This window comes from Apiotrichum porosum (genome assembly GCF_003942205.1).
Source record: "Apiotrichum porosum strain DSM 27194 chromosome Unknown scaffold_4, whole genome shotgun sequence".
Lineage (NCBI taxonomy): Eukaryota > Fungi > Basidiomycota > Tremellomycetes > Trichosporonales > Trichosporonaceae > Apiotrichum > Apiotrichum porosum.
Window position 1 is genome coordinate 1 of NW_021167111.1, and position 829,248 is coordinate 829,248.

Below are 829,248 nucleotides of genomic sequence, written 5' to 3' on the forward strand. Positions count from 1 at the left end.
ACGACTTTTGTGAGCTGACAAAGGCATCTCCTCCAAGCTAACCTGTTCAAGGGCCCCTGGACAAGCTAAAGAAGAATGGCAACCGCATGCGCATCTTGTCAGTCTACGACCTCCCTGCCAAGGAGGCGCTCGACGCCATGCGCCAGCTTCGCAAGCACTACCAAGGGATGCGCAACAAGCCTGTCGAGGACGACACGGTCTTCCGGCGCGTGTACGAGATGATTGGCGGACGTACCAGTTACCTCTCGCGCGTTGCGAGAGCCAACGATATGATTAGTGGGTCTTTGAGGAAGACTCGATCTGCGTGGTGGCTGACACCTTGTTCACAGAGGAGGCCAAGTTGATGGTGGAGATTGAGAAGGCGTGGATGCTTTCCAAGTGCGTTTTTCGTCAAGGGTATTCGGTTTGTTTAATTAAACACGCTAACCGTGCGAACAGGATCGGTCTCATCCCCGAGATGGACGACGACGTAATGTGAGTGTTTTGATCGTGTGGCCCGCGGCACGGGCTGTACGCGACTAAATAGAGAACAACGGACGGAACTGACGCACCAGGGACGAGCAAAAGTGAGAATCAGAGGGCCGCGGATACGGCTCGGATGCGTGCGAGAGGGCAGCGCGTGGGACCGCGGATGTGACGGTGAAACGTGACCTGCTAACGCGCAATTGTATAGGTGGGCGAGCTGTTCGTGGTTACTGTTGCGCCATCTGGCGCAGGAGGCGCCACCTCTCACTCCACCAATTGAGGCGGAGGATGTCGTCGAGGAAAAGACCAACGAGGATGGTACAACGCGCATCCACCTTCTGGGTGGCCCGCTTCAAGACCTTGTCACCAAGCAGCCAGAAGAGGCCAAGGCCAAGGACCATGACGAGGAAGACGAGAAGCCAGCCTCGGGTCCCGATGTGCCTGTGGCGGACGATTCTGGGTCACCGAAGACGCACTTCCTGGATCTGACGGCCGACTGCGAGCTTCCCAAGGTTTCTTACGACGACGCCCGCCGGCTCATGACGCGCACGGATTTCTTTGACGGCTTGGACCATGCGAATGTGAGTGGGTTTGAGAGTGATTCTTTTCTCGCAGAAGCCAGATTGGCTCTGCCGTGACACACCCGGGAGAGGACACAAGGACGCGCGATCCGTGTCCTCCATAATATGTTCCTGGTCAGGATGGGAAAGTGACGGTGACGTTTTTGTTAATGAACGTGGAAGCTTTTTTGGACCCATGTTCTTCATTCAGGCTGACACTGACGGATTCAGATCATCACCATTGACGTAAGTCCCTGTTCCAACACTCCAAAGGCCAAAATACGACGCGTCGAGCAGGCATATGCCGCCGCACCCCCCTGCCCGCGACCGCCTTGATGTTTGGTGTGACACCAAACGCATGCCACGCAACGCGCGTGTGTATGTCTCGGCTAGGCGTTTATGGCCTTAGCGTGCACGCTCTCTGGATCTCTGGGGGCGGCTGTGGTTTGACGCCAGAGCCGGCGGACATGAGGCGGCAACACAAATGAGATGCGTGAACTGACTGTTCGTGCGCCCCCTTATTCTATACACACGCACACACACACACACACAGGTCAAGCACGATGTGCGCCCGGACAGCGTGGTGATTCTGCGCGCGGCGCAGCAGGTTGTGGCCGAAGAGGGCTTTGACGACATGCTGGACCAGACACGCGACCGTGTGGACGAGATCGAAGGTGAGTGAGACCAAAAGACTACTTGTATACTTGTGTGCGCGTGCATGCGGGGGGGGGGGGGGGACGGGGAGGAGGCCGCTCTGGACGCGTTTGTCGCGCCAACAACGGCTGCTGGGGTGAGAATTGTGTGTGTGGTGTGTGTTGGGTCGCTCTGCTGCTGGCACTGCGCCTGGCGGGGCACTTTGTGGCGTCTGTTGGCGCAGGCACAGGCCAACATTGGATAATGTTCCAGATGAGGACCCTTCCGTGAATGCGCCCCCCATGAGCCTGCGCTCGGCCGCCTCTGCCCATCACCCTTTATTCCCAACCCTGGGTGCCGCCCATTCTGTTTCTTGTTGTTCGCGCGCGCGCTCGTTTTGCTAATTTTGCAGGTCTTCACCGCCAGGTCGAGTGGTGCGTCAAGGAGCCTGTACGCATGTTTGCCCAGCGTGGTGGGGACGGCCGGTTTGTTGTGGACATGGTTGGCCTGGGCAGTGCGTTTGTGCCGGCCGAGGCGGAGGACGACGACGAGGGGGGTGCCAGCGGCAGCAGCAGCAGCAGTGGGAATGGGTCTGCAGGAACGACAGGGGCCGTCGGGCCCCAGGGGACAAATGGGGGCCGCCTGGTATAGCAAGCGCCGGTACATAGGCTGGGCCACATTGGTACATTGGCCACATAGGACAATGCATACAACTTGCAACTGGGAAAACCCATATGATGGCATATGGCAGAGCAAACGGGGCAGGCTGCCCAGGGCGCGAGCCAGGAGAGAGGCCGGGGGGAGGTTTGCTGCTGGCTGTATCGGGCAATTGAATGATCTGTGGCCTGTGGGCACTCGACGCCAATACGCGAACTTCAGGGTGCAGTCACGCGCGCGTCGCTCTGGCCAGCGCGGCCAGCGCGCCAGCAAAAAAGGGAGACCAGAGCCTCATTGCCTGCATGTCCTGTAAAAAGGGGGAGGCCCGAGCACAACACGGGGACAGGGGCTGTACATTGCGCGCGCGCTCGCCCGCTGCCCAGCTGCCCGGGGGGCTGCCGTGGAAGAGAAGAGAGAGAGAGACCGTGGGGGGAGGCAGTTCTTTTGCAATTCCCTCCCGCCCAGAGCCATAGCCAGCCAGCCAGCCAGCCAGGTGCACACACGCCGTCCCTCCTTCCACCATCTCTCCTCCGTCTTGTCATTCCTCCTCGTCACTCTCTCTCACTCTCTCTCACTCTCTATCTCTATCTAGTCCTTCTCTCTCTCTCCCCCCTTTCCTGCTCCCTCTCCCCTACCTTCATTAGCCACAGCACATCCACACACGCACACATCCACACACACATCCACATCGCATCCAACTACTGTCTCTCTCTCTCTCTCTTTCTCTTCTCTCTCTATCCTCTGTCTTTCCTCTCTCTCCTTTCCCCCCTTCTATTCCCCCATCACGTCCTAAATGTCCACCGCTCCCTCCCCGAGGCGACACAACGACGAAAACTCCATCCCCCAGACACACCGCGACGCGCTCGTCCCTCTTGCAGCGCCCTCGCCCTCGCCGCGTCCTCGCCAGCCACTCGCACCCTTTGAACACCCGCCCAACCTGTTCAGCGCGCGCTACCCGGCCACGCCTGCTCACGGCGGCGGCCAGCAGCGTCCATCGTCGGCTGCGTGCGCGTCCGCACCCGCTGTGGGAGGAGCGGACGCGACACCCGTCCGCCCAGTCGCCGTAAAGGTCGACCCCGACGCTCGTGAGCTGCCGCTGCCAAAGGGGCTCACTTTCGCGGCCCCGCCTCCCCCAGCGTCGGCCCTCCTCCCGCTCCCGACCCCGCCGCACTCGCGCTCCTCTGTCCAGCACATCCACCCATCGCCGCTCCACGCGCACAGTCACCACGGAATGCACCATGGTCACCATGGCATGCCGCACCACCTCGGTGGCACTCCCCGTGGTATGATGATGGCTCACTCGCCCATGCACCACCACTCGACACCGGCTTCGGTTCGCACCATGGCCATGTCGTACTCGTCCCCTTCGACCATGTCCCACATGCCATCCACACCTGCCCCCGATCTCCACGCGTCACCATACCCTCCAGGCCCAATTGACCTTCACGAGCTGCTGGCACCCGCTCGCTTCCCCGGTCCCCTTCCCCACGCATACCTGCATCAGGGTGAGATGCCAGCCAGCACCACTGGCGACGACGCTGCCAACGACGACGCTGCGTCAACCCCCAGCGCTCGCCGCACTCTTGTGTCTTGCAACCCCTGGGACTACCGCCCAGAAGACCACGGCAAGAACAAGCCCCGCCGTCGCTTTTCGCCTGGCGAGCTGGACATGCTTGAGATTCTCTGGGGCATTTCGCACAACCCTCACAAGTGGCAACGCCAAAAGCTCGCTCGTTGGTTTGGATGGTGAGTCTGAACCCCGCCACCGCTCCTACCCCTGGCACATTGTCACTTACACACATCACAGCACCACCCGTCACCTTACTGTCTGGTTCCAGAACCGTCGTCAGGACCTTAAAAAGGCCGAGACGCTCGTCCAGATGGCAGAGAACAACCCCGACACGGCGTCGCGTGCGCTCGCTGCTGTCCAGCGCGCCAACCGCGGCGACCAGACCAAGTACTCCCCCGAGCAGGCACAGGTCATCATGGACATTGTGAGCGACCGTCTCCTCCCCGACATGTGGTTCTCGCAGCAGCCGTCAGGCTCGTCGCCCACCCCAGGCCACAAGGGCACTCCTTCTCCTCCCACCAACGGCCTCCCGCTTCCCGACCGTCGCAGCATCCCCTTCACCCCAGCGCCGCTCGCGATCGCTCCCAAGCCCCAGTACTCCCAGCATCACTCGGCCTCTGCTGGTGGCGGCCACCTGTTTGCTCTCAAGCCTATCCGTCGCGGCTTCTCGCTCGATGACGTGTGCGCCGACCGCGAGCAGAGCATGACCCACCGTCCCATGTCTCGTCCCCGCCCGCGCGTGGAAAACCTCGAGCAGATGCACAGGAACGACCCCCGCTACCGCGAGGCTCTCCTCCAGATGCTCCCCAGCGAGTTGTCGTCGGACGCGATTGAGCCCCCAGAGGATGTTGACGACGACGATTCGGTTGTTGGCGAGGACTCGCCTACTCGCAAGCGCGCCCGTTACGAGCGTCAGTCCCGCCCCACCCTCCCGCCCATTGGTCTTGGTCGCCCCACCCACGCTGGACACCGCCCGCGCTCCAGCTTTGGCCGCGCCTCGAGCTCTGACGTTCTTGCGTGCTCGTCTCGCGCACGCTACCTTGCCCACAATGGCCTCGGACCCCAGTCGAACACCACCACCACCACAAACAACAACGGCGCGTTCCCCTCGCGTGCTGTGACCGACCCCGTTCCCTCGCGCAGCGTCTCGGCCGGTCCGGGACCAATGCTTCCCCGTGCTCCGGAGCACGGTGCTCGCAGCGTATCGGGTGTCCCCGTTGAGCGTAAGCGCAAGCTGTCGCGCCAGGGTTCGTGGTCGCACCTGCCGACTCTGACCCACCGCGACTCGTTTGACCGCTCGCGTTCAATGGAGCCTCCAATTGAGGAGCGTTCCTCGCCGGTGCCTGACCAGACGCGTTCACCAACCCCGACCGACGCCGACTCGATCTCGCCCAAGACTGCTCCTGGCTCTGAGGATGCCTCGTCGACCAAGAGCAAGCAGGACGACGTCGACATCAAGCCCCGTCTCCCCCTCCCCGAGGGCCGCAGCATCTACTCGTTCTCCACCGAGCTCGAGCCCGAGATCAAGCGCGGTACCCAAGAGATGGATGAGAACGTGCTCACCGGCGCGCACGCGCTCATGGAGCTGTTCCGCGGCCGTTGAACACAAAAAACCAACAGTCCTGACCGCTTCCAAACTCTTTCACGACCCACGACCACTACCAAACCCAAACCCAAACACCACCACCTAGAATGTGAAACACCCAATACCACCTGTACGAGCAAGCAAAGAAGAAAAGGGCAAAGGGCGTCTTTTAGTTTTCCAATGTTTCCGGCTTTCCCATACATTCCCCACCGCACCACCACCTCGAACAACTCGAGAGTAGATTCCCCAGCAACGGCAAAGAAAGGTAGCAAGCAAGCAAGCAAGCAGCAGCAGTATTTGTACAGACCGGCGCTACGCGTCGTCCGATTTTGGTCCGCGCGTCCATAGAGATACCTTGAACAGAGATGCAACCAGTTGAGCAACAACATGAATACTGGAGTGTCGTGCAGGGAGATTTCAGATCAGTACGGGCTCGGCAAGGAGATCTGCTCTAGAGAAACACACTATGAAAGACGAGATCGAAAAGCTGGAGACGATACTTGGTTGTGTGAAACACACTATGAAAAACGAGATCGGCAACCCGGGGACGATACTTGGTTATGCGCCGAGCCGCGAAACACACTATGAAAAACGAGATCAGCAATCCGGAGACGCTACTTGGTTATGCGCCGAGCCGCGAAACACATAGAGATGGAACGATGCTCGTTGTCGTTCCCGACACTTGGTTTCCGCCAAGCGGCCCTTTCTCGAGAAACACACTACGTGACCCAGGCATCCGACAACGAGCGTGGCTGCCGCGATACTTGGTTTCCGCCGTGCGGCCAAACGCACTATTCACAACGAGCTCGAATTCAGAGAAGTTAATACTTGGTTTCGCTTCTTCCAGGAGGCGTGTGACGACTCCAATCGTCGCCATCACGCAAGTGCGCAAGTGCGCAAGTGCATGCCTCTGCCACCAGATGTACTTACACTCTCATGCCACCAGCACACCCAATCCTAGGTGCTCGTTTGCCCTGCACTAAACAATGCCGTCATGAAGCGTGAAGCAATGGCTGAATGCACAGGAACGAGACATGCTATCGGACGCGTTGAGCGCGTGTCATGTCGAGTCGGGTTCCGTGACCTGCGCCCATGTCATGTCTGGCTGGGTACATACATTGACCAAAAGGCCCGCCCCGTGGCCCGTGGCCCCGTGCGCCGCTCCCTTTCCGCACAATGAATGGCACGCACATGAAAGCGAACACGAACAAGAGAGTCTACAGTAATTACAGTAACCTCGTCAGGCCGGATCAGGCCAGAGGCCTCTGGCCTCTGGCCAGGGGTGAAAGCTGTTTGGGGTAAGTTTGGTTGACTGCGAGGCCTCATGGCTTCAAGGCCTCTCCCTCCCGGGATCCGGGGTCGAGGCTGACGCGTGGACGTGGCGCGGCATTCGTTGACGACGCCGACGCGCCGCGCGCCGCGTGCTGGCCGCTGCAGCCGGGTTCCGCGAGGGCAGTGACGGCGAGGAACCCGTGGTGCCCTGTTTTTCATCTGCGTGTTCCCTTTGGCCTTTGGCCTTGTTTCCTGCAATCCCCGGATGAACGGAGGGCCTCAGGCCAGACATGGGCCCTAAAGGGCGACAGGCAGACGATAGGTTGGGGGGATGCGCAGTTCTTGTGATGTCTGTCCTTCAATAAAAGGGTGCCGTACTCGCTCGCAGCACCGTAGTGACGTGGTTAATGAGTTTGGGCAGTGCTCTATATGACCCGTGAAGGGGTTTTTGTTAAGGAGGTTTTGAGGACACAAGACACCAAAAGGCCCACGGGCCACGGGATCCGCCGGAAACGAGTTTTGCCTCATTGTTTTCGGAGCCCCAGCGTCGTCATGCCAATGCACCCCCCTCCCACGTCTCATCTCAGTGTTGCACATTCCCATGTCGCCGTCCCGGGCAGCAGCACGCATCGCGACAGTCACAGCAGCATCTTCAACGACAGGTACGAGAGCAGCGGTCATATCAGCTCGCCATTACGCTACCATTGGCGCACGTCCAAGCAGTCCCAGTTCCCGATCCACTGCGATCCGATCTCACCTCCACTTGGCATTCCCACCTGGTGTTCCCTCCAACCACTTGCGCGCAATGTCGACGTCTACCACGGATCATGAGCACATGCTCGCCCTTGTACGCCGTATGATCCCGCCTCTCTCGCCCAAGCTCCACAAGGGACAGGCCGGTAAGTCGGACCGAGCAGTCTGGTACTGTACGTGTCAAACTCCTTGGAGCGACAATGGTGACATGTCCCCCCGGCCGTCGTACACTTCGTCTCCTACGGCACTAGTTCATGTGCTTGTGGGACGCGTCGTTTCGCATTCGCCCGTTTCACCTCTTTGCGTCGCTCCCGGGAGACGAACGGCGGCTCGAGGTTGCATCCACCACATGCCTCCACCGCCTTAGTGCCATGTTCTCCTCCCTCGCGACAGCACAGTGCGATCGCACGCACGCGGAAAGTGGCAGTCTTCCAAAGCTATGACTTTGCTTCACCGCTCCAACGGCTCCAGTCGCTGAAAGACACCAAGCTGACGCATAACCTCCATTCTGTAACCTCCCTCAACTCAACCTTGCTTCTTGGCCCCTGCTTTCCCCATCCCATGGGTTCCAACTCATTATGTCTTCCTACGACGCCTGTACCTGTCTGGACTCGGTGGACCTGACATGGACTGGATCATGGCACAAACCATATTCCAACGGACAACGAACGCGTCGCATGATACCAATTCTGGCCTTGACCACCTACTTGTATCTCGGCTGTGTGAACGCGTGCGGTGCTGTGCTGAACGGCGGTCGCGACCTCGATACCACGTTTGATCGCGGCATAAACGGACTGCAACGTTTGTGCACCACGTTTGACTACACCGCACATCGCAACTCGCGCCCATCCGCAAACATGAACGCTCAACTGCAGGACGCGTCGGCGTGCTGGGCGGATCAGGCGACTACTCTGGCGCGCCCTTCTTCTCCGCCATGGGTGCCATGCGGTTCGGCGCCGACCTCGCTCACGTCATGTGTGAGCCTGGAGCTGGTGCCGTGATCAAGACCTAGTAGGTGTTCTTGCAGTGGGAGTCGCTCTTTCAGCTATGTGATCATACAAAGAGTCAATGGAAGCTGACGGCCAGTGCCCCCGACCTCATCGTTCACGGCGTCCTCGACTCGTCCCTCGGCCTGGCGCAGGCCAAGGAGCAGCTCAAATCCATCATGTCCCGTCTGCACGTGCTGGTAATTGGACCAGGTCTTGGACGCGACGAGTTCATGCAGTCATGTGCGCGCGAGGCCCTGATCATGGCGAAAGAGATGGACATTGGCGTCGTCGTCGATGCCGATGGTCTGTGGCTGCTCAACTCTGAGCCCGAGCTCGTCAAGGGATGGCAAGGTGTCCCGAGAGTCATCCTCACACCCAACGTCATGGAGTTTAAGAGGTTGTGCGATGCCAACGTGAGTGACTGACCTGCCCAAAGGGACAGGAAAGCTGACCGATACACAGGGCGTGGAGGCCTCCGAGACTCTGCGATGTGCCGCACTCGCTCGCGCGCTGGGCAACGTCACAATCCTGGAAAAGGGTGCCGAGGACATTGTCTCGGACGGCAAGCCGCTGCCTTCTGCGTTTTCCACATCCACAGGATCCACAGACACATTGGTGGATAGCGTCCAGGGCGGCCTCAAGCGTGTCGGTGGCCAGGGCGACATTCTCTCGGGCACCGTCGGCACCCTCCTGGCCTGGGGACGCGAGTGGGCTCGCGGCAGCTATGCCCATGTCGGCAGTCCCGCCGACCCAGAGCTCGCTCCACATGTAGCGCTTCTCGCGGCGTATGGGGCCAGTGCGTTTGCGCGCACCGTCTCAAAGCGCGGTTTCGAGCTCAAGGGCAGGAGTATGGTCACACACGACCTGGTGGATCTCGTTGGGCCTGTGTACGCCGACATGTTCGGCGGGGAGGTCAAGGGCAAGTTGTAAGAATGCGAAAAGGATATCAAGGGAGAGGGAAATACATGCATCGGAGCCATCATTCATCCACTAGTACATCTCCAGACTCTGGGATAATGGTCAGCTTAGTTTACAGAACATGGAAGCTACTCACCATTCCATCGTTGATCTCGTAGTCTTGCAGCGCGATGTGGTCCTTGAACGCAGTGTACCTGGATGTCAGCGTGATGTTGCACAGTATGGTACTCACCATTTCTTGAGAACAATCTTGCGGTAGTCGGTACCCGTCTGCGCGCCGATCAACTTCTTCAGGTCGCCAACAGTGTCCGTTGGGAGGCACTTGACGGTGACTGATTCGTCAGCCAAGGGTTGCACCACAGTGCTGATTTTGTAGCTGAACTCACCTTTCCTTCCCATACGGTCGTTGGCAGTGACCTCGATGAAACGCCCCGGACGCACCGTTGGCGGTGGGACTTGCTGGACGCTTGAAGCGCCGCCAGAGCTTCCGCTGCCAGCAGCGGCTGCTCGGCGGTCGGGGTGGATGGCGTCACGGTCGCGCCTGTCGCGGTCATCGCGATCCCGGCGGTCCCGGTCATCGCGGCGGTACGAGTCGCGCGAGTCCCGCGCGCCGCGGTCTCGGTCGTCGCGACGATAATCCCTATCGCGGTCGCCGCCACGGCCGGAATCGTCCCTGTCTGCACGCTCCCTCCGCTCCTTGCGCTGGTCGAGACGGTCGAGGGGATCGTGGCTGCGCTTGAACGAGCCGACGGCGCTGTTCGCAGCTGGGGCAACAACGTTGCCCATCGTGTTACGCACGCCCTGCTCGCGACTGCCACCAAAGCGCTTGGGCACCTCTCCGCGCTCGCGACGCTGAGCGCGTTCCTTGGCCGACTCTTCCTCGCCCACATCACCGATAGTCGTGCCCCGCGATGGGCCGCTGCTGTACCCGCCTCCGCCGCTGCCCTTTTTGTAGAAGCTCAGCTCCTTGGCGCGCTTCTGCGACCATGGCTTCGCTGCAGGCGGGGAACGGGAGCGGTCGCGTTCAGACCTGTCGCGGCGGGGAGAGACGGAGCGCCTCCTTTCGCGGTCTGGGGAGGGCGAGCGCGGCATGGTTATGAGACAGAGAGAGATGTTTTGTAGTGTTGTGGGTGGCAAGAAGAAGTCGAAGTGGGAGTGTAAATGGCTGTGACGGGAGCAAATACACGTGGTTGAATAGGGCCCCGCAAATACGGCGCGTCGCGAACGCATGCAGCAGGAGAGCGAGAGTCCGCTCATCTTGCACTCAACAGCCGTCTGGTCTCTTTCACAACACACATACACACTCTCTACAATGGAGGGCATGAACGTACATGCTGGTCAGTCCAAGACGGCCTCCAGAGCGGCAGCCTCTCGTCCCTCGTCGCAGGCTTCATCGAGCCATACCCCTGCCACCACCCAAGGAACTCCGTCCAAACGTGCTCGTTCCGAGTCCGAGGCCGCGGACGAGGACAGCGATGACGCCCCGCCCCAGGAGCTCGAGGAAGTAAGCTGAACAATTACGAGGTACAGTCTAAGCTTATACCTCAGCACTATGTCACCATGCGTACCGACGTTGTTGGAATCCAGCACTATGCGGGTCTCGTTGGCGCAGGCGAGTTTGTTGTTCTCCGCCGGCAGCCGAACAACCCGTACGACGCCAATGCCGTGCAGGTGGGTACAAGGTTCCTGTACTGCTGTCTAACCTACAGGTCATCAACGCGGCTGGTACACAAGTTGGCCACATCCCTCGCGCCGTCGCTGGCCGTCTCGCTCCCCTCATGGACGCCAACCTGCTGACCGTCGAGGGCCGCATGATCGGCCAGAATGTCGACCGCAAAATGCGCTACAAGCTTCCCATGTGAGTTGTATATTTCCAATGGCATCAGCCATCTAACATTACATCAGTGACATTTCCATCTTTGCCCGCGCTTCCTATCGCCCTCACCTCGCGCCTGAGCTCGCGTGGGCTATGCCTGCCGCAGGTTTCGCTCAGGCTGTGCGCCAGCGGGACCACCAGCAGCAGGGTGGCACTGGTGTCCAGTCTGGCACCTCTGGCCGCGCTCCAGCTCCTGTTGTTGACGAGAGGATGCAGCAGATCCTTGACGGGTTTAAGAAGGTCAACGAGGACGAGAAGGCTGCCGATGGCGTCATGGTGGGTACTGCGTGCTTGAAGGCAACTGACGTATTCAGGCCGCTCTGACTTCTGATCTGGACGTTACCAAACTGCCCCTCCACCCATCGCCGCCGTCAATCGCGTCTGGCGACCTTCACACCGATCTGCTCCCACACCAGTCCCAGGCTCTGCAGTGGATGGTCTCGCACGAGAATCCCAAACTGCCTTCGAAGATTGGCGACGACGCTGTCCAGTTCTGGACGCGCCAGAAGGGATCACGCGGTCAGAGCGATTACTGGCTGAATGTGGCTACCAAGACGCCGCAAGACGACACGCCTGTTCTTGGCCGTGGCGGTATCATGGCGGATGGAATGGGCCTGGGTGAGCTTGTCCTTGTAGTTTTGGGCTGACGTTGCAGGTAAGACCCTTACGACACTGTCTCTGGTCCTCGCCACGCAGAAGGAAAAAGTAGGACAGGACGTTTGTGGCGCGACTCTGATCGGTGGGTTGCGAGTCCTCGGCATCATGAGCTCACTTCTCCAGTTTGCCCCCTGTCTGTCATCTCCAACTGGGAGAAGCAAATTCAGGACCACATCGTACCGGGCAAAGTCAGCTCGTACACGTACCACGGCGCGGGCAAGGGTGTCACGTCCACCACGCTGTCCCAGTATGACGTGAGCCCATGGACATGTCCTGTAGCTGACAGCAGATCATCGTGACCACGTACCAGACTTTAGCCTCTGACTGGGCCGGGTCTTTTGGCAATTCAAAGGGCAAGAAGACCAAGAAGACTACCGGGCCTCTCATGGAGGTCAAATGGAAGCGCGTTGTTGCCGACGAGGGACATGTTATGAAGAATCCAAAGGCCAAAAGTGGGTGGCCATGATTGGCAACGAATTCTAACCCACCAGTGAGCCAAGCCTTTGTCTCACTCCAGGCCGAGCGCCGCTGGGTCCTCACCGGCACCCCCATCGTCAACGCCCCCAACGACCTCGGCTCGCTCCTCACCTGTATCCAAGTCTGCGCTCCGCTCGACCAGCCCGAGCTCTTCCGCAGGCTCGTCATTCGCGGGCTTAAGAATGGCTCTGCTGAAGCTGGACGCCTCCTTCAGGCTATCGTCGGTCAAGCGCTTCTGCGTCGTACAAAGGACACCAAAGATAAAGATGGTAACAAACTCATCGGCCTGCCGCCTATCGAGTACTACCAGTGTCCCATCAAGCTCGATGCCGACACGCGTGTCTTTTACAACGAGGTTATGGCCGAGTCGGCGCGCAGGTTCCAGGACAGCTTGCGTTCCGGCGAGGTGGGTGCCAAGGCGCTATACGGTCGCTGACCCGCACTGCAGAGTAGTGTCAACATCCTGTCCATGTTGACCAGAAGTGAGTCTTATGGTTATTACTCCAGACCTAACTCTCAGTGCGCCAACTGTGTCTGTCTGCCGACATGGTTCCCGCGTCCTACCTCGACGAGATCAGGGGCAACGCTGTTACTACCAAGGGACCTGCTGTACCCATCAACTCGCTTTCAGACGAAGAGCGCGACAAGCTTATTGAGAAACTGCGACAAGCTATGGCTGACCAGGAAGAATGCTCCGTGAGGGTCGTCAACTGAGTTATGGCTGACCCGCCCAGGTGTGCTATGATATTCTGGACGATCCCCGCATTACCGACTGTGGTCATCCATGTGGGTGGTTTTCTGGTAACCTGGAGCTGACCCACACAGTCTGTTTCGCCTGCATCACCGAGGTTATCCGCCGCCAGGCCCAGTGTCCCATGGACCGCCACCCCATCTCACCTGGCTCACTCCTCGAGCTGCCTCCTGACGTGGCCGAGGACGACGCCGACAAGTACCTCGCCCCGCCTGTCCGATCAGCAAAGATTTCCGAGCTGGTGCACTACCTCCAGGCCTTTGACAAGGACGACAAGACCCTCGTCTTTTCCCAATTCACCACGTTCCTCGACCGCGTCGCTGCCGTCCTCCAGGAGGAAGGCATCCAGTTTTGCCGTTTTGACGGCAGCATGAGTGCCAAAAAAGTGAGTCTGCATCCTTCAGGTTTGTCTGACCCACGCTACAGCGCCAAGCGGTCATCGCCCAGTTCCAGACGCCCGTCACGGAAGCGAACCGCGCGGGCAACCCTGTCGTCATGCTCATCTCGCTCAAGTCTGGCGCAGTGGGTCTGAACCTGACGGCCGCAAGCAATGTGTTCTTGGTGAGCTGGAAAACCCCATCTCCCAGCTAACGTTACCAGTGTGACCCATGGTGGCAGAGCGCCATTGAGGCGCAGGCCGTCGACCGCGTGCACCGCGTAAGGTGACACAAAAGGTTCCTCTGCTAACGAGGTAACAGATGGGCCAGCGCAAGAAGGTCCGCGTCTTCCAGCTGATCGCAGAGGACACGATCGAGGCCAAGGTGCTCGAAATTCGTGCGTCTGGTTCCAAATTGCCTCTATTGCCCTGCTAACCAGCCCCTACAGAGAAACGCAAAGACGCCCTCGTCGCCAAGGTAAGCTAGCGTTTGTGTTCAGTGTCAATCTAACATCCCAGGCGTTTGAGCACTCTGGCACGCGTGAGACCAAGGCGGCCAAGAAGCAGGCGCGGTTCGAGGAGCTCAAGGAGATTTTCGGCCTCGAGTGAGCGTCAACTGTGTAGTTTATAGTAATCATGCCCGGCCCCCACTTATGTATCATATCACGGCCGCATCTGGGGCTGGTGCTCGTCACACATCTCATCTCATCTCATCTACACACACACATGCACATGCTACAATTGTATAAACACATGGATCCGGACACATGGGTATGTCGTGGGGGGACACCTAAATGGCGTGAGTCTCAATGCCGACGACCTTGACTCCACGCTTGCGCGGCACGCGGTCCGTGAGCTGGTTGCAGCCTGCCCGTTAGTACGACAACACAGTGACGGGGGGACGATTCCAGCACCCACCCCAAACGCGGACGGTCTTGATAGCGTCACACCCGTCGAGGACGTCCTTGACGGTGAAGTCGGTCACGTTGCGACACCAACCCAGGTCAAGGAACTGCAGGCGCTTGCACCCAGCCAGGAGGGAGACGGCGTCGGCCGACACGGTGCGCCAGCCCAGAATGGACAGGTACTCGAGCGTCTGGCCGCTGTGGGACACGATGGCGTCGAGCGCGGCGCTGGACAGGTCGTGGCCCTTTTCAAAGTCGAGGTGCTTGAATCCGGGCCGCTTGACGGCTTCCAGACCCTTGAAGAAGGCGGCCACGCCGTCGTCTGAGAGATCGTTGTGGCGGAGGCACAAGGACGAGAGGCGCTTGCAGTGTTTGCCAATGGACGCGAGCGACGCGTCGGTCAGTTCCCTGTTGTCGCTCAAGTCGAGCGAGGTCAGGTGGCCGCCGATTTTGGCCAGGAGCTCCTCAACAGCCTCGTCCGAGACGGGCGTGCCGTCGCCGTCCTCCACGACAAGCTTGTCTCCGGGACACGTGATGGCGAGGGACTCGAGCTTGGAGAGCTTGCTCAGTGGCGCGAGGAAATCCGAGTTGAGCTGGCCCACTTCCGACAGCTGCAGGCACTTGAGGTTCTTGCACTTCTTCACCAGCAGCTCGATCGTCTCGAGGTCGATGCGGGGCGACTGGGTGATGCGCAGTGACTCGAGGTGGGTACCGCGTGCGTTGATAAAGTCGACCCAGCCCTCTTTGCGGATGAGGAAGGGGCCGTTGAGCTCGAGGTTCTTGAGGTGCTTGAGCGACTTGCCCCACGCCTTGAGTGTGTCGGTGGAGATCTGGCCACACATCTGGAGGTTGAGAGAGACGAGGTTGGGGCACAGGTTGGCTAGAGCAAGGTAGGATTCGTGGACGAGGTCTGTGAATGGGTCAGATAGTCAACAACAACCACCACCCACTGGTGCAGTCATAAATGGCCAGGTCCTGGCGGTCGGTCGAGTAGAACAGCTTTGCATTCTCGGGCGTGAGGACGCGGTTCTTGCAGATGATCTGGCACACTTGGTCGAGGTTGAAGGCGCCAATGTCGCCCAGCGACTCGACGTCGTCAATGTGTTCGCCGATGAGCTTGATGCAAATGTCTCCGAGCGGGATGGCGCCCTTGGTCTCTTCATAGTGGACAATCTTGCCGCGTTCAGCCTTCTTGGGAACGGGCTTTTTGGTCGCAGAGGCCTTTTTGGGCTTGGCGAACGCGTCCACGCCCAGCTTGGGACAGCACTGCACACACAGCCACGTGCGCGAGCGCAAAGGGTGTTCCTTGGTGTACGCGGTCTGGGCAAGGAGTTAGCTGGCTGGCTTACCCATGTTGTCAGCTACCCACCACCGTGAACGTCTTGCCGCATTCGCCACAGGCCATAAACTCGCCAACAGCCTTGAGTGCAGAGGCACGCACACGCGCACCGGGCGCGAGACCGTTACTCGCAGGCGTGGCGCTGCCGCTGGCGGTAGCTGCGCTCGGCGAGTCGGCATCCAGGTCGTCTGAATCGACACTGGCGACGCGCGCACGTTTGGCTGGACGGCGCGGCGCCTCGTCCAGGTCGTCCGAGTCGATGTCCTCATCCTGCTGCTCTGGTTCTTCAGGGATGGGCGTCGTGCCGGGACCCGAGGACGAGCCGGCCTGCGGGGTGCTGTCGTCTTGACGGGGGGCATACGGGTTGCTGTTCAGTGCCGAGGGCTCGACACCGAGGCTCTGAAGTATGAGCTACGAGGTGAGAGGGTTATCCAACTCACAGCCAGAAAGTTTGTAAGCGCCGACGCGGGTCCTCTGACGGAGCCGTCGCCGTTACGTCTGCGGGACATGGTGAATGAAGAGGTGTGTGTTGAAGGGAGGAAGGATAGTTGGGTGATGCCAACATTAGGGCACCAGGGTTGAGTCAACCGGGCCACCCGTGGGAATGTACGATCACGTGGTCTTTGTTGTTGTTTTGACTGGTAGCGTTGCACAGCACCACTTCTTCCTGGCAAAGTTACACCCACCGCCAGCGAACCCAGCCGCACCGCGCCGAAGCTATGAATATGCATGATCAGAACAATTCAAGTGCACACAACTATGGTCATGATCGTCCTTGACAGGACGGTTCGTGTAGGCGTGGGAACGTATATTAGGGGAGAGCAGGGGGAGAAGATGCAGGGAGAGAGCGTGGGGGGTTTGAGTGTTCATAAATGTCCAGAGGGGTGCACGACTGAGTCGTTGTGCGTATGTGTTGTGGAACCGGTCCGCTTGTATGTGGACATGTGTGTGTGTGTGTGTGTGTGTGTGTGTGTGTGTGTGTGTGTGTGTGTGTGTGTGTGGTGCGAGAGAGTGCGTTTTGTGGTTGGTTGTTGGTGCGGAATCGTTATTTGGCCTAATCCAAGAAGCAGGAAAGACTTGGTCCGCCGCGGTGGTCTAGTGGTTTGTTGGTCTAGTCTACCCAGAACTTTGCAAGAGCTCCAGTGATATGCTTGACGTTCTTGTCGCTCTTCTTCTTGGACAGGGTGCCGTCACCGTCAGTCGAGACCTTGGAGCTCGCCTCAGAGGCGAGACCCGAAGACGCCGAGCCCGATCCCGAGCCGCCCGAGCCTTGCGAGGCGTGTGCAAGCGAGGACAGGCCGCTGGGGCCGAGCGCGGTGCCGCTGTTGGAACGCGAGCCAACGAGGCTGGCAGAGTCCTTGCTCTGGCCACTGCTCGAGCCCTGGCTTCGGATGGTCGGGGGACGACGATCTTCGTGGAAGGAGACTGAGCGCGAGTTGGCCAAGCCGCCGTTACCGTTGCCATTTGTGAGGCCGCCGTTGGAGAACACCTGCGAGTGACGAAGGCTGCTGGGCGGCACAGACCCACTGCCACGTCCCTGGACCCGAGGCTGCTCCATCAAGGTCGGCGAGTTGCCTTCCTTTTGACGGGCGCGACTGCCGCGAGAATCACTTCCCGACGACGAGTACTCGGCGTCGTCCCAGTACACTGTCTGTGAGCGCGGCATGCCTCCTGCTGCTGCTGCTCCTCCACGCCCAGGTTGACGAGGTGCTGCGTTGGCGTTTGTAAACTCGGTGCTCACGGCCATCGTGGCTGGGCGGGCGCGCCCGGACGCTAACTCGCCGGTGGCCTGGCGAGAGAGGGGGGCAGGAAAGGACGGCGGTTCGAAATCGTTGGTGCTAATGGGTGGCAACGACGTGCGGTTAAGCGACGGGCTAGAGTTCATGCGGCCCGTGGCACCGAGGGGCGGGGGCATGGGCAGGTTTCCGTAGGGCGAGTAAGGGGCGGCAGGAGCATACTGAGGAATAGGAGGCGGTGCAAAGTACTCGGGCTGAACAAACTGAGGCTGCATGAACAGCTGGTCCGGGAGTCGAGTGTCGCGCATGAGGAGCTTCTGGAAGGCCAGAACAGTGTAAAACGCCTCGTTACCCGCGTTGCCCAGTGGGGCATGGGGGGCGACGGGAATCTGGAGGTGGTGCAGGAGCTGTCGCAACGACTGGAGGGGCTGGCGACGGTCGCCAACGCCTGGAACGCCCTGGCGTTGCGCCTGCTGAAGCAGTGCGAACTCGAGCTGGAGGACATCAAGCTGAAGAACGTTCATCGCCAGCTGCGTCGAGGACGGCAGCGGGATGGGCTGCGGCTCGCCAATGGTGAGGAGAACGAGCGTGTTGGAACCCCCGTCGACATCGTGGGAAGCCAGCGCGCCGAGCGATGCACTGGATTTGTTAGCTTCATTGGAACGCAAGTGTCCTTTGCGGGCGGCGACTCACTCGACGATGCGTTCCACACTCTTTTCAGACACAAACTGGCTGCGGCCAAAGCCGAATGCTCGAGGAAAGTTGGGGCGCTCCACATTCGTGCGCTACACAGAGTTAGCCTTATGTTTCCTTTTCCTTTTTCCTGTTTCCTTTTCTGCTGCGCACCTTGTCAACCCATTCTTCAATGACGTAGTGCGCCTTGCGGTAGTTCTTGTCTGGCACAGGTGGCCAAACGTCCTGGGCATGTTGTCAGTCACACTGCGCACGCTATCGTGGGGGGAGGGGGCGTTTTGGGAGTGCGTATGCGAACGGAACTCACCACTGCGCGCAGGTTGGCACATCGCAAGGCAGCGAGTCCGACCTCGAGCATGAGGCCCTTGCCACCTTGACCTGGCTTGGCCATGACCGTGCGACCATGGCCGGGCACGAAGCCTTGAGGAGGTCCACCCTTCTCCCACCAAGTGGTCTTGATGGCCGTCCAGGTGTAGCCCTGACCGTTAGTACGGACGCCGGCCGATGCCGCGTATCCGTCTGCCTCGGGAGAACCAGCGTGGAAGAGTGCGCCGATCACCCCAGGCTCGCCGGCACGGACTCGCGCACGCAGGTGGTTGAGTTCGGCGGGCGCAAGAGACCCGGACAGCTTCTTGTACTGGTTGAGGTCGGTGAGAGTGACAAGACGGTTGAGTGTGCGACTACGTGACGGCGCGGGCTCGATAGGAAGCAGGGAAGGAGGCTCCTTGTCGAGTGTCTCACCAAAGCTACAACATGTCAGCAAAAGGGTTTACGCGGGTGCGCAAGACGATGCGGTGTGTGTCCCAACTCCCCAACGTACCGAGTCTTGATCATGCGTGCAAAGAGGGCAATTTGTTCGCGTCGGGCTGCGATGTGGCCACGTCCTGTGATGACGTCGACAACCACTAGGTGACGGTCAGCACACCTGGCTCGTTGAAATTGATTCTCCCGCTTCACTGCGACGTACCCATGGCTTCCCAGCCAAAGCCGAGAAAGTCGTTGAATGAGCGAAAGTAGCCACCCCACGACGCATCCCACCAGTCGATGTTCTGGCTGTCAAAGTCGCCTCTGTGTGGGTGTCAGTAACAGGCGCGCATTGGGGGAGAGGCTACGCACAGGTAGGCGGCATAGATGGAGTGCAGGTCGACGTCAAAGTCGGCCGGGACACCGTAGCGTTGTGCGTCGGCCATGGCGGAGGGAGGTTTGGATGGGGGTTGAGAAGGAGAGGGAGGGGATGCGGCGGCGTTGAAAGAGCGAGGGTGTTGGGCCCTGGGGCGAACGAGACGGACTAGAACGAGTGGGGGAGAGAAGATGAAAGGAAGGCGAACGTCTCGACGGGGGGCGACGGCGCTTGCACGGTCCACGCGGTCGGGAGTGAGCGGTGGGTATGCCCGTGCGGAGGATGAGAGGTGGGGGGGGGGGAGGGGGAAGGGGAGGGGGAAGGGGGGGAGGGGGAGTTGGGGTTGGTGGTCGATGATATGTAATGTGTTGTGGGTGTGGGTGGTGTGTGGGTGGTGGTTGCAGCTTTGCGCGCGTGGGCTGGCGGACGACGGCGCGACGGCGTTGTTGTGTGTGTGTGTGTGAGCGACACCAGAGAGACTGACTCTGCCTAGCCACGGCTGTTGGGCGGAGAGGGCGGAGCTGGCGCGGAGGATTCAAAGGAACGTGCCGCAACGGGGGGCGGCGGGCGGCTGGGGGGCTGTGCGTTTGGCTGGAGGCTAAGACGGTTGGGGATGCGAGATGCGAGATGGGCAGACTGGTGGCCGTGACGAGCGAACGAGAGACAGATGCGACAGATGCGACGGCGGTGACGATGTGTGAGTGTGAGAGACAGAGACAGAGACAGAATGCGCATGCCAGAGAGCCCCGGGGGGTGCGACGACGGCGTGTTACATGTCTCTCTCTGCTGTGGCCGTCGGTCGGTACATGGACGAGAGGGGTTGGCAGAGGGTTCCAGGGACAAAGCACCGAGACTAGTCTGACATTTCCCGGCGGCCGCCGCCGGGCAGCTCTGGGCTGTAGGCTGTGAGCTGTGGGCAAACATCCACGCGTGGACGCGTTTTTAAGCTTTCACCCATGCACCCACACACACACCGTACACACGTACACACAGTACACAGTCCCATAGTCGACGCACGTCTCGCTCGTTGTACCGTTGTGAGAGACCATGTGAGAGACGCTCGCAGCAAGCGGCGGCTAGTGGCTGGACTTGGGGAACTACTGTAATTCTGTAACATGCCACTCTCTCGACACATACCACTCCCACCCATTTCATCCCCCGTGTCCAAGCTCCTCTCACCCACCGTCTCTCACCTCTCAGATCGCCCGTCGCAACGGCGGGACCATGCTGGACTGCATCCGTCCGTGGCAGGCAGGTCCACCTTTTTGGTTCACCGGTGAGTCACATTTTGGGCCCGTCCACAAGAGATGGGACCCGAGAGATTGATTTAGGTTGCTGCAAGCTGCATGCCCACGCACCTACGTACTGTACGGTCTGGGATGCCTACCCGATCAGGACGACACAGATCCCGTGGTCCCAGAAGGGGCAGCGGGCCAACATTGCGCATGACAGAGCAAAACACAGGTACCGAACAGCTCGAGCAGCCTCAAGCCTCCTTGCACTCCGACGTCGCCCCCCACGGTCAAACCACTCTCTGTGCATGCACACCTGCTGCGCGCAGCAGCACGGGACAGAGCAGCAGAGACTAGAAATGGGCAATGGGCACGCGATGGAAACCAGGGCCCCCCCGTTTCAGGCAGGTGGGTACGCTGCAACGCGCTACCTCATGCCACTGTCATTTGCCATCATGCCATCGACAAACTGAAACGTGGCGGGCCGCAGAGTGACAACGGTGTTTCTGACAAGAGAGGCACATTGGGACATGGGTACATGGGTCAAACCTGGGAAACCTGGGTTCACTCCTAGCCTCCTTCTGGCCTCATCCTGACTCAATGTGTGTATAAGACCATCGCAGTTCCCGGGAGGTGGGGAAGGGCACATGAAGAGGGATGGGTGCTCCAGACTTGCCCCCAGAAGAGGGGGTGGAAGGGAGGCGGCGGTGACGTCCAGCGGGCCCATCTCAGGAACACTGCTGGATCCTTGGTCGTCCACTCCTCGTGTCCCTCTTCGCAACTTGACTCTCCCGCTCTCTCCCATGTCGTGCACACTTTCCCTCTGTGGCAAGAGACAATGCTTGCCAAGGGGGGGCCTGGCGGTGTCAAGCGGTCCCGGCCTTCAGGTCGTCTCTCTCCTCCAGTCACGGATAGACATCAGAGCCGACCCAGGGAAGGCCGTATGTCCTGGCCGTCTCATTCTGGCGTACCCTTTGCCCATTTTTTTGAATACAGGCATTTGCATGGAGGCAAAAAGGTATTAAAGTGGCCAAGAGTGCCAGAGTGCCAGAGTGTGGTTCAAGTGGCAAAAGCACACGCGACCCGCTCTTGGCACCGGGGCACCCGTAATTGATGGTTTCGGCGACGACGCAGACCCATGAACTGGATCACTGGAAGCCTCAAGCCACGCAAGAAGAATGGCGCCGCGGACGTCATCGCTTGGAATGAGGTGTGGCCGGTGGCCGGGGTGGCGGGGTCGGGTCGTCGCCCGTCGCTGTCCTTTGTCTCCTCTGTGCGCTGCGTGTGTATACAGCGGCACACGCCGGTACGCGCCGGCCAACAGCGAAATCTGGCAATTGGGTAGTACCTGGGTAAGCAGGCTCACATCATCATCATCATCGACCCGTCAGGCCCACACCACCGCCGACTTGCCGTTTGACGCTACTGTTGGCGTGTGCGTCCCGTCCATTGAACCCAGCCATCAACTACTGAATTCTAAACAAGGCTGCTGCGCTGCTGGTACAATTGCAGATCCCCAACACGTTTCCCTGCCGCAATGGTACAATGGTACAATGGCCAAAGAGAGACGCTCCATGCTCAATTGACGATGCCATGCCTGCCTCTGCTTTCGATGACGGGACACCTCACCAATGTAATGTCGACCAGAGCCAACGGCGAGCAACAGCGAGCAAGACGACTTGTGGTGTGACGATTCCCTTCGCCTCTCACTGGATCACAGGTGTGCCTATCCCCTTCGCCTGCCATTCGCCTGATCACCACATTGCCGAACTGGACGCGCAAGGTGGAGGGATCATGTTGGAAAGCAGCTGTACGGTACAAAACTCGACTGCCCGCCACGCTCGCTCCCCTCGTTCTCTCGCTTGGAGGCCGCAAAAGCTGGAAATAGAGCTCAAAACTCGGTATCCAAGCTCTTTCTTTAGCCAACCGACGCATCGACGGCGGACACCACACGCTTTTGCACCCAGGCGTACAGGCGTTATCGTCCCTCCACCTGTTGCTGGCGTTGTTAGCCGAAAGGAAAATGACCAACATGACTGCAGCTGTGGAGTCCCCGGCGTCGCTTTGCTCCGCGAGCGCGGGGGCCATTGCTCTCGAGCTCGCGAGTCGAGTAAGAACGCGCGGTTGTGTCATGCGCATCGTATCGCATCGCGTAGATTGCGACGGGCAGCACCAGCACGGCTAACACCTGGGCTCTGGGGACAACGTATAAAGAGGAGACGCGGTGGGTGCGGGACTGTTATGGCTGTTTCCCTCGTCGCTTACGCGCCAGTAACCACTACCACGCACCAGCAGAACGTCATCACCAGCAATGTCCAAGGTCTATGACGTGACGCACGGTATGTCCTTGGTTCTGGTGTTGTGGTGTTGGGTTGCGACCGTGCTGGGTGCTGATGTGAGACAGAGAACAAGATCATCCGCGAGCCCCAGAAGGCGCGGTATGGCGCCGACTCGATCCGGGCCAGTGAGTGCGGCGTGTGTGGGTCGACGAGGCAGCGGGTGGTGTTGGTGCTAGTGGTGGGCAGCAGACCACATCGTCCTTCCCATCCACATATACGACACCTACCCGGCTCCATGTCTACCGGGGATCACCATCTCAGACGGACACTGACAAACACCCCCGCAGTTCTGGACGAAGCACACTTTGTCAATGTCTCCTTTGTCGACGAGGACGGGCTACCAGTAAGCACACCTCCCCTACCTCTCCCCAAGCTCACCCCTCTCCCCAGCAATGCCTGCCCATGGTGCACGCCATCGAGCAAGACGCCGAGGGCGAACTGACAGTCTACCTGCACGGGTACCACAAGGGCCGGCTCATGCGCCTGCTGCCGCCCGAGTCGCGCGTGTGCATCACCGCCACGCTGCTGGACGGCCTCGCGCTCGCGCTGTCGGCGTTCCACTCGTCGATCAACCACCGCTCGGCCGTCCTCCACGGCGAAGTAGCCGACTGGGACGAGACGACGCCCGACGCCGCCGCGGCCAAGTGGGACGCCGCGAAACAGATTGTAAACCACGTCATGCCGGGCCGATGGGACAACTGCCGCCAGCCCAACAAGGGCGAAATGGCCACGACGGGGTTTCTCAAGGTGAAAATCCTGTCGGCGAGCGCCAAAGTGCGCACGGGCGAGCCGGGCGAGGAGAAGCGCGACGTCGAGGATGACGAGCTGACCGGCCGCGTGTGGGCCGGCATCGTGCCCACCAAGATCAGCTACGGGACGCCAGAGCCCAGCGCGTTCAACAGGGCGCCCGTGGGGGCTTACATGGACGAGTACATGGCCAAGGGTGGCGTGCCGGGTGGGTGAGCCCTGTAGTGTTGGTGTTGGTGTTGGTGTGATGGCTCCGGGTTTAGCGACGGTACATGGTATTGCTACATAATGGATTGTGTAAAGATGCGGGCGCGAGGAGGGTTTGTCTTGGTGCTACGGCACTGCGGTCTGCGGGCTTGGGGTGCAGCACAACTCTCTCTCTCTCTCTCTCTTCTAGCGTGTATGACAGTCTACGGTTACGTGTGTACTTTGAGTAAAGACTCGAGACACGAGTCTATGAGTGCGACGGGGCCGTGGTCGGCGGAACGCGACGGACGGTGGATACGAAGGGACGGCGAGCAACGTGTGGGCTGGGATGAGGGTGGTGGATGGAATCGTGTATCGTGCGCGTGTCTAGTTGACCTGTGGGGTCATGTCGACCGTGACAAAGTTGAGGTTGTCTTTGCATGTCAGTTACTTGCTGAGACGACGCGCACACCCGCCACGCCAATCGCTGCGCGCGATGATGATCATCGCGCGACCCTTCCCGCCACTCTGCCACACTACGCTTTACCAACCCGACACGGGTTTGTCAACGTTCTCTCACTGCGCCCTTCTAGACCTCTGAACCTTCTCGGTCTTCTCCAGGCCACGCCCCGGAAGCTGGGCCGGCCCGGCAGCTTCCATGTTCGTGGGACGCTCTACTCACACGCAATGTAGTCCTCTAGCCACTCGAGCTCGGGTTTGTCGGTACCGACATAACGCCTGTGGTGTGAGACAACGCGGGGAGGAGGTGTCGCGACCGTTACGTACCAGCACACTGTTGTGTTAGCTCACGGGTCAGAGTTGAAACACTCACTGTCTTCGATACGCTGGCCGTTGGGCTGTGGTTGTCAGCTCGGATAAAAAGCGCACAGCTGCCATACGAGATAGAAGTCGTAGTACTGCCGCCGTCAGCAACACCCTCTGAGGTCCACACGCGCCGCCAACCGGCCGTACTTGCCTTCATGTCTCTGTTCCATGTTAGCCAAGTGGTCCTGACACGGCTGCCGCTGTGCAACTGCAACTTTACAACACTACTCACTCGATAACGCCGCCCTGGCCATTTCGAGACGCGAGGAACAGGTGCATCGTGTCGTTGCGCCGGCCGACGTCGGGGAACCACCATGCTGCAGAGTTGGTTTAGCGCCAGCTCGCCAGCTCCACTGTTACACTCACTGCCGTTCATCCAGATGCACTCTCTGTGCATTGACGAGTGGAGGAGGTACTGGCTACACAGGGACCGCAGTCAGCCTCGTCTCGCTCTCTTGTCCGAATTTCTGACCCGCCGTCAACCCCAAGATCGCGCAAGTGCCTCTCGGAGCCTCGTGCCAGAAGGCTTCAAAACGAGATCTGTGGCCTTTTGGCCTGCCTGTGGCAAGTGGCCTGTGGCGTTTGGCACAGTGTGCACACCGTATGGCGCGTGGATCTCTACAACCGCCATCCCACAGCACGCCGTACGACATGCGTTGGGTGCCCACCCGCAGCATGCAGTTGCCTGGCTCGCAACGTGGTGGATAGGATACAAAACAGGGCAGACGTACTGGTAGTAAATGTCCCAGCGCTCATCGGCGTGTGCGAGGTGAGCCATGTCTGCCGCTCGAGAGACGTAGGGAGGGGTTGGTGAAGGTGAGGGAGAGGGGGAGGGGGATGGGGTGTTGTAGTATGAAAAGTAACTGGTCTAAGTGAGCGGGGGTTGGGTTGTGGTACGAGATTGTGGCGATGGACTAGAGATGGGATGAGATGGGAAAAGGGTGGAGAGTCCAACGAGGCTCGAGTTAGATGAGACGGAGTAAGAGTGCGATGGGGAGATAGCCGGTGAGGTTGGCCGGAGAGGTGGGGCTGGTCGTGAGAGTTGTGATACACATGTCGTGTGCGTCGCGCGGGGTCGGAAGCGGGCCTGCGCTGTACGTAGGGGGCGCGGTTCGAGCGATGAAGAAGCATGTCCGGCGAGGGACGGGGCGGCGACGGCGAAGGGATCTCATATGGGCGCGACAGAAGAAGGCTGGCGGACGCGTCGGGAGGGCGTTGAGGCAAAAGAACATATCGGACCTGCGGAACACTTACTCTGATCCCGACATCATTTCTAGTGCTGTTCTGGCGCTTGCGCCTTATAGCAGCGTGGACGCCGCAGGTATGTGGCCAGGCTCGGCCAGAGAGAACACAAGTGTATACCGGCGGCGGCGTGCAAGGCCGCCACCAGCGGGCACGTCCTCTGGTGCCGGGTCGCTTGGGAGTGGCGAAGACGAAGGAACTGGCTGGACTGGACTTCGACCAGATGTGGCGCAGGTAGCTGTTGCGTGGTGGGCGTTGGAGGGCGAGTAGTCGCGACAGGATGGCGCACACGAAGAACACTTGACCTGCGACAGGCAAGATGTAATCAGGAGAAGGAACGACACGAGATAGAAGTGGTATGTCACCTCGGCAAGAGAAAACGATGCAACGACCCCACCGCTTATGAACCAGGAGTGGAAGGTCTGTGAACAGTCTCGTACCGTACAGCCTCGCGGCCGTGCGTTCGGCGGCGGCAGCAGCGGCCTGGAGTGGGCCGAGAGGAGGGGCCAGATCTGCCCGTCACTACCAAGGCCCCGGGTACAGCAAAGACAATAGCGTCGACAGGTGGTGGTGCACCGGCGTTGGTACTGTGAGCGTGGGTGTGCGAGTAGAGAAACGACAGGGGTGCGCGCGGGGGGTCGTCGTCGGGCGCACGTCGAGGGTTGCTTCTGTACATCAATGGGCGCTGGAATGGGTGACCACCGAGGTGGAAAAGAAGCATTCATCCATAGGGGGGCGTCATGGGATCATGGGCGCCGAGAGCGACAGCGCACAAGAGGAAAAGGGCGGTGATCGCATAGCAAGAGGAGGTATCACCGCGAAGCAACGTAGAGAGGATCGAGCTCAAGGTTGGAGCGCCGACCGTCAACTCGTAGCCTGTAGGAGGGAGAACAAGGCAGCAGATGGCACATGTTGGTCAGACACATGGGGCAATTTTGAGGATGAGCGCGTCGCGACAGCCATGTTGTGGTGGTTCCGCCCCCTCGTCTGTTGAGCGCTGCTGAGGCTTTCACGTCCGTCGCATCGTTGCTTCTGAAGATCAGTCGGGCTGGTGGGTCGCAACATCGGGTTGCCGCGACACAAGTATCAGGATCAGAGGTGAGAGTGCGAGCGAGAAATCCACGTGTGCCACCTGTCGTAGGGAACGCTCACGGATTTGAAAGGTGATCATGTTGGGCAAGAGGCGTGAAGGGTGAGAAGTGCGACACAAAGCCCCACTGACGTCAAAACCGAGGCTGCGAGACGGGCTTTCGGGGCATCAGCGTGGCAGCGATTAAGTATCGTGGCGACGTCAACTTGAGCATTGTGCCGAAGCGGCCGCAACGTGATTGGTATGTTGATGCCGTGGAGGTGGCTCTCGTCTCGAGTCTCGGTTCGCGTAAATCACTTGGATCAACCCCAGTGGCACAAAAAGCTACATGACCGTCCAAAAAAAAAGCTGTTCGTAAGCGAGAGGGTGCAGCGGCCGGACAGCTCGAGACAAGCCCATCGGCCGGCCTCTGCTTTCCTCTCTCTCACGCCTTGCGCACAACCATCACACCCGACCTGTCGCCCATTGCCGACGAGCGCCGTTTTGGGGCGTGGCAAGAAATCAACGTCGGGGTAGCGTCCAAGTAGTCTGGGTGAGAGACACTTGAAAAACTGTGTGATGGGTGCTGTTGGTCAATGTATGCTACGCTATACGCCCCACGGTGCTGCAATCTTGAGCACGGGGGGCACCTTGAGCGAGCGGGCGATGAGGAGAACGAGGAAATGAGAGCGAAAGCAAAGGGGTGTGTCAACAACGCCAACGCAGTAAAGCGGGATCAAATAGCCACGTGGATGCCATGCCAGCCAGCCAGCCAGCTGCGACGCCCTGAATTCGCCACTAGATGACGGTGGTACAGTGTCAGAATCATCTCCGTGTTCCTTCTCTCAACCGTCCACTTCTGCCACCTCTGTCGCCTCTGCAGAGCGATGTCCTACACCCGCGCGGCCCCGACGCGCACACAGACACAGACACGCACAGGTGATCAAGACGTAGACGTAAAATGCACTGTGAGCTCTTCTCTCGCCCCCGACTGTGACCCCATGGTCGTCCACTCGCGTCTCTCGTTTGCTAACATTGTCTAGGGCCATAGCCGCAAGGCAACACGCCTCCAAGCCGGCCCACACACCAAGAATCCCGGTCGCTGGTTCTACACGTGCCCCCTTGGCCGGGACGACCCCCAGCGCTGCAAGTTCTTCAAGTGGGAGGATGAGGTGCCCGGCGCTGTAGCTTCTCCAGTCAAGGGACGCACCCTAGGCGGTGGACAGGTCCTCGGCAGCAGTGCAGGGGGCAGTGGCCAGACACTTGCCCAATCGCCCTCCAAACCCACTCCTACCGCTGCTGAAGGCGCTCAGCACCGCACACCCAAGAAACCCCGCATCTCCCCATGGTTCACCCCTACCAAACCCGATCCCGCGGCTCCTGCTGCGGCCTCTACGAAACCATCCGACTCGGGTTCGTCCGCCGACCCCGTCGACGTCTTCTCTGACGGCTCAGAGGATATTGACTGGGGAAGCCTGGACACGCCTGCGCTCGAGCGCGATGCAACGGAACACACTGCACACCGCGACCGCACGCGCGAGAGGGAGAACCACCCCGCGCCCGTGGCTGTTCCGGCCAAGTCGACGCCGGCAGGACGGCTGGCGGACCGCCTCGCTGCGGCCGCCGCTGGCAAGCGCAAGCGGGAGGAGGAGGACCAGGCGGCAGCTGGAAGTGGCCAGGAGGGAGGACCAAGTGGTGTTGTTGACACTGTGGGCGATCAGACTCCTACTCGGCCACGCTCGGTGAGTCGATGTCTACGTGTTGCTCAACTGACGCACAGGCAAACCCGTTCTTAGAAGACACGCCCACGGCCACGACCGCCGTTCCCAGGACTCCCGGCACTGCTTCCACCACCATGTCTGCTGTCGTGCCCCCAACGCCTGCCGACGGAACATCGAGGCCAACAGCACACCCGGCGCTCGGGCCTGTCAACTTGGCGCTCGAGGGACTGGGCGAGCACCTCGCCCGCCAGGACCGCCTCGTGCGCGCTGCCGAGGCGATGAAGAAGAGCATGCGCGTCACGATTCGGAACCTCCAGGACCGCATCAGGGAGCTCGAGAACGAGGTGGAGCAGCTGAAGAAGGGCAAAGACCCATAAGAGAGAAGAGAGGAGGAGCGCACTCGTGTGTAGTAGTCTGTTTGTAGCCAACCCGCACCCACATGTAAACTGTCCATATACATCCTCAGCAAAGTACAAATGAACTCACATATCTACCTAATGCCCCTCCACTCGAGCACCTCGAGCATGCCAGCCACCTGCTGCACGCCCATGACGAGCGAATACTGATCCTTGACGGCCTCGATCGAGGGCGTGTATCCCGGCGGGTCGAGGAGGGCAAGCAGGTCGTCGCGGGTACTAGGTGCCGAGGACAGCTCGCTCTCAGTGTCCGAGTTGTCGTCGTCGTCTTGCTCGTCCTTGGCCTTGACCTTGCCTTCAAAAGTCGAGGTGCGGCGGGAGACTGGCCGCGAATCCAAAGCGGTACCGTTGACCGCTGGCGTACCGTTGGCCTTGACGCCGTTTGCTTTGCCCTTTGGTGTCTTTGGCACTCCGTTAACGTCGCCATTGCCCGCCGCCGCCGCCTTTTCCATGTCCTTCACCTGCTTGCGGTTCATATACGCGAGCCAGAGACCGAGCTGGCGTGTGTCGTCGGCAGTGTTGAAATACATCCACCGCTCGACCTGCCATGGCAGACCGTCGGGGCTGTCCTGGCCCTCAATGGAGGGACCCCAGACCATGACACCCTTTGTCCAGCCGGAAGGGCGGTAGCGTTCTTCATGGATGAGGCGCGGCGTGAGGGCATAGTATACACGGCCGTCCGAATCGGTTCCCAGCGGCGCAAAGCGCATCACCTTGCGTTGCTGGACAGTGTTGACGATGATGTAGGCCTCGCGCATGCGCATGTTGTGCTGGTGTTGTGCGTCGTCAAACTTGACCTTGTTGGCCTTTGTCTGTTCGGCAGTCTTGCAGCGGACGCGCGCGGCCATGAGACTCTTCTTCTCTGCCTCCCAGCGCGCGTTTTCTTCCTTGTTGAACTGAACGTTCTTGCGCAGCTCGTCGCCGTACGCGTTGAACACTGCTGGGTCCATGTGCTGTCGCACAGCCTCGAGGTGGATCACAAAGTCGATCAGCGCCATGAGCATGCGGATAACCTCGCTAGGCTGGGGGATACGGCTGGCGCCGCGGCGCGAAGGACCAGAGTCGATCGCCCACGAAGGTGTAGGCTCGTCGACGCCAAGTTCCAAGAGGGCACGCACAGCGCGGGAGTTGCGCTCGCGTGTCGTGTCGACAGCCGGGGGCATCTCCAAGTCGAGCCAGTCGGCAACCTCACGGAAGATTTGCGCAAAACGGCCCAAGTCGGCGTATGCGGACCGCAGCTCCTCGCGCTTTTCCTCGACAGACTCGATGACAGTGAAGTCAATACCGTGACTGGCTCCGCCGTCCGCAATGATGAGATCAAGCAGTGCACCAGCCAGTGTGCGGACACTGGCTTCGGTCAGAGCCTGGTCAAAGTTGTCCAGAGGTCCGAGGGCGCGGTCGGGCAGGTTGAGAAGGACGCGGAAACGATTCATGAACTCGCGGACCTGGGGAGGAGAGTCAGTCCGTGTCGACACACAAACACTGCCACACTCACATAGAGTCGTTGCTCGACCTCGTCGCAGTTCATACGCGTGTCCACGGGGTTGAAGAAGGGAGGCGCCACGGGAGGCTCCACCCATTCGGCGATAGCCTTAGCCTTTGCCTTTGCCTTGTCTTCCTTCTCTTTCTCCTTGGCCTTTGCGTCCTTGGCCTTTGTCTTTGTGTCCTTTGCGGTGGCCGCCTTGGTCTTTGCGTCCTTGCCGGTCGCCGCGGCCTTGCCCTTTCCCTTTGCATCCTTTGCAGAAGGCTTGGCCTTGCCCTTGCCCGTCTTTGCGTCCTTGCTCGCTGCTGCAGCCTTGGGTGTGGCCTTCTTCGTCGCAGCAGCGCCCTTCTTTGGTGTCACCTTGGGCTTTGGTGGGCGTCAAGGTCGCTCAACTCGCTCTCGTCGTCGTCGGCGCCTCGGCTCTTGCCGTTGGGCAGGGTCCCCGCGTCGGTCTGCTGCACAATCTCAAGAGGCGTACAGCCCGCCTGTATCGCAAGCTTGACGATATCTCCAAGAGGCCCGAGTCCTTTCTTCTTGCGACCTAACACACACACGCACGTCAGTCACCACCCCTTCCATACGCACACATCCAGGTCCATCACAGCGCCACACTCACAAGTCGAGTTTTGGCACTCGTCCTCACAGCACGGGCAGGAAAACACGTATTCCTTGTCGGCATCGTGCTTTTCCAGCTCTGCGGCAGAGACGTTCTGCCCGCGTGCCCGGATCGCATCGGGGTCAATCTCGTAGCGCTTCTCGAGGTCGCGCTCGCACCACGCCAAGTTGCACGCGCGCGCCGGCGTCGCCTTGGTGTACTTGCGCAAGCGGGTGCACCGGATCACACCTGGGGGACGGACAGTCAGCAAGGCGTCCAACGGTCTCGTGGATGGGCACATACCTTCAGGCTCGCATTTGGTTCGACACCTGTACCACTTGGTCAGTCACCTTCCCTGTTCCCTTGGGCTATGCTATCCATCCGCAACCCACTGATGACAGTATGTGCCCTTCTCGGGCTTCTCCTCCGTAGCAGGCGCCTCGGCCTGGTCCTTCTTGCTCTTCTTGGCCTTGGGTGTTGAGATGTTGTTTGCCGCTGCTTCAGATTTGCGCTTGGTTGCAGCTTTGGTGGTGGTCGGAGTGGGGCCCTTTGAGGCGGGTGGGGGAGGTGTGAGGGATGGCGACCGTGACAGCGGAGATGGGGAGGACTGGGCAGTCGTGCCATTCGTCAGAGCCGGGAGCTCGCTCGCGGCGCTGTGCGACGTGGCGGTCATGGGGGAGGACGAGGTCATGGAATGGGGGAATGGAGAAACGACAATGTGGAGCAAACGCGACGCGTCTCGAAGTGCATATCTGGCCTAGGTTACGGGAGTAGATTTGTTGACGCCTGATCGACTGTGGCGCCGGACCTCCAGCCCGTGCCCAGGTGACGCAACGTCTAGTCATCCATCGAGCTGCGAGTGGTATACACACAATGCATGGTAGTATAGGTACATGGTCATTACTGTTGGCTGCGCTTGAGCCAGTCCAACACACTCCCACTCGACTGCGTCTTGCCCCCACGACGCTTCTTCTTGCCACCACGGTCGCCGACGTCCGTGCCGACACTGCCCGCGGGCCTTTTCTTGGGTGGTGACAAGCTAACCCCGAACTCGTCGCCGAACGCATCGTGGTTGAGGCACAGGTCAATGTGCTCGTTGAGCTCAACGTTGGACGTCCCAGCGTCAAGAGTGCGACTGCAGATGGGACAGACAGGACCTGCGACCATGCTTGGGCTTGGGTCCAGCTCGACACTGGGGCTGCGCTCGTCGCTGCCACCTGGCTTGCGCTTGAGGAGCTCGACGTCATCGTCGTCATCGTCCAACTGGGTGACATCGATAGCCTCAGTGGTGGAGCTAGAGGCAGCAGGGGTAGCAGAGGTGGAGCCAAAGAACTGCGGGTGAGTTGTAGACCAACGACGGGCTGCCAGCTCACCTGTTTGATTCCCTTTTCTGGAACGGTGAGGTCTTTGAGGGTGGACATGCGAATGCCTAGCAGGCGAATGCGCACAGGAAACTCTTTACGCATAAGTTCGAGGGCAATCTGAAGCGTCAGTCCAGTGCTACTACGACACTGAGCTCACGGGAAGAATGTCATCCTTGGAGTTGATAAACTTGGTGACCGAGTGCGCGCGGGACTTGCCTACTGGGTTAGCCCAGGCTACCAACCGCTCAGACCCACTTTCAAACGTGTGCAGCTTGAACTTGACTGTCACGGTACGTCCAGAGTACTTTAAGCGCTCGAGGTCACCCTCAAGCTCTTCGGCGATGCTCTCCAGCTCTCCAAGAATCTCGTCGTTGTTGCTCTTCTCGCGAAAGGTTCTGGCGAATTAGATACACGGCTCTATGCAAGCAACCCACCTCTCCACCCCAACGCTCTTGCGGTTCTCGCGCTTTCCAGGCTCGACAGTGTTGTCGGCAATGCCAAGGTACGCTTTGCTTGCCGGGTCAGCCCGTTGCAGCAGGACGGCAAACCTACCAGAGCCCGCGGAACGTGAACCAGTGGTCCATGAGAAGGAGCTCGGCACGGCGAGTGTAAATGTCTCCACACACCTGCACGGTGGGTGAGCTTCAGTAAACGCCAGACTACCGTCTGAACCTACCTCGACGCCCAACCCCTCGAGGCATCGCTCAGTGACGCGGCCGAATCCTGGAATCTTCCTGACTGGCAACTCGCGCATAAAGGCTGTGATAGCGTCGCGACTGAAATCGAGCTCGAACACGCCATTGGGCTTGTTCTTGTCTGAACAGATCTGACGGGTTAGGTTGCGTCCGTGCACACCTGACGCACCTTCGCAAGCATGCGGTTGGGAGCAATGCCCGCAGAGATGGTGAGACCCGTGTTGGCCTCGACTTCCGCACGGAGATGCTCGACGACCTCCATGGCTGTCAGGTTGTGCGATGACATATACGGTGTGATACTGGATAGTCAGCTACGTCACGGACAAATCATAGCAAGCTCACTTGAGGTATCCTTCGTCCAAGCCTGCCATTGCGAGGTTTTCATCGTACTGCCCGTTAGCTTACGTGGAGGCGATCTCCAGCTAACCTGTTGAAGGACGTCTCGGACCTTCTTAGATGCAGCGCCGTATAGGTCAAAGTGGAGATCAGTGCTGGCAATGTCAGCTTGCACCGTGCAGGAACCCACTCAGCTCACATGATGATATGTGGGCAGAGTTTGCGCGCAACAAAGCCAGCCATGCCCGACCGACAACCATATTTGCGCGCTTCGTACTGTTGAATTAATAAGTGCCACGTCCCCAACAGCCTTCCCAGCAATGACTCACAGAAGCCGTACACAGCACGCCGCCACCCACACCAAACGCCTTGCCCTTGAGCGTTGGATCACGCTGGATTTCTACGGCGGCGTACTGAATGTTCAGCACAGGGGCATGCACACAGGAATATACTCACAAACATGTCCATGTCGACGTGAACGATGGTCTGTGACAAGTCACGCTTGGCTTCGACTTCAACGAGCTAGACGCTTAGCGAGTGGCTGAAGTCCGACTGATTGCCAAGGTACACTCACGATCTTGTCGGCGTCGGCCTCAAGCTTAAGGATGTCGGATGCGGCAAGAAGAGAGTCGCGCTGACGCTGTTAGCTAACTATGTAATGTATGGAAGAGAGCTTACCTTGGCCTGGAACCACTCGATCTTCTCGTTGAGCTCGGCATCCTTGCGCTGCTGGTGCTTGAAGAACCTGTTGGGTCAGCGCGGACGGGTTACTGTACATGCTTTACCCACTTAGAGTCCTTGGAAGCTTCTGCAATTCGACGGTTGATCTCTGCCATCGTCAGATCCAAACCCGTGCATTGAACACACCAGACTGGTCAAGGGCGAGGCCTACAAGAGTCAGCTTTACACTTGTTCGGTGTCAAGTTGTACGCACCAGCTTTGCCAACGCTTGCACCGGCGAGAGAGCGCTCAAAGTCGCGCTGTCGCTTCTCCACCGCACAACGCTCCTCCTCCGTCATCGCATCGGCCTTGGGATTGGCGGCCATCTGGCCGTTCGGTACATGGAAATGTTGGTGGTAGTAGGTTGCAATGTTCAGCCTTGTGACGACATTGCTTTTGAAACAACACAAGAGGTCCAGTCACTTCTCATATCACGTGACCCAGCATTCTCACGGTCGACCGACTGACCCCGTCCATCCAATCCCAACTGCTCTTTTTGCAACTATTCCTGCAACTCGTCTCTCATGACGTTCTCGCACACTTCATATAATCCGTTCCAGACTGTGCATTGACCGGAGGGTTGGGGTGGTGGTTAGACCTATTTGCCTCTATTTACCGCGCAGCTTTTTCTCCCTTTTTAAAGGCCAAGTTCGTCGCTGAGGCGGTCAGTAAATGCTGCTAAACAGTCAACATTAATGTCAAAACTCACGCGTAGGGAAGGACGTGGGTGTTGCCAACGGCAACGACTGTTGGCTTAGCCGAGAAGAGGGTCGACGCGGCCTTGGTGACGGCGGCGGCCGAGAGGGCGTCGAACGAAGCGACGTCGAGGGTGGCGTTGCCAAAGACGGCAGGGGTGACGGCGGCGACGAGCGAGTCGGCAGTCTCAAGCTTGGTAGCCTCGGCGAACTTGGCCTTGGCGACGGCGCGCTTGAGCTCGTCGTCCTTGACACCAGCGGCAGCGCCCTTGATGGCGGCAGCGACCTCAGTAGCCAGCGAGCGGACGGCCTCGGCGGTGGGGGCCGAGACGACGACGCCGAAGAGCGAAGCGTCGGTGTAGCCAGTAAGGAACGAGCGGACCGAAGCGCCGGGGATCTTGGCAGCGGCCTGGGCAAGGGGCGAGGTGCCGGGAGCCCACTTGAGCGACGACTCGCCGCCGAGGAGGTGGGGAAGGACCGAGAGCTCGGGGGTAGCGGCACCAGCGGCACCGTAGGCGATCACCAGAGTGGGCTGAGCGGTAGGGTTGGCGTGCGAGTCAAAGGCAATGCGAGCCTCACCACCGAAGTACTGCGAGGCGGGGGTAGCAAGCGACGAAGCACCGGCACCCTCACCACCGAAGGTCGACTCGACGGCGGCGGCAAGAGCCTCGGTCGAGATACCCTGGCCAATGACAGCAATGTTCGACTTTGCGAACGCGGCCTTGGCGTACTGCTTAACGGCGTCAAGAGTCACGGGCGAGGTAGGCTCAGCGTAGATAGAGTTGCCGAGACCACGGCGGAAAGCGACCTGGTGGGCAGTGTCGATGGCGGCAGCGACGGGGTCGGCGGCAGCGGCAAGAGCCTCACCCTGGACGGTGGGGAGGACCAGCTCCGAGTACTCGTGGGCAAGGAACTGGGTCGACGAGAGGACCGAGGCAAGGAGGGGGAGGAAGTGAGCCCTGGGCGAGGAGTCAATGTGGCGCTCTTCAAGATTCACTGCTTCGAACGGCCAATACTCACTCGTCACCACGGAGGAACTCGGCGGTCAGGAAGATGTGCTCGCGCGAGACGGCAGTCGAGAGGACACCACCGTAGAGCTCAGTCTCACGGACGGTGCGGAGGGGCGAGCCAGCGGCAGTCGACTGTGAGGGTCAGCTCAATGGTCCCGTAAAGAGCAAATGCGATCTCGGCACGACGGAGTGAAGTTGCGATGGAGGGAGCTGTTGGGCAACACAAATGACGTTGTAGCTGGCACAAACAACGGTGTTTTGGGCCTGCCAATGCAATGGCCAGCGTGCACTCGACCCATGGCAAGGCCGCTGCTGCCAGAGCCAATTGCGCACATTCGCAACGCTCTCCCGCGTGCGCGCAAGTTGCCAACTCCAACGTTTCCACGAGCTCCGCAAATGTCCGGAGAGCTTGTTTCGAGCTCTTTGCAAGCTCGGTGTTCTGCTGCCGACGGCCGCGATGGACGCACCTTGAACGCAAAGTTCTTGAGGACGTTGGCGACACCGGGGGTGGTCTCGTAACGCGAGCCGGCGCGGATAGCGACGGTGACCGAAGTGGTCGAGGGACGCGAGCCGTTTTCAATGCCCACGACCTTGACGCCAGCGGCCTCGGCGACGTTGGCGGCAGTAGCGTACGACCTGCGGAGGGCCGGGACGGCGCGGGGGAGGCGGAGGAGAGACATGGGGGGTGGGGAGAGGGGAGTGGAGTGAGAGAGGTGTGAGCTGAGCGTTTGGAATGAGCAGCTTGGCCGCACGACGGAACGACGAGGGACACCCAACCACCAGTGCAGCGCCGTCCCCCCGCGCGCCCGCCCAGCCTGCAACCGCTGCACAGTGGTTGGCTCGACACAGAGCCGGGCAGACACGGACAGCCGGCGTTATCGTCCAACGCAGTGATAACCCCGTCGCGTGGCACTGGCGGTGGCTCATGGGGTGTTTGCTGGAGGCTTGTTTACGCTTTGCTCTTCTGCATACACACCCTCCATGCATACTCTCGGCATGCACGCGTACAAGGCCCAAGGCGTGTCCTGTCTCCATTCACTGCAAGGACAAACTCTGTCGGTACCGTTCTGGACCGCCCCCGCCCTGCACACCCACATGGACGGATCACACACTCACTCAACTGAAACATCATGTCGCCTGTGCTTCTTTCACGGTCCTCCCCTTGCACCTTGCTTGCTTCAAGCACATCAGCCCGTTAGCAGCAACCTCCAGACCACTTGCCTCCCCCTGCATGCCACATCTCCCACGTTCAGCGCTCAAACCCTTTGCTCTTGCGAGCTCTCCAAGACAATACACATGCGCACATTCATATAGGTCCCCGGCGATCAAATGACCCGGCAAACAATCACTATCAGAAGGCCAGACACGGACGAGGCGCCTGTTCTGCGGCTTCGCACCGGCGAGGTCACAGGTCCCCACTGATGGCGCGACCCAGTCCTCTCGACGACAACTCGGGATGACCTCTACTTTGCCCCTATCCATCCACATTCACCCTCACATATCACAATGACCCGCTCAATGACGTGCACCATTGATGGCTGCTCCGCAGAGGCTCTCGACAACGGGTTACGGGTGGCGTGTGGTCGACGCCTGTGTGAGGCCCACTCGACAACAGAATGGCACCCATGTCTTCACCGTTCTGTGAGCTTATGCCGTCGCTCGTGCAGCTCTTCACACTGACACGGCAAAAGCCAGACAAGCTCGTAGGCAAGACTTGTAGCGACCACCATCAGGTGCGCCTCTCCGCCAACTCTATAGCAGCAGCGCTGACCCTCTGAAGCTCTTTGGGCTGATAGCTCGTATCGGCGAGTCACCTATCGCCACCGCCGCTCTTCGACTTCGCCCCTCGGCCCAGTCATGCTCCATCCGTCTGCCCATGCTTTCGGGGTTCAAGACCGACTATCTCGACGAACTGAGGGACACTATGGGGGGATGCAACCTGCACATCCCCGTTGAGTTTGATGACGGCGTTACCTGGTACGCTCGTGTCCGCCTCCAGCACGGCCTCTGCTCGCGCGACGAGATGCGCCTCGTCATGCACAGCGAATACACGACGATGAAGATGATGAAGGAGATTGCGCCAAAGTACGTCCCCGACGTGTGGATGCCGGAACAACCAGGTGAGTGCAAGGTAGTGATGGCAACTATAAAATGCTGACTGATGGCAAAGACGCCATCGAGTACTTTTTCGTGGAGCGCGTCGACAACGCGTCGTGCCCAAAGATTGTTCTCTCTGGGACAGGGCGTCAGACAACCAAGGCGATCCACGACATTGCCGACTACCTCCTCCAAGTGGCCAAGCGACCATTCCCAGCCATTGGCAGCCTGTACCCGCGTCAAGGCGAGGGTGCGCAAGAAGGTGTCCCCGTGTCGGACACTTCTGTACTCGCGTTCTCAGTCGACATCTGGAGCACCGGCCTTATCCGATTCGGGCCCTTTGCCACCAGTGGCGACGCCTACTCGACCCGGATCAGCTGCTATATCCAGCTTTTGGAGACGAGCACCGAACCAATGCCAGACCGCGTCTTCACCTACCTCATCTCCCTGGAGATGTTGGCGTTGATCGCCCAATGCCCCGAAATGGCCCAAAGCGGTCCTTCGTACCTCAAACATTGCGACGACCACCTAGGCAACCTCTTGCTACGGAACGACGGGTCCCTGGCGGCGCTGATTGACTGGGAGTACGCCTCAACTGCCCCGCTAGACGAGGCGTTTGTTGCTCCGTGGTGTCTCCTCGACTGGCCACGCTTCAAGGCAGGAAACAACCACCTCAGCCTCGGCGAGAAACAGCTGCACGACATCTTCCTCGAGCACGGTCGCGCCGAGCTCGCGAACGCCGTCACGGCTGGACGCAAGTACCACCGTCTGCGGCAAATCATCGAGTTTGAGCCCGATGGCATCACTCTCGAGACTCTGTGGGCGCTGCGCACTGCCTTTCTCGGCGAAGAAGGTGCTGGGCCACGGCCCGAGGACGTGAACGAGTGGCTCCAGCTCGCCATGGAGCGGTACGGCAACGACCCGGGCCTGGACCGCGTCTTTGATATTATCGTCACGAGCGCATGGTCAGTGGCAAAGGACACTGAGGCGGCCGCCCAGTCTGCCCAGCTCGTGGCAGGCGAACTTCAATGTGCCATGGTCGCCAACTCGCAGTGTCCCAGCGGACCATGGCCGCCGTGGGCCATCGACCATCCCGTCGGGTTCGGCGTCCGTGTGCGCCTCTTCAACGCCGTCAAAGTGCCGCGCCTACGCACAGTCGTCACCGCCGCCCGTGCCGCGGCTGACAATGCCCGCGTCCACGCCGCCAAAGCAGCGGGATACAGCGCCGAGGCCCGCGGCGCGTACGACGCACTCCAGGCGGCCATGCTGAGCGTGCACGAGTTGGGGTTCAGTGGTGAAATCCTCAAGGGCAAGTATGTCGACAGGTCGCTCAGCTACGACCCTGTGATTGCCAGCGTGCGCTGGACAGCCCTCGTCAATGTCCTGGGCGACGCTGCGAATGCGACCGAGGCGGCGGCCCAAAAGGCAGAAGAAGCGTTGGGGAGGTGTGAGGCGGCGGTGTTTGAGGCAGAGACAGCGCTGCTGGAGCGAGAGGGTGCATGATAGTGGGACTTTTTCTATGTAACAGGCAATGTACATACCAATTGTGAAGAGCGCAGGTGCGGAGGACGGCTACCAATGTTGAAATGAGGTGGATGTGAGCCAAGTTGCGCGCAAATCAACTGGGATTGCACATGTCCCTCGGCAACTCATGCACACGTTTCACTGTGCAGAGAGTACACCCGTGAATGGAAAGCAGTCGCTATGTAGCCCATTATTGGTGACTTTGTGATACACCGACGAGCGATGTGGCCGTGGCGAGAGCGTCGCAGCCTAGTCCGAGGGCACTGAAAGCGAGGAGGACGCTGAGAGCCACGTGTGGAGCGCCTCAGGAAGGAGGCTCGCCCCACCCTTCTCCAACAAGTCTCGTGCCCGTCACCCCTCCCGAGTCCAACGCCGAGAGCGGAGAGGGTGGCAACAGCGACGAACACCTTCCTTGGAGCACCGAGGTTGTGAGCGCAACCCTTTGCAGACCTTGCACTGAAGCTGACAACAAGGGACTAGAGAAGGTCAAGGCTGGCATCTCCGAGTTCAGGGAGCTCAAGACCCGTACCATAAAGTGCTCGATGATCTTCGCGAGAAGGAGAAGAAGGACGAGCAGATGGAGAAGGATGTTGCCGACCTCGTCAAGCGCTTCCAGTCGGAGGACTAGAGTCATGGCAAGGATATCAGGATATGAAAATCCTCGTGAACCATGAATGGCCCCCATTTTGTACACTTCATGTCACAGAGATCCTTCCACAGTCTGCTGTCCGCTCGCAAGCAAAGTGCATTCACTGTTCACAACTGATCTTCATCCACGACCTCGTACTCCCGCCACATACGAAAATGTTTTACGTAATCGGTCTTTGTACAACCACACATCCCATGTGGCGCCGATCCCATCATCCTCCCTCGCTCCAACAACAACCTACTGGACGGCCCTCGACTGAGCCGCGGCGTGCATGGTCTCCTCGGCCTCGGTGACGGTCTTGGACCACCTCCACGCGGGGATCTTCCTCTCGTAAAGCTCGTCGATCTCGGCAGCAGAGCGGCTAAAAGGTGTCAGCGGCAGGACTTTCGTGCGGATGTGTTGCGAGGAAGGGAGCGGTGTGGTTCCTCTCCTAGGTTCCTCCCCATGTCCACTTCCTCCCTCGCTGGCTGTCACGCAATAAGACTTACCCCTTGGTCTCCGGGAGGTAGAGCCACATGAGAATACAGATGGGGAACGAGAAGGCGCCGAAGACGAAGCCGGTCTTGAGCGACATGGCCAAGAGCATGGGAGGGGTGGCGTAGCTGAAGGCATAAGCATCCTTCTTCAGGTTGTCACGAGTGTTCTATACGCTTATGGAACACTTACCAGGTGGCAATACCGAAAATACTGTTAACCAGGAAGCAGACGGGCTGTAATTAGGAGTCAGAAGGGTTCATATGGCAGGTTCGGATCGGACGTACACCAGTCTTGACTGAGGAGGGTCAGCGGGCCGTTCAGAAGCGATAGAAGCCGTAGACATCACTCACTCCTCAGCTGCGCGTTGGGGATCTCCGCCGAATACAGATAATAACTCATTCCAACGACCTGGAAGGCCATCGTCCACTAGACAGTGAGCAGAAGAAGGTGTCGGTGACTTACGAGACAGCAAATAACCAACTGATCGGCGTCAGTGAAAATGCCCGATAAATCGCCGATCTCTCCATTAAGACTCACAAGAGCTGTACCAGCCGCGGCGTTGCCGCTGGTGGCGCCGGTCCACCAGAGGCCGCCAACGGTGAACAGGATCAAGACACAGAATGTCTGGCAAACGTTGATGATCCAGCGGCGACCGATTGCGTCTGAGGCAATGGACCAAGCAATGACGGCGATCAGGTTGCAGCAACTGGGATGGCGATCAGGAACACTCCAACGATCCGATGACCACTGTGTTGGCACTCACGAGAGAATAACACTGCCGAGGAAGGGGTCCTGGAGACCGGCGAGGGAGAAGAAGTCTGTAATCAGCAGCTGGAAGGGTTTTGCCACTTACAGGTAGAGTAGGTGCTGATGATGGCCAGTCCCGCAAGTTGCTGAGCCGCAGAGAGAAGCATGACGATGAGGGTGCGTTTCTGCGCCTGTCAGATAATGCCTACCAACCCGGGGATACTCACCAAGTTAAGGCCCTTGAAGATGTCGACGAACTTGGGTGCGTTGTTAAGCCTCTCCTTCTCGTGCTCAAGGGTCCTCGCAATGATTCCGTACTCCTCCTCAAAGTCGAAGCCCTCAACGTTACCGTAGAGGCGGTGGAGAGACTTCATGGCCGCCTCCTTGTTGCCGCGCTTGGCGTGGTACCAGGGAGACTCGGGGATAAACGCCCAACAGGCAAGCATCAGAACGATGGGGCCCCAAAGGATACGCATAGCCAGGAGGTAGTTGTCAGGGTGGTTTGTGTTGAGACGCTGCATCATGACTGAGACAATGATGCCACCAATGTTAGACCTGTAGAACGTCAGCTCCGCTTCTCGAGAACACTCGGGACGTACCAGACAGCCTGGAAGGTCACTATCACGGTCAGCATTGTTCTTCTTCTCGGAGTTTATTAACGAACCCATGCCACCACGGATGCGGTTCGGGACAATCTCCATGATGTAGACCTGGCAAGTGATTCTGAGCCGTCAGCGGTGTGCTTGAGGACGTGACGCGGGGATGATCGGCAAAGTGCCACATTCGGATCGCCCCGTCATCAAACGTGCGGATAACTCACTGAAGCACACCGATACCAGCTCCGTTGCAAAGCTTAGCAATTGCCTGAACGTCAGTCCATATCCAGAACAATGAAGCGGTCGCCACAATGGCGGCAAACCGGCAGAGCGATGATACTCACCCAAACGGGTGGCGACTTGGCGGTGTTAAGCAGCGTGCAACCCTACTACGTCAGTTGCGTCTACCACAATTGTGTCCGGAAGGCCACATACCACGATGAGCCAGAGCCAAGCGATGTAGAATGAGAATTTGCGGCCAAACCTGTCGGCGACCCAGCCAATGTGGGTGAATGTGACCATCTGACCAATGTTCTGCAGTTGTGAGTTATTCCGTCCGTCTCTTGTCTATTCCGTTGGATAAGATGACATACGAGGAAGGCACTCCAGGTGGAAACTGAGCAACAAGGTCAGCCCCGTGTCTCGAAACGGTTGCACAAATAACGCACCCCAGGTGGGGTTGAGAGCCCTAACACCACCGCCACCGCCGTCTCCGAACTGCTTAATGAAGCCTGCATTCGCGATGACACTGCCACCCGCACCAAGCTGTATGGGGTTAGTAGTTGAAAAATGCTGTGGGAGGCCAAGTGGACCTTACCTCAAATCCCTCCATCATGTATCCAGTGTACACGCAAAGCGAGTAGAAAACCGCCCTGCGGAAGACCCACACCGTGCGAGGGATGGACAGCTCGTCGAAACGAGACTTGACAAGACCATCGGACGCAGAGTGGTCGACCTTGGCAAGCTCGACATGGGTAGCCTCGTGCTTCTCCGCCTCGTGCTCGAGGGTCGTCATTGTGTGTTGTAGTGTTGTTGTGGGCGTGGTGGCAGGTTGGTTATCAGCGGTTTGGATCAAGGCTGGAGCCGAAAACAAGTGTGATGGGATTGACAGGGTCTTTTGACAGTTCTTCGGACCTCTTTATGACCAACTGGTCCTGCGGGAGCTGTCGTACGGGAACAGGGAGCTCGGTACATGTCGAACACAAAACACCGAGGCGTGCCCACCATCTCGCCACTGATAACCCTCGGCACAACTGTGGACGGAGTGCGCAGTGCCGGCACTCCACGGGGCCGCGCATGGGGCCCGCGCAACCCCCTGACCCCCAGGGTGGCGTTCGCTCGGCAGGCTTGTCACCAGACTTTGTTGGAGCGGTTTAATGATATCCCTCTAGCCTCCCACGTAATCCCCGGGACATGTGGGTCGGCCCAAGTAGCCGGCCCACACCAGATTGCAGCGAACGGCAGTTAAACCTGGCTGGCCTTGAAAAGCAATGGCAGGTAATGTGCCGGAGGAACGGCCGGAAATGGTGGCTGGGCGCTGCTACTACAACCCACTGCTATGATTGCCAGAAACGTTCCTCTGTTTCCGTGCCCGCCTCGGATCCTCGGATGTCTAGAGTTGCTCTATCCCACTCCCAACACCCAACACGTTCCAGATCTTGTGCTATGAAGAGGTCACGAGATCACCAGATGGCACTGCGTTTGTTCCTGTTCTCGGCGAATCATTATCCCAACTCGCTCGGCAAAAGGACCGAAGTCTTGACCTTGCTCTTGCTGCCAAGGCTGCCAAGTTAGGGTGCAAGGCCCACATCCAACTGGGCCCATGGGCCCATATGCTCTGCGTTCGTGTTTATTAGATGCCAATTGAATACCGTTTGGGAACTGAACTCGGGAGAGGTGCTTGTCCGAATGCAGGCGGACAAGTCCGGTGGCCGGTGATCCTTATTCCGGGTGTGTCTCTTTTCCGAACTTACTCCACAAGAACATGACGTACAGGATGGAACCTCGGACATGACGGACTTCCACAACAGTGCCCAACAATCGGCCATCTAGTGCGGACATTGTTACCAGTTGAGTCGGTACAACGCTGCACCGATGGTACTGGCGAGGCGCGTTCTTGGGGAAATCCTGGTTATTTCGGTCCTGCGCTCGGTTTGAGGTCCGGCAACGATCGGCGACCACAGCGATCAATTGCATCCTCAGTCATGAGACAGCCTTAGGCGTAGCATCATCCCGTGCTTGCAGTGCGCCAGTCCTAGCTCATGGAAGCGTTATTGCCGCTCAAGTCGCTTATCGTGAGCTGCCGCTTCAATATCACGGCCACATTGTACCGCTGTGCCGGTCTACATAGCCACTACTGCGTGTTGATGGTCGTTGTGTACCTCACAGAAGAGGACCACCCAAAGAATGTCCGGCGCAGTTTGTGCCACCTCGGTGTCAAGATATCCCTTGACGGGTTGATGTGGTAGCGAAGAAGTCTCAGACAGGCCCCGTTTGAGGCAATACACCCCCATTCAGGCCGTGAGCTTGCAGGCAACCCATGATCGACCAGCAAATGCCCACTAATTTCCATCGCCAGCCGTCTAGCCAGGATACAGGACAACTCCTTTGATTGTTTCTCAATAGAAGGATCACGCTATCGTGCTCGGTGGTACCAAACCAGTTACTTCATAATAGGCAGGCGTGTCTTGCTCGCCTGATGGCACGCGGGGCAGGAATAGCAACATCAAGTTCTCGGGTAGAAAAACACCTCCAGAGGACGAACCTGGTCAATTCTGCTCTCCGATGGAGGTCATGCCCCACAGAACCCAGCTAGGTATAGGACAGCTCTAGAACTCCGGGACATGGACTGGAACAAGTTATCGTCTCTCAAGAGCGACCCCGCCACGCCTGAGTCGATATTCGTTAGACAGTTAACACCACATATATAGCTGATTCCATGTGTAACCCTCGTCCACATGGTAATGTGCACCTTGTAAGATCACCTGAGTGAACTGGCGCGACTGGAAGCCTTTGCTTCGCGGATGCCTCCAACAATGGCGATACAGTCTGCTTCTATTCATGTGCTAAACGGGTACGCAGGTGTTGCAGATTCGCTGTCCTGCCTTCAGATGACATCTACCTACGAACGCCGGTCGTGGAACGCCACAACCTACATTCGCCTGCTAGAGTCGCCTACCCATGGCGAGCTTGTGGATGCAACATACGCAGGCGGCAAGTACACATGTGGACAGGTACATACATACATGTAGAGCTCTGCTGTTGTGAGGTAGTGCGCAACGGACGCAGTCACGTTTGTGTTCGTTGTATTATCAGCTTCGCTTGCATGTGATCGAATTCTTCTGACCGCCCAACGACCTGCAGTGGCTTGTCGCATGCAGTGTGTAGTGGTAAGCAGCGCCACCAGGCCAATTAAACCCCCCAATGGTCGGTGTATCGCTGTCCCGCGGGTGGGCATCCTGTGCACCGTGCGGCGCGTTCTGTGTCGTATAGTTCCGGGGAAAACGCGGATTGGTATTCCGGCTCGCATCAGCGAAGCTTCCCTCCTTCCTCGACCAAGGGTGGCTCGGCGACGAGTTACGCCTTGGCACCATTGCTTGCTGGGTGTAGCCTGGATGGACGTTCCGTGGGAAGCAAGTACGTACCATCGCAAGCCCAAGGCTCAAGATTGTGCCGGTGGCCGTGCCACTCGGAAGTGGACACGACACACTCCCCAAGGGTGCACACACACTGGCCAGAGCACAACCCCCACCTCACCCATCCACGAAGGCTATCCATTACATTACCTTTGTAAAATACTATCGTTTATATCTATGTATTATACAGCTCCCATGTATCCGAAACCAGCGGCCACACGGACGAAACCCTTAGTAACAACCATTCCTACTTGCCCTCGTCTCTTTGAGAGCCTGCTCGGCAACTCCGGCACCGGCCTCGGCCCGTGAGGTGGCGACCTCAGCCTTGGCAGCTGCCACCTCGATGTCCCTCCACACCTTGGTCCACCGCGCGAGCTCCTTTGCCACAGCCATCTTGACAGTGGCACAGCCCTCGCCGTTGGCCGCTACCCCCTTCTCCTCCACGACCTCTGCCACAACGGCGAGCTCACACGCCGCCCCAGCCAGTGTGGAGAGCGCACGCTTTCCCGCGGTGAGAATGTCGAGCGCCCAGCGTGCCTCCGTCCCATACACCATGGCTGCCTTGGCGGCAGACTTGCCAGACAGCATGGCGGTTGCAGCGACGTTTGTGGCCGCCTCGAGCCGTGCCGCGTGGGCGGCCCGCTCGCCTCGCGCCTCAAAGTCGTTGGGGTCCACCAGCGGCATTGTCGTGACCTTGTCCAGCGCGGCCTTGAGCTCCTTTGCTGCTGTCTGTGCCGCGTCGGCCGCATCTTGAGCCTCGATTGCGGCTGCTGTAGCATTGTCCTCAATCTGGGACAGCAAGCGCTGCAGCCCTGGGTTGTGGGCATGTGCCGGCAGCACGCGCTCGGCCCACACGCCGAGACTTGCTGCTCGAGGCGGCGCGGCGTCGCCGAGGAACGCCGCGCGCATCCCGTTGAGCGAATCAAGCGAAACACGCTGGGCGTCGAAAAAGTATCGTAAGCGCTGGTACTTGCGTCCTCCGCGTATTGCTGCGGCCAAGTCGGCCCGGCCTTGGGATTCCAAGCGTTCAGCCAGCTGGACCTCGCCGCTGGTGAGTTTGTTGGAGCCGCCGATGAAGGCAGTCCAGTCTACCAGGGCGAAAGGACCGGCGAAGGCCTCCTCGAGCGGAGCGACGTGGGCGCTGATGTCAGTTCAGAGGTTCGCGTCTCCTTTCCCAACTCACCACTCCCAGTCGGTGAACGGTGCCACTCGATGTGCCCGTTGCAGGAACGGGCCAACGTAGTCGTCTTGCCCCTTGATAAACGTGGGACCCTCTCGCCGCATCTCCTCGCACCCTGCCACCAACGAGCGCGCCTCGAGACCCGCAAGGTAGGCCAGGAGACGGTCCTGCCGTTGGCCCTTTGCGGCCTCGATGCATGCGAGCCAGCTGTCGATTCGGGCCATGTACGCGTCTCGGCTTGTGGTAAAGGGTCCCAAGGTCGCGGTGCCCCACGGCCAGACCTCGACCTTGGGCCCCACGATGGCACATGGCGAGGGTCCTTGCTGCTCCTCCTCTTCCTGTGATGATAATGGGCTTATCGGTGGGGGCGAGTGGAGGCCTCCGATTCCCGTGAATTCAAGTGTCGCCACTTTGACGAGGTAGTCTGCGTACTCGCGGATAGTCTTCTTATCTCTGCTGTGGACCTTGACCTCCAATAGGCGGACGTCGTCGGTGCTCTCCACAAAGAAGAAGCTCAGCCCGTCTGGCAATCGTCAACCTCTCTCCGGATGTACCCTGCGGCCTGCGGGCCCCTTGCGGTTCTGCGGGCCAAACTCACCCGTCTGCTCTTCTGGCATGTACGCCTTGGGCACGGACTCTGGGGCTACGCGTCGCAGTGCGGAGATGGCCTCGTAGTCGCTCCTCATCATGGCCCGGCTCTCAGCCTGGTCGCAGTCGTAGAGGTTGAGGCGGACACGTGCGAGCCAGCGTACCCCGTCGTCGAAGAGCAAGGGTACATGGATGTTGCAGCCTCCAAGGGCGAGGTCATGGCGGTACTCCTCCTTGACGGTGGCGACTGATGGGACGGCGACGTTGCACCCGCGTGCGGTGGGACGACATTTGAGCGCTGCAACAGAGATGGGGGCCTCGCCGATACGTGCAATGAGGTCGTACAGCTGGTGGTTAGCTAAGTGTGCCAAGTGCAGAGCTCACCCTCTGATGATGTTTGCATGTCTTGCCGATCAGTTGGTCCCACTGGAAAACAACAATCAGTCTCTCTCTCTCGCGTGTCGTGCGCAAACCCTGTTCACCACCCCTGTGTGCTCACCGGGAGAAACAGGCATGGATGCCACTTGGGGGTAGCGTGTTGCAAGCACAGTGCCCTGCCGCACACCACGGACGGTCCTGCGATGAGTGCGATGCCCCTGCACTGGTCAATAGCGCACTGCCGTGGAGTAATCGCCATTGAATGGGGGGTGGAGGGAAAAGGGGATGACGGTGTGTTCAGAGAGTTCAGAGTGGAGGGAACAGAGAGTGATGGAATGGTGCTCGCTGGGTGTGTCTCATGAGAGATGCGGCTGCGCAACGGCCCGACGAGAGAGAGCCCATTTGCCTCGGCGCGACAGAGCGGCCATCGCCCGCCCGCCCCCCATTAGGCCATTCTGCTCGCATATCAGACGCCAAAACCCCCCCCAGCCCAGGCGCTGCCGAGCACGCACGTCTGTGACTGCTGCATGCATCGCACCTCGGGGGATGTCTGGGGACGTTTTCCTGGCTTCGACGCGTGTGCCTCGCGAATGGCGACAGACGCCACCGCCGCCGTGCCGCCGTGTGCCGCCGCCATCAGGCAGCACGGGCGGGGTGCGGGGGGCCTGGCAGGCAGGTGATAGGGGCTTGCTCGGTGGTGGCGCGCGAAGGCTTGAGGTCGTTTCGTGCATCTTCTCCACCCCTGGAAGAGAGCCACACCCCGGTCTGATTCGTGCGTGCGTGCGTGTCGGAAGTACAGTCTCGCCGCCGGACCCGATACCCCCGCTCTCGTCTGCACTGGTTGTAGGACAAAACGTGTCCCCCAAGGTGCACAGAGTACACAGGTGCAGCACCCAAAATGCGGCACGCTGAAACGCAGCAGCAGCATGCACTGCAGTGATCCATGCACCGCTGTTTGCTCCCACATTCTCGCTTAGCAGCACTGACCGGTGCTTACGTGGGAATCCCAAGGGTGCGAGGTGAGTGCCAAGAGGGACATTGGGTGTGTGGCATTGCAGAAAAAATGTGGAAAAATAGCCCAAAATTCCGTTTCGTCGGATCCCGCCATAACCCCAGTCTGCATCGACACGCACAGCCCACGGCCGGCTCACAGTAGGCAGAGCAAGGTATTTGAACACAGGAAGGCCGTCCAGTCTGGAGGTATTGCACACGCGTCGAGATCGGCTGATCCACTGCCTTGGTCTAGACGTCTGCATGCCTGCTCACTGCCTTAGTCTAGACGTCTACTCGTGCACACGTCTCCTGCGGCACGCCAGAAAGAGGAAGATCCAGTTCCGAGATCGCATTGCCACGCCTCGAGTCGGCAGTGCACCACCCTCAAACTGGATCTGGGTGGGCAGCAAGCACCTATAGTCCCACTCTCGCTCCAAGTTTTTGTCTCGATGAGGGCGCCGTCAACTCTCTTGCACAGTTGGGGAGGCGCAGAGAACGCATTCTCTTGCGGTGTTGTGGCTGCAGTGCTAGCTGTGCGACGGTCGCCAATACACAAGACACCATGCCGACTAGCTGTGCGACGGCAGCAAGCCGGAAAGTTCATGTTCCATGTTCACTGCCAGCACCAATGATCATCTCCAAGATCTTGTCTATATAACAGGCTGCCCACGCCCCGCCCCCTCCATCAATCCACTTCTCTCCACCAACTGCTCTCTCCCGCGCCACTTCCACCTCAAAGCTTTTATCCCTCACCCACCCCAACCTCTCCAAACAATGCGCTTCGCCTCCCTCATGTCCATCCTCGCCCTCCTCGCCTCGGCCTCGCCCGCTGTCGCTGATACCAAGGTCGTCACCGTCACGGTCTACGTACCCACCGGCGGCGGCGAGCCCGTCACCTACCTGCCTGCCGAGACGGCTGCTGCTGTGAGTTGACCTTTCCGTTTCCCCGCTTAAGCCCCTTCCCTGCCCCGTACTCAAAGCTGACCTCCTCCAGACCAACAACGACAAGGCCACCCAGGCTGCAGACACGCTCAAGGCCACTCAGGCAGTGGACAAGCCCACTGCTGCCGCCACGCACGCTGAGACCCCCAAGCAGACGGACGCGACCAAGGCTGCCGCCACTGACAAGGCTTCTGCCACTGCCGAACACTCTGCCGAGTCTGAGACGGCCGCAAAGCCCACCAAGGAGGCCACGGACTCTCACGCGCCGACGACCAAGGCCGACCAGACCTCCAAGGCCGGCAGCACCAAGGCCGACACGAACACGGGCACGGGCACGGGCACCATCACCAAGCCGACGGGCAGCGCGACCAAGTCTGTCCAGGTCAAGGTCACGCACGCGTGGGTGACGGCGACGGTCTCGGGCGTGCTCACGTCGGCGTACAAGGCGTCGACGTACACCATTGCCCGGACGTCGGGCACCGCCGCCACCGTCCTCGCCGCCGCGGCAAACAGCACGCTCGCGCCCTCGGCACCCGTCACGAGCGGCCTCGCCAATGCGACGTCGGCGTCGGCGGCGCTCTCGAGCGCCCTCGCCACCGAGGCAAGCATCAGCTCGGACCTCGCCAGCGCCACGTCGGCAGTCGCGTCCGCCTCGGCAGAGGCTACCCAGGCTGCTGCTTCGGCCGCCGAAGAGCTCGCGCCCATTGCCAACTCGGCCTGGATCGGCGTCGGCGTCGCGGGCCTCGTGGCGCTCGGCGCCGCGTTCTAGACGAACAGCAGCGAGTAACTCAGCGGCGGCGCGGACTCTGAATAGCCAGTGCATGTATAATCGGCACGTACACGTGCTGGATCTCTCTCGTGTCTATATCTAATAGTATCTACATGCGAACTAGTATAGTTGTTGACAGTGGCAGGAGTGTTTTGTCTGCCGGTGACTGTTGTTTGCAAAGAATGCTGATTCTCGGCACGGTGCAAAAAGTGCCACACTCGGATCTGTGCACCCACCCATCCGCCGCCGCTGTACCGGTTCCAAAAATGGCTACATAGCGGCTCTCCAGCGCTCATACGGATTCTAACTCGTTCCCTCTGTGCAGATATCGTGTGCGTCTGCACCTGCGTCCTGCCGTGTTTGCGTGTGCATGCCTTGTCGCGTCTTGTGTGTATCGGCTCGTGTATGGTGGTGGCGTCGTGTCGTGTGTTGTCTATCTCTTGCGAGCGTGTGTGCTTGTCCTCGTCCTCCGCGCGAGTGTATGCTCCCTCCCGTGTCCCCGCTCCCCTACTCCTTGCGGACCCACCAGAATCCCCATGGCGAGTACAGGCCTCTGGCGCGTGCGCCGCCCGCGCCGTGTCCGTCCAGCTCGGCATGGACCTCACCCTCCAGCACGCTGAACGTGTCATGGGTGTACTCGCCGCCCTCGACAATGGTGATTCTCGAGGCGGCGACAAGAGCGCGCGTACACTCGGTCTCGTTCTGAGCCTCGCCTGGGTGGGTTAGCAAGTGGGGTCCCAAACAACGCGTAACCCACTGTTGTCGTTGCCCGGGGCCAGAGGGTGGTAGTGGAAGTGCGGGGGGTGGGTCATGGTGAATCCGGCGGCGGCGGCGAGCTGCTCCATGCGGTTAAACACGTTCATGCTGGTTAGGTGTGAGCGAGCCATCGGAAGGGCAGTTGACACCTAGTTGACACTTACTCGACGCCTCGTTGACTGAGGCCGTGGCGGAACGCAAGCGACCACTGGACGAGCGCGGGGCCGAGCTGTTCGGGCGTGTATTCTTGCCATGCCGAGTAGCACAGGAGGTTGGGTTCGTGGATGAGCAGGATACCGCCAGGACGGAGAACGCGGTACGCCTGCGCCAGCATGCCAGCATAGTCGGGTATCTGACGGGGTTAGCTATATGGCACGCTGTTTATAGCCCACCGCATAAATCATCTGGCGGATGTGGACGACGTCAAACGACCCGGCAGCCAGCACGCCCATTCCGCGGGGCACATTGACTTGCATGAATGTGACGTTACGCGGCGCATTGCTGAGAGGACGTTGGTCAGCGACTAAGACGACCGCCAAGAGGGAGGAGATAATGCAGACGACGTACACGTGCTGCTGCTCGAGAAAGTCAATCCCCACGCAGTCGACGCGTGGAAACTGTACCGCCACCTCGGTAAGCCTGGCATAATAAGCACACGTGCGGAGGGTATGGAGATTGGCCACAAGATGAGTTCTCACCACATTCCCTATCATCAGCTCTGGTTCCACAAGGCAAGAGCAACTCACCGAGCCACATCCAACATCCAGGAGGCGAGGCCAGCGCTGGGGGTTATCCAAGAGTACGTCCACCGGACCAAACGTCAGACCCGCAGAGCGAATGGCCTGTGGTTGGTTAGCAACAATACCGATGAGGATACCAACCTGGTGGACCCTGTCGAGCCGCTATGCATGTCAGACTTGGAATCGCCCCGGAGACATGGCGCAGAGTGCTCACAGTAACCTCGTCCTGGTCGACGGGGAAGCGATACGTCCAGAGCTGGTTGCTGCTGATCGGCCGTCAGGTTTCCGAACTGCAAACACAAACGTTTTTAAAACCCACTATGGTCGTCCCCAGAGGACTGAAAAGACGCCAGTGCCAGGTTGGTTGACTGGTGAGGGTGGACGGACGAGGTCGAGCGAGTCTGCGTCCGAGGCGGCGTCGCCGTCCGCCACTTGGCCGTCCTTGCCCTCTGCACTCATGCTGCGTGGCGCGAGAGGTCGAGGAAACAGGTGGTGGTGATGCTGGCGTGGTGGTGGTGGGTTGTGCTGAGGCAAACGTTTACATTGTTGGGGCTTGGCTGTGACGTCTTGTTTTTACCTTGGGGAGCTTCTGGGCTGCACGCCGCCCGTCAGTCCTTGCTCGACGAGCTATGTTTGCAGTGCGGCGCCTCGTGCTCAAAAAAAAAAATCGATCAAGGGGATCCGGGTGTGTACGATTGTCTGATGAGGCCTCGAGGATCAGCAACGAGCAACGAGCGACAGAGGCGTAGGCGTAGGCGTTGACCAAGCGGGAGCGCCATGCGAGTAGCGCGTTGGAAGAGAGCAGGAGGCCTATGAGGCTAGTCCAGCGTAACTCCTACTGCTGTTTCCAGCAAAAAGCGATCACCAGCTGGGCATCCAAGATCTGCAACGAGCAGACGCCGGTGACACCGAGCGTGCAGAGGCGCGTGCAGCGCAGAGATTGTCGTGCGTGCGTGCGCGCGGCGCGTGCGTGTATATCCGCCAACACGGCCAACAAACTCACCCGTAGGCACCGACTGTGGCTTCTGGACCTTGGGTTGAGGATGCGAGAGAATGCGATAGAGACGACAAAGGTTGCGATGGTGGGTGTTGTGTGTGCGTAGGTGTTATGTGTGTGTTGTCCTACTGAACACACTGGATGCGGTGCGCCAGGAGGCTTGAACGGGAGGTATGTAGAGTAGGCCGTTCCGGGGAGGGAGGAGGGAGAAGCGAGGGGCCAAAAGGGAACACACCCCAACGGGCCAACGGGGTATCCAAGCGATCAAGCGAGCTACGGCTTTGCGGATCAGCAACCCGAGAGACTCCCGCGCGTCATGCAGCATGCTTGCTAGCAAGCATGCATGCACCGCCGCGTCCTCACCTCTTCCTCGAGGACCACAGGGGGGGTGGGGGTGGGGGGACACGCGACAATGCCGGGGACACGCGACAATGCCGACAGAGAGAGAGAATGAGAGAGACGGATGGGACAGAATAAAGTCAAATGGGATAGCAGAGGTGACAGATAGAGACTGCGCTAGTGGAGAGAGACAGCCAGCGCACCGGCAACAACGGTATGGGTGGCGTGCAAAAGAAAGAAACTGCGGCGACACACCAGGTACATCCCATCCACCCCCCCGCACGATCGTCCACCCAAGAGCCCAGTCCAGAGCCCACGAGTGCAGTCCAACATGCCGGTGGCTGTGGAGGCTGCGGGCGAATGTCAAGCCGAGACACCACCACACCACCACCCATTGACCGAGAGAGACGCACCAACACGGTGGTGGTAGATCTCCTGATGTCGCCGTCGCTGGCGCTGGGTCCGAGCAACGCGAGCGACATTGTTTCGGGCCCCGCCGGCGGACGTGTGCTGTTCACCCACCACCACGTGTATGCAGCAGCTGGCGCACAGGACGAAGGACGGTGGTGACGTTTGTGGGGCTGTCAATCGCGCTCATGCCCTTCCTGCAACGATGTGCGATCGCTCGATTGCGTCGAAGAGTGAGCGCCAGAAGCTGTTGATCGTTGCTCAGGCGCACGCAAGGACGACGACAAGAAGCACACCCCCGTTGCCAAGTGCGGGGGACTAAGGCTAGCTCATGCTAGTGCGCTAGTTTGGATCCAACGCCTGTGTTATGGTGTCTTGGAGAGAGAGAGGGAGGGGGGGAGAGAGAGAGATTGTGGAGACAGTCGACGACCACCGTGAGAGCAGCAGAAAGAGCAGATAACAGAGGCCCTTTGTTCCCATGGACCATGGCAAGGGACACGGAACCCAACAACAAGGGCGTCCCTGCAACTCGCACGACCATTCACCCGTCTACCACGTCCACCACAGGCCACAACCCGTGTGTGTGATATGTAAGAGCCGAGACAGCTGTGAGAGGTTTGCTGTGAGAGAGGAATGGCGCTTGGTATATGGGGGGGGATGGGTGTGGCCGGTGGAGGGGGAAATGCGCAGTACCGCAGTCCACAAGCGCGGTGTGACGTCTCATCCCCCCGCGCGCGCGACCGCCCTTGCTCTCGGACCCCCATACAAAACCCCCTCCCCTTGCCAGGGCCCCCCACCTGCCCACCCAACCCTCGCCGCCGCCACCCGAGCGACCCAGACCCCGCCGCTTGGAAATCCAGACCCCGTGTGGCCACTGGCCATTGTCGTCGAGGCTGTCGCTCGTGCTGCGACAATACTTCACAACAACACCACATCGTCCAAAAACATCGCCTGCCCAGATGCCCCACGCATACCTGGACCCACGGCGACACCTCCTCGTCGTAGGCGTGCTCGCGTTCGTCGTCATCGTCCTCTTGTCGGCCGCGTTGAGCCCTACTTCTGGCTCAGGCTCCGGCTCATTCCAGTTCCCTGGGTTACTGCCCTCCAGCTGGTCCAGCAACCATGCAGCAGACAAGGCCGCACCCCAAGGCCGTCCCGACCTTCTTCGACATGTCCACAACGAATGCGCAAAGCCAGACGAGTTTGAGGAGCGGTTCGGACGTGCCAACATTCGCATGTCGCGCGCGTACGAAGGTGAGCTTTGGTGTTGTGGGCTAGATCGTTTGACGTCCGAGCTGACGACCGACCAGGCTCGTTTGGCCGCATGGAGCGGTTTGTGAACAAGGTCCTCGCTGGGGAGCCCGTCAAGATTGGTATCGTTGGAGGAAGCGGTAAGGTCATGCATGGAACCTCTTGCAGCTGAGCTGACCTTTTACAGTGACCAAGGGCCACGGTATCTGGGAGTCGGAGCAGTACTGGGTGCTGTTGGGCAGCTGGCTCGAGTCCTTCTTTGGTCGGTCCGACATTGTGCGCGTCAACGGCGCCATCCCGGCCTCTGGATCCGACTACTTTTCCTACTGCTTCTCGCTCCATGTCCCCGCCGACGCCGACCTCGTCTTCATCGAGCTGGGTATCAACGACGAAGGTCTGCCCGAACACACCGACAACATGGAGAACCTCATCCGTGGCCTGTCCGCAATGGAAAACGCACCCGCCGTCGTCCTCCTCGACATTATTGGCATGGGAAGCGGCCAGATGGCCGGCTCGGGAGGCAGGATGCACCTGCCCGTCGCACAATACTTTGACGTTCCCGTCGTCAGCCAACGCTTGCCACTTGCAAAGCACTTTGCTCGCTTCCCCGAGGTCGTGCCTCTGTACTTTGTCCCCAAGTGAGTTGCAAAGTCTCAGCAAAGTCTCAGGGATACTCAGCTGACAATCAACAGCTACTGGCAAGACCCGGACCTCCGTCACATCAACGCGCGCGGCCACAAGGACATGGCCGGCCTCATCTCCAGCCTGTTCCGCGACGTGACGTGCGACATGGTCAACAACCCCAAGCCCAACCGGCTGTACACGTCGGACCCGGCCCCCGTCCTCGAGTCTCTGCCTGGAAGGAACTACGACGCCGAGACGCGCGACGTGCTGGGCTCGGACGCCGTCGACGAGATCCACAGGCTCCAGGCCGGCTGGCCCACGGAGATGCAGTCGTTCCTCCACGTCCCCAGGCGCAAGAACGACGAGGACAAGGACCCCGACCCGATGCTGTACCCCGGTGTGTGGATGAACCCCGCCGAGTTTGGCATGCTCCCACGCCTGCGGTCCCTCGAAGGCTGGGACTACAACCTCGAGCACCGCTCGCCCGAGTTCCGCCCACACTGCCTCAGCACACGCGCCACAGAGCCCAAGTTCAACCTCACGCCCATCGCGTCCGAGGGCTGGGAGTGGTGGGTCCACCCGGACTACAAGGACAAGCCGTACCTCCTCGCCCGCGACCCGGGAGCAAAGGTCACGTTTGAGATTGACACCGCCATGGGTCTCATCCGCATCTACTCGTTGCGGTCGGCCACGTTTGGCTTTGGCAAAGTGCTCTGCTGGGTCGGCGACGACAGGGAGCACGGCGTCACAGTCGATGGATACTGGGACAACAAGGACCTGTGAGTGACCGCTGAGAATGAGAGAGAGAAAGGGGACTTGGGATTACGCTGACGGACCACAAGCAACATTGGCCGCTTCTCAACCATTGGAGAGTGGCTCGAGCCAGGAAAGCACACAGTCACGTGCGAGCTCCTGAAGGAGACCAGTGACCCCGAGGGACGCACCGAGTTCCGTCTGATCTCGCTCATGAGGTAAGTCGTTTGGCTTTTGGCTGTGAATGTGGGCTGACGGGTGTGTATAGCCGGTAAAGAACGTTGTTGGGCCACGTCCACGCTGCACTGTTGTTATCTTTGCCACCCCGCACATGTTGGGCAGGCACCACCTACTATAGACAATCAAACATTAGCATAGAGAGAGAGAGCATGAACGAGTCTGTCGAGCCCTAGACCAAGTGGTGGGCAGTGTGCACTGGTCGCCTGCGCCGTGTCGGTGAATGTTGGCCGAACACACCGATCCGCCGAACAAGAGGCCACCAGGAAAGGGGGCGACATGTGACGGCGTTCGGCCCGGCCGATGGCGCCGCCGCCATTGTCGGGCATCTAGTAGACGGTCCCTCTTGGAACTCTTTCCCTCCATCACCCCAACCCCCATCGCCATGCGAGCCCACCTCGTCGGCCTCGTCCACGCCGTGCTCCTCTCGGGCGCGGCATCGGAGCTCGCAGGCCACGGAGCGGGCTCCACATCCCTGGACGGCAGCTACACCACAAGCCTAGCACCAAGCCCATCTGCAGTAGCGTCATCGCACACCTCCGCCAGCGCCGAGTCGCACATCTCGCTCTCGCGACAAGCCCACACGGCGGGTCCCCCCTCCCAGCCACGAGCGGACATTACGGTCCTTGATCCGTGGTCTCTATTCCGCGCAAAGTGCAGGCTATGGCCGGAAGGCGACAGCTCGACGTCGCTCTCGTCGTCAACATCAACCTTGGACGGGACAATCCCCAACGCAACGGCCCACACCAACGCAACAACCCTCCCAGCACCAGACCGCCTCAACGCGACCGACGGTTTACCAGACGGTATCCTCCCCGACGACCTGCCCGACGGCCTGGAGAGTTTTGAAGAGTGGAAGCGGCGACACGAGGCCGAGGAGGTCAGCAACGCGCCGGCACCGCTCGAGGCTGAGCCCTACCCTTTGCCAGTGGGCGAGAACCGGAGCGACGGCGCCGAGCCGCGCGCCGCGTCTGGCGCGTCAAGCTCCCCCCAAGCCAGCACGGACACTGTGAACACGACGGCGGGGAACAGCGACTCGCCGCCCGCTGGCGGCGCGCCAGAGCCGCCCAAAAAGCCCAAGGGACACCGGTACAACTATGCGTCGCCAGACTGCTCTGCGCGTGTGCTCGCGTCGTCGCCGCAGACGCAGCACGCGTCCAGCCTGTTGCACAAGTCCCGCGACCGATACATGCTCACGCCTTGCCGCGCCGACGAGCACTATGTGGTGGTGGAGCTGTGCGACGAGATCCGCGTGGAAGCCGTCGAGCTGGCCGTGTGGGAGTTCTTCTCGGGCGTCGTGCGCGGCGTGCAGGTCAAGGTCGCCGACGACGCCACGGGTCCGTGGACCCAAGTGGGCGATTTCGTCGGCAAGAACGTCCGCAGCGTGCAGGTGAGCTGGGAAGACTGGGAAAGTGTCCCACACTGAGCTGACCAAACGAACCCAGATCTTCGACCTGCCCGAGCCCACGTCGTTCCACCGCTTCCTCCGCCTCGACTTTTCGTCCCACTACGGAACGGAATACTACTGCCCCGTCTCCCAGCTTAAAGTATACGGCATGAACCAGATGGAGGCGTTCAAGATGGAGCAGCGGCGGTTCGCCGAGGCGTCTGGTGCCAAGGACCGCGAGCGCGAGCGGGAGCGGGAGCGGGAGAAGGACCGCGAAGAGGAACGCCAGCAAGAACTGCAGCGCGAGGCGGCTGTGGCTGCGCACGAGAAGGATCGCAGGGAGCGCGAAGACGACGAGCAGCGGGAGCGGGAGCTGTGCGAGCTGGAAAAGCTCGTGCAGGAGCAGGCGATGCGGTCGAGGGATGAGATCGCCCTCGAACCCATTATTGAATGTCCTGCGCCGCCGCCTCCTGCACAGTCGGCATCGACGCGCCAGGCCAGTAACAATGCCAGCGACGAGGCGACGACCGACACGGCCGAGCTCCCGACCGACCTGCCCAACACCGGCGAGAACGACATTGGGCCCGCGATCCCCACCGGCAACGCGAACGGCTCGGCGTCGTCGCCGTACGCCTACGGCTCGGGATCTCCCCCGCCTGCCAGCGCATCATACACGCGCTCCACAGCTCCGCGTGCCGAGTCGTCCGAGTCCATCTACGCGTTCATCATCCGCCGCCTGACCGCACTGGAGGGCAACTCGACGCTCGTCGCGCGGTACATTGACGAACAGGCCAAGGCGATCCGGACGGCCCTGTCTCGCGCCGAGTCGCGCTGGGAGGCCTCGCGCGCCGCCGCGGCTCAAGACGACGTGCGTCGATGGGAGTCGGAGCGTATGCACCAGGAAGACCGGCTCGGACGCGTGCTCACCCAGATGGAGGCGATGCGGCACTCGATGGAGTCGGAACGCCGCCTGGTGGAAGCCCAGCTGCGCCTGCTGGCCGACGAGCTGTGGTTTGAGCGGAGGCGGAACCTCGCCCAGCTCGTCGTGCTGGTCGTTATCATCGCGCTCGGTGTACTGTCCCGCGGCCAGACGATCGACGCACTCCTCCGCCCACTGGCCGTATCGGATACGCGGCGCCGCGCCACTGCGCGCGAGCGGGCCTACAACAGCAAGCACCAAAAGCGTCTCTCTACCGGCCCGCTCGCCGGTCTCGTCATTGACGTCCCACCTCCCTTGTCGCCCGACTCGAGCCGCATATCGACCCCCACCGTCGCGCTCCCGCGCGACCTCGACTCGCCCCGGTCCCCGACCCACGGCCACCGCGTCACCATTGTCGGCGCCAAACCGCCCCGCAGGCCACTGACGCCGCTCTCGCACGCCCACGCCCACGCCCACGCACGACGACGTACACCCGCCTCGCGGTCGTTCAGCGCCGCCGACCCGAGCGTCCTCTCCCTCCCCGGCGAGCTAGACGACGAGCTCACGCCGTCCCGCCGGCCGCCCAGCTCCCTCCCGCGCCGCCGCCTCGCGCGTTCGAGCCACCTACACCCCATCCGCCGGCGCGGCGGCGACGAGAGCTCCGAGGCCGAGAGCCGCGACCGGCCCATGGCCGGACCGTCCCTCCTCCCGGGCCTTGGATTCACGCCGCCAGCCGCCATGGCCCGCGCGCTGCCCGCGTCGCCGTCGCCGCGCGTAGTCGCGGCCCTGCGCGACGGCCGGCTAGCGGTGCCCGACGACGACAGCCAGTGGACCGAGGACGGCAGCGCCGACGGCATGAGCGTCGACTCTGTCGACTCGGCGGGCGACACCGAGGGCGACGGCAGCGCGAGCGAGGTCGACGACAGCGTGCAGCAGCGCCGCGCCGGCGGCATGTCCATGCCCATGCCCGTGCCCGTGCCCGTGCCCATGCGCGCCAGGGGCGTGGACTTGAATGCGAGCACGAGCACAATCACGGAGAGTACCTTCTCGACGACGCCGACGGCCGCCATGGTCGGCAGTGCGCATGTGCGGTTCGTGCGTGAACGCGAACGTGAGCACGGGCGCGACGACAGCCTCGACGTCAAGCCGGTAGTGGCGGTCAAGGTGGATACCGGGGACCGCTTGCGCAACGACGGCGACGACGGCGACGGCGACCTTCCCGCGCCGCCGTACGCGGCTACCGGCGGCAACCACGGCGCCAGCTCGAGTCCCGCAAAGAAGAGCCCTGGAGGCAACAACGGATACCCCAACTAGGCATTTTAGATACCCAGCACACACACAAACAAACCCACACATACCCCTCCCTACCTGCATATTTTTCTTTTCCTTGATCATCTCTCTCTCTCTCTCTCCAGTTGTCCACGCCACTTGTTCTTCCTTCCATGCGCACAAATGCATACATAATCTAAAACATTGGGGGTCGTATCTAGAACCCCCGGGTCTCTCGAGGAGGATTGAGGAGGGGTAGCGGATTATTTTACGTTGGCTGTAATCGTTTTCTTCGTCTCGTGGGGGTGGGTCGTTTCCTTGTACGTTCTCGTCTATTGCTCCTCGTGTACTGTTGTACTCACTCACTCACTCCCTTCGCTTCGCGGCCACCGGCTACATTACATCCCCAACGCGGCGTACATCTCACTGTCGTCGTTGGCGACCTTCATGGCAATGTAGCGGTACACGGCCGTCGACAGGGCGGCGAGCAGGAAGACTGCGTCGAACAGGCGTCCAAACACGTGGAAATCGGGCAGGGAGCGCAGGAGCGAGTCGTCGGTCGCGAGCGCCTCGGCTGTCTGCTGCGCGACTTCTTTGGCCACCTCGGCGGCAGTCTCGACGGCGCTCTCGGTCGCCCCGAGGCCCGCCGCGGTGGCCGTGGCGGTTGCCAGCGCAGCGGCTGCAGTGGCGTTGAGCGCGTCGACGACCGTGTCGACGGCGTCGGCCGGGGCCGGGGGCAGCGACGTGCGCAGCTGGACGAGCAGCGAGATGACATACGTCGCAAACAGCTGGCCGAGGGTGAGGAGGAGGAAGCCCGCGCCGACCGTCTTGGACGTGAGCCGGAGCACGCGCGTGAGCCACCGCATGACCATGGCCAGCGAGCTGAGAATGAGCGCGCCCGTGAGCAGGAGCGAGATGCCGCGCGCAGTCGTGGGGATGTCGTCCTTGAACCCAAAGGGTAAAGGGAGGTGCGCGAGGCCCAGCGCGAGGATGAACGAGATCCAGTCGCCGTTGACGTTGCCCTTGCCGTGCGCCTTTTGGTCGTTGGCGTCCGCGTGCGGGATGCTCGAGGTGGACAGCGGCGCGACAAACAGGGACACGAGGCACTGAGACGTTAGCTTAGCTGACCCTGCGAAGAAAAAGCTTACCATGAGAAGACGTGCGGCACAGTAAATGGCGAAAATGTACCCGAGGACAACGTACATTGTGCCACGGGCCGTGTTGCGGAATCCTTGACGTTTCTGGCGGGTCAGTGGAGTTCATGGACCTAGCACCCACCCTGCGAAGCTTGACCGTGGCCAAGGTACGCGCGATATCTGCCTCCATTTGCTGGAGACCTTGGAGTTCGGCACCGAGAGCTGCTGCTTCTGCTGGGTTAGTGGGGAATAGGCACCACCCACCTACCTTGATCGGCCTTGCTGCCAAACACGCGCGTCATCCACCCGCCGCCAGGCGTGGACCCGTCAGCGTTACCAGCGGCGACGCGGTTCAGTTCGTCGCGCTTGGCCACCAGGTCGTGGCGGACGCGATACAGCGACCGCTCGGCCTGCAAGACATCGGCGTCCGTGACGGGCCGCTGGCCCGTGCCGGCCGCTTCCTCGAGATAGTCCCACGCAGTGCGTACGGCACCGATGCCCGACAACGAGGCCATGATCAGCACGCCTGTGACGACGACACGGCCAAGACTCGGCGCGAGCCAGCCGCCGCGCTCCCATCCCTCGGGGCCCGATTCCCAGTGCTCGATCGTGCCGCCGATGCCCTCGTTGTCGTCGACGACTTGGGCAGCGGCCGAGCTGGCCACGGCGGTGATGTACGGTGGGATCCGGGTGAAGAGGAAGATGTAGAGCGAAAAGGGGATGAGGGAGATGAGGACACGGGAGACGAGTGGCAGCGAGGAGCCGCGAGACACGACCGTGGACGGTGTGGCGTTATCTGCTGGGTTAGCCTCAGGCATCACTTCTTTCACCCACCTCTCGAGGACCGGTATGTGAACAAGAGGCACTGCACGAGCGGGACCACGATAAGGATAAGACCCAGAAGCACGTGCAGCGACACGGAGAAGTTGACCGCACGGCCACGCGAGTGGAGCACGCCGAGAGCGTGGAACACCACAAGGGTGAGGAGGTTCATGCTCTCTGCAAAGCAGACGGCAAACAGGATACGGCTGACGCGACTGAGACCGCGTGCAGCACGTTTCGCCCTGCGCACACTGCCTCCAGCAGAAGACGCACCACCTCGAGGGTGTGCGAGTTCGAGAACCTGCCTCGGACGGCTACTCGCTTCGCGAAGTTTGGCTCCCAGCAGGGACATTTCAATGGGCGGCGCGGCACCGGGCGTCGGTGACCGCGACCTCGGCGGCGAGAGCGCCACGACGTGGACGTGCGGCGACGAGGGCCCAGAGTCGGGCAGCATGCGGCTGCCAGGTGAGGGAGGGTACGACGAGTCGTCGCCCGTGTCGTCAATGTCGTGGTCCGTGTCGTTGACGGGCGAGAGGAGGAGCTCTTCCTGGTCGTCGCCGTCGATGGGAGGGAGCGACGACGAGCTGGGCCCAGGGCCCGCGACGCCGACGCCTAGACCCGACATGGCCGAGACGTTGGACGCACTCCGCTGGCCGCGCGTGCTGAACCCGCCTGCACTGCGACCCGAGGCAATGGACGCAATGGACACGCGCGAGTTGGCGCGGTCACGCCCGCCGCCGCTCGAGCTCGCACTCTGCTGTGCCGCCGGCTGCGGGAGGCCCAGTTCGGGCTTGGACAGGTCGCGTAATGCCGGCGACAAGTGTGCGAGGAGGTAGCGGCGTGCGAGGAGAAAGTAGACACCTCGCAGGGCCAGGAGGAAGAGCGTGTCGAGGACGATAGGGGGCGGTTTTGCCGCCCCCAAGCTGGGTATGGTCGTGCTGGAGGGCATTGTTGGTGGGTGGTTGGAACATTGAGATACGTTGGTCAATTCGCGCCTTGAAATGCGCGCGACGCAGTCGGCAAAAGGCACGGATTGGGGGGATTCTACGCGTGGAAAGTGCGGGGCCCACAATGGACATCGATGAGGGGTGTCGGTGGATTGCCCCAATGGACTCTGCTGGCCAAGCTGGCATGTGGATTGTGATGCTCTTGGGGGCTTTACTTGCTCTTGAGGAGGTCCATGTGGTGTCTTTAAGCCTGACTGGGCAGGCGCTGTGAACGGTGACCTGTAGGCGGTCAACGCCAAGTTGACGTGATGGACTTTGGCAGTGGACAGCTGTTCCCATGCCAGACCCCCTCGTGTCAATTGCCCCACCAGAAGAGGCTCTCGTTGTGTAGCCCTGCCACAAGAACTTGACCTCAGTGGTTCTGTACCACTGTGTTGAACGGAGACGTGAACAGTATCATGTTCCAAGCCGCCCACACTGTTATTTCGATTACTTATTGTACGAGTGCCACTTTTCTGCCCCCTTGTATTCATCTTCTGCAGCTGGTCCGTTGTTCTCAACAAGAAACAGTGCATCTCAGGTGGCCGGTGGATGGGCAAGACAGAGCTCCTGGAGCTAGCTGGGAGTTTGATGCTGGCGACATTGCCTGTTTTCCCTAGCACCCTCAAGTCCATACAAAGCTGACGGGGAGCCACCTAAGCACTGTACTCTGCAACACCAGAGGGGCACATCATGTCCTCCTGGCTGTCCATTGCCTCGAGCTGACATTCTTCTCTGCTGCGTCACGGTGCTGATGGCTTCTTAGGACAACCATGGTGCATATGGAATCGACTATTGCCGAGCTTCCCTTAACCGCCGGCCGCCGGAGACACCGCGACGTGGATGCGCGCACGCCCATCTGTGATACACGTCCCGTACATTCGCATCTTCGGGGATGCTTCTTATGATGAGACAGACCGCGTTCCGCGACAGCAGCACGACACGGTAACCAGAGATCCAGAGTGGGTCAACACGCCGCATGAATGTCAAGGACGTGGGGTTGGGTGTGGCTTTCGTTTCGTGAGTGTTTCAGGCACCAGACAAAATGCCAACAAAAGGCTACGCGGGTGGATGGTTACGGCGCCTCTCGCTCGGGCCGGGCCTGTCCGGCGTCGTCGTCATGCTCCACCAGAATGTCCTCTCACATCATCGCGATGCGTGTAGACAAACGTGCAGGTCAGTCGTGTGTGATCAAGGGCCAAGTGGCCGCACCACCGTCGTAGAGCCCCGCTTTCGGAGGGCGGCTGTGTAGCTGGTAGCCCGGCGGAGGAAGGTTTGTTTTTATCGACACCGCGTGAAATTCTGGTTCAGCCAGCGCTCGTTGGTCAGTCCGCTCTTGGCAGGTCAGACGACAGCATGCAACAGTGGAGGAGCATGGCTTGCTCAAGAGACAGGCGCCTGGGAGCAAGGAAGCAACAGCGGCGCACGGGTGGTGGAGGAGGGGTAACACCTTTCCCCTCGCGACAGCGCGCATCCGTTCCCCCGCGAACCTGTGGTTCCTTGTCAAGCCGCCAGCGGTTCACGGCCTCCGGCCGTGCAAGATGACGCGAGGCCCAGCAGTGAGCTGCCGAGAATCTCCAGCAACAAGACCGTGACGTGTCCGTGCCCCGGGGCAGTGCGTGCCGGGGATGTGGTATCCGAATGAATGAGAGTGTGCATGTAACAAGTGGTTTCCAAGTGCGGGGTATGGCTTTTGTCGATGACGTTCTGCTTTGTTGTCAGCGGCGAGGTCCAGCGTCCAGAGAGCCTTATACAGTACGCACAATGCAAAATGCGAAGAGGGCTAGCGAGTACAACTGTGGTCGACGAGTGTTGTCGTTTTGAGATCCGAGGCTTCCGAGAGAGAGAGAGAGTGAGGGAAAGAGTTGGAGAGGGCGGCATCTCCGTCTACTCCTCCATGAACCGCCTACGTCCGCGCTCGTTCATCATGGCAATGACATCTGGCGAGGCGGCGGGGTTTGGTACTGTGGAGACGGCGGCCGACGTGGAGAAGCGGGGGAAGGCCGAGTCTGGACGCTCCTTTGCTGGACAGGGGAAGGCGACAATGGCGACGGCGCCGAGGAAGGTGACGGAGAAGAGGGTGGTGAGGACTGAGCGGTGGCGTGCGCGGAAATGCGTGAGAAGGAGAGGTGCCATGTTTGTAGAGAGGTATGTGTGTGGACGATGCTCGAATGTGGCCTGTTCGAGGACGTCGTCGTTGGGTGTGTGGTGGTTGGAGGCAGATGTGGGATGCGAGGACCCGTTTAGGTGTGCCGGGGTTGGAAAGATGCTCTGGCCATTGGCTCAATGGCTCCTGGCTGTGTGGCTCTGGACGGAAGCATTCGGAGGAACGGAGAGAGCGGCATGTCCGTCTACACCCGCTCTGCCTGCCGCCACGTGAGCGGGATTATAAAAAGTATACAAGATCATGGCCCCTCACCCGGCGGTTTTCGGACGACGATTTCCGTGTGTAGATGCGAGCGTTTTCTATGCGCTTCGGCGGCGGCGGCGAGATTGCTCCTCGTTGCCCCCCCTCAAGGCCCGGCCGGGCAACCCGTCCAGGCCGTCCAGCCGTCTCAGGCGCTCAGCACACCGTCGTCGCCAGCGGAACCAAAAAATGAACCACTGGCCCATTTTCGCCTACTTACTCCCCACGCTCGGCTCTCTCTGTGCTCTCTCTTCTCCTCATCCTTTTCTCCCCCTCCTAATCTCTCTCTCCCCCCAAACAAAAGCGGTACACCATGTACGGTATCACTCGCTCCCTCCGTGCCACCCCCGCCTCGGCCCTCCGCGCCGCTACCGTGAGCATCAACCCCCACCCCCTTTCTTCGACATCGACGATGGCGACGGCGAAAAGAAAAGGGAAAAACATGGGCAAACGGCGTCCTTGGACTTTTTCTTTTTCTCCGCCCACGTCGTCGCCGTCGCCGCCCAACGTTTTACTGGCACTCCTTGTGTTCCCAGTGCTAACATTCTTCGTAGCGCACCACCTCCCCCTTCGTTGGCTCGAAGCGCTACAACTCGAAGGTCTCGGGCCCCGTGATCGGTATCGACCTGGGTACCACCAACTCGTGTGTCTCCATCTTCGAGGCCGGCCAGGCCAAGGTCATTGAGAACTCGGAGGGTGCCCGTACCACCCCTTCGTTTGTTGCCTTCACCAAGGGTTAGTCTTTTTTTTGTGTTTACTGTTGTTTAATAGCAACAGTGGTTTTTTTGTTCTTTGTAACTGACATTTTTTACCAGATGGCGAGCGTCTTGTTGGCCAGCCCGCTAGGCGACAGGCCGTTGTCAACGCCGAGAACACCATCTTTGCGTCGAAGCGTCTCATCGGTCGCAAGTTCTCGGACGCCGAGGTCCAGAAGGACATTGGCCAGGTCCCTTACAAGATCATTGCCCACACCAACGGTGACGCTTGGGTTGAGGCCCGTGGTGAGAAGTACTCGCCCTCGCAGATCGGTTCGTTCGTCGTCTCCAAGATGAAGGACACCGCCTCGCACTACCTCGGCAAGACCGTCAAGCAGGCCGTCATCACCGTCCCCGCCTACTTCAACGACTCGCAGCGTCAGGCTACCAAGGACGCCGGTACCATTGCTGGCCTTGACGTCCTCCGTGTCATCAACGAGCCCACCGCTGCCGCCCTTGCCTACGGTCTTGACAAGAACGACTCGGCCGTCATTGCCGTCTACGACCTTGGTGGTGGTACCTTCGATGTCTCGATCCTCGAGATGCAGAAGGGTGTCTTCGAGGTCAAGTCGACCAACGGTGACACTCACCTTGGTGGTGAGGACTTCGACATTGCCCTTGTCAACTACATTCTTGCCGAGTTCAAGAAGACCGAGGGTATGGACGTTTCGGGTGACCGCATGGCCATCCAGCGTATCCGTGAGGCCGCCGAGCGCGCCAAGATTGAGCTCTCGTCGACTGCCGCCACCGACATCTCGCTCCCTTACATCACCGCCACCGCCGAGGGCCCCAAGCACATCAACCTCAACCTTACCCGTGCCAAGTTTGAGTCGATTGTCGCTCCCCTCATCAACCGCACCATCGAGCCCTGCCAGAAGGCTCTCCGTGACGCCGGCATCAAGCCCTCGGAGCTCAACGACGTCATCCTTGTTGGTGGTATGTCGCGTATGCCCAAGGTCATTGAGACCGTCAAGTCGCTCTTCGGCCGTGAGCCCTCGAAGGGTGTCAACCCCGACGAGGCCGTCGCCATGGGTGCCGCTATCCAGGCCGGTGTCCTTGCCGGTAACGTTACCGACATTCTCCTCCTCGACGTCACCCCCCTCTCGCTCGGTATTGAGACCCTCGGCGGTGTCTTCACCCGTCTGATCAACCGTAACACCACCATCCCCACCAAGAAGTCGCAGACCTTCTCGACCGCCGCCGACGGCCAGACCGCCATCGAGGTCAAGATCTACCAGGGTGAGCGTGAGCTCGTTCGCGACAACAAGCTCCTCGGCAACTTCCAGCTCTCGGGCTTCCCCCCCGCGCCCAAGGGTGTCCCCCAGATCCAGATCACCTTCGACATTGACGCCGACGGAATCGTCAACGTCTCGGCTGTCGACAAGGCCACCAACCGCGAGCAGTCGATGACCATTGCCTCGTCGTCGGGTCTTTCGGACAACGAGATCGAGAACATGGTTGCCGACGCTGAGCGTTACGCCGAGGAGGACAAGGCCCGCCGTGCCGTCATTGAGGAGGCCAACAAGGGCGAGTCGTTCGTCACCGACACTGAGAAGTCGATGGGCGAGTTTGAGGCTCAGCTCGACGCTGCCGAGCGTGAGAAGGTCAAGAAGCTCCTCGGCGAGCTCCGCGAGATCTCCGCCAAGGGTGCCGCCGGTGACGCCACCGTCAAGGCCGAGGACATCAAGGCCGCCATCGACGCCGCTCAGCAGGCTTCGCTCGGCCTCTTCCAGAAGGTCTACGAGCAGCGCTCCAAGGACCAGAACGCCGAGCAGACCTCCGAGCCCAAGTCGGAGGAGAAGAAGGACTAAGCAACTAGCCCGAGTAAACATCTCGTTTTAGCTGTGCCCCTTTTTGTTCGACCACCCTCGATCTACGCATATTAGTAGCATATACCCCCACCCTCACCAACTCTTCCCCCCCTCTCCCATCACCACTGCATGACTGGCATCTCCCCCAGGCATTAGACCTGTTCCACACCCCGTACTTCCTCCTCCCCCTCCCCCTCCCCGTCCTCTGGCGCTCTCCCAGGGGGAGCGCGAGGCACTTGTATCCCGGTGATGAACGCACACTGCTCAGAAGGCTAGCGCCAGCACAACAGTGCAAGTTGCCCAGAACAAAGACACACACATGTTGCACCTTTTTGCGTCTATTGCCTGAACTCTGACTGCTATCCTTCCTGCACACGTTTCCTCGCTGATAATATCACCATAACATTGGCATAGCGCATGATACAAACTACGATGTGACCACAATATTTCCACCCACCGCCCTCCGGGGGTACAAGACAACAATCCTCCTTCCCCTACATGCCCACCGCAGCCGGCTCACTGCGCGATCATCCCCCTCAGCTCCTCCATCGCGGCGCGCAGGAGGACTGGGGTCCCCTCGTCCGCCGGCGCCGCATGCGCCGCATGCGCCCCATGTGCACGCCCATGCGCCGCGTCCGAGTCGTCCACGAGGGCACGCATCTTGCCGTGCGCGATCGCCGTTACGCTCGACAGCTCCTTGATGGCGCCCAGCAGACCCTGCTGTTTACTCGTCCAGGTCGTGCCGGGGAGATGGGCCTCGACGAGCGCGCGCACGCTTGTGCCTGTGCTTGTGCTTGTGCTCACATTTGCGTCGACGACGAGGAGCTTGGTGATGAGGAACGCGACGTAGCCGTGCAAGTACGCTGCAAAGCTGTCGTCGAGGCGGGTGGCTAGGTCGTGGGTGTACACTTGTGCCAAGACGGTAGCGAGCGCCTGCGGGTCCGGTGTGGTGCATTTACAAGCGAGCGCGCAAGAGCGCTTGCCACAGAGCGGGACAGCTGTAGAGCTTCGTCAGCGTTCCGCCATAGTTTCGCCACAGTTTCGCCATTTGTGTTCGTGACACAAAACGATTGCCACTCACGAGTCGTCGCAATCGTCACGGCCGCTTCGGAACTTGCCAAAGTCATCGTGCCGAGCATGGCCAGCACAAGGGCAAGTACTTCGTCTGTGCTCGTCAGAGCGGCAGGACCAGTGGTGCCCGCATGAACAGCAATGTCGCCTCCAGCGACGGTCGCGCCGTCACCGTCCGTGCCGTCGTCAGCGACCGAGCCAGCGTCGTCGTAGTCAGTCGGGCGGCGGAGGGAGGCAGAGAGCTCTTGGCGCGTCACGAGGCTGCGTGCCAGCGCGGTCATTGCGCCCGGCTGCTCAGCCAAGGTTGGAAGCAGAGTCTTGAGTTTTGGAGACGGGGCCAGTGGAGTGAGCAGTTGGAGGGCCAGAACGACGTTTTGGGCCGCTGGTGGGTCAGCATTGGTCCGTGGAGGCAATACCCACCTTGTAATTTCAGGTCATCGTCATCGTCCAGAGTCGCTGCAGACATGGCGACCAAGACATCCACAACATCCTGGACGTGTTCTTGGTCTGTGTCCATCATTCGCTCTCGTTCTTCCGGGGAATACATCACGATCGAGCCGAGAACCTCGAGACATTGCTGCAGGTGCACCATGTCCACTGCGGCCTCCTTTGGCGCGAGGTCCAACCCCTTTGCGTACAGCTCGAGGCGCTCGCGGAGTGGGTGGATCTCAGTGGTGAGAGATTCGAGCGCCGCGTGGCTCACGTGTTCGGTCATAACGGTGCGCTCGACGAGGGGCCATGTCGACTCGTGGCACGCGCGGGCGAGGATTAATGACGCGAAGCGCCGGGTGCTCACTGCGCCAGACTCTGCGGGAGGGTACAGCTTGCTGGCAATGTCGCGCAACTTGCGTATCTGAGAGTTGGTATTGTCCGTGTCTCCGTAACTCACCGATGGTGTCAACTTGCTCTTGTACCCCGTATCCAGCGGCCCAGCGCGTTGAGCAAGACTGCGTGTGGCGAAAGCAACGACCTGGTCTTCTGCAGACAGCACGATTGCGAGCTTGTCCTTCGCGACAAGTAAGGCGAGGAAGATGAGCGCCGTGGCGTCGAGGATATCGTCACCACCACACAACGCCGCAAAGATTTCCCCGGTCTTATCCACTATCTGCATCTTGTCGATCCATTCCACCCTTTGCATGTTGTCGAGAATGTCCAGCGCCGTGGAGCGTTTCGTCGTCTGAGACGGCTGGCTGAGGCTGTCAAGGAGGTAGGCAATCTCGTCCATGACCCGGCGGTTCTCGCCCTTGGATCGCATGTCGGAGATACGCTCGGGCGCGTTGGCGAGTTGTAGCTCGGCGTACAGGTTGCGCGTGGCGCCGTCGTCGCCGTCATTGTCCGTCTCGTACCGCTTGCGCCTTTCGGCGTACGACTCGCGAGGTTCGTCGTCCATGGACAGTTCGGCCGTGGAGAGGAACGATCGTGCGGCACCATATGTCCTGCGCGCACGCCCGCCAGAGCCGGGCGAGCCAGGGATGGGTGCGACCAGTGTAGCCCCAGTCACAGGAGAGCCTGCGGCGACCGCAACATCGCCAGTCTTGTCCGACTGCGCGCTGCCAGGCGTTATCGGCATCGACTGGGAAAGACGCAAGGCGCGCGGCGTGCTGGGAGGCGACGGTTGCGTAGGAGGCGCGGCGGAAGCGGCCACCTGCATGCTCTGAGCCTTGGACAGCATACGACGAGGTCCCGCTCGACGAGAGCGCGCACTTGTGTTACTGCTGGTACTGCCCTGGCTTTCCTCTCCACCTCCACCACCCAGACTTGATCCCGAGGCCGTTGGGCCCAGCTTTGACGGCCCGGGTGAGACGACGGCAAACAGGGCTGATAAGTCCTTGGGACTCGCTGGGGCGGGCGAGTGTCGAGGAGACCGGCGGAGCGGGGATCCGGCGCGCGGAATGGCCGAGGCTACTGGGGATGGTGCCACGGGAGATGACGATGGAGGATGCAATGCAAGCTGCGGGTTCGCTCGGTTACGAGGCGTGGCTGCTGATGTTGTCTTCGTTGGGGGGGACTCGACAGACGAGAGTGAAGGGGATGACGCGAGTACCGGCGCCAACATCGTGTGAGCGTCGTTTGATGCTGTCCTGCGTACCGGCCTTGAAGCCGCCGTAGCCTGAGAAGACGAAGTAGAGACTAGAGACGCCCCTGACATCAAACCCGTCCGCGAGGATCCGGATGAGGCTGTTGGCGAGCCCAGGAGGGTTGTTGCCGTCGTGGTACGCGCGGACAGTGCTGCTGTTGGCACATCGGCCGTGGTTACGCGAGCGCGCTTGGCATCACGGTTCCCCGGCGTACCGTTCGACCCGGTATCCACTGCTTTTCCCTTGCCCTTTGCGTTCCCCATCATCTTGTGGTCGTCGGTATCGTCATCACTGCCGTCCGTGTCGGTATCGCTGCCTGGTGGAGAGGGGCGTTTGTTACGCCCGGCGGTGCGGTTAACGGAGCGTCGGCCATACGTGTGTCGCGGGGGAGCTCGGGAGCCCGGGGTGCTTGGATCATGGGGGGACGAGAACATCTTGTCAATGACGTCTCGCGTCCAGCATGCGCGCGTTGTTGGCTTCTCGGTAGGATGTAGGATGGATGGAACAAAGAGAGATAGATGAGGGCATGGCGGCGGAGAGTGGTTTCGAAAGGGCAATGTGTGTTTTGTGGAGGCCCCGCAGTCAACATCATCACGTGTGGCAAACACGCACGATCGCACAGATACGCGCGACAAGGTTCAAAACATGCTTCAAGACAGGTGCAAGGGTCTGCATTTACAGGATAGACACAGAACAGGTCGTTAACGTCATACAGGAGAAGGTCTACATGGACTCGTCGCCATCGGACAGGTCGACATAAGCGGGCTTCTTGGCGGCAGCCGCGCGGCCGCGGCCAGTGGTAGCCCTCGGGGCAGGAGCGGGTGCAGGGACATCGCTGCAAGGTTAGTCTACATCGTTGGAACTCTATATAACTCACCTGTCATCACCCTCAAAGTCAGACTCGTTCTTCTTGGCCTTCTTGGCCGGAGCCTTCTTTGGTGCGGCGGCCTTCTTGGGCTTGGCGAGCATGTCGAGGTCGTCGTCAGACTCCTCCGTCTTGACCGCGCGCTTCCTGGGGGCAGCGGCCTTCTTGGCTGGCGCCTTCTTGGGCTTGACAAGAACCTCATCGTCAGAGTCGACAGCGGGGGTCTTGGACGCAGCGCGGCTGGCAGCCTTGGGCTTTGCAGTCGAAGTCGAGGCGGGCTTGGAAGCCGCATTCGATGCCGCGATGGTGTACACTGATGGGTTAGCTGATCCCCCACAAGTAAAAAACCCACTGTCATCATCCGAGTCCTCAATGTCGACAGTGACGGGCTTGGCCTTGGGCTTGGCGGGGGCCCTCTTCTTCACGACAGGCTTGACCTCAACCTCGGAGTCCTCCGAGAGAGTTGTGAATTCGCGCTTGGGCGAGGAAGCAGCCGACGGCGCCGCCGAGGCGGAAGCCGAAAGGACAGAGTTGGCAGTGGTCGACAGGGCTGAGGCGCCGGTGGCCGCAGCTGGCTTCGCCCTTGGCTTTGCAGGAGCACGAGGCTTTGCGGGAGCCTTGACGGGCTTGAAGTCGTCTTCCGAGTCATCCGTGTCCTCTCCCTTGGCACGCTTGCGAGCGGCATTGGTCTTCTTGAGCTGCGCGGCGGTCTTGGGCTTCACAAGCTTGGCAAGCTGGACATCACCATCAAGCTGGTTCTGCCACTCGACAAGGAACTCGTCCAGGTCAGTGTTCCAAATGTCCTGTGGGGAGAGCTTCAGGAGCTCGATGAGCTCGGCCTCCTTGCCGTCACGCTCGGCCAGCAGCCTTTCGACCTTCTCCTGGGTGAGACTCCAGATGCGCATGCTGAGGAGGTAGTCGAAGTCGTTGTCCGAACCGGCATCCTCGTCCTCGGCAATGTCCTGGTCGGGCTCGTCGCTGGGGGCCTTGGCATCCTTGGGGAAGGCGCGGAACTGGAGTTCACGCAGCTCGGCGACGACAATCGACTTCTTCTTGTTCGACACCACGAGCTCCTTTTTGATGATCATGGTGACGAAGCGGGCCTGGTTCGAAAGCTTCTCAAACTGCCTGTTGAGCTCGTCGGCAAGGTGCTGCTTGCGCAGACCGTAGTACTCGAGACGCTTGGGGTAGAAATCGGCAATCATGTCCTCGGGAGTGGCGTACTTTTTGATCTTGCCGTTGAGGTCAAAGCAAACCATGTTCGAGGTGCTGATGGTGGTCGTGAGCTTGAAGCGCTTGTCAAAGCCCTCCTCCTCCGCCGCCTTCATGGCCGCCTCCTTCATGTGAAGCTTGAAGTGGACAGTCGTGTCGGTGTGGTGCTCCTCGTAGTCTTTGATCGTGGACGCAGTCTTGTCCGAGCCACTGGTCATCTCCTCGATCATCTCCTTGAAATCCTGGGTCCACTTGCGGACGGGAAGCTCGGTAATCTCAATGGTCTTGTCATCGGTCTTGGTGGCAATGCCGCTGACCTTGAACTTGTCGGCCTCGACACGCTCAATCGAGCCCTTGAAACCACGGAACCACGGAGTCATGGGGACCATCTCCTCGCCACGCATCAGGCGGCGGAGGTTGTCCACGATGTCGACGGGGTTGTAGTTGGGGATTGAAGTACTCCAACCGGTACCGATACCGTCGGCACCATTGACGAGCACCATGGGGACGGTGGGCAGGTAGAATTCAGGCTCGATGCTCTGGCCATCATCAACAAGGTAGTTGAGAAGCGCATTGTCGGCAGAGTGAAAGATCGTGTGGGTCATGCGGGGAATGTTGGTGTAGATGTAACGAGCGCTCGCAGCATCCTTACCACCCTGAATACGCGTACCGAACTGTCCGTTGGGGTCGAGCAGGTTAACGTTGTTGCTACCGACAAACTTCTGCGCAAGACCGACAATGGTCATGAACAGAGACTGTTCACCGTGGTGGTATGCAGTGTTTTCGGAAACATAACCTCCAAGCTGAGCGACCTTGATCTCCTTCTTGAGGTTACGCTTAAAGCACGCAAAAAGAACCTTGCGCTGACCAGGCTTGAGACCGTCGGCGACCGAGGGAATGGAACGAATGTTGTCCGCCATGGAGAAGAGAATGAGCTCCTTGTTGACAAAGTCCTGGATGGGGATCTTGTCGGTGTCGTGGTCGAGGAAGGTGCCGGGCTTGAACTGACGAAGCCACTCCTTGCGGTCGTCGGCCTTCTTCTTGTTAAATGCCATGTCGATGAGCTGCTTGTCCTCGTCGGTCATGACGTCAAAGGGAAGACGATGCTTGGCAATAGCTGTAAAGTACTTGACGGCGTCCTCTGGACCACTGGTACCAAGACCCTTGTAGTACTTGGACTGCCAGCCGCGGCCTTCGTTGTTTTCCTCCTTCCACTCCTCATACTGGGGCATGGTGTAGAAGACGTGCTCCTGCTTGCCCTTCCAGACCTTGACAATGGGAGTGATGAACTCGACCAGGAAGTTGGGGAGGCGAAGAAGCGAAGGGTAGAAGTGGTCGAGGAAGTTGATAATGAGACCCTTGATATGCGAACCGTCGTGATCCTGATCGGTCATGATCATGAGGTGGCCGTAACGAAGGCTGTCGGTCGACTTGTAGTCGGTGTTGTGCTTGAGACCAAGAATCTGACGAATGTTTTGGATTTCGACGTTCTTCATGATTTGGTCGTGGCTTGCCTCACGAACGTTGAGGAGCTTACCACGAAGGGGGAAGACACCGAAGGTGTCACGACCTTGAATGGCACCGAGACCGGAGACGGCAAGAGCCTTGGCGGAGTCTCCTTCCGTAAGAATGAGAGTGCACTGGTTGGAGTTGCGGCCACCGGCCCAGTTGGCGTCTTCGAGCTTGACGATACCACCAATACGGGTACGCTTAGCACCGTCCGTCTTCTTGAGCATCTGGTCCTGCTTGAAGCGAGCCCAGCTGAGAACATTATCGACAATACCCGACTTTGTGACTGCAATGTTAGCTGCGAACCAACGGTTTCTGGCGAGCTCACCCTTCTTGATGAAGTCTTCTGAAATCTCGCACCTAGAACCAAAGGCGGAGCTCTTGAGAGTAAGAGTCTCCTTGGTCTGCGAGTCGAAGGAAGGGTTCTCAATGAGAGCGTTGACAAAGATCCACATGTGGTTCTTGATCTGGAACGCCTTGACGGGGGCAGCCTTGTTCTTCTTGGTGATGGAAGTCAACAGTTTATTGGCCAGCGACGTGGCAATCATGTCGACGTGGGTACCACCCTTGGTCGTGGCAATCGAGTTGGCAAACGAGACTTGGCGGAACTCGCCCTCGGACAGGGCAAAGGCAATCTCCCAGCGCTTGCCGCAGGCCTCGTAGACGACGGTAGGCTTGGGCATAGCGGCACCGCCAGAGTTGGCCGTCTGGGTGGCGTTCTGGGCGGCCAGGTACATCTCGACGTACTGCTTGAAGCCCTTCACCTTGAGGCGTTCGCCGTTAAGGAACACCTTGAGGTCCTTGACAGTACCGGCGACGTCATAAACACGCTTCATGAGAAGCGCGTTTGTGTCGTCATCAATGCCAGTCATGCCAAAGCGGGCAAGGTCAGGCGTGAAAGTGATCTTGGTCCACTCCTCGCCCTTCTTGTTCTCAGTGATCTTTGGGGTACCCTTCTTGCTCATGTTCTGAGAGAAGATCTGCTTGTACTTTTTGCCGTTGACCTTGTCGGCAGTCTCGACCACAAACTCGAGCGAGTAAATGTTGGCAAGCTTGGCACCGAAACCGTTACGACCACCAGTGAGCTTCTTCTGGTCGTCGTCGTAGTTGGACGAGGTGAGGCTGCACGAGTCAGCTTAGACAACACATGCGAACTTACAGGTTGCCGAAGATGAGCTCGGGAATCATGATACCCTCCTTGGCGTGCATCTCGACGGGAATACCCTTTCCGTTGTTCCAGACCGAGATGGTGTTCTTCTCACGGTCAATCTCCACCTTGATCGAGTCCATGGTGGGGTCATTGATCTTGTTATCCGCAGCGTTGACGAGAATCTCGTCAAAGATCTTGAAAAAACCGGGCACGTAGCTGATCTTGCTGACGAAGATGTCAGTACCAGAGGAAACGACAACGTGCTTGACTACTCACCGGTTTTCCATGCCCTTGGTCTCGTTGTTGAAGACCCACATGTCGGTGTTCACATGCTCGACGGAACCGATATAGGTATCGGGACGCTTGAGAACGTGCTCCAGTTGCGAGAGCTGAGGTGTCGCGGCATCAGTTGATTGTTTTGAACGAACGGGGGCAAGGGAAATAGAAACCTACCTTCTGGTACATCTCGGACGCGTTCTTCTTCGCGGCGGGCTTGGCGGTAGGCTCGTCATCATCAGAGACAGCCTTGCGTTTCACGGGCGTAGAGGATGCACTTGAGACGTCCTCAGACTCGTTCGGGAGGTTCTTCTTCGCTCCCAGGGGCGCCTTCTTGGTGGCCGCCGCTTTCTTTGGTGCGGCGGGCTGCGAATGGTGAGTTCATCAAACCTTGAGGCATACGCATAGCAACACGCGTTTTATACAGCGCGTGTTTGCCTACTCACCTTGGCAGCGGCCTTCTTGGCGGGGGCCTTCTTAGTGGCCTTGGGCAGGGGGACGAAGCCGTCCGAGTCACTGTCGTCCATGCGGAAGTCCGAGGCCTCGCTGTCCGACATGGTGTTGAGACGTCGATGGGCGGCGGGTGTGGTGTGTATGAGGGAGATGTGAGGGCGAGGTGAAAGAGTGACTGGGATAAATCTACTGGGGTATAAAAGCTGTCGGCTGAGAGGGAGTGTGAAGACCTGCCTTGTTAGCAGAGATGTCCACATGCAAACGGCACGGATCCTTGAGAGTGTTGTTTATGTTCGAAAGCTGGGCACGGTTGCCCCTCAGGCAGCCGTGGGTGACAAAAACAATTACGTAATGAATTGTATTATACACGTCATAATAGATAGGTGATAACAATGCTCCCATCATCCCTGCCACGAGGTCGCCATACGGCTTCCTGTGCTCTGCTGCGGAGACCGTGACGCGCGTACAGTGGGTGGGTGCGGGGTGATGGTACCAGGCAGGCGAGACACGGCCACATGAAGGACGTCGGTCGTGTTCATTGCTGTCAATTGGCCGTCAACGTATACATCATACTTACCTCAACTACTCGACACACGCAACCCACAGCGTATCTAAAACAGAGTCGACACCTGCCTCTGCATCGCCCCAAGAGGGCTGTATCCCCCTTCCTCCCCCTCCTCCTCCTCCATCTCCCTCCTCGTCCAACATGTCGAATCCATTTGACGACATCCTCGCGCCAAAGCCCCGGCAAGCTGTGCGCACTAGCTTGACCGCCGACGACCCATTCGGCGACGACAGCCCAGACTTTTTGGGCGAGGCCAACACGCAAACACATTCAAACGGTGGCCAAGCTGTCGCTGGTCCAGGCGCGTCACCTAACGATGCCAAGCATGGTTACGCGTTAGATCCATTCTTTGACGAGTGAGTGAAGCGCAGCAAGCTCTTTAAGCGCGAGCAGTGGCGGTGCGAAGGATAGAGCTCACGCCTCCCAGTGACGATGACTTTGGCGGCGGTTCACTGCAACCAACGGGCTACATGCCATCCGCATCGGCTTCGGGCAACCGTGGTTTCGCCGACTCCAGACCGTCCCTCTTCGATGCCGACGAGCCCTTCGCTGAAGAGGGCGCTCTTCCCGCAGGATTCAGTGGCGGTGCGACCAACCAAGCTCCCCGTGGTTATGGTGGTGGTAGCGCTGCTATCAATCCATTTGACGATGACGAGGGTGTGGGAGCATACTCGTTCTCGGGCCCCTCTGATGTCGCGTACGCTGGACGCTACAAGCGTACCAGGTGGCAGCGCTTCAAAGAGGACCATCTTACCGACGTCGATTGGACGTTTGGGGTGAACAAACTCCTTGGCAGGAAAAGCAAGTTTGACGGTGTTCCTCGCGAGGTCATGCTCAACGACCCCGAGGGGAACAAGGTCAAGGGCTACGAAGGCAACTCGGTGTCGACTGGCAAGTACGGCCCCATCACTTTCTTGCCCAAGTTCCTTTACTGTAAGTTATTGTCCGTCTTGAGTACAGCCGCTGACTTGATCAGCCGAATTCTCTCGATCTGCCAACTTGTTCTTCCTGTTCACGGCGTGTATTCAGCAGGTGCCAAATGTGTCGCCTACTGGACGGTTCACAACTATCGAGCCTTTGGCTGTTGTGTTGGTTGCTTCGGCGTTCAAGGAAATCAAGGAAGATCTTGTGCGTATCTTTTTGTTGGCGGCAAGCTGACCTCTCAGAAACGTCACGCTCAGGACCGCGCTTTGAATGCTAGCCAAACCCAGGTGCTGGTGAACCAGCAGTTCCTCAACCGCCCTTGGCGTCAGATCCGCGTCGGTGACACCCTTCGTCTCGAGGCAGACAGCTTCATTCCCGCGGACATGGTCCTCATCAGCAGTTCCGAGCCCGAGGGCCTGGCTTATGTCGAGACCGCCAACCTTGATGGCGAGACCAACCTCAAGATCAAGCAGGCCCACCCCTCGACAGCGAACCTCACCACCCCTCAGGCAGCGTCGCTCCTCCGCGGCCACCTCTTGTCCGAGGCCCCCAACTCGTCTCTCTACACCTACGACGGCACATTCCACATTTCCTCCACCCAGCCCGGTGCGGCGCCGACCAAGATCCCTGTTGGTCCCAACCAGGTTCTCCTCCGCGGTGCGCAGCTGCGTAACACCGACTGGGTCTACGGCATTGTTGTCAACGCTGGCCACCAGACCAAGCTGATGCGCAACGCGACGTGAGTCTTTGCCCTGGACATGACAATGGCGGCCGCTCTTGGCCATCCATACTGACCGTCTTCAGGGAGCCACCGATCAAGCGCACGGCCCTCGAGGGTCAGGTCAACAAACAGATCCTCTACCTGTTTATTCTCCTCATCATCATGTCGCTGGTCTCGACCATCGGCAATGTCATTCGCACTTGGTTCTTCTCAAAGCAGGATTGGTACTTGGAGCTTGGTGTTGATGCGCCAAACAAAGGTAAGGTACTGTCACGGCTGCATTGGGCTTACCTGGCCAGCCCGTCAATTCATCGAGGATATTCTTACATTTATCATTCTCTACAACAACTTGATTCCCATCTCGCTCATCATGACAATGGAGGTTGTCAGGTTCTACCAAGCAGGATTCATCAACTCGGACCTTGACATGTACTACGCGCCAACGGATACGCCCGCCCTTTGCCGTACCTCGTCCCTTGTGGAAGAGCTCGGACAGATTGCCTACATCTTCTCAGACAAGACAGGCACCCTGACTTGTAACGAGATGGAGTTCCGCGAGTGCTCGATCTTTGGCACCATGTATGCCCAGGTCGTCGACGACAACAAGAGGGAACAGGGTCAAAAGAGCTTTGAAGTCCTCCGTCAACGGTCCAACGAGGACACAGAGGAAGGCGAGGCTATCCGTAAATTGTGAGCTTAACTTGGTGGACAAGCTGACACCCACAGCCTCCAGCTGCTCTCTGTCTGCCACACGGTCATTCCCGAGGTCAAGGAGGGCAAGATGGTCTACCAGGCCTCCAGCCCTGACGAGGCTGCCCTCGTTTCGGGTGCCGAGCTGCTTGGCTACCGCTTCCATGTGAGTTAGCTTCCTTCGACAGACCAGCTGACTCGCTTCAGATCCGCAAGCCCAAGTCTGTCTTTGTTACGGTCAATGGCGAGGATCAGGAGTGGGAGATTCTCAACGTCTGCGAATTCAACTCTACCCGCAAGCGCATGTCGGTTGTCGTTCGCGCCCCGGACGGCCGTATCAAGCTGTTCTGCAAGGGTGCGGACACTGTCATCTTTGAGCGTCTCGGCCCCAAGCAGGAGTTCTCGGAGCCTACTCTTACCCACCTCGAGGACTACGCCACGGAGGGTCTGCGCACGTTGTGTCTCGCATACCGTGACATTCCCGAGGGCGAGTACCGCGAGTGGGCCGAACTCTACGACAATGCCGCTGCTCAGATGAGTGGCCGTGGCGAGGCTCTTGACAAGGTTGCCGAGATTATCGAGCAAAACATGGTTCTCCTGGGCGCTACTGCTATCGAGGACCGTCTGCAGGACGGCGTTCCCGACACCATCCACACGCTCCAGCAGGCTGGTATCAAGATCTGGATTCTTACCGGTGACCGTCAGGAAACTGCCATCAACATTGGTCTCTCGTGCCGCCTCATCTCCGAGTCGATGAACCTCGTCATTATCAACACTGAGACCCAGGCCGAGACTGCCGAGTTGCTCAACAAGCGTCTGTTCGCGATTAAGAACCAGCGCATGGGTGGCGACACTGAGGAGCTTGCTCTCATCATCGGTAAGTTGAGGCGTAACACACGGTGTGTTGGCAACTGACATTTTCAGATGGCAAGAGTCTTACGTATGCACTTGAGAAGGAGTGCTCGGAGGTATTCCTCGAGCTCGCGATCATGTGCAAGGCTGTGGTCTGCTGCCGTGTCTCGCCCCTCCAGAAGGCTCTCGTCGTCAAGCTTGTCAAGAAGAGCACTACGTCGCCACTCCTTGCTATTGGTGACGGTGCGAACGACGTGTCCATGATCCAGGCTGCCCATATTGGTGTCGGCATTTCGGGTGTTGAGGTGAGCTTAGCTCGGCGGCGCTCGCGTTTCGTAGCTGACACTCCACAGGGTCTCCAAGCTGCTCGTTCTGCCGATGTGGCAATCTCGCAGTTCCGTTTCCTCCGCAAGCTGCTCCTCGTCCACGGCTCGTGGAGTTACCAGCGTCTGTCCAAGTTGATTCTCTACTCGTTCTACAAGAACATCACCTTTGCGCTGTGTCTCTTCTGGTACTCGTGGTTCAACGACTTCTCGGGACAGATCGCGTTCGAGGGCTGGACCATGACATTCTACAACGTCGTCTTTACCATTCTTCCTCCCCTTGTTATTGGTATTTTCGACCAGTTCGTCTCCGCTCGCATGCTCGACAGGTATCCCCAGCTCTACCAGCTTGGCCAGAAGAACTACTTCTTTGCCCCCATCACCTTCTGGTACTGGGTCGGAAATGCGTTCTACCACAGTGTCGTGAGTTTAGCTTTTCCCGCAATCAAAACTCACCAACAGATCCTCTTTGCGTTCTCGTGCTTCGTCTTCTGGGCCGATCTCATTGCGTCGGACGGCAAGAACAGCGGTCTCTGGGTGTGGGGTACCACGCTTTTCATCTCTGTGCTCCTCACGGTTCTCGGCAAGGCTGCCCTCATCTCCGACGTGTGGACAAAGTACACTCTCGCGGCCATTCCTGGTTCCTTCCTGTTCACCATGATCGCCCTGCCACTGTACGCCTTCATTGCGCCGCTCACTGGTGTCTCGATGGAGTACAAGGGCATCGTGCAGCGTCTGTGGGGCGACGCAGTCTTCTACTTTGTCCTGATCCTCTTCCCCGTCGTCTGCCTCCTGCGTGACTATTGCTGGAAATAGTGAGTTGTTAACAGCCTTACGCAGCTGACAATCCTCAGCTACCGCCGCACATACCACCCGGCCCCTTACCACATTGTCCAAGAGATCCAAAAGTTCAACCTGTCAGACTATCGTCCCAGGCAAGAACAGTTCCAGAAGGCGATCAAGAAGGTGCGCGCGACACAGCGTATGCGTCGCCAGCGTGGCTTTGCGTTCTCCCAGACCGAGAACCAGTCCCAGGACCAGACGCGTCTCATCCGCGCGTACGACACGAGTGTCGCCCGTCCCTCTGGATTGTAGTTGCGCGCCGCGCGCCTAGAATTCCCTCCAACCCCCGTTAGTGTAGCCAAGCTAGCTATGTCTGCAGTGCCCCGTACTGTGAAACAAAAAATAGAGTGTCGGAACGAGTTCATGCATCATGTGTCACGAAGAAAAAAGGAATTGATGAAACTATGCGGCACCGGCTGCGACTTGCGCAGCGAGCTGCTCGTCATCTGGGGGCGGGGGCACGTCGCACGGAAGGCCAAAGCTCTACGTGGGTCAGCAATCAGTCTTTGAAGGCGAGACCCACGTCAATGTCAAAAGAAGCCCACGGGACGTCGCCCAGGGCTGGGTTGCTCGACGTCGTCGAGTTGGTCGACGCGTGCGCGTACCGCAGCTCGTCGTTGCCTGCGCCGCGAAACAGCGCGATACGGATAGTACGTTCTGTGGTCCACGCGTCTCCCAGCTGGCGCATAAGCACGGCACGGTCGCCGCCGGTGTCAAAGTTGGCAGGCTTGTTCTCGGCCGTGAACATCTTGGTGGCGAGCTGGGTGGTTATGATGACCTGTGGCAAGGTGTCAGAGATTGCCGTGAACCAGTGCGAAACGGCAACTTACAGCGCATCCTCGGACAGTTGCGGCCTTGCCGACTGCCTGCTTGACTCTGAAGGGTTAGTCAGTGTGATTCTGCAGGCGACCGTACAGTTCTAGTAAACGCTTTCGCAGGGCATTGTCGAGGTCGGGTTGGCGGAAGTGGTAGCTAAGCGTGTCCAGAATGAAGAGCTTGACCTTGTCAGGTGTAAGCACAAGCAGCAAATGTGAAGACCTGTCGATTTGGTTACCTTTGGGTGCGCCTCGAGCCATTCATCCACCGTGTTCAGAAAGGCGACCATCTGGACCTGGGTGGCCACACGGATGAGGTGAATACCTTCCAGGACACTGTCGACCGAGCCTCACGGTAAGCTATGTAAACGTCTAGGATACGCACGAGAGGTTCCTTCCACGAGTGCCTCGACGGCCGCGCGAACCCGGCCAACCGTGATGGACCCTTCCGTGTCTTCTGTCAGCGAAGATGATTTCAATGGCATCACTCACCAATAAGAAGCACTTCGGGCGCCGCATCACCTCCATCTTCAGCCCCATCCCCAAGTCTGGCACTGAGCGCCACACCAATAGAGACACACGTCTTGCCCGACCCCGGTGGCCCAGACAGGTCAAACACCAGGCCGGGAGTAATGGCTCCAACATTGACGTCCAGGGTGCGCTCTTTGCCCTTGAGGTTGTATCTTGTGGCGTGCTCTGATCGCGGAACAGTGGCAAAGTGTGCAATGAGGTCATCGATGGAGGTGGACAAGGTCGAAAAACGTGTCCGGGCAGAGGCGTGAAGGAGGGCAGAAGCAGTGGAGGTGTGGGGCAATTGATTTTGCATCCCGAGGTGCGATGGACCAGCTGAGAGGTTAGCAGGGAGGTCAGACAGATGACCTCGAATCACCTTGGAAGGTATGTGCTTGGCGCACAATATCTTCTGCTTGAGGTTGACCGATGCTTAGCTCTGCGAGTTTCAGTATGACCCTCCAACTTCACCTCACCTATGGCGAGGTCCCCTGGGGACACGGTCGCGAGGTCCTCTACGCTCTTGTACCCATTCTCGGCTAGCGCGACTTTGAGAAAGTGTCTGTAGAGTTAGGGTGTTACAATTTTGCAACTCACGGGAGGGAGAGGTCTGCGATGGGCCGAGCCATGGCTCCAAGTAAGCGTTGCTGGAATGTAACTGAGAGTGGAGGAAGTCAAGAATAACAACAACAAACGGCTCAACAAACTCAGGCGCGTCAGCTAGTGCGGGGCCCACATAGGTAATTTACCTCCGCACGCCTTCTCCACTCCGCCTACCACTGACCGCCTAGATCCTGGCGCGCCTGTTAAATAGCGGGAGCAAATGAGGCCGCGCGAGCGTGCCTTCGTGCACACCAGCGTCAGCGCCAGCCAGAGACGCGAGCAGCGAGCAACGACATCATCGACAGCACCGAGAGACCTCCCACAATCCCACTTCCAACCGTCCGGCACTCATTTCACACCTAGACCGAAGGCAAGCGGCGAGCACAAAGCACGACCCGCGACTCTCTACAGCCTTCCCTTCTTTCACAACTCTTTCACTCCTCGCCGGTACAGCTCGCTAGTAGCTGCCATCAGACGCAATGGTGTGTATCAGGCCAGACAACATGGACGCGCACGCACGCGCGTACCAGCTCGCAGGTTGGTCCAGAATGCCGAGCTGACAACCCACAGTCCATCCAGGAGTACAACGGCGGTTCGGTCGTCGCCATGGTCGGCAAGGACTGTGTCGCGATTGCCTGCGACCTCCGTCTCGGTAACCAGGCCACTGGTATCGCCATGAACTTTGAGAAGGTGTTCCCCGTCAACGACACCTTGTACTATGGCCTCCCCGGTCTTGCGACCGACGTGTACACATTGTGAGTGTCCGCTGGCTGTCCTGGTCAGCGTGGCTGCTGCCTGAGCTACGGCAGAAAGCATCGAGGTCGTCACCAGGGCGCATGCTTCTACACCTCGGAGACGTGTAATTCCCAAGCTAACACTCCTCAGGCGAGAGCAGCTGCGCTTCCGCGTCAACATGTACCGCATGAAGGAGGAGCGCGAGATCACCCCCGAGACCTTCACTCACCTCCTCTCGTCGACCCTCTACGAGAAGCGCTTTGGCCCTTACTTCCTCGAGCCCGTCATTGCCGGCATTGCTCCCCCCACCGCTGCCAACCCCAACCCCCAACCCTACGTCTCGACTCTTGACTCGATCGGCTGTATCACCACCCCCAAGGACTTTGCCGTCGCCGGTACTGCCACCGACAAGCTGTACGGTGCCGCCGAGGGCCTCTGGGAGCCTGATCTTGAGCCCGAGGACCTCTTTGAGACCATCTCGCAGACCCTCCTGAACGCCGTCGACCGTGATGCGCTTTCCGGCTGGGGTGCCATTGTTCACGTCATGTGAGTAGAATGACTATCTAGGACTTCTGAGAAACCAGAGCCGTTGCTAACCCACGTACAGCACGAAGGACAAGGTGATCACCCGCACACTGCGGTCGCGTATGGACTAAGGATAGAGCAGGAAGATTCGAGTTGGAGGAAGGCCGGCAGCACAGACATGCATGTAGATCATCCAAGCTGCTAACTGCTCCGTGACTACTGACGTACGGGCTATCTACGAGGGTTGGTGCGCGACACTATTTACAGCTCGCACATTCACCTGCTTGTGGCGACTTCGGTGTCATCGCTCGCGGCCGATTCCTGTCTGAACTCGAGAACCGTCTGCATCGAGTTGAAGAGGTCCTCCTGGAGCTTGCGGAGGTAGTCGACGACCGACGGGTCAGACTGCGAAGATTCAAGGACCTGCTGCAGCTTGCCACGGAGCTGGAGGCTAGTCAGAAGCAACTCCCAGTTCTCATGCTCACCTCGATGATGACCTTGCGCCGCATGGCCTCCGCATTGGCGAGACTGGCGTTACGGCCTGTGGCAGTTAGTTCGCACCACTGCCACCAACTCACCCTTCTCCTCCAGGTCAGTGAGCTTTGTGGCGACCTCCCAGGCCTTGTCGGTCACTTCCGTGGGCAGAGACGCGAGCTTGGCGAGCTCCAGACCTGATTCACGTTCAGCATATGGAGGATAACGGATCTCACCGTAGTGCTCCTCCTTGCAAGATCCCTGGACGACCTTGTAGTGGAAGACAGAGCTGAACGAGCCGGAGGATCCCATGTGGCTGTTGCTCTGCGGGTCAGCTACCATCAAGGTAGACGTAGCTCACCTGCACCTGGAGATGAAGTCTTCATGTCAGCTCGCCTCGGTTGCGTTCGATCTTACGTTTGAACACCCGGAAAGATGCAAAGAGTCTGGGCGAGCTCCTGGAAGTGCGTGGCAAAGAAGACGAACGACTGAAATGTCAGCTTCAGGCGCGGCGTAACCTAGCTCACCTTGGCCCTAATAAGTGCCTCGGCGATGGCCTGCGAGAGGCCTACGCCTTCAATGGGGGCAGTACCACGTCCAAGCTTGAGGTCAGAAAAAGGACGCGAAACAGCTCACATACCTCGTCGATCAGAACCAGCGAGCGGTCAGTTGCCAGGCCTGCTGGGTAAGCGAGCGCGCTTCGTTATAACTCACCTAGAATCATTGCCGAGGTCGCCATCTCCGCCGCGAAGGTTGAGAGCGACTTTTCGATCGAGTCTAAAGAGGTCAGCACCGTGTCTCATGCTACATATTACCATCATTGGAGAGTCGAGTCAGGAGCGCGTCGTGGAGCTTGAATTGGGCATACTCGGCGGGGACACTAGAGCGTCAGTTGTAGGGCTCGTGCGTTCCCTCGCAACTCACAAGCAGCCGACCATTGCCTGGACAGTCAAGAGGCCGATCTGGCGGAGATATGTGCTCTTGCCCGACATGCTGGCATGCGTCAGTCTCCAGCTCTCGGAAAAGGATTCTCACTTGGGACCTTGGATGAGCTGGAAGTTGGCAGGGCCATCTGCCGCATATACGTCATTGGGAACACAGGTGCCAGAAGGGAGGGTCTGATCCAGAATTGGGTGACGACCGTTCTTGATCTGTTTGTTAACATAAACAGTATCTGTCCACTCACAACAAGAGCCTTGCCAAATTGAGGGCGGACTGAAAAGCTCAGTACATGTCCGACCGCTGTGGAGCTTCTTCTTACCACATGAATGCGCTGCCGTTAACAGTGGCCTGGTATGATGCGACTCACAGCTGGAAATGTCTGCGAATCCGCTGAGAACGTCGAGCAGAGCAATCTTTGAAAGAGTTCAGAGCGATGGGCGTTAGACGAACTCACTGCTTCCGAGCACGCGTAGAGGCAACCTTCACGTTAGCACCTGGCACAGTTGGCAACTTACCAATCTTGTCAACCACTTCCTCGATGAGCTCCGCCACAATGTCCTCGCTCATCAGAAAGACTTCTTGCTGGGTCTGAAGCATGCGCTGGTTACGCTTCAACTGGACATGTCAACGCAGGACTTGGATGGAGACTCACGAGCTCGTGGCTGGTAAAACGGATAGCCTTCTTGCTCTTCTCAAAGTGGATGAAGACTTTGGGCATCTCAATGTCCACCAGATCATCTGGAAGGCAGTGGAAGCGATATCCTTGCTCGCTCCACTCAAGCTGTGTGGTGATACCGTACTCATCTAAAGGTCAGAACTAACTATGCAGAGTTGCATACCTTGGTAGACTTTGGTCACTGAACGGGTCAGCCCTGGAAACGACTGCGGACCCACTTTCCATAATATCAGCCACATTCTCAGCATGTGTCGCACGGGCAACATCGAGAAGTTGATTGAAGTTGCTTTTGACTGCGTACAGCTTGGAGTTCTTGGACATCTGCCGCTTGGTACCCTTGCCAGTGCCGAGCGAGGCTTCGTCATTGATGCGTTCTGGCAGGTTAGCACGGAATAAGAGTAGGAACCCACGGTCAATCAACGTGGCAATGTCCTGGACTTGGGGGTCTGAAAGCATCTATGACACAACTGTCAGCCTGGGAGCGACAACACGGCTCACCCTGCATCCGATTTTGAGAAGTGTAGATTTACTCTGCCTGAGAACTCTGGCGAGCTCCGGCACACTGGTGACAACTTTGCGGAGTTGGAGGAGGAGTGCAATCCTTGTTTCCGTCTGAACTGGGTCACTGTGGTTGACCCTCTGGTTTTGGGAGATCTGGGGACGTCAGCTTCTTCCGCATGGAGGACTTTGAAACCAGTCAACTGACGCTGGTAATAAGTTTATCAAAGTCTACCTTGAACGTCAGCTAGCCCACTCGGGTCACGCACTCCCTCGACAGGCTTGAGGCTCTTGCGAATTCCACCGAGCTTCTCCGACGAGTTGACAAGTTCTAGTCATGGTCAGCTGGACGCACTCCTTATGCACCGGTACCTTCAACAGCATCAAGGCGGTTCTCGATGATTGGCTTCTCTGTACCGTGTCAGCTCACGCCTGAAGGATTGAAAGCTCACGGTTACTAGGCTGAAGTATTGAGGAACGAAGGAGGCGAATACCCATTGGCGTGGTGCACGCGTTCAGAGTCGCTGGGAGTCAACCCGAGTACAATTGTCGGCTCACACCGCTCACAGAACAGTGTGTTTGTGTTCTTCATCGTGATGTTGTTTTGAACGAGCTCGAGGTTACGGGCGCTCTCCGGGTCGATAAACATGTGGCCTGGCATCAGCTTCGGACGTGGAGAACCTTGAACCTCACCCCTCATGGTCTCGTACTTGATAATGACCGAATTGTCACTGAGGTTTGCACCGTGCTGGACGCAAGCGTATGTCAGAAGGGCGGATGCAGCACAGAGCGCGTAATAGCGGTCCGCAGCGACCATCAAGACAGAAGCCTTGGTGTCATCCTCGATGCCGAACTGCTTGATGAGGTCAAGGCCTGCTCGTTAGCTCGCAAGCGGATTGACCGATATGTAGCTCACCGTTGTCAGCGCTCCAATGCGAGCGCGCCACAGCCTCGCACTTGAGCTGAAACTCTTTCTCGATCTTTTCAACCATCTTGGAGTCTGTCTTGCGAGCTCCCATGGACACTCTGGTAACCTGAGTGTCTGTGACAAGAACCGTCTTTGGGCGGTAAAGAGACAGGTAGTACAGGGTCTTGTTGAACGCTTGCAAATGTCAGCTTCTGGTGGTCTGCAAAAGCCACAAAGGTGACATACAGGAGCTATCGGCAACCTGGATGCTGGTGAGCATACCTCACCAGGGAATAAGCTGCTACATACCTGAGTGATGGTCATCTAAGCCGTTGTCAGTAGCATATCTCCCAGTAACCCACCCGTCCAGTGTCGATGTTGATTGCCGCAAGACCAACTTCGACGCCGGTGCCTGCACGATCAGAGTGGTGCCTAACCAGAACAACTCACCCTTGTTCTGAAGAGCGGCAACGATGTACTCTCCACCATCGCCAACAATTGATCCAGTGGTACTGGGACGAGCGGAAGTCGCCGACTGGCGGCTGGAGTAGGCAGTCTGGGGGCGAGCCGAGTGAGACCTGGAGACGACAGAGCCGTGGCGCTTGGGAGGGGCAAGGAACTGGTTGCTGGATGGATGCGTCGGAGGGCGGGCGGTGAGAGCAGTAGGGGGACGGCTTGGGGGCTTGGAGGACATCCTGGAAGAGGTGGTAGATCCCAAGCGGTAGAGGGAGGACAACGGCCGCCCCACCTCAGATGCAGAGGGAGACTGGGGAGTGGGTGGCGGTCTCATCATGGCAGTAGTGGTGGTGGTTATGATGGTGAGAGGAGGGTTGAGACGAGAACGGGGTGAACTCTGGATGGGGGTAGGAGATGGAGAGAAGTGGAAATGAAGATAGAGGGAAGGAGAGGAAGCCGAGGACGAATATGGAGGGAAGGCGGGGAAGACAAGGCCAGCGACACATAGGTGACTCACCTCCCCCAGATCCACCAAGCGATTCTGCCAGTTGAATGCACCATGTCAGCACACGCACAGCGTCCACACTGCATGCATTTCTCATACTGTATGTTCCTCGCTACATCTACTTGTCGATCCCAGTGTGACAAACTGCCTCGATGTTGTGCCCATCGGGGTCGAGGACGTAGGCGGCATAATAGTTGGGTTGAAAGTGTGCGCGGATGCCCGGCTGGCCGTTGTCTTTCGCGCCCGCAGCAAGTGCCTTGTTATAGAACTCGTCGACCTCGTGTGACGTCTCACAGCGGAATGCACAGTGAATGGGTGTCACCTCTGGCCCCTTTGCAGCGTCGGCGATGAAGAACTTGACTTGCTTGAAGGCTGAGCCGTGTTGACCGTAGCCGCAGAGGCCCGGGAATTCCATGATGGCCTTGGCGCCAATTGCCTCGAGAACGCTGGAGTAGAACGCCTTGCTGGCGGCGTAGTTGGACACACGAAGATAGAGGTGGTCAATCATGCTTGCTGATGAGGGTAGCTTGCGCCGCTGGCCCCTGGGAGGAAAGACAGCGAGACGGAAGTCATTTCGACTGCAAGTCATCTTTTGTGTGGGCGGGCGACCCAGTTGACTGGACATGACGTCACCTGACCCAGACGGCCTCCACCGCCCCCTAGTGAGCATGTTGAACGCCCTGCCTTGCCCGCCACACAGACAACTGTACATGCATCCACAGGCCACAGGTGTGCACGCGTGCACACATGATGTTTGTGTTGGTTGCGGCGGGTAATACATCCAGAGCGAGTAGGAGGTGGTTTTTTGGTGACGGTGGCCAACAAAATAGGTTTTTTGTGATTTTTGCACCACTATATGGCTGCAAAAATCCGTCTAGGGAGAGAGTAAAGGCTTCTACTGAGGGTCAGGTAGCGTTTAGTAGCTGAGTTGTACCATAAAGACCTTTTGGATACTGCTACAAAGTGTCTCCTTGGTGGCTGTGGACAAACTTCCACAGCCAGAAAATCGTTTTCGCTGTCTTTTCCCGTCTTTTCAGTTTCCTCTGTGGCAACTTCAGTCACTCAGAGTACGTTTCTCCCACCAAAGTCCTCTCACTGAATCAGCCTACCAGTCAGCGGCTTATCATTTCACTACCTGACGGATACCTAGCCAAGCCCCCCGCGGGAGGGGTGGTGTGGTTGTGCAAAACCAAATTGACATAATCAATCACTCCGAGACGCCAAGGCGGCTGCTGGGACAACCGCCCATGCGAGAGTGGCTTCTCCGGACCCGACGTCCGAAGAGTAGCACTTGGCCAGAAGACCAGAAGAAGAACAGCATGGTGCTGGTATCCTGCCCAGAAAACGCCTAGAACACGGATGGATATTCTTTTTCCCACGCAGACGGTCGTCTTTGGCATGTCAGTGGCAAGCTTCATGGTGTGCGGTCTTCTTCTTTCGTAGGGCCACCAATGATGGGTGGATTACGCCTGCTGAATCTCTCTCATCTGCGATGGGATACGACATTGCGCACTTTTTGCATCTCTAGGAAGTATTTTCACTACCATGCCTTTGTCATTATTCGTTTCCAGAGTGCCCTACCACGTCACCATAACTGAGCCGACACTTAAACAGCACGCTGCTTGATGGGAAGCGACGACGACGAGCTCGACGAGTCAAGCGAGACGGGAGCGTTGCGCCTGCCAAAGTGGACGCGACCAGTGGCATAAAGAGCGGCGAGGATCAGAGCAATGACACCAAAGGTGACACCGGCGCCGATACCACCACCCTCAGCGGCCGAGAGGCCAGAGTCGGTGTTGACGCTCGACGACGACGATGACGAACCAGTGACCGAGGCGGCGGCGGCAGCGGCGCCAGTGGTGGGGTGGACCATGTCGGCGGGCATGGTGGCGCTCGTCAGCGAGCTACCGCCGTTGAGCTGGAGGCTGTCCGCCTCCGAGGCGACTTCGAGCTCCGAGGTGTAGTTGCCACAGACGTAGTCGGCGGTCTTAACGTAGCTCGAGGTCTCGACGAGCTTGACGTCCGCACACTGGTAGTACCACTCCTTCTGGCCGTCGAGGTAGTAGATGAGGAGGAGGGTGGCAACGTCGCCGTCGACAAAGCCGAGCGAGGAAAAGTCCGGGGCGTGACCGCAGTAGTGGCCGGCACCAATGTCCGCGATGGTGTTGGTGTACGTGCTGAACTCGTGGAACTTGGTGGGGTTCGAGCCCTTGTACCACAGGAAGTTGAGGTCGTCGACCGCAGTCTCCTGGAGGAGCGAGATCTGGCCGTTGGCTGCCATGTCAGCTAGGCTACAATGTGAATAGCTTACTGAGAGGGAAAGTGGTAGGAGTGGTTGCGGCGAAGCCACCGCAAGGGGCCTCAGTGGCAGTCTGAGCCGAGAAGCCACGGCCGGGAGGGAACGACCACGACACCGGCGACGTAGTGAAGTCCTGGCGGATCGTTAGCGTCGGTCCGACTGGTGCCACTCGTCAAGATGGACTTTACAACTCACGGTGATGCTAGCGTTGGCACGCGGGGAGAGGGGGAGGGCGGCGGCAGTCGCAAGCGACGCCGAAGTGGCAGCGAGGAGGGCGTTGAAGAGCATTTTAGAGTGGTTTCAATGTCTAGAGTGGGACAAGTGACAAACGCTGGATGTGGGAACTGGTCACGGGGGAGTGGGTTGACTTATATCATGTGCCTCTGAATGCAAGCCAAGACATGCCATGCCGGCCAGGGAGTACAAAGGCGACGCTCCCCGGAAGGACACCTCATCCGAGGCATGTGCTGAGCAAGTACTCGGTCAAGCGCCTTGTCGCTAGGGCTTGCGGGCCGCACGGCCGTAGCCTGTGACCAACCGCCTCAGTTTTCCATTGGTATGTAGATATTCACCAAAGTCAATGGACTAGTTCCTCCATAAAGGCCGCATGAAGAAGCTGTTGAGTCGGCCGAGGTGACTTGGCACGCCACCATTGTGTACTTGGAGTGCTGCACCCCCCGCCCCCCGGTCTGACGACGCAAGGTTGCTTACTTGCCGCGCCGCAGCCCCTGATTTTGAGATGTGCTCGGTCTTGCGGAGCCATGTGCGTCTTGGGGCGTCTTGGCGGCGTAGTCGGCCGATGTCGTAGGTAACTTGATAGAACGTTGTGTACGGCGCAGAGGCAATCCCCATGGCAGCCGCCGAGAGCGCTATACGTATGGAAGTGAAGTACATGGTTGTTAATGGGCAAACCAATGCATGTAAGTGGACCTTGCCTCGTCTTGATGTCTGTTTAGGCTGCGATGAGTGTGGACAGCGCAGAAGACAAGACGCTGTACGCTGTTTTAGTGGAAAAGGAGTTCGGCCGTGACGGGAGCAAACCGCTATCAGATAAGCCGCCGATCTTGGGTGGGTGCTGTGACCTTGCTCCCCAGCCTGTGCGTGCAGACTCCCGATGCCAAGACTGTGTGCGTCATCACCAACATCCGGCCGACAATGTCATGTTGCCTCCAAACTCTGGCAGCGGCGACTTGCGCCAAACGATGCCACTCGGTACGGCCTTTGACCCAGCTTTCTGGACTTCCGCACATCCACAGGTCCACAGAACCGCAGATCCGACGCGAGTACAAGTAAGAGGCCGAAAAGGGGGAACTGAAGGGCATGGCGACCTGCAAGCCTCCCTGGACAACGCATGCGTGCTCTGCCAAGATACGACTCGGTGGCGACAGATCGGCTATACTATCATGTACCATGGGGTTCGGCGTATCCACGACAAAACCCAAGCCGAGCCAAGGCCATTGTACAGGGTGCTCACTGAAAGCCGGCGTCTGTTCGCAGCTCAGTACGTCAGTACCAGTGATGAGCGTGAGCGACTGTCCTGAGACGGTCAGAGATCAGAGACTTGATTCCAAATGGGTATTGCTACACAACTGTGCCAGACCGGCAGACTGCAACAGGCAGTGCGTTCAACCAACCAAACCCTCCCCTCCCCCTTCTTTTGTGGGACGTGCCTGTCAGATGTCCATCGCCTGCACTGGACTACATTTGCGTTCGAGAACGGACCAAAAGTTGCAACCCACCTGTGAACGACCTTGAATATTGACCATTGAGACTGGTGGATTTTTATCACAGAGGGCCGGAAGACCAGAACGATTCTCCAGGACAGTCTGCAAGCAGAGTCAATCTAGAGCAGGTCACTGCCCAGATGGACTCGCAATGCGCTGGATCCCTCGCTGTGGGGTCGTTCCGTTCCGCCCGCGGTGCGCTGCTTCCGTACAGTATTAGCGGCCTCGGATGGTGTGTTAAAAGTCCTCTGCAAGGCTGCAGGCAAGCCTGTAGGCCGCCCCAATCGACCCGCCGGGCCGCCAAATGGCTTACCAGGCCGGCCAGGCCATTTACAGCACTGATGATACACCACCGCTTCCGCTCTCACCTCACCGTGATGACTACCCAGAGCGCCAGAGCAGCCACGACATGCATATGCCCCCCACGCCATCCCACAATCCCCACAATGCCCCACACTGCGCCACTGCCCACCGTCCCACACCTCGAAGGTCGGTCGGAGGTGGCCGTGTGGAATCGACGCGGAACGAACGGCAAGGGCCGGCAATGACGAAACCGGACCGATCACCCGCCCACCTTCACCTTCGCGCAGCAATGAGGCGAGGATAAGGCTCTTGACATAGGACACTTCCACCCTCGTGCACACTTACATCCCCGCCTTGCCCTTCACTACTGTAATACTACTGGATCACCGACATGCCTTCGATCAAGGGTAAACGCGTGCTCGTCACTGGTGGATCGCGCGGTGTCGGTGAGTACTGGTGCAACGACTTAGCAGGCCTCGTCACCCGATCCACATCTCCCCATCCTCATCGCACTGCTTCACGGCTGGCATGCTGACAGGACCCAGGCGCCGAGATTTGCAGGCAGGCCGCTGCCGAGGGCGCCATCGTTGCGGTCAACTACGCGTCGTCAAAGGAGGCGGCCGAGAAGCTCGTCGCCTCGCTCGCTGGGTCTGGCCATGTCATTGTCCAAGGCGACGCATTCACGCACGCGGGATGCGACGGGATCGTCGCCGACGCGCGCAAGGCGCTCGGCGGTATCGACGCAATCGTCAGCAACCAGGGCTGGACCAAGTTTGCCGACTGGAGGGATCTCGGTGGGTAGTGAGCTGTGCACCAACTTACAGCCATCGTCAAGCCAGCGCAAAACTGACCACCATGGCAGAGTCGGTGGCGGACGACGAGTGGATGAAGATCTACAATGCCAACGTCATGAGCCACCTGTGGCTCATCCAGGCCGCCAAGAAGGATCTGGTGGCGAACAAGGGCTCGTTCATCATCACTGGCTCCATTGCCGGTTCGCAGACCTCGGGAAGCAGTCTGGCATACTGTGAGTATGGAGAGGAGCATCGCTGTGGAGTACGTTTCCAGGCTACTCGATAGTCGAGATAGACTGCGGCTTGGCTGGCTTGCGATTTGGATCCAGCCAGGTTGAGAACAACTCACAAGCTCTGCTCCTCTGCTCTCTCTGAGCTTGTGTCCTCGCAGAAACTCACACATACCCACAGCCGTCGCCAAGGCGGGATGCCTGCACCTCACCCGCGGTCTCGCCAAGAGCTGTGCCCCCGACATCCGCGTCAACTGCGTTGCTCCAGGCCTCATGCTCACTGAGTGGGCTGCTGGATTCTCCGAGGCCCAGATTCAGGCCAGCAAGGACATCACGCTGCTCGGCGGCACCAGTGAGGTGGAAGATGTGGCCGGCGCCTTCAGTGAGTACAGCTTCAGTATGGAAGCACGAGGGAAGAGAAACGTACACTGACAATCCCCTAGTCATGCTCCTCCGCAACGGCTCGATCACCGGTGAGATTATCGAGGTGTCCGCTGGCTATGGTAAAAAGTAGACTGCAACGAGCACGTGTGGGGTTTCAGAAGATGCGATGAATGTGATTGAACTCGCGCCCGTTCGACCGGCGCGATTGGCACTCTTCCACCTCGGCTGAGGGGCGTGTACGATACGAGAGCTGTCGAGCAGCGTGCCTACGACCGAATAAGCAGTACAGTCGCGTGACTTCTATTCTCGAGTAAGGTGCTGAGCCCCGTTTCAAGAATCCCCGCTGGGGAGGCTAGGAGGTTTAAAGGGCTTGCTGGTCCCTGCTCCGTCCATCGCGTGCACTGACGTAGGCATATACCAGAATTGAAGACCAGACTCTGGTACAAGCCCCATACCAGTATTACTGGCCAACTGGGCCTGGGCGGTGAGCCAAAACACTGCAGGGTCGAAAGCCTGGGAGCTCTTGACGTGTCGTGTTTGGATCAGCGCTGTTGTAAACACCAGACTGTCACACATGTGACCATACGTAGGGTTACTGGACATGTGAGACGTGAAACGCATCGCTTGGCCTTGTGTGAGTTGAGTCACTTGATTCTCCCACAATAGCATGCACGTCGCATGGGAATGCCTTCGCGCCGGTGGCTGTCGTAAAAAAACGGTCACTTCCGAGGTCAGAAGCCATGCTGCTGTTTGCTGTTGGGCGTTCCAATTGACCGAACCTTGTGCCCCTTCGCCATTATTTAATTATTTGCAGACGTACCTCGTGGCAACCATGCCCACCATAGGCCACCATGTGCCCGGTCTGGAACACCATGGTGTGGACCTGGTGCACGCCTGATCCTCCTGACATTTGTGAAATGCAAGGACAACTCGAGCTGTACCTGTTTGTGGTTGGCACAGCTGTGCCTTGCACCTCCTGTGAGGGAACCGCGCCAAGAGCTATGTAGGCTCGCAGCTTACTCGGTTATGGGTCGAGGGTGCGCTGTGCAGAGTCTTGCTAATCTTGTGTCCGTGTAAGTACAGCTCTCAGTGCTGCACAGGCTGAGGAAGGTCAGTCCTGGGGCCTGGGACATGAAGCATGAAGACGACAGAAATGTCGGCTTCCTTCGGTACTCACACCACAATAATCGAGAGTGGTCACTCAGAGGCTCACAGGCGTCGTCTCCTCTCCTGTTCCCTCTGGTGCCAGGCCCGGCCCCAGTTTTGCATCCATGGACCAGACCAATGGTACGCCAGGGAAGTCCCAAGTATGTGCACATCTGGAACTCATGGCAATGGCTGTAAACAAAGTTATTGATGCCGAGAGGATGTCGTTTCCGTACCCAAAGGACAGATTGGGGACACTGCAGAGCAGGGTACAGAAGTGAGGCCACCAGGCCAATGTCCATCGCCACATTTGTACACTTTTGCTGTGTGGACGGGCCGTGTCTGTGTGCAAGCAGGATCTATTATGAGCACACGTGCAGCACGGCCCTTCTGCAAAGCTCCTTTTGTACGGGTGCGTATTGCTCCGGTGCGAGCATTCGAGTGCTGTCGAGGCTATAAACGATCGCTGGCGGCCACTCTCTGGTCGTTGGAACGGACAGTTCCAGCGTAGTTGGCGGTCCAAGCACCTGTCGTCGACATTATCTGTGCGCCATCACGACCCTCTCCGTCTGCTCGTCCCATGTTCTTCGCTAGCCTCGCTCCCTTTCTCGGTCGCAGTCGTTGGTGGCCGTGTGGGGGCCAGCATATTGACGCCTCCCAGGCCCACAGGCCGCGATCACGATGCATGGTGCAGGAAAATGGGTCGACGGGTGGTCAGTGCGGGGGTGCAGGAGTCAGGAAAATGCCCAGGATGGCGAGATTGACCCGACGGACAGGGTGCTGCGCGTCCGCGGGATAGGCGGTTCCAACGTGAAACAGCAACCACATGAGTTAGAACGACAACTGCGAGCCGAGAGAGAGAGAGAGCGCGAGAGCAAACAGCAATGTGCAGGGAGCAATAACAACAAAAAAAAGCCATCAGGCCATCAGAGCATCCGAAGAGTGTGTCGACGCGACCCAACAGGGAACCAGGGACAGAACAGTCAAACGTGTCCTTTTGAGGCATGCCAATGGCCGTGCCGCGCGGCAAACGCGTCCAACCTGGCCCAGTTGGGAGAGAGACTGTTCAATGCGCTGACGGTCGCGCTCAAAAAGGATTCGAACAAGGGACGCGCTCCTCCGCGGGACTGCCAAGGGAGAGGGATATAAGGGGGGAGCCACGGTGGCGGGTGGCGTCCACGGCCTTGTCGGTGGCAGGATGCATGCATGGCAGAAAGAGGCATTTCGCGTCCCTGGCGCGTGTGCGGTCGTTGGCACTCTGACAGGAAACGAGAGCGAGAGAGCGAGAGAGCGAGAGAGAAGCACGAACCCCAGTATTATAAACACCCCTCTCCTCCTCCATCACTACTGCCTCCTGTTTTCTCTCCTCCTAGTCTCTCACCGTCTATTTCACTTTATTGTCTCCCCCAGTCCTAGAGCGCTAGACGCCGGACGCATACGATCCTCGACGACTTCGTCAACGACCTCAAACGTCATACGATGTGAGTTCATATGCTATCCGAGACAGACACCAAGGATGGGCCGTTGTGAAACCCTTGTTCTTCGTCTGCACTCTGGCATGTTCTTATCGTTGGGTCCTGTCCTAACGTTTTTCAGTCGTCAACGCAGGTTTGTAACCACGCGCCGACACTTCGCCCTCGTTCAGCCGCCAGTCGACTACCCACACGCCCCACACGGCACCCACACTCGTTCATTCCCCTCCAATCCCGTTCCGCAACTATGAAGTTTGCTCTCTTTTCCGCAGCCCTCGCGGGCTTTGCCGCGTCGTCCGTTCGTGCCACTGGCACAAACGGTGAGGCGTTCATCCTCAGCGGTAACAACTGGCTCGCCATCACTCGTATGGACCCCATTGTCAACCCCGGTGCCGTCGGTGGTCACGTCCATGCTATCATGGGTGCCTCCAACTTCCGCAGTACGTACCGGCGGGGAGTGGTGCCTTGCGGTGAAAGGGGAAGGGTCGCTTACACGCCACAGACATCCTCAATGACCCCTCCGAGCAGGCCAACGCCGAGTGTTCGACCGTGGCCGTCTCCGAGGACATGTCCAACTACTGGGTGCCCCTCCCGTACTTTATCAACGCAAACGGCACCTATTCGGCCATGATTGGTGGCACCCGTATCTACTACCTCAACCACTCGGGTGCGGGCTCCCAGAAAGTCCAGGCGTTCCCTCGTGGCATGCGCATGATCTCGGGTCTTGCCGGTCGTCGTGACCCCGGTGCTATTCAGACGCAGGGTGTCAAGATCTACTACGTGCACGGCGAGAGCACCAACACGCAGTTCATTGCCAACGGCACCATCCAGAAGACTGCTCCCGAGTCCATCACGTTCAACATCAACTTCCCTTACTGTGGCTGGGCCAACCAGTCGCTCGACTCTGACGACCACTTTTCGCACATGACTTGGGGTATCCACGGTGTCGAGAGCGAGTGGGCCGTCAACGCTGAGACCTGCCCCGACACCCACCCCATCATGTACCCCCAGATCACCATCAACGCCGAATACGTCCTTGAGCCCTGGCAGAAGGAGGCCTGGAACACTGAAGGCCCCAACATCATCCTCTCGAACGGCGACGTTACTGGTGTCACCTACCACGGCGACTTGTGAGTGCACGACGGGAGTGGTTGGTTGCTTGCAAATGCTATTGGATCAATTTTGCCCATCCGCCACATTCAAGCGACGACCTTCCCTTTCAAATGCAGAGGAGACAAGGCTAACGTCCCAGCGTGTCCGGATGGGACCCTACTCTTCTCCAGAGCGTCATTGACGACTGTGGCGCCGTCGGCTCGAACCTCTATGAATGCTCGCACCTGTCCGCCTCTGGCATGCTCCAGGGCTGGGGTCCCGACACCGCGAACGGCAAGGTCCTCAACAACTGTCGCTACCAGGGTCAGCTTGTCGACGAGGATGTTGGCCTTTACCGTCCCATTGACAAGCTTCCCGGCTGCAACCCCCGCTGGGACTGGGACGGCCCCAACGAGAAGCCCACCGACTGCGAGGAGGTTGCGACCCCCGGTTTCGTCTCGCCCAACCTGCAGTACTTTGGCCCTTGGTGGACTCGCTTCCCCCTCGTCCTCCCCAACGTTGACACCTCGGACCCGGCCTCCATGGTCCCCATGAGCGGTAACAAGGGCACCAACTATGCCTACCTTGGCGACTGGGCTACTTCGGAGGACGGCAAGACTAACGTCACCAACGTTCTCCACGGCACCCAGGACGAGGTCAACGCCAACACTGTCCAGAACGACAACAACAAGAAGTCGCTCCTCTACGGCGTCTCGGACTACGACGCGTTTGACAGCACCGTTGCGTCCATCGGCCTGGCCGACCTTGCCGTCGCCACTGTCGGTGCCGCCACCACCTCCGCCACCCAGACTTACCAGTGTCTCGTCAGCCCCCCTTGGGGAGGTCTTCCCTGCGGTCCCCAGTGGAACTACGCTGCGACCAGTGCCGCAGCGGCCGCGACCACTTCTGTTGACTCTGCGGCAACGACCACCGTCGCCGCTGCTCAGGCCACTGCCACTGATGGCAGCAGCGCGTCGCTCGTCGCGGCCAACAACGCCGTTGTCGCTTCGCTCTCGTCGTCGGACACTGCCACTGCTTCGTATGCTGAGGCTACTGGCGTCGACTCTGTCCAGGCCGACTCCACCACTGCCGCCGAGCCCGTCTCTGTGACCGGCGTGGCGACTGACGCGTCCTCGGTCGACCCCACTGCCACTGTCGAGGCTGTCGAGAGCACTGCCACTGCCGAGTCCGTCGAGAGCACTGCCGATGACGTGTCTGTCGAGAGCACCGCCACTGCCGTTGCTGTCGAGAGCACCATCACTGCCTCGAGCTCGTCGGGCAAGAAGAAGTGCACCCGCCGCAGGAAGCGCTCTTCGCACCAGAAGCGCGCGCACGGTGGCAACGCCATGCGCAGCCGCATCCGCACCCTCTAAGTGAATGTCCCTTCTCCGCATCCATCCCATCTTTAACTCATTTGGATCTCGTTCATATATGCCTCCACCTTCATACTCAACTGGATTGATGTATGCGCTCGTAAACTATCCGTGCTGCCGTCCGTGATTGACAGGCTGTTTGATCCGTAAATCGGGCCGAGTCTATTTTGTTTGGTTCAACGGGCCCAGCCACCCACTCTCCCATGTGCCCATCCCGGCCCGTTGCATACCGCGGGAGGACAGGCCATGCCTCTGGTCCCTCAGACATACATGCGAGGTATTCCAGACAGGGTGTGGCGAACCGTTCGCATCGTCCTGTTGGCACATCCCGTTGGTCTTTAGTGACGACACCCTAACCCAACACCCCATCTGCCACCACTCCCCGCCCGCGCAGGTCCCGCTGGGCAGGTCGCCTGCGCAGCTATTTGCCCCATACACAGCCATATGTACCACCAAGTAAGGCGCAGTACCGCCCGTTACATGTCAGCCGTCGACTACGCCGTAGACCTCGTGTCAGAGCCCTGAAACAGCATTGGACTTGGGGCTGAGGTCGGCCGGTGGCAGTGTAGGCATGACGGAATGCCTGCCACCAGGCTCGGCGTTTGGTGGGGTATGTATATGCCAATCTCCTTTTCCAATCTCCACATGTATTTACTGTTCCGGTCAGTCGCGGGGGCGTGTTTACCGTGTTCTGGTGGCATAGGCCGGTACAGCCAGCCGTTGGAAGTGGCGTGGAAGTTGCTTGGAGCTGGTAGTTGTTCTGTGAGCATTGCATCCGCCAGGTGCCACCCCGATGTGCAAACGCATGGAACACCGTCCTTGTATTCCAATAGTGTATCCACTTGGAAGACACCAGAACAACAATCTGTTAACGGTATCCGACGCGAGCTTGAGCGCTCGGGAGAGGGTGTTGTAGATCGTCGGCCTTACTCACTGGACCCACTCATCGGATCATCATCGTTCGGTGGCAATTGTAATCGCCACGATCCGTCGGTCCAGCAGTCTTCCGTACTTCCGTCCACTTGTCCAGTACATTCCCCACCCAAGTTGGACTTGACGTTAGTGGATGGTATACATGATCCATAACCCCCATGCGTGCATGCTGGAACTCGGGTTGGTGGAATTGGGGGCAGCATTGGGCAGCAATGGCACAATGGCGAGGCGTGGGTCGGTGCCACGGGCCGAGCGACTGAGAAAGATGGTGGGCAAATATATAAATGTGCCAATACATCCTGGTGGCTGTGGCGGATTGGCACATTTCGGGCGGCAATGGAAGCGACCCACCACCAGTCCTCATCCGCAATAGCACTTGGCTAGACAGAAGCGGTAACGACGGCAGGTCACATGCGAACGAACGAGCGCCCATGTCCCACGTCTCCTCGCACCCATGTTGCAATCAGTACTCAGTCAGTGCTCCGCAGCCAACGATAACGTCCGTCCTTTTATTCGGCCCTCACAGACGACGTGGTGGGTGCAGACACTGACGACAAACGTCATTGCGCACGTACACACCGGTACGACTCAAGTTTTACAGACACATACCCCATGTCATTGTCCTCCAGTTCTGGCGCATATGCCAGCCGCGGCTCGATGGCGCCACCTTACCACAGCCCGAAGGGCACTTGGCTGGCCCGCTGGAGTGCCCAGGCGGCGATGGCCGGGGGCCAAACAGGTTCCAGGCGAGAGCAAGCATGACGGTATTATGACGGATGTACCACTTCCTCCCTTGGCAGATCTGGTGTTGCGCTCGTATCCTCACGCAATGGGTACCACTCGAGGTCAAACCGCCAACAAAGCCTGGCACATTTACGCGACAGATTTCCACTTTGGCGGGCGCCTATTGCTAAACGACAAAAGGCATGCAAAAAATTGCAGGACCTACGTTCACGCCTAACATCTATCTCCACTGCTACAGCAGCTAGGATGCATCTGAAAGTTCTTGTGCAACCATGTCATGAAATACAGTAGAGTGGTACTATGCATGCAGATGCAGCTCAACGAGAAGCATGATGTATAGATTGCCGAAATTTGTATTGCGTACAGCGGCGGCAAAGTGGTTTAGACACGGCATATTCCAATCTCACTTTAGGCGGCCTTCAGGCGTGAATGCCGGGATCACGCAATATGTCGATGAAGCACCTCATTAGCGACGTGCTCACCGGCGTGCTGCATCAGCACGACGACTCGAGCATGCTTGCAGAGGACTGTGTGGGCGTCACAGTGACACTGGGGGGATACATAAGAGGAGAACACGAATGCATGTATGCCCCCCATTCCGAATCTCCACTCCCAATACACCGACCTAGCCATCCACCGCCGCCATGGCTCCTGTTGCTGTCGCTGTCGCCCCCGCGGCCCACATCTTTGACAAGCCTGTCCAGGCAACCGTCTTCACTGCTCCCACCCCCACCCCCACTCCCACCCCCGTTGCCTCGTCGTCGTCGTCGTCGAGGCCCCACGGTGCCCTCACCTCTGGCCAGCTTGAGCCCGACCACACCCAGCTCATCCCTTACGAGTCGTTCCCCAAGGAGATTACCGGACCCACTGTCTGGACCAAGGAGGAGTACTATGGCGACGAGTCCAAGTGGAAGTGGCAGTGGAACGCCGAGCAGATCCAGCTCCTCGAGCAGGCGTACACTGCGTTTGAGCAGAAGAACCTGAGCCTCACCGAGGTCAACCAGGTGAGTACATCCCCTGTGCCACAGTGCCACACTCGTTGCTGACCCTTTATTAGGACAACTTCCCTCTCCCTCCCGCCATCACCACCTTCCTCCTCGAGATCCGCGAATTCATTGTCAACGGTCCTGGCTTTGTTCTCATCCAGGGTCTTCCCGTGGACCAGTGGAGCGTCGTCAAGTCGTCGGCCATTTACCTCGCCATTGGCTCCATCGTCGGTGTTCCCATCTCGCAGAACGCCAAGGGCCACATTCTCGGCCACGTCAAGGACCTGGGCAACGACCCCACGCAGATCCACAAGGTCCGCATCTACACCACCACCGCCCGCCAGTTCTTCCACACCGACTGTGCCGACGTCGTCGGTCTTCTGTGCCTGCACAAGGCCAAGGAAGGTGGCGAGTCGGACGTCGTGTCTGCCCACGCTGTGTGGAACACTCTCCAGCGCGAGCGCCCCGACATTGCCAAGCTCCTGGCCGAGCCCAACTGGTACTTTGACCGCAAGGGCGAGGTGTCAGACGGCCAGAAGCCATGGATCCAGAAGGCCATCTTCTACTACACCGACGGCAAGGTCAACTCGCACTACGACCCGTACTACATCCGTTCCATCGGCCGTTTCGTCGAGTCAGGCCAGATCCCAGGCCACACACCCGAGCAACTCGAGGCCATCCAGGTGCTCGAGGAGACTGCCCAGCGTCTTGCCCTCCACATGGTGCTCGCCGTCGGTGACATTCAGTTCGCCGGCGAGACCCACGTCTTCCACGCCCGCACCGCCTACGTCGACCACCTGCCCCCTCTCCCGCGCCGCCACCTCCTCCGCCTCTGGCTCGCCACACCCGAGAGCGAGGGCGGCTGGAAGCGTCCTTACCCCGACAGCGCGGCGCCCAAGCGCGGCGGCATCCAGGTCAACGGGCAGCGCGAGACTTGCCCCCTGGACGCCGAGTAAAGACGCCGATGGTGCAGAAGTTAATAGAGAGGGAGCGGTTCAGTTGTACTATATTTTTCATTCATACAAAAGCTGCACACACAGCACGCATTGTACATAGGGACACTTTATGATGTCAAAAGCAATTAGAAGCAATACTTGAGCAAAGCAAGCTGCAAGTGCTTGGAGAAGCTTCGGAACTTGGGAGCGCGGCTAAACTCCGGAACCTTGGGATTACCGCGGGAGAATGATGCGCCGAGACCCCGTTATTGCTGCGCCGAGACGGTGGAATCTTGTCCATGTGCTGTCGTTTCGCTGCAGTCACTTTTATATCGACTACGTCTCTCCCTTTCCCCTCACACTCACCCAGGAGCTGACCCACGATGGACCCGTTCGCCAACTTCCCCCCTATCAACCAACACCTCGCCTCCAAGGCGGCGGCCGCAACGCCTTCACTCGTGGAGACCAATGAATCGCCCCTCGCGCTCGTGAGCGTTGAACCAGACTCGAGCGCGCTCGGCTGGCGCACCGAGCCCATCCCCGCGACAGTGGGCACAGTCTCCGCTCCCCCTCTCCTTACCGAGGGCGGCTCGGTCATTCTCGACTTTGGTGGCCACCGCACGGGATACCTCTCGTTCGACCTCGTCCCTTACAAGCACGGGCTGGAACCTCACGACGCGCCCTGTCGCCTCCATATTGTCTTTGGCGAGATTGTGACCGACGTGGCCGAGTCGTTCGAGCCGTACAATGCGTGGTTGAGCAAGGCTTGGTTGCCGGATGAGATCATGACGTGAGCGTCTGGAGAGATAGGCCGTAAGCTAGGAGCTCGTGACTGACACTGCCCAGGGTAGACTTCCTCCCGCACCGCGTCCAAGTACCTCGCCGCCATGCGTTCCGGTTTGTCAAGATTACCGTCCTCGCTGCATCGACGCGTTATGGCGTGCGCGTTGAGAACGCCGTTGCACGCGGCATCTCGTCCGCACCGGCCAGCCCACCCCCTTCCCTCTCGTTCCAGGCCGCTGGCAGCGAGCTTTCGGAGGACGTCAAGGCTCGCCTCCGCAAGATCGACGAGGTCGCCGCACGTACACTGAAGAACTGCATGTTGACCGTGTACGAGGATGGCCCGAGGCGTGACCGCCGATTGTGGTGGGTGTCCAAGGTCCGACCGCACCACTGTCACCTGGCTTACTGACTTGCAGGATTGGCGATGTCCGCCTTCAAGCCCTCACGGCGTACACTCTCAAGTGGGACACGGAGCTGGCCAAGAGATGTCTGTACCTCTTTGCAGCATGTCCACTCACTGAGGAAGGCCTCCTCAGCGCCTGTGTATACGAGACACCTTGCTCGGGCGGCCAGAGCATTGTCGACTATGCGCACCTCTACGCCGCTGCGCTGAGGGACTATGTGGTCGCCTCGGGAGACATTGAGACTGGCAAGGAGCTTTTCCCTGTCGCTCTGAAGCAGTTCCAGATTGGCCTCCAGCGTGTAGACCCGGCCACTGGTCTGTACGCCGCTGCTGAGAAAGAAGGCGACGCCGCAGCCGAGGGTGACTCGGGTGGCGAGCTGTGGCACTTCATCGATTGGGCAGAAGGCTTGCACAAGACGTGTGCTGAGCAAGGTGTGCTCATCTTTGGTCTGCGAGCTCTCATCGACCTCGCACAGACTCTGCAAATGCAGCAGCCCACTGTCGCTACGCCGTGGGCGGCGGCGGAGCCTCTTGCTCTCGCCGATGTGGTAGACCGCCTCGTCGCTGGCGCCCGCACTCACCTGTACGACGCCGACCGCGGTGTATTCATCTCAGGACCGGACCGTCAGGTGTCCTGGGCAAGCAACGCGTGGGCCGTACTCGCCGGTGTCCCGACCTCAAAGGAGCAAGGCGCCCGCGCCCTCCGTACTGCTTATGACGACAAGCAGGCCGTCAAGGGCACCACGCCGTACTTGCACCACTACCTTGTCGAAGCGCTCATCACTGCTGGCGAGGACGTCCGCGCACGAGACCATGTTCTTCGTTACTGGGGTTCAATGGTGGACGCGGGTGCCGAGACATTCTTTGAGGCATGGGATCCTGAGCGTCCTCGATTCTCGCCATACGGCGACTTGCATTCCAACTCGTGAGCTTGCCCTTTTTCCATTTTGCTCAACTGACAACCAGGTTCTGCCATGCATGGTCGTGCACACCCTCTTTGCTCCTCCGCCAGCTGGGATATGCTTGAAGAGGGGCGTTGCAGGCAACATAGAGAAAGTGTAGACAGATATTATGCATACGGCTTGGGTATTTTGCTGTGCATGTCGCGGACTGTGCCTGTGCTGTCCGTGTTTTTGCTGCGTCCCGCCACCGCTCCGATGTCGGCACCACCGCACCACCACCACAGCCTCTCTGTGCCGTCGTGTCGTTTCATCTTTACAACTTTACACATATCGTGCAACTCCCTCGACCATCCTCACATGCCCCCTAGACAGCGCTAGACGCAACATAGATATACCCCTCTCCCCTCCTCCCTCGCCCACTTCTCCCGCTCGGCTACACAACAAAAGCTTGCGCGGGCTGTGGCCTCCACCCATCAACCACCCGCCTCTGCCCGTGACACGACCTTGGTCACACGATGGGCATCCCCGTCCCGGTCGCCATCTTTGTGGGCCTGGCATGCTCGTTTATCCAGTCGCTAGGTGAGTTGGGTACGGCGACCACACGTACACGCGTGCAGCGCCACGTCCTCGCAGCACTTGTCGGCTGGTCGTGTCTGCTTTTGAGCCCTGCCGCCATTGACTGCGAGCGACACTGAAGGCATGGCGCGCACAGTTCACGCACTGACCATACCACCCTTTTCTTTTCTACAGGCCTTACGATCCAGCGCAAGTCGCATGTCGAGGACGAACTGCTGCCCCCTGAGGAACGGCAGCGGGCTGTTCGCCGCCCACTCTGGATCATTGGGTTCGCCGTGTACATCTCCAGCAACATCTTTGGGTCGGGTGAGCTTGTCATCTAGAGTGACACGACGTAAAGAGCATGGGCTGACAGACGCGTAGTGTTCCAAATTGGCGCCCTCCCCATCGTGGTACTGGCTCCCCTGGGCGGTATCTCGCTGCTATGGAACAGCCTGCTGGCTCACGCCATTCTCGGCGAGGGATTCACCAGTATGATGATGCTGGGTACCATCCTGATCGCGACAGGCGCCGTACTTATTGCGATCTACGGTGTCGTCCCAGACGGCAACCACTCTCTCGACGAGTTGCTAGCCCTCTGGCACCGTGGTCCGTTCGAAGCCTTCTTCTTGATTGTGTGCCTCTCGATCGTCATCGTCCTCGTCACCGCACACGTCGCGGCTTGGCGCGCCGGCCGCGCCGACCGCATCTGTCTGCCAGACCACGACGACAGCCCCTCCAACTACGCTTCCCCACGCTCTGAGATGGCCATTCCCTTCCGCCCCACCAACACTATCGGCTCGTTTACCGACGATTCGTTCCCTTCCCCGACCGAGCGCACGGTCCACGCCAAGATGGTCCGTTTCGCGTCCATTCTCGAGGACGGCGATACGATGCCCTTTGAGGCCGAACCACACCGTATCCTCACTCTCTGTGGTCTCGCATTTGCCGCTGCCTCTGGAACGCTGTCTGGTATCTGCCTGGTGCTCGCCAAATCTGCTGTCGAGCTGGTCATCGCCACCATTGACCACTGGCACACTGGCCGCGGACAAAACGAGTTTACGCGCGTCGAGACCTGGTTCTTAGTCGCCGGACTTGCTGTGGCCGCCATCCTCCAGCTGGTTTATCTCAACTACTCTCTCACGTTCGCGTCACCGGCGCTCATCTGCCCGCTCGCATTCTGCTTCTTCAACCTCGCGTCAATCTTCGACGGCCTGGTGTTCTATGACCAGCTCGGGCGTCTGGGCACTCACCAGATCATCCTCGTCTCGGTCGGTGTAGCCATTCTGCTTGTCGGTGTATGGGTTGTGTCCGCCATCCAGCCCACTGGCGGTGGTGGTATCGAGGTGGGAACCTGGGTCGAGGAGGAGATGGACGAGGAGTCTCTGCTTGGCGAACACCATGACGAGCTCGAGGCCGGCGAAGGCGCTACGTTCTTGGACAGCGACGAGGTCACCGAGCCACTCGAGATTGATGGCCAGTCGCCCCCTCCGTCCCCCTTGCCCGACGGGTCGATACCGTCGCCCATGTCGCCCACACACGGCCGCCGCCGTCGGCCGCGGTACGGTACTCTCCTCCCCGAGCTCCAGTCGGCGTCGCGTCCAGCCATGCCGACAGGTTTCGCGTTTGGTATCGGCGTCGCTTCGCCCGGATTTGCCCTGCGTTCAAACTCGATCAACCACGGGCACGGTCATGGCCATGGCGCCGGAAGGCGGAACAGCGTCTCATCCCACTCGCGCTCCAACTCGCACTCGACCATCCTCTCCTCGGCCAGCGGCGGCGGCCCACGCCGACGCCGCAGCGAGGAGCATCTCAGTGGATTGGGCGATGAGCCCCCAGCAAGCGGCGGCAGGCCACGGCTCCGTCCACTTTCTCTCCCGGCCATACCCTCTGGCACAGCGGGCATGATCGCCTCGGCGCCTCCCATCGGCGGTAGCCAGATGGAGGACACGCTCGCGGCATGGGATAACAACAACAACCAGGGTGAGAGGTGGAGGTTCCGCTGGCCGTTGCTTTGGCGTGGTGGCCGTGGTGGTGGTGTCAAGCTGCCATGACAAAGGCGGTCAGGGATCAAAGGGAGTTTTGTTGTACCACTGTAGAACTGAGACATGTGATGGGCTCGGCAACTACCTCACTGCAACGTGTGTATGCGTGTGTGTGTTAGTGAGTAAACACAACGCGCGCCTCGGCAATGTAACATGTCCCCTTCACACGGCCTATCCCTGTTGTGTATAGTTTTTGCCCTACCTGCAACGTTTCGATCGGCTGTCTCCACGAGAGAGGTATCTGTGCATCCTTATAACTACTGCTGGGGGTACCACTACTCCTGGGTCTTGACCCACGCATCGTACGCCTCCTTGGCCACGGCGTTCTTCTCCTTGTAGGCCTGCGACAGATGTTAGCGATCGCAGAGATGTTTGAAATCTGTAGATGCGGTGCCCCCAACAGCGCCCAGGACATGTTGTGCCCAGGCAGAGGTATCCGCGCGCTGACCGTGTGTGTTCCCGATGCAAACAAATGGGAGGCCACTGAGCCAGAATGGACCAAGCACCACCACCAGCTTCATCGCACGAGACAGACTCACGTCCTTGTCTGCCTGTGGCAGGTTACGCCACATGTCGCCAGCGGCGCGAGAGAGCTTGAGCATACGCTCGTTGCCCGTCCAGTTGGGGTTGGCAGCCTCGATCTCGGCACGCTTATCTTTGAGGAACATAAAGTACGCGCCAGAGGGCTTGCCGGGGTTTCCGGGGCGGTTGCGCAACTCGAGCTTGGCGGCGCGCCTACCACCAGGGGGTGCCGGCTCCTTGCCCTGCACCTTGGCGATGAGCTTGAGGTTCTCGGGGGTGAGCGACTCGTAAAACCGGCGGTAATCGCGCGCGTACTTGGCGGCGGCGTCGGAAGCGGCCTCGCGGTACTTGGCTTGCTCGGCCTCGGACATGACAAGCCATTTGGCGGATGCGTCCTTAACTGCCTCTGTAAGGGTGGTGCCACCGGCGGTGTTCTTGTAGTTGCCTTCCGCAGTCTTGTAGGTCCCCTTGTTGGTGCTCCAGAACTCGGTGAAGTAGACCAAGTATGGTGTGGCGGGGCGCTTGGGAGCTGCGGCGAGGAGAGCCTTGACGGTCGAACGGTCCTCCTTCTCCTTCACAGAGGTGGCCTTCTCCTTGGCCCTGGCGTCGGCCAACTTCTTCTTCTCGGCGTCAACAATCCCCTTCTCCTTCTCCTTCTGCTTGGCGGCCTTGGCCTTCTCCTTCTCCTTCTGCTTTGCAGCGGCGGCCTTGACCTTCTCCTTCTCCTTTGCAGCGGCGGCCTTGGCCTTCTCCTTCTCCTTCTCCTTTGCGGCATGGGCCTTGGCCTTCTCCTTCAGCTGGGCGGCATCGGCCTTCTTCTTCTCGGCAGCGGCGGTCGACGTCTTGCCGACAGCAGCGGCTGTGGACAGGCGGGAGCGGTATGGTGACAGATCAAGGACGAGGACGAGAGATGGTGTTCATGTGGGTTGGATTGTTAAACAAGATGCACAAGTGTCAGCATGACATAAATATCGATGCACACGACAACACCACATGGTGCAGCGGGTAGGTGGTTGGGATGCCATTGCTTTCGCCGCCGTACTCACCGCGAGCGGCCATGGAGACAGCGGGCGACGAGGAGAAGGCGCGGACGGCGTTGGCCCTCGCGATGGCGGGGATGCCCGTGGAACGGACGATGTTGAGGGCCATTGTGGATGGATGGGTGCGACGACGAGTTGAGTGGTGACTCGAGTGTTGGATGAGAACGACGAGAGTGATTTGTTGATGCCTGGCGGTTGCGATGACGACGGATGCATTTTGTCACTTTGGGCAACTTCGCCCGCCACCCATCATCGAAATTGCACCAACCCTATTCATTTCAAACGTCATTCAAATTAAACAAATGCGACATCGCTAATGCATAACCGGGACCTACTTAAATGTGTGTTAATGCTACAAAAATGTGTGGGTGAGTGAAAGGAATGCTTCTATGCCTTCTCGGTGCGGGCCTGCTTTTTCTCCATCTCCACAGCCGTGTCCTCCGGCACACGCTCAACGACCGTAGACGCATGTGATACGTGAGACGGTGACACATGCTCGGCTGCAGCCGAGTCTGGGCCGTGCGAACGCCGTGTCCACTTGGACCACGGCCACACATGGTCGGGCGACCGCCACTGTTCGCCCTTGACTGCAGGCGCACGTCAGCTACACATCCATTACCAAAGAGAGCAAAGGACTTACAGGCAACAGCAGTGAGGCCAGCGCATGACAGGCACAGGATACCTGCAAAGAGAGTATACAGGCCGCCATCGCCGATGGCGTTCTGGATCGGGATGGCGACTTGGGACATGACGCAGGCGCCAACACCACGACAGAACGAGTTACAAGACACTGCGCTCGCCGAGCGGCCTGGGTTGGAGTCCACTAGGAAAGCCAATGTCGAGCTATAGACGAACATGAGACTGAAGCCTGCAAAGAACAGACCAACGACGGGGCCGGCAATGTTGGTCTTGTAGTCGGTCGTCCAGGCGTAGACTAGGTATGAGACGATGATGAGGGGCATCCCTGGGAGAGTGCTCTTGAGACGCATCTCGGGCACAGTCACGCCGCCATTCTTCTTGGCCAGACGCTTGAGAATGGCGTCCGAAGCACGACCGCCGAGCACACTTCCGAAGATGTTGCCCATGCCAAACGCGAGGAGGACCACACCAATAATGAGGGGGTTGTAGTTGTACGGTGCCCGAGCGAAAGTGACCGACGCAGTGTAGGTGGTGGTGTACTGAGCTGCAAAGAGCAGGCCAGAGCAAACAAGGACGATGGCGTTGGTCGGGCTGTGGAAGATGGAAATCATAGTGGGGATGGGGTTGACGTCGCGGAAAGAGGGCTTGATGTCGTCCGACTCGTTGTTGGAAACGAACGGCATCCACTGGGGCCACCTGATACGGCGCTTGCGGGGCGCTTCGGCAGCAAGCTCAACGTCAACGTCGGCGTCAGAGCCCTCGTGAATGCTTCCCGGCGCCGTCACGGGGGTCATGGCACCACTAATCGGTGTGGTTGGGTGCGTGGGAGCGGGAGTAGTGGCATTACTCGAGAGCCCCTTTGCGAGCTTGCGCTGGCGCTTTTCCTCAGCATGCCTCTCAGCTTTGAGACTGCGCTTGAGCGCGTCAGAGATTGCCTTTTGGTACACCCTCGACCGCTCGCGGCGCCACGTGTCCGGGAAGAAGAAGAACAACAAGGTCATGAGCGCGGCGAACACGGCCAAGAAGTACAGTGTCGATCGCCAGCCGTATGCGTTTCCGAGGGCTCCTCCGATCAGTGGACCGAGAGTGGGACCCAACATTGGCATCCCGTAGTAGATGCCGAGCTTGCGGCCACGTTCCTTGACCTCGTACATGTCGGCGAGGGAGCCTGCACCGACCGAAAGCACAGCCGAGGAACCCATGGCCTGCAGGCATCGCATGCCAATGAGGACCTGGATGTCGGTAGCACGGGATCCGACAGCGGTGCCAATGGTGTAGAGCTAAAAAAGTTAGACTTATGTACCTTGGGTGGAATACAGGAGCAACCTACGACAAAGGAGGCAATGTAGATGGGCTAGATGAAATGTCAGTCTCTCGCTCGGTGACTTAGCTCCACTTCCAGGGGGCTCACCTTACGGCCAATGATTTCCGCAGTGGAAGCCCATACCACGGGGACACAGCCTTGCAAGAGAATGTAGATTGACAAACTCAGACCAATCTGTGTCTCCGTACCATTCAAGTCGGCCTTGACTTCGTCTACAACGGGGTTGTAGATGGACGGGGAGATCATCGGTCCAAGCTGGTACACGAGGTCAGCCACTGAACACTGAAACGCCACTGTCACGCGATCAACAAAAACTCACCACTGCAGTCGTCATGAGCGCCATAACGAAAGTCTTCTTTTTATGGCTCCATTCACGCGGGTCGTCGTCAACAGGCTCATGTTCAATGTCCACCACTGGTCGTGGTGGTGGAGGGCTGTCTGCTCGTTCTGCGATATCGTGAAAATGCGCGTGTTGGCTGTGGTGTGACCTGATACTCCGAAGTGGCTCGAGGTCGAGTGTTGGCTGGTGGGAGGGCGCCCGTACGAGCGATCCCTCGACCTGCGCATCGACGCGGTCGGTGGCGTTACTCATGACTGTCGATAAAGGAAGGGGGTGGCAAGCGATGCGAGGCAGGCAGGTGGGGGGAAGGTGAAGAGCTTCAAAGTCGCGTGGAGGAGTCCATAAGCCTCGTCCTCGAAGTCGAGTATATATCGGTCTGTTTAGGACTCCAGAAGAGTAACTGGTCGCAGGGAAGGCCGCGCTGTTGGTCACGGATTGGCACGGGAAGGGACGTTATCCAGTCAGATGACTGGCAATGTGTAATGAGTTATTGCAACAGTGAGTCGCGTTTCTCGTGGGTCACCGAGTCGTCCAGGTCGCCGGTCAAAACCGACACAGAATGCACCAAGATAGTTACCAGATGGTGTGACTTTCGGCCGATTTTCGGGCCCGAAGACCCGAAAGGCATTCATGGGTCTTATGCTGTATCAGGTCGGCCAATACACGATAGCTGAAGGCGCTGTAGCGTCCCACTCGAGGGACTTCGGCTTCTTTGCAACACTTGACTGCATGCGCTCATCCCCAAACATACTCTACGTGCAGGTCATAATTGGACGCGAGGTCCTCGTAGTGCTTGATACGCTCCTGGCGGGCGTTCAGGGCATCCTGGGGTCAACGGAAACCGGAATGTGGACGAGGTCAACTCACTTTGCTCAGCGCAGGCTCAACAGACATGTATTCGCGACGACCACCCTCAACTTCTCCTTCGCTACTGTCATTTTCAGACTTTTCAATTCGCTTGGTCTTGCTCTTGCGTGCTTTCTTGCTCAGCAAACCACGTCCCTGCGCCCTCTTGGTCCGCAGAGAAGGAAGGGGTATCAGTTCCGGCGTCTCCTCGGCGACTTGAACGTCAACACTCGGCGTCGGCGAGAACAGAAGAGGGCTGGAAGAACGAGCTCGAGTCAGGAAGCGTGGGGTGCTGGGTTCAGACGAAGGCCGGAATGGCTCGGGTTGACAACCTGTGGGTGCGGGTAAGTACGGCCTGCGGTGGCGTATTCACTCACCACTGACGAGAGACCAAGTCGCAAAAAAGCCAAATGGATCGATATCGCCATCCATCGAGTCGTTGAAATCAAGCCACTGCGCGTAGTCGGGATCCAGGTCGTCAACGCCGAGCTCTTCACTAAACTGCTCTGGCATCTTGATGGTGACCGGGTGCTCTCTCTTGCTCGGGGAGGGAGATGCCGGAGGGCTGAAGATTGGCGGCCTCATCGCGGAACGAGCAACGCCCATCGAGGAATGATAACTTGGCGGCGTGGGTGCGCGCATACGAGGCGGCGGGGTGATTGGGGCAACAGTTCTGGCTGGGATACGGATGGTGACACGGCTGGGACTGCTACGCAGTGGGTCGTCCGGCTTGGTGGGTGATTTGGAGCTGCTGCGGAGACGGAGGCGGTAGGGCGTCACCTGGCGGCTTGCAATCTTGCTGGATGCCTTGGAGCGCGGCCGCGCCGTACCACTGCTAGGGGTACCGTCTTTGAGAGGGATCGAGAAGTCGTCTACGTGAGTGGATGAGTTAAGACTCGGACTCTTGTCAGAGCTCTTGCTTGGTGTTACATTGCGCGCAGTGGTTCCGCCCGGCAGGGTTGCCAGCGCGGGAGGAGACTGCAGCGACGAGTCACGAAGTGGGATGGTAGCGTCATAGTACACGGTGACTGTGCAGTCACTTCTCGAGCTCTCTGAGTGCTTCGGCGAGACATCGTTGAGCGGAACGATAAGGTTGATTGTGCGCGACTCAGACGACGTTTCATTGCTGGAACTACCCAGTGTATCGATGCGCTGCCGCCGGTTGGACCACGAGAGTGAGTGGGAGGCGGAGTGGATGGTGTCGAGGCTACCAAAGTCGACATTGGGAAGTGCGGTAGGGGAGACGGTGTCATCGGGATCGAGAATGTCGTCGACAGAGGACGAGGAAGGAAGGTCCTGTGACTTGGTCTTGGGTGTACTCTGCGGACCGATGCTCTGATGGTCAGTGGTGACAACGTGACAAACCGGAACTCACCGTCGTGTTACTGGCGCGGGAGGAGCGTGCACGTCTTCCCGGGGTACCCTGCATGCCCATACCTAGAGAACCGCTACCACCACTCTCGCCGGCTTTAGGTTGCCGACGCCAGGCGGCTACACCCTTGGTAACATGGTCCATGCGGCTCGAGGCCGAGTTGAGCTGACGCCGGGCGTTGGGGGAGGAGGGTAGGAGCTGTCTAGTTGGGCCCATTACGGGCGTGGGTGAGGAGGGGTGGAGCATGGTGATGGGTGCGATGATGATGAGTCGGAGATGGAAAGGAAGGGCGGGGGAAGGTAAATGAGGAAGACGAGGAAGACCAAGGATCCAAGGAAGGATCTGCAAAAGGGCTGTCACATGAGTCAACCGATGGCGATGGAACAGACTGATCGACAATGTGCAGAATGACTATAGATACAACATGCTCTACCACAACAAAGCCACCTCTCACGCAGCGTACTGTGGAATGTCAGCTTCATCGTGCGAGGTACCTCTCCAGATGACTCACCCTGTTGAACGTGCGTCCAAAGAACGAATCCACAGCGTCCTCCTTGGCATCACCATTCTTGGAACGGAACATGGCCTTGACCGCATCACTCATACCAGCCTGCGCGGCGATGCGCTTCTTCTCCTGCTCAGCCAGCTTGTCCTGGACGGAACGACCGACTGTACTGGGGGCGACCGAGGCCGAGGGCTTGGCCACACCCTTTGAGTTGGGCTTTGAACCTGGTGCAGGCGAGTCGGAGCCAGTACGGGCAGCCTTAGAAGAGACCTCTTTACCGTCCTTGCCCTCCTTCTTGACTTCACTGCTAGCGGCCTTGCGTTTCTTGTTCGCCTTGGCCGCAGCGCGTCCAGCGAGGAGAGCCTCGAGGAGCGCGTCTTGGACATCTGGGTTGGGGTTGATGGGAAGGACAGCGGTGCGAGAGGTGGGGTTGAACGGCTTGGTGCAGTTCGGGCAAGGGGCGGCACTGTCTGCGCCTTCGTCCTTGCTGCCGCCGGCACCGAGGTTGGGGACGACAGCGCGGATGGCCGCCTCGGAGAACACGCAGCCGCACGAACGGATAGCAATGAATGGAACAGCACCGGTCATCTCCTTGAGACTGAGCCAGCAAACGAATGGGGCACGTGAGGCGGACGTCGCATCGGCATCCTCGTCGCGGTTTGGGTTGGGCATCACATTAAGTGTGAGGAGGTCCTGAGGGTTAGCACGGTCGCGCCCACATAGTTTACCCACCTTCACTCCCTTGATGTAACGACAGATCTCTTCGCCATCTCCATAAGCCGACTTGTCTAACAGGTACTCGAGGACCGCGTCCTTGTTGTACAGCTTGCCAAGTGGGTCGGCGACGACCGGTTTTGTGAGTGGCTTCTTGCTGAGGGCGCATAGGAAGAAGCGCTCGCGCCTGAGGGCCTTGTCTGTTTGCTCCGCCTTTCCCTTGGTCTTGACGAGGTCGCGCCTGTCTGGGATTGAGCCACCGTCGGCGCCCATGGTAATTGTTTTGGTGTGGATAGGTTGTTGTGAAGTCGGCAAGATTCCAGGCGGCTGGGTGGCAAATGGGGCTTGCCTGACGTGCCCATTTGCCACGCCCGGAGATATCATGCGGAGTTATTTGGTGGGTGCGAGGAGGGCGAGACGCTTTGCTGGCGCTCGCCCCCAGTGTCGTTTTGCGTTGTATTTAAACACTTCGTGTTCTTCCCCTCTCTCTCTTTTACTCGGCCCAGTGCCAATAGCCCCTTCTCACCAGGCAGTTCTCAACACAGCCTGGTGTCGGGGCCAGCAAACGCATCTCGTGAGTCTCAACTTTCCATCTCCCACAGTCCCCCCTTCATCTTTTGTGATGAGAAACACTATTTCAGTTCTGCTTCCGAGAGGTCATGAGCGATACCGATTTTTACCAAAACACTTTTCTGAACCATTTTCCACACCCCTCTTCTTTCATTGTCGAGGGCACGCGCTAACCAGCGCAGCCACTACTACCCACTATTCCCCAGTGCGGTCTCTTTCAATAGATATATCTACTCGTCGATGTAAGTGTTGTTTTGTTTTTAAGTTCAATTTCCTATTCTCGTTTCTCGAGGCTGTCGAAAGCCTCGTCACAGGATTCAACCTTAGCTAAATCCATTCTCTGATTCCTCTATGTGTTCTTCTGGCTGGTCGTGCCCACCTGTTGCCCATGTCTGATTACTTCGGTATGAAAGGCCGGGTAGCGCGAAGGGTGGCTGTAATTCGGGCCTTGTTGACGGTCATTGGCACGCGTTCTGCTCGCTGGTGATTTGATCTTGGTGTGCGGCAAGCTGGTTGTGACGCTGGAGCGAGTATGCTTAACCTGCTACTATGACCCCACACAATATCCCTCACCGTTTCAACACAAACCGCATGCACAGTTTTGTTGACCTGGTACAGATGTCGCAGCTTCCCATTCCGCACTCGACTCCGACAGTGCCGGTGGTACCAGTGGCCCCACCCGTCGCTCAAGCGGCGGTGCCCATTGTGCCAGGTGTTCCTCCACCATCCGCTGCGCATGGCATCACGCCTCTGCCGGGTCTGGCGTATGTACCGCAGGTGGCTTCACCAGCGCCAGTGCCATCGCCTGCGCCCATGCCTTCATCCATGGTGCAATCGCCGATGATTCCATCCCCCGCGTCGCTGGTTCCATCACCTTCTCCGATGGCTCCATCTCCTGCACCCTTGGTTCCATCCCCGGCGCCTGTGGTTCCATCACCAGCGTCGTTGGTTCCTTCGCCAGCATCTTTGGTTCCGTCACCAGCACCTCTGGTTCAATCGCCTGCCCCGGTGATAGCTCAAGTGCAGCCCAGGCCCCCAGTTGCCGGTATGCCTGCACCGATCCCTGTCATGGCAACATCACCTGCTCCAGGTCACGTCCCTGTAGGCATGGTGGCTCCAAGGCCGGTGCCAGTACCTGCCCCTGTCCCCGTCGCCGCGCCTATGGCACCCCAGGTCAGGCCTGTCTTGACTGCACCTTTGGCCGCGCCTGCTGGGGCGCCCATCATGGCGCCTGCCCCAGCACCCATTGCTCCTCCACCGCAAATGCAGGTCCGCCCGCCAGTGCAAGTAGGTGGCCAGCAGCCCGTTGTCGTCCGTCCGCCACCAATGGCTGGTCAGGCCACACCTTCCCCCGCTACGCCTACCGGCCCCGCGCCTCTGCCGCAAACGACGATTGCCCAGCTTGCGGCCTTCTTCGCTGCGACCAACCACCAGGCTCTGGTAGCTCAGGCAGTCAAAGCCGGAACTACTCCTCCCCAGCCCATCACGCAATTGCAAGCTCAGCACCAGTTCCTCGCATTGCAGCCTCAGCAGCAGCGCCAGGTTCAGGCCAACTTCATTGCTCGGTCACGTCTAGCGCAGCAACAACCACAAGCGCCTCAGCGCCCTGTGCAACTGCAGGTCCACCCGTCACTCATGCCGGGGTCGGGTCCGCCACAGCAGCCTCCTGCTCGTCGCGGCTCTCCGGCGCAGCCGAACGTGACAGGCGGTACCCAGCAGCAGCCACCGCAGAGCCAGCCACCAGCCCCTCCGGCTGCACCGCCTCGTTCCAAGGCCAGCAAGGAGTCCGCTAAGCGCCTTCGTGTTGAAGTGCCAGAGGTCAAACCCCCTCCTCCGCCTCCACCTCCTGTTTCGCACCTTACGGCCATCGTTCGCTCTGCCATTGCTCCCCGCTTAGGCGAGCAAGATGAGGACGCTGCCGCCGAGGCTCGTCGCCGCGCTGGCAAGGACGACGGGTTCCGCGGCTCCATGCGAGGCGAGATCGCTCGCCTGATGTACGCCTCTGGCGATGTCGTGGAGCCAGACGTTGACTCGGTCGACTATGTCGAGGACTTGGTCATGGAATTTGTGGCTGATCTGTGTCGGCCCATTCAGCCGATGCGTGTCACTACCGCTTCCGCACACTCGGCTGTTCCTCTCACCGCCGATGTTGTTCGCCATCGTCTTGCCACGCACTCGTACCTTCGCAAGTACTTGTCGCGTTGGGATGATATGACGTACATGTCCGCCGAGCTCTTGGCCTCGAGGCGTGTCGCTGCTCCCTCTCACGCGGACCTCATCGAGTCCGTCGGCAAGCAGTTCCTCGGTCTCGACGAACAAGAGGCGGGAAACGCCAAGCGTCGTGCCAACAACGCCGATGCCGGCGCTGAGATTGACTCGGTCAAGCGTCGTGGGCGCCCGCCCAAGAACCCCGAAGAGCGCAAGAAGCCTGGTCCCAAGAAGGGTTGGAAGAAGAACATCGACCCCAACGCACCGCCCAAGAAGCGTGCTACACGGCCCTACAAGAAGCGTGACAGGCCCATGAGTGTTTCTGTGGCTCCGTCGCCGACCAAGCAACCCCCAATGTGACCTAGTCACTTCGCCAACCCGTGAGTCTCTCCTTCCACCTATATTTCTCTCTCCCCAGTCTTGTCCCTAAGACGACATTTTTTTTCGAATTTTTCGACAGAGTCGGGGGACAACCAAGTCCCAGGCGGTCGCAACCTTCCCGTGGGGCCGTCTTGGCTTCCGCGGACACGAGGGGGGCTTCCGTCGCTCCGAACAATGTTGGCCCATCTTCATAGTTACCCTGAGGGACATCGACGTTCTCACATGTTTTTATCGAAAAAAAGCATTGTGCTGACCAAACTTCCAGACACACAAGTGGAGACACAATGATGAGACGAAGAGAGACAGAAGAATACAGTAGATGAAGCCAAGAGGAAACAGAAGAAGAGCGCCACTTGCGCGTTGTACAATTGTGATATAGCGTACTGTATGTCATACTTCTCCCACCAGAGCCTTTCCGTTGCAGCCGCATTGACAGCCCTGCTGTCCGTCTTCTGACTCAATTGTACTCAAGCTGTAAGGAGGATTGCGAGAGGGGAGTCTCATCTCGTCTGTCTATATATGCCATGTCTTCCTACTCGTTAATAAGCTGGCACGAGCTTGAGCTTCCGGTAATGTCCCCACGCAAACACGACCGCCAGCGCAGCCAAAGCGCGCAAGAGAGGCAGCTGAACAATAGTGAGGATCCAAATTGTGCCCACTGCTGGGCCCTGGGTATGTTAGCGCCTAGAGCGAGAAACGAGACCGAGGCGAGGCATGCGCGGTGCGTCACGGGTGTTGCTTAAAGCTCAGCCAGCCGAGCAAGCGCACGCGCTGCAATGAGCTCCACTCACCTGTGCGATGACGGTCGTGTAGCTCGCCTTGTTGACGAGCCACATCAAGCGGGTGCCGGACAGTGCGGAGGCGACGATCATAATCAAGCGGCAGAGCTCGTTGTTGGCGTGACGTGAGCCTGTCGGTCGTCAGCTCGCATAGCACAGTGACAGCTGGCGTAAAGCATGAAGGGATAAGGAGGTGAATGAGACATGACAGCCAACCCAGTTCAACCGTACGCGGCAAACGGCATGGTCTTTAGGTGCAGTTGATACTCACTGTAGAAGACAAGAACGCCGATGGCTGTTTGTCAGCACTCGCTCGAGTTCGTTTAACAGGACACTCACTGGGTGCCGAGACGGCAAAGTTCTTGGCAAAGTAGCCGTAGGTTGGGTTGCGCTGGTATGAAAGATTGGTGAGGCTACGGGAGTCAGCAGAGCGCAGGGATCTCGATCTGCTTCATAGCGAGGTCGAGTGGGTTGTTTTAGTGCGGGCCTGTGGCCAAACCACCCGATACCGCTACGAGTCCGGGCCATCAGGGATACTCACATGTCAAGCATGAGATAGAGGAACGAGAAGGGGACCGTAAGGAGTAGTGAGTCGAAGAACTCGTCCCACCAAGCCTCCATCTCGAGGTCGCGGTCCTCCATGTCCGGATCCACTTCCACCTCCTCGGGCCCTTCCACCTCGTCGTCGTCGATCTCTGTAAACTTGACGCCGGCAGCACGCAAGTCTTCGAGACCGAGCTGGACGAGGGGCTCAACAGCGTCGGGGACCGAGTTTGTATACTTCTTCTTGCTTGAGGTCGCCTTGGCTTGAGCGTTGGCCTGGGCGATGATCTCTGAAGGACGCATGAGGGGGATCTCGAACCCGTCGTCGTCGACCTCAACAGCAGTCGGTGTGCTGTTCCCGTTACGCTTGCGGGCGTTCTTGGGGGTGGAGCGGCCCATGTTGTGGGGTTGTTGGTGGTGATGAGGGAGTGGGTTGTTGTGAAAGGGAACGTTGTTAGGGGCACGCGACGGAGGATGTGTGGACATTCTTCGGTGGAGGTCCCAGATTGTCCCTTTACGACACGCGTTTGTGGCGACGTGGCGGGCAATATCGAGTCTCATGCATGTCGACCGTCGTGCAGCGACTGCCCAGAGGCCAGAATGATTGACTACAATGCATGGGTGTCTAGTGTTCCAAGATGTCCCAACCAGATGAGGAGTCGCTGAAATGGAGCCTACGCCTTCCCTCCCCACGGTCAGCGGTCACCACCTTTTGCCTTCCCTCCTCACCTTCTTTACTTCTCGTCTTCTCTCATCTTCACTCCGCCGACCCACTTCAAGGACCACCCTCACCAGTCATGGTCGCTTCCAAACCAAATGACCAGAGACCCTCCTATGCCTCCTTGGTGAACGCGGGACACTCAGGCAACCTCGTCTTCCGGGTACACAACCCAACCTCCGTCAGCCCGTTGATCTGGACGGGTGACGGTCGCACGAGCGGGTTCGCAAGCGCAAACAAGCATCTGGGTATGCTCACTCCCAAGGCATATACCTCTGCTCTCGGCACAAGTGCTGCGGCACGCAGTAGAGAACAAAGGTCTAGGATGGGGACGACGGGCTTTGTCGGTGACGACGTGACGATGGCGAGCAGCAGCCACAAGAACGGCAACACGAACCGTAGCGGCCGTACACCCCGCAGCTCGATGGTGGCTTCTAGTCTGGCCTCCCCCTCTATCGTCGATACAGTCTTTGATAATGACTCGCCAGACTTTATCAACTACCCCGGCCTCAAGTCCAAGGACGCACCCCCCGAGTCTCCCATCCTTGCCCCTCCACCAGGCCGTGTGCCCCTTCCGTGGGATGACTGGACGCACGGCCCCTTCTTCCGCCAGTCACTCGTAGACCACATGACTCGGCGACCTCGCCTCACGCATGCCGAGGTGCCGACCGGTACCCCAGAGACACCTCCAGATGCTCTCAGCCCGTGGATATCGACTAGTGCCGACTTTAGCTGGGCGGTTTGGGAAGCGGCGCGCCGCCTGGGCCAGTTGGGCGAGTCGTCGATTGAGATTGCTCTCGTTGCCCTTGCTCCAGGTGAAACGGCTTCCAAGAACCCTGCCACTGGTGCGAACGGTATCGAGGCGCCGACGTCTGATTCTGAGCCTCCTCTCCTTCTCTCCTACGCTGCCACCACCCCATCCGGAGGATCTGGCGAGGTCACTTTGGAGCCGCTCAACGTTCTGCGCGACTACCAGCGCTATGGGACGGGCACGGGTGATCACGGTCGCATGACCAACTCTGAGAAGGAGTATGTCGCCACGGCCATCTTCGCATCAGCAAGCTCGCGCGAGGTCCTCTTCCTCGGTCGCATCTTCGCCCGCAGTGTCGTTGCCAACCTCGAGTTTACACCTTCAGTGAGTGGTGAGACCGCCAGGTGCCCTATCGGGTTATTCTTTTATTGACACTCAGACCCTCCCCATCGCACTCCCAGCTCACTTTTTCAATCGCTCTCCGGGCCCGAATGGTGAAGACTGGCTCAACCAGCTCGTGTGGGATCCTGACCGTGACGATTTCGCCACGGCATGCCGCAAGATCAAGTCGTCCGAGACTCACCAATGGAGGAGGGGGAAACATCAAGAGCCTGGCTGGGGAACTAACAACAGCGAGAGCCAGACTCCAAGCCAGACGCTGAGCCGGGGCGCCACCTCAGACCAGAGCAGAAGTGTCACTCCCACCCCCAACAATGTCCGGCACCCTGCCCAGAATGGTTACGCGAAGGTGCAGACCACGACCCAGTCTGCAGCGGAAGACACGCTACCTTCCAAGCCCGAACGCCCCCAAGGCTACAGCGGATGGGGCGGTACAAGTCGCCCAGCACACAGGACTGACTACGCCAGAGACAAGCCGTGGTTGAACGACAAGTCCGTCGACAATGGGTGGGCATCACGACGCGGCGCCAATGGGTCAAAAAGTTAGACATTCTCCTCCATCGCCCGTCCTTCCTCTTTTTTTTCGCCTGTTTTTCGTCGTCATTTATTTCCCCTCGACATTGCTCGACATTGCGCTTTTCCGAAATCATGTCGTTGTATATATCGACACGCGCTCAGAACCAGACGGTCAGAGTGCTCCTTTGTGTTTCCCCCTCCAGCAAGCAGACTGTCTGTTACAACATGTGTGTTTCACAGTCCAGTTCTTCGTAGTGATAGTCTCGTTTCATGTGATGTACAGTGTTCAGTGGTCATCCACATGTGCCTCCCCTGATTCATTGACTTGCGGGCCCGCTTTCGGCTGAAGCGACGTTGTCACATAGCGGGCCAGTAAACTTGAGTCCATACGCCTGCCGAAGAGGTAGGCGGCGGTTCCAGGAACTTTGGACGTGGAGAAAGGCGGCAAGGAACGGATCAACTGAATTGTGCCACAAACACATGAACACCACGATCACAATGTGGCAGCATCCCCAGCCGAGTACGCGGCGTCCACGCAGATTCCATTACTGCTCAGTGCAAACTAGTCCGTGCATTCGCCAAGCAAAGTGTAGACAAGAAAACCAGCTCCGAAAGGTTGTCTTGCTTCTTCATGATGTCATCCAAAACCTAAGGTTTGCGGATGATCTCTTAGCCGCAAAAGAATCGTTGCTTTCCACATCGGCACTGCCCCCTCAGCCACTATTACCCACTCCACTTGGCCGTGACCGGTCTCATATATCTTCTCCGCCCCACGCTTATTCACATACTCTCTCCCCCCCACACACTCATACTCATACTCATCCTCTCGCTCACACAATGAAGACTCCGCTCGTCGCACTCACCGCCGTCCTCGTTACCCTCGCAGCGGCGAGTCCCGTGGAGATTCGGGACGGCAGAGTTCCCTCTCAAATCCGTCCGGGATCCAATGCAAACTTGTGCCTTTCGGCTGTGGGGTGTATCGGCCCTGGTACTGAAGTCGAGCTGTGAGTTGGGGCCTTGGAGAAGGGTGCGGAGTAGCTCTGGACCTAACGCGTTTCTCAAAAGCCAGCCGTGCTCGCAGACTGCCGGAACCAAGAACATCTGGCTCATCGTCAACTGGACCACGACCGTACAACTGAACGGGACAGACTTGTGTCTCGATCTCTCTGGAACATGTTCGTATATCCCCTCTACCTTCTACCACCTCCCCTGTGATAGTGCTCTGCTCTCGGGTACCGATACTGACCACGGACACAAGCCGCCTCGGGCTGGAAAGCTGCCAACGGACAAGTGGCCACCTTGGCCACATGCAAGACCTACCCGGCGACCTCTCCGGGCCAGAACTGGCTCTGGGACCAAGGACGCTTCCGCCTCGGTGCTGCCGACACCTATTGCCTCGACAACAGGGACGGCAAGGGCCAAGTCATTCAGATCTGGGAGTGTAACCCCAGCATGACGGGAAACCCGAACCAGGTGTGGACGTCCATGTCCATGTATTGAAAGACGGCTCGGTTTGGACAATGGACAATGAACAATGAACAATGGATGGGCAATGGGTCTCGGGTTGGAGGTGTGATGATAGCTTCCAGCGGTAATGCATTTTGATTGATTGTACGGGTGAATGTACTGGGATGGGGGAGGAGTTGAACCTCGATGATTTGCGCCCTACGTCCTCTGCTAGGGCAGAGACAGACGCGGTGAAGGCATGGGGGGTATTCTAAATATGTATTGTTTAAATTGCGTGGGGGTATGCTGTGAGAGGTATGGGGGTTGAGCCGGGTAATGCGAGCCGAGTTGAACGGCAGTCCGTCCGTTGAGGACGGGGTGGAGTCTAATAAGGGGTTTCCTATTTCACGTTTCCGTTTCAAGAACGAACACTCTAGTTGCCGTTGGCGGGCTGGTCAAGGAGGAAGGGCTCAAAGATGGTCTGGCCGTCCTTGAAGTCGTTGGCGACAATGTTGACGAGGTAGCTCTCATCCATGACCTGGGAGATGAGGGCGCGCGACGCCGAGCCCTCCGGGTAAAGGTTGGCCCACTGGCAGCCGAGCTCAAAGGCCTCGTCCTTCCAAGCAATGAACGAGACGGCCTCGACGATGGTGGGCTGGACAATCTCCTTGCCGGGGAAGACACCCCAGGTGACGGCGTTAGGGCCCTCCGAGTGGGTGTTGGTGCGCAGGTCACCCTGCTTGTTGACGGCATAGTAGGTGATGCGGGGGTCGCGCTCGATGCGGCGGATGAGCTGCGAGAGAAGCTCGGGAGCGACAAAGAACTCGAGGTACGCCTTCTGGTAGACGTAACCGCCGGCAGGACCCCAGCCGTGGACCTTGTCGTCCGAGGGGGCACCGTCAACAGCGGGCTGCGAGTTGATGGTCAGGAAGCCGCGCTCGTTCATGCGAGCAAGCTGCTCAGTGATGACCGAAGTCTCCGACGCGGGAGGGGCCGAGGACCAGGGCAGCTTGGCAAGCTCGCCGCGGCAGAACTTGGCGAACAGCTCGGCAATGTCCTCGCGAGTCTCGGGGTGTCCCCAGAGCGTCTGCGCCTCGGCCGCGTTCACGTTGATGGCGACGGGGTAGCCGTCCAGGTCGCCGTAAGCGGGAGAGCGAGAGTCACCCCAACGTCCGTTGGGGAACTCGTCCCAGTCCGACGTGCGGGAGAGGTACGACTGGACGCGGTTGGCCCAGAAGATGGGGCGGATAGACTCCTGGCGACGCGAAGGAGTGAGCGACGGGCGCCATGGGAGGGGCATGACCTGCTCGCGGCGGGGGTCCATGTCAAGGGTCTCGAGGAGCATGCGGGCACCCTTCTCGAGGTTGAGAGTGTAAACGTGGAGACCTTTGATACCGGCTTCCTTGTTCTCGAGGATCTGGCGACACATGTCGGCGACAAGCTGGGTGCCGACAGCGCGCACCTGCTCGTCGTCGCCCTGGACGGGGTTGAGGGCCTCGTAGAAGTGAGGGGGAACAACAATCGACTCGCGCTTGACCCAGGTCTGGAACTTGCCCCAGTTCTGAATGGGCATGATGCCGGGGACAATGGGGACGGTGATGCCGTACTCGCGCACACGCTTGACCCATGCAAAGAAAATGTCCACGTCGTAGAACATCTGGGTGAAGATAAAGTCGGCACCGGCGTCGACCTTCTCCTTGAGCCAGAGCATCTCCTGGTGACGAGCCTCGTCCGTGTCCTCGGTCTCGGGGTGGCCCTGGGGGAAGCCGGCAACAGCAACACAGAAGTCGCCCGGGTAGTTCTTGTGGATGTACTTGACCAGGTCGACGGCGTGCGAGAAGCCGCCGGGAGTAGGCTTCCACTCGGAAGAGCCCGCAGGCGGGTCACCACGGAGAGCAAGGATGTTCTGGCATCCAAACTTCTTGGCCTGGGACAGGGCCCACTCGACCTTCTCGGCGGGCACTGGACTTAGTCAGCGGTCATGTTTCCCACCGCTGCCGCCCGCAACAATCGCTCAAACTCACTCTCAGTGCAGGTAAGGTGCATGCAGCACTCGATACCGATGGTCTCCTGGCACACCTGGACGAGCGAGCTGGTCAGGTCGGCATTCTTGCCGCCGGCACCCCAGGTAATGTCAATGAACTCGGGACCAAGGTTGCGCATGCGCTCGATACGGTCGAAGAGGTTCTGCAGGCCCTAGTAACTGTCAGTATGCCGTTCTGCCCCGGTAATTCTGCTTTGGCCACACTCGCTGGTGAAGGACGTGGCGTCATGTCGTAGGGAGGCAAGAGCCAACTCGACATTTATGGTTACTCACCTGAGCAGTACGAGGGGGGAAGTACTCGAACGACCAGAAGGGACGGCCCTCACGCTCAGCCTTGGCAAGCTTGTCGGTGATCTTCATAGTGGGTAATGGTCTAGTGTGTGGTTTATGGGTAGGCAGTAGGAGTAGTTATAGGAGGAACGTGTGTCTTGTTTCCACTTGGGGGCGTACGTGGTACGATGCGATGTGGATTTCAGGTGGGTCGGTGGAGGGGTCGAGGGATTGATATCGACCACAGACGACCGTTTTGGAGCGCTGCTGGGGATACGCGCTACTGGGGTAGGGGGTGGAATGTGTTGGTGACGGGGAGGGGGATGTGCTCGCCGTCGAGGTGGATGGTGTGGGAGGAGATTGTGGTGTGGAAAGAGATCTTTTTGGATGAGTGTCGCGGGTGAGCCACACAGGTCTTAGCAGCTCCGACCAGACCGGGCTGGCGCGCGCGCGGGGGGGGGGGGGAGGGGTGGCATAATGCAATAACGAGTCGGACCATCCCCCGCGTGGAGATCACGTGCTGGGGTCTCCGAATTAATCTGCTCCCGCGGCGGCCCCGGACAAATTGATTTTCTTTTGTCATTGTTCCATTTTTATCCGGAAATTTCAGTTGTGGAGCCGGTGGAGGTTGTTCAGGTGCACCAGGCGGAGAGCCCTTCCTTCTCTGCAAAGCCCTGTGGCCGACCGACGGCGTATGAGCGGCCCATATGGCGACAGCGAAATGTCCGAGAGCTACAGCTTGGACTGAACGGCGCTTCTGAAAAGACTAGTGGCTAGAGCCGCCTTGTTGAGCAAGCGTTTTATGGCAGCCCAACGAGTTCTGCCTCGCAGCTGTCTCATCTCCTCTGTCCTTCGTGGCGACCGTCCACTTCAACGGCTTATAACTTTTCTTCCAGAGCAAGGACTGCCTTCATATTTATATTCGGGATAGAAAAGTATCTGCTCTTTCATGTCAAGGTGGTCGCGCACGCATTGCATGCCTACCGCACCCATAAATCGTCGAAAATGGACAATCGCCAGGATCTCGGCCCAACGTCCTTCCTCCCAAATATAAGTTCTTGATCGTATAACGGTTAGTATGCTCGCTTGTCATTACAACTCGCGGGAGATCGGAGTTCGATTCTCCGTCAGGAAGCTTGAAGCACCTTGCAACAGCGAGGTGGCAAGTCTCTCACATCGAGAGACTTGTCCTTTTTCTTGCTGATGCTGATGTGAACAGGAAGGCCTGAAACCACGCTCACGACTGGCCTTGGACCAAATGCCTCAATCTTGTTGCCAAGCACACTACTGGAACGGCGGTGGGTGGAGATCACGGCAAGCCATACGCCATTAGGGCGGAGTGGCGCATCGTCAGATGCGACTCCGAAAGCTCGGACTGGGCACTCGGCTGTTGTACTGTTGTGTGATGCGAGCTTACCGCACGGTGTCCCAAACACCCCACTCTGGAAAGGCGGCGCAGGAAGCGTTCTGGAGGTGCCTCCATAGCCGGCGCCACACCCTCTGGTCCAAGATCACGCGATTCCAACGTCCAAGGAAAAATCAGCTCCAAACACCGTCCGCACCCCCCTGGCCACGAGTCCACCCATGTCGTGTCAGCGACCCTGTGTTGGCAGATGTCCATGGGGTGTACTAGACGTGTGTATATTAGGAATAGGAAGGGACTAGAAGGGGGATGTGTTCCAGGCTTGTGGGCATGCAGGGTTCCGGAATAGGCTGGCAGCGGTAGGTTGTGTAGTAGGGCTCGCTCGGAAAGAAAAACCTGAGTGCCAGACACACGATGGTGGCGACGTGGCAGCCACGTTTACTTGTTTGCTGCCACACGTCCGATTCCTGCCGCGGCCTCAGCTGGAACATGGATCACGGGAACGACGATGCACCCTGCTCGGCATGTTCTCCGTCAACACAACGTGTGGCACAGTGGTGCTTGTCCTGGCACACGTCTTTGGTTGAGTTCACGCCAAGACAGTCCAAAGTTGCACACGTGAGGTGCAACCCTCCATGCCAAGCCAGGTAGTGTCGTCTGGGTCAGTCACCGCAGCATCTTGCACCGCAGTGCGATCAGATGCAGGTACTGAGAAACTAATAACTACAAGCACCGTACCTGGGTTGTGGGTGCAGACGGTCCACGGCCGTGGGGAGTACGTTCGTTGGTGGCACTGCCTATGACGGTAACATGGTTACTGCGCAGTAGGCAGGCGGTGAGGTATGCCCACCCGTCATCATTGGAACATCTCGTCGCCCTTGTGCTCGCCCTTGGTCCTGTGTCGCGATCACATGAAACTGCAGAGGAGCAAGGTGTGCTAGTGTGGCACAGTTGTCACAGTGGCCTCCGAGTTTTACCGCTTCGTGTTGTGGCACAATAAGAGTACCAGAGTGCGGCAACAAGCTTCGCGTCCCGATAGATTGTGCCAGGAAGCACGTGGGTACCAGCGTGTCGGTGCTTGGCAACGCAACGTCGCAAGTGCAGTGAGGCATCGTGTTTACCATATGTACATATATTACAGTCCACTGTTACAGGCACAAACACAACATGCGCGCGTAGGTGGCAACACGCGGTGGAAAGGAGGCATGGCCATTTTCCGTTTGTTTTCGGGATGGTTGGTCTTGTGACCCAGTGGAACAGCCAGCCCCCCGCCCAAAGCATGCGGTCGAGGTGCGGCGAGGTAAGACATGTACTCTTACTGCATGGGGTTGCATGAGGTCACTCGCTGCGCTCCACTCTGGACCACATGCGATCTTGCGAGTTTGCCATCCGACCCATAAAAGGCTGCTGCGCAATGCACCGCAAAAGCATGGTTCCAAAACCTCCTCCCGCGAGGCAGCCGAGCCCAGCAAGCAAATGGCCGGCACTGTTTCTGCCTTCTGCCGTGTGCCCAGCGGTGATGGTGGCCAGTGCCTCGTGCCGAGTCCGCGTATTGGCCCACTGTGCGCCTCTGAGCGCCGTTTGCGCTGTTTTTGGGTGTGCGCAGTGAGGTATGCTGCGCACCAACGGTCCGTTGATCCGCTCCCGGCGCATCACTGGGACCACTGGAAGGGTGGCTGGCGCCGCCAGCCAACCACTCGTTGCTGTTTGTGGATTTGCATTGCGCGCATTATCAGTGGCTCCAGGCACACATTTTTTCTATTCCTCAATGGAAAGATTGTGTCGCCTGGCTTGGCTGACGTCGGTTTAAAGGATACACTGTGCTGTCTGCTGCGCACGGAAGAGACACTGCATACTACTGCGTGCGCAGCAGGCGCCAAGCTGCCCCCACTGCCACAACCATGGCCCCCTCGCTTCACACGACTTGCGAATTGGCGTGGAGCTTTGCGCGTTTACAAACCGCTGTGGCCGCTGGCAGGACCTCTGGAGTACGGCGCCTTGTTCCCCTGGCGCCACCGGCCTGGGCCCTTATGCATGCTCTCGGTAGACCCCCGTTTCCAACGACCTCGAGCAAGCTGTCCCCGAAGCTCAGGCCCAAACCCGACAGGAAGCGAGCTTCAGAGTAGAGTCATTGGCAGACAGTAACCAGACACTGAGGGAGCTTCAGAGGTCAGAGACCAGAGATCAGAGAGCAAAAAGCAGCGAGACAAGACCAGCATTGATTGGTGAGTGGTGGGCATCCAGGACCTCTTCTTAACAAGAAATCGGCAAAAGGCAAAGCGGGAGATGAGATGCCGTACAAGAAGTCGTAATAACCGAGAGACTGTCTTGGCCGAATTTCAAGGATCATGGCGACTCCCCAAGTAGCAGTGTCAAGCAAGTGGTGCATGTAGCCGCGGTGGGCTTGTTCTCTCGGGTTTGGCGAGGGCTGCCATCCTGCCTGACAGACCAAAGCCCACGTTGGAACCGCCGGCAGCTTTGAACGAGTGCCGCGTGTCACTTTCCTTTCTTCAATCCTTCTGGGCGGGGCCGCGGCCAAACAGGTCAGGCATTCTGAACGCGATCTGGCGCCTGAGACCTGGTCGGAAAGGGGGGGGGGGGGCGGGGGGTGGCCATGATGGTGTCGCGGCTGCAGTGATCCAGTGACGACGTGCGTGGGGGTGCGAGCAAAGAGGGGGCGAGGAGAGAGGGACCAGAACGGAGGAACTGAGACGGGGTGAGACGCCCGGAGCGGCGCCGACGCCTGTGGCCTGTGGCCCACACGCCACGGCCCTGGCTGAGCAGTGGGAGCATGCACGCGCGCTGGAGTGAGAGGGAGAGAAGGTGAGCTGTCAGTGGCCCAGCACAAGAAGATGGGAAAGCATTTTGGGATATGCTGTGTATGAGAAAGAGAGAGAGGGAATGCATGCTGCCGCGGTTGAGTTGGGCCAGAGAGGCTGCAGGAAACAACGGCACAAAAGGGAAAAACGCATAACGGGCTGTCGGTGTCGGTGCAGGACTGCGGTGTGTGTGTTTCGAGACAACCCCCACCCATACACGGCGCCAATGGGTGGTGTGTGTGTGGTGTGGGCCCTCTCTCTCCCGCCGCCGCCGCCGCCGCCGCAGTGCCAATTCCATTTTACCACCGTCCGTTCTTTCATCCCCCATATCCCTTCCCGCCATCCCAATCTTCCACTCCCTCCTCACAACAAACTACTCATAGCACTCTCTCACGACCACTGCATACATATACCACACCCACCTCGAACGCTGCCCACCACCTGGAACCCAACTTCCATCACCTCGTGCGACCCCAGGCCCCTCCAACCCGGTGCGGCCTATCTCCCCGCTTGTCCTGTCACGCGTCACAACAATCGCGCGTCCACAAGACAGCCCATATATCCCGCAAACCCGTCCATCGGAGTCTGTTTCTCCTCTTTTACACCTTTGTGTCTCGAGCAACTCGCTGCTCCTGCTCCAGCTCTAGCTTACCGGCATGAGCCCAGCACCCGCTTCGCCCATCGGGCGTGGCCCCGTCCGAAGGGGCACGGCAAACACCCAAGGCTCGGGCCCATTAAACCCTGCCGCTGGTACATCGACCGCCGGCGCACGCAGGCCGTCTCTGATGAACGGCAAGCGTGATACAGACACCGACGAGGGCATTGTCATGCGTGAAAAGGACCGCGACGACGTCGTCGTCCAGGGCAAGGCTGGTGGACGTGAGGTCGGCGTCACTCGCCCCAAGCGCAGGTTGTCCAGGTGAGTGTTCAACGGTTGGCTGTATGGAAACAAACGACACGGGATGGTGGTAGCGGTCACGAGACGGGGTATGGCGGTGGCAACGGCAGGTGTTATGGAGAGGAGCTGGAAGCGCAGCGAAAGCCGTGGGTCTGTTGACCTCGGCGCCGCTCCGTGCTTGCAATTCCGGCGGTCCAAGTGCCCACCCCACCACCGCCGCCGTCGTGCTGTTGGGTGGAAACATCAAGGCGGTCTGTGCGTTCGTCGCCGCACTTGGCTCTTGCCGCCGCCGCCGCCCCGCGCTATCGCATCGCGCCGTCCCGTCACTCCGCATGCTGCGCCCGCACATCTCGTCTGGCGCTCACTGACAGCCTTCCCTCTCTGCCTCATCCTTCGATCATCGCTGGCGAATGTCCTCCCTCCAGAGCTCTCTCGGCCACCTCATCGCCACCCGTGTCGCCTTCGTCAGCAGGTCAGCCCAACTTTGCCTATGAACATCTGGCCACACAGGCGCGCAGCATCAACTCGTCGACAGCGACCCCTTCGTTTCCTGCCATTGCACAGGCAACCCATTCGCCCGTCTCGTATCTGAGGGAAGCTCGACTGGAGGAGAAGCCCCTCCCGCCATATGTGCCAGTAACGCAGTCCAAGGCCTCCGACTCGCCTCGGTTGTTCGGCATCGAGTTGAAATGGATCTCGTAAGCGTTGATATTTGGCGCAGGGCGCTGACAACACACAGACTTGTGACGCTCGCATTGCAGAATGCTTTCCTCACTATCATTATGCACTACTCACGGATAACGACGGCACCGAACAAGACATATTCGGCGGCGGCCGCGGTCCTCCTCAATGAGCTGCTCAAGGGCAGTATCTCGACTGTTGTGGCCCTCAAGCGTATCGACGACAACATGACATCCCAGGGCTCGGCATGGCACGAGAAGGAGTTGAAGCGCGACAACCGCAACGCACCAGCAAAGTCACCCTTCACTGTGTTCCACCCCACTCGTCTGCAGGCCCTTGCACGCGGCGTCTTCTCCGGCGACTGTTACAAGCTCGCGGTGCCCGCCATCCTGTATGTTGTCCAGAACAACCTGCAATACGTCGCTGCTTCCAACCTCGACGTCGCCACGTTCCAGGTCACCTACCAGATGAAGATTCTCACTACGGCCTTTTTCTCGGTCCTCATGCTCGGCAAGCGTCTCAGCCGCGCAAAGTGGGCTGCCCTCTTCATGCTCGCCCTCGGTGTCGGTATCGTCCAGCTCCAGACTACTGGTGCCGGCCACGCCGCCGCCCCTGTTCCTGTGCCGTCGCCCACGATCGCCAACAACGTTGACGGCGGGCATGAGCATGCCTTGCGTGCTGAAATCCCTGCGGCCGCCGAGGACGCGATCCTTGCCCCCATGCGCGTCATGAACCCCTTCAAGGGTTTCCTCGCGGTCACCCTCGCGTGCCTCACCTCTGGGCTTGCTGGTGTCTACTTTGAGCTCATCCTCAAGTCTGGTGGTGGCGGCGGTGGTGCAGCTCCAGACCTTTGGGTTCGCAACACCCAGCTCTCGCTGTTTTCACTCATCCCTGCCGTCATCCCCATTCTCTTTGCCGAGGTTCCTGCGGGCATGAGTTGGGCTTCCAGCGTGGCCTCAAAGTTTGCCCACTTCAACGGCTGGGCGATCGGTACCGTCCTCACCCAGACGTTTGGCGGTCTGATCACGGCCATTGTCATCCGGTACAGCGACAACATTATGAAGGGCTTTGCGACTTCGCTCTCCATTATCATCTCATTCCTGGCCTCGGTCGCCCTGTTCAACTACCACGTCACGCTCGCGTTCGTCGTTGGCGCAGGCATCGTTCTCAGCGCGACGTATCTGTACAACAGCCCCAACGTGCCCGATGCCCCTCCTACCCGTACCGCCATCGCCGTGGCTCCCGGAAGCCCCATCCCGACATCCGCCCCGATCCTCGGCGAGCCCCAGGCCCCGTCGCGCACCTCGAGCGTTATCAACCTCCTGGGCCTCGGCTCGCGTCCAAACTCGCGCCGTCCCTCGGCCACCGACCTGCACCTCGCCGCTCAGTTCCCCCTCTCGGCCCCCGCAGCACTCTCCCGCTCGGGCAGCTACAATGGAGGGCCAGGTGGCTTCACGCACTCGTCGCACAACAGCAACACCGAGCTCAACCAGTTTGGCCGCGTCTCCCCGAACCGTACCCCGCCCCCGAGCGCTACCAAGCCGAAGCCCTCTCTCACGGTCATGACTGGCAGCGAGCACTAGGTGCCGCTTGGCAGTACAGAGAGCCGTGCCACCCTGCAACGCGGTGCCGTGGGGCGGCTGCAGGGCTGGGAGACTGTCCAGCGCGGCGCATGGGACTCGGCGTTTCGTGTCCCAGCGCATACGCAGTGGGTGTCCGTGGAGCGACACGACTGGGGGCCCGGCAGAGCCCGTTGCTGGTCGCCGCGCACCCACTCCTCGTGGCTGCGGCCGCCTCGACCCCGCAGACCAGCGTAGAGGTCTCCCTGCCCCGGGCACCGAGCGTGCCACCCCTACCTCTCTTTCCTTTCGGACACAAAGGGGCATTTTATATCAACAAATGTCTCCTTTCCACCGCCCATTTTCTTCTTTTTCTTCTTCTTCTTCTATCAATGGCATTAATAGTGGCAGTCGTGACAATGCATCTGCTAAGACGTGTTCCAGCGGCCGGCCGCTGTGTGTAATGGATGGTTCGGTGCGCCCACGCAGCCACGAGATGAGAGGTGCGGCCTGTCAGGCTGTGTGTGGCATTTATCTCTTGTCTCTCGATCTCTTGTCCGGCCTGATACGTGCCTTGCTTGACGTGTCTCGGACCCGCTCCACCCTCCGTCATTGGCATTTCAGTTCAAAAATAGTGCATTAAAGCCTAGGTCTAATCCGTGCTCTAGCATTGATCGACGTGGGGACTGTGGGTGACGAGATATGTGTTTGTCGTTGGTCTTGACTGGTGATTTGGGGTTTGGATTGTGGTGAGGCGGGGTTGTTGGGATTGGGTGGTGAGTCCCCCCACCGAGTGAAAAAAAAAGCATTGTACCTTTGCGCTTAGGCAATGGCCAAGACGCCACTTTCAAACTCCTCCTTTGCCACCTTCCTCTCCCACCACCTCCTGGCCTCGTGGAGGGTAAAGCTTGTCGCGCCGAGGCCGAGAAGCACAAAGAGATCCCTAAAGCTCAGTGCCTCGGTCTGGAAGATGTGTTGGAGGAGGGGCACGTAGATGAGTGCCAGTTGGGCGACAAACGAGACGGTGACGGTGAGGAAGAGCATCTTGTTGCGGCCCAGTGCTGTGGTGACGCCGCGGTTCTGGATGGCCGAGACGAGGTCGAGGAAGACAAAGCCCGTAAACGTCATGGTCTGGTCGCGGCGCGACATTGAGCCGTCCGACGTGGCCTGGGCGTAGATGAGCAGTGTGCCAAAGACGATCATGGCCGCCGAGAAGAGGACGCGGATAATGACGGCGCGGGACAGGACAGACGACTCCTTTTTGCGCGGGCGGAGGGACATGACTTCCCGCCTGGCCGGGTCGACACCGAGAGCCTGGGCTGGAGGGCCGTCCATGAGAATGTTGATGAACAGGATCTGCATGGCGTTGAGCGGGTTGGCGAGACGGAGGAGGGTCGAGAGCGTGATGAGCGACAGGGCAGCGACGGCGGTGGACAGCTGGAAGCTGAGGAAGTTTTGGATGTTGTAGAAGATGGAGCGGCCCTCCTCGATAGCCGGGAGGATGGATCCAAAGTCGTCATCGACAAGGATCACGTCCGCGGCTTCCTTGGCGACATCGGTTCCCGAGCGGCCCATGGACACGCCAATGTCGGCCATCTTGAGTGCAGGAGCATCGTTGACACCGTCACCAGTCATGGCGACAACCGCGCCACGCTGCTGCCAAGCCTTGACAATGGCCATCTTGTGCCTCGGGGTAGTGCGCGCATAGACCGTGATAGAGGGGACGAGCTCGATGAGCTCGGCTTCCGACAGAGCGTCCAGCTGGGAACCAAGCATGACGCTGGAAGCGCCTTGCGGAGCACCCTCGACCCCTGACGACGGGGAGACCTTCATACCAAGTTCGCGCGCGATCGCAATGGCGGTGGCCTCGGCGTCGCCAGTGATCATGACGACCTGGACACCGGCCGTGTGCAAGCTAGTAATAGCGTGCGCGACGCCACGGCGGGGAGGGTCCTTCATAGCCTCGAAACCTGTAAAGATGAGCGAGTCCTCTTCACCGAAGGTGCCCTTGGAGAAGCCGTAGGCCATGGCGATGACACGCAGGCCGCGTGTGGCAACTTCGGTGGAGCGGTCGAGAATCTTCCTGCGCATAGCATCATCGAGGGTGGGGGTTGACGAGTCGGCGACGTAGTAGTACTTGCAGCGAGCGAGGACGGTCTCAACAGCACCCTTCATGTACACCATGTCGGCGCCGCCGTTGTACGAGCCCATGACGAACATGGTCTTGTTCTCTGACGAAAAGGCAATCTCGTTCTTGCGCTCAAAGTTTTTGCGTTCATCCTCGCAGCGGAGAGCAGACAGGACGTTGAGGAGGGCAACCTCGGTCGAGTTGCCGACGTAGACGCCTTGCTCGTTGCGGAAGCCATTGTTGCACAGGTTGCCGATGAGAGCCGTTTTCAAGAGCGCAGCCGAGGGCTTGAACGATGCAGTGTCCGGGTGGCGAGGGCCCAAGCTCGAGGCGGCGTCGAGGTAAGGGTTCAGGTCAAGCATGTCGTCGACAGTGTACGCGTGGGTGACGGTCATTTCGTTCTTGGTGAGCGTGCCCGTCTTGTCCGAGCAAATGACACTGACAGAGCCGAGGGCTTCGACCGAGGGGAGTTTCTTGACAATGGCCTTGCGCTTGGACATGCGTAGCACGCCGAGAGCGAGAGTGACGGTAGTGACGATGGGGAGACCTTCGGGGATGGCAGCGACGGCAAGCGAGACACCGATAGTGAACATTTCCAGCCACGAGCGGTGCTGCACCACGCCAATGAGGACAATGACGCCAATGATCCCAAACGAAAAGATTGACAGCTGCTTGGCGAGCTCGTCCATGGAGATTTGCAGAGGCGTGCGCTTCTCCTCAACCTAGAGCGTCAGCGTGGGACATGCTTGTGCTGCAAACTCACATCCTGCATCATCGAAAAGACGACACCAAACTCGGAGTCGCGACCAGTGCCGACGACGATACCGGCGCCGTGGCCACTGCGAACGAGCGTACCCATGAATGCCATGCAGTGACGCTCGCCGAGGGCCTTGCCGCCACCCTCACCGTGGGTGTCCTCGCCCTCGCCGCGCTCACACTCGGTCGTGTTCTTGCGTGCCGGGCGGGTTTCGCCAGTCAAGGCGCTCTCGTCAATCTCGAGATCCACAGCACGGATCAGGCGAATGTCGGCAGGGATACGGTCGCCGACCTGGAATGTGACGAGGTCACCAGGGACGAGGCCATTGGCAAGAGGCGAGTGGATGTGGCCATTACGGATCAAGTGGCAGAAGTGAGGGACGAGCTTGTTGAGAGCCTCGAGGGACTTTTCGGACCTCTGCTCTTGGACAAACCCGACAGTCAGGACAATGGCGACGGCAATGACGACACATCCGGCATCCTCATAGTTGCCCATGAGAGCCGAGACAGCACTGCTGCCGAGAAGAAGGAGAATGAGGGGGTTCTCGTACACCTGCTTGGCAAACTTGAGCATGAGCGGCTCGTCGGGCGGGAGCTCAAACTCGTTGGGACCGTACTGCGCATTGAGTGCCGGCAGCTGCGACGACGAAAGACCCTTGTCCGCGTCGGTCGAGAAATCGCGCAGCGTCTCCTCCACGGTCTTGTGCGCATACACAGCACTTGGCGTGGCCACCTGGCGCCTGTCGTCGCGTTCCCGCGACTCGCGCTGAACCTCTTCGTAACCCCTCTGGCCAGTGACACGGCGGACAAAGTCCATTGCCTTTTCGACAAACGACGCTCCTTCACCAGACCCCTCGGGATAGGCATATCCGTCAAACCCACCCTCGGCTGGCGCAAAGGGGTTGGACGCGTCCCGCTCGTCGGCCGCGTTGCTGTCGCGGCCACGCGCACCGCCGCGACCGCGGCCCCCAGTGCTGCCCACAGACCCGCCGCGAGCGCGCGTAGGCGACTGGGCAGAATTGTACCGCCTCAGCGTGGTCGAGTATGCATATCCAGCCGAGGGAGTAACGTTCCCGGCATTTGCGCCGTCGCTGTCGTCGGCGTCATAGTCGTCTCCAACGGGAGCGTTGGTGTTACCGCCGCGACCGCGAGGAGGGGTGTTGACAGCGGGGCGCGCAGACAGCGACGACGCCGAAGCCGCGGGCCCTTGTGCCATGCTGTTGGGGTTGGCTGGGGTGGTGGTGCGCGAGACGGGTGGAGTAAGGCGCCGCTTGTACGGCGCTGTTGCTGGGCGAAGAGTGGAGCCGTCCATAAGTTGGCCAACGAGGCGAGGTCGTGGGGGTGGACGAGCTGGGTAGGTTTATAGCTTGGCTTTGAACAGTGGCCAGTAATGGGCTCTTTGGGGACTAGAGTGTGGTGGTTGTGATGTGCGTTGGGATGGAGTGAAGGTGGTGGTCGACTGAATGTCGAGGTTGTCTGGAACTTGAATGTCCGCGAACGAGCCGGCGATGTGCGACAACAGCAAATGGGAGAGGTGTCGGTGTGGTTCAAGGAGTGTTTGTAAAAAGGGTATTCCGCTGCCTTGCTCCTGTGCTCTGGCCACGGGTGTGACAGATATGTACAAGACGCGAGGAGAGGTCAAGGAGTGAAAGTGTCGATCGATGGACGATGGACCGGTCGCAACAAGTCACTCACCCAGTGTCTGGCACGCGGGACGACCTCCAGCAGGGCAGGCCGGGCAGGCCGGGACTCGTTGGGTGGACAGGTCAATCTGCTCCCGCTCCCGCTCCCTCCCTCTGCGTGTACCCCCCAGGCCCTCTGTCGGTGCCTCTCTCTCGTCCTTCCGAATTCCGGTTTTCACTCATTGCACCTACTGCAACGGCGGCCTGTGTGTGGTGCTGACCCCGTTCAGGCCACATGCACACTCGCGATCTTGGCACCTATAGCAGATCTTGTCCGTGTGTGAAGAGATCAGAGGATCAGAGGTCAGAGGCCGGAGGTCTGTGCCCACGTTCCATGCTTGACGTCTTGCACCTCGCCTCCAGTGGCGCTCGCAGTCGGATCACAACGCTGCATACTGCTGCCCCACTCTACATTTCAGACTTGCTCTCATTCTCTGGTACTGAAAAGACCGTCGCGGCGTGCAAGACACCATATACACTGCGCACTTGCAAATGGCCAGACTTCCGCTGTCTACCTGACCGTAATGACCGTGTACGTTAGCGGAAAAGCCCTCAGGGCCAGCCTGATTCCAAAACACGAAACGGAACTTCCGCCACGAAGTCGACCGAGGCTCTCAGAACGACATGATAACAACGCGTGAACCCTGATGTGGAAACCAGTCAGCTCGAAGCGCATGAACACCTGGGATCAAACTTACAAGACACATGTACACATGCTCTGCGTCGACGTGGACACAGTGCAGTTCACCCAGCTTCTTGGCGAACGCAAACTCAAGGGCGGTCCCAGGGCGAGCGGCCTGATGGACCTCGAGGTTGTCGACGAGTAGTGGGTGTGGGACGCTGGCTTCATCCCTGCCTTCGTCCCAGGAGGAGGAGACGAGTAGCGCTGGGAGAGCCACCGAACCAGTGGCATCTGTTGACACCTCGGGGACCGTTCGTGGGTATGTGACGGCCAACGGCTCAGAACCAAGGCGACTAGACGTAGGAGCCCCAGCCTTGCGGCTCCCCAGAGGCCAAGCGTGGACCATGTCGGCGTCGCGCGTCTTGAACCTGTGGTCTGCCATATGGAGGGTATACCTGGACCACTCCTTGTGGTTCGTTGGTCTTTTCGAGCCGGAAATCTCGGCGGTTATGGCCCGGTACCCATGGAGACCGATGTGCACCTCGCTCGATGCGTAGATGTCCATGTCGCACCACGGCTTGTTTTCGACGGGAACCGGGATCGGTGCCCTGGCGATACCAGCACTCACTCCCATCTCAATGTTCTCTCCCGGGTGGAGGTTTGGGTTGAGAAGGTCCCGGAGGTTCAGCACAGCAGTGTATCCGAACGCTTCGTCCATGTTCGGCTTCGTGTTTGTCGCAATAGCCACCATGCCTGTATTAGAGTCAAGGTGTGGCTCGTATTCGGGGGTGATGTCCCAGCGGGTGTCGTAGACGCCCATATCCTCATCCAGTTCTCCGACCTCGCCAAACCGGAAGACATGTAACGGGAAGTCGGCGCGAACCACATTGGACGTTCGGTCAGGTAGAATCCAGACGTCCTGTCTTGGGTCGTCCTCTTCCTCGGCGTCCGGGTCTGAGAGTAAAGCAAGGTCGTGGCGCTTGCTGCGTTCGGTCCATTCGTCAAAGTCCACTTTCCTGCGGGCTCGATTGGCTTTATCCCATTGCTCTTTGGTCGGAGTTGGCGCTTGACTGTCGGCACGCACAATCGCCAAGCTCATAGTCTCCTTCTCGGCGGAGTCGACGCTCGTGCCAGTGATGCTGCATTGTGTGACACGCGGACCCATGGACACGAGAGTATGTTTGTCAAGGGGCCACACAGATTGTTCCTCATAGAACGCGGTTGGAATGTCATACCCCTGTAGGCTGATCAGTACAGGTAACCGTTTATAAGGCTGTTGGCTGAGCTGTACGCACCAACAGTTGATCTCCAGTCCGCCAGTCGAACAGCACGGCGCCCAAATAACGACAATTCACGTGTACCGTTCCACAGGCGCCGAGTACAACGCTTACTGGTCTTCCAGAAAAGTCAAACTCAAACTCTCCCCCCGCATCCCGCTCATCCACGACCGGCATGGGAATCTCGAGTAGACCCGTACCACCCATGGCCTCTGGGTGACAAACGGGCACAGCAAAACCATCGTCGTCAAGAACCACGGGATGGCCGGCAGCCTCGGGGTCCAGAAGATAAAAATGGATGTGGATCATCGCAGTGCCCATAGAGTCTGTGGCAGCATTGGCGGTGGCGATCATGTTGTCCGGTCGCGAGACGTCAAAGCTATCAAAGCATTTCTTAACATTGACTTTGTCGACTTGCGGCTTGAATGTGCGCGCGGGAACAGCTGCGAGCTCCGAGTCCCGATGCGTGTAGAGGTTGCGGACGGTCCAGCCTTGGGGGTAACAAACACCGATGAGCTCGGAGAAGGCCGAGTTCCTGTCATAGTCCGTACCGTCCAAGGAGTCCCCATCGCCATCGCCATCGTCATCGCCATCGTCAATGTCGTCCCGGACACGGTGTATCTGCTGCCCGTCCTTCCGTCCGATCTCTCCGTTATCCCCAATCCAAGAAGTGGCGAGCACACCTTCGCTCCACGCCAAGGTGTATAGATTTGGAACGTTGAGAATGTCAACCCGCTTGGGACTCATCGACGACCAGTTTCTCTGAATGTCAATGGCGCGCTGCAGACGAGGCCCGGACGGAAGTTGCGGGCTGCCACTACCCTGAGAGTACAGCTCGGCATGGGGGTTGGCTGTGAACGCGGCGCGGAGAACGAGTTGGAGCTTGGGCAAAGACGAGACGACGTCGTTGGTGTGAGTGCATGTCTGGACGCATCAGCGTGGTCGCACGCTGTCTGAGGTGACGATGAAGGCAAGCAACGTACAGCGCTGGCAGCCAAAAGGCTCTTCCAGTCTAGATCCAGCAGGATGTGTTCCAAGAGCGCTTCGTGGCCTGGCTCAGAGAATATGGCCGCGCTTGCCGACGACGACGGCCAAGTCATGGTCGGTGTGTGTAGTGTGCACAGCGTGTGGGATCAATGAGTGAGTGGGCAAATGCACAAACGACGCGTCGGTGATCCCGTTGCTCTTGGTAGTGATGGTAGTGAGCGGGTAGTGTCAAGATGACGACGACGCGTTCAGGCACCGTATACTGCGGGGCCCGATTCACCCCGATCTCTCATTCCAACGCAACATCCCTTTGTACACCTTCAACTCTTGCACACACTCGCTTCACATTCCCTCCTCTCTCCCCTTCGTCACAATGCCACCCAGGAAGGCACGCCCCTCCACGGGCGACACGCCCAAAAAGGTGTCCACGCCCAAGAAGACTACACCCAAAGCCAAGGCCACACCCACCAGCCCAACACGTTCACACAAGAAGTTGGGACCACACCACGCCAACGTCGTCCCCGGTGGTGCCGCCTCCTCTAGCAGCAGCCATGCGGTTGATCTTGAGACTGTCGAGCTCAACCTCCAGACCATCCTCAGCCATCCCGTGGACACCGTCAAGGCCCTCCTCTTTGCGCGCCGTTACTTCTTGCTCGTTGCTGGACTGCTCGCGCTGGGAAACTTGGTGGTGGGCGCGATTATTATTTTGAAGGTCCCTTGTAAGTGAACGGGATTGTAAGAGAAACGAACCAAGGAGACGTTTGCTGACCCTCTCCTGCCAGACACCAAGATTGACTGGCCCGCATACATGCAACAAGTCGACATGTTCCTCGCGGGCGAGCGCGATTATTCCAAGATTGAAGGCGAGACAGGCCCGCTCGTCTACCCTGCACTCCACCTGTACATCTACACTGTGTTCCACAAGCTCCTGCCCGCAGGAGCACGCGAGCGTCCTGCGCAGTGGATATTCCTCTGTGTCGAATTCATCACTTTTATTCTCGTCTCGGCCATCTACTTCCTCGCTGGCCGTACCAAGCACGTCCCACAATGGCTGCTCATTCCCCTCGTGCTCAGCAAGCGCTCCCACTCGATTTATCTGTTGAGGCTGTTCAACGACCCCTTCGCCATGGTATTGTTCTACGCCAGCGTGGTGCTGTTTATGCTCGAGAACTGGAAGGCCGCCTCTTTCGTCTGGAGGTGAGCTACCATGTCCATACGGGACGCAGCTGACAACCCCCCCAGCCTCGCCCTCGGCGTCAAGATGAACATTCTCCTCTTCCTCCCTGGCCTTCTGGTCATTCTCTTCCAGTACCGCGGCTTCTTCGGTGTCGTCGACAGCACGGTGATCTTTGCCTGCGTGCAGGTTGGTCTGCCCGGCATCTACTTCTTCGACGACAAGCAACAGCTCAAGATTTACTTCTTGTCCGCGTTCGATTTTGGCAGGCAGTTCCTGTACGAGTGGACTGTCAACTGGAAGTTCCTTTCCGAGGACAAGTTCTTGTCCCCGACATTTGCCAAGATTCTCCTGGGCGCCCACGCTGCCACGCTCGTTGCGTTTGGCCTTTGGCGCTGGTGCCCCGTCCCCGGCGGTACCGTGGCCACCTTGGGCCGCGGACTGCACAACCTCCGCGCGCTGTTCCAGCCTGCTATCCCCATCACGCAGCTTTCGTCTGAGCGTAAGTCAGCTAGGCAGCCGTCGCAATTCGATAGCACAGCTGACAACATTCCCAGACATCCCCCTCGTCCTCTTCACCTCCAACCTGATCGGCATGACGTTCGCGCGCAGCCTTCACTACCAGTTCCACGCATGGTACTTCCACCAGCTGCCCATGCTGCTGTACTTTGGTCTTGGAAACGGCGCCCCCAGCGTGCTGCTCGGCTGCATGATCCTTCTCGAGCGCGCATGGGACACCTTCCCCGCCACGCCCGGCAGCTCGCGTACTTTGCTCCTCGTCCACCTCGCCATGATCGCTGGACTGTGGCTCATGGGTCCCAAGCCCAAGCCCGCAGCGGCCAAGAACGCCTAAGCCTAAAACTGACTCCCAAAAAAAAACAACAAGTCGCTTGCTTGTTGCTAGACATGGGGATGAGAATGCAGCTCGTGTTCGTCCTCACAAGACAAGACAAGGCTGCAAGACACTAACAGATACAAAGTTTCCATCCATCACTAGCCATCGGCGTTCCTCAGTTCTGGCGGGACGTACGTCAACCCCAGAAAGCCAAAGATGTCCCTCTCAGTAGGCAAGTTGATCTCCACGTTGGTGTTACGGTCAATCACGCCCGCGCGGAACTTGTAGCCTCTGAAGCGCATGGTGTCAGTTGTGCCGGACTGGAGTGGGGAGGTTGGTTGGGTGACACTTACTTGTCCTCGGCATACCGTCTCAGATCCCGCTCAAACATCATGCTTCCCGACCAGCTCAGTGTGGCGGCAGCATACCTCTCTCGGGGGGCGCAAATCAGGTCAACACGGCGGTGTAGCCTCGCCCGAGATGTGGGTGTGTGCTTGGGTAGGCGGAGAATGACAAAGGCCTTGTCGAGGTTGTCAAAGTTTGACGGGTTGGAGTGTAACGGGTTTGTGGGGTCGCGCGTTGTCATGTCTAACGGTGGGTCAGTTCAAGCTTTCAGAGCAGTTGATGAACTGATTCGTATGGTGTCTGGGGGGGCACTCACGCAGGACGTGGGTGACGATACCGAGCCTGAAGAGACGGCTGCACAGCGCCTTGATCATTCCCTTGTCTTGTCTTTCGTCGCCGGCACCAGGAGTGAAGATGACGTCGACGTCCGAGGTGGTGAGTTTGCCGCGGCGGTACCTGCAAACAGAGTCAGAACATGGTTTGGACACTGTGACACCAGAGGCAAGACAGGTTGGAGGTGAACGGTTGATGACTGGACTCACCCGCCACATACCGTGTCCTCACACCCGGGAAGCAGTGCATGGACGTGTTCCATCACACACGCCTCAATCTCCAACACCTCATCTCGTGGTATCCTATTCACTCATGTCAGCTTAGAAGAATGGCCAGCCAATTAGCGGGACTCACGGCGCATCAAGGTCATCCTTCATCCCCAACCAATCCTCCACAATCTCACTCTGCCGCATCGTCCCCTCTGCTCTTCGTTTCCTCTTGGCCTTCTCTTCCTTTCGCCCAACGTCCGCGTCGGGGTCGACTCCGTCTTTCCCCACATAACACCTCCTCACGTCCTCCAAGGTCCTGCACCCCCTCCGGTCCCACAGCTCCGCTGCAGTCGCTTGGCCAATGGTGTATATCGAGGCGAATTCCGTCATGGCCTTGTAGCGCGCGGAGGAGACGATGGAGGCGGATTCAGCGACGATCCCGGTGGACAAGTACTCGTCGATCTGTACTTTGTCAGCTTGGAAATGTGAAATGAACTGAGCTCACTCGCTGGGCGACCTTGGCGCCCACGTCTACGAGTTTTCGCGCTTCAGTACCAGACTTGATCCGCCGCGGAACAGCTGGGAGTGGTCAGTTCAGCGAAAGCAGTGGTCACATCACGGAACTGTACATTTGAGAATCTGGCAGTCAGCACAGTCAGTCCGTCCTCACTTCAGCTCAGAGTTGCAGTTCTCTGCCGAGCTTAAAGCAACTCACGCTCATGCTCCGACGATAGCTCAGTATGTTACTGTTCTTCTGGGCGTGCTCGTCAAACTCGCGTTCGAGGTAGATGGGCTTGATGGCGTCAATCTGCTCTGGTCAACGTTCATGCCCCTTGAACCTGGGGGAGTGTGTGGGGCGATAAATAGGTCAACCGTGCGTGCCGCTTTGCTGACCGAGCTGCAGTTGGAGTGTGTGCCAGGTTTCCGTTTGGGTCAACAAGGCCGTGTTCACTCACGATATCTTGGTTGACACAGTCCAAGGGACTGGGCCGCTCCACACATAGACGGGGAATATCCTTGAACCGGATATCGGTCGGGTACGGCGTCATGTCAGGTTTGGGCGGCGGGTACGAGGTGGACGAGGCGGAGGAGGTGGACGAGGCAGAAGCGACAGTGCCAGTGACAGCGTCGTCGGCAAGCCGTGCCCGTTTCACGGGCCTGCCTTCCTGGCCTGGGGGCTCGATGATCTCCACGCTGGGATCGCGGCTCGTTCGTGCACCGCTCGGCCGGAGGACGCGATATCCTTCACGGTTGGGTAGGTGGGGTATCGTGCCTCGAGGTGCAGAGTTGGCCAGGTCGTATGCGTCTGTTATAAAGGTCGACGAGAGGAGGTTGGCCATGGTTGCCTGAGGGGTCAGGTGTCAGTGTGCGATCGCACAAATCTCGTCCAGGTGCCGGGTACCGTGCCGACGAGACGTGGTGTAGCGTGCTGCTGCGACGTCAAGGACTCTCGGCAGCACGTCTAACTCCAACACCCAGGACGTGATGCTGCCACTGCCAAGACTTACCACTCCAGAGCCCAGAACGCGCTCCAGCCTAGGTCTTCCCTTCAGAGCCGTGACCACGATCCTCGCCTCGGCCTTGTTCCCTACGACCCGCCCTCCGAGCTCCTCGATGCGGGCGCGCGTGCTGGCCAAATCCAGCTTGGCCGGGACGACATAAAATGTCAGCTCAGCGAGCACGGGTACGAGCGCGCCGTCATCGATATCGGCGTCGACGTCGGGATAGGGAGACGGATGGGTGTCCTCCCTGTCGCCGTCGTCGTTCGAGGTGAGGGACGCCGCGGAGGCGTGGGAAGAGGCGTGTCGTGCTAGTGCCGGTCGTGACGTGGACATGGCTGTGGATGAAGATACTGAGGATACATGTGTATGGTGAGAGTGAGAGAGAGAAAGAGAAGAGACAGGAGCGACAACGGAAGCGATACAGCTAACATAATTCTGAACTCTACATCTCGGATCTCGGACAGTTGACGGTGTTGTGCCTGTGACGTCGGCGAACGCCGATGGCGCCGACACATTTAGAGGGTTGTTACTCGAGGTGGATCTGTTCAGCTGTCAGTGCGTTGGAGCCAGCTAAAGATCTATAATCACTTACAAGAGCAGCAGAAACACGCGTTGGTACGAGCGGGGGAGGGAGCACAAGCCCAATCTCGTCCAGCTCTGTCACACGGCGAGGCTGCTCCGGCGAGTCGTCGACTTCGACGAGGACGGCCTCGAGCGGGAATGTGGTCTGTGAGGTGCGGGTGGGGGAGCTCGCAAGCAGGTGCGGTGCGAGGGATATCTCTTCAATCTCTTCGATGGGAGGCGGCCAGTCGTGTGAGATGCTGAGCCGGTTAGTGCAAGCAGAGACATCGCACTCACCTGTGAACAGGCTGGCTTGTCCACGGTGTCCCCGGGTTCTTGGATGCCAGCTTGAGTGAGGCGAGGACCCAGTCCTCTGCCTTGTTCCAGCACAGGTAGCTCATCCAACCTCCGACGAGCGGACGGGAAGTAGCTGGCCGCCAGAAACGAGCAGGGAGTTCAAACGGGATGGTCTGGCAGGTTAGCTCCAACGAGGGAAATGTTACCTACCTCTGGAGTCCACACCAAGTCTGCCTGGATGGAATCGGCAAAGATCCTCCCGTAGAAGAGCACCTCACCGCGCTCCGCGGCCCTGCGGATCGTTGCCGCCTCCTGCGACCGCACGTCTCCGCGTGTGTGGTGCAGCACTTCAGTGGGGAGGAAACGGATCTCGTCCGTTGGCGAAATGACAGAGAGGTGGACCGCGGTCGACCCCTCTGCCAGGGCCTTGACGATGGCCCACAGAGCCCAGTTGAGGCTGAACGTGCCGCTGATCCATGGAGTGTCCTCGTCGCTTCGCTCGGTGATGTGGCGGTGGACCGTCTCAGTGACCCACGGCCCGTCCCACGGCCCCTTTCGCTGGCTCATGGCCGCGCTGTATGCGTTCGGGGACATGCCCTTGAACACGCCCGCGCCAAAGCCCGAGGACGAGCGAGAACCGGTCCACTGGAGCGGGCTTGCAGAGTTGGCCTGGTGGACGCGTACGAGGCCGCCGTGTGATACGTGTTTTGAGAGCGCCTCGTACGTGAGCTCGGCAGGGAGGCGCGGCGGTGGGCCCTTGGGGATGGCGATGACGGGGGGAAAGTTGTTGATTTGGGGCTTTGCGATTGCGTCAACTGGAACCAGAGGCCGGATGAATGCTCCAGACTGCATGTTGGGGGAAGGGCGTGTAGGCCTCGGTGGAAGCGGGGTTGGGGAAAGAGGAGTCGCGCGAGGGGGAGGGTTGGTGAGAGGCCTACCCCCGATTCCTTGGAAGTTTGCAGCCAAGTACTGGGGTACGGGGGGAGACCTGGGGACAAAGGGGGGAGCAGCCGCCCTTATAATCGCATTCGACCTGTTCATCGCGTCCACAGCGCTCGCGACTGTACGTTGCGTAATGGGGACAGCAGGAGCGCGCGAGGCTGGCACCGCGACGGGGACAGCCCCACCAATATGCGGCACTCCCAACGTGGAGATGCGCTCCTTCCACGACTCGCGCTCGCGATAGCGGTGGACCACTGGAGTCGGGCCCTTGCGCGCTTGGCTGGGCATCCCCTGCGCCTTGAGGGTAACACTTGCGCGCTGGTGATAGAGGTGTCTCTTCTTTGTCTGCTTAAACTCGGCGAGGTATGCGCGAGCCCGTATCGCTGTGCCAATGCTCTTGTTGGACTTGCGTGAAGGGTGGGACTTGAGGGACGAGCGAGATGGCACCTCTTCGACCAGCAGGTCGTCCATAAGGTTCTCGATGCGGAGAGGAGAAGGGGACTGGACGTGTGACCTGCGGTGGGTCCCGTCGCCACGGTGCCACTTGTGGTTGGGGAGGAGTTGGACCTTGGTTTGAGGTGTCGTGGCACCACTCGGGCGCACAGTCGCAAGACGGTGCGGTCTGGTCGCGACCTCTAGACCTGTCCCGCCAGCGCGCTGGACCACCTGCGCCATCTTGCCAGCGTCCAGGGTCCTCCTACTACTACGACTACCGGCTTCAGTCATGCTGTCCACTGGGAGCTCCCATGGGGAGGGGACGAGCGCGTCGGCAGGGGGTTCGTAGGCAAAGCTCGGTATGAGTGTCTGGATGCCGGTGGGGTCGGGGCTAGAAACTGGAATGTGCGTGGCGTAGTCGGACATCGTGGACGGCAAGGATATGCCAGTGGTCGTCGTCAGATGTCAATTACGGAGGATGTCAGTAGAATGAGGAGGGGTCGACAACAAGAATGACGAGCGATGAGGTGTGAGGAAGGAAGACAACCAGTGGACTGTCTTCCCTCCGGACCTTCCCTCCACCTCTGCGGCTCTGCGCTCGCCGACCTGTCGCGTGCCGGCTTGTTTGGTCCGAATGGTTATGTGTCAATGCATCTACTGGGCCATCTCCGCCTTCACCGCCTCCTCGGCCGCCGCCTTGGCCTCGCGACGCAGGCTCATCTCCTCGGCATAACGCTGCTCCTTCACTTCCCGGCCATTCCTGCGACGAGTGTTGAGGTGGGTGCGGGTGAGGTCGCGCTGCCTCTCCTCGCCAGAGAGCTTGCCCTTCTTGTCCCGACGAGCGTCCTTGTCGGCAATCTTCTCCTGCTTTGAACGCAGACCTTGCTTTTCACGGAGCTGGGCAAGGACCCATGCGGGTTGGGGCTTGGCGGCAAAACCCATCCTCGCGAGGTCGTTCTCGGTGAGGTCCGGCGATGTGAGCTTGTCCCAGTATTTTGCGGTGTTCGCCGCGTTGTTGCCTTCGGGGGACAACCGCCACATGCATTGCTTGTGCTTGAGGTGGCTGAGAACGCTCGACTCGGAGGGCTGCTGCCATTCCTTCTTGATGAGCTGCATCGACTCGAGGACGGGAAGGATGCGAGTCTTCAGGTAGCTGCAAGGCGTTAGCACAGATGCCGGGGATGGAGGTAGTGTGGCCGTGACATAGCGAGGTAGTGCAACAGCTTGCGAGTGCACGAGTGACTGCGGCCCAACGTGCACGACGCTGCTGCTGCTGCTGCACACCTCCACCAGAGCCTGCCGCTTGTCAACTCACTTGCCAGAGTCAAACGGGTGACCCTCGGGCACCTGGATGCCAAGCTGGTCGTCGTCGCCCTTCTGCTTCTTCTTGCCCTTGGCGTTTTGACTCTGAGTGCCACTGACAGCGGCGCGGGGGTTGCCAACGGCGTCGGCGAGGATCTCACGGAAATGGCGAGGACGTTCCGTGAGCAGCGTCTGGACCATCGCAAAGGCGGCGCCGGTGGGTGCCCCCTTGGCGCGGACGTACTGCTGCTCCAGTGGCTTGAAGCCCTTGGCCGCCTTCAAAAGCTGAAGGGTGGGACGCATGTCGGTGGTGGTGTCGAGGACGTCGGTGTAGCTGTGGGCTCGATGTTGTCGACAATGAGCAACAAGTGGTCGGCGGCGAGCAACGGATCAGCGACAGACGGCGAATTGGGACTTTTTCGACGTGTGGCATAAGGGTGGAATTTGATCCCGCCAAGGCCTGTTCCACTGCTGCTTGGGACTTTTGTTGAACAGCGACGAGGACGAGCAACTCGACAACCACCACCACAACCACACACCCCTCACACGCACACCATGCATCTCCTCGGTCGCCACCTCCCCGACCACCAGCTCATCGGCTACGCCCTCAAGGCGTTTTACGGCCTCTCGCACCACACCTCCCGCCGTCTCCTCGCGCGCATCTCCATTCCCGAGCGTGCCCTCGTCTCCGAGCTCACCGAAACCCAAATCACCGCGCTGAGCGGTTTCCTCTCGTCCCCCTCGACCGCTCCTCGCGCGGCGTCCACTCCCCTTGCGCCTCCCCTCTTTGGCGCTGCGGCTGCGTCGTCGTCGCGCGTCCCGCACCCGAGCGACGCCGAGCTCCAGGCTGCCATCCTCGCCGACCCGCTCAACACCCTCCTCATCGAGTCGGACCTCCGTCGCTCGCGCAACGCCGACATTGCCCACCACCGCCAGATCGGCACCTACCGCGGCCGTAGGCACGCCATGGCTCTTCCTGTCCGCGGACAGAACACGCGTACCAACGCACACACCGCCAAGCGTCTGAACAGGCTTGTCCGCAGGGCTTACAGGTGAGTTGGAAGGAAGCGCAACGCGCAGCGTTGCGCGAGCGACTGTATTGTGAGGGGGTGAAGGACGGTGTTTGGAGAGGCAGGAGATGTTGTCCCGCAGTGGGATCGCCCGTGTACTCCGGCCCATCAACTGCTTGCGGGACAGCTCGTCCAGCCTCTCCGTCACCCTTCCTCTCTCCTCCCTTTCCCCAGTCGCCCCACGGCACCCAGCGGCCAGCTGAGGCTCCCGGCAACCCAGCTGACACGTTACCCCCCCAGCACATCTCCCATCCTCAACATGCTCGCGGACGCAGAGGTGCCCCAGCCCCCGTCCGAGATCCTCAGGTTGCTCGGCAAGCAGTAGAAGAGTCTCCTGTTGTATACTGAGAAGCAACAACAAGAGAGATTCCCGTAGACGACCCCTTTATCCCCCCCGGCATGCACCCACTTCATATCAGACCGTGGCCCGCGTGAGGCGGGTTGCTGTGCCGCGTACGCGCGTTCTGGTGTCAAGCACTGTGGCATACTGAACGGCGCGAGGGGCACTTCGACGTTGGCAAAGAGACGCAGCTGTCGGTGGACTGGGGAAACGCTTAACGTCGGGTGCTCGGTGCCATGGACCGCGCGGCACTCGGCTGGAACACGAGCGCATGCGCTGAGCGTCTATCAGTCAGTCAGGCGCTGAATATCTGTAGCTAGATCCAAAGCAGAACAAGCCTACCCTTGGCGCTTCGCCCATCCGTATTTGTGGCACTCACCGGATCTCGCTGGGGAGCTGGGGAGCTGCTTTACACCGTCTTGTCCCGAATGTGTCCGGTATTGGGACAAATTCAAATAAGCCACGGGCTAATGGCCTAAATTGCCAGCCCGGCGAATTAGACTGGCATTCATCGAGGCTCTCTGCGCCCTGCGCTCTGTCTGCTCTGTTGATCACCTCTCCGCAAACGAGCATCCACCAACGAGCGAGCCCTTCCGAGCGTCGAGGTCTCTCTTACACAAACTATGAGTCTTCTCGCCTCCTCTGCTCTGCTCCGCCTCTGCGTCTGCGTCTGCGTCTTCGACGCGAGATGTAATTACAGCATGGTGGAATTATCATGTTGGAATTTTACGTAAATACTAGCCCGGGCTCATACTTGGCGAGGCGCCACGGGGCGGCCGACAGCACCAAAAGGAAACGGTGTGGTTGTTTTGCTTTTTGGTTTTGGTTTTGGTTTTTTGTTAATTCCTGAAAACGAGAAAGAAAGGAAACGAACGATCCAGTGTTGACATGTTCTTGCGGTTGCAGTCTCTCGGCGCGGTACAGGGTTTACAGAATGCGGATTGGGTGGGAGTGGGTGGGGTCGTGGTGTGGTCGTGTCCATGCAAGTTTACGTGGCCCTTTATGTTGCCCTCTAAAAAACATTGAAGAAGATGATGCGAAGGGGGGTGGGGGGGAAAGGGTTTCGTCTACTTGCTAGCGCGGGACGCGACGAACACACCGGCAATCACCACGCCGAGGAAGCCGATGGCAGCAGGGAGGGCGAGGTCCTTGGGAAGCACGCCAAAGATGAGGTCCTCGGGCTGAGGGGGCAGCTTGGCGTGCACGGCGTGCGCGCCCGACGCGCCGTACGTGGGCACCTTTGCGGGGTCGGCGTTGGGGTCCGAAAGCTTGGCCTCGACGTCCTCCTCGACCACGATGGGGACGGCAGCGACGACCGGTGCAGGGGCAATGGGGGCCGCGGGGGGCTCGGGGACGGGCTCGGGCTCGGCGGCCTTGACGACCTCGACGACGGGCTCGGCGAGGCGTGCGGCCTCCTCCCAGCTCTTGCCGCCGTTGACGTACAGGACGATCCTGTCCGTCTTCTGGCCACGGGCAATGGCGACGGCGTCCGAGACGTCGCCGTCGGCAGTGATCTCGACGAGGTCACCGTCGTCGTCTGTGTACGACAGGGTGAAGATGGACGGGTCGGGAGCCGGGGCGGTGGGGTCCTCGGGAGTGTCAAAGAAGGGGTCGACAGAGAGCTTGCCGTGGACAATGTCACGGAGAAGCTCATAGTTGTCGTGACGGGCCTGGAAGCGGTGGGTGCGGCCCGAGGGGGTCTTAAACTTGAAGACGTAGGTGCCGTCATCGACCGGCAAGGGAGCCGGAGCGACCGACGAGGCACCAGTCTTCATGCCAATCTCGGACATTTCGCCGACGACCGAGGCAGAGTCGCCAGGCATGACCTCGGAGATGGGCGAGGTGACGCTCGAGAGACCGCGCTGGTGGCCCAGCATCTTGGACGAGGGCGAGTCGGGCACCTCAGACACGGACAGGGCAGAGTGGGTGTCGTCGTCGGCACCGGCAGTGTTGAGAGTGTCAAAGAACTTGCCCCACATGGGACCGGCCTCGGTGGTGCGCTCCTCGTTCATCGACTCGATCTGCTCCAGAGTCGCGTACGTGAGCTTGAGCACGTCGACGATACCGATCAGACGGCCGTCGTCCTCGACAACGGGAAGGTTGAGGTAGTGGCCGTTGTGCATCTTCTTGAGGGCGTCCTGGACAATCATGGCAGGAGGAGCAGTGTCCGGGTGAGGGGTCATGACACGGACCACCGAGCAGCGCGCGGCGTCGAGGCCTGCAGCAATGACACGGAGGACAATGTCCTTGGACGTGAAGATACCGGCAATCTTGGGAGGGTTCTCGCGGTTCGAGACGCCGGAAAGGACCGAACCGGGGTTGGCCTCGAGGACACAGACCGCGGTGGTGCGGCGCTCCTTCATGAGGCGGGCGGCCTCACGGACCGAAGTACGGGGCGACACGGTAGGAGGGGGGAGGCTAGTGTCGAGAACCGACTGAAGGTCGGGCTGGGCCATACGGTCACGCAGGGCATCGACGTAGGCCATCATGGCAGCAGTGTGGGGGTTACCGACGAGACCGGGGCCGAGCTCGGTCTGGACACCGGCGAGGGCCGCCGAGAGCTGCGAAGTGGCGTCGGCCGAGCGCTCGACCTTGGCCAGGGCGTCGTGGAACACCTTGGTAATGTCCAGCAGACCGACAACGTCGCCGTCCTCGTTACAGACGGGAAGGTGGCGGAAGTGGCGCGAGACCATGAGCTGGAGAGCGTCCGTGGCGGACGTGGTGTCACGGGTGACCATGGGGTTGCGAGTCATGATCTGGGCCACGGTGGTGGTACGCGGGTCGAGGCCATCGGCAGTGACGCGGAAGGCGAGGTCCTTGGCGGTGAAGATACCGCTGAGCCCCTCCTCGTCGTCGACAACGAGGACACAGTCGGTACGCTTGGCAGCGCACAGCTGCGACGCGTCGGCAACGCTCATGCCCTCGGGGACAGTGAGGGCGGGGCTGGGACGGAGGCCAGCCACAGTACCCTTCATGGCGCGCTTGGAGGGACGCTTATAGCTCGAGGTAGCCTCCTGGGCCGGAGCGCCGCGGCCGCCGGGACGCTTGCGCGAGAGTTCATTCTCAATCTTCTTGCGCAGCGACTGGAGTTTGGAACCAAGGCCCTTGCCCGAGACATTGCGAGAGAGTTTGCCAGTGGGGGCGATTTCGGTTTTGGACAAGGACGAGTGGTAGCGTTTGCGCACCGCGAGTTCGTCCGAGGCACCAGTATCGGCAGAAGACGAGGACGGTTCGGCGGTCGTCGAGGTCATGTTTGGTGAGGAAGCACCGGGGAAGGCAACGGGAGCACGTTTGCGTTGTTCAGGCGACGCCGTGAGGTTGGGAGTCGACGAGGTAGCAGCGTTACCAGGGAGACCAGGGAATTGGACCGATCGTCGTCGTTCGGCATTGGGAGAAGTGGGGTTGACGTTGGGGAGGCCCGACGGTTGAAGAATGGGAGAGTGAGGGTTTGAAATGGGAGGAGTGTCGAGTGGTTTTGTGTGTGGTGGGGTAGGAAGGGCGGGGACGAGGAAGCCCGAGTTGTTTGTGTGGCCGTCGACGGAGAGGGGCGGGGAAGGGTTTGAGGGAGAGAGCGTGAGGGGGAGGGTCTGAGCGTTGGACATTGCGACGGGTGGGATAGGGGTTGCACAAGAAGAGAAAAGAAGCAGGAGGGGGAGAGGGGGAGGGGAATAAGAGAGATAGGCGACGAGCACAGGGGCTACGGCCGTAGTCTCACGTCGAGGCCAATGTGCAGAAGGGGCAAACAAGCCAAGAAGGGTTGCACGGAACAGCGAGCACACGGAGGTGACGGTGGGGACAGAGTGGGCAGTGAGGAAGGACGAATGGGTGATGGGTGAGAGGGGTTGGTGCCCGGTGTTTGGCTGGGTTATATCTCTCTGCAACGCCACTGGATCTTTGGGACCCAACGCAGGAACCCACTCTCAGCCACCACAGGCCCTTCTCTCTCCCTTCGCACCCAAGCATGGGCCCTCTCTTCCACGCCAGCACCCATGCGTCGCTATCATCGGCCCCTCTTCCCCGGGTTTCGCTGTGCACAAGTGCGTTCTGGGCAGCACTTGCTCACCCCCAAGCACACAAGACAATAGACTGCAGTGCTCCGTGCCAGACAAGAGTCGGAAGAGGGGGTGGGAAAACGGAACGGAGCAGGACGGACATCGGAGCCAAGAGGCAAACGAGCAACAAAAGCGTGTGTGCACACCGGACACGCAGAGCACGGATGTGGACTCACCTCGTCGCGACGGTTCTGCTTCTTGCGTGTGTCGACTGCTGCGACTGGCGAGTTCATGTTGGCTGCTGTGAGGGACGATGGGGATGAAGGGGATGGTGAATGGTGCAGTCCGCCGTTGGGTACAGGGATGCGGGACATGGAGAAGGAAAGGTGTAAAGCGGGGGCGCGGGGATGTTTGTTGTAAATATCTCTCGCCAGTGTGTCGTCGAGTGTGTGTTGGCTTTGTTTGGGCGAATGCCCCGCCTAGTAGTGCATCAACCAACGCGCCTTTAGGGTCATTCCGCTAAACGGCTCTGTTAGGGTTTCGGACAAGACGGCACCAGACCGCTCGCGACGCGCAGACGCGGCGGCAAGTTCAGGAAGGAAGCTGCCCAAGACAGAAATGATATGGCATTACCCACGTGCATGATACAGCGCTGTTTCCGGTGCTATTAGGTCCCCATTAGTCGTACTCCATCCGATTAGGCCCAACGACCCATTTTGATTGCACCGCTCGTTCCCGTGACCTCTGGCGACTGTGCGCGTCCGACGGGTCCCAGTCTGCAGCGTCTCTCGTTATCGCCCCGCTGATTGGAGAAGCTCGGCCACAACATTGGCGACGACATGGCGAATGGAATGCAGAAAGGTGTAGCGAAAAAGTGTGGAGCCGAACAAGGCTCACGGGTTGGGGTCGATGATGGTGTGGCGCCGTCATGTCTTGGTTTTGAGGAAAACCCAAACAAACATGGACAGCCATCTCTTCGCAACCTTGGCATTGTGGCACTCTGCATGTATTTGTGGCATCCGTCCCCACCGTGTATCACAATAAGGTAGTAGCCTGGCTGCCTCTGTCTGTCCGTCTGTCTGTCGAGGTAGCCAAGTCCATACACAACCTAGAATGAAATGAGAGTCACCGTGTCGGCCTGCGAACAGTGTCAGTCCTGAAGAACCAGCGCACAGCTCCCATCACATACCTGAGCGAGCACAACCGTCTGTCCGTCAAACCACACCGCGTCGACGCCGCCGCCGCCACCCCCGCTGGCCACGTCACAGAACACGGGCAGCCGGGCTTCGGTGTACGGTGCCGACACCGGTTCCCCTGCGTCGCCCGCGTCGTTGGGCTGCTTCTTCACCAGCAGGCCAAACTCGCGCGCAAACTCTTCATACCAGTGCGCACTGCCCACGGGGTGCGTGCCGATCCACGGCCCGTGCACGCGCTTACGGCTGTCGGTCGCTGCAGTCGAGGACGAGGACGAGGGAGAGGACATGGTCATGGCCATGGCCATGGCGGCCAGCTGGTCGGAACAAGTGACGTGGCGAGGACCAGCCACCGCGCCAGTGTCATGGGCCACAGGTGGGGCCGGGATGGCTTCTGGCGCGTGGTTGTGCCACCTGTCCCACTGGCCCGTACCGCCCAAAAACCACTTTGCGGCGTCCATGTTGAAGCTCGGTGGGAACCCGACGATGCCCAGCGAGTAGTTGCGCAACGTGAGCGTCGAGCACCCGTCGCGCGATTTCGGGACGGGCGTGCCCACCGTGTCCCAGCGCAGGTGCTTGGCGGACTCTTTTGTCGGAGACGGGTCGAGGTAGAGCACACGGGAGGCGTACGTCGCCGAGCCGGGTGGTGGTGGTGGTGGTGGGGATGATGAGCCCGTCGTTGTCGCTGTCGTTTCAATGTGGGCATACTCTTTCCAGCTTGCAAACTCGGTGACCACCAGCTCGGCGCGCTTGCACACCAAGGGGTCGAGACACTTTGAGAAGACGGCAGCGTGTCGCTCGACGCCCTCCTCGCCGCCCAGGGCCTGCAGGAAGGATGTCGGGCGGGAGAGGGAAGGGGAGGAGGGCGACGCGTCGCCGAGGTCGAACAGGTCGGCCTCGTCGGCCTCGTGGACAATAGTCGTGAACAGCTCGGGTCCATTAGCCAGGCGGAAGTCGTCGAGGAGGACCTCGTCCCATGTGCGGTCACCGTCGTTGCCGTCGAGCCGTTCCTCGGCTAGGATTCCCACAAGGCCGCAGAGGCTGTAACGCATCTTGTCGGAGAGCACGGCAGTACTGTCGAGCTTGCCGTCGGTGACATGCTGATGCCACTTGCTTAGAGCGGCGGTAATGGCCGTCTTTTTGAGGGACGGCGAGACCATGGTCGGGATCACGGCTGCGCTGAGGGCGCCACGCATGAAGTGGTCTGAAGCGGTGGCGGTGCCGCTGCCGGCGTGGCCACGGCTGCTGATGGTGAACGAGACCGTGCCGAGGTAGTAGCTGTCGCTGAGGGGCGGGTATAGTGAGACGCTGCCGGTGAGGGCCGGGGCTTTGCCGTCGCCTTCCGTCTGGTCCACGAGCGCCGGGAGCTCGAGGGCGACGAGGTATCCGACCGCATCGGCCACGCCGTCGTCGACGGTCCAGCAGTTGTGCGCGGGGCATGGCACGAGCGTGGCGGACTTGTCCTCTCGACGGTACGTAATGTTCGCGTTGCGGGAGACGGTGTTGCCGACATGGAGGACGGTCAGGTAGCACGTGGGCGGCACACCGGGCGACGGCACGTTCGTCGACGAAATGGACGAAACGGCCTCGAGGACGATCACATGTTTGGACGTGAAGAAGTCAAAGTCGAGCATCTGGTTGGTAGCGGAACGAGTCGCGGACAATCCGACACAGACACCTTGCTGCCAGTTCCACACGGCCAGCAGGCCGGCCGACACACCTCCCTCCTGGGGCGCAACCAAGAGGCCGACAAGGCCGTTGGGCCCGACTTTGAGCTTGTACGCGACCTGGTCGGTGCTGTCGGGCTCGAGAAGGTCCACATAAGGCCGCGCCGCGTTGGGGTGCTTGATTGGGACCCCCCACTCGTCAGTCGAGTGGCCGAGACCCGTGGGGCGCAGCTGGTAAAAGTAGATACGGTGGCGACGGCCGACGAGGTACGAGTCTGGCTGGTTGGAGGTCGACTTGCCCTTGTCGCTGTCCTTGGAGTATCGAACGGTGATGCTGGTGGGTCAGCAGCTGTGGGTGACAAACGATTAGATGCGCTCGCAACACCCACGGTTGAACAGCCACAGCCACGAGGTTCTCGTCCGGCTGGATCGCCACAGCGGCGACGTCTTGGCGGATGCTGTAATCCCACATCCAGACGTTCTGGTCGTTGGACGCCCCCGCGGGGCGGGGAGGCATACACACGTCTTTCACAGGAATAGAAGCTTTGGCCTTTGAGCTTCCAGAAGACGACGAGAGCACAGTCTGCTGCACCTCGAACCAGGGCGGGAGGGCCCACACGGTCCAGCCCGTTGGCTGTGTGCCACCCAGCCGGGTCTTGAGCGTCACCATGTACCCGTCGCGTACAGCCGCGACGGGTCCGCGCGTGTGCACACAGCGGATGAGCGAGGGAGAGAAGCGCTGGAGGGACTGTTCGCGGAGGTATCGCTCGGTGTCTTGTGGTGTGCGCTTGGGTTCAGTGTACGGTGTGTCGCTGGGTCGAGGGAGGTGTTGGATGTGTCTGACCAGGTTGCCCTTGGGGTTGCGCTTGAGAACAATGGTAGGTGCGCGGAGAGGGAGCTTGCCTCTAGGAGGGGGGAGAGGTCCGTCAAGGGAAGGAGGTGGTGCGGGGAGGCTGTAGACGAGGTTGAAGCACCGGTCACGAACGTCCGGGTCGGTGGTGACCAAGTGGCGGAGGTTGCGGCATGTCTGTGGAGAGCTGTCAGCGGGTCTTACGGGAGGAAGAGCTCACCTGAGAGAGGCTGCAGTAGTCGTCCACGCAGTGGTAGATGATGGGGCGGAGGACTGCCCAGTATGCAGGCTCTGTGAAGATGAGCCGCGCAGCAGAAGCGGCCGCGGCCACCATCGTTAGAAGAGGTGGAGAGGGTCAGACGCGGTGGGTGAGAGAGTAGGTTGAGTGAGAGGACAAGAGAGAGACATGCAGAGATGGGAGGGGGGGCTGATGGTGACGGAGACACGGTGGACGACGTGGGGGGGAAGGCGCAGAGGGAAGACACCGGCGGGGGGTGTGGAGTGATGCGCGTTTGATGTGTCCACTAACGGTGTGCGTGAACCGTGCAGCAACCACGCTCTCAAAGGGAGGCTCTGTAGCTCTGTCCATGCTGTCCACGCGACACCCACATCAGCGACGTAGCGACGGAGGGGCACGATGAGTGGCGACGCGCATGGGTGGCGTGGGTGATATCGTGTGCATGGATGGATGTAAGAGATGTGCATCGCCGACAACATTGCAGCATGCGTCCGCCGCACCGCTCCTCTCACAGATCACAGATCACATCCCACCAGCTTCACCCACTCGGTGATCGACGGCACTGTGCGGCTACCGCCGGGCGCGCAGGGCAAGGCCCAGGTTAAAGGTTGACCCCGAAGCGGCCGGTGGGTCGTCCCTCCTCTCGGCAAGCCCCGAAAAGTCCATCGACTCGACGTCTCCCACTTTATCTCGTTCCACACACACACCTGCCATGACATCTGAACGTACGTTGTGGCCCCCCAGCAGCTTCCTTTTCCTTGTTCCTCTCCATCACCCACATACTTGCACATGCTAAAATGACCATCCCAGCTCCGCCTACATCCAACCCCTTTTCGTCTCTGATCGAGCAAGAAGTTGCGGTGGTGCCGCGCTTTACGTTTGAATCCGGCGTCGAGCTCACCGATATCCCCGTCGCCTACAAGACGTGGGGCAAGCTCAATGCCGCGGGCGACAACTGTCTTGTCATCTGCCATGCGCTCACGGGCAGCGCCGACATGGAGGACTGGTGCGTGCTTGTTGCTCGATGCCCACTGCAGCTGTGGTGGTGGCGAACGGCCACAGCTGCTGGGTGTGGAGGTTGGCCGATGGCGTGCTCACTTTGTGTCAGGTGGGGACCCCTCCTTGGTCCCAACCGCGCGTTCGACCCAACGCGGTTCTTCATCTTCTGTGGCAACGTTATTGGCTCGCCCTATGGAACGATCTCGAGCGTCACCGCCAACCCGGCGACGGGCAAGCCATACGGCCCCGAGATGCCTGGAAGCAGTGTCAAGGACGATGTTCGGTGAGATTTTGGAGCGTGGTGGCGGTGTGGTTGGGTGAGGCGAAGCACACAGCACTGACTCGGAAATTCCAAGTCTCCATTACTTGATTCTGCGCCAGCTGGGTGTCAACAGCATCGCCGCGGTCATTGGCGGCTCGATGGGCGGCATGACCACGCTCGAGTACCCACTCAACACGCCTCCAGGGTTCGTCAAGGCGATTGTGCCCCTTGCGACTTCGGCTCGCCACTCGGCGTGGTGTATCTCGTGGGGCGAGGCCCAGCGCCAGTCCATCTACTCGGACCCAGACTACCGCGACGGCTACTACTTTGAGCAGGAGCAAGGCGAGGTCGACCTGCACGCCCAGCCGACGCGCGGTCTCGCGGCGGCGCGCATGGCGGCGCTGCTCACCTACCGCTCGCGCGACTCGTTCGAGTCGAGGTTTGGCCGCAAGACGGGTATCTCGCGCGCGAGCAAGGTGCCTCCCCTCGGTGTCCGTGTCATGGGCGGATCCGAGACGACCAACCCCGCCGAGCCGTCTGATGGCGAGTTGACCAGGTCGCCCGCATGGCTCCAGCACAACGACGGCCACAGGTCGTTTGCCACCCTCCAAGGCAGCCGGGCCGGCACCCCGCCGATCCCGTCTTCGCCCAGCTCCAACGGAAACAACGAGGCCAACGGCGCTGACGCCAACGGCACGGGAGAGACCAGCGCCAGCTCGGCCGCGGCCAACGGCTCGCCCAGCGGCTCGTCCAACGGCGGCACCAACATCTCCCTCGGCGTCCCGCGCGGCAAGCTCGGCACGGGCGGCGACCGCAGCAACCAAAAAGTCTTCAACGCCCAGTCGTACCTCCGCTACCAGGGCGACAAGTTTACGGGCCGCTTTGACGCCAACTGCTACATCCACATTACGCGCAAGCTCGACACGCACGACCTGTCGCTCCCGTCCAATTTCCCGGGCACGCCCTCGGCCGACCTGCCCGTGGTTCGGTCCGAGGACGACGAGGTGATCGAGGAGGCGCTGCACCACGCGCTGTCGCTCCTCCCGCCTGCGCTGGTGATCGGTATCGAGAGCGACGGCCTGTTCCAGCCGTCCGAGCAGCGCGAGCTGGCCGCGTACATTCCCGACGCCGAGCTCGTCATCATCCCCTCGCCCGACGGGCACGACGGCTTCCTCCTCGAGTTTGAGGCCATCAACGGCTGGGTCGACGGCTGGCTGCGGCGCAAGATGCCCAACTTTTACCAGGAGCGCGTCATCTCCCTCGACGAGTGGAACAAGGACGAACAGGACGGGTTCGGCGTCAAGAAGGAGTCGGTGTTTGGCGAGGCAGAGGCCGACGTCACCCGCTGGTAAAAGCGAAGCGGTATTCCAGGTAACACAAAAAAAAAACCATACAAACAGGCATATATCGTCATATTGTCGCATCATCATCATCTACAACATCGGTATACAGGAGACGATAGGAAGGTGGTACTAGAGAGAGAGAGAGAGAGAGAGAGAGAGAGAGAGAGAGAAGAGGGACGTCGTAGTCGCGTTTTCAAAGGTCGAATGTACTAGTCATATGTGTCAAGTTGAACGGAAACGGAAGCAGGAAGCACTGCGCACTGGGCAAAACCAAAACCACCCCGTCGTCTAGCGCCTCTAGCCCTCGCTCTCCCAGTCGCTGTCGTCGCTCTCGCGCTTGACCACCGTCGTGTCTGCGGGGCGCACACGCTGGCCCTGCGACTGGCCCTGTGGGGTGAACAGGTCGGACTTCGACTCGACCTTGATGCGGGGCATGGTCACGGGCGACGCGCCGTGCGCGGTGTGCGCCGGCGCGTGCGGGTGGCTCGGCGTCGGCTGCGGGTGGTGTGCCGTATAGTCGATGAAGCCGAGCTGGGGCTTGCCGCCGCCGGGCCCGCCCGTCACGGCGACGTACTCGCTCCCGCGGTGTGTGTGCGTGTGCGCGCCGTGCTGGTGCTGGTGCTGGTGCTGGTGCTGGAGGTGGTGCTCGTCGAACGCCTTGTAGTCTTCAAACGCCATGGGGCGGTACGTGTGCGGTCCGAGGCCGACGCGGGAGCGCGTCTCGTCAAACCAGGTGCGCACGCCCGTGGAGAGCGTCTCGACCATGCCCCTGTCGGCGGCGCTGGCGTCCGTGAGGTGCAGGTAGAGACGGTGGGCGAGGAACAGGCCCAGCAGGCAACACAGGGAGAGCAGGGCCATGGTGCCCGTGAAGATCAGGACGGGGAGGAGGACGGCGCCTGTGGAGGAACAAGAGTTAGTAACATGTGGGTGTGGGGGAGTTGCAAGGAGGGTGTATGTATGCCAACAGATACGTACCTGCAAAGAAGACGGCGGCGGCGACGCTCAAGCACAGTCCAAACACGGCCGTGCCCGAGAACAAGACTGTGGCGGCGACGACAAAGCCGCTAAAATGGAGTTAGCGCCGTTTACTCTCTCTTCCCACTGAGTCTACAGGATCGGACACGTACACGAAACACGCGACGGGGATGAAGCTCAGCGCGGCAAAGATGGCGAGGAAGGTCTGCGTGACCGTTGTCAGTAACGAACTGGGTACACGGAGCATGTTCTATGCTTTGGACGTTGCGGCACAGCACACGTAAGACCAGACGCACAAAGATGACGGGGTTGGTGTCGGCAAACACCTTGATACCGTCCGCGATCGGGGTGAGTGCGCGCTGGAGGCTGGCGGGGTCAGCGCCGCTACGTTTACAGTCCACAGTCCACAGTCCACAGTCCACAGTCCACAGTCCACAGTCCACATGGCCGGCGCGGTGTTGGGTCGGCGGCCAGATGATTTCACGACCGTCGACAACATCTGGCGGCAGGCGCGCAACACGCACACGAAGCAACACCGCGGCATGCCACGTTCGCGGGCAGACGCTACGCGATTCCCACTCACCGGTCACTCTGTTCCCTCACGCGGCGCGAGATATCGTCCAGCTTGGCCGTCGCCGCCGGCGAGCGGGGCAGGCCAAGCGCCGTGGCCGTGTGTGTCGATACACCGGGGGTACCGCCGGGCCCCGGAGTTCCCGCAGGCTCAGACATGATGGCAGTGGGCGACATGGCGACGAGCGAGGTACGTTTCTGGTATGTGGACCGATACTTGACGCTCTGGGCCAAGATGGTGGATGGCTGCGGGGACTGGGACGGGGGCTGGGACGTGTATGGCACTGGAGCCATCACTGCGCTGCGTGCGTGCTGTGCCAGTGTTGCTGTTGTTTTGGAGTGTTCTTTTGGGCGGTGGTATATAAGGGAGTGTGTGTGTGGGAGACGCTGGGTGTACTAAGCGGAGACGTGTGGGAAACAGTGCGAGGCGCGGATGGATGGAAGAAACGAGCAAGGATGAAAGCATAGCGAAGCGCGGTGAGATCTAAAACGGGTAGGGAACGACACGCCGCCGCCGCTAGCGGAATGAATGACGCGCGCGCGTCCAACAGGTGGCGGCGGCGCGACCTCGGAACCTATGCGTCTTGCACGGCCAATGCTTGTAGATCTGTACATAGAGTGCAATAGACTACGCACCGCCGCTGACAGCAGGCAGCAGGTCGGCGTGAACTGAATTATGGTAGCGATACAGGAGCCCCCAAACCCCCTGCCAATGAGTGGGCCAGTGGACGAGCCATGTTCTTCAAGATTTCGCGCGTACGACAAAACGCGTGGCAAGACGGTTTCACTTAATTGACTTTGTCATGGGCCGGACAGCTTGGCTCCTGCACGGTGCTATACTGGTACGAGGGACTGGAAGGAGGCAGTAATATGGCCACACTCGACAGAGATCAGAGACCAGTCGCGCCCGCTCATACGCGCTCACCTCGGCATGTTGCTTGGACGACCTCCGCTCGTGGCGTTGTGTGTGGGGCCACATCACCATACTTCTCCCCGCCACACTACCCCGGTGGCCCGGTGCCAATACCTCGTCCTGCACCTCATCTTCACAATGATAAAATGTTGTTCACATGCATGCTACTACTACTGTATGGATGTCTACAAACAAACTACGGGGTGTTGTTGTTGGGCGTACATTTTACAAACTTGTCAGACCGTCGCCGTCTGACATTTCCGACATTTCCCCCAGCTTGTCCCACCACGCACGGGTCGACTCGCTGATCCGGGGTCCGTCGTCCGAGGGCAGGCTGCTGGATGTGTCGGTGGAGAATAGGGGGTCGCTTTGGGGCAGTTCACCGTGGCTCGCTGTGTCGTCCTTGGCGGACCATACTGGGCTCTGCGGATGGCGAGAAGACTGGCCAAGATGCCGGTCCATGGCGGCAGTCTGGCGCTTGGCCATCTCGCGGATACCTGCAGGACGGAGGGCGGGGTGAGGGGGCGCATCGGGTACGGGGACGAGGCCAGTCCGAGAGAGTGGGCTGGCAAACGCAACGGGCTCGTCGCCAAAGTCCAGGTCCTCTTCATCCGAGAACGCCTCGTCAAAGTCGGCGACCGCGCGAGTCTTGCTGGGGAAGTATCCAAAGGATTCAAGCTTGGACTGCGACTTGTCCTGTGTCTTGGTGCGGCGTGGTGCGGCCTTTGGTGTCGATCCCTTGGTCAACGTTAACAGTCGAGAGTTGGACTCTGAAGCGGCAGGTGACTGCATGTCCGTAATCGACGAGAAGAAGCCGCGTTTGGGTGGCATAATATCGCCCACGCGACGGATGAGCCTCTTCTGGGGCGAGGGGGAAGATGGGGAAGGAGAGCGGCTGGCGACGTACACAAACGACTCGGGAACGGTGGCACTCGACTTGCGATGCAGGGAACGAGCAGCAGGAAAGTCGGGCAGTCGTGGGGGTGTTGACCCCGCGCGAGTCGGCGACCTAGAGTGACGCTCGTCGGGCGACGGGGACGAGTCGAGGAGATGAGGGAACGACTGGGAGGGAATGGAAGGGGCAATCTGAGGGGTCAGCTACGCAATGAGGCATGTTCAACTCACGCTATCTGCATCATCGTCCTCCACAATGGCTGACAATGGCGCGGCAAAGCGCAATTCCACGGGAGGTTGAGCGACAGCTTGATGGGGCACTGTCCCAGGCGGGGATGCAACCTCAAGAGTCTCTCCACCCAGGCTCCAAGTAATTAGGGTCTCGGGTTCCATGTCGACAGGCTCCCAACCAGAGACCGGCTTTGGTAACGCGGGCTGCTTGAAGACGGGTTGCCGCGGAGGCGCCGGGAACACAAAGAGCGTCTCCTGCTGCTCGTCGTACTTTCGGGGTGTATGCGACTTTAGCGACTTGGGCGGGGTAACTTTGTGGTGTTGCGTCGACCGTTGCTTGCGTGGGGTGGTAACTGGTGAGCGAGGAGGTCGTGAACTCGCGGTCTGAAGAGGGGGGAAATGGCGGGGAGTAGTGTTGGACTGTTTTGATGGCCACGCGCTGTCACGATGACCAACAGGGTTCTCCAGCGCAGACGTATAACGACGCAGAGTCGTGTTGGGACCAGCCTTCTGTGCTAATGCCTGGCGTTCACTGGGAGACGACTCGCGGTCGCGCAAAGGTGAAGAGGACCCGTCGGCCGAGCTGGATAGCTGAACCAGGGACTTGAACTCGCCGAGTGCGCGACGTTCCTTGGCCGTGTTGACGCGATGCAGCGCCTCCCCGGCAACCGCCTCACGCACGTCGAGACGGCGACGCTTGCGCTCGCGCTCCGCTTCCATGCGCTCATCGGCCTCCTTACGCGCAACTGCACGTGCAGCCTTTGCAGCTTCTTTGTCCTCTTCGGTCTCTTGCCCACGGCGCCAAGGGGACACGGCCGTGGTGCGACGCGCGCTGTCCTGCCCGCACAAGCGACGGTGGCGTGCCAAGATGTCGTCGGGAACAGGGGTAAGGTCGCGGAGGGATAACGGTGGCACATCGGGTGTACGAGGTGCACCACTGGACTTTACTGGCTCCTCGACAGGACGTGTACGCGGCAGAGTCGCCATCCACGCCGTCACGCTGGCATCCGTGTTGGGGTCCAGTGATGGGGTGCGCACCGCAGGAGGTTTGGGAAGCTTAGCGCGAGCTGCTGTTGCACTGGGCCTCTTTACATCGGCGCTCGTGGGGGTGAGGTAAGAGGCGATGCCACGGATCGGTGCCGTTGGTGTCGCGTTTGGGGCACGGCGCTTTGTAGATGCCGAGGAGGAAGGCGCGGCCGGCGCTGCCTTGTTGGACGCACTGCCCCGTTTGCGTCCCGTGGACGGAGGTGTTGCGACTCCATGGTGGGCTTTGAACTGGGAGCTAACAAGTGGACGCTGCTTGAGGGGTTTGTCGACCTTCCTCGCGGTGAGCCACTTGTCCGGATCGGGGGCGAGAGGAAGACGCGAGGAGGAAGACATGGTGGCAGGGGGAGGGGAGGGGGTGAAATCGGGAGATGGGAGGGAGGGTGTCGAGGGAGGGGGTGGTGGAGGAGGAGGAGGGATTATTGGGTATGGGCGCCAGCAGCGGCTGCTAGCTGCATGGCAATGGATGATGAAAGCAAGAGATCAAGAGAGACGCGACGTCCATCCTGTGCAGGCTGCAAGATGACCTGCCTGACGGTGGGTGGCGTGCGCGCGCCAGGGAAAATCACGCGCGTCGGGTTCCTGCGTAGATCAACTCTCAACTGCCACATCCCGCGGCGTTATAAATGCCTCCGCTCCCAGCCCAGAGCGGCGGGTGTCGGGTCTGCTCGCTCTCACCGTACGGCGGGCTCCCACCCAGGCGCTGCTGGCGGGCTGGCAGGCCTGTGCCCACGCCTGGGCACCGGCGCCAGACACCCACACACGCTCGCTGGGTGGCCGTCGAATGGCGTCCTGCCTCTTTCTTGTCGAACCCACCTACAACACCACTCTCTCACCACCACACCTCCCCCTCACCATGGTCGCCCTCCTCCGCTCCCTCCGCGCTGCCCGCCCCCTCATTGCCGCCCGCCCCGCCCAGGCTGTCGTCCCCCGCGCCTTCTCGGCCTCGGCCCTCCGCGCCGGCGCCGGCGGCCCTCCCCAGCTTCTCGGTTCGTCTATATACCTGCTGGCTAATGACTTGACATGCGCTGACGTCTTGACAGGTGAAGGCGTCCAGGCTGGCCAGATCCCCACAGAGTGCGTACACGCATACGAGAGACTATCATCTCCCGTGCTGCAGAAGATGGAGATGCTGCTGGTCGCTCCAACCTATCGCTCGGAGGAACAATAGGCGGCCATTTTGAGATTCGGAGGGGCCCGGACAGCCACCGCCAAACCAACAGTGAACCCAATGCTGACACCCGTGCAGCGAGCAGCAGGCTACCGGTATCGAGCGCTTCGAGCTCCTCGGTAAGGTCGAGGGCGTCGACGTCTTCGACATGACCCCCCTCGAGGCCGACCGTATTGGCACCCTCGACAAGCCCATTGAGGTCTTCTCCTACGTGCGTCATCATGCCCGCCCACCCCCTATCCCCTCCTGCCAACTGCTTGGAGTTGCAATAGCTGACCAGGTAACAGTTCCCCGAGCGCCACGTTGGCTGCACCGGCTTCCCCGCCGACTCGCACGACACCATCTGGCTCCACCTCAACACCAGCCTCAAGAACCACCGCTGCCCCGAGTGCGGTTCGGGTACGTTCACTGTCACTCTTGGTCGCCGTCGTCCTTGCTCTAACACTCGCACAGTCTACAACCTCAAGTACGAGGCTCACGACTCGCTTGCCCACCACCACTAGAAAACTGGTCCTAGGGGGCTGTTGAGGAAACAACTAGGGACAAAATGAATATATCATCACGCACAGTCCACGATCGTCGTCCCCACATCTCGGGGAGAGGAGCTATCTGTGGTGTCCAGACTCTGGGGGCAGACTCTGGATACAGCGGGGACGGTGGCAGAGTCAGATGGCCCTCGGCGCTGTGTTGGATGGCAGGAGGGGTGGTGGTGGTGGGAAGCGCCGAGGCACTTCGAGCGCTCAGCCAATCCCCCGAGTCGAAATACTGACGCTGTCCGGAATGTGTGGTTTACGGCCTCTACTTGCTCGTGAGGCCGCCAACACACCCCCGGTCGACAACGACGAAAAAGCGCAGACCAAAGCGCAGACCGTAACATGGATCATGGAATGACGACAGCAGATGGGCCAACACTGACATAGACAATGGTGCCAAGGCACGCCCAACGCGGCTCAGCCCATTGGTCAATGTCAGAACTCAACCGAGTTGCCACAATCCCTCCCGTCTCTCGTCTCCTAGATATATCTTTGTTGTGCGAGGGAGGAGGCGCAGTGTACCAGTGACCCATGTTTGTGTGGGGTCCTCTCTGTGACCTGGGTGTCAGGAATGCTGGAGAGTTGGGAGCGCGTTGACTCAAGATTCTCGATTGGCTGTCAGGGTAATGCCACGAGGTTGCCACGCGACAGAAATGCCGAAGTGTATGTTCTGAATGACCCAGGTTGTACTGATGGCCGTCTTCTCATGAAGGCGTGTCCTACCTGGCACGGCAGCTCACACTTCCACGACGTAATGACAGAGTTTCAATCTGTCAATGATAAGAGGGACTTTTGTGACAATAGCGTTCTAGTGATATACATATTGCTGTGATAAAGATGGGACCGCGTCAAGGCATGCCCACTGGTTGCTTGTTTATCAACTGGGTCTCATTGACGGTGTCCAATGGTCCCTCATGAGCCCAGGAGGAACTGCCTGTCGACTACCTTGTCCGTTGTCCCGAATTTACTTTGTCAGCTTGACACAGCCGCCTCCAAAGTGCCACATTTGTTTTACTTGGAGGTGGCTGCTTCATTGTCGACTGCCCTTCTGCCTCACGGTACGCAAGCGTCAGCACCACTCCTCCTCAACTCCTGCAGACCAACACGGCCGCACCGTGGCCATGCATCGCTCACATGCGTACACACAGACACGCGTACCCCCATGGCAGTTCCATGACGCGGCCAGGACGGCCACAGCAGTGCCAGAATGCGGGGCCCACTGTCTCTTTTCGAGGCCCCCCACTTAAGCTTCGGCCTCTGTTGACGATGGCGCGCTCCAGGACGTGGCCGAACCATCCATTCACGAGATCTCTCCCTTCCACCTCCTCTCATCACATACACACTTTGTCTTGCCATGAGTCTGGAGACGGACTCTCATACCGTGGCCGCCGATCCTGTCGGCGCCCCGGCAGTGCCGGTGGCTATCCCATCGCCTACCATCGACTTCTCGGCCCCGCCTACCCAGCCTGCGCCGTCGGCTACTGTCGCTCCGCTCCCCGTGGCCGTGGCCCCGTCCGCCCCCGTCGCTGCACCTCTCGCCACCCCTCCCCAGCCCCAGCCCACAAACCGGGTCGGAGAGGGCAGGCTGCAGATTGTCAATGAGCAGCAGGAGTTTACGTGGGTGTCTCCTGTCGTTGCGTGGTACTGACCACTGCCCTTTAGTACCAAGCTCTCGGCTTCGCTGGACAAGTGGGGGATGCTCGACAAGGGCTTTGCGTACGACGTCGTGTCCGTGTTCGGATCGCAGTCTACGGGCAAGTCGACCCTCCTGAACCGTCTGTTTGGCACGTCGTTTGATGTCATGGACGAGTCCAAGCGCCAACAGACCACAAAGGGTATTTGGATGTGTCCCTCCGCCTACTCTTCGACGCTGGTCATGGATGTGGAGGGTACCGACGGCCGCGAGCGCGGCGAGGACCAGGACTTTGAGCGTAAGAGCGCCTTGTTCTCGCTTGCCAGTACCGAGGTCCTCATTGTCAACCTCTGGTGAGTGACGTGACGTGCAAGGGGTTGGGTTGGACGTGGCATGGTCCCCATCCCCACAACCCCTTATAATCCCCCGGCCGCCACCAACTGACCGTGCCCAGGGAGCATCAGATTGGTCTCTACCAAGGTGCCAACATGGGCTTGCTCAAGACCGTGTTCGAGGTCAACCTCGGCTTATTCGGTGGCGACGGCAACTCGACGCAGGGCAGGACCAAGGAGAAGACGCTCATCCTGTTTGTGATTCGTGACCACGTCGGAGCCACGCCCATCGAGAACCTCACCGCAACTCTGACTGCCGACATGGAGAAGATCTGGCACACGCTCTCCAAGCCTGCCCACCTGTCTGACACACGCCTGACCGACTACTTTGACCTGTCGTTTGCTGCTCTCCCGCACAAGATCCTCATGCCCGAAAAGTTCGAGCAGGCCGTCGTCGACCTTCGCAGGCGCTTCACCGACCGGACGCGCTCCGACTATGTCTTCCAGCCCGCATACCACAAGCGTATCCCCGCGGACGGTGTCAGCTTCTACATGGACGGGATCTGGCAACAGGTCCTGACCAACAAGGACCTCGACCTCCCGACCCAGCAGGAGCTCCTCGCCCAGTTCCGCTGCGACGAGATTGCCACCGCTGTCACCGAGACGTTCACGCTGAATGCCAAGGGTGTGCGGAAGCCCATCGAGGCGGGCACCATCGTGGACGGCCTCGGCAGCCTCATGGAACAGTGGCTCGCAGCTGCTACCAGTGGGTTTCTAGGTCACCTTCTGTGCTAACCCATTGCAGCCACCTTTGACACTGCCGCCTCGCGCTATCACCAGGGTGTGTACCAGCGCAAGCGCCTCGACCTCCTCACCAACCTCCACACCTCCATCTCCCCACTCCACCTCGGCCAGTTGAAGAATGCTCACAAGGCCACCATTGCCAAGTTTGTCGCCGACATTGCCGCTGCTCTCAAGGGACCCTCGTACGACTTTGCCCAGGTCGTGACCCGCTGCACTGCGGAGGCCCGTGACGGTTTCCTGGCCATTGCCAAGGGTGGGTCACTTGGCGCAAGGAACACCATACTGACCCCGCAGAGGTGACTATTCCCGGCACAGAATGGGAGTACCAGCACGAGCTGGAGCTCCTTGACGATGACCTGAAGCTCGTTGCCGACCGGTCGCGTGCGGACGAGACCAAGAAGATGGTCAACGGCATTGAGCGTACTGTCAAGAAGGGTATCAACGAGCCCGTCGAGCTCGCACTCAGCAAGCCGTCGACGGACATGTGGGACTCTGTTCTCAAGACATACCGCGATGTGACCAAATCGTCACAGACGACGTACCTCGCCAAGGCCACGAGCTACAACTGCACGACCGACGAGAACGAGTCTGCGCTCAAGACGCTTGCGCTGCGCTCATGGCTTGCCCTCCGCAAAAAGCTCGAGGAGCAGACTGCCGACACTGTCGTGCTGTCGACTCTGCGAGGCAGCTTTGAGGAGCGGTTCCGTTACGACGACCAAGGGGTGCCGCGCGTGTGGAAGCCCGAGGATGACCTGGACGGCGCGTTCAAAAAGGCCCGCGACGATACCCTCACCCTCCTCCCCATCTTTGCGACTGTCAAGCCCGTCGACAGCGACCTCCTCCCGCCCCTCCCTTCCCCTGACCCCGACTATGACGTCGAGGAGGACTCGCTCGACCCCTCGACGGCCTTCACGCTCGTGACGCCCACGCGCCTCAACTCGCTCGAGACACGGTTCAAGCGCGAGGCCGACGCAGCCTACGTCGAGGCCAAGCGCTCCATGGTGTCCTCGGTCGCCCAGATCCCGATGTGGATCTACGGTCTCCTCGTCGCGCTGGGATGGAACGAGGCCATGGCCGTCCTCTTCAACCCCCTGTACTTTGCCCTGCTCGTCGTGGCCGCCGCGTCCGCATACATCATCTTGCAACTCGGTCTCGCCGGCCCCCTGCTCCAAGTGACGCGCACGGTCCTGAGCGAGATCCGCAGGATAGCCACCGAAAAGCTCCGCGAGGCGTTCGCCGAGCCCGCCGCCGTCGGTGCCGCGCCATCCAGGCGTCTCGTGGACCCCATGCCGGCGACCCAGGCCCGCGGCGAGCGCCGCCGCGCTGGCAGCGACCACGAGCTCAACGACATGAGCCTCACGGACGAGGCCAGGCGGCGCGGCGACCTCGTCGCCGGCGAGATGTTTGAGAAGTAGAGAACAAGAGAGAAGAGACAAGGGCGAGCGGGCGGGCGAGCGGGCGATATTGGATTTGTCGGGCAGTAGAGGCGCGGTACCAGGCAAGGCTAATACAGACATGGCAGACGGCCAGATGACAGATCCAGATCCAGATACAAAGATGCATTGATTTAGGAAGAAGGCGACTGTGTACACTGTGTTGTGTGACGTGATGGGCTTGGTCGTCGGCTTACTGTAGCGTCTTGCCCTTTGCGGAGACGCCAGACGAGATAGAGGGAGGTGCGTGCCCTCCTAACACGATGTTGAGGCACAACTCGACGCCGCTGAAGGGCCGGTAGCCTGTGAAGATGAGCCTCGGTGCGAAAGGTGCCAGAGACGAGCTTGACGAGCTTGACGACCTCGAACCCGGTGCCACGGGGGTGGGGTTTTTTGGAAGAACTGGTGAACCCTACGGAGCGTGCCGAGGAGGCGAGATGGTAGAATGCCGAGGCGCAGTGCATCCACACCGCGCATGACGGGTGTCCATGCCCGCGACGGTGAGTTAGATAGGATGAATGAGATCCGGCTGTGGACGGCTCGGTGCGCCTGAGTGAATATAGGCAGCACCCGTACGTACTCTTTCCGCGTACCGACGAGTGTCTCTAGGTCGACGAGTGGGGAGAGGTTGAGGCTATACAGTTGGATATGGCGGGCATCACAGTCGGAGTGATGATGCACTGTACCCCGCCGTTTTGGTGCGACGTGAAGTCTGAAGGAGACCTCCGCCCTCTGCCACGTTGAACGTTTTGCTCTTCATCTCGCTCAACTGCCCGTCAGGAGGATCATCTTTCAGACATGGGAGAACTCAGAAGAGCCTGGCAGTAGATCTACACTCATACCCTACTGTGAGACCAGGATGGAGCGTGCTTGAGGCTGGATAGACGACTAGACGAGATAGACGAGATCCGCCATACTACCACGAAGGTGAAGGTGGCGGATCGTCGTTGGCTCTCCTGAGCCTGGGCAACACATGTCGACGGCCATGTTATCTTCCAGGCCAGACCGAATGCTGGTTTTCAGGTGCTTTGATGGCTCAAATGGGGCAGGCAGAGTCTAGCTTTTAAACTATCGTGCAAAGTGTGGCTGTAGGATGTGCTGCGCGGCTCCCCTGTAGGGAACACTCTGGCTATGTGACTACCACTCTGCACTCGAGGCCTATATTTGTTTGCCCACATACCACGACGCCGGCTGTCTGGGATGAGTAGGAGGGCCATGCAAAACAATGACGTTCCATGTGGCGAATGCGCAGGTATCCTGAAAGATACTGAACCAAACACTCATCTCCGGTCCTCTCGGCATCTTCCGCCCAACTAGTGGCTTGGCAGGAGGTGTGCGCAGACTGCAGCCATCAACTAGCTCATGTGCTGACGCCCACCTACCCGAGCGCACTGGGGGACTGAGCAGTCAATAGTGGCTCAGTGATCAGTGGTCGGGATTCCAGCACCCGACGCTCAGGTCATCGGATCGTCGGGTCCAGGTGCCAAGTGTGTCATGCTTCGCAGGAGCCTGAGGCTGCAGCCTACCGCAATCAAGTCAATGTTCGTCTGCGGCAAATCTGCTGCTCGCCACTGGCCACTGGTCCCTGGGGGACCCATTGCCGTCGGCCAGGCTCTTTCCGACGTCACATTATGCACAGCAGGAGGCGCTTCGCTTGATGCTTGCCAAGCAAAAGAGCAGCTTCTTTCTGCCAAGCGTGTAATGCATGTGCTGGGGTTGGACGCACTGGTCGCCCTGGTGAGAAGGTTTTGCTGCACGGTGGACGGTCGTGGACGCTGCTGGCAGGCGCCGGCGTGCGGTCCGGAATTTGCCGTGCGAACGTGCTCATGTGCCCTGGACGATGGCGCAAAGCTTCCTAGTTCTGGCGCCTTTATTTGCACTTGTCGGCCGATTTTGGGCCCTTTATTGTTCGCAAACGAGGTCAAAAGGAAGTCGAGAAAGGGGACAATGGGCCAATGCATGACATTTGCCAGGCATATGATTGGTCCAGCGACATGCGATCACCTCAGCATGTGCACGGCTCACGTCAGACTACTCACACTCGACTCGGGTTCCTCCGACAGACGCAGAATATAAAGACCGGCGTGTTGGGCATGCAAGTCTTTCAACCACACACTGCCAAGCCCACCTGCCTCACCGCAACACTGCACACTCTACGCAACACCAACACCCAAACCAACAACACCATCACAATGACTCTTACCGCTGCTTCGCGCCCCATCGTCCAGGCCCAGACCCCCGTCTCGCCACCCACCTCCCCCCGCCGCAACTCGACCCCTCTGAGCGCGCACCCTTGCCCCGGCTTCGCCGACCTGGTCCACTCGGTCATGAACGTGTACTCGGCCCGCAACGAGACTTCGCGCAGGCGTTGAGCAAGAGCTTACTCCTCTCTCTGTTCTGCTCCGCCTCCATCTCTCTTGGGCCTCCTCATCGATCATCGACACGACCTCGTTGTACACCATTAACCAGCCGACCCTGTATTTGTGAGTCGTCATTTTCGCCACCCAATTTCAATTTCAGCTTGTTGACCCATTTCGTCAGATGCCTAGAGTCTACACCAATACAACAACTACACTACACCAAACACCCTCTTACGACCTGCATGTTTGCATGCGCACGCGCCGGACCCGCCATTTAGCCTCATTATACAAATGCATTTGAATGACATGTTCACGAGCAAAGAGACGTAGGCCGTTCCCCCCCCCGAGTGTCACTGCAACCGCCACTGAGAGTGCAGTTCAGACACAGGACTGTGGTGATCAACCTTCAACTTACCACTCACTGGATCACTGGATCACTGGCCGCCACTGGTCCCACTAGCCACTGGCCACTGGCGACTTGTTACTGACTCCCTACTCGTCTGCGTGCATATTATGCTTCAACCCCACGCCGTGCCTGCAATCTGCCGCTGACGACTCTACGTTGGGTCCACCAGCACCTTCGCTTCCCCCGCACATGACGTCGGCGGAGAATGCCATGTGAGACTCTCCACTCGGCCTGCCCACCACTTGACTACAGGTCCTCGAGTGTCTTCCTCGTCGTCTCACCCTCTTTCCTTCACCTGCTCTCAGCCTCACCAAGCACCATGTCCGCCCAGCAACCCAAGGAGAAATCCAGTCTAGACCCCGCCCCAGCCCCTCCGTCCATCCACGCCTCCAGCACTGGGACGGGCAACCCCCCTCCGCCAGACATGAGGAAGATCCTGCTCGCCGCTGTCATTGGCATCGTCGCGCTCTGGGCCGGACTCAAGTGGTCCAGCGGGCAGAGTGCCAGTGGTTCAAGCCATGAATGCAAGCATGGCCATGCGCTTACCGACTCGGCCATCGTGCGGTGTCCCGTGCAGCCCGATGTGCGCAACGTTGGCGGTGACTGGGTTAGTTGAAAAGAAACCAGGAGTGTTACAGCTGACAGAAGAACCCGGCAGCGAGCGAGACCGACCGAGATATGGCATACGCCCGTCTGGCCGAGGCTGTCCAGATTGTACGTCGGCTAAGCGCAAGATCGAAGAGCTGACAGTAGCCCACGGAGAGCTTTGACGATATGCCAATGGACCCAACGGACTCTCGATGGGACATCTTTACGACGTTTGAGACGTATCTCCGCCAGACATTCCCACTCTTGTGAGCTAAGTGTTCCTCGCTTTGATTCCAGCTCACGTCCAGTCATAAACACCTCGAACTGGAGCATGTGAACACACACGGCCTTTTGTTCACCTGGAAGGGCAAGAACTCGTCCCTCAAACCGGTTGTACGTGGCAGCTGGCCGTGGCCCAACCTCAGCTGACAAGTATTAGATCTTCATGGCCCACCAGGACGGTAAGCCAGCAGCTTCACGATTGATCCCTCAAGCTGACAGCACAGTGGTTCCCATCAACCCTACCACGCTCGACCAGTGGACCTACCCACCATTCTCGGCCCACTTGGACAGTGAGGGGTGGGTGTGGGGCCGCGGAACAACGGACATGAAGTCGACTGTGAGTGCTATGCTCCCCTCGCTAGCTGACAGAACACAGCTTATTGCGCAACTCTCCGCAACAGAGAAGCTCTTGTCGGAGAGCTTCAAGCCTGAGAGGTGAGGCATGGCGGCCCATGTTCAGCTGACTAGAACGCTTAGAACCATCCTCTACTCCTTCGTGCGTCAGCTACTGATTATCGGGCGTAGCTGACAACGCAGGGCTTTGACGAAGAGATCACTGGACCTCGGGGTGCCGGCCACCTCTCGCAACACATTCTCAAGCGGTATGGCCGTGACGGTGCGTCCCTCATCCTCGACGAGGGCTTCACGGGCGTCGACAAGGACTTTGGCCAGACCTTTGCCCGCGTCGGACTCGCCGAAAAGGGGTTGATGACGGTCCGCATCTCCATCTCCATGCCAGGTGGCCATGCCAGTCGCCCGCCTCCTCACACTGCCATCGGTATCGCCGGCATGATGTTTACCGCCATGGAACAGAACCCCGGTCCACTGTATCTGGAGGCCACCAACCCGCTCATCAGGTATCTCGAATGTGCGGCTGCCTATGGCGAGATGGACAAGGACACCGTTGGGCTCGTCCGGTGCCCCCAGTGCTGGCCCCAGTTGGCCGGGGAGCTCGCCGCCGAGGACGTCGCGCTCGAGGCGTTCCTGCGTACGACCCATGCCATAACGGTTGTCAATGGCGGCATCAAGTTGAACGCTCTCCCAGAGGTATGTGCAGCTTCGGGTTCTTCGCATCGACTTAGCTGACGGACAGCACGTTACCTCATTAACCAACTACCGCATTGGCTTTTTCGAGACGTCCCAGGACGTCCTCGACCGCCTCATCGGTGCCATCTCGCCAATCGCCAAGGCTATGAACATGACGCTGGACCTCTTTGGCTCGCACGCCAACGTGGCGCAAAACGTCATCCGTGTCGAGACCGAGTATCCACCCACCGAGCCGGCACCTCTCACCCCCGACAGCGGTCCCGTATGGGACCTGATGGGCGGCACGATCAAGCATGTCTTCCCTGGCGCGGTCGTGGTCCCCTCTGCAATGACCGCGTTCACAGATACGCAATGTGAGCTACATCTTGTTCTTCATCTGAGAGTACTGTAGCTGACGAAACCCAAACCAGACTACTGGGACCTCTCACGCCACATTTACCGCTTTGCGCCGGCGCCCATGACCCAGCTGCTCAACTTCCACACTGTCAACGAGCGTATCCACATCAACGCCCACTTTTCGACAATTCGTTTCTTTTACAAGCTCATTAACAACCTGCAAGGATGGCAGGATTAGGACCGATGACGCCCAAAGTGATGGTTCGATCCAGTACGACAGCTGTATTGTAGCGAGAAGGAGGCCGAAGGGAGCGGAAAAGTGCAGTGAACAGCCAGAGGGCACATGTAAAGCCATGAACCTATGAAAAGTGCCAGGGGTCACATCCAGCTACCATGACTTAATGGGTACGCTAGAACGCAGCCTCTCCGCGACCTGGCAGCCCGTCATATCCCATAAGATCGGACGAGTGGAGGAGCCACGAAAAGTCGGAATCGAGCCAGTCGGCGCCCGACAAGTCAATGCCCAGAGTCTCGAGCAGGTGGTCTGCGGCCGTATTGCTCTCGTCGTCCACTGCGGGGGTTTGGGTGTCAGCTAACCACTTCCGAGTCTTGTGATTTAGCTCACTGGGAAGACCGAGCGCCTTGGCGAGTGCGCGGTAGCTGGCCTGGAAATCTGGCACTTCCCTACTGGCAACGGACAGCGGGGTGGCGATACGGCGCAGGGCGGCCTGCGCCACGTCCCAGTTATTCGTCATTGTCACGAGCCAGTCGAGGACGCGGACCGTCCAGTCGATGGCGCTGGTGTAGACGGTGTTGTTGTCCCGTCCAGCCGTGAGGGTGATTCGGAGGAGCAGGCTGACCGTGTTGGAGATGTGCAGAGACGAGTCTGGCGCGGCCTGTCAGCATAATGCAGGGTCAAACATTCGCGGTTAGAGACGCGTACATGGTATCCAGAAGAGGTCACAGTCCCTCTGGGTCAGGGCAAGGATGAGGCGTGCCACGCGCTCGCACGCCTGGAGAGCGTTGTGGACGGCCAACGTGCCGTGCGAGGTAGGCTGGTCGGATAAGGTGTCGAGGATAAGGCGGTTGGTGACCACGCCTAGACCCAGGAGTGAGAGCTGGAACGAGTCTATGTTACTGTCAGGACCCGTTGGGATTGCGGCATTGCGACATGTGTCAAGACTCACAGACGCCAGTCGGCATTGACTCGGACATTGAAGGGAGCGGCTTCACGCGCAGGGGCTCGGTAAGGCCATCTTCGAACCGCTTCAGCTTGGCTCGGACATCCTCCAACACCGCCAGACGCGTGACTTGCGAGGCCGGGTCGGCGAGGCTTCGCACAGTGCAAAAATTGGTCAATAACGTACTGCTTAGGTCAGCGTTGATGAGAATAGGCTACCTACTCGACAATCTTAGATGTGAGATGACAAGTAGCGATGAAGCACTCAAACGACAACTGTTCGTTGATAGGCATCTCACTGCCAGAGTCGCTGTCACTTAGGTCGGGGATGGAGACGTCGTAGTTGCTGCTGTGGATACTGGTTCGTCAGATCAACTAGCGTCACTCGACCTACTTGCTCGGTCTACCAAAGAACAGGGCCCGCCACTTGTCGTGGATCACGAGTGTCCACCAGATGCGTTTCCTGGTCCGTCGTTCCCATAATGGCAGGTTCCAATGTGTCGGGTCCATGTGGAGGCCCAGGAGATGAGCTGCTCCAACCGCCTGATCGTCAGCTTAGCTGCGGCATAAAAAAGCTCACCCTCGCCAAACCGATCTCGCTCTGTCCAGTATTCTCGCTCGGACGGGACGTACGAATCAGCAGCTCGAGCTGAATCGTGCGCAGTCGCGGTTGTCGATACTCGTCCTCAAGCGCCAGCAGGGTGTCGCGCCACAGATCTCGGTGAATGGAGCGCAAAATCGGCATGTATGGCGTACCATGGGCTATGATACCCGTAACAAGGGCGTGTGGAAATGACGCATCCGCCTCTCCCACTTCACATGAAGCCACTAGCCGCTTGGAGTTGATGAAGGGCATGGAAGGGAGTGTGATGGAGGTGAAACTGAGAATTCAGCGGTGTTCTCCTGGTGTCTCTGTACTCACGCCTCGAGGGCGATTTGAGGCAACCGGTCTCCCAGCCTGTTACACCTCGCCACAATGGACTTCAGTGCCGACCTTGAAGTATCTGGTCCTCGGCCGTATTGCAACGACGGGTGCTTGATGAAATAGACTGGCCGTCTAGGTTCGGCTGATACTTGTCGGAAGGCGAGGTTTGCCACGCGCTCAAAACTGGACTTTGCCGGGTCGACGGAAGCACGATCCTTCAGTGCAAGGCTACTGAACGCGCCCGTACTGACGAAATGTGATTCTTCATCGTCGCCATCCACGTCCAGTGGCGGGAGGTTCTCCTCGAGGATGGAGCCGTGGCCGGGAGGGCGTTCTTGAGCCCAGTGGTTGAGGTCTGAACGGATGGCGCTGCCTGGGACGGGAAGGTCCTGAACGCCGGGTAGCGAGAACCGACTGGATGAAGCACTCTACTCCAGTGTCAGTTGTAGAAGTGCTTCGCATCAGAAACAGACTCACGTGCATTGAAGATGGCGACATTCCACGCGCCTCATGTCCGGTAGCAGAGCTAGATACAGGTAGCTGTACAATCTCCGGATAAGCTCCCATCCACTGCTTGCTCGCTGCGAAAGACTGTGAAAGGTCATCAGCATCTACTTGTCGGTGCTCCACCCACTGTGGAAGGGCCAGCGTCTTCATTGTTATTGGTTGCTGTCGTCGAAACCCTCGGTTTCCGTTTGCGCGTGGTCGGCGGGTCGTCGAAAGTGCACTCTTTACGTCTCGTCTTGCAGCTGACACAGGGTTCACCGCGGACGGGGATGATGCAGAGATGCTTGTGCCGTCGACAAACATCACATGGTCGATCGAGTCGGGACCGCGGCTCACGGCCCGACGGTTGAGCTGCTGACGTTTGTTAGATTTTCCCCGTAAGTCTGCAAATGCTATCTCAGGTCAACTCACACGTTGCGTCGGCCGGCATGTCGTGCTAACCAACGATTGTTTTGGGTCAGACAGAGGTGAGGTGCCCGTGGAGAGAATGGAGTTGTTGTTGAGAGCCAGGAACAAGAAGTGATGTGGGGAGTCATGACGTCTGGAGCGGAAGCAAACCGACGGTGATCTCCGCACCGGCACGTGACACTCTAACACTCCTGCTTACAGGCGCGACACGCATTATGGGAGAAGGTGGGTTTGGAGCAGCGGTTGAAGTGGAGAGCTGCTCTCACCTCACACTGTATGTGTTGAATATCAGTGATGAATGGCACATCGACAGACGACTGCGTGTCTGGTTAAGTCATTTTTCGGGCTATTTTCTAGGATTTTTAGATCACTGCGGCTATGACACGGTGGTACTCTGACGATGAGGTGCAGACATTCACATAACTGTTTTGTTTTACTGCCATCAAATGTACAGGATATCACCGTGGAGATTGCTACATCCTTTGGCTCCCGAAATTGCCGGCTCTGTCTCCTGAGTAACCCTGCCTACTGGCCACTGAGATCACCGAAGGATACAGGAACACATGACGTCCACGCCCAGGTCGAGCGAGGGGACACGGGCCACGTATCTCTACAACTCTACAGGCTCTTCTCAAGAGCCATCAGCTTATCCAGGTCGGCGGCCTGTGCATCGACCTTGGTCATGTCGCCATCCAGAAGGGGAGAGCGAGTGCGGGGGGATCCGTAGCCGAAGTACTTGACGACGGCGGCCTTGAGACCAGGTATGGCAAGCTTCGTCTGGGCAAGGTCCGCGTCGGCCAGAAGGCGTTGGAGCTCTTGGGCACGGGCAAGGTCGCCCGACATGTAGGCATTGTACTGGGCGACGAGCACCTTGGGGGACCTGTAGCGTCAGTTGCGGCCCTTTTGGCCAGATTAGGCAACTCACAAGTTGGCCAGAGCAGCAATGAGGCCTGGGGAGCCGCCGACGTAGCTCTGGAGTGCAAACTCAGCCTTGCCTCCCAGGCAGGCAAAGTCAGTGGGCGGCACGTTGGCACAGACGCGGTTGAGGGTGCCCATGGACTGTTGGCGTAAGAAGTTATGAACATGACCTACATACTTACGCCGCATGTTAGTTTGGCGCCAACAATGTTGGGGTGCTGGGCCAAAGCGATCATGAGGTCCGAGTCCATGTTGACACCGTTCGCTACGGCCGGGAACTGAAACAGAATCAGTGTTGCACATGGGCTGTGTACTCACGTTGTAGATGACGATCGGCAAGGGGCTCTCGTCAGCGACGTCCTTGAAGTACGCCTCGAGGACCGGTCGCTGCATAGCAGCAGCCCAGTACGAGGGTGGGAGCAAGAGTCCAAACCGGGCACCAGCAGCGTGCGCCTCCCTGGCAAGGGTGACAGACTGTTTCTTGGATTGCGTGCCAATGCCTGCAACAATGACGGTACTGTTGTATCCGCCCTTGTCGAGGGCAGCACGAACGGTCCGGATAATGGTGACACGCTCTTCGTTGTCCAGGTGAACGGCTTCGCCGTTCGACCCTTGTATCACGACCCCGACACATCCGGCCTCAGCCATGCGAAGGGAATGCAAGGCGGTGGACTCGAGGTCGATCGACTCGTCGTGGTTAAAGAATGTGAGCATGGGCGTGTAGACGCCGGGGGGAGGAACTGTGGAGCGTGCGATGGCCATTATGCTGAGATGGTGAGCATTTTCAAGGTCACTCGTCATGGCAGGGGGCGGTATATCGCTCCCATACGCCCGAGATGCGGCTTAGGTGACAAGCTGAACTGGCGGTGGGTCCTGTACTCACTCCTCTGGGTGGGTGGGGTACCTCGTCGTGGATGGCGTCCTTTTTGCACCAGGTCGGCTATTTAACAAACAAGCGCGTCTCAAGAGCTAGGTTCTTCGACTCCAGAATCTGACCAAACACCATTTCTGCGCCTGCACTAAGAGGCACGTCCTAGTTCTCGTGACCATCGGTGATCTGTGAGATGGACTTCGGCATTGCTCGCTTGTCTAAACCCTTTGGCCGCGGGCGCTCCTCCACCTCCACCATGCATCCGAGTCGCGAGATGAAAAAGCATGTGCCACCCATTGGCCACTAGAAAACGCAACCGACGGATAGAAGACACTGAGAGCAACGTTACGCGATGTAAACACACAGCTCCACCAAGCCACAAGACTGCCATATATCTGACTAATGTACAGTGCAACAATATCCTTGCATGCGGGATGGCGGGCGACAACATCCCGATTTCATGGCCCTCCACACCTCTGTTTGCTTGGAAAGTCGCTGCATATTGACCCTGTACAGACACTCCTCGTTCACGATACTGAAACTACCTCAGTGTGCTTACAGACCGCCAAGCAAATATGGTTATATGTATGTACTGTCCGCCTTCGCCGAGCTGTTTAAAATGTCTTCCTCTTTCTTTCATGTATAACGTATTTTCTTGCCAGCCGGTTATTCTGTAGCATAATGGACTACTGGGGTCCTCGGGGACTCTTGACGTCTGCGGGGTAGTCGGCGCCTGGAGGAAGGTGAGCGCCCGAGACCGACGACCGTCCAGCTTCAGAGAACTGATCGACATTGTGTGGCACGGAGGAGCCAGAAGGTGGGGGGGACCAGGTGGGGTCGTACGAAGGAGGAACCTGAATCTCCTGTGGGTCGGGAAGGGGGCGACTCAGAGCACCGGCATCCTGATGCTGGTTGTACATCATACCACTGTGAATGGAGGCAGGGGAGAGCATCGGGACGGCTGAACCACCGCTGATTGAAGCGTCACCGCTGAAGTCTTCGCCGTCATAATAACCGCTGTTACTAGAGACACCGCCGGTCGACATCCTGTGCCCCTCGGCGGCGTGTTCCCTGGCCTTGGCAAAGCCTGCCATGCCCGCAGCACCCGCGGCGAAACCGCCCGCAGCCATGGCGGGGCCCTCGTAGCCACTGCCCGGGGACCCAGGGCCTGGCGCATAACCGTGCTGTCCGTAACTGGCGCCGGACGATGGGTAGCCAGAGCCAGTAGTCTGAGCCATCACTGAGCAGTTAGTATGGACACAAGGAGCGCTCGGCTTACCAGGCTGGTTGTTGAAAGGCGTAACAGTAGGAGATGGGATGAATGCTGTTCCTTGGTCCTCAATCTCGAAATCGGGCTGAGTGTTGTTCTTCTCCTTGTTCTTCTTGCTGCGGCGCCAAAAGAAGAATCCGCCAGCCGCCAGAAGGAGAGCTCCCACGACACCTCCCACCTGAGAGTTTAGCTGGAATGTCTGAATTGCCCACTCACCACTCCGCCAATGAGGGCAGCGTTGGACGAACTGCCACCACCACCACCACCAGTCGAGTTTGACGCATCGGAGCCACTCCAGAAAGTTGTGCTCCTGAGGCTGATACCATCGACAAGGTATTGAGGGTTTGTCTCGCCCATGATATCCAGCGTGTACTGCACCGTGGGGTCGAGCGTGGCGACATGAACGATGCTGTCCATGACCCAGTAGGGGTTCCACATGAGAGCCTCGACCCAAGTCTTGTGGGACCAGTAAGGAAGGGGAGGGTTCCAGAGCATCCTGGTGATTCCACAGGTCGGACAGCTGGTACCGTTGATCATGACGAAGGACGTATTGGCCGGCACTGTCATCTGGATACGAGCCCCACTTTGACCCATAAGTTGACTGTACTTTGTGTTGCTCTCGCCATTAACGCCAGCAATGTCGCTGTATGCCGTCCAATTGGAGTTCTCAACATTCGTATAGAATTCGTTGAGAGTTCCGTCGGGCATGACGAACATCTGCGTGGTGGACGGCACCTGGTCAAACGAAGACCTGGTATCAGCGTGGCTCTCATACGGGGCAGCCTCACTTGTCACTTGACATGCCTAATTCTACGGTGACACTCTCAATGGTGACAGTTGAGGCGTTGTCCATCGGATACCAAAGAGACTCGTAGTATCCATACGGCATACTGCCTTTGCCGATGAACACTGGGCCGGTGGCGGTGGGAATGGTGTCGGCGAGGTCGGTGCCGTTCATCTTGAACCCTGTAGGCAAGTTCTGGTTGGTTGGGTTGTAGATAAACCCCTTCCACCAAAGACCAGTGCCCACGAAAAGGGACATCGCCGCCGCCGCCGCGCCGTCGAAGCTAACATGTTTACTGGTGCCGAAACCGACCATACCTTTGACGTACGGGGTCGGCACGTCTGTAAAGACGGTTTGCCAGCTCACACTGTTGTTGAGAAAGACGTCGTTGAAGTAGAAGATCATGCCAGACGTGTCGGGAACGGTCAGGTTGAACTTGAGGTTGGGCTCAAAGGCTGTGGCAGATGCTCCCAGCACCGCCAATGTGGCGACGAGTCGCATGGTGGACACCATGTTCAGTGATGGTGGTAAGGTGCTGAAGGTGTGTGCGTTGTCGATAGGCACCCGGTACCCAGTCCGAACGTGAATGTGCAGATGGTAACAAGAAGTAGATCGTGGAGAGACGGTGGGTGGTGCAGCCTGGTTCCCATGGTCATGGGATACTCAACACAGTCTCACAGACCCATCACCATAGCCAGCACTGCAGCTCTGAAGCTTGCAGCTCCTCTGTAGCTCCTCTGCAGATCCTGCGGTACCACCTGCCAGTACTCCCCGTTAGGCTTCCTGGCCCCGATCTCCCGTTCCTTTGGCGCACCCGCCTTCGTAGCTGTGTTTGAGCAGCCGTCTCCGGCTTTGTGCCGCCAAGGGTTCCAGTTGGGCTCCGAGAACCGCGGATTGCTTTGGGTCCAAAAGGTTATTGGACATAAAGCCTCTTCCCGTACCTCATGCGGAACTGCCAGCTGTACGGTACATGTAGTGCGTACTGGTTCTGACACCGCTTCCCTACCCGGGGTCCAGTGCCAAGCCAGAACAGCCAACTTTTCACAGACCCGTGTGCAATAGCCAAATGTGGATCTGGGCCCAGACCTTTAGAGTCTTGGCATCGGTGGGCAAATCATGTTCACAGACAGAAATAACGTACAGACACAGCAGACCCATGTTAGATTGTCAGACACATCCATGCGCGATTGCTGATAAATGAACGTGAAGTGGCAGTGCAAGGCAATGTACTTTGTTATAGATGGCGGCTCAAAACGGAGACACTGTGCTGCACAGCCCAACCCAGTTCTTCATCGCACGCAGGTGCTGGTTATCTTTCCAGGTAGAGTCCCATACCGGGCATCCCTGTAGTCGTCTCAAGCCCGCAGCTGCTCACGAAGTAGATAACCATGAGAGCTGAGACACCCGCCCGATTGATGATTTACCGCCGCTCATGGTCTAGATCCTGTGGAGCCGAACGAGACTGGGCCACTGATGAGGGTATGGAATCGCCGTGTTCCCAGCCTCAGACAGCCTTCAACTTGGCCGCTCATCAGCCGAGACACCTGCGCCGCCCCCGAACATTACGCAGATCTCAACGGGCAAGGCGCCATCCGCGCTGCATATCACCTGACATCGTAACGTAGTCAGCGACAGGCGGATAGAGAGTCGATTACCTCACACCTTGCTAACTGACCATCCACTCTTCTACTGTCCAGCAATGCAACATACATAGCTAGTGCTCTAAGGTGCGTGAGATCCTACCCTATGGCCATAGACTGAGTGTTCCCTTTTGAGCCTACCTCCGATTGATCGACCGATGCTACAAGCCACGACCCGAACGTGAGAGAGTAAACGAAGGTGAATGATGAATGCAAGCATTGGCAACACGGCCTAGAACAGCTGACGGCCCTTGGCTATTTGGGCCATTGGAAAGGCGGGGAGCGGTGTCCAGGCTTTACCATTTTGTCGAACAGCCGAGACACACTAAATGAAGAATGACCCGACCACATTCCGGTTTTGTGGTCCTCCAATATGCGCTGGGCTCAGTTGCGGGGGATGGCTGGGGCTGTTGTGGCTGTGGTTCGACAATGGGTAGTCAACGATAGCTACCCTTGATCCCCTTGACTACTGTACATACACCATATAGCCTTTGCCTTTGGCCTCTTACGGTCTTGCACAGGGCGGTATGTCAATCTTCACCAATCGGGTTAGCCGACTCAGACTCCCAGACGGGATCCATCTAAACCCACGAACATACCGTCCCGCCTTTCACAGTTCTCATTCACTCTAATACTGGATATAAGTTCGTGAGCTCCAGGCCCAAAGGCAAAGGTTGACCTGACCAACTCCAAAAAGAATAATCTTGCCTTCTACCCGAATTGAACGGGTGACCCTTTCATCTTAGCCAGGCTGCGTTGAGACAGACACTACTAGTGAAAAATTCTAACCACTGAACTAAGAAGGCAGACATGTTGAGGCTGTAGCTGCGTCGAACTCCAGGGTTCATCATTCTACCGGCCAGATGGCGAAACCGTGACTGTTTGCCCACACGGACCGAACAGGGTGTAGAAAAGCCTCTAGGGAGAATGCACACTCTATACTACTCATACACTTGCCCCGCCGCCTGTATCCAATACTAGAACGCGACGTATGGTCGAAATGTGAGTAAACGCGGGATCAAAGCCCATTGAGGCAGTGGGTGACCTCACATTAGAAGTGGCCAGGAGAGACTGGGGCAGACTGCTAGGTTACCTCCTACATTTCTGATTACTTCTTTCACATCGGAGATCGCTGCACCTCTTCCCGCCTCCTGCTGATTCTGGACCAAGTTCAGATGCCTCAGCTCTTCTCGTCGTGGGTCACAGCAGCGAGCGGCTTCTCGGGTGTCGAAAGAGTCCCACCCTCGAATGCGTGCACGGGAGGACGGCCTTCGATGTCCCAACCGTGTTTCGCCACGCGTAGGGAGCGCTTGACCGCACCGGGTTCGAGGAAGAACCAGTCTACCTCTTCGAGCGTGAGACAGTTGGTCTCTGGGTAACAGAAGTAGACAAGCGGCATGAACGCAAAATTGGTCGCCATGAAGAGCAGGTAGGCCTTCCACTTGAGGCTCTCAATGAGCGTAGGGGTGATCATAACGACGAAGAAGTTCCTGGAAGGGCAAAATGAGTGTCGCAAAAGCCAGTGACAGAGATGTGAAGTTGAGTGTCAGCGAAAAATCCCGAAAAATCACGCGAAATTCGACAATGGCCGATCAGCAACAATTTCGACTTACCAGAGCCAGTTGGCGGAGATTCCGACAGCTGTGCCCTTTGCGCGGACATGGAGGGGCAGAATCTCCGGAACGTATACCCATGGCACCACGTTTTGCGTCCCGCCAAACACCAGCATGTAGGTGAAGAAGAAGGCAACGGCGGCAGTGCTGGTTGACTTTGCAATGGCGCCACCGAGATGTTGGAAGCTGAGGAGGATGGAAATCATCATCATCGAGATGGCAAGGCCAAGAGCACCCCAAATCATTGGATTGCGGCGGCCAACGCGGTCGAGGAGGAAGGTGGGGAACAGTGAACCGACGACGAACATGAAGTTGATGCAGCCACCCAGAATGAGCGAGAGGTTGCGGTCGAGACCGACGTTGTCCTCGAGAACAGTCGTCACGTAGTAGCTGTCACGTCAGTGGCTGATGTGGATAAATACACTAGATGAGCCTCTGGGGGGAAGTGCACGACAGTTCCCTAAGTTTGCCCAGGCTTGGCAGACATCATTTTTAACTCACACGACCAGATTGATACCTCCCATCTGTCTGTTAGCGCCATTCCACATATGACAACCCACCTGGTTCATGAACTGCATGCCGTACGCAAGGAGCACACGACGACCTGTCTGGACTTCGTCGCGCTTGAAAAGCTCGCTCCACTTGTATTCGCCGTGCTCACGCTCCAGGGCGAGAGCCTCGAGGACATCGTTTTGCTCTTTCTGAATCTTGGGGTCGTCCGGTTGTGTGTCGTACACATCACACAGGACTTGGAGGGCTTCCTCGTTGCGGCCATGGGCGTAGAGGTAACGCGGAGATTCAGGAAGACCGAACACGAGTATAATCACAATGACAGCGAAGATCATTTGGCAGGCAATGGGCAGGCGCCAGGCAATGGAGCCACTGGTGAAGCTCATGCCATAGTCAAACCAGTAGGCGATTTCAATACCAACGCCGACGAACAGGGGCTCGGAGGCGACGAGGCGGCCACGCATGTTGGCCTCGCATAGCTCGGACTGGTATGCCGGAACAGTAGACGTTTCGATTCCGGTGCCAATACCAGTAATGTATCGACCGACCATCAGATGTGGCACGGTTGTGGCTGACGTCTGTAGGACGGCACCGACCAGAATGAAGACCATGGCGACCCACATGCTTTTGCGGCGACCAAGACGTTCGCAGATGATGAATGTAAGGATGCAGCCAGAGAAGCATCCAAGGTTGTAGATGGAGACAATGATGCCCTCGAGTCCTGCGTTGGGGTGGTTGAACTGGTCAAGGAAATCCTGGTTGCCAACGATGCCGGAGAAGACACCTTGGTCGTAACTGAAGTGTCAGTGGCACTCGCTAGAGCAGTTTCCACCGTGCCAAGCCTGACGACAGTCTTGGGCAGGCGGTCCCTTCAGGTCTCTTCACTCACCCGAAGAGGACAAAAGCAAGTTGGCAGGCAAAAGAAATGGCGATGCGCAGGGGCTTACCCCGCCCATACATGTTGTAGACTGACTTGAGACCCATGGCTGAACGTAGTACCAATGGGAATGGAGGGACGGTGAGTTATCCAGGGACATGTTGAGTTCGTTGAGTTCATAGTATATGTACGAGTCAACAACAGCGTCTCTACGTCTCTAGGGGCAAGCGGCATCTCTGCGCCGCCCGGCTCTCACAGCAAGGACACCACCCTCCCACCCTCCCACTTCTTGCGGCGACTGGATGAGGCCCCGTGGGTGTCGGTCGGGTACCCCACGGAGAGGGTGGGGGGAAAGGTCCGGCACATAGTGTGTATTGTCGGCACACTCCCTTCACTGCTGCTACACCGCCCATAGCCAAAGTAAGACAACGGAGAGGCGAGAAGGAGTGAAAGGCAACGAGGCACGTCCGGAACGGAGATTTGGAGTTGACTAAAGTGGAGTCCGGAGATAACTGAACTGCGGCCGAGTTGCCGAGCGATCACAGCCCCCTCTTGTGGCTCCTGCCACTTTGGAGAGCCAACAGATAACAACTGGCTGGCGAGTGAGGCTAATACAATGGTCGTCTGTGACGTGACTACCGGTTACTGCCGGTTGTAGAACCTGCACCTCCAAGCAGCCTCTATCTGCGTACCTTGGGGTCGAAATCTGACGCCACGAGTACCAGAACGGTATGGCTTTGCACGACAAGGGCAGTGTTTGTCGGCGACGGCTCCTCAACAGCTGCACTCTTGTAACTGCCGATACTTCTTCCAGTTCCCAGGCTCAGCGGAGACATGAACCCCGCTCCAGGTGGCTCTTCACGGCTACCATTCGGCACGAGGCACTCGACTTTTAAGTCGTCATTGGTCATTGGTAAACTCCTCGGTCCAACTCCTCGGCGTGTTTCTGTTCTGAAACACATTGTGCAAACATCCGACCATCCAGTCAACAACTGATCACCTGACGCAAGGACTCTGAGTTGACCCCCACTTCATGCAGCAACAACTGGCTGTCTCTCACGAACAACTCGGCCGAGTCGTCAGTGAATTGTTGATGGCTTGCCAGGACCATCCCGAGGAAGTTGGCACCGGTATCTTGGCGGTTGAGAGCTCGGTCCAGGTCTTGAAGAGGGGCGGTTGCCGTAACAACCGGTAGAACGGGAAGAGTTCGGGATGTTACCGGTACCATGGACCCCATATCATGAAGACCCCTGTTGCGTACGAGCCGGACATCTGCCCGGAAAAGGCTCAACGATGTCGACGGACGCGTCATCATCGCCTTCGTTTCATGCCGACGGCCGCATGTTTGAAAGTGTGTGCGGGGTGCAACGTCCACTCGGCCGTAACGGTGATCAATTGACCTCAGCTTCGAGCAGCCACCGCTATCAATAGCATACGTTGGACCAGCCTGAAGTCATCAGTGTGCCGAAATCTCGGCGACTCTTTATACTCTCACACACAGCTCGTTGATCGCACATCGTCACCGGCGTGCTGCAACACGCGGTCACAAGTGGGCAATGTCCGGCCGGTCATCCACAACCACTAAAATGGGGTAAACTGGGGTGGTTGCATGCCACATGACCGCATATTGGCCGCCATGCGAACCCCTGGACTCAACTCCAACGCTACACAGTGCGCTTCATCCAGCGGAGCCGAGCGATTTCCGATGTCCCTCTGGTCGTGTGCGACGCGGACCCTCGTCCCACGAGAGTCGGACCGGTTGGGCCAGATACAGGAAACTCAGCCCACTACGCACCTCCCACGGAAGGGGAATCTGAAGCAAGTAGCAACGCAGATGCCAGAAATCTCGGCGATGCGGAACTGACTCGCGGACTGTGACGATCATCCATCACACATCGGCAAGTTGGGTGGCGCCGATCGGCCACTGGCGATGTCCACGTGATAACCACGTGGATCCCCGTTGGATGGGCCTGACGGGATCAATTACGATTACCGGGCACGCATGATCGCCGATCGGCCGGGCGTGAGCGCTGGAGTGACGTCAGTGGTTCGGAACGCCGCAAGCGAGCGCTTTGCCAGCAACCGGGCGGTAAAATCACAATCACAGTCGAGTCAACATTCACAACGGCAGGACGGACAAGATATCCATATCGTCTTCCACATCCTCCTCTACCACGTATTTCCTGCACACCATGGCAACAAAAACGGCACCAACAGCCCCCGTCGATGCCGGCACAGAGGCCCCGCAAGCTGAGGTTGACATTGTGGAGATGGCGGCGTTTCGCTCCACACCATCCGACACGCGTCTGACAGAACCAATATCTGGGGAACCACAATCTGAGGCCACAGCCGAAGCCAACCTCACAGATGCCATTCCGGACGGTGGCCCCGAGGCATGGACGATGATCGCATGCTGTACCCTGCTGTGCTTCTGGTTCGTCGGGACGTCGTATTCATGGGGTGTGCTGCAAGCTGCCCTCGTCGACCGCGGTCTAGCGCCCGCTTCGACCCTCGCGTTCGTCGGCTCCATTGCTATTGCCATGTTGGCTGTGTTGGCAATGCTTAACTCGCGTGGATTGAGCATCATCGGCGCACGCGCCATGGGCATGGTCGGCGTATGCTTCATGGCGTTTGGACAGATCCTCGCCAGTTTTGCGACACACAACATTGCAGGTCTGTTCATGACCGCTGGCGTCATGATGGGAATCGGCGTCAGCCAGTGCTTCATGGTAGCGAGCATTACGCCTGTGCAGTACTTTACCACTAAGCGGGGTACCGCCGTCGGCATCGTCTACGCTGGCGGTGGGCTGGGTGGTGCGATTATCAGCCTGTCACTTGAGGCCGGCGTGCGTAACCTCGGCGTCGAATGGACCTTCCGCCTAGTTGGATTCCTCATGCTGGCTACGGGACTTCCTGCTGCGTACTTTGTCAAGGAGCGATTCACAGTCATGCGCAAGCAATTCGTTGACTGGTCCCTGTTCAAGCAGTTCGACTTCAACATTCTGTTCCTCGCCGGCGCGCTCGGCACATTCCCTCTCATCGTCCCACCATTCTTCCTGCCACTGTACGCTCAGTCTCTCCATCTGAGCGCATCCCTTGGCGCCGTCCTGGTATGCGTGTGGAACTTTTCCTCCGCCATCGGCCGCATCTTCACTGGTGTGTGCTCGGATCGCCTGTTCGGACCCCTCAACACCCTCTTCCTTATTCTATCCCTCATCGCTCTGTCCCTGCTCGTCATTTGGCCAGCATCCACCTCTTTCGGCCCCGTCCTGGTATTCACCTTTGTCAACGGTGCAGCCAGTGGAGGATTCTTCGCCATTATGCCGACTGTTGTTGGCAGCGTCATGGGAACGCAGCACATGGCGGTCGCCTTTGGCATGATTGTTAGCGGATGGGTGGGCGGTTACTTGGCTGGCGCACCCATTGCTGGTTACCTTCTGGCCGCGTTTGGTGGTACCGGACACGGCATCTCCGCGTACCGCCCCGCAATGTTCTGGGCAGGCGGCATCGCCGCCGTTGCTGCGGCCCTCATTGGTATCCTGAGGGTCCGTAAGAGCCCCCACCTGACGATCAGGATGTAGACCCAAGAGGTAGAGCCGGAGTGAGTTTTTGTGGTATCGTTCATGCTCCCAAATGGCGCTGGGATTGTTTACCGCTGGAATTGGGTGTACCTTTGCATTTATGGATGGCATGTTGAAGGTGTGGGGGACACGATGCGGGGCAAAACGCGGGGTAGAATCTCCGCGCTGATGCGATGGGAGGGAATGACGAACATCAAAATGGTTGGCTTGTTATTCAAAATGGTGTCGTGATCTTGGATCTTGTTATTTCTCTCTGTTTCCTCCTCGACTGTCCGTCCATGCTTCTTCGTATCCTCACTCCAACCACACCAAGACTCGCAACCCATCTTACTCGAAACGGTAGCAACTCCAGTCGCACCACCATGTCCTGGCACGCCAACTTCCCCGCCCCCAAGGCGACTCCTCCCCAGATGACCGTTCAGGAGCTGGCCGATCTCCAGGGCACTCCTGGCGTCGACTATATCGTTGTGGACGCGCGCCGGACGGATATCGTTGGGGTGCGTGGTGGCCTGCAATGTTGTGACGAGCGCGCGCACTGACTTGTATCCAACAGGACGAGGGGGCTTCCCACGCTGTGATTCCCGGGGCCGTCAACCTCCCAGCTCAGACCTTTTACCCGACCTTGCCCGTGTCGGCGCAACTTCTCAAGCGGTGAGTCCTTCCTACCGTTTTATAAAAGCAACGCTGAACCGGATAAAGTGTCCCTACCGTCGTGTTCCATTGCAACTCGTGCAGCCCCGGCGGTCGCGGGCCGCGCTCGGCTGGCTGGTACCAAGACTGGGTGGAGGCCAATGGCGCCGAGTCCAAGGCCTATGTTCTGGCCGGAGGATGGAAGGCCTGGGTGGCTGCATACCCTGACAAGGTGGTCAAAGTGTAGTGGTGTAGTCCGAGCGCAAAGCCGATGGTAGAAGAGCGGATTCGCCGACATGGATCAGTTTGGAGAATCGAAAGAAGCAAGAGGGACTGGTAACCGACCGCCCAGGTCGCGGCCTCGACGCGCAACGACCCTAACATCGGGTGTATACAACCTCTTCCCATTCGATCCGCAAGCGATGCACACAAACGTGCGCCTCGCGAATGGCTGCATATGGCTGTCCAAGTTCGGCCGCGGTGACCTGACCCCATCTTGGCCGCGATGAACTGTGCCCGCAGCACCTGGGAGCAAAGGGAATGTCCTGCCAAGAACACTTGGCGTCAGCAAGGTGAACCCCGAGCCAAGGTATCTGATAAAACTTGAATCGGCCGATGCGCAGGAAGCCGTAAAGTCTGCTCGATCGCAACAGAGCAGATGGTCACTAAAAAGCCGGGTATCGTGTGACTTGCGTCTCACCACTGCCCACGAAAACTCGTCCCCCTTCTGACCATGGCTCCCCACATGTCGGCGGTAGCGGACCGCCCCCCCAACAGCGAGACAACGTCCCAGGACGAGGACTATGACGACGACAAGGCGGTCGTCGCTCGCTGCGAGGACCCCAAAGAAATGGGCGACAAAAACAAACTCGCCAACGAGATCAATTGGCAGATTGACGATATTCCTCTCAAGTACCGCATCATGGCCTTTTGCTTTGTGGTGCTGTTCAGTACTGGAGCGGCGTTTGCAGAGGCGACTCTGGGGCCGTTGAAAAGTACTATTATGAAGGAGTTGAACCTTAACAGTACGTCTGCTTAGGTAGATCGCTGGCCCGAGCTGACCCATTTAGACGCTCAATTCGCCAGTATCTCCACCGCAAGCAACCTCGTCAACACTGTCCTCCCCATCATCGGCGGTGCGGTCATGGACTACTATGGCGGGCTGTACGGTGCCGCCATTGCGAGCGGTTTCTGCGTCGTGGGCTCCATCATCGCCGCTTCCGTGCGTATACAACTGTTCCACTGACTTGGTTACGCTGACACCGCTCCCCAGTCCACCAATTCAGGCAAGTACGGTCTCCTGATCGGTGGCCGTATCTTCATGGGCTTTGGAAGCATCATCATCGAGACGTCGCAGAACAAGCTGTACGCCCACTGGTTCAACGGCTCGCTCCTTGCGTTTGCCATTGCCCTCGATCTGGCTTGGAACTCGGTCACCACGGTCATTGCGCGCGCGTGCGCGGTGCCCATGTCCCGTCTTGGCGGGTGGTATGGATGGGGTCTGTGGATCCCGGCCATTTCCACTGTGTTCTGTGCCCTCATCGTCGTCGGCTACGGCGTGTTCGAGCGCCGCGTGGTGCCTCAGCAGTATCGGCCTGTGGCGGGACGGGACATCGTCAAGGGTGGCGGGCTGAAGCGGACGCAAGCTGCGTTCCTCAACATTCTCCGAATGTAAGTGACAACAGGCCAAGACGGTGCTCATTCCCCCAGCCCTTCGTTCTACTGGATGCTCTGCGGCACACATCTGTTCCAGAACAGTGCGCGCACAGTGTACTCTGCCAACTTGACCGATATCCAAGAACGTACACGCGGCACCACCGCCTTGACTGGCGGGTACTATTCGTCGCTACTTAACGTCGTTGTGATTGTCGTCGTCCCCGTCCTGGGTCTGTTTTACGATAAGATAGGCTGGCGCATGCCGTTTGGTGAGTCAATTGGCCCGGTTCCGGGGGTGCTCCTGAACTGATCCTTGTCAGTGTCACTCGGTGCCATCGCCTACGTGATTGCGTTTGCGCTCATCGGCCTCACGACCGTCAACGCCATTGCGCCCATCCTCATCGCGTCGTTTGCGCTCGCCCTCAACGTCCTGCCCTTCATCGGAAGCATCCCGCTCATCATCAACGACCCCACACTCATGGGCACGGCGTACGGCATGTGGTCCAGTTTCGTCGCTTGCAACAACATCATCCTCGAAGTGGCCTGTGGCGCCATCCAGGACGCGACCCCGGGCCAGAGCTATGAGCGTGTCATCTACTTCCTCATCGCCATCAAGGCGTGGCAGGTCTTTGAGGGACCCATCCTGGATTTCCTGGATGGCAAACTCCTCGGCCACGTACTGAGGAAGAATGAAAAGCAGCGGATCAAGCTGCGAGACGAGATGGCCCTGGAGGGTAAGGAGTTTAAGGGGTGGAAGGTGTACAAGTCGGTGACCATGTTCTTTGGGGGTCAATACGTCATCATGGTGATCGTGTCTTGGGTGGTGAGTTTCAGTTCTCGCGTGCATAGGACAAAGCTCACACACCAGCTCTTCTTCATCTATACCATTGGGTGAGCATATGTACCAGGCGCGCAGGAGAGTCAGGTGATTCGCACTGTAGCGCAGATTGCATGCCATTTCGTTCTTATCCTACATACTCGGTCTGTGTCTCTAGTACGAGCCGTCCTCGTAAAGGGGGGTGTCGCGGATCATGGCGTCCTCGAGGACCTTGCCGTTGATGACAGTGGGCTTGGCGGCAACGAGGACAAAGATCATGCGAGCGTACTCGTTGGTGCGGTTGTGCCAAGCGTGCATGCTGTTTGTGTCAGCTCAAAAGGCCTCCAAGCGACTCTGGTAGCGAGACTTACGTTCCACGCTGAACGGCAACGTCACCCTGGACAAACTTCCTGGTGTGGCCGTCGTCGAGCTCAAGGTGCATCTCACCCGAGACGAGGATGCCGTAGTCGAGCGAGCAGGTGCGGTGGAAGGGCGACGAGGTGTTGGGAGGGAACTCGACGACACGGCAGAGAGTGCCCTCGTCGTTGTGGAGGGGACCGCCGATGACAGCAGCGTCCTCCTTGCCGTTGCACTCGGAGGGGAACGAGTCGGTCTTCCAGGGGACCTGTGGATAGAGTGAGCCAGTGCCGCGGGCGCTTTCGAAAAGTGTTCAACTCACGCCGAAGAGAGCGTTCTTGCCCGACTTCTCGAGGACCTTGGTGTAGGGAACCGAGCCCTCGAACGAGAAGATGGCGTGGCCGTTCTCGTCGTGGCCGGTAACGTAGCGGTTGATGTTGGTGGGCTCAGCCATTGTGAAAAGTGTTGAGAAGGTTGGGGGTGGTGGTGAAGCGGTGAGGCTGTGAGGCTATGGAGCGGAGAGGAGAGTGTGAGTGAGTGGTTGAGATGTCCAGCAGATGCTCAACATAATATACCCCACGACAGCTTGCTGCGGGGCTCACTGTAATCAGTGACGGACTCCGCACACCCGACCTGCCGATCCTGGTTCCGACTGTGCCGCCGAGGGGACCCCGCCTGCCCATCTGCGGCGTTTACCCTTTGACGACCAGTAAGGTTACCGAGCCATTCATGGCACTCGCGCACTCGGTTGATGGTACGGGCACATAGCATGCACATGGAGCATACAGCGTGTAGCGGCCCCCGCAGCACGGGACAATAACGTGCCGGGTACATACCCGGGTTGACCGATGGAACCACCCATGGAACCGTTCCGTCTCGGCCATTATCAATATGGTACATTGTGTCCGGTGCGGCCATCGGTCAGCGCCTACCTCACCGAGCCATCATCTACAGCCGGCGGCCCATACGCGTCTATGCGAGCTGAGGATAAACAGTGATCTCCAGCATATTGGCATCCGGATGTCTATAGGGCTGCCTAAGTTGCAGCCGGCAGTGGGGTCGTTCTGGATTAACCGTGCCCACCGTGCCTTCTGATACCCAGATGACTCCTAGGGCTGACGATATACGATACGCAGGTGGTTCCGATCTTCAGTGCAGACGTCAGCATGTTGCTGGCGCCACTGAAATGGTAATGCAGATGTGATCAGGAAGATAGTGTCCATTAATTGTCTAATGCATGTATGGCAGAACTAGAGACCTGCGGCATTCGGGTGGCGCGGAAGCCTTCGATTCCAATCACATAATTTCCAGGATCGCAGTGTCGCCCGTCTTGACTCTTTGCCTAATGTCTGTCCCAGCTAAACCAGTTCTGATCGGTTGTGTCTAACTGCATCAAAGTGTTTCTTAACTCATTGCCTGATGCATGTTCCAGTTCTACAACACACATCCATCCTCTACACTAAGCCCAAAGCCTAAACTGCATCTACTTCTCAATACGCTTGTTGGAGCCGCAGTCACCGGCACCGTCGTCAATCTGGTAGAGGAACTCGCGGGGCTTGCCAAGCTTGAGGCTGGCGAGACCGTCGACAATGTTCCACAGGGTGGGGAGCTTCTCCCAAGGGTGCGAGGTGATGGAGAACTGGATGTCCTCGAGGGGGCTGGTGGTGGTGGCAAACTTCTTGATCTTGGGGAGGTTGGTGCCACGGCCAGGCATAAAGGTCGCGTACGAGGCGTCGTGCTTGCCGGGCTCGCCAACAGCGGGGACGTAGCGGTGGTGGATGATACCGTTGACGCCGGCTTGGTTTGGTCAGCTAGTGCCTGTGACGTGCGTTCTCTTTTTACTCACGGACGGTGTAAGGACGGGGCTTGAACGAGGGGCTCTCCTCGACAGGGCGGAAGGTGAGGTTGGGGACCTCGAGGCGCATGAACTCGGTGCCAAACCACGAGGCGGTGTGGACAAAGTTGCCATTCTCGATCTTGGGGTCGGGGAGGTCGGCGTACATCTTGCAGAAGCCGAGCTCCTCGCGGCCGGTGACGATTGGGTCGGTGAAGCTCTCAAAGAGAACGAGCTGGTACGAGGCGATGACGGGAGGCGAGACGCGGGTGCACTTGACGTTGCCGGCGTAGACACCCCAGGTGTTGTAGCCACGGCCAGCGAGCCACGGGAGGTTGCGGAGGTTCATGACCTCGAAGAGGACAGTGGGCTGCTCGCACTCGGGGTCGACCTCGTAGCCCTCAGGAAGAAGAGCGTTGAGCTCCTCACGGCCGACATCGTAGACAACACCGGTAAGGTGGGCCTCGGCGTTGCTCCAGTCAAACTTCTTGCCCTCCTTGTTCTGGCTGAACAATGTTAGGGCAAGTCTGAGGAATGGGACAGCAGAGGGGGACTTACCGAGGAGAAGGGGCGGGGCCAAAGCCGACGGGGATACGGTGGAACTGACCGGTGCTCTCGAACATTGTGAAAGAGTTGTTGTGTGTGGGGGTGAGGTATGGAAATGTCAAGAGACTGGCGTGCTGACGTTGCCTATATCTGCTGAAGGACCTTCGGGCTTCCGTTCGGTGGGGGGCATTGTTGTATCCCATGCGGAGATCACGACTCCGAGTCACCGAACCCGGGTTCTGACCCGGGCCTGGTTGCCGACGGTCGCCGACTTGGTGGCCGTTATCAGGGTCCATGTCACGTGATGCACCTCCACAGACGCCAGAGCACGGGCCGGCAAGGACAATGAAATGCTATATGCTATAGGCATTTCGGTCAAACGCATGGCGTTACCTTTATACGTGACCTCTGGCATAGAAGCAAAGAGACCACGTCATTATAATTGCAACGTCAGGCCTCTACAGAACATAATGGGAGACTACCACAATTAACCTATTGTGGTAGTACCATTAGTGAATTTTAGTATCTCATTTAAGCGTTGACAAGTGATTAACATAGATTCGGAGACATCGGGAACGAGGTGCTGCCGTCTGCTTGCTCGCCATTACTCTCTGGATTCCGGTGCACCTTACAATGGTGTATTCTGCACCCAGACCGGGAGGTGGATGCCTCGGTTTTTTCTGCCAAACCGAGAGGCGGGCAACGGCTGTGCCAATCCCGGGTTAATGGATCGCGGTGATGGATACCTAGTACCCGCTCTAGTTACCCGGACATTGATGGTCCGTCGCCCACCGGCTATGCTGAAAGGCTGACATGAAAGGGCTGTCGAGTACTTAATAACAGCGAGAGCGAGAACGACGTGCAACAACTTGTCCAACGTCCTCTCCTCCTCGCAACCAAACTCTCAATAGTCTTAATCACAATGGTCGCCCGTCACCTCAAGAAGCCCGCCCCTCCCACCGCCAACGGCGCCGCCCCCGCCTTCGATGTCACTGCCATCGTCGAGGGTGTCATCAACGATGTCCGCGCCGAGGGCGATGCCGCCGTCCGCAGGTACAGCGAGAAGTTTGACAAATGGTCGCCCGAGTCGTTCAAGCTCTCGGACAAGGAGATCCAGGATATTATCGCCACTGTCCCCGCCCAGGTCCTCGAGGACATCCGCACTGTCCAGAACAACGTCCGCACTTTCGCCGAGGCACAGAAGGCCTCGCTTGGCGAGTTTGAGCTGGAGATCCAGCCCGGCGTCTTCCTTGGCCAGAAGAACGTCCCCATCCAGAACGTTGGCTGGTGAGTTGTGATGGACACCCTGCCAGAACAAGAAACTTGATGGGCTGACTTGCAACAGCTACATTCCTGGTGGTCGTTACCCCTTGCTCGCTTCGGCCCACATGACCATTCTCACCGCCAAGGTCGCCGGTGTCCCCAACGTCATCGGCTGCACTCCCCCCATCGCTGGCGAGATCCCTAGCTCCACCGTCGCTGCCATGCACTTTGCTGGTGCCGACGCCATCTACCTCCTCGGCGGTACCCAGGCCATTGCTGCCATGGCTCTCGGCACTGAGACCATTCCCAAGGTCGACTTCATTGCTGGCCCCGGTAACGCCTTTGTCGCCAACGCCAAGGCCAAGCTGTACGGCCAGATCGGTATCGACCTCTTCGCTGGCCCCACCGAGGTCCTTGTCGTTGCCGATGAGCACGCTTCGCCCTTCACCTGCGCTGTGGACCTTCTTTCGCAGGCCGAGCATGGCCCCGACACCCCCGCCGTCCTCATCACCACGTCGGAGAAGGTCGCCACCGAGACCATTGCCCACTGCGAGCGCATTCTCACCTCGACCGACATGAGCACCGCCGCGCTTGCCGCCACCTCGTGGCGCGACTACGGTGAGGTCATTGTCGTCGACTCGCTGGACGAGGCCTTCGCCCTCGCCGACGAGTTTGCTTCGGAGCACGTCCAGATCCTCACCCAGAACCCCCGTGAGGCCCTCGACAAGATGCGCAACTACGGTGCCCTCTTCCTCGGCGAGAAGACCTGTGTGTCGTACGGCGACAAGTGTATCGGCACCAACCACGTCCTCCCCACCAAGAAGTCGGCGCGCTACACCGGCGGTCTCTGTGTGCAGAAGTACCTCAAGACCGTCACCTACCAGGAGGTCAAGGACCCCAAGGCGTCGGGCGAGCTTGGCCGTCTCTGTGGTCGCGCTGCCCGCGCCGAGCGCTTTGAGGGCCACGCCCGCTCCGGTGACCTCCGTGCCCAGCAGTTCCTGGGCGACAAGTACAAGTGGATCTACGAGCAGGTCTAAAGCTTGGCGGTAGTGCTTGTGTGTTATCAGTAGATCATTTGGGACTCTCGGCAAAAGAGGCGTCATTCATGCATAGAATACGGACAATGTGATGGAGCGGAACAGCGAAGACAAGAACATACAGTCCGAGCTGCAGCGGTAGACGCGGCTAAGGCCATCATCGGCAGTCTCGTGTCGAACTGGCGTCAGTACGTCAGTGTAATTGTTTTCTAGACACCGACATGAGATCTTGATCGCAGACTCTGCCAGGATCTGTGCGTCATCCCAGCGGCCATCCACTCGAACGTTTCACTTTGAGTATAGTCCACCCACGTTGCGTGTCTGTGTCTGCCGAAGCCTCGCACCCACCCCTCTGCCACACACTCGCCTGCCCACCATGACTGCATGGTCCTCGCCGTCGCGTAGGTCCGCCCCACGTCGTTTGCCAAACGCCTCCGCAGTCGATGCGGGCGGCAATGTAGCCCGGCGCAGCCATCGTCGGAAAACAGCGTCCCCGCTGCTCCGCAACACCCTGAACAGCTTCACCGGATCACCGGCAACTTGATTGCCAACTCCGTGGTACCCGCGAGTGGGCTGAGAGCCGGATCCCGACTTTTGCGATGGGACGTGCACGTTGGAGACACTGCGCGGTAAACCAAACTCACCAGACGACCCATCCACCGCTTCACACTACGTTCACACCACTACCATGCCCAGCCTGGAAGGAAAGCGCGCGCTCATCACGGGTGGATCCCGTGGAATCGGTATGTCCCACCAACATGAAAACGGCCCAAAGATACAAAGGGCTGACAGTACCCAGGTGCCGAGGTGGCCAAGCAGCTTGCCGAGCGCGGTGTGCGCATCGCGATCAACTACGTGGCCGCGCAGGACCGTGCCGAGCAGACTCGCGCGAGCTTGAAGGGCGACGGACACGTCCTCGTCCAAGGCGACGCGTTCACGCATGAGGGCCTCGCGCAGATTGTCAAGGGCGCACGGGAGGGCCTGGGTGGTCTCGACATTGTGATTTCCAACGCTGGGTGGACGCAGTTTGGCGCTTTCAACGATCTTGGTGGGTGACGAGCAGGATGGCGTTAGGGCTGACCGGATACAGAGTCGGTGTCGGATGACGACTGGATCAGGTGTTACCAGACCAACGTCATGTCGCACCTGTGGCTCATGCAGGAGGTCAAGGATGAGCTCATCGCGAACAAGGGATCGTTTGTGATCTCGGCGTCTGTTGCGGGCCTCAAGCCCAGCGGAAGCAGCATGGTTTGTGGTGCCGCACACGAGGATGTCACGTACACAAGCTGACATGGCACAGGCATACTCGGTCTCCAAGGCCGGTACCGTCCACCTGGCCAAGTCGCTCGCCAAGGCGTGTGCGCCCGCGCGCGTCAACGCAGTGGCTGCTGGCGTCATGCTCACCGAGTGGAGCAAGGGCTTTACGGAAGAGCACGTGCAGAAGGTCAAGCAGACCAACGCCCTCAACATGATCTGCGAGGTGGAGGACGTCGCGAGCCAGTACGTCTCGTTGTGCGAGAACAAGTCGATCACTGTGAGTCAACCGAGAGAGAGAGAAAGACGGGGGCTTGGCTGACGCTCGCAGGGCCAGATCATCGAGGTTAGCGCTGGGTTCCAGCTGTAGAGCGATAGAATGACATGTACGAGTTACCAGGGTTTCCGACGTCTTCTGAATGAGCCAACCATCTGTAACCATAATGACATGGATGCAAGAGTCAAGAGTCATGGGTACCACTCACGACCATACGGGGCGGGGGCGGTTGTCTGCTAACTGACAGACAGGAAGAATGATCCCCATTGACCGCCTTCGCCTTGTAGTTTGGTTTTGGTTGGCCAAGGGGGTCAGTACAGCAGGCCAACACATGAAAGAGCCTGCGCAAGCTGTGGACGAGGACCGGTGAACCTGTATGTGTAACATGACGACCCTCCTAGAAAGACTATATACTCAGAAACCATGGTGCACCTTAACGCGCAGCACAACCGCCGTCAATCTCAAACGCGTTGCCGGTGAGGAAGCTGGCCATGTCGGAACACAGGAAGATGAGGCCGTCAGTGATCTCTTCCACGACACCAAAGCGACCCATGGGGACCGTTGTGAGGAGAAAGTCGTCGACCTCCTTGGCGGCCTCGACGTGTCCGGGGCTCTTGACGAGACCGGGACACATGGCCACCACGCGGATCTGGTTGGGTGCGCATTCGACGGCGGCGACGCGGGACATGCCGAGGACAGCGTGCTTGGCCTGAGTACGGTGTCAGCAAGGTTGCTTGGACGTCGGATTGACGGCCACAAGCAGCCGCACGGGGCCTGGTATATGAACCGCACACTCACGGAGCAGTACGAGCCAAACTTGGACACACCCTCGAGACTGGCACGGCTGGCCAGGTTGACAATGACGCCGCGGCTCGCACGCGGGCGGCCGGCGGGGACGTCCTGGGTCTCCATCTGGCGGATCTGGTGCTTCATGCAGAGGAAGACGCCGCGGGCGTCAATGTTTTGCGTACGGTCAAAGACGCTGGCGTCCGTGTCCTTGATGAGGGTGACCTTGTCGCCGGCCACGACGATACCAGCCGCGTTGATCGCATAGTCGATACGACCAAACGCAGCGACCGTCTGCGCGATGGCGGCCTCGATGTCGGCCTCCTGGGACACGTCGCAGCGCACGAAGATGGCCACGCCGGGGTATGTGCCGTTGATCTTGGCCACCGTCTGGTCTCGTCAGCCACATGTTGCCCGGGCTGCTGTGTGCTCACCTCCTCGCCCAGCTTGGTGTTGATATCGGCAACGGCGATCTTGGCACCGAGGTCAGCGAACGCGAGGGCAGCGCCAGCGCCGAGACCGCTCGAGCCGCCGGTGATGAAGGCGACGCCGGGGAGCGAGAGCGAGAGGGTCGCGGTGGAGAGCTTGGGGAGGGCTGAGGCGGTCATGCTGGAAAACAATGGCGGTGTGTCTTGGTGAGTAGGCGAGTGAGTTGAGGTGCACGAAAGTCAGTTACATACCATCAAGTCAAGTTACCGTCTGGTGCAAGTCGGCAAGCAGCCGTCTAGCGGCGGTCAGCATATGCTGCTGCGGCAACGGACATTGAGAATGCGGGACCCCTGCACTCCTCCACCAACCCCACACGGTTCCAGGCGTCCGGGACTCCGAGCAGTGGCCAGTGGCCAGTGGACTGCACCTTCCCTTAGGCGGCTCCAGAGCCCTGTGCGCCTGTGCACTGCAAGGAGGGCAGCGCGCAGCAAACGGCAGGTTGTCGTACCCCCCCGCGGCCTCAGACCTGCACGGCATATGGATGTGTACGCCGCCAAGCAACGAGGCTTGAGCTGGGGGATTCTGTCCATTCTCCCGATATTCCTGCGCCATGGCTGACCAAGAGGCGCGGGGTGGTGATATGCGTCCACCCGGGGCTCAACGTGACTCAGCCCACGCGTGGTGTTGCTGCACCATGGTACCATGGCACCAAAGCTATCCAACGTAAGCCGGCCGGATGCCTGGGGTTACGCCCCAGATAGACGATCGTTGTCGGTGATTTTCGCCGCCCCGGTGGCTATGTACATGTACGCACACAGCACCACACCCGGCAACCAGACAGGACGTCGGACGTCTGTGGCTCTATGGCGGGGTTGGGCTCTCCAGATGGAGCACACAGGACCGCTTCCGCCAACTTTCCGGGCGTACACAGTCAAACTGAGGGGGAACAATGGCGGAACGCCAATCTACATGGCATGGAAGAGGCCGATACCTGTGACACACACCAGACAACAGTAGATTGCATACCGTCGGACCTCGGACCGGACACCGCGACACCGTTTGGCATCGATGTTCATGTCAAGTTGGAAAGGGGGGAGAAGAGTGATGCATGGCCTGTTTCTATTCTGTGCTCTGTAGGACACGCCGCCATGCCACCAATGTGTCACAATCCTTTAACATTAACCCTATGTACAGATTACCATCTTGGCCAAGTTAGGCCGGCGCCTTGTATGGCTTGTAGTTTGGCTGGTTCCATGCCTCGACATTCAAGAGGCTGTCGCCGTGGAGGTATCCGGCAAACATGTGGTTGGGGTCGTAAGCGTCACGGATCTTGCAAAACTTGGCCCATGCCTCGTCGGACATGATCTTGCCAGCACGGTGCGCGAGGTCCGAGTCGCCGAGGTACATGCCAATGGTGCCGCCCGAGCCGTCCTTTTTGCTGTCAATGTACGCCAGGCGGTCGGTGAGCCACTGCTCGCAGCGCTCCTGCTCGGGCACGTCGTCGCCCGTGGAGATGATGTAGCCGGCAGCATAGTGCTCGCTCTGGAGGGTAAAGGACATGTCCGGCAGGGGGCGGAGGGGCGCCATGTTGTAGTACAGGAAAAAGGACTCGCGCGAGGGCAGCGTGGTGAAGCCCAGCTCGAGCGAGTCGGCAATGTCGGCGGGCTCACCGACGAGCCACGAGTTGCCCAGGAAGTACTGGCCAGGAGGGTTGTCGGCGAGCTGGCGGGCGTACTCCTCTGGCATCGACGTCGGCACAATCTCGGCGCGGACCTCGGCGTTGGCGGCACCGGGGCACTTGAGCATGGGGGCCAAAGCCTCACGGGCCTCCTCCTCCGAGTCTGTGTTTGAAGTGCCACGAATGACCAACATGCTCTCCAGCTCGTTAGGGCCGGTCTCGCCAAAGAGGCGTCCCCGGGTAAACGCCAGGCAGACGACCTCGACCTTGGGGCCCAGCTCGCCGCGGCAAGCCTCCTGAAGCCACGTAATGACGGCGCGGAAGTTCTCCTTGGCGGGCATAATGTACGTGACGTGGTGCATGTCAAGTGGGCGAGGGCGGGTGTGGAGACGGAACCGCACGACGACGCCGAAGAAGCCCGGTCCAGAGCCACGGGCAGCCCAGAACAGGTCGGCGTTGTCCTTCTCCGAGGCGGTGACGAGCTCGCCAGACGGAAGGACGACATCGATCGACTCAATGTTCTCTGCCGACCAACCAAGACCGCGGGCCCACCATCCCTGACCGCTGTTCTTTGTCAGCCACCACCACCACCGCAGTAGGTCTGGACCACAACTCACCCCTGCAGGAGGAAGCCACCGATGCCGACTGTGGGGCAATGTCCTCCGGCAAAGAACCGGCCGTAGCGCGAAAGAAGGGGGTTGAGCTCGCCCCCGGTGATGGCAGGCGAAGCGGTCGCGATCTTGGTGACAGGATCGTATGACAGCTCGCGCATCTTGCCCAGATCAATGAGGAGCGACTGGGGGCGAACACTGATGGTCAGCTTAGTTGTGCGAAGATGAGCTCACCTCCATGCGGCCCATGAGTGACCACCACTGCGGAGAGCGACCTGGATTCCACGCTCACGGGCGAGGTTGACACCGCGGATCACTAACGTCAGCACCCATGTTGGTAAAGGCGGGACGTACCATCGCTGACGTTGCGGGCCTCGAGGACACCGACCGGGTACCGCTTGGGACGGCGGAGGTTGAAGACGCGGCCAACCCGGGCCTCCTCGTACTCCTCCTCGCCCTTCCAGATGATGGGGAGGGGGTCCGTACCGAGCTCTGGTTGGGTAGCAGGCATAGTGAGATGTGTGAGTTGCGAGATGTTCGAAAAACGCAGGATGGGGGAAAAGGTGAAAAGGTGGGCGCTGTTCGGACTTGTGGGATCCTTGTTATCAGGCGGATGAAGGCCGAACGGAGAAACCATGACGGATGGTCGCATCTGTCTTTTCCATCGGCACGATTCACCCCCGGTGCGAACCTGTTGACAAAGATTGTCGGGGTACATGGACTTGGGTCACCAGAGTTGCAAGCAGCTACTTTGTTATTCACCACCACCATGACTTCTGCCACCAATGGAACGACCAACGGCCAGCCCGACGCGCACCACCACGCCAACGGCAATGTCGACCCCCACGACCTATGGCCCGCTCCTGGAGGCCCTATCCCAGGCGCAGACGGCCCGTCTCCACTTGGCACTGCGGGGTTCCGCATGAACCACACGATGGTGAGTGACGGTGACTAGCATCGTATGCATCCAAGGCGACTGACCACTGGTGACAGCTCCGCATCACGGACCCCGAGGTGTCGATCCCCTTTTATCGCGATGTGCTGGGCTTCCGTCGCGTCATGACACTCAACAATGGTCCCTGCACCGTCTACTACATGGCCTACTACTACCCCGACGAGAAGACCGGCGCCGACATTTTCAAGCATATGCAGCAGCGCGACGGTCTGCTCGAGCTCGTTCACGTCCACGGCAGCAAGGGGCGCAAGGTCGAGAATGGCAACCCGCCCGAGAGCTTTGGGTTCGGCCACTTGGGCATATCGTGTCCCGACACTGTCGCCGCAGAGGAACGGTTCAAGGCCCATGGCGTCGAGATTTTCAAGCCGCTCGGCATCGAGTTCTCGACCAAGCGCGGCATGGGCGTCGCGGACGACGATAATGACGACGAACTCACGGAGGGCTTTAGGAAAGTCTTCAGTCGAATGATCATGATCCGGGACCCCGATGGTGAGCAGGAGACCGCACACGGGAACAAGAGACTGAGAGCTGACATGTGATTGCCCGATTACAGGCTACTTCATCGAGGTGAGTTTGAATTGAGTGGTTCAAGCTGTTCCCGCACATGCGAGGAGATTGATCTGGATGGGGGTCTCACCCTATGGACCGACTTCCCACAGCCTGCTGCGCGTGGACCTGTGCACAGACAGGACCCGCATGCGCGGGCCTCCGAACCTTTAATGAGGGCCTCCATGCTGACCCCACTTTTTTCTTGCAGGTTGTTCCCTACGGTGCCGGATAGAGCAACAGGATATTACGAAGAGTGCGGGGCGACGAGCACATGCGGCGTCGCGGTGCTCCATATCCATCGGATTTCTGGCTCCCGGGGCCACGAATCATCCCCAGGCTTGGACCCCTTTTCCCGTAGTCGTACAGTCGTTTCCCCGTATGGCCCCCGCACGAGATCCCAACATGCATTCTGTGCAGCGTACCCAGAGAGCAGAGTCCTGAGCAAAAGAAGGCGTCGGAGGCTGAGGACCGTGGCGCGCCGGGGCATGTCAAGGAGATATTGGATCCACGAATGGGCCGCAGCTCATCGCGGCTCTGCATTCTCGATGAAGGGCACCACAACAGACAGAGTCGACCAGTTGCCCAGTTCAGTTGCCGTCCTAGAAGCCGGTTTGACCCACCCAGAATGCGATCCGGAAAGGCGGGTATACCCCCCCACATATGCACATCCAACTGACTCCCAAAACGGGGCGCCCAGAACTCACATGCTCAACTGCGCGGTATCTGGGCGTCCGACCCTCCGTTCGTCAACTACAGAGCAGAAGCGCGCACCTCCTTTCATTCCTGGACCGTGTTTCCTTTATAACACTGACCATACTCTTGACGACAACCACTTATCACTCCCAATCAGGCCCGCAACTCGCTCGCTCGCTCATTGCCACTGACAGGGCTCTCAGGCCAAGGCAGTGTTCCTCAACCCCACTTTTCTTTTATACTGCTGTTACTTCGTTTACTACTCGATAATACATACACCCCACACAACCCCTTCACTTCCTCAACCACAGCCATGTCGCTCTCAAGCAGCGATAAGATGCCCACAAGCCTTCACATCGAGGGTGGTCACACCGACGCTTCGACTCCAGGCCACCACGACATTGTCCTTGCAGGCAAGAGCCTTGGTACCACTCGTCTGGGTAGGTATTGGCCGGTGTTTCCTTGAGCTTCGATGATGGCTTCCAGCACCTGGAACGGTGTGCACGGGCCGGTGGCCGGTGAAGGGATAGTCCGCGGCGGCGCCGTCGAGTAAGGGCCAATTCACAAAACCCGCTGGAGGCCGGAATGTTACGAGACACATGTGCTCGAGCCGCCCCGTGTGGCTGTCTTCCCGCATACTGTGGCGCAACGGGGACCCGCGGTGGTACACGGGCCAGACATCTTGGCCTACACATATGCACCTTGCATTGGAGTCGGAGAGAACGCGCTCAGCTGCTGACAGCCGTCACAGAACTTGCCAACGGTGACCGTATCCTCATCCCTACTCCCTCCAACGACCCCAATGACCCCCTTAACTGGACTCGTGAGTTGACACCACAATTGCAAGACTGCTCAGGCCGCTGACATGTGTTCCAGAGAGGCACAAGTACTTTATGGCTGCTATCGCTTGTGCGGCCGCGTTGCTGTCCAACGCTCTCGCGGCAGGTCCCACAGTCGCCATGGTGAAGATTGCCAAGGACTTTACCGACCCCATGGACATCCAGAAGACCTCGTACTTCTTTTCGGTCACCTCTCTCTTCCAGGGTATCTCCATGTTTGTTTGGGTTCCTCTCATCAACAAGTTTGGTCGACGTCCTCTCTACATCATTGCCACCACCTTGTACCTCATCACTGCCATCTGGTGTGCCGTCGCCAAGGAGTACAACGTCGAGCTCGTTGGCCGTTTCTTCATCGGCTTCATGGCCGGCGGCGCCGAATGTCTCGCGCCCCTCACCATTGCCGACGTCTTCTTCCTCCACGAGCGTGGAAGGATGATGGCCGCGTACACTGTCTTCCTCTCCATGGGTGTCGCCATTGGTATCATTGTCGACGGTATCATCGACATTGGCCTCCACTGGCGGTGGATGTACTGGATCTGGATCATCCTTATCGGCGTCCTCCTCGCCGCCTGCGTCTTCGGCTACGAAGAGACGGCCTACAACCGCACGTCGATCGACGAGGCCCACGTCATCGACGACCACTCGCACCACGCCTTCCACCATCACGAGGACAAGCACGAGAAGCACGCCCTCCCCTTCGTTCCCACCCAAGCTCCCCCCGCTCCCGCCCGCAAGACCTACGCCCAGCGCATGACGTTCTACACGGGCATCAAGACTGATGAGTCGCTCTGGAAGATGTTTTACCGTCCCTTTGGCATGATTTTCCTTCCTGGTGAGTGACGGCAACCATTCAAAGAAAAACCCAAACTGACCACCTGTTTTAGCTGTCTTCTTCGCCGCCTGGGTGTTCTCCGTCACCATCGGTTTCCTCGTGGCGATCACTTCCAACTTTGACGCGGCCCTCTCCGCTCCTCCTTACAACTTTGTGTCGTGGAAGGCCGGTCTCTGCTTCTTCGGTGGTGTCCTCGGCTCGCTTATCGGTATCCCCATGGGTGGTCAATTCAGTGACTGGGTCTGTGCCCGTGCTGCCCGCAAGAACGTGAGTATATTTCACTATTTTTATTATTTAGTCTTTTGTTTTTTTTTCTGACTCGTGCAGGGTGGTGTGTTCCAGCCCGAGATGCGTCTCCCGGCCATGGCCCCCTGTGTCATCACCGGCCCCCTCGCTCTGGTCCTGTACGGCGTCGGTATCCAGCACGGCCTGCACTGGATGGTCCCCACGCTCGGATTCTTTTTCCTCTCGCTCACCATCTGTTGGGCCACCAACGTCGCCATGACCTACGCCATCGACGTGTACAAGCCCGTCACGGGTGAAGTCCTCGTCGCCATCCTCGCGTTCAAGGCCATCTTTGGCTACGCACTGGCGTGGGGTACCAACGACTGGATCGCCAGCCAGGGCTACCAGAACGCATTCGGCCAGATGGCCGCCATTTGCGCGGCGTTCCTCCTCCTCTGGATCCCCCTGTATTACTACGGCGAGCGCCTTCGCCACCAGTCATACGAGTGGCGTCTCATGAAGGCTCTTCTCTGGAGTGAGTGTCTTTCGGAAATTGTTTTCCTTCATCAAACTGACATCCACAGGCGCCGACCGTGATGACCAAATGCTCGTCATGGACTGAGCAGCTGCTTTCGCACCGTTTTTTCACTGGCCATTTTGGGGGCCAGATCCGTGGTCAAGATACGACTCCCATGGTACTTGTTGTGCGGTTTATAGGGATGGCGGAGTGTACCGGATCTGGTAGACATCGCATGGGTTCATCGTGGAGTTTGGGCGGAGAACTGAATCTGGGTCTAGTTTAGCTGTTGGGCATGCCAGATACCATAATGGCGAGGGGCAGTTGAGCATCAAGAGTTTTCGGAAGTGTAGAAAGAAATGAACGTCATAACTTACCACGCCTAGGCGTTGCCACGCCCAGCTGTCTGGGTCCTTTAACGCCCTCCTTATCCATACATACATACAAGTGGTCTTCAAACAGCAGGGACACCACCATGTAGGGTGCCATTCTCTCTTTCCCAGTGCCACTTGCGGATGCAAGCCCATCCAACTCTCGCGCGATCGCGCGACCGTGTGACTAGTCGTCGTGACTGTTGACAAGCCATAGCCTCAGCCAGTGCCACGACGCCTCACCCCACTGCGCACTGATCACCCACGGCCCCTTAACTTGGGCATGTGACTCTCTTCGTTTTGTTTATTCGTACTCCACACTGCGCAGCGCAGCATCGGATCCTCGGACATGTTTCCTCCTTGGAACAACGGGAGAAGCGTTCCTTCGATCGTGGGCCGAGATTTGCCGGAGAGGGTTTAAATAAGTGGCCGAACCGGTCGTATGTGCCACCACACATACGTCTACGCGACTGCATCTGCTGCTCGCGGTTAGTGCTGAAAGGAACGGATGAAACAAATATCGACGTTTGTGGCTGTTTCCCGCCTGTGCGGCGTAGAGATCGTCGAGATCGTAGAGACGGACCATTTCCTGCGCACACCACCTGCCACCGGGCCCAAGCTCGTGGGCCGGAGAGCTCACTTAATGCATGCGGAGGCTCGGGCTTTGCTTTATACCTGATTGTATCTGCTGGCCCACAAGGCCTGGCGGTGATCGGGTCGGGCTTGTTGGCTCATGGTCCGCTTACAAGCTCCAATGCAGGTGTGGTACCACCTGTCCGTCCACAGCCACCGCGTGGGGTCCTTTGCAGAGTATGTTTCGCAGGTGATGAGCCAGAGATCATGACATGTGCAGGGCACGGCGGCCATGTGCTCGCGGAGAGGTGGGGTACCCCATCTTAGAGTCTGAAATAAAACTCACGTCATGAGCTTAACCTCCCCACACCCCCACTCTGGCAGCAGCCTGGGTGTGATCGAGGACCTACATTTCCACATGGGATCAAACGCAATGGTGCTCGAGTTCCGACGGAAGTAGTCCGCTCACTTTGTGTTTCGGGGACGAACGCGAGTTTCCCGCGGAAGGGAGGCTTGTCGTTAGAGTCTCGTTAGTCACTCCGTCGATCGCGGACGAGGGCGGTAGATCGCAATGTATAGTACTGTACGAGGTGGCGAATACCCTTCGGCAGGGTGTCAGGATTCATGTAGAGTACGACGATCGTATCGGAACATGATGAGTTTGCGCTCGGTCCCGTCAAACCGGCCATCCTGAACGCAGGGCAGGGTTTTTGGTCGACGGCGAGTTGTACCGGACTGCAGAGCGGGGGACCACCGACGCCGCACTCTGTTCAACTCTCAAGGCGTCAAGGACGACCGCAGAGTTCCTGATCTAGTCTGCAGAAATGACATGTGCCCGTGACTCAGAGCCGACTTGTTCATGGAATGATAGCGGGAAGATGCAACAACACAGAACACACACACACACATGGATCGATTCCCTGGCCATGACAATGAATGTGACCAGCTCCCCGAGCCCAGAGTCCCGAGTCACACACTCAAAGACCCACTAGCGCGCCTGCCACCGGGAAGCCGGTGCTTGTCGATCAAGATCCGCAGTTGATTTACAATTTCAGGCGCCGACTTTACGGGTCCAATACCGCACGGTGTGCGGATCAGCGGCATGTGTCAATTATGCTCCGAAGGTGTAAGGCTACATCGGTTCAGTATGGGGATGGGGTTCCATTCGACTGTGGATAAGGTCAGGCGAGGGTGAGACATGTGACACCGGCAGATGGCAGGATCGCTCTTCTGTGCGCGGAAACGTCCGGAGGCTCGAAGAATCGCAATGTTCCCGGCAGGTGCTGTGAATGGAATGTCTTGTTGGCCTTGGTGCTCGCAGTTGCTCGTCTACCAGAACGTGCTGTCGCCTTGCTATGGAGCGCACAGTATCCACTGCGCCACAGATATGCTAGACGGTTGAATCAATGGACATGTGTGCCGGAATCCGGATTTGACCATCCTACTCTTATCTCTGACGATCTGGTGGCCTGGTGGCGCCTGCTGTCCTCTTGTGGCGTCCGTCCACTCGACGGTCGTCCACATTGTTTCAGAGGGTCTGCTATCTTGAAGAGTATAGCGGACGCGTTCCCATGGACAGCCCAACACAGTCCCCTTGGTACCCTGTGGGTGTTGTATCGCGTTTTGATGTCCACTTGTCTAGCCCTTGATGTTTCAAGCCCGTTTGAAGCGCTTCGCTTGCGGTGGAGCTGACTATGCAATCGCACTGGAATGACCCTACGGCTCTACCCCGGTGGAGTACCCCGGCGGCAAGCAGTCTAATCGTGCGGGGATACGTGCAGTGTAGCCATCCAGCGACATGCGGTCTGGAACATTGCGTCCCAGGCTCTCTTGGAATCATGTTCATAATCCCATCCAGTGCCGTCCAGTGCCGCGACCTGACCCAGCGATCGCAGTAACCACAGATGGAACCTTTAGGCGTAACGAATTAGCTCCCACAGATGCGTTACTGCATGTCCAGAGCAGAGTTTAATAATAGTGAGATCAGTTACGAGGGTGTTCCTCCCGACGACGGTAACTGCTTCAACATGTCCAGCCAAACGGTGTGTGAAGTGGTGAATCGATGCTCGCCGCCAACTCGCTCCCAGTATCGTATCCAAGGCAAAACGCGCTGACGTGGCGTTACTTTCTGCTGTTTCTCATTCCACGTCTAGAGCTTACTAAGGAAGCATGGGGGGGGGGGGGGGCTTCACAGTGGATCGAGGCACCGGAACACGTAGCAGAGTGCAGGTGAGAAAGCAACAAGCCCGGGTAACTTGGATGATATCTGTGGCCCCCCAAAAAGCCACAGCAACAGCCTTTGTGCGCCATCGATAGAAGACTCCCCACCCGTCCATCCTGAGTCGTCGTTACCACCCCAGTTCTGCACTGCGCAGATGGTTGCTGGTCACGCTCTGAACTGTGTGGATTTGTGCTCAGCCATTGTTCGTCTCTGGGTTTCAGTCGGCGGTGGCGAGTTCCTTGCTACCACATGCTTTCCTGTGCCAAACGATAGGATGCGCAGTGGGTCGCAGAAGCACGAGACGTTGCGCCATGGACAGCAGCCCACTGCTATCGTCAGCCCCAAGATTGTATCGGTTGCACCATGTTGGCATGCCCGACGGGCCGGCGTGTTGCCGCCACACACGCCAAGCCATCCGCACCATACCACCGTGCAGTGCATCCTCACTGTCCTGGACAACCGAGGTTGCGTCCTGTGCGCCTGCCCAGCGCCCAACGGGGTTGCCATCAAGGAGTCAAGGACGTCCGAGCGACTCACCTGTGCGCAACCTCTACCTACACGGCACACTACGGCCGTACGCCACACACGCACCCCACCACCCCTGATCAACAGCCTCCTTACCGAGCTGTGCCTGCCCATTCCCGCGATCCAGAACAGCGGCCGTCCCAGAAAAACCCACGTCGGGGCCACCAGATGCGCCATAGATGGGCCGGCCGCCCACACGACAGGAGTGCAGGAGGTGCAATGTGCCTTGGTTTCGTACCTGCTCGCGCGGTACGTTAGCGGGCCGGGTGAGAATGGCGGCGGACGGTGTGTGGCGAGGGAAAAGAAGGTGGGGAAAAAAAAAAGTTGGCCCAACCCATGCGGTCGTCCCCACACCCGGGTTTGGCCCATTGGGGTCTTTCCGCTGACACACAGAGCCGGGTGTCGGTGCCCGTGCGGATCACAGCCCTTCGGATCGCTCCACGCTAGATCGACCGACTAATGTATGGGATGCGATTTGTATCGATAATGTCATGTTGACAAAAGGATCGCCAGATGAGGACATGCCCCAATGTCGTGAGCAGGGAGACATTAGCCGTCTGGCTCGCAAAAATCTCGTCATTAATATATCACATGACATGACACGCAAGACCAACGCTGTGTGGTCCTACAAGCCTACAAAGTCCTACAGATAAGGCCTAGAACAGCACAGAGGGTGGACGGAGGGGGGCAGCGAAACGTAGGGGAGGCGTTAGGGGTTCAAGAACCGGGGGCGAGGCAGATCCGGCGCCGGGTACTTCGGGTTCGGAGAAGTCTTTAGTGAGCGACAGGGCAGCCGGAGGGGGTGGGCGGGGTGTCGGTGCCCTCCTCAATGAGTACCTCGGCGCCGTCCTTGGTGACCTCGTGGAAGAGGGACATGGGGTCGTACCAGACGTCGATGGACTGGATCTGCAGCTTGTCGTTGACCTTGGCGACGAGCGTGCCCTCAATGTCAATGAGGCCGCGGTGGGCCTTGACGCGGCACTTCTTGCCCTCGCTGCGACGTGGTCAGTTGTCGGTGGCGTTTGAAAGCCTGCAGGGAGGGAAAAAGCCAGCGTTGCACCCCCCCCCCCCCCCTGGGTATCAGGTAATCAGGACAAGCTCACTCGTTGAATCCCACGTAGTCCATCTTCATCTCGCCCCAGTGACGCCAGCGGAACGACACCACGGGGGGGCCAGAGTAGACCTCGAGAACCTCCCAGGCGAACACGGGCATCATGCGCTTGAAGGTCTTGTGCGAGCCCTCAAAGCTGTTGTGCTCGGGCGAGTAGTACTTGGACGACGACAGGAGGGCGTTGTACGTGCCGACGTTGACCATGTCGGGGCCGCTGACGTTGGGGCCGCCGTTGCACGAAAAGGTGTAAGCACCCTGGTCGACGGTGCGCCAGTCGTTGTAGTCGGTCTTGTACGAGGCCTCAATCTCCCAGTTCTTGACCAGGTTCGAAACAATGTCCTCGAGCGAGCCACCGGTCCAGGTCTTCTTCTTGGCTGAGCACGTTCAGCACATGGGACACTCGTTGGTTGCACTGCCTGGGCCACTCACTCTGCTCGTAGTACTCGCGGGTGCGGCGGTAGCTAGGGGGTTGGCCGTTGCGCCACGTCGCGCCGGTGTCGCCAAGGACGGCGTCGGGGTTCGAAGCAATGTCGGGGAGCGCAGAAGCCTCAGACATGGTGGATATTCTATGGGATAGGGAGTAGAAGAGTAGCGGGGAATGCAGATGTGGTGAGATGAGGCTCTGAAAGTTGGGGGGCGACGGGTGCCCCCTCGTCCTCCTTTTGTATGATAACAACATGGGGGATTGTCGCAGAGAGGGGTTTGCGCTCAGGCGCCAAGCCCCCAGAACAGGAGTCTCTGCGGGGCGTGAGGTCGTCCGCCGACGCTGCGCATGTGTGTGCTTCTGTCGCCCCCTGGTCCCCCGTCGTGGACAAAGCAGGGCGGGCCGAGGGGGTGGTAATGCTTGGCTTGTGACAGGTCAGTGCTGCTGCCTACAGCCGCCACAGCTCCAGCCAGAGCCCTCCCCCGAACGCCTCGGTGTGTACAACCCACGTTGCGCATGGTCTGCGCGTCTGTGTTGCTGATCCTCTGGCTTGATGCCCCGGCTCAGAGCAGTTAATCCGTAGACGATGTGAGGCCCATGCAAAGCTGTTCCCTTGCACACGAGGGGAGTATGCAACAAGGTGTATGAGGAACGACACAAGGAGCGCGTATTCGCCGTGCCTACAGCGGGCAATTGTCATGTAATGTACTGGCTGTCAGTTCAGACGGGCTCGGGGCTGTTCAGGTCCATCGCGGTGGTCCGCTCTGTACGGCAAAGCGATGAACGTATGTATGGTCGGACCTGGGGTGGCACAGTCATTTTCCATGTGGGACCTGGGCGTCTCGGTACAGTCCATCTGAATGCAAGAGAGCACAATGGCACATCGCGGTGGGCCTTCCATGCGCTTTTGTTGCGCAACATGTTGCACCACTAGTGCACAAAAAGTGAACATGCCACGCCTCACTTTATTTATTTTCAAGGTTTGGTTGTCTTACGGCGCATAATTGAAGGTGTGGCGCCTGCTGGGTATCCCACGGCCATTAGCCGCTAGAGTGTGCACAGCGGCATGTGTTGCTGTGCAGCGCGCGCAAGCAAGGACAGTCTCCTGTCGCATTGACCATTAAGAAAAAAAAAAAACGGAGCGCATCCTGGCACACACTGCCCAACGACAACCCTGTCTTCGTCGCTTGCCATGTCCTTCAGGAACTCTATGGACGGTCACCCGCCTGCTGCCGCTAGGTACGCGTGGTGCAAGGCACTGCCGCCTCCATGCCCACACACATGAGCCGAGGTTTGCGTTCTAGGATGACGGAAACGGTCGCCGGTTCACGATGCCGTTAGAGAAACAGACTGCGGTGGAGTGACCCAAGAAACCGGCCAAGAGACAGTCCTGAAACGCGCCGACCAGCCTCCCCTCCGTCCCATTCCTGCGTAGTCCGTTGGAACGTCGGTGTACGCGAATGTATGCAGACGAAGGGGAGAGGTGGATGGATGTCGCCATCGGAGACGACGAGGACCCTCGTTATGTTGCCGTTGTGCGGGACAGCGTGGCTGACGTGCAGCGCAGTGCAAGCTCTGTGGCTGTGGAAGCTCCAGAAGCATCCACATTTTGTCTAGGCTGGTCCAGACACCGCCGTACAACCCACTTGGCCACTTGCCGGCTCCGTTGGAACGGGTCGTGCATTCAGACTCAGGTAGCTTAGCTTTTTAGTTGAACCACCAACACGTTGCCTTTTCTGTTGCTGAAATAATGGGCTGAGAGACTGCCGAGTGCACGCAGGCGTGCACTGTTGCGGTGCCTGTGCTGCGCATACCCCATCACATCACATCTCCACGAGCCCTCAATGGAGGTTTGGTGGGGGGAGCTGAAGAGTTGGGTTTTGCACGCGATTTTCTTCCGGCTGCTTAGGCTCACTACTCCCTGCTTGTCCACAGCGCTGAAGGGGCGAGATCTAGGGAAAGGTTCGCCGTGTCCATCACCCCCCCCCCCCCCCCCCCCCCTTGCTGTTGGCTGTTGCGCTGCTGGCTGTTGGCCCAACAGACGCGTCTCCATTTCGGAGTGGAGGTTCAAGGCACCGCCGACGCCGCCACGGCCAAAGGATCTTGCGCCAAAAGTCAGAGACAGACGCCGACGGCAGGTCGCTCATCGGGGGCCGGCTGCAGCCCCCGTTTCGTCGTCGAAGGCAGGACGGTAAGGTATGGTATGGTATGGTACTGTATGGTGGACAGAGTAGGCTCGCTGGCCAACATAACGAGAGTCGACACGGCTATACGGAAAGACAGCCTCGGATATCGTGTGGCGCAGCAAACTGTGACAGATAACGCTCTTGTCTTGACAACACTGCGCAGGCTGCAAACACGCTAGGGTGCCTAACTTGATGGTCCGACCTGAGTCATTCGGAGAACATGGGGGTGTGGAGACACGTTTAGCGTGCAGACGAGCATGCGAGCAGCCCTGGGTGGTCTTCGGGGCCGACAAGAACATGAACATGGCCCCGTGTCGGCGTGCGCACGCCCGATAGCTCTGCCCTGCTCGGCACTGCCGAGCAAACGTGCAGAGAGTCCTGTATGGATGGATACTCCGGCGCAAGCTCCGTGGCGTTCTGACAGCCACGACGACGCGGTGCCCTATACCAAGGGCGAACCACATCGCCCCCTTCACAGGCTCGTCAAGAACAATGCAAACCGCGGGCACACGTCGGTTTCCTTGACCTGCGCACTGTGCACACGAGGCGACCGTCCTCCGCTGCACAGGCCCACTGATCCACTGACCGGCCAATCAGTTACCCGCGAATATCACCTCGGCCAGTCACCATGCTTGTCCGGGGCCACCAGGTGTCGCAAGCCCTCTTGTTGGTGGGTACACGCTCTGCTCGTCGAAAATTGGACGTCGAGAAGAGAGTTTACGGCAGTTCCCGCGTCTTGAGCAGGCGAGCGCCACGGCGTGTGCTCCTGGTCCGCGCTAGCTAGCAGCCCCAAGAAGCACACAACAGAACCGGTTGCTCGGGAGCTACCAAAGTACCAGAGTACTATAGTGAGACAGCGAGCCAGAGCAGTGGTTCCAATGTGTGCGATTCCTGACGATCTGCCGCCGCGGGAACGACAGCGGCGCAAGACAGCGGCGCACCACAGCGGCGCAGCCTGGGCCCACGTCAGTATGTACATACCGTCAGTGACTGCCGCGGTTCACACTGCGACGTGGGGTCGGCTTGCTCGTGGCGCCGCCAAGGTACTACCCTTCCCTCGGCACATGTTGCTCAGGCCCCCGCATGCTGCGCGCAGGCATCGCAAATCGTCGGTGTCCGAGTGGACGGACGTGTCTTTTTTTTTCTTTCTTTTTGGTAACCCCCCTGCCATGTCCTGGTTGCTGCAGAGTGCCGGTTAGCGAGCCCTATACCTAGGGCTTTGGAGAGGCACACGCCGGGGTCGGAGGCTGAACGGGTCCTGCAGGCGAGCAGAGAGGATACAGGGGGTGTTGCAGAGCTGGGGTCAGGTACACCGTGTGGTGTTGTGGACTCTTTTTCATGTGCTGAACTGGTTGGAACGGGACCTAGAGTGGACGTGTGGCGTGTGGACTGGTGGATCGGTGGATCGGTGGACAATCCATAATCCAATCGGCGATCCCGCGTGCCACAAGCGATCAGCGTGCCACAAATTGGCTCGTTCCAGGCGGGAACTGATCACTGACTCCATATCTGATCCCGGGTCTCGACTTGGGTGGTACCGTCCACTTGCACTTTGCATAGCTGCGCGGCCGCGGACGTCGGACAGCATCGCACACACCTTCGGACGGGCACGGCGGTCTTCGCCATACGGTTTCCGGAAAGTCTACACTTTTGATATGGACGAGAAATGCGATCTGACTCGGCATTTTGCGATGGGGAGTTGATGAATCCGGGATTCGGGTTCTCTCGTTTGTCGCCGGGCCTGTATATACACACACCATGTTGGACGCGTCCAGTATGCATGCATTACGGGCACTCTACACACAATGCTCAGTAACAAGACTTTTCATACTCTTCACGGCACCGGCCGCTCAGCCACTGGCCGGCTTGGAGCTCGTCGCCAGCTCCATCTCGACAGGATGGGTGGCGCCGATCTGCTCACCAAGGTGCGTGTGTCCCAAATATAGTCGGCGGAGTCCGATCAGGCCCCGCCTATTTATCAATCTCACCTTCTCTCCACACCCCGTCGCCGCACAGCGTTCGTTTCACCCACTTACACTATCCCAGCATCTTCCAGAGGGAACTCGTATCTCAGTCGCTGGCCCCGGCCAAGGCATCTGGGGTGTGCCCATCAAACTCGTCGCGTGCCGCAAGCGCAACGTCCCCGTGCTGGAGGGCACGACGCGCGATGGCCGCTCACACGTTCTCGACCTCGACATTCTTCAACGGGGGCTTCCATCCGGCACAGACGCTTGGCTCGCACAGGTCGGTGTGAGCAAGGCCGACCGTCCAGAGGCTGCCAAGCATATACAGGGCCTGTGGACTGCGTGGCGCGACAATGGCCTTCTCCGCGTGACGGGCAACCTGCACTCGTGGCTCAAGCCGGAGATGTGAGCGGCTTCTGCAGCCCCAGCAGCTGTCAGCTGTTCGCCGCGATCGCTCGCCTAAGCTGACATACAGGACCGGCGTCCATGTTGTGGCGGACGACTTTGCGCTCAAGACCCATCCTGGGATCGAGCAGCTGGGCGATACCGACCTCGTCCACCCCCTCGAGCGTGTCGCGGCCGAGGGCTCGCTCTTCTACCACAAGAACCGCAACGGCGGCAACATTGCGTGCTACGGCTACGGTGCCGGCATTGCCATGAGCACCAACGACGCACTGGTAGCTGCTGGTGGCATGGTGAGTGGCCGAAACCCATGTGGAAAGGGTACTTACTCGCTCAGCCGGCCAACTTCCTCGACGGCGGCGGCGGCGCGACCGAGGCCAACGTGCGCGCGGCCATGGGCGTCATCCTCTCTGACCTGGACGCCAAGGTGCTCTTCATCAACTCGTTTGGCGGTATCACCAAGATGGATCTGCTCGCGCGCGGTATGGTGGAGTGCATCACCCGCTGGAAGCAGGAGGGCCACAAGGTGCCGCCTGTGATTGCACGCTTGAGAGGAACGGGAGAGGACGAGGCGCGCCAGATTGTAGGTTCCATCGTCGCCCAAGTGTCTAACCTAGCAGCTCGAGGAGGCCGCCATCCCCGAGATCAAGTGCTTTGCCGACCTCAAGCCCGCCGCCGAGGAAGCGGTCCGCCTCGCTGGCGGCAAGGGCCCTGGGCCCACCAAGGCTGCCCCCGTGCACACGGTGTCGGCGAGCCCAGTGACCTTTTCGCTGCAAGGACAGTACGAGAAGACGCTGCGCAACCTCGTCGTGAAGGAGAACGACCCCGTCATGGTCGTGGGCATGGGCAAGGCCGTGAGTAGAGTAGCTTTCTTCGTCTCGTGGAATATCGAGCTAACAGTACCAGTCACAGTCGCACAGCGCCGTCGCCCAGGACTGGGGCACCAACATTATCGGCGCCGTCGCTCCCAACAAGGGTGGCCAGACATTCCTCAGCAAGCCAACGTACGGCAGCGTCAAGGAGGTGAGCTGGCCGCATGTCCCCCAAGCTGACAGTACAGGGCGTGGACATGCTCAACCCGCGCATTGCGTCCGTCTTCGTACCGCCCGCCGCGGCCGCCGACTCGATCATCGAGTGCATCGAGGCTCAAGTCCCGCTCATTGTGTCGTACGCTGAAGGTGTACCGACGCACGACCAGTTGAGGGTGAGCTAAATCATTCTCGTTGAAGCTGACAACACAGGTCCAAGCAGCGCTCCGGTCACAGGGCACGTCGCGCCTCGTCGGCGCCAACTGCCCCGGCGTCATCTTCCCGCACCAGCGGGTCAAGCTCGGCATCCAGCCTCTGCGCGTGCACTCGCCCGGATCAGTCGGTGAGTCCAAAGCCCATGGGTCATGGGCCATGGACGCCGGCAGATCAGATATGTGGTGTCCAGCGTATCTGACAGTATACCGCAGGTATCGCCTGCCGCTCGGGCACGATCTCGTACGAGCTCGCGGCGCAGACGACGGCCCTGGGTCTCGGCCAGAGCGCAGTGTACGGCCTCGGCGGCGACCCATTCCCGGGCACGCGGACGTGGGAGGCGCTGCAGCTCATGCTCGAGGACCCGGCGTGTAAGCTCGTCGTGCTCGTCGGCGAGGTCGGCGGCCAGAGTGAGTCCAGTACTTGTGGCCCTGGCTGGATGGAGTTTGAACGAATCCGAACGTGCCATCCAGCTACTGCACTCCTGTATACTGTAGCTGATCGCTGACACCCACAGTGGAGGAGGAGGCAGCCGACGTGTACCGCTCGTACCTCGCGTCTGTGCGTCCCGGCCAGACGGCCAAGCCCGTCATTGGGTTTGTCGCGGGCGCGTCCACCCAGCGTGGGCTCGTGTACGGCCACGCCGGTGCCGTGTGGTGGAACCCCGAGGAGACGGCCGAGGCCAAGCGCCAAGTGTGGAAGGACGCCGGGTTCGTCGTCGCCGACACGCTCGGTGACTTGGGTCCGCTCATTAGCGAGGAGGCTGCCAAGCTGCGTCTTTGAGAGCTAGAGAAATCATAAAGTATAGCATATCAATCAGGGGTTCATGGACGTATGTACTGTACAAAGCGCTAGACTATAGCTACGGCGGCGTAAGGTGACACTGGTTCTTTTGTTGCTTGGGGCAGGGCACGGTGAATGCCGTGTTTCTTAGGGTTGAGGGGTTGGACGAGTCGCACGGCCGCGCGTGGACGTATCGGACGCGGAGCGGGTGGCGGAACGAGTGGCCATCGCCGCGGTCGCGTTCAGAGCCGAGCTGGAGCGCTGCTTCTTGAGGGCGGTGTTGACCGGGATGCGAGACGCAGCCGCCGTGGGCTTGTAGTCGGATCCAGAGTCGTCGCTACGGCTGGCGATACGCCTGGATGAGCGGCGTGGCCCGGCAGGCTGCTCGTGGTCGTGGTCAAGACCATTCTCTCGCTTGACCCCGAGGGCGTCGCGCTGGGACTGGGCCTTGGTCTTGCGTCCCGGCGTGACGTTGGCACAGTTGGAGCCGTTGTGGTCCTTGTCTAGAACGAGCACCTCGCGGGCCGTCTCTTCGAGGCGGGCCTTGACAGCGGGGTTGATGACGACGGACCGGTCCTGGTTGAGTGGCTCAATTGCGTTCCACGGGAGAACCCAGAACCAGCCACGACCGTCAGCGACCAAGTTGTCCCAGTTGGACGCGGGGCCGAGGTCGTACGGGCGTTCGCCGTCGAGGATGGGCAGGACGACACCCAGGACGCCTTCGCCAAAGCTGCCCGCCGACCGGGTGGAGTGGGTCGGCGTGGGCGTGGGAACGAAGAACCACAGCTTGGGACTGAACCGCGCCAGGGCGGCGGCCGTCTTGTCCGACATGTCCTCGCCAAGCGCGTAGCTCATTGCGGCAGCGTCGAGGGCCTTGTCGTACGTCGCAGCGCGCCACATGTCGATGGTGAAGTCGCCGACGCGGATGTTCGAGACGAGGCTATACAGCAAGAACTGCGCTGGTCAGTTCACTTCAGACATGGAAAGCTCACGATTGCAATGCCAGCAAGGATGTGGGCTAGGAGGAACATTCCGGCCACTTCAAAGCTGGGAACGCCGTCCCAGGCCTGGATGAACGAGATTGACTGGGCGGTCCAGAGATGCAGCGGCGAGTCAGGCCACGACAGCGAGTCGGGCCACCACGGTTGGGAGTCGGGCCACCAGCGCGGCAAGTCTGGCCACAACAGCGGCTGCGAACGCATTCCGTCTGAGCGAGACATGTCCCATGCCTTGACACCGTGGTACCATAGATGCGTATAGAGCGGGGCCGCAAGGAGGAATGTCGCCAGAGTGCCCAGGATGAGGATCGCGAGGAAGGCCGGGAGGTAAGGCGCGGTGAGGCAGGTGGCAAGCTGAAGGAGCATCAGTCGAGTTCAACAGAATTCTAGCGCGTCTGAACTCTACACTCACAGTAGGAGAGTGGTGGTCATACGCGGTGCGGCATTTACCACAGGTGCGACAATGTCTCACGCGTCCAGGCTTGGGAGCGCCATCACAGGTCTCGCAGCGCTGCACGAGCTGGGTGATGGCGTCATGGTCGTGCGAGCGGACGATGATGTGTTCGTCCAAGTCCTTCTGCTTGCTGTGGATGGCATGGACATTGGAGGGAGGCGGGATACACTCAAAGACGGTGTCCAAGTCTGGCGGCGAGGCAGACGGGAGAGAGTGGTCGGCGGAGAGGAACCAGAGGTACGTGAACAGGAGGGTAACGTGGCCGAGGAGGAAGATGGCCGCGGCGCCGTACAGAGCTGACGAGGGGGTGTCAGCACACGGCCATGTGGATGGTGGATGGATGACATACCTGCAATGACTGGCTGGTCGTTGAGGAGAAAGTGTTTGTCTAAAAGTCATGTCAACAATCAACAACAACAACAACAACGATCCAGGACCTCCACTTTGATGCACTCACACGCCACATCCACCGCGGTGCACTTGATAGCCCACAGCAAGTATGCGGTAAGGAACGTGGGGATGATCTGCCGCACTATGCGGGTGAGATACCCAAGCATAGTGACAATGGCGGGACTTTGATGGATTGATGGTTGACTGTGTAATGTTGACAAGGTGGTTGTCGCGTCTGGCTGTTTTAGATCTTAGTGGCATTTCGCCGCCAGGCCCCAAAGCCGGAAGATCCGAGCAGTTGCAACCCAGGCGTGGGCTTCACGGTCAACGTAAAGTCGCATGCTTGCGGTTCGTGAGCAACCCTGCGTCGTCGGTACTGATTAAGACCTTGCGTGCAAGTAAGGCTGGCAGAGGGCCTAATATGTACAGGAGCCTTGTTGTTGGCCATTGTTGGAGCCTTGTTCGAATGATTCGTCGGCTGAACCAAGCGTGGCACAACCGTCTGATCGCGGCTGCAGATCAGGCGGTGACACTGGTACACTGGAGATGATGACACGAGTCAGTCGACCAGTCACAAGCTATGGATCATGCCGGTAAAACTCGCGAAGCGTGGCGATTCATTTGTCTTCAAGCGAAGGGCGATGCTGAGATGCAAGGTTGCGGACTCTCACCCACTGCAACCCATCCCCTTGTCGATCACCCATCTCGTATGGGCACATGTCATTTCCCCTCGTCATCTCCGTCCTCTTCATGTCCCAACCCCTTCTCAACCCCTCCTCCTTCACGTCTTCCCGCATGTGAGACCAGGTCCGGTGCTGTCATTTGCCGACGGGCGGAGGATAGCGACACTCCCTTGAGTCCCCGGCCCTTGGCCACTGGGCACATGAAAACAAGGGAGGAGTCGGAAAGGTACATACTGAACTATGCTGGAACTTGAATCACATTCCACGACGACGTGTGTGTGGAAACAACTTGTGGCACGAGCAGACAGCGACATCCGCCGTGACCTCGGCAACAGAGGACGAACTGCATGTGAGCGAGCTTGGCCGGCTTACAGGGCCATCGGCTTGTATTAACCCTGGGGTTTAACCCAGAACGAGAAGAGCGATCTGGCGGTGCTCGCGCGCGTGTGTGAGCTGAGCAACTGACACAGACAGCATTCCAATGCCGCCCAGCAAGGCCAGCAAGGCCAGCCGACCAGACGACCATACAGCCGTAACAGCGGGTATACCTCGGAACACAGCAGCAGCAGCCACACGCGCCAAGCGCCACGGGGTCCATGCCCATACGCCTCTCATCAAGGGGGGGGGGGGACAATGCCATCGACCCATCTATCCATAGACGAGACGGCGGGTCTCTGGCGTCTCTGGCGTCTGGCGCCCATCCTCGTCCTGCGCTGTCGATCCTACAGGCCCCCGACGCCGGTACCGGCCCCGGCCGGTACCGGCGTCGGGGGGGCCAGGTAAGAGTGGTGAGTGACCACCTGCACCTGCGCACGCCGCAGAGCCCCTCGCCGCCACAGTGAACGCCAAGGCACTGAGATGATGGCCGACGCGGCTCTCCTTTTTTGCTTTTCGAGTACTTGTAGGTATTGTATGACTCCCCATGCCCCATCAAGATTGAGCATGGCGGACATGTCGTTGTTGGCCTTTGGCCTTTGGATGTGAGGCGCGGGCTGGCGTGGCAGTGGCATGGAGAATCGACGGGCACTTGCGAGAGGAATGGGCCATTGTACGCCGATGGAATCCGAGCAGGCGCCGCCCGACGCCAATGATAGGGCCTCGTCGCCCGACATTGGGCTATAGGCTATAGGGGGTGTGCTAGTGGCGCCGAGAAATGGACCCGGACGCCAGAGTACCAGAGTCATCATCTGTCAGGCGTCGTAGATTCGGGTTACATCAATTGTGTGCTGTACGTCAGCTGGCTAGCTGGTGGTCGGGTGCGAAAGGAAGGGTGGCGGGTGGCGTCAAAAGCACATTCGGTGACGTGCAACTTTGGACTGGCCTCGTGGATGACGGAGGACGCAAGACAAAGGACGATGGAGCTCTGCCACTCTGGACGCCAGCAGGCAGACAATGACGCGCCCAATGACGCGCCCGACACGCCACGATCGAGATCGAGATCCCATTTCTGGCCAAGCCCTTCACTGGCCGTGGCACCATCGTCATCGCCATCGTCAGTGGCACTGCCGCCGTCGCCGTCGTCGTCGTCACTGGGCTTCTTTCCTCCAGGTTGATCGAGTTCCGCCTTGGCAACGCATGGGCTGGGGCGCATGGCCTGGCGCAATGGCCTGGTATGGCACTTACATGAACAGACACGTGAGCGCGGAATGGTCGTCATGGACCTGGGCGTGCGCGGATACCAGGAGTAGAATTGTGCGGAACGAGGGACCTGGACGTGTGCTCTGGTATCCGCTGGCCGCGGCTGGACGTTTGCCGCGAACGTACTGTACGTGCGTGTCGTGGTAGAGTGGTACGTCGTCTGCGTGTGGTATGTGGCATGTTCCATGTGGCATGTGGCACCAGCGGCTGCTGATGCCAGCAGGCAAATAACAAGGTCACAGTATAGATCAGTCATTCGTCATCTTCATAGACCGACCAGAGACCAGAGACAAGACACCAGAGACCAGAGAGCGCAATCACCACTCGTGTACCGAGCAGCACACATGGTCGCACACAGTCCCCAACGCGGCCTGTGTATTGTCGGCAGCACATGTCCGCGTCCTGGCCGTGTTCCCGCATTCCGCATTCCGTGTGCGCGTCGTCCAGCTGTGAGTCGCAGACGCGTGTATCAGAGTGTGCCCAGCGATCCAGCGTGGGGACCTTTTTCGGAGCAGCAATGTAAAAACCCTGCTTGCCGGTCGTACCGATCTCCTCTCTCTTCGCGGGATTCACGGACCACCAGCCAAGCTAGCCAAGTACTGTTGGAGGCAACTGACTGCATGGCTGTGCTGGTCGTCGTCGTTTCCCGGCCGGCGAAGGCTGTCAACACGGTATATCGTTGCCTGTTCACGTGTAGCCGTATCTATAGCAGTGGCAGCTACCAACCGATAGCATTGTGCCACGGTGCCACACTGTCCCTCCATCCCGCCCGTCCTGGCCCGGATCTTGGCAGCTCCGTGATCCGTGATCCGCGATCCGTGATCGGTGCACTTCACTGCACTGCTTACAACCCGAAATCAGCCTGCAGCCAGTCAGACGAACCACACGCTGCCATTGCGAAGTCCAGGTGCGTGTCGGCACAGCTTGGGGTCCTGCCGGTGCCAACCTCGTCCGGGAAAGGAACCGGGCAGGCATGTGTCCAGTTCAGCGCGACAAGCGGGGTGGGTGTGGGTGGGTACGCAGCATGGACAAAAGCCCCATGTGCTCTGTCCCGTGCATTGTCCATCGGACGGACAGGTCATGTCTTGACGTTTACCGTGAACCAGGACCAGGACTGCCTCTTCCTCGCTCTGCCTCAGAGGCTGCCATGTGCTCTACGCACGCACGCACGCACGACATATTTAAGCTCCAAGCAAAGCGTACCCGGGACCTGGTCTCCGCCCGGAAGCGTGCAGCCTGGGTTTTCGCAATGGCTAATGGACATGACGCGCCGCCCGCGCGGGAAGCAACGCGTGGTCGGAAGTAGGTGCGGTACGCGGTAGGGGCCCATGCCTCTCCGACATTGAGACACATGGGGCGACGGTCATGGGCTACAAGGGGCCAAGGGGCCAAAAGGGGTTCATTGATCATTGACGGGTGCGGGAGTGAGAGTGAGTCGCAAACGAGTGGGCAAAGGTTGCGCACTGGCGGTGCGCGGCAACCAAACCTTGTGCGGTTGTCCAGGACGCCACTGTGTCCTGTGGCGGCCACTTTTGCTGTCTGGGACAAGGAGGTATCGACAGAGATGATCGTGTACTGCACTGGACCCCACAGAACCATAGCAACGGCCGGCGACTCTGGGCGCAGCGCAGCGCTGTGCATCGTCAGAGTCTGCCGTCGTCTCCGGCGTTGGGTTGCCGTCGAAATCTAGCTGACAGCAGATCGGACATGGCGGCCAGGTGCGTGGTAACGTGCTGCCTGCTGTCTGCTGCTCGCATGCAGCGTGGCAGCGTGGCAGCGTGGTGTCGCCGTGTGCCTCGTGCACCGTGCATCGGTCGCGATCTACCGTTTCCCGCACGTCCCCAAGGCTACATTTCGCTGGCGCAGCAGACCATCAGATGATAGTCAGATAGATCTCAGATCTTGCCGTCCCCGTTTGCCCGTTGCCCGCGGTCCACTTCGGCCGCGCGCCGCGCCGGTTTCGCGGCGTGGCGCACCCACTGCTTTCGTTTCTTGGGTCGCTATGGATCTCGCCCTGGTGGCCAGCACGGACAGATCGATAAGCCTCATGCCCATGCCTTTGGTATGTGCTCAAAAGAGAGAAGAGAAGCTCGCATGGCGTGCGTCGCTGGGGGGGGGGGGGGACGGATCACGCCGTGTCCCCGGGTCCACCCTGCCTACAGCTACAGCTACAGCTACAGCTACAGCTACGTCGCTCTCGCAGATCCGCAGAAATGGGGCCAACCTTGAATGTGTCTTGAGCTTGTTCGTCCTTGCCTCCCAATTCCCAAGCCTAGCCAACCTTGTGCGTTTGATCCGCTGCGCTACGGGTGGGAGAGATCCTCTACGATCCTAGGATCCTGCGATCCGATTCCTCGTGGGTTCCGGGGATCAAACCCCCCAGCCCCCATTCCCAGTAGCACGCCGGGTGCGTGGCTGCGTTGGCACGCTTCTGCGCTCGCGAGGTACAGCCCACGCCTCGTGTCTGTGATCTGTGAACGTGGTCCTGTGTGTGGCCATGTGGGCAGGTAGTACGCATCCACGGGGGTGGTCGTTTACGGTGCGCGCCGTCCAACTGAGTACCTGAGTACCACTGGCCACTGGCAAAGTGGCCACGAAACACGGCTCTGCCATGGATGTGGCGGCCGGACAGGACCTGGTCTGGTCCTGGCCACTTGGTGGCGACCGTGGTTGGGCGGTCACTACGTCATTGACGGCGTACAGCCAGTTGGCACAGTCATGTCAGTCAGTGGATCTGGGGCGTTTCGATGCGATAGTTTGTCCAGGTCGCGTGCGTGCGCACAGATGCAGACGAGGCGCTCGATACGTGAGCTGCGGTTACCCAAAGTTGGTTCGGCATCATCGCGATCGACACGGAATGGTGTACAGTATACAGTATTGTGGCCGTGACGAACGAAAACACTTACCCAATTGGTACACCTGCAGAGTCCCATTACTGCTCTGTTTTGGGAAAATGAATGCCCAAAAATAAGATGAGACGCGCGACAGCGTGTGCTGATACTTTGTCTCCTTTACCCCCCTCCCCCCCGGGTCGAGGCACGACACGGGGTTTGGACAAACCACGACGACATGGACCGTGGGACCTTTGTACATACAGTACTGCTGGACTGTCCCAGATACTGTATATGCAACGAGCGGGGACTGCGGGAACCAGGAGACTTTGCTCGCTCGCTCGGATCACAGGTGTGTTCGTGGTATGCAAAACTCGCAACTGTCCCCACTGCGCCACTAGCCGCTGGCCTGCCACTGGCCACTGGGCATTCCGCGACACATGAAGGCGTTGAAACGGCTCCTCGTCCCGCGCACCGCCGCCGTGTCGGGGCAAGCTGGAAGCAGCCATGTAAATGCTGGAACCGACGACCGCGGGAGGGGTAAACCCGAAGTACCAGAGCAAGGGGTGTGTGTGCCAGAATTCTAGAAAACAGAAACGGACGGAGTGAGAGCGCGGCCAGCGCCTGTTACGATCACAAAAAAGGAGTTTCTCCGCTCGCCAAGCGCAAGAAGAGACATTGCGCAGAGACAAGGACGGGGGTAACAAGCTAACAAGGAAGATACGAGCCGCGTCAGAAGAGCAAGTCGGTGCGACGATGATCTGGCACAAGGGGGGGCGGAGCAAAAGGGGAACAAGGGGACGAGGCGACAGCGGCAATGTCTACTGGCTGCCACTGCCACTGGCCACTCACTCTAGTGATCTAGTGACTGTCTGGTGTCCAAAACTGGCTGCCACTGGCTGCCGTGATCGTTGGGGAATGACATTTTTTGCGCTCGCCACTATCTGTGTCTCCCTCTGGACCAGTCGCAACGCTCCCCTCCCCTTTCCCCTCGCGCTCGCTCGCTCCGGCCCAGTGTCAACTCCGAGACCCGCCGGCGTTCCCGCGAGCCGAAGGCCGCGCCGCGAGCGCCGCGAGCGCCGAGCGGAACAATGTGGGTGGTGGCGGAGGCTGGCGGAGCGTTGGGCCAGGTTTTTCGGCGAGGGGGGGAAATTGGCATTAGGGAAAAGAGAGGACGAAATGAGCTATGCGGAGATCGGAGAGGGAGAGAAGAACAAGGGAAAAAGGACAGAAAAGGGATAAATGGGAGACAGAGCAGCAGCAGCAGGCAGCAGCAGCCGTCCCCGCGCGCGCGCCAAGTATAGGCCGCGTTTCATATACGGGGCAAACGCCAAATGGCAGAGATCCCATCGTCTCAGGTCACATCCGGGGGCATTCTCAGGGCGGAGTGAGCGGTGAGAGGAGAGACCTTGTCAGTTCCGCAGCGGCCGCGCACATGCACTTGCCTGTGCACCACATGATATGATGGGTTGCATGGGTTGTGCAGGTGGATATGGAAGAGGGTGAGTGGGGGGGGGTGAGTGGCGAGAAAAGGCATATGCTGCAGAGGGGATATGACGAGGGAAGATGCGGGTTCCGAGCGAGGAGAGAGAGCAAAGAGCGATGATGCAGAGATCGGCATCTCTGTTTCTCGCTCTGTGGTAAATGACAGGGCTCTCATCTGCTTAGCGCATGTGCATGGCGGCGGCGGCGGCGATAGCGAAAGCGAGAGGGAGAGCGAGGGGTGGAGCGAGACACATGCAGGATACAATGTGTGAGCATTCAATATGGATTGCATTTGGGAGAGAGGGAGAGAGAGAGTGCACTGGTGGGGGGGGGGGGGGGGGGGGGGGCGGAATGGGAGCATGGGGGAGAGAGACACGCGTACGCGCGCGGGATGAAAGGAAAGTGGACACCCAGAAAAAGGAAACAGGACGAGGAGGAGGCCAGGAGGCCAGGAGGTAGGAGCCAGGAGCCAGGAGGGAGAGACGGCGGCCTGTGGGGGGGGGGGGGGGGGGGGGGGGGGGGATTGCCCGCTGGCGGCTGGGAGCTGCAGCTGCGGTGCTGGTTTTTTGCATTCCACCCGTGCAGACAGAGAGAGCCGTCTGTCGGTCCCTCTCTCATCCCCCTCACTCCCATCCCTCTCCTCCTCTGGCGCAGGCTGTCGCGCGGGCTGTCGCTCGCTCGCTCGCTCTCACTCTTTGCCCTTCCCTCACTCTCTCACTCTCTCTCTCTCTCGATCTTGCACACCACCTCCGCCTCCTCCTCCTCCTCCTCTTCTCCATCTCATTCTCCCCCCCCTCCTCCCCATCCTCGCCACCACCTCCTCTCCTCCGCCTCCTCTCCCGCCCCTCCCCCTCCACCCCCCCGGCATCCTCTACGCGACATTCCCCCCCGCCTCCCTTTTGCTCTCCGGTCTCCTCCCCCTTTGCCTCCCGGATATCTCTCTTGTTCACGTTGGCACACACCCACACACACACACTCTAAACGCGTGTTTGCCTGACACCTCTACGCGCCTCTTAACGACCCCCCCCCCCCCCCCCCCCTTGCAACTTCTACGAACACACACACACACACACACACCACCTCCCTCCTGCGTGGTGTAGCACGACTTTGACGGTGAGTGTCTGCCGCTCCTTGTGCACACGCCTCCCTCGCGGCAGCAGCAGCAGCAGCAACAATCCTCCGGGACCGCGGGCGCCTCTTTTGCCCTCCCAGCCCAGCGGCCAGCGGCCAGTGGTTTGCACCGCTACGACACGGGGTTTCCTTTTGGCCTGTGTGGGCTGCCGAGCAAGCCTCCGCGCGCGCCGTTTCGCTCCTACCTGCCCGATCCTGCCATATGCTGACATTGATCCTCCGGCCGTCGATCGTCCTGGTATCCGTGCCCTCTCTTCGCCCATCGCCCACACACCCACCCATCCATCCATCCCCACCTCTCCCCCTCGCCGCGCTTCTTTTTCACTCTTTTCCTCTCTCTGTCGCTGCCACCTGCCCATCGATATACCCAAACCACACACAGCGAACACACCCTTCCCCCCCTCCCCCCCCTCCCCCCTCCCCCCTTCACCCCTCCCCTCCTCCCTCCATCGCACCACATCGCACACCCACCCGTGTGACCTGATTGTGTGCACACACGCAAAGGAGGCAATGAACGACGCGTTCACTCACGAACACGTCCCTCACCACCATCTTGTGCCCGACCCAGACGACGCTCTCATGACCACGACCATGTACCAACCCTTCCAATACTATCACGACCAGGCAGCCGTGGGCGCACCGTCGTACCTGGGTCCGCCCCACGGCATGCACAGCGACATGGCCGATCACACCCCGGTCTCACACTCGCCACCACCAGGCAGCCTCCCGGCTGTCCAAGTGACGCATGCCACCCCTACCAAGCTCCGTTCCCGCCGCATGGCAGGCGACCACCCCCAGACGCTCGACGTCACCGTCGACACCACCTCGGCGTACGAGCATCCCGGTATCGCACCCGTCGCCAAGCCATCGACCATGGCGCCCCGGTCCAAACTGGCAGACGACGAAGAGGCGCGCCGAGCCAGGAAGCGAGAGATGGGCCGCGAGAGGCAGCGCCGCAAGCGTTTGAGGGACAAGGAGAAGCGCGAGGTGAGTTGGGGTGTCGATGTGCAAGAGTGGTGGTGCAACGGTTGCTGACAATGTCTCAAAAGGCTGCAAAGTCGTCGCAGCAGCCGCTTGGCGGACCGCTCCACGACCAGGGCGGCCACATGGGCTACGGCGTGCCCATCTCAAACCTGGGTGCGCGCGACGGCAGTAGCTCGAGGCCCAGCTTTTCTGGCTCGACGTCGTCGTACGAAGGCATCCCGTCGTCGGCCTCGACCACGTACTCGAACCTGCCGCCCATGTCCATGACCATTTCGCCGTCGCAGTCGTTCACCATGTCTGGCAACAGCTCTGCTGCGTCGTACTCTGACGCTTCGTCGCCTGCCAACTCGTTTTCACCGACCCTGTCTGCAGGCTTTGCCTCGGACTCTTCGTCGTGGCAGGAACACACTGCGGTCTTTGGCAACCTGTCGTTGTCGGGCGACGCGACGGTGCGCGCGTCCAAGCCCCGTGCCACCAGCGCGGGTCTTAGTAACGTTACATCGCGTCGTCAGTCGGGACAGTCTGGCGCAGACTTCCCCTTTGGACACCAGGACACACGCCCGTCCCCGGCCAAGCGTCGAAAGTCGGAGATGGAAGACGGCCCCGGCGTCGGGCTCGGCGTGGTCATGAGCTCGGACACGGAGGACAACAACTGGGACCGCCGTCGCCCGGCATCCGTGCCGGACGGCTCTGTGCTTGACCCGTCTATCCGCTCACGTTCGGCCACCCCTCCCCCGTTCCCAGACGACGTCAATGTTGCTGGCCAGGTTCGCCTCTCGCCCGAGGGCATCTACTTTGCCAACACGGTCGTCCAGGCGCTCACCACCTCGCACTGGGGCGCCGCTCTGAACAGCAAGCTGGGCATGACGCGCGACCACGTCGAGAGCATGGGCCAGGACATTGCGTCGACGTATGAGCGGTGGCGTCTCGCACACGGCATGAGCCAGGTCACCCTTGACCCGGACACTCGCGCACAGGTCATGGCACAGACGGCCACACAGTCTCCGCCCCCACCTTCATCGCCCCGCTCGTCGTCGTATGCCACCCCGGCAGGCCAGCGCGTCGGCGATGTGCCCATGGAATCGCCCTCCAATTCATCCACCACATCGTCCGTTCCCAACATGGCCCTGGGCCCGCGCTCGTCGTCTACCACCTCGCTGTCGACGGCCGCCGGTATGCGTTTCACGCAACCGGGCCAGGCGCCCGAGACTCCCCAGTCCAAGGCCACCACGTCGTCGTCCAACACGTCGCCCATCAACCCGACTCTGCAGACCCCGTCGTCGCAGAGGCATGGCGTGTTCCCTCCAGGCGACTACCAGCAGTGGCCCGTGGCTACGGCCCCGCAGCCCCCACGTCTCTACGACACCACCGACTGGCGCGGGCAGTATCCCAACCACTCGCTGTCGAGCCCGATCACAGGCCCTGCCAAGGACCAACCCATCCCCTCAGCGCCTTCACATATGCTCCAGTCGCCCATCACTGTGCAGCCCGGGTTCATGGCCCAGGAATACAACTCTGCGGCTGGTGGGCCACCCCGCGGCCACATTCCGTTCACACCCGCCACCCCGGTCCCGCAACGCGGCAGCAACTATTCCTCTGGTCCCGGCGCCGTGCCCATGTTCTACAACCCGCAGATGCAGCACCAGCAGCAGCACCCGCACCAGCAGCACCCGCACCCACTGGCTACGTCGACGGTGCAGAACAGCCCCCCTCAGCCGACCGGCCCTCCCCACGGCGTCGCCGGTGACGGCGACATGTTCCTCTCGCGCGGCTTTGCGCAGTAACTCGCCTCTGACGCGATGGACACTTTCTCTCTTTCAGCTTTTTTTCTTTTCTTTTCGCCAAGATCATCCACGGCATCGAAGACCGACGTATTCACGCTTTTTTCCCCCGTTTCTTGCCTACATACACGAACCACACGGACCGCACACGCACATGCGCGGCATACTATTCTCGTCGTACACCCCACACGGTGTCAATACCCCCGCGCTCCGCCCGCACCCAACGCATGAACCGACGCAAAGCCAACCCACCCCCCCTCTCACCTCCTCCTGCCCGCTCCTAATATATAATGCGCAATTGTAAGCGCTGCACCAGCACCCCCGGAGCGCCGGCCACGACCATACTTTTTTTTTTTAACGAGACCTACGACCTGACGACGACCACCACCACCCAAATTACCGTATCCTACCGTATCCTACCGTACCCTACCTTAAAATCCTTAATGAAATATATACACAAGACACGCCCCCGCACCTCTCTCCCTCCCTCCCTCCTCTTCTTTCCTCGTTAAAGACAAGCCAGCGAGCGAGATACCTCCGAGAGCGAGATACCTCCCCCCGGTTCCCTCCCTCCCCTCCCTCCCTCCCTCCCTCCCTCCCTCCCTCCTGCTGAGTGTAAAGACCCTCATGAGAATACATGTCAGCGGCCACCCGCGCCCCTTCGTGCAACCCCATGAGGAAGAAACACCTCCCCCCCCCCCCCCCCTACAGCCTATTGCAGCCCCTCCCTACGCCCATATACAGTGTATACATGCCCCGTCCACCTCCCCCCGGCTCTCTACCTGACGAGGTGCTCGGGCCCAAAGCTCATGGGCAGCAGCTCGTCCAGGGTCATGGTACACACCATGTCCTTATCCTGTGCCACCGCAAACGCTTCCCCGTCGTTCGCGACCAAGAACGCGGGCGCCGTGTCTTGCTGCCCATACTTTTCGTGATACCCCGCCGCGACCATGTACACTGGGGCGGAGAGGGGCGCGAATTCGCGAATCACCTGGCGACAGATGCCGCACGGCGAGATGGTGGGCGTGGGGAGGTCCGAGGTCACGATGACGGCTTGGACGCGGGAGTGGCCCTCGCTCTGGGATCGGGGGGTGAGCTGGCTGTTGCAGGGGGGGAGGGGGGGGGGGGGGGGGGGGGTTCTGCCGATGTGGCTGGGCGCTGGACGCCCGCTGGCTAGGATCTTATCCCAATGACAGCGGTAGCGGTAGCGGTACGGTATCGGCGCGCGGCGGAGGGGAGGGGAGGGGGGTGACTCACGATAGCCTTTGTGATGGCGGTGCGCTCGGCGCAGATGCCCGCGCCTGGGGTAGGTTAGCCACGGCCATGGTATCACGAGGCATATACCTACCGTAGCTGGCGTTCTCGACGTTGCACCCGCCCACGAGGGTGCCGTCCTCCATGAGGATGGAGGCGCCGACGCTGTTGGGAGTGGTTAGTGTGCGCTATGGTGCATGAGGCGGTGTTCGTGGAGGGAAGGAGGAAGGAGGGAAGGGGGGAAGGGGGAAGGAGGGAGGAGGGAGGAGGGAAGGTCGCCTGGTCGTGGTATTTGCCACACGCTGGATCACCGGCCCACTGGCCGGCCACTGGCCACTAGGCTGCGGATGTGGAACCACCGTTGCCGACGGAACAACTCTTGTAGCCAGCCTCGCGCTGGCGGTGGCCAGTGGAGCGTGACGGCTCCATGGCCAAACACAGGTCCATGGCCAAACCAGAGCCGCAAGGAAGGGGAGCATCGTGCGGCCTCGTCCAGCTTCAGACTTACCGGAACTTGGAGTACGGAGCGTACGCCCTGTCGCGCGCTGTACGATGTCAGCTTGTTCCGCAGAGCAGACTAGCTCACAGGTAAAGGCGAGCGTGATGGCCTTGTGGAGGGTGTTGGGGTCCATGGTGGTGGTGGTGGTGATGGAGCAAAGTTGAGGAGACTATCGGTGACTTGCAGTGACCCGCATGGTGTCTTGTGCCGGCGGGATCGGACTTGTCCGCCATGACACCCGCTCCCCCTGGGCGCAACTTGGGGGACCTGACGCTGAAATTGAATTCGCGTGGTGGGATAAATACAAAAATAACAAATAAATATTACCCACCTGCCATTTGGCTGGTGGCCCTTCTCCTCGCCCCTTCTCCGGCCGCCCCTGCGCACGCTCTCGCCCCCGTCGCGCTGCCACAAAAAGTCTTGTTCTTCCACTCTCCCCCATCTCTCCTCCTCTCTTCACTCCACAGCGGGTGTATGAGCTTCTCCCTCGTCCGCAACTCGGCCTTTACACTTGCGCTTCGTCCAGTAGTCCTTACTGCAGCCGTCGCCGCCGCCCCTCTCCCACCCTTGTACCACGCCCGACTCGCACCCGTTGCCCGTCGCCCCTTCCACGTCTCGTCTGTAGCCCCCGCCAAAAAGAAAGCCATGCCGCCCAAGAAGAAGAACGTCGAGGAGAAGAAGGTCATCCTTGGCCGTCCCGGTAACAACCTCAAGGTGAGTAGAAGACACTGGCAGGCGACCGTGCTCGTGCAACGACACGGCACAAGTCACCGTCGCTCGAAACTTTTTTTTAGTCATCGTCGTCCTTTTTTTTGCTGACGTGTTACCTCAGATCGGTATTGTCGGTCTTCCCAACGTCGGCAAGTCGTCGTTCTTCAACACCCTCTCGAAGACCGACCTCGGCAAGGCCGCCAACTTCCCCTATGCCACCATCGACCCCGAGGAGGCGCGTATCCCCGTCCCCGACGAGCGCTTTGACTGGCTCGCGTCCGTGTACAAGCCCAAGACCGAGATCCCCGCCTTCCTGACCTGCATCGACATTGCCGGTCTCACCGCCGGCGCCTCGACCGGTGCTGGTCTCGGCAACGCGTTCCTGTCGCACGTCCGTGCCGTCGACGGTATCTTCCAGGTCGTCCGTGCGTTCGACGACGCCGAGGTCATCCACGTCGAGGGCGACGTCGACCCCCTCCGTGACATGGAGATCATCTCGACCGAGCTCCGTCTCAAGGACATTGAGTGGGTCGAGAAGGAGATTGAGCGCCTCAAGAAGCAGGTCCGCTCGTGCGGCAGCGTCTCGCTCGCCGACAAGGCCAAGAAGGAGGAGCTCGCCACCGTCGAGCGTATCCTCGTCACCCTGACCGAGGAGAACAAGGACGTCCGCAAGGGTACTTGGACCAACAAGGAGGTGAGCATCAGATTCTGTTTCCACTTTTTTCTCCCCTTTCCTGTTTTCCTTTATCGGATGAGACGGGCTATACGCCCTCAAACCCAGCTCGTCGAAGTCGGGGTCACGCCTGAACAAACCTAATGAGAAGTTACCTATTCTGAATCCTACCCTCTCCCCCCACATTTTTCTCGTGACAGTCATAATATAGGGGCTTGGAGCTGACATTTGTGTTCCTTTTACAGGTCGAGATCATCAACGGTCTTACTCTCCTTACCGCCAAGCCCATCACCTACCTCGTCAACCTCTCAGAGCGCGACTTTGTGAGGAAAAAGAACAAGTGGCTGCCGAAGATCAAGGCCTGGATCGACGAGAACAACCCGGGAGACATGCTCATCCCCTTCTCGGTCGCGCTCGAGGAGCGTCTCGTCAACATGTCCGACGAGGAGCAGGCCGCCGAGGGCGAGACCCTCGGCCTCGGCAAGAAGTCGCCTTCGAACCTCGGCAAGATCACCACTTCGGGCTACGGGTCGCTCGAGCTCATCCGCTACTTTACCTGTGGTCCCCAGGAGGTCCGCGCCTGGACCATCCGCAAGGGCGTCAAGGCGCCCGCCGCCGCCGGTGTCATCCACTCGGACTTTGAGCAGAAGTTTGTCTGTGGTGAGATCATGTCCTTTGCCGACCTCAAGGAGTACGGCACCGAGGCCGGTGTCAAGGCTGCCGGCAAGCTCCGCCAGCAGGGCAAGCCCTACGAGGTGGTGGATGGCGACATCTGCTACTGGAAGTGCGGTGCTTAAACGCGCGCACTTTCTTGTTTGCCACATTATAATGGCGCGGGCCTCGGGGGGCAGGGTTCCTCTCCCCGCCTGCGCCTGTAGTAGATCCTCATCCAGCAGTAGACTGTTGTCCGTAGTAGCATGCAGCCACGCATCTTGTAGCCAGCATGAAAATGAGAGAAGACGTCTGAAGTTTCCACCAAACCAACGTTGCAGAGAGCGCAGAGAGCGGAACCAAAATTTCGCCACAGGACACACACCGTTGTTTTCATTTCGCGCCACTGTGTGTAACTAGTGTAACCGGCGCCGCTTCTCTGACATTCCCTCTGCACACCCCACCTCACAACACGTTTCGACAATGTTGACACCCATCACGGCCCCGCCCGTCTCCATCACGCTCGAGCGCCACGCCGAGCTCACGTCCTCGACGCCCGCGAGCTTTAGCGACATTCCGCCCGTGCTGCGCTGGGAAAACGACGCGACAGTCGAGCTCGCGACCCCCGGCGCGCCGCAGGGCTGGGCGAGCGGCGTCGCCGTGCCCGGACGGCTGTACGTGACTGAAGAGTGAGTACGGCAAGAAAGTTTCAGCAGGTCCAGAAGGTCCAGCGCAGACGTCTGGTGTGCCGAATCTCAGCTGACACAACCTCCCCCCCCCCCCTCCCCCCACCCAGAGCCGTCACGTTCGTCCCCGCCACCGCGCTCGCGGGCTTCACCCTCCCCTTCCCGGCGCTCACGCTGCACGCGCTCACGCCCGCCGGCGACCGCCCGGCACACATCTACTGCCAGCTGGACGAGACGGCCGCCACGGCGCCCGTGCCCGGCACCAACGGCGCTGTCGCGAACGGCGGCGCCGCGGGGTTCAACGGCGTCGACGAGGAGGAGTACGCCGAGCTCGGCGAGATGCGCCTCTTTGTGGCTGCTGACCAGCGTGAGTGGTGATGACGGGGGGCACAGGCACCAGGCAGCAGGTGTTCTCCATGGATATGCGCCAGCTGACACACTGACACACACACGCAGTTGAGCCGCTGTTCTCGGCGCTCTCGGCCTGTTCGGCACTGCACGACTCGCTGATGCCCAATGGCGAGCCGGCGTCGTTCTTCGGCGGCGGCGGCGGCGGGTTTGGCGATGACGACGACGACGACGAGTGGGACGACGACGACGACGAGCAGCAAGACGGCGCGTTTGACGACGCGGCAGACGGCGACGACGGCGGCGCGGCAGGAAGGGTGAGGTCCGATTTCCACAGTGGTGGTGGGCCCGAGGCGCGGTATCGCCCCTACTAGGGCGGGTGGTGGTGGTGCCGTGAGCTGGAGTGGAAGTGGAAGGGCAGAGAGAAAGAGGGAGCGAGCGCAGGTGTTCTCTTCTGTTCTCTGTATAGAAGCTGATGCATTTTTCTGTAGGACATGGGCGGCGGCCAGCAAGACTCGGACGCAGACGCACAGGTGGACGCCGTCGCCGACTTTCTCGCAAAGGTCGACTGGGGCAACGTGCCCGCCCCAGGCGGGTGGGTCGACGTGCCAGACGACGAGCGCGTCGTGTTCCCCACCGCCGTGTCGGCCACGGCAGACGCGACAGCAGACGCGACAGCAGACGCGCCTACCCCCAACCACGTCCCGATCCCCACTTCGACGTTTGACGCATTCAGCGCCGGCGCCAGCGCTGCGCAGGAGCAAGTCGCGGCGTTGCAGGGCCAGGTGGCACAGCTCGAGAGCCAGCTCGAGGCGACGCGGGCACGCATGGCGCAGCTTGAGGCACAGGTCGCGTCGGAGCGGACGAGGAGCGCGGCGTTGGAGAGGGAGGTCGCTGTGCTGAGGGGAGCGGTGGCGGGGCCATGAGAGAGGGAGACGCAGAGAGAGGGTCAGTAGGCATCGTCATCGTCTTGTGTACAGTTTGTGGTCTCAATGCAAGGTCTGCGTGCATGCTATCGTGCCTCTGCTCCCACTCGTACGCTCCTAGGTCGCAGCCTGTGGGCTCGCGACACCGCTCTGCTTCACCTCGGCCTTGCTCGCCGCCTCGGCCTCCGCCTCTGCGGCCTTCCTGGCCTGCTCCATGCGCGCCTTGCGCTTCTCAATCTCCCGCCTGTGCGCGCGCGTCTGCCGCGCCTGGCTCAGCTGCGTGCGCTTGGCCCCGGCCCACACGCGGAACCGGCTCCAGGACCACTTGGCCGCCTGCGCAGTGACCCGCGCGGCCAGGCGCGTCAAGTACGCCGTCGCCTCGGCGGTACCCTGCAGCACGGCGGCGGCGACGGGTTTGGGCCGCCACGACCGTGGGTCCCACGTGATGGGCGGGCCGCCGTCGTCGAGCGCCTTGATGGGGTCCAGGCGCGTGAGCTGCTTCTCCATCCATGTCGGGACGGGCGGGGCCGGCTCGGTCGGCAGCACAAACTGCGACCACGCAATGCCGGCCGTGTGCCCGTCGTTGGCGAGTTTGTGGCCCGACAGCCAGTTTTCCAGGCGGCGCAGCGCGCGCACGTCGTTGGGCTGGGGAAGGTCCGTGGTCTGGATGGAGAGCGTGGGCGGCGAAGGGGACGAGCCGAGGTACATGTCCAGGCGGCGGGCGAGGAGGGTGTCGGTGAACAGGCGGTCGCCGACGACGAGGATGCGCAGGGCGTCTGACGACGCCGCGGCGGGAGCCGGGGCTGGTGTAGACTCGGCGGGCGAGGTGGTCGACTCGGGAGGGGGAGCAAGAGCAGCCGCATCGGCTGCAGCTGCCATCCGGCTCTCCACACCGCCATCGCCCGACTTGTGGGTCTGTTGCAGAGGTCCACAGAGGGGACCGTCGACAACCTCGTCGCGCCACTTGGTCACCATCTCCTTTTCGGCCGCGTCCCCGACCTCCTCGACTTTTTCAAACCGCTCCAAGATCTTGTCCCGCTTCGTATGCGGCACAGTCAGGCCCTCGAAAAAGGCGAGAATGTCGGTCGAGCACGCAGGCTTGGGTTGTCTGTGTGCGAGGACGGGCGCGCGCAGCGAGAACGAGAGCGATTCGGCGCCAATGCCGCCACGGTCCTTGGCGCTGCCGGCCGAGTTGGAGACGACGAGCACTCGGTTGGGAAAGGTCTGCAGCAGCGTCTTCCATGCCATGGAGTAGGCTGGGTAGATGGCGTCCGAGTGGGGGAGGGTCTGGTTGTTAGCTGCCGCCGTACGCGTCCAGCAGACGGCTGATGGTGACGCCAGCCGTCGGACACGCTGCTCACCACGCAGTTATCCTTGTCGATAACGACGGCGTTGAATCCCTCGCGCTTGAGTCCGGCCCAATCCACCTGGGCAATACCTGAAGCGTTAGCTTACACGACAACAGAGCAGAGCTAGACCCACTCGGCACGCGCACATCTGGCCGCAAGAGACGCGGCCGCAGCACGCCAAGGAGATGGATGAGCGGCGCGGGGAGTCGCGCAGGCATGGTGTGCGACGGCGGCGACGGCTGGCGCGTTGGTTGTGCTGCGGCACAAGGTCTTGTTGGTTGAGGTTGTCGGCCGTGAGGTTAAGAGAAATGCAAAGGAAACGGTGGACCACCTCCATCCCGGTCGTCGCCCTGGCGGCGGGAAATTGCAAAACAACACAGCGTCATCGGCACAAGGTTGTAGACGCGTTTTCCGTCAGGTTTCGCGCCTCAAGAAGACGTATGCATGGGTTACGGGCTCCACTGCATACTCTATGCACTTTACACCCTCGTCGTCGTCATCCACACGCTCGTCGTCGTCATACATGACCTGCACGCTGCCACAGTCCCGACGCGGGGAAAGACGGAATTGCGACTGTGGCATCCCGTTTTCGCGGGTCCCCACAGACGCGTTGTCAACATTAGGATGGACGGCGGTGAGCCAGCATTTGTGGTCGTGTCGTCCGTGTTCTCGCCGTCTCCTCCACCCCGCGCTCGTCAACAGACACAGACACCAGCGCTCAAGCTACTACTCCCCAACTCCAACCCCAACCTTGACCGCACCCACCATGAGCGCCACCGCCGCCCTCGCGCCTGCCGGCACCCGGTCCCCAGACAAGAGCAAGGGCAAGGCCCTCCCGTCGGCGTCGGCCACGTCGTCCGACGACGCTGCGGCTCCCGCTGCTGCCGGTGCGGGCACGACGAACGCCAAGAACGTGGCTAGTCCCGGAGAGATGTGTGGTTTTGTGAGTATGGGCGCGCGTGCTTGATGGGAGGAGTAGGTGGGATTGGGTGCGCGTTGGTTGGGTGGCGGTGATGGTGGAGGAAGGCGAGGTGACCGATCTGCAGTTGGGGTGACCAACAGGTCCTCAACCGTGACTAGTCTTGGTCGTCTCAATGTCTCGCCAACTATTGAGCTGACAATCCAGGTGGACACGCTCCTCAACCAGCTCGAGTCGCGCTTTGACGACATGAGCGAACAGGTTCTGTGAGTCGTGTGCGCATGGATCCGGACTGTGCTGACGCCGTGTAGCAACAGGAGTGAGTGTGTTCACGGCGGTGTGAGCTGGGACGCTGTACAGAGGGCACTGGTACTGCTGAGACAAGCGCTCATCACCAGCGGGTGGCAGCCTTATCCTCGCCATCGTAACCAGCCTTATCCTCACACTTGACCCCTTGACCTTTTCCCTATTACTCACACGCTACAGTGACCGAGATGTCTGGCAGGATAGACAACCTCGAGACCGCGATTGCGGACCTGATGCACGACAACCACAGCTCGCCCACGACCCCGAGCAAGAAGTAGGCGCGAGGCGATGGCAGTCCGGTAGACCTGTAGACCGGCAGCAGCTGGCCGCTGCCATTGTCTGCGTCAGACCCAGGCGCAAGGCCGAGCGCATGTGCATGAGAGAGGGATGGAGGGAGAAGGGGCATAGTCTTGTGTTATCCACGTAGCTGGAGTGTATGTATTATGGGACCTAGGTGTCTCCCACATGACACCACGAGACAAGCGACCACACGACAGCGTGTCGCGCTGGACGTGCCACAAGGCCACGACACGGCTGTGTCCCAGGTCGACCTCACCAGCGTCACCACTGCCGTTATGACAGCAGCCTCGTAGCGACCTGGGAAGCGGCACGGCCCGTAGGAAAGTGTACGAAGCGTGTGCCTCTCCACTCCACGTTGGACTGGTGGCAGCGATGACGCACGGACGTGTGTGTTTGGTTGGGTCATGGAAGCGGCAGTCGTTGCGGGACGTGGCAAAAGACAACGCTGTCGCGTCCCGAAGTTTAGCTTGGTGTATGCAGTGATCACAGTCATAGTAGCACCCCAGTCGCATGATAAATCGATGCATGCATTGCAACGGGTGGCTGGTGGAGTCTACAAGGCTGGTGGATGGCTGCCACCGTACCGTTGCTGAGAATAGCGATCGCCGTGAAAACGCCGCGTCATGCCCTCTCGACGTCACAACCCCCGCTGCCCGCTGAATGCACCCCGCCCGCGCCCACACGGTGTGCCGCCCAGCGACTGCCATTTCCCTGTGCTGTGCGTATCCATCCATCCACTCCTTCCACCTTGTTCTCATCCATCCACCATCCACCACACATCCCACATCCGGCACCCATAAACACCTAGAACAAGTGGCAAGGACCCCATCCACCGCACACACCCTTCACAAAAAGCTCGGCATACGTCCACGCGTCGTCGGGGCCAACAACGAAACACCTCTCCCACCCACAGCCCCACAACCCAGCCTACTCCGGCCCACCATGCCATCCGTCATCGACCCCCACTATCTCTGGGCGGCCGGACACCTCACCGTCCTCTTCAACTCTGGTGCGTTGGCCATACACAGGCAGCAGTGGGGAGCCGGGGGACAGGTAGCGTCTGTCGCCAGCAAGTGGCCTGTTGCTGGATGGATGTCGAATGCGCAGGCCCATGGTCGAAAGGCGCAGTCCACCCATCTCTTGCCCGCAGCAGCTCACTCTACCCTCACCCCACTCCCCCAATGCCCCCATCAGACTCGCCCGCTGACTCCCTCGCGCAGCATATGTGATCCTCCAGACGCTGCTGTTCCGCGGTACCCCCGTCAAGTGCTATCGCCTGGTGTACATTGGTGCCCTCCTGTCGTACTCGATTGTCGTGTTCAAGAGCCTCGGCAAGCCGAGCGGCGCTGCCTGGCTCCGTCGCGCGTTTGTCGATGAGAACGCGCAGTACGGTCTCCTGGCATTCTACTGGTGAGTGGGACGAGCGAGCGTCGACGTCCGAGGGGGGGCGTGGGCGCTGGAGCCGGCGGCGGTGGCTTGGCTTGCAGCGGCGCGCGTAGGGTTGGTTGCACAGGACTGGAAGGCCGGCGGCGGCGCCGAGTCGTGCGCTGACAGGCTGTGTGCCCATGCGCCGCCCAGCTCCCCGCTCCCCGCCTCGGCTTGACCGCTGCGCGCGTGTGGATGCGTCTTGTGCGGCCCTGCTCGGCATGAAATGACAACAATGACATCGATGCTGACGTCGCAGGCTCATCTCCAAGCCCATCAATGGTACGCCCTAACCGCTGATGATAGACAGCGCCTGAGTTTTGAGAGCTGCAAGCTGACCCCGACCAGTCTCGATCCTGCCCTTTGCGACCTTTTCGCTCTTCCACTGCGCGACGTTCCTGCGCACCAACATCCTGCCCAAGTTCTACCCGTGAGTCTAACGCGTGTGGGCACCAGCACGAGCGCGTCCTCTTGAACGCGCTGGGCAATTGCCGGCACTCCAGCTGAGCTGGTCCTTGGTGCACACAGCTGACGCTCCTCCAGCAAGGTCGCTGCCGGCGCCGCGCGCCCTGCTCCCAACTGGGCCGAGAACCTCGGACGCCAGATCCAGCTGTGGGTCAAGGGCAACTACGACAAGGCCATGAACTTTGTCGCGTACGCCGAGCTCCTCATCCTCGCCCGCTCGCTCCTCGGTGCCATCACCTTCCGCTCGTCGTTTGTCACCCCCATCTTCCTCGCCCACTTCATCCGTCTCCGCTACCACGCGTCGCCCTTCACCCGCAGCGCCATGGACAGCATCACCGTCCGCCTCGACAAGCTCGCCGCCGGCCACCCCGGTGCCGTCCAGAACGGCTGGACCACCGCCAAGCGCCTCCTCGGCACTTGGGTCGGTGGCACCGCCGCCCCCCACCCGGCTGGCGCTGCCCCCGCTGCTCCGGCTGCTGCCCCCGCCGCGGCTGCGACGGGCGCCAACCCCGCCGCCGGCGCAGGTGGTGCCGGCACTGGCGCCCAGCAGCGCCGCTAAGGCGCTGTCGCCGCGCCGACGGTGGGTCTCCTGTCTCCGCCGTCGGCAGCGTGGCCAACCGGGGGAGGGGGCACCGTTCTCGAGTCTTGCTGCTGCAACTTGACCAGTTGCAGCACCAGGTCTTGGGCGACGATTGTCCCTGTTCCTATCCCCGGCTGCTAGACCGAGCTCTTGCCAATTCTCTGTTTCTTCTTGAGTGCTATCTCCCCTAGCCCCCGAGTCGACCTGGCAGGCATCTCGACACACACACACACACAAAACCCACAACAACAACAACAGCAACAACAGCAACAACAACCCCACCTCTATCACCCCCTTAACGCGCCCTTAACGTGGCCCACAGACACGAGAATCCCCGTAATGCAGTGATATTGCAGGCACACCCCAGCGTCCATACCCCAGCGCCTCTTCCCTCCCTCCCTTCCCTTCCCCCCTCTCTCTGCCGTCCCGTCCCCCCCGCGTCCCACCCAGCTAGCTATCGTTTCTGTCCTTGTTCGCTTCTGCTTACTCCATACACTTGCATTAAAGGTATGGCAGGGTTTACCTGATATGCCACGCTGCGAAACACCGAGGGTTGTGTGTCCTTGGGTTGCCAAGGGTTGTACGCTCTCGTGTCGTGCCATACACCGCAGCGTTTTGACTAACGACTATCACTAATCACCCGCACGCCATGCCGCATCCAAAAAAAACGTCCATGATCAATCAATCTCGTCGAGCACCTCCTCACCGCGCGCGGAGGTCGGGCCCGCGCGGTAACAAAAAAACAAACACACACACACCCGCCGACTCGCTCTCAGTACACCACCTGTCCCACTTCTGCCAGCGCTGCTGCGCGGCGTCTAGTGGTCGATGATGGAGAGGTTGCCGGTGATGAGCTTGTTCTCGAGGTTGGTGCCGTCGGGGATCATGATCTTGTTGCCCTCGGTGGCGACGAAGATGCAGGTGCCCGCAAGGCGGATGCCCTTGCCAAACCACACGTTGCCCGAGACGGTGAGGTGGTCGAGCTCCTTGATGTCCGGGATCGACTTGAAGCGCTTCTCAAAGTTCTGGGAAAAAGCGTCAGCCACAAAAACACGGTACTGATATGATAGCCTGTGATAGCCCGCAAAACGGGCACGGGCCATTCCTGGCCCGTGCACGCAGAGAAACCAGCACACTAGATACTCACGGCAACCTTCTTAAAGTCGTCGCCGAGCTTGACGACGGGGGTGCCGCCAAACTCGCGGGTCTTGTCCATGGTGAGGACACCGTGCTGGAGGTTATACAGGGACGACTTGATGAGGAGGAGGTCCGAGCACGACTTGACGGGCAGGAAACGGGAGCGGGGGACGTTGATGCCAATGGCCGAGTCAAAGTGCTTGATGGCAGCACCGATGGCGGTCTCGAGCTGGATGACGGCCTGGCCCTTGTCGGTGACCTTGTTGTTGACAATGATCTCGAGGTTGAGCTCGTCATTGTCCATGACGCGCTTGATGGCCTTGAGGTTGACCCAGATGTTGTTGGTGTTGAAGATCTTAAACTTGCGAGTCGAGCAGAACTCGTCAAGGTGGTCCTTGGGCACCTGGGCGACCTCGAGGAGACGGGGCTTGCCCTCGTAGTCGATAATGGTACCACCCTTAATGTCGGCCTTGGTCTTGTCGGTGACCTCCATGACGTACTCGGCCTGAGCGTCGATCATGGTCTGGAAAATGTTCAGGTCAACAACGGCGCCGAGGTTGTCGACGTTGGAGATGAAGATGTACTCCTTGCCGGCAGCAATGAGCTGGTCCAAGAGACCAGAGTTGGTGAGGGCATCGTAAATGTCACCGTGTCCGGGAGGGTACCAGTTGGCCTTGTCGGCGGCGGCGCTGTCGGGGCAAGGGAGGAGCGACTCCTTGTCAACACGGGGGTACTTGGACTGGTTGAAGGTGAGAATGTTGATGTTGTGGTTCTGGTACTTCTGGATGATGCGGGCAGTGTCGTCGTCGGTGTTGAACGAGTTCATGAGGATGAAGGGGACGTTGACGTTGTACTTTTCGTTCAGGTGCTCAATCTGACGGACCGAGAGGTCGAGGAAGGTCATGCCCTCGCGAACCTCAATGATCGACTTGGGACCAACACAGCCCATGGTGGTGCCGAGACCACCGTTGAGCTTGAGGACGGCAAGCTTGCTCAGGATCGAGGGGTTGACATCCGGCAGCACCTTGTAAGGGCGGACCTGCTCGGGCTTGGGGGGCTGGATCTTCTCCCAGTCGCTAGAGAGGCACTGTCAGCAAAACGATGCGTCGGAGCTTCGGGCGGAGTGTGCATGCTGTAAAACGATGACGCAAGGCAAAGCAGGAACGGTCTGAACATGTGACGACACAGGCAGCCCACCAAACACGTAGCACCCGGGCACCCGCGAGCCGTATCGTGGAGTCACGAGGTGTCATCGCGGGTTGCGCGGTTGCAAGAAGCACGCCGGTGAGACGAACGCCGTTCTTGATCGTGTTGCACGACCGCGCACGGACGACGGAGCGCCGAAGTGCGGGGGTAGCGCATGCGGGATGCGGGGTAAATGAAGTGACACCTGGCACCGCCTGTCCATCCGACGCGCCACGTCGGGTCGTGGATGGAACGTGCGGTGCGAGAGTCCTTGGCAGCGACGTGGGTAGTCTACCCGCCGTCAAGGAAGGTCGCTCTGGTCGTGCCAGCGCACCTTGGCTCGGCGGTGGTCACCATCGCCGCGATCGTTCCCCGGGCGTATACACAGCTCCACGCAGGACGGGAGACAAATTGGAGGCAAACAAACACTCACATCTTCTCGCCCTTGGCCTTCTCGGTGAGGTAGCGGTTGAACAGGAGGAAGAAGCTGTCCATCTCGGCGCTCACGATCTGTGACGAGCGTCAGCAAACGGCGAACGGCATGGACAACCTGTGACACGGCGGGGGGCAGTGCGTCGGTGACATGAGACCCTGTCGCAACCCGAACCCGCGAGCCGGGCCCGAGCTCGAGGGATCGCGTCCTGCCTCTAGCTCGAGGGAGATGGGGTAGGCTCAAGAGGGGTCGCGAGAGGGTACAGGACGAGGCAGTGCAACGTGTCGGCGCGCGGGGCGTCGAGTGACCTTTGTCGCGACCTGCCGGACGGCGGTTACACGTGTGTAACGTGTACGCGTTCTCGCGAGTGCGAGAGAGCGCAGCCGCTCGCGAGGGCGAGGAGGGAACTGGAGGGAACTGCTAACACTGCAGAGGCGAGAGGAAGGGAGGGGAGGGGAGCTAAAAACAAGACATACCTTGCGCTTGGCGGGGTCGGTGACGCCGCCGACCATGCGGTTGAGCTCGTTGCGCATGGTCTTGGCTGCGACGCCGGTGGTAGCCGACTTGAAGTCCTGTTGGTTGCAAGTAGAGGTGCAGCACGGAGAGGTTATGTAGGAGGAGACACAGTATACAGTGAGCACAGGAAAGGTGGGGAGCAACGGAGTGAGCCGAGGGAAAGGGGTGTCGCGTCAGCATCCTATTCAAACACGGTCTCGCGCTGGTCGCGACAGCTGCCGCAGCAGCGACCAGGGAGGCGGAGGGGGGCCACGCACGATGGAGGAGACGCCGCGCTGGCGGGCCTGCTGGGCGGCGGTGGGCTGGGCGGCGAGGGTAGCCATTGTGTGCGGGTGGAGAATGGGTAGGATGGGGAGGAGAGAGGAGGAGGGAGGATGAAAGGAGAGAAAGAGAACGAGGGGGGGGGGCACTTTGTATTATGGCCATTACACACATGCACACCTTCCCTCTCTCCCCCCCGCGCAGCACCCACCTCCCCAGACCTTTGCCCTGCACACCCGGCGCGTGGTACACGGCCCAGCCCAGCCCCTCCTCCCGATCCTGCCCCCCACCCGGCACGTTCAACCCCGCGCGTCAGCGGCGGCACACCCTCCGCTCGGGCCAGTAGCATTCTCTCCCCCCCCAAGACGCGCACGCCTACGGCATGTTGCCAGCTATAGGCCCCCCCAAATGCGTTCTCCACCTCTCGTCGGCTGACACGCCGCACAAACAGAAACAGACACAAACAGGTCGCGTCTGCACCAAAACAAGCATATGAGCATCCCGGACTGTTCGCCGTAACGCGCTACAAGCAAGCAAGCAGTGACTGCATGGCTGACTGGCATGAGGATTTTTTCACCAGTGGAGACAAACAAGCTTGGCAGCCGCGCGCCGTGTGAATGTGGCTGCGGTGGCCCACCCAGCCGAGAGCACGCCCAGCACACACCCAGCAGCGTCCCCCCAGCGTGCGCAGGGCCGGGTGATCGTCGGAGGCGCCATTGTGATCTTGGGGCAAAAAAACAGTCTACCAGAGAGCGCAAGAGCGGGGGGGAGTGGGAGGCGATCCGGCCCGACGTGTCCAATTTTGGTGCACGCTCCAGCCAGAATGACGGTAGAATGCGCGGGTAGAGCACGAGCACGACGCCTATCTATCAGCTCCAGCTCCAACGCACAGGAACGCTCCCCTGTCCCCTCCATGCCCACCTCCCTCTACTGCACACATGCAGCTGCCTGCTCCATTGCCGCTGGGGCAAGGGTGGAGCCATCGAGCAGCCGGAGCAGCACAAGAGGGCAGAGGAGCAACTGCCGCACCACCCACCTTGCTATGCCGCTTACTACCGCCCACCCGCGCGCCGCAGCCGCTTCCGCCCACCCCCAAGGCCCCGAGGCACGCGCGTACCGCAAAACAAAGCACGGCTGTGTGGTTTCCCGCTGGCCCGCTGGCTGGGTTGCTGGATCTCTGGGTGTGGTCCAGATGCGGCTGTGGCTGCTCATCCCCACTCTCGGCAGATAAAAAGCCACTGAAAAAAAAAATAACAACATGCAAAAAAATCAACCCAGCCCCATCACATCTGACGAGGCGTTGTAGGCTGTGCAATGTGTAGGGAATGATAACCCCCATGGCCCCCCCACATGCCGCTCGTGCCGTGCCGCGAGTCTGCGGCGTGTCCGCTCTCTCCGCTCGGCGCTGCCTCCTGCTGCCTCCTGCTGACCTCTGCTGACCTCTGCTGACCTATGCCGGCCGTTGCCGCCGGCAACGCCAACGCCAACGCGCTCCACCCACGACGTCATGGCTTCATTGTTCATGTTCATGGCATGGCATGGCGTGTTGATACAGTATGGAGGCGAACGGTCGGTGCGGTCGGTGGGTATACCGACCGCACCGACGAACAGGAAGGGAGCGTAAACAGGAGAGGAAGGCGGGGAGGAAGCTATAACGACGAGTGTAAAAAAAAGACCAAAGGTTCCCTGTAAAAGAAGAAGAAGAAGAAGAATATAAACAACGCGGCCATTCGATCAACATCTATAACAGAGTGAATCGCGGGCGGGGCAGGATGGCCACGCTCGGGTGTGTGGGCTTGTTGACGGCGTCAAACTCGGTGTGCAGGCGCGAGTGGAAGAAGACGCGTTTCCGCTTGCTCGACGACGACGTCGTGCTGCTGCTCGCGTCCGACAGGCGCTTGCGTTTCTTCTCCGTCGTGGGCGTGTGCACGGCGGCGGCGGCCTGCACGACCGAGAGCGGGCGGGGAAGCTCGGCAGGGTCGCTGCCGCTGTCCATGCCTGCGTCGAGCTCGGCAGACGTAAACGACTCGTGGCTGTCGTCCAGGTCACCCACGGACGGAGGCGAGGCCTCCTCGACGGACGGCACGGCAGATGACGACACGGCCGACGCAGACGAGGTGCGGAACGTCTCGTGCACGCGACGCGGCACAGCAGCACCAGCACCAGCACCACCAGCACCAGCCGAGCCCCTGTATGCGCGAAGTGGCGGCGCGACCGAGGTGGGCGACGCGCTGAGGTCGTGGTCGCGAGGTTCAAAGGAGAAGAACTCCCGTCGCGAAGCACCGTGCCACTTGCCCGTGGGCGGCCGGGGCGGGCTGTGGAGTGGCACAGCCTGGTGGTGCCCGTTGTTGAGCCTCGAGTCCGGGTCACGAGCCATACGGTCCGAGACGTGGGCCTCCTTCTCTGCGCGTTTGCGCTTGCTCGCTTCTTCCCGTTCAACCTGCTTGGCCATGCGCTTCTGGACGTGCCCCGTGCCGGGCGGACGGCCGCGCGGACGGCGGGGAGTGGCGGTGCTGTCGCTACCAGAGGGCGTGGATGCCGGTGCCCTAGTGACGGGAAGACGGGTGCCAATGGCCGCGCGCGACTTGATGGGTACAGGACGCTTGCGGGGCTGCTCATCTTCAGACGTGGCGTCGGCAGTGGCCTCGGTGACGGCCCGCCTGCCATGGCGAGCAGGTGTAGCTGGAAGCCGCTTGGATGGGGGAGGCCGATCGTCCGAGTCGGACACGACCATCACAGAGTCTTCCTCGTCGGTCGTGTCCATTGTCAAGTCGATCGGACATTCGTTGGCAACAGTCATGACGGGTAGCCAGCTGTGGTTCCTGCGCGGGGACACGGACGACTTGGCAGGCGGTGGTGCGGCCGCAGTAAGGCCTGCAGCGCCTCGGCCTCGTGACGGTCCGGCCTTGGGCGATGTAGTGGGAAGCAGCACAGCAGGCTTGGCCTTGCCCTTTGCCTTGTACGTCTGAAGCCGGTCCTTGTTCATGACGCGCCACGCCTTGCTCTTGATGTCGGCCAGCTTCTCGCGCTCGCGCTCGGCGTCAACACGCGCCTGAGCCTCGCGCAGAACCTCATCCTCGTCCACGTCTTGCGGCTTGGTCACAGTAAACTTGCGCCCACTGCGAGTACCGCTGACGACGGTGTCGCGTTCCTTCTTCTTGCGCTCAAACTCGTCGAGGTCGACCACCTCGTATCGCTGCCACAGTCCCGAACCGCGGATCTTGCCCTCGTTCTTCTTGCGCTTCTCCTCCTCGCGAGCCTGCTTGGCTGCGGCACGCGCCTCTTCTTGAGCAGCTTTGGCTTGGTCGCGAGCCTCTTGCCATTCAAACTCCATGGCCCGCAAATGGTCGATCCAGCCTTGCTCGCGCTCGATTTCCGCAAGCAACCGCCAGTGAGCGCGGTCTTCTCTCGTCGCTGTGGGGAGTGTGAGGTCAAGCTCCTGGAGTTCTTGCCGGACGGCCTCTGGATCAGGCTCGATCTTCTTCTTGGGTTTGGGACCCAAGGACGGAAGTGGAACGCAAGCGACAGGTCGGGGCTGATAGTTGAGAGGAGTGAGATGCGTGGGCGGGTACACCTTGACCTTGTCGGGGCTATGGGCCGGCCATGGGAGCTGGAACACCAGGGCATGGCGCGTGCATCTGATGGTTGGGTCAGCGCTGATAAAACGAATCTGTCCGATCACTCACCTGGGACAATGCGAGTCGTAGCTACTGGTCAAGTTGTCCCATAATCGCTCAGTAAGAGCATCAACACACGTGACACAGCGGTCAATGCCTTCGGGGTCGTCAAGGAGCTCGCGCGTGACCGAGGCCGAGTGTTCCTTCCTAGGCAGACGTTTGGTCCACTGAAACGGTTTTGACTGCTTGCGGACCGCGCGAAAGGGCCTTTCTTTTCGTGGGCTGTCGTCTGCGTTGGAATCAACCTCTGACACGACACTTTCTGGTGCAGGCGAGTTCAAGTGTCGAAGGTGGTTGTTCTTCTTGGGCGTAAGAACAGCAGCTGGCGTTTCTGGCCCACTGGCAATGGTCGTGTCCTCGACTTCGCTCTCGTCACCGGCAGACTCGTCGCCGGGAACCATGGAAGGGCGAACAGAACTCATCGCCCTGGCTCGTGATGAAGGCGCCGCCGAGGCGCTGCGCGAGCCGCCAGCACGCTCAGACTCGAGGCCGTTGACAACAGGCTTGCCTGCGTAGAAACCCCTGCCGTTCTTCTCGCACGTGAGGCACATGCTGCCTTGTCAGCCAACAAGGTAAAGGACAAGGTGAAGAGCACTACTCACCACTTCATGTTGCCCTTGTCAAAGTAGTTGTCGCCGCTGAGAGTTAGCATTCAACCATCTGTCTTAACTCACTAGCACGTAGTCAACTCTTCTCCAATGGCAATGTCGCGCAGACACTGGAACGTCACCCGTCCATTCTCCGCACGGTAGAGGGACACGTTTGGCTCGCAGTCGTGCTGTTTTGGTCAGCTGACGGACGACACTACCTCAACTCACGTTCAGGAAGCGAGCAGGGCCGAGGAAGAGTTGATAGTGCCGACGTCGCTCTGACCAGATGATACTAAAGTCGCGACGGCCTGTCCTTCCACTTCGGCGACGGCGAATCTCCTTTTCCTTTTCTCGGGCCTTGCGCTTTTCTGTCGCCTCGGGGCTCTCCCCGGCGTCCTCGTCGCCGTCTTCGTCATCTCCATCGTCTTCGCCCTCGCCACCAGACACCTCTCCCCAGTTTGCATGCTCCATGTCTTCACGCCATTCGTCGGGCAAGTTGGCGCAGCTTCCCTGGAGCTCGGTGAGGACGGCGTGCTTGGCGAGCGACGATGTGGCGTAGATGGCGAGCTCGGTATGTCCAGACACCTCGGTGTACCTGTTTGTGCGCCAAATCTCGACGCGCGACGTGGGGTGGTAGACTTGGAGGTAGAGCTGGACGTGGCTGCGAGGAAGAGGGTGGTCAGACGACAGCACGCGCTGCGGGAAACGTACAGAAGGGCATTCTTCCGGCGCTTTGCGTTGTGTTTGAGCGCGAGGTGGTCCTGGAAGACTGGCATTCTGGGCCAAACAGTCAGCTCCACGGGTAGTGATTCGACCATCGCATCACATACTCTTCAAGCTTCTTGACTGCATCGGCCATGTTGCCTCCCTGTATGACCTGTGTAGAAGCAGTGGTCAGCGCTCGAGCATGGCAAGGTGGTCGCCGCTGATGCCGGCACGCGCGCCTGGCTACGGCCCCCCGCGGCGCGGTACCTACCTCTTGAACAATGTTCAAAACATCCGCCGTCTTGATGGGCGGCCCAACAAACTTGACCTGCTGTGGATGAACACCAAGACGCTTGTCGGGCAGGCGCTCGCATCCCAGCTGGTCGACGAGCATGTAGGAGCATAGGTCGTCGTCGCGGGACAGGTCCTCGGCGTGGTGTGGAAAGCCGTCCGGCCCGAGGACAACATCCTCTGTTTGTTGTGCGCGCGGCATTGACGCCGCGGGTGGCCTGGCGGGGCGGGTGGGCGGCGCGCGGCAGGTCCGGTCCACGGGTCTGGGAGTGCTCGGCACGGGGACGACGATGGCGGGGTTGGTGGGAGGGTGAACGAGGGTGGTTGGATCGGTAGGAAAGAGTAAAGAGAGACGGAACGAGCGGGTGAGGTAAAGGCAAAACACATTGAAGTGAACCACCCATACGCCAACACCCACCGCCCGCCGCCCGCCGCACAGGCTGTGGGCACACCCCGACGCGTCGATTGCCTAGTTCGGCTGTAATCCTCCACTCACATATCCCAGCTTTCGTCCACACCACCCACCCACTCACCCACCCACTCGGCCCACACCATGCGTCTCCTCGTCGCTAACAAGATCCTCCTCGGCGCAGCGGCCGTCGTCGTCCCAGGCAAGTGTCTAATACATGCATCTTACCCGGCAGCTCCCCCCTGACAGTGTCCCTCAGCCTCCATCTACTACGGCCTCACGCTCAAGGAAAAGAGCCTCGTCAACCAGATCGAGCGTATCCCAGACGGCAGCCAGCTCAAGACGGACCGCGCTATGCGTGCGCGTATTGTCCAGTACGTCGAGCTGACGTGTGGTCTTTTTCGCTCTCGCTGACACAAGTAACAGGCTGTCACAAGAGAGGGCAGAGCTGCTTGCAGAAAGCGCTGAGGTCGACAGGAAGCTCGGCGACGTGCGGAAGCGTGCCGCCAATGCCCAGCCCGCACCCAGCGCTTAGATGCCTGTCTGCAGCGTCGGCGGCCGTGTTTGGGCTGCCTGACGACATGTCAAGCGGCTCCCTCCCGCGCGGCGTGTTGGTCGCGCGACAAAAACAATGCTCCCCCTGCCGCACGCTCCTCCAGCCCTCATTTGAGCGTCCATTCCCCGCTCGCCTTCCCCCCCATTCCATCATCACGACGCAAAACAATAGACACACCCAGCATCATTCACCAGCACGACATCGCCATTCCAGGACTAGCGTATGCATGTATCATTATCAGCACATGTGGGAGCCATACCTGGTGTTTCCATTCGGGGGTCAGCGTTCGCTGGATCACTGGGAGAGCGTGTCGGACGAGTTCGAGCATGCGAGTACGAACAGCTCGCACGTTTTGACGTCGCCTTTTGTCGTCCCCCCGTGTCGTGTCGGGCCTGGTTGGCCCTTGGCCGCCCTTTTGGCTGACCATACTCGCTCGCTAGATCGCTAGGCTCGTACCAACAGGCACACGTCAAAGCACGACAATCCCGCACGAGCACACCACACACAACCCTGCACACCATTGACTGATGCTGACGGTGGGGGTGGCGGGAGCTACGGTGGCGCTTCCTCGTCCTCCTCTTCGTCCTTTACGCCAAGTTACCGCCTTTCTCGCTTCCCAACCAAAAGGTACAACAAGACACCGAGCGCCAGCCTCTGCCTAGCCTCTAGCGTACACGTCCACAAGCGGATCGCGGAATATTTTGGCCAACAAGGCCGGTGTACGGTGTACCGGTGTACCGGTGTGCAATGGCCCAAAGGACGCTCGTGAGACTCATGACATGACTGGTATGACAAAAAGATACTATGGTACAGGCGCAGGTTGCTTCTAGCTTTTATTGGGGACACTGCGATCGATGAGGTCTGTTCCCATCTCGATTTCGAGCGTGTCGTGTTCGTGTTCGGCAGGCAAGGCGAAGCGGTACAGGTCCTCGAGGTCTTGGTCCGGGTCATTGTCTACCGGGAGTCGGGTGGTGGTGTCGTGCACGTCGTGGAGCTTGAGGCCAAGCCCGATCCCGTGTCCAGACTTTTCGTTTGTGTGGTGGGGGTGGTAGCCCTCATCGTCGGTCTCCTCCGTGTCCGTCTCGGTACCGACCGAGTCGTAGTCGTACTCGAACTCGTCTTCTTCGTCGTCTTCGTCGTCCACCACGTCCCCGTCCTCGTTCTGGGCGAGGAGGAAGCGCAGGATGTCGCGCTCGGTGGCCATGCTGCCTCCGCAGCGCGCGAGGGCGGCCGCGATGCTCTCCAGGCGACGCAGCTTGTCGCGGGCGCCAAAGCCAGCAGCGTCGTCGAGCGAGGGGCGCTTGCGTGGCGACCCGACGGGCGTTCCCAACGTGCCGAGCTCGACTAGGGCGTCAAGGTCGGGCTCGGGGTCGGTGGGGAGCGGCTCGAGCGGCGACTCGAGGTGGCGAGAGAGCTCGTGGTCGTGCGGACTGAGAAGGTGGGGAGAGAGTGGGTCCACCATGGTGGAAGCAGGGCTATAGGTGGCGGACATGGGGGGGCCTGTATGCGGGGGGTGCGCAGTTGCGCGGGCGGGCAGAGGAATGAGAATGCCGAAAGACGGAATCCGGGGTTGGTTGTGGAAAACGGGTTGGGGTGTGTCGACGTCGCCTATGGCAGCCGCACGACGATGTTATGGCATTGGATAGACGGGGAGGAGAACAAGAGGTGGGAGGGTGGCGATAACGGTCGGGAGAGAGAGAGAATGAGAGGAGAGGCGAACAGACGAGCAAGCGCGCTCTAATATATATGGCTGGAATCTGGGAATCTGGAGGGAGGGTGACGAAGAGTGATGGGGACTGATGTGCGTGTGCGATGCACAGACGTGTCCGTTGTGCGCCAGCTGCGCCGTATATAGGGACCGAGCGCTGGCGGCGCGCATTGGTGTACGAGCTACGCGTCTCACTTTGTTCGTCCGACCTGTCCTCCCAAATTGCTCTACAGCATCTGCACACACTTCACACATAACCCGAAATCACACGCCAGTGTCCGAAACGCCACACGACCGCCTGCGCAGGCGGAAAAAAACAAAGGGCGCTCTGCCCGCAGTAGTGCAAGAGGTACGCGCCAGAGTGGACGTCCGTCCGCTGGCCGCTGTTCCTCTGCGACGCCGAGGCGTGGGTGTAAAGGTTCAACAAGGTTCAAGGTTCACAAGGCGCACGGGGACTGTCTCTCGTCCCTCCTAGCGGACAAGCTAAGGAGGGAGGGGCCTTTGGGGGCACTCGTGAACGCGCGGCCAGTGGCCAGTGGGCGCTGGCTGTGTGGGGGCCACCATGCTGGGACACTGGACCTGTGGCGCCTGCCGGGTCCGAGACCACGCTTCGCCGCAAAACACGGACAGCAGACGACCAGAACGGCCAGATGGGCACAGCAGAGGTACTGTGTGCTGTGTGCTTTGCTGGCGTAGGTGCAGTACGACGTGGATGCTCGGTGAAACCAAACATCTCGTACTGCCTCACTCAGCAATTTGAGGCAATTAATCGTCAGTAGCTAGGCGATGCTCTGGGACACAACACGTCACTGCCAGATACACAAAACACTGCACGGTTACGTACAGGTTTCAAACCGGCTTGCCAGAGCGCTAGAGCACAGCTGCACAGTGATACAGTGAGCCGAATTGGGGACCGAAGTCGGCGTGTGTGATCGCAGCTGCCTCGAGGCATCGGATCCAAATGATCGTAAACGACTCGTATAAATAGCAATCCATGGTGATATGGTGAGACACGTCGATCCGCTCGATCTTGAACTACCAGTGGTGCGAGTCCTCAACTACAACACAACCTCCTTTTAGGGATCTGTGCCGCCAGTGTTGTGATCGACGTGCATGGTTGAGGCCGGGTAGATGCTGTCAGATCCGGTTTAGGTTCCCCACAAACGCGATGGATATGTATCGGGGCCCGTGGCAGCGGTGTCCGTTGGGGTCAAGACTCCGTATGCCTGTTCTCTCATCAACAGTTGATGGCCGCTCGCAGTCCATCAGCCCCTCGCAGCCTGACATGCGGATTTATCGATATTTTTCCGATATCGGCCTCCCGCTGATTGCTCGTGTGCACAGTGTCGTCAATGCCGTGAACGCTGCCCTCATGCGTAGACGTACCAGTCCACACGTTAGAACCCTCCCGCGGATGTGCCACATCGAAACTGCGGTACTCCATCGCTACAAGGAGACACCCTACAGGACACCTAGTTGGTAAGATACCTGAGGCTTTTGATTTGCCTTGAGAGGGACACAGAACACGTCATGCTCGGACGGCTTTCCTCGTCTTAGTCATGTAAGGACCTATGCATGTGTGGCGATACCTCAGCGCCCAAACTACAATCTCGTCTTTCTGTTATATGGTGTCATTAACACGGACAATGACCTGGCCGTGTGTGTGCGAGGCCGGCCGGCGCGGGGTAGCCTAGGCCTGTGGGCCGTTTGGAGGCGTGGGCTGCGGGGTGTGTGCGTCATGGTCTGCGTGTGCGTTGTCAGCTTTGGGTCTGGGTTCAAGAGCTGACGTAGACGTACTGTAGTACCCGGCCCAACCAGGCTGGTAGAAGCCACCAGCAGCGGCATTGTCCCAGGGAGCTCCCGAGCCGTTGGCCTCTGGGGGTGCGGGCTGGCCGCCAGGCTGGCCCGGAATGGCGCCGAAGCCTGGGTAGTACGAGTAGTTGGACGTGTACATCTGAGACTGTCAGCTGCGCAGCAACGGGAGTTAGCTCACCATGTAACCAGGGGCGTCAGCCTGGCGGTCCTTGCCCCACGAGCACTTGATCGGGCGGCCGTGGATGAGGTGGTTCTGAAGGGTGGCAATGGCGAGCGCGGCGTTGGCGTGCGAGTCGAGCTTGACAAACGCGAACCCACGGTCGGCCTGCATGCGAATCTCGGTGATGAAGCCGTAGTTTTGGAACAGGGGGATGAGGTCGGCCTGGGTGGTGTATGGGATGAGGTTGCCGACGTAGACGGTCGTGTTGTAGTCGGGAGTCTGGGCAGCGACCTGCTCAAACGTGAGCGGTGCGGAAGCACCAAACGCTCCTCCAGGGCCGGGAGGACCGCCGGGCAGACCACCACCCACGACACCGACGCCGCCGACGCCGCCGCCACCACCACCACCGCCGAGAGACCGCGAGCCGCCAGTCTGCGTCTTCTGGTTTGCCCAGTTGACGCGGATCGCGCGCGAGCCGAGCCACTCGCCGTTCATGGCCGCAATGGCCTGCTCAGCGTCGGTCTTATCCCTGGTACAGCGTCAGTGACCATCTCCATCGTAACACTCGGCTCTCTTGCGACCCTGCACACTCACCTGAACGACAAGAAGCCATAGCCCCTGCTCTTGCCCGAGTTCATGTCCCACATGACGCGCGCCTCGCTCAATGAGGGGAACTGGCAGAACGCCTTGCCGAGGAGCTCGTCGTTGACCTCGGGGCTGAGGTCGCCGACAAAGATGTGGAAGTGGTGCTGCGTGTCCTCACGGCTACCCTGGCCCTGGTAAGCCCAGTTGACACGGATCTCCGAGTCGAAGATCTTGCGCCCGTTGAGGGTCGCGAGCGCCTGCTCGGCTGAGCGCATGTCGTTGTACTCGACAAAGCCATAGTTGAAGCCGCCGTGCTGGAAATTGCGATCTTGGATGATCTTGGCCGACACCACCGCGCCAGCGACGGCAAAGATCTCGCCAAGCATCTGGTCGGTCACCCGAGCGGAGAGGTTGCCGATGTACAGATGGGGCTTCTTGGGAGCCTCAGCAGTCTGGCCGGGGGCCATGCCAAAGGTAGGGAAGGGGCTGGCCATGGTTCGTGATGCGTGCGTTTTTGTGTGTGTGCGTAGTTTTAAAGTAGTGTCGTTGATGTGGGATTGTTGTTGGCGATCGATCGTGGAGAGGGGGCGGAAAGTTGTTGGGGTGGGGAGGGGAGTTGACTATGGGGGGTGGGGGAGAGGGGGATGAGAGAGACCAGAAAAGCCCGAAACCGAGAGATGAGAGGAAGGAAAAAGAGAAAGAAAAGGAAACCAGACGAGACGCCGATGCTGAGAGTTGATGAGATGTGTCTAAAGTTGTAAACGACAAGAAGTGGACTCGCGACCACCCATTTCCTGGAAAGTCGCGGCCAGCCAGCACACACGCGACAGAGACCCCTGCGGCCAAGCTCAACGGATGCAATTATATCACCGAATGTCGTGGAGTTGGCTGCCCCTGGCTTGGAAGTGGCACCTTGGTCAAGGCATAGTCCGTGGTGGTCCATGCATATGGACTCCTGTATGCATGCAAGGGGGATGAGAGAGAACAGGGGGATTAGGAATTCAACTGGTCACTGGCAATGTGAGTGTACCAGTGCTCTTGACCGAAGGAAAGGGACCGCTACGAAGCGGGGAAAAAATAAAACCTGCCTTGGAGCATGAGACTGTCCTTCCATTCTTATGTTCTCTCCACAGGTTAGCAGGTTAGCAGGAGGCAACAGAACGTAGAGCAGTGCTCGGCTGTTGGTGAAAATGATGCCCATAAAATATACCATGCCGGGCGTCTTGCAGTGGAGCTTGTAGTGTAATAGTCGCGAACAGTCCTTCGATTGTTCACCTTTAGACTAGTAGCCGTCTCGCCGTTTATAAATCGAAGAACGCCAGTATGCAAGTACAGTGCAGGCTGGTGCAGCGAGATGCACCCAAGCATGCTCAGAGATTAACCGGTGCGAATTAAAGAAAGACTTAGATTAACCTGGCATGCAGATGAGATGATGCATACGTGCAGTGCACAGGGATGGCACGAGTCAACAGTGGTACAGTGATCCAGTGAGGAGCTGAGAACTCCCTGGCCATGGTATTCCACCCACCCAAAAAATATGAACGAGACCACCCATATAACCTAGGCCATATTTTCACCTTATAACCGCCGATTCTACCTATCGTCCAAGAGGTATCTAGTTAGCTTCGGGCGACGGTACGGCTCGCGGAAACGTTGGAGCGCTCTTGCCAACAAAAAGTGTTGGCCACTGCACCGAGCAGGTTCGGCTCGCCATAGTGCCAAGCAGTGGCCTGAATCTTTTTGTCGTCCTTTTGAGGCAGGCGGCTGTGGGCGGGGGACCCCTACCTCGGCTATCGACGGCGGCAACGACCATGGTGGTAGAACCAAGTATCGTTTCGAGAATTGCTCACCCTCACCCAGTAGTAGGTTTTGCAAGTGGCCGGAAAAGCCACTATGTCGCCATCATTCAAAATATAGGTGATAATGTGTTTCTCTTACCCAGATCAAACCTATTACGGACCAAACACCCGGCAGCGGGAACGACGATACTGCGTTCTCTCAAGCACCCACCACCGCCAGTCGCGCACATTGCACCCTTGTTCTCATCCATGGATCCATGGCCCCATGGTCTTCCCTCGCGATCAGCACGTCCACTGATCGACGCGCGACCAAGGAAATACACGCCACACAACTGCATACACACACACCCCTCTATTAATGGTCCACAAAACACTCTAGAAAGCACACTCCAGCAGCCATCCACCGTCAATGACAATGTGCGAACCGGTCTGGTACTGGTTGGTGACCACGCCAAAGATACACTGCGCATAGTCGACGGCGTTTCCTGGCCTGGCGAGGGGGATGCCCCATTGGCCGGGACCCGAGCCGCGGAAGGTGGCCGCGTTCTCGGCAGCGCTGACCTGGTCGTCGGGGAGGATGGTGGTCATGCCTGTGGGGAAGTAGCCGGGGCAGAGGGTGTTGACGCGGATACCGAGGTTGCGGCGCGCAAACTCGGTGGCGAGCTGGTCAGAGACGGAAAGGGTAGCGGCCCTGGGAGGAGTCCGGTCAGCACTGCGACGACCAATGGATAGCCAAAAGGGGGGGTTACACGCTCCAAACTCACTTGCTGGCGTTGTAGTTGATCTGTCCACGCTGCGAGGTGCGCGTGATGCCGCTCATGGAGCTAATGTTGAGGATGTTTCCGGGCTCGGGCGAGACCTTCTTGGCAGCGGCGAGGAGGGGGAGGAAGGCAAACGAGGTAAAGTAGTACGAGGTGGTGTTGATGCGGTAGGTCTCCGCCCAGCGCTCAAAGGTCTCGTCCTCGAACATGGTCTTGGAGATGCCCTCGGGGGTCTGCTCGCAGTCGTCAATCTTGGGCGCACCCTGCGAGACACCGTGGTTGTTGACGAGGAGGTTGATGTGGGTCTCCTCCTTGGCAATGGCGTCACGGAGCTCTGAGACGTTAGTGAGACGGTTCCTGTGTAGTCTGGGAACTACCTGTACGCACTCAGGATACCCTCCTTGGTCGCAACGTCGGCCTGGATGGCAATGACCTTGCCGTTGCCCGACTTTGGTGTAGCGTCAAGGGCCGCCTGTTCAAGAACGTCACCGCGGCGACCGGTGATGTACACCTTGGCACCGTTCTCAGCAAGGGCGGCAGCAGTGATGAGACCAAGGCCGGTACCACCGCCAGTGACTAACCCGTCAGCTAAAAAAAACAGCAATGGCCAACTGATCTACTCACCGACCGCGACCCAGCCGTCGACGTTGAAGAGACGGCTGACGTTCAGAGTGCCAGTGCCAATGGCCGAGTTGCCGAGGGTGTGCGAAGCAGCAGAGAGAGAAACCATCGTGAGCGAATGAGTGAGGAGTGAGGAGTGAGTGGTGAAGCAAATCGAGGACGATGGAAAGTTGCAGAGTGAAGAGCAGGTTGCACCATAACCTGTGGGGTCGTCAGCGCATCATATCCGGTGAACAGCCGCGGTGGAGGCTGAGAGGCGCCAGCGACTTCCGGCGGTAGATAGGGTCGGCGTATCAACCGTTCTGCCGAACACTGTGTACTGCTTCCACAGCCTGCGAGCGGCGGCCAGACAGACGCGTCACGCGTCGCATGCACAGTCCCGGTCTAACCTGTAATGCATGCAAGGCAGCCCAGTTGGCCAGTGGCCAGTGGGAAAGACCGTTGTCCGCGATTTGCCCAGAGCATTATCGGATTGCCGTCAACAACCGGCGATAATCGGTAGGACCGAGATAATTTCAGAAACTTCAATCGCAGAACGCCTAGGCGTGTTTCATTTATATTCTACATCAAATGCTCCCAGAGTGGTTCTTGTAATATTGTTGTCAACATGCAATGCTAATTCGCCTTTTACACCTCGCCGGCGTGGAACGCCTCGAAGACAATGCGCTTGTCATCGACACCCAGGTCCTCGAGACCCTTCCTGACGTCCTTCATGAACGAGTCAGGGCCGCAGACGTAGTAGTGGGTCTTGGGGTCCTGGAGGGCAAGGAGGCTGGGGTCGAGCTCCGCAACCTTGATGTGGCCGGCGTGGAGGCCCTCGGCACCCTCGGCGGGGGTCTCGCGCGAGTAGAAGGTGTTGGAGGTGATCTTGCCGTTGGAGCGGGCGACAAAGTCGGCGACGTGGTTCTTGAAAACGTGCTCTGCTGCGGTGCGAGTGCCCTGGATCCACGAAACGTTCGGGCCGGTGGCGGGGTCCTTGGCGGCGACAGTGTTGAGGATGGCGAGGTTGGGCGTGATACCGACACCAGCCGAGAGGAGAACCAGGTTCTCCGGGACGGGCTCGGGGAGGACGAACGAGCCAGTAGGGAACGAGGCCTGCACTGTGCTGCCGACAGGGAGGCCGTGGAGGCGGGTCGAAAGGAGACCCTCGGGGTTGACACCCGCAGCGTCCTCGCGCTTGACAGTGATGCGGTAGTGGTCGGGGCTGGGCGAGTCGGAGAGCGAGTAGTGACGGTTCTGGAAGCAGCCGAGCTCGTCGACCCAGACGCGGAGAGTGACGAACTGGCCGGGCTTGTAGGGCTTGAGAGGGAGCATCGACTTGTCCTTGGGAATGAGGCTGAACGAGGCAATGGTGCCAGACTCGTCGACGTGCTTGGTCACCTCAAAGTCCTTCCAGCCAACCCAGGCACCCTTGGCGTACATCTCGGCCTCGACGTCGATGAAGATCTTGGCGAGCTGCCAGTAGGCCTGAGGTTGTCAGTTGGTGGTCATCACGCATGTTGTGCAACCTACATGGTACCAAGCCTCCTGGAGCTCGGGCGTGAACGCGTCACCGAGGACTGTGGTGATGGCGGCCATGAGGTTCTCGGCAACCACACCGTAGTGCTCTGCCTTGACGCCCAAAACGGCGTGCTTCTCGGCAATACGAATGACCGTAGGGAGAAGCGGGGTCAGGTCGTTGATGTTGGCAGCGTAGGCGTAGACCGATCCGGCAAGAGCCTTGGGCTGGGCACCACTGGTCTGGGCCGTGTGCGAGAAGATGTTCTTGAGCTGGGGGTTGTTGGCGAGCATGGTCTGAAAGTTGGGTCAGCTGGTGGACGTCTGGATGTAGCCAACACGGTAGCTCACCTTGTACATCTCCGAGGTGATCTGGAGACCGTACTCGGCGAGCACAGGGGCCGTGGCCGCCACGGCGGCCTTGTGTGCGTCGGTGAGAGGCACAACGTCGGCGGGAATGAAAGAGGAAGAGACAGTAGCCATGTTGCTGTGAGGGTGGGTGAGTACAGAACCTTTCAACAACAACAAACTCACTTCTTAAATGCCAAAGCTCGGGAGGAGACGGCGATCCTGGAGACGGAGGGACGGGTGAGCGCACGGAGGGCGAAACGCATTATGATTCGAGGATGTTGACTTGCTGACAGTATGTACGTCGTCTCATGGGTTGACAGCACATGCTTTATAGAATTGGGGTCCCTGTCACCAAGGGCCTACCGGTTGTGGACCAGAATCGTCGGGATCTGCCGGAGAGACAGTCATTGTTGACGAAGTGGTCGCGACCACTCTAGCTAGCCCCTTTCCCTGTCACCTTGCGGCGTCTGCTCCGCGGGATCCTCTTGTCTTGCAACCGAAATGCACTGTGCGAGTGTGGCCTGTTGGTCTGTTGGGGTCCAAGCAACGTGCCAAGCCCTGTAAAAGCGACAAACTGCGTGTACAAAAGACGACTTTGTACCAGGGGCACCTGGGGCTCCAGCGGGAGATCACCATTGTGCGCCAATGGCCTGACAGACAATGCCAACCTGCGAGTTTTGGCGAACGCCATGGCGCACGCCGTGTTCTGCGGTGAGGGCCGCGTCGTAAGTGGCGCGACCATTCCCGATGAGAGCTTTCCGGACCGGAATTCAAACGCAGATTACAGACACCAGTACGGCCCGGAGACGATGGTGTGGACATGCGGGTGTGTTCGGAACGCGCTGGGCACTGTAATCAGGGGGAAACGTGGGATGATCCGGATCGTTTCGCGGCCCGGCTGGCCGTTGGAACACTGCTATGAGGTCTTCGTGTCGATGTGTTCAGTTTATGGAATTGGGGGCTGCCGACATGGGATGTGGCACTTGGGGGCGCACGAAGGTGCGGTATGTTCTGTCGGAGAACGGAAACACGGCAAGAAGATGACTTCTCGTTGGCCGGTTTTTTAATTTTTTGTCTATGCGGCACGCGTCGGAGGACTTGCCGCCGGCAACTTCGCTGCTGGCATTCCTTAGTACACATCGTGCTGAGGTGACCCGTGCGTGACCGTTGTGTGCATGGTGATGGAGGAGGATGCGGCGGACGCAGATTACAGTTACACTCAGAGCGTCTTAGAGTGATTGGCATGCGCCCCCTTCTTACACCTCACCAGTCATGACGGATCATGCCACATCTCTCGGAGAGCACCTAGCGCTCAAAAACACCCAGCTGTGCACTTGCAGAAGTGCAAAAGGGCAAAAATTGCGGGTGCGCTGAGTCGAACAGCGGTTGGCTCAGTTATGATCTAATCAGCCACAACGAACAGTGATAACCACCTACACTACACCCGCTTCATGTTTATAAAAAAACAGGAGCCGTTCCGAGACCACTGTCTCTTGCAGCCGTACTCGTGTGCGTTTCTTGTAGACTTTGGCCGGATAAAAGAGGACCTGGAGCGAGGATGCCAAGGATATCGCGGACCCGCGGGCTGAGGCGGGGAAGCGTATGGCAAGTATTTCATTGTAGCTGGGGATACATCACCGGTCAAAATGCCGGCAGGTAACTTGTGAGACAGCGCATTGAGTGTAGTGCTGGCCCTAGCCTACCAGCTGTGGCATGGTCACAAATTGGTGAACTCGCAGACAAGTGTCCTTGCTGATGGCCATGATGATGCTCGCATCTCTTTCTCGTTCGCGTCTCCTGTCAACAGGCTGTAATGCAGTTACAAGCTTGTTGTTCCTGACACATGCTGCGTCAGCAATGGTGACCGATGGACAATTCACTGATCACCGACGGCGCATCGAGGATGATGCGTGGAAGTCCATAGTGGGCACCATGTCGGCCGCATATGGCGCCATGAGTGGACTTCGGAGCGCTCGGCGCTCGGAGTGACACGACGGAGTGGTGCGATCCCGGGCATCAGATCTGCGTCCTCCGATGCGGACTGTCGACAGCCCCCTCTCCGCCCCCACGACCCTATTACCCTGCCTACCGTAGATGTATTCCATCTCGACTCGAAATACAGTTTCACCTGCCAAGGCCCGCTGGGATCGCTGGAAAGATCTCCCGGCGTGGTCAATGGGGCACAGCGGCCGTAATATGACTCGAAAATGCTATGTCCAAGTCGATCAGAAACGCACCGCAGTCAAGGATACCAAGGGGGGGAAGATCTGGGCTCGGGCTGACCAACCCAAGGTGGTTCATTCCGTCGTTCGGAATCGCCCCAGACCAGTGCGAGCACCGACGACACGTTGTGGTGTGGCAAATTCGGACAGCACGCGTGGGCAGTGGGCAGTGAGGCCGAGGCCGGGGACGTGGGTCTCGGTTGGGCTGACATTCAGACGGTCCACGAGGCCAGTAGCGACCCAAACACTGCCGCGTTGGGGCTGTGGACGAGCACGAGACGAGCAAGGTCAGAGCATTATGGCCGATTTTCTGGATGGCAAATTCAAGTATGGCCAACCTTGCTGCAGCTATGGCCAAACGGTGGCGGCCCTAGCATGCGGGATGGCCAAAACCGTGAGCGGATGGCCAACCTCAGTCTGGGCTTGCCGCCGTATCGAGGGGCTGGCTTAGCAAACGCAGGGCATCAGGCCAGAGAGGGCTCTCGCTCCCCACCTGGGCCAAGCTCCGGTCCCTGTTTATCTTTGACATGACGCGCTTCGGAGCAAGGCGACGGCACTCCCCAAAAGCCGAGCGTCGAGCGACTCAAGACGGCCACACCCCCCCGCCACCACCACGATGCTTGCCCGTTCAGCAACACCCATTACCTGTGCCACCCACTCCATCAAGCTCGCAAGGTCAACCGTCCGCTTGACCCATTCGACATCTTCCAACGCCTCAAGGCCGGCGGAGACAACACTTCAAAACCTCCTTCTCCCCTCCTTCGCGCCTCGTAACGGTGCACTCCCCCAGCGACGGCAGTTTGCAACCCCCACCACCATGCCCCCCACTGCCATGAAGACGGTCCCCCGCCGTGCGCCTGAGATTACCGAGGAGGTCGCTGGCAAGGCCAACGCCGATAAGCTGCACCGCACCGCAAGGGATTTCCGGAGTGAGTCATTGTGACACAATGCCAGCGCCACAAGAATCGCTTGGCGCAGCGCGTGTATGCTCACACGAGACACGCCACTAACAATTCGCAGGTGACACCTTCACCATGCCCACCGATGCGCAGATGATGGCTGCGCTGCAGGCATCGCGCGGTGACGATGTCTACCACGAGGACCCGAGCACTGCCGCTCTCGAGGCTCGTATCGCCAAGATGGCCGGCAAGGAGGCTGCCCTCTTCGGCACCTCTGGAACGATGACCAACCAACTGGCAATTCGCACCCACATGAAGCAGCCGCCTCATTCGGTCATCACCGATCACCGCGCCCACGTCCACATGATGGAGGCCGGCGGTATCGCCATGTTCTGCCAGGCAACTACGCACGGCCTGGTCCCCAGCAACGGTGTCCACCTCACCCTTGAAGACATCCAGCCCGCTCTGCAGCTCGGTACCAACATCCACATTGCCCCCACCAAGCTTATCTGTCTCGAGAACACTCTTTCGGGCATCATCTTCCCCCAGGAGGAGATTGTCCGTATCGCGGAGCTGGCCAAGAAGAACAACATTGGCATGCACCTGGACGGTGCCCGCGCATGGAACGTTGCTGCTGCCGAGCTCGAGAAGCGCGGCCTCGACCCCACCTCGGAGGCGGACCGTACCACTGTCCTCTCTGACATTCTCGCCCCCTTTGACTCGGCCTCGCTCTGTCTTTCCAAGGGCATCGGCGCTCCCGTCGGCAGCGCCATTGTCGGCTCCAAGGAGTTCATCGAGCGTGCTCGCTGGTTCCGCAAGGCCTTTGGTGGCGGTTGGCGCCAGTCGGGCATGCTCGCCAGCATGGCCGACTATGCGCTCACCAACTTCTTCCCCCGCCTGCAGGACACGCACACGCTTGCGCGCCGTCTTGCCGCCGGCCTCGAGGATGCGGGCTGCACCATCCTCGCCCCCGTCGACACCAGCATGGTCTTCTTTGACCCGTCGCCTATCGGCCTCTCGGTCAACGATGTCACCCAGGGCCTGGCCGCGCTTGACGACCCCATTGGCCTGAACGCCAACCGCTGTGTCATCCACCACCAGACCGACCCCCAGGCTGTGGAGGACTTTATCGCCACCGTCCAGCGTCTTGCTGCTGCCGTCCCCGAGAACTTGCGGCCTCCCCCCGCCACTGAGAAGCTCGGTGCCAAGGACGGCAAGTTCCGCGTCAACGCGCTCGGCTACTAGTCATGTGGCCCTGTAGAATCTGTTTGTTGTGTTGTGTTTTTGCCGTTTAACGCGCGGGAGGGGAGTGGCGGAGCGGTGGGAAGAACAGGAGATCACGAGTTCACGGGACCTGCCTTGAATGGACGATTGTAATAATACTAGTAGCTGCGTGAAGGTGATCAGACAATGCAAACAGAATAGAGATCTTAGCAAATGTGGTGGCTCGAGTCTTGTTGCCTCGAGGATGTAGCACATGAAAGGCACACCGACGGGAGGCTCGTTTGAGGCACACGCATGGCTCGGCCAGTCAGCACAAGTATCTCGGATGGGTGTTGACAGTCACTGCACTTCAGTTCGCTGAGTCCGTATTGAGACGGACCAGGCCGGCATAACGTGGCTGGAGTCCCCGGTGCCGCGATTAGGGATCGATGACGGACCTGAATTTTCGAAAGCACTTTGGCAACTTGGGTCGACTGCTTCTCGTGACTCGACATTACCACCCACACCATTGACCATGACGACCTCGCCGGCCGGCCCGACCTCGGCGAGCCCCTTGGGCGGAGCGGACCTCACATCCATTGTTCCACAGGTTGCTGGCGCGAGCTCTGGGAGCACCGCCGGAGCTGCACCTCTGCCCACCGCTGAGCTGCAACCGTCCACCGACTCTGACGGTCTCGAACCCGGCACTGAGACGTCGACAATCAACCCGTACCTTCTGCAGGTTCTGTCGCGTCCTGGCCGTGGAAGGGGCGTGTTCGCTTCTAGAGATCTCGCTGCAGGCACGTTGATTGAGGACGCGCCCGTGCTTGTGATCACCCAGAAGGAGTGGGATGAGGGGCGTATGAACGACTCGATCCTGGGCGAGTATGGGTTTTGCTGGTCGAACGGCGGCATGGCGATTGGACTTGGCATGGGTGAGTGTGTGTGATTGTGTGGAGCAAGAAGGAAGAAGGGGGATATTGTTTGCAGCGCTGACACTGTTTCCTCCACTCAACCCGCCCATCCATCTGCCGTTTGTTTCATCTCGATCCTTCATTCCTGCGTTGTTGCTACCCACTCTTGTCATTCATCCTCCAGCCTCCCTGTTCAACCACTCGGCCTCGCCCAACGTCAACTTCATCCGCAACTCTACAGCCGGCACCATCGCGTTCCGCACCTTCCGCTCCGTCAAGGCCGGCGACGAGTTGTGCATTTGCTACTCTGCCGACGAGTCCAAGCTGTGGTTTATGCCCACACAGGGCAAGAACGAGACTACCGCCAGCGACTCTGAAGAGGACATGACCGCTGGTCTTGGAGCCCTCGAGCTCAGCGATGACGAGGGAGCAGCGGCGGCCAAGGCTGTGAAGAAGGCCGAACGCGAGACCCGGAGACAGCAAGGTGGAAAGACCCACTCGGCACGCGACCAGAGGCGAGCGCGCTACCTGGAGAAGATGGCCGCCAAGGGCGACCAGGGAGTCAAGGAGGCCGAGGCCAAGAGCGCACAAGAGGTGGCTCCTGGTTCACAAGATGCCAAGGCTATTGTCGCCCCGACTCCCGTCCACGCGTCGTCGTCGTCCTCAACAGTGATCGCCTCCGAGGCCAAGCCCCGACACAACCGCCCAATTGTCAATGCTGATCTCCCCCCTCCCTTGCACTCGCAAGGTTCGTCACGCCATCGTCATGTCGGTCCCGTGGTCCTCACACCCGACCTCGAGTGGGAGCCCACCGCAGGAGCCACCCTTACTGAGGACCAGTACGCGCTGCTGCAGCGCGCGCGTGGACCTGTCGAGGTAGAGGAGGACGCCGACAATGACAACACGGCAATGAGTGAGTTGTTCTTTGCAGATTTACGGTGCTAACGCTGTCTCCAGTGTCTGTGTGGGCTGTTGAGGTGCACGAACCAAAGCTCACACGCTACATTTTGGACTTTTCCAAGCAAATCGTCGAGCCCCGCATGCGTCACCTGAAGCGTGTGCGTAAGCGTGTGGACGAGGCGGGCGAGCACAACTACATCGCCCTGGCTATGGTGGACACGATGAGCGGCGACGAGCTGCATAAGGCTCTCGCAGACTTCAATCCGGTGTTGGCCAACCTGGTCCCCATTGCGTTTGAGGTGCCGCGCTCCGCGGCGCGTACGCAGGAACAGCTGCGCGAGCGCAACCTCACCTGGCCCGTCTTGTTCTCTCCTGCCGCGCCGCGTCCCTCTGATGCGCGCGGCATGCCGCCCGCCAAGCTCGAGTGGGTGCGCGCAGGCATCAACCGTATCCTCCGCGACGCCCGCAAGGCCCAGGCCGCCGGCGACCTCCCCGTCGCCGTCTTTTGCACATCTCCGCCCGAATCCATCTGGCCAAACATCGACATTACAGGCTTCATCCCCCCGACCCCCGGTCTCCGCGCGGCCGCTCACGACACCCGCGTGTCCGAGAACCACCCGCTTCGCCACGCCGTACTCAACTGTATCGCCGAGATTGCGCGTCTGCGCACCGTGCCGCCCTTCTCCGAGCTCGTCCCGCTGAGGAACGGCGCTGACTACCTCCTCACCTCGCTGTCCTTGTTCGTCACCCACGAGCCCTGTGTCATGTGCACAATGGCCCTGCTGCACTCGCGCGTGCGTGAGGTCTTCTTCGTCTACCCGCGAAAGCGCGCCGGTGGGTTTGAGAGCAGCTACGGCGTCCACTCGCGCCGTGACCTCAACCACCGGTTTGACGCGTGGAGATGGTGTGGCGATCTCGTCGAGGAGGAGCTTCCCGTCGCGGACGAGATTGAGATCTAGACAGAAGAAGAGGGGAGAGGGGGTACATTGTTTTCTTGGAGAGGGAACCAGCATTGTCATAATTAGTGTCACAATCTGCATGCGCTGATGCAAGTCTTGGTGCCAATCAAAGCCAGCCGCATGTGTGTATGTGTGATAATATCCCTTCTGACATGCTTGTCTAACTGTGGTACTTCATGAGACTCTTGTTCTTGAAGCCTGTGTTGAACTGGAGTAGCGAACTGGTGGGGTGGGTTAGCAGACGTCCGGACACCATAACCTACTTGATATCTCTAACCCAGCTTCCACCGCCTGGCCGCTCGATACACGGGATGGGGTATGGCGACTTGCGAATCACAACCGACTCGTGCGCGCCCAGCTCGCAGACCTCGCGACCGTCAATGGACAGCTCCGCAGGGGACCGGGAACGAGGCGAGATCTGAGACGTCAGCTAGTGGTGCAAGGCTTGCAACAGTTAGCTTACCTCGAGACGAACGGTGCCCTTGCCAGGCAAGACGACGGTGCGGAAGGAGAGTGAACGTGGCGCGATGGGGGTGAGGAGCAGTGCGTCCGTCTCGGGGTGTGAGATCGGGCCGCCAGCGGAGAGCGAATACGCTGTCGATCCCGTTGGGGTGGAAAGGAGAAGGCCGTCGGCCTGGAGTGTTAGCGACGATATGAGCGGCCATAACATAACACTCACTGTCGCCTCTGTCAAGTGTTGCCCGTCAAAGTATGCGTCCACCACAGTCAAGTGTGGGTGCCGACCTCGATGCAGCGTCACCTCGTTCATGACTTGCCATCCTTCGTCTGCGACTCGGCCACATCGGTCCAGAACACCTCCCTCAGGATTGAGTGGGTGTACTGCCAGACGCAAGCGGTTGAGCAACGTCACGGGGCCAGTGAGGGCTCCTTCCAATGCGCGTGGCAAGGCGTCAATGTGGAAGGGCAGCAAGAAACCCAGGCTGCCCATTGAGAAGCATAGCACTGGGGGACATTCGCCGGACGAGAAGAGGTTGGAGACGTGCAGCACGGTACCGTCACCGCCGAGGGTGAGGACGAGGTGGGTATGAGCTGGAAGGAGGTGCGTGTCCTCTGGTTTGCTTATCAGCAACGTCACTCTTGACCCAGTCGCTCAACTAACGCGGCTCGACCACAATCAGGTCGTCAAACTCGGGATTCTCACGCGCCGTGTGGGGTTCGACGATGAGGTTGAGTTGGGGATATTTCTCAGATATGTGCCTAGTCGCGCGCGCATGTCAGCCACTGGGGACACTTCACCCACCCACACCCACAACGCGCCCCGACGCCACCCCCAACGTACTCACTTGAGCACCTCACTCATGGCCATGCGCGTGCGCTCGTCATTGACTTTCTGGATCAGCAGCACGTTTGTGGGCGGCGCACTCCAGAGCATCAGACGGTGACGGTGGATCATGTCATTGGGGCCTCCAAAGGAGGGCGGCGATGAAGGACCAGGCTCGGATAGGCTGGGGTGGGAGGATTGGAGCCGCGGCTTGCTGGACAATTGTGAGCGGCGAGACCTTAACGGGGGCAGCGGCTACGACATACTCGACGATTTCCTGGACGGTTGGTGGCTGCATGTCCCGCAGGAGATGGATCCCACGCAGTGAGCGGAGGCCATGCCCATGCACAGGACATATAACGCGTCTTGAGAGCCAGGTCGGTGGGCGCATTGCAGTGAAGGTGTGTGAGAGATGTAGCGATGGACGAAAGTTGGCCGTTCAAGTGGGCCGGAGCCCAACCAGGGGCGACCAACACGATGATATCAATATCCAGGCACGGCCGACTTTTGTGTCCCTCCTCGTCGCCTCCGCTTGACACTCGACTCGTCAACACAACCAAACCAACCCTCCTCACCCGTCAACGTCCTCCGCCACCATGTCCGACTCGCAGACAAAGAGGGGTCCCGGACCATCGGCCGCTTCATTCAAGCGCCACCCGGAGCGTGCATACACTGGACCCAAGCCAGAGTCGCTTCCTCCAAATGGGTTCAAGTACCGCCCCGATCCCCACCTGGAGGCATTGCCGCCGATGCCCCGTACCGCGCGCTGGATCGGATTGACTAGCTGGGTTGTTGGTACTGGTGAGTATCCTGTGGGCGGCGGCCGCGGCGTGCTGCGAGGAGGTCGCGGACAATGTCTTGGAGGGCCGCAGGCCGCTGAGCACAAGGGGCGTGCGGTGTGATTGTAGTCGGATGACTGACTTGGACAGGTACTGTTGCGTACATGCTCCTGTACGCCGACTTTGGAGAAAAGGAGCACGTGTTCTCGCCAGTGAGTCATCGTCTACAGTTGCAACTGCAGCTGGGAGCGCAGAGCTTGCCTTGCACATTCTCGTCCAGACGGCTAGCCTCGTGGCATTGGGCTGACATGCAGCTCCGCCGCGCATGGCACAAGCTCTCGGGCGAGCTCTTCACGCTGTCACAGACTGAGCGTGAAGCTATGGGCCTGCACAAGGCGCAGAGCAAGACGCAACAACAAATTCAGGAGATACAGGCGAGCGTCGACAAGGCCGCCACGGCTGCGGCTGCTGCCTCGCCCAATTCGAAGTCTTAGGTGGCAAATTCGGCACAAATTATTGGCATGGAACACGCGTACATGGGCCGGAACTGCACGCTGAACGTTGACGAGGGGTAAGACGTCTAGACCGCGTCACGAGAGCATAGAATATACTGGGAGTAGTTGTACGATGCTAGAAGGTGCTCTTAGCTCTTAGACGACGAGCGCGCACGAAGCGCCGTTGCAGGCGCACAGTGGTACAGTGGTACGGGGCGTGCGCTGGGGGCGTGCGCCGGGCGTCCCCGCTGGCCGACGGCGGAATAAAGTGCCACACCGGAGAATTCGGCGTTATGAGGCATCCGCCCGTCCAAAATGTCCACCCAGCCAAAATTGCCTCCGCCCTCTGCCAGCAGCAGCCCCCGCGCGTCCTGGGTGTGGGTCTGCGCGCCGGCCGGAGGTTCAGTTTTGGCGTTGAGAGACTCGAAGCTCGCTCTAGCCTTCAAGTCCCAAACCCCAAGCCGGTACGCATCACCTCCAGCTCCCTCTCGACATCTCCCCCACCAGCTCTACCCACTCGACAAGACAGACCGCTCACGCACGTCCACAGCAAAACCGCGAATTTCCGCGACACAAACCTCATAAAGCAATATGTGCGTCGTCCGATCGTGGTTTGCTCAAGGAGAGAACTTTTGGCTGACAGAATCTCGCAGGGCTCACTCCAACGTTTGGTTCTCCCGGTGAGTCGGCGTACGCGGCCGACGAGATCGCGCAGGAAGGACGAGAGACGGGCAGCTGGGAGGGAGAGGTGGAACGGGAGACGGCACATCGGTGCACGAGAAGGGACAGGCAGGGAGAGACCTGGGTTAGCGAGAGAGGGCCCGTCGGTGTGGGCGCGCAGGCCAAAGGACAGTGGCGAGGACGAGAACGGCAGCGGAGAGGGGCACGGCGTGGTTCTCTGCGTTGCGCTAGAGCCATGCGTGTGTTCGTGATCGCGCTGTCGTGGTTCCAACCACAGCCGTCCTTCGACCTCCAAGTCCTGGGCCAACGCTTCCCCGTCTCGAGTCCGCCTGCCTGTCTTCCAAGCCTGCCTGTGTGCTCCCCATGGCCCACTCTGGCAGGTTCTCCTCGTGGAGAACCTTCGTGCTGGCGGGTCCCCCGTCGCCTGCTCCCCCGTTGGCACCTCTCGGAGAAACTCAAATCCTCCTGCCCATTTTCCATCGCGCGACCTCGGACGACCAACCTTTGTTCCATGACCTATCGCTGACCTTACGCAGCCCCCGCAACTTCGGCAAGGGCTCGCGCCAGTGCCGCGTCTGCGCTCACCAGGCTGGTCTTATCCGGTAAGTAACGCGGAGAACCCCCCGGGGTGTGGCGACCGGAAGATTAGTTGCTGACAACCTTCCAGCAAGTGGGGCCTCGACATGGTAAGCTTAACATCCTCTTACTCCTACGCATCGTCAGCTAACGAAGGCAGTGCCGTCAGTGCTTCCGCGAAAAGGCTAAGGCCATGGGCTTCGTGAAGGTAAGCACAAGAAGCGGACGCAGTGTGCTAACGCCCAGAACAACTAAGTCGGTCACCTAGGCAGTCCCGGTCACCTTCACGTCTTCTGGCGTGATTCCTCGCCTGAGCCTCTGTAGATGCAGATGCGATGGCATTCGTCGTGTCCCCCCACCGTGCAGACTGACGCCACGCATTGAATGTGTCCTACTCTTGCTATTGCCTTGCTGATGCTGACCACCTTCTGTCTGCGCGCGGATGTGGTTCACGTTTGTGAGGTACATTACCTTGCTACATGACATGGGTATTACAAGTTACTAGCAGCTGTACATGCGTGTGAGCCTCCATTTAGTGAGGGGTGCCATTCGCCTCGTCGGCGTACGACTCGATCATCGCGCTTGGCCCGCGCGCGAGGGCGGGGGTGAGGCATGGCGAGAGCCTCGTCAGCATCGTCTACCATCATCGAGCTGCGTCGGCTGCACTCGGCATCCATGTCGTGAAGCTTGTTCTCGGCGCTTTTGCCAGCGGACGCAGAGACCTTGACGAGCGGGATATCTTCGTTGTCACTTGAGCCTGGGCTTGGGTGCCGACGCTTCTTCGCCTTGGACGATGTGGGCTTCTGTTCCTCGATGCGGGTTTCCGACTTGTCATCCTGGGAGGCGTCCTTGCTACGAGCCGTGAACTTCCCCTTGGCCTGGGCGTTCTTGGGGTCCTTGGGCTTGCGGCGCGGTTGATATCGCGGCCAACATCCTCGACTCGGGTTGTCTTCTCGAAACAGAAGTCCGGAAGTATGCCCTTCTGTGTTTCAGTCAACACAACACAAACGGTGATGGGATTTGGACACAAACATCGGCCAGATAGATCGCTTTCCGTAGGAGCGGCCTCGACATCCTTGGAGAACCCGTGCGTCTTGCATACCGCGGTGAGCGGCACAAGCTTCAGAGCGGCCATTTCGTCCGCGTCTTCTCCTTGCTCGTATACCAGACGGTCCTCCAACTCGAACAGGAGTAGTTCCGACGGATGCGCAGCTTGGTTGCGAGGAGCATCTGCAGAAGTTAGTCTGCAGACACACCAGTACCAAGATGTTTTAGCCTCACCGCCGTACCCGTCTTCCTGGTCTTCTCCACCTCTGCTTCCACCAAGAACTTGCGCATGTTCTGGTAGAGCGCGGGACGCTTCGACTGTGGACCTCGGTCTCGCTTTAACGTGGGCGAGTTGTACTGCTCAGGCAGCAGCTCGTCACGCTTAAATGGTCAGCTGACGTCCTTTTCCCTGCATTGAACGAGACGTGGTAACATACCACGTGCTTGTCGATGAGATCCATGAGGACGTCCTGGTCCTTCCACGAGTATGCGCTGGCGAAGACACCCTTGGCCTTGAGCATGTCAAGCAACTCCAGCCAGGTTGTCCAAGGCTCCACACTCAGTCCCTTGGCGATGGCCGCAGCCTTTATCTCGGCCTTGGAGTATGACAGGCGGATGTTGAAGGCGCGGGCCACCTCGACCACATGCTTGAGCTTAGGTCGGAATGGCACGGCGGCGGCAGGGAACATCTTGCGCAGTTCGATGGGGGAGAGACCGTTGAGCATGTACTCTTCCGCGCATTCTGGTGTCATCTCGAAAGCTGTGGGGAGCTTGAACTCTGGGATCAAGCCGGCCCTCGCGAGGCAATCGAGTAACTCTTGAGCTGCCTCGGTTGACCGTGACTGGTAGGCAACAATCGTTGGGTAGCGATACGACTGAACGCCTCGGTTCTGAGGCCATGCCTCGACCCGACACTTACGCTGTTCGGGCCGATACTGGGAGATTTTGGTAGGGAACTGGTTTTCCCAGCCATAGTCGAAGGGCGCGTTGTGCACCTGTTGAGCCGCGAACGAAGGGTTGAGGGTATGGTAAGGCGAATAACCGAAGAAGAGTGCCAGCCCCGACAACGGGTCACGGCCACCGTGATGGGCGAGGTTTAAGGCCCAAATGCAGATCAAGGACAGGAGACCGCAGTTGACAGAGTAGTTGCCCTTGCCACAGACAAACCTGAAAAATAAATCGGCACGAATGGCAATACGCCAAATGTCGTCTGTCGATGTGGTCGGAGACCAGAAGATAGTGTAAAGCCCCAGTGTGTTGCGGGGAATTGTGAAGTTGCACTTGAGCTCGATCTGTCGAATGAGGTGCTGTATATCTTACAGATGAGGTTGAAGACTGACGATAATCTCACCTCGTTCGGGACCCTCTTCTTCTCGATAGCAGGAAGCCAATGTCGCTGCCGAGTTATGTGTACTGTAGGGGCTGTTTCTAATAGTTTCGACGAGTGGCCTTGGCCATGTTGTGGTACATGGATACCGCCTGGACGTTGGTGTCAAGGTGGACAGGGAAGTCAGTCGACTTGCCATCAGGAAGCGGGGCAACTTGGTCTCGAAGATCAGGAGACTTGGCGAGCTTCACCACTCGGTCTTTGACGTTTAAGAAGTATTGATAGCAAGCGTGGACAAGGTTCGTGTTGCACACCCTGATAAAGTCGCTGGCCTGGGTGAGAGGGGCAAATCTGTGGTGCCCTGGAGAATGCTGGCCCAGGTTTCCTGTTTGCCTGGGAAGGGAGCGACGACAAATGTAGTAGGAATCAGGTTGTCATACTGCGGTCAGCTGTGGACGCTACCAGAAACTAAACGCACCTCTTGTTGGCTGAGGGGTTTCAAGTGACAGAGCGACGGGTCGGCGGACACCGGACTTTTGAACGTAGGGTCCAGTCCTTGAACGCGTTCTATTGCATCATGGCCGTTCATGGTTTGGTCGGGACCAGCAAACTCGTCCTCGTCGAACTGCTCTTTGTGCTGCCCCTTGGTTTGGTCGAGGTATCGCCAGGCGGGACGCCTGTCCGTCGCCTGGATGCCAAGTTGTCTCTTGATAACCTTTTGAGTGATGGCCATGTCGTCGCGGAACTCACCGATTGCGCAAACCAGAACCCTATTGTGCAGCATAATAATCGCCCAAGCAACCGCGGCGTCTACGTAAAAGAACTGTGGGACGTTGGTGTTTGCAATCAACGTCTGGTGGTCTTTTCCGTAACATGGATGGTGGCGTCCGCAATCGTCGTGGGGAGGTGACCCACCCAATTGGAGCAGGCCGCTGGGGGCTCAGTGGCAAAGGGCTCGGCAGTGGTGCAGTGGCTTCAGTGGTTGATGCTGGAGTACCAGGTATGGGGGGTTGCACGTGGTTGCCGTCAATACATGGTAACTGAGTGATGGCAGGTGAGGGAGCGCCAGATGGCAGCTGCGAGGCGTTACCAGGGAGAGGGAGGTCATGTTGCCCAGACGGAAGAGAGCTCAGGAGGGAATGTGGTGAGGACATCGACATGGCTTGACGCTCCAACACGTCTGCGCACGAGATGGTGGCCCGGAGGTATTGACACTGATCACTCATGGCGGCGTGAGGTGAGCGAGGGAGAGTGGTTTGTTAATGGTGGCGGGTGGATGCAGTGGAGGGGTGGTGGGAAAGATGGAGACATAAGACGGCGATGCATCCTGTTAGTATGGATGCCCGTCCGTTCCAAGGTTCATGGCGTGTTTTGCGAGGCATCAGAGAAACACATATGGCGGAGACTTTGCATATCCGCCACTTTTGCACTTGGTTATCGACTGCCACCAAGTCACCATTACACCCTGGGTGCCAGTTCTGGGCCCGATACTGTCTTTCCGCTCTTTCGCGATAACCCACACATGGTTACTGCACCTCGACCTGCTCCATTTCTATTTCTTGCTTTGCTAGTGTTTATGCATCAAGTATTGCTGCATGTACTAAGCTCGACCAGATCGCCGTCCGCAGCATTGGGACCACTGGGCACTGGCCACTGCAGAGCGGCCAGAGCGGGCGGACCTTTGCACTAAAAATCGCGGCGTTTTGTCGGATTTCTCCCAATGCCACGATCGAAAATATAGTCCCGAGGCCCCCGCAGCCCTGCCTGGGTGCACTGTGTGTGGTGGCCCCCTCCCCACCCAGCGCGTGCGCAGACGATGCCGCCGCGCGGGACGGCCAGAGTGTCCCACCAAGGCGCACCAGTCAGAGTTCTTTTCTTCGGACTTCAAATTTCACCTGCTGCTCACCGCATCAACCCCAAACCCCCCCACCACCTATCCATCGGCCGTCGCCAACTGCGAGCGTCTCTCACCAGCGCTCTCATCGCCGTCCGGATCGATAACGTACCCCGCTCTGTTGTAGCTTTATCAAAAGGCGCCCGCCCGCGGACACGTTTTTCTCCAGCATCCAACTCGCACCCAACCCCCACTTTCCGAGTCTTGGTTTCGTGAGTTCCGCCGTGGTCCAATTGCACCCACAGGGACACCTCTGTCCCTCTCCTATGCCTTGTGGCTCGACCTCTTTGCACAAGAGAACACTCGGGTCCTGCCACAGACCAATTCCAACAGGCGACGCCCGCTGACGCATCGCTCCTCCTCGCCGACACACTCCCCTTGCCGTTGTGCTCGCTTTCGCCCGTTCGTTCGACCATTTCCTTCATTCACCCTCGCCGTTGGGTCTCTTTTCCTTTGCTTGTTTCCTTTCCTACAACAACAGTATACCCCGCTCGTCCTTATCTGCCAGCATCAAAAGCGACAACACCTGGATCCCCAGAGTCATACTAGTGGGTGTCCACTCCTTTCTTCAATCCGACTTGGTGGCGACCTGCTGCTGACACTTTTGAAAGCTCCAGGATCCCTGTCAACGTCTTTCAGACACATAGAGCATGACCGCTTCGCCTACCAAGCCCTTTGGCACCGACTCTGATGTCCTCAAGACGGCTACCGCGCCGGAACTGAACGGCCACGACGAGGTGCGTTACACTTTACTTTCTCAATACCACCTACACCTGTCGGACCTGCTGCCTCCTATCCGCGCACCACATTGTCCCTTTGTCTTTTCAGTGCTGATAATGGCAGAGCGGCAACCGTTCCGAGGTCACGACTCCCGAGGCTGCTGCCGACAAGCAGCGTCTTGAGCAGAAGCGCCTTCTCCGTGCCGAGCAGCGTGCAAAGCTTGAGGCTCAGATGGCCCAGCTCGAGGCTGACCAGCGCGCCGACGACCTCCTCAACACGCACGCTGAGCCCGCTTCGGCCCCCACTTCGCCTCTCGGTGCTCGTCTCGCTCAGAGCGGTGCCGCTGACCGTGCTCCCGGTGCTGGTGCCCCCGCACCGATCGGCCAGGGTCGCGATGCCAATGGCGCCAAGTCGATGCCCGCCTCCAGGCGGACTAGCGGCTACGGCGGTGGCAGCTTTGGCATGGAGAAGCTGAGCCTCAGCGTTCTTGACGGCAAGAAGGAGTGGACCGACGAGGACGATGTTGCCGCCGACAACGCGCAGAGTGGGTGGCGGAAAAACAAAAGTTAAATGTCATGCCTACTAACTTGCGCCACAGAGTCCGTCTCGTACCTCGCGATCAACGACGACGACTTCCCTGGCCCCGCAAAGGACAAGCACCTCTCGGCGGCTTCGGCGGCGCTCGACCTCGCCCCTCTTCCTCAGGCAGCGTCGCGCGCGTTTGGCTCGCGTCCGTTTGACACTGCCATGAAGACTTCGGAGTGGACTCAGTACCCTTCGGCCCGTGGTGGTCTCACCTCGCCCTCGCCTGGTATGGGCCTCATGCCCTCGCCTGGTGACGAGGCCCCTCGTGACCCCATGCTCAACAGCCGCAAGACTTCGCCTACCGGTCTCGCCGACAGCATTGCCAGCCTGCCTGCCATGCCGTCCAAGTCGGTGCCTGGCACTCCTTTCGGTCTTGGTCCTGCCACTGCCGGCATCCCTCCCAAGCGTACTGGCACCAGCCCCGGCCTGAACGACGGCTTCACCCAGGCTCAGCGTGGTTTCTCCAACCCCGACCTCGCCCGTGCTTTCAGCTCCAAGGCTGGTGGCGCCGAGGGTGCCAACCCCGGCGGCCGTCAGGGTGGCCCCAACGGCAACGGCGGTGGCTTTGGCCTCAACGATGCTCCCCGTCCTTACGGCGCCGACCCTCTGTACTCGAACATGGGTCTCCAGGGTGGCAACGGTGGCCCCGGTGGTTCGCAGTTCATGCCCCAGGGCGGCTACGACTCGTACGGCTTTGACGACGACAGCTTTGGCTCGGGCTCCCTTTACCCTGCTGGTATGATGGGCCTCAAGAACAAGCGTGCCGAGGCCGACCGCGAGTTCAACCGCTTCTCAGGCATGCGCCTCGAGGACCTTCAGGGCGAGATTCTCAGCCTCTGCAAGGACCAGCACGGCTGCCGCTACCTGCAGAAGAAGCTCGAGGAGGGTGACCCTTCGCACCGCGACATGATCTTCCGCGAGACCTACGGCCACTTCCCCGAGCTCATGATCGACCCCTTCGGCAACTACCTCTGCCAGAAGCTGCTCGAGCATGCTACTGAGGAGCAGCGCTCTGCCATCATCGACTCGGTCTCGAACGACCTTGTCGGCATCTCGCTCAACATGCACGGTACCCGTGCTGTTCAGAAGATGGTCGACTTCCTCGCTCAGCCTCGTCAGCCCAAGCAGATCCGCACTCTCATCTATGCGCTGTCGGTCAACGTTGTCGCCCTCATCAAGGACCTCAATGGGAACCACGTCATCCAGAAGTGCTTGAACAAGCTCATTCCCGAGGACAACCAGTTCATTTACAACGCCATTGCTACCAACCTGATCGAGGTCGCTACCCACCGCCACGGGTGCTGCGTCCTGCAGCGCTCGATCGACCACGCGTCGCCCGCGCAGCGCCTCCAGCTCGTGACCGAGATCATCTTCAACTCGCTGTACCTCGTTCAGGATCCGTTTGGCAACTACGTTATTCAGTACATACTCGACCTCAACGACGCTCGCTTCTCCGAGCCCCTCATCCGCACCTTTGTTGGCAACGTCTGCAGCTTGTCTGTGCAAAAGTGAGTTATACATTATCTGTGCTCGTGCTAACTCGGCAGGTTCTCTTCCAATGTTGTAGAAAAGTGTATCCGCGTCGCCGACCCCGAGATCCGCAAGGTCCTCGTCGGCGAGGTGCTCAACCGCTCGCGCCTCGAGAAGCTGCTCCGTGACAGCTACGGCAACTATGTCATTCAGACGATACTCGACTACTGCGAGATCAACCAGCGCATGATCCTCGTCGAGTGCATCCGCCCCATCCTCCCGTCGATACGTAACACGCCTTACGGCAAGCGTATCCAGTCCAAGCTCCAGCGTGAGGACGCCTCGATCGGCTACGGCGGCGGTGGCGGCAGCGGTGGCGGTTACCCTCGTGGAGGTGGTGGTGGCGGCTACAACCGCTCGGCAGGTGGCTACCACCCCCGCCACCTTGGTCGCCCCCAGCTCCAGCACATCAACGCCCTCACCGACGTCTACAGTGCTGCTGGCGCGCCCTTCATGGGTCCTGGCGGCTACAGCCGCGGCGGTGGCCAGGGCGGTCACGCCCACCACGGCTCGACTGGCGGTGGTGGCGGCGGCTTCCACGGTCGTGAGATCCACAACCACGGCGGCATGAGCTACCACGCTCCCGGTCCCGACGGCCAGCCCTGGCTCCACCTCCGTGGCCCTGCCGGCCAGCCTGCTCCCAACTGGAACTCTGGTGCCGGTGCCGGCGGCCTCGACGCCCTGCCCGCCACTGCGCCTACCGATGCCGACTCTGGCCTGAGCGAGCGCAACGGCGGCCAGGCGGCTCTCCCTCTGTGGCAGGACCCCTCGGCTGCGTTCATGTACCCCAACGGCGGCCACCTGCCGCTGATGTAAAGCAAGTCAACACCCCTCCCCACTCCCGAACGCGACTAAGCGGAAACGCGACACCGACGCGGCTGTACAATGCGACCCGTTAATCTCTTCGCCCGTGTGTGTACACACATTGTTCCCCGGAAATCCCAAATACAAAGACTGCAAGCAAATCAAAACCCCACAAAAATCCCACGTTATCAAAGAACCCCCTTCCACCCTTCACACCCATACCCCGCGCGCCAGCCCGACCTCTCCCCTTCCTTTGGATGGGGGGGCATGTATCGGCGGGCGGAACCATGCGCGTGTACTGTAAACTCAGCATACGGCCGGGAAAAGGCAAAATGTGCGTGTGTGCGTGTAAAAACTACTTTTCTCGTAACAAAAAAGCAAGCACCGCATTCTCTTCCTTTCTTCCCCTTTACCTATCCCCCTCTCCCCCCCTTTTCCCGGTCACATCTCCCGTGTAGAGACAGAGACGACTTTTCGGTGTGTCCCGCTGGTACAGCAGCATATTCTGTGTAGCGGGCGCGTCTTGTTGAGCAGAGATTTGAAAAGTGTATGCATCTGTTGCCGCGATCGTGAACTGGGGGCAGGCCCGAAAATTGGAACATGTGACGCCAAGAGACGAAATCGAAGAGAGGCCACAACACACGGACGGCGCGCCCCATTCCCCAACATGTGCATTCTTCCAAGGCACAACCACTGCCAATCGCTGAACTCATTTGTTACATTGTTTTCGTGTATCGTAAGAGGAGGGAGTGAATGTGGGTATGACGAAACAACAGATACTCGACGGGTTTGTCTAATAAGAGCTCAGGGAACAGTACAAGCACCGCCAGCACTTGAGGTTGACAATGTATACGACGGCGCACTTGTCTGAGCACCATCAGCATCCGGAATCGGGTACGAATCTCGCGCCCTAGTCTTAACTCACCACCGCGGTTCAGCCCGTCGTGTGCGCCTTCGCATACCCGCACACTGATGGGTGATTTGGAGGGGACATAGGAGACGTAGGCAAAGTCGGGCGTGGGGGTTGCGGATAGAGGGTTGATGGTTGATGTGGGCGACGAGGTCGTTGTGGTGGCGGCGGTGCGAGGGTTGGTGAACCCACCAAAGGTCATGATGCCTGCCGAGGGGAGACTGGCCATGTTGATGGGTGCGTCAAGAGTCGGGATGGGGAGAGGCGCTGGTGGATCTTGGCCCCACTTCTTAGCTGCATATATACGCCACACACATCAGTAGCACAATTCAAGGCTGCGAAAAAAAAAAAAAAACGCAGAGATGATAATGGCACAAAATACACAACGTTTGGAAAGGGTCGGGTCGAGTCGACGTCCGCGAACAAGCACAATTTGGGATGCGGTGAGAAGTCACGAAGCAAAGTGACAGGGTGCGAGAGGGGTGTGCCTCTTTGAATGCTCGCCCCGCGGGTGTTCTCTGTGGCGTTCCTCTCTCATACCCCGACCCAAGAGGAAGAAACGAGTGGAGAGAGGGTTCCTGGTGCGCTGCGCTGTTTAATGCAGTCGCGTCCTAGCTTCGTATCAAGGTACCTCACACCGGCTTGCTGTCCGTGCGCGGTACGCCAGACGGGACGTGACCTCTCTCAAAAGGCCACTCTTGAAAAGCGAGAAGAAGTGCGGCATGTTTCACCAGTCGGAATCCACAAAATGTGGACGCCGCCGACAAGAGGTGCTTCGGACGGAAACGCCACGCTCCACCCACCACCGTCACCCCGCACCATTTAGGAGATACGCGGACGATCAACCCGGCGTCTTACACTCTTACCCCGCAATACGCCACCCTCGGCACGCCGTGGATGGCACGGACATGGGGCTCCCTATCACCTTCATGCTTCTGGGTTAGTCTTGGGTCTCCTCGTGATTGTTGGCTCTTGGTGTAGTGAGGAGGTAGGTAACTAGGACAACGCAAGCGTGCTCTCAATACATGGAGCGCTACAAAGGAGCTCAAACCGAACTAGTTGACCTATTCCGTACCTCCGGAAGACGAGGTACCCCGCCTCAGTTACCGTTTTGGGGTCAGGATTAAGTTCATTTTTGGCGAATTAATTGTGGCAGGGCGCATCGGTGATCGCTGCTTGCGGGTCACTACTCCCGATTTGCGGCCTCTTCTTCGCCACTCCCACCTCGCATCGAGATGTACATGTATACAAGCTACCCCTCAACCTCACGCGTGCACGCTCGCACTCACTGCATGTGATGATGCACTGCAGGGGTCTCAGCATCGGTGACTCCACTGAGGCCTCAGGTTACGTAACATTGTGTGCCGAATCCCACGGCCGCCGCCATCATTGTGTGTTTCTCAAGGGCGAGGTTGTCCACTCGCATCATTCACTCTCCTCTCAACCCGACATGTTAACACTCTCCTCTCCTTCTCACAGTCGGTCACCTCACCTCTCCTCACTCCCAATACCGCCAACATGCTCGATCATCTGAGCTACCCCCACATCTTCGACCTCATCCTCTCGTTCGCGGACGACACGACGCTGATGCGGCTTCGAACGACCAGCTCGGACGTGCGCGTCAAGGCCGACTCGCTTCTCTTCGAACACGTTGTCATCAGTGGGGCCATCCTTAATGAGGATACCCCCATGTGGCTTCTCAGCCCCTCCGGGTCGAGACTCCCAATGGACCCTTCAGCATCCGACGGGCTTGGGGCCAACGCAGTTGCCGCACTGTCACACACCGCAGTGATGGACTGTTACAGACTAGACAGCGCGCGCACAATTGCCGATGGAATTGTCAAGTCAATTTGTCCTGCTGCCTGGCGCTTCTACAGCATTGGCTGCGATCGCCTTAATGCGGTCCGAGCCCCCACTGCCGTTTACTTTCGAGCATTCAAACCCAAACACCCCACGGGATATTGCCTCCCACAGCCCAGTTGGCTCCGGCACCAGGGCATTGGCTATCAACTTCACGACGCCAGAACGCATGTGATTCATCTTTCATACGATCCTCATGACCCTAGACTTAGACAAGCGCAAGTCGAGGCGTTCCACGTCAAGCCCGACAGCGAGAACGTGATCCTCATCCTCGACCGGAGTGGCTCAACAACTGGTGTCGACTTCAACCCACCCCTGCTGGAGTAACCCAAAGCTGAAGGTAGCTACCCAGGAGTGGGAATTTTGAGAGCATTAGCTCAAGCCGTCGCATTGCAACCTTCCATCAAATTCGCCGTGGTGGGGCTTGACGAAATGCCGCGAACCGTTCTCGAACTCGACCCGACCTCCAACTGGGACGAGTGCAAAGAAGTCCTCGTTGAGCGAATGTTCACTATCGGCGAGGAGGCACAAGGAATGATGACCTTCTTCAGGCCTAATCTGCCTCCCCCGTCCCCGCTGACTTTCTTCACTCGTTCTGAGTATCGGTGTTTGGTTGGTGAACGACGCTGGCAAATTCAAACTGTCAAACCCGATGTTGCAACTCCTCTCACCAAAAGAATGGGGTGATCATAACATCATCCTATCTACGTACATAGATATTGAAGCTTTCACATTTGTTTATATTACTGAGATTGATGGGTGAATCTTCACGTGCGGAGAGATTCCCGGATTTCGCAGAGGATGTCGTTCATTGTACCAACATCCACCATGACAATAGACCAGTCCAGTTCCTTCATAAGCTGGAGGTATTCGGAAGGAGAAACCGCTGAGTGGAATGCGCCTTCGGGCATCTGATGATGCCTAGTAGCACTCTGTGTGAGACCCATCGACTCCAGGATCTGCGCGACAGTCCCCACTTGGGAAGGCTCATCCTTTGTAACTTCAGCATCAACAGTGGATGCCCCGCTGGCAGCCGAAAATGACGGGGCGGTACCTGGTTCAGCTTGCAGTGACGAACTATCGTCATCTTCCCACTCGTCCTCGTTGTCCTCTTCCATTTCGAGGTGCTCGGTAAGAGGTTCCAAACCAATAAGCTCCTCAGTAGGGCTGGGCTCGCTCTCGATGGTTGATGGCACATCTGACTGATGGGACGGCTCACTCTCTGTAAGGGAGTATCGGTGGGTCCTGGTATCGGTGGCGGTCGGGTGAGAGTGGCTGAGGTAGCTCGGGCCCTGCCAATCCTGGGTGAATGGTGGAGGGACCTTGCCGAGAAGAGACTGCGAAAGACGCTCGGACTGTTGAGTGTGTTGTCGAGGTTTCTTACTGCTACCCGAGCCACTCCCGCCACTGCGATCGCCGTGGGCACCTTTCCTTCCCTGTGTCCCAGTGACAGGATAAGTCTTGGGTCCGCTGTTGCCTGAACCTCCGCCGCCACCTTGCCCGCGTCCAGGTCCGCTTGAACCATCAGCACCAGGATCACCTCCTGGACCACCACTGGGCTGTTTGCTGGTTGAAGGGTCCGAGGTTGAACCACCATGGCTGGTAGGAATTGCCCGAGCTTCGCAAATCGCTTTGTCCATGACACTCTTCGTCATCGGTCCGTGTCGGGACCTGTCTGAGACGAAGTCCTCTACTTCGACAATAGTGGGACAGCGTTGACGATCCGGACGTGAAATGGGCCCAAAGGGATGGGCGGTCTCGGTGCTGCTCAAAACTTCGAATGCCAGTGCGGTGATCTCAAGTAATGAGCTGAGCGCGATGGGATCAAACTGCCCCTCAGTCGCACCGCGCAGGTCGAAAGGCATTGTCTTCACATTGCTCTTGTCGTCGAAGAACTGTGAAATGTCTGTGATTGGAACAATACCGGTCTCATTCCATTCCAATACAAGCGTAGGAACGCTATCCGTGCCGGGGAGCACCACTGCCCGCTGGAGGTTCGTGTGGATGATGGAGAAGCCAAGGAAGGAGCCACAGTACTCGTACGCGGTCTTCATGTAGACGATGAGCTTTGACAGGCCAGCTTGCCACTTGTGGAACATGTCGGTTCTGACGAGCTCATCCTGGTCGGTGCTCGCAAGGGGAGAGTACTTCCGGTTGTTGTCGACAATTGCTGAGTGGGTGTCGACATCCACGTCACCGTCGACGTCATCGTCGATACTGGATCGGACCTTCCACTGCTTGTTGGTATAGCCAACGGACGTAATCTTCAACTCGCCAACGAGGGAGATACGGTGGAACCACCGTGGCTTCTTTTCCGCTCCTACAACCTCTGGCTCGGCTGCTACCGCTGAGACGACCCAGTCTGGAATGTAGCAACCGAGAGCGGAACGAGGCAACGTCGTGTCGGTGCCACGGTGCAGGCGGACAAGCTTCTCGACTTGAAGCTGCGTGGGAGTGTTGCCAAAGGAGACGTTGTAGGGAGGAGAGGTGTCGGAGTCGGGGTTCACCACAAGCGGCGTGAGGATGTCCCTGAAGAGGGAAATGTCACTGTCGAGACGAATATGAAAGCCGTGGGGGCGCTCCTTTCCCTCGTGCCAAATGTGGCGGTCGAATCCAACATAGTAGCGCTGAATGGCGAGCAGGTCGTTGTTGAACTGGCGTTCTGTGACGCCCTCGTGACGACGACCAAGAGCTACCAGGCTGCGAGAAGGATATTCGAAAACTGGATCCTTTTGATTGACCGCAGCAAGGTCGTATTCGAAGAGAGTCTTGAGGTCTGCTGGCAGAGGTTCGATGTTGTTGCTCGTCATGGTGATGCGTTGCACTGTCGTCCGCAGAGGGAGGATGTGGTGAACTTTTGAAGAGGGGAGCTGTACTTTATCCACTGCCATCCTCTACTCTGCTCAAGTCAGACCCCCGTCCACCCATCACCTGTTTGACCCATCCCAAAACATTGATGGCTGGTGATGACAGTGATGGCGAAGGGGCAGCCTGGATGGCGAAGGGGCAGCCTGGCGACCCGCGTTGGGTCTCATTCACACTGTCGACACGCACGAACCATTTGGTAAGCTCAACGCGATATATGATGCTAGGCCCTTTTTAGGAGCACCCTCCGTGCAAGGGAAGCGTCGCGGCGTGGAAGATAAATGCCCAAAATCCCCGAAAAACAACTTGATGCACTTATTGCTAGTGTCACTCAGGCTGTTTGCAAGAAATCAAACACGTCAGAACCCCTTAAGTCAGACATGCAGACACCTGATCTTAACTCGTTCAAGACAGCTCAGTCCAGGGAGCGTGTTTCTCCACAAGACCTCCAGAACATGGCCTTAGCCCGTGATTGTGTAGGTTCGCTTGAGAATCAGAGAAGTGGGCGGTTTTGGTGCCGCCAACACAACACATCGAAACACATCGAGAAATGAAACCGGGCACACATCATTTGTGTTCAAGACGGTGCTGGCGGTATTGAGTTAGAACGGAGGAAGCTGGTGATTGTGCGGGAAGGTTCAATCAGACTTGGTGGGGTGTGTAAAACTATACCGAAAGTGTGGGACTTGATGTCGACTTTCCATATTGCTGATGGTGGGCATCACCGATGAGCGCTCGATTCACAAGACCGCCGGATGGGATGAACAGACCGGGTTACACGGACAGCGGGATGCCGGTCCGAATAACTAACCTGGCTTGGCAGGTGGGCACAGCAGGCGTCCATAGACCACCTGTAGCCTCCCTTATGGGTTCGCCGGTCCGAAGGACAACATAGCTTCACATGTGAGTGCTGCGCAGCAGGCAACAGGTCAGCAGGCAGCCATCGACCACCTGCAGCCTCCCTTATCCGTCTGCAACCGCCATGGTTCTCTGCCGGGATCAGCGATCTGCGCGATTGTACCCCTATCCCGCACTTCCAATCTAAAGGGCCATTTATGTGTCCCACGCCCACATGACCAAAGTGCCATGGCGACATGGATGGCCCACACCAAGACACCAAGACCATCGGACATTTATTCGGCTAGTTCTTGAGATGGGCATCGAAATGGCCGACCGGAGCGGCCCGGCAAACAGCGGTCTTCCCATACTACTCCCCCACTCCCCCCACCCGCACAATAACGGCAAACGCTCACAAGCTCACGAGCTATGATCGCTATGAGGCCACATTGCTCAGCATTCAAGCCCGGAGCCCAAACACCGTCGACAGCACGTCGAAGAGTGACGACGTCGGTGCATTGTTCAAGCGCCACCTCCTCCGTCGGCCATTTCTCCACAGCCTCCTTCCTCAAATACACCCTCCTCGTCTCCACACCATACGACACTTACTCTCTCCCACTGTTCATCATCAACCACCCCGCTTCACACCATGACCAAGCCCCAGTTCCTTGTTGACCTCGAGCGTGACGGTTTTGTCGTCGTCCCCAATGTCATTCCTGAGGACGCCTGCAAGGAGTTTCAAGAGGAGGCCCTCACCTGGCTCGAGAAGTTCCCCAATGGGTTCAAGCGCGACGACCGCTCCACATGGACTTCTGAACATCTGCCCTATGGTGTGACGTGAGTGTTGCTTTCATCGGACGGGAGGCATTGAAGGTCTCCTCGCATCCGGCTCGTCTCGCGTACATGAACCGGCGCGCAGTGCGGGGCAACATACTTTCCCCGCTCTCCCCGCCGGATCGGCGGCCCAATTGGCACCACCTGAATAACAACTGACACTTCCAGTGGTGGTCTCTACAACCGCTACTCCGTCAACCACGAGGACTTTGTTTGGAAGATCCGCGCACAGCCAAAGATCCTCGAAGTCTTTGAGCAGATCTGGAACACGGACGACCTCATCGCCTCGTTCGATGGCATGAACACTTCGCTGCCGATCAACAAGGAGACTGGAAGGACAGACATTGAGCCGACCCAGGCATGGCCTCGTGAGTGCAACATTATTGGAGGATCTGTATGGAAGCTGGTCGTCGAGCTAGTTACTGCTCGAGTGCAGAGCGTAGCGCTGGACCGCTGGGACGAAGAATGCAGGACGGACAGCAATAGCCAAGGAGTGACTTCCTTCTGAGTGGGGCTAACAGACACAGACATGGACCAGAACCCCCGCCAGGTCGACCACTTCCAGCTGTACCAGGGCATTGCCAACATGGCCCCCAACGGACCGCAAGACGGCGGCCTCTGCGTCCTCAAGGGGTCGCACTTGTTGCACCAGGAGCAATTCGACTCTATTGGCGGCTTCAGGCCTGAGCAGGACGCCGGTGTCAATGAGAACAGCTACAAGTACAAGCCGGAGGACTTTGACTGGTTTGTCAAGAAGGGCTGCGAGTCGGTCAAGGTTTGCGCCAACGAGGGTGATCTTATCTGTGAGTTGTCATGAGTCTCAGCATGAGGTCAACGACTGACACCGTCAGTGTGGGACTCGCGCACGATCCATTGGAACGCCTCGCCTGTCGGTACCCAGACTCGCTTTGCTGTGAGTATCTGTACACCACTGGGCAATGGGCTGCAGCTGACCACCAGTCCTACGTCTGCTACTGCCCTCGCTCTCTCATGAGCGAGAAGGACCTGCAAACCAAGGTCGACGTCTTCAACAAGCGCAAGGGAACGACCCACTGGCCGCAGCAGAACCGCATCCCCGTCGAAAGGCAGAACTACCCTGAAGCCAAGGCCAGGCGTCCCGACGGTTCTCTTGACCCCAATGACCGCGACCGTCCGTTCGTGGAGCCCAAGGAGACTCCAGAGGTTCTCCGCCTTGTTGGTATTAGGGCGTAACTGTGTGTAATGAAAGAAGTCTGGAAGCTTGGGATCTACAGACAACGGGAAGAATATGTGTGTACCCGAGCAGATGTGTACAGGTTGTGCCTATGTATGCTGTTGGCAGATGAAAAACGTGCGGCAATTGTCGGCAGACGAGGGTGTGTGCATGTGTGTGCTTGCTGTTGCACCCATTTATGCGCCGCTTACTTGCAGAATTAGATTAGGCAGAAAGGTCAATTCAAACAGACCGAATGATGTGTCAATTTGCCATGCGATATACCTAAAAGCCCACCCCTGCGATTTCGGTGAGCCCCGTCCAGTCAAACGAGTCGACGGTGCAGAGACATCGGGTTCGCGCGAAGTCCGAGGAGCGGCCGCAATACAATTTCCAAGTTTAAAGACAGGCAGCAATCCTCCTTCTTTCTTCTCCATCATCCCCAAAATGTCGGCCGCTCCCAAGTCTCACCCCTCCATCGTTGGTGCGTACGGCAACATCAACATAGCAAAGTTCGGCGACTAACCCATGCATAGACGGCTGGTTCCGCGAGATCTCGCCCCAGTGGCCTGGTGAGTTTTCCAACTAAACATGACGCTTTCACAAGAGCTCCACTGACTATCTTACAGGTCAGGCTATGACCCTCAAGTGAGCATAAACAGCAGGCCCCTTGGTCTTGCAAGCGCCGTAGACAAGCAGTAGTAGCTAACCAAAACCTAGGGTCAAGCAGATCCTCCACCACGAGAAGTCGCTCTTCCAGGTAGGTGTTGTCCTCTAGCTAGCCCCGATAAGAACCCACGTTCGCAGCCTCGATAGCGAGCATTCGCATTCGAGTGAACGGCTGCAGTGGTGCAGAGAATACTGCTGACAACATTATAGGATGTCCTCGTCTTCGAGTCGGAGACTTACGGCAACGTCCTCGTCCTCGACGGTGCCATCCAGGTCACCGAGCGTGACGAGTTCTCGTACCAGGAGATGATCACTCACCTCCCCATGTGCTCGCACCCCAACCCCGAGAACGTTCTTGTTATCGGCGGTGGTGACGGTGGTGTCATTCGTGAGGCCCTCAAGCACGACACTGTCAAGAAGGTCACCCTTTGCGACATTGACGAGGCTGTCATCCGTGTCTCCAAGCTCTACCTCCCCACCCTCTCGGCCTGTTACGAGGACCCCCGTGTTGAGGTCTTCATCGGTGACGGCTTCAAGTTCCTTCCCCAGCACGAGAACGAGTACGACGTCATTGTCACCGACTCGTCGGACCCCGTTGGCCCTGCCGCCGCTCTCTTCGAGGCTCCTTACTTCACCCTCCTCCACCGTGCGCTCAAGGAGGGCGGCCACATGTCGACCCAGGGCGAGTCGATCTGGCTCCACCTTCCCCTCATCCAGGAGCTCCGTGCGACCACCAAGAAGATCTTCTCCGTTGCCGAGTACGCCACCTCGACCATCCCCACCTACCCCTCGGGCTCGATGGGCTTCCTCGTCTGCTCCAAGGAGCCTACTCGCCAGATGAACGTCCCCCTCCGTGAGATCCCCGGCTGCAAGTACTACAACGCCGAGGTCCACAAGGCCGCCTTCGTCCTCCCCGAGTTCGGCCGTGCCATGATCCAGGACGGCAAGAACATCCTCCCCGTCTTCGGTGGTGTCCGCCCCGGCCAGGCTTCGGGCCAGGGCTCGGACAAGAAGGTCCTCCTCCTCGGCTCGGGTCTTGTTGCTGCTCCCGCCGCCAAGTACATCACCGACCGCGGCCACGGTCTCACCGTTGCTTGCCGTACCCTCGAGACCGCTGAGTCGCTCGCCACAGGTCTCCCCAACGCCACTGCCATCTCGGTCGACGTCTCGTCGCCTGACGCTCTTCGTGCCGCCATCAAGGGCCACGACGTTGTTGTCTCGCTCGTCCCCTACACCCACCACCGTGCCGTCATGGAGGCTGCCCTCGCTGAGAAGGCCCACGTCGTCACCACCTCGTACATCAACCCCCAGATGCGCGAGCTTGACCAGGCCTTCAAGGACGCCGGCCTCGTCTGCTTCAACGAGATCGGTCTTGACCCCGGAGTTGACCACCTCTACGCCGTCAAGATCATCAACGACATTCACCAGGCCGGTGGCAAGGTCAAGTCGTTCTACTCGTACTGCGGTGGCCTTACCGAGCCCTCGGCTTCGGACAACGCCCTTGGCTACAAGTTCTCGTGGTCGCCCGTTGGTGTCCTTATGGCCCTCAACAACACTGGTGTCTACCTCGAGAACGGCAAGCAGGCTACCGTCGGCGGCGGCAACGAGCTCATGAAGTTCGCCAAGCCCTACTACTTCACCCCTGCCTACAACCTCGTTGCTTACCCCAACCGCGACTCGTCGGTCTTCCGCGAGTTCTACGGCATCCCCGAGGTTGAGAACCTTGTCCGCGGCACCATGCGCTACGGTGGCTTCTGTGAGGTCGTCATGGGCTGGACCGACATGGGTCTCCTTGACGACTCGCAGAAGGACTTCCTCCAGAAGGGCGCTGCTCCCCTCTCGTGGCTCCAGCTCTCGGCCCAGGTCTTCGGTGTCGAGGCCAACGCCGCCGCCGTCTCGGACAAGATCCTTGCGCTCCCCTCGGTCCCCGCTGGCCAGCACAAGATCATCCTCCAGAAGTTTGCCTCGCTCGGCATGCTCTCGGCCGAGGAGCCCGTTGCCCAGGCCGGCTCGCTCATGCGCTCGCTCTCGGCTCTCCTCGAGACCAAGTGCCAGTTCCAGGACGGCGAGGTCGACCTTGTCCTCCTCCAGCACACCTTCGAGGTCATCCGCGCCGACGGCCGCGAGGAGACCATCGTCGCCATGCTCGAGGAGTACGGTGACCGCCACGGCGGCCCCTCGGCCATGGCCAAGCTTGTCGGTGTCCCCTGTGGTCTTGCCGTCCAGCTCGTCCTCGAGGGCAAGCTCAACAAGGCCGGTGTCCACGCTCCTTACGACGAGCCCACCGCCAAGCTCTTCCGCGACCGTCTCGAGGCCGAGGAGGGCGTCACCATGGTTGAGAAGGTCTTCTAAGTGCACTGCGCAAGATCCTTTCCGCAACAAAATGGGATGTCGAGTGGTAGCAGTATTTCCTAGAAATAAATATGCATAGGCGTATCTGTTGGGAACAGAGTTACAGGAGATGGACTGGATGTCATTGAGGCATGGCTAATCCGTACGAGAGATCGTGGAAGAGATTGTACTTGACCACGGATCGCACATTCTCACTCCATCCTAAACCATTTGTGTCACTCAGAAAGACATGGAGCATCACTAGCGGGTTATTTCACGGACTATACCCCCTACATTCTAGAACGTCGTGTCCCCGGCCGTCCTCTTGAATTATCGTGCTCGCTGTCCTAGTAGACGGAACACCGGGCCCGACCATCGGGCACTGCATACTACGTACGCCACGGCACCCGGTTCACAGACGTCCACAAGGGTACGCGGTCCGGCGGTTCGCCCCAACTGCCACACAGAGAGCCGTGCCATGGCCCCTCCAATCCAGTGACAGTGCGTGGAGTCATGTTCTCAACTACGGGACTGCGATACACATGCCCGGTGCTGATCTTGCCGGGCCGTAGGGCCGCGGACCGAGCAACAGTCTCGATCGAGCCTTTGGAACGACCGCTAAGCACCTGTCATATGGGCATTGTGACGACAACGCACCGTATGGGCTCGCCAAACCAATTCTGGAACCTGCCCCCTTAGTGCTACCCCTCAACAAGTTGACCACAGCCCGCTCTGACCATCTCGTGATCCCATGAATAATGTTGGAGCCGGGGGGGGGGGATCGAAGGCTGAAGGATACACTGGACGTTGACCATGGACTGAGCCTACCCAAAATCTACATCTAAATCACCATATTGTGTCTTCCCTCAACTTCTGCCCGTTGCCTGTCCCTACCGCCGTCTCCTGCCGACAGCTGTAAAGCATATGAACTGTATGTTGGGTTTATTTTCTCGGGACCGAATACATGTCTCGTGATGGAGCATGTGGAGCAGCGAGTCAGGCTGCAGCGGTTCTCCTTCAACCAAAAGTCAAAGTTTGTTCCCACAGAAGACAGGCCGACATGAGCCAGTGTCGGAGCCTGTTGGGTCATCCTGCCTTACCGACGATGGCAGCCGGGGGACCTACATCTCAGGGACACCAACCCTTGCAAGCTTGCCCCATGAAGGCTCGTCTACTTCGCTACCGAAGTGGTCGGAAGCCAGTGAGTGAGTGCCGAACTGTAGGCTCCCTGCCGTTGCTTTCAGCCCCCTTTGCGTGCGAGCCTCAACAGCCCCAACCATTCGCCCATTGATCTCCGAGGTCTTCCTATTTGTCAATCGGTGTCGGCTTCGCAGCCAAACTGGAGACCATGCAAAGGTTCCAAAGTGTACGTCGCGCTGTGCTCGAGCCGTCTCCTCATCACCGTCGGAACACCGGGCAGTTGGGGACGGTGTTGCGAATGACAGGCATCACATTCGCCTGGGGCTGGCGAGGGGGCGAGTTTGTCGATCCAGGGCATGTGCTCATAACTTGGTGTGAAGCGGGCGGAGCCTCCATCAGACACAGACAATGGTATCGAATCACAGCCTTCGGGTGAGACGGTAATCGGCCGACTTGCGGGTCCCGGAGAGAGGGATGCCGAATTTCCATTATCAGATTACCAGGGCGCCACGGGGTACCATGGAACGAGGAGCTGGAGAATGCCGACAATGACTAAAAAAGTCTGTGTGAGTAGAACAGAAAGAAAGGTCAGCCGCCTTTCTGCTGCGGTCCATTTCATTCTGCTGTACTGCCATTGTGGCTAGAACGTCTCATCCGTTCCTTCGGCCGCCCAGGGAGAGTGTGGACAGTCATTTGCACCTCAAACAGCTTGCTGAAACTTGCTTTTGCGCGGCTATGGATTCGCCGACGGTGCTCAGGTGGCTTCGGGAGGATCTGGACTCTGGCGCGGAGATGGCGCTATCGTTATGAGGAAACCCTCGGCCGACTGCGCATGAGTGGACGCAAAGGACACTGTTGCGCTGTTGCAAGACTTGGCATTGGCAGCATTCCGGTCGGGATCCTGACACATTCCTGACCGTTGACCTTTTTAGCATACGTGGATCCCTTGGCAATAATAGTGCAATGTGGTACTGGCGTCCAGATGGTAAAGTGACAGCACTTATAATTGCCTGACAACAGGTGGTGACAAGAAACGAATACAAGTTTCGGAGACGTTTCGGGCACGCATTAGTCATTTGTCGGCCGACCTGAAAGTGGGCACAACTCACAGGATCACAGTGTGATCTAAGGGAGTTCCGGCCAGTCTAGTGGGTCTGGATCATCGAGGCGTCGATGTTGGACCTTTGGTGTTGCTTTCTTAGGCGCCGCGAGGGTCGCACATCAAGAAATTTCGTAGGAGATGTAGGGCTTCATCTTCCAAGCTGATTCGGCCGATGGTGCCTGGGTGCGTTGCGAACCGCATTGCACATCAAAGGTGGCACCGTGGGTATTAGCCACTCCGCCGATGTCCACTCTTCTTTAAAGCAGGGCCCCAGCGAGAGTGGGAATACCTGACCCGTCCCCACTGGACCCCACCAGATCACCCCGCCCGCAGCACTCCAACATAAAAATGCCTTCAACTATGCTCAGAGTGGTTGCGGTATCCCTGGCGTTCGCCAGCACCGTCGCTGCTGGGAATGTCGCCACACTCAAAGACTCGGACGGCCTCTGCTGGTCGGCGTGCAGCGATGCTATCGGTTCGGTCACCTTTGGCGACAGCGACCCCACTCTGGACTACTACCCCGGTCTCGTCGCGTCAAAGGACTACATGACCTCGACTGTGCTCTGCATGGACACCTACTGCCCAGCCACCAAGTTCTCAGTCGATGGAGGATGGGAGCTCTTTGCTTCGTATGCCAAACAATATGGTGACGTCCCTAGCATACCAACGGTGGAATCTGTGCGCGCCGAGATCAACAAATCTGCTGTCGTCAACGTCGACGTTCGTGACACCGCCAACCTCCTACCCATGTACAATTCTACTGTCCTTATCGCCCAAAACAACTTCGATGCTGGTCTCAGGACCGAGGTTTGTGTCCTTTGTCAAGTCTCGTGTTTGCTGTCAAAAACGCTGACAGATTTCTAGCTCGTCTGGGCCCTTGAGATGAGACAAGTGAGTGGCATTTTTGCACCTTTTAAACAGGCACAATATCATTGTTTATGAATTCACCACCTTGACGTCTCCCATCTGACACCTCACAGCACCACGCCTACGGCTGGACCATGTACCTGCTCCTCGGAATTATGCTCGTCATCGGCACCGGCAACCGTCTCTTCGCAGCCTTGTCAAAGCATGTCAACCGAGGCGACCCCGAGGACATGCATCTTGGCGCTCCCGTTCGCGACACCCTCATCTCCAAAGTCTACACCTGGTACCTTCGCCGCATCGCGGTACCTGCCACATTCGGTTACAGGCACATGCAGCCTTGGGGCTGGCTTTCCATTCCGACGCGTATCCAGGCCATTCTGGTGAGCAGGACTGAGTCCCCCCACCTTCACCCTCCCCCTCTCACCACAACCAACAACAATGTTCAGACGCTGACGAAATAGGTCTTCATTTATGTTGCCCTCAACCTCATTTTCACCTGCACAGGCTACGAGCTCTTTGTCGAAAACATGTAGTGGGTACTGAGATGTGGAACTGAGAGAAGCTGGCACTGACCAAACAGCTGGTCGTCAAAGAGCATCCAGCTCTGGCGGTACGTGGCCGACCGCACGGGAATCATGGCGTTCTACAACATGCCGCTTCTCTGGATCCTTGCCGGCCGTAACGACGTTCTCATTTGGCTGACTGGATGGTCTTACCGTGAGTTTGCCACTGCTGTGGCCAACCACTCAATCCAGTCATTGGGACTGACGGGTTTCAGAGTCGACCAATGTCTTCCACCGTTGGGCAGCTCGCGTCGCTACTGTTCAGGCTATTGTGCACTCTGCGTGTGTATATCTGAACTTCGTTTATCCCTCAAACTGACCATAACCAGTGCTTACACCTGGCTCGAGCTGGACTATCTTCCCTCAATGTTCGCATACGAGTACTGGGCGATGGGCGTGTTCGCCACTGTGGTCATGTGCATGATGCTCCCCTTGGCCATCCGCCCTTTCCGCGAGAGGATGTACGAGACCTTCCTCATGCTTCACATTATGATGGCACTTGCCACCCTAATCCTCCTCTTCTACCACGTCAAGATCTTTGACGGCGAGTACGATGGCTGGCTCTGGGCCTGTGTCGCTATCTGGGTACGTAAACACTGCCTACGGCCCATGTTTTGCACGTTGAAATTGACACACGCCAGCTCTTCGACCGCGTGCTCCGCATCGTCCGCGTCCTCGTTCTGTCTTACAAGACCTTCCGCTCGGGTGGTAGAAACACTGTTGCGCGCATGACCAACACGTCCGACTCGGGACTCATCCGTCTCTCGGTCGAGTCGTCGATCCCGATCAGCCCCAAGCCTGGCAGCTACTATTTCTTGTACACGCCTCGTTCTTTTGCGCCGTGGGAGAACCACCCGTTCACACTCGCATCTTGGACCAAGAGCGCGGACGGCAAGAGCACAACTCTCCATTTCCTCATGGCGGCACAGAACGGCGCCACGGGTCGTCTCGCTCGCCGTATCAAGCGGGTCCAAGGGGGAGACCTCAACATGCGCGTCCTCCTCGAGGGCCCATACGGTTGCAAGCACCCAGTTGGCAACTACGACCATGTCCTCCTCATTGCCGGTGGAAGTGGAGTCACCGCTGTGCTTCCTTACCTGTACGCTCTTTGCAAGGAGGGCCACCGCAATGTCTCGGTCGTGTGGGTCGTCAAGAACTCGCAGTACGCCGCAGACGTTGTTGCCAACGAGCTCTCGCCTCGCCACACCGGTACCGCCAATGTCCGTCTCTACATTTCGCAGGAGGAGGGCGCCACGCCCGATGCCGTGGTGGAGGCCATCCCGCAGATGGAAGCCCAGCCCTCGCATGACGCCGTGACCGGAGCAGAGGGGGCGGAGAAGAACTCGGACGGCGCCAGCAACTCTGACAATGGCAAGGACCTCAGTATCCTCCGTGGTAGGCCCGCGATGAAGGACCTGGTGGCGGAGAGCATCCGCCACCTCGTTGGTGGTGAACGCCTCGCCGTCCTGGGCTGCGGTCCATGGTCCATGATGGACGACCTCCGCCTTGCCATCGCCCAGTCGTACGGTACTGGCGACAACCAGGTTCCCGGCAGCCAGCTCGAGTACTTTGAGGATGCGTTTGAGTGGTAAAGGAGTACAGTGCAGTGAGGAGATAGTGGGAGACTGTGTAAGGAAGGCGAGGTGGCACTGCCAATGGCGGCAGAAAATAAAATTAAAAAAATATCATCAACACAGAACAAAATAAACACGCCTGTAGTCCTTTCGTAATAGCTAAGCTGTGGTCAGTTGGGTCGGGCGTGGCAAGCGTAGACATCGGTAGTATGTAGACGAGCATGTATGTCTTGTCAACCCACCTCAATCATAATACCACGCTAGGTTTCGCTCTTTGTCAGCAAGCATGGCGTGCATGAGAGAGATTTCACGCAGATGGTGTAGTTTTTGCAAGCGGCGGGAAATACCACACCGGGCTGGTGAGTCGCACCCGTGCGCCGTCTTTGGCGGATCATCATTTGTCTTCAGCTTCTTCCCGCTAGCGTTTGTTACCTATTTATCGTCACATGTGCAATGCACTTTAACTAATTATCGTGAGCAGCACCTCGCAGACCAACGCAGGTGGCGGGGTGCTGCGCCCCCGCCACCCCCGGGTAAACTGGGACAACGTGGTCAAGCCAACAACAGACGCGTCGAGGGGCCTGTCCTGTCCTTGCACTGTTGTAGTAGTCGCTGCAAACAACGAGTTCGATGGGGGTTGCGGTGGCCCGATTTTTGCAAGTCTCCATCTGTGTATGGCTCATGCGCGCATCGATCTTGAGAACGGCCGGTCCATGTAGATTATGGATGTGCGGTGATGTCCTTGAGCGTCTTTTTGGCGTCCACCGGAACGTTGAGGGACACCTTGCCAATAATCAGGCATGTACCATTAATACCTCCTTGGCCGGAATTAAAACTGGTTTGGAGTCATTAAATAGCGTGACAGATACGGGTTCCTATTCACATATCAAGTCATACCTCCTCAGATTTCTATTTAACTTCCTTAACTCTTAGAACAGCTTCATGCATGCATACTTTTTTGATCGGAAAGCACTGATAGATGCAGGATACTTCCTTGTACCATTCATAGAGGCAGAACACCACTGAACGCAATATGCACAGAGTAACAGGCTGGAAGTGAACTGGTAATAGTTTGTAATACTTCATAATTGATTAGAAACAAAAAGCTAACAACGTTTTCGTCATTAGCAACGGAATCAAATAGAGTGGGAGGCGGAATTAAATGTTCTTGCGCCAATCAGTCGCTAAACCCGCCGTTCGCTGATAGCCGCACGTTTCACCCTATAAACGAACACAGTCCGTAGGGCAATAGGGCCATAAATTATTGAGCACTGCCTGAAGGAGTCTGGGGGGTTGAGGTTCGATTCCTCGGGATATACCGACTAAATATTCCGGAATGAAGAACCAACACTGGTAGGAAGGGGGTCGAAGGCCGCAATGGGCAAAGCCTCAACCTTTTGCCTCCACATAGCACATATCGAGACCAGTAGTGCTAAATCAAAGCACCACTGTCACCGTTGCTAATAAAAGTAGGGACATTGGTTTGAGATTCGGCCACAAGTACTATCTCCACTGCCCACTGCCCCAACCTCCTACTAGGTCCCGCCCTGCAGTATGGCACATCCAGTGGACGTGGAGGAAGGTGGTGACAAACCTGAAGGTGAGCTGGTTTGCACCCTCTAGGTACATAGACATGCCACTAGCCGGACCGGACGACATGGCGGTGGTGGCCAGGCGCAAGCCTTGGCGGCGCCAGCAGCTTCCCGGTCTTGACAGTTCGGTGTTCCGGGTGTTCCAGCCTCGCAACAACCGAAGTGTAGGAACCGAGACCCGTGCCAACTGTACAGTACAGTACAGTAGTAGAAATTGCTGTTGCTGTTGAATATTGCTTTACCGTATAGGTGGCTTGGCCGGCGCTCGGTGGGGCGGCGGCGGCGGCGGCGGCGTAGAGAAACAGAACACGCCGACCAAGACGCCGTGTGCCGGACGCCGCCATGCGTACACGCTGACATGCTGGCATGCCAACGCCGCGGCGGGATGCGCAGGCCCGCAGGCCCACCACGAAACCCGAGACGCGAGACGCGAACAGTGAACAGCGAACAGCGAGCACGCGCTACGGCTGTGGCGCAGACGGGCTTGAGATCGGGAGGCGGTCCGTGCGTTTCCGTGCCACAGGGCTTTCCGCACGCCCATTTTCTTGATCATTTTTTGGTGATTATTTTATTTTTATTTTTCCGCGTAGTCCGCAGTGGGTCCGGGATGGCTGGAGGAGGATGGATAGATGGATGGATGGATAGATGGCGGTGTATAGGATGTATATAGTCAACTCACCGTTCGCCCCTTTCGGGTCGGGTCGTCGTTCGGTTCGTGTGGCGACGCGTTTGGCGGGGATCTGAGCGTCCACCCTTGCAGCCGTAGATGTCTTGTACACGTCGGCTGCCCCGTTTGCGGGCGTACATGGCGGCGGCGGGGCGAGCTGGCGTGCACCATGGCTTGAGGGTATGGGTGGTATGGTGGTTCAGACGGGCAAGTTGGTGGGAGGACCAGGAAGACCAGGACGACCAGGCGGCCGCCTCATCACTGCTTGGTCGCCTGGGATGGATCACCAGGAAACGACCCGTCGGTTTCCCTGGTCCCAATCGCCCTATCATCAACCTTCCTGTGTACTCGCACAGCCGACCGATGTCGTCCCCATTTGGGATATAGACCATATCTGATTCAACTGGTCGCTGGAAACTCGGGATCAACTTGGACTTTAAATCTCCTTGTAATCCCTGCCGATTTCCCTTTCAGCCGTCCTTATCCCTTCTGCATTGATCGCCAGTTTTGGTTGGGTCATTAAGGTTCAGGAGCATACCCGTACCCAGCACGCGACTGTCACGCTATACGCGCTATGCGCCACCGTTCATCTAGTGAAACGACTGGAACAAGGCCGTGCTCTTGGCAGGCCATGTCGCAAAGCAGAGGGTGGCACTAAGGTTGCGAGGAATGTGCCCTTTGTGATCGTACCCAGTTCCACTGCTCAGCAGACTATTGCAGCTCATCAGTGATCAGTGGCACACGTGGCACCTGCAACACACTCTGCTTTTGAGATAGATAGATACACGGTCGCTTGATTTAACATTATAGCTCAGAATATGCAAGTTGTTGGTTGATTGTTGGGTTGTTGTGGTCGCGATTGAGGTGGTTGATATTTAAACTAATTGTATGGTGCTTCTCCGAGGACGTATTCGATCCACCCCTCCTCTTCGTCCGCGAGGGGCGGTCCTGCCCTCCTTCTTCTTCTCCTCTTCCGGTTTCCTTCATCATTATCATCGTCGTCGTCATCATCGTCGTCGGTCATCATCGCGTCACGCGTCCGGACCATGGGACCCAGTACGCCGAGCTCAGCCAGTGTCATGCGGTAGCTGGGCTCGGCAGCCATCATGTGCTTGACGGTGCCCACCAGGATTGCCGAGACGGCGGGTGGGAGTGGGTCACCGGGAGCAGTGGCCACAATGGCGGCCAGGTCGGGGTCGTGTCCGCGTTCAACGTAGTGTTCGTCAATATCGGAAAAATCATCGTTACGGAGCTTGATCCAAGATTCGCCATCTGGGAACGGTAAGTTGAGGGCCATATCTGAGGGCAGACCGACTTACTCGATGGAAGGGCAATGTTGAGAGCGGCCTCGAGGACCAGAATGCCTAGGCTGTAGACATCTGCCTCGGGGCCAGGTGCGGCGTCGTGGAGGACCTCGGGACAGAGATACTCCCTGTCACCCTCGAGCTCGCGGTCGAGAAGAGGGCTGGGGAACAGCGGCACCTCCTGCGGGTCGTCATAGGTTGGGGTGGGGCAGCGGCTTGCCGAAGTGCCGTGCGGGTGGAGGAAGATGCTCATGCCAAAGTCGGCGACCTTGAGGGAACCTTCACGCGTGAGGAGTACGTTGGACGGCTTAAAGTCCAGGTGGAGGATGCCATTGTTGTGGATAAACTCAAGAGCCGAGCTGAGCTCCACGAGCATCTTCCACACGCGGCCTTCATCCAGGCCACTGGTGTCGCCAAGAGAACCGAGGTAGCGCGCGAGGTCGCCACATTCAGCGAGTTCGGTGCGGATGTACAGTCGGCCACCTTGCTCCCACGAGTCGGAATACTTGACAATGCCCGGGTGGGGGTTGTGCGAGAGCTGCTTGAGAATGGAGACCTCTTCAAGCTGTCGGAGGCGATTCTTATGGCCAGTGTACGTGCGGCCAGTTTTGATTGCCCAAAGGTCACCGTCATTCTTGTGTCGCACCTTCCAGACGCTGCTGAACTCGCCACTGCCCAGAGCTTGAACCAGGGTGAAATCGCGCTCAAAGCGACCGGCGCCAGCGGCGCGTGCGGCGTCGGTCATGAACGTCTCGGCAAAGGCGGAGTCCACCGCTGGCGTGCTGGGCACAGGACCGGCCGGCCCGGGGCCACCACTGCTGTGCGCGCGGAATGTGGAAGCAAGCATAGGGTTAGACGCACGGACGATCGGCCCGCGTGACAAGACTCGCATACGACCACCAGTGCTCGCCATGGGGGTACCAGTCGGCGATGAGGTAGAGTCGATGGACATGCGGCGGTCAAAGGGGTAGCAGGTACGCGACACCGTCGGGGACGGAGTCGAGATGCCAAACTTGGGTTGCACAGGGATAAAGGGCAGGGCCTTGGTGGGCGTTGCTGGGGATCCGTTGTCGCTGACCATGTCGGCAGCGCTGCCAATGCTGCCCGAAGAGTTGAACATCGAACTACCCTTACGGCGCAGTCCACGCGTGCCACCGATACTACTTGCGGTGGAGGACATGCGTGCATGACCAGCCCCAACGGGTCGACGGAAGGGGGAAGTCGCGGTGATGTCACTGGCCGTAGAGTTTACGCGCGTGTGGCCCGTGCGTCGGAATGGCGCCGACCGGAAGGGTCGGATAGGAGACAGCTGGTCCGGCTCGTCCGAGTCATCCAGCTGGATTTCTTCAGTGTCGGTGCTGAACCCATGGAGCGTGCCAGCGGCGGCTTCGGGCTCAGTCTTGGCAGGGGTCCAGCTTCGAGTCTTGACCATCTGCTGGAACCGGGGCAGACTCATCATCCGGCCGCCCTTCTTCTTCATAAGTCCGGTGGAGGCAAATGCCGCAGGAGAAGGCTTGTCGTCGCCAAAGAGCTGCGAGACTGGAGTGCCAAAAGTCGGGACGGAAGAATCGGTCACACCGCGGTGAATCTTGGGACGAGGTGGGATTCGAGCAGATTGCGAGCGTGTAGGAGTGGCTTTAACCGCCTTTGGCGTCACGCCGTTGCGCTTGTCGAGACGAGACCTCAGTCCGAGTGTAGGAGCAGAGGGCGACGACGGAAGGCCGGCTGGCAATGGCCTGTTGGGTAAGGACGGCACGGTCGAGCGGGCAAGCGAACGCAGGGGCGACAGGTCCAGGTCAAGGTCGTTGGGTTCGCTCGAGAGGTCGGGTGGTTGTGGGCTTCCCCGCCGGTGGTTGGTGGAGCACAGCTCGCTCTGGGTCGCGCGCTCTCCGCCACACCTAGCAAGGAAGGCAGCAAATGCGTCGCCGGTGCTGTGCGAGTTGGGCTCCGAGGTCCTCCTTTGGCCCAGGAGAGGAGCGTCCGAGACGCTAAGGAAGCCATCATAGGTGACGCCGCGAGTGGTTCCGCGTTGGCGACTATCGACGGCGCGTCGGGCAGAGTTGACGCGACGTGGCAGGAAACTGCCAGCCGAAGGGGAGCGCATGGGGATGGGGTCGGCGGAGGTGCTTGCTCCCAAGTTTGGTGACGGCATGCGGGCAAGCCTAAATGGCTGCACGGGCGAGTCTTCCTCGCTACTGGAGCCAGGGAGAATCCGGGTTGGGAAAGGAGGAGTGAGGACGGGGCTAAGAACGCGGGCGGAAAAAGCCGACCCTTTGCCCTTGGGAGCAAACAATTGCCTGTTTGGTGTTGCCGGGTTGTGGTGGTCGGCGTCGCCAAAGAGATTGGGCTCATCGTCCCAGATGCCTACCGTCTGTCGCATAGACTGCTTGGCAGCGTAACGCTCAGAGGAAAGGAAGGAAGACGCACTGGCGCAACCTTCACTTCCTTCGTCCGAGCTCGAGCTTGGGCGGGCGCGAAGTTGGCCAGGCGACAGTGTTGTGTTTTCATTGTCCTCCATCCACTCTGCCGTGTCTTGCCACTGCACAACGAGCCCCTGGGGCTCCTTTGGTCCACGTGCGGCCCAAGAAGGAGAGCGCGAGTCGTAAGGGTAACGCGACTTGGTGTTGAACGGGCTTCCCAACAACGAGTGAATGACGGGCATGGGTGCCGTGTTGGGATATGTCAGCTCACGAGCGAGAGGAGCGGGAGTGTTCATCCTGCGCATGTGAGGAAGGCGGCGGGGAGTGTCGGTGACAGTCGAAGGCGTCGGCAGGGGCGGTGTGCTCGAGCTCGCGAGAGTCATGGCCTCGGGCCACAAGTCATTTCCCAGTGGCGGGGTGGAGTGAGAAAGAGAAAAGTGGCTCAGTGATTGCGACAGCTGTACACCATGTCAGCCTTAGTCAACAACCAGATATCAAGCTTACCAAAGGCACCGACAATTCACGACGACGCTGAGACTTGTCTCGAGCTGGACTGCGGCAGGGGCTGGTGGCGGGATGCGCACAAGGCGCTTCGTCTCCCCACTCGCCAGGCGCCGGTGCAGCAAGAGCAGACGCCAGAGCCATGCTTGCTCCTCCTGCAGACCTTGTCGACGCTCGCGACGGTAGCGGGAGGGGCGTAGCAATTGGGGTGCGCACAGAGTCAACTACGCGGTCGCCCACCTTGTCAAAGTCGAGTGAGCGGGGGGACGGCGACGAACGAGCTCGTTTGGGCGAACGACATGCACAACTGCCATCGTCCTCGGAGAACGTTGGGCGGCGCGCAGATGCGCCGGGAGTAACTGCCGGGGAGGCAGGCATGGCGAGTGCGGTGGAGACGGAGGCAGACGCGTCGAGCGATGAGAGTGGTGGCCCGTAGTGGGTTTGTTTGTGGTTCCAGCGAGAGAGAGAGTTGTGGAATGTGCCGGGGTGTGGGAGACTAGGCCAAGGCCTCCAGGGCCGATTGATGATAGTGTGCGTGTATGTTTTGTAGATGTGCGTAGATGGAGGATTATATGGGGGGAGAAGAACGAGTCCGTTGTTGTCGTTGGTGTTTTTTGTTTTTGAGATTGAGAAGAAGGGAATGAAAGCGGGTGTGTGTGAGAGAGAAGCAGAGAAGACTCTCAGCAGCGGTTGACCGGAGTTGACGGTGTGTGTGTGTGTTTCTGTGTGGGCAGCAGCCGCGCAGCCGCGGCGGGGGGCGACGCGTGGGCTGTGTGGTGGGGGGAGAGGGGGGGCCAGGGAAGACCGCGCGCGCAAAGGGACGACGCCACCAGCTGGCCAGGCACACAATCCTGGGCAGCCGGACGGGGGGCGGCCGGGACCAAATATTGCCTCGCGTCGCATTTCCAGGCACGGGCGCACTCCCTCACCGCGTTGACGCGTTTCCCCTTTTCACAGTCTTTTATTGCACACGTCACGGAAAAGGTGGCAACAATTTACGTAATGATGTTTTCCACGTGTGCACGCCGTGCCCACTAGCGCCCACTGTACGTGCACCGTGAGAGACTTGGAGAGCTAGCCCGTATTTGTTCTTCCTGCTGCATTGTGCATGGGCCAACAGTTCCAAATGGTTCGTCAAAGGCTGCAGCGAGACCATGCTCTTCATACAAGATGCAATGCAAACATGCAAGGCAGCACATGCAATGCTGACTCGCAAAACATAACAATTGGGTCGCGGATCTGATCCAAACGCCATACAAACAAAGAAAACCGCTCTGGGGGCACTGATCGCTCAACGACGTCATTTGCATTGTGATTATTGTTGTCTGGTCCACCCCCTTTGGGTTTTGTTCAACTCACTCGCCGACCCATTCCAAGTAAACACAGCGCTCCCCCCCCCCCCCCCCCCCCCCCCCCCCACCTCCCCATCCCAAATCATCTCTGTGTCGTGGCAAACCCTTTGGTATATCGTCGTCTAGTCCCTTGCAGAGCTCTCCCACTGTAAGCATCTATTCTGTGCTCGATACACAGCTTGAAGTCTGACACGCCCATCACAGCCACTCTCCTTCAAAACTCTGCCCCACGATGGCTCCCAAGAGTGCGTCCCCCCCGCCACAAAATATTATTTACTCTTGCTAACCCATCTCCCAGCCACATCCAAGCCCGCGACCAAGGCCAACCAGAAGGCCGCCTCCAAGCCGGGAGCCAAGTCGGCCAAGGCATCTGCATCTGCGGCCAAGGCCAAGCCCGCCGGCAAGGCTGCTCCCAAGGCTGCTGCGGCAAAGGCTGCCGCAAAGCCGAAGCCCAAGGCCAAGGCTGCCGACAAGAAGGACAAGGCCGCCGCTGACAAGCCCAAGGCCAAGGCCACCAAGGCTGCTGCCGCAAAGCCCAAGGCCACCAAGGCCGCCGCTGCTAAGCCCAAGGCCGCGAAGAAGGAGAAGAAGGAGAAGACGCCCGTTTCCGAGCCCGAGAGCGAGGCCGAGAGCGAGGCCGCCCCCGCCGCCGAGGACAAGCCCAAGGCCAACGGCTCGTCGCCCGAGCCCAAGCGCAAGGCCGAGCGTGCTCCTGCTCCCCCCAAGGCTCCTGCCCCCATCAAGCGCCGCAAGATCACCAACCGTCTCAACGAGCTGCCCTTGCCTGGTGAGTCTTGAGCGCGCCAAATTCTGCAATCCACCTGGTGGCTCCGGCTGATCGATTTCTTAGCGTCCGAAGGCAAGCAGGTCTTTGTTTGGGGTACCGGTGACATGGGCCAGTTTGGTCTGGGCCCCGACGAGCTCGACGAGAAGCCCCGCCCCCAGTTGCACAAGTGGTGAGTTGGACGCAAAGCGTATAACTCCCAGAATAGACGCTGATGTTTGTGCTAGGTTCCAGGAGCAGGCCGAGGAGGGCGAGCTCGGCTCGCCTGGCGGCATCGAGACCATCGCCGCCGGTGGTATGCACACCCTCGCCATTGACCAGAAGGGCCAGGTGCGCTCGTGGGGTATCAACGACAACGCCGCTCTCGGTCGCAACACGGCCAAGATCCCCGACCCGGAGAACGCCGGTGGCTTCCTCCCTGCCGACGAGTACGAGACTTGGCCCTTTGTCATCGAGGCTCTGGTCAAGGAGAACTTCCGCGCCGTCAAGGTCGCTGCTGGTGACAGTGTCTCGGTCGCCGTCTCGGACAAGGGTGACGTTCGCGCATGGGGCTCGTTCCGCTCCAACGAGGGTCTTCTTGGGTTTGACGGTGTCCCCGGCAACTCCCCCTTCCAGTTCACTCCCATCGAGCTCCCAGCACTTGCCCGCGTCGAGGTTGTCGACGTTGCCTGCGGTGCCGACCACGTCCTTGCCCTTACCTCCGAGGGCCACGTCTACGTCTGGGGTAACGGCCAGCAGAACCAGCTCGGCCGCCGTGTCATGGCTCGTCGTCAGTTGAACGGTCTCGAGCCCGAGCGCCTGGGTCTGCGTAACATTGTCCACGTCGCTGCCGGTATGTTCCACTCGTTTGCCGTCGACAAGGACGGTATCGTCTACGCCTGGGGTCTGAACACTTTCCGCCAGACCGGTATCGCCGACGAGGACGACGACATGGTCATCCGCCCCACCATCGTCGACGCTCTGTCGCCTGCTCTCCACAACGGCTCCAAGGTCACCCAGGTCGCTGCCGGTGAGCACTACTCGCTCTTCCTCTTCGACAACGGCGAGGTCTACGGCTGTGGCCGCTGCGACGCCAACGAGCTTGGCCTTGCCTCGGACAACCCCGCCCAGGAGGGCATCAAGGAGCGCCGCGCCGAGGAGAAGGCCCGCAAGGAGAAGAAGGTTGTCGACGCCCAGGCCGCTCTTGACAAGATCAAGGCCGCCGACAACGCCGACGAGGAGGACATCGAGGAGGCCCAGGCCAGCCTCGCCGAGGCTCAGGCTGGCGTCAACATTCCCGGCGACGACATGGTCCCCGAGCCCGTCCGCATTGCCTTCCCTCCCATCCCCGAGTCGTACGAGGTCGTCCCCGAGCTCGGCGCCTGGTCCGACGAACCCACCGTCAACCCCATCGCCCAGCTCGCCGCGGGAACCCGTCACAACCTCGCCGTCTCCCGCTCCGGCCACCTGTACTCTTGGGGTCTGGGTAACGGTGCCCAGCTCGGCCTCGGCTCCGAGGAGGAGGCCGAGACCCCCACCCTCGTGCGGTCCAAGCAGCTCAGGCCGTACGACTCGGTCGCTCCCAGTGCTGGTGGCCAGCACTGTGTCCTCCTTGCCAGGATCCGTGCCGACTAAGAGACAAGAGAGAAGAGCAGATTCGATCAAACGTTTCCAAAATCCAACCGACAACGACGAGAAACATCCCCTACCCAACCCAACCAACCACCTTTATTTCCTATTTTTCCAGCTTCGTAGTTTTAGCTTCTGTCAAAGTAGAATGGATACCCAACCTTACAGCAATGCATGGACCAATGGAACCGTGTTGGGCGAGCAAGTGCGCGCAAGCTGGGTACACTGACGCTGACTGCGTGCGGTGTCTGTCATTTTGGGATGACCGTCAAGAAGCCAGTCAGTCTCATGTGAGTTTTGCTCAGATCCACGAGGTCTACCGAGACCTGTTTACATGACGGATGCCCCGGTACCCTCGGGGTCTCAACTCCCCGCTATCCTCCTCAATCCAACGGGCCATGGTGTCGAAGCCGCGAGCAAATGGTTCAGTGGCGAGACCGTCCCAAACCAGACCAACGAGACAGCGCGACAAGCTCGCCCAGGTGTTCGAGGGGACCATCGACAACCAGAAAAAGAGCCTAGCCAATAGCCAGGGCATAGGTGAAGGCCTTCTCCTGGATGAAGGTGATGGCAGGTGCCGCCATCAACCCGAACACGGTAAGCAGGAGACCGCCATAGACCAGGCTGGTGTGTCAGGGAACCGCAGACGCTTTGCCACGGCAAAACTCACTCGAGCTGGAGCTTGAGGATGACACCGATAAAGATAACCGAGGTGACCGCCGACGCCGTGGCTCGCACTTCCATCAGCCTTCAGAACCGAAAGACTGGACATACCTTGCTCTCGACGACGAAAGTCGGCAAGAAGAGTGGCCTCTACACGCGCCAAAAGGTCGTCAATGTCAACAGGGGGCGCGGCCACACCGCCCTCCTCGGAGGGGCCACGGGGGTGATGGCGACGGAACTGGGTGCGTCAGCTTTTAAACTCGACTTTGGCCTAACTCACCTGGTGCTGGGTGGCCATCGTGAGAGCGCTCGAGTGAAGAAGTGTAGAGTGAAGAAGGAACAGACGGGGGCAGGATTCAAGGCAACGTGTGCGTAGCAGAGCATTCCCTTTTGAACGCCCCGTTTGCGGGCGGTCAGACTCCTTGCCGCTACCACACATTTCACATAACGCACACGGTATGATCAGCAGGAGAGAAGGGACAGCAGCCTGTCCGTGGATCCGTGGTGAGGGCGGGTGTCGGGGAGAGTGACAAAACACCAGCACTCCATGCCTGTTATTTCGGCCGACGTTTGGGTACAAGTAACATCTATATATAGAGTCTACCAGAGATATCGTTGCGGTCAGTGGGCCAACTTGCTCAAGGAGCAGGTGGTGCAGGTGCCGCACCGAATGTGGCACTTATAGACAACCCGTCGCTCGCGTTTCACTGGCCCACTGGGGTCGCACCATGGACACCGTGTACCCGGGGCGTGCAACGATTTCCAACATCGGGACGCGGGAAACGTGCGGTGTAACGTGGGCTGTAAATGCATCCCACTGCAGTAACCGTGCATCAACCGTGCAAGGCCGGCTCGCAGACCAGACGCAGCACGTTGACGGAAGCGGAAGCACTTCCTGCTCCGGCAGGGCTCACCGACATCATTGCCTGGTAGCATCCATACTCCATACTCCATCTCTGTCAAGATGCCCGTACTGCAAGGCTTCAAAACCATATGGAATCGACACCCGGAGTGGCACGAGCGTTACGACTTTGCTGTCACCGAGCCCCCAGTCTATTCAACGACCTACGATACCAAGACCCTGACGTATCTTGACCCCACATTGTGGGGTCTGCTTGGGACCCACGCGCCATTCTTCTTCTCTTGCTTTCACTGGATAGACGACGACGGGGAGCAGCACACGGTACGTGCGGTGGTTTGAGACCCGATCAACATGTCTTAACTCTGCTGCAGTTTTGAACGTGCGGATCTAGTCACGGCCTTCGAGACGCTTCTTGGGCACTGGGAGCAAGGGTACTATCTGTATCAAGACATCTGGTTCTGCCTTGAGGAGACGCGCACGTTGGTACCGGACGGAGACGCTCTGTGGGCACATGTCCTTGAGTTGGAAAACCAGGTATTCGAACATGGCCGGCTCTACCACAAGCTTGCAAGTGAGAGAATCCCCACCCACCATCATGGTATGTTTTGAGGTTAACGCGGCAGCTGGTTTCGCCACGTTTCTCGACTTTTTGGCTGACGACGAAAGGGCACGCGTTATCCCACCCCCGTTCTATCGCTACACTGAGCCACTTGACGCCGACACTATTCGCGCCAGCCCCGTCGAGTTTGCTGAAAGGCGTAACGGTGCCGTGTCCGACTATCTCTTCCGGGTGACACTCTTGCTTCAGCGTGGTGACTGGCCCGTCGATTCCCAGAAGGATATCGAGTGGCAGCACCTCATGCCTGAGGCGGTCCGCAACTGTGACTTGCTTGCAGAAAAGACCGGAAAGAGGAGTATGCACGACATTTGTCTTGGGCGAGGCGGTGCCCGCGTTCGGTACGCCCAATGCTGCGTACTGTAGCTGACAGTCACAGCCGATTCGCCTTCCGAAGTCAGCAACCTACCACTCAAACCTGAGCTCCCATACCCCTCTTGAGCGAGCGATGCCATGGGAATCAAACGTTTCTCTTGCCGTCTTGTGGTGGCTCTCCCATATCAGCCTCCCACCACCTTTGCCAAACCCGATACACCACGCCGGTATTTCGTTCTTCAGGGCCTTCAAAAGGCCACCTCCCTTGTTCCTTCACGGTTGCCTGGCTCCCCCAGTCCGAGCCCGGCACTCACCAAACGTGCATTGGCTTGTATCTATGTACCTTGTACTTTCATCTGTATCCACCACTGCCCGTATCCTGCTCCTGCCGGTCACCATCATCGTGACGTCTTAGGTGGTCGCGGGACACCATCTTGACGCTGTCTCGCGCAGTGTCTCCCGGCGCAGTACGACTGATGTGCGAAACGCTGTCACCGCCTTTTCCATGCTATCAGCGCGGTCAAGCGGCTCGTACGTTGCGACGCATCGGCCAAGCTGAAGACTGACAGGCTGAACAAGACTGCATGCATGCATAAAGCGCCTCCTTTGTCTCTTGTCAATTTCTGTTCGGGGCTCATACGATCCTCCTCCTCGTCTCACGTCGGTCTGACAACGAGCACACGGCGCCCCCAGGCGTCACTGGCTGTGCCCCGGTTAACACGCCGTCTCAGTCTGGTGGAATGGTGGACGCTCACCTTGGGCCTTGGCCTGCTAATCGCGGCAATGGAAGCGGCACCAGTAGCGGTCATGATCGACATATGATAGGGTTGGTATGGCCAAATGTGCAGCAGGAGCAGGAATGGTTCCAAGCGGTCGGTGGAGATTGAGTTTCAGTTGGGTACGGAGGGTGTTGGGGCGAGGTCCAAGTGCGAGGCCGACGTGGGAAGGTACACAGCTGATGTGAGTCGACTCGAGTGGCGATAAGGCTGTTGGGGAGATAGCGACCAGATCTGGCCATCAGCCGTTGGTAGTGAGGCATGAGGAAAGCCTTGTAGGGAATAGGCGGGCCATCGTCTTCGACGTGTGCGCCTGCAGGTCACAGTCCCGTCACAGTCAATTGTCCATCTCGCTTGAGCGTGCCACAGAGACCAAAAGCCACGACCAAATGCATGGGGAAAATGAGGCCCACCGGGGGGACACAATGATACAAATTGAGAGGAGAACACCATGCAGAGGTACGCTGAACGCGGGGAGGGTTGGGAGAAGGGGTTTGGCTGGCGGGGGATCATCCACTATTGTATCTCGTCACTTCCGTGTGTCCGTTTCGTGTCGCGTGCTTGTCGTAAAATAACAACCGTTCAAACAGAGAACTGGACCTTGCTTCTACTCGTCCGCTTCATCACTGACGCGACGCACAATCTCGCTCATGGGGCGGGACACGATCCTGTCGCGGTCCATCTCGCTCACTGGGCGTCCAGCGCCGACGGGAGAGTTGCGGCTGGACCCCTGGCTGCTCGCGTGGGATGCGCCAGACGTGCGCGTCCTGTTCCGGAACATGGCGTTGAGAGCCGCCAGCTTGTCATCGACGGGCACCGAGTCGGTGACCATGCTTGCTGGGCGCTGCTGGAGAGTTGGACGGGGTGGGGCCGGAGCGCTGGTGTACCCGCCAAACGACTGGCGGTTCGTGCTCGAGCTCAGTGGGGGCGAGTGCATCTCGCGCATAGGGGATCGGGCAGGCGAGGAAGGCGCGGGGGAGCCGGGGGTAGCTCCGTCATCGGAACGACGGTCGAGGGCACGCCAGACAAATGTCTGCGCTGCAGGGTTGAGAATGGACGAAATGGCTGCGCGGACCTCCACCTCGTTCTCGGGGCTGATCTTCATGAAAGCGTGCAGCTCGTTGAGACGTTGTTCCGAATCGCGCGTGTCCGTCAAACGGCGCACGAGACGCTCAGAATCGCTCACGTCCCTAGGCGGCGACTTGATGGCCGCGGCGTCGGGGAGGACGACGCTGCTGCGGGTGCCGGCAGACGAGGTCATGCTGATGGGACGCTCAAACGTGCGCTCAAGACGTTCGCTGATGGGCCTCTCGCGCTCACCGTTGGCTCTCCGTGGGATCGGCTCGACAATGGGCGAGGGCTGTGCGGGAGCAGCCGGTGCAGCAGCCACGGGTGTGGGAGCGGCCTCGTCGGTCGCAGATGAGATGCGGAAGATGTACGAGTACACAGTCGTCATGTCGGCCTCGGCGCCAAACTGCTCTTGCAAGAGGTCGTAGATGCCCACGTTGATCTCCTTGGTGAACACGATGATGCGTTGGAGGAGCGTCTTGACCACACGGAGTGGCAAGTCGCCGTGCGGGAGGCCGTACTTGGGTCGACGACGCCACTGGACAGGCGGGATGACCTGGAGGAGGTTCTCGATAATGGCAAGGAGTGCGCCTGCCTCAATGCGGTGGTTCCTCAAGTCGGCATCGATGGACCGCACGCGCTTGTATGTGCACTGGAGAACCACGCCAATCTCGCTGGCGACGCTAGCGTCTTGGTTGGGGGTCATGTCCTTGCACAGCTCGGCCAACGCATCGAACAGCATGGTGTACACGACCTCGCGCGAAGGCGAAGCAATAATGGCACTCAGCACTAAGCTCATGTAATCGCGCAAATCGTTGGTGGGCTGGTTGTCCTCGCCCTCAGCCGTGCACCAGACCTCGAGCGTAGCGTAGTGTATCCGGATACCTGCGAACAGTCGCTCGAGACCCTCAAGGCCGAAGCGTTTGACCAGGTGTGGGCGGCTGAACGCAACGTGGATTGTGCGCATGAGGTGCTTGACGCGTCGCATGGTTGCTGGTTCAAGCAGGGCCTCTGGTTGAGGCGAGAGGAGATCCAGTTGGAAGCAGAGAGCGTCCAGCAGCGCGGCTGCCTCGGGCTTGAACGCCTCCTCATCCTCCTCGAGGAACATGGCGGTTGTCTTGAGGGCCTCTGCGGCGTCGTCGACGTCCCGCGTTCGGATAGCCTCAATCGCAATGGCTGCGTCGCTGAGCGGCGCAGGAGGAGGTGGGGGCAAGGATGGGGCGCGGCCAAGCGGCTGCATGGACGGCCGGGGAGCAGGGATAGCAGCCGGAGGAAGCATGGGAAGTGGGGCAGTGGGCGGACCGCTCAGTGCGTCAGGCTGCTGCAGGCGGGATGTGGTGCGCTTGGGAGGCAGAAGAGCGCTTGTTGAAGCACCAGACGTAACGGACAGAGGGCGGGCCATGCCAGAAGGACCAGGAATGGACCGGGCAGGCGTCATGGCACCCTGCAAGCGCGAGGTGCTGGGCGCCTGTAAACCGCGCGATACCGGACGCGAGTGCCCAGGCGTAGACAAACCAGAAGGCATCTCGCGAGAGAGACGATTTGCACTGGGGGTCGCGATCTGGGATGCGGGGACCTTGGCCCGGGGAGACTGCGCGCGCGGCGACATGTTATCTTCCGAGGCAGCCGTTCGGGCGATGCCTGCACCGGCAGCCCCACCAGCCTTGGAAGCCGCAAGCGTTGCCTTGCGATTGGCGAGCATGTCCTTTGACGACTGGGGCATGGCGCCAATGACGGCCTGGAGGGCGCGTGACTCGCCCTGGAGCTGCAGGAGGGCCATCAACGTGAGCGCTGACTGGCGCGTGCCCTGGTCGGCGATACACTTGGCCACGGCTTCGAAGAAGGCGCGGTCATCCTTGCGGAGCACCGAGCCGCGCTTGCGGTACGCCTTCTCAATAAGCTGCAGGCTTTCGTTTTTGCACGTCTTGCCAGCACCCTTGTCCTCGAGACCATGTTGAACGAGCAGTTGCACAACCTGCGATGCCGGGATGAGCTTGTCGAGACCCTCAAAGATGGGGGCCAGCTTGGGACCAAACTTGGCGTCGCCAAGCTTGATGACCAGGGCAGGCACGAAGAGCTTGACCTCAACCTCGTTCAGGCGTTCGCCACTACGCGCCAGCGTGTCGAGCACATTCGTAATGACCTCGAGGCAACGGTTGGCGAGCTGGGTGTTGTTCATGAGCAACCGCACAGCAGCGTACTTGAGCGCGAGGTCGACATTGGCTAGCTGGATGGCCTGTGTCTCGTCCTCTGCGAGACCAAACGAGCCCGAGGCATCCACGTCGTAAAAGTCGGCCACGACGGTGAGAGCGGCCATGAAGTCCTCCTCAGACCTGTGGTCCTTGCTGAACAGCTGGCTCAGCACTTCGGGGCTCGCGTGTCCTTCCATCTGCTGATGCAGGTATTCGAGGGCGTCTGCGCGTGCAGCGGTGTCGAGCGACCAGCGGGCAGCGTCGCGTTTCAGGCGTTGGGTACGTGCCTCGGGAGAAGCGTGCACGAATGGGAGGGTGCGGCCTGATGACGAAGCGACAGGGAGGGAAGCAGTGGTCGAGGAAGACGTCGTGCGCGACGACGCCCCAGGTCCCGCAATTCGCGACTTTGCGATACCAGTAGGACGGTCCTCGCTGAGACTCGAAGTTGGGCGGGTGCTCGGTGCCGAGCCGAGAGCCTTCATCGCGATCGAGCGACCGACTCCGCCTGGTTTGGGAAGGGCGCCGGTGGCCGTGGCGCGAGAAGCCGGGGTGCCCGGAACTCGAGCTGGTGCTTTGACAGACGGCGCGCGAGAGGGCGGCGCGGAAGCCCTGGGAGTGGGAGCAGCAGCGGCGACGGGCTCGGCAGCGGTGGCGGCACCACGAGCGTTCTGAATCAGCGGAAGAATGGTGGCCTTTGACGCCGGCTTGAGGCTCGAAGTCTGGTCCATGACGTGGTCGAAACCGGCGTTCTGGACGACAAAGGGCAGTACAGCCTGGGCTGACTTGCGGACGTCGCCGTTACGGTCTTCGAGGCACGAGATGACTGGTGCAGCAAGTGGCCCGAGATCGGCAGAGGCTGTAGGCGGGTCGATGGCCAGACGCTCGGCAACCCAGCCAAGAACACTGGAACGGAGTGCGGGGTTGGTGCTCTCGAGGCTGGCTGCGAGACCGGTGTACATATGGTCAAGCGAGCCACATGCCTCGGCAATGGCCGTGAGCGTGCTGAGGGCAGTGTTGCGAGTCGTCGCCTTTTGGTCGGCACACACGCTCGCCACGGCAGCGACGAGGATGCGAGTAAACTTTTCGAAAGGCGAGCCCATGCCCGCAGCAATCTTTGAGATGATACCAAGAGCGAGCATCTTGACGGACAGGTTGGTGTCGGCCATGGCCTTTTTGAGGACGGTGGCAATCTCGCCCATGTTGGGCTTCAAGCGCGAGTTTGACTTGACCTCCAACAAAGCTGCGAGGGCCTCGAACGCCTCCTTGCGAACCTTCCAAGCGTCGCTCTTCGAGTCGTTGAGCACACTAGTCTGCGAAACGAGCTTGTCGAGGTCGACGCGGGGGATGATGTCATCCAGAGGGTCACCGCCACCCCCACCCTTGCCGCCCTTGCCAGCAGGTGCAGCATCACGGAGATCGGCCTGCTCGCGTGTTGGTTCAGGAGCGGGTTGACCGTCGACCTTGTCAAACTCCTTGTTGATTGTCGTCAGGAGCTGCGGGTTGAGGTCCTCGATGAAGCCGGAAATGTCGGCACCAACACCAATCTTGATCTGTACCAACAGCGCCGTCGCGCTGGAACGCACCATGGCGTTGGGTGAGCCGAGGGCGGCTTTGACGAAGGTGATGAGTTCGCGGAGGGGAATGCCAGAAATGCCAAAGTCAATGACCTGTTGTTTGATCCAAGTAAGGGCATCGGCCTGGGCCTTGGGCGCCTTTTGTTTGGTCATGGGCTCGTACGCTGGTAGGTCAGCCAGGAGACAACTCCAGCTACCTACATTGTGCCAACACAAAGGCCAAAGACGTCTTCTCGGCAACAGTAGTAAGAGCGTCACCTGATGGCTTCTTGAGCTTCATGTCGCCAAGTTTGTCTGTCAACGGGCCAACAATGAGGGAGGCCGCAGGCTTGCCGAACGACGGACTCCTCTCCGCCATCAACTGCATCACTTGGTAGAGCTTGCCAGAGACCTGAACGGATAAGCGTGACAACAACTTCTAAACGCACCTGGAAGTTCTTCTCGCCCCAGCCCGGCGTCTTGCACAGGAACCGCATCATGACCTCGGAATCGACCTGCTCAGCGCCACCATTTTCTCCAACCCAAGTGACCATTTCGTCAGCCGCTTCCAGGCGCACCTTCCACGCGGCGTCGGCGAGAGCAGTGTGGTAGTTGGCCGGGATGGACTCCTCGGCGCGCGCGGTGGCTTCTTCTGGTGAGAACCGGTACTTGATCGGGTCTGTTGGAGAGGAGGCGAGAGTCTTGGCACCGCCAGACTTGCCAGCCGGCTTGGATGGTCCGGCGGCTGCTGGTTTGGCTGCAGGCGCTCTTGATGGGGCAGCCTTGGCCGGCGAGGATGGAGGAGGAGTGGCATCGGGGGATGAGCTGGGAGGCTTACGCGCCATCAGCCGAGCTGGTGGACCACGTTTAGGAGGTGCGACTTCGTCGAGGAGCTCGTCGGCAGGGGGTGCAGCCTTGGCAGCAAACCTCGCTGGCGGTGCACGTTTGGGAGGGGCCACTTCGTCCAAGAGGTCATCGCCAGGAGATGCAGGTGCAGCCTTGGCAGCAAATCGGGCTGGTGGCGCACGTTTGGGGGGAGCAACCTCGTCGAGCAGTTCGTCGGCAGCTGCAGGCGCTTGTTTCATCGCGAACCTGCCTGGGGGAGCACGTTTAGGAGGGGCGTCGAAAGTGTCCAGCAGGTCGTCACCACCAGATGCCTTCACCGGGGACGCCGGTTTCTTGACAGGAGCGCGACTGGCGGGGGCAGCCTTTGTTGGAGGTGCCTTTGCTGGTGCCTTCTTGGGTCCGCCGACCTTGTAGCGAATCTCAGCGCGACCGAAAGCATCCTTGACCTTGGCAAGCTGGATCTCGGGCACGCTCTCGACGTAAGGATTGAAGGCGCGTTCGCCAAGAATCTTCATCATGGTACCGAGACACTCGGCGGCGGCTGTACGCACTGGCTCGGCACTGTCAGTCAAGAGGGAAACGAGGGCCTCGGCCATAGGCTTGACCTGGTCCTTGCCAGGCGCGTCGACAGTCGCCTTCAAACTACGGTGGAGGTAGTTGAGGGTGCCCTCCTTGACCTGCGGGTTTTTGGACTTGAGGGCGGTGAGGACCTCCTCGACAATGTCCTGCAATGTGGTGGTCAGGAACACTGCGTCCAGAGCCTTGCCGAGGGCCTCGACCACGGTAGCCTTGCGCTCCTTCAATCGTTCCAGCATGCCCATCTGCGTGACGCCGCGGTACCGTCCAAACGCTTTGCCGAGACCACGCGCCAAACCCTCAATGAGCTTGGCAGCCTCCATGACGACGTTGACGTTGGCGTCCTTGTGGCACTTGGTGCCCAAAGTCTGGACGAGCGGGCCGTATGCATCGGCGTTGGTGTCGAGAACTCGCGCGTTCTTGGGGTCGGCGAGCACCTTGTTGCACTCTTCGCATGCCTCCAGTCGCTCCTTCCATTTGGACGAGGCGAGGAGCTCCAGGACGTTGTCGGGGAAGAGCTTGTACACATCCACAGGGTCGAGTAGGGACATTGGGTCGATTTCTTCTGCCGCCTCCTCTCCTGCACCGTCCCCATCCTCTCCAGCGTCTGCAGCCTCCTCACGCTCGCGCTGAGCCTTGCGTGTCCATCGTGTCGGCTTGCCGCTTCCCTTGCCCTTGCCGTCGGCATCCAGAGCGTCAAACGACTTTTGCAGGTCGGTCATTTGCACGGGCTTGAGGTCGGCCAGTGCGGGCATAAGGGCAGGGCCGAGGAACGAGTAAAGCACCAGCGTAAGGGCAGTTCCCTCGGCGCGCACATTCTTGTCGGAATGTCCAAAGATCTTGGGCAGAGCTTTGAGAAGCGGCTTGACGTTGCCTAGACCCGGGACGCCGTACAATCTTGACGTCAGCGACTTCTTGTAGCTTTCAAGCAAGTGTTAATATGCTCACTGAGTGGCCTCTTTCAAGCAGGCTACTGCTCCGGCGATGGTCTTGGGTGCCTTGGCGTCAAGGCCTACCAGCACGTCGGTCTGACGCGTCAGCGATGCCTCGGTACGCCACAGCTGAACTCACAACTACGCCCTCGCCAGTGTTCTCGACCTCGATAAACATGAGACACAGGTCAACGGCCTTCTTCTTTGTCCCTGCACGCGAGTTGCCGAGCGCCTTCTCAACAAGAGATGGAACGACTTCGGTCCGTAGCCTATGACGGAGTCAGTATCAATGTCGGTTATGCACCTGTGTGCGACCAGCAGTGCGGCGGCGCAACACAATCCCACGCACCGTGCGCTAGTCTCGCCGCTGTTTGTGACGATAGCAAGCACTGCTTCGATACCCTTCTCCTGAGCAACGGCGTTGGCATCGAGACACCATTTCTTCCTAGATGAGGCGTCAGCGATAGCAGTTCCTACGGTGGTTTGGACGAGACGAAAACACACAATAACGAGCCATCCGACACGAAGGGTCGGAAGAAGGGATCCGTGTCGCTTGCAGTCTTGGCCGACCCGGCGATGACATCGTTGTACGCACTCAAGCGGGCTTTCCAATTCTGCATGGAGGTCAGTAGAGCTCTGCGCTTCATCTTCACCTTGTGGGTACTGCGTTCAACGAGGGGGATCTGGGAAAAGTCCTCCTCCTGCGGTGGCTCGCCGTCCATGATGGCGGCGCGGCCAGATGGGCCGGGGGCGGCGAAGGGTGTGTCAAGGGAGGATGCGGCGCGGATGGGTTATCCGAGTCGCAATGTCAAACGGGGAGGGGGGGTAGTGGTGACGGCCCGGTGGGTTGGTAATGTGTGATTGCTGCAAGTGAACGTTCGTACAGAAAGGGGTTTGAATGGATTCCTACAAACAGTTCGCGCGTGCACTCGTCTTGTTGACACGCTGCCGTCGCGGGGAGAGAGAAGGACGCGCACTGAATGGAATGCGCTGATAATACACACGTCATTTAATGCCACGTGACTTACTCGTGTGCCCCTTATCCTTCTTAAGATGGCGCTCGCCCCCAGGCACCGATGAGCGCACTCTTCATATTGCATTGCATCTCCGGTTCACTCGGCCATCTCCATCATTCAATCGAGCGAGCACTGCGTTTCTCATCCGCCCACCTCCTCTCCCTCTCCCTCATCACACACACACACCATGCCGTCGACGGTGCCCACCCCAGTGCAGTCTGCGGCTCCTCAGCTCCCCGAGGTCCCGGCCCAACGTGCCACCAACGTCGTCATGGCGTCCCATGGCCGTGGCCCATGGTATACCCCGGACGGCAAGAACATTCCCGCCTACGTGATCGGTATCGCTGGTGGAAGCTCCAGTGGCAAGGTTAGCTCTGGACTTTTACTCCGACATAGCTGACTGTCAAGACCTCTGTTGCTCGCGCGATCCTCAAGGCCCTCGACTACATCCCCTCAGTCCTTATCCTCAGCCAGGACGCGTTCTACAACTGGCACACCCAGGAGGAGATTGACACTGCGTTCAGGAATGACCTTGACTTTGGTGAGCTCGAGTCTTTGTGACTGCCGCTGACGCTAGACCACCCGGACGCGATTGACATGAAGCTCTTTGCAAAGGTGCGAGCAGCCACGATCAAGCTGACGTCCAGTGCCTCGATGACCTGAAGCACGGCCGCTCGACGGAGGTGAGCTCCAGAAGCCAAGTTGCGAGCTGATCCCAGATCCCTGTTTACTCTTTCGTCCACCACCGTGTGTATTCACATATATATCCCTCATGCTGACCGGCAGAGCGCATGCCCGAGAAGAAGTACCTCTATGGCGCGAGCGTCATCATTGTGTAAGGCTTCCCGTTGCCATGTCCCGTGACTGACCTTGCAGGGAAGGTATCATGGCCCTTCAGGCTCCTGAGATGCGTGAACTGTACGACCTCAAGGTGTTCGTTGTACGTCCTGCAACCGCGCCGACAGTTTAGCTGACAAGCAGAACTGTGACTCGGACCTCATGCTTGCCCGTCGTATTCGCCGCGACACGGTTGAGCGTGGGCGCGACGTGAATGGCATTTTGGATCAGGTGGGTTCTTCAATCGTGGGGGCTTTCTAACCCTCCCAGTACCTTCGCTTTGTCAAGAGCAGCTACGACAACTTTGTGCAGCCCTCGTCCAAGTATGCCGACATTGTGAGTTGGGCGTCCACCATGGCGCAGTTCACTGACGACTCCAGATTGTGCCGGGTTACAACAACGACACAGCCGTTGACCTCATCGTCACACACGCCAAGCGCCAGCTTGAAGCTCGCACTCTGAGTTTCCGTGGCAGGCTTGCCAGCCTCGAGGATCTCGCCCCCGCGTGCAACGGCGATGAGGAGAAGCACATCACTCTGCTTCCTCAGACCAACCAGTTGACCGTGAGTCCTCTCTGACGTTTCTCGCGTGACCTAACCCATCCCACAGGGTATCATGACAATTCTGCGCGATGCCACTACCACTCGTCCCGACTTCATCTTCTACGCAGACCGCCTGTCCACTTTGATTGTGGAGCACGCCCTCACCTTCCTACCTCACTCTCAGCGGGACATTGTCACTGGCAATGGTGTCCCATTCACTGGCATCGCCAATTGCGACGACGTAAGTTGGTCCCAAGAGGAGCAGCGTGGTCCATGTTGTGGGACGCATGGGTACATGTCTGCGGCCCACCCTTGTGCTGGTCTTGGGAGATACCATGCTCGGTCATAGGCAGCGGTACCATCCCATGCCGTTGGACCTCCTTCCACCGCCTGAGCTGGCCATCTCCTCCTTCCCTTCTCCAGCACCCGCACCTTCACTGACTCTCTGCAGTCCATCGTTGGCGTCTCCATCCTCCGCTCCGGCGGCCCCTTCTCGCACGGTCTTCGCCGCGTGATCCGAGACGTGCCCCTCGGAGCCATGCTGATTCAGTCGGACCCGCACACAGGCGAGCCACTGCTCCTCAACACCACTCTGCCGATTGCCTTGCGCAGTGCCGAGACCGCGGCGGGCACTCACGTCTTCTTGCTCGACTCACAGATGGGTACCGGCGCTGCTGCGTGTGAGTACACTGCTGCCTTGGAAGGGTGTCCGTGAAGATCGGAGAGGTGTGTGGGGAAGAGATCGTGACGGACCCTAGGAATCCGGGTTGGAAGAAGAGGATCCAGTGACCCTGCATTACAGCAGCCGCACTTCTTCTCATTCCTCCTCATTGCCGTCATTACACTCACACACACACACACCTATTCTCTGTGCCTTGCTTCTCTTGTCTTCACACACACACACACACACGCCCTTCCCGCCACATACACACACGCATGCTGACAGTTACCCTCAGTGATGGCCGTCCGCGTCCTGCTCGACCATGGCGTCCCAGGTGAGTCTAGTGTTACCCGGTCGAGGAAGGGCATGTTGGCATGTTGTGGTGGAAAGCCAAGCTTGGCAAGCTTGGCGAGCGATCTGCGACCCGGTTCGTCTATTGTTCTCGTCTTGTCGCTCCTGCATGCCCAGGAGGATCCGAAGGCTTTGAGAGCTGCGAGACGGCCTTCGGTGGCGTCCGGAGGCGGATTATGGGGAATGTTGCACGTGGGCAATAACCCAATCTGGCTGTGTGCCCAGAATGTCGTGGGCATGCACGGCGTGCGCGGCACCGTGCCGTGGTGGCCCAAACTGCAAAACTGGTTCATGGCTGGCGGGCTCCGCGGTGTGTGCGGAGTGTGAGTGCCAGAGACAGAAATGAGATCTGGACGCCGAAACGGCCCGCTGTTGCGCGTCATTTCGTTGCGTTTCGTTTCGTTTCGCTCTGCTGCCGCCGCCTCCGCCGCCGCCTCCGTTTCCAAGATCTGTGTGCTGTTTGATTGCGAAGATGGGTGGCACAGGGGCAAGCCATGGAACGTGCACCTCGTCGTGCCTCTGATAAGGAATGTCTTGCAATGTCAGACTGCGGGGTGTCACGAACCCCCAAAGTGAAGTGGGGTCTTGTCGTGTGTTGTCATGAACGGGTAACGCAGCAACCGGGGAGGGCGGGGTTGTCCGCTGTGTTGCCCAGCCTTCACTGCATGCCAGTTACGGGGTTGAAATGGGGAGGACGATGGTTGGGAGGATGGACGCGAACGAGAACGAGAACGAGAACGAGACCGATGCCACAGCGCGCGACGTCCAGAACCACGAGACACAGACCTCTGACCCCCCTCGCAGAGAACCAAATCACCTTCCTGGCCTTCCTCGTCTCCCGGCCGGCCGTGCACACCCTGCGCCGCGCCTTCCCACAAGTGCGCATCGTCACGGCCGCGCTCGACAGCGAGCTCAAAGAGGTCCACCTGCCGCTCCTGGCCGGCGTGAGCGGCGAGGCGGTCGGCGACGCAGACTACGGCTCGCGGCTGGTGGCGCGCGCAGACAGCGCCGAGGACGTGGACCCCGCGGGCGCGAGCGCGCGCATGCGCCGGTCGGGCAGCGGCGATGGCGGTGTGCCCAAGGAGAAGATTGCGTGGGTCGTCAGGCCCGGTATGGGCCACATTGGGTGAGTACCGTGCACAAGATCGGGATATGGGCCGGTGTGCTGACGGTGTAGTGACCGGTACTACCTCAACTAAGTTGGGAACATGATATCTTGCGCCACGAATCTCTCTTCTCTCTCATGTCTGCAGCCCCGCACAAGCCGGGCGTAGTGACCAGACCATTCTCCCAATACTGCACTCCATAGCCATTTCACATAGTCTTCCTTCTGCACCACATGCTTCTCCAGAGTCACTCCCCATTGACCCCCTCCCCTTGGCGACAACGTGAACCTGCCTGCTGCGGCTTGCAGCTCTCGTGGTTTGGCAAAACTTTGTAGATTCATCCATTTTATATGTCTCTGTTATGGGGATGGTATCTTATATATATCTGTCTCTGCACACTTTGGTGGAGCTCGTCGTCGCTATGGTTTTAGGTCGTTAAGGGGTAGGGAAGAAAAACTATGGGAACAACCTCTCAGCCGAGATATCAACAAGTTGGGGGTGCAGGGTGGGATGTGGTGGGTTGGGGGAATGGGCGAGAAGCGGGTATAGCTGGCCAGGCCGGGTAACATTCTTGGGGCTTGGATGGTGGTGGGTGGGTGGGTGGTGGTGTAATTGGCATTGGCGTGGTGGACCGGATGATCGCGATGGGGTGACCGGTCAACGACGCCGGGGCACAAGATGATTGTGGTCGATGAGCATATGGACAGATGGCGAAGACGACAGGACAGAGATGGGGGTGGGGGGAAAGTATATATATTAATCGTTTCAAGGGGCGTTACGTTGGAGGGGTGTATGAGAGAGGTGTTGGTTGGCCCGGGGCGGTCTTAGGCAAGAACACGGCGCTTGGGCATGCCACGTGTTGGTGCACGACCGCTCATGGTGCCGCGAGAGCGCTTGCCGGTGCTCGACTTGCGCTTGGGCTTGGCGCCGAGGACAAAGTCGTCGTCCGAGTCGTCATCGTTGGCCTCGTCGTCAGACTCGAGCTCGTCCTCGCCGAGCGAGCCCGACTCGGAGGGGGTCCAGCCCTTGCTCTCATCCTCGATGGAGCCCTCGCGGTCGACAAAGGTGACGTTGGCAATGCCGAGACCGACGACGGAAACGCCACTGGCCTGGCGGTCGCGAGGCATGGGGACCTTGGGGGGACTTGACAAGGTAATCTGGTGCTCATTGTCGTCGTCGGCCTGGTGGTGCTGGATGAAGACGGGGCGGCCAAGCATGTGTGGTGTGACAAGGGTCTGCTCCTTCATACCGGGCTGGTTCCAGCCGGGAGGAGGAGGAGTCTGGTAGGGGTAGCCAGGGTGGTGCTGCATGCCGTTGGCCTGAGGGAAGACGGCGATGGGTGGCAGAGACTGAGGGGTGGCGGTGACGTTCATGAGCGACGAAGCGGTAGAGGTGGTCGACGCCGAGGAAGGGAACCGAAGCGGGCCGGGGCGCACGGGCATGGTGTAGCCACCGGTAGGGGTAGCCCACCCCTCGACCTTGACTTGGGGGTTGGTGTTGTTGACCTCCTTTGCAGACGCCGAGTCGCCCTCGCCGTCAGAGGCATCACGGCTGAGCATGTTATCCTCGAGAGTCCACTCCTCCCCCTGGACGCCGGCACTAGCGCGACGAAGAGGGTTGCGGTTCTCGAAACCCGGCTGGGGCATGGACTTGAGGGTCTCGGTCTGGTTCCAGCCACCGTTGAGGGTGGGGACACCAGGAGCAGAGTGGAAGCGCTGCATGTGTGGAGGCGCGCTGTGGAGCTGGGCCTGTCCCGAAGACAAGGTCGACATGGCCATTGGCGACTGCAGGTGACCGTGGGGGTCGACAGCCGAGAATGGCATGGGGAAGGTGTGGCCGTGGGGCTGCTGGTACTTGATCGCAGGGACGGTGTTGATGTCAACAAGGTCGGGGCTGGCGGCACGCTCAGAAAGAGGCGAGGCGCACAGAGGACGCTGGCCAAGCTTTTGCTGGCCGCCACTGTGCATCTGGAGGTTGTAGTTGTGGTACGAGGGCTGGAGAGGCATGGCTGGGAGCGCAAGCTGGCCGGGAGCAAAGCCGCCACCAACGCCACCCCACGACGCGGCAGCCTGAGCAGCGAGGACGTGGTTGGGGTCGGGCTGGAACTGGCGAACACCGGGCTCGTTCTTAAAGTAGAAGCCGCCGGGTCCGTTCATCACTGCACCGTTCGGGAGGCGCGGGATCGAGTTGTCCTGGTAGGCAAAGACCGACTGCTCGCCATAGTCCGGGACGGGCCCGCCGTTGGAACCGTCGCCGGGGTAGGGAACGCCGTTGACCTGCTGCTGCTGCTGGAACTCGGCGCGGTCACCTTGGGGCGCTTGGCCTTGGTGAGCCGACTCGGGCCCGGCTCCGGGGTGCGAGAGGGAGGGGGGGCCACCATGGGGTTGCGCTTCGGGGTGGCCGGGGTGGTAGTAGCGGATGCCTGCGGGGGCGGGGGCGAGCTGGGCGTTGTGGAACTGCTGGTTGTTGACAAACCCGCCGGCGAAGGCAAACGCCGCTCCCTCTGGCGGGTGAGAGGCGGCGAAAGAGTGGGGGGGACCGGTGACAGAAGGAGAAACGCTGTACTCGGGAGCCTCGGAACCAGAGACGCTGCCTGGGCCACCTCCGGAGACGAGAAATGGGTGTTGCGAGCTGGCACGAGGGGGGACGTGGAGGGCGCGCACCGAGCTCGAGGTAGGGGGAGGGAGGTCTGGGTGCTGGCGCTTAAAGTGCTTGAGGTACGTGTTGCGACGAGCAAACTGGCGGCCACAACCAGGGACCTTGCAGCCATAGGGGCGCTTGCCAGTGCTAAGTGAAATGTATCAGTAATGTGGCACAGTAATGAATTAAAAAAGCGACTCACTGGATACGACGGTGGCGCGCCAGGGAAGATGAGTCTGCAAACGCCTTGTTGCAAATCTCGCAGTGGTGTGGGCGCTCACCAGTGCTGTGATGCATGTCAGCGGTGGAGACCATGGCATGATGTGGCGTAGCAAGAAACTCACTGGACACGGGTGTGAACTGTCAAGGCGGAACGCTGGATGAAGGCCTTGCCGCAGCCGCGGTGGACACAGAGGAAGGGGCGCTCGTTGGTGTGGATGCGCATGTGGCGGGCGAGGTCACTCTTGCGAGCAAACGCGCGGTCGCAGACATCGTACTGGCAGATGAAAGGACGAGCGTTGGGGTCGTGGCCAGGGCCAACTTGGTTGTTGTCGTTGACAAGCTGTACGTTGCGATTGTGCAGGATGGAGGGAGGTTGGTTGACATTGTAACGGAATGGATGGTAGGACGGAGGTGACAGTGGCGGCCGGTGAGCGGAGCCAGGAGGTGGAGGGTGCACAGGGGGTGGACGGTGGAAGGAGATTGGGTCCGTACGCGGGTGAGGAGATGGAGGAGGGAGACGCATAGGCGATCCAGGGACGGACCGAGGAGGAGAGCCAGGACGACGAGGAGACATGGTGTTGAGAAAGACAAAGGAAAGGTGGGTGTCAGTGTGACTGTGCTAAGGAGGGCAGTGGGGTGGGTGTGCTCTAGAGCTGTGCGTGCGGTAGATGTAGTGGGAGCAGGATGCTGAGGGAGGGGGGGGGGGAAGGGAAGTGAGAGAAAGGAAAAGTGGATGAAAGCGTGTTTTGGATGGAAAAGCGGAAGGAAGGAGGGAAGACGCGGTTGGGGGGGGAGGGGAAGGCGCAGTTGACTCACGTCGAGTACGTCCATAATGACTGTGGGGGCTTGCTGTTGCCGTTTTGAGATGGGGGGGCCAGCTAGGCGGGGCGCAGGGGCTGGACGCGACGGACGCGACGACAGACGAGCTGTGGGTGATGAAGGAGGGGAGGGGACAGAAGGATGGGCCACCAAAGGGAGGTCCGAGTGTGGCTTCTGGCTGGGTAACGACGCGCAGGCTAGAGGGCGCGGGCGTCGAGAAGGTTGAGGACGAGAGAGTGTTGATCACTGTGCAAAGTGGATGGGGTGGCGAGAACACACAGTCACGCGTCGACGGGGGTGATGGCGATCATTGTTTGGGTGGTGATGGCGGGGTGTGGGGGGATGGATGGTGGTGTGGGTGGGTGACGCGGCGGGCCGAGCGGATCGGTGGAAGGATCGGAAAGAGGGGACAGGCCACACAAATGACCAAGATGACACAGATCGGAGCACACACGGACGGGCAGACGCGGACAGGCGAGAGAGATAGAAGGGGAGAGAGCGCGGTCAGCTACATCGCCCCCATCCAAACACGCACACGAGTGCGGCAGAACAAAACACTCACCTAGTGGTCTCGTAGCTCGTAGATTCCTTGGCGAGTGGAGTCGCAAAGGATGGATCGATGGCAGCACTGAAGCAGGACGTTCGTTGAAGAGTTGTCTAGCCTGTACGGTGCGTGTGAGTAAAGCTGGCACTGTGCAAGACACAACAAAAGGAGAACGGATGGACTAGGCTAGGGGAGCGGCGGGGGTGGGAGGCCAGTGCGGCGGGGGCGTGGGGGGGCATCCATGGAAGGGGTGGAACATTGAGCATCCTATGTCGCCGAAATCGACAGAAGGCCCGGCCGTGATGAACCAGTGCACTGGTATGCCCCCCGTGCTATTGAGTCTCTGTCCTGCAGTGCAGCAGGTCCGAGACAGCAGGCGACAGACGAAGCACTGGCGAACAAGCAGAGAGGAGATAGACGCGCGCTGGAGGAACCACGCCATGGACTCGCCACACCGTCGCCATGTGCCTGGCAGCGACTGCTGTGTGTGTACACTTGCCAAGCGCTGAACGCGAAAGGCTGCGCACGGCCAAGGAAGGTGCATGGACCTCGGAAATCGAGGGGCTCACTCCACCGCGTCCACATCGCATCTTCACCACTGTCGTGGTCATGACGCGACGTAGGTGTGGAGGCGAGTACATGCAGACGCGGACGACCTCCTTGGGGGAAGATGTGTAACGGGATGGAGTAGACTAGGAATAGGACGAGTGAAACATTACTCACCTGTGTGGTTGCCACAACGTATTAAGGTTACGCCGAGATTCGTCCGCGGACAAGGCTGGCAAGGGTTCTCTGAAACGAGAATGGGAGCTTGACCAAGAGGCGTGCTGGCGGAGGCGGCGGGCGGCACGGACTTGACTAACAGTGCGTTCTGTAAAGTCAAAGTCAGCTACAGTACAGAGAAACACCCAGACAGAGACCACAGAGGGTGGTTGGCACTTACAACTCAAGATGCGTGTTAGATGCAGCTCTGGTGACGAGCGTGCTGCGTGGGTGGCGAGATGGCGGGGGGTGGACACGAAAGTTCAGGGCGGCGTAGGGTGGGTTGGGAGATTTCGAGACGTGTAGGCTTTCTTTACGACCCGACGTTGGATTTAAGCAACTGTGTGGTAGAGAGAAGGGGGCAGGGGACGTGTGTGTGTGTGTGTGTATGATGAGGGCGCCGTTCGTGTATGTCGTGCGTGCGTATCGTACGTGTGTCGTGACGCGGTAGGATGGGCGCGAGTGGAAAGGAGCGACGGCCGTCAGTGGCGAGGAGGGGGGAAAGGGAGTGACCGTGTCGACCAGTGGATGGTGACCGGTGGTGGTGATTAGGAGTAGATGGGGTGTGGGGTGTGGGTGTGTTGTGTTGTGGGTGGTGATGTTGGAGGATCAAGTTGGGAAGGAGAAGCTGTCCAGCAGTGGGAGAGCCGGCTACTCTTAAAGTTGGGCACAAGCGATGAGGAGAGCCAGAGCCAGCCAGAGCCAGCCAGAGCCAGCGAGATCCAGAGCCGAGGCAGAGCGATATCTCAGAGAGACAGAGACCGCCGCCGCCGCCGCCGCCGCCGTCTGCTGGCCGCTGCCCGCTCTGGCGGCCGCCTGCAACCTGCAACGATGGCGCACCATGGCCCTATGCTGCTCTCGCGTGGGTGCTCGTGCAGTGGGTGCACTGGCAGTGGCCCTGCTGGTACCTAGCTCCTCCCCCACCCCAGTTCCCCTCCTCTCCCCTCCCCTCCCCCCCCCCCCCTCTCTCCCCCCGTTACACGCCAGATCGAACATGCAAACGCCTCTCGACTGCCTGCTTTGGGAAGATGGCAGCCGGCGTGCACTGCCAGACGCCCCCGAGACGCCAATCAACCCCCCCGCGCGCCCCCGTCTCTCCCTTCTGCTCTCCGAGCGTTGTGCCCGCACGGCCAGACGCCAGACGCCGAGAACGGTAGCAGCGGCGGCGACACACCCAGAACGCCACTTTGCCATGGACCCCGCCCTGGCCCACGACCCACACCACTGGAGCGCCCAGTTTTCGGGCCCTGGCCGAGCCACCCTCGTTCTGCCCCTCTGACCCTTCCCCCAACTGTGGGCACAGGCATGTGATCTGGGTCCCTGCACCCCCTGCCGTCGTAGCCAGTGGCTTGCGGCGCAGCACACACACACACACACATCCATCCACACACACACACGGCCACCACCACCGGCGCCGGCCCACCCACCGAGACCCATACCCAGAGAGCCCAGGTGGTATGCGCCAGAGAGAAACAGGGCCGCCGTACCGCCGTGTGTGGGGGGGGAGAGCACTACTGGTGCACTGGTGCAGTTGGCAGGCAGGCATGTTTGCCCTAGACAATGGCGCTTCCCTGCGGGCGTGCCACCACAGGCCACAGGCGTACAGCGCCCAGCATAGGGAAGACACCGCCAGCCCAGTCAGCCAGCGCGCCGTGGGGCTCTCTCTCTTTCGCTGTCGGGAGCGCTGGCCTGGATGGCGTACTGGCGTGTACTGGCCGTGCCGGTGGGCTTGTGGGCATGTCGTGTGGGTGTGTGGGAGTGTACTGCATGGGCTGCAGCGCAGACGACGTGGCTGGAGAACAGTGGCTGGGGAACGGCCCGACGCGGGCGGCGGACGGCGAGACAGCTGCCGATGGTCGGTGAGTTCTGGCTGCTCTCTCGCTCGCCGGATACATGTGGGTCACTCCGCCCGTCTGCCGGGCCTGCTGCTGCTCTTCTTCCGCTTCGGACAGAGTTGGAAACGAACGGACGTCGGACGAGTGCCGTGGCGCATATAGGGGAGGGGAGGACGAGGGGGGGGCACAATGAACTAGGCTGACGTGGACGACGTGCGCGGCCGGTCTCATAGAACCAAATGGCCAGGCACGATCCACACAAGAATGAGTTGTAACCTTCCTCTCGACCACCCACATACAATTAACATTACATTGTCCCCCAACCTTCGCACCCAGATCTCACATCTGACATGCGTTGTCCGGGGGGCGAGAGGCTGGGGGGAGGCGTACCCCAGAGCCCTGCACACTGTGTGGGTATGTAGCATGTTCTATTGGAAGTTGGGCGGCGGCGACATGGAATGGAAACGCTTGTTCATTAACAATGACACAATGTACAATGTGCCGCCTGCCGGCATGTGTCGCGTGTGTGTGGGTGTGTGGGTGTGTGTGGGTGTGCCACCCACGCAGCAGCAAGAAACCGACAAAGCCGGAACATGGAGATCCGACATCCATGGGCCAGCAGAATGTCACATCTGGCAGGGTTATTTGGCGCTGTATGGCTGGCACCGCCATGAGCGATTATCACACAGCGGTACGTCCGTCCACCTCTCGATCTCGATCTTAATCTCGATCTCGCCGTCCTGCCCACGCACTACGCACTCTGTTGCCGAGTGCTAAGAAATCAAAAGCAGGCTAGGCAAACGGCGGATGCTAATTAGGCTAACCGGGTGGTATAAGGGGGAGGAGAGCCCACTTTTTTTACCCTCATTCACAACACAAGACCTGCAGGGGTGAGCGGAGTGTGGGCGGGCCTAAACAAGAACGGTCGGATATTGTGAGAACAGAGAGCGGCTACAAGCATATTCAGACATTGCGACAGCAGGGGGGGCGGGGGAGGGACCCCATGTCCACGGCACACGCCGACAACGAGATGAGGGAACATGTTTGAAATCTAACAGGCACGCACTCTGACCCAGGGCAACACACACCACTCCAAGTTGTTTTGTAGGCACTGTTCCGTGGCGGCGGTCTTTTCTTTTTTTCTACCGTTTTTGTGTAGGTTGTGTGGTCTTGACAACGTGGTCGATGGCAGCCGAGCTTTAGCTTGCCACCGGTCTGGAGCAGCGTTCGTTGGCTTCGGATTCGCCAGCCCCGGCTGACCCGACAACCTTTGCATTCTGTCCTCGCTTGGCCACTTCTCCCTAACTCGTTGTCGCCTGGGGCCTGGAGAAGGGGGGCGAGCAAAAAGTCAGCCGCCAAAGAATGGACCAAACGCCCGAACGAACGTGACCAGGAACCCAGGACCACAGGCCACAGGGCCGCGCTCCATCGGTGGATCGGTCGCCCGCCAAGCGTCAGTTTTGTTCCATGATTCATAACGGTAGCAGTTCCTTGTTTTCCTTTTGCAAGGTCAAAGGTGCCAGGTGCGAAACCCACCCTCTCTCCGGACCGCATCGCATAGCCATAGCCACACAGCTCTCTGGGTCGGCGACAGTGCCAGCGCCAGCTGTGCTCAGCCAAACTTGTTCGGAGCGTATATGCCCGCGGCCCGACATTCCGAGACGCGTTACAGCGTGTCGTGGCAGTAATGGGCCAGGAAGGGCTCTGCCCTCGTGAGGTTCTGACAGCCTAGGCTGATATCATCTCCCATACCACGGGCACGAGCACACGCGACCCAGCGACCCCTCCGGGCCGCCGTGCGGTGCGTTCGCGCCTCTCACGCCTCAACCTTGGCAGAGACTGCGCCGACGAGATAGAACCTTCGCCCCACAGACCGCTCTGCACGTACCCGAGTGGCTGCGGTGTTCCCGGAGCACTCGTGCACTCGTCCTCTTAGCGTCTCTTGCGAAAAACGCCCACAGGTCAAACTCAAAAGGCTCTCGGGCTTCTGCACTTCTGGCGGCCGAGACAGCGCAATTCACTCAAGCTTGAAATCTGCGACTGGGGTCTTTCGTTGAACATTACAAGGAAGCAAATGTGTATGTTGCGGCAGATATGTAGAATCCAGATCTATATTGAGCCGCCCTCCCCGTACGTATCAAGCTTCTGTACGCGAGGAATGCGGCACATATGGCCATATGGTTTTATTCTCCCAACCCAGATCTGGGTCCCGTTCAGTCCAGATCTGCCTGCCAAACACCGTGGCAGTAGCCGCGGCAGTCGTTCCTTCGTCCTCCGTGTGGCACATGAAATGGGTGCTCCGCAGCACACCTCCGTTCGGCGCCGAGCGCCGATTGCCCCAGTACTCTCCACTTGCTCTGCACTGGGTTCTGATTTCTGTGTTCCTTCCGTGCACGATCGCGCTATTTTCTTTGGGCTGACCAGAGCGCCAGAGGCCAAAGGCCAGCCGTGGCATGTGTGGACAGCCGATAACTGTGGACAGCGTTACGCCTTCCGGGACGGTGTGCGGTGTAGGTGATGTAACGCCATGGGAGACAGCGCAGGGTTCAAGCACAAGCAAAGGATAGCGGATATTCCTCCTCTCCCAGGTGTGGTCCATCAGGTTTTTGCGAGCTCCAACTCTCTGACATCGGCTGCGGCGGCATGGGTATGTGCTTTGCGGACGATCCGGAGGGCCGGACGCTGGCGAACAATGGACGATACAAAAGACTGGACAGAGGCGTCGGGTGGCGTCTGGCACTGGCGTTGGCGGTGCACCGCCGCGGGCGAGTCGTGCGATGCAGCCGACCATCTTGCTTCACTGCGGACCGTGAATGGTGGGTCAGCGTCTGCGTCTGCCTCATTCTCGGTACGCATCTTCCAGTAAGCACGCAAAAGGGTGGTAACCGAGCCCGCAGGGAAGGGAGGGTGAGGGCACGGGTGATGGCGCTGGCCGTTCGGGGTGGCTTCGCAAGTGGCGCTGCCGGTCTCCTCACCTCACCTCCGGGGCGTGGACCAATGTTTCGGTGTCCTGCTGCCGGCCATCCGAGGCAGAGGGCGTGCATATAACACCACTCTGAGCGTACCCGCGTACAGGAAAACAAGGAAAAGAGAAAAAAAAGTAGGATATCCCTGCTCGTGTCTTCTCGCTTGCAAGCGATGCCTAACCGTTATCCAGGGGGTAGGTTCTGTCGCTCAGGTTTCTCCGCTTTCCGTACCGGGAATTCCGAGAGCCGACAACCCAAAAAACCTAGGAGAGGCAATCATCTGTCCACCCAGCCCGGAAAGCCCATTTCCTATTGCCCCACATGCCCCGGACAAGCACCGACAGGCTTCCTCGCCCCCCCGACGGCGCATCGAAGGGATCGCAACCCTTCAGTCTGATGTGATCGCTTTCAGTAGCGCTGTATCACCTCGGTGGATCGGTGAGCTGCTAGTGCACAACGGCCATACCACTCTCGCCCAGCCACATACCTCTGTCCCCAGTGGCACACCTACTGCCACACATTTCGATCGTCTCAGCATGGCACACACGGGGTCGCTTAGCTGGCTCAACGGCCCGCAAAAGGCGTATCAGTTGGACATGTATGGAGGAACGTCATGCACCAGACCCTATCTGTGGGATCTCTTCGTAAACGAGCAAAGGGTATGTGGCATATGTGGGGGGGTGAGGTTTTGCTTGACCAATGTTGGCGGCGCAGCAGCCTTGTTGGCGCGTCTCTGACGATTGCATTCCTCGCACAAGCTGTGTCCGTTCTCTTTCGGGTTGTATCTGGCCCTATTCAGGAGCCTTAGCAGCCTTAACGGAGCGGCGTCGATTGTCGAGGTATGCAGCGAAATGCAACGTCCGAGCACTCATCCACCGACCGTGTCAATCACCGTGTTAGCCTTCTCTGTGACACCATTCCCCCCTACTGAGGCCTTAGCCCCCTCCCCTTTCCTTGCAGAGGTATGTGGACATGGACTGAGTGAGACTAGTCGCTAGCATGTCTGCGTCAAGTTCCTCGGCGACTTCGGCGTCTTGTACTGGCCGTTTCATGGAATCACCGCCAGTGCACACAGCAAGCACGGTCTTGGGACATGGTCACAGTGGGGTCCCTTGCACCTTAGACAACATGGTCCGAGAATCCTGGCCGTGCGTGCATCCGAGACATGTAGAGCCCAACGTTCCACAACGATCAATGCCAAGCCAATTCGGACCTCTTGTATGGTGACTTTGCGGAGGGCGATCCGCTAACGCAGACGGCGACTGATGCTTGGGCTGCTAACTGCCACTACTGCACGCCGGCGATGGGACCAGGATTGAACCACCACAGAGCCCACCGGCAGCTTCCGAACACCAACCCTGCATGTCGCCGCCACAGCCAGCTCGGGTAGCTGCGCGTCCACCATTCCCCGCCCCATTCATTTATGTCATGTCACTGTCTCTTGTTGAACACACTACTAAACGATCTGGTTCATGGAGATCTCCACTGCAAGGACTAGCAATTCAACGGCGAGCAGAAACGACGTTCAGTACGCCTGACACATAGCTAGTGGCATAGCGGGCATAGAGACATGGCGCATACTCGAGCCGGTACGCCACTGCGGCGCTCGGGGCGGCGCGTATCATCTGCCTCTGCCAAAACAGAACAATCTTCATGAATGGCCGGCCACCACTGCTCGTTGCCATTCCTGCCCCGTCACGCTTGGAGCAATGTCACCGACAGCCGTGCAGATCCGGTTCCCCCATGTTCATGTCCGGGAGCCGTCCGGGAGCCGGAGCACACGCAGACCCCGTTGGCGTCTGCAGGATCCACAGTCGCCGCGTCCACCTTGTATCGCCACTTTCAGCCACACTACTGCGCGGGTTTACCGAGAATGCATACGCTTGCCCAAGTTCCAAAGGGCTGGAGCGCTGTAGCGAGCTCGCTGCGGAACCCTAGTTTGGGTGTGGGAATATGGGGCACGGCACAACAAAGAACAAAGAACTTGTACTGTAGCTCTCAATGTCGGTTACACTTTCGTCGTGGGCGTTGAGGCGCGGATGGACGGGACCTGGTGCCGGTCACACCTTTACGATCGTGACGATCGCCCCCCGTGTTTTTTTTTTTTTCTTCTCTTGTTCTCGCGACTGCCCTATTTTCTCCAGTCCACCACGCGCACACCCACAGTCACCCGAGTAACCGAGTTTGTGGTCGTGTCAATGCACACACACCACCACTTGCCGCAAGTATCCCTATCCTAGAGGGGGCGCCGGTGGAAGGGGCCGGCGGGCCGGCAAGTTGCAAGTGGACAGCCGCATGTGCGCGATGGCGTCCACGATCCACGCGTGCACATGCGTCCACTTTGACGACCTAGATCCTTGTCGCGGGTGGAATACACTGAAATTTTAAACAACTTTTTTTTCGGTCGGCTGTCGCCACAGCCTAGCCCACTCTTAGTGTGCTTGCGACATGTCAGACAAGGAGAACACTGGGCGGACGCCGGCGGCACACGGTCATCCACGCCCACACCTGAACGCCGCCACCGTCCTTGCCTCTTTGCCTCCTTTCCTTACCCTCCCCTCCGTGCTCTGATCCGCCTGCGATCGATGGACAAGGGCAGAGGCGGCGGGGAGGATGTGCGCGGAATGGAAGCACGCAACTGCAACTTTTTTTTTTTTTCGTTGGCACTTTCACAGAGAGACACACAGTCCCACTGACGGACTCCGTCCGAGTGTAACGCTTGTCACACCTCTCTAGAACCTGCTGTCCACAAGGTTCCAAGGTCAGATGCAGGGTTGCTGTGTTGCTGCGATATATGTTTTTCGAATATGACGCCAAGCGTGCGCACACGGCCACACGGACATGCGACACCACTGCGATAAGTTACTCCATCTGGTCGCAGGTCGGGTGGACGGACTTGATGTCCAGGATATTTGGGGTCAGGGTGTGGGCCGTTGTGGGTCAGACAAGGAGGCTTGGACCCGAGACCCAACGCCGCCGACCGAGAGGATAAGGAAAATCGCACAAACCCTGCTCGCTCACGGTGGACTGGGCAGCTGGGTGGTTGGTTCCATGATGCCAGGACTGGCCGCGCGTTCCGTGGGTCAGGACTTTGCACGCTGAGGCCAGGACTCGTCAAAATCGGTGGCCTACACAAAGGGTGTTGGCTTCGGCTCATTGTTCAGGCAGTGTCTCACCTGTGCGCTTTGATTTTAGGACACCAGTGGACGTGGTTGTCTGGACCGGTAGACAGTTCGGCCACAAATGGACCGCGACGCGCTCCGAGCGCGCCAAACGACCTATCAAGGTGGGCAAGACTGACACTGGTCAGGGAAAGGGGAAAGGGAAAGGCAGACGCGCCGATGAGAGAGAGAGAGAGGTGTTGTCCATGGGTCCATGGCGAACCTGTGTTTCGGCCAACGCGGTGAAATTTCGAGATGCCAACGTCAAATGGTACAAAAAAAGGACTCTTGCACCCTTAGGGCGCCGGAGTGATCGATTCCAACCCACTGGGCCCCCTCCGCGATCGGACACGTTCCAGCACACGTTGACGCTAGCCGCGCAGCACTGGAAAGCGCCGAGGTGGGGGAGTGGCAGACTTCGCGCTTCTATGGCTGTCGTTGCCCCCTTTCGACATTGTACCGGACGTGCGAACGCGCTTCTCAATGGGGAAAGGAAAACGCTGAAAGGAAACAAGGCCCCCGGCGCGCATGGTCAGTACAGGGCAGCTTTGCAAGTGGACATGCCGGCAAGGGGCGACCTTTGCGGTCACTGACCGATATGGCTTGAGGATCGGATCAGTCCCAACAAAAAGTGGACGCAAGCAACCGTTCAGATCGTTACCAAAAAAAAGGAACCAGGACACCTCGGCCATTGCCTGATCCCGCAGTTCTAACCGATCTTCCTGCAGGCAGTCTCACCTTATTCACCACCGTATCCCCCTGGGGATGTGCCAAGCTCTGCGCCAAGCATCGTGCAGACCGAGGTGTGCACAGGTGGGCAGTCTCGGTGGTGAAACGTGCGATAGGGAGGACCAATGTGGCACCGGTGCCGACCAGCCCGGATTTGGTGCGAGGAGCAGAGCATGCACGATAGCGAGCGATTCTCATTGGGGCGATTAGGCTTACCATGCCATATCAGATTGTGCAGTCGCGCGGGTACCCTCAAAACTGTGGGTGCTAGTGGCTTTTTTGGTGCGCACAGGTGTGATTCTCGTGCAGGATAGATCGATTGGGGGCTACAGAGGCATTCACCGCCTGGCGGCAATTCGGCCGACATGTTGAGAAGGTCTCGCCGACATGGACTTGCTTACACCATCACAACACGTCTGGTGGGATTCACAGACAGGCCTACAATGGATCCGGCGGCCGAAACATGTCAACGTTGTGGCCTCGTTGGACCCATTCTCTCTTCTTTTCGCAAAAATTTTGACGACATCTTTCGTTCAATCTTTAGACGCCATTCTCAGTAGACCGCATAGGTCGATCGCCACGCATAAAATCTTGTTGTGCGCTGTAAGGTATCTGCGAGACAAGTTCATGACGATCAAAACCTTGATTGCTATTGAGTAATGTATTCCAGCTGTCTCCTGTTTGTCACCCAACATCGTGTGCCTCCCGCTAGTGCACCCCCTTCCGAGACATTGGGGGACCGGGACAAACACTTTTCCTAATGGCTGTATGGTCTACTCCAGAGTCGGCGCTCCTCGTATGAAAGGTACAGAGCTACAGAGCCAACTGAATTGAGTTTGGAGGCGCTAGCGGGCTAGTGCTCTGCGCACAAGTACTTACAGTATACATTGCGGTCCCTGGAGTCTGGCCAGCGGCAACCACGCTGCAGCGTGGCTCTAGTGTCGCTGGCCCTGTGTTTGAGGTCGCGAGGTCGGCGTCAATTCCTGCAACGACCTGCGGTTGGTGCTGATGCCAGACATGCATATAGGAAACACACAGTGCTAGTAGAGCGCTAACGTACATACAAACTCCCCCCCGTCCTCCACACTACTATAGACACGATGTTGCCATGCGCCTAGATGTGGGACTGCGGAGGCGCAAGCGGTGCAAGCGACGACGGTGCGCAGTTTTCGACGGGATGGGGGGGATTGGGTAGTTCCAACTCCATCCACGTCTGCCATGCGTGCAGCGGTCTTTCTTGCCGACGGGTCGCTTGTGCGTCTCAACCCCGGCAAGGCTGCTCACTCGGCTTGACATGGATTGTGGGCAGCAACCGCTTAGCGGGGCCGAGAGGTGTGCGTGGAACGACGGACTTTGGGGAGACTGGCGCCTCCAGCGCCCCCAACTCAACGGCACGGCGCTTGCCCTCGAGACTCAGCCTCCCAAAGTCGAGCAGGCGCACTGTGTCGGGTGACGGAGGACGGAGAGTCGCTTTCGACAAGTTGGGCGTGCGTTGACCGTTGCGCTCGGCCTCTGCAGTGTCGAGCATGCGCTGGAGGCTCTGCAACAGTGCGTACCCTGCGGCCTTGGACGCGCGCGAGCCTGGGATAGGGGATGGAGGAATAACTGGGTCAGGTCAGCGATGCATGAGGAATGGTGCGAAGGCCATACAGGACAGCGGCGTCGCTGTCGGGGTCCAAGGCCTGGGTCGAGACTGCGCCGTAATGACAACGACGGGTACGCCAGCACTCCGCCGGCCGTGCACAGAGCGCCGCCCAGGTGCTCTTCTTTCCTTGTTCGGCCGCACTCACCTTTGACCTCGGGACTCTCGGAGCTGCCACGCACCGGCGAGACCGGCGGGGCGCCGTTGGGCAGTCTGCACGAGTAGGCTGGTGGGCCGGGGACACGGAGCATGGGGAACGGGGGGATGGTGTTGACGGATAGAGAAGAAAAGAAGTCGCGTGTGAAACGTGAAAGGTAATGGGGGACGGGCTCGACTGCCGACGGGTCTGTGCGTCATGGGCGTCGTCAAGGAATGTCCACAACGGATGCAGAACACAACAGTGACACGGCAGGCAGAGACGTCTGCCTGTTGTCCGATACATGCATCGCATATGCATGCATGCATTTGTATGCTGCCAAAGAGATTGGGCTGCAGATGTAGAGTGAGACTGACGCGTCGTGTCTAAATGACAGCGCGGAAAGGTCAAACATGGCAATTCCAGGACCTGTAACGCAGAAACATTACCGCAAGGAGCTAGAGAGAGCCCAACAGCACCAGGCTTTCAGAGCCGAGTCTTCCAACTCTGCGACTGTGTCTTCTCTTTGCTCGTCAACATCCCCAGACGATAAATATACTATTCAAAACATCCAGAGAGCGTTTGGGTAGCATGTACACCGTTCCCAGGCAACATGTGAACAAATCTCATGACTGAAAGTGCCTGTCTGAGGTTCCGCTGTTTACTTCACCGTTGCCATCCTTGGGTGATCACCTCCGCACATTCCGCTCCGAGCTATGGCCATCACTGATCTCTGGCGATCAGAACAAACATCCAGACATGGAGACAGGCGTATAACAGCGTACACGACGCTCTGAACCCTCGTTCTCCTCCAGACACTGATCCATCACAGTGGGTGCAGCTCAAAACATGACTCGTTCATTCTACGACCCCGAGGCCATACCGGGTCTTCCTCCAACACCCGAAAAGTTCAAACGCAGTCCTTCCAGTGGTCTTGTGAGCGCCTATGGGACTGCATGTGTACTGACGACAGGCCTCTTCGAGTTCCTCTCCTTTCCAAGAGCGTAGCACACCGTCTCCCTTTCAAGATGCTCCTTCTGTGAAAGGCACCCCAGTATGTCCATCCATGCAGCCCCGCCCATCAAGACTCTCACACCCACCAGGCTCAGCTGCACAGACAGACAACCTTGACCCCCTCGTCTCTCCTCTGCGACGACAGTCAGCTCCCCGTGACTCCAACCCCACTCCCATCCCTGAACATGACCGTCCCCGCACTTGTTGTGACGCCCGTGCGCGACGAAGAAGCCTCGTCGACGGCGCCTGGACTTGCGACGGGTAGCATTAGTGCCAATGGGAATACTGGAATGAAGACCCCGCGCCGCTCGAAGCGTGCATCATCGCCATCACTGTTTATTATTACCCCGTCGAGGACTGCGGGGGAGGCGGCGCCTGAGCCGGAATCCGGCGGGCAAGTCAAAGAAGACTCCAGGCAGCATGTGAGCGCTGGTCGAGGCAAGCTTCAAGCCAAGCCCAAGTCCATGCCGGCCATCAAGCCGCACGATTCACCCCTCAGAAACAAGACCATCAAGGCATCTGCCGCCATGGTCAAGGCCAAGGGTACTCCCGTGCAGGAAAGGGACCCCAACATCCGTGAGATACCACAACTGTGTATTATTTGCTAACCATGGAGAAATCCCGGTTCGCGATTCTCCTTCCACGCCAAAGAGACACAAGGGCACACCATGGAAGAGTGTTGTGGATGCCACTGCAATCAAGGATATTCCCATCAAGAGCACACCCCTGGAGAATGTACTGCTCAAACGTACACGGGCCAGCAGTCCATTTATCGGCAGTCCGCTCTCCAGTAACACCGCCGCCACCAGCCCACTCGCCACCAGTCCAATCAGCGCCTCGTCCTCCACAGACTCGTCTCCTGTCTATGCCACTCCTGCTCCCAAGACGCCCTCAAACAACCTGGTCCACCACACTCCTATCAAGAAGACGCCTGTCCTTAGGCACTACTCCAAAGTAACACCACGCTCGACCCCCGCTCGCAAGATCTTGATCAAGGTCAACGAACTCAAGATTCGCAACGCCGAGCTAGAAAGCAAAAGCAAAGCCGTCGAGCATCAGTTCCAAGCTCGTGTGGCCGCTCTGCTGTCTGCCAACAATGTCCTTCGTGCCAAAACCTCTGCGCTGGAGACTGAAACTGCCTCACTTCGGCGTGTCGCCGGCCACCAGGCGCAGCGCAACCCCCTTGAGGAAGCGAATAGCCTCATCCAGCGCCTCGAGGCCGAAGTAGCCGACCTCAAGTACCGAGCTCGTCGAAACGCCCTTGCCGCCCTCGGCGGTGGCACCGGTAGCAACAGTAGCAACGGTAGCAACGGTGACGCGCAAGCGTATTTCAAGTTGGTTGTCCTCGTCGAGCTTGGATACGTCGTTGGCACACCGTGGCAAAAGCACAAATGGGGACACCTTGCTTCAGCCTGAGACCACTTTCCGACACATACCCCAGTTTTCTGGGATGTGGGGGAAGGGGAGGGGAGGAGGGGGCTGGGTCCTGAACTGCCGACTGCCCTCTCCATTGGGCACACTTGGTTCTAGACGGTCTTGTTTATCTGTGCCAAACGCCCTTGTACCTCTGTCCTCGCCGTCTTCCCGCAACAAGGAAGTGGAATGCATATGCACCTCCTTGAGACGTTTGCATCGTTGTGTGCCACTGTCCACGCCCTCAGAAGCGCCTTGCCTTGCATGGCTGCCGCCCGCAGTCCAAACATTGACTGTGAGTCGGATGAACTCTGTGTTGTCAGATCTTCAGCCACACCGGTTGTCACCTCAATTGCGAGCCGGCCGCCCAGCGTATTCTGACCCTAGTGGTGTTTCTGTTTCTGTACGCCAGGTCCCAGTCTGGCCATCCAGCATACCTCGACCCATGTGGAGCACATCTCGACCAATTGAACTAGTGTAGGAAGCAACAGTGGGGGAACCAAGGCACCTTTGCACAAAGCCACCACCTCCTCTCCAGTTTGGTTCGCTGTCGTTCTTCTACAGCCCATTCTATTTCCCTCAGCCTTTCGGACATGTTTGCGGTCTATGCACCAATTCAGCCTCGGGCTTGTCGGGGTCACCGTTGTCTGCGCCGACGAACGCGCACCACAAAAAGCGCAGGGACTGCCGACCGTCCGTGCCATGCCGTATGCCGTGCCGTGCGCCTGCCATCGCCACAGAGCCACCACAGAGGCAGTAACCGCCAACCTCATTTGCGCCTTTCGGTCCTGTGTTTGGGCGACAAGAAACCGGCGCCGGTGGCTCGTCCTGCCTCAGCTCAGCCCCACACAGGCCACACACAAGAGGCGCAGCGCCGCTCCAGCAGCCAGTGTCGGAATGGCTGTCGGAATGGGACAGCCACAGCATCGGCCAACTGGTACCGGCGGGCCGCTGAGGTATTCCATAGGTTGTCGAGGTGCACATGTGCGCGTGGGGGGAGCGGACGCGGCTACGACTCTGCCTAGGTAATTGGGTGGTGGGTGTGGTGGGAGGCGTGGTTATGTGTCATGTTAGCCCGTCACGGTGGCGGCTGAAACCCGCCCTCAAACCGCCAAAAGTGTCGACTGGACGGGACGTGTCCTCTTGTAGCTTGTGGGGGGCCTTGCAGAGCAGAACATGCGCAGACAGTCCCCTGTACACTCCCTGTACACGTCGTACGTCGACACCAGGCAGGTTTCCTGTATGGCCTCGTCTCCGTGGCGGTGGCGCTCACTCGCTCGGACCGTGGCGTGAGTTACTCCGTGATTTGGGCGTGCCCTGCCACGGCCACGGCGCCGTTCTCCAGGAAGAGTGAGGAAGCATCGCCATGGCGTGATGTGGGGGTTTAAATGCGCACTGGCAGACGGCCCGAAGGGCCACAGCATGTGCGTCAAGGTGCAGGATCAGCTGTGTCCGAGGCTAGAAGGGCGGGTAGAACGGTGGCTCAAAAGGTGGCTCAGGAGGAACAGGGTTCCGTGGCCGACTGTGCTGGGGGTGGGGGAGCTGCATGTGTGTGACATGGATGACAAGACGCAGACAGAAAAAAAGAGTAAAAGCCATCGACAACAAGGATGCCAACAGCCAACAGGGAACCACACAGGGTCTGACTGCAAACTGCGGGGTGTGCGGGGCGCAATCGAAAGTGGCTCGTTGTGGTAGGAATACGTTGCACCAAGCGGGCTATGATGCGGTGCGACCTCGTCGTCTGCCCCAGATATTCTGCGGACGGCGTGGACGGGACAACTACAGCCAGAACGATGCACCACCACTGTGAACGGCCCGCGCGAGAGATAAGCTGCCAAGACCTGTGCCGCTTGGTTCACCGTCAACGGGCCGCCGGCATGAGGCTGGGGTTACCAGTGCCACAGGCCCGACAGGCCACCGCAGTGCGAACAGGCGCGCAGTCGTTACAATGACCAGGTCCCATGGAGCTGTTCGTAACTGAAAGAGCAGTGTTACATCGCTTTCTTACCCTACCGCCCAGCGGGCGATCCGTGAGGTTGTCGGCCGCAATTGTGTTTTCTTCGACTTTTGTGTGTTTTTGTGGCAACGAGTTCAAAACTTCCGCAGGAACACATGTTCAATCCAACTCAATCGATCGATGCCCGCTCACTGGAACATTACGAGTTCACACACGATTACACTAGCGGTGGGACGCGAGCTGGGTATCCTGTTGGGCATTAATTGTGCCTTCCTAGTGCCACCGCCTCGAATGAGTCGTACATATACATTTTGCTGGACGGGCTTCTAACCAGGGCTGACCCCAGAACTTGGTACTCAATTGAGTTGCGACATGATTGTGGAGGGGCTGACTTGGCTTTGGCAGCCACACTGATAGAACACCGACAACACCAACTGTCAACATGGTGACCGGATAGCATGCTCGTCCCACTCCTCTCGGAAAACTTTCAACGTACCATCGACGATCACATGATCGTCAGAAACCGCACGAACGTGTACGCACGGCCGACGGGGTAAAACCCTCACCCAAGTGTCCTCAGCACATGGCATGGGGGGTGTCCGCTCGCGACGCTCGAGCCGCGCTCGGCGGCCGCTCGAACCTCGTCCCCGCATCCACGCCGGTCTCCAGAGCGGCGCTGTCCGTGCGCCACCCCATCGAGAGATAATAATATAAGCATCCACGCTCCCACGCCATCATGCACATGCTCACCGGTGATCAGCTGGTGACTGACTCCCCCCCCCCTCCCCCCCCCCCCCTCCCGCACCCGTGCCATGCTGAATTCATCCTCCCAGAGGCGGACGGTGCTATCAAACATATACCGCAGTGTGAGGGCCGGGCAGCTGGGTATAGCGAGTGACGCGCTGTGTTGTGTTTGTGGGGCTGCACCTCGCTTCCAGGACCCAGGATGGTCCTGGCAAGAGAGGCTAGATGGGGCGGACGCTCTTGGCGCGTCCTATGTGAAGCTGCACACGGGGGGCTGTGCTCTAGGAGTGTGTCCGCTAGCGATGACACCAAGACAAGCACGTCCGGCGGACTTCGATTTGTGACTTTTTGTGTGTACGACGGCACAGCAGTGTGTGCTGTCGCTCAATCAGGCTACGGTCGCATGGTGAAAAAGCCTACACTACCTAGCACAATACCGGCAACACCACACTAATCACACACATTTGTGAGCAACCGCGCCGTTTTCGCTCGCATCAATGCAAAGCCCGCCGACGTTGTTCATGGCCGGTGCTGTCGGAGACGCATCTTGCTTGGCCCAGTTCCGTCGTTCCTTTGCCAAAAAAGGACTTTAGACCACACAAGCCGCCGGAAGCCGTTGATGTGTGCAGTGAGTGTGCACCATCATGGGGAACACATCGTCCTCCCGCGTGTCCTGTTCCTCAGTCGCGTCTCGCCTTGTCCCGCCCACAGGTTCCCGGTTCCCTGTGCTGTGCATTGCTCTCGGCTTGGCATGGTAATTCCATGGATCCACCGAGTCACTGCGTTTTCCCTCACACGCGTGTTGCATGCCCTTATCGAACGAATGCGAGAGAGAGCGCATCGGGTCGGAGACATTAGACGCACATTAGAGTATGTAGTTACGTGATCCACGACTGAGCCGCACGCTTCGCACGTCTCAAGTGCTGAACAATAACCAAAATGAGGAGGCCCCCATTCCCCCCAGAAAACTGTATTACCCAGAGTGGCACCAAGCTCACCACGTAGTCTGGGAAACGTACTGGCGAGCACAACTCCGATGCAAAAAAAAAACACACTGCATATGGTCTACTGTTCGGGCTATGGAAGCACTGTACGGAGGTGGCAAGTCACTGTCCGGCGGACTCACTACGGGAAAACAATAATATTGTCCAGTGTTCGGCGCTATCACGCGACTCTACTAAAGACGGGGAGATACTACACCTGACTGTACGGGAACGAAACTCAGAGACATTGGCCATCGATGAGAGTGGAGCCACGGAGGCAAGAGGAGATCTGGCACTGACCATCGACGCACTGCACGTTGCGCACGTTGGGCATCGCAGAGCAGTCGACGGAGCTGTCGGAACCGGGGCATCCACCGCATGCCTCAAGGTCGGACTGGGTGTCGAGGCACTCGTATCCGCCGTTCGGGGTGGGGCACTGCACAGTGCCACGCGTGCAAGCAAGCACAAACTCGCGAGCCTTCCAGTGACCCTTGCTGGGGCAGTTGTGGCCCCTTTGGCACTTGTTGCCACACTTGACGTAGCCGTTGTCGCACTTCCATGCACAGTTGCAGCCGTCGCGAATCTGGCCCTCGCTAAAGTTGCAGTTGTCACAGTCGCTAGCCGACTTTGAGTTGGTAAACTGCTCGGTGTAGTGGTCGCGGCAGCTACCCTTGATGCCCTTGGCTTTGCAGAGCGCATGGGCAGCCGCACCGTTGACAAAGCCGTTGTCGATACCCTGGTCAAAGTCGTGTGTCCAGTCCTTGCCGCCACACTCCGACTTGAGCTTGTTGTTTGACCAGCACCAGCCAGAACTAGAGTCGTAGAAGACAGTCTGGTCCATTAGCCAAGCTGCCCCACGTTTGCACTCACAGTCTTCTTGCCACCGTTGTGGTTGGGGTGGCTGTCCTGGTAGCCAGAGCAGACACAGCCGTTCTTCTGTCCGCCGTTCCCACCCCAGTGACCGTTGCCACCACCACCACCATGGCCACCACCACCACCACCACCACCATGGCCACCACCATGACCGCCACCATGATCACCACCATGACCGCCTCCATGACCACCTCCATGACCACCTCCATGATCACCGTCACCACCACCACCACCACGCGCTTGTAGTAGCGAACGATCATTGCTCAGGTCACCGAGGGAGTGCCCGCTGGCGCCATTGAGAGTGGCGGCCATAACCGCCACAACGAGGAAGAGACCTTTGATCATGGTTGAAAGCTCGGGGGTTCAAAGTCAAGCAAGGGGAGAGTGAAGAGTGGGTTTTGGGGGGGGGGGAGGACGTGTTCCCAGCGGTCATATTGCTCTTTAATAGGATCGACTTACCGACGGACAGCAAGAACTCGTGGGTGGGGTGGAGTACATACTCGAGACGACGCTGTAAATTCCAAAAGGACCACATGGCGTCGCCGCCAAGGCATGCAACGCAGCGACATCCGAACCGATAAGCATACTCTGGGGCCGACCCTCGTGGCCGTCGAAGGACCCGGGCCTCGTGCCGAGGGCCTAAGGGCCCCAAGGTGGTCTTTCTCTGTGGATACGTTGGCGGCCGTGCTTAAGCTTTGATGCCAAGATTACGACAGTGGGAAAAATGACGGGTGCCTTCTTGGAGTATGATCTACAGTGAGGCCGGACTCCGCGGGCCGGTCGTTAACGAGCGAAGGCGATCTGGGGTACCGAGTAGTTACGTCTGGAGAGGTGTGTCGTCCAGGATCTTGGTGCATCCAGATGCGGGGCGCAGCGCACTGCATTTGCTGTGATGGACCAGCGGATACGAGAGGCCAACCGACATGTTGACAACGGCCTAACGTAATGGTTACACTGTTACCAAACGTGGTGAAGCTGGCATCAGCAAAGTAACCAGGTTCCACATATGTGGAGCAGATCACCTTCTTGTTGGCATCCGCCTTACATCCTAGTCTCCTCTATTGTGAATAGTTTCGTTAGATGCAGCGCATAAGATGCCACGGAGGCAGTGTGCCACCAACTCTGCTATTTTGAGAGAGTGGATTCTCGTTGTCCACTTCCGCCCAGACAGCTGGATGGGTTTCTCCGCGGAAGCCGGTGGGCCGACGCGTACGCCGACATGGTGTGAGTCTCGAGCACACTGTATGCCGTTACCCACCCCACCTGCACACGAAATACAGCTCACCCCGTTTCCTTTTGCAGCTTGCAAGATGACAGGCAAAGTGACTGCAGCTCCACATCTCGGTCCGTTTTTGGAAGAGGCTGTGCGCGATTCACACATGGCCGGTGCTGTCCCCGTATGGAGACTACGGTAGCGAGGCAATGCAAGGTCTGTCAGTGTCCACGGCTGCGGCCACTCTACGTGTTTACATTGGATAGATGCGAGTACAGGCTTCGCGCCTGGGCTGCTCTCATCGGGGCTCTTCGTCCCGAGCCGACTAGTGTACCGGAGTCGATGATTGGAAACCCACGGTCGGTTGTACAAGTCGGCGGTTACGTAGAAGACCCGCCGGCTTGACCCATCCCCGTCGGTCTCTCATTGCCCGACAGGATCTCACATACCCTCACTGCCGCATCCACACAGAGGACGAAGGACACCTTGGCAAGTGTGTGGCGTACCACAATGCCACTGCTTCTTTGCGGACATGGACAAGAGATGAACCTGGGGAAGCGGCAGAGGGTCCAGACGTGTCACGTAAGGCGATGCGATGGCGAGACTGCAAACGTTGATCGTTGGAACTACTTACAGCTCAAAAGTGACGCTCTGACACTGGTCTGTTGCAGCTCACATGTGTTGCGAGCAGCCAACAACCCTGCGAGTGCTGCCGGGGCCGGCGGCAAGCCAGCACCTGACGAAGCCCCGACGCCCTTGCGATCTGGTGGGGTTTGGGCACGATGGACATTGCCTACGATGTCACAATGTCAACGGGTCCGACACCATGTCCTTGCATGGACGAGTGCATGTGTCAATATGGAGCTCGACATGACGCGCACAGACTTGTGCATATGCACATCCCAACAGTCGGTGATCGCCCAACCGTTTCCCACGCCGCGGCTGACGCCCGATGACGCCAAGGCTGCCCCGCTGTCACTCAGCCCATATAATGGGCGGTGGCGGCCGCTCTCAATGAGCCGACAATGTGCAAACTGATACATATTCTCGAGCCAGGCTTCTCGCTCGTACCACCCTCTCAAAAGCACACAACACTCCTGTTACTTCTTCTTCTTTGTGACCATTCATAACGAACCCGGCGACCGGCTGTGCCGCCGCCATTCGCGCACACACGACACTACTCTGTCACCACACACTCTCTCCACAGGCCACTCGCCACTCAGAGTCTACCTTCCGTTCCATCTCCCTCCTCACTACGATGTGGCCCAGCACCCGCAACAACCACGCTGCGGACCTAGCCTGGATGGCCGAGATTGAGACCATTCTCAACCTCATCGACGAGACCGACATGCGTGACGACCGTGACGAGACAAGCTCAGTCATCTCCATGGACGAGTACAGCGACAAACCCAAATCCAAGACCAGCACCCCCGTCTCCGTCCCCAGCCCCAAGCAGTACCATCTCGCTAGGGCCCCTCTTACCACGGCTACCACTGCTGCATGATTCTAGGTTTTTTGTCATACGTGTGAGTTTGACTGGGGCAACTCGTGTGAATAAGAAAAGTGTGCTGAGACAAGTTCTACACAGTTGAAAGAATCCGTCTCCGTGCTTGTCTCTCATCTGCATCATCCCTGGCCGGCAATATCCCGAACCCCGCAATGGCGCGTGGGGTTGTAAGCGTCCTTCAAGTGTATCTAGCAACGTCTGTAGTCTATGAGTCTTCATGCATCAGCACAACACCATGTCACACGAGTACGACGAGTCGAAGAAGACGCGTGATCGCGTGAGTAGGTATAAAAGACTACATGCAAGTGGTTGAAACATGCCGAAAATGCTGCCGAAATGTGTGTGTGAGCGCCCAGAGACAGATTGTGTGCGCCACGCAGAACCCAGGCCCCAGCCACACACGTCAATGCGGGGTTGTGCGGTGAATCAGTGATGGGACTTCTGTTCTATGCATCCTACACCATCCATCACTCTCCTTTGTCTTTCAGCTACGCATCAGAGCCGCCGCTTGCAAACCCGCGAGTGTTGTTTGCCGGCGCAACATATTACAGATTGCCGATCTCCCTGCCGAGTGCAGACTGCTTGTGTCTTCCGCCGGTTCACGCCACCCCATTTCACCTGAGACCTGTTTTGCCACCATGCCAGCCAAGAGCAATTTGGCTGGCCCCCGCACTACGGGCGGTGCAGGTAACGACGAGGCCGAGATCGACGGCGTTCCCAAGACGGCGACGGCGGACAAGGTCTCGAATGGGTTGAAAGATGTGGTATGTCCGTCTCGTATCTTGGTTCGGCCATTGACGTAAGGTGACGAATTGCTTGGTGTCATCCTCAAGCGCAGGGGCAACGCACTCTCATGCAATCAAGAGTAGGTACTGCACATACGGCATGCTCATGTACTGCAAGCTTACGGTCAGCTGACAGCTTCTTGCAGACTCGCCTGGAGCGCCATGTAACGCTTCCATATGCCATTGCGCTGGCTGCAAAACACCAGTCTCGGAAAAAGCCGACGGCATGGCAACACCCCAGACTCCACCGGCCCAGCAGCTTCCGCACCTCACGCCGCTCAAGACGTCACCTTTTGCTTGGACACCCTGCCGGTCATCAGACACAGCGATTCTTCTCCGTCGGCACATTACTCTGCGCGACCAAGAGATTGGGGAACTCCTGGCGGAAATCGCAGCACGTGACGACGAAATCGCCCAGCTCAAGACCACGCGCGACCAGCAACGGAACCATGATTCGAATGCTTCGCAGAACCAGAAGCAAACCAACGGCGTGTGTGACTGTGGAGCGTCTTCAGAACTACACGCACTCCACGAGAAGCACGCGGAGCTCAATGCCCGCGACGATGAAAACCGCGCCACTCTCGCGTACGTCAAGTCGCACAATAAAGACCTTGCCAAGTCGCTCAGAGAGGTGCGCCGCGTGAATCGCCGTCTCGAGAAGGAACTGGAGCTCGCGGAGGAGAAGGAGAGAGTCAGAGGTCGCGAAGGAAGGGTTGGTGGCGATGGGGCTCAATAGGTGGAGCAAAGTTGTGTATCCTGTCGCTTGTCGCATAGTTGTCTCTGTCCATTATACATATGTACATATGTAGTAACCTCTCACCACCTGTCTAAACATGCCGTCTGCAATTGTTAGACGTGAAGCAACCGTCGATGAGTGAGAATGTGCGGTCCCAAGCGGCGGCTACGTTGTCGCACTGAATGAATCGCAGTTGGAAAGCTGGTTGTGGGTCCACAATCGTACAATCGTTCAGGAACATGGAAGGATTGCCTTTCAGCTTTGGGGCGAGGCAAGAGCGTGCCGGTAAGGCAGTGCAGTGTACAGCAAGTGTAATGGTGTACACGAGGCGGAGAGGTAGGCACAATGTAGTGGGCGGATATTGGATGCGTCGTGGGTGCGTGGTATCGGTCCAATTGTGCCTCTACAGACATCAAATCTCCGGTGATTCCCCTCACCATCGAAGGGCCACTTGTAGTCAGTTCCAAAAAAATGAACACCTCGGGGAATTTCTCCTGGTGCTCAAGCGCTGGGTACATAGTGGTCGAGACCAGATGATGAGATTGCAACGAACGACTGCCATCAATGATAGCCGCCCACACTCTCTGAACTGGCCGGACGAACAAACGGACATCATTACTTCACATTGTATGCTCACACAACCCACGCCATGGCGCGAGTCCCTCCAGAACATAGCGCAAATTCACAGACAAATCAAGGACCCCGAACTGCGGACCGGACCACCTGGTATGTTGCCAAATGGGCGAGGGAGGTCCAAAAAGAGATAAAAGCAGTCCACTCTGGCGGTGGGTGTGGATGCCAGACCCAGCCTTCGCAACTCGACTTTCACCCCCAAATCGAAAAGGACACCGACTGCACAACAAGAACCGAAAACATGTCCCGTCACCAGATCGGTCTCCCGCCCGTGGCTTCACCTACCTTCCCTCCTCCTCCGTCCCACCCGGTACGCCCTCGGCCGTGGTGATGTGGCGCAAAATCGCCTTACACCTCGCCTGACTCCCTTCGTCAATAACAAAAGTGGGCCTATACCGCCAAAGGTAGCATGAGAGGGACGAAAATGTAGAATCAAGGGCCGTGCAGTCCCAAAGTATAGTCGTTCCGTAGCCTACATGCGCGGGCGTTCAATGGAAAATCGAGTCTCCATTCAGTGCTGCAGTCCGGCGTAAAAATGTTGCCCAGACGAACAATGAAATTGAACCACACCACACAGCTCATGTGCTTGGCCGGCAGATGGCGCGTAAAACCTATGCACAGTAGGGATTCTGAAGGGAGGACACACCAACACAGCTACTTCGTCCACCCCCCAGTCCCTCACCGTGCGGCAAGCTGACAGCGATGGGAAGCGTCCGAAAACAAATCCCCGAAAATACATCAAAATCACAAAACACCCGCCGCAGCACTCGTTCTACTAGACGACCTCGTTCTTTGTCTTCTGCAAACAGATGCCATGCATGCCAAAATAGATGTTGTGCTTGTAAGCACGTTGTATTGGAGCCAGGGTGGATCGAACACCCGACCTAGCGATGAGCTCACAGATGTGAGTCCTGATGACTGAACTTCAGTCGCTCGCTCTCCCAGCTGAGCTATGTCTCCGAACACGAAAGCCTGTTTTGCGATAGAGGACAATAGAACTACTCAAAGCTTGCTTGGCGAACTGTACGCCTGAGCTAGAGAACGAGAGAAGGTTGGTATCGTTTGTAGGCGAGTCGTTATGGTCGTCATGTGCTCGCAACCAGCGCAATCGGCGCATCCCTATTGGCCACACACGGTCACAGTGTATGCTCGATCCCGGGCACCACCAACGCCGGTAGGAGGGCCTCCCACGTCACCCTCCGCCTCCTTGCTTCCAGTTCACGATACAAAACGATGCATACGCCATGTCCGGACGTGTTCTAGTTAACTCCCTGCTCCACCTTGAGGCGCTTAAGGAGAGCCCAATCAGACATGTCGACCTGGTCGCGGAAGGTGGACTCTGTAGGGGTGTGAGCAATCGAAACATGGGGGATTGCAAAGTGCGTGTCCACTTACTCAATGTGTCAAGCGACTTGCGCGAGATGAGGGACACAATCTCGTCCTTCTCGTCGAAGTGGCGACCAAACGACCTGGAGGCCTGGTGGGCGGCACGCTCAATCTTGACGGCAACACCGGCACCGGTCTGATACCTCTTGACCAGGGGCATGGTCTTGTGGTTGATCTCGAGACCGGTGATTTTACCCAGGGTGATAATCTCACGGGTACCCTTCTCCTTGTCGTAGCGCACGACACCGACGGGAGTGCCGACACGGCAAGTGGCACCGTCGATAATGTCACAACCGACAATGATGGGGTCCTTGGAAGCAAAGGCCTTGATGATCTTGAGCCTGCAGGGCCAGACAGCGGCGGGGGCAGCCTCCTTCTGGCGAGCCTCCTTGACCTCCTCCATGTGCTTCTTGAACGCGTCGAAGAGGTGGTAGATGATCATGGCCGAGAAGATCTTGACACCGTCACGCTTGGCCGCCTCCTCAGCCTCGAATGTGACTGGCACATCGAAACAGAGCATGACCGCGTACTCTGGTGCGCGGTCCAGCATCAGACTTGAGCGGATAACGGCGCTCTTGTACACAGGACCAAGACCAAACTCGAAGACGGGAATGTTCATGTCCTTGAGGAACACGAGCAGGGCCTCGAGCGAACCAAGAGTTGATGCCTGGACGAAGACACCACGGCCCGACTTTTGGATAAACTTGTCGAGCGAGGTGAGGTCGTCCATGGCGAGGTCCTTGTAGTACTCCTCCTCGTCAGAGTTCTTGGCGACGAACATGCGGGCACCGGCAATGGCCTTCTCGAGACCGGGGGCGGAGATCTTGACACCGAGAGCGGCCTTGACCTCCTTGTTGTGGACGTATGCCGACTTGATACGCAACTCGCGCATCGGTTGAGGTGTGAGGAGTGCACGGATAGTCGTTACGATTGGTCCGTTCATTCCACATAGCACAATCTTGTCGCCCTCGCGGAGGACACCGTTGACGAGAACAATGTCGATGGTGGTGCCGAGACCCTCGATGACCTTGACCTCGAGGATGGTGGCCTCGGCCTCGGAGAGGTACATGAGCGAACCAGTCATACGGTCCTGGGTGAGCTTGACGAGAAGCTTGAGCAGGTCGGGAACACCCTCGCCGGTAACAGCCGAAGTGGGGACAATCGAGACGATACGGCCGGGCTGGGTGTTGCGGTCGTAGACCTCCGAGTTGAGACCCTGCTCCATGAGGAGACCCTTGACGTACTGGAGACGGTCCTCGAACATGCGCTGCATACGCTTGGACTGGGCGTCGAGGGTCTCGCGGAAACCGAGGTCGGGGTGGACCTTCCACTCAGTGGCGTCAAGCTTGTCAATCTTGTTGAGGGCAACAATGAAGGGGGTCTTGCGCATCTTGAGCATGTTGAGGGACTCGATAGTCTGGGGCTCGAGACCGTGGGTAATGTCGATAACCAGGATAGCAATGTTACACAGCGACGAACCACGCGAACGGAGGTTGGTGAACGACTCGTGTCCGGGAGTGTCGATGATGAGGAGACCGGGGATACGGACGTCCACCGAGCCGTCGCGGTTGACAACCTGGGTCTTCTCGACAAGCGCCTCGCGGGGGAAGAAAGTGGCACCAATCTGCTGAGTAATACCACCGGCTTCACCCTCCTGGACCGAGGTCTGACGAATCTTGTCCAGCAGCTTGGTCTTACCCGTGTCGACGTGTCCAAGAATACAGCAGATGGGCGAACGGAGATCGGTCTTGTCCTGGTTGGCCTCGGCGGCCTTGCGACGGATCTCAATGGCCTTGCGAGCACGCTCCTTGGCCTGCTCAACCTCGTCATCGGACGAGTCGTCGTCGCTGTCCTCCTCCGAGTCGTCATCCGAGTCATCCTCGTCGCTGTCCTCCTCCGAGTCATCGTCGGAACCGTCCTCGGACTCCGACTCTTCCACCTTGGCAGCGGCCTTGCCGTTCGACTTGGCCGGTGCGGGTGCGGCCTTAGCAGCAGGGGCAGCCTTAGCAGCAGGAGCAGCCTTGGTGGCAGGAGCAGCGGCAGGAGCAGGCTTGGGCGGCTCGGGAGTCTCCTCCTCATCCGACTTGTCCCAGTCGTCCTCGGACTCCTCGACCTTGACGGCCTTAACACCCTCGGTGACAGCAGCAACCTCGTCGTCGGACTTGTCCCAGTCATCCTCGTCGTCGGCGGGCTTCGACTCCTCAGGCTTGGCCTCCTCCTTGACGGGCTCTGGGGAAGCGGCGCGGGCCGGGGTAGCAGCCTCTGACGGGGTCTTGGCACCCTGCTGCTTTCCAGGCTTCTTCTTGCCGTAGAAGGGGCGCTTGGCAGCGGGGGCACCACCAGCGGCAAGAGCGGCGACGGTGACACCCGAAGCAAGCAGAGCCTGCTTACGGGCCTCGGCAGCGGCACGCTCACGCTTCTGGGCGGGAGTGAGAAGACGGCCCTCGGCCTTGGCCTGCTCGCGCTTGAGACGCTCCTTTTCGCGCTTTGCGGCCTTGGCCTCCTCAACAAGGCGCTCCTCCTCGGCGATACGAGCGTCCTCCTCGTCGATAAGACGCTGCCTCTCGGCGGCGACGGCGGCAGCCTCCTCCTCGAGACGCTTCTTCTCGGCGACGGCGGCCTGCATGGCACTGTGAAGGTTAGAGTCTGGTACGGCGCCCGTGGTCGCAGGAGTATGACAGCCAGCCCATTGTTACTCACAGAATGTGCGCAGACACCTTCTTAGGCTTGGCCGCAACGGGCTCCGCCTTGGCTGCGGGCTTCTTCTTCTTCTTGTTCTTCTTGGAACCGCCAGCGTCCTCATTGTCGTCACCCTCGTCATCACCTGCGGGCTCGGGAGCAGCGACCTCGGGCTGGGGCTCGGCCTCAGCTGGCTCATCCGCTGCAGCAGCCTTCTTCTTGGCGGCTTGTGCCTTCTTCTTGGCCTGGAGGGGTCAGCTAATGTCACAACCAGGGTTCAACGTCGTCCACAGGGGAAAGACATGAGACACTTTGATATGACGGTCCAGCCGTACAAACCAGGCATGCCTCGCCACCCTGCAACAGACAACACACGCACCTTCTCCTTCTCCTTCTTCAGACGCTCCTTCTCCTTCTTCGAAAGCAGCTGGCCGCCAGCGGGCTCCTCCGCCTCGCTCGCCACATCGGCCTCGGGTGCTGGTTCGGCGGCAACGGGTGCCGCGGCCTCCTTGGCAGCGGCGGCTTCACGGGCAGCCTGCTCAAGGAAGTCGTCCTCGTCGAGGTCGGCAGCCTGCTGCTTGCCACCCTTCTTGCCCTTGCCCTTCTTGCCCTTGGGCTTAACGTCCTCCTCGGGCCACTCGTCGTCCATGGAGGCCTTCACAGGTGCCTTATCCTCGAAGTTGTCGGCGGGGGCAGCGGCCTCGGCGGCAAGGTCCTCGTCGTCCGAGAGCACTGGCTGCTTGTTCTTCTTGCCCTTGCCCTTCTTCTTAGGCTTGACGTCCTCCTCGGGCCACTCGTCGGACTGTTACCCGTCAGCACGCGAACAACTAATGTCCGATGGAGGAGCAATGAACTCACCATGTTGCCGCGCTCCGCCTCCTTTGACGGCTGGTCCTCGTCGTCGCTGAGAGCCGCAAAAGTGTGCTTGGCCTTCTTCTTGTCCTTCTTCTTGTTCTTGGCGGCGGCAATGGCAGCCTGAGCGGTGTGTCAGCGGTTGTCCGGACATGTAGCGATGTGTCTCCCAACACATCACGCGAGCACGGGATGAAGACGACGTACCATCAGGCCACCAGCACCCTCGTCATCGTCAAGCGCGTCAAAAGCACCGCCCGCGCCGTTGGCCTCGTCCTCGGCAGGTGTAGCCATCTTAGCGTCGAGAGCCTTCTCCTTCTCGGCCCTGTGGAACATGGTCAGATTTTTCAACTCAATGGGCCGAGGTGATGGGGTGACGGTGAGGTGGAGCACACGTACCAGAAAGCGTCATCGTCGTCGCCACCCTTCTTGCCCTTTCCTTTCTTTCCCTTGGGCGGCATGTTTTGTGTTTTGTTCTCACTAGTTCAGTGGCAAAAGGAGAGAGTGCGAGAGACCATCATCCATGGGTTCTTTGAAGCGGGTCAATGACTTTGGCAGCCGGCGGGAGCAAAATCTCGCCGAACGGCGTCCAACGGCCGTCATCGCCAGGCACCTCCACTCTCGCAGCCGGGACACAATGACCGCACAAGAGACGGGACGACGCGATAGAGAGGACAACGATGCATACAACACATAATGCAGATAGAGAACGAGGGAGACGGTGTAGCCAATGTGCGAGCTCGGGTCGGGCATGCAAATCAGCGCTTCAGGCCAACCATCACACCCTGCGATGGGCCGCCAGCCTGCATTTTGCTGCCAGACGATGAGTGCTGCTGCTGGGGAGGGGCAGGGCGGCGCTGCTGGGCGGCAGGGGGTGGTCCGGCGCGACGGTCCATCTCACGCTGCTTCCAAGCATTGCGAATGCTGGTCTCGCGGGAGAGCACAGCGTCAATCTCCACGCCGTCCTCGATGCTCTGCAGGATCTTGACCACGATCGACTTGTGGTTGCCGTGAGGCTTGTCGTCGCGGAAACGCAGCATTCGCCAAGCCTGACGGTCCATGTCCCAGCACACTTCGGCCACGCGGTTGTCGTATTCTTCTCCAGATTCCTTCATCCTGTATAGGTTAGCCAGCGGACAATGAACAAGTACCTACTGCTCCCATTCATCGTCATCAATCTCCATCTCGTCAAAGTACTCGTAGCGATCGCCACCAGCCCACTGGTTGAGCAAGAAGGCGGGCTTGGCGAACCAGTCACACTCCTCGGGATCGTTTGGAAGAGGGGGGAAGCGAAGTTCGATGCGGAAATCGATAGAGTTCTCACTTGGCGGCTTCCACTTGAGACTGTAACGGGCGCGTCAACAACTTGGCCCAGGTATCCAACATCCTCCTCAACTCACATCTTGTCGTCGGTCCCGGGGAGGTATTCCGACTCGGCGCACGTAAAGATGAGACCGTCGTGGCCGTGCTGGAGCTTGGGGACGTGGACGTTGAGAACCTGCGAAATGTGGTACGAGAGCTCTTGGTCCTTGGCCACGACCTCGAAGGGCATCTGCTCCTTCCACTCTGGGAAACGCTGCAGTGCCTTCTTCAGAGGCTTAATAACCCAGTCTCGCAGACGCTGTGCGGTTAGCAAATGGTACTCGACGAGGCAACCCACGGCAAAGCGCTTGACGATGGGCTTCTTCATGACGTTCTCGCCGTTGAGGACGAGACAGTCAAAGGCATAGTATCGCAGTGTCTCAACGCCGGTACGCGGGTCAATGTCAATGACGAGCTCGCCATCCAGAACAGTGTCGGTCAGGGGGTCATCCACCCGCTCCCAGTGCGTAAAGTGGAGGCCGTCTTGGAAGAAGTAGCGCTGCTTGCGGTCGATCTGTTTGTGAGCCAAGTGGAGGCCATGGTGAAGGCTATGGTGACACTCACAAGCCAGCACTCCTGGTTACCGGACATGCCATTCATGACGACAAACAGGAGGACGCGCACGCCGTCCGACTTCTCGCACACCCAGAAACTGGGGGGGGGGTCAGCCACCTCGGTCAAGTAGGGTGCAGGGGACGTACTCCTTCTTCTCCAAAAGGTCGAGCGACCCGCTCGAGAACGACACGGGCTGCGATCCGGGGAACCTGTGGGTCAGATATATGCGAATTTCACGCGCCCCAATGATCTCACTTCTCTCCCTGCAGACCACACAGGCCAGCGACATGCTGGTTGAGGTGGTGCCGGGTCTCTGGGTCCTCGAGCAGCACGCCCGGAATGTCGGGGATGGGGGTGTTGGGCATGGCGCTACCAGGGACGCGAATGAACGGGACAAGTTGTGGGGGCTCTCTGGTCGGCTGGTGATGCGTAGGTAGTGTGTAGGACGTGTATAGAGCAGTGTCTGTCGATGGGGCAAGGAGATGTCGACGAGGAGTGGTGGACGGAGTTACAGGGTGGTCAGGATCCACTTGCCATGCCCCGAGCAACGCGCGGAACCAAATTGTCAACAATCCACCTCCACTTGTGGCGGCGAGTGGCAAAAAGTGACAACCTGCTTCACATCAGCTGCCTTCGGCGCACTCTGCATCACAGCTTCCCAGTCTGCAGACAAGATGCTTTAACAGTGAGAGAGTTGGATTTTTGATGTCACATATGACCCCCTTGCATACCTTTTAGGCAGCATAAAACGGTCCTGGCGCCGGTCAATCCTAATAGAGTGCGAGAGGTCAGGGCAACTGGTGACTGGTGCGAGACTGACCTCTCATCGACATCTACACGACTCTCAGAGCGCAAAAAGGAGTAGTTTTATCGCCACCCTCGTTTCGATCGAGGGATCTCCAGGTGATCACAACAGACGTATGAGCCTGGCGCTTTCCCACTAAGCCATAGCGATGGTAATTACGAAAGGTCATGAGTAAATGAGATTTTATTCTGATTGAACAAGCCAAACGTCACTTCAGAGATTCATAACTCGGTCCCAACGACACTCCTTCTGCCATTCACATGTTAAGTGAATTGTGACTGTCATCCCAAATGGACATCCACGACATACAGCTGCGGCTCCTCTTGTGGTACTTGGAATACTGCTCGCTCTCCTCTCCCGGAGGAATCAGAATCTCGACCAACGAGTCGGGTTCTACAAACTTGGGAACACTCATCCGGGCCCTGGTGTACTGGTGGCCCGGTGAGTCGTTGAGCGGGGTAGAGCTCGGCTTGAACCATGAAGGCGAAGCGCCACCGGGAAACGGGCTGATGGGGTTGGAAAAGCCGGTGGTAACCGTCGGTCGCGTCCGGGTCGGGGTGATGGGCGGCGTCCGCGCCGGGGTGATGGGCGGGGTGGGCGGGGCCAGCTCCGAAAGCTTGTTGTGGACATCTGCCCTAATGACCACCCTCCCCGGCTTGAGAAAGGTACCAGTGCTGCTCTGCGTGTACGACAACAACCCAGACGAGAATTCGGTACTGGTCGGACTTCCGGGTACCTCCACAAAGCCCCGGTTTGGGACGGGCTTGCGGCGGATGACCTTGATGCTCGGCGGAGAGCGCGGGACAGTCTGCACAATGACGGGCGAGCCGTCGGGGTTGACGTCCTTGCGGTCAATGTTAATACGGACGGCATTGCCGTTCTCCGTAAGGCGTACGCGGATGCCGGGGAGGTTGCAGATGGAGCTAGTCTTGATACACCTGTCGCACGACATGACACGGTAAATGTCTGGAGTGAGGGGGACGGGAAGGAGCATCGCGTTGCATTCGGGGTCGTCGGGCCAGTTTCGGCAGGGAGTGAAGCTGGCAATGGTTAACACTGGTACACTGAAGCAACGCTGCTTGGTACATACCTGTGACCATAGACCTGCCCGTACTTCTCGTAGCAGTTGAACATTGGAGTGGCCGACAGGGTGGCCAGGGAGTGAAGAACGGAAGGGCGTCGACACCTGCAATTATAACTTGGCCGATGCATGCATCTAGCAGTGAGGGGCTGGTGACAGCAAGTCGCTTTGGACTTGCGCAGACCCATCAGTCTCTGAATGTGTGGCGCCCAGAGTGGAGTGATCACGCTGATCACTGACCGGCGCCCGACAGCATGTCGGCATATCGACATGGTGTGCCCATCATCGGTACATACATCACTCAGTGAACCTTTTAGAAAACGGATATACTACCCCTATGCCCACTCGAGGATCTTCCTGCACCCCTCCATGGTCTTCTCCTGAACCAGCGACATGGCCGTGATCTTGGCATTGAGTCGGTGCACTTCGTCCGACAGCGACGAATTGAGGTTCTTGAGCGCCACAACCTCGAGCGAGTGTGCGTGGCCCGTCCCGGTACTGGGTCCAGCAGTCATGATCGCGTCGAGGCTTTGCTGGAGCGTTTCATTTTGGTTCTTGAGAGCTTCGTTGTGGGATTGGAGAGTGGCCACTTCCAGTTGGAGGGATACATTTTCAGTACGAAGCTCCATGACCTTGTCGTGGACGTGGATCATGTTGTCCAACAGCGTCTGCTTGGACGGCGAGCCGGGCGGGGTGGTGGTGGTAGACAAGCTGCTCCGGCGGACAGAGGCCGGGGGCGTGGGTACTGGACTGTCCTCTTCCGGAACCTCTTCGGTATGAATGAAGACCGGGCTGGCCGGCGTCTCTTCTTCCTCCATCGTGACATCTGTGTCCCCTTCGAGCAGCATGTTGTCGTCCGGGATCATGTGGAAAACGCTCTTGTTTGACCCCGAGGAATCCGAGTCTGGTGATTCTGGCGATTCAAGGATCGTTTCCGTCGGCGGTGAATCGAGACTGTATGTCAGCAGGGATCTGTCTGTCCACACAACACACCCACCCCGTAACAGAAGACGCATGGCTCTCGGGTGGCGAAATTCGAATCTGGGGGATAACAAAGCGTGGCTGCGGTGCGTAAATCCTGTCAAGGGCCCCAGCACCACCACTGACGCTCCGCACAGCCTGCGGGAGACTCAAGCTGTCCCACACCCGCGGCTTGTGCATGGGCAAGGGGGACATGGGCCGACGGTGAGTCGAGGAGGATGGGGACGCAGACCGCGCCCGGGGTCGAATCCGAATAGCTTCGGCCGGCGCAAAGTATCCTCTGGCTTTATCGGCGCGAAACGCCCTGTAACGATAGTCGCCGGGGAGCTGGTATAGGTGGATGGGGATGCCGGCGTACGCGCAGAGAGGGATGGGGGGACCGATCGTGCACCAGTTGCATGGCTGGGTACGGTAGATGCGCCCCTCGGCTCTGATGGTAGGCAGACATGACGCGGCCATGGGCTTGCCGTTGCAGTTGTTGCAGCACGCAAGGGTTCTGGGATGTAAGCAAGAGGTGTGCGTGTGGCGCGGTGGGCGAGCTCACTCTGTTCCAACGTATGAACCATCCGGATTGCGAGTGCACCAAAAGCTCGCAGCGAGCTTGGCACCACCCATGGTGGAAGGCGAGTTGGGGATGGTATGCAAGATGCATGGGACGTCCCTGGCTCTTTTATGTATCATCAGTCTTCATAGTACGTCACCTGGATCTCAAACGTCTGACGCAATGGGGCGTGTACTGAATGGGCGGTGGTGTGAGCAAGATCGGTGACCAACAGCGGCGGCTTGGCTGAATTCACCATCCGAGACAATCGTATATCTGCGCTGCTGATCTGCTGGCTATGCCGCCCATACACTCTGCATAAAAGGCAAAGGTCATGTCTCTCTGGGATTCCTATCCCCTTTGGGTCTTGAGGACCACGTCCAACTCCTTCTCCATACCATCCACTTTGAGCTCCAGCGCTGCCACCTTTGCTCTCAGATCAGCCTTGTGTTGGTCCAGCTCATCCTTGTCCTTCACCGCCTTGGACTCGGCATGCTCCGCTCGCAACTTGTCAACCAGGACCTTGAGCTCCTTTAATGCAGTTTCGAGGGTGGCAATCCGCCGCGAGACAGCAGATGCTTTCTTGGTATTGGAATTCGGGAGATGGTACTTGCTAGCGGGGACGTTTGATCGCATAGTGAGTGGAAAGGTGGGTGTGACGTGGTCGGCGGCGTCCCGGAGGATGATGGCGAGCTCGTTCTTTGACGCCATGGTGAAGTAGAGTGCGATATCAGAAGCGTCTTTCCTGAGGCTGCTGTGATCAGAACAGACACTGCAGCACACACCTACCGAGCGGTCACTGCAAAGGCACACGAGAGGGCAACGTGCTCCACATCCGTCGGCGTCCTCTCCCACTTGTCGATAACACTCTTCGCAGCGTTTCGAAACGCATTGGCGAGGTGAGTGGCCGAGGTGGTGTCAATCGAGAATGAGATGCGGAAGACATTGGGACGGAGTGCAGCACTGGTGGTGTGAGCTGAGCTTCTACCAGGACAGTCGAGCTCACCTCGGCCTGAGAGACAGCGTGCACCAAAGATGGTTCTCCTCGAACAAATGATCTTGATGGCGCCGAACCTCGGCGGCGATCTTGTCGAGCATGAACCGCCCAGAGAGCTCCCTCGGCCCAGGTGGCGTACTCATCCCAGAGGTACTCATCTCAGAGACACTCATTCGAGGGGCCTTTGAAAGACGAGTTGGCCGTTTGCCGCGGACGGAGTGAGCAGCCCTGCCGATGTCTAGCTCGCTAATGGAACCCGTAGACGCCAGGGACGGTCGTCGAGACGGTGCTTGGATGGTGATGGAGGGTATGGGCGAGCCACCGGGTGCCACCGGGCGCGAGCCGTGGTGCAGCGTGGTGATGGAGGAGGTGGAACGATGCGAGTGAGCGACTGTCATGAGTGCGTGAGTAAGTGACGGAGACGGGTGCATGGTGACAACGCATGATTGCGCTCGCACGAGCGCTGCGAACGGTCCCCGGGCGCCCCATCAGCTTCTCGCACATCAGCTTCGCGCACACCATCAGTTGCTCCTTTGTCCTCGCAGCTCGCGTGTTCTGAGAAACGTGCAAGCTGCATTGCTTGCAAAGCATGGATCAGAGGTGCGAGGAGAGGCTGAGTCGACTTGCTGCTCCTGGGCATCTGTGGCTCGACGCACTTTAAAACCGAAGGACCCACCAACCCAACAACTGTACTGTCCAACCCCTTCTTTGTATCCATCCCCACAACCGCTTTTTACCGTTGTCAGATCATCAACATGGACCCCGTCGACAGCTACGACACGCCACCCCCCACCCCGCCCCGCAGCCCATCACCCCTTGACCTCCGCAGGTAACTGTGAAACCATCACCGCCGATAGGGCAAGAAGGGAGAAGCAATTGTTCTCGAGCGAGCATGTGATCAGCCGTAGTTTTGGTGATGCAAGTGGTGTCTCATGTCTGTGTCTGTCTTTTGTTCACTGACCACTGGATGGGTACATAGCCGCCTCGGCATGACCCATCCACAAGTTGACCTTTTCTTCCTTCTCTCCTGTACCCATCACCACTCTTCCTCCAGTGCGTCTCGACGGCTCTGCGATGTTCAGCCTCAAGGACTACCTCACCAAGCTCCCGTTCACCTCTTGGGACAGCATCATGTTTGAGACCTCGCCTTCACAGTCCCCCAGCACCCATGTCGCTCTTGCTCCGCCCCAGGCTGGGCGCTGATCACCCTACTGCTGGGCTGTGGACCTCGACGGCAAAACGGTGCCCCACTCGGCACCCTCCCCTCGGCGCGTTCCTCTGCAAGCCATCACAATGGTGCCCTACTCGCCTCTGGCCACTGTAGCAATGATGCATGGACCTCTGCCCGCATATTGCTGCGTTGATATTCCACTTTGCTGCACTGCTGCACACGCTCACATACTCTCGAGGATGTGCCGAAACTCCTCTGCGGCCATCTCCTGCTCTGCGGCGAGCGTGTCCAGTTCCCGCTGCAGCGCCTCGACCTGTGTCGACAGACTGGCGTTGTCGTCCTCGAGCCGTGTGTTGGCATTGTGCAATGTAACATTCTGGATCTTGAGGCGGTGGTTCTCGGCTCGGAGCTTGAGTAGGTCGTGCTCGGCGAGGGGTGGCGTGGGTGGATCCTGGGTGGTACGCGCAGTTGACGTCGCCGTGTCGTGGCTGGCGCGGGAACTGGACGGTGGCGCTGCTGCCCGGACGTCTCGCTCTGCTACAGCCATGACGAACGGGTCTTCCGGGTCAGTCGTGAATGTCACCCCACCCACACTGGTGAGGGGCCCATGGCGCGTTGCGACCACCCAGAAAGTATGTTCCTTGCCCTCGTCGGCATGCTCAACGTGGCGTTCCAGTTGGTCAGAGCTGTCGTCCCATTCCCAGTCGCATGCGGACGACAAGTGCGCGAGAACCGGCACGCTCGCAGGGACAAGCCGGACAAACCGCCCTTCCCACTCACAGCGCGGGAGGGGCCAGTGGTCGTGCAGATGGCCGTGGCCGTGGAGGGACGGTGTGGCGATGTTGGCGGGGGTGCGGAAATTGGCGAGGCGAGAGGCGATCTCGGACGAGCACCCGTCACACTTGTAAGAAAAGTACAGGCCTGAGGGGAGACGCGCGAGCCGGAAAGTGCAACTAGTCTCAGAGTCGGGAGCGCAGTGGGAACAGCGGAGGCTTACGGCGTTAGCTTTCGTACAATCCTGGCTTGGGCGTGGGGGACTCACTCGGGCCCATGGAATCGCCCTGTCGCAGCGTTGTATTCTGCCAGCCCAAGGCTGTCTGGTGGTGCGTCCATGAGTGCAATGGCCATTGCAGCTGAAGACGGTACAACAGTTCCATGGGAAGTTATAGCTATCAGGCGGCAGGCTCAGCTCCACGTCTCCACACAGTCCGTGTACATAGACATTATTGATGCATTCCCTCCTCGCGTATCGATTTTCGATATACAACGAATCTAACCTCCACGCGAGCACACACACACACATTTTTCAGTTCCGCCGATGTCGCTGTCCAGTCCTAAACACAACAGACCTACTGATCCAGGAGACGGTGGAGAACACCAACCGCCTCGGAGCGCTTCTTAGCCGCCTCGTCAGCCTCGCGTTGCAGACGACCGACGGTAGCAGCCAGACCGGCGCTCTTGTCCGTCAGTCTCATGTTGCGCTGATGGAGCTGGGCCACGAGTGCCTTGAGCTGGTGCACCTCGCCCTCGTCGCCACGACCGTGGCTGTGGTCGTGGCGCAAAGCGTGCTTGAGCTTGACCGCCGCGACTTCAGCCTGGAGCGCGCTCTTCTCAGCTACAAGAATAACGTTCTCGGCCTTGAGCGACTCGGTGAGCATCTTCAGCGAGCCAATCGTGCCCTCGAGCCTCGCGAGCGCCAGCAAGAGGTCGTCCTTGGCGCGGTCACGCGACGCGTGCTTGTCTGCGCGGTGGGGATGCTTGGTTTTGGCCTTCTTTGACAGGTCGGGCTTCTCGAGGTGCTCGATGTGCTGGACATCAGGTTTGAGCTGGGTGGCAGGGGGTCAGTTGGAGTGAGGGATGTGGCCAACCGACGTACAGAGCGTACAGAGTGGCCAGAGTGGATCGAGTGGTTGGACGAGGGGCGGGTGGGTGGGGCCACGGCCAGCATGGTGAGAGCGGCGGCGACCATTGTATGGAAATGGTGGATACAGGGATGAAGTGGGACTAGGGATGCGAACCTGGGTTGAGGTATAAGTGTATAAGTGTTTCGCTTCCGGAGCAAGGCGAAGAAAGGGAAGGTGTGTGGTTTTTCTTCGGCGTCGCTCCCAGACCACACGGGATGTGTGTCAACATCAACAGTGTTCACCGCAGCTTGCATCATGGGACCTCCGTAGTGTTAAGCCGCAGTGTCTTGTCCACACACAAGGCATGTACTTGATGCATGTGAACGAACTTTACATTTTTCAGTATTTGACTCTATTTTTTCACCCCGACAATCCTCCGCCGATCTCCGATCGTCCTCCTCTTCACACCACACCTTCTCATACCTTCTCACACCGTTCTCACATGGTGAAAAAGACATTGCAGAGCATCAGATGCTGCTGCAGACTACCCCACCAGGGCTCGAACCTGGGACCTCGGAGTATGTTGAAGATAACAGCTCCACGCGCTAACCAACTGAGCCATAGGGTAGACGATGCTGGAGTCGACGGGTGGTGGAAGAAAAATGCAGACGATTGGCGGCCAAGTGTTGGGATTTGATGCCGTTTAGCGCCCGAGACCGATGGTCTTAAGCTGGCAGTTTGTCTTTCAGAAGAGGATGGAGATGCATAGGCGTCTACAGAGCTGCTTATATGCACACAGAAGGGAGGCCCGAGCACTACAGAGAAGCACGAGGACAATGAAGAAGCAGAAAGAGCAGCATTGGTGCAGTACCCTCGTTCTCCGGTCAGCTCGGTGCCACACTGCAGTGGCGCAAGTGGTTACGTAATCTCAACAGCCAAGAAAGACCTTTGCAACAAGAAGAAGTCTCCACAGCTCGCTGCTTGTGACTTGCAATCACTTTGGGAGCCCCCTCGCGGTCTCCTGAGACCCAAAAATGACTGTTGGCGGGGTCGAACCGCCGACCTTACGCGATTGCAACGAGATCCATGCCACACTTCGGATGAGGAGAGGGTGGCGTTGAGGAGCGTCAGGGTGTTGTAAAGCGTACGCTCTAACCGACTGAGCTAAACGGCCGATCATGTGAAGAGGGCTGTCGTTGGGATATCATCGAGGGAGAGTGAAGGGCGGCACGGCAAATAGGGAGGGAAGATTGAGGTTGACCGAGGTGGCATCATCACGTCAGCAGCTCAGATCCCTTCTAGGCAAGTCTACTTTGTTGCCAGACACCTTCATGGCCTCTGTGCGAGTCACCGAGGGCCAAAAATGACCATTGGCGGGGTCGAACCGCCGACCTTACGCGCTTCCCAGGACCTCCGTCCCACTCGTGAAGAAGTGGATCGAAGTTGGTGTTTTGTGACTGTGAAGCGTACGCTCTAACCAACTGAGCTAAACGGCCATTACGTCACCGTTCACGAGTGTGTGCGGATGAGGAGACGCAGTGGAGGGTGCTGCCAAAGGATTGCGACCGCCGCGAGGAGATGTGGATGCCTCGGAGATGTGTGTTAAGGGAACACGGAAAGGGTCGTGGTCACAACGAGTCCTGTGGCGCTTGCCTCGTCCTCTCTTCCTTCCGTCATTCGCCACTCGCAAGCCCATGCCCAGGTATGTATGCAACGAGGAGCTACAGGGCATTCACCGTGGGTGCGATCCCAACGTTGGTGCAAGTGTACAAACCGGGCCAGGTCGAGGACGGAATGCTGCAGGGCAGGAATGTAATCGCGTGAGTTGCGGATTGTGCCTCATCGGGCCGGTCGTGTGTGGATGGGTTGTCCCGACCAGCCAGGTCCCACTTTCGACTTTTTCGAAGACATCGTGACATTCTCATCTCGTATGTGTCTACTTCGATCGCTGGTACGTTTCTACAGTAGCGTACGGTACTACATTATGGTCTGCCCCATCACCCGGGCAGCCAAAATTTGGAGGAGGGGGATATAAACAATTGAAAAGGAACAAGAAGCTAGTCTTTGAAATGAGCGTAAAACAATAACCACGACACTTTCAGCACACCACACTCTCCGCCTCTCGCCTCCATTACTTGGTGTGCGTCTCTGTATTCTCTCTCTCTCTCTCACTCTCGTCTCGACATGTGGGATCTTTAGACAGGCGCACTTCCCGCGTCGTCCACAAGCTTGACGCGGTCGCGCTCCAGCTGGCCAATCATCGCCACGGCGTTGGTGAGGGCCTCGGAGGTAACGCGGTTACTACCACGAACGACCGCGAGCGTGTGCTTGAGGTGCTTGTTCTTCTTCTTGAGCACGGCGTTTTCGAGCTGCAGTTCGCCGTTCAGGCCCTCCACGTCGGCGACGCGGATCTCGAGGTGGGAGAGCTTGGCCATGATGCGCCCCAGCTTGGCCTCTTCCTCGGCCGATGAGTCGGAGAGGGGTGGCGGTGCGAGTGACGAGACGCGCTCGGGCGTGTCTTCGATTGCAGCTGCGGGAGTGGAATATTCGGGGTTGGGGTTATTAGTGTCGGGGGTGCGTGCAGACGCCGGCGCCACGGCACTGTTGGTCTGGGCCAAATCGGTGGCGACACCACCATTGTTGGAGGCGGTCTTAGCGCCGTTCAGAGTGGCCGACGACGACGACGGAGAGGACGGAACGTCAAAACGGACTGCACTCTTGCGCTTTGGAAGTGAAGCAGACTTGACGCTGGGAGACTTGGTCTGGTTGTGGGCCTTTGGCTGGGTGATTGCAACGCCCTTGCCCTTGCTTGGCGACTTGTGCTCCTCAGCCTCCGGTGCCAGCTTTGCAGGTGGGGCCATGGGTGAGATGGGCGGCGTAGGAAGGTCGGGACTGGTGGTCGCTGAACGGTCCGTGTCCATGAGTGGTGCGAGCGGAGGCTTGCTGGTTTTGGTGGTGGTGGTGGTGGTGATTGTTGGCTTGGTGTGGTGAAGGCGTGGGCCGGGGGACTCTGGTGCGTCGAGGGCACTGGCAACGTCGTCGGAGGTGAGACTGCCACTGGCGTCGCCATCGCCACTGTGAGCCGAGCCAAACAGGTCTGGCTCCGAACCGCCCTCGTCATGGGCGCCGGCACGAGTTCCAGAGCCAGAGCCGCTGCCGCTCGCGGTCGCCCTTGGTGCGCGGCCCATCTCACTCAGCACGCCGTCACTCGCCATCTCGGCCTCGAGCTCGGCCTCCTCGTCGCTCTCCGGGTTGATGAGGTATCCGCGTGACATTTCCTCGTCGAAACGGTACAGCGCACCGGTGTAGCTGCACTTGTTGCGCCCGCGCGGGCAGTGCGAGCACGATCCTGCACGGAAGATGCGCTCACCGAGTGGCGTCAGGCTGTAGCAGCACAGAGTGTGATTCCGAGTGCATCGCGAGCATGGGCGTTCAGACCTGCAGAGGGAGTCAGCTCATTGCCACTGGCCACTGGCCGCCTAGTTGATGGAGGCCAGTCGGAGTCTGAAGACTTGTTTGACAGCTGCAGTGTCCCAATGTGGTCAACACCCCAGAACGGGCTGCGCCCGTGCGCAAACATTCGCCATCCATGACAGCCTCTTCGAGGTGCTCCGAACCACACCTGTCACTGTGTGATACGTACGTGACGACCATGTACATGCCCGCGCGTGCGGGATGGTTGACGACCACGGTGAACGGCTGCGTCGCGGACGGCATCGCTGGGGGGTTGGGATATGGGTCGCTGATAGGGGGGGTAGTTGATTTGTACACTTGAGGGATATAGAGCAAGAGCAAAGACGAGAGCGAGAGGGCGGCCGGGTGTTAGATGGGCGAGCTCGCAGTCCCCGATTGCGGCAAGTGCCAGCCCTGGGAGTGACCAAGGGGTTCCGTTGCCTGTTCGCTTCGTGGGTTGGGACAAGAGGATGTTTGCTGGAATCGACAAGAGCCACTTTACTCCTTTGGGTCCCCGGGGCGGGACCAGCACAGACCGCTTGGCAGGAATGGCTGAAAGGGTGCGCACGACGAGGGCGATGAGCATGAGCACAGCGTGAGCGGTTCGACGACGACGAGGAGATGCATGGCGAGATGGAATGTGCGTTCTGAAAGACGACGTTTGATGTGCGTCTCCGTGTGTGTCGCGCTCCGCCATGTGCTCGAGCCAGGTGTTGCAGATGTCTACCCGGCAGAAACAACAACAAACGCGGGGGGATTATTCGGAATTGCCGGGCCGGCGACGGCGAGCCCTCGCCCATGGCTCTGCATGGCAAGCTACGTCACCAACCCAATCTTTCCCATCTGCACACCATCCTTCAACACCAACCATGCCCCTCACCTCCCTCTCCCAAGGCGACACTACAGACCTCAAGGACGCAGCAGATGCTCTCGACAAGCGCGCCGTCGCAACATCCGACAGTGAGTGCATGCCGCGCCCCTGTTGGCCATTGCACCTCTTTGGCCAAGTCACAGCGTGAGGTGACTTTGCTTGCATTGCATTGCGCCTTACCCCACCCCGCCACCGTTCATCTGTCCGTGAGCAGCAACGCTGTGCTGTCACGACCTGTGGAGCTGTCGGGCGCTGCATGATGGCTTCAGTTCACCGTTACAAAGGCCCATGCCAGTTTGACACGACACAGCTCGACAGAGCTGACTCTTCAGCACTCAAAGACGCGGCCGGTCCGTCGGACCCCGGTCCCAAACCGCTCCCTCTCAAGGACAAGGATGACCTGAAGAAACTCAACGGCGCCGCGACGCAGGAGGGCATGTATGGAGGCATGGTGTTTGGCGGCTTGTTGAGTGAGTGGAGTGGAGCTGGCGGAGCTGGCCCGGCGGGCAACGCGCGCTCAGAGCGGGGCGTATTGTGGGCACGAACGGTCACGAAGTGAAGGGGGATTGTCGCGACCAAGAATGTCGCGCTCACGAGGGGAAGAGATGGGCCATGTTTGCATCTGTGATCTGTGATGTGCCCAGTGCCCACTGCGCCGTACGCCAGTGCGCGATCAGAAAAGGCCTGGCCTCTCGAGATTGTACATCGCTAACAGCCAGCCGGCCTCGCAAGCACCGTCAAGCACCCGCGCATCACCCCCAACACGCTCACGCTCACGTTCCTCCGTGAGTCCCACCACCACTGCTGCGCGGCACCACACCACCAACAGCAGAGATACAGCTGACCACTGACCCGTTCCCAGTCTCGTCAACCATGTTCTCCTTTGCCTGGACGCGCCACCGCATCCGCGCCGCGCTCGGCGAACAGGCCAGCGTCATGGCGGAACACCGCCTCACCCGCGCGCCCATGGGCGGCACCTTCCTGCCAGACTTTGCGACCGGCGATCAGACAGAGGTGATGGAGGTGGACCACCGCGGTGCCGTGCACGCCGTCGTCCCCGACTCTGACCCCGTGCCGCATTTCGTCGGTACCGGCGGCCTTGCTGTGAACGACGCTGCAGCGGCGGCGGCGGGCGATGGCCGGCCACCACCAGAGGACGTGGCCAAGGCGCGCGAACAGCGGCGTATCGCTGCCGAGCTCCGGAACTTGGGCACAGGGAGCGCAGAGCGCAGTCGATGGACAAAGGGACGCGGACTGGCGGGCGAGGTTGAGGAGGAACCCGAGATGCGCGATACATTCATGCGTCCCGGTGTGCCCCGGCGTGAGGTCTAGGATCTAGGAAATACGGGTTTTAGTTGGGTCCAGGACGAGCCGGTCGGGCGTCTCCAGACATGTAGCGACAGAAGCTCTGAAGAAGATGCATTGTATTAACCCCTCATGCGTTCTTGCCCACGACATAGCCCTCCGTCTGGGTGCCCTCCGAATCCGAGTCGTCGCATTCCCGGTCGTCGGGGGTTCCAGAGCTCGAGGCCGTGTGCGACTTGTGCAGCCGCGACCGCTGCGGGCTTGCCCATAGCGGCTGTGGCGACTCGGAACGTGACGGGGTCGACGGCCCACCTTGTCCAACGACCGCACTAGCGTTGGCGCTGACACTCCCGCTCTCGTCGCTCGTCGGGCCCGCACTGGCCAGCGACGTCCCGATCGACCCCGTAGCCGGGGCCGGCACGAGGAAGTTAAACGACGTAGCGCTCACGCTCCGCAGATGGCGACTGGGCAGACTCCACGCCGAAGACGGCTGGCGCGAGCTCGCGCGCGACGCCGCGCCACTGGCCCATCCGGGGCCCGAGACGGGGCCAGATGGGGGCGGTTCAGGCGACGACAGTGTCAAGAGCAGGTTCTTGAGGTTGGGAAGCGTGTGCCGCAGGTCCAGCATGCGGATATCCGACTCGTGCATGAGCAGCTCAATGTCCTTGTTGAGCAGGAACACGGCGTATTCGTACCGATAACGCTCGACGCCTTTACCGTACAGCGGAAACGAGCGAGGTCCGTTCATGACCGAGACGACGTCGCGGACATGGCTGCGCGAGCCGGCGTAGGTTACCGGGTAAGCGAGGCCGGCGGCAGCGCCGCCGAGAAGTGATATCAGGTGGACAACAAGCGCCGCGTAACCCAGTGCTGCTGAAGTTGTGCGTTCGTCGACCCGGGGACAGCCGTCGGGGATGAGTGCCGGGGCGAGAGTGAGGGGCGGGGCGGGGTCCTTGGGTCCCAAAGGAATCGGGAGGGGGACACCCACGATGGAGTATAGAAGTGTAAGGGGATGGAGGGGTTCGATGGGGAACAGACTGTCAAGTGTTTGCGCGTGGTGGGCGCGAAGACTGTATATTTGCGGCAGCAGAGCGCTCCGTTGGTCCTCAGTGTCGGCAATCTGGCGTGCGAGGTCGCATGCCTCCGACTTGGTGGTCTCCTCGTGCTCGACGGCAGCCGCTAGCAGTGCGCGTCGGGCCGACACCCGGCCACGGTGGAGTGTGATACGCGCCCGGGCTTCCTCGATGGTACGTTCTACCTCGGAGACACGGTCGCGGACCCAGCGGACCTTGAGGCCGCGTTCAGATACGTCGCGCTTGAGCGTCGACCGGTCGACATCCCCTGTGATAAGAGAGTCTATACGCCGTTGAAGGTCATCGATGCTGCGCTGCGTGTCGGCAATCACGGATTGAATGTTGACGAGTCTGAGGGTTAGCGACCACATGCGACGTCAGAACCCACTGGTGGAGAGCTCCGACACTTGGGCCATGCTTCATCCTTGTCTCTCGGAGACTGCGTTCCACCACGCCACGCTCAACATCGCGTTCCAGGGGCGGGGCATCCGCGGCCGGCAGGTAGAACACCGACTTGGGATAAGCGCTAAACGTCCACTGGACGGTGTTTGGTTCCAGCACCTGTCCAGGCCGACAAGGTACCAGACGTGTGAGATCCATCACGCCGCCAACACCAGGCAGCTGGCGCCACTTGGCACTCTCCCCTTTACCTTCTTCGAGCCAGACCTGGACCTCGACCTGCGTGCCAGCAGCCTCATTGAGGCCGAGCCAGGGGGCAAAGTCGCCAGTCTCGAGATGGGCCCACCGCGGGTGAGTGCTCGGAGGGTGAATCGCAGAAAGGAAGAAGGGGACAGGCGGGGGTGGTGGCGGTGGTGCACGTCTGTCGCCTGGGCGAGCGGGAAAGCCCAGCGTGGTGGAGCGACGAACGACAGGTGCGGGCCGCTTGGGAGACGCTGTCGTTGCGGACACTTTGGCCGGGGCGACCTTGGCTGGCGAGAGCTTGACGGGCGATGGTCGAGCCACTTTGGCGGCCGCCGTGGCCGGGGATACCTTGAGCGGCGTGGTCTTGGGTGATGCTGTGGACGCAATGGGACTGGTTCCATTCTGCTTCGGGCGTCGCGGGGCCGGCGAGCTCGCTCCCGGGGACGGCGAGGACGGTACAGGGGACGGAGCGGGGGCGGACGCGACGCTCGATACGCTGGCCTTACGCACAGGGCGAGGTGCCGGTTGTGCCGGTTTGGGAGGGAGGGATGTCGTACGTGTACGGCCGGGTTTGGGAGCGTCCGGCTGCATCCGTGTTCGTCGCCGGGACGCCGACGCCGAACTCGGTGTTGGCGACGCTGGCGGCGACTCTGTCCCCTCTGTCACCGGGGAGGCTGCGCGACGAGCATCGGCCTCGTCCTTCTTGTGCTTTTCACCAGGAAGCACCAGCGCGATAAAACACCTTGCCAGCGCCCGTTCCTCCATCACAGGCGGGACGGTCGTTGGAGGCGGCGCAGCAGGCGGATGGTGGATATGTCCGTCCCTGCCCTCGCCGGCAAGAGTGGGAGCCCGTGCTCGGCCATGCAACGGTGGCACGTCGTGGCCAGCATGGCTCGATCTCCGTGCTCGTGGTGAGCCGCCGGGGGGAGGACCAAAGGGAAAGCTCCCACCACCGCGAGCTGGAGGCGGGGCCGGGGGCACGAGCTCGTGAATGCCGACGCCAGTTATATGCCTGATACGCGGCTGGGCAGGTCAGCGTGCACCGGTGGTCGATGACATACCTCCCACATGGGTGGCGAGTCGCTTGTCATGGCGGCGGCGGCGTCGAGCGAGCGAGTGTTGGATGAGTAAATAAGAGACTTGGAACGAGAGGTTGTTAACAACCAGTCCGTCCCAAGTGGCCAGCAACGTCACTGCTCACCGCGTCCAGCAGCCAGGCACCAGCAGGCATGGGACACGCGACAACCACGCGATAGTCGTTACGTAATATTTGGTTCCGTTTGTTTTTGCTAACTGTGCACAGTAACTAACACTTTCCATACTGTGTAAAAATCACTAATAGAATAAATATAATAAAAGATAGTCGCGTAAGATGGCCCACTTTCCCTCATTTCACACCGGCCAGTGTTTTTTGGACTGTGAACCCCGGCACTTATCGGTAATATACGTGATTCACATTTTGTCCCTTCCTGGATTCGAACCCCGGCCGTTGTGGTAATATACGTGGTTGGAACCTTCCAGGGAATTATAACCTCTGTACTAACGGGCCATCTTAATATTTCGGTAGAACGGCTAAACTTAAACTCAATTCGCTTTGGAGTTTGGCCAGTCCCAACGTGACTGAACCACCAGGCAGCGGTCTGGGTGACGCCTGGGGCATTCCATGGACGGACACGCCGGCCGCTGGCCGCTGGTGGCGTCATCGTACTTGGCCGACATGACCGACGGGCGCGACAACTTCCAGAAGATACTTGATCTTGTTTCTTTCCACTCAACCGTCTAGCTCTGATCCAACACAATCGGCCGTCGACGCGCCCACCTCTGTCACACACCAGCGTCGAGGCCACACCCAAGCCTACTGCATCTCGCTCCTCTCCCCTCGCAGATCCCACGTCGGCTGTCCATTCCCATCGGTCAGCAACAGGCGCTTACGTCCACCTCCACCGTCTCCGCCATGAGCTCTGGCGCAACCCAACCGCCGCGCGGTATCCCTATCCGTAAGCTAGTAGCCCGTAGTTTCTTGGCCATACCCAACTAACCGACAAGTCTCTGGCCCACCTCCCGTCGTCGAGTCATCAGGTAAGTCACACCCAGCTCGTCACTGCAGCCTCCATCGTTGGGGGGCACCGCCACCGACCACGGGCCTTGGCAGGTTTCGGCGCCCCCTCTTTAACCTGATCCAGCCGCCTTGGTCATCACCGACGGACGGTAACCCCTGATCTGTAGCTGACACACCCCGCAGCATGTCGTCAATGTGGACGCGACTTTAACCCTCTCTGGCGGCGAGGCAAGAACTGTGGCCATTGCGGTTACGAGTACTGCTCGACGTGCATCGACGACGGACAGGCGCTCATGCCGCGCCGAAACGGGGCTTCACAACGTCCCCGAGGTGGAGCGGACGGGGTGTTTTCTGAAATCCGAGACGCGTTCATGGGCCCCAGTGAGACTGCTGCTGCGCCGGGTTACGATGTCGAGCCCGTGTGCTTCCACTGTCTGGCAATGCTGCAAGGTGGGTGTGGTGTCTGCATTTCATGGGTCCGTTGCTTACGCACCTTACAGTGACTGCTGCGCCGCTGGACATGCTCCGCTCACTCCCGATCAAGCGCCTAAAGGAGTACTTGACCGCATACGACATCAAGACTGTCGCCCTGAAAGAAAAGGAGGACGTGGTGCAGGCTGCGTTCCGCGCGCGCAATCCCAACACTGGTTGTCTCGCGCCCGAGCACGAAAGCTTCTATCGCCGTCGTTCAGTGCCGAAGCTTGGCCAGCCAGTGCCCCCACCAGGCCACAGCCAGCAGCAGCAGCAGCGACAGCGCCCCCCTCCACAGCAGCAGCAGCAGAATGCCAACGGTCGTCGACCTCCACCACCGACCTATGCCCAGCGTGGCCAACAGCCGCAGTCGCAGCAACAGAACCGTCCCCCTCCACCAGCCCAGGCTCGTCCACAGGCTCAACAGACCCGTCCGCAGGCCCAACAGACCCGTCCACCACCCGCCACTGGTAGCCGAGCGACTCCAGCTCCAGCCCCGAAACCTGCGCCCCGCGCCCCTCCCCCGCCCGTCCCCACGATCCACTCCCTCGTCGCCCTTCCCAACTCGTACCTCGCGTCTCTGTCCATTGGCACACTCAAAGCAATCCTGTTCCAGAACCACGTTCAGGTCGATTTCAAACAAGTGCTCGAAAAGGAAGAGCTGATTTCGCGCGTCAACGAGCTTGTGGTCGATGAACGAAAGCGGCTGGAGAGGCAGAGGGTGACTGAGGAGCGAGAGGCCGAGGAAGCCAGGCTGGCTGCCGAGGCCAAGAAGGCAAAAGAGCTGGCAGCAGCGAGGGCTGCAGAGGCCGAGGCGAGTGGGAACGGGAATGGGAGCGGAGACGGAGCTGCTGGAGCTTCTGGAACGCCTGGGACGCCATCTGATGGCCTCGGTGGAGATGGAACACCGACGAACCCCTCGCCGCAGCCTCCCTCCCCGCTGCCAGCGGCCGAGCGTCCGCCGCCCACTGGCCCACAGCCAGACATGGACCGCGGGCTCTGCGTCGTGTGCCAGGACGAAGAGGCCACGCTGGCCGTAGTCGACTGTGGCCACCTGGCAATGTGTCAGCGTGAGTAATTGGCGGCCTCGGGACAGTAGTACAGTAGAGTGGGTGCTAACACGTGTTTCTCGCAGACTGCTCCGACCTCATCATGGCCACGAGCCGGGAATGCCCGCTGTGCAGGACGCGCATCGTCACGCCGCAGCGTCTTATTCGCATCTACCGCGTCTGAGGTACGCGCGGCCAGAGGCTGTCAACCGACGGACGCAGGCCCGCAGGTGGGGGCCAGGTAATCACTGAGTTGTAGAGTACCCATTTTTCATAGTTGCACCTCACAGTACACAGCGTTGTACAGTCGCATCGTTCATTAGCAAGTGGGCCCTTTTTATGGATAGCATCATGAGCATTCTAATTGTCTTTACGTTGACGGCGGCCGCCGCACCCTGCGCGCGCAAAGTGCGGTTGTGTTTCAGTGAGTGTATGAGATGAGTGCAGGGGATTAAGAGTGAGAGAAACCCATCGCAACGCAGCGTGCTGCAGTGTGCACTCCACTGTCTGCCACCCGCAAGTCGCAGTTCATTAGGGCTATGCATACAACAATGGAATCATGAAAACAACGTGTATCCTCCTCCCCCTCTCCATCTCCTCTACCATGGGCGATGGTGTCCCAATTCACTTGGACTCATCGTCATCGGCTCGCCCGCAATGTTGCCGATGTGTGGATGAATTGGGACGCCGGCACCGGCGCTCCCACTGCGCTGCAGCCACAGCTGTGGTCGCCGGGCCGCTCCCAGGTGGGCTGCTTTGTCCTGCGTGTGGCTTGCTCCGGGGTTGCCCATGCCAGTGCCGGTGCCATTGCCAGCGCCACCTCCGTGGCCGTGGATACCAACACCGGCACCTGCGCGCGTCCTCGAGCCGGGCGTCATGGCCAGCGGACTCGATACCATGGGCGAGTGCGTCACGGGCTCGCCTCCCTCGAGGCGGCGATGGTTGGGGGCCAGCCCCGCCGCGGACGGGTGGGCGATGGTGACGACCGGGTGGCGCGACGAGAGGGAGCGCGCCGGTGCGTGGTGTGCGAGGCTGGGCGGGCTGCGCGTGGATGCGATCGGGGTGGGGGCCTGCGAAGCGTTTGCGTTCGGCGCAAACGACAACGACGGCGTGCCGAGGGCGTGGTACGACTTGAGAGAGGCGGCGAGGGTGGATAGCTGCGGACGGTGTCAGTTCAAGTGCGTGCGACGCGGAGTGAACTCACTTTTGCCATAATGTCCTCGACGCCAGCGGCGCGCCGGTTCAGCTCCGCGGCGGCCTTCTTCTCCCTTGCCTTCTGGCGCGCCTCGGCGCGCTCCACCTCCTTGGGATCCTTTGCCGCCTCCTTGGTCTTGGGGGGCGGCACGGCCGTGTCCTTGTCGCTCGGCGCCTCTGTCGCCGCCGCCGCCGCTGCCGCCGGCTTGGCAATGTCCTCGGTATGCGTGACCTCGGCCTTGTCCTCCACTGCCGCCGGCGTCTTCTCGTTGTCTGGAGGGCTGTCCAGCTCTTCCACCGGCGGCGCTCCCACACCCTCCAGACTCAAATGCGCGCGACCGATAGCGTCCTGCGCAGCGAGGACGGCCTCGATCTGGTCCCTCAGTGCGCGGGTCACGCGCTCGCCATCGGCCTCGAGAGCGCCAGCGAGCAGCTTCTCTACCGCGACGCCTTTCTCGTTGTCACCGCCGTGGGTCGCCGAGCGCTGCGGGGCCGCACCGGTAGCACCGGTACCGCCACCGGTCATGGCGCTCGGCCCGGGAGACGATGCGCTGCGAGACAAGGGCGGCGGAGTGGGTGGATGGCTGGGGGGTAGGGGCCGTGTGAGTGTAGATACGAGTGCGTCGTGCATGCTCGGTGGGGCCGGAGACGCAGACCCAACAGCCTGGCCGCGAGCCAGGACGGGACGAGAAGCAGACGACATGGCTGAGGGCGAGACGGGCGAGACGGGCGAGGGCGAGACGGGCCGCGATGCGTCTGCGTCTCCTGCAGTCGTCGCGCCTGGTGAAGGTGTGGTGGCTGGTGCTGGGGGTAGTGGGTCGGGTGGATGCGGTGGTGTTGTTATTGTTGCTGGCGGTTTGTGCAAGAGTGACCCAGACCAGTCGGAGAGAACTATTTGCGCTTGTCGGAGCCATCCCGCACCTCCACCAAGGGTGAATGCCGGTGGCACGATTCCAGGTGCAGGTGGCGGCGCCGGCGATTCGAGCAGGCTACCCGAGACCTGGCTAGCGACGACCGCCGTCGTCGTCGTCGCCGGCGTCTGCTGCCCCGCGGGAAGAAGAGTGTCTGATAACGGGACATGCGAGCTGGCGCTGGGCGGGTACACATGCAGCGGCTGCGGTTCAGTGTGGACGTCCAGCGAAGGATGGGGAGTCGGGTTTGCCGAGGGAGGCGCCGGGTCGGTGAAATTGGGCAGAGGCGGTCGCATGCGCGCGACAGGCGAAGGCTTCTGCGGTTGTTGGTGCTGGTTCTGTTGATCAAACACTGCAAGCCCAGGAGGAGGAGTGGGGATGTTGGTCGGGGATGCTGTCCGCGGTGCATCTGGCACGATCTGCGTGGTCGTCGTGGGGCTGGTTTTCGGGCTGTCGGCACCAGTACTCGCAGGTCCAGGCCCACCAGTGCCCGCCGCACCAACACCAATGCTCAGACTCTTGCGCTTGTTGGGCGGCAGCCAGGTGGTCAACGAGTGCCAGGACGCGCGCTTCTCCTTGTCTCGGTCCTTGTTCCTCTCCCTCCGCTCCCCACCCAGCATGTCCTTGTCGCGCTCACGCTCCACGAGCGGTGCGTCCTCCCTGTCATCCTTGATGCTGTAGGTCGTGTACGTGCTCCGTCTGTCAAAGTCGAGTCGCGAGCTGCGCCTACTCTTGCGCTTCCTCTTTTCTATCTTGTCCTGCTCGTCGCGGCCGGGCTTTTCCTCGTCGTCGGGAAGCTGGTCATAGAGAGACCGTGCGCGCGGCGTTCGGTCCTGGGCAGGGCTCGGAGGCCGTGTACGTGCTCGGCCACCACCAGCACCGAGCCCCGCAATGACCCCTGTAGGACTCGTGGGCGACGTAGTACTCGTATCTGTAGATGACTGCTTGCTGGGCGGGGGAGACAGGCCAGAACCATGGTGAGGCTGGTGTGCGACAGTGACGTTGACGCCTAGACGCGCGACGACGTCGGCGACTGGGACATTGAGCAGCGTGTCCCCATGGACCACGTTGCCGTTGACGTCGCGATCGCGGTGGTCCATCCCCGCAGTTGCGGTCCCCGAACTGTTAACTGGCGGACGCGGGGGAAGGAACAGGTGCGGCGGGCTGTCAACGTGGTCGACCGAGACGCCCCAACCGTCGGCGGCGTGGTGATTGTTGTGGTGGAACCAGTGGTCGGGAGTGTGGAAGAGTGGGAGAGAGAGCCGGTGGTGATGATGAAGGTTGTTGCCTTTAGATGAGCGCTGCATTGTACTGTACGTGGGGGGTCTGGGGTGGGACGACAGCGAGGTGATGTCCGTGCGCGGCGGCGTCAGCGGCGGCGTGCGGGGTTGTGGGCCTTTTGAGGTGCTAGTGTCAGCCGGGGCGGTGAGTGAGTGCAGAAGAAGGTGAGCAATGCATGCAGCAGAGGGGCACATGCATCCTCCATATGGTATATACATGGGCAACGAGTGAGAACCACGCAGTGACGGCGAGGATGACGATCAGTGATGATGAGAACTGCGTGTGTGGTGGCACACGCAACAACGTCCACTCCCGGCGGGGTCGCACCGGCCACAGACCACGCAGGCCGTCAAGCGACACAGGCCACGCGGGCGCGAGCACCTCACCATACACACACACACCCCATGCATCATCTATGATCTCGACAGTGCACAGTGTTCAGACACGCGGCATCTCTTGCATCGCCACCGTCTGTGTGCAGAATTATATGTATGCTCTGGGGAAGGTCCTTGTTTGCGTTGAGACTAAAGGTCCGAACAGGGGCTCATGGCGGATGGTTGTTGCAATACAGCTGGCCGTTGTTGTTGCCAAAGCACTTTGCTAGAACCCGGTTAGCGTCATCTCCCTCCCTCACTTGCGTCGGGTCCCTCTACTCACAGACATCTGTCGTGGTCCTTATATACCTACCATCGCCATTGTTACAAAGGCATGTCATGATCCAGCTGGACGACACTGAACAGCTGTTGCAAGTCGTGGCCCAGAAGAGATTGAGCGGGAGGTAGCATTCCATTTTGCCATAGTTGTTGCCGCTGTTCGCGTCAGTACTGCCAACGAGGCTGGTGTCACTTACATGCAGTTGTCGATCAGTACACTGGAGCGTATCAACTGGCCCTGCTGGTTGTAACACGTCGCAGACAGTTTAGACGTCGTAGGGTTGCCAGTGAATGACCAGGATGGAGGTGCGCATGTGACTTGGAAATCCCGTGAAAGAGCCCTTTGGGTAGGATCAGTAACCAGCACAAAGGTGAGAGATCCACCTAGAGAACGTACGGCAGTGTGGTAGGAAGTGGCGACGGCAACGTCTGCCTCTTGTTGTTCCTCTCGGCCCAGAACGTCTCGTTGCACCCGCCAGGGGGACACCTGACCACGCTGCGAGGCATGGGGAGGGCAAGACCTGACTGAAGCGCCTGGGCGTTGAATCCGCCATAGCCGTCGTACGGGCCGTGAGTCTTCAGGAGGTCGACTTCTGCAGCGATTGGAGTGGCACTGGTGGCTGCTGTGTCCCAAAAGTCAACGTTGTCGAGGACATCCCTATCCATTTCCATCTGGACGCGAGTAGGGGTACCGTCGTCGTCGCCAAGGTCGAAGAGTTTGATGGCTCGCGAAGCCACTGGAGTGACGAGCAAAGCTAGGCCCAGGGGCACAAGGATGCCGAGGCAGAGCTTCATTGCTGACAGTGTGGGGGTGCTATGGACAAACCCAGTCGTCAGCGAATGGTTATATCGTCTGCTATGCGAGGGATATTGACAGCATGGTGCCACAGCTCTCGGCCATCTGCCACAGCTCTCAACCTTCGTCCATACGACCTCAAAAAATCTAGACGGCAACTAATCTGCCGTTGTGGCTCCCGCATGGTTTTTCCGAGTGCTTGAACCCGATTGTCCACCGTCCATTCCCATGGTCGAGCCCTGAGCAGTGGCCGTCCACGGCGTCCATGGCACTGTATCCCAATGACATTGCTCTCGGTGACGGCGAGCAGCGCGAGGAGTGGGCACCTCGGTACGCCGGCACACCCAACCGGCGACCAGCCGGCGAACAGACCACTACCAAGTGCCACCTTTGTCCGCTATACACGCCACAGCTGGCAAATACCCGTCTTCATGCCTTCTCCGAAGCGCGTCAGCTTGCGTACAATGGTTGTAAACAACCTCGTGTTAACTGCTATTGCCGGGGAGGCCGACGACGCGTTCGTCGCGACGACCGGATAGGACTCGGATACGCACTGTCTACCAGTTCCAGGTTGTTTGCCGCAACTACCTAGCGGACATTGATGATTGATCGTCTGATCGTCTGGCTCCATCCAGGATACACATGCCATGGCTCGGCCCGCGGGAGGTCTATGGGTGAGTCTTTACCGGGTAACTTTGGGGTTGAGACAGCTCAATTGTGACAATTGCGCTACCGTTGGTTAGTTTTTATTATTTTCCCCAAAAACGATGCTCTCTCGCCGCCGCTCCTTTGGCCCGGAGCTCTCTGCTCATCCAGTTTCCTGGATCTGTCCGTCAAACCTTGGGGACGGCTGCGTACGTTTGCTCCAAGCCACACGTGTTGGTGTCCTGGGTGGAAAGGGCACAATTGCCCAGAGAGCGTGTTCGGTTCCAAGGACGACGTGTTTGCTTTTGCGATTCCAGAATCCAGAAGAATTTAGCGTTGCGCTGAAAATGACGGTCATGAAGTCTAGTGCACCGCTCGTTGATCCTTGACTTTTGTTCGACTGGGGGTTTCCCCCCCGGTTGTGTCTGTCTGACTGTACCGGAGGCTGCTTTCCCTGCTGCAAGCGCTCGTGTGTACGTAAAGGGTCCGAAACCTTCTCGACTGTGTACTACAGCGGTACAGCGGGTCCGTGGACTGTGGAGACGCAACCACATGGTGTCCGATGGGGTTCAACAGGTGTGCGAAAGTCACCGAAAATAAGATCAAAACCATCGCCCACTCCCGCTCCACACGTCGCTCCCGCTGTGATCCACTGATCCACTGACGGGCCACTGGAGTTCTGGAGTGGTCCTTGCAGGGGTTTTGATGGTAGCGCAGGTGAGATCCCTTGCCAAGTGCACTGCATAGAGGGATATTTTTTTTTGCGAAGCGAGGAGGGCAAAAGGGATGAGTTGGTGAGAGTGTGTTGTGCCACATCACTGCACGGCGATCCCAGCAACACCGGCAACATTTCCCGGTTGGCACTTTGCATGCCTGTCCTATGCACACCTTTTTTGGGTGTAGGCGTGGGGGCGCGACCGACAGCGCGCGTTGAGTGATGGCTGACAGCAAGGACCACTGATGGGCCCATGGGCCGCGAGAAGGCTGTGGGGGTGATGGGGCACAGACGGCACACGGATATACATGTTTGCCGGGGCCATCAGGCCAAAGGACGCCGAACACCCACGTTGGCCTGCTCTCTTTACCTTCCCAATCTTTGGGTGGCAAAGCGGTAGCATGAGAACATGAACAGAGAGCGATGAGTGTTTACAACCGGTGTATATCATACATACTTGATGGGACAAACAGCGACGCGACGCGACTTGACGCGACCGGAGTGAGTGGGCGTTGAAGGCAGAAAATCCGTTAACCCATCCTTCACCCCTCGTTCTTCGCGCCCTTCGCACGCGCTGATCAAACTGTGATGTGCTCTGTTCTTGCGCGCTCTTGCACACGCTCCACACTCTCAACTGACGAGCCACTGACAGCACACACCCACCCCCCCCCCCCCCCCCCCCCCCCCCCCCCCCCCGCACACGCACACGCACGCACCAAACATTCTGACAAGCGGCTGAAGGCATGTCGTGCAAGTTAAAAGCCAAGACGCTCGTGGACGTTGTTGTTGTTTCCCCCGCCCCTCTTCACTACACCAAGGTATCCACCACACTGCCATCACCAACCCGGGCAACAACAACGACGATCGTCTACCCAAACAACATCCATCAGTGAGTAACCATGTCCCCCAGCCACCTCGCCACAGCTCTTCCCGGCCGTGTGACTAACCTCGCAGTGCCCGCCGTACCCCCTACCACCCTCCGCCTCAACTCCAACAAGGAGAACGCTCCAGCAGGCCCCACTGCCGTCTCCTCACCCTCGCGCCCCGCTCTCGGCGGCCTGGGCATCGGCAAGCCCCACACCCGCAAGCCCTACGCCCGTACCGTGAGCCGCAAGTCCTCGTCCAAGGCCAAGGCCAAGGTCGCAGCCGCCAGCTCCAAGCTCAAGACTAAGAAGAACCAGGCCAGGAGCAAGAGTGTCACTCCCGTCCCCACCACTCCACCTGCGCTGGCCCCGGAGGACATGGTCGAGGATGTCGAGGACGAGCCCCCCGCTTCACCGCCCCCCTCTGCCATCCTGGACATCACCAACCTCAACATCACCGACGGCCGTGTCACCGTCAAGGTCCCGCTCAAGATGTCGCGTCCTGACGCACCGCCTATTGGCCACTTGGAGCTTGCGTCTGAGCTTGTTGTGAGTGCCCTGTGATGCCTCCCCCCACCACTCCCACCACCCCCACGCAACATTTGATGGTTAATTCCTTGTTTACCCTTCTTGTTGTTGATGTGGGAATGAGGCACCATCACCTCCCGCCACCGCACACGAGCTAACATTCTCAGCCTGCCGCATACATTCGCCACACGCTCAGGCCCACCATGCACAAGCTCTACATTGCTGCGTCTTTGTACCGTCCCTACCCCTCCGTCGACTCTCCCGATGTGTACAACCTCCCCAGCATCACTGTCGGCGCTGCCGGTGGCGGGCCCCGCAAGTCGTTTGCCTGGGGCGTCCCCGCCGTGGTTGAGGGTCGCGACACCAATGAGGCCGTCGCCGACGCTGTCTACGGTTTTGAGCCCGACATGTGCCTCGCCATTCGCAAGCGTGGTGACGACACCGCACCCTTCCAGCTCTACGCCATCAACCACCTCGTCTACTCTGCTTTCTGCGCCCACTTCCCCCGCCTCCCCATCACCCAGGCTGTCGACGCGAACGAGTACGACAGCGCAAGCGACAGCGACTTCAGCGAGTGCAGTGACCTGAGCGAGATCAGCGAGGAGGACATCGACGGCCTGTGCTCTGAGTCTGAGAGCGAGGACGAGGTCGTCATCCAGGATCCACAGGAGGAGGCATCGTGCGCCTCGCGCATCTCCCTCATCTCGGCCACGTCGTCGACTAGCTCAGTCACCTCCGCCACTTCCTCCCTCTCCTCGCTCTCGACCGCGTCGCGCTTTGCCGCCCTCGACACTGGAAAGTACCGCCACCTGCCCGTGGTCGGCCTCGAGATCCCTTGCCCCGAGACCTTCAAGCTCATCCACTCCCGCCTGCACTTCCCCGGCATCAAGTGGCAGGCCGAGCTCTTGGGACTCCAGATCGACCCCGCGACGGCGATCGCTGGCGGCGCCTTCTTCCAGCCCAGCGCGGCTGACATTGAGGCCGCTCTCGAGACCCGTTCCGTCGCAGACCTCTCGCGCCGCGTCCACTTCCTCCACGCTGTGTGGTCCAACATGGTCGCTCTCGGTGTGGAGGATGACCAGATGTGGGACGAGTTGGCCAGTGCATGGTCGTCGGTGGTTGAGATCCTTGCGCGCCGTGCTGTCCAGCAGGCCGCAGACGCCGCTGCTTCGGCCCAGGCTGACACCGAGGCCGAGGTCACGGTCAAGGAGGAGGTTGTGGCCTAGATGGACGAGACTGTGTAATGCCCGTGTAATGCCTGTGTAATGCCTGTGTAATGCCTGTGTAATGCTCTGACGATCGCCTCATGCACATTTGATGAACCTCTTCCATCCCCCAAACGTGTTTTGCTGCCACCGAGATACTGCTGCGACCTCGCTTGACTCGTGTGACTCGCTCCGGGGGACCTCTATGGCTGTTGCTGCCACCTTTCCAGCCCATCATGTCATTGCATGCCGCGGCATCATGTCATTGCCTTTGAGCCCATCATGTCATACCTTTGAGCCCATCATGTCATTGGCACGGCGTGTCTGCCACACCGCCTATCGCAGGTTGCGACCTGGCTTAGTCACCGCAGCGCCCATTAGTCATTGCCCGCCCGTTCGGAATTGTCCCCGTTCCTCCGCCCACCGGCTGTCGCCGGCACCCATAAGACGACAAAGTGCGTCATGGGGTGGGGAGGCCATCCCATCTCCAAGTCAGTCTTGTGTTTTACTTCTTCTCATGCTTCCTGCCCTTCGTCGCTCAGTCTCGCCCACATTTGTCCGCAAAATGTCTTCCGTCGCTATCCCTACTACCCAGAAGGCCATCCTCGTGAGTGTTCGCTGCTGCTGTGATCAGAGATGCGAGCTGGCACGGGCAAGGTGCTGGAGATCGGATGGGCAGGTGCGGTCGACGGGTTCTCCCTCCTCCTCAACATGCTGTCTCGTTGAGATCGCAGCATGTCTCTCGTAGCCCGCTCTCTTCCTAACACCCTACCCCTCTTACCCCCCGGTTTAAGAAACCCCTTCTAACAGACAGGTCGAGAAGTATGGTGGCCCCGAGGAGAATGTCCTCCGCGACATCCCCGTCCCCACGCCCAAGGACGACGAGGTGCTCATCAAGATTGAGTGGACTGGCGCCAACTACATCGACAACTGTGAGGTCGGCAGCCCGTCGTCTAGAATGAACTGACACCCCCCAGACCGCCGCAGCGGCCTGTACAAGGTCGCCCTGCCCTTCGTCATGGGACAGGACGTTGTCGGAACCATCGTCCAGCTGCCCAAGGTCGCCATGACCGAGACCGGCCTGGGCAAGCTCTCCCTCGGCCAGCGCGTCTGGTCCCCCGCCGCCGCCTCGTTTGCCGAGTACACCACCGCGCAGTGGTGGAAGGTCGCCCCGCTCCCGGCCAACGTTGAGCCCCGCGACGGCGTGAGCATGTGCACTGTCGCGCTCACGGCCCTGGCCCTCACCCGCGAGGCATACGCCGTCAAGAAGGGCGACTACATTCTCGTCCGCGCTGCCGCTGGCGGTGTCGGCCTTGTCCTCGTCCAGGTGAGTACCGCTTCTCCATTGTTCAAATGCTCTGTCTCTGCGTCGCGCTGTTGTTCCGGTGCTCTTGTCCTCGGTGGGAATCCGCCGTTGCCTGAAGACCGAGGTTGGAAATCGCCGCCATCTCCCCGCACCCACTATCTGGCCCCGCTGTTGTCGTTGGCGGTACAGTTTGCGGCCACCAGCATCTGGCATGCAGCAGCTGCTGCGTGTCCTCTTGTGTGGTATGCGACTGCGGCGGAACGCATTTCCGGGACATTGGGGACTCCACACTCATCCATCTCCACGGCTCCACGGATTAGCTAACCCGTACTCCTCAGCTCGGCAAGTACCTCGGTGCCACTGTCATTGCCACGACTTCGACTGCCGAGAAGGCCGAACTCGCCAAGGCCAACGGCGCCGACCACGTCCTTCTCACCTCGAACTCGTCCGAGGACAACGTCAAGGAGGTGAGTAAAACAGGGAGACGGGGCGTGCTGTTGCTAGCCTGACGCACCCGCTCGTCGCTTCCCCTTTGGCTGACTCCGCCAGATCCTCAGCCTCTCGCAGGGCAAGGGTGTGCACGCCGTCTTTGACGGTGTGGGCGCTGACACTTGGGAGGAGGACTTCCTCGTCGTGCGTACCGGCGCCACCATCGTCTCGTTCGGTAACGCTTCCGGCGCCGTGCCCCCCTTCTCGCCCCTCAAGCTGTCGCCCAAGTGTCTCAAGGTCGTCCGCCCCACGCTGTTCCCTTACATCGCTACGCCCGAGGACTTTGGCGCCCTCGCCAAGGACGTTTCGGACATTGTCGCTGCTGGTGGTATCAAGGTGAGCAGCGCAAAGGACCGGGGGAGCTGCCGGTTCGTCTTGAATCCACAGCTCCACCACGTACCAGCCGAGCTGAGGGAACCCCGAGAGGTTATGCTCAGCTCAGCTCACCGTTTGATCATCGTGCCAGAGCTGACACATCCCAGTTCGCCGTCCACAAGGTCTACCCCTTCACCCAGGACGGTGTCCGCCAGACCCAGATTGACATCTCGGGCCGCGGCACCACCGGCAAGCTCCTCATCCACGTCGACGCTGAGAGCAAGTAAGCGAGCAAGCGAAAGCGAGCGAATGACTTGGCTGCTGAGCGCGTAGTGGAAACGTGTCAGAGTTGTGAGGAAGCAGTGTTAAGAAAGAGGAAACAAAAAGCTAGCTAGCAGTGGCGAGCGATGGAAGGAATGCCATTGCACATTGTCGCCAAGTCCGCACTGGCCACTGGCCACTGGTCAAAGACGCAGTCAAGTCGCTCAGGATGGGTGTTGGAGCATGAAAATGAAAGCATGACATGCACTATACTGCGCCAGTCTCCCCGTCTGTGAGCTACCGATCCCGCGGCCCTACTCGGCCTGAGGACCATCGACATGACTCTCGCCCTCGCCAAAGTATCCGCCGTGGGCGTCTCAATTCTCCATGGCCACGACGTCGACTGGCCCGTGGTCCATGCCCATGTCGTGGCGGTCCTGGTCCTGGTCCAGGTCCATGGCATCGAGGTCCTCGTGCTTGATCCCAGCAGCGGACCCTGCGCCCCGGCCACGGCCGCCGCGCCCTCCCCTGCCTCGTCCCCGCCCGCGTCCCCGGCCCCGCCCACGGCCCACAGGCGCGGCCTTGGCCGTCCCGCGCGTAGACGGCGCAGCGGCAGCACTGGCGCCGCGGCCGCGTCCTCGGCCACGGGTAGGAGTGGTAGTGACAGTCGAGGCGGAGACGGACGCGGGCGCGGGCGCGGAGGCGGAGGCGGTGGTAGCAGCTCCACGACCTCGCCCACGACCACGACCGCGACCGCGTCCCCTGCCGCGTCCCCGGCCTCGACCCGATGTCGGCGGCGCGCTGACCTCTGCCTCGGCGTCGTCGTCATCGAGCTCCATCTTGACGTCGTCGAGGCTGGGCTCGGGCTCGTCAGAGTACGTGACCTTGATGCCTCTGTACCCTCCTGGGTGGAGGATACGCGCCGTGTCGGACGGGTCGGGCAGTTCGAGCTCGAGTACGAGGTCGAGAACAGGCTCAGTAGCAGGCTTGCTGGGCTCGGACACGGGGGCCTTCTCGTCGTTGCCTGCGCCGTCCGCCTCTAGCTCGTTGCCGCGATGACGAAAATGGCTAAAATAGGCGTGGAGCGGCTGGGTCGGGTCGAGTGGCTTTGGGCCAATGTAGAATTTCGCCAGGGGACAGCTGGTATCCAAGTGCCGGCTCGAAGGTATGGGAGGAGGAGGCATGTGGTGAGTGGATGTCGTGGGCGACGTCGAGCCAGATGCACGCCGCTGGGACTCGGCCTCGGGCTCCGGCGCGTCCTCGAGATCGTTCTTGGCCTCGCAGCTGCCGTTCACAGGAACAGTTATACCGTTAGAAGAGCGAAAACTCCCGCCGGCAACGGAACGAGCGATGCAGATGAACCCGAAGCCGTCCATGCGGAAATCCACGTCGACGGCCTCCGAGCTTTTGACAACGACCACGTCGCCGTGTTGCGCGGTGAGTTCGCCCACACGCTTCGACGAGGCGGGCTTGAACTTGACCACGCAGTCCGAGCCGAGGACGAGGAAGGCCGTGGGGGTGCCCCCGGGAACGGGAACGGTCTGGCGTCAGTTAGCATTCTACAGTTCTACCTAACTTGACTTACTGCCATGTCCACCTTCCACAAAGCACCCGGCATCGCCGCCGTGAGGAGGCTGTTGAAGGGCTCGTGATCGGGGTATACCCTGCCGACACGTTCCGAGATGAGGTCCATTGCGTCACCGCATGGTCTCGGCGCATCGCTCCACGCTACAGCCTCGCCAGTGGGGAAATGGGCTGTGAAGGGAGCATTGTCGGGCCCGCACAGCAACGTGTAGAACGGGCTGAGCGCCAGGTTGGCAGCACGACTGCTGCTTGCACTGAGATATTCGCGGCGCAAGGGCACCTCGTCGCGGCCTTGCCTCTGGAATCCCATAAACACGGTGTGAGCGTGAGCGGCCATGGGCTCAGAGCTGAGGGCATGCGACACCTCGATGGTGGCCCGAGACGGCAGTGTAACGGTGTGGGCGAGGACCTTGACGCAGTCTGGGAACTGGGTCACGTCACGACTGGCGTCCACGGTCCAGGAAGCGAATCCGTCATCTGGCCTGGCTCCAGTACAGGGCAACCTTGCGGCTGGAGCCAGCGCTTCAGAGGTGTACACTTTGCGTTTTGGCTTGTCGATGAGCGCACACGCCTCGCAGAGGTATCCAAACCAGTCCCGGCGCTCGTTTGCGCTACGACACCGCTTGCACACCCACGCGCGCCAAAAGTCGCGCTGGGCATCGTGGCGCTGGACGTCGGAGAACTTTGTTGATGGGCCCGGAGGTGCAAGACTCAGGCGAAGGGATTCAGGCAATATGCGCGTGTCTGGCCGACACGGTGCTGGTGCTCCAATGGTTTCTTGCACAAGCTCGCGGTTCGAGGCGTCACCAAAGTATGCGGTACACTTTTCGTTGAGGCAGACATGACGCGAGGCGTAGACTTGGTCTGAAAAGGTGTTGCAGGCGGGACACAGGGTCGCTTGACGATAGTCCTGGCCGTCCCCGAGGCCTGCCGGAGGTGGCTGTTGTGTCTGGGCACCTCGCAGAGTCGTCGTGTGGGCAATGCCTGGTCCACGGACAGGCCAGGCAGGGACGTCACCCTCAACCTGCCCCGCGGGTGTCGGCTCACGCTCGGTGGTGCTGCTCTTGGGCGTCCACCACGGCTGCTTCTGGATGCCCGTGCACCACTCAAAGGTAAACTTCCACACCACCATCCCGCCCAGCCCAACCGGCTCGGTCCACGCCTCGGTGATCCAGAACCAGCCCAGCACAACAAGTGCGCGTGGCACCTTGAATGGGACGCCCGGGTAGTCGTGACCGACAGCGAGGGCGACTGGTGTCCGTGCGCGGTTGGCCATGAGCAGTGCTTCCACCGGCGCGGTCTCGGCCGGCACGCTGGCAGTGGTGCCGTTGGAGGTCGATGCCGTCGCTGCCGTCGCGATACGAGCGATGCCCTCTGGCTCGTCGGTACTCTTCATCGCCATGTTGAGCTCGTCGGCAATAGTCGCTGGAGGTCGTGTTGGTGATGGTGGTGGACCACTCGCAGCGGCGTCGGGCGCCTTCCGCCTTGCCTCTCCAATAGGGGCTACGATCGTGCCAGCCATACGTCCCTCTCCCCAGTATGCTGGTGAGATGGTGTGTCCCTCGAGGATCACACCCCGCGCCAGGCCGCTCGCGCCAATGTCTACACTGGCACCAGTCGTCGAGATGGGGTTTCGCAAGTATTCCGCGGCGGCAAAGAGGGCTCTCCTGCGGTCGGTCCAGGCTGGGCAGAATCCGCGCATGTCACCGAGCGCCTCGCGGGCGTCATTAGCCACGACTGCATCCCGGTAGCTCGTGTCCTTGTCGACCACGTCCTCGGGCCGTAATGGTCCGCTGTGCGCTGGTGGGAGGTGGTGAGCGACACGAGACACTCGTGAACGGGGTTTACGAAGGCCGGTGCCGTCGAAATTGAGCAAGTTGGGGTCCAATTCGTCCGAGGCTGAGAGGCGTCGCTTCTTCCTCACACGCTTGCCGCGGCCGCCCTCGGTCGTGTCGGCGTCATGCTCATGGTCGTGGTCGTGCTCGTGTTCATGACCGTGCTCGCGCTCGTCGGCACTCTCGTTGTCGTCCGAGTCCGCTCCAGGAACAGCACGGCCCTTGCCCTTGTCCGGGCTGCGCAGGGGTGCTGGCTGGGGGGCTCGTGGTGGTGGAGCTGGCGGTTCGTTCATTTTGATCACTAGCAGGTCGCCTGGGACACATGTCCGTTCTAGCCTTGCGCATCGGCTACATGATGGTGTATCGCGGTCGCACAATGCCTTGCCAACGAGGCATTCTTGGCAAGAGTTTGGGACAAAGAACCTTACTTCGTCTGGTGTACCGTCAGTAGCTAGCTGGAGTGATCCGAAAAGGGATTTCTGCGTACCGGTTGATGGGACAGTCTTCATCCACACGCTGGAGCGGACGATACGCTCGTCCAAGTCTCCAGGGATGAACTCTGGCCGTTGCAAGGGTCCCAGGACGGCATCGACACGGTCGGCGGGCAGAGACGCGGCCGGGTTGGGCACCACGTTGGGTGGGTAGATTGCTCGTGAGCCGTTTAAGGGGGCTGTAGCTGGCACTGGAGCCGACGTTGATGCTGATGCTGCCGCCGACGAAGATGATGCAACCGGCATCGCAGGCTCAACCTCGATGGGCGATGTACTTGGTCTGGGACTGGTTAGCTGAGGGGGGCAAGTCCATGCTGTCCGCACCCTTCGTCCTGGTTGGCGGCCCCATTCATCGGCTTTGGGCCGGGTAGTTTGCCCTCGACTCCTTCATCTTGTGGCCCTTGTGGTTGGGGTTGTGGGCGAGACGTAGATGCCGAGCCATTGAGCATGGTGCCCTCGGCGTACATCGACTCCATCCTAGTTACTGAGTCCGAAAGGTTACACCAGTCGGACAAGCAGCGGTTGGAAGCCAGAGGTCGCCAGTGCGTCGGCTGACGTTGGGCGCCGCTTGGCTTTCGCTTTTCGATGTGGTGGGTTCAAAGGGAGGATGGTATAGCTCGATGGCGAGCTCGAAGTGGAGACACAGGGATGTGTAGGATAGAATGGACAAAGAGACCCAATTCTCGTCTCTACGCCTGTGCCGTGTAGGACACTGTTGATGCTGTCAGAGGGTTGTTGTTGGGAACAGAACACGAAAGGGGGGAAAGACGCTCAACATGCTTTGGCGGAGAGGTGCCATTTGGTCGAACGGGGCCATTTTCCAGGTTGGCTCATGGCGGAGCTGCTGGCTGGGCGCAGGCGGGGGGTTGTGTGATGCAATAGTCTGTCCATCCTCCACCATCCTCCACCAACATCCTCATACGCGTCCTTTTGGCGTCCAACTCTTGGTCGCCGCTCTCCCAACAGGTCGGCCAGCAGCAATGCTTGCCTCGTTTCGCAGCCTCCTCTCCGGCTCCACCAGCCGCGTAGAGTACGCAAACTACGCTCCTATCGCTTCAGAGGAGGGCGCGCCACCGCAGCCGGCACCCAGGCGCGAGGCTGACCTCCGGACGCGCGAAGGTCGCGATGTCTACATTTGCTTCTGGGCGCTTGGAGCTGGTATCCTTCTCCCTTGGAATGGTAAGCTCGTGGAGGTCCAACGCAGCTGACAAGTCAGCGCTTATCTGCACGTTCCCCCTCCTCTCGTCGTTCTTCACTGGCCCGTTGGCCACCAACCTTCCTTCCTATGTTGGCACTGTCTTCTGCTTTGCCAACCTCTTCTTCCTCGGTCTTGCCCAGCGCACTGTTGGCAAGGTAAGCTTTTGTGTACCTTCTGAAGCTCATGCGCAGTCCATGCCCACCGCCCGCCTGCGCTGGTCGTTACTCCTCCTCCTCGCCACCGCCATTGCTATGACATTCCCGCTCCTCCCCCTCGTCTTCCCTTCCCTCAGCGACTCGGGGTCCTCCCTGCTCCTCCCGGTGCTCATGGGCGCTACTCTCCTCCTCTCGCTGTCGAGCTCGTACCTCCAGTCGGCAGTGTTTGCTCTCGCTGCGCTATGGGGCAGCACGGAGATGCTGGCCGTCATGTCCGGTCAGGGCGGCATTGCCGTGGTTGTCTCAGGGGTGCAATTGGCCCTTGCAATCGTCGACGCTGGTCGCAGTAGCGGTGGGTCGGCGGAGAAGCACTCCACCTTGGCTGCTGAGGGGCTCTGGGCAATGGGTGCTGCTGGTGCAGTGGTGTGTCTCGCCGCCCTCAAGCATTTGACAGAGCACCCAGACTACGTGGCTGTGCTCGCGCCACTCGTCCAGCGCGAGGAGATTAGTGGCAAACGTCACGTCTCGAGGAGGGTGTTTATGAAGAACATTCGTCTTGAAGCCGCCGTCGCTTTCGTGTTCATCGTGACACTGGTGAGCTGACATAGCCACGCCAAGCTCACACCACCAGGCCATCTTCCCACCCATCACGACGACTATCACGTCCGTGCGCGACCCGGCACCATGGCTTCTCCAACCGGCCGTGTTTATTGGCGCCCACTTCCTCGTCTTCAACAGTGGGTGGCACCAAGGATGTAAAGTGTACCGCTAACCCATTCAGTTGGTGACTATGTCGGTAGGACATGGGCTCCATCGATCCCTGGCGCGATGAAGCTCCGTGTCTCGACCATCATGCTCCTCTCCCTCGCGCGCGTGGTCTTCTTCCCTCTCTTCCTCGCATGCAACACCCCGACACACGCCGAGCTGCACAAGGCGCTTATTGGCGACTGGCTCTATTTCATTATTCTCCTGCTCTTTGGTCTTACCAATGGGTGAGCTTCCTCATATGCGCATCGAGCTGACCACCTTCCAGTGCCGTGTCGTGTATCATCATGATCACCGCTTCCTCGCCGCAGCTCAACCCGGCCATCTCTGAAGACGAGAAGGACATTGCTGGCACGCTTGCGGCCTTCTCCCTCGTCTCGGGTCTGGCTCTCGGCAGCCTGGCGTCGTTCGCCGTCAACTACTTTATCAACGGCAGCATATTTGGCTAAAGCGCCAGCATGAACGTTTCATACGATGTGCAGAAGATAGTTTCGTAGTCGTAGTGTATAAGTTTCCCCCTACTCCATTCGCCCCTGCCACCTTCATTACTACCCCGTAACCCAACCCAACCCCCATTGAGCCGCCGTCATGATTCAATATGATGTGATAATGCCTACAAGTGTAAAAAATGGTCCTCCTCCTTCGCCGCACATTGAGAGGGTGTGGTGACTCTCATGTCTAGTCCATGGTGTTGTCCTCCTCGTCGTCGATCGCGCCCTCGCGACCGGCTCCCCACTCTGCTTCGTACACGTATTCTTCCTCCTCGTAGCCCTCCTCGTCCTGGCCGTACTCTGCCGTGTCGTCCAGAATCGTCTGAGCTAGAAGATGTGTTAGTCCGGGTCCAGGTCCAGTGCAAGCCATGCCTCGGCTCGGCTCGCTTCACCGCAGTACTCACCAATATCGGTTGGCCTGACAGTGTTGACAAATGGGAGGAGGTGTGTTGGGACACTGGGCAGGAGAGTCGGGGCGATAACGTTGGCGACCATATCGCTGATTGTCTCTTCGTACGGGTGGGCGAGGCGTGTCTCGGGCTCCTCGATGACCATGTGCAGTGCGACATCGCTGCCGGGCGCCAAGTTGCACACCTGTAGCAGCTCGGCCTTTGTGAGCTTGTAATCTTGCAGGTCGTCTGCAAGCTTCTGGATGCCGTCCTCGGTCTGGCGGGCGGTGACGTTGTAGTCGGCACAGAGGTACTTGAGGACCTCTTCTTGGACCCAGACCAGCTCGTCGGATACACCGCGGCGCGACGCTACGTCCTCGGCCTCGAGAACGTCAATCTCGGCGTCCTCGACCTCGACCACTTCCTGGTCACGGTCGAATTTGCCCAATGGATACTGGGCACGCGCGTTCAGAATTGCACGCTTGGTGTGGTTGCCGACCAGGCTCTGCAGACGGTCATTGTCCGTCTTGAGCTCGAGAAAGTGCTGGAGGACCTCGTAGTTGGACAAGTGCTGAGGTGCGTTGTTGGAGATCTGACGAGCGTGAGCCGGGGCGGTTACATGTATTGTAGCGTTGTCTGAGTCTGTGCGTACCTTCATTGTTTTAGGAGTGGCTGCCCAGCAGCAGCAGCAGCAGCAGCAGCAAGAGGACGATCGATGGGTGGTTGGTGTGGGGTGGCAACAACAAGGTGAACACCCACAGCCAGCCCGCTCAACATTTAGCGCATACCTCCACCACTCCGCCGGATTCGAGTGTGCCACGCTCCATATCTCCCGATATCTCCGGCCGATCCCAGAGTGGGACACCCGCCAGAGCCCAAATATGCTCCCGCCCCCGTGTGTGTCTGCCCCCGCCCCCTCCACCTGTTGCGCGGGCTCGACGCGTCTACGCGTGACCAGCCGTGGGCCCCTTTCAGCCAGCCCGTACATTGAACCAACCCCTTTGGTGCGCGCGCCGTCTGTCCATCCTCTCGCCGTCATCGTTCTCCCCGCCATCCACATCCCATTCATCCACCTCATCATCCCCCCCACAACACACACAACAGACACCCCACAGGCAAACACACCCACCTGCATCGGGCACCTCTTCTTGCAATCCCCCCTCTTCCGTCGCAGCCCCTCTCTCTGAGGCGACACACGCGCGCCGAATTACCCCCAAACCCTCACTTCCGAAATGGGCAAGACGAAAGCGGCCGCCTCGGGCGACGGCGGCCCAAACACCATTTACAAGGTATGTAACCAGCTCTACGCTGCAGCGTACAGCTCTATCGCATGGATGCATCACTTGCTGACACGTACCGCAGGCAACGTACAGGTATGTTTGGCAGGATCGACGGCGCGCAGGAAACACTGGCGTCCCAATGTTTGTTGTGCCTACTGACACTCCGGCTTCCCCCTCACACCCCCGTCTTTCCCCTCCCGCGACGCCCATTCTCCATCCTCCATCCAACCTCCTGACTACACTCCTTCCGCGATACACTGATCTAGTGGCGTGTAAGTTTGCTCCGTATCCTTGGGTCCCCGTGCCCCACGGCCAGATTGCGCACGCGCATGACTTTCATTGACACTTCTTCCCACAGGCCCGTGTACGAGTTTATCTGTCGCAATGTGGCGGTGATGCGCCGGCGGTCAGACGCCTACCTGAACGCCACGCAGATATTGAAGGTGGCGGGCTTTGACAAGCCCCAGCGTACTAGAGTCCTCGAGCGCGAGGTGCAGAAGGGAGAGCACGAGAAAGTGCAAGGTGGTTACGGAAAGTACCAGGGTACGTGTTGGCGGATCGAAAACAAAAAACATTGGTGGTTGTTGACTGACCCATAGGCACATGGGTCCCCATTGAGCGTGGACTGGCACTTGCCAAGCAGTACAACGTCGAAGACCTCTTGCGCCCTATTATCGACTTTGTCCCCAGCTCCGTCTCGCCCCCTCCAGCTCCCAAACATGCCGTTGCACCCCCAACCAAGCGCAACAAGGAGCCCAAGGTCAAGGACACGCTCGGTATGCCGTTCAAGGCCGTTGGCGCGAGGTTAGGAGCGGGCGACCGTGCGATGCGCCCCAGTACGCCAGACTCGGTGCTGGGATCGATAGACGACACCGAGTCGATTGGCGGCGCTATGAGCGAGTCGGCCACCCCTTCTCCTCTTATCGCCTCTTCGCGCCTCCCGACCGCCGAGATTCCGTCGTCGGACGGTATGGACATTGACGGCCCCTTCTCCAGCAATGGTATGGGCGAGTCGTCGAGGAAGCGTCCGGCTTCGTCGATGATGGATGACGAAGACGACTATGACCAGTTGAGGCGAGCACGCGGCAGCAGCGCAGTCCATACCCCGCAGGGCAGTCCACGGTATGGTGGCATCGAGGGTCCCTTGACTCAGGACGAGTACAATGACATTATCCTCAACTACTTTGTCTCCGAGTCGACCCAGATCCCGTCTGTCCTCACCAACCCGCCATACAACTGGGACCCCAACGGTATCATTGACGACGACCACCACACGGCCCTGCACTGGGCTGCCGCAATGGGACGTACCCGTGTCATCAAGTTGCTGCTGTCGGCTGGCGCTCGCATCTTTGACAAGAACAACCTCGAGCAGACGCCGCTCATGCGTAGTGTCATGTTTACCAACAACTATGACCTGCGCAAGTTTCCCGAGGTGTTTGAGCTGCTCCACCGCTCGACCCTCAACATTGACAAGCAAAATCGGACAGTCTTCCACCACATTGCCAACCTTGCCCTCATCAAGGGCAAGACGCACGCCGCCCGCTACTACATGGAGGTTATTCTTTCTCGTCTCTCCGACTACCCGCAAGAGCTTGCCGACGTTGTCAATTTCCAGGACGAGGACGGCGAGACAGCCCTGACGCTGTCTGCTCGTGCTCGCTCAAAGCGTATCGTCAAGGCTCTCTTAGACCACGGTGCCGACCCCAAGATTCGCAACCGCGACTTCAAGTCGGCCGAAGACTATATCCTCGAGGACGAGCGCTTCCGTTCGTCGCCCGATATCATGATGTCACGTACCCTCCCCAACACTGCCACCGTGGCTCGCAACCCCAACTCGCTTGGTGCCGGCGTCTTTGCCAACTACCACCCCGTCCTCTTCTCGTCCGAAGCGGCCCGTCTCGCTGGCGGGCAGCACCTGCAGGACATTACCCAACACATGCAGTCGCTCGCGCAAAGCTTTGACGCCGAACTTTCGGCCAAGGAGCGCGACATCCTCCAGGCCAAAGCGATGCTCACCAACATTCACGCCGAAGTCAACGAGACCGGCCGGACCCTACACACCCTCAGCGAGCAGACCAAGCCGCTCGAGTCCAAGCAAGCCGAGCTTGACGCCCTCATTGCCCAACTCCGAACCAAGCTTGGCGAGGCGCTCTCGCTCGGTGCCGAACGCTGGATCCAGTCTGACCAGGCACGTGAACGTCGTTGGCGTGATGGCGAGGACCCGACGCAAGCTGGCGAGGACTATAGCGACCTCGAGGGCCTCACCGCCGTCCCTGCTGATGCAGCCGCCGAGGAGGACCGTCTGCGGTGGGAGATTGAGGAGAAGAGGCGCAAGAGGATAGAGTTGGTCAACAGGATGGTCAAGGCGCAGACCGAGGTGAGCGGGAATCAGCTAAGGAGAGGCAAAGAAGCTGACAGTTTTCAGGCTGGAATCACTGCCAAGATGGCGCAGTACCGACGACTCGTCGCCTCCAGCACTGGCGGCGACAGCGACCCGGCCGAGATGGACACGCTCGTGGGCCAGCTCCTCGAGACGCTCGAGAACGAAGGCACCGGGCGCGCACCCCCGCCCCCGGCCGCAGCGCAGGCGCAGTGAGCAAAGTAGAGCCAGGCAAGAGGCAAAAGCGAAGCTGCGGGCTTGTACAATCTCGAGCGAGGAAAGGAGCAAGGGCAGTGTGGTCAGTTGGTAGTTGTGGTCTTGAACCCGTGGATTGTGTAGCCGGATACCTGTAGTGTTGGCATGGCATGTGTATTTAAGAATGCGGACAGGCGGTACATGGCGGTATGAGGGAGAGTCCGTACACCCTGCTGGGTTCCAGGACGCACGGCCTAGCGCGCAGTGCAACGTGTGGTGGAGGTGGACAAGATTACCTAATGGACACACACATACCGCTCCGCATGGATTGGGTCACGTGACGTCTCCCTCATTGCGTCCCTGTTTTCCACCAAAGTATGAAGCTGCGTTGCCGGACTGGTTAATTGGGTGGGTCCGCCTTAATACCTAGATTCCGCGCGCGTAAGTGGATGGATGGCTCGGGCCAGATGGAGAGCTCCTGGCCCGAGCCATTCTGACCAGGGCTGCACCCGACCGCAAGAGAGCTCCCTGAAGAATCCACCAGGATTACGACCGACCGACTGGCGAGAGGAGGAAGTGGTGGGGGGCGAGCGAGGAGGAGTGAGTGGGGGGAGGGCGCCTAATTCCGAGGGTTCGAATCTTGAGATCGAGGCCGGACCCATCTCTACTTATTGTGTTTTTAGACGGGGGCGGGGGCTGTGTGCGGAGGGAAGCCATTTGCCACCCAAAAGATTAAGTTGCGCTCGTCGACTCGTTGGTATCCTCCCACCTCGTCGCCATTTTATCCACCCACTCACGGTCGCTTCCGTTGGCCGTTGGAGAGACACGTCAAAGAATGGGAAGCGGAGGCGGTATCGACCCGCATCATCCCATGGCCGCGCTTGCGTCCCTCGAGGGCCTGCCTGACGATGCGCTCGCGCACGTCTTTGAGCTGCTTGTGGATGTGGATCTCGTGCGCTTACGCCAAGTGTCCAGGCGGATGAACGCGCGGGTGAGCTATCTGTTTTGCCAGGTGTAGCTGACAGTTGTCCAGGTCATGTCTCTCGGTATCCCGCTGCACCTCACGCACCACTCGGTCGCACACACGACGCTGAGCCCCGTGTCAAGCGCGTGGCCGTCCGACAAGCTGTTCGCGCACAACAGCAAGCTTGAACGCGCACTCACCCGGCACGACTTGTACGCCATCCAGATTGGCCCAACGTGGCGTGACCGCGCCATCCCAGCCATGCAGCTCACGCCCGACCGCCTGATCTTGGGTGTGGGCACGAGTCTGGTCGTCCACCCCCTCCTCCACCCTGGACGGCGGTTCGCGGGCAAGACGGTTGGCGGAGCCAAGGAATACCGGATCTCGACGGGCGGGTCCGAGGCAGACGTGGTGGGCGTGCATGAGCTGCCTGGAGGAAGCGTTGCCGTCGCGCAGTTTGACGGCACGCTGCAGCGTCTCGAGCTGTCCCCGGCCAAAGGCGACCACACGATGAAAAGCACGGCACACTACGTCCACCCGAAGGGCTCCAACATTCATGTCCTCGCTGGATGTGGCGACATGCTCCTCACCGCGTCGTCGGGCGGGTCGCGCGCGAGCTCCCCTTCCTCCATGACGCTGCCGGGCAACGCGCGTCCAGCGGGCACCGTCCGTCTCTGGCGCGCGTCGAGTCCATGGCTGCCGCCCACGCAACTCCAACTGCCAACACCGCGCGCCTGGTCCGCGCTTCTGACCGACTCGCGGGCGTTCTTGGGCCTCAACGGCGGCATCCACGTACACGCACTCGCGCCATCCGGGATGCAGCGCACGGCCGTCCTGCACGGCGTGCAGCCCCAGCATTCGGCAGCGTACGGCCTCGTCCAGCCGCCCTTCAAGAGCTCGGTCGGCAGCAGCGACCACACCCTCCTGAGCGCGTGGCACGACGGCGTCGCGCGCCTGCACGACCTGCGCACGGGCTCGGCACCCGTCCTGGAACTGTCCGACCCGTGGTCCGATGCTGGGCTGTACAGCTGCGCCTTTGTCGGCGCACACGGCGTCGCGGCCGGCGGCGCACAGCACGGCCAAGTGAGCGTGTGGGACGTGCGCAGCCCCCGGTCCTCGGGCTGGTCGCTCTTCTCCCCCGGCGGCCGGGGCAGTCCCGTGTACGCGCTTGCCGGCGAGGGCGGGCGCGTGTGGGGTGTCACTGAGAAACGGGCGTTTGTGCTCGCCTTTGACGGCAGTGGCGATGTCCCCGGCGGACTGGCGACACCGGCGGCGCGCGCTCCGCCGCCTGTCAAAGGCGCCAAGGACGTGCCGTCTGGCTGGAAGCGGCGCGGCGGCAGGATGAACTGGACGGTGCACTTTGGGGAACATGCGGCCAAGGAGGTGACGATGGGTTACAGGCATGGGGACCGGGGTATGGCGCTCTTTGAGAGCAGGGTGCCGGCCTAGGGTTTTCAATATAGACCAGTAGACATAAAAGCTCGTTTTTTGTAGCATAAGGATGCGTATACATCATGTCTCTCTCTCACATCTACTCCTCTACTCCTCCGTGGCCGCTGTGGCAACATCGCCGATCCAAGCGGGCACCTCAAAGTTGACAGTCTTAATCTCGAGTGTCTCGAGACACACAAGAGCGACGGTCCCGGTCGTCGCAAAGTTGGGCAAGAGCACGATCCGTGTCGGGTCATCTCCGCCCACGATGGCAGTCTCAAACTGGGGCTGGTTGCCAACAATGTACACGTCGGGACGGTGGGAGATGATAAACGGGTCGGTGTCGGGGAAGGGATAGATCCAGAGCGTATCGGGCGCTGTAGGCGCGACATGGCGCCATTCCAGCGTGCGGTTGGCCATGGCCAGTCGCGACTTGCCGGGCAGGTACTTGAACACGTCGTCGACCGTTTGTCCGCCCGTGGTGAGGAAACTGCGCTCGCCAATCTCCATCCACGTAGGGTTGGTCATGCATTCCAGCCCCTCCATCTTCTTGCCGCCAAACATGACCTTGGGCATCGCTTGTTGTGGGAGCAGGGCGCCTGCTGGGTCCGAGGGGCCGGGGACGAGGTTGATGGGCAAGGAGGAGGCGAGGAGGTCCGAGATCAGTGTGGACAATGTCTTGGTTGGGTGGTTGGGATACAGGGGTTGGTTGGAGGTTGCAAAGCGTTTCTGGGGGTCAGTTAGAGGCGGCGATACCGCAAAGCTCACTGGCTTCTTCTCGTCGGCTCCCTTCTGAGGTGCCACGAGCGAGTTGCCGGCGAGAATAAGGCGCGCTATCCTTGCACCTTCGAGATGGTCCTAAGATTTTAGCAAGGGTACAACAACACCAAACTCACCACCACGCCACCGTCCTCGCCCATCAGCCATTCCACGAGGAGCTGCGCCTTGAGGTCCAGGGGAGCCGACTCGCTTCCGACAGACAGGCCAGAGACCATGGCCACCCAAGTCTTGCTCTCAACGTCTGGCTTCGCTGGAATGTTAGTTGTGGCCGCAGAAGCACTGCAACTCACCCTCGTCGTCAACATCCATAGAATCATCCTCGGCCTTTGCCTTTGCCTTGCCGTTGCCCTCGGTCGACGGACCAGCCTTGGGGTGGTACACATCTGGCAAGCCGGCAAAGCAAAGATCCACGACCTCAAAGTCGCCATTACCCGTCTCCACACCCAAGACACCCATGATAACGCCAGTGACGAGGCCACCGCCTTCCCTGTCCCTCTCGCGGCGGATCACATCTCCGACAAGGCGCACACGGCCGCTCTCGTCCTCGAGGTGGACCGTGTCCTGCGTGGAGTAGAACTTGGCACGAGGGGTCGGGGCGGCGATCCAGTTCTGGTGGGTCAGCTAGGATCCCGACAAGCTTCTACCCACACTACGAGCCATGTCCTCGAGAACGTTTGGCTTGAGCGGCATGTCCATGTAGACCGTACCGACAAGGTAGCAGAGCTGCGTGCGCTGGATGTCAAGGATACGCGGGAGGAGCTTGGGCCGGCCTGATGGGTCAGCGGTTACATGAAGGCAATCACCCACCTCGAACATTCCTCCATCTTTCAGCAGCTTGGTTCTCCACGGTCTCTCTCAGCTGAACGAGTCGGACGAAATAAATGTTCGAGTACTGGTGTTTGTAGCTGCGCTGGGCCGGGTCGATCAAGAAGGGCGCCGAGAGCTCGGGAATCGACGAGTAGGCGACTTTTGGGCGGCGCAGGGGCTCGCCAACCTCAAATGTGATCTCGCTGGCCATCTTGATGCTTTGATTCAGCTGGCCACAAGCTGTTGCGAGAAAGAGTCAAACAATGTCAAGACGACAGGACCAGGTGTCATGAAGGGCGCGTCCGTCGCGAAACGCGTCCCAAGTGACGGTGGTGGAGCGGAAGCAAATTATCCCACCCGCCGCGCCTGTCTTTGCCCCCAGGTGATGTCAGCTCGATTCAACCAAAACAAACCACCACGCACCCAGTCGATACATCACATCTCCCATTCTTGACCATCCCCAACTCCATTTTCCAGCACTATCGATACCCAGTCACGAGTCAATCGCAACGTTCACTCACCCCCGGCTCCCTCACCCCCGGCCCCACGAACGCATGACACTCTCTGGCCACCTCCTCGCCCAATCCCTGCAACAGATGGACACCTCGTTTGGGTCCACCGGCCTCCAGCCGCTCCAGACACCAACCCACACCAACGGATACCGCAACAACAATAACAACGGCAACAGCAGCTATCGCGCGTCTCCAGCTCCATACAACTCGGGTATGGGCATGGGCACGATGGCAGGCAACGACGGCAGCCAGTGGGGAGCGCACCACGGCTCGCCGATGCCGTGGAACAGCCAGTTTGGCGGTGGCGGACCGGGTCGCTTCACGCAGTGGTCCGAGGAGAGGGTGGCCACTATGCAGGCCCGCCTGCAGCGTAAACTCGGACCAGAGTATGTCAGTACTCGACCAGGTCCCGGTGGTGGCCCCAAGCTCAGGTGAGTGGCGAGAGGGAAGGCGGCGAGGGAAGGAGAACGAAGGCAACACGCGTGTACTGACGGGCAGCTACATTGAAGGATGGAAAGGTGAGCTAGTGGTACGGGTTTTGCTCGTCACAAGCTAACGTCTTCCAGCTGTAAACCTCGCCAACGACGTGTTTGGCTTTAACGGATGGTCCTCGTCAATCGTCTCACTGAAGACAGACTTTGTAGGTACTTCTGCAGTTTCCCGCTTACCTACCTCCAGATGGACGTCAACGGCGAGGGACGCTGCAACGTCGGCATCACCTGCGTTGTGCGCATCACTCTGCAAGACGGCTGCTATCACGAGGACATTGGATACGGACACTGCGAGAACATGAAGGGCAAGGCGAATGCGCTGGAAAAGGTGGGTGGGAAACCCTTCAGGCATGCACTAACCCAGCAGGCTCAGAAGGAAGCAGTGACAGACGCCGTCAAGCGTGCCATGAAGCACTTTGGCAATGTCCTGGGTAACTGCCTGTACGACCGTGACTACACCAAGGAAGTGGGCAAGATGCGTGTCCCAATGGTACGTTGTCTTCTCTCCCTCGCCTTCCTTCCGTTCTCTAACCAAGCCCAGGTCAAGCTCAATGCCAACGACCTCGAGCGCAGGGCCGAGTTTGCTCCCCAGCCGGCCGCTGGCCCCTCTCGTGCAGCGGCGTCGGCTGTTCCTCAGCACGTCTCTGGAAACTCCAAACCCCCTCCTCCCGCTGTCCGCACTCCTACCCGCCCACCATCCCCAGAACCGCCGCTGCGTTCCATCAATGACGAGTTTTCATTCATGGAAGGCGACAGCGAGTTTGCGTTCATGGAAGAGGAGTCGTTCTTTGACGACATGCAGGCGGTGGCGATGGACGAGAATATCGATCCTGCACCGTGAGTTGTTTCCAGTTCGTCCCACTCTGACAGCTCTGCAGACCTGCACCACGCTCAATGGCGACCGCTGCTGCCCCAGCAAGCGGTGCGCCAGCGTACCAGCACCGTCACCGCCCAGACAAGCCACTCCAACCTGCCCAGCAAGCGGCCCCAGCAAAGGTCCCGACCCCACCCAAGTCATTAAACGAGTCGGCCAAGGGCGGCGATGCCGAGGGCGGTGCGAGGAAGCAGGTGGGAGGATTCGCGAAGCCAAATGGGGTGAGCTAACGAGGGTTCGTCGGAAAGCTGACGTTGCAGGGATCAACCTCGGCCACTTCGTCTGCCTCGTCTGCTTCGTCGCGCCGACTGGCCGCAATCATGGCTGCCTCTGGTAACGGGGCGCCCGCGCCCGCACCCCGCGGTGCCGAGTCGCCTCCTAACCCAGCCATCCCCGGAGGTGGTGTCAACGCTGTGGCCGCTCGCGCCGTCACCAACCTCAAGGTCCACGGCGCCAACCTCGAGATCAACAGCAGCGACCAGCTCGACACCACGCCCGGCAAGTACTCTGCATTCACCAGCGCGCGTGGTGTCAAGAGGGAAGGGTGAGTCGCAGCAGACAGATCCCCGTTTTGTGTCCCCAGCGACTAACCCACGGCCCAGAAGTCAGTCCCCCAGCAAAGGCGGTCCCCTCCACGCCAATGGCGCGCCGCGCGTTGCATTGAGCGAGGAGACCAACACGACGGACTGGCAAGCCAAGCGTTCCCGCATCATGTAACCAACCACGCCTCGCAGACTCCTTTTTAGTTCCATTTTCATAGTCAGTGTCCTGTCAGCGAAACCCCGGGTTTCCCCTCCATTCTTCCTCCTCCCATGTCCTCATGTACACCATTTCGAAAGAGCGTCTCCCTGCCCACTGCCACAAAGACCGTTGCGATATGTTTTTTTTAGCTGCATGTCCTACTGGTACACCTTTTAAACTCGGGGAGGGAGTGTTTTAAGCCTTCCAGACCTTCTCACAGAGCTCGGTGAGGCCAATGTCGTTGGTGTTGAACTCGTAGATGCCGACGAGGGCGCCGGCGGTGCCGACGCGGAGGAGCCAGCGGCACGCGGTGCCGAGCGCGCCAAACTTGCGCTCGTCAACGTAGTCGTCGATGCACGCCGAGAAGCCAATGTGCGAGTGGATGAGGATGGTCACGCCGAGGACGCCGTCCATGATGGGCTGGGGTAGGTGTCAGCAAGCCTAGGCTTTGATATGCAGTGCGCGCGCTGCACAGTGCGTCACTGCGTCACTGTACTCACGTGGGCAGTGGGCGAGGCAACGGCGGCGGCGACGGTGGCGGGGATGATGGCGGCCGAGACGAGGCGCTCAAAGGCCCAGTGGTACGAGCCGTGGGCCTTGTTGGGGGTCGGCACAGCGACGGCGTCGTTGACAGTGCCCTTGAGGATGGCTGTGGGTGGGTGTCAGCAGGCAGGTAGGTTGCGCGGGGCGGTTTGACGTTTGTGCACGCTCGCATCCAGCCGGCTCCGGGACTTCCGGCCAGTTGTGACCTGGCGAACAACCATGTCCGCTCAAAACGAGCCACCGACAGCGGCGTGTGAGCTACGAGAGGCGCGCTCGTAGCGAGCACGACGCCAGCGCCAGCCGTCATGTATCCCAGTGCGCGCGGCTAGGAAGTGCCCACACGGCCGGATTTTCGAGTCTCCCGACTGGACTGCGCGAGCGTGTGTGCGGTTCACTTACCGTTCTCCGCGGTGTACTTGAAGCCCGCAGTCTCGTCGGCGGCGATGGCGCGGACCTGCTTGGAGGCCTGGACGGCAGCCACACGCGCTGTGCAAGGCGTCAGCAAACAGTCCTCCTAGGCATGTTGCCCAGCGGGGCAGAGGGTGGTGGTGGTGGTGTGGTCCGCGGTGTGCGGTGTGTTGGCGGGGCGGAGAGGCAAGGTCGAAATGTCGGCGCTCCTATTGGATTCCGGGTAGAGCAGCCAACACTTGCTTTGCCTCGCGCAGCGGGGGGGACGGGGGACGGGGAGGGGCGCGGGGGGAGCACGAACAGGTGTGGATGGTGCGCATGCCGAGGCCGGCGCGGAAGGCAGGTGCGGTGCGGAGGAAGGACATGGTGGGTGAGGAGTGGTGAGGAGTGGTGAGGGAGGATGCGCAACAGCGACGAAGGGATCCCAGGTGACATCGGTTGGCTCTGAATCGTGAGCGAGCGAGAGCCGGGGGCGTGTGGTGCCTGCGTGCTGGCTGGGGAGAGACTGCTGGGCTGGCTGGGCGGGCTGGCTGGCTGGCTGCGTGCATACCGGGGGATCACGGGGTTGGGAGCGTCGGAGTAATACGGCTATACAAACGGTCCTCCCGCCCCCCGATGGCCACCCCCACACACAGCCAATCGACTGGGCCGCATTGCGCACACACAAGTGGGTGAATAAAGGGGGGGATATTTAAAGAGTGTGGCACCACCGTCCCATTGTCAGTGTCTCCACCCGGTCCCTCGACATCTTCCTTCCTGCCTCCCGGCACGCAGCGAATGCACAGGCAGACCACATTCCAGTACATGTGCAGGTGCAGGTGGTCGGGGGCACACAGACTAAGACTTTGTAATTGCGCTGGGCGCGTCACGGCCGGACGACAAACAACCTAATATGCCTTCTTGATCGTATAACGGTTAGTATGCTCGCTTGTCACTGCAATTCTGCACTGATCGCGGGAGATCGGAGTTCGATTCTCCGTCAGGAAGCTTCTCTTTTGGCATCTGAGCACGGTGGACGGCTGGAGAGGAAGACGAGGGAAGGCGGTGGGTACACCTTGGGGGAGACATGTTCTATTTTTTTTGGTTCCGAGTGTAATTTGCCCTTAGGAAAAAATACTTCCGTCTGTGGCGCCGATGCCAGTTCTGAAAACTTCCAGCTGCTCGACATCTGCAGACCGTCTTCCGACCGTCCGCGGCGCTCTGCAAGAAGCTCTGGGAGTGTACAGGTCCAAAAAGCAGATGCTGTAGCCTAGTATGGGGCTCGAACCCATGACATTTTGATGTCTTAAGTAATAAGAGTCAAACTATCTACCGACTGATATAACCAGGCTTTGATGTTGATCAACGACTGTTGAGGTCTTGTGTCGACGACTCGGATTTCCTGAAACGCCTCTGTGGTCTCTTACATCGCCGCCCGAGATCTGTCAGTGCATAGGGGAGCCTATCGCATTGCCGTGGGCACAGTTCATGACTTGCTTCCAATGTCAACGCCGGCCATGTCGCCTGCCATCAACGAGATCGCCAAGCCGCCACCCCCATCGTCGTCGTCCACACGCCGCACAAATCGGCAGAACGTTCCGTTCAGATCAGGAACGCGCCGGAAATTAAGCGCAGGACCCGAGCAGATCTCGGGTTTCACGGCACCATTCGCATGCCACATCAACCACTCCACCCGCCACCATGCCATCCAACATCATTTCCATGTCATCCATCCATCCGTCTGCATCATAAGCAAAAGGATAAGTCCTGGAGGACTCTACGAGCTTCCTGACGGAGAATCGAACTCCGATCTCCCGCGATCTCAATGACAAGCGAGCATACTAACCGTTATACGATCAAGAACTGGATGTTGATGTCCTCGCCGGTGCCGCCGCGAACTCCCGGCGTCGTTGACGAGATTCTAGGAGCCTATGGGCTCGTCTGATGCGTAGAGGGGTATCTCTGGCATGTTTAGACAATGTATATGTAAAAAAGAGAGCCATTGCTGAGGAAATACGGACAGGAGGATGCCCCATTCTTCATCGGCCATTTCCTTCCCTCCGATCTCCTCCTGGCCTGTTCTACATCTCCCATGAGTGATGTTGCGGTGTTTCTGCGGGTACATGACACTTGGAGGACAGTAAATGTCGTGGAGAAGCAGATATCTGCTGCTGAATTGGTTGAATAAGTGGCCTAGTTGCCCAAATGGATACGCGGAGGGCCGGGCCACAGCCCACGTTGACCGGACAAGATGCAGCTGCAAAGGTTGTTGTCCGCACGTCTCCAATTTTGGTCGTTGTCGCTACTCCGTCACCTGTACCTCTGCTCTGGAGAGCAATTCCTCTGACCTATGTATCACAGATTTCTTTTCACAACCTATATGCGTCACGGTCCTGCTGCCATGCGCATGGGACGTACGATGGCAACCCGCCGGGCGTGGCGACGTAGTGCGAAGTACGGGTATCCCGTCGAATTTGACATACCTGTGGAGACGTGATAGCGCTTCTGTGGCGCCCTGATGACGTTGTTGAAATGGGAACAGAGGTAGTTCATAGTCGACGATGTCACACTCACACTTGCCTGTGATGTGGTAAACTTGGTTGACCGAAGGCACTATTCACCACCACGTTTATGGACAGCAAATTATTCCAAGCAATATTCACTCCCCTTACAAAGCATAACAGGCCATACCGCGGAGGACCTCCATTAAAAGCGGCGCATGAGCCCATTGTGATTGCTTGTGATCCTATAACCAGTATCCGGGGACATGTGCATTCAACTGTGGCGAAACGGGCGGGAAATTCAGTACAATTGTGCCACAAGAAAAAAAAAAAAACAATTTCGTGGCCTAACATTTAGTGTGTTTCACACAAGTGTTCTTGCTGCAGTCTTTGCGCAGTTCACCTCGGAGAGAGAGTTCGTCTGGAGGTGGACGGCTCACGGTGCTCACGGATCCGCGAGGTACTCGAGCGTCTGGTACTATGCCAGTGGTAACAGCTGTCTAAGTACTGGGGACCACAACTGTGATGTTGACATTTCAACCGTCGCTCGTGTATCAGATGGCACCTGTTTGCAGTGATTTATTGGCGACGACACAGCCACAACCATTTGGGGGCAAGGTTCTAGCACGCCAGTGACGACGCCGTGCACGTTTTGCACGAACAAGGGGAAAAAACACGAGCCGACTGCATTGCAGCTTTTATATGATCTCTACCTGGAGCCTACACCCAAGCCTCCCTTAGAGCCCTCCGCCATACCCCCTTCTCCCTTCCCTCCCACACTCCACACTCCACCGCGCACAACCCTCTCTACTCGCGGCCCAGCGCGTCGGCCCAGACACGGCGCACCATGGTCTCGGCCCTGGCCTCGGGACCCTCGCCCTCGGTGACGGGCTTTGAGAAGACCGAGTGCTCGATGCTGTCTGCGAGGGGCTCGAGGTGTGCGGCGTAGCGGCGCACAAACTCGCGCCACCAGCCCCAGCGCGCGCGCATCGGCCAGCCAGCCACCTCGTCGCTGTCCAGGAGCTGGAGGACGGCCTTGAGGCCGCCCACGGCCTCCTCGCCCTCCTCGTGGCTGCCGTACGCCCAGGGCAGGAGCTCGGCGGCGAACCGGCGGACGAGGGCGATGAACACCTTTTCGAGACGGTTGGTCTGCAGGTCCAGCGACGCCTGGGCGTCGCGCGACTCGCGGGACCGATCGTTACCGCTGTCCTCGTCGTCGACCTCGGCGTCGTCCATGCCCACGCCCTCGCCGCGCTCGAGGCGCTCGGCGGCGCGACGGGCGCGCGCAACTTCGTCGGCCTTGTCGACGGCACGCAGGCGGCGGCGGACGGCGACGACACGGCCAACGACCTTGTCGATGGTCATGCGCAGCATCTCCCACTTATCGCCGTCGGTCCAGCCATCGGGCGCGTCGTCGCCGGCCGACGCAGAGTCTTCCGAAAAGATAAAGTCGACAACGTCAAGGGGCTCGAGAATACCGTACTGGAGGTACTTGTCGACGGTGGTGACGCGCATCTGGGACGAACGGCGCCAGAACGACTGCACGGCGTCGAGGATGACACGGCGCGAGGCAAAGTCGGGCGAGAGGTGGCGGAGCACGTCGAGGTAACGCTCGGTGGCGTTGAGGAAGTGGGAGAACGAACGCGAACCGAGGTGCTGGATGGTCTCGGTGGCCATCATGAGGACGGGAACGGACATGGGCTCGCCGGGAGCCGAGCGGGCACCGGGGAGGTTGTCAAGGTAGTCCTTGACCTGGTCCGACGAGACCTTTTGCTTGAGCATGCGGTGGAGCTCGTTGGCCTCGGCGTGCAGGCTGTGGGTGGCGTCCTCGTAAACCCAGACCGGGTCGGGAGCGTCGTCCGAGACGACGTTGGCACCCTTCTCGAGCATGGGGTCCGGGAGGGTCTGGAGGATACGGTCGTGGTACGCGAGACGGATCTCGAGGTCGACGACACGGCGCATGAACGCGCGACGCGGGTGCGCGGCGGGCAGCTCAAGGTCGGGAATCCACTCCTTCCACATCCACTGGAAGCCAAAGTTGCTCAGGTGGGCCGAGAACCAGTCGGCGCAGCGGCGGGCAATCTCGACGTCCAGGCCATCTTGGCCGAGGTGCGTAAAGACCTTGCGGACGGCGCGGCCGACGGGAGGCGCGACAGTGTTGGGGCTCAGCTTGCACAGTTCGGTGACGACGGAACCGTAGTAGATGGGCTTCTGGGGAGTGTTGGGGAGAGTGAACAAGGTGCTGAGAATGGTGCCAACAATGAGCGACTCGACAGAGTACGTCGACTCGGAACCCTCCGACTTGAAGGTGCCGGGCGCGACGTAGCGCGAGAGCGAGAGGAGGATGCGGGCTGCGTCCTTGCGGTTGACCTCGTAGATGCACACCATGTCGAGGACGAGGCTACGCAGAGTCCAGCCGTCAACCGTGTCGGGCACGGGGACAATGTCCTCGGCAAAGAGCCTGAGACCACCGATACGGCCCTCGCACTCCTGGGGGTTCTCCTCGTCGGGGTCGTACATCTCAGGGGGCATGTACACCGAAGAGAGCGAGTACGGGTCCGGGAGGACGGCACCCTCGGGGAACTTGGAGGGGGCCTCCTCGGCGGGACGCGGGAGGACCTCGGGGGGAACATAGTCCGAGGTGCGGAGCGCGTACAGAGCAGTGAGGAGCTCGGAGAGGGTGTCAGCGTAGGGCACAGGCTCCTCGCCCGCCTTGAGGATGGGCGCCAAGGGGTTGGACAGCGCGCGGTCGCCTTTGCGGCCAAGCACAAACATCTCAATGCTGCCGATGAGGGCCTCGACGTCCTCGGGGAAGGCGGGGGCGAGCGAGCCTGCGGAACGGATGAGACCCTCGCCGACGGCGCGCACAGCGCGCTCCGAACGGTCGCCGCCGCCACCGACCTCGTTGAGGACGGAGAGCAGGCCCTTGTACACCTCCAGAATGGACTGGGGGTGGATGAGCCCAGCAGGCACGAGGAGGGAGAGGAACTGGAGGAGCAGGCGGGCCGAGAGCCACTCGCGCGCCTCGACGGCGTTGCGGAACGACCGGCCCAGGTCCTCGAGGATCTCGCGGCCGCACTCGGTGTCGTCAATCTCGGCCTTGCGCTTCTCGCCGGTCTGAGCGTCCGTCTCGTCCTCGGCCTCAGCGGCGCCCTCGGGCTGGCTGTAGGCGAGGTGCAGGAGGAGGGAGACGTAGTGGTGGTGCTTGTGAGGCTCCTCGGTAACACTTTTGGCTGTCAGTTGACGATGCTTGCCAGTGTTCCTACTCACCCAAAACGGAACCCATCAAGCACGCCAGCAGATCCCTCACGCCAGCTACGGCGGAGGACCTTGGCAAGACGGGGCGGGTCCTCGACAGCATCAAAGTCCTGGGCTGGTTAGTACTGGGTCAACGTACATCAACGCCTGACCCACCTCGTCGTCGGCAAACTTGGTCACCATCTTGCGGAGGCGCACAGCAGTGGTCTCGGGGGCAGTCCGACCACCGCCGCCAGCCCCTCCTCCGCGTCCACCGCGTCCGCGGTCATCTGCAAACACCGTCAGCTCCATCGCGAATCTTCATCGCAGTCGAGAGAGCAACTCACTGCGACGCCCGCCCCGGCCGCCATACCCGCCGCCGCCGCCGCCGCCGCCGTACCCGCCACCTCCTCCGGCGTACCCGCCACCACCGCTACCGCCTCCGAACCCGCCGTATCCGCCGCCGTAGCCGTTCTGGAAGCTCATAATTGTTGTTGACCGGTTGTGGTTGAGCGTTGGTCGACAAGTGATGGCCGGTTGGCTGGGCGAGTTGACATTCCCCCTCCCTCGCGCCAGCCAGTAGGTCACGGCGGGGGTATTTTTTGGCTGGCGCGCCCGGTGGAGGGTTTGGGAGGATTTGTTGTGATGTCACGGAAGAACAGATGGTGGTGTCGCCGTTCTGCCATCTACACTCTCCACGACCGATGGGACCCAAGGCCACACCCAGCTGTGGACTGTGCTCCCAGCCATCCAAGTACCGCTGCTCGGCGTGCCCTGTGCGATAGTACGTCCCCGGCCGGCGCTGCGTCCAGTTCTCGTCGTCTGCTGACATGCCTTCCCTCCCTCAGCTGCTCTGTCGCGTGCTACAAGAAACACAAGGGTGGGTCGTCCATGCCTCGCAGCTACGCACTCATGAAGTCATGGAGCTCAGCTGACACTATACAGAGACGTGTGTGGCAACTACAGCAGCAGCCACGGCCTCCGCGCCCTCCCTCGAGCCCGCGTCGGCCCCAGCAACAAGCGAGCAGGCAGCAGCACCACCGTTCGACGCCCCCAAGGCGGACCCACTGGCTCCCGCCGTCGACGCACCACCACCGCCGCTCCGCGCCCTCGCCGGCCTGCGCTGGCCGCCCGAGCCCGACGCCTCGGTGTTCCAGGACCCGCTGAAGCGCGACGACCCAAAACCGCTCCGCCACGCCGAGCTGGAACGCATCGGTATGTCCATCATCCCCCCCTCGCTCCACTTCACTGACGCTGTCGTTTCTAGCCACATCGGCCCCGCTGCGCGAACTCCTCACACACCCGGCACTCACCAAAGTCCTCGCGGCACTAGACGCGCTCCCGACCCCGAACGCGCGGCACGCGTCCCTCGCGCGCCTGCTCGGCGTGGATGGGACGAGTCTCGCCAAGCCCGCCGCGGCCGCGCTGCTGCATCGGTCCGGGTCGCCGCCGCCGCTGCAAGATCTGCTCGGCGGCGGCGGGGCGCAGAGCACCGCTGCGGACGACTGGGGCAGCGACGGGTGGTGGCTTGGCCGGGACGACGCGCGCGTCTGGATCGGGCCCGAGGAACGCCGGCTCATGCGGCTGTGGGCGGGCGTCGTGGTCCAGGCCGTCGACGATGATGGCGACGGCGCGTGGGGTGCCGCCGACGGTGACCTGGAGTGGGAAGTGTAGCATTAGTTGTATAGACAGGGAGCGTGTGTTGTTCATCATGCAGGTTTCCATCGATATCTATCCGTGTACAGTCGTCAAGGGGGTCGTGCTAGCTAACCACATCGATCTAATCTTATCCGCGAGGCGACGCCGAGGGGGAGAAGAACCACGACTCTGGTAACGAGTTAGCTGATGGACCAAACTTGGGAGCCTTCCTTAACTCACGACGCTTGGCGCTCGCGACGCTCTCGTCCTGGACGCGGGCGAGCGGGTTGGCGCTCGAGAACACGGGCTGGGGCTGGGCAGTACCCGCACCACCGGCACCGGCGCCGCCTCCGCCGCGCAGGGGCTTGGCGATACGTGCGTGGTTGTACGACGTCTGCTGCTGGGCCTGCACCTCGGCGAGACGCTCGCGGATGGCCTGGATCTGCTGCTCGTACCGCTGGTTCTTCTGGGCCAGGCGCGAGTCGGCCTCGTTGAGTAGCGACTCGAGGTTCTGAATACGCTCGTTGCGCGCAATGAGCTTGCGCTCGGCGATGCCGACCTCCTTCTTGAGGGCCGTGTTCTGCTCCACGAGCTGCTTCTGGACCACATTGAGGGCGTCGAGGTTGTGCTCGAGGAACTCGAGCTTGCGCTGCTGCGCACGCGAGTTGGCGGAACGCGCAATGACCTTGTACTGCTCGCGCACCTCGTCGAGCTGCATCTCGAGCTCGACAACCTTTTCGCAGCGGTTCTGCAGGTCCTTCATGAGGCTCTTCTTGATGACCTCAAAGTCGGCGTACTGGCTCTCGTACTGCTTGCGGTTACGCTCCAGCTCGCGCGTAGCGTTGGCGAACGACTCGCCGTCGGCAATGCCGGCCGAGGCCGTCGACAGGGCGCGGTTGAGCTCCTCGTTGGAAAGCTTGTACGTCTCAATCGTGCTCTGCAGCCTGCGGATCTCGGCCGCGCGGCTCTCGGCACGCTCGGTGAGGACCGAAATCTCGCCGCGGAGACGCTCCTCCTGAGCGGCAAACTTGGAGGCAAACTGGGACCGGATGTCGGTGACAGCGACCGACTGGCTCGAGGCCGTCTTTTCCAAGAGGTCCTCGTAGGCGGCGTCGCGGTTGGTGAGGAGCTTCTCCACCTCCTGGGTGCGCTTCTCCTGGAGCTCGGCCTCGTCTTGGCTGATACGGAGGCGCTCCTGGAGGTCGCGCACGGCCTCTTGGTTCTCGGCAATGTGGGAGCGGATGAGCTCGCGCGTCTGCGAGCTGAGGGCCGCCGACTGGTCGGCGTCCTTGACATTGTCGAGCTCCTTGAGGACCTGGCGGAGCTTTTCGCCGGCGGCGTCGAGGGTAGTGCCGCCCATGTCGATCTTGGCCATCATCTCGTTGAGCATCTCCTGCTTGCGCTTTTCCTTTTCCTCCTCCTTTTCGCGCGTCTGGACCTTTTTGAGCTCGCCGATCTGGGCCTTTTGCTCGTCAATGTCACGCTGGAGCTCGACCACCTTCTCCTTGTACGTGTCAATGGTGATCGAGGCGTCCTTGGACTCGGACTCGAGGCGGGCAGACGCGATGCGGAGGTCGGACAGCTCGTGCGACATGGTCTTGTTCTCCTTCATCCACGAGCCCTCTTGCTCCTTGAGGTAGGCAATCTCGTCCTTGAGGTCGGCCATGAGCTTTTCCTGCGTGGCGAGCGCGCTCTCCTTTTCGGCAAGCTGGTCCGCAAGCTCGTTCTCGCGACGCAGGAATTCTTCCTTTTCGTCCTTTTCGAGCGCGACGCCAAACGTCGTGGGAGTGTCGGGCCTGCTGTCGCTGACGGCCGAGAGCGATGTCGGCGTGGGGCTTGCGGCGGCCAGACGGCTGCCGCTGCGGGCTGGGGGACCCGTGGCCAGGGCAGCAGCAAGAGCAGGAGTCCAGTTGGCCTGCTCGACCTTGCCGCCCGCACGCCAGATCTTGACCTCTTCCTCGAGGCTTGCGGCGTGCTCGCGGACCATGGCCAGCTCGGCGACCGTCTTCTTGAGCATGGCCTTGAGCTCTGCGGGGGACATTTCGACGTTGACGCGGGCTTTGTTCTTGATCGACTTGGCACGCATACCGAAACGCAGCGTGGAAATGGTCTCGGGCTCGTTGAACGAGGCAGGCGAACAGTTGATGATCAGCGTCGTGCGCGAGTTACCACCCAGCGACTCTTGCAGAATACGCGTGAGCTTGGAGTCACGGTAGGGAATGTGGGTCGACTGCGTGGGTCAGAAGTGGCTGATGGATTGTACCCACCTTTCCATCCGTGAGCGAGTTGATCACCATGCCGAGCGCCGACAGACTCTTGTTGATCTTTTTGGCCTCCTCCAGAGTCTGGCCCGAGGCGCCCGTCTTGCCGACCTTTTCGGAACCAGCCAGATCGACGAGGTAGAGGTGACCCGACTTTTGGGATCCCGTGTCCGTGTTGCGCTGGTGGATACCAATGACAAAGATCGAGTGCGAACGCGACGACTCGGCGTTCATGTTGGTCGACGAGACGGCACGCGACGCACCACCGGCCTTCATGACCTGGAACACCTCGGCCTCGGAACCGACATAGACGTCCGTCAGGCCCTTGACGTACACGCCGCGGGCCTTGTCCTCGTGGATCGACAGGTTGTCGTTGTGCGCTGTGGAGAGGGTCAGCTAAGACGACGAGAGGGCAGCTGGGACTCACGAGCAAGCAAGTCCTTGATCTTCTCCATGTAAATCTCCATGTAGCTGACCTTGACGGTGTACTCGATGTTGTTGTCGGCCGAGAGGATCGAGGCAAAGATCTGTTCAGTGATACGCGGGATGAGACCCTTGAGCTCCGTGTTCTCAATGTCCGCGCCCTGCGCGTTAGATTAAAACATCTTGCGTTGTTAATCTCACCATCATGGCTATGGCGTCAGCAACAGGAAGAGGAGTAGCAGCAGCAGACCAGGTTGCCCTTACTAAACGTTTTACCGGAACCAGTCTGACCGTAACAGAACAGCGTGCCGTTGAAGCCCGTCATGACATCTGCGCGGGCGGCGTGAGCAAACGCGCGTGTCTTGTGCATTGTCAGCAAACGCACCTTCCACAATGCCCTTGACGCCAAAGTTGAAGATCTCGTCCTGGCGCGTGTCGGTGTCAAACACGCGGTCAAACGAGAAGCCTAGCAATGGGTGGTTAGCACCGAGGCGGTCATCTACCTAGCAGCGGCGAGCCAGCGTGGCCGCTCGCGCCTTTGGCTCGCGCACGTACCGTCCTTCTCCGGTCCAGCTTGTAGGCGTCAGCACACTGCTCTCCTCGGCACAATAACAAAGGCACGACGCACCGAGTGAGCCGGCGCTCTTCATCTGCACCGTGAGGTTATCGTCTGTGATATCGACGCATTTCTCGCTCTTGGCCTCGTTCTCCATCCGGTTCATCGGACGGAATCTGCGGGGGGGATGGCGCGTCAGCGGGAATGGCCTTTGGAGGTCGGGGGCACGGAGCATGGAGCATGGAGCGTGGAGCGTGCCGCCGTTCCGTCCCGTCTCGCTCGCCTTCCCTTCCCTGTTGGCTCACCGACACACGACCTGGGATATGGTCAGCTGTTGACTCAGAAGGACCAGCTCACCTTGATGTTGTTCCCCGACATGGTGGCTACTGTCTACGGGGGGAAGGGGTATAGAAAAGGAAGGGGGGGCAGCCGAAGCTGGTGAAATGGAGTTGTGCTGGAGGAAGGAGGAAGGAGCGTGGAAGTTGGCGTTGGGGTATTGAGTACGGTGGGTGGCGGGGTGTGGCCAGCGCTACGGTATCGCGAGCACACGTGCTTTGCCCGGTGAAGTGTGTCCCAGAGGGCAGCAGGCAGACGTCGGTGACACGGGTCAGCGGTGTGTGCGTGACGACGATGAGAGATGTAAAGGGTGTTGGGTGTAAGAGAAAGTGACGATGAGATGTGGACACCAAACCCCTCGCCGACCTGCGATGACCCGACACCGACGCAGAGCGGGTCCAAGCATTCAGGACGCGTCGGTGCGCGCGCGGGGCAGGGCCAGGGCGTGTTCGGAGTCGTGCACGTGACCTGCGTGGTTGGTTAGGAAGTGGGTTTCCAATTGGAATTGGAAACCGGTGACATTGGATTACCTCAGTTGTCCTGATGTTCTCTCCCGTGGTCAAATACCTCTTTGTTAATGACCCCTGATGACCACCTAATGGCCCCACGGCTCACCCATTCCGAGTTTTCGCGATCCACCCGTCATCTCCCCTTTCGTCTTTGTAAACGACCCTCCGGACGACCATCGAGACTTGCTTCTCCAACCTCACTCCCAAAGCTCCCACAGCTCCCACAGCTCCTCCTCGATATCCTCGACCCTCACGGCCTCCAGACTCCCCTCTCCAGCCACAGCCATGTCCCGCGCCGCCAAGATGTTCCTCGGCACGTCCGTCACATTCATGGGCGTGACCATCTGGGGCGTGCACTGGATGCAGCAGCGCGAGTCGGACGTACGTGACCTCACCCCCTCCCTCCCCGCTCCTCCTTACTCCCACTCACTCTACTTTTAGAACATGTACCTCGGCGTCATCCGCGACGAGGAGCGCGTGCGTAACCGCGAGCTCGAAAAGGCGCGCGTGGCGGCCGCTGGCGCTGCCGGCGCTCCCGTCAACGCCGTCCAGCCCGCGGCCGTCGTCGACGAAGACTGCGTGACGTGCGTCGTGTCCCCCCCGCCGCAGCTGCTCGAGGCGCAGAGCAAGGAGCAGCGCGCGGCGGAACGCGCAGCCCGCCTGGCCGAGTATGAGCAGCAAAAGGGGCTGGCGGCGAGTCTGGGCAAGAGCCAGAACAAGCCCGTGGCGGAGCGCGTGGTGTAGCCAGACTCCTCTCGTCCTCGTCGTTCGTCCTAGCCTGTACCTCCCCTCCCAGCATATATTGCCCCCCTCACGACAACCCACAACTGCCACCTACAACCCACCCACACGCACCTCTCATAAACCAAACCCATAGACAACGGCGCCGACACTGCGCCACGGCGCCACACGCGCGCGCTCGCTCTTGTAGTCAATGCATTTCATCCAATTCGTACAGGTGAACCCGCTCTCTCGCCAATCCTCCCTCCTCCGCCTTTCGCTCTCTCAATAATCTCAATGGGGACACAAATATACACCTGCTGGATGATGGATCGCCACCACACCCAGTTCTCTCTTTCGGCGGCCCCCGCGTCTCTTCCCTTGCTTCCCTTCTCCGTTCCTTCCGTTCCTTTCCTTTCCTTCCGCCCACAAACGACACAACACCTTGTCCCCGCGGCGGCGCCCGCTGCTGCTGGCACCGCTGGTTGGGAGTCCAAGATGTGTGTCGTCGCGCGGGAGAGAGAGAGAAAGAGAGAGGTAGGGGTGGGGGGTGGGGAGTGGAATCCGATGAAAAGACGGGGGTGGGGGGTGAAGGGGGGTTTCGGGGGAGGATATTAGGGAGGAGAAACAGGTGATGTCGTCGTGAAACGAGAGAAGAAGAAGAAGAAGAACGCGCGAGAGGAGGGAGGGGGTCGAGAGGGGAACATGACAGGTGGCCGGGCGATGCTGATCGGGGAGCAAAGAGGGAGCAGTAAAAAAACGTCGAGGAGAGTAGGGTAGGGTGCGGGGGGTTAGAGAGTGGGTTATTCGCCATCCAAACTCTTCGACTAGTCCAGGCTGATACGCAGCTGCTCCAAGGGGATGGGGACAAAGTCGTCGACGTCGATCCCGCGCGCGTGGAGCTCGGCCTCGGCGTGCTTGGGCACGAGCCGGCGGATGAGGTCGGGGCGGGTCGAGAGCTCCTCGCGGGTGAAGTTGAACAGCGCTGGCATGTCCTTGCCGTTGGGCAGGCGGGCCCCTTCCTGTCGCAGCTCGTCGAAGAACTGGTGAACCAGCGCCTCGGGTGCGGTGAGACGGGCAGTAGGGGTGTACTCTAGGAGGTGGGAGATGAGGTCGATGGCATCGGCCGAGGTGCGGGGACGGAACACTTTGGTGAAAGGGTGGGGCTTGATCTGGGGGAACTTGTGCTCCATGTAGTTGGGGTTCATCGTCTTGATCTGCTCCCTGGTTGGGGTACCGAGGACCTTGATGATCTCGACGAGCTGGTCGATACCCGACTCTCCGGGGAAGAGGGGCTGGCCCAGCATGAGCTCTGCCATGACACAGCCAGTGGACCAAATGTCAATGTTGGTGGTGTAGTTGGTGGCGCCAAAGATGAGCTCGGGTGCGCGGTAGTAGCGCGAGCAAATGTACGAGACGTTTGGTTCACCAGCAACGAGGATCTTGGCAGAGCCAAAGTCACAGAGCTTGAGGATGCCAGTGTTGGGGTTGAGCAGCAGGTTCTGGGGCTTGATGTCACGGTGGCAGATGCCGACCGAGTGGATGTACGCCAGCGAGCGCAGCAGCTGGTACATGTACAGCTTGACCTGGAGCATGGGCACAATCTGCTTGAGCTTGGTGTAGTAGCGCAGCGACCGGTAGACAGTCTCCGGGACGTATTCAAGCACCAGGTTCAGGTAAACCTCGTCCTTCTGGGTAAACGAGTTAGAGACACTGGCCCTCATAACAACACCAGGGAAACCCACCTTGTCGCCGTTCGAGTAGAAAAAGGCCTTGAGGTCGACGACATTGGGGTGCGCAACCAGACGCATGATCTGGAGCTCACGGTTCTTGAACCGCTTGTCCTGGAGCACCTTCTTGATCGCAATCTCCTGTTCTGCCACCTCTGTTCCGTCGGCCATCTTGGTAGCTGCGGGAGGGGTCAGCGCTGCTACTAGTCCCCAAGGTGCAGCACTTACGAAGCATCTTGGCGGCAAAGACCACACCAAAGGAGCCGTTGCCGACAACCTTGTAGTTGGTGTACGTGATGGCCATCTCCTGGCCCGACTTGCCGTCGTGCGCAGTGACGGTCACAACGCGGTTCGGGTCATCGGCTGCCGCGTCAGCGTCATCATTCATCCTCTTTCCCGGGGACGGAATGTCCCCATCCTCAGAGTCGCTGCACTCACCCGACACCTTGACCCCGTTAACGAGGTTGCTCATGATGAAAACAGGCGGCTACTGTTTGGTTGAAGGGCAGCGCGGGCGGCAAAAGATGAGGAGGGGCACGATGGCGTGGAGCGGTCGCGGTTGCGGTTGCGGTCGGGTGCGGCGGGTGTGATGGGGGGTGTGATGTAGGGACGGTGCAAAAGCAAAAGGCGGTGGCGTCGAGAGAGCGGTGAGTGGATGGGAAAGTGTGATGGTGGCCAAAGGGTCAAAACGAGGTGGGTTGAGGTGGACAGGCAGGCGTTGATGCGGGCGGTCAAAGGGGAGGCACGAGGTCAGCACAATGGCAACATGGATTGAGACTGGAAAAGGGGTGGATGGGTGGGGTGTGGGGTGGGGGTTGGGTGGAACACCCCCGAGCGTCAAGAAGAACTGGGATGCTTTTGCAGCAGCGCCCAGCACGCCCGACATCGGGGAGCAGGGACGGACGGGGCGGTCGCTGGAGGATGGTACTGGCCAGCACAGCACAGCACGGCGATGGCGGCGGCGCGGCGCTGGCCTGGGCATGCTCGGAACGACGCGGCTGGCTGCAGCCATTACGTTCCCGGGGCCCGCCATGTCCGGGGGGGACAACAAGCGCGCGATGGCACTGGAGCATCGCCGAGTGGCCAACACGGGATCCACGAGCAGTGGTCCATTGCGATGTTACCGCCGCCGCCGCCGCTGCGCATGCGTGCGCCCGTCCCGCCCACTTGTAGAGCTGAGCTTGCTCGGTTCCCCGTTTGCCTGGCCCCCCCCGCCGAACGCGGTGCTGCCGCTCCGACCGGGGGGTGGGGTGGGGGGGTCTGGCTGAATAACGTGTGAGAGGAAGGGGGAGGTCATGCGCACCTTGTGTGCGGCGTCAGAAGCTGCGCCGGGATATAAGACAAGGGCTTGCGAGTACGCGTCGAGCGTATGGAGGCAAGGAAGGAGGGGGTGGTTTGCGGCGAAGGGGAAGGTGGGTTGTTGGGTCGCGTTCCTCGGGGGCGGGAGAGGATGTGCAGCAGGGACTGGGATTAGAGATGTGGAGTGTCCGAGGGGGGTTGGGTGCGTGGGTAGTTCCTGTGCAGTGAGAGACGAGGGGGGTGAGGTGTAGTGTGTGTGTGTGTGGTGTGTGTTGTTTGATGGGTGGTGGGTCGTGGGGTGTGTGTGGATGGATGGATGGCAAGCGACGAGTTGTAGATGGGAGACGGGGTGGTGGTGCCCGGGGGGGGGGTGGGTGTGTGGGATGGGAGAGCAGGGGGGAGGCGGGGCGGGGGGGAACGAGGGGGGGGGGGGGGGGGGGGATCCAAGGGAGGGGTTGAGAGGTCAGGTGGGTGTGCACGCGCTGGCTGGCTGGCTGCTGGCTGGGATGCTCTGGCGTTGGCTGGCTGCTGGCTGGCTGGCGCTGGGGGTGGAGGCACCCCACCACCCAGGACAGAGAGCGTTGGCTGGCTGGCTGGCAATGAGCTTGCCCTGGGTGGCTCGGGGTTTTTGCACTTGTGGCACTCTTCGGCTCTCACTTCGTCTGCAAGCTGGGGGCCAAAAGGTCTCGCCCATTACAAAACACACACACACACGCAACCAGACGCCTCCTTTTCTTTCGCACCTCAATGACATGCACGAGCACCCGAAGCCTCCTAGAGGATGAGGGCAGACTATCCTGCTATACAGCCTTTGGTACGATGCAGTCTTGACCCATAGCCACAAGCTGGGATAATGCACGTATACCGTACACATGGCCAAGCCGCCCGCAGCGTTTGGGCCCAGCTCTTGGCCTTTTTTGGCATTCCTGATGGGAGGACCCGAATGACGCGTTTTGGTGTGTGTTGGCGCGCGCCGCGCCGGGGAGACAGTTGGGACTTGAACCCTCGTGCGTCATTTTTCCTTTTGGGCCTTGTTCGCCCCGTCTGGTGCTCCTGAGGCCTGAGCAATAACCCACACCCACACAATGGCCATTCGTTCTTCGCACCCGGCGTACAAAGACAATTAATCGACGACGAGGCTATGCAATGGCAATGGACAGACACACCCTTTGCTGGATTGCCGACTCGCTAAACGTTGTTGGTTTGCTACTGGACAAACGACCCTTCTGTTGCGGCCAATACCTTCTCTCTCGCTTTCGCTGTCGGCATTTCGGCACACGGCAACGACTGAAAAGGAGATGAATCGAACATGTGACCCAGAGCACTCCAAATGGTGCATGCAACGAGCATGTGATCAACCACGGCGGGTGCAGGTGCGACGGATACGGCTCTGCTGGCTCTGCTCATTCCAGCCGAGGATTATCCCCGCCTCGTCACCTGACAATGAACCTCCCCCTCTTGCCATGCTCACCACCACTACCACCACCGCTGCTCCGCGCCGAGATTGCCCCCCCTCCCCGCACTCCCACTAACGTACACCGTGCACACTCCGCCCCCTCCGCTCCGCCTCCGCCAGGGCGGGCGAGGATGTGAACCAGAGCCCCCAGAGCCGTGTGCGTGCGTGCCCACCGCCCACGCACTGCTCCCCCCACCACCATGGGCTCCCGTGGATACCCCGCCTTCTGCCCCATCATTCCGATACGCATTCGGATTCGCAGCTCGGCGCGCACGGCAGCGGCAGCGGCGGCGGCGGCGGTCGGTCGGTCTCACGCACGCGCCGCCGCCAACGAGTCTAAGGGAAGGAAAGGGGTGCCACGCACACCCTTCAGCTCGAGAGCAACAGAGACACGCACAGAGGGATGACGCACGGCCAGCGTGTCCTGAAACGGGGCACTCTCTTAAGCTCTTTAGCTTGCCCCCTCAAATGGCTCAACTGGCTGGCGCGCTGGTTGCTGGCGCAAACGTGGCAGGCAGAGCACAATGCAGCGCAGTGGTCGCAATCGCGACTGCAGCGATTGTTTCTCAAGGACAATTACAACTCTAACTGTAATCCATTTGGGGAATAATGGAATCCGAAAAGTAACATGTATGAGTCAACCCCGAGAGAAACACATACACAATTTCGCGACGGCTGTCGCGAAATTGTGTATACGTTTCTCAAGGGCAATTACAACTCAAACTGTAATCCATTAGAGAAAAATGCAACGCGAAAGGTAATACGTATTAGGAAACCGGGGAGAAACACATACACAATTTCGCGACGGCCGTCGCGATCCTGTCGCGAAATTGTGTATGTGTTTCTCATGCGGAATTACAACTCAAACTGTAATCCATTAGGGAACAAGCGAATCCGAAAGGTAATATGTATTAGGAAACCGGAGAGAAACACATACACAATTTCGCGACGGCTGTCGCGAAATTGTGTATGTGTTTCTCAAGCGCAATTGCGCATATGATGGATATGGACGGACGATGGGATGGATATCGCATCTGGGCATCTGCGATTTCTTTTTTGCACATTGTGTGTTTGTGCGCTCTGCGGCGGCGCAGCGCACCTCCGCTAATCAGCGGTACTGGTGCTACTGTGGCGGTTCATACAACATTATGCCATGAAAAAGAAACAACGAATATCGCAGTTCGCTTTCGCTCGCTGCCCTGCTCTACTTGTACTTGTCCCCTTGCTCGCGCCTGCCCTCCGGATCGAGCGTGTTGCGCAGACCCCACAACGTCTTGCTCACGGCCTCGGACGCGCCGATCATGGGCTTGAGAACCGCAATCGGCACGGCGCGGACAACGGCCTTGAGCGCGCCCTGGCGACGAGTGTCAGTGTCTGTGTCCAGCATCATTTGTATTGTTCGCCCACTCACATCATCATTGGACCGCTCGTACACCTCCATGGGTACCGCGAGGATGGTCTGCGCGGCGGAATTGATGTTGGTCGAGAGACTGGCGTACGCGCCGCGCAGTCCTTCGCGCACGTCGTTGGGCTGGTTGGCGTACCGGCTCTTCTCTTCGGCGCCGCCCTCGTCGTCCGACGACCCGTCGTGCAGGCCCGACGGCACTGCCAGCGCCGTGACGCTCATGCTGCCGGCAGCACCGGCGCCCGAGCCCGAGCCGGCACCCACACCCCCGCCGTCACCGCCGTCGCCCAGCACACCCTCGGCGCGCTCGAGCACGACCTGCGTGCCCGTCGCCAGCCGCGCGCCGAGCTTCATCATCTCCATGGCCGTAGACCGCACAAACGAGTGCGTGCCGCGCTGTACGCCGCGCGCCACCCGCCCGTCTTTGCGGTACTGCTCTATCGGGAGGAGGATCAGGTCGGCCACGCCCGAGCCCACGTTCACCATGGACCGGATGGGCGACACGCCCGAAATCACGTCCGCGAGCTGGTTGGCCTTGACGTCGGGCGTCCAGATGTCCTGCAGCATGTCGCCCAGACGCGTCCCGCCCGTCACGCCAGAGAGGGTGACGTGCCGCAGCGTCATTTCCGCGCCGTCAAAGTGGAAAAAGTTCATGAGCTCGATCGTCTTGCCCTGGCGTAAAGCGGTGTAGTCGACGCGCTTGGGCTTGTAGTCGAGCTTGAGCTCAACGGGGAAGATCTCGACGTGCTCTGCAGAGTACAGTGTGAGCGAAGCGAACGGTGTGGGCAGCTTGCACAGCTTACGGAAGAAAGGTTCGGCCTTTGGCACGTCGTCGGCCACCTCGACCACCTCCTCGTTGAGCGGCTTGAAGCTGAAAAAGTGCTTGAGGAAATCGAGCGCGTCCTGGTCCACGTGCAGGCGCAGCGGCAGAATCTTGGCCTGCAGAGAGGTGTCAGCGTACCGTACGATTCCGGCACCTCCACAACCGACCCACCCTCAGACGGATCTCCTCGTCCGTAGACGGCAAGTTGGGCCGCACATTGACCACTTCGAGGCGGACCATGTCGGCGTCCGTCTCGCGCACGTTGCCCCGCGAATCGCTCTTCATCTCGGTCAAAAACTTCTTCCACGTAGACGTCTTGATGTGGTCGAGAATCTCAAATGCCCGCGCCGTCACGTGCATGCGCGAGGCTGTCGCGTCGTCGGCGGGATACACGTCAATGTCGGCGCGCACGCCGTCGAGCGCAAATTCCAGCTGGGCCCGTTTGGACCGCGTGAGGCGTTTGCCATGCAGCCGGACATGCGACGAGCGCTTGCTCGCGGCTGCGGCTGCAGCTGCCGCAGCGGCAGCGGGAGGACCAGCATCTGGGAAACTCTGCCAGCTGCTTAGCGACGCCGTGTCAGCCGCGCCCAAGTCTTCGAGCTCCTCGTCAATCGCGGCAATGAGTGCCGCATTGTCCATGTCGTCACGCTGGTTCTGGTCAAAGCCAATATACACCGAGTTGAACAGCACCGAGCTCGTGTCGTCGATGCTCGCGTCGGCCTTTTGTCCCGAGGCCAGCAGCTGCTTGAATTTCTCCAGCTTGCGGCGCACAGCCTTGATCTCGTCCTCGATCGCTTTACGCGTCACGGCCCAGTCGTAGCCGTCGTGGAAGAAGACGTTGACCGACGCGTTCTGTACGCGGATCCGCGTCTTGCCCACGCGCGTAGAGTCGCCGTCGGTCACGACGGGAAGCGAGTCCCAGTAGTTTGCGTCCTCGGCGAACGGCTCGGTCACAAACACTTTAATGGTGCCGCCGTGGACCTCGGAGATGTGCGGCGCGTCGTCGGTCGTCTGCCAGGACCGCAGCGACTCGCCCGTCGTGCGGTCCGTCGACGGGCCCGACGTCGACTGGCGCGCAGCGTGGTCCAGGTAGTCCAGGTTGGTGGGCAGGTCGTCGCCGATCATGTCTGCGTCAGACACAATGTCCGGAGCGTGGTTGAACGCCTGCAAGTCCACAGACGCAAACACGTCGATCGACTGGTCCAGGGCCATCTGCCGACGGGGCTGTTCTTGCGGCACAGGCTTGGGTGGGCCCAACTTGGCGAGGTCGCCAGCCAGGCCGCCCAACGACGCCAACGAGTCGGCGCACGCCGTCACGCGTACTTTGGCCTGGAGGACGTCAAGCAGGACAGTCTCCTCGGGCACGATCCCCTGCAGCACCTGCGCATCCATGGACACGAGCTCCACGAGTGGCGCATAACCGGCGCGCTTCCACGCGTCAATGGACATTTGGTGGCCCATTTGCAGTGGCGTCGCGGCGGCCAGGTCGTCAATGGCCAGCAAATGCACACCCGTGAGCCCAATGTCCACGGCACTGTCGTCGGCCTCGCTCTCAATAGCCGTGCGCAGTTCAAGGAAATTGGCCACCACAAGGATCGCGCCCGGCAGCGTTGGCGTCGCGACATGTGCCGAGCAGTCGTTGAGCCACAGGTGGATCCGCGTCACTTCACTGGGGACAACATCCTCAAACACGCCCTCGGGCGTCTTGACGTACAGACGCAGGTCGTTGACCCAGTCCAGGTCCTTGGTGATGAACACTGTGCACGCCGAGGCGGTGAGGCGGATACCCGTCTCCTTTGTGCGGTCCGGGTGCGTCAGGGACGAGAACCGCAGGTTGACGAGCGGTTGGGTATGTGTGGTGAGCGTGAGCGGCGTCGTACGGCCAAACAGCCGCGCAGGCTCAGTGTCAGGGTCCGGGTGGTGGAAGAGATCGGCGTCCATGGCCGTGAGTGTGACAGACGTCTCTTGTTTGTTGGCCATGTTGGACTCGAGTTTGACGTCGAGGTCAGACGCCCGCAGCGACAGAATACGCTCAGGCGCCGCCTCGGCAGCGGCTTCCTTGACTTCCTTAACAGTCGCTGCGGTCGATTTGGGCACAAGCAAAGTCACCTCGGCCTCGCTAATGACCACACGAAGAAGTGTCGCCACCGGATCATCCTCCTCGTCCTCGACCGCCGAGCTGGATGCAGACGACGAAGCCTTTGATCCAAAGAACCGGCTGCCAATCATCTTCAAATCGTCACGTGGCCTGGGTGCCGAGCCATCGCCAAACGCACCGTCAAGCCAGTGCGTCATGTCGTCTGCGAAGAACTGCAGGCCCTCAACCACCGGCTGGCGGATCTTGGCTTGGACACAGGGGATGCGGCACGTCACAGACTTGGTCTTGATGCCGGTAAACGGCGCCACCTCGGAGTGGACATGGACCGTCGGCAAGAGGACGCTCTCGTCGTCCCCGGGCTCGGGAGCAAGGGGCCCAATGACGAGGAAGGCCGAGGAACGACGTTCTGCTTGGCTTAGTCTTGCAGTCTTGATCGAGCGCTTACCTGGCACACGGCTGAACAGGAACACCATCTTCTGCCACTCGACATTGATCCCTCCTTCGGGGGGCGGCTCAAACGGTCCCTGGCTGCCACGACGTGTGAGGGAAGGCGGGACCGCAGGGTCCGCGGCCATGCTGACGTTGAGACCGTGAATGTCCAGCGTCACAATGCCCGAGCGCAGATGGGCGCCATCGCCCCACGACCCACGCCGGTTGAGTGGCGCGGGGCATCGAATGTCCAGCCGAATCATCGGACACGTAAGCTTCACGAGCGGGTGCGGGGCCGTGGGGTGCTGCTGAGTGGGCCGCAGCGATGGGCGATGGATTTTGCCGCCTAGGTCGCCGATAGAGTCGACAGGTCGCAGAGCAGCCATGGGGCGAACGCCCGGGTGCATTGCGGTAGGGGTAGAGCTGAAATCGCTCTTGGACTGCACCAGTGGCGCCAGTGACCGGAGGAGAGGGAGCAGCCGCTCGACAAGTGATAGGTCCAGAAAAATGTGGACGGGGAGGAGATCGATCAATGCCGCTGGGTGTCAGTTCCTTGTTCCAGGCAGTAACTTACGTTCTTTATCACTCATCTCCTTGCGGATGGACACGGCCGGCTGGCGAGGTGGGTCTGGGCTAGCACCCGCCGTCGCACGCAAGATACCCTTGCCCTTTGGCCGCACGCGCCACGCCTTTTCGCCACTCCGCTTCTGGTTTCCAGAATTACGCCAGTCGACAGAGTCAAACTCTGGGAACGAAGGGAGGTGCGAAGGCGTGCGCATCTGGTTCAAAAGGAGACTTGACGGTGCACCAGGCGGCACCTCGTACTGACGTGGGAGGTTGGCGTCAAAGATGAGAACGGGGAACGCTCCTCCGGGAGGCTCGTCATCGCCAGACTCGGCCGAGGCGAGGTATTCGAACACGGACGCGTCCGCGACAGTCAAAGTGATGACGGGCGGCTTTGGACCAAGAGTTGGCTTGCGTCTGGGGTCGGCACGCTTGCGTGGCGACACTCCCGTGAAGCTTGGCACATGGTAAGCTGCCGCAATGTCTTCGAGCCGCAAGCGCAGGTGGCCGATCGGGAGGTAGACCGAGGCGGGACGCAAGAAGAACTGCTGGACAGTAGTCTCGTACTCTTCCGTAGGGCTGGCCAGGTCGTAGACGCTCGCAATGTAGATGCCCTTGACCCGAACACGGGCGTCAAACCGTGGTTGCGACTGGACAACCTGAGAGTCTGTGTGGGTCCCGGGTTCTGGCTGCTTTGGGGCAGAGGTCGGTCCCACAGCAGCCTGCCCAACAGCCAAGATGAAGGCCGCATGGGAGGGAAGGAGGACGGCTGAGATTGTGCCAAAAGTGAGCTCGATATCAAGCGATGGGAACTCTGGGGTAGCCGCTCGGCGAGGAGACGTCGGGGTACCGCGAGGAGAAGTCGGAACACGGCCTGGCGACATGGGTTCTGGAGGAGGCGGTCGGGTAGTTGTCATGCGCAGAGCAATGTCCTCGGATCCAAAGGAAAGCAGGAGCGTCTCGGCGGGTTCACTCGGGCCGGTTGGTGTAGCGGATCGGCTCGTGTCACGCGAACTTGGCTTCTCAGGCTTCGGATGCTGGACTGGCAGAGGCGGTTCTGGGACTCGTGGCGGCGGCGGAGGTGGTGTTGCAAGCGTTTCCTCCTCCTCTTCCTGAACCATGCTGTGGTATATGCTCATGCCAGACGCCGAGGTCATCGTACTCTGGCGCATATCCGCTGTGCTCTGTCGCAGGTCGTAGACTGCCTGAGACATGACCATGTCGTGGAATTCGTCGTGACTCGAGTCGGTAGACATGGACATTTCAGAGTCGGACGACGACGAAGACCGCGAGAATGCAGGTCGCAGTCCCAGACCACTGCTCGAGAGCTGCGAGGAAGGTGCAGGTGTCGGCAAAGGGAGGAGGTACACTGACACCGATGAGACAGATATCAGGCGAATGGTCTTGCCTCCGGCGGCGTTCTCGGGTGTTTCGTCCGCATACCGCACCTCGCCAAGACGCAGCTCCAGGATGCCGCTGCGGTCGTCGTCCTCGTACCGCACACGCAGACGGACGTTGCGGACCTTGCATTCAAGGCGCGCAAGGATACGCTCTACGAGCGAAGCGAGCACCGTCGTGCTCTCCACTTCAGCAGGTAGAGGGTTGAAGTCGCCACCTCCAGCAGAAGACCCAAACGGAGGGAACGCGCCGGGGACATCGTCATTGTTAAATGGGTCGGTGTGTGACAGAATGAGGGACTCGCGAATGGAGCGGTCGAGCTCAGCACCGTCAAACGCGTCGAGCTCGTCGTGCACAAAGTCGTCTGCCGCCAACGTGACAGATTGAGACAGGTCAATATGGTGTGCCGTAGGCGAGGCGCCTGGGAAGGTGGCAGGCGACTTTGCCTTGCTCGAGGGCGGCGTAATGGCGACTTCGAGCGTCAGGGAGTCGACCGTAAGCGACAGTGGGTCGCTCCAGAGGTTTGGGAACGGCACACGGGCCGACACCTTTGCCACCTCACCGCTTGTTACAGTGAAAGGCAGGCCCTCGGGTATGAGAGAGTTGATCTCCTGTATTGTTAGCTGCAACACAGCATTTCAACTCACGTTGGCATCGACCTCTAGACGCTCGAGCTCGACCCAGCCCTGGGAGATCTGGGCCTGGATGCGCTCGACGTCGAGACCGCTGGCAACGACAAAGCGTCCTAGAGCTCGCTTGAGAACATAGCTGAGAAACCGGCGCTGGATATTGGCTGGGAGCGAAATGGACGGGAGAGCTGGGAGGTTTATGGGGAAGGTGAGGAATGACGGGAACCACATGACAGGCGACGGCGGCGGCGACAGCGATCAAGGCAGCGGCGGCGGCGGTCGTGTGGTGAGATGCAAATGTATGTGTCTAGCTGAATGTGAGGCGAGTCATGAGGCGGGATAATCGTGAGGGGCAGTCGTGTCTCTGGGACTTCTGTAGGCTGTGCTGATAAGAGGTAGAGTAAGAGACGGGACAGCGATGGTGGAGAGAAGCAAGTCAAGAGGGCTGTTGGGTGTGCGCGCGTGCAGTGGTGGCGAACCGGCACGCGCGTCATTCCCCGGCTAAATACGGACAGCCAGCCAATGTCCGTTTAGCCGGCCCGCCATGACACAACGCCTCATCTGGAGAGGCAAGTGCGCTCTGACGTCGATCCAACACCCATAAACACATCAACCATGACGCTCCCAATCTCGCCCACAGCGACGTGAGCTTCAAATGTGTTACTGCAGCTGACAGAAACAGATGGGACACAATAGAGAATGTCTTCTACCGCAAGGAGGACGTCTACCAGATGGCGTGGAAGGTGCCGGACCTGAGCGACTATCTGGTCGCCGTGGGCAAGAACGGAGGACCTGTTGGTGGGTATCAGTTACAGCTGGAGTGGACGGTTCTGAGCTGACATGCTGCAGCCTTGATGCGTGACGAGCGCAAGTTTCTGCTCCTGGGCAAGCACTCGGCCGGCAAGCCCAAGATCCAGGTGTACACTTCATCTGGTCGTCTCATCGCAACTCTGAGCGTAAGTTGACTGTTACAGCGCGGTCCCAGCTGACAGCCAGTGGGAGCTGGCCCCTCCTGTTCTGCTTCACTTCACACAGTCGACTCTCGTTGTGCTCTCTGATGAGGGCACGTATCGACTGTACGACTTGTCCTCCCCGGGCGACTACTCTCAGTTCACGCTCGGTCCCGACGTTGCCGACCTCGGCGTCGTGTCTGCTCGTGCATGGGAGGATGGCCTGGTCGTCCTTACTGGAGGACTGCAGTTTGTGGAAGCACGAGGATGGAAGGGTGGCAAGGTGGCTCCACTCGCCTTGAGTGGGCTCACTGAGGCTCCCTTGTCGTGGGCCATTACCCCGCCCGAGCAGAGCATGAGCGGCCACGTCGAGGTCGTCGTCTCCACTGGCTCGACGGTGCTCACCATCGACTCGTTGGAGCGCATCGATCAGCGTCTGTCAAAGGGCCCCTTCTCCCAAATCGCCATCTCGCCCAACGGCCGCTTCTCGGCCCTGATCACGCTCTCGGGTTCACTGTGGGTCGTGTCCTCGGACTTTGCACGCAACCTCTCCGAGGTCGACCTGTCAAAGTTTGTCGAGGCGGCCGAGGGTACAGGCCAACCCGACCGTGTCGAGTGGTGCGGTGACAATGCTGTTGTCGTCGCATGGGGAGGCAAGGTGGTCATGTTTGGCCCAGGCGGTGACACGCTCGAGTACGACTACCCTCCAGCCGTTGTGCTCGCTGGAGAGGTCGACGGGCTGCGCATCATCTCGTCATCGACATGCGAGGTACTCCAGAAAGTTCCAGGTGGGTGTAGCGAACCGACATCGTTTGTTGGTACTGACCCATCAGATGCCTCTCTTGCCGTCTTCCAGCCTGGTTCAGAACACCCCGCGGCGGTGCTGTACGACGCGCTCGACCACTTTGAGCGCAAGTCACCCAAGGCTGACGAGGCTATCCGGAGCATCCGACCAGACCTCGCGCGTGCTGTTGACACTTGTATCGAGGCCGCTGGTCGCGAGTGGGACGTCACTTGGCAGCGGCGTCTTTTGAAGGTGAGGTGTCTTGAAGGCTGCGGTATGCTAACCTCCCAGGCAGCACAGTTTGGCCGTGCCTTCCTCGACCTGTACAACCCTGGGGACTTTGTTGCCATGGCCCAGACTCTCAAGGTCTTGAATGCCGTTCGGTACTATGAGATCGGTATTCCAATCACCTACGACCAGTGAGTGGAGCTCGCTCGCATCCGCCTGAAGCATTCTAGCTCTAACGATACAGGTACAATGCCGGCTCTCCGGCGTCACTCATCACCCGCCTCCTCACCCGCAATCTCCACCTCCTCGCCCTGCGCGTCTCGCAGCACCTGGGACTTCGATCGGACGCTGTGCTGAAGCACTGGGCCGCCGCGCGCATTGCCCGCGCAAAGAGTGACCCGCGCGACGGCGACAGCAACACACAGCTGTGTGAAGCGATTGTGGACAAGTTTGAGCAGGAGGGCGAAAAGGGAGTTAGCTACGCCGAGATTGCCAAGAAGGCATGGGAGGCTGGACGTGTGCGGCTAGCAACAATGGTGGGTGGCTCTTGACAGACGGGGCTGACCCAGCAGCTCCTTGACCACGAGCCCCGCGCGGCTGAGCAAGTGCCGCTTCTGCTCCAGATGAAGCAGGACAAGATTGCGCTCGAGAAGGCTGTTGACTCGGGCGACACTGACCTGGTGTACCACGTTCTCCTCCGCCTGCATGCTTCGCTCTCCCCCGGTGACTTTTTCCACCTTCTCGACGACTCGATCTCGCCCCAGCTTGCTCCGGCTGTGCGCCTTTTGCAAATCTACGCGCGCGAGAACGACCGCCAGCTCCTGCGTGATTTCTACTACCAGGACGACCGACGAACAGAGAATGCCTGTCTCGAGATGGAGGAGGGGGGTAACAGCTCGGTAAGTCTGATGCATGTGCCGTGGTTGCTCATCTGACACCGCAGAACCCCGAGGAACGCGTCGAACACCTCAAGGCTGCCTCCAAGTTCTTCTCCGAGCACAAGGACCGCGGGTTCGAGGCCAAGATGGCCGACGACGCCGCACGTCTCCTCCAGCTCGAGCTGCAGTACGAGCGCGAGCTCGAGCACAAGTTTATCTTTGCGGGCCTCACCGTCGACGACCTGATCACTCGCCTCCTCGTGGAGGGGCTGGGCAAACGCGCCGAGCACGTCCGGTCCGCGTGGAAGGTGCCCGACAAGCGCTGGTGGTGGCTCAAACTCAAGGCGCTGGCCACGACGCATAACTGGGATGGACTGGAGATCTTTGCCAAGAGCAAGAAGAGCCCGATTGGCTACGAACCCTTTGTCGTGGGTAAAAATACCTTGGTGTTGCTGACCCATCGCCACAGACCCATCTGCTTGCCCTCACCCCGCCTCAGCCCACGTACGCCGCCTCGTTCGTGGCGCGCTGCGACGCAAAGTCCCGGCCAGACCTGTACGCCCTCTGCGGCCAGTGGGGCAAGGCGGCCGAGAGCGCAAAGGAGCGCAACGACAAGCCCAAGCTTGAGTGGGTATCTTACGTGTGCCATTGAACCCGCTGACAATGTTTTCTCAGCGAGCTCAAGCGCCGTGCCCCTCCCGGTCTGCCACAGCGCGAGGTCGAGGAGGTCATCAGGCGACAGAAGTAAAACCGTAATCATACCCACAAAGCCACCAAAACTTACTTACTCGTGGATATACAGAACCAGCAGAGGAGGATACCGTGGACCGTTTTTGTACCGAGATGCAAGCCACAATGCATAGTTTCTAAGTCTTCTTCTTCCCTACTTTTTTTTTTTTTTACTTTTTGGCAACCTCCTGCAAGATGACCTCTTCCATCGCACGCACCGTCTCGCCCGGCGTAAACAGCGACGTCATGAAGTATGCGACGTTGCCCAGTGGCCGCGAGTGGATACGGAAGGGCGGGGCCGAGCCATGCGGGTCCGTGACGGGGTGGGCGCGCAGACGGTCGAGGAGCGCCTGGGCCGAATGCGATGCGTAATCTGGGCAGATGTCAGCGCTTTTCGGAGGACTTAGTATCTGCACTTCACAACTCACCGGCATTGGCGTCCTCGAGCTCAATGGCCAGTACGGTGCCCATGGCCATGGCGCCACTGACGCCGTCGACCTTGCTCACGGCCTCGAGGAAGTCGCGGCGCCAGAAACTCCACCGCGCGCTCTCGTCGCCGGCACGCACGCCCCAGTCGGCGCGGGGCGTGGCCCACGCGTCGCTCGTCTCCGCGTCCTCGATCATGCCCAGGGCACGGAGGGCGACGGCGCATCCGATAGGGTTGGCAGTGTACGAGTGGCCGTGCAGGAGCGCATCGACCTTTTTGTCCGAGAGGAAGGCTGCAAAGATCGACTTGGACGCGAGTGTCGCCGACAGAGGGAGGAGGCCGCCAGTGAGGATCTTGGCGTACACTGAGATGTCTGGTGTGGCACCCAGCACGGCAGCGGCCGAATGGTAGCCGAAGCGGTGGAGACCCGAGAACACTGGTTTGTCAGCTATGGGACGAACTCTATCCAGCTCACCTTCGTCGTAGATGACAGGCAGACCCTGCCACTCGGCATTGTCCCGCTGAGGGATGGCGGCAAGGGACGACTCATACTTGGCCCCGTCAGGCTTGCCAGAGAAGAGGTCCTCGCTAGCGCGCGTCACCTCGGTGAGGCAGTACTGGAACAAGGGGTCGACAAAGACCATTCCGCCCGCTCCGAGACACGTGGGCTCAATGATCAGAGCGCCAAACTGGCGTCCTTCAGCTGCAAGGCGCTCGTACGTCGCACGAATGTGGGCGCGGTAGTAGTCTGCCAGTGAGGAGGTGCGGCGGGACTCGAGATCGTACACATTCTCCATCGTGGGGAAGGAGAGGGACCAGCCGTCGCCGTTGGGCTTGGACTCGGAAGACAGGGAGGAAGGGAGCGACGCCCACGAGTCGGGTTCCGTAGTGGACACGGTCGGCACGCCGTCCTTTACGAGCACGACTGGAGGGGCGAACCAGTGACCGCGGCCCTTGTACCTGCGAGGTGAGCGTTGGAAGACTTCCGTGCACCTACCAGTCAACAGCGGTGTTGAACGTCGATGCAGGTGTCGCGTCCATGGCGCCGATCTGATGTCAGCTGTTTGCGCCTATCTTCAAAGCTCACAGTATCACCGTGGTATCCGCCCCGAAGACCAATGACGCCAACATCCCCGCCGAGTTCTCCTGGCCAGCCGTACCGACGACCACTGGCACGCAGGGCCATCTTGAGGCCGACCTCGATACCAGTACTGCCGTTGTCCGAGTAGAACACGCGGTCGGCCCAGTCCTTGCCTACAGTCTCCCTCAGCTTCTCAGCCAGCTCCAAGGCAGGCTTGTGAGTCCCCGAGGGGAACAGGACGTGGCCGTAGCGCCCAGCAGCCTGCGCCGCAGCCATTGTCAGTGGCTCGGAGGCGTGGCCGTGAGACTGGGTGAACCAGCTCGCAGCGCCGTCAAAGAAGGGCTCGAGAAGGCTCTCGTCCTTGGGTGTGGGGGTGCCGGAGGGTTTGGCGTAGTAGGCGTCAAAGTGGTCGCCGTGGGCCGAGTCGATGACCATGACTTGTTCCTTCTTGTTCACCTGCATGTCAGCTGCCAGCGATACTAAAAGCTCACAAGACCATGTTGGGTGAAGGGCCACCACACCGTGTCCAGAGTACGCTGGGGCATGCTCTCAATCTCCGCCACACGCTCGCGGTGCTTATCCTCGAGCCACTGGACGGCACCACCGACACCACCCTCGCCGAGCGCCTCCCCGCCAACGCCTTCGACCTGAGCATACCACTCGGCAAGACGAGCAGCGTCCTCGGCCACAGTGCCCTGCTTCTCAGGCGGGCGGCGCACGTCGTAGAACCCAATACCGCGGTCACCAAAGTATCCTCGGAGAAAGTCGTCATTGCGGTAGTACGAGTCGTGCAGGCAGAGAACCGCCTTGACGTCGTATCCACGCATGAGGAGGGACTCGTAAGACGCGAGGGTGGTGGAGATGCCGCCGAGGTGCGGGGAGGCGATGAGGACGGAAGGGAGGAGGAGGGGGCGAAGGAAGGTCGATTGGGTGTGAGGTGGGTGGAGAGCTGGTGAGTGGACACCTGTGGATGTGAGCCTGAGAGACGAGGGATATGCTCACCTCCGGCCGTCTCGACGTAGAGGTCGCCTTCCTTTCCGTTCAAGGAGCGCACCACCTCTGCAGTGTACTTTTCCACGCCACGGACAAGCTCGTCGTTGCTTTTGGGAAAAGGCTAATGTCAGCTAGGCTCCTGATAAGAACGGCTCACCAGGTCGGGTGCCAGTTGAGCCGCAAGATGAGGCGACATTGGCTCGCGGTACGAATACAAGTTCCTTGTCGAGATCACATCGGCATACGGCTTGGTATGACGGTTCACAAAGCTTGTGGGTTAGCGGCTGAAGAAGAGAAAACTCTAACCCACCCAACATCAGAGTCTTCCTCGGGGCCAGTGCTAACCGGCTTGAGGTAGAAGATGCGCTTCCCGGCCTCACCCTTGCGAGCGAGCCGAGAAGCGCTGGACCGAATGAGGGCGGTGGTGAGGAGCGTCTTGCCAACCTGCATTGTTAGATGCACGTACGGTTCTTAGAGTCATCTTACATCAGTGTTTGCTGAGAGAAGGTCAGTCTCCATTTCCGTTTCGGTTACTAACCTCCAAATATCTGGTGCACGCGGAGGTTGGGGAAGAGCAGAGGCATGGCGATGGCGTGGGGGAGCGGTGAACAGACACGCGCCTGCTTTGTGATGTCAAGTCTTCCTTTTTTGAAGTACCGAGTGAAAGTCGACGAGTGCGATCTTTACTGGACTGTTGTTTGGGGCGGTTACGGCGGACGAGTCGACAAGTGGGCCGGAAAGGAGTGGCCGAAAGCGATGGGGGAGATGGATAATCAGGACACATGAGCGGCTCTGTGCCGGAAGCCGGAAGCCGTCCACAGCATCGCTGTGCGGGGTCTCCAAAAAACAGAGGTCACGTGATGCTGTGGACGCGACTTCTATTGCGTCCACTAAAAAAGCCACAAATCCTAATGAAGCAAAGTCGCCGACTTGTTTACATCACATCCAGGTGTGGCTCGAGGCACAGTCTCTGCGTTCCAGACTTTGGAGCAGAGGCACACCCATATGGGTGGCGCTGCAGCTGCTGGCTCCCGGCGGTGCATGACGCACACAGAAAAGAGCAGCGACCGCCCTGTCATGCCCTTTCACAGCAAGCGATCAAGCAAGCAACCATGACGCAATGAATGACGTGTCAAATAGGCGCACCATCAACGGCGAGAGAGACGCATCATCGCGCGTTGCACGATGCGTTGGCTGTGCTGGCTGCCGTCCCCCCCAGGCACCACACACAGGCCCCCCTGCCGCCGCCCACAACACACAGGGAGAGAGGGAGGGCGGAGAAGGAGGCCTTGTGCTCGTTGGTGTCACAGCCTGCTGTCCCTCTCTCTCTCTCCATCTCTCCATCCATCTCTCGCCGTCACATCCCCCCTTTTAAATTAACACACACATACACAACCCACTTGACATCCACGAGCAGGTGAACGTCAACAAGCTCCCCCTAGTCACCCACCTACCTCCTTGTCACTTCGACTCAAAACACTGGATATCGCCACCACATCACACGAGGTCCACAATGGCCGAAGTCGACGCCCACGCTCCCGCGCGGTCGCAGTCGACCACATCGCTGGCGCGTCTGTACCATGGCGCGTCAGAGAATGGAAGCGCACCTCCCACAGACGAGACCTCGGACCCCACGCTTGACTTCTGTAATGCCTTCTGGGGCCAGGGCACACGGGGCTACGAAGTGATCATGGCTCGTCTCCGCGGTGCGGCACGTACCAACGACGAGATGCGCCTGTTCTTCAAGGAGCGGTGAGCTAAATGCTACGTATGCCAAAGCTGACCGTTCCAGTGCAGCTATTGAAGAGGACTATGCAAAACGCTTGGCCAAGCTGGCCAAAATGCCCATCGGTCGTGATGAGGTCGGCGACCTGGCAGCTGCTCTGAACCAGGTGGTGGAGGAGACGGCACTTCAGGCGTCGTACCACATGCACGTCAGTGGAGAGCTTCACTCCACTGTCGAGCAACCAAACGCCGAGTTTAACAACCGTCTCACCAGCCTCAAAAAGGGCCTGCAGGCGAGCGTCGAAAAGTCGTATCGCAACAAGGGCCTGCAGGAGGGCCATGTTGCCAAGGTCAGTGGAACTGGTGCAAGGATGTTGTTGGTGTCCAGCTGCTGACCATCCTTCAGGCGAGGGAGCGTTACAAGTCGGACTGTATCAAGCTCAACGAGTACACTGCCAACCAGCAGCTTACCCAGGGCCGCGAGCTGGAGAAGCTCCAGACTAAAATCGACCGCTTGCGTCAGACCATCCCCAGCGACGAGCAGGACCTGCGCAACTTTGTCAGCGTCCTCGAGCAGACAAACCAAAAGTGGGAGAACGAATGGAGGACGTTCTGTGACGTGAGTCGTCGTGGTTGTGACGCTCAACTCAACTGACCACCTCAGCACGTCCAAGATATCGAGGAGGAACGCTTGGTCCACACCAAGGACATTGTGTGGGCGTACGCCAACGCCGTGTCCCAAGTCTGCGTGGAGGATGACACTGTGAGTGGTGCCCGTGTGACGTGCTCGTTGGCTGACCGTGCCCCAGTCGTGCGAACGTATTCGTGAGAAGCTGGAGCAGTTTGAGCCCGTCAACGACATGGTCAACTTTGTTCGTGGGTGGGGCACTGGGTCGTGCATTCCCGACCCCCCTCGCTTCATCAACTACAGTGCTGGTGAGGACGACAGCATTCCTGGCAGCTTCCGCAATGCCCAGTTCCGCCGTCTGTCGTCCAGGCCACCCATGTCGGCCCCGACCCGCACGGCTCCTCCAGAGGAGGAGACCATCCCGGAGCCTCCAGCTCCTGCTCCCAAGGAGCCCACCCCGCCAAAGGAGGAGGAACTCTTCATCCCACCCGTCCCGGCTATGCAGGGCCTTTCCCTCCACGACCCCCCTGTCCCATCATCTGAGACCAAGACACCGTTCGGCGGCGTTGCGATGCCTGGCCTGACCTCGGCTCCTGCCGAAGCCAACCGCGAGGTTGCGCCTGTCCCTCCGTCGCCAAAGCCTGGTTCCGTGTTCGACATGGGCCCCCCTCCTGCTCTTCCTTCTGTGGCCGCTCCCTCTGTCGTCGCCGCTCCCGCTCCTCCCAGCCCAAGCGCGCGCGATGTCGCCGATGAGGAGGACCCTATGGCCCGTGCCCTCGCCCAGCTTCGCAGCGACCCACCGGGCCCTCGCAGTGTCCGCCGACAGCAGTCACAGCGTCGTACCGACTCGATCTACTCTGCCTCTGGCCGCCCGGGCAGCACCACCGGCAGCGCTGTTGGCAGCAATGTCGGCCGTGCTCCCTCTCCATCGCCGAGCAGCGCTGCCCGCCAGACAGTCCAGCAGCCCCCCGCGGCTGGCCGTGCGTCCGTCGACACCTCCCTCCTCCCTCCGGCCACTGGACACACTGCCGCCGCCCTGGCCAGGTCGATGGCCGACTTTGAGCGCAAGTCGAACACTAGCCGCAACAGCGTCAACTACTCGAGCTTTGCGGACAATGTCGTCGGCTCGCACCCATCGCACTCGCGTCCCACAACCCCGACTGGTCGTGCTCCTTCTCCCTCGGCTGCCATGATGCAGCCTCCTACCCAGCCGGTGACTCACATTGCCGACTCGGTGCTCCCCCTGTACGGCCAAGCCTTCCCCGGTGAGCGTTCGCGTTCACGCCCGACGTCCGTCTACTCTAGCCGATCGCGCCCTGGTTCGATCATGGAGTCTATCGCTCCCCAGCAGCAGGTTCCAAGCCAGCAGCAGCAGCCTCCCGCAAGCCCGCGTGCCGGCTTTGTAGGCATCGGTGCTGGTGCCGCTGCTCGCACACCTTCGCCAGGACCCCAGCACCGTGCCCCTTCGCCGGCTCCTGGTGTACTTGGTGCCCCCAACCTCGGCATCGAGCTCGACCAGCACGGCGGCGTTGCACACGACTCGATGGCTGAGGCATACCGTCGCCAGTACGAGGCCCAGCGCCAGCAGGCTCAAGGCCAGGAGCCTCCCCAACAGCCACAGGCGCCTCCTCCTCAGGCCGCTGCTCAACAGCAGCAATACCAGGATCCGCGGGCGTCGCAGTACGGTGGCCAGTCGCCCTACCAGCAGCAGCAGCAGCAGCAGCAGCAGCAACAGGCTCCCCCGTCCAACTTCCCCCCGCAGCCTCAGCAAGGCTCGGTCAACAGTCAGTACGCCGCCTCTATGCGCCTGTCCTATGACCAGCAGGCCGGTCAGCAGCCTCAGTACGACCCACCGGGTCAGCAGCCCTATGACGCCCAGGCGTACCCCCGTCACCAGTCCTACGACTCTCAGTCTGGGCGCCAGGCCTCGCCCTATGACCCTCAGCAACAGCAGCAGCAGTATGCCGCTCAGCAGCCGCCGGCGTCGCCCAACTACCAGGGCTACCCGCAGGCTCAACCGCAGCAGCCCCAGCAGCAGCCTCCTCAGCAGCAACCGCCCCAGCAGTTTGGTCAACACGCCCAGCAGCCGCAGCAGTACTCCCAACACTCGCACACACCGTCGTTTGCTGGCAGCTATGCTTCCCAGCAGCAGCCACCTCAGCAGCCTCCTGCTCAACCTGCTCAGCAGCCACAGCAGTACTATCAGCAACAACCTGCCCAACAAAACGGCTACGCTCAGGCTCAGCCTGCCGGCCAGTACGGCGGTCCTCCAGCCCAGCCACAGCAGCCGCAGCAGCCCCCGCAACAGCAGTACCAGCAACCGCAGCGCTCGCCTAGCCCACAGCCCAACGTTCCGCCTCCGGACACGCACACGCCGACGGGCCAGTGGGCTGCCAACGGCCAGCCGGTGCTCTTCTATGTCAAGGCGCTGTACGACTATGCGGCCCAGTCGCCGGCCGAATTCGATTTCCAGGCCGGCGACATTATCGCCGTCACGAACACGCCCGAGGACGGATGGTGGTCGGGCGAGCTGCTGGACGAGGCCAGGCGCCGGCCGGGGCAGACCGACTTCCCGTCCAACTTTGTTACCTATTTCTAGATGAGAATGAGATATTATTTTTGACGCCCCCTTCTTGCCATACCTAACCTTATCTCTGGCTGAAACATGTATATCTTGCGTGCTGTGGCAAAAGCTGCCCACTGGCCACTGGCCTACGGATCCATCGCGAGCGGGGAACCGGCGGTACTGTACTTACTCGAGACGCCTCGCAGTCATGTCGACTGCGGACTATTTGGCGATCTACAATTAACACACAAACAGTGGCGTCGCGCCCTCGTCCGGCTCGTCCTGAGAATGGCATGTGGTTGGAACTCGACCGCCACTGACGTCGTATCGCTGCATCACTGCACAACTGGCGCCATGCTCCATCGCTGCGCAGCGGCCGTCCTGTCTTCACAAGCACATATTTTTTTTTTTGCATTGCATAGCCAAAGGTCCAGAAAGACACCATTATAAAAGACCACGACAAGTACGGAACACGACGAGTACGGAAATGTTGGCTCAAATGACTTGAAAATCTCGGATCGAGGACCAGCCCCGTACCACGCCGGCCCGCAGGCCTACACTTTCCACGAGCGGAGCGGGCGTACGGTCCTCCATCCCTCACCCGTGCTGGCGGGCTCTGGCTTGGCTGCCTCGGGTCCCAGCGTCAGTCCCAGGGCACCCCCGGGGCCGCTCTCTTCATTCTCGGCCGCACCCTCCGTTCCCTCAGTGCTGACAAGTGGCGAAGGGTCACTGACACCGTCACTGTCACTGTCACTGTCACTGCCACTGTCGGTCGGCTGTCCCTGCCACATTGCGTCCATCTCACGGATACCCTTGATGAGGTCGCGGCTCGGCGTGGGGTTCCACGAGTGCCGGACGGGGACGAGTGCGAGTGCGAAGCCCTCGGGGTCGGACGAGTACGCGTCAATCATGCGGCCTGGGGTGGCACTCCACATGGGGGAGCGGGAGAGCCGGGGGCGAGGTGGGAGCTGGGGGCCGGTACGGAAGACGTGCTGGACGTGCGTCTCGCCTGGGAGGTAGCCGTCGAGCTCGTGGCTGGTGGCACGCTTTCTCTGGAGTTTGGGGACGGGGGTCCTGCACATGGAAGGGGCAGAGGGGGTAGGGGTGGGGGGAGGGGCACGCGGGTGGGAGGTGGTGTAAGGCGGGGAGGGAGGATACGTGAGTGGCGGGTGGGTGTGGGTGCTGAGGGCTGTGTGGTGGCGGTCGGCGTCGGCGTGCGGATGGAGCGGGTGGTGGTGTGGGCGGCCAGAGTTGTACTCGGGAGGATACCATTCAGGCGAGTAGCGAGCCGAGGGGACAGGGGTGTATGTGGTGTATGCGCGTGGGGTGAGGCGGGAGATGTCCTTGTCGTCCTCCCAGCTAACCTTCTTCTTGAGGGTCTTGCGGGTCGGAGGCGTGTTGGTATTGGCACTGTCCTTGTTACCCAGAGCCGAGCGTAGGGCGTACGGCTCCTTGGTGTTGACCAATACAGGCTCCTCGGTATTCCACTTGGGCATGATGTTGGGGGCGATAGAGAGAAGGGAGGGGAACACAACTGGGAAGGGGAATACGATTCACAGAGAGGACAAGGAAGTGTGCGTGTGGATGCGTTGAGAACGAGATGGCTCTCAGGTGTTATATAACAAGGGAAAGAAGAATGGATCGCATCCCACGGGATCCTGAACCCATGCTGACTCTCACGTCCGTATGCTGTGTGAGAAAGCGAGAGGTCTGTGAAAGCAAAATGTTTGATTGCTGATTACTGATGTAGTACTGGTGCTTGGGCCCCCGTCTGCTGCAAAAGTGACGAGTCTCCGAAGGCAAGTGCCACCCATCCGATATTCATTGTCCAAGGAACGCTATGGCCCTTGCCCTAGTCTGCACACACATTGCCAAGCTTTGCTCTTTCCTAAACTGGGAGCTGTGCGCTCAGCGGCGCCATGGCATCCAGCTCTTACTCTGGGCCGGTTGGTGCTGGTACCAAGCGGCGGCGTGAGCTGGGGCCGGTCAGTGGAGTTTTTTACGCGGCTACCGCAGGGCAGAGAAATGACTTACCAGCCTGCTCGTTCGAGTCGTGGACGGGCTGCCGACACTGCTCGTGCACAAGCATGAACGGGTGGCTGGGGTTGTACCGCGGGAGAACCACGTACTGCGTGTTGCTCATCATCGGCGCCGCAGGGGTGTTGTAGCCGTACTGCGGAGGAGGGAATGTCAGCCGGCTCGCCCCCTCTCATAGCGCGAACAATAAACCCACAGGATACCAGCCCGAACCGTTCATTTTTGAGAGGGTTGAAGGGGGATGGGGGACATGTCTGCGTCTCAAAATTAAGGCTCTTATGGTCTCGCAGCGGGAGCGAGAGGGTCAGGATGTGACTGTCCACTGACGGCAGATAAGCAGTGATGGCACACCGGCAGTGGGTGGGAGACAGCCACGGTGTGGCTACATTCTCATAAGACTGTCTATAGAGGTTTCTTCTCTGCTCAGGTCATCAAGTGGGCAAAATACATGGCCAGTTGGTCGTACTGGCCGAGTCTGGAATGGGGTGGGCGTCCTGTCCGTGAACCGTCCGTGGAAGCTGTGCGAGACAGTGGCTGACCGCACCCAGCAACCACAACAGAACGATCCTCGCCCTGACGGACGTTATTCACATGAGGTGAACAAAGATCGACCCCGTGGTGGCGCCCGAGCGTCCTGCACTGGGGCCTATTGCTTGCTGGTGGATTGCTGCTCCCTCTCCTTTCTCTCCAGCTTGTCACTCTCGACAAGAACCCCTGGTGCAGTCAGCCACCCCGTCCCTAGACCGTGTATCGTGTATACCATCATGTGAGACTGCTGTCGTTTGTCACTCACTTTCCAGATCCTCGAGGGACGTCAAGGGCGTGATGGAGCACTCCCCGCTGATACCGCCAGTGTGGACCACAAAGAAGCATACTGGGGTGGGACGAGTCTGTGGTGGTGTGTCCTTGTGGTTGTCCTTGGGGCTGTCCTTGGGGCTGTCCTTGGTGCAATGGCGCCGAGAACGTCGGAGCTTGATGGACATGCTGTGCAGAAGGGGGGAGGAAAGAGGAGGGAGGGCATATGTGCCGGCGTAACCAGTCTTTTAAAACTCATGCATCGGCCTCGATGCACTACGACGTGCATGTCGATGCATACAGTTAGTCACTTGCAACACGCTAGAGGAGGTTCATTCGCGTATGCGGACGGGAAAACTAAAATCAGTGGTGGACGCAACGAGCCGCTCGAAGGGACATGCTGGTGAGACCAGTGCGGAACCGCTTCGCCCGTCGGTCACTCTGCCATGGATCAATCAACTGCAATTGGTATTCATGCACAACAAGGGGTCTTCTACCTAGCTAGGACATGGGGATATTCTGGAGTATGTATACGCTTTCTCACTTCTTGGTATCACCGAACTCGGCTGCCAAGGGGTACAGTGAGTGCAGCCACTCCCAATCGGGGTCCCACCACATGCGGGCACCTGGGCTGCTCAGTCACGGCTCAACAATCGACTGCTCAGTCACGGCTCAACAATCGACTGTGTGCCCAACACTCACTGTTGACGCTCTTCACAATACCGGGTTGGATCTTGGCAGCTGGCTTGCAAGGGAGCACGGGAAGAGGCGACGTCTTCAGAGGGCACCTAGCGGCCACAATGACGGCGAGGGTATGTGCTGCCGCCATGATGTCTGGAGTGCTGGTGGCAGGGTCGATTTGGGGCGCCGTACGCTGTACGGGATCCAACTCTGGGAGCTGCGGCTGAGCCGCTAGTGCGGTCTTGGCGTCTCTGATGGAGAGTCTCTTCTGAGGCTGCCGTTTGGGAGGGTTGGTGCGGGGGTAGGTAGGGCTGGGGAGAGGGAGCGAGGACGAGAGTGGGGAGGATGGCACCGTCTGCGTGTGCATCCGACGCATGTTGGGAAGACTGATCGACTGGGTAAGGCCCCTGCTCTTGCCCTTTGCGAGAGAGGATGTGCGAACCATGATGGGATGGGGAGGTGTGGACGGTGATTGACAGTGGGACAGTGTGTAGAGGAGGAATGTGTGGTGGGGGAATGCAGACTGTGGATAGATGAATGTGGACTGATGGGAGTGAGAAGACGACGCGGCGAGGGGATGGGAAGAGGAAATGTTGAGTCTTTATACACAAGACGTGTAGAACACAGATATCCTTTCGCCGGGATGCGAGAAGGGGGCGAACTGGAGTTTCTGATGCATAGATGCTACGGCGTGGGTGTGGTGCTGTCACCGAGAGCAGAATGGTGGGGACGAGGCAGTGATGGGTGTTGGACAGCAAAAGTGGCGGACTGGCCGCACGGACCCGCCGCAACTTTGTCGCCCCACATCCAGCGCTCCTCTCTGCCAAAGTGAGGAGGCAGTGACATGGAATCTCCTTTTAGGTATGGTCTATGGATCTATGGGACTCGAGGATGCAGCTGACCCCAGATTCGGTTGTGGCTGTCTTTGGAGCTGCAGTGGGGGTAAGTTGTGGGCGTAAGTTGTGGCTGTGACATACCATGGCCTAACCCCCCGAGAGACGTACACGACTCCGGTTGTGGGTGTCGTATGGCAACGAGTACGACACTGCTACTCATGTGGAACACTCTGTGATTGTGCGACTATCCGTGATCGGGATATCCAAGCATAGGACTTGCGATTGCTGCATGCGGCCAACATTGATATCTCCTACCATGGAACGGATACTGCTACTCATTCTAACTGCTTTCGGCTGTGTTTCTTTGGGTTAGCGTCCACGCTCGAGAGATCGACAAGACAAAAACGGGGTCAAGCCACACCATGATGCAAGGAGTTTCCGGACTGCCAGCGCGACGACTGCCGAGACATGCACTAACAGCTGGCTGGCTACCACACGGCAAGACATGGGGAGGCGTGTTCAGGACGGAGGAGGCATGCCATGATGATCACGTCTGTTCAAGCAATCCTTTCATAACCACATCACACGCGACTGTGACATAACGCTGTACCGCTGTTGAGTACCCGTGCATGAGCGTTGCGTGCAGCGTGTCCATGCCGCCATAAGCATCCAACGGCAAGCAAGACAGCGCAAGTCAGATAAACACGTGCAGCTCACGTGATCTGCCTTGGCCATTGCCGAACCTTGCCGAGCATGCCCACTCGCGATTCGGCCAACTCCGAGCTATACGCGAGGACTCGAGAGCAACACGAACACGGCGCTTACTGTAGATCTCACGAGTCGACTGTTCACTTCTCTCTTCCTCATCGTCTCCATCATGAGCTCCCTCGTTCGCCGCCTGGGCAGGAGAGGTCCCCTCACCCACGTCCGCGCGCTCCACGCCTCGACCTCAACAGCGACTCCTGCGTCGTCAAAGCAAGCGACCGCCCAGCTGTATTCGTCCGGCCGCCAGCCCATTGCACTTTCATCCGCAGGCATCACATTCACTCTGGAGGATGGCCGCAAGGTTCTTGACGGAATGAGCGGCGGCGCAGCCGTCCAATGCCTGGGATCGACCAACCCCGACGTGGTCGCGGTCATGGCCAAGCAGGCCGCTCAGCTTCCCTACGCCTGGCACCAGTCGCTGGGCAACGCGCCTGGCGAGGACCTCGCGGCGTGGCTCACTGCTCGGTCGGATGGCGCGCTCGTCGCTGCGGCATTCCTCAACTCTGGATCCGAGGCTATTGACACTGCCATCAAGATTGTGAGGCAGTACTGGCTTGAAGAGGGCCAGCCGCAGCGCGAGTACATCATCGCTCGCAACCCCAGCTACCACGGCAACACCCTTGCCGGCCTTGGCGTGAGTATATCGGTCCCTTGTGCTCAGCGACTCATCGTATCAGATTGGCAATGTCGCTTCTCGCCGTGGGCTCTACGCACCATACATCCCCGATACGTTCCAGCACGTCACGACACCACAGCTCAAGCGCTCAGGCGAGAGCGAGGAGGCATACGTTGCCCAGCTCGCCAAGGAGCTCGACGACAAGATCACCGCGTTGGGTCCCCAGAACGTCGCCGCATTCCTTGCCGAGCCCGTTGTCGGCTCGTCTGTTGGCGTCATGCCCCCTCCAAAGGGCTACTTCCCAGCCATGGCCGCCGTATGCAAGAAGCACAACATCCTCTTTGTCATGGACGAGGTCATGTGCGGAACTGGCCGCTCGGGCACCTTGTTCGCGTACCAGAGCGTGTGCGAGGGTGTCCAACCCGACATTCTCACCATGGCAAAGGGCCTTGGCGGCGGCTACGTGACCATCTCGGGCGTCCTCGTCGGCCCCCGCGTAGCCGACAAGATTATCGCCGCGGGCCAGTGGAAGTCGTCGCAGACGTACCAGAACCACCCTATCAACTGTGCGGTCGCCCTCTCGGTCGTGAACAAGATCGAGCGTCTTCTCCCCAACGTGCAGGCGCGCGGCAAGCAGTGTGTCGCCGAGCTGCAGGAGGCGTTCAAGGACGAGCCTGCAGTCTACGACGTCCGCGGACAAGGTCTGTTCATTGGCGTCGAGTTTGATGTCCCAAGTGATCTCAGCCCTCGGTTCGCGACCCGTGTCAAGAACAGGTGTTTCGACAACGGCCTCCTCTCCCTAGCGGTGAGCGGCGGTGTTGACGGGACCCAAGGCGAGGCTATCGTTCTGGCACCCGCCTACAATGCTAAAGAGGCCGAGATTTCGACGATGGTGGAGATTCTGGTCAAGTCGGTCAAGGAGTGTCTGGCAGAGTTGAAGAAGGAAACTGCATAAAGGAGAATACATGTACATAACCATCGAACGACCTTTGTCTGGGGCATCATACGAACTCAACACGAACAAGCGCTCCCGAGCCGGGTTTGAGGGTACCGGATTGAGCCGAGGTCTTGCGGAACGCGCGGAAGGGTGTTGTCAAATCCGTCATCGTAAACGCACTTGTGGCGGCCGTCGCAGTCCTTGTGTGCCCAAGTGTCCCCCTTGCGGTTGGCATGGCCAATGAAGAGCGCGGCAAGGACGAACTGGGCAGACTTCTGAGACCATGAGTTGCGCTTGCGGAAGTCCCAGACGGTGGGGGCCAGCTGCTGTGGGGTCCCGAGTGCATTGTCAGCCTGTTCAATATATCATACTATTGACGGCAGCGGTACCCTCAACTCCGGCGGGGGGGATGTACAACGTGCATTCATGCTCCTCCACTCATTCACTTGAACTCGATCTGCAGAACGGGGCCGGAGTTCAGAGGACCACGAAAGGGAGTCACTGCACCGGATGTCGTGGTTAATACCGACATGGAAGGACGAGCCCCAGATGACTGTACAGGTACTACATTTTGGTGTTCGTGGCAGCGCTCAGTGTATTAAGGAAGATTGGACTTGGGGGCGCCACGAAACCGCCTCATGTCCTCGATGGCAAAACGTCACACTACCTTCCAACATCGAGTGCTGCCAGACAACAGTGGAACCGTGTGCAATGTACCATGTTCGCCTCAATTTACTTGCATCATCTTAAAAACTACTATAGGCCCAGCCTGAGCTGTCCCCGCCCTCGCGGCGCTATTTCACACAAACTAGACCCAACAGTGTTCACAGCCAAGGTGATCACGCGGGCCCCAAAGGTGGCGTTGTGGCACCTAAGGAAACGATCACTCGTTCTGGGGAATGCGGTCAGTGCGTGCTCGTGTGACTGATGCAGGAGATTGAGAAGCGGAGCGAGGACCACACACCATGGTGATGGGGTAGTGGGATGGGGACAGGACTCACTCGCTTAAGCCCCCTCAGCAGCCTCCTCGGCAGCGGGGGCCTCCTCGGCGACCTCCTCAGCGGCCTCGGCAGCGACCTCCTCGACGGCGGGAACCTCCTCGGCAGTGGCGGGGGCGACCTCCTCGACGACCTCAACGGGCTGGAGAGTCAGTGATTGTCTATGAAAGAAGAAAGGTAGCGGTGAAGAGAGGCATGGTGACGGGCACGTCCCAAAGGGCAGACACTCACAGCGACAACCTGCTCGGCGGACATGTTTGTTTGTTTGTTTGGTGGTGGTGGGGTTGGGGTGCAGAAGCGCGGTGAAAGTGTTGAGAGTGAAGTGAGAGAGTTGGCGTTGTTGAGAGAGAAAGTCGGATTGGCGGGTGCCATTTTATACATCGTTTTTCTGACCGCGAGCTGGCTTCGCATCCCCCCAGGCTTCGCAACGACACGCATGCGCTGGCGCCATCACCCCTCTTCTTGGAGCGAGAGCACGGTGCAGGACCTCCTTGTTCCACGCACGTCACCTCCAAAAGTGCAGACACCTGATGCGAGGACGCAGCATTCCTCGTCCGCGTCGCGTTACAGTGTGTGTGTGTGTGGTGTGCCTCATTGGCCCCGCACTTTCCCCAACCCCTTTTCAAATCGACCCCGCACCAGCATGCTGCTCGTCTCTCAGCCTGCGGTCCGTGCAGGCGGTTGTATGACCGGTGCATACTGTTCCAATTTGGCCTCTGGGTTTGGCGCACGGAGATCTGGCGCGCAGGTTATGCTTCTGTCGACTGACGCCACCGCGGTGCGGGCCATCCCGAGTTGCGCCGAAGCCGTGGAAGCCACGCCACAGTTCCAGACAAGGACGCATGCTGTGTGACCTGTATGTCAGTTCCTATCAGCTGTGTCATTGTGAGTCGAGGTTCTGCTACGAGGTGCGTCGTTCGCGCGATCATTGCGCCATCCCTCAGGTTCTGAAAGTGCGCGGCCGGGAGGCAATTCCCAAGGCATGGACGGAGGAGGGGCATTACCCTTGTCGACCGAAATTGTCGGCCTCGCGCCTCGCACTACACTGTCACTTCAGGAGTGCCCAGACCTTTGCATACGTGATATCTGATACCGGATTACCCTGCCTTCGAGTGGAATGGAGGAAAGCAGGTCCGCGGTGGCAGACGCCGCACCCGCACGCCAGTCATTGTGTGTTCTCCGACCAGCCGGCGCCGATTTGTTGTTGATTTTCGGCTATTTTGAGCCGGCCCGTCAACCATATCCCCCACCCATGCTTCGTTCCATTACTCGCACCAACCTGCCCCTGATGGTGCCAGTGCATAGGTAAAACCGGTTGGGAAGCATGTATGCATTCCTGAATGCGTGGGCAGCATGCACGACGAGACACGACCTCATCCCATGTACATACAGTACCTCTGTGTTACCCTCAAACCCCCTGAACTGCATGTCTCATGTCTGACCAAACTAGGAACCCACAACGGTCGCATCATCGTCGTCTGAAGGAGCATCAGTGAAGCTGCGACGTTGGTGAGAGGGGGGGTACATACCCTCCGAGTCACTCTCGCTGTCCTCTGGATCTGAGCAGGTGCATCCCCGCACGCATCCGCAGTAGAACTTGACAGGCTGGGGGGTGTCAGCATGAGAGCCAGCTTGTGCAAGGGGGTGAGGTACGGTACCATTGGGGTGGCGAGGCAAGGCGATCAATCAGTAGACGTTGTCGGGACCCGTCAGGTCTCTTCCTGTCTCCGACTTTATCTATGTGCAGCACTGCTCGCCGACCCCGGCACGAGAATGTGAGAGCCGCCCGAAGCGACCGCTGCCTTCATCCCGTTCGCACCACCTCGCATCCTGCTCTCAGACAACAAAGCAGTTTGCATGAGAATGTATGTGGTGGTCCCTGTACGTGTATGAAGGGTTCAATGGGCAGCTTGAGAATGTTGACAACGACGTGGAACAGGTGTACCGTTTTACGGTGGTGAGCAGGTCCTTCGCCGTCAGTCAACGCTCTGTGCATGTGGCCAGCTCACAGCTCCAGTCTGGACGGTGGGGGTGACTGATGCGGATGTTGGGTGCGTCGGTGGTCGTGTCCTCGCAGCAGCACCACCAGAATTCGTTGCGCGGCTCGCCGGTGGTGGTGGTGATGGGCACCTGTCGTGTCTGTCAGCAAAGTGCATGCGACACCGTCGTTAGTTGTGGGGAAGTCGACCTTGCGGAGCGTGCACGCACCTCCCGAGACTGGATCTGGCTGTCACGCTCAAGTGTCCCAGGCATTGTTTATGGGGCGCGGGGGGGTGGCAAGGTGATCAGTGAAGGATGGGTGGATGCGGAATTTGGGAAATTGGGGTCCGCGGGGTAAGTGATTCGCAGTGTGTGCCATCCTGGGATCCTGGGTGCGGTTGGTTCCACACACACACACATCACGGATCACGGAGAGCCCGACGTTGGAGGGTGAGCGGTCAGTCCACCAGTTGATCAAGCTTCGCCCCTCAGCCTCGCCTCTGTTCCTTGGAATCGACTCCCAAGCGACTGCCACGTGCATATGGACTGCTTCGCGCTGCGCGCACTGGAGGTGTGTTATGACGACTGCATGCTCTCTCATGGTTCACAGTCAATGACGGGCTCGTTCGGATCATCTCGGTTCTGGCCTTGTGTCTCTCTCTCGTTCTCGCTCGTGTCTCTCTAGGGTTTGCCGCTCGCTGTGCCTTTGGTCAGTGCGTGGTTCACTTCCCCTCGTCCCCTCCCCCTTTTCCCTTCCCGCCACCCACTGGATTTCGTCTTTGCAGACACAGAGGTTCCCGACATGGACGTGGCGACGCGCGTGAGGCCCGACGAGATGGTGGAAAAGGTCTTTAGGCTCTTCGAGTCATCGGTCTTGGTGTACTTGGGGTCGGTGATCTGGTCTGCGCTGATGCAGCACGAGAGGAACGAGAACTCGTCGGCGGGGGCCTGGGACGCGTCAGTGGCGGTCGTGCTGGGGTGGGTGGGTGGGGGCTAGTGGAGGCTCACCTGGAAGTTTGTGACAGTCATTCGGGGTTGACAGAGGTAAAGTGGTGGGATGGGTGTTGGTGGGGTTGTGTCGAGTGTTGATGTTAAAGAAGGTCGAGCTTCCTTGATCCTCTCCTTTGTACCAGGTGGCCTTCCTCGCCGCCGGCACTCAAGAAGCAGCCGGGTGGCTCACTGAGCATTCACAAGACTGCAGATCTGGACATGCACACGTGTGCGGTCCGTGCTCCCATGCTCACACTCCCGTACTGAAGTGTTACAGGATCGGAGGCTGTGGTGTAGTCGTGGCAGTGCACTGGAGTGGTGGTGGTGTGAGCTTCTCGCCGATCCTGTCGGAGGATCGCTGGTGGCGCGGACAGTTGGTGATGGCGGATTGTGGAGCGGTGGCAACAAGTCCCACCGCGCCCACTGGCCCGCTGGCCACCACACACGTGCACCTTAGCTGAGTGCATGAGTGTCAAGTGTCTATGTATGCACACTTATGCACTCGGGGACAGTGGGGGTATATGGGTATGAGATCTGGTCACAAGTCACATGGTACTCGCCTGGCCAGTTCCACGACTTCGGCGATTCAAGCTGCCACACACGTCGCCCAGGTAGAAGGGATCCCGCACCAAGGGTGTTCAGCACCTGTGTGACATGGAGCACAGCTTCGTGTTTCCATGCACACAGTGATCAGTGATCAGCTGATAGACAAAGGTGGATCCTTCACCGAGCTCCACCCAGGCCGGAGAAAGCCATGAAACCCCTTATCCTCCGATTGCACCCATAGCGAATGGTCCGTAGTGTGTTTCTCGCTGGCCCGAAATACACACTACTGTTTTTGCGCCGAAAACCAGCTGATGTGATTCGAACCTGGTACCCGTGATTTTGTGCTTGCCACCCAGAGGCCAGCGGCCAGCGATCCAGCGACCTGAGATGCGTGCGCTTCTTCCATTCGCTTGTGCATCTTCTCTTCTATTGTGGTCAAGCTTCTAATCTACAGGTCTCTATGTACAATGTCATTAGGGTCTTGCGTGGGGGCAGGGGGCAAGTACCGGTCGGGGAGGGGGGTCTTGGTATTAACGACCGCTGCTGGAAGGCATGGCGGCAGCTCGGCAGGTGTGCAGTGTGTAATTGGGGCAGGGCGGCAGCGCGGCAGTGTTATTGTGCGTCTATATGTTCCGAGTCGTCGCGCATTAGATGTCCGACGCGACGGAGAGGTACGAGTAGTACCAGTCCCCAGGGGTCTCCTTGACAGGGGTGGTGGCCGCGGCGGTCTTAGTGGTAGTGGTTGGCTTTGCGATGGAGACGCGGTGGAGGGTGTGGTTGACGGGCTTGGTCTGAGATTGCGAGTCAGCATCATGCCTGGTAAATACAGCTGGCCGGCATGGCCGGGCGGCACTCACCATCTCGAGCATGCCGCAGGTCAGAGCGAGCGACGAGGGGTTGACAGTGGTGGACTCCATGGCTAGTGTGTGTGCTTAGAGAGAAGAGTAGAAGGCAAGGGGGCAGGTGGATGAGAATCCGATACACCTTGCTATCGCGCTGATATATGCGTCGACTGGGATGGACCGACGCGTGCTTGTTGTGGGGACACGAGGCATCGCACCATTATTTCGAGTCCAGTGCACCCCCGCGGAATTCAATCTCAGCCACTATCCTAGCTATCAGCCCACCCGCCCACAAGCGCAGAGGCTGATAAGGTTCCCCAAGCCGGCGGCAACGGCGCGGGGGAGGAGGACCTTGCCCAGCTTTGCCCCTTGTGGTGAGGACGTCGCTACCGGCGCTTGCTGCAGCATCTGCCCCCGTGTCTGTGGGGAAATCGCGCCCACACGCTCCAGAGCGCAGCGCGTGCGAGTAGTGAAAAATGTTCTGCGCGTGGGACGATGGGGTGCATCCATGCATGGGCATGCGCTGGAACCCTGCAACCCTGGCAGCATACGTGTGGGGTGTGTTGCATATGCACAGCTCGGGGGAGCGTGGACGCGTCTCGTCTCGACCATCTCGACTCGGTTGCACCTGAATGCTGCCCCCCCAAAACGATTTCGATTTCAGTTTTCCACTCCCGACTTTTTTTTTTCAAAAGTTAATTGAAATCGCTTAGCACGCGCGGTCCCATCTCGGAGTGTGCGGAGAACACCGGCTGCGGCGGCAATTGTGGTGCTGCTGTGGGAGTTGTAGACAGCATGTGTTTGTGCGATGCACCCCGAGGCAGACACGTCGCACATGTACATGTCCACACTACTGGGGACACACTGTACACTGGTACACTGGGGAGCTGGACGGGGCGTCAGCACGTCAGTACGTTCAGTACAGAAGGCGGGGTATACACGCCACTGGCCATTGGGGATGCGCCTCAGCCACAATGGTGTCACCTAGTCTCGTGATCGTGGGCTGCATACGCTATCCTTCTGCCCCAGGGTGTACCGTTTGGCACGGGTCCCCGCATGCTACTGGCAATGAAGCTGTGGGAGCTCCATCCACCTCGACCCAGCATGTTGAAGGAGGTCAAGGCTGCGAGTACACTGTCTCTCTTTGAAGGGCTAGCGCCCGTTCTGTCACACCTCCGACCAACACATACCGGTGACTATCTGAGCCCTCCTGATCACCGAGCTACCAACACGAGCTTCTGCTGCGTCAAGCTGGCCTCTATCTGTTGTAGTGCACCGCAAAACACAAACCGTACACCCGCAGGACAACGGCCTCGCGACATTTAGCTCGTGTTGGAACTGACCGACGCCATGGATCCAGGCCCACACTGGACGGTGCAGTTCAACCCTGCCGGGGCTGCCGAGGGGTCCGAGGGGCCGACCGATCTGCGGACGACTGCTCTGGCTATATGGATATGGGGGCTAGACCACACGCCATGTCAAGGGGTCTCTGCAGCCTGCAAACGGCCTGTTGTGTGGGTTGACTGGGGGCCTGGACGCTGTTCCTAGATGGCACGAGCTGTCCTCTGCCACGGCACGGCTCTCATCTGCGTGTGCTTTGAGTGTCGGCAGCGCAAAGTCGGATTGCTTCTACGGCCAGTGCTGGTTTCTGGGGTTCAGCTTGTCTCCCCCGACGCCAGAGGTGCTTTTGTGCACGCAGAACAAGCCCAGAACGATCCCACGGTTAGTGGCAAAGTGGCTCGCCGTGCGCCAGGTGCGGTGGACGGCCACTGGCCACTGGCTTCTGGCCTCTGGCGTGTCTGGGCCACGACAAGGCTGAACCGTGGTACCGTGGGCTTGACCGTCTGAAACATGTCTGCGGCCGGCACAGGCGGCACGCGGGGGATGAAGTGGCCAGACTGGACGCGCGAGTGCCTCATATGCGCCTCTACATCGTCTACGTGTGTTCCTTCTCACCAGCAGCACCAAAGACCACCATATGCAGAGGCACGCTCCTGTACCACCTCTCCTGCATCCTGCAGGCACGTCCCCGCCGCGACGTACCGCGGTGCGCGCCTGAATGGATATACGGACTAGGTCTACGTCCGTCGTTTTCTACAGAGTGAGAGTGGGGTGGGTGGCCTTTGAGATCCTGATTCACAATTGTGTGTGGGATATCCGTTCCCGTCGCCCTCTCCCCGGAGGTGTGGTGTGGTGTGGTGTCATGCCGGCCTTGAATGTGCGATTTTGGTCCCTCGGGTCTGCTTGACACAGGGCAGAGTGTGGGGTGGGACTGGGCGGAGAGGGGGCTCAAATGTAGTGGGCTCGACTGTTGTTGCCCCAGGGTCGAGGCCCATCGGATGCTAGGGTGCTGTGATGGTGAATGATGACCGCATGCGAAAAGTGTGTGAGTTGGATCCCGGCGCCCCGTCTTCCATTCTTCTAGTGGGAGAGTTGCGTGTGTGTGGATTGGGCGAGTGCTCTCGAAGAGGCTGGGTGGACTCTCGTGCTCGCTGGGGAGTCAGCTACAAGCCTAGGCGGCGGGGGCGAACACAGCTGAGCTCACTGTATGTTGTCCAGCTGCCGTCGTCGCAAAATGGCGCTACCGTGGTCCCGTGTACTCTATCGGGATGCTGACGACGGCCTCGCCGGGCTCGATTGGCCTGAAGGGCCCAGAGGTGACGGTGACGGTTGTGCCGCCGGGGCAGGCGACAGTGACGGACGAGCCAGACGTGCTGCGCGGCGATGGCCGTGGTGGCGAGGGAGCAGGCCTGGGCCACGCTGCGCTCGCTGGAGACAAGGTGTTGCCGGGGTACATTGCGGTTGTGGGATTGAGTGTACTGTCGTGGTGGTTGTTGCTGTTTGAGGGGAACGAAACGCCAGCCTTCTTCTGCTTAAGTCGCTCGAGTCCTTCCAGTGGCGATGAGGGGCCAAGAGAAATGCCGATCTGGGGAGCTGGGGGTGTAGAACCCGGAGGATATCTGATCTCTGAGGACGGGCCGAGGCCAAAGGGGCGTGGTTGATGCGTGTGTGTGCAAGTGGACGTGTGGACGTGAGCGATACCGAACTGGCCAACGAGTGGAAACCGCAAAGTGAGTGTGTGTGGCGTAAAGGACTCGTCCAGACCTCCCCCTTCCCTCGCTGTCGTTATATACAACTCTGGCCCTTTCAGCCCATGGTGCCCCCCGACGGCATGAAACTCCCGAACGAGGACCACACGCACCGCTCCAGATCTCCTTGGACATTGGCAGAGTAGCGCAGCCGACAGTGCCGAGCTCGCCGTCTCAGGCGGGGACGAGGACAGAGGCCCAGAGGCCAAGTGCAGATCTCGGCGTTGCGGCCGCGTGTCAGAGGCTGGGCAGGTGGCTTGAGAGACGGTCGGAGGATGGCAGAAGCTGCACCGTTTGGGTGGGAGACACAGCTGCTCTTGCTGCTACTGCGCTGGTACGAGTGTGCAGTGGTGCTCTACAGTCTCCTGTAGTAGCAAGTCGTCCCTTGAGCAGGGCTTATGCATGAGCCTCAGTTACGAGAGATGAAACAACCGCAGCCGTATTCGACCACGCATCTGGCCGTCGTTGGCAGTCCCACGCGGCCAAATTGTTGTGATTCCCATTTCATGCCGGCCACTTCAAAGTGAACAATGGGTCCAAGCTCAGCGCCAAGGTCGTCCCGGCCGCCGCCGACGGCGGCAGTCTCCTCCATCTTGTCCATGGCCAGACCCCGGCCAGGCTCTGAACGGGGGGTGGTGGTTGGTTGTGGTGGTCAGTGCGGTGGAACACAGAGTCAGAACGTCGAACGCCACCGTTCAGTGGCTCCGCACTTCCGGACTGTCAGGCGGTACTCTCATTGTGATAGCGATAGGACGCGGCCGTAATCGGACTGTTCGCTGCTGGCGCTGGCCATCACTTTGGTGGCATTCACTTCACTCTCTTATTGCGCCTACTGCTACTACCACTACTGTTATTCGTTTCTCACCAGGGAGCTCAGCACTGCAGGCTGTCGAGTTACTTCTTGCTCGAGCCGTAAGACTGCGAGGCGTTGCCCGAAGGCGAGGTGTACTGGCTGTAACCGCTGCCTGGGAACGTCAGCCAACCTCTAGAACGTCCACGCCGTGCGAGCAGACTCACCGCTGTTGTAGTAGCTGCTACCGTTGGTGTTCTGGTAGTAGTACGAGCCGTTACTGCTGTGGCTCGTCAGCACACTGCGCCGTCATCTTATCCGGAGAAGACTCACTTCGAGTAGTGGTATCCACTGTTGCCAGTGTCCGTGTTGACACGGGTGTCGTACGAGTTGCCCTTTGTCATGTTAGATGGACAGTCCATACCAGTATGTGCGGCGGTGGGGGACTCACCGGCTGTTCTGGCCGTGGCTGGTGATCTGGTCAGGCATTGTGGTTGTGAATCTTTGTGTGGTGTGAGAGAAAAGGACAAGGTGGGAGAACGACTGGTCAGGCGTGTCGACTGACGTGCAGATTAGCTTATATAGGGGCGGACGCTCCCTGCTGCGATAGGGGAGTATCACACTCGTGTGCGGGTGTGTATCACATTACCACAGTTCCGCATGCGCAACGAAATAGTCCAGTCAGCTTTTTGATCAGTTGACCATCGAGACCTGGGTGGAGGGGATGATGGGGTGTTCCTGCTTGCGGCGTTGCGGAATGCAGTTTGGCAGGTGGGTCGTTCCGGATGATGCTGCAGCTCTGACGGGGCTCTCCGAGGCAGAGAACAGCAGCCATGTAGTGTGTTTTGGTCTGGAACACTGTCTCTTCCTCCCGTTGCCCGTGGCCCGTGGTCTGTGGTCTGTACATGATGGTGAGACACACTCTCCCTCTCTCGTGTAGTGTCATGGTCGGTCGGCTGTCGGTGAGCTGTGAGTGTGTGTGGGGTGTCCGCTTTTGTCTCTGATCTCTGATGTCATCCTACATTGTCGGACATGAGCACAGTGCGCCTTGAAACGATGGTGCACTTGGACTTGTCATTTGAGACGCCTCAGTCATTCAGTCAATACAGCAAGTACTTACTAACACTATGGTAAGGACTTGCCGGGTGTGCCGCCAGAAATATAACCTTTCTTCTGTCTTGCGAGCTATATGAAAGAGCCCACGCGACTGAGCGGCAGGCACACGGCGAGGGAGAGCGGTGACTGACTGAGATGGGTTCTGTGGTGGCTGCGCCGGTGACTACACACGCTGATCCCATTTGTATATGGCTGAGTTGAAATGACGAATTTGGGTGGGACCATCCCTATATATGCCCCACGTTATTACCCAAAGAGGCAACAAATTATATACACATGTGCCTTCCCTCCCCACTGTACGCCACTGCCCGCCCAGGCCGCCCACAACCGAGACCAAGCGAACAACCCCCTCACCCCTCTCTGTGCGTGCCGCCGCTTTTCGTCTCGTCTTGCGCACACACACCCATATCCTCGTCCTCCTTCCTTGCTCTCACACCCTCACTCCTCCACTCTGGCCACTCCCTCTGCAAATCTCAACACTGCTCTCTCCCCCTCTCTCTCAGGCCACCCCGTCTCCTGTCCACACCAATCCCCGTTCGGCCACTCCGTCCATCCCCCTTCCTCCCCACACCGCCGCAATCCCCACACACGGGCTGGCCTGTTCGACCTCCACTTGTCGCCCTGCTCGGCCGCCGTCGACCTGGTTGTCTTGGACGCTGCAAACCCCACCTTGGCCCCACTCCGTTTCGTCCCCGCCGTCCGTCCGTCCGACGCCCGTTTATCACTGAGCAGAGGGCGCGCTCCGCGTTCAACAACCAACACCTTACTACCAAGGAGCAGCACAAGTCTTCCGACGTCGGCACTCTCCCCGGGGCTCGGCTTCCACCCCGTTACGACACTCCCGTCGACGCCAGCACTTTGCCAGTACGTGCCTTCATCTCAGCCCCGCGCGCAGGGTTTGTGTGACCTTGGCTTGGGAGCCTCGTTACTCGCTCGCTACAGTTCGCAAAACTGATACGAAAGCCCAGTTCCCAGTCGTCGTGTTGAGCACGGCACGCCCACGCGTTAAACAACATCACATCACTTGCATTCTCTGCCCACATCTACAGCCCACTCCACGTCGCCATGGCCGCCAATTCACCCATTATCGCGTCGTCGCCGGTCTCAATCCTCGTTCTCTTGCCCGAATCCGTCCAAAACGGCCGACAGCGACCCATCCCTCCAGCTCTCGCCTCGCGCGGGTCTGGCCCAATACCCACTCTGAGCAGAACCAACAATGCATCGGCAGCAGCAGAAGCGGAGCTTGACCCCGTCCTCGTCCAGAGTCGGCGGTTGAGTCTCGGCGTGGGCCTCGGTGCCGGGTTGCAATTGTCGGGGAGTGCGTCCTCCTCCAACGCTAGTCTCGGCTTCAGCCCACCTTCCCCCTCCAACACACCCAGCGCACACCGTCATATCGGCACGACAAAAACTGGGCCAACAGGCCAGCGCGAGACTCGCGCAGCCGACTTTGGCACCAAGCACTTCCCACAGGCCAGCCGGTCCAACAACCGGCCCTCTGCCGGCCCCGAGTCGGCTGCTGCCCACGCCGCCCTGCGCGCGCCCCGAGGAAGCATTGCAGTCCCCAGCGGTGTGGGCATCATGTCGTCGGCGACAGGACGTCGCGTTGGCGTCGAGGGTGACGAACTCGTCGGCAGCTTGCGGCAGAGTGGACTGGAAGGTGAGTTGTCTCTGTCGTCCGCGGGAGCCCCTCGCATCCATTCTCCTGTCTTCTCCTGTGTTTCCCGCTGTAGCGCACACCGCAGCAAGAGAGGGCTAAATGCGTGCGACCTCGAGTTGAGCGATGGCGCTGGGCGAGTACCCAGCTCAGCCATCAGGCACAGACGGAGAGCACACGCTTCCCCAACCTCGACGGTTGCTTCTTGTTACCGGTCGTACGAGCTGCGTACCTTGCTTGTGCCCGCCGTACATGTTTGCGTGCGCACAGGTGCTTTCTCGTCGTGGACAGACGGTTTCGAGTTGTTGGGCCCGACATCTGTCGCGAAAGAATGGCCTGTGCGCACTGACGCCGTGGGCACGTGTCTGATCGACCGTCGATCCCTCGGCGTGCGCCGATGTGGGCCACAATGATCTCATGTTCTCATACACCTCCCTCGATCTCACACTCCGATCTGTGGCTCCCTCTCATCCTTGTACTTGAGTAGAACACCTGCTGATCCCACCCCCTCTTTAGTCACTGCGGTTCGACAGACCTCGCATCTCCCAGGCATCATCTCCACCATGACACCAACGTCAACCCTCTCCCAGCTGTCTCCTCGCGACCCAACACAGTCCGTGCAGCAAGTTGTGCTGGTGCCATTGGGCGACACGCCTTCCCTGCCATCTCTGTCCCTCCTCCTCTCGCGCGGCACCACGCCCAGCGCTGTGTGCTTCCAGCAAGATCTGGTGGACCGTGCCTCGCGGCTCGAGGAAGACTGGATCAACTCGGCGGTCAGGACGATCGAGCAGGTCGCTCAACTGTGCAACACGAGCCCAGAGGAGATTGCGACCCCACGCGCGATCATTGTTGGCTACGTCTCTAGCGGCACCTTGTCGCCTGCCGCCCTCGAGGCGTGCATGAACGCTGGTGCCTCTGGCGTCCTTCACCCTCCCTATGACGCGCATACTGCCCTCGTGTTGAACCAGATCGTCGAAGCAGCCAGGGACGGCAAGGCCTCCACTGCCGCGTCCTTGTCAACCTCGCCGTCCCACCCCAACCTCGCTGGGGCCAGCGCGTTTGAGGATGAGACCAAGGTCGTCCTCACTCCCACCGCCCTCGCCATGGGTGCTGAACACGAGAGCGAGAAGGTCCTATCCGCGTTCACCCATCACCGTCGTCGCCTCAGCACGCAGCTCAACCTGAGTCGCGTAATCTCGCCTGCGTCTACAGCCAGTGTAGACGGCGAGTCTCGCCACGACCGCGAGGGCCTGAAGACTGGTTCCACCAGCTCGTCCGTTGGCCCGACAGTCGCCACACCTGGATCAACGACACTTGCCCACTTCCCATCCCTCGCGCACATGTACGACCAGTCGAACCTTGCGGCCATCAGCGCTGCAGAGGCACGACGTCGCAGTGTGGACACTGGCGGCATCGCCCTGGCCTTTGAGCGTGCGAACAGGGACGCCGAGGGCGCGGACGGCGACGCTCCTCACCACGGACACGGCCGCCACAGCAGCATCACCATGGTCGCTGGCGACAAGGAGCAAGAGGCGGCAGGTGGCAGTACGACGACGCAGTTTGCCGAGGTCCTGGGCGACATGTACGAGCAGACCATGGCCTCGATCGACATTCAGATGGGTGACTACGAGACGCTGGCAGCTCCCATCCCGTACGAGGAACGTGTCCGTCTCGTGAACGCTTTGAGGGAATGGGATTTCCGGCCACACCTCCTCAGCCAAGTGGACCTTTTCCGTGTGCCGTGCCTGATCTTCGAGGTCATTTTGCATACGGAGGGATTGGCCGAGCTGTGTCTTGACAGAGGTAGGTCGAGCTGCAAATGAAGCGGAACCTGTAGCTGACACCCCCTGCAGACCAAGTGAACCGCCTGCTGTTCGCCATCAGAGCCATCTACCACGCACCCAACCCCTACCACAACTACGTCCACGCTATCGATGTCTTGCAGGCAACCTACCTCTTCCTCGTTGGGATTGGGGTGGCGCCTCCATTCGACTTCTTCCTCGAGCTGGAACCCGGAAAGTCGGTGTGGCGCAGACCCTCGGAGGAGGTCAAGCCGCCCGCCGGCCTCGGCACGCGACGCGCACGCAGCATCTTGCGTCCGCAAGACGTCCTTGCGGTGCTCATCGCGGCCATTGGGCACGACGTTGGCCACCCTGGTCTCAGTAACGCGTTTATGGTGGGTAATTAGTCCTGGACTACACTGACCCGAGCAGAAGAACGCCAAGGTACCGCTGTCGGTCGTGTACGATGACAAGTCGGTGCTCGAGAACATGCACTGCATGCTCATTGTCCACCTGCTTCGCAAGCATGGCTTTGGCTTCCTCATCGGCAACCCATCGCCAGCCGAGGCCGAGCGCTACCCTGCGCGCGCGGCCATTGACTCGCGCTCGTTCCGCCAAGTGCTCTACTCTGCCGTCTTGGCCACGGACATGGCACTCCACTTTGCGTGGATCCAGCGTCTCAAGGAGTATGGCGAGGCCATGCAGGGCGAACACCCTGTGGACCGCGACGACCTGTCCGAGGCGGACCGCGTCGTGCTCTGCCAGGCGCTCATTAAGTGTGCAGACATTAGCAACCCCGTGAGCTAGCCCCTGCAACGCCCTGAATGCCCCAGCTGACACCTACAGACCCGTCCCATTGACGTTTCGGAGCACTGGTCCACCGTCCTCCTGGACGAGTGGACCAAACAGGCGTCGCTCGAGGAGGAGCTCGAGCTCCCCGTGTCTGTCGTTTCGGGCATCGACGCGCGCGGCCAGGCCAAGGGCCAAGTGGGCTTTATCGACCTGTTCACCGAGCCCTTGTTCAAGGCGACCGCCGTCGCCATCCCCGAGATGCAGGCGTACACCGACTCGTGTATGAAGAACCGCTCCATCTGGCAGTCCCGCCTCGAACGGCTGGACGCCGACGAAGAGGTCAACGCGGCGCGCACGGCCGCGCTGCGCAACAACGTCCGCCCACCGACCCCCGTCCGCCAGGACGACCGGTTCAACACACTGTTCCCGCTCATCCTGCCCTGGACGCTCGTGGCGGCCACGACGGCGTACGTGCCCGACTCGCCCAGTTCGTCCCCGCCCAGTCGCCGACCAACAGCCCGCTCCGCGGCCACGCGCACACCAGCTCGGCCGCGCAGGCCGTCCGCGTCGTGTACCGCGACGAGGTGCACGACCGCTCCATGCTCCCGCGCCACGTCCTCGCGCTCACGGGCTTTGACCCCGTACACGGCACGCGCCGCATGAGTACCCCCGAGGCGCTCCTTGTCCAACCCCGCTTATCATGAGGTGTGCGAGCGCCCACAAAACCTCGTTCGTTTCACCCATGGAATGTCTCTTTCTCTCTCTCTCTCTCGACGCCCCGCACACAATCAATTCACGCATACTTCTTCGCATCGGTACGCTCCCCATCTCGTCCTCTCTCGTATACGTGTACTGTCATTCTGCAAATGTAACATTGTGCACCGGCTGTGCATCGCTCCAGAGGCCAGATGCCTAATTTTTAACTGATCAGGGGGTTGGTTACATACAGCAAAAACAATAACGAGTTATATATGTTTAGGCGGGATACACGGGCACACCATACACCACCGGCGCCGCGCCCGTGAGGTACTTGAGCTTTGCCTTTGGCCGGGCGGCGCTCACGGCCTGCACGACCGAGACGCCCGTGCGCTCGTGGCCGTCGACGTGCTCGGCGTCGAGGCCCAGGTCATCCATCACCAGCGCCGTGACCAGGTCAATGTCCTTGTCCGTCACGTCCCAGAGGTTGCCGACGAAACACGGGCATCCGGCAAGCACATAGTCCCACGGCGTGCCGGTGCGGTCGAGGTCGCCATAGTCGCGCAGCAGGCCCGACGAGCAGCCCCACAGCATCGTGACGGCGCACCGCGGGAGCGCGCGCACGTCCAGCCCGCGAATGTACTCTTCACCACCGCCGTGGCCGTAGTAGCTGAGAGGAGAATGTCAGTTGGGAACCTCTTTTCGCTGGACAGCCCTGCACAACTCACATGACAAACTCGGACTCGCGCAGTGCGTCGGCCATCTCGGCCTGGCTCGGGACGCGGCCGACAATGCCCTTCCATCCCTTCTTCTCGAGTCCGGTCAGCCGCTCCTCGAAACGCTTCTGGGTGCCGACAAGGTCGCCGCTTGGGTTGAGGAAGTAGCTCGTCTTGGAACGGTCAAACGTGCGGTGGGCCGAGTCGACGCCGCAGTGCTGACCGAGGGCGATCTGGTCGAGGACGAACGGGAGGGACGGGATACGGCTGACGGCCCTGCCGCGGAGGCTGGGGATGGACTCCCATGGGATGCCCTGGACGTTCTTGTCCAGCGCGAGAAGGAGGTGCTCGTCGCTCTCGACCGGGTGCGTGATGCCCATGGCGATTTCGAGGTCGATGATGGCGCTCTTGACGTCGACGCCAATCTGGTCAAAGTCGAGTTCGGCGAGCGCGACGGCAATGCCGTGGAACTGGTACAGGTCGAGCACAAAGTAGACCAGGTCCTCGACTTCCTCGTCCTTGCACTGCGACGACAGCGTGGCAAAGCACGCGAGCAGCTCGTCGTTGAGGCGCACGCGGGCACCCTTGCGGATCTCCGAGCCAGCACTGGACAGTGCGGCTTGGAAGATACGGTCCAGGCGGTCGCGGAACGCGTCAAATGCCTTGGGCTCAATCTTCATGCGCGGGTTGAGGACGGTCTTGAACGCGCCCAGCCAGCAAAACTCGATTGACGCGAGGAGCTCGCCGAGACGCGCGTCCAAGCCCTTGCGGTGCTCCCACCATGCCGGACGGTCCTCGTGCTTGAGGTTCTTGATGCCCTTGATCTGCTCGTCGTTGGCCGCCATGATCTCGCCAAGCTCGGTGATGCCCGCGTCGAACGTAAACAGCTCGCTCTCGTCCTCGCCCTCGCGTCGGCCTTGGCGGTCGAGAGGGATGCAAAAGACAATGGGCTCGTGGCCGTTCTGATGGCGCGATACGAGCATCGTGTTGCGGTCGTCCGTGACGGTAATGCTCACCACGGCCCAGTTGGCAGGCAGGCCGCTGAGGTCATGCTCGGTATGGAGCACCGTGCTGGTGGCGTACTTTGCACGAATGTTGTCCCAGTATGGCCGCATGGGGTCGTCGCTCTCCCAGGTCTGGGGTTCCAGAGATGGCCAGTCCATGTCGTCCGCCTCGGCATTGGGGAACTTGCTGTCGATGGCCGGAAGGAGCTCCCTCTCGAGAGTGAGAGACGGGATAGAGGCAAGCATGCCCGCTGCCGACGCGGTGGTGGTAGCTGAGCCTTGCCCGAGCGAGGTCTGGAATGCGCCGAGGAGCGCCAACGAGACACAAGCCTGACGGACGTCCTCGACACGGCCGGTGGCAGCGACGTTGGCGAGGGTGTCGCGGAACGCATGGGCCGCGCGCTCCAGCAGAACCTGTGCGCCGTGGCGAGTCGACTGGCGTTCCTTGGCGCGCTTGTCGGGCGAGCCCATGGTCATGGCAATGGTCGACTCGGTCAACGAGCTCATGAACAGGTCGGTCTTGAAGTTGCCAAAGGCGTCTTGCATCGCCACCCTGGCCTCGAGGAGCTGCTGCTGCGCCTTGGTGCCGGCCGAGGCCGGGATGAGGTCGAGCTGCTCACGGATAGACTCGTACTCGTCAACAATACCAGCCTCGTGGAGGAGCCAAGCACGTTGACGCAGGACCTGGCTGAGCACATGGGGGAGTAGTGGCTCCCTGGAGGATGCCGCCGCGCCGACACTGTCCTTGCGAGACTGTTCCTCGACAGTGACAAACTCGGTGTCAAGGCCGACAATGTTCTCAACAGCCAAGATGAACTGCTCGTCGGCCTCGGGTGCCTCTTGTTGGCGTGAAAACAGCTCGCCGCGCATACGCCGAATCTCGATCGCGTCGGGCCCGTCAGTCTGCCATGTCAGCTGACGTACTGTGTAGAGTCTACAACAACTCACCACTGTTAGAATGCCCGCAGCACGCTCCAGCTCTTCTGCAGACTTTTCGAAATGCAGCTGACGTGTCTCCAGTTCAGCAGAGTGGGAGGCGACCCTGGCGTCGAGAGCCGAGGAACGCATCGAGGGCACCATCCCGCGCGCCATGCGGATAAAGTACTCGCTCTCCTTGACGGAACCGCGCTGGGCAGTGGCGTTGACGAGCTCGATGGCAGAGTCGAAAAGCGCCTCGGCGTAATGCCACTGCAAGCCCGTGAGGTGCTTGCCCTCGAGGGCGAACGCTTGAGGCTTCTTGGCCTTGGGGTCCGCTGGCGCGGCGGCCTCCTTGACCTCCGTCTCCTCCTGCACCTGTTCGGACTGGGCGGCAGCAGCAATATGTGAGATGCCGTGTGCCGCTCGGCACCAGAGTCGGTAGGCAATAGTAAGGCTGTTGATAGCTGCTGTTACGTCCCCCTGGGGATGTCAGCTTGACCCATTTGAGTTCAACTTACTTCTGCCAATCGGATAGCCGCCAGTGCCGAGTGCGAGAGCGCAATACGCTGCTTGACAGCACACAGCTGGATCCAGCGCGCCGCGTACGATCCAGCCGGCACCGGGTCGGCAATCATGGTCGCCAAATTCTCCGCCTCGAGGTACTCGTCCCGACTGTAACGGTCAGTTAACGCCAGATAAACCTCAACTTACGCATTCTCGACGTGGCCCGAGACAGCGAGGAAGCGTGCATAGGAGAGGTGGAGGTCGGCGCGAGTCTCGATGGATGCGGGGCTCTTCTCGTCGCTGGCCTGCTTGATCGCGTGCGCGAACACCACAGAGGCGCGAGAGTACTTGCCCAGGCGACCGTACTCGGTGGCCAAGTGGGAAGACGTGTAGATGAACGCTGCATGTCAGCTCACCGGCGAGCGGTCTAGCTCACCATCGACTGTGCCATCGTTGTGGCGCTGCAAGGCGCGGAGCACCTTCAGAGTCTCGAGTTTGGGGAGCACATGTCCGAGGAGACCGAACAGGGAAGACAAGGCATCTGGATGAGAGCTGTCAGCAACATGAATCACGATAACACTCACTGAGGAGCTGGCTCAAACGTTCTAAACTGTCAGTACGCAGGGCTTGAGGAGGCTGCGCGGCAGTGGTCGACTTGGCTGGACTGCCCTTGGCAGCTGCTGTTGCTGTCTTGGTAGCGGTGGCCTTGGTTACGCGGGTCCTTGCTGGAGCGGACGTGGCAGTCTTGGTCGAGCGAGACGTAGTACGAGCGGCCGCACTGCTGCTCGACACGGTACGCGAGGCAGTACGCCTGCCAGTGGCGGCGGGGAACTGGGATGTCCGCACCGGAGGAAGCACCGTGGCGGAAATTGCGCGCAGAGCAGCGTGGCCCAGATCAGCGACAGCAGTGGACGGCTCGGTTTCCGAGTGATACGCATTCAAGGCGCGGAGGACGAGGGCGGAAGCGTGATACTCGGCTTTGAAGCATGCGAGTTCGCCGTCCTTGTTGAACCCCTTCTGAGCGAGCGAGTCCACTTCGTTGCCGACAGAGTTGAACCGTTCTGGAACGGCACCGCTGGCTGCGATGAGGGACAGCAAACGCACGCACACACTGAACGTCAGCTCATTACCACAGTATACGAGAGCTTACCGCATGCGACGAAGTGGATAAGTCGCCGCGTCATAGAGCGCAAGCGCCCCATCGACGAGCGCGACAATGGTAGTCTGGACATGGGGGCGGAACTGCGCCTGCTCGAGCGACTCGATGACACGTTCCGCAATGGCACCACGAACCGCCGTCGACAGGTTGCGGGAAGCGAGCTCGGCGAAGAGCACAGCGGCAAAGTCGGTGTCGAGAGGGTCGTCCTGGGTGAGGAGCGCCGTGCAGCGCTTGAGCGAGACGTTGTAGTCGTCGAGACTGGCAAAAACCGCACACACGGGGGTCGACGCAATGGCAGACTCAATCTTCTGCACTGTGGCAATGTCGATGTACGCCAAGCTCTGGGCGTAGGCGACGAGGGCAGCCTGGTTGAGTCAGTGCCAGACGTAGGCGACATATACTCACATTCTTGTCACTGTCGTGGAGACAGATTCCCAGCAAGTCAAACCGCTTCTGCAGAGCGCTCTCGATGGACCGCCACGCCGGCGTCTGAGCCGCGACCTCGCGGTCGTCGCCGCAGCTGTCGAGAATGGCCACGGACCAAGTACACGCACGACGGGCCAGCGGTGCCGCCCTCGCTTTGGCGTTTATGCGGAGAAGACGGATGGCCGCAATCTGGTCCGTCTGCGTGAGGCAGGCCAAGTACTGCAGGCGGGCCGCAGCCGCATGCATCGAGCAAGTCTCGCAGAGCGCGTAGACGCGGTCGAGGAGAGAAACGACGAACAGCTCGTCTGCTGCCGGGTCCCAGGCGCGTGCGAGGTTCTGGGTCGAGTCCACGACGCCAAGGAGGCAGTCACGCACGACGTTCTGGCCACGTGCCTTGTCGTCACTCTGAACGAGGAGGCCCTCGAAGAATGTGATCTGGTCAAGGAGCCATTGTCGTGCAATAGGTGACAAGGCAGGGCGGTCGATGAGTTTGACGACAACACGACGGACACGTTCCACAGCGCGCAATGCGTCCGCAATAGTTGCGTACTCGTCACTTGGCTCCACGCTGCACAGGGCTGCTAGGAGGTTATCGAGCTCGATACCTTCCAGAACAGCCTGGAGTGTGTCGGCAGGCGGTGAGTCGAGTTCTGATGTCAGCTTAAACGCCAGAGGGGCTTCAGCTTACTAGCCAACGCCGCAGCCTCCACGAGGGCCTTTGCCAGCGACGCGCAGATGCGCAAAGTCTCAGCACCAGCATTGTCAATCTTGCGGACAGTCTTGACGGCACGGCTAAGGGATCGCGCCGAGGTGACCGAGACCGGGGTGGAGGGAGCAGTCGAGGCGGGTGAGCTCGAAGCAGACGAGCTTGGCGCAGAAACAGCACTTCCACTGGAGATGGACGCTGCAGCCGTCGCGGCAGCCAGCGCACTGTCGATGATGGCCGAGTCATTGAGCTGGGGAGGTCAGTTAAGCGAACACTACCTGTAACCTCACGTTACGACCAATACCGATCCACAGGTCGGCGACCTTGGGCCACACGCCACCAAACCAGGTCGACCGGTCGGCTTGACGGGACGCCACGAGTCGTTCCATGATGTCGACCATGCGCTCGATGGACGCGGCCACCTCCTTTCGCCAAGCGTCGTCGGCCTGCGCCTCGAGGGCGAGCTGGACGGTACGCCCGACCGACGACCAGACCTTGGACGGCGCGTTGGTGGGTGACTGCTCCGACGCGGCAATGGCAGTCGCAAAAGCGGTGACCTCCCGCAACAACAGCCAAGGCCGCGTGGCTGGGGTGCTGGGTATGGCCGACGCACGACGGTAGAGGATGACAGCTAGTGAGCCAACAGCTGTGGCTGGGAGGGACGGTGCGAGGACAAAGGGGCTCAGTGGATCGGGGGTTGTGGAAGGAATGGCGAGGAAGCTCGAGACAGTGTCGGCGTCCATACCCTCGAGGGACAGGAGACAGCTCCAAGTTGCCAACGAGAAGTTGCACACGAGGGTCCGCACGGCTTCGTCCACATCGTCGGTGGGGCGAGGGAAGATGGCGAGGTCACGCCACTCGGGCCGCACGACGGGTGGAGTCTTGGGCTTTGCCGAGCCAGAAGTCGCGGTGGACGGCGCAGGGGCCTGGTCCATACCGTTATTGCTGTACAGCCCAACAACATGGGGCTTTGCAGCACCAAGCGCCAACAAGGCCTGTTTGTGCTGATCCAGTCAGCTTTCAGTGCCCAAAGTCGCCTACCAGCTGACGTACCATTTCCATGCACACGCATTTGAACACAATGTTGAACGCACCGCGCTCGACGGCCAGGCGCTGCGGGCCGGTCTTGACGCCGCCATAGAGCTCGCGGAGGACGTTGACCGCCGCCATACCGTGCCGCAGGGCCTCGTCAACCTGTTTATGTGTGATGGCAGGAGCCGAGGTCGCGGCCGCCGCCTTGGCAGGCGGCGTCGAGTACTTGAACCCAGCCTTCAGCGCCTCGATGAGCGTGCGGAGCGCCTCGTTGCTAGCCTGCTGGGCCGCCTGGGCGCGCTCGCGCGCACTCATCGCGCCGGCCTTGACCCACGGCAGCTCGGGCTGGGCCTCAACTGGTGCTGGGGGCTCGCGCTCAGTGGGCTTGGTGGCCTTGGCCTTGGCCCTTGTGCCCGTCGCTGTGGGTGCTGCGGTGGTGGCCGCCGCTGTCGTCCTGACGCGGGTGCGAGTCGGCGCCGAGGAAGGTGCCAGGGCGGCGGATCCACTGGCGCTGGCGGCCCCGACCTTGGCTCCAGCCTTCGTCGCCGCCGCTCGGGCCGCTGTGGTCGATGCAGCGCGCGGAGCAGGAGCGGGTTTGGCAGTGGCGGTCTTGGTAGCTGCTGTGGTGGTGACCTTGGAGGCTGAAACGGTGCGTTTGGTCGGTGCGACAGAGGTCGGCCTCGTGGGTGCCTTGGGCTGGGGTGCGGGCTGGGACACCTTGAGCACACGATCGAGGTCGCTGGCGAGCGAGTCGGCGTCGGCGGTCGCGGTCGCGGCGGCTCGTCGTGTACGTGTCAAACGGGTGGTTGTCGAGGCGGCCGCTGTAGCGCCCGCCGTGGCCGTCTTGACGGCCGGCATGGTGATTATGGGGGATGTTTATGGTTAGGAAGGTTGACAAGGATCCACAAAGCAGTCGCGTTCTTGTTGTTGTTCGGGTTTGCCCTGAGACTAATTGTTTCCGTCGGCGGAAGTAAACGGATTGATTGCTATTTGAAAGTTGGAGCTGGGTGGCTGGAGCAGGGGGTGTCTGCTGGCGGTGGCAGCTTGCACCACGGCGTTGAGGAGGCAAGTGGAAGCAGACGGACGTTCATTGAGGACTGACATGCAAAGAGACAGAGGTATTGCGTACATCAGGTCCACCGGTCTAATCTTGGAATATCTGCTGGGAGGGCAACTGGAGACATCCTACTGGCTGGTACCATCGGTTCGTCCGTCCCCTTTCGTGTGGTGGCGGCAGGCAAAGCAATATCTCCTCAGAGCTCTTCATTAGCCGCTGGCTGTACTCTCCACTGGCTACTGAGTGTAAAGGGCCACCATATACCTGGGTCAGTAAGCATGAAATCTCAGTCCGCCACATGACGCCGTTTCTTAGCGGCTATGGCAAACCGATCCACTCAGGCACTCTCACAACAACCAGAAGACACGCAGGCGACGGCAATGGCTAGGAGTACATATGGCATGAGTGGTAAAACACGGCGCTCTACGCAGTCTAGTAGATCTGATAACGAGTCAGCTGCGAGATCGGCCCCACTTGCCAGCTTTACTCACCTCGTCAAACGGCCTGGTGTCCTTGAAGCAGCTGTCCCAGACCTCGTTGACGGCCCGCTCGGCGTCCTCAACCGACTTGCAGTTCGGGTGGTCCTTGACGGAGAGGACCGCGCGGCGCTTGACGCAGGCCTGGTGCTGCTTCGAAAAGGCGTAGTGGCCACGCTGGACCTCGCGGGACCAGCGGCAGTCGCCGGACAGGTTGGCGGCGCGGATCTGGGCCCGTGTCAGCTGTGGGCTACTCCGCCAGAGGCCAGAGGGATAGACGGCGGGAGTGTGGAATATCCAAAAGAGTAGGGGCAGACGCGTTGTGCACAGCAACAGAATCTGGCACTCACCTCGGTACATGCGTGGTGGCGGAGGTTCATCCAGTCGACCTTGAACTTGCAGTGGTCGTAGGCGTGGATGAGCTCGTGGGCGAGCGTGTCCTCCATGTGCTTCTTGCTGGACACGCGGTTCTGGCACAACAAGATACCGTGGGCGGGGGAGAAACCTCCTGCGCGGCTGGGGTCGCATGGGTGACACTGCATGGCCGAGGACGGGAACTCGCACCCGGCCATCTTGAGGTGTTTAAGGAGGAAGACAATCATCGGGCCTGGCGTTTGTCAGCTACCTTGTCGTCCTGTGGCATCGGATAGCTGTTAAGTATGAGGCAGAAAATACCCACTAGTCGTCATGAGCTCCTTCTTCCACCCCTCACACCTGTCCCAGTCCTTCTCGAGCGTCTGCAGCTCTAACCGGCGCTGGCGCTCCGCCTGCTCCGAGTCGGACAGGCCCAGGCCCGTAAACTGGGCCATGGACTTGCGCCACTGCTCGAATGCCGGCGACGACGTCGACGCCTCTGCGCTGAACGCAGCGGTGCCGCTCCCAGCCTGCGGGAGCTCGTTGGTGGCGGACATGGGGTTATGGAGAGAGTGAATGGTTGACGTTTCGAGTTGGCGTCGGAAACGAAAGGGAAGTGGATCCGAGATTGAAATCACGGGTCCTCCACCGGAGGCCTTAATCCGCCGCGCAGTGGACACGATCGTGTTTGCCACCGCCCACAGCAGGCATGCAGCCTACATTGTATCACTTGGGGAACCCCTGCTGACTACAGTATACAGCTCAGCAGTACAACTGCTTCTCTAGCCCTCCTTGGCGAGGCTGGAAAACATGACCCTCTTAACTGGGAGGACAATTTAATCAAATCTGGAGCCAAATACAGACCCTCTGAGTGGCAGACAGGTCTTGCTGTGACTGCACACATGGCATGCGGGAAATGATACAACAGACTTTAATACCTCCTGACTCCTCCCTCTCCGCCAGCACACCACACACCATCCGATGCAACTGCCCAAGTCTCGACGCTGACGGCCTCCCATCCCGCATACTCCTCCTTGACCGTGGGCGTAATGGTGGCGCCGTCAACAGCGAGACCCAGGCGGCACGGGAGGCCCGCACTGGTGCCCACGAGCAGGTCGGTGTCGTCGCCGCTCGCGTGGTCCACAAACACAAGGCTGAATACGGGCCCCACATTACGCCGAACGATAAGTGGAGGGACGTCCTCGATGGCGCCGGGCGCCGCGAGGAGAGTGTCCATGTTGCGGACCACGATGGTGCCGTTCGTGTGGCCCGTGGCGATCAGGCCCGTGGCGGGCGAGTAGGCGATGCATTCGAGCCTCGAGTCGACGAGCGCACGCGAGGTGAACAGTGCCGGGGAGCCCGAGTCGGACGACAACGCAAACGCCGACACGGTTCCGTCGGGCGTGGCAGCCAGGATGACGTGCTCGTCCTCGCTGTCCACGCCGAGGGCGCGGAGACCACGCGCGTCTTCGACGACGACCATGGCGTCAATGAACTTGCCGGGGTACACATTCCACTGCTTGACCTCTTCGCCCTTGCCAACGTCCCAGAGGCGCACGGTGCCGTCCTTGCTTGCCGAGAGCACCTGGCGGCCCACACCGACAATGTGCGTGGCGGTGATGGCGCGTGTGTGGCCGCGAAGCGTACGTGGGTTGATGCCCGTCTGCGAGGAAAAGATGCGCACAGACAGGTCAGACGATGCAGTAAGGACGACCTGGTGGGTTAGACTTTATCGACCCGACGACCCACCTCGCCGCTGGGGAACCACTCCACATGGAGAACGTCGCCGACGTGCCCCTTGAGCTCGACCAGGGCCTTGGGATCTGTTGGAGACACGACAACTGCGTACCCGTCTGTTCCGCCAACGACAAGCTGCCCTGACTTGTCAGAATAGTCGATGCTGTTGACATGGAGTTCGGGCTGTGTGGAGTGAGCTGATGTCCCACGCGACGAATCTCAGCTTACCGAAACATTGGTCGCCTTGGTGTACGGCAGGTTGACCACCTGGCGCGGGAAACGGACGGGAAGATTGGAGATGGAAAGAGAGGGGACAGTGACGAGGAAGTTGGTCTGCAAGACGTCAGCTGTTTGCAACACACATGGCAGCTCACCTTGGATACACGCTCGACCTCGACGCCTTCCCTCGATGTCATGTCCACACCGCCGCCCTCGCGCACCGAGACGCCAATCTTGCCGTTCACTAAAGACTGTCCGACGTGGTACTGCGAGAGTTAGCACAATGTGGTGAAGAGTTAACTCACAGCTGAGACCCAGACGTCTTCCTTCAAGACAATGCCTTGCTCGACATCGTCAAACACCGCGAGGGCGTCATGCTGGACGTCAGCTTGTCACCACCTTCTGCAGGAAGCCACCAGCTCACCTGGAAGTCGACGAAGGGAAGGATTGTGACCTGGTCCATGTTGGCTGAGCCTGGCGAGCTGCCTGACTGTGTTTGAGTAGCACGATGATGCGTCGTTGAAGGGGACGAACGTCATTGAACTCATTGAGTGGAGGTGTGGATCGGCAGGACACATGACGTGTTATTTGGGTGGACATCGGAAGGTTATCAATAATCAAAACCGATTGTTTTAGCCGACAGTGTGCTGTTGCGGGCGATCTGACGAGCGTGGCGCCATCCCCGTCGCAGACTCATATTGTACGCTCCGTCTGTTGTCTTGAACCCAGCTGTACGTGTGAACCATGCCACCTGCACTAGAACGGTGTGTAGTCTGCTTGAGCGACTGAGAATGTGGGACGATGACGCACACCCGATTCGTGAATAAACAGATATTCATGAGGCACCATCCTCTTGGCTCCTGGTCACTTTCTAGCCTGCGATGAGAACCTAACAGTGACGTCCCTTGTGAATCCTATATCCTAGGCCCTCCGCTTCCAGACTGCAGCGGACGGACGGATCAACCAGGACAACAACCCCCGCGACTTCCCCGACCTCGTCTCGACGCGTCGCGCATACCCGTGGGCCGGCAGCGACGGCCCGGAGTGGCCGGTAATGTGCAGCAACATGACCGTTAGAGCCGGCACAGCAAGGTCCGGGTGCCGTTGACGGAGCTCCACTTGACAGCAGTGCGGGGTTGGCATGTGTCAATGCGTTTACCACCCCTCGCACCCGTGGCGGTGTGTGCTGTGTGCTGTGTGTGTTTGGAATATGGTCTGCTGATCACCATGGTGTGTTCTGAGAAGAAGTCTTGAGGAGAACTCTTGAGAAGAACCCTTGCCCACAAGCACGAATACCCACGTCCCAAGGCAACAATACAAGGTTCCAAATGGCTTGTCCTTGTTGCTCGTAGACGACCGGTGGACTGGCCACATTGACAGTCCGGGTCTACCCGTGGTGAGAGGTGGCAGTAGACTTGACGGGGTTAATGTGGACGGGGTCCCGCTGTTGACGGGCGACCGACCGTAGAGTGACGAGGGCTGGCGTGCGTGCCCTTGGCGTGCCCCTGCCCACGCACTATGTTTACGTTTCTCTCTCCCTCGTCTCCCTCTCGGCGCTGCCCACCGCGTTGTGCCCGGTGACTTGAATGGCGATGGTGTGCAGTATGGCGGGCCGGGACGATCCGGCGGTGACACGGGCGCCACAGGCTGTGGATGGTTCGGCGCTATTCGGTGAAATGCGATTACCCCGCACCTGGGCTGCCGGGCTGCAGCGAACCAGAATGGGTACAGTGAGAGCAAAGCCGGCGGGAAGAGCTCGTGGAGATGGGGTCCACTCAGGGAAGGCACGTCACGAGTGTACCGCTGCCAGCCAGTTGGAAGCCTCACAGCGAGAAACAGGGGGGGGACAGGACGCTCGCTCTCTGCCCCAGCGCTTTCCTTCTTAAGTATCCCACATCTTTCAACCCCTCTTCTCTTCCTCCATATCCCAAACCAAAAACACACATCTCACAATGTCTGCTGGTGCTCTCTCCGTCGTCCCCGTAAGTCACTCCCCTCTCCCCTTCTCCCATCCCTCCATTCTACAGTAGCATCATCTCCGTCCCGCCGTCGTCGTCGCCCATTTTCCCGATAGCCGAGCTGCTACCTGCTCTCCCTCTCTCCCTCTAGCCGTGGAAGCCTTTACTGACAACTCATACAGGCCGGTGTCCTTTCGGGCCCCGACACCAAGAAGGTTTGTCTCTCCTAGCGAGACAAAAGTACTGACCTTTAGCTCTTCGACCACGCCAAGGAGAACAAGGTGAGTTTCCGAGCATGGCTCTGGTCGTGAGGCATGGGAAAGTGGTTGTGGAGGCTTGTCATTTGGGTGTGTGTGTGTGAATGTCTTTTCCCGACACACATACACCCCAAGATCTCGCTCCATATCCCTGTCCAGCCTCCTCCAGTGTGTGTGTACAGAACTGTATGCTGACGTGTCACAGTACGCCATCCCGGTACGTCTAGGCCTTGTGCCCTCCCACCAAGCGTGATATGAGAGCCATAAACTGACGCGTTATCTCGTTTCGTCCGATAGGCCATTGTGAGTGTTGCAGCCGCCGCTGGGCAGCCCCTATCGCACACCTGTTCTAACAGCGCCCCCAGAACGTTACCTCGTCGTCGGTTGTCAACGCCGTTCTCGAGGCCGCCCGCGACAACAAGTCGCCCATCATCCTCCAGGTCTCGCAGGGTGGCGCCCACTTCTTCGGTGGCAAGGGCCTCTCCAACTCGGCCAAGCAGGAGGGCTCGATCGCCGGTGCCATCGCCGCCGCTCACTTCATCCGCGCCATCGCCCCCGCTTACGGTGTCCCCGTCGTGCTCCACACCGACCACTGCGCCCACAAGCTCCTCCCCTGGTTCGACGGCATGCTCGACGCCGACGAGGCCTACTTCAAGGAGCACGGTGTCCCCCTCTTCTCGTCGCACATGCTCGACCTCTCGGAGGAGTCCAAGGAGGACAACATTGCCACCTGCGTCAAGTACTTCAAGCGCATGGCTCCCATGGGCCGTGAGTGTGCTTCCGGCCTTGTTATTCCCGAAAACACGAGGTACCCTGTGCTGACGTCATTTCTCCCCAGAGTGGCTCGAGATGGAGATCGGTATCACCGGCGGTGAGGAGGACGGTGTCGACAACACTGGTGTCGACAACGCCTCGCTCTACACCCAGCCCGACGACGTTTACGACGTCTACAAGGCCCTCCAGCCCATCTCGCCCAACTTCTCGATCGCCGCCGCCTTCGGCAACGTCCACGGTGTCTACAAGCCCGGAAACGTCAAGCTCTCGCCCGAGCTCCTCGAGAAGCACCAGGCTTACGCCGCCGAGCAGCTCAAGCAGGCCGCCGGCTCCAAGCCCATGTGCGTATTTGCATTCCTACTCTTTCCTCCCCCCTCCCCTCCCCCCTCCCCTCCCCCCTCCGCTACCCAAATAGACAGTGCCACCTTCTCCTTCAATGGGAAGATAGGCGATCCGGTCAGCGTATACCAACCACCCACCACATTTAGAACTTGCTTGCCCTTCCCTTCAATGCCACCAGCTACGGCTGCGTGGGCGCTATTTGCTCGCCGCTGCCTCCTTTTGAGGGGCGGTGGGCGGCGTGGGTAGTGGGCGAGGAGGTGTCATATTGGTGTCACATTTTTTTCCCTCCGTCGCCCTCTGTGGTCACTCCTCAGTTATACTGACGCAACAGCTACCTCGTCTTCCACGGCGGCTCCGGCTCGACCAAGGAGGAGATTGCCACCGCCGTCAACAACGGTGTCGTGAAGATGAACGTCGACACCGACACCCAGTGGGCCTACCTTTCGGGTGTCCGCGACTTTGTCCTCAACAAGAAGGACTACCTCCTCAGCCAGGTCGGCAACCCCGACGGCGCCGACAAGCCCAACAAGAAGTACTACGACCCCCGTGTCTGGGTCCGCGAGGGTGAGAAGACCCTTGTCGCCCGTGTCAAGGAGGCCTGCACCGACCTCGGCAACGTCGACCGCCTCTAGATTCCCTTTGTTTCGCAAGGTGTCTAGTCGTTTTCACATCCCCCCGTTAGTAGCGTCTGTGGGCCATAAGGTCGCAGCAGTAAGAGTAGGACGTATGTCAGGAACTGCATATTAGTGAGAGAGAGAGACAGACGGGTTGAGCAGGGCGTTGTGGGAGCAATTGAGGAGGGGCTTGTGACAAAGTCCACTGACAATGGCTCACGCTAGCCCGCCGTCACATCACAGAGACGAGGGGCCTGATGGAACAACGGCGCATTCAGCACCAGCTGGGCTGGGACTCCGCATGCGATCTCGCACGCCGAGTTGGGTTGTCGAGACGTGTAGAGCGGACAGGAATTGGAGAGGTAGCGGACGAGACCAAGAGCCGACCGGAAGCGAACAGTGCACCAGTAGTACAGTGACAACCACGCGGTCGCGGCTCGGTCGAGGCTAGTACAGCGGCAGGGTCGTGGTACACGACACGAGACATGAACACAAGGTGCGCGGCGCAAAGCAACGAGGTGCGGCATGCACGCATGTACTGAAGCGGTGGAAGCAAAAGCGCAGACCGAGGGAACCATCACTCTGTCACCCTCCCCGCACCCTGCATTCCCATACACGCGATGGCGCATCGAGTCGACCAGTGATGGGGACGACAAGGTGACAAGGTGACGGTGTTGACATATGTTGGGAAGGGAGCTTGCGGCGTGGTGGCCACACGACCAAACCCACTCTTCCTTCTCTTCCCTTGTCGTCCTTCTTCCCCTTCTTCCCCCTCACCGTGAATGTTGTGCTTCTCAACTTCTTTCCCCTCCCCCACCACTACTTCGACTCACCGCCACCACCACCACCAACACGACCATGCTCGTCGTCTCGCGATTGTTCCAGGAATACTGGCTCCCGCTGCACCAGTGCGACGACGACATCGACACGGTGAGTGTGGCGTCGGGGACCTCGGTTCTTCCGTGTCTGACAAGTGGTGCATCTGGGGTATTGGCAGTTTCGAAAGGCTGACCAGCGTGCTTCCTTCCTTTCCTTCCTCGCACATGCTTCCAGCGCATCATCTTCTACCTCCCCGACCCTATTGGCTTTGACCTCGTGGCGTGCGTCATGGAGGAGGTGGGGGACTACTTGGACGACAAGGGCGGTGAGTTGGGCCGCGGCAAGTGCAAGGCCCCTTGCCCCTTGCCAACGCAACCTGGCTGACTTCCCCAGTGGAGGACTACGACTTTGAGCCTGTGCAGGACACGGACGGCGAGATGGCCTTCCACCTCCTCGTCAACCGCGTGTGGCTCGGCGGCATCGAGGACGAGGTGTGGGATATCCTGCACGGCCTCATCCCGGACTTTGACGGGTAGGTTTCTGCTCTTTTGAGACCGCTAACCTGCCAGCACTGGTGTGGAGATTGTCTCGCTGTAGGAGTGTCATGAGGGTACACGGGGTGGTGCCCCAAAGTGCAAGGTGCCTCTCAAGCCACGACCACGATCACGACCACGACCACGACCACGACACAGAACAGTTCACGTTGCTTCTGTATGTAGCTGTAGTGTATCATACATGTGTGAATCGCCTTAATGAAATCACGACGTTCCTCACTGCATCCTGTCTGTCCGTTTGGCGATGTGGTCTCGTGCTGTGCGAGGATGGTGCTCGCCATCAGTAACCCGACTCCACGTTGACCGTTGGACGACATGGAGTGGGAGACTGTTACCTCACTGGTCACTGATGCCCTCTTCCGACTTCTTCTGCGCCGTCCTAGACGATACCAACCACCCCGACGAGGCAGTCGTTGTTCACCCTCGCACCACCTGGGCACGGCCATGTCGAGCGGACACGTCTCATCCGTGGGGCACCTGCACATGCGTGTGGCGCTGACGGCCAGCTCCAGCCGGGTCCCCTCCTTTCGACCGTGTACCAGTTCACTGAACGCCTACGCGCACACTCGATCCGCCCAGTCCACGTCGACCTCAAGGCACTCCTCGACTCCGCCTGTGGCCCAGGTGAGTGTGTGCGCGTGTGCGTGTGCGTGCGTGCGTGACGCTTGCGTGGTGTTCCAACGTACTGTACCCCCGTTGACCTCTCACTCACGCCACTACACACGCCACCTCACACTCGCGGAGCCGAGCGCGCACAGCTGACACCATACCTCCCTCCGCTACAGCCAACTACTACCTTCGCTGGGAATTCGGGACGGAGCACTTGGTCCGCTGTCTCGTGTTCACCAAGGAGTACGACCACGCACGGGACTTTCAGATCGTGGAGATTCTCGAGGACGCTTTCAGGACTGAGTGAGTTGGTGGGGGACAAGAGCGTGTGCAATGACTGACGGGTGCAAGAGTCACAGCGTTGCGTCGTAGGCGGGCGGGGAACGCACCAACGCGGACGGCAGTCAGCGACGTGGACTGTGATTCTGACCAGTCTGCAACGTGAGGGTATAGGTGTTTTGGGCAGCAATTGCTGGTGTTCTTGGACTTGCGACAGCAAAGACACATGCACAGTTCTCTGGCAGATTCGCTTTGGGTATGCGCCACGCGCAGATAAGTGATGTAGGGCTGGATCTGCAAACCACAGATAGAGTGTGCACGCCACTGTAGCCACTTTCCGCCACACCGAAGCACAAACCGCCTGCCCCACTCCGCATACTTTTCTGCGGGCTGCACGTCGTGTTCAGCGATCAGCTAGCACCGAGTCCAGAGCGCCAGAGCCAGACATCTGCGTGTATGAGGTGCGAGGTATGCGAGGTGCATGGGTGGTACACAAGGCTTTTCCCATGGCTGCCAGTGATGCATACCGCCACCTGGACACGGGCACGGGGGGGGTTGGCGACAAATGAACCGTGCACGGCGTCTACTGGGCACACTGATGTGCCAGTCATGTTCTGACGTTCTGACGGCAGTGCAAGCCACGTAGCCTTGTGTGACCCAGAGTCCAAACCCCCCTCCCTCTCGTTTCCAAGCTGGATCAGACAACATGAACACTCCTGTTGCGGTGTGCAGACATCACCCGTGCTTCACTGCCAAACCAGCAGCCCAGCAGCACAGACATATGCATGCGGCCCGTCAATAGCCCGCAATGTCCCGGCGCGTATGCTTGGGAAAAGTGGTGTGTGATGTATACCCCTGTGGGGCTGGGGGGGGGGGGGGGGGATGTGTGCGTGTGTGCCCGCCTGTGTACAGTGGCGTGTGTGGGGGCGTGTGGAGAGGCACATTCACCTCACTCACCTCACTCACTCACTCACCTCGCCCACTCACTCGGTGTGCACTCTGTCGTCTTGCCTCGCTCCAGTCCGAGTGTGCATGACAGCTTTGCGCTCTGCCTCCTTTGGAAGCAGGCTGGAAGCAGATTAAAGAGAGCAGCATCGACAAGACCTTGCAACATCCTCATCCACCCACTCCCCGCCTCTGCTTTGTACGTCGTGGCGACTGGCCGCCGCTGACGATACAGACAATGGCAATCGTCACCATCTTCCACCTGGGTTCAGAGGTCGCCCATGATGTCCTCAGTGCCGCGCACGATGCCGTCTTTCAGTGCTTGACAAGTGCACTGCACAGTGAGTCTGCGTCCTTGGGGCACAAAAACGCTAAACTAACCACCCTCTCCCGCAGACAAGTTCTGCCTGCGTACCCAAGAGGGACGGTACACGAGCCGCTTCTCGATTGCGACGTTTGACTTTCTGGAGCAAGACGTCGAGGCCGAGATCAAGACTGTCCTCTCCCGACACTGTCACTGCCGGTGCGTATTGGGGCGGGTCCGCTACCATGCTCACGATGCTGACATGCTCAGCCCCTCCATGTCCTATGACTAGGCCCCACCTGTTCAAACCACCACCACTCTGTCAGCGTCACTGGATCACTGGCCACTGGGCATACATGTCCCGGGCACCATCAAAACCCACTCTCTGGACACACCGGAACGACCCCGGTGACCAGCAGGGAGGAACACCCCCTTCCCGCCAGTCCGAGGAGGGGGGTGCGCACAAGCCGTTCCCTTAGGTCTCCGACATCACCGGTCTCTAGCTGGCCTAGGAGTCCGTGTGCAGTGTTGCCATTTACAATGCATTATAATCAACCTGGGTGATCCAAGTGTGAAACAACGCACACACGTGCACAAGCCCGTCCATGGCCTGTATTTGCTGCTCGCGGTCCGCACCCCGCTGGCCACCACCATACCCCACCGCCGCTACCGCGCACGGGCACCGACTTGCGTCGGGCCTTCTAAACGGTGGTTTCCTCGTAATTCCATCCTTCTCTGTCAGTTTATCACTAGATCTATGCGTAAGTGCTGTGTACTGCCGGCTGTGGTGGTGCATTCACTACTGTGTTGTTGTCTCGTTGCAGCCATACCACCACCACCACCACCACCACATACACCCAGTACTATTTCGCCGCAATTGGAAACCGAAGTACGTACGTACTGTACTTACGTCCACTTGTGGTCACCCAAATCCCGCATTCCACAACCACAACCTCAACCTCAAACAACATCAACATCAACACTTGTCACTCCCATGGCGCCCGCAGAGTCGCAGCGCCAGTAAGTGTTGTGTTATCGATCAACTATGCGCACGCGCGCCCTCAATCTCGCGCTGACACGCGCCAGAGTGGTCGCTGCCCTCGAACACCTCGCCGCCAACCCGTCTCTGGCAGCGCCGGCCCCGCGCCAGCCCCTGTGGTTTACCATCTACTCCAACGCCCAGGACGTCCGCTTCGCCAGGCTCCTGCACGAGTCTCGTAAGACTCAACTGCTCATTGTCGTCCGGTGAGTCATTTCGCGCCCGTCTCAGCATGTCCTCCTTCACTGCCTGACGCCTGACGCCTGACGGGGCAGTGACGCCTGGCAGCTCGCGCGCCTCCAAAACTTGCGCGCCGTCGAATCCCACCACACTCTTGTCGGCCTCCCGGTCGCACCACCCCTCGAGCCCATTCCGCACCAGGGCGCCGAAGTTCCCGAGCCGCCGCTGCCCGAGCTCCTCCCCCCGCCACCAGCCTTCCCGAGGGACGTTCACGCGCTGCGCACTTGCACCGGTACGTATCTTATTGCACTTGACCCCTCGCTCACTGTAGCCCCGACCCTGACGGAGTTGTTGGACTCCTACGGCCAGCCGACTTTGGACAACGTTGAACAAAAGCGGGCGCGCTTTGCCGTGTTCATCGGCGCGCCGTCGTGAGCGGTACGTCACTGAATGAGCTGGCGTGGACTGTACTGATATACCCAACCACAGTGGGGTGAGGATGCTCTGTGTGGAGCGTGCCGAACGATGGCGGCGGGCAGAGCAGGGGGTGAAATAGGGAGACGGAGAGAGAGTGTGTGTGTAGCAGGGAGAAGTGTGGAGAGCACGACGGCAGTGTGCTGTAGCTGATAGAGATGTAGGATGGTACGTACACGTGAACTGATGTGTATTGGTATGTGAAGACAATTCCTTGGCCGCCACAACATGTAGCACTGTGCACAGACATGGTTGCAGACAACTTCGCCGCACGGACTCCGTTGCACCGCCAGTGAAGCCTCACGAGCTACGTGGAAGGGAGCTCGACACCAGTACAGTACGGTGCGCAGTGAGCACAGCCATACAGCGGCAAGGTATGTATACATCAGATATGGGTAGGAATAAGATAATCGTCGGGTTGGGCATGGTGTGGTTCTGCAGCGGTGGACACGGCAGATGAAAATCCGTTGAAAATGCTCCAAAACTCCTTGGCTGAAACAAAAGGTGTTGACTCAGAACAAAACATGCTTCCTGATGGGATCTGAGATCTGAGAAGGCTAAAACTGAAGCAGCGCGGTGATGCACTGATGGACTGGGGGCCGTGTAAAGTATTTGCAGTAGCGGACGCTTTGCTTCAACTTTGTCCATCACCTCATTCCGCACAACCAAGTACACACTCACGAATGCGGGCTGGCAGGCGGGCTAGTCACAGCGGCCGTTCCTACCCACGGTCAGGGAGAGAGGAGTCTGGCCACACTCTGGACTCTCCTACTGTCAGGTATCAGACTGTGGATGATGGCTCGCCGGCAACGTCTCTCGGCAGTTCGCTGTACTCGTCCTGTTCCTCGGCCGCCACAGAGTACGAGGCCAATCCGCAGTTCAACGACCCGGAGTTCGACTCGGATGCTGAGGATGCCAAGGACAAGTTCCTGTATGTAAGTGTAATACTACCCCATCCACATTGGGCATCTCTGACTGTCCAGCGATACTGCTACCAGTGCCCGTTTGCCGTTGACCGCAAGGACGCGTGGATCCCATACGACCGCCAGCTGTGGCGATGTTTGGTCTTTCACAATTGTTAGTGCTGTGTATTCTGGTGGACTGGGCCCGTTACGCTAACGTATGTAAGGCCAGCGCTGCGTTATTAGCCTCATGCATGGTGAGCGCGGTAAAGGGGATGTGGTGGTCATCCACACCAACATGAGGTGGAACTGGATGATGGACCGGGATATTAGACACGTTTTGGGTCTCCCGCCTCGCATGCACGACTGAGGTGCTGGCAGGCAGCGACGGCCCACACCCAGGTGTACCACTGTCCTCTGAACTCTTCCATAGCTGTCTGTTCATTAATGCATCCGGGTTGGTCGCGCATCGGGGGTGTGTTCCGAGTTTCGTTAGTTGACGGGGCATGACTGTGTTTTGCCACTGATGGGCACTCGAAGGTATCTCGATCTAAACACCCCGCTGCTGCGTCCGGGTGACGAGGATGTGACAGCAGGTGATGTGGGTAATAACACGCTCAAATCTGCCTGCACCTGTCCTGTCCCCATCACGACAACACATTCTTCCCAACATGGGTTTCTTCAGCCGCTTCAAGAGTAGACGGGAGCACCGCCCACCGGGCCCTGCACCTTCCGTCGCTGGAAGTTCGTTTGGTGGTGAATCGTTCTTCTATTCAGCTGCCTCCTCGTATACCCCCTCAATATCCCGGTCCGCATACACCTACCCCAGTCAGAGGACCGTGTTGCCTTCGTACACGACCCCTATGGGCAGTCCTATGATGCACGGTTTCCACCCCATGATGACCCCCGTGCACCCGGCCCCTCCCGCTCAGTACGCCGCTCCATCTCAAGTATACCACCACCCCGCATACGCTACTACCCCCACGTACCAGGTGCAGCCCTCTCCCGTTATAGACCACTATGCGCTTTCCTTCCCCTCCAACGCCGCCGCCATGCAGGATGTGGCAAACTTCTTCGCTTCCATGTCTGGTTTCCGAGCCGAGGTGAATACGTCGTGGGTGCCGTACATGGTAATTCCTTGCCAGGCAGCGGCCAGCATGCCCTACACGTACTACCTCCGCCCCCATGGAGGACATTCTGGCACGACCTTTCCCCCGGGAATGTCTTTCATGGTTGGCTCAGACTGCCAGGTGACGGTCACTCGCGACAGCGGTCCATTTGGTTATCAGCACCCCAGTGGATTTGGTCACCCGCCGCCCCCGACCGGCTTTTACTGCTACGCCGGTGCAGGAGGGCACTATCCGCCCCAGTCGGCACCGTACCCGTCTGCCCCCAACTTCAACGACTATGGTCGCTACGAAGAACCGGGCAGTTTTGGGAGGCGCCGCCGTGCATACAGCTCTGCAGGGCACTATGACGAACCTTCCTCCGACGAAGAGGACAGCGAGGACGAAATGGGGGAAGAGCAGGGTCGTAGCAGCCGGCCCACAAGGTCCAGGACGTATTGTCCCTCACGGCGCCAGTCTGACCCCACCGACGATTGTCGCCACTTCAACCAGACCTACAGCGGCCGCGAGCGTTCTTCGCGGCCGCGCGTTGAGCGTAACACCGAGGAACCTAGGCCGCTGCCTGAAATGGGTTTCACGGATCTTCTCAAGGATGGCCGCTACAAGGGCCGCTACTTTGTTGTGAGTACTGTTGGAGCATGATGTCATTGCTGACAGTAAGGGAATTAAACTCACTTTCAACGGTTCTCTCACCCACGAGGATATGCTGGCCATTGGCGACGAGATCAGGCGCAGCCGCACTATCACTCGTAAGTGGCACCTGGGGCACCGAGGCCACCTGTTCAATACGGACCTGACCTGACCTGACCTTGCACAGACAACCTCGAGATTATCGCCATCATGGGCTCTGTCGCGCCTCAACAGTCCCGTCTTTTCCTTGCCGCTCCTGTAATTGACAGCTCTCAAGTGGCCTTCTGGAAGAAGACGGCGCACAGGGAGCTCATGCAGATCCTGCGCTCTCGCCGCGACGAGTGAGTTCTCCATATACATGGTCTCTACTGACCAACGTCCAGCCCCGTGATCGAAGTCTACAGCGAGCAGCATTGAATCGTTTGAAAGTGCGTTCAAGGAGAATCCAGTAGCATAGCATAGCATCGTGGTCGTTTATGACCTGCCGGAAATGCAAAGAATCGAACCGTCTTCCGTGCCACACTTTTGTCCCTGTCGTCGTTCTGAGCGGTCATTGGTCTGGGCGACCAGTGATCCAGTGACAGTGGACGCAGCATGCTTCTCTGTTTCCTCGCATTTCCTCTAGACTTGACAGAGACAACAGTTGTTACTCAGAGAACAGGAAGAGTAAACAGTATCGGAGACATAGCTCAGCTGGGAGAGCGAGCGACTGAAGTTCGGTCATCAGGCTTCCTTTCGAGGAAGACATCGCTAGGTCGGGTGTTCAATCCACTCTGGCTCCAATACAACACCTACAGTTAGTAGGATCATCCTTTTTTGGCTCCCAAGAGCTTGGGAAGAAGCTCCTGTGGTCGCTGGCGATGGAGAAGTGAAGTGGTTTAGGCACCGCCACAGTGCAAGTCCGCCAGGCACATATCCTCCGTGATGGCCAGCGCCATTCCCGTTGTGCATCAAGCTGTGTCGCTCAAAGCACTTCCTATGCACTCTAGGGGAATGCAGACACGACGGACGGACAGTGAGTTCTATCTCTCTTCGCCCCTGCGACGTCATATGGCACTCACTGTTTTTGGGCCGCATGATGGACCCCTGATGCTGCTTGACATCACTCCCACTACCCCATCAAAGGCCGTCCGTAGCACCACTCCATCAGTGAGCATGATGGGTTTGTGAAGTGACTCCAATAGCATAAAAGCTGGCCACCCCAGCGGCGTCTTCCAGCTGTTTTCTACCTTCACACGAAACTATTCTCTCACCACCAATCTCATCTTAAAACTCAAACACAATGGAGTACGACTACAGCAAGCTCGCCGCAGAGGATATCTATGGGTCGGCGGACGGCAAGCGTGGTCCTTTGGTTCCCCCTCGTGAGGGATGGCCCTGGGAGCGCGACGGTGCTGCCTCGCGCGATGATGATGATGACGATGACCTTCCCGGCCCGCCCGGCGGCGGTATGCCGTTCCAGGGCCATCCGGCCATGGGCGGCATGCCTGGTATGTCGCCGTTCGGCGGTCCCCTTGGCATGTCGCCCTTCGGTGGTGGTGGCGGCGGCATGTCCCCCATGGAGATGCCCTCGCCCTTCGACGGTGGTGGTGGCGGAGGTGGCATGGGCGGGCCTCCGTTCGGTGCGATGGGTGGGTCTCCCTTCGGCGGCATGGGTGGTGGGCCTCCTGGAATGTCTCCGTTCGGTGGTGCTCCCTCCTTTGGGGGTGGTGGCCCGCCTGGTGGGATGCCTGGGATTGCCTCGCCCTTCGGTGGTGGTGGGGGGCCTCCCATGGGCTCTCCGTTTGGTGGTGGGATGCCGGGCGGGTTTGGCGGTGCTCCTGGCGGTCCTCCTGACCATATGATGGGAGGCGGAGGTCCGATGGCGGGGCTCGGTGGTATGGGTGGCCCTGGTATGCCTGGAGGTATGCTGGGGATGCCCGGGATGGGTGGTGGTATGCCGGGAATGGGAGGTGGTATGCCTGGCATGAATGGTGGCATGCCCGGTGGAATGCCTGGGATGCCTGGGATGCCTGATGGAATGCCGGGAGGTATGCCTGGTGGACTCGGCGCAATGGCTGGCCTCATGGGAGGAATGGGCATGCCTCCTCCTCCTCCCCAGCAGCCCATGTTCATGCAGATCCCCGTTCCCTTCCCCGTGGCTATGCCCACCATCGAGAGCCTCCCCGAAGACCAGAGGATTGCTGCCTATCACCAGGGCGGACACGACACTTGGGTGAGTCTCCAACCGCTTCCGAGCCTCTGCTAACGATCTACATATAGGGCCCTCGCATCTCATTCCAGAAGAAGCTCACCGAGGATCAAATGGCCGCCATTGTCAAGAAGGTTAAGCCTGCCCTCAAGAGTGGTGAGTGGTGTTCAGCTTCCCTCTCCTGGCGTGCCTGACACTTTGCAGAACATGTTCTTGCCGTGGCCCACAACAGCAGGGAGTTCGAAGGCAAGTCCGTCCTCGACATTTACTGTACGGCTGCCAAGGGTAAGGACTTTGAGTCTTGGAAGGCCAAGACCAAGCCCAAGCTCACCAGGATGTTGGCTGTAATGATTCCCTTTGCGTGAGTCTTTCGCTTACATCTTATGGACGTGTGTATTGACGAGCAGACACACGGTGGCTTATAACAACGGTGGCCTGTACATTCTGAGCCCTTGAGCGGGGGGAATTGTGGCGGAAAGAGAAGAACCTTGAGGGAGAAAATTAAGAAAAAATTATATGCAAAGTCTTGACTGGTAATAACGGTCCATGTTGTCGGCAGGCTTTATCGAAACGTCGGAGGAAGAGCTTATTTAAAACTTACCACCAGAACCATGTTTTCCCAGCAATTTCGAGGACTATGGGTACGAAGAAAGTCAGTTGAATGGTTGTACCGTGTCCAAAAGAAGGCATTCATGGCCCAATCAGCAGGCTGTTGTGAATAGTATCAGAGGGTGATTCACCGGCTGGGTCCTGACTGTTTTTATGAGATTAAGCCGTCCCTGGTAACAAATGGAGTGGTATCAGAGCCGAAGCATGAAAATCACAAAAATCACAGAAAATACTCACGAAAATTGTCTGCCCAGGGTTGCAAATTTGTCCGTCATGCACGCTTCTACGGAACTCCACCTCTTGCGTACTGCGTAGGAATGGCTATTATCCGCCACTGATGGACACCTGGAACATGCGCGCACACTCATAGACCAGCTCGGCTGATCGCATCACCGAAGCGAAGCACTGATGGCGCCAGGCAGAAGCACACGCGCACGCCGCGCCAAAAGTGAGTGGTGCGCGACAGTATCCTCAAGGCAGGCCTGATGGTTCCACCAGACTTAAAAGCGGGGTCCTGCTGACCCTCCTGGACAACTCACCATCTTTCCACCCCTTCCTCTAGACTCCCCTCCAAACCTGCACAACATGTTCGACTTTGGCAAGAACGCCAACAACGGCGCAGTGGTACCCATCGGTATGGGCCTCCCTTCTCCAGGGCAGGCTATGGGCCACATGGGCATGATGCAGATGCCTGGCTTTCCCCAGAACGCCATGATGGGCTTTCCCGGTATGGGAAGCATGGCGCTCATGCCCTCCCAGAACATGATGACGATGATGATGCTGTCCAACCCCTGGGCCAACCCGCTCATGATGCAGATGGCCGCCATGCAGATGGCCATGATGAGCATGATGGGTGGCTTTGGGATGGGTGGCATGGGCGGGATGGGATCCTGGTTCCCTCTCTTTGCGCACCAGGTGGGCAACATGCTCTCTTCCGCAGCGCTCAACCCGTGGCTGTCAATGATGGGCGGAGGTGGCATGGGCGGAAGTGGCATGGGTGGTATGGGGATGGGTAACATGGGAATGGGCATGGGCGGTATGGGTGGTATGGGCGGAGGCGGTTTCCCCTCGTTCATGCCTCCTCCTGGCTCAATGGGTCCTCAGGTCCCTTCTCGTGAGGGTGCTGGTGACACCGGTGAGTCACTCAAAAAGCAGTTATGGCACCAAGCTAATGGTATCAGGCTTCTCTTCCGGCGACAAGGGTCCTCTTCTGGTGGTAAGTGCTTGGAACTCAACCAAGGCATGTCTCTGACCCCGCAGCGCGCCGAAATTACCTTCCCCAACTATGTCGGTTCCGATGACCTCAAGGAAATCTGCGACCGTCTTGAAAACTCTACCATCCTGGACGGTAAGTGCACTGTGACGACGGGGAAGTGATACGACACGTCGCTGACTTGCACAGAGGGCCTGAGCGGCCTCCTGGCCTTTGGCAAGGTCGGCGACGCAGAGTACGACATCAGCGTCGGCGGGTTCATGAGCCGCCCTTCGGGCGCCAGTGTCTGGAAGGATAGGGCAGAGCGCGAAGTCCGCAGTATTCTCTCCAGTGTTGTGCCTGGGTGCAAGTGAGTTGTACAGTACCCGCATGCAACTGACAAAACAGCCCCAAGATCAAGACCCACGTCAGTCGCGCTCCGGAGGGCACCACCTAAGTAGCCGAGTTGAAGAATCTGCTTGCCTTATGTAGTGCAGGATCCAAAGTACTTTGAAGGGAAGGCCATGCATTAGAATACACTGTTCACCTTTAAAGCGACTGGCTGCAGGCCGTGACGAGGTCAGAAGGAATGGTGTCGTCGAGGTAGGTCATAAAGTCCTCCAATGGAGTCATGTCCAGGGTACCGAGCGGAGTCGAGGTGAGGAGAGGCTGGCCGGACCAAAGCACGCGGACGTGGTGGGTTTTGCTCGTCTTGTTGCGCCACAGTTCGAACACGACTTCGGAGCCCATACCCGGCCAGACAGGGTAGGCGATCTGAAGCACGCCCAGGACTGGGGACACTGAGCCATCGTGGGCAAAGCTGAGGTCAGAATGGCTCTCTCTAAAAGCCAACTCACTTGTGCAAGTACTTCATCGAGGTGGTCTCTTGGGCTGCAGCGTTCAGATGGGCCTGAAGTTCACGGAACCAAGGGCCCATCTTGAGAGCGGAGAGCTGCGTCGAGTTTGCAGACCCGCGCCAGCGGTAGCCATACTCGTAGTTGCCCAGGCGATAGATGGTATCGGCGTCATCCTGGGACACGCACGTAGAGGTGCTGTTGACGGAACAAGGGAGGGGCTTCTGGTGACATTGCTTTGCAGAGAGGTTGTCATATGGGCTGCGCGGGTTAGCTTCCTGGCTCGACCTCCTACCCACTGGTCCCAAGATGTGTGCCAGCCGGCGTCATCGTCCTCGGCAATACCCGAGACCGCATCGAAACGGGTCCGTGCCTCGGCCGAGGCGTTGAGGTGTCGCATCCAGTCGGCGTTCGAGCCCTCAGCGGCACTCTGAAGGGCACTGGCGTAGCTGTTGTCAGAGGGACGCAAGGCGAAAGACTAGCTTACAGAAGGCCGGTTCAAGTGAATCGTAGTCATCACTCTGTATCCAGCTGATTGGGTCAGCTCCCCTGCCACTTCATCTTGTGACCCACGCGGGATACTCTTTCTCGTCTGGGTAGAGACCCTTCGCGAAACCGCTCAGAGTCTGTGAGGTGATGACGTTGTTAGTCACGCGGAACGCGTACTTGCTGCGCTCGCTGCCCTTAGGAAGGAACTTGAGAGTGTCACGGTAGATGCTGCCAAAGTCCTTGCCGTGCTGGCGTGAATCGTCCAGACCAGCACTGGTAATGCTGGGGAAGCGGCAGGTCGAATTGACAAAGCCGGGTCCGACCGTGTACTCGAACGGGTTCTGGCTGCCGGTTTGCGACTGCCAGTAGACGGGGGTGGTCTTAAAGTCGTCACTCTTGGCGTGATTGTACGGTCCCTCATCGGAACAATCCCACTTAAGGGAATCAGCCAAAGGTTACAACGTGGTTCTCACGCTAATGTCTTCTTTGAAGAACGTGTTGGAGGCGTATGGCGTGCGCTTGTGGTGGCGTTGGATTACCTCAACGTAGCGCAGCTCATAGTCCTTGGAGGGAACCTTGTACTCGCGCTTGCGGACATGGGGCATCTGGAGTCAGAGAATTCAGGCGGAGATGGACACACGGAACACCCTGCAGTCAGCACTGAGCTCGACCTCCGCTCACTCACAGTTGTACTGGCCGTACGACTTGTCGGGCGTGACAGAGGACGAGTAGATGCCTGGTGCGCCTGTCCCATTTACAGCCCAGGTGATGTTAAACCACGAGTCGGAAGCTGCGGTCAGTTTGGTTCGCTGTTGTCCCCGCTTACCTGGAGGATAGTGTGTTGCGCTCGCCTGGGAAGCTCCCAACGCGCCGACGACTACTGCGAGGGCTCCGAGCTGTGCGGAGACCATGCTGCTTTGGAGGGTAAAGTTTGAGGGCGAGGTGACCGCCTCCATGCTTTATGACAGCCCTGCTAGCCTGGAGCATGTGGCACCATGTGGGGGTGGAAGGCCGTTTGGATGCCAAGTCCTGATTAGATGTGGTGTGGGCAATGACGACACGGTGGTCCCAAGAATTCCAAGAACGTGCGCCCCCACATTCGCTACTTTATCGGCGAGTTAGCTTCAACAGGATCACTGTCCATGCGTTCATACCCCTATATCTCTGAAACGTGGTTCAGCTGCATGTTGGCCATCGAGGCTGACGCGCACCACGTGGAGACGCGAGTTGGGCCTCTTTAGCAAGACTTGAGCAAGAGAAGCTTGGAAGCGCTCGACTCGTCGGGCTTTAAGACGGCAATCAAGACGGCATTCAGAACCAAGGGATGTGCAGGGCCAACCGTGGTCTGCGGCGTCTTCCCCTGGACTGGGCAAAGGAAATGTCGGGCCAACCGACTCTACGTATGCCTTCCTGATGCTTCCCGCGGCATTGCCGGTGCATACGAGTGCTAGAATGCATCTGCAGGTGCATGTAGAATGAATAAGTTGTTGAGTTGAGTGTGCGAGGTCCACTACTTTTTGGTACGACGTCATTGTTGGTAGACGTAGACGCCGCGGCATGGTGGGGAATTGTGGGGAATTGTGGGGCCCTTGTCGGGCAATCCGACCAGATCAATGTGTCGTCTGCGGCATTCACGGCCCGGATCGTCGGGCCAATCGTGGATACATAAGTGCCCAGGAGATCGACAACAGAACGCACACCTTCTTGCCCACTTCTACCTATCACAACAACCATGACCGTCCCTTCCAAGACCAAGGACTTTGAGATTGCCATCGTGGGCGGCGGCATCGCTGGCCTCGTGCTCGCTCTCGCTCTCCACAACCGCGGCATCCCTATCACGGTGTACGAGCGTTCTGCCAAGTTCGGAGAGATCGGCGCCGGAGTCTCGTTCACCCCCAACGCGGTCAAGGCCATGAAGATCTGTTACGAGGGTGTGTACGAGGGCTTCGAGCGCGTCTGCACCAGGAACATGTGGTCGTCAAAGCTCCAGACATACTTTGACTATGTCTCCAGCTATGAGGAAGGCAAGGTCGTCGACGAGACCATCGCCTTTTCCACGACCACTTCCCTGGGTCAGAACGCCGTGCACCGTGCCCACTTCCTGGACGAGATGGTCAAGCTTGTCCCTCCTGAGAAGTGCATCTTCAACAAGCACCTCATCAACATCACCCAGGCGCCGAACGGCAGGCAGGTGATGCACTTTGGAGACGGAACCACCGCCGAGGCCGACGCAATTGTCGGCTGCGACGGTATCAAGTCGCGTGTTCGTGCTACGATGTATGGAGCCGACCACCCCTGCGTTACCCCTTCTTTCACGAACAAGATTGCCTACCGCGGTCTGGTCCCCATGGAAAAGGCCACCGAGGCTATTGGTGCCGAGTTTGCCCAGAATGCGGTCATGCACGTGAGTGGTGTCCAGCATAACCTAACCCACGTACTGACGGCGCCAGCTTGGCAAGAACGGACACATCCTCACCTTCCCTGTGGCTCACGGCAAGACTATGAACATTGTTGCGTTCCACGAGAGCGATGGAAACTGGGAGGACACAGAACGCCTCACTAAGCCTGGCAGGCGTGAGGACGCCCTTCGTGACTTTGCTGGGTGGAGCGACAACGTCACCAAGTTGCTGTCCATGTGCGAGGAGGAACTCCCGATTGTGAGTGGAGTGATGGTCATAACGCTCCCAGCTGACGACCTCAGTGGGCCATCTTCGACACCGGTGCGAACCCTGTGCCGAGCTTCGTCAAGGGCAACGTTGCCCTCATGGGTGATGCCGCTCACGCGACCTCCCCTCACCACGGTGCTGGTGCCGGATTCTGTGTCGAGGACGCGGCATACCTGGCATGTCTCTTGCAGAGCCCTGCAGTCCAGACCTCTGAGGACCTTGCTGCGGCGTTCCAGGCGTACAACGATGCCCGCCTCGACCGCGGTCACTGGGTCGTCCAGAGCAGTCGCTACCTCGGCAAGATGTACGACTGGATGTCTGTCGAAGGCAACGACATGGACAAGATTGCCACCGAGCTGCGCAAGCGTAACGCCATCATTTACGACTTTGACGTTGAGGGAGGCATTGCCCAGTCGGTGGCTGAGCTTGAGGCCAAGCTCGGTAAGAGCGGTAAGAAGTAGCAGTTGAGCATTGTAGACTAGAGTCGCGTGGGTGACTGCATGTTGTTCATGAATTGTTTCCAAAAAGACCGACAAGAGTTCGCCCGTCGGCGTGATCGGCGTGATCGGTGGATCGGTCAGGTTCCATTCGCCCGTATTGACTGATACGAGAACGGAAAGTCTCAAATAAGAGGCTGCGATGGGCCACAAACACACATTTTCAGCTTTGATATCTCAAACCGACCGACATTTGAGAGTCCAGAACAATGGCGGCCGTTGCTATCAGTGACATGCACAGGGACAGTCGGCCGTAAGCATGCTTTTTGCCAGACGAGATCTCAAATGGCCGAACGTAAGGGTGGGTTAATGCGGATATGGCGTTTGGTGACGTAGATGAATTTGGTTCCGGGTGGCTCCTGCGGTTTCCTCTTTAGCCTCTAGGCTGCGCTTGTTGCACCCACCCATCTCACCCCTCTTACAAACACACTCCTATCACCCCACACGACTCTCCGTTCGAGGAATGTCCGAACACTCATCTATGCACGCAAGTGCAGACCCGTCTTCATCAAAGCCGTCAGGCTCAGGCAAGGCCAAGGTCAACTGGAAAAACGGCCCGCCAAGCTGCAAAGAGTGTGTGCGGCTCAAGCTAAAGGTGAGGGACGACGCAACCACGACGCGTCCACGGAGCAAGCATGTGCGAGCTTCTACTAACTGCCAGTGCTCCCGATCATGGCCTTGCACAAGTTGCGTTCGACGTGGTTGCGAGAAGATATGTCCTACAGGCACCTTGGCTGGACGGTGCGTGCAACTCCTACCAACTCACCCCTCCGCAAGACATGACTGTGCTGCTTGGGCACCGTTCCCACGCCCCGCATCCACGTCTTCCTCCTTCGGGCGGCGCTGACGATCCTCCAGACCATCCAAAGATGCAGCCAAGCTCTCCAAGCTTCAGAACGAGAATGAGGACCTGAGAGCCCGTCTGTCCGTGTTGGAGAGCAAGATGGGCACTCCCAACAGCAGCCTCGGCCGTTCGTCGGACCACAGCACCCCAGCTCGTGTTGCCGCCCTGGCGGTACGTTTGCAGATTTGAGATCAATGGGCCGCTTATCTAGTGCTGACTGTCAGCAGCTCGACTCGCAATCTGGTTCAACTCGGTTTGGAGCGACTTTAACCGCACCTGATTACACCCCCTTCTCGGCAGTGTCGCCGGAACCCGACGCCGCCGTTGCGCACGTTGATCCTGATCTTCGCGACGATAATCACCTGGACACAGCCGACGGACCTGGGACTGGTCACATGGAGGTATCACGTGAAGGAGCAAAATATCTAGGCCGCGGCGCTGGATCTCTGTTGATTTGTGAAGACGATGAGGTACGTCTTGACAAAAGACAGAAACATTCCGCTAACGGAAAGTCTACCCACCCAACACTTCTTTTCCCGTTCATGGGCTCCGATAAGAATCTTCTTAGCAGCGTACATGAGCTCTTCCCTCCCGCCCATGAGGCGTACGAATTGCTGAAGGTGTATGGTGAGTGATCGCTGCCTGCTGCATAGAGTGGAAGGCTTACCCAATAGATGACTTGGTCGAGTGGATGTACCACCCCGTTGATCGCTTCGCGGTCGGCCACATTCTCGAAGGCATTTACAGCAACTCCTCCATTAATGAGGCGATCCATCACATCCCACCACACCGCCTGGCCACCGTTCTGATGGTGCTGGCCCTCGGTATGGTCTTCTCTGACCGCCCAATGGCTCAATCTGCTGCCCTCTTCAACGCCGCTTCTGCCCTCCTGTGTGTCCCAGAACGTCATTTCATGGTCCGTCACTCCATGGCGGCTGTCGAGACCCTACACATGATGGTTTCGTACCTCTTCAACGTTGGACATTCGGATGGGACCAAGGCAGCATGGCAGATTTTGGGCATGTGTACCCGGATTGCCTGCTCCATTGGCCTACACCGCGACGCGTCCGAATGGGGTCTGTCCGTTGAGCAGCAGGAGCACCGAAGGGTGCTGTGGTGGGAGTGCACGACATACGATGTCCTGCAGAGCCTCAACTTTGGCCGGCCGTATTCGACACCTCGACAGCTCTACGACTGCCCGATGCCCGACATGCCCGCCGACGGCGGACTGGCACCCGACGACTCTGTGTTCCACATTTTCCTCTACCGCCTTGGCCAGTCGTTCGTGTATGTCGTCGACTACCTCGCCGCGACAATCCTTCCAGACTACTCCGAGGTGGTCAAGATTGACTCGGAGATCCGCCGCGTCGAGGCTGCCGCGCCTGTGTGGCTCAAGTGGTCCGATTTTGGCGAAGGCAACGTTGATCGCTTCAACCTCAGCCAAAAGCACATGATCCAGCAGCATTCGGCCACCATGTTCTTCCACAAGGGCCTACTGAGTGAGTTGCTTTGTGCGTATGACGCTGACGTCAGTGCTTCACCGCCCCTACTTCTTCAAGGCAGTGGCGACGGGTAGTGAGCCGTTGCTGGGGCCGTATGCTGCGTCGTTCACCACCTGCGTCACTTCAGCTAGGAAGCACACACGCTTGGTGGCGTCGCTTCTCAACCGTTGCCCTCAGGCGGCGTATGGCTGGTGGTATTTCATCTGTAAGCTCTTCTAAGCCGCGCTGGAGCTGACAGTAGTCCACGCCTACACCGCTGCCGTGATCCAATACACTGTACTTCGCCGAGTGCCGCAGAGCATGATGGCCGACGACGTGCGGGCCGACTTTTTGGCATCACACGATATCATTGAGCAAATGTCCCGCCATTCCGGTGTTGCCCGCAGAGCCCTGCCGATGCTCAACCGCCTGCGCGAGAGGATTCGTGCAACGACAACTGGCAAGGGGACTGGACTCACCCCTGTGGAGGGCTCTCTTGGGAACAACACGGAGGAGAATGCGCTCCTGGACATGTTGTTTGGGACATTGTGGGTACTCACGTTTTCCCATCCATGACTGGCTAACCTGGCAGACAATCGGACGGTGTCCCATCGACAGGCGAGCCCCACAACCAGGTCCCGTACCAAACGTCTTCAGTTCCTGGGCTGGCAGGTGCCAACGCCTACGGTATGGATCCTGTGGCGTCAGCTTCAGCCTTCGACACTGGACTCATGCTTGGTTTTGAGCACCCTGCCCCACTTGCGGCGCCCCAAGAGCAAATGTCGATCACCGACCCGCTCATCCAAACATTGTGAGTGAAGCGTTGTTGGGGGAGGGGGGTGTTTGGCATCGTCCGATATCTGCCGCGTCCGTTAGATGAGCGAAACGCGACGACATCGGCAGCGGCGTTGCCCGTAACACGCTAATCTGTGACATGTGAGAGCTGACACAATGGTACAGGTTGTACTGGAACGCAATTGCCAATCCCGAGGGACCACAAGGCTGCCCTGTGCCGCAAATGTAACCTCACCCGTCTTGTAGGAGATGGGACATGTACCACCGAGGGGGTCCTCTTTGCTCCGCAGGTCCTCGGTCAAGTCACCTAGGGCCATGCCCTCATGCACGGCCATTTTATCATTGCCTGATGTGGGAATCTCGGAGAGATGCCAAGAGGACAATGTGGTCAGAAGTGCGTCAGAAGTCGGCTACTGGGTGCCGGGTACATGTTTTAAACTTTGGTCACGAGTGAGACGCATGAGAAAACGCAATGGCACACGGGACTAAACGGTCACCGATCGATTGGGGACAGCAAGTCGTACAGGTACAAACGTTCATCGAGGTCGATGTGCACAAAGATCAAAAACGACGCCGCAACGTTGTACCGGTCGGGTTGGCGATACCCGGGTCCATAGTACATGCTATTGGGCTGATAATCTCGTCAGCGGCCCAGAGGTGGGCATGAGCGGACAGTTTGCACCCACAGTGCTCAGAGTGAAAACGTTGTGCGGGAGCGAAACCCTTGGGGGCTCGGCATGTCGGCCAGATCCCTACAGAAAAGCCAGAGATCTGCTGGGCATCTACTCTGCTCCGCAAGCGACCATGAAAACCTGTGACGACCATGGCCATGGGAACGATGTTGCAACACGAGTGCTGTTTTACTCAGCAAGACACATCCAAGATACGCTAGTACATCGGGGTCAGCTCCCCCGGCCCCATAGCACTGTCACATCTGTACTGAATACCTCCAACGGGCCTCCGAAAGGCATGAAGGGTTGTTTTTGGACCAGCTCCATAGATCCAAAGTAGCTCAGACAACCCATCTTTGATCGGTATTGCTCTGGGGAAACTGTCGGGTCGGGGCGGGAGTACATGACCTGTGGCATGCAAAGCAACACCACCGCAGCGGTCGTATGAACAAGGAGGCCCTTTGGGTCGCTGCCCAGTGCGCCAGTGCCGCAATGCGAGCGGGTCGGGTGCCTGGTCAGGTTGTGCCCACGGGGCCACTCGGGGCACCTCCGCTCACTGCTCCCTTTGATTGAGTGGCTCACTGTTGGTCGTGGCGGCCGGTATCCACCGGAAAGGCCAAGCCTCCAGCCAACAAAGCGAAGCGGGCAGTGTCCGGATGGGTACATAAAGGCTGACATCCAAGACAAGAATGAAAGCCCCAGCTCTCTTCCAACTTCTCACGTCTTCACCACTTGTCAAGAAACGTTCAACGAGCCTCAGCTCAGCTCCTTAAACACCCCCATCTGTTCACCATATCTTCCAGTAGCACAGCCAGCATGTCCGCCGCTTCTGAGGACCACCAAACCCCCGTCTACCTCGGCGCTGGAGACCTCGAGAAGGGCCGCCCGGCTCACATCGAGCGCACTGTTACTCCGGGTGGTCACCCAGTCGACTACTCGCAGCCCGCCATCCCTGCCCAGCACCGCAAGTTCGGTAACCCCTTGCCCGCCGGCCTCCTTTCGTTCGCTACTGGCTTCTGGGTTGTTGGCCTGTATACCCTCAACGTCCGCGGTGTTGTCCACCCCCACGCCGTCTTCCCGCTTCTGAGTGAGTGCTTCGCACCTTGGTCTTGCGGAATAGTCTCTAACCTCCCCCTCAGACATGTTCCTCGGTATTACCCAGACCCTTGTTGGCTGGTTCGAGATGTTCATCGGAAACACCTTCTCTGCTACCATCTTCATCTGCTACGGTGGCTTCATCTGGTCATACTCGATGCTCTTCCTCCCCGGCTTCGCTGTCACAGAGGCCTACATGGTCGACGGTGTCCTCACCGACGAGTTCAACCAGGCCATCGGCCTCTTCATGGTCGTCTGGACCATCGTCACCTTCTTCTTCTGCCTTGCCGCCCTCCGCTCGTCGGTCGCTGTCCTCGGCACGCTTTCGTTCACCGGCATTGCCTTCATGTGCATGGCCATCCAGAACCTCACTGGCTCCGACCACGCCCGCGTCGCGGCCGGTGCCTTCCAGCTCATCGCCGGCAGCTTTGGCTACTGGGCCGCGCTGTCTGGTTACTGGACCCCCGACGTCACCTACGCATTCATCCGCGCTCCCCCCATCATGCTCTCCAAGGCCGAGTAAGGTGCACCATCATAATCATACGAACCGTAGCCGCTGCCGTCTTCCCGCCGGGAACCTTGTTGGAGTTGGAGCTTTGGAGTCACGATCAGGATCAGAAGTATTGCATACCATACAGTGTAGCTCCGTGCATGCATTCACTGTGCACATCACGAACAGGTTGAACAGCCTTGGTGCTTTTTTTTCACTCTCACCGAACTCCGAGAGCCATTTCGTCACAGGAGGCTGGCCGGCGCCCTTGTCAGTCTCCCCGCCAGGCAAAGCGCAGCTAGCTCCATCAAGTGACTACCTGTCTTGCCGGTCACCTGCCGAGAAGACGACGTCGCCCAGCATTGTCCCCACAAGGCGATCCCTTGGGTGCCTGTTGCTCTCGTTTGTCTCTTGCTTTCATGGCCGAATTGTGGTGTCAGGTGATGGTAAATCCGCTCTTTTGTTGTCGTGAGACCTGAGCGTCCTCGTGGCGTCGATCATTTCCGACATCTATCGGTGTCTCTATACGTCTGTGTGTTTGGACTGCATCGTGTCGCAGCCAGCTTGGGCATGCACAAGGCATACACGTCCAGCCCCAGCTGGCACTCGGTGAGCTCGTCAGAGATCAGAGGACACACGGCGCCCGGTAACCCACCTGATGGCTGTTGCCAGGTCTATTGACCGCTGAGGTCCTTGGCACCCTCCGATCCGCGATCATCCGCCCGCTCCGCCACAAAAGGCCAGCCCTTGCGTTTCTGCTCCACAATCCTCTTTAATTTCCGGTATTTCACGGAAAGTAAACAAATCCTCCTCAACGACCAATCTTTTCACCCTCCTCTCCGTCCTTGGGCGCGAGTGGGATGGGACGAACGTGACGCGCGGATGTTATACACAAGCACGCCTCCTCACCATCCCATTGTCGCGCAGGCCCATCCTACGCCCTCCGTGGCCCGCATCACTTCAGGCAGATGTAAAGTGCTCACCCGTATATCCTGACGAAAACGAAACACGGCAGCGGGTGCGAGGCACCGGTCTTGGGTGGGGCCCAACGCCGCTGCGCACCTGTGGGACCTCTTGAGGACTTGATGGTCGACGAGCGTGTGGCTGATACGCCCCATCGCGCCCATCGTCCAACACGCAAGGCGCAGGCCCAGCGCACAAAGCACGCGTCGCAAGCGAACAACGCTATATCGCTGTGTGTGACGGCGGGATAAAGGTCGATAGGGCCCGACATGATCCGCAATGTCGGTTCATCCGGGGGCGGCGCTGGCGCCACGGTTGCCTCATGGCGTGTGCGAGAGAATATGCCGACGTGTGTTGCCCGCTCAGGCCTGGCCGCCGGGGCATGCGCTCCACATAGCCAGCTGGGTCAATTCACACCATAAGGGGCCAATCTCGATGCCGGGATGATGCCAGAGTGGTGCCAAGGTGGAGCACACACTGGGGACGCCATGGTGGGCAGATGGCAGACCCAATTGTTGAGGACCGAAGGTCACTCTGGTGTTCACACATCCTTCTTGCTCAGTGTCCCCCATGACATCCGGCAATGGCTTCATGCCACTCTCTTCGTCTGCACCACACGAGCTTGCATGACCGCCTGGCTGCACGCGTCCTGTGGTCAGCTCTGTCATCGCTTCGGAGAGGTGCTCACGGCCAGTGGGAGGGATGTGGGTTTCTTCCACGCCTCGGCGCTTCTTAAGTGAGATCTTACTGCCCTGTACACTAAGCAATCTTGCTGTCTGACTAATCGTCGACGGGGAACCGACGTAGACCCCCTGCGGTCGGTAACTTGGGACCATGTGGCCACGCCAAGTGCCAGCTTCAGACTTCCCATACGACGATCACGAGCTGGTTGTCCCCGCCTTCGATGCCTGGTTGACGTTCGATGCCACATGGCAATTGAGGGAGACCTGGGTACTCACTGTGAAAACAGCGCATGGTTGCCACACCGTTGCCAACCCAGGAGCACTGTGCCGGGCCCACTGCAACCGGCGTTCGGTGTGGGCGACAAGTCGTACGTGGACGAGCCGACCTCCGTGCGTGAACCGACCCCTCGTGGGGTCTTTCAATACGCCAAGCCTTCAAGACAGCTGCGCCGGGTCGGCAAGGGCAAAAGATGGATTTCGGAGGGCTGCGCATCGTCGATGGCCACCACTTCGCACCCTTTGGCTCCCCGACTCCTGGAGAGCGAGCGCGTGCAGGACGCCATGGCAGGCTCGTCGCCCTGACGATCCGATTCCCTTGGGGCTCTGGGCCGTGGAAGTTAGACGGGTGAGGGATGACTGGATACAGTGCACAGTGGCAGCGATGCAGCGACCCACACCTTCTTTGGGGTTATCAGTGCCTCACCAGAACGTAATGCTTTACTGGACCTCACTGTGTCAAGAGACTGAACCGTTGATGGACCCAACATGGTAATGGTGCGTTGACTTGTCTGCAACTCTTCTTCAATAAACAGTGCTGGTCAGTCGAATACAAGTCAGACGCGTCATCCTTAGTACAGATCCTAACGTACGCCATCATTGCTATGAGAGGACGTGGCCTGGATCAAGCTATCGCATTCCGCCATGTTGGGCCAATTATTTGGTCCGAGGTGGAGCAGGAACAAGACAACTCACCGGCCTCACTCTGCAGGCGGAAACAAGAGCACACGTCGACCGGCCTGTCGGTTGCACGCCGTAGTTCACACGCTCGCCGACAGAACTGCAAGCATGCGTCACTAGTGGAACGGCCGACGCGTCCCCATCGCCTGCGATTCGTGGTAGGGCATTCCTGTGGCTGGTAACGTGACTCGGCATCCACGATGAGCGAAGCTGACATCGTTGACATCGGGCTCGGAGTCGGAAGGCTTGTCCCCAGTAGCGAGGTATTGCAACTTTCGGGTGACGTGCAGCTAGTGGCGCCGAACAGCCTGACTTGTGTGGCATGGCTTGTCGTGATCGTCGCTGCCCTGCGCTGCATGTGGATCGCCCAAAATTGCGGCTTACAAACCTCCCCATACTTGCAGGGAACCACCATGATCTATGTACCCCCGGTGCCCTTCAGAGGTACGGCGCCTGAAATGCGGTCAGTCAAGCCCATGCATTTGGGGTTAGGGCCTGGTGGTATGCTGCGAAGTTGACTGGCGGAGCAACTTCACTCCGCTCGGGAGCGCCGTCCAGGCCATAAATAGTGACGGAGCGTCCGACAGGTAGTCATCTGTGCTTATTGATTGTTCTCGTCGTTGTGAGAGTCGCAAGGCTGAACATCGAGTAGGGGGAGACTTTGGATATTTGACTAATAAGATGGATGTGGAGAAGTTGTCGATGGGCGCACACGATATATGGTCCATGGCTGGAACGTACAGGTCCTCACCATATAACATTTTCCGACTCGGAGGTTGTCCGTTGATCACTTGACCGCCACACCCGCGACTTGCTGCTTTTCGTATCCACGACCGTCCCGCCTGGCAAGCACATTGGTTTCTGCATATATGTGGGTCCGTCTCGGGATAGTATGGGGCCGTTTCGGGATGAACAAGCATCACAGCGTTCGCTACGAGGAAGACTGAAACGCAGTACCTGCCAGTCGAAACGTCGTTGGGTGTCTGGAACCCCGACACGGAGCTCAGCGAGACCCAGCGGGTATGTGCCTAGCTTGGCAAATTATATCACCTGATTGTTGGGGACAGTTGGCTGGATTATCGCGGTCAACATTGCCAGCGCAATGCAAAATCCACAAGTGCACCCAGGACCTAATCCCTCCCGTCGGTCTCTAACAACGTCACAACAAGGCTCTCTTATTTGCCACACACGACCGCCCTCGCCGGGAGTATTTTCCTTTCTGTTTTCTTTCACTTTGGCCCGGGGCCCGGGGGCTTTTTGGGCCCACGCGGGAGCATTAACGCATTGTTGACGACCTAAAAGGCCCACCGATCGACATTATTGGTTTCTCATCATTAGGCGCGCGGGTGCCGCCCCCGCAGCAGCACTCTGAAAGCAAGTCCACTCTGAAAGCAATGTTGACACCCACAAAGGTGACTGGACTGGACGCGACTGTCCATATATATTACCGTGCCCAAGGCTCCCCCCTCCACTCTGTTCTTGTTACTCCATCTCTCACCAACGCCAGGTCATGTCGCCACACGTCTCACCTTCCCAGCTTGCTTCGGTTGTGTCTCGCAGCCCGCAATCCATCATCTACCCCGTCGGCAAAGAGAGGGCCAGCTTCAATACCGTCGCCGTGACGCCGTTCCAGTGGTCTGTCTACGACATTGTCAAGCAGGTACGATTGAAATGTGGCCATATGCCTGGTACCCTCATTAACCCCACGTCCACGCAGATTCCACCAGGCTCCCTGTCAACCTACGGCGACATTGCCAAGCATCTCGACACGTCTCCGCGCGCTGTCGGCAACGCGCTCCGCAGGAACCCCTTCTGCCCTCTAGTCCCTTGCCACCGCGTCGTTGCCTCTAGTGGCGCACTGGGAGGATTCTTTGGCGAGTAAGTGACAGAGGTCTCGGTCAAACTAGGGCGCCACTGACACAACCTCCAGGACCAAGGAAGGGGAGGTCGTCGACACCAAAGTCCGCATGCTGCGCGACGAGGGCGTTCGCCTCAGTGCTGGGCCCAAGGGATACACCATCGACTCTGTTGAACTCAAGGCGAGGCGTTGGACAGCCGACGGGGAGTGACTCCGTTGAGTTACGTCTACAGCAGGCAATTGTAGCTGCCCACATCGAACAAACCAACATTGGACACAGATCGTGCACGGCTGGCAGCCACCACCATGCGGCTACAGCTCAGTGGATGAGCTCAGTGGATCAGTGGCGGTCCCATTCCTCACCTTCCCATTCCTCGCTGCGTGTCATCAATGCCACCGTATGGTGTCAGTGGCGATCCCATTCCTCGCCTCGTGTCATTAATGCCACAGTGTGGCGAGACACGAGTGTCAACATCAAAGCGAAATAGGTGCCGTTAATAGTTCAAGCGACTCAGGTGGTGGAATGGTGATCAGACAGGCAATCTAGCCCGGTTGTTAGATGCATTGCCCTTAGTAACTGATGTGCGGAAAGTCCGGCCGCTTTTGCGGCCTGACGGCCTGGGCCACGGATGTCTCAGCCGACGGCCGCGGAAGAGCGTCATGGCTTTGCAAGCATTTGGCATCCACCTCGCTTTCCGCCTGGGCCTATATGCCTATGCTGTGTCAGCACGCTGCTTGTGGAGGCTGAGTGGGCATGTTGTTGAGCATGTTGGAGCATGTTGTTGCATGACAGCAACTGCAGAATACTAGTCCAGAAGTAGGCTGAGGGTGCTCTGCGAGGTCGAAAATTGACGCGTACGCTGTCGACGGAGAAATACACAGGCATCCTCCCTTCAGGTAAATGTCAACAAGTCAACATGCACGATCGCATATGCATAGGCCAACGGGGTACCGTTGGTACCTTGTCTAGGTTCAGATCCCGTGAACGATCTGGAACGTGTTGGGTGGCAAACTGGGCGGAAGGGGGAACGAGGAGAGGCAGCACGGTGGAAATATGACCTCAGTGGTGCCGAGTCGGAGAGTTGGGCGGATGACTCACCGAACCAGCCAGGTGTCTCAAGCCGTTGCTGTGGAGCATCGGCCGGTGATTCCGTGTGCACCCACCAGATGTCTATACATATATATCATCCCTTGGTGTTTGGTCTTCATGCAGCCCACTTTGACACGTTCACGTTTATCCTCCACTACTGTAGCCACCCAACTCCAGCCTGTACCGCCCGTCTCTACCGCAATCGAGTCCGACACGGAGCGCCGCCACCCGATATCCCTCGCCTTGTCCCTGATCGCCTCACTTATCGCGACCACTCCCGACAGATCCGAGCCTCTTCTGATCGCAGCTTTTACTGAGAGCACGACCAACATCCTCTGTCCTCTGCACAACACACTACTGCACACCATGGGCGGCTCAAGCATCCTCACCCAGAGCACAATCGACCCCGCCGACTACGGACGCGACGATTTCATTCGCGCTCCGACTCAACCGTCCTCCTTCTTCTTTGATCCAGAGCAGCATGCCTCGAACGATGCGCGCCACGCCACCACTGGGGCCGCCGATGACAACACTCATGAGGTGACGCCTGGCGACATTTACGCCGACGCTGGCATGGGTGCTCCCCTGCAAGACTTTCACATCCACCGATCCAACAGCGGTGGCAAGCGTTCCGCTCGCTCGTGGTGGTCCGGAGAGCGCAAAGGCATGGGCCGCGGCTGGGGCATCATGAAGAGCAAGAAGTCGGGTGCACCGAAGCGTGCGTCCAGCGCAAGCCAGCACGCCCGCCGCGCGTCGGCATCAGAGGCGGCCGAGTTTGCCGCCCAGTGGCGCGCCGAGCACACTCCCTCCGTTTCTCCTGCCGCTTCCGTTGTGGCCAACTCTCCCACTCACACGCTGTCACCGACCACTACGGGATCCGCTCCCCCCTCTGTGCAATTCCACAAGCGCCGCACAGAGTCGCCAGCTCAGTCTTCATCGCTCTGCCGTGGGTGGCGTCGAGTCCTGCACATCCTCGGTGCTGGACATGCCTAAGTGGCAAAGCCACAACCCTCTCGACTGCGCTCGACGATCTAGGATCACGATAGCCACGAGTCATGTGCGCCTCATGGTCGACGTGGTTCTATCGCAACGAAGTCCCTTCCACCATCCGACGTCTCAGGGACCACACACTTGCACGTGCACCTTTTGACGATCAAACGCGCTGCGCGCACGCCGCTCGTCGCAGCATCTCATGACATCCTGGCATCCACGGCCATGGCCATGACCCCAACGCAAACGACCAATGCACGACACACGATGTCCCCAGACGAACAGTTCGCCTAAACCACAATCGAAACTGGACAGTGGAAGCCAAGCTTCAGGCCTCAGGAATCCAGTTTTTTTTTATCGGCCGCGGTGCCTCGCGGCCGCTTGGCCCGTCCGGCGTCTACATTTCAGCATTTCACCGTCATTTCCAGCTCGCCAAACGGTCGCTCAACTGAGCCGAGCTCAGTGTTCGGTGGACCCCAATCAATCACATCATTTCGCATTGCACACCACTCCAGGCCCTAGCATATTTAGTTGTACGCCAAAGCATTCGGCTTGTACGCCTCTGTATATTCTGGCATTGCCAAGACTATGAAACTCTATTAAGACCGTGAAACTAAAAATGCTGTGAACCTCCTAGTGCCTCATTTCTCTGACGCTGCGAGGCATACCACTCTCTTATTACCCGACCCAGTGTACGCAGTGCCGAGAACGTTGCTCGATTTGGGCATTCCTCATGGACGACAATGGTGCCCTCAGACAGCAGCATGAGAATACACACTCTTCTAAGAAGCCTATCAATGTGTGCATTTACAAACTATTCCACGAACTATATACACTGCGTCCTGTTCACGCCTTGGGCAGGATAGCAGTCAACATCTCCTCCTGCTGTTCTGGAGCCTCTTCCTTGATGATGCGGTTATACGTGCGGATGATCGAAACAAACCCCATGAACGCAGCGGGGACCAACAGCCAGGCGGACAGGAAGACGCCGAGCACGATGGCGAGGAAGGTGGTACAAACAATTGCCAGATGCCGGAGAGGGGGCCGGTCCGAGTGCTGGAACATCCACGCTTTGAAGTGCCCAGCGAGCGTGAGGCAGAGGAAGAGGGAAGCGGCAAGGAGGGTTGGAATCGAGAGCAGAGTGTGGAACGGATGTCCCCTCGGCGCCGCGGCAAGGAATAGGAGCGAGGTAGTGAAGAAATGAGGGATTGCGGGTAACCACCACCCATGCGAACGCTTGGGTTCCCACTCCATGGGCTCGGCGTGTAGCCTTTGCTCATGGGCCACCCGAATATACCACAAGTGTACCGCGACGATGGCTGCTACAGGTACCGCGAGGACAAGGAGGCCTTCGACGGAACCAAAAGTAGGCGTGAGATGGTAGACGTTCAACAGGTGGATGGCGGGTGGCAGGAGGGCGGTACATGGTGCGACAAAGGTTAACACACCAACTGCAGTGTTCGAGACGAACAGGCGGCTCCAGTTGCAGAGTGCAGCAAGGTATGTGGCCCAGGAAAGCACATAGATTGCCATTGTGGCGTCGAGCGGCGTGAGGGTGTCCTCGTCCGGTCGAGCTGCGAGGATAAGGAGAGCCGTCGCAATGGCTGTGACGAGGAGTGTAGCGACAGTTTGGCGTTTGGCCTGGGTGATGATGGTCTTAGCGCTGATGGGAAGGGTGGTTGCGGGCGCGGACTGTTGTGTGGTCGGGGTGGTTGCGGGTTGCTCTGCAGCGGCAGTGCCAAGCTCCAGATCCGCAGTCGCCTCTTGAGCGTCGAGTTCCCGGCAGAACTTCTTGTAATGAATACGAAAACGGATGAGGAGCTCGAAATACACCACACCGTACATAAGAATAAAGGTCACGGAGGCCCACTTCTTCGACATGCCAGCGGCATAGACCAGTACCATCGCAATCGCAAACCCAGCTTCAGCGATGAAGCCGGTGTAGAGGCCACAGCTCTGTGGTCGACCGTAGACCCATCGTTGGAGGTGGATCACGACCAGTAGAGCGCAGTAGAAAGGCAGGACCAATAAGCGTATGTCCGTTCGAGGAGGGTCCGACGCGATTGGTGTATCTGGGTCCTCTGGTGTCTTTGGTTCGCTCATTGGGGCATGATAATACATGTTGCAGGCCGAGTAGAACACGGTGGTAAACGTGCAGCCACCGCTGATAGTAGTCAATGTGTGCTTGAGTGGGAAGGTCTCTCTCGCCGCTTGCTGGCGTTCAGCGCTGGTGGTGGTGGTGGTCATGGTGGGAGTGGAGATGGAGACGTAGACGGTTGCGCCCAAAGCTGTTTAAGCATGGCTAGCGAGTGAACCTGTGGCGCCGTGGCGTCACAGCTCGCTTCGGTCGGCTCCCACAGGTCTTGGCAAACACGCATCCCGATCGGAATTCGTGGCATAACGTGAACCCAACTGTGTCGTGGGCTGGATGCAATGCCCACTAGCACACTAGCACGCCCCCAAAGTCGGTTGAAGGCTGCAGATGTGAGCAGTGCAATAAAGCACACACAACTTACATCGAGGACTCGGAGGACCAGATTTCGAAGTGGTCCAGTGGCACTCACTCCCAGTCGCCTCATCACCCCCCGCACTCTACTTCGTCCCTCAGGGGAGACAGACATCAAAACCAAAAGAGATGGTAAGACCAGCGCCTCACGCTGACCACTGACAGGATCGAACTGCCGACCTCCGCATGAACTAGTAACCAAGGCTGGGTATTAGTACGATGCTCTAACCAGCTGAGCTAAGCGGCCAATTACGTAAGTTATTCCTTTATGCAGTCACTAGCTATAGGAGCCAAGAACCACAACGGAAGCTGGTGCATAGCCCAGAACACAATACGACGAAAGCCGGGGAAGGTGGAGTGAAGGTGTCGCATGAATCCTCGAAGCGGTGGGATTTTTGGCTCATTTTTGGGCTATTTTCCATGGCGATCTGCATCTCCCCTACCGATCATTGAGACTCTGACCTCCTTCCTTTGAACCCACATCTAAAACGTCCCACAAGGTTCTGCCGTCGCTTGCCAGCTATCGAAAACGCGTCTGCAGGCTCAGAAGCAGGACAGAAAAGTTGCTTACGTAAACGGGCGTGTAGCTCAGTTGGTAGAGCGTGTCATTAGCATCTTCTACCCTACTTGACAAGGTCTTTGGTTCGATTCCTAACTCGTCCACACAACGTTTGACAGTCTTCGGACTGTCATTACTTATTCAGGACGATTGGCAGGGCTGGCACTCAACTGTGGCTGGCAGCCTCATGAGGGAGCAGGGATGTAGCAGCGAGGTTGGAGATCTTCCCCAGTGCCGATCCCAACAAGACTGATATCCTCACTCGGATCTGCACACGCAATCTTATCTGTCCCGCGTCACTCAAATGTTATCTACCCAGTGACGCGCCCAAGGCGCTGATCCATCCCAATCACCTGCTGTCTCACTATCAATTGCTATCAAACTACTCTTCCTCCGTCATTGCGATCAAACTAGTCCCTGGGGGCAGTTACATCGACAATGGCGTTGCCTGTCTCATCCTTGTCCTCGTAGTCGCGGATAGGGAAGGGGCGGATAATGTCATTCTCGATTGGGAGTCCAGTCTCATGAACCGCCTTGGGGATGATACTCTCCGCAGCGGGGAAGACCTTATTCAGGATGTAGTAGACTGCCAGAGCGATAAAATCGGCGGTAATGTTGGACACCATGTAGACGTACTTGATGTTACCGATCTCAATCTTCTCGTTGATCGCCGATGCCATACCAGGGATGTTTGGCGCGATACCGAAGATAAGAGCGACGTACGCACGCCAGTTCCAGCCCTTGGCATAGCGGTAGATGCCCCATGGCTGGTAAAGAGCGTACACATCGTACTTTTGGCGCTTAATGATGAAGAAGTCGAATGCCATCAGAGCACCGATGGGGGCGAGAACGACCGAATAGGACGACATGAAGGTAAGGAAGTTGTTGGCGCTGGCCAGAACCTTCCAAGGGGCAAAGCCCCAGACACCGATTGTGACTGCAATGAGTTGACCGCGCCTAATGTTGATGTACTTTGGAGCGAGTGCGCACATGTCGTTGGCGGCCGAAATCGAGTTGGCCGTAACGTTGGTAGTAACGTTGGCAAGAGCCCAGAGAATACTGGCAAGGAACATTGCAGTGCGGGCGCCAGGAGAAGTGTTCCACTTGGCGACGATCAGGTAGGGCTGGTAAAGCACATCGCCGTAAATAGCCTGGCAGCATGCCGCGGTAATGGCAGCGACGATGGAGACGAGGGTGTTGATGATGGGGAAAGCCCAGAGCTGAGCCCAGGATGCGGAGGGTTTGCGAGTGTAGCGAGAGAAGTCTCCAACATTGACACCCATCGTAGCCCAAGTGCCCTGCACCGAGGTGACAGCGGTCATAAAGGCAATGAAGCGCAGTTTGCCAGGAGCGACACGGTTGGTAGGTGTGCTGAGTGCCTCACTCGCAAGAGGACCAGCCTTAACGATTGCCCAAATCATAGTTCCAAGAGCCACAACGGGCACAAGCATAGCCTTGATGTGAAAGACCCAGCGCAGCTTGGAAGGGTGAATCAGGATGAACGGGAATTGAATGATCCAAATGATCAGGAAGCTGATGAAGTCGATGGTCGTGGCACCTTGGGCGACAGGGACGCTGTTCTTGATGCGTCCGTACGAGGGCCAGATGGCTTCAATCGCGTACGAAGCGTATTGACCGGCAGAGAAGGTGTTGATCGACAGCCAGAACGTAGCAATGGCACAACGGGACTGGAGTTAAGGTGGTCAGCTCAGAAACATCAGGAAACGCAGGTTAGGCAAAGTCCAGGCTCAGCCATGTGCTGGCCATATGGATGACTACCCCGCCTTGACAGCCACCACGGGCCAAGCACAGCTGCCAGAGGTTTGGGTTTGGTACTCACAAAGACGACAAACTTGCTGCCCCAGTATCCGTATGTAGCACGACTTGTGACGGCGAACGGGGTGTGCACAGTTCCACCGGTCACACCGTTAACTGTTATTGTTAGTCACAAGCATCTCCTTGACGATTCCTGGTCCACTTACGGGCAATAACAAGGGCGGAGAGGAAGCTTCCAGTCAACACGGCAAGACATGATTCCCACCATGTCAAGCCCATGCCGACGAAGGCCGCAGTGGTAGCCCAACCACCCTGCGAAGTCAGCCGCTGTCACCATTGCCACTGTAACCATTCCACACATCCACCATCGCTACTCACTGGCTGAAAGAGATCGCACACCCAGTCTTGGATCAGCTCCGATCAAACCGGAGGCGACTTACAGCTGAAGAACGTCCAGCTAGTCCAGGTGCGGTGCTCTGGAGGGGAGGGGTCCATGTCCTTGTTGGTCCAAACTCCATCGGGGGCGATGCAGCTGTCCTCCTTGGGTAGGACCAGCGAGGCCTTGGTGAAACGATTGCGGACCATCTTGAGTGCTGCAGTGTGCAGAGTGAAAAAGTGCTCGCGCGACCTCCCTCCTTTGCGTTAGTAGAGGGGTGCGCTAGACTCGGGGCCACATTGGAGCCCAGTGCATGTGCATCGCTTAAGAGTGGTCCTGTCAGGTACAGGGAGAACCGGCCCTCAAGCCGTTCACCTGCAAACACCCCGGCAATAAGGGCCGGTAAAATCTGAACCCATGTGGTCCTGCGGGGCCCGGCCTTTCAGTAGGGAAAGTTGGTTTTCGCAGTCCATGCTGGTGCGAAGAAAAATTGAAACGACGCCGCGCAGCAGTTGTTCTCGCACCCTCGTAAGCGTAAGGATATTTCTGGAGTGAGCGCAGGTTTTTATAAAGAATAAAGAGAAGGAGGTGGGTGTTAAGCGGGCATCTTGAATGCCGAGGAATAAATACTAGTCAGCTGTTTTCAGAATTATCGGGTCTCTGGTCTCCGCGTGAAATTGCATAGCTGCGTAATGGTGTCGGTAGGTGAGTGGGTGTACAAGAGGTGGTAGACAGAGTAGAGGGGGAAGAACAGTCTTGACCAGAGAAACCATATAAAAGAATGTGCCAGGAGTGGCCAGGACACCGTTATCTGTATATCTGAGTGTGTCCTGAGAACTGCGCCTCTACCCTGCCCCGAACCGAGCCCGATCCTCCTACTACTGCCGACGCATCGCCCTCCCCCAAGCTGTCTGGGATGCAGCCGAGCAAACTCAGGCGGCTCAGAAGCAGCTTGCCTGGACAACTCACATGGATAAATTAGCTCGGAATTGTGTATCCGCGATTCCGACCGGAGGCTGCTTCGAACATGTGCTGCACATGAATTTGTGGGCTGTGGCGGCGGTCACGGAACCAGTCAACAAGCATGACGGTGTCTAATATTAACTTGGAGATTGTTGCTGCATAGAACCAGGCACAGATCCACAGACTAGCTCTCTGACACCCATGTGGGGACGGGGACAGCGTGGCGCTGACAGACTTGAGGACGGCCACCCGCTGTTTCGAAGAAGATGATGCAGGGTATATGGAGGCCGTGGCTCCGGCCCGAAGGCATGCAGCATACCACGACGTACAACGTCACACCTCAGTTGGTGAGAACGAACTAAACCGAACACTGGGTGCACCTGACTGTGGACGCGGGTGAGCGTCAACCATGCCGGCTAATGGATATGGATGACGCAAAACCACAATGTAAAGCAACTCGTGCCTGTTGTCGCCGAGGACCTGACAGAAGCGACATGCTCTTTCGTTACGTACTTACAGTACGGCTTGCTGCTCTGTATGGTTGTTTTATTTATACTTTGGGGCTCGCAAGCATGGGCAGCACTCAGCCATAGATCCCAGCGACGGCACTAGCGTGACACTTTGTCTCGTGATGACTCTCTTGGCACCTTTGAGATTTGGTCCCTGGCATATCCATGTCGGGCATCTGCGGCTCTAGGACCGCGCCAGTGACGTAGCGCAGCGATATCGATGTCGGACCGCATGGTCCTTTCTTCCTTCTGGGGCCTATAACCATGCTGGGAACAGCGGCTTTGGGTCTTGCTGGGAACAGCTATATAAGCTCAACCACAGGCCACACAGGAAGTATGCTCAGTGTCTTCATCGCCTCGGCTCACCATGGTCCCTGTCCAGCTCCTCCTAGCCTTACTCCTTCCATTGACTGCAGTGGCCCAGTTCGCCGGCCTCCGCGCTCACACCCAGGAAGGACGTGAGGCCCGTTCCAACCACAAGATCTACCAGGAAACTCGTCGCCAGTTGGAGGAGCAGTATGACTTCATGAAAAGGTGGCAGAACGACACCTACCGGTACAAGAGCGACAAGACTGAACGTGAGTACTGAAGAGAGCTGACGTGGGGCTGGACCACGTCGAAGTGATCATGTGGGAGAGGCAAGATAATGCTGACCCAACAGCCTTCCTCGTCACGTCGCTCCCCTTTGTCGACTGGGACTTTGGAGAGCTGTACGCCGGCTTGATCCCCATCACAAACAACAACTCGGAAGCACTGTTCTTCATCTTCGCTCCCAAGGTCGGCGATCCCGTCGACGAGGTTACCATCTGGCTCAATGGTGGTCCCGGTTGCTCGAGCCAGGAAGGTTTCTGGCAGGAGAACGGTCCTATCATTTGGAGGGCTGCAACATACCAGCCTGTGCCCAACCCGTACAGTTGGTGAGCGCCACGATGAGGATACCGAAGACGAAGTGGCACCAGCTGACGACACCAGGAACAATCTCACTAACATGCTCTATGTGGATCAGCCCATTGGGACTGGTAAGCCTTCTGGTCTTACCCCTCTAAGACGAAAACTCACACTGTCAGGCTTCTCCATTGGCACAGTTACTGCGAAGAGCCAGGAAGACATTGCCGACAACTTTGTTACCTGGTTCAAGAACTTCCAGGACACTTTCGGGATCAAGAACAACAAGATCCACATCACGGGCGAGTCTTATGCGGGACGCTATGTGCCCTACATCTCGGCCGCAATGTTGAACCAAAACAACACCGAGAACTATGACCTCCAGGGTGAGAAGAGGCTTCGTTGTCACAGGTGCTTTGTCTCGGAAACTGATTCGGCAGGTGCGCTCGTGTACGACCCGTGTATCGGCGAGTTCGCCTCCGGCCAGGCCATGAACACGGTGCCACACATACAGAAGTATGCTGAGCTGTGGGGTTTCAACGACACCTACATGAATGAGCTTGCGCAGCAGCAGGAAGCTTGTGGCTGGAACGACTACATCAACACCTACCTCACCTTCCCCCCGCCAGGCAACCAGCCGGAGATGTACGTCAACTACAGCAACCCAGCCAACTGGTCGTGTGCTTTCGACCAGCTGGTCTTTTACGAGGTGTTCGACATCAACGCCTGCTTCAATCCATATTCTATCGTGAGTTGTGATTGCTCTACGTGTTAACTGACACGCCCAGAACGATCGCTGCCCCATCCCCTTCGACCCTCTTGGCATGCCTGGTGACTTTGAGTACACCCCAGCGGGTGCGTTTGTGTACCCCAACCGTGACGACGTCAAGCAGGCGATCCATGCTCCGATGAACGTCAACTGGAGCCTGTGTGGCGTTTCCCCGGCCGTGTTCGTCGGCGACGGCGGACCTCAGCAGGGCGAGAACGACGAGAGTGCCGACCCGATCCAACACGTCCTCCCTCAGGTTATTGAGGCCACCAACCGCGTCCTCGTCTCGAACGGTGACTTTGGTGAGTTGTCAAAGCAAGCTGGCGGGTGAGCGACCGGTCCGACTAACCCTCCAGACTCGGTGATTCTGACCAACACCACCCTCCTCGCCATCCAGAACATGACGTGGAACGGCCAGCTCGGTTTCCAGTCGGCCCCCAACGAGTCCTTTGTCGTCACCGAGGCAGACGTTCAGTGGACCACCGTGTTTGACGAGAGCGGCCTGAACGGCCTGAACGGTCCCCAGGGTGTGATTGGCGTGCAGCACTATGAGCGCGGTCTCATGTGGGTCCAGACATTCATGGCTGGCCACATGCAGCCCGAGTTCCAGCCGCGCGCTGCGTACAAGCATCTCGAGTGGGTGCTCGGACGGATCGACCAGTTTTAGGGCACAGTGCAAATGGTAATGGCTGCAGAAGCGGGACAGTTGAAGTAAAGAGACACGTATCCCCATGAATGAAAGTTTGACCTGTAAAGTCGGCACCACATGTCCGAGGATATCTCCTCCACTCACTCGTCAATGGGTGTCAGGATTGGTTGGGCACACACCAAAGGCTCGATTCTCAATTGTCACGTATTGTTCTGTTGTTTTTTGGAAGAGTCGGCACGGTACCTGTTGTGCCTCGTTGTCTGCGGCCTCAGTAAGTAGTAAGCACGCATCTGCAGTACCCAAAGCCATCGCAGGTGATCTATGCATTCCTCAATGCTGTTTGCTAGTCTGAATCGGCATCGCTCGCCCCGTTATCTTCCTGCTCGCTTCCCGCCCGCGAGCTGGCCGCAGGCGAAGGCGCACCACCAGCGTCATCGTCGTCGTCGTCATCCGAGTCCTCGATAATAGCCTTGGACTTGAACTGCTTGCCGCGTGTCGGACGGCCGCCGCCGCCGCCGCCACCTCCGTCGTCCTCGTCGGGGTCCTCGTGGGCCGCGCGCTGGGCCTTTTTCTTTTTCTGGTGATGATGTCAGTTTCGAACGCACCGAACGGGAATCCAGGTAACTCACCCTCGACTTGAGCATTGCGATCGCGTTGCGGCGTGAGGCCGCCACGTCCTCCTCGCCGCTGACGGCAGCCGACTCGTCGACCTCCATACCATCGTCACTGGCGTCGCTGTTCCTCCTAGGCTTGCGCTTCTTGCGCTCGCCCTTCTTCTTCGTACGTCGCCTTTCGCCTTCGGGCACGTCCTCGTCGTCGTCGACAATGTCGCGGTCCTCCTTTTTGCGCTTGCGCTGCTCGATACGCTCGTTCTTGCGAACCTCGTCCTCGGCCTGCTGGGCCGCCAGCTGCTCTTGCCACTCGCGCGCCTCCTCGCGGGCCTTGCGACGCTCCTCGGCGAGCTCGGCGGCACGGGCATCAATCTCGGCCTGGCGGGTAGCCGCGGCAGCCTCAATACGGGCCTGTTCCTCGGCGCGCACGCGGCGGGCCTCCTCGACGCGAGCGGCAGCCTCGCCCTCATACGTCTCCTGCTTGGCAATCTGCTCAGGCGCCTTGCGAAGCAGTCCCTCTCCGTAGCGTGCACGCTGGTCGGCAAGGTCGACGTCGTAAGGCAGAGGACCAGACTTGTCGTCGGCGAGTGCACGGAAGATGGTGACAGCCTCCTGAGCACGCTTGAGGGCAAGCTGCAGCTCCTCAAGGAGACGCTTGGAGGGGTCGAGGCCAAGCATGATCTCGGCAGCCTTCTGCTGGATCATCGCAACATTGTACAGAATCGCGCGGTCGCTGGGCTGGACGTGGAACGCCCTGGTGGCGTAACTGAGAGCCTGGCCCATGGCAGAGAAGTTGGACTCCTTGATGGCGTAGGCGTACCACGCGCGGCAAAGGTAGAGAAGAACCGAGACCTTGCGTCCGCCATACGCGCTCAAGGCCGCACCGTACGCCTCAATTGCGCGCTCCTCCTCGCCACGGATGAAGTAGCAGTGACCAATGTTGACGTTGACGGCACCCTCGGGGAGGGAGTCCTTGATACGACCAAGGATGGACAGAGCCTGACCCGCCAAACGAGTGCGGGTCTTCATCTCCTCGACGCTGCCAGGAGCGACCTGGAGGGCCTTGGGGACAAGAGTGTCCTCAGCAAGCGCAATAGCCAGACCCTGCGCTGCGATAGCGTTGGTGGGGTCGATTGAGAGCGCACGTTCGTACGCCTCGGCACTGCGCAGGTACTGTTTTGAGCGCTCGGCCAGGTCAGCAGGCGACTTGGCCTCACGGCCGAGGGTGAAGTGCAGCCAGGCGAGAGCGGTGAAGGTGAACGCGTCCTTGCGGTCGTACTTGAGGGTCTGCGAGGTGAAGGCCAGCGCCTCCTTGTACGAGCCGATCGAAATGAGGAAGTTGGTGTAGGCGGAACGGAGAGTGAGGTTGGACTCGTCAGCGCGGAGACACTCCTTGAGGTAGTTGTGCGCGTCTGCGTTGCGGCCAGCAGCAGCAGCCAGAGTAGACAGTCGGACCTTGGCCTCCATGTGCTCCGGATGTTGCCTGAGAACGTCGCGGAACCATTGTGTCGCCCTTCCAGCGTCTCCGCTCTGCTCGTTTGCGCGACCAAGGTCGTAGGCAATTACAGTCTTGAGCATGTCGGCCTCCTTGCCCGTCTCAGATGAGAGTTGCTGGAGCGCCTCCTGGAACATGCCCTCAGCAGCCTCAGTCTGGCCCTGGATGGCGTACAGCGATGCGAGGTTGGTCGAGAGACGAACAGCAGCGTAGTCCACGGGCTTGCGCTCTTGAGACTCGGTCTGGGTGTCCGCCAGGTCCTCCGAGCCAGCGTCGGCCTTGATCGAGATGGCGGTCTGGTACGAGGTGATGGCCTTCTCCATGCTCTCCTCCTGCCAGAGCTTGGCGAGTTCCACAAAGACATCGGGGTCCATCGAAATCCCGCGCAGCTTGGCCATCTCCTCTTCGGTCGTCGCTGCGCTCATGAGCGTCTGGACATCCGACAGCATCGTGCGGGCCGTTTGCTGGTTACGCGCCAACTCGTCGGCAGGCATACCCAAGTGAGGGTACGCGAGAAGGGAGGCGTGGAGGACAGTGAACTCCAGCGGGCCCTTGCCAGAGAGGCGCTTCGCAGTCTGCTCAACAAAGTTGAGAGCCTCACGCAGGTTGCCTGAATGTCAGTCTCTGCAATGTAGCTTGTAGATTGTCAACTTGCCATTTTTGATAGCAATCTGAGCAAGAGTCAACTCGGCCATGATGTTGACGTTGGACGGGTCCTCGCCCTTCGCGGCGGCAATGTATCGACCGGCGTCGGCAACGTCACCTGAAATGAATCCCAGTCGTCCACGCTCCGAGTTGGCGAGAACCGAGTGACGCCTGTTGTCGGCAAATTGGATCGCACGTTCGGCGAGCTTGGACGCCAAGGGGATATTGTCTCCCAGGGAGGCGACAACAGTAAGCGCAAGGGCGGCGGCCGTGCTCTTGTTATTGAGCCTGAACGCCTTCTGAACATGCGACACACCGGCCGTCTCGTATTTCAAGCGCTTGTCGGCAGGGTGCTGCAGCTCACGGGCCATGTTGAGTAATGACAGGCCGAGAAGTAGCAACGGTGCCCACGAGTCGGCGTCCTGGTGGATGGCGCGTTCCCAAGCCGCCCTGGCCCTCTTCCGGTCGCCGAGAACCCAAGCACAGAGGCCAAGACCTATCCTGGGGTCAGGCTTCATGTTGGGGCTGAGCTGGAGCATCTTCTGGTACGTGACCAAAGCCTGGTCATGCTGTCGCCTGGCAAACTGCAAACGGGCCTGGGCGGTCAGTGCCGCGAGGTTGTTTGGTTGCCGTTGCAGCAAGCGGTCGACCAGAGGATGGGCAACGTTGGGCTGTCCACGAGCTAGGTAGAGGATGACTGAAAAGCGGTTAGCCAAGTCCACGCGGTGTCTGTTCAGCTTACTCTTTCCCATTGCCACACTGATGGGCTCCTCGTCGGCACCGGTTCCCGAGGCTCTGAGAGCCTCCTCGGCGCGATTCAACTGGGTAGTCGCCTCGTTGTAGTGGTACTCCTTCGTGTGCGTTTCCGACTGGAGGATATCATACTCTGCAAGCGTCAGGTCTGCCTTTCGTACTGCGATGACGACGGGACTCACTGGCAGTAGCCAAGATGGACTTTGGCGCGTTGCGCGACAGCGCGAGATGAAGGTGCGCGAGCATCGCATGGAGGTTGACAAGAGCCATATGGTCGGCAAGACGCCCACTCGCAAAAACTGTCTCGGTCAGCACGTTCTGATCATGCGAGACCACTCACACTTGATGCCCTTGACGAGGAGCTCCTCGGCACGCGCCCAACGCCCGGCACGCCAATGCTCGCGAGCGATCAGCGTCCAGTCCTTGCATTCTGCCGAGTAGTCGGCGAGGAGATCGGGGATAACCTCAGCAACCTCAGCATCGGCGAGCGAGTCGAGGTCAAGATCGGTCTGGATGCCGCCCTGGCCGACGATTACGATGGTGCGGCTTTCGGCGGACTCGGCCATGTTGGGCGGGACGTGAACGATCGCAAGAAGAACGGGCGGGCGAGGGGAAAAGAGACTGGAGAAGGACGGGTGACAGTAGCCTGAAGGAGACGCCTGGGGAGCCTCCAAGCAGGGGATGTCGAGGGTAGGTAGGACGAAGGAAGGGGAGGTGGAGTCTGTGTTGACGATGATCCAAAGTTCAGGAGAGTGCGCGAGTGAGGTTGGCCGTTCAATGGAATGGGTGAGGGGGTGTTCAAATTGCTTCCGCTCACGTGGCATTATTACGTAATTAGTAATAATGTTCAAACGCACTGTGCGTGTGTGGTGTGTACGGTGTGTGTGTGCGCCCCCTCTCGTGTCTGCGGCGCCGCGTTTTGTTCGACTCCGAAAGTTGGAAAGTGACTCCCATCAACCCTCGGTCCTCTCTCATCAGAGCTCCCAGACTCGCCACTCAAACTACTCCCAAGAGCCTGTTTATGCTCCCCCGTCGACTCGTCTCGGCTGCCACTACTTCATTCGCCTTTGCATCCTCTTTCCCCCGGGCAACCCCCCTCGCACGCTCCATCCTCGCGACTACCACCACGCGCGCCTGCTCCTCCCATCCTCATCACCCCCACCCCACCAACATGTCCGCTCCCGCCGCCGCCGCCGCCGCTGCGCCTGCTGCCCCCGCCAAGGCCCCTGCCGGCGACAAGCCCCAGAAGCAGAAGAAGGAGAAGAAGGCCGGCTCTGGTGGTCCCAACGGTGCCGTTGGCGCCGAGCTGAGCCCTCCTCCCGAGTTCTTCGCTGAGCGTATCAAGATCTTTGACGAGCACATGGCCAAGTACAAGGCCTTTGTTGCCGAGCAGCCTCGCGTCCCCATCACCATCACTCTTCCCAACGGCAAGGAGGTTGAGGGCACTGCCTGGGAGACCACCCCCATGCAGGTCGCCAAGGGCATTGCCGCCTCGCTCGCCGACCGTGTCATTATCGCCAAGGTCAACAACCAGGAGCTCTGGGACCTGAACCGTCCCCTCGAGGCTTCGGTGTCGCTCGCCCTCCTTGACTTTGACTCTCCCGACAACGACTACGAGGCCCGCCAGGTCTTCTGGCACTCGTCGGCGCACGTCCTCGGTGAGGCCTGTGAGCGTTCGTACGAGGGCTGCTGCCTCGGCTACGGTCCCCCCCTCCCTGAGGGCGGTTTCTTCTACGACATGGGTCTTGCCAACAACAAGACCATCACTGAGGAGGACCACAAGCACATTGAGACTGTCTGCCAGAAGACTGTCAAGGAGAAGCAGCCCTTTGAGCGTCTCTCGCTCCCCAAGGAGGTTCTCCTCGAGATGTTCAAGTACAACAAGTACAAGCAGCACTACATCAACGAGAAGGTCCCCGACGGAACTGAGTCGACTGTCTACCGCTGTGGTCCTCTCATCGACTTGTGTCTTGGTCCCCACGTGCCCCACACTGGCCGCGTCAAGTCGATGGCCGTTACCAAGGTGAGTCTTGAGTCTTGAGAGCATGTATAAATATGTCCGGAGCTAACCACTTTCTCCAGAACTCGTCGTCCTACTTCCTTGGTGACAAGGACAACGACTCGTTCCAGCGTGTCTACGGCATGTCGTTCCCGGACTCGAAGCAGATGACCGAGTGGAAGAAGCTCCAGGAGGAGGCCGCCAAGCGTGACCACCGCAAGATTGCCAAGGAGCAGGAGCTCTTCTTCTTCTCGGACCTCTCGCCCGGCTCGCCCTTCATGCTCCCCCACGGCATGCGTATCTACAACACCCTCATGGCCTTTGTCCGCGAGGAGTACAACAAGCGTGGCTTTGTCGAGGTTGGCTCGCCCAACATGTTCAACTCGAAGCTCTGGGAGACTTCGGGCCACTGGCAGCACTACGCCAAGGACATGTTCGTCCTCAAGGTCGAGGACGAGCAGTTTGCCCTCAAGCCCATGAACTGCCCCGGTCACTGTGTCCTCTTTGACGCTCGTGAGCGTTCGTACAAGGAGCTCCCCCTCCGCTTTGCCGAGTTTGGTGTTCTCCACCGTAACGAGGCCTCGGGTGCCCTCTCGGGTATGACCCGTGTCCGCCGTTTCGTGCAGGACGACGCCCACATTTTCTGCACTGTTGACCAGATTGAGGGTGAGCTGCAGGGTGCCATCGAGTTCCTCGACGCCATCTACAAGCCCTTCGGCTTCACCTACAAGGTCGGTCTCTCGACCCGTAACCCTGAGAAGTGGATGGGCGACCTCGACGTCTGGAACAAGGCCGAGGCCTCGCTCAAGGACGTCCTCGAGAAGAAGCTCCCCGGCAACTGGCACATCAACGAGGCCGACGCTGCGTTCTACGGCCCCAAGCTCGACTTTGACCTCACCGATGCCCTCGGCCGCAAGTGGCAGTGCGGTACCATCCAGCTCGACTTCCAGCTCCCCGACCGCTTCGGTCTCCGCTACCGCGGCCCCGAGCTTCCCGGAGAGGTTGCTGGCTCGCAGTTCCACCGCCCCGTCATGATCCACCGTGCCATTCTCGGCTCGATCGAGCGTTTCATGGCCATCATCACCGAGAACTGCGCTGGCAAGTGGCCCTTCTGGCTCTCGCCCCGCCAGGTTGTCGTCATCCCCGTCTCGGTCAAGGCATACGGCGCGTACGCCACCGAGGTCTGCGAGGCCTTGAAGGCTGCCGGCCTCTACGCCGAGGTCGACCTCTCGGACGCCACCCTCCCCAAGAAGACCAGGACAGCGGCCATGAACAAGACCAACATCATCTGCATTGTCGGCGAGGACGAGATGCAGGAGCGCTCGGTCAATATCCGTAACCGTGACGACGAGGTGCAGGGCCGTGCCGAGACCATCAAGCTCGAGGACGCCATCACCAGGCTGGTCGCCCTCAAGAACAACCGCGACCGTATCGCCGTCATCAACTAGAGACAAGTACATTATTAAAAAAGGTTCCCTTTTCTTCTGTCGCTGGTCGCTTAGTCGCGGGTGTTTGGTGTGCATCCATCGCTTATTTGATATTGTGCATGCAGTTATTGCTTCAAAAATATGGGTGCAGTTGCAGTTGTCAGCAGTATTGTGAGATCGTGAGGGGCACGAAACCCGTGCAAGAGGTGGTCCCAGATTCGGGTGGCCGCCCCCGTCAACACAAACATGCCTGGTCTGTACCGCATTTCGAGTCATTGATGTTCCGGTCCGTAGGTTATGTATTCTAACCTCTGAACACTCGAATTCCACCTCATCCTCCAAGTTAGCCCAGTTGTCTTTGGGCTATTCTTGATCTTTAGAACGTGTTGCCGCGGCCCTGGGTGCAGGTGCAGCTCCAATGCAATCACAAGTCTGGTGAGGAGCCCTTCGACGGCGCCCCGGTATCACACAACGCATGAACGGTTGTACAACAGCTGTGACAGCTGCGACTGCGCAAACAGCACCGGCTCGGCGCCACAACCGAGTCAGCATAGCATCTACCAAATGCCATTCGAAGGAGATGGATGGAATGAAACAAAGAGGCTCAGTTGCGATTAGCCCCTGCGCTGACTGGACATGTTGGAGTGTACCCAATTAACACATGTACATCGGTATCTATGCTTATCTGCAAGCACCCGTCCGTCCGCAACTGAACATCGTCCCAGCAGCGCTTCTCGTGGCATGTCGAACCCTATGCCTCGTCGGCTGGTGGCTCCTCGGCAGACATCTGGCCCAACAGCTTCCAGTTCTTGGCGTATGTGGCTGTAACATGTCAGCTCAGTCACAGGAGACCAGAGATTCAGCTCACGCTTGTAGATGGAAACAACACCCTCGTCGGTGGACGCAGACAAGGTCGTGCCGGTCGCGTTCCACTCGACCATGCCGACGCGCACGCCCTTGGCGAACGAGCAAAGCTCCTCGGATGTCCAGGTTTTGGTGCCCTCGTCCTCGGAAGGCGGCTCGACGCGCCAAATACGCACAGCACCTTCCCTCGAGCCCGTCGCGATCAGGTGGTATGACCTGCCGCAGCTAGGAGCCCAGGCAATGCAGGTCAGCGGGGAAGCCGAGGCGGTACGCAGGGTGACGAGGCAAGTTGGCGTGGGGTCGAGGGAGACAACCTTGGCCGTGGACGAGTTGCCGGCAAACACGGAAACAACGCTGCCCCACCACTTCTCCTTGCACCAGCTCAGGCCCCAGCCGCCAGTCGCAGCCTCGGCCGGGGTCGCAGGGCCCTCCATGAGTGTGAGCGTCGCCGCGGACGAGAGGTCCTCGTGGCCGCCAGGCGCAGCGAGGGAAGGGATGTGGACGTCGTGGGCGAGCGACCAGTCACTCAGGTCTGGGTCCAGCGACGTGTGGACGCGGAGATGGCTATCAGTCGCGATGGATGCGACGCGGAGGCCGTACGCGGGGTTGGGGGGCGAGAACTCGACGGCGCGGACGGAGCCCTTTGCGCCAGTCAGAGTGCCGCGCTCGGCCCAGCGGGCAGCGCCGGGGGCGGGGTTGGCAGAGGTGGGAAGCTCCTCCCATATCCTCACGGTGCGGTCGTGCGAACACGAGGCGAGGAGAGAGCCGTGGACGGGGTGCGCAAAGGAGAGGTGCAGGACAGGAGCATCGTGAGCCTGATCGTCAGCTAATGTCCGCCCAGGGGAAGACCCCAACTGACCTTCCACTCGGTCTCCGGCTCCCAGATTCCGTCAGTCTGCTTCTTGAACAGCTTGATCTTGTGGTCGGCCGAACAAGTGGCCACTGGATTGTCAGTGCGGTCAGAAAGCCGTACCTACGTCGCACGCCGTAGAAGTCGTAGACGACATCTGGTTCGTGTTAGCTCGTGGCGGGGGGGTAGCCATTGCTATATGCAAGGTGTGTATGCTTACGGGTGACGAGGTCTGCGTGACCTGTTGACAACAGACTTGTCTGGAGCATGGTGCTTGAGAGACGGCGAGAGAGATGGAGATGATGGTATTTCAGAGGCGTGTATATGCTGCAGCAACCGTCACAACAATGCCTCGACTGGCAGCACATAGCGCACTGCTGGGTGAGTGCGGGGCACCCACACGAGCTGAATTCGCCGAGTATTTCCGCGCCATAACAGCAGTGTGGCAATTACCCCTCGAGCCAGCGTAAGGGCCCGCCCGATTGCTGGCCTGCTGGCACGTCACGGCGCCTGGCTCTCTGCCTGGCCGCCGCCGCTGTGGACACACCCGCCGCCCTCCACGCTCGAGCTCTGGCCGCCTGGCCGGCGCGCGCTGCCACCTGGACGCTCGACGCACACGTACAATCACACAGTCACACAACCACCACCACACCTCCCCACTTCCCGTCTCTTCCACGTCGTCCTCAGCTACTCTTCAGACAGCGACAAGCAGCAGAGTAGCCGCCACTAAAACGTTCACGACCCCGCCGTCAATACCCACACTCGAGGCGAGCTCGGAACGCCATGAACGTTCAACCAGTCATGCTTCCTCAGGGATGGGAGGCCCGATGGTGAGTTGTACAACAATACCTAGCGGCTGTGCTACTGCAGCTTGCCATGGCACCAACCTGGCCGCCTTCTAGAGAAACTATAGTCTTCAGACCTGTTCACTGACTGTTAGGGACGCTGCCGCGGGCGCTACCATTTACGTTGGTGAGCTCATCGTCACAACCAAGCCGACATGACGTGTTGCTAACATTTCCAGACCAGGCCACTGGCCACAGTCAGTGGGAGGTGCCCACGAGGCCTTCCTTCCCTTCCAACAACCCCTCGGTCTCCCCTCCTGCTCCCACTGGCCCCGCAGCCGCCGCCGTCGCCCACCACGGCAAGAGGAGACAATACCCGACCGCTCAGATGGCCGAGGTGTACGGCGGCCCGGCCCAGCAGCAGGCTCAGCAGCCGGCGTACGGAGCTCCTGGGTTCCAGCAGCCCCAGCAGGCTGGTTACCCAGGCCAGGAGCAGCCTGCCCAGCCCCAGCTCTTCACTCCAGGCATGGAGCAGCAGCAGCCCGCATTCCAGCAGCCAGCGTACCCCCAGCAGGGTGGTGTTGACCAGGTGACTGGGCAGTTCCAGAACCTCAACGTCGGCGCGCAGGGTTACGGCGGTGGTGCCCAGCAGCAGCCCGGCTACGGACAGCAGGCGTACGCGGAGCCCAAGCAGCTCCACCCCGTCAACACTGTCAACCTGATCGGCATGCAGCCCGATGTTCGTGGTCTTGACGCGGCACCACCCCAGGCGCTCCTTCCTTCGAACGCCTCTGTCACCAACTCGGCCTTCATCTACCCCGACCCTTCGTACCAGCGCTGCACCTTGGCGTCGATGCCCACCACCCAGTCGCTGCTTAACAAGTCCAAGCTCCCGCTTGCGCTTGTGATGGCCCCCTACCGCTCGTACCGCGAGTCTGACGGCGACGAGCCCGTCCCTGTCGTCTCCGATTCGGTCATTGCTCGTTGCCGTCGCTGCCGCGTCTACATCAACCCCTTTGTGACGTTCACTGAGGGAGGCAACAGGTGGAAGTGCTGCATGTGTGGTCTCAGTAACGAGGTGCCCCAGCTCTTCGACTGGGACTCGCGGGAGAACAAGCCTGCCGACCGCTGGGCCCGCAAGGAGCTCAACCACTCGGTCGTCGAGTTCATCGCCCCCACCGAGTACATGGTTCGCCCTCCCCAGCCTCCCGTGTACTGCTTTGTGATCGACGTCAGCCAGGCGGCCATCCAGAACGGCATGGTGGCCACTGCCGCCCGTGCCATCCTCGAGTCACTCGACAACATTCCCAACGAGGACAAGCGCACCAAGGTCGCCTTCATTGCCGTCTCGACCAGCCTCCACTTCTTCTCGCTCCCCGCCGGTGCCAATGCCGAGTCGTCGATGCTGGTCGTTTCGGACCTTGCGGATGTCTTCCTCCCCAAGCCTGTCGACCTCCTTGTCAACCTCACCGAGTCGCGCCCTGCTATCGAAAACCTCCTTGGCAAGCTTTCCGACATGTTCCAGAACACCCACACTGTGGGCAACGCTCTCGGCTCGGCTCTCCAGGCCGCTCACGAGCTCATTGGCAAGATTGGTGGCAAGATTATTGCCCTCTCTGCCTCGCTCCCGACCATTGGCACTGGTGCCCTCAAGGCCCGCGACGACCCCAAGCTTCTTGGCACGTCCAAGGAGAGCTCGCTGCTCCAGGCTGCGTCGAGCTTCTACAAGACGTTCGCCATCGAGTGCTCAAAGTCACAGGTCTCGGTCGACATGTTCCTCTTCTCGTCGCAGTACACCGACGTTGCGACTCTCTCGTGTCTGCCGCGCTACACCTCGGGTCAGACCTACCTGTACCCTGGCTTCAACGCGTCGCGCAGCGAGGAGGCGATCAAGTTTGCCACCGAGTTTGGCAAGGTTCTCGCTACGCCCGTCGGTTTGGAGGCTGTCATCCGTGTCCGTGCGTCGCGCGGAATCCGTATGTCTGCGTTCCACGGCAACTTCTTCATCCGCTCTACCGACCTGCTCGCCTTGCCCGTTCTCCCCCTGGATCAGAACTACGTCATCGAGCTCCAGCTCGAAGAGGACCTCAAGCAGCCCTTCGTTGTCCTCCAGACTGCCGTCCTCCACACCACTTGCTACGGTGAGCGTCGTATCCGTGTCATCACCCAGGCTCTGCCTACCACGGACTCGATCGCGCAGTTGTACGCTTCGGCCGACCAGGTCGCTATCACGTCGTTCCTCACCAACAAGGCCGTCGAAAAGTGCATGTCTGGCTCGTCCCTCGACGATGCGCGCAACCTCGTCACCAACCGTCTCAGCGACATGCTCCAGGTCTACAAGAACCAGGTCGCTGGCTCGGCCGGTGCCTCTGCGCAGCTGGCCATCCCCGCCAACCTCTCGCTTCTTCCCCTCCTTGCCTGCGGTCTTGTCAAGCACGTCGGTCTCCGCGAGGGCGCTACTATCCCTCCCGACCTTCGCGCATACGCCCAGGACCTCCTCACGACTCTCCCCTGCCAGTCTCTCGTCCCTTACATCCATGCCCGTTTCTACTCGCTCCACAACATGCCGGCCGAGGCGGGCACGATTGGCGAGCACGGCGTCATCCTCCCCCCCGCCCTCAACCTCACCTCGGAGCGTCTGGAGCGCCATGGTCTGTTCCTCATCGAGGACGGCCAGAACATCTTCCTCTGGGTCGGCCAGGAGGCCGTCCCGCGCCTGGTCCAGGACGTCTTCGACCTACCCTCGTACGCCGAGCTTACCGGTGGCAAGTTCACCATGCCCGTCCTGGACAACCCCTTCAACCAGCGCGTCAACGCCATCATTGCCAAGACTCGCGAGCTGAGGCGCGGCGTGTACAGGCCGTACCTGTACGTCGTCAAGAGCGATGCCGAGCCCGCACTCCGTTCATGGGCCCTTAGCCTGCTCATCGAGGACCGTATGGACCACATGAGCAGCTACGCGCAGTACCTGACGCGCGTGAAGAACAAGGTGAGCAAGCAACACGCGTGTAGAATGGAACACAATGCTGACATTATTACTCTAGATCAACGGCGGTTCGTAGAATACAAAAGAGAGGTGTACTGTTTTTGCTGCGCGCGCATGGATATGGATACCATTGGCTACTGGCTGGACCTGGACTGGTGCACGACGATGCTAAACGGTCGCATGTTAGCTGCTTGCACGTGAAGAAAGAAAGCATCGCAGCTTACTCAAGGTCGCGATCTGCAACTGCCTCGCGGATGAGGATCATTATTTGTTCTTCAAACTCGCCATCCCACGCTGTCGCGCCGACCATCATGACGGTGGTACTTGGGCCCGCGCTCGATCCACTGGGACTGGTGGGGGCATCGTGGCTCTTCTTGCGGTCGATGTGCAGGCCAAAGGGATACACTGGGTGGGAACGTCAGCCACTCCCCACTGCACTGTAGCGTCTCACGAGGCTTCGTTCGATCGGTCGGGTCGGGGGGGTCGTGGGACGACACTCACTGCGTTCCTTGAACATGAACTGGTTTATCGCTACACAAAGCTTGTTCCAATGGTCGTCGGTGAGAAGGAGGGAGAATGAGAACTCTGTGACCTGTAACAGAGCATGTACGTCAGCATCACCGCGCTCGGCTACACCACTGCAGATGCGCGCGGATAGGCGAGGAATGCACAGAGGCTATGAACGACATGGAAGTTGGAGGGCGTGCCACGCCCATGTACCCCAGCTTCTGTCGCACGGGCGAGAAAACGAAACACGGCGAGGCAGAGGCGTGCCAGTTCGCAACTCTAATATAGCTCATAGACACCTGGGCCATTCTCGCACTTTCCAAAGAACTGGAGTTACGATAAGGATGGCTCCAGTGGAGGGGATAGGAAGTTTGCGGGACAGGCACATGCCAGTGTGTGGCATGTGCGAAAACCACAAGGCAACCAGTTGCACGCTAAGCAACCACACGCATTCCGCACCGACAGGCTCGTCGCCAGCCAGCTTGGGTTCGTGAAGAAGGGAAAGAAGGTACCGTCAACTGGGAGGTACTCGAGGTACGACCTATAGGGGGTCGCAGGGAGTAGACATCCCGATGAGGGATGTCAAGAAGGGGGTCTGGTAGGCTGCGCTGGCTCGGGAATCGAGCGGCTGGGAAAGGAACCAGGTCTCGCTCGGCGTACTAACACTTTCGGGGTACCCAGACGGATAGCATCCACTGCCATGGGACGGTTGTGCTGTTGCAGTTGCAGCGGTGGTCGTGGTGGTCATGAGAGGCAGCAGTGTGGGGGACACTTGTGTCTGTGCGGTGTAGTGGCGCCCATAACTCGAGTTTGGCCTAGAGTGCGGGCCGCTGACGACGTCAAAGTTGAGTGGCGACAGCAGACCCGGTTGCGGGCTGGCACCAATAATAGAATTTGCAGTCGATATCGGAGCGGCAAGAGCTGGAGGCGAAAAGGAGGATGGGTCACTGTAGACGCTCACTGGCGAGGGTAGCCCCAGCGGACTGTGGAGCCCGGGAGGACTGTGGAACCCCGGAGGACTGTGGACGGGAGGTGGTCCTACCTGCCGTGGGAGTGGTACCCCTACGGGAATAGCTCGTATGCTGCCGCTGGGATGGGCGACCGGCTCGCCGGTCTGTTGGGGACTGGCCTGTTGGTAGTGCTGATACCTGCTGTAGTAGTGGGTGTCAGGAGGGTAGGACATTGAACCAGTGTCCGCAAGCGATTGGCGGCGTGTGATGTGGTGATAGTGAAGAGCTGTCCAAGGGAGGAGCAGGGGTGGAACGATGAAAAGGTACAAAGAGCAAGAGAAATGACAGTGAACACAAAGGGCGAGGGAGCCGAAGATAGAAGGGGAATGCTGGGGTTGGAATGTACAATGTCGGGGAAGCTTCGAGAGAAGGAAGGTTGATGGCAGCGTCATCCCCTACATCCATGTCGAGGCTGCCTCACCGCTCACCACCTAGCCCCCAAGGCCGCCCACCCTACCCACCCGCCCACTCCCCCACCTACGTTCAGCTTCCAACATACCGGCGGTACACCACCAAAGGTGCTTTCGGTTGCACGGATGCGGGCAACATCGCCGACTTGCACATGCAAGGCACAGTGTGCAGCTTCTCACTTTGCGCCTCTTCCCCACCACTCCTGCCTTGGCCGCAGTTCTGGTCTGCTGCTCAGTTACTCCACGCCACGGCACCACGACCAATTCCAAAGAGTGGGTTCGTCAATTCGTCAACATTCTGGTCAATCCGCAATTGTGGGCAGAACGCCTCTGGCAATCCGCCACACCGGGCCACGTCACGACCTCCCAACCCATGAACCAAAGCACTCCAGAGTACCAGAGTATAGACTTAAAGATTCAAGCTGTTTGCCTCGCACTTTTTGGTTTTTACTCCCCCCGAGTCTTCACGAACGGGCCCCGCAAGGCTCCTGAATACACAGCCGAAGGCTTCCTTCACGCTTTCACACATGCAGTGCAGCCGGCCGCCGCATTGTTTTACCAGTCATCACCTTTGCCGCGGGTTGCATGACCTTTGCCGAGTGCCATGCCGACAGGGGCAGCGAGTCTCGCGCTGCCTCGCTGGTTACTCGCTCGAGAGATACACACCACACACCACACACCACACCTTGGCAACATCTTCACCTGACACGCCAAACGCCCGTTCCTCGCGGCGGTTGTTCCTCAAAATCAGAACGTCATCCTTCTTCTAGCGCCGCACACGGCAAAACTATACAGAACACAGGGCTTCTGTGGTTCACAGTTACAAGAGGCCTGGGTAAATATAGACGAACAGCGAGTCAGCTGTATGCACAAGCTGAAATATGCTGGTCTTGAGAACATCACAGGGGGTTCTTGGGTGTCGCGAGTACCACAATCCGGGAACTGGGAGACCGATGTGGCGGGACCATCACTCCTTGATTGACCTGAAACGATGTGTCAGCTGACCAGTTCCAAGCGAGCTCCATCCATAAGCTGAGACATAACCCACGCCCCATGTTGAGCGGTACTGTCTGTCCTGCGGCCTGCGGGCAACATTAGCCACACCGGAGCGAACCGAACTGGAACGCGTACGGCAATCTCACACGACGGGCGGCTGTCTCCACGAGAAGCGGGCGCAGGATTTGACGTGCTGTGCTCATCGTGGTCGTGTCCCGCACGATGGCTTGGCCTGCGCAGTCATGGGTGACCAAACAGTGCCTTTCACAAGAGCGATAAGCGAACAACGAGTCGAGCAGAGTGTGCAACGTGGAAACGAAACACCTGTTTGCAAGTCGGGTCCTCATTCCTTTCCCTGCAGTGGCTGACGAGAGTTTGCGCCACTGGCTATGTATGACTAATTAAATGGCGTGTACAGTGCCGTGTTGGCACCAGGCAGATGGGCAGAGTACATCACAACTGCAGCACCAGACGTTTCTGACTACGTGCCAGGAATGACCACGGCATTCAGAGACCGACCAACCGACCAACTGAAACGAGGATCTAATGCCTCCTGCAATAAGGAGCCTTAAAAGATTGTCAGTTTCCAACCCCAGTAGTTCCATCCTCTTGGGGTGAGATAAATGAACGACGTCTCTTCAAGTTGTCGGCACAGACTGTTCGTCAACTAGTAGGCTCAACAAACTACTGTAGACGCAACAAACTACTGTTTGTTCAACCAAAACTCGGGGTGGACCTCGCAGAAAACGACAGTGGCCCAAAAGAGATCAGGCGCGGTATGACGTCACGTTGCTTCCCGCTTCCCGCCTCCAGTTGTGCGGACCATCACGAACTCTTGAAACGCTCCACAACTTCATCCTTCACATCGTACAATGTCTGAACAACAAGAACAGCAGCCATCGCAGGTCTCAGGACAACTGAAGGTGAGTTCACTACCTGTTACTATAGGGTGAGACGGGCTGACGTCAGAATGCCCAAGGGGCCACATACCAAGCGGTGGGATCGGTCCTCCCTTCCTCCCTCGGCGGCGATGCCTGGGTTAGCGACGGGAAAGCGCTGTCGAGCCAGGGCCAGCAAGAAGTGGACGCGGCAAAGAGTGCGGCTGCCAAAGATGCGACTGTGGAAGCCGCCTCGGCCAAGGTCAAGTCGTGAGTCCTGTAAACATTTGACGTGCTGTAATGAGGGCAGCTTGTCCTCTGTGAATGTGACCCTGACCTTCTCCAGGACTTGGGGATACGTCACGGGAAACCAGGACCTCCAAACCAAGGGCAACGTCGAGAACGAGGAGGCACAGTGGAAGTACAAGCAGGCGACCAGTGACGGTGTGGCTACTGCGCCCGTCCCTTCGCTTGAGGGCGTAAAGGGCAAGATTGAGAGTGTTGCGGGCATGGTCACAGGTGACCAGTCAAAGCAGATGGAGGGCAACATGCGTGCAGAGAAGGCTGCCTGGAAGGATGGGGTGTAGCTACATAGTGAGAGACGCATGCCAGCCCGAGGTTGAGTCGGAGGCATGTAATGAAGGGCAAACATGGCACACATGCTTCATGGAGTACCTCGTGTCCAGTACCAGCTCCATTCTTGTCGTGCTGGGGATTTCAGTTTCCAGCTTTGGTCCTCGTCGTCGGCAGTATCCATCTCTGAAGCTTATCCTCGCTGGGCAATACGTCGTCCAAATGGCGGAAACTTCGCAACCTGTTTCCGCCTCAGACTTATCTGAGGCCGTGTCACGTAGGCACTCATGTGGGAGCGCCGCGAATGACTATCAACTCTTCCCCCCTGCGTTTATTGCCAGTGTCTAATGTCAAATCACCAAACAAAGAAAAAATCACAAAATTCAACGAAAACGACGTGATCTACCTCCCCTACCTACCTCCTCTTCCCACCTTCCCTTACAGCCCCCCTTCATGACCATGGTTTCTACTTGTTACAGCCAACCGGCTGCCATAGGGTTTGGCGAGAGGCGACTCGGGACATGTCTCCGCACAACGGAAGACCACGTGGACCATCGCTATGGCTTAGTGGGAAAGCGCCAGGCTCATACTACTGTTGTGATCACCTTCAAAGTGGACCGAAAAACCAAAATCACCCTCGCACTTTCGCATAACCAATCCAACAAGGAGGGACCTCACTGGTAACAGGAGGTAGCAAGACCTTTAGTTACGCCCCAAAGGAAACCGAGGCCCCAAGTCTGGCCATCTAGGTTGAGGTGTCGCGCCTTTTCTCCTCGTCATCCAGTTGAACAACATCGAACATCGCTATGGCTTAGTGGGAAAGCGCCAGGCTCATACTATCGTCCTGATAACCTGGAGATCCCTCGATCGAAACGAGGTGGCGATAGATATTCTTCTTTTGCCATTTCTGGGAGGTGGTGAGGATCACTGGGTGTCGAGCGGGAAGGCAAATGGTAGGTTGGTTGGCCGTGACCGGAAATATGCCGATATTCGTTTGAAATTCTGTCTTGTTGGTTGACGAAGGTCGGCCTCATTTGGACCAACAGGACTATAATGTACTGTATGTTGCCTTGTTATTCTTCTGCCCAGATATAACAGTCCATATAGTAGGCCCTTTGGCCGCAGATAGAAGGGAGGTATATCTGGATGAGTCGAAAGTCATTCAGTGCTGACATGGCTTGTTCGACCAGCCTCTGCGATTTCTATAGTTACATATTTGCATGCTACAGTACGCACTGCAAATACACTGTGCTATACTGACTATCAAAACAGTATGTATGATGGTCACGAAATGGGACCTCCAGTGTAAGTGAGCCGTCAGAGGTGTATTGAGGATTGTGTGGAGGGAGCCTGGGCGAGGAACTAGGGGAGATCCGACAGGTTCTTCGGTTCGGAGCCGTCCCCAGGCCCGCAACGTCCGTCCACCTCCTCACCTCGGCCGGGGGTGCGCATCTCACTGGCCGTCAGATTATGTTCTGCTGAAATGGAGAACTTACGTGACGAATCTGCCACAGTAGTCGCAGATCGCTGTTCGGGCGCAGGGGTGCCAGACAGCCTGGCAAAGGGCTGGGGTGAGTGTCAGCAGTTGAGCTGGACGATAAGGCTGGAAACTCACTCCCGCGGTTGACCCCAAAGGCATCTCCATCACACTCGATTCTGGAGGAGTCCATGTCTTGGAGTCCTTGATGTTGACTGGTTTTGAACGAGTTCGAGGGAGTAGTTAGGTGGTGTGGGATACGGGGATGTTGAGAGAGAGAGACGCGTGACGCGATGTTTTATGGTATTTTCTTATCTGGTCCCGATAGACTCTCCCGACTGGCCCACGCTGCACGAGTGTCACCAACTCCACAGTACACAGCCGATGGTCCTTTGCACTCAGCTTCTCGCACCGACCTTGAGAATTGGGATCTTTGGCTGAGCTTGGCTCCGCTCGATATGGGTCTGGCCCATTTTTACGTTTCCTCCGCCGTCGTTGGGATACAAGATACATACCTACTCCGCGGCAAGAACAATAGTCGATCGTGGGGCTGTGGCAGTGCGTTTTCCCATGGAACCTGCCACACAGGCCCTCCTGGCCACAGCCCCAGTTGTGTTCCTTGCTTGGCACGTTAGCTTCACGACAATTACTCAATTTGGCTCCAAGCACCTCATGTGGACTTCATCCACCGGAGCAGTCCGGTCACCATGAATGCTCTCAACACCGCCATCAAAGGCCCCGTTGATGTTCCCGCAGAACCTGATATCGCACGCTTCCATAAAGGTATACAAGTGTTGGAATGGGGGCACGACCGCAGATCATCCGGTTGCACTCGCAGCCGTCCTGCCTGTTCACCGGCACCACTTGGGCAACACCCATCTAAAGGACGAAAGCCTATCGCGTTCTAGCGATCGAGAGAGCCTCTATCAAGATACCGCGATAGGGTCCCGAAGCAATGGGAGGAGAATAGACGTCATTGTGTGTGTGAATACATTTGTGCACTCGTCGATCTCAAATGCACGGTACAGCCCCACTGATCCACGGACGCGGTAAGACTTGTCTGGAAGCACCTTTCCTGATGTCCAGACACCATGACCATGATGTCAGAGTTCGGATGCAGGCTACATCATTAACCCCGAATGGTTGTTTGAACCCGAAATCCGACGCCACACATGCACACATGCTTCTTGGGCCGTACACGGAAGTATGTACCCCTCCAGTGCGTCTTCCTACTACCTGGTAAGTGTTTGGGAACAATCCCGGAGCGATCCGGAGATCCAGAAACGCCTTACCTCATTTATAAGCGTGTGAAGTTCTTCAATTCGGTGAGGCGTGGGGGCGGATGCCGGTGGTCCGGCCAGTCGGAGAATGCCGCGAACAAGAGGACCCTCCCTCGTTGCTCTTAGTGAGAGGAATGATCCCACTATGCCAATATAGGGGTTGATGTGTCTGAGGAGAGAGCGATGGTGAGCTTCCATAAAGCAGCTTGAATGGTCAGTGTCTATACAGTTCGGAAACCTCGAATTTGGTGATCGGCGGATCTGTGGCAAGTATGGCACTCTTGTTCCACAACAATGACTGGCTGCCGCTGCCTGGGGGCCACAAACATGAGACACATTCCTCCTGCCTCTGATAAATTAGTGCCGTAAATATCATGGTACGTTAAGGTTACGCCGACGGGATCCGCCACCTTTGCGAAGTTTACAGGAAGGACCTTCCACTTCACTTAGTTTACACCCTTAGATCCTCGCTTTTAAACAGGAATACAGAGGGATGCCATCTATGGGCTGCACCTCCGCAGTCCTACTGTGAATGGCGCTCCCCTGTTCCCACCAAGTTCTCACCAGCGTCTTTCCTTCTTGGGCGAATTCAGTATTGACTCCGTGGGCCAAGCTTCTTGTGGCACACGGGTGAGACAATAGTCACGCTGGAATCATTTCGGCGAGCGACGATCATACATCAAACCCGAAAACTGGATCAAGCATAGGCTCGCTTCAACGCACCTGAAATGCATAGTGTGCATCGCATGGGGATCTCTCAGTGAAGTTGCTTTCCGTCATGACAGTTCAATCTTACAATATGTATGCTTCGAGCAGGACGGTCTGCGCTAGAGTTTGTTTGACGCAGTGCATGTACGCCATTATTTCCAATCAAGTCGGTCATAATAGTGACTGTTAGTGCTTCAATATGCCTGCCTGTGCTTCAATGTCATATATGCCGTCATAGACTTTAGTTAAGCATTGCCAACATCAGCATACAACATATTTTAAGATGCACGCGACAACGGCCAACAAAAAAAGGCTGACTCGCAGTCGACGGGCTAGGGGCGTGGGACGTGCGACCCGCCACCGCCACCCAGAGGCGCGAAGAAGCATTGGGCCGCATGCACTGTCTCGCGCCTGCTCTTTCGTGGGAAGCGGGGATCGGGGGAGAAAGGTGAAGCACTGAATGTGAAGGGGAACGGAAAAGAGGGTCAACGACGCGCCTACGGCCGTGGCAAGTTCGGGGTCATGGGCGTGCCATGGGGTCCCGCACTATCGTAGGCACGCTCGACTTCAGCATACAGTTGCTGCGAGTTTGGTTATTCGTCGTATACAGTGGACTTTTGCGTTGCCGGGGTCTGGTACTGTATGCCAATATTGACGGGTGGCGACAGTCTTGTCAATTCCTTGCTCAAATCACTAGGTTGCAAGACACAGCTGTTCAAGACAAATCTCCATCGTGTCAAGGTCGTTATCAAGCAGTACAGTGTATACACAACTACGATAGAGAAAGCTGAGGCAGAGCGACTTGGCGCCATCGCTTGAGCAGTGATGCGCATATTCTGTCGGATGACCATCAGCTAGCATCGGAAGCTAGTGATGGTGGCTGTCACTGGCTCACTGGGGAGTCATTCCGACACATCCCGAGAAGGAGAGCGTCTGATCGTCTCAAACAACGGAGGAGTCACCCTCGTTGTTTGTCAATCATTCGTAGGCGTAGGTTTGGATTTTGATCTCCCTGCCACTAACCATTGCATCAGCAATGGCCCCAGTACAAAAGATTCCTGGTGGTACTTACCTCCATCTCATTCCCCAGCTGGTGAACAGCTCGTAGAGCAGCTCGTTGATGTCGCTTTCGAACTTGCCGCAGTACTCCGTGGGGGTCATGAGATGTATCAGAGTCTTGCCGCCGTGCTTGACCTCGTTGCGAATCTCGAACACGGGATCTGAGTGTGTGTTAGTGGATGGGTAGAGGCAATGATGAACACCCACAGCCATTGCTGATCATCGCCATGCGGAGGCGGCGCTCAAGCTGAGCCCACTGTTGGGTGTTAGGCACCCACTTGATGGTGAACGTCGTGCGCTGAGAAGAGTTAGCTCTGGCTATTGGGGACGGTTGGTCACTCACCATCTGTTGGGTAGCTGGACATTCAGGTGGGCGGTACTTCGCCGGATAGTGCTCGTAGTGACGAGTGTGAGGGTGGTTCATCACTCCACGTGGAATGACACCGGGTGCGTGTTGGTGAAGACCAAGGACGGGGAGGTGACCCGGGTACATAGGTGGCGAGGGGTGGGTCGGCATGGGGACACCCCACACTGGCTGCTGGTGATGATACTGGTGAAGGAACATGACAAGAAAGTTGTGCGATGGGGATGGGGGTGATGGGTCGCCGTCGGTGCTTTATACTCTCTCTTCCACCCGCCAGCGGGTCTGCCGACAATGTCACCCCGGTGCTGTACAGCCTCCACCAGCTGACTTCTGGCATGTCCCAGGGACACACTCCGCCTGGGGATCGTCCAGGGCTTTTAGAAAGCGACGCCAGCACTCCTCTCCGCTTCGGGCGGTCCTCCGTCCACCCCGCGACTCCGTATGTGGACTGGAAACGAGTACCGCTGGGACTCGGAGGCCGCCACCAGGGCAGTGTTTGTGCCTCCTACCGGGGTTCGTGCGGGGAAAGTGAGCGATTTTGTTTATCGGCCTTGTCCGTTGTGTTCGGTACACGGCTCCTCCCCTGTGCATGACAGATGGCCAGTGTATCCTACGCACTCTTTCTGGTACGTGGAGTGTGATGCCCATCGTATGAGCCTCGGAGTCCCACGATATGGCCGCCGGAGATGGGAATGTCTATCTGCAAACAAGTGACAGCACTGGCAATTGGTGAACTGGGCCGAGCAGACCTGCCGGCGGCACGGTCCGATTTTGGCGAGGCAGACAGCCTGCAGCCTGTCGCTTTCAAGAACCTCAGTCAAAACGCCACCGCCACCAATCTTCATACCGGACGGACCCCACCGCTTCCCAGACCGTACCGGTCAGGTTACTTATATGGGAGGCCACGTTGAATATACAGATACGCAGCCCTTGCCCTATTATGACGGTACACTCATTCTTGACACGTTGCAAATCCGGCGGCCGGTGAACATGTGTCAAGAGGTTTGCTTCTCCCAGTGCGCCAGTACGCCTTGCCACACTACGCTGGGCCTGTGGATGCGGCCGTACCGCCCTGCCCCACCTTCTTGGAACGGCCGGGAAGCTCCGTGTCTGCATACATGCTCCCTTATTCTTATCAACTCATCGGGAGAGCAGGCTCCGGGCCGTTGAAGGTGACAAGAAGACTTGTAAGCATCATCCGCTGGTCCATCATTCCACTGGAGCATTAGCTGCAACGTTGGTATCTCCCAACTGGCCACGTTCTCTACCAGCTGGTCCCGACGCTATCGGGGTTGGCTTGAAGGCGATGACTCAATTCACTGCCTTGGCCAGCTACCATCAGCAGGTGAGACACGGGTGGCGGCAAACGTTGTTGGCCGATCTCTCGAGCATGTCGCAAACCATTCGAGTCGATACATACAGTATTGCAGCTCCGCCAGTTACACTAGCATGAGAAGGATACGATGCATGGAGACAGTCGCTCTCTCATCGTGTGGCTGCGTCGGCCTCAACGCCGGGCAGCATTGCGTCACCGGGGACCACCGGGGTGAGATGCATGAAGGGGATTTACTGCTGCGGCATTTGGGTGAATGAGGTGCGTTCCTACTCATCGTGTCTCACCTTGACTTCCAGAAGTCGTTGTTGTGGCGTCAGATGTACACACACGGGTGGCAAAAGCGGTCGAAACGGCCGCTCATCCGTAGCCACCACTGTCTCCCAGCATCGTTGTTTACATCAAATACCGTTATGTTGGCTGGAGCAGGGACATGACGCTTGTGTTGTTGACATTCTCGTCCCCACTCCTTCGCAACGCACACCACCCCAAGTGTTCAGTTCAGCAGCACAAATACCTGAACGAACATACAGTGCGGATCGGTAAACTAGCAGCTCCACATATGCAGCTCTCAATACAACATGAAACGAACCCACAATGAAACGTATCCGCCACATCTCGTGCGCACATGGCAATCGGCGCTTATATGCGCGTCGGGATCTGAATTTCGTCAGATTTTCGCTGAATTTTCGGTTTATTCCGTCGCATCTTTCATTTCACCACCTGTGGCGCATTTGGAACACCATGTGCCCGCCCATTCCACACCCCCGATATGTATGACCGTACACAGTCACAAAGTGCATCGTCTGCTTGTCACAGCCGCCAAAAAAGAACGCTCGAGACGTCGTACTGCCTTCTACCCGAATTGAACGGGTGACCCTTTCATCGTAGTAGTGATATGGTGATCACGAGTACTAGTGAAAAATTCTAACCACTGAACTAAGAAGGCCAGCACGTTCACTCACTCCATTGTAGACTGAGATACAGAAGCTCTGAGCCTCGGCCCGTTATCGATATTCTTCTGAATATTCACATTTTTCGTCCCAGACACCTCCATTGCACCTTCACTCAACGCTGGCGTGTCGTAATTTTGGGGCTGCAGTGTCAACCTCTAATGTGCAGACCGTTCAAGACAAGACCGTACCAGCTTCCAGGAAAGAGGGCACCCAAAAGGCTGCGGAGTTCGCTGTCTATCGTGGCTGGCCAGACTTGACCGGCTGACCTGTTGATATAGCCGACAAACATGATCGCCAGAGTGGCCTTGTCGATATAGGTCTTCCACTGGGGGTAGAGAAGGTCTATCAGATACAATCAGCGTCAGCGGCAGTGCACCCCAAGTCGACTGGTGTGCTGTTTCACGTACCTTGTACCGCGCGCATAGACTTTATCTGATTCTCAATGTGCCCCAGGTCCATTGCCGTGAGGTCACAGTTATGGCGTTCAAAGTATACCATGGCGCCCTAACTGTGAGCTAGAGCAGCTCAACGGTGACGGTGCTGATAGAAACATACGACAAATGACGCCTTGACACTATTGGCTGAGCCCTGCGTGCTCGAGCTCTTCGAGTGAGCGGCGTCTTCGGCGCTCTTCAAGTCGCTATCGGAAGTGTTTGGACTTGAGACTTGGAACTCGAACGGTTGGTCGATTTGCTGGCCGGGGACATCTTCGTAGTTGGGCTTCCCATCCGGGGGATCGTTGAAGGCACCACTGTGGAAGTCGTTGCTGTACTGGTATACTATGTTGTCGTTGGAGAGGAGCGAGAGGGAATTGTTCAGTTAGAAACAGGAAAGCAAGAACAAAGCTCAAAGAGAATGTTCTGGTTATAATGACGGCTAGATGATGATGGGTGATGGCAGATGGCAGATAATACCAAGAAAAGGCCCATGTTCGCCCCCACGTACACATGCTACCTGTCGCTGCGGATTCTACCATGTTCAATGAGGGACCTCCAGTAACTCCCATGGGAAGACGCTTTTATAGCCCGACGTGACGTACATGGTATCCCGAAGTCCCACGCCCCTCGGACATCCTTGGTTGAGGCGTGGTAGTTCTTCTCCTTCGATGGCACACAGGTAGCACCAAAACGCACCCATTGTAGCATTTGCCACCCATGACCGACTGGCAAACGAAAAGTGTGCCACTTTCATTATTCAGATCGGAAGTTTTGGCCGAACCGCCAAAGTGGCAGTAGTCGGCACCCACCATGCTTCAATCCTCCGCACTGTCCCAACTCGTCCAACACCTTCTTCCAACCTTCCCAAACCTCAAAAAGGACGGTTTGGGAGGCAATGAAGCCCCTGATGACGAGAGTGGGATTCGAACCCACGTCCGAAGACTGCGGATGAGCAACTTCCATCTCAAGATGATGAGGAGGAGTGAAACACCTTAACACAGCGCCTTAGACCGCTCGGCCATCTCGCCGAGTACGTTGCTTGGGCTGCAGCTAGACATATGACCATGTGTTCATTCTGGAGACCTGTTGAGATTACGTAACCACTTGCGCCACTGCAGTGTGGCACCGAGCTGACCGGAGAACGAGGGTACTGCACCAATGCTGCTCTTTCTGCTTCTTCATTGTCCTCGTGCTTCTCTGTAGTGCTCGGGCCTCCCTTCTGTGTGCATATAAGCAGCTCTGTAGACGCCTATGCATCCCCATCCTCTTCTGAAAGACAAACTGCCAGCTTAAGACCATCGGTCTCGGGCGCTAAACGGCATCAAATCCCAACAGAGACCTCCTTCTTCCCTTGCAGGCTCGTTGCACAACTGACGCATGTAGGGAAGGGGAAGGTCAAGGCAGGACGTCGGAGGTATCCATCATCCCACTATGGAAAGCGGGGTATTCCGCCACAACAAGTCGTTTTCATCAATCATCCACATGCGACCCTTTCATGGATGCTATTCAGCCCCTCCGACTCTCTGCTGATCACTTGTCGTGTACGTGTTTTTGAATGGGCACTTAAAAACGAATGCGCACCTGGGGGCTGTTCGTCACTCAACGACTATTCCACTGCGCATAGGCATCCACACTCACCGACATCCAGGCACAATCATGGGGAGGTTATTGTGCAGCTCAGAGTCAACCCTGACCTTCCAGCTTGCAACCTTAGACGCCTCCAGGTGCCCGCCGAAGATGATACCAGGCGCATAGCTCTCGTTGCACGTCTCCCACTTGGGATTGTTGAGCTCTGATGACCGTGTCAGTTTGAGAAACGATGTATGCTCAAGATGATCTGCACCCACCACTGACGCCAGGAAGCTGCTTGATCGCCTCCCAGATGGCTGCCAGCTGACCGTCACTCAGCTGCAGGGGGCCCATCTGCCCAAAAGGACGGCAGAAGTGGATGATGCCACCCTAGTTTGTTAGAACCTCCTGCAAATGTATAATGGAAGACTCACAACAAAGGCCAAACTGTAGTTACCACCTGCCTGAGGCTGGGCCGCGCCACCGCCGTAGCTGGTACCGCCAGCGTGAGGGTTACCGCCACCCCCATAAACGGGACCCATAGTGGGGTAATCAGAGGGGCCCATACCCATACGCAGGCCACGCATGCCAGGAATCTCTGGCATATACGGCATCTGTGCACCTCCCATGCCACCCATCGGCATCGGGGACATGGCGGTGGCATACTGGTGCGTTCCAGCAGGGCTGGCGGTACCCGGGTAGCCGCCACCCATGCCACCATAAGCAGCTATATGGGGCCCGGGGTAACCATAAGCGGCATACGGCATGCCTGGGTATCCACCGGCGCCAGGCATACCCCACGGATAAGCCATCTTGTCGGTGTAAGGTGGTGTTTGATGTACAAGGAAGAAAGGGGGGTTTTTTTTTTTGGTGAGGTGAGGTTTGGCGGCTGGGGGGTAGACCACCTATAAACGATGTGCCGATGGGCGATGTGTTGAGAGTCTGGGTAACGTGTTCAAGTGTAGGCTAAAGAAAACACCTAATGTGATAGACAACAATGATGGAGAGAGACGAAGACGGGATGCGCTGGGGAGAAATAGAGGAAGAGGACTGAGGCGGCAAACACAGTTTGGCTTCCTCACCCCATGACGTTCCTTTGATGGGTGCGTATACGCGCGTACACTTGCTGTCGTACACCGCTCAAGGCTGTAGGTTCATTTTTCATCACTTCATCAGTTGACCGCCCCCATGTCACATGCTTTGATGGCACTCCGCTGAGCCAGAATGATTTGGAGTGTCGTTTGGGCACTGACCTTCAATGAGGGTGGATGCTGATGCGGACGGGATCCGGTGCCACTTTGGTTTTCACCTTGACCCAGCACCATCAGAGGCCAACATACCGAGTCTCACATAGATAAAGAGGACCATGTTCTGTATTAGAGCTTAAGACTCCTCGAAACCCCACACCAAGTGCAATGGAGTTGTATGTTAACAATGTAAGTCCTGACCTGAACCTACACTACATATTTCACCTGACATCCAGCGCACCACTTTCAGGTTCGCAGGCGCGATCACGCCCGCCGTCTGGGAGGTTCTAAAGTCCTACATCCATCACATCCTGCTCGAGGTCGGCGGTACGTTTCTTGAACTCCTACCCTCCAAAATGACTTGCTGAATACCTGTCAGTCACCACGGACGAGATCGAATACACCCAGGACGACTGCGTCCCTCGCCTCACTGGTGATGAGCAGCTGTATGTCGTTGAAATTAGCATCACCTGTCCTGCCTACTATCATGGTAGATTTGCAAAGCCCGTAGGGCGACTGATCAATGTGGTTGCCCAAGGTAGACTGTGAGTGCTTTGATGCAGTAGACAGCCGGATAGACAGCTAATGGGATCAGTGTCGAAATGACGGTGCATGGATATTGACTGGTGCTGTGGCTGAGGACGCCGGACACACCAAAGAACGAGCAGTCTCCTGGGCATGTACAGGTTCCCATTGGCAGCAGTAGAGACAGATGCTCCACGAAATGGAAATGCTCGACTACAGCATCATTGTCGCGTAGACCTGCATGCATGGCGTCTTTTTGACTGCCCCGGTCCAAGCGGATCTGGGTGGCAAACGAGAGCGTGTGCGGCGATCATTTTGCCACAGACCTCGTAAACAAACAAAACCTCCCCCCACACACGCCAACTCTCACACTGCCTTGACACGTTCAATCACTGATGCGAGAAGCTCAACCTCTTGCATCAATCACACTCGCACCTACCGACTCTACATACATACATACACTTCTTCGCCCTCGCTCGCCCCGTCCCCGTTTCCAAACGTTTCCAGACCTCAACACGCCGAACATAGCACAGCCCAATGGTCGCGGCTCTCAAGCTCAAGCTCCTCCACGTCCCCCTAGTGCCAATCTTGAGCGTCACCTCCCCATCGACACCGAGTCGGCCTCGCTCTCACAAGGGTCCAGTGGATCTGGAGAAGCTCATCCCACCTGTTCCGGCCACGAAGAGGGCGAAGGGCAAGAAGTCGACAATGTCTAGCCCATTGAAGCCTCGTGCAGCAGTTAACGGCAAGGCCAACGTCAAGGCCAAAACCAAAACCAAGACTCCCACCAGTAAGGGCAAGTCCCTAACCAAAACCCCAGGCAAGAGGAAGCCTCCCAAGAACCCAGTGATCACGCATTGGCCGGCACCGACACTTCCTCATCTCGACTTCAAGAACCCCATGAAGGGTCAAACGGTGAGTTAGCCCGGTGAGAACGCGAGCTGACACGGGCGCAGCACTACATCTTCTACTTTTCCCGCCGGCTTGATATCGACACCGCCGCGAGCGTGTCCCACGAGATCAGTTCTGCACTGCTGCTCAAGCGAGGTGCGTACAACCCATCACCAACCTAGCGGCGTCCGAAATGTCCATGACTGACGGAGATTTTCCCCAGTGACGCCACACAACATCGAGTGTCGAACTGGTCACAAGGACCTCGATGGTCGTACCGTCCCCGGCATGTGGACAGAGGTATGGATCACTGCCGACGCTGGGTGGGAGAACTTTTTCGAGGGGGAAGTACGGGAGGTCATTTTCCAGTTCTGTGATGTTGTCAAGTAAGCTCGGGAAAGGGGAAACCTCGAAAACAAGCTGACGAAGTAGCGTTGGATGTCAGAGGCGAGAGCACCACAACACTGACGAGGTTTTGAACGAGCTTGAGAGGCAAAGGGGCTTGGGTAGGAACATCTAGAGTGTCACATGTTACCGTTGTACACGTCCTATGGAGCAGATCAAGCAAAAGGAAGGCAGAAGGATGTCCGGCGCGCCGATCATGACATTCACCTCAACATCTTAACACCGTTGGTGAAACGGTATCATGCGTCGTTGCCATGCGCAGACTCGACGCGGCAGGGGTTCGACTCCCTTACGGTGTATGCAGCGCTTCCAGAAGCCTTCTCTTTTGGCTTGGGGGTTCCCCAGCTCTCGGAACATGGTGCAGATGTTGAGGAGGATGGAGAATGGCGTGGAACAGTGTGCCACACAACCTCAGAAGTGGAGTAGCGGTCGGGGGTCGGTTGTATTCCCCACGCTAGATCTCTTTGCTCGTACGAACCACTACACAGTGCGGTCTTGGTAAATTCCAGAAGGAAACATGGCCATCAGCTGCAGGAAGTGAGAATACACCATCAAGGCGCACGCTGAGCGGCCCACGGCGAAAACACGCGCCGCCACACCACATCCCCCGTTTTGTCTTGCCAACACCACACTGTCATCTCCCCCGCTCTCTCGTCCACATATCCAGCTCATCATTCACCACTCCGTCCACTCAAAACTATGCTGTCCCGGCCCTTACATGTGTCCCCCTTCTGGTACCAAACGAACTCGAAACATTCATTACCCAGCATTGGAGTGCCACCCCCACTCCTGCACCATACCTTGTGAAACACCCGTTTGCCGGTTCCACGCCAGTGCCGCCCACCACGGCACTTAGTGCGTTTAGTGGGATTAGCAATGTTCTCAACCCGTCTCCATGAGATCCAGGTGGCCCCTGGTGCGAGCACCGAGTGAGGAGCATCGGTGTAAGGCGCTCCCACATTGGTCACGGAGAGGTTATGAGTCTTGAAAGGGAGTCAGACGCCAGTCGCGGTTCAGATTGGGTAAGATCCTGTTACACATGCATAATCGCTCAAATCCCTCTAACACTCAGTCCTCGCTGGCCGTATTACTCCTCGGGGTCGGGAAGACGACGGAAGCACGCGACCCACTTGTCGCCGCCGTTACGCTCGACCTTGCGGCCTTCCTCGGTGGCAGTCTTGGCGGCGAGAAGGATGGGGTCGTCGGCGAGCTCCTCAGTGGGGATGTACTCAAACGACGGGTGCTTGCGGAGGTGGTGGTCCATCCACTCGTGGAGGTCTGCATGGATTAGCTCTAGTCTGGGCTGGATTGGCAAGCTTGGTCCCCATTATGATTCGGGACAAGCTCGAACAATGCTTCCAACTCACCCTTCACGTCCGTGACAGTGTAGAGAATGCCTCCAGGGCGGAGGACAAAGGCGTACTCGGCCAACAGGGCAGTGGTGACAATGCGCGCCTTCTGCTTGCGGACCTTGAAGTGGGGGTCGGGGAAGAGGAAGAAGATCTTTGACAGCTGGCCCTTGGCAAAGAAGTTGGGCATGTGCTTCATCGAGTTTGCGCGGATGACCGAGACGTTCTGGAAGCCACCGGGCTTCTTCTCCTCAGCACCCTCGGGGGCAACAATGGCGGCCTGGCGGGCGTGGGCGATACGGTCGGCGACGTACTGTGTCACCGACACGCGGATCTCCATTCCCAACATGACGGTGTCGGGGAACTGGGGGGCAAGGGCCATGAGGAGACCGCCGAAACCGCAGCCAACGTCCGCCCACTCGACCTGCTTCAAGTCCTGGCCGTCCTTGGCGGGGAAGTAGTTGGGGTAGTGGAGCGACCAGTCCATCTGGTCAGGCGACGCGGGGCTGGCGCGTCAGCAGGAGGTCCAGTACAGCCGCAGAATGGAATTGATGGGAAGGACTTGCGCAGACGATAGCATGAGTCCCAACCTCGACAGACATCCAGGTCGAGGAGACTGACGCCAATATCCCACTAGGCATGCCAAACGCCTCGTATCTTTGCTAAACAAACACCCAGGGGCACTCACTAGTCGAGCTCATGGTCAACAAAGACGTTGGCGTGAGCGCGCTGGCGGTAGAACCGTTTCTGGAGGTCAGCTCTTGGGTGTATCGGTAAGCTTACTTGGGGCTCGCGGAGGAGCGGCTCTGAGGGGCCTGGGGCATCCATGACTTGGTGGGACCGCTTGGACATTGTTGTTAGGTGGACACAAGATTATTGAGTCCTGGACCGTTCGAGCTCGCCGAAATATCAATCCGCCGTCACTTTTGGCTGTGGGTCACGTGACCGCCCTCTTTTCCGAAACGATCCTACTCGCCCGGCCGCGCGTGCAAAGAGAGCGTTGGTTGTTTCTCTCCATCGACCACTCTCCACACTCCCCACCACCCACATGCTCCTGCGGCGACTCTACTCGTCGCTCTCGCAGCGTGCGGCGACGGCGCCAGCCGCCGCTTCCGCTGCCCCCAAGGCCCCCACCCGCGGCCACGGTCGCCGCGTCCGCGTCAAGACAACCATGCGGGTCAAGCCGGCGGCGGCTCCTTCTCCGTCTACCTCTGGCTCGACCTCGGCTCAGCCTACCCACGGCCGTCGTCTCCAGCGCTCGTTCTTCTCGCGCCGCGACGCCGCTGCTTCCGCCGAGGGCTCCCTCCGTGCGGACATGAACCTCGTGTCGTCTGAGCTCCCCCGCCCCGCCGCGCCCGGCTGGACTCCCGTCAACCTCTACCCTGCCCAGGCTGCTCTCCACCTCGGCTTCACTCCTCGCCACATGCCCCTCCCCGTCCACATTGGCACCCAGGGCTACATGTCGGCCGACGCAGCTGTCCCGGGACTCTGGGAGCGCCCCGCTGCCCCCTCGCCTCTCGAGGCCATGCCTGCCGTTGACGAGCTTGCCTCCTCGCTCGGCGAGCACCTCCGTGTGACCAAGGCGTTTGCTCACCCCGCTTTGGCTCACCACCTCGGCCCCCGCCCCACCACCTCGCTCCGTGCCCTCGACGTTGACGCCGACACCCGCCTCTCGACTCTCCTCGACGAGGCCCGTGCCGTGCACGTCGACGCCGCTTCGGCCATCTGGGACCAGTCTCTCAAGCGCATGGGCGCGGCCAACGTTGAGCCTACCCGCTCGGCTGCCGAGCAGGCCTCGATTGACGACGCCGTCGCCAGCCTCGAGGGTCTCCTTGCCCGCCTCGAGCCCTCAGTGGCGGACGAGGTTGTCGAGATGGACTCGGTCAGGCGTAAGAGGAAAAAGAGGATGAACAAGCACAAGTACAAGAAGAGGAGAAAGGTGAGTGCCAGTGACGGGTGGATGACGCTGGTCGTCCTCATCCGAGAGCTTCAGTGGGCCTCTGTGCCTTCAAGGCCTCAGCCTTCGTTGTGGCAAAAGCTGACTCCCCAGGCGACCCGCGCCGAGCGCAAGCGTCTTGGCAAGTAGAACCATCACAGCTCCCCATATATGCATATATGCCCGCATGCACCAGTCCTATCACAAGCCGAGGAAACGGCACCAGCCCGTGTGGGGTCTCGCTGAGGCTCAAAGCAAGTGAGAATGGCCTGACCGCCGCCTGGACTAGCCCCGTTGAATGTCTGAAATCTACAACGGCGTCTAGACTGTCTACAGGTCGGTGCTCATGGCCCACCACTCTGTCGGTGTGCCGTTCAGGTCATACGTCATGTAGTGCTTTGTGGTGAAGCCGTAACGCTTGTAGTACTCTTCCTGGTCGGTGTCAGCACTCCATTCGGCACTCTGTTCGTCACCTCTCTCTCCCCTTTCTTGGCCTCAACTCCCTTCCCTCCTCATCACAAGTTTACTCACGTGTCTCGGCGTCATCGTCACGAGCGTCACGGGAACACCCTCCTTCGTAGCCCGCTCAATGATGGCCTTGAGCAGCTGGCCGCCGACACCGTGACCCGCCGCCCAAGGTGCCGTGGCCAGGTGGGAGACGTAATAAGTATCGCGGACGGCTGTAGGGCCGAATGCCTTGGTCTCGAGCTCGTTGAAGAGGTTCTTGAGCTTAGAGAGTGTCAGCAGGGCTGTATAAATGGTTGCGCAGGCAAGGTGTGCCCAGTGCGGAAGGAAGGTGTTGCGTTGAGGGCATTCCACTTGGCGTTTAACGGGCACTCTGCAGTCAACTCACCCCTTCAATCGCCTTGTTGGCCTCGGGCGTACTCAGATCCTTTGCCAGCTGAGTATGGGGTCCTTTCGAGTTGGGTCTGGTGGTTATGGTCAGCCTCCCTATCCCCCTCCCCCTTTCGTAAGTCCCACCGCCCTCAGCTCCTCCACTCACGACACCCCATGCTCGAACCCGGGGGGCTGCACCAGCATGACACCATCCACCTTGCTCCCATCCAAGGACGCAGTGTAGCACTGGAAATCCAGGACAGCAGTCGTGACCGCCGCCCCCATCCTTGCCAGAAGGAGATCGGGGTTGTTGTGCGGGTTGAGGGCGATGCTGATGTGGTCGTCCTTGAAGCCCTGCTCCAGAGCGACGGCTGCGTCGACGGTGGCGGACGGGGAGGGGTCAGTGAGGATGGTGATGATCATAGCGAAAGGGTGGGTATAGCAGTAAGGATTTGGTTGGAAGAAGTAGGGGATGTTGACAGATGTTTAGCTTTTGGCGGACCACATGTAGCTCCAGGTTGCACAGGTGCGCTGCCGACTCAAAAGCAACCTCTCTCGCTGATCGCTGACGTCGATGCAGTGTCGGCCGGTCGTCAATCTCGCCTAAACCTGTCTGCCTAAAAGCGCCCATGTGGTGCACACTGACCGACTCGGATCCGCGTCCTTGCTCGACTCCGTTTCTTGACACATGCATATTGTTTGGATACACTCGTACACTTCTAGCTTTTACATCATGGACAAGGCGGCTGAGAGAATGCTGGTGCAGCGTGGGGAGGAAATCTAACACGAGACAGACTTAAAGTGCCACAGAGTCAAAGGTGGCAAGCTACTGTAGGCTCTTCAGGCCTCAGTTACCGCCACGAGACAGCTCTGCACACACTTGTCCACCTCGTCATCAGACGCAGTGGCAAAGAACGCAATGCCTGCACGACACCGACGTGAAAGTGTCATGTCTCGGTCTTCACTGCGCTCCTTGACATCTCCCAAGTGTTCAGGGATGGGGAGGACGTGAGCCTGAGGAAATGTCAGCTCAGAACGACGCGGAACTTCTCGAGCTAAACATACCCCTCCATGGACCATCTCAAAACCCCACCCTCCCTCTGCATGTGGTGGCTCGCGGTGTCCGGCCCGCCATACATGTTCGTAGAAGTCGATAATGGCCTGGACAAGTCAGCTTGATTGTTAGGATAAGTGAACCTTACAGCTAAGACATTGACGGTCTCCTCCGCCAGCGACGGGGGAGTGTCAAGGGCACTCGGGTCCCAGAGCAACGCGACCCGCTGCTTGAGCAACAGGACGGCCACACGCCAGTGACCTGCCTCACTCGTGGGTGGAAGAGCACGGATAACCCGGTCGGCATCGAGGAGCTGAGGTTTGTCAGCTAGGCACTTTGCACATCGAAGCTCACACTCTGGTGTGCACCGCCAAGGAGGATCCCCGGCATCTCGGAGGGGAACGCGCCGACTTTCCTCCCCGTGTTCTTGACTACGGTGTTGATAAATGTGTCCATGCTCGTTTCCGAGTGGTCCCATACTGGCGTGGGCGCAGGCGGTGATGCACGAGGCGTCGGGAAGACGGTGTGAGAGGGGCGGATCAGCGAGCTGGGTCTCGATGCCATGAGACGCATGTCTGTGTCGGCCGACGAGCCAGAATCATGGCGCTCTAGGACGGGGCGACCAGCGTCATGCACCGGCATGGGTGTGCCCTTGAGAGGTCGCACACGCTCCATGTTGCTCAAACTCGGCGCGAGCCTCATGATGCGGGACCTCACCCTGCGATCGTGCCACTTGGACCAGAACTGGTCCATGTACCGCGCCTCGCCTGTGAAGGCGCCTTGCAACAGTCGAGACTCGCGAGTGGAGAGGTAGATTGCCGGGTCGGAGGTGACATCCTCGATGTGTGTAAAGGGCTCGGGAATGAGGTCCAGTAAGGCAGCACGGTAGGCTACTTGGGTGGTGTCGTCGTCCACATGGGCCTCGTTGGAGAGGGAGGAGGTCAAGCCACCATCACCGTCTGGCGTAGGTATTCCAAAGTTGAGTGCACCAGTGACGTACGCCATACCCAAGAGCGCAGCGAGTTCGGCACGAGAGAGGGTGTAGCACCCTTCACCATCGTCCTCCTTCGTGTCGGTGTTGGCCAAACGGACGGGTGCTGGAGTCGGGCGAGAACGCTTGGCCACAGGCTCACGCGGAATGTGCGCCTCGCTGGACCGCGTCTTCCGCTTCCCAATCTGGACAGGCGTGGTGCCCGTCGGGGTCGGCAGAGATGCCTGTGTGTCTGGAGATGGTGAGCGGTGGAGATCAGGCAGACGAGAAAGCAGGCCGATGGGGAGACGCGGGCAGTCGGCATCATACGTGCCCGCGCCCGCGCGGTTGGCGGGAGGAGCGATGGGGGTGTACTTGTCCCTTGGTGGCGAGCGGTCGGGTTCGATGGTGGAGCGGAGGGAAGACTCTTCCTCTTTCTCGCCCCTGCCTGCGCGAGAGACGGCGAGGTGGATGGATCCCATGTTCTGGCGCAGCAGCTCAGTCACGTAGACGGAAGGAGGCCGGCCGATGGGTTCGTCCAAGTGTGCTGGGGGGTCCCTACGACTGAGTCAGCCAAACGTCCACCCACTATGCCTTTGCAACTCACCAGATATATCCACACTCCTCGCCCGAGTCCGCGCAGTTGGAACAGACAGAATACTTGAGCGTAGGTCTGGCACACTTGAGCCCGAGCCTCACACACGGGATGCAACGCCTATCCGCTGGCTGGTCGTGCCTCAGGGCATTAACATGATTGTACTCCTTGTTGTGGGTGGGAGTGTTCTGCGGACTGTTTGTTGTCCTGGGATCCCAGGCGCTGTCGACACGGTCAAGGTAGGGGGTGCGGAGCTTTGTCTGTCTGTCCAGCTCCTTCTTGACATCCGAGTCTCGCTCGACTGCAAGACTGTGCTGCCACCACTCAGGTCGCTCTTTGGGGTTGTAACGGAGGTTGGGCTTGGCTCGGGGGTGGGCTTTGGGTTTGGTGGTGGCCTTTGGCTCGGGTGTAGGAGGAGTGACCTTGATAGGGGGTGCCGGTGCGGGCTTGGCTGGGGCCTTGGCCTTGGCCTTTCCCTTCTTCTTAGATGCCATGGTGGAGATGTGATGCGTGTGATGTGAGGTAAGAAGATGGCAATGGACGTGGAAATAGATCCACAAACGCAAGCTGAAGGATGGCGCGAGGCTACGACCGTGATGAGGTGTCAAATTCAACAAAGAAGCAAGAAGCCAGCCCCGTCCCGTTCATTCTTGTGAGATCTCGTACCCATCGAAGTACAATGAGTGCAATCTCGTCCTTCTCCGACATGGGGTGCGTGTGTGAGGGTACGCGGTCCGAGCGCCATCACCCAACGCCGGGGGTTCTTTTGTCGACAACTTAAGAGCTCGTTGATGGAGATGTGACGGCTGGAGACAACAGTAGGAGTCAGCTTCAGTGACCGAGGGAGGGGTCTTGAAACTGGACCAGTTTCCGGATCACGGATAGGGGAAGACAAAGGTGGGTTGCACAGCACATAGGTACATAGGGTCAGTTGGCTCAATAGCCCGTGTCACGGAGTGGACCGCCTCCACTTTGGTTCCTTGGCACCCCCAGGATGAACCCAACCCGTTGTGCCATGGACTTCCATCTTGTATACCACACGCGTACACGCCAGAACTGCACTCCTCCAGCTGGAAAAATGTACCTTTGTGGGCTAATCTTCTCCTCCTCCTCTCATCTCACTTCATACGCTTTTGCTTTTTACCCGGCGGAGGCTGCTCCACCGGAATACTCGTCTTGGGCTCCTCCAAGGATGTCCTCCTCCGCGTCTCATTCATGAGGTTGGTGGCATCCTCAGCAGCCTTGATCAGGCCAGGAGTAGCCGGGATGGGCAGGTATCCCCTCGACGCAGCCTTGGGCCTGGCCCTCCCCTTGCCCTTTCCTGCGGCTTTGGCATTGACCTCGCCAACACGCCTCGTGGCAGGCAAGGGGCAGGGGCCAGGTGTGTTGTCGGCCTGGCTCTCCCCCTCCGTTTCTTCCGAGAGACGCTCAGACAGGCTACGGTGGTTCTGCAAGGCTTCTACGCGGGCAGCCTCGCGGTCGTCGGGGCTGACCTTGATGTGCTGCAGCTGAACTATTTCGGCAATGAACAGGGCTTCGTATTTGCGGAAGAAGGCGAGGTGCTCGGCGATCTGGAGGAGGAGAGTTAGCCTCGCTGCTGTGGCGGCGCACAGTACACAAACTCACGGGCTCAATCTGGAGTACCTGGGACCATACCATCTCGTTCAAGTTGAGCTGATTGTCGTGCAGGAATGTGTTGATCTGCTTGACGAGTTCCTGAAACGAATCCTTCTCGTCGTTGAGCATGTCGGCACGATCGCGGCCATGTGCTTCGCCAGCGAGTGCGTGGCTAGCAACTGTGGGAGACGACCCGTTCCCGTGAGCCTTGACGTTGGATGGTCCGGCCTCGTCCTCAATGGCTGTCATGTGCCCATACTGCACCCTGTGGTGGAAGGGCTCTTGGAGAAGAGACTGAGTGGCCGTCTGGTGTTCGAGCTCAGCCAAGTGGTAACCAGTTGGCGGACTGTTGAACCAGCGTGCGTTGGGAATCAGAGTGTGTTGGTTCTCCTGTAGGCTATGAATCCTCATCTCGTAATTGTACTGCTGCCCGGCACGTTGAAGGCTATGCTGCCGCTGTGTGCTCGCGATCTGGAGGCGATGCTGCATTTCGAGGCGAATCTTGTGCACTTCGCTTCGGAAGGTTTCCTGTGCTACTTCGCGTGCTGAGGTGCGTCGAGCCTCAATGGCTTGGATGCCTCCGCCGGGTTGGGCGAAGTATGAAGAGAAGGGTGTGGTAAACTTGAAGGGGGATAATCCGAAGTCCAAGTGTGCAGCCTGGAGAGGTTGGACTTGGCTAGGACACGGCAGTGGACGAGGTGGGTTGGCGGCCAGTTGAAAATGGGCTTGGGCCGGGGCCACATGGGCGGAAGCGTCGTGCAGATAATGAAAACGCCGGTTGGCCATACTCGGCCTCGCGTATGACACAGGCTCCCCGTAGTAGTGCGGCTGCGAGTGGGAAGGCGGCATTGGTTGGACGTTCTCGGCCCAGTGTGCCAAGGTCTTGAGGTTGGTAGTGGGGTCGCCGTCGCTGTCGTCACTTTCTTCCTGCTTGGGGTCTATGGAATTCTTCAACTCGGACACTCTGGGATTCTTGACCTCTTCCACAGAGTCAGGAAGCGAGGTGAGTTTGGAGCTAGGCGATGATGATAGACTCGGCGTTGCGACGGGGGCAGGAGCGCCCTTGGGCCCCTTGACCTTGGTGTTCTTGGGCGCAGGCCGGTTCGCCGTGGCACGAACTCCAGCGGGCGCACGGCCACGCCCACATCCGCGTCCGCCGCGGGGCGTCTTGGGCGTCGTCACGGGTATATCCTCGATCCCATCTGCGGCCTGCTCGGGGTCGGCATCGGGTTCGGTGACGGCGGCTGGGGCTGGGACATTCTTGCGTTTCTTTGTGACCTTTTTTCCGTGCTGCTGCGAGTCAGCTGAATCGTCCAGAAATGGGGCAGCTACTCGCAGATACACCCTCAGCGTGGACGTCTATCTCGACGACCGCATCCTCATTGACGCTGGGGACTGTCTTGCGCTTCTGCACGCCCTTCTTCCCAGGCTTCTACAGAGTTAGCAGAGATCGAGACAAAACTAGCTTGTGGGCCACTCACCGGTTTAGTGCTGGACACCTTGGCCGCGACGTCGACAGTATCCGGCACGACCTTCTTCTTACTGCCCTTGTTCCCAGCCTGCTAGGCTTGTCAGCAGGCTGAGTGGACACAATTTGCAGCTACTCACAGCCAACGCCGCACGGCCCGCAGCCGCTTTCTTGCCGTTGCCACCCTTCCCCTTGCCCTTCACAGCGGGAAAGTACTCGACCGTCGACGCCGACGACGCGGAAGGTGTACCGGAGCTCACCGCGTCCGAGTCGTTGTCGTCATCATCCTCACGTGCCGCCTCCGTCTCGAGTGTTTCGGCGGCACGTTTGCCCGACCGACGGGCGCGTTTGGGTGGGATGGGGGACGAGGGGGTGGGGGTGCTGGGGGGTGGTGGAGACGGGGCCGTCTTGCGCTTTGCCATTGTTCGGCTTGGTATGCTGGGGGTTTGGATGTGGTGCGAGATACGAGTTGGAGTGATGGAAAGTGTAAGAGACGAGGACGAGTGGGAAGAAGAGGATGGGTGCGGGGAGGGAAGACTGACGAGGAAGGACACACAGTCCCACGTCCTCCTCACTCACACGCTCCCACCGCCGGGCCCTCCAGACGGAACATTGCCCAACACTCTCCTCGAGTCGCATATGCATCTGGCATGGTCCTCGAGTATCGAGGGCACATTCATACGACTAGCCGCGCAGTTCGTCAAGGCCCCTTGTCTGGACACGACGTGCTGCGCCCCTGCGTCGCTCACAAGGAAACGGCTATCAAATGGACAGTGTCCAGTGGCCACTGAATTCAGAGATCAGTGGATCAGTGGATCAGTGGAGCAGTGGAGCGCATGTATACGTATCAGCCCAAACGTCAAACGTCAAGGCCAGCTCTCAGCCTCCCCGCTTCTCGGCCTTCATGACTCTCTCGGCGTCTTGGCTTCCTCATCCGACCCACGAAACAGCTGTCCATAACGAACTTGACGAGTCGCGATATTCCTTCCATCCGTCCGCAAAAACGCCACACTAACGGTTGTCACCCGACAGCCGACAGCCTAGATCCCGTTTCTCAATTTCTCAATAGCAAGCGTGTACATAGGACCGCCCCGCCGGGAACGCCTACTCCAGCCAGCCCGCCACGGCAACCTGGGCACATGACCTGTTGTCCTTGCCGGCGGCTACGAGGCCGTCCCGTCTCATCCGCTAAAGCCTGGCACCTCTGCACGGTTTGGTAGTGCAGCGCAGGCGAGATTAGATTGCGGCGGCACGAGGCACCATTTGGCGGCCACCACCGGCTGCGTGACGGTGGCATGTGAATGGGGTCGACACGACAACGTCAGAATGCGGCTGCGGATGGCGGGAGCTCGCATGGATGGGCATGTGACCGCCCCCCCCCCCGCGACAAGGCCCACACAATGACGTCCCGCTGCCATATGCGGGTGGAGCCTGTAGCTAAAATGTACACCGCAATATCCATATTGTCTAGCTACTACAGTTCTATTCCTCGGCGGAACTCTAAACCTCTTTGGGCCTCACGCCTTGTATTCGCCCCTCCTCCGTCGACACGAGCCTCCCCACCCTTCCTCCGTTCCCCTCATCTAGAGTGATATATTTTTATAATGATTGAAGAGGTGGTTGGTTATTCACTCTCCCCGGCGTTTGCCAGCCGCGCTCCGGGGTGCAGGGCGTTTTGTTGGTCCCAAAGCTGGGCTCTTGCCGACCTTGCTACTTGCAGATCCCTTACGGCTCGAAGTGGCCACTGAGGCAGCAGCCACTTCCCGGCCCTCGTCCACGTCCATGTCGTCCTCATCCTCGTCCTCTTCGTCGGATCCCAGGTCGTCTTCTTCGCCTTCGAGCATGTCCATGTCCAGCAGGTCCTCGCCCTCGTCGCCGCGGATCTCGTCGTCGGCAAATTCCGGCTCGCCAAGACCGCGCAGACGACGGATCTCGTCGCGCAGCTTGTCAACGTATGCGTCGCGCTTCTCGACTTTGGAGTGGAGACGGACAATGTACTCGTTGGAGAACTTGAGGAGGGCGACCTTGGACACGCCGCGGTTGGGGTTGTCGTCGGGAACAAGGGAGGATTTGGGTAACAAGCGGGGAGCAGACGAGCCAGGGATGGGCTCGCCGGATTCTGGATCCAACGCCTCAGTGTTGATAGCTGGCAACAACAAGCGCAGCTCGTCAAAGCCTGCCTTCAAGCTGTCGCGGCGCTTCTGCTCTGCAGCCTTGTGCGAGGTGCGGCGAGTCTCGGGCTCGGTGGTGGCTGCAGCAGCGGCCGCAGCGGCTGCTGCGCCCTTGGTGGCAGCGCGGACACCCACACCGCCTGGAGGACGGATAGCCAGGGCGCGCTTTGTCGCAGCCGCACCGCCAGAGGGGACTAGCCTGCTGCCACGCTTGGGAGCGGGCTGGGACGCGGGTGCAATGGCCGTGGTGGCCTTTTTGGCTGCAGCACGCGGTGGGGGCGCATCGGCCTGCCGACGGGACTCCTGTTGGTGCTCGGGTATGACTGCAGGTCCCTCGTGCTTGCCGAGGTTCATGAGAGTCGCGGGAGTCATAGGCATGAGGCTCTTGGGCCTCGCGTTCGAACTGGGCACTGGTGGTGGTGGCATAATATGGGTGAGATCGACAGGAGAGGGCGTTGACGAGGTGCTGTGCGATCCCTGCTGGGCCTGTTGTTGCTGCTGCTGAACACCACGCTGGTCGATGGCAGCTGGAGGCAGATATCCCATGCCGTTACCAGCCTGCTGGGGCACCTTGAAGGCCATGGGAGACGTTGGCACAGAGGTCGAGGGCTGTCTGACGTGAGAGCGGTGGTGGGTCGGCTTCATCATGGGCGAAGGGCGCGACTTGGCCGGCAGGGACCGGTGGGGACCTGTACCGCTGGCGGTAAGGTGAGGCGAGGAGAGGGGCGCACCGCTGGGTCCAATAACTGGTGAACCTTGGAACCCATTGTTGGCGTCCGACGAGCCGTCCAGAATTCCTTGGAGAGCATTGAGATAGTCTGGGTCTCCAAAGTCGTTGCTGTTCTGAGGCGCGAGGGCCGGCGACAGAGTCTGTTGAGCTCCTCCCGAGGAGCCGACGGGGTTGAGAGCCGGTGACGACAAGGCCGAAAGTGGATGAGGCTGGCGCTGGATCTGCTGACTGTGGAGGGCGGGCGACAGGTGGGCGTGGGCGTGGGCGTGGGCAGCGGCCGCACGGAGGGCCGCAGACCTGCTAACCGCAGGCTCGAGGGCGGGCGACGTCAGGGGGCTGAAGTACGAGCCGGGTGAAGGTGTGCTTATTGAGCCACCCGAGTGAGCGCCAGAGACACCAGGCGTCACGGCCTGTCGGGACTGTTGCTGTGACGACTGCTGGGCGCCCAAGAATGGAGAACCACTTGCCGCGGCGACGGCAGCCGCGGTGGCCTGCAGCTGACGCTGCTGCTCTTGCAAAAGAGCAAGCTGCTCCTGGAACTGGAGTTGCTGCACTTGCAGCTGTTCAAGGGCGTGCTGGTTGGCGCTTGCTGCATCCCTGGCGCTGTTGAAAGCGACATGCGCGACGGGAGACGTGTACGACGATGCACTTTGCGAAAGGGCAGGGGACAGCAACGGGACGGGGTTGAACTGCGGATGAGGGTCAGCCCTGTGCAGCGGCCTTCTGTTGTTTGTTACGCACGTTTTCCATCCCCTCAATCATCTCACCGCGAGCGAGCATCTCGAGCTGCATGGGGCTCATGAGGTCCATGCGGTTGTCAGGCATCATCTCGCCACTTGGGCCTACAAGCGTCAGTAAATATTCTGCCGGCCAGTGTGCGCGGGGGAGAGGGGAGGGGGTGTGAGCTCACCCGGAGTGAGAACGCCAGGGAGACCGTTTGATGAGCTGTACTTGCGCTGGAAAGCAGGGCGGTCAAACTGACTGTGCGAGTCGGGCAAAGAGGTCGAGGCCGAGTTCTCAGGCGGTGAGGTGAGGAACATTTGTGCCATGGTGCCGTAGGGCGAAGTTGGGTTGGTGGCTCCCATAAATGGCGACTGCATGTGGATAGACTCGAGCTGGGTGGCGCGTCAGCAAACTACAAGGTCCGAGCGCAGCGGAACATGCAACGTCCGCTCAAGAGGGGACAGGAGGGACGTGTGTGCGGTTGTGGAATCGTGAGCTGTGAACAACCTACCTGGCTTTGAAGCAGGCCTGCCTGGAGAGCATCGTATGCCGCACCCGCCAGGTCCATGTTCACCATGTGGGACGCGCCGAGAGCGGGTGTGTTGTGGCCAGATCCCGACACCTGGCCACTGTTGTTCTGCTGGTCGACATCCATCGAGCTAGCCGCGCCAAAGTGGTGGTGAGGGTTGTACTGTTGTTGGTGGTTATGGCCAGAGGATGCCAGAGACGAACGAGACGTCTTGTGCTGTGGCACTGCAGGTCTACTGTGCCCTGCAGCACTGGAGCTACGGGAAATGTCGAGCGCGATGGGCGATGGATCGTCGAGTGGGGCGTCGGGCGAAGCGTTGTCGCTCGACGCACGTTGCGGATGGGATGGGCCGGGGTCGAGCGCCTCGCCACCTAGACCTACGGGCGAGTCGAGGTCCTGGTTGGGTGTATGCCCGTCAAGACCGGCGAGGGAGAAGAAGTCGAGGGATGAGTAATACGAGTTCGGGGACAGGACAGCCGGAGCAGTCGCTTCCATGTCGTGTGGGGCAAAGGACACAGGCCGTGCGGGTCTCGGTGGGGGGGGGGACGCTATTTACCCTGCACAAAGGGGCGCGCAGCTGACGAGCGCGCTGCTGAAAGCCGGTGAGAGACGGAGTGGATCCGAGACGTGGTGGCGACCGAGGATGGCGGAGTGGTTGGATGGAAACGCGGTGTGGGAAGCTGAGCGAGTCAACAGCGACAGCTAATCGAGAGCGCGTTGTCGTCGGGTTGGTGCTGACGGAGAGGCGGCGGCGGCGGATGGGCTCGGTGTGGCTCTCAGGTTCTGGGATGGGAGTAAGGCGGAACCAAGTTTGAGGGTGGTGGTACCAAGGCAGTGTATACCAGAGTTGCGTATCACCAGTCTGCGTGGAGATGGACTGTTCGGGTTGAGTGGACCGGATACGGTCGATGTGGGAATGGGAATGGGAATGGAAGAGAGAGGAATGTGAGAGCCGAGTAAGAGAGAGAGATGGGTTGTGAAGCGACAGACTGTGGGCAGAGATGGCAGAGAACAAGATCCTCGCGGCAGGCCCATCAGCCATCGAGGAGAACGACCAGAGCGGGCGCGCCGTCCGTTCCTCCGCCGCAGGAAAAGAGGAGAGAGATCAGAACCGGCCCATTAGCGGAATCAAATTTGAATAACCGGCACAACGTCACGCCATGCCCTCCATGATTAGGAATTCGTCTCATGTTTACCGCAACCCGCGCGCATGTCAGCCAATGCGGCGCATGCGGCGCACAGGTGACAACGTCCTTTTTGCATTCCAGGCTAGTCATCCAGCCAGCGACGGGCTCCGATGGGGGTGAGAGAGGGTTCGGGCGGCCCGTCAAAGCACGGCAGCCTGGCCTGCCTGGAGGTCTCTCTCGGCCCTCCCCCCGCCTTCTCCCCTTTCGCCCGAACACGAACGCGTCTGAACGAGCAAAACCCTTCTGCTCTTGAGCAACAAGGAACAAGGTCTTCCATGCCCCCCCCCCCCGCTTACCTTGACCAACAGTGGCTTACACTACACTGTGCCAGCGCCACAGGCCCTGGCAGTGGAACTCCCCCCGTCCGGGTCCCTTTCGGACATGACACCACCAGGCTTCTGCCTCCAAACCCGGGTACCCGGGGCAACATTCGGCCCCTCCGCGTACACGAGCGGTGGAAGCCTGGCCAGAGTTATTCCTAGCCGCACCAGCCTCGCCGTGGGCCGTGGGCATGGGATGGAACCTGCCTGAGCATTAATGGAACCTGTCTGAGCATAACCTGCTATCAATGCTGTCTGGGCGACGCGCAGCGAGGGACGATCACTGCACACGACCAGCAGTAGCGGTGCACACGAGCAGCGCTGCCGTGTCCTTGCTATGGATCACACATGGCAGCCACCACAGCAAAACCTGAATATGACTGCTAGCGGAAGAGCCATCAAAAACAGAAAAATTGTGTCAAACTTTTTTTTTTCCACCATTTTTCCACCGAAAGCTCCGGCTCTCCAGCCAGTCGACGCCTCTCATGTCGGCTCGTGAACACACATGTCTGAAGCTATCAGTATGGTTGGTCGCCGAGTCCAGCAGACTATCCTGGGCCAGGTCCCAGGATCTGTTGCAGAGTAAGGGCTTGGCGGATAAATGAGGGCAGCGGAATGCCATCATGCCGTCCATGTCCGGCAGCGTATTGGCTGAGCGGGATAGGGCCGAGACGGGTCGGCATTGTCCGCCATGCGTCCATGCGAGTCGGCGCAACAGAGTGGCTTCACAATGTCCGCCAGTCCATCAGTTCCGAGCCGAAGAAGCACCAACATGGCGGCAAGCTACGCTCTCGTAGCGATGGAACGGCTGGAACTGAGTGCCGCAGCCGCTGAGCCATCCCTGGCGTGCGAGTGTTGAGCGCAATCTTCTCGCACCAAACTCACCCGCTCACATGAGGCACGCAGCAACAGGCCCATGTGCCATACAGCAATGCCCCATGTGCTCGTGCTGCAGACTACTGCTCAACATCGGCTAACGGCGTGATGGCGGCTCTGCCGTCCTTCCCTGTTTCGTAAGACGTCCTTGCCAGACCGGGCCTGGGAAACAGCCACAAAAATAGGCTGCGGCACACGCAGTTGACAGGCCATGTTGGGGTGCCACCTTCTTTACTATCAACCCGGTATACAGTTCCGGGAGGGCTGTACTGGCCGTCGGATGGGGGGTCTCGGAGAGAGGTCTTGGGAGAGCCCAAGGAGCCATACTTTGAGCGTTGGGGGGGCAAACCCGGCTGCGCTGTGTTTCGCACCATGAGAGACCTGGCAGGCCATCGGCCGAGGTTGATGCCACTGCTCAACAACGCTGGAGGGTGCGCACAACCAATGGCGGCATCTGGCACTTCAGTTGGTACGTATTGGCGAAGCTGGTCCTTGTGTGAACGAGTCACGTAAACGAGGGTGAAAGAAGAAGGAAAAAAAAACCCCCCATCTCGATCGAAGGTGAGTGAGTGAGGTGTAGCAAGTGACAGACGGATGGATGGGTGTGGACAGACGAGAAGAGAGCCTCACGCAACTCGTGCGCGTTATTTATGTCTAACGGTCCGAAACCCGCGCCATACTCTGCCCGTGCCACCCACAGCCACCACCGAGTTTTCACCTCTTAGACTAAGCCCCCATTCCAAGCCTTTCAGGTCAACCATTCTCCGTACGACCAGTAACAGCTCACGGAGGTGGTCGTGTGAGCAGTGTGGCGACTGACATGTGGACCATCCCCCCACTTCCCGCACCTTTTCGTCCGCCCCGCGGGCCGGCAGCGGCGTGTACCTCACTTCCATAATGCACTGCGTCCACTTGCCCCTCCCTCCCCTCCCCCTCCCCCGTCAATTGCCGTGCCAGGAAGGAGAGGTGCGCCGCCTCGGAGGATCGGAGGTGGGAGAGGTGCGCAATCACACGCTTGTCCGTGCGCGACACCGGCACGTCGCACACGCCCCCCCCCCCCCCCCGGACAGCCGAGAAGCGAGGAGGATTGACGACGGTTGATAAGCAGGCTTGGGCTGAAGCGGATATCGGTCGGGCTCGCTTGGGAGGCAGTGCGCACTGGGAGGGTTATCGATAGGAGGGAGGGGGTGGGTGTTCGTGTTGGTGAAGGTACCGCACGTGGGTTAATATGGCCGTTTCTTGAATTTTCCGCATGGACATTAGTCGATCAGTTGGTTACGCACGCCCATCACTTTCCAGAAACGAGATGCATCCACCCCTCACAGCCAGGAAGCCATAGTCTCACGGCCCACACCCTAATTGTCCACCTCCATCGCCTCGGTCTCTTGGAAGTCCTCCTCGCCCGACTCATCACTCTCATCAGCGGCAGAGAACACTTCAGTGCTGAGCCTGGAAGAGCGCGGTGTGAGCTTTTCGCCGAGTTGGCGACGGGGACGAGGGGATGCGCGAAGGTGGTGGGAGTGAGCTGCTGGCCTCTGGACCGGGGTGGTGGGTGCCGCAGCGGGCAGCTTGGCGGGTTTGGAAGGGGTTTCCGGGAGGGTGGGGAATTCCTCACGAGCCGAGGAGGAAGACTCGTTGGCGACCTCTTGCATGCGTGAGAGGGGTGGGGGATTGAGGTGGTTACACCTTGGGCAGATCCATTCTGCGAGGTCAGCAAGGGCCAAGACTCACGCGGGACTCACGCAGACGCTCCCACTCGTACTGGCTGCCGATGAGGCCGTTGTGTCGGAAACACTCGGCACAGACGAGGGCGTACTTGCTACGCGCAGGCTCAGCTGGATTACATGTCAGTACGTGGCCAGATATATTCCAAACTGTGAGGACAAGCGAACTCACAAGGGTCGTCTCCCAGAATCGAGTCGGCGAGACGGTCATACCACTTCTTGTCTGGTGTCGGGAGAACAGGTTGGATAGCCTGGAGCTGCATCTGGAAAAGGGCAGCTTGCTCTGGAGTCATACCAGGGGGGACGGGGACTGGTGTCCTCTCTTTTGGGTCAGTTGCCGTCTGATCAAGGAAACTCACGGCCTTGAGCAGGGGTGCCGCCCGCACCAATGAGGTGACCGGGGGCGCGAGGTGTGCCAAGAGGTCCTTGTTGGACCTGGATGGAGGGTGCGTTGGGAGCGTCGGGCGTAGTAGGCGAGTTGGGCGCGCTACGCTGCTTGCCATCGGGAGAAGGAGAGTTGGGAGTCGCCTGGTGGCCAGGAGACGGAGTTGAAGGTTGGATGGGGCCGCGTTGCGGGGTCTGCTGCGTTAGCTGGACCTGAACTTCATAGCTCACGCTGGGGGGAAACTCGGCATCATACTGCTCGAGCAGCTTGCGGGTCGTGTCAAAGTTGGTAATCTTCTTGATCTCTTCGACCTGCTTGCGCTGCTTCACAAGTAGCATGCGAAGGTGGGTTTCTGGCCAGTCAGGACTCGCGTAATGTCAACACAACAAACGTACCCTCGTTTGTGCGGATACGACGGAAGATCAGCCAGAGAGTGCGGTTAAGAATCCAGATTCTGTGGTCATTAGTTGCTGTGCTCCCACCATCACTCCAATCCTTCTACCTACACGATGGGTCCGGCAATCACTCCGGCCACACCAACAAGTCGAGCCTGCGTGGTCGCCTCGGTCCAGCCGATAAGCGACCAAGGGATGCTGTGGAACCACCACAATCCGACCCAGATGGCCCAAAGGCCAACACCGTATGCGTTGAGAAAGAGGGAGAAGCGGCGCTCGCGCAGGCGCACCTCGGACAGATGCCGCTTGGCCTCATTGATTTCAGTGGCGAGGCGCACGAGGACACCTTCATAGTCGGCCGGCCCGGGCTGTTTTCTGTCAGCCATGGATTGATCCTGTAGCTAGCGGCAGAACAAACCTTTGAAAACCACGAGAAGATACCCATGGCGGTAGAAATGCGCGATGCGAGCGCGTTGGAGATGGATGAAGAGCGATGTTGCGCCGAGAAGCAGCGTGTGTTGACCTTTGCCGGCACCGCCCGTCGTCATTGTGTTGGACTTCGCACCTCCACCGATTGCTGTTGACTAATTTTGCTTCCGTCACTCTGGCAGCAAGTGACCCCCCAGGTGACTGGACCGGCTGGTCCAATATTATGTTCTGAGTCCACCATCCATTCATCTGCTCCATTCATCCAGCTCTCGTCCTTGCCACCCATATTTCAACAGGCGGCACGTACAATGCCATCGAGCCTGTTCCAGGTCGCTCGCCTCACCCGGCCAGCGAGGATACGGTGCCGGCCAACATTGGCGCTCTTGCCTCCATCACAGCTCCCTCACCATCGCACCTTCACGCCATCCGCAATTACGGCACGAACAGTGACACCAAAGCGCGACCTCGGCGTCCCCGAGAACTTGCATCGCAAGTCTGAGAAGTCAGACTATGAGCAGGCCATGATGCTTGCAGATTCTGGCAGCGGCAATGACAAGGAAGCCATCGGTGAGTAGCCTTGAATTTGTTGATTGTCGCGAGTGGCGCGACACTGACGCCGTGGCCAGCTCGTGAGATGCGCACGTCCAAGCTGCCTTCCTTGTTCAAGTACATGGCGCTGAAGAAGATGAACGCCGCCATCGAAACTACGAAATCCAAGAAGGTCCAGGATGAGACTATCTTGGCAGCTGCGTCGTCGTTTGCTCCAGAGAAGGGACCTTCCTCGCCACTGGACAAGCCCCGCCAGCCAGTCCCGGGATCTTCCAAGGCTGTCCGACGACTACCGACTCTCAAGGGGAAGGAAAGGGCTCTCGACAGCGTTGTTTGACGACTTTGTTGAGCAATCTTCTTCCCAGGAAATCGTCACCGAGCAAGGTGAGCTTCGCGATATAGATCTCCGACGTCAAGCTAACATCAGCGACAGGACTTCGTCGCAACCCGGTCGGTGTGCAACTGCTCTCCAAGCGCATGCACGAACAGATCTTCCCTGGCAAGCGACTCCCTGCAGCACCATCAGCCCTATTGAGCGTTTCCAAGAGTCACCTCGCCGACAATGGCCTGTCTCCGGTCGGAGCCGCCGTGCTGCCTGAAATTTCGTTTGATTTGCCACCACTGGAAGGAAACAACATTCGCGAGCACTTTCATGCCGTGGGAGCACACACGGCCGAGCCATACCGCTCCATGGCCAAGGAGTTTGCCGACGCAGACCTTCCGCCTGTACCTGAGAAGTGGTCGGTTGACAGACCAGGTTGGGTGCGCTATGGACTAGACGGCAGCGTGACGCCCGTGGACAACCTGAGTGGCGAGACTCTGGTGTGCTTCGACGTGGAGACGCTGTATAAGCTCTCCCCTTACCCCGTTATGGCCACCGCGGCCAGTCCCAACGCCTGGTACTCTTGGTTGAGCCCAAACATCTTTGAGGAGGCACCGACGGAGGAGGCAGAGCCGCGCCCTCAATGGGATAAGACTTTGAACGAGCACCATGCCCGCACTCTTGTTCCGCTGTTTGGCGACAGCAAGCTCCCGTCCATTGCTATCGGTCACAACGTTGGCTATGATCGTCAGCGCGTCGCGGAAGAGTATTCTCTGGACCGCACACCGACCAGATGGCTTGATACGCTCTCCCTTCACGTAGCCACTCGTGGCATCACGTCTGTTCAGCGCCCGACCTGGATCAAGCATCGGAACAACAAACGTGACAAGATCAAGAACGACTTGGACACCATGGACATGCTGCAACAGGAGGCGGCCAGCAGTGGTGATGCGCTTTTATCAGAAAGCTTGCGAGAGTGGAAAGCAAACATCAACGAAAGTGATCCTCAAGTCGAAGTACAGACCTGGGAGGAGACGACCAGCGTAAACTCTCTTGCCGACGTGGCCAAACTCCACTGTGGAATTGAGGTGGACAAGAGTATCCGAGACACATTTGGTGACGAGAAGGTCAAGCATGCGTCTCAACTGCGGCCCGACCTCCAGGACTTGCTAAAGTACTGCGCCAACGACGTCAAGGTCACACACGACGTGTACAAGGTCGTCTTCCCGCTCTATCTTACCAGCTGCCCACACCCTGCGTCGTTTGCAGGTGTCCTCTCCATGGGTAACAGCTTCCTGCCCGTCGACCACAGCTGGGGCAAGTACCTGGAGGCTGCCGAATCCATGTACCAGGACCTGCGTGAGGACGTCCGCGTGGCCCTCCGCACCCTTGCCGATAGGTTGAAGAGGGAAGGCCAAAACGACCAAGACCCCTGGACCAGGCAGCTTGACTGGTCGCCCAAGAATGCTCGATGGCCAGACGGCTTTGGAGAGGACCCCGCCGGTGCTTCCACTGAAGCCGCCGAGTCTACTCTTGAACCAGTTCCGTCTGCCAGCACTGTGCCGACGTTACCACAATGGTACGAGCCTATTGCGGCCAAGCGTGACACAGTCTTGGAGGCCAAGTTCCAGCGAGACATTGTCCCATTACTCCTCAAGATTTCGTGTCACGGTTATCCCGTGTATCAGATCAAGGGACATGGCTGGTGTTTCTCTGTCCCTTGGGACACGATGCCCGACTTCATCGACCTCCACGGCGCCCCTATCGAGCTTGGACCTGGGGAAATCGCCCTGGAGCCATTGGCTGAGCAATTTGCATTCTTCCGCTGCTCCCTGATGGGAGCCAGCAAGCGCACCAAGCTCACTGGCGCCACCATTGCCAAGGACGTTAAGAAGGGTGTCCTCACGAGCCCTTATCCCGAGCTTCTCCAGAAGCTCACCAAGGGTATCAAGGATGTCGAGGACGAGCTCGTTGCCCTTGCCGAGGAGACCAGGAAGGCTGGATCCCAGGACAGCTGGAGTGCTCAGTTGGACTGGACCACTTCAACTGGCGACGCGAAGAAGTCTACCGCGGCCTCCCGCAAAAAGGAAGCTGTTCATGGCACTTGGCCAAAGTGGTTCTGGGACCTCACTGCATCCCCGACGAGCAAGAAGCAAAAGTTTGGTGAGCTGGACTTGACAATGCGCAAGACCCTTGCTCCCCTCCTTTTGCGCATGAAGTGGCAGGGATACCCTCTGGCATATAGCAAGGAGCACAAGTGGATCTACCGTGTGCCCAAGGAGGAAGTCTCCAAGGATACCAACTCGTCCCTTGCCGAGGTCAAGGCTGTCCACTTCAAGCCCGTGGCTGGCGACGAACGGATTGCCGAGGACACAGAGTACGCATACTTCCGCCTTCCGCACAAGGATGGCGAGGGAAACAATGTCGGCAACCCGCTATCGAAAGCGTTCCTCAAACCCATGGAGTCGGGAGAGCTCTCAAGCGCCCTTGCCGATGACCCGGATCAGCAGCTTGCCGGCGCGGCCAAGACGGCGACCAACATGAACGCCCTGTGCTCGTACTGGATTTCTGCGCGTGAGCGCATCATGGGCCAGTTTGTCGTGTTCAAGGATGGCGCCGAGCAGGGTATGATCCTTCCCCAGGTCATTACGATGGGCACCGTCACCCGGCGTGCTGTGGAGGCCACCTGGCTTACCGCATCAAACGCCAAGAAGAACCGTGTTGGTTCCGAGCTCAAGTCGATGGTTCGCGCGCCCAAGGGTTACTCCATCGTCGGTGCCGACGTCGATTCGGAGGAGCTGTGGATCTCGAGTGTCATGGGCGACTCTCAGTTTGGCCTCCACGGCGCCACGGCTATTGGGTGGATGACTCTTGAAGGCACCAAGTCGGCGGGTACGGACCTGCACTCCAAGACTGCCAGCATTCTGTCCATTTCGCGTGACGCGGCCAAGGTGTTCAACTATTCGCGTATTTATGGTGCAGGCAAGCCCCACGCCATCCAGCTTTTGCTCCAGGGTGACGGCAACCTCACCACTGAGGCTGCCGACCAGCTGTCCACCAACCTGTACAAACGTACCAAGGGCCACAAGACGTTTCCGCTCCAAGAACAAGGGTGTCGCCGCTGCCGGATACATTTGGCATGGTGGCTCCGAGTCTTACCTCTTCAACACGCTTGAATCCATTGCCCTCATGGACCGCCCCACGACCCCGGCTCTTGGTTGCGGCGTGACTCGTGCTTTGCGCAAGTCGTTCCTGGACGCAGGTCACAGCTACCTGCCCTCGCGCATCAACTGGGTCGTCCAGTCGTCGGGTGTCGACTACCTCCACCTTCTCATCTCTGCGATGGAGTACCTTACAGCCAAGTACGACATCAAGGCGCGCTACCTCATCTCAGTACACGATGAAGTGCGCTACCCTCGCTGTCGAGGAAGACAAGTACCGATGTGCGCTCGCCCTCCAGGTCGCCAACGCGTGGACTCGTGCCCTCTTCTGCTACAACCTTGGTCTGGACGACATGCCACAGGGCATTGCCTTCTTCTCGGCTGTGGACGTAGACCACGTCCTCCGCAAGGAGACGGACATGACGTGCGTGACACCGTCGCACCCGACCGCTCTCTCTCCAGGAGAGAGTCTCGACATTGACCAAGTTCTCAAGATCACTGGCGGATCGCTGGGCACCGACGTGCTCCCCAACCCACTCCCCCGTGTGGCAGACCCCGGCCCGCCCGTGCGCATATTTGACGACCTCGCTTCCCCTGCCCACAAGCGCTACCTCGTTGCTCAGGCAGGCACATCGGCGCGTAACGCCAAGATGTGGCTCGACAGCCAGCCTCCCCTCCCCGACCAGCCGCCACCAAAGGCCAAAAAGGCTACCAAGCCTCGCACGCCCAAGGCGACAGTCCAAACTGCCGACATTTCTGACATTTCTGAGTCTACCAAAGTCTCTTTTACCCCGCCTGATATCCCCCTCGACCTCTTGGCCGCACTCAAGGAGGACGTAGAGTATGCGCACTTGACCGACGACGAGGGACTGGGTCACAGCCGAAGCTGGGACAAGGACTGGACGCCGCCCAAGGACATGTACTTCCACCCACAGATGATGTCGCACAAGTAGACGAGAGGAGGGCACTGGTAGATACAATCAATCATATAGCACATACTGTACAACTCTGCATCATCTTGCACCCTTCGCTTGTTTGACAGCCGTGGCGGGCGTGGCTTTGGGGCGGCCAGAGGAACAGACCGGCGAAGGATGGCTCCTGCACCAAAAGGAGACTCGTTAACCTCGGGGTGGCCAGTCGAATAGCTGCACAAGGGGTGCAGAAATGCGCCAAAGCCAACGGGCAGTCTGCAAACACGAGTGAGAAGCGCAATCAAGATAAGGACGAGCAATCAACAGAAGGACGGGCAATCAACAGAAGAAGGATCACGTGATCCTCGACTGGCTCGTCTACTAACCAAACGAGGCAGCCACAAAACATCAAGCCTGGTTATATCAGTCGGTAGATAGTTTGACTCTTATTATTTAAGACATCAAAATGTCATGGGTTCGAGCCCCATACTAGGCTTGTACGAGCATAGCTCGTATCATTTTTGGGTTCTATGCATCCCAGGAATTGTTTTTGGACGTTTTGGGAGCGTAGCAGGCATTGCTGGTGAAGATGGACCAGAAAACAGTGAGTTTGTGTAAGTGCCACGAGCGAAAACCAGCATACCGAAAATGCAACCGCAACCGCCTTTCGTTTCAAATGAAAACACACGAATGCCATGAAATAATGCGCTACTGTACATCCCATCGCAAGACCACGCCCCCTCTTGTCTGTCTCTATGCTTAGAAGAGCTTGCGGATAGGCTCGATGATGGCTCCGGGCTTCTTTGTGACGCGCGGCAGAGTCTCGCGCTGGAATCCGGCACGCGAGTTGAACTCGGATCCAATGGGGTTGGCAAAGCTGGCCTCGTACTGCGCCACCGAAGTGTACGGGTACGGCAAGTCCTTGGGCAAGAACGCTGCTGCCTTGCGGTCCTTCTTTTCTGTGATGATGACGTTGGCGCGGCCGGCGTCCTTGCGCTCCTCGGGAGCGATACCGGGCGCAGTCTTGAGGTACTTGGGGTTGGGCTTGCGCTTGTTCTTCTTGACACCCTTGCCACCCCACGATCCCCAGCCAATAAGGGTCGTGTCCTCGACGGTCGGGGCGTCGGCCTCGATGGCACGGCGCTTCTCGGCGTCAAAGTCCTCAACCACATTGTCTCCAGCGAACGCCTCGGCAACAAGCTCGCGCTGCGTGAATGCCTTGACGCCCGAGACGGGGAGCAGGTCCTCGTCGACATTGCCGTCGCTGTCGCTGTCGTGCGCGGCGGCCTTGGCGGCGGGAGTGGCAGTCTTCTTCTTGAGAATCGACTTGACAGGCGCACCGTTGGCCTTGGTGGGTGCCTTCTTGGCAGACACGTCGAGGCTGATCTCGACAACCTCGTCGTCGGCAGCGGCGGCCTTGTCCTTGCCGGCCTTCTTGATCGCGCGGACGGCCTTGGACTCGGCCGAGGTCGAGACGAGGTTGCGTTTCCGCGAAGGGCCCGAAGAGGCTGACTCGTCAAGCCACGGGTTGGCGCCAAAGAGCTGAGGGGCAGGAGCGGGGGAAGGGGAGCGGGTAGGAGACTGGGCCTTGGCCTGGGCGCCAAAGGTGGTGGAAGCGGGGCCGGGAGCGGCACCAGGTCCGGGAGTAGGACCGGAGAAGACCATACGACCCTCGCCAACCTTCATCACGTGGACCTCGTCGCCCGACTCGTCTCCACTGCCATCAAACTCGTTGAGCTCGTCGCGAAGAGCTGCCTCGGCCTCCTTGACCTTCTTAAGGTCACGCTCGGCCGCCTTGCGCATGAAGGCCATGTTGGCGAGACCCTTGCCGCCAGCAGGAAGCTCGGCGGTCTTGGCGTCAAGAGCCGCGAGCTGGTTGAACGCGCGCGTCTTGATTGCGTCCTCGTCGTCATCCGATCCGCTCTCCTCGCTAGCCTCGCTGTCGTTGTCGCTGCCGGCGGCATGAATCTTGCGCTGCAGACGCTCCTTCATCTCAAGCATCTCGAGCTTGGCCATGCGTGCGTCGTCGTCGGCGTCGGCACCAATGTTAGCCGCCCAGCGGCCGGTACGAGCACCGTGACGGAGGGTGGCGCGCTCGCGCACACGGTCACGCTCCAGACGCTCGCGCTCCTCAGCAGCGGCCTCGGGGTCGAGGCGTTCCAGGTCCTCGAGGCTGATCTCCGGCTCGCCGTTCTTGTCGAGAGCACGGGCCTCGCGCTTACGCGCCAGCTTGCGGAACGTCTTGCTCTTGATCTTGGAGACACGCTTGGCACGCGACTCGGCACGGAACATGAGCTCACGCTGGTGACGGAGCTCGGCACGGCGTGCGGCAATCTCCTCGATGGAAAGGTCCTGGCCCTGCAGAGCCTTGTCCTCGGCGGCAGTGACGCCGGCGTCGGTCAGGTTGGCCTTGGAGAGGAGGGCCTGGACGGCCGACTCGTGCTCGTTTCCTGGCTTGAAGGTGGCGAGAACCTCGCCGGCACCCTTGACACCACCGCGCTCCGAGGCCTGCAGAGGGAAGCTCAGGTGCTCAGCCTCCTTGACGCGCTTCATGACACCAGACCACTTTTGACCCTCCTCCTTGGTCTTCTCGTACGCGGCCTCACGCTCCAGACGCTCCTGGACAACGGTCGGGAGAGGGGCAGCGAGGACACCGCCCTTGAGCACGGAAGTCGACTTCTTCTCCGTCTTGGTAGGGAGAAGAGACGAGGCACCGGCGAGGGTAGGTGCCGAGGCAATAAGAGAGGCAAGGTCGACCTTGGTCTTGCTCTTCAATGCCAGGTCGCCACCGTCACCGAGACCGGGGGCAGACATGACGGGCAGCACTCGTCGCTTCTTGCCCTTGTCCTCGTCGTCGTTCGAGTCGGCCTTGCGCTTCTTCTGATCGGCGGTCGCAAGCGAGTCGGCAAAGGCGTCCAAACCGTCCATCTCGTCATCAGAGTCGTCCTCGTCGGAGAGGTCAGACGGGAGCTCGGGGTCCTCGTCAAACGCCTCAGAGTCCTCATCGTCGTCGTCCATCTCGTCGTCCTCGTCGTCTTCCTCGTCCTCGTCCTCATCATCGTCTTCTTCCTCCTCCTCGGGGAAGGCCGACTTGAACGCAGTCTTGGGGCTGCGCTCAACCTCGGGGTCGCTCTCCTCGTCGTCGGTCTCGTCAAGATTGACGGTAATGGGCTTGGACGGCTAAATGGGTCAGACTCGTAACGTTTCCGGGCACCCACCTTCTTGACAACCTCCCTGCCCTTGGTACCCTTGCCCTTCTTGAGATCACGAAAGACCTCTCCCCAGCGCTCCTCGTCACTGCCATCCGACTCCCATGCAATATCCGAGTCGACGTCCTCGTCGTCGTCGTCCTCCACTTCGCCGCCGTCGTCGCCAGCAATCATCATGGCGACTTTGCGGATGCGCGCCTCCATGGCCTCGTCATCCGAGTCGGCCTGCTTGGGACGTCTGGGTCCCTCGTCCCTCTCCTCGCGGGAGAGCGACAGCTGGTGCTCGCTGGTCCGGTGACGCTTTGGCAGAGCTGGGATGAAGGTGTAGGCCTCGGACGGGTCGGGGTTGTCGCCGCCCTTCTTGGCGCCGCCGCCACCGGAACGGCGCTTCTTGCCGGAGCCGGCCTGCGAGGACGCGGTGAAGACCTTGGCTTTTGAAGCTGAGCCGCGGGCCATGGTTGTGGGTGTGGGTGTTGCTGAGATCGATGAGCCCAGCACTCAGCGGCAAATGCACAATCCAAAATCTCAGAGTTCGCCACGCGAGAATCCGTGCCTGAACGAGCGACAGTTGCCTCTTTTACACGTCATTGCAGATCCCCCTCGTCAGTGATACCGATTCCCTCCGGGATGCCACGCGTTTTCGCCGCGGGATTTCGGAAGACGCAGGCTGTCGGGCCCTTGGCTGTATGCACCCCTGCGGTCTCGCTCGCTGGCTGGCTGGCTGCTCGCTGGCTGGCAGGCGGGCGCTGGCGGGTGCTGCAGCGTCTTCGAGGTTAGCAGCTTGTCAGAGACCACCCTCCTCCACCCCTCACTACTCATCTCCGTGCGTCCACAGCAACCCCACGCACCCCTCCATCCCCTACTCCAGCTCACGCTCTTGCAGGAAAATGTCCGCCCTCCGCCTCACCTCGTCCTTCCGCGCCGCTACCCGCTCGGTCGCCGCCGCCCGTGTCGCGCGCAGGACCTACGCCGACGTCGCGGACGGCGCGCTCAAGCTCTCGCTTGTCCTCCCCCACCAGGTGGGTTATCGACACATAGGACACACACAAGTGTGCCGCAGGGATACGCATTAGGGTGGCATAGAAGAAGAGGAATGCGCGTGGCCAGAAGAGGAGGAGCCCAACGATTCCGGGGGATGGTCTCGACGCCGCACGCCCCAACGTTGAATCGCGATCTCGGACGATGGGGCAGCGACGTCCCGAGACTCTCTGCCATTGTCACCGCCGAGATTTTGGCCTCCGCGCGCACCTTCTATGCCTCTGTGCTGTCCCTGCGTGTCCTGTGTGTGTTCAGTGGACATTTTGACTAACGAATGCAGGCCATCTACTCGGCCTCGGGTGTCACCCAGGTCAACATCCCCGCCTCGACCGGTGACATGGGTATCCTCGCCAACCACGTTGCCTCGATCGAGGCTCTCCGCCCCGGTGTTGTGGAGGTCATCGAGGAGGGTGGCAAGGTCAACAAGTGGTTCGGTGAGTGTAGAAGAAGTGGACATGGAGGACTGCCAAGAGTCTCTTCAACGGACGAGACTCCGGCTGTGGTGCAGAGACAAACGTCCGGGAAATCATTGCACAGACAATGGTTCGTTGTTATTACCCTCAACCTTGACCAGCTGTGCTGAGCACTGCGACTCTCGCCGTTGACATTTGGCCGAAGCGCCTGGGATATCTTGTTGTGACACTTCTGTTGCCCGACAGCCGTGCGGAATGTGGCAGCCGCACACTCTTTCCTCCATCGCACTGCATTTCAACCTTGTTCTGACACCCCTTCGCAGTCTCGACCGGCTTCGCCACTGTCCACGGCAACAACTCGCTCACCATCAACGCCGTCGAGGCCTACCCCCTTGAGCAGTTCTCGCTTGAGGCTGTCCGTGCTGGCCTCGCCGAGGCCAACAAGGTCATTGCCTCGTCCGCCCCCGAGGCCGAGAAGGCCGAGGCCAAGATTGAGCTTGACGTCTTCGAGGCCCTCCAGGCTGCCCTTGCCAAGTAGAGTGCGTTTCCTTCCCTCTAGGAGCGTAAAGTGGTAGGGTAGTAGACAAATAGTCCGGCGCAACGGACATCATTACGGCCATGTGAACATGCATGTCGTAACAAATGGAAGACGAGAACGGACCACATCCCCACAGGGGTGCGGTCCGTCTTAGGTGTTGGGGCACGGGCTATCTACGCGATTGTCCGCCAACCACGGGCGATACAGGTGGTTTGGGGAGAACGCGACAGACGGTGAACTGCCGCAGCACTACACTCACTGGCCACTGACTTGACCCGAGCCCATCGAGATACATTGAAGGCACCAGACACTCCGCGTAACCGGCAACATACATACATCCAAGATGCTTTCCAGCTCCATCAACCCCGTGACAGTGTTTGACGAACGGCAGGGACTGGGAAACTTCATAGGGCAGCCAGAAGCGAGATCGCCGTACTGGCGATGAGGCCGAGAAAAGCTACTTTGCCAATGCGGCGCACCGCGTCATTTTTGGGACTATGGCAATCATAGCCCATGGCAGGATTGTCCAAATGAGCAACCATGCACGCGGCCCACTGGCCAGGAGTGAGTGGGGAGAGACACATGACGAAACCGTCGTGCGTCTGCATCGTGCCATTGTTCAAGTCGCAGCATATGACGGTGACGTTGTTGGAGGATGTGTCGCAGACGGTGTGGTTGCTAGGGATAGTGCCGTTCCAGCTCGCAGATGGGAACTGTCCACTTGACGAATTGGTGGGCGGGTCGTAGGACCATGTTGCAGTAGGTGAGACGGAGGTGGCGGGTTGGGTTGGGGCCACAGTGGTGGGCCCCGAAATGAAACTGGATATGGCCGACATTGTGGTGAGTTGTGGGTACTGTATCTACTGCGGCTGGTCCGATGTGTGGAGCCAAAGATGGTCTATTAAATACTAGCTGACCTCCCGCCTCAACATGCGACCTGGGCAGCTGGCACAAGGGGGAAGGCAACACAAGGTGTCATCTCAAGGCACCAGACTACAGGTGTGACTACTGAGCAACCCAAGTGGCAGTGCGAGTGCCATGTGACCGTCACAGACACCAACTGGTGACATCAAGACGAGTGTCAGCATGTCAGCAAGACTGTTCATTACACTCCCTGATGCTGCGGTCATATCAAGCGAATCGATGTACCTTTTTCGGACACACCAGATATGTTACGGGCTGTCAATGATGTGCATAGGCACAAGCACTGACTGGACAGTGGCCGCAAGAGCGTTACAGCACTTTCACTAGCTGACTCGTGGCCGCACAGCAGCGAAGTATCACTTGAGGTCATGGGGTCATTGCTTTTCCGCTATCAGTAAGTGGTTGGCAAGCTTGGTGGTGAGTGGATATCGTCGATGTCCGGTGTTCTGGTCCCTTACTGACCGTTGGGACCATGTCGCTCCACCGTCGTGTGACAGACTGAGTATGTCCCAACGGAACCTAGGTAGGTTTGAACCAAACGTATGTAGGTTCCATTCGTATCCATGAGCTAGAGAACGCTATACATAGTAGTCCTCATTGTATCCTTTGTAGTTATCTAGCCATTGTATCATCTCCTGTCTACAACAATACGTTCTCTCGACTAGTATTACAGCGGTGTAACCTCAACTGCTGCTGCTAGCCGTTTCGCTCTACCACCAGGTCGACCAGTATCGTGTCCTCTGACAGCGGAGTCAGTAGCCTCAAGGTTGGGCGAGAGTACAGCCTCGCAGAGATCAATGTCCACCGTCGTCGTATGGGAATTGAGCCTCTTCCAGTCTCACTTCATATGAAGCGAGACTGTCCGCCGTTGTTCCATTACACTCAGACTGTTACTGCAACTGGGCAAGCCGCACCTCAGCCGTGGCAGCGCGTGATTGACCCTATCTGGTGTGATGCCGGAATTGGGAGCACCTGCAACATCGCCAAGGGCAACCAAATCACCACCTCGGAGAGCCTCAATATCGGTATCGATGGGGGTCCTTCCGCAGATGATGTGGCTGGGGAGGCACTCAAGGGTATCAACGCCAATGCTGGTTTCAGCCTGGGTACACATGGAGCCAGAGCCACACCTCAACAGATGCCGCGGGCTGTAATTTCGCACCGATTGCCAGCACGGTTGACATTGACGGCGGAGCCCTTCTCTTCTCGGCAAACATGGCTTGGGCAACTATCGACATCTACCAACAAGGTAACTTTTGTGCAATGAATCATAAGGAGTTCGTCAAGACCGTCAACATGAGTGCACCAGTCACCGGGGTCGACTCCGCCGGGCAGAATGCGGGAGCATTCCGGTGCAGGGTGGTAGCCACCAGCGAGTGCCATACTGGGGCAGCAGACCCGTGAGTTATCGCGGTCTCTTTGTCAAACAAAGCTGACAATCTAGCACTGGTAACTAAAAGTGTGACTGCTTGATTTTGAGAGCCGCCCCAGTACCGTGTGCCGGTGAGTTGACAAACTCCTGGGCAACTCAGTCGCTAACGTTTCAAGACACTTGGTCGTGGGGGCGGAGTAGAGAAACTTGATTGGAATATACCCTTGATAACGTGTGTATGCAATACCAGCTGCTTGAATATGTCGCAGAACAGACCCCAATAAGTTACACAATCGCGACGACCCTTCGAAATGGGCGCCACTTTGTCCGACACTCCCAAACCTCCGCTGACGATCCAACTTGACTTTCCGAATCGTCCTCGTCCCTCAGATGCCTAAAAAGGTTGGTTGGGGAGGCAATGAAGCCCCTGATGACGAGAGTGGGATTCGAACCCACGTCCGAAGACTGCGGATGAGCAACTTCCATCTCAAGATGATGAGGAGGAGTGGAACACCTTAACACAGCGCCTTAGACCGCTCGGCCATCTCGCCGAGGATGTCGGCTTCCTTTCCGCTGCCTTACAACTCTTCCGAAACGTCCTCGAGGCGGGATGTTGCGCATGCATTGAACGCGCAGGATTAAGAAGCCAAAGTGGGGACGTGGAGAGTGAGGAAAAGGGTGTTGGAACGGAAAGTGGAAGCTCGAAATTGGTAGAAGTGGCGTTTCGAATCAGAGGTGGCGATGTTCAATAATGTGCTAGCCAGCCGTTGTTCCACTTTGCGTAGGACACCGCTTCCTCCGCTACAGAGGGGATCGCAGACAGTTTTGGAACATCTGCTACGTTGTTCACTGACGTCGACTGTCACGGTGGTGAATTGAGCGAACTGCAGTTTGTCTTCCTGTAGTTCACTCCCATTTTATGTCATTTTTAAATATTTTCACTTATCAACCACGGAAGCCGTCTGGCGGCGCATGCCTCACACGTTTAGGGCGGCATCGTTGGCACTTGGACGACAGCATACACGAATGTGTAGATGAGTTCGGTGCAAGGCGAGGATTCTCATTTGCGATGCGAGTTTCGAACTTGGCCGAAAAACTCGAACTAAATCCCCCATGCAGACCACCATTTCATCCGTTGCTTCCGAATGGCTTGCATGCATTAATGTGAAGCTAGAAGATTCACAAACTTCCAAGTCCACTAGCCGTTACATTTGCCTCAAGGTATATATATGCCTTTAAAGTTTGGCCCGCTCGTTCACTTGACCAAGCTTGGCCTCTTCGCTGCTCTTCACGACAGAGTCGGTGTCCATGGCCCGGAGCTTCTCAAGGCGCTCTGTGGTGATGATGAACGCAGTTGGGACAGTAGGATCCCACTTGTCCATGCCTCCGACCATGACGTCGGCGAGGCAAGGTGCAGTGTGGAAAATACGAGCCATGCCTTCTCCGTTAGCGACCGTTGCAAAAGCGAACGCGAAAACTCACCGTGACCATTGAACCCAGCGATCACATACTGCCCAGGCTTGTCTGGGAGGGGACCGACAAACGGAACGGCATCGGGTGTCTGAGTGAGGAGTTAGTTAGCAGTACCTCTTACAAGCCACGCCACGGTCATAACTTACAAAACCAATGATGCCACTCCAGTTCGACTCGACTCCGCCAGCTCGACTGGGGCCATATTGAGCGCTGGGAAGGGCCTTGGCCACCTGTGTCACAGTGTCCATGGCCTGTACGAGAGGCGCGTACGAGTCATCCATGTTGTCGAAGAGATCCTGGTATTCGTCGGGAGACTGTCCCGTCCTAGCAACGGTCAGAACCCCGCCACAAGATGAAGCTCACCATGTTCGAGAGCACGAGAGCACGATACCGCCGTCTGGTTGAGGTGCACTTGGAGTCAGTCCAAACCCATATGCACGCGACCTACACGCTGTAAAAGTGGTGCAGCTCCCGGCGGAGAGACATGGTCGGCTGAAGAGGCTTGAATGCCCTGTTGGGGGCGGGGGCGAGCTTTACTGCGCCAGCTGGCGAGGTCAGAGACTGCAAATTGCATTGCCATATAGGACATACCCCTGAACGGCTGGACGAGGCCGTCAAGCTCCGGGAGGAGAAGCTTGCTGTATGCGTTCGTGGCATGGACCACCTTGGCGGCGTTGACGCTGCCACGGGGAGTGACGACGGTCCACGGGTGTGAGGAGGTGGCGTTGGGCACAACCTCGGTGACTGGCGCATATGCGTACAGACCAAACCCGCCCAGGGCGTAGCATGCGCGGTATACGCCGTACGCGAGTTTCAAGGGGTTGACAGACGACGCTGACCACTGCCAGCCTGCGACGGCGTCCGGCGCCTGGCATTCCTGAAAGATAAGCTTCAAACTGCTGGAATTCCGGGCGTACTTTTGCGGTGACATCCTTGCTGAGGTGCTTGACGCCGCTGAGGTCGATACCGCCCGCTTTGGCTTGACCGAATGCCTTGGTCTCGTATTCTTCAAAGCTGTCGGTGAGGCATACGTCCATTGTTGGGCGGAGGACAAGCTCACACTCGATGTTGTGCTTGTCAACAAACGCAGCAACCCTGACGTCAGCCACCGCTTCTCCACCACTCCCAAAACCGACTTGTTCAATGTGATTGCCTCCGACTCGAGGATCTTCTTGGCTTGCTCGGGGCCGTGCAGCTGGGCGAAAGAGGTGAAGCCGCGGAAGGCGTCCGGGCGACAGTGCCCGCCGTTCCTTCCCGAGGCGCCAGAGCACACCTCGCGGGCTTCGAGGATGACCACCGAGGCCGGGCGGTTGGGAGAGGACAGCAGGCTGTGGGCGGTCACCGCGCCTGTTGTCAGTTGACTGAAACGTTCTCCGAGACTCACCAGACAGACCACTGCCAATGATCACGACATCGGCATCAGCGGGCAACGCGTCGTTCATGCCGCACGTCGCAAAGGCATTGCCTGCGGTACTCCGCTGCCAGTGCGATGTCGTCGACTGGGCCGGCAAGATGTTGGGGCCAAATGGCGAAGCAGGCTTGGGCTTGGTGGTGGGCATGTCAGTAACAGATAGCTGGAAGATGAAGAGGTCACACACGTCATGGCAGTGCCGAGGGTTATGTAGGGGGTGTACTGACGATTCGTTTGAGGGTTTGGAAACCCGCCCACCACGGGCCGATGATAGCAAGAGCAACTTCGGTCTTGGCCGATGCGAGTCGGAGGATGACTGGCCAACAATTGGCCGGCCCTCCGTTGCCCACCTGCTACGGATGACACCGATGGATTGCATCATGCAGCAAGCTTCATGAGGGAGTGGGGAGGGGGGACACCAAAGTGCCGGGCAGGCTCTATGGTTGTTGTGCATATGACATTTATCTACGTCTACGACTGCTGGAAACGTGGGATTGCCGCCGCACTTCGCCCCCTCTCAAGACGCTGCTCGGTAATCTCGAACACGCGCGGAAGACGGCTGTCCCATTCCCCTGTCTTGATGTTGGCTGCTAATGATTGTGTGACAGTGAGGATACGCGCCATCCCATGACCTGGTGTGTCAGTTGGGATGCATGTTGGACACACGGCAACGTACCGTGGAAGGCTACAGCGGCCCATAGTCCAGCCTTGCCTGGGACGGCTCCGATAAGCGGGATCTGGTCGGCTGAAGCAGCCATGATACCTGTGACTGTCAGTTTACCCGCACCCAGCTCTGTGGCTACTCACCAGTCCACATCTGATTCACGCCCTCTCCTGGCAGCTCGTCTCCCCATTCCACAAACCCCTTCGGGCAGTAGTCAACGAGCCCTGTCTGTCAGCCCACACCCGGTTGCCGTACACTCACAATCTTTGAACGAGTCCAGTACGACCGAGTCGTCTTCCACGCCAAAGATCTCGTCCCACCCTGCCAAACCCACAGCCAGCGCGGTCGAATTGTACACGCCAAACACGAGTCCCGAGTGTGGTGTCGCCATGAGGTACGGACCGTTCTCGACAGCAAAGGTGTTCTGGATGCTGTCTTCGCCGGAGTATGATGCGGGAGGGACAACGAGGGCTGCATGGCCACGGAATGGAGTTACACTGTGTGTGTTGTCAGCACTGGTGTGGCTCAAAGGTTACCGGACGGTCGTGTCTCGACTCACTGTGCGGCAATTCCGGTTTTCCTCTCCATGTCTTCCGGGAACAGATGCCTCGTCCACGCGTTGGTGCACAGAACAACGTTCTCGGCACGAATGGAACCGCGAGTAGTCTCGACCGCCCATCCACCCTGCGTCTCCGAGAGTTTCAGTACTGGAGTGTGAGAGTACAACTCGGTCTTGCTTGACCTGGCTTCCATGGCCAGCTTCATGAGGGCGGTGGCAAGGCGGTGAGGGTGGTTCGACCCAGCAGTGCCAATGTTGACAGCGAGTGCTCCCTCGGTACGAGAGATTCTCTGGGCTTCGACCGGATCTGTGACCAGTGTCCACTCGAGTTCGCGGTTGGCATACTTGCTCGCCCGACGCGCCTTCTCAAAGGCCTCGCGGGCTGCCACGTTCTTGGCGGCTCCGGTCTCGGTGGTAAAGACTAGCATGTCAGCGGAGGGACAGCACGGAGGTACTGTAACCCACCTTCCATCTTGTGCCCCTTCCAGAAGTCTACGTCGAGGTTCTCGGATCTCACAATCTCCGCCGCGAGTGCTAGTGTGTCGGCCTCGTTGAAGATGACGTCGAGGGCTGCCTCGGCATCGATCCCAGCGCCACCGTCCTGGAGCGAGGCGGTGAGCGACGGGAAGGAGAGCCAGGAGCAAGGACCGATGTGTCCACCGTTGCGGCCAGCTGAGCCACGTCAGCCTGAACCAAAAGAAACACTCGTTGCACTCACTCGCGCCAGAGGCAAGGTCCTTGGCTTCCACCACGGCAATGTGCTTGCCGACTCCCGCTCCGCCGGGTCTTGTGAGCTGGTATGCGAGTGATGCGCCTGCAATTCAGCGCTGGCCCGCCCGTTCAGTACGACATACCAGTGATGCCCCCTCCAACGATCAGAAAGTCGACGTTGGAAGGCAGAGGAGCGTCACGACCGTGGTCCCATAGGGCGGACGGGCCGCGATTCTAGAGGTCAGGGATATGTTGGAGTTTGATCGGTAACTCACTGTCGCCTGCCAGTGCGAAACCGTCGACGTAAACTGCTGAGGAAATGGAGAAGCCATGGTGCCAGCTGAAGAGTATTGCAGATGCTCAATCTTGGGCATCCGATATATATGTGCAGCGACACCATGCACTCCATATAGGTGGGCAGACGCGGCGCTCAGACGTCCATTATCTCGGCGTCCTCCGAGGCTTAGGTCGTAATTGGACTCCGAGCGTCGAATGCCGAAAATTGGACACCGAGAGCACCGACCCACCGAACTCCGACCACCAACCGCTACCTGGTCCGACGTTGCACGCATTACACAGACAGTGAGCTCAAGGTTGATAACAAGAATGCATGTGGGTCGGCATGCTCACGTCAATACTGCCGTTTTCAGACGCCTTGGTCGAGATCTCGCCCGGCATCTCGACCCTACAAGCTGAGTGCCTAACGGAAGGCCGCTGGCGTCCCAGTTTGTCCTGACGGAAGTGTTCTCTGAGGCATTTCTACGTGACCCCCACCTAGACTCACAGCTGGGATGACTTCCATTACATTGAAAGCACGCTTGCTTTGCCATCCAGACAGCAACATTGAGAGGTGCCAAATCAGTGTCTGCACTGATTGTGTCAGGACGCTGACCGAAAACGACGGGAACCGAGCTGAGAGGCGAGAGAACATTCGGTTGCCGCCGGCTGGACTGTTGAATCAGTATGGTGGTGGCACCGACGATCAGCGGTAGCGAGCTTGCGAGCGCGCTGAAACCAGACCATGCTGTCCTCGCTGATATCCCGTCTACGAAAGGCATTGCTGGGGGGCTACTTATAGCCAGTGTCTGCCTCCCAAGCAAGTTCCTTCGCATCGAGACTTGGGACCACCGTCACCACCCACACTACCCCCGTTTGATCTTGCGGTCATCTGCACAAACCTCGAGCTAGCTCCTGCCCAGCTGCCACAGCACACACCTCCAGCCTCGTCCCCAAACGTATCTCCTCGTACCACCCCAACAAGCATCCCGTACCCCTCACCATGGGCCTCATCAAAACAGGAATTGTCGCAGGCACCGCCCTCGCCGCCACGTCCAAGGTCGCAAAGGCCATCGAGAAGAACCAGGCCAACAACAACAACAACAGCAGCATGCAAACCCCACCGCACCCACCCTGCAACTGCCGGTTCTGCCCGTACTCGGCGCAGGCGACCGGCCAGGTGGACCACCCAAACTACATCCCGGGCGGTCAGTACGCGCAGCAGCAGCAGCGCGCCTATGAGACCCGCGAGCTGGGCGGCGGCGGGGGTGCACGTGCCGGCCGGATTGATAATTATGCGGCACCTCCGCCGCCCAGCGCGCCCGGTGGTGGCCCCGGCTATCCGACATATCGAGAGGGCTACCCTGTGTATGATGACGAGAGGAGGTACTAGGCCGGGGGGAGGGGGGGAGGTTATCGTGGCTGAGACGAGCGGGGTGGCAATATGTGCACAGGCCCACAGCGACCCGTATACACGTTTCATAAATCAGAGATCAAGAGACCATAGACCGCGGCCGCGTATCCACAGCTCCATTAGATCACATATATGTACCCGTGAGTGTTTCCACAGCGTTCTAGGTTTGCACAGTTCTAGCTTTACGAGTCGTGCCAGGTGGAGTGTTGAGAGGCACTCGGCACGTCCATTCGGGGGGGCGCGCTCGGCTGGGCGTCTCGTTTGTGGCCCGATCCGCAGATCCGCAGAATAGGGCCGACCAGAGAGAACGTATGCCACATCCATACCTGCATGGGTGCGTTCGTGCGTGTCGTCGCACGGCGCCGCGTGGTTGGGACGGGCCGGACGGCCCATATGCTCATATGCTCATAGGCTCATATGTCACTGTGGCGGAGAAACAGTCGCGAAATCTCATATGTATCGCGTTGGCAGATCGTTCTCGTCGTTCTCCTTGCGTACAATCGCGTGTGGCACACGGACACGGAACTGGACGCGGATTGTTGGGGGTTGTTCCAGATGCGCAAGCGAGGTTGTAGGCCCACATCGCGCACGTATGCACCGAGAGGTTTCGCACTGCCATGTGCATGTACACGTGTCACGAGGAGTGGCACAAGTCTCTCGCTGACCGGCCCATGGAGAGTGGTGGGTGCAGAGAAGCATCAGCCGCCTCCTATCCTCGGGCCGATCAACCCAAAAAAAAGTGTATCAAATAGACGCAAACAACAACGGACGAGGCATTGTGGCCCGTGGAGCCCTTTGGTGAATCGGAAGGGTGTTGGGTGTGTTTTCACCACACTAGGCACCATGCTGGAACAGAGCCGCGGCGGAAAGCGCTCGTGCCGAGTCACTGGACCACTGGCTTGTCACCAACGGTGTAGTTCGATAGCGACAGGTGACGGCAGGAGACAGAGTGTGCAAAGTGGCATGCCTCGTTTCCCCACAACCTCAGAACCCGTTGCTCCTGTCCGTGTTTCGCATGTTTTGTTTCGCCTCGGTGCATACCTGGCAGCAGTCTGTAGGCAGCTGGGCTCCAGCATGGCGGTGTGTTGTTCTGATCGGCCAAGAGCTAGGTATTTGTGCGGGAGTTGCTGACAGGTACAGCAGCCTTTGGGGGACGCGTACATCACATGGTGCATCCGCGTCACATGGTGCAGCCGCGTCCCGAGAGTCGTCGCGGATAGGTGGGAGTTCTCTTGATCTGCCTGTCTGTCGTGAGACTGATCTCTGGACCTGAACGGGACATGACGGACCCAGATCACGGTTGACACTCCTGCCACTTGTGTTGGCTGTTGTCAAGATCAAGTGTACTGGACCTACCCTTGCCGATCTTAATCGTGGAATGGGCCGGGCAGTGCCGCAGAGCTTGCCGCTCGGCACGACCTGCCTTCCTGCTGTGCCCAAGTTGCGTTATGCTTGTCAGTAGTTCAGTAGCAATCGGCCGTCCGTTGGATCCGTTCGCAATGTTCGCTTCTGCATTGTACACAAAGCCGCACTAGCAATCCCGCAGGTCCCCCCATATCGTCCACAGCATATCCTGCACATATCCTCTGCGGAGCTTGGCACGGGGGGGGGGGACGGACGCAACGCGCGTGCCAAGCCACGGCGGCGAGACCGCCCGTGGGCGAGCACAATTCGGCGAGGACGGGTGGCGCGCGTTTCCCGCCGCCCAGATCAACCGAACCGCCGGCGCCGGCGGAGCTCTGCCCCACCTTACCTCCCCCTGTCCGACATCGGTGCAGCGGTGCACCGTGGCCATGTCCCCCGGTCCATAGATGCCCCAGCGAAATGCACCCCCAGCGCCCGCAGCCCCCCATATCCATCCGTGCTCTGCTCTGTTCCCTTTGGACCAGTGCCGACGGTTCGGTTCGGCACGCCGCCGGCACAGTCAGCGGCCAGCAGAGCGTGCAGCAGCCTGCAGCCTGCCAGCCTGCCAGCCGCCAGTTCGCCTCCGCTGGCTAGTCACTGGATCTCAGTGTACCGTCCCTGCTCAGACCCTGGAACCGACGGCAGAGACAAAAATATGGATTGGGTGGGTGGCTGCCCGCGCGTCCGCATTCGATATGGGCAGGGACTGGTTGACGGGTCGACGTGGGTATGGAAAATAAAATGGCTCACTGCCGTTTAGTGTGGTGGCGGCGGACGATCTGCGAGACTCCCTTTTTTTTGTGGGTGAGACACAGTTGCACAGTTGCAAGTTGCCTCCGAGCCCACAAAAAAAAAAAGCGACAGCAAGGAAAAAAAAAAGTGCTAGCGTTTTTGTTAATACGGGCAAGCGAGGGGCCTATAATCCCGGTCTTGGGGAGGGGGGGCTTTCAATCGTATCTGATTAATGTTATGACTCTTGCAGGACCCTTGGATGCTCTGGAGTTTCTGGCTGCATATGGCTGGGGGGGGCGACCGTCACGCTTGGACGGAGGCGCAGTGGCGTCACTACTTGTGCGCTCAACGTATTCACTCGCGTCGCGCCTAGGTTTGCGTATGTGCATGTACTGTACGCGCAGCGTGAAGCGCAAAGGAAAAGCGTGGAGCAGCGCTATGCGGCCGGGCGGTCACCTTCTGCTGCACAGGTGCACTTTCCGCTGGCGCGGGCGTCGCGAAAGCCCACGGCCCACGGCCCACGGCCCACGGCCCACGCAGGTGGAAAAAAAAAAACCGCAGTGCGGTGTGTATAAGGTTGACGGCTCGCAAGTGTGCCAGGAACGACCCGGCCGAACGCGCCAGGCTCTTGACGGGATGTGGGAGAGCCGATGAGCCCAACGGTGAACCCCATGGCATGCAGGCAGGCTTCTAACCAGTCAGTGGCCAAGCATGCAGACGCCGAGGAGGCGTGGCAGGAAAAGCAGCAGACACTAGACAGACAGACAGAGCCAAAAACTGCCTGAGCCCCATACTGCAACTGCATGTAGCCAACATTGCAAACGACGGGCAAGCCAGTGCATGTAAAAAACCCCGATAGCGCTTGGTTTTAGATCAATCGCGGGCTGCTCGGAGCATTAGTGGGGTGTCGGTTGTCAATAGACGGGGGGCGGGCGGGCGGCGGTTTTGGACGTTTGTGCGGGGGGTGGCACAGATATCACAAGAACGATGTGCGATCCGCGGAGCCTGGCCACTGCAGGAAAACGAGTATTGTTCTGAGCGTGGTAGCCGCCTGCATTCCGTGAACGGTTACACCCACAGCCAGTGGCACCCCCATTGGTACATTTTGGCATCCCCAGTGGCCAGTGGGTCGGTGACCTGGCGTCCAGTGAAATTCAGTCAAGTGTCTATGGGGACCCCCCTCCCCCGAGACAAGCGAGAACCGACAGATCCAAAGCACGGATGCGGGCACGAACGTGATCGTGGGGGTGGCCCAACATGCAAACATGGCCACCATGTCCGCTGCCTATGTACATGCCGATCTGTTCAGCTCAAGCACTTGGGTGATCAAGTGATGTGCCACAATGATTGCCCGCCTGGATATGCGGATGGGGGCGCGTCTGTTGGGCTCTTTCCGTTTTATCGGGTTCCACAGTTCCGGACGACGAGCACCCTCTCCTCGATCATCCTCGCGACAACCCGTCCACGGAAGCAAGGGTACACGTCGTACACGTGTGGACCTGAGGGCTGATGGCTGTAGGGAGAGAGTGTTTTCATCCACAAACGGATCACGGACGACGATGCACAAAATCATTCTTTGGGAACGGACGTAGCGCCGTCATCGACGCGGGGGGCCATATCCAACGGTTCGGGGTGGTTGGGGTGGTTGGGGTCCCTTTGTCCTCTTTGTTTGTTTTGCAAAAGGTACCGTTAGTGTTACCCGACCAGGCCTTTGTCAAGCCATACATGTGGATGTCGCTGTGGGAGGATAGTAGCGTGCAGAGGGATGAAGCATGCATGCATGAGCCGTTGAATGGAAGCTGCCTGGGAGGGGGGGAGAAAGAGGGGGGAGAGGAGGGTTTGGGTGGAGAGAGGGAGCGGGGGCAAAACTGAGCGGCGAACAACCGTTGTGTGTGGGTGGGTGTGTGGGTGGGTGCGCGGGTTTTTCACCCTGGGTGGGCGCCCAGAATGGCGTGTGCAGGTCCCTTGAGCGTACACGGCTCTTCCCCCCGTCCTCGCTCTCTCTCTCTCGCCCGTTGCCCCCGCTGCCCCCCCTGTGTGTGTGGTGGTCCCTCTCTCTCGCTCGGCGTGCATCCTTCTCCCATCCACATCCGTCTCCCACACAAGCACACACCCTCCTCCTCGTCTCCCTCCCCCCCCCTCTCCTCCTCCATCCTCCGTCCTCGCCAGCTGTCATACGCTCGACCCATCCCATCCATCTTCACCACCATCTCATCCCCCCCAACCACCTCCCCCGTCGCCCACCCCGTCCCCGGCCCCCTCTGGTGCCTAGCAAAACCGACGCTCCTCGCCAACCTACCCTCCCCACCCAACCCACCCCCCTCTCTGCCCCCCCTTCGTCCGTGGGAACACCCGTCTTCTCTTCAGCCCCCGAGCACGGCACTTTTCCACTCGACTGCAACACTGGCAGCAACCTATCCACCTTTGCTTGCATCTATCACGTCCACACGCACCACCCTCGATCACGGAGCAGCCCTCGCCACTGCCTAGAAGCGAGATATCGTGGACCCTATTGCGAACAATCCACATCTCGCCTCGTCCCGCCAGCCAACGCGCCGCCCTTTCCACACTCTCCCCCCCTGTCTCCGCCGAGCCAGCAACTCGTGAAACCAGAAGTCGTCTCGCGCGTCTTCCATCTCACACCCCAAGCCGTTGTTGACTCTCGTGCAACCCATTGCAGCCCCCGTATACGGCCTGCCTTCCAGCGTGCCCCAACTGCCCCGCAGCCTCAAGCCGCCGCCATCCACCCCCGCGCCTTTTGTCGTGTCCGCCTGCCAGCAGCACGCGTCGCCAGCCAAAGGTCACCAACACCGCGAACCCGCCGCATCTCGCTCCTCGCACGGCCCCCGACGCGTCTATAACGTCGCCGTCGCCCCGTACGGTGCATCGCACGGCTTATCTGGGTACGTAGAGGGTTGGATCCAGGAAGCGTGTGGTGGGACCCACCTCCGCCCCCCCCCCCCCCCCCCTTTGCTTTTGCTGACGGTAGTCCATCAGCCATCGCATCCGTCTCCGCTCCACATCTACGTGGTGTCGCCGAGGGTACTGTCGACAAGCACCCGTGTGCGCATCCACACTGCACACCCCACTGGCCTGAGCGCAAACGTGCCGCCTGTCATCGCCGATCTGTCTCGCCGCGTGTAAACTAAAGCACCCAACTGTATCCCTTTGCGACCGAAATCAAGGGTGGTTTCCATCATCCACCGCTACCACATCTTAGTTTCGCCCACCAATCCACATCTCACCGGCCGATAGACACGCATCCATCACGCACCTTGCATCACATCACGCGCGTCTCTTTGTCTTGATACATACTAGTTGAAACTGCGCCGCCGAGGTCGTCGGAACCCAACCAACGCCCAAACGCGCTACACAACCCACATCCCTGACATCCTCCCCCCCTCCGTCCTCGTTCACACCGCAGCTGCTGTTCAAACAGACGACAGTCGCAGGCCTTACATCCTCGTGTGCGCGTTTCCCAGCCGAAGGGACTTGTCTGTCTTCCCCATCCCCTCGGCCTCCGCATCGCCGCGCAACCACCATCGTTGCGGCGTTCGCCCACCCCGCGCCGCTGCTGGCTCCAGAGCTTGGACACGATTAGGACGGACCATTGAGTCGAGGCCCTGGCGATAAACGTGAGTGCTGCTTGCTCCATCCCCCATCTTCTCTCTTTGTGGTGGGCGTAAAACAAAGAATACACACGCAGCGCCCCTCCCCCCAGTATGCTGACATTGTCTCAGGCCATGGCCTTGCCCCACCCTCCAATCATCCATCCAACACACGCGTCACCAGCCGTGTCTCGTCCACCTCAACACCTCATGCAACAACCCGGCCAACCGGGCCCCTCGGGGATGCCGATGCAGATGCAGTATGGGCAACCCTACGCTCAGGTCGGTGTCCGTCCCCCTCAACCCGGCACGATGCCCATGACCCAGCAACACGCTCTCCAACTTCAGCAACAGCAGCGCGCAGCTCAGCAGCAGCAGCAGCAGCAGCAGCTTACCCAACAGCAGCAAACCCAGTTGCGACAGCAGCAACTCGCCGCGCAACAGCAGCAGCAGGCAGCAGTGGCCGCTGCAGCGGTTGCCCAGCAGCAACAGCCCCAACACCAGGCTGCACGACCCGGAATGGTCCAGCAAGGTGCCGCCCACCACATGACCCCTTCTCCTCATCTCCAGCACCAGTTCCCCGTCGCAGGGCCAGCAGGTGCCGTGCATCCCCAGTTCACTGGACCTCACGCCGCCCAGGCCGCAAGCATGGCCATGGCCGCAAGGCCAACAGCTGTCCAGATGCGTCCTCGACCTGGAGCCGGCCCCGTCCGTCCCCCTCAACAGCCTGGAATGGCTCAGCAGCACCAGTTCCAGCAACATCCCGGTCTTCAACAGCCTGGACAGCCTGGACAGGCCCAGCACCCACCAAACGTACCTGGTCAGATGGCCATTGCGCAGGGCCAGCAACAACAGCCTCAGCAGGTGACGCCCGTCATGAGCCACGTCCACCCGCAGGGTTCGATGGAACATCAGATGTCCACTCAAGGCTTTGACATGACCCGTGTGGGGTCGGGCGTCCAATCGCAAGTGGGCCAGGCCCGCGACCCAGACTCTTTGTTGAGAACGTTCATTTACGACTATCTGGTGAAAAACGATCTCTCAAGTACCGCCGCCGCACTCCGCAACGAGACCACTCTCGCCGAGCAGACGGCACCCGTCCAGCACCCCAAAGGCTTTCTGCTAGAGGTGTGGCGTGTGTTCCACGAGACCGTCATCCACGGCAAGGGTCAGGCGGCGTTGAGTTCCCCGGGCGCGTACACAGAAGCGATCGGCCGGTTGAGCGCATTGCGACAGCAGGGCGCTGCTGGTGCTCAGCAACAGCAACAAGGACAGTTCCAGGCTGGCACGCCCGGTACCGTCCCTCAGCGTATCCCCACCCAGCAGTTTTTGGATATCAGGCAGCACCAACAAGCTTCCCAGCTCCAGCAGGCCCAGGCCCAACAACAGGCAGCGCTTGCCCAGGCTCAGGCTCAGGCTCAGGCCCAGGCTCAGCAGTCGGGCATGTCGCATGCCGCGCTCATGCAGCAGCAAATGGCCCAACAGCAAGCCCAGCAGGCTCAACAGGCCCAGGCTCAACAGCAGCAGCAGGCCCAGCAACAGCAGGCCGCTGCTCAACAGCAGCAAGCCCAGCAGCAGCAGGCTCAGCAGCAGGCCCAGCAGGCTCTCCTCCAGCAACAGCAGCAGCAGCAGCAGCAACAGCAGGCCCAGCAGGCGGCTCAACAGCAACAGGCCCAGCAGCAGCAGGCTCAGCAGGCTCAGCAGCAGCAGGCCGTTGCCGCTGCCGCCGCCGCTGCCGCCCAGCGGTTCAGCGCCCAGCCTGGTGCGCCCAGCGGATCGCCCGCCCAGCAACGCCCACCACCTCCGGGGCAGCAACACATGTACGCTGCTGCTCAGCAGGCCCATCTCGCGATGCAGCCTCCCAACGCCCAGGCAGGACCCAGCCACCCTTCGCCCATGGCTCCTTCCCCGCGCATTGCTCAGCAGCAACACCCCAAGGTGATGCCCTCCCCGCACCAGCAACACATGCGCCCACCGCCCGGTATGAACGGCGGCACCCCGACCATGATGCCAATGCAGCAGCCCAGCGCCGTGTCTGTCGGCATGGCCCCACAGGGCAGCGGGCCGTTCATGCACCCCGCCACCCCGCAAACCGCCGCAAGCCCCGCACCCATGACACCGCAGCAGCACCAGCAGACCATTCAGCAACACCAGCTGATACAGGTCCAGGCGCAGGCGCAGGCCATGCAGGCGAGGCAGCAGGCAGCTCAGCATCAGCAGCAGCAGCTCCACGAGGCTCAACAGCAGCAGCAACAGCAACAGCAAATGCACGCTCACCAGCAAGCCGCCCAGCAGCAACAGGCCGCCCAAGTTGCCCACGCCCAGGCTCAGCAGCAGCATGCCGCCGCCCAGCAGCACGCAATGTTGCAGCAGCATCAGCAGGCCCAACAACAGCAGGCTCAGCAGCAGCAACAGCAGCAGGCTCAGCAGCAAGCTCAACAGCGCATGCAGCAGCAGAATGGGCCTCAGCAGTTCACTCCTCAGCAGGTGGTTGCCATGCACCAGCAGCAGCAGCAGCAGCTCGCCAATGCGACCAACGCCATGTCGTACCACGGCTTGGGTTTAGGACAGGTCAACTCGGCCGTCATGAACCACACCGTCAACCAGCTGGGGTTTTCCGGCAAGGACCTGAATAGCCTGCCAGAGGATGACAAAGTGGGTATCCCCATAGAGTAACGTGCTAACCCGTTTCAGAGCAGCCTGATACGGACGTACAAGACCACCCTGCAAGAGTCGCAGCGGCGACAGATGATGCAGGCTCAACAGCCTGGCGCGTCACCTGCTTCGACTCCGCAGCAGTTCCAGCAGCCGATGTTGGTGCAGCAACAGCAACAGCAGCAGCAACAGCAACAACAGCAGCAGCAGCAGGGTGCACACGGGCAGGCACGCCAGGTCAGTGGACAACCCAGGTCGCACAGCGCGGCATTCGATGGCTCAACGCCGATGCAGGTGGGGCCGCACATTTCTATTTCTTTTGGGCATATTGAGTGTCCTTTGCTGACATCTTTTCAGGCTAGCGACTCGGCCAACAACGCGGGCACACCGCCTGATCGCAAGCGCCAGCGCCGAAACTCTGGCTCCGCCGCACCGAGCCCGTTCATCCAGCCGCAGACGCTGCAGCCTGGGTTCCAGCACCAGCAGGCCGTCTTGGCCATGCAGCAGAGCATGAGCCAGACTGGACGTCCAATGTCGGTGAATGGACCCATGGACGCGCAGAGCCCTGCCCAGGGCTTGACATCCCAGTCGCCCAGGAATCCGCCCATGAACGGCATCCCCGGCCAGACGATGCAGCGCAACCAGAGCAAGAACGGCCCCCCCGAGGGCGTCATGCTGCCGCCTCAAAGCCCCGCCGCCGTCATGGGCCGGACAACCCCTCAGACCCAGCCTGGCAAGGTGGCTCTGACACCAAAGATGCAAAAAGAGGAGCTCATTGTGAGTGCTTGCTGTTTGGATAATACGTACTGACGCCCTGCAGCGCGACTCTGCCACACCAAAATCGCTGCGCAACTCACCGAGTACCGGTATCATCACCGTCAACCCAGACTCTGGTGGCCAGTCGACGTCTACGCACGGCCTGACGCCGTCCCCACCATCGGGATCCACCGCCACACCAGTCGGCAACGCTGGTGGCCTGTTGAACGGCATTTCCGCCGACGCCAATGCCAACAATAATAATTCAGCCACCAACAATGCCAACAACAACAGCGGCGGTAACAGCATGTTTGCCACTGGCGACGTGCTTGCCGACTCTGGGCTGTTTGGCAGCGACACGGACCTCGACTGGATGAACTCGTTGACGGGAGGAAGCGATGGTATCGACTTTGCGCTCTACCTTGAGAACATTGGCGAGGACAACGAGGGCGAAGTGGGCATTGCATAGAGCGCCCCTGCGCGCGTGAGCGTGAGCGAGATCGCGCGCCGCTAGCATGAGCCCCACCCCACCCCACACCTGTTGTCACCATCCACCACCCCATCTCCACCCCCCAACCACTACACTCGGCTCCCGGCGCGGCGACAGAGAGAGAGAAGAGAAAACATGATGCCCCACGGCCAGGCCAATTGCCTTGTTCACCCAGGCAGCGCTTGTCGATGGCGGAGGAGGAGGATCTGATGGTCATTGGTTTTTGTGTCGCCCCGATATCTTTCTTTCTTCATGTCTTGTCCCCCCTTATCCAACGCAACCCACCCAACCAACCCAATCCAACACCGACCCACCGGACCAGCGCAACCAACGCCGTACATTTACTCCACATCAAAACACTTCCACTATCGCGCTTTCAACACCCCCTTTTTCTCCCCCTTTATCTATCTCTTTTTCTCTCTATCCTGTCTTTCCCGTCGTCTCTGTCTTTTTCTCTCTTTTCTATCTCTCTATCGCTCTCTCTCTCTCCCTCTCTCGCGCTCTCTCTCTCTCTCTCTCGCTCTCGACAATCGCTCGCCCCCTCTCTCTCTCTCGTCCTTTATTTCCAGCACAACAAGATTTGTCCCGTCTATACCACCCCCTTACATTGCGTTAGTCCATTGCCGAATTAGTCGATGCACTTCATTGCACAGAGCGAGCGGGGAGGCGAGGTGTGGGTACTGGGTGCCGGGAGTGCGTATATCCTGTGTGGTGGGGTGGCGTCTTGGTCCAGACCTCTACAACCCTTTGCCAGTACAGCCGGTACAGCCGTATGGCGCGCGGTGTCTGGTGGCGCAAAAGACGAGCGTGGGCCGACGCTAGCGGGGATCTCGGCAGGCACCCAGCGGCTCAGCGGCTCAGCGGCTCAGCGGCCAAGCGGTCAAGCGGCCAAGCTCCCACAGCACATGCAGCAACACGGTGAGCGCGCGCGTCATGAACTTTTGGGTGGGCGGTGCCTTGCCATGACCGCCATATTTGGCCCACTTTTGTATATCTTCGCCAAAAGCAAACGTTTTTTTTTTTGTTTGTCCACTTGCGCATTTCGCCACTCTACAGTATATACCTTCTTGCGCTTCATCGACTCGCTTCGCCCACCCGTTTTTCTGGTCTCGGCCTCGATGGTGGAGCGATGACTCATGCCATTGACGCACGGAGCGTCGTTGCGCTCGTGGTCTTCTTCGTCGTCAGTGAGTGTTGACCGTGTGCGCGTGTGCGCCGGCATCGCACGTGGCTGCCGTGCACGTCCTTGCCCCATGTCCATGTTCGCGGTGCATGACGACAAACCCACGATCGACCATCTCAATGAACACGATCGCCTATCGCTCTGTCTACTATCGCTGCTTCAAGCATCATTGCGGCGTGCACAGCAGCGATATACCGAAGGGCGCGGAGCACGGAACACGGATCACGGATCACGGATCGCCAACCCCGTCGATTGTTGGGGTGGTTTACGTGAGCCATCGAGACACGCTGGCTGACGTCCGCACGCAGACGCACTGGTCATCTTCCCCGTGCATATACCGTTACCGCACGCGCTTGGGCGGGCGGTGCAGTCTGTCAAGGAGGCGATCTTGGGCCCTGCAGACGATGAGGCGGCTGAGCCGGACGAGGATGACGACGAGAGCGATATGGAAGAGGAGGAAGAGGAAGAGGCGCAGACTGTCGTGGAGCAGGGTCCCCCAGTGACACCGTCGCCCGCGACGGAACCCAGTTCGGCCGCGAGCACAGTTACCCACCTCCCTCGCTCGCCACCCGCTGTCAAGGACGACACCGACGAGGCGACTCGGACGACACACCGTCCACAGTCGCCACAGCCACGGGCCCAGAGAACCCACTTCACACTCGGCCTAGCCACTGCCCCCGTCATTGGCGTCCTCGTCCCCCTCGCCTCGACGGCCATACCGGGGAGCGTGGTACGGGGAGGCATTGTGGGGATTGCAGGCGTGCGCCCGTATGACATCATGACGCTGTTTCTCAGCTTTGTAAGTGGCCGCACTCCCGGGGACCTGTCCGCATTCCATGTGAACACGCTGACGTTTGGCTCGCAGGCATACATCTCGCTCTCACTGGACCGTACCGGCCTCCTCCGCTACCTGGCCTTCACCGTGGCGATGCGCGCGTCGACGAGCGGGCGTAAACTCTTTTCATCGCTGTACGCCCTCTTCCTCCTCCTGTCCTTGGTGGTGGGCAACGACCCGGTGGTGCTCTCGGGAACACCCTTTGTCGCGTACTTTACGTCCCACGCGCGCGTCCTCTCCACGCCCTTTGTGTTCATGCAGTTCCAAGCGGCCAACCTCGCATCAGCGCTGCTCGTGTCGTCCAACCCGACAAACCTCGTCCTGACGGCAAGTTTTGGACTGAGCTTTCTGAGCTTTTCAGCGTGGACGGCACTCCCCACCGTGGCCGCTGGCGCCGTGCTGTACCCCTCGCTGCTGTTCATCTTCCGTCACAAGATCCCCAAGACTATCAGGTCGCCGCACGTCGTTCCGCGCAGTGCACTGTTGGATCCGTTCGGCGCCGTGTGGACCACGACCATCTTCATTGCCACTATCGCCCTTCTGGTGGGGCTGAGCGCTGGCGGCAAGCTCGAGGGCGTCGAGGGCGTGTGGACCGTCACTGCCCCCGCGGCGATGCTGGTGTTGGTGCGGGATGTGGTGTATGATCTGGCAAGGACAAGGCCAGAGGCAACTATGGAGATGGCGCAACGCCAGCCATCACAAGATGGCGATGTCGAGCAGCAAGGCCGCTCGAGCACGGCACAGGCAGAGGTCACCCGGCTCCACGCCCACCCGCTCGTCCGCCTGCGACGCCGCCTCCCGACGGTATCTGCCATCGTCGCCCGGCTGCCACTCCCGCTCCTCCCCTTCGCCTTCAGCATGTTCATCCTCGTCAACGCGCTCGAGTATACCGGCTGGGTGGCCGTCTGGGCACATTGGTGGGCGGCGTGGGCGCGCGTCGGGGGAGTGGCGGGATGTGTGTGGCTCATGGGGGTGGTGAGCGTTGTTGGATGCAATGTGAGTGGCGCGAGAGGAGCAAACGAACAAGTGGGGCTGACTGTCCAGGTCTTTGGCACAAACATCGGCGTCACCGTCCTCCTCTCCCGCGTCCTCGCCGTGTGGAACGAGGAAGCCCGGCCCTCAAAACGCGCGCTCTACGGGAGCGTCCTCTCCCTGGCCATTGGAAGCAACTTTGGCGCCTACTCGTTCACGTAAGTGGTTTGTCACATGGCCTTTATGTCTGTTAACGTTTATTCAAAGGTTCTCGGCATCCCTCGCTGGACTGCTCTGGCGCGACATTCTCGCACACAAGGGTCTGGCGGTGCGCGCCAGAGAGTTTGTGCGCTGGAACGTGGCGCCGTTGGGTGTCACCATGGCTGTGGCGTGTCTGGTAGTCGCGGGCGAGGTGTGCGTCATGTTCAAGGGTGGCGAGAGGTGAGGATAGGTGCACTTATAATCGCATCTGTATACGATCTAGAGGGACGCAGTACCATGTCCCAGCAAGCATCCCTCTCTCTGCGCGTTCTGCACGTTCCAAACGTGCCTGTTAAACAAAAGTTATTAGCCGCGGAAATAGAGCGTCGTTCGACGTCATCACACCCGATACCCGATCCGAGTCGACCTGCTTAGCGATCAAAATCGGCTCATCGGCATGGAACACGCGGCCATGCAGGCAGGTCATTCATAAGCGTGTCCATGCCAAACATTTTCCTTCCTCTCGCCATACTCTCCCCCCCAGCATGGTCCCCTCGAACCCCACCTTCCCGCACTTGCCTATCAGCCGGGTGGCTATTCCCAGCACCCCGCTCACGAACGCCGCGCTGGCGTATTCGCGCAAGCTCACCAGCCCGTCCACCGTCAACCATTGCCTGCGCAGCGTCGCGTTCGCGCTCATCCTCGCGCGCAAGCTCCCGCCTTACGCATCTGCCGACCCAGAGACACTCACCCTCGCGGTCCTGATGCACGACCTGGGCTGGGCGCAGGACGCGTCCAAGTCGCTGCTGTCGACGGACAAGCGGTTCGAGGTGGACGGCGCCAACCTCGCACGAGACTTTATTGGCAACGCCGAGATTGCAAACCACGCCAGTGGATGGGACGAGCACCGTCTCCAGCTCGTCTGGGACGCCATTGCGCTGCACACCACGCCCAGCATTGCAGCGCACAAGCAGCCCGTGGTCGCGCTCGTCAGTCTGGGTGTTTTGGCAGATTTCACAGGTCCCAACCACCCCACGGGCACCATCTCCGTCGACGAGTACAAGGAGGTGGTGGCGACGTTCCCGCGTCTCGACTTTAGGGAGGAACTGCCCAAGATCCTCTGTGGGCTGTGTGTCGACAAGCCGCAGACGACGTACGATAACTTTGTGGGCGACTTTGGGCTTGCTGGGTTGCAGGGGGCCGAGCTGGAGACGTTCAAGGCTGGGAAGGAGAAGAACGGCACTGCAGCGTTGCTTCTTGGTGGACTGCAGGCTTGTGAGCAGTATGAGTGAGGTTTAGAGATGTATGGATGTACGGACGGACGGAAATGTGGGTCAAGGGTAGGCTGCGATCAGTGGATCAGTGGCGCGAGGACGAGGGATCGTTCCGGATATGCCAAGCTGGTGCAGAGAGTGTCCATACCCCATGCAGCCTCGCTCTTTCCTCCAGCCTCATGGTGCGGCGTGCAACCTGTCGATACGTCAGTCAAACCTACATGTGGACGAGCAGGCAGACGATCGTTCTACCGCTCAAGCCGATCCCCCTCTGCCCTCAACCGTGGCGCCACATAGCCCTGTCCTCATGCACACCCAACCCATCAGCCCAGTCTCTCCTCCCCGCCCATGTTCCTCACTCTCGACTCACTGCTCGCCGTGTCTTATTCAGCACGTTGCTCGACGCGCTACGCGACTCCTTATTGGCGTCCGCCACATCGGTCGTCTCCGCTATCGTCCCTGGCCAAGATCCGAGCGGCTCCCAACTTCCAGATATGACGCAGCGTCCCAGGCGTATATAAACTATCGCTTACCGACATCCAGCCGTTGCCCACATTTAACCCACCATTGCTCACATCCACACCAACATGTCTGACCGTACCGCCAACGCCGTCCCGGGCCTCCCCGCCGCCCCTGCCTTCCTCTGTAAGTCGCCCACTCCACTCCGCCTCCGAGGGCAGAAATCGTCCAGTGGATCTCACACCACCACAGCGTCGGCCATCATCTCCAACGGCTTCGTCTTCGCCTCGGGCCAGATCCCCATGACCCCCGAGGGTGTCCTCGTCAAGGGCACCATGACTGAGCGCCTCGTGAGTACAGACACTTTGAAGTCGGGGGGGCGGGGGGGGGGGGGGGGGGGGGGGGTCGAGTTGCGGGATGCCCGGCCAAAATACCGGCGTCCAAATCCGGTGGGAACAGCTGGCGGTCGTGCTCTCCTGCCCACGGGCTCTTGTCGTGTGCTCGTCCACTGGCTACTGGTGACGCTGGTAGCGTCAACGGGCGCTTCGTCGTCGATGTCGACGCGGCAGCCGGCTGTCGTGCTTGGCATCGCTCGCCCCGTTCCCCGAAGAGTGGGCTCTAACGGACAGATACCCACTCTTCTTCCCTGACCCTCTCCTCTCACCACCGCGAATCAGTTGCCTGCGGAAGATGGGCGGAGGCTGACACCCAAACAGAACCAGTGCATCGACAACCTCGCCAAGGTCCTCAAGGCCCACGGCTCGGGTGTGGAGCACATTGTCAAGACCAACATCTTTGTGAGTGGGCTCAGGGCGGTCGGGTGTCAAATGGCGCATAGCAGCCTGCTCCGCCTATTTGCTTCTCTTCGTCATGTCCAGCTTGCGAACCGCCGCTTCAGCTGTCACTGTGCCAGCTTCGTCGACCTCCCTGATTCAAGCTGACCCCACAGGTCACCTCGTACGAGCACTTTGACGAGATGAACAAGGCCTACACCGCGCGCATGCCCACCCCGGCCCCTGCTCGCTCGTGCATCGGCGTCGCCGTCCTCCCCCGCGGCACCGACATTGAGATTGAGTGCGTCGCCGCCGTCCCCAAGGCCAAGCTCTAAGCAGCCCCGTGTCGTTTGTGTGGATCTTGAGGTACGAGGTGTGTATGGAAAGGAAGACTGGAGTGGAACCCAAAAGGGAGCTGCTGTGCTCTCGACAATGCAGTTTGTGAAGCAGCGTGAGGGGGGCACTCAGTATTGACAGGAGTCTTCTGACGTGCGCTTGGAGGGGCTCACACCATGACACACAGACACTATGCTGCTGACATACGCCCGCCCTGCTACATATCTAATCTCATGCCGAAGGCTCCACACGAATCGAATCTCTTAAACGAATGGGTGGTGGGGGATCTGGGCTGGTCAACGGTGTCCCTCAAGCTCACCAGAACTCACCTGTCCCTCTTAATCAACGGGACCCAATGCGACCTGGTCCTCGGGTACTCCGAGCTACTGCTGCGAGGCCAGGCTGAACCACTGCTGCTGTCGGAGACATCACCAGGGACCCGCACCAGAGCTGGGGGGAGGATGAACCGTCGGGCCGGCAGTAGGGTTGAAGACCACATGCCCAGGCTGTCCGACCTGCGAGAAGAGTCTGCCGAGGTATGCCCGCTCGTCGGCGCTCAACGCCATGGGGTTACGGGTACCAAGTGCGAGGACGGTGTGCAGCTGCTCGCTGATGGACGCCTGCTGCCTGCGCAGCCGGGCCATGTCGATGTCGGCGACCTGCTGGCTGTGGGCCAGCTGCGATGCGAGGTGGGCGTCCATGGCGTCCATGCGTTCCTCGAGGGCGGCGAGGCGGGCCGATTGGATGTTGAACCGTGCTACGCGTTCGTGGAACTCGACGGAATGCTGGAGCTTGGAGTTATCCGCTTGGGCGAGGCAGGGCTCGCTGTCGGCGACACGCACGTCGTCGCTATGGGACGGAGGCGTGATGGACGGGGAGAGCGGGCTTTGCGTGTCAGTGTCGATGTGATGCTATGGAGCTCACCTGAAAACAGTCATTTGTATACTGATGGAGAATGTGAGAAGCGTGAGTGATGGGAGGAAGGCGAGAAGTGTCATCACTGGAATCACTTGAAGCGCGTGTACGCATGCAACGAGAGAGAAGGCGAGCAACGTGGGAACAATGGCATCGTTACTTAGTACTGATGCACCATCCTCCACCAGTCAACCGCCACCACTGAGACGAACAAGGAGACGACCGAGTCTGGGGTTCTGCGTCAGTCAGCTAAAGGGTGAATATCTCAGCTGGCACGTACATACCCGACGTACTCCTTTCGATCTTCCTGAAGCTGAATCAGAACTTGTAAGAGGTTTCTTTACAGAACATAGTGGTATGATTTTCGCTTGAGTAGCGATGTGACGTCCACCGCGGCGGAGACGCGATATCGAGTTACAGCTTGGGCTTGTGGTGGTCCAGGACCGCGGAATACTTGGTCGAGTGAACCGGGGCAACATTGCGGGTGGCGGCAAGCTTGGCAGCGCCCTCATACTGGGCACTCTGGGCATTGAGGCCTGCGATGTGGCGAATGAGGATTGTGATACGTTCGTTGTCGGCATCTCTGCGTTGAAGGAGGCGCTCGGCCTTGTCGAGAATCTTGGAGAGCTGAGCCGCCTCCTTTGCAGCGCGCACCTCATGTTCGGCAATACGGCCTTCGCGCTCGGTGAGGACGGCAGCGCGCTCCACCTGGTCGAACGCCTTGGTTACAGCGGCTGCCGCGGCCTTGTTGACCCCGGCCTCCTTCTTGTCGAGCTTGCTCTCTCTGATAGCGAGCCGGTCCTCGCGCCCGGTGAGGACGACAGCGCGCTCCACAAGTTCAAGCGTCTTGGCTACCGCGGCTTGTTCGACCACGGCGACGCGGGCCTCTTTCTTCTCAAGCTGGGTCTCCCTGACGGCGAGCTGGTCCTGGCGCTCAGTGAGGACGGCAGCGCGTTCCACAAGTTCAAGCGCCTTGGCTGCGGCGGCTTGCTCGACCTCGGCGACGCGGGCCTCCTTCGTGTCGAGCTGGGTCTCCCTGATGGCGAGCTGGTCCAGGCGTTCGGCGATATGGTCGCTGAGAGCCAGGATCACGGATGGGGTCTGCCTTTCAGGACTGTCAGCCTTGTTGGGGCGCTACAACCGGTTGAAAGACTCACGGGGGAGAAGGCATTGTTGTGTTGGTGAAGGTGAGAGAGAGTGGTGTGTTTGGTGGTTTTGGTGGTTTTGATGTCGGGGGCACCGGTCGCCAAACACGTCGACCAGCGCCCCGGGCACGACAGGGCGTGCAAGGCCTTGGTCAACACAGCTGCTTGTCTGCCTACGCCTGCTGTTATGTCTGGACGCTGGTTCCTTGTCACAACTGCATACATGTCTTGGCCTACTGCTACATACTGCCACTTCACAGACCGCTTCAACTATTCTCCGTCCGGATGGACTTGTAAACATAGCACTGGTGGTCAGCTCGTACACGTCTCTGCGGCTTGCCTTTGTCTGGCTTCCGTCGTGGTGTGTACGTTTGGCCCTCGTTTATCGTCAGAGGGGTCGCAGCTGCAAGGTCTCTCAATCTGGCGGATATGGGAATATCGTTTCTTGACGGAGGTCTCTAGTGGCCCTAGTGGGCCTTGAAGTCCAAGTCTGGCATTCGGCGTGGTCGCCGGGCGGCGTTGGTCACCCGGGCGCTTGTTTCGAGCTGCGCCTGCGCAGTGTCGGCAGTGCGGAGGAGGGGTTGGATCGGTCGTATGAGTCCTCGTGAGGCCTGCAGGCAGCCTCGGCGCGGGGGGGCTTGTCGTGGAACTTGAGAGGAGTAAAAATTGACTTGTAGTGGGCCTCAACCGCCTCCAGCTTGGGGTGGACACTTTTAGTGTCCAGCCGAACTTTGGGTTGGTCGAGTTCGGCCTCGACGGAGGCGCAGCGAGCCTTGAACCAGTCGAGCCCGGAGGAGGGAACCTCGTCAATTTGCTTGGTCTTGACGACGCCCTCAGTGTTCGAAGCACGCCCGTTTGGAAACTTCTTGCGGAGAGACCGCATCAGGCTGTCGCCAAGTGTCTCTTCGTCGCTGTCCGACTCCTCGTTGGAGATAACCTCGGGGGTGTCGAGGCGGGCATCGCGGGTGTCGGCAACCGGGTGTTGCTGCTGGGAGTGGGAGTGGGTTTCGTTCTGGCTGACTTTTTGGTTGAACCGTCTCTCCCTTTCTGCGAGGAGTCTCTCGCCCTCTCTAAGGAGCTTCACTCCCTCTTTGAGCTACTTCTCGCCCTCTTTGACCAGCTTCTCTCCCTGTTTGAGGAGCTTCTCGTCTTCCTTGAGGGCCACTTGGCGTTCGTGGACGTCGTCCCACAGGTCTACAAAGTAGGCACGGGACTGTTCGAGCTCCTTCTCACATCGCTCCAGCCGAGTCTGCTTGATATCGAGTTCTGTCTCCCGCTGCTGCAAACGTCTTTGCTTGTCGTCGAGTCTCTCGAGAACTTTCAGTTCGACCAGCCTTTGCTTGAAATTGCGGTTGTCGCCGTGGCAGCCTGGGTTCGAATCCGCCATTTCCATCATAATGGCCGCCCATTTGCGTTTGAAGGTGAACTGAGACATGGCCAAAGGACGAGAACTGCAGCAAACTGGTTAAAAGTGGACTGGTGAGTGAATGGGAGACGGGTGGGCAACCAAGAAGTCGACGTGGAAGTCGCGGTGGGAGAAGGGCGTAACGAGGTGACCTGTGCGTGAGAAGATCAAAGCACCGACACCATCAGGCAATCAGATGACCGCAAATGGAAACATCAAAAGGGGGGGAATTTGGCTGGGCAGCAAACCTTTGCACTCATGCTGTGTGCCATGAATACATACATGCATACACCTTGCTGACCTGATCCTATGCTACAGACCTATTCCTTTTACTGTTTGTCTCCCATGGGCAAAGAGTGAAGCAATGCACAGATCCACAGACCGATAGCATGAGTGGCGAGATTCGGCCGCCGTCAAATGAAACAGGGTTGTTTTGTGGTGAAACGCGAAAGAAACACCTTTTGGGGGGATTGATCTTTTTCACAATGCACCAATACGCGAGCAAAAGGGCTGCCAGAGTCGAGGTTGGGGATCCAGTTAGATACATTTGACTTGGGTGCCGGAAAGAGTCCGAGGAGACGTGGGGACTAACCCTGCCTGGGTTGCTGGTGTGGGGGAGCAGGGAAAGGCTGGATGTACTCGCTAGCCTTCAACGCGTGGAAGTTCTGGAGCAGCTGGCTCTCCTCGTGGGTAAGCTGGATGGGACGAGGAGTGGAGGCGCCGCTGTATTGCTGCTGAGGGTGGTAATACTGCTGCTGGTGGGAGTACGAGAAGGCGGCGAGGGCAGCATTGATGTGGTCGCAGGACACGAGCATGCCGGCGCGCATCTGGTTGACGAAGGCGGCGTTCTGCTCGAGGAAAGCGGCGCGCTGGTCGAGTTCCGCCGACCGGGCCCTATAGGCCACCTCGCAGGCGCTGAGGCGAGCCTCGCGGGCGTTTTGCTTCTGCACGAGGTGGAAGATGTCATTGAGGCGCTTCGTCGTGGCGGCCTCCTGAGTAGCGGCGGCACTCTCGCGCACAGCCATCTGGGTGGCAAGCTTGTTGAGCTCTTCTTGACGGTGGTAGAAGGCGGCCTTCGTCTCGGCAACAGCAGCTTCCTCCTTGGCGACTTGGGCCTCACGGTTGACAAGGAGAGTGGCAAGCTCTTCAAGGTGACTCTCGCGTTCGGCAAGGATGGTCTCGCGGGCCTTGTCGTTCTTGGGACGCTGACGCTTGGGCTTGGGAGTCGAAGTGTAGGATTCGGGAGACTGGTCAGTCTCGGGGGAGCGCTCGCGCTTGACACTGGTGGCGCCAGCCTGCTGGCTGAGGTTGTTCATGCTTGCAGGAATGGTCATCTTGGTATAGCAGGAGCTGTGTTTGGGTCCTTTGGAGGGCTTGAGGGCAGGCTGGCAAAGGGTGGCGAGGGGTGGCGCAAGAGCGAAAACGGCCCTACCTGACGACTGTCAGTACTGGGGACTGTACCAGCAGGAGGTGGAGGGTAGATGTACCTTGAGGTGACGCGGTGTGGTATAAGTCCAGACCCAGAAGAGAGAGGATGGAGATGTTGGAGAGTGTCAATAAGGCAAGTGGACGTTGGGCAAAAGTGAAAAGACAGAGAGAGCTACAGAGGGGAGGAGGGATTGTGCGTTCAAGTGGAGCTGCTCACTCACACACGCGCCGATCTTTCTGCTCGTGTTCACACGATGCAAACACCGTGGACACACAGATCAACGGGCTCGCCACCTCCCACGCTGCGATACACACAGACAACACCGTCAACCTTCCTTTAAACTCCTCACTCCAACTCATCTTCCATCTTCCCTCCACTTTTGAGTTTTGGACTCGCTAGAATGCTCGGCCATCTGCAACTGACGGCCACATGCGCCAACCACTTGTGTGCGCCTGTATCAGGTCAACACCTCTAGGATACAATGCTACCTTGAGCGCTGCCGTGAGCACGTCTCTTCGATCTCTTCCCTTCTCACCATACCGCACAACGACACAAAGCGCCACTGTACAACTGTCCGAGGCGGAGGGCTTGCTGAGGAGAGATCCGGACACCAGAGGTCCCCCGATCTAGTCGTCGTGAGTCCGCAATCCCTTGTCTCTCTCTGCCTTCGGTCTGCAACAGCCTGTAATGTTGAGCAAAACGGACTGATCCTGCCTGACGAATGGTGGCGGATGGCACTGGTGGCCTGATGGTCTGCAGGTCGTGACTTCCTAACATTCGTCCGCGTGGGTGCCACATGGCGAGCTGGCGCCAGCGGACGCGACGCGTCTCGTTCGCCTGGTCTGCCAGCCATCAGAGTTGGCCCTGTTGGCCTCGCACCCACACCCCTTGTCTCTCGCACCCCAACGCTGAAGGGTTTGTCCACCGCCTGCCTCCACTGAACGTGGAAGCCCTTGCCGTGCACTGAACGTCGCCAAAGTGACGGAGGGCGGCGGCAGGACCAACGCCCAAACAATGCCCCGGAACGTGTCGGGAACCCGTCTGAGAACTCTCACACACCAACTGCTTAGGACGGTCCCTAGCAAGTCTACCACAACACGGCCATTGACCTGCAGCTGCAACATGGGGATAGATTGGAGGTCACGATGGAAGATACATCCATCAACAAAGAGGAGAACGAAAACGAAAAGTCGACGAGCCTAGTGCCCGCGATGAAATGTGAAGCTGGGGTTCTCAAGAGGTGCCCGTTTACTTCGACGACGAGCTGTACTTGGTCACGGCCTGAGGGTTTTGTCAGCTGCAGTTCAAACTGGGAATGATGGCAACCGAGACGGTCGAATCACGTGATCCTCTCATCCGTGGCCATCACCGGTACTCACCTTGGTGCCCTCCGAGATAGCGTGCTTCGAGAGCTCTCCGGGGAGGATGAGACGGACGGCGGTCTGGATCTCACGCGACGAGATGGTCGAGCGGTGGTTGTACGAAGCGAGCTTGGAGGCCTCGGTGGCAATGCGCTCGAAGATGTCGGCAACGAACGAGTTGAGGATGGCCATGGCCTTGTTCGAGATACCAGTGTCGGGGTGAACCTGCTTGAGGACCTTGTAGATGTACGACGAGTACGACTCGACACGCTTCTTGGTGCGCTTCTTGCCACCCTCCTTGGCCGAAGACGAGGTCTTGGCGGCCTTAGCGGGAGCCTTCGAGGCAGCGGCGGGGGCCTTGGAGGCCTGCGAGGCGGGGGCCTTGGAAGCGACAGACGACTTGGGGGGCTGGGGTATGTTAGCTATGGGTGTACGTGGGGTGGAGCGGGTGCGGGTATGTGTCCAACTCACCATTGTAGTAGAGTTTGGGTGGGGTGGTGGTGGTGGGATGTGTAGTGGTGTTGACGGTGGATGGAGGCTCGAGAAGATGAAGTGCTGTTGCGCTTAAGTAGCGGGCAGAGTGGGTGCGGACGGCTGCGTGTTTGACGCATGCATGCCATGGACCCTTTTCGACACGTAGGCGAAAATGATCTCCGACCCAAATACGCTGACGTGGCAAAAAGGGTCGGTGCCGCTCCCACGTCAACAGCCAGGAGGCGTCGTCGTAGGGACCCCCCTGGGCAATACTTAAGCTCCAGAGACGTCTTGTCGGCAAAGGTCCTCCCATCTCTCCGCAACAGCAACAACTCCTTTCCTTCACCACCCCACCCCCCAACCCCCAACACAACCTTTATCAACAATGTCTTCCGGTGGCAAGTCTGGTGGCAAGTCGGGTTCCGAGACCAAGTCGTCGTCGCGTTCGTCCAAGGCCGGCCTTCAGTGTAAGTCTTCCATCACATAGCCTTCGCCCTCTCCAACATTGGGTGCTGACTTGCACCAGTCCCCGTCGGTCGTATCCACCGTCTCCTTAAGCGCGGCAACTACGCCCAGCGTATCGGTTCGGGTGCCCCCGTCTACCTCGCTGCCGTCCTCGAGTACCTCGCCGCTGAGATTCTCGAGCTCGCCGGTAACGCCGCCCGTGACAACAAGAAGTCGCGTATCGTGCCCCGTCACCTGCAGCTCGCCGTCCGCAACGACGAGGAGCTCAACAAGCTCCTCGGCTCGGTCGTCATCTCGCAGGGTGGTGTCCTCCCCAACATTCTTTCCGAGCTCCTCCCCGCCAAGACCGGCGGCAAGAAGGGCAAGGCCGCTGCCTCCCAGGAAGTCTAAGCGTGCAGCATATCCTGCCGCTCGCACCCCCTTCGTTACCACACTTCGTTTTCGCTAGTACTTCTTTTGTCATCCATAGCGATGCAGACTTTCGCGCCCCTACAATGTTCTCTTGTTGCACCGTTGCATCCTTGTGTTGGAGTTGTTTATTGACTGGCGCATTGCAGTTGTCGTTGGGAAATTCAGTTGCGGAGCGAGACGCATCGAGAGACAGGTCGCATCAGACGCTCTGGGTGCGAATCCAAGCGTCAGCCCTCGTGCTTTTCGCGTGGGATGATGGGATTAGGGCATTTAATAAGGAGAAGTCAAAAGCGTTAGCGTTCCGTTAGAGCCGATGTTACTGGATTAGAAATTGCTGTTACCCTATTCTTTGCATTTTACTTCCGTTCGTGGCATCTTCTCACCTAAGACGGACCATATGCAGACCTCCTTCCTCAGCAATGCACGCATTAGACGTACTATGAGTGCTTCCTACAGTGGATAAAGCGCTAATAGCAGTTGGGAGGTGGTAGTGTGCAATTGAGGCTCCTGTGGGCGGCGGGAATGGACAAAGCGTGCGGCTTGCTCGGGAACTGCCCGGTGCAGGTAGATGACGGGGTCTATCCACCCGCATAAATTTCTGGTGCATTCGGTGCATGTGCAGTCGTGTTCTCTGTACCTTTCCTGACTTTATGGGACGTTGTTTACACCTGCTACCTTTTCTGGCTGGTTGTGGGGAGTTGAGTTTGTATGTCGAGTAGAATTATAAAGGAGCAATGTGTAGTTTCTGCCTGTGACCGTGTTTCTCCCAGACAACATGTACATACAGACTTTGATACTACACGCAGGCACTCTATAATATAACCTCACCGCTACCAGATATGTGATCAGATGCATAGTGTCAGTGGAGACGCTCAAGGACGACTCCTTCTGGATCCAATATAAAATGCCACATCGGCAATCAACTGCACTAATGGCGGCATTCTATCCTTCAAAAGCTAATTAGAAAATGCAAACAGTTGGTAAAGGAACGGTTGACTCTGTTGACCTGCACTGTCCACTACTGTTCATAAACTACATGCAGAGCTATCGTGGCCAGTGGCCTCATACTAGAGGCATATACCCAGAGCTGCCAGCTTCGCCAACCGGCCCATCGAGAGCGAGAGCCAAGTTTGCGGCCACGTGGGGCTGACGCTGTGGCATGTCGCATGTCGAGCATGCGGGGGTGCCGGGGGTGTGCTCCGTGCATGCACACACACACGCACACCCACGCGGCGGCCGCCAAGCATGATCGCATGACGTGCAAGCCTTCTCCATTTCTCGCACCCCCGTTTGGCCCGTTTATTCCTGACGCAACAGGATCACAGCCTGCCTGTCGGACTGATCTTGTTTGACGTGGCTAGTAAAACCTGCACGTGACCTGTGTGTGATATTATTGGCGGGCCAGATCAAAACGGTCCGGTGTTTTGTTTTTGCATCACCACCCATTCCCCAGGCACCAACGGCCGCGATCCAGCCGTCGTGTGCGCTCCGTGCTTGTTTTCCCTGGCCGCCGGTGCGTCTGCTGCTGCTGCAGTCCCCGCTGTTATAAACATTGTCTCTCCTCTGCTCTTCTTCCCTCATCCGCTCTCTCTCTCTCCATCAACCACTTCTCTCCCAACCCCACACCCCACAACTCCCAACCACAATGGCTCGTACCAAGCAGACCGCCCGCAAGTCCACCGGTGGCAAGGCCCCCCGCAAGCAGCTCGCTACCAAGGCTGCCCGCAAGTCGGCCCCCTCGACCGGTGGTGTCAAGAAGCCCCACCGTTACCGCCCCGGTACCGTCGCTCTCCGTGAGATTCGTCGCTACCAGAAGTGAGTACACCATACCTACATGGCATACCAAGAACATCACTAACCAATCCCAGGTCGACCGAGCTCCTCATCCGCAAGCTCCCCTTCCAGCGTCTCGTCCGTGAGATTGCCCAGGACTTCAAGACCGACCTCCGTTTCCAGTCGTCGGCCGTCCTTGCCCTCCAGGAGGCTTCCGAGGCCTACCTCGTCTCGCTCTTCGAGGACACCAACCTTGCCGCCATCCACGCCAAGCGTGTCACCATCCAGCCCAAGGACCTCCAGCTCGCCCGCCGCCTCCGCGGTGAGCGCTCGTAAGCGACTTGATCTCCCCCCAACCCCACCTTGGGATGATCGTCTTCAACCACCTTTGGCTTCACCAGTCGCTCGACGTATATAGCAAAGAGCGATCTGTTCTCTTCCTTCGATTTGCTCCTTTCTTAGCTATTAGCTGGCCGGCCTTGTGATGCAGCTGTGCCATGTCTTTGATTACTCTTGTGTTGCAGTTGCAGGTTGCGTGTTGTTTGCATGGTTGGGACCAGCACAGCATGACCGTGGAGCGGGACGGGCCCAGGGTGGCGACTAAGGCAAACCTGCAAATGAGTGGGGCGGTGACGGGCCGCGTAAGGCTTTACGCCGAAGGAAGGTTTCCGTTTGACCCAATTTCGCCACTCACCACGATCGCCACCCGGCACCTCCACCAGCGGCCAGCGGCCAGCGGCCACCACTTATCCCCCGAGCAACTTTTGTACAGCGCGCACCACACCAAATATATGGAGAATGCAGAATGCAGAATGCGACAACAAGCCCTACGAGAACCGTCTATCCAAAGCGCGCCAGAGCGCCCGTCTCCTTGACCACCTCGCCACGCGCGACCTTGCGCTCCATCTCGTCGGCGCGCTGCTGTGCCTCGACCTTTTCGCGGACGGCAATCTGGAGAAAACGGTATGTCAGCAAACCAAACGAGTGTTCAGGACGGGGGGAAGGGGGCTGCTGCAGACAAAAACTCACCAGCGAAGGGTCGATGACGTTCTTCTTCTTCTTTGCGAGGAAGCGCTTCATACCCGTACCCTTGCCACGCATCTTGCGCTTCTTCTTCTCCTCCCGTGCGGCGGGCGTGTCGGCGTCCTCGCCGTCGCTCTCCAGCCCGCCGACGATGCCTTCCTCCTGCTGTCCGTTGACCTGCAGGCGCTCGAGACGGTTGAGCTTGCGGAACGAACGGCCCTCGCGCTCGGCGTGCGTCTCGCCGCCCTTGTCGGGCGCAATGTGGCCGAGGTAGTCGGTATCCAGGGTGATGAGGGATGAGGGGATCTTGTCCATGACGGAACGGACCTCGCGCTCCCTGCGACGCGAGTACGACTCGTACACGTCCGCCTCGCCCGAGTCAAAGTTGGCCTCTCCGGATCCGGGCACCAGCATGGACGAGATACCGCGTCCGTGGCCGACACCGAGCACATCATCAAAGGGACAGAACTTGACCGACCTGGCGGCCAGACCGGGGAGAGGGAGGGTGAGGTAGGGTGCGGGCGTCTTGCTGCTCTTGTTGGGCTCGCGGTACGTGGTGATGCCCGAACGGCCGCCAACAGCGAGGATACCGCGGCCAGAGTAGCTCAGGGTGGATGGCGAGTTGCGAACAGTCCACGAGCGCACCTCCTTACCCCACATACGTCCGTCCCAGATCTTGACGGTGCCGTCCATGCCGGCAGTGGCGCAGTAGCGTCCCGCGCTGCCCTCGGACGGGTCAACGGCGATGCCAGCCACGGGACCGCGGTGGGCGAGCAGCTTGACGTGCGGAGTGGTGAGGTTGGGCGACCACAGGGTCATGGTGCCGTTGGCGTGGCCGAGATGGACAATGGCAGAGTGCGGGTTCTGGGCCATGGACGAGGGCGAGCCGAGGTGCGTGGCGGTCTGGGTGAGCATGACACCGGTCGACGTGTCATGGTACTTGAGGTGGCCAGCGTGGCCGACTGTTGCCAGCAGGTAGTGGTATGGCAAGAATTCCATGTGTGTGGGGTCAATGTGGTTCTTGAGCTTGTGCAGCTCGACACCGTTGTGGTCGTAGATGAAGACGTATCTCTTCTGGGCGACGGCGTAAAAGTTCTCAGAGTGCAAGAACTTGACGTCACGCACAGCCTCGCGGAGCTGGATCTCGGACAACAGCTTGCCTGCCTGCCAGTCAAACGTGGCAACGTGACCCTTGGACGAAGCAATGGCGAGGTGACGGCCGTTGCGCGTATAGTCGATCTTGTAGTCGCCCATGTCGTCCAGCTTGAGGTCGAAGCGCTTGGAAGCAGCCGCAGATCCGACCTCGGCCACAATCTCGTCCTGCCCCACACGCCACGTCCTCTCGCCAGCCTCCTCGTCTGCCTCAATTCCTCCCTGGCCACCAGACATCGGTGCGTTGAGCCACTCGTTGACGTCAAAGCGCTCGGCAGTGGCACGCTTAGTGGCGACATCCCTCCTGGCGACCTTGGCACGGAGCTTCTTGTCGGCAATCTTGCCCACGGCAGCGTCTGGTCGAAGAGGAGTAGCACCGGACCCCGACGCCAGGTTCTTGGCCTGGAACGAGCCCGGAATGCGCGTGGTCGTCAGGATCGAGTTGAGCGACGGGTCGACGGCCTCCTTGTCGGGTCCGCGGTCGACAGTCTTGTGCGCGGAGGCAGCACCCTTGCCGTGAGTTGGGCGCTTGCGCTTGGTTTGCCGCATCGGCCCAGCAGAGGCGAGGAGGGCGTCCATGATAGGGGGGAGTGTGTGGTTGTTGGTACTTGCTACGGAGAGCTGCTGCAATGGACATATCTCAGCAACTTCGGGTGGCCAGACGTCAACTTTTGAACTATGACGTGTAAATATGTCTAAAGCCAACTTGTCAACATACCAACGGAACCAAACGGATCACAGTCCCTGCGGCGGCCTCTCTCACCTCACCATGCAAGTCATGTCCATCAACACCTTCCGCCTTTGCATCCATCCATCCCATCCACCAGCTCGTCTCTGGCAGCCCCCACATCGCCGCACACCCAGAAACCACGCGCCATGGCCGTTCCTTCAGCTGCCAGGCCGGTCGGCGTGCACCAGCCTCACCTCGGCCACCCACAACAACAACAACAACACGCGCCGGCCCCGGCCCAGCGACCTGTCCAGTCCATGGCCGCAGGTTACACCCCGAGCACGCGCGAGTTGCATCCTGGGCCCCGCAACCGTCTATGGTTGGCACTCCGCTCGGGTGTCGCCGAGGAAGTCGACTGGGCGCTCCCGCGCCTTGTGCTTGCGAGCTTTGAGCGCACCGACGTCTTCAACTTTGAGGCGTGGGTCGACGCCGTCACAGCGCTGCGCGACTGGCCGACCCGCTGGCTCGAGGAGCTCGAGCGTGAGGCCGCCTACGAGGAGATCATTAAGAGCCAAGGAGGCGCGTACAATCAAAAGGCACGCGCTATTGCTCTCGGCGCCGTCCCGCAGTGGACGCGCGACCCGGCCGTCGAGCAGCGCGCGACCACATCCCTCCAGATCCTGCGCAACGCGACCTTTATGCCGACCAACGCGCACGCGATGGCCCGCGCGCACTTTGACCAGTTCTTGTTCCGGTTCTTCGACCTGCCCCGCGGATTCTTGCTCGAGGTCGCGACGCGCTCGCCTGAACCGATTCAGCACCTCCTCGTCATTGTGCACAACATGTACCAGTTCTTGAACTGCAACCCGCAAACGTTCAAGCTGCTCACCGAGGTTCTGCCTTACCTCGCCATGGACACGCGCGACCTGGGAATGTTGCTTATCATCCTCCCGATCCTGATTACGACCTTCAACGTCCAGATGTTCCCCCCACCGCCTGAAGGGTTCATCCAGCACATGCTCTACCTCATCACAATCAACCCTCCACCAGCGCTTCTCGAGCTCATCCTCGATCTGTTGGCTGCCATGGCACCGCAGGCGACCTATGCGCGCACCATGCTCTGGGACCCTGATTTCCCCGCACACCTCAAGACGCTCGTCCACTTGCTGCACTACAAGCAGCAGCCGCAAGAGGTCAACATTGCACCGCCGCACGCATTCCGTCCAGTCGAGGCCCTCAACCCTGCCAGCGAGGGCGCCATTGCTCGCCTGGCCAGCAGGCGGCGCGCTGCCGAGCGCGAGCGCGACCAGCAGCGCATGGAGATGTTCAACGGACCAGGCGTGTTCCGTGAAGTCGGCGACGCTGCGCCCGCCCTCCCAACATCGATCAAAAAGGAGCTCTGGGCCATGACCGAACCCAAGCGCTCCATCAACTGGATGCACGAGACCTTTGTGTACAGCTCGCACTCGCAGCTGTTGCAAGTCACCTTTTGGCACGCGTACCGCGACTTTTTCTCCAACCCTGCCACCGTCGAGCAGCTGCTCAGCGCATCCGAGGTCATCAAGAATGTCCAGGTCGCCTTCCCTGCGGCGCAGGCCAAGCTGTGGGCCGACGAGCGCGGAGAGCGCAAGTTTGTCATTGCTGGACTTGGTTTCCGCAATGGCACTGCCGACACGGACCGTTTCGCGTGCGTGTGGGTCGACTGCCCCCAGCGTATCGGCGCGACCAACCCCGCCGAGCTCTTGGACCACGTCCAAAAGACCCACCTGGGTATCGCGCCCACAACCTGTGGCTGGGGTTCGTGCCGCAAGGCGCCCTTTAGCGTCAAGCACCTCCTCACCCACCTCCCGCCCGCCGAGGTGCCCAACGTCCCGGAGACACTGCCAGTGTACCAGACCGAGCCGCGCGACATTCTCCAACAGGCACTCATCACCAACCGTCCTCCTCCGCTCCTCCCTCTGAACCAGTTGCTCCACTTCACCGTCCAGATGACCGAGACGGACGCCACGCGCCAGCCCACGGGTGTCGCCTTCCTCGCCGCGCTGACGATCCGCGGGTTGGCGCGCAACCTCCGCAACGAGATTGCAGCGGCACGGCCCGAGGAGATGGGCCTGAGCGACGCGCAGCGGAAAGAGAAGAAGAAGCACCTGGCAGAGGAACGGTTCGGTCTGCCCATCCCCATCAACGTGTTGCGCGAGGAAGAGGAAGAAGAGGACGAGGAACGGGGACTGGCCGAGGCGGCCCTTCCCGACAAGGAGCGTGAGCGTGCGCGCGCAGCGTTCCGTGCTGTCGAGGAGAAGGTGCTTGACGTGGTCAACTCGAACGGGGCTGGGCTGGCGCTCTACCTCGGTGACGCCTTTGGCTGGTAAGGAGGGAGGGCAACAGAGAGGACGGGGAGGAAGAGCATTTAGTGTAGACAAGAGTGGTAGATTATAGCCGACTAGCCCAAGAGCGGCATGCAGCATGTGTAGCAGTTGCTCAAGAGGGTATACATTATGGGAAAACAAGGGGCTTGCAAAGCGGTGGGAGGGGGGTTTACTTCTTCGGGTCTGTTTGGTTTGCGACTTTCTCTCACTCCACACGCGCCTCTCACTCGTGCCGCTCCAGCCTAACCCTCGCCCTTTCGGCCTCGACCTCGGCCTCCCTCGCCCGCTCGTCGGCAGCCTCGACCTCCTCCTCGAGCCTGATACGGCCTTGTTCCCTCTTGGCCCTGCCCCAGATCAGGCCCCCGACAAGCGCCAGCGGGTGCAGGACCAGACATGCAATGATGGCCGCGAGCAGCGGCGGCGGCCGGGTGGGGATCTCGGGAATCTTGGCTCCGGTCGGCTTGGACACGAGCAGCGCGACCAGCAGGTACTCGCTCGCCACGGCCAGGGGTAAGTTGAGGGTACAGCATTCCCAGAACGCCGTGGTGACGTGTACGCCGAGCAGGCCGCCGAGGGCCGGCCACAGGGAGCGCGCGTCGTTGGAGAACAGGTGCAGCGCCACCATGCCCCCGTGCAGGCTTGTGAGTTCCAGGAGGAGCGCAAAGAGCGCCGTGACGGGGGCGTGGATGAGGATGAAGTCCAAGGGGTGCGAGGTGGACGGGGGGAACGGGAGGAGCGTGATGAAGACGGTGAGTACGTTGAGGGTGTTGACAAGCACGATGATTTCGGCAGCGAGGAACCACTCGAGGGTCTGTGAGAGACGCATGGTCAGCTATGGGACGAGATCGACCTAGCTGTAAACTCACAAAGCACACTACCCATGTGGCATGGAGGCAGTTGGCGATGGCGAACCGCATACCGACGCCATGGACAAGGGTGTCCTGAGATTGTCAGCTCAAGTTCAGCCACACTAGCGACCTCAGCTTACCTTTGTCTGGTCACTCCTGGTGGACACGACGAGGAGACACAGGCCGACTGTTAGATGTCAGCGACGGCTTGTGTACAACACGCATCCCACTCACGCTGCATTATAAACAGGCCCACCCAGTATAGTCCCACCAGCAGGTTGTCAGGCGTGAGGAGGGTAGGGTGCGCAGACGACACATTGCCTAGACGGAGTGTTAGCAGCCTCGCCAAGAGACGACGCAACAGTGATGGGTAGAGTCCCGGAGCATCCACGATGGATGGTCTAGAGAACCGCCATCGATATCGAGTACTACGCACCAATGTTGGGCTTGAGTCCCACTGTACAGATGATACTGGTACCCAGCGCTATGAGGACTGTGAGGCAGCAGGTGTCAGCGTCACAGAAGTTGCCGAGACAACAAAGACCCCAAGCGGCCACACCATACGCACCCGATACGGGGAGGGCGATCTGGAGTCTGACGAGACGCATCGTCTCGTGGAACTGCTCCATCGAGACAAACTCTTCCGGTTGGTCGTAGCTGCTCATTGTGGCGCGGCCAGAGAATGGTGGTGAGAGTGGCCTTGCTGTGGACGAGTAGAGGGCAACGAGTGGGTGAGTGGTGAGTGGGATGAGTGGCGTGTTGAGCGACAGACCAAAGCCCCCCGCCGTTTTGGAGTTCCCGAAAGGAGCAGGTGAGAGTGCGTCGCCTGTGTGGTTCGTCCATGATCCATCGATGTCATTGTTCCACAGTTCCACCAGCGTGGTGCGCGGTGCGCTCTGCGTTAGCACCCCAACTGCCCCACCACTCTCTCGGGTGCGCCATGAGCAATGACGTCACAGGATACACACACACACACACATTGCGGGGCGGGCGGCGGAAGCAAATGGCCGAATGGCGGGGGAAACACAATGTGTGGGCGGTGTGGGTGGGGGCCATTTAGGGCCGCCGTGGATAATGCGTTTGCCAGTAGCGCGAAATACACACTATGTTTTTTGCGTCAATCCGCCAGAAAGTCCTTGCTGATGTGATTCGAACCGGCGGGCTTTTGAACCCCTCCCCTCTCCCCGCTTCATCGCCTTCTACGTGCCCTTGGGGGGAGTGATCAGTGACAAGAGGTTTGATTCTTCAAAACAGGTGCTCTTGCATCTATGTAAAAGCTGCTGGTGGGACTGAAGAATGGCTCATGCATGGAGGAGGCACACGGCTTTGGGTGGCAGAAACAGCTGCATGCCAGCTCTGCCACGATGACAGCGCAACGGGGCCACATCTCCACCCAGGGGAGACTGGGCGGGACAGGACACAGCATGCACTTTGCGCCAGGGACCGTGATCGTGCCCAACACCGACCTCGTGCACTTGTGCACTGGCTGGTGTCCGTCACGTCTGCGCAATGGCTCAGGTAAACGCCAGCTAAAGGTGCAAACTGTGCGCGGGACATGCGGCTTGCATTGAACCCGACTGCGCAGGCCAGACCTTGGCCGCCACGGATCGCCCGGGGTGACTACGGACACCTCATTTGACCCAATGTGATGATGCATGATATACACACGACTGCGAGGGCTGCGATCTCCACTTGCATGCCACTTGCAACTGATGCTCGTGCCCTTGTCCCAAACAGCGCGTACAGTTTACGGCAGTGACACTCCTACTGCGACGCGTATAATCCGTCACACCCCGTGCACCGTGCGCACACAGCAGCTGAACCGCCGAGCCGAGAGGGGGTCCATCGAGACCCTGCGGCCTTGCGGTATGCATTCAAGGACGACTGTCAACATTGTAAGAGGCACTGCCAAACATGGTTCTCCAACGGTATATCTGCACGCGTTCTCTTGGCAGGAGCAGTTCTGACTCCGTTGCTAATGTGTTTGGGTCTCTTCGAGAAGAGAGAGGACGAGCGAGAGAGTGTCAGTCAGAGAGTTTGGGCAGGGGGGCGGTGTTGGGTCGCAGTGTTGTACGTCATCCCACCCGCCCGGCCCCGCTGGCCGCTGGGCCGCTGGGGAAGGTGTGGCACCCGAGACATGAAGAGGGTGTGTCGCTGGGAACAAGATGGACAAAATGTATATATATGACATTGATGGGCAGACGTGCCAAGGAATGACTTTGGACATGCTGTGCGTTTTCTCTGTGTCACACCATTATCTTGCCAGTGAATGTGACATCTCCCTGCAGGCAAATTGCAGACCCAGCAGCAGCAGGTGGGGGCCAGGCTGTGGGCCCAAAACCCAACGATGGGTGTGTGTCTATTTATTTTTTTGCTTCCGTCGCCGCTGTACGGTGTGTATGTGTGTGTGCATGTGTGTGCCTGCCTGGCAGCGGGTGGGTGTGGGCGTTGTTTGCGGCGACGGCCCTCGACCTCTCTCACCGCTCGCCCGCCCGCCCGCCCTGGGCCACAAGGGGGGGCAGAGGGAATGGGGGACTCGCTCGGCTCTCAGAGGGAATATGCTCACAACGCTTCCAACCCGTATCCATCAACCATCTCTCTCGCTTTCTCTCTCTCTCTCTCTCCACTTCATCCCCTCTCCTCATCACAGGACAGCTAACGAAACCCCCACCTCTCGGGACATCTCACGACTCTCCCCCTCTACCCCCTCACTTTTACGACGCGGCCACCCTCACCGTCCACCACCACTCTTTTACCTTTCAACCTCCCTCCCACACCGCCTCCGCGTCTCGCGACTACACCAACCCGCATCAACCGACACAATGCGTGCTGCCTTCCTCCCCCTCTTCGCCGCGGCCCTCACTGCCTTCAGCCCCGTCCTCGCCCAGGACACCGCCGCTGCCACCGACGCGGCCGCCACGGACGTGGCCACGGACGTTGCTTCGGCCACCGACACCGCTACCACTGCCACCACCACCGACTCGACCACCACGAGCGGTGAAGGTGTCACCCCTACCGAGCCCGATGGCAACACCCTCGTCAAGGCCGGCAGCAACATCACCGCCCAGTGGACCGTTGACCAGTCGGGCCTCTGGAGCAACATGACCATCGAGCTCATGACGGGTTCCAACGAGGCCATGACTTCGCTCGAGACCGTTGGCGAGGGCATCGACGGTACCGTCGAGACCTCGTACAGCTTTGTCGCTCCCCAGGTCCACCCTTACTCGAAGATCTACTTCCTCCAGTTGTGAGTAGCTTGCGTGTGTGTGTGTGTGCTGCTGCTGTCCTTTTTGCTTACCGGACTCCCCTCGCAGCACCAACCCCGGCGAGTCGGGCACCTTCTGGACCACCCGCTTCACCATCGCCTCGGCCTCCGGCGCCTATGTCAACCCCACCCTCAACGAGACCACTTCGGCCGGTGAGGTTGTCGGCTACGGTGACGGTGCTCTGGGAGAGGACACTTCGGCCACCACCACTTCGGGGTCGGCCTCGGTCGAGTCGGGTGTCGGCTCGAACGGCGTGACCCTCTACACTGCCGGCATCACCACTGGTACCAGCAAGCCCACCAACGTCGACGCTACCGGTGTGGCCGTCGCGACCGAGGGTGCCTCGGCCGCCTCGATGGGCAAGCTCGTCTCGCCCGCCGCGGCCATCATGGCCGTCGTGGCCGCTGCGGCTGTCATCGTCTAATTCTAGACGGACCCCGGACCCGCCCAACGACCTCCTAGTTCTTGAATTACACACACACGATAAACGGCGCGCTGCTGGCCAGAGACGGCCCAGCCCGCCTCGCTCCCCTCCCCTGGCTCCTGGCTTGCGCGCACTGGCCGCATCTCCACTGCCCTCCGCCTCCGCCATCTAGCATACCCTTCATTCCGGGCACGCCGCCCCCACCCTCTCCCGCACACACTCTGCCCGTCTTCCTAGGAACACTGACTCGTCTATCCCGTGCATGCACTACTAGTTTTTATTTCCCCCAAAACCAGAAGCGAGAGAGCAAGGCAGCATGAGCACTGTACGGTACGCAGACTGCACAACGACTGCCACTGGCCACTGGATGGCAGTTGCAGTTGGCTGCCAGGGGCAAAAGGACAGGCGCGCTCCTGAGCTGGAGGCGGTGGAAGGACGCGCGCCTGAACGCGCACACGCGCCTGAACGCGCACACGCGCACCGATCCGCACCGAAAAACGCCACAGTCGTGGTTGGTGGTCTGAGCGTACCACCGTCGCAATCTGTATGCGTGCAACGCCGGGCGCAGTGTAGCACGCACTGCTGTTGCTGTACGCTGGCCAGGAGAAACGAGAACGAGGCGGAAAAAAAAGGAGTATTCTTGGCCTCGCTGGGCATCGTGCAATGGCGAATGGCTGCAGATGCATGTCGCATGTGGCCGGTGTGGCAGGGGTTGACGAAAAGGGAACTGGGGGACGCTCTGCGCTCTGGGCAGGGAGAGGGGACGCGACTAACGGGAATGTGGGCGTCTCGTGGCGGGCCGGTCGGGCGACGGGTGACGGGTGACGTGTGACGGGCGACGGGCGACGGGCGACGGGGGCTGCGGCGCGGCATGCGACGACGCGAGGCGGCGGGCTAACCGCGCTGCGTGCTCCGCTGGGATCTATCCACGGCCAGCGCCATACAAAGGCTTGCAAAGGGACCCGGGTGTTCGTGCGTATGGCTCGAGCGCAGCAACATGTCCGCATGCAGGATGAGCGCGCCGTTGAGGTTCTTGGACACTTGTCTTGGGTCTTTGCTTGGGTTCTTGGCTCACGCACAGATCGCGATCTGTCTCTGATCTCTGACGAGCGAGCATACAGAGACCGGCCAGAGGCCGGCAGCACACGAAAGCTGCAAGTGTGCCACGACGGAGACGGTGTGTGTCGTTTGTCATTCTGCCACAGACGTTTGCGCGCGTGTGTGTGTGCGTGGCTGACGGACAAGTGTGCACGGTGCCACCGCAGTGTACCGCAGTGTACCGCAGTGTACGCCAGAGCAGAGGTATATATAGCACCTGGGGACACTACGGGGGTGTGGACCGCTGCGCACGTCGTTGACGGCGTTGCGGTCGTCGACGGACGGTTCCGGCTGTCAGTGACGCCATGGACGGCACGACTGCATGACGCGAAGCGCGATGGTCATGTCATGAGATCACGAGCGAGGAAAACGAAGACGAGAAGCACGATCTAGTGCGCGTTTGAGATCGCAGGTCTCACGTCGTCCTGAAACGAGCCTGTGTGAGATTGGTAGGACGTGTGCCATGATGACCCGGCACACAGTATTGACGCGGATGCCAGATGAGGCGAGGTCATGAGAAGGCTGCGTGTACGCCCCTTGTCAGTCCCCACACGGATACCGCCTAGACGTCGCACGCCGCTGCTCAAGAATGTGTATATGCTCAGTGGTGTGCAATGCAGAGGGGGGGGGGGGGGGTGTTATGATGTTATACAAAGACGTGTTCTAGACAAACCGGATGACGGCGTCCTCCTCCTCGGCCTGCTCGACCTCTGGGCCGATCCAGTACGGCTTGAGGGTCTTGGGCAGGTCGATGCCGGTCACGATACCGTTGCCGTCGAGACGGGCGCCGTTCTCGAGCAGCGCAATGATCAGGCGCGGGATGGCGGCGGCGGTACCGTTCAAAGTGTGCGCAAACTGCAGTGGCTCGCCCACGGCGTCGCGGTAGCGAATGTGCAGGCGGCGGGACTGGTAGTCGGTGCAGTTGGAGGTCGAGGTGATCTCGCCCCACTTGGCGCGGCCGGGCATCCATGCCTCCATGTCGTACTTGCGCGCAGCCGAGGCGCCGAGCTCCTCTGTGGGCATGTCGAGGACACTGAGGGGTTAGCTACGAGTTGGGCCCTGGGCTATATCTTGTCAACTCACCGGACAGACAGACCAAGACCCATGGCAATGTCCTTCTGGAGCTCGCGAATCTCCTCCATCATGCGGTCACTCTCGCCCGCGTCCGCCGAGGTGACGCAGAAGAGCTCAACCTTGGTGAACTGGTGGACACGGTAGAGGCCGCGGGTATCGAGACCGCGGGCGCCGGCCTCGGCGCGGAACGCGCGGCCAACACCAACAGTCTTGGCGGGCATGGAGGCGCGGACCAGCTGGCGGTTGGCCCAGAGGGCAGCGAGGGGAATCTCGGCCGTTCCGGCGAGGCAGAGGTGGGGAGCCTGGGGAGTGCCGTCCTCGTTAGGGGGCAAGTGAGACTCAATGTTGTACGTCTGGCGAGGGCCATTTTCACCATCACGGGGCTGGAAGCCACAGCGCTGGGCAATGTCGGTGCTGACAACGTCGGGAGTAGCAACCGGCATGTACCCGGCCTTGATGGCCTTGGACATTGCGTATCCCGTGAGAGCATGTTCCAGCATTGCGGCCGCGCCCATGAGGAACGGCCACGACGTGCCAGTCGACACGGCAGAGGCCGACGAGTTGAGCCAGTGGAACGTCTCGGTGATGCGCAGATGGCTGCGGTTCTCGTCGTCTGCCATGGGCCTGGGTCCAAACTGCTCCAGCAAGACCGCCTTATCCTCGCCGCCGCGCGGGGCGTCCGGGTGGCTCCAGTTGGGCAAGGCGGAGGCGGCATCGGCAACCCGCTGGGTGATATTGCGCAGCCTCGTCTCCTCGTCCTTCAGGGCAACCTTCAGCTGCCTGGCTTCCATTCTCTCATTCTTCTTCTCCCTCTTCCTGTGCTTGTCGCGGTAGACATGTGACTGCAACCCGTGCTCGGTACGCATATCGAGGACGTTGCGCTCTGCCCTCCTCTCCTCCTCACGCAGCTGGGCAAGCGTAATGACTTGGTTGATGTCAAACTCGATACCGCGCTCGACAATGTTGCGCGTCGTAGCCTGGGGGTCGGCAATCATACGAGCAATGTCGAGCTTGGGAGGGGGCACCTGCGGCTTGACCTTCTCCGTCGTCTTGGTAGCCCAGAACTCGTGGGGTTTGACTGGAGGCTCGGCCTTACGCTTGACAAAGCCCGTGTGCGTGCGCACGTTTGCAAAGGCGTGCACCCTGCTCGCGCGCAGGACCACGGTGGCCGACGCCGAGGATGGGTCTGGAAGGGGTTAGCAGTGGAAGGAGGGGGTGGGAAGAGACGCACAGTGCATGGTCGGTGGGGTGTTGTTGTTGTGGAAAAAACGTTAGTACGGGCCTTTCTCTGGTCATTTGCGCGTCCATGAGCCAGGGGTGCAGGGGATTTCGGGCCACGTGGGAGGGAGGTGGACTTGCCCGACAGTAAAAGGCTAATGGCCGTATTAGGTTAGCCCCTGTTTTCTAATCAGGTCGACATGGTGCACATGGCGCCCCTGTGTGTATACAATGCTGCGTGCTGCGGCGGGGCCCACCAACAACAATAACACAGAACAGGCAGGCCTGTCCACGGCTTTGTCTTTGTGTCCCCCCAGAGAGGCAAGGTGGCTTGTGGTATGCGTCTCACAGAAGCCATGGCCCGTCACGGAGATTGCCTCCCACAAGGACAAAGGACGCGGGTGGTGGGCTTGGGGGCTTTTTGTTGTGCCAAAGCTCCGGCAATCCCCCCCCCCTAGCCCTTGTCTCCGTGCCGGTTATTCTTGACTGATTGTTGTCGATGCAAGGAAGGATGTGCATGTGGAGACGAAGCGGTGGCAAGAGGATGTGCTGGAGTAGACTACCTAGCAGTGCAATGTGCAGAAAGGACAATGTGGAGTGTTGTCGGCGGTTCCACTGCTTGCCCGCATGCGGCGGTGGGTGACGCTTGTCCGCCGCCAAATGTCAGGCCCCCGCCGAACAAGAGAGCGGCGAGTGGACAGCTGACCTCCTGCGCGCGCGTTCATCATTGATTGTTAACTGTTCCACCCCGTCCTCTTGCATCGACCTCCAACCCCTCATCCATACCAATATCCTTCACTACCCAATGGCCTACCATGACCCCCGCGCACGAACAGGCGCGGCGGCGTCGAGCGGCCCGTCTTCCGACTCCAACGGCGCCGGATATGGGTCGCTGAGTCGATCAACAGGCTTGGGCGGTGGTGGGAGCTCGTCAAACGGCGGCGGCTCCTACCCCAGTGCTGGCGCTGCAAGCGGCCAGCAAGGGCTCCATCCATCGCCGTCGCCCCAGCATCAGCAGCAGTACGGCCAGTACGACTATCCGCTGTACGGTGGATACGAGTATGGACGCAACAGCAGCAGCAGCAACACCGCCGGAGGGCCAGGCCCGGGCACGGCATCGAGCAACAACAACACCGCCCCGGTGTCGTCCTCGAGTATGCTGGCCAACACCAACAATTCACAAGCGCCCGACTCAACCACCGCCCCGACAATGCAAAGCAGCCCCACGTACCCCTTCTACCAGCAGCAGCAGCAGCAGCAGACGCAGCAAAACGGCGGCGGCGGCCCGGGAGGCATGCCGAGTGCTTCATCTTCTGCGTCCGCATCAGGCCACGCTGCAGCCGGCCCTTCCTCTTCCCAAGTCGTCTCTGGGCAAAGTGGATCTGGCAGCGTCATGGCGCCGCTGCCCGAGCACATCGAAGCAGGCATCATGGCGTCGTCGACGTGGCTCCTGCAGCCCGACGGCGAGTACCAAGTGTCGTTTCCCGAGATCGGCACATCTGGCGATATAGCTTCCAACAACTCGGCCACTCAACCCCAGCCGTTCCAGCAACCGTCTGATTTAAGAACCAGCCCAACGGCTTCTTCTCATCTCTCTCACACTCCCCTCCCCATTCATCAACAACAACACCCAAAGGCATACACTTTTGCCTCTTCGTTCACACCATCAGCCGCCCCCACCATCCAAAACACTGAGCCCCTCATCGTCTCCGACGCCGACGACATTTCCGGCTGGCGTCTCGCCATCGAATCTACCCCATTCACGTCTGGTCTCGAAGGCATCTCAGGCCTCCCCCTCCAGGTTTACCACGCCACGACGGCACTTGGCGCCGCCCCTCCCCCTCCATTCCCCGCCAACATGCGCCACGCTACAGAATGGCCACCCTCCAAGATGGCACCGTACGACAAGGAGGTTGAACAGGTGAGTACAGAATGTTGTCTGTGGGTGGTGTTCCGCTGCACAAATAGTGTCTTGCGGAGCCGGGGGAGGGCGGGGTGGTGGTGGTTGTTGGTCGCCGGGGGGGTGGGTGGGTGCTGCATCGCCGTCTCACAACCGCGCGGTGCTTCTTGACAATGGGTGCTGCTGCGTGGGATCTGTGCGTGAGATCATGAGATCCCCACAACACCCGTGTCGCATGGGTCGGCGCAGACCAGATCTGGGGAACCCTACCATCCGCACCTAAGCCTGAGATCTGGTGGCCGACTGGCTAAATGTCGTTTTACGATTTCCGGGGCGCCTCGTATTCGTTTTTAGCCTCGATTGAAGCTAACTCGCCGTGCGCAGTTGACACTGTACGTCAACGAACTTATCAATCTGCTCGCCGACTTTGCTGTCACCCCGGAGAACCCCACGCCGGCACCCCCGCCGCCGTACCTGCACACCCGTGTCTCGCGTTATGCAACCCTGGTTCGCGAGACACTCGCCTCGCTCGAATCACGCTCCCAGCCCTACCTTGACCCGACCTTTGTTCAGCCCCCGCCCAGCCGCGAGATGTCTGAAGCTGAGCGCGAGATGGACCTCATCCGTGCCCGCCGTGAAGTGCTGCGCGACAAGGCCCTCCAAGCCAAACGTGACATTGCCACGGGGGGTGGTGCCCCAGGTTCCCGCCCACGCCAGTCCTTGCCTCCTCCAGGCGTCATGCAGCAGCAAGGATACCCGTCCGACCAGCGTACCGGTCCCCGCCCGGCCCCGCTTTCGTCTCGCCCCCAGCATGAGATTTGGCACTGCCAATCGTGCCGAACGACACAGGCGAGCGAGTGGAATGACGGACCCGGCGGCCCGCGCAGTCTGTGCGACCAGTGCTACGTGAGTGTTTTGCCCAGGTTTCGTCCCATGTGGAGTGATCCGGAGTGAGGAACAGGCGGCGAGGGTCCTTTGAATTAAAAGCCATGAGGATCTTTATTTTATCCAGATCTCGGTTTCAGAGATCTCAAATGGGTGGTGGCAAAAAGCAAGATCCCTCTTGGGTCTTTTTCCGGCGGCGGGGCGGCGGGGTGGCGGTAACGACCGCGCGGGGTACCTCACCTCGCATGTTGCCCCCCCCCCCCCGTCTATACCAGGTGGAACCCGCGCACACCAAAGTGCTGTCACACACCCAAGCACGAGATCTCCTATCTTGGCGTGGTTCCTGTTGTGTAGCTTAGTGCTGACGCAACCCTTTTGCAGTTTCACAACGAGCAGCTGCGCCGTAAACGTGACGGTGGCGACGGCGACTTTTCGAGCATCCCCGCTGGCCCGAGGTACAGCCACACCCCGAGCATGATGAGCATGGGGCCAACGTAGTCGATTCAGACCGAATGGCATTGGCCAGGAAGCCGAGGAGAAGCGTGTCACAACGCCAAGCCCGTCCTCGCTGCTCAAGCGCTGGGCGGGTGGCCGGCAGACACATTTCTACTCCCTCAATCTGGGCATCCCCGGTCTCATATATTCCCAATCTACACGGACACGACAAGGGCTACACACGCAAGAGATGACCAAGTTTCGAAGATTTCAGACAAGATTTGAGAAAATGGCAGAGAACGAGCGACCGAATAACCAACCACCTTCCACATCAAGCTCCATCAAGCTCCATCAAGCTCCATCAATGTGCGGCTGAGCAACTTGTTGCAATAGCTGCGCATTCGTCGACTACCAGAACACCACCACCACCACACCAGATAAGGGCCACAGACCCCGCCCGGAGCTCCCGGTCGAGCATGTCGGAAGAGCATGAGAGCAGTCAGTAGCTGGCGAGAGCGTGCGGGTGTACAGTATCCCCCTCTCGTTGGCATCCCCCCCCCAGGAGTATCCGTGCGAGATATTGTATTGTTGTAGAACCGTTAGCTCTTGGGCTATTCGCATGGACCTGGGTTTATGCCAAGGCAAGAACATGGTCGCCGCCACCACCCAACTAAGGAGCGCACTGGCCCACTGGCCACTGGTTGCATGAGAGGTGACCCCCCCCCCCCCCCCCCCCCCCCGCTGAGTAGACGCCACCACGAAGCCTAGACCAAAAGCGACGCGGCGGCCCATACGCCTCGTCCCCAGATCCATGTCTCGCGGCTACTCTTTTTGATTGTTGCCCTCCTCATCGCTGTCAGGAAACACACAATGTCATAGGTAGCATCTACATCTCATCTCGTGTCATCTCATCTGCCACCCCCCTTGAGATACTCAAAGCAGTCGAGCGACGACCTAGATCCCCCTCTCGCGCGAAGATTGCGATCAGAGTGAAGCCCGCGGCACGCACGTGAAGATCAAAGCCCGGGACCGGGCCGACACCGAGAGCACGTACACGCACAACGCACAAAGCACAGTGGCGAGTGGCGCGCGAGCGGGGATCTCGGAATCGACCCCAAAAAGCAAAGTCTTGCTGGACACATTCCCAATATCTTGAAGGATCGGGAAAACAAAAACGATTTAAGAAAAGGAAAAACAAACAGCATTGTCTGGACCGGGACCGGCTCTGGCGGCCGTGTATTTGATTGTATTGATTCGGTAACGATTGCCTGCTGTGTCTGCGGTCTGCATTGTTACATGTAGTGCGAGTAGGCTTTTGAGATGGTCTTGAGTCCGGTCTTGAGTCTGAGATGGCCACGGGATCTGGATCTGGGTATCGTTGGCTGCGTGCAGCATGACCGCCTACGGCGCTGTCAGCCAAGATCAGAGTGGATCGGCCCATGCGCATGTCCGCGTGTGCCATTGTCATTGTCATTGTGTTGTGCTTGCCGTTGTCATTGTCGGTGTCGTCAGCGTAATCCGACGGCCGTCACAGGGATCACAGGCCACAAGGAGCGTGTGCGAACAGAGCCAACACGCCCGATCGGCTACACCTGGAGCACAGTCGCCCATATCGCAAGAGGACAAGTGGACGAGGTCAAGTGGCAGGCAGGCGCGATCGTACAGCCCGCTATGTATGGAGGGCGGACATTCCTCGGCCGTAAGATGTACCTCTACCTGCATGAGGTATCTGTTGTGTGTGACCGATACGCTCCCCTCCAGATCCCGATCCTCGGATTCGTCATATGTATGAAGCGCTTTTGCTCAATTTGCGGCTGCCATTTCTGACACTGCCGAGCAGCCGCGACAGACGCCCCCCCCCCCGCGCCCCCGCCCCCGCCGCGCCCCCGCCGGCACACAGGTCAACTGAATAGAGGCGCCACAGCCTGCGTCCAAAATGTCAAAAAATAGTTGACACTATTCGGGCGCGCGCGCCCATTCGCTTGTGTGTGTCCTGTTCGCGCTTGGCTATCTGGCAGGGAACGCAAGCGATGCAACCAGCCTCAAAGCCATAGCTCAGTGCATGCCTTGGTGGAGTAACTGCGGCTTATTGGCTTTGCTCGTGTTGGCGCACCGTATCGCCACGGCCTTCCTTGGAGGGGTTGCGCGAGATTTCACTGGCTCGCCTGTCGAGGTCACACGCACTTCACCCCCGCGGCCAGTGGCGTTGGCTGGGTGGCGACGTACCGTACTCAGCCACATGGGACGCGGTTGTCAGAGCAGAGAACAAAGGGATGTGAATGCCGGTGGGGGTGAGGGTGGGGTTCGTGGGCTGGACCGGGGAGCGAACGGCTCAAACGGAATCGGCAATGGAAGCGGAACCGCCACAGCCACGCCGCACGCCGAGCACGCATGCCTGCATGCCTGCGACGTGCGTCCATGCGCCTTGCCAGATATACTCCCAGGATGCAGAGACGTAGAGACGCAGGGCAAGACAATAATAAACCCATGTTTGGCCATGGCCAAGCTGGAGCGGGGTGCGAGGACCGTGCACCCGACGCCGCGGGGTCAGGCATCAGCGCCGTGCCGCGAAGACAAGACACAATGGGTCGTCCCGTCCCGTCCATTCTTGCAGGCGGCCACAACTCCCCGCAACACACTTACAGGTACAGGCTGCGACCACTCGACGTCCACGCCCAACGTTCAGCGTCCAGCGTCCAGCGTCCACTCCACGTTGCTCACCAACCCCTCACCACGCCGCACTTGCCTGACCGGGGGGGTACCTATTGTCATATTCATGGGTTACGCCACCAGATCCCACCCGGTTTGAACGGCCTGGGTGGCGAGGCGAGTGAGCAAGAATGCAGCCGGGGTGAACGAGGAAAGCGGGGGTCTTGCGTCACTTGTGTCTCACTTAGAAGTGTGGCTCCTCCGCCACACACACACACACACACGCAGAGGTCGGGGAGCCTCCGATCCACTCGATCCTATAACCCCGCGCGGCCAGTTGAGGGAGTCAGAAGAGATCACGACAATCGTTCCCCTGTCTGCGGTTATTGCATGCATACAACGGGCCAAACCCGCCCGGACCGGATACGGGCTATAAGGTACTTTGGAGTGGGTATGTGGCATCGGGCCGGATTTGGAGGCTCTTTGGGGGCCCAGTCGGGTGGCGAGGGCGGCTGGTCGGGACGAGGAGATATGAGGGCCAGGAGGTTGGTCGTTCCGCAACGACCGTCAAGACGAGGGAGAGAACAAGACGGCGGCACGGGTAGTGGTGGCGTGAGGGCAGAGGGGCAGGGGGGCAAATGCGGGGTCCTGCGCTTAGGCGTCGCCGAGTGGGCGCTGGATTTCTGCGTAGATGAGGCCTGGGGAACACGGGTCAGCACACAAGAAACGCACGCAACTATCAGGTTCCAAACTCACGCTTCAGTGTCTCCCTGCTCGGGGGTGACTGGCGGTTCTCAAAGTCGAAGAAGTTGGCCTGCAGAGGCTCGGCTCCCGGCTCGTCCGAGGGGTCGTGGTACGGCTCCAGGTAAGGGTGCTCGAGAGCCTCCTCGACGGTGATACGCCTGCGCGGGGAGAACGTGAGACACCGGCGCATGAGGTCGAGCGCGTTGGGCTTGGCCTTGGGGCACATTTCGCGCAGGTCGCGCCGGCGGTGGAAGGGGAGCGCACGGAGGTAGTCTCTGCAATGTTGTCAGCGAAAAAAGAAGAAAAGCGCGGACGCAATGACGTACTTTGACCTGGGGGACGTAATCTCGTTGAAGTCGTCCATGGTCGGCGTGCCAAGGCACTCGAGGATGAGTGACAGCTGGTGGTGGTAATCCCTGCCGGGGAACAGGGGCTTGCCGTTGACTGCCGCCGTTAGCACTGCATTAGGTGGACGCTCCGACTCACTCATTTCAGCAAGGATACAGCCCACAGACCACACGTCGATCGCCTTAGAGTACTCCTGGAACGCTAGCCTGGTGTCAGCTCGTCCCCCAGAGCCAGAGATTGGCATGTAGCGCTACTTACACAGCATCACCTCGGGTGCACGGTACCAACGGGTCGCGACGTATTCAGTCATGAATCCGTTACCGCCGTTCGGGCCAGCGTCGGGCGGAGGGAGAGCTGCCGAGCGCGCAAGACCAAAGTCACAGATCTTGAGATCACAGTTGGCGTTCAGCAGGAGGTTGGAGGGCTTGAGGTCGCGGTGGAGGACATTGGCAGAGTGCAGTGCCTTGAGTCCACGGATCGTCTAGAGTCACCAGTCAGCGGTCTGAACGGCGACACGAGAAGGGCAAGGACGCTGCTTTCCATAACCCAAGCGGACACCAGTGGTTGCCGGTGCATGGCATGACGCGCGCTGGCAAACGGGCCAATGCCGCGCTGCCTCTGCACTAGCGTTCCGTCACGTCGGGTCGGAGCGTGACATTGCCACGGAGCACAGGGAAGGTCCGGCAGCCCGTCGTCCCCAAAGACCTACCTGGTAGAGGAAGTACTGGCAGTGGTCGTCGCTCAGCTCTTGGGTGCGGATCACGCGATGGCTACGCTGGTCAGCACTGGGTCGTACTCGGTCGCCGTCTGACGAAAGGACACGTACAGGTCCGTCTCCATGAGCTCCTGGGCGGGCGTCAGCTTCCGAAGCGATATCGAGGGCAGAGTGCAAGTGGATGAGGAGAGTGGAGTGGGAGTGAGGACGCGGGACTGGTGAGGGCGCCGACCTGGGGGGTGGTCGCGCGGCCGGGGGAGCGGGAAGAAGGGGCAAAGGACGTACCTGGACCAGATACACTTCATGGAACTGCTCGTAGGACAAGGGCGCGATGATGTCGAGGATGGCGATGATGTTCTCGTGACTGTAGAGAAGCAAGTCAGCTACTCTCTGTGCTTCCCGGGAGTCTGGCACAACTGTGACAGGCGCGACGTCTGACCGCTTTGACGGCGCGGCCGACTCATGGGTGTCCATGCCAAGTCGTGACATGAACGAGGTTGCGCGGCACATCACGCGCCGACGTTGCCCCGTTTTGCAGAGGTACGCACCGGAAGTGTCGCAGGAGCTTGATTTCGCGCAGAGTGCGCTGGCAGAACATGGCATGGTCGAAGGGGGTGATGCGCTTGATGGCGACTTTGGTGCCCGACGCCTTGTGCACGGCCGAGCTGGACGTCAGCGGCGGTTGTGGGGTGGTGGTGATGATGATGATGATGAAGGGAGTACGTACACGACGACGCCGTATGCACCTTCTCCGATGACCTCGTGGACGGTATAGTGCTCTGAGACGTTGAATGGGATGTTGGATGCTGTCATGGTGGAGATGGGAGCGAGCGAGCGTGGAGTGATGGGTGATGGGCGACGCAAAGAAACGAGATGTGTGTGGTTACAAAGGGGAATTATGGTGTGGGTGGTCGCGCGGGGTGTGTCTCTCATTTCGCTGGCGGCGGCAGTGGTGGTGGCACAGCGGTGGTGGCATCGAGCGACCAAGCCCCCTTGTCCCGGCAGGGCACGGGTTGTACGCGTCGGCTCTCCCCCTTTGTGTCCCACCCCCTCCTTCTCCCTCTCCCGGGCTCCCCGCAGGCTCTCTCGCTGCACACTCTACTGCGCACGGCAGCCCCCACATCGCTCTGCCCCCCTGTACAGCTTGCTCCCGACACACGCGTGGCGCGCGCGGCGCTGCCGTTGCGACACGTGCAGGACGCGCCAAACCATGGAAACCACCCTTCCCCCATCCGCCTCGAACATGAAACACCCACCGAACGAACACACCCAAGCAACCAATCCTTGTCTCTTGTCTCTCTGCCCTCTCCCTCACACCCCTCCTGGCCTTGGTCAAAAGTGGCTGCATGGCTTGATATATACCCCTGCGTGCAATTGTAACCCTTCTCGCCGTCTCTGTCTCTGTCTCTGTCTCTCCCTCTCCCTCTCTCGCTACAAACGCCGCCACCGCCTGGGACGACCATTTCGTTTGTGGGGAACCGGATCTACGGGCAGGCGTGTGGTGTGTCCGGGACGACGACCCGGCGTGTGTGGGTGTATGTGTGCCATTGGGCATTGGAGGTGGTGTGGACATGGGTTGTGGTGATTGAAATTAACGTTTTGAACTCTGTCCCCACGCGTATACAGTTCGTGTCAACTTGCCCGCCTCCGTTTCATACTCCAGCCCCACCAACTGATGCATAGATATCTAGGAAGGATCACAGATCACAGGACGCTACAGGCTACAAATGCATGCGGCCTGTACAGTTGTGCAAACTGCGTTGCAGTCAAGAGTCAGCTCCGTCAGCGTGCAGGCGAGGCTCAGCAGATCAGCAGTGCTGGGAGTGAGCGTCCTGGCCATTCTGCATCTCTCACTGTACACTGTGCCCCTGTCTCTCTCTCTCCGTCTTACCGATCTGACGCGACGCGAAGGCCCTACCCCAGCTTGGAGCTCGATACAAGCATGGCACACCACAGGCTGCACAAGTTGCGTTTGCCCATGCCACTCATCATAGGCCTGCACTGCGTTGCACACCTAACACATCCGCACGCCTTGCCGCACCGGCCGTGGCCATATGGCCATGTAATATCCGCGCGCCCAGAGCGTCCTTTCGGCCCTGCCTCCGCGCATTTCCGTCCCATCGGTGGACCGTATGTACCGTTTGCCCGCCGCTGTCCGCCGCCGCCGCTCTACAGTACATGTCATCACAGCCCGTGTGCTTCAAGTCTTGTCTCGTGTGCGACAACCGCTGCTCCGTGCTCATCACCCACACCACCATGCACGCCACCACCCTCGTCCGCGCCGCCGCGCGTACCCCCATGATCCAGTTCATCGGCAAGCGCTCATGGCCCACTGGTGCGTATCCCCCCCTTCCACCCCAGGTCCTCGCGCCCACTTCACCGCGCGCGCGCAATGTTGCACTCTTCCCGCCTCCACCACCACCGACCTAACCCGCAGCCCACTGACATTGTGCAGGTCCCCACACCCCGGCCCCGCACCCCGCCGCGCCCAAGGAGATTGTCGAGGCCTTTGCTGCCTTCATCGCAAAGTCCCAGGCCGCCCCCGCCGCCGGCAAGGCCGTGTCCACTGCCGGCTACATTCCCCTGTACAAGGCCTCGGCCAAGCAGGCCGACTTTGAGGACTGGGAGGCGCCGTCGTATCTCTGGCAGAGGCCCGAGATGACCGAGCGTGAGATGGAGGCTGTTATGGTGAGTCAAACCTGGAAGCAGGTGCCAGGGGAATGTGCACGGCGAGCACGGAGGATGGGGGAGATGTCGTCGTAGGCCCTGCAGCTGGACGTCGACGTTTATTGTCGCAACAAACACAGACACGCTCTCTCCCTGTCTCTCTCTTGTGCTCTCGCTCTGTAAACCTTGGCGCTTCCACTACCGCATCTTCCTCTTCTCCTGCTGATAACCTCCAGTCTGGTGGCGCCACCGACATCCGGACAGGCCCTTAAACATACAGCAGTCGAGTGGTATTCAGATGCATTGCAGTAACATGGTTCAAATGCCCCCTTTACGCAACAAATCTCTTGTGTCTGTGTCTGTGTCTTTTGTCTTTGTCTTCTACCTGCGAGGATTTCTCTCGAGAAATCCCACGCGCCCCCCCTCCCAAGCCCCAGCTAATATACTGCCTCAAACTGCATTGTGTCTGCCTGTCTGCTTCAAACTGTATATCGCTCGCTGCTCGCTGCTCGCTGCTGCTTTACGCGCGCTTCGAGTACTTGTGCACGCACTCGAGGAACCATCCCATGTCCTCGGGCTTGACATTGGGCGTGATGCCGTGGCCGAGGTTGGCGATCCAGCCCTCGCCGGCCTCGTGGAAGCGGGGGCACACGCGAGCGACCTCGCGCTCGATACCCTCGCGGCCACCGTACAGGATGGCCGGGTCAAAGTTGCCCTGGAGGTTGAGGCCCGAGCCGAGGAGCTGGCGCGCCTCGACGGGGTCGAGGCCGCAGTCGAGGCCGATGGTGTCGTAGCCCGTGAGCTCCTTCTTGAGGAGCGCGAGCGACGCCGGCGAGTGCACGCCCTTGGCGAACAGGGTCATGGGCACGTCGGCGTGGCCCAGCTCGCGCAGGCAGTGGCGCACCTTCTTCTGGATGTAGACACAGGCAGGGAGGGCAAACTCGGCAAAGTGGTGAGGGGTGAGCTCGCCGGCCCACGAGTCAAAGACCTGGAGCATCTGTCTGTTGGCAAAAAATAATAATACGAGAAATGGGTAGCCGGCACTGGCCATGGCTGAACGGCAGGACATTTGCAGCCATAGTCACAGCGTTTCCACATCCTAACTCACCTGAGCACCGGCAAGGACCTGGCCGACAAGCAGGTCGGCACAGACATCCGCCACCTTCATGATGAGCTTCTTGGACTCGACAGGCCACTTGTACAGCCATCCCTTGGAGTTTTCAAACGTCTTGCTGCCGCCACCTTCGCACATGTACGCCATGAGGGTCCAGGGGGCACCGCAGAAGCCAATGAGCGGGACACGGCCGTCGAGGCCCTTGCGCGTGAGCGAGATGGCGTCAAAGACGTAGCCGAGCTCCTTTTGCACGTCGACGACCTCACGCAGGCGCGCGAGGTCCTCGGGCTTGCGGAGGGGCTCGGGGAGCACGGGGCCCTTGGTGGGCTCCATGAGCACCTCCATGCCGAGCGCCTGGGGCACGACGAGGATGTCGCAGAAGATGATCGACGCGTCGAGCAGCGGGTAGCGGTCAATGGGCTGGAGGGTGAGCTTGGCGGCAAGCTCGGGCGTCTGGCAGCACTCGAAGAACGAGTGGTCCTTGCGGACAGCGAGGAACTCTGTAAAGCATGTAAGCGGGAATGAATACAAGGAAGGCAGGAGCACCGCGAGGTGGTGGACGTCGCTTCCGCACGACAAGGTTGAAAGGAAGTAAGGATGGCCCGGGGTACGAGCTCATGACGAAAAAGACGCCCAGAGCTCACGCCGTAGACCTCCAGAGTCATCTACACTCTCCCAAGTCCAGCACACAGGCCACCTCCTCGCGCCAACTCGCTCCCGACAACCGGCACTTACCAGGGAGGTACCTTCCAGCCTGACGCATGACCCACACAGGCGCGCGGGGAGTCTCCTCACCGCGAGCGGCGCGGAGGACCAGGTCATTCTTCATCTCGGGCCACTGCACATCCTTCCAGGTAGCAGCGTTGGCGAGGGTGGGGACCGTGAACTCGGACATTGTGGGCAGTGTCTCTTTTGAATCGGTATAGGCGGTATAGGTGGACGACGGGGGTGGTGCTGGTGCTGGTGCTGGTGCTGAACACAACGTGTCTTGTTCCAAGAGCTCTAGTGCCGAGAGGAGGTGGGCCGGCAGGAGGTCCGTAAAGAATGGGTGCTGCTGGAACACTGAAATGACGGGAAAACCGGGTGTGGGCGACGACAAACGACAAGCGGGAGATGGTTGAAGCGAGAACGAGTCGGGTGGACCGGATGGCGCGTAAGGTAGATCCCAACATTCGTTCCGGGAGGCCCGGAAAATGTCGCGTGGCGCACCCCGGGTGCCGCGCGTCGCGGCCTGGAACACGGTGCCATGTGCGTCCACAGGAAACATCAACCCACAGCCTTTCCATGTCTTCGGCAGGTGCACGCTGATGTTAGTGCATGCAGTGAGGGCTGTGGAGGATGTACAACTGCCACATGCAGCAGCAGCACCATGGCACCGTTGAATGGAACAATTAACACTATCGTGCATATCTTCTCTTCTTCTCACTTCTACTACCGCCACGGCCACAGACTGCCACTCGCTGCCCAGCCCAGCCGATGAGCTCTACTACAAAACTGATATGAGGGGTCCGCTCTGCGCCTTTTACTGCTGGAGGAGACCCTTGGGGGCAGGGACAATCTGCTCCTGCTCCGAGGTGACGTAGCACGCGTGGAGACCGCCGTCGACCATGAAGTCGGTGCCGTTGACGTACGACGAGTCGTCCGAGGCAACTGAGGGAAGGGGTCAGCCAAATGGTCCAGAGAGGGCAGAGCGCGGGCGTGTTCAAAGGCTCAATGGGGAGCCTCTTTTTGCGCGACTTACGGAAGACGACAGCCTTGGCCTGCTCGACGGCCTCGCCGAAGCGGCCCATGGGGTTGTGGATCATGCGGCGGTTCAGCTTCTCGGGGGTGTTGAGGAAGTCCATGAGGAGGGGGGTACGGATGGGGCCACTGGATGGGTCAGCTACAGGCCAAAGGCAATGGGCGATTGAGGCAACTGGCAGCAGACGTTGGACTGCGAAGGACGGTTCTCGAGAGACCCCTCCTTCTACTCCAGCGTCGTTGCACACCCAAAGCAAACGACTCACGGGCAAAGCGAGTTGAAGCGGATACCCTCACGAGCGTGGATCATGGCAAGCTCGCGGGTCATGGCGAGCACGGCACCCTTGGAGGCGGTGTATGCCAGCTGGGGGGTAGCAGCGCCGAGCTTGGCGACAAACGAGGCAACGTTGATGACCGAGCCGCCAATACCGAGGCCGAGAGCAGCGTCGGCCTTGTTCTGAGACCATGTCAGTCATGGCCGCCTGCTGTAAACAACAGCCGAGTCGAGGCGGTGCACGCTTCCTGGTAGGTAGACGGAAGGGTTGCGAGGGTCCAACACCTACACCGCGTGCACCACCTCGCCTGGCTCCAGAGACTCACGTTGCGCATAGCAAGAACAGCGTACTTGCAGCCCCACCAGACACCCTTGACGTTGATGGCCTGGGTGAGGTCCCAGATCTTCTCCTCCGTAGCGACGGCGTCGTCGTCCCTGTCATTGTCAGCATGGCACCTCACGCGATGGGCAGCTCTGTGTGGTCTGTGTGGGAGACGCGGAGACACCGCTGTACGCATCTGCACACAGTGGACGCGGTCATCGGCAGGCAAAGGGGTGTAACCGCCTGAATGATGGCGTTGGGTCTCGCCCCTCGGCTTCCGGACGCACGCGCCTCGGGTTGGCGTCGCTCTCACTGCCGCCTCGAGTGATGGCTTGCCTCCGCATCACCGCAGCCCAGTGCCGCCCCGCCCACGGTTCTCGTCCTGCACACACAGACCTCACTCGCACGCTCTCGTACTCACGCAGGGTGCATAATACCGGCGTTGTTGAAGAGGACGTCGAGACGGCCAAACTTGGCGACGGCAGTGTCGACGAGGTTCTTGATGTCGGCCTCCTTGGACACGTCGCACTTGACGGCGATGGCCTCCGAGGTGGGGAAACGCTCGGCAACGAGCTTGGCAGCGGCAGTGACGGCAGCCTCGTTGATGTCCGAAAGGACGACACGGGCGCCCTCAGCGGCGAACTGGAGCGAGGTCTCGAGACCGATACCGCTGAAAAGACAGCGTCAGTACAGTACGCATGACGCGGGGACCAGCAGCAAGCTCCTCGGCTGATCGCGCGAGAGAGCAAAGCAGGATACGTACGAGCCGGCACCGGTGACGATGGTGACCTTGTTGGCGAGGCGGAGGCGGGCAGACATGTTGAGATGCGAGAGAGTGAGAGGGAGTGAGAGTGAGAGAGAGAGAGTGGAAGAATGAAGAAAGAAGAGTTGGGTTCGAATCAATTGTATCCTAAGAATGTTGGCCGACTTGGAGTGACCCGCCGGCGTCCACGCTGGCGGTGGCCGCGTCTCGCTTACGGCTTGTGGCCTTGTGGCGGCTTTGCCCGCCCTGGAAACGACGGCAGCACCGCTGGGTCTGCCGGTTCGTCAGTCGCTTATCGCTTCTGACGCGTTGGAATTTCCGCGGCAGAACATGCCCTCCACCACACGCGTGACACACCACGGGTAATCTCTGCTACGCTTCCTGGTGCTAGACATGCGATATGCGGTCGGCGCGAGTACATGCAACCGATCTTCTCTATCCTCTATCTACAGGTTCAAGTCGTCGAGGTCCATCGACCCAGCGCGCAGGTCGGCTGAAATCACAGACAGGGCCAGGGCACTGGGCACATGTCCCGCGCGGATCTGGTCCGAAAGTCGGAGCGACTCTGGCGTTTCGCGACGGGGCATTTCGCGGGTTGGCTGGCGGACCGGTGCGACCGGCTTGATGGGTACACCAGTGCTGGGCACAGGAGGTGGGGGAGGAGGTGGAGGGTCGCGAGTCAAGACTGCGTCCAACAGGCGAAGCGCGAGTGCATGCGCCGGAGAGTCCGAAGCGACATCCGAGGCATCCTTATCTGCTCCCTCAGGCGTCTTGGCGGGCGAAGTTCGTTCCTGAGCGGTACCTCGCTCGTCTGAACCCAGTGGTGATGTGGGCGTTGGGTCGTCCCGCACGGAACTGGTCAAAGGCGACCGGAAGTTGCGCATCCGCTCATAAGGGTCGTTGGTGAGAGCCTTGAGATGGGCGGCACGCTTCACCCTCTCGGCCTCATACGCGGCCGCCTCAAGGGCATTGCGCTCGCGAGTCTCGCGAACGTTGGTCCACGCGTACCTTGACTAGTCAGCGGCTGTTGCCTCTAGCGAAGAGTGTACTCACCACATGACGTTGTACAACTGCAGCACGTCGTCCTTCCATGCTTGCTTGAAGTTTTCCTCGCGGAAGTCTTGAGTAAGACGCTGGCAGCGGCGGACGTTGTCTGACGTCAGCGCGGATCCTTTCAGCAACTGCCACTCACGAGGCGAGACAAAATCCAAGGCAATCTTGATGCAGTCGGCGAGGTTGCACACCTGATGCGCACAGCCCGCTGGAATGAACACAGCCTGTCCAGGGTACTGGTACACGCGGAAGCTGGCAATACCGTGCTTCTCAAACAACTCGCGGCGGAGGTCACTGTTCAGGTAGAACATTTGCGCGTGGATCGGGTCGGTAAACTTGTGGCTCGTCGAATACTTGTCCTTGAGGAACGTGCGGATCGCGTCCGCGTCTTCGGCGCGGAACAGATCCCACACCGCACAGCCTGGAGAACCGTCTGGGCGATCCGAGGCATATAGCATAATGTTGATGGCGTCCGCGACGTCCATGTGCAGCCGGGTGGATCCTTGGCCGTCCGGTCCCTCCTGGGCAGCGAACGCATTGTACATCTTCGGTCCAATGTCTGGCCGTGTTGCTCCGGGAGGAAAGTGGGAGTAGAGGTTCAAGACACCGTTGCGACGAGTGTAGTCTGGGACAGGGAGCGCATCGCAAAAGTCGTTGTAGAGGTCGGGATAGGCGGTCGAGAAGTCATCTGTCGACGGCCAGTCCTGGAGGGTTAGTAAGGTGACCGTCGTCCAAATACCCACCTTGAGTTTGAGCACCTGGGTCACTGCTGCCTTCGGCTTTGGCAACAATGGCTCGAAGTCGTTCGGTTCAGATGTACCGTTGACGTCTCCATCGCCGTTAGCTGCCACACCAGCGGTGGGCGTCGCCGACGACGAATCAGCAGCAGGTGCAGCTGGTGACGCGGGCACAGGTAGCGCGGCTGATGTGGCACGTAAAGCCAGGTCACCCGGCCTGTCAGAGCCGTTACCCGACTTGTCGCCATTCGCCTGTGTCTCCACGAAAGACGCTGATTCAACAGTGTCTGGACCAGGAGTGCTTGTGGCACTGGCAAGCGTCCTCGATGCATGGGCGCCATCGTTTGGCTGGGTGCTGCGCATGGGTCCCTGGGCAGTTGATGTCTTGCTGGGACGAATGTACTCGCCCTGGCGGTCCTTGAAGAGGGCGAAGAACCTGCCGATGGACATTTTCTTTGAGATCTCCGTCTGGCAGTCCATCACGTAGCACGGCTCAGTGCCGAAGCGCCGGATAAACTCGTCGGGTCCCCAGTCCATCTTGAACCTAGGAAGAATGTTGTGGGCGACCATGGGCTCACCACGGCTCCAGAGCTGGTCGAACAATTCGTCGGTGAGCTGGTCGGCATCGATGTAGATGAATGGATGCGAGCTGAGGCCTACAGGATCTGGGACCGTTGGGAGATCCTTTGAGGCTTCATACAGAGCGTCGACCAGCTCAGGCGCCATAGCCAGGCTCGAGGGAGGAGGGTGCTGCTGGCTCTCGCGAGACTGGTACCATTCGCGCACGACGGACGCCAGCGCGGGCTCCTTGGTGGAGTCAATACCCATGATTCGAAGCTGCTCGTCGATGTTCACTTTGTCGCTTGGGTCCAGAACAAAATCGATAAGAGCCAACCAGTTGGTACGAAGCTCATCGGCAGAGAAGCGAGAAGTGGGTTTGAGGTCGGGGCGGAAGTGGCTGATTTGGCTACCCTTCCTGCCGCCAGAGCATCGGTGCACTCGAGGACGGGCAGCGTCAGGCAGTGGCCATGGAGAAATGTTCATGGTCTCGTTGCTGTCGCCAAAGTACCGCTCGCATTGCAGGCAGTAGTCGCGTCCGCACTTTGTGCAAAACCAGAAGCCGGCAAAGATTGTGGACGCACAAAAGTCGCAAACAGAGCGGTGTTGAGCTGCGTCGATTGGACGGTGGATGGCGTTATTGTTGACGACGTGCCGCAGCTCTCGGGTGACAAGACGCAAAAGGAGTGGCGCAACAGCTCGCTATACGTCAGCTTGTGGATGAACTGGGCTAAGCTCACCTCTGCCCGTTTGATGTGACTCTCTAACAAGTCCGTGTTGAACTCTTGTGGGAGTTCCGTCATAGGCTTCTCCAGCTCTGTGGACTCGAACCAGCCCGGACCATTGACCTTTCCAGTCTTAGGGTCAAGTCTGTGTGCATTAGCCATCAGCAAGCTGGTTAACCTACGGGAAGCTGCGGTAATTCCTAAAACGACACGAGTCGCCGCCGATCTTGCTGACACACTGTGTGCACTTTCCCAATCCATCGTACCGGTGGCGGATACATGGTGCGATTTGAAGCTCCTGGGTCTTTCCAATGCACATTGCCTCGAGCTTCTTGTCCGAAACAGTGGGAGCTCCTGGATTTGTCCGTCAGTTTCGTGTAGGACGTTGCAGAACCTACGAGGGGCAACCTTTTCAAGAGGCTTGTCTCCATCTCGATAGATACCAAGAGACGCATCGAGCCTCTTACGTGGCTTGTTTGACACTGCACGTTCAGTGACGTTCTTGAGCGCGCTACAAACTTACCTCGCAGTGGCTTTCCATCGATATCCTTCAACTTGCGGTACTTTCTCTTGGGCTTCCCAGCATCTACCGCATTGGTCTGATCACGTTCGCTCTCAGACTCCTGTTCCGTGGGTGTGTCGTCGACCGGCGACTTTGCACGCTTGCGAGTACGAGCTTCTTCGACGACGACAGGGCTGGCGGCAGGAGACGCAGAGCCAACTTCTCCCAGAGTCTGAGAGTGTTCCTCACGAGCCCTGGTGGCTGCGGCTGTCGATGACTCGGCGTGAGATATGGCGCCCAAGGACATGAGGGGGTTGTCGGATTCGTCGAGATCCTCGGGGAGTGAGGCGATGGGGGCGATCTCGACGTCGTCTGGTAATTCGGTCGGCAGGTCCGGGATAGGAGACATCTCGATGGAACTGGGAGGCGAGCTGGCTGACTAGTAAGCATTGGAAGGAACATTGCACCCACCTTGACGCCCATTGCCGTCTTTGTCTCCAAGACCCCAGGTCGAGTATTCGTCCGTCAGGTGGCCATGTTCAATGGCACCGTGAGCGGCTTGTTGCTCCTGACTAGGAGCCGAATCGGCCTGGTACGAAGGCAAGCCTTCCAAGTCCTCGGTACCTCTGAGAGATTCCAGCATGGCTGCCAGTGCTGGGTCGTCGCTCCATTTAGGATCCCGCTCGCCTTCTTCATCGCCTACGTCGGTGTCCACTTGGATCCGCTCAGCCACGCTTTCCAGAGCTGGTTCCTCTGCCGGCTGCTCGATCGGCTGCAACATGAGTTCTTGATCCACGTCGGCAACTGGAACAGGGAGTGCCGGAACATCGGGGTTGTAGGAGCTTGGAAGCGGAAGGATATCGTCAAAGCCCGCCATGGACCCGAGCTCAGGTGGTGGCGAAACGTGGGGAGGCGATGCGGCGAACGGGGATGGCAATGCAGCAGCAGCAGCTTCGGGTGTAGGAGTGGGCTGTCTGGTAGGTAACTCGGACGTGACGAGGCTAGGGGCTAGTGGTTGTTCTGGCGATAGCGCCCTGTGAACTGCGATTTGCTCCATTGTGTCGTCGATGCCCTCAGGCATCCGGTGCAAGGAGGGACACCAATTGTGGTGGTGGTTGTGGTGGTGGAGATCAAGGACGCGTACGGGGATATGTGAATGGTTGAGAGGAGAGGAGTAGTGATGGGACTGCCTCTGTCCAGGCTATCAAGAGGCAGGAAAGGTGTTGCTGTCGAACGATGTGGTTGTGAGAGAAGGAGATGACGAGGTGGACGGTGTAGAGATCTTCGGGTCGCAACAACAGACGCGGGGCAACAATCCTCCCACGGTGCAGGTACAGTTTGCTTCCGTCCGCTCAACGCACAGGTGGCGAATCCACCCAACCAACAGATCAACAGACATCGTGGAGACGCCATGGGCATAACTAAGGAGATGCATAAAAACCACTGAAGGGAGATGGTCGCGAATGGAACCTTTGAAACCTCCCTAGTGCATACCGTGTAACAGAACAGCGGTGCAGCGGTTCGTTGTCTGCACGAGTTGCCGAGTCGGGTGACCACGCGAAACCCCTTTCTAACTGGGATCCTAATCCAGTCCCCTTTAATTAACCCGTGCCTGAGATGTCCATTTGACTTGCTTTGTATTCCCTGTTTTTTCCAACTCGGAAAGCTGATGCCGCGGCGTCGCTGCTCAACGCTTGACTTTTGGATTGTGCAACCACACTACACCACAACACACCATCAGCACACCATGAAGCCACCAGCATTCAAGCTCCCTGTCCTCCTCGCCCAGCTCCCCAAGTCTGGTCTCAACGCCCTCGTCCGTCCTGTCAAGTGGCCCGCCAACTCGTTCTACAAGGTTTCCCACACCGACCTCAAGTTTAGGGAGACGGAGGGCAAGATCAACGTCGGTGGAAAGGCCTGGGGCCAGCTGTTCTGGAGGGGTGCGTAGCTTGCAGATAAAGAGAAGAGGATATAGCTGACGCTGGTGTTCTCTTGTTCACTGTACCCCTTGCTTTCCGTGTTGTGTCCTCGTCATGTTTGTCGCGCGACCTCTGCGACTTTCTCCGGCTACCTTTCGTCGCCTTCCCTCACATCACTACCTGCCTCCATCTCCTCGACCTCTACCCTCTGTCCTACTACCCTCACCCCTCATTCTCTCTCCATCTCTGACTGTTCCTCCGGCCCCGGCACGCGCCTCCAACAGGCAAGCTCATGGAGCCCACGAGCGTCCCCGCTCCCCGTATCCGCGGCTGCCTGAAGAACCAGTTCGTCACTGTCAACTACTCGACCCTCAACGCCGCCGAGAAGGCCGAGGTCGACGGCGCCGCCGCTGTCTTGGAGGCCCAGCGCGAGGCTTGGGCTGCTTCCGCTATCGAGCGCGCCCAGGAGTCTGCCCTCCGGAGGCAGGCTGCCAGGACCGGCGCGCCGGTTCGCGCGACCGCTTAGAGAGGGGGACAGACTACAGTAAAAGGCAGATGCAGTGTGCTATGCCTGTCAAAGGATAACAGAGGTCGCGCCAGTTTTCATGCTGACCATTGACTGACCGTTCTTGGTGCAAAGTCATCAAGTATGCATACCATGCTAGCTAAGTATTACGCGTTACAGTTACAGGTTACAAGACTGGTGCTGGGGCGGCACCAGGGATTCAACAGAATCCTAGCGACGAGCGAAACGGAAGCGCTCGAGTGCAGACCACGACAAGCCGTGGGGGTTGGGTGCAGTGGTAATGGGAGTGGTGGCCTTGGCGGCGGCAATGGGCAGTGCAATGGCTGTGGCAATTGGGGTGTGAAGCTTGACAGGTTGCGAGGGCTTGGGCGTGCTGATCTTCTTGGCCTCCCTCGCAGGTGCGGGAGAATCAAGGTTGAGTGCCTTCGCGCCAAGAATGCGTGGGGCAGCGGCAGTGAGGGGGAGAGAGGCCCGCTTACGGCCAAACGTCGGTGTCGAGTTGCCAGCTCCTAGGGCATACTTGTTCCTCCAGCCGTCAGCGACAACACGGGCTCGAGCCTCGCGCTCGCGCTCCTCATCGTCGGCGTCTTCGACGGCTCGCTTGGCTCTGCGCCGGGCTAGAACGCCAGGAGACGGCGTGACAATGTCGTCGTCTCCAATCGAGTCGGACGATGCGACAATGTTCAAGGCATTGTCCGATGTCGCGCGACAGATGGACGGGGACGATGCTGGTACGAGAATCGAGGTCAAGCTCCTCATCTTGACAGACCGGAGTGGAGTGGCAGTAGACGATCCGACAGTCGCCATCTGTGATGATGCTGAGACCAGAATACGGGTAGGGGTTGGCGAGGGCGGCTCGGAGCGATCAGTGATGGGCCGGTCGAGAGCACGGTCCAGGCTGTCAGGCGGAGTGGCCTGAGCCGGGGATGAAATGTGCGAGAATGGCGAGGTGAACGGCTCGTCGTCGGCAACAATAGCTAGACGCGCAGGCGTAGGGTGGCATGTCGAGACAAAAGGGGAGGGAGAACGAACAGAATGTTGGGTTTCAATCTCGGGCGATGGCGAGCGGACATGCTCCGGCGACGGCGACCGCGTGCGAGAAGGTCCAGCCTGGAGCTGAGACTCGACATACTCAGACTGTTCCCACTTGAGGTCAAACTTCTCCTCTGGCTCATCATCAATGACCGGGAGTGACTTGCCGCCGAAGAATTTGCTCGTCTTTCCGACCGGACGAGGTGGGCTGGGTTCGGAGGCGTGGCGTGACAGGCCGTTCTTTGGTGGCAGGTCGGACAGTCGCGACGGACCAGAGGCCATACGACCAACCGGCTGCACAGCGGGCGTCGACTTGGTGCGCTTGACGCGGGTAAAGAACTTGTCAAGCGTACCGATCTTGGACTCGCTCAGCCCGGGAGGCTTTCCCTGGCCCTTGGGCTCTGGACAGAAATCTGGCCAGAGGTCCTTGATGGGCACTCGAGTGGCCGGGTGGACGTCGCCTAATGCCATGCCACGGGCAATCTCCACATCAACGTCAAGACCGATCCACTTTTCGTCGTAGTGGCCAAGACCCTCATCGGGAAAGTCGGTGAGCGGGACAAGACGCTTCTGCTCGGGACAGAACACGCGCTGATACACAAAAGCGAGTTCAGCTTGCTGGAACGCGGCTAGGTAGTTTGGCGGAATGGTGTGTGAGCCTTCAAGGCGTATCGCCTGCAGACTCTTCTCGACCGTCTTGTATCGCCGCAACATGCGATGCGCTTTCTTGAGTCCGATACCGGGGATGGAGGGGAGGTAGTCGCATCCTGACAGCATCTGGTGGGTCAGCAACTATGGAGAAGAATCGGCACCCACCGCCATACGACGAAACTGGACGTCCGTCCAGCCATGCATTGGGAGGTCGCGCACTGTGGCAAGCCGCGACCGCTCAATAGAGATGCAGGAGCCGTCCTTCTCAAGTTTGAAGATGACCGTCTTGCAGCCGAAGACGAGCAGGTCCGAGTCTTCGGTGATGATTCCGTCGACGAAGCCTTCACGCTCGAGGAAGCAAAGCTGCGCGTCGGCCTCGTACGGTGCAACGACATAGTCTACACCTTCGGCACGTAGAGCCTGAGGTTTCAGCTTCAATGCGCTAAACACGACACGACAAGGAAGCTCACCTTGATAAGTTGAAAGGCAATCTCTGGGGTGACGTCCACACACTTGGTGTAGCAGTCGCGGGCTTCTTTCAAACGACCCTGCGCCTCGAATGCCTGTGCGCGTGCGAGGTGGTCGGCCCGTGACCTGGGTGTAAGCGATATGTTAACGTACAGAGTCGCTTGTTCGAGGCATTGCTAACTCACTTGGCTCGTGACTCTTCTGTCCCGCCTTTGGCAGGCAGCGGTCCGCCGTCAAACACCACAAACGGTGTGATACCATGGAACCGTAGCATGCGTACGCGGTACATAGCATAGTCGACGAACCGTGTCGTCTTGTTGCCCTTGACAAGATCCTCGGCGCATCCGAACGCGCCCTTGTGAAGCCACACATACGCGTCGACCGCAAGTCTGCACATGGGTGTTAGACATCATTGATACCCCGACGCGCGCTCTCTGTCTGGCAGTGTGGACTCACCGTTTGCCTTTGAAATCGGCAATGTTGCAGGGCCGCTGAATCTCCTTGAGGAGAGGAAGGAGGCCCGAGATTCCCATTGCTGTTAGACGGGCCCCGGGCGGGGGATTATTGTAGAGGGCGGTGGTTGTTAACAAGAAGGGCGGAAGAGAAGGAAGATTCAGAGGGAAGGTCAGTCGCGTCCGGCGGGCGCGCGCTGGGTGGCGAGCGGCCCCTTTCCTGCAATATGACGGTCAAAACACCCGTCACGTGTTTATTACGTAAATTGATAATTGGTCCCGCGCACTGGCGTCATGGCCACCACTGGCGGCCGACATCATCGAGTTGCACAGCCAACCACTCTCCATCCATCCATACACCAGCATGTCTATCCCACGAGTGAGTACAAAGGCTTAGACGCTCAAGAAGGAAATATATTATGGTCTGGATTCATTTGGGTATACACCTCACTGCTTCAAACCTGCGCTTCTAGCGGCCGACAAAGGCGCAAGCTGACGCCTGCAGTCCCAGTACGACCCTCGTAGCGTCTTCCGCTTCAACCTTCCCAAGCTCGATGTGGGACCCAAGGTTCGCCAGGTTGGCACTTACCTCTCTGGTGCTCTTGTGAGTTGCTCATCTCGGTACCGACTAACAAACAGTTCACCATCTCGTACTTTCTGATGATCGACGCGGCGACGCTCTCCAAGCACGCCAAGCCTCCTCCCGATGCGCCGTACGACACGGTGCCCGTCCATATCACCTTTGTAGACTGGATTCCAGCGATCTGTTCTACCCGTAAGTCTCTCTCAAGTATTGCTTTATCTGTTGCTAACCAGCCTCACAGTTGGTTTCTTGGTGACTTCCCTTCTCGACAAGTCGCACCTGAACTCGGCGTTCTCGGGCGATGCTTGGGGTAGCGAGGGCCCCGCCGCCTGGCGCGCACGTGTGGTACTCTTCATTGGTGTCGCCCTCATGGCCGGTGGCCTTGCTGGCAGTCTTGTGGGTGCCTTGTACTTGCAACAAACTGACCCCGCTAGACGGTCCTCATCCTCAAGTACATTGTCCCCGACTTCACATCGTTCCTCTACTACGGCGGCGCCAACGTTGGCATGAACGCCGGCATCATGATGTCCGCTATGATCCTCTGGGTCTCGCAGAGTGGCAGCGACGAGTACGAGTACCAGCTCACTGTTTAATTGTGAGAGCGAGGAAGGGAGAGGCAGAAAGGTAGAGAAGCGGCGGAGTACTTAGAAGCGGAGGCATGCATGCAGTGCTAGCACTGCTCTTTTGGCGGCTTCTGGTGTTGGGATAGCTGCAACTGGCTGGAACCATGAACTGACTGGGAAGGGACAATGACATGGGCAGGAGGCTATTGAGCTCACTGGAGCCGCCACCCGGTCGCCGGTACCAGGTGTGAGGGTTCACGTGAGTCTGGATATGGTTCTATGGATCTCGTCATCAGAGTGCAGTGATCTACAATGGTCGTGGTTTGGGGTAAAAGGTCATCCATTATAACCTGGCGTGGAGATTGAGCAGGTCGAACTCGTCGTCCGAGTCCGACTCATCGTTGCTGCGTTGACGGTCAGACTCAGGGAAGGCGATGACTTGGTGTGATGGCCGGAGACCGCAAGAACACTCACATGATCTCCAGATCCATCTCGACGTGCTTCTGCCCGGCATGCGTGAGCTCATACAGATACTCGCCACCGCCGAGGAAGCGGTCCTCGCCCAACTCGCCGAACTTGAGGCTTATGGGTGTCAATACTGAGGCATCAGTGGTTAGTGATGGGACGCACAAAAGACTGCTATTGTCCTCATCAAGTTGGGCGGCAATCTTCTCCTGAAGTGTCAGTCCGAGTACAATGGGGCGTGTACACACCAGAAGGTCATAGATCATCATGTCCCGACCCATGGGAACGAGGAGCATACGGCGGGAGCGACCGCGGAGGAAGTGTACTTGCACCATGATTCGCCTCGGGTCGTCCAGATCAGGCTCGCGCGCTACATATCATCAGGTCAACGTGTTCTGCGTATGTGGGGGGTGCTGTGCACTTACGAATGTACCGGTGGGACGTCATAGTGCAGTACCTAGGCATAGTTGGGTGAGGAAGTGGCGTAATGGAGAAAAGACTGGATGTGAGAGGAATGATGCGAATGGCGTTGTGAGGTGCAAGCTCTTGTGGCGTCTGCGCCGTGTGCTGTGTCTCTCTCCCATCAAAATCATAACCAGGTGATGGCAACAGTGTCCACGGGGATCCCCTGTCCGATCAGTTTTTGTGTAAGAGTGATTGTGTTGTTTTCAGTAAAATGCATGGCCAGAGGAACGTACGGCATTCTCTGGCAAGTCACATACCGATGCCACATGCTGCCATCAGCATGCAAATGACACATAGAAACCACCACAAAGGAAAATGTGTCCAATGCACATGGACATCCTTGGTATAATAATGAGCCTGGGGATTGAGGACCGTCTCATAGCTCTTAGTTACCGCCCTTGTGAGCCATGTGGACGTGCGTGGCTTGCCAAAGGCTCCCTTTCGGTTCGACTGATTCCCGGTGCCACTCAACAAGCCGACGTCGTTATGTGCCTGCCTACAATACAAGCAATCTTCTGTACACCAGAGGGCGATTCTGACACTCTGATCCTGTTTATATCGTGTCCTTCAGTGTATATAAACAGCGCATTTGAAATTCTGCCATGACGTGGCTACGCGTCCCCCCACACCCATCGGATAACTAGAGAAGCGTTGAGAGTTCCCACGTCTCCACATAGCTGCTTTCAGTTCTTCCCCATCTCTCTCACCAGAACACCATGCCCCGCCGCTCCTCTTCGAGGAGCAACTCCTCTCGTACCGACCCTTTGAATCGAGCTGGCCGGACGCTCTCGCGTTCGGGAAGTGCAGCCGCGGCCTCGGACATATTGTCACTCTCGTCGACCACGACGTCCGGCCGTAGCAGAGCGTCCGACCATAGCATCGACTTTGAGTATTCCAATTGTGAGCGTCATAACAGCCATGTTCACTAACCTTCAGGCACTGGAACCAAGCGAGCTCTTCTGGTTAGTACTCCTGACGTTCTTGAGGCTCACAGTAGATTGGTGTCTCGTACGGGTATGCTACTTGCAGGTGGCGTCACTTGGATGTAGACGATCTTAAAAGATTCCTTATCAGTAAGTTTGTTTGGTGCAGAAGATCTACGTTCTGACGGGCGAAGCCCAACACGGCTACATGGGCCCAAACGTTACAGTGCTTAAGGATGATGGGGGTGACGACGACAAGATTCCTTCGCGCGCGAACATTGTGCAGTACCTCACGAGGTGGCTTGCTCCCGACGCCCAGCGCGACGATGCGTATTTCTTCTACTTGTATGCACATGAGATCCTGGTGAATATATCTGGCTGACTGTCAGCTCGGGAAACAGTACGGAAGGATCAGGTGGCGGTGAGTGAAGACGTCGACGCTGATGTTGACCTTATATATCTGTCCTGTTGACTACCGGACCACCGGCGTGATCAACAATGGGGACTGTGAGTCATACGCGGCTGCAGAACTTGTTCTGACTTGCAGTGTGGGTTCTAGATACTGCCTTGCAACTTACATATCCTAGGCGACACCTCCTGATTAACCCTCTCCCTCGCGCTGCCCGCCTCACGGCTCTGTTCGATGTGCCGCACAGCAAGGGTCTGAACTTTCCTTTCTGGGTACGTGTCTCCTCCCACGCCTTGACTCTGTTGAAGCTAACGGTCTCCAGTCCACCTGGCAGACCTATGTTAGCCGCGCTGAAGTCTTGAAGAACACCCTAGACACAATGCGGTACTGGTACAGTGCAGCAAACACTGACCCTGCAAGCGTTGTGTCACAAATGCGCCGCCTCGACAACGGATCTATCAATGACGAGTTCACCGAAGGCCAGTACAGCTACATTGAGTACAACAACACCTTGACCCTTCATGACGTGGTGGTATTTGATGGCTGCCACGAAGCCAAGATTGGTCGTACCGCTACGGCTGCCCAGGACACGGGACCCCTTCTCAATGTGAGCCTATCCGTGAAAGGCGAACGACGTGCTAAACTTGTCAGGCTTTCATGGACTCAGTTAGCAGCCACCCCAACTGTCTCACTCATCGTCAGCTACTTGTTGAACTCGCTTCGAGCCTCGAGTATGAAGGGTTCCTCGAGCGTCCTCGCATGTTCTCATCCCACAGTGGGTATTGTTTGCGTAGGGAGCTAACGTCAGTGTTCAATGTGTACCGCGAATTCAAGTTCTGAATTGGAATAACAAGGGAAAATGGCCGGAAAATAAAATAACATAAAATAAAATAAGGTGCCATAAGCTGAGGAATAGTAGCACACATGTAATGCTGGTGATATCGTCAGTGTTGTACGCTTATGGCCGTCTAGAGGTTGTTACCTGGACCCAAGCGCATGAGCTTGACCCCCCTCCTCAGGTTTGAAGTGGCAAGGCTGCTCCCAAAGCTGAGAGACAAGACCACCACACTTTGTACTGAGTGAGGCGACGTCTTTTGGGGGGCTCCGACCTTGCTCCATACTTCGATCTTGCCCCATACTTCCCAGGCTGGTGGCACCAAGGACCGACGACTGGTATGCCAGGAATCCTCTCTTCCGTAACTTTCAAAGTAGCCATGCCTGACACCTTTCGACCGCCCTCGACCAGGATAAACAAGTCCCTGAGGTTCCCTCACCAACAGTCAATACGCTGATCACCACAACATCTCTGCCTTCTTAGTTCAGTGGCTAGAATTTTTCACTAGTAGTGCTCCACCCTCTTCACCCGGGAGTGGACTTGCTTTGATGAAAGGGTCACCCGTTCGATTCGGGTAGAAGGCAACGCATCTACAGCAGGTGTGCTCGCTCGCATTCGTCCGCGGGTGAGTTACGCATGCGTTTTGTAACACTCCGTCCAACAGGTAGGAGAGTCAGGTGTGCCGTTATGATGATACCATGAAATCACGCATAGTTCAATCAGATTTATCATGATCGATACAATTCCATCAATGTCTTTCGCTCCTATCTGAACAACACCTTCCTTTTGTCACTCTTTCGCACGAGGGTTTGTTTACCGGCGACATACGAGGCTTGATGACGGGTGGCAGTGAAACTCATCACCGCGGCAGGCACAATCTGACGGGGTGCTTCACCAAAACTACCCCACCACCGACATATGTCACTCCAGCTTACACCGGTTTCTGATCACGGCAGCATCCATATTACCTCCCTACAACTAATCTAAACTAGTTCTCTCTCACTACAGATCCCTCAACCAGTCACCAGCTTCACGCCACTGTCCGCCCTTGTCCTCGGGGAACTTGACCCATTTTGTCTCGACGTTTGTAAACCCGAGCTTCCTGAGCAAGCCATTCGAGCCAGGGTTGGTCGTCTCAGCAGTCTGCGGCATCAGTCCCTGCTCGTCTTACCACAATCCCATGTACTCACAGCTTGGACCTTGGTCGCTCCCATCCCCTGTTTGGACCAGCCCAGCATGGCGCCGACAACGGCCGCTGCAATGCCGCGACCATGGAACTCGGGATGCAGACCATATGCGAGCCAGGCAACACGCTCCTCTCCTGAGCCCTCAAACCGCAACACAGTGTCGCCAATGTACCGGCCCGTTGTGGCTTCGCGGATCACCGTGAATGGCATTACCTCCACGACGGCATTGGGATCGGCACGGAGAGCAGCCACAGCGACTGTTTGCGGGGGAATGGAGCCGTCGAAGCGCTTGCGGGCGTGTTTCTCCTCGAATGGGTAGGCGCGATTATGTGACCATTTCCCCACTTCGTGCTCGTTGCATAGCTCCATCTGTCTCATTAGTCCCAGAGCTCCTAGTAGCAACATGTCGCATCACTCACGAGCTCCTTCACGTCCCTTGGGGTATCGCGATATGGCGTGAGGATGACATCTGGCCGTGGCTGGAGGTACGGCTCACCGCCGTCCCACTTGACCTCGGGCACAGGAAAGGGTGGGGCCGGATTAAGACTGACGGGGGGACCAAACTCGCGTTGGAAGATGGCAGCCTCGCGTTCGTCACCGCCCTTTGCCGGGTTCCAAGTGAATTTGCGGACCTCGGCGGCGGAGAACCCCAACTTCTCCACGAGCTTGCACGAGGCGACGTTGGCTGCGTCGATCGTCTGTGTTGGTGCATTAGCGTTTGGCACGGCAATATCAAGTGACTGCCATTGTCTGGCTCGAGTCCAGTGTCAAAGTGCCACTCACCGCCTCCACCTTCCTCACACCCATGGCCTTTGCAGCGTACCCAAGTACAGTCTTCACTGCCGCGGTCGCGATGCCCTTCCCCTGCAATGTAGGGGAAACACTGTATGCCAGCTTCCAGACGTCTGGAGTATTCACACCGCCTGCCCAAACACCAGCCTCGCCGACATACAGCCCAGTGGCAGCGTCACGAATGACAGTGAATGGGAGTATCGAGACGGTGGCACCAGGATCTGCGCGGAGTGCGGCAACGGCTTCGAGCTGCGCCGGGCATACTTCGAGAAGACGTGATTGAGAATCGGCAACAGTGCCTCTGGGACGTCAGCTGCTAACTCATTGACACCAACTAACGGGAATGGTGCGCCACGGTTCCAGTACCCGACCCTGACATTCGCGGTCTGGCGTCAGCAAAACCACATGTAGGACATGCGAGCTCACCAATGCCTCGGCATCCTCCTGAGTGTCATGAAACGGTGTCAAATGAAGGTCTGGATGACCCTCAATCGCGAGGTACGGCTCTCCAGACTCGGCATCCCACTGGACTTCGGGGACCGGGAAGAAGGGTGATGGGCGAGGGGCCCAGCGTTGAGCGGCGGGAGCCGGTGTCGACTTTATGGCTGTCGTCGTTGTCGTCGTCATGTCGAAGGTAGCACCAATGGAGAGGTCTATGGCCTGTAGCGCGAATTATATATACAGCCGAGTCAAGGCATCTAGTGTAATGTTCAAACGATCCAGTGAGCGAGTCGGGAAGCGTGATCGAGTCAACAGATAGTGAACCGCATGGGTCAGATGGCCCGGATAAAGCACCGGGGCAATTCGCCGAGTGTCGGCAAGGTCGGCAAGGCACAGCGCACAGCCGGGTTTAGCACATGGCACCTGGATTTACATCTCATCTAAACAGGAATATAAATCGGTGGAGGAAGAGCAAAGTGAGAAATTGTAGACAAGTGCAGCGACTAGGCGCTGGGAGCGCAAGCAAACCACGAGTCAACCTCATTCGGGTCAAAGACCATCTTGCACTCTTCAGAATCGAGGTATTCCCAGCGGCCGATAGTGCGGATCATGTCACTGACCTCCTTCTCTGTCCTGGCCTTGCGACCAAAGCCTGGTCTGCGGGCCTCTGTGACAAGCGCCTTCAACAGAACGTCGTCAACCCCCACGCCAACACTCCATGTCTCCTCGTCGGGGGTCTCCAAGTGGAACGGGTTGGCGTTGACAAATGTGAGACGTCGCAGGGTGGCCTTGTTGAACGCTTGGTACACAATCAACCTCATCATGTGAATGTACGACTTGGATGGCGCGCAGGTGTCCAGCAGTCCCTTGGCATTGTCATTGTGAACGTCCTCGAGAATCGCTTCGACAGTAACGGTGGGACGGGCGATGGGAAAGAAGATGATCGTGATGTCTTCAACGACAGGTCCAAAGTGGGAGACCAGGTGGTTCCACCCGATGCTAGGGCGGCCTGCTGGATACGTGATGACAAAGATCTGTCGTTTCGTGCGCTCCAGGATAGAAACAGGCAGGACCCATTTGAGGTTTGAGTGAGCCCTAACATGTATGCCGCGCACGATCATAGTCTCAGGGCGCATGTAGAGAAGGTTGGCGCACGGCTTGACTGAGTTGACACCATAGCGAAGAGGGTGATGGAGATCGGTGAAGCGTGTGTTCTTGCCGAAGTTCATTCGGAGGACCTTGAGGTTGTCATAGCCGCGGAGGACGCTTGGGCACTTTCCCTTGCGGTGTGGATCGAGGTCGATAAACTCGACCTTCTTGAGCCAGGTCTTGCGCATCAGAGGGCGCTTCATGGTTTGAGAACCAAACGGTCCCTCGGCGTCGGCGTCGCGGACCATTGTGAGAGCAGGTCCCCTTCCGTGGAGTTCGGGAACGTGAACATGGGTGAACAGAAGAGGGAGTGCAAAATGGTAGAAGGCCGAGTTGACACGCAGACAGGTGACGAGGCCTGAGCGGGGAGTGTACTGGAAGATGAGGGATTGCAGCTCGCTGGGCAGACGCACCAGCGGTGCCTGCGTGGTTGGCACCTTGGTTTGCAGCTGGTGGAGTTTAGCAGCGGTGGGTGCAAGTGAGCTCACCATGCAAGTGTATGTTGAGAGTGATGGTGAGAAAGGAAGATGCCAAATGGAGGAAGGCAAGATGACTGTGTGCGTGTGTGCGCGCGGGTGGCCAAGGCGCAAGAAGGCGCCGATCAGCCTACCCGGACACCGTCAACTGGAACATTGGCAGCGCCCGGACAGATCCATCAGTCGTGCTTGGCGTACCAGGAGTGCTGGTCAACGGCGTGTCGACACCGCTGCTGCTACGAGACGGTGGGTACACTACCGTGGCACCGCCGCCCATCCACGGTGCAACCTCGCCAGGCTCAAAGACGGTGCGCCAGTCGTCCGTCTCGAGATATTCGTCCATATCGATGATCCTGACCGCGCTCAAGACCTTCTCGCGGAACCCCTCATCGGGAAAGCGTTCTTCGACCGCAGAGCGGAAGAAGGATTCCACCTCGGCATCCACCTCGCGCAGCGCTTCATCCGTCGTACTGCTGCCGTCAACACGTCGAAGGGCGCGAACGTTGACGAGTGTGAGGGCCTGAGGCTGGCGAAGAGCAACCCACGCCGCGAGGCTCGAGAAGAGGGCGCTCGCATACGCCCAGATGAGCTCCCATGAGAGCGTCTGAGCAGATGACCGCCAAGCGATAGTTGGGCCTGGCGGCCAGAAGACAACGGTCAGGCGCGATGCCATGTTTGGAATACGTGAGCGGAAATGCATTGCCTGGCGGCGGGCAGCGTGCTCGGAGGCGTCGCGGGGGAGGAAGTATGGGTGGTCTGGCTGGAAGACGCACGCCAAGTGACGAACACCTTCTGAGAACTGCCACGGGATCTCGTGTCGGGGAACAGTGCTCTGGGCGAGCGTCACACCTCGAATGACGAGCATAGGGGACCGTATGTGAGTGAGGGCGGCACAAGGCATGTCCGGCTTGCGTTCTGCGTCGCGGGGATCGACGTTGGTGTGGAATACGCGTCCACCGGCCCACGTTGCCATCATGAAGACACGTACCACCTCTAGGCGCGGTAGAGGTGGAAGGGCGTGCCACCATCCACTCTGGTCAAATGTGCTGGACCGGCAGACCGTGGTCTTGTGCGGGAGAACGTCAAGGCGCCGGACGGCCTCGCCGAGCGCTCCGCGGCGGAGGAACTTGGGCCTGTCGGTAGACAGAGGTCCAGGAACAGCGTGATCGTCAAAATGGTCATCGAACGAGGGCCATGGGCCGAACTCGTTCAGACGCAGGTGACGGTAAACGAGTGGGAGCGCAATGGAGCAGAATACCGAATTGACCCGCAAACAGGTTGCGAGGTCGGTGCGATGGAGCTGTTCGATGATGGTGACGAGAACCTCTGGCGGGAGTGGCGAGAGAACGTCCCCCAGAGGATCCGACGAGCCTGGCGGAACCGACATGGCGGTGAGATTGTGAGAGATAAGGAGAAAGGATGGAAGTGCGGAGCAAGCGCGGCTCGTAAATGGATGAAAACCCCGATCGCCGTGCCTGAGAGGCACATTCACAACAAAGTCTTGGACGAGATGGGGACAGACAGTCGCTGCCGCCGCGAGCATGACAATAGCTACGCTGGCGGGATAGACCCACACTCGACACTGGAGCCAGACACCTGCTTCTATGGATGATATCATGCAGTGATGGTCATGCTGTGATGGTTGGTTTAGTTTGCTGGGAGGAAGACTGCTGTGTGGCGAAAGAAAGCGAGGGGTTTTTTAGCGGTGGACCGGACCCACTCGTTCAGCCCGTCTAGACTGTTCGGTCCACCTCCTCCTGCCATATACCGTCTTCTGAGAGTCTTCTGCACTTCGGGTGATCCCGTCATCTAGAGACAGCTATAGTGGAGGAAGAGACAACAGGTCTCGGCACCAGCGCTCTTCCTTTGCCGTCGAGTACTTTGAATAACTGCACACTATCATTAGTGCACCCGCATGTACGATCTGAAGCGCATAGAGGGATAAAGTGAACCAGTAATGCCCAGTAATCAGTGAAGGCTGCAGAACATACATGAATTATGGTCATTGAGTGCGCAGGCCGGCGGCCGGCGGGGAGATGCGTCGTCTTCTCACCTAATGTTAATACATTAGCCACTTTGCCACTTGTGGCCACTGGCGACCATCACGTGCACTAGTTTCTCCCACGCTCCAACAAGCAGGTGCACAACGGTCGCTCCGTCGCAAGTCTGGACAGTCCGTGAATGTACGAGAGTCGGGGGCAGGAGCGGGCAGGTGCATGCATGCATAAGTGTTGGGCGGCGAGCCGCACCGCCAGCCTAAGCCACTGCTTTAGACGGCTGGTAGACTGCACGATGACATCATCGTCATTCTACATACGATCCGTGATCCGTTAATAATGAGAGAGGATGGGTGCATTTCATGTGCTCCGCTTTGAGGCCGGCGGTGCAATCGTCCTTCTTCCGGAGATCGTTTGCCTAAACTCTCTCTCTCTCTCCGCATCTCATCCCAACTTCCATCCAGTTCTCTCATTTACTCCATATCCCTTCCACCATCAAACGAACCCCACTCTCTTACCGCCCACCCGCTCCAACACTAGCGCCCCTTGTCGCCACCCAGTTTGTTCGTCACAAGCACCGCCACTCACCACCGGCCGGCCCCTTTAGACGACCGAGACACCTTCCGAACACAGCACCGGTTCACCGTAATACAGTTCTAGACACCACACACCACCATGCCCCACCCAATTCCCATCTTTGTTGGCGCGACGCTGGCTGTCATCGGCTCTGGCTATGCCTTCAAGAAGGTGAGTAGGTAGCGCTTGACAAGCGCTCTCCTGCTACTCCTGGTGTCTGGTGACCAGGGGAAGGCGGGACGCGTAACCGCGAGTCGACCTAACTGGTAGTTTGTTTATGATCCCCACCTCGCGCCTCTGATCGACGCCCTCATTGCCCAGCACCGAGAGAACCGCCGTCAACGTCACGGGTACGAGGCCGTCCCCGTTCCCGTACAGTCGAGTCCAGAGCATCAGCGACAGGCTCCGTCAAGTGGACGAAGTACAGCCCTGGATCAACGGTCGCCGCGCCACCGCCGTCCAGCCGAAATGTACGAGCTCGACGACGCGCGAGTGGTCGGCGACGAAAAGTCGTTCATGCCGCCGCCGCGCCCCCGCTGCCCGGACGGTCGCATGCGCAGTTTCGACGACCACCCCGTTCCGGCGCCGCACCGCAACGACACGCCCCGGTCTCCACCCTCGCCGCCGCCCATGGCCCAGCCTGTCCCTCACCGTGTCATCTCCGTGCCGCCGATCCAGCTCATCAATGTCCACACACCGTCGTCTCCAGAGGCGGCCGAGGTCACACCCACCACCGCTCGTCCGAACATGCCATCGCTCCAAGCACCTGACTTGGCCGAGCGGGCCGAACAGCTCCAGCCTTCTGCTCAGGCTGAGACACGTGAGGACGAGGCGGCGGTGGCGTCTCCATCGCGCCGGTCATCTCGGTCAACTGTTATCCTCGACCACTCAGGCCTCACCTCACCGGCTCCTGGATCGTATACATCCTCACCAGTGTCGAGCTCCATGGTGTCCTCACCCGCCCGTCAACGCTCACCGACGCTTGCCTCCATCTCATCTCCCACGTTTGGGTCCATTTCATCGACATCTGCTGCGCCAACTGTCAGCGATGATCTTGAGGTTATCTCTGTTTCCGGCACGACCACGAGCTATGTTGACGCTGAGACTTACACGCCCCGTTCGCCCTTGTCGCCCTCCACTCCTTTGTCGCGTGCCATGAGCCCGCCCATCACCGTCGACATTCCAGCGCTCTCCCTGGAGAATCTTGCTGTGCTGTCGATGCCCGCCCTGCCTGCTGTTGCAACTGCGCCTTCTGTCTCGTCCTGGGGCGAGGATGAGCACTGGCGCAGCGACAGCGAGTGGGACGCGCTTAGCGACGCTGGCGTTGCTCCTTGAACAAGGAACACGCGAGATACCACTGCTGTTATTTATCCATCCCCGTCAACCAATCTCGCCCTCACTCTAACACCATGCATCACGCTGGATGGATACCGGGCCGTTAAACCACCGTCGTTTGTTGTCCGTTGTCGCAACCTTTCATATCGTTGCTCCCTTGCTTGTATTATCCTTCTCCAAATATGGTTTGACCCTCTATGCCACAACTTCTTCCCACTCCAAGAGGTACTGGAAGTACTCGAACCCGTCCTCTGGCCCGACCGACTTTTGGCTGTACTTCCATCCAGCACGGTTGATAAAGAAGCGCTTGCGGAAGTGGGGCTGTCCGAACGACCAGTACACAAACTTGGAGCCGAGTTGCTTGCGAAGGACACGGAGACCCTCGTCGACCTCTTTGGTGCACATGTCAATGTCCTTCTGGGGAGGGTTCCATGGGTCGCCCTTGGTAGTCAACATGGCGCTGGGGACGATCAGCAACTGTCCACGTATATCAGGGGTACCGCAGGGCTGAGAACGCGAACGAGTCGGGAGATCAGGCGTGGGCAAGTACTCACTCCATTGTTGCCTTGTCCACCACAAGGTCAAACTCCTGCTCAAACTTGAGGTCCAGAACGTCCATCTCGAGCCACTTCATTTGTGGGCGTGTCTCGCCGTGGCGCTCAATCATCTGTTCAATAACAGCCTTAGAATACTGGCGATATTTAGCGCTACCCGCGTCACAGGCAAAACAACTCACGTCGATGTTGACAAGGTTGCGCCACCCGGCATCGTAGAGGGCCTCGCCGAGAGAGCTGTTTCCGCAGCCCAGAATGAGGATGCGGGCATCCTTGCCAACATCAATGTCCTTGGTGAGGCCGTCAAAGAACTGGAGAAGGTAGTCGGGCTTGAGGAACCAGTCAAAGTCGTGGCCTACACCCTCGCTGCTGTCAGCGACCGCACACAGGACTCAAGGCGTACACAGTATACCGCTGCTCCCTGCCCGTCAGCTGTGCCCCAATTGCTTCAGTGTACGCACCAATACTCGCGGGTACCGTAACCCTCGTTCGTGGCCGGGAGGTTCTCCTCAGCTTTAGACGGCATGGTGATGATGTAGAACAGAAATGAAGATGCAACGTCCGTCACCCGATGAGATCGCCTGATTCCAATGTCCAACTTTTGTTCCGGGGCTCCGAACCGCCAAAAACGACCCCCTCCATCCACCTGCGGCCGAACGTTCGTTGACGTACTTCTCCCATTCGGCTCTCTTATACCCTTTCCCTCTTCGATCAAAACCAGCGCGATGGACCCGCACGCAGAGGGTGGACCTCCCAAGGCCGAGGTGGCCGAGGTGGACGTTGAGATTGGCCTCAAGGTGGGTTTGGGAGCAAAGAGTCAAGCTGATGGAGTAACAGGAGCGTCTTGCCGTGCCGCCGCCCGTGTTGTCGCCGTTGCTCGCGTCGTCCATCTTCCGCAACGCCCGTGAGCCTGGATGGGACAAGCCTGTCGAGGGTGAGGATAATCTGCTACTTGTTGTGCCGCGGATTACAGAGCTGAATGACAACAGAGACCGACCCGGAGAAGGTGCGCGCGTTCCAGCAAGAGGAGTTTGAGCGCCAGCTCCGTGGCGAATACGAGGCAGCCCAGCAGCGCGTCGGCGAGGTTGTGCGTACCCAGCGATTGAGATGGCACAGTACTGACGCTTCCTAGGTCCACGGCAACATGGACCGCCCTATGCGTCTGACGTCGATTCGTCTCGCTCCCCCGCCGCCTACGACGCGCACCGGCTTCCTCGACCACCTGCTCTCCCCTTTCCTCGGCCCTTCGCGTCTCCCCAGCTGGCTCCATCCGACCCCTCCTCCCCCCACTACTCTGCACGAGATTCTCCTTACGACCAAGGCACTCGTGCAGCATGTCGACCAGCTGAATGTCTTTGACATGGAGCGCGTTCGTATCCGCCTGGAGCCGTCGCCCAGCGGAGAGCCCAACGAGGTCGAGCTCGTTCTCGGTCTCCGCGAGAAGGGCAGGGTGTTCCTCAAGGCCGGTACCGAGTTTGGTGCCAACGAGGGTGGAGGTGTGAGTGATATACTTATCCTTTTGGTGTCGTGTACTAATCGAAGAACGTTACTGCGCGTCTTCGCAACGCGCTCGGTGGAGGCGAGTCACTCGAGTTCAACGCGTCTCTTGGTACGAAGACCAAGTCGGCTTACCAGGTAGGTAAATCTTTCTGTTGTTGATTTCTGACCTACTCCCAGGCATCTCTGACTGCCCCGGTCTTCTCGTCGCCCTACCTCTCATTTTGCCTTTCGGCGTTCTCCGTCGACCGCGACAACACTGCGTTTGCGTCGCACCGCGAGCTGCAGCAGGGTGCGCGTGTCCAGCTCTCGGCCATCTCGCCCTGGGGTGTCCATGACGTTCAGTACGAGTATGTCCAGCGTGACATTTCGCACCTTGCCCCGCGCGCGTCTGCCTCGTGAGTTATCCTGTCACGGACTGTCGCTGACGGAAGTGTTCGCGCACTTGCCAACCCCACGACCAAGTCGTCCATCTCGCACACTTGGACCTCGGACACCCGTGACGACCCTTACCTCGGTACTACGGGACGTTTGTTCAAGGCGACCCACGTGAGTCCCATTATCCCAGTCGTGTGCTGACCACCAGGAATACGCCGGTCTGCCTGGCTCGTCTGAGCGCGCACACTTCCTCAAGTCGACTACCCAGTCGCACGCCGGCCGCCAGCTGTACCCCGGCTCGGACCTCGTGGGTTCCTCCTATTGTAATGTCTACTGACCCCAGTTCGTCTCGGTCTCGTCGTTCACTTCCCTCCTCTACCCTCTGTGGGCTCGTACTGGCGCCACAAGCGACGGTGCCCCTGCGTCGACCTACCTCTCCGACAGGACCTACCTCGGTGGCCCCAACTCTGTGCGCGGATGGAAGGTCGGAGGCCTGGGCCTGACCGACAGGAGTGAGCTTGGTCATTGTCGAATACTGGAGCTGACATCAGTGGACTCGCTTGGTGGTGACCTGGCATACGCGGTGGGCGCGTCCCTGTTCGCCCCAGTGCCAAGCAAGGAGCACTGGCCGCTCAAGATCCACACATTTATCAACGCTGGCAAGGTCGTCCGCTACGACGTTGACAACTCGTTTGCCGACAACATCGCCAAGATGTACTCGAACCCGAGCCTCAGCGTCGGCGTCGGTCTCATGTACCGGTAGGTGTCTCTGGGCGAATGAATGCCACGAGCTAATGAATGCCAGATTCGACCCGCTACGCGTCGAGCTCAACTTTTCGATGCCCCTCATCGCGCGCCGCGGCGAGCGCCTTGCCCGTGGGCTTAGCATTGGCGTTGGCGTCGACTTCTTGTAGAGGTTGGGATAGAAGTAACATTTGCATGCACATCTCTGCACTGGATAACGCGCAAGCAGGTGTCAGTGACAAGTGGCGCCACAACATGCGAGACGCGGCCGAAGTACGGAACCGCTCTGGTGACGGCTGTGACATCCCCGAGATCCCGAGAGGACACCCAACTTGCATACGCATCCGGCACACCAATGTCGCGACCGCGATGCCAAGGTCACCCGGGGGTGCCACCCGCCACCATGGATCACATCAGCATCTCGGTCGTCGCCACCAGAACGAAATGCTCCCGCCATCCCCAAGGGCCCCGCTTCCGCTGACGTCGTTTGCCACCATTCGCACACCTCACTCACTCAACACACTCACCCACCCACCCAAACAATGTCCACCGCCGACGACGAACGTACACGGCGTCTGGCCGCGATCGAAGCGCGTCTCAACCCACAGCGTGACACTGTCGCCGACGCTTCAGCTCCCGGCGCTGGCACTCCCGGATCGGCGGGATCCGCTGGCGCGGCCTCGTCCGGCACCTCAACTCCTCTCTTCGGCAGCAACAATGGCCCACCTCGCAACTTGCCAAAGGCATGGAAGAGGCCTACAGCTCGCGAAGAACTTGAGCGTCGTCGTGAGGTGGCCAGGATCCTCAACAGGACGATCGTGAGGGACAGTGGATACCGCCAGGCCGCTGAGTGTGTGGAGGTGAGTAGGCACGGTGTGGAGGCCGCCGAGGAAGGTGGGGAGGGAAGGTGCGGAGGTGGGCAGCTAAGGTTGTGGCTACACGAAGGCCGTAGCCGTCGGCCGTGGCGATGGCTTCTAGTCATTCTGATGTCAACAACTCACTTATCGCTGTGCAACTATGATGCAGTCAACACACACTTCCCCAACGCCTACCGCGACTGTCCAAAGCCAACACGCACTTACGCTTCCAGACACTCCTCAAGATTGCGACCAATATCCAAGGCTCGAGCGAGGAGAAGTTCCGCACCCTTAAGAGTGACAACACGATTCTCAAGAACAAAGTGCTCTCAGTGCCCGGTGGCAGGGAGTATATGGTCACTGTGAGTTGGGATGGCCACAAGGGTACACAGGACAGCTTCCTTTGCCCCACTACAGTCTAGCTTCGTGAACGCTCCTGACATAGCTAACTACCAGATGGGATTTCACACCGAGACTCGTAACTTTGTCCAGTTCTTCATCCTCGACCAGTCCCAGAAGCGCATGTACGAGCTGGGCCTGGCTGCGGACGTGCTCCGCGATGCTGTGAGTTGCGCCAGTTGCCAATGCGTTATATGAACTCTGACACCGCAGCTCCCGAGCCTGCAAGAACGCCTGTCCGTGTCCAACATCTCCAAGACGGCACACAAGGCCGAGGAAGCCGCTCGCGTTGCCGCTGCCAAGCGTCAGATCGAAGAGGACCGCGAGCTGGTTCGCGACAGGACAGAACGCGAGCGTATGGGTCGCATGGCCCACGAAAGGGCACTCGCCCATGCCCATGCCCATGCCGAGGCAGAGGCAGAGTCCAAGGGAGAGGATGAGGGGGACGAGGATGATGATGAGGAAGAGCCCAGCGTGCCAGGTTACACGGCCGATAGGCGATGGGGCCACGGCCAGAAGCTGGGCGAGTAGATAGTAGCAGTAGCACAACAATCATGTATGACGTAATCATCCCAGGTCCGACGCAAATAAGGGGGGATCGTATACAAAACCCGCAATCGCCGACCGGTGCGACTGCCCCCCTTCAGAATGCCACACGCCATTTCGCCGACCAAAGCGCCGGTGAAACCGGTCTGGGTTGCTGCATTGACTTGGTGAACGCGCTTCAGTGTGGTGCTCTTCGTACCTCAACCTTTCCACCTCAAAACGTGGGTATCCAGCCTCCCCCTCCCTCTACACGACGACGAGAGCCCGCCAACACACGCGCCCGACCTCGACACCGCGGCTCTCGACGTTATCCCCCCATTTTCCGCCATCTCCACACCCTCCCGCACAACCAGTGTCGAATTCCCAACTGACTCTCTGCTACAGTATCCAAAATGACCAAGAAGAGAAGGGGCGGAGGCCGCAACAAGAAGGGACGTGGTCACGTCAAGTCGGTTCGCTGCTCGAACTGCTCGCGCTGTGTCCCCAAGGTGAGCCCTCAGCAGGGCTGATGGGTTCTGGAGAACTGGGAGATCTGGATTGCGAGGTGGTCGAAACTTTCCAACGCCACCACCAAACGATGGAGACTGGGGCACACGAGTGTGCAGCGGCATCGATTACAGCAGTGTGCAGCGAGTGCATCGAGTTTGCGAACTCGCTGCTGCTGTCTGTCTGGACACCGTTGCCCCACCTCCCAAAGTTTCGACCTGTCGCAAACCAGACCCCAGAACTCCGGAGCCCATCCCCTTCCTACACCACACAAGGCAACCCCACTGACACCATTCTCAGGACAAGGCCATCAAGCGCAACTCGGTCAAGAACATGGTTGAGGCCGCTGCCGTCCGTGACATGTCGGAGGCTTCGGTCTACGCTGAGTACGCCCTCCCCAAGCTTTACGTTCGCCTCGCCTACTGCATCTCGTGCGCCATCCACGCCAAGGTCGTTCGCGTCCGTTCGGACAAGCCCGGAGCTATCAACTCGCGCAAGAACCGTGCCCCCCCTCCCCGCGCCATCTTCAAGGACGGCAAGCGCGTCAACCCCGCTGTCGCCGCCGCCCTTGCCGCCAAGCAGGCCCAGCTCTAAATTCTTCAGTGCTGAGTGTGTTTGTACCGGTAGAGGCGTTATGGGATAGGGTCATAGCGTGATGAAGTTCCATCATCCAGAGCACCGTATTCCTGTGTATTCAGACCATTTCTCCAGACCCATCGCTTTGTTGCACGCTGCAGTTTCGTCCACTGATGCTTCTGACTTGTGTCTGCTTGGCAGGGACGTTGTGTGCCATGTCGTAGGTCGAACAGAGCCCTGGTTTCTTCAACGACGTTGGCACATGACAGACTCGGGAACGCTCTCCCTCTCTCTTGTGTAACGCACGCAGCGCTTCTGGCGTAAATGCAGCCTCTCAATACCTCACTAATGTAACATGCGTATGAGTACAAGTCCACTTTCTACGATGCGAGCCATGTGCAAGGCTACTCCCAGGGAGCCACCCTTCAGAACTCAATCAAGCCTTGAGGCCCTTCTCCACCTCCTTGAGGTGCGCCATGCTGCACCCGCCAACCTCAAACTTGGCCACGCAGCGGTACTTCCTCTTCTCGCTGCACCCCTTGACGCCGCACTGCCCCTCTTTACCTGCGCCGAGCTTTGGCTTGCTGTCCTCTTCCTCTGTGCTGCCAATGGCGATCCACTCGTCGCGGCCGGGCGGCACCGAGATGCTGAGAACGAGCTTGTCGCCCTCCATGACGTTGCGGTAGTGCACGCCCTCGGCTGGAGGCTGGATACGACGGACGGGAGAGTTCATGCCAGAGGGAGCACCCGAGCCGCGCACACTGTCGTCGGGCATGGGCGAGGCGTTGTCCAGCTTGGTTCGCGAGCGGCCGGTCTGAGCGCGCAGGAGGCGGTTGATGGTTTGGTCCTGGACTGGTCAGCTGCTGCAAGGTAGTTTTGGCCCCCTCAGCTGTATCGTGCAGGAGGGAGGGAGGGGGAGCGGAGCGCAGTGGCCGTAGAGAGATGCCACATGTGAGATGGTCGCCAGCTGGGACATGACACGGGCAGACGGCCGTGTGATCACGTCCAAACAAATGAGACTAGTGCCCCTAACCAAACAGTACGCGCACATATCTCCAGCAGCATAGCACGCGCGACTCACCTGTTCATCTTGCAGCCTCTGCTCGTTCTGGCGCTTGCGACGGCGGGCCATCTCTTCGCGTTTCTGCAGGCGCTCAGCCTCGGTGAGGATTGGCTTGATCTTTGGCAGACCATCTGTGGGAGAGGCGTCGCGGTAGCAGTGAGAAAGAAGACAAATAGAAGTTGGAACATTGTCAAGGTGACAGAGGAAGCAAGCGTCAGCACAGTCTCCAAACGTCCCACGGCACACGGCCGTCACTCACCGGGCAGCGCAATGAGCGTCTCCTGCAAGTCCTTGTTCTGCCTCGCCCTCTGCCTCGCTGTCATCTTGGACGGGCTGATCGCGCCACCCTCCTCATCCTCAAACTCGTCCTCCTCTTCCTCTTCCGGGGTCGGCTCGCGCTTGCGCTTGGTAGCAGTCGAGACGGCGCGAGTCGCAACAGCCGCCGCACCACCGCCGCGAGCACCGCCGCGACCCCGGCCACGACCGCGCCCCGCAGAGGTCACGCGAAGCTTGATCTTGACCTGGGGTTCCGGCGTCGCGGCGTCAAAGTCCTCGTCGCCGTCGTCATTGTCGCTTGGGACCGCCGAGGAAGCTGGGTTGATGTCAGCACGAGACGGGAAGGGGGTGGAGACAGCACAGCTGCTGGAGGTTGATAAAGAGGCGAGCACGAGGGAGTGAATAGATGGATGGATGCGGGGAGACTCACCGCCAAGCTGGTCATCACTGTCATCGTCGAGCTCGTCCTCCTCGACGTCGTCCTCCTCAGCATCCTCGACGACGGACGACTCGGATGGGGACTCGCTCTCAATTACGCGCTTGGCGCGGCGCGCAGCGGCAGGCACAGGCATGGTGCGTGCAAGTTTGGCGCAGGTGCTGTGGGGTGGTGCAAGGGGTGGCGACGGTGCCGATGAGACGAGTGCAGGTGTGTGGTGCGTTGCTGAAAGTGTGCGAAAGTGGACGCGTTTAGAATGCTGGGCCTCGAGGCCAATGTCCGTTCGGGCAGTTACGTTTGCACGTCCGCCACCGATCCCATCTGAATCCACTCTGTCCTGGCCACCGGACTGACGCACCCCGAGTTTTTCGTTCCGACCTCGCCTTCCATCTCCCTCCACCACCCACACCACACCAACCTCAACTCGCCACCATGGACTTCTCCCAGTTCACCCCCGCCGAGCAGGCGCAGATGTCCAAGGTCATCGAGCGTAAGCAGGTGCATTTTGCATGAACCTACGGCCCGCAGGATCCCGGCCGAAAACTGGCGCCGGTAAAGGAGGGAGAGCGGCAAGCAAGTGCACAAAGGACACTCAAGAGTGGTGCTTGGTGTTCATGTCGCTGTGCCGTTCTGTTCCTGCTCGATCCTCGTAACACCAAGGGACATGGCTGACATCCATTCCAGATGCAGGACTTCATGCGTCTCTACTCGGGTCTCGTTGAGAAGTGCTTCAACGCCTGTGCCCAGGACTTCACCTCGAAGGCTCTCACCACCAACGAGGTATGTCGCCGCCTTGCTTCCCCCATGTTCTCCCCGTCCCCTTCGGACAGACTGTGGCCCCGTATGAGCGCACACTGGTGCTGTTCAACTGCAGAGGTCTGGACATGAGTCTCCTTGGCGATGCGTGTTCTTCGGGTTCTGAGTGGTGTTGTCGGACTGCTCCTTGCTCCCTGCGCATCCGTCACCCCCACATGCCTCCTCCACAGCTCGGTGAACGACATACTGATACTCCATAACAGTCGACCTGTGTCCAGAACTGTGCCGACAAGTTCCTCAAGCACTCGGAGCGTGTCGGTGCTCGCTTCGCCGAGCACAACGCCGGTAAGTGGCCTCACCGCCGCCCTCCCCTCATGCCTTTTACTCTGCTTTCAGTTGGCTCCTTGTATGCCATTATTTGAGCCAACGAACCACAAAAGTGGAAGAGGGGCAAGACGCGACGGGATGGGAGACGGCCAGAGTCTCTTGCTGACAGCCCCTACAGAACAGATGAGGCAGTAAATCCGTCTTCTAGTTTGCTCTATACTCTAGGCAGTACCATGTCCATGTATCACCTCTGGCATCGCATTCTTTCGCGGGGGTTCGGGAACCTGTTCACGATGGCGAATAGCATGGGACAGAGCGAAGGGTCTCTGCTGTGGACTTTGCACTGAACGACGGTCGACTCGGGTGACGCTGATGTTGATGCCACTCAAACCCGCTCCACACAGACTCGACACTCTCGTCTCTCATCTCTCTGCCCTCGTTTCACCGGGCCTAGACATGAGATTAGCCAGACATGCATGACCAAGACTGTGATATATGCCTATACACCTGCTCGCCTCTCCTCTCGCTACAAATGACATCCAGCGCCCTCCCTACTCGCCCTTACCGCTGGCACGGCGGTTCTTCCAGCTGAGGTACCCAGCCGGCTCGTCGCCGCCAGCCGCGCGGCGCACAGGTCGAACACGGCGGTTGGACGTCTCCTCCTCTGCGTCCTTCTCAATTCCAAGCGCGAGACGGCGCTTGTGGAACGAGCCCTCGATCTCGGGCCACCACTGCTTGAGGGCACGCTGGAGGTGGAGTTCACGCACACCGCGGGGGTTGAGCCAGCTGAGGAATGCCTCGAGCTGCTCGGGCGTGTCGTAGACGGCCCACTGGCCTGGCTGGAGACGCAGACCTTCGTCCTTGTTACGGCGCTCCTCGAGTTCCTCGGTGGTGAGCTCGGCGGGCTGGCGGGCGAATTCGACCTCCAACTCGTCGGCGCCTTGGAGGTACAGCCTGGCCGAACCCCACATGCCCTTGGCGTTGTCGGTGGGCAAAGGGGATGAACCAAGGCCATCCATCCACCAGACCTTGTTGCCGTAGCGGTCGGAGCCGAGTGGACGCGCACGGAGGGTGTAGTAGAATCGCCTAAAGTCGCGGTCGAGCTGACGGAGTTTGGTGTCAAGGACCGCTTCCTCCTCGTCGAGACGCTTCTTCTCCTGGAGAATGTGCTTGCTCTCGGCGCGCTTGATCTTGTCCTCCTCGCGCTGCTTGGCGGCCTTGGCGGCCTTCATCGCCTCCTCGGCCTCGCGCTCAGCGGCCTTCTCCTTCATGGCACGGCGGCGCTGTGCACCAGTCTGAGCGGGCGCAGATTCGGACAATGGTGACGACACGGGAGAGCCATGATCGTGGTCGTCCATCATGGACTCGTCGAGCTCGTCCGCTTCGGTGTTGGCCGCGGTTCCGTTGGCGTGACCGTTAGGTGATGCCGGACGTGACTCATTCTCGCCCTTGATAGGATCAGACATGGGGACATCACCATCGCCATCCTCCTTGTCCTCCTTCTTCTCCTCCTTGGGCTCGAGAGCATCCCGCTCGGCACGGACCCGGCGCCACTCGCGACGCGCCTCGATCTGGTCCTTGCGAACCTCGGTCAGCTGCTGGGTCGCGTCCTCCATAAAGTCGCGGATGACAGCCGTCTGGGCAACGAGCTCGATCAAAAAGTCGATAATGCGCAACTTGTGCGTGTGGTGGAGGGATGTATAGCGCTTGTCGGGCTTGGCAACAATGAGCCCCGAGCCGCCAGAGTCTGATCGTGGACCAGTGGACCAAGTGGGGCGCGTGGGTGCTGGCTTGTTCTCAAAGGTCAGATGCAGGATGTTGTCAAGGTAGTGCGGAAGAGTGTCCAGGGTTGCGCGGTCCCACAGGCAGCCGACGAGGGCAGCCTCCCAGCCCTTGCGGTTGTCGCGGGTGGACAGCTCGCGCTCTCGCCAGGTCTTGGCCATGGGTTCAGCGACCGGGCGCAGAGTCTCGGCGGTGGACCCCTTGGTGCCCTCCCAGTAGTCGGTGTCGTTCTCAATCTGCTGGCCAGTGTGAGACAGGGGCTTGACCTCGTCGTGGCCATCGGCAAGATCCGTGACAAGTGCGTTGAGGAGCACAGCGTGGATTTCCGTGAGGAGGGGCACTGGAGAGGTGTATGGGTCCGAGTGGTACAGTGCTTGCTCATAGTCGTCAACGGTGAATGGCGACAGGCCGAGAGGCTTTCCCATGACGTTGAGGAAGCTCCACGACATGAGGAATGCCTCAAATTGGTCGCCAAAGGGAACATCAGCGTCGGGTGTTGGTCGCACCTCGATACGTCCGGCTGGCCCATCACGCTCCGGGTTGAACTCCACCATCAAATCTGTATTGCGTGTCAGTCCTGTGGATATCCTTCTTGTCTGGTAGACTCACCCTCGCATGGGTACTTGGTGGGCTTCTTCTTCTTCTTCTCTTCCTCCTCGGCCTCCTTGGCCTCCCGCTTGATGCGTTCCTTCTCCTCCTTTTCAGCCTCGCGCAGGGCGTCGCGTTCGGCCTTGGTCATCTTCTTCTTTTTGGGCGCAGGAGCCTCGTCGTCCGCTCCCGTTTCCTCGTCCTCATTGTGAACGATACCGAGACGCTCGTCGCGGTCGCGCTTGCGTTTCTCCATCTGGCTCCGGCGGTGCTGGTCGATGGCAGCGCGGACCTCGTCCGACATCTCAGTCGGCAGGCCGTACCGCGCAGCAACACTCTTTTTAACGAGCCATGGCGAGTAGATGGCAGCGTCACGGGCGACGCAGTCACGGATGAAACGCTTGAGGAGGGCGCGGGAAAAGTTGATGCGGTCACGACTGTATGTCAGCTTGGTGAATGAAAGCGGTCAGCTCACCTGATCTTGTCGGCCTGAGCCTCCATGACGCTCCCCTGCCACTTTTCGCCCTTGTCATCGTCCTCGGGGTCGTTGCTGGCGCCATTGGTGCTGGCATACTCGGTGGTTATGCCTTCCCCACCTTCCTCGATGAGACGGACCTGGTAAAAGTACTTCATGGGGTCATCGCGCTCGTTGACTTCGTCGTTGCTCATGGTGAGGTCGGTAGCGTACGGGTGGAAAGATGGGCCGTCTGTTGGAGAAACAAGGTTCTTGGGAGGAAAGGTGTGAACAATGCGGGCCAGGTACTTGTCGCCCTGCACATCGACAAACACCTCTGTGCGGGTCAGCGAAATGAATCGTACTGCAAACCTACTCTCATCGTCAAAGAAGCGGTTGACAAAGCGTTCAAAGATACGGTCGGCAAGAGTTTCCAGCTTTCCCTCAATCTCTGGGCCAGGTCAGCACAAAGCAGGCACTCCGAGGGCACGCACGGAACTGGACAGATTGGAGGACGGCCTTCTTGAGCTGCCTTGGGAAACGCGAGTGGAGCTGCCGAACTTCCCTAGACTCGTTCTGGAGCGCCTTGAAGTAGCTGAGCGACGATTTCCCGCTCACTAAAGTGGTCAGCTGCAGCTGGATGTAAAGCAACCCACCTTCGCACTGGAACAACGGCTGCTCGTAAAAGGCTCTCCTCAACGCAAATGACCTAGGCATGTCAGTGGACGCAGCTCAATGCAAGGCCACATTGGACGTACTCGTAGTCGAGAAACATCTCGCCAGTCTCAGGGATATAGAACACCTCGACATTCTTGACACGATAGCTGGGAACGGGTCCAGCGGGTGGTGGCATGGACGAGACGGTCCCGTTGGCCGAGCCGTTGACGGCACCGTTGGCCTTGTCGGCAGCCTTGTCCTTTTGGCTGCGTTTGGGGAGGGGGGCAGCAATCACGGGGTCATTGAGGGCGGTGAGAAGCTTTTCCAGCTGCTCGTCGTCGTCCTTGCCGTCCTTGGGGAGGTCGGCAGGAGGGGGAGGAGGAGCGGCAGTCGCGGCCGCCGATGGCGAGGCATCCGCACCCGAGGTGGAGGCCTGGGCATTTGGTAGGGGAGCGTGGACTGGCTGGACAATGGCCGTGAGGGAGGGGAGGGGGTGCATAAGCACGGGCTTGCGTTTAAGGAGCGGCATGGCGAACCGGTCCGACGATGGGGTGGGCGCGGTGGCAAGGGTGGAGAGTTGCGGTTGGTGTTGTGCGGCCAAATCTATTGCACAACAACAAGGGTGGTTTGGCTGTTTGTGCTGAACGGCCTACTGCCACACCCGCGTCACGCTTTGGGAAGACGCGAGCCACACGCTGGTTCGGAGGGGTCGTTGGAGGGGTATCAACTGTGCTGATGGCAGGATGGGAAAGACTAAGATTGTTGGCCGGGGGGATGGACGCAAACACTGGGCGAGACAATGCCGGACGCGGCGGCCTTATGCACGCAAAGGGTTGGACGCGTCGGAGATGGCGAGGCGGCGTAATGTCGGGGCTGGGCGTTCGATGGCAGATGAACGTAGCGCCAGGTGGATCGCCGAGTGGGTAGATGCAAGAGAGATGGATAATGTCTAATGGGCTGAAAAGGATGAGTGGATGGTGGTGGTGACGGAGACGACGGAACGAGGTGGGACGGACGGTTTGGTTGGACGCGCAGGGAGGGGGGAGGGCAGACCACAGGGCGTGGAAATGGGCATTCACAAGGCCCACTTGCTGTCATCCGTCCATGGCCAGCAGCTGCGGACATGCATATAGTATGGGACGCAGGACAAGGTGCATGGGGAGCATGTGTGGAAGCTATCACATGCATACATGTTGACGAGAGGGTGGCAAGAGCTGTAACCCGCTGTGATAAAAGTTGGAGATGGTTGTGCCCGCATCTGCCAGCTGCCAGAGCCATATCCCATCCATCTCCGCGGTCAGACACACACACACACAACATAGGGGGGCACATACACACGGTAATGACGCAGACACCACCCAGGGGAAGTGCCACACGGCTCATGTCGTTTATAACTCCGAGGGCGGGGGACAGCCTCGTGCACAGGCAGCCTTCCCAGCCTTACAATTGCAGCCTTTTGGGCTGGCTAATGGCCCAAATGGGGAGTAAAGGAGGATTGCAAAAGACTAATAGGTCGCATTCAAACCCAACCCGCGCGGTGTCAGAGGCCAAGTGCACCACCACCACCACCAACAAGTCTGTGCACCCATTCCATCTCCATCTTTCTTCTCCGCCCCCGTCCAAGCAACCTCCTCCAACCACCTCACCCCTCCCTCCCTCCCCCTCCCCTCCCCCCCATCCCCCTCCCCCCATCCCCTCCCCCTCCCCCCGCCCCGTCCACACCTCGTTCCGGGTCGACAAGCGCGTAACACAACCCCCAAAGCGTCCTCCTCCTCGTGAGTCGCCAGTCCTTCCCTCTCCCCCTCCACCTGACCCCCTCCACCTTTCATCGATCACTCTCCTCGACCTACACTTCGACTCTCTCCCCTCAACCTTCCTCCCAATTCGCTGCAAACCCTTCTATCGTCATCCCCGTTCGGTCCTCTCCGGTCTCTTCGTTCTTGCTCTCGCCACTCGCTCGCGATCTGCTCGTCTCGTAACCTCCCACTGACAGAGACAACCACCTTCCCCCTCCGGCCCTCGACAACTAATGTCCGACTCTTCCTCGTCTGCAGCCCCCAAGCGCCCCGCCTCTCCCCTTCCAGAGCCCGCGGTTAAGCGCGAGCGCCGTGAAGAACCGTTCCCCTCTTCCCCCAAGGCCGCCGCCAACGAGACCAAGGGCGCCGCCGCCGACAACGACAAGATGGAGGACACCAACATGGACAGGTACGTCATTCCCACAAAGGACCACTCGTCTGCCTCTCCCCAAGAGGCAGGATCAGGTTCTCAGCTCCTTTGTTACAAACAACTAACGACTGCGCAGCGCCAGCGAGCCTGGACCTTCCTCCGTCGCCTCCATCACGGCTCTTCCCACCACCATCCCCTCGACCCCAGCCAAGCCCTCCGACCCCCCCGCGCAGCAGATTTCTATGCGTGCCTTGATTGTGACCCAGGATGCCTCTGTCATTATCGGCCGCTCTGGCGCGCACGTCAACGAGATTAGGGACAAGTCTGGTGCCCGTGTGACTATTTCCGAGTCAATCCCAGGCAACCCGGAGAGGATACTCAACGTCTTTGGTCCTCTCGATGCCGTCAGCAAGGTGAATTGACAGACAAGAAAAGGAATGTGCTGGAATGGCAACTGACACTCGCCCAGGCTTTCGGCCTCATCGTCCGCCGCATCAATGACGAGCCCTTCGACGTCGCCTCGGTCCCGGGATCGCGAGCCGTTACGATCAAGTTTATCATCCCCAACTCGCGCATGGGCAGCGTGTGAGTCACCTTTTTTTTTTTTTTCGCGTACAACTGTGACTGACGGGTCTCAGCATCGGCAGGGGTGGTGCCAAGATCAAGGAGATCCAGGACGCCTCTGGCGCCCGTCTCAACGCGAGCGAAGTCATGCTCCCCGGATCGACTGAGCGCGTCCTTTCCGTCTCTGGTGTCGCCGACGCCATCCACATCGCCGTCTACTACATCGGCACTATCCTCCTCGAGTACCAGGAGCGCAACCCGGGCCCCTCCAGCGGAGCCGGCGCGTACCGCCAACAGGCCTCGGCTCCCTACCCCGGTGGTGGTGGTGGTGGTGGTGGCGGCGGCGGTGGTGGTGGTGGTGGCCCCAGTGCTGGTGCGCCCGGTGGTGGTGGTGGTGGTGCGCCCCCTCCCCCGGCTGCCCCCGGCACCAGCACTCAGCAGATCTTCATCCCCAACTCGCTGGTTGGAGCTAGTGAGTGGAGCAGGAAGACAGCAGAAGAGTTGGTACTGATCCCCCTGCAGTTATCGGCAAGGCTGGCGTCAAGATCAACGAGATTCGTGCCCAGTCCCAGTGCCAGATCCGTGTGACCGAGCCCGGCACCGCTCCCGGCCCCGGGCAGGTCGCCAACCCCGACGAGCGTCTCGTCACCATCACTGGCCAGCCCGGCAACATCAACGTCGCTGTCCAGATGCTGTACCACCGTCTCGAGTCGGAGAAGGCGAAGGCTGCGGGCGGCGAGCCCATGCAGCACATGTAGAAGACAGACCTCTACCACAAAAAGAATGGCAAGAGGGTGTGTAGTTGTGAGGACCCGCGTGTGACTAGGGAGGCTGGCATCGACCGGCCTCCATCTGATATGCATGTAATCGAAGCGACCCAGGGGCCGGGGAGAGAGGGTAGACTGCAGATGAATCAGAGGCGAGGGAAGGAGGGAAGGAGGGAAGGCGAGGAAGACGACGAGGGAAGGCGAGCTGCAAACCAACTAAGGTGCGGCGCTTTTGTCAGTCTGGCACGCGTTATGTGTTTTATGCTCGAGGTATCTGGGGTGCGTTCGTGAGGCAGTTGGTCCACATCGCCAGAGTCTTCCTGTGGCTCGGTGATTCAGAGCCGATGGGAGAGCTTGTGGGAGTTGGGAGTCTGGGGTGTGGCCGTGATTCCAGCAATGGGAACTCACGGAGCTTATCGAGTACCTGCCTCCACCTCGGACGCCACCCAACTTATGACGACACAAATAACGGCAACTCTGTTACACACCACCAACCTCACGTTCAACGCTGGTCCCCACCTACCTCATCCCATGGCCGACGTTTACAACGGCTTTGGGGTGGCCCCGCACGGCCTCTCACCGTTCCCGGTAGAAGTGCTCGCGGATATACTGGCACTCGTCTCGCGGGGGACGCTCCATGCCGCCATCCAGGTCAACTCGTTCTTTGCGGCCACAGCCATGCAGCACCTGTACAAGCAGCTACGCGTACCGCTCGCGCAACCTGGCCGGCCAATGTTTCTGTGCAACGATCCCGATACAAGTCGTCCTCAACGTCTCAGCCGTCCAGCGGATATGGTCCGTGAGCTGGTGATTGACGCACATCCGCCCGACTTGCTCATGCACGTCCGGCTTCAGCTCCCACACCTCCGTGTGGTTCGCCTTCAGCATGCCCACCCAGTGGCGCTCCGAGGACAACACACTGGCTTGCACACACCTTCGCACCCACACTCGTCAGTGTCGGCGCCGTGCGACCTGCTCACGGGACTGGAACCGTCCACCCTCGTCATTCGCGGCGCGCCGCTCCTCTTTTCCCGTATTCCTGATACACTCGTGCCGCATGAGCTGGGGCGTAAACTCGACCGTATCGTGCTCGTCATCCCGTCCGAATCAGCTATCGTTGGTACAAACATGAAATACGAAGCGGCGGGCTGTTCGGCCGACGGAGTCATCTACTTTCTTGACAACTTGGGTGTCTGGGAGCAGAACCGAGGACAATCAACAACGCAGCTGGAACTGTGCCTCGTCTTCCACACACCTCAAGGCGCACTATGGCGCCCCTCTCCTCGTCCCGGCTGCGACAGCTCCGGCGTACACGGTACCTGGCTTGGGCGGCTTGTCGACGGTCTCGCGCTAGGCATGACCCAGCGGGCAGCCATGGCCACCCGAGACGTATCTGTTTCGCTCATCAACCTGCCGGCAGTGGCCCCACTTCTCTCGACAGGAGAATATCGCCAAGTGGACATGGTCGACATCCTCAATTATGCCCACAACCTCGGTATCAAGACGCCGAGTATGGGCGAGTGGCTGCAGAATGACGGGCAGTGGGGCTTTGACGACAGCGAGGTGGACAATTGGCTGCGTCACTCCCAGCAGCCTTGACGGGTCTGTTCGACTAGAGTGGCCTCCTGTGGAGTGTGGCAACCCATATCAACGTCAAGACGGCATGTAAAATATTATCTCACGACTTTTAATGGGTCGGCAGCGACACTGGCAAAAACATCATAGAACGCAAATACCACCATAATTCCAGCAACCTCTCGTCCCGGGAACCCTTCTGGAGGCCTATGATCCCCTTCAAAGACTTTGCCGTACCAGTATGGAGTGTATATTTTCTGACAACAAACCATAGACCTCATAATTGTGCATTTATTCAACCAAGGAACAGGCAATTTCACTCCTCGTTGACCAAGTACCACGCTCAATTTATTCATTTATCTTACAGCGATCTCCTCTCCATCTGACTTCAACCAGAACTCATATACCTAGTCTTCATGAACTCTTCCCATGCCACTCACCCCAGTTATTGCATCGCTTACCTCCACTTGCCATCTTCAGGGGGTCACACGCCACCCAGGATGTTGGCGGCGCACGGGCTTCATGAAAGCTTCACTCTGGGCTCTGACCCCAGTTCAAGTGTGCTCGGATCGCGCCTGGCATTGGCCGACCGCACCCGTACCGTCCGCTAGGCTTGCGGCTCGGGACGCGACTGCTGTGTTTTCTGGCTTCTCGCGTGCCTCAGGTTTGTTGACATGTTCCCATCAGAACACTGTCACCGCTTTTGTTCTATACACCTCTCCAACTTGTCGCCACCCGCTGTTTGTGTGTTCAAGGACTTGGACAACCCCGAGACGACATCGACCAGCGCACAGCCAGACCAGGCCCTGTCCTTTGCGCCCGACACCTTCAACCCATGGGTCAAAACCTACACACCACATACCGCATCGCTTCACCATGAACGTCCTCAAACTGCGTAAGCGCAAGGCTCCCGACACTCCGCTCGAGATCGACCGCAAGCGCCGAGCACCTCTGGAGCCCATCAGCGAGCTCCAGCTGGCCACCAACTTTCCCGCGACACCAAACCGTCACCCGTTCTTGAGGCCACCGTGAGTACGAACTAGGAGGTGTCTACCCACCCACGTGATATTGATACGTCGATCCGACCTCGCTCAGACACTCGCCGCACAAGCACATCCCCAGCGTTCTGTGTACCCCGGCCTCGGCGCGAACTCTGCCCGCATGGGCCTCATCGTCATCCTCGCAGGGTGGGGACGACGACGACTACAACGCCGACGGCGAGGGACATGTCCGCTCATCACCGTCCTCCGGGACCCCATCTCACCTCCAAACTGGTCACTGCGGCATGACCGAGCCCAACTCGCCCGACTCGGACACCGTCTCGGTCGTTCACTCCACCCCGCGCTCCCCATCGTCCCAGCTGTCCTTCCTCCTCCGCGCGCTGCCTGCCGAGACGGCTGAGGCTATCGCTGCGGCCGTGGTGGACAGGGACAGGCAGGCAGAGGAAGTGGAGCGCGACCGTCTCTCGGCGCTGTCGAGAATGGTTGGCCGGCTGGAAGCGGAGAACGAGGCGCTGGGCGCGCGCGTCAAAGACCTCGAAGAGGAGAATGAGAACTTGGCCGCCAAGATGTCCGGCAAGTCGGATAAGATTGCCAACTTGCGCGGGGTGCTGCGAAAGTTTGTCCGTAGGTAGAGATCCCCTAAAGAACATAGTTAGACATATAAAAGAGGAAGCCCATGAACGTCATGTATATATCGCTACTTGCCAGTAGGACCAAGAAGGACAACAAGCGCGGCAAAGCTCGTGAACAGGTGGGCGTGTGTGGCAGTTCATCGGAAAAAAGTTTGCCGAGGGCGCACTAGTGCCAACCACCATCTACATCTTCCTTTTGACCTCCCACTCTCTTCCAGCGTCTCCCACACGTCTCTGGGAATGCACAAGGTCCAAAAAGAAGACGTTCCTACCCCACACGGGCTCGAACCGTGGACCTCGGAGTTTGTTAAAGAGTAACAGCTCCACGCGCTAGCCAACTGAGCCATAGGGTAGTTGCGTGTTCGTCTGCTCCGTTACAGATCACATGCAGACCCCCAGATGCGCAGCACAGTTCCACGATGTAGCCCTGATCCTGGGCTCTTTGCTCGTTCCATATCCAACACATGTTGAGTTGGGAACGGTGGAACAATGTGAGACATAGCGGAAGAATCCTATTGGATGTTGAAGGAAGTGGGGCCTCCAGGGAACTGAAGCCAACTGTCGTCTTCTGCCTATGCACCGCGTTCATAATAAATTAGTAGAAAGTTGTACAAATATCACCCAATGCATGCCTCTCACACAGGCCAAGCAGCTAGTCGCTATGTTCTGTATTGATCACAGTGTCGGGGACTGGAGGCCAAGCGAGGCGGTGGTACGGGGGTGGCATCTGTTAGCGGCTTCCGATTCCCGGCCTAGTTTGTCTGTTGCGAGTTCAAGAGTCACCCCGCTGCAACTTGACACGCTGGAAACCAAGACTGTATGTTGGGCACTCACTCATTCACCACGGCAGCCCGGACAGAGATCCCACAGACCCCCGGTTGTTCGCCTCGCGCGGAAATGACCCACAACCGCGGCCATTGCCACACATCGACGTTTCAACCACCAAACCATCCGCCCGACTGCTCTTTTCCATCCAACAGCTCCAGGACAACACGCAGATGCATAGCAGCTGTGCATACGGCCAAAAACGAAGGCCCTCGCCGGGATTTGAACCCAGGACCACTTCCATAGCTAGAGAACGGAGACGAATCGGAGGAGGATTAGAGACCAGTACTGGACCCTAAGAAAGTATGATAGCCACTACACCACGAGAGCCTTGATGTTTTGTTCATTTGCCCGTCTAGGAAGAACACGACAAAATACAGTCAATGCTTCTGAAAGATCATGCGGGCGCCTTGGCGGACTCTCTGGTTCATACATAGCTGTCTATGCAAGATATCTGACGCGCTGTGGAAGACCGGAGAATGTAGCCACAGACGTGGAATTGTTGCCGAAGATCGGAAGAAGCCCTGGAAATTGCTCGAATTCCACAGCCCTCGCCCTGTGCCTCGTCGTCACGTCCAGACGAGGGGTTCCTCGGTGATCAATGTATTCGGTTACCGTTTACTCTCCCTCCTCGTTCAATCCCACCAAAACAACATCTACCAAACATGCCCAACACTGTTGCCTACTTTGACATTGCCATCGACGGCGGCTCGCCCTCGCGTGTCGAGTTTGAGCTGTTTGACGATGTCGTTCCCAAGGTGCGTACCGTCCGCTTCGGCTTAGCTGTCCAACTGTGTACATAGCTAACGCACTGCAGACCGTCGAGAACTTCAAGCACCTCTGCATTGGTGACAAGACCAACGCCGCTGGCACCAAGCTCGCCTACGCCGGCTCGTCGTTCCACCGCTGCATCAAGGGGTAAGCTACGCGGCTGGTCATGCTGGTCAGAGCTAACAAGAACCAGCTTCATGCTCCAGGGTGGTGACTTTACTCGCGGCGACGGCACTGGCGGCGAGTCCATCTACGGCGAGAAGTTTGCCGACGAGGCCTTCACCTTGAAGCACGAGAAGCCCATGCTCCTCTCCATGGCCAACGCCGGTCCCAACACGAACGGCTCCCAGTTCTTCATCACCACCGTTCCCACTCCTCACCTGGACGGCAAGCACGTGGTCTTTGGCCGCGTCCGCTCGAACCGCGCTCTCATCCGCCGTATCGAGGACATCCCCACTAGCGCCGGCGACAAGCCCGAGGACGACGTCACCATCATCTCGGCCGGTGTCCTTTCCGCCGAGGAGGTCGCTGAGGAGGACGCCAAGCGCGAGCGCGCCGCTGCCGCCGCGTCGTCGGGCGGCGAGGACGTCTTTGAGGACTACCCCGCCGACGAGGAGAAGATTGACGCCGAGAAGCCCGAGGAGGCCCTCAAGGTCGCCCTCACGCTCAAGGACGTTGGCACCAGTGAGTTCAAGGACAAGAACTTTGTCGTCGCCCTCGCCAAGTACCAGAAGGCCCTGCGCTACCTCGACGTCCACCCCGCGCTCCCGGACGATGCCGACACCAAGCTCGTCGAGTCGTACCGCAACACGTAAGCTGCCACTCCTCATAATCAAGCTGACATGCTAGCCGCTTCCCTCTCCTGACCAACTCTGCCCTCGCTGCCCTCAAGGTCGGCCAGAACAAGCTCGCCGTCTCGCTCGCTACTCGCGCGCTCAACGTCGACAACCTCTCGGCCGCCGAGAAGGGCAAGGCCCTCTACCGTCGTGGTCTCGGCCGCGCCGCTCTCAAGGAGGACGAGGCCGCCGAGAAGGACTTCAAGGAGGCTCTCGTTTCTGTCCCCGGTGACGCCGGTGTCCTCAACGCTATTCGCGACATTGAGGTCCGCACCAAGGCCCGCAAGGATGCCGAGAAGAAGGCCTACTCCAAGATGTTCGGATAGATCTGAACATGGGAGCAAAAGAGGAAGAAGCAGAAAAAAAAAGAAACAGGCGCATATAGCATAGTCACCCGTCATACTAGCATGTAGGCACTCTATATACAATACATCATTAGAGCTGCGGAGCTCGAGACCGGCGGTCGCTCCTGGGTGGCGGGCGAGGGGCAGGAGATGCCGTACCGGTTGTGCTCGCTGACATGGCGCTGTTGGCGCTGCTGACGCTCACCATGCTTGCGCCACTGATGTCCCGAAGACCAGCTCGGTTGGCACTGCTGTCACCGCGCCGGCGGTTGATGGACAACGGCGCCGTGTTGCCTCTAGACAGATCCGGGGTAGGGAGCGAAGCCTGCGCCGCACCAGGCGACCGGCTTGCGGACTTTGACAGTGGTGTGGAGAGATGCGACTCTGACTCGAGTGACGATGCGGTGCTGTGTGGTGACCTGCTGGTCGACTTGGCCAGGGCTGGTGGAGCCAGACTGACAGTCGGTCCAGGCATATGTGTGTCGCGGCGGAACCCACGGTTCGACGACTTGCTTTCCTGGAAAGTAGACGTCGAGGGACTGCTGACATCCCGAGCAGTAACAGCGTTGAGGAGGTAGGTAAAGTCGAGGCCAGCGTCGCGCAGGAGCTTTCGGTTGGCAGAGAGAGTAACCTTGTGGCACTCGTCGATAACCGCTTGGTCGATAGTCGGCGCATATACTTGACGACGGAACACGTCACCAAAGTAGTCGATCTGCTCCTTTGCCCAAGTGACAAAGCCTGAACGGTTAGTCGTGACGGGATATGGCTAACCCACCAGATGCCATCGCGTTATCCTTGAACGCATTCATGTACCAGTCGGACGTGTGGCGGACGATCGTAAAACACACCACGGAGAGCTCGTGGACATACATGCTAATGTCACCCTCGTGCTTGATCGTGCGGACCAGACGCAGCATCAAGTCGTGCCTTGCTTTCAGGAAGGTATCGCGCGCGAGCTCGGCACGGCTGAGGCGCTGGAGAAGAGCAATGAGCTGGGCAGCCGCAGCCTTGCGAATGTCGGGCGAGCCCAGGTCCTTGGCAATCTGGGTGATGAGGTTGGGACGTAGGGTGTCAAGTTTAAACTTGAGCAGTTCAGTAGCTGTGGCATTGTTCGCCACAGTACGCAGCAGATCCTGCCCTCGCTCGACCAGCTTGACGCCCTGATCCCAGTCCTGCGTCGCAATAGCCATGGTGAGGTCGTCTCCGTACTCGTCGATCCACAGCAGATCCGAGTCATCGGTGACAGACGTGCCGATGGTTGTTAGCGGGCGGGCATTGCCGCCGCCATCCATGAACAAGGACATGCGGGTCATGCGGTTGGTCGATGCCTCGCCGTGCCAGAGCGTCTTCCTGCGTTCCTGCTCTGCCTCGCTCTCCTTGCGCCGCTTCTCGGCGAGCTCCTGGGACACTTGACGGAAGGCGCTCAACAGAGCCTTCTTGTCCTCTGGCCTGGCGGCACGACACACGCACACCTCCTTGCCGCGCTTGATCTTGAGTGCGTTCGTGAGGTCTGACATTAGCGGTTTGATTCAGAATCCTGGAACACCCACCTCCACTGTCCTTGAGGTCAATCACCACAAGGTCGGTCAACACCCAGCACCGCTCTGCGACCATGCGACCACGCTCGTAATCCGGGCTGGTGGAGGCACTGGGCCCAGCCTTGAACCTCCTGCGTCCCGCAACGAGGAGGACATCGCTGAGAAGGAATAGCGAGACGTTCTGCTTGGCTTTGTACGTGGCGGCGTTGAGCTCGACGAAGCCGTGGGTCTCGTAAACAAGGTGGCGTCCCGTCACAAACGGAATGTACTTTTGCGAGCCCTCGACAGACGACCACAGGTTGCTGAGCTGCACCTTGTACATTTGCTGCAGGTCCATGGGCGAGTTGCGACGGTGGTAACGGTGGCGATCAACGTTGCCTTCCTTGTCAAGTGTGGGGGCAAGGGTGTCGTCCATGCCCATCAGCTGCGGCACAGTCTTCCACTCGTTCAGGAGCTCCTTGAGCTCCAGCATGTCGTTTTCGAGTGTCGATATTTCCTTGGAGATGTTGACAAACTCGGCATAGCTGGGTGCTTTAGCTAATGTGCGGAAAATAGCACCTACTGCTTAAAGACATTCTTCTGGAGATCACTGGCGCTGACATCCTTTTGCTTTTGAAGCGCAGCAATAAAGCGCTTTTTCTCCTCCTTGTCTGCACCGGCCAATGCTTTGCGAATGACTGTCTGTCAGCGTCGCCCGCCACAATAGAACCCACATGCTGCAACATCGACATCGCTCTTGCCCAAGTCACTAAAGTCCCACTCGTGAACGGGCTCGGCCTGGCCTCGCCGCCGGATCTGTTCGTCTTGCGCGCTGCCACCCTGGGCATCCTCCGCCTCGAGCTGACGCTCGGCAAACGACCTGGGAGACGCGTCGTACAAACTGCCAGGACGAACAGACGGGGACATGCGCACTGGAGCTTGAGAGGCGTCATAGTCGTACTCGTCCTCCTCCTGGATTGGTGGGGCGACATCGAGCTGGAACTGGTAGGGATCCGACATCAAGAAGTTGGCGCCGCCGGCCTGCCCGACGCCAAAGGACTCGGGTCCAGCATACCTGCATCTGTCAGTCACAGACTACTTTGATAGCAGCAATTGATAGAAGCGCGGGCGCCATGCAGCAACTCACCTCATACTCATTCGCCTCGACTTCATCCTGGTTTCGACGGTCGACTTGCGAGCATCGCGGTTCTGGCCGCCGCTGGGGTTGCGCGGGCGCGAACCCATCGACGGCTCGGGCTTACCGGACTTGCCCGTGAAGAGTTGTGACGGGCGACGAAGAGACGCCATCGCGGATAGTGTAGAGCACAGTTGCGAAGGTGGAAGATGACCGACGTCACGACTTGTTGTGGACACGCGTCAAGCCAGGCGGCAATGGGCCGATTAGAAAGGATTAACCAGGTATTCTAATTGTCCATTCTAATAATCACGTGACCCCATCATCTGTCGTCGCCCTGGACCTCCATATTATTCCTGTGCCGTCCCAAGATTTCGGACTTCACCACCTCCTCGCACTATCCACACACAATATGGCCGACGTTGCCATGGAAGAGGCTGTCCCAGCGCCCATCGCGCCCACAATGACCCGCCGCGAGCACCTCGCCAAGACCTTTGAGGCCTACCGCAGCGAGCTGGATGAGGCCGTGGGTACAACAGTGCTTAGCGGACTGCTGACCACCGCGAACAGAATGAGCGTCGTGAGCAGATCATTATCCGCTCGCGCGCTATCACCCAGCTTTCCAAGAAGCTCATCTTCCACTGCCACCGTGGTGCCACTGCTCCCCCTGCCGCTCGTGCCAAGAACCTCAAGGACGGCCGCGACAAGGAGCGCGAAATCCACGCCAACTTTGTGGCGATCCGCGCCCAGCTCGCCATTGGCGCTGACGACGGCGGCAACGAGAACTTCTGGCAGTTCAAGGACCGCATGTAGGTTAATCTCTGGCAGAATCGGACCTAACGACAGTACCGGTGGCCTCGAAGAGTACATTGAGGCCTACACCTTCCTCTACTACCTCGAGACCAAGGAGCTTGCACCCCTTGCCGAGCTTCAGAAGGCTCTTAGCGACGAGTCTGGTGCACCTGTGGGTTAATGGGAGCTGGCATGTGACTGACCCAGCAGCTTATTATCATCACGCCCCAGGACTACATCCTGGGCATGTCGGACCTGACTGGAGAGCTTATGCGTTACGCCACGAACGGTGAGGCTAAAATGCACCAATCCGAGTGACATTGCTGACAGTTAGCTCTGAGTACCGGCGACCACGATGTCCCCCTTGCGGTCTGCAGCTTTGTGCGCGACGTCAAGCTCAGTAAGCCTCAGCTCCCAGTATGCGTCGTGGTAGCTGACACCCGCAGTCTTTGATGCCATCCCCCCTAAAATGGTCCCCAAGCTGGACCGTAAGCAGGAGGAGACCACGCGTTCGCTGGAGAAGATTGAGAAGGGTAAGTGGCCTGTGCCGTTCTTGTTTATTCAGCCGCTGACATGCAGTGTGCTACGCGTTGAGGCTGCGTCTTGTCGAGTTTGGAGACAAGCCCGAGGTGCTCAAGACGATGGCCAAGCGTGCGCTTGAGGAGGCGAACATGGCCGGCCCCGAGGGCCGTGAGTAGAGGATTCATTTTGCACTGTTGTATGCATATCGATCTGGCGCAGCATGATCATCTAGTTGCATGGAGAGCTAGTGGATCCAGTCCACAGGCCAGTTGGTGTGGACGAGGGGTGCCACCGACTGGCCACTGGCTTTGGGGGCTTATTTTGCCTGTAGGTCGCGTCCAGGCACCGAGTCGTGGCCTGGCCGATCGCGCGCGCGCCATGTGGGGTGTGTGGTCTTTGGAGGAGAGCCCGTCCCCGTCACTTCGCGTTCGGCATTGAACTCAGCTGTCTCTCTCGCATTCATTCTCTCATCCTCTCATTCTCTCTCTCTCGCTCTCCCTGTCACTACATCTTTTAAACCTCATATAAATATCTCGGCCTCGCTCGTAGACGACTCTAGACCACCACACCACCAGCACACTCTCTCCCGCAAAATGGCTCCTCTCGCTCTCCCCGACATGGCGGCTCTCTTCCCTTCCGACAAGCCCGTCTTTGAGAAGGACAGCTGTGACGTCGTCTTCGTCCTTGGTGGACCCGGCGCTGGGTACGGTACGTTATCATGACATGCACGGCCGTAGCTGACTCTTGCAGTGACATATTGATTGTAGCAGACGACGTTAGCTAACCTCCCCAGTAAGTGTGCTTTTGACAAGTCCAAGTGCGGCCAAGCTATGGCGCACTCCGTGGAGCCGTCAGCTGCGAGAGCTTGGCTTGGACGCTTGGAAGGGAGCCCGATACTGACTATACACAGGCAAGGGCACCCAGTGCGCGCTCCTGGTTCAGGACTACGGCTTCGTGCACCTCTCCGGTACGCCTCGCACTCTCGCCCCACGTTGGTTGAGCTGACGACTCGCTACAGCTGGTGACCTCCTCCGTGCCGAGCAGGACCGCGCTGGCTCGCAGTACGGTGACCTTATCCGCCAGTACATCAAGGACGGCCTCATTGTCCCCCAGGAGGTCACCATCAAGGTGTGTAGCGAGTGACGAAATGCCGACGGTGGGGCCACGACGTCAGAGCCTCGTCAGTGCGAGTGTATGTGGTCGCAATGTTCGTCACTCTGGTGTGGACGACGACGTTTGGTCCGAGAAGCACGAGTTTCACGTCGAGCCCCAAGATCGCGGCCGAGAGAAGATCGGGGATCTGGATCTCGGACTTTGGCAGTCTGGAAGCCAAGCCGGGCCGAAACCTTTTGGCCCTCGGTATCATCGCTGACACTCTTGTGTAGCTCCTCGAGAACGCCATGTCGGAGGCCTACGCCAACCCCCCCAACAACGACGCCTGGAAGTCGGGCAAGGGCCGTTTCCTCATCGATGGCTTCCCGCGCAAGATGGACCAGGCCCTCATGTTTGACAAGGTGGTGAGTACCCGCGTACGCGACCGGCTTATGGCCTCCAGGTACACAAGATTGTCTGTCTAACCAAAACCTGAACCCGGTCGTCATTGTTCCCCCCGTCATACTGACTGTTTGTGCTTTTAGATTGTCCAGAACTCGCTCGTCCTCTTCTTCGACACCTCGGACGAGGTCATGGTCGAGCGCGTCATGGGCCGCGCCAAGACCTCGGGCCGTGCCGACGACAACGTCGAGTCGCTCAAGAAGCGTTTCGTCACCTTCCGCGAGACGTCGATGCCCGTCGTCGAGTACTACAAGGAGAAGGGTCTCGCCGTCGTCGTCGACGCCAGCCCCTCGACCGACGTGGTCTACGCCGAGGTCAAGAAGGTCCTTGCTGAGAAGCTCCACATCTAATTTGGGACGGGGTTTCCGTAACTCTTTGCCGTACAATTAATGATGCCACACAACATACAGAGAGTGAAGACCAAGACGAAGAGACTGAGGTGCGCTGCTGCAGGGTTTATAGACACGGCTGCTGTGACAATGCATGATATCAGGCTGGCTTTGCAAGCCCCGGAACCGCTTAATGCGAGGGAATATGCTATATATGTGGGATAGGGGTGGGAGAGGGGGGATGAAGGGATTTGAAGGGGGTTGCGGCAAATGAAGAAAGCGACCGAAACACACTACTCGTCGAGGTCCATTGCGGCTTCGCGACGCTCCTTGCCCTGCTTGTATGCCGACTCGAAGAGGAGTGCCTTCTTGGGCGGGAGCAAGGGTGCCGGAGTGACGATCGAGGCGACAGAGGTACCGCATCCGGGGGCCGGGGTACCCATGATGATACACTCGGAGACACCTTCGATCTCGTCGACCTTGGAGAAGAGAGACGCGTCGAACAGGTGGTCGGTGGTCTTTTCGAACGAGGCCAACATGAGAACCGAGTCCTTCATCTTCTGGACACCGAAACGCGTGATACCGAGCACTTCACCCTTGTACGTCATGACGTCTCCGAGAAGCATGACGTGACGCGGGTCAATGTTCATTCCGTGCGAAATCATGGTGTTTTGAATCTCGTCGTAAATGGTCTGGCGGGCGGCCTCGATACCGAGAACCTTGCACGTCTCCATGACGTGGTTGGTGGTCGTCTTGTAGCCGTTGACACCGTCGGTACCCATGACCTGGGTAAGACCGTAACCGTTGACGAGAACGGTGTGCTCGTCATTGCGTCCCTCCGGGTGGGCGATAACACAACGGTTGACCTCGGGAAGTCCCTTGACCTGGACATCGGGAATCAGGCGCTTCAAGTACTTGAGGCGCTCGTAGACTCCGTCAAATTTGTCCTTGTCTCCCGTGTCGTTGACGTAAATCTTGAGACGCCCCTTCTTCGAGTTGATGGTCACGTCGCTCTCCTTGATCTTGAGCTTGGGAGCGAGAATGAGCGAGACCTTGACGCTGTCAAGCGTAATCTCGAGCTGGAGCTTTTGAATGGCCCTCATGTCGAGGTGGACCTCGAGGAACGCGCCGCCGCCCGTCCAGGCTTCTTCAATGATGGACGCAATCTCACCGAGGGTGGTGCGCTCAATACGACCCTTGACGATACGGCCGACCATTTCGTCCTTGGGGCGCTCCAGTTCCGCAGTGATAATAGGCGTAGAGATGACCTTTGCAGCGTTGATAATCTCCTTGATACGCGGGACACCGAGAGTGACGTTCATGGACGCGACACCGGCGAAATGGAAAGTCTTGAGGGTCATCTGGGTACCGGGCTCACCGATCGACTGCGCACCAACGGCACCAACAGTGGATCCGGGCTCAATGGTGGCAAGGAGGTAGCGGACACGACAGTTTTCGAGGAACGACTCGAGCTGCTCGGCCGTAACCTTGTGGGCGTTGTCGAGGACCTGCTGGACGGCAAAGTCGTCCGATCGCAAGAGCTCCTCGTATTCTTCGATACCGTCGGCAGTGTCGGCCGAGGGCATGCCACGAGCAGCACGCTGAACAGCCATGGGCTTGACAATACCATTGATAACAAACAGGAAAGTGTTCTCGCGGTACTTTGTCTCGACCTGCTGCCACTCGGCGGGGACGGCGGGGATCTCAGGCTTGGCCCTCTTGCTGCGTGCGTGCTGGCGCTGGCCACGCTTGAAGGGCATCTGCTCTTCCTCCTCTTCCTCCCACAGAGTCTCCAGGTACTCGGGGTAGATGCGGAGCGCAATCTGCGAAATCTGGTACGGGTAGAGGGCAACACCGCCCTTGCCGACAGTGTTGCAGGCGTGCGACCATGAACGGACATAGTCGACGGGGGTGGCGTCACCTTCCAAACAGGCGGGGTCGAGCGAGTCGTCACCGTAACGGAACTGCACGACACCACCGACAGAGTTGCGGACACTGAGGTCGTACTGCGTGGACAGGTCCTCGAGCGCCTTCATGAGACGACGCGCCATGTAACCAGTCTCGGCAGTCTTGACTGCAGTGTCGACGAGACCTTCACGACCGGAAATGGCGTGACAGAGGAATTCGGTAGGAGTGAGACCAGTGAAGAAAGAGTTGCGGACGAAACCCTTCGAGGGCGGGTCCTTGCTCTTCTTACGGAAGTGGGGCAGCGAACGGTCCTGGAAACCATTGGCGACACGTTTACCAGCAATAATCTGTTGTCCGACTAGGGCGACCATCTGGGCGACGTTGATCTTGGAACCCTTGGAACCACAGGTGGCCATGATAAGAGGGGCATTGTGACGGCTAAGTTCTGTCATGCACACCTCACCGACCTTTTCACGAACCTTGGAGAGGATACCGGAAATCTTGTTCTCCAAGGTCTGCTCCTGGTTGGACCCGGGGTCATTGACGAGCTTTCCGCGCTTGGCGAGGTGGATGAGCTCGTCACAGGTCTCGTAGGCGGTGTCGACCAGGTTGTTCTTGTCGGCCTGGAGCATGGGGCCAGGGATAACGTCGTTGATACCGAGCGAGAAACCCTGGTTGGCGAGCCAGCGGGCCGAGAGCTTGGCTAGCCTCGTCATGGCATTGGCAGCCTCGTTCGGTCCATAGTCGCGAAGAATAACACCAAACACCGACTTCTTGTTACCGTCTCCGACAGTGCTCTTGTCAAAGACACCGCACATGATCTCACTGTTGTGGATAACGAGGTAACCGTCGTTGGGGGACATGTCGACAATAAACTTGTCCTCCTCCTTGGGCTTTTCCAAAGTACGGCACTTGGACTCGAGGTTGACCAGGACGTTGGACTTTTTGTTCGGGCGCATGAGCAAGTTGTACACCTGCTTTCCGGTCCAGAGGCGCTCGGGACGCCAAATAGTCGGGGGCGGGAGTTCAATCTCAATGTTGGCGTCGCCAAAGTACGAGCAGATCTGGGTGAACTGCTGGCGATCCAGGAAGCGATCTCGCCTCGAGAGGAGGTACGACGCGGTGATAAAGTCCTGAATGGCGGCGACAATGGGTTCTCCGTTACGGGGGGTGACTAGGTTCTTCTTCACCGACATGAGGGTAAGGGCCTCGGTACGAGCCTCCTCGGTCTGGGGGACGTGCAAGTTCATCTCGTCACCGTCGAAATCGGCGTTGTAAGGGTTGCACACACACTCGTTGAGACGGAAAGTACGCCAAGGGCGAACACGGACACGGTGACACATGATTGAAATCTTGTGGAGCGAAGGCTGACGGTTGAAGAGTACAATGTCGCCGTCACGGACGTGACGGTGGACAATGTCACCGATGCGCAGGTTACGGGCCATCTCCTTTCGGCGCTCCATGTCCTTGATGGGCTGGAGCGAGCGACGGGGGTAAGGACCGCGGCCAGTCTCGATAATGTTGGCTCCCGGGTGCAGCCTGGCACCATTGACAACGGCCTTGCGCATCGCCTCCATGTTGTAGTCGTTGACGCGCTCCGGGTACGAGAGCTTGACGGCAATCTTCTCGGGGACAGCGACCTCGTCAATGCGCAGGTTGGGGTCGGGACCAATAACAGTACGGCCCGAAAAGTCGACACGCTTTCCGGAAAGGTTTCCACGGAAACGACCGTTCTTGCCCTTTAGACGCTGGACAAAGCCACGGATAGGCTTGGAGCCAGCAGTGTTGATACCGGGGGTCTGCGAATTGATGTACAACGCGACCATCTGGCTGAGAGCGTCCCAGTTGGCAATGGTCTGCGACAGACCCTGGCCCTTCTCCATGACCGACAAAAGCATGCGGTTCTGGTTGACAATCTCGACGAGCTTGGCAGTAAGGTCGTCTTCGTTGTTACCAGCCTCGGAGGCCACCGAGGGACGGATGCAAGGAGGAGGGACTGAAATGTACGTCCAGAGGTAGTCTTCGGGGCGACCGCTATCGGGGTGGAGGGAGAGGAGCTCACAGTCCTCGGCGGTGACGCGGCGGAAAAGCTCGTACACCTTGAGAGGGTTCAGGTCCTCGACGGACTTGTTGAGGTGAGTCGCCATGGCGCCCTGCTCCGAGATGACCGTCTTGAAGTTGGACAGCCACTCCTGCTTTGCGTCGGCGTTCTTGTTGGAACGGTACGGCTCGTGCGAGATCTTGAGCGTGCCCGACTTCTTGACGATACCGTTGGAGGCAAAGCAGTACGGGCAGGTAGTGATCTTTTTGCACGAGGCGAGCACACCCTTGGACGCGCCCTGGCGCTGAAGCATTTCCAGCTTGGGGCGGCGGAAACGCTTAAGGTAGATACCACGCTCCTCAGCGGGAAGCAGGACACGAGCACAGGTCTGGAGCGTCAGCTGGGTGCTAGTGACCATCAAGAGCTTCACTGACCTTGCAGATACACTGGAGCATGTTGATAGTCGGACGGAAGTAACCAATGTGGAAGACGGGGAGCGCAAGCTTGACGAAACCGTAGTGGCCAACACAGTGGGTGTGGTCCTCGTGACAGGTGGTACAGATGCCACCCTTCTCGTTGGGACCGAGACGGGCATCGAGGGGCCCATGGGGAGCAGTAGTACGCGAGCCATCCTCGTGGTTCTTGTACAGCTCGGGAATAGTAACCTCAACCTCGGATACACGGACAATGTCCTTTGGCGCAAATGGCTGGAAAGCAATGTGCTTTCTGAGAAGCGTCAGTTGGTGTGCGCAGACCGCGGCATTTCAACTCACATGCGCTTGGGAGCATCCTGGGAGACAAATTGCTTGGCATTGTGGTCGACGAACTCGTCAACGTCCATCTTGACCGAACGCGCCCGCGGCGACAAAAGTCAACGGCTGGAGGGATACCTTGTGGAGGAGGGGGACGGGGAAGAGAGGCGAGAGGATGTGTTCCAGTGGATGGGTGGTGCAGGCTGCTGACCGACTCCCTTTTTTCAGTGTGTGGTTGTCGCTGTTGATGCGCCAGGAGTCTAGCCGCCCGCTGGATGAGAGCGTTGAGGAGGACGGCGGCGATGACGATGCGAGTGCTGAGGAGCCAGATCAACTTCAGTTGTTGAACGACGAGGGAAGAAATCCTCCCCCCGCGGCCCACACTGGTCGAGTCAGGGAATAGACCACGTGACGGCCACGCGATAGCCATGCAAAAGTCACGTGCGAGATCTCCAACTTCCACGCCACCAAGCCTGACGCGCACACCTCTCTCGATGTCGGTCTGGCACACCTGGCGCGGCTATTGTCCCAACGCTGCGATAGAGCATCTGCAGCTGTCGCCCTTTCTCTCATTTCCCGTTGTCGCGCAGAACCTTGTCACCACTGCGCAACAATGTCCCCCTCTACACTTCTCGACTCGCAGACAAACGCCCTCCTCACCCTCCTCAACCTCAACCAGGCGCCAGCAGCCAACGCTGGCTCCTCTGTCACCGGCCCCTTTCCCCGCCCAGCAACCCCTTCCACCACATTTGACGAGAGCTCCCAGCCTCTGGTATGGAAGGTCCTTATCCTCGATGACCTCAGCAAGGACATCCTTGCTACCAGTCTGCGTGTCCAGGACCTGCGCGAGCAGGGCGTGACGCTGCACATGTAAGTTGGACTTCGCGCCCGTGTCACTGACAACTGTACAGGCAACTCCACACCCAGAGGCCAGCGCTCCAGGACGTCCCTGCTGTCTACTTTGTGTCCCCGACGTTGACAAACATTCGTAGGATTGCAGAGGTGAGCTTCACGGTATCAACTCGTAGCTGACAAGACAGGACCTGAACCCGCCTCTCTACTCTGCCTACCACCTCTCTTTCACTTCTGCCCTCCCGCGCAATCTCCTCGAGGAGCTGGCATCTCTCATCCTGGCCAACGACCCTACAGGCCAGTCTGGTCAGCTTATCCAGTCGGTTCACGACCAGTTCCTGGACTTTGTGGTTCCCTCACCGAGCCTCTTCTCGCTCCTGCCCCGCCGGGAGGTTAAGAGCGAGGTCAACGGCGCTGGGTCTAAGAAGGGCAGCAAGCCTGAGAAGGAGGTGGATGGAAAGCCCAGCTATGTGGTCCTGAACGACCCCAGGGCGACCGAGGTGGAGATTGAGGAGGAGGTGGAGCGTATCGCCAAGGGACTCTTCAGCGTTATTGTGACAATGGGTGAGCTATCACCTCGTGACGTAGCTGACAATCAGGCATCGTCCCCGTTATTCGCGCGCCCCGAGGCAACGCTGCCGAGATGGTTGCCCGCAAGCTGGACGCCAAGCTCCGCGACCACATTTCGTCCACCTCGTCGCAACGAGGAGGCACTGGCTTTGGTGCCGACAGCTTGCAGCGTCCTCGTGAGTTGCTTCCTCTTTGAGTTTGTTCCAGCTCACACGTCCAGTTCTTGTCATCTTGGATCGCAATGTCGACCTTATCCCGATGTTGTCACACTCGTGGACGTACCAGGCGCTCGTGCACGACGTTCTCGACATGAAGCTGAACCGCGTCACCGTCGAGTCGCCCGAGAACGGCCGGTTGCAGAAGAAGTCTTACGACATTGATTCCAAAGACTTTTTCTGGGCCCAGAACGCCGGCAACCCCTTCCCCCAGGTGGCCGAGGACATTGACACCGAGCTCAACCGCTACAAGGCGGACGCTGCTGAGATTACACGCTCGACGGGTGTCAGTGACGTCAACGACGTGTCCCAGATTGATTTCACGTCCAACGCCGCCAACCTCAAGACGGCCATTACCGCCCTCCCCGAGCTCACTGCGCGCAAGCACACCCTCGACACGCACATGAACATTGCCACTGCCCTCCTCCAGGCCATCAAGGAGCGCAGTCTGGACAACCTGTTCCAGCTCGAGGAGAGTGCCTCGAAGCAGACCAAGGCGCTCATCCTGGACGCGATGAACGGCAAGACCGACGAGCCTGGTGTGATTGCGCACCCTACCGCCGACGACCAGCTCCGTCTCGCCATCATCTACTACCTCTCGGCCTACCAGATGTCCAAGGAGGACCTGAACGAGATCACCAACCTGCTCAAGGAGCACGGTGCCAACGTTGCCGCCCTGGAATACGTCAAGAAGGTCCGGGAAATCACCCGCATGACGATGATGTCCTCGCAGCCGACTGTGGCCGCCCAGACCAACACTGGCCCCGGTGGCGAGTGGACCAAGGGCTTTAGCGCTCTTGGCAACCGCGTGAGTGGAAGGATTCCGAGTTTAGTGCTCTTTAACTGACATGTCAGATCACGGACCGCTTGCGCGAAGGCGGTATCACCAGTGTGGGCTTTGACAACATCATCTCGGGCGTCAAGAACTTCCTCCCTGCCAAGAAGGAGCTCACCATCACGCGCCTCGTCGAGGCCCTCATGGAGCCGTCGACGGCCGCCACGCAGGCGCTGCAAGACACGGACGACTACTTGCTCTTTGACCCGCGCGCGACCCGCAGCCGCAACACCACCAACACGTCCACCCGCGGCCGCACGCAGTACCAGGAGAGTGTGGTGTTCGTCGTAGGCGGCGGCGGTTACGTCGAGTACTCAAACCTCCAGGAATGGGCTTCGAGGAGCCAGCGCGAGGGCGGCGGCGGCGGCAAAAAGATCACATATGGCAGTACCGAGATTCTCAACCCCAGCGCATTCGTCACTGCCCTCGGGGACCTGGGCGCGAATGCTTAGAAGAAGGTTAGTTTTGCGATGCATGTACATATACGCAGGACGGACGGGGAGAGACGAGGGCGGGCGGAGGAAAAGGAGGGGAGGTGTGACGAAATGTGCTCGCTCGAGACGATGTGTTTGCCGAGCGATAGTGGAGTGAGCGTGTGGAGATCTATTTCCAAGAAGGCCAGAGTTCCGGTGCCACGGAAGATGTATCGGTTCTGACCGTGGAATTTGCCAAGACCAGCACAGAAGTACAGAAGGGTTCCAAGGACGAGCGGTCGTATCCTGGCCTCTCCCGGCCAGCTGCCAAGCTCTGTACACAGCTGGCCGTCAACGGCCACTGGTCACCGCATGTTGGCGATCTGCCTGCCCGTTTGTTATGGCGTCCCGATACCCACGACCCAGGCATCTACATTGCCGCCCCTCAGCCCCGCTGCCCATTTCCTCCTTCTGTTTCTTTTCCAACGCCTGTCCAAAGAGTCAGATGACAGTATGGCCCACGATGGTGCGGTCACAGGTGGAGGCTTCGCCTCTCGCCTCGCAATCTCATTTTACGCGCGAGATATGCGGGCAAGCGTCGGCTACTCCGAACAACGGAACCCAAGCAACAGCGCCCGCAATAGCATTTTGCCTCACGCACGCAATACTGGACGGGGGCGATTCGGAAGGGCTGCAGCGCTCCAGGCTGGCCAGGGAGCAGAGAGCAAGGAAAAGGGTCTCTCGCTGCTGCCGCCGCCGTCATTTATTTGTTGTTGGCCACTGGCCACTTTGGGTCACGTTGTGGGCGGCGCCTTTCGAGTCAGTCGGAGCGGAGCAACAGAACGCCCAGATCTCGGGTCCCGACTAGAAAAGTTCAGGCGTGGTCAGTCAGGCCCCGTAGATAATGCCAACCAAGGTGGTTTGCCCACAATTTCCATTTCTCTTCTCGCTCAACTTGCCCAAAACTCGTGCATTCTCGCCAGTGCGCCAGTGCAGACTCCTGCTCTGCTTTACACACTACAGCTAGGCCTGCGTCGCCCCTACCTGCTGCCTTGATCCCGCCGACAGCGCTGGACAAACAACGCATACCATGACGGCGTCGACCGATTACGAAAAGGCCTATCCGGCCGCTGTGCCCACCCAGTCGCCCGACCTGTCCGAGACGACGACAAGGGTCTACCCCGTCGGACTCAAGGGACGCGTTGAGCGTGTCAGCGACTTTCTCGTCGAGCACGGCGTCGAGGAGAGGGGTATCCAGCCGCGGCCAGAGGACGTGAGTGCGGAGGATCGTGTGGATGGTGTGGAAGATATGACACTGACAGAGATACAGGAGCGCGAGAGGCTGAGCTGGAGGAGCTACTTTCCGCAGCTGACGTTCTGGGCGGCGCTCAACACCAACATTCTTACCGTGAGGCGCGCCTGAGGCTTATCACTGCTGCTTGGAGACGAATGGGCAGCAGCGGCCATGCCCCTCGACGAGATTGCCATGCTGACAAGCCGCGCAGTTCTCCGAAGGCATGCTCGGCCCGTCCCTCTTCGGCCTCGACTTCAAGACCTCGGTGTGGGTCATCGTCGTGTTCAACGCCGTCATGTGTCTCCCGCCCGCATACCTGGCTACCAACGGCCCACGCACGGGAATGCGCCAGATGGTCCAGGCGCGCTACGTGCTGGGATACTTCCCCGCCATGGTCATTGGCTTTGCCAACTGCGTGACGCTCATTGGATTCCTGTCGCTCATGACCATCCTGGGCGGACAGTGCTTGTCGCTCGCCAGTGACAGTTCGATGAGCTGGGATGTGGGAATTGTCGTTGTGGCCATCATTGGCGTGCTCGTGAGTAGTAGAAGCAGTGGACGACTACTACAACAACAGGCTTGGTGGCGCTGACTTTTTTCTCCCTCAGCTCTCGTTCATCGGTCTCCGCGCCCTCCACATTCTCTCCCTCACCTCCCTCCCGGTTGTCTTCATGCTCTACATTGTCCTTGTGGGCGTTACGGGCGACAAGCTGCACCTCGCTGTCAGCGAGACCGCCACGGCTGCCACGGCAGTCACTGCGTCGGGCGTGCTGGGCTACGCGGCCAGCCAGATCGGATTCACCGTGTCGTACTCGGCCATTGCGTCGGATTTTGTGAGTACAGGAACAAACGGGCGTGGCACGGCTGTCAAGACAAAGTCGGACCCGGGCGCGATGCTTCAGGCGAGGCGCAGCTCATCGCGCTCTGTGCGCGTGATGTGCAAGCTCGAGGAAGACGCACCCCAGCTCTCCTGAAGCTGGCGGCGGCTTGTTTTGGCCTTTGCCTGTGGACCGTGCACACGACCGTTTACCAGGGTACATCGCTAACGTTTACCAGACCACCCTTCTGCCGTCCAACACGCCGCGCGTGCCGCTCTTCCTGTGCGTCTACCTCGGCCTGCTCGTGCCCATCATCTGCATCCAGATCTTTGGCGCCGCATGCCAGCTCGCCGCTTTCAGCCTGCCGCACTGGTCTGCCGCCGCGGACATTGGCGTGCCCAACCTCCTGTTTGTGATGAGCGGGGCCGGTGGCGCCGCCAAGTTTGTCATGGTCCTGTTCTGCCTGTCGGTCGTCGCCAACGTCGCGCCGACCATCTACTCGTGCGGTCTCTCGGCCCAGGTCTGCCTCCCCTTCCTCGTCAGGGTGCCGCGCTACTTCCTCGCCATCGTCGTCACCGGCGTCTACCTGCCCGTGGCCATTGTCGGCTCGACCCACTTTTACACCGTGCTCGAAAACTTCCTTGCTGTCCTGGGATACTGGTCGGCGCTGTACCTCCCGCCAGCGATCATTGAGCCCCTCGTCTTCCGTGCCCCCGTTAGCCTCAAGACGTACGCGGTGGACATTTACAACAAGCCCAGCAAGCTGCCTATCGGCCTGGGATTCATTGCCGGATGCTGCGTCGTGAGTGTGACTGAGAGAAAGAGGCAAGCGCAGACAGTTTGTGGCTACCGCGGCAGCCAGCGTGAGCGGCCGCCGGGGAGTCCTGTAGCCTCTGCAAACCCGGGTTTCGTTTAGCCCGGTCCTGGCACCGGTATACCGCGGGCGGCGCTTGCTTGGCATGGCCCGTTCGCGTCCTCCATTTGACTTCTGTCCGTGTACACCCATGTGCTGACCCACGACCCCAGGGCATCCCTCTCGTCGCCGCCGGCATGAGCCAGGTATGGTGGAACGGCTGGATCGCACGCAAGATTGGTGGCGCGTAAGTTTTCGTGTTTTTGGTTTTTGGTTTTGGACTTTATGTTTGGCTGACGCCACTGTACAGTGGTGACCTCGGCTTTGAGCTTGCGTTTGTTGGTGTTGCGATCGTGTTCCTGCCCGCACGCTACCTCGAGCGCAAGTACACCAAGCGCTAGGGGAGAGAGAGGGAGCGAGTGGGCGCGAGAGTGTAGAGACGTTGAATGAGCCACAGTTCAGTATCAGTATCACCATACACAGGATAGAGTAGTGGAGTCGTACTTAATCGGCGGACGGGGGAGATCGGTTTATATCGGCCATGCAATCCTCTGCAGGATACAATGAGAGAGTGTCGTAAGCCATCACCACCATGCGTGCGTGGGGGAACCTGAGGTGGGGGTGGACGGGGACCAATGGCCCATGGCCCGGCTGTCCATTGGCCGTTGGGCTGCTGATCCGCTGAAGTGACGGCCAAATGAGCGCGACGGTAGCAGCGGCGGATTGGTGTCACCTCCATGCATGCCTAGAGCCTATATGGCGTCTAGTTCGTGTCTCATGGCCTTATGGCCTGTGGCCTGTGACCTGTGGCTCGACCTAGCTGGTGTGGTTACGGTGCCACGATACGACGGCCATTATGCAACATCGGAGCACCCATGTCGTACTACTCTTTTTTCCTTTTCCCCCCTGTCGGGAACGTTGTGGCCGGTGACAGCAGCGTTGGCGACTGACGTGTGCACGTTCATTGACCAGTGTCTTTTCTGTGCTACAGCCACTTGGCCACTTGGCGTACCGCCGGTCCCTGGCTGTAGCGGTCGGGCCCCGTACTGCGCACCAGCAGAGAGAGCCAAGAGCCGATGACGAGAGAGAGAGAGCAACGACAAAAAGCCAGGAGAAAGGTGGTAGTGCCCTAGAAGCTAGAGGGTTCGCTGGCAGACTGTACCCTTTGTTGTGGCCCCGGAAGACGGCTGTGGGTGGGAATTGTGCGACCGGCTTCAGGCCTGCGCGCGTGGGACGGGCCGACGACGCAAGACGGGTGCAGTAGCAGTGACGTCTTGGAGAGAGAGACAGAGCGAGATAATCTACAGTGGGTTTGTTGTGTTCCTGGCAGCCGCGCCTGCCGCCTCTGCCCGCATCATCTCTCGACGCCGCCGCCGCCGCCGTTCTCACACACTGTGTTTCTCTGTGCCGTCTCGCCCGGTCGTTGCTTTCCACTCTCTCCACTTTATACACAGCACACACGTTCAATCGCGCGCACGTCACCACCACCACCCACCAGAGCGCACCCTCGTCACAAAGGGGACTCTCTCGCTCTCATCTCTCTCCCCACACACGGCACATCATTCCCCGCCCTCAAGCGCCAAAGACCCGATAACCCACGCCCTTCTCCCGCGCGCCGTTCTTGACATTGCCGAACGCACCCACAGCCCACAGCAACCACCACCACCACCACCACCACCGCTTCCTCCCTCACGCTCTCACGCCGACTGAAACCTCGGCGTCTCGCAACCTCTCCACACTCGTTATCTACCCCGCCTCTTGCCTACCTACCTCCCCGCCCCCGGGCTCTGATCTCGCTGGCCAACAGCCACACACCCCACTAGCTTGCGCACAGCACGTTGCACAATTGAGTGCCCCGCGCGCCCTCACCCTTCCCACCGTCGACTCGACCGTAGCACTCCTGTCGCCCCCGCGAGTTCTTGTCTTTGGTGCTCCGCAACATAAACCCAACGCTGCGTTATAGTAGCCATGACGACCGCAACGACCGCGTCCAGCTCCCCACCCTCGAGCTCGGCGTCATTTTCGGCATCCACCTCCCCGGCTGCCTCGACGCTAGTCGACCTCGACTCCACCGACAGCGGCGGTCTGGGACTCGGCAACGTCTCTTCGGCGGGTGCTGCGGCTGGCCTGCGTCTTCGCCTCAACGCGCCAGGCGTCGACGACTACTCTGAAGACCTCTCGCCCGCCCAGTCCGACGTCTCCACCGCCGTCTCCCCGGCTCCCTCGCTCCTCCGTCTCGACGCCCTGCACTCCCCGGACGCACAGTACAAACCGCTCGGCTTCCTCTCTGGCAGCTCGCGCAACTCGGCGGCAGACTCGTTGACCACAAAGACAAAGACAAAGTCCAAGTCAAAGGACAAGAAGCGGCTCAAGAGCCCCATCCTCGACGCGCTCAAGCTGCCCCCACTCAGCGAAATCAGCATCCCACGGCCCGTCCAGATCAAGTAGGTTGCGGTTGCCTCTGACTCTCCCGCGTCCCCTTCCTACTGGAAGTAGCACAGCTGATATTGGTCACTAGGTTTGCGCCTCTCCACATCCCACCCCACCGTCGCTGGCAGACCGCTGCCGTCGCCATCTGGGCGCTTCTCATGCCCATCTGCGTCATCATCTTCTTCTTCCTTGTGTGAGTTCCTAGCGGCTGCGGAAAGAGTTACGAGGGGGAAGGGGCGAAGACGGGAACGGGCGCGCACGGTATGGAAGGCGTCGAAGCTGTGGAACACATTCTCTGCTGTTCGTAGACGACCAGCGACCGGCACGGCGCTGCTGGCGTCTTTGGCGTTCCGGCGCGGTCGACAGAATGCCCATTGTGTAGCCGGACTCTGGACCGCACAGTCGCCTCTCCTCCTTGTTTTGGGCCGTTCTTCCGCACGATCTGCCTTGCCCCCGTGCACACCGAGTGGCAGCTGACAGACAACCCCGGCAGCTCTCTTCCATTCCTGTGGCCCATCATCATCCCATACGTCATCTGGATCAACTGGGTCGACAAGGCCTATCTCCACGGAGGAAGGCCAAGGAAGTGGGCGCGCAACTTTGTTGGATGGAAGTACTTTGCTCGTGAGTCCAGCTAAATGGTCGATGCGAGCTTTAGCTGACAACCCGGCAGAATACTACCCGTGCAGGTAAGCTCATTGCGCAACTACGGCAGAATCATATTCTTTGCAACACGAGTTGCAAGGAGCGGCCATGGGCCTCTGCTGACGTCGTCGCAGTATTGTCAAGGAGGCAGAGCTGCCTCCCGACAAGCGCTACGTGTTTGGGTACCACCCGCACGGCATCATCGGGATGTGAGTGGCCTGGATGTGAGTTTCAGCTGACAGTTCAGGGGAGCGTTGGCGACATTTGCTACTGAAGCGACGGGCTTTGGAGAGTACTACCCAGGAATCAAACCCCACCTCCTGACTCTTGGTGAGTGCAGTGCGCCACGGTGTGTCGTTTCCGCTCCACTAACACCTGGCCAGATTCCAACTTTAAGATCCCGATCTATCGCGACCTCCTCATGGCGCTGGGAATGGGCTCCGTCGCACGTCGCTCGTGCACCAACATTCTTGCCCAGGGCCCCGGCAGTGCCATCACCATCGTCGTGGGCGGTGCCGCCGAGTCCCTCGCTGCCCACCCGGGCACCCACGACCTGACCCTCAAGAAGCGCTTTGGGTTTATCAAGGTGGCCATCCGTGAGGGTGCCGACCTCGTGCCAGTGTTCTCGTTTGGCGAGAACGATGTGAGTTTCCTCATGCTGCTGAGCGTACTTGAAGCTGACCAACAGATTTATGACCAACTGTTGGTTTAACGTACTCGGCAGCTTAAGCTAACCCCCAGTGCCAACGAGAAGGGCTCGACTGTGTACAAGCTCCAAAAGCGCTTCCAGAAGGTGTTTGGGTTTACTCTCCCTCTCTTCCATGGCCGAGGGTGAGTTCAGGTGCCAAGTGGCGCGTGTCAGGCTGACCTGTACAGCATCTTCAACTACAACTACGGTCTTTTGGTGGGTTATCAGAGAGGCGTTCCATTCACAATCGTACTAACCCGCAGCCCTTCCGCCACCCCATCGTTGCCGTCAGTGAGTATAAGCTTCAATGCGGAGTTGTGGGTACCTCGCTTCTAACACCTCCCCAGTCGGCAGGCCCATTGCCACCGAGCAGTGCCGCGAACCCACCCAGGAAATGGTCCAGGAGGTGCACCAGCAATACATCACCGAGCTGGTGCGTATCTGGGACAAGTACAAGGACCTGTACGCCCAGAACCGTACGCGCGAGCTGCGTGTGGTCGAGTAGATACCCCCCAAAATGGACCACAGCGCGCCAGAGCTGGCTGTCCCTGCCCAGCAGCCGCCGACCCAACGGAGGTTCCAGCTTGCAGTGTGTTAGGAAACAGACGAGGCGTTTTCTGTGCATGGATGCATCGAATGTGTATTAGTGCAAGCTCTGGTTGCGGAAGAGGGTGGCGTGTAGCACGTTTGAGCAGTGAGCGCACGGCGGTCGGGCTACAATCACCACGAAGGTGGTGACAGCACAACTTGCCAAAGTGGACAACCTCCACCACGTCCAAAATGAGTCCGAGATTTTCTCCTGAAGTTGCTCAATGATTCGGGTTAGGTTGGATTCAGAATTGGATTAACAACTACTGTCAACACCTCCACCTTTCAGATTGTAACGCTTTTTTTACAAAAGACGGCAAAAGAGGGACAACCACAGAGCGAGATCAGAAGCAACCATGAACAAGGCGGTAAGCTAGACGGATAGGAGCTGGGTTAGCTGACAACATTACCAGATCTACGTCCCCGTCGAGGAGCAGAACGAGGAGGACCGCAAGTGGATGGCCGAGGCGCTCGCGATGGTGAGTCTAGTGGTGGTGTGCCGAGCAAGGATAATGCTGACTGTCGTCCTTCCGTTCCGTGACCGCGACTGACCATATGGCCGTGACCTCATCCGACTGCGTCCCTCATCTTGCGCTACCGATCCCCAACTCGATCCTCGATATCACCCCCCTATCCCACCACCCGCCATCAACTTACGTGCTGCTCTGAACACAGGCGCAAGAGGCTCTGGATAACGAAGAGGTGCCCGTCGGCTGCGTGTTTGTGCGCGACGGACAGGCGATTGCGCGTGCGCGCAACAGGACAAACGAGTGGAGGAATGTGAGTGCGAGCCAGCCTGCTATGATCGTTGCCTTGGGTCGTGCTGGCACAGCTACAAAGACTCGCAGTCCGCAAACAGCTGTAGCCATGTACCGTACCTTGCTTCTCACCCGAAGAGCTCTCTATTTCCAAGTCATGACCAGAGCTCGCTGCTAACACGCCCCAGGCAACCCTGCACGCCGAGCTCGAAGCCATCGACCACCTCCTTCCCTTCAACCCCCCGCCCCTGTCCGCCATTACCCTCTACGTCACTGTGGAGCCATGTGTGATGTGTGCCAGTGCGCTGCGACAGGTGGGAATCGGGCGCGTGGTGTATGGGTGCGGAAACGACCGGTTTGGCGGTTGTGGAAGTGTCTTGGACGTCAGCACGAGGTGAGTCGGCGCTGGAACGGGAGCTGCATTGCATTTGCGGATCAACTCCCCTCGCTTGATATCTTGCGCTTGCGCCAGACCCAAACGCTCACACGTCTCCCCAGCGACATGCTCGACACACACGCCCCCTTCGAGGCCGTCGGCGGCTTCTACCGCGAAGAGGCCATCATGATGCTGCGCCGCTTCTACATGAGCGAGAACCAGAACGCGCCCAACCCCAAGAAGAAGGCGTCGCGCGTGCTCAAGACTGAGATTGCGCCCATGCCATCCTCGGCCACCGCGTCGTCGGCCACCACACCGGCAAGTTCCCGCTCGACGTCGGTCGCCCCCGGCGACAAGCTCTTGCCACTGCCCATGCCGATCGGGGGCACGCTCGTGTCCACCCCGCGCGGGATGACCCCGGCGCCGGGAGGACAGCAGTAAAGAAACAACCAGCATTCCTTCCTATAATCGCATTCCGCCATCGACACGTCCACTGTACCCCCTGGGTCAAGAGCTGGACTCATTATGCATCTCGGGTCGCCCCCGCGACACCGGCGCGCTTCAAACCACGACTTCGTTGTTTTTCATGTCATTCGGTCTTACATTTCGTTTACTAACGTGGAGGACGTTTTTCGTTACTGATATTTGTTGTTGGGGGTTTTGGTCTATTGGAAACAGGGAGAATACAGGAAAGGTAACAGGGAGAATACGGGAAAGGTACTGTCCATTTGCTGTTGTCTCACCGCTTGACCTCGACGAAGATGGTCAAGAAGAAGAAGAGGCGCAACATGACAGTCGTGACGTTTTTGCGGTCGCTGGTCGTGGTCTCCGGTTCCGGCTGAGACTCGAGCCCGACATCGACCTTGGGATGGGCCGGGCCCTGACTCTCGGCACCTACCTTGAGCTCGACATCGCACTTGGGCATGGGGGCGACAGGAGCCTGGGTCCAGGTCCGCGCCTGCGTCCGCGCAGAGAACCCCTGCACCTCGACGCGCACCTCGTGGATGTTCTTGGGCCTGAACGGCGCCTTGAGCCGGTCCATGAGCGACCGGCGGGGCGGCTTCTTGTCCTTGAGCGTGGCCTTGACCGTTGGCCTGACCGTGGAGGCCGGGGCCGGCGGCTGGAACACGTCAGGCCAGCTCCTGCGCCTGGCCTTGGTCTCGTCGACCCGCGTGGCGGTGGGGACCATGCCATTCGTCTTGAGGATGGAGGCAGGCGCCTCGAGGGCGCTAGACGTCGGCGTCGGCGTGGCGGGCAGCAGGCTGAGTGGCCCCGCGTCGCGCTCCGCCACCTCAAGAGACACCTCGGACGGAAGCGAGCGAGGAAGGTTGTCCCCGCGCGCGTTCCACCAGACACCCGCGTTGGCCTCTCCATTCGCCTCGTCGGCCGGCAGGGGCAGGTAGCGCACCGGAGCGTGGACGGCGACCTGGGCCGTGAACACGCCGGCGGTGGCGTCGCCCACGGCGTCGTCGGCAAGCTCGGTGATGCGCGCGCTGTCAATGCCGGGGTTGAACGAGGACGGCTCGCCATGTCCCTCGAGCGGGTCGTACTGCGCCGTCGTGGGCGCGTACACGCACGTCGAGAGGTTACGCTGTCCGCGCGTCGCCGTCGCCGTCGCCGTCGCCGTTCCCATCCCCGTCGCTGCCCCCGCGGGAGGCACGAGGATGTTGGCGCCCTTCCACGGGCTCTGGCGCGGGGTGCCGAGGTCCAGCCCCAGGCCGTTGACGCGCGTCGGCGTCGTCGGCGCCTCGTCCACGTCCACGTCCACGTCCACGTCCACGTCGCCGTCCGCCGCCTCGGGGCTGTCAAACGTTGCGTAGCCGGGATATGGGGTGCGGTCCGGACGCGCGCCGCCGCGGCGGTTGACGTTGAGCAGCGGGGAGTCGCCCAGCGACCCGAGGCCCAGGACGTGTTTGTTGATGTCAAACTCCGATCCGAGCGAGAGGGTTCGTGGCGGCTCGTCGCGATGGCGGGATGCCTGCGCGACCGCCCGCTCGGCACGCTCGCGGGCGAGGTTGATGGCCAGCTGGCCGTCGCTGAACGACGACGAGGTGCTGGCGTCCTCGTCGCTGCTGTTCTGTCTGGGCGACGCGTGGACGGGCGGCGGGGACGGCTCGGGCTGCCTGCGCACGCCGCTGGCCCCGACGTGAGGAACAGTGCCGGGGATGAAGGCCGGTTTGCCAGTGTTGGTCTGCTGGGTCGCCGAACTGTTCACGGCGTGCGCAGTGATATCGGCGAGGGGGTTGGTTCCCGCGCCAGCCACAAGCGGCCTGCGTGACGCCGCGGGGGTGAGGAGCGGAACAGCGGCGAGTCCCACGGCAGCCACTGGGCCCTTGGCCTTGGGGTCGCGAGCCACAGCCTTGAGTGGCCGAATGGGCCTGGTGGGGACGGGAATACCACTGGGCATACTGCTGGTGGTCGCCTCGGGCTGGGCTGGAGGAGGGGAGACGGGTGCCACAGTCGGCACTATAAGGGTGAAGGGGGTGGCCTCTGCCTCGGCCACCTGAGCGTCCCACGACGCCCGCTGGGTCCTTGCATGGTCGAGGTCTGCGTCCTCTTCGCCGTCACCGTTGGAGCTGAGAGGAACAGCGTACGAGGGGGGCATAGCGAGCTCGCTCCAAGTGCGTGATGTATCAAACCGACGGCCGTCGCCGTGGGTAGGCCACACCGTCAGGTAGTGCAGCCACCGGGGATCCAGAAAGTACCGGTCCGTCGCCTCCCACAGCCACTTTTCGTTTGTCTCTGGCGGCTCTGACCCAGCTGAACCAGGCTGAAACGCGTCGCGCAACGCCCACATCTCGGCTGCCGTGGACCAGTAGCAGAACGGGTTGTGGAGGAGGTACCGGAGCCGTTGATACTTGCGGCAGCCCTTGAAGGCCTCGGCGAGGTCGGACCGACCGAGGCGCTCATACTCTTCGATAAGAGCGAGCTCCATGGGGTGCAGGGCATTCTTGCCAAGTTGAAAGTCGTCAAAGTTGATGAACACCTCCCACGCAATGGCTTCGGGCAAGTGGGCCGTGTAGGCAAACTCCCAGTCGATAATGGCGGCGAGGTGTCCGTCGGGACGCAGGAACATGATGTCAAACTTTTCGTCACCGTGACGGAGGTACGTGGGGCCGCTGGCGAGCCTCATCTCGTCGCATTCCGAGACGAGGCGGTGTACCTCGAGCAGGGCGAGAAAGTAGAAATCGTCCCACTCGCCCTCCCTGTAGTTTTTACCGTACTGGCGGTCGTGGCCCTTCAAGACACTGTCGATGCGTTCGTTGATGACTTCGAGGTAAAAGTCCCTGCTGGTCACGTACGGGCCCGTCACCTCCGAGTACGCGAGCGAGACCAGCTTGCCGACATGGCCCGGGTTCCTCCGTCCGATGGGAGCAGTGCTATACACATTGGGCCACAGACTGCCCACGCCGCGAAACTTTATGGACAAGATCTTGATCATAAACTGGGCAAAGTCACGGACCGTGACCAGGAACGGCTGGACGGCCTTGTCCCCCACCACCGCGTCGTGCCGGTGCTCGAGCAGATGGAAGTATGCGACGGGGTCGTGCTCGTGGATAAACTCAAAGTACGACTTGTACGACTTGCCAGCAGCACACTCGACGAACATGTGCGGAATGTGGTACAGAGCTGGGTATGTTGTTAGCGTTTGGGACTGGTGGCCGCTTCGCCAATCGACACTCACAAGGATGCTGCGTGGAGGCCCACGCATTGGGGATAAACTCTGGGGCAATGGCCCGGAGGAGGCTGATGGTGTGTAGCTCGTTGGCGAGACCCAGTTGCTGGAACGTCTTGTCCACTTCTGGGTTCAACTTGCGTGCCCGGACGAGCCACTTGACGCCGTCGTCAAACGTGATGGGAATGTGGATGTTGAGACCACCCTCGAGCGCCTTGTTGGCCTCGTATCCCTTAATGAGCATGTCTGCAGTCGGCGCCTCGAAGCGATATCCCACACCAGGGCGGATCTCGTCCAATCGTGACCTCATGGGGGTTGCATACAGGTAGGAGACGAGCATGATGCGCTGCGGATAGTTAGTTCAAACCATGCTCGGTACAACGGCTGCCTCGATGGACAAACTTACATCGGCAAGCCTGCGGTAGTCGAAAGCATTGGAAAAGTCGTTGGGCTACATTGTCAGCAAGCAAGACACACATTCAGGTCACTATGGAACTCACTGGGACAGCCTTGCAGGGGTGAGCTTTTTTACTTCCAAAATGCGTGGAGCAGTAGGTGTGCGGGCACCCATGGCAGGTGTACCTCGGTACGACCCGGCAGCTCTTTACCGCACAGCAACGTGCTACGACTCTGTCGGGGCTGAGGGCCATGTTGCAGATCGAGAGGTGAGCGATTGGATCGTATCCTTTTGGATGTTGAGGTACTTTTAACTGTTGTGCTGTGTTGCGCTGTCTGATGAGTGTGCTCAACTCCAAAGCAGTCTCAACTGTGGCGTTTCACGGCTGCCATTAACGGGGGATCAGTGTCATTGTATGCGGCGCGTTTCATGGCCCGAGTTCACAAAGTAGGCCACACCAGGTGGATATCCCTTCCATCAGTGATGGCATCCTCCAAAGGCTGAGCCTGTCGGTGGTTCATCGTGGCCACTGATGGCGTTTCAGTGCCATCAAAAGCACAACGTATTTTCGGTGATTTTTCACTGATTTTTGCCCCCCACTCATCAACGACAGGCCCAGGTGATATCAGGAAAACATACCTGCGGTCTGTGGTAGGCATCACTTGACCCCTTGGATGCGTCCGTGCTGACCGACCTGGAAGAACGCAGAGTCACGGCCATCAGGCCGCCATCAGCAGCACTGTGTTTCCATCAGCATCGAGAATGTTAGGAACCCTCCAGGAGTGGAGGTTTTGGTGATGAAGCCGAAGGGATGAAACCGGAAGGAGCATGATCACTGACGTTGACAGAATGGTGCAAGGTCCCCAGTCACTCACGCTGCCTATAGCATGCTGAGAAAGATGCACAGAGCGTGCACGTCGCGAGCACCGATGGTACTCACTCGCCACACGCACCTGCGGCATTCGGCTCTCGGGCCGGACATAGCCGTCTCATCTCACTTTCGGCCTCTACGTCACCGAAATAGCCCAACTGTCCAACTCGACCATTTCACCAACCACCATGACACGCTCAGCAATCGTCACAGGCTCGACCAGCGGTATCGGCGAGGGCATCGCGACCGCCCTCGCCGCGGCGGGGTACAACGTCATGCTCAACGGCTTTGGCGACCCCACGGCCATTGCGACCCTCCAGGCGACCCTCGCGTCCACGTACAATGTCCAGACCGCCCACTCGGCCGCGGACATGAGCCAGCCCGCCGAGATCCGCCAAATGGTCGCGGACGCTGTCGCAGCCTTTGGATCCGTCGACGTCCTGGTCAACAATGCCGGTATCCAGTTCACGGCGCCGACGGACGAGTTTCCCGAGGACAAGTGGGACGCGATCATTGCGATCAACATGAGCTCGGTGTTCCACGCGTCCAAGGCTGCGATCCCGCACATGAAGGCCGGCGGGTGGGGGCGCATCGTCAACATTGCGTCGGTGCACGGGCTCGTCGCGTCCGCAAACAAGGTCGCGTACGTCACGGCCAAGCACGGCGTGGTGGGCATGACAAAAGTCATGGCGGTGGAAACGGCCAACGAGGGGATCACGGTCAACGCTATATGTCCCGGCTGGGTGCTCACCCCTTTGGTCAAGCAGCAGATCCAGGCGCGGGCGGACAAGAATGGGACCACGTTCGAGGAGGAGACGGACGCAATGCTGGGGGAGAAGCAGCCCATGCGCAAGTTTACCACTCCCGAGAAGCTCGGCGCGCTGGCCGTGTTCTTGTGTTCCGACGCGGCGGATACGACCACCGGCGCGAGTCTGTCAGTGGACGGGGCTTGGTCGGCTATCTAGAACGGGTCATGCACTTCATGATGCCCACCGAATTCTACTAGGTTTTTACAAAAGGAATACGCCAAAAAACACTGCGGTATCATGGGTGGATGGTGATCATAATCTGCGTTGTTAGCTTGAGCACACTGCGATAAGCTTACATCGTCACGGAAGACAAGTGCGATGCGGTCCAGTTCGCGCCTGCTCAGACTGGTACGGTACATGATCTCCTCAAACGTCGTCACGCCGTCGAAGTATTGCACACACCTGAATGTCAGTTTCGCAAACACCTTGGACAACTCACAGATCAAACCGAGACCGCATCACCTGGTCCGTCGTGTGCTCGCGGATGACCCTCAGCCACCTTGCCTCGTCCTTTTGCGCGTGCGCAGGGAGGAAAATGAAGCTGGACGAAAAACTCGGCACAATCGAGGGCTCGGTCTCGTCGACCGAAAACTGGGCAAAGGCATTTTCGGCCTCGCCCGCGGGCGCCTCGTCGCCCTCCACGTCCGAGTCCATCTCCAAGTCACTGTCATAGTCGAGGTAGCTGGTGAACGTGGTCGTCTCCCGGAGTTCGAGCGGGTTGGAGACCGAGGTGGCCGTCCGGGCGGCTTCGCGTTTCAGCACCGTGCTCACCCCTGGGGGGGAGGGACGGGGAACACGCGTGGCGAACCCGTCCATCGGGTTGGATTGCTCCACGACAACCGCGCGAGGAGTGATGAGGTCCGACTTGGGGGACGCGTCTGTGCCCGGAGACGTAAAGCTCGGACGGGACAGGCTGGAGCGCGTAGATGTCATGGACGCCTTGCGCTCGCGGAGCCACTTGTTCCTACGCCTGTGCCACAGACGCCGCCATGCCGTCTCCTTGACTGCTGGCGAGACGATGACGCGCGCGCGAACGTGGGACTGGAGTACCAGGTCGTTTCGCAGGAGCCAGGTGATGGCACGGATGTACAGGTCGCGTTTTGGCGGGTCGGCCTGGGCCTCGGGTGGGAGGAGGTCACGGAAGGGGACGGGCGCAAACGAGACCATCGAGATGAACGCGCGCAGGTCGCCGAGACTTGGGAACGCCATCCGCCACAGGTTCGTGTGCTGGTCCAGCGAGCGCAGGTGCTGTGAGACGTTGGCGGGGATGAGAATGGTCCGGAGACGGATGTTGACGACGTCGACCAGGATGGCCCTCTTGCTCTGCACAAGCTCCCTCGCGAGTGGGATGACAATACCCTCGAGGTCGTAACGCAACTGGTGCGCAAGCTCATGCAACGGCCTGGTCACATCAGCGGCGCGCACGAGCGCCCCCATGAGCTCGTCCTCGGCCCTCTGCGACTTGGAGTCACGCCGGAACCCATCACGGAGAGCGGCACTGTGGATGTCTGCTTCGTGTTCATTCAGGACCAAGAGGGCCTGCCATGGCTCGACATTCAAGTGCGGCTGCTTGCGTGCAACGAGCGCACCGTCCGCGCCAGTGAGGCTCCATGCGTCGTCCACTTCGCCGTCACTCTCCGAGCTGTCGAGGTCACCATTCGCCAGTAACGCGGCCTCGTCGTCCTTTTCGCGCGGCGGGATGGCGATTGAGATGGGAATGTTGCTGACGTTGACGTTGACGGTCGTGGCCAGGTGCGAGAACAGCGTGTTGAGCGGCTTGCTCTTGACCTTGTGCAGTGCGCTGAACAGCTCATGGAGGCTGGCTCCCAGCTCGGTCTTTTCAATGCACATTCGCAGGCAGTCGACAACCGAGACACCCTCTGAGATGGCCTTTTCCCGAATGCGCGTAATCTGTCTTGCCTGGGTCGCGATCCAGTTGTCGCGCACCTGCAGGGCAAACGCCGCCGCGGTCCACTTGAACGCAATCTCCTGGTAGACGGTCTTGTATGTGTCGTTGGGTGTGACGTCGCTGTCGGGTTGCGGGTCAGGCTTGTCGAGAATGAGCGCCAAGTGGAACATTTGGAGCACGGGTTTGTCGTCCTCGAGCTTCTTGCCATTGGGCCGAGAGGGTGTCTCAGTACCACTGCCCTCTGTTCCACTAGCCGACATGCTGGCGGCGACAGAGTTGCGTGACATGGCCCGGAACAACGAGTGGTTGGAGTCACTCAGAAGACGGCTCGAGACGGGGCTCTCGGGCGCCTCGGCCACTGTGCGGAGGGACGCATCGCGCGGCCCAGGCGTATCGTTCATCCTTCGACCACGGGACACTCGTCGCGGCTCGTCTTCCTCGTCGCTACTCTCTTCGGCGGGGTACGCCCATCGTCCATCAGGGTTGCAGGACACGGGGTGGCCGATGAACACGAGCTCGTCGACCGACACCTCAAACTTGCGGTTACAAGCCGCACGCGGCGGTGTGAGCAGGTCGGCGAGAAAGTCGAGGCTGTAGCCGAGCGCATAGTTGTACTGGGCCTCGATAAAGGCGCCGTTCTCTTTCCCCTTCTTGGCGCCTCCGGGCCGTTGGGTCGCCTCGCTCTCGACGAGGCTCGACCGCCGCGGCCCTTCCAGAATCTCAGACAGGCCTCGCGGCGCGTTGGGCCGGATCGACTCGGCCTCGCTGCTGTATCGGCGGGGGACGTATCCGCCCCCACCCTCGAAGATACGGTCATCCTCGTCCGAGTCGTCAGAGCTGCTGTCGTCGGTACCCGAGTTGCCACTGGACCCCACCTGAGTGAGGTGCGAGTGGAGGCTGCTGCCTGACGCCGGCATCGCGGCGGACGAGTTATCGGATCCCTCGAGGTGTCGAGTAGACCGCAGCCCCGGGCGACTGGACGCCGCACTGCTGTATGGAGGGACGGTGAGCCCGCCGCCGCCACGAGACCCCGATGTACGGCTTCCGTCTGCGTGCATCCCACGCGGGAAGAGGCGGTGCGTCGGGCGCGTATCCACGGTCGTGTCCTTGGCAGTGTATGTTGCGCGCGAGTAGACGGGCTGCGACAGCCGCACCTCTGGCGACGTCGGGTCAGGCGGATACCGAAAGACATATCGGTCTTGTGCCGACGACGTCACGAGCAGCAGGCCGAGAATGTTCTCCGCCATGGCGCCTGCTGGTCGCTGTGACTGTGGGTCGGTGGTTGTTCAAAGTTGTGGGCAGGTGGAAAGTGTAGTGTCCAAGAACAACACAGGGGAGAGAGGAGAGTGGGATTGATGTCATTTCTAATGTCATAGCCCCTCCCATTACAAATACATTTGAAACCACTGTTATAATCGGCACCGGGGCGCGCATTACCGTGCCTGGATGGACCCTCGTGGGCGAGTTGGAGGTTACACGATCTCGGCTCGTCGTCGTTCCTCTCGAGCTCACCAACATCGTCATCGGCAGCACCATGCACGCCGCCGCTCTCCTCCTCCTCGCGTAGGTTTTCTGCCCGTATTGTAACCTAACTCCAGTGCGCTCCCAGCTCTCGGTGCCGACCTGCGTGGTCGCCTGGTGCCCAACCCAGTGCTCAGTGAGTTTGCCTTGCATCGGTCGGCCGTCGCTGACAGTAGACTCCACCGCCCTCCCCATCGACAGCCGAGTGGATCTCGACTATGGCGCGAGCTCGACCCTGTTCCGCGTCGACGGGTCGTTTGAGCTGTAGGTACTGCCTTCGCGCGCCTGACCTATACTAACGACAGGTTCGACGTTGCTCCCGGCCAGCACCTCATCCGGCCCATTGTGCCAGGCTATGCCATGTCCTCGGTGGGTACCGAACCGTGCAGCGCGTCTCTAACCCAGCAGCTCGTCGTGACTGTCCCCGCCGAAGCCGGGGAAGCGCTCCACGTCCAGTCCTTCTTCCCGGACCGCGCCATCCTGCCCACCACCTCGCCTTCCCTCTCGTACCCGCTCGAAGTGGCCGCCAACGGTCCCGAGGACTACTTTACCCCGCCACCGGGCGTCAACCTCATTGCCATGTTCAAGTCGCCCATGGTCATGATGATGCTGTTTTCGGCCGTCATGGCTATCGCCCTGCCCAAGATTACCGTGAGCTCAAATACCAGGCGTAGAGCTGACCCCCAGGCGTCGATGGAGGACGACCCCGAGGTCAAGGCCGAGATGGACGCTCAGCGTAAGCGCATGGCCAAGAGCATGGACTGGAGCGGATCGTGAGCTGGGCCTTTGTCACGTTTGTAGCTGACAACAGGCTCTCGGGCAAGCTGGCGTCCGCTGGCTCCAACGAGGCCGGCAGCGGCTCGTCGACACCCGCGGCCGTGAAAGCCGCTCCTGCTCCTGCGAGGGGCGCGCAGAACAAGCGCGGCGGTAAGAGGAGGTAATCAGTGCTGTCACTAGACGAGGACGAGGCGAGCAGACACGGGGCGCGGGGAGCACCGAGACGGACGTGCGATGCACCACTGTAATCACGGCGTCACTTGTCAGGCTGAACCCTTGACCTGAGTGTCATTGACCCTCGCCACGGCGTCACTCTGACGGCGTTTCTGGACCGCTTCGAATGATCATATCTCATACCCCAAGACGTTACGGATGCTGATCGGTGGCGCCAGCTGGACTGACACATGGCCGAGTGCAATGATCATGTTCCAGCACAGCGTTCAGGTGCAGCAGGTGCCAAGGAACTGGTAACTCCCGATTTGCTGATCCAAAGGTCGAGAAATAACCACGATGTCGTCAGCGTCAACGGCGGCCGAGATATAGTTGCCAGTGGCCATCGCATCAAGGAAACGAACGTCCCGAAATCCATGTCGCGCATGTCCGACACCCGGATCGTGCCGTGCCCCCGATTCCACCAGAGCGCACGCTGGTGAGGGGATGAGAGGATATGCCGAGCAACTAATGTCGTCTTCGGCTTTTCCGACCATCGTCATTGTTGCCGCTCCTTCTCCTCTTCCACCGAGCGTGAAGTGAATCCGGGTGCAGCGGCATGGCGCGGGTGGCAAAGTGGCAGTGCGCGGCGGCCGACAGGTGGCGACGGCGCGCACATTGCGGACAGCGAGCAGCGAGGACAGTGCCAGGATGCCAGGAAGCCCTCTCGATTGAGAGAGTGGAGCACGAAGGCGCATGCCTCATTTTCCTTCTTCTCGACACGCATGCGTCTGGCGCTCCTGAGCATGCCGCCGGGTGACCTTTGGGGTCCTCTGTACATGTGACATTATGGTTGATACGCGTCCTGGATAAATCGTCCAGAGCATGGGTCCAAGAGATGAACTGAACCACCCATGAAGCATGAGCCGCGGGCTGGTGTTGAGACTAGGCACGTATGTGGTTTGCGGGTCTGGGTGGAGTGGTCGGTGGCTCACACCAGTACACCAGTCAACAACCGTCCCAGCTTTTGCGGTCTGTCGACAACGGTGCATACATGTTTGCATGTGATCCGCCAGCACCTGCTGATTACCGCTTGGCACAAATTCCAGGCTACCATGGCCCAGGCCGCAGACCAGACCGCAACAATGACACCAAACAACCGCTCCAGTCCGCGGGAACAGCACCGCCCGTCATCGCCTCACGCCACACCCAAAACCATTTGGATTCATTTTTCATTTTTGGGCTCCCGGCCGCCATTCGTCACACCGCTTGGTATGTCTTGTCTTGTGCCCTCACGTCAACGACGAACAAGCGCGCGGAACGAGATGAGATGGGATGAGAGATGTACGAGATGCATCGCCGCCACAAGCACGCTCCCCCTCCACTGCGCCACTGCCAATTTGTTGTTGCGGTTTTTTGTTGGCGCCTGGGCTCTGCGGCCCTGGTCCGAGGAACCCGGGCAGAACGCGCCGTTGGCGTACGCACGCGGCACCGCGTTGGCAACTGGCCAACTGGTGTGTGAGTACAGGCGAGAGAAGTAGACGAGTGGAACAGAGCCGGTCACTACGTGCTGCAGCTGCATGCGTCCACGAGCACGAGCAACAAGCACGTAGAGGCCACTCTGCAATCTGCAAAAGGGGCCCGCTGTACCCTCTGTGGCGCCGAAAAATGTGTGTGTGCAGAGTGTGGAATCTCCCCCTTGTTTTTCATGACGCTGGTGGCTGGCAGTCTGGCATGGGGCCATTTGCAGAGATGGACAACCCGCGTCTTTTGTACAACAACAAGGACCATGGATATGAGATATGGGTATAACGGGGTGTGGGTATGGGTATGTTGTATGCAACAGCAGGGAACAGCGCGCGGGGTTGAAAACGAGGCGGTGGGCGGAGAGACACACAATCGAGACGACGACGAGAGACACGGTTGTGGGCGCGCGGGCGGGCGGAATCAAAAACATACTGTGTGGGCCTCGACGTGTGCCCGCTCGTCGTCGTCTTCCCCCGCCCGCCCGCCCGCCGGTCGTCCCAGCTGTCCCCCCGTCTGTCCCTGGACCCGCATCCCCTCTCCCTCTCGCTGTCCTCTCGATCCCCCTCTCTCCCTCGTCGTCCTCGTCCAGGCTCTTTCCTTTCATCTATACATCGCCCATCTCTCACACCCTCCTTGTCTTCTTCCTCCTCCTCATCTCCCCCCTTTTCCCCACAGCAGCGTCCCCGTCCACCCAACGGCCCCCGTACAACATCTTCCCTCCCCAACCTCCTTGGCTACACAGTCCAGGCCCAAGACGCGTTCTCTTTCGGTCGTCCACCTCGCTCCTCCTGTGCACACACCTGTCACTGCCATCCAAAGCATCCAGGCGCAATAGATCAGCCTTCGCGTTTTGCTCTTCTCCCCCCTCTTGGATCTAAAGCAAGAGCCCAGCCCCAGCCCCCTTTCAATCCCCCCTTCCACCACATCCACACCCCGCTTTGACCTCTTGCAACCATGGCTCGTGACCGCCTCCAAAACTCTGTGAGTAGTAGTTGTGGGACAAACAGTCGACTGGACATACGTGCTGACCATTCGCAGGGTATCAACTATGGGTGAGTGTCTACGACAATTGTGTCGGACTGTGGATTGTCGGCCAGATGAGAGACGGCGGTTCACCGCCCCCCTCGCCTCGCCGAAACACACGGACCACATGTTTTGCGCAACTCGTTGGCTGACTCTTTCTCTCGCAGTGACCACTCGGCACCTGGTAGCAACCCCTATGCCCAGGCCCAGCAGCAGTCGTACCCTCCCCAGCAGCAGTATGACCAGTACGCGCAGGTCCCGCAGGCCTACAGCCCCGTTGGCGGCAACTACCCAATGACCGAGACTGGCGGTGGTGTTGGCGGCGGTGACTTCTGGTCGCAGCTGACCGACACCAACAACCTCCTGGCCCAGCTTGAGCAGGAGATCCAGGCTGTGCGCAACGGCCACCAGCAGAGCCTCAACTCTAGCGACCCCAACGCCATTGCCAACGTCGACAGGCTGTCGGACCAGGCCAAGAGCACCCGCGAGCAGTGCAAGCTCGCCATCAAGTCGCTCGCCAAGCAGTCCAAGGGCAACAAGCAGTTCAAGCAGCAGGTCGACACTGCCAACAACCGCTTCCGTGGCCTGCTCCAGGAGCACCAGCAGGTTGAGAAGGAGTACCGCAAGAAGACCCGCGACCGTGCCGAGCGCCAGTACAAGATTGTCAAGCCCGACGCGACCCCCGAGGAGATCAAGGACGTCATTGACAGCGACAACCCGCAGGTCTTCGCCCAGGCCCTCCTCAACACCAACCGCTACGGTGCTGCCCGCGGCGCGTACCGCGAGGTCCAGGAGCGTCATGCCGAGATCCAGAAGATTGAGAAGACCATGACCGAGCTCGCTCAGATGTTCAACGAGATGGCCATGCTCGTCGAGCAGCAGAACGAGGCTATTGCCGACGTCGAGAACCAGACCCAGCAGGTCAACACGGACATCCAGCGCGGGTGAGTACCGGCCAGTTATCTGTTGTCACACATTGGGGCAGTAAAACTGACCCTCTCCTAGTAACACCCAGCTTGACTCTGCGGTGAACAAGGCTCGCGCTGCCAGGAAAAAGAAGATCATCTGCCTGATCATCTGCAGTGAGTAATTGTACCCCCACTGCCCGGCATAGAACCACGACTGACACGGTGCAGTCCTCATCATTTGTATCATTGCGCTTGTCGTGGGTCTCTACTACGGTCTTAAGGGGAAGTAAATCGCTTCACGACCGTGACGTCCCTCTCTCTCGGCTGCGCGCAAGTGTGTTCCTCCCTCGAGCCCCCAGTCTCGCAAACGTCAAATCCACAGGCGGACGTAGCCTCTTCCCACCACCCCACACCTCACCGCCGCCTGTCTTATGCTCCCTTCTGATGCCGCCCTTAATCGCCTGGTGGTCGGTTCGTTGCATGCGCTGTGTGCATGCCCATAGCTTAAACCTTCATCCCCGTAGCCCATGCAGATATCCTTGTCCGTTTAGACCAACCAGCCAGCTGTGCACTGGGATGTGGCCAGTGGCAAAACACAAATTTCGACATTACGCGTTCGTCATAACCTCCCCACCCCAGGCAGCAAAGCAGCAAATGAGCTGACGCGGCTGGCTGCACCGCCCGCCCGGCGCGCAAGCGTCGTCTCTCTCCTGAGACCTAGAGATCGCATGTCGCTTCAGGTCGTGATCGAACACCGACATGAGAAAAGCTGGAGGTGGCCTACGTGGGTCGCGCCGGTCAGTTGTGTGCTGAGAGGCGGGAAAGCCGCCAGGCTAGGCTGCAGGCCGCCAGCCAACCGTCGGCTGACGGCGTTCCAATGAGTCAAAGCACCTGAAGCCTGCCAAAGGCTGAGGGCACTTCTCACTTTGCGAGATCCGAGTGAGGGGGCCCGCATCGCGCCTAACAGCTACATAAATGCAGCTGCGACCGTTACATGGCTGTGGCCATGTGTGGACATCGCTCGCCCCTGGCTGGGAGGAACAGATTACAGCCTGCGTTGCGCATTGATGAGGGTCGAGACAGAAGCGGCACCCAGTACAGCGTGCCGAGCACTCGATGAGCGAGGAGGCTGGTCGCTGCTGCGTGCTGCGGAGATACCATGCTGTGCCGAGCAAAAGTGGTGTGCTGGGCCGGTGTCCGGTGCACAGGTGCCAATGAGAATGGGCTGGCCATGGGCGAGGCTATGGGCAAGGGCAGCAGAGGTACGCGGACTGCTCATATGAGGTCGCGAACGCAGCTGGCGGCCTTGTAGACTACACATCAGGTGGGTCAATGTGCCAGTGCACAATGGCGATTGAACATGAGATGGCCGATCGATCACCCAGCACCCGGCAGCACAACACGTCTTTTGTGCAGCACCGTGCTTCGGAAACACACAACGACTGACATTTTCCAGTCTGTCGGGTTATTATCTCCGCATAGTGTGTTTTTTGGCCGACAAGACACACCAAGACCGACACTCACCCCCCAGAGTCCACGCGTCGACGCGCGACGGCCACGGCCACGGCGCGCCGGGACCACCCGCACGGGACTCTCTTAACGGTGAACATGTCCGCTTTCGTCACCTGGACCCCCAGCAATCGGCCAGCCTCGGACTGGCCCTCGCCTCGGAATGGGCCAGAGGGCAAGGAAATAACGGTGCCGCCGGGTCAAGGCTCGGTGACTTTCGAGTCCAGGCTGCGGGGTCTAGTCCACGGTGAGCACCCGCCGGGCCAATGAAACTAAAACCAACTGCAACAAGCTCGTTGTCATTTTGATAGAACATGGCTATGCAGTACACGTGTCCAGTAATACACGAGCTGCTGCAGTGCTGTGCTACTGTATTACCACTGACGTGATGGCCCCCCAGAAGATCCGATATACTGGCGCGCGGCGACTAAAACGGGCAGGGGGCCACCGGAACCATCTTCCGGCTTCCCGGCCACAAACATGCCGGATTGACCTTGTCTTTGCTCGGGGCTCCCGACCCCATCCACCCATCATATGACTCATACATCCCACCCAAACGCAAGAGCAGCGTTTTCCATCTCCTCCTCCCAACGACAGTCAACTTTAGTTGCTCACACCTCTCATCTGTCTTGACAGTTTAACCCCACAAACACCCTCCTCGCTTCCTTACCCTCGTCAACTTTCCCGACGAGCACCTCCACCCTTGCCCACGCTGTTCGCGCGCACCCTACCCACCAGCCTCACCATCGTCCGCACCTCCCTGCGCACGTCTCCCGTCGCCCGCGCCATCGCTACCGCCCTCCCAACCACCACCCCCACCCCCACCCACCGCTTCTCCTCCACCATGGTCGCTCCCTTCACCTTCCAGGCGCACATCCCCCGCACCATCTTCGGCTCTGGCACCCTCGCCAAGGTCCCCGAGGAGGTCAACCGCCTCGGCGCCAAGCGTGTCATGATTGTTACCGAGAACACCGACAGGCAGATCGACCTCGCCAACAAGATTAGCGCGAGCCTCGGCGACCTCGTTGCCGGTGTGTGAGTAGAGAATTGTGGTTCATGGGGGGACATTTTGGCCCGGCGCCGTTACCGCCGGCTGCCGACAAGCCCTGGAGACACTTGTCACCGCCGTCCCTCGTAGAACCCGCTATCGGCTGTGACTCCCAAGCTGACATGTTGCCAGCTGCCTCGATGCTGTCATGCACACCCCCGAGGAGGTCACCCTCAAGGCCCTCGAGCAGGCCAAGAGTCTGAACGCCGACTGCTACATCTCGCTCGGCGGTGGCTCGACTGTCGGTCTCGGCAAGGCCCTCACGATCCGCACTGGTGTCCCCCACATCACCATCCCCACGACGTACGCCGGTTCCGAGGCAACGCCCATTCTCGGCGAGACTGTCAACAACCTCAAGACGACCCGTTCGGACCCCAAGATCCTCCCCACCACCATCATCTACGACGTCGACCTGACCCTGTCGCTGCCCGCCCAGCTGACGTTTACGTCGGGCATCAACGCCATTGCCCACTGTGTCGAGGCCCTGTACTCGCCCCAGATCAACCCCATCATCGAGGGTGTCGCCCTCTCGGGCATCAGCAACATGTACAAGGCGCTGCTCACGCTCAAGGACAGCCCCAACGACATTGACGCGCGCTCGCAGGCCCTGTCGGGCGCGTGGGCCGCGGGCGTGTGCCTCGGCCACGTCGGCATGGCCATCCACCACAAGCTGTGCCACACCCTCGGCGGCTCGTTTGGCCTCCCGCACGCGCAGGTCCACACCGTCGTCCTCCCGCACGCCATGGCGTACAACTTTAACGCGGCGCACGCCGCCATGGAGAAGATCCGCGTCGCCATCGGCTCGGACATTGACGCGCCCCAGGCCTTCTGGCAGCTCGAGAAGACCCTCGGCACCGTCATCTCCCTCAAGGAGCTCGGCATGAAGGAGGAGGACCTGCCCAAGGCCGCCGACATTGCCTCCACCGCCCAGTACCCCAACCCGGCGCCCCTGGAGCGCGAGAAGCTCCTCCTCCTCCTGGAGAACGCGTACGCTGGCCGCCCCCCTGTGATTCAGTCGCGCATGTAGAGAATCCAAAATGCGCATGTATAGTAGTGTCGTCTGCATGGGTCGTTAGTTTGTGGTCAGTGGTCAGTGGCAGTGAGAGGTGCCACATGGTTTCTGTGTGGCTCTTGGGGGCGACGTTAAATGCTCCCGCCGGCACCTCCACTCAGTCCGTTGAAGGCTGCCAAAACAACAAACCCAGTCCCCTCTTGTTCATCCTCATCACCGACCTCACACGACACAACGACGACTCACGACCTCCTCTGTCACCTTGACAGCCGTTTAATAACCTTCTTTTATTTTCCCCAATTGCCACGCCCACCCTCGCTCGACCGGCTCCCCCGTTCACCCCACACGGTCGTTCTCTCAACCAACTCTACACCCACCACCCTCCGCATCACTGACCACACACTACACACCACGCAACCATGCTCCCAGGCTCAAACTACCCGCCACTCCCCACAGCCCGCCTGGACACGCTGTACTCGTACTATCCGTATTTCCCCATCTCGGCCCGCGAGCGCGCCCACGCCTCGCTCCGACCACGGCCATATGTACGCCCAGCGTCAACCAGCACCACCAGCACCACCACCGGCGTGTCGGGCGCAGTGCTCTCCCCGCACGAGGCGCCACGCGCATTACATACGCCCGCACGCGGACACACTAGCAGTGCCACGACGAGTACTACTACGGCCATCGCGGGCCCCTCTTCTGGCGCTGGCGCTGGCGCCGCCGCCGCCGCCCCGTCCGCCAGCGACCGCCGGCGCGACGCGCGCCGCGCCTGTGACCGCGCGGCACTGCGCGCCCTCCGCGGCCTGCGGCCGGCGGGCATCTCGCTCGGCCTCGACGCGGGCGATCTCAGCGACGAGGAGGAGGCGGTGGAGGAGGAGCGGGCGTCGGTGAATGCCTTTGGACACCGGTTTCTCTTGCCGTTTGGGAGGCGGTTGACGCAGATGGAGATGGAGGCGGCGCCGGTGAGTGCAGTTGGCTGTGGTGAATGGAGGATGGAGGATGGAGGATGGAGGCACCGAGGATGGCAGGCCCTGGCGGCTGTGGGGGTGGGAGTATGATGGCTGTTTCCTGGTTTTGGCATGCAGCCGTCCAGTACGAGCCCCCCCAACGCAACCCAACCGCGCGCGCTCGCCCGACGACGCCCCTACGCGCAGCTGTCGCTTGACATCGCAAGCCGCGCATATACCCCTCCTTCCCCTTGCCCCCGTTGACGCTCCCCGCTGACGCTTCCCCCAGTCGCCCACGCCGTCCGACCACGAACACCGCCAAGAGGACAACCATCACAACAACCAAGCCTCGCCCCTCCCTCCACCGTCGGAACACTCTCCGGGCCTGGAAGCGGAAGACGCCGTCGTCGACCTGGACGCGAGCATAGAGGACCGCGACGGCGACGGAGGCGGCGACCCGGACCGCAGCACAGAGTATGACTCGGACGACCTGCGGCTCATGCGCGCCATGGACCGGAGCGTGGGCAGCAGGACACCCGAGAGTGAGGATGGCGAGGACCTTATGCCCGAGTGAGAAGAGCAGTAGTCCTGTCCCCAGAAGAACAAAAAAAACAGCATTACATTATACAACTCGTACATGCCACTACCCACTATCAGCCTCCCAAGGCGGCGCGCGCGCCGCGCAACGGACCTCTGCTAGCTGGCAAACCAAAAGTCGGTGCTCTTGGGCGCCGTTCCAAACGTGACCTTTTGCGGAATCTCAATGCCGTCGCCCGTGATATCGAGGAGACGGACCTTGAGCGCGAGCTCAGTGAGGATCTGAAACGTGTCAGCTACCAAAGGATCTCCCCTTAGCTGCCACTCCCCCTCCCCCCCCCCCCCCCCCCCCCCCCCACCTTCCCGCGACACTCACGTGCATGTAATTGGCGCTCTCCTGGGTACTCATGGGAACCTCCTGCTTGAGGACGCGCAGGCCGTCGACCCACTCTGCAAACTGCGCGGCGTGGATGGCGTCCAGGTCCAAGAGCGACAGCTCGGGCGAGGCCATGATGGAGAAGCTGTTCTTGGAGACTGTGTCGGGCGAGCGCGAGCCAACGGCGCAGCCCGTCTGGACGCGCACCTCGGAGATGTTGGCCAGGTCGACTGGGACTAGGTCAGCGGCGATACATTTGATGTGCATGTGCACCTACTCTTCTCGCGCAGCTGCTCAAACGCGGGTTTCTCCTTTGGGCGCACAGTGTACTCGCTCCAGCCCAGTTGGCGGCGGTTGGGCGACTGACCGTTAGCAACGGGATATCATTATTCCCCCCCTTGTTTCTCAACCCACCAAGCGGACGAAGCGGTGCGGACGGGTCGGGTTGGCCCTCGTCGTGACGTCGATGCCCGACTTGAGGACATGCGCAGTGTTGAACCAGCCGCCCTGCTGCATGCAGATGACGCGCTGCTCGGCCATGACCTCGTACGCCTCGTGGCCGACTTTGGCGCGCAGCGCCGCGACGGCCGGACGCTCCAGCAGGCCGTCCTCCTTGTCAATCATCTCCATCTGGCCCTCGCGGATGTTGCGGTAGTCGGCGCCCAAAAAGTCGTGCTCGAGGTCGAGCCACGTCTTGCTGTGCTCGTCCGCGAGGGTCTGGCGGACCTGGCTCCGGACCAAGTAGCTCAGGCGCTCAAAGTCGTCCAGACGCGACTCGGAGTCTTGCCACATGCGCAGGAAAAACTTGAGGACAAGCGAGTGCAGGCGCGGGAAATTGAGCATGAACGGCTGGAAATGGGACGCGCCGCGCTGCGCAGACTGCGAAATCTTGTAGTGGTCGTACAGGACCTTGACGCACTCTGCCGACGCCTTGCCGATCGGGCACCGCCTGTCAGCGGGGCGGGCGAGCTGCTCCAGCACGACGCTGTGGAAGTTGTCCTCGTGCACGGCGTAGTAGTGCAGGCACTCGAGACCCAGCTCGCCTATTGACCGGAACAGCTCCGTCTCATTCAGCGGGTCCGACGCCTCGACATAGTCGATCGAGAGACCCATCCTGCGCCAGCCGTCCCACGTCCTCTGGCCAGAGGACTGGTAGTCCTGCATGCTGGGGCGCGGCGACGCCCTGTGGCCTCCGCCGTCCTCCGAGTCCAGGCGGCCCGTCTGCCAGACGTCGTCGAGGTACCGCTCATGTGTGGGGTTGTTTTGCGGCTTCACCGGGCGGAGCGAGTGGTAGCGCAGGACGTTTGCGTAGCGGGTCTGGAAATCAAAGATACGGGTCTCGACAGGGTTGTTTTGACTCGAGGGGATGAGGCGCGCAACGTATTTGCGAGTGCCGAGAGCCTCAATCACCGTGATGAGGTCAGAGTACCGCTTGCTGCCTTCTTGTTGGGCCGAGCGCAGCGCCGCGTTGATGAGGGCGAGACTGAAAGGTGAGCACTGCGTCACTGAGCCTGGCACCTACCTCTGGGCAACGAGCTCGAGGTCACGGGTTCCCTCCAAGCGCTTGACAATGGGGCGGAAGACGGCTTCTGCGGGCGAGCCGCCGTGATCATCGGGGACCATGTGTCCGACGTCGACGATACGCGTAAAGACGCGGTCAAAGCCGTACTGGTTGACGGAATCGCCCTCACGGGCCTTGCTCTTGCCCTTTCCGGACGAGTGGGCCTTGGGTGACGCCACCATGAGCTTGCGGACAATGACAGTGGCTGGGCGAACGACGTTGGGTGCGCTCGAGCTCGCGAGCACGACGATGACGCGGTCGATGAACGCGTCGGACAGGTCGCCCCAGCCATTGTCATAGTCCATGACACCGCGGATACCCTGCAGAGCGTACGCCAGCGAGTTGCCCGTTAGCGCACCGGTACCTTCCTTCTCCAGCATGTCGACGAGGAGCTTGACGCCGCCCTTGAGCATAAACTCGACGGCAAAGTCGTCCTCTTTGATGTACTTTTGCAGGTTGAACAGGGCGAGTTTCGGCGGCAGCACCTCGGCGTTGTTGGGCAGCACGATGGGGTCGCCGGCCTCTCCGGGCTTGTCGTTGGCGGCATGCAGCGAGGCAACAACAGCAAGAGCCTCGGTCACGGGAGCGGCCACGAGCCTGAGGCTGTCAGACACTTGTTGTGCGGATGTCAACGCCAACACTCACTTGAGCGTCTCCTTGGACGACACTTTGGCACCAATGTTCGTCTGTGTTACGAGGTTGTCATTCTCGTCGCGCAGAGCCAGCGTAATGTGGTGTTCTGGCGCGCCAAAGCTCTTGGCCATGATCTCCACGACGCGGAGAATGCTCTGTAGAGGGTCAGCAAAACGCGACGGTGGTAATGGCCACGGCGGCGGCGGGGCTCTGCCGGGAGGTGCGGGACAAGTTGATCTGTCCCGCACTCCATCTGTGCTGCGGCCACGGCCACATGCGCCCCTCGTCGCCGGTACAGCGATGCTCACTGCATCTGGGTCTATGCGCGCTGGGATGCGGCGTCCTGCGAAACGAATGTCAGCGGCGGCGACCAGCAGGCAAACGTCTCATGGGAGGAACGGACCCTTGTATGTGATGAGGTTTGTTGGGACTGCATTTTCGTTCTTTCCCGACTGGAAGGAGGGTGAGACACTGTTCTGCGAGCGCTTGGATGGTGATGGGGTATGTACCATTGTGTGTCCTGGGAGAAGAAGAAAGAGAAGAGCAAGGACGACGACGGCGTGCGAGATCTGCGAGGAGAATAGGGTTACGGGGGTGGGTGGGGGGTGGGGGCGACGACGTCGGAGCGCACGCGGAGGTATGTGTTGTGTGCTGTGCGTGTGCGTGTGTGTATTATTGGGTGATAGCTTGTGGTAGATGTGTGTGAATAGAACGGAGCGTCGTTTGCTCGACGACGACGAGAACGACCGCTGTTACTGGCAGTACTTTGCTCACTGGGTGCGTGCGCGCACTGTACGCACTGTCCACCACTTCCCGGTGCTCCCCGCTCCCCGCGCGCGTATGGAGACACGAGCAAACCCCTGAAACCCACTGTACAGGCAGCCCTCCTCCATTACAGTTTCAACCATTAGGCTCATTTAGACTTTCGACGCCACTGCAGTTCTAATGATCTAATGCCTTTGAATCAGGGCGAAACACCCTGCCACGCGCCGGCGCGCCTGGAACAGAGCCTGGAACACACACCCACAGCAGCAAACCCCTGCGTGCCATCGTCGCGCCAGCCCCGTGCCTCGATGGATGCGACAAGGGATGGTTTGGGCCTCGAAACACGACAGAAGCGACAGATGTGCCAAAAAAACACATCAGTCAGTCATACAGCTGACAGCTCTGCTCTTCCTTGCTGCTCTTGTTGGCTCAATCATGCACTGCCGGCACGGCCGGGCAAATGCATACGGTCCCGCAGGGACAACAGACTGAGAGGGACTAGCTACTAAACAAACGTAGCAACTAGTAGGGGGGACGGTGTGGGTGTGGCACTGTGTTTTCGGCAACCTTCTTAGAAGTTGGACGAGGCAGTGAACTGGGCCTCGGCGTCCGGGGTGGCACCCTCGTAGGTGATGGTAGCGCCAGTGATGGAGGTGACGCGAATGTCCATCGAGGCAGAGCCAAAGCCGGCCGAGTACTCAAAGTAGTTGTAAGTGGTGCGGGTGGCGGCGGTCCAGGTGCTGCCGCCGTCGACGGACACCTCGAGGGTCGAGACGGGCTCGTTGGCGTTGACGACCTGCATGGCGAACCAGTACTGCGACGTTCCCTCCTTGTTGTGCAGGGTGATGGGCGAGGTGAGGCCACACTCGACGAAGCGGTACGAGGTGGTCACGGTGCCGTCGGTGCCGCCGACAGCGGTGAACGCGTCGGGGAACAGGTCAAGGTGGCCCTGCTCGCACTCGGGGCACTCGTCGACGACCATGGCCTTGATGGTGGCACCGGTGGGGCCGGTGACCTCGATACAGGCGCCACACTCGGCGGCGTTGTCCCAGACGGCACCAGAGTAGGCAGTGCCGTAGATACCCGAGGGGAGGGTCGAGAGGGTGGTGAACGAGCACGCGCCGCCGTTCAGGTTGCCGCCGTAAAAGGTCGAGGTGCCCGAGTACGACACGGTGCTAAGGTAGTCCCAGATGGACGAGGTGGAGGCCGCGGCGGCCGACGAGGCGGTCGTGGACGCCTGGGCAGTCGACTCGGAGCTGACCTGGGCCTGAGCCTGGGTGGTGGCCTCGGAGGTGGCCTCGGCGGCCTGGGTGGTCGAGACAGAGGTGGCCTGAGCCTGGGCGGCCGAGGACGACGACGAGGCCTGAGCAGAGGCCCAGTTGTTGTAGGCGGCGACAGACGAGGTGGCAGCGGCCTCGGCAGTGGCCGAAGCCGACTCGACGACGGGGTCAACAGCGGAGTCGGTGGCAGCGGCAGACTCGGTGACCTCGGCGGCGCTCGAAGCGGCGACGGTCACGGGGACGGCGACGACAGTCGAGTCGGCCGAGACGACAGACTCGACAGCGGCCGACGAGGCAGCAGGGACCTCGACAGCGGCCGAGGTGGCAGACTGGGCAGCCTGGGCAGACTGGACAGACTGAGCCACGTAGCTAGCGTGGGCGGAGTGGGCAGCCTGGGTTCCGCATCGACCAGCGATGGCGGGGACGGCAAGGAGGAGAGCGGCGGCGAGCTTCATGGTAGCAGTAAAACGAAGGTGGGGAGAAATAACGAGTGTGTGAGTAACAAGAGAACAAAGGACCGCCTGGGGACTGGAGAAAGAGATAGTGATGACAGTTGCCCGCCGTGTATATATGTATGCTTTCGTCGGGTGGCCTCGACTTTGGCAGTGCGCCATTGCTGTCTCGCTCCGTGTCGTCAGTAGAGACACGTTCAGGTCAACGCGGGCCGCCGGCCAGGTGGTGTGGCGCCTCGTCCGTATGTTTCAGCACGGAGCGTGGCGTGTCGTCTCTTCGACCAGGCCGGGCCGCACAGTAGTGCCAGTGCGCGCGCAAGGACCGGCGCCAAGAGGCGACATGTGAACGCACAACTGGGGTGCTGGGATGCACCGCAGGGGCTGCATCATGCATGTCCCGGGCCCCGACGCTGGGGCTCTACGGGAACGCAGCGACGCGCTCCCACAATGGGTCGCGCCGAACCTCCTCGGCGCCACCTGTTCTGGTGCAGGGTGGATCGGGAGTCCGGATGCCCTGGCGACGCGCTTGGACAGATGCGGAGCTTTGAGGCGGGCATATGCACTTGTACAGCTCGACGAACGCATTGCCATCGCCGGCGCGTGTCGTTGAAAGGGAGGACAGAGCTGTATTGCAGGTACGCGCGTTCACGTTATGGCCTTGTTTGTCTGGGCCTGCTGGATCTCGGGGACACCGTCAGTGGCGCGCAGCATTCCTAAGCTCGGCACACCACGTCTCACCTGTCAGAGTACAGAGGTTCTTGTTCACCCTCGCACAAGGTGTCCCACAGCAAGGTGTGCTGTCACAAGAAGACAAGGACGAAACGGGGCAGTTATGAGTTGCAGGGCGTCGGCCGCGGCGAGAGGGTGATGACTGTCCCGACGTGTGCCTCGAGCGTCGCGTTCGAGGGGGGCGCGATGAGGGTGAGAACACATAACAGCTCACCTACCTGAGACCAAAGACGAGGCCATGGCGAGGTGCTTATGGGCAGCGAGAGGGCCCGTGGGGGAGACCGTCACTAGCGCAAGATTAGAAGAGTGGACGAAGAAACATCGGCCTCCACCATCGGATTATGACGTTTGGAATCCCGGACGAGACAAATGGCCAGCGGGACAGCTGCGACGGACCCACAGAATATCTTGCTGATCGCTGCCCTTCTTCGGCCTTCTCGGTACCCGCCGCATACCTTGGAACCACCCGCGGCCGTAGCGGACTCTGGTACTCATTGACAGCAATGCATGCAGCAAGTGTGGTTCAGACGCTATCAGTTGTTTACCCGCTGGTCCGCTGAATTGCCTGAAAGTTGGTGGGCATTCACCATCTGCCGTAGGATATGATCAGAGCCGTTAGACCCAGGTTCATTAAACCGCCCTCTCCCATCCTCTCTGCCCACCTCACTATGTCCTCTCCAGTCAAGGTGTTCCGCAACGCCCGGGTGTTCACAAGCACGCCCGGCGATGACAAGCTGTATTCTACGCTCGTGACGAGTGGCGACAAGGTGGTCTACGTCGGCGACGAGGACGGTGCCTATGACGCCATCAAGAAAGTAAGTTGGCATCCATCCCAAAACTGATAACGCGTTCTGACTTGCAGGTGGGCGACGTGAAGCGCGAGGACCGCGACATGGGAGGACAGGTCATCCTCCCTGGTCTGCTGGATGGCCACATCCACCTGCTTCAGCTGGGCAACGCGCTGGGGCGCGTCAACTGCCTGCGGCTGAGCGTCGCCGAGGTGCAGGCGGCATTCAGGCAGCGCATCAAGGAGCAGCCGGGGGCCAAGTACTACCTTGGCGCCTCGTTCATGTGGGATGCGCTCGGTGAGCACCCGCACCGCAAGCTCCTCGACGCCATCACCACCGACGTCCCCGTCTTCATTGACTCGATGGACCTGCACTCGTGCTGGGCCAACTCCAAGGGCCTCGAGGTGCTCGGTATCACCCGCGACACACCCGACCCCAAGGGCGGCGAGATTGAGCGTGATGCGCACGGCGAGCCCACGGGCGTGCTCCTCGAGACGGCGTTCCACGACTTTGTCTGGCCGTACATTGCCGACCACACGACACTGGCCCAGGCGGTCGACATGGTCGAGACGGCGCTGGACGCGTTCACGTCCACTGGTGTCACTGGCGCAGTCGACATGGCCATGTCCGAAGACTCACTGGCTGCGCTCGAGGACGTGTACGACAAGCGTGGCGGGCGCCTGCCACTTCGCCTCAACATGCACTGGCTCATTACGCCAAAGGGTACGGACGAGGACCGCGCGCAGAGGGTGCACACGGCCGCGCGGCACAAGGAGCGCCTCGCGGACAAGGCGCCGTTCCTCAACCTCGTCGGCATCAAGATCATCTCTGACGGCGTCGTCGACTCGTGTACTGCATACATGAAGGAGCCGTATCCGAACGGTGCGACGCCGGAGCCCATCTGGGGCAAGGACGAGCTCACCAAGGTGCTGACGCTCGCGGACAGCCTCGGTCTGCAGATTGCGTGCCATGCCCTGGGCGACGCAGCGAGCGAGCAGGCGCTGGATGCCTTTGACGCCATTGTCGCCGCCAACGGCCCGCGCCACCGCCGCAACCGTATCGAGCACCTCGAGGTGTGTACCCACGACACGGTGCGCCGCATGGCCGCAACGGGCATCACCGCCAGCCTGCAGCCGCTGCACGCCGACCCGGTGTACGCGCGCAACTGGCACGCCCAGGTCGACGCCGAGCGCAGCGCGCGGGCGTTCCCGCTCTCCGAGTTCCGCGACGCAGGTGCCAACGTCTCGTTTGGCACCGACGCGCCCGTCGCGCCGCACCACGCGCTGCCCAACGTCTACTCGGCGGCCACGCGCAAGTCGATCATTGAACCCACGCTCAACGAGCCCGAGGCGTTTGCGCATTTCAACCTCGAGCGCTTCTGCATCCCGCTCGAGGAGAGCGTCCGGTACTACACCATGGGCACTGCGGTGTCCATGGACAAGGAAGGCATGTATGGCTCGCTCGCGCCGGGCAAACAGGCCGACTTTTGTGTGCTTGCCGTCGACCCCTTCCGGGACGGCGTCGACACGCTTCGCGAGGCTCAGGCGGGTGTCACGGAGACGTGGCTCGATGGCGAGCGTGTGTGGGAAAGGGCAGCATAGAAGCCAGAATGTGATGTGAATGAATGAAGCTCATTTCGGGAAACGCATAGCACGACACGCATAGACCACCGTTACTTCTTCTTTGGCGATGTCTATGTGTTTCTCGTCATTTAGCCTACTGTTTATCCGCCACGGGCCAGCGGGTTCGTTTGGGCTTTCCGGGAACCAAATAACGTATTAGGACTTGTTACTAATAAATATTCCTAATGGGAACGAGGCCAAGCCTGGGCCAAGGGGAGAGAGGGCGGAAACAAAGGCCTGGGGCCAGCGCGTGCAAGCCACCGCCCCGGCTGCTTGCCATCTTGGAAGCCATCGTGTGGCCACCTTCCTCGCCATCGCCCTCGACCATCCGACCATCAACCACCACCAGTCACACCCACTCGCCACTCACATCCCTTCCTCCCTCCTCTCTCTTGCAGCCCCAAATGGACTCGTACTCACAAGGTGGCCGTGCGTACTCACACTCCTGCCCCCCCCTTCCCATACGTGGTACACCGGCCACGCCCGCCGCCCACCTCCGCACCTCCGCACCTCCGAACCTCCGCACAGAGCACCGCCGCTGACACCTCCGCAGTTGTGCAGCCCACACCGTCGGGTATGTTTCCTCCTAACTTTTCCCATGCAGCTGGCGTGCAGCTATGCATCCCCACCCCGCCTGCGCGCCTGCGCCTCGTTGGATGCTCAAGGACCATAGTCGCTGACATTTACAGTGGACGCGACGCATTCGCCGTTTGCCCGGTCCGAGAGCCTCACCTTTTCGGACATGGCCCGTCTCGCTGGGCGTCCACAGACTGTGAGCTGGTACTCACAGGAGAAGCTGACGCCAGTTTGAGGAGATGTACGCTGTCCCAGAGTCGTTCCTCGAGATTGAGGTGCGGAATCCCCTCACCCACGGTGCGTATCGCCCTTGCTCGGGCCTGTCGGTCTTGTGACGTTGTCGCTGATCTCCGATAGGCGTTGGACGCAAGATGTATACCGACTATGAGATTGTCTGCATGGTGGGTTGCTAACGCCCGTGGACCATTGGCTAACCCGCGCAGACCAACATCCCCGCATTCAAGATCCAGCACTCGATTGTCCGCAGGCGATACTCGGACTTTGAGGCGTTCCGCGACGTCCTCGAGCGTGAGAGCACCCGTGTCAACATTCCTCCTCTCCCAGGCAAGGTGCGTTAGATGGAAGACAGCAGGACCCAATCTGACCCCACGCAGGTGTTCACGAACCGGTTCACGGACGACGTCATTGAGCAGAGGCGCGAAGGTCTGCAGCGCTTCCTCGAGATTGTCGCCGGCCACCCGCTGCTGCAGACCGGGAGCAAGGTGCTGTGCGCCTTCCTGCAGGACCCGCAGTGGGAGAAGTCGCAGTGGGTGTGAGCGAGCGGACCTGTGTCTGTGAGACTGGCCTCCCCTCGACTCGACGCGTCAGTCCGCAGAGCACCCATTTCTCTTTCCCTCCAGCAGCGCCTGTGTGGCCCTAGCCGCGAGACGCATTCTCTCCTTAGCATAGTCTTCATTTCCGTTGTGGTGTCGTGTTGCTGTATTTGGTGTTCTATCTACCCCTTCCCTACATGGTCCGGCCGCCTCTATCTCCTAAATCTAACCAACCCCCTACTACTAAGCAGCGAAACGGTGACGCACGCGGCCCTTCCACTGATCGCCCAGCACCTTGCCCAGCGGGCTACCCGGTCCACACTCAATCTTGAACACATCGCCCGACTGGGGGAACTGGGCCTGGATGTCGCCCGCGCCAGCGAGGTTGGCGCTCGCAGTCGCAATGTACATTGTACTCAGGTCCTTGCCGCCAAAGCACGGGATCGTGGGCGACTTGACGCCGGGCACACGGATGTGGGCAATCACCTCGCCGCGCGGCGTGTATCCGACGATCCGCTGGTCGGCCCAGCGCGCCACCCAGATGTTGCCCGCGCCATCGACGACGAGGCCGTCAAACGCGCCCACGGTCGCGCGCCCGTCAATGTCTGCAGGAGGAGACACGAGCGTCTGGCGGTTGGAAATGGCGCCCGTCGCGACGTCATAGTCGAACGTGCTGACGCGGGGCTCGTTCGAGTCGACATAGTCTGTTCCATACCGTTAGTAGAGGGTTCGAAGGAGGAGTCGGGGGGGGGGGGGGGGGGGGGGGGGGGGGGGGGGGCGTGAAGACGTGCGCACGGCAATAGCTAGCACTGTCCCGCGACTGTTTTCTCGGCGCGCCCGCGCCATACACTCACACATGGTCTTGCCGTCTAGGCTCCAGTCGATACCGTTGCTGCAGCCCACGGACTCGAGGAGCTTCGTGCTCGCACCGGTCTTGGGGTCGATGCTGAACAACTCGCCACGGAGGATGCCGTCACCCTTCTCGGGCCGGGTCATGGATCCGATGACAAAGCGGCCGGCAGGGTCGCACGCGCCGTCGTTGAAGCGGACCATGCTGGACGCGACATACTCCTGCGTGAGCGGGGCGGCGACGGTGGCCGTCGCCTTGTCGGTGATGGGGGTGCTGGACGCCGCCGCGGTCGGCGCGGGAGGGTTGATGAGGGCCACCGAGAACTCAAAGCCCGCCACGAGCTGGGTGGATACTGTCAGCTGGTGTGTTTGATTGGGATAAGGGAAGCTGAGGTCGAACCGGAATGGTGACGATACTCACGCCTGGACCATCGACACGCGGGGCAATGGCGCTCACGAACCCGGTCTCGGGGTAGACTGCCACGCTGTGGGCCTTGGACACGGGGTCGTAGCTGTTTGTCAGTGTCAGATGTGCTTTGCCAACAGAGCGTGAAGCGTGGTCATGTCCGATGCGCGGGGATAGCGCTGGCGATTCAAAGTTCTTGAAGACCACCCGGCGCCACGCCCGCGCAGCCAGTAGGCAGCAGCCAGTAGCCAAAGGACACGGCCAGCAGCATGCGGACGCCCACGCGCGCACACACAGCGTACTCACGAGTGCACCTTGGCCTCGTCAATGTCAACCCAGTGGAGCAGCTCCGTCTTGTCGTCCCACATGATACCTGTCCAGGTCAGCCCCAGCCCACTGACCATTGCCGCCTTTCCCCACGCTCCGCTCCCCGCCTCCACTCCTGCGCTTCACTCACCCTCGCCAAGGGTACACTGGCACGCGACCTCGAGCTCGGCGTCAAAGATTGGGGCAGACATGTTTGTTTGTGTGTATCTGGAAAGCGGGGTTGAGCAAGTTCAGTAAAGCGTGAGGTCAAAGACAGTGAGGAGAAGCAAAGCATTGCGCATTGCTCCAGCTGGGCTAGGCTGGGGTCCACAGGTGGGTAGCGGGGCATTGTCGGTGTATAGCGCACAGGGTGGGTGAGCGGCAACCGGGCCGAACATCCGTCGGTTGCCGCTGCGTCCCGCAAGCAGACGGTGAAAGGGCCGGCGGGGCGGACGTTTGGCTCGAGCCCATATTGGAGAATGTCGGCCACTTAATGATGCTCCGCCTCGTAAGCTGTGGCACCGTCGCGTACCGTCGCTTGGCAGCATTGGCTGGAGGGCTTTGGACATTACACATGCATAACATTGCGTGACAACTGATGAGATGACGGTTCTTGGCACCGTCCTCTTTTCCTTCCTCTGTTCACCCTACATCCATCGTCTCCGCAGGTCTTCTTCCTACCCCCTCCCTCGCCTTTTACTCGCGGTCACTGCCCTGTACCGAGTGAGTCTCTCCCATACCAGCGACCATTTCCTGCCGCCTACGGCGCATGAGTTCGGCCTGGGAAACATTCTGGACGCTTTGGGGCACGAGGCCCGCTGCAGCAAGTGCGGGGGAGGCGGCGCGCGCCGCGCTCGCAACGGCAGCCGCGACGAGGGGGTTGGGCGCCTTGCCAGACATGCCACTCGAGTCGGGGACTTTGCGCCCCTGCGGACCGTACAAGGCTGTGGCGGCCGACTTGACCGTCGGCTTGGGGCCAGCGATGACGGGGCGCGAGCCAAAAAAGGCAAACGTGCCGCCGCCCCGGGGCGGGGCCACGGGGAGGAGGGAGAAGGCATCGGTCGGCGTGGACACGGACATGGTCTCGCCCGAGGATCCCGAGTCGTCGTCGAAGCGGGGCACAGAGTTGTTGCGCGTGAGGGAGTCGCGTGACGAGCGGCGAGGGACAGGGATGAACTGCGACGAGGGAGGGGTGCGTCGCTTGCTCTTGGGGGTGAACGAAATCATGCCGTCGTTGTCGTCGTCGAGACCGCTCATGCCGCCGAGATCAGCACCACCCAGGGCCTTGCCGGTCGGGTTTTGCTTGTATTCGCGCGCAGGCTTGACGTGGCGCGATCGCAAGGGCGAAGGCATCGGGTCCTGCACCGTGATTTGAACAGGGCCCTCGGGAGTGAATGCAGCGCGGGCGGCGGCGTGGACGGCCTTGATGTCCTCGTCCTCCTTTTGGAGCAACGTGTCGCGTTCAAACGACTCGTCGATCCAGTCGGCCATCTCAATGAGAACCGACTCGACCTCGCGCATCAGAGTAGTCATCTGCATGAAGCCGTGGCCCCAGCCCTCAATGATGCGCATCTGCACCCAGTCATCGTCGGTTTCCCGTACGATGTGGTCCGGGATTGTGGCCTTGCCGTCAGTGGCGGCAGCGGGAGCCGCCGGGGCACCCGTGGTGAGACGCAGGTTCTCGCCAAACTTGGAAGGCCGGTTGGGAGGCGCAGGTGCTCCAGACTTGGTAGACTTGCTCTCCGCCTCGGACCGACGTGTACGCTTGGCTTCACGGAGGCGACCGGCAAACAGGACAGTGTCATCGACGAACGGATCGCGCTCGCCGGAGATGAGGTAGACGGGAGGGAAATAGGCGAGGTTCTTGCTGGGGGAAAGAATGGGGGAGATGTAGTAGTCGGTCTCAAAGTCGGGGCAAGCCTGGGGACCAATGTAGAGAATGGCCATGGCGCGCATCATTGACGGGGTAATGATACGGTCCTGGAAATAGCCCACACGACTGGTCATGGTGAGACGCGAGCCGATAGGTGCCTTGCGGGCTTTTGCCACAGGCATGGGTACCTTGACCGGCACGGCCTCCTCCTCGTTGACAATGGCGACGGGCGACTGGGCAAGGATCCCCTCGGTGAACCGCTCGTCGGCATGCACACCAGGAGTCTTGACACGCTCAGCAAGAGACTTTTCAGCCTCGCTGCGGCGGTCGTTGCCATGGTGTTGCTCGTCGTCCGTCTCCGAGTCTTCCGAGTCGCTCATGCCACCTGCCGACGAATCAGTCATCTCGCCATGCGAGGCGAACCATCCTGAGCCGCGCTTGGACATGGAGCGGGGGAGTCCATGAGTGTGCATGACCGGGCTTCCGGGAGTGCTCCTGGCCCTGGAGGGACGGTTGCGGCCGTTCGTCGGGGTCATGGTGATACCAAACTTGCCAGTAATCGAGTCCGCCCAGCTCTTGCGCGATTTTGCGGGAGGTCGACGTGGACGCTTGCCAACGTCATCGACGACACTGAGTGGCGACTTGTGGGCCAAGTGGTCCTTGCCGAGCGCCAGACCAGGAATGTGCGTCTCGGACTGCTCAGTCTTGAGCACCTTGAGGTTGGCTGGCGTCATCCACGAGGTGTAGTTGAAGTCGAGTGCAGGGTATGCGAGGATCATGGCTACAGGTCGGTCAATGTGTTTGTGGTGTTCCAGGATGCGGTTCATGATGGTGGTGCAAATGTTGCCACCGGCCGAATCGCCGGTGAGAACCACACGCAGCTTGCCGCTCTTGATACCGAGGACGTCGCCCTTGGAATCGGTAATCGTGCGATATGCGTCGATGCCTTCTTCAATGGCCCACGGGTATGGATATTCCGGCGCCTTGCCGTAATTGATGGAGAGGACCGGCTTGCCGGTGCGTTTGGCCCAGATACGAAGACGCTCCTCGTGGCACTCGGGACCCATGGCCACAAAGCCGCCACCCGGGAAATCGACAATGAGCTCGGTGGCCTTTGCGAGTTCGGCTTCGGAGCCATTGAACAGGAGCAGTCCCGCCACAGGCGGGAGCTTGGCGCGTGACGAGGTGGAGGGTCGTGCGATGGACACGTTCCTCACAACTTGAAGACTCGCACGTCCCGGTCGGGTCAAAAATCGGATCTGGGTATTGCGTCAGCTCGATAGCACGATCACCATGAGTAGGGGCCAGCTCACATAGGGATTGTTAGTCTTCTCCCATGTCGTTCGCAGCATCTCGACACTGCAGAGGGCGCGCCAACGGCGTAACTGGGGTCGGATAAGCAATGTTGTTCCTGAGCACGTTTGACGGATAGTGTACGCACGACTTCGTCTCCCTGCTCGGCAAAGATGAGATAGTAGGCCGCGAACACGAGTGACATAATGTCCTTTGCCCATTTGGGTCGGACAGCCATGGCACTCGCAAAGCCAGCGTCGAGAGCCGTGTTGATCCATGTGGCGCGGTAGAAGGAACGTGAATACTGATGGTCAGAATATGCGTCTAAGTAGGAGTGCGTACCATTCCAGCCATAGGATCGGGAGCTAACCCAGGTCAGCGACGAAAAAAAAGAGGGGGCGGCAAAAACGCACCAGCTACGCCTAACAGGTCATCGAGGTGACGAAACGCATACATCAAGGTGAATGTGCCGACGACGAGCTGATAGGGCGTAAAGTGTTCTGCAGAAAGAGGGCACGCGTCAGCTGTCATTGCACGTGCTGTGTCGGTTGCCACTCACTCAATCTGTGATTGATGCTCGTCATCCAAGACTTGCCAGAGTCTCGCGCGACGAGAAAGCTCCACACGCGACGCCACCATGCCTGGTTGCGGGTGACGGCGGCGAGGTTGTAGCGCTGCACGTTGTGCCGGCGGCCTGATTGGACTCGCACTGCGCTTCCCTTGTAGAGCCTCCAGATCCAGAAGAACAATACGAGATACGTCTCGGACGTCCGCACCGTTGGCGACGGTCGGCCCAGGAGTTGGTCGATCATTGTGTGCCGGTGGTGGTCGACGCAGCGCGATGAGGTCGCGGCGAAGGGGCCACTTGATGGCCTGGGAAGAGGGGGGGGAGTGGTGAGACGGAGACGGGGGGAGGGGGAGACGGGAGATGGACAAAGAGAGACAAAGAGAGAGTGGTGGTCGATGGGATCGTCCTTGGCAACAACGGGGGCGGGGTCAGAGCGGGGGCCACGGGGAGAGCAAGCCGAGCACAGGTGGTGTGAACGAGCGAGCCGAACCGGGCAGGCGGCAGTCGTCGTAACCGGGGGCCCAGCTGGCCGCGTCGTCATTAGGACTGGCGCAGGCCAAAAGGGTAATTCCAGCCACCGTGGTCAATTACACTTTGATCCCGCTAATAGCAATGACGTCTGTGCAAAGTGACTTGCTGGTGCGCACAGTATTCGCGCGTCCCATCAACCACCACACCAACCACTCCTTCAACCACCTTTCAACAATCATGCACCCCCGTGACGTCGCCCTCGCAGTCGTCTTTTGTGAAGCCACCCACAGAATCTTGGTAATTTCCTCCAGGAAGCATCCCAACCTCTGGATCTGTGCGTGAAATTCGCACCTCATCCCGGTTACTGGGTCACTGACATTGGCCACCCATTCTCTCGCTCTGACACATTCCTCCACCCCCTCCCTTTCTGCCTGCGCGCCAACGTGCTCATTCTGTCCTCCCCATCCTCCCGAAACCGAAACCCGATATGGCTCTTGGCGACATTCTTCGCCGTGTAAACCCCTCCTGCTGACACCTCCAACCGACACGGCGGCGGCGTGCCAACTCTCGCGCCATCAGTGCCCAAGGGCGGCGTCGAGAAGGGCGAGACGTCCGGCCAGGCTGCCGCACGCGAGGCCAATGAGGAAGGTGCGTGTGTATGCCCGAAAGGAATGCTGCGACATGAGAAGAACGCACACACCGGCCGCAACAGTCCGCTCCCAAGACACGGAAGGGGACTGTGTACGCGGCCAGTGATGCGCGTCTCCTAATCTGATGCGAATGGTGGCGTTTTCCAGTCGTACCATCCGGCAGATCGGCAGACGCAGGCTGTTGATGGCGCTGGTACACCAAACTCTTGCGACCCATTGGCGAACTTTCTGCCCGGTGGCGGCTGTCCCCGGCCATGACAATTGCCGTTGCTGCTCGTTACCGGTTACCGTACGCACAGTTGGCTTACTCTCGCCCAGCTGGTGTACCCGCGATCCTTGCGGCTGGAGCCATTTCGCCCCTCCTCGTAAAGCACACTCTCCAGCATGTGCCCAAGAACAAGCGGCAGGAGGTGTGGCACGCCCATGCCATTTTGCTTCTGGAGGAGAGCGAGCTCCTCGACGAGTGGTACGTGCGAGCAAGGGTCACACGCTGGCGACACTAGTTCAACATCGGTGTTCTGTTGCTAACGATGGTCGCAGGGATGAGGCTAAAGACCGCAAGCGCGAGTGGGTGACTCCCCGTGAGGCGATGGAGAGGATCCGCGAGTGGGCGCCACTCCTTGACGATGTCCCTGCCGAGCCGAGTGACGAGGATATGAAGCGCGGTGGTATCAAGAAGAAGGCAGTCAAGAGGTTTGCGATGGAGGTATGTCTCGCTGCATTTGTCGAGCAGTATGGCTGGGACAAGAAGGTGTAAAGTCACGTAGAAACAAACCAGATAGGCCTTAGAATAAAACGAAGAGACGCCCGTAGACGAATGTAACCCACTGTGTATAACTTGGGCGCCCACGCCCAGTCCATGCTGGCTCATGCTGTCTAACATGACCATCTGCCCAACTGCAACCCATCATGCCCTTCTTGGCCACGCCGCACAGACGAACAGTCGTCGCGTCGTCAGGACGCACTTGCGTGGATGGACAGGGGCGCCGCCGTCCACTCCGCCTCCATCGGCTCCACGGATCCTCCTCCGACCTCCACCCCAATATCTCCGCAATGTCGCACAACAATATTTGGCGCTGTTTCTATCATCAACTGTACCACTGTCACGGAGACAACTGCACGACCATGTTCAGACTGGGTACACCCTCGCCAGAACTCAGCCGGGTACCCAGTCACGCCAGCTCCTCCCGCGACTCCATTACGCACGCCGACCGCGTCCCACTTCTGCAGGACGACGCGCGGGCCGACTGGTCGTTGGCAGCGAGGGAAGGCAGTGAGGACGACGACCCACAGACAACCAAAGTGGGCAAGTGGGCCATCACCTGTCTCCTCTTGCAACATGTATCGAGGTAGGTGGGAGGGACCAACGGGGACCTGCATTCACCTATACTGACGGACAGTACGTTCGGTGACGGGTCCTACAACTTTGCCGCCTTCCTCTTCCTCATCGAGGTGTACCGCGACACTCTGGTCCCCGCATCACTGGTCGGTTTCTGCACGACGTGTGCGGGATTGATCTTGTCGAGCTATATCGGCGGACTGGTGGACCGAATGCCCAGGCTCGAGTTTGTGCGCGGTGCCGTTGGTGCTCAGAAGGTGAGATAGCGTTATGGCGCCATGGTCTAACGCCAGACACTCCAAGCTCTCAATTATGGCCTCTTCCTCTGTAAGCTTAGCGATTCCCGAAGTGAAGCTGACGATAGTCCTTTTCGGTCCCCTGCGCGAGGCCGCGAGTGACGCTTTCCATGGTCGCGCGGATGCCACCACGGTGGTCGCCGTGTGGACCATTCTCCTGTTGACGATTGTGTGCTCGAGCTGTCTTGGCCTCGCGAACACAGGCCTCACCGTGGCCGTTGAGCGTGACTGGTGTGTATGGCTCTAAACATGTTGAATGGAGCAGTACTGATAACAGGGTGGCGACGATCGCGGCCGGCGACTCGGCCCTCCTCACGCGCCTCAACACGTCTATTCGGCGTATCGACTTGACCGCCAAGTTATGTGCTCCCGTGGGTTGCGGTGCTTGCCGAGTTTTCTAACCCTCAGCTCGTCGTATCCTTCTTTACCACCGTTTGGGGTTACACTACTGCCACCGCCATTCTCCTCTCGCTGTCCCTCTTGACATTAGCGTCAGAGTATCTCTGGGTCGGAGTCGTATACTCGCACTTCCGGTCGCTGGCCGTGCAGACCACGGCGCAAGCAGATACCCAAGATCAGCAGCGCCGCAACGAGACGTGGGGCGATTGGCTCAGCCATGAACGTGACGACTGGGCAGAGTTTGTTCGTCTGCCGATCTTTGGCTCGTCAGTCGCCATTGCCACCATCTACCTCACCACGCTCTCGTACGACGGCACCTTCATCGCCTATGTCAAGGCCGCTCGCGGGTGGGACGATGGGTTTGTCGCGGTCATGAGAGTGAGCTGTTCCTTTCTTGCGAGGTAAAGCTGACCCCCAGGGTGTGTGCGTCCTCACGGGCCTCCTCGGCACAGCAGTCATGCCCCTCCTCGAATCACATATGGGTCTTGAACGTGCTGGAGCCTGGTCCATCTGGTTCGAAGCCGCCTGTCTCCTCCCTTCGTTGGTATCCTTCTTCTACGGAACAGGCCAGTATGGCGAGCATGGCCCCGCGTGGAACAGCACGCTGCTCTTTGGCGGCATCGCCCTCAGCCGTATTGGACTGTGGAGCTTCGACCTGTGCCAGCTCAAAGTCCTCCAGCTGGCCACTGAACACCATCCGAGGAGGAACAGGCTCGCGGCGCTCCAGATTGCCCTCCAGAACCTGTTCAATTTGGCAAAGTATGTGGTTACTTTGGCGGCTGCCACCCCGGCACACTTCAAGTGGACGGCGCTCGTCAGTTATGCCGCTGTCGTTGGTGGTGCGGTCGCGTATGCGTACTACCTGCGCGCTGTGCGTGGGCACTTGCTGCACTTGGACTGGTTTAGACAAAAGTTGTGCTAGAGAAATGTATAGTGGTTAGACTGTGTTCGCATGTCTCAAGAGCCGGTTCCACACCACGTCTACAGTGCAGCAGCGAACGAACGATTCGGTAGGTATTTTGTGCATACAGCGGCTGCTCGATCGCAGGCGGATATCTGAAGTGACAATGCTAAAGGCAAGGGTTGGGAGATGGAGAGAGGAGAAGGTAGAAGAAGGGTTACGAGTGGTGGCACATTTAAGCCTCCGACTCCCTCTTCTTCTTCTTCTTCTTCTTCTCGCCGTCGTCGGCATCGCCGTTGGCCTCGGACGCGCGACGCTTCTTCGACTTCTTCGACTCGCCCTCCTCGCCGCCGTCGGCCTTCTTGGCGGCCTTGGCAGCCTTCTTGGCCTCTTTCCGTGCCCTGCGCTCCTCCTTGGTCTCGCCGGCAACCATCGACTCGTCGCCGTCGACGTCCATGGTGGTGTCGGCGGCAAGCTCGCTCTTGCGCGACTTCTTCTTCTCCTTCTTCTCCTCGGTGGGCTGAGTGGGGAGCATGGCCTCGCCGTTGACGGCGTCCGAGGCGGTGTTGTAGGCACCCGACGAGCCCGAGAGCTCGAACTTGGGCTGCTGGCGCGAGGTCTGGCCAGTGGTGACGGTGCGGGTCGAGACGATACCGGCACGGTGCTCGAGGGCACGCAGGCGCGACTCGAGCTTGACACGGTTGGAGATACCGATCTCGGCACCGGCAACGTCCGACTTGGTGTCGGCGTCGGAGAGGGCGTCGACACGGATGGAGAGCGAGGCCTTGGTAGCGACCATGCGGGCCATCTTACCCTTGAGCTTCTGGGGAGCCTGGCCGATGAGGGAGGCGTGGTAGATGAGACCGTACTTGGGAGTGTCGTGCTTGGTCTTGAGGGCACGGAAGAGAGCCTTCTCGGCACCAAGGATCTGGACGGTCGAGGCGGGGAACTTGGCGAGGTTCATGAGCGAACCGGCGTGCGAGATGAGGCGGGCACCAACAAGCTCGCCGACAAGGGCGGTGAGGTTGGGGGCGATAGCCTGCATACGGTTGCGGAGGTACTCCGAGAGCTGGGTGCGGTACTCGGTGATCGAGATGACCTGGTCACAGAGCGAGTGGATGTGGGCCATGTCGGTGTCCGAAATCTCGGTACCCATGGAGAGCTCGGCAGCCTGCTTGAGGGTAGCCTCGAGGTCCTCGGGGAGAACGAGCTCGAACGAGGTGGTGGCAGCGTTGGTACGGAAGCCCATGGCCTTGATGACGCGAGCGTAGGCAAGGTTGTCGGTGATGATCTTGCCCATCTCGGGGAAGTGCCAGCCGTACCACTCCTTGACACGCATGGAGTAGATGTTGATCTCCTTGTCGAGGTCGTCAAGGAGGGCAATGGCCTGGATGACCATGGTGTCGACCTTGTCGGTCGAGAACTTGAGCTTGAAACGCGAAAGCGAGTGACCAAGACCAAGCGACATGGTGTTCAGGTCCTTCGAGTCAATGCCGCCGAGGAGCGAAGCGAGCTGCTGGCGGATACCACGGTAGAGATCCTGGGTCGAAGAGTCCGAGATGACGGGGATCTTGAGCGACTTGGCAATGGTAGCACCTACACCAAAAGTCAGAATTCTGTTCCCCAAGACACGAGAGCATCCAACTGCCTGTTTTACGCACCAAGCTTGGGCTCAGAGACAATGAGCTTCTCCTCGAGCTTCTTCTTCTTCTTCTTGTCGCTCTCGCCCTCGCCGCTGGTGGCCTCAGTGAGCCACTTCTCGAGCGAGTCGGTCAAGCGACCATCCTGGATGGCAGCGAGGTCCTCGACGGCGGTGGCGGTCGAAGTGAAGCGCTGGATGGAGTGGACCTTGAGGCTGGTGGGTCAGAAACTTGTCCATCCTCGCCATCCTCGACTGTAGCGATACCTACGCCTTGTTGGCCTTCTCGGGGGTCTCAAACTCCTTCCAGAGGTCCTTGGACTCGAGCTTGTAGTCGTTGCCGAGCTTGAAAACGACAAAGCCGATGGGGGTCTCGGTGAGGACGAGCATGTTGGGCTCTTTTAGAACGGGGGTGGTGGTGACAAAGGGGGGGGGAGAGGGATGTAGTGTCTGCCGGTCCTCTTGTCGTTAAGAGTCGCCGATGTCGAGATAGCAGCAGCAAACGGGGTGACCCACCTAGACGTCGAGGACGCTGAATTTCCAGCGCCCCCCTCTCTCTCCATCGCGGCGGGACAAAATTGCCTTGCAAACCTGACGGGGACACGGGCGTGGGAAAGTAACAAACCGTTTGCGTCACGTGATGTTCATTTTACTCCCGGCATCTGACCTCTCCCTGACACACCCAGTGACTAATTTGCTCCCGCGCGCGGCGCGTTGAAGTCGGTCGCGTCGCGTTCATGGCGCGCGGGGCGGCCGGTTCATGACGAGAGAGATCAAAAGGAAAACAAACCCTCCAGCTCTAGCAACAACCACACAAACCAGCCAGCCATGAGCGCACCATACGCCTCCTCCGACCATGGCATCGGTTTTGAGGACGACGACGACGACGCCCGTGACCATGGCCCACCCGACATGATGCTCGGTGACGAGGAGGACCGCTTCGAGGTCTTTATGCCTGCCGTCCAGTCCCTCGTCAACGCGCTGGGTGGCTACGAGCAGGTCCTCAACCATGACACTCGCCACTTTGAAACCATATACCGTCCCGGTGACTCGGTTCTGCCCGTCCTCAAGGACCTGAAGAAGCTATGGCGTAAAGACGATACCGACGACGAGCGCACAGTGGCGAGGTGCATGGCCAAGGCGGGTCTCATGAAGGAACTGCTGGCACTCGTCAAGGAGTGCACTTCGCGTGGTGACTGGGGAAGGAAGGTGTCCCTCATGGCATGTACGTTACGTTTGCCGGCGTAGAAGCTCACCCATACAGTCGATCTCATCGCCGCCTTGACATGGCCCATCGACGTTGCCAAGGAGCTGCAGGAGATGAACGAGGAGGAAGTAGACGTCGTGACCGACTATGCCAGTCTTCTCCGCGCACAGGTGCAATACAAGGTGGGTAAGCGGGCTGTATCGAAGTGCTAACCCACCTCAGGCAATGATTCTTCGATCTCAGACACTTCGCCAGCTCCTCATCCTTATCTTGCCCTGCTTCGCTAAACAGCGTCGCGACGAAAAGGAGGAACGCATCATCTCGCTAGGTCTGCACATTGTCCGCAACCTGCTCTCTATCAAGGACATTGTTGCAGAGGACCGTGCCATTGGAGATAAGGAGGAACTCTCGACTCTTCAGGTTCGTATTGGTGAAAGTGTATGGGAAGTGCTCACCTCCCCAGTCCACCCTCATCGCCCAGCTTGACGAGTTCACCTACCTTGAGCTCATCGTCACGCTCGCATCTAACGCCAACAAGACCGAGTTCAACCAGTACAACATGCTGGTCCTCGACATGGTGTATCTCCTTTTCCGCTCCATCAAGCCTGAAAATCTGGCACAGGATCAGAAGAGGGTGAGCTGCCAGCACATCCCGGTAGCTAACCTCCAGGCGCCGATGGAGAACCTTGTCAAGCTCCTCGAAGAGGAGAACCTGGCAAAGGCTCGCAAGGGCAAACACAACACTCGTCACTCGCGTTTTGGTACGACTATCACTGTACGAACAGGAAGCCAAAAGGTCATTCTCCATTCCCAGAGTGCGATCACCGCCAGCGCGGGTAAGCTTCTCGACGAGTCAAAGCGCCGAACGGCTACCAAGATCAAAAAGGTCGACGAATTGATGGTCGACACCATTCTCACCCCCGAGGTTATTACTGTGCTCCAGGACTTTGCTCGTCAATTCTTGGATACTTTCAACAGTGAGTTACTATAAACCTCTCTGGCTAAGTCGCAGCCTTTATCGAATCGGTTCTCAAGGACATTCGCATGGAGCGCAGCAAAGTCCGGCCCGCCGACAGCCTGCGCACCCTCTTTGTTGCTCGCTTTGCCGTCCAGTACATTCTCGTGCTGAGGACGAAGGCTCTGACAGTCGCGGAGAAGGACGCCAAGCATAAACAGGACAATGGCGAGCAGACGGTCATGGCCAAGGTCGACAGTGACCTGCCTCTAGGTTTGGTGGCGGCGATGACCGAGTTGGACGCTGTCCGTTGGGTTGCTTCGAGAATGAAAACATCCATGGACGACAAGGCCTGGACTGAGCTTCAAGCCAGTATTGACTGCTTCTCCCACATCGTGAGTGAGATATTCGACCGTGGCTGACCCTCAGTTTCTCCTGATCGATGGCATGTCGCAGTCAAGTATTGAAGAGGATACCGAGGTGTCCGAGATCCTCCAGAACCAGCTGTACTACAACGGTGACATTCTCGACGCGTCCCTCCAAGTCGTGGCGGGCTACACGACACAGAGTCTGGGATACCTCGAGTCCATCGTTCACTTTGCCTACGTCCTCCTCCGCATGTTGGATAAGTACTCCAAGAACAAGACGTTTATGTTTATGCGCAAGCGTAAAGCTTCCCGCAAAAAGCGACTTGGTGCAGAGAAGGCCAAGGCTGCCACCGATGGTGAGGCGCCAATTCCTGAGGAGTATGCCTACTCTGAGGAAGAGGACAATGTTCCCGACAAAGAGGCGCCAAGCTACGCGGAACATGCCTTCACCTTTGCTGCGTTCGAAAAGGTGGGTACATTGATGTGTCTTGACTAACCCGGCAGCGCTTCGCCCAAGAATCCGTCACCAACACGCTACTTGCCTACCTCATGCGGTACCGCACCTTCAACACCAACGAGCAGCTCCGCCGCGTAGTTGGTCTCATGCACCGCCAGGTGGTCAAGGCCGGCGCGGAGAGCCTTTACTTCACTGTGGGTTGCCGAATACTATGTGGCCGCTAACCCAGCAGGTCCCCACCCTGTATCTGTTCCGCAGCATCTTGGACGACCAGCCGGGCCTTCCGAAAGGCGACAGTGCGCGGGATCTCGTCCAAACGATCAACTTCATCCTGCGCAAGTTCTTCAAGCGCATGGCAGATGACCCCTTCCTCATGGTTGAGGCTCTTACGCCCAAGTCTCGCTCGTCGATGAAGAGTTATGATCACGATGAGCACGACGACGGCATGGCCGGTCAGCGCGATCGTATCCGCGAGAAGGTGGGTTACCAGGCCATGTCTGGAGCTAACCAGCCAGATGGCTGCTACAGACATCGAGTTCATCAAGAACAAGAACATCCCATGGAGTCAGCAGATGGGTATCGCTATTGCCATGGTGACTAAGAAGGACGGAGGACTGGGCTGGATTAACGAGATCCTGGACGTAAGTCACGATATCCAAAGGACTTGACTGACATGCAGTTGCTAGACATTGCTCTGGCAGGAAGGCAAGAGATCATGATGAGCGTCCTGGCAGCGGCTCGAAATGCCAATCCAGACGACAGCGAAGACGAGGATGACGAGATTCGCAACCTCAATGTGCCTAGCAAGGAAGCAGTGGACAAGTTCCAGCAGCAAGGTGGGTTGACTAGCTGGCATAGCTAACGCGGCCAGACTTTGAGCCCAGCAACGACTCCCTCCTTGAAGCTACCAAGCGCGACCCTCATCTCCGCCTCATGCTGCGCCTGCTGCACTTTGACGCCACCGACGTCGAGAGCGTCGACGAGCAGACATGGTTCCTTCCCGCACTTGTCCTTCCCAGCGCCATCGAGATGGCCGTCGGTGCAGTGAGGCAGTTCCTCAGCGATCCAGCCGATGTCGACGACGAAAAGGCCGTGTTGCGCAAGGTTCGAGCTCCTCAGAAGCGTGCAAGGGCCATTCCCGAGTACGACTCGGACGGCGAAGAGATCGAGATTGTTCGCCCTCCGCGCAAGCGCAAGCAAGCCGAGATCCAGACCTTCAAGTCGGCCATGTTCATCGAGGACTCGGACGACGACGAAGAGGCTGATGCCGCGTTCTTTGCGCGTGAAGCTCTGCTGCGTGCTGAAATGGAAGAACTGGCCCAGCAGCGTGGTACTGCCACGATGCTTGCTACGGGAACCAAGAAGCGAAAGCGCAAGGCGAAGCAGGTTCCTGCTGTCCAGGATGAGGACGACGAGCCTGTTGAGCCGGTGGAGGAGGACATGGATGAGGAAGAGGAGGAGCCTATTGAGGGCCAGGACGAACCCATGGAGGCGGACGACGAGGACGACGAGGCGCTGCCACCAACACGCCGCAGCCGTACCCGCAGCCCCCGTGTGGCCGACCCCGACAGCGACGTCGACTCGCCAGCGCGCGCCCGTCCGCGCCTACGCACCCAGCGGGTTATTGACCCAGACGACGATGACGAGTAGAAGAAGAAGAGACGACACTGTTGTATTTTATGCATGCCAATGTGCTATTCTACAGGTTGGGGTGGGGGGTTGGCCCATGCCCATGAATGTGACGACCTGGACGTGACACAATATGCAGCACTCTCAACGGCCACCGAAGCGGCCAAAGAGGGCCTCGCCGACACCCGCTCCGACAATGACGGAAATGATCCAGTAGAGCTGGAACGTCATGACTGTGAGCCTGGATGGTTAGCTTCAGGATTGGCGAACCACGTAGCTACACTCACATGAGAAGATAGTGCAGCAGCGTCTGGAACGCCCAGAGACAGCCACGGGGGATATCGACACTCCACTGGAAGGGCCGGGACCAGCGGCGGCGGCGTTTGGGATCCAGTGTGCGGCGCACTGCCGTCGGGAGGTGGGCCACATCGTCCTCGATACGGCCGCTCTCGGGGGTGCCCGGAGATGGAGAACGCTTCTCGTCGAATGCACGCAGAGAAGGAGCTTCAGACTGGTACTGCGGTGCTGGGGCCGGGGCTGAACTGGAGCCACACTCGCCACCACACCCGCAGTCGCAACCCAGGGGCCCCGCCAGGTCCTTTTCCTTGTCGCCGCCGCCCGCAGCACCTGTCCTGCGGCAAGCGGTCCCGCATCCAGCAGACTCATCCACGACCCCGAGGGCCACGGACACTGCGCGAGCGGTTGCGGTGGTGGTTGCTGTGCTTTTGTCGCGAGCCACGGCTTGGGCGCGGTCCTCGCGCTCGTATTCGTATTCCAGGTCACCGGTCGCGACGGGCAGCGCGAACCCGACCTTGCCGCGTGCCCACGAGGCCGAGCACGCGCGCCAGAGCGCGTGCACGTACCGGTCCAGGATGGCGAGGAGGAAAAGGCCGATGCACACGCCTACGGTCGCGCCGGCCGACTCGGGCTGCCATGTTCGGAACCACAACACTGCCAGAGTCGTCAGCGAGCTGCCACAGTGGCCCATAACGGAGGGAGTGGTGTACTTACCGTCGCCGCCGATCGTGCCGTGGACATACATCTTCATGGTCATGGCGCTCGTCGACGAGCCCGACATATCCATGCCGGACATGTCGCTCATGGTGGGTGATAAGACGCGGTGGGCGCGTGGGAGACGGAGGTGGAAAAGGCGAGGGGAGGGCTTGAGGCGAGCAGTTTACGCGCAGAGGGGTCGCGGTTCAAGGGCGATGGCGGTGTGCTTGCGATCGAGACGGCGACGTACGTGACGCAGACGTTGGGTATTTGTAAGAGGAATGGAGCAAAAGTTGTGCGAGTTTGTGGATGCGTAACTCGTTGCACCCCCCATCAGGCCATCTCCACTCAATCCGCCACGAGCAACACCCCGCACTCGGAAGGACCAGCCGTTTGCTCGCGTGGGTCGGCTGTTGCGGTCATGCGGGTCCAACGGCTCGACGGAAGCAATTTGTGCCAATGGCAAAATGTACCGCACCGTCGGCGTCGATCACTTTCGATCGCGTCTGGGCGTGCCTGAGGCCTTTGTTGTTATTGCCGCGTCCAACTTGCGGCTGATAAAAAAGCAAACCGTGTTTGGAGTGAACTGCCGCTTCTATGGTCAGATGCAACAACAGAACAGTGAAAAAAATATACATATGCAAATGCAAAGAGGGGTGTATGTCTAACAGTGACAGGTCTACTGTATGCGTCCTCCAGTTCAACGCCTACTCCTCCACCGAACAGGAGCTCTCACTCTCGCTCAAGCCTCCATGGTCGCATCCTCCTCCACCACCACACTGTTCTTCCTGGGACGACCACGGCCGCGCTTCACAACAGGCTCGGCATCCACCGTCGTCTCCTGGACCACACTGTTCTTCCTGGGGCGGCCGCGGCCGCGCTTCGCGGCGGGCTCAGCCTCGGGGGTGCTCGACTCGCGCTTCGTACCAGCCACACCATCGGTGTTGTTGTTGGCGGCGGCCTCCTCGGCACTGACGGCGGAGGTGGGGGCGGGGGCAGTAGGGAGGTACCGCTGCTCGGACATCAACGGCTCGGCAACGTCGCCGGACGACTTGGCCTTCATACCCCACTTCTTTGGCGCAGGCGCAGCGTACTTGGCGTCGCCGTTGCCGCCGTTGGGCTTGGAGGCGCGGGGAGCCTTGGCCTTCTTGTCACCCTTGGCACCCCGCTTGCCTTCAGCACGGGAAGAAGACTCCGGGTCCACCTTGTCCGGGTCCTCCCTGTTGACATCATCAAAGACGATCTCAATGGCGTCAAAGTAATAGGCCATCTTCCACATGTCGGCCGCACGCATGGACTGGAGGTCGAAGGTGATGGCGACAACCGGCTGAGCACCGGATCCTGACTGCTGGCCCACGCTGTTGGGCGAGGGCGAGCGGTGGCGGAAGGCAGACAGGCTGGGCGGCAACTTGGGGTAGCGCTGGGAGAAGTGGTTGAGGACGAGATACTTTGCGTTCATGCGCTGGGCGACGGCGATGGCTTGGCCAAACGTGCTGTGGGCCTTGGCCTTGGCCATGTCGGCCTTGTCGTCCTCCATGGTCGCCTCGTGAATGAGAATGGTGGCTCCCTTGCCGTAGCCAACGAGTGCGCTACTCGGCTGGGTGTCTCCAGAGTAGACCACCTTCCATCCGTCCTTGTGCTCAATGACAAGACCGTGACACACGCCGCGGTGGGGGACGATTGGGGTGACGATCTCGGCAAGTCCGAGGTCGGTCATCATCTCGGTGATGGTAGCGGTGCTGCGGGACATGACCGTCGGTGCGAAGCGGAAAATATTGCGGAACGGCCACTTGCGCTTTCCAGCGGCGACCTCGAGCTCAGTCATGTCCGTGGCAGGCTCTGTTGCCATCTCCGCTACATCAGGAGGAGTGACGGTAGTGGCATTGTCAGAAGAGGACGCCGTCGTCGTCGTGGCCGACGCGCTTGCTTCAGGCTGGTTCTCCGAGACCCTCGGGTCAAAGTCGTCGAGGGCCATAAGACGCTGAGGTGCGGCGGGGGTGGCGTCTGCCAGAAGCTTGGACAATGACGAAATACCACTGGACAAGATCCTGCCGCTATCACCAACGGCCCACTGGCGGTTGCCCAAATCCTCAGTCGGTTCCTTGGGCGCCTTTTCAGTGGCTTGCAAGTCCTCCGCGGCCCACGGCTTCTTCAAACGAGCAGCATTGACCCACTTGAGGTTCTCGAGAGCCTCCGTTGGGACATCCTCTTGCCATGCGCCATTCTCCATGAGCATAAGAGGGATGGGGTGAGGGGAAATGAGGTAAAGGGTGCTGTGAATGCCATTCTGTGCCATGTCAGTCTGCGAATCTCATGGTTCAGAGCGCGACTTACCTGGAATCGGTCCCGGAGAATGTTCGCCAAGCCGAGGTGGTGGTCGGCGTGCATGTGGCTGATAAAGATGATACGCAGATCCTTGTACAGTTGCTTCAGTCCATCCGGACCGAAGCGACGACGGAGCTGGCCGAGTGAACCCTCGCCACAGTCGAGCAGCACTCCACCCCAGTTGGGGACGTCAAAGTGTGTCGACGACACATTGCGGTATTTTGAAGGGAGGGCACTACCTGTGCCGAGCGTAGTGACAACAATGTCGTCGCCGGGCATGAGTGGGACATTCTTACGTCTCTCGGCCTCCCGCTCAACCGCGTCCCTCGCCTTCTGGGCCACTGCACCAAACTCGGGATAGCGGTTGGGGAGGTCTTCAATGGCGGCTGCAAGCTCCTCGGACGTGGAAGGGAATTCTGGGTCCGAACCAGACCTGGGGCGCATTGCTGCCTCGCCATATTGGTGCATGGGCATCTGGAGGTCGTGGCTCAGGACAGTGACGTTTGGCCTCTTAAGGGCCTCGGGAAGTGGGTCCACTACGTGGTGTGTCGGCGGAAAAAAGTCGGGGTTGAGCGAATTGAGCTTGAGCTGCATCCATGCAGACGAGCTGAAGAGAGTCTCGTTGTTGCCAGTGGGGTCGGCGTAGATGTGGTCGGTTGTTTCGCCAAACGACTCCATCCACTTGGCGTACCGCTCGTCCTGCCAAACAGAGCGATCCACACGGTGCACCATCCTTTGGACAGTGTGCTCCTGCTGCACACCAGTCTGGTACGGCGCAAATGCGGAGGACGAAACAAGGCGCTCAAAGTTGTGCTCTCGGCAGTGCACGATAACACAGATGCCACCTGGGCCGCCACCAACCAGAATATCTTCGGGTCGGACTGTACGCTTTCCACCTTCAGCAGTTGGGTCGTCAAACTCAATGGCCTGGCCACTGGTAAGTTTGGAACGAATAGAACCACCGGGGACGTTAAGTGCCTTTGCCTTTTCGTTGTCAAACTTGCCGCGGATGGTGGCGGCCTGGCAAATGTACACCATGTCAGTCTTGACATCGGCGTCGGACGGGAGAGGGAGAGGGTAGCGATCGTCTGGATAACCAGGACGCTGAAGACCGGGAAGGGACATGGTAGGACGAGTCTGGGCGGGGAACATGTCCTCGAGGATGGCGTTGTTCCATTGCTCGAGCGTTGCAGGATCCATTCCGGCGGGGCCCATGGACGATGCAACTGGTGGCGACGCTGCCTCATCAGGTCGCAGCATAACGCCGTGGACCTTGAGCTGTTTGGCATCCAACAAGAGGCGGGCTTCGTCACGAGCGTCACGGGGGTGGGACGTCACCGCGATCCGGGAGTCGGTGCGCATCACGCATGAGCGGAATGTTGACATGAAATGAGCAGTGTCGGGAGGGCCAATAATCTTGAGGCTCTTCATGCCGGAGTCGGCAGTGCTCATCACGATACCTACAAGTGTCAACTTGAATACCAACGCACAGGGAACCTACCTGGCAGGCCACCACGTCCGGTGGCACCGTCTGGGAGAAAGACAGCCTCCATGTACTTGAAGCTCTGGCCCTTCTGGAGGAATGTGCGCTGCGCGCCCTCACCAGCACCAAACAGCAGTCGGATGGTGTCAAAGTTGACGAAGAGGGACATGTCGGTATCAGTGCCCGGCGCCGAGAGGCAGCGCACTTTCCATGCTGGGTTGTTCATGGCGCGATCGTCGACGATCTTGTGTGCGGGGACTGTGGACTGGTGCTGGGTCTTGCGTGCGACAGAGGTGCCGAATGAACGAGTGATCCGCAGAGATGCTGCTGAATCAAGGCGGTGGACGCCTCTTAGTCGAGATATGAGATTAAGCAGCTTGATGACCTGCCAGTGGCGACAACGGTGACTCGGACAAGACGGCAATGGCAAGTTAACTGACTGTCAACGGAGCCGAGCGACCAGAAGATCCATCCATAACTGAAATCTCGGACGACATCACGTGACCACATCCCAAAGGGCACAACAACCGACATTTGCTTCCGCGCTCCCTCGCACCGTTCCCAAGGTAGATAAATGGCCAGCGTCGCCGCCTTTTTTTCTTCTTCTTCATCCGCCCCTCCTTATAGGTGAGTTTTGACACTTTTCTGCTCCTTTGACTGGCCGTGTGCTGACAATATACAGAGTCGCTTGTGCGCTGCTATTTCCACAGCAAACAGGTGCTCGGAAGGGCGTAGAGCGAGATCCGTCTCCCGCCGCTTTGCCGGTCGGAGGTTCGTGCAGCAGTCTTCCATGGTTCGGTCCAAGCCCGCATCACATCACAGTGTGCAGGAATGAAGGATGCGCGTTACATATCCCCAGCCCATTGTAGTTGTTTCTGTACACCCCATGTACTCGTTGCCTCTTGTCCTCCTATGGTGCTCTTTGCTTTCGCTGCGCGGTTGAAAAGTTCGGTCCTCGTGAAGCGGAGATCGGTGTCCGCGTTTGTCGCCGCTGTCGTCACCGGCGATCGCCGGCTCCGAACGGTGCAGCCCATATGGGCCAACCCCGCATCTTGCTCCTCTTGCTCCTCTCACTCATCCTCACTAACCATGCTGCCCGCCCTATCAGCCCTCCTCCTGCTGGCCGCGGGATCCCAGGCTGTCAAGCTTGATGCTGCCACGCACAGCGAGCTGCTGCTCCAAGGCCGCCCCCAGGTCGGTCTCTGGAAGGCGCTCTCTGCCGAGGCCGAGATGATGACATCGTGGGTGTCGCAGCTTGATATCAATCACTGACCTGACAGTGAATCTCAAGTGGTCTTCTCTGCATCCAAACCCAAGTATGAGGCCTACTGCTTTGACCAGCCCATCTCCCACTTTGAGCGTGGTGTCAAGGGCACGTTCTGTCACCGCTACTGGGCCGATGCTACCCATTACCGCCCAGGCGGTCCTGTCTTCCTTCTCGATGGCGGTGAAACTAGTGGTGAAGACAGGATTCCCTTCTTGGAGAAGGGTATTCTCCAGATTCTGTCTGAGGCTACCGGAGGTCTGTCTATTGTCCTGGAGCACAGGTGAGCTAGCATATCGTTTCGAGAGCTCAACTTCAGGTATTATGGCGAGTCGGTCCCCGTGCCCTCGTTCTCGACGGACGATCTCCGCTTCCTTAACAACGCCGAGGCTCTGCAGGATTCTGCCAACGTGAGTCTCGATGTACTAACATTGTCACTGACCTCTTGCAGTTTATCAGCAACTTTAAACCTCACCCGTCCCTCCTCAACGTCACCGACGATTACACATTCCACCCCAACAACACCGCCTGGATTTACTACGGCGGTTCATACGCCGGTGCCCGTGCCGCTCACATGCGGATCGAGTATCCTCACCTCGTTTGGGGCGCAATTGCCAGCAGCGGTGGGTGTTAAATCTCTCGTCATTGCTGACCCATTCAGCCGTGACCCACGCGCAGATCAACTTCCCTCAGTACTTTGACCCGATCCAGGAGTATGGCGATGAGAAGTGTATTTCCGATCTCCAGATGGCTGTCGGTGTGATCGACGCGCTTCTTGACCTGCCTAGTCCTGTCCCCGATCTCGTCAAGGGTCTCTTTGGTCTTTCCGGGCTTGAGGACGACGACTTCGCGGACGTTATTGGATCTCCTTTCGGTGGGTTTCGTCGTGCGCTCTCTGTTGACCCACACAGGCTACTGGCAGGCTCAGAACTGGGACCCCAAGGTCGGCTCTGACGGCTGGAACGACTTCTGCACTGCTCTCACCAGCGGCAAGGCTGACAGCAAGATTGGCCTTGTCAAGATGTGAGTAATGGTTTGGCGGGGCAGACTGACAGTAGCCCGGCTGTTGTCGTAAACTACGCCAACTACATCAACAACAACGTTGCATCGCGCTGCCCTACGGATGTGGAAGAGGTCAGTTTTGCCGACCATATGCGAAGCTCATCCCCAGTGCTTTGGCTCTCACGACGACTCCAAGTTCCAGGAGACCGACCTTAAGCAGACTTGGCGCTTGTGGCTCTTCCAAGGTGGGTGCCAGAGCGAGGTTCTTGGACTCACCTTTCAGTCTGCACACAGTGGGGCTACTTCATGCCTGCTCCCGAGGATGGAAGTCCCTCCATCATCTCTCGCCGTGTGACTCTCGAGTACACTTCCAAGATCTGCAAACAGGCGTACCTCCCTGGCGAGCACTTTACTGTCCCCGAGTGGCCCGATGTCGAGGAGGTCAACCGTCGTGGCGACTACGCCATTGAGGCTGACCGTCTGGCGTTTATTGATGGTGACCGTGACCCTTGGCGTGTGATGGTGAGTTTTTGAATCCTGTGGCAGGATGCCAACTCTACAGACCCCTCAAAGCGATGTGGCACCAAAGCGCAAGTCGTCCGTCAACAAGCCACTTCACCTCATCTACGATGCTATCCACCACTATGACGAGGTAAGGTGATGCTTTAGGAATTGTGGCTGACCTTTTAAGAACGGCCTCAAGGATCACTCCAAGGAGCCCGCCCGTATCCAAGACGTGCACGAGTTTGAGGTCCTGTTCATCCAGGAGTGGCTTGCTCAGTGGCGCGAGCACCAAGCTGGCCGTGAGCAGTAGATGTAGATTCCTTCCATCCTAGAACGAACAAGGCAAAAATGCTAGATCTCCAGTCGCCGCATTGCATCACTCACACAACACGCACATACACACGCACACACGCACGCACACAGATGCAACTGCAAGCGTCACCGCCTTCCAGTCCCCTATATACACGAATGCACGGCACCCTCTTCCTTCTCTTCCACTCACATTTATCATGTCCAGTGAAGTCACGCACTTCGCTGACCGACTAGCCACCCTCCTCGTCCCCTTCACTGCCGGTGGGGACACTCTTGACATAGCCAAGGTCGCCCCCCTCAATGCAAGCCACTACAACCAGACCGATCACTCGTTTGACGCTGAAATCTGGGACTTGATCCCTCTCGGCCGCGGGGGTGGTAACCTCATCGAGAGCTGGAAGCAGATGACCTCAGCCGCCGCGACGAACGCCGCCAGGGCACAGCGGTACGTTTGATATGCTAGGACACATACACCGTACATACCGTACTCCCATCGCTGACCGCCAGAGCCATCGAACCCTTGTCTGGACATGAGTACAGCCTTACATCGCTATCCAAGGCGGTTCCCTACCACGAGCGCGCCAGCATTGCCCACGCCGCAATGCATCTGGAGACGCTGTGCCACACGCTGTTTGACCTCATGAACGAGGACTCCGAGGGCACGAAGCTCGTTCGCCCACTTGTGCGCCCACACCACATGGTAGCACAGCATAAACCACGACACAAGATTGAGGGTTTGGATGTGCTGGTGCCACGTCTGGAGAAGGTACAGGCAGAAGGCGATGTCGAGTGGGTTGAGATGCCTGTGATGCCTGTTTCTCACCCCCCCAGCTTTGACAGCGGCGACTACTTTTCCGCCCTGTGCCGATACTACACCGCTCTTGTGGAGCTCTACCCTTGGACAAGCACGCCACTTCTCTTTACCTATCACGAAGCGTGTGAATATGGTATCGCCCAGCTGTGAGTGGGCATTTGCGGCATGAAGCTAATAGGTTCAGCAACTCTCGGCTGTGGGAACGCATCGCCGCTGCTGCACTCAAACTCGCCCCGACGTGTCCCAGCCCACAGAGCATGTACCATGCGGCTAAGGGTGCGGCTGACGTGGTCATCAACATGCGTTTTGTGGCCCGCAGCGTACTCGCTCAAGCGTTCCACCGTAAGTGTAGGATAATTAATAATATTGCCATCAATCGATTTTTTCTCTTTCTTTCGTTCTTCACTTACACGCAAACGCAGACAACGGCGAAGCGTTCAAGGCCCTGGAAGAACAACAAGCAGTCGATTGTGCTGAGCTTGGAATTCGTGTAGCTGCTTCTGGTGCAGCAGACGACTGGGCTCACTCGAAGTGTTACACTCGCCACGTTTGCGCCGACACATCAACGGCGGTAAGTGCGACGAACGAGCCTAAACCCGCGGAAGAGGCTGTATGTCCTGGTACAGAGTGGTGAGAGTAGATAAAGATGGATACTTCAATCCAGGACCTTTGATGTGATTCGCTTTAGTAGTGCTTTGATGTATGGGTGGGCCACAATGGTATTCGTACACTCCATGGCCTATGTTTACAGAGGAGTTTTATTGGCAGTTGTTAGCACTTGTCAGGTTTTATCAGATTCCCGCAACCAGATTGACTCAGAGATCAGAGATAAATGAATTTCATCTGAATTTCATCTGTAGGCCCCTCCCTCACTTTGTAAGTCATGCTCAGTCAGGCATGAACTACGGCCCCGCTCATTATGCTGCCTGCCACCTCACGGCCCACGGGCCACGGGGTTTCACCTGCCACAGGTTTCAGATTAGCTGGAGTTTGAAAACAAACCCGGACGAATACTAATGGAGGCCAAATGTCGCGGCTAATCGGCCATTTGTTTTGCCACCAGCGCCGAGCCCCTGTTGACGCTCTGACGCGTCCACGCGACGCCCAGGACGCCGGTACCGCAGACGTCCACTTGCGCAGGTCCCGCCATCCAACTTCTGTTTCTACCACTCTCACACCACCTTTCCACACCCAAACCAACCCAAACATCGACGTACCATGGCCTCTCCTTCGCATGACGAAGGCGAGGCCTTTGCCACCGCACACAGCGGTGCGCTCACCTTTGACGTCTCCGTGTTCCGGACCTACCTGGCCTCCCTCCTCCCACCAGGTCAGTGCGCACGATGGCGGGACTTGCTGGCAACACATGCACAGCTCGTCGCGGACGGAGCCAGAGCTGACGTGCACCACAGTAATGGCTGCTACGCGTCAGGAGCTCGAGCACGGGCTCTTTGACGACCCCAACTTTGACGAAAAGGCCCAGCGCTTTGCGTTCGACGCCGGCTGTCAGGTCGTCTATGTCACCAAGGAGCGTTACCTGGACGTCGATGAAGAAGGTAAGCACTGGAACTGTCCGAGCTGCTCAACTAACTGTAGACCAACCCATTTCTCGTATCGCGTACCAGCTCCATCTCCCCCCTACACCTCCTCACAGTGCGAATGTTCTCTCGACACTCGCTCTCATCAAGACGTCCCCGACGCTCGACTCGATGTTGCCCCTTGGCGCCCAGCTGCACTTTATGCAGCTCTCATCATCCGCTGCGCCCTTGCTTGTCGCCGACAGCGGCTTGGCCTCTGGCCCGCCTACCGTCATCTCTACCCCGACCTCCTCGCAGGCGACGCCGTATGACGGCCTCCACTCACTTGTCCACTGGGGTGTTGCTCCGTGGTTCGACTCGTATGTCGCGTCCAAGGGAAACCTCACGGACGGAACGACGGCTCCCAAGGGAAAGAAGGGACAGGACGCCCAGATGGGTGTTCCCGTCACCAAGAAGAAGTTCGCCGAGCTCGAGCTTTCGCTTCTCCATCTCAAGCAGAACGTGGAGATTCCAGAGGTCCACCTGTCCGTGCACCCTGCCATTCGCAAGGCTGTCGCTCAGTGCCAGGCCAATGGTCAGCGTCTCTCTGTCGATGCCGTCGAGCCCGCCTCGCTTCTCGCCGACCCAGCGTTCCTCAACAAGCTCCAGGCAGACGTCAACTCTTGGATCAAGGAGATTCAGACCGTCACCAAGCTGTCGCGTGATGTCTCGTCGGGCACCGCGTCCCAGGAGATCAACTTCTGGCTCAGCATGGAGCACGCTCTGGAGGGAATCGAGGCTCAGCTCAAGGGTGATGAGGTCACGCTCGCCCTCGACGTTCTCAAGCACGCCAAGCGTTTCCACGCCACCGTCAGCTTCATCGCTGATACCGGTATCAAGGAGGCTGCCGACCTTGTCCACAAGCACAACATTCTCATGAAGGACTTTCCCCTTGACGAGCTCCTTGCCGCTACCGACCTTGAGAAGATTCAGGAAGCAGTCTACCTTATCTTTGCCCACATCAACAAAAAGCTCAAGCTGTCTCCCTACCCCATCCGTGGCATCCTGCCCCTCGTCGAGGCTATCTCGTCCGACTTCAATGACCAGCTCCTCCGCGTCCTCGGCGCTCAGCGTCTCATGTACATGGACTACGGCAAGTTTGAGGACGTCATGAGCGTCACCGCCGAGGTCTTTTCGGCTTGGGACGAGAACATCAAGGACTTCACCAACGTAGCCCGCGAGGTGATGCGCAAGCGCCAAGAAAAGTTCATTTCCATCAAGATCAACCCAGCACACGCCAAGCTGCACGAGCGTATCACCTACCTCCGTGCATTCCGCCGCTCGCACGACCAGCTCCGCGTCATGACTAGCTCGACCCGCAACTTTAGCGGTCTTGGCAACGACATTCCCTTCGACATTGACATGGAGGAGGAGGTCCGCATCGCCTTCGACAGCGTCAAGAACGTCGACGTCCTTGACGTCACCCCCGAGGGTTCGGAGATCTGGTACACTGCCGAGGTTGCGTACAACGACCGCGTGGCGCGTATTGAGAACCAGATCATCTCGCGCCTCCGCGACAAGCTCGCGACCACCAAGACGGCCCAGGAAATGTTCCGCGTCTTCTCCAAGTTTAACACGCTCTTCGTCCGCCCAAAGGTAAGCTACCCACTTATTTCTGGCACGACCTAACAACACCAGATCCGCGGTGCCATCCAAGAGTACCAGACGCGTTTGATTGATTCAGTCAAGGATGACATTCGCGAGCTGCGTCAAAAGTTCACCGCCAACTACCGCCACTCACAGGCGTATCACATGTCGCAGCTCCGTGACCTCCCCTCTGTCTCAAGTGCCATCATTTGGGCGCGTCAGATCGAGCGCCAGCTCCTCACCTACATGAAACGCGTAGAGGACGTTCTCGGCCGCGGCTGGGAGAGCTATGCTGAGGGCCAGAAGCTCCAGGTAGAGTCTGCGTCGTTCCGTGCCAAGCTCGACACCAAGCCCCTGTACGACGCCTGGATTGCCGAGATTACGCGCCGCGGCAACTTGACCGTCAATGGCCGTCTGTTTGACATTATCCGCTCTCGCGCGACGGCTACCAGTGCCCAGGGCCAGCTGCAGCTCATCGTGCAGTTTGACCCTCAGGTCGTGGCTCTCTTCAAGGAAGTCCGCGCTCTCATCTGGCTCGGCTTCCCAGTGCCGCTCACCATCACCCACCGCGCCAAGGATGCCAAACGTGTTTACCCGCACGCTGTATCTCTCATGGAGTCTGTCCGGATGTACACCCAGACGCTGGACCTCATCGACCAGAACCCCGACATTGCCATCCTCCTCGCCAGCTACCGCAACCATGCGCAGCAGATGATCGGCCGCGGTATCAACATGCAGTGGGACCACCTTGTCAACGCGTATGATACCCACCGCTTCCTCCCCGGATCGGACAGCCGCGAGAGTCGTCACTTCGTTTACGTTCGCGAGTTTGCTAGCGTTGTCTCCCTCTTGCAGGACAAGTCCGCCGCGCTTATCGACATTTCCAAGGACATCTCGCGCATCGTCGAAGAGCTGGGCACCTGTGACTACCGCGCCGAGGCGTTCTCTGCGCTTCTTGGCCAAGTCCAGAAGACGGTTGGTTACTAAGTCGGAGATGTAACTGACAACCCAGATTGACCAGCTCAACCTTGAGGGCTACAGCAACCTCGACGCCTGGGTGTCCAAGTTGAACGAGCGTATCGACGTGGTCCTTAGCCGTCGTCTTGAGCAGGCTATTGGCACGTGGTGCGAAGAGTTTAGCAAGGCCGACGAGGCGCAGGACGGTGACCAAGAGACTACTTCTGCTGAAGAGGCCTCCAAGGTTAGTTATTTCGCATCCGGGTGATGGCTAACTGGCAGTCATCTGAACTCGCCATCAAGCCTCTCGTCTACGAGGTGCGCATCCGTAATCAGGTCATCTATCTGGACCCGCCTATCGAGCTTGCTCGCCAGGAGTGGCTCTCGCAATTCCAGTCCGCTTTGGGTGTCGTGTGCAACCTCAACTGCATCCGTAGCTCGCGTTACGAGATCAGCCTGCAGGTCGACGAGGCTACTGCTGAGGAGACGACGTACATGAGTCTCCTCACTTCGCGCACAGAGCTTCCCCTCGACAAGCCGCTCTCGCTCATTGAGCGCAAGGTTCAGACCGTCAGCGCCTATGTCGACAAGTGGCTCCAGTTCCAGTCGCTCTGGGACCTCGAGGCCGAGTACGTCTACGGCCGTCTTGGTGACTCGCTCGCCGATTGGGACCAACTCCTCTCGGATATTCGCCAAGCCCGCTCGACGTTTGACACCACCGACACGCGCAAGGACTTTGGCGTGTGTATCATCGACTACGCCAACGCACAGTCCAAGGTCAACGCCAAGTACGACTCGTGGCAGCGCGATCTGCTTGCCAAGTACGGCGCCAAGCTGGGTATGACCATGAAGGAGGTGTACGCCGCCATTCTCAAGGCCCGCACCGACCTCGAGTCGCACGCCATCGAGGGCAGTTCTACCGCCCAGGTCGTCTCTTTCATCACCTTTGTCCAGGACCTCAAGCGCAAGGTCGAGACCTGGGGTCCCGAGATTGAGCAGTTTTCCGCTGGTCAAAAAACCCTCGAACGCCAGCGCTACACTTTCCCCTCGGACTGGCTGTATGTCGACCAGATCCAGGGCGAATGGAGTGCCTTCTCTGAACTCCTTAAGCGCAAGGACGACTCGATCAAGGAGCAGGTCGCTGGCCTGCAGCTGAAGATTGTCGCCGAGGACAAGGTCGTCGACGGCCGCATCCGCGACTTTGTTGCCGAGTGGGAAGCCAACAAGCCCCTCCAGGGTAACATCAAGGCCGACATGGCGATCAACACGCTCAATGCGTTCGAGGCCCGTCTCACCCAGCTCCACGACGATTATGGTCTCATTTGCCGTGCCAAGGAGGCCCTCGATCTCGAGCAGTCCAAGGACGAGCGTCTCCAGCCCGTCACTGAGGAACTCCGTGACCTCAAGACTGTCTGGACTGCCCTCACAGGTATCTGGGGCCGTCTCAACCAGCTCCGTGAGATGCTGTGGTCGGCCGTCCAGCCCCGCAAGCTGCGCCAGGAACTCGACAGCATTCTCGCCTCGACTCGCGACCTGCCCAGTCGTATGCGCCAGTACGCCGCATTTGAGTTTGTACAGGAAACCGTCCGCTCGCTCCTCAAGTCGAACATTCTCATCAGCGAGCTCAAGTCGGAGGCGCTCCGTGAGCGCCACTGGTCCAAGCTCTATAAGGGTCTCCGCCTGCCTGCCGGCCACAATCCCCTGTCGATGACTCTTGGCCAGGTCTACGACCTCGACCTCCAAAAGAACCAGGTTGTCATCAAGGACATTGTCACCCAGGCCCAGGGTGAGATGGCTCTGGAGGAATTCCTCAGGCAGGTCCGCGAAACTTGGACTTCCTACACGCTTGACTTGGTAAACTACCAGAACAAGTGCCGCCTGATCAAGGGCTGGGACGAGCTGTTCAACAAGTGCGGCGAGCATCTCAACTCGCTGCAGGCCATGAAGCTCTCGCCTTACTACCGCGTCTTTGAGGAGGAGGCTGCGTCGTGGGAGGAGAAGCTCAACCGTGTGCATGTGCTGTTCGATGTCTGGATCGACGTCCAGCGTCAGTGGGTATACCTGGAGGGCATCTTCTCGGGATCGGCCGACATCAAGCACCTTCTCCCAGTCGAAAGCTCGCGTTTCCAGAACATCAACTCGGAGTTCCTCTCGGTCATGAAGAAGGTGTACAAGTCGCCGTTCGTTCTCGACGTGCTCAACATCCCGGGCATTCAGAAGAACCTGGAGCGACTCGCCGACCTTCTCACCAAAATCCAAAAGGCTCTCGGCGAGTACCTCGAAAAGGAGCGTTCGTCGTTCCCTCGCTTCTACTTTGTCGGTGACGAGGACCTGCTCGAAATTATCGGTAACAGCAAGGACATTCACCGTGTCATGAAGCACCTCAAAAAGATGTTTGCCGGTATCTCGATTCTCCACCTCGACGAGGAGGCTACCCAGATCCTGGCCTTTGCCTCGCGCGAGGGTGAAGAGGTTGCTTTCCGCCAGCCCATCATGCTCAAGGACTACCCCAAGATCAACGACTGGCTCGCCAAGATTGAGTCTGAGATGCGCCTCTCGCTCGCCGCTCTACTGTTCTCGGCGGTCAAGGACCTGAAAGAGATCTTCCGTGTGGACGCCGAACTCGTTCCCGAGGGACTTCTTCAATGGATCGGTGCCTTCCCTGCCCAGCTGGTAGTCTTGGCCGTCCAGATTGCTTGGACCGAACTCGTCGAGATGAGCATGACCAACAAGAACCTCAAGAGTGCCCTGGAGCTCGTGTCGCGCATGCTGGACCTCCTCGCCGACACTGTCCTGCAGGACATTCCCGTCCTTCAGCGCCGCAAGTGCGAGCACCTCATTACCGAGCTCGTTCACCAGCGTGACGCTATTCGTGCGCTCATTGCCTCGGGTACCAACACTGTTGACAGCTTCGACTGGCTGTACTACATGCGTTTCTACCTGAACGAATCCGTGGACGACCCGCTTGCTCGCCTCGAGGTCCGCATGGCCGACGCCGTCTTCCCTTACGGCTACGAGTACCTCGGTATCCCCGACCGCCTCGTCCAGACCCCGCTCACCGACCGCTGCTACCTCACTCTCACTCAGGCTCTCGACAACCAGCTCGGTGGCTCACCCTTCGGTCCTGCCGGTACCGGTAAGACCGAGTCGGTCAAGTCTCTTGGTGTGCAGCTTGGTCGCTTCGTCCTCGTTTTCTGCTGTGACGAGACATTCGACTTCCAGGCCATGGGCCGTATCTTTATTGGTCTCTGCCAAGTCGGCGCCTGGGGCTGCTTTGACGAGTTCAACCGTCTCGAGGAGCGTATCCTGTCGGCTGTCTCGCAGCAGGTCCAGAGCATCCAGCAGGGTCTCGCCTTGGCCGTCACCGACCCGGACGTCCAGGTCGAGCTTGTGGGCAAGAAGCTCAAGATCAACTCGCGTACCGGTATCTTCATCACCATGAACCCCGGCTATGCTGGTCGTTCCAACCTCCCTGACAACCTCAAGAAGCTCTTCCGTAGCATGGCCATGACGCGTCCCGACCAGGAGCTCATTGCCCAGGTGCTCCTCTTCTCCAAGGGCTTCCGCACGGCCGAAGTCCTTGCGTCCAAGATTGTCCCCTTCTTCAACCTCTGCTCGGAGCAGCTCTCTGCCCAGCCGCACTACGACTTTGGCCTGCGTGCCCTCAAATCGGTGCTTGCAAGCGCCGGTATCCTCAAGCGCGACCGTCACCTCAGCACTGCTGCCGATGACGACACCCCTGACGACATTACCGAGCAGCAGATCATGATCCAGAGTGTCATGGAGACAATTGTGCCCAAGCTTGTGGCCGACGATGTCCCTCTCCTTCGCGCGTGAGTAATGCGCGGAAGACAGTGATGAACAATGCTTACTGCTCAGCCTCGTCGAGGACGTCTTCCCTGGCGTCGCCTACGTCCCTGTCGACCTGAACATTCTCAAGGCCAAGATTTCCGAGGTCTGTGCCGAGCGCCGCCTCGTTGTTGGTGATGCCTGGCTCGACAAGGTCATCCAGCTGTACCAGATTCAAAACATCAGCCATGGTCTCATGATGGTTGGTCCTTCTGGTTCCGGAAAGTCGCAGGCCTGGCAGGTTCTGCTTGCCGCTCTCGAGCGCGTCGATGGTGTCGAGGGTGCCTCGTATGTCATCGACCCCAAGGCCATTGACAAGGAGGCCCTCTACGGTACCCTTGACCCGACAACGCGCGAGTGGAACGACGGTCTGTTCACCCACATTCTGCGCAAGATTGTGGACAATGTCCGCGGAGAGACTGCCAAGCGCCACTGGATCATCTTTGACGGCGATGTCGACCCCGAATGGGTTGAGAACCTCAACTCGGTCCTTGACGACAACAAGCTCCTCACGCTGCCCAACGGTGAACGTCTCAACCTCCCGCCCAACGTTCGCGTCATGTTCGAGGTTGAGCACCTCCGCTACGCCACTCTTGCCACTGTCTCTCGTTGCGGTATGATCTGGTTCAGCGAGGAGGTTATCGATGTCGACATGCTCTGCCGCCACCACCTGAACCTTCTCGCCACTGAGCCCATTAGCGCCAGTGACGAGGACGTTCTTGAGTACGGCGCCGACGCTGCGGCACAGCAGATGGAGACCCAGCGCGCTGTCGTGTCCATTCTCGAGCCCTTCTTTGCCTCTGATGGTCTTATCCACGGTGCCCTCGAGTTCGCGGCCAAGTCGGAGCACATCATGGACTTCACTGCGGTCCGTGCTATCAACACGCTCTTCTCGCTCCTCAAGGCCACCAGCCGCAACATTATCGAGTACAATGTCCGTCACAGCGACTTCCCTCTCCCGGCCGATAAGGTCGACGCCTACGTCAAGCGCCGTCTGTTGCTCAACGTCATTTGGTCGTTTGTCGGCGACAGCCGTCTCGAGCTTCGTGCCGAGCTTGGCGAGCAGCTTCGCCTCACCTCTGGTATCGAGACTCCCACCATGGTGCCCGGCACCTCCCTCATCGACTATGATGTCAACGTTGCCACTGCCGAGTGGATCTCGTGGCAGTCGCGTGTTCCCACCATCGAAGTTGAGACACACGCTATCACCTCGGCCGACGTGGTCATCCCCACCGTCGACACTGTTCGCCACGAGGAGGTGCTCTACAGCTGGCTGGCCGAACACAAGCCGCTCATCCTCTGTGGTCCTCCTGGTTCGGGTAAGACCATGACGCTCTTCAGCGCCCTCCGCAAGCTGAGCAACCTCGAGGTTGTCGGTCTCAACTTTTCAAGCGCCACCACTCCCGAGCTCATTCTCAAGACGTTTGAGCAGTACTGCGAGTACCGCAAGACCCCCAACGGCGTTGTTCTCGCCCCCACCCAGATCGGCCGCTGGCTTGTTGTCTTCTGCGACGAAATCAACCTGCCCGCGACGGACAAGTACGGTACTCAGCGCGTCATTTCGTTCATTCGACAGCTCATGGAGCGCAACGGCTTCTGGCGTTCGTCTGACCTTTCGTGGGTCACCCTCGAGCGTATCCAGTTTGTCGGCGCGTGCAACCCGCCCACCGACCCTGGCCGTGTCCCTCTCTCTCACCGTTTCATGCGCCACGCTCCCGTCGTCATGGTTGACTACCCCGGCGAGATTTCGCTCAAGCAGATCTACGGCACCTTTAACCGTGCGCTCCTCAAGGTCGTGCCCAACCTGCGTGGTCACTCGGACTCGCTTACCGACGCCATGGTCGCATTCTACATGGCCTCGCAGAAGCGGTTCACTGCCGACGTCCAGGCGCACTACATCTACTCGCCTCGTGAGCTCACCCGCTGGGCTCGTGGTATCTATGAGGCCATCAAGCCACTCGAGACCCTCTCGCTTGAGGGACTTGTGCGCGTTTGGGCACACGAAGGTCTTCGTCTCTTCCAGGACCGTCTCGTCGCTGAGAACGAGAAGAAGTGGACTGACGAGGTGCTCGACGAGACTGCCATCCGCCACTTCCCCAGCGCCAACGTCTCCGAGGCGCTCGTTCGCCCCATTCTCTACTCCAACTGGACCTCCAAGAACTACATTCCTGTCGATCGTGAGCAGTTGCGTGAATACACCAAGGCACGCCTCAAGGTCTTCCACGAGGAGGAGCTGGATGTTCCCCTCGTCCTGTTCAACGATGTGCTCGACCACGTCCTGCGTATCGACCGTGTGTTCCGCCAGATCCAGGGCCACTTGCTCCTTATCGGTGTCTCTGGTGGTGGTAAGACGACGCTGTCGCGCTTCGTGGCTTGGATGAACGGCCTGAGCATCTTCCAGATCAAGGTCTCAAACAAGTACACTGGTGCCGACTTTGACGACGACCTGCGCACTGTCCTCCGCCGCGCTGGTTGCAAGGGCGAGAAGATTTGTTTCATCATGGACGAGTCGAACGTTCTTGACGCCGGTTTCCTTGAACGCATGAACACGCTCCTTGCCAACGCCGAGGTTCCTGGTCTCTTTGAAGGCGACGAGCACGCCGCGCTCATGACCGCGTGTAAGGAGGGCTCGCAGCGTGACGGTCTCATGCTCGACTCTCACGAGGAGCTGTACCGCTGGTTCACTCAGCAGGTCGCTCGCAACCTCCACGTCGTGTTCACGATGAACCCTCCCGCCAACGGTCTTGCAACCCGTGCAGCCACCTCGCCTGCCCTGTTCAACCGTTGTGTTCTTGACTGGTTTGGTGACTGGTCCGACCAAGCGCTCTACCAGGTCGGCTACGAGTTCACGTCGACCCTCGATCTCGACTCGTCGACGGCCTACCATGCTCCCCAGCAGTTCCCTGTCGCCTACCGCGACCTTACGATCCCTCCCAACCATCGCCAGGCTGTCATCAACGCCATGGTCTACGTCCACCAGTCGATGCAGGCCATTACGGCCAAGCTCGCCAAGCGCCAGGGCAAGTACAACCACATCACGCCCCGCCACTTCCTGGACTTCATCAACCACTACGTCCGTCTCTTCACCGAGAAGAAGGAGGATCTCGAGGAGCAGCAGCGCCATCTCAACGTCGGTCTTGACAAGCTCCGCGCCACCGTCACACAGGTCGAGGAGCTGCGCCACAGCCTTGCTGCCAAACGCTCGCAACTCCAGTCCAAGAATGCCGAGGCCAACCTCAAGCTCCGCCAAATGGTCGCCGATCAGCAGGAGGCTGAGGCCAAGAAGGCTGCGTCGGTTGAGATTCGCGCAGCGCTTGAAGAACAGGACGCGTACATTCAGCAGCGTTCGGAGATTGTCCGTGAGGACCTTGCTCAGGCCGAGCCCGCCGTGCTTGATGCCCTCGCCGCCGTCAGCAACATCAAGAAGCAGCACCTGTCCGAAGTGCGTTCAATGGCAAACCCTCCCGAGGCCGTCAAGATGGCCATGGAGTCGGCGTGCACGGTGCTTGGTCATCAGGTCGAAAACTGGAAGTCGGTGCAGAGCATCATCCGTCGCGACGACTTTATCTCGAGCATCCAGAACTTTGACACTCAAAAGATGACCAAGACCATTCGCGACCGCATGATGCGCGAGTACATCAGCCGCCCGGCCTTCAACTTTGAGACTGTCAACCGCGCCTCGCGCGCATGTGGTCCCCTCGTGCAGTGGGTGATTGCCCAGGTTCGCTTCTCGGAGATTCTCGACAAGGTTGCGCCTCTTCGCGAGGAGGTTGCTTCGCTCGAGGAGCAGGCCGAGACCACCAAGCAGCAGGCGGCGATTGTTGAGGAGACTGTTGCTGAGCTCGAAGACTCGATTGCCGGTTACAAGGAAGAGTACGCTCTCCTTATTTCCGAGACTCAGTCGATCAAGAGCGAGATGGACCGTGTCCAGAGCAAGGTGGACCGCAGCATGACGCTACTCCAGAGCCTGTCCTCTGAGCAGTCGCGTTGGGACGCTGGCAGCAAGACATTCGAGACCGAGATGGGCACCATTGTCGGCGACGTCCTCATTTCGGCCGCGTTCCTCGCCTACTCGGGCTTCTTCGACCAGCACTACCGCGACACCATGCGCAACACCTGGATGGAGCACCTGTCCGAGGCCAGTATCCGATTCAAGACCGACCTCGCTCTGGCCGAGTTCTTGTCCACAGCGGACGAGCGTCTCGCGTGGCAGTCCAACTCGCTGCCTGCCGACAGCCTGTGTGTCGAGAATGCGGTCATGCTCAAGCGATACAACCGCTACCCTCTCATTGTTGACCCCACGGGCCAGGCGACCGCGTTCCTGCAGAACGAGTACCGCGACCGCAAGATTACCGTCACCAGCTTCCTGGACGAGGCATTCCTCAAGAACCTCGAGAGTGCTCTGCGTTTCGGAAACCCGCTGCTCATCCAGGACGTCGAGAACCTCGACCCCATTCTCAACTCGGTTCTCAACCGCGAGCTTCGCCGTACCGGTGGTCGTGTGCTCATCCGCATTGGTAACCAGGACATTGACTTTTCGCCGTCGTTCACGATGTTCCTCTCTACGCGCGACCCGTCTGTTGAGTTCTCGCCGGACATCTGCTCGCGTGTCACCTTTGTCAACTTTACCATGACCCGTGGCTCGCTTCAGACACAGGCTCTTGACAAGGTCCTCAAGGTCGAGCGCCCCGAGATCGACCAGAAGCGTACCGACCTGATGAAGCTCCAAGGCGAGTTCCGTCTCCGTCTGCGCCACCTCGAGCGTGCGCTCCTGCAGGCTCTCAACGAGTCGACTGGCAGCATTCTCGACGACGACAAGGTCATCGAGACCCTTGAAGTGCTCAAGAAGGAGGCCGCCGAGGTCACACGCAAGGTCGAGGACACGGACGTTGTGATGAAGGAGGTCGAGAACGTCACTGCCGAGTACCTGCCTCTTGCTTCGGCGTGTAGCAGCATCTACTTTACACTCGAGCAGCTTGCGACTGTCAACCACTTTTACCAGTTCTCGCTCGACTACTTCCTTGACATCTTTGACTATGTCCTCCACCACAACCCGAACCTCAAGGGCGTCACCGACCTCGACGCGCGCAAGGACACGCTCCTCAACGACCTCTTCCTCGTCACCTACCGCCGTACGTCTCGTTCGCTCTTGCATGCCGACTACATGGTTCTGGCCACGACCCTCGCCAAGCTCCGCATTTCGCGTGGTGACTTTGGCAGCGCACTCCAGGACGAGATTGACACTCTACTCGAGGTTCCCTCGGGCCAGGATGGTGACCATGCGCACGTTACTCTTGAGCAACGCCGTATCCTCGACAGCCACCTTGGCCATGAGACAAGCAAGGCCCTCGAGGCCCACATCGCGTCCAATGCTGCCGAGTGGCTGGCCTTCATGTCGTCCCCCGAGGCCGAGCGCAATGTACCCTGGGCATGGGCGGAGGCGGACAATATTATCACCGCTGCCCGCCGTCTCGTCCTCGTCAAGCTGTTCCGCCCCGACCGCATGGTCCAGGCTCTGGCGCAGTTTGCCGACAAGGCCTTTGACACCGACCTCGCATCGCAGTCCGAGTACGACTTGGGCGACATTGTCCAGAACCAGGTCAAGCCCACCAACCCGCTGGCCCTGGCCTCGGCGCCTGGCTATGATGCCTCGTACCGCATCGAGAACCTCTGCCGCACCCTCGGTGTCAAGTGGACTTCGGTGGCCATGGGTTCCGTCGAAGGCTTCACCCTCGCGGACCAGGCAATCGCCAATGCTGCCCGTACTGGCTCTTGGGTGCTACTCAAGAACGTTCACCTTGCCCCCGGATGGCTCGCCCAGCTCGAGAAGCGTCTCCACAGCTTATCGCCCGCCATGGGCTTCCGCCTCTTCCTCACGATGGAGACCAACCCGGTCATCCCGGTCAACATTCTTCGCCAGTCGCGCATTATCATGAACGAGCCTCCCCCCGGTATCCGTGCCAACCTGCTCGACACGCTGCGTGGTCTGCCCACGGCCCGCCTCTCCACTGGCCCTGCCGAAAAGGCTCGTCTGCTCTTCCTCCTCGCATGGCTCCACGCCGTCGTCCAGGAGCGTCTGCGCTACCTGCCCCTCGGCTGGTCCAAGAGCTACGAGTTTAACGACTCGGACTTTGACGCCGCTTTCAAGACGATCGACTCTTGGATCAACTCGCTCGCCAAGGGCAAGGCGAACGTTGACCCGGGACAAATTCCTTGGGTTGCCCTGCGTACCCTCATCAAGCAGGCCGTGTATGGTGGTCGCGTCGACTCGGACTATGACCAGCGTGTCCTCGATGCGTTTGTCGACGCCATCTTCACGCCTCGCGCTTATGACCCGGACTTTGCTCTCGTCAACCTTCCCGAGAACCCCCTCATCGTCCCCGACGGCACGCAGATGTCCCAGTTCATTGCCTGGGCCCACGCCCTCCCCGAGAACGAGCCGCCTTCGTGGCTCAGCCTGCCTGGTACCGCCGAGCGCGTCATTGCCGCTGCCCAGGGTGAGTCGCCACGCTGCTTTGGATTGGAACTGACATTCAGGTAACGCGACGGTCGTCAAGCTTCGCAAGATGCGCACGACTGACGATGACGAGGACGACATCAATCCGACTGTCGCTGCCAACGAAGGCCGCCCGGCCTGGATGACCACCCTCAAGGCCAACGCCGAGGAGTGGCTGGAGGCGCTGCCCAAGACCCTTTCGACGCCGCCCACAGTGTTGGACCCCCTGTCGCGTTTCTTTGGCCGCGAGGCATGGACTGGCCGTCTCCTGCTCCAACGTGTGCGCAAGGACCTCTCGGACCTGGTCCATGTGTGCGACGGCAGCATGAAGCAGACCAACGAGCTTCGTGCGCTGCTCACGGACCTGAACCGTGGCAACGTGCCGCCACACTGGGCCAAGTTCAAGATGCCGCGTGGTACCTCTGTCAACCAGTACATTGCCGACCTCGTTGCTCGTCTTGCTCAACTGGAACGAATTGCAACCCAGGGTGCTACCGGCGGCAACGGCATTTGGCTCGGTGGCCTGTTCCAGCCCGAGGCATACATTACCGCCACTCGCCAAGCCGCGGCGCACGCCCAAGGGTGGTCGCTCGAACAGCTGGCCCTTAGTCTCAAGATTGAAGAACCTACCGCTGTCGCGGACGGATTCGTTATTGAAGGTGAGAGTGCCTTGCTGTGCATCATCCGAGACGACCAACTGTCGGTCGGCAGGAACGCGGCTAGAAAAAGCAGAAAGACCAAAGTGCTGACATTCGACAGGGCTCAAGCTTCACGGTGCCTCTTGGGGCGAGGGCAAGATTGTTCTCAACGACGGCCAGGTCGTCGCACTTGGTCCATCGCAGCTCGTGTGGACTCGTCGGGACATGGGTGAAACGCTGTCCGCTGCCGCGGAGGCCGGTACGGTCAACCTGCCCGTGTACCTGAACGGTGACCGGTCAGAGGTGCTGTTCAGTGCCGACCTGGTGGCCGACGTGGCGGGATCGGTTGTGGCCGAACGCGGCGCCTGTGTGACGGCAGTGTAGACCAGACATGTACCAGAGCAGTGGCGACGGGGATCGTGCTCCTGCGGTGATGACAAGAGATTCCGAGGTTTTGGCAAACGAAGGGACCAGGCTGTTCCCTGCGGCCTGCGGGCTACCTTTTTGGTATGGCGTCTTGTGCTCAGTCAGGGAACACTACTATGTGCAATGACCGGGTGTGTACAGAGAGGGTTCTTGCGCGGGGTAAGGGGGGAAGTGCATGCATGCAGCAGCGAGCGAGCGAAGCACAGAGATGCAGACAGAGATCCAGAGACAGCGCGCGCGGAGACGTCGGACATGGCAGAACCGGCCCCGTTCGCCCATAGAGGCAATTCGCCCCCCCACCCGTGGAATGCCGTTGCGGTTCATCTTTCGAGCCGCGTTGGAGTCGGAGATAGTAGAGTAAGCTGGCACAAGAGGAACAGTCAGTCACCCCGTGCTCTGTCCGGTTCTTCGTTGCTGTCACCCACTCTCTGTCACTGTCTATCTCACTCCCCCCTCCCCGTCTCTTGCTCTTTGCCACCAGCCCCGACGCCGTGCTCGTCACCAGCTGAGCCGCATCGACCCCTCCTGTCCCCCTCCCTCTTCCCCAGCAGATCCCCCGCCCGCGCACCCCACCCGGCGCCCGCACACTCCACTTGTCCGTGTCGGAACATCGGGACCTGCCTCGACGTTTGTTGCCGCAAACAACATACCCCGCTGCTCGCGCGACCCGCTAGTGTGCACACCCCACCTTTTTCATTCCTCCTCTTTTCTCGTCGACCTGCCTGCCAACTTCTACACCTATGGCCCCCATCATGAACTCGGGGTACAAGGGCCCAGCGCCGGTGCTGCCCGCCATGGGCCTGCACAGCTTCCATGCCGACTCGTGAGTTATGACTGACTAAGGCCAATTAAGGGGTGGAGCGAGTCGACAGCCCCTCCCCGGGGGAGCTGGTTTCCCGCTAGGCCTGCGTGGACTGTGGGGGAGAAGGAGGCCAAAGCGATGGCGACGAGAGGGCGCCGAGTATGCTACTCTGCTCATCTCCTTGCCTCTCTTCACCATTGCTTTTGCACTCCGCAAAGACTGCGTCGGTGGATCAAGTCCGCTCCGCTTTCACCGCACCTTCACTTTACCGCACACCGCGCGGGTTGGTATTTCCGCCCGCAACTCTCTCTCCTCCCGCGCCGCCACTTGGCCACCCAGCCTTCGCGTTTGCCCACGTCAACAGTTGCTGACTGAACCCCTCCCAGCCCACCATTTGCTGGCGCCGGTATGCCCTCCCTCGAGCCTGACCATCTCTCGCTCGCCGACGCCGTGACCTCGGGACTGAACGCCTCCGACGACCCGGACGCACCGTACTTTGACGACGAGACAGCCGACGCCGAGTTGAGTCGCGCACGTTCGCGCCGTCTCGTCAGCGGCTACCGTTTCGGCAACCCTCCCTCCCCTGTCGTTGGTGTTCGTCGCGCGGTCGACGCTGCGGCTCTGGACGCGGACGTGGAGGTCAACGACCCCGAGGAGGTGGAGGGCGTTGCGCCCAGTAACGACAGCGACAGCCCTCCCCTGACGGAGCCCGAGGCGAGCCCCGTCGTCGAAACCGAGGAGATTGGCGATGTCGTCGAGGGCGTCCAGTCGCTCGACCTCCCCGCCTCGACTTCGGCCGTAACTGTCAACGCCGTCTCGCCTGAGTCGACGGGCGGCTCCACGTCGGCCTCTAGGCTGCCGGGACCGCTCGCTGCGCCGCTGCACAAGGCCACGGCTGCTCGCAGGCGCTCTGAGCGGTCGCGCTTTGACGCTTTGACAGGGCTGCATGACGGCGAGGCGGACGCGGACGCCAGCGCCCCGCTGGCCGAGCAGGGCAGCGAGGCCTACCTCAAGGGCGAGGCCCCGTATGCGTTCCCCAAGCACAGGCTGCGCAAGACCATGAAGGGTGAGTTTCCAGGCCTTGGGCGCATGTGTCAAATGGACGACTTGTGCCGACATCTGGGGCACGTTGCGCACCACCAGCATCATGACAGTGTTTGCTGACAGACAACAGACGAGTCCAAGATCCCCCTGGTCATCGTTGCGTGTGGTTCGTTCTCGCCCCCAACGTACCTCCACCTGCGTATGTTCGAGATGGCAAAGGACGAGATCCTCGAGTCGCAGACGTACGAGATCATGGCCGGCTACTACTCGCCCGTGTCGAGCTACTACAAAAAGGCCGGCCTCGCACCTGCCATCGACCGTGTGCGCATGTGCGAGCTTGCCGTCGAGCACACTAGTACCTGGCTCATGGTCGACCCATGGGAGGCTGGTCAGCCAGAGTACCAGCGTACAGCCATCGTCTTGGACCACTTTGAGGAAATGTGCAATGGCGACGCTAGCGGCGTGCACATGTCGGACGGCACAAGGCGGAAGTACAAGATCATGCTGCTTGCCGGCGGCGACTTGATTGAGAGTTTCGGCGAGCCTGGCGTGTGGAGCGAACCTGACGTGAGTTGAGCCAGGCTGCATAGATGGTACCCCAACTGACGTGACCCTTTTCCAGCTGCACATCATTCTCGGACGCTTCGGTTGTCTCATTGTCGAGCGCGCAGGTTCGGACGTGTGGGCGTTCCTCCTCAGCCACGACATTCTATACCACCACCGACGCAACGTGATAGTCATCAAACAGCTCATCTACAACGACATTTCATCAACAAAGGTCCGCCTGTTTGTGCGCCGCGGTATGAGCATCAAGTACTTGCTTCCCAACTCGGTGATCCAGTACATTCACGAGCACAAGCTGTACCGCGAGCCGGATAGGAAGCCGCTCAAGTAGACGTGGCGTGGCTTTTTCTCTAGGGTATTGGGATGATGGGTTGGAGGAGGATGAGGCGTTCAGTCATCACTTGTAGACGATTGTATCACCACGAGCTAGAGCATCTGGAACAGACAACTGCTGCAGGGAGCACCCGTTGCTTCAAAGGACACACCGAAGGTTGATGAAGACTGATGGTCGATTATGAAGACACAGGATCTGGGGCGGAGCCAGAGTGCGATACGGTCATACATGCTCTCTATATCTGGAACCTAGACACTAACGGCGCACACGGTCGACCCAAGCAACACCTACGGCGGCACCAGCGACAAACGCAGCAAGTGTAGGCAGCCAGGCAGGAGCGGCGCGCACGACATCACCCACCAAGGCCTTGACGCCGCCGGGGGCCGCGCCGACGTCCCCGGGACGAAGGACCTTGTGCTGCTCCCACCCATCGTCCAGCAACTGCCTGCGCACCTCGGGGTCCTTCATCGCACCCATCTGGTCGAGACGCCACGCATCGCAGGTATCGATCATCCACCTCATGCGGCGCTTACTCAACGCACCACCGACACCGGGGGCACGCTGACGAAGCTCGGTACGGAGGGCGCCCACGCCGGCGATGGCGTCCTCGACGTCGGCGGGGATGGCGTTGGCGACGGTGTCGCGCACAATGACGGCGACCTTTGGGCCAGCACCAGACGTGCTCACCATGACTTGCAGCGGGCCACGGCGGACCTGGGCGCCAAAGTAAAAGTCGCACTCGGGGGGCACGTCGGCGACGTTGACGGGTGTGCGGGCCGTACGGGCGGCGGTGCACACTGCCTGGGAGAGCTGCACATCGTCGACGGCAGTGAGGACCATGTCAAAGTCTCCCACTGGCAGCTCCTTGTCGGCTGCCATCTCCTCTGGCGTCGCCGCGTCGGGGTTGCCGTACCCGCGCTCGTGCCAGGTGAGGTGCTCGGGTTCGGTGGCGACGCGGTGCGCGATGGACGGCTCGAGCGGTGCGGGGGACACGAGCGTGACGTGCGCGCCCGACTCGAGGAGGAAGCCCAGGCGCGAGGCGGCAACGACGCCGCCGCCGATGAGGAGGACGCGCTTGCCCTCGAGACGCCAGGCGAGGAGGAGCGATGCGCCGCGCTTGATCTCGGGGTACTGCAGAACCGTGTCAGCGGGGCGGGCACCACGCATCATGAGTGGAGTGGGTGCTCACAGTCTTGGTCTCGGACATGGTGTGGAGTGGGCTGTTGTACAGTATATTATGTTGTGTGTCCGTCATTCATGCCGTTGCCGCCGCCGCCGTCCTGCCAGTCCCAGTCGCCGCGGATCGCAGCCGGGCCGATGCGGGGTGATGGACGGGGGACGAGTCGAAAATATCGCCTCCGTCCCGAATTCTGTAATGAGATCTTCTGGCGTCATCTCAATCCATCTCACCCTCTCCTCTTCCGAAAAAGCAAAACAGCATCGATACCAAAATGGGCTACACTCTTGGCGTTCTTGGTGCGTACGAGCGTGCGTACGAGCGTGCAGGGAGGAAGAGAGCGATGCGGACGCGCGAGTTGGCTCTGGCTGGAACCGCATCGTGCTCGACGAGATAGCGGAGGCCAGCAGGGAAGGGCCCCTAGGCTTGCTTCGACTGGCCCACATGGGTCATGTCCAGCAGCTGCGGTACAGCTCGGTGCGGCCGGACCATACGTGTATGGCATCGTGCTGCCTCGCTACTGTCATGACATGCGTAGCTTGCGTTTGACATGCCATGACGCACGCATATGACAATGACTGAGTGCGTCGACGCGACGTCGAGACGCGTCTTGCCAGTCTACATAGTCTGCGTCCCGTCCTCCCTCTTTCGCCACCCAGTTCTCTCCATGGATACACTGACACGATCCTAGGCTGCGGTACCATGGGCATTGCCATCCTTTCGGGTGTGCTCTCGTCCCTCGAGGACCGCTTGGCTACCTACCCCGACGGCCGCAACACCCCTCGCGAGCCCAGCTCGGGCATCTCGACCCCGACTGCCTCGCTCTTCCTTGACGCGCCCGAGGAGACCCTCCCCGCCAAGTTCATTGCCACTGTCAGCCGCGAGGAGACTGCCCGCAAGCTGCGCAAGACGTTCGCCTCGGTCGGCCAGCTTGGCTCGTCCGTCGACGTTCGTTGTGGCGACGGCGCCAACGTTGCCGCTGCCAAGGCGGCCGACGTTATTATCATTTGCTCCAAGCCCAACATTGCCAAGATTATTCTCCACGAGGAGGGCATGAAGGAGGCCATCGAGGGCAAGATTGTCGTCTCCATCTGTGCCGGTGTCACCATGTCCCAGCTCCAGTCGTGGGTCGCCCCCAGCACCACTGTGGTCCGCGCCATGCCCAACACCCCATGCAAGGTGAGTCCAAGTGGCACATGGTAGCGATTCACCTGCTCTACGGTCCACTGTCAAGTGAAGCCCGTCTTGGTTGAGCCCGAGTCAATCACTCCTGCACGCTCACCCATCCGTTCCACACTTCTCCGAACGGCGGCTCTTCCACGTCCTTCCCGACGCTCTCCACTATTTCCCGGGGGCCTCTCGCTAACTCTCCTCCCAGATCCGCGAGGGTATGACCATCGTTACCCCCCTTACCGACGCTCGTTCGCGTGCCCTTATCCTGGCCATCTTCACCTCGTGCGGCCGCTGCCGTTTCCTCGACGAGAAGCACTTTGACGCCTGTACTGCTCTCGCCGGTTCGGGTCCCGCCTTTGTTGCTCTTGTCCTCGAGGCCATGGCCGACGGTGCCGTCATGATGGGCATGCCCCGTGCTGAGGCCCAGGAGATTGCTGCTCAGAGTGAGTCCCCATCAGTTCACATTTGGGAAGGAGAAGTGTGATGTGGCAAGGAGGGTGTTGTTCTTGCGTGTGCGTGGTGGCTGGTCGAACCGACCGCGTACGTTTGGGTATCGTCGTGCCTTGTCCTCTTCCATGCGCTAGAACACGCCCATGGGGCCACAGTGGCCAGTGGAACACCTTGCGGACGTGTGCCTTTTACCACCGTATGCTCCTTCTTTGTGCATCGAGTACGACATGACACTAACGCTCTCTCCTCAGCCATCCAGGGTACCGGCCGCATGGCCCTCTACGCTGGCCTGCACCCGGCCCAGCTCAAGGACAGTGTCACCAGTGAGTTCAAGCTGCGTTGATCGGTTCACTCTCTTGTGTACAACCTCTGACGTCTCGTAGCCCCCGGTGGCTGCACCATTGCCGGCCTGCTGACGATGGAGGACGGTCGTGTGCGTTCGACCATGGCCCGTGCCATTCAGGTCGCCACAAACCAGTGAGTAACCAGTTGCATGCCGCAAAGGATACCGGCCCGCGCCTAGCTGCACAGCGCACAACCAGTGGTAGATCGCAGTCACACGAGCCTGGACCTGGCTGCGACAGCCCAGGCCGGCAGCGCTTTGCGGCCCAAAAGCCGGGGTGGTGAGACTCTTGTGTCAGACGACTCTGGAGGTTTGGCGGTTCGGCCCGCCAGCTGCGACTTTGCCAGTTGATCTCGACTATGGTGTCCTCGGGCTCGTTTTAATTCGGCGTGCGACGACGGCAACAAGCTGACATGATACAGCGCTGCGGGTCTTGGCCAGGACAAGAAGTAGACGAAGAAGCAGGATGTACATGCATGGATAGACTTGCGGGAGGTGTGGGACGATGTGTGGGTTGTACGCACGCGAGAGATTACTGGTTCAGGGACGGTGGGTTGGTGAATGGTCTCATGATGGCCGAAACGGCGACGACGCTCGCAGTGCCGAGATGGAAGTCACACTGAAGAAGAGGGGTCTCGCAATCCCACTACACCCCCATTCCTCTCATCGCCATCGTACACGTTTTCGCTCTCTCCGCTGTCACCTTCTTGTCTGCGTCCTCGGCCTCTCCCTCCATTCTTGTGCATACACCTGCCTGCGTCGTCTGCAGCAGTATACGCATACACACACCCGTCATCGTTCCGTCACCGACAAAGCCAGAGTGTCGTCGCCGAGCCCACGTAGACACCGCTTCTGTCTCGCAGCCGCGGCTTTCATCCCACCACGCCGCCCCCTATATCCTCGATATCTGCACGTCGCATTCATTCTTTCCCCTCTCTTGTCATCTCCACCCATACCATCGTGACCTGTTCTTCAGTTGCGTGCAACTTTCCTGCCGCCAGCCAGCCCGCCAGTGTGATCTCCTCGTCACACCCCCCATTTCCACCCCCGCATTTTCCACCCTGGTCCCCGCCGCACGGTAGTCGGCAGCCATCGGCCCATTCTTTCCAATCACACTGCCCACACACACACCCCCCACACCCAACATACATTACACTTGCACACATTATACAGCTCACACGACTCCCACCTGCCGCCGATTCCACTTAGCAAGTCGACACAATGGGTCTCAACACGCCCATGCCGCGTACGTGTCACTCCCTACCCAGACTCCATCGGCCCACTCAATGACACTCTGGAGCTGCGCTGACCCGACAGAACACCTCCGCGAGGAGTGCCGCAAGGCGGCAAAGATCGGTACGTCCAAGAATCGCACAGAGTAGGCGTGGGAGCAGGCCGCTGACTGGGATCAGTGCAGAAGTTCGTGGATGTGAACAACAACGGCTTGGATAAAGTACGTACTTTGCTAAGCGAGCGATCGCATCGCGGAGGTTGGCGGCAAATGCCGCCGGCGGGTGGGCAAAGGTGGTACGGCGTGCTCGGTGACCGATGAGCTGCGTGCTGGACCAGGCGAGCTCTAAACACACGAAAGTGTCGGACTGCAGCTCAGGCGGCCAGCGAGCTCTGTCGGCGCTGCCGTGTGTGCGGCTACCGCTGCTCACTCGCCGGACAGCTGGAGGCGGCGTGAGGTCGGCGCAGCGCCGAGTGCTTCACCCACCGGCTCCTCTCCGACTCTACCACACCCAGCTAGGAGGATCCAAAACGAGAAGCTGACAAACAGGTCATTCCTCGATCCGTCCTGGAACGCGCACACGGCTTCGCCATCTTCACCGTTGCCAAGGCCGGCTTCGTCTTCAGCGCTCGCGCAGGCAGCGGCCTGGTCATTGCCCGTCTGGAGGATGGATGTGAGTGTCCTGCGTGGAAACAATGCGGCTCCCTCGACGCGGGCGCCCATGTGGGCCATGGCCGTCCTCTTGGGCCTCTTGGCTGTCCACATGCGTCGGCGGACGACTTTGGCTGCCCGTCGTCCCACTAGTGGACCCCGGTCGCCCCGGCTGTACCTCAAAGCCCCATATTAGCGCCACTAACATGCCCAGCGTGGTCCCCACCCTCTGCCATCGCCATCGGCGGTCTCGGAGTAGGCGGCCAGATTGGCGCCGAGGTCACGGACTTTCTTGTGGTGCTCAACGTGAGTCCATCCCCCTCCTCCCCGTCTCTCCCTCTCCCCATCACAATTCACAAACAAAACCTCGCCGGCGTCGCCATATGCCGCCAGAACGGGGGTGCTATGCGGGCCCCGTGTACCGCCGCATGGCCGCAGCGCACGGCGCCCAGACCCTGCGTCCACTGCGCAATACCAGGACGCGGCGATCGCGACCTGGGGCCTGGGCGTGCAGAGTGGCGTCTCGAGACCATGTTCCCGAGCTCCGAAAACATGACAATAACAGTGGTACATTTTGCTGACAAGTGGCCCGCAGTCTCGTGCAGCCGTGGCATCGTTCATGGCCGCAGGATCGTTTACGCTCGGCGGCAACCTGTCCGTGGCCGTAGGACCCCTCGGTCGTAATGCCGAGGGTACTGGCGCGCTCAACACCAAGGGCCAGCTGGCGGCCATGTACTCGTACTCCAAGACCAAGGGCCTGTTTGGCGGTATGTCAGTCGAGGGGTCTGTCATCGCCGAACGCGGCGATGCCAACCGTATTGCGTACGGCGACAACCTCACCGCCAAGCAGATCCTGACCGGCACATTCGACCCGCCAGACTGGGCGTATCACCTCATCGACGTTCTGGACGGTGCGACGAGCCTCCCCGGAGGCCAGACTTGGGTCGAGGACGAGGACATGGGTGCCATGGGCCGTACCCCACAGCGCAAGGGCGCCAAAGCCGGTAGCGGATACGCATTCGGTGAAGGTCTTGGTGCCGGCGGCTCGAGGCCCGCGAATCGCAAGCGCTCCTCGTCGTTGTGGAGCATCGGGTCGTCGAAGAGCAGGGGTAATGACAGTGACCGTAACGTGGCCGTGTTTGACCCAAACCCGACCTCGACACCTAGCAGTAACGTGGCCCCCCGCGAACGCATCTCACCAGACGGCACGCCGACGGACCGCGCACCCCCTGCACGCCCATGGGAACGCCGATCCAGCACACTCATCCCAAGCATGAACTTTGGCAAGGCCAAGGGCGACCGCCGTGCCGGTCCCTCGAGCGAGACGTACAACGCCAACGGCGGTCCCGCGGCCGCTCCCGCCCGGCCTCGAGCGAGCTCCAACCCCCGGCGTCCTTACGAGGTGAAGGCGACACCGTCGCCCTTCAGCTCGGAGTTTGGGTCCCGTGGCGCCACCCCGACCTCACGGTCCGCTGTCACGTCGCCCACAGACAGTCCCATCGAGTCGCCCAGAGTCCCCCAGAGCCAAGATTTGCTCGACTTTGGCAACGGCGGCAGCGCCAATGGCTCCTCTCCCAACCGAGCCAGCTCGCTGTCGTACGGCGGCTCGAGCCTCGGTGCGCGTAAGGGCAGCGGTGTAGATGACTCGGACCTCCTCGGCACGTGGAACGCCAATGACAAGGGCCTCACGGCCAGCTTTGCGCGTCTCTCTGCTGGCGTTCGTAGCAGGAGCGGCAGCCTGGGAAGCAACGGGACCCCCAACCGTTCGCGTCGGGGAAGTGGTACCATCCTACCGTTCGATGACATTGCCGAGGATACGGCTCTCGAGCGTGCCTACCAGAATGCCCACCCGGGTCAGAATGGCAAGGAGCGCAGCAAAGTGAGCTTGCGCGAAAGCACGTCGGTATTGGCTGGCCGCGACTGGACACGCGATCTTGTGGTCAGCGCGGACACGACGGGTAACAGTAACGGTGGGCGTAAAGCGCGTCCGTTTAGCACATATGCTGCTCCAAGTGCCGACTGGAGCGAAGCCGAGTTTTCCTCGACATCCCCGCGGAAGAATGGCTACGGAAATGGCCATGCGAACGGCAACGGGTCCCACAGCTCGCGCCACGGGTCGTACAGTAACGGCAACGGCCACGCCGACGTGCACGGCCGTCGTTCGTCGTCCAACTCATACTCCAACTCGCGCTCTCGCTCCCGCGACGACTCGGACGATGAGAGGCAAGGGTATGACTTTGATGACTCGTCCTATCCCTTTGACGACTACGCCCCGCGCCACACCACGGGTCCCAAGCCCGTCCTTGCTCGCAAGGCCGGCCTGGACGACAAGGACGGGTACGCGCGCGCCGTCGCCCTGTTCGATTTCTCGGCTGCCGAGTCTGGCGACCTGGGCTTCAAAAAGGGTCAAGTGGTCGTCGTCCTCGACTCTGCGGGTGCAGGCGGCGACTGGTGGCGAGGCAAGCTGGCCACGTCGACAAACGAGGGGATTTTCCCATCCAACTACGTCGAGGTGCTCAACATCCCGCAGGACCTGCGGGGTGGCTTGACAAAGGGTCAGCTCAAGACGCGTGTGCACCAGCTCGACTTTGATTAGAGACGAAAGGGATAGGGTGGCGGGAGGGAGGGCGGGCGTGTCGGAGATTGTTTGTCTTTGTTAGGGTTGTGTCGCTGCCACTGGGCTAGCTTGAGTGTATGATCATGACTATCTGTTGGTCCTGGACCGCGGTGCGCTGCAAGTCTTTGAGTCAGAAGTGTGCGGTTTGAGGGCTGGATGCAGCTGATGGTTGAGTGGTGAGAGTGCGACGATGGGGGGTAGCCCGCTGCGTATGGTACAACATCAATTACTATCTATATACACTCTTGTACCGGGTCGCGCATAAAACACGCGCGACACACGGGTGTGATGTGGGTCGTAGCTGCCGGCGGCCGATCAAGCTGAGCTACTGCTCTTGTTGTGCTTGGCGCGCCATCTCAGCCTCCTTGGCCTCGGTGAGCTCCACATCGAGGAGGCGGGAGACAGCCATAAACCTAAGAGCAGTGCGTCAGCTTCATTCCTGTGTGGGGGGCAAAGCTGTACCCTAACAGAGTCTGCAGACCTTGCGGTACTCACTGAGCACCATTCGCGGCGGCCAGCTTGCGCATGCCGAGGAGGTGGTCGGACATGTGGCCCATGAGCTGCTCGGTCTCGTCGAGGTTGCCGCGAAGTTCACGGATACGGGCAGCGAGGGCTGCGTAGTGTCTTGCCTTTGTGCTGTGTTGTGTTGACATGGCGAGAGAGGGAGAGCGGTGGTTGGAAGAGATGAACATGGATGCTGTTGTTGACGAGATGGCCACAGCGCAATTTACGTAATCGGCAATGTTCCCTCCCACGCGACCGTCACGTGTTGATTTTCGGCGCTGCGGCTCTGATTTCGGGGGATCATGATTTGCTATGGGCCGCATCTCTCCCACTTCTGTCATCTCTCCATCCCTCACACCAACAGCAATGAAGTGGTTCACCTCCTCCACCGAGGCCCCCGCCCCCGCCATGCCCGCGGACCACCCTCCAGTCCCCGCAGGCGGTGCTGCCAAGTGCCCCGTCGACCACGCCGCCATGGCTGCTGCCCCTGCCCCAGCTGCCGCCGCCGACGGCGCTGCCAAGTGCCCCGTCGACCATGCCTCGATGGCCAAGCCCAAGGCCGCCCCCTCCGACGGTGCCAAGTGCCCCATCGACCACAGCGGTATGCCCGGTGCCGCTGCCGCCAACGTCTTTGGTACTGCCGTCGGCGCCCCCGGCTCCCTCAACCCTCTCAACTCGATGCCCGTGGGACTGAGTGCGACCCAGAAGGCTCCCGGCCAGAAGCTCGACCTGCCCACCGAGAAGACTCTGTCTGGTATCCCCCGCCCACCTACCGAGGGCGAGAGCAGCTCGGGCAGCGTGTGGGAGTATCCCTCCCCGCAGCAGTTCTACAACGCTCTTGTCCGCAAGGGCTGGGAGACTCCCGAGGAGAGCATTGAGATGGTCGTTGACATTCACAACTGGATCAACGAGGGTGCTTGGGACGAGGTCATGAAGTGGGAGAAGAGGTTGCCTGGGTGAGTGCAAAAGGTTGCGATAGCGGGTTGGCGGGGTGGTGACGAGGGACAGTTGGGCGGGGCCGGCAGAGCTAGGTATCGCTTTCACAGCAGCCCTCAACTCCCCCTCACTCTTGTCAACTCGTCAGCCCATGTGCCACAGGCCAGTCCCATGCGAGCAACACTGACCTTTTCACAGTGGAGAGGACGCCCAGCTCGCGCGTTTCCAGGGCCGTCCTGGAGACCTGTCACCCAAGGCTCGCATGCACCTGTTCCTCGGCCAGCTCTTCCCCTCCAAGTTCAACACGGACAAGCCGTTTGACCGCCACGACTGGATCGTCACGCGCCCAATCCTGGACGCGCAGGGCAACAAGACAAAGGAAGAGGCCGCCCAGCGCTACGTTATCGACTACTACTCAGCCCCCAACGACGAGGACGGAAACCCCGTCTTCTCGCTCGACGTCCGTCCGGCACTGGACAGCTTTGGTGCCGTCAGCGAGCGCATCCAGGTCGCTGTGCAGGAGTGGATGCGCGGCGAGTAGAGGAGCATGGCGTTCATCTTAGAGTTGCGGCGCGCAGCGAGGGAGGGTTCGGCGTGCGGCGGTCGCAGTGTTGTAGTCTTAGAGGCGTGCACGGTTATTTGCATCTCATCTCATTTTTCAAAAACGCGCGGCGCTGGTGCCACTGACGTATGCTGACGGACACTAACTTTTGAACTCGGAGGAAGCCGGATCGGCAAATATCGCAATGGCCCCTAACGTCGCTCTTTGGACGCTCATCTTGCATCGTGGTCGGACTGAAGAGCATCGTTGGCAATGCATGAGGTCCTGCAGCCGCAACGTGCACTGATGTGGGTTGTTGGAATGGGAGTGACACGAGACAACAGCGTCAACGTCAACATGACAGTCGCGGCACCCTTTGGAAGCCGTGCGGATTTTGGACCCCCCAGGAGGACGTTCCTCGTGATTTGTGGCGACGCCAGTTCTTGACAGTTTCACCTGCTCCACCAGTGGGCGGCTCGGTGACAAGAACCCCAACGCGTTCACAGTGAGGTAGGCTGGGGAGGCTAAAAGCCCTCCAACGCTACCTAGTGTACCGTGGAATTTAAAGAGTCCTTCGTGCTCGCGCAAGCAGTCAAACTGGTCCAACTGCCGGAATGGCAACCAGGGACGAACAAGTCAAGACGAGAAGAGCTACCTATACGAGCCACTCGGTCCATCTCATCGCAGTATCCGTATCGTTGCGGGGAAGGCACAGTAACAGGACCTGGAGTTTATAAGAACGATTTTATGATCCAACTCTTTATTATCCATTTTCCTCGGTGGCAACCGCTTGAAATGTGGTTCAGCGTACGCACCGTAGCTTTTTCCTAAGCGAGGTGGTCGTGACGCGGCGAGTGACTTGGTCGTGGTGACTGGTGTAACTCCATATATTGTGACTGACAATGACATGGTCTCCCCGCCGTCGTCGGAGCCGTGCGTAAACCGAACATTTCACGTTCGGTGCCAAGCGTCGTGACTCAACTTTAACTCATTTCCTCGACGAAGCGGCATTGTACAGTTGGGAGGCCGGCGCGAACCACATATCTCTATTGCACTCGACCACCAGTTTAATACAAAGTGCAGGAACATGGTAGTGCCGTACCCCGTCACGAGGCGCAGCCGCTCCCATAAGGTTCACAGCCGAATTGCACGGCTGTCGAGCTTGAAAGGGTTATGCGTATCAGTGTGGACACGATACAACCGTCCCCCCGTTCGAGGCTTTGCTTCGACTGTTCGGATCACGAGGTCTTCAGTACTGTATATGACGCGGCGCTGTTCATGAAACGAACCCGCGGAGCGTTCCTATCCGTATCCACGTTGGCTGTCGTGGAGCTTCTTTTTCGTAAACGGCCAACTCGGTCATGTCATGTAGCTCTCGCACCGCCTGTGCCCTTACGATTGCTGTTCGCTTTAATGAAATACTTTATGATTTAGCAGTGGAACACCCTCTAGTTCACCCGTGCTCACAAGTGTGCCGTGCCGTCTTGAGTTTCTTCGGTCATGGGACCACACCGTCTTGGCATTTGGCCAATATGGCGCGCCGTCGTCCGTCACGCGTCGAGGTTATAAGTTCTCCAGATCGTCGAACGAGACTGGCCTCATCCCACCTTTCAATTCACAAACTCACGATGCTCGTCACCAACGTCATTCTCGCCCTTGTGGCTGTTACCACCCCAGCTCTCGCCGTCAACGAGCACTGTGCCTTCTACTACGGAAGCCAGCTGCAGACCGGTGAGTGCGATTAACACTGTCCCAACGTCGTCCCTCTACCCGGCCGCCACTGACGTTCGCTCGAGGTGTATGCACCACGACCTCGGACTGCAACGGCAACGGCGGCAACACCTTCCCGGGACACTGCCCTGGTGGAACCAACAACCTCTGCTGTATCAGACCGGGCTGCCACTGGACGCAAAACAACAGGTGCGGTGGGGGCAGTCTGGTCAAGTACGTCGACGACCTGGGCGGCTGCTACCACGTCCTCCTTGGTCGGTGCCCCGGTCCCGAGCTGTTCCGCTGGGTGACTACAAAGTACCGCCGCCGTGGCGTGGATGGAGGCGAGGAAGAGGAGTAGACTTGGCAAGGACAGTGAGAATCAGTGAGAAATGTAGTTGCCCGTTGAAATGAAGGAATGGACCGAAACGATGCCGGAATGTTACAACTTGAATGCTGGAATGGCGGGAATTGGGTACCTGTATCGCAGTCAGGCATTCGCAGAGTGTTGTAAACTTTGTGCAGAGGAGAGTAAACGAGAGTGACTTTGAGTGTGAACAGGTGTGAGCTCTGTAGCAAGAGCGCAAAGAGCACGTCGTAGCTGCCACACGGAGGCTTTTGACAGCGGGGTGCGTGTTGGGGCTTGGAGGAGACATTTTTGCGAAAACCAAGTATGCAACACAACGTCGAATTCGCCTGGAGCATAGTGTGTTTTCCCCCAGTTTGGTTCCGAGCGCAACGAGGCACTTGGGGGTGAGATGTCAGACACGACCTTATTTGGATGGCGGAGGCGACCTCATCTGTTCGGGGACGAGGACGGCGACACGGTCGGTCCAGACTCGTGTTCCCTTTCTCATGGTGATCAAGATCGATTACCAGCGTCCATCTGATTCACGCACTGCCGACCATCGGCCACAGGAGGGATGCGAGGATCGGCGCGGGCCCGGCACCGTGGTCGCCGCCAGACCCCCAGTCGCGAACCGCCACAAGTGGGATAACAGTGCGACCTGTCGACGCAGTGAGACGACAGTTGGGGTGGGAGAGGGTGCTCAAGGCGTACTACCCACTGAATGAGAGCCAGTGGGCACTACCAAGTTGACGTGACACCAACAGCGGCTGGGCATTAGGCAGAACTTGTTACTGACACTGTCAGTCTACTCAATTCCTAACCGTGGCTCATGGGTATCTTTGGGGAGATGGAGCACAAACACAATGATGGTGCATGTGATCATGGGACATGTCCAGTCTAGAACTTGTGGGGTGCGTGCATGTGTCTGTCCCAACTGAAAGCCGTCACCTGTCACCTGTCCAACATGGCCAACCCCTTCTTCCCCAAATTTCTTGACCCAAGCGAGCGAGCGAGACAGGAATCCTGGACATATTCCGCGCAGATATCCCGCAATGCTGCTGTAGCATGCCGTGCAGCCAGCACAGCACGGGCCATCAGCATGCGAGTACATGTAACCCCTCGCCGTGTTCGCCGCACAGCTGGCTGACGAGGTCGGCCCGACGGACACCCCCGTGCGGAGCCCAGCAGTTCCGTGGGGTTGAAGAGTGTGGGGAATGGTGGGGGGAGGTGGTGGCGGTTGGTGGCAGTGGGCAGCCGTGGGCGTGGTCGTGTGCGTCGAGGCCAACTGCCGACCGCGCGGCTCGCGTGACGCGTCAAGCGTTTGTCCTCATCCTCTCCAATGGATCACCGAGCCCACTTTCATTGGGGACTTAGGAAACGCGAGGCGAACGGGAAAGTGGCATATTCGATCCTGCAGGACATCTTGTCGCAGCGTTTGGGACGCACACGCCCCTGCCCCCCCCCCCCACCTCTGCCGCACGAGGTAGTCACCTGCTGCGGTGTCCCATGAATGCAGTCTTAGTGGGGCAAAAAACAAAAAGCGAGCCGGCCGGCGGCCGGGTAAAGGATCGACGTGGGCGATTAGGGCAAGATGGTGCGTGATTAGCGTGGGCCATTAGCGAATGGCCCACGGCGCACGACCGGCGTCGCGGGTGGCAGAACCGCGGCCGGCCGCGGAAAAGTGCTCTCTGGTGGTCAGGACCCGAACGCCAAAGGCGCACCTCAAGTTGCGTTAATACAATTTCGGGATATTGCATCTAATGCGAGCCGTTTGGTTCAGAATTAGCCAAAAGGGCCCGACGACGTCGCCGTCGCGTGCCATGACGCAGCTGTGTAGGATCCACTGGACGCAGGGATCCAGGAAAAGGTCTCGCCAAGGTCCGGGCAGTTCATCGCCACCCACAAAAAAAAAAAACCAAAACCAAAAACCAAAACCAGTCTTGTTTTCGTTGGGGCAGAAATCGTGTTTGGCGGGATCAAATGCATCAAATGGTGCAGTGTTGGAGCGAAAAACGTAGGCTCTGCCAAATGGATCTGCGTAGCGCCAAGCGCGCTCTGGCGCTGGCAAGATTGGGTGGCGCAGGCCGTCTCGTCTTGTGGCAGTGGGCGGCCATGTCTCGCGCATCGTGGAGCATGGAGCACAGCACACACCGTCGGCCACGGCCATCGGAGTCTGGCTCACTGATCACTGCATGCATGACTCATCGGGGCTTGGGCATGCTCATGATCTGCCCCAGGTGCGCGTGTCCCCACACACCGACGATTGCCCGTGCGGCGCGGATGGATGTGGATGCGCGCCACCGGGTCATCTCCATGGCTCGTCGACGCGTGCTGTTTCTGGTCATTTGGCGCGCGGCCATTCGACACCGCTGCCACATCAGCAGGCGACGCGTGCACTGTGCACTGGCTGCTACAGATCACGCTCAGTTCAGTTCAGTGGCTACTGTCGCCTGGGTCTGCTGCTGCTCTATTCATTAGGCACAGAATGCATCGCTGTGTGTGCTGGCTTGCTATGGATGTGGTTCTACAAATGAATTACAGCCCTGCTGGATGGGTGGTGATACTACATATGGAGGTGGTGTGTGGTGTGTGTGTGTGCCGCCGAGGCGGGTGGTGTCTATGGCGTCGGGGAGTGGCGACTCTTCTGATCTTGTCGTCGATTAAGGAGGGAGGGGGGGAAGACAGAGTGGTGCTCGTCGAGGCTGCTGTTCGAGGTACTCGTTTGGTTTGCTTGCTCCCATCATCGCTCGCTCGTTCGTTGCTTCTGGCTCTTCGCGTTCGTCTCAAACTCGCTGCCCTAGGGCCTGCGAGCGAGCTCCTTGGAGGTGAGGCCGAGGTCAAAGGTGGTGCGGAAGGGCTTGGTGGGGACGATCATCTTGGTCGGCTTCTTGGGAGCGGCCGACGACGCGCCGCCAGAGAGCGAACGGTTCAACAAGGTGCGCGCGAGCGGGGTGGCCTTGGGCATGGCACCGCGCTGGAGGCCACCGGTGGCGGCGACGGGAGACAGTGGCGACAGGCCGCGAGGACGGGGACGCCCAGCCGCGGGGAAAGGGAAGGCCGCTGCCGACTCGGTCGAGGACGAGCCACAAGCAAGAGGAGAAAGAGGCGATGTGCGAGGAGGCGACGGCAGACGCGGACGGGTCTGGAGCGCGGGGCCGGTGCGAATGAGACGCTGGACGGGAGCCGACGAGGGCATCTCGTCGCTGTTGTCGCTGTTGGCAGAGTTGCACTCATCCTCGGCCTCGCTGTCCGAGCTCGAGGGGGACCATGACTTGGAGTCCTCCTCGGCCTCGTGGGCGCAGAGGTGGAGGGGGGAAGGGCGGACGAGTGTGGCAGGCATCTCGGAGTGGTGGGTGGTGGTTGGTTTTGCTGCGGGTTGTATGATGGGCAGGTGGTGGGTGGCAGGTGGTGACAGACACGGGTGGGTGTGGGTGGGTTGTGGAGAGGTTGGTGGTTTGGCTTTATTAAAGGATGGCGAGTGGATGAGCTCGTGGGGCAGATGGGGGCAAGGTGAACTGTAACGAGGCGTGTTGCCGACAATTAGAGAGACGGAGCGCAGAAACGAGGGGCTTTGGCTTTGGCGAGGCAGGGACAGCGGGCAACGGTCACAGGTGCGAGATGCGAGAGAGAGAGAGACGCTGTGCGTGGGCGAGCGGCGACCGCGCGCGGGGGGAGTACAGGGACAGGCGGATCAAAGAAAGGTGGGTGGGTGAGAATGGGCTCGTTGACAGAACGGTTCAAGACTTTTGGGGGAGATTCAGGGGGGGAACGTCGAGGTGCCCCGGTATTACTCTCCTCTGGCGGGCGGTAGCGAGGCGGTGGGTTTGCGTGGGGACAGAAGCGAATGTCACGTTTGGAGTGCGTATGGCAAGCAGTTGTGTATGTGTGTGTATGTTGGATGTGCGTGCAGTAGATTATAGATAGAGAGATGATGAAGGAAGGGGGGGCCTGTGTATGAGCCAAGACGATTGTATACGGCGGGGGGCCAACGTCAACGGTGGAGTGGTGGAGTGGTGCACGCGGGCATCCCACAGCGCGTCTCGTGAGCACTGCCATACACACACTCTTTGGGCGATTTTCGTTGGGGAGTGCGGGGCCCCCGCCACCGATTTTGGACAACAACCCATGCTTTTCTACCTCTCCTAGTCACAGCTGCGCTACATGCATGTGCCATGAGCGCAATACAGTCTCCTCGGGGCCCGATAGCCTCACAGTGTGACATGCATTGCCATCCCCCCACAGGTGGAGAGCACAAGACGAAGAGTGGCTGTTTGATGTGCGACCATATGATTTCGGACGCCACAGACCAAATAGAGTACATTTCGCCTGTGCCTCACCCGCACGCGCGCGGCGCGTGCCGCCACAACTGGCGAGGCATGCCGAGACGCCCCCCCGGCCGCACAACGCAGGCGAGGCTCTCTGCAGGGAACGCGCAGCTCTGACGGCGAGGCGATGACGAAGGTGGTGGTCAAACCGGCGCGTCCAGCGGTAGACCGGTGGGCGGGTGGTCCATGCTGACGCGTCCAGAGCCGCCGTGACCACAGGTCAAGTGACCTTGTTTGGTCGTGTATATGCGTGTTTCCCCCATCCAAACCGGCCCCAACCCCATCGCATGCGGTCGATCGATGGCACTGCCACGCAAGCTTTAGATTATCGTGTGCCAGAAGCATACTGTCTGTTTTTCTCGCATTCCCTTTTCCCTTCTCACGTCCTCTTTTTTTGCCGAGCTCGCGATCCCGTAAACCCGTATTCTATGCACACACGTCCGACTACGCCCGGTGTACGACCAGACGCTGTCCAACGGGGAATGGGCCCGCCCAGACTGGGGGTGTGATCTGCCTGCAACAGGAACGCGAGGACCCCGGGGGAGAAAGGAATGCAAACCGCAACATTGTGGTGGGGAACAGAGGCACGGAACCCGCCGGCGGCGCCACCCGCTTGCCCGCCAGCAGATAGTTGCCCTCACTATTCCCGACCTCGCCAGTCGCGTGAGATTAACGTGCTGGCAGCGTCAACCTTTTTGTGTTTTGTCGCTGTTGTGAACCTAATGGACATGGGATACATCCCACACAGCGTGCTTCACGAGGTCGAGGAACGTATCGGGAATCGAGGTCTGCTCAAGTCACCCCAGGCTTCCCGCGGAGGTTTACTAGCAAACCAATCCCACGGTCCCACGACCTCCTGTCGTCGCTGCGTTGTCTGCCAAATGCCTCATTCCCATTCCGTGGGGCCATGGTTTGGTATTCGATGCATGGTGGTTTGGTATGCGGCAGTGTCCATCGGCGGTTCTGGGGGGGTGCGTGCGTTTGGTATTGACAAGGCAGCCAGAAGCCAACAGGAAGTACAGGAGCAGCAAGCAGCAAGCGAGCGCCACAACACCTCGTCCAGCGAGCCAACATCGCGCACAGGTGCCCTTATAGACCGCATACCCTGCCGCCCAACTGCCCAGCGTAACTCCAACGCCAGCCGGGCCACGCCGGCTGACATCTACCGGCGGCAACGGGCAACGGCTGGCCATGCTCCACGTCATGCACGTCATGTCACTTGGCCTGTTTGCCCGCAACACACACATCTGGCTGTGGAATACGCACTCTGTCGACTCTGCGTTTCGCCCTCCTTCACCCTCGTCCTACACTCTGGCTCCGTTTCCTTGTCCTGGCCTCGAGCTCACGCACTATCGCTGGTGCGCTGGTGTGTGGCATGTGGCACGCCTCACCACCAGTGGAATCCATTAACGTTCACCTTACCTTTTGACGTCGCATACGCCCCCTGCCCCGCCAGGTGTTCCCCGCCATCTCCGCAGTGCCGGTGGTTCTCACACTTCTGACGCCGCTGGCGAGCGGGCGGGGCCGAGCTGGCGGTGCGGGGACAACCTCACTGCCGATACAGTTGCGGGGTACCGCTGCAGTACAGGCGCTTCCACGAAGCCGGGGGCTACATTTGCTTTTGGGGAAGAAGAGCGTGGCATGTCACGGTCACGGTTCACAGAACAAGCGCGCAGTGGTCGCGCAACCGGGTGTCACCCACCCCACACGACCCAAGACCCACGACCCACGGTCACAGTTGCACCCTCGAAGCATGATGCGCCGTGAATACCTGCTTTCTCAGGCTTGGCATCCTTTTGTGGGATGCGGCGTCGGCTTCTTGGGCCCCGTCCCGCGGCCTGGGAGCTGGCGATAAGACTTGCGCGCACAGTCGGGGTCGGGGGGCTGGGAACCGCGTGTACACAGTAAGTGCTCTGGTTTAGATCACCGTTTCCCACGCATCTGGGGTTGGCAGGGACCCTTGTGGCTCACCTCATGAATGCATGGGTGTGAGTGTGGAGGCCACCTGGGGTGCTGGGGAGAGGCGGGGAAGGGAGGAGGGGGAGAGGGGGTGGGTGTACCCCGCTGGTCAAGACTGCAAGGCGACATGGATCCAACGTGGGTATGCGTATCGATCAATGTCGTTCCTGCGGGACCAGCAACGCAGACGCTTTCATGCACGTTGTTGGGTTCTCTGCTCACCACCCGAGCATCTGCCCACTGACCATGTAACGAATTTACCAGTGGTCACTGACGTACTTGCGTTCACAAACACCCAACCTCCGTCGCCTGGAGCTGCATTGATCCGCTCCGGAGAGAGCGTATGAGGTGGGTGACACAGGCCTCGCCCCGCCACACTCAACGTGTACGACGCAAAAGCCATTAGGTAATCTACAACCCGTCCCTCCGGCGTAACGTCGGAGAATCAGGTCACGTGCAGGCTGTACTATCATGTGGGCATGTCGTCATGGAACAGGACGGCCTTGTTGACACCGTTGGAACATTCCTCAGCCCGCTACCGCCCGCTCGTCTAGATCTGTCCGTGTCGCCAGGTCCGCGATCGCACAGGCTGGGCGCGTCCGTCTCGGCACATGTATCGCGGGCGCGGCAGGCGGCAGGGAGGCGCTAGGCGTCACCCCGTGTGTGGTCTCGGACGGGGTCGGACACCAGTCTGCACGTCCGCACTGCACTCGACGCGGCGCATGTCACAGGCGATCAGCCGAACGGGGCTCTCTTGACGCGATTCTCGGCGTCGGCAACTCGTCTCGTCAACTCGTCAAAGTCGGACTGGGGCGCTTGATACACTCAAAGGCAGAGTCGACTTACATGGGCAGTTGTAGGCGTGTGTTTCGGCGTCAGCAGGACGACGAGTCTGGGGATTCGGGGGGGGGTTGGTATAGGTGCTCGTGACGAGCGTCGCCGACAATCGGGTACGATTACCGCCGCGAGCTGCACGAGATCGTTGACAAGGTAGCCGTTAACCGGGGGTCGTTCTGGTACATACCGACTCCAGGCCAGTCTGGACTACGGAACCTGGCCTTGGTCAAGGCTGTGCCGTAGCGCGGTCACGCGAGTGGAAGCCAAAGCCACTTGACGAAGATTGAGATCGACCCGCAGGACGAGCCACAGTTGCGAGACAAGGCGTCACCATGAGTCTGGTCCATCTCTTCCGACTCGGGAAGTGGCACAGGGGTCCGCGGTCCGCGGACGACGTAGAAGAGCACCTACTACAAATGCGTCGTGGTTGATCTGGAGATCCCACGCCAAAGCGCCACGTCAAGGCCGTACGCCACCATAAGAACCCACAACGGCCATAACCCACTTGCGACACCTGTCACCTCCGCCTTGTGTCATGCTCGACCTCGTGTTATGCACATTTTTTGTTCATTTCTATACCGCCACATGCTACTACTGACTGATCTACACACGCTACCTACAACCCCGTGTTACAATGTCACGGTCGCCACCACGATGGGTGTGTGGCGTTTTGGGCCAACAACTGGAGCTCTCTCTCTCTCGCTCTCTCTCTCCTGTGAATTTTGTGTGTCACGACGCACACAGACTGTTGCTACGGATGTGCAGCGAGCGGGGTCTAGAGGAAGCCGCCGCGGTTGGCCGGGGCAGGCATGAGGCGGAGCTCGGCGAGGAGGGGCTCCATGCCTGCCCAGCGACACTCTTCCTCGATGCGCCTGCGCTTGCCGGCGAGTTCGGGCCAGGTGCCCGAGCACAGACGCGAGGCGATGGTGTGCCACGCGCCGGCGTCGCGCAGGAGGAGGACGGTGACCTCCGTGATGGTGCTGCGTGCTGGTCCGGGGCACGTGTTGGAGCGGGCACGGACGGCGAGCGAGAGCGGCGCCGTAGCGGTTGGTGGGGGGCAGGAAGTGGGGCCGGCGGCGTGCGCGCGAGCCTGGGCAAGAGCTGCTGGGAGCTCTGACAGAGGAGGGAGGCCGCCAGCCGACGATGCGAACACGCCCTCGTGGAACACGCTTGGCGGCAGTCGGGGGCGGCGAGTGGATGGAGGCGGAGCATGCATGCTGTCGTCCTTTGGCAACGAGGCTGGTGTATCTGAGGTGGCAGAGGCGGCAAGGTACTCTTCGTCCCTGTCGCAGCAATGTCAGTGGCGTGGGAAAGGGGGAGGGCCGCGGCTCGTCCAATAACTTACTCAAGCATAGGTTGCAGACGCGCGTCGGCGTCAAACTCGAAATCGCTGTCCTCTGCGCTGCTGCCGTCTGTCATTTCGGGACCTTCACCCGACGTGTTGGTCGAGCTGGCGGTGCTGTCGAGCGACGACGGGCGCAGCGCACTGTCGAGGAAGGCGACTAGACGACCACCCGCGGGGCGCAGGGTATCATAGGTGACGGTCACCTCGTGTGTGTTGGGCTCTGCGTCGAGAGAGTAACCAAAGCGGAGGGTGACGAGCACAGAGGAAAGAGGGCCGGTTGCTGGGCGACATGTGTGCGCGACCAAGACTGGCGCAAAGGGGGCGTCGCGCTTGGGAGCCGCAGGAGCAGGGGCAGCGACGGCCGCCAGCGATGACATTGATGGCGAAGGCAAGTGCTTGGGACGGATACCTGGGCTGCTGCGAGCGTGAGAGCGGCCGCCAAGAGTAGGACTGGTACGAGCGGGTGGAGGCGACTCGTGACCAGAGTTGCGGTCACTCTGAGGGGGCTCGTAGTACTCGCTGCCATGAGACGAGGATGAGGGCGCAGAGCCCAGACCAGCCGGACCGGGGCCCAAAGGAGTCATGATCACGGCCGACGCGGTGCTCGACATGCTCGGCGTGCTCGAATGCAAGCTGGGCACTGTACCGCACATGCTCGAGTGCGAACTGGGCGTGAGGGTCGACATTGAGCCGCGAGCAGCCATGCGGCGCTGGAAGTAGGCCGCATCAACGTCGATCACGGGGGCCTGCTGGAGGACTGGCGACGACTGCATAATAGGAGAGACGCGGGGCGGCGAACGCGGCACACCGGCCGTGACCACGCCCGGGCTGACACTGGCGGTAATGCTGCCTGCACGACTGCGGCCAACGCTGCCCTGGCTCGCAAGACTGCTGTAGCTGGGCTTGTTCGCGAGGGACCTTTGACGACCGAGCTGGCGCGTCGATGGCGGGCGCGAGTTGTCCAAAAGCTCGAGCGAATCGAGGCTAGACTCGAGGGTAGACTCCATAGGCGTCGAGAGCGGTGCGGAGGCAGGTGAGTAGCGTGGTGCCGACCCACTGTGCTGAGGAGCACCCGAAAGCGACTGCATGTGGTAGTGGGACGGTGCTGGCGGGGCAGAGGGGCGACGCTGGCCCGGTGCACGCAGCGACGACTGTCGATGAGGAGGCTGGGGTCCGCCTGGAAGGATTGAGTCTGGCTGGGCCATGCTGGTCAAGGTAGCATCCTGTGGAGTGCGGACGACGGTGGCACCCTGTCCAAGAGTACCAGGAGCAGCCTGGGTCATCGAATATGACGACATGGGCGACGAATGAGCGTGGCCGGTCGAGTAGCTGCGCACCATGGGGCGAGCGGTCTTGCCGTTGAGATCAACCATGCCGTGGGGCACGTAGATGGGCTCGTCGAGTGGCGTGAGCTCGGTAAGGAGAGTCGAGTCGCGGAACGACTGCTTCGAGTCACGATTACGGCTGAAGCCAAAGATGCTGGACTTGGACTTTGAGATCAAGTCCTTTGTTGAGGATGAAGTACGGAGGTGATGGGGCGCCATTGTGGAATGGAGTGTGCGTGGCCTGGTTGAGGTGTGTTGTTTTGACACAGCGGCGATCCGACAGAATGATGGACGCCGGTGGAGTTGGATGTGGGAGGTGGCAAGTGTTGTTCGAATCAGTCGACCACTATAGCTGCCTGTCGCAGATGGAGCGATGCACGAGCGACCTGCGCTGGCGAGGGAAGTGGAGGGCAGAGGGATGGAGCTGCGAAGTGGTGCGGTGCACGCTATGGCCAGGCTGAGGGATTGAGGTGTACCGCTCGGACAATCGAGAGGCGGCGATGCAATGTGCGGAGGTGGTGGGGAACAGACGAGTTTGATGGGATCCTGTTTAGGCGTCACGCGTCCAGCGTCGTTGAGCTGAACAGGAGGTGGTAGGAGGAGCTAGGAGACGGTGTAGAACAAGCAGTGGTGTGTTGTTGTGAGAGGTGGAGAGGACAAGAGAAGTGCGAGATGGGGGATGAGAAGGCGAGGGATAGAAGAGCGACGCAAGGACTCGCCAGGGGGGGGCGTGATTGCAAGTGGACGTGTTTCGTTGTCGCGTCACACAACACAAACAGTCTCTCTCTCAAGGATCAAAAGGAGCAAAGCGCACACTTTGATGAGCAGGGGCTGCTCAGCTGCTCAACGGGTCGATGCACACACACACACAGGCGCGCGCGGTGTCAGACGGTCCGTGCTGGTCTAGGGCTGGAATGGGTATTTGCGGGGGTGGACTCTGTGGCCAGTGCGCGTCGTGACGCCAGCTAGGGTGGGGTGGTGAAGGGTGCCGGTGAGGGATGCTACCGGTCGTGAAGAGGGTGGAGAGAGATTGGTGAGGGAGGTGAGGGTGGAAGAGAGGGTACGGTGAGGGTGGGGAGGAGGGTCGTGGGCGACGTCGAGGGTATGGTCGTGGTCGTCTCTGTGACAATGGGTGATGATGAGTAAAAGTGTGGTGAGCAAAGTGATGTTTTCCAAGGTGTGGGCCTCCTCTTTGGATATCTGGGGCATGCACGAGCCATGCTCTTCCTGCCTTCTAGTAGTAGTAGTAGTGCTCTTTGGTCCTCGTTATTTTCTGCCCACAGATGGCCGCGTGAGGCGTGGGTGGTGGCCGTGGTGGTGGTGGCATGAGAGTGAGCACCCCGGAAAACATTGGCCGGCTGGCACGTCCCATGTGGTTTGCGGCTCTGGCGCTCCTGAACCGGTCCAACTCGACACCGCCAGGCCGCCAGGCCCCCCCACTCTCTGCGCACCTCTGCCTGCGCGCAACTGCACGCATGCACGCATGCACCCTCTCCGCATGGAGCGCTGCAGCCCCCCCGCGGCGCCTTTTGCGAACTCGAGGGTGGCGTATGGTGTGTCTGTGCGGCGCTGTTTTTCCATCAGCCATCAAAATCGTCGTCTTCCATCGGTGGCCCTTTTGCGGCAGGGCTCTCTCTGCGATCTCTGCACGTCTGCACTCTGTGCGGTGCTGTAATGCACAACCACGGCCCGTCAATGCCGGCCCATGCCATTCATTTCGTTCTCTCCCTGCACGTTCCCTGGCACAGAACGCCATCGTTCAGGCAGACCCACGCTGTTCGGCCCCTTGCTTACGGGTCAGCCTGCCATTTCTCGGCCCCTCGGCGCTCGGCGCTCGGTGCTCGGCACTCATCTTGCTCTCGACTCTCCACAGCTTCCTGGGTCGTGTTGGCTTGTTAGCGGTCTCTCGCCGGCGTGACGGGTCTGCGACTCCCATTGGCGACAGAGCCAGCCCCTATGTTCGTGTATTCTGGGTCGCGTGCCTGAGTGGGCCTGCGCGGTGCATGCTCAATGAAAAAAGGTCCACGCCAGATGCGAGATGCGAGATGCGACACCACGACGCCTGTCCGCCATTGTCGCGCGGGATCTCGAGGGAAGCGCAGAACATGCATGAGGCGCAGGCATTCCGTGGATCAGTGGTGGTCACCTGGAGGTCGTTGTGAAGCTGGGAAAGTAACGAGGGAGATGGTGACCTTGACAGCCCAGAGCCGAACGACCTCTCCTCTCGACTTGGCAAGCGGGCGCCCAGAGGCGGTCGTTCTCAGGACGACACCACCCCAGCACACGGTGCGTGGAATCCCGTTTTGGTGGCGCACACACAAAATGGTTAATCCTGCATCCTGGAGCTGCGAGTCCTGCGGATTGTCCTGGGCTGCCTGGGCTGTGACCGGCTGGTTCCTGTATCCGCCATGCCGCTGTGACCCACACCGTGCTCCGCTGTGTGGTGTTGCTGGCTTACATGCACTTTTGGTTGCAACGTTGCTGCGCTCGGCATCAGCAACATGCCAAGTCGGCCGCCCTCGGACGTGGGTGGCGGCACAATGTGCAATGACACGCCATTCGCTGCATTGCGCGGTGAGAGCGCATTGAGGCCTCTCTGGCAGGCCAAAACTCCCACGCCACACTCCGTCCACTGCCCCTTCCCTCCACCGTCCACCTCGTCCAGAGTCTAGACCTTTTTTTTTTTTTGTCTGCGTATGCACCTGGGGCATGTAATTGTCCTGGCCAATGTCCTGGCCAAATGTCCTGGGTCAGTCCTATAACCGGGTGACAACGGGCGGGTTAGCGCCTACGTCACTGCCTCTGACATCTAGCACACCTTACCCCGGTCACTCGCGCAACGGCAAGTTCTCGCCAGAGTGGGGGGGAGGGGTTCCTTCTTGTCTAACCACTGCTGGTCTTTCTCGGGATCGGGCTCGGGCTCTCGGCGTACCGGCGTACTGGCGTGTACCGGCGTCGTTCTCAACCGCCGTGGACCGCGACCACCGCCGATTCTGGGGTGCGGTGGGTCGGAGGTATCCTGCGACCGCCACAGAGGCCACAGAGGCGCCACTGCACGCGGGCGCCACGACCAGCCCGGCCAGCCCAACCTCCCAACCCAGTATGAAGGGCGTGTATGGGGTGGGGGGATGGCCCTCCGCCGGGCTCGGGCGCGTTATTGTTTGTATCTGCAGCAAAGTCCTGACTCCCTCTTTAGATCTTGTCAGATCCAGCATGTCAGATCCCGCCATGTCACCACGATCACCGCCCTCACTCGCGGTGCAGGCTGCGATTTGTCCGTTAATGATGCCGGTAACAGGTGCGCGGGCTTAACATTATCTGAACGGATGCCGCAGAATGAATTGTCGTCCCCGCCCATGATGGATGTCGCTAGGCTCGTTAGGGGTACGGCGCCGCCGCAAACAGAAGCTGCGCGAATGAATGCTGGGTTCAGTTTCCGGCTTGGCTCGGCTTCGGTACGGGAGGGGACCTTGGGGGGGAGCCACAGTCCTTGGTAATGTGGGTCGTCTGCATCTGAGAAAGAAGAGGGATGAAACGTGGTCTAGCCTAGGCACGGCGCTGCTTGCCGAGCGCAACAATGTCGAGAGGGGGAAACTCGGAACCCTCGACGGGCTGCGGGGTCTTGCGGTTCGCAGGTGCGGCCATCTCCCTGGGACGAGGCGTCAGCTTCGTCTGTACCTCGCAAGTCGGTAGGTGCCGCAGGAACTCTGAAAGAAGATATACAAGGCCTCCACTCATCACAGCATCCGCTGAACCGGTTATGATGAGCGAGCGGCCAGACAACCAGCCGGTGTGCTCATCTTGAAGATGGTGGTTGGACTAGAAGCAGACGCGAACCCGGCATATGAATTGGCGGGGGCCCATGGAGGCTTGACGTTCTAGCTTGCGTAGCTCGCCATAGATGTCACACAGGTTCCACATCTGACTGGTAAAACTCACCTCCTGAGCTCGACAAGGACGTTCTCAAGCGAAAAGTCGCGACGCCATTGAGCGATGCTGGCCACGCGGCTAAGGTCGACAAGGCCCTGCTGGTTGACGCAGGGGAGCGTGATGCGGCTGTCGAACTTGACGATGGGAGGGACGTCTGTGGGCTCCGTCAGCACGCCGTAGTCAACTCAATTGCAGAAGCTCTATCGAGGCGTCTGAGGCTGGAGGCTGTTTGGGGCACCAGAGACATGTGACCCATGCAGCCAGCAGGGCGGAGATGACTGGCGCTGTCTCGCTCCGCTGATATCGGTAGCAGATGACAAGACGTAGCTGTCTCAGATGAGATAATAACCCGCGGTATGAGGTGCCAACTTTCGTAGACAGAAGCCTCATCCAAGCGTCTCACGAATTCTTGTAACGGTAGCGCAAGAACATGCTCCGTCTCCAGGTTCTACGCATGTCTGCCGCGTGTCTACCCAGGCTGCAATCTCTGCGACGCATGCTCACACTCCGCTGCAACGTACCAGGGTAGTTGTCGCCGCAGTAGATGCTAAGCGAGAAAATACGGTTCTCGAACGCGCTGTGAGGAGGGCCAATGATCGTGCCATTCCACTCGCACATGGCAATGTCGTCGCTGTCCTGCAGGCAAACGTCAGCTCGGAGTCCATGGCGTCTGGAGCAGTCTGGGAACGCGGCAAGGACCACATGAGGCGCGGAGGTACACGACAATGCCGACGGACGGCCCGCAAGCGCAGACGCTGGCTTGCGTCGTACATGCTGGCCAGACCTGCAAGACCTCCGACCCCGCAGCCACACGCAGCAAGCGCTAAACGAACGCCCAGCGCCGCGCGGCGGGCAGGGGTACGACCAGTGCGCATGTCTGAGGGTGCGGCCGTGCAGTGGCAGATGGCAGCGGCGGTCGCAGCTGGGCCCGAGCCCGAGCCCCGAAACGCCGCTGGCGGAGAGCGATCGACAAGGTCTCAAGACGGCGGACAAGGTCATGGTCATGTGGAGCAAGGTGAGGGTGGGGCCACGAGCTGAGCGCCGGTGGAGCGCCGGCGGAGAACCTGCGGACGGGGGCTGCGGCAGCGGCACGCGGCGAGCGGACACACTGCGCGCGGACGTCGGGTACGCCCATAAGAAGTCCGAGGAAGGGGTGCGCCGGCCGGGAGATCGTCCAGAACCTCGGAATAGAACATGTGCTGGCTCGCAAACGTCCCGAGACGGAGCTCAAGCCGGAAGCGCACCGAGCGTGCTCAAGTACCGAGCGCCATGCCAGATCCACAACACCGGGATGGGGGAGGTGGGTGGTACTTGGAGAGGCGCACAGACAGTCCGACTGCTATCCGGGCCGAACTCGCGCCACCCATGTGTCCTTTGACCAGGTCGAACGGTACGTATACAGGTCCGCACGCCGTGCCGGGCCACGCCAGTTCAATGAAGAGGCGAGCTCCAGTGCAGTATCCCGGCAGTCTACTCGAGGTCGTAGGCAGCCGATCGGACATCCCTTGCGTCTTGGCAACTTGCACACACCGCGCGTGTGACACTCCTGCCAGCGCTCCACCTCGCCGCCCCACCATGGGGCCATCACCCGGCTCCTTTCCCCACAACCGATAACCTCCAAGCTTCCGCATTGTCGGCCACGGAGAGCAGAGGAAGCAAAAGGGATGTGATGAGGCGCGGGGGTGTTCACGATAGCAAAAGAGTGGAGGCATAAAGGGGAACGGGGGGAAGGAAGAACACAGCACGCGAGGACCCACCTTGAGACCGTACGAGCAGCTGCCGTCGCCGAGACCCTTCTCGCCCTTCTCGAGCTCCTCGAGGAGACGGAAGCTCCTCGGGACTGTGAGTCAGCTTCTATGTTACGTACCAGATAGCTGATAAGGGTGGAGCCATGAGAGTGCGAGGGAAATGAGAGTGGTGCAGTCATGGCTTGGTGTTGTTGCCGCTGGGAGGGACGCAGACGACACGCGTCCATCACCACGCAGGACCGCAGACTGAACTGCGCGTACTTTCCATCCCATTGAACTGCTCGCACTTACTCTTAGCCATTGTGTCTGAGGAGGAGGTGGGAGGGAGAGGTGGGAGAGTGTTGAGCGTGAACGGAGGGTGGGTGAAGTGCGGCAAGTGGATGGGATGTTGGTGGCCGGTGGGAGACGGCGGGGCACGCGGATGACCATTCCGACTGGGCCCATTCCAGGCACAGTTAATCGGCTCTCTTGATTCATAATCTCTCGATTGTACACAATCAACTCCAACAACCACCAATGCAACCACAGCCGCGTGCAAGACGACGCGTCACTGGCTAGTGACCTTCTCACTGCATACATCTCTATCTTGTCTACCTGCACGACCTCTCTCTCTCTCTTCTCTACCAGAATCCGCCCAGGGCATACAGATCACTCGCGACAGTAACAGCGTCCGTTCCAATCTGGCGCATCATCTCGCGCTGGCGCTTGTGGGGCTGGAGGGCAAAGTGCGTCAAGAGTCCGCCGTCAAGCACGCCACGGGCAAGTGGACGGGGCACGAGGTCGTTACGGACTGTCCTGAATGCGCGCGGGTTCAGACCGCCGACGTGCGGCGCATACTGGATCAGCTGCGCCTGGACAAGCGAAAGACGCTTGAAGCGCGCAGTCTTGACCGCCACCAGTGTAGTGATGCTGCCGTCTGCCGTCGAATAGACAATCTGTGACTGGGGCGCAATCTCCTCTTCGGTCGTCTTGCGGCGCGCAATCGTCTTGGCCGCAGTGACAGCCGCACCGGTGTGGAACTCGGTCTCGACAAGGAGTTTTTCGCCGTTGAGCGAGTCTGGGTCCGAAGGGTCATACACGAGCATGCGCATGTCGCCACTGCGGTCGTTGGAGACAAACGCGACTTGGCCCTCCATGACGAGGAAATCGGCCGACACGAGGCTGCGATCCTGGAGGTCACGCGAGATGGTGGTAAACTTGTACGGTGTCTCCTGGAGTGCTGCCAAGTTGAGACTCTTGGCAAAGTCGCCGATGAGAATGAGGTTTTTGAACGTCCGGATGCTGGTGACGTACATGGACACGTCGAGGAACGCGAGGCCCATCAGACGGTCGTCAAAGTCCATGCCCTTGGCGAGGACCTTTGGTCCGTTCGAGTGGACAATGTATCCGTTCAAGTTGGCAATGGCGCTGACGGGGTTACGCGTCGGATCCTTTGTGCAGAACCGGAGCTCCCACTCTGAGATACCGGCCACCTTGCCCACACACTCGACAATCTCAAAGACGTACACGGCTCCGTGGCTGGCGCGGTCTTCGCCAAAGTTCTTGCCCGTGCCGACGGCGATAAAGTCGCGGAATCCTGTGGGCGACGACGACGATTCCAGCGTCACACTCTCGACACACAGGACGGCCTCGTTTTGGTCAAACTCGTAGCCGTCCACGACGCGGAATGCATCCGAACCCGCAGAGAAGAGCTCCAGGGTGGAACGCTGGTTGAGTGGCGGGACGAGGTCCTCGCCCTCGGGACCCATCTGTATCTCGCCCTCTTCATCGTAGGCCTGGAATGGCACTGAGATGGCGGTAGCGCCAACGTAGTGGCCCGAGGGAGGGTCAAACGCGACGTGGGTGTACGTCCGGTCCATCTTGTACCTGTCGCATGGCATGGCAAAGTCGGTGTTGAGCGTGGGCGGGAGGTAGCAGACAAACGAGCCGTCCTCGATGCGAATAAAGTACTCGTTCTTGCCGCCGTGGTGTGTCGTCTTGCCAAACGCGTAAGCGGCCTGCTTGAGCCCAAAGGCGCGAATAGGGTGTGCGTCGGAGGAAAGGTACCAGTGTGGCCTCTCGCCAGTGACAAACGCGCCAGTCATGCCGTCAATGTCGGCAAAGGGGATAATCGTGTAGCCGAGCGTGTTGCCAGCCGTCGTTGCGAGCAGCTGCGTGTGGACCTTGCGGAACCGCACCGCCAGCGAGCGACGGGACTGGTCGCGTGCGTCAAGAGTGAAGCGAGGCTGCGCCTCAAAGACGTTGATACGACCCGAGGCGTGGAGAACGAGTAGGTGGGGGCGAAGTGTGCGTGTGCCGATGGGCGTAAAGCACATTTGCTGCACTGGGTCTTCATCCTCAATTTCCTCGGCGGCGACGAGGTCGTCGGTGAAGCTGGGCTCCGAGTCATACACGCCGCGAGATTGCAGCACAAGGGTGAGGTCGGGAAGGGAACGGATCTGACGTCAGCTACGTCAAGAGCTGTGCAGCTTACCTGGAGCTCGCCATTGGACGCAAGCAGGGCCAGCCACTGGGTTCCCCTCGCAGCGTTGAAGGCCGACTCGGTCGTGGCCGCTTCGACAGCAATGGCAGGCTTGGCCTCTTGGAGACGCTTGAGCTGCTCGCCAGTGAGCTGCGTCCGTGTCCTCTGCGACGAGCGGGACGTGGCACTGGGCAAACTGGGCGCAGCCGCCAGCTGTTGCTGCTGAGTGGCCTCAAAGGTGCGGTACACACCCAAGGTGTCGGTGAACACCTCGGCAGCCTGGCAGAGCGGCAGATCGAGGTCAATGGGGAGCGGTGCGTGTGAGACTGTGCGTGCGACCGAGTCGCCAACGAACAGGGTGATGGAGCCGTCGGATCGTCGGATGACCAGGTATGGGTCGGCAATGCTCGCACTGACAATGGGGGCGAGGTCGGAAGGCGGGCAGATAACGTGCTGCAGCTGGGTGTCTGGGGGTTAGGTTGCATCGCTGATGTGAACCCACCTGAATCCAACAACAACACCTGGGTGGCAGAGACGTGCACAATGCTGGAGCGCTGGAAGAAGGTTCCAACCGCAACAGTTGGCTCGGCTATCCGGCCAATCTGGTCCTGAGTGGTCTTGCTCGACAGTGCAAAGATTTTGGTCTGCGTGGTGTCCGAGCTAAAGCACAGAGTCGTCTGCTCAGATTCCGGGATGCCCTTGAACTTTTGTGCGCTGGGACGCTGGACGGGGAGGAACCATGCGGCGTCAGATGCCGACAGCTGGTCGAAGCGGCGCTTCTTGGTGATGGGGATCCCGCGCCTAAAGACATTGATGGTCGAAGCCTTGCTGCCTCCACCAATGGCCACCAGCTGGGGATATGTCCGCACGCCTTGGTCTGTTACTGCGATGCCAAACTCAATGTCGGAGATGCGTCCAATACCACTCAGCACGTCCTGGGGCGAGATGGTCACGTTGGCGGGACCTGTGGCCACCATCTTGGTGGTCGTGCCATTGGCTGCTGGCCCGTCTGCCTCGCCATAGAGGTCTGTTGTCAGCTTCGCAAAGATCGACTAGCTCACCTTCATCCCAGTCCACCTCAATATCATCCTTTTTCTGCTCCTCATCCTCGGCCTCTTCCACAACCTCGCGGACCATATCGACCTTTGCGAGTAGCGAGTCACCCTCTGCTGAACCGACAAACAGACCCTGGGAACCAGCGAGCACCATGGTGGAAGGCGGCGGGACGGTGCTGCTCTGCTCATCCACCTTGATGGTGCCGACGGCACGGCCGTCCATCTCGAAGCGGACCTGGTGGACGTCGCCGTTCTGGAGAACGAGGAGCATGTCGCGCTGCGAAACAAACTCGGCGCGCGAACCCTCGAGCGAGAGCTTGCGCGATTTGGATGCCGAGTCGGAGCTAAGGCTCGTCACGTCGCTCCACCAACCGTTAACGGCAGCGCTGACGATGCGACCACTCTGGTCGACATGGATGATTCCCGTTGTTGTGACGACCACCACACCACCAACCTCGGTCGGGCAGGCAACGAGGTACAGGCTATCGCTTGGAAGGGAGGTGACCGACGTGAGGAGCGGGTAAGTGCCCGTAGACGACAAGTCGATGGTACGGATCTCGAGCCGGAAGGTGTCCTTGTTGGACTGGTAGCGACCTGCCCACGTATGCATGGGTGAGAAGAGAAGAGCGAGGGTGGGCGAATGGAAGCCCGGGAGGAAGAGGAGGTCTTGGAGGTTCTTGATCGTGGTCGACACGTCCGCGAGAGACAGGACGAACGATGGCGAGTAAGGGACGTCCCTGCGAGGTGAGCACGACCTTTGCGGCGGACGGTACCTACTTTGGAAAGTTGTCCTGCATGGCATCCAGCTCGGATTGTTCTTGCAGAACGGGAAGGACAGCAAGAGCGTCCTCGGGGAGAGTGAGAATTGCCACTCGTGACAGAGGGTCACTCCTCAACAGTGGAACGTAGCCTTGGAGATCACCATTGACCATTTGCTGCGAACGCTCATACGTGTGCAGCGATACGGTCGAAATGTCGCCGCGCGACCACTCGAGAATTGCCATCTGTTGGGTTAGTCCGAGAGCTTCGGCAAAGAACCCACCTTGGCATCCTTGAGAGAGACAAGCAGCCTGTCGAGACCGTCGACACTACTGTCAATAGTACGCAAGCCTGCCAGACCGGTGACGGTGCCATGCAGTTCGTGGCGCGTGAGAAGGTGGAGCCTGCGGGTTGTCTCGTAGCGAACCGGCGCACGCTGATAGAAGGGGAGCATGAGTATAAAGAAAATAACACAGTGTTTTTGCATTCTCTGCTGCTTACATCTGCTGGCGCTGAATCGAAGAACGAGTCTCCCATCTCGTCCATCCCCGCCACGGCGGGCTCGTCCTCTGCACCGGCATCGGCGACTGGGGCAGCCTCTTCGCGAATTTCAAACACGCGCAGGTCCTGGCCTCCAGCAACAATGAGGTTGCCTACGACCTTGACTTCGAGAGCTTCGAGGGCAGCATGTGGTTTGGGCAAAGGGTAGATGGTCGATGGGGTGAAGTGGGGGAGGAAGAGGGAGTGGTGTACGGCGGAGGGGGGCAGGAGGGTGGAGTGAAGGCCGTGCATCGTTTGTTCTTCCTTCCCCAGAGACAGCCCAGTAGGAGAAGGGAGGGAGGAGGGTGGTGAGGTTGATGGGAGGGAGGAGTGGGGTGCAAGAGACGATCGACTGACTCTAGCTTGACATTCTGCCATCTGGAAGGTGTTGCATCTGACATCAGGACACACTGATCGGACCTTAAAGGCGCCTATATGAGGTAGGCGGAGGTATTGACCTTCACGCGCCTTTAAACATTTAGGCTCACGGTCTCTACAGTGAAGCCCCCGCGCCCAATCGACGTCTCTGCAATGGTGATTGGAATCTGGGCTCAGAAAGTGATTGTCAGTGGGTATGGACCGTGAATTGGCAACAACCATGCATAGGACGTCCCGTGCTGCAGCATACCCGTAGCATGCATGCATAGGGAAAGTTGTCCAAGCCATATACAGCTCCATCGACGCTGCATGGATGCACACACAGTGTATACTGGCTGGCGGGGAAAAAGTGCCACACTCGATTTCGCCGCTCTGCCCCGAAGCTGCCGCGCCGCGGCGGCACTGTGCCCAGCCTGCGTGTGGGTCGCCCCTCCACTGGCTGGCGCTGGCTGGCTGGCGGTGGGCCCTTCACCCCCCCCTTGCGAGATGCTCCGGACGGCCACTCCTACCACCGACTTTGACTTGGTGCACCCAATCCCGTCTCCGTCTTCTCACCTCTCCCTTCCTCGTCACCACTCATCTCGTCGACGATGTTCTCCTCGGCCCTCCCCCGCCTTGCTTCGCGGGCCTCGGCTCAGGCTCCCAAGGCCTTTGGCAAGGTGCGCTCTTTTGCTCGACAGCAGCGCATATTCCGCACGGCCCGATTGGCCAACGCGCGAAGTCGCATTGCTGCTCCGAAGCACCAACCCAACACCCTCCCCCTTTCATCCAACAAAACGATGCAGACAGCTAACCACATAGCAGGCTCGCTTCAGCTCGACCTCGGCCAAGACTGCCCAGGGCGTCTGGGGCTCGCGTGCCGCCGTTGCCGGTGCTTCAGCTGTCGCTGCCGGTACCACCGCCTGGTACATGCACCTTTACGGCGCTCCCTTCTCGCTCCTCCAGACCGCCGAGGCCAACACTGCTGCCGAGGTCGGTCTCCACCCCGCCGAGTACCCCTGGCCCCACAAGGGCTACTTTGAGACCTTTGACCACGCCGCCATCCGCCGTGGTTACCAGGGTGGGTAGAAAACAGAGACACGCAGAGGTCTCTTGGCATCTGCGCATAGTTGCGGTCGACTTTGGCTGTTGTCGAGCAACTATGCGCGCGCGCGCGCGCAGAGCCTCCAAAAGTAAAAAGATAAAACGCTAACAGGTGACAGTCTACCGCGAGGTCTGTGCCGCCTGCCACTCGCTCGACCGCATTGCCTGGCGTAACCTCGTCGGTGTTTCGCACACCGTCGACGAGGTCAAGGCCATGGCTGAGGAGTTCGAGTACAAGGACGGCCCCAACGACGAGGGTGAGATGTTCGACCGCCCGTGAGTAGATTCAGGCAGAACGCTGCCAAAAGAGTGTAAAAACAAAGAAAACCCCAGTTACTGACTTGCGATCTCACAGAGGAAAGCTCGCCGACTACATGCCCGCTCCCTACCCCAACGAGGAGGCCGCCCGTTCCGCCAACGCTGGTGGTTACCCCCCTGACCTCTCCCTCATGATCAAGGCTCGTCACGGTGGCGCCGACTACGTCTACTCGCTCCTCACCGGTTACGTCGAGCCTCCCGCTGGTGTTGTTGTCGCCGAGGGCATGAATTACAACCCTTATTTCCCTGGCGGCGGTATCGCCATGGCTCGCACTCTCTTCGACGGTCTCGTCGAGTACGACGACGAGACTCCTGCCACCACCTCGCAGATGGCCAAGGACGTCGTCCAGTTCCTTGCCTGGGCCGCCGAGCCCGAGCACGACGAGCGCAAGAAGATGGGTCTCCAGGCCGTCATTATCATCTCTTCGCTCACCGCGATCTCGCTTTACGTAAAGCGTTTTAAGTGGACTGGCATTAAGAACCGCAAGATCTACTACAACCCCCCCAACCTCAAGCACTAGGCGTTTGATTTGGAGTTGTGGAGAGCGAGTTTAGAGCAAAACTCCTCGCGGGGAGGACACATGAAATGATTGACAGTAAAAGTTCCGGTTTTCGTTTTTGTTTCGTTTTTGTTTCTTTTTTCAGTGGCTGTGGCGTCTCTAGCGCTTCTCAGGATGCTGACCTGTGGATATTGGAGAGACAGGGAGGTTGGAGACAGCGATGGAAGAGGTAGAAGGTGGTGAGATGGCAATGTGGCGGAAAATATCCCCGAATGGCAGTGCCACATTCGGCCGATCAATCCTCCCGCATCCTCTTGTCGTCTTCCTTTGTCGCTCTGAACTCGTTCCGGCTGTCGTGACGCTACCTGCTATTCACTCGCTTGCGTCGCTGACCAACTGGTCCAAAAACAGTGTGTGTGTCGCGACGGTAATGACCAGCGCAGAAGGTCAATGAGGCACCCAACCGGGTTGTTTGCAGAGAAGCTGTACCGTCCAACTCGTAGATTGAGCTACACGAGAGGTTCGTCGCCCGTAACCGTACTTTGATTCGTCGGTGGAGCTCTTCGGGAGCCGCTCTCCACACGCTCGAGAACGGCATGGAGAGCGTAGCGTCCATACTTTGCTTTGGTCTACGAACGCCGCAGCTTTGTGTGAGCACCCATGTGGAAGACCTCTGCTGTTCGGCAGCCCCAAGCGCTGGTAGTAATGCTCGAAGACAGTACCCTGTGCAAAGTCTTCAACCTTATGGGAGGTCACGTACCCGTCGTACGCAGCTGAAGCTGGTGCAGTAGTGCGCTGTCAAAAAAAAAACAAAAATTGCCCAAAATTCGTGTCACAATGGGACACGTCCATGAGCGACGCCGCGTATCTCCACCATTATTCCATACATGCAGCTGTGCTTTTGTAAAAACACTGTTGTAAAAGAATAGAAATTACCTTGCCAAGATGTGAGGTGTGCCTTCATGTTTGGTGACTCCACGGCGGTTCAATTTTATACTCATTTCCTTGCGACGGCTGGTCCGGTTTTGCTCGCATAAACGCAAAGTGCTGCACCCCAAAACGTCTCAATCAATAAAGGGCTGACATGCCAGTGACTGTGAAGCAGTTTGATCTCTGCCCGAGCGTATTGATGGCGTCGAGGTCTGAGCTGTTGGAGGAGTGTGGCAGTCGCTTCAAGCGGTGTTTTCTGCCGATTTTTTGTTGGTTTCTTGAAAGTATGGATCCTGCAGTTCCTCACCAACATAGCACTGCGTCCCGTAATGTCTCCACCAACCTTTGATGCACTTCGACGGTGGTACATGGCCCGTTTGCAGCTGCGTTTTGGCCGGGTGCCGTGTTTTCGCCTCTCCTGATTCTTTCCACATTTAGCATGTGGGGGACGGGGACGTGTGGCAAGGCAGCAGATAGTAATTGCCTTTAAGGTGCAGCACCTTCTACTGTTGAGTTTGTGTTCTTGTGGCCGAGGAAGAGGACATCGGGTTTGATGTTGGCGTCAACGGAACCTCGGGTAACATAGCGGCATCGCTGTCGGTGTCCCGGCATGATCGCGATGCCTGTCACGCACTTGAACCCATATCAGGCCTCGTTCTACAACACCTCGTACCCAAAACATGGAACTCTTTGTGCACGTATGACATCAGCAGCCATTGGCTAACCTTTACTTGAATTTGCCATGTGGCCTCCGGAATACAATTGCATACAATTGACAACACCGATGCCGGGTTTCACCCATTCTACAGCCGAAAGAGTGTGTATTCGGGTCCACTCGGGATATAACAACCTCCACACACGTCGGTGGCGCACCGCGTGTCGATCCCCTGCGAGATCTCTGGCGTCACTTGCTTGCCAAACCACCCACATCAATTAACTATCACTTCATCACGTCTCTCACTCTCACACTCACATACTCACGCACCAGCAATGCCCGACCTCCCACTGTTCTATCCCGACGTCGGGGTCTATCGTGACGAGTGCTTCAACGAAATCACGACGCTCCACGTCCCGTCTCAGTCTGGCACGGTGAGAATGTGCAGCTGTGGCGACCGGCCTTGAGTTTGAATCTGACACCGATAGAGTAAAATGTCTATTACGCACCAAGGGTCTAGCAAAGAGGTGTATTCCTTTAGTGGAGGACACAGGATACGACGTGGGTAGAGCTGCAGGAGACACAGTAGCTGACTGCGTCGTACAGGCTTCATGAAGGGCGACACTGTTCTCTTCACTGTTGTCGGAGATCCCGCGGCGGGTGAGGTGGTGTGTGAGGACAGGAGGGGCAAGGAGATCTTGAAAGTCCACTCGAGCCTCAACTGTGAGCGTATGCCGTCTCGTCACAATGTTGAGGCTGACGCCATGCCCTTACGCACCTCCCTGCACATCGTCTTAACTCTCACGACACGATACATCTCATACCTCTCTCCACATCGTCCTCCCCTCCACAGCCGAGACGACCGCGTACATGGAACTCCAGTGCATGTCGTCAAAGGACAAGATCCTCGAGCTGCGCGGACACAAGTTTGGCGACGCGTCCGAGATCTTCATCTACCCAAACGACATCCTCGCCACTATCGACCGCTGTCCGATCGATCCTTGGAGCGCCGGGCGAAAGGTGAGTGATTGGGAAGCTGAGTATCCACCTCATTCTCGCCCAGCTAGGTCCCATGAAACTGACGTGGACAGTATGAGATCAAGATTGCTCCTGGTGTCGATACGGCCATGATTGCCATGCTGTGTGTTGTGTTTGACGCGGCCATCCATGGAGCATAGCGTTCAGTTGGAGCGAGAGTGTTTCGGGAGCAAGTTTCGAGATTGTGAGCTCGTAATCTATAATGGAAGGTATGTAGGATAGTGGGAATGCAGTAGTCTGAGATGGTCCATGCCAGGCTGCAAAGAGAGAAACCGGATGGTCAAAGAACGACACTGTGGCACACGACAGACGATCCGCAGGCCCGCCCCGCCACAAACCTCCCATCGCATCTTCTCGACCACTTACAGTCGATATTCTTTCATCCCAGCCCTCCACAGCGTCTGTACAATACATGTACAGCCTCCACAAGGTCCAAAAAGGTCACGACGGGGATCGAACCCGCGATCTCCTGATAATCGAGCTGAATCGTAGTCAGACGCCGTACCATTTGGCCACGCGACCGGGGATGGAAGAGTCACCGCTGCCCTGCCCTCGAACGTTCAGTCTGTATTTGGAGCGCTTTGTGGCGCGAACCAGTGCAGCAAATCAAGCTTATGCAGTGTACAGACGACTATGCATCTCCCAATCTCATACTACGTACTGCAAGGAGTCCACATCCAGCACCATGTGCCTATTACCTCAACCCTCGGTCATCCTTATTTTGAGCCACTGTCCGTAGCTACTGTCCTCGTTGGCGGCTCAACGGAAAGTCTGCTGGTTCTTGGGGGGCTGGTTCGTGTCCCAAACATGGGGAACATGGGGGAGCACAGGTACGCAGGTGCCATCCACAAGCTGGTGAGACGCGCGACAGCGGGTCACGACACACTTGCCGTTCATGCAGGTTACGCCACCGCCACTGACGCCAGGGATCGTCGTGCAGCTGGGCCTGTTAGTGGGACTGATAAGAAGTAAGACTGGGATTGTCACTCACTCGATACCAGAGGTAGTGGTGTTGGCCGCAGCATACAATCCGGCAACGCAGCCGCCACAGGATTCTGAATGTCAGCATGGAAATACGGGGACCCCTTTTTGAGAGACCACTGACCGAGCTCGTCCATGGGGTCGATGCACTGTTTGTTAGCTGTTGAAACAGTTATGGGTCACTCACTTCGTAGGCGTCCGAGCCAGCAACGTTGCAGGCTTGCATACCGACTGGACACGGGCTCGTATCGCTGCCCTTGATGGCGGCTTCAAGACGCTTCTGACGGCGCGAGATGACACTCGGGGTGGAGCCCAGTCTGTACACGTTCCAACGGCCGACACCACAATTGTCTGGAGAAGCCGCTGTGACGGATGAAGTGGCGGTGGAGCATAGACAGGTGATCCAAGGGAACGGGGGGGTGTAAACCTGCATGGCGATGTACTTCGATCCTTGATTTATGCAGCGGGTGAAGCATTCGCTGACGGTCAAGGCCGTAGTCTGGCCGGGCAGAGGCATCATTGTGACTGACGTAAAGCACCCGAGCAGGTTGTAGCTGGCGCGGAGGTATTGAAGCTGAGGCGGGTTACCAAAAAGAACGGCGCCCAAACAATCGCGTGACCTACCTGATAAGAGCCGGTTTCACAGGTGCCAAAGCTGGGTGGGGAAGCGACCGATGGGACGGCTTGATTGATAACCCAAGCAGCGCCGCCGTCGTTGTTAGTGCACATGCATTGGCCAAATATAGGGACTGTGATAGCGCTAGCATACTGGCTCCAGGTATACCCGAGAGCTTTGCACTGGGTCTGAACCGTTAGTTGTGCCAACACTGCCCAAACGGGGGCAAGGAGGAGGTATGGACGGATGACTGCTGGTCGGTGGCGACAATATCCCTCACGGGCACGAGGGTATCTCAGACGGTCACTGTGCGGGGGGGGGGGGGGGCAAGCCGTTACTCACTGCACATCCGGTGGGAGAGCCGGCAGAGGGATTGCCCAAAATGTTGACCGTGAATCCTGGCTGAAGGCCTGCGGGATAAAAGCACTCTACAAACACTGCAGACGCAGAGAGTGCGAGGGTGACCGTGAGGAGGAGGATCGTTGCCACATGCACCATGGTTGTTGCCGAGTACCACAGTGGATGGGGGCGAGAGGATGTGAAATGCGGCTGCCGATTGCAAGCGACGAGTTGATGGGTGGAAGGAAGGAAGAGTGGAGTGGACAACTGACAAAACAAACACAGTCAACCCCATGCACTCATATATATATGTACACACACTCTGGTACTCTGGCCACTGGCCACTGGCCGGACTGGCCATACTGGGCGGGCCAAAAGGGAAAGCACACGCGCTCAGACGTGCGCGCCCAGACGCGAGGCCAGGACAAACCGCCACGATCGTCTGCCGCGGCTGTTGACGCGCCACAGATCTCACATCCAAATTGTCCAGATCTCACAGTTTGACACCATGTACACCATATGCTCACACCATGTGCGTGTGCAGCATGGAGCAGCGATCGGCGCCAGCGAGATCACGAAAACACTGTGGCGCTTACAATACCCCACTTCCGGACAGACAGTAAAAAAGCAGCGGTGTACGAGATGTACATAGCCAGCGTTTATTATATAGATAAAAAAATGTCCGCAGTATATCTACTACTGTCCATGCTACTGTCCATGTTACTCTTCTTCTACGGTCTCGATCCAGTCTTACATAAAGGGGCAGAGACACCCTTTAAGCACTGGGATCACTTGAAGGCCTTTTGCTTTGAATCGGAACCCAGAGCCGTCGCCGGAATGGGCACACATTGTTCACTGACCAGCTGGTGCGAGGCAAGACACCTGGACACGATGCACTGGCCACCGTTACACGACACGCCTCCGGGTGCGACGCCTTGGATGGTGGTGCAACTGGTTTGAATGTCAACAACAGAAAGAGTCAGGGTAAGAAACTCACTCAATGCCGGACTTGGCGTTGCTGTTGGGATAATAGCCGTCGACGCATCCGCCGCACGATTCTGTTTTGTCAGTACGTCAGTCGACAGTCAGTCGTCCAGCGGCCAGCGGCGTGGCGCAACTCACCAAGCTCATCCATGGGGTCGATACACTGCCGTCAGCTCGGAATAGCCGGTGTCCTGGCTCACCTCGTAACCATCAGAGCCCGCAATGGCACACGCCTGCATACCCGTGGGGCACAGGTCCACGGTACGTGTCTTGAGTCGCCTGCCCTTGATACCCAGCTGACGCCTGGCACTGATGCTCGCACTGGGGCTGATGCTGGCACTGGCTCTGCGGGCGTACAAGTTGTACGACGACTGACCGCAGGCTGTCTGCTTGCCGAGGGTAATGACTTGGTCTGCGCTCCCAGCACCACATATGCAGAAGGGCTGCGGCTTGGAGAGGGGGCTGAAGATGTTGAGAGCAATGTATTGGGCTCCCGAGTTGGTGCACACGTCGAAGCAGTCAGAAATGCCGTCGACGGGGGTTTGGCTGGTCACATCGCTAAAGGTAATGTTATCATAGCAGGACTTGATCTTGTAGTTGGCGTCGATGTATTGGACCTAGCTGGGTCAATGGTGTCGTCTATGGCAAGGACGCCAGGTAGCACAGACATACCGTGTAGGTGCCAGTGGGGCACTTTGATGGGTTGGATGGGATTACAGCCGCAGGGGGTGCTTGATAGGGGGTCCAAGCAACGCCTGGGTCTGCAGCGAGACAGATACACGCCCCGCCGGGGACGGTGGCGTCGTCGGCGTACTGGCTGAAGATGTAGTCGCCGATTCGGCAAGCGATCTGTGGTATCAGGTCAGTGAGAGGGAAACAAGCGACAACGCTGTTCAAGGGGCCAACGGGCCTACAACAAGGACAAGGAATGTGACCGAAAAGCCCCATCAATGTGTGTCTTGTGAAGCAACCACAAACCGCACATGACACATGCCACACACAGCACGACCAACTTACAGCACATCCACTAGGGCTGTTTGCTTCCGGCGTGGCATCGAGGTCGATGATGGTCCCCGGTTGGACAGCTGTTTCGTCCAAGCACATAACATACACCGCAGAGGCGTAGTTTGTAAAGAGCAGACCAAGAAGAAGACCCAGCAAGACCATGGTGGAGTGGCAAGGTAACGGAAAGACGGGTGGAGAGGGGCAGACGACGAGACGGAGTGGCGATCACTCGGCTTTAAGAAAGGACGGGGGCCGCCGGGAACGAGCAAGAGACAAGGGAAAGGGGCTGTTGCTGTGACATATTGAGCATTCAGTGCATGCACCGAAAGCGGTGAGGGAATGCTGCCTTGGCAAGGAGTATGGAACAAGCAGTATGCGCAGAAACTCGTGGGTCGCTGTGGAGAAAACCTAAAATACGCCACCCGTGGTGCCACAAGTACTGTACGGCTACGGACCCCACATTTGAGTCCGATGTCCAAGATAGTCGGGGGGGGGGGGCGGAGCACAACTCCCAGGCGCCTAGTCGCATATGCTGCAGTAGATGATGTAGTCGACCTGCTCAGCCCCAACGCCAGGACGTCTTGCACTGCCCCTGCCCCAGTGTGGCCTGTGGCGTGCTCGGACTGCGCTGAAGACGAGCCAGCTGTATATATCACATGGCTATGTTAGAGTACGCGGCAGTGAGATACATACAGATCACGCTAGGGAGGACCACAAGCGGCGACGTCGTCGACGACGACGACGACAGACGGCGGTGTGCTGACCCACCCGACCCCATCGAGGGCACCGCCTCGCGGGCATTGGAGCGCATTGGCGCATTGGAGCGGCAGCCTGCAGCTGCTTGCGGAAAATGATATTTTCGGCGACTCCACCCACACGGCTGTCAACTGGGTACGTCGGCTGTCCGTTTGACCGTCCACCGCGCAGGCGAGAGACGTACAGTATTATATGAGGGACCTAGAGATGATGAACGAAGAGGCTTGTACCTTACAGGAGTTTGCCCTCCATAGAAGACAAGGTCGTCGTCGGATCTCGCCAAGCATGCGCCATGGCCGAGTGGTTTGCCGTACTGCAGTGTGAAGCAACAGCCAGCCTGTACACAAGCGTCAATTGATCGGACCCAGCACACACGTATACAATGTCACCGGTTCCAATCCATGCATATTAACACAGGCACCTTGCGAAAAGACTGTCTTGGAACTGACGAGTGTCTTGGAACTTGCGAGTGTCTTGGAGCCCGGTTGCTCAATACAATGAGAGCAGCCGGGGACATCTGCGGTGAGAGAGTGAAGGAATTGCATCCGGCTAAATTGCCGACATTGCAGGCTCAGGTATTAGGTGTCTCACGGCTCACGTATCGGCTCACTCTAGCTTTACTAGAGCGTCTCAGACACGCAAGGCAACATACAATCCCTCATGCCCCTCCCCCCACTGACATGCCAACATGCCGTAGACAGCGTGTGGCGTTGGATGACCACTGAAAACTCGTTCCCCAAAATTAATTTTGCGCGACACACAAAAACTCTCCTCGTCATCTACCTCCGAACCTCGTCACTGGCGACCCTCTGCGCTCCTACAGGGTCGCCAGAACGTCCAAAAAGCAGATGTAGACGTAGAACGTCGTCCTGTAGCCTAGTATGGGGCTCGAACCCATGACATTTTGATGTCTTAAGTAATAAGAGTCAAACTATCTACCGACTGATATAACCAGGCTTGTTGTTGATCGAGTTGGTGTCAGTGTGATGAGGAGTCGGAGTTCAGGGTCTCTGCTCGTAGCTCTTCGTGTCTCTTCTGTTCGATGTCATGAGCAAGATAGCATAGAATATGTACCCTACGTGAAGGTTAGACCACGACGCTGACTCACGAAACAGTACAGAAGATAGAGGAACGATGAAGAGAACATGTGGAGCAACATTGGCGCTACTGACGCAGCAAGGTGCTGAAGCCCTCGCTCACCACTTTCGGTGGCCGGTGGATCTTTAACGGCACATCCGGAGGTGCAGCTCAGTCGTTCCAGAAGTGACACAGCTGTAATGGCAGTTACATTCTTACACGTCCTATGCTGGAAGGTCGATGGTGAACGAGGAGCGGAAACGTTGCCGACCATAATTCGGCTGGGTCCGAGATCCGCCTCCACCTCGCGTGAGTCGATAACAAGTCCGCCCACCACAACTTGCTTTCACTGTCGACATACCCATCCAATGAGCCCCATCACTGTCCAGTGCAACTGCGGCAACATCAAGCTGACGCTGCCGCCACCGGCCTCGTCGCTCCTCTGTCGTGCGTGCTGCGGAGCTGTGGGCTGAGAGCTGAGAGCTGACGGGGAAGACTGCGTCCCGTGTCGGCGGTTTACGGGCGGAACGTGAGTAGCTTGCTCTGTCGCTTGCTGTCATTTGAATCGCGCGAGGACGAGCTCTCTGGATTGTCTTGCAAATGAGATGGTCCTTCCCCATGCATGCCATCTCTACCGTCCTCGATCCACGAGTGCGCCACTGACACACCAGCGTGGCCACCTTTGTGCGCACCCCAGTGACCGACCTCGAGGTGACTGGTACGCCCAAGATCTGGGTGATACCAGCCGACAGTGGGCATGTGATTGAGCGCCATTTCTGTGGAGACTGCGGCTGGTGAGTGTGAGCGGCGATATGGCTTGTCCGGGGGTTATCTGACGGCAGCTCGATGTTCAACTTCAACCACGGAAAGCCTGAGCGCTACATCGTCTACGCAGGTACGTTGTGGTTGAGCTGTAGCCTTGTGGAGTCGGAAGCCCAGCTCAAGGTGTATTGTGTGTCGCCACTCGCTCACCTCATTCAGGCGTATTCCCTCCCGGAACCGTTCCCCCTCCCGACCTCGAGGTGTACACCCGGAGCGCTGAGAAGTGGGAAGGGACGTTTGAGGGCTGCAAGGCTTTCGAGGCTGGTGCTCAGTGAATGCTGTCTAGTTGGTAGGCCGTGTTGGGACGTATAAGGTCGTTAGGCAACATGAGTGAGCGATAAAGGAGTGCGGAGTGACGCAAAGACGTGCGTCCGCGAGCCATTTGTCCGCCGTCAGCGTTGTTCACTAGCACACTGATATCGTGCAACCAGCGCCTACTGTACCCGTCGACTACCTATCCACATGGCCACACAGCCTATGCTTATCCCGCCGACGTGTGCCGGGCGGACATGGACGCGTCCCCCATACAAATCCGACACACGCCCCCCCAGCCCAGACACCCAGCGTACATCCTCCGCTCCGGCGACGGACCGGTTTCCGGTCCGATGTGCCGGAGATGCTCTGCTGGACACTTTCCGCCCACCCATAATACTTGTGTGCAGCTCACTCGCATCCTCTTTTTGCATTCACTCCTCCATCCTTCACCCCTCTCACCACCTCCCCCACCCACTCTCTGACACCATGACCGTTCCCAGCTTTGAGGGCAAGACGACGCAGAAGGCCGCGGTGTGCCACGGTGCTGTGGACCTGCGTATTGTGAGTGAACTTTGGACTGTGGAGAGTGCGCTGGCGGATGTTGGCCTCCCCCCGGAGACGCCTGGGCGCGAGCTGCTGCCGTTATCTCCGCGACCATGGTGTACACGGCCTAGGAAGCATGTCGCTGACAGAATGCAGGAGGACAAGCCCATCCGCGCTCCCGCAGAGGGCGAGGCGCAGGTCGCCATGGGCGTGACTGGTCTCTGTGGTTCGGACCGTGAGTAACGACTGCGAGGGCTCGGGGAGTCAAGGGAGACACGAGCGGCCGCTGACTTGCCCTGCCAGTCCACTACTACTCGCACGGCGCCAACGGCACGTTCAAGATCCAGGCGCCCATGGTGCTCGGCCACGAGTCGTGCGGTATCATCACTGCCCTGCCCGCCACCCTGCCTGCCGGCTGCACGCTGCAGGTGGGCGACCGCGTCGCGCTCGAGGTGGGCATCAACTGCAAGAACTGCAAGTACTGCAAGGAGGGCCGCTACAACCTGTGCAAGAACATGCGCTTTGCGTCGTCGGCCAAGACGTTCCCCCACCTCGACGGCACGCTGTGCGAGGTCATGACCCACCCTCTTGACCTGCTGCACAAGCTGCCTCCCGCGCTCGACCTGCCGCTCGCGGCCCTCGCCGAGCCCCTCAGCGTCGTGCTGCACGCGTACCGCCGCGCACACCTTCAGCCTGCCGCGCGCGTGCTCGTGCTCGGCACGGGTGCCGTCGGCCTGCTGGCGTGTGCGCTCGCCAAGGCCTCGGGCGCGACGACCGTTATCGCCGTCGACATTGAGCAGGGCAAGCTCGACTTTGCCGCCAAGATGGGCTGGGTGGACGGCACGTACTGCCTCCCGCGCGGCCCGCGCGTGAGCGGCGCCGAGGCGCTCGAGGCCGCCAAGACCAACTGGGAGGCCCTGCAAAAGGACGCCGTCGTGACCGCCGTCGAGGGCCTCGAGGAGGGCTTTGACGCCGTGTTCGAGTGCACCGGTGTCGAGTCGTGCATGCAGATGGCCGCGTTCGCCGCCGCCCCCGGATCAAAGGTCCTGTACGTCGGCATGGGCACGCCCGTGCTCGCCCTGCCCGTCGGCGCCGCCATGCTCCGCGAGGTCGACCTCATCGGCGTCTTCCGCTACTGCAACACGTACCCGGACGCGCTCGCGCTCCTGGCTTCGGGCAAGCTCGGCGACGTCGGCAAGATGGTCACCCAGCGCTACCCGCTCGACCGCGCCGTCGAGGCGTTCGAGGACGTCAAGCGCGGCAAGGACAAGGACGGCAACACCGTCATCAAGGTCATGGTCGGAAACCTTGACCTCAAGTAGAGAGAGAGAGAGCAGACAGCACACAAAAGGCCGGCAGAGGGAGTTTGGAAGAGTGTATGTAATTCAGAGCATGTTTTTTCCTTTTCTATCATTTCCACTGATATTACTGATCCGATTCCTATTTGATCCAGACCTTTCCTTTATGCAGGGAGGGGCGTCCGCCACACACAACTTTGACTTAGGCGTTGTGGTGACGCTTCTGCTGGAGCAGCTTCTCCTGCTGGGCGATGGCCTCGCGCGCCTCGCGGCGGCGGGCCTTGGCCTCCTGCTCCTGCATCTGGGCAATGACACCGGCACGGCCGCCCATGACCTCGACGAGGTGCTTGACGCCCGACCACCAGACGTCTGTGCCGCGGCGGAGCTTCATGTCGGTGTGGCGCATCACCTCGTCCATGGTCGCGTACACAATCTTGGAGCCGCGGATGGCGATCATGGCCGCCGTCTCGGTGCGCGCGGGCATCTGCTTCTTGCGCGGGTGGTACGCCTGCGCGTTGGGCGTGGCGTGCTTCTCGAGGAACTGCATGGACAGCAGCGCGAGACGCGCGGCGCGGGTACGGTCCTGCGGGGAGGGAGTGCCACCCTGCAGGGTGTGGCCGAGGGCGGCGGAACGCGAGTCGAAAATGTCCTTGCCCTCCTCCTTGAGGACCTTGGTGATGAGGTCGGTGCTGTAGACCGACGACGACTTCTCCGACTTGATGACCAGACGGCCCTCGGACTTGCCCTTCTCGTCGAGGCCGTAACGCTCCTTGAGGAACTCGACGTCCTCCTGGAGACGCGAGAGGGAGATGCCTTCCTCGGGGGTGTACACGAGCACGGCACCGACAGCGAGGGCGCCGAGCACGGCAATGTAGCCGCTCATGCCGCCCTGGGTCTCGACGATGAACACACGGTTGCGCGACGCCGACGCCGACTGCTTGATGGCGTCACAGGCCTGGACAAGGGCGTTGAGCGACGTGTCCGAGCCGAGCGAAAAGTCGGTGAGGGGCACATTGTTGGACAGCGTGGCGGGCAGGTGGATCATGGGGATGTGGAGCGAGGGGTAGTCCTTGCGGGCCTTCTCGAGCATGAGGACCGAGTTGAACGCCTCGAAACCACCGACGAGAAGGAGGGCGTCGATCGAGTGACGCTGGAGCGCGGCGGCAATCTGCCCCATGTCGATGGAAGGCAAGGTACGGTTGGTGCCGAGCTCGGAACCACCACGGGTGGTCCAGTTGTCGACACGGAGCCACGACAGCTCGGAGACATTGTCCTCGAGGAGACCGTCAAAGCCGTTGTAGATACCGAGCGGGACGTGGCCGCGCGAGTGGCAGTAGCGGACCGCCTGGCGCGTGGCAGCGTTCATACCGCCGGCGGGGGCACCGACGTGGATGATACCGACGCGTAGCCTCTGGTCCTCGGGGACAATGTCGGCCGACGAGAGCGACGACGAAATGTGGAAGGCGGCGAGCATGTCCTTGAACTCGGAGTCACGGTAACCCATGGCCTTGGGGAAGTCCTTGGCGGCAATGGCATCGGCGACAGCCTGGGTCTGCGCAACAGCCTCGAGAAGGGGAACCTTGGTGATACGGTTCTCGGCGATACCGATCATGTACGAAGGGGTCTCGGGTGTAGCCTCGAGGAGCGCCTCGACCGCCTTGACACCCTGGAGAGTGGGGAGGATACGGTCATAGGCGGCGGGGGAACCACCACGCTGGGTGTGGCCGAGGGTGGTGACACGGGTGTCGAGACCGAGACGGTCGACGAGCACCTGTTTGACATAGTCGCCCTTGATGGGCTGGAGGTTCTTGTCGATGGCGCCCTCGGCGACAATGACAATGCTCTTGCGCTTGCCGACAAGACGGTGCTGCTTGAGCACATCACACATCTCCGACTCCCAGTCGTCACCCGCAGGCGGGCGCTCGGGAATAAAGATGTAGTCGGCGCCAGTGGCAACACCGGCCATGAGGGCGAGCCAACCGCAGTGGCGACCCATGACCTCGATAACGAACGCACGAGAGTGCGACGACGCGGTCGACGAGATCGAGTCGACAGCCTCACAGATACGGTGCAGGGCAGTCACCGCACCGATCGTAAGGTCGGTCATGGACATGTCGTTGCTGGGAAGCGTGTCAGCGGTTGTGTCATTGCACGTCATCCAACCCACTCAATGGAGCCGACAAGACCGACGATATTCAAGTAGCGGTAGGCCTCGAGCTGCTCGTCGTCAATGTGGTTGTTGCCATGCAGCTCGGCGATGAGGCTGGGCCACTCGGCACGGAGCATGTCGGCACCCGTGAGCGAACCATCACCACCGCAAACGGCGAGACAGTCGATACCAAAGGTGATAAGGTTGCGCGCGGCGCGGAGACGGCCCTCGCGAGTGCGGACTGCAGGTGACAACGTAACATGCAGACGAGATTGCAAGAGTGTGTCGGTGTGGTCAAATCAATTGGTGGAAAAGGGTATATAGGACCATTCAACGACGTCATCGGGGTTGAAACGAGTTGTGCGATGGGGGGAAAGGAAAAACGGAGCGTCAGCAAAGGGTCGCCGTCGGTTTGAGGGGACAGATCCCCGACTTACACGAAGGGCAACGACTCGAGCCGATGAGGGTACCGCCCTCACCGAGCCAACCGCGGACGTCGTCCCAGCCGACGCGCACAATGTAGCGGCCCTTGAGGGTACGACCTCCCTCCTCCTCCTCCTCGGGGACGGCGGGGATGTGTCCCGCGAGCGCGGCGGCGAGCTCGTCGGCGTCGCCCTCGCCGGCACCGTCACGGAGGAGACCACCGTAGCCGAAGCTGAGGGGGGCGTCCGAGAGGGGGGCAATGTCGTTGGGGTCCCAGTAGTTGACGGCGTGGGGCTCTTCCACAGCGTCGAGGTTCAGGTCGGGCAGGCCGGTGAGCTGCGAGTTCCAGGTGGGGCGGATCGCGGGCGACGGCGCCGTAGACGCACGACGGCTTGCGGCAGGCGTCGGGTCGACAGCGTTGCCGCGCACGAGGCCCTCCCAGCCCTCACGAATGATGTAGGCCTGGCAGCCGCTGTGATGTAAGTTTGGGCCTTCGGGAAAGGGCGCGATGGAGGGAGGACGAGGGGTCACCCAGATCCCGTTTTCTGGGTTGCACGTTTGCAGCTAGAGGCAAGCGGTGGGGGGAGGTCTGTACTCACCGAGCAATACCTTCACGAACGACGGCACGCACTGCGGGGCGGGTCAGCTGTGGACTAGGTGACAGAGGCCATTGTGCTGTTGTCTTGGCGCGGGGCTGATAGGCTTTTCGGCGCGGCGGCCGCAACACCTTTTGCACCATGGCTGGGCGGCGACAACGACGCTGAAGAGCAAACTATACTCACCCGCAGCGTTCATTCCAGCACTGTCACCACCCGAGGTGAGGACAGCAATCTTCCTTTGGCGGGGGTGCTTCTTGTGCGGGGCGGCGCCGAGGCCGTTGACATTGGGGCCATCGGCCGTGTCGGCGCGGCGGGGGGTGGGGGGAGCCATGGGTGCGGCGGGGACGTCTTCTGCGGGCGGGGTGGCTGGTGCGGAGGGGAGGTCCTCTTCGTAGAGGGACTGCTGGGTAGCGGGGGTGGGGGTCTGGGCGAGGTCGTCGGCGTGGTCGATGTCTTCTTGTTGTTGGGATGACATGTGGGGGGATGTGGGAAAGAGAGATGGCCAGACGAACGAGGGGGGGAGAGAAATGACGCTTTTGCCCCCCCTCTTTGCCCCAAACGACTTACCGCCGGCTCAGCCAGGGAAGGCCCCCGCACCGCCAACCAACCCGAGCCCGTGTCACCCACGCAGCAATGGCCAGCATGTGATAACGCCCAAAGCCACAAAGTCTAGTTCTGCCGTGTCACTGTGCACTGCAGTATGCATGGGGCCCCCGTGCTGCAGCGAAGAAGCACAGTGTTCTGCAATGAACGAAAAGGGGTCTGGCCCATTTCGGTGACAATCGCAAGCGGGGGCCACTCGTCTTCGCGCTATCGCTGATATCTTCCCCCTCCACCGAACCGTCTGAAAAAGCTTCTTCCCTCTCCGTCCACGTATCTTTGGCCCCAGGCTCTCCCAGATCCTCCCACTACTCTGGGTCTTGAGTTGACGGTTCGACTGACGACATCGTTCAGGCAGTACGTAGTGCAGGCCGTCTCCAGTCGTCCGCACAACTCCCGATATCCACCATCACACGATGTTGACAGATGTGGTTGTATGACGTAATGGGTGAGACCACGGGGACTCGGGGGTTGGGGGATGAGTGTTGATCCATGTCGTCCACACGTCCCCATGCACACGCGCACACGGCCACATGGTCACATGGCCACTGGGCCGCTGACTGCTTTGAGCATCTTCTACCCTCTACCTCGCTGCCTCTTAACGCCCGACCCACGCGTCTATCAAATGCAATGCCTAGTGTGAGATATATACTCTATGTCGACTCTCCCCTTCCTCCCCTCATCACCGCTGCTGCTTGTCAATACCCTGCTCGATACGGAGCCACACCACACCCGCCGTAGCGCCAGCGAGCAGGCAGCCGACGAGCACGCTCATGTCCTTGTATCCCGACGGCAGGGCCGCGTGCGCCGACGAGCGGATCATGGCACCGGCACTGGGCGTGCCGATGAGCGTGCCCATCCCGCGCACCATGTACAGGACACCGTTGACCGACGCAAAGTTTTGCGGGCCAAACACCTCGATCAAGGCGGCCGGGAAGAGCGAGACGTACGCCGACGCAAACGTGCCGTACGTGATGGCGTACGTGATAAACAGGCCCTGGGCGGCCGGGAGGCTCGGGGTCAGCGTCGACGGCAGCCAGAAGACAAAGCTGCAGATGGCCGACAGGGCCGTGGTGATGAGCAGCATGTTGACGCGGCCGATACGGTCGGCGACGATGCCGAGCAGGATCTTGCCGAGGGCGTTGCACGCGTTGTTGACGGAGATGAAGCCCGCACCGGTCTTGGCAGAGTATCCCAGCGTGCGGGCGTACGCCGAGAAGAAGAACACGGGCGTATAGTATGCCGCAGCCTGGAGCATGCCTGCGACGAGCTGCGCGGTAAACTTGGACGAGCGCGCAATACGCCAGTTGACGAGGGGAATGTCCCAGAACTGGCGCAGCCTGTCGCCTGCGCCGTACCTGCTGCGGCGCGCGTCCTTCTCGGCCTGCATGCGCGCCTTGGACACGGGGTCCCAGTCGAGCACGATGCCGCCGATGACGATACACACGGTCGTGACCGCGCCCGCGATACGGAGCGAGTTGCGGAACCCGACGCTGGCGTTGAGCGCCTGCAGGAACGGCGAGAAGACGAGGCCACCCACACCCGTTCCGCTGAGAATCAGGCCCATGGCCAGCGCGCGGTTCCGGTCAAACCACATCGGCGCAACCGTCACGGCGGGGATGTACGACAGGCACGTAGCGATACCCATCAGCAGGCCCTGCGTGAGGATAAACTGCCACAGGTGCTGCGAAAAGGAGGCGAGGATGGACGCGACAAAGTAGAGCACCGCGCCCGTGAAGATGATTGCGCGCGGGGAAAAGCTCTTGGTGTACCCGATGGTCAGCGGTGCGCCGAGCATCATGAACGCCGCAGTGAGGGTGCCAATAAGGTCGATGATGGCCGGGCTGGCGCCCGTGAAGGGTGTGTTGGGCTCCTCGGCCATGGTCTGGTACAGGTCCTGGTAGACGCCAAACGAGAACACGGCGCCGCAGGTCGTGAACGTGAGGAAGAAGGCCGAGACGCAGATGGAGATTTCGCGCCTGCAGGTTAGCGTGGCGTTGATACAGATGGGAGAGGGTCTTACATCTTGGTCGCGGCCGGAGGGGTGAGCGAGGTCTGGCTGACCGCCGCGGAGGGTGGTGCCGTACTGTTCCCGCCGGACGGCGTGGTAGGGGCCGCAGGGGCAATGACATCGAGTTCGATGTCTCGCGACGACGATGCGTGCGACTGCAGCGAATGCAATGAGGGAGCAGAATGTACAGCTGCCATGGTGGATGTTGTTTGTCAGTAGTGAGTTAGTGTGCGGAAGAGAAGAGAGGTGGTGCGGTCGTCAAGAAGAGAACGGACGCTGCCACTTTTATCCGCGCAACAGCGTCGGCAGTGTCGGCGCTGGCCGACGATCCGACGGGCCAGAGTACAGAGTCATGTGCTGCCACTCGGCCATTTCTAATGTTGCCCTGGATGATTTCTAATAATTATCCCGCGAAACCACTTTTATTTCTAAGACCTGGGCCGTGATTTCCAGCAATGCCATGCCAAGAAGGCCATGATTTCCAGCAATGTTCCAGCAATTCCAGCAATGCATCAACCACCGACACGGTACTGGCGCACTGGAGCTCTGGAGCTCTGCTCTGTAGCCAATTCCAGATCGTTGTTCTACTCAACACCATTGCCGTTGTCTGAACAAACCCCCACATCTGATTGGTGAAGAGTGATCGAGTGAGCGACACGGCGAGCGGAAATGGCGGGGGGGGGGGGGGGGGGGGGGGGGAAAGTTGGTCCATCGGCAGCAACCGTCCTGCATCCTGATCATCCTGACGACTACCGCCGGCCTGGGCCGATGTATTGAGGTATCGCACAGCATATGCTGTCTCAAGGAGCCCCGAGGGCAGGCGGGCATAGATATCGTCGCCACAGCGCTACGATTACGATTGCGATCTGTACGATCCGAATTGCTGTCATCACGCTATGCGTGCATCTGGACGTGGGTGGTCTCCAATAGCAACATGGCGACAGCGCCCTCATTTATCTCCAATAGTGCAGTGGACGGCGTTGGACGGCCATGGCGGGAGGTGACGTAACTCGAAATGTTAATAGGAATGTCGACTCTTGGTCATATGGCTCGACTCGAGCACCGACATCGTTTAGCGAGCACCCACACGGCCCACGCGCAGGTGTTGACAAGGGTACACTGAACGCGAACCCCCCGGTTTATAAAGCAGAACTCACACTTGCATCCCCCTTCAGCAGCTCTTCCTCATCCTCTCTCACCTCTGAACCCCAGTGCATCAATGGCCACTCCACTCCCATTCTTCCTCGCCAACGCGTTCGCGACCACCCCACACGGCGGCAACCAGGCCGCCGTCGTCCTCTTCCCAGCCAACGACCCGCGCTCGAACGATGTCGCATACTTTGAGGCCCTGGCGCGCGACTTTAACCTCCCCATGACGGCCATCGTGGTCGCGTCTGCTACGCAAAAGGACGCAGATGTGCCAAAGTACGGCCTGCGGTTCTTTGGCGCGTCGGGTTTTGTACGTGCCAGTTGGCTACAGCGTGTTCGACCGCTAACTGGTCCCAGGAATCCAAGCTGTGCGGCCACGCAACGCTCGCGACGTCCCAGGTGCTCTTCAACCACATCCACCCCACGGCCACCTCGCTGTCGTTTATCAACCCGCACTCGGGCACCTTCAAGGCCACGCGCGTGTCCAGCGGACAGGGTGGGGAGGTCGGCATCGCCCTGCCTCCCGGCGGCACGTTCATCCCCGCCACGCCCGCCGTGGCGAGCGACCTCGGCGCGTCCGTGCTCGCCGCTGCGGGCCTGAGTGACAGCGACGTGGTAGCCTTTGGCACATTTGACAAGGGGGACCAGGAGAGCGTGTTGCTCGAAATCTCGCCAGACGTCGACCTCAAGAACCTCAAGGTCGACACCAAGGCGCTCACCCGCCCGACATTCAAGACCATCATCACCCAGGTTATTGGCAAGGGCGATGCCGGCGGCGTGCGCGTCCACTCGCGCGTCTTCATCCCCAACAAGGGTATCGACGAGGACCCCGTGGTGCGTACCACTGCCTATCCTTGTCACCCCGCCGATTTGCTGACTCTCCTTCCCAGACCGGCACGGCACACACGGTCCTCGCGGGATACTTCCTTACTGGCGCTGGCAGCGCGCGCCTCGCCCCTCACCTCACTGCTGGTGCCGACACCGCTGCGGCCACATTGGACGCGTACCAGGTCAGCGAGCGCATGGGCGCCATGAAGGTGTCGTTTGGCGCCGACGGGCGGCCCGTCGTCGTCGGCCGCTCGTGGGTCACGGGCTCGGGTATGCTCGAGGTGTTGTAGTAAAACGCTTAACGGTGGATGTGAGATGTGCAGGCCGCAGGCCGCGGGTCACGTCGCTATGAATGCATGTAGTTCTAATACGGATATATAACGCCCATAACCGTGGTCTATCCGTGTCCCGTCATTGCCGTCGTGGTCGTCGCTGTTGCCGTCGCTCGTGTCATCCATCCCGTCTTTCCGGGGGTCTATGTGTCTGTCTCCTTGTCCCACAGCACTGCCGTGCGCTCGACATGTCCTGCCGGCCCTCGGAAGCGCTGCATCTCGCCCATCCTCACTGCCTCCCACTCGACGCGGATAAACACCCACATCCAGCGACGCACGAGCTCGAGAGCCTCCATGAGGAAGACGCCCGATTCGAGGTCGTGCATCGTGTGCAGATGCGACGAGAGCTCAAGCGACCACGTGCCGCGCAGGATGAGGTCGATGATGGTGAACAGATAGTACACGATCGGGTCCGGGAGCAAGAGGATGGAGCGCAGGCCAAAGTAGGCAGGCTTGGGCGGGGACGTCGGCGAGTCGAGGTGCATGGTGGTCGGGAGCGGGGAGGAGCGGTAGGGCTGCCTGCCAAACGCGGCGAGACGCGCCAGCACACCGCGGCGCGCGCCGACGGGCGATCCCTGGCGCGACGGCGTGGGACTGTCGCCGGCCGCACGGCGTGCCGGCACCCAGGTGTCCAGCTCAAGCAGGGACAGTCCCCAGTCCTTCTGCACGTCCCAGTAGAACGAAAACATCGAGTTGACGACCACGGCAAGCAGCCACATACGGAAGAGACGGTGCTCGCCAAACCAGCGGTCGCCCGTCTGGCTCAGCTCGTCGACGCTCATACCCTTGGCGGCGGCGACCTCGACGACGACAATCTTCTGTGCGGCCGACAGGAAAATGACAGGAAAGGCCGACGAGTACTTGAACGCGTTGGCCAAGGGGCGCATGCTCTTCCACCCAGAGTGGTAGAACTCGATCATGCACTGGCGGAAACGCACCACGTATGGGAGGCTGTACATGGGGTCAGCTTGGCCTTCATCACGTACAACTTAGCTGCTTTCCACTTACCACACCATGGCCAGCGTGATCCACTTGCCAAGACCGTGCTGGGCCACGCGGCCGTGCGAGATGCCACCAAAGATAATCTGGTGCGCACCAATATACAGGTCGCCGAGGACTTTAGCAAACGACGTGGCGATATCGGCGAGGATGACGTCGCAAAAGTAGATGGGGTCGTGGGATTGCGGGTTGATACAGCGCCACAGCGCGCGGCGGAGGGCGCGGCGCTCGCGGTTGCCCACGCCCCGCCATGGTGCAAGGGCAGCGACAATCGGGCCGGCGCACACAAGCGCGACAATCGCGCGGTTGGCCTCCATGGCCGCCGTGTCGTCGCCTGCGACCGCCCGGAACGCCGCGTACCCCGCCAAGCACCACAACGTGTACGCTGCCCAAAGCTTGTACACGGGTCCATAGAGGCGTGCAGTCGATGGACGGGAGACGTTTGCGGGCGGGAGGCCGGGGCTGGGGCTGGGGCGCGTGGGCGTATCGGGCTCACGGTGGTCGTGCTCGTCGTCGTCGAGGAGACCTGGCAGGCGGTCGAGGCGGATCCGATCGACACTTACGTCCACGAGGCCTCTGTCGCCGTCGTCGCCGTCTCGGACATCCAGAACCCACGACACGTCCAAGCCCAGGAGGTGCAGGACATGGAGGTTGACGGCCCACAGCAAAAGGGCGAGGCCGACGAGGAAGAGGACGCGGAAGGGTAATGGGAAGCCAGCGCTGAATTCGGGCAGGGGGAGGGCCGGCGGGGTGTCCGACAGGACGGGATTGTCAATATCCATGGCGGAGGGAGGGATGACTACTGCGTAAGCAGCGTGTCGGGCGTGTCGAGTTGCTCGCAGAGGGCTGTGGGATGGGATAACTCTTTGGCTTTGTTGGGATTGGAGCAAGCAAGATATGGACAGCACGACAACAACAGCAGCCAGGAGCGCGGGAGACACAGGGCGTGAGGAAGATCGTCCCGTTGTCTTTTTTGGTCCCGCCGCCGCCGCCCCCACAGCGTGGGTCCTTGTGGCTGTGGGCCGCGGCCTGCTGTGTCACTTCTCGCAGCATGTACATGGGACCGTCGTAGAGTCTTAACGTTCTGTAGTCCTGCACGCTACACATTCGACACAAATCTGAGTGGAAAGACAAAGTGAAAACTATATACACAGAGCTTGCTTGGCTCCGTTAAACCGGACGCGGCCAAGGACGGAGCGGGGTGATTGTTCCTAGGTTCTCGAGTTTGAAGGCCACAGCGTCCGTCCTGCAACCGCGTCGTACGGGCGCGCTGTGTGCCATTACACGCGGACGTGACTGAGCCAATTGCCCCGATACTGTACCAATGTTCGTGTCTCTCGACTCTAGGTGTACCAGTGTGTGTTAAGTACGTTTGGTGTACGTGGGTGTCCAGCGACCAGTTGTGCAGTTGCGGCTCCGGCCACAGTCAGAGAGCCCGCACCGCTCCGCCCTGTTGCGTCCTGCGGCCCAACTGGTCATTCCTTCCTCACTGGGATTGGCTCCATGCCGTGGCCGAAGGCTGTCGTGCTTCCATCAAGCCTCCAGGCAAATGCACAGATGTCACGGGGCTGTTGCCATGCAATTCATGTTGTCAGAGCAGTGAGTCAAATGTGAGTCCTTTAAAAAAAACACGTAACGCCACCAAAATCACCTTTGCCGTCAAGGATACTCTATGCTAATGTGTTTCAAGAAACATACAATGCCTCAATATCGCGCTTGCCGGCAAGAAAGTTGTGCGGACTATGTGTTTTTAAAAAACACACAACGCCATGAAAATCACGCTTGCCAGTGAGAATGTTGTATGGGCTATGAGTATCTCGCCCTTTGTTGTCGTCGTCCTCGGTAGCAAACCATCCATCGGCCCTCCAACCACGACATGTATTGACATGTCAGAGTTAGTCACCAGGCCCCGCACGGCCGATTACTGTGTTGCGTTGTCGTTGTTACATGACTGTGTCTGTCTACCCGAAGCTTTGAACGCCACACACCACCCAGGATATCCCAGCGAACATGCGTCTCCCGGCAACACGCGGACAGGAGCTTTCTCTCGAGCTCTCTCTCCTTTGTGCCTCTGTGCCTCTGTACACGGGCGCTGTACACGGGCGCACGATGGGCCGGCCGTCACCCCGTCCCCTCCATCGTCCTCAACACCTCCCCCGGCGCGTCTCCACCTCTCTGCCTACTGCTTCTTGACCTTCTTGGCCTTGGGCGACTTGGCAGCCTTGGGCGCGTGGTTGTAGTACGCGCGCGAGACGAAGAAGACAATGTTCAACGCCGCACAGACCACAATGGCCGCGTCCTCGGAGTAGTCGGTGCCGAGGCTGAAAGGCCAGCCCTTGACGGGGGCGATGAGCGAGAGGAACAGCGAGGGCAGCACAAAGGGGATCCATGCGTCCAGCGCAGTCCAGCCCCAGGGGCGCAGCTCGTTGGGGGTCTGCAGCGTGATGGCCGGCGAGAACAGCTGCGTACCCGAAAAGACGACAGCGGCAAAGGGCACGGCCATGATGAAGGGGACGAGCAGGAGCGTGCTGGGGGTCGCGGGGAGGGTCTTGGGCGAGGTCGGGTGCAGGAGGGGCACGACGGAGAAGCGGGTCAGCAGGAGGGTACGACCGATAGCGTCGGGGACGGCGAGGGCGAGCTCGGTGCCAAAGCTGGGCTTGGTTGGGAGGAGGCCGTGGAGAGGAGTGCGGGTGAGGAGGAGGTCTGAGTGGTTAGTGCCTCATGTCCGATGGCTGCGGTACTCACGGATAGCGCCAAAGACGAGGCCGAGGCTGGGGTTGATGAGCCAGCTGGGGGGCTGGCCAGTGCAGCATCCTTACGTTGTCAGCCTTGCTTCGTTGATGCACGCGACCTGCGGCTCCGGTTCCACCGCTCCACTCACCGATGAAGGTCTCGCCGCCGTAGAGCACGACCATGATGCCGAACAGCTCCTGGAGGGCGCTCGCACGGGGCTTGCCCTTGGTATCGCTTGCGATCCAGTTGACGGCGACGCTGAGACGGATCGCACCGTACACATCAAGCACACCAATGGGGCAGAAGAGGCCGTGGACCGGGGTGAGGAGGGCCGGGAGGTAGTCGCTGTAAAGCGGCGCAAAGGCCTCGACAGACACCATCGTCAGAAAAGAAAGCGGTGGGAGAAAAGGGGGAGGGAAGGAGTGTGTATGAGGTGGTGAGAGAAGAGGATGAAGGGATGACCGACGACGACGACGACGGAAAGGATGGGGAAAACGCAAAGTGTTGCTTCGTTCGGTGTCGTCGCCGCATTTTCGGCGCGTTTCGAACTCGATGCGGGCCGAGGCCGCCGATCGAATGGCCACTCTCCATAATGTCCGCTGGCCGCTGGCCCGGCGGCAATGGCGAGAGCGATGCATCACATGTCAGCAGCATGCTGTAACCATGGAAAGTGGGTTTGTGGACCAGGACAGTAAAGGTGTGCAGATAACGGTCATGGAGGAAAGAGTGGGGCCTGTCACTTTGCTCTCTTGTGCCCATCTACATACGTCATTCACACGAGATGTAAACAAACACGCCCTTGGCCCTTGGGCCTTTCAACACATGCCGCACACAGACAGCGTCAACCTTCTCAACCTTCTCAACCTTACTCCCACTCTTATATACATTGCAGCCACCTCGGCGTCCTGCAACTCAATCATCCTCAAAGCCGGAAACCGGGCAGCACGGCTTTCATCCACCGCGAAATGTCGTCTCGTCACCGTCGCCAGTCTGGCCAAGACATAGTGGAACAAGCCCACACGCCCACCCTCGAGACATTCTTGTCCTCGGCTTTCGGAACGTTCGGAAACGGAGTCGGGCGAATGTGTGCCTCCTATTGATTGCTATCGCTCTGTTGCTCTACCATTCCAAGGCGCGCGCGGCAGGCGCGAGCAAGCGACGCATGTCCGCGATGGGGGCCAGAGCAGGCAGACCGCGGATCGCGACATTCCGCATGGTACTGACACCTGTGCACAACATTGCAGTTGCCGTCCTGGCCACCCAGGCCACCCACCCGCCCGTCGAGTCGCCCGCGCCGGCTGTCGGCGTCGTCCGACGATCCAAACGAGGAAGCGTCGCTTCCCTCTCGCGCCCTCTGCATCCCTTGGGATTCCCTGGCTCATGATTTCGATTTCGGTACGGTTGTTTTCGATTTTCCAGGACGCATACTCGAATCTGCTCCTGGATAGCCTCGAGGCCCCGAAGGCGAGCACGGTAGACATCGTTTGCAAGATAAGCTCATTGGTCCGTCGGGCTGGACGCTGCCAAAAGTCTGCGCCGTTGCGGGCATGTGGGCGGTCTTGGGCAGGAGCGACTGACGCCTTTGGCGCTGCGACGGTGGGTCGCCGGCGGTGAGACGCCGGGCGA

General features: G+C 59.4%; 295 protein-coding genes and 23 non-coding genes across 318 annotated transcripts; 151 read left to right on the plus strand and 167 right to left on the minus strand.

Annotated features, from left to right (window-relative positions):
• Positions 1–51: 51 nt before the first annotated feature.
• Positions 52–2,309, plus strand: EHS24_006732 (uncharacterized protein; the record flags this gene model as incomplete). Its single annotated transcript, XM_028622135.1, has 8 exons — positions 52–276; positions 330–378; positions 439–474; positions 555–566; positions 674–1,046; positions 1,257–1,271; positions 1,579–1,699; positions 2,071–2,309. Coding segments are annotated over 8 exons (1,070 nt in total), but the record flags the coding sequence as incomplete, so codon positions are not given.
• Positions 2,310–3,657: 1,348 nt separating this feature from the next.
• Positions 3,658–5,488, plus strand: EHS24_006733 (uncharacterized protein; the record flags this gene model as incomplete). The annotated part of the gene is made up of 2 exons (XM_028622136.1): positions 3,658–4,061; positions 4,123–5,488. The coding sequence occupies 2 exons, from the start codon at positions 3,658–3,660 to the stop codon at positions 5,486–5,488; spliced, it is 1,770 nt and encodes a 589-aa protein (XP_028477028.1).
• A 2,059-nt stretch (positions 5,489–7,547) lies between these two features.
• On the plus strand, positions 7,548–9,414 carry EHS24_006734 (uncharacterized protein; the record flags this gene model as incomplete). The annotated part of the gene is made up of 4 exons (XM_028622137.1): positions 7,548–7,641; positions 8,371–8,506; positions 8,582–8,897; positions 8,947–9,414. 4 exons carry the CDS (start codon positions 7,548–7,550, stop codon positions 9,412–9,414), a joined length of 1,014 nt encoding a protein of 337 aa, XP_028477029.1.
• A 60-nt stretch (positions 9,415–9,474) lies between these two features.
• On the minus strand, positions 9,475–10,494 carry HUB1 (ubiquitin-like modifier hub1; the record flags this gene model as incomplete). Its single annotated transcript, XM_028622138.1, has 4 exons — positions 9,475–9,492; positions 9,539–9,596; positions 9,635–9,734; positions 9,789–10,494. 4 exons carry the CDS (start codon positions 10,492–10,494, stop codon positions 9,475–9,477), a joined length of 882 nt encoding a protein of 293 aa, XP_028477030.1.
• Positions 10,495–10,714: 220 nt separating this feature from the next.
• EHS24_006736 (uncharacterized protein) lies at positions 10,715–14,148 on the plus strand (the record flags this gene model as incomplete). Its single annotated transcript, XM_028622139.1, has 18 exons — positions 10,715–10,906; positions 10,951–11,073; positions 11,112–11,260; positions 11,308–11,554; positions 11,593–11,896; positions 11,934–12,017; positions 12,059–12,189; positions 12,246–12,387; positions 12,436–12,818; positions 12,861–12,894; positions 12,933–13,108; positions 13,147–13,198; positions 13,238–13,548; positions 13,590–13,724; positions 13,782–13,820; positions 13,862–13,937; positions 13,989–14,017; positions 14,059–14,148. The coding sequence occupies 18 exons, from the start codon at positions 10,715–10,717 to the stop codon at positions 14,146–14,148; spliced, it is 2,697 nt and encodes an 898-aa protein (XP_028477031.1).
• Positions 14,149–14,329: 181 nt separating this feature from the next.
• EHS24_006737 (uncharacterized protein) lies at positions 14,330–16,292 on the minus strand (the record flags this gene model as incomplete). Its single annotated transcript, XM_028622140.1, has 5 exons — positions 14,330–14,406; positions 14,458–15,354; positions 15,395–15,764; positions 15,814–16,182; positions 16,224–16,292. 5 exons carry the CDS (start codon positions 16,290–16,292, stop codon positions 14,330–14,332), a joined length of 1,782 nt encoding a protein of 593 aa, XP_028477032.1.
• A 602-nt stretch (positions 16,293–16,894) lies between these two features.
• EHS24_006738 (uncharacterized protein) lies at positions 16,895–19,402 on the minus strand (the record flags this gene model as incomplete). The annotated part of the gene is made up of 7 exons (XM_028622141.1): positions 16,895–18,158; positions 18,213–18,304; positions 18,366–18,437; positions 18,520–18,958; positions 19,033–19,117; positions 19,180–19,280; positions 19,329–19,402. 7 exons carry the CDS (start codon positions 19,400–19,402, stop codon positions 16,895–16,897), a joined length of 2,127 nt encoding a protein of 708 aa, XP_028477033.1.
• Positions 19,403–22,875: 3,473 nt separating this feature from the next.
• On the plus strand, positions 22,876–23,866 carry EHS24_006739 (uncharacterized protein; the record flags this gene model as incomplete). Its single annotated transcript, XM_028622142.1, has 4 exons — positions 22,876–22,903; positions 22,969–23,028; positions 23,191–23,246; positions 23,294–23,866. 4 exons carry the CDS (start codon positions 22,876–22,878, stop codon positions 23,864–23,866), a joined length of 717 nt encoding a protein of 238 aa, XP_028477034.1.
• Positions 23,867–24,425: 559 nt separating this feature from the next.
• EHS24_006740 (uncharacterized protein) lies at positions 24,426–25,439 on the minus strand (the record flags this gene model as incomplete). Its single annotated transcript, XM_028622143.1, has 9 exons — positions 24,426–24,472; positions 24,519–24,574; positions 24,623–24,629; positions 24,669–24,693; positions 24,736–24,753; positions 24,789–24,822; positions 24,894–24,978; positions 25,028–25,080; positions 25,393–25,439. The coding sequence occupies 9 exons, from the start codon at positions 25,437–25,439 to the stop codon at positions 24,426–24,428; spliced, it is 372 nt and encodes a 123-aa protein (XP_028477035.1).
• Positions 25,440–27,973: 2,534 nt separating this feature from the next.
• Positions 27,974–29,070, plus strand: EHS24_006741 (uncharacterized protein; the record flags this gene model as incomplete). Its single annotated transcript, XM_028622144.1, has 3 exons — positions 27,974–27,976; positions 28,016–28,714; positions 28,753–29,070. The coding sequence occupies 3 exons, from the start codon at positions 27,974–27,976 to the stop codon at positions 29,068–29,070; spliced, it is 1,020 nt and encodes a 339-aa protein (XP_028477036.1).
• A 113-nt stretch (positions 29,071–29,183) lies between these two features.
• On the minus strand, positions 29,184–31,860 carry EHS24_006742 (uncharacterized protein; the record flags this gene model as incomplete). Its single annotated transcript, XM_028622145.1, has 6 exons — positions 29,184–30,554; positions 30,605–30,890; positions 30,953–31,133; positions 31,209–31,436; positions 31,491–31,516; positions 31,580–31,860. The coding sequence occupies 6 exons, from the start codon at positions 31,858–31,860 to the stop codon at positions 29,184–29,186; spliced, it is 2,373 nt and encodes a 790-aa protein (XP_028477037.1).
• Positions 31,861–32,087: 227 nt separating this feature from the next.
• On the minus strand, positions 32,088–34,628 carry EHS24_006743 (uncharacterized protein; the record flags this gene model as incomplete). Its single annotated transcript, XM_028622146.1, has 18 exons — positions 32,088–32,519; positions 32,561–32,668; positions 32,709–32,767; positions 32,807–32,946; positions 32,986–33,063; positions 33,104–33,177; positions 33,228–33,377; positions 33,416–33,545; positions 33,589–33,635; positions 33,674–33,737; positions 33,782–33,858; positions 33,912–33,995; positions 34,039–34,104; positions 34,157–34,216; positions 34,261–34,327; positions 34,372–34,411; positions 34,450–34,470; positions 34,517–34,628. The coding sequence occupies 18 exons, from the start codon at positions 34,626–34,628 to the stop codon at positions 32,088–32,090; spliced, it is 1,809 nt and encodes a 602-aa protein (XP_028477038.1).
• A 311-nt stretch (positions 34,629–34,939) lies between these two features.
• QCR2 (ubiquinol-cytochrome c reductase core subunit 1) lies at positions 34,940–36,687 on the minus strand (the record flags this gene model as incomplete). The annotated part of the gene is made up of 4 exons (XM_028622147.1): positions 34,940–34,958; positions 35,012–35,956; positions 36,018–36,139; positions 36,475–36,687. 4 exons carry the CDS (start codon positions 36,685–36,687, stop codon positions 34,940–34,942), a joined length of 1,299 nt encoding a protein of 432 aa, XP_028477039.1.
• Positions 36,688–37,632: 945 nt separating this feature from the next.
• On the plus strand, positions 37,633–40,256 carry EHS24_006745 (uncharacterized protein; the record flags this gene model as incomplete). Its single annotated transcript, XM_028622148.1, has 6 exons — positions 37,633–37,648; positions 37,703–37,740; positions 37,788–38,127; positions 38,178–39,551; positions 39,929–40,056; positions 40,140–40,256. 6 exons carry the CDS (start codon positions 37,633–37,635, stop codon positions 40,254–40,256), a joined length of 2,013 nt encoding a protein of 670 aa, XP_028477040.1.
• Positions 40,257–40,514: 258 nt separating this feature from the next.
• Positions 40,515–43,112, minus strand: EHS24_006746 (uncharacterized protein; the record flags this gene model as incomplete). The annotated part of the gene is made up of 18 exons (XM_028622149.1): positions 40,515–40,638; positions 40,766–40,879; positions 40,944–40,987; positions 41,039–41,049; positions 41,105–41,180; positions 41,217–41,234; positions 41,292–41,460; positions 41,518–41,572; positions 41,608–41,686; positions 41,729–42,056; positions 42,101–42,119; positions 42,166–42,224; positions 42,322–42,365; positions 42,442–42,483; positions 42,533–42,631; positions 42,691–42,713; positions 42,766–42,862; positions 42,915–43,112. 18 exons carry the CDS (start codon positions 43,110–43,112, stop codon positions 40,515–40,517), a joined length of 1,599 nt encoding a protein of 532 aa, XP_028477041.1.
• Positions 43,113–45,914: 2,802 nt separating this feature from the next.
• EHS24_006747 (uncharacterized protein) lies at positions 45,915–48,917 on the minus strand (the record flags this gene model as incomplete). Its single annotated transcript, XM_028622150.1, has 5 exons — positions 45,915–45,922; positions 45,984–46,873; positions 46,916–47,435; positions 47,511–47,847; positions 48,876–48,917. The coding sequence occupies 5 exons, from the start codon at positions 48,915–48,917 to the stop codon at positions 45,915–45,917; spliced, it is 1,797 nt and encodes a 598-aa protein (XP_028477042.1).
• A 728-nt stretch (positions 48,918–49,645) lies between these two features.
• Positions 49,646–50,582, plus strand: EHS24_006748 (uncharacterized protein; the record flags this gene model as incomplete). The annotated part of the gene is made up of 2 exons (XM_028622151.1): positions 49,646–49,795; positions 49,866–50,582. 2 exons carry the CDS (start codon positions 49,646–49,648, stop codon positions 50,580–50,582), a joined length of 867 nt encoding a protein of 288 aa, XP_028477043.1.
• A 507-nt stretch (positions 50,583–51,089) lies between these two features.
• On the minus strand, positions 51,090–52,537 carry EHS24_006749 (uncharacterized protein; the record flags this gene model as incomplete). The annotated part of the gene is made up of 10 exons (XM_028622152.1): positions 51,090–51,295; positions 51,340–51,446; positions 51,503–51,690; positions 51,731–51,839; positions 51,906–51,977; positions 52,037–52,044; positions 52,085–52,180; positions 52,220–52,240; positions 52,293–52,344; positions 52,398–52,537. 10 exons carry the CDS (start codon positions 52,535–52,537, stop codon positions 51,090–51,092), a joined length of 999 nt encoding a protein of 332 aa, XP_028477044.1.
• Positions 52,538–54,781: 2,244 nt separating this feature from the next.
• EHS24_006750 (uncharacterized protein) lies at positions 54,782–56,725 on the plus strand (the record flags this gene model as incomplete). The annotated part of the gene is made up of 6 exons (XM_028622153.1): positions 54,782–55,076; positions 55,133–55,213; positions 55,261–55,711; positions 55,766–56,476; positions 56,540–56,668; positions 56,719–56,725. 6 exons carry the CDS (start codon positions 54,782–54,784, stop codon positions 56,723–56,725), a joined length of 1,674 nt encoding a protein of 557 aa, XP_028477045.1.
• A 347-nt stretch (positions 56,726–57,072) lies between these two features.
• EHS24_006751 (uncharacterized protein) lies at positions 57,073–60,307 on the plus strand (the record flags this gene model as incomplete). The annotated part of the gene is made up of 2 exons (XM_028622154.1): positions 57,073–58,077; positions 58,133–60,307. The coding sequence occupies 2 exons, from the start codon at positions 57,073–57,075 to the stop codon at positions 60,305–60,307; spliced, it is 3,180 nt and encodes a 1,059-aa protein (XP_028477046.1).
• Positions 60,308–60,660: 353 nt separating this feature from the next.
• EHS24_006752 (uncharacterized protein) lies at positions 60,661–63,169 on the minus strand (the record flags this gene model as incomplete). The annotated part of the gene is made up of 5 exons (XM_028622155.1): positions 60,661–61,368; positions 61,411–61,503; positions 61,541–61,629; positions 61,667–62,194; positions 62,233–63,169. The coding sequence occupies 5 exons, from the start codon at positions 63,167–63,169 to the stop codon at positions 60,661–60,663; spliced, it is 2,355 nt and encodes a 784-aa protein (XP_028477047.1).
• A 1,924-nt stretch (positions 63,170–65,093) lies between these two features.
• EHS24_006753 (uncharacterized protein) lies at positions 65,094–65,342 on the minus strand (the record flags this gene model as incomplete). The annotated part of the gene is made up of 2 exons (XM_028622156.1): positions 65,094–65,096; positions 65,172–65,342. The coding sequence occupies 2 exons, from the start codon at positions 65,340–65,342 to the stop codon at positions 65,094–65,096; spliced, it is 174 nt and encodes a 57-aa protein (XP_028477048.1).
• A 584-nt stretch (positions 65,343–65,926) lies between these two features.
• Positions 65,927–68,179, plus strand: HSP70_2 (Hsp70 chaperone; the record flags this gene model as incomplete). The annotated part of the gene is made up of 3 exons (XM_028622157.1): positions 65,927–65,986; positions 66,168–66,348; positions 66,429–68,179. The coding sequence occupies 3 exons, from the start codon at positions 65,927–65,929 to the stop codon at positions 68,177–68,179; spliced, it is 1,992 nt and encodes a 663-aa protein (XP_028477049.1).
• Positions 68,180–68,695: 516 nt separating this feature from the next.
• Positions 68,696–71,762, minus strand: EHS24_006755 (uncharacterized protein; the record flags this gene model as incomplete). The annotated part of the gene is made up of 3 exons (XM_028622158.1): positions 68,696–69,177; positions 69,261–69,632; positions 69,671–71,762. 3 exons carry the CDS (start codon positions 71,760–71,762, stop codon positions 68,696–68,698), a joined length of 2,946 nt encoding a protein of 981 aa, XP_028477050.1.
• Positions 71,763–72,051: 289 nt separating this feature from the next.
• TOP2 (DNA topoisomerase 2) lies at positions 72,052–76,897 on the minus strand (the record flags this gene model as incomplete). Its single annotated transcript, XM_028622159.1, has 6 exons — positions 72,052–72,163; positions 72,206–76,036; positions 76,074–76,289; positions 76,341–76,453; positions 76,518–76,706; positions 76,787–76,897. The coding sequence occupies 6 exons, from the start codon at positions 76,895–76,897 to the stop codon at positions 72,052–72,054; spliced, it is 4,572 nt and encodes a 1,523-aa protein (XP_028477051.1).
• A 602-nt stretch (positions 76,898–77,499) lies between these two features.
• EHS24_006757 (uncharacterized protein) lies at positions 77,500–81,963 on the plus strand (the record flags this gene model as incomplete). The annotated part of the gene is made up of 12 exons (XM_028622160.1): positions 77,500–77,714; positions 77,786–78,291; positions 78,335–78,486; positions 78,540–79,021; positions 79,087–79,262; positions 79,303–79,693; positions 79,805–79,859; positions 79,901–80,570; positions 80,618–80,850; positions 80,899–81,291; positions 81,331–81,683; positions 81,723–81,963. The coding sequence occupies 12 exons, from the start codon at positions 77,500–77,502 to the stop codon at positions 81,961–81,963; spliced, it is 3,867 nt and encodes a 1,288-aa protein (XP_028477052.1).
• Positions 81,964–82,113: 150 nt separating this feature from the next.
• Positions 82,114–83,665, minus strand: EHS24_006758 (uncharacterized protein; the record flags this gene model as incomplete). The annotated part of the gene is made up of 10 exons (XM_028622161.1): positions 82,114–82,194; positions 82,235–82,489; positions 82,542–82,587; positions 82,627–82,712; positions 82,766–82,875; positions 82,912–82,980; positions 83,019–83,372; positions 83,416–83,475; positions 83,513–83,598; positions 83,634–83,665. The coding sequence occupies 10 exons, from the start codon at positions 83,663–83,665 to the stop codon at positions 82,114–82,116; spliced, it is 1,179 nt and encodes a 392-aa protein (XP_028477053.1).
• Positions 83,666–84,118: 453 nt separating this feature from the next.
• On the plus strand, positions 84,119–85,030 carry PUP3 (proteasome core particle subunit beta 3; the record flags this gene model as incomplete). Its single annotated transcript, XM_028622162.1, has 4 exons — positions 84,119–84,121; positions 84,210–84,394; positions 84,525–84,920; positions 84,982–85,030. 4 exons carry the CDS (start codon positions 84,119–84,121, stop codon positions 85,028–85,030), a joined length of 633 nt encoding a protein of 210 aa, XP_028477054.1.
• Positions 85,031–85,130: 100 nt separating this feature from the next.
• On the minus strand, positions 85,131–89,090 carry MSH4 (MutS protein msh4; the record flags this gene model as incomplete). The annotated part of the gene is made up of 33 exons (XM_028622163.1): positions 85,131–85,134; positions 85,180–85,343; positions 85,385–85,440; positions 85,478–85,570; positions 85,610–85,697; positions 85,735–85,753; positions 85,791–85,861; positions 85,901–85,975; positions 86,014–86,051; positions 86,088–86,150; positions 86,189–86,253; positions 86,298–86,366; positions 86,409–86,524; positions 86,560–86,588; positions 86,683–86,728; positions 86,770–86,795; positions 86,831–86,930; positions 86,968–87,119; positions 87,155–87,172; positions 87,210–87,365; positions 87,402–87,447; positions 87,490–87,645; positions 87,698–87,724; positions 87,759–87,820; positions 87,862–87,900; positions 87,942–88,013; positions 88,057–88,143; positions 88,183–88,362; positions 88,406–88,591; positions 88,643–88,658; positions 88,706–88,720; positions 88,759–88,808; positions 88,847–89,090. The coding sequence occupies 33 exons, from the start codon at positions 89,088–89,090 to the stop codon at positions 85,131–85,133; spliced, it is 2,628 nt and encodes an 875-aa protein (XP_028477055.1).
• Positions 89,091–89,475: 385 nt separating this feature from the next.
• EHS24_006761 (uncharacterized protein) lies at positions 89,476–89,865 on the minus strand (the record flags this gene model as incomplete). Its single annotated transcript, XM_028622164.1, has 1 exon — positions 89,476–89,865. One exon carries the CDS (start codon positions 89,863–89,865, stop codon positions 89,476–89,478), a length of 390 nt encoding a protein of 129 aa, XP_028477056.1.
• A 1,098-nt stretch (positions 89,866–90,963) lies between these two features.
• EHS24_006762 (uncharacterized protein) lies at positions 90,964–91,944 on the minus strand (the record flags this gene model as incomplete). The annotated part of the gene is made up of 3 exons (XM_028622165.1): positions 90,964–91,631; positions 91,669–91,789; positions 91,852–91,944. 3 exons carry the CDS (start codon positions 91,942–91,944, stop codon positions 90,964–90,966), a joined length of 882 nt encoding a protein of 293 aa, XP_028477057.1.
• Positions 91,945–94,074: 2,130 nt separating this feature from the next.
• EHS24_006763 (uncharacterized protein) lies at positions 94,075–95,221 on the plus strand (the record flags this gene model as incomplete). The annotated part of the gene is made up of 5 exons (XM_028622166.1): positions 94,075–94,129; positions 94,229–94,477; positions 94,546–94,710; positions 94,889–95,089; positions 95,151–95,221. 5 exons carry the CDS (start codon positions 94,075–94,077, stop codon positions 95,219–95,221), a joined length of 741 nt encoding a protein of 246 aa, XP_028477058.1.
• A 200-nt stretch (positions 95,222–95,421) lies between these two features.
• EHS24_006764 (uncharacterized protein) lies at positions 95,422–95,712 on the minus strand (the record flags this gene model as incomplete). Its single annotated transcript, XM_028622167.1, has 1 exon — positions 95,422–95,712. One exon carries the CDS (start codon positions 95,710–95,712, stop codon positions 95,422–95,424), a length of 291 nt encoding a protein of 96 aa, XP_028477059.1.
• A 2,244-nt stretch (positions 95,713–97,956) lies between these two features.
• EHS24_006765 (uncharacterized protein) lies at positions 97,957–100,174 on the plus strand (the record flags this gene model as incomplete). The annotated part of the gene is made up of 3 exons (XM_028622168.1): positions 97,957–98,149; positions 98,212–98,839; positions 98,962–100,174. 3 exons carry the CDS (start codon positions 97,957–97,959, stop codon positions 100,172–100,174), a joined length of 2,034 nt encoding a protein of 677 aa, XP_028477060.1.
• Positions 100,175–102,495: 2,321 nt separating this feature from the next.
• On the plus strand, positions 102,496–103,793 carry EHS24_006766 (uncharacterized protein; the record flags this gene model as incomplete). Its single annotated transcript, XM_028622169.1, has 2 exons — positions 102,496–102,855; positions 102,909–103,793. 2 exons carry the CDS (start codon positions 102,496–102,498, stop codon positions 103,791–103,793), a joined length of 1,245 nt encoding a protein of 414 aa, XP_028477061.1.
• Positions 103,794–104,155: 362 nt separating this feature from the next.
• EHS24_006767 (uncharacterized protein) lies at positions 104,156–105,887 on the plus strand (the record flags this gene model as incomplete). The annotated part of the gene is made up of 3 exons (XM_028622170.1): positions 104,156–104,562; positions 104,619–104,918; positions 104,972–105,887. The coding sequence occupies 3 exons, from the start codon at positions 104,156–104,158 to the stop codon at positions 105,885–105,887; spliced, it is 1,623 nt and encodes a 540-aa protein (XP_028477062.1).
• A 488-nt stretch (positions 105,888–106,375) lies between these two features.
• Positions 106,376–108,469, plus strand: EHS24_006768 (uncharacterized protein; the record flags this gene model as incomplete). The annotated part of the gene is made up of 3 exons (XM_028622171.1): positions 106,376–106,439; positions 106,611–106,742; positions 106,800–108,469. 3 exons carry the CDS (start codon positions 106,376–106,378, stop codon positions 108,467–108,469), a joined length of 1,866 nt encoding a protein of 621 aa, XP_028477063.1.
• Positions 108,470–108,735: 266 nt separating this feature from the next.
• On the minus strand, positions 108,736–110,131 carry EHS24_006769 (uncharacterized protein; the record flags this gene model as incomplete). Its single annotated transcript, XM_028622172.1, has 3 exons — positions 108,736–108,801; positions 109,000–109,841; positions 110,029–110,131. The coding sequence occupies 3 exons, from the start codon at positions 110,129–110,131 to the stop codon at positions 108,736–108,738; spliced, it is 1,011 nt and encodes a 336-aa protein (XP_028477064.1).
• A 278-nt stretch (positions 110,132–110,409) lies between these two features.
• EHS24_006770 (uncharacterized protein) lies at positions 110,410–112,577 on the minus strand (the record flags this gene model as incomplete). The annotated part of the gene is made up of 5 exons (XM_028622173.1): positions 110,410–110,609; positions 110,663–111,941; positions 111,992–112,015; positions 112,073–112,240; positions 112,305–112,577. The coding sequence occupies 5 exons, from the start codon at positions 112,575–112,577 to the stop codon at positions 110,410–110,412; spliced, it is 1,944 nt and encodes a 647-aa protein (XP_028477065.1).
• A 483-nt stretch (positions 112,578–113,060) lies between these two features.
• Positions 113,061–114,789, minus strand: EHS24_006771 (uncharacterized protein; the record flags this gene model as incomplete). The annotated part of the gene is made up of 4 exons (XM_028622174.1): positions 113,061–113,150; positions 113,193–113,503; positions 113,549–114,506; positions 114,547–114,789. The coding sequence occupies 4 exons, from the start codon at positions 114,787–114,789 to the stop codon at positions 113,061–113,063; spliced, it is 1,602 nt and encodes a 533-aa protein (XP_028477066.1).
• Positions 114,790–114,993: 204 nt separating this feature from the next.
• On the minus strand, positions 114,994–116,035 carry EHS24_006772 (uncharacterized protein; the record flags this gene model as incomplete). Its single annotated transcript, XM_028622175.1, has 2 exons — positions 114,994–115,005; positions 115,055–116,035. The coding sequence occupies 2 exons, from the start codon at positions 116,033–116,035 to the stop codon at positions 114,994–114,996; spliced, it is 993 nt and encodes a 330-aa protein (XP_028477067.1).
• Positions 116,036–117,556: 1,521 nt separating this feature from the next.
• On the plus strand, positions 117,557–118,900 carry EHS24_006773 (uncharacterized protein; the record flags this gene model as incomplete). Its single annotated transcript, XM_028622176.1, has 1 exon — positions 117,557–118,900. The coding sequence occupies one exon, from the start codon at positions 117,557–117,559 to the stop codon at positions 118,898–118,900; it is 1,344 nt and encodes a 447-aa protein (XP_028477068.1).
• A 760-nt stretch (positions 118,901–119,660) lies between these two features.
• EHS24_006774 (uncharacterized protein) lies at positions 119,661–120,642 on the minus strand (the record flags this gene model as incomplete). The annotated part of the gene is made up of 5 exons (XM_028622177.1): positions 119,661–119,666; positions 119,713–119,831; positions 119,972–119,995; positions 120,040–120,113; positions 120,242–120,642. The coding sequence occupies 5 exons, from the start codon at positions 120,640–120,642 to the stop codon at positions 119,661–119,663; spliced, it is 624 nt and encodes a 207-aa protein (XP_028477069.1).
• Positions 120,643–121,286: 644 nt separating this feature from the next.
• EHS24_006775 (uncharacterized protein) lies at positions 121,287–122,596 on the plus strand (the record flags this gene model as incomplete). The annotated part of the gene is made up of 3 exons (XM_028622178.1): positions 121,287–122,096; positions 122,152–122,542; positions 122,580–122,596. 3 exons carry the CDS (start codon positions 121,287–121,289, stop codon positions 122,594–122,596), a joined length of 1,218 nt encoding a protein of 405 aa, XP_028477070.1.
• Positions 122,597–123,464: 868 nt separating this feature from the next.
• Positions 123,465–124,127, plus strand: EHS24_006776 (uncharacterized protein; the record flags this gene model as incomplete). The annotated part of the gene is made up of 3 exons (XM_028622179.1): positions 123,465–123,631; positions 123,693–123,838; positions 123,886–124,127. 3 exons carry the CDS (start codon positions 123,465–123,467, stop codon positions 124,125–124,127), a joined length of 555 nt encoding a protein of 184 aa, XP_028477071.1.
• A 379-nt stretch (positions 124,128–124,506) lies between these two features.
• On the minus strand, positions 124,507–126,477 carry EHS24_006777 (uncharacterized protein; the record flags this gene model as incomplete). Its single annotated transcript, XM_028622180.1, has 3 exons — positions 124,507–126,035; positions 126,098–126,269; positions 126,391–126,477. 3 exons carry the CDS (start codon positions 126,475–126,477, stop codon positions 124,507–124,509), a joined length of 1,788 nt encoding a protein of 595 aa, XP_028477072.1.
• Positions 126,478–127,442: 965 nt separating this feature from the next.
• EHS24_006778 lies at positions 127,443–127,522 on the plus strand. Its single transcript has one exon. It is a non-coding gene; the product is annotated as a tRNA-Asp (tRNA).
• Positions 127,523–131,225: 3,703 nt separating this feature from the next.
• On the plus strand, positions 131,226–133,731 carry EHS24_006779 (uncharacterized protein; the record flags this gene model as incomplete). The annotated part of the gene is made up of 4 exons (XM_028622181.1): positions 131,226–131,488; positions 131,542–131,613; positions 131,839–132,165; positions 132,207–133,731. The coding sequence occupies 4 exons, from the start codon at positions 131,226–131,228 to the stop codon at positions 133,729–133,731; spliced, it is 2,187 nt and encodes a 728-aa protein (XP_028477073.1).
• Positions 133,732–134,529: 798 nt separating this feature from the next.
• PMR1 (High affinity Ca2+/Mn2+ P-type ATPase-like protein) lies at positions 134,530–137,903 on the minus strand (the record flags this gene model as incomplete). Its single annotated transcript, XM_028622182.1, has 2 exons — positions 134,530–136,557; positions 136,599–137,903. The coding sequence occupies 2 exons, from the start codon at positions 137,901–137,903 to the stop codon at positions 134,530–134,532; spliced, it is 3,333 nt and encodes a 1,110-aa protein (XP_028477074.1).
• Positions 137,904–138,887: 984 nt separating this feature from the next.
• Positions 138,888–141,272, minus strand: EHS24_006781 (uncharacterized protein; the record flags this gene model as incomplete). The annotated part of the gene is made up of 4 exons (XM_028622183.1): positions 138,888–138,917; positions 138,972–140,132; positions 140,287–141,096; positions 141,156–141,272. 4 exons carry the CDS (start codon positions 141,270–141,272, stop codon positions 138,888–138,890), a joined length of 2,118 nt encoding a protein of 705 aa, XP_028477075.1.
• Positions 141,273–141,532: 260 nt separating this feature from the next.
• Positions 141,533–143,186, plus strand: ALG3 (dolichyl-P-Man:Man(5)GlcNAc(2)-PP-dolichol alpha-1,3-mannosyltransferase; the record flags this gene model as incomplete). The annotated part of the gene is made up of 4 exons (XM_028622184.1): positions 141,533–141,878; positions 141,942–142,356; positions 142,402–142,835; positions 142,891–143,186. 4 exons carry the CDS (start codon positions 141,533–141,535, stop codon positions 143,184–143,186), a joined length of 1,491 nt encoding a protein of 496 aa, XP_028477076.1.
• A 140-nt stretch (positions 143,187–143,326) lies between these two features.
• Positions 143,327–145,890, minus strand: EHS24_006783 (uncharacterized protein; the record flags this gene model as incomplete). Its single annotated transcript, XM_028622185.1, has 9 exons — positions 143,327–143,459; positions 143,522–143,756; positions 143,830–143,969; positions 144,393–144,517; positions 144,561–144,634; positions 144,685–144,694; positions 144,771–144,863; positions 145,012–145,401; positions 145,564–145,890. The coding sequence occupies 9 exons, from the start codon at positions 145,888–145,890 to the stop codon at positions 143,327–143,329; spliced, it is 1,527 nt and encodes a 508-aa protein (XP_028477077.1).
• Positions 145,891–146,083: 193 nt separating this feature from the next.
• EHS24_006784 (uncharacterized protein) lies at positions 146,084–148,218 on the minus strand (the record flags this gene model as incomplete). The annotated part of the gene is made up of 4 exons (XM_028622186.1): positions 146,084–146,098; positions 146,150–146,378; positions 146,416–146,588; positions 146,626–148,218. 4 exons carry the CDS (start codon positions 148,216–148,218, stop codon positions 146,084–146,086), a joined length of 2,010 nt encoding a protein of 669 aa, XP_028477078.1.
• Positions 148,219–148,446: 228 nt separating this feature from the next.
• Positions 148,447–149,397, minus strand: EHS24_006785 (uncharacterized protein; the record flags this gene model as incomplete). Its single annotated transcript, XM_028622187.1, has 2 exons — positions 148,447–148,945; positions 149,108–149,397. The coding sequence occupies 2 exons, from the start codon at positions 149,395–149,397 to the stop codon at positions 148,447–148,449; spliced, it is 789 nt and encodes a 262-aa protein (XP_028477079.1).
• Positions 149,398–149,649: 252 nt separating this feature from the next.
• EHS24_006786 (uncharacterized protein) lies at positions 149,650–150,489 on the plus strand (the record flags this gene model as incomplete). The annotated part of the gene is made up of 2 exons (XM_028622188.1): positions 149,650–150,146; positions 150,405–150,489. The coding sequence occupies 2 exons, from the start codon at positions 149,650–149,652 to the stop codon at positions 150,487–150,489; spliced, it is 582 nt and encodes a 193-aa protein (XP_028477080.1).
• A 1,082-nt stretch (positions 150,490–151,571) lies between these two features.
• On the minus strand, positions 151,572–154,870 carry EHS24_006787 (uncharacterized protein; the record flags this gene model as incomplete). Its single annotated transcript, XM_028622189.1, has 2 exons — positions 151,572–154,379; positions 154,733–154,870. 2 exons carry the CDS (start codon positions 154,868–154,870, stop codon positions 151,572–151,574), a joined length of 2,946 nt encoding a protein of 981 aa, XP_028477081.1.
• A 734-nt stretch (positions 154,871–155,604) lies between these two features.
• On the minus strand, positions 155,605–158,540 carry EHS24_006788 (uncharacterized protein; the record flags this gene model as incomplete). The annotated part of the gene is made up of 4 exons (XM_028622190.1): positions 155,605–155,634; positions 155,686–157,690; positions 157,746–158,383; positions 158,427–158,540. The coding sequence occupies 4 exons, from the start codon at positions 158,538–158,540 to the stop codon at positions 155,605–155,607; spliced, it is 2,787 nt and encodes a 928-aa protein (XP_028477082.1).
• A 701-nt stretch (positions 158,541–159,241) lies between these two features.
• Positions 159,242–161,057, plus strand: MET2 (homoserine O- acetyltransferase; the record flags this gene model as incomplete). The annotated part of the gene is made up of 3 exons (XM_028622191.1): positions 159,242–159,450; positions 159,553–159,726; positions 159,800–161,057. The coding sequence occupies 3 exons, from the start codon at positions 159,242–159,244 to the stop codon at positions 161,055–161,057; spliced, it is 1,641 nt and encodes a 546-aa protein (XP_028477083.1).
• A 288-nt stretch (positions 161,058–161,345) lies between these two features.
• On the minus strand, positions 161,346–162,887 carry EHS24_006790 (uncharacterized protein; the record flags this gene model as incomplete). The annotated part of the gene is made up of 5 exons (XM_028622192.1): positions 161,346–161,944; positions 162,024–162,112; positions 162,176–162,228; positions 162,320–162,407; positions 162,607–162,887. 5 exons carry the CDS (start codon positions 162,885–162,887, stop codon positions 161,346–161,348), a joined length of 1,110 nt encoding a protein of 369 aa, XP_028477084.1.
• Positions 162,888–163,731: 844 nt separating this feature from the next.
• Positions 163,732–166,011, minus strand: EHS24_006791 (uncharacterized protein; the record flags this gene model as incomplete). The annotated part of the gene is made up of 2 exons (XM_028622193.1): positions 163,732–164,592; positions 164,632–166,011. The coding sequence occupies 2 exons, from the start codon at positions 166,009–166,011 to the stop codon at positions 163,732–163,734; spliced, it is 2,241 nt and encodes a 746-aa protein (XP_028477085.1).
• A 520-nt stretch (positions 166,012–166,531) lies between these two features.
• COX4 (Cytochrome c oxidase subunit 4) lies at positions 166,532–167,349 on the plus strand (the record flags this gene model as incomplete). Its single annotated transcript, XM_028622194.1, has 5 exons — positions 166,532–166,664; positions 166,719–166,752; positions 166,925–167,057; positions 167,134–167,245; positions 167,300–167,349. The coding sequence occupies 5 exons, from the start codon at positions 166,532–166,534 to the stop codon at positions 167,347–167,349; spliced, it is 462 nt and encodes a 153-aa protein (XP_028477086.1).
• Positions 167,350–168,733: 1,384 nt separating this feature from the next.
• Positions 168,734–171,563, plus strand: SEY1 (the record flags this gene model as incomplete). The annotated part of the gene is made up of 5 exons (XM_028622195.1): positions 168,734–168,996; positions 169,042–169,365; positions 169,467–170,110; positions 170,150–170,401; positions 170,443–171,563. The coding sequence occupies 5 exons, from the start codon at positions 168,734–168,736 to the stop codon at positions 171,561–171,563; spliced, it is 2,604 nt and encodes an 867-aa protein (XP_028477087.1).
• Positions 171,564–173,773: 2,210 nt separating this feature from the next.
• EHS24_006794 (uncharacterized protein) lies at positions 173,774–174,130 on the plus strand (the record flags this gene model as incomplete). Its single annotated transcript, XM_028622196.1, has 2 exons — positions 173,774–173,948; positions 174,123–174,130. The coding sequence occupies 2 exons, from the start codon at positions 173,774–173,776 to the stop codon at positions 174,128–174,130; spliced, it is 183 nt and encodes a 60-aa protein (XP_028477088.1).
• A 536-nt stretch (positions 174,131–174,666) lies between these two features.
• EHS24_006795 (uncharacterized protein) lies at positions 174,667–176,838 on the plus strand (the record flags this gene model as incomplete). The annotated part of the gene is made up of 11 exons (XM_028622197.1): positions 174,667–174,954; positions 174,996–175,061; positions 175,101–175,201; positions 175,244–175,328; positions 175,375–175,396; positions 175,442–175,554; positions 175,594–175,652; positions 175,695–175,713; positions 175,755–176,264; positions 176,311–176,617; positions 176,675–176,838. The coding sequence occupies 11 exons, from the start codon at positions 174,667–174,669 to the stop codon at positions 176,836–176,838; spliced, it is 1,734 nt and encodes a 577-aa protein (XP_028477089.1).
• Positions 176,839–177,010: 172 nt separating this feature from the next.
• EHS24_006796 (uncharacterized protein) lies at positions 177,011–179,362 on the minus strand (the record flags this gene model as incomplete). Its single annotated transcript, XM_028622198.1, has 9 exons — positions 177,011–177,171; positions 177,226–177,486; positions 177,544–177,729; positions 177,788–177,966; positions 178,004–178,138; positions 178,175–178,323; positions 178,361–178,661; positions 178,703–179,133; positions 179,183–179,362. 9 exons carry the CDS (start codon positions 179,360–179,362, stop codon positions 177,011–177,013), a joined length of 1,983 nt encoding a protein of 660 aa, XP_028477090.1.
• An 876-nt stretch (positions 179,363–180,238) lies between these two features.
• Positions 180,239–181,300, minus strand: EHS24_006797 (uncharacterized protein; the record flags this gene model as incomplete). Its single annotated transcript, XM_028622199.1, has 4 exons — positions 180,239–180,500; positions 180,546–180,679; positions 180,721–180,816; positions 180,857–181,300. The coding sequence occupies 4 exons, from the start codon at positions 181,298–181,300 to the stop codon at positions 180,239–180,241; spliced, it is 936 nt and encodes a 311-aa protein (XP_028477091.1).
• A 795-nt stretch (positions 181,301–182,095) lies between these two features.
• Positions 182,096–183,976, minus strand: EHS24_006798 (uncharacterized protein; the record flags this gene model as incomplete). The annotated part of the gene is made up of 4 exons (XM_028622200.1): positions 182,096–182,649; positions 182,689–182,857; positions 182,896–183,430; positions 183,468–183,976. 4 exons carry the CDS (start codon positions 183,974–183,976, stop codon positions 182,096–182,098), a joined length of 1,767 nt encoding a protein of 588 aa, XP_028477092.1.
• Positions 183,977–185,808: 1,832 nt separating this feature from the next.
• EHS24_006799 lies at positions 185,809–185,909 on the minus strand. The gene has a single exon. It is a non-coding gene; the product is annotated as a tRNA-Thr (tRNA).
• Positions 185,910–186,283: 374 nt separating this feature from the next.
• Positions 186,284–188,210, minus strand: EHS24_006800 (uncharacterized protein; the record flags this gene model as incomplete). Its single annotated transcript, XM_028622201.1, has 5 exons — positions 186,284–186,593; positions 186,717–187,106; positions 187,218–187,240; positions 187,277–188,021; positions 188,116–188,210. 5 exons carry the CDS (start codon positions 188,208–188,210, stop codon positions 186,284–186,286), a joined length of 1,563 nt encoding a protein of 520 aa, XP_028477093.1.
• A 2,085-nt stretch (positions 188,211–190,295) lies between these two features.
• EHS24_006801 (uncharacterized protein) lies at positions 190,296–191,684 on the plus strand (the record flags this gene model as incomplete). The annotated part of the gene is made up of 1 exon (XM_028622202.1): positions 190,296–191,684. One exon carries the CDS (start codon positions 190,296–190,298, stop codon positions 191,682–191,684), a length of 1,389 nt encoding a protein of 462 aa, XP_028477094.1.
• Positions 191,685–192,046: 362 nt separating this feature from the next.
• EHS24_006802 (uncharacterized protein) lies at positions 192,047–192,561 on the plus strand (the record flags this gene model as incomplete). The annotated part of the gene is made up of 3 exons (XM_028622203.1): positions 192,047–192,181; positions 192,238–192,335; positions 192,384–192,561. 3 exons carry the CDS (start codon positions 192,047–192,049, stop codon positions 192,559–192,561), a joined length of 411 nt encoding a protein of 136 aa, XP_028477095.1.
• Positions 192,562–193,047: 486 nt separating this feature from the next.
• On the plus strand, positions 193,048–194,865 carry EHS24_006803 (uncharacterized protein; the record flags this gene model as incomplete). The annotated part of the gene is made up of 6 exons (XM_028622204.1): positions 193,048–193,339; positions 193,385–193,536; positions 193,588–193,985; positions 194,073–194,239; positions 194,291–194,793; positions 194,839–194,865. 6 exons carry the CDS (start codon positions 193,048–193,050, stop codon positions 194,863–194,865), a joined length of 1,539 nt encoding a protein of 512 aa, XP_028477096.1.
• Positions 194,866–194,961: 96 nt separating this feature from the next.
• Positions 194,962–195,598, minus strand: EHS24_006804 (uncharacterized protein; the record flags this gene model as incomplete). The annotated part of the gene is made up of 3 exons (XM_028622205.1): positions 194,962–195,106; positions 195,159–195,412; positions 195,467–195,598. The coding sequence occupies 3 exons, from the start codon at positions 195,596–195,598 to the stop codon at positions 194,962–194,964; spliced, it is 531 nt and encodes a 176-aa protein (XP_028477097.1).
• A 1,029-nt stretch (positions 195,599–196,627) lies between these two features.
• EHS24_006805 (uncharacterized protein) lies at positions 196,628–197,601 on the minus strand (the record flags this gene model as incomplete). Its single annotated transcript, XM_028622206.1, has 3 exons — positions 196,628–196,941; positions 196,991–197,484; positions 197,537–197,601. 3 exons carry the CDS (start codon positions 197,599–197,601, stop codon positions 196,628–196,630), a joined length of 873 nt encoding a protein of 290 aa, XP_028477098.1.
• An 845-nt stretch (positions 197,602–198,446) lies between these two features.
• Positions 198,447–199,824, plus strand: EHS24_006806 (uncharacterized protein; the record flags this gene model as incomplete). Its single annotated transcript, XM_028622207.1, has 2 exons — positions 198,447–198,811; positions 198,870–199,824. 2 exons carry the CDS (start codon positions 198,447–198,449, stop codon positions 199,822–199,824), a joined length of 1,320 nt encoding a protein of 439 aa, XP_028477099.1.
• A 688-nt stretch (positions 199,825–200,512) lies between these two features.
• Positions 200,513–201,448, plus strand: EHS24_006807 (uncharacterized protein; the record flags this gene model as incomplete). Its single annotated transcript, XM_028622208.1, has 5 exons — positions 200,513–200,567; positions 200,624–200,872; positions 200,915–201,072; positions 201,125–201,358; positions 201,410–201,448. 5 exons carry the CDS (start codon positions 200,513–200,515, stop codon positions 201,446–201,448), a joined length of 735 nt encoding a protein of 244 aa, XP_028477100.1.
• Positions 201,449–201,788: 340 nt separating this feature from the next.
• Positions 201,789–202,749, minus strand: EHS24_006808 (uncharacterized protein; the record flags this gene model as incomplete). The annotated part of the gene is made up of 3 exons (XM_028622209.1): positions 201,789–202,064; positions 202,154–202,531; positions 202,576–202,749. The coding sequence occupies 3 exons, from the start codon at positions 202,747–202,749 to the stop codon at positions 201,789–201,791; spliced, it is 828 nt and encodes a 275-aa protein (XP_028477101.1).
• Positions 202,750–203,782: 1,033 nt separating this feature from the next.
• Positions 203,783–205,370, minus strand: EHS24_006809 (uncharacterized protein; the record flags this gene model as incomplete). Its single annotated transcript, XM_028622210.1, has 4 exons — positions 203,783–204,812; positions 204,866–205,057; positions 205,094–205,175; positions 205,214–205,370. 4 exons carry the CDS (start codon positions 205,368–205,370, stop codon positions 203,783–203,785), a joined length of 1,461 nt encoding a protein of 486 aa, XP_028477102.1.
• Positions 205,371–205,628: 258 nt separating this feature from the next.
• Positions 205,629–206,595, plus strand: EHS24_006810 (uncharacterized protein; the record flags this gene model as incomplete). The annotated part of the gene is made up of 4 exons (XM_028622211.1): positions 205,629–205,796; positions 205,853–206,303; positions 206,368–206,381; positions 206,572–206,595. The coding sequence occupies 4 exons, from the start codon at positions 205,629–205,631 to the stop codon at positions 206,593–206,595; spliced, it is 657 nt and encodes a 218-aa protein (XP_028477103.1).
• A 774-nt stretch (positions 206,596–207,369) lies between these two features.
• Positions 207,370–209,574, plus strand: EHS24_006811 (uncharacterized protein; the record flags this gene model as incomplete). The annotated part of the gene is made up of 6 exons (XM_028622212.1): positions 207,370–207,496; positions 207,808–207,879; positions 207,933–208,727; positions 208,780–208,994; positions 209,055–209,487; positions 209,537–209,574. The coding sequence occupies 6 exons, from the start codon at positions 207,370–207,372 to the stop codon at positions 209,572–209,574; spliced, it is 1,680 nt and encodes a 559-aa protein (XP_028477104.1).
• A 4,359-nt stretch (positions 209,575–213,933) lies between these two features.
• EHS24_006812 (uncharacterized protein) lies at positions 213,934–214,826 on the minus strand (the record flags this gene model as incomplete). The annotated part of the gene is made up of 3 exons (XM_028622213.1): positions 213,934–214,153; positions 214,263–214,644; positions 214,700–214,826. The coding sequence occupies 3 exons, from the start codon at positions 214,824–214,826 to the stop codon at positions 213,934–213,936; spliced, it is 729 nt and encodes a 242-aa protein (XP_028477105.1).
• A 3,859-nt stretch (positions 214,827–218,685) lies between these two features.
• On the plus strand, positions 218,686–221,270 carry EHS24_006813 (uncharacterized protein; the record flags this gene model as incomplete). The annotated part of the gene is made up of 10 exons (XM_028622214.1): positions 218,686–218,805; positions 218,927–219,249; positions 219,320–219,539; positions 219,584–219,829; positions 219,867–220,100; positions 220,159–220,269; positions 220,307–220,450; positions 220,512–220,617; positions 220,703–220,897; positions 221,005–221,270. The coding sequence occupies 10 exons, from the start codon at positions 218,686–218,688 to the stop codon at positions 221,268–221,270; spliced, it is 1,965 nt and encodes a 654-aa protein (XP_028477106.1).
• Positions 221,271–221,417: 147 nt separating this feature from the next.
• On the minus strand, positions 221,418–223,279 carry EHS24_006814 (uncharacterized protein; the record flags this gene model as incomplete). The annotated part of the gene is made up of 5 exons (XM_028622215.1): positions 221,418–222,224; positions 222,263–222,622; positions 222,681–223,018; positions 223,072–223,110; positions 223,180–223,279. 5 exons carry the CDS (start codon positions 223,277–223,279, stop codon positions 221,418–221,420), a joined length of 1,644 nt encoding a protein of 547 aa, XP_028477107.1.
• An 8,111-nt stretch (positions 223,280–231,390) lies between these two features.
• On the plus strand, positions 231,391–233,648 carry EHS24_006815 (uncharacterized protein; the record flags this gene model as incomplete). The annotated part of the gene is made up of 2 exons (XM_028622216.1): positions 231,391–231,867; positions 231,930–233,648. 2 exons carry the CDS (start codon positions 231,391–231,393, stop codon positions 233,646–233,648), a joined length of 2,196 nt encoding a protein of 731 aa, XP_028477108.1.
• A 775-nt stretch (positions 233,649–234,423) lies between these two features.
• EHS24_006816 (uncharacterized protein) lies at positions 234,424–235,531 on the minus strand (the record flags this gene model as incomplete). Its single annotated transcript, XM_028622217.1, has 5 exons — positions 234,424–234,723; positions 234,903–234,946; positions 234,994–235,064; positions 235,408–235,444; positions 235,486–235,531. The coding sequence occupies 5 exons, from the start codon at positions 235,529–235,531 to the stop codon at positions 234,424–234,426; spliced, it is 498 nt and encodes a 165-aa protein (XP_028477109.1).
• Positions 235,532–235,872: 341 nt separating this feature from the next.
• On the plus strand, positions 235,873–237,579 carry EHS24_006817 (uncharacterized protein; the record flags this gene model as incomplete). The annotated part of the gene is made up of 3 exons (XM_028622218.1): positions 235,873–236,112; positions 236,231–236,803; positions 237,028–237,579. The coding sequence occupies 3 exons, from the start codon at positions 235,873–235,875 to the stop codon at positions 237,577–237,579; spliced, it is 1,365 nt and encodes a 454-aa protein (XP_028477110.1).
• A 337-nt stretch (positions 237,580–237,916) lies between these two features.
• EHS24_006818 (uncharacterized protein) lies at positions 237,917–239,393 on the plus strand (the record flags this gene model as incomplete). Its single annotated transcript, XM_028622219.1, has 4 exons — positions 237,917–238,122; positions 238,230–238,486; positions 238,805–238,860; positions 238,959–239,393. 4 exons carry the CDS (start codon positions 237,917–237,919, stop codon positions 239,391–239,393), a joined length of 954 nt encoding a protein of 317 aa, XP_028477111.1.
• A 117-nt stretch (positions 239,394–239,510) lies between these two features.
• On the minus strand, positions 239,511–240,960 carry EHS24_006819 (uncharacterized protein; the record flags this gene model as incomplete). Its single annotated transcript, XM_028622220.1, has 3 exons — positions 239,511–240,680; positions 240,755–240,831; positions 240,876–240,960. 3 exons carry the CDS (start codon positions 240,958–240,960, stop codon positions 239,511–239,513), a joined length of 1,332 nt encoding a protein of 443 aa, XP_028477112.1.
• Positions 240,961–241,508: 548 nt separating this feature from the next.
• EHS24_006820 (uncharacterized protein) lies at positions 241,509–242,245 on the plus strand (the record flags this gene model as incomplete). The annotated part of the gene is made up of 4 exons (XM_028622221.1): positions 241,509–241,685; positions 241,869–241,927; positions 241,973–241,980; positions 242,148–242,245. 4 exons carry the CDS (start codon positions 241,509–241,511, stop codon positions 242,243–242,245), a joined length of 342 nt encoding a protein of 113 aa, XP_028477113.1.
• A 964-nt stretch (positions 242,246–243,209) lies between these two features.
• On the plus strand, positions 243,210–244,716 carry EHS24_006821 (uncharacterized protein; the record flags this gene model as incomplete). The annotated part of the gene is made up of 5 exons (XM_028622222.1): positions 243,210–243,276; positions 243,488–243,677; positions 243,952–243,974; positions 244,041–244,122; positions 244,236–244,716. The coding sequence occupies 5 exons, from the start codon at positions 243,210–243,212 to the stop codon at positions 244,714–244,716; spliced, it is 843 nt and encodes a 280-aa protein (XP_028477114.1).
• An 839-nt stretch (positions 244,717–245,555) lies between these two features.
• On the minus strand, positions 245,556–248,331 carry UGP1 (UTP-glucose-1-phosphate uridylyltransferase; the record flags this gene model as incomplete). Its single annotated transcript, XM_028622223.1, has 5 exons — positions 245,556–245,762; positions 245,885–246,950; positions 247,493–247,569; positions 247,969–248,064; positions 248,266–248,331. The coding sequence occupies 5 exons, from the start codon at positions 248,329–248,331 to the stop codon at positions 245,556–245,558; spliced, it is 1,512 nt and encodes a 503-aa protein (XP_028477115.1).
• A 1,679-nt stretch (positions 248,332–250,010) lies between these two features.
• SET9 (Histone-lysine N-methyltransferase set9) lies at positions 250,011–253,734 on the minus strand (the record flags this gene model as incomplete). Its single annotated transcript, XM_028622224.1, has 8 exons — positions 250,011–251,907; positions 251,956–252,498; positions 252,549–252,584; positions 252,627–252,724; positions 252,765–253,197; positions 253,248–253,313; positions 253,367–253,413; positions 253,513–253,734. 8 exons carry the CDS (start codon positions 253,732–253,734, stop codon positions 250,011–250,013), a joined length of 3,342 nt encoding a protein of 1,113 aa, XP_028477116.1.
• A 351-nt stretch (positions 253,735–254,085) lies between these two features.
• On the plus strand, positions 254,086–254,476 carry EHS24_006824 (uncharacterized protein; the record flags this gene model as incomplete). Its single annotated transcript, XM_028622225.1, has 3 exons — positions 254,086–254,149; positions 254,201–254,315; positions 254,368–254,476. The coding sequence occupies 3 exons, from the start codon at positions 254,086–254,088 to the stop codon at positions 254,474–254,476; spliced, it is 288 nt and encodes a 95-aa protein (XP_028477117.1).
• Positions 254,477–255,323: 847 nt separating this feature from the next.
• EHS24_006825 (uncharacterized protein) lies at positions 255,324–255,989 on the minus strand (the record flags this gene model as incomplete). Its single annotated transcript, XM_028622226.1, has 1 exon — positions 255,324–255,989. One exon carries the CDS (start codon positions 255,987–255,989, stop codon positions 255,324–255,326), a length of 666 nt encoding a protein of 221 aa, XP_028477118.1.
• A 1,906-nt stretch (positions 255,990–257,895) lies between these two features.
• Positions 257,896–259,259, minus strand: EHS24_006826 (uncharacterized protein; the record flags this gene model as incomplete). The annotated part of the gene is made up of 4 exons (XM_028622227.1): positions 257,896–257,948; positions 258,003–258,159; positions 258,199–258,709; positions 258,775–259,259. 4 exons carry the CDS (start codon positions 259,257–259,259, stop codon positions 257,896–257,898), a joined length of 1,206 nt encoding a protein of 401 aa, XP_028477119.1.
• A 1,680-nt stretch (positions 259,260–260,939) lies between these two features.
• Positions 260,940–262,055, minus strand: EHS24_006827 (uncharacterized protein; the record flags this gene model as incomplete). The annotated part of the gene is made up of 4 exons (XM_028622228.1): positions 260,940–261,276; positions 261,329–261,659; positions 261,713–261,901; positions 261,950–262,055. The coding sequence occupies 4 exons, from the start codon at positions 262,053–262,055 to the stop codon at positions 260,940–260,942; spliced, it is 963 nt and encodes a 320-aa protein (XP_028477120.1).
• A 518-nt stretch (positions 262,056–262,573) lies between these two features.
• EHS24_006828 (uncharacterized protein) lies at positions 262,574–264,057 on the minus strand (the record flags this gene model as incomplete). Its single annotated transcript, XM_028622229.1, has 4 exons — positions 262,574–263,413; positions 263,459–263,740; positions 263,795–263,930; positions 263,978–264,057. The coding sequence occupies 4 exons, from the start codon at positions 264,055–264,057 to the stop codon at positions 262,574–262,576; spliced, it is 1,338 nt and encodes a 445-aa protein (XP_028477121.1).
• A 1,097-nt stretch (positions 264,058–265,154) lies between these two features.
• On the minus strand, positions 265,155–265,242 carry EHS24_006829. Its single transcript has one exon. It is a non-coding gene; the product is annotated as a tRNA-His (tRNA).
• A 1,591-nt stretch (positions 265,243–266,833) lies between these two features.
• On the plus strand, positions 266,834–268,160 carry GLY1_2 (Threonine aldolase; the record flags this gene model as incomplete). The annotated part of the gene is made up of 2 exons (XM_028622230.1): positions 266,834–266,945; positions 267,037–268,160. 2 exons carry the CDS (start codon positions 266,834–266,836, stop codon positions 268,158–268,160), a joined length of 1,236 nt encoding a protein of 411 aa, XP_028477122.1.
• Positions 268,161–268,653: 493 nt separating this feature from the next.
• Positions 268,654–270,891, plus strand: EHS24_006831 (uncharacterized protein; the record flags this gene model as incomplete). The annotated part of the gene is made up of 3 exons (XM_028622231.1): positions 268,654–269,053; positions 269,217–269,945; positions 269,990–270,891. The coding sequence occupies 3 exons, from the start codon at positions 268,654–268,656 to the stop codon at positions 270,889–270,891; spliced, it is 2,031 nt and encodes a 676-aa protein (XP_028477123.1).
• A 160-nt stretch (positions 270,892–271,051) lies between these two features.
• On the minus strand, positions 271,052–272,471 carry POS5 (NADH kinase pos5; the record flags this gene model as incomplete). The annotated part of the gene is made up of 7 exons (XM_028622232.1): positions 271,052–271,112; positions 271,155–271,309; positions 271,355–271,525; positions 271,571–271,962; positions 272,012–272,109; positions 272,196–272,387; positions 272,440–272,471. The coding sequence occupies 7 exons, from the start codon at positions 272,469–272,471 to the stop codon at positions 271,052–271,054; spliced, it is 1,101 nt and encodes a 366-aa protein (XP_028477124.1).
• A 298-nt stretch (positions 272,472–272,769) lies between these two features.
• RPS29 (40S ribosomal protein S29) lies at positions 272,770–274,958 on the plus strand (the record flags this gene model as incomplete). Its single annotated transcript, XM_028622233.1, has 8 exons — positions 272,770–272,974; positions 273,103–273,164; positions 273,267–273,439; positions 274,100–274,126; positions 274,664–274,729; positions 274,795–274,813; positions 274,864–274,911; positions 274,950–274,958. The coding sequence occupies 8 exons, from the start codon at positions 272,770–272,772 to the stop codon at positions 274,956–274,958; spliced, it is 609 nt and encodes a 202-aa protein (XP_028477125.1).
• A 236-nt stretch (positions 274,959–275,194) lies between these two features.
• On the minus strand, positions 275,195–278,303 carry EHS24_006834 (uncharacterized protein; the record flags this gene model as incomplete). Its single annotated transcript, XM_028622234.1, has 9 exons — positions 275,195–275,682; positions 275,736–275,933; positions 275,993–276,131; positions 276,188–277,057; positions 277,102–277,146; positions 277,227–277,336; positions 277,390–277,516; positions 277,556–277,847; positions 277,993–278,303. The coding sequence occupies 9 exons, from the start codon at positions 278,301–278,303 to the stop codon at positions 275,195–275,197; spliced, it is 2,580 nt and encodes an 859-aa protein (XP_028477126.1).
• Positions 278,304–279,621: 1,318 nt separating this feature from the next.
• On the plus strand, positions 279,622–282,622 carry EHS24_006835 (uncharacterized protein; the record flags this gene model as incomplete). The annotated part of the gene is made up of 4 exons (XM_028622235.1): positions 279,622–279,708; positions 279,815–280,235; positions 280,290–281,784; positions 281,824–282,622. 4 exons carry the CDS (start codon positions 279,622–279,624, stop codon positions 282,620–282,622), a joined length of 2,802 nt encoding a protein of 933 aa, XP_028477127.1.
• A 781-nt stretch (positions 282,623–283,403) lies between these two features.
• Positions 283,404–283,749, minus strand: EHS24_006836 (uncharacterized protein; the record flags this gene model as incomplete). The annotated part of the gene is made up of 2 exons (XM_028622236.1): positions 283,404–283,477; positions 283,536–283,749. 2 exons carry the CDS (start codon positions 283,747–283,749, stop codon positions 283,404–283,406), a joined length of 288 nt encoding a protein of 95 aa, XP_028477128.1.
• A 1,289-nt stretch (positions 283,750–285,038) lies between these two features.
• Positions 285,039–286,067, plus strand: EHS24_006837 (uncharacterized protein; the record flags this gene model as incomplete). Its single annotated transcript, XM_028622237.1, has 2 exons — positions 285,039–285,675; positions 285,733–286,067. The coding sequence occupies 2 exons, from the start codon at positions 285,039–285,041 to the stop codon at positions 286,065–286,067; spliced, it is 972 nt and encodes a 323-aa protein (XP_028477129.1).
• An 80-nt stretch (positions 286,068–286,147) lies between these two features.
• On the minus strand, positions 286,148–288,190 carry EHS24_006838 (uncharacterized protein; the record flags this gene model as incomplete). The annotated part of the gene is made up of 1 exon (XM_028622238.1): positions 286,148–288,190. One exon carries the CDS (start codon positions 288,188–288,190, stop codon positions 286,148–286,150), a length of 2,043 nt encoding a protein of 680 aa, XP_028477130.1.
• A 1,541-nt stretch (positions 288,191–289,731) lies between these two features.
• EHS24_006839 (uncharacterized protein) lies at positions 289,732–291,128 on the plus strand (the record flags this gene model as incomplete). Its single annotated transcript, XM_028622239.1, has 5 exons — positions 289,732–289,919; positions 290,085–290,284; positions 290,444–290,719; positions 290,768–290,829; positions 290,877–291,128. 5 exons carry the CDS (start codon positions 289,732–289,734, stop codon positions 291,126–291,128), a joined length of 978 nt encoding a protein of 325 aa, XP_028477131.1.
• Positions 291,129–291,555: 427 nt separating this feature from the next.
• On the plus strand, positions 291,556–294,129 carry EHS24_006840 (uncharacterized protein; the record flags this gene model as incomplete). The annotated part of the gene is made up of 5 exons (XM_028622240.1): positions 291,556–291,592; positions 291,645–291,680; positions 291,738–291,756; positions 291,829–291,868; positions 291,988–294,129. 5 exons carry the CDS (start codon positions 291,556–291,558, stop codon positions 294,127–294,129), a joined length of 2,274 nt encoding a protein of 757 aa, XP_028477132.1.
• Positions 294,130–296,710: 2,581 nt separating this feature from the next.
• On the plus strand, positions 296,711–299,372 carry EHS24_006841 (uncharacterized protein; the record flags this gene model as incomplete). Its single annotated transcript, XM_028622241.1, has 8 exons — positions 296,711–297,157; positions 297,215–297,241; positions 297,331–297,597; positions 297,679–297,749; positions 297,798–297,934; positions 297,996–298,062; positions 298,110–298,365; positions 298,422–299,372. The coding sequence occupies 8 exons, from the start codon at positions 296,711–296,713 to the stop codon at positions 299,370–299,372; spliced, it is 2,223 nt and encodes a 740-aa protein (XP_028477133.1).
• A 3,121-nt stretch (positions 299,373–302,493) lies between these two features.
• On the minus strand, positions 302,494–306,216 carry EHS24_006842 (uncharacterized protein; the record flags this gene model as incomplete). Its single annotated transcript, XM_028622242.1, has 3 exons — positions 302,494–302,885; positions 302,933–305,795; positions 305,842–306,216. 3 exons carry the CDS (start codon positions 306,214–306,216, stop codon positions 302,494–302,496), a joined length of 3,630 nt encoding a protein of 1,209 aa, XP_028477134.1.
• A 1,206-nt stretch (positions 306,217–307,422) lies between these two features.
• On the plus strand, positions 307,423–309,588 carry EHS24_006843 (uncharacterized protein; the record flags this gene model as incomplete). The annotated part of the gene is made up of 4 exons (XM_028622243.1): positions 307,423–307,435; positions 307,489–307,977; positions 308,041–308,146; positions 308,202–309,588. 4 exons carry the CDS (start codon positions 307,423–307,425, stop codon positions 309,586–309,588), a joined length of 1,995 nt encoding a protein of 664 aa, XP_028477135.1.
• Positions 309,589–310,100: 512 nt separating this feature from the next.
• EHS24_006844 (uncharacterized protein) lies at positions 310,101–310,543 on the minus strand (the record flags this gene model as incomplete). The annotated part of the gene is made up of 4 exons (XM_028622244.1): positions 310,101–310,206; positions 310,253–310,319; positions 310,357–310,483; positions 310,526–310,543. The coding sequence occupies 4 exons, from the start codon at positions 310,541–310,543 to the stop codon at positions 310,101–310,103; spliced, it is 318 nt and encodes a 105-aa protein (XP_028477136.1).
• Positions 310,544–311,702: 1,159 nt separating this feature from the next.
• Positions 311,703–312,164, plus strand: EHS24_006845 (uncharacterized protein; the record flags this gene model as incomplete). The annotated part of the gene is made up of 2 exons (XM_028622245.1): positions 311,703–311,988; positions 312,103–312,164. 2 exons carry the CDS (start codon positions 311,703–311,705, stop codon positions 312,162–312,164), a joined length of 348 nt encoding a protein of 115 aa, XP_028477137.1.
• A 1,257-nt stretch (positions 312,165–313,421) lies between these two features.
• STU2 lies at positions 313,422–320,703 on the minus strand (the record flags this gene model as incomplete). Its single annotated transcript, XM_028622246.1, has 8 exons — positions 313,422–317,812; positions 317,850–318,039; positions 318,077–319,946; positions 319,998–320,077; positions 320,121–320,250; positions 320,331–320,426; positions 320,486–320,595; positions 320,635–320,703. The coding sequence occupies 8 exons, from the start codon at positions 320,701–320,703 to the stop codon at positions 313,422–313,424; spliced, it is 6,936 nt and encodes a 2,311-aa protein (XP_028477138.1).
• A 481-nt stretch (positions 320,704–321,184) lies between these two features.
• URK1 (Uridine kinase) lies at positions 321,185–324,587 on the plus strand (the record flags this gene model as incomplete). The annotated part of the gene is made up of 16 exons (XM_028622247.1): positions 321,185–321,364; positions 321,406–321,538; positions 321,575–321,612; positions 321,645–321,680; positions 321,717–321,744; positions 321,784–321,832; positions 321,874–321,937; positions 321,979–322,065; positions 322,105–322,170; positions 322,215–322,397; positions 322,444–322,617; positions 322,828–323,056; positions 323,333–323,711; positions 324,193–324,332; positions 324,391–324,514; positions 324,566–324,587. The coding sequence occupies 16 exons, from the start codon at positions 321,185–321,187 to the stop codon at positions 324,585–324,587; spliced, it is 1,932 nt and encodes a 643-aa protein (XP_028477139.1).
• A 731-nt stretch (positions 324,588–325,318) lies between these two features.
• On the minus strand, positions 325,319–327,930 carry EHS24_006848 (uncharacterized protein; the record flags this gene model as incomplete). Its single annotated transcript, XM_028622248.1, has 3 exons — positions 325,319–327,281; positions 327,337–327,420; positions 327,479–327,930. The coding sequence occupies 3 exons, from the start codon at positions 327,928–327,930 to the stop codon at positions 325,319–325,321; spliced, it is 2,499 nt and encodes an 832-aa protein (XP_028477140.1).
• Positions 327,931–339,433: 11,503 nt separating this feature from the next.
• On the minus strand, positions 339,434–340,065 carry EHS24_006849 (uncharacterized protein; the record flags this gene model as incomplete). The annotated part of the gene is made up of 2 exons (XM_028622249.1): positions 339,434–339,777; positions 339,963–340,065. 2 exons carry the CDS (start codon positions 340,063–340,065, stop codon positions 339,434–339,436), a joined length of 447 nt encoding a protein of 148 aa, XP_028477141.1.
• A 1,084-nt stretch (positions 340,066–341,149) lies between these two features.
• Positions 341,150–342,380, plus strand: EHS24_006850 (uncharacterized protein; the record flags this gene model as incomplete). Its single annotated transcript, XM_028622250.1, has 2 exons — positions 341,150–341,540; positions 341,581–342,380. 2 exons carry the CDS (start codon positions 341,150–341,152, stop codon positions 342,378–342,380), a joined length of 1,191 nt encoding a protein of 396 aa, XP_028477142.1.
• Positions 342,381–346,302: 3,922 nt separating this feature from the next.
• EHS24_006851 (uncharacterized protein) lies at positions 346,303–347,047 on the minus strand (the record flags this gene model as incomplete). Its single annotated transcript, XM_028622251.1, has 3 exons — positions 346,303–346,896; positions 346,935–347,000; positions 347,045–347,047. 3 exons carry the CDS (start codon positions 347,045–347,047, stop codon positions 346,303–346,305), a joined length of 663 nt encoding a protein of 220 aa, XP_028477143.1.
• A 25-nt stretch (positions 347,048–347,072) lies between these two features.
• EHS24_006852 (uncharacterized protein) lies at positions 347,073–349,654 on the plus strand (the record flags this gene model as incomplete). Its single annotated transcript, XM_028622252.1, has 2 exons — positions 347,073–347,179; positions 349,420–349,654. The coding sequence occupies 2 exons, from the start codon at positions 347,073–347,075 to the stop codon at positions 349,652–349,654; spliced, it is 342 nt and encodes a 113-aa protein (XP_028477144.1).
• A 641-nt stretch (positions 349,655–350,295) lies between these two features.
• Positions 350,296–351,178, plus strand: EHS24_006853 (uncharacterized protein; the record flags this gene model as incomplete). Its single annotated transcript, XM_028622253.1, has 3 exons — positions 350,296–350,421; positions 350,589–350,606; positions 350,684–351,178. The coding sequence occupies 3 exons, from the start codon at positions 350,296–350,298 to the stop codon at positions 351,176–351,178; spliced, it is 639 nt and encodes a 212-aa protein (XP_028477145.1).
• Positions 351,179–352,667: 1,489 nt separating this feature from the next.
• Positions 352,668–352,771, minus strand: EHS24_006854. Its single transcript has one exon. It is a non-coding gene; the product is annotated as a tRNA-Phe (tRNA).
• Positions 352,772–353,070: 299 nt separating this feature from the next.
• Positions 353,071–357,189, minus strand: EHS24_006855 (uncharacterized protein; the record flags this gene model as incomplete). The annotated part of the gene is made up of 7 exons (XM_028622254.1): positions 353,071–353,150; positions 353,207–355,827; positions 355,898–356,121; positions 356,256–356,678; positions 356,735–356,851; positions 356,936–357,053; positions 357,128–357,189. The coding sequence occupies 7 exons, from the start codon at positions 357,187–357,189 to the stop codon at positions 353,071–353,073; spliced, it is 3,645 nt and encodes a 1,214-aa protein (XP_028477146.1).
• Positions 357,190–357,486: 297 nt separating this feature from the next.
• CEG1 (Dcp1p-Dcp2p decapping enzyme complex alpha subunit) lies at positions 357,487–360,584 on the minus strand (the record flags this gene model as incomplete). Its single annotated transcript, XM_028622255.1, has 9 exons — positions 357,487–357,844; positions 357,884–358,072; positions 358,129–358,349; positions 358,389–358,604; positions 358,655–358,742; positions 358,792–358,854; positions 358,901–359,174; positions 359,760–360,490; positions 360,541–360,584. The coding sequence occupies 9 exons, from the start codon at positions 360,582–360,584 to the stop codon at positions 357,487–357,489; spliced, it is 2,184 nt and encodes a 727-aa protein (XP_028477147.1).
• A 282-nt stretch (positions 360,585–360,866) lies between these two features.
• On the minus strand, positions 360,867–362,127 carry EHS24_006857 (uncharacterized protein; the record flags this gene model as incomplete). Its single annotated transcript, XM_028622256.1, has 3 exons — positions 360,867–361,485; positions 361,529–362,008; positions 362,057–362,127. 3 exons carry the CDS (start codon positions 362,125–362,127, stop codon positions 360,867–360,869), a joined length of 1,170 nt encoding a protein of 389 aa, XP_028477148.1.
• A 277-nt stretch (positions 362,128–362,404) lies between these two features.
• Positions 362,405–366,190, minus strand: EHS24_006858 (uncharacterized protein; the record flags this gene model as incomplete). The annotated part of the gene is made up of 7 exons (XM_028622257.1): positions 362,405–362,804; positions 362,843–363,016; positions 363,060–363,441; positions 364,012–364,119; positions 364,453–365,174; positions 365,575–366,047; positions 366,098–366,190. 7 exons carry the CDS (start codon positions 366,188–366,190, stop codon positions 362,405–362,407), a joined length of 2,352 nt encoding a protein of 783 aa, XP_028477149.1.
• A 419-nt stretch (positions 366,191–366,609) lies between these two features.
• On the minus strand, positions 366,610–366,693 carry EHS24_006859. The gene has a single exon. It is a non-coding gene; the product is annotated as a tRNA-Asn (tRNA).
• Positions 366,694–367,100: 407 nt separating this feature from the next.
• Positions 367,101–367,239, minus strand: EHS24_006860. The gene has a single exon. It is a non-coding gene; the product is annotated as a tRNA-Val (tRNA).
• A 190-nt stretch (positions 367,240–367,429) lies between these two features.
• On the minus strand, positions 367,430–367,561 carry EHS24_006861. The gene has a single exon. It is a non-coding gene; the product is annotated as a tRNA-Val (tRNA).
• A 699-nt stretch (positions 367,562–368,260) lies between these two features.
• EHS24_006862 (uncharacterized protein) lies at positions 368,261–369,782 on the minus strand (the record flags this gene model as incomplete). Its single annotated transcript, XM_028622258.1, has 2 exons — positions 368,261–369,503; positions 369,709–369,782. The coding sequence occupies 2 exons, from the start codon at positions 369,780–369,782 to the stop codon at positions 368,261–368,263; spliced, it is 1,317 nt and encodes a 438-aa protein (XP_028477150.1).
• Positions 369,783–370,387: 605 nt separating this feature from the next.
• On the plus strand, positions 370,388–371,721 carry EHS24_006863 (uncharacterized protein; the record flags this gene model as incomplete). The annotated part of the gene is made up of 4 exons (XM_028622259.1): positions 370,388–370,478; positions 370,722–370,859; positions 371,109–371,174; positions 371,252–371,721. The coding sequence occupies 4 exons, from the start codon at positions 370,388–370,390 to the stop codon at positions 371,719–371,721; spliced, it is 765 nt and encodes a 254-aa protein (XP_028477151.1).
• Positions 371,722–371,824: 103 nt separating this feature from the next.
• EHS24_006864 (uncharacterized protein) lies at positions 371,825–374,500 on the minus strand (the record flags this gene model as incomplete). Its single annotated transcript, XM_028622260.1, has 3 exons — positions 371,825–373,118; positions 373,156–374,432; positions 374,471–374,500. 3 exons carry the CDS (start codon positions 374,498–374,500, stop codon positions 371,825–371,827), a joined length of 2,601 nt encoding a protein of 866 aa, XP_028477152.1.
• Positions 374,501–375,363: 863 nt separating this feature from the next.
• On the plus strand, positions 375,364–377,172 carry EHS24_006865 (uncharacterized protein; the record flags this gene model as incomplete). Its single annotated transcript, XM_028622261.1, has 5 exons — positions 375,364–375,406; positions 375,456–375,488; positions 375,652–375,918; positions 375,969–377,009; positions 377,075–377,172. The coding sequence occupies 5 exons, from the start codon at positions 375,364–375,366 to the stop codon at positions 377,170–377,172; spliced, it is 1,482 nt and encodes a 493-aa protein (XP_028477153.1).
• A 415-nt stretch (positions 377,173–377,587) lies between these two features.
• EHS24_006866 (uncharacterized protein) lies at positions 377,588–380,400 on the minus strand (the record flags this gene model as incomplete). Its single annotated transcript, XM_028622262.1, has 2 exons — positions 377,588–378,145; positions 378,193–380,400. The coding sequence occupies 2 exons, from the start codon at positions 380,398–380,400 to the stop codon at positions 377,588–377,590; spliced, it is 2,766 nt and encodes a 921-aa protein (XP_028477154.1).
• Positions 380,401–380,918: 518 nt separating this feature from the next.
• Positions 380,919–381,822, minus strand: EHS24_006867 (uncharacterized protein; the record flags this gene model as incomplete). Its single annotated transcript, XM_028622263.1, has 4 exons — positions 380,919–380,974; positions 381,062–381,183; positions 381,225–381,368; positions 381,425–381,822. The coding sequence occupies 4 exons, from the start codon at positions 381,820–381,822 to the stop codon at positions 380,919–380,921; spliced, it is 720 nt and encodes a 239-aa protein (XP_028477155.1).
• A 2,260-nt stretch (positions 381,823–384,082) lies between these two features.
• On the plus strand, positions 384,083–385,800 carry EHS24_006868 (uncharacterized protein; the record flags this gene model as incomplete). The annotated part of the gene is made up of 2 exons (XM_028622264.1): positions 384,083–384,595; positions 384,742–385,800. 2 exons carry the CDS (start codon positions 384,083–384,085, stop codon positions 385,798–385,800), a joined length of 1,572 nt encoding a protein of 523 aa, XP_028477156.1.
• A 544-nt stretch (positions 385,801–386,344) lies between these two features.
• EHS24_006869 (uncharacterized protein) lies at positions 386,345–388,244 on the plus strand (the record flags this gene model as incomplete). The annotated part of the gene is made up of 7 exons (XM_028622265.1): positions 386,345–386,386; positions 386,594–386,711; positions 386,757–387,106; positions 387,424–387,552; positions 387,635–387,910; positions 388,057–388,172; positions 388,223–388,244. 7 exons carry the CDS (start codon positions 386,345–386,347, stop codon positions 388,242–388,244), a joined length of 1,053 nt encoding a protein of 350 aa, XP_028477157.1.
• Positions 388,245–388,527: 283 nt separating this feature from the next.
• On the minus strand, positions 388,528–392,536 carry EHS24_006870 (uncharacterized protein; the record flags this gene model as incomplete). The annotated part of the gene is made up of 4 exons (XM_028622266.1): positions 388,528–389,691; positions 389,736–391,882; positions 392,057–392,340; positions 392,385–392,536. The coding sequence occupies 4 exons, from the start codon at positions 392,534–392,536 to the stop codon at positions 388,528–388,530; spliced, it is 3,747 nt and encodes a 1,248-aa protein (XP_028477158.1).
• Positions 392,537–393,040: 504 nt separating this feature from the next.
• Positions 393,041–394,627, plus strand: EHS24_006871 (uncharacterized protein; the record flags this gene model as incomplete). The annotated part of the gene is made up of 6 exons (XM_028622267.1): positions 393,041–393,239; positions 393,277–393,413; positions 393,450–394,007; positions 394,045–394,150; positions 394,195–394,405; positions 394,447–394,627. The coding sequence occupies 6 exons, from the start codon at positions 393,041–393,043 to the stop codon at positions 394,625–394,627; spliced, it is 1,392 nt and encodes a 463-aa protein (XP_028477159.1).
• Positions 394,628–394,856: 229 nt separating this feature from the next.
• On the minus strand, positions 394,857–395,716 carry EHS24_006872 (uncharacterized protein; the record flags this gene model as incomplete). The annotated part of the gene is made up of 3 exons (XM_028622268.1): positions 394,857–394,996; positions 395,074–395,650; positions 395,711–395,716. 3 exons carry the CDS (start codon positions 395,714–395,716, stop codon positions 394,857–394,859), a joined length of 723 nt encoding a protein of 240 aa, XP_028477160.1.
• Positions 395,717–396,290: 574 nt separating this feature from the next.
• On the plus strand, positions 396,291–398,934 carry EHS24_006873 (uncharacterized protein; the record flags this gene model as incomplete). The annotated part of the gene is made up of 5 exons (XM_028622269.1): positions 396,291–396,347; positions 396,421–396,431; positions 396,697–396,881; positions 396,938–398,715; positions 398,764–398,934. 5 exons carry the CDS (start codon positions 396,291–396,293, stop codon positions 398,932–398,934), a joined length of 2,202 nt encoding a protein of 733 aa, XP_028477161.1.
• An 850-nt stretch (positions 398,935–399,784) lies between these two features.
• EHS24_006874 (uncharacterized protein) lies at positions 399,785–401,326 on the plus strand (the record flags this gene model as incomplete). Its single annotated transcript, XM_028622270.1, has 2 exons — positions 399,785–399,904; positions 399,947–401,326. 2 exons carry the CDS (start codon positions 399,785–399,787, stop codon positions 401,324–401,326), a joined length of 1,500 nt encoding a protein of 499 aa, XP_028477162.1.
• Positions 401,327–401,416: 90 nt separating this feature from the next.
• EHS24_006875 (uncharacterized protein) lies at positions 401,417–403,106 on the minus strand (the record flags this gene model as incomplete). The annotated part of the gene is made up of 6 exons (XM_028622271.1): positions 401,417–402,037; positions 402,077–402,166; positions 402,205–402,338; positions 402,379–402,697; positions 402,737–402,858; positions 402,896–403,106. 6 exons carry the CDS (start codon positions 403,104–403,106, stop codon positions 401,417–401,419), a joined length of 1,497 nt encoding a protein of 498 aa, XP_028477163.1.
• Positions 403,107–403,449: 343 nt separating this feature from the next.
• Positions 403,450–405,489, plus strand: RAD52 (DNA repair protein rad52; the record flags this gene model as incomplete). Its single annotated transcript, XM_028622272.1, has 9 exons — positions 403,450–403,838; positions 403,906–403,925; positions 403,974–404,047; positions 404,086–404,226; positions 404,266–404,388; positions 404,440–404,735; positions 404,777–404,993; positions 405,033–405,316; positions 405,375–405,489. The coding sequence occupies 9 exons, from the start codon at positions 403,450–403,452 to the stop codon at positions 405,487–405,489; spliced, it is 1,659 nt and encodes a 552-aa protein (XP_028477164.1).
• Positions 405,490–405,708: 219 nt separating this feature from the next.
• On the minus strand, positions 405,709–406,829 carry SDH4 (membrane anchor subunit of succinate dehydrogenase, Sdh4; the record flags this gene model as incomplete). The annotated part of the gene is made up of 4 exons (XM_028622273.1): positions 405,709–405,933; positions 406,014–406,162; positions 406,456–406,542; positions 406,766–406,829. 4 exons carry the CDS (start codon positions 406,827–406,829, stop codon positions 405,709–405,711), a joined length of 525 nt encoding a protein of 174 aa, XP_028477165.1.
• A 532-nt stretch (positions 406,830–407,361) lies between these two features.
• On the plus strand, positions 407,362–407,451 carry EHS24_006878. Its single transcript has one exon. It is a non-coding gene; the product is annotated as a tRNA-Asp (tRNA).
• Positions 407,452–407,710: 259 nt separating this feature from the next.
• On the minus strand, positions 407,711–407,794 carry EHS24_006879. The gene has a single exon. It is a non-coding gene; the product is annotated as a tRNA-Lys (tRNA).
• A 433-nt stretch (positions 407,795–408,227) lies between these two features.
• Positions 408,228–408,306, minus strand: EHS24_006880. Its single transcript has one exon. It is a non-coding gene; the product is annotated as a tRNA-Asp (tRNA).
• Positions 408,307–409,751: 1,445 nt separating this feature from the next.
• EHS24_006881 (uncharacterized protein) lies at positions 409,752–412,667 on the minus strand (the record flags this gene model as incomplete). The annotated part of the gene is made up of 4 exons (XM_028622274.1): positions 409,752–412,170; positions 412,215–412,312; positions 412,359–412,471; positions 412,529–412,667. 4 exons carry the CDS (start codon positions 412,665–412,667, stop codon positions 409,752–409,754), a joined length of 2,769 nt encoding a protein of 922 aa, XP_028477166.1.
• Positions 412,668–412,885: 218 nt separating this feature from the next.
• On the plus strand, positions 412,886–413,855 carry EHS24_006882 (uncharacterized protein; the record flags this gene model as incomplete). Its single annotated transcript, XM_028622275.1, has 4 exons — positions 412,886–412,965; positions 413,030–413,061; positions 413,127–413,396; positions 413,449–413,855. The coding sequence occupies 4 exons, from the start codon at positions 412,886–412,888 to the stop codon at positions 413,853–413,855; spliced, it is 789 nt and encodes a 262-aa protein (XP_028477167.1).
• A 112-nt stretch (positions 413,856–413,967) lies between these two features.
• Positions 413,968–417,437, minus strand: EHS24_006883 (uncharacterized protein; the record flags this gene model as incomplete). Its single annotated transcript, XM_028622276.1, has 11 exons — positions 413,968–414,008; positions 414,060–416,049; positions 416,087–416,460; positions 416,508–416,664; positions 416,705–416,712; positions 416,768–416,833; positions 416,889–417,002; positions 417,059–417,076; positions 417,132–417,235; positions 417,365–417,375; positions 417,417–417,437. The coding sequence occupies 11 exons, from the start codon at positions 417,435–417,437 to the stop codon at positions 413,968–413,970; spliced, it is 2,904 nt and encodes a 967-aa protein (XP_028477168.1).
• A 752-nt stretch (positions 417,438–418,189) lies between these two features.
• On the plus strand, positions 418,190–418,648 carry EHS24_006884 (uncharacterized protein; the record flags this gene model as incomplete). The annotated part of the gene is made up of 2 exons (XM_028622277.1): positions 418,190–418,285; positions 418,346–418,648. The coding sequence occupies 2 exons, from the start codon at positions 418,190–418,192 to the stop codon at positions 418,646–418,648; spliced, it is 399 nt and encodes a 132-aa protein (XP_028477169.1).
• An 803-nt stretch (positions 418,649–419,451) lies between these two features.
• On the minus strand, positions 419,452–420,826 carry RIM11 (regulator of ime2; the record flags this gene model as incomplete). Its single annotated transcript, XM_028622278.1, has 2 exons — positions 419,452–420,533; positions 420,583–420,826. The coding sequence occupies 2 exons, from the start codon at positions 420,824–420,826 to the stop codon at positions 419,452–419,454; spliced, it is 1,326 nt and encodes a 441-aa protein (XP_028477170.1).
• A 3,487-nt stretch (positions 420,827–424,313) lies between these two features.
• Positions 424,314–430,686, minus strand: ATG2 (autophagy- protein 2; the record flags this gene model as incomplete). The annotated part of the gene is made up of 5 exons (XM_028622279.1): positions 424,314–424,463; positions 424,521–425,453; positions 425,509–428,402; positions 428,439–430,437; positions 430,474–430,686. 5 exons carry the CDS (start codon positions 430,684–430,686, stop codon positions 424,314–424,316), a joined length of 6,189 nt encoding a protein of 2,062 aa, XP_028477171.1.
• A 384-nt stretch (positions 430,687–431,070) lies between these two features.
• On the plus strand, positions 431,071–434,043 carry EHS24_006887 (uncharacterized protein; the record flags this gene model as incomplete). Its single annotated transcript, XM_028622280.1, has 11 exons — positions 431,071–431,099; positions 431,138–431,253; positions 431,305–431,411; positions 431,452–432,193; positions 432,239–432,441; positions 432,481–432,608; positions 432,662–432,953; positions 432,990–433,316; positions 433,361–433,723; positions 433,765–433,922; positions 433,971–434,043. The coding sequence occupies 11 exons, from the start codon at positions 431,071–431,073 to the stop codon at positions 434,041–434,043; spliced, it is 2,538 nt and encodes an 845-aa protein (XP_028477172.1).
• A 151-nt stretch (positions 434,044–434,194) lies between these two features.
• EHS24_006888 (uncharacterized protein) lies at positions 434,195–437,109 on the minus strand (the record flags this gene model as incomplete). Its single annotated transcript, XM_028622281.1, has 11 exons — positions 434,195–434,397; positions 434,453–434,887; positions 434,927–435,411; positions 435,449–435,501; positions 435,539–435,988; positions 436,024–436,496; positions 436,535–436,646; positions 436,683–436,794; positions 436,836–436,969; positions 437,012–437,022; positions 437,064–437,109. The coding sequence occupies 11 exons, from the start codon at positions 437,107–437,109 to the stop codon at positions 434,195–434,197; spliced, it is 2,514 nt and encodes an 837-aa protein (XP_028477173.1).
• Positions 437,110–438,038: 929 nt separating this feature from the next.
• Positions 438,039–441,477, plus strand: EHS24_006889 (uncharacterized protein; the record flags this gene model as incomplete). The annotated part of the gene is made up of 5 exons (XM_028622282.1): positions 438,039–438,277; positions 438,318–438,600; positions 438,657–438,869; positions 438,915–439,013; positions 439,060–441,477. 5 exons carry the CDS (start codon positions 438,039–438,041, stop codon positions 441,475–441,477), a joined length of 3,252 nt encoding a protein of 1,083 aa, XP_028477174.1.
• A 521-nt stretch (positions 441,478–441,998) lies between these two features.
• EHS24_006890 (uncharacterized protein) lies at positions 441,999–442,940 on the minus strand (the record flags this gene model as incomplete). The annotated part of the gene is made up of 1 exon (XM_028622283.1): positions 441,999–442,940. One exon carries the CDS (start codon positions 442,938–442,940, stop codon positions 441,999–442,001), a length of 942 nt encoding a protein of 313 aa, XP_028477175.1.
• Positions 442,941–443,332: 392 nt separating this feature from the next.
• EHS24_006891 (uncharacterized protein) lies at positions 443,333–443,701 on the minus strand (the record flags this gene model as incomplete). Its single annotated transcript, XM_028622284.1, has 4 exons — positions 443,333–443,337; positions 443,382–443,420; positions 443,479–443,617; positions 443,678–443,701. The coding sequence occupies 4 exons, from the start codon at positions 443,699–443,701 to the stop codon at positions 443,333–443,335; spliced, it is 207 nt and encodes a 68-aa protein (XP_028477176.1).
• A 426-nt stretch (positions 443,702–444,127) lies between these two features.
• Positions 444,128–444,464, minus strand: EHS24_006892 (uncharacterized protein; the record flags this gene model as incomplete). Its single annotated transcript, XM_028622285.1, has 2 exons — positions 444,128–444,219; positions 444,275–444,464. 2 exons carry the CDS (start codon positions 444,462–444,464, stop codon positions 444,128–444,130), a joined length of 282 nt encoding a protein of 93 aa, XP_028477177.1.
• A 305-nt stretch (positions 444,465–444,769) lies between these two features.
• Positions 444,770–445,402, minus strand: EHS24_006893 (uncharacterized protein; the record flags this gene model as incomplete). Its single annotated transcript, XM_028622286.1, has 3 exons — positions 444,770–444,773; positions 444,821–444,902; positions 444,979–445,402. 3 exons carry the CDS (start codon positions 445,400–445,402, stop codon positions 444,770–444,772), a joined length of 510 nt encoding a protein of 169 aa, XP_028477178.1.
• A 1,268-nt stretch (positions 445,403–446,670) lies between these two features.
• On the plus strand, positions 446,671–448,129 carry EHS24_006894 (uncharacterized protein; the record flags this gene model as incomplete). The annotated part of the gene is made up of 2 exons (XM_028622287.1): positions 446,671–447,192; positions 447,236–448,129. 2 exons carry the CDS (start codon positions 446,671–446,673, stop codon positions 448,127–448,129), a joined length of 1,416 nt encoding a protein of 471 aa, XP_028477179.1.
• Positions 448,130–449,116: 987 nt separating this feature from the next.
• Positions 449,117–449,364, minus strand: EHS24_006895 (uncharacterized protein; the record flags this gene model as incomplete). Its single annotated transcript, XM_028622288.1, has 2 exons — positions 449,117–449,251; positions 449,341–449,364. 2 exons carry the CDS (start codon positions 449,362–449,364, stop codon positions 449,117–449,119), a joined length of 159 nt encoding a protein of 52 aa, XP_028477180.1.
• Positions 449,365–451,563: 2,199 nt separating this feature from the next.
• EHS24_006896 (uncharacterized protein) lies at positions 451,564–452,118 on the minus strand (the record flags this gene model as incomplete). Its single annotated transcript, XM_028622289.1, has 3 exons — positions 451,564–451,568; positions 451,857–452,037; positions 452,098–452,118. The coding sequence occupies 3 exons, from the start codon at positions 452,116–452,118 to the stop codon at positions 451,564–451,566; spliced, it is 207 nt and encodes a 68-aa protein (XP_028477181.1).
• A 1,154-nt stretch (positions 452,119–453,272) lies between these two features.
• EHS24_006897 (uncharacterized protein) lies at positions 453,273–453,542 on the minus strand (the record flags this gene model as incomplete). The annotated part of the gene is made up of 2 exons (XM_028622290.1): positions 453,273–453,416; positions 453,483–453,542. The coding sequence occupies 2 exons, from the start codon at positions 453,540–453,542 to the stop codon at positions 453,273–453,275; spliced, it is 204 nt and encodes a 67-aa protein (XP_028477182.1).
• A 3,908-nt stretch (positions 453,543–457,450) lies between these two features.
• EHS24_006898 (uncharacterized protein) lies at positions 457,451–457,835 on the minus strand (the record flags this gene model as incomplete). The annotated part of the gene is made up of 4 exons (XM_028622291.1): positions 457,451–457,521; positions 457,574–457,629; positions 457,680–457,697; positions 457,798–457,835. The coding sequence occupies 4 exons, from the start codon at positions 457,833–457,835 to the stop codon at positions 457,451–457,453; spliced, it is 183 nt and encodes a 60-aa protein (XP_028477183.1).
• Positions 457,836–459,527: 1,692 nt separating this feature from the next.
• On the plus strand, positions 459,528–463,393 carry PDE2 (3',5'-cyclic-nucleotide phosphodiesterase; the record flags this gene model as incomplete). The annotated part of the gene is made up of 6 exons (XM_028622292.1): positions 459,528–460,119; positions 460,633–461,919; positions 461,970–462,292; positions 462,330–462,695; positions 462,744–463,156; positions 463,207–463,393. 6 exons carry the CDS (start codon positions 459,528–459,530, stop codon positions 463,391–463,393), a joined length of 3,168 nt encoding a protein of 1,055 aa, XP_028477184.1.
• A 271-nt stretch (positions 463,394–463,664) lies between these two features.
• EHS24_006900 (uncharacterized protein) lies at positions 463,665–470,708 on the minus strand (the record flags this gene model as incomplete). The annotated part of the gene is made up of 12 exons (XM_028622293.1): positions 463,665–464,055; positions 464,114–466,008; positions 466,054–466,503; positions 466,542–466,695; positions 466,735–466,892; positions 466,944–467,068; positions 467,112–467,638; positions 467,678–468,051; positions 468,092–468,762; positions 468,801–469,068; positions 469,109–469,822; positions 469,872–470,708. The coding sequence occupies 12 exons, from the start codon at positions 470,706–470,708 to the stop codon at positions 463,665–463,667; spliced, it is 6,564 nt and encodes a 2,187-aa protein (XP_028477185.1).
• Positions 470,709–471,339: 631 nt separating this feature from the next.
• Positions 471,340–472,294, minus strand: ATP23 (Mitochondrial inner membrane protease atp23; the record flags this gene model as incomplete). The annotated part of the gene is made up of 4 exons (XM_028622294.1): positions 471,340–471,348; positions 471,399–471,611; positions 471,734–471,990; positions 472,063–472,294. 4 exons carry the CDS (start codon positions 472,292–472,294, stop codon positions 471,340–471,342), a joined length of 711 nt encoding a protein of 236 aa, XP_028477186.1.
• Positions 472,295–472,668: 374 nt separating this feature from the next.
• Positions 472,669–474,156, minus strand: EHS24_006902 (uncharacterized protein; the record flags this gene model as incomplete). Its single annotated transcript, XM_028622295.1, has 6 exons — positions 472,669–473,451; positions 473,487–473,657; positions 473,703–473,807; positions 473,849–473,959; positions 473,999–474,070; positions 474,118–474,156. The coding sequence occupies 6 exons, from the start codon at positions 474,154–474,156 to the stop codon at positions 472,669–472,671; spliced, it is 1,281 nt and encodes a 426-aa protein (XP_028477187.1).
• Positions 474,157–475,645: 1,489 nt separating this feature from the next.
• FBA1 (Fructose-bisphosphate aldolase 1) lies at positions 475,646–477,656 on the plus strand (the record flags this gene model as incomplete). Its single annotated transcript, XM_028622296.1, has 8 exons — positions 475,646–475,675; positions 475,834–475,866; positions 475,906–475,932; positions 476,114–476,125; positions 476,206–476,211; positions 476,274–476,676; positions 476,747–477,023; positions 477,356–477,656. 8 exons carry the CDS (start codon positions 475,646–475,648, stop codon positions 477,654–477,656), a joined length of 1,089 nt encoding a protein of 362 aa, XP_028477188.1.
• Positions 477,657–478,496: 840 nt separating this feature from the next.
• EHS24_006904 (uncharacterized protein) lies at positions 478,497–479,054 on the plus strand (the record flags this gene model as incomplete). The annotated part of the gene is made up of 4 exons (XM_028622297.1): positions 478,497–478,568; positions 478,692–478,782; positions 478,851–478,989; positions 479,027–479,054. 4 exons carry the CDS (start codon positions 478,497–478,499, stop codon positions 479,052–479,054), a joined length of 330 nt encoding a protein of 109 aa, XP_028477189.1.
• A 401-nt stretch (positions 479,055–479,455) lies between these two features.
• Positions 479,456–479,992, plus strand: EHS24_006905 (uncharacterized protein; the record flags this gene model as incomplete). The annotated part of the gene is made up of 4 exons (XM_028622298.1): positions 479,456–479,479; positions 479,518–479,635; positions 479,797–479,923; positions 479,980–479,992. The coding sequence occupies 4 exons, from the start codon at positions 479,456–479,458 to the stop codon at positions 479,990–479,992; spliced, it is 282 nt and encodes a 93-aa protein (XP_028477190.1).
• Positions 479,993–481,082: 1,090 nt separating this feature from the next.
• Positions 481,083–481,440, plus strand: EHS24_006906 (uncharacterized protein; the record flags this gene model as incomplete). The annotated part of the gene is made up of 3 exons (XM_028622299.1): positions 481,083–481,185; positions 481,241–481,367; positions 481,419–481,440. 3 exons carry the CDS (start codon positions 481,083–481,085, stop codon positions 481,438–481,440), a joined length of 252 nt encoding a protein of 83 aa, XP_028477191.1.
• A 702-nt stretch (positions 481,441–482,142) lies between these two features.
• EHS24_006907 (uncharacterized protein) lies at positions 482,143–485,917 on the plus strand (the record flags this gene model as incomplete). The annotated part of the gene is made up of 10 exons (XM_028622300.1): positions 482,143–482,168; positions 482,235–482,393; positions 482,463–482,659; positions 482,699–482,798; positions 483,620–483,776; positions 483,825–483,892; positions 484,573–485,491; positions 485,532–485,619; positions 485,688–485,841; positions 485,884–485,917. The coding sequence occupies 10 exons, from the start codon at positions 482,143–482,145 to the stop codon at positions 485,915–485,917; spliced, it is 1,902 nt and encodes a 633-aa protein (XP_028477192.1).
• A 261-nt stretch (positions 485,918–486,178) lies between these two features.
• EHS24_006908 lies at positions 486,179–486,282 on the plus strand. Its single transcript has one exon. It is a non-coding gene; the product is annotated as a tRNA-Phe (tRNA).
• A 500-nt stretch (positions 486,283–486,782) lies between these two features.
• Positions 486,783–488,147, plus strand: EHS24_006909 (uncharacterized protein; the record flags this gene model as incomplete). The annotated part of the gene is made up of 4 exons (XM_028622301.1): positions 486,783–487,715; positions 487,763–487,847; positions 487,896–488,052; positions 488,099–488,147. 4 exons carry the CDS (start codon positions 486,783–486,785, stop codon positions 488,145–488,147), a joined length of 1,224 nt encoding a protein of 407 aa, XP_028477193.1.
• Positions 488,148–488,885: 738 nt separating this feature from the next.
• EHS24_006910 (uncharacterized protein) lies at positions 488,886–489,949 on the plus strand (the record flags this gene model as incomplete). The annotated part of the gene is made up of 5 exons (XM_028622302.1): positions 488,886–489,435; positions 489,482–489,516; positions 489,561–489,648; positions 489,703–489,862; positions 489,901–489,949. 5 exons carry the CDS (start codon positions 488,886–488,888, stop codon positions 489,947–489,949), a joined length of 882 nt encoding a protein of 293 aa, XP_028477194.1.
• Positions 489,950–490,041: 92 nt separating this feature from the next.
• EHS24_006911 (uncharacterized protein) lies at positions 490,042–491,791 on the minus strand (the record flags this gene model as incomplete). The annotated part of the gene is made up of 9 exons (XM_028622303.1): positions 490,042–490,312; positions 490,350–490,607; positions 490,646–490,776; positions 490,834–490,867; positions 490,920–491,269; positions 491,309–491,440; positions 491,476–491,483; positions 491,521–491,625; positions 491,662–491,791. 9 exons carry the CDS (start codon positions 491,789–491,791, stop codon positions 490,042–490,044), a joined length of 1,419 nt encoding a protein of 472 aa, XP_028477195.1.
• A 776-nt stretch (positions 491,792–492,567) lies between these two features.
• EHS24_006912 (uncharacterized protein) lies at positions 492,568–493,962 on the plus strand (the record flags this gene model as incomplete). The annotated part of the gene is made up of 3 exons (XM_028622304.1): positions 492,568–493,239; positions 493,286–493,492; positions 493,537–493,962. 3 exons carry the CDS (start codon positions 492,568–492,570, stop codon positions 493,960–493,962), a joined length of 1,305 nt encoding a protein of 434 aa, XP_028477196.1.
• A 499-nt stretch (positions 493,963–494,461) lies between these two features.
• EHS24_006913 (uncharacterized protein) lies at positions 494,462–497,347 on the plus strand (the record flags this gene model as incomplete). The annotated part of the gene is made up of 9 exons (XM_028622305.1): positions 494,462–494,571; positions 494,857–495,013; positions 495,067–495,312; positions 495,355–495,469; positions 495,517–496,341; positions 496,376–496,549; positions 496,586–496,871; positions 496,916–497,134; positions 497,284–497,347. The coding sequence occupies 9 exons, from the start codon at positions 494,462–494,464 to the stop codon at positions 497,345–497,347; spliced, it is 2,196 nt and encodes a 731-aa protein (XP_028477197.1).
• A 1,258-nt stretch (positions 497,348–498,605) lies between these two features.
• Positions 498,606–499,407, plus strand: EHS24_006914 (uncharacterized protein; the record flags this gene model as incomplete). Its single annotated transcript, XM_028622306.1, has 2 exons — positions 498,606–498,876; positions 498,929–499,407. 2 exons carry the CDS (start codon positions 498,606–498,608, stop codon positions 499,405–499,407), a joined length of 750 nt encoding a protein of 249 aa, XP_028477198.1.
• A 4,080-nt stretch (positions 499,408–503,487) lies between these two features.
• Positions 503,488–504,046, plus strand: EHS24_006915 (uncharacterized protein; the record flags this gene model as incomplete). Its single annotated transcript, XM_028622307.1, has 3 exons — positions 503,488–503,637; positions 503,695–503,855; positions 503,908–504,046. The coding sequence occupies 3 exons, from the start codon at positions 503,488–503,490 to the stop codon at positions 504,044–504,046; spliced, it is 450 nt and encodes a 149-aa protein (XP_028477199.1).
• Positions 504,047–505,291: 1,245 nt separating this feature from the next.
• EHS24_006916 (uncharacterized protein) lies at positions 505,292–505,918 on the plus strand (the record flags this gene model as incomplete). Its single annotated transcript, XM_028622308.1, has 1 exon — positions 505,292–505,918. The coding sequence occupies one exon, from the start codon at positions 505,292–505,294 to the stop codon at positions 505,916–505,918; it is 627 nt and encodes a 208-aa protein (XP_028477200.1).
• Positions 505,919–506,761: 843 nt separating this feature from the next.
• Positions 506,762–508,162, minus strand: EHS24_006917 (uncharacterized protein; the record flags this gene model as incomplete). Its single annotated transcript, XM_028622309.1, has 1 exon — positions 506,762–508,162. The coding sequence occupies one exon, from the start codon at positions 508,160–508,162 to the stop codon at positions 506,762–506,764; it is 1,401 nt and encodes a 466-aa protein (XP_028477201.1).
• A 411-nt stretch (positions 508,163–508,573) lies between these two features.
• Positions 508,574–508,668, minus strand: EHS24_006918. Its single transcript has one exon. It is a non-coding gene; the product is annotated as a tRNA-Ile (tRNA).
• Positions 508,669–508,998: 330 nt separating this feature from the next.
• EHS24_006919 lies at positions 508,999–509,084 on the plus strand. The gene has a single exon. It is a non-coding gene; the product is annotated as a tRNA-Ala (tRNA).
• A 306-nt stretch (positions 509,085–509,390) lies between these two features.
• Positions 509,391–511,341, minus strand: EHS24_006920 (uncharacterized protein; the record flags this gene model as incomplete). Its single annotated transcript, XM_028622310.1, has 5 exons — positions 509,391–510,668; positions 510,821–510,912; positions 510,963–511,068; positions 511,135–511,160; positions 511,197–511,341. 5 exons carry the CDS (start codon positions 511,339–511,341, stop codon positions 509,391–509,393), a joined length of 1,647 nt encoding a protein of 548 aa, XP_028477202.1.
• Positions 511,342–512,971: 1,630 nt separating this feature from the next.
• Positions 512,972–514,925, plus strand: EHS24_006921 (uncharacterized protein; the record flags this gene model as incomplete). Its single annotated transcript, XM_028622311.1, has 7 exons — positions 512,972–513,182; positions 513,266–513,521; positions 513,577–513,623; positions 513,672–513,875; positions 513,930–514,237; positions 514,278–514,560; positions 514,615–514,925. The coding sequence occupies 7 exons, from the start codon at positions 512,972–512,974 to the stop codon at positions 514,923–514,925; spliced, it is 1,620 nt and encodes a 539-aa protein (XP_028477203.1).
• A 325-nt stretch (positions 514,926–515,250) lies between these two features.
• Positions 515,251–519,235, minus strand: EHS24_006922 (uncharacterized protein; the record flags this gene model as incomplete). The annotated part of the gene is made up of 6 exons (XM_028622312.1): positions 515,251–515,484; positions 515,537–517,623; positions 517,777–518,355; positions 518,401–518,544; positions 518,594–518,710; positions 518,752–519,235. 6 exons carry the CDS (start codon positions 519,233–519,235, stop codon positions 515,251–515,253), a joined length of 3,645 nt encoding a protein of 1,214 aa, XP_028477204.1.
• Positions 519,236–519,582: 347 nt separating this feature from the next.
• Positions 519,583–521,858, plus strand: THS1 (threonyl-tRNA synthetase; the record flags this gene model as incomplete). The annotated part of the gene is made up of 2 exons (XM_028622313.1): positions 519,583–520,434; positions 520,494–521,858. The coding sequence occupies 2 exons, from the start codon at positions 519,583–519,585 to the stop codon at positions 521,856–521,858; spliced, it is 2,217 nt and encodes a 738-aa protein (XP_028477205.1).
• A 730-nt stretch (positions 521,859–522,588) lies between these two features.
• EHS24_006924 (uncharacterized protein) lies at positions 522,589–523,820 on the minus strand (the record flags this gene model as incomplete). Its single annotated transcript, XM_028622314.1, has 5 exons — positions 522,589–522,659; positions 522,706–523,516; positions 523,561–523,643; positions 523,679–523,708; positions 523,772–523,820. The coding sequence occupies 5 exons, from the start codon at positions 523,818–523,820 to the stop codon at positions 522,589–522,591; spliced, it is 1,044 nt and encodes a 347-aa protein (XP_028477206.1).
• Positions 523,821–524,334: 514 nt separating this feature from the next.
• SEC24 (COPII subunit) lies at positions 524,335–527,398 on the plus strand (the record flags this gene model as incomplete). Its single annotated transcript, XM_028622315.1, has 4 exons — positions 524,335–524,381; positions 524,492–524,523; positions 524,576–527,325; positions 527,381–527,398. The coding sequence occupies 4 exons, from the start codon at positions 524,335–524,337 to the stop codon at positions 527,396–527,398; spliced, it is 2,847 nt and encodes a 948-aa protein (XP_028477207.1).
• Positions 527,399–527,456: 58 nt separating this feature from the next.
• Positions 527,457–529,012, minus strand: EHS24_006926 (uncharacterized protein; the record flags this gene model as incomplete). The annotated part of the gene is made up of 4 exons (XM_028622316.1): positions 527,457–527,490; positions 527,547–527,727; positions 527,824–527,907; positions 528,490–529,012. The coding sequence occupies 4 exons, from the start codon at positions 529,010–529,012 to the stop codon at positions 527,457–527,459; spliced, it is 822 nt and encodes a 273-aa protein (XP_028477208.1).
• A 2,105-nt stretch (positions 529,013–531,117) lies between these two features.
• On the plus strand, positions 531,118–531,710 carry EHS24_006927 (uncharacterized protein; the record flags this gene model as incomplete). Its single annotated transcript, XM_028622317.1, has 3 exons — positions 531,118–531,168; positions 531,215–531,393; positions 531,470–531,710. 3 exons carry the CDS (start codon positions 531,118–531,120, stop codon positions 531,708–531,710), a joined length of 471 nt encoding a protein of 156 aa, XP_028477209.1.
• Positions 531,711–532,496: 786 nt separating this feature from the next.
• On the plus strand, positions 532,497–532,582 carry EHS24_006928. The gene has a single exon. It is a non-coding gene; the product is annotated as a tRNA-Met (tRNA).
• A 476-nt stretch (positions 532,583–533,058) lies between these two features.
• EHS24_006929 (uncharacterized protein) lies at positions 533,059–533,366 on the minus strand (the record flags this gene model as incomplete). Its single annotated transcript, XM_028622318.1, has 3 exons — positions 533,059–533,152; positions 533,193–533,262; positions 533,312–533,366. 3 exons carry the CDS (start codon positions 533,364–533,366, stop codon positions 533,059–533,061), a joined length of 219 nt encoding a protein of 72 aa, XP_028477210.1.
• Positions 533,367–536,139: 2,773 nt separating this feature from the next.
• Positions 536,140–536,713, minus strand: EHS24_006930 (uncharacterized protein; the record flags this gene model as incomplete). Its single annotated transcript, XM_028622319.1, has 4 exons — positions 536,140–536,179; positions 536,234–536,381; positions 536,428–536,518; positions 536,564–536,713. The coding sequence occupies 4 exons, from the start codon at positions 536,711–536,713 to the stop codon at positions 536,140–536,142; spliced, it is 429 nt and encodes a 142-aa protein (XP_028477211.1).
• Positions 536,714–538,767: 2,054 nt separating this feature from the next.
• Positions 538,768–538,866, minus strand: EHS24_006931. Its single transcript has one exon. It is a non-coding gene; the product is annotated as a tRNA-Thr (tRNA).
• A 119-nt stretch (positions 538,867–538,985) lies between these two features.
• On the minus strand, positions 538,986–541,691 carry EHS24_006932 (uncharacterized protein; the record flags this gene model as incomplete). Its single annotated transcript, XM_028622320.1, has 9 exons — positions 538,986–539,013; positions 539,140–539,215; positions 539,281–539,377; positions 539,429–539,624; positions 539,913–540,057; positions 540,120–540,301; positions 540,949–541,102; positions 541,158–541,269; positions 541,314–541,691. The coding sequence occupies 9 exons, from the start codon at positions 541,689–541,691 to the stop codon at positions 538,986–538,988; spliced, it is 1,368 nt and encodes a 455-aa protein (XP_028477212.1).
• A 603-nt stretch (positions 541,692–542,294) lies between these two features.
• EHS24_006933 (uncharacterized protein) lies at positions 542,295–542,886 on the plus strand (the record flags this gene model as incomplete). The annotated part of the gene is made up of 4 exons (XM_028622321.1): positions 542,295–542,315; positions 542,363–542,453; positions 542,506–542,572; positions 542,871–542,886. 4 exons carry the CDS (start codon positions 542,295–542,297, stop codon positions 542,884–542,886), a joined length of 195 nt encoding a protein of 64 aa, XP_028477213.1.
• Positions 542,887–543,188: 302 nt separating this feature from the next.
• EHS24_006934 (uncharacterized protein) lies at positions 543,189–544,062 on the plus strand (the record flags this gene model as incomplete). Its single annotated transcript, XM_028622322.1, has 4 exons — positions 543,189–543,566; positions 543,608–543,698; positions 543,766–543,928; positions 543,975–544,062. 4 exons carry the CDS (start codon positions 543,189–543,191, stop codon positions 544,060–544,062), a joined length of 720 nt encoding a protein of 239 aa, XP_028477214.1.
• Positions 544,063–544,166: 104 nt separating this feature from the next.
• On the plus strand, positions 544,167–544,246 carry EHS24_006935. The gene has a single exon. It is a non-coding gene; the product is annotated as a tRNA-Gly (tRNA).
• Positions 544,247–545,034: 788 nt separating this feature from the next.
• TRM8 (tRNA (guanine-N(7)-)-methyltransferase (tRNA(m7G46)-methyltransferase)) lies at positions 545,035–546,148 on the minus strand (the record flags this gene model as incomplete). The annotated part of the gene is made up of 4 exons (XM_028622323.1): positions 545,035–545,225; positions 545,315–545,802; positions 545,985–546,043; positions 546,080–546,148. The coding sequence occupies 4 exons, from the start codon at positions 546,146–546,148 to the stop codon at positions 545,035–545,037; spliced, it is 807 nt and encodes a 268-aa protein (XP_028477215.1).
• A 196-nt stretch (positions 546,149–546,344) lies between these two features.
• EHS24_006937 (uncharacterized protein) lies at positions 546,345–547,382 on the plus strand (the record flags this gene model as incomplete). The annotated part of the gene is made up of 2 exons (XM_028622324.1): positions 546,345–547,235; positions 547,347–547,382. 2 exons carry the CDS (start codon positions 546,345–546,347, stop codon positions 547,380–547,382), a joined length of 927 nt encoding a protein of 308 aa, XP_028477216.1.
• Positions 547,383–547,562: 180 nt separating this feature from the next.
• On the minus strand, positions 547,563–548,492 carry EHS24_006938 (uncharacterized protein; the record flags this gene model as incomplete). The annotated part of the gene is made up of 4 exons (XM_028622325.1): positions 547,563–547,664; positions 547,764–547,961; positions 548,086–548,161; positions 548,236–548,492. 4 exons carry the CDS (start codon positions 548,490–548,492, stop codon positions 547,563–547,565), a joined length of 633 nt encoding a protein of 210 aa, XP_028477217.1.
• A 417-nt stretch (positions 548,493–548,909) lies between these two features.
• On the minus strand, positions 548,910–551,182 carry EHS24_006939 (uncharacterized protein; the record flags this gene model as incomplete). The annotated part of the gene is made up of 5 exons (XM_028622326.1): positions 548,910–549,083; positions 549,207–549,230; positions 549,272–549,436; positions 549,478–550,651; positions 550,701–551,182. The coding sequence occupies 5 exons, from the start codon at positions 551,180–551,182 to the stop codon at positions 548,910–548,912; spliced, it is 2,019 nt and encodes a 672-aa protein (XP_028477218.1).
• A 624-nt stretch (positions 551,183–551,806) lies between these two features.
• EHS24_006940 (uncharacterized protein) lies at positions 551,807–554,195 on the minus strand (the record flags this gene model as incomplete). Its single annotated transcript, XM_028622327.1, has 5 exons — positions 551,807–552,259; positions 552,315–553,598; positions 553,648–553,737; positions 553,787–553,867; positions 553,914–554,195. The coding sequence occupies 5 exons, from the start codon at positions 554,193–554,195 to the stop codon at positions 551,807–551,809; spliced, it is 2,190 nt and encodes a 729-aa protein (XP_028477219.1).
• Positions 554,196–555,401: 1,206 nt separating this feature from the next.
• Positions 555,402–558,421, minus strand: EHS24_006941 (uncharacterized protein; the record flags this gene model as incomplete). Its single annotated transcript, XM_028622328.1, has 4 exons — positions 555,402–557,363; positions 557,416–557,516; positions 557,585–557,789; positions 557,909–558,421. The coding sequence occupies 4 exons, from the start codon at positions 558,419–558,421 to the stop codon at positions 555,402–555,404; spliced, it is 2,781 nt and encodes a 926-aa protein (XP_028477220.1).
• A 3,243-nt stretch (positions 558,422–561,664) lies between these two features.
• On the minus strand, positions 561,665–563,258 carry EHS24_006942 (uncharacterized protein; the record flags this gene model as incomplete). The annotated part of the gene is made up of 8 exons (XM_028622329.1): positions 561,665–562,011; positions 562,052–562,144; positions 562,206–562,355; positions 562,393–562,612; positions 562,649–562,770; positions 562,814–562,872; positions 562,925–563,181; positions 563,232–563,258. 8 exons carry the CDS (start codon positions 563,256–563,258, stop codon positions 561,665–561,667), a joined length of 1,275 nt encoding a protein of 424 aa, XP_028477221.1.
• Positions 563,259–563,550: 292 nt separating this feature from the next.
• MIP1 (DNA-directed DNA polymerase gamma mip1) lies at positions 563,551–568,227 on the plus strand (the record flags this gene model as incomplete). Its single annotated transcript, XM_028622330.1, has 6 exons — positions 563,551–563,809; positions 563,869–564,071; positions 564,157–564,175; positions 564,225–567,177; positions 567,203–567,518; positions 567,574–568,227. 6 exons carry the CDS (start codon positions 563,551–563,553, stop codon positions 568,225–568,227), a joined length of 4,404 nt encoding a protein of 1,467 aa, XP_028477222.1.
• Positions 568,228–568,597: 370 nt separating this feature from the next.
• On the plus strand, positions 568,598–568,681 carry EHS24_006944. Its single transcript has one exon. It is a non-coding gene; the product is annotated as a tRNA-Lys (tRNA).
• Positions 568,682–568,944: 263 nt separating this feature from the next.
• Positions 568,945–571,850, minus strand: EHS24_006945 (uncharacterized protein; the record flags this gene model as incomplete). The annotated part of the gene is made up of 2 exons (XM_028622331.1): positions 568,945–571,365; positions 571,404–571,850. 2 exons carry the CDS (start codon positions 571,848–571,850, stop codon positions 568,945–568,947), a joined length of 2,868 nt encoding a protein of 955 aa, XP_028477223.1.
• Positions 571,851–572,281: 431 nt separating this feature from the next.
• Positions 572,282–573,383, plus strand: ATP16 (delta subunit of the central stalk of mitochondrial F1F0 ATP synthase, atp16; the record flags this gene model as incomplete). Its single annotated transcript, XM_028622332.1, has 3 exons — positions 572,282–572,413; positions 572,713–572,866; positions 573,169–573,383. The coding sequence occupies 3 exons, from the start codon at positions 572,282–572,284 to the stop codon at positions 573,381–573,383; spliced, it is 501 nt and encodes a 166-aa protein (XP_028477224.1).
• Positions 573,384–573,787: 404 nt separating this feature from the next.
• On the minus strand, positions 573,788–574,219 carry EHS24_006947 (uncharacterized protein; the record flags this gene model as incomplete). Its single annotated transcript, XM_028622333.1, has 1 exon — positions 573,788–574,219. The coding sequence occupies one exon, from the start codon at positions 574,217–574,219 to the stop codon at positions 573,788–573,790; it is 432 nt and encodes a 143-aa protein (XP_028477225.1).
• A 935-nt stretch (positions 574,220–575,154) lies between these two features.
• On the plus strand, positions 575,155–575,574 carry EHS24_006948 (uncharacterized protein; the record flags this gene model as incomplete). Its single annotated transcript, XM_028622334.1, has 1 exon — positions 575,155–575,574. The coding sequence occupies one exon, from the start codon at positions 575,155–575,157 to the stop codon at positions 575,572–575,574; it is 420 nt and encodes a 139-aa protein (XP_028477226.1).
• A 536-nt stretch (positions 575,575–576,110) lies between these two features.
• On the minus strand, positions 576,111–576,230 carry EHS24_006949. The gene has a single exon. It is a non-coding gene; the product is annotated as a tRNA-Leu (tRNA).
• A 684-nt stretch (positions 576,231–576,914) lies between these two features.
• On the minus strand, positions 576,915–578,711 carry EHS24_006950 (uncharacterized protein; the record flags this gene model as incomplete). The annotated part of the gene is made up of 7 exons (XM_028622335.1): positions 576,915–577,117; positions 577,162–577,240; positions 577,299–577,476; positions 577,516–577,563; positions 577,601–577,697; positions 577,744–578,029; positions 578,070–578,711. 7 exons carry the CDS (start codon positions 578,709–578,711, stop codon positions 576,915–576,917), a joined length of 1,533 nt encoding a protein of 510 aa, XP_028477227.1.
• Positions 578,712–579,034: 323 nt separating this feature from the next.
• On the minus strand, positions 579,035–580,829 carry EHS24_006951 (uncharacterized protein; the record flags this gene model as incomplete). The annotated part of the gene is made up of 9 exons (XM_028622336.1): positions 579,035–579,195; positions 579,240–579,326; positions 579,371–579,451; positions 579,489–579,724; positions 579,787–580,207; positions 580,252–580,458; positions 580,505–580,600; positions 580,641–580,731; positions 580,773–580,829. The coding sequence occupies 9 exons, from the start codon at positions 580,827–580,829 to the stop codon at positions 579,035–579,037; spliced, it is 1,437 nt and encodes a 478-aa protein (XP_028477228.1).
• Positions 580,830–581,776: 947 nt separating this feature from the next.
• On the plus strand, positions 581,777–582,166 carry EHS24_006952 (uncharacterized protein; the record flags this gene model as incomplete). Its single annotated transcript, XM_028622337.1, has 1 exon — positions 581,777–582,166. The coding sequence occupies one exon, from the start codon at positions 581,777–581,779 to the stop codon at positions 582,164–582,166; it is 390 nt and encodes a 129-aa protein (XP_028477229.1).
• Positions 582,167–588,141: 5,975 nt separating this feature from the next.
• On the plus strand, positions 588,142–591,811 carry EHS24_006953 (uncharacterized protein; the record flags this gene model as incomplete). Its single annotated transcript, XM_028622338.1, has 4 exons — positions 588,142–590,586; positions 590,650–590,823; positions 590,944–591,363; positions 591,407–591,811. 4 exons carry the CDS (start codon positions 588,142–588,144, stop codon positions 591,809–591,811), a joined length of 3,444 nt encoding a protein of 1,147 aa, XP_028477230.1.
• A 1,150-nt stretch (positions 591,812–592,961) lies between these two features.
• EHS24_006954 (uncharacterized protein) lies at positions 592,962–595,458 on the plus strand (the record flags this gene model as incomplete). Its single annotated transcript, XM_028622339.1, has 6 exons — positions 592,962–593,019; positions 593,324–593,814; positions 593,881–594,846; positions 594,895–595,040; positions 595,090–595,263; positions 595,317–595,458. The coding sequence occupies 6 exons, from the start codon at positions 592,962–592,964 to the stop codon at positions 595,456–595,458; spliced, it is 1,977 nt and encodes a 658-aa protein (XP_028477231.1).
• Positions 595,459–595,568: 110 nt separating this feature from the next.
• On the plus strand, positions 595,569–596,315 carry EHS24_006955 (uncharacterized protein; the record flags this gene model as incomplete). The annotated part of the gene is made up of 1 exon (XM_028622340.1): positions 595,569–596,315. The coding sequence occupies one exon, from the start codon at positions 595,569–595,571 to the stop codon at positions 596,313–596,315; it is 747 nt and encodes a 248-aa protein (XP_028477232.1).
• Positions 596,316–596,884: 569 nt separating this feature from the next.
• On the plus strand, positions 596,885–597,864 carry EHS24_006956 (uncharacterized protein; the record flags this gene model as incomplete). The annotated part of the gene is made up of 4 exons (XM_028622341.1): positions 596,885–596,942; positions 597,009–597,106; positions 597,473–597,553; positions 597,706–597,864. The coding sequence occupies 4 exons, from the start codon at positions 596,885–596,887 to the stop codon at positions 597,862–597,864; spliced, it is 396 nt and encodes a 131-aa protein (XP_028477233.1).
• A 429-nt stretch (positions 597,865–598,293) lies between these two features.
• On the minus strand, positions 598,294–598,803 carry EHS24_006957 (uncharacterized protein; the record flags this gene model as incomplete). The annotated part of the gene is made up of 2 exons (XM_028622342.1): positions 598,294–598,750; positions 598,790–598,803. The coding sequence occupies 2 exons, from the start codon at positions 598,801–598,803 to the stop codon at positions 598,294–598,296; spliced, it is 471 nt and encodes a 156-aa protein (XP_028477234.1).
• Positions 598,804–599,194: 391 nt separating this feature from the next.
• On the minus strand, positions 599,195–599,951 carry EHS24_006958 (uncharacterized protein; the record flags this gene model as incomplete). Its single annotated transcript, XM_028622343.1, has 2 exons — positions 599,195–599,885; positions 599,938–599,951. The coding sequence occupies 2 exons, from the start codon at positions 599,949–599,951 to the stop codon at positions 599,195–599,197; spliced, it is 705 nt and encodes a 234-aa protein (XP_028477235.1).
• Positions 599,952–600,448: 497 nt separating this feature from the next.
• EHS24_006959 (uncharacterized protein) lies at positions 600,449–601,360 on the minus strand (the record flags this gene model as incomplete). Its single annotated transcript, XM_028622344.1, has 2 exons — positions 600,449–600,941; positions 601,026–601,360. 2 exons carry the CDS (start codon positions 601,358–601,360, stop codon positions 600,449–600,451), a joined length of 828 nt encoding a protein of 275 aa, XP_028477236.1.
• A 226-nt stretch (positions 601,361–601,586) lies between these two features.
• EHS24_006960 (uncharacterized protein) lies at positions 601,587–602,664 on the minus strand (the record flags this gene model as incomplete). Its single annotated transcript, XM_028622345.1, has 2 exons — positions 601,587–601,591; positions 601,923–602,664. 2 exons carry the CDS (start codon positions 602,662–602,664, stop codon positions 601,587–601,589), a joined length of 747 nt encoding a protein of 248 aa, XP_028477237.1.
• Positions 602,665–604,007: 1,343 nt separating this feature from the next.
• Positions 604,008–604,594, minus strand: HTB1_1 (histone H2B; the record flags this gene model as incomplete). The annotated part of the gene is made up of 3 exons (XM_028622346.1): positions 604,008–604,040; positions 604,139–604,528; positions 604,592–604,594. The coding sequence occupies 3 exons, from the start codon at positions 604,592–604,594 to the stop codon at positions 604,008–604,010; spliced, it is 426 nt and encodes a 141-aa protein (XP_028477238.1).
• Positions 604,595–604,979: 385 nt separating this feature from the next.
• Positions 604,980–605,449, plus strand: HTA1_1 (histone H2A; the record flags this gene model as incomplete). Its single annotated transcript, XM_028622347.1, has 2 exons — positions 604,980–605,061; positions 605,121–605,449. The coding sequence occupies 2 exons, from the start codon at positions 604,980–604,982 to the stop codon at positions 605,447–605,449; spliced, it is 411 nt and encodes a 136-aa protein (XP_028477239.1).
• A 1,666-nt stretch (positions 605,450–607,115) lies between these two features.
• EHS24_006963 (uncharacterized protein) lies at positions 607,116–607,579 on the plus strand (the record flags this gene model as incomplete). The annotated part of the gene is made up of 2 exons (XM_028622348.1): positions 607,116–607,285; positions 607,339–607,579. 2 exons carry the CDS (start codon positions 607,116–607,118, stop codon positions 607,577–607,579), a joined length of 411 nt encoding a protein of 136 aa, XP_028477240.1.
• Positions 607,580–608,083: 504 nt separating this feature from the next.
• Positions 608,084–609,997, minus strand: UTP7 (Small subunit (SSU) processome component; the record flags this gene model as incomplete). Its single annotated transcript, XM_028622349.1, has 1 exon — positions 608,084–609,997. One exon carries the CDS (start codon positions 609,995–609,997, stop codon positions 608,084–608,086), a length of 1,914 nt encoding a protein of 637 aa, XP_028477241.1.
• A 297-nt stretch (positions 609,998–610,294) lies between these two features.
• RSC9 (Chromatin structure-remodeling complex protein rsc9) lies at positions 610,295–612,457 on the plus strand (the record flags this gene model as incomplete). The annotated part of the gene is made up of 1 exon (XM_028622350.1): positions 610,295–612,457. The coding sequence occupies one exon, from the start codon at positions 610,295–610,297 to the stop codon at positions 612,455–612,457; it is 2,163 nt and encodes a 720-aa protein (XP_028477242.1).
• Positions 612,458–612,677: 220 nt separating this feature from the next.
• Positions 612,678–613,967, minus strand: EHS24_006966 (uncharacterized protein; the record flags this gene model as incomplete). Its single annotated transcript, XM_028622351.1, has 6 exons — positions 612,678–613,265; positions 613,321–613,395; positions 613,443–613,489; positions 613,537–613,623; positions 613,739–613,795; positions 613,841–613,967. 6 exons carry the CDS (start codon positions 613,965–613,967, stop codon positions 612,678–612,680), a joined length of 981 nt encoding a protein of 326 aa, XP_028477243.1.
• A 2,157-nt stretch (positions 613,968–616,124) lies between these two features.
• EHS24_006967 (uncharacterized protein) lies at positions 616,125–616,992 on the plus strand (the record flags this gene model as incomplete). The annotated part of the gene is made up of 2 exons (XM_028622352.1): positions 616,125–616,549; positions 616,617–616,992. The coding sequence occupies 2 exons, from the start codon at positions 616,125–616,127 to the stop codon at positions 616,990–616,992; spliced, it is 801 nt and encodes a 266-aa protein (XP_028477244.1).
• Positions 616,993–618,753: 1,761 nt separating this feature from the next.
• Positions 618,754–620,402, minus strand: DIA4 (Serine--tRNA ligase, mitochondrial; the record flags this gene model as incomplete). The annotated part of the gene is made up of 3 exons (XM_028622353.1): positions 618,754–619,123; positions 619,174–620,350; positions 620,396–620,402. The coding sequence occupies 3 exons, from the start codon at positions 620,400–620,402 to the stop codon at positions 618,754–618,756; spliced, it is 1,554 nt and encodes a 517-aa protein (XP_028477245.1).
• A 785-nt stretch (positions 620,403–621,187) lies between these two features.
• EHS24_006969 (uncharacterized protein) lies at positions 621,188–623,978 on the plus strand (the record flags this gene model as incomplete). The annotated part of the gene is made up of 4 exons (XM_028622354.1): positions 621,188–622,303; positions 622,667–623,188; positions 623,549–623,622; positions 623,675–623,978. The coding sequence occupies 4 exons, from the start codon at positions 621,188–621,190 to the stop codon at positions 623,976–623,978; spliced, it is 2,016 nt and encodes a 671-aa protein (XP_028477246.1).
• A 2,927-nt stretch (positions 623,979–626,905) lies between these two features.
• Positions 626,906–628,871, minus strand: PMK1_2 (MAP kinase Pmk1; the record flags this gene model as incomplete). Its single annotated transcript, XM_028622355.1, has 10 exons — positions 626,906–626,949; positions 627,008–627,270; positions 627,322–627,439; positions 627,482–627,544; positions 627,602–627,824; positions 628,053–628,113; positions 628,170–628,189; positions 628,344–628,422; positions 628,607–628,723; positions 628,786–628,871. 10 exons carry the CDS (start codon positions 628,869–628,871, stop codon positions 626,906–626,908), a joined length of 1,074 nt encoding a protein of 357 aa, XP_028477247.1.
• Positions 628,872–630,314: 1,443 nt separating this feature from the next.
• EHS24_006971 (uncharacterized protein) lies at positions 630,315–630,997 on the plus strand (the record flags this gene model as incomplete). The annotated part of the gene is made up of 3 exons (XM_028622356.1): positions 630,315–630,393; positions 630,514–630,746; positions 630,962–630,997. 3 exons carry the CDS (start codon positions 630,315–630,317, stop codon positions 630,995–630,997), a joined length of 348 nt encoding a protein of 115 aa, XP_028477248.1.
• Positions 630,998–631,245: 248 nt separating this feature from the next.
• Positions 631,246–632,734, minus strand: HEM12 (Uroporphyrinogen decarboxylase in heme biosynthesis; the record flags this gene model as incomplete). Its single annotated transcript, XM_028622357.1, has 3 exons — positions 631,246–631,722; positions 631,834–632,339; positions 632,575–632,734. The coding sequence occupies 3 exons, from the start codon at positions 632,732–632,734 to the stop codon at positions 631,246–631,248; spliced, it is 1,143 nt and encodes a 380-aa protein (XP_028477249.1).
• A 627-nt stretch (positions 632,735–633,361) lies between these two features.
• Positions 633,362–634,994, minus strand: EHS24_006973 (uncharacterized protein; the record flags this gene model as incomplete). The annotated part of the gene is made up of 6 exons (XM_028622358.1): positions 633,362–633,489; positions 633,581–633,708; positions 633,846–634,036; positions 634,180–634,288; positions 634,597–634,845; positions 634,939–634,994. The coding sequence occupies 6 exons, from the start codon at positions 634,992–634,994 to the stop codon at positions 633,362–633,364; spliced, it is 861 nt and encodes a 286-aa protein (XP_028477250.1).
• A 390-nt stretch (positions 634,995–635,384) lies between these two features.
• On the minus strand, positions 635,385–639,594 carry EHS24_006974 (uncharacterized protein; the record flags this gene model as incomplete). The annotated part of the gene is made up of 7 exons (XM_028622359.1): positions 635,385–635,946; positions 635,992–637,988; positions 638,027–638,156; positions 638,251–638,365; positions 638,410–638,493; positions 638,535–638,948; positions 638,985–639,594. 7 exons carry the CDS (start codon positions 639,592–639,594, stop codon positions 635,385–635,387), a joined length of 3,912 nt encoding a protein of 1,303 aa, XP_028477251.1.
• Positions 639,595–640,260: 666 nt separating this feature from the next.
• On the plus strand, positions 640,261–640,958 carry EHS24_006975 (uncharacterized protein; the record flags this gene model as incomplete). Its single annotated transcript, XM_028622360.1, has 2 exons — positions 640,261–640,453; positions 640,717–640,958. 2 exons carry the CDS (start codon positions 640,261–640,263, stop codon positions 640,956–640,958), a joined length of 435 nt encoding a protein of 144 aa, XP_028477252.1.
• A 210-nt stretch (positions 640,959–641,168) lies between these two features.
• Positions 641,169–643,642, minus strand: EXO1 (Rad2 nuclease; the record flags this gene model as incomplete). The annotated part of the gene is made up of 5 exons (XM_028622361.1): positions 641,169–642,767; positions 642,807–643,061; positions 643,112–643,235; positions 643,295–643,498; positions 643,566–643,642. 5 exons carry the CDS (start codon positions 643,640–643,642, stop codon positions 641,169–641,171), a joined length of 2,259 nt encoding a protein of 752 aa, XP_028477253.1.
• A 283-nt stretch (positions 643,643–643,925) lies between these two features.
• Positions 643,926–644,737, plus strand: EHS24_006977 (uncharacterized protein; the record flags this gene model as incomplete). Its single annotated transcript, XM_028622362.1, has 5 exons — positions 643,926–643,940; positions 644,067–644,165; positions 644,249–644,336; positions 644,386–644,540; positions 644,579–644,737. The coding sequence occupies 5 exons, from the start codon at positions 643,926–643,928 to the stop codon at positions 644,735–644,737; spliced, it is 516 nt and encodes a 171-aa protein (XP_028477254.1).
• Positions 644,738–645,050: 313 nt separating this feature from the next.
• EHS24_006978 (uncharacterized protein) lies at positions 645,051–645,619 on the minus strand (the record flags this gene model as incomplete). Its single annotated transcript, XM_028622363.1, has 5 exons — positions 645,051–645,111; positions 645,182–645,289; positions 645,338–645,381; positions 645,421–645,542; positions 645,598–645,619. The coding sequence occupies 5 exons, from the start codon at positions 645,617–645,619 to the stop codon at positions 645,051–645,053; spliced, it is 357 nt and encodes a 118-aa protein (XP_028477255.1).
• A 734-nt stretch (positions 645,620–646,353) lies between these two features.
• Positions 646,354–647,809, plus strand: MCA1_3 (Ca(2+)-dependent cysteine protease; the record flags this gene model as incomplete). Its single annotated transcript, XM_028622364.1, has 9 exons — positions 646,354–646,537; positions 646,574–646,599; positions 646,635–646,651; positions 646,700–646,710; positions 646,755–646,905; positions 647,148–647,241; positions 647,292–647,576; positions 647,621–647,744; positions 647,778–647,809. The coding sequence occupies 9 exons, from the start codon at positions 646,354–646,356 to the stop codon at positions 647,807–647,809; spliced, it is 924 nt and encodes a 307-aa protein (XP_028477256.1).
• Positions 647,810–648,277: 468 nt separating this feature from the next.
• On the plus strand, positions 648,278–648,388 carry EHS24_006980. Its single transcript has one exon. It is a non-coding gene; the product is annotated as a tRNA-Thr (tRNA).
• Positions 648,389–648,806: 418 nt separating this feature from the next.
• EHS24_006981 (uncharacterized protein) lies at positions 648,807–650,410 on the minus strand (the record flags this gene model as incomplete). The annotated part of the gene is made up of 6 exons (XM_028622365.1): positions 648,807–648,947; positions 648,995–649,360; positions 649,411–649,731; positions 649,775–650,084; positions 650,123–650,169; positions 650,210–650,410. The coding sequence occupies 6 exons, from the start codon at positions 650,408–650,410 to the stop codon at positions 648,807–648,809; spliced, it is 1,386 nt and encodes a 461-aa protein (XP_028477257.1).
• Positions 650,411–650,727: 317 nt separating this feature from the next.
• EHS24_006982 (uncharacterized protein) lies at positions 650,728–651,864 on the minus strand (the record flags this gene model as incomplete). Its single annotated transcript, XM_028622366.1, has 1 exon — positions 650,728–651,864. The coding sequence occupies one exon, from the start codon at positions 651,862–651,864 to the stop codon at positions 650,728–650,730; it is 1,137 nt and encodes a 378-aa protein (XP_028477258.1).
• Positions 651,865–651,979: 115 nt separating this feature from the next.
• EHS24_006983 (uncharacterized protein) lies at positions 651,980–653,236 on the minus strand (the record flags this gene model as incomplete). The annotated part of the gene is made up of 1 exon (XM_028622367.1): positions 651,980–653,236. The coding sequence occupies one exon, from the start codon at positions 653,234–653,236 to the stop codon at positions 651,980–651,982; it is 1,257 nt and encodes a 418-aa protein (XP_028477259.1).
• Positions 653,237–654,521: 1,285 nt separating this feature from the next.
• On the plus strand, positions 654,522–655,757 carry EHS24_006984 (uncharacterized protein; the record flags this gene model as incomplete). Its single annotated transcript, XM_028622368.1, has 2 exons — positions 654,522–654,593; positions 654,693–655,757. 2 exons carry the CDS (start codon positions 654,522–654,524, stop codon positions 655,755–655,757), a joined length of 1,137 nt encoding a protein of 378 aa, XP_028477260.1.
• Positions 655,758–655,952: 195 nt separating this feature from the next.
• Positions 655,953–656,837, minus strand: EHS24_006985 (uncharacterized protein; the record flags this gene model as incomplete). Its single annotated transcript, XM_028622369.1, has 5 exons — positions 655,953–656,217; positions 656,312–656,448; positions 656,494–656,677; positions 656,715–656,732; positions 656,773–656,837. The coding sequence occupies 5 exons, from the start codon at positions 656,835–656,837 to the stop codon at positions 655,953–655,955; spliced, it is 669 nt and encodes a 222-aa protein (XP_028477261.1).
• A 199-nt stretch (positions 656,838–657,036) lies between these two features.
• EHS24_006986 (uncharacterized protein) lies at positions 657,037–659,100 on the plus strand (the record flags this gene model as incomplete). Its single annotated transcript, XM_028622370.1, has 11 exons — positions 657,037–657,108; positions 657,149–657,245; positions 657,301–657,398; positions 657,444–657,809; positions 657,854–657,946; positions 657,989–658,206; positions 658,243–658,357; positions 658,395–658,493; positions 658,530–658,698; positions 658,738–658,945; positions 658,992–659,100. 11 exons carry the CDS (start codon positions 657,037–657,039, stop codon positions 659,098–659,100), a joined length of 1,644 nt encoding a protein of 547 aa, XP_028477262.1.
• A 372-nt stretch (positions 659,101–659,472) lies between these two features.
• EHS24_006987 (uncharacterized protein) lies at positions 659,473–660,717 on the plus strand (the record flags this gene model as incomplete). The annotated part of the gene is made up of 4 exons (XM_028622371.1): positions 659,473–659,790; positions 660,021–660,149; positions 660,244–660,351; positions 660,400–660,717. 4 exons carry the CDS (start codon positions 659,473–659,475, stop codon positions 660,715–660,717), a joined length of 873 nt encoding a protein of 290 aa, XP_028477263.1.
• Positions 660,718–661,124: 407 nt separating this feature from the next.
• Positions 661,125–661,812, plus strand: RPS26 (40S ribosomal protein S26; the record flags this gene model as incomplete). The annotated part of the gene is made up of 2 exons (XM_028622372.1): positions 661,125–661,184; positions 661,519–661,812. 2 exons carry the CDS (start codon positions 661,125–661,127, stop codon positions 661,810–661,812), a joined length of 354 nt encoding a protein of 117 aa, XP_028477264.1.
• Positions 661,813–662,230: 418 nt separating this feature from the next.
• EHS24_006989 (uncharacterized protein) lies at positions 662,231–663,705 on the minus strand (the record flags this gene model as incomplete). The annotated part of the gene is made up of 4 exons (XM_028622373.1): positions 662,231–662,641; positions 662,876–662,988; positions 663,117–663,449; positions 663,564–663,705. 4 exons carry the CDS (start codon positions 663,703–663,705, stop codon positions 662,231–662,233), a joined length of 999 nt encoding a protein of 332 aa, XP_028477265.1.
• A 296-nt stretch (positions 663,706–664,001) lies between these two features.
• On the plus strand, positions 664,002–664,847 carry TIM9 (protein transporter tim9; the record flags this gene model as incomplete). Its single annotated transcript, XM_028622374.1, has 4 exons — positions 664,002–664,067; positions 664,254–664,349; positions 664,589–664,670; positions 664,831–664,847. The coding sequence occupies 4 exons, from the start codon at positions 664,002–664,004 to the stop codon at positions 664,845–664,847; spliced, it is 261 nt and encodes an 86-aa protein (XP_028477266.1).
• A 356-nt stretch (positions 664,848–665,203) lies between these two features.
• Positions 665,204–668,662, minus strand: EHS24_006991 (uncharacterized protein; the record flags this gene model as incomplete). Its single annotated transcript, XM_028622375.1, has 7 exons — positions 665,204–666,993; positions 667,044–667,459; positions 667,498–667,813; positions 667,853–667,927; positions 667,971–668,093; positions 668,133–668,185; positions 668,235–668,662. 7 exons carry the CDS (start codon positions 668,660–668,662, stop codon positions 665,204–665,206), a joined length of 3,201 nt encoding a protein of 1,066 aa, XP_028477267.1.
• A 1,500-nt stretch (positions 668,663–670,162) lies between these two features.
• On the plus strand, positions 670,163–671,621 carry EHS24_006992 (uncharacterized protein; the record flags this gene model as incomplete). The annotated part of the gene is made up of 5 exons (XM_028622376.1): positions 670,163–670,338; positions 670,436–670,712; positions 670,769–670,884; positions 670,938–671,335; positions 671,386–671,621. The coding sequence occupies 5 exons, from the start codon at positions 670,163–670,165 to the stop codon at positions 671,619–671,621; spliced, it is 1,203 nt and encodes a 400-aa protein (XP_028477268.1).
• Positions 671,622–672,161: 540 nt separating this feature from the next.
• EHS24_006993 (uncharacterized protein) lies at positions 672,162–673,229 on the plus strand (the record flags this gene model as incomplete). The annotated part of the gene is made up of 1 exon (XM_028622377.1): positions 672,162–673,229. The coding sequence occupies one exon, from the start codon at positions 672,162–672,164 to the stop codon at positions 673,227–673,229; it is 1,068 nt and encodes a 355-aa protein (XP_028477269.1).
• Positions 673,230–674,081: 852 nt separating this feature from the next.
• EHS24_006994 (uncharacterized protein) lies at positions 674,082–674,838 on the plus strand (the record flags this gene model as incomplete). The annotated part of the gene is made up of 2 exons (XM_028622378.1): positions 674,082–674,233; positions 674,301–674,838. The coding sequence occupies 2 exons, from the start codon at positions 674,082–674,084 to the stop codon at positions 674,836–674,838; spliced, it is 690 nt and encodes a 229-aa protein (XP_028477270.1).
• A 268-nt stretch (positions 674,839–675,106) lies between these two features.
• EHS24_006995 lies at positions 675,107–675,191 on the minus strand. The gene has a single exon. It is a non-coding gene; the product is annotated as a tRNA-Asn (tRNA).
• A 679-nt stretch (positions 675,192–675,870) lies between these two features.
• EHS24_006996 lies at positions 675,871–675,993 on the minus strand. Its single transcript has one exon. It is a non-coding gene; the product is annotated as a tRNA-Pro (tRNA).
• Positions 675,994–676,328: 335 nt separating this feature from the next.
• CPR6 (peptidyl-prolyl cis-trans isomerase cpr6) lies at positions 676,329–677,596 on the plus strand (the record flags this gene model as incomplete). Its single annotated transcript, XM_028622379.1, has 4 exons — positions 676,329–676,421; positions 676,481–676,581; positions 676,628–677,245; positions 677,284–677,596. The coding sequence occupies 4 exons, from the start codon at positions 676,329–676,331 to the stop codon at positions 677,594–677,596; spliced, it is 1,125 nt and encodes a 374-aa protein (XP_028477271.1).
• Positions 677,597–677,705: 109 nt separating this feature from the next.
• On the minus strand, positions 677,706–680,439 carry EXO84 (exocyst complex component exo84; the record flags this gene model as incomplete). The annotated part of the gene is made up of 6 exons (XM_028622380.1): positions 677,706–678,352; positions 678,390–679,124; positions 679,165–679,676; positions 679,715–679,829; positions 679,866–680,206; positions 680,279–680,439. The coding sequence occupies 6 exons, from the start codon at positions 680,437–680,439 to the stop codon at positions 677,706–677,708; spliced, it is 2,511 nt and encodes an 836-aa protein (XP_028477272.1).
• Positions 680,440–680,678: 239 nt separating this feature from the next.
• On the plus strand, positions 680,679–681,756 carry EHS24_006999 (uncharacterized protein; the record flags this gene model as incomplete). The annotated part of the gene is made up of 7 exons (XM_028622381.1): positions 680,679–680,792; positions 680,837–681,075; positions 681,113–681,230; positions 681,290–681,332; positions 681,393–681,458; positions 681,505–681,591; positions 681,638–681,756. 7 exons carry the CDS (start codon positions 680,679–680,681, stop codon positions 681,754–681,756), a joined length of 786 nt encoding a protein of 261 aa, XP_028477273.1.
• Positions 681,757–682,173: 417 nt separating this feature from the next.
• EHS24_007000 (uncharacterized protein) lies at positions 682,174–683,484 on the plus strand (the record flags this gene model as incomplete). The annotated part of the gene is made up of 5 exons (XM_028622382.1): positions 682,174–682,288; positions 682,491–682,547; positions 682,599–682,708; positions 682,966–683,097; positions 683,218–683,484. 5 exons carry the CDS (start codon positions 682,174–682,176, stop codon positions 683,482–683,484), a joined length of 681 nt encoding a protein of 226 aa, XP_028477274.1.
• Positions 683,485–683,756: 272 nt separating this feature from the next.
• On the minus strand, positions 683,757–688,253 carry EHS24_007001 (uncharacterized protein; the record flags this gene model as incomplete). The annotated part of the gene is made up of 3 exons (XM_028622383.1): positions 683,757–687,800; positions 687,847–688,138; positions 688,186–688,253. The coding sequence occupies 3 exons, from the start codon at positions 688,251–688,253 to the stop codon at positions 683,757–683,759; spliced, it is 4,404 nt and encodes a 1,467-aa protein (XP_028477275.1).
• A 524-nt stretch (positions 688,254–688,777) lies between these two features.
• Positions 688,778–691,088, plus strand: SLY1 (Vesicle trafficking between the ER and Golgi; the record flags this gene model as incomplete). The annotated part of the gene is made up of 6 exons (XM_028622384.1): positions 688,778–689,034; positions 689,076–689,166; positions 689,205–689,580; positions 689,616–689,762; positions 689,807–690,609; positions 690,657–691,088. The coding sequence occupies 6 exons, from the start codon at positions 688,778–688,780 to the stop codon at positions 691,086–691,088; spliced, it is 2,106 nt and encodes a 701-aa protein (XP_028477276.1).
• A 1,051-nt stretch (positions 691,089–692,139) lies between these two features.
• On the plus strand, positions 692,140–694,415 carry EHS24_007003 (uncharacterized protein; the record flags this gene model as incomplete). The annotated part of the gene is made up of 7 exons (XM_028622385.1): positions 692,140–692,322; positions 692,380–692,457; positions 692,555–692,881; positions 692,952–693,176; positions 693,400–693,963; positions 694,188–694,261; positions 694,325–694,415. The coding sequence occupies 7 exons, from the start codon at positions 692,140–692,142 to the stop codon at positions 694,413–694,415; spliced, it is 1,542 nt and encodes a 513-aa protein (XP_028477277.1).
• Positions 694,416–695,982: 1,567 nt separating this feature from the next.
• Positions 695,983–698,282, plus strand: DGA1 (diacylglycerol O-acyltransferase 1; the record flags this gene model as incomplete). Its single annotated transcript, XM_028622386.1, has 12 exons — positions 695,983–696,458; positions 696,533–696,637; positions 696,938–697,068; positions 697,118–697,133; positions 697,224–697,298; positions 697,337–697,419; positions 697,473–697,732; positions 697,778–697,791; positions 697,831–697,920; positions 697,966–697,993; positions 698,041–698,068; positions 698,125–698,282. The coding sequence occupies 12 exons, from the start codon at positions 695,983–695,985 to the stop codon at positions 698,280–698,282; spliced, it is 1,464 nt and encodes a 487-aa protein (XP_028477278.1).
• Positions 698,283–698,721: 439 nt separating this feature from the next.
• TAD2 (tRNA(adenine34) deaminase) lies at positions 698,722–699,940 on the plus strand (the record flags this gene model as incomplete). Its single annotated transcript, XM_028622387.1, has 5 exons — positions 698,722–698,733; positions 698,779–698,844; positions 699,041–699,145; positions 699,312–699,517; positions 699,622–699,940. 5 exons carry the CDS (start codon positions 698,722–698,724, stop codon positions 699,938–699,940), a joined length of 708 nt encoding a protein of 235 aa, XP_028477279.1.
• Positions 699,941–700,238: 298 nt separating this feature from the next.
• EHS24_007006 (uncharacterized protein) lies at positions 700,239–703,825 on the minus strand (the record flags this gene model as incomplete). The annotated part of the gene is made up of 4 exons (XM_028622388.1): positions 700,239–703,129; positions 703,185–703,521; positions 703,582–703,626; positions 703,676–703,825. 4 exons carry the CDS (start codon positions 703,823–703,825, stop codon positions 700,239–700,241), a joined length of 3,423 nt encoding a protein of 1,140 aa, XP_028477280.1.
• An 806-nt stretch (positions 703,826–704,631) lies between these two features.
• EHS24_007007 (uncharacterized protein) lies at positions 704,632–705,408 on the plus strand (the record flags this gene model as incomplete). The annotated part of the gene is made up of 1 exon (XM_028622389.1): positions 704,632–705,408. One exon carries the CDS (start codon positions 704,632–704,634, stop codon positions 705,406–705,408), a length of 777 nt encoding a protein of 258 aa, XP_028477281.1.
• A 79-nt stretch (positions 705,409–705,487) lies between these two features.
• Positions 705,488–708,408, minus strand: EHS24_007008 (uncharacterized protein; the record flags this gene model as incomplete). Its single annotated transcript, XM_028622390.1, has 3 exons — positions 705,488–705,511; positions 705,549–705,654; positions 705,692–708,408. The coding sequence occupies 3 exons, from the start codon at positions 708,406–708,408 to the stop codon at positions 705,488–705,490; spliced, it is 2,847 nt and encodes a 948-aa protein (XP_028477282.1).
• A 287-nt stretch (positions 708,409–708,695) lies between these two features.
• Positions 708,696–709,623, plus strand: EHS24_007009 (uncharacterized protein; the record flags this gene model as incomplete). The annotated part of the gene is made up of 7 exons (XM_028622391.1): positions 708,696–708,724; positions 708,771–708,818; positions 708,884–708,946; positions 708,988–709,051; positions 709,091–709,333; positions 709,370–709,455; positions 709,494–709,623. 7 exons carry the CDS (start codon positions 708,696–708,698, stop codon positions 709,621–709,623), a joined length of 663 nt encoding a protein of 220 aa, XP_028477283.1.
• Positions 709,624–712,090: 2,467 nt separating this feature from the next.
• Positions 712,091–713,357, plus strand: SSO2 (syntaxin; the record flags this gene model as incomplete). The annotated part of the gene is made up of 5 exons (XM_028622392.1): positions 712,091–712,117; positions 712,175–712,188; positions 712,327–713,103; positions 713,165–713,241; positions 713,296–713,357. The coding sequence occupies 5 exons, from the start codon at positions 712,091–712,093 to the stop codon at positions 713,355–713,357; spliced, it is 957 nt and encodes a 318-aa protein (XP_028477284.1).
• Positions 713,358–715,420: 2,063 nt separating this feature from the next.
• EHS24_007011 (uncharacterized protein) lies at positions 715,421–716,651 on the plus strand (the record flags this gene model as incomplete). The annotated part of the gene is made up of 2 exons (XM_028622393.1): positions 715,421–715,611; positions 715,757–716,651. The coding sequence occupies 2 exons, from the start codon at positions 715,421–715,423 to the stop codon at positions 716,649–716,651; spliced, it is 1,086 nt and encodes a 361-aa protein (XP_028477285.1).
• Positions 716,652–717,055: 404 nt separating this feature from the next.
• Positions 717,056–718,160, plus strand: EHS24_007012 (uncharacterized protein; the record flags this gene model as incomplete). The annotated part of the gene is made up of 2 exons (XM_028622394.1): positions 717,056–717,601; positions 717,876–718,160. The coding sequence occupies 2 exons, from the start codon at positions 717,056–717,058 to the stop codon at positions 718,158–718,160; spliced, it is 831 nt and encodes a 276-aa protein (XP_028477286.1).
• A 122-nt stretch (positions 718,161–718,282) lies between these two features.
• EHS24_007013 (uncharacterized protein) lies at positions 718,283–721,205 on the minus strand (the record flags this gene model as incomplete). The annotated part of the gene is made up of 8 exons (XM_028622395.1): positions 718,283–718,405; positions 718,500–718,729; positions 718,777–718,861; positions 718,914–719,982; positions 720,022–720,657; positions 720,706–720,848; positions 721,002–721,036; positions 721,097–721,205. 8 exons carry the CDS (start codon positions 721,203–721,205, stop codon positions 718,283–718,285), a joined length of 2,430 nt encoding a protein of 809 aa, XP_028477287.1.
• An 824-nt stretch (positions 721,206–722,029) lies between these two features.
• EHS24_007014 (uncharacterized protein) lies at positions 722,030–723,193 on the minus strand (the record flags this gene model as incomplete). The annotated part of the gene is made up of 1 exon (XM_028622396.1): positions 722,030–723,193. The coding sequence occupies one exon, from the start codon at positions 723,191–723,193 to the stop codon at positions 722,030–722,032; it is 1,164 nt and encodes a 387-aa protein (XP_028477288.1).
• A 1,394-nt stretch (positions 723,194–724,587) lies between these two features.
• On the plus strand, positions 724,588–727,681 carry EHS24_007015 (uncharacterized protein; the record flags this gene model as incomplete). The annotated part of the gene is made up of 8 exons (XM_028622397.1): positions 724,588–724,734; positions 724,782–726,285; positions 726,883–726,903; positions 727,019–727,101; positions 727,136–727,202; positions 727,263–727,306; positions 727,349–727,474; positions 727,520–727,681. 8 exons carry the CDS (start codon positions 724,588–724,590, stop codon positions 727,679–727,681), a joined length of 2,154 nt encoding a protein of 717 aa, XP_028477289.1.
• A 216-nt stretch (positions 727,682–727,897) lies between these two features.
• On the minus strand, positions 727,898–729,451 carry EHS24_007016 (uncharacterized protein; the record flags this gene model as incomplete). The annotated part of the gene is made up of 6 exons (XM_028622398.1): positions 727,898–727,903; positions 727,946–728,382; positions 728,533–728,869; positions 728,949–729,039; positions 729,240–729,306; positions 729,391–729,451. 6 exons carry the CDS (start codon positions 729,449–729,451, stop codon positions 727,898–727,900), a joined length of 999 nt encoding a protein of 332 aa, XP_028477290.1.
• Positions 729,452–729,935: 484 nt separating this feature from the next.
• On the minus strand, positions 729,936–733,217 carry EHS24_007017 (uncharacterized protein; the record flags this gene model as incomplete). The annotated part of the gene is made up of 6 exons (XM_028622399.1): positions 729,936–732,371; positions 732,426–732,497; positions 732,554–732,709; positions 732,748–732,770; positions 732,819–732,905; positions 732,965–733,217. 6 exons carry the CDS (start codon positions 733,215–733,217, stop codon positions 729,936–729,938), a joined length of 3,027 nt encoding a protein of 1,008 aa, XP_028477291.1.
• Positions 733,218–733,681: 464 nt separating this feature from the next.
• EHS24_007018 (uncharacterized protein) lies at positions 733,682–734,851 on the plus strand (the record flags this gene model as incomplete). Its single annotated transcript, XM_028622400.1, has 4 exons — positions 733,682–733,718; positions 734,024–734,092; positions 734,413–734,560; positions 734,635–734,851. The coding sequence occupies 4 exons, from the start codon at positions 733,682–733,684 to the stop codon at positions 734,849–734,851; spliced, it is 471 nt and encodes a 156-aa protein (XP_028477292.1).
• Positions 734,852–735,219: 368 nt separating this feature from the next.
• Positions 735,220–737,188, plus strand: EHS24_007019 (uncharacterized protein; the record flags this gene model as incomplete). The annotated part of the gene is made up of 8 exons (XM_028622401.1): positions 735,220–735,443; positions 735,495–735,690; positions 735,727–735,760; positions 735,798–735,960; positions 736,007–736,100; positions 736,138–736,506; positions 736,547–736,999; positions 737,063–737,188. The coding sequence occupies 8 exons, from the start codon at positions 735,220–735,222 to the stop codon at positions 737,186–737,188; spliced, it is 1,659 nt and encodes a 552-aa protein (XP_028477293.1).
• Positions 737,189–737,264: 76 nt separating this feature from the next.
• On the minus strand, positions 737,265–739,058 carry NOP58 (Nucleolar protein 58; the record flags this gene model as incomplete). The annotated part of the gene is made up of 3 exons (XM_028622402.1): positions 737,265–738,625; positions 738,691–738,884; positions 738,940–739,058. The coding sequence occupies 3 exons, from the start codon at positions 739,056–739,058 to the stop codon at positions 737,265–737,267; spliced, it is 1,674 nt and encodes a 557-aa protein (XP_028477294.1).
• Positions 739,059–739,496: 438 nt separating this feature from the next.
• TOF1 (Topoisomerase 1-associated factor 1) lies at positions 739,497–743,305 on the plus strand (the record flags this gene model as incomplete). Its single annotated transcript, XM_028622403.1, has 12 exons — positions 739,497–739,893; positions 739,933–740,057; positions 740,119–740,295; positions 740,339–740,509; positions 740,546–740,852; positions 740,936–741,225; positions 741,287–741,671; positions 741,716–741,849; positions 741,888–742,133; positions 742,192–742,296; positions 742,335–742,491; positions 742,560–743,305. 12 exons carry the CDS (start codon positions 739,497–739,499, stop codon positions 743,303–743,305), a joined length of 3,240 nt encoding a protein of 1,079 aa, XP_028477295.1.
• Positions 743,306–743,428: 123 nt separating this feature from the next.
• EHS24_007022 (uncharacterized protein) lies at positions 743,429–744,386 on the minus strand (the record flags this gene model as incomplete). The annotated part of the gene is made up of 3 exons (XM_028622404.1): positions 743,429–743,525; positions 743,572–744,235; positions 744,296–744,386. 3 exons carry the CDS (start codon positions 744,384–744,386, stop codon positions 743,429–743,431), a joined length of 852 nt encoding a protein of 283 aa, XP_028477296.1.
• A 633-nt stretch (positions 744,387–745,019) lies between these two features.
• EHS24_007023 (uncharacterized protein) lies at positions 745,020–748,254 on the minus strand (the record flags this gene model as incomplete). Its single annotated transcript, XM_028622405.1, has 3 exons — positions 745,020–746,564; positions 746,612–748,062; positions 748,104–748,254. The coding sequence occupies 3 exons, from the start codon at positions 748,252–748,254 to the stop codon at positions 745,020–745,022; spliced, it is 3,147 nt and encodes a 1,048-aa protein (XP_028477297.1).
• A 920-nt stretch (positions 748,255–749,174) lies between these two features.
• Positions 749,175–752,654, plus strand: EHS24_007024 (uncharacterized protein; the record flags this gene model as incomplete). The annotated part of the gene is made up of 16 exons (XM_028622406.1): positions 749,175–749,326; positions 749,366–749,632; positions 749,669–749,759; positions 749,801–749,972; positions 750,011–750,223; positions 750,261–750,372; positions 750,482–750,596; positions 750,646–750,873; positions 750,914–751,003; positions 751,043–751,154; positions 751,402–751,612; positions 751,675–751,956; positions 751,999–752,127; positions 752,166–752,323; positions 752,404–752,552; positions 752,646–752,654. 16 exons carry the CDS (start codon positions 749,175–749,177, stop codon positions 752,652–752,654), a joined length of 2,490 nt encoding a protein of 829 aa, XP_028477298.1.
• A 545-nt stretch (positions 752,655–753,199) lies between these two features.
• EHS24_007025 (uncharacterized protein) lies at positions 753,200–767,469 on the plus strand (the record flags this gene model as incomplete). The annotated part of the gene is made up of 9 exons (XM_028622407.1): positions 753,200–753,311; positions 753,394–753,537; positions 753,578–755,154; positions 755,197–756,120; positions 756,167–756,346; positions 756,385–759,935; positions 759,982–766,448; positions 766,489–767,106; positions 767,207–767,469. The coding sequence occupies 9 exons, from the start codon at positions 753,200–753,202 to the stop codon at positions 767,467–767,469; spliced, it is 13,836 nt and encodes a 4,611-aa protein (XP_028477299.1).
• Positions 767,470–768,263: 794 nt separating this feature from the next.
• EHS24_007026 (uncharacterized protein) lies at positions 768,264–770,252 on the plus strand (the record flags this gene model as incomplete). The annotated part of the gene is made up of 4 exons (XM_028622408.1): positions 768,264–768,334; positions 768,700–769,379; positions 769,488–769,924; positions 769,980–770,252. The coding sequence occupies 4 exons, from the start codon at positions 768,264–768,266 to the stop codon at positions 770,250–770,252; spliced, it is 1,461 nt and encodes a 486-aa protein (XP_028477300.1).
• A 258-nt stretch (positions 770,253–770,510) lies between these two features.
• MET8 (Bifunctional dehydrogenase and ferrochelatase) lies at positions 770,511–771,462 on the minus strand (the record flags this gene model as incomplete). The annotated part of the gene is made up of 2 exons (XM_028622409.1): positions 770,511–771,386; positions 771,445–771,462. The coding sequence occupies 2 exons, from the start codon at positions 771,460–771,462 to the stop codon at positions 770,511–770,513; spliced, it is 894 nt and encodes a 297-aa protein (XP_028477301.1).
• A 672-nt stretch (positions 771,463–772,134) lies between these two features.
• Positions 772,135–773,851, plus strand: PRO3 (delta 1-pyrroline-5-carboxylate reductase; the record flags this gene model as incomplete). The annotated part of the gene is made up of 5 exons (XM_028622410.1): positions 772,135–772,611; positions 772,811–773,048; positions 773,307–773,378; positions 773,439–773,532; positions 773,821–773,851. The coding sequence occupies 5 exons, from the start codon at positions 772,135–772,137 to the stop codon at positions 773,849–773,851; spliced, it is 912 nt and encodes a 303-aa protein (XP_028477302.1).
• A 768-nt stretch (positions 773,852–774,619) lies between these two features.
• On the plus strand, positions 774,620–777,876 carry EHS24_007029 (uncharacterized protein; the record flags this gene model as incomplete). The annotated part of the gene is made up of 6 exons (XM_028622411.1): positions 774,620–774,644; positions 774,716–774,754; positions 774,811–774,851; positions 775,179–775,302; positions 775,495–775,586; positions 775,876–777,876. The coding sequence occupies 6 exons, from the start codon at positions 774,620–774,622 to the stop codon at positions 777,874–777,876; spliced, it is 2,322 nt and encodes a 773-aa protein (XP_028477303.1).
• Positions 777,877–778,222: 346 nt separating this feature from the next.
• EHS24_007030 (uncharacterized protein) lies at positions 778,223–778,550 on the minus strand (the record flags this gene model as incomplete). Its single annotated transcript, XM_028622412.1, has 2 exons — positions 778,223–778,310; positions 778,393–778,550. The coding sequence occupies 2 exons, from the start codon at positions 778,548–778,550 to the stop codon at positions 778,223–778,225; spliced, it is 246 nt and encodes an 81-aa protein (XP_028477304.1).
• A 217-nt stretch (positions 778,551–778,767) lies between these two features.
• Positions 778,768–779,878, plus strand: CYC3 (holocytochrome c synthase; the record flags this gene model as incomplete). The annotated part of the gene is made up of 2 exons (XM_028622413.1): positions 778,768–779,357; positions 779,536–779,878. The coding sequence occupies 2 exons, from the start codon at positions 778,768–778,770 to the stop codon at positions 779,876–779,878; spliced, it is 933 nt and encodes a 310-aa protein (XP_028477305.1).
• A 1,628-nt stretch (positions 779,879–781,506) lies between these two features.
• On the plus strand, positions 781,507–781,949 carry EHS24_007032 (uncharacterized protein; the record flags this gene model as incomplete). The annotated part of the gene is made up of 2 exons (XM_028622414.1): positions 781,507–781,609; positions 781,675–781,949. The coding sequence occupies 2 exons, from the start codon at positions 781,507–781,509 to the stop codon at positions 781,947–781,949; spliced, it is 378 nt and encodes a 125-aa protein (XP_028477306.1).
• A 2,785-nt stretch (positions 781,950–784,734) lies between these two features.
• Positions 784,735–785,277, minus strand: EHS24_007033 (uncharacterized protein; the record flags this gene model as incomplete). The annotated part of the gene is made up of 1 exon (XM_028622415.1): positions 784,735–785,277. One exon carries the CDS (start codon positions 785,275–785,277, stop codon positions 784,735–784,737), a length of 543 nt encoding a protein of 180 aa, XP_028477307.1.
• A 4,556-nt stretch (positions 785,278–789,833) lies between these two features.
• Positions 789,834–791,947, minus strand: EHS24_007034 (uncharacterized protein; the record flags this gene model as incomplete). The annotated part of the gene is made up of 2 exons (XM_028622416.1): positions 789,834–790,341; positions 790,404–791,947. 2 exons carry the CDS (start codon positions 791,945–791,947, stop codon positions 789,834–789,836), a joined length of 2,052 nt encoding a protein of 683 aa, XP_028477308.1.
• Positions 791,948–795,274: 3,327 nt separating this feature from the next.
• Positions 795,275–797,707, minus strand: MMS2 (E2 ubiquitin-conjugating protein mms2; the record flags this gene model as incomplete). The annotated part of the gene is made up of 5 exons (XM_028622417.1): positions 795,275–795,377; positions 795,668–795,812; positions 796,180–796,294; positions 797,416–797,498; positions 797,698–797,707. 5 exons carry the CDS (start codon positions 797,705–797,707, stop codon positions 795,275–795,277), a joined length of 456 nt encoding a protein of 151 aa, XP_028477309.1.
• Positions 797,708–798,026: 319 nt separating this feature from the next.
• On the minus strand, positions 798,027–802,473 carry CFT1 (mRNA cleavage and polyadenylation factor subunit; the record flags this gene model as incomplete). The annotated part of the gene is made up of 7 exons (XM_028622418.1): positions 798,027–799,844; positions 799,880–800,334; positions 800,370–800,894; positions 800,929–801,659; positions 801,700–801,926; positions 801,965–802,117; positions 802,183–802,473. 7 exons carry the CDS (start codon positions 802,471–802,473, stop codon positions 798,027–798,029), a joined length of 4,200 nt encoding a protein of 1,399 aa, XP_028477310.1.
• Positions 802,474–803,189: 716 nt separating this feature from the next.
• On the plus strand, positions 803,190–804,521 carry CYT1 (cytochrome c1; the record flags this gene model as incomplete). Its single annotated transcript, XM_028622419.1, has 4 exons — positions 803,190–803,258; positions 803,404–803,659; positions 803,802–803,958; positions 804,038–804,521. 4 exons carry the CDS (start codon positions 803,190–803,192, stop codon positions 804,519–804,521), a joined length of 966 nt encoding a protein of 321 aa, XP_028477311.1.
• Positions 804,522–806,420: 1,899 nt separating this feature from the next.
• EHS24_007038 (uncharacterized protein) lies at positions 806,421–807,263 on the plus strand (the record flags this gene model as incomplete). Its single annotated transcript, XM_028622420.1, has 5 exons — positions 806,421–806,519; positions 806,574–806,646; positions 806,692–806,951; positions 807,013–807,105; positions 807,177–807,263. The coding sequence occupies 5 exons, from the start codon at positions 806,421–806,423 to the stop codon at positions 807,261–807,263; spliced, it is 612 nt and encodes a 203-aa protein (XP_028477312.1).
• Positions 807,264–807,561: 298 nt separating this feature from the next.
• On the minus strand, positions 807,562–807,645 carry EHS24_007039. The gene has a single exon. It is a non-coding gene; the product is annotated as a tRNA-Arg (tRNA).
• Positions 807,646–807,882: 237 nt separating this feature from the next.
• Positions 807,883–809,218, minus strand: EHS24_007040 (uncharacterized protein; the record flags this gene model as incomplete). Its single annotated transcript, XM_028622421.1, has 6 exons — positions 807,883–808,063; positions 808,115–808,178; positions 808,229–808,253; positions 808,292–808,678; positions 808,729–808,908; positions 809,063–809,218. 6 exons carry the CDS (start codon positions 809,216–809,218, stop codon positions 807,883–807,885), a joined length of 993 nt encoding a protein of 330 aa, XP_028477313.1.
• Positions 809,219–809,847: 629 nt separating this feature from the next.
• On the minus strand, positions 809,848–811,210 carry EHS24_007041 (uncharacterized protein; the record flags this gene model as incomplete). Its single annotated transcript, XM_028622422.1, has 7 exons — positions 809,848–810,010; positions 810,057–810,117; positions 810,182–810,206; positions 810,244–810,352; positions 810,401–810,660; positions 810,716–810,892; positions 811,061–811,210. The coding sequence occupies 7 exons, from the start codon at positions 811,208–811,210 to the stop codon at positions 809,848–809,850; spliced, it is 945 nt and encodes a 314-aa protein (XP_028477314.1).
• Positions 811,211–812,677: 1,467 nt separating this feature from the next.
• EHS24_007042 lies at positions 812,678–812,761 on the minus strand. The gene has a single exon. It is a non-coding gene; the product is annotated as a tRNA-Lys (tRNA).
• Positions 812,762–813,727: 966 nt separating this feature from the next.
• On the plus strand, positions 813,728–813,978 carry EHS24_007043 (uncharacterized protein; the record flags this gene model as incomplete). The annotated part of the gene is made up of 2 exons (XM_028622423.1): positions 813,728–813,776; positions 813,863–813,978. The coding sequence occupies 2 exons, from the start codon at positions 813,728–813,730 to the stop codon at positions 813,976–813,978; spliced, it is 165 nt and encodes a 54-aa protein (XP_028477315.1).
• A 466-nt stretch (positions 813,979–814,444) lies between these two features.
• On the plus strand, positions 814,445–815,823 carry EHS24_007044 (uncharacterized protein; the record flags this gene model as incomplete). The annotated part of the gene is made up of 3 exons (XM_028622424.1): positions 814,445–814,519; positions 814,658–814,736; positions 814,805–815,823. The coding sequence occupies 3 exons, from the start codon at positions 814,445–814,447 to the stop codon at positions 815,821–815,823; spliced, it is 1,173 nt and encodes a 390-aa protein (XP_028477316.1).
• Positions 815,824–816,001: 178 nt separating this feature from the next.
• Positions 816,002–819,445, minus strand: PFK1 (6-phosphofructokinase, alpha subunit; the record flags this gene model as incomplete). Its single annotated transcript, XM_028622425.1, has 5 exons — positions 816,002–817,919; positions 817,967–818,189; positions 818,386–818,843; positions 818,971–819,001; positions 819,154–819,445. 5 exons carry the CDS (start codon positions 819,443–819,445, stop codon positions 816,002–816,004), a joined length of 2,922 nt encoding a protein of 973 aa, XP_028477317.1.
• An 807-nt stretch (positions 819,446–820,252) lies between these two features.
• EHS24_007046 (uncharacterized protein) lies at positions 820,253–821,778 on the minus strand (the record flags this gene model as incomplete). The annotated part of the gene is made up of 2 exons (XM_028622426.1): positions 820,253–821,549; positions 821,594–821,778. The coding sequence occupies 2 exons, from the start codon at positions 821,776–821,778 to the stop codon at positions 820,253–820,255; spliced, it is 1,482 nt and encodes a 493-aa protein (XP_028477318.1).
• A 1,022-nt stretch (positions 821,779–822,800) lies between these two features.
• EHS24_007047 (uncharacterized protein) lies at positions 822,801–823,848 on the plus strand (the record flags this gene model as incomplete). Its single annotated transcript, XM_028622427.1, has 3 exons — positions 822,801–823,040; positions 823,088–823,564; positions 823,621–823,848. 3 exons carry the CDS (start codon positions 822,801–822,803, stop codon positions 823,846–823,848), a joined length of 945 nt encoding a protein of 314 aa, XP_028477319.1.
• Positions 823,849–824,033: 185 nt separating this feature from the next.
• Positions 824,034–825,671, minus strand: EHS24_007048 (uncharacterized protein; the record flags this gene model as incomplete). The annotated part of the gene is made up of 2 exons (XM_028622428.1): positions 824,034–824,841; positions 824,899–825,671. 2 exons carry the CDS (start codon positions 825,669–825,671, stop codon positions 824,034–824,036), a joined length of 1,581 nt encoding a protein of 526 aa, XP_028477320.1.
• A 1,397-nt stretch (positions 825,672–827,068) lies between these two features.
• Positions 827,069–828,002, minus strand: EHS24_007049 (uncharacterized protein; the record flags this gene model as incomplete). The annotated part of the gene is made up of 3 exons (XM_028622429.1): positions 827,069–827,592; positions 827,635–827,703; positions 827,771–828,002. 3 exons carry the CDS (start codon positions 828,000–828,002, stop codon positions 827,069–827,071), a joined length of 825 nt encoding a protein of 274 aa, XP_028477321.1.
• Between the last annotated feature and the right edge of the window lie 1,246 nt (positions 828,003–829,248).